The 925,106-nt window shown below is 38.6% G+C and overlaps 35 protein-coding genes, 7 long non-coding RNA genes and 2 other non-coding genes across 58 annotated transcripts; 18 read left to right on the forward strand and 26 right to left on the reverse strand.

Moving 5' to 3' along the window:
* Positions 1-497: 497 nt before the first annotated feature.
* Positions 498-73,594, reverse strand: LOC134670938 (multidrug resistance protein homolog 49-like). Its single transcript, XM_063528772.1, has 25 exons — positions 73,445-73,594; positions 50,426-50,596; positions 49,879-49,924; positions 48,753-48,946; positions 47,670-47,814; positions 46,524-46,624; positions 45,932-46,103; positions 31,385-31,509; positions 29,490-29,679; positions 28,979-29,200; positions 19,007-19,248; positions 18,509-18,596; positions 17,799-18,007; positions 16,644-16,822; positions 16,203-16,459; positions 15,623-15,774; positions 14,657-14,771; positions 13,412-13,661; positions 12,435-12,630; positions 11,429-11,591; positions 9,493-9,582; positions 3,585-3,689; positions 2,677-2,886; positions 1,559-1,705; positions 498-739 (listed from the first exon to the last, which is right to left on the reverse strand). The coding sequence occupies exons 2-25, from the start codon at positions 50,578-50,580 to the stop codon at positions 503-505; spliced, it is 3,990 nt and encodes a 1,329-aa protein (XP_063384842.1). The 5' UTR covers positions 50,581-50,596; positions 73,445-73,594; the 3' UTR covers positions 498-502.
* A 1,151-nt stretch (positions 73,595-74,745) lies between these two features.
* LOC134670931 (NEDD4 family-interacting protein 1-like) lies at positions 74,746-87,391 on the reverse strand. Of its 2 annotated transcripts, XR_010099142.1 has the most exons (7): positions 87,207-87,391; positions 87,000-87,099; positions 85,819-85,955; positions 84,856-84,994; positions 83,022-83,207; positions 75,048-81,792; positions 74,746-74,914 (listed from the first exon to the last, which is right to left on the reverse strand). XR_010099142.1 is itself a non-coding variant. In XM_063528765.1 (6 exons), the coding sequence occupies exons 1-6, from the start codon at positions 87,225-87,227 to the stop codon at positions 81,689-81,691; spliced, it is 687 nt and encodes a 228-aa protein (XP_063384835.1). In that variant the 5' UTR covers positions 87,228-87,391; the 3' UTR covers positions 74,746-81,688. The 2 variants fall into 2 exon arrangements, 1 of the variants encoding a protein (XP_063384835.1); XM_063528765.1 differs by having other exon boundaries at positions 74,746-81,792.
* Positions 87,392-87,977: 586 nt separating this feature from the next.
* Positions 87,978-110,006, forward strand: LOC134670833 (DNA topoisomerase 3-beta-1). Its single transcript, XM_063528653.1, has 15 exons — positions 87,978-88,132; positions 88,201-88,490; positions 88,936-89,155; positions 90,242-90,488; positions 99,506-99,623; positions 100,221-100,303; positions 100,879-101,015; positions 101,457-101,644; positions 102,322-102,438; positions 103,168-103,323; positions 104,204-104,458; positions 105,608-105,795; positions 107,744-107,896; positions 109,334-109,514; positions 109,872-110,006. Exons 1-15 carry the CDS (start codon positions 88,042-88,044, stop codon positions 110,004-110,006), a joined length of 2,559 nt encoding a protein of 852 aa, XP_063384723.1. The 5' UTR covers positions 87,978-88,041.
* On the reverse strand, positions 106,723-106,870 carry LOC134671022 (U12 minor spliceosomal RNA). Its single transcript, XR_010099162.1, has one exon. It is a non-coding gene; the product is annotated as a U12 minor spliceosomal RNA (small nuclear RNA).
* Positions 110,007-113,636: 3,630 nt separating the features above from the next.
* LOC134670919 (uncharacterized) lies at positions 113,637-131,866 on the reverse strand. The gene is made up of 8 exons (XM_063528752.1): positions 131,708-131,866; positions 130,117-130,161; positions 127,536-127,785; positions 126,522-126,685; positions 126,217-126,315; positions 116,798-116,977; positions 115,837-116,055; positions 113,637-114,732 (listed from the first exon to the last, which is right to left on the reverse strand). The coding sequence occupies exons 1-8, from the start codon at positions 131,768-131,770 to the stop codon at positions 114,589-114,591; spliced, it is 1,164 nt and encodes a 387-aa protein (XP_063384822.1). The 5' UTR covers positions 131,771-131,866; the 3' UTR covers positions 113,637-114,588.
* Positions 131,867-132,363: 497 nt separating this feature from the next.
* On the reverse strand, positions 132,364-140,158 carry LOC134670917 (pyruvate dehydrogenase E1 component subunit alpha type II, mitochondrial-like). Its single transcript, XM_063528750.1, has 9 exons — positions 139,955-140,158; positions 139,771-139,845; positions 138,820-138,988; positions 137,896-138,056; positions 137,080-137,142; positions 136,208-136,379; positions 135,284-135,433; positions 134,732-134,907; positions 132,364-134,019 (listed from the first exon to the last, which is right to left on the reverse strand). The coding sequence occupies exons 1-9, from the start codon at positions 140,006-140,008 to the stop codon at positions 133,834-133,836; spliced, it is 1,206 nt and encodes a 401-aa protein (XP_063384820.1). The 5' UTR covers positions 140,009-140,158; the 3' UTR covers positions 132,364-133,833.
* Positions 140,159-140,618: 460 nt separating this feature from the next.
* Positions 140,619-148,491, forward strand: LOC134670835 (AN1-type zinc finger protein 2A). Its single transcript, XM_063528655.1, has 6 exons — positions 140,619-140,858; positions 141,031-141,073; positions 143,523-143,709; positions 144,217-144,371; positions 145,024-145,147; positions 147,026-148,491. The coding sequence occupies exons 1-6, from the start codon at positions 140,804-140,806 to the stop codon at positions 147,167-147,169; spliced, it is 708 nt and encodes a 235-aa protein (XP_063384725.1). The 5' UTR covers positions 140,619-140,803; the 3' UTR covers positions 147,170-148,491.
* Positions 148,492-150,576: 2,085 nt separating this feature from the next.
* On the forward strand, positions 150,577-154,847 carry LOC134670836 (uncharacterized). The gene is made up of 4 exons (XR_010099135.1): positions 150,577-151,617; positions 151,983-152,056; positions 152,789-152,878; positions 153,955-154,847. It is a non-coding gene; the product is annotated as an uncharacterized LOC134670836 (long non-coding RNA).
* A 1,792-nt stretch (positions 154,848-156,639) lies between these two features.
* LOC134670837 (malate synthase-like) lies at positions 156,640-180,393 on the reverse strand. Its single transcript, XM_063528657.1, has 8 exons — positions 179,993-180,393; positions 179,313-179,571; positions 176,153-176,480; positions 173,898-174,072; positions 173,127-173,235; positions 164,849-165,103; positions 164,179-164,312; positions 156,640-159,366 (listed from the first exon to the last, which is right to left on the reverse strand). The coding sequence occupies exons 1-8, from the start codon at positions 180,241-180,243 to the stop codon at positions 159,249-159,251; spliced, it is 1,629 nt and encodes a 542-aa protein (XP_063384727.1). The 5' UTR covers positions 180,244-180,393; the 3' UTR covers positions 156,640-159,248.
* LOC134670570 (uncharacterized) lies at positions 159,710-161,912 on the forward strand. The gene is made up of 3 exons (XR_010099091.1): positions 159,710-160,207; positions 160,705-160,833; positions 161,714-161,912. It is a non-coding gene; the product is annotated as an uncharacterized LOC134670570 (long non-coding RNA).
* LOC134670569 (uncharacterized) lies at positions 161,596-163,479 on the reverse strand. Its single transcript, XR_010099090.1, has 3 exons — positions 163,115-163,479; positions 162,785-163,017; positions 161,596-161,865 (listed from the first exon to the last, which is right to left on the reverse strand). It is a non-coding gene; the product is annotated as an uncharacterized LOC134670569 (long non-coding RNA).
* A 6,401-nt stretch (positions 180,394-186,794) lies between the features above and the next one.
* Positions 186,795-188,094, forward strand: LOC134670838 (splicing factor C9orf78). The gene is made up of 2 exons (XM_063528658.1): positions 186,795-187,409; positions 187,605-188,094. The coding sequence occupies exons 1-2, from the start codon at positions 187,001-187,003 to the stop codon at positions 188,090-188,092; spliced, it is 897 nt and encodes a 298-aa protein (XP_063384728.1). The 5' UTR covers positions 186,795-187,000; the 3' UTR covers positions 188,093-188,094.
* Positions 188,095-204,970: 16,876 nt separating this feature from the next.
* LOC134670469 (uncharacterized) lies at positions 204,971-205,453 on the reverse strand. Its single transcript, XM_063528295.1, has one exon. It carries the CDS (start codon positions 205,451-205,453, stop codon positions 204,971-204,973), a length of 483 nt encoding a protein of 160 aa, XP_063384365.1.
* A 2,694-nt stretch (positions 205,454-208,147) lies between these two features.
* Positions 208,148-211,934, reverse strand: LOC134670839 (uncharacterized). The gene is made up of 2 exons (XR_010099136.1): positions 209,725-211,934; positions 208,148-209,620 (listed from the first exon to the last, which is right to left on the reverse strand). It is a non-coding gene; the product is annotated as an uncharacterized LOC134670839 (long non-coding RNA).
* Positions 211,935-223,891: 11,957 nt separating this feature from the next.
* On the forward strand, positions 223,892-226,269 carry LOC134670840 (uncharacterized). Of its 2 annotated transcripts, XM_063528660.1 has the most exons (3): positions 223,892-224,473; positions 225,295-225,390; positions 225,738-226,269. In XM_063528660.1, the coding sequence occupies exons 1-3, from the start codon at positions 224,045-224,047 to the stop codon at positions 225,741-225,743; spliced, it is 531 nt and encodes a 176-aa protein (XP_063384730.1). In that variant the 5' UTR covers positions 223,892-224,044; the 3' UTR covers positions 225,744-226,269. The 2 variants fall into 2 exon arrangements, with proteins under 2 accessions (XP_063384730.1, XP_063384729.1); XM_063528659.1 differs by having other exon boundaries at positions 223,911-224,473; positions 225,295-226,269.
* Positions 224,491-227,261, reverse strand: LOC134670841 (uncharacterized). Its single transcript, XM_063528661.1, has 3 exons — positions 226,762-227,261; positions 226,121-226,212; positions 224,491-225,253 (listed from the first exon to the last, which is right to left on the reverse strand). Exons 1-3 carry the CDS (start codon positions 226,997-226,999, stop codon positions 224,561-224,563), a joined length of 1,023 nt encoding a protein of 340 aa, XP_063384731.1. The 5' UTR covers positions 227,000-227,261; the 3' UTR covers positions 224,491-224,560.
* Positions 227,262-242,514: 15,253 nt separating this feature from the next.
* LOC134670470 (uncharacterized) lies at positions 242,515-244,140 on the forward strand. Its single transcript, XM_063528297.1, has 2 exons — positions 242,515-242,518; positions 243,570-244,140. The coding sequence occupies exons 1-2, from the start codon at positions 242,515-242,517 to the stop codon at positions 244,127-244,129; spliced, it is 564 nt and encodes a 187-aa protein (XP_063384367.1). The 3' UTR covers positions 244,130-244,140.
* A 621-nt stretch (positions 244,141-244,761) lies between these two features.
* Positions 244,762-246,752, reverse strand: LOC134670843 (uncharacterized). Its single transcript, XM_063528662.1, has one exon. The coding sequence runs from the start codon at positions 246,079-246,081 to the stop codon at positions 244,774-244,776; it is 1,308 nt and encodes a 435-aa protein (XP_063384732.1). The 5' UTR covers positions 246,082-246,752; the 3' UTR covers positions 244,762-244,773.
* Positions 246,753-252,110: 5,358 nt separating this feature from the next.
* LOC134670471 (uncharacterized) lies at positions 252,111-255,751 on the reverse strand (the record flags this gene model as incomplete). Its single annotated transcript, XM_063528298.1, has 2 exons — positions 252,111-253,272; positions 255,367-255,751. Coding segments are annotated over 2 exons (981 nt in total), but the record flags the coding sequence as incomplete, so codon positions are not given.
* A 25,093-nt stretch (positions 255,752-280,844) lies between these two features.
* Positions 280,845-283,738, forward strand: LOC134670472 (uncharacterized). Its single transcript, XM_063528299.1, has 2 exons — positions 280,845-283,339; positions 283,630-283,738. The coding sequence occupies exons 1-2, from the start codon at positions 280,845-280,847 to the stop codon at positions 283,736-283,738; spliced, it is 2,604 nt and encodes an 867-aa protein (XP_063384369.1).
* A 14,292-nt stretch (positions 283,739-298,030) lies between these two features.
* Positions 298,031-299,379, forward strand: LOC134670847 (uncharacterized). Its single transcript, XM_063528666.1, has 2 exons — positions 298,031-298,885; positions 299,252-299,379. Exons 1-2 carry the CDS (start codon positions 298,061-298,063, stop codon positions 299,273-299,275), a joined length of 849 nt encoding a protein of 282 aa, XP_063384736.1. The 5' UTR covers positions 298,031-298,060; the 3' UTR covers positions 299,276-299,379.
* Positions 299,380-308,879: 9,500 nt separating this feature from the next.
* Positions 308,880-316,374, reverse strand: LOC134670848 (uncharacterized). The gene is made up of 3 exons (XM_063528667.1): positions 316,071-316,374; positions 315,336-315,514; positions 308,880-314,709 (listed from the first exon to the last, which is right to left on the reverse strand). Exons 1-3 carry the CDS (start codon positions 316,237-316,239, stop codon positions 314,356-314,358), a joined length of 702 nt encoding a protein of 233 aa, XP_063384737.1. The 5' UTR covers positions 316,240-316,374; the 3' UTR covers positions 308,880-314,355.
* A 7,925-nt stretch (positions 316,375-324,299) lies between these two features.
* On the forward strand, positions 324,300-326,818 carry LOC134670572 (uncharacterized). Its single transcript, XR_010099092.1, has 3 exons — positions 324,300-324,466; positions 324,584-324,720; positions 325,218-326,818. It is a non-coding gene; the product is annotated as an uncharacterized LOC134670572 (long non-coding RNA).
* A 23,314-nt stretch (positions 326,819-350,132) lies between these two features.
* Positions 350,133-352,746, forward strand: LOC134670573 (uncharacterized). The gene is made up of 3 exons (XM_063528376.1): positions 350,133-350,266; positions 351,205-351,366; positions 352,432-352,746. Exons 1-3 carry the CDS (start codon positions 350,189-350,191, stop codon positions 352,600-352,602), a joined length of 411 nt encoding a protein of 136 aa, XP_063384446.1. The 5' UTR covers positions 350,133-350,188; the 3' UTR covers positions 352,603-352,746.
* Positions 352,747-354,408: 1,662 nt separating this feature from the next.
* On the reverse strand, positions 354,409-360,851 carry LOC134670853 (uncharacterized). The gene is made up of 4 exons (XM_063528671.1): positions 360,747-360,851; positions 359,052-359,207; positions 357,663-357,824; positions 354,409-357,204 (listed from the first exon to the last, which is right to left on the reverse strand). Exons 1-4 carry the CDS (start codon positions 360,822-360,824, stop codon positions 357,046-357,048), a joined length of 555 nt encoding a protein of 184 aa, XP_063384741.1. The 5' UTR covers positions 360,825-360,851; the 3' UTR covers positions 354,409-357,045.
* Positions 360,852-374,476: 13,625 nt separating this feature from the next.
* On the reverse strand, positions 374,477-386,271 carry LOC134670851 (uncharacterized). The gene is made up of 4 exons (XM_063528670.1): positions 386,139-386,271; positions 385,232-385,387; positions 376,004-376,165; positions 374,477-375,475 (listed from the first exon to the last, which is right to left on the reverse strand). The coding sequence occupies exons 1-4, from the start codon at positions 386,208-386,210 to the stop codon at positions 375,299-375,301; spliced, it is 567 nt and encodes a 188-aa protein (XP_063384740.1). The 5' UTR covers positions 386,211-386,271; the 3' UTR covers positions 374,477-375,298.
* A 4,166-nt stretch (positions 386,272-390,437) lies between these two features.
* Positions 390,438-394,126, reverse strand: LOC134670574 (uncharacterized). Its single transcript, XR_010099093.1, has 3 exons — positions 392,322-394,126; positions 391,301-391,462; positions 390,438-390,721 (listed from the first exon to the last, which is right to left on the reverse strand). It is a non-coding gene; the product is annotated as an uncharacterized LOC134670574 (long non-coding RNA).
* A 313-nt stretch (positions 394,127-394,439) lies between these two features.
* Positions 394,440-397,159, reverse strand: LOC134670856 (uncharacterized). The gene is made up of 3 exons (XM_063528673.1): positions 395,715-397,159; positions 395,404-395,565; positions 394,440-395,041 (listed from the first exon to the last, which is right to left on the reverse strand). The coding sequence occupies exons 1-3, from the start codon at positions 395,805-395,807 to the stop codon at positions 394,850-394,852; spliced, it is 447 nt and encodes a 148-aa protein (XP_063384743.1). The 5' UTR covers positions 395,808-397,159; the 3' UTR covers positions 394,440-394,849.
* A 110-nt stretch (positions 397,160-397,269) lies between these two features.
* LOC134670855 (uncharacterized) lies at positions 397,270-404,910 on the reverse strand. The gene is made up of 4 exons (XM_063528672.1): positions 404,827-404,910; positions 404,381-404,536; positions 398,392-398,553; positions 397,270-397,614 (listed from the first exon to the last, which is right to left on the reverse strand). The coding sequence occupies exons 1-4, from the start codon at positions 404,902-404,904 to the stop codon at positions 397,444-397,446; spliced, it is 567 nt and encodes a 188-aa protein (XP_063384742.1). The 5' UTR covers positions 404,905-404,910; the 3' UTR covers positions 397,270-397,443.
* Positions 404,911-406,172: 1,262 nt separating this feature from the next.
* Positions 406,173-642,531, forward strand: LOC134670921 (uncharacterized). Of its 2 annotated transcripts, XM_063528755.1 has the most exons (6): positions 406,173-408,111; positions 408,191-408,265; positions 408,340-408,505; positions 408,582-409,909; positions 411,819-413,005; positions 642,374-642,531. In XM_063528755.1, the coding sequence occupies exons 1-4, from the start codon at positions 407,416-407,418 to the stop codon at positions 408,749-408,751; spliced, it is 1,107 nt and encodes a 368-aa protein (XP_063384825.1). In that variant the 5' UTR covers positions 406,173-407,415; the 3' UTR covers positions 408,752-409,909; positions 411,819-413,005; positions 642,374-642,531. The 2 variants fall into 2 exon arrangements, with proteins under 2 accessions (XP_063384825.1, XP_063384824.1); XM_063528754.1 differs by lacking the exon at positions 642,374-642,531 and having other exon boundaries at positions 411,819-413,895.
* On the reverse strand, positions 422,443-423,529 carry LOC134670473 (uncharacterized). Its single transcript, XM_063528300.1, has 2 exons — positions 422,689-423,529; positions 422,443-422,449 (listed from the first exon to the last, which is right to left on the reverse strand). Exons 1-2 carry the CDS (start codon positions 423,525-423,527, stop codon positions 422,443-422,445), a joined length of 846 nt encoding a protein of 281 aa, XP_063384370.1. The 5' UTR covers positions 423,528-423,529.
* On the forward strand, positions 425,013-426,614 carry LOC134670575 (uncharacterized). Its single transcript, XM_063528377.1, has 3 exons — positions 425,013-425,083; positions 426,154-426,319; positions 426,396-426,614. Exons 1-3 carry the CDS (start codon positions 425,036-425,038, stop codon positions 426,563-426,565), a joined length of 384 nt encoding a protein of 127 aa, XP_063384447.1. The 5' UTR covers positions 425,013-425,035; the 3' UTR covers positions 426,566-426,614.
* On the reverse strand, positions 430,749-603,087 carry LOC134670911 (protein kinase C and casein kinase substrate in neurons protein 1). 6 transcript variants are annotated; one of them, XR_010099141.1, is made up of 11 exons: positions 537,970-538,093; positions 532,292-532,536; positions 522,334-522,482; positions 493,443-493,631; positions 447,027-447,253; positions 446,086-446,206; positions 440,654-440,752; positions 438,603-438,745; positions 437,295-437,500; positions 431,018-434,567; positions 430,749-430,896 (listed from the first exon to the last, which is right to left on the reverse strand). XR_010099141.1 is itself a non-coding variant. In XM_063528734.1 (11 exons), the coding sequence occupies exons 3-11, from the start codon at positions 532,506-532,508 to the stop codon at positions 434,455-434,457; spliced, it is 1,464 nt and encodes a 487-aa protein (XP_063384804.1). In that variant the 5' UTR covers positions 532,509-532,536; positions 588,349-588,437; positions 602,805-603,087; the 3' UTR covers positions 430,749-434,454. The 6 variants fall into 6 exon arrangements, 4 of the variants coding, with proteins under 4 accessions (XP_063384804.1, XP_063384802.1, XP_063384803.1 ...); XR_010099140.1 differs by having other exon boundaries at positions 430,749-430,891; positions 431,012-434,567; XM_063528734.1 differs by lacking the exon at positions 537,970-538,093 and adding exons at positions 588,349-588,437; positions 602,805-603,087 and having other exon boundaries at positions 430,749-434,567.
* On the forward strand, positions 538,460-920,796 carry LOC134670912 (SWI/SNF-related matrix-associated actin-dependent regulator of chromatin subfamily E member 1-like). Of its 6 annotated transcripts, none has more exons than XM_063528737.1 (15): positions 538,460-538,469; positions 894,967-895,050; positions 895,308-895,387; positions 895,758-895,802; positions 896,534-896,796; positions 897,095-897,298; positions 899,338-899,419; positions 901,028-901,135; positions 901,468-901,601; positions 902,095-902,235; positions 903,087-903,209; positions 904,239-904,413; positions 915,024-915,089; positions 917,523-917,645; positions 918,641-920,796. In XM_063528737.1, exons 3-15 carry the CDS (start codon positions 895,321-895,323, stop codon positions 918,673-918,675), a joined length of 1,566 nt encoding a protein of 521 aa, XP_063384807.1. In that variant the 5' UTR covers positions 538,460-538,469; positions 894,967-895,050; positions 895,308-895,320; the 3' UTR covers positions 918,676-920,796. The 6 variants fall into 6 exon arrangements, with proteins under 6 accessions (XP_063384807.1, XP_063384808.1, XP_063384811.1 ...); XM_063528738.1 differs by having other exon boundaries at positions 901,031-901,135; XM_063528741.1 differs by having other exon boundaries at positions 896,660-896,796.
* LOC134670576 (uncharacterized) lies at positions 603,788-606,109 on the reverse strand. Its single transcript, XR_010099094.1, has 2 exons — positions 605,455-606,109; positions 603,788-605,185 (listed from the first exon to the last, which is right to left on the reverse strand). It is a non-coding gene; the product is annotated as an uncharacterized LOC134670576 (long non-coding RNA).
* Positions 609,383-610,368, forward strand: LOC134670474 (uncharacterized). Its single transcript, XM_063528301.1, has 2 exons — positions 609,383-610,291; positions 610,357-610,368. Exons 1-2 carry the CDS (start codon positions 609,383-609,385, stop codon positions 610,366-610,368), a joined length of 921 nt encoding a protein of 306 aa, XP_063384371.1.
* On the reverse strand, positions 612,201-617,458 carry LOC134670475 (uncharacterized). The gene is made up of 4 exons (XM_063528302.1): positions 617,349-617,458; positions 616,618-616,662; positions 613,961-614,062; positions 612,201-613,060 (listed from the first exon to the last, which is right to left on the reverse strand). Exons 1-4 carry the CDS (start codon positions 617,371-617,373, stop codon positions 612,201-612,203), a joined length of 1,032 nt encoding a protein of 343 aa, XP_063384372.1. The 5' UTR covers positions 617,374-617,458.
* On the reverse strand, positions 623,347-696,941 carry LOC134670896 (bridge-like lipid transfer protein family member 3B). Its single transcript, XM_063528715.1, has 28 exons — positions 696,787-696,941; positions 695,538-695,739; positions 688,404-688,514; positions 671,123-671,200; positions 670,219-670,323; positions 668,648-668,771; positions 668,187-668,347; positions 667,425-667,575; positions 666,402-666,528; positions 665,520-665,625; positions 664,929-665,043; positions 664,190-664,281; positions 663,735-663,864; positions 662,051-662,259; positions 660,871-660,985; positions 659,913-660,047; positions 658,761-658,930; positions 657,199-657,374; positions 650,398-650,534; positions 649,893-650,033; positions 649,614-649,785; positions 648,950-649,067; positions 646,702-646,836; positions 639,222-639,353; positions 636,827-636,970; positions 626,588-626,883; positions 625,862-625,973; positions 623,347-625,362 (listed from the first exon to the last, which is right to left on the reverse strand). The coding sequence occupies exons 1-28, from the start codon at positions 696,828-696,830 to the stop codon at positions 625,333-625,335; spliced, it is 3,768 nt and encodes a 1,255-aa protein (XP_063384785.1). The 5' UTR covers positions 696,831-696,941; the 3' UTR covers positions 623,347-625,332.
* On the reverse strand, positions 645,859-645,930 carry Trnas-gga (transfer RNA serine (anticodon GGA)). The gene has a single exon. It is a non-coding gene; the product is annotated as a tRNA-Ser (tRNA).
* Positions 676,882-681,923, forward strand: LOC134670927 (uncharacterized). The gene is made up of 2 exons (XM_063528761.1): positions 676,882-677,818; positions 678,454-681,923. The coding sequence occupies exons 1-2, from the start codon at positions 676,936-676,938 to the stop codon at positions 678,471-678,473; spliced, it is 903 nt and encodes a 300-aa protein (XP_063384831.1). The 5' UTR covers positions 676,882-676,935; the 3' UTR covers positions 678,474-681,923.
* On the forward strand, positions 697,287-700,756 carry LOC134670577 (uncharacterized). 2 transcript variants are annotated; one of them, XM_063528378.1, is made up of 4 exons: positions 697,287-697,646; positions 698,064-698,512; positions 699,161-699,380; positions 700,649-700,756. In XM_063528378.1, exons 2-4 carry the CDS (start codon positions 698,103-698,105, stop codon positions 700,703-700,705), a joined length of 687 nt encoding a protein of 228 aa, XP_063384448.1. In that variant the 5' UTR covers positions 697,287-697,646; positions 698,064-698,102; the 3' UTR covers positions 700,706-700,756. The 2 variants fall into 2 exon arrangements, with proteins under 2 accessions (XP_063384448.1, XP_063384449.1); XM_063528379.1 differs by having other exon boundaries at positions 697,287-697,426.
* LOC134670579 (uncharacterized) lies at positions 735,802-736,404 on the forward strand. Its single transcript, XM_063528380.1, has one exon. It carries the CDS (start codon positions 735,883-735,885, stop codon positions 736,183-736,185), a length of 303 nt encoding a protein of 100 aa, XP_063384450.1. The 5' UTR covers positions 735,802-735,882; the 3' UTR covers positions 736,186-736,404.
* On the reverse strand, positions 745,105-747,366 carry LOC134670477 (uncharacterized). Its single transcript, XM_063528303.1, has one exon. It carries the CDS (start codon positions 747,364-747,366, stop codon positions 745,105-745,107), a length of 2,262 nt encoding a protein of 753 aa, XP_063384373.1.
* On the reverse strand, positions 920,629-922,852 carry LOC134670920 (RNA-binding protein 41-like). The gene is made up of 5 exons (XM_063528753.1): positions 922,682-922,852; positions 922,331-922,609; positions 921,576-922,149; positions 921,169-921,316; positions 920,629-920,766 (listed from the first exon to the last, which is right to left on the reverse strand). Exons 1-5 carry the CDS (start codon positions 922,684-922,686, stop codon positions 920,657-920,659), a joined length of 1,116 nt encoding a protein of 371 aa, XP_063384823.1. The 5' UTR covers positions 922,687-922,852; the 3' UTR covers positions 920,629-920,656.
* Positions 922,853-925,106: the final 2,254 nt, after the last annotated feature.

Below are 925,106 nucleotides of genomic sequence, written 5' to 3' on the forward strand. Positions count from 1 at the left end.
TTTAAAGTACATAATAATATATGGGTTCCAGCCGGATAGAGACAGTTTTCAGGATATTCCAATGAAAGGAAAAGTTTTAGAAAGGCTTCTTCAATAGAACATAAAAGTAGACTGAACAATTAAGTCTAAGCTGCCTCCTTACTATATGTGTTAATATCAACAACAGTAGGCTGGGCACATGATTGGCGCGACAGTAGCTCGTGGCGAGATAGAATACCCGTAGTACCCGTCTTTTTCTATTTATGTTAACAAAAGAGGGACGGGTAGTCTTTCTCGCCGCGAGATAGTGTCGCGTCATGTGCTAGCCCGGCTGTAGTTTTACGCAGCGTACTACGTAGGCAAACACGCGAACACGAAGCGAAGCGTAGCGGCGCGGGGAGAATCAATTGATACCTAAGTGGCCTACGTGGGCGATCTCGTTGCGAACGCGAACGCCGTGGGCCCGCCGCGCCGCGCCGCGTCGCGTTCGCGAGTTGTTCGCTTACGTAAGCAGCGTTAACTTTTACGCAGTTTCAACAGGTAAGTTATCCTCGCTCTCCTCAACGATCCCGACCTGCAGCTCATAGAGCCTCGCGTAGATGCCCTTGAGCGCGATCAGCTCCTTATGCGTGCCCTTCTCCGCGACCACTCCCTGGTCGACCACCACGATCATGTCCGCGTTCTGGATGGTCGCCAGGCGGTGAGCGATGATGAGGCAGGTGCGGCCTTCGCTGGCTTTGTCGAGGGCTTCTTGGACAATCTGGAGAAAGTCATTAAAGTACAATTATTGGCATAAAGGAACAAAAACCGGCCAAGTGCGAGTTGGACTCGCGCACGAAGGGTTCTGTGCCATTTACGCAAAAAACGGCAAAAAAGCACGTTAATTGTATGGGAGCCGCACTTAAATATTTATTATATTCTGTTTTAGTATGTGTTGTTATAGCGGCAATAAAAATACATCATCTGTGAAAATTTCAACTGCCAAGCTATCACGGTTCATGAGATACAGCCTGGTGACAGGCAGACAGACAGACGGACAGCAGCAAGTTAATAAGGTCCCGCTTTTACCCTTTGGGTACGGAATCCTAAAAATTTTAAAAATTCGTTCGCTCCGAGCCAGATTCGAACTCGCGATCTTTGGAACGCCTGTATACTGAATAAGCGGCGAAGCTTCCACTAACGAAAGGCATGCTATGCATCCTATTTTTTGATTTTCAGTATTCGCGGTAGGCCCTCAGGTAGGGTGCTAAATAAGTGCTCAGGTAGGATCATGTTGTGGGGAAACTCGGCTGAAGAAACTGTCTTAGGTTGGCCGTAGACGCATGGAATTTTCATTCGGTTTCCGTACGGAATGACAGGTATGAACGGGACGTCGCTCTACACGGGCGCTGTCTCGCTTGCATATGTCAATCCGTACGGAAAATTCCGTGAGACTGCGCTCAGGGTTAGGCACAAGAAGCATGTAGCAAAATAAGTTCAGTGAGTCAGATATATTGTCCAAGCACAATCTGTATGCATTTTCGAGGAAGCAGCTTAGATATAATGCGACAATGTTAATATGTTGACGAATGGCTGGTACCTTTTCGCTATGCGTATCAAGCGCTGACGTGGCCTCGTCTAGTAGTAGGACCCGTGGGTTGCGGACCAGTGCTCGCGCGATGGCTATCCTCTGCTTCTGACCGCCGGAGAGGTGAGAAGCCCGCGCGCCGATACGGGTTTCGTAGCCCTGCGATTTAAAAAAAAGAAAAATGTTTGTAATGTTATAGTTTGTAGGTTTCTAATAGAGCCCGACGGCTAATCCTATTGTCTATTGTTAAGTAAAACCGCACGTGCTACTTACCTGCAAAGAAGGGTCTTATTTATTCTATTTGGCACCTGAGCACGGGCTAGTCCAACGCTCATAAAACCAGTATAGGTGCGCTCTCCGATAACACGCCTTTGTTACGCATCTCGATGACACATTTTAGACTGGTTCTGTAGCGTTCGACTCGCCGGCACTCAGTAACCGAAGTACGTATTTTTTATGCAGGTTGTTGTGGCACGTGGCACGAGCGCTTTTACTTAACAATAGACAATATGGTTAGCCGTCAAGCTCAAACGGGGCCTGACAGCTAATAGAAACCTAATAGAAACCTACAAACTATAACTATAACATCAAATTATATTTTAAATATTATGTACATATAATCATATGTTTTGACCAGTTGGTACCTACCTTAGGCAGAGCAGCGATAAACGAATGCACGTTAGCTTCCTTCGCTGCCTGCATTATCTGCTCTATAGGAACTGTCCTCATAGTATCCCCATACGCGATGTTTCAACAGTCTCCTAATAGCCTGCATTGTCATCCGCTGATGACAATGCAGGCAGGATCGCTATCCTGCCTACCGTACCTATAGGTGGCTTGATGTCCCTTCTTCGTATCGCAATAAGTGTCTTTATCATGAATGTTCGTGAGTTACGTTATGACTGGATGTAATGTTAGAAAATGTCCTTTAACCCGCATATAAATATCAATGTGGTTCAGTGAAGGGGACGGACTGAAAATCAGCGCTGCGCAGGCAATTTGTAATGAAATGGCTGACGCAGCGTATGCGTTCCTTTTGCCGCAAATGCAGCAATTTTTTTTAATCTTATTATTTTTTGTAACCTGATTTTTGTGTGGCAATAAATGGTTTCTTATTCTTATGTACCCACCTTAGGTAGCGCAGCGATAAACGAATGCACGTTAGCTTCCTTCGCTGCCTGCACTATCTGCTCTATAGGAACTGTCCTCGTATTATCTCCATACGCGATGTTCTCCGCTATAGTGCGGTCGAAGAGAACAGGCTCCTGCGATACGATGCCGAGGTTGCGGCGGAGAGTGGACAAGCGCATGTCTGCGGTGACGCTGTAGTCATCCAGGTACTGAAATAATATTACATAATTGCATATACATACATTATATTCATTGTTGAAATCATATGGGCCTTTAATACATGAAGTAGAGAAACCGCAAAGTTAGGGATTGGCGACCAAGTAATTATAGGCCTGAATGCGAGTCTGTAGCCCCATTTCCCGGCAAGGTATATGGGTCAAGGAGAGAAAACTAGAGTGTTAGCGCGAACTGTACATTTTTCTCTCCTATGGGCAATAGTTAACAGCTTGTGGGCTTGTAAGTAATGATTTTATCATAGTTCTCTAAATAAAAGGAGGAAGGAATTTTCACGTGGATAAGGGTTAAATAAGAAAATTAACCTTTATAGCCCTTAACTCTACAGTCTCAGTCTCAGTCTTTATGTCTACAGGAAAGACGTAACACAGTTTTCTGTTTGACCCATATACTTAAAATAACTTTCTGGCAAAGAGGGGAAATACTGCATAAAAATTAATTACCGTCGCACCTTACAAAAGCGCTCGCAACATGTTGCTTCTTTTTCAAATATTATTATAATGGATTTATTTTCGTGCATGTTTTGTACAGTCGCCATCAGATATATCGGAGCGGCCAAGGTGCTCACAAATATCTGAGCACGCCTTTATTGTCAAGGCGTTAGAGTGCGTGTTCAGATATTGTGAGCACCTTGGCCGCTCCGATATATCTGATGGCGACTGTATTAACGTACCACCATCCCGTCCTCCGGATCGTATAATCGCTGCAGCAGCTGCATCAGCGTAGACTTGCCGCAGCCACTCGGGCCCACCAGCGCTATCCTCTTGCCGCTAGGGATCTAGAACAAATTGTGACTGTCATACAAGTAACAAAAAGTTTGCAATAGGGTAGATGACTCGTTTTTAGGGTTGCGTAGGGTAAAAACGGGACCTATAAAAAATAATCGTTTATTTTTTACATTAAATTTATAATAATAAAATTAAAACTTATAACATTACCCATATAACCATTCCAGTCGCAGAATCATCAAAGTGGTAACTAAATGTCAGATGTGTCGTAACAGAGTCCACACAATGTGTCTAGAATTGTTTCGAAACAAAGTGTCGTCGCCGTGTGTACACTTTTCCGTAACAAGGTGTCGACACATTTGTGTGCACTTTGCGTGCGGTTTGCGACTAAATCTGACAGCAAATTTATGACAGCAAATGTCAATATAAAATACCTCTTGAAAACCAAGGTTTGTCAAACTACTATTAGTGTCTCGTGTGCTCGTAAGTAATTCTAGTAAGTCATCATGGGCGATGCAAATGATAATAATCGACCAAAACCATATAAACACCCAACACCCGTCAACCTTTTACAGAAAAGTTTTTAAAGAAATGCAATAAGCTACTTAGGTCAGCCAACGAATGCTCAAAAAAGTTGTAGAGGGAAATGCTCGGAACACAATTTTTGACTCTGTAACTTGGTTTGGACAAGTTAGGAGGTGAACATATCAAAAGTCCCCGGCCGTAGCCCTTGAGCGGGGGGAAGAGAGGGGGCTTTGAATGTGCCATTTTCCGGTTTTTCGATTATATCTCGGAAACTATGCATCTTAGCGACATGGCCACTTATACAAAATGAAAGTTAATTTAATTTGTTACAAGTTTATTCAGTCAATTTTTTCGATATGTTGAATAGTTTTTGAGATATCCGCTCTTGAAAGTTTATTTAGGGCTCTCAATTTTATCTTGATAAGTATATCTACATCAGTGAAGGTGCTAGGCCGTGTATGGTATCGTTTTCGTATAAATCTGGGTTGCTGAATCCATTTAAGGTATCACATTTATTTATTTATTTATCGTATGGCAATATGTACACACACTTATTAAATTTACACTTAAGACCAAAATTTACAATTCCGCAGATACAAACTCGCGTTTATTGTCAGGTTTTTAAAATCCTCAACTGAGCCATTATATCTGGTAACGGGGCACTGAAATACCATGTATGGTCTGTTCTGGGTGTCCACACTCGCACGCCGCCGACTCGCTCCATCCCCACTTGTGCCAGAGGTACGCACAGTTGCCGATACCAGTCCTTAGACGGTTCAGTGCACACCATATTTGTCGGCTTTCGTTAAATCCTTTGGCCCATTCCTGTGTGGTAAACTCAAAGATGGAGTTGTCTACATTGTGCTGCTGCGCTTCCCATTCTTTTTCCCATGCTCGCCTATCATTCCATGCTAGGTCATGTGTATGGAAGGTTTTGGCTGGTGGATTTCGGGAACATTGAAACCATTCCACAAAATTAAAAAAATCTTTTTAGAGTTCCGTGCCTCAAAAGCAAAAAACGGAATCTTTATAGGATCACTCGTGCGTCTGTATGTCTGTCTGTCTGAATACACAAAATAGTTCTTTACCTATAGATGACAGGAAAACCTATTAGAAATGTGCGGTCAAGCGCGAGTCGGACTTAATGTACGGAACCCTTAATACGCGAGTCCGACTCGCACTTGGTCGGTTTTTTTTAAACTCCTCTTGACGCTTAACCGCTGAACCGATTTCGTTGAAATTTGGTATAGAAATAGTTTGCGTCCCGGAACAGGACATAGGATAGATCTTATAACCAAAATCATCTTTTGAAGGTGTGAAAAGTGGCGTGGAAATTTGTACGGGAAATCAATAACCGCTGAACCGATTTATATTAAATTTGGGATGGTCTACATCTTTGATTTAGTTAAAAATGATAAAAAAAACATGACTTCAAACCTAAACTTAAACAGTATTAACTTCAAGAAGTCAATTCTGAATTCCTCCCTACACCTCATTTCACACCTTTGAAGGATGATTTTTGAGATAACTTATTATGTCCTGTCTCGGGACTCAAAATATATGTGTACTAAATTTAAATTAAAACTGTTCAGCAGTTTAAGCGTGAAGAGGAGTTTAAAAGAAAGTAAGTTTATATGTTTTTACTTTGGAATGGTGTCAATGTGATACCATAACTAAATTTGGTACTGCGAATTTATACGAAAACGATACCAAACATGGCCTCGTAGCTTTACTGCTGTAGAAGTCAAAATAAAATTGAGAGCCCTAAATTCTTATTACTTGACCAAACTTGTGTAGAAGGAAAAGGAAAAATAAAAGTCTTCGGCAGGAATACAAGACACAAATATATATATATTTTTTTGCGTTACTATTTCAATCATCAAATATAAACATACCTTGATTATATTATTAGAGTAATACGTGAAAAATAAAAACTTTTATGACAAAAAAATCTGGACACAATTTAAGAAGCATCCTATTGCGTCGAGGAATCATCTGTATTTTTGCTTGTTTCATTACCTCCTCGCTTCTTTTTTTGTCCTTTGTATTCTGTAGCAATTTGTTAGATCTGAAAATAAAGATAACTTGCGTCGTCACGGATGTCGATTTATAGGTTTTAGGGAGTGCAGAATTCGAAAACGATGATCATTTTATAATCCAAGATGGCCGCTACGTATTTTGTCATAAAAGTCGTCATGAATATCGTTTTATAGGTTTTAGGAAGTGCCGATTTCGAAAATGATGACCAGTTTGGAATCCAAGATGGCGGCCATGCACTATGTCATATAAGCCGTCATAGATGTTGATTTATAGGTGTTAGGAAGAGCAGATTTCGAAAATGATGACCATGACCAACAAAACGACATCCATGTCGACTTTTAACATAGTGCATGGCCGCCATTTGGATTCCAAAATAGTTATTATTTTCGAAATCTGCGCTCCCTAAAACCTATAAAACGACAGCCATGACGACTTTAATGACATACTGCATGGCCGCCATTTTGGATTCCAAAATGGTCATCATTTTCGAAATCAGGGCCCCCTAAAACCTATAAAACGACACCCATGACAACTTTTATGACATAGTGCGTGGCCGCCATTTTGGATTCCAAAATGGTCATCGTTTTCGAAATCTGCGCCCCCCAAAACCAATAAAACGACACCCATGACGACTTTTATGACATAGTGCATGGCCGCCATTTTGGATTTCAAAATGGTCATCATTTTCTAAATCGGGGCCCCCTAAAACCCATAAAACGACATCCATGACGACTTTTATGACATAGTGCATGGCCGCCATTTTGGAATAGAAAATGGTTATCGTTTTCGAAATCTGCGCCCCCCAAAACCTATAAAACGACACCCATGACGACTTTTATGACATAGTGCATGGCCGCCATTCTGGATTCCAAAATAGTCATCATTTTCGAAAGCGGGGCCCCCTAAAACCTATAAAACGACATCCATGACGACTTTTATGACATAGTGCATGGCCGCCATCTTGGAATCCAAATTGGTCATCGTTTTCGAAATCTGCGCCCCTTAAAACCTATAAAACGACACCCATGACGACTTTTATGACATAGTGCATGGCCACCATTTTGGAATCCAAAATGGTCATCATTTTCTAAATCTGCGCCCCCCAAAACCTATAAAACGACACCCATGACGACTTTTATTACATAGTGCATGGCCGCCATTTTGGATTTCAAAATGCTCATCATTTTCTAAATCGGGGCCCCCTAAAACCTATAAAACGACACCCATGACGACTTTTATGACATAGTGCATGGCCGCCATCTTGGAATCCAAAATGGTCATCATTTTTGAAATCTGCGCCTCCTAAAACCTATAAAACGACACCCCTGACGACTTTTATGGCATAGTGCATGGCCGCCATTTTGGATTCCAAAATGGTCATCATTTTCAAAATTGGGGCCCCCTAAAACGTATAAAACGACATCCATGACGACTTTTATGGCACAGTGCATGGCCGCCATTTTGGATTCCAAAATGGTCATCATTTTCGAAATCGGCACTCCCTAAAACCTATAAATCGACACCCATCTCGACTTTTATGACAAAGTGTTTGGCTACCATCTGCATGCAAGACATTTCTATTATTTTTACGTACAAAAATGGCCCCCTGTCAACTTCCAACCGAGATTTAATCGATAATTTATTCGATTAATGTTCAGATTAATTCAATTTCAATCTATGTTAGGTCGACTAAACTAATCGTGATTAAAATTTGAGGATTAACTTTTTTTATTCCATTAATTAGTCGAATAAACAGTTAATCTATTAAGTCCCATCTCTGACCACGTCATTTTTACACTTTGAGAATATCTGAAAACAAATGAACACAAGGAGCCATTTTGCAAATCCAGTAACTTTTTTATTACTTTTGACAGCGCGTGTCATGTGTCTACACAGAGTCGACACAAAGTCGAAACATTTGCGACTACTTTGTGACTGCAATATTTCTCAGCCTTAAACCATATTTATACATCATAATTAACAAGTTTCGTAGTATGTAAAGCGTTATTTCTGTTATTTAAGTATAGTATACGCATCGAAGTACTAAAAATGCATCAAATAATATATTTATGAACACAAGCACTGAGAAGTAAACAATTTCATTTCCGGCTAAACTAAAACAATGTGGTGGCGCGTTGATTATATTACACTTAGTTTATCAAATCACTCGAGCAGTTTAATTCCCCATAATAATTTAAGTCCTATTGTAATATAAATGCAAACAATATATAATTACGTCTTGTAATCCGTTTTGGAGATGGCGTATTAATGTCACTTATTTTTATTTAACTATTTTTCCATCTGACAGTTTCCATTTGACAGGAACAAAATGAACGAATGAACGAATGATTTTGGCATAAAGTAGTCGCAAACCCGAAACAATGTGTGCACACGGCGACCACACTTTATGTCACTTTGTGTCATGTGTCGACCCTTCCCCATTTCTGGTAACTGTGTCGACACGGCGACGACTCTGCGACTGGAATTGTGACCGAAACAGACGGTGTCGACACAAGATGTGTCTACACCGCGTCGTAACGGCGACTGGAAATGGTTGTATGGGTACCTAACCTAACATACCATTACCTAATCTAACATTATTAACCTATGTCGTTTCTAATTGTGTTAAACCAAGACAACATAGAAACGAAAGTCGAAGTCTGACAATCGCACACGACGCGCAAAACGCCCCTTATTTAAAGATAGCTACGTGACCGTGACGTACCTATTACTGCGTTTATTAATTAATTTATCAATTATATGTTAGGAAAAGCTAAACAAGTGGCAATTCTAAACAAGTATCGTAATCTTTCGTACCTACCTATTCTCGAGTTTTACAACGACAAAGTTAAAATAGCCTTTCGATAAGGATTAATGCATACATGCGTTAAAATAAAAAAAACAACGGGTTGCACTCCGGGAGTGCCGGCAGAAGTGAAAACTCAATGACATTGTAACAGTTATTCGATCAGGTCCCGTGTCCGTCTTACGAAGAGTCTTACGTCTTACGCTCTCGCGAGTTCAACATTTTTTCCCCATCACAGAAAGTGCACAACGCCGCTAAAGAAGTTTTCACTTCAAAAAGTATTTAATGAATAAATTGCGAAAGATACCTTCTCTTCTCTCTCTCTCTCTCTTACTTTTCTTCTCGCACCATTTTTATTACATCTCTGTTTAGCCCTATGGTTGACTGGTAGAGAATGCCTTTAGGCATTAAGTCCGCCATTTGCACATTTTATTTGTATTTTGTGCAATAAAGTTTAAATAAATAAATAAATAAATAAATACCTCCAGTGAGAGTCCACGCAACACTTCCACCTCCAGACGGGTCGGGTACCGGAACCTTATGTTCTTGTACTGAATCTTTCCTTTGGCGATCTGCAAATAACATATTCAACATTTATAGATAGACCACAGTGTAAATAAGTTTTTGGCAAAAATTTCATTTTTGGTACAAGCTTTTATCGCTGACTGTTTTCTTTCCACGGGCAATTAATACTCATCGAGACAATTCTAAAAACCCCAAACACATTTAGGTTTCGTTGTTTTATCACAGAGTTCCTATGGCCACCTCTCGTCTCTGTCTAGCTCAGATTAGCTCTATGACACCATAATATTGCATTGTCACCCGACTTACATATGTATGCAAAATTTCAGCTCAATCGGAAACCGGGAAGTGGATCAAATTTAACTTGCAAGATTTGATTACAGACAACCGTCAGGTGAAACTAAATAAAAGCTTGTAAAAGTAAACAGCGGACCGATGCTTTTGATGTTTGCGAAAATGCCGCACAAGAACACAGTAAGGTTGCCGCAGACTTTTACACACCAACACAAGCATTTCACATAAGACACGCTAGCCCTGTAAGTAGTACCGAGCTACTAACAATGGCGATGTATGCAGCTCGGGTGCGCGCGACCCACCCCTCGCACCCCGCACGATTGCCCTGGCTAGACGGCGTCGAATGACTATATTGTATTATAGACTGTTGTTAGACACTAAAACTTCCCACATATGTTACTGGCTAAAATGCGTCGCATCATCAGAGCGTTCTGCCCCGCCCATGATGCCGTCTATCAATGTCCCTGTGCGAGCGTAGCAGCAATATAATTATGCGCATGCAATAGAGATAGCAACAGTTACATTGCAGACTGTTGGTTACGTCCAATTCAACCGAACAATCAAAACCCGCAAGGTAATGAAACTCGCATGCGAGATCTCGCGTCGTCTAAATGGGCCCTTAGTTTTCAAATTACCTTTATTCCAACCTGCCTTGGCCTCAACTAATGTCTACTCACATAGTCCTCAGGCACGGACGGAGCGTGAGTGCTGTCGATGAGCGGCTTCCGCTCCAGCAGCTGGAAGACCCGGCCTGCCGCCAGCACGGCCGCCCCGAAGTTGGGCGCGAACGCCAGCGCCTGCCCCATCATCCAGGACCCGAACACGAGGGCCTCTGATACCCTGGAACATAATGTCTACTCACATAGTCCTCAGGCACGGACGGAGCGTGCGTGCTGTCGACGAGCGGCTTGCGCTCCAGCAGCTGGAAGACCCGGCCGGCCGCCCGCACGGCCGCCCCGAAGTTGGGCGCGAACGCCAGCGCCTGCCCCATCATCCAGGACCCGAACACGAGGGCCCCTAATACCCTGGAACATAATGCCTACTCACATAGTCCTCAGGCACGGACGGAGCGTGCGTGCTGTCGATGAGCGGCTTGCGCTCCAGCAGCTGGAAGACCCGGCCGGCCGCCAGCACGGCCGCCCCGAAGTTGGGCGCGAACGCCAGCGCCTGCCCCATCATCCAGGACCCGAACACGAGGGCCTCTGATACCCTGGAACATGATGTCTACTCACATAGTCCTCAGGCACGGACGGAGCGTGAGTGCTGTCGATGAGCGGCTTGCGCTCCAGCAGCTGGAAGACCCGGCCGGCCGCCAGCACGGCCGCCCCGAAGTTGGGCGCGAACGCCAGCGCCTGCCCCATCATCCAGGACCCGAACACGAGGGCCTCTGATACCCTGGAACATGATGTCTACTCACATAGTCCTCAGGCACGGACGGAGCGTGAGTGCTGTCGATGAGCGGCTTGCGCTCCAGCAGCTGGAAGACCCGGCCGGCCGCCAGCACTGCCGCCCCGAAGTTGGGCGCGAACGCCAGCGCCTGCCCCATCATCCAGGACCCGAACACGAGGGCCTCTGATACCCTGGAACATGATGTCTACTCACATAGTCCTCAGGCACGGACGGAGCGTGCGTGCTGTCGATGAGCGGCTTCCGCTCCAGCAGCTGGAAGACCCGGCCGGCTGCCAGCACGGCCGCCCCGAAGTTGGGCGCGAACGCCAGCGCCTGCCCCATCATCCAGGACCCGAACACGAGGGCTTCCGATACCCTGGAATATAATAAAATGGGCAACATTGATTAAGGAATCTGCAATCACAGTGCTGTACACTCGTCATCAGTTATATCGGAGCGGATAAGGCGCTGACAAATATCTGAACACGCCTCTATAGGGACCGTCGGCGTTGGAGGGCCTGCTATCTTGTGGCCTGAATCGGAAACATATGTGCACAAGTGCACATGTACATTGCCAAAGTAAATGTTGTACCATGTTACCATGTTACCATCCACCGTTCTCGCCGGTATGTTTCCTTGTGCATAGCAGGTTCTGCCATCTTGTGGGCTACATCGGAAGCATAAACGACACATTTACGGCTCGCGCCAAAAGTCTGACGGTTCCTATGCTGCCCCCTATAGTTCATGCACGGGGCCTATTGTCAGGGCGTTAGAGTGCGTGTTCAGATATTGTGAACACCTTGGCCACTCCTATGTATCTGATAGCGACTGTACGTGAAACGTCTTGTGAACGCTAGAGCCAGTGTCCGATCTTGGATGAATCGTGGCAACCAGGCCAGCCGTAACGGAACGACAAAGCAGACATGCAGAATTACGCCAAATCAAATTACGACAAATTACTACGGAAATCATTTGTGTCTATGTTTTTTTATGATATAGGCAAATGAGCAAACAAATCGCCTGACGGTAACCGATCGTCGCCCATGGACACCAGAGGGGTAATTGCGTTTCCAGCTTTTAAGATGGGAGTACACTTGTTTCTCGCTGTTGGCAACGAGCACGCCGCCGTACCACAGCGAGAGAGCCAGCGACGGGCGCGGTCTGCCCGAACACAGTCGCTTTTGATCGCGGTCCTATAGCCCGGGTCTGAAAGACTTACTTGATGACATCCTTGTAAGGCACCTCGTGGTTGGCAACGAGCACACCGCCGTACCACAACGAGAGAGCGTAGCCGGCCACGGGCGCGGTCTGCCCGAAGGCGAACACACAGCCTCGCCAGCGAACGCTCTTAATAGCGGTCTTCGCGGCCTCCCGACCCGCCTCCACGTAGCGCTGGATCACGCCTTCCTCACCGCCTGTAGACCAGATTTCTTTAGGACAAGGTTTCTTGTAAACCGAGCGGCCTTTGTTGACATGGTTTAAATACACCATATTTTTTTTTCAATGAATATTTAATACCTTTAAAATTAAATTTATTGTTACGTAATCGCTTTTTCACGCCGCGCGCGTTTCCCGAAAATGAGGCGCAGAGGGCTGTGTTCAGCGTTGAAAAAGAAGTATAAATAATGGAGATACAGTTCTGCAAGTATGAAATGTTTGATTGGAAAGATCCTCTTCTTTTATAATATTAATTTTGTTTTCTTAAATATCAATACTTTTTGAGATATTTGGGAAATAAGCCAAATCTACTTTTTTTCTCCCTTTTTTTGTTTATAACTTTTGATATTTTTTGTGTGCTAATGAATACACGCTTCGAATACATTTTTCTAGACATCATTACGAATCTAATGAGGTATCACACGTATTTTTAGGAGTATTATCTATATTTTTCACCGTTTTCCGTTTCTCAAACAGACTATCCTACCAAATAGACCGAACAATGGGGTTAGCCGGTCGTAGTATTTAGCAGATGGCGCCAGCATAGCTTGCCCTGTCACTCCCTAGAATTGTGTCAAATTTTAGTTTTTTTTAAATATAATTTTAAGCCCTGAATGCCAGCCGTTTGAGCCAAATCTTATAGAAAAAGGGGCAAGCTATGATGACGCCATCTATGCAAACCTTTGACAGTTGCCAACCCCATTCCAAGCATCACAAACATTCATTTAACACCGACGTAGTGCTAAAAGATTCACTTACAGAACGCCGACACTGTTCTAATGTTAGAGATGGCCTCCGTGGCTATAGTGGTCGCATTATGCGAGGCTTTTAGCATGATGCCTATGCCCTCAGCCAGCACGCGGCCCTCCAGCACCACGGCGCCGATGACCATGGGCACCGACACCAGGGAGACCAGGGTCATCTTCCACGTGAAATACATGGAGAGCGCGATGCCGATGATTATCGTTGCGCCGGCTTGCATTAGAGCGCCGATTCGGGTGCCGGTTGCCTGGCGAAAAAATATAAGGGGAATTAGGAAATAGTTATTTGCCCCCATAGTTTGGTGCCATTTACAAAATTTGCCCCCGAGTGGATACACTAAATTTTTTACCACACCAACCCAAATCAAATCCAAATAAATGTTATTAAATATTTATCATCCAAAATCATCATTCAAAAGTCAATTCTACCAGCAAACATAGGAAACAACTCAAAATTTGCATTAGATTACTTTGCCTCACATGTGAATAAAATGCAACTTTGCTATCAGTTTTTGAAGTGCAAAGTAAGTCTTTCCGAGCTGATGGTGTGGTGAAAATAACATTATTTATCGTCATTGCCAACAACACAGAATAGTTTCATCTATATTAAGTATGTATATTGTCCCCTAGTACCCATAGTCAGTATCATAGAGCCCGTTTTAGCTAACTTTTTTTTACATTGTTACTTTGCCACTGGTTCACACCCAGCTTTGTTATGCGGCTGAATGGAATTCACTTCCTGCTAATCTATTCCCAGCCTATAACTTAATTCTTTGAAATTAAGGCTGAATATGCGTAGACATATTTTAGGTCAGCGGTAAGCATGCTCCTAGGCTGCGTCGGCCCTTACTATCAGTAGAGATTATGGCCAATTGCTTACCTTTTTCCAAATAAAATAAAATCTGTCGTTCAACCACTTGCCTGAATGCCACTGTTTGAATTTTCAACAGACAAGACATCCTCTAGACTAAGCATAGTAGCACTAGCCCCTCTGCCACAAATATACGGTAGTTTTACTCCATTTTCGAGTGTCTTTGTATGATGCCCGTGTCTTTGAACGGACCAATCACGGCACGGGACTCGCTCACCTCGTCCCCCGCACCCCAGTATTTTTGGCAGAATCGGTTTCATGAAATAATTGTTCTAAGCTCCGTCTAGAGGATTCCTAGTCTATGGAATTTTCTGACAAAATATTTCGAATAAAAATTTCAAATATAAATTACATTAAATAAATGTAATTTACCCCTTGCACGGCGGCGGCGTCGCCGGCCAGCCGACCGCACAATGCGCCCACGCCGTTCACCGGGTCGTCGAACCATCCAATCTCCTGCTTTAACATAGCGGCAAATGCTGCAACCCTGGAATAAAAATATTGGTCGTGAACTATACAAATTTACACAAAAAAAGAAAGAAAGAAAAGTAAAAAAAAACAATTATTAGCACAATAACACAACCTAAAAATTTATTATGATGGAAAACGCGTGCATTATTGTCATCAATTTCTTGTTGAAAACATCACGAAAGGTTTTTTATTAGAGAATACTACTCTGTCATAATCTGTTCGTGGGAATATCTCACAATTAGGTTTGTTTTGTTCAAGCAATTTTTAAGGAACTATATACGTTACTACAGATATATATAGTGCATAGTTGTTTTCCATCGTATTTTCACGGAAACGTTCGTACTTATCACGCTAGTTCATAAGTTTCCGTGAAAATAATTATGCACTATACCTGTATCCTGTTGTATATGTCGGCGGCCGATCGTAAAAACAGACAGATCGTGATGATCCTGTGTAATGTTTTGACGGTAGTCACATTAAACCAATATATGGGTAGGGTATAGGTTCGTTAAATTGCTTCAGACGCCCGAAGTTCAAACTGCCAATAATAAGCCTCACGTGGCGGGGCTCCGTCGACTCAGAGAACGAGACAATCGGCGCGATTCGTGAAATAGAGATTCACTAGATATGAAATAGTAAAGATATGTGACATTCGACGGCAAAAGGTACCATTGCCCCGGCTGAATATTGAAGCGGCGTTAATAATAGCGTAAGCGCCAGCCGCCATAAGGCGTCATACATCTTTACTATTTCATATCTAGTGAATCTCTAATTCATTTCCCGAATCGCGCCGAATGTTTTTCACGTTTCACGATATGCCTAGGAATTTCACGATCTGCCTGATCTAACGATCAGCCTATAAAATACCTGAGCCGCGCCGTGAGCCGCACGCCGGTCATGTTGAAGATGTATATCTGCAGGAATATCCCGACGCCCGTGAGGACTCCCACGCCGATGAACATTAGCGCTATCTTGTTGGTCTCACTCATCACGTAGCGCTCGTTGGTGCTTTCCAACAACTACAACAACAGGTTTTCATTAGACTTAAAGCTCTTTTGTCCTAATAAAAAGCGGTATCGTCTTGGGTCGTCCCATTCGTTTTTCGTCAAGTTCTTAAATTAGTCCTATTCTGCTTTCGTCACTCATTCTACATTGAAAGCCACCGACGATTGTGACGAATGTAGCATGAGTGACGAAAGCAGAATAGGACTAATTTAAGAACTTGACGAAAAACGAATGGGACGACCCAAGACGATACCTAAAAAGCACAATAAATGAGGTTTTGAGCATTTTAGTAAGACCTTAGCGCTATCACAAAAACCTTTACAAGTGTAATTCGACAATATTGTTACGTTGTTGGTAATTTGTTACATGCACAATTATTAAGTAAAATCCCGAAGGTCAGATATATCTGACCAGCACGTTATACCCTGCTGAATCAACTTACTCCGTAAGTTTCACCAAACAATATCGCGAACATCGGGAAAGACGAGCCAACAGCAATGGCCGCGACTATCCCAGCCACCATCAGCCATTTCTCTGGTTTACATAGCTTCAGGATCTGCCAGGTTGAAGGTTTATACTCTTTAGGGCCTTGTTCGTCCAAGGGTAGACTGTCTTCTGACCCTGAGTCTTGTGAAGCTGTGCTTTGGATTGACTCCACTGATGCTAGTTTCTCGAGTTTTGGTCTTCGGACTGTGGCGTCTGTAAACAAGAAAACTCTTGAAAACCGATGTAAATAAACGTAAGACAAAGACGAAAGACTTACGTTACGTTCAGATAAAGACTTTTCCTATCATCTGTCATCCAAATGAAATGATTTTTCGTTTAGCGATTGTCAATGTATGATTGTCATCTCAGCTAGGCCTTATGTGTCGCCTTAACTTACGTTTCCCCGGTTCCTTTCCAGTCTGATCCTCAGCACCCGGCGCCATACTGGGTTCGTTCATGAGCACCAGCTGGTAGTACCGGCCCTTTAACTTCAGCAGCTCTTCGTGGGTCCCTTCCTCCACCACCTCGCCTTTGTCGATGAATATGATGCGGTGCGCGTTCAGGACGGTGGCCAATCTGTGTGCAGATTAACGCTGGTCAATAACTAATAGCAAAGACATATGTAACTTCGTATTTAAGATGAATAAAGTCTAAGAAAAAAACGTGCCTCGGAAATCAAGAAAAAGTCATTCTCGGATACATGGCGCACACACCTTTAGCCTATTCTCGGCTAGATGGCGTGACGACAACGCTTCGTATTTAACAATTTTAACACATAGACACAGAATAAATAATAGTAGTACAGAAGACTCACTCTCTAACAAAACGCGTCTATCACGATCAGCACAGACAGCGCCACGCGCGGCTTATGGCAAACCCCAAAATTGGGGCCGAACGGATGTACTTTTAGCTACCTGTAGCAAAGCGACGAAATCGCGGAGTAAGCCACGCCTGACATAGATAGATATCAGTGAATGAACATGGGTCAAAATGATATAAAAATAATACAATCATTTATCCATTTATATTCATTTTTTGATAATTTTATACGTGTTTATTTTAAGTTATAGTCGTGTGTCGATAGATGGCAGTAAATTTACAGTGACTACAACATTTACTATGACAGGACCCCTCTATACTATCTATTCTTTTTGCTAATAGGTACATGTACATTTACAATAGTTTGTGTAAAACAAGCTTACGACCGTCTACCTAATGTGAACACCCCAATAATCGACATGTTAAGACCTAATATTCGACATCTTGCTGTCAACTTTAGGTATTGCTATGACATTGTGATTGAAAATGTCGATTATTGGAGTTGTGTCTGGCACTGGAGCCTATATAAATAAAACACTTCGATAAAGTTTTCCCACTATTTTGACGTAGATTATTTTTGTAAAAAAGTAAAACCTTTAGGTTTGTTACCTGTGGCTCACAATAACGGTGAGCAAGTTCCTATATTTTAAAAAAAAATGAAAAAAAATGTGTAACTAAAAATAAAGCCCGACTTTCCTCTATTTCTCTGGACACTACCTTTCCCCGAACATACCTGTGGCTGACCATAACGGTGGTCCGGCCATGCGCCGCGGCGTCCAGCGCGCGCTGCACCTTGGCCTCGCTGTGCGAGTCGAGCGCCGACGTGGCCTCGTCCAGCAGCAGGATCTTAGGCCTCCGCACTAGAGCCCTGGCTATGGCTATCCTTTGCTTCTGGCCTCCGGATAGCTGGGCGCCTCTTTCGCCGATCAGTGTGTTGTAGCCCTGTAAATAAGAAATTGTTAAATAGTCAATAGGAATAAAATTACCAAGATAGGAATAGTAACTTAAAAATGCTTATAAATCTAGATATTATAACTCGGTAATATTAGGCTGTGGGTAAAGATAGGTAAAACGGAGAATTTCTCAACGATTAGGGCTCACAAATTAGGTACCTCATTTTATTAATGGAGAGGCACTATTAATTTGAAATCTGTAGAAACTTTTATAATTGATGAAACGAAGGAATATTGACGTATAATATCTAAGGATAGGCCTATCGGGCACAATTCGAACGCTCACGAATTCGAGCCAATCGTGCAGTCTAACGGAACTAGTTGCGACCAATCGCGCGCGTAATGCGAATTCATCAACCAATCGCGTAGTAGCGGTGTCACACCGCTGTACCGGCTCCATTCATGCCCGATTCTTATTGCCCGTAAGGCCAGTCCTTAGATACACGCCAATGCGAAGGAATGCATGCATAGTAAGAGTAGTGAGACTTACGTCCGGCAGTTTCTTGATAAACGCATGGCAGTATGCTTGTTTTGCAGCGACGTATATTTCCTGGTCCGTACACGAGGGGTTACTCATCCTGGAACAAAATTTGACGGTTGAAAAAAGAAAGAAGGAAAACGCCTTATGCCCGCTACAGTCTGGTTCTTGTGGACAATTTGCTGGCGCTATCAATTTTCACTTGATAATTAACCATACATTAAACCAGCAAGTAAACTTACTGTACTTAATTCAAACATGTACAGGAAAATTTAAACACACTTTACAACTGATTCATATCCAAGGGCCTACCGGGAATTAAATGCTCTTGCTTATTCGAGCGATAGAGAAGCCGATAAAGATATGGCGATTTTATTTTTTCGCGATAGGCCTCTGTGCTCTCCTGCATTTCGCTCTTCGGCCTCGCAAGTTCCACTAAGTTCAAGGCGGTAATAATATGGCAAACCAATATTTGTCCCTCTTTCAATACAAAATTCTGGAATATCTAACCTTATATTCTCCATAATAGTACCCGCAAACAGCACCGGCTCCTGTCCCACCACAGCGATATGGTCCCTCAGGTGCCTCACGTTGATATTCCTGAGGTCATGGCCCGAAGCCGTGACGGACCCAGCATCGGGGTCGTACATCCGCTGGAGAAGCTGCAGCACCGTGGACTTCCCGCAGCCGCTGGAGCCGACGAGCGCTACGGTCTCGTTCGGGTTGATCTTTAGGTTGATCCCATTGAGGACCTGATGGTAAGTACAGGGGGTTTTTGAGGTTATTGGTGATGGTGGTAGGCACAGACAAGACATCCTCCAGACTGAGCATAGTAGCTACCCCCTCTGCCACAAATATACGGTAGTTTTACTCCATTTTCGAGTCAAAGTGTCTTTGTGTGACGCCCGTGTCTTTGAACGGACCAATCACGGCACGGGACTTGCTTACCGCGTCCCCCGCACCCCAGTAATTTTGGCAGCATCGATTTCATGAAATAATTGCTCTAAACTCCGTCTAGAGGATTCCTAGTCTATGGTGGTGGGGAATAACTGTATACATACATAGATAAAAGCAAAGAGAATTTAGACTAGAGGAAATCAAATCATTAAGGTTACTGCACTGCTATAGTTATTCATTTGTGTACAAATAACAACACTCCTAACTGTACATCGGTGGACTTTGTTACAAAAGGCATAAGGTCCACCGATGTACAGTTAACAGTGTGGGAGATGGTACAACAGTCAATCAGCTATCAAAATTGATTTTAAATATATAAACTAAAGCTACAACAATATTAGGTTAACTTAATATAACACTTTAACACGTCGAGGAGGGTAAATTTTCAGATTCTGTCAAATTACCCCATTTCACACACAAACGCAGCTCACGCACACTACCTCAATTTACTGGGACAGGTCAGTGACCCCTAATGTTTTTTTAAAGGTGCTGGGGGCCTAGCCAAAACGCATTTCGAAAAAAGATATCGCTAACGAATCGATAAAAAATGTATGGGAATGACAGGTACCGTAGATGAGTTTGTCGAAAAATATTAACGAATACAAAAATGTTAGCCAAGTTGCAATGTTGTAACGAAACGCAAAACTTTCGTTACTGGAATTCGATATCTGTCATACATTGCCTAGCCGAGTGACACTTTTGACATGCGAAATCGAATCGTTATCGCCTCCTAGGTGTCGATACGTAGCGAGAGCTATCCCCTTGCAGATAACTTATCGAAGCACAAGAAAATGCCGTATAATAGTGTTTGTAAATTAGAATTTGTAGTAAAAAGCATACTTTAACATTATTGTGGGCGGCGAACAACGCGGAAGTCTCGCTTAGACGCAGGCGCCGTCTGAAAAATCGCTTATTGAAACTGCTTAGGAAAGGACTGCCCTTAGCTGGTGGCTGGTGGCTTTATGCTACGGGGTCAGATCAAAGGATAGTGGGCCGTACGCAGCATTTCACCCAAAGGATCCAATGTGACCGAGGCGCTGAATATCTACCTATCTATATTGACAGTGTCATGGAAAAATGGATTATGCACCCACAAATGCAACACGACACAACGTCCCTACAAAGGTAAGAGTGAGCCAAAAACTTATCCCCACATACCTAATAAGTATATAAAATATGTAATTGATGCTAAAATAACTTCTTATGTGTTCCTGTTACGTCTTCAAATATAAACCGATGAACGGTGTAGATTAAATTTGGTACCCATATGCACACAGGCAAGCACTTGTTTCTCAATAGGAAAGTGAATTGAATGTGTAAAGGCAAAGGTATATAGGTAAAGGCTTTACAAATATAGATAAAGACTCGGGAACAAATGTTCTTCACACAAATAAATGCCCTTCCCGGGAAGCAAAACCATAACCTTCATAGGCAAGGTCACTAACGACTAGCAATATTGTAGTGTCATCCCATTTTCTTAAATTGATTTGAAAGAGACGAGACTACAGTGTTGTAACTTTTTGATTTCTAAAATTTCTTGTCGAACTGTACAGTAAGCTAAAGAAGACTTGTGTTGTGGGTACTTAGGGTACTTAGATAACTATATATAGATGGTCAAACCAATTTGTCACTCAGTAAGAACCAGGAAAACTATACTCATACTTTTGGGTGCTAGTACTAGTATATGACAAAGCTAGTATGATTCTCTCTGTCTTTGTTTGAAATGAGACAGTCCTTTGACAAACTATACTTAAATACATAGACAACACCCATGACTCAGGTACAAAATATCTGTGCTCATTACACAAACAAATTTCCTTACCGGGGATTCAAACTCAGGATTAATATCAGATTAACCGGCAGGGTCACTAGTCACTACCCACTAGGCCAGACCGGCTGTTGTTATGCATATAAATTATCAACCATATTAATGAAACTTTTTCATATTATCAAACATATTGTATATGACTTCTTTTGGCAGGCGCAGGTACAGTCAGCTGCAGAGAAATGGTACCACTCCTGCATACAAACTTCTATGTAGCGGTGGTACCTTTTCTCTGCAGCTGACTGTACCTACACACTATATAAAAATATATGTACTTACACAAAATATTTAGTTTTTTTTGTCATATGACTGGTAGAGAATAGATAAATATTATACCCAAATGTTACAGAGTTTTTTGAAAAACTAAGCATTCATTTTGTTTCAGGTGACTTGGATATTCATTGCAGCCTTGACATATTTATGGTGCTCCAAAGCCAGGGTCAAGGGAAGAAACTATGACACATGTACAACCACAAAAATATATTGAGTGTTGTTTTACTATTTTAAAACACTACATAATATATGTACAAACAAGAAAAGAATGCTTGGCTACTGATTTCATGCTGCCGGCAAAAAATACCTGCTGTATCTTACATTAATAGATTTCCAATAAAATAAATTAACTTTTTAACCCAATCATTGTTTCATTTATTTATGGTGGGTACCACCTTAACCTTTGGTATGCTTAGGAGCAGATCTGCTCCCATGTACTTACCTATATTCAACTTTTTTGACGACCGGTCTGACCTAGTGGGTAGTGACCCTGCCTGCTAAGCCGATGGTCCTGGGTTCGAATCCCAGTAAGGGCATTTATTTGTGTGGTGAACACTAATATTTGTTCCTGAGTCATGGGTGTTTTCTATGTATATAAGTATGTATTTATCTATATAAGTATGTGTCGTTGCCTAGCACCCATAGTACAAGCTTTGCTTAGTTTGGGGCTAGGTTGATCTGTGTAAGATGTCCCCAATATTTATTTATTTATTTTATTTTATTTAATTATGATTGATATATAAATTACAAATTGTTGACAGGAGCATACAAAAGGTTAAATATGAATAGCCAGTAGCTTAGCGGGTGAGATTCCCTTCCCAAATTTCCATTCAAAGCAAAGATGGTAGGTAATTAAAAAATAATATTAAGTAATAATATGATTTATTAGTTTTGGTTTCACAGGCAGCTTTTATCTTATCTAATGCATAACATCTATGTATTCAATGTTCGCTTGACTTTTGTTAATTTCGAAAATGTTTGAAGTCTATGAAGTAAATGAGTTCACTGAGGTTACACTGATTCGGGCAAACCTGTTCACAATTTCACTTCACGGTTTGAATCATTACTAACACTTAAAGTATTGTCTCTTCTGGTCAAGTAAGCCAGCAGTGCACGTCCTTAGCACTGGTAACTGCCATGAAGGCGTCATTGCAGCGGCAGCTTTGACTGTTCGTGCTAACTTGGCGAGGACTTCTCAGCGTGGAAGAAGAGCCCGCGGAGCCCGCTCTTGCCCGCTCTGGCTGCGCCGCCGCCTTGATTGGGGCTGCGGTGACGACGGCTGTCTGAAATTGTTAAACTTAGGTCAAAATTATATGCAATTAACAACGCACTCTTCAAATATTACACTATATAGAGTTATTTTATCACGAAATTGTAATTAACTAAGTTAAACAAATGCCAAAATATTTCATTTGCTTACCGATAAAACAATTATTTTCTCCAAAATTAGATTCGCTGTTCACTTGACACTCTTGACAGCTGACAGATGACGTTTCTTGACGGTTTTGAACGAGAACCACAGACTAAAATTATTTTTTATCGACTTGGCCCGTCGAATATGCGATAACTAAAAAGATTGCCTCTTGGCTAGGTTATTATAAACATTATCGACCAGTCGCTCGCGAACGTAGAGATCGAATCGATACGGAGCGAATGTAATTTGGCTACGGGCCCTGTTTCGAGTTTAGTGTTAACTACTGACCTTCTTTGAGGAATTTAAACTGTCAAAGCTTTCCTTTGTGAGAAGACAGAGAAAAAACACTTTTTATATATAGCTTTCCTTGTTTGTTCATGTCATGTCATAGGTATGTGACGTATTAGGTAATTAATTATTTTCGTTGTTGACTTTTGTATTAAGATAGGTACAAAACGGCGACGCTCTTAACTGTCCATCGGTAGACCTTATGCCTTTTGTAATAAGGTTTATGGACTGTCAGTTAACAGTGTGGTGGTGTGCGATGGTAGGTATGCGGTTTGTATACATAGACCAAATTAAACCTAGGAGTTTTATTATTAAAGATATAAGAAATCGTCTACTTTACCTACTCGAAAAAAGTGGACTCTATCTAAAATTATCCCTCCATTAGTTATAGGTCTTGTAACATTTTTTACAACTATAGACGCTTATTATATTTCACTTATAACTTAATTTTTAAAGCTCTGTTGATAATAAGGCTTTAAAAACATCTAATAAAATTCAGGTACTACACTTATACTTTTGTAAGTCAGTAAGTGATGCTTACTTAAAACTTATCGGGAAATCAAATAACTCATAACTACCTATATTAAAATATTTAAATTTACTAATTCATCTCATACGTTCAATAAGGCCCGGGACTGGGCCTTGTCACCCGCACCGACAGAGGGCCTTTTTAGTCCTACATAATATTAAAGAACTGTGTCCCGGATAGTATGGGTTCTGGTCCATGACGCGTCCTGAATTAACTTATACAGGGTGTAATTGTTAAGTGTGGCCAGGCTACAATTCCGTAAATATAACAGATATCAGAAAACTTCAAATTGATATCGAAAGTGCGTTACCTAATGAGTAAAATTACATTAATAACTTTTTTTAAATAAATGCAGAAATATCCCAAACATTAACTTCCAATCAAACCCTCCCATACATTTAGTACGACGACTCAACCCTCAAAGAACGTCGGTGTTGTAAGAGACAAAACTGCTTGAGATTCGTTATTTGCGATAATAAACTGTAATAAAATAATAAAACTACCGTTTATGGAATAATAAATCTAACACTTATTTTTTAAGGAAGTACATTTTTTGTTTACAGTAGTTTCTCGAAATGACGCCCTTCTTGTGCGATACATTGACGGGCCCCCTTAAATATTTCTAAATTAACTTTGCGGCGTGATTAAAAAATAAATGTTAGATTTATTATTTCATAAACGGTAGTTTTATTATTTTATTACAGTTTATTATCGCAAATAATGAATCTCAAGCAGATTTATCTCTTACAACACCAACGTTCTTTGAGGGGTGAGTCGTCGTACTAAATGTATGGGTGGGTTTGAAGTTAATGTTTGGGATATTTCTGCTTTTATTAAAAAAATATATTAATGTAATTTTACTCATTGGATAACGCACTTTCGATATCAATTTGAAATTTTCTGATATCTGTTATATTTACGGATTTATAGCCCGGCTACACTTAACGATTACACCCTGTATATCATTAGATAATTCATAGCCTATATCTATAGAATAAATCGTTCTTATGAGCGTATTTGGTGGGCATCCCTTATTAGTAAAAAAGCCTACTGCTTTATAATAGGGTGGCAATGGTGGCAGAAACCCATTTCATTTGTAAAATTGTAGGGATGAATGTATAGTTTATTGTAAATCCCAAATATATTAAATTACCCGCGGACAGAGCGACCGATTTTATTATTAGATAATTTTCACATGTATGAGCTCTGTTCTGTGTAAGTAATCCTAGAGCAGCTGTAAGCGCTGCGCGCCGTGTTTGACGGTCTAACGATCCGCCCTCGGCTGCAGCGCTGACAGCGATGTATTGTGCCCGCTTCCCGCAGGCGCAGAGAGCTAGATACGAACGTTGTTATCGAGGCTGTCATACTAAGTTGCTTTTTCCCGTTAAATTTGTGTTTTGTAATTATTATTTGGCTTTCGCTCTTTCTCCTTCTGTTTGTATAAAGATAGATAGATGTGTGTATTGTGTGTCGTAACGGACAATAAATCGGTGTGCGAAAACGAACGCTTGGTGCCTATTATTTGCTCCTGCATCTGCACCCGCTTACCACGCCTAGCACAACTCTACCTTCCACATCTACAAAATTATCACCTGTAATTTATCTGTAAAATATTAAAACATCGTATTCACACTTTTCAAATGCCAGATTCAGTTTTTTTTTTAAATGTTTGACTTTGGCCATAATTCAATTTGAATAGAAATCATCACCGCCACGCGCTACTAATTAATATTCAGAAAAAATATATGAGTGCCTATTTTTATTTTTTTGACATTTAGATTTTATTCTAGAAATTATAGACTAGTATTTTTTATACAATCTTTTTAATGTTTGACGATCCTTCTGTGAAATTCTTAGTGTTAAATTTGATATGTATAATAATCCAATTTTATTATGGAATAATATTAACATCAATAAATTGTTCTGATAGTTAGATTAAGATTAATTACGATTCATAAGAGCTTGTTGCTAGGCCTAGATTTTGCAATTTTTTATTTAGTACAAATCACCACACTGTGATTGTAAAGGCCAAAATTGTCCTAAAATTACATATCATTATCATTTATTGTGCAAAAATCAGTTTATTTGTATGAAGTAAAGTAAAGTAAAGTAAAGTAAAAATTTATTTGTGGAACACAGGTACAGTTAAGGTGTTATATATAAAATAATAAATAGAGCTCTGTGTTTTGCCTATTGGCGTACAAATATTAAACTTAAAATAATGGTGACTCATTACGAGTATGTTTACCATAAATTATTACATTCGTTATACCTATATACGATTATTTAAAAACTGAATTCCTCGTCCCTAAATTATACAAAAATGATATATAACTTGCCCTAGTTGCTAAAAGCATGAAGAAATATAGCATAGATTGGACTTCATAGATTGGAGCCGACCATTTCCCCTCTTCTCTTATTTTTGGTATACTAAGCCACTAGTATTGGGTTGCCTATAATTATTTTTCTTTGAATGTACTCGTAAACCTCTATCCGTTAGTATGCGATTCATTAATGGACGCACCATGGCCCAAATCGGGACACGGTTCTTTAACACGTAATGTTAATAATCAGTGAACATCTTTAATTACGCTCAAATGCTTAAGTTTCAGTACAGGTAAAAGTACATATGAGCTGTACTTTTAATGGTTAGTACAATCGGCATCAAATGGAGAGTGACGGCCAAAGTGACCAAATATAGCTATAGGATCTAAATGTGGACGAATAAGGTCAGGTGAAGCATATAAGGCCCACCTTTATTTTAACTGAAATAGTTATATTAATAATCAGGATATTATTACCAAATCAATGTTTCTTCATATATACCAAAATAGTTATAAAAATATTCCGGCGCTTTTGAAAAATACACGTTTTATAAAAAAACCATACCATGTTGGTTCGGAACCGGGCCTTGTTACTTGCACTGACAGTTGAACACTGACTTGAACATAAGTTCAAGAATAATAGAAAATATTACCGGGCCTTATTAGCTTTTATCATGAATTAATTTCATCTTCAATTTAAAATGGTCTATAGTAAAATACGGCCTACATGAGTCATGGAAAAACAAATTGTATTTTATTTAGAAAGTACTTATAATATATGTTGTTCATAATCTTCAGTAAGCTGACTTCTAGGAGTCTATCTATTATAATTAATGTAGATTGACAGTTTACTTAGCAAATTGTACTTTTATACCTTTGAAACAAGCATTTGAGCGTAATTAATGATGTTTACTGATTGTTAATCTTAAATATACCTATTATGTAGGGCACTTAAATTATTTTAGCGGACCGAGCGGATATGTATGTTTGTAGACCACTTTTTTATTTAAATAATTAAATTGTAATTCATTCAAAAAAAGGTTACTACAATTAGGGATATAGATACCTCACCTACCTTATTACAAAGCATTACAAAAATGTCCAAAGGCCAAAGCCACACTGATAAGACATAAGACCTCATAAATACCTATAAATAAACGTTCACTGAAAAAAACCCTAAGGCATTTCTGATAAGTAATTATTTTTCGTTACTGAGTTATCGTTTTGCACCGAATATCAATGAAATAAAAGCACGTTAATTTGATAGATACATTTATATAAAAATCGTCACATGGAACCAATATAGGTACTCGTAAACCAGACCACTGCGGTATTGGCTTTAAATATCGTTCTTTCAACTGATAATATAGCCACAAAAACTCGCTGAGACTGCAGGTCGAGTCTTGATTTCAATTTCTTTATGATATATCATTGAATTAACTTTCAAAGCACGTGATAGCTCTCAGAATAGCAACAAAACTGGTTGAAACTAAGAATTTTATTGCTGATATTATGTGAACAACATTGCTTCGTCTTCATAAATAAAATTTTAATAATTTATATTGTTTACGTTAAAATGTGAAGAAATTTGTTGATAAATTGTCTATCTAGTATATTGACATTATGTCATATATGTTTTTAAAATGACGTAATATGAATGCCAGCACAATGAAAATTTATTCCAATAAGATAAAACAAATCTTCAAACTTTTTTCATTTTTAGTGAATTAGGAAGAAACTAATTACACTGATTTGGTTGTGTTCGTATATTTTTTATATAATTTGTTATATTTTTAAAGTATTATGACTTATGAATAAAAACAAATCAAAATTTTAATGACTCTTGATCTCCGTGTGACATTATTCATTTACCCTATTTATTTTGAACACAGTTTTTCACTGGTATCATCATTCGTATACGGACATGAATTTATATCATAAATGAACTGTCAAAATGGGAGATTTTAAGTACGCGTCCGCTCCGGACGGCCCACAGCGGGCATCTGATTCAAAGGAGAATTTGACAGATATGGCGGATGTATGGAAATTTTACGAAAGTTTACGTTTACGATTGAGTTTCTCTGTTGTCTTTAAGAGGAAAAATAGGAAAAGCCTGATTCGTTGTAGTCCAGTTATCTGGCTTTCGAAATCACTCGATTTTATAGCTTGAGCATCGAAATTTTTATACAAATTTTACTAAACGCTGACACTCGTTCATCTCGTTTTAGGTACAACTTTGCATGAGTGTATTTATTATATTGTAAAAGATTTCAAATTTTCAAGGGTGATTCGTTGTAAACACACTCTTTGGGATAATAATGATATTTATTATAAAAAAAATTATCAAGAGATGTGGACGCTAGCCACTAAACGGTGACTGCCTTTTTCGCTGATTTTGCTCGATGCAGTCTTAAACTCTCGCGTTTTGTACACATATTTAATTATACACAAACGGGTCTACCAACGGGTCTATCGTGAGGAAACCTGCATACATCTGCGAAGGAAATTCAAAGGTGTATGTGAAGTCCCCAATCCGCATTGGGCTAGCGTGGGGACTATAGCCCAAGCCCTCTCGCGCATGAGAGGAGGCCTGTGCTCAGCAGTGGCTGTGGACGTATATAGGCTGAAATGATGATGATGATAATGGGGTCTACCAAAAACAAAATTTTAAAAACAAATTTTTTTATAAACTTATTTCGGGTAGTTTAGTGGTGTTTTATTAATATCTCCGTTGACATTTGTTGGGACGTCAGTCTTTCCGTGACCACAGCTGGTGCAACTCAGCTGAAACGCCGGAATTAAAGGTAAAAACAATGAAATTATATCGCGGTAGACCCGTATGTGTAATTAATAGGTTAACTTAATAACTTACACTGACGTCAGATCTTGCGGGGTACCTAAAATACACGTCTTTTAACTCCAAGTCCCCACCAAGCACAGGTTTCTCTCCTTCAGTCGAGAGACTGTCTATGGCCGGTTTTCTGTCCAGCACTTCGAAAATGGAGCCGGCAGACGAACGGGCGGTCGAGATAGCTTCCAGGTGGGGCGAGGTCAGACCCACGTTCTGAGCGCCTTGGAGGATGCTGAAGAATATCTAGAAGCAAAAAAATTTACATAATTAAAGTACATAAACGAACTTTTTCCGCACTAAATAAAGGTAAATATTCCAAAAACGAATGAGAAAGTTGCTTTTTATACATACACAATATAAATTTTGAGTTGTTTCTCCATTTTAACTGGTGAACGTTTTGAATGTTAATTATTTAATAGCGTTCATTTCGATTTGATTTGTAATTTGTAATGTTTTATAGTTAGTATTTTCCTCGCTCATTTTGATGAAAAATGTTGTGTTTCGAAAAACTGTGTGGAAAGGACCTACTTACTATCATCAAGACGGCAGGCGTGTACGTCGGCGTCGGTTCCAGCCTGCTCCCCAATATCAGCCACACGCCATACCAGAACGAGAGGGCGTACGTGGCGTATATGATCAGCCACATGACCCCGCTGCCGATGCCAGACCACATGCCCTTCTTCATTCCCGTTTTTTTGGCTGGGTCGAGGAGAACCTCATATCTGGAAAATGTATCTTTCTTGTGTTAAATTATTAAAATCTATATTAACGATTTAACTGATGCCGGACTAATAGCTGACATTACTTTATATGCCGATGACACCTGCCTTTTTTACTATGGCAATTCAATCGAGGATACCCTGATACAGGCACAATCGGACCTGGATACGTTGAGCATGTGGTTTGAAGCCAACTTACTCACTATTAATACTGGAAAAACTTCTTATATGGTTTTCTCAGCCAAAAATAAAAACATAAAAAGAAATATTTCCTTATCAATTAACGGCCAGGTTTTAAAGGAAAGTAAAGAGGAAAAATACTTAGGTCTCATACTAGATAGCGGCCTAACATGGCAATCACATATACAAAAAATAAAAACCAAAATTATTTCGCTAACAGGTGCTCTGCGACGAATGGCTGGTTGTGTCCCACGACGAATCCGTCAACAAGTGTATAATGCCCTTATTCAACCACACTTAGACTACCTTATAGAGATATGGGGAAGTGCAGCTAAGACCAACTTAGAAAAATTACAACGAACTCAAAACAAATTAATAAAAACATTATTCAATTATGATTATCTTACACCTACAACTAAAATATATAGCGATACTAAAATACTTACACTAAAACAAAACTATATTTATAAAACCTGTGTCTTAATTTATAAAATAATAAATAAAAAAGTACACTCACAAATAACATTCTTAACTAACAGCGAAAAAGGCCTACGGGACAGCCGTCGCTCAAACAATTTAGCCTTATCAAAAGCGCGAACAAGTCAGTTTGGTCAGAAAAATTTTACTCGGGAAGGACCGAAGCTCTACAATAGTCTACCAATAGAAATACGTAACTCAGCATCATTGAACATCTTTAAAAAAAAGCTTAAGTGTCATATTTGCGAGACTTTATCAATATAAGAATAGAATGTTATTTATTCCTTTATATTAGGTATTATTATATAATAACACGCCAGCTTGCAACCCCCTTTAGTAATCGGCTGCCGTATTTTATCGGCGCCCGCAACTCCAGAGGTGTCGCATGCGCGTTGCCAATATTTTAAATATAGTGACAATATGTTAATTATGCATGTATAATTTATTAATTTCTCATTTAAGCGAAGTTTTGTTATATCTTCTTGAGAAATAAAGATTCTTAAACCTGAAAACCGAAAGAATCATTGATAGCAGAAGAGGTGTAAATTCTAAAAAAGAATTGTAATCCACTATTCCACCCAGACTTCGACTTTCAAACCCCGGCTCGTTCCAATGAGTTTTTCGAAACTTATGTACGAAATATCATTTGATATTTACCAATTGCTTTTCGGTGAAGGAAAACATCGTAAGGAAACCGGACTAATCCCAATAAGGCCTAGTTTCCCCTAATTTCCATCAATAAGGTTAGGTTGGAAGGTCAGCAGATGGCAGTCGCTTTTGTAAAAACTAGTGCCTACGTCAATTCTTGGGATTAGTTGTCAAGCAGACCCCAGGCTCTCACGAACCGTGGCAAAATGCCGCGATAACGCGAGGAAGAAGGAAGTAGTTTGACCCTGGTTTACTCGCAAATGGTGCGTCAGGGCATCCAGAGTTATTTTACACTCAATTTTTGTGATCATTCAGAATGGCACGAGCCATATTTTCGGCGAATTTTGTTTTAGTGTGTCTATAATATTTGATGTTAGTGATGGGTATAAAGTAAACAACATGCCTTTTTATTTCCTTGGCTTCGCCCCCGAAAGCGACGACGGTCCGAATGGCCGAAAGCACCTCCTCGGCAATAACACCGGCCACACTGTAGGCTTTCAACTCTTGAGTCGTCAGGGACGATTGGACCTGCGGAAGTACATAGACATATTATAGCAAAAAATAGTTTGCCCTATTGTTTTATACCGCCATAGTAAGTTTATGGCCGGTGAAATTACAATTTGGAAAACTAAATGATTATGAAATTATCTGTGTCGGACCGTTTTGCTTTTTTGGCTGATATCAGTTTTGAATACCACGCCTCGCATTGCGGCATAGTCAATTAGGCCATTTTGGCCATTTTTGAAGGGCTCTAGCGCCTTAAAAAACAAAAATATCAAAAAAAGCAAAACGGTCCGACTCAGATATTGACAATATTAATCTGTGTTGAAAAACTCATTGCTCTAGCTTCAAAAACCACGGAGGAAAACGAGGAGTACGGTTGTATGGAGGGGGTTCCGTCTATTTGGCATAACTTCCGTGACCCGAAACGCATCTGGCATAACCTATTTCGCAGAAATGTATTTCGACGAATGTTAAATTTGCAGAAAGCTTCAGTTTGTATAATATGCAATAGGCCGAATGTTTGCAAGTCCAAATCTTAAATAGACTACTATTATTTTGGCCGACTTTTGATACGAATAATTTTATTTTGCGTTTGTTTAAATGTCCGAAATGTGATTTGCATAATCTGTTTAGCATAATAGGATTTAGGCGAATATTTACATCGCAGAAAACGTATTTCGATTCTTTCTATTTGGTATAACTTGTATGATCTAAAACGCATCTGTCATAAGCTACATTTAGCAGAATGGCACATAGCATTAGCGCCTGCGCTTTGCTACGCAAGGGCGAAGGGGCTGCTATGCCCGTAGCGCCGGAGCAGATGCGGAGCCCAATAAAAAAACTGTTGCTAGAAAAGTGGGTTAGGTTAGGTTAGAACTGCGACCCCACGGAAACAATCTATTGCCAGAAAAGTGGGTTAGGTTAGGTTAGAACTGCGACCCCACGAAAACAAACTGTTGCCAGAAAAGTGGGTTAGGTTACGTTAGAACTGCGACCCCACGAAAACAAACTGTTGCTAGAAAAGTGGGTTAGGTTAGGTTAGAACTGCGACCCCACGAAAATAAAATGTTGCCAAAAAAGTGGGTTAGGTTAGGTTAGAACTGCGACCCCACGAAACCAAACTGTTGCCAGAAAAGTGGGTTAGGTTAGGTTAGAACTGCGACCCCCAAGAAAACGAACTGTTGCCAGAAAAGTGGGTTAGGTTAAGTTAGAACTGCGACCCCATGAAAACAAACTGTTATTATTCGGCGAAATGAAATTATGAGAAATAATAGTTGCGAGTTGCGAAACATTCGGCGAATTAATTTCAGCCAAAAAAAATTGGGCCTACAACATATATGATTCTCGCAAGTATGCAAAACATTTCTATGCCATAAGATTTTATGCTTGTAGTACATTATGCTTAATGGCGAATTATGCTAAAATAATTTATTACAAATAAAATTATGCGAAATTAAACAGATACCAGGTCTCGATTCGGACATTAAAATTATGCCAAAAGACACTTCGATCAATAAAAGTTATGCGTAGAGCACGTATGCGCAACAATCCAGTACCAAGTGAGTTTATGCTAACAGTATATTATGCCTAAAGTTATAATGCACAATAGAATTATTACAAAAAAAAATATGCCAAAGATAGGGGAACCGTATGGAGGAATGACCACTCGTGTTGGCTCTTAATGCATTTGCCCTTGTTTAAAACACGTAACAATTCAATTGAAAACTACAATTTGGCGTTATCACCCTCTTTAAGATTTTACAGTAAGGTATACGATCAGTTACATACATATGTCGCAGTAAGATAGATATAGCCGTTATATAGTTATAACCCTAGGGATATAATTATATGACGTAACATAGTTATACCAAAGCGATTCATTACTATCTTACTAGGTATATAACTATAATACGGCTTTAGTTTAGTGATATAGTTATATTACTGGATTAAGTTTAGTGAAATAATTGTAAGTATAGGAGTGCAGCGGTGTGGCGGAGGAATAGTTATATCCCTAGGGATATAGTTATATGCCGTATTATAATCATATTCCTAGTAAGATAACTATAATACGTTTCTGGTTTAGTAATATAGTTATATTACTGGAATATGTTCAGTATTATAGTTGTAGCAGTGTAGTGTGGGGGTGCGGTGGAGTCGGCGGAGGGGCTTCCCCGCACGTCGCTCGCTAGTCGCTGCCACAAGCAGTCAGCTGGCATCAAAGAGTATAATAAGTATGTATAGGAAAAGAGAGCCAACTCGCGAGTAAATGTCAAAAAACGTCTACACCAACGCCACAAGCGGATTTTTGTTCAACTAACCTTTACGTATGTGTGCGTGCACAGTGCACACATGCATACAAATAAAAACTATACCATAGGATTTACCGCGAAAAACGAAAATTGAAATGTCGTTATTTGCCTCTCAATCGCTATTTCATGTAAGTGCATATTATGTGCGCGCGAAATAGCGATTAAGAGGCAAATAACGACATTTCAATTTTCGTTTTTCGCGGTAAATCCTATGGTATAGTTTTGAAGCTTCTGTAAAGTGAACTACAATGAGATTAATCCATTTTTTCAGCTAATTGCAAGAAAATCAGGTGAAAAAATTAATACCACTTATATAGTTCACTGTACAGCCAAGGAAAAATGTGCAATATATAATTCAAAGTCAAACGTAAACTCAAAGACGTTTATTTTACTCATATTAGGTACACATAACATTACATAAAAATTTTTTTGCTTAAACTGTCTCTCAGTGTCGTTTTCTAATAGATAAATTTAAATCTTGAGAGCTCATTCCAATCAATCGTGAAAATGAAAGAAAACATTATTTTCAAGAGATTGGTTAGTATACACATAAATCAGGCGATATCAAAGGATTCTATTACAGAACAAGTCGCAACATTTTTTTAATCTCAGATGTATATGGTATTATTATTTGTAGTCAACTATGTAACTTACTTCAGGAACATAGTTTTTAGGCGGCTAAACTTAAAACTTCTCTATCATAAAGTTGCTCATTTCACAACATTATTTTCAGAAAATCATATCTCTGTAACTATACAACTTAGGAGGTTGATCTTTTATGTTATCGATAGCTTATTTATTGTAGATTACTGGGGTATGCATAACTCCATAACCGCCATAAGGTACCTTTGACCATGGGACGTCACATATGGAGCTTATAAAAGGGCACAGTATTTCAGTTACATATACAGGTAGCTGTTGTCATAAAGCTCCAAAGTAATCAGTCAACGGCCTAGTCAATATACGAAATACACATGCGAATTCTCGCACCGTCTAAATTACAAAGCAAAAACATAACTTATTTTGTCAAAGATCTGTGAGGAATATGCCGTGGCCCATGGATTGATGTACAACACCAAGAAGAGCGAACTACTCGTTTTCAAGGTAGGCAAAAAGGAGTATACGTCAGTTCCTGCTGTTTATTTATGTGGTGTTCCTCTAAATAGAGTTTCACAGTTCAAGTACCTAGGCACTAGGTTACCGAAGACCTCCAGGATGATGCTGACATAGAAAGGGAGCGCAGGGCATTGTCAGTAAGGTGCAACATGCTGTCGTGTAGGTTTGCACGGTGTGACAGGGATGTCCAAAAGACCCTTTTTAAGGCTTTTTGCCAGTCCTTTTACGCGTGCAGACCCTCAATGCCCTGCGTGTCCAATACAATAATGGTTTCCGCATGCTGATGGGACTGCCACGTTACTGTAGCGCCTCGGGGATGTTTGCGGAGGAGTGGACGCGTTCATTGCGATAGACGCACTGCCTCACTCATGCGAGTCCGTGACAGTTCTAACAGTCTGCTTCAACTCATTCCTGGAAATCTGCTGGTACACTCTGGAGGCACTGGAATGACCTACAAATGGGATCTAGAGGCAATAAAATCCGAGACGACAAGTAGAAACCACAATATTTACTAACAACTAAACATTTTGTAAAGACAGACTGTTGAGGAAATGCACGTGATTTGGAAATAATCTACTTCATTTCCCATGCTCTGCAAGAGGGTTATTGCTGTTGTATGAAGTGAAGCGATATACTTAATTAGTTACAATTGTATTATTTTAATATACTATTTCTTAGTTTTATGCGTATTATAATAGATTTGAGCGTTTTTCTTTAATGGATCATCGTCCTCTCTGTACGTTACTTTTCCCGACAAGATCCTATTAATAGAGCGGCACCAACTAAATATTAAGACATTAATCGTCGTAGACGTGAAGAATTGTTTTAAAGATTCTCTGTGCTCCTCACAGTTAGAGGGAAAGGAAATAAATGAATCCGTCAAAAACATTATATTTTCTTTTAGATTTTTTTTTGTTAAATTTGTTTTTAAATAAGTAACTGTTGCGTCTTGAATTTCTCGAAAACTATTATAGAGTGCATCGGAAGGATAGCAAAGCCATCGCTTTTTAGAATACTCCCTAGCCTGCATCAGTGTATCCTCTCCCTTGTCATCTTTCGCGAGCAAAGTGTCTCTGCATACTTCACATGTTTTTACAAATTTTTTTAAACATTTAGTCAGGACCCAGCCACAAACATATCGCGCCTGCGTAGAGGAATAGGCGTTATTTGTTGTTGTACTAACTAATGTTTCAACTAGGTTTTCACCTATTTCAAGTTGTGTATTTTTTGGCGACTTATCTGTTACCTTTTTCTCATTTAAAAAAAAATCTAAACTTTGTAAATAAGAATTGAAGTCTTCCTCACAATTTGCATTAATAGACTGATGCGAACTAAAATTATTTAAAAGTAGCGATTTAAATGCACCTTCAAATGAAGTACAGGTTGGTGAGTTGTTTCTTGCCCCCAAACTCCTGATATTTCCAAAAAAATTTTCAACCGGGTCCTGATTAAAATTTCGTGTTAACATGCAGTCCAAAGAATATTTTTGATTTAATAATTTCCAAATCGCCTGCATTCCCTCTATAGTTTTTATAATATTTTTAGTTGTTGGTATTGTCGTCTCTACTAATCGGATTTTGTTGCCGTGTTTCTTTTTTGCTATAAATTTTGAGTTTTTGAAGAATAATATTGCTTTTCTCCATAATTTATGATGATCCGTGTTTTTTTTTACTGCTCCTCGGAATTTTTTTCCATTGGGCTCATGGAAAGTGCCAGCGTTTAAACTATCAAATAGTTGGTCAAATAAAAGCACTGGAGTAATCAGTTGCCGACACTCCTCGGCCAAGAGTTCTCTGGCAATCAAATGATCTGCGGTAGTTGCCACGCTGTGGCTGAATATTTGTGCTGCCATTTTGACTCTCATTTTTTTTATCTTCATCGGATTTACATGTTCCTCTGTCAGTTTGTGAAGGCTCCTGAAAATCAATAAAATCATTGTTAATGACCGTTTTTAGGGTTCCGTATTACTAAGACTTCGCTGTCCGTCCGTCTGTCACCAGGTGTATGTATCTCACGAACCGTGATAGCTAGACAGTTGAAATTTTCACAGATGATGTATTTCTGTTGCCGCTATAACAACAAATACTAAAAACAGAATAGAATAAAGATTTAAATGGGGCTCCCATACAACAAACGTCATTTTTGACCAAAGTTAAGCAACGTCGGGAGTGGTCAGTACTTGGATGGGTGACCGTTTTTTTTTTGCTTTTTTTTTGTTTTTTTTTTGCATTATGGTACGGAACCCTTCGTGCGCGAGTCCGACTCGCACTTGCCCGGTTTTTTTAGGCTAGAATAATACATTCTTTATTAGGGTTCCGTACCCGAAGGGTTGAAACGGGACCCTGCTATTACTAAGACTCCTCTGTCCGTTTTTTTGTCTGTCTGTCACCAGGCTGTATCTTATGAACCGTGATAGCTAGACAGTTGAAATTATCACAGATGATGTATTTCAGTTGCCGCTATAACAACAAATACTATAAACAGAATAAAATCAATATTTAAGTGGGGCTCTCATACAACAACCTTGTTTTTGTTTTTAGTTTTTTGCGTAATGGTACGGAACCCTTAGTGCGCGAGTCCGACTCGCACTTAGCCGGTTTTTATATTTGACAGTCAAATCAAGAAATGAATGCCCGAACAATAGAAATATACCTACATATAATATAATGTAATTATTCATGCTGGCTTACCGAAGCTCTCCTCGTGTTTTGTCCGCTTCATAGAGCTTTTGAAAGTATTCCCATTTTAATATTTTTTCGATTTGATCGGAATCTTTATATAGCAAGTCTTTGTTTAAAAGGTTATTTCGTAAACCCTTAATAAGATGTGGCACATCGTATAGCGGTATAATTTGCTGCCCTTCTACTTCAAAACATTCCTGTCGCCATTGTTTACCTGCTCGGATGTATTTCTCTTTCGTGTCTTTCACCAGGCTGTTGATGGCGCTGACGTTAGTCGCCCCTTGGTCGCATACTGTACATATTACTTTAAGTCCGGTAGTATGGATCGCTTTAAGAACATCTTTTATAATGTTTTTCAATTCAATTGTTTTTAAACTTTGAGTGAAATAGTATGCCACAGGTTGCTTGAAATTCTTTTTAATTCCCTTAACCATGAAAACCATTGCATGGTTGGCAATCTTGAATGAACTATCATGGCTTACAAAGCCTTTAAGTTCGTCGGTTCCTGCGTTATACTGTACATGAGGTGTCAATGACATTTCGTCAAAAATCAATGTGCACAATCGGTCTTCTTCAATAAGGTTTCCTACTGTTTCTTTTAATTTATTGAAAATACAATTATTAATACCAGGCATTATTTTTATATCAGATAATAAGTTTTTTAACGATTTTGTCGATGGCAGCCTAAAGTATTTATATAACAAGTTATAACATTTTGGACTTTTTTTATAAATTGATAAGGCCAAAACTTTCTCTTCGTTGTTGTAGCGTCTCCCCTTAGGTTTCTTTTTTGCTTGGCGATACTGCATAGTTGTAAAGATTCTTCCTGCCCGGGTCATATTTTTAGTAACTCTATTAATATTGTCTTGTCCTTCCAACAACTTACAAACGGTGGCGAGTCTTGCCTTATAGTGTTTACTATCTTTTATTGACTTAACTAATTTAGATTTTAATATTCTATTTTCTTTTTGAGCAGCTCTGTATTCTTTGTAGACAGCCTCGGGTGATTTTTGACCTGTAATCATGAATAACCGTGAAATCAAAAAAGTATGTAATAAAAGTATGTAATAAAGGTTTAATAGTAGGTACTCCTTTTAGGGTTTATTTCGGTCATTCGGGAGTGACCGCCTAGTTTGAGTTCGCCTAGTACTCGTAGATAGGTTCTGTATAGTTCTGTATAGTAGGTAGGTTCATTTTTAATGGTTTAATCTTTGAAGCGCTGTTACTTTGCAAATTAAATGGCTAAATTCATAAACATTGAAATAATTTAATTATTATATGAAAATAGCCTGTTAAACGGTAATTGCCACGATATATGATTTAATATATCCTTTCATAGAAAGATGAGCTTAAATCGTCGATTTTCTAAAACCCTCTACATCCGTGCTGACTATTCATCGAGGTCCTGCCACTTGACTGTTATTTGCGAAAATCCGCGGCGTCACTTGTCTACTTTTAGCGTTTTTGTTGATGCCACTTGAAGGCATAGAAGGTAGGATCCTATAGAAGTGGCGACACTATGATTGGTCGAATACATTTGTTGCCCACCATAATAAGTACATACTAAAGTTGACTATGACAAGGACAAACAATTAGCGCTTTCGCTGCTACTCCTACTGAAAGATACGAGTACATAAGACTATCCCGTTGGGTCATTTCCCCGCACCCCTCATGCGAGATCCAGTTGTATACTAGATTCATGCTTCAATGACATGACAAAGCTCTTCAAATGACTTCTACGTGTTGCTCGCTCGAAAATCCCGAGAGATTTAAACGGAGAATAAAAATAAATAAGTACCCTTGTCAAAACTGGTTTGAGATGTAGAAGGATGTTGAGTTGGATGAAGACGCTCCTTTAATTCTGAAATAAAAATAATACATTGTATATAGGGGGTATTAATGCAATGTTCTGCCGCCAGAGTGCAGCACTAATCTAGCTAGTAAATCACAGAGTAACTTATACCTGCTGGGCCATAACTTACACATAAACTGTTTTTTGACAAGTTTTCACAGACAATAAAATATGGCATTGATGCATCAAGGCGGTTTGTTAACAAGGGCCTACTAGTACTATGCCTTATGGGAAACTGTCGAAGAGATAGTTCAGATCCGGAAACCGCTACCAACTTTTAGTATGTTGTTGGGCAAGGTATTGGGTCTCCAAAACTGCCGGGAGACAGCGGCGCCGGCCATCTACTTCAGCGGAATGACGTCATCAAAATGACACCTGACTTGTTGCGAAAATTACATATTGCACCCAGACTATGCATTGCACATACGCGTGTATGGTATTAAATGAAAGCCAATGAAATATACTATATTTAAGTATTCATACATACAACAGACTAAGAGAAATTTACAAATAAATCAAAATGATGTGAAAAAATATTCGATTATCGTTTAATATTCGAATATCGCTGACCGTACAAACGAAAATGTTAGTACAGGGTGGCCAAATAAGAGGTATACACTTTATTTTTGAAATTTTATTCTATAAAACATAAAAAATATTAAGTATTCCTTGTTAAATATAATATGTAGGGTCAGCAATTACACATGGAAAATAATGTCAGACAAATGTTCACCTTTAGCAGCATGGCAGATGCGAACCCTCTACATCCGCGCTGACCATTCATCGAGGTCCTGCCACTTGACTGTTATTTGCGAAAATCCGCGGCGTCACTTGTCTACTTTTAGCGTTTTTGTTGATGCCACTTGAAGGCATAGAAGGTAGGATCCTATAGAAGTGGCGACACTATGATTGGTCGAATACATTTGTTGCCCACCATAATAAGTACATACTAAAGTTGACTGTGACAAGGACAAACAATTAGCGCTTTCGCTGCTACTCCTACTGAAAGATACGAGTACATAAGACTATCTCGTTGGGTCATTTCCCCGCACCCCTCATGCGAGATCCAGTTGTATACTAGATTCATACTTGAATGACATGACAAAGCTCTTCAAATGACTTCTACGTGTTGCTCGCTCGAAAATCCCGAGAGATTTAAACGGAGAATAAAAATAAATAAGTACCCTTGTCAAAACTGGTTTGAGATGTAGAAGGATGTTGAGTTGGATGAAGACGCTCCTTTAATTCTGAAATAAAAATAATACATTGTATATAGGGGGTATTAATGCAATGTTCTGCCGCCAGAGTGCAGCACTAATCTAGCTAGTAAACCACAGAGTAACTTATACCTGCTGGGCCATAACTTACACATAAACTGTTTTTTGACAAGTTTTCACAGACAATAAAATATGGCATTGATGCATCAAGGCGGTTTGTTAACAAGGGCCTACTAGTACTATGCCTTATGGGAAACTGTCGAAGAGATAGAGTTCAGATCCGGAAACCGCTACCAACTTTTAGTATGTTGTTGGGCAAGGTATTGGGTCACCAAAACTGCCGGGAGACAGCGGCGCCGGCCATCTACTTCAGCGGAATGACGTCATCAAAATGACACCTGACTTGTTGCGAAAATTACATATTGCACCCAGACTATGCATTGCACATACGCGTGTATGGTATTAAATGAAAGCCAATGAAATATACTATATTTAAGTATTCATACATACAACAGACTAAGAGAAATTTACAAATAAATCAAAATGATGTGAAAAAATATTCGATTATCGTTTAATATTCGAATATCGCTGACCGTACAAACGAAAATGTTAGTACAGGGTGGCCAACTTGGAGGTATACAACTTTCTTTTGCCACCATTTTGTTTTGGCGGCAAATATGACAGTTGTTGCATGAAAATTACTTTGTGTAGATACGGCAAATTTGTTATGGAGCGTTTACAAGACGGGGACACGTGTCACGCGCCACGAGCCACAATAGAAACATTAAAAATAACGTTTCCCGGTCGATTAATTTCGTGAAACGGTGACATTGACTGGCCCCCAAGTTCGCCTGATTTAACAGCTCCTGACTTTTTTCTGTGGGGCTATCTAAAGGGACGTGTCTATGCTAATAGGCCAACGAACCTTCAGCAATTAAAACAAAATATTCGAAACACTGTCGCTGAAATAACGCCAGAAATGTGTGAAAAAGTGATGAAAAACGCGATGAAAAGGGTTCGCATCTGCCATGCTGCTAGAGGTGAACATTTGTCTGACATTATTTTCCATGTGTAATTGCTGACCCTACATATTATATTTAACAAGGAATACTTAATATTTTTTATGTTTTATAGAATAAAATTTCAAAAATAAAGTGTATACCTCTTATTTGGCCACCCTGTATAAGCGGATTAATAAAATACCGCTTTTTTCTAGTGAGGGAAATGGCTTGAGAAACTTAATTTTATTACCTTCGTCATTTGGCCGATTTTCTTGAAACAAATTTGCTGTGTTTCTATTTCCAATATTTGGCAGCGGGTAATTGTGCTCTATTTCCAGGCTACAAGAAGACATAGTTACACCTGAAAATCAAAATAATAAGTTGTGGTGATCATGTGTTATAAATATAAAGTGATGATTTTGAATGATAAATATTTAATAGCTTTAATTGGATTTCACTTGCAATGTTTTACTATTAGTATTTTCCTCGCATTGGTGCGGTGAAAAATTTAGTATGTCACTCAATAGCAACATTTATTTTTTTTATACTACTCCAATGGCAAATTTAGTACAGCTTTTATGTCTACCGTTCTCCAATTTTCCCTCAACTGCTCAAGGGTTAACTGGAAGAGATCCCTGAAAGGGATAAGTTCGCCTTTGTACTAATGATGTGTGTTCTTTCATGTTATGTTTCTTTTTGTACAATAAAGTATTTTACTACTACTACTACTACTACTACTACTACAAGCATACGACCCGCCTAATGGTACGGAGTTTTACAGTTGGGACAGAAAGCAACTTATTCTTTTTCAATATTGTTTGTTTATGATACCCACCTTCAAAATTCACAGAAGGTACAGCCTTATTTATTAAACGATGACAGGCCACTTTTTGATCTGGTGTAAAGTGATGGTCACAAATCTTCTTATTTTTATAAATTTTCAGTGGGTCTGTCTCCTTTAATCTGTCACCAACAATTGACAACCAAGTCCTAAATAATTCTGGAATTCTGGTTTGGTTGGTCTGGTGCACCTGCAATATAAAGTAACATTGATATAACATTACTCATATAAGTACTTCGACGGCGGGCCAGAAAAAGATTTCCATGACGGTCGTGTTTTAATTTATCGCTAGGTATTCGTTGCGAATTTCCTATTTTTCGTACTAGTATCGTAATGTAGGTAGGTACTATTATTCCATATAGCATATTATATCATGCTTCTGACATATTTTAAATCAGGATACGATGACTATTTTATTACGTGTTTGGGTGGTTGCCGTTCCCCAACTAACCACCTGAACGGCACGAGGGCTCAATGCACATCGTCTTTAACAACTTTACGAGTTATAGCCCGGGATGTGATGACCGACGAAATTTTTCATCTGACCCGCGGTCTAACGCAAAAAAATCATGACACGCAACAATCATAAGTTTATAAATATGTGAAATAAAAGAAATGCTATACTACTTACCTAAATCCGGGCAGCCGAAAAGGCAAAATCGTCTTCTTCTTCCTGGCTCACTCATTTTTAACAACCGATATACCGATATACGAGTATCTCTTTGCGAATTGCGAGTATCTTTGAAAAGTTTCAAATCTGACCGATGCCATTTTTTTAACGTTTCGTTTTTGTCAAAGAGAATAATAATACATTAGGTATAATAAGACTAATGTTAATTTCCTAAAACCTAAAACTACTCTATACTCTATATAAAAGTAAGTATATTAAGATAATTATTTTTTTACTTAAATCACAGAAAATTTTAAAACGGTTTGTGTGAAATGGAATGTACATGTTAAAAATTAATAAAAATACACAGATAAGGTGTAAAAATATTTTTACGCTGTGGCACCATCTGTTTGATTTATTTGGAAGCATCAGGTGAGGAAATGTTGCTGTACATATGACGCCGACTGCGCTAGTTTCCATATATAAGGTACCCCTCTTTTAAGTTTCGCCCCCCTGGCTGGCATCAGTTGTTCGGCGTCCACGTCACGGTTGCGTTTTCGTGCATATTTATTGAATTTTCGCCACCTTTTCTTTAATATCGTTATATATTAGTTTTGTCAATGCAAATGACTACTTGTAGCTATGGATAATGATGAAGAAAATAGTTCAAGATGGCAGATTTATAACCATTTTTTAACCACATTAGTTTAGTCAAATACCGTATTATAATCATATTCCTAATAAGATATTACTATCTTACTAGAAATATGATTATAATACGTATTATACGGCATAAAAACTATATCCCTAGGGATATAACTATACCGCCGCCGCACCGCTGCACTCCTACCTACAATTATTTCACTAAACTTAATCCAGTAATATAACTATATCACTAAACTTAATCCAGTGATATAACTATATCACTAAACTAAAGCCGTATTATAGTTGTATACCTAGTAAGATAGTAATAAATCGCTTTCATATAACTATGTTACGTCATATAATTATATCCCTAGGGTTATAACTATATAACGGCTTTATCTATCTTACTGCGACACATACACACATAACTTCACAAACACTTTCACTTACTTACAAGTTACAAGTTACTGAGACGTTTTGTTGGATAGTGAGTCATTAACTATATCATATAATAAAAATTGTATTTTAATAATAATAATAATAAGCCCGCAGGGCAGCTTGTGGCGAGCTGTTGGGGAGTAACGACCCCACGGACCCGAGTGCTCCCGAGAGTCGGTCAGGGTCTCCGTCTCCGGCGTGTCTTCATCGGTCGGAGTGGACCCCAAGGGGACCCGCAGCACTCTCAGCTCTGGCTTGCCTTAATTGGCTGTCCAGAGAGGAGTCGTCAGAGCTATATGCTCCAGGGGTGGAAGTGAAAGATGCATAAGACGCGAGTTGGCACAGTGGCTGGTAACAGCCACTGGGTAGAAAGCGGCGCACACCTCTCGACACCCCTGCTCACTCACACCGATGTTGCTCCTGGTCGTCTTCGCGACGGCAGTTTCAGGGGCCCATCTAGTCAGCGGCAAGTCACCACCTGCCTCGATAACGTGTTTTAGCATTGTTATGGCAGGTGTCCGGACTTCTCTACAATAGCCCAGTCTCATTGTCCATCCAAACTTCAATCCATAGACCGGTATACTATTCACTTTTTCTACAATAGTCCCAATGCCTGCTGCGACCGGTTCATGGGTGGTTATTATTGCGCCTGTGAACGGGTTCCAGCAGGCGTTCTACATGACATTAAAGCTCTCCAAGGGGCCTCTACGTGTTGGATCTGTATCCCCACGCAAGCCTACCAAAGGACCGGGATTTGTAGGCCCGTGAATTCCAAAATGGAGAAACAAATAATAATAATAAAACCCGCGGGGGCAGCTTGTGGCGAGCTGACGGTGAGTGGCGACACCGCGGACCCCTATTCCAGAGGGCCCTGTCATCTGGCCCTCACCTCTGTGCTTGCCTTGATTGGCCGGCCAGAGTGGAGTCGCAAGAGCGGGACCTATGCTCCAGGTTGGAAGTGTAAAATGTCATAACGCCGGCGGCCCTTGAACGGATTACCGGGATCTGGCTACCGCAGACTCACCTCTCGACAACCTCACAGCCGCTCCAAAGTGTTGCCCTGTTGTCGCACTGTGCGTGCGGCCATTGCGGGGCCCACTCAATGAGTTGGCGAGTCACCACCTGTCTTATACAATTTTGAGACTGATTGTCACGGCAGGTGTCCGCTAGTCTCTCCCATAGCCCATTATCCAGTCCATCCAACTTTCAAATCTATAGCCCATGACCTTAGTTCCCATCGCAGCACAAAAGTGCTGCACTGCAATAGTCTTTGCACCTAGCGGGGACCATCTCCGGATGTATCACATTGTGCGTACGGGGATGGTATCCGCCATGTGTATCCCTTGCTTTTAGATTAAAGTGTCTTAAAGGGCCTCTGCGCTGTTGGCTTCGGCCCCACGTACGCCTCCCAAAGGTCCGGGACCCCATGGTCCCGAGATATGGAAAAGACATACAAATAATAATAAATTTATAATAATAATAATTGTATTCTGTTAAAATAATAGCATGCACAAAGCCGTGACGAGTGGCGAAGGACAGGGGAGGCCTTTGCCCAGCAGTGGGACACAATATAGGCTACAAAAAAATAAATAATAATAGCTGCAACATATCGTAGATATTCTGTATTTCTCTAAGATTCCCACGTTACAGGCTGACCCTAGTTTGGGGAACACTGTACTGCCTTGCCTTTCTTGGAATGATAATTTCTTGAAATATTTTTTTTTTTGGTTACCAACCTTGGCGACCACCGCCGTGGTGACAATGATAATGGGTGTGCAGGACAGCACCACGAGGGTCAGCTCCCAGCCGTAGAACAGCGAGATGATGATGGCGGTGACGAAGGACATCACCAGGTAGACCAACATGGGAATCTTCTCGCCGATGCCGTCGCGGTATTTCTCTACATCGCTAAAAAAATAAAAAAAAGGTAAGTCAAAATCAGTGGTCAGAAGCAGTGGTGGCCGAGTGGATATGAACTATTCTGATTGAAAGGTCCTTTTGCACAATGCACATGAAGCATAAATAAGGACCCTGCTTTGCTGGAAGTCACATTTTTTACTGAACATTTTTGATTATGTGATGATTAAAAGAAAATATACAGTGATATATGATCCGCAAAGTTTGATATTCATGATATGAAGTCTGACATTACTTATTCAATCATGTTATATTTTATTGTATTTTTGTGTTGAAACTATTATTGCTATAATTTTTTGTATACAATTTGACGATCTTTTTGTGAATTTCTGCTATTTTTATGGAAAAATGACATGTAAATTTTCAATGAGAAATAAATATTATCTATCTATCTATTTGTATAGGACTTACTCTGATACTTTGGTTGCAAAGTTCATGGTCGTGTTCAAGTCATACCAAGATATATCTTGGCGAAGTACAGCCCGTAGGAATCTCTCCTTCACTCTGACAATCTGGAAACACAGGTAACTAAGATACATATACAGCCAGTGTCCAAGAATCAGCGATACTCGTAGATAGACAATAGTTATTTGTACAACAAGAGATCAAAGTTTGATATTTCTTCGAGTGCTTATTTTGAGTCCCGTGCAAGCGAAAGATTTTATAATAGATGAATCTAATTTAGAATCTTGAGCGTAGTAAGGGATTCAAAAGCGCACGAGATGTAAATAACTTTGATCTCGTGTAGTACACAAAATTTTTCACCCTAAGCAGTGAGAACATACCTAGAGGGATAGAGATAATAGAACCCAAGTATATCGAACTTGTATTAGACCCCGCATGTTGAAATGACATTTGACTTTAAAAGTCACTTGATTGACATTTGTCTCACTCAGTGAGCAAAATGCGATATTGCTCACTCATACTGTGTCGCTAAGTGAGCAAAATGCGATTTTGCGATTTTGTGAGCAAAATGCGATTTTGCTCACTGAGTGAGACAAAATGACACAGTGAGCAGAATCGCATTTTGCTCACTGTTTTTAAGAAGCAAGTTCGAAAAGCAGTACCCTTGTTCGAGCTGCTGAGGTGAAAAAAAATATACGTAGGATCTACTCCACGTTTCAACTGAATCAGACACCGGCAAAAGTGGTTCTAATTTAAATTACAAGATTTGAAGCACACGTCGTATATATTGTATATACAACGTGTTACACCAGCCACTGAAAGTGGGGTGTATAGGTCATACTAAGCAAGTTTTACTAATGGACCAACCCCGAAATAGCGATAAAATTTACTCTCCCATACATATCAACATCAGCCAGACAAAATGTATGGGAGAGTCAATTTTTTATCGCTATTTCGGAGTTGGACCCAACGTGTATCCACGCCACTTTCAATGGCTGGTGTAACTGCAAACATACGCAGTTCAGCTCAACAAGTAGGTATAGAAAGAGGCGAAAAGATCTTTCGCCTCGCCAAGGACAAACTAAAATATGCCGAGCTGACTGCTAACCTTCAATAGTTGGAGAGGCACCTGAAGAAGAAGAAGAGTCTGACCTGATTAAGCGCCACGTAATTAAAAAGATCGACGCTTATAGCTGCCACGACGAACTGTATTAACGCGAACGCAGCGCACCCGATGCCGAACGCCTGAGAGTCCTCGATCAGCGCCTTACGGTTCTCTTCAGGGGTCGCATTCGTGCTGTTGATGAACAACTTTGCTATTATATTTTATCAGGCGCTTAGAATTCATAAAATTATGACCTGCAACGGTATCATGGTATTCATGGTCGCATTTTTATCACAAGTGACACATGTCCTGCCATGCGTCACTTTCGCACTTACATATTTGTTAAAACGTGACAGGCATGGCGACAAATGATAAAGAGCCGACCATATTAAACGCGGAATGGCTGTAATCAGTACCGTCTTTACCATAAGGGTGCCAAGGGCCCCCATCCTCAGCGGGCCTCGAAAGACAGACAGTTACAGTATATTTGATTACCCATAATAAATAGAAAGTCATAGTAGAAAAATGTTACTTTAATTAGCTTTCTTTATTTTCCAAAAGGGCCCCAAACTCTTATGTGCCCAAGAGCCCCAGCATAGTTTAAGATGGCCCTGGCTGTAATGATTATTTGGGTATTCAGAAAAACGATAACGCCTATCGGCACCCACAAGCCGCACTGTGGAACGTCTCCATACTCGCGGTTAGACGTGAGAAACTTCAGTTTTTTCGATGATTTTCTTTATGGTGTTTACAAAATACATAAAATTTAGGAGAACCCAGTCGTGATCAGATTGCCTAGATCCTTACTTAATTTATTAGATTTTTGTTATGACAGTAAAAAGTTATTCAAATGTCAATAGAAATAATTAAATTCTCATGTCCAACCACAAGTATAGCAATTTTTATTGGTGAATATTTTGTATTGTATGGCGTCGTTCCACAGTGACCCATTCAGGTGTTAACATCTTCGGAGAGCGCTGTGGTGGAATACGAACGGCAAAGAGGGTGAAACGCCGGAGTGGGCCAAATCCCCCCCCCCCTCTCGCCAAAAGAGGGATAAGGAGCGGCAAGTCCCACACACCGTGCGTAAATGCATTCCCACTCCGTCAAAAAAAAGGTAAACAACTTACAGGATTCGTCCACCGCCGAAGAGCGCGATAGACCACGTGGCGGTCGATGTGCCGGTCATGACGGTCCGGTCGATGAGCAGTGACGTGAACTCGCCGTACACTATGACGCCGACCGGCACCGACAGCCCGTTCAGGGACGCCATGACGATGCCTATGAAGAGGAGGAACAGCTCCCATGGTTTCGCGAATCTGAACTTTGAAAAGAGAAGCATAGTGTTGAATTTAAACAATCGTGAGTGAAACCAAAGAGGATTTAGTATAAGCGTATTGTCAAAGTACATTTTGTAGTCACAGTAAATTTACTGCCATCTTTCGACACAACATTAAAACTTATAGAACGCCATTTGACTTTGATCCTTGTTATTTCGTTGATATGTCTTAAATTTGTTAAATATCAAAAATTGTCGCCATCTACTCGAGTATAGGCCAAAGGTATGGCGCCATCGCTCGAAAAGGTGGTTAATTTTTGGTCAAACTAAGCGCATTGTGCGGCACAAAGCTTATTCAGTTGAAAAATGCTTCTGCCGCAGCCGCACAGTGCCCCACACTGGTGGAATCCCACCTTAACGTTAAGCTAATTTTACACTTTAAGTCACGTATTTTTGCTGTATCTCGGCGAGCGACAGTACGCGACGCGCAGATAGGTTCGTGACCAACCATGCACTGTTAATGCTTGAAAATGGAGACCTATAGGCAAACGTCGGACTATAGGGGGCAGTTTGAGGGCAAGGTAAGGTTTACAAAAAAATCTTAACTTACGAGTATTATAATGTACCTAGTATTTGTAACATAGTTAATTAAATTAGTTACCCGTTATCATTTATTCATCTTTAATGTGTAAATACTCTTTGAAGTGATGACTGATAGCCCACTGAAGTGGCCACTTAAAAAACAAATAAATAGCTGACATGCGTCATTATGACTGTTGTTCATACTTATATTTGGAATTTCACATTATAAATACTAGGTACCAAATACTAAGTATAAATACTCGAAAGTGAATTGATTGATTTGCGAACCTTACCTATCATTCTGACATGCCACGAAAATGCCCGCTGGAGTCCGACGTATGCCTATAGGCTTCCTTAAACTTCTTAGTATTGCAATCTTTTGAATAAATACTTACTAATTGCCAAAAAGATGTTGCTTCACCGTATTGCGGTTCTTCTTCTCTGAAAACAATAAAAATAGTTACACTTACACCAGAAAACTGGATATGACCCAGAGGGTCCGGAAATTTTTGGAAACTTTCGAAATGTGGTGTTGGAGGCGTATGAAAGGTATAAAATGGGCGGAGAAGATAACGAACCAAGTGGTATTACGTAGAGGGAAAGAAAAGAGGATGATACTGAACACCATCAACAACAGACCAAGTAGCCAAGATGCCAATCGCTTACGCTCCGTAGCGATCGAAACGCAACTGTCACTGTCACACTAATATGGAAGAGTGATAGAGAGACACAATGCTTTTCGCTGTCGAAGCGATAGCGATTCTAACCTTGGCTAGGCCGGCAGTTCTCCTCGGGTCACCTAGAGTGACCTGAGATGTGCAAAATGATTGCTAACCTTTCCAAATAAATGCGAGAAACGTCTGCGAACGATGCTATTAAGCTTAGAATAAACCCTCTCCCTCCTCTTCTCTTCCTCTGTCCATCTCTGTATCTGATACTCACTGTAGCTTTTCAGCCAAGTAAGCGTTCTGCTGGGCGAGACTACTGATAGTAAGCGAGTTCTGCCGCCAGCCGCTGCCGAGTGAGGGCCCCTGCGCGCTCGTCCGCCGCTGGCCCGAGTATCGTCTGATGCTCCTTACAGAATCATCGCGTTTCATTCTCGGGTCAACCGCTCTGTAATAAAACTCAATATTAGTCACTGTCATTTGCCGGGTCCACACAGAGCGTACGCGCGAGGCAATTTCCTCGCGCACAAAACGGCCACGTGCCTCGGCAAAGCGGCGCGCGCGAGGCGTCTACCTACACTTGCCGTTTTGTACGCGAGGAAATTGCCTCGCGCGTATGCTCGCTCTGCGTGGACCCGGCTATTGGGCGGATATTTTCTTGGCTGAGATTTATTTTGTTGTCGATTTTATTTTCGATAGAATTTGGTGTTAGAGTTCCTTATTCTATGTATGAAAGTCGGTGAGCCAAGGTAGCCCTATTTTCTTTCTGCATTATGTAATATATATTATGTGAAGTACATACGATATGATGGTCTTTAAAACAAAAAATGTTCTATGCTGTTCCTATCCACCTTGACTTTAAGGTGTTTATAATTATGGGTATTGTAGCTTGACCCAAAAATATAAATAAATAAATGCACTAGGTACCTTAACGGGTTTTCCTAGGATACCTAGTAAATATGATAAATCCTTTTCAATGCATTTGCTAGTCTGCTGTATCTCATAACTAATAATGCAAACATTTAAGATTAAGCTACCACCAATACTCAGCATGTTTTAGTTTTGCTTAGTTTTGCTTTTGATACGGCATGACAACAGCATTGATGACAGATTATTTGACAGCAGAAAGGTATTCAGTAAAGAGTTATTGTTGTAATAGAGAAGTAGAGTCGGTGCATCCATTAATTACATCACACGTTTAGGGGGAGGGAGGGGGTCAAGAAAATGTGACATATTGTGACATGGGGGAGGGGGGAGACACAAACTTTGTGACGTCACTTTAGCTTCATCAGTAACCGAAAATTTATTTAAATTATTTTATTCGCTGGACATTTAAATAACAAATTATTAAAACGATAATCGTTTTTATTCGTTTAATTTTCTTTCCTAAGCTGTTTTGGGTTATAAAATTACTAATATTTATATTGTCAAAAATATTTTGATAAAATATTAATAATACTTAGGTACTTACTTAATTCGATTTGGCGATTTCGTAGAAAAAATGTGACGTGACACTAGGGGGGAGGGGTTTGCCAAATGTGACCAAGTGTGACAAGGACGGAGGGGTCAAAAAACCTAGAAATTCGTGTGACGTAATTAATGGATGACCCCAAAAGAGAAACACACACCGTTGCCCACCACCACCTTAGAGGATATAACCAACGGAGACGCCATGTCTAAAATTTTTGGTACAAAATAGTCTGCCGTTTTTTGCGGGCGAGGGGCACATCAAATGTATAGGTACGTCATGTCAGATAAACGTCAGTCCATACATATGGTTGACATGTGGTTGACCATAGGCCGCCTATTTTCGACAGAGGGTAACGCCTGTTAATGGCGGCTCCATGGATGCATCACCACACACCGTGCGTTTTCTTTCCGCCCAGACTCTACATATAGGTACTCTGAGATTTTGTATAAGATGAATAAAGTCTAAGAAAAAAACGTGCCTCGGAAATCAAGAAAATGTCATTCTCGGATAGATGGCGCACACACCTTTTGATTCTCGGCTAGATGGCGTGACGACACCGTTTCATATTTAACAATTTTAACACATAGATATTAGGGTGGTTCAAAAAACATTTTTTTTTATTTTCCGACGGGCCATCCCCTTATTTTGTTACACTTATTATGCTGATAAAATACACCAAGTTTCGTAATTTTATCTCAACTACAAGGGGGTGCTCAATCACTTTGAAAATTTTGTATGTTGTATGAAAACCAAAAAACAGAAGTATTTATTATTCAGATTTTTATTTAAGTATCTGTTTTCACATTATTTGCACATGTGATGTATAAGTTTTTAAGTAGAAAAACAGTTTTATTTCTATTTTTTATAATTTTTCGAAAAGTAAGATTTTTAGAATTTCACCTAAAAAATCATAAAAAATAGAAATAAAAATAGTTTTTCATCAAATAACTTTTAAATCACACTTTCAAATAATGTGAAAACTACTACTTACATAAAACTGAAAAAAATAATAACTTGTTTCTTTTGTATTTCATACAACTTTGAAAAATTTCAAAGTGTTTGAGCATCCCCTTGTAGTTGAGATAAGATTACAAAACTTGGCATATTTAGTCAACAGAACACGTGTAATAAAATGAGAGGGTGCCGCTTTTTCTAGCTGGAGTTTGAATTTTTCCCATACAAACGTACTGAACCACCCTAATAGATATCAGTGATTGAACACGGGTCAAAATGATATAAAAATAACAAAATCATATCCATATATATTCATTTTTTTGATAATTTTTTACGTGTTTATTTTGAGTTATAGTCGAGTGTCGATAGATGGCAGTAAATTTACAGTGACTACAACATTTATTATGACAGGACCCCTCTATACTTACTATTATTTTTGGCTTTAGCCATGTTGTCACGAATTGATGATGATGATGGTGCTTTCACGAGTGTACAGTCAGCAGAACTGTTAACTTACTGTCACTTTATTTGCTAATCAAAATTGATCCTTATCACCGAATAGGGTAGTTGAAGTTGATCATAGGACCAGTAATATATGATCACGCGCCATGTTGCGGAATTTCATTTAAGAACTATTTTTTTCATACTAAACTGAACTGTCACGCTATACATGACAATAACAGCGCCCTCTTGACAATGATCATACCGGGTGTGGCCTGTAACATGAGCAAAAAATTAAACTATAGGCTGTACTCCTCATACTGACCAACATTTGTTCAGCGACTTTTAAAAATAACTTGTGGTTTGATTTTTAATACACTTTAAAGTTTATTCTAAGACGCAATGTATTGCGAATTTTGTTATGTTTAAGGCATGACAAGCAACGTCAATCACAATGATATGGCGTGGCGATGGCGTCCATTGAAGATAATATTTATTATGTATGAAAAATAGGGAGTCTAAATACTTCATAATTATTAAAAGCTGTTGAACAAAAGTGTCACCGTTTGAGGAGTACAATCTATGTTTTAATTATTTGCTCGTGTTACAGGCCACACCCGGTATATTACTGGTCAGGCTTTAAATACACTGAAAGAGAGGATCAAATTAGAGGACTGTGTCTCACTCGCACTAGTTACCGGCTAGATCCGTGCTTTCGACTGAGATGATGATGATTAAATAAATCTGTTTTGTCATATAAAGCCCTATAACATGTATAAAAGGGTTAATATCCGAGTTAATTGCCGGTTCGATGAAACAGCAATTTTATTCAGACATGCGGCCGCCGTTTCTAACCCTCCCTTATAATAAAATGTACCCTAGTCAATCAGGCTACAATATTACAATACTCGATTACAACAATGAGTTTTTGATTATAAACTGATATACATATGTCATGTACTAATGAAAAAGTAACCAAGTACCGTAAAACGGGGTGAGTAGGTTTCGCGGGGAGAGGTGGGTTATGAATGGGGAGAGAAGGTTTGAGAGTGGGGTGAGAAGCGATTTTAAGGCTACTGCTACAAAAATAATGTATTCCAATTTAAAATGGAGCTATAGTAATACGCATAATAAAAAAAAAATCGATCCAACAATCTTCCAAAATCACCTTTGCATGAAAAACCCTCTCACCCCAAATACGAGGCACTACGGGGTGAGGTGGGTTTTCCTCTTTATCGTCAAAGTTATGAAATGGAACTACCCAAAATAAAATACAAACTAAAATACAAACGTCCGAACCACTTATTATATACACCATTCAGTTTTCACGTGTAAAAATAAAATTTTATAGAGGTTTGAAAGTCAAATTTCAGCCAACTCATATTTTACGGTACTCCGGTGGCCGAGGTCAGAATCGAACCGACGTCATCGAAACGGCAAAACGCTAATTTTTGAAATACGGGCGATAGAAATTGTGAATCTAGTGATTCTAGTGATATCGACCACTCGTTTTCAATTGTATTAGCAGACGTGGCTCACTCCGCGATTTCGTCGCTTCGCTACGCTACAGGTAGCTAAAAGTACATCCGTTCCACACCGATTTTGGGGAAAGCCATAAGCCACGCGTGGCGCTGCCGCCACCTAGCGGCCATATCTGTGCTGATCGTAACAGACGCGTTTTGTTAGAGAGTGAGTCTTCTGTACCTAGTACTATTATTTATTCTGTGGTATTAGTAGAATTTAAATTCCTAGTAGTGGAGATATTATTGAACGAAATACACGGAATCGGGCGGTCGAAATTCAATAATCGGCCCTCTGATCTTCCGATGAGATTTGTGGGTCATGAACGCAGCATGAATGACTTTGTATCAAAATAATTCTCTTCTTGTTCGGGACACTCTTGACAGAGCAGTCGTCGTTATCATTGGAAGTCTCCCTTTGTGACACGTTTGACGGCTCACCTCCACTCCTCCCCGACGGCTGCGTTTAGCGCATTCGTGCAAAGGGCCGTCCATTGCTGCCTTTATTTGGTCCGTCCACCTCATGGGCGACTTTCCCAAAAATAATTAGCATAAGGGAAAATGACGAAGCCTGTTGCGGATAATTATTATGATTAATCACTCACCCCATTGATTGGGCTATGTGGTGAAGTAATACATCGATTATTAAAGTGCGCCTATACGACCGCATTGCGGTCGGTACATTCAACGCAAGAATGCGTAAAGTCCCTCTACTTAAACTAGAGTTAGACCAAAAAAAGTCTACAGCAATTTCGATAGCCGACGCAGTGCAAGTGTTATTTATACTCCATAATTTCATAGAAGTTTGACGTTTAAAATAACACTTGCACTGCGCCGGCTATCGAAATCGCTGCAGACTTTTCTTGGTCTAACTCTATACTGTGCACCGACTCGAACAAAACAAAATTAAACGCTACTAGCGACCCGCCCCGGCTTCGCACGAGTTACCCTTAACAAATTATACACCTAAACCTTCCTCAAGAATCACTCTATTGATAGGTGAAAACCGTATGAAAATCCGTTCAGTAGTTTTTGATTTATCGAACGTATTACAATATACAAACAGACAGATGACGCGGGGGAATTTGTTTTATAAGGTGTAGTGATGCGTTCATAGAAAATATAGAAATGCATCATTAATGGTGACATTACCACACTTTTCCACAGCAAATGCACAGCAGAGTCTGCTTAGTCTGACTCTTACGCTCGGTTTTTGTACGCAAAGGTTAAAGGTCACTCAGTTATGTGAATGCATACGGCTGCACAAAAGAAAGGCTTTCAATAGGAAATGAGAAATTAAAAAAAAATGGGGCCAAGATCACAATAGAAAACGCCAATAGGGAGTATTACTAAGAACTATTACCTATATAATATATGCCTTGATTTTATACACGAGCTTAGTTTTTGAAAGTCGGTTAAAAAAGTAGCCTACGTTCACAAAAATGGCTGAAGGATAGTAATAGGATATAAGTAATTTTGTACAATTAAATTCCTAAGTAGGTACCAATAAGTTAAGTAGGTCTTAATCTTAAGGATAGTCACATTTAGCCCAATGTTTACTAATCCTTATCAGTCAGGTGTTGTTTGCACCTATCCAAACGGGAAAATACTAACCGGTATTACTTACCACTTCGCCATTTAGATTAATAAAAGCAACTTATTACTTATTAGCAGACGTCATTAATTTTATAGCATTTTTGGTACAGCGGAGAGTGGTGTTAAGAGCCAACAGGAGTGGTAATTTCTCCATACAAACGTACTCGACTGTTTCCTCCGTGGGTTTTGATGCTAGAGCAATGATTTTTACAACACAAATTAATATTGTGAATATCTGTGTCGGACCGTTTTGCTTCTTTTGATACATATTTTTGTTTTTTAAGGCGCTAGAGCCCTTCAAAAATGGTCAAAATGGCCTCATTGACTATGCCGCAATCAGAGGCGTAGTATTCAAAACTGATATCAATTAGCCAAAAAAGCAAAACGGTCCGACACAGATAATTTCATAATCATTTAGATTTCCAAATTTAGTTACGATTGGTTAAGTTTTGGAGGAGAAAACAGTCGAGTAGAGAAACCTCGATTTTTGAGATTTTTACGCAGGATTTTTCGCCTTGTCCTTATCGTACTAGTTTTAGGAGCCGCTTCCGTTAACGAGACGGGTATATTTATATACCTAAATTATTTAAAACTCAGCTCCTGTTTCGTCTTAACGGATTAGTATAGATAATTCCAACAGAAATGGTAAATTAAGGTTAATATTAACGAAATTGACGCTAATTAATCATTAGGGTTGAAATTGTTTATACCAATTCCGTTAACACCACTCCGCTGCACCGAAAATGCTATAAAATTTACGATGTCTGCTTATTAGCACTAAAAAGGCACTGAAGAAAAGTCAGAAAAACTTCGTAAATATGTCCATGTGGAAATTTTCGCATTTATTTAATCTTTATTGCACAAGGAAAATGTAAAAACGTAAAAAGGCGAACTTAATGCTACCATGCAGTCAACTTTCGGGTAAAGTTGCTTGTGGAAAGAAAAGTACCTACAGTCAGCGATAAAAGCTTGTACCAAAAATTAAACTTTTGCCAAAAACTTAGGTATTTGTACAATATTGTGATTTGGTCAGGTTTTCTACAAACAAGAAGAGCATTAGCTAGCTAAGTTTTTTACTTCTTTCTTGTCAATTCAACATTCGTTGCGAATCTATTTTTGTAATCGTAATGATTGGAAGAAATATAAATGTCACTTCCATCCGCTGTCCGCTGTGAGCAGTAGAAGGACCCTTATCACACGGCCGATAAGGATTAGTTTCCTCAATCATAGATCTATCGTACCTACAGTAAGTAGGTACGTTACACGGAGATCGTGGCAATAGCAACAAAAAATACATCTATGTATACACCTATAGGTACGATGTGCGCAGTCGTAGATGGCCGATTTTATTTTATTTATTTTTATTTTATGTCTGTTTATGTTATGTTTTACTGTGTAATAAAGTTTAATATTGCACAGTAAAAAATATACAGTGACAAAAGACGGACTTCATGCTACACGGTATTCTCTACCAGTCAAGATTTTAATATTGTTACCGATTTTTTTTTGTCAGATATCGATATTTGTTATACATACAATATAAGCGCCATTTCACCGGATACTGTCCTAAAAATCTTTCTTTAGATTACGAAAACATATGGTAGGTAGGTACCTACATATTTAAAAGGATGCCGTTACAAAAAATAAAAATAATAACATTTTCTGGGGCTAGTCTAGCAGCTATATTATAATATAGTAATAGCTGCTACCGTAACGAACGCTGTACAATATATTATGCGTGGCAGATTACTCCGATATCTTCATTAACTTCGGATCATTATAAGATAAAAAAACTGAAGTAAGCTTGTGCGTACAGATTTGAAATAAAAATGCGTGTGAGTGTCGCGAACCATTCGGTTGGGAACGGAGTTGAAAGGTCGTGACGGAAACTCGTAACGGAAAACCCTTACACTTATTTCACATGCCTACTACTTTTCACGTCACATATGAGGAAATGTTCAAGTTCATGGAACACTTGGTTGTAAGTGTTGTAACGAAGTTAAGTATATACAGGGTGAAATTTAAATCACTGGCCATATTCATTCCCGGCACTAGGTTACACTTAAGGAATTTATTTAGCGAAAAAAAAGAGTACACTTTTTTTAATTTTCATTTTTCAATTTTTAAATATTTTCCACGAGTCGTGGTCACCCTATTACCACAAATGTAAACAAACCTAATAGTAGGTTTTAACAACAACATCAGCAAAACCCTTATCTGACCTTCACTAAACCTTATAATCGTTGCAATAGGGTCCACCCAGTTAGTGTTGGAGATGGTAGGCAGGTTTATCAATTTCGAGGGTAGTCTAAACTAAACCATTCCGCGCTAGCGGTAAACATAACGGTAAGCATAAATGATTAGTCACTCGTCACTCGCCAACCTTAAAATAATAATCGCGCGCGTACTAAGGTTAAAAAAAATGTTTTCGAACCGGGAATATTACGAAGTGGTACCGTGTTATTTATTAAGTGGTGAGTGTTTACGTGGTGCACAAAGATTATACGAAATGGAATCCGTTCCACGCCTTCGCAGACAAGGATTGAATCCAAGAGTACCATCTCGTGGGACTTTCGTTAATTGCGTCGATTTTTAATCAAATGTACGTAAGTTGATTCAATTTTTTAAATACGCCTGAATGCAAAGATTTCTGACCTAGTTTTTACTCATTGTTTTTAAGCCACGGACGTTTTGTTAATAATCATTAGTCAGAAATAACATTTTAGATTAAAAATAGGTTGCCTTTGCATTTTGACGGTTCTAAGCCCGTTAATATGAAAGGAAAAATTAGCAACTTATGTAGGTAATCTCGCTGCAATAGGGTTGATAATTGGTGACGCGGTTGCAAACAGCGGGAGGGGCGGAGTGTCAATGACCTTAACTGATAAGAGAGAAGCGGGTGTAGTGGGTAGTTGTCGGTTCACCATAACGTACGAGGTTTTTAGGACAACTTGATGATGAGTTATTTCGAAAAAAATGTACTGAGCGGTATTAAAAGAAAAAACACGTGTTTAATATTTTTTCGAGTTCTTTCGGTTGTTTCAATTTGGCCAGTGAATTAAATTTCACCCTGTATAAGAATTTTCGCCTAGTTCCAAAACTAACGAAATTCGATAAATAATTAATTATAATTGGTAAAATTCGAAACAGGTTTTAAAGCACGTGATTAAGAATACGTATTTAAGTTAATCTTGCGCAAAAAAGTGCCACTGTTACCTCCCATCGCGATACGAGTAGCCCTTTACAGTGTAGTCCAGTCAATAAATCCCTGGGATTTCTTTGTTTTTAACCGTATAAAAGGAATAGATTTTCAATTCGTAGGATTTTGTTTTGTTTTAAAAACCTGTAAAAAATTCAAACGAGAAATCCCCAATCCGTATTGGGATCATAGCCCAAGCCCTCTCGCGCATGAGAGGAGGCCTTATGTGCCCAGCAGTGCCGTATATAAGCTAAATTATTATTCATTATTAAAAACCTGTAACAAATTATTTTAAGGTGTTTTCAAGTTGTTGATAACTGTAAATTTTTCCCTTCTCATGTCAGTATAAACTAAGCCTAAGGTATTATTTTGAGTAAGTATATGCAAATTAATAAAAAAATGTTTGATGTCTATCAATAATCGAATGAATGAAAATGTTTTTCACACATTTTATATGAATAAAAAAATTACAGAAACGAAATTGAAAACTCATTTATTGTATAATAAGTGTTATAAAATGTATACAAAACTAAAATTAACTACAACTAAAAACTAAAGCTAAAAAATTAAAAATACCTATCAAAATTTGAAACGAAATATTTTTAAACATTATTTGAGTACTATTAGCACCATCTCTTATTATAGAAAAATATTTCGTCGTACATTTTCTAGTAAAAAAAAATACCACTAAAAACATTTTCATGTAAAATGTTGCCAAGACGAAACCACACTCTCAAAAACACTCGCACTGTCAAAAAGTTATCAGGACCCCTATTCGACAAGCGTCGTATGACGTATCGTGTTGATCTCCCGTTGATGGGGGAAAAATCATAAGTTCTCGAATACGTACAATGTCAAAATTTTACATTAACAATCCACAGTTAGGGTGACAAGCAAACCAAACCGAACCACCCTTAGTTTAGAGTTGAGTTTTGGTTGTACCTAATGATATTATCCACCGTTGATGGAATCAACACTCAGTATGCGATAAAATCAACAGTTGATTTGACGTGGATGCGAAATCTAACAGTTGCACAGTCATGTCGAATTTGGCCCCAGATCTCTTGTAGAACCAAGCTCAAGCCAAGCTTCTAACTCTACAAGCCCTAACTTCACAAACTCTGCACCTTTATATTTTTATTTTAGCCATTTAATTGCTAAATATATATTTTTAATTTAGTAGTGAGAGTTTTTTTTAGTTTTAAAAGTCTTCGTTGGTTGGGCTACCTATCAGTGACTCATACGCAATGTACAGTAATTACGGTACAGTCAGCAGCTGAGGTTGCTAAGCGGGCGGGAAGGACTTCGACTTTTTCAAGGTAATTTTGAACACCTCGCCCGCTTGGCAACTTCTGCTGCTGACTGTATTTTATCTTATTCCTTATAATTTGCTATATTTCATAATCCGAGTGGCACGTTTACTTTAAAATCTGATATTGATTTGATTTGACACGAAATGTATCTTGCTTGTAGGTGTCCAAAAATATGAACGCCCCGCCGAACGCTCCGCTCCGAGCGTCCACTCAAGCCTTACACTTAGGGCAGCCATTCTCAAAGTGTGTTCCGCGGAACCCTAGGGTTCCGCAAAGTCTCTGTTGGGGTTCCGCGAAAATACTTGTAATAATAAGAAAAAAATCAGCACTTCTATAGGTATATCTGGTCCACAGTGACGAACATAAATTTTTAATTTGGGGTTCCGTCAAATATTTCGCTTTCCAAAAGGGTTCCGTCACCAAAAAAGTTTGAGAACCGCTGACTTAGGGTGTTTAAGGCCTATAGTCCGTTTTTTTTAGCATTAGAAAGAACTTCGCAGAAGTTTGCTTGTGGTTCTAAATCTGGCACTTTTAGCGGTGACAATTTGAAGTAAATTATATGTACTGACCATGCTACATTAGATAATTTAATAATTATTAACAATTAACAAGCCTGATAAAAACTGCACGCTTGCTTCTGCGGAGTTCTTTCTAATGCTAAAAAAAACGAACTATAGTACAGACTACATATTTACTTTATGGGCGTAGGTACCTACTATTTATGCCGCGCATGTAGAAAACGCTAGTTCGATCCCAGCCTTAGGCACTGGAAGCATGGCATCTATCCTTTAATATCAAGTCGATATCCGATTTTTAAAGTTCGAATACCGCTTTTTACAAGTTCACAAAGTTGTTGCTAAAGTACAAAACTTGTATTACCTGTATCAAGTGCCATTTTAAAAAGCAAAATACAGGGAGAAGGGTGTTGGTTGATCGTTATGGATGTCATGGGCAATATGGTTACGTAACTCGTGTGATTGATAATGATAATGACCGAACCTACTGGTGTTCGTGCAAATTTTTTATCATTTCTTTTAAAAGAATACCTCATCATAATAATATAATATTAAAACTAAAGTTAAAATTTTGGAATCTTTCGCTTGCTCGGTTATCAATATTAGCATGAGCGGTTAAACAACAACTTGGGCAAAGTTTGTAAAACAAATAACTATTTCCTAGTTTTCATGTACTTACTTATATAGTCATCTTCTCATATTCAGGCTCTGAACATAATCTCAAAGCAAACACATTTTCCCAATTCCGATTGTTTGGTGACCTTGACCGCCCGCTGAACTCTTAAGGTCAAGGAACAACCTACTAGTAGGTAAAGCTATAGCCTATCTAGATTAGTGTTGGTAGGAGTAGAAACTCGAGTCTATCGAGTCTAAATTTGATGAACTCGTTTTTATGAACCTCAGCGCATACAAATTTCAGAATCTTTGAACTCCCGAATCGAATACTTTATTGGGGCTTTTTTACGGTTCCGTTCCGTAAAAACATAATAAAATTAATATTTAAGTGGAGCTCCCATACAACAAACGTGTTTTTTTTGCCGTTTTTTTTCGTAATGAAACGGAACCGTTCGTGCGCGAGTCCGACTCGCACTTGACCGGTTTTTAAGCTGCAGTTCCCAAACAAATTGCAATCGGGTTGCGGGTTGTATAGTCGCACCAATAAAAGTCTGCAGCGGATTTGATAGCCCACGCAGTGTAAGTGTTATTTATACGTCATCATTTCATAGAAGTTTGACGTTTAAAATGACACTTGCAGTGCATGGCTATCAAAATCGCTGCAGACTTTTTACGGCCTGACTATAGTCCCTCTTTATCGGCCCTTATAGTTAATCAAAATTATAGTTAATCAAATAGTTATTAATGAATCCAGACATCACGAGATCTGGATCAAGGGCCCAGACTGCATCGCGAGCTATAATGGGACATTGTCATTAGCCAAGACCAACTGCCAGACGTCTATTCTTGTAATTACACATTCGACAATCAACCTTATGTTATAACCTGGCCCGACTATAAAAACACCACATTTTATATCCATTCACATTGCAATTTGAGTCTTAAAACTGTGTTACAGAGTTCATTATACAACTCCAAACGATAATTCTCAAACCCTTTTGGGTTTTAGACTACGTATTTCTTTAAATCTCAGATGCGGTCGTGTTCGGTCTAATTACTTCACATTAGAGTACAGTTTCGTTAAGCAAGGGTGTAGTAGGAAGTGCCCATTGATATGTTGTGTGTCAGGTGCATTGTTATGTAACGTCAGTTCACGTTCAGGCAAGTCACGTGGGTTGCGTAACACAAGGGTGGGAGTGGGAGGGTATTTTTGGGTCGTACACATTTTATAGTATGCTTAACTCTTTCGCGTCTTTCCTGTAGACATCGCAAAGTTTACGCTGCAGTCTGCACTCTTACAGGCGCAGGAGGGATACATAATTTAAGTACTTAAGGCTCTAATAAGAAAAACGGGATATACCGGGTGTGGCCTGAAATATGAGCAAAAAATTAAACTGTAGGCTGTAGGTACTCATCATACTGACCAACATTTGTTCAACGACTTTTAAAAATAACTTGTGGTTTGATTTGGAATACACTTTAAAATTTATTCTAAGACGCAATGTATTGCGAATTTTGTTATGTTTATTTGTTTAAGGCGTGACAAGCAACGTCAATTACAATGATATGGCGTGGCGATGGCGTCCATTGAAGATAATATTTATTTTGTATGAAAAATAGGGAGTCTAAAATATTTCATAATTTTTTAAAGTTGTTGAACAAAGGTGTCACCGTTTGAGGAGTACACTCTATGTTTTAATTATTTGCTTGTGTTACAGGCCACACCCGGTATGTGTACCAGCGGGATATAATAGATCCATTTTTATCGCCTGTCACTAGGCCCGTCACATTCGCACTTACATACTAGTTACAACGTGACAGGGATGGTGACAAGCGATAAAGTTTAGTTATGTCACTACCTGTGACTTCCTATAATTGGCTTCCTGTATCTATCACAATTTCTATGTTAGTGTCATAGCTGTTGGATCTCCAAATGAATAAAAAAAATGTGGCCATGCTACCGCCGCAGAATCGTTAACGTTTTTCCAAAGAGACCTTTTTCTAAAATTAATTATAAATTAGGTAGGTAATTATTTTATAGCTACCGGGAATCGGCCGATTTTATTTTTATTTTTATTTATTGGTTTACCAGTAACTGTTACACTGACGCATAAATGCTTAATAACTAAGAGCTTAGTGTACAATAAAATTGAGGTAAACACTGCATGCAAATTAAAATGTATTACCAAGCGTTTAATTACTAACTTATTACTTAAATACTATGCTGTGAAGCCGACGTTTAAGCTTGTTTAAAGGAGTGCAAAACATATCAATTTTGTTATGGTTGTTATGCAACTTACATAGTCTTGGGATGGGGGAATTAGATCCAAGGACAGTCCTTCGGAAAGGTAGGGATAAAAGGTTAATAAAAGCTAAAAGGTACTCTAAATTTAAATTTTGACAATTTATAGAACCACTTAAATTTTTTGATAAAACTGTTAAATCTAAATTTTAAAGAGAAATTAAGCTTCAGTAAGTATGCTTATAAGCTTCGATAAGCTTACGCCCTAGTTTATATGCGCCACCTAGTTTAGCGCCGAGTGTCTCGACACTTCATTTGGTCGTAAATCTCGAGGAGCGACGAGACGTCGCCATCATGCGTCGATGGGGACACATCAGCTGTTTGTCACATGCCGATTTAATACCTATTGGTTAGTAGTAGTAGTAGTATTAGTCTCTCTCTTTATTGTACAAAAAGACATATTAAAAATAACAGAAAAAATATTGAATCAATATAAATGTTGTATAAAAACTTATAAACTAAAATTATACTAAATTAATAAAAATAAAACCTAAACTACAATAAAAAATCGCCCCTCGGCAGGGTACCATAGACGCTGGCAGCATTACCTCGCTGAATTGCAATGCTTATGCGTTGTGCGAGGAAGCTGCCAGCCCTACGGTCCCCAGTTACATCCAAAACAACATACAATTAGTAAGAAGTACAAAGGCGAACTTATCCCTTTGAGGGATCTCTTCCAGTTAACCTTTGAGTAGATAAGAGGAGAGAGGGAGGGAGGGGGAGGGAGGTTAGTTAACCCAAAGTTAACCAGGTAATTTTATATTACGCAAATTTAATATATATAACTGTATGAAAAACAGTGCGTGTTGGGCCCAATGCTTGTGGGTTCAATCACACAAAATAACAAAATTATACCTTTAAACGAGCAATACTTGTATATATATATATTTCGAGGATCTCGGAAAAGGCTCTAACGATTTCGATGAAATTTGCTATATAAGGGGAGTTTCGGGTTCGTATCGTATCATTCGTATCGTATCTCTGGGAAAAATGCGCGTTTTCCCAGAGATACGATAGGTCGTATCTCTGGGAAAACGCGCATTTTTGAGTTTTTACCTAGATGTTTTCCGAGTAAAGCTCGGTCTCCTAGATATTGACATTTGTAATCGATCTGACTTAACTACTGTATGCCATATTATAAGTGCCAGATGAAGCTTGGTTGCCAACTGCCAAGTCATAGTTCGGAAAATCTAAGCGATTACTTCTAAACGCTTTGAATGCTACGCGAGGCCTACGGCGTAGAGGCGGCTACGGCTTCCTGGGCTACGAAAAAAAATGAAACATATCCAACTATTCCAGGGCTATAACCGCGAAAATCGAAGTTCGCAATGGGGATTTTTCTCTGTCACTCTAATTACGCCTTCATTGGAGTAAAAGAGAAAAATCCCCACAATTTGCGAACTTCGGTTTTCGCGGTAGCCCCTCAGCTATTATAGCGTGACGTGCCGGTACGCGTTTGCGTTAAGTGTCATTTTTCTATGAGATTATGAGGTTCCAAAACGCCCCGCTTGGCGCGCTGTTCAAAATCACATACAAAAATAGATAGACATAACACAAACGCGAACGCTCGTCACGTAATCGAATCGAAATTTACACTAGGGATTATGGTACCAGTTGAAATTTTTAGTTCTTTAGGTGATCGCTAGAGGCAATGTACAATAACTCCATACATTTTCCTTAATTTTCTCACTGACTGTCATTTACGAAACTCATGGTTACTGGCAACTATATCTATGTAGTGTAGGGAATATAAATGTTCATGCCAAGTTTTATAAGTATACTTGGTCAAACAAATCTTGTCAGTAGAAAAAGGCGCGAAACTAAAAGGACGATAACCCTTCGCACCTACATTTTTTTAGATTTGCCGCCTTTTTCTACTGACAAGATTTGCTTTTACCACAGAATAAATAATAGTACTACCGTACAGAAAGGAAACTTCCTACAAAATCCTTCCAATCTACAAAATCCTACAAAATCTTTCCTTTTTTATGTATATTGTTTAGAATTAAATAAAATAAATAAATAAATAAATAAATAAAACCGAAGTTTGACAGCGGTTCAGGGTCGAATCATGCTATCCCTTTCTAATATATGGCACTATCCCTTTCGGCTATTTAGGGGTGTCAAAATTCAAGTGATTATCTTATCTGTGGTCGTGCACGCCAAAGGAAGTCAAGTGGTGGCAACCCTAATAATTGCTCGGAGCAATGCTGAGCCGAGCGGAGCCGAGTTTGGCCGATCTCAGGAGATTCGCACCCCTGCTTTTACCATCTATACATATAATTCGAGCATCGTTTTTTAACTTCGTTTGTATGGGAGCTGCATTTCGGCGACGGGTCCATAAACTATTTAAGTAATATCGGATCACCCCAGTAAAATCCTACATTTTTATTTATGTCGCTATGTCGCTAACCCCTTCGCTGCCAAAGCTGGGAAAACCTAAAGGGAGGAATGTTGGCTCCGAGCCAGCCCGGCGGTTACCATCCTGCAAGTAGTGACGTCAGGCAAGGGTGAATGGATTTACTTAATGATATATTTACGGCTTGGTGTTCATTAACAGCTGTTTAAGGGTGATAGAGTTAGACCAAGAAAAGTCTGCAGTGATTTTGATAGCCCACGCATTGCAAGTGTTATTTATACGTCATAATTTCATAGAAGCTTGACGTTTAAAATAACACATGCACTGCGTGGGCTATCAAAATCGCTGCAGAATCTACACACAACGAACGTCTAAACGTCTTTACGTAGTTTTGAACCATACAAGATTATGGACAAAAAAGGCAAATCCAAATCAGATCCGTCGAATGAAAAACACTTTTTTTATGCACGATAAAAGCATTTCACAACAATGATTTGACAACTTTAAATATTCCTAATTTTTAGGCCTTGTTAAGTTAGTTTATAATATGCATGTTATATAATATTTTTACTGAAATAAATATCCGTATAACCCCAATATGCTTTATTAAAATTATATGTAATAGGTAAGTACCTACTTATCATACACACAATACATGTACTTAAATAGGTATGCATAATAAGTACCCAATAAAGATAAAAAATAATTATATAAATTATATTCCGTTTTCTGCATGTTTAGTTTAGATCAATTTTAGATAATAATGAAATCTTTATTTAAACTATAGTTATTTGTTTTACAAGGGGGCAAAGCTGTTGTTTAACCGCTCGTGCTAATATTGATACCCGAGCAAGCGAAAGATTCCAAAATTGAACCACGAGCGTAGCGAGTGGTTCGAAATGGAATCTTGAGCGTTGCGAGGGTTTCAAAGCACGAGGGTTAAACAAAATTTGCCCCCGAGTGAAACACAAAATTTTTTGCCACACCAACCCGAAGAAAATATTAAATGTAAAATATCAAACAAAATCAAATCAAAATGAATGTTATTAAATATTTATCATCCAAAATCATCATTTAAAATCTACCAGCAAACATAAGAAAACAACTCAAAATTTGCATTTGATTACTTTGCCTCACATGTGTATAAAATGCAACTTTGCTATTCGTTTTTGAAGTGCAAAGTAATTCTTTCCGAGCTGGTGTGGTGAAAAGACTTAAACTAGTGCCTACGCCCATTCTTGGGATTAGTTGTCAAGCGGACCCCAGGCTGCATGAACTGCGGCAACATAATAATCCGAGGAAGAACCCGAAGAACAAGAATAGAGATCTTTATTTGCCAGTATAATTACTCGTATTATGTATAGTCGAATAGAATATTATATATATACAATAATAATAAATAAACACTTAAATACGAGTAGTTACGATCAAAATAAAATACACACGGTACGCGTATCTATTGATAATTTAACAATTTGATACGCACCCATACAACCATTTCTAGTCGCCGTTACGACGCGGTGTTGACACATCTTGTGTCGACACCGTCTGTTTCGGTCACAATTCCAGTCACAGAGTCGTCGCCGTGTCGACACAGTTACCAGAAATGGGGAAGGGTCGACACATGACACAAAGTGACATAAAGTGTGGTCGCCGTGTGCACACATTGTTTCGGGTTTGCGACTACTTTATGCCAAAATCATTCGTTCATTCGTTCATTTTGTTCCTGTCAAATGGAAACTGTCAGATGGAAAAATGCTTAAATAAAAATAAGTGACATTAATACGCCATCTCTAAAACGGATTACAAGACGTAATTATATATTGTTTGCATTTATATTACAATAGGACTTAAATTATTATGGGGAATTAAACTGCTCGAGTGATTTGATAAACTAAGTGTAATATAATCAACGCGCCACCACATTGTTTTAGTTTAGCCGGAAATGAAATTGTTTACTTCTCAGTGCCTGTGTTCATAACTATATTATTTGATGCATTTTTAGTACTTCGATGCGTATACTATACTTAAATAACAGAAATAACGCTTTACATACTACGAAACTTGTTAATTATGATGTATAAATATGGTTTAAGGCTGAGAAATATTGCAGTCACAAAGTAGTCGCAAATGTTTCGACTTTGTGTCGACTCTGTGTTGACACATGACACGCGCTGTCAAAAGTAATAACAAAGTTACTGGATTTGCAAAATGGCTCCTTGTGTTCATTCGTTTTCAGATATTCTCAAAGTGTAAGAGCCATGCCGTGGAATAAAAAAAGTTAATACTCATATTTTAATCGCGATTAATTTAGTCGACCTAACATAGATTGAAATTGCATTAATCTGAATATTAATCGAATAAATTATCGATTAAATCTCGATTGAAAGTTGACAGGGGGACATTTTTGTACGTAAATGGAATAGGATTTGCATGTAAATATTTCCCACCTTTTCGGGGCGGGGACAAATGGGAACACACAATTTTTGGATGTATTCCCATTTATTCCCGCAGGGAACAGATGGAATAGTATTTGAAAGTAAATATTTCCCATTTTTCCCCCCCTTATCGGGGTGGGGACAAATGGGAACACACAATTTTCAGATGTATTCCCATTTATCCCCGTAGGGAACAGATGGAATAGGATTTGCATGTAAATATTTCCCAATTTTCCCACCTTTTCGGGGTGGGGACAAATGGGAACACACAATTTTCGGATGTATTCCCATTTATACCCGTAGGGAACAGATGGAATAGGATTTGCATGTAAATATTTCGCATTTTTCCCCCCCCTTATCGGGGTGGGGACAAATGGGAACACACAATTTTCGGATGTAATCCCATTTATCATTTATCCTCGCAGGGAACAGATGGAATAAGATTTGCATGTAAATATTTCCCATTTTTCCACCTTATCGGGGTGGGAACAAATGGGAACACACAATTTTCAGATGTATTCCCATTTATACCCCTAGGGAACAGATGGAATAGGATTTGCATGTAAATATTTCCCAATTTTCCCACCTTTTCGGGGTGGGGACAAATGGGAACACACAATTTTCGGATGTATTCCCATTTATCTCCGCAGGGAACAGATGGAATAGTATTTGCATGTAAATATTTCCCATTTTTTCCCACCTTATCGGGGTGGGGACAAATGGGAACACACAATTTTCGGATGTAATCCCATTTATCCTCGCAGGGAACAGATGGAATAGGATTTGCATGTAAATCTTTCCCATTTTTTCCACCTTATCGGGGTGGGGACAAATGGGAACACACAATTTTCGGATGTATTCCCATTTATCTCCGTAGGGAATAGATGGAATAAGATTTTCATGTAAATATTTCCCATTTTTTCCCACCTTTTCGGGATGGGGACAAATGGGAACACACAATTTTCAGATGTACTCCCTGGCGTGACAATGTGACGTAACGTGACAGGTGCGACATTTCGACAAGTCTCATTGTTGCTGACGTCACAGGCATCCATGGGCTACGGTTATCGCTTACCATCGGGCGGGCTGTATTCCTGTTTATCACCATCATTGTATTATTTTTAAAAACTTTATTATATCGGCAAAAACAGGTATTTCTTTTGCGATGTTTATGATGATAATGATGGAAATTGTCACAAGATTTCAAAGAACTTTCGGTAATTCTTGAGTTCTGTGTCGGAATTTCGTGACAATTGTCGTATTTCTTGTGACAAATGTCATTAGCTTCGCAAAATAAGTACTTATTAACTGGCGATATAGTGGAGTTTTTTTTTAATTAACATGTTGGTGGCAAACAACCACACCGCCCGTCTGATGGTAAGAGATTACCGTAGCCCATGGAGGCCTGTGACTTCAATCACAGTGATGTAGACAATAGGGAATATTAGACAAAGCTCTGCGTAGGTGGCACTAGTAGTACACATACAGTAAACAAACATGCGTCACTACGTCACTCACATATCGCCTATCGTGAAACACGACAATCGAGGGTTCGGTTTCTGCCTCTCTATCACTCTCGCATATTCGAGCGATAAAGAGGCGGATAACTAAATTTCGATTTTCGCGTTTACCGGTAGGCACTTGTTAACAAACCGCCTTGATGCATCAATGTCATATTTTATTGTCTTTGAAAACTTGTCAAAAAACAGTTTAAGGCACAGTATGTATAAGTTAGTCTATGAATTTACTGATTCGGGAGTGCTGCACTCTGGCGGCAGAACATTGCAGTAATATACCCTATTGTTGGACCTGTCACGCCCTAAAACCTATAAAACAATATTCATGACGACTTTTATGACAACATGCGTAGCCGCCATCTTGGATTATAAAATGGTCATCATTTTCGAATACTGCACTCCCTAAAACCTATAAATCGACATCCGTGACGACGCAAGTTATCTTTATTTTCAGATCTAACCAATTGCTACAGAATACAAAGGACAAAAAAAGAAGCAAGGAGGTAATGAAACAAGCAAAAATACTGATGATTCCTCGACGCAATTGGATGATTCTTAAATTGTGTCCAGATTTTCTTGTCATAAAAGTTTTTATTTTTCACATGTAACTCACACAAGCTCCGTGACATTTCGACCTTGTAATTTTTTTAATGTTTTTGTTTATATATGCGTATCTCACTAGAATAATATAATCAAGGTATGTTTATGTTTGATGGTTGAAATAGTAACTCTAAAAATTATATTTGTGTCTTATATTCCTGCCGAGGACTTTTATTTTTCCTTTTCCTTCTACACAAGTTAGGCCAAGTAATAAGAATTTAGGACTCTCAATTTTATCATGACTTCTACATCAGTAAAGCTAGGTACGAGGCCATGTTTGGTATCGTTTTCGTATAAATTCACAGTACCAAATTTAGTTATGGTATCACATTGACACCATTCCGAAGTAAAAAAAAATAAACTTATTAAAATACTTTCTTTTAAACTCCTCTTCACGCTTAAACTGCTGAACAGTTTTAATTTAAAGGTACACATATATTTTGAGTCCCGAGACAGGACATAATAAGTTATCTCAAAAATCATCCTTTAAAGGTGTGAAATGTGGTGCAGGGGGAAATTCAGAATTGAATTCTTGAAGTTAATACTTACTGTTTAAGTTTAGGTTTGAAGTCATGTTTTTTATCATTTTCAACTAAATCAAAGATGTAGAATTGTAGACCATCCCAAATTTCGTATAAATCGGTTCAGCGGTTATTGATTGTCCGTACAAATTTTCACGCCACTTTTCACACCTTCAAAAGATGATTTTGGTTATAAGATCTATCCTATGTCCTGTTCCGGGACGCAAACTATTTCTATACCAAATTTCAACGAAATCGGTTCAGTGGTTAAGCGTCAAGAGGAGTTTAAAAAATACCGGCCAAGTGCGAGCCGGACTCGCGTATTAAGGGTTCCGTACATTAAGTCCGCCTCGCGCTTGGCTGCACATTTCTAATAGGTTTTCCTGTCCTCCTAATAATCGTGATAGGTAAAGGACTATTTTGTGTATTTTTTTCAAAATTTAAGACCTAGTAGTTTCGGAGATAAAGGGGGGGGGCAATGGTCATTTTTTGGGTATAAAATCAATTTGTTTACGTTATATGTCCGTCTTTGGGTCCCTAATTTACATATATGTACCAAATTTCAACTTAATTGGTCCAGTAGTTTCCGGGGAAATAGGCTGTGACAGACGGACAGACATACAGACGCACGAGTGATCCTATAAGGGTTCCATTTTTTCCTTTTGAGGTACGGAACCCTAAAAAAATTGTTTTTAAATTTTGTGGAACACGGCCTAGCACCTTCACTGATGTAGAGATCAAGATAAAATTGAGAGCCCTAAATAAAGTTTCAAGAGCGGATATCTCAAAAACTATTCAATATATGGAAGCATTCGTTGCCTGACCTAGTAGCGTATTGCATTTCTTTAAAAAGTTTGCTGTAAAAGGTTGACGGGTGTTGGGTGTTTATATGGTTTTGGTCGATTTTTATCATTCGCATCGCCCATGATGACTTACTAGAATTACGAGCACACGAGACACTAATAGTAGTTTGACAAACCTTGGTTTTCAAGAGGTATTTTATATTGACATTTGCTGTCACAAATTTGCTGTCAGATTTAGTCGCAAACCGCACGCAAAGTGCACACAAATGTGTCGACACCTTGTTACGGAAAAGTGTACACACGGCGACGACACTTTGTTTCGAAACAATTCTAGACACATTGTGTGGACTCTGTTACGACACATCTGACATTTAGTTACCACTTTGATGATTCTGCGACTGGAATGGTTATATGGGCAGCCAATGCCTACATAAATCATTATTTAACTATTGTAATGCCTGGGCAGTAATAGGTATATGATGACGCGCCATGTTGCGGAATTTCATTGGAACTAATTTTTTCATACTAATTAGTGAACCGTCACCATATACTTGACATTGACAATGACCATATCTAATACCTTTAACCCTTTACCAGGCTAAGGGATATATATTTCCCACATACGGGTACTTCGAACATGTGTTCTATTTTCTATCAGTAAGTTTTCTATCAGTAAGCAGTCTTACTGATAGAAAATAGGTTCAAAAATGACAATCGAATGTCAGTACATTCGATTGTCATTTTTGAACTGTCCGCCTGGTAAAGGGTTAACCGAGCAATTCTTGTTTATTTATAAATATTATAGATCTCGGAAACGGCTTTAACGATTTCGATCAAATTTGCTATATGGGGATTTTCTAGGGCGATAAATCGGCGATAAGGCGAAAAGAGTTTTTCTGTTTCCTGATCAAAGCTCGGTCTCCCAGATATTATATCCTATTATATTTCGGGGATCTCTGAAAAAGCTCTAACGATTTCGATGAAATTTGCTATTATGGGGGTTGGGCGTTAAAGCGATCTAGCTACGTCTTATCTCTGGGAAAACGCGCATTTTCGAGTTTTTATATGTTTTCCGATCAAAGCTCGGTCTCCCAGATAAATTACAAAGTATATACTTATTTTACCTACTTACCTAATATTCTATAGAAATTATTATCCAGATAACACTTGTAACACGTATTTACACAATCGTCCACCTTCGTCATAAGGACGTGTTTTCGAACGGCCCGCTAAAGCGCGGGGACAACCGCCAGGCAACCGCGACAACCTCGGACAGTTGTTGGCAACGGACTGAGGGTGTTTTGGCACGGTCGGCGGCAGTACACTGCAGTATGCAGTTATTGTGCACTGTGAAGGTTCCGTGGTTGAAGAAAAGGTGGCTTGAAAAACCATTTTTGGTATAGTGAATGTCTGAAATGATCGCTATAAAAAAGTTAGCTTCTGTTCAAATACCTAAATAACGACATGTTAAATACATGAATTTTGGTCAAAATATCGATACGTTATTTCTCTTGGCGAAAAAGACATTGCAACGAATAAAAAGTAGTGTTTTTTTTCATTTACAGATAAATTTGGAGAGTTCCTTCCTTCTTAGACCGGTTTCGCACTACGTCCGAATCCGATCCGAACCCGTGAAAATATGGTCCGTAGTAGCCGTAGAAGCGTAGAACTATTTCTATGGTAAGTTACGCACTAGATCCGATCTCCGTCATCCGATTTCTTTCCGTCATTCAACGTGTGCGGTGCGTAACTTACCATAGAAATAGTTCTACGGCTACTACGGACCATATTTTCACGGGCTCGGATCGGACGTAGTGCGAAACCGCTCTTACATTGCACTCGCGACCAAAATGTATGAACGAAAGAATGAAATGTATGAAAATGAAGCGCGCTGCTTGCGTCCAGTCGGCTCCAGTCCAACGGCCTCATACCACAGAAAAAATAATAGTACTACCGTACAGAAAGGACACTTCCTACAAACCCGAAGTTTGACAGCGATTCAGGGTCGAATCATGCTATCCCTTTCGGCTGTTTAGGGTTGTCAAAATTCAAGTGATTATCTTATCTGTGGTCGTGCACGCAAGGAAATCAAGTGGTGCCAACCCTAATAATTGCTCGAAGCAATGCCGAGCCGAGCGGAGCCGAGTTCGACCGAAGTCAGGAGTGTCTCCCCACTGCTCATACCGACGACAGTCGCTTTTGTTAAGTCGTCGATTCTTTGGATTACCCAATCCGACTTCTAGTGAGTATTATATTCTTTGCTTCGGCCCCTACCATTGTAAAGCCGGGGCCACACTAACGGGAAACACTGTTGATTATCGCGATAATCCCATGCAGTGTGACCGTATGAAAAGTGTCAGTTATCGTAATAACCAGCGGCGTTTCCCGTTAGTGTGGCCGCGGCATAAAGAGAGGGAAAGAGAAACAAAATAATCAAATAAACCGTTTTATTCAAAGTGGATACCAACACTGCAACAATACAAAACGAAGCGTGTCACAGAGAGGAATATGTACAAGAGCTTCGAACTACGCTATCCACAAATTGACATCAAATATTTCATGGTAAAATTGTGTGCGAACTGAGACACTAAAGCCGAGCTGGCTTTAAATATATGTGACGTCTCACGCATAAAGGTACCTTATGGCGGTTGGCGCTTATGCTATTATTAACGCCGCTCCAATATTATTGCGGCGCTATGCGACGTAAGCGCCAGCCGCCATAAGGTACCTTTTACCGTGGAACGTCACATATTCGAATTTGACAGCTGATATAAATGGCGCTTTATATATTATCCGGTAGGTAAATCTAGTTGTCAAAAGATGACGTTTGATAATTCAATCAACACAAAACGACCATAGTTCTGTAGAATGCGACCAACTTTTTATTTTTGTCAAAGTCACTTACACCATAACTCAGTGAATTTGGTCGCTTTCTGCATTGGTAAAAAAATAATATGGTCGTTTTCTGCATAGCTACGGTCTAAATATAACGCCATGTGTCGCCATTTCTTCGGTTGTGGAACTCGGGATCACAATTTTTGTGTGGTACTGTATAGTACCACACCAATTTTTGTGTTTATTTTTCTTTTCTGGCAATTATGAGCATGTTTACTGGGGGTTTGGTATTTATGGTACAAGTTACATTTCTGAGATGTTGTTACAATAAGCTTTGCGAATAACTACTTTATTACTTTAGTATCTCAGTTCAACACATGGGAACTGGTCTAAGTATTTTATAAGCTAATTCATTAATAAAAATGAACACTGGATTCACTGCAACGCACTCCCAAGATATAAGGTACGTCCACACCAGTCCGCTTTATAAATTAAAAGCTGAAGACCAAAGTTGTGGACGAAAACGCATAGTGTGGACGTACTATCAGCAAAACTGCTTAGAATTAGAACTCCTGAATACAAAATGTGCAAACATGCATGTTAATAGTTTTACTGACTGTACCTACACAAATACACAGGGTGTAAATGTACAGCGTACTGCTAAATTGCATGGATACATTATGAATATAATTCATTCACAAAGTGGCCATACACTTTTGTAGCTCGCTGTAAGTGTGTGAAAAGACTTATTCGCCCAAACTAGTGTATAGAATCTTAACAGTGCTTTGCAGTGCGAATCCATATTGCAAATCTTAAATAAAATAGTAATATCTATAATGCCAATTTACATTTTCATTTAGCTATATTTTTTACAATAATATCTGAGCACAAAGTATTTTATTACATGATAATTATGTCAGATATTCTTAGGAGCTTTTGTAGTCACATATTATTCTAAACTGAATTAAATAATAATATAATTCGTTTAAAAATAAATTGTTTTCACCCTTTTATTCTAAAACTAAATAAATCTTAACTTACATTTACATAAGCAATATTTATATTATATAGTGAACTAGACATTATTGCACTAAAAATATTGAATTTAAAACTCATATACCTAGGCAAAGAGAGTTTGATATAGAGAGTTACTGTCATGGTAAATTATGTAGCTACAGTACATTTACTGCCATCTTTCGACAGACGATTAAAACTGTTGGAACGCCATTTGACTTTGCTCCTTATTTTTCACTGATATGTGCTAACTTGTTAAATATGAATATTACCGCCATCTACTCGAGAGTAGGCTGAATGTTATGGCGCCATCGCTCGAAAAGATTGCACCATACCTTTGGCCTAGAGTCGAGTAGATGGCGTTAATAATATTTAACACGTTAACACATATCAGTGAAAGAATAAGGATCAAAGTCAAATGGCGTTTAGTTTTAATCTTCTGTCGAAAGATGGCAGTTAGTGGCTACATAATTTACTTTGGCAATCCGCCTCTATACACTCTATTATCTTTGGCCTAGGTCACATACCCGATGTGGCTTGGGAAGTAGCGAGGGAAGTAGGCAGAGACGTAGTGTGGTCACTCGCCGTCGGCCACCATACTGCCCTGCATACTTCCGTCACTACCTCCCATACCACTAGTGATCCAAAAATCTCGAGCCCTGTTAGCTTTTTTTTAGGGCTCGCCTCATCTTTTGACGCCTAAAAGGCTAAAAGCCTTTTCTATTTAATTAGTAAAATATTAGGCTTTTACTTTTAGGCGTCAAGAGATGAGGTGAGCCCTAAAACAAGAGCTACCAGGGCTCGAGTCTTTTGGATCACTACATACCACTCGTCCAGTATGTGGCCTAGGTAATAGGGTCATTGGCTCATTGCGTCACTTTGCCGTCCAGTGCCCGTTTCCGTCCATTTGACGTAGTTGGTACAGAATTGAGTATCATTTGAATATATAGCCTTATATTCAAATCATACGCAATTCTGTAGCAAAGTAGTAGTACAGTAGAATCCGCTTATACTGACCAACCGCTTACTATGACGTAATTACTGTGCGAAGTTTGGTTTTCATATAAAATTCTTTGTGACAAATTCGGATAAGATGACTTCGCTTATAGTGACAAACCGCTTACTATGACCTAAAAATCCAATTTCCATGAAATTATGTCCGGTTATACTGACAAATTCGCTGGTTTTCGTGGCCGTCATCACATCTTTCCCTTCGAGGACGTTTGGTGCGTTCGTGGCGTGTAAGTTATTTAGTTTTGAAAACTCATTTCTCATAAAGGAATTTGAGATTAATTTGGAAAACAACAAAAATAAGAAGTTGTACAAGTATGTTTTATATGACATCCGCTTAGTATGACGTGTTTGTCACTTCCCTTCGATGTCATTATAAGCGGATTCCTCTGTAGTGTGTAGTTGCTACAAAGAATTGGGTATCATTTGAATATATAGACATATATTCAAATCATACGCAATTCTGTAGCAACTACGCCAAGTGGACGGAAACAGGCCCTGGACGGTAAACTGACGCAATGACCCTATTGACAATCTAGCAAGTTTTGGTGCTTAGTTTAAAACGTTAGCGTTACTTGAGTTTCATTAGTACTAAGAGCAACCCAATTCTAAACTGGATTTTTAAAATATCAACAACAGAATTTACTAAAACATTCAATGTCTTTTTATTAAATCTTTATATTATTATACAGAATAAATAAAATAAAACAACCGAAACAAAGGTAGGACACGAATTTTTGATGATAGACATTATATTTAAATAATAGCCAATAAATATATACCTACAATACTTTTCGTAAAAAAACGGTTTAGCATATCATCCTGAAAAAATCTTCTATAGTTCGTTTTTTTAGCATTAGAAAGAACTTCAAAGAAGGTAAGCGATCTTGGCATGTCTTTTAATTGAAAAACGCTTTATAAAAATCAATAACTATTACTTATGAAAGCAGAAGAATATAAATGATCGTATTAGATTCGTAATTGTTACATATTTGCCGTAATTTATTTTTAAAATGTGTTTTTCAATTAAAAGACACATCAAGATTGTTTACCTAATTTCTAATGCTAAAAAAAAACGAAGTATAGTTAGTCTCAACTTTCATCGACAGATGTCGCTGTATTACAACATTATAGTCACCTGCAATAATATGTTACACAACGCTGGCAGCAAAAATATCTGACACGGTCTTATTTGTAGTGTCATAGGGGCTGTCCATAAATTACGTCATCGATTTTTGACCCCCCCCCCCCCCCCCTATAATCATCCAAAAATCATGCTTCAAATGACCCCATTTCCTCCTACTTCATGCTAACCGTCATCTGATGTCCAGACCCCCCCCCCCTAATTTGAAATGACGTAATTTATGAATAGCCCCATAAGAGCGTGTCACATATTTTTGCGGCCTTCGAAGAGTAACATATTATTGCAGGTGACTGTACATTTCATAAAAATGCTTGTCCAATTTGAAAAAGTTGACCAGACCAGTAAGCGATTGACGTAGTCTGTAGACGCAATCATTTGAAACCAGCCAATTAGTTCGATACTTATTATTTATAAAGCTATTATAGTTTTTTATTTTATTTTTACAGTTCTATCACCACAAAAATAGGATGTGGGAAACACCCATAATGACGGAATAAGCTAAATGTTATAAACAGTAAAAACCCGGTGCCAGCAAAAACATGTTTTGCAATATAAAAATAACTCTCTTATAAGTAATTGCTTGTATCGACAAAAAACGCAAGCGATTTATAATATTAAGAAGTAGATATATTTATTGAAGTGAAAGGAAATGTCTTAACTATTCATACAATCGCATATATCGGGGCGGCCAAAGTGTTAAAAATATCTAAACATGCAACTAAAGTCTTGACATTAAAGACACTCCTCAGTACGGAGTGAATCATGTCGAACGTTTTTCGACTTAGAATATGTGAGTGACCCGTTCTTAATATATTTTTCACCACACCAGCTCGGAAAGGCTTACTTTGCACTTCAAAAACTGATAGCAAAGTTGCATTTTATTCACATGTGAGGCAAAGTAATCAAATGCAAAATTTGAATTGTTTTCTTATGTTTGCTGGTAGATTTGACTTTTAAATGATGATAAATATTTAATAACATTCATTTGGATATGATTTGGTTTGATTTTGTTTGATATTTTACACATACATAACATAAAAACATACATACATAACATTTTTATAACATTTGCTTCGGGTTGGTGTGGTGAAAAATTTTGTGTTTCACTCGGGGGCAAATTTTGTTCAACCCTCGTGCTTTGAAACCCTCACGCCGCTCAAGATTTCATTTTTCGAACCACGAGCGCAGCGAGTGGTTCAATTTTGGAATCTTTCGCTTGCTCGGGTATCAATATTAGCACAAGCGGTTAAACAACAACTTTGCCCGCTTGTAAAACAAATAACTATAATTTGTATGTGTCTCACGAAAGTTTTGTTATTATAATTCTAGAGAGAATTCAGATATTTGTGAATACCTTGTCTGCTCAGATATATCACATGGCGACTCTACACTTGGGGTTTTATATTTTCTATCAAAGATGTTAAATGGAATGAAAATGTATTTGTAATTATGTCGCAAAAAAAATAATTCAAGAGATTAGACTAAGAGGTATTAATCATTTCGTAGAGATAAATGACGTTATAAAACTCGCGTTTTGTACACATATTAAATTACACAAACGGGTCTACCGCGATTAGGGTTGCCATACGTCCGGATTTGACCGGACATGTCCGGATTTTTGACCCTTTGTCCGGATTGCGGCCGGACTTGGCATTTGTCCGGATTTTTAGGAATGACCTTATAAAAATAAAATGCGCGCCAGGGGAGGGGGCTACGGGATCGGGCGAAGGGAAAGGGAAAAGTAGATCCACGATACAGTACACCACGGGGAGCAGCGCTCCGCTGGGGCGTCTTTCAAGCTATGCCAAATCTCTGCTACAAGAAATGTCCGGATTTTTAGGGTGATGTCCGGATTTTTATCAGGACATTTAATTCTTCCATATGGCAACCCTAACCGCGATATATTATCATTGTATTTACCTTTAATTCAGACGTTAAAAACCAATGAAATCATATCGCGGTAGACCCGTTTGTGTAATTAAATATAAATGACGTTGTTCATAAACGCGTTACTTGCCTGAATTAGCTAATAATCTTTTGTCTTTATCCGTCATTTTGACTTATGTATTTCGCAGAAAGGGCTAAAACATAATTCAACTAAATCAGGCACATAAAGTTTTATAAGGGGGAAAAACTTTGCATACATTATTTTTACTCATTTATCATGGTATAATAATATACTCCGCCTGGTACTCTCTTCCCGTCTTTTCTAGGTCACCTGACTGACACAAGCCTACGTCATCATGCGACAGCGCTATATGATAATATGCGACAGCGCTATATGATAATATGCGATAGCGCTATATATAGCGGCCATGTTAGTGTGACGTAGGCCTGTGTCACTCTGGGAAGAGAAGACCATGTTTTATTAGACTGCTCATTTATCATTCGGAATACACAAATCGAGATCGAAACATCAAGATATAGCTATCCTTTTCTAACTTACCATAGAATTGTGATGCATATCAACAACGTATTTTTGTCAAAGTGACGTAAGTGTATAGACATATATTCACAGTTAAACCACACCTTAGCCTTACCGCAATAGAGTTCAAAATTGAAAACACTCAATTTGTACATACATCCTTGGTTCATTTTACATACTGGCCTACATTACAACAATAGCACGAAGATTGAACCATATTTATTGATCAATATTTATTGATCAATATTTATTGACGGGCAATCTTTATTGACAATGATTTCGTTATTAAGAGAAAAGTGGACGACTTCTTCGTACAAACATAATTACCATTATCCTCTCGATATTGACATTATGAAAAATATTTAACACAAATTGAGGTATATTAACCATAGCTATGGTTATAGCCGTCTTGTTTCCGAAGATGAATAATTTAGCAGGTGCGAGAGAGTACGCTAAAAGATTACTCACACCGTGTGAAAAAAGAGTGCATCCAGTCATATACCTATCTCTTTTCCGTACATACAGACGTCAGTGGGCGTGAAAGGGAACGCTTGTAGAACAAACCTACTGCGACATTTTTTCTAAATTTTCTTCTCATGCACACTCCAAGGAACCAACAAAACAATGTACAGCCGTCTCTCTCCCGCATAGTAGGTGCGTGGAATAATAAAAGAGGAAAAAACGCCCTTACTCTAGTTAGATGTAGTCCAAACAGCAAGAACTATAACCGTCTCCCTTCCGCACATGAAAAGATCTATAATAAAAGTGCGGAGGTTGGTTAATATCCGTCTCTTTCTCGCATGTAGTGGTAAGCGGATGTGAGCGATCAGTAGAAGTGGAGATTGCTCTGTTCCAGAGTCGACGCTAACCATAACAGCCTAGTAAAGGCTAACTAACCATAGTCGTCTCCCTCTCGCATATGTAGTCGTAAGCGGGTGCGAAGGAGATCAGTAGAAGAACAGGAGACGTTCTTGAGCCGTGCCGGAGAGTAGACGCCAGCCGCGTTTAATGTTCAGGTATTGGATGATGGCGCGCACGCAGATTAGGATACCTGGGAATAATAAAAAAAAACATTTATTTGTAGGTAACTAAGGTCCATACTATGTATATAAGTATGTATTTTATATAATACAGGGTGGCCCATTTAGATCGGTCAGTATGGGAAAATCTGAAACTATAAGGGGCCCCACTGATTAACAGTCCACCGGACGGTATCGGCCTGTCGGTTAGAACAAAGTTTTGACAGTTCCGAACAACTGACAGGCCGATACCGTCCGGCGGACTGTTAATCAGTGGGCCCCTTAAGACATACGACGATCTCTTCCTAGGACCCATGTTACCGATTTTAGTAACAAGATAAACTGCATTCATACATTTAATCTTTTGAACGCCAAACCTTATTATAGTTTCGGATTTCCCCATACTGACCGATCTAAATGAGTCAACCTGTATAAGTATCTATATCGTCGCCTAGCACCCACAGTACAAGCTTTGCTTAGTTTGGGGCTATGTTCATCTGTGTAAGATGTCCCCCAATATTACTTTTATATATCTATTTATTAAATATTTACACCTTACAGAACTTTAATAGTAATAATCGTAAATAAAAAATCATGACGCTGTTAACATTTTTTGTGGCGCCGGCGTCAACTTTTTCTATCCAACACAGGAGCGATTGCTAAGGCCGAAATCGAGCTCCGTGTAGGGCCGAGGCGTCACAACTGAAACGCGCTCTCCACGCTGTCCCCAAGGGCCAAAAGCACGAAAATCTTACTGTGCCTATCGTCTTAACCTCGTAAGGCCCAATGTGCATTACAATGTACACTCTGTTTCAATCTAATTTAAACCTTTCAGAAACTACATAAGGTAGCATTTGTTTTGTTTCATTATTTTCTAAAATAAACGAAAGCCACCCTAATCTCCTATACAACAAGGTTCAAATTAAAAAGAGGGAAACTTTGTATGGTGGGCCATACGAGGTTAATAAGCGAACCTTCGGAAGCGGGAAGCAGAGCGCAAGCTTCAAATCCCTGCGTTTACCAACAGCCAAAATTGCCCGAAGGTTATTAGAATATGTCAGTATATTCGGAATGTTTGCCTGTGCACTTTCTGTCTGTCTATCTATCTTACCGAAGGCCATGATGAGCCACCACAGCCAAGAGTTCTCGTGGCTGGCGAGCTCGGTGGAATGTTTCACGATCAGCGTCCACTTGGCCAGGGACAGCCCGAAGCCGGCCAGCGCGCCGTAGCGGGACACCTCAGAACATCACCATATCTTACCGAAGGCCATGATGAGCCACCACAGCCAAGAGTTCTCGTGGCTGGCGAGCTCGGTGGAGTGTTTCACGATCAGCGTCCACTTGGCCAGCGACAGCCCGAAGCCGGCCAGCGCGCCGTAGCGGGACGCCACCGTGTGGCAGAAGCACATCAGCAGTAGGAAACCGATCCAGTTGAATAGGAATGCCACTGAAATAAAAAAAAGATATTTTTAATACCCTCGTTATGCTCTATATACCGAAGCCCGTAAAACGAGCAAATAATTAAAACATTGTAGTCTTTAGACTTGCTATTTCATCATTATTGTATTTGATGTTCCTTGTCACGATTTAACATTGGTAACAAAATTCGCATAAAAATCTAAACACAAGTTATTTTTAAAAAACGTTGAAAAAACATTGAATTTAATCTAATACCTTTAAACGAGCAATTCTTGAAACGGCTCTAATGATTTCGATTAAATTTGCTATATTTTCGGGGGCGAAAAATCGATCTAGCTACGTATTACCTCTAATTTTTGAGTTTTTATATGTTTTCCGAGGAAAGCTCGGTCTCCCACATATTGTTCTTGACACGAATATTTGCACGTTACATTGCCAATTTACCAGCAATATTGTTTTAAGTGGTTTGAGAAACATTCGCCAAAACTAACCATTATAATTTATATATTTATTTATTTTACTAACCATTTATTTATTTTATTTGGAAATCCGTGGTCTCTGCCTACCCCTCCGGGAAATAGATTATATGTATGTATAATTTATTTCCAACCTTATGAGTGATTACATTAGGGTTGATATTCTTGAAGAATGTGTAGTTTCTTGACTATTTAAAGGATGAGATTAGTAAAAGTAACAGTTGTTAGTATAAACTAAAAGTTTGTTTATACAATCGGTTTCATACAAATAGAACATAGCATGGGTATAATACGAACAGAAAATATGAACTCACCTTTTCTTTCAATCGTAGTTCGTTTTACTTTACGTTACTACAGATTTACAAAATAGCTAAAAACGCCAACGCGCTGCGCCATATTTTTTTAACTAAAATCACTAGCTTTACGAACGTAAAAACGCACGAAAACAAATATTTGTGACGTCCCACGGGTTAAGGTACCTTATGGCGGTTGGTGCTTACGCTATTATTAACGCCGCTCCAGTATTATTGCGGCGCTATGTGACGTAAGCGCCAGCCGCCATAAGGTACCTTTTTCCGTAGAACGTCACATTTGACTGTTGAGCCATCATTTTTCTACGTGTTGGTGTTTCAACTTTCAACCCACCAACGCAGCGGCAGCTGACGTACACAAGTCTACATTTTACACCTTTAACTACTTTACTAAATTGTGACTAATAACATTAACCACAGCCAGAGTCTAACCCCCTTATTCATAAATGTTTACTAAAGTTAACAAGCCGATAATAATCGTTTGTCCCTTTCCATCATACCGATACGTCGGAAAGGGGCAAACGATTATTATTGGATTTATCGGCTTATCAACTTTAGTAAACGTTGATGAATAAGGGGGTTAGTACTTAAACAAAAGTTGTTACACTCTTCCTATTATTATTATAGCTTTATTTGCTCAGTGCTTAACAATATTTTATGTTCCATTGGTTGCGCTTTTGATTGCACTGATCCCTGCTGGATGAAAGCCTCCTCTTTACCCTTCCATTTCTCTCTGTTTTTTCTGTTTCCATCTAGTTCTTTCCAGCTAGTTGTATGATGTCGTCTGCCCATCGTTTTTGAGGTTTTCCTCGTCCGTTTCCCCTTGGACCTGACCATTCTGTTACCCTTACACTCTTCCTATGGGAAAATAAACGAATAGCTGACTCACCGAAGAACGAAGTGAGGAACATGACATCAGTGCCAAGCAGGCTGTTCTCTGGGTCCAGCTGTTCACCGGTGCCCTCTGTAGGCTCCACTGTGACGAACGCCGCGAACGTAGGGAGGGGGGGCGGTAGGGGGCCCTGGATCTGTGAAACAATATAAAGTTCTTTATTCTTAATTCAAGACTTAATGGGGATAGTATTTTAAACAAGGGAATTCAACAAACAATGCCATATACAGGGTGGCTAAAAAAAATAAGTGCATTCCCGTTATCAGGGTTTGGAATTATACTGAGCAACTTTTACTGTACCTACAACCAAATTTGGCTGTTTCATACATTTTGGCTGGTCCATTTTCTATGGGAGAGTAATTTTTAGTGTTCCGTACAAAACTTTGTTTTAAATAAATTACATGACGTAGGGGTGGCCCCTTATAGCGACATCTACATAAGGACGGTATTCCATCTGTACAATATGTATTTGCGTCTCATATTTTGCTTAAGATGTCTTATACCACCCTTAGATGTCTTTTTTGACATTTAAAGAGGCAGATAATTTCTGTTTTCGCGTTTCCCGGTAGGCCCTTGTTAAAAAACTGCCTTGATGCATCAATGTCATATTTTATTGTCTGTGAAAACTTGTCAAAAAACAGTTTAAGGCACAGTATTAGGGAATGCAAATCGGTTATTTTCGGTTATTTTTTGTATGGAAATAATCGGTTAATAACCGAAACCGCGGTTATTTCCATACAAAAAATAACCGATTTGCATTCCCTACACAGTATGTATATGTTACTCTATGGTTTACTAGCTAGCTTAGTGCTGCACTCTGGCGGCAGAACATTGCAGTAATACCCACTATTGTTGAAACAGAAACACTCTTAACCAAACACAGGTGGGTCTTATGTCTTGGAAATAAGGTTGAATGTCAGTCAATCATCGGTAATTCATACCTGTATCAGTAATTCATACCTGTGGTAACCCTTCCCCTTCCATCTGCTTCTCTCTCTGCACCTCCTCATAAGTGGGCAACTTGGAGTTGGCGGCGACATCGTATGGCGGCGGGGCCGAGAAATCGGCCTGCGGCGGCGGTATGTCTTGTGTGTTGTCTGAAATAAGCATACTCTAAATGGAAAGGCCGGTGGAAGGTAATGAGCTCCAGTGAGGATACCACCAGATTGGCAAGAGTAGCCACCAGTTCCCAACGTGTACTTGGTTTCTTCGGCCCTCTGAGCAGGACAGGGCCAGATAGCCTGGAAAAGCACCTTATTACTGGCTGCATGGCAAGGAAGTGTAGGGGTGGACATATGGCAATGCATTGGACGAACAGAATAATGTGACAAACGCCACATTGCAGGCTAGCACGCACTGGCCCCGAGACAGAGCGGCTTAGAGAGTACTGGTGAAAAGTGTCCACATTTGTCATGTCCCTCAGCCATGAGGATACAACAAGGAAGAAGAGAAGAAGCCACCAGCTCTTTGGTCACCAGTTACATCAACCAGATGTGTTTATCTACACTTTATAAACTTTATAGTCAATATAGCTCTTATAACTGTGTACTTGTGTAGATGATGGGTCGGTGCCCTAACATAAGTATCCACTTTTCTATACAACTAGTATTGTGGTATGGGGACAAGTGGGGCTACTGTACAGTCGCCATTGGATATATCGGAGCAGTCAAGGCGCTCACAAACATCTAATCACGCCTATATTGTCAAGGTGTTAGAGTAAGTGTACACATATTTTTTAGCACCTCGGCTGTTCTGATATATCTGATGGCGACTGTACAACAGATAAAAGTGCCCAACCTTGGAGCCCTTAAGTTTAGTTATCTTCAACTTGAAATGATGATGTTATGTAAAGTAAACCAATATTTTTTCTCAAGCCATAACTCCATCTGATTTACAACCTTAATAAACAGGCACAAGGTCGCTTTTTGAACGTAAATCTACTAAACGTTGTTTTATTTTATGCTACTGTCTGGAGAATTGAATTGTGCTCCATCATGAAAGGGACAATGTTTACTAAACACAGTGATTCATATCTAATGCATATCTTAAACGTATCTCGTGAAAAATCTATTACAAGCATTATCAACTCAAGTACTAAAACACTGATAAGAAAAACATAAAACAAATTTGTAAATACTTACTCATATCGATGAAATGTGGTTGCATATTGGAGTCTATTGACGCTGGTAATATGACTCTTAAATGCGCCGGCGGGCATATATTATCCCCTTGAGGATGGTTCTGTAAAATATTAACCATTTCACGTCACATAATGCACGATAATAAGTTACATAAATAAACTAGTACACACAATCAGACAATTACAATCGTCACCAATGTTCACGTACCATTTTGTTATCGTCGTACATGCGGCAAATTGGTAATTACTGTAAAACTAGAACAATATTTCGAACAAGTACATTTAAAAGTAGATTTGTCTGAATTATTTTAGTAGTTGAAGGACTTTAATATTTTAATCAATCACAAAACGACGTAAAATAATCGGCCAAACACCTCAATGTACTCTGTGTACTCAGAGAAGTGCCGTTCAAATTGCAACTCAGAAAAATTTTCAACACGGTAAAAGTTTTAGCATAATTAGTTTTCAAAAAGATCTAATATTATGAAGATTGAAGGCAAAGTAAATTCATTTTAATTTGATCGTCATAACATAATATACATATTTTTTTAAATATATTTTATTATTAAATGCTTCTATTTATTTAGAAATCTTTGTTCCAGTAAAGTAGTAAGAAGTTTTAGAACGTGCAAAGCAAAATGTCAATATTGTTTTCGTGTTGCTACCACAAATAACCCGGAAATTTTGCTACAACACTATAAGAAATCCATTCACTATCTTACAAATCTTACAATTAGCTGAATTAGCTCTGCTGAAATCAAAGAGATGGTGCGACTGTAAGATTGCTGTTTAAATCCCACATTCATTTTAAACAAGTAAAGTAAATTGATAAAACGTTAATTATTTTAATAATTGACATATGAACATAAAGCAGTAATATGGCGTTTTAGCAAAAAAGAACTAGCGGGATAGTGAATGTCTCCCATTATCGAGGATGTCAATGTCAAAATTGTCAAAATCAAATGATGGCGGATCTAATTTGATCGGCATATTTTGGTGATCAGATCATCAATGTGGGAGATAGTTTTATAAATTAATACATAATGAAATCTGTATTAATGGTGGCTGAAAAGCCATCGTTGGCTCAGAACTTAGCCAATATACTGAGTAATGGAAAATGTACCACTAATAAAGGTATGTCTCTATTTGTCTGCCCACGCCCGACTATTCCAGCAATTTACTAATAAAATCTTATTTTCTAGGATCAAATTCTGCATGTGCTGTTCACGAATGGAATGGCACATTCAAAAATGAGCCGGTGCATTATAAAATGACCTCTGTATGTGGGCATGTGATGAGTTTGGACTTCACTGGGAAATATAATAACTGGGACAAGGTGGACCCGGTGGAACTGTTCAGCTGCACCACGGAGAAAAAAGAAGCGATGCCGCGTTTGCGGATTCCGGCGTTTTTAGCCCAGGAGTCCAGGGGCTGCGACTACCTGGTGCTGTGGCTGGATTGCGATAAGGAGGGGGAGAATATTTGTTTTGAGGTTTGTTTTAATTTTTAAGGCTTTAATTAATTAATTAAAATATTAAACAATATTTTGGTACTGTTGAAACATACATACCTATAATCACACCTATTTCCCGGAGGGGTAGGCAGGGACCACAGATTTCCACTTGCTACGATCCTGACATACCTCTTTCGCTTCCTTCACATTCATAACATTCCTCATACACGCTCGCCGGTTTAGGGTGCTCTTTACCTGGCCTTTTTTCAGGATTTGAAACCTTTCCAGAATTCATCTTAATTGCCTCAAAAAAGAAGTTTCATATATCCTCTCTACCTCATAGTTTAAGTAGTAAATTGGCAGCATTCCTATTTTACATGTGTTATGGTACTTATGACTTTCCTTGTGTTCACTTCACATCCTCTATTGCTTAATATTTTTAACTAGAGTCCAGTATTATCAAACACGTTTTTTTTTATTTCAGGTCATGAGTTGTGTACAACCATACATGAAAGGAGACATCTGTTCCCCAAACGTGACCTACCGAGCCCGGTTCTCCGCCATTACGGATAAAGACATTAAAGCGGCCATGTTGAATCTGGTGCAGCCTAACGAGAATGAGTCCCGCAGTGTTGACGCGAGACAGGAGCTTGATTTGCGTATAGGATGCGCTTTCACTCGGTTTCAGACTAAATACTTTCAAGGTAAGACAATGGTTAAATTACTGTCTTGGGTGAGACATGAACTCAAGACAGTAATTTTTTCAATTTTAAATTTGTTCTAAATTTAAAATTGAAAAAATTACTACATACTATAAATACTATATATAGTATCGTTTGCAGGATAGTTTCTGCTTGTTAAAAATTAAGACAACGGTTTTTAGTCATGTGTACACAATAATTGTGGCTGTGACAAGGCACAAAGTGGCACAGAAAACAAATTCCTTGACTGTACAGTTGCCATCAGTTATATCGGAGCGGCCAAGGTGTTCACAATATCTAAACATGCACTCTAACAGCTTAGGGCCCCCCACATCTGGCGTCTTTCGAGCGTCGGCGTCTGTCGGCGTCGGTCCAGCGCTATGGAAAATGACGTCGCTGCGTCGACGTTGCGTCTACGTCGGCCATAGAATTGTAGACGCCGACGCTCGAAAGACGCCAGATGTGGGGGGGCCCTTAGCCTTAGCGCCAGGTCTGATTAAAAAAGTTGCAAAACTTGCAACAGACCATTTTGAAATTTTTTTTCTTTAACCTTTAAGTCCATAGCGGCAACATACTTTCCATCATACTTGAAACAATAATGCATCTTCTTCAATAAGAATTACAGTTCAGTATGGAATTACTAGAAAAAATAATGAAAGAAAACCAGACCTCATGAGGTTAATAATATTAATCTGTGAATTTTATTCTGATGATTTACCTGTTTTCCTACAAACTTTGTGAAAACTAAACCTGTCTGATGGTAAGGATACCATATATTTATGAACACTGGATTCCATGCATACTCTATGCCAGGGGTCTCCAAACTTTTTTTCCTGAGGGCCATATTGCGCCTCAGAATTTTCGCGCGGGCCACCGTCGGCGCCCAAGGGGGGTGTGGTGTATCTGGTGCTGTTAGGGCTGAACACCTAGAGCCTGTTTCCCGCGGGCCGGATTGGACCGCTGTCGGCGTATTGGAACACTTCGCGGGCCGGGGTTTGGAGAGCCCTGCTCTACGCAACCCATTAGAAAACTGCACACTTTAATATTAGTACAAATACAGAATGAACTAAAACAATTTATATATTACAGGTAGATACGGTGACTTAGACGCCTCCCTAATATCCTACGGGCCATGCCAGACCCCGACCCTCGGGTTCTGCGTCCAGCGCCACGATGAAATCCAGACATTTAAGCCAGAAACATACTGGGTGCTGCGAGTGACTGCCTCGACGTCTGAAGGGAGAGAACTGCCGCTGGAATGGAAGAGAGTGAGGAGTTTCGATAAGGACATTGCTAATATGTTCTTGTCGGGGATCAAGGAGATTAAGGAAGCTCAGTAAGTTTAGATACCATAAGAGTTCCGTTCCTACATCTGTATTAGAAATATTAGAATAGAATAGAATATAATCTCATTTAATCAAGTTGGATTTTACAATCTCTTTTGCATTGTCAAAGTACATTTTAAAAAAATAAGATTAAATTAAAAAATAAATAACAGCTTACAAAATATACAAATTTTACCTTCCAATAAAATTATTATTATGTTTCCTATCCACATCGGATATCTTCATTGAGAGAGTAACGCGATCGTTGACCAATGATGCCGCTAGCGTCTATGTAGTCGCTCCGCCCCACGCCGTGACGTAGTTCCGCTTCCACTTCCTGCGAACCGTTGCTCGCTCCCCGCTACTCGCCACCGCCATGTCATTGTTGAGGAGAAGTACCGTCGGCATAAAAGTAGCCTAGTAGCCTGCCAGGAAGGCATTACTCAGATATCCGATGTGGATAGGAAACATAATAATAATTTTATTGGAAGGTAAAATTTGTATATTATGTGTTCCGTACTCCACATCGGATATCTTCATTGAGACCTGTTTATTATCTCCTGGTGGCGAGTTAGCGGGCGCGCAAGCGATAGGGCTACACCTACTGTCATAGAACTCAGAGAAAGAATAAATATGTATACACCATATTGCAACCCATGAAATCACAGTGACTCGTTATAATGTGAATTACAGGAAATTGAGAATTGAAACTGTAATCTCAGGTTCGAATCTGACGTTAAACTGGTTTAAGAGGATTCTCATTCGAAATCGCATCCGATCCGCAGAATCTCGGCGAGTCATGTTCCCAATTAACATAAGCGAAAATATCGCTAAGTGAATAGCTTTCCAGCCAATTTAGTTATTAAGTACATCGTGGATCGAAAGCAATCGTAGGCGAGGCCGGCTTGGATGAGACTGTGGCTGAAAGAAATAAGCGAAGTGTCCCCTAACATTTTGTGTAATTCTCGCAAGGTGACGTACCCAGACTACCTACTTATACTGGGTCTATACTTTATTCCGGAGCTTCTAAGAGTTCAGTCGGTAAGACAAGTTATCTGGTTTAGAGCCGAATTTCGGACACAAAATAATAGCGTTAAAGTTATCTATGTAATTGCCCGGGCTACAGTGTAGTAGAGTAAGGTCATTGACCCTGCGGCCTGATGCTAACAGCAAAAGTGCGGCAGCTATTCTATCGTACTTCTTCTAACGTACCTAACGTTGTAGGGCTATTTAAATTAGGGCAAGTAGATGTCTCGCGTCCCAAGCTGGTGCTTTGGGAGGCGCTGGTCTCGCTATTAATGGCGTTGGAAGAAGGCATAGTGTCCGATAGTGGTTCATACACAGCACTTGTGAGAGGCTTATGAACGAATATCGTTCTGAAAGCTAACATGGATAATAGAAATAGACGTCTGAGATAGCTCGCTACTTCACTGGATAGAGGTACCTGGCAGTTGATCTTATTTTTGATGCACCATAAAGACCGTTTCTACATTGTGGCCGTACATGCAGCCTAGACAAGGGGACGATCTAGGGGCTCCCGTTACTGTTTTCTATACAAACACAGTACCGGAATCGGGAATATCCGGTTCTTCCATATTAGTGAGACAGTGACAGTTGCGTTTCGTTCGCTACGTAGCGTTAGACCTTGGCATGTTATATGCATGCGCCAGTCACGCCAGTAGCGGACGTCACTCCTGATCCCGCCAGCTCGGTGTTGGAGCGTCCTATCTGACAGGAGCTACGCCTCATTCTTAAGGTCGTTGACTCGTAAGGGAGGGCGGTCTGACGTTGTGTTCACTAGGACCGCCAGTAAATTGCAAGCTTACCACAGCTACTTTAAGACTCCTTATCACGCCGTCGCAGTACACAGACTAGGCTGGGAGGTGGAGGCATCCATGCCAAGTCTCACAGGCAGTTGTCAAAGGTCGTGGTAGCAGTTCAATGAGTCTGTTAAGAAATACCGTGGCACAGTGCGAGGGCTCTCGAAAGCGGAGGCCGGCCGACAAGGCGCCTGTCAGGCGAAGACAGTCTCGGCGGCTGCTGGGCGTAGCTGCCACTCGGGCGCGCAGTGACTTCTTGATAAACCGTCGCCCTCGGGGGTTGTACCGACCTGGCAAGTAGCAAGCAACCAGCGCGACCTGTAGACGATCTGCTGGCATCAGCAGTTTTTGCGACAACCGTAGTAACGGAAGGGATGTAGTGTCGCCGTCGTTTTATGTATACTGTACCGGTGCGGTTGTATGTTTACACTTCTGTCGTCAGCGCTGCAGATGCGGCCCGTTAACGGTTACTCTTCGCTGAGAGGGCCTTACCTCGTACATTTTCTACCAATATTGGAGATTGTAACGGACTGCTTGCATAAGATGAGGAAGAAAGTGGTGCGAGGCTTTCGGCAGCTCCGTGTTGCTGGGGACTGCGAAGGCTTCACCTTCCTCCATGAACTAAAGTTTGCGAATTTGAGACTGAACAGAAGGCATTGAGTCTCATTTCTGCGAGAAACTCTGCAGCAAGGCAGGCCTGTATGTCGCGAAAAAGAAAACTTTCAATCGGTGTGTTGTGCCGCGTGTCCCACGTGATGTCTAGGAGCGTGATGGTCTAATTCGCTTTATCCGAAGAGACACCCTATATCGAGTTAGTATAGGGCATCGAGTTAGTAGCATGCTTTTAAGGAAATCGAACTGATGAAATCAAGTCTAAAATCGATTTTGGCGCTTTGCGTAACAAAACTGTTTCGATAAAGTCGAATACAGACAGATGGAAACTGCTGGAGTCCTCCTGGCCCCTTTCTCTTAGCACCGGAAACTCAAGCTTGTTCAGGCGCAGCGGGTTTATTTGTCCCATTTTGTTTATTATGGCTTTTCGCACGAGTTCGTCTTTGTAAGACGGAACTTAAGCTGGAGAGCGCGAGCAAGCAGAGATAATTATGTGAAGTCTGCAGACCTTTTCGATGCCTTTCACCTCGGTTTCGAGCGGTCGCACTGGGCCTTGTCGCTAGCTGTTCTCCGGTTGGACCACTCCATGGCCTCGAGAAGTCGTAGGAATTTCGAAGCGACACAGCGAAGTCGATCAGCACCTTTATGAAACCCGGGAACACGACGTATTTTCCTCTGAGTATCGACATATCTTACCGCTTTCAACTCCGGGCAGTCGAGCCGCGCTAGGACGGGGCTCTTTACGACCTTGTCTGCCGTCGCCGGAGGATTCTTTAACCGAAACCAAGAGTTTAGCGGTCTGTTCGTGCTGTACCATACCATACCTATACCTGCACCATAGCTATAGGCGCCTGCGTACCTCAATGGAATCATGTGGACAGGACAAAACTGATACTGTGGCGCCCAGCGAGCAAGGGACGACATCGTCGTAGTTGCAGCATCGGTGGACAACATCGGCGTGATTGTGGCAACCGCCGCCGCTCGGGAGGCGCCGGTGCGTGAAGCTAGGGGCGCCATCGTGGCGGCCGGCTCGGGGGGGGGGGGGGGGGGCACCGGTACCTGAGGCCGGGCGGCTCATGGCGGCCGCCACTGGTTCGGGAAGCGCTGGTGCGTGAGGCGAGGACCCATAGTGGCGGCCCGCTCTAGAAGCGTTGTCGCGTGAGGCGGGCGGCTCTATCGTGGCGGCCGCCGCCACCGGCTCGGGAGGCGCCGGTGCGTGCGGCGAGAGGCGCCATCGTGGCGGCCAGCTCGGGAGGCACCGGTGCATGAGGCGGTCGCCGTCTGGCTGGCTGGTCTGGGAGGCACTGCTGTGAGGCGAGAGGCGCCATCGTGGCGGCCAGCTCGAGAGGCGCCAGTGCGCAGGTGGTGGTGCCATCGTGGTGGGCGGCATCATCGTGGCGGGCAGTGCCATTGTGGCAGCCGCCGCCGCCGCGTCGATGCGTAATGCGAGAGGCGCCATCGTGGCGGCCAGCTCGGGGGGCAGGCGGCGTCATCGAGCGGGCGGCGCCATCATGGCGGCCACCGTCGCCAGGCTCAGGTGCGAGAGGCGCCGTCGTGGCGGCCAGCTCGACAGGCGCCGGTGCGCGTGACGGACGTTACCGGCACGGGAGGCGCCGATGGCTAGGCTCGTAGCTGCACGCATCATCACGGCGACGCTGTTGCCCTCGGCGGTGCCATCGTGGTGGCCACCACCGGCGCGTAGGTCACCAGCGACGTCATGACGGGCGGCAACCAACGCGGCGATCGTCGCTGTACTCGTAGCATTTCCACTGCTTACACGTAACTTACCTTCCTTCCGCTCGAGCAGTCGGGACGCAGAAGCGGTCCGCCTTCACCTTGGCGCGATCCGCCCGCGATGCGCCCGCAGCTGCAGGAGCGGGCGTGTGACGTCTCGCAGAGCCACGCGGATCTCTCGGAGTCCCGCTGGACTGGAAGCGTCCGCACCGCAACTGCAGCAATAGGAGCGGGCGTCTCGCGGACTGGAGGCGTCCGCACCGTGACTGCAGCAACAGGAGCGGGCGTGTGACGTCTCTCGGAGTCCCGCGGACTGGAGGCGTCCGCACCGCGACTGCAGCAACAGGAGCGGGCGTGTGACGCCTCTCGGAGTCCCGTGGACTGGAGGCGTCCGCACCGCGACTGCAGCAACAGGAGCGGGCGTGTGACGTCTCTCGGAGTCCCGCGGACTGGAGGCGTCCGCACCGCGACTGCAGCAACAGGAGCGGGCTCTCTCCCGCGGACTGGAGGCGTCCGCACCGCGACTGCAGCAACAGGAGCGGGCGTGTGACGTCTCTCGGAGTCCCGCGGACTGGAGGCGTCCGCACCGCGACTGCAGCAACAGGAGCGGGCGTGTGACGTCTCTCGGAGTCCCGCGGACTGGAGGCGTCCGCACCGCGACTGCAGCAACAGGAGCGGGCGTGTGACGTCTCTCGGAGTCCCGCGGACTGGAGGCGTCCACCGTGGCCCGCAGCGTCGCGGTGTCTCGGAGTCACCTTGGACGACAGCAGAAGACGCGGCGCGCGCGGGCGGGGGCGGGCGCCGGGGGACGGGGCGCCCCGGTCGCGCCGCAACTAACAACACGAGGTACTCCCAGGCTACTGCCTGAGAACCCTCCGCGAGTGACGAAGTAACTTCTGAACGCCAATAAAATTAGAATATCTTAAACTGGCTCACCGGATGGCTCGAGACATCCAAACCTCCTTATCAGCGAAGCGCGGCACCCGGCAGCGGCGCGCGCAGGCCGTCCGCCGCCGCGCCGCCCCCGCCGCCGCAGGCACGATGACCGCGCGTTCCCTCTCCGATGCGGAGCGACTTGTTACCACTTGTTAACAAAAACCACTGACGCACTTCCTACTTCGATCTCGAAAATGCGAGTTAACGGTAACGATTTTAGCAGCATGGAATGTGAAAATTAATTTAGCAAGAAAAAAGTGGGTAGAATCGAAAAGCACCGTTCGATGACTTCGATCGCGAGACCGCCAAAAGACTAATAGTGGCGATCTCTGCCATATCTCACTATTTAATCGACCGAGCTTTGGATCGGAAATGTTAAAGCACCATGCTGCAAAAATATACGCAAAAAATATTTGCGGACCATCGGTCAAGACGGTCGACGAAACAATGACATGGCGGTGGCGAGTAGCGGGGAGCGAGCAACGGTTCGCAGGAAGTGGAAGCGGAACTACGTCACGGCGTGGGGCGGAGCGACTACATAGACGCTAGCGGCATCATTGGTCAACGATCGCGTTACTCTCTCAATGAAGATATCCGATGTGGAGTACGGAACACATAATACAAAATTCAACAAATACAATTTACTACTAAATTTACTATTGTAGCCGGTTACTGTCAATAGTCCACACAGACCAAGCCCATCACCTAACAACAAGTTACAGATGTAGTGCATAATTATATCCCATCATATTTTCACGTGCGTGCCTTCACCTGCGAAGACGGGGTTCTTGCTAAATATTAATATTCATTTAAAATTATTTCACAATGTCAATCAATCAATCAATCAATCAATCAATCATTTATTGCGCCATGGTTACAACAAGAGATGTTACAACATTTATACAAGTAAGTACCTCATGGACCCTAAAAGGGTATGACAAACATTTCCTTAAACTAAGATTTATAATATTTACATATGTCATGCAATACAGCACAATAAGTAGCATCCTATTAAATTATTAAATTATATAAATAAAACTAATAAATTACATATTAAAGCTATCTGCAAAGAAATCATTAATAGAATAATATACTTTTCTCGCAAGGAACCATTTCAATATTTTTGTATATGTTGTCTCTCTTTCTTCTGCCTTTATAAAGTCCGGAATATAATGGTAGCATTTAGCTGCTGCTTAAAGAGGGCTTTTCCTATATATTTGTAATTTAGGCGCGGGTAGTTCAAGTTTGTATTTTAGCCTTCGATTTGGCAGCTGTTTGAACAAGTGTATGTTTTTTTTGACATAAATACATAATTCTAAAATATAAAGACATGGTAGCGTAAGTATGCCGTGCTCAAAAAAATGTGGCTTGCAGCTATCGGGTTCTTGGATACCCACCAATACACGAACGCATTTTTTCTGCATGACAAATATGTCGTGTGCATCTGTACTGTCGCCCCATATTACAATCCCATAACGTAGCCAAGACTGTGTAAAGGCATAGTAAGCTGACAGTGCTGTACCAAAGTTTGTTGTTTTCCGGAGCGTAAAGAGTCCGTACAGAAACTGGGATATTTTCGTTTTAACGCATGCGATGTGAGTTTTCCAGTTGATATGGTTATCTAGAGTAACACCTAGTAGTTTGAAATGCTCTACTTCTTCAATTTCCGTGTTATCTAGTAATAATTCTAATTGTAGAGGCGTTCTTTGATGTGGATAAAATTGTATTAATTTAGTTTTATTCGTATTTATTGTTAAATTGTGGTCGCGCATCCATTCATTTATATTATTTAAGGTTTGTGTTAGTTTTACATTACAATTTTCCGTATTATCGAAATCAAAAAGGAGAGAAACGTCATCTGCAAATAAAGTGCATTTGGCATCGATCTCCTTCGGGAGATCATTAATATATAATAAAAAGAGGAGACAACCTAAAACACTTCCCTGTGGGATTGAGCCTTGCGCTTCTATAATATTTGACCGAATTATTTCCATCTCATTAGTAGACGGATTTAGGTATTCGATTTGGACAAGCTGCGTTCGCTTCTCTAGGTAAGATTTGAACCAGTCATGAGCTAACCCTCTAATTCCCGATCCGTATAATTTGTTGAGCAATATTCTATGTGAAACTTTGTCGTATTCTTTCGTGAGGTCCAAGAGTAATCCAACCGCGTGGTGTTTATTATTTAAGGTGTCCATAATCTCTTGTGTGTAGTTGGTAAGCGCGAGAGCAGTTGACCGATATTTTCTAAAGCCATATTGTTTGTCGTCCAGTATCCGATTTTTTTCTAGAAATTGGTAAACTCGGTTGCACATAGCTTTTTCAAATATTTTAGAAAGGGTGGGCAAGAGTGCTACGGGTCGATAGTTATTAGTGTCATGAGTATCACCTTTCTTGTGTATAGGTTTAATTATTGATATTTTAAGCGGCTGCGGGAATACTCCTTCATTAAACGACTGATTTATCAGCATGCATAGTGGTTTTGCCAATTCGGTGGCGCATAACCTAATTAATGATGAAGGGATATCATCAATTCCTGTGCTATATGTATTCTTGAGTCCACGTATAATTTTAAGCACCTCTAGTTCAGATACTGGGTGTAAGTACATCGATTTAGTAACTAGAGTGCGAACTGGGCGACCGCGCGCAGTAACTACGGGGTTTCCTTGATGTGATTCCTGACCAGCGTAAACAGATGCAAAGAAATCGTTAAACGTGTTTGCTATGACCTTAGGATTTTCGGTTATAGTGTTTTGAGGCAAAATATTTATTTTTAAGTTTTTTTTCACCTTTACTTTATTTTTCAGCTTGTTTATAATTTTCCACATGGTTAAGGTTTTATTTGTTGATTGTTCCATTTCATGTATGTAATTTAATTTCTTTGATTTTAAGACTGCCTTTTTCAAAGTGTTTGCGTATTGCTTATAGTGTTCTTTAAGAACGGAGCTATTTGATTTGCAGGAGAGTATTTTTAATAACCTTTTATGAGTGCAAGATATTTTCAAACCTTGGGTAAGCCAGGTTTTTTTTGGTTTTTTGTTTATAATTATGCATTTGACGGGAATTTTTTCGTTTAGTATATTTTTTAACAGATTAGCTAAAGTATTGTAATTTTCGTTTACGTTTTTACTACAGGTTATTAATTGATTCCAATTTATATTTGTTAGCTCGTTTTTAAACGCCATTTGGTTGTTTTGATTATAGATTCTTTTATAGGCTTTACACTGGTTATTAGATCTTTTCGCTAAAGTGCACGGTGAATTTGCAAATTTACAAATAATACTTTTGTGATCAGACAGCCCGTAGTCCTCAATTAAAATGTCGTACAATTTATTGTTAGTAAATACCAGATCGATACAAGTGGCTGAGTTTAGTGTTATTCGTGTTGGTTCCTTGACTACTTCAGCGAGATTTAGGGTCAACATAAGATCAGACAGACGTTTGCAATATTTAGATTTTTGTAATGTGTCATAATTAGCAAGAAATAAAAGGCTATTTTATTTTATTATTATATGTCGAGAAGATGGCCGATGGGGTCGAAAAGTGCTCGAGTGGAGACCACGGACTAGCAAACGCAGCGTAGGACGTCCACCCACAAGATGGACGGACGACCTTGTTAAAGCCGTTGGAAGACGCTGGATGCGGGTGGCTTCCAACCGGTACGAATGGAGGTCCAAGGGGGAGGCCTATGTTCAGCAGTGGACGTCTTATGGCTGAGATGATGATGATGATGACGATGTCGAAAATTTAAAGGTCCATATTGTACTGTAAAACGTTGTACGTGTATTGTAACACACGTGCGAAAAGGTGATTCCCGTTGGTCATGTTCCATTTTATCGCCACTCGTTGCGAATCTCCTACTTTTCGCACTTGTATCGTAATAGTACACACGTTTTCTGTGTGTGTAATATTATCTTAATTTTCAGAGTAATACACGTCCAAGCTAAAGAAAAAGTGAAAGCACGACCGACAGCCCTGAACACCGTCGAGCTTATGCGAGTAGCCAGCGCTGGCCTAGGGATGTCGCCGCATCAAGCCATGCAGGTGAACATTTAAAGATTATGAGAAAATCTGTTGAACATTATCGCTATTTTGACTTGTGTTTATTGTAATGATGTCAGGGAACAAGCCATGCAGGTGAACATTTAAAGATTATGAGAAAATCAATTGAACGTTATCGCTATTTTGACTTGTGTTTATTGTAATTATGTCAGCGAACAAGCCATGCAGGTGAACATTTAAAGATTATGAGAAAATCTATTGAACATTATCGCTATTTTGACTTGTGGTTATAATGCAATTATGTCAGCGAATTAAGAACTAAGGGACATACTTTTGAGTAAGTTGTATGCACCCATATTTTTACACTTGACCACAGAATAAATAATAGTACTAGGTACAGAACACTCACTCTCTAACAAAACGCGTGTGTCACGATCAGCACAGATATGGCCGCTAGGTGGCGACAGCGCCACGCGCGGCTTATGGCAAACCCCAAAATTGGGATCGAACGGTTATACTTTTAGCTACCTGTAGCAAAGCGACGAAATCGCGGAGTGAACCACGCCTGACTTGACTGTACATACGATGTATAAGCTGACGATATGTGATACCTAATTTATTTTTTTTCTTTGTCCATAGTTTGCTGAGCGTTTATACACGCAAGGTTACATCTCGTACCCGCGTACCGAAACCACCAGCTATCCTGAAAACTTCGATTTGATGTAAGTTCTCGCAATAAAACGGATAAATTATATCTAATGTAATTGTCTATTTTGTAAGAACATGTCATACGATTAAAAAATAACACCTTACTCGAATAGCGGTCTCGTCTGCGTGTTAAACCCATAGTCTAATAAAACATAGTCTTCTCTTCCCAGAGTGACACAAGCCTACGTCACAATAACACGGCCGCTATATATAGCGCTATCGCATATTATCATGTAGCGCTGTCGCATGATGACGTAGGCTTGTGTCAGTCAGGTGACCTAGAAAAGACGGGAAGAGAGTACCAGGCGGAGTATATTATTATACCATGGTTAAACCTTATTTACACGGACCCGGGTATGTCCTTAAACTACGTCCAGGACCCGGGTATGTCCTTAAACCACGTCCAAGACCACCGGTGGACGGGCAGCAGCGTCCCTCAAATTCGGTGTACTCGACTGCGATCGCCAACCCGCCTGCCAAGCGTGGCGATTATGGCATTCACCCCCCAAAAAAGGGGGAGGCCTATGTTCAGCAGTGGACGTCTTATGGCTGAGATGATGATGATGATGAAACCTTATTTTGTTGACAGGGGTACATTACGCCAGCAGCAGAACTCCAACAAGTGGGGGGCCGAAGTGCGCGCACTGGTAGCAGCCGGCATCAACAAGCCCAAGAAGGGCCACGACGCCGGCGACCACCCGCCCATCACCCCCATGCGACCCGCTTGTGAGTATAAGGGTTGATTTAGACGATGCGAGAACTCGCATGCGAGTTTCATACCATTGCGGGTTTTGATCGTCGGTTGAATTGGACGTAACCAACAGTCCGCAATGTAACTAAAATCGTATGCGAGTTCGCGCGCCGTCTAAATCAGCCTTAACACTACACCTTATCTGTCTGTTTGGGTGTATGTATGTTCGCGATAAACTCAAAAACTACTGAACGGATTTTCATGCGGTTCTCACCTATCAATAGAGTGATTTTTAAGGAAGGTTTGTGTATAATTTCGCGGCGGGGGACTTTGTTTTACAAAACGTAGTGATGTTACATTTTTAAATAAATGTGCCAAACATCCAAAAAATAGCTACTCCATATAAAAGTTAACTGTCACAGAAACCATCATTCGACGCGACAGGTATAGTGATAAATTTTACATTTTTTCCACAGCCGAGTCGGAGCTGGAAGGCGACATGTGGCGCATCTACGACTATATCACGCGACATTTTATCGCGACTTTATCGCGCGACTGCAAGTACCTCAGCACAACCATCACCTTCAAGATAGGCACCGAGACGTTCAGCTACACTGGCAACACTTTGGTGGACGCTGGCTACACCGAGATCATGCATTGGCAGGTTAGTTATACTTGGCACCGCCATTTTGAAAAAAAAAAAAACAACGGGTTGCACTCTGGGAGTGCCGGCAGAAGTGAAAACTCAATGTTGCACTATGTATAATTGAGTTAACGCCATCTAGCGTTATTTCGTCGCATTACTTGAAACCCCTAAGCACATCACTGTTAGTATTCGAGTTATATTAGTTAGAGAGGGAAACTCACTAGATGGCAATTAAATCAATAAATAAAAACTCATTGTAATAGTTTTTCGATCAGGTCACGTGTCCGTCTTACGTCTTACGATCACGTGACACCTGTTACGAGTTTAACTTTTTTCCCCATCACAACAAGTGCATAGCGCCGCTAAAGAAGTTTTCACTTCAAAAACATGGAAATTGGTTGATAAATGCGGTATGTACAGAGAACAGACGGACAGTCGGACATGCATACGATTTTTTTTTCCAACGGAAACTGAGACTTTTTGCGCGCTCGCGCGGTCAATTTTAAATTTGTAAAGATTTTTAAAGCAAAAGCAGTGTTCTAAAGTGTTCACAAATATCTGAACATCAAGACTTTAAATTGTAATGTTCACATATTTTTGAGCCCCTTCGCCGCTCCGATATATCTGATGGCGACTGTAATTTTTTTTTAGCACAATGAATTACCTACATATAAACCTAATCGTTACGTTTACAGGCTTTCGGCAAAGACGAGTTCGTTCCTCTGCTGTCAGTGGACGACATGCTGCGCGCGCACGAGCACCGCCTCGTCGAGTGCCAGACCTCGCCGCCTGACTACCTCACCGAGTCTGAGGTAAGTTTCACCTCCACCTGACTACCTCACCGAGTCTGAGGTAAGTTTCACCTCCATCTGACTAGCTCACCGAGTATTGACACCGTCTATCCATACGTTATAGTCCGACAAGAAATTGTAGAAAATTATTGAGGGCACAACTTCCTACGTAACTGTCACATTTTTGACGTAAAATGCTTAAACATGGCAATAATTTAGTATGGAAATTTGTTAGTTACATTTTATTTTATTTCTACTATTTTATGTGGCAATATACCGACGTTACCGTGTTCGAGGTACGTTTTACCCCCACCTTACTACCAATTACTACGACACTAGATCTGACTAGACACGCCCTGCTTTTCGTCGCGGTTACGTATTTACCACCTCCCTCTGACCTCACCAGGTCTGAGTTACGTCCCAATTCCTCCTGACTACCTTATCGAGTTCGAGGCACGTCCCAAGTGTCCCAACTCTTCCTGGCTGACTGAGTCTGAGGTATAAGCGACCTCCCTATGACTACCTCCTCTAGCCCGAGATATGCCCTACCTCTTAACTATTTTATCGGGTCCAAATACGAGAATATTATCCTCTAGACGCCCTATATAACTTAGAATGGAACAGGAGACCTATAAAAAGGTCTCCTGTTCCATTCTAAGTTGAACTTTGTGTTGACAAAATAAAATTTCATTTTGCTTGGCAAGGTTTGACCTAGAGGCTAGAGGTTATATCAATATGTTTTTATCTCAGGTGATCACTCTAATGGAAAAGCACGGGATCGGCACGGACGCGTCCATCCCCGTGCACATCAACAACATCTGTCAGAGGAACTACGTGACGGTCGGCAGCGGCCGGCGGCTGGTGCCCACCAATCTGGGCATCGTGCTCGTTCACGGCTATCAGAAGGTAAACCGTCTATAGACTCTATAGCATTAAGTTTCATTTGTGGCTTTTCTAATGCCCTAACGTAGATTGGTTTCTAAAAAGTTTTTGATCCTGGATAAAAATGAAATAGATTGGCATAAAGAAATCGTTAATTCAAAGGTCTGCGAAGGTCTCGTAAGACCATTTTGGTAGCTGCCCTAAGTGACCCATTACAAAAAAAGGAACAAATGTTAAAAAAAATATATGGAAAAAGTGCAAAAGCACGGGATCGGCACGGACGCGTCCATCCCCGTGCACATCAACAACATCTGTCAGAGGAACTACGTGACCGTCGGCAGCGGCCGTCGGCTGGTGCCCACCAATCTGGGCATTGTCCTCGTCCACGGCTATCAGAAGGTAAATCCTCTATAACGTTAGTGTCATTTGTGGCTTTTCTAATGCCCTAACCTAGATTGGTTTCTAAAAAGTTTTTGATCCTGGATAAAAATGTTGATCGGCATAAAAAATACGTTGGATCAAAAGTTTGCGAAGGTCTGCTAAGACCATTTTAGCGTAACAGCACGGGATCTGGTAGCTGCCCTTCGTTCCAAAAATATATGGAATAAATTAAAAAATAAATAAATGTATTCATAAAACATAAAAGCCAAAGTTCCCCTCGTGTGTATGAAGTGTTCGGATTGATTTCAGACTTATTAGATTTTTTTTTGGAAAAAGTAGAGCGCAGTATCAAACAGTAGGTAACTTGACCCTTATGTCGCATGCTGGTGTTGTGTTTCATATGAAATCCATAGTGGTTAATTGTAATGACAGTTCGAAAAAAGAAGCTGATTTGACTTGACAATCAAATATCCTATTGACCTATGTATTGACTGTTCATATAAATGTGTAACGTTCGTTGCAGATCGACCCAGAACTCGTCCTACCAACCATGCGCTCAGCCGTCGAAGAGCAACTCAACCTCATCGCACTCGGCCGAGCCGATTTCCAAGCAGTACTATCCCACACCACCGAGATATTCAGAAGAAAGTTCCAGTATTTCGTCCGCTCCATTGAGGGAATGGATCAACTGTTTGAAGTTAATTTTTCATCGCTAAAAGCGAGTGGGAAAGCCCTGAGTAGATGTGGAAAGTGTAGGCGTTATATGAGATATATACAGGTGAGTTTGAGTCTTATTTGCTTTTAGAGGCTACTTTTATACGAGGGTCGCACTGAAATATTCGGGAATGGGACACTTAGAAATAACATAATAGAAAGAGGCATATAATTTATAAAAATGTAACTCTTTATAAAACTTTTAAGGTATATTCCATTTGGTTGTCATTTGTATTTAAGAATTACTGGCAATTTGAAAATTGTATGTCGAACATTATTTGAATTTTTGGCCAAGTGATTTTTCGGATCATATTTTTAAACGGTTTTCAATATACCCTCAGCGAATAAATAAAAGTTACAATGGGCTTCTGTTATTTTTTTATGAACTAGAGTTCATCGTACGCTCGTTTGCAGTTAAAAATAAATATGAAAGTCACTTTCATTTTATCCCATGGGTGATCTTAAAGAAGCATGTCATTCCAAAGCGACGTCAAAAATTAAAATCGCATTTGTGCTGTTAATTAAAAAGACTGCCAAAAAAGTTGCATATCGGCAGATTTCGACATTCCTAAATATTCATATGACAACAGTAAAAAAATCTTTTATATATATATACATTTAAAAAAAACTTCAATTCCGTTGGCTACTCCACGAATTTCATACAAAACCACTAAGGCCCCAAAATCGCCATACAAAAAGGACTTTGGGATTATGAGCCGTGTGCATTACAGAATGATTACTTTCAAAAGAAAATTTATATGCGTGGTCAGTTTGAGTTTAAGTATGCATTAAAATAAAGATTGACTGTCTAGATGCGACAGATTTCTCTATTCCCGACATTTTCAGTGCAACCCTCGTATATCACCCAATGAAAGAAAGTTCCAGTACTCATTAGAATGTCTGGGAGAAGAAGCTTTGCTCGGAAAACATATAAAAGCTCAAAAATGCGCGTTTTCCCAGTCCCGGAATCGTTAGAACCATTTCAGAGATATCCGAAATATACAGGGTGGCCAAAAAATAAGTACATTCCCGTTGCCAGGGAGGTTTTGGGATCATACTGAGCAACTTTTACTATGGGACCAACACCGAAATCGCGAGTTAACCGGTTAACCCCGGGTTATAGTGGAATGGTGCAAGTGGCGTTTAGTCATTTAGGATTCTGAATTAAGCAAGGTATTTAAGCGTTTTAAAACAATCAAAACTCACATTCCAGGCAAAACCCACGCGTCTCCACTGCTCTCACTGCGACGACACGTACGGGCTGCCTCAGAACGGCACCGTCCGCATCTACCGCGAGCTCAAGTGTCCGCTGGACGACTTCGAGCTGCTGTCCTGGTCTACCGGCACCAAGGGCAAGAGCTTCCCGCTCTGTCCCTACTGCTACAACCACCCTCCCTTCAGGTCAGTATGACACTGCTCGCACTGCGACACGTACGGCCTGCCCCAGAACGGCACCGTCCGCATCTACCGCGAGCTCAAGTGTCCGCTGGACGACTTCGAGCTACTGTCCTGGTCTACCGGCACCAAGGAGAGCTTCCCGCTCTGTCCCTACTGTTACAACCACCCTCCCTTCAGGTTAGTATGACACTGCTCGCACTGCGACACGTACGGGCTGCCCCAGAACGGTACCGTTCCCATCTACCGCGAGCTCAAGTGTCCGCTGGACGACTTCGAGCTACTGTCCTGGTCTACCGGCACCAAGGGCAAGAGCTTCCCCCTCTGCCCTTACTGCTACAACCACCCTCCCTTCAGGTCAGTATGACACTGCTCTCACTGCGACACGTACGGCCTCCCCCAGTACGGCACCGTCCGCATCTACCGCGAGCTCAAGTGTCCGCCGGACGACTTCGAGCTGCTGTCCTGGTCTACCGGCACCAAGGGCAAGAGCTTCCCGCTCTGCCCCTACTGCTACAACCACCCGCCCTTCAGGTCGATGGCATTACTATTCATAACACTACCTATCTTTGGCACCGTCCATATGATTGACGTCAGAATTTGTCAGAACTACATCAGGCGTTGGCACATAACCAGTCATTGACACTGTGTCAGTCATTGGCACAGTGCATGTCCTTGGTACTGTGCCCTGGTATGGCTGTCATTGGTATTGGCGTTACCCTAAACAATGTTTTTTGTAGTTTTCATTTTACCGTTCTGTCGCCATGCATGATTTATTGTATCCATGCCAAATTGCAGTTTTCTATCACGGACGGAGAGACAAACGGTCATGGCGAAACTGTGAGGGTTCCTAATTGACTACGGAACCCTAATAAATTACATCGTAAATGTTATCGATTTTTACCGAAAACGTCCTTAATTTCAAAATGATACCAGGTAGATCGCTTCACCCGAACCACGCGCAAAGTAGGCGCGCAGCTCAAGGGGACGACCTTTGCCCTTCAAAAACTGTTCCGCCCAGTGGGCATAGCCGAGATGTCATCAAGGCCCAATAATTTCCTTACTCATTAGATTGAGGCACGAGGAGCGTGGCGCGCGAGCGGGTGGTCATGGAACTACGATGGCACAACGATAGCGCCATCTAACTGACGCGCAGAGACATCTAGCGGGGAATTGGGGAAACTTGAGGGGTCATGAAACTACGATGGCACAATGATAGCGCCATCTAACTGACGCGCAGAGACATCTAGCGGGGAATTGGGGAAACTTTATACGGTTGTTGCTAAACATGTGTATCAAAGGTCACCCGTGCTATAAGGGCCTGTACAGACGGACTGAAACTTGTATGGGCACTGCATGCCGACGATGCAGTTGGCGTGCAGTCGGCGTGCAGCTCCCATACAAATTGCAGTCCGCCTGTATCGGCCCTAACACAGATCCGTCTTTGTAGCCTTTCACAAATTGTAGGACAAGTCATGTCATGTTTTTGCTGAATAACCGGAATACATAGAACTGTAAATGTTAAAAACGAACGCGAATAATACTGAAATTAGAGTTGGATTAATTGATCAAAAGTATTTTCCATATTAATGGTTTTTATATTCTCCTTTTTATTGCTCTGTTAAGGTTGTCTGGAAGACACCGGTAGTTTATATTATAATAATATTATCTTGTGTGTAGTTTTTCAGGTGAGCAATAACAATAACGTCATTTAATCTACACCGAGCCGCAAAATTGTATGGCTACTTTATGAATTAATTTATTAATTTGTGTCCATGCCATTTTGAACCTCGCTATATATCGTCTAATATTTTCGTTATAAGCCCCTGTACTTTACTGCAACGGATTAAAAATATATTTTTTTTATCGAAGAATGTTTTTTTTTTCAGTTTCCAAGCACCTTTGAAATATTGTCATTTTAATTTTTTTTTCAACTGGTCACTTTTTGCTACAGGGACATGAAGAAAGGCTTCGGCTGTAACTCGTGCACACACCCGACGTGCGCTTACGGCGTCAACTCCACGGGCGTGTCGGGCTGTGTCGAGTGCGACAACGGCGTGCTGGTGCTCGACCCGGCCGCGCCCAAGTGGAAGCTCGCTTGCAATAGGTGCGTTTTCCCCCACCAAGCAAAAACGGGACTTACAAACAGAAACTGCATTCAACTAATGTAGTTCGATAAAATAGTATTTTATGCAACAGTTTTATAAGAGGAGTCAAAAAATGTGAGTGGCGTGGGTAACAATGTGAGCCGAAGGCGAACATTGTTAATAAATACGCCATGAGCATTTTTTGACTACTTATACAACGTTGCATACAATACTTTTTCTATGAGTAGGCAATATATTAAATAAAATACAAAAAAATATAAACAAAATTTTATTTATGAAAATGTCAATGTAAATTTTGGATAGTAGGTATTACTATATGTATGTATGTAGCTCTTTTCTGCGACAAGCACCCATAATACGAAATATTACTGCAACCTGTAACAAGACAACGGAGAATTAAATAATATTCAGTTTCAATGCAAAAATATAAAATGTGCATAAATATAGCTCGTTGTACTGTGTACCTTAAATAAAAAAAAATATAACATATACCAACCTTGCTTAAAAGATAGATCTGATCCGGAGCTTCCAAAGTCTTTGAAAATACACCAATAAGACGTTTTCAGAGAATGCCGAAGATATGTGTTCCAATCTCCACGCCATGAACTTCTCATAAGATTTGTCGTATAGGTGCTGCGATTTAGTACTTAGGCAACAAATTTTCGGTCGCTGCTTGTGCTGCAGCGGATATTTCTTCAGGTGTATAAACAATGTTGTCCTCTTTGTCCATATTCAACACTTTTTATGAACGCAAAACAAATAGTAACGCAAAATACTTAAAGAACAAGAAATTACCGGGAAAGGCGGGAAACGTAAAAACAAACCAGTAATGTCTATGGTTATGTTTTTTTTTAAAGCCGTTACACACTACCGCACCCCACCAGGGTTATGGTGCTGTAGGGTATAAGTGTGTTACAGGCCTTAGAAGTCCACCTTCCAATAGTGATGATACCAAAAAAAGTATGTTTTATTATGTTGGTAGCAATGAACTCAGTACAAAATTGTTTTTTTTTTTATAAAACCGTATGCATTCAATCGTTTGTCACGTTGGTTTGTTACCTGCACTAGCTTACCGTATCGTAATGTCTCTAAAACGACACAAGTGCTTTTTTGGGCAATAGACTATAGACTTTTAAGGAGTATTAATAATGTATGCCCTTATATGTTCGTTCGTGACTATGTAAATGACAGATAAAAGTACACGAGTATAAAAAAGGGTTTATGTAATTGTAATTAGCCGAACACACTCGCAAAATATCTTGAAATTCCGTCTAATTTGTTAAAATCCATCTGTAAATAGTAAATGTCATTAAAATACCATCTAGATCTAGACATTAAAGTAGGTTTTAATCGAATCTCCCAAATTGAATCGTAGGTAACATCTCTATTTAACATTGTTAAATGAAAATGATTTTTCACTTTCACTTGTTTTCCAGATGCGACGTAATAATAAACGTGTTCGAAGACGCAATCCGCGTGTCCGTCTGCGAGCAGCAATGCTCTCTGTGCGGCGCGCAGCTGGTCACAGCCGAGTATAGGCCAGAAAGGACGCCCTTGCCGGCCGCTCTTACGGAGATGACTGGCTGTCTCTACTGCGAGCCTGCGTTCAGTTCACAGGTACGTAGAATAAGCGTGTGTGATGTGTGAGCAGCAATGATCTCTGTGCGGCGCGCAACTGGTTACAGCCGAGTATAGGCCAGAAAGGACGACCTTATCGGCCGCTCTTACGGAGATGACTGGCTGTCTTTACTGCGAGCCCGTGTTCAGTTCACAGGTACGTAAAATAAACTTGTGTGAGCAGCAATGCTCACTATGTGGCGCGCAACTGGTCACAGCCGAGTATAGGCCAGAAAGGACGCCCTTATCGGCCGCTCTTACGGAGATGACCGGCTGTCTCTACTGCGAGCCTGCGTTCAGTTGACTTTTTTCTTGTATCATCTATTTTAGATTATAATGCATCGTGTTGTTCCTTAGTTGGAGAAGCACCGCGCGGTGGCGGCGCGCGCGCCGGCGGGGCGGGGGCGCGGCGGGCGCGCGGGGGCGAGGGGCAAGCACCGCTCCAAGCCGCCCAAGGACAAGATGGCGCAGCTCGCCGCATACTTCGTCTAGCCACTATCATAATACTAAAACGTACAGAACGGTCTCCGCTGGCTTGGCCATCTCGAAAGGATGGGTGAAGATCGGGCGGCCAAAAGGGCCTACTTGGGTCGACCGATTGGGCGTCGTCCTGTTGGTCGTTCTATATACCGTTGGGCAGATAGAGTGGAGGCAGATCTCCGTGAGCTCGGCGTCGGTGAAAGCTGGTGGGATACCGCTCTGGACCGCCAAAGTGGCGTGCTCTTGTCTTGAAAGCCAAGACTCATTTTGGGTCACCGGGCCAACCAAGTAAGTAAGTAAGTAGTAGTACAGAACGGTCACTCTCTAACAAAACGCCTCTATTGTCACGTGGAGTCCTTAGTTCGGCTGTGGACTTTACCCGGAGGAAATCCGCGGACGATTAGTGTTACTAAATTAACCAAATCTAAGGGTAGGTTGCACCAAACCGTCTGACAACTTTAAATTTATTTGTATGGGAAATTTCATACTTCACTGCTGTTTGATGTTAATCAGTCTGTTATATGTGGTCGGTGCAACTGGGCCTCAATCATATAAAACGTAAAACTTAACTGAAGCGGCTCCTAAAACTAGTGGGATAAAGACAAGGCGAAATTCCTTATTCCAAGGGCTCTAGCGCCTTAAAAAACAAAAATATCAAAAAAAGTAAAACGGTCCGACACAGATATTGACAATATTAATCTGTGTTGAAAAAATCATTGCTCTAGCATCAGAACCCGCGGAAAAACAGTCGAGTACATTTGTATGGAGAAATGACCACTCCTGTTGGCTCCTGGCTCTTAAGCAGGTGCTAAATTGAACTATTCGTGCAAAATGCAATGTCACACTATTCTATTACGACGAGCTTGCGTGGGCGGCGACGGACAAATCAATTACTGTCATATAACATAACAATATTTGTTATTAACTGATTAATTCTGTTCTAGGCACTAATAAGTCTCATATTAATTGTAATACCGCAACTTATTGTGTGTACAAGTGTGTATAGTCGCACCAATAAAAGTCTGCAGCGGATTTGATAGCCCACGCAGTGTAAGTGTTATTTATACGTCATAATTTCCTAGAAGTTTGACGTTTAAAATGACACTTGCACTGCGTGGGCTATCAAAATCGCTGCAGACTTTTTACGGTCTAACTCTAACCCTAAATTATTTAAGTTTCGTGTTTTTATGAAACAAATTGTTTAAGTATCACCTCCTAACTTTCGGCGTCCTCTTGATCCTAATCAAGGAACTATCGTAAAAATTAAACTCTCCGACTAAGGCTGGTATTCCACCTGACCAATTTCCTTGTCCAATGTCATTGCGTCTCACTCTCTCATTAAGCAAAATGCACTACACATATAAAGATACAGAAAATCGTAATTCAAGACCAAAAAAGTAAGACGGTGTTGCCACTTTTTACTAGCGCGCCTTGTATTTATGTAAAAATAAGTAAACTAAAAGTACTTTTTTTTAATCGAAGGAGTAAAATTACCAATAAATAAATTATCTTAGCGTTTTTATTTATAGAAGGAATTTACTATTTTACAAACAAATTGTTGCAGTGGCAACCTTGTCTTACTTTTTTTGGTCTTGAATTATGATTTTCAGTTTAGACAGAACCATGGTATAGTAATATACTCTGCCTGGTACTATCTTCCCGTCTTTTCGTGGTCACCTGACTGACACAAGCCTACGTCATCATGCGACAGCGTTATATGATAATGTGCGATAGCGCTATATACAGCGGCCATGTTATTGTGACGTAGGCTTGTGTCACTCTGGGAAGAGAAGACCACGTTTTATTAGACTATGGACAGAACGGAAATTACTAGCAAATTTTTGGCTCAGGACCGCTTCGGCCTCAGTTTCATTTCGTCATCTCCATAAATCGTCCACAGTGCCATGTCGTCAGCCTACAATTCCTAAATCGTCACCTTCCTAACTTGCCTACTTTCTGATATCGTCAATACCCCATTTTGTCTAAATTCCTATTTTGACCATAGTGCCAACTCGTCCAATATCTGATATCGTCAATATACCATTTTTGTCTACGTTCCTATTTCGACCAAAGTGCCAACTCGTCCGCGTTCTTTTATTTGAATTGAGAATGTAGAATTAATAGAGTCTGGCTAGCCAAAAATTATTGACAGATATTTCGTTGTTGTATCACCAATTGTCTATGATTTAAAAAAAAAGCTAAAAGCCAGTTGTCAATTTATGTCATTCATTCAAATTGTTTGCGGTTTATAAGGGGTTTATTTTCAATAATATTAATAATTGCTATACTGAGTGAGGTTTGCAAACTATTATTTATGCTCGTAAATAATTACGACAATGTGCGATGTCGACGTGTAGCGTTGTATAACGAAAAACTGCAATGTTTACAAGTCCTAACCAAATGTAAACAAATTAGGAGGTTGGTGCTCTATAATATTTTGATACTTTAAGTACTAGTTCTAACATTTGCCTATTACTTTGATTAAGTACGTGAATTTATTAATGCCTGAATCTCATAAACAGGGCAAGTGTATAAAGAAACTGATAAACTAAAAGTTCTGAAAAATATCTATATAATCGGAACGTAAACATATGTGTTTGTAGTTGACTGTACTTTAAATAGTGGTAGAAATTATGTGAGCTGACTTTAAGTGCACGTAAACGTTTATTTAACTTATTTCCTTAGGTACCTTACTAGTGCACAGAAAATCAGAAATATTGTCTAGGATCAAAACTATAATTCCTACTTCACAAAGTGTGACCAGCTCAAGATTTTTTGAATTTCCCGCCCAACATTTGTGTAAAATTTCAGTAGCCATGCTCTACTGATTGTCACTTAAACTGTCAGAAGCAGCACACATTTTATTCAAATAAAATATTTTTTCTAGCTCAATAGGTATCTAAGAAAGACAGATAAATAGGTAGTTACAATTAGTATTTGCTGTTGTCACACTTGTCCTTAACCATAAAGATAACTTTGATGATAATGATGATGTACTATTAGGGCTGCTATGTAGTTGACGAGTTGGCACTGTGGTCTAAATAGGAATGTTGACGAGTAAGCACTATGGACGAATTAGGAGTGTTGACGAATCGGCACTGTAGTCTAATTAGGAATATAACCAAGTTACTACAGTGGCCCACGTAAGAAAGCGGGCGAGATAAGAAAGTGACGATATAGGAATGCTGGCGAATCGGAACAGTAGACCAAATGCGAATGAGAACTACTTAAGAAGTTGCCGAAATGAAACTGAGGCCGAAGCGGTCCTGAGCCAAATTTTTGACATCCAATGTCAGATCAGGAGGATAAAGAGCTGTAAGAATGTATTTTCAATCAAGTCAAAAAATCGATTGTTACTTACCTTAGATACATTTTGTATTTATTTTATACTAGTTTATTAAGTTAAATAAACATGTTTCTAACTTTTACGTTCGTTTCTTTTTATTTTATCTCCAATCCGTATCAACAGCAAATAAAGTACAGTCACCTGCAATAATATGTTGCACAACGAAGGCCGCAAAAATATCTGATACGATCTCATTATGTAGACTTGTAGAGCACACTAGACACACTATGAAGCCATTTTTACCAAATGGACTGAATGCCAATACCACTTTGAAAAATCTTTAAATAATAAAACAGTTAACATTAAATAATTTATTTACAAAACAAAAACAAAAGACATATCCAAATACAGCCATATAAACTCACACCATATAAAATATACGTCAAAAAAAATCCACTTTGAAAGCATAAATATGAAAAATACAATTCATGTTACAGTAAATTTTGAGAGTTAGGTACAGTCACCACACGGGAAAGTTAAGCCATTTAGGGTTCTAGCTAAATTGGACATCCATAGCGCAAGTATCAAACAACCAATAATTTAGCTACGGACCCTAAATGGCGCAACAATTGCGGAGCGTGATGGTACATTGCCAACGACCAATTTTTAAAAGTTTTCATATAAATATTGATAGGAGTCAGGACTACATCTCCGAAAATTTTAATCGGGCATCATATACAGTATGTATCAGAACGAAAGGCAAAGAAAGAGACCCATTAATGTTTAGATCATACAGAGCAAATTTTACTATGGGACCTACCCCGAAAACGCGGAAAAAAAATTGACTCTCCCATCGGAGATTTCAACATCAGACCAGCAAAATGTATGAAACAACCAATTTTTTTCCGCGGTTTCGGGGTTGGTCCCATAGTAAAAGTTGCTCAGGGCTATAACCGCGAAAATCGAAGTTCGCAAATTGCGGTGATTTTTCTCTGTCACTCTAATTACGCCTTCATTAGAGTAAAAGAGAAAGATCCCCGCAATTTGCGGAATTTCATTTTTCGCGGTAGCCGCTCTGTATTTGCCTTTCGTTCTGATACATACCCTCGTATTCAAACAATGAGATACGTCAAATACTAGATATTGAAACGATATGGATTAGATATGTCAGTGTCAAAAGTGACGTATTTGTTTGTAGAAACGTCAATTTTGACACTTGTTTGACACTGACATATCCAATCCGTATCTTTTCTAGATCTTAACTGACGTATCTTTAAGTTGGAATCGGGCCGATATTGTATGTTTAAGTCACCCAACACATGTCCTTCTTCTGGGTTCCTCGAGATATTTCACGTAGAGATCTGTGTATAGCTCTTTAACGTCTGGAACTGGGGCCGCCTCGGCAGCTTTCTTTGCTTCTGCACATAGTTTCTTGGCTTTTTTGTTAATTTCCTGGAGAGAAAAGGAGAAATAAAGTTATTAGGGATTGGAGGCACTATGCACATATCAGCTCTCATGAATTTCAATAATAAATGATTGCAGTGAATTTTATCTAGGCGCTTAGTTTACATTAAGAGCCCATATCAACATGCACACTAGCGCCACGGCTAAATAATCGTGATTATTTAAATTTAACGAATTTTGTATTTAAGCACCTTTTGAATACTTTAAACTAGTTTTTATGTTGCTGGATTCTTCGATCTATGAACTCAAAAGAAAAACGGCCGTTTTAACTTTGGACGCATAGATTGACGAATACAGCAACATAAAAACTTGTTTGATGTGTTCAAAAGGTACCTAAATACAAAATACAGTACGTAGCGGCCCCCTTTTTAGGGTTCCGTAGCCAAATGGCAAAAAACGGAACCCTTATGGATTCGTCATGTCTGTCCGTCTGTCCGTGTATGTCACAGCCACTTTTTTCCGAAAGTGTAAGAACTATACTGTTGAAACTTAGTAAATAGATGTAATTCTGTGAACCGCATTAAGATTTTTACATAAAAATAGAAAAAAAACGATAAATTTTGGGGGTCCCCCATACTTAGAACTGAAACTCAAAATTTTTTTTTTCATCAATCCCATTACGTGTGGGATAGGTCTTCAAATTTTTTTCTAAACTGAATAGTTTGCGCGAGAGACACTTCCAAAGTGGTAAAATGTGTCCCCCCCCCCCCTGTAACTTCTAAAATAAGAGAATGATAAAACTAAAAAAAATATATGATGTAGGTACATTCAAAAATCGTAAACCGCAATTTTATTATGTTACTTGCTGTTACGGAACCCTTCATGGGCGAGTCCGACTCGCACTTGGCCGCTTTTTCCAATATCTTTCGGTAAATTTAAATAATCACGATTATTTAGCAGTGACGCTAGTGTGCACGTTGATGGGCTCTTAACGCATTCACTGCCAAGGGGCGTGGCATAGAAACAAACTTGTATGACGGTGAACGCACATGTGCGTCGGGGGCAGTGAATGTGCTAAAGTCAAACGCATTCACGGGAACAGTCAACCCTGTCTTTCTCAAGGATATTAAAACATGTATACATCATGTATACCTCAATCTCTTCATCAGTCGCGAGTTGTGTGTCCGTGAGCGTGTCCTTGAGATGGTTTAAGGGGTCCCTAGACTGCCGGACCTGTTGCACCTCCTCGCGCGACCTGTAACTCATGCCCGGATCCGACATGGAGTGTCCGTAGTAGCGGTAGCATTCGAATTGGAGGAGTATTGGCCCGTTACCAGCGCGGCTATAGTCGCTCGCTACCTTGGCTATCTCCTGGAAAGAAATAATAAATCGGTGTTACAGCTACACTGGCGTTCAAAAGTGCATGGACATGTTTCAACCGTAATATTAAAGCATTACGATCGACATCTGTCCATGCACTTTTGAACCCCACAGTACTTTAACACATTCATTGCCACCCAGCCTAACAAATCCGCGCCAGGCCACAACAATTTCGTCATATAAAGCAGTAGTACCACGATCCCGACTATCGGGTCGTCCGGCCTGGGAACGAAATCATAAAATACCCGATAGTCGGGTTTTCGGCACTGAATGTGTTAAATATACAGTATGTATTAACGTAAAGCAATTACTCAAACCCGTTAATGTTTAGGTCATACTGAGCAACTTTTACTATGGGACTAGCCCCGAAATCGCGAAAAAAAATATAGGAAATTTCAACATCATATCAGCAAAATGTATGAATGCTGGATGAAGAACTCTTGGTCGCGGTTCCCATGCCGTATAGATTATTCTCACATAGCCACAGAATAAATAATAGTACTAGGTACAGAAGACTCACTCTCTAACAAAACGCGTCTGTCACGATCAGCACAAATATGGCCTCTAGGTGGCGACAGCGCCACGCGTGGCTTATGGCAAACCCCAAAATTGGGGTCGTACGGATGTACTTTTAGCTAACTGCAAAGCGACGAAATCACGGAGTGAGCCACGCCTGACACAGCTTTAAGAGAGATCTAAGGGGATAGAATGAACTGGTCAGTGGTCATAATACCCTGGTAGTGATCACGTCCATGCCATCGGCCTTGATCCCGGGGATGACCCTGCCAGCCTTGTAGTACTCCAGACAGGATGAAGACCTCTTGGCCGCGGTGCCCATGCCGTACAAGTTGTTCTCGCATACGAAGACAACTGGTAGCTTGAGTAGCGCCGCCAGATTAAACGACTCGTATACCTGGATAACACGAATGATTTTGAACAAGTTTAGAAAGAAATGATTCGCCGACATCTTGGCAGTAATGTGAATAAATAAATATCTGGGGACATCTTACACAGATCAACCTAGCTCCAAACTAAGCAAAGCTTGTACTATGGCTGCTAGGCGACGATATATTTTTTTTTTTTTTTTTTTATTTATTTCCACACATACAAATATCATTACAGGCAGAACCCAATGCGATATTGTTGCAAAAAAAAAAACTCAAACATAAACAGACAAACAAAAACAAGTACATACCTATATCTAACAGACTTTTTTTTTTTACATAACATACTAATCTATTCACTATTATAACAAAGAGTTAATAATGCGTCTTTTGTGAATTCACTCATCGTACATGAGAATAGGTCTATATGCGTGGCTATGAGGTTCAGGGTACGCACGGCGCGCGTCATTGGCGCCTCGCGCAGCAGGTTGGTGCGCGCGCGCGGCACCGCCAGCAGCCCGGGCTGCCGGCGCGCCACGCAAGCGCGCGGAACACAAATACCCACCGACCCCAATATATCCGCATTGTATATCTTTCCTCTAAGCAGCTTAAAGATATATGTAACGAGTGCTAGCTCCCTTCTGACTTTCAGCTGATTGTATCCGACCATGCCTAAAATAAACAATGTCGGATACATCAGCGGATAAAACGGGTAGACGCCGTATTGCCTCATATACATATACCTAATAAACTTATTCTGTATCCGCTCTAACATAAAAATATACTTTGCTTCGTGTGGAGCCCATATTTCAGCATTGTATTCCAGCTGGCTTCTAACTAATGCATTATACAAAGATGTTATAGCCTTCATATTTGTGAATCCATTAGCCATCCTTAGTACAAAACCTAGATTCCTGAATGCTTTTTTACAAATATTCGAAATGTGATTTCGAAACGTTAACTCAGTGTTAAAACTAACTCCTAGATCCCTTACTTCAAACTTCAAACTTCAAAATTATTTATTCAAGTAGGCTTAAAAATAAGCACTTTTGACAAGTCATGTACAAATAAATAAAATATAAGTTATAACAAACATTCATCAAATAAATTTAAACAACAAGTAAATGAATACAATTGGTAACAATTAATAAATTATTAGAAAAACAATGTCAAACTTACATACAAACAAGGAATAAAATGTCAGCACGAGAAATAAAACAAACACAAATATCACAAAGTTAATTCAGTCCCAGGCAGTTTTGTCATTAATATAATCTTTGGTACTATAATAAGCTTTACAAATTAATTTACTTTTAATGTATTTCTTAAATCTATTCATTGGAAGCTTAGTTATACTAATTGGTAGTTTATTGTAAAACCGTACACAATTACCTTTAAAAGAATTATTGATTTTTTGCAGCCGTGTGGCTGGCACTGCTAACTTGTCCTTGTTTCTTGTGTTAAAACTATGTATGTCACAATTTCTCTTGAAGTTATTGATATGTTTATGAACGTACACAATATTTGCATAAATGTATTGGCAGTATACAGTAAGTATATTAATATCTTTAAACTTATTTCTAAGAGAATCTCTAACATTCATTTTATAAATTGAACGAATGGCGCGCTTTTGCAGTACAAAAATAGAATTGATATCAGCAGCATTACCCCAAAGCATGATGCCGTATGACATGATACTATGAAAATAACTAAAATACACCAATCTAGCTGTTTTTTCGTCTGTTAAATGACGTATTTTGCATACTGCATATGCTGCAGAACTTAGTTTACCTGCGAGAATATTTATGTGAGGGCCCCACTGCAGCTTGGAATCTAATGTCAAACCCAGGAATACTGTACTATTGGTCACGTCCAGTTCCTCACCCTTGATAGTGACAGTCGTTTGTATATTTCTGACATTAGTAGTGACGAACTTTATATATTTGGTTTTCTTCTCGTTCAATAATAAGTTATTGACATTGAACCATTGCACTACTTTTGATATAGCACTGTTTACATGATCGCTGTTATTTTCGTGACGTTTGACTTTAAAAATGAGGGAGGTATCGTCAGCAAACAGTACTATACCATGATGATCTTTCACTAAGTACGGCAAATCATTAATATAAATGAGGAATAGAAAGGGCCCCAATATTGATCCCTGGGGTACGCCCATTGAAATCAGTGATCCAGGGGACCGTTCTCCATTCACGTCCACTTTTTGGATTCTACCATCTAAATATGACTTTACCAAATCCAGCGCTTTCCCTCTGACACCATAGAAGTGAAGTTTCCTCACGAGCGTTTCGTGGCAAACGCAGTCGAACGCCTTAGATAAGTCACAAAAAATACCAATGGCATCATGTGACTCCTCCCAGGCATCGAAAATGTTTTTAATTAGTTCTATCCCAGCGTCAGTGGTCGATCGACCCCGAGTAAACCCAAACTGCTTGTTGTGCATCAAATTGTTCGTGTTAAAGTGACTAAGTAACTGAGATAAGATTATCTTCTCAAAAATTTTGCTAAGTGTGGGCAGAACTGAAATAGGCCTATAATTAGTGGGATCGGTGGTACTACCTGCCTTAAATAGAGGAGTAATTTTGCTTTGCTTCATTAGGTCTGGAAACTCGCCATAGTCGACGCAGTTGTTAAATATGACTACTAAGTCAGGTACTAGTAGTTCAATAAGGGGCTTAATGGCGAGAACAGAAACTCCCCAGAGATCTTTCGTTTTTTTTACATTAACAGATCGAAATGCTTTTAGCACATCTAGGTTAGTAACGTGTTGAAATTTAAATTCTGTGAAACATTTAAGCAAATTATTTTCTAAAAATCCTAGGGCAGACGAACTTGATGAATTAAGATGCTTGGTCGTGGTAACTGGTGCATTAGTAAAGAAAGTTTCAAATTCAGTAGCGACATCTATATTAGAATCTATTAATTTCCCATTTACATTAAGCCGGTATGTGGTATTTATCATTTTTTTGCGACCAGTCTCCTCGTTTATTATTTTCCATGTAGTTTTAATGACGTCGGAACTATTTTTAATCTTATTGCTTAGAAAATTACATTTAGCTAAACGACAATTCAATTTGAAACTTTTAGAAAACTGCTTTACATACTCTTTGAATTCATCGCTCGTTCTATAGCGCCGTTCCTCGTAAAGTTCATATAATTTTTTCCTCTGATTATGTAAGTCTATAGTAGCCCACTCACTAAAAAGATTTGCACCGCCAGCCACAACCGATTTAGAAGTGAATATTGAATTATACTCTCTTAAAAAAGTTTTGAAAAATTTATCGTACATATCATTAGGGCCTAATTCCGCTGACAAAATGGGTAATTGAAGAGCAAGGCTATTCCTCATTCTCTCCAAACGCTCTGCAGTTACTGGTACAAACGTAACTCTCTTCTTTATAGGACTTAAACTGCGCAATAGCTCAAATGTAATCAATTGACCGAGGTGATCTGATTCCAGTGAACTGATTACACTTTTACTAATAGGAACAATATCAGTAAAAATGTTATCAATACAAGTTGCGCTGGTAGCAGTCACCCTTGTAGGCTCCATAAAAATATGATCTAATCTAAAAGATTTGAAGAGGCTTATCAAACTGATGCTCAAGGAAGAAGTTTCTAAAACGTTTATGTTAAAGTCTCCACATATAATAAGTTGCTTTTTAATGTGTGATAATTTTGATAAAACGGTTTCCATTTTATTTTGGAAGATTTCAAAATTGCTCAAAGGCGGCCTATATACACAAATTACAATGAAATGCTCCAATTCTACAGCGGCTATTTCAACAATTCTTTCGACAGACAATGACACAATATCTTTACGTTCTTTATATTTTAACTGATTGTTTATAATAATCATAGACCCGCCATGTATGGATTTAACTCTACTGAATATACTACCAAGTTGATGGTTGTTGAAATTAAACATTATTTCATTAGAACTTAGCCAGTGTTCGGTAATACACAATATATCTATCTTATTACACTTTAAAAATAACTCAATTTGTAAATCTTTACCTCTAATGCTTTGTATATTTTGATGGACCAAGTTGATGCGAATTACATGATCGGGTCCCCTTTTTTTGTTATTAATCCTTAAAATATTAGTATCACTTAACTTATTATTATTATGTATGATGCCAGCACTGGAGTCCACTGTTGTCACATGATTTAATTTAAATTAATTGGAACTATCACAAGGTTTGTGCTTCTCTGCTGGAAATGAATAGACTTGCCAGCCGAGTTTTTGGTTGATACATCAAAATAATATAATAGCGACATAGCTATTTGTCTCCTACAAAAATGATTGAGGTAGAATTTACCTCTTTTCAGGGTGCAAAAATTGCTAACATATTTGCTAGTGTCAATAATATGAATGTTTTTATTATACGCACATAGATTATACATTTGTAAATTTAACTTATACCTTGTTCTATTCTCGGCCTGTGACAACTGCTGGCAGTAAGGAAGTGAAAACCAGATAATTTTTTTAACTGTAAGGCCATTAATTATGTCATGGTATCTAATTAAGTCAAGTTTATTCAATGTCCCTATATTACCTATGAATATGATTAATGTTGTATTACTGTGAATGTTATTGTCTTTCGTCATATAATTTAAAATATTCTCGAAGTTATTTCCAGGCAAGCAATTACTAGTAACACTTTGTTCCCCAGAATATCTGTGTAGAAGTGTGCCAATGTTTTTACCGATCTCATCACAATACATGATTATATTAGGTTCGAGGCCCTCCGAAGGCAGCACGTGCTCAGCTGTAGGCGGCGCGGGCTCAGCCGAAGGCGGTGTGCGCTCAGCCAAAGGCGGCGAGCGCTCAGCCGAAGGCGGCGCGCGCGCAGCCGAAGGCGGCTTGCGCTCAGCCGAAGGCGGCGCGCGCTCAGCCGAAGGCAGCATGCGCTCAGCCGAAGGCGGCGCGCGCTCAGCCGAAGGCGGCGCGCGCTCAGCCGAAGGCAGCATGCGCTCAGCCGAAGGCGGCGAGCGCTCATCCGAAGGCGGCGCGGGCTCAGCCAAAGGCGGCGTGCGCTCAGCCGAAAGTGGTGCGGGCTCAGCCAAACGCGCCGTGCGCTCAGCCGAAGGCGGCGTGGGCTCAGCCAAAGGCGGCGTACGCTCATCCGAAGGCGGCGTGGGCTCAGCCAAAGGCGGCGTACGCTCATCCGAAGGTGGTGCGGGCTCAGACGAAGGCGGCGTGCGCTCAGCCGAAGGCGGCGTGCGCTCAGCCGAAGGCGGCGCGCGCTCAGCCGAAGGCAGCATGCGCTCAGCCGAAGGCGGCGCGCGCTCAGCCGAAGGCAGCATGCGCTCAGCCGAAGGCGGCGAGCGCTCATCCGAAGGCGGCGCGGGCTCAGCCAAAGGCGGCGTGCGCTCAGCCGAAAGTGGTGTTACTTCTGTGACTCTAACCATTACATCTCCATCTACCTTATAACTATTTTGAATGGGAGTACGCGCCCGAGAGAAAGAGATAGTCATACATTTTTTGGTATTAAATTGTAAAAGATTTTTCTTGCTCCACTGTACGACTCTGTCGATATCCGCCTGCAAAGTTTTACAGTCATCCTCACTATTTACTGCCAGGGACAACTTAAGGTCATCTGCGAATAATAAACACTTTGCATCTTTTACTGTTTTAGGCAAGTCGTTTATCATTAATAAAAATTCGAGAGGCCCTAAATTACTGCCCTGGCTTACGCCTGATCTAGTAAAATAAGGTTTCGATCTGTGCCCTTCATATTCTACATATTGCTGTCTGTCCCTCATATAGTCTGCAAAAAAACCAAGTAAGTGGGGGGTAAAACCGAAGCCTGCCAACCTTGACAACAAGACGTCGTTATCGACGAGATCGAAAGCTTTTTTGAAGTCAAAGTAAGCAGTATCGGCTTGACCCCCGCTATCTACTATAGGTATAATCTGCGCTACGTGACTCAGAAGATTGCTGGCCGTACTTCGTGTCGGGCGAAACCCGTGTTGCGCGTCCGCGAGCTGCGCGCTCACCTCTGCTCGTATACTCGCTTGTGAATAGCCGATTCAAATACCTTTGCCGGTGTTGACAGAACCGCCACCGGTCTATAATCCTCTGCCTTATCTCCAGATCCACCTTTCGGTACCGGTATTACTCGAGTAATTTTCCAAATTTCTGGGAATACTTCTAACTTAAGACAGAGGTTAAAGATGTGCAATAGCGGCTCTGCCAGCACCATTCTACAGTCCCTAAATACGTACGATGGAATACCATCCGGACCTGCCGATTTTTTTGGCTTAAGTTTTTGAAGGGCTCGCCGCACGTCCTGTATATCTAGTCTGTCAACCTGAACCCGCGCCGCGCTGTTCTCGGGGCCCGCTGCCACTATTGCGGCACTTACCTCCAACTTTGGCTCCTCCACGCTGTACACGGAGTGAAAAAACCTAGCAAATTCCCTACTTACTTGTTCACTTGACAGAGGTTCTCCATTCATTAATATTGTTTTCTTACCTCTGCTGCTTCTTTTTGATTTCATATAATTCCAAAATGATTTAGGATCTTTTGCCATATGACTCTGTACCCGGTCTCGATAGTGTTCATGCGCTTGCTTAATCTGATTTTTCAATCGAGCCCTGCACTGAGTAAACGCTTCGTAATCTAAGGTTGATTTACTAGATTTATACTTTTTATGAAGGGTAGCTTTAACTTTGATATTCCGAATTATCTCCCCCGTGTACCACTCAGGATAAATGCACATGGTTCCTCCCCCCTTTTGCCTTTTTTTTGGAACACACTCATCTATTATTGAATAAAAAGTATCGTAAAAATAAATTAAACTCTTATCTAAATCTAAATTATACAAAGGTGTCCAGTCAACTGCAGCGATTTTTGAATATAAAAGTTGAAAGTCAGCTTTGTTAAAGTTCCATTGAGTTTCTATATCGGGGGCAGGTTCATTGTTGCCTTGCGGGGTATGCCGAGCACCGCACCGCCCGCGCCGGCGCACGCTCACCGCCAGCGGCGGGTGGTGCGCGTCCACCGGCACGAGCGGCGCCGTCGCCGCACGTACCCGCACCTCCGACCCCTCCACTAATTTGTTAAAAACTAAGTCCAAACAACGACCGTTACAATTATTTATTTCATTACTCTGAGTGAACCCACAAAATGTCACAAAGAAATCGTAATATGCACCTATACCTTTTGAGCATGAATGTAAGTTAAAGTCCCCTACCACTATCACATCGCTATACTTACTACAATATTGTTCAATTATTCTAAACAATAACATGTATTCATTGTCATTACTGTTTGGTGGTATATATACGACGCACAAAAAAAACAGAAACTTCTTACGTAAGTAAACAGTAGCACCTGCTAGTTCGAACACATGTTTGTCGATATCCACGTTATCGGGAACCGGTACTCGCCGCAGCTCGAGTCGTTGTGTGGCCACGAGACACGAGCCGCCCTGCTTGCGCCCGTCCGCTCGATCGCACCTTACAATGCTGTAACCAGGCGGTATTATTTCCGCATCATAAATGGATTGGTTTAAACCTGTTTCAGTGATTGCAATTATGTCGGCGTCTAAAGACTCCACCCCCATAGAAAACTCGTGTAATTTTGTTCTTAGTCCTCTGACGTTTTGATAGTATATATCAATAGTGCAGTTATTCTTGGGTTCGATTTTTCTGGGGGCGACGAAACCAGACCCATTCGCAGAACTCGATATTTACTGGCCAGTTTTCCTGTTGAGATAAAACTTCATATTTGCTTTCCGGAACTCCTATAATAAAGGAGGCATAGTCCCTTTCCGTTCGTTGTTTTATTTTTTCCACTTTAACCGATACGTCAGCTCCACAAATACTTTTCACATAGTTTTCCAAGCTTTTTTCTTCTGTGTCCTTCTGCAATCGCCAAACATGTAGATACTTCTTTTTTTCCATACCTCTTATGTCATTCACGGTAGTACTTCCTCCTCTTTTCACTTCGCTGTTAGGGTATCTACTTCTTTTGTGCTTTACCGTTATCCAGTCTCCATCCTCTTCTTTTCCCTGTGCCGCCTTCTGAGGTTCATTTCTCGGGTTTACTTGAGACGCGTTCGAGATCTGATTTTCCTTACTGGTACCTAAACTAGCGGGTTTCGTGGCCCCACACTGTGTTTGAGTATTAATATTCAGATTATTATTTTTCTTGGCTGCTTCCACAAATGACAGTGTTGACGTTGATGGCGATAATTGCAGTTGACTTTCTTTTAATTGTGATGCTTCATTTTCACCGACCTTTTCCGACATGGGTACCATGGGTACCGATGGCGATGTCACGGGGCTTTTTATCTTACTTAGAAGCCTATTCTCTCTTTTTTGTGTAGAACGTTTTTGTAACAGCTCATTATTTTCGAGAAGAATATTCATTTGTTTTTCTAATATATCAACTTTATTTGCTTTTTCTTGAACTACCTCCATTATTTTTCTTAATTCCTTCAATTCATTTTCTGTTGAAATAAATCTGTTTTGAAGCTCGGAATACTGCTTACTGATCCCATCCATTCGCGATAGTATTTCTACACAGAAATCCTTCCCTTTACTTTCATAGTCACCCATGGACTCATTCTGGTTGGTAACACAACGTTTGCTGCCGCGCTCCGTGTTTACGTACCGACCGTCCGAAGAGGGTGTAAATGTTTTGTTCATCATAAAGTTGACTCGGACCGGTGTCTCAGCATTTCCTCGTTTGGGAATAGTGCACACACATTCTGGACAAAGCCAGTTCTCCTTGTACTCCTGCGTAAGCTCCTGAAATCGTTCTGTGGTCATCGCCAGACATTTCAGGTCGTATATTTTTTTGCAAGTCTCTTGAGCACACTCCATGTACGAAATGTCGTAGATAACGTCTTTGCAGGCATCGCATTTGGTGCCCATTTAATAAACACAAATAATTGTAAACACACTTCACTATGACAAGTAAGTATGGCACGTCCGTTCGCTACCGCGCGCGCGCGTTATACATACCTTACATAGAATGGCATTTCTACTATGACTTAAATAATGTGTCACATGACATCTTTAGCTGCTATTCTAGTGTCATTTCATTAGATGGAAGCCACTTAAGCAATGCTCCGCGATTATTGCGCCAGTCAGGGTCCTAGCTAATTGGTTGTTCAATACTTACGCTATAGAATTTCCAATTTAGCAAGAACCCTGAATGGCATAACAATCCCGTGTTGTGACTGTACCAAAGTTTGCTCTTTATTTTATGATGCTGAAAAGTATTCAGGTTCACCTGTCCTTGATTGGAGGCCCCGTCGCCGTACAGGGCGAAGGCTACGCCCCCGTCATCGGAGTACATATGGCCAAAACCCAGTCCGATGCCGAGTGGTACCTAGAGACAAGACAAACGCACCCATAATTCTTCCAAAAAAAGTTTCAGTCTGGCATAAGATAATGCGATCTTGGTTTTGATAAAAAATGGATTGCTAAGGATTAGTATACATCGCCTACAATTCCTTGGTCGCCATAAAAATGCCTCCCTTGCCTCCTCTAAGTTCTGAAATCAGTGACATCACGGTATAATAATGTTAATGTTACCTGACCGCCCACTATTCCCTGGCCGCCATAAAAATACGGCGGCACGTAGATATGCATGGAACCTCCCTTGCCGGCAGATATCCCGTCGGCTTTGCCCGCAAGTTCTGATATCACGGTATACGGTCCGTTCTTCTTCTGCCTGTTTTGGAACATCATGGCGAAAGCTGTAATGCAACGTTGATATTCTAAACTGTGCAAAAAACATACTAAAACTAACTATTTACCATTTTTTACAATATTTCACTGCTATAGTATAGTACTCGTACATAATTCGGCAATCCTAAAAATTATATAGGTACTGTCTCAACCCCAGGAATGCCATAAGATTATCCCACTAGGTATTCTTAAAAGACGCGACTGTACAGTCAGCCAAGAAAGTGGTCTACCACTTTTCGACTCTATCATCTGATTAATAGAGTCGAGAAGTGGTAGACCACTTTCTTGGTTGACCGTACCTACCGCACCGCGTACTAACAGCGACACTCCTAGCTGTACATCGGTGGACCTTATTACAAAAGGCATAAGGTCCACCGATGTACAGTTAACAGTGTGGGCGTTGGTACGCATACTCGCATACAAAACACCTGGTTCTATTATTACCGAGCCCGGTAAACCGCGACTCTATGGACATACATTTGCAGCTCTTAATCAAGTCACCCAATAACTTATACCAATATCAAGTCAAGAAACATTTGCAGCTCTTTCAGATTCCTAAAACTGGCGATTCCTACTGCATTTGGCTCTTCTTCTCAAGTTTGACCCCTGACCTAGCGCTATTGACATGGGAATTCATAGAAAACTTTGTCTAGAGTTACTTACACCATTAAAAGTCTGCAGCGGATTTGATAGCCCACGCATTGCAAGTGTCATATGATACGTCACAATTTCATAGAAGATTGACGTTTAAAATAACACGTGCATTGCGTGGGCTATCAAATCCGCTGCAGACTTTTCATGGACTGACTCTATCGACTTTTTCAGTCGTGGAAAAAGTTTACGAGTACGAGCTCTTACCATGACATCTGTAAGAAGTAATAAGATTATCAACCGGCTTCATGTTCGCGACTATGCCTGTGCCCACTGCCTCCGTGCCCACATACAGATGGCAGAACCCATACACCTTCTTCTCTTTATACAGACTTGCTATCTCAGTCTCCATGCGCCGTATGAGGACCATGTTCTCGTATAATTCTAGAGCTTCTGCCTTTGTGATTTTTACTTCGGTTGGAATTTTGCTTGCGTCGAAACAATGGACTTCTGGGGGCTGGAATAGTTATGAAGTCGAGTAGAATAACTCTCGAATAATAGCGATTAATGCCTAACAAAAACCGTCAGAAACGCGCCTTAAGGTTCCTATACAAAAGGTTAATTTATGTTGGATCATATAGAAAAATAAGCAAAGAAACAGTGGTAACTCCATATATACATCAGTTTTTTTACCAAAATGCGAGTTATTTCGTAGTCGACATTTATCGTCAAGTAACGGAATTTATTAGTAGGTGTATTACTAGTTCACAAATATAAATATCGCGGCGAACGAAAATTTTAGCTAATATTATAAGCGGATTAACCGGAAGTCTATTTTCAACACTTCTTCTTCTTCCTCGGTCCCTCATTGCTGAGGATCGCGACCATGTATGCTACGTCTCCACAGTGTGCGATCATAAGCCATATGGGTCACGCACTGCATGTTGCCGCCAACCACTCTCTTCACAACATCAGACCATCTCGTGGGTGCTTTTCCTCGCGCTCGCTTGCCCTCTATTTGGCCCAAGATAATTTGCCTTTCTAGGTCGTGCTTTTTAGACCGCATGATATGACCAAAGAAGCTGAGTGCGCGTTCTTGACATTTTGTAGAGAGCCGTGTGGTGATCTTCAGCTCCTCTAGGATAGACTTGTTGGTTCTCATAGCCGTCCAGGGTATGCGTAGGAGCCTTCGCCAACACCACATCTCGAAAGCGTCAATTTTTGCCCTGTCGCGACTTTTCAAGCTCCATGTCTCGGCACCGTAAACGAAGATCGAGAATACCAGAGATCGGGTCAAGCGCACCTTGGTTGAACGACGAATACTTCTGTTCCTCCATATCTTGTCGAGGTTCGCCATTGCACTTTTTGCCATGCCAGATCTGCGGCGTATTTCGCCAGTGCAGCCACCATCACAGGTTATCAGCGACCCGAGATACACAAACTCACTCACTTTTTCATATTTACTGAGTGCATCGGTGATGGGAAGTAGATTGGCTCGGTCTACCACCATTACTTTCGTTTTGGAATGGTTAATCTTAAGACCAAGCCTACAACTCTCAACCTCAATTTTCTTCAGAAGAGTTGCCATCTCCTCTTCGCTCGATGCCACTATCGTCGTATCGTCTACGTATCTCAGATTGCTGACCCTCTGTCCACCCACTACGATACCGCCTTTCCAGCCGTCCAATGACTTCCTCATAATATGTTCGCCGTACAAATTAAAAAGTTTCGGCGACAGAATACAGCCTTGACGAACGCCTCGTTCTGTATGGAAATTATTTGACTTTTCATTTTCCAGTTTCACGAAGCTCGAACCATCGAGGTACAAATTCTGCACCAAAAAAGTAAGGTGTTCAGGCACGCCCATCTCGATCATCACATCTAACATCGTACTCCACTGGACGCAGTCAAACGCCTTAGCGTAATCAATGAAGCACAATACCAGCGGCTTGTTAAACTCACGACATTTCTCAATGAGAAGTCGGACGTTCAGGATTTGCTCGCGAGTTCCCTTACCAGCCACAAAACCGGATTGTTCGCTCGGTATCTGGTGATCAACGAAGGAAGAAAGCCTAGCGTTTATAATGCGAAGGAGTATCTTGCTTGCATGCGACATGAGAGACAAAGTTCGGTAATTTTCGCATTTCCTTGTAGAACCCTTCTTATGCAGAGGTACAACAGCGGACTGTGTCCAGTCAACACTTATACAGTTGTAAATTGTATTAGTAGTACCTACATTTTTCGTCAGTAGACACACTTTGTCTGACATCTGGTGTCAAGTAACGGTACCTACTGATAGTTCCCCTATTGGTCTGGAAGATGTCGACTATGGAATAACTCGCGTTTTGGTAAGAATTTAAAACTGATGTCTGGAGTTACTACTCTTTCTTTACTTATATTAATCTATGGTTGGATGTAGTTTTATGTGCAGTCGCGTTCCTCCAGTTCAGCGCCATCTATTGACGGGAGGTTGGGTTATTATGACCATAGGTCTAAACGCCGTACAAAATGGATGGAACTGAGACCAAGCGGCCTAGCCAAGGTGACGAGCGCTTGCGCTTCGCCATCGAATCGCTTTGTGTCTCTCTATCACTCTTCCATATTAGTGTGACAGTGATAGTTGCGTTTCGTCCGCCACGGAGCGTTAGCGATTGGCATGTTGGCTACGCGGCCTGCTGCGCTGCGACAGTGGCGCCGTCTGGCAATAGCTTGAATATTGGAGGAACGCGATTTCGTTTGGACACGTCAGTTTTATATTTATTAACGTTTATTGTATAATACCTATATCTACTTCTGGAGATACTAGAAATATGAAGTCAAAGAAATGAAACTTTAGGTAAGTACATACTGAAATTGGTACCGTGGCTTCAGCAGCATATTGTCGGATCGGTTTCTGTAACAAATCAATTTCAGTAAAACGAGAGATTCTGTTGAGTAAAAACTATCTCGATACCAAATTTTGACCTAATCGGTTCGGCGGTTTTTTAAGCGTGAAGAGGTAACATAGACTAACATAGGTAAGATAGACACACTTTCGCATTTCTAATATTAGTAGGGATGGATGATAAAGAGAGGTAAAGAATTAATCATTAACAACTAAGTAACAGTACCTAAGAGGTATGTAGGTATCATAAATAATCTGGTCGTACTCAATACCCAAGTTAGGTCACAGAATAAATAATAGGTACTAGTAAGGTACAGAAGACTCACTCTCTAACAAAACGCGTCTGTCACGATCAGCACAGATATGGCCGCTAGGTGGCCAATTGAAAATTGGGGTCGAACGGATGTACTTTTAGCTACCTGTAGCAAAGCGACGAAATCGCGGAGTGAGCCACGCCTGGTTAGGTATATCTATGCGATACCTACTACTTATAACAATGGTTCGAGTGACCAATTTACTAGCCAATCATACCTACTGTGTTTGTACCTACTCAAATGACAATGATTGGTCGTATCGAACTATCATTTAAGTAAGAAGATACATTTTTACCAACCTAAGCTGTCTCTCATAGACACTTAACAAACGCGTATTAAAATACGCACCAATATTACTTATAAAATTTTCTTTCTGTAAAAAATAAAAAATAAATAAATACCTACATTTTTCTACAAGTCCCAGGCCTCTATACACAACCCGCTGAGCGGAGACACGATGTTCGGATCGTCTATGGCTCTTGGTCCCTTGATGGCTTTACGGGGACAGGGCTGATGGCCCGGGCTGGTTAGATATACGGATATCAGCTCCATGAAGCGCTGGACACGTGGAGAGCGCGTCGGGAACGCTTTCTAGTCGTAACAAAGAATAAAATAAACACGATTGTTTCTAATCTTTCCAAGTTCACTAGTCAGTGGAGAATAGGCAAATAATCATACTGACTTTGTCATTGAACTATTATTATTATTAACGTATAGAATCGGCACAGAGAACCAGAATTTTGCGCCATGAGTTGATATTGTTTTGATAACAAACCATAGAAGCGGAGCTCGAGTCTCGCGACCTAAACGCCGCGTGGTATAGTCGGACCAAAAAAGTCTGCAGCGGATTTCATAGCCCACGCAGTGCAAGTGTCATTTATAAGTCATAATTTCATAGAAGTTTGACGTTTAAATTAACACTTTCACTGCGTGGGCTATCAAATCCGCTGCAGACTATTCTTGGTCGCACTTTACAGGATGATCTTGATCATGCGATAATTTCATTGTTTTTGGTATGGCTTCTCTATAGTAATAATAACTCAATGGACTTTGTATTGTAATTAATAATTACTAAGCCAGAAGCCTAGATATTTTCCTAGATCTGTTCGTTCTCACTATCGATTTATAGGGCTTGATGTCTCTTCTCTAGCCGCATGACCAACTAAACTAAATTGATCTGCTGATTTACTGTGTTTCCGATGGTAAGTGTATACAGAAAAATATAAACATAACATACTCACCAAAACATATTTTACTAAATTTTTGAACTTGTTATGAAACTGTTTGCTAACCCTACCTAACATTTTTATCTGAAATTTAGATTAAAATTGTTTTGCAATAAACTAAATATAAAATAAACTGTTTGAAGTGTTATGAAAGTGTCAATTTAATGTCATTTATTTTTGTCAACGAAAAAAAAATCAAAAACACACTGAGGTCCCTTGCGCTGCATTAGAACCTCATTGTTACAATGAGGTAGAATTGTAGTGTAATTATTAAACCGGAATTAACCGGTTTATATAAAACCGGTTCAGAGCCGGCAAAAGGATCAATTACACCTAATTGTGTGAGAAGTGTGAGAACAAAAGATTGCGTATAGAGTAGGCAAACGCTAAGTTTTCAATATGTGTACAGTCACCTGCAATATGTTACACAACGATGGCCGCAAAAATATCTGGTACAATCTAATTTGTGAGCCATATGGATTGAGCGGGTCACATATTTCTGCGGCCTTCGAAGAGTAACATATTATTCCAGGTGACATGTACATACCTACCTAAGCACAAAGAGAATATAATCACCACGTGCTATGCATTGTCACTGTCAAGTCAGTGCAATTTTAGCATGGTCCATGATTGATATATTATACGAATACTAACAATAAAATGACAAAGTTATTTATAGATTTTTATTAATAATTTAATTACCCTTACAGACATATCAACACGTGCAACATAATAAATAATCATGTGCGTTTCCTTTGATATTTGATGATACGTTTTGGCAGTTATTACGGTGGATACAATCATAAAAATGCTATTGTCCTATTCACCATATAGATTACGTAGGAAACAATAAAATAATGTAGGCTATGTTTAATAATTCGTTGATTATTTAACTATTTCTAATTACGGTAACCCAGAATAATGTTTTAATGTAGCACAGAAGATCTTCAATCCCAACTAAATATACAAATGGATTTATACATATATACAATAACATAACTATATACGGTATTCATCACTTACTCATCACATTTGCTATAAAATTCTTCTACAAATAATGCTTTGTACAATAAAGTGCCATCAAAAAGTAACTGCGTAAGTAAAAAGCCGATATTTCTTTACGATTTTGTTTGAGATATTTTAACCATAATTATTTAAACGTACTAAACTTCGCAGTAACAATAAAAGAAAAAATACATAAAAATAAAAAGTTGAATAAAAATAATAGAAAATCTCTTTACAAATGGTTTTCGTATGACTCTTCAAGAGTTATTAAAAATTCGACAAACATAAATTTTCATTTCGCTCAAGATTTGAATTCGTTTGTGGATCGGCTTTGTACGGAGGCGATGTTTCTAATGACAATCTCATGCTAAACGTCGGTTGCTTCAAAAATTTTCCGGTTTAAAACCGGTTAACCTTAAAGTGTCAAATGTAAAATAGAAATTAAAAACAACAGTTCGTTATACAATTGTACTAATCGGTTAATATTAAACCATTTTTAAGGAGGGCAACTTTGAAGCAACCAACCTTTAGTGAGTCTGCCATTTTAAATGGTCATTGGAGCATGTGCCATGGATTATGCCACGGCGGCTTATTAGTCCTTTACCTCGTGCGTTTTCTAAAATAAATATTGAAAACCTATTTCTTCCCAATCTGGACATTCATGGGCTCATTTCTATTCAGAATCGACAGCATTCTCCATCCTACTATTAAAAAAAGATGTCCCAAAATGTCCGTTCCATTAGGTCACCTGGTACATGACGTAGTGGAAACTACAATTCTAATACCAATTTTCGGGACTTTTTTAGCATCAGGATTATTAGTCGACAGAACCCAAAAACACCAGGATCTGTCTCGCAAGGCTCGGAACCGGTTTTTTCTTCATACAAAAAATACAGGTACTATTAGGTACGTTCTTTTTCGTTCTTTGTTTTATTATTTCATTTTTAATTATATAATCTAATAATACGAAGTTGTTACCTAAATACATGATTGAGTCCTTCGTAAAGAGCATAAAATAATTAAAAACATTGGTTTACTTCGGGGCTTTGAAAAAAACCGGTTCCGAGCCTTGCTGTCTCACAGGTCTCCTATATTTTTTTTAGAAAAAGCTCCCCAACTGATACGTATTTGTAGGCTTAATTGCGCATCCTAGGCATGACCTCGACGTGCCTGAGCGGCGCGTCGGGGTGCAGGCCCCGGATGTAGGGCTCCGCGTTGTTGTAGTAGATGTCCCCGGCCAACTCCTCCACGCCGATCTCGGGCTCCGACTTGGCCTGCTTCGTCGCTTCGTCCACCTCTGTCCGGACTTTGGCGTCGATTTCCTAAAACATTATGATAAACAATCGTCAGGTGACAAGCAAAACTCACTAATTACTAAAAAATATTTAAACAAAAATAGACCTTCTTTTAGTACTAATATGGTTCACTATGGCTATGAACTTTTAGTGGTAATTAAGTGAGTTTTGCTTGTCACCTAACGAATTTATCCCTTTATTTTAATTATTACTTAGAATACTGGTTATAGGTTGGGTTGCTACAGTTCATTCGTCGACGAAATAAAAAAAAGAATGATTCAATATTGTTAAAAACCTTGTTACTGCTTTAATAAAATTACGTTATATCTTCGGTACGGAGTGAAACATGTCAAGCGTTTTTCAACTTATTATATGCGATTGACCCGTTCCTAATATATTTAATACGTTACTATCATGTTAGCCCGAAACTGTATACCTATTTTACTAATTATAAATATAAACCGGTTAAATCATTTGTTCCATTATTGACTGTTTACTTTTTAAATTAAGCCGAGGAACGAAACACGAATCACATTTATTTGCGAGTTACCACAATCATTGAAACCGGTTTTTTCCCATAGCCTATTTGAGTGTCCCACTGCTGGGCAAAGGCCTCTCCCCTTAATTTCCACGACTCCCGATTTGGCGTTTCCTCCAGCCAGTTCAGGAAGCTATCCAGGTCATCGGTTTAGCAAAAAAAAAACCGGTTATTTATCCGTAACCTTAAATAAACACATACCTTAAGCTGATCGGGGGTGACAAGCTCGTTGGTGATAATCTTCTCCTTAAACGACGTGATAGGGTCGCGGGTCTGACGGACCTCTTGGACCTCGTCGCGGGTGCGGTACGACGTCCCCGGGTCCGACATGGAGTGACCCGAGTAGCGGTATGTCTCCATTTCCATTACTAGCGGACCTGGACAAAACATATTTGATCTTTTTATTTATTTAAATATGAAGCAAACGGTCATACAAAACAATAAAGTTGATATTGGGTTGTGTCCACGCGTGTATTTTGCGGTCAAAGTGTTACATGCCTGAAAATATATGTTTTAAGAAGAAAAAAGAATAAAAAGAAATACATTTATTTTAACGCCACAATATAGTACATGGCATGGCATGGTCTTATGGCTGAGATGATGATGATGATGATGATAGTACATGAAAAAAAAAATGAAAGGCATGCGGACATAAAAGAAATTTGGACGCTAAAATAGATTAGCCTTTAGATCGTTTTGTGTGTTTTTTTATATGAATCAGTTACAAAAACAGGGTACTGTAGCCTATCTTACCCTTCCCACTGGTGCAGTAGTCGATAGCGTATCTCGTAGCCTCCCTAGCGGCCAGGACATCCATGCCATCGACCCAGATGCCGGGAACGTAGTCGCCGCGGGAATAGTATTCCGTGCTCGCCGAGGACCTGTCTACGCTCGTGCCCATGCCTGGGAAACAAAAAAAAAATTGCATAGAAATATGGTAACATCTCTCTCTCTTCAATCGGTCCCTCATTGCTGAGGATCGTGACTCCGTTTGATTCCGTCAACTAGTTGTCTCCATCGGTCCCGTTCTGTAGCTTGGTGGAGTGCGTCGCTGACAGGTATTAATGTATGGTAACATACATTCATACATAATACATACATACATAGATATCGCTTTTGAGCGATAAGACCTCATGTTGTTTAACCTCTTATTTTCTGTAATTTTTGTTTTGTTTTCTGTAATGAGGTGTGCAATAAAGAGTATTTGTATTGTATTGTACGTATTCTAGATGTTACAATCAATCCTGTTGTAACATCTGGTGCATTAAAATTGAAATAACCGGGTATAGTACAACCCATATTTAACCGGTTTTTTACTTTGCTTATGAAACTGATACATTTCGGCTCATTTAACCGGTTAAAGATGTATAAATATCATTATATCACTATCTGTAAGTTGTCTGGAAAAGATCGCTGTTTAGCGATAAGTCTGCTTGTTGTTACCTACATATTTATACCTGTTCATAGTTATGTAGGTACCATTTTTTGTAGTGTCCAATAAAGCATTTTATTATTGTTATTATAACCGGTTATGATAACATCCTAAAGTTATCCATTTATCGAGTACCTACAATTTATATTGTAAAAGCCAACAACAGTCTATATCTTTTATTGTATATTCTTTTTGTAATGCCGTATTTTTCGTGTTAAGTAGTGTTAACTTAACCCGTTTCTTACCGTATCCGTTGTTCTCGCAGACGAACACGCAGGGCAGGTCCCACAGCTTGGCGATGTTGTACACCTCGAACAACTGGCCCTGGTTGGCGGCGCCGTCGCCGTAAAGGGCGAAGCAGACGCCACCGTCGCCTTTGTATTTGTGTGCGAACGCTACACCCGCGCCAAGAGGGCCCTGGATAAATATAAATAATTTAACCCTTTAACCATTTAACATTCCTTTCTAGTCATTCGATTTCGAACCGTAATTCTTATAGTAGAGATGCGTTTTGTTTTAAGTATGATGGCAAGCATGATGGCAAGCATGTTGGCGCTACGGACTAAAGGGTGCTGTGCCAATCGTCGAGTCTAGGCAAAAAATCGTTCCAATCGGAAAAGGGCGAGACAAGACGAGTAAGTGCGAGACGAGAAAGGATCAGTATGCACGTTTATTCTTCTAAGGTTGCTATTTTTTTAATGATATACATGGAGTTGCTCAAACTTTACAACTAAATAATAGTAGGTGTAGGTACGATACAAGTGCGATCAATAGGAAATTCGCAACGAGTGGCGATAAATTAAAACACGACCAAAGGCGGAAGGCATGGCGATCAATTAGACACGAGTGGCGAATTACCTATTTGCACAGTACATTACATATGGCCATTTAAATTTTCGAAATAGCCATGTAATATGCTAACACTAGTGCGGTAAACTAGCACCATATGTACTGTAATGAATTAAAAGTAAATTTTCTTAAACCGGTTTCGCGCAACCGGTAACGATTTATTGCAGCCTACAAAAATACTAGCAACAAAAATTTATTTGTTTTGTGACAATGCATTAACAAATAATTTAAAGTCTTAGACAAATATATAATATTTTATTGTACTGACCTGAGCTCCCACGATTCCGTTACCACCATAGAAGTTTCTTCCGTACAGATGCATAGAACCACCCTTAAAAAAGAAATATTAATGTATTACTGCAGAATATAAACATAGGATTTTTGACGGGAGCAAGATGTTGAAATCCTTAATGTAGATTATAAATATGATGAAAAAATAGTTTTATTTGGTCACATGACAAAAAATTGTAAATAAATATTATACCTAATACCTCATAAATCATAATATTTTCCAGTTGACATCGATCAACTGTCAAATACCTAATGTGTCAGAAGGGGCCCACTGATTAACAGTCCGCCGGACGGTATCGGCCTGTCAATTAGAACAAAATTTTGACAGTTCCGAACAACTGACAGGCCGATACCGTCCGGCGGACTGTTAATCAGTGGGCCCCTTTATAGACAACAGAGTAATAGTGGGGAAGTCGGTGCAGTGAGTATGCACTTTTGATGCCGCTTGGCACGATTGTTCCGTGTATCATACCAAAAGACTACTGGCTACCCCCAGAAAGGAAGGCGGGAAACTCGGTTCCGGCGGACCAGTTCGCTACCAGGGGTCGGAAACCGGTATTTGCTCCATACAAAAATACCGGTATTATTTCGTTCTTTGGTTTATTATTTCATTTTTAATGGGACATTCTAATAATACAAACTCGTTACCTAGATACTTAATTCAGTCCTACGTAAAGAGCATAAAATGATTCTAAATATTTTCTATACTATTTTGCAAAATATTGGGCTATTTCAAGGTTTTTTCTAAAAATATCGGTTCCGAGCCCTGTTCGCTAGTGTGGACTGTAGATACCTTGCCGCGCGAGCAGCCAGTGCGGCGGCCCGTCAGCTCGGACAGCACGCCCAGCACGCTGACGCCCATGAGGTGCGTCCAGCCGTGGCAGCGGTACGCCGTGATGACCGAGTCCACGTCACGCATGGCCTGACGCATGCCCACCGCTACCGCTTCTTGGCCTGATGGTTCAAAACATATTTTTATTGTTGATTTATTTATTTATTTAAATTTTATCGCACAATAAAAATTGTACAAAAGGCGAACTTAATGCCAGAAGGTCTCTACCAGATAACCCTCGAGCTCTTAATATTTAGTACGAAAAATTGAATATTAATTGATTGTCTAAACAGGATCTTTGATTTTCTAGTAAGTTTAACAGTAAGCTACAGCCCAATGTGTTTCAACCTTCGAGCATTCCGTTCGTGGTCCACATTGACGCACCGCGCACGATAGGCATGGGTTCACAGGGTTAAATGAAACATTTTGTACACATATTTAATTACACAAACGGTTCTACTGCAGTATAATTTCATTGTTGCTACCTTAAATTCCGACGGAAAAGACTTTTCGTGACCACAGCTGATGCAACTCAGCTGAAACGTCGGAATTTAAGGTAAAAACAATGAAATTATATCGCGGTAGACCCGTTTTTGTAATTAAATATATCTAGTCACAGAGTAGGTAATTTATGATGTAATTATTACTTATTTGAGAATATTCTTAACCTAAGGTTCACAGTCCTATCTAGTCTTTATTAAATTCAATGAAATTTTAATCATATCATAATATTCAGTTGGAACAGAGTTGCATTTGTTTTGATTTGTTCCATTTTAAAACAAAACCAACTCTAATTCCTACATTATAGGTTCAATTTTCACTGGCATGGACTTTTTACTTTTATGGCTGGGGCTTAAGATAAGAGGTTAATTTATCTTTACCCACCTGAGTACAAATGGCAGAAGCCACGGATGATCTTCTCTTTATACAGGTTTCCGGAGGCAGTCTCGATTCTCCGCAGTGTGGCAAGTTGCGTGTAAATCTTGAGGGCATCTTCCGATGTGAGTGTGGCCGACTGAGCTGGGCCCTTGTCTAATTTGTGGAGTTTGTAGGGCTGGAGAATGCAAGTCAAATATAAGAAACTGCACAGTTTAGTTTAGAGAATTGTATTCAGGCTTTTTGGCAACCAAATTTTTTCTACCATCATGTGGCCTCGTTCTAATTGTGAGCTGGAAGTATCTGCTCAAGATCGTGACAAATGGAGGATTCTTCTGCGAGCCCTATGTCCCTAATGAGGGATAACAGGAATGCATCATTATCATGTGGCCTCAAACAGAATTAATAGTTTGATAGGTACTGATAATTCTGCTGTGCACTCCCCCTACAATTCATACATGTTTTCCATTATATGGTTTAGTATGAAAAACAAATAGGTATGTCATATCTTAGGATGTGAGAAAGTAATAATGTTTTTCTCTTAAAAGAAGCAACAGACTTTTTTTTACTAATAATAAGAGTAAACAGGAATGCTAGAGAGTAATTATCAGATAAGAGATTATGATCATGGAAAAATTTACAAGTTAATTTATTTAAAAGAAGGAAACATTGTTTTAACAACAGAGTAGACACAATGCGGGGCTCAAGATAGTATAACATTGGGAATGTCATGTTCATATCGAGTGCATCAGACATCAGACATGTGATACAGAGATAATGTCAAGTTCAAAATAAATAATTTTGAAGGTTAGGTTACATAAGTAAGAAAATGTATAATTAAAGTGAAAGTAACTTTAACTTAAGCTGCAATTTACTTCAAAAATACAAACTTTGACCTTGACACAACACAATAAGTTCATCCATATCGTATCAATACACCAATAACTGTTTTAAGCTTACCTTAATCTCAAACGTAGCTTCACTTTTCGTGCTATATTTTGCTTTCGTAGTCGTTACAACCGGGGTGGCCGCTTTCTACAAAATAACACCATAATGAGGTCAACAATATCAACATTTACCGAGTATTAACTGATCATGTTAGCAAAAAGGAAAGCCGAAAATTCGTAACGAAAAAAGTACTTACTGTGACTGTGTTTCCGGACAAAAGTTTAGCGGCAGAGGGAATTAGCTTACTCATTTTGGTCACTAAATCTTTGATAAAGCCCAGTATAAATCAGTGATCCACGATTAGGACCACTTTTATTCAATTTAATTGATATTAATTCTTAAAACACGGGCCGACCCCCGACGTATTTGATCGTGAAGAGTTGACAGATGTCACAGATGTCATTCAGGACAAAAAGGTCACACATTTGTGACACGTATAACACCGCTAATTTTTATAAGTTTTTAATGAAATATTAATTTAACATTAAAATACTGTTTTAAAAGAACGAGGTAAATGAATTTCTGTATGATTACAATTTTTCTGATACTTTGAAATACAGGAATGATTCATTAAATTCTATCAGTTTTTAATATACCTTGAACATGTTTGTGTCAATGTCAAGCGAATTGTCACACTGACACATTTACTGTTACTAGAGCTAGCTATTGAAAACAAAATATTTTGTCTTAATGATTACTTTTGATTCGATTACCGCATGAAAAACTAGTTGGTTAATTTGGTTATATTGTAAACAATTAAAAAGTTAAGGTGAATTTAATTTCAATATAAAAAAATATTTTATATCTTTATGAAAACATCTAGAAAAAGTACTGACAGTCATGTGCCAGTCAAAGCTACCTTCATAAACTAGAATTCTTTGAAAATGATGCGAAAATGTCGTTTCATTGAGAAATGATGTGATGACGAATTCATTATCATTGAACGTATATATTCGTTTTGCAACGCGAAGCACTGTTTATTCCTCGGAGAAGCGTCAGAGTGGTTTTTACGTGACTGTGAAGTGTGGTAGTTAAAACGATTATAATGGAGTTTCCACACCTAGGACGAAATTGTGCTTTTAGCACCTGTAATAGACTGGGTAAGTGTTATCAATATGTTAAAGTTAAGGAATCTTCTTGTCAGTATTAATGAGGGTACCTTACTTCTAGAAGTTACCGTAACTTACTATGCGTGATTTGCAACATTTCTACTTATTTCTTAAAAAACTTGGCTTGTTTACATTATGTTATAATGATATTCTGAATTTACAGATTTCTTGCCCATGAAATGTGGAGCGTGTCTAGAGTCATTCTGGTAAGTTATTAACTTAAAATAAGAGCATTCCTTTCCAATATGTACTTAATTCTTTTTTTGGTAGTTTCAAGGTTACACTTCCTTTTGCATCACGTTGCATTTTTAGTACAAATTAATGACTGTGCTTTAACTTCGCAATCGTGAAATTGTAGTTTTTGAAGTAATCATATGTTGCAAAACAATAAAGTAATCATTCCATGCTACATACGAGCCCCGATGCATATGTTTTCGTATATTGAGACCATTTCTTGAGGTTCTCGCGTTTATTCAAAAATAATGTTTCTATTTAAAAATTACTAATATTTAATGCTTATACTAATGTAATTTAATTTTATATGGTAATACTCTGCAATAACTAAATCCAAATACAAGAAATGCCGTTTGTACTGGAAGAAAAAAAAATGATTTTTTATTTTTTTATTGACGGGTAGGATTACAACATATGTGAAAAGGGCTATTACTAGGGAAAGCAACAGGGCTCTGCCAATGTACTGACAATTTTGTTTCGAGCCCATGCATGCAGCAGTGCTGTAGGAGAGGACAATATGATTTAGACAACGTTTTTGAAAAGTCCTTTATTTCAGCAATAAAAGTCTCATGCAATTTTATTATACAATCAAAATAAACTACATTAAACATTGTTATTATGGTTCCCATTACTAGGTCATTTTATGTTCATGTGTAAAATTTATTAAAATAAACAAAATTGTTGCGTGGAACTAGACGAAATAATTTGCATCGGGGCTCGTACTAAAACTTTCATGAACCTCAATATAATATAGCCAAGAGCTGCAGCCAATGTGTTTGAAGTTCTACTTTTGTTCATGAAATCCATGGTGGCTGCTTAACATTAGGCAGACTTGTTTGCTACTATTGTCGTCATTTGCTTGCCCTTATTGTCCCATTTACTTGGGGTTGGCATGTCTTTTTCTTCCATTCCTCTCTGTCACCAGTCATTTCATCATTCACTTGTTTACTACTACTACATAGAGGTAATAAAAAAAATTTTCATCAATCAGCGTGTCAATGAGGAATCATTTTTTTTGCTGATTCATTATTATTATCTCCTAGACTGATATAGTCACTTTGAACAATAAATTTCAACAAATGATTTATACTAGTAAATATTAAAATTCCCCATTTGAAATAAAAAATAAAATGTGTTAACATTTTTATCATTATGATAAAAACTTCACACTATTTTTACTGCCAGATACTAAAACAAACATTGAATTCAATGCACATTTTTATGTCCTTGGATACACTTGCATAAATAAACACATGTTTTTTCCAAAATTAATTTAATATATCATTATATCTGTGTGAAAACATGTTTTTATGACACACAGCTACTTGATAATCAATATTATAAATAATTTATTTAATCAGGTGTAGCTTTGCGACATCAGGCGACATTAAAAAAATATTTCTTTGCGTGCAAAAAATATGCGAGTAATATGATGATTTGGCACTAATAGACCTAACTTGTTATTATATTCATTTGTTACTTTTTGAATTTTAAGTTTTTATTTTAATTCTAAGTAGGGTACATCGCCAATTACTAGCCACCCCCCAATTACTGGCCACTTAATTTGATTTCTATTTATAGGTGAACAAAGTTCATTTTAGTATATAAGGTACGAAAATCCAATTATTAGCCAGTTTTCAATTACTGGCCACCTATTCCAAAAATGAATTCTGTTTACAGATAAATAAAACTCATTTTCAGTATAAGGAAAATGGCCAGTAACTGAAATTTATCCACAACCCACTCGTTCAATAACTGGCCGCCTCTTACAAAAATGAGTTCTATTCACCTATACACAGAATTCATTTTAGTATAGGTGGCCAGTAATTGAAAACTGGCTAATAATTGGCGATGTACCCTATGTTTCAAAGCTTTTATGAGCCATTTATTTTGCTTGATTTCAATAAATACAATACAATACATCACAGAATAGCAGGACAGGTTAAAACCCACACATAAGTTTTATTTTATTTTATTTATAAGTGGTTCCATTCTAAAGGGGCCCACCGATTACCAGTTCACTGGACAATATCAGCCTGTCAGTTAAAAGCAAAAATTTACAGCTCTAAACAACTGGCACTGGTATTATCTGATGACTGACAGGCTGGTATCGTCCGGCGAACTGGTAATCTGTAGGCCCCTTAACTGTCAGCAATGCCAAAAAAATCTCTCTTTAATAACAATAACATGTTTTTCTTTAACCTTTTGACCGCCGTAGTCTGATATACAAGACAAACAAAATCGGGCTCATTTCGCCGCGGTCTGATAAACAAGACAAAACTTCGTATAACTTCGTGCCCCCCAGCGACACGAGCACGCTCGATGACAAATTCTATGGCGCTCAAAAGGTTAATAACAGTTTCACATTATTAATAACTGTTGTCTTTGCACATTCATTCTCAATAATGTTATGTATTTCAGTTCAGACCACTTTGCCTACATAAACCATGATTGCCCCGCGCCAAACACTAGAGATGTGCAAGTACCTGAATGTCCGCTCTGCGGGGCCCCAGTGCCGGGGAAGCGCGGGGAGCGCCCAGACGTGGCCGTTAGCGAACACATAGACAACCAATGCCAGTCTGACCCGGCTAAAGAGAGGAGAAAAAAGGTAAGCATTGTAAATTGATAATCAGGCATCGTAGTTTTTGTCGCATGGTAAGACTAATTGCAAGCTATGGAGTCGACATTTGTCATAAATGTAAACTCTTATTCATCTTGTCTTATCATACGACAAAAACTCCGATGCCTGTTGATAATAAAATAAATAAATATGCACTCTATCAAAAATTATTTCCACTAAATATAAAAAACAATTACAGGAAAAAAACCTAACAATAATAAAGGTCCAAGTGCAAGACCAATACGTTTTCTACTTTTTTACCTACTTTTTGGCTAGTAATATTCCCGCGCCCAAAATTATCATACATACATTCACAAATGAATTTCTACAACTCTTGCTGTTCTTCTGCCGCATTTCTCACTCGATTCTCGTGAAATTCTGTGAGCAAGATTTAAAATTATGTGGACTTTTTGTGTCATTAAATTTTTCTTTTTCAAAAAGGTGGATTTCTCGGAGGTCTACAGCTCACAGAACCAATTTTCATCTTTCTTTTAGGTGTACACAAACCGCTGCGCGTACAAAGGTTGTAAGACGAAAGAAATGATACCAGTAGTTTGCGGCGAGTGTACTTTTAATTACTGCCTGAAGCATCGGCATACTGCAGACCACGCCTGCGAGGGACCACTGGCAGCTAAGAGAAAACGTGCGGCGTAAGTACACTTTGATTAAAACTTTATTAAAAAAAAAACAATTAAAGTTAACAAATAAATAAAAAGTTTTTGGAAAGATTACATTTTTGGTACAAGCTTTTATCGCTGACTGTACTTTTCTTACGATAGGCAACTAATACTCATCGAGACAATTCCAAAAACCCCTAACACAATTAGGTTGCGTTGTTTCATCACAGAGTTCCTATGGCCACCTCCTGTCTCCATCATGAGATCAGCTCGATGGTACCATAATATTGCATTGTCATCTGATTTATACATGCATGCAAAATTTCAGCTCAATCTGAAACCGGGAAGTGGATCAAATTTAACTTGCAAGATTTGATTACAGACAGACAGACAGACAACGGTCAGGTGAAAGTAAATAAAACCTTGTGATGATCATCTGCCTGACCAATTAACTAGTAACTAAATTGTTATAGACTTTAAAAATTGATTGAAAATGAAATTGTTCAGTCAAGTATAAAAAATATGGGTGCACAGTGTGCACTGCACACATCACACTCAAAAATATGTCCCATAGCTCTTATGTCATCGAATTAAAAACTATGGAACATATTTTTGAGTAACTTGGTGCTTTATTTCATGCAAATACCCTATTACCACTTTAAATTTATTTTTATTTTGTCAACAGTGAAGCAGCCACCGTCAGGTTACAAAGTGGTCAAACGAATAAGTTCCAAACACCTCTCGCGAGCAACCCGGCCCGCGCTCGCGTCGCCACTCTACAGGACGTGCAGGCGGTGCAAGGCAATATGGTAAATAATAAACCCTATTATGGTTTAGTACGCACTGCGATTAATTTCTTGCGGTTTCAGAACCACAAAAAGTGCAACGTATGTAGGGTTGCCATAATTAGTCGGAACTGATAAGGGACAGTGGTATTCTAGAGAAGGAGTCTCCTTTTTTTACCTGCGGGCTGGGGTTTGGAGAGCCCTAGAGCGCTATTTATAAATAAATAAATATTATAGGACATTTTTACACAAATTGACTAAGCCCCACGATAAGCTCAAGAAGGCTTGTGTTATGGGTACCTACTCGGACAACGATATATATAATATATAAATAAATACTTAAATAGGTACATAGAAAACAACCATGACGCGGGAACAAATATCTGTATCATCATACAAATAAATGCCCTTGCCAGGATTCGAACCCGGGACCATCGGTTTCATACTCTTATAGGCAGGGTCAGGGGTCGGAAACCGGTATTATTACGTTCGTTTTCGTTCTTTGGTTTATTATTTCATTTTTAATGGCACAATCTAATAATACGAAGTTGTTACCTAAATACATGATTCAGTCCTATAGTTCGTTTTTTTTAGCATTAGAAAGAACTTGCAAGAAGGTAAGCAATCTTGACATGTCTTTTAATTAAAAAACGCTTTTTAAAATTCAAAAACTATTACTTATGAAAGCACAAGAATATAAATGATCGTATTAGATTCATAATTGTTACATATTTGCAGTAACTTATTTTTAAAATGTGTTTTTCAATTAAAAGACACATCAAGATTGTTTACCTAATTTCTAATGCTAAATAAAACGAACTATACGTACAGAGCATAAAATAATTCAAAATATTGGGCTATTTCGGGGTTTAAAAAAAATAGCGGTTCCGAGCCCTGGGCAGAGTCACTACCCACTAGACCATACCAGTCGACAAAATACGGGACAAAAACGGGACCAGTAAAAATACGGGACGTGATACTTAAATACGGTGACAGTCCCGTATATACGGGACATATGGCAACCCTAAACATATGGCATGCTTCATAAGCGCAAGCACTTGCAAGACTAAAACCGCCAGAAATTAGACTGAACTCGCAATGCATTCTAAATCTCATTCAGAAAACTGAAAACGCTCTCGCTCTGCATTTTTTATCGCATGTATAAAAGGGAGTGCTTCGAGGAATTGTTCGTATGAATTCCTGCCGCTTCTTTCCGTCATTACTTAATTCCATGTAATGGTGAGATTTCAGACATTTTTAGGGTTCCGTACCCAAAGGGTAAAACGGGACTCTATTACTAAGACTTCGCTGTCCGTCCAACCGTCCGTCCGTCTGTCACCAGGCTGTATCTCTCGAACCGTGATAGCTAGACAGTTGAAATTTTCACAGATGATGTATTTCTGTTGCCGCTATAACAACAAATACTAAAAACAGAATAAAATAAAGATTTAAGTGGGGCTCCCATACAGCAAACGTGATTTTTGACCAAAGTTAAGCAACGTCGGGAGTGGTCAGTACTTGGATGGGTGACCGTTTTTTTTTTGCTTTTTTTTGTTTTTTTTTTGTATTATAGTACGGAACCCTTCGTGCGCGAGTCCGACTCGCACTTGCCCGGTTTTTTGTATAAAATTTCAACTTGGACTAAGAGAAATTAAAGGGTGGTACGCTTTCCCGCCGATTCGATATATTATTAAATATATATGTATTAGTTATAAATTGTTCGTATGAGATTTATCAGTTTGTCAGTAAAAAAGCATTAGCATGTAAAAAAATTAAGACCCACATAAAAATATTTCCATTAAAGTGTACTTAGTGACTTTTTGTTGTCACTCGACGATTTATTTAAAAAAGAATCAATTTGTGGCTGGATCAGATTGAAACATAATTTATTGTCTGTTTCAGTCCGAGGACGAAGCCCTAGCGCGTGCCTTGTCGCTGTCCCTCCAGAGTTCGTCACTGGGTGCCGCGGGCGGCGACGTGGCCGTCGCGCGTGCGCTCGCCCGTCGCGTCGGAGGTGAGCAGAACTCGCGCTGTACCCTCTCCTAGGAGGCCTAATGTATCCCCAAGAGCCCTGGACTTAACTAGCTTATATTAATGTGGGATGGCTTTATGGAATAGAACGAGCGCGCTGAGAGAGTAGTGTTGTGCTGTTTGATAGGAGGCCTAATAGATCTCCAAGGGGTTAAATTGCTTAAGTGAGACTTTATATTAATGTGGGATGGGGTAAATACAAGCTAAGCTAACTCTGCAGTGATTTTGATACCACAGTGCAAGTGTTACTTTAAATCGAACTTAAAATTTCTATAAAATTATAACGTTTAATATAACACTTGCATGGTCTGTGCTATCAAACTCGCTGTAGAGTTAGCTTGGTCTGACTCTAAGAGCTTTGAGAGCATAAGTCCTGCTATAACGTCTCATTGGAGGCCTAATACATCTCCAACGCTTGTCAACATAACTAGCCCTTTGAGACAATTAATAGGCGAGAATTGGTTAAGAAAACTTGAGCGATATTTGAAAGATTCGTGCTGTAGTCTTTTAAGAGGTCGAAACGGCCTCCTATGAGTGGGATTAGAAAAGCTTGTTGTAAGTATCTGACTGTCAGTGATAAGCATCAGTGACCTTGCCGGGTAATTCTAATAATGAGAGTGAATTTCTTTGTAATAAAAGTTGTTAAAATGACCAGTCTCTCATGAGATATTTTCTGTATTGCCTGTTCCTTCGCCAGTCGCAACTATTGATAATGATAATACATATTACGTTATTGTCACAAATACTTATATATTTATGTAATAAATTATGAATAGTGCTTATAAGATATCAAATTGCTTATAAAATATAACTGGTACGTTTTTTAAATTACAGCAATTTACGTCATATTCTAAGATTTTATTTTCACGAAATAATAGCGAATAGGGGCGCGCTTATAATAATAAATGTACTTATCTATATACCATGTTGTTGTGATTATTATTATGTATTCCGATATTTACAATAGTGACAGATTATCTTTGTATATAAGACCGTATTTAAATTGTATCCTAAATATGTATGCTTAATTTTCAAACATGTTTATATATTATTGATCTTTATTGCGATGTTCGAAGAGGTACGCCACAAAACTATGTTTTTTTTATTCGATCATTGATTGGTCGAGTGTTGCGTTGCGTATCTTAGGAGATCGAAAAGGGCCCTAATGCTTAGCTTTGCCTGTTCGTTAACATTTTTCTTTCAATAATTATAGCAACGTCCAGTTATAAAAACCTGAACCTTGTTCTATTTGACAACGTATTATTATTACTTGCTACATGCCTAAACGGAACTAAGTAGACCAGTGGCCTATTTTATAAAGCTACAAGTTACAATTTACAAGCGGAAGTCTCTCTCTAAAACATAGGGTTAGAAAGAGACTTCCGCTTGTAAATTGTAACTTGTAGCTTTATAAAATGGGCCACTGGTGTTCCCAACCTGTCACTTTTAACCAACAACACTTATCTTTCGATTCAAAAAAGGTTGGTGACCCATGAATTTTCGCCACAACATACTAAATCAGGATTATATTGCTAACAGCTCTTGGCAGTCAAAGTGAAGCTAGGGGCCCGAATCGACCTCCACGTCGAGACGAAACACGAGACCTAATCGACCCCCAACCCAACAGAAATTTCTGCGATATTATAATGATTGTTGGTGCTGTACTTTTAACTTTATATGTTCTTGCTAGCTTGAAGTATATGTTTTATAATACCGGTGCCCGTTCTGAATCCTCGTCATATAGAAGGAACACGTATGATGATGATGATTTGTATAATTATTTAGATTTTTGATTGTTAACACCTTATAACAATCGTGAATTTCCATTCCATGGTAGATAAAGTCAAATCACGCCCAGCGTGGCAAAAAAATGTTCTCTCTCAATTGTCAGATAGCGCCCCTGTCATTGTCAACATCCTTAATTCCTAAGCTGTCCAAGATTATCAGGAATTTACTTATTTCTGTTGAGGTAGTTTGGCGCTCTAACGCAATGAGATATTTACACAGACAAAACATCCTCCAGACTAATGGGCATAGTCGCGCTACCCCCTCTGCCACGCATACGGTAATTTTACTCCATGTTAGAGTCGAAAGTGTCTTTGTGTGACGTCCGTGTCTTTGAACGGTCCAGTCACGGCACGGAACTTCGCTCACCTCGTCCCGCGCACCCCCGCATTTTTGGCATCATCGGTTTCATGAAATAATTGCTCTAAACTCTGTCTAGAGGATTCCTAGTCTATGGATATGAAAAGCTGATATTTTAGCATAATATTAATACGAACGTGGTATCCTCTAGCCCAGCGATCGGCAACCTTTTAGCAGCAAGGGCCACATAGTAGTCAAGAAACTTGACGCGAGCTGCACTTTGTCAATATCATCAATATGTGTGACTTTATCTGACATTTTTGTTTGACAATATTACATACTCGTACACATTACACAATATTAGCCATGGGTGCTCGCGTGCCGCCTTGCCGACCGCTGCTCTAGCCGATTTGGCCGATTTGAATCTTTATTGCATTTGTATTGATATTGACAAGTGTTGATGTATGGGCTAGAGCAGCGGTCGGCAACCTGCGGCCCGCGGGCCGAAGCGGCTCGTGAAACTGTCACTTGCGGCCCGAGTGCCGCCTTGGCTATTTTGTATGTAATAGTGACAAACGACAATGTTTCATAAAGTCATAAATATTAACAAAGTACGGCGCGCGTCACCTCCGTTAACTACTATGTGGCCCGTGGCTGCTAAAAGGTTGCCGACCGCTGGTGTAGAGGATAAATAGTATGGTGTAGAAATACAAATATACGATTATGAGGAATCGCCCTTATTGAGAACTGATGAAGTGAGCCCTTTTCCCTAGCATCATCGCATAATAATATCTATCTCCTAATTAGAAAAGGAAGTATGTACTGTGTTTGTGAGTTTTCTCGTTCTAACATAAGACAATAGAACGAGACAGTATGAATGTAAGTTGTGATTGTTTTATACCAACACAATCCACTTTTTAAATGTTCAATTATAAATTCTATGATTGTTTTAAACATATCTTACTGTTCAATTTATTAGACGTTAGTGTTAGTAAGGTTTACTCGGGTAATTCCGAATGTCAAAAACTGTCGGATAATTCCGAAAAGAGACTTTTATTATGATGGAATTTAGGGTGATTTTCATCTGAATTTCGGAATTATCCGACATTCGGTATTACCCAAATACACCTTATAATTTACTCATTATATTTTATAGTTACTAAGCTCTTGTCAATCTCTATAACTTATATTATTGTAACTTCTATATTTAATTCCAAAAAAAGACTATGTGTTCCACAGAAAAAGTGGGTTACACTGTAAAAATATGTGTTGACTATAATCTTTTATTTTCATAACCACATCACACTGACCAAACTAGAAAAAAAAATTAATGTTTTAACTTATAAAGGTGAAGGGGTGGGCAAAACCGGAAAAAAGAGGTGTCTTTGTCGAAATAGTTTGGTCGTATTATGGCATATGGTGGTCTGGAAAGTGATTATTCCTGTCGAAAATACACTCTAGTATTGGATAATGTAATCGTTATGTGTCTGTCTGTTATAATGAAGGCTAGAAAGTACATTTAAAAACTAGTTTTAAGAAATACTTATATGCATTTTATTCCATCCGGACAGAATTTTACGACAGCAATTTTTTTTAACTTACTTGTAAGACCTTTGTCTATTTTCTAATAGTGCAGTTTTCTTCAAAATAGTTGTATTATAGGTTGTAGACCCAAAACCACCTAGTGCCTACGAAATCGTCGCACTTAATCGTCGGACTACGATTGCTCTGTATATTGCGCAGGCGCTTTTATAGCGTAAAGATAAAAATATTACACGAATATATACCATGACATAGAATAGAGTATACTCTTTTAAAGAAAAATCTAATATAATGCGTAAATTATTCTAAAAAAAAATAAAAAATGATCTAAATTAATTTAGTAAATTACGTGGATTTGAACATACTTTGTTTTTAAAATTATTAGATAAAGGATTTGTACCGTTTGTAGCAAAGAAAGAAAGCGACGTTGCAAGTTCGTGCATTGTTCGAAATCGCCACGTGCGCTTTGCGCTGCTGCCAGACTGGTTCGTTGTTTGTTGTTTGGACATTTAGAAAACTTGTCAATCTTGCTTGCCATTGTGTTGTTTATAGCGTTCCGCGACGATTCTGTATGAGTTAGCGTGTACTCCTTATCGTTTTATTCCTGTTACTTGTTATCATTCGTTGTTATTGTTTTGTTTGTTATTGAACTTAGTGTTTTGTGTGGTACAAGTCGTTTCGTACTAATAACGTACGTGTGCGTACGTACTTTATGTTTGAAAATCCCTTAGAATGGGAAACAAGAAAGGACGAAAACCTAGTGCATCAGTGAGGTTGAAGCGGAAACGTATAAGCAAACATGCTCTGGAATGTCGTTACAACAAAGCCGCTGCACAGTAAGTACCTACCTACCTATAATAACAAACTTACCTCTCGTGATATAGATCCGTGCGTGAGAGTATTGTTTTTATTTTTATTATAAAGGTTACTTTCAATGATCAGACAGGCCGAATACTAGGGGTTTAGTCTAGCAGACCAATAAAAGCCTGCAGCGATTTTGATAGCCCACGCAGTGCAACTAGTGCAAGTGCTATTTATAATTATATTTTCATAGAAGTTTGACGTTTACTGATCAATAACTAGGTACAATAGAATAATTTCCTTATTTTATTATTATTGCCTAACAAAATAAGACTAATGATCTCGTTAATTGGATGGAATCTTTATAGTATAGCTCACGTACACTGTATTTTTCTTCTAGGCCACCTGATCCACATGACCAAATTGACAGTGAAGTGTGTCTTCTGTTCAAGAAACCACAAATCAACCTGAACCGTAAGTGTTATTAAATTTGGATGAGTAATAATAATAATATTAAGTAGGTACTTATGTTTAATTTTACCTCACAGCCAGGTTAGCCTGCATTTATGCTAGCTGGAACCAAACTGGTGGTACATACCCGCACCCGCAGATATTCATACATGTCAATATTTAACAAATTCCTTCCAGCATGGTTACCATTGGAACCATATTTAGTAAGCCTCTGGTATCTATTTCGAAAGCAGTATGTCATGAACTATAATATGTTGGTATTTGAAGTTTTCAATGCGTTTTTCTGTTGTTACTTACAAATGGTAATAAATTGCATTAGGTACCATAGTGTCTGTAGTCAATAAGTCGGGCAGCAGCTCAAAATTTCTGTAAAGCAGATACAGATGGACTGCAACCTAACTGCAATTTGTGTATGATTTGCACGCCAACTGCGATGTCAGCATGCAGTTTCCATACAAGTTGTAGTTGGGTGCAGTCCGTCTGTACCGGCCTTAAGCTGCTCATTTTAAGTAATACAAATAAATAATTTTGTGAAATAGGTCCTGTGTCTGGTGTCCATGTCCCAATATATATCTGTAATTTAATTGATTTGACTTGTTTTAAGCAGGAAATTGTAAATAAGTCAAAATACAAACATGTTTTTCAAACAGGTTTGCCATACATGGAGTCGGTCACATAATGGAGCATGTGGTTACTTGTTTAATTACAGCTTATTTATATTTTTCATTGTTACAGATCTTCTGCTCATGGATATAATTTGAGTGAAGACACTGAAGGCAATGATTTTATTATAATACCTGAAAATATACCTACTGGCCCTGAACAGTAAGTAAAGATTTTATTTTATATTTATTACATGAGTTGAAAACATTGACATATATCTAAAGATGGGCCTTACGGGCGTTAATTCGTAAGTGACACTGCTGAACTAGCATCATTCTTAGTGTAGTGCCTGTAAGGGTCCATATATTTCAATGATTCAATAGCACTGTTCAATAGTTATTTGTTTTACAGGGGGGCAAAGTTGTTGTTTAACCGCTCATGCTAATATTGATGCCCGAGCAAGCGAAAGATTCCAAAATTGGAAAATTGGAACCTTGAGCGTTGCGAGGGTTTCAAAGCATGAGGTTTAAACAAAATTTGCCCCCGAGTGAAACACAAAATTTTTCACCACATCAAACTGAAGCAATTATTAAACGTAAAATATCAAACAAAATCAAACCAAATCCAAATTAATGTTATTAAATGTTTATCATCCAAAATCATCATTTAAGTCAATTCTACCAGCAAACCGCTACCGCTTCCAGGACCAGAGGCGACACGACCTAGATCTGCCGAAACATAGATTAAGAAAATCTGCTCTCAACATACACATACTTAGGACCTAAACTTTATAATAAGATCCCAAGGAGTATAAAAAAACGTTCACACCAACTTAGGATTTATATTAAAACTGAAGTCGTTTTTAATCCAAAAGGTCTATTATTCCGTTGCTGAATTCTGGGATGAATAGCTCGACGATAAATATTATTTTGAATTTTTTATGACATTCTGAGAATTTTATTGTTGTATTTTTATTCTTTAACCGACTTCCAAATCTCAAAGAAGGAGGTTATCAATTCGGTTGTATTTTTTTTTTTATGTTTGGTACTCCATATCTCCGTCATTACTGGACCGATTTTGAAAATTCTTTTTTTGATTGTATATATATGCATACAGATTGGTCCCGTTTTTGTCAAAACCCAGTTCTGATGATGGGATCCATGAGGAATCGAGGGAACTCCTCAAATCTTAGAGGCATACATGTACTGTATTTAATGAAATATTTCTAAAAGTTTATTTTTAAAAGGTAGTTTTAATTAATTTGTTGTTATTTTATTAATAATTTTCTATAATTTCAGTGGCCATGAAACAAAATATGGCAGGAGGATTGTCAATGTGGCCCAGTTCTTTGACAAGTTACAAGAAATATCTGCACATGGCCCTCTCAATTGCGGATTAAAATCAGTCCAGATCATATCAGAAACACGAACTGGTCTTATCTCACTTTACACATTAGAGTGCAAAATGTGCAATATGAGGTTTCATATTCACAATGACAATGCTGCTGATACATTGGACTTGAACATTAGCGCAGTGGCAGGCACAGTAGCAATTGGGTGTGGCTACACTCAACTCACTGATTTAACAGCTGCTATTGGCATACCTCTAATGTCAAAAAATATATTTTCTGCCAGAATGGCGGTTGTACACAAAAAGTGGGAAGAAGAATTGTATAAATCAATGACCCAGGCTGCTGAAGAAGAACGCGAATTAGCTATAAAAGAGGGAATAGTCAATTCTGAAGGCATTGCTATCATAGATGTGATAGCTGATGGATGTTATTCCAAAAGGTCCTATAGAAAGAATTATTCTGCTTTATCAGGTGCAGCTGCTATTATTGGCAAAAGGACTAATAAAATATTGTATGTAGCAATAAAAAACAAGTATTGCTCAATTTGCTCTGTAGCACAGAGTAGAAACATAGATGCAAAGGAACACAATTGTGGAAGGAAAAAATGGAAAGGCAGCTAACAGAATTTTATTTAGATTGTCTTCTGCCCGAAATTATTGACCCCAGGCACACACGGAAAATGCCGATTAGAGACCCCGCCTACATAACAGAAGCCATTAATGAGAAAGAGAGGAAGAAAACCTCTGCGCCACCAAGAAAAAGAAAACTAGCTGAAAACAGTGAAAACATACCACCGCCCCCCAGCCGTCGTAGTCGCGATAAATAAACGATAAAAACTGTTTTATTTGTATTATTCCAAATATAACATTATAGTGTTCAAAATTACACGAAGAAAACCGAGATGTTGGTTTTTATTTTAATTCTACTAGGTAATGCAAAAATTGCTTTTATGTCTATGTGTAATTCTGAACACTAGGAACTTTTTTATTTTATTAATTACCTTTCCATGCCCAGTGGTGAATTTGCAGTCTTGGCTGCCCTAGGCCTCAGGCCCTGAAGTAAATACAGTCACGGTTTGTGATTGTTGAACCATTTAGACTCCTCACTAAATTGCTTATTCAATACGTACGCTATGGAATGTCCAATTTAGCTAGAGCCCTAAATGGATCAACAATCACGGAGTGTGACTGTACTAGCCACCTCTTTCTCAGCACCTACCATATTATTATAAACTGGCCACCCTAGGCCCGGGCTTTAGGGCAAATCCGCCACTGTCCATGCCTGATATAGGGGATAAATGGGGATATTATTATTCTCATCGGTCACCTACATAGGGCCGAAAAAAATATGGGCTCTGAAGGGACTCTACCTTGAAACGTTGAGATAGAGTTGAGATCTCTCTGCTTAGCCTTAAGGTTGACTGGTAGAGAATGCCTTATGGCATTAAGTCCGCCTTTTGTACTATAAGATTTTTCTATTGTAAATAAATAGCTTGCTCAACTTATTATAGGTACAAGTAGAAAAAAAACTTAATGCAGTTTTACTATAGGTACATATAGCAAAATTAAAAGAATGTTTCCTTTTTACGTAAAATAAGCTAAGTATTATTTGGTATTATAAAGATTTAAAAGGTAGTTCCAGGGCCCATAGAATTTTTCTATCATGTAGGGAAGTCTGCAACGATTTCGATAGCATGCAGAGCAAGTGTTATTTTATACGTCATAATTTATTTCATAAAAGTTTGACGTTTAAAATAACACTTGCACTGCGTGTCCTATAAAAATCGATGCAGACTTATCTTGGTCTAACTCAAGTTGTTAGATCAGCAGTCGATGTGGAACAGAAACTTTATTTCACTTGTCTTGTCTTGTCATTTATTTATATTATTTTACCTGTATAAGCGCCATCTGTTCGTTAAGCCGCGCGACTGTTCAACGATAGTCGCAATAGCGCTATGGATCTTAACTCTTGAATAAATACAGAGATGGCGCGCAAATCAAAACCAATCGATACAGACATCCAAGGGCACTTGCTTTACTCTACACCTAAACTAAAATAATAATTGCTCTTCTGTTCATTTTGTCTATTAAAAGTTTAACATAATATTTACATAATGACACGCTTGTCGATCGACACGGGTTTGCTCAGTTTTTCCAAAATCACAAGAATGTAAAAATATGAAAACTGGACCTAAATAGGTTTTTACTTTAGCATTAAAAAGAACGCATACTATCTGATTATCAAGTATCACATCAAAATACTACCAGTGTCCGATTGTATTTAGAAACGCATGCATATTTCTGCGAAGTTTTTTCATATCGTAAAAAATATATATTTCACCATAAATTCTCTAAAAAGAGTTGGTAACACTGTTTTGTGTACTTGTATTATCAACCGTATAATGTTAACAATAAAGTTGATATTAGTTCACCATTGCTATAACAACCTATTTGGGTACAGTTGTTTTTCGGAAACACCTTTGCTTGCTGTGTTCACTGTAGCTAAGAATTACTAAGATCTATATTTTTGAAATACATACATCAATGTTATCTGAATTGTTTTTTATTCCTTACCTCCTTTTAAATGTATAATACCGACAAGACTAAATAGTAATAAAATAAAACCACAAATATGGTAAAGAAATAACTTTATTAAAAAAATAATTTGGCATTTGGTTAAAATATTGCTTACAAATATCACAGTAATATTAGATCTAATTTATGATCCCTTTGCCAACACCTTTTATATATAATAAAAATCATAAATCAAGTTTCATTAGTAAACTCATCTTATGTACTTCACTTATGATATACATATAATATTATAAATACACCGTGTATAAATATGTTACACCTAGTACTAGACAGTAGGTACTGACTACTGATACACCTCTATTTTAATCAACAATATACATATTTATAAAACTTAAATGTCACAAAAACTGAATTTTATCTTTGGTGAATTTCATAAGAAGATACCTTAATAGTTTTTCTTAATATCTTAGTAGTATTTTGGTCCCAGAAACCTATTTGTAACACATTATTTTTCTGAATGGAATACCACTTAATTTAAAACAATATAAAAGTAACATATTTTTTTTTGCATAAAAATGTGACATTTTGCAATATGATGCAACGTGTCCTATTTCTATGATCAAATAAAAGATTATAAATAAATTGTAATAAAATCATAACATTCAAACTAAAAACGTAAATACTTATATACAAAGTTTACAAAGGTAAGGCTATGCCTATGCCCTTTCATAAAATGCCGAGCGAACATGCGCACCAAAATGTGCACAAACGCCATTTGCGTACTAAGGATCTGGCCCACTTCGTAGTGTTCGCATTCGTAAGGCCCGTCTTTACGAAGTAATATACACGGTGGCTTAAAAAGAACTCCGTTCCCGTTGCCAGGGAGGCTTTGGGATTATACTGAGCAACTTTACTATGGGAGCAAACCCGAAATCGCAAAAAGAAATTGAACACTCCCATAGAAAATGGACCAGCCTAAATTTTTAGGGTTCCGTACCCAAAGGGTAAAACGGGACCCTTATTACTAAGACTTCGCTGTCCGTCCGTCCGTCCGTCCGTCCGTCTGTCACCAGGCTGTATCTCACGAACCGTGATAGCTAGACAGTTGAAATTTTCACAGATGATGTATTTCTGTTGCCGCTATAACAACAAATACTAAAAACAGAATAAAATAAAGATTTAAATGAGGGTCCCATACAACAAACCTGATTTTTGACCAAAGTTAAGCAACGTCGGGAGGGGTCAGTACTTGGATGGGTGACCGTTTTTTTTTGCTTTTTTTTGTTTTTTTTTTGCATTATGGTACGGAACCCTTCGTGCGCGAGTCCGACTCGCACTTGCCCGGTTTTCTAGCGTATTCGGGGTTGGTCCCGTAGTAAAAGTTGCTTAATATAATCCCAACACCTGACTGGCAACAGGAATGCAGTTATTTTTTTTGCCACGATGTATAAGTCAATACTTATAAATAAAAGTTTTGCCCTGGGTCTACGAGTATGTAATGTCTGCAGGTAATGAAATATAAAAAACGCGGCAAAATCAAAAATTCTCGAGCATCAACTCTTTGATTACAAAGATTGAATAATCACGATACTTATGTTATATTATTTTCTGTATTTAGTATTTTTTCCGGACTTAATTGTACGTTTTGCTTACGTAAGTAAAGACAAATTTGAAATTGCCGCGTTTTTGCAGGTTCATCTTCTAGGCGCCCAGTACTTTTCCAACTTTTTGGAAACCTTCCGCATTTTACACCTATTAAGGACCATGCGCATTGGATGGTCTGCCATCTTGTGGCCTGAATTGGAAACATATGTGCACATGTACATTGCCAAAGCAATTGCTACCATCTTTACCGTTCTCCTCGGTAAATTTCCTTCTGCATCAATCATCATCAATTTCATCGTCTTGTGTATCAATTTGGTTCTGCCATCTTGTGGGACATCGGAAGCATAAACGACACATTTACGCCTCGCGTTAATTATCTGACGGCTCCTATCCTGCCCCCTATTGTTCATACACGGGGCCTATAGGTAATTATCCTACCATTCATTGGGCCTCCTAGGCCCAGCCATACAAATGAAAAATGCAAAATTTGCCACAGAAATTTGAACCTACGATGTAGGAAAGGGGTCATCCATTAATTACGTCACACCAATTTCTAGGTTTTTTGACCCCTCCCCCCCTTGTCACACTTGGTCACATTTGGCAAACCCCTCCCCCCCTAGTGTGACGTCACATTTTTTCTACGAAATCGCCAAATCGAATTAAGTAAGTACCTAAGTATTATTAATATTTTATCAAAATATTTTTGACGATATAAATATTAGTAATTTTATAACCCAAAACTGCTTAGGAAAGAAAATTAACCGATTAAAAACTATTTTCGTTTTAAAAACTTGTTATTTAAATGTACAGCGAACTAAATAATTTAAATAAATTTTCGGTTACTGATGAAGTTAAAGTGACGTCACAAAGTTTGTGTCTCCCCCCTCCCCCATGTCACAATATGTCACATTTTCTTGACCCCCTCCCTCCCCCTAAACGTGTGACGTAATTAATGGATGACCCCAAAGAGAGTTGATTTTGCGTTGTTCAAAAACTGACCACTGAACCAAAGCAAAAGCAACTTTGTTCCAACCGAATTTGATTTAAATTTCATTGAACTGAATACGTACAATAGGTAGGACCTTGGGCCATTGAGGTAAAGTTAGAGGTTGCTCAGCAGCGCCTTGTTGTGAAGCGTCCTGAACTTGTGGTTGTCGTTGAGGAAGCTCGTGATGAACTCCGGCGGGCTCCGCGCCAGGAACAGCTCCATGCTCATGTACCTGCTCAAAAAGTACAATCAAAAAGAATAGATAGTATAAAGAAAAGAATAGATGTCATAGTAAATTTTGTAGTCACTGTAAATTTACTGCCATCTATCGACACACGACTATAACTCAAAATAAACAAGTATAAAATTATCAAAAAAAATATATATGGATAAATGATTTTATTATTTTTATATAATTGTGACCCATGTTAATTCACTGATATCCATGTGTTAAAATTGTTAAATATGAAACGGTGTCGTCACGCCATCTAGCTCAGAAAAGGCTAAAGGTATGTGCGCCATCTATCCTATAATGACTTTTTCTTAATTTCCGAGGCACGTTTTTTTCTTACAGCCGTATTCATAAACAGTTAGAGCATTGATCATCAGTTGCTGATAACCGGATGTCACAAAACGTGATTCATAAACACTTTTTAGCGCTAAACAGTTGATCATCTCTTTATTAAATCCTCGGAAAGTTACGGAGCCGAGGACCCTTCTTTATCTGTTTATTATCTGCTATTTTACAAGATGGCGGTCACGAAACAGCTGATTTTGGCAAGAGTGACAAGAGCAAGAGCAAATAGTACGTTTTGGTTAAAATCCCAAATGTGAATGGAAAACAACTTTAATATGTGCAATTACGTATTACATACCTGGATATAGTGCGAAAATGGCGCGAAACCTAAATATCCCGCTTTTTATAAGTTGTTTATGTGATTTTGTGTATGGTGATTTTCGTTTAACCAAAATATCGAAGAAGGCAACAGAATTCTATGATCGCGTAGTCGGAAAAATGCATCATAAACGGAGCGAGTTCCTCCCTCACAGCTATTAGGCGTTTGGAGAAATAGGTAAACCGCCAGATTCACTTAAATCTATGCGGGCCAGCTTCATTGCTCGCCATACAATCGCATTTTCGAAACCAAGTTTGGCTTGGCAAGTAATATTAGAGCGTTCCATGTTCCTAATTAAAAATATTTGGAGGAGTCGCCATCGTCGGACACGGCGAGGACTTACTTATATTTGTGCGTAAACCCTTTAGTTATTCGTTATTACCACTTGCCAGAAACGTTGTTTTTAATTTAAGATCAGGGTGTTCGCATTTCGCAAACTTAAATTTAATTGCATTTCTTGCGCACATTATACCTACCTATATAATATTATAGACCCTGTAAGAGTACATCAATCTCGTTCATAGTTTGCAATTGAATAACTAACCATTATACCTAATGAGATTATAATATTTACCATAAGTTAACTTGTTTTATAGACATATTTAACCGACTGTGTTTAATAAAAAATATCACAGGTAAGTAGGCACTACTTAAAAGTATCAACTTATTTACAGGTAAAAGAAGTGTGCACTCTTGTCAGTCTGGTAAAGTGATGAAAAATCTGAAAAAGTCACGGGTATATGCAGTCATTGCATAGGCAGTTTGCTCAATATTGGCTTTGAGCATAACAATTTGGCCTCCAGGTAAAAATATTGCAAGCTGAACTTTATAGAATGAAAGTTTCATTTATGTCAACTAATTATTCAGTATAGTCATCCAGGTTGGATTCTATACCTACCTGTTCTTGACGCTAAGGTTTCCAGTGCTCCCAAAAATGCACTGTCGGCTATTTGTAACTCCGCTAGTTGCCTGTAGGCTGCAGTGCTTAATATCAGATGGGCAGCACTAAACTTGTCCTTGTCATTGTCTGGTATTCAAAAATACCTTTTAATTTTATTCTACATAAGAACCATTAATTACCAATATTATTTTTGAACTTCTTTGAACTAGGTACATAGCATGAACTTACCTATGAATATCTACTTTACTTTATATAAATTGTACACTTTCATCAGAACAATATTGCAAACACATGAATATCATAAATATGTGCAAAATAGGGTCCTACTTTCCTTTTTAGAACTCTCAAAATGATTTGCTATTATGGTATTTATATGAAAATTTATTTTCTAATAATAATCTGGTGCTTTATTTTATACATGGTATGGTGACATAATTTATTTTAAGTACAGGAAACATCCCTATTAGACTGCTAGATACATTTAAGATTTTATTGCATTGTAATTAGAAAAATGGAATTTTGAGTATTTCAATATGGGTACAGTCGCCTGCAATAATATGTTACTCTTCGAAGGCTGCAAAAATGTGCAATGCTCTTATGGGCCTTTGTTGTGTAACATATTATTGCAGGTGACTGTACATCATTAATAAAAATTGTACAAACCTTAACAAGTCAAAAAATATATTTAATTAGTAAAATAAAACACCAATTAAATTAGAACAATTTTATTACTTCAACCTAAATCAAGCTAGGTTTTCATTTTGATGTTTTTTTTCTTTTAGGTTTCTTGCTGATTTCCTGCTGGGACTTGCAGTGTACGGAGTCAGTTACACTTCTCTGACCAATATTCACAGCTGTTCACAGGCCACAGCTTTTCTTCCAAAGCCTGGAGTTATTCAACAATAACAGTGGCTAATGATGGTACTTTCAGGATCTGAAAAGATGCAATAATTTGAATAAAAGTATTTTTGTATTCAACAATTTTCTTTAATTTTTAGCTTATGATATAATGGATGTACTTAAGTTAGGGTCACATGATTCAATATAGTTATGGTAACTAAGTATCATTTTAAGCTATAGACAGAGATCAATATGACTTCATTTATTATTCATTACCTATTAGGTACTATAATATGATATCATTGTACATTGACCTTGCAAACTCTCTGGAATAGATGTCCAAACTGTCTGATGAGATATAGATTAGCCAACTTAATTATAACCAACTGTACGCAGAAAACATCTTATTTTTAATCAGCAGGTACACAGTATCTATACACACACCTGTACACTGGTATTTAAATACTGCCTAATTTGTGAACCATCCTTCCTCGTAGTAAGTAGGTTGGCTAGGTGATCGAGTATAATAACCATCGCATTGTTCCATGCATAAAATAAATACCATTACAAAATTATTACTAATGACACGATGACAAGAAGTAAACTCGCGACACAACGGCTTGTTACAATAAAACATCACTTGTACATATAATTATCATTTGGTTCCATTGTATGGTTAAGAAATATAATACCTATAATAGGTAGGTACCTATGCATAATTTTAAACAAATACACCAAGCTCCACAAAGCACGGATAAATTTACCAAATTTATAAGTGTTATAACCTTTAAATAATGTCAAAGCCGTCAATGCAAGTGTCAATCTTAACATGTTCAGATACTACATTTTATGTTACGTACCTATGTCTATAATATATTATAAATAGATGGTCATGCCCCAAATTTGAACTGTACCTAGAGTTATCATCAAAATCGCTGCAGACTTTTCTTTGTCTAACTCTAAACACTGCAGGTATGTAAGGTAAACAAGAAAGTATAGGACATTGTTCATACCTGATTTAGTGAGTCTGAATGGACTTCGTTTTGTTGACCCGTTGTGAATTTCTGCCGCAACCAGAATAAATTAGTGTGAACTCATGAACCATTATTCAATGGTTCTTCTTGCGGAGGCGAGTGGGGTCTGGTACGGTATCTGGCTTCGACTTCTTCTCTTCGCTAATTATGCACTTCTCGGTTAGTTTGAAAGAACCCCACTTCTTTCGACTCCATTCCACATAATATTGAAACTAAAAGCAATAAGATATAGGTATATCAACATTGCAGTGAACTCATATTATTACTTGTTGCTGTATAAGATACTTGTCTGTAAACGTAGTTACTCACCAAGTTTTATAAAATTTCCGGCCATGCAGCAATCTTTAATTATTTTTGTGGCACAGAAGCTATTTTAATAAGAGATAATTCCGAAAATTAGTCAAAATAGTAAATCAACTTCTTCATGATATTACGATTGGCCGCTAGTGCTGCTGTCAAACTTTTTTTTTAATTTAATGTTCAGCCATATTTTAGTCTATGATGCGCCAAGATGCCAACATAACGCGTCTAATCTGCTTATTAGTTAAGAAGCCCCTAATAAACGTTTATAAATCATGGTTCTTATCAACGGCTTATTAAGCCTAAACAGCGGATTAGCTAATAAGCTGATCATTCCTCATTTAAGGATTTTTTATGAATACGGCTGTTAGACTTTATTCATCTTATACGAAGTTACCAATATGAAAAACAACATTAACTTAACTATAGTAGACAACATCCACACAACCCTAATGCTCTTGTTTCCTAGGATGTGCCGTCATATAGCGGCCGTCTCCATACCAATACTACGACATCCATATTCAGCCGTATTATTTAGTATGGAGTCGGCCGCTATATGACGGCACCGCTATCCTAGGAAAATCGATCTTCAGTATGTTTTTAAATGTGCAGTCAAGCGTGAGTCGGACTAATTACTTAGTTTCTGCTCCGACCCCTACGGGTTTTTTAAAGGCATTTTACTCGCGTTTCACATAAAATAATACATTGTTAAATATTGGGCAATGGAACGCGACCTCAACTCGATTGTTTCTTGTGCTCTAGTTTCCTAGGATAGCGGCCGTCTCCATACAAATACTACGACATCCATATTTAGCCATATTATTCAGTATGGAGGCCGCTATATCACGGCACAGCTATCCTAGGAAAACGGATCTTTAGCGGTAGAGGTTCTTCTGAGAATTTTTCCATTATTTTTTGTCTACACGCCTTAGGGAGGCGCATAGTGCCATCTATCGTAAGAATATAAAAATATTGCTTATTTAGTTATGGCCCAAGCCCTCTCGCGCATGAGAGGAGGCCTGTGCCCAGCAGTGGGACGGTATATAGGCTGAGTTTTTATTGTATTTAGTTACCTCGCTGCAGTGAGCCTCTTCTTCTCAGCGTTAGATCGGCAGAGGTTCTTGTGCGCGTGCGCTGCGAAGCTCGAGGCGGTCTTCTCTACCAGTTTGGCTGTCACTTGCTTCTTCGGATCGTCTTCTAGGTAAGGCTGAAAGAGGTATAATATGTTAGTTGCGGCTAGGGTAGACGTGATCATGTTTTGCCTAGTTTTAGACCCCTCTTCCGTCTGGTGAAATTTGGTGATTTTACATTGCTTATATTTCCTTAAGTCTTAACTTTTGACCGATAAAGACGTCAACTCACGCGCGTGGCTACTGCGTACGGCTTCGTGCATTCCGACAAGGGTTAGACATGGCGATCAAAGGGTTAAAATTAAAAATACGAAAAATTGCACGTGACATTTTGTCACTCCACGTTTTAAGGCCTGTGCACACCGGCAGCGTGTGCGTGGCGTGCACGTGTGCGTGCGGCGTTGTAGTATACAGGTCTTTATGAGAGAGGGCACACCGCTCGCGTGACGTGTGCGTGTGCAGCTCCAACATTTTAGCGCACGCGCACGTGCACGTCACGCACACGCAAGTCGGTGTGCACAGGCCTTTAATGGTGACAGTTTGGTGTAGTTTAGCGATAGCCATCTATCCGACAACATTTTGGTTCAAACGTCATATTTTTAACTTCACTCACCGCAAACCGAATCCACTGCCAGATCTGCGTTCTCGAAATCTCCGCAGTGGCCGAATCTTCCACATTGCCACTGTAGAAGAAATGTCCAACTCCGGCCAACCAGTGGTATATGAACAGTATGGAGACCGCCACGTTATGTTTCAAGCCTTGTATGGTGACGCCTCCGCTGGGTATGGTTAAAAGGTCTTGGGCAGTTATGTTAAGGGACAGCTGCTTCGATATCTGGTTGGGGGTTGAGCTGCTTTTGTTCCAGAGCTGAAAAAGTTGTAAAATCAGTGGGGCGCATAGAGGTACAATAATATAGAGATTAGAGATGACACGGGGGAGGGGCCAAACGACTGGACGAGATGCACTTATGGAAATTACAGTAGGAGTAGCAGAGAAAGCGGTATTATTGCTTGTCCTTGCCACAGTCTCACCAAAAATTTAGTATGGTTTATGGTGGGCAACAAATAACCCGACCGAATTACGTAATTGTTTTTGGTATGTTGTCAGCAATGTTACAACGTGTTTTGAATATTGTCGCTTTGCGTATGTTTTGTCCCTCACGGAGGCACATCTATGTAATACAAGGTCTATGGTGGGGCGACAATCCTCCTTTCGGGCATTCTCGGCTCCGTATTGCTCCGCGAAAGGGATAGTGCCTTAGTGCCATACATTAGAAAGGGACAGCAATGATTCGTCGCGGAATCGCTGTCAAACTTCGGTTATGTAGAAAGTCTACTTTCTATACGGTAGTACTACTATTTCATCATCATCATCTCAGCCAATATACGTCCCACTGCTGGGCACAGGCCTCCTCTCGAGCGCGAGAGGGCTTGGGCTATAGTCCCCACGCTAGCCCAATGCGGATTGGGGACTTCACATACACCTTTGAATTTCTTCGCAGATGTATGCAGGTTTCCTCACGATGTTTTCCTTCACCGAAAAGCGACTGGTAAATATCAAATGATATTTCGTACATAAGTTCCGAAAAACTCATTGGTACGAGCCGGGGTTTGAACCCGCGACCTCCGGATTGCAAGTCGCACGCTCTTACCGCTAGGCCACCAGCGCTTCTACTATTACTACTATTTATTCTTTGGTAAAATTAAACGCGTCCCAGTGTTACCAGGTTTGATGTTCCGTTCCGAAGAATATTTGTCCGATGTTTCATTTGTAGAAGATGTCGAATTGTTATTTACCCGAACACATTTATTATCGTAAATTAAGTTTTATATTCCTCTCGATAATGCAATAGTGAAGTAGAGCTTTCTAGACTTCAATATTCTAATTTAGAAAAAAAAATATGGTTTTACATTGTAGGTAAATCATTTCCTTATTACAATTCGAGGCAAAAACTACATAATTCAGTTGGCATAATAACCCATTTAAACCTTAACAAGTTTCGCTATAAAAAATAAATTGATAGGTAACCTTGGTTGCACATTTACCCTATTTCTAAGTTTATCATGGTTTCTATTACATATAGCAACACTAACGGTGTTCGCTCTCTCTTATCTATGGTTGTCTCTCCAACATGTATTCCTATAAGTTCGTGTCCTCTTACTTAATCAATAAATTAATATTGGACTAAGAAACCGTTGTTCATTTACAAAGGCCAATCTAATAGTTTCTATACCGTGTGTTTCAAAATCCGGTTTATATAGGTGCCTACATTTTTTTAAATTCACCTTTGTCTGTGTGAAGATAGAAAAACAAAAGTAGGTAAATAAATAAAAGCCAATCAGAAACTATAAACATAAAAACATAATATGAATATACCGGCAATTGCCTGTAATAGGAGCAAAAAACTAAACTGTAGGCTGTTTGTACAGTCAGCAGCAGATATACCTGAGCGGGCAAGGTGTCCAAGAAAACATATACACTTCAATCGTCACAAAAATAAGGACATCTAAGATGTCATTTTCACGTAGGCTTTCAGTTCGTCACAAATACCTTAACTTCTGAGTTTTTCTCTAACACATACACCCTTATTTAATCAGAATGACAATAACGGTTAAAAAGTCAGTGGTAACTAAGCAATCAAATTCAAGCTGCTGTCATTAATACCTACACGCACTGCCAATCACGTACGTCAGCAGCCAGGGTGCCACCAGTTGCTAAGCAGTTGTTATTTCAATGGTAACTAAGCATCAACATTTTATCTGTTTAACTTTAAAATAAATACTGTAGCACTACGAATTGACACCTCCTTTCTTAAAGAAGTATTTTATCGTTAAGTGTCAAACTTATACAATAAATAAGTAGGTTCTACTAGAATGATCGGTTTTTTTATTTTAACTGTCATATGCAGCTGTTCTTCCAAACCGTTGATCATATTATATACCTATGTTAATATATTTATTTAGCCCACTTATTGTAGTAAAATATACTATACAGGGTGGCCCATTTAGATCGGCCAGTATGGGAAAATCTGATACTATACGATATACACCGATCTCTTCTTAGGAATCATGTCATCGATTTTAGTAACACGAAAAACTGCATTCATACATTAAAAAAAATGTGTACTCAGCTCGGGAATCGAACCCCGAACGTTTTGAAAAATAAAACTAAGACTATTTCTATTTAGATATCGATTGTGTAGGTCTTAAGCAATAAATGTTACTATGAAACATGATGTCTGAAATTAATAAAATGCATTGTTTTCATATCCTTTAATTTAATTTAGTCAGTTTTCGAAGAGACCAGCATTTTTAGAGTTCCGTACCCAAAGGGTAAAACGGGACCCTATTACTAAGACTCTGCTGTCCGTCCGTCTGTCCATCCATCCGTCCATCCGTCCGTCTGTCACCAGGCTGTATCTCAGGAACCGTGATAGCTAGACAGTTCAAATTTTCACAAATGATGTATTTCTGTTTAGCTGGGGTTCTAAGGTCCACCACCTTGCATTTTGGAGACAAAGCAAACCGCTTGGAACAGGTGTTCCTGGGGATGATCTGAGCCGATTAAGCCCGGTTGCCAAGAGGTTCCACCCAGCAGGTGGGCAGGGGAGGGGGGGCAAAAGTGGCTCCGGCGCGCCTCACTCTAAGCTATATATCTGCATACATCTAGCAAGTATATCAAGTTTGGTGTCTTTTTCGTGTAATTCGAGGATGAAAAATTCATTTCTGTGACTAAATTTTCACTCTTCCATACAAAAAAATCGAGAAATTAAAAATTCCAAAAAAATCTTTTCTCTTTTTTTTTCGAAAATCCTCTACAAAATTAAAACTATAAGGATTTGCTCTAGAAAAAAAATACCTGTGAATAGCCCAGTTATCCTACTATATAGAATAGTAAACTTGTTAAACATTTTTTTTTCATAACTCTGATAAAAAAAATGTTTTGTGTCGCGCGGCGTACCTGCATTGTAAGAGCGGTATGCAGCGTTTAGGATTTTTAAGTATGTTTCGATGGTTTCTGATAAGTTGTTATTCTTCTGGTTGTAGAAAATTACTTCTGGACGTGATATATATACAAATATAAATTAAATGTATAAATATAGATGTTGGGAAAACTTTCGCCAATAGAGTTATTATAAATGTGATAAAATTAACAAAGCAGATGTTTGATTAAAATGCGGGTTAAAATACGAGTAAGATATATATTGTTCGCAATTGCCACTATATGCCCATGGGTCCGTGCATTTTAGTTTTTTCTTAACGCAGTTGCACCTTCCTGCGCATTTTGTTTTGCAGTGGCAACGAATAAGCTCTAAACAACAGGTAGGCTTGTACATATGGGCTCCCAATAACCATTTTGTTTGGACCAGCTCCAGTCAGCAGGACATGGAAGCTGTTGCTGAGGGGCTATAATCTGTCCCCAAACATAGCCTCCTTGGTAAACTGCACGGAGAATATGTTTACGTAGGTAGCGCATCTTCCATTGGAGGCAGATTCTCTAACTGAAGATTATTTTTTGTAAAAAGTACTTTTCGGCACTCTTTTACACTTGTACTTGTACCTGATCCGAACACTGTAACACAATGCATAGTATCAAAATAATGTCTAAGGACCAATTCACATCTCGTAATTCAAATCTGTTCAGATTTAATATTGTAAGACTCTTACTTGTCATACAAGACAATAAATTTTTTTTCCAAAATTGGCTGCTCAATGTTGTTTTGTTTACCGTATTTAAATCCCTCCGGAACATTACAAGGACCACTAAAACCAGGATTGTCAGATCCCTCATATTTCCCACTTTTCTGTATGCTGTATGTCTCACATGGACACTAAGGGCATCCGAAAAACAGAAAGTGAATGCACTAGAGATGTGGTGCTGGAGACGAATGCTGGGCATATCATGGACTGAGCATCAATTATTGAGGAGCTTGGCATTAAAGAGCGGTTGCTTTCTACGGGCAAAACTCGGTACTCAACTTCTTTCGACACGTGTCTCGTCGAGACGGAACATCTACAGAACGTCTAGTTGTGCAAGAAAGAGTAGGAGGTGACAGGGCTAGGGGAAGATCTCTAATGAGATGTACTGACCAAACCAAATCAGTGTGTCGGTCACAGTAAGCGAATGCTTACGGAAAGCAGCTCTACGGGAGGAATGGCGACGTGTCGTTAAATGAGTCGCTCAAAAGTTTTCATAATGGCCACGACCACTCTATCAAGAGTGTAACGAAGAAGAAGGCCCTCCGTTACAGCAGGATATGCGCTTTAAGCTGAAATACGCTTTTTTTCCCTTTCCACACACAAAAGAAACTGTGTTGTAACCTGAAAAGGCGTGGAAGAATGGCAAGACTACTATCCTTTCTGGTCCTGTAAAATAAATCATATATCTATGAGTTACAAATAAAATCATATATTTAAAGAAAGTTTGCAGCACGTGACCATTAGCCCAGTTGACCTGTCTCTTATTGCGGTGACATATTTATTTATTTTATTTACAATTAATGGAAGAACTACAAACGTTAGCTTAAGAAAATGCAATAGCATGGCACGAGAGGAACAGGTGATTCTTTCCTGTGCCAATCCTCCATTAATTGTAAATAAAATAAATATGTCACCGCAGTATACGAGACAGCTCACCAGGGCAATTGGTCAAGTGCTGCAAACTTTCTTTAAATATATGATTTTATTTGTAACGCATAGATATATAATTTATTTTACAGGACCAGAAAGGTCAGAAGTCTTGTCATTCTTCCACACCTTTTCAGGTTGCGACACTGTTTCTTTTTTGTATGGACAGGGAAAAAAGCGTATTTCAAGCTTGGAGCGCATATCCTGCCGTAACGGAGGGGTTTAAATACGGCAAACAAGGCAATATTGAGCAGGCATTGCCAATATTGATAAAAATTGTTATTGTCTTGTATGGCAAGTAAGAGTCTTACAATAGTAAGTATGGACAGATTTGAATTACGAGGTGTGAATTGGCCCCTAGACGTTATTTTAACAAAATGCATAGTATTTTGTTACTGATTTTACGAGTACATCAGGTACAAGTACGAGTGCAAAAGAGTGCCGAAAAGTACTTTTTACAAAAAAAAATCTTCAGTTAGAGAATCTGCATCCAATGAAAGATGCCCTACCCACGTAAACATATTTCTCCGTGCAGTTTACCAAGGAGGCTATGTTTGGGGACAGATTATAGCCCCTCAGCAACAGCTTCCATGTCCTGCTGACTGGAGCTGGTCCAAACAAAATGGTTATTGGGAGCCCATATGTACAAGCCTACCTGCGGCGGCTGCTGCTTGTTTAGAGCTTATTCGTTGCCGCTGCAAAACAAAATGCGCAGGGAGGTGCAACTGCGTTAAGAAAAAACTAAAATGCACGGACCCATGGGCATGTAGTGGCAATTGCGAACAATATATATCTTACTCGTATTTTAACCCGCATTTTAATCAAACATCTGCTTTGTTAATTTTATCACATTTATAATAACTCTATTGGCGAAAGTTTTCCCAACATCTATATTTATACGTTTAATTTATATTTGTATATATATCACGTCCAGAAGTAATTTTCTACAACCAGAAGAATAACAACTTATCAGAAACCATCGAAACATACTTAAAAATCCTAAACGCTGCATACCGCTCTTACAATGCAGGTACGCCGCGCGACACAAAACATTTTTTTTATCAGAGTTATGAAAAAAAAAAGTTTAACAAGTTTACTATTCTATATAGTAGGATAACTGGGCTATTCACAGGTATTTTTTTTCTAGAGCAAATCCTCATAGTTTTAATTTTGTAGAAGATTTTCGAAAAAAGAAGTGAAAAGATTTTTTTGGAATTTTTAATTTCTCGATTTTTTTGTATGGAAGAGTGAAAATTTAGTCACAGAAATGAATTCTTCATCCTCGAATTACACGAAAAAGACACCAAACTTGATATAGTTGCTAGATGTATGCAGATATATAGCTTAGAGTGAGGCGCGCCGGAGCCACTTTTGCCCCCCCTCCCCTGCCCACCTGCTGGGTGGAACCTCTTGGCAACCGGGCTTAATCGGCTCAGATCACCCCCAGAAACACCTGTTCCAAGCGGTTTGCTTTGTCTCCAAAATGCAAGGTCCCCTTAGAAAACAGGACCTTAGACCTTCTGCTAGTTGACGCTATTAATGATATTATAAGTAACAAGAAATACTAAAAACAGAATAAAATAAAGATTTAAGTGGGGCTCCCATACAACAAACGTGATTTTTGAGTAGTAAATATCAAATGGCATTCCGCACAGGAGTAATCTAAGTAACGCCCACTGCGGGTTCAAACCTACAAAGTCCTGATAGAAAGTCGTACATACGCTACATGCGACATTATCTTCAAAAATTATATAAACTAATGCGAAATTAACATAAAACCAGAAGACACAAATTAATAATCCAAAGCTCAAGTCCGGTCGTGTATGGAGTATTTGCAGCCACCTGTGGGATGGCTCAGCTAAATACCAACTCGCCGCTTTGGACTCAGTGGAGCGCAGAGCCAGGAGGATGATTGGCGACAAGAAGCTAACGGCTAAGCTTCAGACTTTGGCCCATCGGCGGAAAGTCGCCAGCCTGTCGGTATTCTACAGGTTGCACTTCGGGGAGTGTGCCCAAGAGCTACACGAGCTCATTCCACCGTCCCCATTCTACCATCGGACTTTTAGACGCACGGCCGGTTTCCATGGTAGATATTCCGCCAATTCGCACTAAGCGCTTTGCTTCTACTTTCCTTATGCGCACTGCCAAGGAATGGAATTCCTTGCCGGCGTCTATATTTCCGTGCTCTTATAACCCGGCAACCTTCAAATCAAGAGTGAACAGGCACCTTCTGGGCGAGCTAGCTCCATCGTAGGCCACGTCTACGCCTCGGCTAGTCTGTGGCCATGAGTAAACCCATGCATAATAAAAAAAAAATAAAAAAAAAAATAGAAATGAAACCCAAAAAAAAAACAAAAAGCTGTAAATAGGTGCGTACGACTGAGATTTGAACCCGCGGTCTCTGCTTTGAAAAGCAAACGCTTGTTACTGAGACCACGACGTGCCTTGACAATTGGCTCTAAATTCGGCTTCAGTTAGCTTTTGCTATGTGTCATTCGTCTTGACGATTCTGTTAAAAGAAATAGTTGGCAGTAAGTTGACCGAGAGGCTCCTGTCAAATGGTTGAAGGGCAAAACGTGAGATAGATGTATGTGATGACAAGACTGTACTGCTTTCGATGATTGTCAAAACGCTTTACCTGAAGTTAGCATGGCTATCTTTTATTCAATATTCGACCATACTTGTATGCTTTAAAGTCTATTTTTCCATATTGTTCAGTTATATTTGACACGTTGACCGCTTAGATACCATTGGTTTTTTGACAGCTAAGGTATCAATGACTTGTTGTAAGTGTAGAAATTAATGAATAGCGACTGTTAACATATTTGTGACACGTTGAGCGCTCACAAGTAAATACTACCATGACAGTCACCAACTTTTTGACAGTTTAAACGTTTACCTCTCTTTGAGCACCTGAAGTGTATAGCGACTTCTGCTGCTGACTGTACTTGTCATACTGACCAACATTTGTTCAGCAACTATTAAAAATAACTTGTGGTTTGATTTTTAATACACTTTAAAGTTTATTCTAAGACGCAATGTATTGCGAATTTTGTTATGTTTAAGGCGTGACAAGCAACGTCAATCACAATGATATGGAGTGGCGATGGTGTCCATTGAAGATAATATTTATTTTGTATGAAAAATAGGGAGTCTAAAAACTTCATAATTTTTAAAAGTTGTTGAACAAAAGTGTCACCGTTTGAGGAGTACAATCTATGTTTTAATTATTTGCTCATGTTACAGGCCACACCCGGTATTACCTCATTAACGAAGGGCACAACTCTCGAGTCATACACCATAAAACCATCAACTCCGGCCTCGATTTCTTTAAGCTTCGAATCCAGAATCTTGTTTATTATCTCCTTGGATCTAAACAAATAAATACCATTATGATTACGCATATTTGTGACGTCCCACGGGAAAAGGTACCTTATGGCGGTTGGCGCTTACGCTAGTTACGCTATTATTAACGCCGCTCCAATATTATTGCGGCGCTATGCGACCTAAGCGCCAGCCGCCATAAGGTACCTTTTGCCGTGGAACGTCACATTTAACAACAAAGAGACCAAAGGTATAAGCTACAAGTAGATTTAACATAAGATCTTCATTCTTTTCTTAAAACACTTACATGGTGCTGTAAGTATGTATTAGGTGTATTCGGGTAATACCGAATGTCGGATAATTCCGAAATTCAGATGAAAATCACCCTTAATTCCATCACAATAAAGGTCTCTTTTCGGAATTATCCGACAGTTTTCGACATTCGGAATTACCCGAGTAAACCCTACTTAGATGGTTTTTTTGCAATAAACTTTTTTTTATTCAGTCTATTTCTTACATTCTTCTTACAAGGGTAATTGAGTACTTATACAAATCTGTGCCCAGCTGGCAGTACGCGGCTCCAGCTATCGTGAACGGCTACTTATGAACTGCTAGTGCTTGAAAATGGAGACCTAGGCTCTCCGAAACATGTCGCGCGAGTGACCAAAATAGGTACGTGAGTATAATCGTATAATCTTAAAATAACTCACTCTTTGTCCCGAACTGTGGCGCCAGGTTTGAGCATGGAGGCGGCCATGCCCCCCGTGGCGGGCGCCGCCCGCGCGTGGCACGTGCCCACCACCAGCCGCAGGTAGCAGCTCAGGAAGTGCCGGGACATGTTCACGTACTTGTTACGGTCGGGGAGCAGGAATTCTTTGCGACTGCCTGCAATTGAAATAACCACAAAACAAGGAAGTAATAGAAGTGAAACGTACGTCTATAGCGTGTGGCAAGATTGTGGTTAGATGCACTATGGCGCAAGCGATACCGAACACAAACGCAAACTGTTACGAGTGGTAAGAACTGCGATTTTTTTTCTCACCAGTTCCCACTGGTATTTATTTCTCAGTTGATAATACCACCGGGAACAGTGGGACATTTATAGTAGTTTCCATCAAAACGTTGTTAGTGTTCAGTACTAATTAAAATAACTCTACATGGTGCCAGGCAAGTTTTGGGATTATACTGAGCAATTTTTACTGTTGGACCAATCCCGAAATTGCGAAAAAAAATTTACCCTCCTATAGAAAATGGACCAGCCAAAATGTATGAAACTTGGTAGTGAAAGTAATACTTGCTAGCATAGCAAAAATTGCTCAGTATAATCTCATTGCACTTATTTTTTGGCCACCCTGTATATTAAGAGTGCTTTAAATGAAATGAAATGAAAATCTTTATTTCAGGCAACTAGTGGCCCATACATAAATACCTTTTTCTACTCGTCGACTATAATTCTTGAATTAAGATTTCTTATACCAAACTGCAATAGGGTATTTTTAATGTATGGGCTCCCAACTCAACTATTATGTTCATATCGATACAGTTTAGTCACAAAATAGATAAGTACAGAAGTCAATCACATGTATGTACTTTACTTTTCATACCTACGCTCGGCGGTCGCTCTAGGGTTGCGATTGTTGCGAACTATGACTTATGCACAAAAACTATCGTGGTAGTGGCACTCGTATCTATCATATCGTATCTAGTATTTAGTTGTTTGATTTATTGTTGAGGATGAAACGGGAAGAATGGAAATATAAATTTATAATAACATTAATAACTCAAATAGGTATTTTAATTTTAATGTCATTGTTATATTACAAATTTGCCACAGAAAATATCTTGCGATGATTCCGAGATTGGCGAAATACACGATTATTATATTTTTAAGTGTAATAAATTCGCATTCTCATGTACAATGTAATAAATTCGCATACGCATTCTCTCTGAAACCACTGGTAGCTTAAAAAACGACAATTCACCGTTTAATGTTGAATTTAAACAACCGTCCACTGTACAGTTATAATAACTTTTTGTTTTGTTTCTCCATTATTGCACAAAAAAGTTCACAGACGCGTGTCTCAAGCGGATGGCACTCGCGCTCGCAGTGGTCCCAACCGGTCCGAGATATCGTGTCCGTGAGCAGTGTCTATGTGTGCGTTGCTCGAGCGCGCTTTGTATGTAGGTTGATGTCTGTACCTATCTGTTTTTTGTGGTTTAGTCACCTATAATGAAATTGACCAATCACAACTCGCCGCGATTGAGAGGACGAAACAAAACCATAGCACAAATTAATTATTTATTTTAGGTTGTATAGTAGAAACAATTGGTTCATAAGTCAGAAACGCGCATGTGACACCCTTAATATAGCAACATCCATAGACTACGAAAACTACTTAGTGTGGCTAGTTAGTCTCCATAGGCTACGGTGGCCAAAATCGAGAAAACAACTGTCTAAAAATTTAATTTAGCGCGGAGCAAGTACCAGGGCCTCATGAGTTACGAGAAGGTGTCGTTGACCAACCCGCCATGGAGCGCGGGCGCGGCGGCCGGGGCGCGTATTAGTATGATGAAGGTATCGCAGGTGCTCGCGTATCTTAGCTGTATACTTTTGGTTTGGTTTGTTTGTATGATTCTGCTAGTTTAAAGTATTATTTTCGTTGACTCGTAGAAAAAATATTGTATACAATAGTGATATAATCAAGCTTTTCAATCTCGTACCTTACTTAGGCAACTCAGCAAGCTTCGTTGCCTAAACACGGTACTCGACTGAAAAACTCTCTATTATATCACGATTGTATAAAATACTATGTATAAACTAGCTGTTATATGTGATTAGTGTTTCAGTACACTGCTCAACTGCACTGCAAAACTATTTAAACAATTTTACAGGTAGGTGCATAAAAATTAAAACAGTTAAGGAAAAATCTTCTATAAGCAAAACTAAAAGCTGAAATATACTTACCGAATTTACTAATAATAGATGCACAATAATCCCAGATACCGCAGTTAAGCCCCAAAGAGTGTTCCCTCAGGGCATAAAGAATTTCCTCCATTTCAAATGTGGAAACAATGTTCTCAATCAAAACACATGCTTTGATGGTTCCTTGTGGAATGTCCAACTGTTTCTGCGCCCAAACGAATATGCTGTTCCATAGTTTCGCTTCACCTGCGCCCTCTAGTTTGGATAGATAGAAGTATGGTCCGCTGTTGGCTTCGTGAAGCTTTTTGGCGTTGTGGTACATAAGGATTGCAAAGTCTACAAGCGGCCCTATTGCTTCTTTGCCATCAATCTGAAAATAATATGTATTCTTTAATTATATTTAACTTTCTTACACTTAAAGTGTTAGTTTTTGGTAATAACTTCCTATAAGGGTTAGGTAGGTAATTTATATGGAATTCGTCACCGCCACGTTCTACAAAATATTTATTTCCAAAAAAAATTTTTTTTTCAAAATAGGCACTCATACATTTTTTTATGGAAAATAAATATTTTATAGAACGTGGCGGTGATGAACTCCATATAAATTACCTACATAACCCTTATATTACAGCTAAGAACTGATGAAAATTATAAAATATTGAAAGGCTTTATCTCGGAAACTATTAGATGTACAAAGACAATTCTAGTGCCTTATTGTAGCAAATCTAGTCTACTTTAAAAACGCCCTAGGAAGTTACTATCAAAAACTAGTACTTAAGGGTTATAATCGCCCAAATCTAAAAAAATTGCGGTTTATTCGATTTTTAACAAAGTTGCGTTCGGCGCTCGAGGTCACAAACTTGGATTATTCATTGGGCCAACATCATAAACATGCCTGCAAAAAATCAGAACTACCGGATTTGATTTGACGCAAACGCAAAATGTATAATTTTACTGTATTATACGGTAGTTTTCCGAATCTGGCAAATATCTACTAAACTAGAAACGGTACATACTTTAGCAACACTTACGCCGCTGCAACGCTTACATGGCATCTTGCATACTGTTGTTACACTAGAAAGTGTTTCTAGTTTAGTAGATATAAATTTGCCAGTTTCGAAATCACCCCGCCTTTGCATTTATCCCATGCACCCTACAACACAATTTACATAGTTAATTTTCGTAACTTAAGACTAATCGCTGCTTCTTAACTACGCTTAACTATGTACAAATTTGTAATTCACTCATTTGGCAACAGAATAATTGCTTTGGCATATTGTTTTCACTGCTCGACTTTGACTATCCATGTATAGTAGAAAGGGGAGGGAAATTCAAAGATTTTGCCATTTTCTTTCAGCTAATTTTACGGTTCCACTCACTTATTTTTAGTCACTTACGCAACCTGTTTCGGGGATGTGTTCAGGGACCGTAAAATTAGCTTAAAGTTATTATCTGCCGTATTCGAACTTCAAGATATTCACAAAAGACGACACGTACTAGATCCATTCTAAATAAGTTATGGTTTAGATATCAACTAGTTCTCTTTTGCAGTGCAATTCGGGCAACCAATGTCACTTTTACGTTAGATAGAGTAAGATATCTATTACATGTGAATTGGATCTCTAAGTCATATCATGTGGAAATCGTTCAAGAGTATCTCGAGAATCGCGCAAATGTCAAATTTGACAGGTTAGATCTTAAACATATCGTTATCGTATCTTGGTGATGTCTAAAAGATATCTATGTCCCGATTCCCCCGTCGGGCCCGATTGTGTACAATACAATACAAATCCTCTTTATTGCATTGCATAACCTCAATAAAACATTTACAGAGCGATTTACGAGATTTACATGCGTAATACATGAAGACAGTTTACTAATACAGTTTACTCAGTGGAAATCCCCAAACGGGAGGACTGGTCAAACAGTCAAATCAAGTGGAAAGAAGGAAGCCTGAGGTGGTACACTGATGGCTCCAAATCCGGATCTGAAGTAGGCTGCGGAGTATACGGTGAAGCGCCTAGGAAAAGTATCAGCTTAAACCTAGGACGTTTTTGCTCTATATTCCAGGCAGAGGTATACGCCATTCTGGAATGTGCGTCAATCAATCTGCAAAGCAACTACGGCAACCATACTATCTATATCCATTCGGATAGCCAGGCGGCACTCTTAGCCCTAACCTCCGATGTCACCACATCGAGGCTGGTTGAGAACTGCAGGCAACTATTGAACAACCTTGGAGCCAGGAACAAGGTTGTTCTACGTTGGGTCCCGGGGCATGCGGGTGTCGTAGGAAACGAGAAGGCCGACGAACTCGCGCGAGCAGGGGCTAAGGGGAAGAACTACAGTCCTGAGCCCTTTTGTGGTATCCCCAAAAGCCTAACGCGGCTCACCCTAAAGACCTACTGTCACTACAAAACCATTCAACTCTGGAGAGAAACAACAGGTTTGAACCATTCCAAAGCGCTTATCAAGGCCTTCAGCAAAAAGGCGTCCTCGAACGCCTTAGCGCTGTCTAGGAACCAACTGCGCAACTTGGTAAGGGTGCTTACCGGGCACTGCGGCCTAAATAAGCACATGCACACCATGGGGAAACGTGACATAGGGCGGTGCAGACTCTGCATGGAGGCAGAGGAGACGCCCTTTCACATCCTCACAGAGTGCCCTTGCCTAATGCGTACTCGTGACCTAATCTTGGGCGGACACATATTACGCCCGGAGGAGGTAAAGTCTCTCGAAACCAAAAAGATCCTGCAGCTATTTGAAGTTGCAGGGTTGGATCGAGAGTTGTAGTAGGTGGCGATCACAATAGATCAGGAATGGTCGCAGTGATACATAGGCTTTGGAGCCTTATATAGCCCCTAATAAAGAAGAAGAAGAAGAAGAAGAAGAACTTTCTTACAGGTTCTGCAACTGAGCTGTGGCGAAATGTCGGAAAAATGTTAGGAACGGTATGATTTGAACCAAATATTTCGGCCGAAAATTCATATTCGGCAAAGTCCATATTTGGCCCATCTCTAGTATTTACTTGTATTGTGCAATGAGGGTTAAATAAATTATGTGATGATGATGATGATATTCAGCATTGTCACATACTTATCTATAGTCCCTTTAAACACCACACCTATTAAATGTAAAAGATTCAGAGATGCAAATGTACAAATCGAATATGGGTATTACTATTAACTCATGTAATACTTACCAGTATATTGTGCTCAATGATATTCCAAGCCCTTGGCCTCAGCATAAGCACAGGGCACATACTGATGCTCATCGGAGCCCCCTGCAGCTTCCCGTTCACCGCCAAGTAGATGTTCTGATAGCCTATGAGCTGGTTGCGCCATGTTGGGCAATGTCCATCATCAAAGTCCACTTGGATGCCTTGGACGTCGGTTTTGAGTACGGACACAAAATGTGCTGTGTTGGTGGGAGATACATCCCCGAGATCTAAATGACGATTTCTAGAATGATATTGTTGTTTTAATTATCAAAACTTATGGCTTTAGTTATTTATATCTCAGGATATTCATGTTTATCGCACAACACTTCGAGTCTAATGACTATTTAACAGAGGTTGTTAAGTGTGTACAACTTATGATATACCACATAAAAAATTACATTAAACAAATCTTATCAGGAGTAATAATTAGCATAATGTATAATATGATTAGTGGATCATTAATATTCATTAGTTAGTTACTTATTCACCTTTATGGAAAGAGATGGCGCGTGGCGGGACGACTTGGATGCGTTCCAGCGGGATTGGGGGATCTTGCTCAGCACAGGGATTGGAAAGGGAGAGGGGAGGCCTTTGCCCAGCAGTGGAACACACACATAGGCTAATAAAAAAATAAAAAAGTTACTTATTTAAGTTTTACTTACTGAAGTCTCAATGGCAACGGCGCAATAGTCCACGATCTGTCCAACCTCTCGGGTGATTTCTTAAAGTCCAGTTTTGGACACGATTGCAACTCCACCGCCCTTTTTTGTCGATTCTCATACAATTGATTGATTTCTTCATCGAACTCCTTATGTAAATTGGCCAGAAACTCTAAAGCTCCGGCGCTAAACACTTTCTTTTGTACATCTTCTAACTTTGGTGGCGGCGATTGAAGAAGAATAACGAGTGCCATTTTGTATTTTTATCAAAGGAACAACCAATTCTTACGAAGTAGCCCGGTGTTATAGAGTATTTCACCATTTAACAACAACTTATATTGAAGTAAATACATAACGAAGGTCAAAGTTTGTTTCCTTATCAGTTTTTGTAGATTTCTTATCTCCTGACTGTCAAAGTCAAATATGTCATGCCGACCGACTGACAAGTCTTGTAAAAAAAATATGAAAAAAATAGAAGTTCTCTACACGAACATACCAGCAATAACGATAAAAGCCATAACAAGCTACCGTACCAAGGTCGCGGTGCGGTACGGTAGTCTGTTATGGGTGCTATCTTCAGTCTGCCGGACACACGGACGTAGAGAGTAAACTGGATGGCGGACATTGGCCAAAAAGTGTGTCCACATGAGAAGTCAAGGTTGGCCCTTGCATCTCTTTCTAATTAGGGTGACCATACGTCGTATGTATGTGGGATATTAGGATAACTTTGAATATAAATGTATAGTTTGGCCAAGATTTTTTCTTAATCGTGCATAGTTATATTAGTAATAGAAATCTTACTGTCTTTTCGCCTAAAAAGGGATGGATATAGTTTTTTTCTCTTCTGTAAAACGCTTCACACAACCTTAGGTACTTAATTTAGTTGTTCTAAAAGCTGTTCTAAATGGTGTGCTCAAATCACGGCACTTATGCAATTAAAACTGCACGAGGCCATGCGCTTGGCGGGGAAGAGAACCCTATGGAGGAACCTGGCCTTCAACAGAAGGATATGATGTCACGATCCTCAGTATTGAGGGACCAACTGAAGAAGAAGAAAAGCTGTTACTAGTAGGCGTAGGTCCAGAGAGGCTACCCCGAAACCAGAAATTCGCAAATTGCGGGGATCTTTCTCTTTTACTCCAATGAAGGCGTAATTAGAGTGACAGAGAAAAATGCCCGCAATTGACGATTTTCGATTTTCACGGTAGCCGTTCAGTGATCACGAACATGGTCGATCATCAGGAAGATGGTCCGCCGTAACGTCTGTCAAGAACACAGGTATGAGTGAGAGAGATAGAGAGACAGATATGGTGACAGAACCAGAGGGTCTACTGTCTACTGCGAACCATGTTCGACGTGTTGCCTCTCTGTCACACTTACGTACGAATTTACAAGTGCGACAAAGACGCAACATGTCGAAAGTGGTTCGGGGTAGGCTCTCAGGACAGTGGGGGAATTACATACAGTCTTTGCCGCCTTAGGCCCCAAGCCCTACATAGCAAGCACTAGCCGCCCCCCCTTTCTCAGCACCCATCATATAGACTGCCGCCCAAAATATCTGGCCGCCCTAGGCCCAGGCCTACTCGGGCTTAGGGCAAATTCGCAACTGCCTCAGGGCTACAACCGCGAAAATCGAAGTTCGCAAATTGCGGGGATCTTTCTCTGTCACTCTTATCAGGCCTTCATTGGAGTAAAAGAGAAAGATCCCCGCAATTTGCGAATTTCAGTTTTCGCGGTAGCCCCTCAGGGTCGCGTGGGTCCGCTACGCCCGCTTGCTATAGTTTTTAACTAGGACGCTTGTCACTGGACCATAGACACCGAAGTTTGCAAATTGCGAGCATCTTTCTCTGTCACTGTAATTACTCCTTTATAGGAGTAAAAGAGAAAGATGTCCGTAACTTCGGTGTTCACGGTGCTAGGCCATCTGTGCGAAAAGAGAAGAATCGTGAAATGTAAAGAAACTAGTGATGTGCCGTTCCTAGCAAATTTTCCAATGAGGTTGAATTCCCAGTAACGTTTCTGGTATCGTCCCAAAAGTCAGTAAATTACTATTTATATTAATGTATAGATTATATAGATAAAGTTCTATTTTTCTTTTATTATCAATGTGTTTTTTTATTATTATAACAATGCATAAATATGTCTGTATTGTTTAAGGACTTTGGATTTCAATTTTGGCAATTATTTATTCGGTATTGGCTCTCATTTCACCAATTTAAACATGCCGAAATAAATACATACCTATTTATATAAACTTACTTAAGTACCTAATAAGAATTGTGTAACACTGATTATCATCGTGCCGACATCATAGTCACCCTAATGAGTTTGACAATGTTGTCTTGTATTTTTATCGCAAAATGTAATAATTGTGTCTTCCTTGTGAAACAATATTCCACAATTAGAAATTCTTTCACTCCCACAACCTTTAACGCATCATTCATTCACTATTTTTAAGAAATTTTGCATTCACGTGTTTTGATAACATGTCATGACGTTAGGGATACCAATTAACATTCAGAGTTTCTACAATGTCTACCATACCAAAATTAATGTTTTTTTTTTGTTGTGCACATGCTTGGTTAAATCAGTTAATAATATTGACATCATACTTATTTACAAATTTCTTAAAAGATATCAGAACCTTACTCAGAATATAGCACTTAAATAATATAAGAAATTATTTAATTTGAGTAGTATATTGATATAAATACTACCACAATGGTATATTTTTAACATTGGCAACATGTGCGAGTGAGACACCGCGACCCACCTTTGCTATCTCAAGTGGACCGTTTTCTCTAGTCTGGTACGAACGTCTCTCTGGCTGAGTGATAAAGTTCAATTTAGTATGGCAAAAAAAGTGACAGCGCAGTCCATCTTATAAGTCCATGGCCGGACATCAATTTTAGTAAGGGCTCTATAGATCAAGGCCTGTTCACTTCCTAAGAAAGTTATGTCCCCAAATAATTGCGCATGTGTGCGCCTTAAGCTTCTATGTGTGCGTTGGCCTCCGGGAAAAAGTTGCGAGTAATAAAAATAAAAAAAAATTTCTACAGCAACATTGCTCCCAACTCTGATTTAAATTATCACGAATTTTATACATTATTAATCATAAAACGGGACTTAAAACGCTTAAAACTTAATTACATGCGATTAAGTTTTATAATGAATATTTGCTTCCAACTGTCTTTATCAATGTTCATAAAATATATGGAGGGTAGGTACGTCTACCCACCATAATAAAAAATATATTTGTCAATGACTCTGTCCAACTGCTGTGGTTAAAGTTCATAACGAAAATTTTATTTATTAACTCTTTTAATAATACATACAACGTGTACCGCTACGTACCACTTAAGACTGTAAGTCTGTACCTACATGGATTACAGCAATGCACATAGAAAATGTGCTAAATGCGGAGCAACGGCTGTTGAAGCAGCCAGAGTGAAATTTACAACTTTAGTGGGTTCAGAAGGAACCGAGTCATAACGCATCTGGAAAGCGTATTAATTAACCGTGAAGAAATGTATGAATACAAGTTGGAAATCTGTGTAAAATGCCGTGTGTAAAGTGTGGTGTATCTGTGTGTAAAGTGTAATAGGTAGGCATGCCTAATGTTATTTGTATAAAAGGTACTTACTGAAAACTTTGTGAATGCGCTTTATTAATGTCTATTTTTTTATTAAGTTGCCAGTTTTCAGTGTATATTTTTATACGTAAAACATTTTTTAATAAATAATATATATAATGTTATGAACATAAACATGCCTTTTATTTAAATAAATTGATAATACCACAAACAAGGGGTAATATTTGCATCTTGCATATATTTCGTGATATGAAGATAACAAATATGTTTATCAACAGAATTACTACCTACCAATACCCGCCAGGCTAAACCGGTTGTCAACTTTAGTTCCATTGGTACACATCGAGGGCGCCACTAGTATAAACGTATAAACGGTTGGGGACATTTTTAGTGTTCCGTACAAAACTTTGTTTACGGAACACTTATGGGATCACTTCGGTCTTGCAAATCAGTTAAATACGTTTTTCTCAGAGACCGTTTGACATAGATACCTAAAATTTGGAACAGTTATAGCAATTACCACCACTCATATTGTAAATAAGTCAAAACTGCTTATTTCTTATTAAAGGGGGAAATTTAGGGGGTTGAGAGGGGTAGGCTGAAACTTTTTTCATTTGTAAGAATCGTGTGGGGTACCATTAGAAAGCTTGCAAAAAATTGAGTCGATGGACTGATTTTGACTTCATTTTAGACTGCAATAGTTTCGTCAAAAAATGCATTTAAAGTTGCAAGTTTTCATACAAAAATTTTCACCTCTGTCCTGGCGATTTTCGCGAAAACTATAGCTAACAGGCAGCTGACCAGTCAATACCCAACTTAAAGAAGCATGGAGACGGCGGGAAAATTATCAGCTTAACTTTATCTTTATTAGTTTTTCAACTGCAGCTTGACCTTTGGTTGCTTAGGGCTAGCTAACTGATGCTTACACTGGTCAATTCATATTAGGCGAGAAACATCCTTAGTTAAAACTTTGGCATTGAAATTTATGACTTATGTCTTTGACAGAAAGTTTAATTCTGCTTGCTTATTTTTGTGGGATATTTAATTTTATCTCAATAGCCTACTATAAGTATGAGTGAGATCTACAAAATACGACCTTATTATATTGCAAATAAGTTTCAATTTCGAACGGGCTTTCCAACCAATGGACTAGGCATCTCAAAAATTTGAAAAATTCAAATTAAGAATTCCGTTCTTGACTGTCGTTGTGTTTTGTTTTTCCACAATAGGACACATAGAGTTAGTAAGGCGTATAGAGATAATAAAGTTATTTAATATTTATGAACAGCTTTGGCCTCATGTATAGATTTTATTGAGAGTATCTGATTCGTCGAAACAATATCACAATATTCCTTTTCATTAAGTACCATTACATTTCTGTATTAATTGTATAATTATAATATCTATTAATTATATTCAGTACTTATGTATATTTTTGAACGGATCGGTGAGCAACAAGATTCAGGGCTATAACCGCGAAAATAGAAGTTCACAAATTGCGAGCATTTTTCTCTGTCATTCTAATTACGCCTTCATTGGAGTAAAAGAGAAAGATCCCCGCAAATTGCGAATTTCGGTTTTCGCGGTAGCCCCTCAGTCCGGTTACGAGAAAATAATTTTGGAAGACATTAATAGTATATGACAGTTAAATATCACAGTTTTTAGAAACAAAGGTAAAATTGACGAAATATTTAAAGTAATCCGATCTTGTTTTTTAGCAGTTCTAAATAATATTAAAGTCTATATATATGGCATAGAACTAGAAACAAAATCAAATAAAAAATAATAATGAGTTCTAAATTCAAATTGAAGGAGTATACATTTAAGGTATTATAGGCCAAGCGCGCACCACGATATTAATTTTTGCGACACGATTTTAGAATCGCGCTGTAATATATCGCAGAAAATTCACTGCGCGCACTGCGATGAAAAAGTCGACGATTTGTTCATTCTCAATAGGGATTTCGTACCAGTCGCTTGTCATGAAACGTGTCTTTAATATGCGATTGCTGTATGACTTTGAGCATTTATAACACAAAGGTGATCCCCGTCTATTTCCATAATTAAATGGTCAACATCTAGCGTCTCATTTTGAGACTCCATTGGAGATGCAGGTGCCGAGATGTTGGGGTTTGGAGAGCGAAATGCCGACTGAGGTCCGGCCGGGGTGCGATTTTATTATCATAGTGCGCGCGGGGCCATACAACTCCGCATGCTGCAATTCACTTTGCGACAATCGCGTCGCGAACAATCGCGGAAAAATGTGACAAATCACAATTTTAAAATAGCTGCGATTTTTTGTCGCATATGCGCGCACTAACATATAAACACATACGTTGCATTTCTGCGACAAAATTATCGCAGGACAAAAAATCGTGGTGCGCGCTTGGCCTTACTCTAAATTATTATAATACATCAAGCATTCGCGAGATGCTCGACTTCGGTATTCAAACACAAAGCAATAGTACAGTACAATACAGTACAATAGTACATTTAGATACTTATACTATTGTTCTGTGTTTAAGTACTAACATCCTGGACGCTTCGGGCCTTCGGCCCTACGCGGAGCTCGGCCTTCGGCTTTCGCATTTAGACACTTGTACTATTGTTCTGTGTTAAAGCACTGACATCCTGGACGCTTCGGGCCTTCGGGCTACGCGGAGGTCGGCCTTTGGCCTTCACATTTAGACACTTGTACTATTGCTCTGTGCTAAAGCGATGACATTTTGCTAAAGCTCGGCCTTCGGCCTTCGCACTTAGACACTTTGTACTATTGTTCTGTGTGTGTAGTTGAATACGGTATCCTAAAAACAGGCAAACAACCTCTGTAAAATGTAACGATGCGAGCGGTACGGCTACCATCAGTTTGGCATTGACATAAACGCTACCGTGGGCGTGAACGTAATTTACTTTCTATGCATCTCGCTCGTACTGATATATTAGTGCGAAAGAGATATACCTATAGGAAGTAAATTACATTCACGATATCGTTTATGTCAATGCCAAACTGATGGTAGCCGTACGGAACACTAAATGCCTCGAGCTATCTCGGACTTGGCCAAATTATTTTGTATGGAGTTACCGTTCTTCTCCTAGTGAGTATTATATTCTTTGCTATAGATTGCGATCTACGGGCGTACGCGTTTAGCTCATCTATAGGATCCCACCATCTATGACTCCACCGCATCCCGCGCTCCACTCCCCGACCCGCATAGTCAAAATGGCGTCAATTGAATCGGTCAGATCGAAGCAAGGTCGTCGTTTATTTTACTTTTTGTCTTTCATGTTTGCTAAGTGAAATGTAGTAAAGTATTTTAGTTAAACTAAAAAGTATGTTTTGTTTACGTAGTATTTGGCTGTAACAACAACAAACACGTCAATATAATTTTGACGAAGAAAATCAATACGAGGTTGGCGTAATGGAGTCAACGAGCGAGGCTCCCGAGGTAAAATTTAAACCGATTAAGAAGCGGAACCTGAGGCAGCGTATTAAAGACGAAGAATCCGACGATGAAGAGCAGATATTGGCAAAATTAGAAGAGACAAAGGAGCTACAGAAGCTTCGAGAGCGTCCGAACGGGGTCAGCGTCATAGCGCTCGCTACGGGTCAGAAAGTTACTATAGAGGAAGAAGTGACATGCAAGGATCCGTTTAAGGTGAAAGCGGGGGGCATGGTGAACATGCAAGCGCTGAAGAGTGGAAAAGTTAAGCAGGTGGATGACGCGTACGACACTGGAATAGGGACGCAATTTTCTGCCGAGACTAACAAACGAGATGAAGACGAGGAAATGATGAAATATATTGACGAGCAGCTAGCTAAACGGAAAGGTAAGATGTTATTGATTTTTAACAATTTCTTTCATTACGATTATAATTTCTGTAGAATGTGCCCTACAGCTTTCTACAGTTTTCCTGTTTTCCTCTTTCCTATACTCTAACCCTAGGCTACGCTCCCTGTCAGTTATTGTGTTAAGCTTTGTTTTATATTCATTTTATTTACTAACATATATTTTTTTGTTTCAGAGGGACGCAATAATGATAACAAAGATTCAGAGCACAATGACTCGCTCAAATATTTATCTCCTGAAGAAGCTGCCTTGCTATCCCTGCCCGAGCACCTCCGTGTCTCCTCCACACACAGATCCGAAGAAATGCTCTCAAATCAAATGCTCAGCGGCATCCCTGAGGTTGACTTGGGCATCGATGCTAAAATTAAAAATATTGAGGCCACAGAAGAAGCTAAAATGAAACTATTATGGGAGCGACGGAATAAAAAAGATGGCCCGTCACAATTTGTCCCCACAAATATGGCTGTAAACTTTGTACAGCACAATAGGTTTAATATAGATAGTGATGCAAAGAAACGGAAAGTTGAGAAGCCAGAAGCTCCAAAGACTGCTACGAGTGCTATAGATGAAAGTGTAGATAAAATTGTTAAGAAGGCTAAAGGTGAAAGAGCGACTGATGATTACCATTATGAGAGATTTAAGAAACAATTTAGGCGGTACTAAAAGTGACTATTATTCCAGTCCTATTTTATAATCCTTTACAAAAAATTGGTTTGAATTCCAAATCATCAAGATTATTTACATGTCTTTAGAAATCTTTTTAAGACATACAAGTACACTTTGTTAATGGTGATACCTATACAAAAACTATTCCTGGCATTAAAAAAACATGCTTAAACTTGAAGAACATGGTTGTGTGTGTGAAGCAAGGCCATTTCAATGTTGAACAATTTTCGTTTTTAAACGCCACTGCTGATAATCGTGATTTTTAATTTCAATGATAATCAAATTTATATTCATTCCATTTTTCACATCTGGTTGACTACTTTTAGGATTTGTCCTTGTGATTTGATGCTTATAATTTTATTCTTGTTGGGTACAATTTACTTTTTCTCCTTTTTGTGGTAAAATTAGTTTTTCGTGCTTTCTACCACTTTCTCCTTAGTCTTGTGAAAATACTAAATGAATTAATAACAATTTTTTATGACAATTATTTTAGTTAAAAAATATAAAAAAAAATCTTGTGAACATACAAAATAAAAATACCTACATTTGTTTTGGCAATTCAGTTGGTTGAAAAAATATAAAAAAATGTCTTGTGACAAAACTATCTATAGTCAGAATCTTGCTTCATAGCCTTCATAAGATTGTCTCTTGTGTTAATGGAATCTTCAGAGTTTGGGTAGTTTGTGTTTGAATCTTTCCATCGGGTGATTTAGTTTAGACAGTCTGTGAAACAAATAATTAAAATTGAATTGATGAATGCAGAAATTGTCCCTCTTTTCTCTGCAGCTGATTGTACCTTCTTATTTTCTGTCTCTTTTTGAAAAAGATGGATCATGTGAAATCGGTGCGGTCGATGGAACATCGGTGTTGTAAAGTGAATTCCTCTGATCTGAATAAGTGTATGATACTCATTCCCTTGTTGTCTTAGTTTCGTTTAACTAAAGTGGTTGTCATTCTCATTCATCCGATAATGATTTGTATCAAATTACCTATTCAGTCAATCTTAGTTTCTGTTAAAATAAATTAATTTTGTTAATATTTTTTTTTACTAAAATATTCTGCTTTAATATCGCTAGAATATTAAAGCAGAATATTTTAGTAATGGAATTAAAAAAAGGGGGCAATATTTCGTTCTCATATCACTGGTTCAAGTGGTTGTGTCTGGTCAAGAAATAATGTAGGTATAATGTGCAGCTTTTAAGCTATTGTTTTTGGACAATTATTGGGATAGGTAAAAATACAGATAAATATTTTTGTGGCTTAAACATTTTACTAAAAAAATAGATTTGAATAAGTTGGGGCAAGAGGAACAATTGTAGGCAATTTTCATAATATTTCTCTTGCTTTAAGCAAAATAAACTGTTAAGTGACCAGTAAAAATTATAAAAAACACAAGCTACTAAGTACAGCTTCAGTTTATGAAACTTGGGTATATTATTACTCTTTTTGGTGAATAAGGGTGGTTACTTTTACACTTCAAAAAGTTGAAGATTTATCTCGGCCGACTGCGGAACTCTGTTATAATGCTCATCCTGGGGATGCTTATTCGGTTCATTTGTGTCCTTAATTGCTTATACATTAGTCGTAGTTCGAATAAAGTAAAACTAAACGTTTAGCATTAACAGAAGTTTCTAACGTCTTTCTTTTGATTTTCGGCTGCACATGACATGAACTCTTCGCAGCTTTTATCGTTTTAAAGAACGGTAAAGCGTTTTCTAAGAATGTTGGTTTCGTAGCTCTTCGCAGATAGACTACTGACTATGACTATATTATTATGATCGTTAGGTGAAATGAGGCGTACGCGAGTTGATAGTTGGCTCGGAACCGGTCAATACCGGACTGCGGAGAAGCAGTACGACTGGCAGGGTCGCCATGAAATGTGCGCCTGTGCGGCGTTCGTGGAGTAAATACACAGTAAATAATAACTATGAGATTCGGTTGAATACTAAATCCTTTATTGAGGGAAAACAGGGATTTAATAGAAGAGAACTACGTGCATGATACCTATTCTATTTAGTTGACTTCATACAATTACAAACAAATATAATTATGATTGCTTTAATTGCGTCTGCGTCGTCGTCGTACCGTCGATATTCTATTGTTTTATAAAATTTAATGTATTTCCTGTTATCTAAATATTCTAAATGACAAGTGTACTACATCATGCCTGACACTACCTATGTCTACAATAATATAATAATATTTTTTTATTTAAGACCATCGAGGATCACAATATGTGGCAGGGCTAGGTTGAACAGTTTTTGTTAATAAGTAATGTTTTTGAAAGTTGCTTTTCTGATATTGGTGACTATGCCAATGCTCAAATAGGTTTCTTTATTACAATAAATGTTCAATAAATTTGATAAATGAAGGCTACCGTAGTTTCACAGCATCCTGAGCAGTCTTTGCCTTTGTGGCTCTCCTTGAAGAAAAACAGTAGGTACATACGAGGGACGTCTGAAAACTTCTAAGCCTAAGATACAAAAACACAATTTTCAAAGGTAAATCACTGTTTATTTTTCGATATAATCTCCTCCCAAATCAATGCACTTTTTACATTTTTTATATAGTGCTTTTAGCCCATTAAAAAAATATTCTTTATTTTGCCCTTCAAAATGCTCCTCTACGGCCGCCTTCATCTCTTCGTCACTAGTAAATCGCTTTCCCCTCAACTCTTTCTTCAAATTATTGAATAGAAAATAGTCGCTAGGGGCTAGGTCGGGGCTGTACGGTGGGTGGTCGATTTCGTCAAAGCCAACTTCCTTCAAAGCACGCCTCGCAACATGAGCGGTGTGGACGGGTGCGTTGTCTTGCAAAAACAAAATTCCTTTCCTTAGTTTACCTCTCCTTTTTTCAACTATTGCTTGTCGTACCTGTCTTACAAGATCTGCATAATAAAGTGCATTTATTGTGGAACCCTTTTCTAAATAATCGATTAAAAGAATACCATCACAGTCCCAAAACACCGTAGCCATTAACTTAGAGGCCGACTTTTGCACTTTAAATTTCTTCGGCGGCCGTTCCCCCTTCTCAATCCACTGCATTGATTCGGACTTACACTCCGGGTCATACTGTCTGATCCATGTTTCATCGACAGTTACTATTCGGGAACAAACTTCGTCTATATTATCTTCGCACAAGTCTAAAAACGCCTGGGAAGTTTCAACACGACGTTCTTTATCGAAGGCAGTAAGCATTTTCGGCACCCAACGAGCACTAACTTTACTCATGTGCAAATGTTCGTGTAAAATTTCTCCGACTCGTTCTTTACTTATACCTAGGACCTCAGCTATTTGCCAAACCTTAATTCTTCTATCTTCCAATACCAACTTTTTGACTTTGGCTACGTTTTCTTCGGTCACTACCGATATTGGCCGCCCTGAGCGGGGGTCGTCTTCGATGGATTCCCGCCCGAGTTTAAATAAGCGACTCCACTTTTTGACTGTGGCATAAGAAGGCCCAGAAGCACCGTAAATAATAGCCATTTCCTCAAAAATACACTGCGGTGATTTTTCACTTTTTGTAAGGAACTTAATTACAGCACGATGCTCAATTTTCGTAATATTCGCTGGTAATTCACACATTATGTAGTTTCTAGTTGAATATCTCGAAACAGAATAATAAAAATCTGACATATTGTTTTCTTAATAATTTATTTTTAAATGGCCTTTCTAGCGGCCAGTATCATAAACACATATACAACCTCGAAATACCTTAGGCTTATAAGTTTTCAGACGTCCCTCGTAGTCGCTGTTCCTGAGTATGGTTAAAGCAGGCGTAAAAGTGCCTTTTAGGCTGTGAAGTTCCTTCTGACTGCAAATTTCTTAGTTTACTCCATTCCTTGGCAGTCTTTTTACTGTTATTATTTTTCTGGAGAATTCTCCTGAGTATGATTTCCTAAAGTGCCATTCCCGGGAAAATTTTCGGAAACATTCCTGGAAACATTCACCTATGAAGGGAAAATACGGGAATTTTAATACTGTATACCTATACCAAAGAGAATTTGAAACTGTGTGTCTAATACTGTCATAGGGGCAATTCCGTCCAGTACAGATCTTCTTCTTCGACCTAGCGTTTACCCGGCTTAGCGCCAGGGTCCGCTTTCCTGCTCAGTCTTCTCCACTTTGCCCGGTCTTCGGCATCCTCGGGTGTGAGATTGTTCTCTCCCATATCCGCTGTCACGACGTCCAGCCAGCGCTTCTTAGGCCTACCGCGTGAAGGCCCTAGCTTGAACAGTGAGATTGAGGCATCTATTTCCGACGTAGTCTACCGGTCTGCGGCGTATTTGGCCATACCATCGGAGGCGATTTTCCTGCAGCTTATCCGCTACGTCACGGATTCCGAGGCTAGTACAGATGTTAAAAAATAATTAGGCAACGAATATAGAGCTGGCTAATGAAAGTAGACTAGAAAGTAGCGGCAAATTTAAAAAAAAATCGACGTGATGCAACACCGTGTACCTAGGTATTCAAAACTGCGAAGAAACGATAATGATACTTGACCAAAAATATAATTTTCTTACTAGTATACCCACATATACGTAAAAATTTCTCGCTATAAGTTTTAAAAGTGCCCAAATTGTTGGTAAGACAATATCCCAGTATAATGTATGACCTAAAAACTTGATGCCATACAAGTAGTGGCAATCATCTGACAGTAAAAAAAACCTTTAAAGAGATAATAAATTAATTACATACTCATAATTAATCTACTTATAATGCGTCTAAGAATAGGTTTTTTTCTTCACAAAGTGATGCTAACTTCATGGATCTTCTTGGATTTCGCTTTATGTAATGCCATTTGCACATTGTTGTGAGGTTAAAGCGGAAAAAGTACAGGTTATATGAAATCCTTAGGTGTACTGACTACTGAGCGTTTTTAGAGGCTTGTCTGTTGCCTTCGCTGACTTCGCTGATGATGATTCCGTTGTTGTCGATGTGGATGATGATGTAGAGCTGGAGCTGTCCCCAGTGCCGCTGCCGCTGCCAGAGCTACTGAGACTCAGGCTTCGACTGCGGTTCTCCTTATCTTGCTCTTTCTTTTTCTTTTTACGGGGTGTCGACTCCGTGGTGGTCGTGGAGGACATTTCTCCGGTTTTCTCTTTTGTTTCCTTTGTTTCTTTCTCTGTGATTGTTTTCCCTAGTGTTTGCTGGGATGGCCAGCTAAGGTGTGGGGATAGTAGTTTTCTTAGATTCTCTAGTGGGGGGATGGAGCGCTTTGTGGGAGTGGGTGAATGGGGGGGGGGGGGGCGTCTCTCTTTGCCTTTTATTTTTCTCATTCTAGGTCAGACGGTTGAATGAGATCTGTTGTAGCGGTGAGATCCATAGCTTCTTCATTTCTTTCAGTTCAGTCGTTGTATTGTATATTTAAGAAGAATAATTAAAATCACTCTCCAAAATCTCAACTTCCATCGAATCCTCCGAAGCTGCTACTTCCCACACTAATAATAAATTTATACGTCCAGAGGCTGGGTTATATGGGTGGAATTGGGCACCAGACACACAAAACTTATGTTGTTGGTATTACATGCAGCCAACACGTCATTATCAAGATGTGAGGACAAGTTGTCTATCAACACCTTCTTCCCTTCCAGCCTATTAGCATGGGGTAAAAAACACGTCATAAACCAATCTCTAAACGTTGGCGAGTCAATCCACCCGCTAGCAGTGCGAATTGTACCTGCACCCACGACTACAACAAGGCTCCTCACAGCAAGGTTTTCCCACAATCCCCCTTTCCTTCCATGTGTCATATAAGTGGGAACTTTTATAGATCACGTAAGGTGGCAACAATGTACCGTCTGCCGAACCACAAACCATGACGGTTATACTGCTTTTTGAAAAGTTCATGATCATGACTTTTTCTGGATACTTCACTCCTCGTCTATAAACACACCTCTTCTTGCCTGGGTCATCGGCCATATTCGACTCGTCGTAATTGAAAATATTGGACGGCGGCACATTTTCTATCTCGCGTTCTAAGTTATCAAAATATTGATTTAATGATGTTCGTCCTACACAAGCTCTAGACCTTTTAATGTTTGTAGTGAGTCTTTGCCAAAATCATTTTTATGCCGTTTTAAAACGCTCAGAGCCCACTCCACACCTGGCAGATTATTTGGAAAACGTTCTATAACCCTTCCTTGTCTATCCAGAAAAGATTTAGCGTACATACGGAGAGAAGAGGAAATCCCCAATCACCGCACGTAGCTGCAGCACTCAAAATGGCGGTCTCTTCCACGTGTGTGAAAACGGGTTGTCCACCGTGTCTTCTTCTATTTAGCCCCTTATATTTATTGTATAGAGTCCCGAAAGGAATATTGTATTGAATAGAGGCAGCGTTTATGCTTAATTCATCATTAGTTATTTTAGTTATAGCCTCTTCTAACTGTTCTTGGATGTAATTTTTATAGTTGCGGCTACCCGCAACTTTTTTATACGTACGAACCATGCCCATGCAATCTGTGGACAAGTATGTATACTAAAAAAATTAGAGATGCAACGGATAGTTGTTTGGCCGGATACCGGATATTTGGCCTGACCATCGGCCGAATATCCGGTATCCGGCCGCCGAATATCCGGCCAGCGGAACTATACCTACATTTCGGTTTTTCAAGTGCGCATTCTGCAGGTTTGACGTGTTTCCTAGTAAACGTTCGCGCGGACTCTGTTCTAGGTTCGAAATGAGTGCGCGTGCAAGTTAGTGGAATGATTAAATTGTTTTAAAATAATTAACAAGTACGATTATGACCGTGTCTGTTTCTTTAATCCAATTTGTTTACTCCGAAATCAAGCAATGTTACTATCCGGTATCCGGCTGGATAGTAGGTCACTATCCGGTATCCGGCCGGATAGTAAAATAATGGCCGGTTAGGCCGGATATCGGATAGTAACCGGATATCCGGTGCATATCTAAAAAAAAATCAGTAAGTAAATAGTTTTACATACTAGCTAAGACGTCCTAAAAACACAACTAATATATAACATCAGACTGGCACACAAGGGTTGATCACACGTTGACTTATAATGGCTTATCCAATGGTGTTTTTACTTTGTATTTAGCCGATAGGGTTACTTTGATAAGCGTATAAACTTCATAGTGTACAAAATAATTATTTCTGGGGCTAGATTGATAACTATCAATGTCGCCTCTGATATGAAATCAAAGTAGCCTCGGTTAAGTATTGTGCTCGTATAAATAAACATGGCGGTCCAAAGTAACAAGTGAAAACATGCTTTTAATCACAACAAAACCTAAAATTAACTAAGCTATTCACTTTTCATGAAATAATTATACTTGCGGTTGCCCCCCTGAAGTTTTACAGTAGATATTTTTACAATAATGTCAATGTTACTCTAAGATATTAATTTTTAACAACTTCAAACGATCTTTGTGCGTCCACGCATACAGAAAAGATGGCGAATCGTCAAGCTTGCCAACAGAAAAATAATAATTTAGGCTGCGTTCCATTTTACGGTGAAAATCTCAATAATGTAACTGATTTGAGTAATCATCAAAATCACCCAATTTCTCAAAGCAACCCCGTTTTACGGTACTGAGCGTTTTAGAGGTTTGTCTGTTGTCTTCGCTGACTTCGCTGATGATGATTCCGTTGTTGTCGATGTAGATGATGATGTGGAGCTGGAGCTGTCCCCAGTGCCGCTGCCGCTGCCAGAGCTGCTGAGACTCAGGCTTCGACTGCGGTTCTTCTTATCTTGCTCTTTCTTTTTCTTTTTACGGGGTGTCGACTCCGTGGTGGTCGTGGAGGACACTTCTCCGGTTTCTGTTTCCTTTCTTTCTTTCTATGTGATTGTTTTCCCTAGTGTTTGCTGGGATGGCCAGCGAAGGTGTGGGGATAGTAGTTTTCTGAGCTTCTCTAGTGGGGGGATGGAGCGCTTTGTGGGAGTGGGTGAATGGGGGGGGGGGGACCTAAGGATTTTATACCTCACCCTTTCAGATTCAAACTCATGTTGTGGTTAAATTTGGTACTTACACCCTATTTTCTCGGTATTTCTCAGTCGTTGAGTCTGACGTTTTGATCTACCTTCCGCTCGATGCGATTCAGCTTCACGGAACAAGCCGTCACGAGCTGTATAATTGCGTTTGGGTGGTTAATTCCGCTATTCCGTCCAGTACAGATGTAAAAAACATAATTAAGCAACGTATAAAGGAAGCTCACCATACACAGCTTTGTATACCGGTTAAGCCCGGTTAGTACCCTTCCTCCTTTTGATTTCGTGATTGTCATTGTTGGTAATGCATTCTTGTCTTGTCTGACGGTGTCAGCCTCCTCCTATGAGGATGAAGGGAAAAACTTTTTGGCATTGGACGAGCGTTTTGACCTGAAAAGATAATTAATAAATGACTATTGAATTGCTACTTCCATGTAGCTTAATCTGGGATCCTTGCTCCGTATAGGAAACTTGAGCTTTGGCGTTAATTTTCAAAGAGTGCGACTCTTTTATGGCATTTTAAACTATCCATACTATTTAACAATTCTGCTTAGTAACCAACATCTCACACCTTCAAATCAAGAGTGAACAGGCACCTTCTGGGCGAGCTCGCTCCATCGTAGGCCACGTCTACGCCTCGGCTAGTCTGTGGCCATGAGTAAGCCCATTCATAATGAAAAAAAAAAAAAAAAATCTTGCTTGAGAGTTGAGACACCGTTTTTAAAATACATTCCAATGTCCTGGACAAATATTTTTCTGTAGCCTGTGTGCTCGATGCGCTTAAGCTTCACGGAACAAGCCGTCTCGAGCTGTATAACTCAATTACCTTATCAGTATAATATATGTTGGTCAAACTGTCGCTTGAATTCAAGTTCTTCCTGGCTGACCATTTCATTACCGAGCTCCAAAGCTTACTCAATTCCTTGGCAGACGTTACATTGTCAAATTGTCACAGTTTTCCTTAAAGAAGACTGATTCGTAGTCTGATTTTCCTGAGTACAAGTACACCTATTATGAAAATAGGTTTCAAGAGTCGGCATGACCTGATCCTAACCCAGTGCTGACTGCTGAGCGCTGTTACACTCTACTACGAATGGAACTTGTTTGAATAGAATAGAAATAATTCGTTAGCACAAACATAAAATGGAAAATTATACAAAACAGAGAAACATAAAAAGGAGAAAGTGCCACGAAATGGTCACCTCACCTCGGCATGCAAAGTTTGCTTGATGCGATTAAGCTTCACGGAACAAGCCGTTTCGAGCTGTAAAACTTAAGTACACACTGCTTCGATGACAATGTCATCTACTACCTTCATTTTACGACATAGATATTGAAGTTCCATGAAAAATCTCGGCGCAGCTCGTTCGAATGCCCCAGAAATCCCTCATGCCAGCAAGATATGCCTTTCTTCCAGCAGCTATTCCGGCTGTATAACCTTCAACGAACGCAACACGTTGGTTCTGTGCATTGCTCGCTGTGTCGTGTTTTGGAACAACAATGCGGTACCTACCACATTCTGAGATTTGGGCTAACTCTTAGATCGACTCCGCTATCAATGTCCATTTTCATAGCAAATTCGCAGTATTGCGGTCGTTGATACGGTGATAATTTATTCAGCAATTCATTGACCAACTGTGGGTTGTTTAGATAACCCTGTGCCCGTATACTTCTTAAAATAGAGAATAAGTGCTGTAGTATGCTTGCGCGCAGACGCAGGTAACGTACCCATTTTACGTCATGCTTATGTGTTGTGTGTGTCGTTAATCGCCTTATATTCTTCTACAAGCGCGAGAGAGAAAGTTAATATCCCTACCTTTTATCATTCCAGGAGTTTTTAATTATTGAGATTTCTTTAGGGATTTTTGCGCACCCTTGTTATTCTACATCTTGACCTATTTCTTTTCAATATAATAATTCCGGTCAAGGAATCCGTCCAAATATGCCAGTCGATCTCCAAGAGGTGGTGAGGCGTTAAACTTCTCGAACCGTAAATGTGGTAGATCCTGGTAGTTGACGGGTCCGAAGATTCCCAGCATATTGAAGTTGTGATTAACTGTGGCAAGCCATCCTTGCGGGAATCCGCCTGCAGCTGTCATGCAACAGGAACCTCTAGCATTGCGGGCTCGTCGACGGTGGAAAACATTCAAATTCGTTTGTCCGCTGGTAGTTTTACTAAATGCACCGGGGCTCATAATTCGTACGTTATTAAGAGATAGTCGTACTTGGTTATCATCAGCAGCTGTTACAAACGTTAAGTTACTGGTACTAGGCCTTGGGTCTATATAACGTCGCGAACCTTCGACGATACCCAATTCAACAAATTTCAGCCTGTGTCTTAATTCTTTGAGGACGGTATTCACTCTAGACATCACTTCTCCACAATATTGAATTCTTCCTGCAAGGTCATCAGTCTGCGGGAAATGGAGATTTTCCAAACGCGATGTTCCTTCTGGTCCTAAGACATCGAAAGGCCCATACCCTAGCAGGTTCTCATTAGGGGCGAGATCATCTATAATGGGTCCAATGTTCATTTCGATTTGGTCTCGTGATGCTATTATTCTTTGAACAGTGACGAATGGTGAAACATAGCATTCGTACAAATTGTGATTTAAGGCACCAACTGGTCCATAATGTCCTCTATTCGCTCCTACTCCAGGTACCGCTGCTGCGGGAAGATTATATAGTACTTTATCACCTTCCGGAGTGGTCACGTTTCCAATTTGTTTTAGGTACTCGTGTACGGCACCATGCACTAAACATCCTGCAGGTATAATATCTTGAGCGTTGCCTGACATGTTTAGATGATTTTGTCGGTTATCTTTCGCTCGATCTAGGATGACCGTCTGCAGTATAGTATTGTTATAATGTAGATATAGACTATAAGGCATACGCCTATCAATTCTCGGGTCTATACCCCTTATTTGGTTGTAGGTCCGTTCTGTAACGTCTAAAAAACCACTGAACTCAAAGTTTTGAGCATATAGTTCTTGAACGGGCGTCCCTGCTCCGTGTTCACACATGTCATAAAGTGGTTCATCTGACGGAGGACTCTCCTCTGTAGAGCGGTACGCTTCCCTTTTCTCAGAGTCTCTTTCTTCTTTCTTTGCCTGGGTATTCTCCTTCCAGGTTCTTGATCGCCTTGTTTGGCGTGGTGGGGCGGCTACCGCCCGGGGATGAAACGGCTCAGGCTCAAAGGCCCAATTCTGCAATTCTTCGCGGTCATTACGATGATTGTAAGCCCGCATTTGAGACCGAAACTCCCTATTCGAGATACCTCGTCCGCGGTTTCCACGGGTACGGCTCTCACCTCCGGTAAATCCTCGAGGTCCTTGGTTATGTGCCATCTTGGCTACAAAGATATGAAAATATCTAAATAATAATACAAAAACAACAACAGCTTGAATCTTTGTATAAGGGCATAGGTACCTATTATGAGAATACAAGAAAAGTAATTTCAGCAACCAACATCAAAATCCACTTGACTTAAAACTTCATACAACTTGCTAAAAAAGAAAAGTACTTAATTTCAACATTGCTTGGATATGAAAATTATAGGTACTAAAGATGTAAAATGTTGAAGATAAGATTCCACGCGGACGAAGTCGCGGGCAACAGCTAGTTAATAAACCCAAACGAAATGCACTCGATATGTCTCAGACGAATTAGCTAATGTAATCCTTCGTCTTCTTACCTTTTAAGAACACAACCCTGTTTGCAAACTTATCTTTACCGTCACCACTGAACAACGCAACATACATCTACTTCGCTATATTTTCGAATTCACTCGCAAAACATAAAATTGTAACTAGATTTTTTGCACCGTATCGCATTTGTGTATCGTTTTTACGATATTTTAATAAGGTGCATTAATTCTAGTAATATCATTAAGCCTGTATAACTGTCACTGCATTACGCGCTTACTTAATGGAGTATAACGGCAATACCTAATTAAGTCTGTGAGAACCCTTTTTTTTCTTGAACTCTGTTATAAGTTGCATGCATAAAATTAACCCTTTATCAGGCTAAGGGATATATATTTCCCACACGCCGCACTTCAAACATGTGTTCTATTTTCGATAAGTAAAACTGACATTCGATTGTAATTTTGGAACTGTCAGCCCTTTACGGGTTAAGTATGTAGTGCCATTATTAGATATATTACGAGATTTTTGTATCTTTTCTTAGTCTCGTCTCGTTATACTCTTTGCAGTTTTGTATGTACTTGCCAGTGAAGAGTTTTTCTAACTTTGTGAGTGATAATATTCGATTATCGAATTTATGGACCGCTTCAAGCTTGTCGACAGCATTGTTGAGATATCTTCCGTTTAAGATGATCAGTAATTCGTTTGACGTATTCTTGTGTATTGAGCTTGTTAGGTTGATAGACAAATTGCTCGAAGTGCTTATATAGTCTTAATTTGTCCAGGCTTGTACTCAGGCAGGATAACTGCGGTATGTCTATTTTCATAGGCGGTGTGAGTAGTGGTGTTACTTTCGGGGCATAATAAACCCTTTGCAATTGTATCCTTTTGCCGCACTTATCTTCTATGGGTTTTATAAATCTACCGTATTCTAGGTTAAACTTAATATCTTTACCTTGCATCATTCTTGGAGCTGTGTACTTGCCAGTTGAGAGCTTCTCTATTTTTGTGAATGGTAATATATTCGACTGCCGAATCCCCGCTTCAAGTTTGTCGACAGCTTCTTGATACATCTTCCGCTTAAGTTTATCAGTAATTATTTCGACGTATTGTTGTCTAGTGAGTTTGTTAGGGTGATAGACGAATTGCTCGAAGTGCTTATACAGTCTGTCAATTTGTCCAGGCTTGTACTCAGGCAGGATAACTGCGGTATGTCGATTTTCATAGGCGGCATGCGCAGTGTAGTGTTTCTTTGGGGGTGGTAAGAAACCCTTTGCAAATTGTAACCTTTTCCCATGCCTTCTCCTCTATGGGCTTTATAAATCTACCGTATTCTACATTAAATTTAATATTCCTAAATTGTATCATTCCAAGAGCTTTGTACTTGCCAGTTAAGAGTTTATCTATCTTTGTCAATGATAATATTCGTCTGCCGAATTAATGGCCCGCTTCAAGCTTGTCGACAGCGTTTTGATACATCTCCCGCTTAAGTTTATCACTAATTCTTTCGACGTATTGTCTAGTGAGCTTGTTAGGGTGATAGACGAATTGCTCGATGTGCTTATAGTTTGTCTTTATGTCCAGGCTTGTACTCAGGTATGATAACTGCGGTATGTCTATTTGTATAGGCGGCGTGAGTAGTAGTGTTACTTTGGGGGTGGTAATAAACCCTTTGCAAATTGTCACATTTTACCACACTTTTTTTTTTTAATTTATTTAGGAAACAAACAGTCGCATACAAATATGTTTAAGCTTGCAGATATACAATAAGACCTATAGTTCCATTAAATATAAAATAATGATATTGATAATAAGTAGAAACAGGGCTAGTTCGGTTCTGCCTATAAATAGGAAGATGCACAGAAGTAACAATTGGATACACAACTCACAAAGTACCAAGTATCGATCATGCTTACAGACGTAAGTACATACATTTCATAAGACTGTAAAACTATGACTTTTTTTTTTAAACTAAGTATGTAATAACATTACACTGTTATGGAAATATTTGGCTCCGCAGACCACTACTATATTTACCGAAAGACAATGAGAAGATATCTAGATTTATGAAGTTAACATTATAATTTTGACAGGCTCGTCTAAAGAAAGTATTTTTGGCGAAATTAGAACTACAAAAGCTGATATGGAATGTTTGGGGGTGACGAGTGGGAATACGACGCGGCAACTTAAAAACAATTTTTTCAAGAAGAGTGGAAGAATCAATGAGGCTATTTAGGAGTTTATAAAGAAACATTTGATCTATAAATACACGTCTTTTTTCTAGTGGCCCAAGACCACGACGGTGTGTGCTATTCTCTGACATGTTTAAACCGTGGCGGAAGTGGAGCGACTTTAATAACTTGTTTTGAATTTTTTCAATTCTTTTTATGTGAACGGTATATTGAGGGGTCCAGACAACGCTACCGAATTCTAACACACTTCACACTTATCTCCTATGGGTTTTATAAATCTACCGTATTCTACGTTAAACTTAATATCTCTACTTTGTATCTTTCCAGGAGTTTTGTACTTGCCAGTGAAGAGTTTTTCTAACTTTGTGGGTGATACTCATACTCATTTATTTATAATATTATTACATATTACACGTCACAATGTTTCAATTTTTTTGTCGGATAATATTCGATTACCGAATTTATTGACCGCTTCAAGCTTGTCGACAGCATTGTTGAGACATCTTCCGCTTAAGTTGATCAGTAATTCGTTTGACGTATTGTTGTCTAGTGAGCTTGTTAGGGTGATAGACGAATTGTTCAAAGTGCTTATACAGTATCGTCAATTTGTCCAGGCTTGTACAGTCAGCAGCCGATATACCTGAGCGGGCAAGGTGTCCAAGAAAACGTATACACTTCAATCGTCACAAAAATAAGGGCATCTAAGTTGTCATTTTCACGTAGGCTGTCAGTTCGTCACATATATCTTAACTTCTGAGTGTTTCTTTAACCCATACGCTCTTATTTAATCACAATGACAATAACGGTTAGAATGTCAGTGGTAACTAAGCACTCAAATTCAAGCTGCTTTCATTTCATTTCATTTATTTAACATTAAAGCTTATAGTTTGTCTTTTGTCCAGGCTTGTACTCGGGCAGGATAACTGCGGTATGTCGATTTTCATAGGCGGTATGTCGATTTTCATAGGCGGCATGCGCAGTGTAGTGTTACTTTGGGGGTGGTAATAAACCCTTTGCAAATTGTAACCTTTTCCCACACCTTCTCCTCTATGGGTTTTATAAATCTACCGTATTCTACGTTAAATTTAATATCCCTACATTGTATCATTCCAGGAGCTTTGTACTTACCAGTTGAGAGTTTTTCTACCTTTGTGAGTGATAATATTAGATTACCGAATTTATGGCCCGCTTCAAGTTTGTTGACAGCTTCTTGATACATCTTCCGCTTAAGTTTATCACTAATTCCTTCAACGTATTGTTGTCTAGTGAGCTTGTTAGGGTGACAGATGAATTGCTCGAAGTGCTTATACAGTCTGTCAATTTGTTTAGGCTTGTACTCAGGCAGGATGACTGCGTTATGTCGATTTTCATAGGCGGCATGCGCAGTGTAGTGTTACTTTGGGGGTGGTAAGAAACCCTTTGCAAATTGTACCCTTTTCCCACACCTTTTCCTCTATGGGTTTTATAAATCTACAGTATTCTACGTTAAATTTAATATCCCTACATTGTATTATTCCAGGATGAAGGGAACATTGTATCATTCCAAGAGCTTTGTACTTGCCAGTTAAGAGTTTATCTTTCTTTGTGAATGATAATATTCGTCTGCCGAATGTATGGACCGCTTCAAGCTTGTCGACAGCGTTTTGATACATCTCCCGCGCCGACTTATTGCAATACAAGAGCCTGATTGCAATACAGTTCAAATTACTAGGTCCTTATATGTTAATAACATACTACTCACGGTTAAATAAAACTTTTTTAAACAAAAAAATATTAATTCTTACTGCTGGGTTATTTGATTCAACTCTACTAAAGTAGCTGGAAACTTGACGAACTGTCCAAATTTATCCCTATGATTTAGAGCTGCAACCACTTCTGTTATAGAGTTTGAGACAGCTGATTGGGATACTTTTCTTAACAAGTGTTGGCCCACGGGTGTTTGGTAGGATCCTGTGGCTAAAAAATTCAGCGCAATTAGTACCTGCAAAAAGAAGAAAGGGTACAATTATAACGGTTTATTATCACATAGGCAAAGGTAAATACCACTGATGATAATGGAACTTCGCTTGGTTATTTTAGCTGGGCCAGAATAGCACATTGCACCCTTACTAGGAATCAATTCATGACTAACAAACTAAACTTTATTTCGACGTTTAAATCAGATGTTCTTTCGGCATCCTTTATGTAGGGTTTCAGTTTTTCTATTAGCTCTCTACACAGCCCCTTAGTAAGCCTGTAGCTTTTTTTGAACTTTTGCTCGTTTTGCTGGAAAGCTGCAACTAATTACTCCCTTACATTGGCCTCGACAGGCCCCCAGACGCTTTAACTCGTCCATATTTTATGAAAATCGCATTATAAATAGGCAACAAAAATGAAATATTATGGTATAACACCAAAAACAGCAAATTATGTTCACAAGAACCACGCGGCACAAAATGTATTGTATTGAGATATGATAAAAAATTGTAACAATTACTTACCATCCACTCATTGTTACGCGTTGTCGTATCGTGGCGTTGTCAATATTTGGAAACATGGCATATTTTTGTTTTAGAATAACAGTAACTAAGTATGTATAGACAAAAAAGTTTAGTTCTTAGCCCAACTCTACTATAAGTTTTGCAACTATTGCAAGCCAACACGTCTCAAACCTCTTCCCGATTTGACCCGCAAATACGGCCTGCCATTATATTGATGATTCTAACAAGCTGCTACTAGCTCGTGCTGTATTGACATTCTCCGTAGCAGGCTGTTGGTCGTACTTTGGTACCGTTCGAACTCCTCATTACGTGGAGTTATGAGCATCATAACCGTGTGTTGTGGGCTTCTTGGGACGTTTTAATCAGTTCCATGTTCCGTGCGACGCGGAGCATAGCCTGCCCCAATGTAGCGTCGTTGGCCGCACGTACATACTTATCAGCTGAGACTGCGATGCCGTGTTGACGAAACTTCATGATGACGCTTGGTAGCGATTGTAGGAAATCTGGGCCCGTGTGCAGCATGGGTGATCCAAAAGTAATGATAATCAGTATGAAAGACACATAAAATACTTAATTTATATTTTTTCTACGTAATCTCCTTCCAAGTCTACACACTTAGACCATCGTTTCTCCAGACCACGAATTCCTTTAAAAAAATATATTTTTCTTGACCCTCCAAAAATGCCTCGCCATCATTCAAAAATTTGTTGCCTCTAAGATCTTCCTTCAGCCGTGGAAAGAGATAAAAGTCCAGCAATTCGAACCCTGAATCACGGATGGCAGCCATCGCAACGCCGGCCTTGTGGGGTGGTGCGTTGTCCTGGTGAAACAGGATGCCAGCTCGATGTTTACCCCGCCGCTTTTCTTTGATTGCCTCTCTCAATCTGCGTATTTGGTCAGCGTAGTAGGATCCCTTAATAGTGGTTCCCTTTTCCAGGTATTCGATCATTATGACTCCCTCAGCATCCCAAAACACTGAAGCCATGACCTTACCAGCGGAGCTTGCTACCTTGAATTTCTTCGCTCGCTTCCAGGTCATGGATTGCTGTTTGGTCTCAGGATCGAAATAGTGGATCCAAGACTCGTCCATGGTTCCAAACCGACGCAAAAATGTTTCGGGATCAGTTTGATATTTGTCTCGTGACTTCGAAATCTCACATCGTATTTTCTTTTGTTCAGCCGTTAACATTCTAGGCACCCAACGAGCGGAGACTTTTTTCATGTGTAATTCATCAGTTAAGATTCTTTGAATGCTGCCATACGAGATGCCTGTGAGCTCAACTAGATGCCTGATATTCATCCTTCTATCTGTTAAAACGAGATCATGATTTTTTTGACGTTTTCTCCAGTAATGGCGACAGATGGACGGCCTTCGCGATGTTCATCTTGAGTGGATGTTCTTCCCAAGTTAAACTCCTTTGACCACTGTGGAATACGGCGGAGCGGACTCGCCCAGTGTTCCCACTAATTCAGCGTATATATCTTTAGTACACATTTTTTTCAAACAGAAGTATTTAATAACCGCTCTCACCTCAGTTTTCTAAATTTTTACGTTATTGTTCCGACTGCTCGTGAAAAAACAGCTGCAACTCTCTGACACATACATATTTTTTTAATTTACTAAGGAGTCTTTATGGCCAGTAACGGCATAACTATTTATTTTAATCCGATTCAATAAGTATTCAATCAATCAATCAAACTTTTATTGATAAAATAGATTTCAGTTATCATTACTTTTGGATCACCCCTCGTGGGGATAAATTCACGATCTACGAGGCTAAAATTATTTTTGCGGTTTTTTGTATTTTTCAACTTTTTACGAAGTTGAATCAAATGTTTCATGATTTTATTTTATTTATTTATAGGGTCCTTTTTTCAAAACTCTACTAATATGTATGTAAAATTTTGACATCTGAACAAAGAGAAAAGAAATAAAAATATAGTAATATAGTAAAATGGGTATGTTCGCTGCCAGAAGAGCACTCTGGGTTCGGATCGGCAGGTAACTAATAGCAATTATATCGTCCCTGGCGGGAAAGTACTGTGCTTTCTTTTTTTTACTTTTCTCCTGCAGCTCAGTAAGGGGTCGGAACTCAAAAGTAAGCTATTCAAAATATCCGTGTTGCAGCTTTTCTCTCGTAAACTTCCTTGCGAAATCAAGTCGATAAGATCGGAAATGCTTGTTACGCGCTTCTGCAGCTTCTTCAGTCAGCTGTTCAATGGGTAGTAACGCATTTTTTATAATAACAGCACCATGGACTAGTATCTTAATTTATGCATCGTGGGCGTCATGGAATGCCATCCGTATAATTTGACATATAGTTCTGCTGTTTCCTTTACGTAACTGTCGTATCTTTCAGAGTCAATTTTGTGGCCACTTGATATCGTCTCTAAAATTACTTTTGATCTATAATCAGCTCGTAACTGATTCCAGTTATATCTGATGCTACTTTTGGATCATCGAAAAACCTTCTGCTGGTGTTTCCATCATTCGTGTTGCCGAAATAATTAGTTATGAAATCTTGCCTGAATTTCTCTTTTTCTTTCCTTCTCGAAGTCCTCGAGTTGTTTCTCAGCTTCGGTTTTTCTTTACCTATATTTTTTTACTGGCAGTTTATACGCCAAATGCAGAATACTCTCAAATAATCTTATCAAATTATTATCAAGGAAGGGCAAATGTATGTATGTATGTAAAAATATTATGACACGCCTCTTCCCGATTGGACCCGCAAATACGGCCTGCCATTACATTCAGCAATCTAACTAATTAGGGCATCGTGCTGCCTGACATGTGGTGTAGCAGTCCGTTGGTTGTGTTTTGGTACTGTTGGAACTGCTCATCTCGTGAGGTTATGAGCCTCACAACCTGCTCATGAAGCCGTGTGTTTCTTGGGACGTGACAAGCAGATCCTTGTTCCGCGCGACGCGGAACATAGCCTGCCCCAATGTGGCGTCGTTGGCCGCACGTCGACGGTCTAGATCTTGTAGAGTTTGACCAGCGAGTGGCTGCACAAAAAAAAAGCGGCAAATTCAAAAAATCTTTAACTGGTAACACGAAGCATAGTGCAAAAAAAGTAATTTGATACTTGGTAATTCATACGTAATTAATTTTTGTTTTGATTAGTGACTGACTGAAGTCTGCAACGTAGCAGACTGTAAATTTAATACAGTAAACAGACTGAGGATATCGTTGCAATGCAATTATAACCCCTGGCTTCTAATTTAGCCCACTTAAAAATTAAAAATATGATTGAATAGTTATCATTATTATCAGAGATACTAAAAAACGAAGGAACGAATTGTTAGTAGACTAATCAGTCAATCATTACAAAAATATGTAGTAAACATAAATATCGTTACTTCAACTGTACAAAAAGTAAGTTATTATATTATCCTAAGATTCCTAAGTTATAGAAAATGATACTTTGTTGTTACAAATAAATTTCAGGACTGACCATTAAACGGCACCCTTTAAATCTCATTTCTTTGGTCGTTGAAGTCAACAACCAAGGCATATGTCATAATATTGAACTTGGTTCTCATATGACATTTATATTTTTGATAGGATTAAAAATTACTTTATTTGTGTTTTATTTTGAAGTTTTTAACTCGGGTTAATTACAGGCGATTATTTATTAAGCATAAATATTTCCCTTGTGCTATTAAAGTAAACCTTCACAAGGGAAATATTTATGCTTCCCGTTGTACTTATAAAGTTAGTAATAATAAAAAGTCACATATTGTATAATGGAGCTGAACTGAAGTTAGGTGAAAGAAAACACAATTTAGTTTCAATCTACTTTTAATATTGTTAGTTTATAAAGAAGGTGCCTATTTATTTAAGAATCATAATCGAAATCGGATTCAAGAAATTCAATTCCTGACAGAGAACTATCACTGTCATTGTCACTTTCCCGAACTTCTATTATGAATGGAGCTAGTTCAGTGTCTGTAATGTTGTCCTTAGACTTGTATTTTCGTTCCACATTTATTACATGGTCTGTACTTTTTTTCCAATCTTCCGGGGTAATCATTGCAAAACATTCTCGGATCAAGTTTTCCCTATCTGAACCCGGTAGCCCCACATTTCTGCTGGCTATTTTTCGCTTTGTGAGGCTCCATATCAACTCAATAGCGTTTAGATCGCAATGGTATGGAGGCAATTTAAGGACCTCATGCCCATGCTGCTTCAATAACTCCTCTGCTGCATATATGGGACCAATTTTATTTTCCTCAACGAGGCACATCAATTCCTCCTTTTTGAAACACTCTTCATATGGGATATTATTTTCCCTTAGCCATTTTTGAATATCAGCCTTTAAGCTGTGCATGGTTGGAGGCTTATTTATTTGTGTTACATGGTAACTGGCATTGTCCATAACAATTACACTGGGCTCAGTCAAATTTGGGATTAACATTTCTCGTAGCCACTTTAAAAAATTAGAACTGTTCATGTCATCATGATAGTCAGCTGCTTTGGATTTTGTGCTAAAAACAAGCAAAGCATTGGGCACAAATCCTTGCTCTGATCCAGCATGCACTATAATATGCCGCTTACCCGAGGAAATTTTTTCAACTAAACCGGAAGTTGAAGGCCCTTGCCATGACTTCTTCGGTCTGTAATTTTGATGGACATATGTCTCATCAAGATACACAATATTTTTTCCTTCTTCCCGTTTTTTATGTATAGCTCTAAGAAACCTTTGCCTCCACCCAGATATTTCAAACTTTTCCATGAGGATGGAGCGCTCTTCTTTATTTTTTTTAAACTCAAATCCGTTCTCGTGTAGTATTTTCCTCAGTGTTTCACAACATCCTGAGAATCCTATAGATTCTTTCAAATCCGCATGTAAGGCTCTTAGAGTAGGTACCTGCTTTTTGACGCAATAAAACTCATTAATTTTATTACGGATGGCTGACACATCAAAATTGTCTAAATTTGACACAGTTGGTGGCCGGGGTCGTTTTTTCCCTGGCGTATTCCATTGGCCTTGGTTAATAGAACCCTCTTTTTTAATTGTGCGTAGTGTACGAATGCTTGCACCTGAAAAAAAAACAGTTTTAACAATAGGAATTTTAACAAAAGAACACTAAAATATTAATAAACCTAGATGTGAAAATATAGATTATTTATATTACCTGTATATAGACACTTTCTCTAAATAACTTGATTCTGATGCGTTATTATCAATAACATTCTTCAGTTCGCTTGCTAGCTTTTGAATAGTTTCTCTAACATTTTCGTCATCTACGCCCGCTGTAATATAAATAAATCATAAGTTTAGTAATACAAACAAATGTTCCTATCTCGTAAATTAAATTTGGTACAAGAAGCATCAACATTGTTTGATAATGACTTACCGGTCGCCTGAATGATTTCGTCCAATATTCGCTTCTTTTCTAGTAATCTCTCATTTTCGTCGTGTCGAACTTGATTATAGTTACAGATTATCTTAAATAACATGCTCCTCACACTGCTTCTAATCGGTTTAGCCATTATAATACGATATAAACTATAAACTTCCGTAACGAATGAACTAACATGAGAATTTGAGAATCTAGGTTATGTGTAAACTCGTTTGACAATATTTTTGACACTTTTGACAGCTAAAATTATTGCCATATATAGAATTCTCTAAAAACGCTTGTGCAGCGACTCGCTGGTCAAACATATGTTTGCAAATAAAAACTCACATAAATGTGACACAAATATCAATATTGTTTGGTAACAGAAGCTGTCAACATTTTGACAGTTGTTTGACACTTTTGACAGATAAAATTGTTGCCATATGAAGAATTCTGTAAAAATGCTTGTGCAGCGACTCGCTGGTCAGACTCTATCTGTTCTTGTTTTGCCATTTCCAGGGCACTGGGGACAGGGTATTATGCTGTAATAAACATAATTATCGTCTAATTGACGCAGTGCTGACTGCAGTTCCGATTTTAGTTCTTACGTGGGCCTAACGCTGTCTTGAGATTTGCTGTGTAGTAAGCTGTTTGGCGCACTTTGCCAGAGCCATTAGAGACACAACATACATAACCTACCTTCCTGAAGGTTTTCATCCAGTAAATTTATGTCCGGTGATTTAAGATTTTTATTCCGAGATCCGACATCCGAGTTTTGGTCTTGCTTTTTCCATAAATAATGGCCATTTTTTAAACAAATTAAGTTCGCAATGCGGATGCATAGCGTCAAAATCTGCTTCAATCTGAAAATCACATTACTCGTACGCATGCCTCGTAGTAGAGTCGGTGATCATCTGTTTTATAGATATTATTATAACATAGTCACTAGGGTTTGTCTATAAATAGGAGGTAATATATACTTAAACAATTACTGAAATGGTCATATTCTGAATACCGATGAATCCAAGTATAATACAAAAAGCATACCAATTTATATCCTAGACTCGCTTTAAGACTAGGCCATTCTGGAAGAATATCCTGTTTTTCTTCAGGGATAAATGCCACTCTGTATTTTTTGGTCTGGTTCTATTTATCCAAAATGTTCTACCCATGGTTCTTTGTTAAATTTCAACCACAACTTATTTTCTTCGGCCTCTTCTGGTAAAATATCAGTACTGGATCCTGGTTATAAACAAATATACTACCCACATGATCAATAAATAATACAATACAAAACAAATAAGGTGATAGAAGAATGTAATTTTATTCATGTACCTACAGTCGACGTCAAAGATGTTTACCTCCTCCTTACTCCTTTGTAATAAGGTGCAAAAGTTTAAACATATCTTTAACGTCGACTCTTACACCCATGATTGGGGTAGGCTATGCTCCGCGTCGCGCGTAACATGGAACTGCTCGTAACGTGCCAAGAAGCCCGTAATACACGGCTTCATGAGCAGGTTGTGAGCCGCATAACCTCACGTGATGAGCAGTTCCAATCCAACAATATCAAAACACAAACAACGGACTGTTACAGCACATGTCAGGCAGCACGATGCCCTAATTAGATTGCTTAATGTAATGGCAGGCCGTATTTGCGGGTCAAATCGGGAAGAGGTGTGTCATTATAAAATTTTGTATTCTATCATTTTTACATACACACATACATTTGCCCTTCCTTGACAATAAATTCAGTGTATATTAAGGCCAACAAAGCCACATTGGGGCAGGCTATGCTTCGCGTCGCGCGGAACATGGATTCTGCTCGTCTCGTTCCAAGAAACACACGACTTCATGAGCAGGTTGTGAGGCTCATAATCTCACGTGAGCAGTTCTTTATAACTGATGTTTATAATCCATTTAAATCAAAGTGATCTTAAGTTATTTTGATGTGTAATCGATACTGTTAATTAAAACCAACTATCGGCTATCTCGACGTGTTATTATTTCATGGCTCACTTGTGAATCTACCCTCACATCGGGATTTTCATGAAATAGAAGTGCAGCGGTAGAAGATGATCCTACCGATCTACCAACGGTTTTTCCTATCCTATTCTATACTCCACTCGTCGTTCGTTATATATTTAACCAACTGTTTTATCAAACCCTCGACCGTTTATCTAAAAACCCAACCTCTAAATATTTCTTAAATAACCGGCGAGTACATTATCACCCATCTACCATCCTTTTATACCTGCAGAGCAAGCATTAAGAGCACATCCCCAGTCGGAAAGTTGGAGAAAAAACTTATATTCCCGCACAAGCGAAACTACCTACTCGCTACCGTAATCAGCTAAAAGTAGTATTAAGGAAAAGTGGAGTAGTAACACGACTACCCACCAGTGGCACCAGTTCCGATAATAACGAAGATACCATTCCAGGTAGATGTGTGTATTCATAGAGGTTCGATGTCATGGGGTCAGCGAGGTTGTGTTGGGATCTTTGATTCTACTAAATTATTGTTTTATCGAAATTGAGAAGAAGAAAAAACGTTACTGGACATCAAACCTAATTAAAAAAAGGGACGTATCTGGTTTGTCATTGATAGCAATATTAAAAACCCAAACGATTATTGGACAGTACTTTGTACGCATGTCTCCGATCGATTTTGAAGAACTTTTGAATTTAATTGGACCAAAAGTGCATAAAAAAGATACATATTATAGAAAAGCAATCAGTGTCTTGGAAAGATTAGCACTAACAATTCTACAGGATTTATGCTACAGGAGATTCCTATACTAGTATTCAATATCTTTTCAAGATTTCAAAGCAATGAATAGGATTTATAGTAAAAGAGGTCAACGCAGCCCTTATTGGAGCATTAAAAGAATATGTAAAGGTATGTACGGTATTTAATTAATTCAGAAAAAGTAGTCATTACGTATCAAATTAAATTAAATCACCAAATTCTGATAAAAATTGTTCACTCATAGGGTGACCCACAGTCATTTTGATCGGACGTATCGTATGTGATTATCGCAGTTATGGGAATTATATTTACTTCTTTCCATGCCTGGACCGACTTATCCGGCCCGTGCCCCCTTAGATCCTGTGCGAGGGCCTCCCATTGCGCTTCATATCTCTGCGCTCCGAGAAGCCCATCGTATTCGCGGTTCGCGAATCTCGTATTATTCGCCATATATTCTACGAGCATCCGTATTTGTACGGCATTTGATTGGCTGAAAAAAACAGTCAAATGTTAAGTTAACGAATAAACGAACTGCACGAAACTATATTTTTTCTGCAAATAAATTACTGTTGTTTTGTGCAACTTACATATTTGTTGTTTTTGGGGGCATTTCTTCTTCTTCTTCAGAAACACAACATAATGAAAATTAAATTGGGTGTATGAAAGCCAAATAGTTAAAGTTTTCAACTCGTTGTTGTCAAACAGGATAAAAACTGGAAAAGGTTTGCTTGCACAGATACAAAAAGTCATAATAATCCGAGCAAATTTTATTATAATGTAAGCTAATACATTATACGGATGTCACTCATTTAACCACCTTTCAAATTGGTAGTGTAATAATAAAACTAGCTATTCACGTTCAAACTTCACCCGACACATGTCCGACAATTGAATAAGGCCGGCTATTAAATGGATTTTTCAAAAACTCTAGGCATAGACAATCGTGGTCACTAACGAATGATTGTCGATAACTTTATACGATATCGACGTGATTTTCTTATCGTAGCCCGTTACCATGTTCAGCAAAACGATAAAATTACGACTATCGTTAGAAGACGACAGCCGATTCCACGCGCGATATGATAAGACCTTGCTAAGCCTACAGGTGTTTCAGGGCTTCGGACTTTGCTGTGGCATCGAAGAGGCTCTTGATGTTGTTGGTCGTGTAGAGTATCCTTGTGAAGAATTGTAGATATAATTGCCAACATAATCATACTCTCCGCGATCAAATAATTACGTAGGGTCAGGTGGTCAACGGTGGCTCACTTTTTTTCCGGTGGCCATAGCTCCGAAACTATTGATCACAGAAGGTTGCTGTAATGAAGGAAGTCAGAAATGCGCCTCTGTGTTGTGTACTATGGGGTCGCAACGGCGCGTAAAACCTCTACACCAATCTTTCCCGGCCATTTGATTTTTCACCCAGTTTTTTGGCATTTTGAAATTGTTTAGTTGAGCCTAAGCAACTTTTCGACTTTCTTTTACTGTTATTCCATAAAATAACAAGGAGCAATGTTTTAAATACTCTGCTAAAACTTTTCCTGGTCCTCATTAAATACTTTGTTGACCGCATTAATGTGACAGATTGTCACTTGGCCGTATCAATCTAGGAAAATCAGCATATGTCTGGTTGGTGTGATCGATTGTTAAGAGGGCAATTAAAATAATTTGGCCAAGCCCGAGATAGCTCGAGGCATTTAGTGTTCCGTACGGCTACCTGGGCTACCATCAGGTTGGCAGCTCGAGCTCCGCGTAGGGCCGAAGGCCCGAAGCGTCCAGGATGTCTGTGCTTAAACACAGAACAATAGTGTCTAAGTGCGAAGGCCGAAGGCCGAACTTTAGCAAAATGTCAGTGCTTTAGCACACAGCAATAGTACACGTGTCTAAATGTGAAGGTCAAAGTCCGAGCTCCGCGTAGCCCGAAAGCCCGAAGCGTCCAGGATGTTAGTACAAGAACAGAACAATTAGTATAAGTGTCTAAATGCGAAGGCCGACGGCAGAGCTCCGCGTAGGGCCGCGGCGTCCAGGCTGTCAGTTCGGTGTTTAACCACTGATATCTTGCAGGCTTCGGGCCTTCGGCCCTACGCGGAGCTCGGCCTTCGGCCTTCGCATTTAGACACTTGTATTAATAACCTGTGTTTAGAACTGACCTCCTGGATGCTTTGGGCTTTCGGCCCAATGCGACTTCAGCCTTTGGATCTTGCGATTTAGACACTTGTACTGTAAAATACTTGGAAAAGTTACGGGAGGCGCGCGTCTGTCGGACGCTTCCGATCTTCGATCACACGCGTATTGTAATAGAGCATCGGAAGTCTTTTTAAAGTTTGCGTCAGATGCCAGGAATTTTTTACTTACGTTTTGACTTCAGCCGGTGCCTCTTTGTAAGAGTCTTGGAAAAACTGGCGCTGCTGCAATAGTCCGTGAGTTACAGCACCTAGACATAGGTCCATTTTTTCTAGAACGGTCACCAACTGCCAATTAGGTGTTACCGTAGCGAGATTGCTGTTCACCTTCAGTGATGTAAAAGCTGGGAATGCCTGGAACTGCTTTTGCACGTCGGCATATCTGATATTGGCCCATCCTTCAGAATTGAATCTTTGGCAGCTTATACCTTGATTTGTGTAGATCTCAGAGGCCTTAGATATTTTTGCCTCTGATTCTTTCGTTCCTGGGGCAAAGTCTGCTAACTCTCTACGGCTTCGCCTGGATTCGGCATTTCCACTGCTACGGGTTCATTCACAATAGGTGGTACAATCCAGTCATCATACATTGCCGGGATATTGTCACTTTGGTGTGAGGGAGCTTGTGATGAAGCTTGCGATGGGACTGGAGAAGGAGGGCGTCGTTCCATCCTAAGCATGCTATTCATATTTTCGTTCGTGTTCTGTACCATCTGACATAATTTTTCTAGCAAGATACTTTGCCGGGCCATGTAGTCTTCAACCCTAGGCTCCTTTGTTACTGCAGGGGGATCTGGACTATGGCTCCTTTTAGATGTTTCACCGTTGCTACTACAGCATGACGCCGATTCACCATTTTCCCCTTTCAAGAGCTTTGAGGCTTCCTCCCGTGAGATCAGTTGTGGTTTCAACGCTGGGAGTGTTTCAGCAAACTTATTAAAGGCCCGTACTGGATGAATTCTCGCCATGATGTTGAGCGGTACATATATTAGTGCTCGACCTAGCGGCCAGGTCAACATCACTCTTTTTATTCGCTTATAATGGCGCTCGCTTAAGGATGATCCATTATTGTGAGCTTTGGCTAGCAGGACTGTGGGCACTGCGAAGCGTAGACGACACTCCAGATCAGAGTTAATTTTCTCTCCGAACAGGTCTTCATAGCTTAGGGTATTAACAACCCAATTTCTCCAGTTTTGTGGGTATAGTTCATCCAAAGTGTGAATGATATTTTTGAAGAAAGACTCTTCATCAGGTGGTGGGCTCCACTCTGCCAAGGCTCCCATTGTGGACTGATCCATCTGGGGAAAAGAAAGGGATCATGTCAGAAAGCCCATTATTGAACGGGTTCACAATTCATCAGCTGTCGGCTGTGAAGCCGGCGTCGCTCACCATCGGCTGCGCAGGCGGCCGTCGGTTGCGCAGACGACGGTCGTCTGAAATGGCACATGGTCGGCTGCGCAGCCGACGTCGGCTGTGCGCCCAGCCGACATGCAGGCTGATTACTTAGCAGGTCACTTATTCATTAAGTATTTATGCCACCTGGGCATGTGAATAAGACACATCTAGGGCTTTCCTAGTAATCGACATTGCTATGGGAGTTTGCTGTCGTTACCGAGCAGGCAATCCGGTATTAACCTGTAGGGCTTTCCTACAGTGTTATACCTAGGTAGGAAAAAAATGCACATTAACTCCGTCCAAAAATCCAAGACGTACTGACGAGCGATGCGATCGCCCGACGCTGCATGCCGTTGGCGCGCGCGCTGGGGTGGGGAGCGGCGCGCGGGAGGGGCGGTTTGGTAGGAATTTGGTGTTGCCATAGGTCAAAAATCCAAGGGGTAATCTTGCTCGCTCGCTCACAAGTGGGTCAAGCGTAGCTCGGACTCCAAAATACAAAATTAAATAATGACACACCTCCTCCCGATTTGACCCGCAAATACGGCTTTCCATTACATTCAGCAATCTAATTAGGGCATCGTGCTGCCTGACATGCACTGTAGCAGTCCATTGGTTGTGTTTTGATATTGTTGGAACTGCTCATCACGTGAGGTTATGAGCCTCACAACCTGCTCATGAAGCCGTGTATTATGGGCTTCTTGGCACGTTACGTGCAGTTCCATGTTCAAGGACCGGAAAACCCCTCTTTACGCTTAATCCTATCAATTCGGTAACCCAATCGTTTCGGTTACCTTATCATTCGGTAACCCTATCATACGGTTACCTGATTGTAATGGTAAGCTTATTGAAACGGTAACCCTAACATTGTTAAGGGTTTTCAACAGGTTTTCATTCAGTTATGGTAACCTTTATTATCCGTTGCTTATTGGTTTGCTACATTTTTAGTACATTATTGTCGAGGCTCGGAAGCTACTTGCGGGCTGAGGATTCGTTTTAAACGGACGACCTATAATTTTATTATTACAGGACCGGAAGTATTTATTTTATATATTATACACGCTGAAATTTTTATCGTTTTGTTCCCGAAGCATAGAGGTTAGGTATCGATTATACAGTCAAATAAAATTGTCAAAAAAAATCTAGCTCTTCAAATGAAAAAAATAAGCAAGTGAAAAATCAGTTTCACGAAATGAGTAAAACACGTAGTAATACCGCTGACGTCACGTCGAAAAAGTCATAACCACCGCGTTGCCGCCTGCGCTAGGAACCGGCTATGTACCTAATCGTGGCGCCGCCGTACGAATGTTTAGTGGTATGTACGTAAGATTAAGGGTTACTGTTAGACTTGCTTTCAATCTTTCCTTCATACTTTTATGGGCTTAGGACCATCATAACCTAACCTACTTACCCTGTTGTATCGGTATTTTAACGTTTTAATAAAATAATACAATTAGAATCGGCTAGGTAGGTATAAGGTATTATGGCGTATTTAAAAGATTGAAATCAACGCGTATTTACAATAATTTTAATAATCAAGTACCTTCTTGGATTCGGTCGGTGAGTACCCTTAGTTTTTAGCTATGTACACAAATCACACTTCACGGTAACGCAATAATTGTTCAAAATGTTGTCCATTACGCTGAATGCAAATGTGTGCACGTCTTACTAAATTGTCTTTAAGCTTACGTAAAATGTCTCTGTCACGTTTCACAGTCTCGAAAGCACGAATTATTTTTTGTCTCAGTTCATCGCGAGTTTGAGCTTCCTCGGTAAAAACCAGTCTTTTCACTTGCGACCACAAAAAAAAATCCATTGGCGTTAAATCCGGACTACGTGGAGGCCAGGCCACTGGTCCGCCGCGCCCAATCCAATGGTCTCCAAACTCTTCGTCCAGGTGCCTCCGCACTTCCAGCCGATAATGGGCCGGGCATCCATCGTGCTGATAAAAAATATCGCGTAAATAAGCGATGGGCACATCCTCCATTAGATTTGGAATCACCTCCCTCAGCATTTCCAAATAATTGAGGCCATTCAAATTACCTTCAATGAAATAGGGTCCGATGATTGAATCGTTAATTATCCCAGCCCATACGTTAACACTGAATCTCACTTGATGGCACGATTCACGAATGCAGTGCGGATTATTAAACGCCCAAAAGTGTTCATTGTGTTGATTGTAGAGCCCCACACGTGTAAACGTAGATTCGTCCGTCCACAATACGTTTACGTTTTGATGCTCTAAAATCCACTGACAAAACGCTATCCTAGCAGGCCCGTCGTTCTCGTACAAAGCATGCACTTTGCGAAAGTGAAACGGGTGCAGCCCTTCGGAGTTTAATATCTTCCAGACATAATACTGACTGACAGCAAATCTCCGAGCGGCCATACGTGTGCTTCTCATAGGGTGCCGCTCGAAGTATTCAATTATGTCTTCCTCGAGCTCCGCCGCGTAGTGTGGTCGACCGCGTGCCTGCGCGTGTGCAGGAGTACGGAGTTGGCCATGGTTCAGGAGCCGCTGCCTGACAGCCAAAAACGTATTAGGGGCCGGAATTTGTGGTTCGGCAATCCCCTGCGCACGTAAATGGTTCAAATTTTCAGGCTGCGCATACAGTATCCGGGCTTGGTTCATGTTGAAACCAGAACGTACGTAGGCATCCAGCATGGCAACGTATTCCACGTTGGAATACTCATAATTACGATCCATTTGTTTACACACAGAATCTTATACGAGTGAAATTCGTTAGCATTCGCTTGTAACAATAACATTTGACATTGACACCAAACATTGACTTATCAACTATTAGACCGATGACATCAAGTTGATTGGTGTCATCTCGTTACCTTATGGGCGTACTTCTTGAGATTAAAAAGGTAAGCATTACTTTTTACAAGTCCTGCTCAATTACCTCCATCTAGCTCTATCTGTGACACCAACCCTGGACAAAACCTCAACCGTTTTTCAAGTCTGATGACTCACACGACAGCTAATTTATGAATTAACATGGCGGTCATCGTTTTTGGGCGATTACGAAAAGTAAAGTTTTAAAATATTTTTTTGCTGTTTTTTAGGTCGAGGAAAAATAAGGTGATATTTTTTTTCCTCTAATCTGATAATAGTTGATAATTTGAGATGAATTTTAAAAATGAGTCAAGTAGCCTATTGGTGACTAATTGCATCGCGACTGGTGTTTCGTGGGCGACGGGGCCGTGCAGGGGTGAACTGCGCAGGTGACGGCGGGACGTGCGGGGTGCGGGAGGGATAGCTCCTTAGAAAATCAGCACGAATGAAATCGCGGCGGCGGCGACGGTTTGAGGCGGCATTTTTCTGTGTTACTATTTATTCTCACGGCTTCGAGTTCTGTATTATTTTTTATTTATTTGGCAATTTTGAAACTAAGAGCTAGATTTTTTTTGACAATTTTATTTGGCTGTGTAATCGATACCTAACCACTACGCTTCGGGAACAAAACGATAAAAATTTCAGCGTGTATATGTTATTTATTGTATTTATTTTATTTCTTATTTTATTTATTTTATTTCTTATTTTATTTATTTTATTTATTTATTTTTTTCCTTTTTTTTTTATTTTTTTTTTTTATTTTTTTTTTTATGTATTTTTTATTTTTTTTTTTTATTTTTTTTTTATTTTTTTTTTTTATTTTTTTTTTATTACTTTATATATTTTATTTAAATTATTTATTTATTAACATTATTTATTTTAATTATTTTATTTATAATATAATAAGATTTAAAATAAGAACACACCACACGGGTAGGTATAAAGATAAGCAAAGGAACGGCAAAAAAACTTGTTTGTGCTGGAGGCTTCATAGATCGCCCATGCCAACCTCGGTTATTCAATAATAAGTTGAATTTAAGTGGGCGTAAAGATTGCAATCGTTTGAACTAGTCAAAAACCTTATAATGAGGTAACTGAATAGACTGGGTTTTTATTTCGGTTACCGGTAACAGAGGTTAACCGTATCTGATACGGTTACCGAATCAAAGTGTTACCTTATCATACGGTTACCGTTATGGTAGGGGTTTTTACAACCGCTTCTAAAATAACCCTATGAAAAACCCCGGTTAAGGTAACCGGTTCCTGTCCCTGTCCATGTTACGCGCGACGCGGAGCATAGCCTGCCCCAATGTGGCGTCGCCGTTGGCCGCACGTCGACGGTCTAGGTCTTGTATGGATGCTTCTGCCGTTTCCAGGGCACTAGGGGCAGAGTATTATGCTGTAATAAACATACTGAAATTTATGTGTGTTCCATACCACACTCAGTAACTCCTTCTCTATTTGTTAAACAATACGTTCGGCGGGTGTCAGACTTCTTGAAGCAAAGCAAAGGTTCGCCTTGCTGCAATAAGCAGCATCTAAGGCCGTCTTTCTATGCATCACATTGGATGGCAATTGACAGCTTGTCATCAACATTTTAATATATACTGCCTCCCTACATCAGTAGGTATACCAATCAGCAATTGTTTTTTGGGAGACAACTTCTTCCCTATTTTCACTTGATGTCTCCCTTTGTGCCTGTTTGTAGGTAAATGCATGGGTGAACATGTACATAAGCTCAAAAACTAGTGGCAAAGGTAGGGTCCATCTACCTTCAAACCACGTTCCCTTTGCCCTGCTCTCAGCCTTTCTGCGGCAGTTACTTTTCCTGCAGCGGAACAAACCTAATTGTCCTGATCTTTTAATGGATATTGGCTTTTTGTGTTGGGTACACATTTTTTCTTTGAGCACCATGCCATGATCCTCTGTAAATTGTATACAGGCCTCTACTGTAGGAAAGACTTTTAATATCTTCTTATAGTTCCACTGGTTTTTTATCTCCTCTGCATACAAAATAGGATGCGGAAGGCAGAACACCCAAAGGACTGACAGTTTAGCTTTAAAAGAAATTAACCCTAGAGAACGCGGTTTCGGCCAATTACACCGTGTCCAATAAGTTCGAATACAGTTATGATCCTTAATAAAATAAATTTACGCGTAGTTTATGTTATGAAAATTATATTAAATGAAAGCCACATTTATATACAATATTTACAACAAATGTTTTGGAATAACTCCACCTTTAACTTTTTTTACAAGTTTCAAACGTTTCTCAAAAGAGTCACAAGCGGCACGCACCGCATCCATCGGCATATCGTCCCATATTTGCATGATAACCTTTTTAAAATGGCTCAGGTTTGCGACTTTATAATTATTTAGTTTCGAGAGCATGTATGACCATACGAAATAATCTAGTACGTTTAAATCTGGAGAACTTGGTGGCCATTCAGTTTTCGGCAAAAAATCGGTCAAATTAGCCTTGCACCAAGCTTGAACAGCGTTTGCCGTATGCGACGGAGCTCCGTCTTGTTGGAAAACATAATAATCGTCTCCAAACATATTTTTTAAATTTGGGGCAACATTTTTCTCCAAAACCTCCGATTTATAGTATGCCGCATTGATTTTGACGCCTTTATCAATAAAAACTAGAGGCAGTTTGCCCCTCTTACAAAGAGCACCCCAAACCATCACTGATGGTGAGCTCTGGAACCTAGGCACATTCTTTTCATACTCTGGAATGTCTTCTATCCGTGCTGCCCACAACCGGTCGTTCTGGGCGTTATGAGGCTGCTCTAACACAAAGAGTTTCTCGTCTGAGAAAACAAATTCGTCACCTGCGTGCCAAGAAAGTATGGTGCTACATCTTTCTACTCTCTTTTTCTTGGTTGCATCTGAAATGCCATGTACTTTTCGTTTTTTATAAGCATGACATCCTAGATCTTTTTTCAATATATTATGTACAGATCCCCTGGAAATTTTCAGATCAGCAGCTAATTTTCTAATAGATCGGTGTTTTTTCCGCCGAATTCGCTCTCTTATAGCCTTTACCACTTTTTCAGTTCTAGCTGAGCGGGGCCGACCGGATCTTTTCCTGTCCTCTGTAGAAGAGATCTCTTTATACCTTTGTATAGTAGTATAAACCAGATTCCGTTTAATTCCATGCGGTTGTAACGCCTTGAATATAGCACATGGCCTGTCGCCTTTAAGGAATTTTCTAATAATTTCTTCACGAACGTACTTCATCGTGTATTCAAGCCAAACTAAAAATACGTGACTCATGAAATTATAGTACTATGTTTATGTCAATATACTTTTTAAATTAAAATAAGAATTTTATAGCCAGCGATCCGTATGTCTATACAGCAAGTGCTAAAAGTTTGTATTCGAACTTATTGGACACGGTGTATAATTAAACAAATAATAATAGGTAGGTAATGTAGGTAGGAATTTTAGACATTTCCCCCTTAGATACTACCTCCCGACCATGAGCATTGACAGTGAAAACCGTTTGCGAAGACTGTATCTACAAGTTTGTATGCGCATTTTCGGCCGCTACCGACTGAAGATGAGCATAATGAGCATAATAATGATAACGTGTTGATTAACTTCTTTTTATAGAATTTATCGGCATGATTATTTTCCAATACCTCCATTTGCTGCTGGTTTTCAATGGGTCTTATCATAAATCTCTAGGTTTCTGCTGAGTGTAGTTGGTCTTGCAAGAACGTCACATTTACGTCTTTCCTTTTCTTGAGAAATTGAGGCTTTTGTTTCCTCCAACTGTATGGATAAGGAAGCCAACTTATTTGTGCAATTTTTATTTTCATTTTCCACTATTACTATTTCTAACTAAACAAAGTTCTTCATAGTTTGGCGCCATGTGAATTTGGCGCATATGTGTCACGGTACTTGGCACACGGAACTTGACGCGCGTAATGGGGGGAGTTTTCAATACCCGGCTAACGGCCGGCGGCGTCGTAATGAGCCCGTAGTTGGAGAAAGCCAGGGCCTCCTCCCTTTTCTCCAGACCCTTGTGCTTATTTCGGAGGTGCCGCCGTCCTTTGCGTGACCACAGAGGGTGCACTGCTTGAGCTGCCTTCGTCCAACTGGGTTTTGCTTCGGCGGCCTGCCACGTCCTCGGCCTGCGGGCTTCCCGGCATTTTCCCCTTTCTTCTTCCCATATAGCTCAGTCTTATAAGTCTTGTGCCCGACGATTCTGTGCTGGCTTTTGTGGTGGTGGTGGATGACACTCGATCTTCACCCCGACAACTTGCTTTTAATATCTTTATTAGGTGTTAAGATAGTTCACCATAACTATTAACGTGATAGTAATTAGTGAGTTTTACTTGTCACCTGACGATATTTTCTTTGTGAAAAGCTAAAAATTATAAATAATATAGATTAGATACAAATAGAATAACAATACGCATCATCCGAATTTAACTGCCTCCCTATATTCTCCCACACCCGATTTTTTAAATTTACGTTTTTATAATCTTTATTTGTTAGATCGTATAGCACAGAATGTTCTTTTACTAATGTAATCAGTTTTTCCACGTCCATTATTTAAGTAGAGAGTCGAGTACCAATTGTGCCAAACGAAACCGTTCGCAACACGTGAACGCGCTCTCTGTTGTGTGACTGCGCGGGCGTGATCAAAGCGGGGGGGCGCGCGCGGCGCGCCGGCGGGCCGCTGCGTCCAAGCGCAGATCGCGCGCGCGAGGCGCTTGCATCGCGCTTTCATGGCGCCCCGCTCACGCCGCGCTCGCAAAACGCCTATGTCTGACGGAGCCTTTAAACAAAACAAGCTTATTGCTTAATTGTCTCTTTGTCAAAGTAGGTTTCATATATAGGTTTGGTCAAATAATGAAAACGCACGTCAATGTATGTGCAGTGGCGATTACCTTTATTAAGTTAACAAAATAATTTTTCGTTGGAGATCGATCAAACTGGTGAACGGCAATGCCATTAAAGATGTTGCTATTACAAAATAGACCAACGTTAAGAAGTGTAATGTAACATTCGCATCGAGCATGTTAAGGTGGTGATTGACTAGTAACATTTCGGTGTAATGTATCGTTCGCGGCGATCGTGTTACATTACAGTTACATTACAGCTACGCGGCGAACGCTCGCCCTGAGCGCTCTGTTCGTTTGTGCTCCATTCTGTTTCAAAATGTCGGATATGGAGGTCGCGTGTGCTTCACTTATTGTACTAAGTTATTGCTATCTAAAATACAAGAAGAAAAAAACGAAACGATATTGGATATCTAATTTGTACCAAAGAAGGAACTATGATACGAATATAATGAATATTCTTCGAAACCAAGAGTTTACTGGACAATACAGAAACTTTATTAGAATGTCGTCTACCGATTTCGACCGACTCATTAATTTAATTGGACCGTTAGTGGGCAAGCAAGATACAAGATTGAGAAAAGCTATATCTGTTACAGATAGGCTAGCAGTTACACTACGTTTTTACGCTTCTGGAGATTCTTTTACAAGCTTGCAATATCTTTTTAAAATTTCTAGACAGAGAATAGGCTTCATAGTAAAGGAAGTCAGTGAAGCAATAGTGAAAGTATTGAAGAATTGTATAAAGGTAAGCAAACCAACATGTGCTTTAGTTATTTTTTATTTAAAAATGTAATTTGAAAATAGGAAACCAAGACTTACACATTCTATATATCTAATCAATCAAGTCGCCAAATTCTCGCAAGAACCTGGCAGTTTCTTCACTGTTCTCCGGTATTTGAGGTGAAGGTGAGGAATAATTGCGTTGGGATGAAGTGAGGGTGTGAGTATCTGGACGTTGTAATCCAGCAGTATCTTGACTGCACTCCGACATTTGAGGTGAAGGTGACGAATAATTGCGGGCTGAAGTGAGGGTGTGAGTATCTGGGCGTTGTAATCCAGCACTATCTTGACTGCAATCCGACATTTGAGGTGAAGGTGTGGAATAATTGTATTGCTGCGAAGTTGTTGTTCTTGTAGAATGAGTTTGAATTGGTCCAGGTGTAGAAAAATAGCCTTGACGAGTCGAATAACCGTAACCATAGTTGGGTTCATATTGTCCCCGATCAGCATTGAATAAAATATTTGAAATATGGTGTTGTACGTAGTTTCTGGTCTGGTTAGAGTACGATCTCAATTTGTTTGCAATGAAAGCTCCGTAGCTGTCACACTCGTCCAAACTTTTCGAACTTTTCTCGCTTGACGTCTTTTTTAAAATGTCATATGTAGAAGCCATTATTTCCTCGGGATCCATGACTGCTTTTTTCTTTTTTTTAGCGACATGAATCGGTCGCTCGGTATGTGACCCGTTGTCCAAAACTGTATCCACGGTCGCACCACGTTGCTCGCTTTCTTCATCGGGGTTTAACTAAAAAATACATAAAAAAATATTATTATTGTTTGTTGCAGATGCCAACAACACCTGAGGAATGGCAAGGTTTAGTACAACAATATGACACATTATGGAATTTCCCCCATTGCCTGGGCTCTATGGATGGCAAACATGTAATAATACAATCACCGATGAATAGTGGAAGTGATTTTTATAATTATAAAAATTTCTTTAGCGTCGTATTATTTGCTGTAGTTGACGCTAAATACAACTTTGTATATGTAAATGCGGGATGTCAAGGAAGAATATCGGACGGCGGTGTATTTAACAACTCTGAACTTTGTCAAAGAATAAAAAATAAATCGTTAAATATTCCTGAACCCAACCCATTACCTTTGCGAACTCTAGACATCCCATACTATTTCATTAGTGACGAAGCTTTTGCCCTTTCAGAAAATGTAATGAAAGTTTACTCGGGATTCCATGCAAAAGGGTCTATAGAGAGAACATTTAATTACAGACTTAGCAGAGCGAGAAGAGTAGTGGAAAACGTATTTGGTATAGTTTCAGCAGTTTTTCGAGTGTTAAGAAAGCCTATGTTATTAGAACCAAACCACGCCTCTTCAGTAGTAATGGCAATAACGCATCTTCATAACTATCTCAGAAAAAGTGATGAATCCAGTGACATTTACACACCTTCAGGGACATTTGATCATGAAATAGAAGGAGTTGTTAGACCAGGAAATTGGAGAAACGACAGCGAACTTACAAGCCTTTTCGCTTTGGAGAGGCGACCGCGTAGAACAAGTACAACAGCGAAACAAATACGCCACGAAATTGCAGAATACTGTTCACGGGAGGGAGCTTTGAACTGGCAAGAAAGATATACTTAGAAAAACTTACCGTATCATTTGTATTTCGTGGTTTATTTCGGTCCAACACAAATAGTAATGGTTTAAATGCAAACCATGTACTAGTATAGATTTCGTCGGCACCTGAAAAATAAATAATATCATTAGGACACTTTAAAAATAAATACTATAAACAAGCGATTTGAGGCCTTTTTTTATTACCAGGGAGCGTACCTTTCATGCCGATGACATCAAATTGACGTCAGGTTGCATATAGGATGATACAATTTTTTCTGAAATTATCAATCATTCATCATGATACTTATGATGTATGTAACACATATGAATAAACGATTGATGATTAATGATTGATGACTACAATAAGACTAACTGGAATTATCCTACATATTTATATGCAACGTGACGTCAATTTGCTATCATCGGCACGAAAGGTACGCTCCCTGTTTATTACCTACCGCCCGTGGTTCGAATTTAAGTCTTGTCCTTTGCGGTAAGTGAGATTTGCCGCTACCCCGCGGCAAATCTCACTTACCGCCCTGGAGGGTGATTTTTGAGCAAGTGAGTGACTCGATATCACGTTTTTTTGTATGGAAAAAACGTGATATCGAATTGCACTTGCTCAAAAATCGGGGCCCAGGCCCAGTGACGCGTAAAAAAACATTTTAAACTTACCTTTGCCCGTTCCAGTGCTGTTCTTTATTTTAGCCTTCTCTCTTCTTAGTGAGGCAAGTAAACTGGTAATTTTTTTCTTGGCCTCTTCAACCGTTATATTCATATCCTCGGATAATTCTACCCACGCATCGTTTTTTTTAAACTTATTGAAGTGATCTCCGTGCGTGGGGTCCCACAGTATTTCTTTATCTCTGTATTTGTCAATAAATAATAGAACTTTCTCTTTATCCCATTCCATATTTATTAAAATCCTGTTCCAAAAGCACAATCACGGAAGAAGTGCACTCGCGGCGACTTGCGAACCTGTACTGACTTGTAATGTAACACTCAAAGGGATTCGCGTAAAAACCGACAGCTGAGTGGAGCACGCGGTGCTCGCGTCGAGCGGCTCGGCTCGCTGCACTGACTGTTGTAATGCTCGGGTTGTAACACGTTACATTACACCGAAATGTTACAAGTCAGTCGCCACCTTTATGCATTGAGCATGTTCGCTGTGTTCTAAAAATCGGCGTAACATGCTCGTCAAAATTATGTGCTCCATATTCCGCCAGCCACTCTCATTCAAGATGGCCGACAGCGAGGTTGTGTTGGGATCTTTGATTCTACTAAATTACTGTTTAATCTAAATTAAGAAGAAAAAACGTTACTGGACATCAAACTTATTCAAAAACAGAGACGTATCTGGTTTGTCATTGATAGCAATATTAAAAAACCAAATGATTATTGGACAGCATAAAAACTGTACGCATGTCTCCGATCGATTTTGAAGAACTTTTGAATTTAATTGGACCAAAAGTGCATAAAAAAATTACATATTATAGAAGCAATCAGTGTCACGGAAAGATTAGCACTAACAATTCGTTTTATGCTACAGGAGATTCCTATACTAGTATGCAATATCTTTTCAACATTTCAAAGCAATGAATAGGATTTATAGTACGAGTAAAAGAGGTCACGAAGCCCTTATTGGAGCATAGTGTATTCATTCTAAATTTTTTAGCGGCAAAATTTATAATTTTAATTTATTGCTGCTATGGTATACCTATATACGAGTACATTAAAATACACGACTCTCCCGCCCCCCCCGCAATCCGTTTCACCCTTCCCCCCCTTGAAATGTGTCCCATTTTACAGATTTTCTCAATTTTCAGGAAAACTATACAAGCTAGGGCAAAATGGTCAAAGACGGAATTATTTGTCACTAAATTACCTACAAATAAATACTGAATTCATTTCGATACCATTTATAGTTTCCAAGCTATGGTGCATCAAAGATTACTAAAAATGTGCGCTTAGCGGAAATAAAACATTTAATACACAAGAAACAACAATATTTATTATTTTTTACAACACAAATCGGTCTTAGTCTATTATCTAACAAAAATCAGTATCGTCATCATTATCTTCTAAAGACTTGTTGAAGCAACTTAGGCCCTGGCAATCTTTGCACATGGTGGAACAACGCAATCCAGCTTTGACACATCCACATCTTTTTCGGCAGCCTTTTCTGCAGCTGCACGATACTATTTTGAGTATCGACTGTGGAGCTGGTGATTTTGTGGTAAATATAGGTGATAAACAGTTGTTATTATTTTTCCAGCCCCAATTTTCTGGGTTCAATGCGTTTCCTCGCCATAATTGTACTTGATGAAAAGTACGCATTGAATGCTGAAAAGCTGCTCCTGATGAAGGTGGTAACTTTGATAATATCACCGTATTGTTCGTCAGACCAACATATTTGTTGAAATGGACGTATCGTAACTCGTTTAAACTTTTCTCGGTTTGCTTAGCCCCATACAAGGCGAGAATATATCTTTCTCCCGCTTCTTTTACCTGCTCGTATGAGGCATCCGGGTTATTGAACACGTTTATCGTATCTTGCAAGTCGATCTTTCTAGCAAGCAGAATAGACTGAACTTTTCCTTTGCCGTAGAATGCTGAAGTAGTATCGCAACCACTTATGGCATGCAGAAAGAGGATCGATTCCCTGCAATTTTCGACCACATTTCCTTCTATTAAGCTTCGGGTGCTATACAGTCTCTTGTTTACACTCCCTTGGCCCTCTTTCAGCAAGAATATATTCTTTTGTAGTGGAGTAAGACCCAGTAAAAGAACCAACAGATCTATGTCTTGCCCAACCACTACAACATTCTCGTTTCTTTCGGCTTCTTCTATTGCCGTCTGAACAATGAGCATATCTGCGTCATCATCCGCTGTTAACGAGCTTATCCCCTCGTTGTTTAGTCGCTTGCTAAGCTGCAAAATAAATCTTTCCTTGTTCAAAAGATTGCTTAAGAAACTTGCTTTTGTTTCAGTTATACGACTCTGCTCATTAAACTCTATTTCTGGACACTTTCGGTTTAGCATTCGTCTCAACCTTTCAGAGCTTTTTGTGCTTTTACAGTTTTCGCCATAGCCGTCGAATACGACGACAACCTTCTCCCCGTAACATTTTTTAATGTACCTCACATAAGCGGTGTAAATATCAAAGTACGTCCCTTCTTTTGGCCAAATCACTCTATGTATTAGAGAACCGCCGTCTAAAACGTTAAAGCGATGGCTATCCAGTGTCGGTTCTGGGACATTATTAAAGATGTCGTATAGGGCTGATTTTTTTGTTTTTCTCATCCCTCCGTTTTCTTCAAACAACGAAAGAGGTACTGTTGCCAATTCGTGACAAAAACAGTCGCGTAAATCTTTTGGGGAGTGGATGGTACAGACAATTCTTTGGAATAGTTGACTTGTGTCAACTTTTGTAACATCTTCATTACCAGGTTTTACTGATTTGCTAGAATGTGACATCGTTTTGACGGTATGAATGCGTTTTAACTTGACGTCTCCGAATTTGGTTCCATCTTTCACAGTCTTTTTTAGGATTTCTTCTCCAATAGATTTTGCCTCAAAGCAGTTGACTTGCTCATCTGCGACTGTTCCACTCGATAGTGATAAAAGATTCTGGGTTTGTATGAACGGGGAGTGAACTCGAAGCCATTGAATAAACTTCTCATAATCGTGCTGATCTTGTTTAATCCTCGAGTCCCTAAGTTCTGCATGTTGACTGCTGCTGGCAGATCGAATCTCGCAATAATTTTCAACATTATCGCAAATGAAATGAGAAACTGGAAGCCCAATTATCCATTTATTCAGTACACTTTCTTGGAACCCTCGTCCATGGGTAACACCACCGACACTTTTCATGTTCCTCATAAGGGTTTGCTCTATTGTCATATCAGTCCACGTGCCACACCAGTGTTTCTCCGATCGCCGAATAGTAAATAAACCATCCTTTGTAAATTGCTCATATTCTTTTGGATTCATTATATCTTTCAAAGATTCCATATCCTGCAGATATAATTGGCAGGCTTTTGCATATGGGAAATGTCCGGTTGCATGGAAAATTGGGAGCATTGCCATAACACATTTTTTATGAAGATCCCAATTTGCTGTTCTTTCTGCTTGAATGAAATGCAAAATAATGATTACAAGTTCACAGTACTGCAACCATAGCTGTGAGGTTTTTCCGATATCTCGAAGCGAACAAATGTGGGCAATATATGCTGATTTGAGCTTTGTGACTATTACATCATCTTGTAGCAAATCATAATTGGGAGCATTCGAAAGAAGTTCTGTTATGTGATCTTTATCAGATTGTTCCATATACATTCGTTCAAGAATGAGATCCGAAAGAGCTCGTAATGTCGTACAATGAGCTCTAACAGCCCTAGCATAGGCATGACCTGACATTATATGTTTGACTGATGCAGGTGCGTACACTGTGGCCCATAATTCAGAGAGACCACTGCCTTCCATCAAAGTACCTACGGACCCTAAAAACGACATGAGCATGTGGAAACCTCCCAATCTGACTACTACATTTGAAAGTGTGCCACCTGACTCACCGCTATCAATGGCAACTATATCTTTGGCTTTCATGTATAAAGGATGATCAAACGTCACAAAACATGTTTGTTGATTGCTTTTTTTTGCTTCTTCTGCTGCATAAGTTAATACCGTAAGCACAGTGCTATAATCACTCGGCGGTTGATTGACAAATGGTAGTGGTAAAATTATGGATTTTATGTAAGGCATTTCGTTGGTCAATTTTTCCATAAATCCTTGCCATAAAGGCATTCCTGGTATTTCAAAAAAGTGTCCAAGCATCCATCCCATGTCTTGATTAGATGGTTGAGCCACTTCTTCAAACACACCCGCAGCATACACGTCATTTAAAGGAATTTCTTCGATTCCTTTTCTATTGTACCTTTGAAAAGTCAGTTGTAGTATTTTTCGCGCTTCAGAAATTTCATTAGCAGTTGGAATTTTAGACAGTTTTTCTACTGTTTGTGGCTTTATTGCGCTACTAGGTGTAATCGTTCTGATTCCGCCCATAGCATGAAAGGTTCCTTTGCCAGTCAAAGTAGCGATATTAGAATCGGCATTATCGAAAACAAATTGTGAAAAAGATTCGTTTTGTATTAGTGGTTCCCAGGATTGAACGGCGGAAGACTCAAAAAGTGTAACTTCTCTGTAACTGGAACAATACCCCAGACTTGAAACGATGTCTATTATATTTTTTGAGCCTGCTTTGCGAAACAAGTAAACGGCAAGACCAAGCTGTAACGGAGACGAAAAAGAACGAGGTCTTGTTGCAGTTATAATAGAGTGAGCGATTGATGTACAGGTTTTCGCAACTTTGTCTTGTTTCGTCTTTTTGCCTTCAGCGATAACGGCTTTCAAAAAAATATTCAAAGTTTCAGGGACCATACTCTTGACGTCTTGCATAAAATTGGTAATATCTGGATATACTGAATTATCATAAGGCATAGTTCTTATGTCTTCGCGTACTATTGCAGCAGCTGTTTCAACTATTCTTCGTCGTTCATCCTCTTCTGTGCTCGCTCGATTATCGTACCAATTAATTAGCTTTAAAGCAGATCCACGAAAACACGCTACTGTTTTCTTGTGCAGACTTGCAAAAACTACACCGTCGTCATACTTTTCAAACAGTTCTCTTTTTAATGTTCGCACACTAATGGAAGCTTCGGGAGGTAAATATTCGTCAAGTTTTTTCAAGAGCTCATCCAAACTAAATTGGCACTCGTCAGAGGAGTCGATAAAACTAAATAATTCTTGAAATGCGTGGACCAAACTTTCATTTTTAGGTCGCCCAGCACCTTTTCTCGTAGATACATTAGAAGAAAATCTTGCAAAGCAATCCTCGTGGTAACGTGCTTCTTCAGCTACTAAACAAATCACGCCTTGGATTCGCGTAATAACTTCAAGACCCCAAGAGTCATTCCTAGCTTCCGCCTTTTCCAATAAAGTAGTTTTCATCGCCATTGATTGAATTACATGAATTTTTCGTTTGTGCTCGACTCTTTTTCTTATTTCTGCCGTCAAGTCACATTTTAATGAGCACAAAAGACAATTTTTTTTAAAATCAAATTTATTGCTGGAGCGCAGTTTCACATCACTCGAGGTGCTCTGAGTTTCAGTACCATCGAGGTATTTCTGGATTTTGCGGTCTCGAGTATACTCCCTTCTGCAAATCGTGTGTACTTTAATCGTCTGAATATTTTCAAGGCCAGTGTGTTTTCCATCTTTTCTTTTTAGACTTGCATTTATGAGATTTGTTATTCCTTTTGACACATTCACTGTTTCTCCTTGGTTTAGAGAGAGTTCACATATAAAACAGTTTTCCATGATAAAACACGTAACGCATCGAAATTAAAGAAAATAGCATTTATAGTTCACGAAAGATCACGAGAAAACAAGCTTGCACTATAAAACACGTAATAATGGCAATAAATTTAAAGCTTGTAGTATTTTAAGTTCAAACAAATGCACTTTAACACTGTTCATCACTGTTGACAACGGAGAATGAAGTAAAACACTGTCCAAATGGCGGTTATTAAGCGCCACGCACGGGCGACGCTCTGCCAAGAACGGCAACGCCGCAAATTTCGAACAGAATTGGCGCGCGAGTATTTAAATTGTGATTATTTGCTGGTTATCAATTTTTAGTAATCTTTGATGCATCATAGCTTGGAAATTATAAATGGTATCGAAATGAATGCGGTACTTATTTGTAGGTAATTTAGTGATAAATAATTCCGTCCTTGAGCATTTTGTCCTAGCTTGTATAGTTATCCTGAAAATTGAGAAAATCTGTATAATGGGACACTTTTCAAGGGGGGGAGGGGTGAAACGGATTGCGGGGGGGGCGGGAGAGTCGTGTATTTTCATGTACTCGTATATAGGTATGCCATAGCAGCAATAAATTAAAATTATAAATTTTGCCGTTTTGCCCATACATTGAAATCTAGAATGAATATACTAGCATTATAGCTTGACCACAACCGCTGTGCCGCTCCTTAGGTATGCGCGGGGAGGCGGGGTGCGGGCAGGAAAGATCACGGACACACAAGAGTCTGTCGTCGTGTCGGATAGATCTGAAGATACCGAAGTACAATATTTTGGCTCTGTATAGGTACATACTTATTATATCCAATTTTTATTATGGTACAATACGATTTTTAGGTAAGCACAAATAAAAAAACCAATATAAGTCAAATTAATGTGTAATTATCGGAAAAATTAATAGTTTCGAGAGTTAAAACAGAATCAGTTCGAAAAACAAAAAAACATAAGCTTCTAGTTAATGAATACAGTGACTATTCTGACATAGATTCACTTTTATCTTCATCTTCCATTTCGCTACCGGAACTTGAATCATTGTCATCCTGCAAATTTATTATTATGGGGTCAATAATATTGTCGAAACGGTTGTCGCGATCCCAGTAATCGTTTTCATTTTTTTGGACATGGTCATCACACCTCTGCCATTTTTCTGCCGTGAACTCCGAAAATAATAAATTCAGTGCGTTTATCTTTTCATCTAGAGAAGAATGAATATGGTTTTGCGCTATATTGTTTTTAACATCAGCCCATACCAATTCGATGGGGTTCAGATCTGGATGGTATGGAGGTAAACGCAGGACTGTGTGCCCATGAGCTTTTAAGAGGTCATCGATTCTGTAAACAGGCTCTTTTTGAGTGGCATTTATAAGAATTTGCAGTTGATCTTTTTTAATTTTTTCCGGAAATTCGACATTGTGACGCCGCAGCCAGTTCTGCATTTCACTTTTGAGGTTTGTCATGGTCGGTTTCTTATCAACTTGAACGCTGTGGTAAGACGCGTTGTCCATCACAATTACAGAATTCGGCAGCAGTTTATCTTTCAACTTTTCATCCACCCACTTATAAAAAGTAGGCCCATGTCTCCATGGTAGTCGCCAGTCTTAGCATCGGATTTAAATATAGTCAATGCACCTTCGACCAAGCCATTTCGACTTCCAGCGTGAACGATTACCAAGCGTCGTCCTTTCCCGATGTCAGTGTGAATTCCAAGTTCCGACGATGATTGCCAACATTTGCTAACATTGTGACTGGCGTTAATATATGTCTCATCTAGGAAATATATGTTGCGGTTTTCACTTCTATATTTTTTTATTTCTGTCAAATATTTCCTCCGCCACTCTGTAATATTAGGCTGCTCTATAAGAAGATGTCTTTTCGATCTACATTTTTTGAACCGGTAACCCATTGTGTGTAAAAGTTTTCTCAAATATTCTCGTCCACAATTCAAAACACCATCTTGCCTCAAACTTGACAGTAACTTACGAATACTTGGCACTGTTTTTTCGATCTCATAAAACTGATGAATCTTTCTCCTGATCACTCCCAAGTCAAAATCATCAATTACATATTTTTTCTTTATAACTTTCGGTTTTTTGGGCGAATTAAATTTCGGTTGGCCCTCATTTTCAATTGATGAATTTCCTACAGATATTACATTTCTTACGGTTCTTTGGCAGTACCCAGTAGCTTCGGCCACAAGTTTGGCGATATTTGCGTCACTTTCATGTTCGAAACTATCTTTGTCTGCTTTTCTTTTCCTAAAATATTCGGCCACTTTGAAAATGACAGCTTTAACATCTCGAGATAAAGCACGACCCATCTTTGGATATTCTATCTCATGTGCGTCTGACATAGACAGCCCGCAACAGATAACACTACACGCCGCCACGAGCGACGACGGCGGAATGACAGAGCGCAGTGGCTGCTCTGCCCCCCCGTCTCGCCGCTCGCATACCTAAGGAGCGGCACAGCGGTTGTGGTCAAGCTATAAAAGAATATGTAAAGGTATGTACTGTTTTAATTAATTCAGAAAAAGTAGTCATTACGTATCAAATTAAATTAAATCACCAAATTCTGATAAAAATTGTTCACTCATAGCTGGTGACCCATAGTCATTTTGATCGGACGTATGTGATTATCGGAGTTATGGGAATTATATTTACTTACCACTTTCCATGCCTGGACCGACTTATCCGGCCCGTGCCCCCTTAGAGCCTGTGCGAGGGCATCCCATTGCGCTTCATATCTTTGCGCTCCGAGAGGCCCATCGTATTCGCGGTTTGCAAATCTCGTGTTACTCGCCATGTAATCCACCAGCATCCGTATTTGTACGGCATTTGATCGGCTGAAAAAAACAGTCAAATATTAAGTTAACGAATAAACGAACTGCACGAAACTATTTTTTTTCTGCAAATAAATTACTGTTGTTTTGTGCAACTTACATTTTTGTTGTTTTTGGTGGCAAGTTCTTCTTCTTCAGAATCACACAACATAATGAAATTTTCAGGGCATCGGGCTTTGCTGTGGCATCGATGAGGCTCTTGAAGTTGTTGGTTGTGTATAGTATCCTTGTGAAGAATTGTAGATATAATTTCCAACGTAGTCATACTCTCTGCGATCAAATAATTACGTAAGGTCAGGTGGTCAACGGTGGCTCACTTTTTTTCCGGTGGCCATAGCTCCGAAACTATTGATCACAGAAGGTTGCTGTAATGAAGGAAGTCAGAAATGCGCCTCTGTGTTGTGTACTATGGGGTCGCAACGGCGCGTAAAACCTCTACACCAATCTTTCCCGGCCATTTGATTTTTCACCCAGTTTTTTGGCATTGTTAATAAAATGCCGACATCTGTCAGTGTCTCAACAACCGGCAACGAAACGCCGCAAACTACTAGTTTCCCCACAGAAGACCATGATTGCAAGTTGTTTATGATCCCCGACGACGATGATGCATCTGAATCATCGAACAGTGATATCATATCGGCCGTATCAAGTGATACTTTTGGTTGTCGGCCACATCAAAATATTGTTGTCTAGTACCCAGCACATGTTTACCAAAGAAATCATCTTTTTCTCATTCTCCTCTGTCAGCATGACCGACCACGGCATTTTTACACTTTGAGAATATCTGAAAACAAATGAACACAAGGAGCCATTTTGCAAATCCAGTAACTTTGTTATTACTTTTGACAGCGCGTGTCATGTGTCTACACAGAGTCGACACAAGGTCGAAACATTGCGACTACTTTGTGACTGCAAGATGTGTTTACACCGTGTCGTAACGGCGACTGGAAATGGTTGTATGGGTATTTAATCCATGAATAAATCTTACCAGTGTGTCTGCTTTCTGATCCTTTGAGATAGTCCACGTTTCGATAAATTCATGCAGTCTTGATATTCTCTTTGTTTCTTATATCAAACGTGCGCGTGCTGTTCCATTTTCCGACAACTCGTTCCCAAGGCTCATTATTGTGCTTAAGCCAACCCACTGAGCAAAGTTTCCTTGTTGCAAGGTTACCGGAACTCGCAAATGGATGGTTGCAACGTTCATTTGAAAGGTTGAAACGTTATGGCTCCTCAACAAGATTGTCCAACGCTGGGCCAGCGAGATGGCCATGCGATGGTTGGAACGCAACTACACGATGGCGACATTCAGTTATGATCTATCCGGTTTCCAAGATGGACGTAGATGCATTAGTCGTTGCAGCAATTGATTTATACGCCACGTGCCAATATTCTCTTCAAGTACTTAATTTAAAAAAATGGCGTAGAAGCTGCAGGAGTTTTTTGATGCCTACTTCCCGAATAAAATTGAATGTTAGATTTTTTTAAATAATTAATTAAATATCTTTAGGATACAGTATCCTAGCTACTTTCGGCTATGGAGCTTTCTGATCACAGGTCTTCCTTGGGCGGCTCGGCTGAGTTTTTACCAGCACCAGAGAACCTGCGGTGTATGGTATCCCGCGTCTCCGAGTTTTATCCCCATAAACCTTCCTGGAATCCTCCTTCTGTTCTTGTATGTCTCTTGCTCTCTTAAGCGTTTCCGACGAGAGAACCAATTTTGGAGTGATCTCAGCAACAAAATTATCATTGATGATGATTTCTCTTAGATCATTAGACGTATCAGCAGCCGTTCTAAGTTCTCGGCCGAAGGTTAAGTAAGCCGGAGAGTATTCGGTAGACGTCTGCTGAGCTGTATTCATGACGAAACGGATTATTGGAAGTTTTTCGGCCCATTTACTGTGATCGTTTTGCACTAGGATGCTAAGCTGGGTTTTTAGATCACGGTTTCTTCTTTCGACCGAGTCCGCCTCCGGGTGATAAACTGGGTATAGTGTTTGTTAAATTAGTAGTTATGTAACACCTAAACATAAACACTGGCTCGGCAATGCCCTCGCAAACACAATATAACTTCACTTCCACAACAGCAGTCGTACAGCCCGCGGCCATCGTACCGTAAGACAGTGACAGTTACTTTTTTACGGCTTCGCCGCCAACACAAGGACACACGAGACTGCGTATGTATGCTATTTAAGCTACTCTCATCTCGCATAATCGCATACATCTTTCCATTGTAAAACCAGAGTTGACACGCAGAAATACAGCTATGAGACAATGTATAAGAACGACTAACAATAACTTTAAGGTAAGAAAAACCAAATATTATGTCAATTATCTTTTAATAGTTTTTAAACAGTGGTACTATAGGGTTGAGGTTCCGTAGTAATTGATAACACTGCTATTAAAACACGTTAGATATTCGCAACAGACTGACTTTATTCAATGAGTAACGGTACTTATAAGTTACACACACATTGTGGATAGATGGCGCTAGTAGTAAGAAACATACATTTAATTACAATTTTTTGATACTATGCCAATACCCCCACTTATCAAAATAAGCTAAACATCCTCAATAAATCAGAAGGATAAACATTCTTAAGAAATTAAGAAACCAAAAAACCACCACCACTACAAAAATAAACAATCCCATACATAGGTAAACCTACAAAGAAACAATACCAAGCATTTTCATAAACTTGTAGTGTTTAAGAGAACACAAACCCTTGGTCAATAAATCAGCTGGCATTTCCTCAGTAGGAATGTACTTAATATTAACATAATTACTTTTAACAACATCACTGATATAGTGATAGCGTACATCTATATGTTTAGATCTATTGTGACTTTGATGACTAGATGCCAATTTCAAAGCACTCTGGTTGTCACAATGCAAATTAATTGTATGAAACTTTCCTGTAATTTCATGTAGTAAATTTCTTAAGTACACGGCCTCTCTGGAAGCTTCAGAGAGAGCAGTATATTCTGACTCCGTACTAGAAAGGCTAACAGTCTTCTGTTTCCTGCTTTGCCACGAAACAGCTGACCCCGACATAACAAAACAGAAACCAGTATAGGACTTCCTATCTATGGAATCACTTGCCCAATCACTGTCAACAAAACCTTGCAAATCACTATTATTATTACTATATCTCAAACAATAGGTTTTTGTTAACTGCAAGTACCTTAAAATGCGTTTTGCATAATTGTAATGTTCACTGTTATAACAATTATTGAACTGACTTAGGTAGCTTACCGAATATGCTATGTCTGGCCTTGTCAAAACTGCCAAGTACATCAAACTTCCTATTAACTTTTGGTAAGGAACATTAGGTAAACTTCCTACAGTTTTTTCTAAATTTAACTTGGGTTCAATGGGAGTAGTTTGCGTTTTACACTCTGACATCTGAAATTTAGACACTAACTGTTCAATATATTGCTGTTGATCTACAGTTATCACACTTTTATTTTTATCTAAATTTATTCTCATGCCAAGATACTGTCTTACAGGGCCTAGGTCCTTCAATTTGAACTCTGAACTTAATACATTTTTCAATTTTTCAGTTTCAGTGTCATTGTTTGAGAAAATCAGAAAATCATCTACATAGAGCCCGACAATTATCTTTACTTTCCCATTAGTTTTTGCAAACAAACATGGTTCATATTGACTGTTTTTAAAGCCTAATTTACAAAGACAATCTTTGACTCTCTCATACCATGCTAGAGAAGACTGCTTCAGCCCGTAAATAGCCCGCTTTAGTTTTAACACATTTCCCCCACTTTTGTTTGCAAAACCTTCAGGAATTGACATATATATATTTTCCTTCAGGAAACCATTTAAGAAAGCGGTTGTAACATCTAAATGCGTTATGCTCATTCCTAACTTTACACTAAGAGCAAATAATAGTCTCAGAGTTGAATGACGCACTACAGGAGAAAAAGTGTCCGTATAGTCAACACCAGGCTTCTGCGTAAAGCCTTTGGCCACGAGCCGCGCACGATAACGCACATTATTGTCCACATCACTTTTTTTATTAAACACCCACCGACACTTCACTACAGACACGTTACCGGGGTTCTCGACGAGCTCCCACGCATCATTGTCCTCGAACGACTGTAACTCTTCAGCTATGGCACGTCTCCACTGCTCCTTCTCAGGCCCCTCGAGAGCCTCTGAGTATGAGATTTCCTCTGATGCTGGAACAGTACTGGGAACGCACATGCTGCTAAAGCCATACCTGTCAGGCTGTTTTCTCAGACGCTTACTTCTCGGCTCAGGTGTTGATGTATTCTGGACTGGTTGTTCTGGCTCCTCATTTGACATAGGTTCGGTTAATGTCTCATTACCATCAGCGTATACTGAAGAATCTGAAGAGAGTACAGAGTGATCTGCATCTGGATCATCAGGATGCGAATCCCCCACTGAAATGCTGCTCTTCTCCTCCACACTGCTTGCCGGTGCCTCTTCATTAGGTATCCAAATAGCCAAATCTTTACAGGTGTCGCTAGCATCCATTTCACCTTCCATCACAATGACATCTCTGCTGGTAACAATGGTCTTCTTTGAAGGATTATACAATCTGTATCCTTTCACATTCTCTCCATATCCAACCAAGATATGCTGTGCAGCTTTCTTATCCCACTTCAAGCGTTTCTCCTTCGGGATATGTACCATTGCTTTACTACCAAACAATCTAATGTGACTTAAATCAGGTTTTGAACCATACCACAGTTCAAATGGAGTTTTCTCTAAACCTGATACAATGGACCTGTTTTTCAGATAAACTGCGGTGCTGGCCGCCTCTGCCCAAAATCTCTTGTCCAACTTTGCATCATAAAGAAGACACCTAGCTTTCTCGACCACGGAGCGGTTGGCTCGTTCTGGGATTGAGTTTTGTTCTGGAGTGTAGGCATTTGTCGTTTGATGTATAATGCCAGCAGCAGCAAGGTAGGTTTTAAACTCACGATTGCAATATTCTAGACCTTGATCAGTATGAAATATCTTGATCTTCTTCCCTTGCTGATTCTCCACTAGTGCTTTAAATTCTTTAAATTTACTAAAAGCCTCATTCTTTTGTTTAAGAAAGTAAATGAAGGTCATTCTGCTGTAATCATCAATGAACAGCATGAAGTATCTGTTACCATTTAAAGAATTTTTCTCCATGGGTCCACACAGGTCACTGTGTATTCTGTGACATGTCTCTGTGCTCCTGGTACCAACATGAGTGAAAGGTAACCTTGTTTGTTTTGCTTCACAACAGGTTTCACATTGCGCCTTGGTTATGTCCAAAGATCCTTCATACGACACACCATTAACAATGCCATTTCTCATTTTGTTTAAATCTTGGCTATTTATGTGGGCCAAACGTTTATGCCAAAGCTGTCCTGTAACTACTGGAGCTGCCAACAAACAACTTTGTTTCTGTAGCCGCAGCTTGTATACACCATTAATTAGATCGGCTATGGCAACCAAAGCATTGTTTTTGTCACAAATATAACAATGTTTTTCATCAAAAGTGACACTATTACCATTTTTGGTGAGCTCGCTTACCGATAACAAGTTTGTTGTCAAAGTAGGCACGCATAACACATCCTTCACGGTTATTTGACATTCCAAATCCGAAACAATTTCCACGTCTCCGGAACAAACTACTGGCACTCTTTCATCATTTGCCACAATGATTTCTGGTAAACACGGCGTAAAGTTTGCATTTTTCACCCAATCTTTGTTCACCACAAAATGCCCGCTCGCACCGGAGTCCACGTAAAAATCTTCCTTACTGAACTTCCTAGTGAGGAAAACAACACTAAATACGCATTTACTAGCGTTTTTCTTCAACATCGGGCATTGATTTCGATAATGTCCACCGGATTTGCATCTGTAGCAAATAACCTCCTTAACCTCTTTTGTTGTTGTATCTGTCACTGTCTTCTTGTTTGACATTGACTGCCCGCCATTATTTTTCGGCTTAGTGTTGCTAGAGTGATATTTATTTCTTGCTACAAATGCCGCACTGCTGCCAACTTCAGAATCATTCGTTACTTCCATGTCAAGTAACTTCGACTTAATGACATCTGCAGTTATCGAAATACCCGAATGTTCAATTGCCATAATCATGGGTGAATAACGGTCAGACAAACCTGCTAACAATAATGATCCTACCCATTCATCGGTTATTGTAAATCCTGTGCCGTTTAACCTTTGAGCTGTTTCGACCATTTGTGTAACATAGTTAGACATTGAGTCACTGTTTTCAAGTCTTATATTAATCAAATGTCGAAGCAAGGTTATCTTTCTTGAGAAACCAGAGTCGTCAAACATGGTCTTCAACTTAGTCCATAATTCCGCTGAGCTCTGTACATTCTTGATATGCACGTACAATGCTGGATCAATAGTTAATATTAACTTTGCCTTCGTTTTTGCATCTTCTGCTGGCTTATTTTCAAATCCCTCGGGGGGGTTGATGTACTTGTCAGTTCCATCGAGCACCAACAAGCTTTGGGCCGCAAAACTCCACTCGTCGTAATTCTCCCTGCCTTTCAACTTAGGCACACTGGCAATATAGTTCGTAGTCATGTTTCCACGAATAAACGTTCACTTTTATCTATTTTACACTAAAATAACTGATAAAAACTGGAAACGCCCATAACCTATTAAAACACGTTAGATATTCGCAACAGACTGACTTTATTCAATGAGTAACGGTACTTATAAGTTACACACACATTGTGGATAGATGGCGCTAGTAGTAAGAAACATACATTTAATTACAATTTTTTGATACTATGCCAATAACTGCTTTATTTATTGATGTCTTTTATTTATTAAATAAGCAGGCATGAAAAGAATCACCAACAGAGAATGACACTATTATTTAACAGTAGCAATAACCCAATTTAAACTTAAGATAGAAGGCGCTGCACAGGATAGATAAGTCTATGTAGGTACAAACACAACCACCGTATTAGTTAGTAAGTCTTAGGTTTATAGATTAGTTTATAGCACACACTTGTTAGTTTATTAGATACTTGATAAGCACAATCGCAAGCACAAATATAGTTAGTAACGTAATAACGTTAGTATAAACAATAACAATTACAGTCCGTAAATCCGCGTAGTTGCTTCGTGAAGGGCGAGTATCGATATCGACTGGTTAGACTTTCATTCATGAGCGCGCGCGGCGGCGCGCTATGGATACCTATACTACGCGATGCGTATGTCGAATTTGAGGCGTTAAACGCCGATGCTTGTTTAAAATATTATTTATTTTGTTGATATGTGTGAGATTTATGTTATGAAATCTATTTATTTATAAGGTGTTGGGTTGTATAGTGCTAAGTAAGGTAAAATTTGTATAGGCTAGGCCACAGTACTGACCCCGATCGATTCAACAACAAATAACATTAAAAAATACTTAAGTAGAGTCTGGCTAGCCAAATTTTGTTGACAGATATTTTCTTGCTGTATTGTCTATGATTTAAAAAAAAGCTAAAGTCAGTTGTCAATTTATGTCATTCATTCAAATTGTTTGCGGTTCACACCGAAGTGCCGGTTGTTTTTTACGAAAATCACTAAATTATTGTTCTCGCGGTACTTGATACGTTTAATTATTGTATTTATGCATTGAAAGCTCGTAAATATTGTTCATTCACCACTCATTTCTCGTATTTTTTTAGTATTTTTTCACCATAGTTCGTATTTTGTTTTTCTCACTTTTGTCCGTTATTCTTTTAGTTTGTTCTCGAATGTTCGATTCTTGACGTCTTGACGACAAAAATGTTCTTATTTCACAGCGATTGTTCGTTTTTTTCACCACTAATTCAATACATCCGGTTCGAAGGACCACTTTGTACGCTCTAGTAACTCATATTATGTAAAATAAGAACTGAGTTGCCCATTTGCAATATAATTATATGTATATAATATCAGTTAACAAGTATACATGGCCATTCGGTAAATAACATTGCAAAAAAAAGTTATGGAAATAAAATGTGGAAAAAGCAAAAATATTTTTTTTTGATCTGGATGATGAATTGTGGGCGTAACTTTGTTGAATTTCTTAGTTAGAACTTCGTATAATTTGTGTTGCGCATCATCAACGTCATAACTTCTTTTAAGCTTCATTGATTTAGGAATAACAAAAGATTATAAACGGCCTTCGGTGTCGTATTCCTGTGGCAGTAGATCGACTAAGCGGCCTGATTTCCGTTACAGGTTGTAAAAATAACAATAATTTATAGTAAACATATTGTTTTCTTGGTTTAGCCCCGGACCCACCAGTGTCTTGGTGCCGTCCACAAGGTATTATAGATTGTTTTGAGGTCCAAATTGAAAAGTCATCTAATCCGGTCGATCAGTCATTATCTTGGTCACAGTACAAGGGTTGTAATACTGCCAAATACGTAATTTCTTCAACACCAAATGGTTTTATTAACTTTATATCAAAAGGTTATGGCGGAAGGATTTCAGATGTGAACCTAGTAGAACAATGCGGGCTTATAAATCACATTCCAGCAGATTGTACTATATTAGCGGACAGGGGTTTTAAGCATTTGGAGACTATTTTAAATCAAAAGGGCGTTAGATTAGTTAGACCACCTAGTGTGTTCAGGAACCAAAAGCAATCAAAATGTGAGGTTTTACGAACCAAAGTAATTGCTAGTCTTCGAGTTCACATAGAGCGAGTTATCAGGAGGGTTCGATTGTTTAAACTTTTGAAGCCACATAGCACAGTCAACAACAAATTATTGAATATGCTTGATGATATTCTTGTTGTTGCGTGTGGCTTGACCAATCTGCAAACTTCCATCATAAGAAGAGATTGAAAGAATTACATTTTTCACTTGAACAGTTTTATTAAGGGTTCTTTGTTGTATGAAAAGATGAAAACAGAAAGCTAAATTAGTTATAGTGGCAATAAAAATAAACATAAACATAAAACATCATTCATAATTTTCTCTCAATTGCTCAAAGGTTAACTGGAAGAGATCCCTTTAAGCGATAAGTTCGCCTTTGTACATTTTTTTTATTTCTCTCGTTGTATTTATGCTTCTCTTATGTACAATAAAGTGTTTACATACATACATCATTTGTGACTGTACTGTACTAAATAAAAATTGTTCTGAGTGTTATATAATGTCTAACAATATAATGTTTCATTTAACTCTATGCAGCCATTTTTGTGTTATTTTGTGAACAAATTCACAAACAAGTTTTTTCTATACACTTATGTGTATATATAATATAGATAGATAATTAAGAAGTGTACAGTGTATATCGGAGCTGTGGTCACAGATATCGGAACATCTGATATATCTGATGGCGACTGTACATGACACTAAATGTGACGCTTTTATGCAAACTTTACAGTTTTGTCGCTAGTTAATAAGGTTCAAGTCTAGTGAATCTTGAAGGTACTTTATGGTTTTATAATAAATAAAAGCAACATGTTTACTCTAAAAGATATATTTTATTTAACACATTCATAAACTATGCTAAAGATAAATTTTTCCCAAAACGTCTCTGCTTCTTTTACTAATTTATTCACATAGGCTTCATTAAAAGACACCCAATGTTTATGAATAATTTTTGTTTCTTCAAATGTTGGATCTGCTATGCAGAACAAGCCTTTTCTTTTTTTTGTAGCCAACATTTGTAGTTGAATTTGGGCCTGGCATTTTTTGTTCATACCATTCTTGTTTATATAGTTTTCCATAGTTTTAGCAGTTGAGGGACATTTCACCTCGACAATGAAGTCTTTGCTGATTCCATCTGGAGATGCACCAATCAGAGGTGTAACCAACACAAATCCACTCTTATGTATTGCCACCTTCAAATCTTTTTCAATTACTCTAAGAACTTCATTTTCTAGCTTTTTCCCTCTTTTGATGGCAGCAGTTTCAGGAACTTTATATCCCCCCATGATAGATTGCACTAATGCACCCTCCTCAGTCCTGCATTTTGTTGCCTCATATATCTTTGAAGCAGTCACCCTTGACTGCCTTAATGAATGCCACGATTTACTATTCACTTGTTCTCTGGTCCTGCTCTCAACCAGTGCTATAACCTTGTCGGTTATAATGTTATTTGCGTAAGCTTTAAAGTTTGTAAAGTTTAGTAAACCTCTTTCTTTTGAAACATAGTTCAGCATAATTTGGAAAATGCAATAGTCATGGACACTTTTTTCGTGAATGTTGTAATCCATTATAAGGCAGTCATTCATTTTATGATTTCTAGCTTCTTCTAAAAAGTCTTGTAAACTTGGTACATGGGCATTACATTCATACTGTTTTCGTTTCCCCATAGCTGAACATAATATAAATTTGCCTTGAGTAACTGCTGCACTTAAAACAGGTCTCTTCCAATAACAAACAGTTGATGTTGTGCTGGGCTCTTCGGTTCTTTTTACCAGCCACATAAGTAAACAAAGAGCATGTTTACAGCCACCTTCTGACGCTGCACAGTCGTGACATATAACGTTAACAATTTTTTCTTCCGTTTCGTTGACTTCCGCCGACACTTGGTACATTTTATTGTGTACCTTATGTTCTGGGGTTATTCGGCACTGAACAAAACATATATCTTTCTTACGTTTTATTTCAACATACCCCACTGCATTCTGGACATAAGATGCCCGCGAAGATAATGAGGCTTTGGCACCTCTAATGCCAGCCAAATTATATTTTTCAGAGTTTTGCATAAACTCTATCATCATGATTGTCTCCACTCGAGGCAAGTTCGTGCTATCAGCCTGTACAAATCCCTCAGAATTTCTCATGTCTGGTTCTAAACAGAAGTAGAGAATACGTAGGTAGAAGAGCGTCGGTTGAAATGCCGGGACGTTCTTAAAGGTAGCTAGGTTACCTATTGTGGGAGTATAAATAGGTCATGGTTAAAGAAAGTACCGTAGAGTCCATTAAAATGCAGGGTCGTTTGGAAAGTCGTGATAATTCAGTGTCGTAAATAATAAAATCACACAAGAAAAATATCCGAACAATGTGAACTGTTAGTAAACCATTGTCAAGTGTCACTGGTAGTGAAGTGACAATGACAATGACAATGTCAACCCAATCGGAAGTCATTTCTTTGCTTGTAGTGGCAGAACTGAAGCAGCTGGGTGACGTCAATTTCCGTTTTAACTATTTTTAGAGATTTTGAATACAAAAAATCGTAAAAAATATATAAAATATATTTTTTTGTAATCTACAGGAGCCCCTCTCGAAATGGTTTTCGATTTAGGGATATTGAAATTTTTGAAATGTTGTCAATTGTGCCCTATAAAGTCATAGCACTTTGAAGACACACTTCTTATAGGTATGAAGGTACCTCAATACATATTACAAGATCAACAACTTGTTTCTGAACGAAATAATACACACTGTATAAATTAAAATTATAACTTTTAATAAAACAATCTTTAAATAAAATTAGTCCTCAATCATCATCACTATCTGATTGGATAGTCACATTTAAAAAGTGTTAGTTTTTCATTTGTTTGTAATTACATAAGAAAACTATTACGGCACATATTTTTAACATATAATTGTGTAGGTATATAAAATTTTGACTACCTGTGTCCTCTGTGGAATTAACTGCAAATTTAGTTGCAGGGGGTTTTAGATATGGAATTTTGGTATTCTCATCGATTGCTCATCACTGGTGTTGTCCCCTTTGTATATCTTTCTTGTTTTTTGCGTCTTCGAACTAAGTTACGATTATTATTGTCAGTATTTATTTCAAACTCTTTTTCAGCTTGTTTTGCTTTCTCCCCGGCCTTAGCCAAGCTATCTAAAATAGGTAAATAAAAAAAAATTGTCTTACAATGCATGGTATGTAAAAATCAGTTTCAGTCCCCATAATAACAATAAAAAATATTTATAACACATAAGAGCAAAGTTGTTGTCTGCAAACAAACTAAATGCTGCAAAGGTAATACACAGTTTTCACAGCAGTGCGAGGAAAATACAGCTTGTGTGACATGACATTACAAATCTAATTTAAATAAATACAACCAAATATGTTTCATTCTTAATCTACGCGCTAAGCACAGTTTTAATACAACTATCAAACAAGCGATGGTCAAAATATGTTGAAATAATTTAATTATATATTGAAGCTTAGTTATGGATGCTTACAGTTCAGCTTTAAAAAGGGAAGAGAGCGAGTTGCCTGCAAGCAAAACTTAAGTTGACGTTTGACGACCGGTCTGGCCTGGTGGGTAGTGACCCTGCCTGCGAAGCCGATGGTCCTGGGTTCGAATCCCAGTAATTTATTTATGTGATGAACACTAATATTTGTTCCTGAGTCATGGGTGTTATCTATGTATATAAGTATGTATTTATCTATATAAGTATGTATATCGTCGCCTAGCACCCATAGTACAAGCTTTGCTTAGTTTGGGCATGTTTGGGGCTAGGTTGATCTGTGTAAGATGTCCCCAATAAAAAAAAAAGTTGTTACTGTTACACATGCGCTAAAATAGCATGCTAAAAAGCTCTCATTTGTGTTGTTACTACGTCACAGATCTCTTTTCGCATAACTGAATGATTTACATTATTTGGCCGGCGTCTTTTCTTGGGCGAAGGTGGTGAGAATGCATTTCGTAACTCTCCTACAGTCTTCTCAAATTTGCCGATTTCGTTAGCAATTTTAATGGAGTCAATGGATCGGGTCTGTAAAAATTTAAACAACATTTCGCAGTGAGGCATCAGTGTTGCAAAGAAGTCAAGCCAATACAAAAAAATCTTCGTTATACGAGAGGAGCGATTGAGCTTGGTTAAAGGTATTAGAGTCACAGTTTGGAGAATCCATTATAGCCTCCATACACTCTTTCAGGGGCTCTAAGTTATCGTGCCACAACTATCACCATCCGTGTGTTATAGTTCCATCTAGTCTGTGGCGCGGCTGGTATTTTGCGTTTAACGATTTCTTTTAAAAATTCTGATCGTTTACTTAATTTTCATTATAATTATTTATGGGAGTGCACCGCACAAGCGCTCCTTAAGGCGAGCGGCGCCTGTGTGCTATCAAAATCGGTACAGAGTTATCTTAGTCTACTTAGTCAAATTCTACCTGTGACGTTTCACATGACGGTCGCCTACGGCCAACTTGAAGCGACCGGATAGTATGTAGGTATTGTTTATAACATGTTTTTGGTTCTCTTTTAAATCAAGAACACTATCATTTTCAATTATAAGTATTACAACACAGCATATAAAATGCTATGAACACACATTTCCTTATATTTTGTAGATGACACAGAACCTTTTACATTTAAATCGTCGTAACATTCCCAACGATTTAAATGTTTGCAGTGAGCCACATACGAGTAGTAGCTCTTTTCACTCAACGTCTTATTCTGCAGTAGTAAGCAGTTGGTTATATTTTCTATGTTGATTTTATCTGTATCTAACTCAAATATAAGGATGTCTGAGACGGTGTAACATATACTTTGATAGCCTGAGCATGTATTTTCACCATTTACTTTGTTACATTTCTTACAGTGGCGTACAGGCGGATCGCAAAACGGTGCAAATGGAATATAAAATTATAAATCGTAGCAAGTGGAAATCCGTGGTCTCTGCCTACACCTCCGGGAAATAGGCGTGATAATATATATTGTACAAATCCAGGAAACGCTTGCATCGCGCGGGAGACGAATCGCTGACCAGCCAGCCGTGTGTTCCAATGTAAGAACTCCGCTTCGCTTCGTCCGCTCGTTCGACAAGCTTTTAAGTTTGTCATTCCACTTATCATTGGCAGTATGGTGTCACCATCTTGTTGGTGTTATTGGTGTGTTGGTGTTAATCTAAGCAATAGATTTCCAATTTTCAAAATTCTTTTTAAATATGACTCGTCATCAAGAGTAGGAAACAATTCCCGTATCATACTGTCATCCAGTAAATTGCCTCTATCTACAGACACTTTGTTTTCTAAAAAAAAAAACTATAACTGCACATAAAGTCAAAAAAGGTGTGTTGTTTACATGTGTTCGCACTGTTCGCAGACCACTTCGAGTACCTCCAGTGACCACTAGTGGTCTGGGAACCACTGTGTTAATGACTTAATTAATTTCTTTGAAGATGTAATACATTATTATTTAGGTGTCATGTACCCAATATATGATGATCAATATCATTGAAGTGAAGATACAGTGTATATTAAAAGCAAATATTTCCAAACTCGTACATATGTAAAGGTCAAGAGCAAAACTGAGTAGATGTTGTCTCATCACAATGGAATATGGAACGTTCAGTTCAGATTAAAGCCAAGCTGATAATTTCGTTTTGCCCTTGACTGTAGGTACTACGGTCTAAGGTTCGTGGTTGCGCTGGTTGCATCTCTAATCATAATACGCAAACAAGTTTTGTTGGTAGAAAAGCACGTGTGAATTTTATTTTTTTATGAGTTAAGGACACCGCCAAGGTTTGTGTTTGATTACCTACAAGAATTTACTGGCTTCTGCACAGAACGATAGTAATAATTTTTAAAAGTTTGGAAGCACTTCCAATTTCCTCTATCCAAAATTTCATCAATCGGTCTGTTGTCCAGCCAACTTTTTGAGGCGACTGCAGACCAGGTGAAGCATCAATACCGGCCTCTTTGAATATAGTTCTTATCCATCCTGCAATACGAGTATTTGTCTTAGAGGCTGGTTTAACATTTCCAGTTACTGTTATAAATAAATCATTAAGGTTTTGAACAGTGGAACGTCTAGGTTCTGATAAGTTTATATGTCTAACAGGATAAATAGCCTCTTCAGAATGCGCAGTCAAGCACCAGCCCGACTGTCTTCTGGTAGATGAATCCATTTTGGACCCAAAAGCTGACTATAAAATGACATTATCCTCTGATTCTATGAGGCTTTCTTCAGATACTTGCAGTAAAGTCAAATCATGTATTCTTCTTCCTGAAGCTAACAATAATAATTATTGCAGTTCTCCTAGCTGCATCAAATAAGGTAGGTATTTTTGGATGCTGTTGATAGGAGCCAGTCGTACAATAATTGTGTATCCCATATAGAGGGCTTCTGATTTATTGGTTTAGCGGAAGAAATAGATTTTAGAATCTGTTTAACTAGGAAACTCTTGGATAACATCTCTGAGTTAGCATAATAGCTAGCTCTAGCTGACTTATGTAATAAAATAGTATTGTATGCCAGCTTGTGGGTCAGATGTAAGCTTGCCAGGAATCTTGCAACATCGTCTCCATTGGGAGATTTATGTACCTACTAGTTTACAATAAAATTATGGACAGGATCTAAGTAAATAAAAACACCGACCGGCGCAACGAAAGACGCTGGCGCAATGGCTGTTCTGTGACGTGCGCAATTCCTTTCTCCCTCCCCCGCCACCCACTCATACACCGTGGTGTTGGCACAACTGTTTGATTCGTTCAAAATACAATGCATTATAGTAACCATAACATAATAACTTGTAACGTGTACACTCGTATCTTTATTTTTACATATCAATAGTTAGTGTTACGATGCATATATTAAACGAGACAAACGTTTAATATTTACAACACTTGCATCTTTACATATAGAACGAAATTGTAAGCAGTGCTAAATTGTTGCAGTGCTGTTTCAGTTCTAAGTATGGGGTACCCTCAAAATTTATTGTTTTTTTTTTTCTATTTTTGTGTGGAAATCTTAATGCGGTTTACAGAATACATTTAGGTTTAACATTCTTTATTCTGATTAAGAATTTGACAATTCACTTATATGAGAACTTAAAACTACACAAATACATTTATTTTGCATGAAATTAGCGAAAGAACTAATAACATGGAGGGTATTTAAAGATACAGTAAGGGTCTCCCCAAATATATCGACGCGCATTCGGCAAAAGCCGATAGGAAAAAGCTTTATGTCCGCGCAATAAGAGCGAAAAAGTCGTCGTTTGGCTCGGCTCGCGACGGCCGACGACGCCGGACGCGTCGACCGGTTTTTCGCTCTTATTGCGCGGACATAAAGCTTTTTCCTATCGGCGATATATTAGGGGAGACCCTAAAATAACAAATCTGCCGACACACAAAACAAGGTGATTAGTGGTGCATTGTACGGTTAACATTCCATCTACTTGAGATGTATACAAAACGATTTGTAGTTGACAGTAAGCTAAGGTCCAGTTTAACTTGTTTTCGAGACTCATAATAACTATGCGTCAACGGGGATCATCCTTGTACTGGTCGGTATAATGCATAAGTAGACCGTAGGTTTCACGAATATCGGGACTGGTTTTTAGTTGCTATGAGCTTATTGAATATTCAAATATCGATCTTATTATCTATTTACATCTACTTATCAAGTTTCAACAGTATAGTTCTTATAGTTTCGAAGAAAAGTGGCTGTGACATACGGACGGACAGACAGACAGACATGACGAATCTATAAGGTTTCCGTTTTTTGCCATTTGGCTACGGAACCCTAAAAATCAAATATTTACAATGATTACTGATGATCTAAATCTGCATATTTACATATCTCTTCTTTCTTTATGTACACAATATAGCTGCAGCAGTGGCTGTACTGGCTGTGGTACTTGTGTTTGCGGTTGCTCTGTCTGAGAGGGGAGAGGAAGCCGGACCTCGCTTATACTTTTACGAAGGCTTTCGCTGGCTCTTTCAAAAGCCTCTGGTGTTCGAAATCCCCTCTTCTTAAACCTGGGGTCCAGAATTGTGCTGTCTGCGTACACAATGTTCTTTTCAAGATCATGAAACCTAAGATCAATTTGCCTTGTAAGTGTGTCTATTAAAGTTTTAATCTCCGCTTGTTCTTCACTTAGATTGGCATTGGCTTTGGCGCAAGCAACCATGTGTTTGTACGAATACGAGAAGTTTCGACAGAGTGACATTTTTCTCCGCACTTATTTCGTAGAACGGTTTCAAGATGGGCACAGCTTTATCGACGATGATCCATTCTCGAGAGTCAAGAAGCAAGTCAGTTTTGCTTAGAATACCCAATGCACTCTGGACAGCTTCTTTTATCTTTAAAATTCTATCCAGCATGTCGTAACAAGAGTTCCAACGTGTTGGACAATCTTGCTTCAATTTCAAAACTGGCAAACCGATTTGTTATAATTCTTCTGAAAACCGCATCAAAATCGGATCAGCCAAACGCGAGAGAATCGCGGCCAAACTGATACATACAGGTCAAACTGAGAACCTCCTTTTTTTGAAGTCGGTTAAAAACAACATAGCTGCTTAGAGCGGTTGACACTTAAAAAGGAGCATTGTTAATCGTTCAAGGTGTCAGCCAGTGTAGTCAGTTGTTTTTGTAAACATCCCTTCAAATGATCATCTATACAGCATTGAAATAATACTACAATAAAAATTAAATGAGTTTTATCGGGCATGTTACATGGCTGAAGTTATTTTACACTTTGCAAAATGGTTACAAAAATGTTCTCTTTCCAAAACTTTTCTGCTGATAAAAGCAGTTCATCTGTGTAAACTTTGTCATATTTTATCCAATATTTATATATTTTGTGGTTAGTTTCGAACTGCGGATCAGCCACACAGAACAAGCCTCTAGTCTTTTTGATAGCACACACCTGCAATTGTACTTGTGCTTGGAATTTCTTACAAACCGTGTTGTTCTTGACATAATTCAGCATGGTTTTTCTTGTGGTTGGGCATTTTACTTCTATCACAAAGTCTGAAGTAACACCATCTGGTGAAGCTCCTATTATGGGCGTTATTAAGGTGAATCCCGCTGAATAAATTTGCTTTTCTAATTCGGTTTCAAGTTTTTTGATTACTTCGCCTTCCAGTCTTTTCCCCCTTTTTATAGCTTTTGTTTCAGGCACTTTGTATTGTCCTAAAATACCTTGTACCAATGACCCCGACTTTGTGGTGCATCTAGAATATCTAGATACTTCATAAATTTTCGAGGCTGTAATCCGTGATTGCCTTAAGGAGTGCCAAAGTTTGCTATCAACTTGAGACTTAGTACTGTCTTCTATTTTATTTAGAAATTACATTTGATGTAATTAAGTTGTTGGCGTAGGTGATAAAATTTTCGTATGTCAGGCTGATTATGATTCATCCCAGCAAACATTTTTGGTCGATATTCCGAAAAAGGTACCTATTTTAGGTCACACAATTTAGGAGACCAAAATGAGGCACGTCGAATCGACGTCGTGGGCACGTCGAGTCGACATAAATGGGGAAAAAACGCACGTGCCGGCGACGTATTTATTGACGGTAAATTAGTGATTACAACCATTAGGTCAACACTAGGTCATGTTTCCGACGTGGATTCGACGTCGCCACGACGTGCCGCGTAGTGAAAATGTACTAATTTGGTATTCTTTACCACCTTTAGACGTGATGGCGACATATTTTTATCCATATAATTACTCTGTGAGGCAATATTTAGATGAGACGCGATGAAGAGAAAAAGAGACACAAACATTACGCTTATATATTCTTTTCACTCAGAAACAAAATGTCTAACAAGAAAACAACTTTAAGTTGTGCAATGATAATGGCGGCCACTAAGTCATGTTAAATAATTTAGGCCGATTACGCTGATGAAGAACGATGAAATCTAGTACACAGAAAATTTTTTCGTGCAGTATGTTAGGTTTACATACAAAACTATCGATGGGCTTTTGAAATATTTAAGTTTTCAACATTTTATAAAATCAAAATGCATATATTTGCTTGTAATTGAGTGTTGTAATTGAATATTTGTGTGTGTGAGTGTATTGACTTGATCAAAATTATTGTTTTATTTTGAATATTAGCACAATGAAGTACCGTGCGATGGCACCATTCAAGATATAACAACTTAAATTATGCAATTTCATATTTAGCATCTCGTTATAATGAAAGAAAATGGCGGCACAACCTTATGGTATTGATAGTACTTTACAAGTGATTTTAACTATATGGTCGCAATTTGGTATCTATTTTAAGTAACATTTACCTAAAATTAGTAGCTAAATCGACATAAAATCGACGACCTAAAGGTCTCCGTATAAGAAATAATTACGTCGCAAATACACCTAAAATGTCTTATTAGTACATTTGACCTATTGGTCAGACGTTGCAGTTAATTTTACCTAATATTTCGACTTATTTTCAACCATCAGCCTGCCCTCTGACATTAGACAGGAAGCCAATAAAGTAATATTTGGTAAAAAGCTGCGTAGTTACCTCGTAAATCGCGTATAGCAATTGATGACATTATTACTAATGATAGATGTTAACTTTTTTTTTTCTAATATAAGAGAGTAGAGACTGCACGATCCCACAGTCAAACCGTGTAAACTGTTTTGTGGGACACTGTAATTGTATAAGATGTATATTTTTATGTTAATAAATAATAAATAAATAATTAAGTCCCTGACTTCATGGTCCCCGTATAAGAAATAATTACGTCGTATATACACCTAAAATGCCTTATTGGTACATTTGACCTATTGGTCAGGGTTCGAAGTTAATATTACCTAATATTTCGACAGATTTTCAACCATTAAGTCCCTGACTTCATGGTCCCCGTATAAGAAATAATTACGTCGCATATACACCTAAAATGCCTTATTGGTACATTTGACCTATTGGTCAGGGTTCGAAGTTAATATTACCTAATATTTCGACAGATTTTCAACCATTAAGTCCCTGACTTCATGGTCTCCGTATAAGAAATAATTACGTCGCATATACACCTAAAAGGCCTTATTAGTATATTTGACCTATTGGTCAGGGTACGAAGTTAATTTTACCTAGTAATACGACTTATTTTCAACCATTAAGTCCGTGACTTCATAGTCCCCGTATAAGTAATAATTACGTCGCAAATACACCTAATATACCTTATTAGTAGATTTGACCTATTGGTCAGGGTTTAAGGTTAATTTTACCTAATATTTTGCCTTATTTTCAACCCCTAAGTCCCTGACTTCATGGTGTATTTATGAAGTGAAATTTACGTTTTATTATCCCTATATTTTGACTTGGAAGTAAAAGTGTACAATACGTAAAATAATTGGTGACTTAGGACGTCATTTTCACTTAAATTGGTAAAATCTTCTCCGAGTCTAGGAAAAAATACTTAAAATGTTTGCTGGGATGTTTGATACAAAGTCGAGCATCATGTCAAATATACAAAAATCATTTAAGATTGGTTTTTTTATTTGGTAATTGAGTAACATACTGTCTCCTATTTTATGCTTTTTTGCTTCTTCTAAAAAATCTTCTAATGTAGGAACATCACATGATGAGATGCTTGAATGGGATCTTTTTTTGCCAATATCTGAAATTGCTATAAACTTATCTTTAGTTATCGCTTCACTCAACTTGGGTCTTTTCCAGTAGCACTCCGTAGACGTTGGGGAAGGTTCTTCAGTCCGCTTCACAAGCCACATCAGGAAACATAAGGCATGTTTGCAGCCACCTTGTGATGCAGCACAATCATGACAAGAGACATCATCTATAACGCACGTAGCGCACGTTCGGAATGTGGGTCAGATACCTCTAACATAGCCGTGTGTGACGTTGCGCGGAATGTGTCCATCGGCGATATTGTGTCCATCGATGAACCCGCGAATTTGGATGCGTCGGCGATTGCTGAGCAGGCGACGGCCGACCCGCGCCCCGCCGCCCGCCCGTCTACGTCACCGGAGACGCGCACGTCACGCGAGAGTACGTTAACCCCGAAACGTTCTTACGCTGCTACTGCTGCTAAGCCGTCTGCTGTGTCCAAGCCTAAGCAACGGCCGAAGAAAGGGGTGCATCAGAGCCTTCGTGAACCTGTTCACAAGGACCAATCACAGCCGACTCTAAGGGAGTCGCGATGCGACACGGACGGTTTCAAGAAGGTGGAGAAGAGAAGAAAACCGGCTCGTCAGAATCAGTGTGGTACCGCACCGACTGGACACCGTCCTGCAACACCGTCGACGCTGCTGTATGTGTCCCGTCTACATTACCTTACGAAGGTCGACGACATCGTAAAGTATGTGAAAACGAAGACCGGATTCATCCTGAGGGTCAGGGTCGCGAAGTTGGAATCTCGACACAATGCGAATTTTAATTCGTTTGTGGTGAGCGTTCCGACTGATCATCTAGCGACCTTCACCAAGGAGGAGTTTTGGCCGAAGGGTGTCAAGTTTCGGCGGTTCCGCGGCCGGCTCCCTGACACTGCGGGGTTGCGTTATGCATCGCAGCCATAATGTGATTTGTAGTGTTTAGTATTAAAATATATTTTTATAATATGTATGCTAGTTTTAAGGTATTTATGTATGGGCCACTAGTTGCCTGAAATAAAGATTTTCATTCATAACAGAGTCCTCTTTTTCTTGAATTTTTTCTTTTTTCTGCTTTGTTGCATTGGACAGTGCAACAAATTTGTATGGTATATTTCGTCCGTAGCCTGGCCTGTACCTGTTATATTGCTTTCTAATATTCTTTTTCTTTCCCGGTTGTAACTTGTTCTTATTGAGTCAATTTTCTTCCTGACCGAGGCGACGTTTGCGTTGGCGTCATATTTCTGAAATATTATTCTTCTCTGTTTATTGGAGTAACTGGGACTTTTTACGTCCCATAAACAGCGATTTGCTTTATAAATATCTATAAATTCACATAAGCCTGTCCATTTTTTAACAATATGGCGCACTGTTGTCATTCGTGACCATAGACCTGTATAATATATACAGGTCATATACGTCAAACACGGTAGTCCGCAACGTAGGACGACAACCCACACACAATCCTACGCGGCGGACTACAGCGGATTCGTAGGACCCAAGAGGCATCCTACTTGGGTGTTGTAGGACGGCACGTAGTCCACAACCCCCATACACAATCCGACCCTATGAGACGGACTACAAGGTAGGAGTGTGAATGGGGGGCTTAACTGAACCTCTCCTCTGCTCCTTCTCTTCGGCTCTCGACCATCGACGCGAACGCACGATGTCGCTTAACATATGTACGTAAGATCAACTCCGAACTCTGTCTCCTCGCAGAAATACACATACTTCATTCTGCATCAGTGTTTTCGTCAAAAGCCCCTCAACACAGCACCCTGGGCTAGGTCTTACAACTGGTGACCCCGACGTGATTATATTTGGTAGATTCGCTGGTCACTCCGGCCAAGGCGAACTGTGCCACGGCCTGAGCAAACCACACAATGGGCTTGTCGGTCCAGAAGGGAGGTAGGCGGTAGGCCAGTTTATTTACAAAACTACGAGTTCCTGCTCTACAAGAGCACTTAATTTGACTTCGATCGAGCTCATCTAATGACATATTGAAATATGCTAATTTATAATAACAAAAGGATAATTTTCGACTCGCTGGCAGGGGTGCGATAGCCCTTCGGTCAAATTCGGCTCCGCTCGGCCTCAGCATTGCTCCGAGCCAGGGTTGCCAACTTAGTGGTTTTATCACTAAATTTAGGGGGAAATAAACCAGCTAGGGGTTTTTCTAGGGGCTAAATATTTTTAGTGGTTTTTTTAGGGTTTTTATTTTGAGTAGAATAGTGCGGCAAATTTGAAAAAATGTAGCCGAGAAGGGATATCGTCTCATAGAAAATTTGAATTTCGTGCCTTTTTCAACTGACAAGATTTTCTTGACCATCTATGTATAACGTTCATATGTATGATCATTAAAATGTCGAACCGGTTGAAAATCATAATAATGTTCTAAATTTGGAAAATCAAATTTAATTTCTTTTATTTTTTATTTAGTGGGTTTTCCAAAATAATAGTACAGTTTTAGGGGTTTTTAAGTTGAGCTCAGGGGTAAAAAAAAATTGGAGTTGGCAACCCTGCTCCGAGCAATTATTAGGGTTGGCACCACTTGACTTCCTTTTGCGTGCACGACCACAGATAAGATAATCACTTGATTTCTGACAACCCTAAATAGCCGAAAGGGATATTGCCATATATTAGAAAGGGACAGCATGATTCGACCCTGAACCGCTGTTAAACTTCGGTTTTGTAGGAAGTTTCCGTTCTGTACGGTAGTACTATTAATTATTCTGTGTCGCTGGGGCGGCGCCGATGCGGGCGCGCATACTGATAGCAAAGTGCACCTTTGCTAAAACAATATTTGTTTAAATATACACGGTGTAACATGAGGAAACCGAATAATTTTAACCACGCATTTCTGAGGTCAAAAGAAGTAAAAAATTTAATATAAGTTTAAGTCAATTTCGCCAAAAAAATAATTTTTTTTTGTTTTGTATTTTCAATTTTTTGAATGTATTTGTACATAAAAAAATTATGTTATTGGTAAACTTGTCACTTAAAATTGATTTTTGCATTTTTTTTTCGTAAAACCTACTTTTTGCAAAGTGTTACTTGTCACTTTTTGACATCTATCAATAAGGATATTTAGACTACGTCCTATAGCAGCAACATCATCATCAAAAAGGCCTTCTACACTATGTAAGAATAAAAACTTGTTTTTTTATTTTATTAATAATATCTCTAAAACTAGGCAAATTTTAAAAAAGTTTATAGGTCATTTTTGTCTCTAAATATGATCAGGAATACGCTGTTAAAATTATTCGGTTTCCTCATGTTACACCGTGTATTACATATTTTTTTGGAAAATAATACTCCTACGAGGTAATGATGATAGAGGCTGTGTTGATGAGGGATGCTCAAATGATGATAAAGATGTTGTTGATGGTTGTTGCGGCACTTGGGAAGGACGAGCTGGGACGAAGGGGGTTTGGTTAGGAGGGGATAACAGAAACGGCGAAGGCGCTGTCAAAAGTTGGGATCGTGATGGATGCTGGGATTGCTGGAGCGATGACGGAGGAAAATATTGAGGTGATGAGACAGGAAAATATTTTTGTAATTGTAGTGTTTGTTTATTACACTTTACCCACTAGTTCCACTACACAATAATGAATATCGGCTCCTCGGCTACGCTACGTGACGCGACTCTGCTACCTCGTCTCACATGCGACTGAGCGCTTGCAGGCGCCTAGAGTCCGTGTTCGTGCGCAGAAGAGGGGTCATCCATTAATTACATCACACGTTTAGGGGGAGGGAGGGGGTCAAGAAAATGTGACACATTGTGACATGAGGGAGGCGGGAGACACAAACTTTGTGACGTCACTTTAACTTCATCAGTAACCGAAAATTTATTTAAATTATTTTATTCGCTGTACATTTAAATAACAAGTTTTTAAAACGATAATCGTTTTTATTCGTTCAATTTTCTTTCCTAAGCAGTTTTGGTTTATAAAATTACTAATATTTATATCGTCAAAAATATTTTAATACAATATTAATAATACTTAGGTACCTACTTACTTAATTCGATTTGGCGATTTCGTAGAAAAAATGTGACGTCACACTAGGGGGGGAGGGGTTTGCCAAATGTGACCAAGTGTGACAAGGAGGGGGGAGGGATCAAAAAAGCTAGAAATTCGTGTGACGTAATTAATGGATGACCCCAGACGACAGATATACGCATCTTTTTCGCACGTATACTACATCCCTTCCTTATTGTTAAGTTTGTTGTATTAATATTTTTGGATTATTAAATAAAACAGTAATTTCAATAATCACCATTATTTATTTTTTTAATCATTACTTTAACACAACTACTATTTTACTGCTTCGTTAACTTCCTTAGTACTTTATTTATTTATATATTTAGCAATATTTTTGCGCTTCATGTATTAGCATTACTTCACGTCTTCCTCTTATCCCTTCTAAAATTTTAAGATATATATTTAATTATCTGATTCGCCATCATTCGTCTCTGTCGTCTCTTCGTCCATGATTTTCCATTGTCCTTCGACCTTTTTTAATGCATCATGTTTCTTCTCAGTCTTTGTCCAGTTTCGTTATTTTCAATGTTTACATCTCCGCCTTTACAAGATACTACAGTGTGACGGGTTGGCTCATAATTTGGAGCTAACTTATTTGTCTTATTCATATTTTTAACATAAACCTCATCCCCTACTTTTATGTTTCCATCCTCAACTCTTCTCTTCTTGTTCGCGTATTCTTTTCCTTTTTCTTTTTGCTCTCTGTCCCTGTCTCTGACGTCCATATCTTGGTCTTTATAATTATATTCAAACGTATCTATCATCGGTATCTTGTCTCTAAATTTCCGTTGGAAAAATAATTCCGCTGGCATCTTTCCCGTAGTCGTATGGGGAGTAGAGGTGTGCGCCGATGGCAAAATCATCGGCGGCGGCGTCCGATGATTTTTTGACCGGCGGCGGCGGCGTGATCGGCGTGAAATCGGCGTGGCATAATTTTTGATACTGCATGAGAACGTGGCAGCAGAAACTCTACATTAAAGCCTTCTGAGTATTTACTAGGCTATCCAAAACATATTATATGTGTTTTCCTAATTATTGCCAAAAATTTTATCCCATCATGTCACTTGGCAACCATTTATTACCAATACCAACCTAACGGTTACCAACGGTGAAGTGTTCGGAGTTCAGGGGTTATAATGATAACACAAGAGTCGAGTAAATACTGAATATATTGGTAGAAAGCGCTCGCCTTATATACTAAGGTTTTAACAGGTTTAATCGAGTGGAAGTTATGGCAATGGTCATTAACCATTGTATAGTAAATTACAGTAAGTCAAGGTTTATGGCATCGTTAACTTAATGTTCTATAAAGTAGTAAAATACATATGTGGGAGATAGGCATCAAGTATCAGCTGTATCAGCTGATAGCAGCTGTGTATGATCTGACTACACTACAGCTTTCCCGTTTTTTTTTTTTTGTTTTTTTTAAGACAAAAAATATATAACAAGTATTATTTTTTTGCTTAAGTGAACTTATATCTATGGTATACATATTGGTTCTTAAAATTATGAATGTAATAAAAATCTTAATGCTATTTGGATATGCAATTTGCTTACATGCTTATTTCTAAGATTACATGTTCCTTATATGGTTATGGAATACATTGTTACATTAACATGTGTTTACTTTTATTGAAACTGTTAACTAATATGATATTTATTTGTTAGGCATTATTGATTAATTTTCTGTGTCATGGAGATAGTGGTTCCTTATATGGATGGTGGTATGCAATGGGATGGGTTTTTTTTTCATCAGAATTCTTGCTCGTAAATTGTTTGTTATGGTAAAGAATTGATCGCCAATGAGCCATTTTGTAATGTCTGCATTGTGACCTAATAATGTAAGCTGACGTCGTGATACTTGTCACCTGTCTTTTAAAAAGTACACAGCGCCTTTTAATAGCGCTCTGGTCGTTCGACCTTTTTTTACATACAACATATTTATTAAGGATACAAAATTTATTATTTATTATAGCGCCCAAGGACCGCTGCAATTGAGAGCTCGCTCGAATTGTTTTGGTTTCGAGGGTTATATCCTGGTGTACCTTGCTTACATTATTTATTTCCACGAGCTATCCAGTTTTGAAAGGAAATCATCATTTTGAAAACTTAAAGCATATATAAAGTCATAATAACTTATTGGTCATAATATTCTTATGAATTTAGATGGTACGGAAATATTCACTTTGCTTACAACAATATTTGAAATTGGTATAACACAGTTATGCTTAAATTGTACCTCTTAACATCGTATGGTCGTTGTTGGACACTGGGGGGGGTAGTTACGACGGCTCTGGTGCTGGTGACGCGCTGCAGGTGCTGGCTAATGGCGGCGGGGTTGATAATATGCTCTTCCTAGACGCTGGCGCCGGCGGGCGGCGCGCGCATGCCGCACTCGTCCTGCCCTGTAGTCATCTGGTGGTTGCTGTTAGGCACAGGCGGTGTTGGTAGTGGCGGCGGGCCTGGCGCTGGGCTAGCTGGCTGGCTGGTTGGCTGGCTGGCTTACTGGCTTACTGACTGGCTGGGCGGCTGGGCGGCGTCTAAGCCGGGGCTGCCTCGAGCAGCCCGACTGGCAGGGTCGCCATGAAGTGTTCGGAGTTCAGGGGTTATAATGATAACACAAGAGTCGAGTAAATACTGAATATATTGGTAGAAAGCGCTCGCCTTATATACTAAGGTTTTAACAGGTTTAATCGAGTGGAAGTTATGACAATGGTCATTAACCATTGTATAGTAAATTACAGTAAGTCAAGGTTTATGGCATCGTTAACTTAATGTTCTATAAAGTAGTAAAATACATATGTGGGAGATAGGCATCAAGTATCAGCTGTATCAGCTGATAGCAGCTGTGTATGATCTGACTACACTACAACGGCATGTTTAAATATTAAAACAAAGATATTTTAAAACGCTACATTTTAGGCAATATTTTTACTTACTTTGTAGGCGGAATACAAATAAAACACAAGCAAAATTCTTTATAAGTTAAGTCTTAAATCTATAGATATTGACTTTTCCCAGCCGCTGTCGCCTCACCTAGGATTTGTTACGAAATTATGATGAACTACATACTTTATATTTGTCTGAACTGAAGTTTAACACAAATTTAATGTATGTTAGAATAAAGATGTCATCGTTTTCGAAAGTAAACGTCTCTGACAGGTTGATTCAGATTCGCTCAACAGAATGTATTTGAAGTGTCCCGTTTCCATATTACATAGAATATTAAGGTCTATACTTGGTCAAGCAGATCTTGTCAGTAGAAAAAGGTGGCAAATTTGAAAAATGTAGGCGCGAAGGGTTATCGTCCCATAGAAAATTTGAATTTCGCGCCTTTTTCTACTGACAAGTTTTGCTTGACCATCTATACTTTGTTTTATTTACTGCTAGCTTAGTGATGATACTTGGTGATTTAAGTTCCTATAAGTACCTAGGTATAATTGTTTAGGTATAGCTTATTACGAAGCTTTAACCTGAATTTCATAATTTTAATTGAAATATATATTGTTAATTAAAGGAAGCTGATAATCGTCATAAAATGACTAAGAATTGATCGTATGTAGGTAATTTTAAATGAAATTTTATATTATTTGGCAAATAAATCAAATCATAAATAATTCCTTATACGTGTCACCAGCATCACACGAGAAATCATAAAATCAGCAATTATCACCGTGGTGACAACTTGCTGGAGATTCTAAGAAGAAAATAGCATGTTTATGTCCTAGGATATGAACTTGCTATTTTCTTGACTTCACTGATTAAATTGACAATCACGAGACTATTGACGTAATACAAAATGCGCTCTACAAAAAAGCTGTGCGATAAAATATCAAATAATAACCTGAGATCCAGAAACTAGATCTAGTTTAAATTAACGCTAAATCGATATCACAGCTACCTAACACCGCAACGACAAAAATGATGCTAATTTGGTTCACTGGCAAATAATAAGCGTAAAAGCATAAGGATCTTTAAATTATACCTCTGACACTATCTATTCACTACGCAACATGGAATAAGACACGATAGGTATCAAAATTTCCCACGCCGATTATACGCCGGTCAAATTTATCGGTGGCGGCGGCGTGGAAAAATCGTCGGCGGCGGCGGCGCGGCGGCGCGGCGCACATGTCTAATGGGGAGTACTATTATACATAGTCAGATATTCCAAGAGCGAATCTTTCCAGTTCTTTTTGTCAATTTGACTTATCTACGATTTTGCTGGGGCCAATAAGGGATAGTGTTGAACAATGTCGTATATAAAAAATAATGTTGATGTGTATGAGAAGTAATAAGGTTTTCAAGATGTCTAAATGATTAATGGAAGTGATGCCTCGGATAAGATCCGCAGTAAAACATTTCACCTTTGGAGTGCAAGGGTCCTCTTATTACTCTAACCTGGTTAATGGGAACTTGATAGGATATTGAAAAGATAAGACCAAATATATGACATGCAATTTAATACAATTCGCTAACTACTACAATGCACTCCGCTTTAGGGCGGGCGCTGCTCAGAATACAATCGGTTTCTCTAAACTGTCGGCGGTTATGGGATGACACTATAGTAAACCTTAATCTACGATCGCGAGAGGGACGAGACGCGGAGTCTTGGCCAAAACCTGGGATAAAAGTCTAGTGCACTCACGGGTACCGAACGTAGCTATCATCCACAGGCCCGCTGGTATTTAACGCAGCAGGCGGATCGCTGACGGTGGGCGACGGGCGTTCCTCAAGCTCCGGCTTTGGCAAGCCCGGGCGAGAACAACCCGCGGCGCTCAGGAGTTCCACAAGAAGGACCCGCGCGATGAGACCTTGGGGTCGTCGGACCGTGGCAAGGCTGTCCGACACACGGCTCGCGGGTCAAGGCCGTGCCCTACGGCTTGATGGTGGCGCCAACGTGTCGCGCCTCGGAGTCGACAGGCCACGCAAGTGGAGGGGAGGCCTGTGTGAAGCACCTCGGGATCGCCAGGCGGCACGCAGTCCACAGGCCTTGGAAACTGCGCCCTGCGGTGAAAACCAGCGTCCCCACGACGCTCAGCACATCAGGGAGCGCGCAACGGCGCTCGGAGCAACACGACCGTCGGCCATGCTTGCGCTCGCCGGCGGCACGGAAAGCACTCGGTGGGCTACGCCCTTTTCGCGCACAACACACACACACACGGCGCACTTTACATATATCCCAATCTTCCACCGGCCAGGGCAGGCGGCGGAAGGGGGCGAGGCGGTTTATTTCGATATTCAATTAGGAACCGTATAAATGCTAGCGTGCCCCAGTACCAACTCTCCATCCATTCTCGATTCTAGCAAAATCCCCAGCCTTCCGTTTCGATCCATATCGACGCATCAAACGTCAAACCAACTTAAACCTTTTCCAAATCATATGACTCTCGAAAAAATATCAATGCTCATTAATACTTGTAATATTTTAAGTGGTTAATAATAATTACTAATAATTATATTTCTATCGTACGTTTCCTACCTTGTTTCATTCAGAATACCTTCTTTCCGATGCGGTAACTAAACGCATAGTCTACTCTCTGACAGTTCTCCTGTCAAAATTTCAACCTTTTCACACCTTCATATTCACTATTTATGTTTCATAAAAATTCCGAAAATGATTCTAAAATACTAATTAAATTAGGAAGTGACCTATTTGAGCAGTTGGGGTAGACCAGGGGGATCATTTTGATATGCATGAAGCCAGGTCTGGTTCACCAATCTCCGCGCAATCTGGGTGACAAGTTCCGTTCAAGTGGCACACTCTTTAGACTTGTTTCTTCGAAACCAGTTAACCAGGAGGCAGGATATGCCACTCAACCTACAGCTGAGGAGGTACATTATAGTTTTACATAAGTGTCATACTCTGGTGTATGTTATTTTGTTGGAAATGCGACAGTCATGTTGTACCGGTTATCTTGTATGGAAAAACATGTATTTATCCTAGGCGAATACGTAGCATCGCTACAATATCCCCTCTCTCGGCAAAGAGGTTAAGCGCCGCTTAACCGAGGCAGCCGGGGTAACCGGAGAAAAAAAAATCTTTTCCCAAAAAATCATCTGGTCCAGTAGGACGTTAACTATACATGCGGACATATACATGCGCTCCATATCCATTATCGTTTGACACTAAACCTATATTTATTTATTTAGTATGCTACTTAATATTTATCTTTAATTTACCTATGTTATGTTCAAGAACTATAACGTAGACGTATACTTCTTAACACTATGCTGTGGTCAGATCATGACTATCACATGTTTCACATTAGAAATCACAGCGTGTGGCCACCACACTGTGGTTTCTGCTACTCAACTAAAAAAATATAACCTAGATTTCCTTTGAAATAGTCTTAAGTTGTATAATGTAGTCGCTATAGTTAATAACGAGCTAACTCTCATTTTGAGGCTAATTGATATCTTTTAATGCTAACAAAAATATTAGTTATCTTTGATTAGGCTAATTTATTCTAATTAATTAGTATATTACATGTATTTTTATTCCTAATGTAATGCTACCTATTGATATACTAATAGTTATGTTTTACTATAGCATGCTCTGCTATGCCTATATTCCTACAAATACCAAGCCACTAGTACCCTAATATAATGTGGTTACTAGTTGGTAGTTTTTATTTATTACTTATACTAGCAATAGTGGAAGTTACTTGTAACTCGCACTTAAATCAAACTCCAATATGCAGCCAATGGGCTTGCATTAATTGAAAAAGAAAAACTTGGTTTTCTTTTCCATGTCCTACTTAGTGTATTATATCCACCATAATTGAGTCACCCTGGGCCCTTAGGGTATGTAGTTACTTATAAAATTTGATTTCCTAGGAAATACTTGGAACAAATGTTGACCAGTTGGGTCAAAGAAGCATGTATGCTTGAAAAAAAAGAATGGGCTAAATCTTAGTATGCCCTAATAATATAAAATAAATTGTTACGTGTGACATACACCTTGTGGGACTTTAATTATGTCCTTGACATGATACTTTCCAATTTTACCCGTGTCTATCTCCTGAAGATCATATACGACATCCGAATGCTTCTTAATGACTTTGCATTTCAGGAAGCGCGGTGCCAATTTTGCGGAGAAGAAGTGTGCTGCATTTGACTGTACAAAATTACGCCTCCATACGATATCGCCTACGCTTAACCGTAGTTCCTTACGGCGCAGGTTATATCGTACCGCGTTTTGTTTGTACGCTTTGGTCAAAGCATCAGTGACGCGCTGGAAGATATCTGCCATCTCGTTGAGAGCAGTTGCTCTGTCGGACCGGTTGGAAATTTGGAGGTCGTCTAACGAATTTGGAATACCGCCCCTAATGGAATGCAGCATGCCATCCGTCATCATCTCTCGCCCCTTCGCCAACAAGAATGGTGTATGCCCCGTTACAATATTAATAGTGCTATTCAAAGATAGCTGGATTTGCGGTAGGTACTTGGACCAGTTCCTTTGGTCTTGTCCTACTAAAATAGGTAGGCAGGTCTCAATAGTTTGATTAAAGCGTTCTACTGTATTAGATTGAGGTGCGTAATATGCGTTATAAAATATCCTTGGTATTGAATGTGTGGCACAGAAATCTTTAAATTGTTTACTTTGGAATATTGTTGCGTTGTCGCAGATTAAAACACATGGGATTCCCTCTTTATTTAAAATTTCTGATTCTATAAATGTAGTTACTGTTTTAGTTGTTGCAGTTCTAAGTGGGTGAATCCAACAATATTTTGTAAATACATCAACTATAGATAGTATGTAGACGTGACCAGAATATGATTGTACTAAAGGACCTATTAGGTCGATAGATAGAGTGTGTATAGGTTTATTAACCTTTTTCTGGTTTGTCATGTGCCCATGTGGAGGCTGATTTGAGTGTTTGTATGCTTTACACTTCTCACACGTGGCCACATAATTTTTCACGTCTGCATACATGCCTTTCCAAAAATAGTTTTCTTTAATTTTTGATAAAGTTTTAAATGTGCCAGGATGGACTGTTAATTTTTCATGATTTTCTTTAATGCATTCTGGTATTAATTCTCTAGGCAAAACTATTTTCCAATTATTTTCGGTCTGTAAATTTGATATTGGTTTTGAATATCTAAATAGTACTTTATTTTTTATTTGATAGTTTTTATGAAATACTGGGTTTGTTTCTACATTTTTAAATAATTTATTATACCAATTATCTTTAGAACTGCAACCTCCTTCGAATATTACTGCCTCAATACGTGACAAAACGTCTGGTACTACGTGCATGGAGCCTTTTTTATGTCTAATTTCAAAGTCAAAACAAGATAACTGCATTGCCCATCGCGCCAAACGACCTGAAGGGTTGTTTAGCGTTTTGAGCCATTTTAGCGACATATGGTCGGTGACCACCACAAAGCGGCTACCTTCTATGTACGGTCTAAAATGATTTATTGAGTCCACTAATGCTAGGAGTTCACGTTCGGTTGTGCTGTAATTTCGTTCGGTTTTCGTAAGCAACCTAGAATAAAAAGCTACAGGGTGTTCTATACCGCTCAATTCCTGAATAAGTACGCTCCCGATGCCGACGCTTGATGCATCTGAATGGATCTGGAATGGTTTGGAAAAATCAGGGCAGGCGAGCACCGGAGCCTGGGTGAGGGCTTCTTTAAGCGCTAGGAATGACCTCTCTGCTTCCACTGTCCAGTCTACGGTGTCTCTACCCTTCTTCTTGCCAATTAAAGCTGTCATCGGGGCTATGATAGTTGAAAAATTTGCCACGAATCGTCGGTAATAAGAACAGAGCCCTATAAATGCGCGTAGTTGCTTAGCGGTTGTTGGGCGCGGGAAATTTTTAATGCTATCTAGCTTTTGTGGATCTGTTAGTAGACCTTGTGAACCGACTATGTATCCAAGGTACCTAAGCTCTGATTTACAAAATTCGCACTTACTAAAATTTATAGTTAGACCTGCCTTGCTTAAAGCTTGAAAAACGTCATTTAAAATAACGATATGCTCTTCAAACGAATTGGTGGCTATGAGAAGGTCGTCACAATATGCAAATATCTTCTCGCCGTATTTATGGTGAAAAAGAGAGTCTACCAAACGTTGTAATTCACAGCCCGCGTTCGAGATACCGAACGGGACGCGTTTAAATTCAAATAGTCCGCGGTTTGGTACCACAAATGCACATTTTTGACATGACGTGCCGGAGCCGTCGACGTTGTCGGAGTCACATAAAGAAATTTGCCAGTAAGCCGCCGACAAGTCGATTGAGCTTAAATAACGTGTGCCACGTAAATTATCTAAAATTGAATTAATGTATGGTACAGGATATGAGTCCTTGACTGTGACGTCGTTAAGTTTCCTGGCGTCTAAACAAAATCTCCAGGAACCGTCTTTTTTTGGGGTCATAACAACGGGGTTAGACCATGGTGATTTAGATGGTGCTATCACGCCCAGCTGAAGCATCCGGTCTACTTCGTCATTTAAAGCCTTCAGTTTAACCGGTGAAAGCGGATAATATCGTTGTTTTATTGGTGGCCCCGTTGTTGTGATCTTGTGCTCTACTAGAGATGTTTTACCCAGACCTCGCTCCTCTGTACTGATTGACTTAAATTCATTTATTACTTTGTCCAATTGAATTGATTCGAGAGGGGAGAGATCATGTTTTGGCACTATGGCACATAATGTTTTTAGTGACTCCGGCCTAAGTGATGTTTTCCTTTTTAGAAGGTGAATATCTTTTAATTTAAAAATATCTATTAATTCTAGTGTTAATATAGAATCCATGCCAAAAATGAAGTCATCAGATACTTCTGGGATTACCATAAACATGATATTATAAAGCATCCCTCTGAAATTGATTGGTAATAGGATTTTACCTATGACCTCAACGACAGAACGGTTTGCACAAGTCGCAGTTGTAGTGTAATTTATTAAATTAAATCCTAAATTTAAGAAATGTTTATGGTAATTGTTCCCTATTATACTTAAATTTGCTCCTGAGTCCATTAGACCTGTATATATTCGTTCTCGTACCTCAAAATCAATGTAAATTCGGTTATCTCCTTCAACCGCCTTTACACCAGGAGTCACCGCACCTAAATATAGTGTGTTTGATATTGTTTCGATGGCTCCTGGTCTATCTAGTTTTTTTGGACATTGTCTGCTTCCGGCGCTGGTCTGCCCTTGGCAGGATTACATTTGTGGCAAGTGCTTGTAAGCACATTTTTCTGACCGCACTGAAAGCAAACAATGCCTGGAATAGTGCGGCATTGTTGGTATGAATGTCCCGATTTTTTACATTTTTTACAAGTAAGTTGGTTGTTTTTATTATTTACCTGTCTTTGTGTATTATTGCTCTTGAAATTTCTCTGATTATAAGTTTTAATTTCGTTAATTTGTTTTATTTGTTTTGTTGTTTTGGAATTATTTGTAGACCCAGGTAAGCCTGAATAAGCTTCAAAACGTTTGCCTATAGCAATAAGATTTTGGATGCTATTCGAGTCGTCGACAGCCAACAGGTGTCCATATGATGGCAAAATGTTATGTTTAATTATCTGCAGTAAGGTTGTTTCTGATAATTTTGTTGTGAGCCGCGCATTCATAGTTTGCATCTCCAATATGTAAAAATGTAATGACTGGCCTGGTGATTGTCGGTGTTCTCGAATAGTTTTTTCTAAAGTATAATCATTGTCTATTGATGTAAAAAACGATCTGAAAAGATCTTGCAATTCCGACAACGAGGAGACTCCGTCGCGTATGTGCCTATAGTAATCTAAGGCTTTACCGCTTAGTAAATCTGCAAAACATTTAAGCACTTTGCGCTCCGGAGTGTCTCGGCTACGTCTGTAGTCATCAATCCTAAGGAAGAAGTCGGTGACATCTGAGTCACCTGAAAATTTCAAATTCCACGACCGCAAATGGTCCTCGCGCAATACATGCACGATGCGTTCTGTACTGCCTGTAGTCCCCGTCGTAAGGGTTGTAGTGACTGCCCCTGTTAAGGTTGAGTTGGTTTGACGGACAAGGCCCGGAGCCCCCAAATATGGTAAAATAGACTCTAGTGGTTTTGGCGTGGATGGGCCGGGTGGGTGGGCGTCTGCAGCAGCACCCCGCGGTCGTGTATTGACATACGAAGGATTGAATCCTGTTAATTCACGAGTAGTGGTGGGGGGTTTGCCTTCCCTCTCACCTGTGTCATGGAATTCGTCCCTGTTCGGGCGCCATTGTCGTATATAAAAAATAATGTTGATGTGTATGAGAAGTAATAAGGTTTTCAAGATGTCTAAATGATTAATGGAAGTGATGCCTCGGATAAGATCCGCAGTAAAACATTTCACCTTTGGAGTGCAAGGGTCCTCTTATTACTCTAACCTGGTTAATGGGAACTTGATAGGATATTGAAAAGATAAGACCAAATATATGACATGCAATTTAATACAATTCGCTAACTACTACAATGCACTCCGCTTTAGGGCGGGCGCTGCTCAGAATACAATCGGTTTCTCTAAACTGTCGGCGGTTATGGGATGACACTATAGTAAACCTTAATCTACGATCGCGAGAGGGACGAGACGCGGAGTCTTGGCCAAAACCTGGGATAAAAGTCTAGTGCACTCACGGGTACCGAACGTAGCTATCATCCACAGGCCCGCTGGTATTTAACGCAGCAGGCGGATCGCTGACGGTGGGCGACGGGCGTTCCTCAAGCTCCGGCTTTGGCAAGCCCGGGCGAGAACAACCCGCGGCGCTCAGGAGTTCCACAAGAAGGACCCGCGCGATGAGACCTTGGGGTCGTCGGACCGTGGCAAGGCTGTCCGACACACGGCTCGCGGGTCAAGGCCGTGCCCTACGGCTTGATGGTGGCGCCAACGTGTCGCGCCTCGGAGTCGACAGGCCACGCAAGTGGAGGGGAGGCCTGTGTGAAGCACCTCGGGATCGCCAGGCGGCACGCAGTCCACAGGCCTTGGAAACTGCGCCCTGCGGTGAAAACCAGCGTCCCCACGACGCTCAGCACATCAGGGAGCGCGCAACGGCGCTCGGAGCAACACGACCGTCGGCCATGCTTGCGCTCGCCGGCGGCACGGAAAGCACTCGGTGGGCTACGCCCTTTTCGCGCACAACACACACACACACGGCGCACTTTACATATATCCCAATCTTCCACCGGCCAGGGCAGGCGGCGGAAGGGGGCGAGGCGGTTTATTTCGATATTCAATTAGGAACCGTATAAATGCTAGCGTGCCCCAGTACCAACTCTCCATCCATTCTCGATTCTAGCAAAATCCCCAGCCTTCCGTTTCGATCCATATCGACGCATCAAACGTCAAACCAACTTAAACCTTTTCCAAATCATATGACTCTCGAAAAAATATCAATGCTCATTAATACTTGTAATATTTTAAGTGGTTAATAATAATTACTAATAATTATATTTCTATCGTACGTTTCCTACCTTGTTTCATTCAGAATACCTTCTTTCCGATGCGGTAACTAAACGCATAGTCTACTCTCTGACAGTTCTCCTGTCAAAATTTCAACCTTTTCACACCTTCATATTCACTATTTATGTTTCATAAAAATTCCGAAAATGATTCTAAAATACTAATTAAATTAGGAAGTGACCTATTTGAGCAGTTGGGGTAGACCAGGGGGATCATTTTGATATGCATGAAGCCAGGTCTGGTTCACCAATCTCCGCGCAATCTGGGTGACAAGTTCCGTTCAAGTGGCACACTCTTTAGACTTGTTTCTTCGAAACCAGTTAACCAGGAGGCAGGATATGCCACTCAACCTACAGCTGAGGAGGTACATTATAGTTTTACATAAGTGTCATACTCTGGTGTATGTTATTTTGTTGGAAATGCGACAGTCATGTTGTACCGGTTATCTTGTATGGAAAAACATGTATTTATCCTAGGCGAATACGTAGCATCGCTACAACAAATGGATGTCATATATTCAATTACACAAACGGGTCTACCGCGATATAATTTCATTCTATAATAATAATATAATTATATGATATAATTTGCAACTCAGCTGAAACGTCGGAATTAAAGGTAAAAACAATGAAATTATATCGCGGTAGACCCGTTTGTGTAATTGAATATGTGTACAAAACGCGAGAGTTTAAAGTGTTATAAATGGATGTCATTATTTTGGCAGAAATCTCTGAACTCCTGGCTAACGAACTGTTTACCGTTGTCGGCCGTAATCGTGATTGGACATCCTAGTCGAGTAAACATTTCCTTCAATATAGCTATCATAGCCTTGCTTGATATATCGCGGCAAGCCTTTATTTCCTTATACCGCGAATAGTAGTCGATTACTACCAGAAGGTAATCAATCCCCAGACGGCAAAGGACCTAAGAGATCAATTGCAATATCAACCCAGGGGTGTGTTGGCAATTCCCTTCTCTTGGTCGGATTTGGCGCTGAAACAAGGGTGCATCCTTTACACGACTTAACCAGTCTCTCAACGTCCTTGTCGTACCTGGGCCACCATACTTTAGCTCTAAGCCTAGCTTTCATTCCAACGACTCCAGGATGGCCTTAGGGCGGCTTCTAAAACCTTTTCTCGCAGTGTTTTTGGTATAACAATTTTACTACCCCTTAAAAGAATATCGCCACAAAAACACAACTTGTTTTCTAAGATTTCGTAACTCTTTATTTGTTGGTCCCATTTGGAGTCATACAGGCCTGTCTTTACTTTTTGTATATCCGAGTCTTCTTTAGAACTGCTTTCTATTTCTTGTAGCGATATTGCTACTGGTCTTATCTGTTCTACTATGTTTTGTACAAAATCTTTTCCTTTAGTGTTGCTGTTCCGTTCGTCGAGGTTCTTACATAGTCTGGAAAGGGAGTCGGCAATGTTGGTTTTTCCTGGACTATATATAACTTGAAAGTCGTATGACTGTAGACGTAATATCCTTCGTTCGATACGAGCACATGGTTTAGCTTTCGGTCCGAATATCACCTCTAAAGGTTTATGATCGGTTATGAGTTCAAATCTTTTCCCAAAAAGAAACATATGAAAGTGCTCCACTGCCCATACCAAAGCTAAAGCTTCTTTTTCTGTTTGGCAATAACGTCTCTGGCACTCTGTTAAGGTTCTGTTGCCGTAAGCTATTATGCGTGGACTAGCTTCACTTGTTTGTACCAAGATCGCACCGAGGCCGACAGGACTAGCATCTGCGAATACCATTGTTTTATTTTTAACATTATAGTATCCCAAATTAGGTATTTTAGACAAAGCCGTTTTCAAATTGTTAAATGCTGTTTCATGATTTTCCTTCCAGAGCTCTTGGATGTCCGCATTTCTGCCTGTCTTGTGCCTTAATAATTCCTTTAGTAAGAAACAAAGTATTCTTACAAATGCTCTACAGAAGTCAATAAATCTGGATAAATTAATAGTAAACTTTGTTGTTGACACAATGTCACCTATGTCTATAGTAGAAAATAAGTCATTTAGAGCCTTAATTAAGGGAGCTCAACAACTTACACATCCACCAAAATTGATGTGCCGCCGTACATGCAGTAATAAAATTGCTGATGCATACACAGAATATAAAGGAAATCTAAAAAATAAATTGAAGGCTGCTCAATACGTCTGTACCACAGCAGATATTTGGTCATCTTCGAGACGCAGTTACTTAGGTATGACTATTCATTGGATAGATTCGGATACATTTGCAAGGAACAGTTCTTCTCTTGCTTGCAGAAGATTCAAGGGGTCCCACACATTCGATAAAATAGCAGAACTCATAAATGAAATACATGAAGAATATGACTTAAGATTGTCCAAAATAACTAAAACAGTAACGGATAATGGCGCCAACATGGTAAAAGTTACATGGTAAAAACATATTTGGGAAACCTGACCTAGAAACTGATACATTTGGTTCGTTAGTTATTATGAGAGAGCCTAACTCTCCCCCCATGACATGGCCCATGGCCAGAATTGTTAAAGTATATCCTGGTGATGATAATAAGGTACGCGTTGTAGACCTCTTGGCACCTAATAAAAAGGTGTACAAACGATCTTTAAGCGGTTTTGCTGTGTTCCCCATTGAATAATTTTCTATTGTATAAGTAAGCTTTTATGCATTGTGTTTTAATACAGCTTTAAGTTTGGACACTAAGTATGTCTAAATATGTGTGTAAACTAAGTTTATAGTTTGACAAGGTTCTTGTTTCTTTGATTATAACTCTTAAGTGTTTGGCAGGTAAACTGCTGCCTTGTTAACACTACTTAGGAGTTAAAGAGAGTACATTTAGTTCTCTTTCTTGCGTTTATCAACATATGCGTTAAATTGTATTTGTTGTTATTTAGGTAATATTTCTTAGGATGATCTCAATAATATTGATTTTCTCTTGTTTTTTTCTGTAGGATTTGAATAACGTTTAATAAGATGTTACTCTTTATTGTTTAGCTTTCATTGTAAACATAAGTTTCTTTAATTGGATTATACCATGATGCTGGGTAATGAGGTTATACCTATTTTAGTAGCAAATTATGGACTTATTATTATTTAAGGCGAAGGTTTCGGCCCGCCCCAGCATGTTGGCAAGTCCAACAGAAGACTAATTCCTTTTCATAGTTATCTATGGTATTGTTCTATCCTTGAATTATATTACCATGGGAACGAGAATAATTTATACTTCACATTACACCTAAATATGTAACTTGTGCTTTTGATAATATAATTATTTGTGACTATACAAGACGGTTTTAATTATCTTCGCCTCAACTGAACCGGCATTATCCACCTCACCGCTGAACACAAGTGGTGGACCCCTGTTGAATGTTGGTTTAGAAAATTTTGAAGTGAACATAAATGAAAACCTTGACAATAACAATCAGCAAGATGATAATGATAATGATGATATATTAGCCCTGCATGAGTTTCCTGAACCTCATTATTACATATAGCAACACTAACGGTGTTCGCTCTCTCTCTTATCTATGGTTGTCTCTCCAACATGTATTCCTGTAAGTTCGTGTCCTCTTACTTAATCAATAAATTAATATTGGACTAAGAAACCGTTGTTCATTTACAAAGGCCAATCTAATATGGTGTCAGAAGTGGGATTGTATAGTGAAGCTACGTGGTTCACTACTACTGCATGGCTTCTGAGATCATACCTGGGATCCAGATACTATTTGGCTTATGTTTAAAATACACTTTATCACCTTTCTGAACTTCTGGTAAAGATGTTGCATGATTGTTGTAATAAAGAGATGTATAAGACCTTTGTTTTTCTATCTTTACTTTAAGCAGACTATTGTCGACTAATGCAGGTGACAACTGTGAATCAGAGACTGGAATCTTGGTTCGCAAGCTTCTAGACATAGATAGCTGTGCGGGTGAATATCCTATCTTTTTTGGAGTGTTTCTATATAAAAGTAAAGCAAGATATGGGTCTGTGTTGTCAGCCTTACATTTCTTTAGCATTAGTTTGATTGTGCCAATAGCTCGTTCAACCATACCATTAGACCTGCTTAAGTAGGGACTGGAAGTACTAAGTTTAATGTGCCAATCTTTAGCAAAAGTTTGAAATTCTACAGAATTAAAAGGTGGACCATTATCTGACATCATAAATTCAGGTATGCCATGACGGGCAAAGATTGATTTCAAGTGGGTAATAACCCTATTAGCAGTTGTGCCTGTATTCAAGAGAGCAAGTTCAACATACTTAGAAAAGTAGTCAACAACAAGAAGGTATTTTTCATTGTCAAATTCAAAAATATCAATACCGACTGTCGCGAAATACGCGATGATTGTGAATGCATACATAGCAACACTAAGTCCGGAAACGGAATAGAAAGAAAAACAAAATATATTGTCGATGGTAAGTTGAAGGATGCCCTTTTTTGCTCACTACCATGAAAATGGCAGTTTGTACTTTTAACTTTGTCCAGTTATTAAACTTAAAATCAGTGTTAGTGGCTCGGGATTTCCAGGTTTCAGCACGTAAAAGCAAGCTAAGTATTTAGAGAATAAAAAATGTATCTATACGTTGAATGCATAAAGTTTCTAGCATTAATTTCTAGCGTGGTGTTATAAATGGTCACTAAAGCTTACTCCAAGCATTTATTGGGCATGTAAGATGGCATGCAAATTAAATTAAAGTTCCAAATCATGTGTTGGTTTGAGGGATGGTATAGCCTACCAATAAAATCAGATTATTCAAATGTACATGCAAGAACGATTCGCATGATACATCTGGCTTGGCCAGGGGGCAAGCGTTTTTAAATAGTTTCTGTAAGAACGATTCACATAAATGTATGTGGCTCACCTCGAGGTTGTTTGCATGTAAGTTGGATTCGCATGTGACAGGTATAATCTACCAATTAAATAAAGTTATTACGTGCAAGTTGGATTCGCATGTAATAGTTAATAGGCACTCGTTTGTGGACCGCTGGAGCCAGCCTGTAAGTAATAGCACCGATGTGCTGGTCGCGGATCTACCACAAACTTGGACGAGTGGGCCTATAATAAGATCAAAGTAAGCGTTTTAGGTCCCATAAAACATCTGTAGGTAACATTCACAGATGTGGTGGTTGCAGACCTTAAACGAGCTCTAATGTGTATGGGCTTTATGCCATTATTTAGGATTGATATACCATGGTATAGGGCAATCTAATGAGACCAGGTCAGTGAACTGCTCAAGCCATAAGCGTTTGGCAAGGTAACTTATAAACAATCAGTGATGAAGAGTATAGCTATATTGACTGCCACTCTATGTAACAATCCTTATAAATTTACTTAGGAAATATTTAGTGATTCGGTTGGAATCAATGTGTTAATACTTTAACAGGTCGTGGGGAGAATCATTGTGCTCTGCTCACCTGCAATCTTAACCTGGAGTTCTGGGCATCCCGGGCCATGTCGTGAGAAGCAATTATAAGGTAAGGATGACCATATTTCTACCGTACAGATTAAAGCCTCATTTATCATAATGTTAGATTTTGTATGTTCATAGACAAAGTTACATAATAACACCAACAAGCGAAGCAGGTAATTTGTAATTACTGAGTTATAATTTATATTGAACTAAGGCATAAGCTATAGTGTTGAAAGATCTCATAAATTCCACTATTAATTTTATCATAAATAAAATGTGTGCCAAATTCATCCCCGTTGGTACATAATTATGGTGTAGATGCGAGGGATTCATTATTTAAGAAGGAGTAAATAATAATAAGAGGTTTCTGTACGGTGAATGTAGTCATCCTATCTTAAAAAAGCAGTAAAATATAAAATTAAATGAGAAATTAGGATCACGGTGGCGACATCTGTGGAGGAATAGACTAAACTTGATTGATCACTGAAACTAGAAACAGGATCACGGTGGCGACATCTGTAGAGGAATAGACTAAACTTGATTGATCACTGAAACTAGCTATATTATGATAATAAGGCACGATTTCAGGATAATTTACGTCAGTAAGCAGACGGGCAGCTATTTTTAATAAAGAAATGTTGTTGTATTTTATTTCACAAACCCCTTTAGTATTAAATACCACATAAAATTTAAGTTAGCTTGTTCTAGAACCCGAGAGCAGTTCGGTAAGTGAAATTTACAGGTAGTTCATCTAGTGATTGACAGATGGCGTTTTTAGCATAAAATCTAAAAGTGACAGCTATTCCACCACAGATGGCGTGGTGAACTGATTTTGTACTTGAATCGGAATCGTACAAAAAATTTATTTGAATAATATTTTCATAATTTTGTTAATTAGTCATGAAATTCTTATGAATAATTAATAGAGAATAACTTAAAGAGTAAGTCAAAACGGAAACATATTGCGAAATTCATTATTCGTTCCACAGACAACATAACTATACATCAACAACGTAGTGACATTTGCAAGTTTGCTACAACCAAGTACGAGTTAAAAAGCCGGCTATTTTGCGAATAAACATTCACAACTAGCTTAAATAAGGCGAAATCACAAGAGGAATTCAGTGATTTACGAAAGAAAAGTGTTATTTGAAAAGACGATCTGTTAGTTCATCAGGTGAGAACAGACAATTTTGTTTACATGTTATCGAACAAGTTGCGTGCGAAAAATAAGTTGTTGCCTTTAAAATTTCGTACTTTATAGTAAAGGAAATAGTACACTTAGTACACTTCGATCCAAGTTTTAGACGCACATCCAACAAAGTTAACAACAATAAAATTGTATTATTTATTTATAAAAGGTACTACGTCAAGGTTATAAGTGGATATCACAAGCAACATAGCTACAGTCTTGCTCAATTGAGAGGAAAACATATTGCTCCATCATTAAAGGATATTTAACAGAGGAAACTAAAGTTCTATAACGGGCCAGGTATGTAAAAACAAGTACTGATTTCCTTGACAAATTTTAACTTGCATTTTTAATGAAACCATTTGGTATAAGAAATAAATCACATACAAACTAAGAATTTAGTCCAAAACAACATTATGGCAACAAACAGTAGTCACTTTGAGAGAAAATTTGAATTTTCATGATAATTATTTGTCATATTGTTTATTTAAAATAATATTTGGTTGAACATCTTTCATCAAACATTGTTAATAACCATGAAACAGTCTGATAACTTTATAGTTCCTGTGTGCATATTCCTAAAATACAAAGGAATTAGTAATATTTTAATACAAAGATTACTTCATTCATATTTATGTAAATTGTTTTTTGGTAACAGCGTTTATTTTAATAAAATTGCTAATTTGTAGTAACTTGGTAAATAAATATATACTCCATAACAAAACACACTAAAAACATAAATCAGTTATGTTTAAATTTACACATTATGAAATAAATTTACTTAAAAAGTTTAAATTCATTGAAACATGAAGGTGCACGGTAGAGCGTGGTCAAGTACTACAAGTTTATTTCTGGTTATTAGGGTTGATGTGGAAGTGAATAAATTAATTATTAATTTAAGATAAATAAACGAAATGGAACACTGGACAAAATTAAAAATTGTAAAAATGATTGCAAATATTCAGATGGATTAAACCTGAATAATAATGTAGTTTAATGGAAACTAGTCGGCTTGTGTTTTTGATTGTGATTATTCTTGTTGAATAAATAAATCTAGAAAATGCTCTTGATGTTTCTTGCTGTTGTGAGTAAATTGCCAAGAAGGGGCACGGTAGTGTCACGTCCAAGTCAAATAAAATGAAAGTAATATCTGGTTCGAGAATTAGTGCTATGTTTATAGGCTAGGTCGAACTATATGTGGGACCTGGATGTGAACTTTAATAAAATAAAATATCACTAAGCAAGAGTAACAATTCAGAGCTACGACCAATATTTAAAAATGTTATATGCCATTATAAGAGAATGGTATGAAGTGGGTCTAATAAATTAAATTCACAATCAATACACAACCTATATATGAAAGTCACTTGCCAATAAATTGTGTTGATGAGACTATAGCTTAGTCCATTAAGAAATTGTTTACCATCCATTATAGTCAAAGATAATAATTTCAGGTTCAGTGCACAACGCCATTTTTTAATAATAAAGATGGAAGAGATATATTTGACGAGGTTAAACAAATTTGTGTCGGAAATAAAGAATCTATCCAACAACTCAAGGATCCTCATTTCGTTAAAATCATGGAACGATGAAGAATATGAACAAGCCAAGATTGCTTCGGTAAAATTACAAGCCGTAATAACAAGATTTAATACCGAACTATATCAGTACTTTAAAATAGTAACAAATCCAAACGCGGACGAGATTTCAACCATGACAACTGAACAGTTGGAAGGTGATGAGACTCTGGCTGAATTAAACGCCCTTATTCAATCTAAACGAGACAAAATTGGTGTACCATCCACTACAAGCCACCCTAGTAATAGAGGAAAGTTGCCAGAACTTAATTTACCCACATTTGATGGCAATATTTTACAGTGGACACAATTTTGGGACCAATTCAGCTCAAATATTGATCAGAGAGAATTAAGAGACGTAGATAAACTTCTGTATCTAAAAACATCCTTGAAAGGAGATGCGAAGACCATTTTAGACGGGCTAGAAACAACTAATGACAATTATAAAATAGCTGTAGCCACACTTCATAACAGATATGGTAGAAAATCGCAAGTAATTGATGCTCATTATTCAAAATTATATAAAATGACAAGGGCTGAGAACTCCGATGAATGTAGGAAAACATTAGATGACATTGAACGACACTTAAGAATTTTAAATACTTTAGGAGAAAATACCGAACATAACCACCTTAGATTCTTAATTATGGAAAAATTCCCCGAGGATATAATATACGAGTTGAAACTGAAATTGAAGGATGAGTCTATAGAAGAGTTAAGAAAAGAGCTGCAAGTAGTGCTCACGGCCAGAGAAGATGCAAAGAGAACTTGTGAAGAATTCAAGAATAAGGAAAAGAGCTTCACTACAGAAACGCTTCTAATACAAGAGTCCAGGAACAAGAAAAGAGCAAGGTCGAGGAAACCAGATGTTAGCAAGGACACACATAAGAAGCATAAACCAACCTTGACTGCCTTTAGTAAGACATATGCCAATAAACGAAAGTTCATGGAAGAAAGAAACAGTTCTGCACCTATTCAAAAGAAAAGAAAGATTTCATGTATATTCTGTAGTGGAGATCACTTCAATGATGAGTGCACCAAGTTCAAAACAGTACAACTCAGAAAGTCAAAGTTAAATAACCGCTGCTACATATGTTTAGGTCTAGGTCACTGTGCAAGGACGTGTAAAAGAAATTTAAGAACTTGTCCACATTGTGGAAGAAAAGGACAACACAACAGAGCACTGTGCCCTACGAAGGAACAACCCACGAAGGAACAACCTAAGAAGGAAACCACGACCTCATTACATATCAATGACGATTCGCCAACAGTACTCCAGACAGTTATAGTTAACGCTATAGGCAGAAACAATACAATACTCAAATGTCGTGTGCTCTTCGATTGTGGCAGCATGAGAAGTTATATCTTACAAAAGGTAGCTAAAAAACTTAACCTGGTATCTGAAGAGAAACAGCATCTCACGGTATTTACCTTTGCTGAGGATAAACCTCGTGAGTTGGAGACTCCACTGGCCAGACTCTGCTTGCAAACAAAAACTAATGAACTAAAGTTAATATATGTCAACATTGTGCGCTCTATGACTCATGAAGTATCCACCTTTAGCAAGGACTTCTTAGAATGGGAACATCGAAACAAGTATATTCTATCCGATGACGGATCACTCGAAGATCAAGTTGACATCCTGATAGGGAACGACTACTATCAGTCACTAATGCTATCCGAGAAGATAGAGATAAAGGAAAATCTATATCTAGTGAATTCTGTGTTTGGTTGGATGCTGTCTGGTCGATCAAGAGAAGAAAGAGGAGAAGAATTATCAGTACTTACATACTTCCAAGCCTCATACGAGACCAAATTAAATGAACCAGATCTACCGTTGGATAATACATCTATGAGAGCCTTATGGGATTTAGAATCTATAGGAATTGTCGACTCGCCTAACACCAATAGAGATGAAGAAGCGATCAAGCATTTCAACGAAAACACAATACTAGAAAGTGGAAGATACCATGTCAGCTGGCCATGGAAGGATTATCCTCCAGAGTTACCAACAAATTATGGATTAGCATATGGAAGACTTGTGGGGCTCGTGAAAAGACTGGATAAAGAGACGTTATCAATGTATGAAAAGACATTAAGTGATCAATTGGAAAAGAAAATTATAGAAGAAGTTCCTAACAAGAAAGAAAGGGATCATCCTATACATTATTTACCATTTCACGGAGTTATGGCTACTGGAAAAGCACTTAGACTGGTATATGATGCTTCAGCGAAAGTAAAGAATGCGAAAAGTCTTAATGAATGCTTATATGCCGGCCCAATGATGCTAGAAGACCTGACTGGATTATTAATTCAATTCAGATGCCACAATGTAGGATTAACTGCAGACGTAGAAAAGGCTTTCTTGCAAATTGGATTGAATAATAATGATAGAGATGTGACTAGATTTCTATGGCTGAAAGATACAGAAAAACCTGTTACTGAAGACAACCTTATACAATACAGATTCACTCGGGTACCCTTTGGAATTATCTCCAGTCCATTTTTATTAAATGCTACAATAAAGCATCATCTACAGACCTCTGAAGGGAATTATACAAAACAGCTGGCCAATAACATATATGTGGACAACCTACTTACAGGCACAGAGTCAGTAGATGAAGCATTAGATCTGTATAAAGAGGCAAAGGACAAGTTTTCTGAGATATCAATGAATCTTCGAGAGTGGAGTTCTAATTCAAAGGATTTTCTCAATCAAATACAGGATGTGGCTCCAGAGACCACAGTGAAGACTTTGGGCTTAAATTGGGACTTAAAGGAAGACTCACTCCAACTTAGAGCCAAAGTAAACAAGAATAATGAGATTACGAAGAGAGGAATACTCAAAACTATAGCGGCAATGTACGATCCTTGTGGATTCAGTGTACCCATAGTACTGCCAGCCAAACTACTTCTCCAGCAATTATGGAAGGAAAAGGTCAAATGGGACAGCTCATTATCTGATGAAACAAAACAGAAATGGATGAGTATTCTAGAAGATCTTAAAGAAATAGAGTCAATACGTCTACCAAGAAATATGACTGTGCCAAATAGACATAAGGCACAATTACACTGTTTTACAGATTCTTCGACAGTAGCCTACGCGGCTGTAGTATATCTGGTGCAAGGAGATAACGTCCAGTTTGTAATAGGCAAGTCACGTCTTGTACCTACCAAAGATCAAGAAAATTTGAAGATACCAAGACTCGAATTACTAGGTGTTTTAATTGGAAGTAGACTTATTAAATATGTCTTCAAGTTTTTACAACTGGATATAACGGAGATGATATTGTGGACCGATAGTCAGATCGTAAAAAGCTGGTTTTATTCAGACAAACTACTGGAACCGTTCGTGTCTAGAAGAATGGACGAAATTAGAAAAAATAAAAATCTAATTGTGAGATATGTTCCATCTGGACTTAATCCAGCAGACACTGCAACACGACCAAGTACCTCAAAGGAAGAGAGAAATGGGTGGTTAAATGGACCCGCCTTCTTACGACAGGATTCAAAGACCTGGCCAAAAAGCCCAGGTGCTGAAGTTTCTCTTCTGTTGGCGGAGGGTCTGTCTAACACAGATAATCATCAAAAGGCTAAAACATTGTCTGCCGAACCAAGTCCAGTAACAAACTTAGATCCTCAATTACAAGAAATAAAACAGCTACAAGAAACAATGTTTCCGGAAGAAGTACAAGGAAAGAAAACAAGTCTAGCTCGCAGCCTAGGTCTATTCTGTGACACAAATGGAATACTAAGATGTGACGGTCGTCTTGCGCATTCAGACTTATCTTACGACGCAAAACATCCTATTCTTTTACCAAAAGAAAGCGAATTGACTGAAAAACTTATAAAGGAAACTCATGAAAAGAATCTTCATGTAGGAGTGGCTCATACTTTAAGCCTTATACGTCAGAAGTATTGGATACCTCAAGGTAGAAGTAAGGTCCAAAAAACGTTAAGTAAATGTCCAAGATGCGTGAAACACGGAGGAGGTCCGTATGAATTACCCAAGACTCCTGCATTACCGGTAGAAAGGGTGAAGTATACAAATTCATTCGCTTATACAGGAGTGGACTATTTTGGACCAATGGTCGTGAGAACGGAAAGCGGTCTAAAGAAAAGGTGGATCTGCTTGTTTACGTGTCTAGTGATCAGGGCAATACACCTAGAAGTTGTCAAGGATCTGACTACTAACGAATGTCTTATGGCATTTAAGAGATTCATAGCTACAAGGGGGGCTCCGACTCTTATATTAACAGATAATGCCTCACAATTTAGATTGTTAGGAGAAATATTAACGGAAGAAGGAAATTTTATAACTAACATAAAATGGAAATTTATCCCACAACTTGCACCGTGGCATGGAGGTGCTTATGAAAGGCTAGTAGCAATTGTTAAGCATTGCTTAAAGAGAACGCTTCAAAAACATATGCTGGAAGACAATCAACTTTTAACGATTATCAAAGAAGTAGAAGCGGTTACTAATACCAGACCTCTCACTTATGTAGGATCAAATGTAGAGCACATACTTAAACCTGCGGATTTCCTAACACCGGGAAAGTGTTTAAGTATAGAAGTACTCATGGAAGGTCTACCACTTTCAGGATCACTGATCAAACAACAACTTATAGAAGGTTGGAATCGTGGCAACAGAATAATGGATGAATACAAAGAAATGTTTATTAACCAATACTTATTAAGTCTCAGGGAAAGGTATCGAAATTCACCTAAACAGGCTAGGGTGAGGTCTCATGAAAGTCCAATGGTTGGAGATATAGTACAAATAAAGGGTGAAGCCATAAATAGAGAAGGATGGAAGGTAGGAAAAATTTCAGAATTAATAAAAGGAAAAGACGGTTTGTGCAGGGTTGCAAAGGTAAAAGTGAGAGACAGTGTGTTCACAAGATCCATAGCACATTTGTATCCTCTGGAAGCGGATGAAGAGGCATCATTCCAAGATTCTACGAAAGAATCCCCAGTGTATGAAGATAAAGAATTACACATCCGCACTGATGGTCTTTCTCAGTCCTTACCATTAAGAACTGAAGAGAGTAACGTCTATATTCCTACTAGCTCTATCAAAGATCATCAAAAACTAAGCAAGAATAATGAAAACGATTTAACGATGGATCAGAGCGAGTTGTTGGAGAATACAAGTTCGACACAAATTATGGAAACCACTCCAGAACCAGTTCCTTCTGGCATAGACACAGAAATGAATGATGAAGCGACGTCGAGTCACCAGGCTGAACCAAGTGATCAACGTCGAGTAGCTGCCGTTCAGGCTATGGAAAGGATCCATAGATGGACGCAAGAATTAATGTCAACTATCCAATAAACTCTATCAAAGAGGCGGGGCAGTGTCGCGAAATACGCGATGATTGTGAATGCATACATAGCAACACTAAGTCCGGAAACGGAATAGAAAGAAAAACAAAATATATTGTCGATGGTAAGTTGAAGGATGCCCTTTTTTGCTCACTACCATGAAAATGGCAGTTTGTACTTTTAACTTTGTCGGGATTTCCAGGTTTCAGCACGTAAAAGCAAGCTAAGTATTTAGAGAATAAAAAATGTATCTATACGTTGAATGCATAAAGTTTCTAGCATTAATTTCTAGCGTGGTGTTATAAATGGTCACTAAAGCTTACTCCAAGCATTTATTGGGCATGTAAGATGGCATGCAAATTAAATTAAAGTTCCAAATCATGTGTTGGTTTGAGGGATGGTATAGCCTACCAATAAAATCAGATTATTCAAATGTACATGCAAGAACGATTCGCATGATACATCTGGCTTGGCCAGGGGGCAAGCGTTTTTAAATAGTTTCTGTAAGAACGATTCACATAAATGTATGTGGCTCACCTCGAGGTTGTTTGCATGTAAGTTGGATTCGCATGTGACAGGTATAATCTACCAATTAAATAAAGTTATTACGTGCAAGTTGGATTCGCATGTAATAGTTAATAGGCACTCGTTTGTGGACCGCTGGAGCCAGCCTGTAAGTAATAGCACCGATGTGCTGGTCGCGGATCTACCACAAACTTGGACGAGTGGGCCTATAATAAGATCAAAGTAAGCGTTTTAGGTCCCATAAAACATTTGTAGGTAACATTCACAGATGTGGTGGTTGCAGACCTTAAACGAGCTCTAATGTGTATGGGCTTTATGCCATTATTTAGGATTGATATACCATGGTATAGGGCAATCTAATGAGACCAGGTCAGTGAACTGCTCAAGCCATAAGCGTTTGGCAAGGTAACTTATAAACAATCAGTGATGAAGAGTATAGCTATATTGACTGCCACTCTATGTAACAATCCTTATAAATTTACTTAGGAAATATTTAGTGATTCGGTTGGAATCAATGTGTTAATACTTTAACAGGTCGTGGGGAGAATCATTGTGCTCTGCTCACCTGCAATCTTAACCTGGAGTTCTGGGCATCCCGGGCCATGTCGTGAGAAGCAATTATAAGGTAAGGATGACCATATTTCTACCGTACAGATTAAAGCCTCATTTATCATAATGTTAGATTTTGTATGTTCATAGACAAAGTTACATAATAACACCAACAAGCGAAGCAGGTAATTTGTAATTACTGAGTTATAATTTATATTGAACTAAGGCATAAGCTATAGTGTTGAAAGATCTCATAAATTCCACTATTAATTTTATCATAAATAAAATGTGTGCCAAATTCATCCCCGTTGGTACACCGACTTTGTTCCAAGGCAAAAGCTTATATTCATGATGTAGAATTGGCTCTTTTGTATTACCTCTACGGTAAGTAAGGCATGTATGACATTGGTTAATGACTTTTTCTATATCATTTGCCATGTTTGGCCAATACACAGCGAACACCGTTAGTGTTGCTATATGTAATATCTTCTCTTTTCAAAAAAGGGAAGATATTACATATAGCAACACTAACGGTGTTCGCTCTCTCTCTTATCTATGGTTGTCTCTCCAACATGTATTCCTGTAAGTTCGTGTCCTCTTACTTAATCAATAAATTAATATTGGACTAAGAAACCGTTGTTCATTTACAAAGGCCAATCTAATACTCATGAAAATGATTTATACCAACTGCCCAACCATGAGAGATGTGCAACCCATACCTTACATCTGAATCCGGCACGAGACATTGATAAAGCCAGACATATAAATAATTCATACCGGAAACTACATGATGCAGCTATGCTATGGCTAAATGTCAGGCTGTTTGGAATTTATGCTCTAGGTCACCGAAAGCATCTGAAATTTACTTGGAAGTTACTGGTAAGTCTCCAACTAGCCCCTGCCCAACTCGGTGGAATTCATATTACAATTGTATAACAGATATATTACAAGTCCATGAAAGTTAAGAAACCATAAATGAAGCTCTAAGAAAAGTGGGATTATCAGTCCTGAAAGAAATTGAAATACAGTTCTTGGTTGAATATGTTAGAACTTCCAAACCCATAGCTGAGGCCATCAGGAGCTTGGAAGGTGACAAAGAGATATATTATGGATGTCTACAACCTGAATTAGGATTGTTAATTTTTTTTCAAATGTTCTATTTCGAAAACCATTTCGAGATATAAGGTTTTTAAACAGTTTCCGACATTTGCTGCGATATAATAATTGAGGATTGAAGATATTTCAACAAATATCCTTATGACCTTAGTTTGACCTTCTCCTGGGCTGAATGTAAAGTCATTGCATAATAAAAGTTATCGAACCATAGTAAATAAATCCGTCACTCACGTATTGTCAAAGTTATCATTGTCATCGATTGTCATAACAAAATTTTTCAGTTAAACCGCTGCGCTTGTTTGTTACAATTTGATTTATAATTAATACCTAAACAGTAGATTTCATTGCTTAATAATATATCAAAAACCTTGTTCCTATGTGTGGGAATGATTCACAAAAATAATAGTTCGAATCCACGAAGACCTACGACGTGAAAGATGGTGCCGTGAATTAAACTTGGAATACCTACCTACTTCACGTGTTACACACAGTATTGCTGTGAGAATCACGTCGATGTAAGTATAAAATTAATATTAATTTACTACAATTAAGTATTTAAAAGCTCACTTTATTGGTAGGGTCGTGGTATCTATTTATTTTCTGTGGTAATGTAGCCAGAGTATCTAAAGGCAAACCGTTAAACAGAGATGGTGCCTACTAGAAAGAAGGAATATACAAGAATACATAGCCATACTCAAAATTCAGCCTGAAACTGCTTTAAAAAGATATAATTTCTAATTTCCAGGTACATGTTGCAGTTCAAGCTGCTGATATCATGGTGGACAAGACTTAATAAAGAGTTGTGAATAATAAAACATGTTTTTGTTTACCTACTTTTTTATTAATTTGGGAAATATGTTAAATATGTTTCCAAAAAAAATAGTAACTTTACATTAAATGTATGTTTATCATGTTCTGCACGAGCATCTGACAATGATGGCTTCTTGTTGACCATCCAGAAGAGAAGTGTATGGTTTGTTATTTACTCTGTTCCCAGGCATTATTTACGGTCGTAAAGTATTACGACGATTAATAATTAATATGACGTTCGTTTCAATACAAAATGCTCAACTTTGTTCTGGGCCCAAGTGCAGTTACATATCTCACAGCTGTATCTAAATAGGAATCACGATGACCTGAAATAATAGGATATAATTAGCAAAATTGGCATGTTCCTAATATAGTAGTATAAGTCTGTAGTACAATATCCAAACAATGGTGACAAGCCGGTAGAAAGCACCCACTGGGTGCTAAGCTACCTTTAGCAATGGACGCTTGTAACGATTTTATGAATCCAATCATCTTACAAATCGAATCAGTTAAAATATATATGATGTAGGTAACTTACATTTGTATTTTTGCTCCCTTGATTTCAGCCAAGTTATGGTTGGAGTTGGATGCTATATGGATACATACTCCAATAAATCTAAGTTATATTATATAACTTAGGCAGATTTCTGGAACCAGCTTTCTCAAATTTATAGCGTAGGTATTTTGAAATTAATGATTCAAAATAAACGAGTTTTCAATTCCAGACGATTGTTATTTATAGAAACACGTGACACTGACATTGTCGACAGGTGACATTACAATCAATTGACAATGACAACTATTTTTTTAATGCTTGTTGTTGCTTGTGCATTATCCTAATCAGCCGACGACATGTAATTTACGAGAAGTCGTATCTCATATTTTCAATAAATTATAAATATTCAACCGAGCCACGAATTACTAAATCATTCAAATTGGTATCTTAAATTAACCTATATTTTCAGAAAATAAAATAAAAATGGGGGTCTAAAAAAATTGAACAATCCTAATTGATAAGAATGCAAAAAATATTAGCTTCATTAGAAATGGACAACCCAGTAGGTATATTGTGGACCGTTGATTGAAATAATAAAGGAAAGTATTAAAAAGCGTTTCGAAAAATTTGATTTAGAAGACCCAAGATCCAAGGACAGCATTCTGGCAGCAGTATCGTATCCATTCTTCAAATTAAAGTGGGTGCCTAAAAATAAGAAGGAGCATGTTAAGGAGATGTTTATCACAGAAGTCAGGAAATTTTAAAAGTGGCATCCAATCACAGACATCAGAAAAAAAGAAAAAAGCGAGTCTTATTACATGTTCCAGGATTCAGACTCCTCTGCAACCAGTGAGCGGTAGTGCCAATACTACAATAGACCTGGAAACCCTACAATATTTAAAGGATGAGTGCACAAGTCTGGAGATGCTAAACGCTTATCCTACAATAAAGAAGTATTTTTAAAATACAACACATCCTTACTAGCGGATGGCGCTGGAGCTAAAATACGGCGTTGCATGAACAAGAGATTACCTTTGGCAGGATTGGTCCTTAGGACCCAGGGATGGATTCAAGAAGTGGAGCCACCGAGATTTTTGATGTAAATTTTTAGGGGGGGCTCTCAACTTGATCTTGATATCTGTATCATTTAAGCTACTAGGTAAAGTTGGGATCGTTTCCGTATAAATCGGGGGTGCCGAATTCATTTCTGATATCATAATGACACCATTCCGAAGTAAAAACACATAAAATATGAAAAAGATTCTTTTTTTAAATTCCTCTTCACGCTTAAACTGCTGAACCAATTTAGTTAAAATTTGGTACAGAGATAGTTTGAGTCCCAGGGAATAACATAGCATACTTTTAATCTCAATAATCATCCCTTAAGGGTGTGAAAAGGGAGGAGGAAATTTGTATGGGGATTCAATAACCGCTGAATCGATTTTGATAAAATTTGGTATAGAGATAGTTTCAGTGCCTGGGAAGAACATAGGATAGTTTTTATTCCAAAAAAAACCTTAAAAATGAAAGGTAAGGTGTAAAATTGTATGGGAAATCAATAAACGCTGAACCGATTTCGATGAAATCTATGTCTACATCTTTGATTTAGTTGAAAATGATACTAAACTTGACTTAGAACCTAAACTTAAAAAAATATTAACCTCAAACGTCGCAGACGCTTAAACCCCCCCCCCCCCCCCCCTGCATCAAAAATCTGGGTAGCTCCACTTCTTAAATCCATCCTTGGGTCCTAATAAGGACCAATCCTGCTAAAGGAAATCTCTTGTTCATGCAACGCCGTGGTTGACCTTTTTTTGCTCTGAGCAAACACAACTATACCAAGTTCAGCACCAGTAGAAAGACTTTTTTCGTACGGTGGAATGATTATGAGACCTCACAGAAGAAAAATGAGTGATGATGTATTCGAACAACTGGTATTGTTAAAAAGCGTAATCAATAAAAATTGATGTTTTTTTTTCCCTTTTTAACAATACCAGTCCAGTTGTTATTAATAAAAGAAAAGTGTAATAATAATAAAATAAGAACTAGATGCACAATCAACCGAAATAAATGGCCTCACAATTCACAATGGAGCCATGGCTCTTTTCGTAATTCTAGTTTTTTACATTATTTTAAGTGAGTATTATTATTAATAACATAACAGAATTTATTGATACGCGTACTGATAAATATGACCAAAATGTCATGCATAAGGTGCCATGTTATTAGACGTTTTTGTTCGGCTCGGCATTGTGTCTCTATTTCTCATGATAAATACCTAAAATAAATAAAAACATCTGAGATTTAGTCAAAAGGTATTTTATTTTGAAAATACCTATTTTGCATTTAGCATTTGAAATACAAAACGCAAAACTATTTGGTATTTTGCATTTGAAATAGCAAATCTGAAAAATATTTTGCATTTTGTATTTAAATGCTTTTTTAAAACCATTTTGTACATCTCTGACCTTGTGGTTCTAGTATTTACCCAATATTTCTAAAACCTCACTCATCAGGCTTGTTATTGCCAGGCTGTGATAATGATAAATTACAGCAGTTCGAGCTGAAGGTAGAAATATGTACAGAAACAATTTAAAATTATGTTTGCATATTACAAACGACTGACAGAAGAAAGTAAGAAGGTGTACCGAATGAAATTAGAACATACCAAGACAGAAGAACGTCTGAAAGCAAGAAACGAAGTATTGGAAGTTTCACTCAAAAACGCATACAAACAATGCACAAGTTACAAGGAAAAGGATGTGTTCAAGACAATAGCAATGGACGTAGCGGTAGAAGAAAACAGGGCTAAAGAGTGTGGTTTGGTCAAGCATTGGGTCTTAAGGGACGGATACGTAAAACAGTAGAGACAAACAAGGGTTCGAAATTGAAGCCGTCCATAGTTAATTCTTTTTACGAGACGATATAACCAGAGCCACCGCCGGTAAAAGAGAATGTAGATCTAAAAACAAAAAGAAAAGACAAATTAGACTTCTAAACAATACATTGCAACGTCTGTATGAAAAACATAAAACAGAAGGTGGCTTGGCTTCGTTTGCCCCTTTTTGCAGGTACAAGCCATTTTACATTTTGGGTCCGCCGCACAAAAATTGTCACACATTAACTTCAAACTTAATGCTTTGAAACGAGCTGGAGTGTTCGAGCACAACGATATGACTGCTCTTTTAAAAGCAGTTATTTGTGACATCAACAAATATGAGTGTATGTATGAAATACAATTATGGACTTGATGCAAATTCGTGTACAGTTGAAACGGTCGATTGATGCATTAGAAAAGGAGACTCTCAATTGTATGCAGCATTTAGTACTGGCAGCATGTCAGACGAGTATTTTGAGGACCAATTAATAGCTGAAGACATTCTATCACGTCTAGACACGTACACGGAGTTAAATATCAATAATGACCGGGAACATAAAGGAACAAACAGTCAAGTAGCGAAGCTACCGAAACTGGAACTCCAAAAATTCAATGGAGATTATCTAAAGTTCACTGAGTTTTGGGACCATTATGAGGCCAATGTCGGGACACGAAACCTAAATAATGTAGATAAGCTTTCGTATTTAATTACTTCTCTACAAGGAGCCTCGCTAGAAACAGTTGAAAGGATTTCCATAACAAATGAAAATTATGATGTTGCGGTCAGTATGTTGAAGGAAAGGTACTGGACAAAGGATAAGGTTATTGATGCTCATTATAAAGCCCTAATGAACATAAGAAAGAGTAACAACGATGCTACTAACTGCAGACTAACAATAAATGCCCTCTACAGACGCTTACGCGTGCTACACAACCTAGGAGAATATAATAACAGTAGTCATCTTCATGTTCTGAGGACTGATAAATTCTCTTACGAGCGAAGAAGTCAGAATCATAAGTGCAAGTGGAAACTCTTTGCCTTCAGTGTTGGTATTTCCCCGATTTTTTTTTAAAGATAACATGATTAAGAATACACCTCCAGGCACACTTGGTTTGGCAGCACCAACTGGATGGATGAATTTTCCAATATTCCCGGAAGTAACGAAACATTTCATCAAGCACACCAATGCTTCCAAAGAAAATCCATCCATCCTCATCATGGATAACCACCAGTCTCACTTGTGTATCGAGGCATTGGACCTCGCGAAGAACTCTGGAGTTGACATCCTCACATTACATCCCCACACTTCCGGAAAACTACAACAGTTACATGTGGGCATATATATAGCCCTTTCAAAGTTTTCTACAACGCCGCCATTGACCATTCACGGCTTTTAAGAAATCCGGGCAAGCCAGTGACAATTTATGATTTAGGAGAAATCATTGGCACGGCCTTCCAAAAAGCTATGACTCGAAGTAACATGATTTGCTAAATGTGGTATCTTCCCATATTTGATAGACATCGATTCACAGAAGAAGACTTTCTTCCACTGATCGTAAAAATATAGCTGTGATCCTTGATTGTAAAACCAGATGGTCTATTCTGTACGACCCTGACTCGCTTAAAGTCTCCGACAACACCCTACGCCTGGAGGTAGTAATATTGAGGTCGTGGTAAGAAAGGAGATGAATTACTGTGACTGTGGTGGGGTGAAAGGGAAATACCCTTGAGTTTACCTAGGTTTCATTAATGTCGATTGTTCCAACCAGCGTTGAAGCAGAACGGGCGTTTTCGGCTGCAGCGCATTTCATTGGCAAAGTTAGGAGTCGGTTGGCTGACGAAACTATGAATACGTTGACGTTTCTACGCAGCTATTTCCAAAATATTGTATGAATGATTTTGTTAAGTGGTTATTATTCTCAAGAAGCTAAATGTAATGTTTTTTGTTGTGTTATAACATACATGTATGCTAATGTCTTTAAGAAGCCAATAAAGAACTCTTCTCTCAATAAACTGTACAAACTTAGAAATCGTGTAGTATACCCTTTACATGTATCTCTTATTAGTCTGTGTTCGTTACCCCTCCGCTCGATAATGTAAGGCTCTGCATAAGTCAATTTTATTATTTACACTTTTACTATTTTTATTATGTGAACGTTTATATTTAAATCCTATTTAATCGACCCGTGACATGGACGAAATGTAGTTTGGTTTATGGTAAATTAACTACTATTTCGTTGAGCATAAGAAGCATTTTATTTCCGACGACATCCTACGCCGAGACCGAGACCCAGAAGAAAGTGCCGCGAGAGACTGGAAACAAAACCAAAGAAAGGTACGTCGGAAAGTGACATTTTTTGAGACCACCGGGTGCTGGGGGTCGGAGGCTATTGCCTTTATTAGGGAAGTGGGACGTCGAATGAGGGAGAGGGGATGTGATGCCCGCGCGGGTTCGTACCTGGTGCAAAGGTTGTCCATCGCCATTGAACGCGGTAACGCGGCTAGTGTGATGGGTACCTTTGCGCCAGGGACAACTCGGGGGGGACTGTTTGACTAGACTTAAGCTAGTCTTAAGTTTTTGTTTTATTATATTGTTGTATTGACGTTTATTGAATAAAAGATAATTTTTTTAGGTTATAATTGCACTGCCCTCGTGACATATAACCTAACACATTCTTCGATTGCTCAACTAACATCACAACAGATTAGTCCAAAATGTCGTCACATAGTGAAAATAACGGGCACATTCCAGTTGAAAAGCTGGATGGCTCGCAAACTACTCAAATTGGTTTGCCGAAACCCTCCCGAAATGTATAAGCAATTGTAAAGCATCAGAACTGGCAACAGAAAATGGCTACTGAGGTTCATGTACAGTCAGCGTCAGAGAAACGTGACCCCCCTGATTTTAAAACTATAGCTCACACGGCAACGTCGAAACATTAGTTCAACATCGCCACAGCTGTATCAAGCATCATATTATTTCAAAAAGTCATTTTTCCCTTTTGTCTCCAACCGTTGCTGGGAATCGATCCTCGGACCTCGCGGCTGTTATTAAGACTACATCATGTTCTTACATTAGTCCGTCACTTATACCATTGAGCCACCGAAGACATATTATTACTTGCGAAAATATGAATCACTATCGTCAAATCGTAAAGGTGGAAGTTACTTACTCGTATGTCGATGCGTCCTTGTCTTAGTCATAGATACTTAATATAGTCTTGTCTTTGTTTATTATTATTTCTCTACCCTCATATCCGAATCCGAAAGTGAGTAATAACATCTTTAACTAAATATGTGTTTAGGTTGAATTTAGTATGATTATCCCGTTTCGCATTTTTTAAATTACAATTGAGTTTTAGGGTAACTTTGTAATAATTCGCATCCGCCGCAAATCATTACCGTCATCGTTACGTCTATTCTAGGTGTGCCGAAGTAGTAACGTTGTTACATATTATTCTCGACTTGTCCGTAAACTTGTGTCAACTGAGTTTTAAAATGGTTCGATTAAACACTTTTATGAGATCGAAAATTGTAGTGCTTCGGGAACTAAACGCAGAGTATTAAAAAAAATTGCACGAGAAATGAAAATAGCGGTGAGTTACTTAGAGTTTACTCCATTTCATTGGCCATGTTTTGTTAATAGACCTATTAAGTTTAAATTGTGTTTATTTATTTGCAGAGGAACACGGTTCGCAAATTGGCTAAGGCGGTATGAAAGAACGGGTGACGTTAAAGAAGATCGGCAAGGCCCTCGTCCTTCTGCCTACACAGAGGAATCTCAGCGGCACCGTAGTATTGTGCAAATTCATACCGACGCTCCATTTAATACAACTCGCTCAACAGCTGAGACATTTGGAGTCATCTCTTAGCACTGTCAGAAGACATTTGCATGCTGCCCAGATACACCATTATAAACCAGCAAAAAAAATAAGTTTGTTTAATAAGCATCGCGACGATCGTCTTACTTTTGCCAAAAAATATTAGGATTTCGATTGGGAGAAGCGTTTAACGTGTCTTTACATGTAATACACTTTTGAAAAATAAGTCATAGTAAAATGTTACAGTTATGTAGCAAGGATATATAGGTATTACATTACTTTGGTTTCATAAGTATTATAAGTAATAGTTACTTTTTGTTAGAAGCGTTATTCCATAACAAGACTTGTCAAGATTGTTAACCCTTTTTCTAATGCTAAAAACAAGGTATACGAGTAGGTAAGTGTTGTTTCCTAAAATTGTGGTAACGTGACAGGAGATGAATATTGTTATCGCTGGCCGATAACATGCTGTTTCTCTCTGAAACGTAGTTAATGGCTCGCAAGGTTAGAATATCTTCGCGTTTTATATATACATACTCATTATTTATCAAACCCAATATTTATATATAGTTATCTGTTATGCAACTGCATAATAGATATTAGTAACTAATCACGCGCGATTCGACATTCAAAATATATCCTGTCTGGACTTTCATGACTCAGTCATTCTGATGGTTACAGCCACCAGCCTATATTCAATAGACAGACAGTATCCTAGGGATTTCCCCTCCGGTTCCCTCCTATTACTTGCTATTACTTATTAAGACAGCTATAATTGCAGCCTATGTAACATACCACAATTTTAATTAACTCACACTATAATATTGTTGTTTACAATGCAGCTGTTATGCAAATATAAAATACCAATAAAATACAGTGTTTTTAAGATTGTTTTTATTTTATTTTTTCCTATTTCTACTATAATATTTGATATTACCCGTATTTAGTTTCCAATAGTTCTGAACTTAACAAAACAAAGAAAAAACCAAAAAGATTCTAACGCTTTGGATCGGTCTCGAACCCGGTTTCTTAGGATCTTAAGTCCGCTTATGAAACCACACAGCTACGCAAACATTACGTGTGATGACGAAATTTCTATACTGATACTAGGGGGGTCACGTCTCTCTGACGCTGACTGTACATGGAGTAAATAAAATATCTCTGAAGAATGATAAGCAGAAAAATGAGAAGTCGCTGGGAAATTTTAAAAGCAGTGTTAGCCAACATTTGGGTATCGATGCAAGAAACCCCTTAATAAAGTTGCTCAGAAAGGGTAGATCAAGTCCGAAGTAGATATTACGGCTCAGCTTATCTGGGGCACGCAACTGCTGCTGATTTGTTGCCACAACTGATGGCATTGACACAAAAAAAAATTGCAGGTTTCGATGGATGGCCCTAATGTAAATAAGAATAAAGTCCAAACTCAAAAATGAGGGCGAAGCAGGTGATCCAATTCTGCTCAACATGGGGAGTTGTGGACTTGAAGATTTTGAGGTTGATTGAACACAACATCAAGAGGCCGCAAAAATTAGACTAATCAAAGGAAAGTTTGACGTTAAAGGGAAACTGAGTATGGGGGAACACTTCGCAGAACAGGTAGATACGGTTAGTGCGTTAACTATACCGTTAGAGGAGAGCGATATAGTGGCGTATATTATGGCGTCACTACTCGAGGGATGTACAACAATTGTGGTATACATTTACACGAGAGCGAAAAGTTAGTGTACGGGCAGCGTCAGACTATTATTCGATTACGACCAAAATATTAGTTGCGAAGGTGCTAATAGTAGTACTTTAGGTCAGGGAACTAGCAGGATACCTTTACACATAGATAATCGTTTAATAGGAGAGAAATAGGAAATGCTCGTGATAAGTCACCCTTAGGCAGGATGATAGTCACTGAAAACCCCTACCCCATTGTGCGTATTTGACTGTGTTGAGTTGAGGTATTGGTTGAGAAGAAAAAATGTAGTACCTAGTTATAATCACTTCATCATCATCACTTGACATTTTCACAAAAAAGACGTGTTTTCTGGATACTAGTTGAAAGAAAACTGAGACGTTTTGTAGCGTTAATGAAGTTTGCATGACGCAGCGTGGACACAACAAATATGCAAAATACGCCTATCGTCAATTGTAGGTTGCATGCATTCGTCAAATGACGCGTCCGTGGACAATGTGTGTATCATGTTCTTAGTTAAGGCGTTTTGGAACACACTACGATCACGTGACCGACGCGTCCAAGCAAAAAACTGTAACGAACAAACTGACTTGTGGAATACACGGAGTTCTCAATTATGTTATTGTTTCATTGAATACTAAATGCTTAACACGATACATGGCGCAGTCGCAGTCTACTCCGTCAATCATGTCGATGTTTAACATACCTGAAAAGTTAAACGTATCAGGAAATCTGTCGGAGAATTGGAAAACGTTTGAACAGAACCTGAAAATATATTTGGTGGCGTCCGGCTTAGACAAAAGCGATGACACAAGGAAAGTGGCGATCCTTTTAAATGTAATTGGTGAGGATGGCATTAAAATCTACAATAACTTTGCGTTGACGACGACGGAAGACGTAAAGTTTGAAGATGTCATGAAGAAGTTCAAGGACTATTGTGAGCCTAAAAAGAATGTTCTTCAGTCAAGGTTCCTTTTTTACACCAGAAAGCAGGAGGAGAGCGAACCATTTGACAGCTTCCTAACTGATGTAAAGAGGCTAGTTAAGAGTTGTAAATTTGGAGCGGAAGAAGATGATGCTGTTCGCGACCGACTCGTATTGGGTACCAATGACCTGCATACCCAGAAGAAGATAGTCATAGAAGGCGATGCAGAATTGGACATGGTAATTACAAAGTTGCGACTTGCCGAATTAGGACGTCAACATGCTGCAGAGGTCCAAGGCAAAGTCAAGGTTGATAAGGTGATTGAAAAAAAATCGAACAGCAAACCGGTACATAATAATAATATGGTACTGAAATGCAAATGGTGCGGAGAGCAACATGAGCGTAAACTCGAAGTGTGTCCGGCTCGTGGCAAATTATGTACAAAGTGCAATCGGTACAACCATTATGCTACAGTGTGCCGCAGCAAATATGTAAAAGCTATTGCAGACAATCAGGAAGATAGTGATGGCAAATTTTATTGTGGCAGTGTTCAGAAGGTACGTTCTAAAGAATGGACACAAGCATTATTAATAGAAGACACCAAGAGTATCAAGTTTAAGCTTGATTGTGGTTCAGATGTTAACTTGATTCCGTTCAGTGATTATCAAGCGATTAAACAAAGAAAAAACCTGAAGTTGGAATCTTCTAAATGTAATCTCTATGCTTACAACAATACAGGGATAAAAGTATATGGCTCTATATTGTTGGAAGTCAAATTAATGAGTAAATGCTATTTTATAGAATTTATTGTTACAGATTCAGAGTTTCAACCAACCCTGGGCAGAGATGCTTGTTCCATGCTAGGTTTGGTTGAAAGAAAATACATAATAAAATTGACTCACTGGAAAATGACATTGTTACAGATGATCCAAGGAAAATTGAATTAATTGCAAAGTACCAAGATGTATTTACTGGGACAGGGAGATTTCCAGCTGAATGTCAAATACTACTAAAAGAAGGGTCTGTACCAATTTCAAAACCACCTCATCGTGTTCCTCTAAAATTAAAAGAAAAACTTAAGTCTGAACTTGAACGATTGTGTAAAAAAGGTGTCATATCAAAGATGGATGAAGCCACAGAATGGATCAATAGAATTGTGATAGTTGAGAAAGACCAAAATGCAATCCGTGTGTGCTTAGACCCTAGGGATCTAAATAAGTGTATTCTTAAGAAATATTATGAAATACCAACTATAAACGACCTTAAATCTAAAATATCTGACGCTAAATATTTCTCGGTCCTAGACTTGAAAGAGTCTTTTTGGCAAATTGGTCTTTCTGAATCTACTAAAAAGCTTTGTACATTCTCAACAGTCTTTGGCACATACAATTTTAATGTTTTACCATTCGGATTAGACATTTCAGCTGAAATATTTCAAGAAAACTGTGAAAATTGTTTCAAAAACATAGAAAATACATTTATATATATTGATGACTTTTTAATATATGGCAAAACAAAAGAGGAGCATGATGTGGCTTTAGAAAAAGTCTTATTAAGGGCACGAGAATTAAATATTAAATTTAATCTTAAAAAATTTCAATATCTCCCTGAAATAGTAAAGTATTTTGGTCATGAGATAATTAATGGTTGCCTGATGCCTGATAAAAATAAGGTTAAAGCTATAATGGATTATGACTCGCCCTCCGATAAACAAAGTTTACAGAGGTTTCTGGGCATGGTAAATTATATGAGAGATTACATCCCAAGATTGTCCGAATTAACAAGCCCGCTAAGAGAACTTTTAAAAAAAGATGTTATGTTTCAGTGGGGAGCGACTCATGAAAAGTGTATTGAACAAATCAAAAACATTCTTATTAGTCCACCTGTTTTAAGAAATTTTGATCCCAAGCAACCTTTAACTATCCAGACTGATAGTTCAAAAAATGCAATTGGCTGCGTTTTGATGCAGTTTAAACAACCAGTTGCATTTGCATCTAAAAGCCTAAGTAAAACTGAATGTGAATATGGTCAAATAGACAAGGAATTTTTAGCCATTTTATTTGCTTGTAAAAAATTTCATTATTATATATATGGTAGGCATACTGTAGTCCAAACTGATCATCAACCATTAGTTGCATTAATGAAAAAAGAAATTTATTCCATTGCATCACAAAGACTACGAAAAATTAGATTAAAACTAAATATATATGATATTGATGTCCAGTATGTTAAGGGTTCACAGATGTTGATTGCGGATGCTATAAGTAGAGCCTCTTCTAAAGCTGATGCTAGTACACTTGAACAATCTTTGGACCATGTTGTTCATACTGTGAATGTATGTGACAGCTTTCTCATAGAGATTACAGAAGCCACATGTAAAGATGCAGCACTATCCCAAATGATAGAATACTGTAATAATGGTTGGCCTACAAATATTGATAAAGTTACAGATCTTGTCAAACCTTATTGGAAATTAAAAAATAACATTGTAGTTGAAAATAATATTGTATATTTAGATAATAGGATTATAGTTCCTTCATCTCTTAAAAAAACTGTTATGGAAAGAGTACACTCTGCACATTTTGGTATCACTAAAACGCTGGGTAGAGTAAAGTCACTTTTCTTTTGGCTAAACATGAAAAGTGATGTCATTGATACCATAAGTAAATGTCATTTATGTGAAAAATATAGTACTAGAAAAGTAAAGGAATCCTTATTATTAGATGAAACTACACCATCACTCCCATATCATAAAGTGGGTTGTGATTTTCTAAATTATGGTAATGAAAACTATCTAGTAGTGGCCGACTACTATACTAAGTGGTTTGATCTAATAAAAGTTAACTCTATGACTGCTGCAACAGTTATAAAAATATTAAAAACCTTATTTGCTACTCATGGTATACCAAACATTCTCAGAGCTGACAACATGCCATTCAACTCAATTGAATTTAAAAACTTTGCAAAAATGTATAAATTCTCTGTTGTTACATCTAGCCCGCTGTATCCTAAATCGAATGGATTTGTTGAAAAATATGTTGGTATAGCAAAGAATATGTTAAAAAAATGCAAGGATGAAAATTTAGACATACATCTTGTTATCTTAGAATATAGGAATAGCCCAGTGATAGGTTCACCATACTCTCCATCTCAATTGTTGTTTAGTCGTTTTACTAAGTCTACACTGCCAATACACAACAACTTGCTTGCACCAAAAGTAGTCACTGATTTTGATGAATAAAACTAATTATGATAAAACTGCCAGACATTATAATTATACTCTAGAAAAAGGGCAAGATGTTGTATATCGCAGAGAAAATGTATGGTTGCCAGCCAAAATAGTGGACTCTCACAGTTCGCCCAGGTCTTACTTGATCCAAGATGATCAGGGTTCTATGTTAAGAAGGAACTCTTCGCAACTGAAGCCATCAGCAACTTCCAATATACCATCAGATGTTTCTGTTAGCTCGCCGAGGCGATGCGTTATACCTGAGGATGGGGACTCGGAGTTGCCTATGGGTTCTGAACGAATGATGGAACCTGGACCTTCGGCTAATTGTGAAGGCAGACCTAAACGTGTTATTAACCCTCCAGCTTATCTTAAAGACTATGAGACAGACTTATCACATAAGGGGGAAGATGTATCATGTTCTTAGTTAAGGCGTTTTGGAACACACTACGATCACGTGACTATAACGTGACCGACGCGTCCAAGCAAAAAACTGTAACGAACAAACTGACTTGTGGAATACACGGAGTTCTCAATTATGTTATTGTTTCATTGAATACTAAATGCTTAACACGATACAATGTGCCTTACGGTAATGTCATAACAGCAATAGAAACAATGGCAAGTGAAAAGAAAAAGTAGGATTTTGACTTTGTAAAAGCAAGACTTAGATGCAGAAACAAAAATTAATAATGAAGAGAGCACAAGTCAAGAATCAGAAGCAGCATATAGTTCCAGATACCAGCAACGCAAAACAAATGAAAAATATGACAATTCAAAGAAAGAACAAGAAACTTCAAGTTGAGAATACAGAGGAGCTTACTCATCCCGCCCACCAGGACGATTCTTCGGGTAGAGTCGCCGAGGACGAGGCCTTCGCAGAGGCAATGGAAGGTTCCAGAATTTGCCCCATTATGTGTATTTGTTGTGTGTTGAGTTGAGGTATTGGTTGAGCAGAAATAAAGTAGTAATTATATTCTTCTCCATAGACCGCGGGTGATTTCGCTATTCACTTCGCATCGTTCCCTTGTTATTGCCGAAACTTATCAACCAATAGTAGGCTAATATATTCTGATTGTGTATTTGCCTTGTAGAAATTTTGCTACTCTCGTTCAACCTGCACGCAACGCAACTGCTCAGCCATTACTTAATTAGAGCAGCTCTTTATTAAAATATCTTAGTTTAGTGGTTATCACCAATTACACGAGTTATTTTTTTTTTAACTTATTATAGTATTTTTTTAATTATTTATTGTAATTTTTTAATTCTTAGAACATCTGGACGATGATAAAATAAAAAGAAAAAACAAGAAGTTGATAAGAACTAAAAAATATTTGTGTGATGCATGTAGTGACAATTCCAGCAATTTATAATAAATAAAAAATAGATTTGATTGTTTGGATAAGTACTTAAGTATTGATTTTGCAAAAACGTGCAATTTATTTTAATACTAGATTATGAACAGTATTGTTTGTTATAATTAAGATTTAAATGACTGCTTAAATGCCAATAGTAAAGACTGTCTGCAGTTACAATTAAAAGTAAAGACATTGATTGATAATAACATGGACTTTTATTCAAATTTCGATTTTATCACCGAATTATGAGATCATCCTACCGTTTAACATCAAATACTATTACAATCCAACATCACATAGTGCACCTGTGCACTTGCTAACCCTTCATACAATAGCAAGCTTACACACTTATGAAGCCCGCTCCACACTCGTGCGCGAATCGCGGCGCGAAGCCGCGAACGCGAGTCTGGAGTCGATTTCGCAAATCAGCGAACTAGACTCCACACTCGCGTTCGCGGCTTCGCCCGCGATTCACGCGCATAGTCTGGAGGGCGCTTTAGACACAGGCCCCTACGTGGGAAGCGCAAACGGAAACCGGTCCAAATAAATTATTTGACATTGGCCTTTTCCCTAAAGCGGTTGTATCTGACCAAATTTCCACTAATCAGCCACACATTCTCGCATTGCTGTATTTTGCCTTTGTATCAGTGGTGCCTATTGAAGTCTGTCAGTGTATGCATCACTTAATCTTATCCTGCTCTATGGTATGACAACACTGAAGTGTCTATTTTATCTATGCATGTCTGACGCCATATATTTCCTCTTTCTCGAAGCCTCTCGTCACGATAGCATCGATTCGCCGCTCCGCTCCTAGAGTCAAGTCTGGCTGTATGTTAATACACAATATAAGTTCACTAACAAGACTGAGTTTCCTTCGTGTACTTCCAAGTAAGTTATCCCCTAGTCTGCGGGGTCCACGCGCACTCTGCGATACCCCACGACATACTTAATAGTCCCACAATAGAAACTAAATTCTGGTACGTATGTTTAGTCATTCAGTAAAACAATTGAAATACAGAATCATCTTCTGATAACTCTCTGGCGGCAACAAACAATTACAATTTATATTTCTTTCGATGTATGGATGAATTCCAGCTGCGCGCGGGCGCTCCGCGCTAGTGAGCGACGGACGCGACGAATTATTATTTCTTGAATTCGTACGGGTCAAGGTCACACGCGCGCAGTTTATATACAAGCGATGATTTCAAGATTGTGGCTGTATTTAAATGGATAAGATGGATAAAGACAATCTTTCGGAGAGTGATCAGTGTGATGACATGGAGAAGAATAACAACGTGGCTTGTGACGAAAGTGAGGTGATGGTGTTTGGCGGTGGTGAAAACATGGAAAGCGAGCATTACTTAGGGTTAGATCGGCCAGCTAAAAGAGGTAGGGATATAAATGGAGAGGAGCAGTGGATTAGAGTGGGCCGAAGGGCAAAAAGATTCAACAGAAGGGGAGTTAATAATGACGCGTCGGGAACTGCGGAAGAAATAACATTTATGACCATACATCGTTATCGCGGGAGCAAATACGATTTGACAATACTGAAAGATTATAAAAAACAGTCAAAAACAGAAATGACATTCGTATAGAGAAACGTTTATACCTACGACCTTAAAATGTATAATTATTTTATTGAATATCAATGCTATCTTACCTCCACACTTGACTTGATTGGTACTTAAAAAGATTACCTATTAGGTACGCAACCTTATCAGTCAATTTAGACATTTGTCAATCTTGACTGATCTTTATTTGTAACAACATAATCAAATAGAAGTTGCCTTTAAAATGCCTCGAAGGAAAATAACATGTGATGAATTTGTGGGGTTGTTTATACAGGATTATCCTGAGCTAGAGGCTCGCGATACAAATCTATTTTGCTCGAAGTGCAATATTAGTTTTTGTAAAACTAAATCTTCCGTGAAACGTCATTTTAACTCTGAAAGATACACTTCTCTCAAAAAAGATTTTAGGTTGGAACTGACAAAATTTCTAGTAAGCTGTAACATACCGTGGTCTCAAATAGAGAACCCTGTATTTAAAAATTTCATTGAAGATTGTGTATCTGGAAAATTTGAAAAAACTGTTCAGGTCCCTTCAGAATGTTTGCTGAGGCAGACTTGCGTGAATGAATTATACGACAAAGAGATGGATATAATTAGAGACGAATTAAAAGACGCGTATATATATGTAAGTGTTGATGAAACCACAGATGCTATAGGTCGTCAAATCGCTAACGTTATAGTAGGTGCTATGCTTGAAGATGATGTTGGAACTCTACACGTGCTGTCAAGCAAATGTTTAAATGAAACGAACAATATCAGTATAACTAATACTGTAAAAAATGCCCTGGATGATTTGTGGGGCCCTGGTCACAATAAGCATGACAAGGTGTTGTTGTTATTGACTGATGGTGTGGGGTATATGTTGAAAGCTGGCAGAAATTTGAAAACACTTTTTCCGAACATTGTCCATGTTACATGTTTAGCCCATGCTCTTAACAGAGTTGCCGATCAAGTTCGTGTTCTTTTTCCAGAAGTTAACCTATTAATTTCAAATGTAAAGAAAGTATTTCGCAAATCTCCGAAAAGAGTAAAAGCATTAAGAGAAATGTTTAATGGAATTCCTTTGCCTCCAAACCCAACAATTATTCGCTGGGGAACATGGATCGAGGCTACCACTTACTACAACAAGTATTTTGATGAAATAAAAAGCGTTATAGACACATTTCGTAATTCAGACGCACAGTGCATCGTCAAAGCAAAAAAATCTTTACTCAGTGCAAAAGTTCGAAAAGATGTAAATTTCATAGCAAAGTATCTGCAAGTAATACCAGATGCTATAAATAAACTGCAGTGCCAAAATCTATCTCTTAGTGAAAGTTTGACCATAGTACAAAATACATACAAACATATATCCAAATTAATTTTGAATAAAGATGGAAAACAGATTTTAAAAAAGTTCAAAGTGGTTTTGCAGAAAAATGCCGGATATGAAGTTATGAAAAAAATGTGTGAACTGATATCGGAGAAGGAGATAGTACTAGATTCAACGATATATCGTTCTACATTTGATTACTTCCGTCGTTTTAAAAACGCACCCATTACAACAGTAGCAGTCGAAAGATCATTTAGCCAATTAAAATGGATATTTACTGCACGACGCCGCAGATTAAGAGTAGAAAACATAGAGAAAATTTATGTCGTATATTACGAAAATCACTTGAGATCAACAAAAATTAAATAATGTTGTACAAAATAAATCATGAATATTTATTTGATATGTCGATTCCGGGTCATTATTTACTAACAGAGTGTAAAGCAAGATTTATGAACATTATGCAACAAAAACTTCGTGCTATGTATGATGAACTTCTTGGAGGCTTATAATGTGTAGGCAGAAAGGTCTGTTTTTACTAAACGGGCAGTCTGTTTTACCACTTCTTTAATAAATTTATATTTGCTCCCGCGATAACGATGTATGTGTATGACTGAAGTTTGTATTACGTGTACAGAAAAACTACCGAAGCAATTTGGATTGGCGAAGCTATTAAAAGCCGAAGGGATACAGGCCGCGTAGCCAAGATGCCGATCGCTTACGCTCCGTAGCGATCGAAACGCAACTGTCACTGTCGCACTAATATGGAAGTGCGATAGAGAGACATAATGGTTTTCGTTGTCGAAGCGATAGCGATTGTAACCTTGGGTAGGCCGGCTGGGCATAACGCGAATAAAATACGTTAATGAGTACAAAGTGTTGATCCACTGTAGTAGTGATAACAGTGCCGAGTCGCTAATCCAATCAAAGCGCTTTAACGAGGGTGGCTTTAAATGTCACAGAACGCTTGAAAAGAATCAGTCGTATGGTGTTATTTTTGATGTTGACCTTGAGATGACTGAGGAGGAGATATTACAAGATCTTGTAAGTGATACGGCGATTTTGGCAGTGAAACGTTTGAAACGCAGGAATACTGCTGACGGAAAGTGGGTAACAAGTGAAGCTGTTAGAATTACCTTTAAGGGCGCATCTCTGCCGACATATGTTTATATATATGATACTAGAACCAAGGTCTCTCCATATAACTATCCTGTTACACAATGTGCACGATGCTGGCGGTATGGCCACACTGTTAAAATGTGCCCTTCTAGTAAAATTGTGTGCCCTAAATGCTCAGAGGACCATCCTAATTACACGACAACAATCTTTCAGTGCAACAACTGTTCGGGTCGTCATATGGCAATGGCGAAAGTATGCCCAGTGTATGTTAAAGAACGGAAAATAAGAGATCTAATGACAAAATTTAATTGTTCATATAAAAGGGCGCTTGCTATGTACACTATTCATATTCCGTCCCCTATGTTTACACCTGAGATATTGCCACAAGTACCTTCTCAACCAGTTGAGTCACAAGCTCTATTTGAACAATCTCAGGATACTCAGGAACCTCCTACATGAGCTTGAGAAGACTAGCTACGCTGTGTCGGTTAAAACAAGTAAAGTCAACTCTAATAGGATAGTGAATGCAAACAAGAAGTGTGAAAAATAGGAAAGATCAAGCGGAAATTTTATTTGATGACAATATGTCGGTTAAGAGTGTCAGTGAAAGTGGTCCCAAGAGCCAAGAAGAACGATCGGAGCACAAAGAAAAAAATACCTGGCAGGTGTTGTTGGCTAAACTTAAGAGGAAACTGTTTGAAGATATAAGATCGTTGCATGGTTGGAGATATAAGATCTATAAGATCAAAAGTTGTATGAGTCCCTTTTTAGACGGGATAATATCAATAGTTTTACAGTATATGACAGATCTGCCAGGCTTAAGCTTTATAAAAGAATTATGGACCGTAACAACTCACACGTCACCCTAAATGTAATACAATGGAATGCCCAAAGCATTCGCCCTAAACGACTAGAATTGGAATCGCTATTACATCAAGAAAAGATACGCCTTGCTTTAATAAGTGAGACATGGCTCGACTCGGCTAGCCAATTCAAGATAAGCGGTTACAACATATTCAGATCTGATCGTGGCGATGGAATTGGGGGGTGGCAGTGTTAGCCCACAAATCAGTTAAAGTACAACAATGCAATTCTCATCTAACCAACACACATATTGAATTGATCCATATGAAGATACTAAACTGTAATTTCTTAGAAAATGTAATATCAATATATTGTCCACCGACGGCTTGTGTAGTACAGAGGGACTGGAACCAGATATTTACACTAGCTGACGGGAAATGCCTTGTAGCAGGGGATTTAAATGGCCACCACACTAATTGGTCAATAAAAATGGATGTGAGAGGGGAACAGATTCATGATTCTAGTGTTGAAAAGGGTCTTGTTACTCTGAACAATGGTACTCATACAAGAATTAAATTGGTGAACGGCGCAGTACAGAAATCTTCCCCTGACGTTACTCCAGAGTAAGCCAGCTTCTACAGATATAGCTTTAAAGTTCAGCTGCAATTGGTCAGTACTTAACGAAAATCTTGACAGCGATCACTTAATGATTAAATTAAATACCGATATTAATAAGTCAGATAGACATAAAAACAGACGCAACTTTAGAAAAGCCGACTGGCCTGGGCAAAGTATAGAAGCACTGCACAAGAAGAATTTACAGACTTCATCCTGCCAGAGAACCCACAAACGGCATATGACAAGTTCATTGATGCTACGGAAAGAGCTGCGAATGCCTCAATTCCTATAATTAAAATATGTGAGAATCCTCTTCGTCAGCAAAGATTTACTCCAAGACCCTACTGGAATCAAGATATATCTAAGGCCGTTGCAGAGAGACGTCGAGCGTTGGCAATCTTCAGGCGAAACCCTACACCGGATAATTTATCTGTTTTACAAAACAAAGTTAGTGTTGCTCAGCGGCTGATTCGACAAGGAAGTACTAAGGCGTGGCAAAAGTTTTGTGATAGTGTTGATAGTGCTACATCCTCTAGTGAAATGTGGAACAAAATGAAATGGCTGAAGGACTACAGAGCACATAGAACAACAATAAGTCGCGAGAAGGATGAGCATCTAGTTTAGCACCAGATTATGTAACACCCGCAGCCCCTACCTTTGCTATTAGCAATAACATATGTTTGTCGTCGCCAGTTTCGGTACATGAATTAAAGAACGCTATCAAACAATCTGATACAGCACCGGGCATGGATAATATATGTTATTCTATGATTAGGCATCTTCCAGATGTAGCCAAACATGTACTGGTAAATATATTTAATATGTTTTTATCTAGCAGCTTTCTCCCGATACAGTGGCGCAGCGTTCAAATAGTTCCTATACCGAAACTCGGTGCAGACATAAGGCAAGATGTGACCTTTAGACCAATTTCTCTGCTGTCCTGTCCATGCAAGACATTTCACACTCACACAATTCTTACACGTAGACTAGAATGGTATATCGAAAAGGGAAACCATTTTTCAGATGAGACTATAGGTTTTAGGAGATTCAGATCTTGCATGGACAATTTAACTAGGCTAGTGTCACGAATCCAGACTGGGTATACCAACGGGCTTGCCACGGTGGGCTGTTTCGTTGATATAGACAGTGCTTACAATAATTTGATATCAACCGTGAAGTTTCATTGTACAAACCGTAACCATACAATATTTTTTTATAATCTATGAATACACAATCTCACAAGTTTAATACATGTCATATTATTTATAAAATTATTTTTTTCTTTGTCATAGTTATAAAAATATCAAAAATATGTCATATTTACACAAAATTATCATGGATATACCGTAAAATTATTGAAAATAAAACACTAAGAAAAATGATGTTAATCACAGAATTTTGACTGGACTATAAAAAAGACGGGCATCTACCAAGATAAGCTGTTTACTATTTTCTACTGTTTTAAAGTAGGAGAATAATAGTCTAAAGGTTAGAAAGCGAGATCGGTAGCGGTTTTCTTATAAGATACTGTAACACCACTACTAACGCCATCCAGTGACGAGTAGCGGAACTACGCCATTAGGGACAATATATGTCGAGAAATGGCGCTGGCGTCGAAATAGAACACGCGAATACTTGGTCGACGTAGAATTCATCCTGTACTGTACTGTAATCGAATTATTTCAATTATAAAAGTAAAAGTTATTCCGCCGTTTGAATCGCAAACCACTCCAACCTGGTTACATCTGGCGCCCAACGTGGGGCGCCAGATGAAACCAGTATTTTTCAGTTTCATAGTTAAAAATACAGTTTCAGACTTAAAAATACTGCACGGCTATGCCCATGCTCAATGTCTTGTCGGAAGAAAAATTTAGTGTTATTTAAGTGATAGTTCAGTCATTGGAACCTGTTAAAAAGCTACAGTATTGCTACAAGACACACAACTAATGGGTACTCTCGTGTCCGCGTGCGCGCTGCGCACACGCCATAATGGCGGCCGAAAATATTAAGAAGTTAATAGCATCCAGAGGTCAATGCAAAGCTTCCATGACAAAAATGGAAAGGTTCCATCAACAAGATCCTAAACTGTTAACTATAGCTTAACTACTAGAAAAGCGTAACTGCACACCGTTTTCCAAAAATATCAAGATATCTGCGTTCAATTAGCAGTGTTAGACCCAGAACACGACAAAACACGACTTGGACGACGATACAGAAGATCGCTTTTATAACATAATGACAACTTTGGAGTGCACAATAAATGTGATTTATACTTAAAACAGCCCAACAAATTACACTGTATGCAGCAGAGGGCAGTGGGAAAAATGAGCAACTTATCAGATACTGAAATTTACACCGAAAACTACCTCTTTAGGGAATCCGTAACAAACAAAATTAAAATAATTTATAACGAAGCTACAACGAACTTTCACGCTTTGAAAAGCAGAACGTAATTTCTACCAAACACTGTTGCCTTTTTGCGACTCAGTTTCTGTTAGAATATCTGTATAGCCCTTGCCCTTAAGTAAGTAATTCAGGTTAGCTGTAAATAATATAATATAGTTGGTTCGTTACCTGTTTATGTTATTCTTTTCAGGTAAGGTAAGCGGAGTGCCTGGTCTGCATGGAAGGACCCTGCATTCACTGCAGCGTTTACATGTTTAGTTCTCCCACCTACCGTTAAAGAGATTACCGACGAACATATCATATCACTGGAGATGTTCACAAACAAAATGTACAATCCCCGGTGCGATTTGACACAGGTGAATGAAGCTCGACGCCAAATGTTTGTCACCGGCGAGAAGACCCTCTCTTTAATACCTCCTACTGCCGCTGCCCTCCTGGCTGGAGAAATATGGGGGCGTGCACTATAAGTCACGTAGCAACCCGACCATCTCCAGAGAAGTGGGGATGGAAGAGAAGACCAGACCTTTCATTAGAGGCTAATTGAGTGAATTAGACTATATATGGCATGCAGTTAAGAAGCTGGATAGGTGTGGATGCAAAATTGGATGCGAAACCAGCCGATAGTCATGCAAAAAAATAACCTTCCTTGCACCCCAGCCTGCAAAATTTGCCGGTGATTGCTATAACACGAGGTGCGCTATTATTTTCTCAATTTACGCCTTTTATGTACATAATCAAAGTTACTTCTCAAACAACCCTCGTAAAAGTCGTAAACAACCCACGTATTTAGGTTCGGTTTTGAAATCTTGAAAAACGTGTCTTAAAGTTTTAATTTTAAACTTATTAACACAAATGTTATGGCCAGTTTTTTAGTCTAAAATTGATGCCAAATTTCTCAAAGACAATGAACTTTGAAGTAGGTAAGTAAATATGGGATACTACGAGTATATTGCTTAAAGCCGTTGCTATTAATATGATAAGCTACAAAAAACATTAGAAAACTAAGGGATTCAGTACGAAGGTCATTGGCGTGAGGGAGCCCGTTAACAAAAACGATTACCCAGTGGGATCATATTTATATTTAGGGAGAGATTGCAGTAAAGGACGGCTTTATCAAGGTAATCCGTTCAGTTAATTACAGGCCTAATCTGAATTTGAACAGACAACGAGGTAGTCAAGCAGGCCAATATCAATAAATGCTAGATAAAAAAAAATGAGTTTCTTGCAACGTTTCTTCTCATCAAATGTCATTTCGAGATACAAGCAAATCCAAGAAGAATCAGCGATAGAAAGGAATTTAAAAACCCATTATAATTCCTTTTTTCCCATCAACACTCAACTTACACCCTGCGTCCCATGGGCATTGGGCATGGGCAAGGGCAGCATCCGCTCGGTGTACCCCTTACATTTAATTAGTGCCAAAAGTGCCTGTACGTGTTGACTACGAATCCGCGCACACCTCCCAAAGGTTCGGAACACCATTGTTCCGTGATAGAAAAGACATACAAGTATAACAACATCACAAAAAAAAACTGTCAGTTCAGAAAGACTGTCGGTCATAATTAAGACAATAATACAAAGAGTCGTTCAACATGGATTCTTAGTAATTGGTACAGTTTGCGACCAAAGACCTATCAATGTGGGTGCTTTGGATTTACTAAAGAGGTTGAGCGGAATTTCCATTGATGCCAATTACAGTCAATTATTTCCTTATTGATGGAACAAACATTTTTACACTATATGGCAAATGGAAGCATTTAATCGAACTCGAGGAGAAAAATTTAAACACTCTCCATTTCATGAAAATTTCGAAACGAGCAGTTCTGCCCAAATATAAAAGCAAAAGGAAAGTTAAACTAGCAGCACAAATATTAAGTAATACGGTTTCAGCCATACTGAAACTACAGGCAGAATCAGTTGATGACACTGCCAAAAATGAATTAATGCAGACTGCCGAAGTTATTGAAGATTTAGATCAGCTCTTTGACTGTACTAATGATCCGGCTAGCTACAAAGACATAAAAAAAAATAAACGAGAAAACGTATCAAAAACAAGTTTTCATCATAACAAATGGAGAACATATAATGAAAAATTAAAGTCTCAAATTTTTGAAAGCTGGCAACAATGTTACCTTGAAAAATGTTAGGTGTGTTAAAGGATACATAATATCAATTTCTGATATATGGGATTTTGTAAACGCCAGAGGAATGAAATATTTGAACCTGCGTCAACTGAACCAGGATTCGCTGGAAAATCTTTTTGGATTAATAAGGTAGTCCGACAAACAGGATTCCGACATGCTACCATTTTGGTTCAGCATTAAAATCGTCAATTTTGACGCGCTTAAGTACGCCAGCACTACGCGGTGCGAATTGTGAACAAGACGACAACCAAATCATTTTCGATTTCCACGATGTCGTTTTTGGAACGAAAAAAGAAGGAGGAACCTTAAATGAACAACAAATTCAAGAACCGCACGAGCAGATATCCCCTGAGGACGACGTGCCTGTCCTGCATTTGGCAGAAGATTTGGAGGAGGATGAAAATTTAGTAAATTTCTACAACCAGACAGCGGTTTACGTCAGTGGTTTTGTTGCAAAAAATATTAAACAGCCTTACTTGCAGCAGATGCTGCTCATTAGAATCAATTATTGATATTGTAGAACGAACAACACTAGTCGCTAAATTTGACAGACGAATGATAAATGGGCTGTACCACGAAGTAGTAGCTATGCTCGACAGTATCGCTGTTCCGATATTCATATACTCTTGAACTTCAGATCAAACGCTCAAAGCAAACGCGCAATGTAATGTAAATACAGTTTTGTAACGTTAATTTATAGTTACTTAGGTACATCATTGGAAACACAACCTGGAATACTTGAAAAATTGTTTAAAATGAATTCACGCATAATATCATTTTAAAATTACTTAATACCTGTGATAGGAAATATGTTCTTGCCCTTGGGTGTTTGCAATTTTTGGGCTGAGGCAGTTAATTATCACGCAACGAGGCATTTTTTAATTTTTTACGGACTATCGGCTGCAATGCAACAACTGACGTGCGTGGACTGTCAATAGCGACGGCCAACCTCGACGCTTGGTCAGAGTTCAGAAACGCGAAGTAAATGCATTTGCGTCATCTAGGGTATATTCAAGTCTGTGATTTTACCTTTATTATTTGGCAGAACATCTGTCGCATTCAAGATTTTTTTTTTTATTAATTGACAATTTTTTTTGTATCACAACATAGATATTTAAGCAATTAAGAGTGTTATTCAGAAAACCAAAGAGATAAGTTTTTTATTTTGCTGAAAAACAACTGTTTGTATACAGACAAACTCCTAAATACAACCTAAGGAATGGGATAAAAAGGAGTTAGAAAGGGGTAATTATGGCCACAAGCAAATGACACACAGACTTTTAACTGGACTAACTGGTGGCTGACATCAGATTTATATGCATTTCTGGTACCATTTTAAGGATTTACTCAGAATTCAAGTGAAGTCAAACTTCTGTCAAAATATTGTGTTCATCATTTCAAAAAGTAGCTGCTGAAGAGTTCAATATTTTTCTAGTGGTTTGGAAGCCCACTCTGCCAAGCTGTCTTCAAGTAATGTCAGTACCAGGCCACTCCAATAGCTTCATGATCTCCTGGCCTGCTGCCAGGGCATCCTCTTCCCTCATACTGTTCAATCGCTCAGTGACATGACGACTAAAGAACCAGTAATTATTGGTCTCCGAAGGAACATTGGACACTAACGGCTTCATAGCAATAAGGAGATCATCCAGGACTTTTTTACACTTGGTATTCTTTTTCTTTTTCGATATTGGAGCTCTGCGCCTAGGTCGGTCAGTTCTCTGGCCTCGCTGTCGGATTTGTAGAAGTTCTGGGTTGTCCATGTCTTCAAATTCAACTTTAACTTCCACATTGTCAGTTTCTTTGAAGTCCATGGAATAGCCCTGTGAAATAAAATAGCAAAACATATTAAAGAAAGGCGAAGAAACCTCTAATGAGATGGGACGATGACATAGCGCAGGTATCTGGCCGTACCTGGAGCAGAGTGGCATTAGATCGGAGAGAGTGGAAAAGGTTGGAGGAGGCCTTTGCCGAAGGGCAAGCAGACAAAGAATACAAAAGATGGGAGATAATAGAGAGATAAAGTGCAACTATATTCTATTCTCTGTTCTGTAAATAAAGGCTATTTTATTTTATTAAAAAAATAAAATAGGAAAGTTCTGAGTAAGAGTGTGTACAAGTTATAAATAAATAAAATAAATAAATAAATAAATATTATAGGACATTCTTACACAGATTGACTAAGTCCCACAGTAAGCTCAAGAAGGCATGTGTTGTGGGTATTCAGACAATGAAATATATAATTTACAAATACTTAAATACATAGAAAACACCCATGACTCAGGAAAAAATATCTGTATCATCATACAAATACCCTTACTGGGATTCGAACCCAGGACCATCGGCCTCGCAGTCAGGGTCACTACCCACTAGGCCAGACCGGTCGTCAAACAACAAATTGAGTTCACAAACATGACAATTTCCAAAAATATAACATAATTTTTCATACTTCATAGACATCTTCTTTTCTAGAACCTTCCCGGAGAAACTGCAGCGGTTTCCATAGCGGCCAGCATGGCACATAGACCTCTTCAAGAGTCTTGGCAGTCTCCCTGGACCGCTCGATACGACGCACGTTGTGGTTGTACGTACTTCGTATGTTCACCCAGCGATCACGGACGGAGCGAGCTGCCACAGACAATATCATGAATACATATTTTAAATAAGCTATTATCAGTAACCCACTTGATCAGAGTCAAGATAATGAATTTATAGTCAAATTAATAGGTACCGTAAAATACTATAACATTGCCCTTCCAACATAACACTTTCTGAAGCAAGCGTATTTGTAACTACTTTTAAGTTATCTCGCTTCTACTGAACGGTAACGTGGTGGGCAAAGTCATGTTGAAAGGGCAATGTTATAGTATTTTACGGTACCGTTTTTTTTTTTTTATCTACGTATTTAGAAGGAGCCTTTATCTATGGGACATGTCGGCTCCGTTGGGCCTCTACATTACATTACTCTACATTACATTAGTGTTGCTAGATATCAAAGAAATGGTACACGAACTTCGCATGTTTAGATAGGGGTTCCGCCAATATCGACTGGAAAACCCCAACATCTGTTGCTGTATAGCCCTCAGCTTCAAATAATTGTGCCCTCTTGTCCCGAGTCCGAACACATTCCAATAAAAAGTGCTGTACATCCTCCACAGAGTTAACAAACAAACGAGGTACCTACCAGTAAATCCACCGCCCAGTTTCGCAGCAAACTCAGCATAGGCCTTGTACTTCTGCTGTATGTGATGGTTAGTGTTTCCATATGGCTTCCAAATGAAGTCTCTTTGTCGCACGAACTCGACGAGATCCAGCTCTAATTTTCGCGTCCAATAACACGGTTTTCGCGGCATTTCACTAAAAAAGCTAATAGTCAAATCGTAAAAGACTACAGAGGTAAGGAAACGATTAAAGCTAAAGACAATGGTCTCTTTACTAATCTAATGTAATGATTCGGTGTACGATTTAATGAAGGCATCACAAATTGACACAATACCTATCTTCATGTTGCAGTGACAGGTGACACTGACACAGTGTTGCCAGGGCTCTGGAGTCCTAAGTTACGTTTCGTTTCCCTAAAAGTCACGTTTTTGCTGCTTAAGTCACATTTTTATATTATTGTATTGTATGGGTAGGTATAGCTGGTCAAGCAAATCTTGTCAGTACAAAAAGCCGCGAAATTCAAATTTTCTATGAGACGATATCCGTTTTCAAATTTGACGCCTTTTTCTACTGACAAGATCTGCTTGACCAACTTTAAATCGATTTTCAGATTCAGAAAATAATATATTTCACAAAAAATGTACTAACTTTATATGATTTTTCTTTTTGAAACACACATTTTCATACTTAATGCTATTTGTGATCGATTTCATGAATTTTAAGGCGTATCCAGACTAGTCAATTTTTCGCCAATCTGATTAAATTGCCCGATCGAATCAGGACGTGCGGACGCAAACGCCAATTTGGCTCGCCGAATTAAATCGCCGATTATGACCGATATTACCGATAAAACGGAGTACGGGCGCAAGAATACCAATTTGTGACGCCAGTATTTTCTTTTTGGGGCATTTTTTCAATTTAGGGGTACTAATATTAATATCACCATAAATCAATTGATATTTTTGTTCCTGAAAATAATCAATTCTACCAGCAAAATTTGCACTTGATTACTTTGCCTCACATGTGGATAAAATGCAACTTTCTTATCAGTTTTTGAACAATCACGAGAGCCTTTAAGCGGTATCCAGACGGGATGAACAAATCGACTGATTTGATCAGAAATAAAATTGGCGTCAATCTCCGATTTAAGGCGTATTCAGATTCGTCAAATTTTCGCCAATCTGATTAAACTGCCCGATCGAATCAGAGGCCGCGAGAGGCGTATAGATAACTACTTGGTATACTATCAAACTAAATAACACCGTCATGTCAAAGTAACAAGTCTCATTTTGCCACGAGTATTATAATAAACGTGATGGTGGATGTAAAAGTGCAAGTGCAAGTGTCAACTTGGGTGCGTTCACTGCGTTCCTAAATAATACGAATTGCAGAATTAAACTTGTCCAAACTTCGACTAGCTTAAAAAGTCACAAAAATTGCCTCATGATCGAAAGTCACGCACATGTCACACGAGAAGGCCAAAATTCACGAAAAATGTGACTTTTGTGACCATCTGGCAACACTGCACTGACAGCGCTCTATGCTCTAAATTAAAAAACCGGGCAAGTGCGAGTCGGACTCGCGCACGAAGGGTTCCGTACCATAATGCAAAAAAAAAAAACAAAAAAAAGCAAAAAGAAAACGGTCACCCATCCAAGTACTGACCCCTCCCGACGTTGCTTAAAAATCACGTTTGTTGTATGGGAGCCCCATTTAAATCTTTATTTTATTCTGTTTTTAGTATTTGTTGTTATAGCGGCAACAGAAATACATCATCTGTGAAAATTTCAACTGTCTAGCTATCACGGTTCGTGAGATACAGCCTGGTGACAGACGGACGGACGGACGGACGGACGGACGGACGGACGGACGGACGGACAGCGAAGTCTTAGTAATAGGGTCCCGTTTTACCCTTTGGGTACGGAACCCTAAAAAAATCTCCCTTATTGACATAGAAGGTAGGATCCTATGGAAGTGGTATACGCGTGCCTCCGTGACTTCCGTGAGGAAAAAAACCTTGGGAGGCGGCATTCGCACTATTTCCCCTCTGCCGAGGTACAAGATTAGCGCGTCAATCTAATCTAGCGCGGGTAATAAAACTAGTTGCACTTGGATTTTTCACTAGACCGAGTCCAAACGCGCGCGTGAACACTGCTGCACAAAAATGCCTGTTTGCTCGATTTTTTGTTATAAAAAGAGGTCGGGGACATCAAATTTACAAAAATAAAGTGTTACATTTCACATGTAATATTTATTTTTACATATCATACGTTTAATTACATTTAAATACAATTATTATATTTTAGTCTCAAGTAATTGTTGGATTTATCGATTTTGCTCGCTCAGTACAAATTGCGGTTCGGTCGAGCGACAAATCCGACTTCTCATCTCTCAGAATACAACACGGATTTAGAATTAATAATCCGGATTGTGTACACTGGCCAAAAAGTGTGTCCACATGAGAGGTTAAACCTGAGCCCTGCATCTCTTTCTAATTAGGGTGACCATAAGTCACATGAATGTGGAATATTAGCATAAGATGGATTATATAGTTTGATTAGTTTGGCCAGGTTCTTTTCTCATTCGCACATAATCAGAGAGAATAATACTGTATTTTCCCTATGCTAGTATAATTGCCCCAGAAAAGAGATGGATAGTCATTTTCCCTTCTGTAAAACGCTTCACACAACCTTACTTAATTTAGTCGTTATAAAAGCTTTTAGTCGTTATAAAATCTATTACAGATGGGATGAGCGTATTGGATCGCGATCAATGCGATCATGGTCGATTGTGAGGAAGGTGGTCCGCCGTACGTCCATCAAAGACACAGCTATAAGAGAGAGCGAGACAGATATCCAGGGTCGGGTAAAACGTTGTAGTTGCACTAGGTAACTAGGTAATTCGCAAATCGTATCGATCAAAAACACTGCCATTGGTCGTGTTTTAATTAATCACCACTCATTGCGAATTTAATTCCTACTTTTAACACTTGTTTCGCAAATAACTTTGTAGTTATTATTACTATGCCGACTGGTTATCGATACTAGTCATTTTGTCAAGCCCTAGCGTTGCGTAACAATTTATGTTTTTACACGAAATTATCTTGATTATTGACTAAAATGATAAAATATTGGCACACAACGAAATAAAAACTTACATTTAACCGTGTAAACCGGCATCTTACACTATTTATGCTCTTCATAATTTAACAAAATACCTATCACTATCAATATCATACTCATGGTGTGTTAATATACAAGTAATCCCGCACCCGATTTATAACTCTCACCCCCAGGTCGAGGCATTGTGGCTAAACTTGAAATATGAAAGTTATACAATTACAATTGCAGGAATATATCGCCCAACACATTACACGTTTGAAGATACTGATAGAATATTATTTGAAACAATTAATAAAGCTGCTATGGATCCTAACCCTCTGATAATAATGGGTGATTTTAACTTGCCTGACCTCAAGTGGCCGTTGGATGACGTTGATACCGGCAAGTACAACACGCTTCATGCTAGCTTTCTCGATATGTTTGTAAACAGTAACCTAAACCAACTAGTGACCGAAATAACAAGGAAGCGGAATAGTGAGGAATCTTTACTTGACCTAATTATGTGCAATGAAGAAAACCTTTGTACTAAAGTAGAATACTACCCTAACATAGGAAAAAGCGACCACCTAGTACTCGTAGCAACATTACAGATTGAGCTAAAATCAAACAGAAGTACCTGTACGCAAGAAGTAAGAAGAAACTTTTTTAAAGCTGATTTTCAGGAAATTATGAACACCATTTCAACAAACACAACCGATTTCACAGACATGGACAACATTGATGAAGCTTGGAAACTATTTAAGACGAAATCACACACTGCTATCGAGACCCATTGATACATAGAAACGAAATACCAAAGGAAATTGGCTATAATTAACTAGAAGTATGCATAGGATAAATTAGACATAAAGGATAGACATTAGGTTTCTAAAACACGTATGTCAATATCATAGACAATATGTAGAAGGCAAAAGGAGATTATATGTCATTCTCCCCCTCTATGATTTCTTCGTTCGGGTCCAGGATGTAGTCGTTAAGATGTTGAGGCATTTTCTTAGACCTCGTAGATCTACGGAAGATCCGTGAAGGCGGAGCGTCTTGTGGTGGAGTACTGTAGATCTCTTGGTTATTATTAAGTGTACCTACATCAACAGGATTTTCTTGTTCTTCGTCTAATGTGGGAATATCAGATCCTCCATCAGTAGCCGTTCCGTCGGGTATAGAGCCTTCATCATCCGATAAGGGAAGAGGCGCTAAGTGTCTGTTAGATACGGTAGACTCCTGTCCATTACGTCGTCGTACATACGAATAGTTCGGATTACTGTGTAGTAACTCGACTTCTTCGACGTAGGGGTCTGTTTTCGATCGAACAAATTTCTTAAGTAAGACAGGTCCCGGAACGAGCCATGACGGGAGCGACTCACCGACTGGTGTTCTCCGAGGGAAATTAAATAGCTTCTCGTGTGGAGTGGCATTTATCGAAGTGCAAAGGAGCGATCGTACGCAGTGGAGAGAAAGTTTCAAGACTTGTTCCCAGTTTTCGATTGGCAGGTTCTTCGATTTTAAGGATAGCTGTATAGCTCGCCAGAGGGTGCCGTTAAGCTTTTCCACTTGCCCGTTACCCTGAGGGTTGTAGGGAGTAGTGCGAGAAGTGGCAATGTTACATTTCTTGAGGAAATTTTGTATTTCTTCCGACATGAAGCAGGATCCCCTGTCACTATGTATATATAAGGGCTGGCCATAATCGAAGAAAAGTTCTTTTAAGCACTTGATGACAGTCGCCGAAGATGTGTCAGGACATGGGTATGCGAAAGGATAGCGTGAGAATTCATCAATTATTGTAAGAATATATTTGTTGTTTGTGTTCGAAGGCAAAGGTCCTTTAAAATCTACATTCAATCGTTCGAAAGGCGATAAAGCTTTAATCAAAGTGCCATTTGCTTTGGCAAAGCGTGGTTTGATTTCTGCGCATACGCGACATGAAGCAGTCATCTTTTTGACATCGTCTAAGTTGTATGGTAGATTCTTTAGCTTGATCCAGTGATACATTCTAGTAATACCAGGGTGAGAAAGCGCATCGTGTAATTCGTATAGCTTATTATGGTTCATAAATGCGCAAACTCTTGAAAGAGCGTCAGCAGCAGTATTCTGAGACCCTGGTCTTAGTGTTCCGTACAAAACTTTGTTCACGGAACACTTATGGGATCACTTCGGTCTTGCAAATTAGTTAAATACGTTTTTCTCAGAAACCGTTTGACATAGATACCTAAAATTTGGAACAGTTATAGCAATTACCACCACTCATATTGTATATAAGTCAAAACTGCTTATTTCTTGTTAAAGGGGGAAATTTAGGGGGTTGAGAGGGGTAGGCTGAAACTTTTTTCATTTGTAAGAATCGTGTGGGGTACCATTAGAAAGCTTGCAAAAAATTGAGTCGATGGACTGATTTTGACTTCATTTTAGACTGCAATAGTTTCGTCAAAAAATGCATTTAAAGTTGCAAGTTTTCATACAAAAATTTTCACCTCTGTCCTGGCGATTTTCGCGAAAACTATAGCTAACAGGCAGCTGACCAGTCAATATCCAACTAAAACAAGCATGGAGACGGCGGGAAAATTATCAGGTTAACTCTATCTTTATTAGTTTTTAAACTGCAGCCTGATCTTTGGTTGCTTAGGGCTAGCTAACTGATGCTTACATTGCACTGGTCATTTCATATTAGGCAGTAGTTTTAACGAGAAACATCCTTAGTTAAAACTTTGGCATTGAAATTTATGACTTATGTCTTTGATACAAAGTTTAATTCTGCTTGCTTATTTTTGTGGGATATTTAATTTTATCTGAATAGCCTACTATAAGTATGAGAGAGATCTACAAAATACGACCTTATTATATTGCAAATAAGTTTAAATTTCGAACGGGCTTTCCAACCAATGGACTAGGTATCTCAAAAATCTGAAAAATTCAAATTAAGAATTCCGTTCTTCACTGTCGTTGTGTTTTTTTTTCACATTAGGACACAGAGTTAGTAAGGCGTATAGAAATAATAAAGTCATTTAATATTTATTAACAGCTATGGCCTCATCTATAGATTTTATTGAGAGTATCTGATTCGTCGAAACAATATATATACACAATATTTCTTTTCATTAAGTACCATTACATTTATGTATTAATTGTATAATTATAATATGTATTAATTATATTTAGTACTTAATGTATATTTTTGAACGGATCGGTGAGCAACAAAATTCAGGGCTATAACCACGAAAATAGAAGTTCGCAAATTGCGGGCATTTTTCTCTGTCACTCTAATTACGCCTTCATTGGAGTAAAAGAGAAAGATCCCCGCAAATTGCGAATTTCGATTTCGCGGTAGCCCCTCAGTCCTGTTACGAGAAAATAATTATGGAAGACATTAATAGTATATGACAGTTAAATATCACAGTTTTTGGAAACAAAGGTGAAATTGACGAAATATTTAAAGTAAGCCGGACCCGGACCCGGGTATCTCCTTAAACTCCCAAGACCACCGGTGGACGGGCAGCAGCGTCCCTCAAATTCGGTGTACTCGACTGCGATCGCCAACCCGCCTGCCAAGCGTGGCGATTATGGCATACACCCCCCAAAAGGGGGAGGCCTATGTTCAGCAGTGGACGTCTTATGGCTGAGATGATGATGATGAGATGATAAACGCTACCGTGGGCGTGAACGTAATTTACTTTCTATGCATCTCGCTCGTACTGACACTGACATATTAGTGCGAAAGAGATATACCTATAGGAAGTAAATTACGTTCACGATATCGTTTATGTCAATGCCAAACTGATGGTAGCCGTACGGAACACTAAATGCCTCGAGCTATCTCGGGCTTGGCCAAATTATTTTGTATGGAGTTATCGTTCTTCTCCTAGTGAGTATTATATTCTTTGCTCCACACTCGCACACTGGCGGCGATTTCGCAGTTTGGTTTGCGGCAAGATGGCGGAAAAGCATCAGCTGATCGAGTTTAACTGTTAGTTATCTATGGCATCATACGTGATTTAGCTGTTTTTCCATTTTGTTTTATTGTAAAACCGTAAAATATAGCTGCTTAGTATAATATAATCATAATATAGTTCATATTTATCTTGCCACAGAGGAGCCGAAATATTGTGTAATGTGGAGTCTTGCAAGTTCGCGCTTCGCGTCTCCTTTGACGCGGGCCGAAATACCGATAAAAAACGGAGAACAAGGCGCGAAGGCGTGAACAATCTGCGAAATCGACGCCACACTTGCGTTCGCGGCTTCGCCCGCGATTCACGCGCATAGTCTGGAGGGGGCTTAACAAAATCGATTTAAAGTTGGTCGAGCAGATCTTGTAAGTAGAAAAATGCGGCAAATTTAAAAAATGTACGCGCAAAGGGATATCGTCTCATAGAAAATTTGAATTTCGCGCCTTTTTCTACTGACAAATTTTGCTTGATCAGCTATACCTACCCATACAATTCAATGATATAAAAAGCGGCCAAGTGCGAGTCGGACTCGCCCATGAAGGGTTCCGTAACAGCAAGTAACATAATAAAATTGCGGTTTACGGTTTATGACGTATTAAAAAAAAAACTACTTACCAAATCTTGTTCAAACCAATTTTCGGTGGAAGTTTGCATGGTAATGTACATCATATATTTTTTTTAGGTTTATCATTCTTTTATTTTAGAAGTTACAGGGGGGGGGGGGCACACATTTTACCACTTTGGAAGTGTCTCTCGCGCAAACTATTCAGTTTAGAAGATACTGATATTAGAAACCTCAATATCATTTTTGAAGACCTATCCATAGATACCCCACACGTATGGGTTTGATGAAAAAAAAAATTTTGGGTTTCAGTTCTATGTATAGGGGAACCCTAAAAATTTATTGTTTTTTTTTATATTTTTGTATGAAAATCTTAATGCGGTTCACAGAATACATCTACTCACCAAGTTTCAACAGTATAGTGCTTATACTTTCGGAAAAAAGTGGCTGTGACATACGGACGGATAGACAGACAGACAGACAGACATGACGAATCTATAAGGGTTCCGTTTTTTTGCCATTTGGCTACGGAACCCTAAAAATGTGACTTAAGCAGCAAAAACGTGACTTTTAGCGAAACGAAACGTAACTTAGGACTCCAGAGCTCTGGCAACACTGCGTTGCGTCGTACACGCTAGGTTTTTTGTTCGTCCTTTCCGTGATCTTTCTTTATCGCTCATGAAAAGCAAAAACATAAGATTATGTTACAAGATGACGGTGTTTCGCCGTTTTTGTAGTAAGCCGGTTATGACTGCCAAATTCAAACGGATGCATTTTGCTTTGGGACGCTTCAATGGTAAGATTTTGTAATGACACTGAAAATTTTCTGATGTTTTGTAAAGTTCATTTGAATGTAAAGTGTGTTTCTAAGTAAATTGGAATAATTTTAAATGTAATTTTTTTCTATTTTTAGTTTCTGCTAAATATGGCTGAGGTTCAGAACATACTATGGTTTATTTGGACTTCTCTGATAGAAGCAAACATTGCAAGTCCTTGAGCGCCGGTGCAGTTGCTTTGAAAGCAATTTTGAGGACTGAAATGAACTGTCAGGTACCTATAGATATATTTTTTATCATTATTATAACACTTTCATATCACCTTTAAAAACAAAGTTGAAATAACATTGTATTACTTATTTACTGGATAGATAAGTGTGTGAAAAATTTTGAATGTTTATGCTAGTTGATTCCCCAATCAACCATACGAAAAGTTTCACTTTAAAGTGTCTTGTCAAGTCCCCACTTAATTTACAGCATTTTAAAAATGTAAACCAAGGGCCAGTAGTGCATGTGGATGCTTCTGTACTATTTCTGTTAGGCACAATTGACTAAAGAATACCTTAAGGCCCATTTGCACCATTCTACTAACCCGAGGATAACTGGTTAAACCTGGAGTTACCATGGTTACCAGTACAATTTGACATTAGGTTATTAGGTTTAACCGCTTAACTCAGGGTTAGTGGCATTAAATATGGTTTTTACTTATTTCTCCTGTTGTGCAATAAAGTTTAAATAATAATTATAAAATTGTTAATTTTCTCTTTTCAGGTCTGGGGGTCGATAATGAAGAAACCATGTGGATAAATTCTTGACCACCAAGATATGATGTTTCTAAAGCCATGTTTTGGCGTTCTTTGGATTTCCGCTTGCAACTGCTCTAAAAGCAGTAACCTCGGCTAGTATTTCCACCGCCACCGGTGTACTATCTGGGATTGCTTTCCTAAACTCTTTTAGATCATGTCTGAGTCTGTCAATGTCAATAAAGGCACTTAGGTTTTCCGTTGCATTAATCTTGTTGCTTTTTGTGGCGCTTTTTGTTCTTTTCTGGCTGTGGCATTCTCCTTTGAAAGCTCCTTGAGAGGTTGAACCGTGTCATGCTCAAACAACTTCCTGTAGAACTTATCTCTATGCCTATGGTTCCGGGTCCAACTAAGAGTGTGAAGCTAGGCTATCATACTTTTCTAAGTCTAGGGGTGGTAACAATGCCGTCTTCACTAGCCTTACTAGAGACTGCTTCCTTGTTCAGCTTATTGATAATTTCTGCTGCTACCAACACTTTTTTCAAAGAAAAAAGTTGTATTACTTGCAATTATTTAAAAATATTGAGAATGTAACTTAATTCATAACTATAAAAATCTCTTTCTTGAGTCTAAAAAGTGTTAGGTTAACCTAATTGTGAAATATTTTGTAATTTTTTATTGGTAATCATCTAAATACTAAGATAAAAATGACTCAAATGAAAAATTAATAATGGGGGGAAAGCTATTTTATTTTATGATCAATGATTTTGTATTAATAATATACCTAATACAAAATCATTGTTGGGATAGAAATCAAATTGTTCTTTTTATATTTTGTGGAGTTCTATTAGTAGGTTCTTTTCTATGGTTGTATTCTCCTTTTTAGGGTTTTTTGGACTGTTTGGTCCTTGCTAGTTGTTACTCATTTGGTCCTCCTTCGTGTAAAAATAATAATGTTTAATCTTTATTTATGGGTTCATTGGCAATGTGGGTGTAAGTAAAAACTGAAAAGTGTCATTCATGCTATGGGGCATAGAAATAGTACATTTCGATGCTAGTGCGGAAGGTATGTCATTACTTCACGAGTACCGAGATATCTTGCCACGAGCCGCAGGCGAGTGGTAAGACTCGGGACGAGTGAAGAATGACATTTCCGCACGTGTATCGAACGACGTTTTTTAATACAGTTGCGAAAAAATAAGAAAAACATTGTTAATCGTACACTAAACAAAAGTGGTAACAGTGACAGCTCGGTTAGACGTCGTCTTTAAGTATATTATATCTATGGCGTTTGGCAGCTATTCCGTTCCATTCAGTCAACTTATTAAGAACGGAATTTTCAATATTGAATATTAAAAAATAAACGTGTTATAATGATGAAGAGGTAAGTAATTAAATATGAAATATGTAATATTTTTCGTATTCTTACATTAACGGTAGGTTTTTATGCTGATTACGACGTTTAAAGGAAACTAATATTAACACTCATCAATAAGTAGTCGTGAATTGGAACAAGTATAAATTTAAAAAAATTGGAAAAGTAAAAAGCACTAGTTCGAGATAACCAACTTTCCGCACGCTAAACAGCTACGTAAAGTAGCACTTTTTGAGCAACTGTATTAAAAAAAATATTTTGAAGTTTTAAAAGTTTGATGACTTCAAAATTAGACCAGCGGTGGAACAAAAATGGGTTTTGATAACATTAAAGTTTTTTCTTTTTTGATATGTTATTGTAAGCATGTTAAATAACATTCATGTAAAAAGTTAGAAAATTTTAGGTGGAGCGTTCGGCCATATTTAAATTTTCAATTTTTGCTAAATAACTATGTAAATATAAAATTAAAGTTACAAAAAACTTTAACATATTCAATAACACTTTAATTTATTCACAATATTCGGTTTTTAGAAATCTGGAACAGCTGCTTTCTGGTGAACGTAAAAACAGGAATTATTATGTAAATACAGAATTAGAGTAGCTGATATTGCAAAATTACGATATTATCTATCAACTTAGTATACATGTAAAAAGTTAGAAATGTAGACAATGTGCTTGTCTAGATATTGATTTCTCGTTAAGCAGTATAGCCAATATTGAATTAAAGTTTGTAGAGTTAATATTACACGGTCATAATAAAGATCTTACTTCTCACACAAAAGATTAGAAATATAAAATCACGGCGACACTAAATACTGATACGTAAGTATGCATTCCGAGCTTATATTAAGTTACATTTCAAACGCGCGGCGTTTGCGCGCGCCGCGCTGTGCGCCGTGGCAGGAGGCAGCGATCGACGGTCGCGGGCTAGCGGTTAGCGCAGTGCCCTTAAAAATACGCAAAGCGTTTATAAAATTATTATCAATGGTAAATAGTTATTTTACACAGTACACTAATGGAAACTTACCTTCCCTTATTTATTTCTATATGTACTAGGGATTGCCCGCGGTTTCGTTTACGTAGAATTCGTTATCGGGTTAAGTATAGAAATAATAGATACATTTGAAAATTATTTTAGGTGCATTGTCATACAGATAACTACCCTTGTTAAAGTATTCTTCAAATTCAATACACAGGTGTCATTTCAATATAATTTTGCGTAATTTGGCGCTTTTAGGTTATAAATGACTAGCGACATACATTTTATAAGAGCGATCATCTCCGATAATATTTACTTTATCATAAAATCAATTTCAAACTAACGTTATTCAATATTTATCATTTTAAAGTCAATATTACCAACCAACTGATCCAATTTACCTACGGTAACAACTCAAAATTTGCATCAAATTAAATGCCACTTTTCTTATCCGTTTCGAACAATCAAGAGGGCCTTTACGAGCTGATGTGGTGAAAATTTTATTTAACCTTCGTCCCTTGAAACCTTTCACTACGCTCAAGGTTCAACTTTACGAACCACTCGCTCCGCTCGTGGTTCAATTTTAGAATGTTTGAATTTGTGAATGTGCTTCCTGCCTCGCACAGCCAAACTGTGGAATGAACTGTCCGATACGACCTTCAAACCTTCAAAGACCCCCATCTTAAAGGTCGGCAACGTGCTTGCAACCCTTCTGGTGTTGCGGGTGTCCATGGGCGGCGGTAATCGCTAACCACCAGGTGATCCGTCTGCTCGTTTGCCTCCTATTTAATAAAAGAAATTGTTTCGCTTGTTTGGGTATCAATATTAGCACGAGCGGTTAATCAACAACTTTTCCCCTTGTAAAACAAATAAATAAGGTAGGTGAGGTGCAGGCATATGAGGCCCGGCGGGTAACAAGGCCCAGCATTCAAAAATAGCAGTTGCTCCCTATTATTCCCAATTATTCTGAATTTGCACTTGTTGCTAAGAAGGCCCACTGTCAGTGCAGGTAAAAAGGTCTAGTCCCGGGCCTTATTGAACGTATGAGATGAAATATTAGATTAAAATATTTTAAGATAATTTTCAATATTTTTAATCTCTTATTAATAAGGTCGATTTGAAGAAACTTCTATGAAATTATGACTTATAAATAACACTTGCACTGTGTGGGCTGTCAAAATTGCTGCAGACTTTTCTTGGTCTAACTCTAATATTTTTTCACTTGCTTTATTGACCTAAAGACGTTTTAAAGAATCAAAAAGTCTAATAACATTGAGGCACTTATACTTTTTAAAGGCAGTAACTAATTACAAGTGACTTTTTTTTGTTAATACATAGGTCGGTGGAATTTCCATGTTTGGCGGTCCTCCGCCTCTTTGACAGCCCGATACGACACGACGTTGATCTTTTCCTTTATTTGATCCATGTACGCTCTCCTTGGTCTTCCCCTCTTCCTGTTTGCTTCAACTTTCCCTTCTATGATATTTTTGATAAATTCGTCGTGTCGTATCAGGTGCCCAAGCATCCTTCCTCTTCTATTGTCTATAGTTCTTAACAAACTCCCCCTCTCTCCTACTACATAGGCCACACTGAATGTTTTGCACTATTGGCCACTGGTAAACATTTAAATTATGAATTGTATATTTAAAAAAAATACAGGCTTTTGATTATGGAATGTGACAAATGTTGGCGACAAATCGATCGTCTTTTGTTTTTAATGGCTTGTCAAAGTAAGTCAGTGCGTTGAACGTGGCTTTAACGCGAAAATATTTTTAGAGCTATGATTTTGTTATGATTTTAAAAGTTCGCTTACTCCGCAAGAGTGTAGTGCTTGCCTTCAAAATGCTTTTGGGATTGAAGCACCACATCTGAGCATCGTGAGGCGTTGGTGTTGGTATGGTGAATTTAGTAGAGACAGTATTATTCTAGGTAATGATTTTCGTGATGGTCGACCGTCCACGGCGATCATTCAAGGAAACGTGGCTACTGTGAGACGACTCATTGAAGAAAACCCACGAATCACCTATGACGAAATTTGAGGACAATTAGGGATAGGTTCAGACAAATACAAAAGATTTTACAAGAATATTTAAAAGTCAGGAAGCCTTGTTGTCTTTGGATTCCTCACGAATTAACTTCAGTCCAAAAACAGGTACTTTTTGACTGGTGCCGAGAAATGCTGCGTAAGTATATGCAAGGAAGTTCAAATGCTGTATATAACATCGTTACAGGAGATGAAACCTGGATTTACTGCTACGATCCGGAAAAAAGGCATTAGTCCAGTCAATGGGTCTTTCGAAGGTGACAGGAGGCCCATACAAGTTCAACAAGCCAAAAGCGTTGCCAAACATTTTGATCGTCTGTTTTTTTTAAACGCGACATTTTTGTACCGTACTTTTAAATAATAAAAGAACGTTAAATACTGAGCAGTATACTACCATTTGTGTGCTCGCAGTCATTGAAAAAGACCGCGAGAGACGACCGAGAAGCCGCATCCTCCTGCGTCATAATAATGCGTCCACCGATACCGCAATAAAGGCAAAAACATTTTTTAATTACGAAAACGTGGAAAATGTCTCTTATACGGATTATAATCCAGACATTGCACCCTGTGACTTCTATCTATTTCCCAAAATTAAGGATTTAATTTGGGGTTTGACATTTAAGACCCCGGATAAGGCAGTTACTACGTTTCATCACCACGTCGAAAAATTGCAGTCAAGTGATTGGCCTCATGCTTCCAAAAATGGTCCGAGCGAGTGAATATATGTGCATAGAATGTAAAGGGAAACATTTTGAGAAGCAATAAATGTATTATTATGGTTATAAATGGTTTTATTCAAAAGTTACGCAAAACTTTCAGTATGCGTAAAACCTCTTCGTTAGTTTTCTTTTCTTTTACGATAGAATTGCGAAAAATCGATATTTTGCAACAAGTGACGAATTTTAAAACACGGTCAAAGGGAGTGTTTTAACGTGCTTATTATAGCACCGGTGTCGTAATGTAGCACCAGATGTACTGTAAAAATTATGTTAAAAGATAATACTTACTGTTACGAATAAATATTTATACTGTAAAAAAATATCCCACCAAACACATTTTCATGTAAATTTTGTTGCTAAGACGAAACCATAAGACTAGCACTGTCAAAAAGTTGTCAGATCTCTTGTCGAGCCAAGCTTCAAACTCTACAAGCCCTAACTTCACTAACTCTACACCTTAGTCAAAATATGTGGCTTGACTGTTTCGCTACCGCCACATGGGCATAAGGTGAAAAATTTATTAAATTCATTATTTTTAGGGTTCCGTACCTCAAAAGGAAAAATACTGAACCCTTATAGGATCACTCGTGTGTCTGGCTGTCCGTCTGTCACAGCCTATTTGCTCCGCAACTACTGCACCAATAAGTTGAAATTTGGTATACAGTATACACATGTAAGTCTATAGCCCAAGGACATACATGTAAAGTAAATAATAGAAATTCAAAAATATATATATATATATATATCAAATGAAGGGGCTCATTGTAAGAATGTCAGATATATTTATTCATAATTTTAAAATAAATAGTTTAGAAGTTATTTAAGAAAATACGCAAAAAATGACCATTCCGCCCCCCCCCCCCTTATCTCCGAATCTACTGGGTCTAAAATTATGAAAAAAATACACATATTAGCTCTTTTCCTATAGATGACAGGAAAACCTATTAGAAATGTGCAGTCAAGCGTGAGTCGGACTTAAGTACCTAGTTTTCCGATCCCTACGGGTTTTTTAAAGACATTTTACTCACTTTTCTCTAAAAAAAATATATTGTTAAAAATTGTGTAATGTACAGAACCCTTGGAACGCGAGTGCGACTCGCATTTGGGCGGTTTTTGTATTATACTTACATACAATAGTTCTTGTAGAAACGAAACGGCCAAGCCACTCACTTTTGGTGTAGAGCTAGTAAAGTTAGAGGGCTTGTAGAGTTAGAAGCTTAGCAAGAGATCTGATAACTTTTTGACAGTGCGAGCCTTATAGTTTCGTTTGGGCAACATTTTACATCAAAATGTTTTTGATGGGATTTCACTTCTTTTTGTAAGTTGTTTATGACAATCTTCCATCCCCTAATTTAAAGGGTTGGGGGTGATTTAATATTAAAAATCCTGAAATAAGTATCTGGGGGCATCTGTTACACAATGTACTTCTTACTGATTCCCCATATAAACCCTTCACCCCGTAAGGGTAAACTTTGGGGTTGAAATCTGCCTTCACCCCGTAAGGGTAAACTTTGAGGTTGAAATCTATTCTATATCCTTCCCCATAACAATACCTATCTACATACCAAATTTCAACTAAATCGGTTCAGTGATTATAAATTTCCCATACAAAATTAAACCCCATCTTCATCCCCTTAGGGATAATTTTTTTTTGAATTTATTTGTTGTTTGTGTACTAAAACTATCTTACATACCAAATTTCAGCTTCTTAGAGGACTTCAGGAAGTACCCGGTATTGATGATCATCAAGTGAGTGAGTCAGTGACGAAATCGAAGTTTTTAGATATGAATAAAATCTAAAGTATAAGAGCTATGCAATTGATATGCTTAATAAGTCCGAGAACTTTGTTTATCTGGTATAATCCAACCCCAAGTTATGAGGGTTCCAAAAAACGACAAAGCGCTTTGAGAAAAGGTAGATAGTGCCCTTGCGCTTTTCTCGTCTTGGCGGGGGCACTGCCGTGCCCCCAGATGTTAAAGGATGAGACTACTGTAACTAATAAAGATTTATGTTTAGTTACCTACTATTTTCGCGTAAAATAGACAATTTTTATATCTTTAGTTATTAAGACCCAAAATAATTATTTTCACTTATTATAAATAAATCCTCCTGTTATGAAGTATCAAATATTGTTATTTGTATATGTATAACTCTTAAGTTAAAAACAATAAAATCTGTTATTACCTACTGTCAAAATGATTATTTTTTGCGGGATTAAGTAATAGGGTAGTGTTCAATAAGGCCCATAATAGGACTTTTATAAAAGGTATATTTTTCAAGAGTATCGTAATATTTTTATAACTATTTTGGTATAATGAAGAAACTTAAATAAATGAGAAACCTATTTGAGTGAGTTTTTCATACTTCATGTCCTGTTTATTAAAAAAAACCATTTTAATTTAAGGTGAGGCATACGTATTCCGTGTGGGCCGTATAGGCATATACGGCCCACACGGAATATACAATAAGGTAAGTGAGGCCACTTACCTTATTGTATATTCAGGATGTATACCGTGTAATATTGAGCAGTTGGTTTATAATATACATATTATGATATTGACGTTGAATAGGACAGGACATGACAATAGGAACCAGAAATAGGTATAGTTGGTCAAACCAATTTGTCAGTAAATAAAAACAAAAAACTATATTCATCCTTTTCTTTTGGGTGCTAGTACTAGTGTAAGTCAAAGATAGTATGATGATTCTCCCTGTCTATGTTTGAAATGAGACAGTCCTTTGACAAACTATGTATAGTTTTATCATTTATCAAACATTACGCAGATACCACAGACTAATAGCCCCTACAATCACATTTGGCAACAAACGCATAGCTCACTACCCCGTACCTCGCTGTAATAGTGCATGGTCTAAAAGGCATTTTTCATTTTTGGCACCATACTTATATAACAAAGCACACAAAACCCTTAATATAAACAACATTAGTAATTTTCAATTAAAAAACTAAATTAAGATTTGGTTAAAATCATTAAGTTATACTGAAGCAGAAGAGCTATTACGATGCGTGTTCTAGTACATACATTCTAAAATAACCAGACACACACGCGCGTAAACACACAGAAACACACACATATTCTAAAAATCAGACACAGAATACTCACACACGCGCGCGTACACACACATCACAGTTTCATCTTTCTTTAAAATTAATTTTAATATTGTTAATATGTCATATAAAATGTCTAACATTGTAACATTACCTACGCTTGTAATTGGGAAGGAACTGGCTCTTGAGACACAGGGAAACCTACTTTGAGAGCCAGGAACCAATGTTATGTAACAACTCAAAGTTGCAATAAAGATTATTTTATTTTATTTTATAGTAAAAAATAGTTGTGAATATCTTGTACATTTTTATTACAATATTAGTCAAGATAATGAAATATAGCTGGTCAAGCAAATCTTGTCACTAAAAAAAGGCGCGAAATTCAAATTTTCTATGGAACGATATCCCTTCGCGCCTACATTTTTAAATTTGCCGCCTCTTTCTACTGACAAGATCCGATTGACCAGCTGTAGGTATTTTTACTTAATAAGATATTTTAATTTCACGTAATGTCCGCATATAATTTATATATGTGCACGGTAAACAAACAAATGAATGATAAGAAAAGACAGACAGTGTTACTGAGCGGGAGGTGGGGCGAGGGGCGAGGTATAGGTAGGCTATGATAGGCTCTCGAGCGCCGCGCCGCCGGCGACGGACGGACCAGCGCGGCGTATCTATGAATTTCGCGCCTTTTTAACTAGATTTTACTATTACAATGCAAGCTACACACAGAAATTTCTTACTTTCCATATATACGCTGCATATATTATTTTATAGTAATAGACTTATTTTTACAGACTCTAATTCAATATTAGATCTTATAGGACAAAAAACGCATATTAATTCTAAAGCATATATCTTATTCTTCTAGCTTTTTAGCTTGCCTATTAACTTATAAATTTAGATATGTTGTTGTGGATTTATTAAACTTTAATTCAATATCGACAAAATAATAAGCTAATTGTAGTTTGACAAAGAAGCACGTTAAAAAAATTTCTAATAATTTTACATTATAAAGCGTCATACATATTATAAACAATGGAACTTAAACATTGCACTTTAATTCAATATTAAAAAATCATTACTAAAAATATATAAATACCTAATTTATATCTAACGCTCGTTCTAACTTTTCATCATATATAGCATATATGCTTAAAAATATGTCCTATATCAGATAAGTATCACTTTTTCAACTTTAGAATTATCAAAACTTTTCGTGCAAAAATCCGGTCCCACTATTGAGCTAAATATTTTTTTCTCTTGTGTTCTTGAAATAAAATGAGGTTTTATTGATTAAAATTGTAGCAGCTATCCGTTTCAGTGCTTTAGAGGGGTTTTTGTAGTCTTGTTTTATGTTGTGTTATAAAAAAAAAAATTCAAAGCCAGTATGGTCAAGGAATTTAATTTCAGTAGTTTCAGTACCATTTGATTGTATATGTTAGACTTAAGTTCAAAATTACTTCTGTGGGATGCGTAATAACGCAGTATAGCTCTGATCTATTCACTTACTTGATCTAGGTGCTAGCTTCGGACGTCGAAAGCAAACAAGCAGTATGTTTTGTAGCTTTATTCTGGAGCACACACATGCATAAGCGAAAGCACAGAATAGATATTTACAGAAGGAGAAATGGTAAAGCGATAGGCACTTAAAAACTATAAGGCGCGAGCTAAATGCAATAAAATGCAATTGTAGTGCAAATGCGCGGCGCAGCGACATGCACTTCGCGTCAAAGCGGCTGATGGACTCACTAGAGTGGCCTGCGAGAGACTGCGCGGGCGCAGGGCGGCCGGCCGAGAACCGGTACGGCCGTGACGTATGCAGTCGCTGCGCGCTAAACTATCTACTAATAACAAGGGATCTGTTTGTCCGCTTCAACATACAAAATATGTAACATTAACATTTGATATTCGATTTTATTGTACATAGTTCATTGTTTATATTAATTCATTTATTTCAATAGGTTAAATCAATTTATGTAAATAGGTTAAAAGGTAAAATTCTTGAAATACTTACTAATTAACAATTAAAATTACTGTAAATAATTATTAACTGAATTAGAATATAAAGTAAATTCATTGTATATAACATTAAATGATTTGGAATAAATAATTGCATTGGAAATAAATAATAAAATTAATTTAATTCAATCAAAAGATAAAATTGTAAAAAGATAAAAATTGTAAAAACATAAAACTGTAAAATGTAAAAGTGTACAAACATAAAATCAATAAATACATAAAACATTCGGCTTGACGCCCACATCACCCCCCTCCAGAGACCGGCTAAGGGCGATAATAGTCAGGAAAATGAACTACGCGACCTGAACGCGTACGTTTGACGACATTTTCCTCATTCAAAGCTGAACCGGTGGTGGTCGTTGTGTGGGAGCTGTTATGTGTTTGTGTTTTATGTGTAATGTGTGCCCAGTCCTTGAGAGAGAACGGCTCTTGGGTCAGAACGATTGAAGTAGACAAGGATATCGCCACGGCATCCGTAACCAGCCAAGAAGCAAGGCCCGGTGCGCTGCCGTAGTCGTACCTGCTCGTTCCGGTCTCAATCAGGTGGCTAGCCACGGACAGCCGCATGGCGCTAGGCATCGACGTTGTGCTGTACCCAAAAAAGATGTGAGTGGGGACGCGGGTTGACCACGTCACAAACACAACCTCGTGGCCCTCCTCCACCTCCAGGTTAAATAACTGTGCAACACGGGAGGTGCTCAGCCGGTGAAGAGGAGTGAATGATCTAAATGAGTGGCCGGTTAATGCGCGCGCGGCGTCAGCCGAGTTGGGCTGAGCAGGCCAAGGTGAAGTGGCAACCTGATAGTTCGTAGGACCTACGCGGTATCCGCCGAATGTCCACGCTCCGTGAGCCGAGATGGCAGGGTCAGGAACGCCGGCAGCATCAGTAGCAAGAAGTAGCCCCGGACCAGTTGCGTGAGACAGCTCGGCCGCAAGTGACAGGGCCCGGCCAGTGGTGTCCAGAGTTGAGAACAGGTCGACCATCTCCGTAAATGCTCCCATGAAATCGCTTTGTATACGGTAGAGGTTCTCATTCGTGTAGTATTGGTACCAGCCTGCAGACAGGTCGGCATCTGCGACAGCATTTGGGAAGCTGATAACCGGAACGCCCAGGTCACCCCCCAACGACACGCGAGCCGGAGCGGAAGTCTGGGAACAGTCCATCAGCACCAGCGCGATGTTCTTAACGCCGGGTATGTAGGCGCAGTTGGCACTCGGCAAAAGTGTCAGGTTGGCTGGAATCTGTTGGGCTTCAGCGTTGCGGTAGGAACCGCAGGAGTAGTAGTTCACTGTCCCATTCGTGAAGGACGAGGTTGCGAAACTGATCACATAAGCCAAAGCACTGCGCATGCTTAGAAAAGACTGCCTGACCGGCACCATGATCCAAGACGAGTCGAGGCCGGTGTATTCGAAGTTTGGCATACGGCCGGGCTCGATCTTGTTGATTGTCATTTGTACGGCCAAGTCGAAAGGGACAGCACAGATACGGGCGCCCTGCACCGGCGCCAGTGTGTATCCGTGGTCCGAGGAAGGATGTCTCTGTGTACCCCCGGATTAAAGAGTATTTATTGTGGCAAGTCCGTTGTGCCACCACATCCATTGTGATCACCATGCTCTAACCATAGGAGCAACGTCACAGACGGTAGTGTCCACCATCCGGATGTATTTTGCCAAGCTTACCATGGCTGCACCGTCGCGAATTGTGGGCCCACGCACGATGGAGGATAACGCCCCGGTTGCATGTGGTTCGGCGAGGCGCTCGAAGAGCTGTTGTGCGTACGCGGTGAATGTGGCCCCCTGTTCATCTGCGCCTCTAGTTCCTGATGTCGTGACCGCTCGGACTGGCAGGTCCTCAGCCACAGTATAGTTAACGGCAGGAGCACCGCTGCGGCCAGGGACAACAGGAGGAACAGGGGCAGGGACAGGGGTTGGCGTCGAAGCCGGGTCAGGAGGCGGACCAGTGGGTTTTGGGGGGACGGTGGTTGAGCTCGTGCCCGAGGAATTAAATAATGATTTCTGATTTGGGTTGTAGGTGTCGTCGTCCTCATCGGTATCGGGAGAACGCTTAACCCGCCGTCCGTGGTGCAAAGGTACCAGGGTGCGGGTGGATGTGTCGTAGGCGTGTCGGCCATCACGCAAGCGTTTTTTGTCTCTGCCGGAAAGGTGTGCGACAGTAGGGTCGTCGGCCGACCGAATGAGGTTGTCGGTCTGTTTGGCGGCAGGGCGAGAAGTTTCTGGTCGAACAGGGTATCTAAGACCGACAATGAAATTTCGACCCGCACTGTTCCAAGTGGTGTAGTTAGTTGTCTTGCAACCTGTGAAAGATAAGGAGTCTGCTCCTTTCGGTAACTGATCGAGAGGTGCACCTCCCACTCGTACTTCTCGTAGTGGGGAGGACAACCACAGTCTCAGGTTCTTCCCACTCCTGGTCTTGGGTTCAGAGGAAGGATAGGGTGCGTCTGCGGATTGGGCACTCGGCTTGACGCCCACACTTCTTAAAACAACACAAATCAAATTTAAAGTTAATAAAAATATTGAATTTTGGGCATATCAAAAATATTTATAATAAAAAAACATTGAATTGTTTGCTGGTTGCAGTCCTGTGTTCTTGAAAAATGGGTTTTCTTTTTTCCTGGAGTTTCTTTTTTCAGAAATATCGTGAGCACTTCTTGGATTCACTGTTGTAATTTGGTTGCCTATTGGTGCGATAGCCGAGTGTTAAGGATTGTAGTCTTAAAATAATTTCGCCTGGCAACATTATCGTTCAAACTTAAAAAAAAAAACTATACTTCCTCCCCTTCTCGTATCGCCAATGTAACATGTCGGGCGCATCTCGCTGCGCTAGTTATTATTTTCGAATATTATCGTCTCGGTTCATCTAAAAGATTCAATTTCGTCTGTAAACTGTGTGTACTCATTGTGGAAGGCTAATCAGTTGAAGAAGCACTGCTCCTGCTCCGTTTCGGTGTCCACGCTGGTCCAGGTAACTCGGATTCGAGGTAAGTCTAGACGAGCCGAAGGTCTGAGAAGCCTGCGCCAGCCTCCACCGAGAGCTGCACCGTCATCTACAGCTCAGCAAGGTGAGTGCTTTTACCAATTGACCTAGCCTGTCCTAAGTTCCACGGTATATCGTTTCGTATCTCGTCTCGTAATTCGCTTGAATACAGTCCACATAATTTTTAAATATCGAAGTAAAATAATCCCCTTAACACCGAGTATTATGTGTTTAAGAACGGCTTTGGGAATCGGTGTCGGACGGGGTACCACTTCGTCAAGCTGCCAGCTTCGGGCGTCTGACACAAAAGTCACAATGGAATACTAGAATTTTACTGAGTAATTAGAAAAGATGACAGCGTCGGCCACATGCTATAAAGTTTCATTACAGCATGAGGACAGGATACAAATTACCAAAATCCATTTCTAGTATGATTGATATTAATAGTCATTAATCATTCAGTAATACTACACTTGATATGTACTTTATAAATATCTTGTAGTTGTGTTAATTAAAACTATTAAACTGTTGTCGTTTACTCTATTTTTATTTTATATAAACTGTAAATGTAGTAAATAATCGTTAATTACCAATCTATAGCCGTCAGAACATTTGTAGCAGGAAAATTTTCCATGTATTCGTGGATTCCCATTGAACCTTTCAACATGGATAATCTCTTCGATGTTGTGCGTTCCCAGATTCAGTCGATTTTTTTCTGAGGGCCATATCCAAGTAGCCACTCCAGGGGGCCGATTTTTGAATTTCCGTCGCTCGATTTCGTCACTCGAAAATCAGTGGAAAACGGCGAAATGCTAATTTTCGAAATACGAGCGATCGAAATTTGGAATCTAATGGTATTGACCACTCGATTTCAATTCTATTAGTAAAATTTAAATGCCAAGTGGTAGAGATATTATTTAACGAAATACACGAAATCGAGTGGTCGAAATTCAAAAATCGGCCCCCAGATGAAACTGCAGAGAAAATACCAAGACAGACCCAGGGTACCTGCCCTATCAAGGACCGGTATTTTGTAGCCAGCGTACCAAATCGTCATGATCTTCTATAGGTAAACATACGTACACACAAATAATGTATTTCAGAAAGACAAAGTAACAACCGCCAATACGTATGGGGGTTGTATCGTGGTTTGATAGGTAACATCAGTGTACAGGTCCGGTCGCCTCGGCTATCTGTCATGGACTGATTTGATTTTGTCCTCTGGTCATGTCTAATTTTGAATTTAGATGTCTGTAGTTCTAAATCGGGGGGCACGGCAGTGCCCCCGCCAAGTCGAGCGCGAAGCAAACACTGCCGTACCATCCTTTACTGGAACCATTTCGACGCATTTTCAGGCCCCTATTTGAGAACCTCTGGATAAGACCAGAACGCAGAAATTTTGGTCATCCTGTAAGCTATAATCACATACTTAAAATCCAAAATTTCAAGTCTGTAGGTCATTTAGTTCCGAAGTTAAGCGAAAGCAAAGTTTCGCATTTATGAAACTCACTCATGATCATCAGAATAGAACGAGACTTGGCTAGTTTTTTACAGAATGTTTTTGGTGGGATATGTATTTCCGGGGCGCGGTCGCGGCGAAGGCGCACGGATACTGGGGCCGACACACCTTAGCCATAACTCTTCAATAAGCCATACCATACATCATTAGGAAAGATTTAAATCCTTCAACAATAATGTCAGATTGTCAGAGCTTCAGTACTGGATAGATCACAAGATGTTACGAGCAGAACTAAACAATGAACCAACAATACTGGTGGTGGTTGACCTGAATGAGGACTGCTGGCGAGCAGTGTTGCAATATATTCCCGTCCGGGACCTCATCCAGACTGAGCGTACCAGCCAGCTTTGGTAGAGATGGGTGCTGTTATACTTGAAAGGAATCCATATTACCGTTCGTATCGTTCGGAAATGTAAATCTCGATCATTATTTCTGATTTCTTCCGGAATTAATGCAACGCGAGGCCCTTTGTCATTGTCATTTATTGTCATATCTTAATCTCTCTTCTGAAATTCTACAAAACATGTCAATTGTCCATTCTTGGTTGAAGGCTAGAATGATGATTATGATGATATCCATTCTTCTGAGAGTCGTGATTATTGTGAAAAACGCGTTTCCGAAAGAAATAGACAACGGATGAACTAACAGTGCAATAATTCCTCTTTATTACATTTATCCTTTTTTCCCAGTTCACCGTGGGGGTATAATAGCGGATACTTGAATGTTTAATAGTACCAATAGTACCGAATCAAATTGTAAAATATCGTCTTGGTGAGGTTTTTGTATCCTTTCCAACCTCAAGTTATGGGTCGCAAAGTGTGCATGGTCGCCAAACTGCGCTACAGTATTCTAGAATGCTTCGTACTATAAGGTACTTTACTTATTATACATTAAAGAGTCCCTCGGCTTATTCGATTTTCCATTCTGTAACATAAGACCCGGTCAAGTGCGAGTTCCGAGGGGTTCCGTACAAACTTTCGATTCGAACGGTCGATTTTGGGTGGGGAATTGTTTTCTTTTAATGACTTCGATCAATTTTGAGGCCGAAAGTTTCTCGATTATTGCGACGCGGTAAATTTATTGTCGAAGATACCAATTGGATTTTGATAATTTCGTACAATCTCAAATGTTTGTATCGTTTTGAAACGTGAATCTCGACTTCATTATTTCTGATTTCTTCCGGAATTAACGCAACGCGAGTGGTGTCGAGGCGAGGCCAGGCCCTATTTCATACATTTATACTAATATTTTATCATAGCACGTGTCTAACATGCTTCTAAATTAAAATGACAGTCAAATTTAGGAGTAAACGAGATAAAAATAAATAAAACAGAAACATACCGATACTTTTTTTGGATTTCTGGCTGTTCTCTCCCGTAGACAGCATAAAATTCGCTTATGGAACGCAACCAACGAGACGTGGCTTGTCCTTCCTCGCTAATATGCGTGCCCGAGAGAGATAACGACAACGATTCGATGTCGATGCATGATTTTTTGTGCTTTGGCAGTCGGGCAATCATAGCAAATTATCTGTAGCTAATAGAAATGCATTTCTGAAAAGTGCATGTGCCTCTAAATTAATCAAACGAATTAAGAATGACACGACCACGTATCGTATGTTTCGCTGCACGTATGTTTCAAAATAAAGGTAACACCTGTTTACAAAGGAAAGGGCTCCCAGAAAGAACAAAAATGTTACAGGCCTATATCGATTGTTCCGGCTGTGTCGAAAATGTTTGAGATGGGACTGTGTAATCGACTAACAAAATTCTTAATTATGAACAAGTCACTCTGTGAACAGCAGTACGCCTACCAAACCGGTAAATCCACGACCGGTGCCGCTCGACTATTGTTGCGAACGGTGTTGGACAAACTGGAAAATAGGAAGCGCGTAGCTGCTGTTTTCTTTGATTTATCACGAGCTTTCGATCTAGTCGACCACAGTCTCATCGCGAGCAAGTTGAGCCATTACGGCGTCCGGGGAATTGCTCAGAAGGTCATTATGTCATTCTTGAGTGACAGGGAGCAATCTACGGATGTTAATAATGAACGATCGAGTCTAAACCCGATAGGTGACAGATCTGTGCCCCAGGGATCAAATATAGGAAATAATATATTTCTTATCCTCATGAACGACCTTCCCTTTGACTCGCCTATTGTGGATTTTATAATGTACGCAGACGACATCTGTGCCATTGTGAATGCAGAGAGCAGGGACCAGCTGCTAAGAAATGTTCAGTCTGTCATTCTGCGCCTCTCGGATTGGTTCACTGTAAACGGAATGATACTAAATCTTGAAAAAACTAGTATTACAGAATTTAACTTGAAGCGGAGCACAGATGCCGCTGCCACTTCAGACTCGGTACTCGTACAAAATACTCCAGTCACTTTTGTTATGCATGCTAAGTTCTTGGGTTTTACTCTGGACTCCGGTCTGCAATGGCAGGAACATATTGACAGGATATGCAGCAAACTCAACTCGGCCTACTATATAATATCTCGGCTTATGCCTATCCTGTCTAAGGAGAACCTAATGATAGCCTACCATGCATACTGTCATTCTGTTCTGTCGTATGGAGTAGATTTATGGGGCCTGGCTGCTGACAGGGACAGACCATTCCTCATACAAAAGAAAATTATAAGGAAAATGGCACGGGTGGCCCCTGACGCGCCAGCTCGTCAGTTATTTATGGACTTCCATATTCTAACGTTACCTTCTATGTTAATTCTAGAGGTAGTTAAATATGTTAGGCTAAATTTAGAAAAGTTTCCGAGGAAAATATGGACAAGCAACCGCTTCCAGGACCAGAGGCGACACGACCTAGATCTGCCGAAACATAGATTAAGAAAATCTGCTCTCTGCTTACACATACTAGGACCTAAACTTTATAATAAGATCCCAACGAGTATAAAAAACGTTCGCACCAACTTAGGATTTATATTAAAACTGAAGTCGTTTTTAATCCAAAAGGCCTATTATTCCGTTGCTGAATTCTTGGATGAATAGCTCGACGATAACTTTTATTTTTAAATTTTTATGACATTCTGAGAATTTTATTGTTGTATATTTCTTTTTGTATTAATGTATTTATGTTTGACTTCCATCTCGCATACCTATGTACCTAATTATAAGATAACACTGACAATGTATGATTAATACAAATAAAATGAATATGAATATGAATATCTATTTGTCACGAACGTGGACTCAAAAGTCCGTGGCGGTGACAGATTTTTGAGACTACGGCCGTGATAATTTGGAACATGTTCGATTTCGATATTACATAAACATTTCCTTGGATTTTGCAAATGTTAAATAATTAGCTTAATCTTCAATATATGAGGTATATCTTATGTTACAAACAATAACGTGAAACTACAACTTACTCTTAAAACTCTAACACGGCGGTGACGCGTTCATCAACATCATCATCAACATTTATTCAGCAAATAGGCCACAAGGGCACTTTTACACGTCAACATTGAATTTACATAAAAGCAAAAATAATAACATCAACAATTTTATAAAATAAAACTAACAATTCAATCTAACGTATTACAATTACTAAGAGATGTATATGGTCTCTTAATGTCGAATTACATACAAAATACAGATAAAAAAACACACACAAAAAAAATCTATAATATTTAGAGGTGTAAATGTCTCTAGGTGTCAGAATTATAAGATTATATAGTTTATCAAGTTATCCTTAGAGATGTATAGGGTCTCCAAGAGTCAATATCCTGTATAATTAATACATTCATTAAAAGAAAAGAAACATACGAGAACAGAATGAGGCGTCTCACTGTAATTAATTAATAAAAGTTACTAAGTATAATAGCTCGTGTTAGCTTAACAGACCAGTCTCCACAAACAGCACCCGTTCACGAGTATGACGCGTATCTCAGCCATCGCCTCCCTCAACCTTCATTCGGGAAAGTGGCGACCCGATCAACAACGCCACCGTAAGCAAAGACTTTTAAGCGAGCATGACATGTTCAAGCTACCGGCCTATATTAATATTAAAATAGTAATAACATGTAGCTGTAAGACACGGCATTTTGTGCTCATATGTTACATAAAAAGACAGTAATATAGCTTCACATAATTACTAGCCTAAGTTGACTTAGAGATGTAAAGGTCTCTAAGTGTCAGAAACATTAAAAATATAGGTAAGTATGTACAATCAAAAATAATAATCAAATAAATAAATATGTACTTAGAGATGTATAAGGTCTCCAAGTGTCCAAAACTAAAATTAAATTAAACAATATAATCAAGCGAGAACATCATTGTCTCATGTGTCAATTCTACTGGACACTAGCATATTTAATTCACAATGTAAAAAAAAAAAACAATATTTATTTAATTCTTATTATACTAATGAAATCAAGCTACCGGCTTAAAAGCATCTCTATCGTTTATAAAATCATTTACAGTGTAGTACGCCTTACGTAACAAGGAGTGCTTAATGTGCGACTTAAATTTGTGAAGTGGTAAATTCGCTACATCAGTGGGGACTTTGTTATAAAAACGTGTACAGTTCCCGACGAAAGACGTACTAACCTTACGGAGGCGGTGGGCGGGCACAGCAAGTTTATGTTTGTTTCTAGTGTTATAGTTATGGATATCACTGTTAACCTTGAATTCGTGGATGTTTTTCCGAACATACATAATATTCTCTAGTATGTATTGAGATGCAACGGTAAGAACGTTAACTTCTTTGAATTTCTCTCTTAGGGATACTCGAGCGCCCAGTCCATAGATGGAACGTACAGCTCGTTTTTGCAGCACAAATATTGTCTGAATATCTGCCGCTTTTCCCCACAACAGAATTCCATAAGACATAACACTATGGAAGTAACTAAAGTATACCAGCCTGGCCGTCTCTACGTTTGTCAGCTGTTTGATTCTCCTCACTGCATAGGCTGCTGAACTAAGTTTTCCGGCTAGAGTGCATGCCATTGCAGTTTGGAGTCTAGAGTGACTCCCAGGAAAACAGTTCGGTCCTCAAATTCCAGCGTATCACCTTTTATTTTAATCTTGCTGTTATTTACCTGCTTGACGTTAGGTAGCGTAAACTTGATGCATTTGGTTTTCTTGGCGTTCAAAAGCAAATTGTTTGCCGTAAACCAGTTTACAATGGTAGATAGCGCGTCATTAATGCTCTCGAAGCTATTTTCCTTTCTGTCCACTTTAAATATAAGGGAAGTGTCATCTGCAAATAACACTATATCATGTCTATCTTGCACAACTTTTGGTAAGTCATTAATGTATACCAAAAACAGGAAGGGACCAAGAATTGAACCTTGAGGCACTCCGAGGGCTACCGGGGACCCCGCCGATTGAGTTCCATTAATAACTACTCGCTGAGTTCTATACGAAAGGTACGATGAGACCAGGTCTAGGGCACTAGCTTTTATACCATAGCGGCTTAATTTTCTCTTTAAATTTTCGTGATCAACGCAATCAAATGCCTTTGACAGATCACAGAAAATTCCAACAGCATCTTGAGCTTTTTCCCAAGCATCAAAGATGTGTTTTAGAAGTACCGCACCGGCGTCAGTAGTCGATCGACCTTTGGTGAAACCAAATTGATTGCTATCAAGCAGTTTGTTTCTGTTGAAATGTGACAATAGTTGATTCAGAATAAGTTTCTCGAACACTTTGCTTAATGGCGGTAGTATTGAAATCGGTCTAAAGTTCGTGGGATCTGTTCTCGTTCCTGATTTAAACAGAGGGATAATTTTGCTATGTTTCATAATATCTGGAAAAATTCCAGCATCAATGCATCTGTTGAAAATCTCAGCTAAGTATGGTGTAATTGACTCAATGATGGAATCTAATACTTTGACAGACAGGCCCCAAAGGTTAAGGTTGACCGTTTTTTCAAATGAACAAATAAATAATTTTCGACAAAACTTCTCCCTTCAGCCATTTGTAAATTAGTGTTTTATATTTGATATAAATTATTGCAAAATCTCTTCATATTTTTTCAAAAAAAAAATCAACTGTCACAAAATCTGGGGAAGTCACACTACACGGTCCACTTGTAATTTTATTTTTATATGTTTCTAATACTCTTAAGACAATACATTTAGGTTGACCTAAAACTAGAGGTAAATTGCTATAGTATATTGATAATATATTGATAAATAAGTATATTGATATAGAGTTTACTTATTTTCACAAAAATACATGCTATTCTTACGTGTTACACAAAAAATGCATAAGAATAAGAATTACCCTCTTACAAGGTTTCCCCATATAGGGTACAGTATGAAATAGGGTTCCAGGTATTTTGAATGTTTGTCGTGGTGTTTTGTAAATTCTTCTGGTTGACAGTAATGGTATTCTTCTATTAGGAAGTTTAATAGCCATCTTAATTTTTGTATGTTGATTAGCTTCCATTGTCCTTGTATGAGTTCGTCTTTGAATCGCTCGTCTTTGAAACATTTGTGATGTGGTGTTTCGTATATTTTTATGTAATGGTTTCTTGTAGTTGTCATTATCCCTTTAATTAATTGTCTCCTGACATAATTGTGCCCTACAAAAAAGTCATTTATTGTAGGGTTCTCATTACCTTCCTCCCGTCTCACTTTGGGAGCCCACCATGTCGAGTTCGTCAGAGACCGACTGGGGCGATACATCTTCCTGAGACCGGCTTACTCCGCCGGTGGCCTTGGCTGACCGAAATATATAACATATTGGGGTCATTCCGGTTTACCGCCAAGTTGTCTTCCTCGTTAGGCTGGCTTGGGACGCATCGGATGACCCACCTGCCGATTCTATCATAAACCACCTGGCGATAGTGACCTCGGTTGGTTCGGGCTCTTTGTATGCGACCCTTCCCTCGGCCTACTTATTCGATTTTCCATTCCGTAACAAAAAACCCGGTCAAGTGCGAGTTCCGAGGGTTCCGTACAAACTTTCGATTCGAACGGTCGATTATGGGTGGGGAATTGTTTTCGTTATTAATGACTTCGATCAATTTTGAAGCCGAAAGTTTATATTTGGCTGGTACGTAAAGGCGAGCAACGTTTTCGGCGTTTAGGAACATTTCCCTCTCAATTATAACTCGCACACCGTCTTGCGGCCTCTCCGAGAGGAGCGGTCGCACGACGCGTCTAGCACTTTCGTTAATTCGATTTAGTTAAAAAAAACTAATAAGGTTGAATTTTCTGTGTAACGTCTAGCTCGCTTAATTACATAACGGTTTGCTGATTTTCCAGGTGAACACCTAACTGTACTATTTTGTGGCTCATTTTGTGCAAGAGAACTAAAATATTCGCCAAAGTAACATTATCTTTAATTTCCTCTCAATGGTCGGTGGATAGTTGTGGATCAGGGGATCCCATGATTACAGTGATTTGTATCTTTGCTCGATCATGGTCTTTGTAAATGTATTTATTTATATTCTCCCCGCTTTTATCTGTGGAACAAATTTCTACGTTTGGAAATTCACTTTTTTACATACTAAAAAGGATTATACGGATCCACCCATCTATTAAAGTTATTAGTTGAGTTTGCCGTAGCATGCCTTTACCTATATTATGTATAGTTCTAAGTGAGAGCGTTTTAGAAGGTAGGTGCGTCTTTTGAACTGTATAACTTAGCATTAACTATTATGTATTTACTTCTGTTGTTTCTCCAATAAAGAAAATAAATAAATTAAGTCCTTTTTACTGTTTCCCCATTGTCTCTTCTTTTTAATAGAGCGTAAACTTAATTTTGGGTCCTATCTTTGGTTTCCTCGTCAAACCTCTTTAAGGTTTTTCTTTGAGCACTTATGGCCAGTTCCATCATTCTTCATGCAGGGTGAATCCAAATATCTAGATAAATCTAGAGCCACATTGCCCATGAATAATACTTTTCGATACAGGTTAAAAAAGATTTAAGACGCCCGTCGTGGCGGCCGCTGGCGTCATGGCTGCAAAGCAAAGAAAAAAAAATAAGCGATTAATTCTTAAATACGGTGTCACATTACGTTACATAAACGTTAGTATTTTGAAAAAAAAACTCATTTTATACCTTAACTTTTAACAAGCATTTTACTTAAAATTAAAACTTATTTGGTTCATATTGAGCTAGTGACATAATTTTAAAAAAGCTATAGTTACCTAGCTCCCGCTCCCTGCGGCTGCGACGGCCGGCGTCGGCGACCGTCGTTCTCAACTTGCTTCGTAGAGCACGCCGGCCTCATCGTATGGCTGTAAAAGTTTCATCTACCACCACCATCACCTAGCTCCCTCTCTCTGCAGGCGCGGCGATGGGCTGCGGCGGCCGCCGTCAGACGGAACGGCGCGACCTCCGCGCACGGCAGCTCAGCGCGCGGCCTCTTCTTGGCCATCGTATGGCTGTAAAAATGACATCCAAATCGTTCGTTGAAAAAAAAAGAGGCTCATTTTATAGCTTAACTTTTAACAAGCATTTTACTTAAAACCTACTTGGTTCATATTGAGCTAGTGACATAATTTAAAAAAAGCTATAGTTACCCAGCTCCCGCTCTCTGCAGGCGCGGCGATGGGCTGCGGCGGCCGCCGTCAGACGGATCGGCGCGACCTCGGCGCACGGCAGCTCAGCGCGCGGCCTCTTCTTGGCCATCGTATGGCTGTAAAAATGACATCCAAATCGTTCGTTGAAAAAAAAAGAGACTCATTTTATAGCTTAACTTTTAACAAGCATTTTACTTAAAACCTACTTGGTTCATATTGAGCTAGTGACATAATTTAAAAAAAGCTATAGTTACCCAGCTCCCGCTCTCTGCAGGCGCGGCGATGGGCTGCGGCGGCCGCCGTCAGACGGATCGGCGCGACCTCGGCGCACGGCAGCTCGGCACGCGGCCTCAACTTGGCCATCGTATGGCTGTAAAAATGACATCCAAATTGTTCGTTGAAGAAAAAAAGAGACTCATTTTATAGCTTAACTTTTAACAAGCATTTTACTTAAAACCTACTTGGTTCATATTGAGCTAGTGACATAATTTAAAAAAAGCTATAGTTACTCACCTCCCGCTCTTTATCATTTTTACTGAGACTCTCCGGACTTTCAACAGCCACCGCAAGCTACCATCCTCAATACGCATCTTTCGTTTCGTCCACTTGTGCCCCATCAGTAGCAGCCTAACCCTTGAAAGAATTTTCAAAATTATGCTCAAGTAATGGATCACTTTCCAAAATCTACCCTGACCAACTGGGTAAAAATAAGGAAACTAAAATCAATCCTATTCCTATAGTTTATCATAGTGAGGCAATAAGATTGTTTTTAGAAGATTTCGCGGCTTCTTGTAGGTAATCCACTTTGAATAGTTTCCCGGGGTCTGATTAGTCTTCTTCCAAGCGCTGCGCATTTTTACTGTACCTGTAATGGTAAGTATCTGAGCTAATTTGGGTCCACGCCAATAATCTTATTATATTTTCTATTTAATTATTAATTATTCAACACATTTGCCTCGTTCATTTTCACCCTTTTCGCTTTAAATTTATCCTCCTTTTTCATGATTCAATTTATGGACAGGCAAACTCCATCCGTATTAAAACTAACTATACCCAAAGTTTTTTGGTATGGTAAACCATCTGTTCCAATAAATATTTCATGGTGTCAGTAGAAAAGTCTGACCAAGTAGATGTATTTATGGGGTTTATGCGACAGAATAAGTAATTCGTGGAAACATCAGCGAATCTGAGCTTTGCTGGTGCGGATTTTTGCGATGCCGTGTGTAATCGATTAGGTACCGTTCTATTAAACAAACCTCTATACTTAATTAATGATTATTAATAACAAACATGACGTAGCCATATTTCCTTTCACTGTATCACATAAGCATTTGATCAGATAGGTAGATCTTAAAAAAAAAACTTTGTTTCAAACCCAGGACCACAACACCGGCTTCGAACAAGGCTGAATTAGTCGTCAAATCGGTACAGCCGGCCTAGCCAAGGTCACAATCGCTATCGCTTCGACAACGAAAAGCATTATGTCTCTCTATCACTCTTCCATATTAGCGCGACAGTGACAGTTGCGTTTCGATCGCTACGGAGCGTAAGCGATTGGCATTTTGGCTACGCGGCCAGGCAATTACGTAAGGGCCACGTGCTTGCACACTCTGCCATACCTAATACCATGTGAATGTGATATAAAAGAACTTACGTTACATGTAAAATAAGCAGATAATAGATAAAATCGTCATGGAAAACACGACTCGTAACAATTGTTTGTCATGTTATAAATATACCCAACATAGCTGCGTAAGCTATTTACTCTAGGTTTCCAAAATGCTTGTACAACTCTTAATAAGCGTGTTGGTTTCCTGTTGTTTTCTGTTAGTTGGCATTATAGGGCAAAATATTTTGGTAAGTAGATGTTAAAAATAGGAAAATTTGTCGTAAATAAGGCCCGGAATCTGAAAGTTTACCCGAGGGCTATGGAAAGCACGCTCAACGTTGACGCTGACTGCCATCCACATATTACAAATATAATATTTGTTTTAACCAACGTATCAATGGATCGACGAGGTCCAGAAAGACCTGTGTGGCATACAAGCGGCTGAATGGCGTCAGATCGCACAGGATAGGAACGAATGGCGAAATCTGGTGTCGGAGGCCAAGATCCACTTCGGGTCGCTGAGCCAGCGAAGTAAGTAAGTAACCGACGTATGACGATCAGCGTCAGTCGAGCGTGCACGCACAGAGCGTGCGATCCGTGGCCGTTGTTAGAGCGTATATTTCGAAGCCGAGGACTTATGGCCTTAGTGCCCAATGATTATTGTTTCATGGTGATTGTAGGGGCCGGGCACATGGTCAATCCTGAACATAGAAGAGTGCGCAAGGGACACAGAGATGCCGTGGCCAGTGCGCGTGCGACGGCACAAGCTCAACCGCACGCATGACGCTTAAAACGCCAACGTGACCGTGGTAGAAGATCTTGACGACTCTTACGGCGTTCGTATCAAAATTTATTTTATTACTAGATTTGAATCGAGTCGTAAATCGTTGTCAGTTCGAAATCAGGAATATAGTTAGCAATCAATCCATGTACATAGTAGAAATAAAACATGGTTGAACTTTTTATACTTGTATGTTATAGAAAAACAAATTAAATGCGACTTGTACAACACGCTATGGCCGTGATGCGTCCAAGAAGAACGTTGATGGAAAAAAGTGTTGCTAGTAACATTTTGGCCATAAACAATACTTTTTAAACGCTTTAAACTTTAGAGACAAGTTTGCTTTTCACGTAAATGTTAGTTTTGTATATTTTGAGTGACCTTCAAACGTTTGCAACTCTTTAGGGGCGCATAGAAGTATGCAAGGTGGTATTCGGTGGCTGCAAACATTTCACTTCTCGGAAGACTGATTGCTTGGCCGATACAGTGCGACAATACGCCAATGCGAGCGCGAGAAGAGCGCTTACGTTCGTTAGGATTGACCCGCCGACATTCCCTATTCCGAAAGTAAGTTTTGTATCACTAAAATTAAATAACTGTTTTTAAATTAAACGGTTTCATTGAAAATAAAGATAATAATGATGTAGGTATTTTAATATTGCCAAGCTTTTTAAACAACCTGACACTGACTAAAGTAACCGACTTGGTTTCACGTTACGTCTCAAAACTTTGTGAGGTTGGGCGTTAAAGATACAACCGATGTCCGATAGGTTATAAGTAAGGTTTTATTCTGCATAATATGACATATCACTCGTATATATAAGGCTACGCTAAGAGAGTGTGAGTGTAGTGTTGCGCGCACTACTGCAACTTGTTGGGATGGGTTTCTAAAAAGCTTACGCGAAAAGTCGGTTTTCATCTCCTAATTTGTTGAAAAGTTCGAATTAGTTCATTATCCAAATTCGTAGGTTCTAAATTTGAATATTATTTGGCGATATAATGAGCAATTGACTCATTAGTACCACATGGTTGGATATCCATATTAGCTTTCCACATTTTAAACAGTCTAGTGACAGAAAAAATATACTTAATAATATAAATGACACATTAAATAATACTTTAAAATTAAGCAGCCAAATTATATTCAGTGATAACACTGTATTAAAAAATAAATTGCTAAAATAATTAAGCAAAATTATTCATATTAAATACATTTTATTAAAATAATAATTAGGTATATAATAAGCGACTGCCTCTAACCTGTATTATCATAACCTTAGTTATAATTAAGATGTTATTTTTACTAGCTATTATTGTTGTTTTGGGCAACTTACATTTTTGTAGTTTTGGGTGGCATCCTTTTGTAAAAACTGGATTTTTAAAAACTCTAGGCATAGACAATCGTGATCACTAACGAATGATTGTCGATAAATTTATACGATATCGACGTGATTTTCTAATCGTAACCCGATACCATGCGAAGCAGAACTACAAATTTTACGATAACGTTAGAAGACAACAGTCTATTTCACTGAGCCTGTAGGACTGTAATTATAATTATTCACCCAACAATTTTCGGTTTTTCTGTGTAATTTCTCCTTTCAATGGTTTTAAGCTTAGACATATTTACAGGGATACTATAAAGCGGAGAATTACTTGGCGAACATGAGCAAAGTTTTCAAAGAATGCGTGTATGGGGAATTTAAGGCGGACTGTTACTTAGTGAAAGACGGGATGGATTTGGCGTGCCTACGGCTGTACCTCAAGTACGAACCAGTCGACAACTATTACGACGACGATTAATAGTATGGGAAATTTTACATGGCAGCGCGGCGGAGAGATTGATTGAAAATGAAAGATGAGACAGACTTAGAACACTCACATTTTATTAAGTACATAATTAAGCTACACGTGTTAATCGGTAGACGGATTGAGACGGAGAGAATAAAAAAGAACAGCAGTTTGACAGTAATGACAGGCACTCAGGTACTACTAAACGAGTACTTAGGTACCTACTTATATTTTTAAAAGGATGTACATACTTGCTAATCTTGCTATTTGTTGGAAATAGCAAGCAAAATAGTATATATAATTTGTTTCAATTGCTTTGAAAAAGAATGGTTTTTATTTTTACCCTCCTTATAGGCTCATGGAGATAATAAACACATCTTTCTAAGATCCAAACGTGGTAAGATTTTTCTTCCTTATGTTCCTATGCCGTATGATCTTTTGCCACTATTAGCGGACCAATGCGCAGCAGTTGTTCGCGTCGCCGTGGGTATGTTGAGAGAGGTTGTTGAGGTTACTTACACGTTCTTCAATAAAAACCCAAAATCCATCCAATGTCTTTTTATTATCTTTATTCATCATTTCTCTTAGGCTAGGGTTTTTATAATATGAATATAAAAGTAAAATATAAAAACACTTACAAAACAATAAAAAATACATATAAACACATTATAAAAAACCTAACCTAGGGTGCCGCCAGCAGCGGGGCAAGGCCCAAGCTACCGGTGGTCAGGGCTGCAGAGAGAGGAACCGACGTACTATCCGCGCCGTGTCCAAGATCACCGCCTTCTGCATCTGTCCCTTGATCCAACCACCTAGCGAGAGTCTCTCGAGATGTTGGTCGATTATTGAATTAATTATTAGTAATTTAGTATTTATTTAATTGTAAGTTATAAAATAACTTACATCTAAATCTATTTGATTTGATTCTTTTGTGTAACTATTTTGTGATAAAATAAAACTATTTTGTGATTAATAAAATTAAATTATTGAATAAATAATAAATTTACCACATTGTGAGTCACGATTGATGTAAAACTTGAACGATTAATTAAGATTAATATTATAAATTAAATAATGCAATCACGGAGCCATATTTAAGCTTTGACAAGAAGTGGTTCACAGATAGAGTGACGTACATAGATAACACAAATGTCATAGAGGTCCAATGTGCGGTGTAGCGCGGTGTATACACGATATTCAATAGCCACGAACATCGTCTTTATACAGGTTGGTCCAAACCTTGACGTCCAAAAATTTTTTTAGTAGACAAATATTTCGGTTGCCCTTTATTTGAATATTATTATAAGTTTATTTTTGATAGCATACAATATTTTGTCTCGGCCACCGTGGCCACTTTCCTTGTGAATTTCCATTAAAGTATCAAAATACTGCTCTATGGGTAGTGGGTACTACTCGAATAATATCTTCTGGATGATTTTTCTTTAAGATCAAATAATCTTCACCGGCCACACATTCATTAAGATCATTGTACACCAATAATATTGTGTACTTCGACCAATACGGAAGGGAGGCGGCATTCGCACTATAATTGGGTCAAACAGAAAACTGTGTTACGTCTTTCCTGTAGACATACACAAGAGTTAAGGGCTATAAAGGTTAATTTTCTTATTTAACCCTTATCCACGTAAAAAGGTCCTCCTTTTATTTGGAGAACTATGATAAAATCATTACTTACATGCCCACAGGAGAGAAAACTAGTGTGTTCGCGCGAACTGTTGATTTTTATTAACTCGTAGAAATCAAACAGTAGCATAATAAGAAAGGTTACTACCAAAAGTAGGTAAATAAGAAATGCAATGAAATAAAGAACACATTTTAATCGATTACAAACACAATGATAGTTTATAATGATATTACAATACTGCTTCTAATTGATGATGGGGTTTCTTAATACCTAGTAGGTGATGAGGTGATATTATGACACAATTACATACTAATACCAGCACTCTCATTTGTTGCTTTTTTATTGTTTAAATTACGTAATTAGTTTTTGCTCATAACTTTAATAATATTCGCAAGAAATATGCGCAGCATACGTTTTTCAGACGAGTGCCCAACTATTGTAATAGACATCTAGGCAGGATTGATCCCTTTCACAAATCACTTACTACACTTAAAATCATGTTAAAGGAAAAAATATTATTGCTGTAACTACCTACTCTCTGAGATTTTATTTTGATAGCTATTGTTCCTTGATTTTTATCTATTTTACTGTACTACGCTTCCTATTTTCAGAATTCTATATTTCTTTTCTTGACCCTCGCTGTAATTATTATTATTATTCCGACTTTTTGCTGTAAGTATTAATGAGTTATTCTTGCTTCTTGTTGTATGTATCCTACCTTGGGCTTATGCTTGTACCTATTGTATACCAATTTTCAGTTACATGTATATTTTATCCCACCAAAAACATTCTGTAAAAAACTAGCCAAGTCTCGATGGAGCTGCTTGTTTATCTCTAAAAAGTAATGAAATCTAGACAAAGTCGTGCCAAGTCTAAGGTTCCTTACTGCGATTTCTTTATTATTATTATAGTTAATGTTGTGTGACTTGGCCGTTGAAGGGTACACAAGGGTACAAAACCAGGTGCTCCATGCCACCATTGCACCAATCTGCCATTGCACCAAAAACAAGTGTTTGTTTCAGGCTCGCCCATACATAAGTATTATTGAAATACGCAGCTTTATCAAGCCTACAATTGACTGGTTATTGAATCAACGTTTTCCAAGTGGCAATTTTCCATCGTCAATGGGTAGCGGTTCTGGCGACAGATTGGTGCAATGGTGTCATGGAGCACCTGGTTTTGTACCCTTGTGTACCCTTCAACGGCCAAGTCACACAACATTAACTATAATAATAATAAAGAAATCGCAGTAAGGAACCTTAGACTTGGCACGACTTTGTCTAGATTTCATTACTTTTTAGAGATAAACAAGCAGCTCCATCGAGACTTGGCTAGTTTTTTACAGAATGTTTTTGGTGGGATTTCACTTCTTTTTGTAGAAACCCCCTGGCACTGCATCGTACATCGTAGTGTACCTTTACCTACTATTTGTAGGAACTGCAACAGTAACTTTGTAATATCATATATTTATATGGGATTACAAACTTACTTATGCAGTTCTTAGATCTTTAAAACGTGACTGATATTGCAATATTTTTAGGTTTTCCCTTTATGTGGCCATTAAACCCTAACTCTGTACCAAATTTCAGCTCTCTGAGTTTATGGGAAGTACTAGTTCTATTCTGATGATCATGAGTGAGTTTCATAAATGCGAAACTTTGCTTTCGCTTAACTTCGGAACTAAATGACCTACAGACTTGAAATTTTGGATTTTAAGTATGTGATTATAGCTTACTGGATGACCAAAATTTCTTCGTTCTGGTCTTATCCAGAGGTTCTCAAATAGGGGCCTGAAAATGCGGCGAAATGGTTCCAGTAAATATGGTACGGCAGTGTTTGCTTCGCGCTCGACTTGGCGGGGGCACTGCCGTGCCCCCCGATGAACCTCCAGGTCTTTTTAGTATTAAGATTTATGTGCGTATTACGCACCTCTAACATATGTATCTTATATGACTGTATGTGTTCTGAATAAATAATAAAAAAAAAATTATTAAAAAAAAATGAAAAAGTCAAACCAAAGGGGTATGCTCTATAGAGTCTATAGCTACGGTTGACATAAATCAAATTGTGTAAATCTCTTTTCTCTAACATCAAGAACCTGAGAGGAAAATGGGGTCTACATTTGTATGTATCGTAGAAGCGGTCGTCCACTGTTCTCGAATTTAATCCGTCGAAAGACCACAATACAACAAGTGATGCAAAGCAATTTGACCCATATTGATCTGTAAAGAGTCATTCTATGGAACTTGCTAATGCTAACTATGTAAACAGAATAAGTCACTAGTAAATTCATCATTCAGAGAAAATTTCAATATGGCGGTTTGTTTACATAGCAAGTTCCATACGTCTGATACTGTGTCGCTATAACCCAAATAAGGGTTTCCCCGATCGTGTTTTTCACTATAGTTCGTTTTTTTAGCATTAGAAAGAACTCCACAGAAGTAAGCGTGCAGTTTTTATCAGGCTCGTTATTTGTTAATAATTATTGAATTATCTAATGTAGCATGGTCAATACATATAATTTACTTCAAATTATTACCGCTAAAAGTGCCGGATTTGGAACCACAAGCTTACTTCTGCGAAGTTCTTTCTAATGCTAAACAAAAACGGACTATAGATGACAGCACCGTGGCGAGAGGTCTAGCTGTCATAATCCACCAATCATGTGTAAGCATGTTTTTTTATTGGTGGATTTTGACAGCAGCTGTCAAAAAGACCTCTCGTCACGGTGCTGCCATCTAGTGAAAATCTCGCTCGCAGACACCCTCATTGAATAAGTATCACATGTGTGATACTATACGCTCCACGGGTTAATAGAAATCCGTCTTTTCGTACGTCATCACTACCTGCTGGCAAGCCATATCCTTTCCGTCCTTCACTACGTATGCGTCCGCAAGCCATTCCCCATACATGCCGAATTTGGGAAGCCCGTTCGCATCCACGATGAACTGATGGACGTCATATCGTCCCTGCAAACAATACAGGATGGATAAAAAACAACGGCATACCCGTTGCCAGGGAGGTTTCAGGATTATACTCAGCAACTTTTACTATGGGACCAATCCCGAAATCGCGAAATAAAAATTTGGCTGGTCCATTTTCTATGGGAGGGTAAATTTTTAATACCGAAACCTCCTGTAGTTATTTTTTAGCCATTTTTAAGCTTTCTTGCCATTTTTGTATTATTTCTACTCAGAATACCGGGATAATAAAATGTCCCTGAGTTGTTTTCCTACTTCCCCATATAGTATTTGTATGGCGGTAACAAAAAGGAAAGTTTGAAAAATGTATGGAAATTTTAGGTCACTTTTTTCCTCCTATAAGGATGAAAAGGGCTCGCGATCCTGACTAGATATAACACAAAAGTGGTAATAAAGGGCACAATATATAAAAATGGCCAAAAATAATAAAAACACTACTATCGTACTTTAGGAATAGGGAAGTCTGGGGGATCTATTCCAGCGGCTTCGAACCCTCTCTTCATGTTTTTTCCCGCAAACTGTTTACACGCGCATGGGAGGCAGTCATCAGCCCAGATCATGTACTGTTTCCATGCCCCGTCCACTTTCCTTTTTATATCTACGCGAACCTAGAAAATATTCGAATGATACAATTTAGATTAAATACTAAAATACAGAAGAAAACATATACCTATGTTTCATGATTTACATGGTAATTACGTTGCAAAAATATGTCAAAATCGAAAAAGTATTATTAAAATTGATGAGTGTATTATGTCAAGGTAATAATCGCAATTAATTAAAACAATACAAATAAAATATGTCAGGCATATACTGGGAGTGGCCTGTAATATGAGCCAGTGTTGCCAACTTGGCATAAATGATGCCAGATCTGGCATATTTTCACTCGCTTTGGCATCAAAATTTTCCATTTAGCATCTGGCATATTTTTTAGCATAATTTAGTCTAAGCCAAGTTTGCACCAACTTGGCAGCAACAATATGCGGAATCGCTTTATGTGGTTCATATTTTCATATGAATTTTAACTTTTGTGGACGGATGGACGTCAACGGACTAAATAAAGTTGGTCAAGCAGTTCTTTTCAGTAGAAAAAGGCGGTAAATTTGAAAAAAGTATGTGTTTTAAGTGTCTAATTTCAAGTGATATTTTAGCATAGGTGTTTCAAAAATCTTTGGCATAATTTTGGCATAATATAGACATTAGTCTAGCATTTTTTCAAAATCCGAGTTGGCAACACTGATATGAGCAAAATATTAAACTGTAGGCGAGGAGTACAAGTACACTCTTCATACTGACCAAACCAACATTTGTTCAGCGACTTTTAAAAATAACTTGTGGTTTCATTTTTAATACACTTTAAAGTTTATTCTAAGACGCAATGTATTGCGAATTTTGTTATGTTTAAGGCGTGACAAACGTCAATCACAACGTCCACAACGATATGGCGTGGCGATGGCGTCCATTGAAGATAATATTTATTTCGTATGAAAAATAGGGAGTCTAAATACTTCATAATTTTTAAAACTTGTTGAACAAAAGTGATACCGTTTGAGGAGTACAATCTATGTTTTAATTATTTGCTCGCGTTACAGGCCACACCCGGTAAATGAGTGATTGCGATTACATAGAATTCATGAATTAAACTTTAGACTAAAAGTTATTCGTCGCACCAATGACACGACACGACTTACGTCTTAGCCCACGACGTTGCGCGACTAGCTTCGGCTAAGGCGACAACCATTAGGTTAGAGTGAGACAGCGATCGGACCTTTCGTTCCCACCCATGGTTTTCGCCTTAGCCGAAGCCAGTCGTGCAATTTCGAGGCCAGGATTACAGCAATACGGTTGTCGATGACTTCTGGAATAGTCGCGCCGAGATCGTACGAGACGTGTGTGCGATTGAGCTTGTGTTTGTGCATATACATCTTGTGGGGCATCTCCGCGTCTCTCGAACAATTTTGAGCTACCACCAATGTCCACTTTCCTGTGCCCTGCAATTGATATGGAAAAATATGTGAGAAGATAAACATAATTTTGACGAATGTAGCAAATTTATAGTGTAATTTTCATCTTGAAATAAAGAAATCGAAATCTAAACAGCCGCAGGTGTGATAACAGATGCGCTCAGTTTGTAATTTTTTGCAATCATTATGCTGTTAACGAATTAGATGTATTTTAAATGCCTATTTTATATTTAATTATTGAAGTACTTCGGAATGGAGTATCGAGACAAACCATTCTGGTTTAATGATGCTTGTGGATCAAAACAAAATATTATGTAATTGTGATTTATCATTATCATATCACTAACAAAAAATATATAAATGAAGAATCTAAACTCAATCTAAAAACAATGATGGAACAATAATCTCAAATCATCAATTTAGGAACATCAATGCACTAGTGAAGGTTAAAAACCGTTCGAGAAATAATGGAGCATCCTAAATAGTGCAACTCTTTTTCTCAAAACGGCATCAAAATCAAATCACAAAAATACATAACAACAATAGGTATGTAAGTAGATGTGTATAGTTACAAAATCGAATTCAAGTTCAGAATATATTAGTTCAATAAATACAGAAATGTCAATAGAAGCCGTGCAGTGATCCCCACACTTAGGCTCAGTTTGTAGCGTGGGTCGTGGGATCTTAGAGAAATACCGAATACTGATGTTGCGGCTAAATATTATTTTAACAGGATATAATTAATATCAAAGCTACTACATTATAAATGAATTCACGATATTACAAATAAATCATGTTAACTAATTCAGAAATCAGAAATTTTATTTGCTAAAAACATGGTCATTACAAGGTATTTACAACAGAAATATTGAGTTTCACGTGCTTTGTCAGTAAAGACATGCAAATATAAACACGTATTCTAGTATTTAACTATTTTTACGAAACCATAATCAATACATTTAATTACATAATTTACATACTTAATAGCTACGGGCAATTTCATTTCTTTTCAGGAATTCGTTAACAGAGTAGAAGCATTCTTCTAGCAACCATTGCGAAAGTTTTCTGTTCAGTTCCCTTAAAGACAAGTTTTTGAGACTATTCGGTAGAGCATTAAATAATCTAATGGCCATCGGATAGCAACTGTTCTTATATTATTTCGTTTTTATTCTAGGCAAGTACAAGTTTAGGCTTGGATTTGTCTTTACAAAAATACACATTTCATAGATGTACAGTGATGGCGATGTTAAAAGTTTAAGCTCTTTGAATAAAGGTTTACAAGATACATGCTGCCGTACATCACAAATATTGCGTATGCATTGTTTTTGTTCGATAAAAAGTCTATTTATATGCACCGAATAAAGACTATTTATATGCATTGAATTATTTAACTTTAACTCACGTTTATAGACTATCGCGAATTTATTTTATTACCTTTATTTCATATTTCATTTATTGCAGTCATACCGTATTTACCGACGTTTCGTCGAATGTGAGTTTATATGTGTTCAAATCGCGAAAGTATTAAATATTAGGTATTTAATTTTACTAAAGGTATGTACTTACTATCATTCCCTGCCCTCTGATGGCAAGTATGAGGAAAGAGCAAGAAATTATACTCCAAATAACACGACGAGGCGACATTTTGCAAACTGAATGTGTAAATGTATCTTAAAACTTATAGCAAGCGTTATATAGGCAGATCAAAAGTTATATAATGTAACAAACACATTACTGACCGTATCATGTTCTTTTACATGTCGATGTTATCAATTTATGGGGTTAAAACGTCGGTTGCGTTAAGTCAAGCCGACTTGCGCACATGAAATTTATTTATTGATTTATCAAATTTATACGTTACCAAGAATTCAAATAGCTTCTGAAAAAAAGCAATCTACTTAAGTAAGGTTTTATTACAATGTAAAATATTCTTGAATTAAATATTTGTACTTTAAGGACATGATATTTAAAGCCAGAGGTAGGCTGTAGCGGGTTTGTGCGGGCGGATATCTTATTATAATTTCGGTAGGGGGCTATTCATAAATTACGTCATTTCAATTTAGGGGGGGGGGGACATGGGATGATGGTAGCATGACGTAGGAGGAAACGGGGTCATTCGAAGCATGATTTTTAAGGGGGGGAGGGGTTTCAAAAATCGATGACGTAATTTATGGACTGCCCCTAGGTAGGGCTAAAGTTTTTGCGCTGTGCTGTGGTGCGCGTTCTGTTGTCTCTGTATGAAACGGTACCGATATCCATCAATGCTCGTCTCATTCGGCTTTCGTGTTCGATTTCTTATTTTGTATCATTGTGTTATTCGTCTCTCGTTCTTTAGTTGTCTTGTTTGCTTGTCATCATATCTTCTTTGGTCATATTCTGTAACTTTTATCTATTTAATGTCTTATTCGTTTTTCGTTATGGTATTCCGTCTCATTTGTCTTTTTCGTTATTATCTCATTTACCTTTTCGTCGAAAAATATTTGCCAAGTTCCTTTCTGGGTACATTAGTAATTAACACATACACATTAGTAACGTCTCTACTCAAGAGAAGAGCAGAAGAGAGACAGAAATTCATAAATTTGTTTAGTACGGAATCCTCTGTGTGATAGTACCAACTCGCGCATGTTTGATTGCCAAGCTTTTTGAAGTTAAATACTAAGACCTACCTGGTAGAGCCAGCATGAATAGCATATAATGTTAATTGTTGTCCATTGTTGTATATACGGGAAATGTTTCAGTACATAAAAAAGATATTACATCTACTCTTTGTCAACAATAATATACCTAATATTATCAGTTTTTTCAAAGTCGAATGGCGTTCTAACAGTTTTATGTTCATAATCATAATCGTTTATTCACTGCATCCATGGTATTTTACAAAGGTGTTCAAAGCCGAAACTATAAAAGATAACACACCAAAAGATACTGATTTTTCACATCGTGAAATATTGTACGAGAGTCTATATTTATATTCACGACAGCCGACCGGTTTGGCTTCAATCAGATATCACCTACCTACCTACCTACCTACTTACCTACTGGTGAATTCTGTATCAAGGTTTCAAGTTCCCAAGCCTTCAAAAGCTCACTGACTTCAGTGGCTTCCTCCATCTTGCTTGGCACATTTCTGTACATACACTATGTATATTAAATGTAGGTTTCTTTCTTGAACTTGGTATCAAAAACTCTACAGTCTGCTGCACCGAAATAAACATACAAGCAAGATACACCTAAATAAATAAACAAATTTATCCCGTTGAATGAGTGACTCTACGCTAGAGAGGCAGGGTAATTAAACCGACACACAAAGGCCATTCTAATAACTTGAGTTTAATATCTCTATATAAGCTCCCTCAGAAAGAGAGGAACAGTTCGGCGAAAATGTGCGTGCTAAACCTACTGTCGGGATCGCGAACCTGATTTTGTTCAGAATTTGAGGGTCTATTTCACTTCCCAGCAAGTCTTCTTTGGAGTAGGTATGTACTTTCCATTCTTGCCAGCCGTCCGGGTGATGAGACGTGTCAGCCTGCTAAGGACCACGTTGTCTCCAGGGCCATCTGCCTCCCAGTCAAGTAATGATCCGAGGGAACACATGTCTCCTGATCCCGTTGCCATTATAACAGTATGACTAAATGACAGAAGGACATTATGACACCTAGACTTTGTCACCGTAGGACAATAATACATACTTATATACTTATTGCCAGTAGAGCATTGTGACTGGACGTTTTGACACTTGGACATTTATGCCCCTAAACGACCTCAGCCAGGGCTGGATCGTCTTCAGCCTGGGTGACAGCCGCCGGTATTATTTTTGTACTGTGCCCTGCGTGCTCTTACCCACGTATTTCTTTTTGTACTGCACGAAGTTCAGTCTCTGTTGCAGTACCGTCGACGTCAACTTATTTTTCTCGATTTTGTTAAAGTTTTTTATGACTAACATAGTCGACTGGGTGTGGGTACATTTTGCCCAGGAAATACGCCGAGAAGGCGTCGACGAGCGACATCGAGGACCCGGTAGCGATGGGCGAGTCGAGTTATCTGATTCGAATAATCCGAATCAACCTACAGATGAGTTGATTCGAATCAAGACTATTGGCAATCCGAATCAACTCGCCTACTAAACTGACTGGTAACTTGGTATCCGATCCGCTGACTCGGCGAATGAATCGCCAATTCACCAACTCTCCGAGCCGAGTCAACGCTACGCTAAGGCCATTCAAAAATAAACCTTAATTCGATAGCCCGAAGGTTCTTTTTACAACAACTGCCGCTTGATTCGCCGTTTCAATCAGAGTTGACTGGTACTATGACCATTCAAAAATAAACCTTAATTCCGTAGCCCGAAGGTTCTTTTTACAACAACTGCCGCTTGATTCGCAATCCCGAGTCGAGTTCACTGGTAGTATGGCCATTGAAAAATAAACCTTAATTCGGTGTCCTGAAGGTTCTGTTTACAACAACTGCCGCTTGACTCGTTTGCGGCTCCGCGGCCCGTGACCTTGTCGCGAACCACGCAAACCGTCGAGTCGAGTCAGTTCGAATTTCAACTCGGATCAGTGGCCGAATCGATTCGAATGATTCGAATCGAAAAAAAGTGGACTCGTCACATCGCTAGGACCCGGAACAAAATTTCTATATGACCCCTTTGAAACTCACGTAGCCGATCGTCGATTTCTTCTGTTTCATGAATCTATTTAAGATTGTATTCACCACCACTATCATGCGTTTGCTGTTGTACCTCTTGTCTAAAGTTTCCCATGCGACATCGTAGTTTTTCTCCGTTATTTGTAGATGCTTCAATAATTTGCTTCACCGGTGACACTTCTACCACCTGCACACCTGGTACTTAATTTTTCTGGTTTGACCCATTGGTTGACTGGTAGAGAATGCCTTAAGGCATTAAGTCCGCCATTTGTATCTTCATGTATTGTGCAATAAAGATTAAAATAAATAAATAAATAATACACTTGTTTTCAGGTAATGAAGTTTTTGTACCTTGCTCAGCGATGTTTTATTATGAACGAGTGATGTGTGGAGGTCTCTAAAAGACGTCCATTCTTGATAATCTCCCGAGAATTGGGGCAGGATCACTTTAGGAAGCTTCACATCTCGCGTAGAATGCTTTGTTTACTTCTGACGTTTATTTGCTTTGCGGGTGTGGTTGCGCTGCGCTTTATCCTAATGATGCGCCTTATCCTAATGTAATGAACCAATTTTATTTGTATTCGAAATAATTTTGGCCGCAGGGATCCATAGAGTGTCCTTATCGCCTTCTAAGCTCATGAATTGCTTCAGATATGGCATTTAATGTGTTTATTCAATCAAAAACTGTATTTTAATCTCCTTTAGGTAATGCTAGTTTTCTCAGCGTTTTGTGGTTTTTGGAACTTTTAAGAATCAGTTAACAAGCACAAATGGGGCATTATCTATGAAAAGGGACCTTATTGTCGATGGCGCTTACGCCGCACAACGTAGCGCAACATTGTATTTATATCGGAGCATCGTTAATAATGGCGTAAGCGCCATCGACAATAAGGTCCCTTTTCATAGATAACGTCACAAATTGCATCTACATCTGCAGGAAGCCGTGCATATGGCGTGTGACAGAAGCCTATGGAAGAGACTGGTCAGCAACATTAGGACATGATGTCACGATCCTCAGCATTGAGGGAACGACTGATGATGATGAAGATATCAGTTAAGCAATTGTATTATGAATTCAATTAAGTTGGACAGAGGCTTTTTGGAGATTTACAAGTGGCTTTCAAGTTATTTTCAGAAACTTTTAGAGACATATCACATAAATTCCAAATTTTACGTTAGGTACCTAGAGTTAGACTAAGTCTGCAACGATTTTGATAAAAAACGCAGGACAAGTGTTATTTTACATTTCAAACTTTTATGAAATTATGACGTGTAAATAACACTTGCACTGCGTGTGCTATCAAAATCGTTGCAGACTTGTCTGGGTCTAACTTTAATAGTTTATTTCCGCCTGTAATAGCAATTTTACATTTCGCCCGGTATTGTAACAAACATGGTTAACCAATAATTAACTTGGTACTTAATTATTATTTGCCATAATAAACACGCAGTGCACGTGGTAAACGCTATAGGTTAATGCGTGCACATTCCTGACCAATGACAATACATCAAAACAAATACAAAACACACATCAAAACCGAGGAATCCGTATAAATAATAAATCCGTATAAAATCCGGCTATCGGTATATCGGTCGCATAGAAAAATCCTGGCTGCCATCTGCTCGTATCCGAGTGGGTCGCGAAATTCCCCGGCAGCAAATAATGCGTTCGTGGACATATAGTCCACGAGCTTCTCGAATTGCGCCGAGGAACTTCGTAGTCTTAATTGTAACAAAAATAATGATAGGTAGTAATTTTTCTATTTCTTTTGTAAATTGTTTAGGGGGCAAATATAAAGAATATTTGTTATTTATTTACAAACGATTAATCAATGTGGGCAAAGGCAAAATTAAAGACGATTATTTAAGCAATATTTCGCGCGAGGGGGAGGTCGAAATCCTTCGGTAGGTCGATGACTCTCGCCAATTTGATCGGGTCATCCTCTTTGGCGCCCGTCATGACCGGCCGGATGAATTTCGCGTCGTATCGTTGGGGGTTGTCCTCCGTCCAGCAGTATAACAAGTTTTCACATGCGAATACTTCGTTTTGTCTTTCCTGGAGAACAACCCCGTTGACTTCGTCATTCGCTCTAATGCCGATATATATTATGTTTGTCCCCCGTTTTCTGTACGTATTGCGTCCAGTCGCCAATTTCTTTGATGCGGTGGTTTTGAGCAAACGCTTTAACCACTGCACCAATAAGTTTTTAGCATCCGAGTTCAGGTCAAAATATGTGCTGTTGTACTGGGGATTTGGGAGCCGTCCCCGAATTCTGCGACTATTTCAATACTCAAATCCCCAGTAATTTTTGGGCATTTATAAATTGGCGCCACTGAACCAGCCACGCTCGCGTACGCTGGCCCAGTTGCGCATTATGTGGGTACCCCCGAGCGAGAACGTAATCGAAAATTGACATTTGGCCCTCATGGCTTGGCAGCAGGTGGCTCGTTGTCTCGTATGCCTGCATATACGAGACACCTGGGAACGCGGCCGGCTTCTTCACGCCGCTGGAAGTGCCGTGCCAAAGCCATGAAGTACTTTTTGTATACCACCATTCGTCCCTCGCTCTTACCCAGCTGCTTTTTCAAATTGCCCAACTCGAGCAGGACGGTCGAATTGGGCAGGGCTGGGTCAAAGTCACTCCCGTGTGCGGTTACACCAACTCAAGGCTTTTCAAGGGCAGGTTGCAAGTGATCATATTTCTTTTTTCTGCGGTTGAGGAACATGCCCGTTCTGTTAACCCGGTTACCGTCTGGGTAGTACGATTGTGACGGTTGTCCATTTCGACCACCACTGTTTATTGTAAGTTTGGTAATATAATTTTTTTTTTTAATTTACTTAGGTTATATATTGTTTAGGTTATCCTCGTCATCACAAAGTCCTTGTACTATTTTTGGAATTGGCAGTCGTTGTTCATGTGCATTTGTGACACGGGGCGTTAAAATATTTGATTTAAAAATAGGACGAAGAAGAAGAAGAAGAATCTTTTATTTGCAATAAACATTACCAGGTACATCGGTGTTCATGCGATAGGTGGTAGGTCACGATCACGATAGCACATCGTTTTCCTCCCACGCCGACGGACAAAGGGTTATATCCAGTCCTCCTTTTCGGGACTGAGTGGCCACTATTTTATAACTCATAGTTAGAATAAATACCTAAAACAAAATTGGAGTGAATAATTTAATCGCATGGCCAATATAATAAAAAAATTGAAACAATGTCGGTAATTAAAGACCTATCTACACATAGACCATAGACCACACACACATACACACACACACGTACACGTAGATAGATGGTCTAGCGACCTTCACCAAGGAGGAGTTTTGGCCGAAGGGTGTCAAGTTCCGGCGGTTCCGCGGCCGGCTCCCTGACACTGCGGGGTTGCGAACTGCGTCGCAACCATAATTGTGTTTTTAGTTTTAAGATATATTTTGTAATAATATGTATGCTAGTTTTAAGGTATTTATCTATGGGCCAATAGTTAGTTGCCTGAAAATAAATGTTTTCATAGACCAATCAGCTAGTTTATGGCTTCGTCGCTCAGGGTGATAAGGGCTTCGAGAGGGCCGGCGACATAACACGTTATAGGATGACTGCAGTTATGAATTCAACTACTAGGTTTAGGGGTAAATATGACTAATAAACTTAATACTTTTCAACGGATCTTTGCGCGGAAAAAATTACTTCCAGAGAGCCACCCTATCAAAATAGGGAAGCGGAAGAAATCGGAGCTAACGATTCATTTGATCAATCGAAGAAATAAATGATGTAAAAGATTAACTTGTTAAGGTAAATTGCTGCAATAGTCAGCAGTATTTGTAACAAAATACGTAGATTGGAGAAGATGCCTTCATTTCCATATTGCACTACGAACTCGATTAGGTCTTGTGGCTTCGTTATATTTCAGTCCTTTCTTGTTAACCGACTTCCATTTCATAGAAGGAGGAGGTTCTGTATTCGGTTGTGGCTATTTTTTTTTTTTTTTTTTTCTATGTACGTTCACCGATTACTCCGACATCCGTAGTCCGATTTGAGTAATTCTTTTTTTGATCGAAAGGAGCTACCTCCGAGTTGGTCCCATTTTAATTTGGTTCTGTTCTGATGATGGGATCCATGAGGAATTGAGGGAACTCCTCAATTTTTAAAGGCACATGCATGGTGATTTGAGTGTTTTCTTAAGCAACTCGAGCATTTTCTCCCGAAAACCACCACTTTGATGAAGTAGACCTGATGATGATGATTGTTTTGATGATAATGATGATGATTTTTTAAATGTAGTACGTTCACCGATTACTCCGACATCCGTAGTCCGATTTGAGTAATTCTTTTTTTGTTTGAAAGGAACTACCTCCGAGTTGGTCCCATTTTAATTTGGTTCTGTTCTGATGATGGGATCCATGAGGAATTGAGGGAACTCCTCAATTTTTAAAGGCACATGCATGGTGATTTGGGTGTTTTCTTAAGCAACTCGAGCATTTTCTCCCGAAAACCACCACTTTGATGAAGTAGACCTGATGATGATGATTGTTTTGATGATAATGATGATGATTTTTTAAATGTAGTATGTTCAGCGATTACTCCGGCACCTGTGATCCGAATTGAGTAATTCTTTTTTTGTTTGGAAGGAGTTACCTCCTAGGTGTTTTCGTATTATTTTTGGTTCTGGTCTGATGATGGAATCCATGAGGAACTGAGGGAACTCCTCAGTTTTTAAAGGCACGTGTAAAGTGATTTCGGTGTTTTCTAAAGTAACTCAAGCATTTGCTTCCGAACACCGCCAATTTGATGTAGTGCAAGTGTAGCCTTACCACGAGTTTGACATTGACATATTCGCTAAGTTAGCGACGCTAACGTCTTCGTAACTAACTTTTTATGCATCTCGCTCGCACTAATATGCCAATACGAGCGAGATGCAAAGAAAGTAAGTTACACACACGCTAGCGAATAAATCAATGTCAAACTCTTGGAAAGCTGGTAAGGCTACTGATCGGGGGTTAGGGTTAGGAGTTAAGGGGTCGGGGATAAAGGGGTCGGGTAATGGTGGTTGTAGGGCTGCTGGTTCAGGGCCGAGGGGTACATGGATCAGGAGTTGATACGCTGTGAGGTAGAGTGATCGGGGGGGTTGAGAGATTGGGTCAGTGGCGGGGCGGAGGATGGATTTAGTGTTGTGACAGGAATTGTAATTTCCCAGACGGACTCGAGAAAATTCCTGATTACATATTTATTAAAGTAGATACACGAATTTAGTGTTAATCATGATGTTGTTTTTCATTCATGCGTCGCGCTCTTAACAATGCGTTAAAACTAAAAATGGAAAAATAAAAACTTTTTACAAAAAAAAGAAAACCGACTTCAAAAAGGATGAAATAAAATATTATCCATTTTAAGTCTATGCGTTACCAACTGATATGTTTGAAGTCGGTGCCAAGCCAAGTAGTAACAATACCCGTCAAATATAATCAGCCTTATGACTATAAATCCCATTAGAACTGTATTAATAACTATTATAAATGTGTAAGTAATTCTGTCTGCCTCTTTGTCACCTTTTCATGGCTATACAACTGAACCGCTTCAGGTGACATTTGGCAAGAAAGTAAATTCCTTGAATTGTTTTATATTATGAAGCGTAGTTCTCTGAATAAGGGACGGGAAATAACTTCAGTCCCAATCTCACGCTTGCGTGCCGACTAACATGGTACGGACTGTGCTAAGAAGGTTTGATCGTGTGTTCTGAGGTGTGTTCTTAGATACATTCGACGTCAAAGATATGGTTACACTTTTGCACCTTACTCCTTTGTAATAAGACGAAAAGTGTAAACATATTTTTAACGTCAACTGTACCTACAGAAAGTACGTTAATTGTCGTCGTGTAAGGCAAACCAACGTACATCCTTATCGATTCGCACCAAAATCATGGTATGCTTCCAAAGTTGGCTTGGCACCGACTTCAAACATATCAGTTGGTAACGCATAGACTTAAAATGGATAATATTTTATTTCATCCTTTTTGAAGTCGGTTTTCTTTTTTTTGTAAAAAGTTTTTTGCTAGTAACACGCGAGTACCAGTTATTTCTTCGAATAGCTGGTGGCCGTCTATGTCACAGCCTACACTGTTCTGACTGTTCCAAAATCAAGGCATTTTGTTTTTTCCCATCTAAGAGGAAACAGAAGTTCTCGTCAGTATCACTGAGGAGCGTGAATCTGTTGTCCGGTTCAGTTATCAATCGTCCCCTTCGTTACTTGTTAAATTATTCCTTTGCAGATAGGACAGCATCCGTTCATTCGCTTTATCTTCGCGTGCGCCGTTCAGTAACCACCTCCTTCCTGGCATAGTTTGGAACCCGCCTCTATTGCATCGTTCACCCATTTTCCTCTGGGTATAAAAATGGTTACGCAGCGATTTTATGTCAAGGGCAGCATTATGGAAGTTCATGGTGTGATCTTGGAGCCATTTTTGAACACGATTTATTGATGAAAGTACATATTATCAAAACCCCAAAACCTCAACAAGTTGAGGAGGTCGTAGGTTCACATGCGATTGTATGTATATTGTAGAGGATATTTTATTTGCCTTGTTTCCTGTGTCGCTGGTTTGGTTACGGTCAATAGACATGTTTTGTAGTAAATTAAGCATGTTTTCAAGATATTTGTTGACTGGTTTAACTACATACTTACTGGTGGTATTTTTTTGTCCTCGGCTTTTGTGAAGTTTGATGGGACCGGGTACGGGGCGAGTGACTGAGGAAGTAGGAACCGGGTAAGCAAAACTAGCTTGAGATTAAGGGTATTTTTCAACAGCAGAATTTCTATAAGATTAGTGCTTCAGACTGACACAATCGTTTTTGTTCCATTTTTCTTAAGGGCGTCACAAACGAAACAGGTCTGGAAACTTGTCGGCTTCTTCAATCGACTCCTTTAGGTCTTGATACGTTGATACGTTGTAAGAGGTCCATTTTTTCTTGGTGAGCTTGGTGGGACTGATATGCTTGGATTGCGTGATTTTTTTAGGGATTGGTATTCGATAGCCATGTTGTTAATTCTGATCTTCTGGTCACTGTTAAGTTTACCTTCTGCAGATGTAGGTTCAGTTCAATCTGTTTGAGCCATGTTTGGATGTCACTTGTGGGAATTACCTTCGGGGGCTATTCTTCTTAAAAACAATTCCTTGCTGTTCTAAAACAATTCCTTGCTGTGATCAGGCAGTAACAATCTGAGCATTTAATTTCTTTTGTCACATCTGGGCATCCGGGTAAAGACACTACATTGTTGCTTGTTCTGAGTTTCTGGTAAATGAATATCGCCGTTGTAACGTCACATTTTGGACGGTATCGGCACTCTTCTCCTTCTACCTGTAGGTGCAGTCCGTTGTCTCATTTCCCATTTCGTTGAGTTAATCCAGTAAAATTATTATTCAATGATTTATACGACCTCAACTGTTTTATTTTCTTCTGTGGGACGCCAATTATATTTCTAACATGTATAAAAGCCACGAATTGTATTGAAAATTGCTATTAAAAGTAAGACATATGAGAAATTAAACTGTTCATTTTTTGCTCCTACTTCTTGAGGGCAAATTGAAAATGTAGGTAGGTATAGGTCACTTAGTTGCCTTAGAACTAATAAACACACACAGAACTATCACTATAGACAACTATCAGAATAGAATCTAGATTCTCTTAGTATAACAATACAATCAAGTAGGTATACTTACATACGTGCTTCCAGTGTTCGACGGGCTTATGAGGGCCATTGTTTGCTAACATGGCCTTTAGTTGGTCCCACTCAGCTGCCATCGGCTCGTATCCGAGTGGGCCGCGAAATTCCCCGGCAGCAAATAATTCGTTCGTGGACCTATAGTCCACAAGCTTCTCGATTTGCGCATGCCTTAAAAGTAATAAACACTAATAAACAACTACCTAGATTTCATTAGTACCTATAGCAATACAATCAAATAGGTATACTTTCGTGTTTATATTGCTCGACGGTCTTGTCAGGGCCGTAGTTAGCCAACATGGCCTGTAGTTGGTTCCACTCGGCTGCCATCTGCTCGTATCCGAGTGGGCCGCGAAATTCCCCGGCAGCAAATAATTCGTTCGTAGACATATAAGTAGTCCACAAGCTTCTCGATTTGCGCATACCTTAAATAATAAACAACTATTAGATTTCATTAGTATAACAATACAATCAAGTAGGTATACTTACATACGTGCTTCCACTGCTCGACGGACTTATCAGGGCCGTAGTTAGCCAACATGGCCTGTAGTTGGTCCCACTCGGCTGCCATCTGCTTGTATCCGAGTGGGCCGCGAAATTCCGCGGCAGCAAATAATTCGTTCGTGGACATATAATCCACAAGCTTCTCGATTTGCGCATACCTTAAAACTAATAAACACGCAAAACAACTACTAGATTTTATTAGTATAGCAATACAATCAAATAGGTATACTTTCGTGCTTCCATTGCTCGACGGACTTGTCAGGGCCGTAGTTAGCCAACATGGCCTGTAGTTGGTCCCACTCAGCTGCCGCAGAGTGGGCCGCGAAATTCCCCGGCAGCAAATAATTCGTTCGTGGACATATAGTCCACAAGCTTCTTGATTTACGCATACTTTAAAACTAATAAAAACGCAAACAACCACTAGATTTGATTAGTATAGCAATACAATCAAATAGGTATACTTTCGTATTTCCATTGCTCGACGGACTTGTCAGGGCCGTATGAAGCCAACATGGCCTGTAGTTGGTCCCACTCGGCTGCCATCTGTTCGTATCCGAGTGGGCCGCAAAATTCCTCGGCAGCAAATAATTCGTTCGTGGACATATACCTAGCCCACGAGCTTCTCGATTTGCGCATAGCTTAAAACTAATAAACATGCAAACAACTACTAGATTCTATTAGTATAGCATTACAATCAAATAGGTATACTTTCGTGTTTCCATTGCTCGACGGACTTATCAGGGCCGTAGTTAGCCAACATGGTGGGCCGCGAAATTCCCCGGCAGCAAATTATTCGTTCGTGGATTCAATATGGGCAAAGGCAAAATAATATCAATATCAAACTAAGTAGTAAAGTAGTTTTAATGAAGATTATTGAAGCAATATCTTATTTGTCGTTTCCGCGGTATTGTTTAAAATTTTCTGTTTGTTTCAAACGGCAAAATTTACGCAACCTCGACGTGTATAAACTAGCACCGGGGACTTTCGAATGATCCATGGAACATGGCGGATCGTGCTCCAGATCAGACTTTTTTTTATTATTTGCATTCTGCTGTTTAAGTTTGCTAGCATATTATGCAGTAAATGGCAAACGTGACGGGTGCAATTAATGAAGGATTCTTCTGGAAATAACCAATTCTTAGACATCATTCGGCGGTTCGTGGTCTCTGCCGCCATTATGCTTTGTAGTGCTCCTCCTATTACCGTACCAACATCATGCATTAATACTTTGTATTGTGATATGTTTTACTTGTAATCTACGCTTACTGTATTTTGGCAAGGGCCCATGAGGCTGCCACTTCTCCAATAAATAAATTAATAAATAATCTATTTAAAAAAAATATTAGGTATACCTACTTTGTAAGCGCTGGTGGCCTAGCGGTAAGAGCGTGCGACTTTCAATCCGGAGGTCGCGGGTTCAAACCCCAGCTCGTACCAATGAGTTTTTCGGAACTTATGTACGAAATATCATTTGATATTTGCCAGTCGGTTTTCGGTGAAGGAAAACATCGTGAGGAAACCGGATTAATCCCAATAAGGCCTAGTTTCCCCTCTGGGTTGGAAGGTCAGAGGGCAGTCACTTTCGTAAAAACTAGTGCCTACGTCAAATCATGGGATTAGTTGTCAAGCGGACCCCAGGCTCCCATGAGCCGTGGCAAAATGCCGGGATAACGCCAGGAAGAAGATTAGGTATACTTTGTGACTTCGGATCAAGAGACATCCATGCTTGACGTAAAGATATGAACTTCGGTGGAAGAGTACTCAAAATTTTGAGTTGTTTTGCCAAGCTTTCAACTTTAGCGATATGCTGAGCTATGCTATCCGTACAGCTCATTTTATATTGATAAAATCTCTCATGAATAATCATTTTTCATAATTAATTATAACTCACAGATTCGAGTTTAGTTAATATTTCTAGTGCAGTCTCGCAATTTTCAATAAGCGCAATTTGGTTAAAATGCATGGCCGATGTCATGATAAACATCGTACATACATCTTTTCCTTTTTTTGACCTCATGTATACATTTTAGGATAAAAGTGTCAATGAAAGAAATAGTTCCTTATTAAATTCTTAGTAAAAAAATCTTTGTTCCATTTTGTGGCATATTGTAGGGACATTCTTACACAAATTGATTAAGTACCAAGCCCTGCTTTCCGCTACAAAATAGAATGTTGCGATACTAAATTTACAAGTGTCTCGTCTTCCTAGTCAGTAAATATGTTAGTACGGCTCATTTTTTAGATTTAAATAAATATAAATTGTGCAAAACGGTAGGTAAAGGTAAGCTTTGAAGAGGGTTTTGGACAATTCTGCGGTAAGATAATTCATGAAAGTGTTAATAGGTTACATTTTAAAACACCAATAATTAAGAATTAGAGAATTAATTGGATTTAAGGATCAACACCAAGTTTACTAAGCTCTATAGAAAAATGAAACAGTTTTTTTTATAAAATATGGTTTATATACTGTGTGTACCACAAAATGTTTTGAATATACAGGGTGGAAAGATAAGTCGGGCCCTGGAGGGAAACTACTTTAAATCCTTAAGCTAGCTCATTTTACTTAAAGGAGACATTCCTTCATTTTTAAAAAGAAACAAAACGGCATTCAAAGTATTTTCCTTTTTTTCTTCATATTGGCTTGTCTAAAAAAATCTTGAGTACTAAATATTAGATTTTATGGATATTTTGTACGACAGACGAGTGTAAGACCTAATGTTTCTTGGAGAAATGTTATCATTAACTGTATCGACTAGTAGAATAAAATTGCGAGTTTTTTTTGAATTTTTAGTCGGTTCGAGTCCCAGGCGAGGCAAGCGAGTTTTAGAAAATCATTGAATATAGTTTTGTTTCTTTTTAAAAATAAAGGAATGTCTCCTTTAAGTAAAATGAGCCAGCTTAAGGATTTAAGGTAGTTTCCTTCCAGGGTCCAACTTATCTTTCCACACTGTATATTGAATTGGATCCGTGACCTCACATTGAGAAAAATAAAATCAAGTACTTAAGTAAGGCGAATAAATTTCGACAAATTGGATATGCGTCGGTTGCATTCTCCGACCGTTTTCTTCACCCGTCCCGTCCGGTGACAGAAGGCTTATACCGCAAAAACCGAAATTCGCAAATTGCGGGGATCTTTCTCTTTTACTCCAATGAAGGCGTAATAAGAGTGACAGAGAAAGATGCCCGCAATTTGCGAACTTCGATTTTCGCGGTTATAGCCCAGAACGGAGCTTTTATGATTTTATGCCTAACGTCCCATTGACCCATAGTCTTCTTTCGGCTCATATTTTACGACGACTTTCGCGCAGGTCTTTTCTTCCCCGCCCTTTATTGCGAAGGCTTCCACCTCAAACGTGCCGTATACACCATCCTTATCTTCCATATCTTCCATGTTCATGACGTAGTCTTTTAAGTTTAACGAGCCCTGGAATAATGTCATGTAATTTAATTATGACGCTTGGAGAGCCTTTACATTTACACCCTTAGAATTATATAGTATACGTATTATTCATACAGCTTTGTCTACTTACAAAAAATTTTTCACCACACCAGCTCGGAAAAGGCTTATTTTGCACTTTAAAAACTGATAGCAAGGTTGCATTTTATTCACATGTAAAGCAAAGTAATGAAATGCAAATTTTGAGTTGTTTTCTTATGTTTGCTAGTAGAATTGACTTTTAAATAATGATTTTGGATGATAAATATTTAATAACATTCATTTAGATTTGATTTTGTTTCATATTTTACATTTAATATTTGCTTCGGGTTGGTGTGGTGAAAAGTTTTGTATTTCACTCGGGGGCAAGTTTTGTTTAACCCTCGTGCTTTGGAATCTTTCGCTTGCTCAGGTATCAATGTTACACTACACGAGCAGTTAAACAACAACTTTGCCCCATTGTAAAACAAATAACTATGATTTGAATTGGGATTAAGAGAAATTATTGTGGCTTACTTTTTGAATAGGAAAATCTGGTGGATCCATCCCGGCGCTTTCGAGGACCAACTTGACATTTTCTTGTGCGTATTTTTTTACAAAATTGGGCAAGCAATCATCAGCCATGACCATATAGGGTTTGCAGCCTCCGTCCACCACCTTGCAAATGTCTAAACGTATCTGAAAAATGAAAAAATGTAGCGCTTATGAATAAATATGGGTGTAAGGCGGATAGCATCAATTAAAATCTAGTCTACCATTCTGTAAAAGCTTTAAAGTGAAATCTAGTTTTAACTGGAATTCTGTTGTCATAACTAGTTGTCGCCAGTGCGTTGGTGGTTTCGACTAAATTATGACTCACGTTAGACCTGCGGGCCGATTTTTGAATTTCGATCGGTCGATTTCGTCACTCGAAAATCGGTGGAAAACGAAATGCTATTTTTTGAAATACGAGCGATCGAAATTTGGAATCTAGTGGTATTGAAAACTCGATTTCAATTCTATTAGTAGAATTTAAATGCCTAGTAGTCAGTGTTGGCAAAATATCAATTCGAATTGACGATTGACGATTGAGGATTGACCGATCAATTCGAATTGACGATTGACGATTGACGAAACTAATTCTAAATCTACTGATTGAAGATTGACGATTACTAATCGTTAATTCGAATTGACCGGTCAATCCTCAATCCTCAATCGTCAATTCGGATTGACGATTACTTTGTATGTACACCTAATGTCCTTTTTATTTAGGCCATTTTTTGAAACTGACCAAATGCGTTCCGAAGCGGTGTCCGAGTTTACCAAAGGTTCCGAAACATGTTTCTGACGGCATTATGAAGGATGTCCTTTTTGGAACATTTTCGGGATTTTCCTTGAAATTAACCGATAGCGTTCAAAATCGATATCTGAAGTGCCCAAAGGTTTCGAAACTTGTTTCCGAGGGAAATATTGAGAGATGCCCTTTTTTGGGACATTTCTAGAAATTACCCGATTGCGTTTAAAATCGATATCTGAGGTAGCCAGAGGTTTCTAAACATCTTTTCGACTGCAATATTGAAAGGTGTCCTGTTTCGGGACATTTTAGTGACATTTTTTGAAAGTGACTGCTTGCATTCAAAATCGATATCTAAGGTGCAAAACATGGTTTCAACGGCAATATTTAGATTCTACCAGGGACAGGAACCGGTTACCTTAACCGGGGTTTTTCATAGGGTTATTTTAGAAGCGGTTGTAAAAACACCTACCATAACGGTAACCGTCTGATAAGGTAACACTTTGATTCGGTAACCGTATCAGATACGGTTAACCTCTGTTACCGGTAACCGAAATAAAAACCCAGTCTATTCAGTTACCTCATTATAAAGTTTTTGACCAGTTCAAACGATTGTAATCTTTATGCACACTTAAATTCAAGTTGTTATGGAATTATTTATTGATAAAAACAAAGAAAGGAATAAACAAACATAATAAAACTTACAAAACTAAAGATAAAAAATTTGCCCCAGGTCGCCGTCAACGGGCAAGGTGCCCAGAAGGCTGGCCGTATTTCCCCGCTGTATAGCGATGCTAATACGCTGGGCGAAATAGTGGCCAGCCCTCTGGTCACCAGAAGCCTCTATTAAGCGCGCCGACAAGTCTTTGTACAGTCGACGCGCACTTGGCCCCCACGGCCCCAAAGTTTCGACACCAAACGCCGCAAATATGTAGCTGCTTCCCAGAGCGGCATACTTGCGGCGCTTGAGGCTTTCGGCTGAGGAAGCCGCAGCGCCAGCAGAATCTTTGGTGCTTGGAACATGGGACGGTGCCAGGGTATCAACGCAAGTAGCGTCCCAAACTAGCGGCCGACCCATGCTCCAAGGCACCAGTGTCATTCCGTCGGGTCTCTTGCCGTCATCCCTGGCCAGACCGCTGGGCTCGAGGACTGCAGGTACTTTGGCACTAACAAGAGCCCGACGGAGGACATCATTTATACTGGCATGGCGGGGAATCCTGCCAGCGCTTCGAGCACATGAGAGGCCATGGTGGCCAAGAATGTCCACCGTGATGCCACATTGACAGCGATGTGGCTGATTGGTAGATGCCCCTAAACGTAAGCTAGCTGCTAGGCGGAAGGTAGTATTGTCTAGAAAAGTCCCAATGTTTGGAGAGGGTAGCGCCTGCAGCCACAGACCTGACTCCCACTCTGCAGTCGCAAGGAGACGAGCTCGGTCTGTCGAACTAGGTGACGTATCTAAAAGGTTTTTCCGTACTAGTTGACAGAGCGGCTCGTCCCACTGCCTCTGCGAGCAGGGATTTTCAGGCAGGTCTGTGTTGGGACAGGTTATAGACCAGACGTTCTTGGCCTCGGAGCAGTGTGCGGCCTCTATAGATCCAATAGAAGGACCTAGTATTTTCCCTATAAGGCTTTGAGCACCATGCACCGAGGACAAGAACGCAGGTAAGGATACACAAGAAATTTTGCGGATGCCCAGGCCGCCAAACCTAATGGGTAGGCTAGCCTGGGTCCAAGACCTTTCGTCAAAAGAGATGTTAAAGATGGATGTGAGTGTTTCAACTACCAATGTATCTAATTTTGAGACCAAGTTGGGGTGCTTCCAAAGATGGGTTCCGCGAAGAATATACGTGAATTTTGGAACGAAAAGACAATGCTTAACGATCGAATAGGCTGAATGTAGATTAATTTTGGCCAGGCGGTGTGATGTAGCTGTAAAATTTTGAATTTTTGAGTCAACGAAATTTTCAAAGGATTGGTCTAAGACGGGACAGCCAAGGAGGTGAAGCGATTCTTTGTTTACAATTTTGATACCAGGGGCGAGTTGTCTAAAAAGGTTGATTGTATTGTCCTTGTCCGGACAGGAATCTGTAATAAAAAGTTCGCATTTGGAAAAATTTAGTGAGAGGCCAATTTCTTTCAGGTCTATGTTAGTTGTTATTGAATAACCGAGGTTGGCATGAGCGATCTATGAAGCCTCCAGCATAAACAAGTTTTTTTGCCGTTCCTCTGTTTATCTTTATATCTACCTGTGTGGTGTGTTCTTATTATAAATCTTATTATATTATAAATAAAAGAAATAAAGTAAAAGAAATAAATAAATAAAATAAATAAAATAAATAAAATAAATAAAATAAATAAAATAAATAAAATAAATAAAATAAATAAAATAAATAAAATAAATAAAATAAATAAAATAAATAAAATAAATAAAATAAATAAAATAAATAAAATAAATAAAATAAATAAAATAAATAAAATAAATAAAATAAATAAAATAAATAAAATAAATAAAATAAATAAAATAAATAAAATAAATAAAATAAATAAAATAAATAAAATAAATAAAATAAATAAAATAAATAAAATAAATAAAATAAATAAAATAAATAAAATAAATAAAATAAATAAAATAAATAAAATAAATAAAATAAATAAAATAAATAAAATAAATAAAATAAATAAAATAAATAAAATAAATAAAATAAATAAAATAAATAAAATAAATAAAATAAATAAAATAAATAAAATAAATAAAAAATATAAAAATAAATAAAATAAATAAAATAAATAAAATAAATAAAATAAATAAAATAAATAAAATAAATAAAATAAATAAAATAAATAAAATAAATAAAATAAATAAAATAAATAAAATAAATAAAATAAATAAAATAAATAAAATAAATAAAATAAATAAAATAAATAAAATAAATAAAATAAATAAAATAAATAAAATAAATAAAATAAATAAAATAAATAAAATAAATAAAATAAATAAAATAAATAAAATAAATAAAATAAATAAAATAAATAAAATAAATAAAATAAATAAAATAAATAAAATAAATAAAATAAATAAAATAAATAAAATAAATAAAATAAATAAAATAAATAAAATAAATAAAATAAATAAAATAAATAAAATAAATAAAATAAATAAAAATAAAAAAAATAAAAATAAAAAGAATAAAAATAAAATGAATAAAAAAAATCAAGTAAATAAAATAAATAAGATACATTAAATAAATAATATATAAAATAGTACTCCCGGTCCTGTAATAATAAAATTATAGGTCGTCAGTCAATACTGACATCAGGAACATGTTTTCGAACCTCTGGGAACCTCAGATATCGAATTTAAGTCCAGTAAGTAAGTCCCAAAAACTTTTAGGGACCTATGGTCGACATCGATTACGAATATGAACTTAATCGGCCAATTTCGAAAAATGTCCCAAAAAGGGACATCAGTCAATACTGACATCAGGAACATGTTTTCGAACCTCTGGGAACCTCAGATATCGAATTTAAGTCCAGTAAGTAAGTCCCAAAAACTTACACCTTTGAAAAGTAATCTTAGGGACTATGGTTAATCTAGATTGAGAATTGATTTAATCCGAATTGAGGATTGATGCTTTAATTCAAATTGATTCAATCGGATTGCCGCGTCAATCAGAATTGATTCAATTCGAATTGATCAATCCGGATTGATCAATTCGGATTGACGCGTCAATTCGATTGATCAATCCGGATTGATTTAGTTCAGATTGATGCCAACACTGCTAGTAGTGCAGATATTATTGAACGAAATATACGAAATAGAGCGGTCGAAATTCAAAAATCGGCGCCCAGGTTGTGTCCGGGCCGGAGCTTCCGGCGCATCGTTTTCTATGGAAAATCATCACGTGATCGCCTGTCATGTCATAGAACAGTAAGCGCCTGAAGCACCAGCCCGGGCACGGCCCGGTCTGACGTGAGTCATCCTTAATTGTTCAATAAATTATTTCAGTGAAAACTAGTTTTTTACTACATAATTAACAAAAAATATTACTTTCCTAATCCGCAAAAAATAACGTGCTAGTCAATCAGTTTTTCATGCAATTAATGTTCCCACCCTAAACCAGAAATATAACATACTACCTACCACCCCTAGTAGCATTTTCGTTGGGGCCCACGGTGCCAACGGTAGGGAAAACGTTGGGATGAGGTTCGTTCCGTAGCCAACATTAATTTTGTATTGGCCCACCATCGCATTTACCAACATTCGCTGTGGCACAGATGCCCAACAATGGGCCTTTGTGTATTTTGGTACCGTTGGCTAAACAACGATAATATTCGTTGGCCCAATGACGACATATATCGCATTTACCAACATTGGCAGTGGCAGTGATGCCCAACAATGGGCCTTTGTGTATTTTGCTACCGTTCGCTAAACAACGATAACATTCGTTGGCCCAATGGTGACGAATACCGCATTTACCAACATTGGCTGTGGCACGGATGCCCAACAATGGGCCTTTGTGTATTTTGGTAACGTTGGCTAATCAACGATATCATCCGATGGCCCAATGATGACAAATATCGCATTTACCAACATTGGCTGTGGCACTGATGCCCAACAATGGGCCTTTGTGTATTTTGGTAACGTTGGCTAATCAACGATATCATCCGATGGCCCAATGATGACATAAATCGCATTTACCAACATTGGCTGTGGCACTGATGCCCAACAATGGGCCTTTGTTTATTTTGGTAACGTGGGCTAATCAACGATATCATCCGATGGCCCAATGACGACAAATATCGCATTTACCAACATTGGCTGTAGCATTGATGCCCAACAACGGGCCTTTGTTTATTTTGGTAACGTTGGCTAATCAACGATATCATCCGATGGCCCAATGACGACAAATATCGCATTTACCAACATTGGCTGTAGCATTGATGCCCAACAACGGGCCTTTGTTTATTTTGGTAACGTTGGCTAATCAACGATATCATCCGATGGCCCAATGACGACAAATATCGCATTTACCAACATTGACTGTAGCATTGATGCCCAACAATGGGCCTTTGTCTATTTTGGTAACGTTGGCTAATCAACGATATCATCCGATGGCCCAATGATGACAGATATCGCATTTACCAACATTGGCGGTGGCACTGATGCCCAACAATGGGCCTTTCTTTATTTTGGTAACGTTGGCTAATCAACGATATCATCCGATGGCCCAATGACGACAAATATTGCATTTACCAACATTGGCTGTAGCATTGATGCCCAACAATGGGCCTCTGTGTATTTTGGTAACGTTGGCTAATCAACGATATCATCCGATGGCCCAATGATGACAAATATCGCATTTACCAACATTGGCTGCGGCACTGATGCCCAACAATGGGCCTTTGTTTATTTTGGTAACGTTGGCTAATCAACGATATCATACGATGGCCCAATGACGACAAATATCGCATTTACCAACATTGACTGTAGCATTGTTGCTCAACAATGGGCCTTTGTCTATTTTGGTAACGTTGGCTAATCAACGATATCATCCGATGGCCCAATGATGACAGATATCGCATTTACCAACATTGGCGGTGGCACTGATGCCCAACAATGGGCCTTTCTTTATTTTGGTAACGTTGGCTAATCAACGATATCATCCGATGGCCCAATGACGACAAATATTGCATTTACCAACATTGGCTGTAGCATTGATGCCCAACAATGGGCCTCTGTGTATTTTGGTAACGTTGGCTAATCAACGATATCATACGATGGCCCAATGACGACAAATATTGCATTTACCAACATTGGCTGTAGCATTGATGCCCAACAATGGGCCTTTGTGTATTTTGGTAACGTCGGCTAATCAACGATATCATCCGATGGCCCAATGATGACAAATATCGCATTTACCAACATTGGCTGTGGCACTGATGCCCAACAATGGGCCTTTATTTATTTTGGTAACGTTGGCTAATCAACGATATCATATGATGGCCCAATGACGACAAATATCGCATTTACCAACATTGGCTGTAGCATTGAGGCCCAACAATGGGCCTTTGTGTATTTTGCTACCGTTCGCTAAACAACGATAACATTCGTTGGCCCAATGGTGACGAATACCGCAGTTACCAACATTGGCTGTGGCACGGATGCCCAACAATGGGCCTTTGTGTATTTTGGTAACGTTGGCTAGTCAAAGATATCATCCGATGGCCCAATGATGACAAATATCGTATTTACCAACATTGGCTGTGGCACTGACGCCTAACAATGGGCCTTTGTGTATTTTGGTACCGGTGGCTAAACAACGATAACATTCGTTGGCCCAGTGAGCACAAATATCGCGTTTACCAACATTGGCTGTGGTACTGATGCCCAACAATACCAGTTGAGTTTGCTCGTGGCGTCACTAGATGGCGTTACTGTCTCCAAACATCGAAGTTATAGTTATTTTCTCGATTATTCCGTATATAATCATAATATTTTTTAAAGTAACTTATAAATCTAATAGCTATAACTATAAAATTTATACATAAATTTAAAAAATTGTATTTTACCAACATTTTTTCAATTTAAATCTCAAAAAACATAAATCTCGCTTACGAAGTTTCGAAGGGCGGTTAGTATATATACAAATTAGAGTGTATAGTAAGTGTACTTGCTTCGGCAGTACATATACTAAAATTGGAACGATACAGAGAAGATTAACAACAACTGCTGCCTAGGGCCTTCATGTGGATACAACCAATGCCTACCGTAGTGTAATTGTAATATTTATCAGCAAAGGCCCAACGTCGTATTACACAACCACTTACCTAACGTAGGGTAACTGTAGGACTCGTAAACAAAAGCCCATTACATAATTAGACTGTAGGCACACTATAAATTACACAACTATTTACCTACGGTAGTATTGTACGAATCCTACACAAGGCCCAACGTTAAAGTTACAATGTTGGCCCTTTGTGGGACAAGCTGTGTTGGGCCTTCAACCTGGTGCACGACTACCTACCGACCTACCCGACTTACCGTTGGGTAATTGTTGAATTTGCAAACAGAAGCACAACGAAAAAATTTCCCTTTTTTATTTTTTTGCAGTTGGCCCTACAGCAAGCCATACGGCCAAATGTAACAATTAACCAACCATCAAACAAATGTGTATAGGCCCAACCACGGCCCAACCAAAACCACCACCGTTGAATAATTGTATGATTTATTTAAATAGGCCCAACGAAAAAATTACTCTAATGGCCCTCTGTTGGGAATCTTCGGGAGGGCCTTTGTCGAGGGCCCTCTAGCAAATCGTACGGCCAAATGTAACAATTAACCAACCATCAAACAAATGTGTATAGGCCCAACCACGGCCCAACCAAAACCACCACCGTTGAATAATTGTATGATTTATTTAAATAGGCCCAACGAAAAAATTACTCTTATGGCCCTCTGTTGGGAATCTTCGGGAGGGCCTTTGTCGAGGGCCCTCCAGCAAATCGTACGGCCAAATATAACGGTTGCCCAACTAATACGTAAACAAAGGCCCAACAAAATCCCTACAAGAAAATGCTATTAGGGACCATAAGTCAATACTCGACAAGAGTTTCGCCTCTCTACAAAGCATCGTCATATCATATCATATCATATCGTATCATTTATTCAGTAATGGTCATACATTGTCATTTATATATACAATTCACTTAATGAACTAAGGATAGTAGAATTAACTAAAAAAATTACATGTCAATTTGCATAATAAAAGATGGAATGTTCATATTTTTATATAAGTAAAAAATAAATGTCTTGCCCTCGTTAATAAACTCATCTAGGGAGTAATAGGCCTTCCGAACCAATAACCATTTTAAGCGTGAGTTAAAACCCGAAATGGTGTTCATGTTTTTAATGTCACATGCGTTGTTATTGTAAATCTTAGTGCCAACTACGTGTATACTATTGCCACTCTTCCTAAGGCGATGAGTGGGCTGGTCCAAGTCATGCTGGCGAATGTCCCGGAATCTTTTGCTGTTCCACTGTTTCTTGGGGAACGAAGGCAAGTTCGCTCGGACGTACTTTGCCACCTCGAGAATAAACAGAAGTCAGAAGCGGTATCATGGTCGCATTTTTATCACCTGTCATGCCATGCGTCACTTTCGCACTTACATAATATATTTGTTTGATAGGCATGGTGAAATAAGTATAATAAAGAGCCGACCATCTTAGCCCTACAGGAGATACTGGAGATGTCGTCGGCCTGGCTTCCGGCAACGGAATGTTCGTTAAGAAAATATAACGAACGGGTTTGATCCTTCTCATTCATGACGGATTCGGTAGCTAACCGCGCTTATGGAATCAATACCTTTTGTTTAACATGTTTAAAACTTAAAAAATCACCTGAGAAAATTTCAACTAAGTAATAGTATATTTCAAATTTTCTAACTAAAGTATTAGTTACTATACTAACGGCAGAAGAGTTATCGAGGTTGTCCTTCAAATCGAGGTAAACATCAAACGCGTCGTGCGTGCGGTTGAACTTGTGTCTGCGCACACGCAGGGTCCACGGCATGTCTGCGTCCCTCGCGCACTGCTGCGTGCTCAACACCGTCCACTTGCCGGTGCCCTGTAATGAAATACTCATTTTAACCCTTTCACCGCCATTGACTTGATATGAAGTCCGAGCATTTCGTGCCCCACACGCCACGACTTGATGTCAAGTCGTAGTTTTGGTCAGGTTTGTATACGAGCAATTTTTGACATGGCGCTAATGACACTCTATTAATACATTGACGTGGCGGCGAAAAGGTTAGACATTCCATGTTTTACCAGAAGATGCTCTAAATCGACAAGTACCTACATGTTTTCTAATTAAATGAGTGATTGTCTCCATTGTATCCTGTGCGACATGCGAATGAAATCAGAAAACACTCCAGAAATTTTAACAAGAAAGATGGTTTTTACTTTTCTCAAATTTGGGAACCAATGATCACAAGACTTTTACACCTTTTGCAGCTGCCATTTTCACGTTTTTTTCATATTCGTGTCTATGTTGATCTACTATTTCAAGTAATTTGGCTTTATTTGGGTTGTACCTTACTTGCTTAACAAACTTAACAATAAGTCGAACGTGAAATACGAGTCATTGAAGAGTAACGTTCTGGTCCAGGATTTTTATTGCATATTTGATTAGATTTGTTGAGGAAAATAAAAAAATATGTACCAAACTGAATAAATGTGGACCGGTAAGTCAAATTTTATTATGCCGCCAAAATTAATTCAGACTTCAATACAGATGTGAATTGTGAAGTAATTTACTGTTTTTTCCCTAGATGGCACACATATATATTTTGTTTACCTTTATTTTTTTAACTTACCAACATTTGCTGCCCTCTAATGTCAGTAAGAAGAACACAGGAAATAATTATGTTCACTGTCAAACGTAGCATTTTGCTGGTTAGAATAAATTGCGAAATCTGTCACAGTGCAATATAACGTGCCTACATATGCCGTGACTGGCTGTCTCGTGTTGTCCGCACTTGTAGATCCTATCTATATATAGGGTTCCATATTAACATATCACTGCCAGTGACCCGTTAGGCGGGTTCTGTGTAAGTAGGTGGTTTTAGCTACCAAACGGGAAAAACGTGTCATTGGCTACTCTCGTAGCGCGTAGCTCGCGCTGGCAGTGAACGTGTTTAACACGAACACTATGAAAAAAATGTCCATTTCTTAAATCAACGCCAATATTCTTAAAAAATCGCAATTTGTATTTTTTTTTCGTTTTCTCAGTTAGAGGCGTCTTGTAAGTAAGTGGTTGGCTAAAACACTATTTTATTTTCTGCGACAAACGCCGCAAATACTTAAGTTACGTATTTGCGACTTCGGCTGTAACGGCATATGCCTAAGTTTATACATTTTGTCAAATGTCACATGTCGACGCACTCTACGCGAGCTTTCGAAATAAGATTGTTATTTTATTTCCTCAAAATATATAAAATTAACTTGGCCTTGTCGGGCACACGCGTATTCATTCTCCTGTGCCAGCTTTCTAACGCGTTATTGGTACGATGTCTTTCTTCGCCACAACATATTGAGAATTATTTTCTCCACTGGCGTTCAAAATATCCAATTTTTTTGTGGCGTCATCCTTTGGAGTTCGTTTAACTATAGTGCGCCAACCCTCTTCTGTCTGTTCTTGTGTATCCTGCAACAAGGGTACAGCAGTTAGTAAACCAGATTGCCCTTTGTGTGGAACATTGAGTTCATCTCCTTTTTTCTATATGGCCCGATTGAAATGGAAGTAGCAGCCAGTTGAACCAGCAGTGACATCAGCCCGAGGAAACACTGATTTGACCGCATTAACCGGAGCCACAAAATCCCACTTCAATTTCTCTATATTGAAGTTAAGTATGACCCTTATAATATTAAACAACATTTGGTAAGGGGTAGATTTATCAACAGATGCTTCCTCTTCCTCATCAGATGTTTCCTCAGGTTAGAAGTTATGTACACAGACGTCTTATTTTCATCATCCAACCGTTGTTCGCATATTGAGAAGGGATTCTGTTGTTTGCTTCTCTGACCCACATAGCAGAAATATCCTCCTGCGCCTTTGTTGTATCTGTGAAACATATCGGCATTGCAGAAGAATAAAGATATTCCGTACAAAACGGTCGATCTGCTCCGTGGACGTCGCCATTGACAGATTCGCTATAATGTCTTTAACCTTTTAACCGCCAGCAATTTTTGATCGAGCGTGTTCGTGTCGCCATCGCCACCGACAGTAATTGTACCACGCAGAGTAAGGTTGGCATAGTTACGGGAGTTATAAATGTGCTGTAAAAACCAAATCAGATCTTTGTCTTATTTATCAGACTGTGGCGAAATGAGCTGGATATGTAATGTCTTATATATCAGACTCTGGCGGTTAAAGGGTTAAACATGTTTTTGTCCTGGACCTGGCTATTATCTTTGCATACATTTTTAATAAAATGTGCACAGCAAAGAAACAACGGCGTAAATTGTTTTTCTGACATTTCTTTTTGCGACACAATATTAAAGACTTCGACCAAGTAATATAAGAAACAAACATCGGATTCTAGGGCAAATTGTATGACGGATAGGGATCCCGTCATACAATTTGCCCCCTAGAATCCGATGTATGATAATAAAGGACAGTCGTTGAAGGCCTGACATGAGGAATTCATTAGGACGAAACTCATGTCAGTAACAACTCCTGAAAATATTAGCCAAATATTATGTGCAGCACATTGCCTTCTGAAATTATTCAGCAATTTATACGCATGTACATGCCTGTTGGAATGTAAGAACATGTTTAGCATATTTTTCCTTACGTGCAGCAATTGTTCCATTTAATTCCGTAGCTGCGGTTAAATGCGTTATAAAAGCATCTTTTGACTCCTGTTTCGATGGACGCCATGCGGCTTTCTTAACGTTTCTCAATGGTTAAATGCGTTATAAAAGCATCTCTTGACTCCTGTTTCGATGGACGCCATGCGGCTTTCTTAACGTTTCTCAATGGTTAAATGCGTTATAAAAGCATATCTTGACTCTGTTTCGATGGACGCCATGCGGCTTTCTTAACGTTTCTCAATGGTTAAATCCGTTATAAAAGCATCTCTTGACTCCTGTTTCGATGGACGCCATGTGGCTTTCTTAACGTTTCTCAATGGTTAAATCCGTTATAAAAGCATCTCTTGACTCTGTTTCGATGGACGCCATGCGGCTTTCTTAACGTTTCTCAATGGTTAAATGCGTTATAAAGGCATATCTTGACTCCTGTTTCGATGGACGCCATGCGGCTTTCTTAACGTTTCTCAATGGTTAAATGCGTTATAAAAGCATCTCTTGACTCCTGTTTCGATGGACGCCATGCGGCTTTCTTAACGTTTCTCAATGGTAAAATCCGTTATAAATGCATCTCTTGACTCCTGTTTCGATGGACGCCATGTGGCTTTCTTAACGTTTCTCAATGGTTAAATCCGTTATAAAAGCATCTCTTGACTCTGTTTCGATGGACGCCATGCGGCTTTCTTAACGTTTCTCAATGGTTAAATGCGTTATAAAAGCATCTCTTGACTCTGTTTCGATGGACGCCATGCGGCTTTCTTAACGTTTCTCAATGGTTAAATGCGTTATAAAAGCATATCTTGACTCCTGTTTCGATGGACGCCATGCGGCTTTCTTAACGTTTCTCAATGGTTAAATGCGTTATAAAAGCATCTCTTGACTCCTGTTTCGATGGACGCCATGCGGCTTTCTTAACGTTTCTCAATGGTTAAATCCGTTATAAAAGCATCTCTTGACTCCTGTTTCGATGGACGCCATGTGGCTTTCTTAACGTTTCTCAATGGTTAAATCCGTTATAAAAGCATCTCTTGACTCTGTTTCGATGGACGCCATGCGGCTTTCTTAACGTTTCTCAATGGTTAAATGCGTTATAAAAGCATCTCTTGACTCTGTTTCGATGGACGCCATGCGGCTTTCTTAACGTTTCTCAATGGTTAAATGCGTTATAAAAGCATCTCTTGACTCCTGTTTCGATGGACGCCATGCGGCTTTCTTAACGTTTCTCAATGGTTAAATGCGTTATAAAAGCATATCTTGACTCCTGTTTCGATGGACGCCATGCGGCTTTCTTAACGTTTCTCAATGGGTTGCCTAGCAGGAGTGGCAGATACATGAACATATGTATTTACGATGCTTCTACTAAATTAGCATATGATTCTTAGTTCCCTGAAAATAATGGGTAAGTAAGTATAGACAGGTACTTACTTACATAGATGTAATTTATGACAATCCGACTAATTTATTAGCTTAAGTAGTTGGTAGTGCCCCTGCCTAAGCTGGAAGTCCCGGGTTCGAATCCTGGTATGGGCATTAATTTGTTCTGTTACTACCTAAAATAAGTACCTAGTTAAAATAATTTTGGGCCAAAATGATAAGTCATTTTTTTTATATTTTGCATTTTCTAGTATGTATATACTTTAGGCTTTATTTATATATTAAGGTTTCGATTGAACAGAAGATTAGCTCGAATTTTCCTTCGGGCTATTTCTAAAATTTAATAAAGCTATATAAGGATCTGTGTTACTCTTTACACTTTTTTAGTATGGATTTGACAATTTTGACAGAAGATTCCGCTAACCCGTTCGACTTTGGGTAGTCAGGAGACGAAGTACCTAATATGCTTAAATCCATATGCATCCGCGAATTCTTTAAACTCTTTACAAGAATACTGTGGACCATTGTCACTTACAATCTTTAAAGGGCAACCATGTCTAGCTATCATAGACTCAACATGATTGTTAATGGTCCTTGAAGACAAGTCATTTATTCGAATTCATCATCATCATCATCTCAGCCATAAGACGTCCACTGCTTAACATAGGCCTCCCCCTTGGACCTCCATTCGTACCGGTTGGAATTATTCGAATTACTTCAAAAAATTTACTATAATAATCTACAATAACCAGATAATATTGTTTATTGAATTCAGTCGTATCAGAGCCCGTTGAATTTTTGGTTTTCTAATCAAGGGTTGAAATACTGAGGAATTGAGGATCGACTTGACTTGAAAACAAAATAAATTGCATTTGAACTAAAGCATGATATGGAGAGAATATGGATATATTCTGAAAATAAATAGGTAGGTAATAAAACAAAACTTTATTCATTATGATTAAACTTGAAATAACAATGCATTGCAAAACTCAAAAGTCTTGGCGCGACGCTAAGAGATCAATATACACGCTTGTCACAAGTTTGGATATCAATTTAAGGATTCGTTAACAATGGTATCGGTGACCAGTCGTCCTTTGGCTCAAACCTGATAAAGAACTTCAAGCAAGTCAAGTTACGCCCATCCTTCACTAGAAACGCCTTGGCGAGACAGATTTTCCATGTCTAGAACGAAGTTCTTTACGTGGTATTCTCCCTGCAAACATAATATTAGCAAAAGTAAAAGACACATAAGGTGACGAGCCCTTAGGCATGTAGTGGCGCGGTCGGGCTGGATGGCAAGAAAACTATTGCTACAAATGATTTCCAGTAACAACAGTGGCAGATTTTTGAACATAAGAAAATTAAGCACGTTTTAATCTTCAAAGTTCCTTAAGACTATGCTGATATTTTGATTAATCTACTGATCCATGACTGATTTAAGTGATCTAGTTAAAAATCCAGGACGAAACTTTCTTGTATAGGCCATAATTTTAGTGTCAGTTACTTAAGGAATATTCCGTCGGGTGTAGGCAGCAGGCTGTCATCAGCTCATCAGTCGGCCTAGCCAAGGTTACAATCGCTATCGCTTCGACAACGAAAAGCATTATGTCTCTCTATCACTCTTCCATATTAGCGCGACAGTGACAGTTGCGTTTCGATCGCTACGGAGCGAAAGCGATTGGCATCTTGGCTACGCGGCCAGGATCCCTCTCTTAGCGTTATCTCTGGCGACAAGTTATACATTTCCAACCCTTATTTTTTAACTGCCCTATATAATTTCAATGTCACTTACTTTTGGAATGGGGAATTCACGCGGGTTAAGTCCAGCAAGTACGAGCCCTCTCTGCATGTTGTCCTTGCCGGCTACATATATGAACCTACGCGCACAATCGTACGCCATTGTCATGAAATGTTTGTATCCGCCGTCCATCAACTTGTATGAAATTATGCGGATCTAGAAAAGGACATATTTTTTTATAGCTATGATTATCTTCTCGGATAGCCATTTTATTCGCAGAGCAATTGTTACAACCATAGACAAATTTAAAATCTGGAACATTGGGTTTGTGGTAGCAGCTTTATTGTACATAACATAATAACCTCAAAAATGATATAGGGATATTTAAGAATAACGTTTTTTTTATTTTCCTGAGCTAGGCAGGCTAAGCATCTTAAGCTCGATGATTGTGTAATGTTTGTATTGTCTTCTCTTACCGATATAAATTTTAATAAGTTTAAAAAATAAAATAAAAAAAAATTGTGGAAAGGTAGATAGCATAGAGGGGAAACTATGTTATGTACAAGAGAAGACGTGGAGAGTATTTACAAATATATTTACAATATTATTTACATCAATTTACAAATTCCACTGTACAAGGGAGATAAGCAATAGAGTACTCTCTCCAGGCGGGTGTTATGCCTGGGGACCGAAGTCCACTGAGAGTTGTTCGGAAGTTTATATACATATATAGCAAGTGACATTTATAACTCCGTAAGCGCGTTGTAGGTCTCACATACTAATTGCGTTCTAGACGTAGTATCTTCTTAGCAGTTTGTGCATTCTAGGCTCCCTAACGCCATTTGTTAGATTATTATGGCACGACGTTGGCAGTGACAGCTAGAGGAGATGTCACAAATTCGTCGCTTTTACTCTTTCCCCTCTGCACTTCTTACGTCCACTGCTGAGAGTAAACGAAATCTTGTCATTAGCGGAGTACCAACGCGTCATTTAGCGAAGCTCCAGACATGTAAACGATTAATACTTAATATATTTCTTCTATAACTAAAGATCAAATTCATAAAAGCTTACTAACGCCGACCGAATCATCGAAATCCTCCAATGCCTTGCCATCGATATCGTACGCGTCGTGCGTGCGGTTGAGCTTGTATCGATGCACGTGCAACGTCCACAGCAACTTCGCGTCATTCTCGCATTGTTGCACGCTCAGCACCGACCACCTGCCTGTGCCCTTTAATCAAAGAACCACACAACACCAACTTAACCAACCAAAATAATAGTTAAGAAAGTTTTAACATAACTTTTAATTATAATTATAATTGTCATGAGGCGCAAAAAAGTTATTTTTTAGGTTCGGAAAATGTATGTTCAGTCCTATAAAAATCGCATACTCCCTCAATATATGACATGTTTTTGTATAAGTACCCAATCGTGTTCATGGCACCAATTGTTAAAAATATTTTGCCACTATTCGTTACTAACCAGCATCCTCTGCCCTGAAATCCCAAGAAACAGAAAACTACACGAAATTAATGATTTTTATGATAAGTAAAAAAATTTTCGATAGCGAAATTGAAACTGCAAATACGGCGACGCGATGTTTATTTATAACACTCTGATATCTGGCTCTTTGATCTTGTAGATTTTATCTACTTTTTCAAATAATTGATTGCTGTGTGTGTGGAGTGCTTTGTTGTAGTCCCGTTTTCCTCTAATACCAGAGTAGCTAACACGCTATTTTATAAGATTTCTGTTCCTATTTTCCTGTCTGTCACAAATGCCTATTTGAGCTAGCCAAGGCATCAACGTGTGGGTGATTTAATGCTTACGAAACAGCAAAGCCACATTTTTTGACTAAGGTCTAGAGTTTGTGAAGTTATTAGGGCTTGTAGAGTTAGAAGCTTGGCTCTACATAAGATCTGATAACTTTTTGACAGTGCGAGCCTAGTGCAAGAACAACCTCGGACACGGGTCGGCGGTGGAGCAACTCTAAATAACGTTGCAATGACGAACATCCAACCCCTGGTAGCGAACATTTTGGGCAAAGACATCTCATCGAGTATTTGGCTCTAAGAGTTCATAAAACTTTTTGTTATCACTTTTCAGAGCACTAGGTATACTTTCTCTTGAAGTGGTTTCGGTTATTCATGATGCAATCAGCAGGACAAGACCACGGGACCACAATGGGATAGTCTGACGGGTCTAAAGCACGCAAAACTCTTTATCTTTAAACTTAGCAAAAGGCAACTCCAAATCATAACAGGGGTGTTTATTGGCAATTACGGGGTTAAAAGAATTCTGGCCAAGATGGGAGAACATTCTGACAACACCGATTGTCGTATATATGTGAAAACACCTAATGTGTGAATGTCACGCCCTCGCCAGACAAAGAATGAAGGACTTTGGAGTAGGCTACGCTACCCATGAGCTCCATCATCCGGATCATGGAGATGGTGGGAAAAGTTCTTGACTCTTGAGTAGTTGACGGATCTTTCCTAGGTGGGAATTGCACAAAAGATCCCTATGGGTCGAAGTGATCCCCGGAAGGACCCCCGAAAATGATAAGATAAGGGCAAGACCACGTCTGTTGCGGTTCATCTCTTAATTAACTGCAATCGTTTTTTTTACATTTCAACATTGAATTCGTGGCGTCTAACACGAGGTCGTGCCGTAAATCGTACTAACAATACGATATCCTGCCGTAAATCAATCAATGCACATAGTAGATTTCCACGCCACGACATCGATGTGACGCGAGGGTCTCTATTGTTTCCCAAATACTCGTAGTTTTAAGTCATAATATATTGTTTGTCCGAATTTTCGTTAGTCATAATTGGTTTTTCTCAGAAACGCGTAACTTTTCAGGATTGCCATAAAACAAATCTAACCTAGGTTAGGCTAGGTTCTATAGAATAACCTAACGAAAATCCTGAAAAGTTAACGGTTTCAGTTTTATGACTAAATAATATGACCATCAATACATTATGACTTAAAACTTTATGGGAAACAAAGGGACCCCGTGACGCGACGATTACGTGCAATAACTCGCTGGAAACAGTGGAAACCATCGCGACCGCCGATTTCTGAGGGCCTAACGCGAATCACGTTCGACGTGTTGCCTTCCTGTCACACTTACGTGCAAATTTACAAGTGCGACAGAGAGGCAACACGTCGAACGTGGTTCGCGGTAGGCTTTCAGGTCGTAGACGAGTGTGGTGTTTCGGTGGCTCTGGGAGAATTTACCGAATCTTATGCTGGAACAGGTGATGCAGCAGGTGGTTAATGTGTCGCCAACATGAGCTTTATATTAAGTCATAATCATTTATTTATAACATTTTAAATATTATATGTCAAGTTATTAGGCAATAGGTATTCACTGAATACTTTTTATATAACATTCAAATTAATTAAATAATCAGTTTAAATAAAATATCAGGATAGGTACAATGCCAATTATTCAATTAAATTATTAAAGTACATGCTTACATTACATTATCATTGTATGTACTTATGTAAATCTATATTATCAATAAGGTATGCGTGTATGTGTCTTAGACTCTTAGTTGTCTTAAAGTAAATGATGTTTGGTTTGATAATTCCAATTTAAGGGTAGCCACTCTTTAACCATGTCAGCGGTGGCCAGTCATCCAATTGCTCAAACCGAAGCAAGAGCTTCAAGCACGCCACATCCTGTCCATCTTTCGTTAAAAATGCATCCGAAACAAAGTCACCGTAGACGCCCTGCTTAGACAGGTTCTCCATGTCTAAAACGAAGTTCCTCACTTCGTATTCTCCCTGCGAACATGGCAGTAATAAAATACTTACTCAAACAAAATAAAGTAACGTTAAACAGTTGACTAAGTTTCGTAAAATCTCGTGTCTGGATCGTCAATTTTCAGTCTCAGGTCACAAAGAATGGTTTTGTGCCATATAAGATTCTAAAGCTCCAATGATGCTACATGTTCCAAGGATGCACGGCAATCCAAAGATGTGGGTTCGAGTCCCACGTTAGCCAGAGTTGATCATCGTTGATTTTTTCATTGCGATTGACATCTGTATTTACAATTTATAGATGCTACATGTGTTAAAAATTGGGACGAGTTTTCGTTCCTACCATTCTTTTATTAACTGTTCTAAGTAACTTTAATGTCGCTTACTTTTGGGATGGGGAATTCAGGCGGGTCAACCCCAGCAAGTACGAGCGCTCGCCTCATGTTCTCTCTGGCGGCTACGTTGATGAACTTGCGCGCGCAGTGGTACGCCACGGTCATGAAAGGTTTACAACCGCCGTCCATCATCATACATGCATCTATGCGAATCTAGAAAAGAACGGAAAATGACATCCCTTTTTTTGAGACAAGGTTTAGTTTCGTATTTATTCCGCCCAAAATGAGCCAAGAATTTTGTCGATAATTAACAAAAAACGTATCTTTTCAATGTAAAAACAATATCATAAAGGCGCACTAACGCCGACCGAATCATCGAAATCTTCCAACGCCCGGCCGTCAACATCGTACGCGTCGTGCGTGCGGTTGAGCTTGTGTCGACGCACGTGCAACATCCAAGGATACTCCGCGTCCTTCTCGCACACCTGCACGCTCAGCACCGACCACTTGCCTGTGCCCTGGAACCAACTTAATATCTATCTAGTGTAGAAATAAGTTTAAACTGCATCAACTAAAAATTTAGTTAACAAAGTACGGTTATTGTAATCACCATTAGGTGCAAAAGCGTTACTCTTTCGAAAAGGCGCCAAAGCATGGATAACAATAGGTACCTATATTTAAATATGCAGAAATACAGATGTGCAAGCTGTTGACAATATCCTAAAAGTTAAAATATTATCAAAAATTTGTATAAAATTTATGTTTTGCAATGTGAAACCAAATGAATCCTGGTCGCGGCACCAATTGTAATTTATTTATTACAGACAATAAAAAATAAGTGAATAGTGACGACTAATGACCATATTCTTATAATAGATTCATATTTTGTTGACTAGTATCATACCAGCATCCTCTGTCCTGATATACCAAATATCAGAATACAACAGGAAATAATGGCTTTTGTGGCGAGATGTAAAAACATTTTCATTAGCTAGGTACAGTGAAACTGCGAATAAAGCCTCGTGATATTTATTTATAACGTTACATACTATTCTTGTATCTCGCATTTTATTTGCATGTCGATTTTATCAATGTTTTCAAATTATTGATCGCAATTGTTGTAATCGCATTGTCTACTAATACAAGCACACTGTTTTTTAGGGTTCCCTACTTATAAGTGAAAATAAAACCATCTCTCTGCCTGACACAGCGGCAGTGATAGATTGTACTAAAGTTTAGACGTTTAATTCAATATTTTTGTTTATTTGTTACGTCGATGAGGGCTTACTAGATGGTGTGTGGTATTCAGCAGGTTTTTAATACTTTCGTCGTCCACACAAGTCAGTCCTGACTGCGAAACGGGTGGAGCCGAGAAAGAAGCTTTTATTTTCATATATTTTTATGCTTCATGAAAATCTTTCATGCCAAACATTTACGTGTAGAAATAAAATCCTGATACATATATGTACCTATACCGCTTGCTGCATCGACCACATATAACTGAGCAGCGTTCAGCTTTCAGTCAATGAAAACAATTTATAAGAATGGCAACTACAACAGCATTACTGTTGCAACGTTACTGCTGCAGCGATAAGTGTCACTAACAATTTCCTTTTGCATTTTGTGTTACTGCTGCCCCGATTGAAACGATCATTCAATAACTCATTCCGTCAATGAAGTCATATAAATCCAAATGTAAAATATTTTTACGTATGTAAAATACACTTTTATGTAAAATATTTACTTCATTATTTCAATTAGTTTTTAACAAAACGAAACGAAATGACAGAACAGTCAGTTGTTAATCGTAATTCGCCTTAAAGTTCATGGTTTTTCCACATTGTGTACAGAAGCTGCTTGCTTAACATTAAACTTCAATTCTTTCAAATACAAGTGGGGTTGATGGAAACACGTAGGTACAGCTCAAATAAATCAAGCGTTTAATAAAAATACAAAGTATATAGGTAAACTTAAACTTGTCACTGACGCGTATTATAGAAGTCGCATGCCAGTCGCCAACTATAAGGTATAAAGTAGTAAGAGCCTTGTTGTAAAATTTAAATTATAACTAACAAATGAACCATTCGATAATCATTCCGGCGGTGACGCGTCTTCGAGCGGCTCGAACCTGATGGCAACCTTCAAGCACGCCACATCCTGCTCCTCCTTAAATAAGCTGACCTCTGAACTGAAGTTGCCGTATAGACTGTAGTCATTCAGGTGGCTTAAGTCCAACACGAAGTTCTCCGCGTGGTACTCTCCCTGCAAATTTGAAATTTTCGCACATTGATTTTCATATAAAAATATTAAATTACCAATACAATACCTATTCTTTATTCGTCAATAAAATAAAATACACACGAAACAACATAAAAAAACTAATGAACAGTAAATTATTACTGTTCATTAGTTTTTATGTTGTTTATAATGTAAAAGGAAAGAATTATAATTAATTCTTTCCTTTTACATTATAAATTAGTAAAAAATTCACACATTCACATTCACAATAATAGGCAATTTTATCGCTAAAAAGGGATCTGTAAGTATTGGTTACTTTAACTTTACATAATAAACAAAGCATTTATCAGCATCTCCGATTTTTATGCATTGTGAAATTAAATAATTTTAGTAGTTTGGATTTATTCAATTACACAAACGGGTCTACCGCGATATAATTTCATTGTTTTTACCTTTAATTCCGACGTTTCAGCTGAGTTGCACCAGCTGTGGTCACGGAAAGACTGACGTCCCAACAAATGTCAACGGAGATATTAATAAAACAACACTAAACTACCCGAAATTAGTTTATAAAAATGTTCGTGTAATGTTTGTGTAATTGAATATGTGTACAAAACGCGAGAGTTTAAAGTAGTTTGGATTTGTTATTATTTTTATGATTTAAGCTTTTTTGGGTTGTTTTTTAACCAAGTCAGTAATTTCAAGATTTTGAAGTCTCCTAAAATCGATGTAAAATCTGTGAAAGAGTTCTCGAAGACCTATTTGTAAAGTAAATGTGTTGATATTGATCATATAACTTACTTGTGGTATGGGGAAGTCAGGCGGATCTATGCCGAAGGCCTCCAGTGCTCTCCATACGTTATCTCTCGCAGCAAAATATATTAGTATACGCGCGCAGCCATGATTCAAGGTCTGGAAATTTTCGCATACCCCGTCCATCATCATGCATGTACTTATGCGTATCTAAAAAATGCAAATAAATATTATAGGTCTCACTGCTGGAAACAGGCCCTTGTAACATAAACCGGCTTGGGTAATTTCCTTGTTTATTAAATAAGCCTGTGAGAATGTGTTGGGTGGAGAGGCGGATGAAAGAAATATATATTTTAAGTAAACGTTTGTTTTATTTTACTAATATTAAATCAACACAAGATCATACATTTTTCAGTTATATATCAGAATTGACAGATAGCTAAGTGACACACAATTTATCCTTTATAGTGGTGATGTGCCAGTATCTTCTTCGATCTCCAACACTCCTCCTCACGACGCCACTACTGCAGCACACCCAGTTTGCCTCTAAGCATAGCGAGTCTGGGCCCTGGTAGTGCCTTTGTTAAAAGGTCAGCCTCCATCTCTTCCGTACACTTGTACGCGATCTTGAGTACACCTTGTTTTACACAATCTCTGATGTAATGTACTTTCAGATCGATATGCTTTGATTTGGAGGATACTATTGGGTTGTGTCCCAATTTTATGGCGGCTTGATTGTCGCTCCAAATCGTTATCTGTCCAAAAACAATGCCCAAATCTCTAAACAGCGATCTTAGGTGAACTGCTTCCTTCGCAGCCTCTGTGAGAGCTGTGTACTCTGATTCTGCCGTCGAAAGGGCCACACTTCTTTGTTTCTTAGATGCCCAACTGATTGCTGCCCCGGCGTATTTGAAAGTATAACCAGAGCAGGACTTTCTGTCCAATTTGCAAGCGCCCCAGTCAGCATCTGCCATGCCATCTAATGGCTTTTGTGACTTAGAGTAAGTTAGGCCGACGTCAGTCGTACCTTTTAAGTATCGTAGTACTCGCTTGGCTGATTTAAAGTGCTCCGGTCCAAAACAATCGTTGAATCTTGATAGGTAATTAACTGCATACGTTACGTCGGGTCGGGTAGCGACGGAGAGATACATTAATGTTCCTATTAGGTTTCTATACGGTATGTTATCCTCTCCTCCTTTCCTGTTAGGCTCCAGATTTAAGTTGATTTCCATCGGAGTAGTCGCGGTTTTGCAATCCTCCATCTTAAATTTCTTTAATGTTTCTTCAATAAATTTCTTTTGGGTTAATTTTATTTTATTTTCTTTATATTCCATATCAATTCCGATTAGACGTTTTGGTTGTCCTAAATCTTTCATTTCGAATTGTTGGTTTAACTTTTTCTTAATTTCGGCCAGTATTTTCGGGCAAGAGTAAGCAATAAGAAGGTCGTCTACATATATGGCAATAATTGTCTTTTCTCCTCCTTTGACTAATATGTAGACACAAGGATCAGCTTTGGACGCTTTAAATCCTATTTTCTTTAGTTCGGTATCTAATCTTGTATACCATTGCCTTCCTGCTTGTTTTAATCCATAGAGGGCCTTTTTGAGGTGACATACTTTTTCTTGTTCGATACTTTTTATATCCTCTAGCATGTTCTTTGCCTTATCATACAAAGTAAAATCATCTTCGTCACATGCCTCTACCATAATTTCGGCTACGTATTGCTCGGTATACTCTGGAAACTTCATAAATATATTTTCTACCAGGTCGCCATTCAGGTATGCCGTCGTGACATCCATTTGGTTAAGTTTTAAGTCCTCTTCGACTGCTAGTCCAATTACAGATCGAATGGTACTTAATTTGGCAACTGGTGCAAAAGTTTCATTGAAATCGATTCCAGGTCTTTGTCCAAATCCGCGCGCAACAAGTCTGGCCTTCTTTATCTCTCCTTTTTCGGGAGTCCATTTGTTCCTCAAAACCATTTTGTGGTCAATAATTTTCATGTCATTCTCTTTCTTGACAATTTTCCATGTTCCATTCTTTATATGAGCTTTTATTTCAGCTTTGATAGCGTCATGCCACTCTTCGTTTTTGAGATCTTTTTCGCATATAAATGAGAGTTCATCCATGTCTTCATCTAATGGCTCTTGATTTTCATCCGAAGTTGAAGGTTGGTCAATCAGTTCATAATCTTTGTGCCATATTGGAGTTTTACGCTCTCTACGAGGTCTTGGCTCCTCGTTTGTAGTACTGTTGATGTTTATTTCATCATTTTCAGGTTCTGCAAATTCATCATCTTCAGGTTCTGCAGGTTCTTCGTTGGCTTCAAATTCACCATCTTCAGGTTCTGGTTCAGGAGGTGCGACTACAGTTTCATGGGTAGGGTTTGAAGAGAATTCAACTTCTACTACAGGTGAGTTTTTCTTCTTCTTTCTTTGTTTTTCCTTCCTCTTTCTTTCTGTATTTTTATTAACCTTGATTTCTGTTTCAGCTCTCACACGTTCCTGTTGTTCCTGTTTTTCAAAGAATTCATCGTAGTTTTCTTCGGTACGATCTACATCCTCTTTATAATACATTTTGTCAATGAACTTCACGTCTCTGCTTATTACAATACCTTGTTTTTCAGGAATGTAAATGCGATAACCTTTTGCTAGCTGTGCATAGCCCATGAAGACTCCTTCTGTACATTTTGGTGTAAATTTACCTTTTCTGTGTTTGTTTAGGACAAAAGCTTTACATCCAAATATACGCAGGTGATTTCCAGATGGAGTACGGCCGGTCCACTTTTCATATGGTGTACAACCTTTCAGGGCTTTAGCTGGGCTTCGGTTGATGAGATAGTTCGCTGTGTATACTGCTTCGGCCCACAGTTTTTGAGGTATATTTCCTTCGATCATCAAACACCGTGCTCTGTCAAGAAGAGATCTATTTTTGCGTTCGCTTTGGCCATCCTGTTGAGGCGTGTACGGTGCTGTGAGCCTTCTCTTGATTCCATGTTCTTTTAGAAACTTATCGAATTCTCTATTGCAGTATTCCGTTCCATTGTCCGATTAGACTCTTTATCGGTTTATTATGAAACTTTTCGACTTTGCTTTTGTATTCCTTAAACTTCTCGAATACTTCGCTTTTGTTCGATATGAAGTAGATGCAACAATATTTAGTGTAGTCGTCCAGGAATGTTAGGAAATATTTCGATCCGGCTAGTGTTTCAGTGTTGACGGGCCCGCAGACGTCACTATGCACAATTTCCAGCGCTTGTGTAGATTGTGGTCCGTCTAAGGATGAAAATGGCAGTCTGGCCATCTTCCCTTTGATGCATACTTCGCAGTCCGGTAAATATCCTCCTCGTAATTCGAGTCCTCTAATCAATTTCTTGTTTGCAGCTAACTTCAAGTCATTTTCATTAAGATGTCCAAGTTTTCGATGCTAAATTTCAATGTTGCTGACTGTCTTTGCTATATTTGCTTTTTCTCCCTTTGTGTAGTACAGGCCGTTTTCTTTCGTGGCAGTTAGAGTTACTTTACCTCTTTGGTCTTTAACGTATGCCTTATCTTTTGTGAACAGTACTGTGTTTCCTTTATCAGTAATCTTTGCGACTGACATTAAGTTTGATGCCAAGGTAGGTACGTACAATGCATCATGGAGGTTAATTGTTTCGTTTTGGATGTTTATACGTACTTTGCCTTTTCCTTCAACTTTAGCGGTGTGATTTTCAGACGCTAGCCGTAAAGTTCCAGTTTCGGAGTTCATGTTCTCAAAATTATCTTCCTGTGCACACATATGGGACGTGCAGCCGCTGTCCAGACACCAGGTATCTGCAGAGGTGATGGACAGGCAAGTAGGCGTTATGCTGAAGTTTTTCTCATCCTTTTTGTGGAAAGTTTGATTTTGTTGATGTTTATTCTTCTTACTCCAGCATTCTTCGGTATTATGCCCCTTTTTCTTGCATTTCTGACAGTATTTAGGCCTTTTCTTGGAATAGAATGCACCTTCTCTTCTCTCTTTTTGCGCATCTTGGTTTTGTCTAGCTTCGCTTTCTTCTATAATTTTAATTTTCAGCTCTTCAGGCTTTGGTAGGGTATCTCTCGATTCTACCGCTATTCTGAAGTTTTCGAATGAGGCGGGTAAGCTGTATAGCATCATTATACTTAGTAGATCAGTATTTAAAGTTATACCCATGTCTGCTAATTTATCGACGGTGTCCATGAAGTCGTTAAGGTGTTCGCGGACGTCACCGTTGTCATGTTTTTTCAGTATGAGATGCTTCAGCAACGTTGCTTTTCTTGCGGGACCAGTACTTTGGTAAATGCTTTTTAGTTTTTTCCAAAGCTCGGACGAAGTTTTGCAACCTTTTATTTGCTTCAACTCTGAAGGCGAGATGAGAAGTAATAATTCTGACCTTGCTAGTAGATCTTTGTGTATAAATTCTTTCTTTTCCGTCTCGTTGCTAGTTGCAGCCGGCTCGGGTATCTCTCCGCTTGCGTATCCCCACAGGCCATTTTTGATCAGCACTGCTTGCGCTTGGAGACACCACGTATCGTAATTTTCTTTCGTTAGGGGTTCGATCCGATGGTACGACGACGAAGCGGTTGCTGCCGACGTGTTCATTTTTGGACGAAGTTTTATTTTCACCGACTACATTTAACTAGCCAACCACGCTATGCTACCACTTGTTGGGTGGAGAGGCGGATGAAAGAAATATATATTTTAAGTAAACGTTTGTTTTATTTTACTAATATTAAATCAACACAAGATCATACATTTTTCAGTTATATATCAGAATTGACAGATAGCTAAGTGACACACAATTTAACCTTTGTAGTGGTGATGTGCCAGTATCTTCTTCGATCTCCAACAGAATGACATAATCTTTTGAATTTCTTAACAATTTTTCTCCAGATGGAAAATTTATGGTACAGTCGGTGCTCTAACATAAGTATCCACTTTTCTACACAGTATAGTGACATTTGTATAGGTACTTCAGTTGAGGCACTTGCTGTACTTACATAAAACAATGAGTTCTGAAGATTCCTTCGGCATTTGAAACAAAAAGAAGGGAAAATTCTTACTGGCGTTTTTTTTTCATATTTTATTGATAAAGCTAATTACATGTTCCTCGGATGAAGGCCGACACTCCAATACTAACTAATACGCAGAGATGTGAAAAATACTTTATAAAAAGTATTTAAATACAAAATACAAATACTTCCTTGATATACTATTTCAAATGCAAAATACAAACTAGTTTTTGAATTTGTATTTAAATACAAAATACGAAATAGGTATTTTCAAAATACTTTTTAAAAATACAAATATTTGCGATAAAAGGTACTCTGAGTAGTGAATACCTAGTCTGAATTAAAAAGTATTACTCGGAATTTCCGAGTTGAAAAGACTCTCTTTATTCTTTGAAATCAATCCTCTGTCTAAAGTGCAAATTTCTAGTTGTTGGCTCATATTAACCGGTAGGATGTGTGGATGATGGTTTTTAACGGCCAACTTTTAAAGCATTAATTTGTAATGTTTTACAGCTAGTATAATAATGCCTTTCGTTAGTGTGATGAAAACGTCTCGTTTGTGTTTCACCAGGGCAGAAAAGTTTGTTCTCCTCTCGTGCCTTGAAACCCTCGCAACACTCAAGATTCCACTTTTTTAACTACTCGCTACGCTTGTGGTCATGTGCGACGTTACTAAACAGATTCAACAGTTCCGTGTTAAAAGAATGAGAGTGTTGCCAGGATTATAACATCAGAAGAGATTGTAACTCCTACCTACATTACCTACCTACTATAAAGTATTTTGTATTTTGAAAATAGAAAATAGGTCCCAAAAACTATTTGAAATAAAATACAAAATAGTTTTCTTCAAAAGGTATTTAAATACAAAATAGCATTTTGTATTTGCATTTTAAATACAAGTATTTCAAATAAGTCACATCTCTGCTAATACGCGACGTAAGCGCCGATCACCGTAAGGAACATTTGCCCGTGGAACGTCGCCAATAAGCATACTAAAAGCAAAAAAAAAGACTTACTCCGACTGAATCGTCGAAATCGGCTAATGTGTGGACATCAGCGTCATAAGCGTCGTATGTGCGGTTGAGCTCGTGTCGGCGCACGCGCATCATCCACGGCATCTCTGCGTCATTCGCACACGGCTGCACGTCCGACACTGACCATCTGCCTATGCCCTGGAATCAGGCTTTGCCTAATAAATGTCCTAACGCGCAAAATATCTTTTCGGAAAAATACAGTTTACTAGAGTCAAGCTAACTCTGCGAGTCTGCGTAGACTTTGCAGTTACAGCGTATGTATGTAATATACTATGTATGTGCCAACATTAACGTCAAAATGTCACACTGCAAAATAACTTAGACTGGTAGAAGTCAGTATACGATTCTGTATATAGTATCCTGGGCATGGCACCAATTGTTACAAGATTTTATAAAAAATATGTCTGAAATGAACCAGTTATACTTACCATCATCCTCTTTCCTGACACACGAAGTGTCAGAAAACTACATAAAATAATGCCTATTAAGCCGAGAGGTAAAAGCATTTTCGATAACAACATTGAAACTGAGAATAAAGCTTTGTGGTGTTTATTTATAACGTTATTATTCGTACTTTCCATGTAGATTTTATCTATTTTTCAAATGATTGTTTGCTATGGTTGCAGTCGCATTGTCCACTAATACCTACTATATTACCTAGCACGTTATACTGAAGGGCTTGATACTTATCAAGTTTGTCACGCAACTTTCGATGGTGAATCGGCATCGCCTCAACTCAACCTCTCGACTCTACCAATGATGGTATTAAACGGGGGTTACTCACCTTTTTTTTCTCCTTTTTCCATCGCCGACGGCGAAAGGTTTAGATCTATTTTTTATTTTATTTCTAACAGTTCGTTTTTTTAGCATTAGAAGGAACTTGCAAGAAGGTAAGCGATCTTGACATGTCTTTAAATTGAAAAACGCTTTTATAAAATAAAAAACTATTACTTATGAAAGCAGAAGAATATAAATGATCGTATTAGATTCATAATTGTTACATACATATTTGCCGTAACTTATTTTTAAAATGTGTTTTTCAATTAAAAGACACATCAAGATTGTTTACCTTATTTCTAATGCTAAAATAACGAACTATACATTAGGTGTACTAAAAGCTGTAATTCATTAAAATTACTTTTAGTTAAATAAATTAAAACTACTCACCTACATATCACAAGTGCCCCAGGTCTTTCCTATGCATAATGCTCTACGTACGATATAGGTACCTAACGTAGCGATTTCAGACTGATGTGCCCATAAATCGAACGTTCACTAGAAGTATCTCCATCTCCACACGTTTCCGATTATTTTTCGAGACCAGCATATTTGCGGCGCTGTAGGGCTTCAGCCGCTGCGCCTCAAGCCTTTTTATTTGCAATTGACTAACGGACACGAGTGCCAGCCAGCCAGATATTTAGTAAAAATCAGCGATATAAAATTATATTTGATTCCAACTTTAGTGTAAAAGTGCTTACTTAGTTAAGCTAGCGTAATAATTAAAGTCACGAGAGGTTTCATACCATTCATTGCTGAAAAGGTCTTTTATAACATGCATACTTCAATATGATATAGGTAAGTGGTAAGCCAGGCGACGCACAGAGCTCGACGTTAAGCGTGACGAGCTAAAGGCAGGCCACCTGTGGCCATCACGTACAATTATATCGGAGGGGTGCTGACCTGCAGCGAATGTGGCCGCACATTTGCTGCAAAGATTGGCTACGTCAGTCACCTGAGAGCACACCAGCGACGCTCTCAGCTGAGCTGTAGCATAGCAGTCGCTGTAGCCGAAAACGGCTAGGAGGAGATGATGATGATGATGATGATGAAGTGGACTTTATTTGAGAATATTCAATAACAATTTCAGAAAATTTTTGGTGAGACCACATGAAAGCCTGTAACCACGCTCCCGCTTCTACCTTTGACACCGACCGGAGTCTTGCCAAATCCACACCCGTAGCAGCACTCAAGAGACGGGCAAATGTGTTTCTGGCACCCGTATCATCCCAGGCTGTCTGCACTTGCGGAGCCTCAGGCATAAGGTGACAGTCTATTTCCAACGACAGCTGTATTACTGTTCATTTTACTATGGAAATTGACAATAACAGCGACGCGTTCAGTACTAGTACAGCTGCGGTTAGAAATGGAATGATACCAATAGTCGCAGTTGGTTAACGAACTGACCATAATGCCAACGCATCGCTAACAAAGGTATCAAAATTGTAGGTATTTGCGTTTTCTTTGAGAGATAAGTATCTGTTCGTAAGAAATAGTATATAATCTGTGGTAGTGTGGTCGATTGTCACTTAGCTATAGTTCGTTTTTTTTTAGCATTAGAAAGAACTTGCAAGAAGGTAAGCGATCTTCACATGTCTTTTAATTAAAAAACGCTTTTTAAAAATCAAAAACTATTACATATGAAAGCAGAAGAATATAAATGATCGTATTAGATTCATAATTGTTACATATTAGCCGTAACTTAAAAAAAAATGTGTTTTTCAATTAAAAGACACACCAAGATTGTTTACCTTACTTCTAATGTTAAAAAAACGAACTATAAGTTCTGGTGTGGTAGTGGCTTTTGTTGTCTTTTACAATGCATATTATGCTCAGAAAGTGATACTTTATGGTCTATATGTGGGCCAACAATGGCATAGCAAGTGCCACTTTTCCGTTCGTGTGCGGGAAAGTAGTTTTTTAATTTACCAAATACCTAATAGTTTCGTTCATTACAGAATCAACACCAGCATTTTCGACAATGAAGTGCCAGCACTATATATTTTATTTAAAGAATACCTACAATGATAAAGCGATTTCCACCAATTTCCATTCCTTAGCTTGTGTTAATTGATTAAAAATACCTACACGTGGTGCATATTCACGATGCCACAGTCACTTAATTTGATTAAAGTAGGTAGCACTTATAATATTATTATTTTTGGAATCATGTTATACCTCAAGCGATATTAACAAACATAAACTCCCTGCGAGCGGACTAAGAGTATAAAGTATTAGAAATGAATATCGGACTGAAGCCAATTGACATATTTATTTTAACAGAAAACATTTTTGGTCTGTACAAAAATATAAGCACGTTTAGCAAGCTAAGAAAAACCATTGCAATCACCATAATTTTTATTGAATTATCTTTGTGTTTATACGTTATTTATACTATTGATTTCAACAATTTTAAAAACGTATTTTTGACTTTCTTCTTTCAGTTAAATTCTATTGTATCTATTTCGGTGTCCTGTTACTATTCAAAAGCGTATATGAAATTTATCAATTGCCTAAATTCCAACGATATACTTGTTGATTTTTTACATGACAAGATATATTTCAAACGCTTGGCTTCACATTTTAAACTTGGCCTCAAGCGCATCTGCGGATATATATTTCTTTATATTGTGACGATAATAATTTCTGAAATTTACGATGTACACATTGTAGTCCGCAAAGGGGAACAAAGAGTTGTCCTTTTTGGCAGAGCACTAAGTGTGCTTCGTTTACATGTAGAATACAATTTTATATGCTTTACATTCCATACTATATCTGAACAACTGCAATGCATAACGAGATCTGTTGTTGGAAGAAATTTATATCATTGTGAAGATGGCGACGTAACACATACAATAAATATAGAGAAATGGCGCCAAAATTACATAAATGTCAAAAAATGCACTATCTTCTTAAATGAAATAATTGGCATACAGGTATATATAACTACAGTTTTACTGTTAATTTTGATATTTTAAGAATGTTGTTTGTTTTAATGTGATTTTATTGTTTCAGTTGGCTTCATCGTTTTGTATCGTTGCAATGCGCTTTATTACCACAAGCTACAGTGCAGTAGTTTATGGGCTCAAAGTAGGTCTCTACCACTAAATTATATTAGAAATTAACATAAATATTATTTTCTAATAGCCCTTTCTTCTTTCAAGGGCTACCTCAATGTTGGAATGTTGCTGTATTACGGTGGGGTGTGCATTTCCATGTGGATAATATATGCAACCGTACAGGCAGCGCAGAGTGTACAAAACAGCGTCAGCGCTCTGACGCGTTGCTTCAAACTGCTTTTCGTACTAGAACAAGCGAATGAACATGCAGGTTAGATTAACAGTTGTAGTTTCGTCTCTTAACATACATTATAAAATTCACAAAATAAATGTTTTAATCTTTTCAGATGAAAATAAGTTAAAGATAGTAAAACAGCTTTTGCAAATAGTTACAACGCGACCAATAAAAGTAAAAACCTTTGGTGGTATTGACGTCAACATGACGCTGATTCCCGCGTGCCTCAGCATCGTCGCGATCTACACTATCATCGCTCTCCAGTTCAACAAAATCGTGTAACGCGCCGCTCTCCGATTTAATAATGTGGTATAACGTAGTGACCTAAAATGTGGAATGCCACACAGCCAATAAAAAGAGTTCAAATAGGTACACAACAAAAAAAAACTATTGCCATAAAATGGAAACTATTTCTTCTAATTTTGATCTAATAAAAAAGTGGAAGTAGATTTAAAATGGTACTGCTTAAAACTTTCGGTCACTGAAATCCATACTAATCCTGTCTGCTTGTCTGTTACCTCTTCACGCTTAGCCGCTAAACCGATTTAGTTGAAATTTGGTATAGAGATGGTTTGAGTCCCGGGGAAGGACATAGGATAGTTTTTATGTCGGGAATCATCCCTAAAGAGAGTGAAAAGGGGGGGAGAGTCTCGTATTGAGAGAGTTAATGAATTGCCTGATCTCTGATTGAAACTTATGCCCAAATTGAATGATTGCTATTACACTTTCTTCAGGCGCTGTACTTACACTAGCTGCTGTTACTGATTCCACGCAGACGAAGTCGCGGACAAAAGCTAGTATATTATATTTAGGTATTTAATCGTTTTCTCGAATTTAACAACGTTGTGTAATGCAAGGTGTCTCGAAGAGTGTCACGAAGAGCGATCGGCGACGCTACGCTCTTCCAGTCAACAATTCGGCATTGTCGTGTGAAACGTCGTGAGCCTACCCATGAATTTTTTTTTATTATTTTTAAATTTCAACGTAGCCCTTTCAAATTTATGCACTTTTCCCATCTTCTTGAAACCCTCCAAAAATATGACTTCGGAAACTCTGCAAAATACTCATCCGTGGCCTCTATGACCTCTTCATTTGACATGAAGCGTTTGCCTCCGAGCCAAGATTCCATGTTTGGGAATTGGGAACAGAAAGAAATCGCAAGGAGCCAAATCCGGGGAATAAGGAGCGTGAGGCAGTATTTTGTAACCCAATTGATCTAGTTTGGCCTTGACGATGCGAGATGAATGAGCCGGAGCTTATCCTGGTGAAACAGCATTTTTTTTTAATTCTTCAACAAATCGAGACAACAATTCAGAGTAATATTGCCCAGTGATCGTTCTTCCCTTCGCTAAATAGTCTGTGGATAATTCGTTGCGAATCTAAACAAACGGTGTCGCCATCACCTTCCCGGCCGACGGAACCGTTTTTGCTGTTTTAGCAGTGGCGTAACTAGGGGGGGGTTGGAGGGGGCACGTGCCCCGGGCGCCGTCCAAGGGGGGGCGCCAAAATGGGCAAAAGACTACCTCCCCGCCTTGCCAAAAGGCAGCAGGGATACTTTCGTCAATCGAACCACCACTGTGATGTGTGAATTGCGGATGGTAATCTGGCCCACAACTCAAAAGAGAAAGCCGATCTTTTAGGTACTCTTTTTTCCTCGAACTCGACCTTGAAAGACGACGGTAGCGCCAGTGCGAATACTCTATGCCAGAAACTATCAAGCAGAGGGATATTCGGCGGGAGTTGCTATAATGCTTTCATTTTATAAGGCGAGCGGGCCGAGTGCTTCAGAGTTGTGTTCCGTGTTAGCGCGTCTTTTGCGTCAGGGGTCTCCTGTCGGGAAGTTACCATCTTATGGATTGCCCAAGAGACTAACTATGCAAATGGATCGCTAGCCCTTTGTCCGGCAGGCGCATATGAGCCGTAGTAGACGGAACCTGCTCCAATAGCTGCTGCTGCATATCTGTCGGACGACAGTAGGTACTGGGGATTCCTATACAGGGTGGCTAAAAATAACTACATTTCCGTTGCTAGGGAGGTTTTGCTATTATACTGAGCAACTTTTACTACGGGACCAACCCCGAAAACGCGAAAAAAAAGTTTACCTTATAAAGAAAATGGATCAGCCAAAATGTATGAAACAGCTAAATTTTTTTTTCGTGACTTAGTGGTTGGGCCCATAGTAAAAGTTGCTCATTATAATCCCAAACCCTCCCTGGCAACGGGAATGCAGTTATTTTTTAGCTACCCTCTATACAGGTTGTTCTCTACCGCTCGTAGGTAAAGTACAATGAGCTGTTGTCTGAAAAATGAATGACATGCTGCCTAACTAGGCAACTGCCAACGGTTACAGCTTGCCATCACTGCACCGCTCGCCGCAGGCAGAGTGTTTATCCTCACACCCTAGAATCTAAATGGTCGCGCTCTATGCGCTTTAAGAGAAATTCCCTTCACAGCGGGCGGCAGGAAATTCGTCGAGAAAAGGGAGCTCATTCCATAAAGTATCCATAAGTTGAATAAGTTCCCTTTTCTCGACAGGCTACAGGCTATGGTGACCTCCAAAAAAGAAGTGTATAAGTTTTAAAATGGTCGGCAACGCGCATGTAATATAACACCTCTAGAGTGTAGACGTCCATATGATGCGGTGACCGCTTACCATCAGGTGGGTCGTAAACTTGTTAGCCACCGATGTAATAAAAACGCGTCATACTCGTGAACGGGTGCTGTTTGTGGAGACTGGTCTGTTAAGCTAACACGAGCTATTATACTTAGTAACTTTTATTAATTAATTACAGTGAGACGCCTCATTCTGTTCTCGTATGTTTCTTTTCTTTTAATGAATGTATTAATTATACAGGATATTGACTCTTGGAGACCTTATACATCTCTAAGGATAACTTGATAAACTATATAATCTTATAGTTCTGACACCTAGAGACATTTACACCTCTAAATATTATAGATTTTTTTTGTGTGTTTTTTTATCTGTATTTTGTATGTAATTCGACATTAAGAGACCATATACATCTCTTAGTAATTGTAATACGTTAGATTGAATTGTTAGTTTTATTTTATAAAATTGTTGATGTTATTATTTTTGCTTTTATGTAAATTCAATGTTGACGTGTAAAAGTGCCCTTGTGGCCTATTTGCTGAATAAATGTTGATGTTTGATGATGTTTGATGTTTGAAAACACATATAATTATTATGTATTTGTCTAAGTTAAAAGTAAACTTTAATAAGTATAACAAAGTGACCCTTTCGTTAGTTCATTTCGTTTGGGAGGGGGGGCGCAAATTTGGTGCCTGCCCCGGGCGCCATATCCTCTAGCTACGCCACTGTGTTTTAGAGCACTTTCGCCGGGACAAGTCCACTGCTTTGACTGTTGTTTCGTTTCGGGAGTATAGTGGTGGATCCACGTTTCGTCCACGGTAACGTAACGCATAAAGAAGTCCTTCGGATTACGCTTTAATAGTGCCAAACTCTTTGGAAGTAGCCACACGATTCTTGTTTTCTTCCAAATGTTTATGAACGATATTTTGTACACAGGTTAGACCCATATGTCAGTCCCGTTAAAAGTCTTTGTACATTTTACGTCGTTCATGAATATACAAATCAATAAGTATTTTATGTACCTACTCTTTTATTCTCTCTCACACTCTCAAGGGAATCAAAATTAATAGGATATAGGTACTTCCCGTTGACTTAGAACTATGAAATTTGGCAAGTAATATCGTAATGCAAGTACAGGAAAAAATATGAAAACTATAAATTTGTAAAAAAAATAAAACAAAAAGAATTTAAAAAATTGTAATCTGCTAAAACCTTAGAATTATTCATTTATCAAAAGTATAATTTTTTCATTTCATTTCAATTATTACCGACTAACCTTCATTAATATTTATTAAATAAGAGTTCAGCGACATTATCATTCACGACACATCGACTAAAGTTAACTTCCTGTGTACAGACGAACAAGGGCAACTAAATATTCCAATGAATATTAGTTATAATTTTCACCACACCAGCTGGTAAGTATAGGCTCTCTTGAATATTCAAAAACTGATGAGAAAGTTGTATTTTATCCACATGTGGGGCAAAGTAATCAGATGATAATTTTGAGTTATTCCCTTAATGTTAGCTGGTAAATAGTGGTCTTTGTCCAACGTGAAATTAGTTAAAAATGAATATCGAATTAAAATGATTTTGAATACTCTTAAAATTTGAGATATCCCGTTAAAAGTTTTTTTTTTTATATTCGGAAATCGCTTTTGACAGATGTATGCCAGTGTTTGGTTCTATAATGTTGTCTATTTACAAATGTAACACGGGAATCTGTAGAAATAGGAATCTGTAAAAATGGGAATCTGTATAGTAGGTATAAGTTCGTAGCTTCCCAATAGAGCCCGACGCGACGACTAATCCAATTGTCTATTGTTAAGTAAAACCGCACGTGCAACGTACCTGCAAAAAAGGTCTTAATTATTCTATTTGGCACCTGAGCGCGGGCTAGTCCAATGCTCAAAAAACCAGTGTAGGTGCGAGCTTTCCGATAACGCGCCTTTCTTATGCATCTCGATGACACATTTTAGACTGGTTCTGTAGCGTTTGACTCGCCGGCACTCAGTGTCCGAAGTACCGAGTGCCGGCAAGTTGAACGGACCACACACATCGTAACGAAATATTTATCCATTAGTTCATTTTGAATCTTATTGCAATTTCCATAGGAGTTGGAATTCAATTACCTGGGTAAAGTGAACGAACGATTTTTATGCAGGTGGTTGTGGCACGTGCGGTTTTACTTAACAATAGACAATAGGATTAGCCGTCGGGCTCTATTAGGTTAGGAAGCTACAAACTATATTGAGAATAAATAGAAATGAAAATTTGTATTATAGGGAATTTGTAATATTGGGAATCTGTAGAAATTGGAATCTGTATAGTTCGTTTTTTTTAGCATTAGAAATTAGGTAAACAATCTTGAAGTGTCTTTTAATTGAAAAACACATTTTAAAAATGTTGCGGCAAATATGTAACAATTATGAATCTAATTCGATCATTTATATTCTTCTGCTTTCATAAGTAATAGTTTTTGAATTTTAAAAAGCGCTTTTCAATTAAAAGACATGTCAAGATCGCTTACCTTCTTGCAAGTTCTTTCTAATGCTAAAAAAACGAACTATAGTATTAGGAATCTGTAATATCGGAAATCTTTAGACGTGGGAAAAATTCTCTTATACGAGAAGTTATCCAAATACCAAACATGACACATAAATGTACTTAGGTAAGTACTTATATAAACTAATTAATTACTTTCAAATCGAAGGTACTCTGATAAATTAATTGTATTTTTTTATTTACTCGAAGTATTCAATTAACTAATTTTAATCACTCGGTATAAATTTTCTTGATAAAATGGGTGACGGAATGAATGTCATAACCTGCATGTTATATATCTTTATAGCATGAAATAACTCGTTTTCTGGTTTGTCGATAGGTAATGTCAAAAAAATAATAAGATACAATTTCAAGAAAATAAACATAATTATCGATCTAACTGTTTTGTTATTTACTACCTTATCATTGTATTTCTCATTTCAGTTATACATATCTCCGTATAATCTTTATAGCATAAAATAACTCGTTTTCTGGTTTGTCGATAATGTTAAAAAATAATAAAATACAATTTCAAGAAAATAAACATAATTATCGATCTAACTCTCTTCTTCTTTGGCCAATCCTCTTCGCAGCTCATCTGGGGTCGAGTCTCCTTGTACGTTTGCACCAGAGAGCTCTGTTCTGGGTTGTCTGCGTAGTTAGGCTGTCCTGGTTCATCTCTTTTTGTATTTTGGACCACCAAGTAGCGGGGGGTCTACCTCGTCCTCTAGATCGGCTTGGTATGTTCAGGACCTTTTTGACTACATAGTCATCAGTCATAATTATCGATCTAACATCATAGTACATTAGATAGAGTCTGTGCGGAAAGAGAAGAGTCGTGGCAGAAACGGGAACTAACATTTTATATGGCAATCAAACCTTTGACACCTGTGTCTGTCTTGTAAAAAGTAAACAAACTTCTGTCATTGTATATTTTTATTAACAAAAACCGCAAGTTTTATGTATATAATATTTTCAAAACACGATAAAACCGTACCTAAAACCACAAAGAAAATTATATTTAACATTGTTCGGTTTTGTCAGCGGGAAGAAAACGGCTAAAAGCCGACTATCGACTTACAAAAAGTCGCGGAACGTGTTTCCGCTATTCGCGGGTATTGATGTTGTATTTGATATTAAATAATTACCTATTTAATAAGCCCCCTAAGTAACTTGTCTCCGGTACATAATTGGTAAGTATATTCATTCAAAATATATTAATTTTCATATATATGCAGGTCATTCATGATCTTTAAAATAACTGACAAATAGTCTTGAAACTTGCTATTTTATGCATATTTATATGTAATTTCTTTTTCAGGATTGTGTAAAAGTACCTACGGTATCTCGAATAAAAGACCGCTAAGTAGGTGATATGCAAGAATTCGTAATCTACGTGCCGGATTCAAGCACATCCAGTGCAGATGAAGATAGTTCTATGAGTGTCCCTGGCCCTGGTTGTTCTGAAGCTAGCTCAAACATAAGTGACATTGAATATTTTAATTCAGACTTCGATTACAAAGAATAAAACTTTTTCTAATAAAATATTTCTTTATTTGTAAGTTCGTTTACTAGGTTCTGAATAAAACTTTTTCTAATAAAATATTTCTTAATTGTAGGTTCTGTTAGTTACGAAATTATATTTCATATTTAGCAGTGACTTTTCGGCGAAGTAAAATATCGTAAGATGAGAGAACCGGACATATCCCAATAAGGCCTACCTATTATGCACTATTTTTATTCATATTCATATTTATTATTAATAATGTACACATACATTACAACTCAAGTTTACAATGGGTGAAATATATATCCCAGATAAAATTACAGTTCTATTGCCCAATTTCTACCCGATCTACCCGGTTTTAATAACTGTTGGACTGCACAGATTAGGCAGTACATAAATGAGACTCGTATCTTGTTTGGTACTAAAATTACAGTTGTATTGGGCAGATTCTTAACTAGTTTTAGCAGTTTTGTCAATCGCACTGTCACTTTTTAGTATCTGAGACATAAAAACAAGTCTGTTTTAAAAAGAAAACTAGTGCCTGCGCTAAATCAGAGGATTGAGTTGACGAGCCGACACCACCACCAGGCTCCGTTTAGTAAGCCGTGGTAAAAAACCGGAACAAAAGGGATTCAAGTATCATGACGTTTAGTGTCGTACTATAATCACGTGACCAGTGTTGTCAGCATAGCAAAAACTATAAAATAGCACTGGCGCGCCCTCAAATCCCACGACTCTTCTCTTTCCGCACAGACTCTACCTAGGGAGGTGAATTAGTAAATGCTCCAGATCGCAGGTGTTTGTGTTTTCTTCTCGCGTATCGGGAAGAAAATCCCACTTACGGACTTACCCTAGGGTGACGTAAAAAACTATTATGATTAACTGTTTGTGACTCCGTGGATAGCAAATGGTGGTTCATTATTTTCTATTTCTGATTGTATGTTGTTTATTTTTTATCTAATTTTCAGATGGTGTGGAAGTTCGCACTCGAGCGTTTCGGCAGTTTCCACTTGTTCCGCTCGACGTGGTAGAAGTACCATTTTCTGACTGTGTGTCTGTGAATTGTATTGGCTAAAAAGAACAACGGAACACTACCTATATTGAATTTTCCAGTCTTCTACATGTACAGTTAAGATTTATTCTTTTCTTTGTTTTTCAATTGAATTGTACTTGAGCCGCAACTTGGAATGAGTCGCAACTTCAAACTCTGGTAAATCCATCTGTCAGATTATGCGATTTTGGTAAGTATTAAGAAAAAGAAGGTAATAAGATAGATATTTGCTGAGGGCCGAATGGATTTAATTTACCCGAGTTTCAAGTTAAGCGACACATTTATTCCTCCTATTCAATGTTTGCTTAATCGAACGAGCGAGCGAAGCGAAACGAAGTTCTTATAGTTTGTAGCTTTCAAATAGAGATCGAGGCTAATCCTATTGTCTATTGTTAAGTAAAACCGCACGTGCTACTTACCTGCAAAATTTATTATTTATTTAAACTTTATTGCACAAATTTACAAAAACAGAGTACAATTGGCGGATTTAACGCCTTGAGGCATTCTCTACCAGTCAACCATTGGGCTAAACAGAGACAGTAATTAATTTGCTGCAGGATTGTAAATAGTGGATATGAAGACACAAGTCGACACTACAAACTATAATACTATACTTACACAAAATATACATTTTAAATTTACCTACGTATATAGAAATATATACATAAACATACATATATATATATATATATATATATATATATATATATATATATATATATATATATATATATGTGACGTTCCACGGGAAAAGGTTTCTAGTTTCGGAGTTATGAAATGTTTTGTAAAGAGGTGAAAAAATGCTCAATTTTTTTTATTGTGTGATCTCAAACCTTAATGCGTAACGTTTGTTTACCTGTTTTTATTTTTGTTATAAGTTAGTTATAAGCCTAGTAACGTCGTCTCAAGAGTTTAGTAAAAAGGTACCTTATGGAAAAAAGGTTGAAAATTTCCAAAAAAACTAGTCAATACGGGAAAAGAAGTTTGGTAGAGAACTGTATTAGCATTCTGAAAAACTAATTTGATAATTTCAGTTCTGGTTGGGGCGCCTAGCAAATATTATAACCGTACATCGACCGACATTATAAATCCAAGTAGCCTGCTATTATACTAAAGTTACGTCAAGTCTTTCTTAACTAGAATAATCTTCATTTGGTTTGGTCGCATGCAATAAATCAGCCATTGGTTTGCTGAAAAATGCCAATACCCGACGCATTACCTTATGGAATATCTAAGGTCATTGAACCTCAATGCCGCTTGTCTTCAATGGCAACCAAAATATATTATTGATAAGAAATAGACGATTTATAACATCTTTACCCCAAAATATTATTAGTTTATCCTAACTGTTCCATCATCATCATGCCTAATCATGTAACTTAACCACAAGGTACCTTTTCATTACATACAAATTATTGGTCTTTTTTAAGATTATTATGACGAAGAACCAATTAAATTTGTGGCAGTTTAATGTAAATTAATATTTTCTATTCATAAAAGATAAAAGCTTCAATGTGATTGATGTTTTGTAGTGATGTATTATTAGATTTATTTCCATAAGGTACCTTTTCGTAAATGTATGGAGCAAATACTGTTATTGTTATGTAAGTTTAAAGTGGCATAAGGGGTTAAATATAGTATTTAGTTGGGGTTTTAGGATTTATTTCATTTGAATGACAGAATTTCTTTCATATGTGCTCAGAAAAATTGATTGTGTGTTACATTAAAAGTAAAAATATTCAATTTTCTGATTTTATATGAAATGTCAGAAAATACATTTTCACCTCTAAATCGGTATTGTTTTTTGCTTAAACTATCTCTCAGTGTCGTTTTCTAATAGATAAAATTTAAATCTTGAGAGCTCATTGCAATCAATCGTGAAAATGAAATAAAACTTTATTTTCAAGAGACTGGTTAGTATACACATAAATCAGTGGATATCAAAGGTTTCTATTTGCATTACAGAACAAGTCGCAACATTTTTTTAATCTCAGATATATAAGGTATTATTATTTGTAGTCAACTATGTAACTTACTTCAGGAACATAGTTTTTTAGGCGGCTAAACTTAAAACTTCTGTATCGTAAAGTTGCTCATTTCACAACATTATTTTCAAAAAATCATATCTCTGTAACTACGCAACTTAGGAGGTTGATCTTTTGTGTTATCGATAGCTTATTTACTGTAGATTACTGGGGTATGCATAACTCCATACCCGCCATAAGGTACCTTTGACCGTGAGACGTCACATATGTTAATTATGTACCTAGTGTGACACATCACATAGACATTTAGTCTCGAATGCTTTCATATAAATGATCAGTGGCGGATTTGCAGTCTTTGCCGCCCTAGGCCCCAAGCCTTGTAGCCGCCCCTTTCTCAGCATCAGCACCCATCATATTGACTACATTTAGATCAGGCAACGGAAAGATATATTATAGAGGGAAATGCTTGGGACACATTTTTTACTTAGTAACTTTTTTGGACTCGTTAGGAGGTGAACATATCAAAAGTTGGGGGGTTTGGTTTGAAGGTCACATTTTTCGGTTTTTCGCTTATTATATCTTAGAAACTATACGTCCTTGTGACATGATCATAGGAACATAGGTTTTATGAAAAAAATAAACAAATACTTATTCATTTTAAGTGACAGTTTTACCAATAACATTGACTTTCATGTACCTACAATAAACATTAAAAACTATTTTCTTGAATAACTGCTAAACTATTTATCCTAAAATTATAAAAAAAATCTGAGATTCTTACAATGAGCTCTTTGATTTGATATATAACACGATATAGTTTGAAAAACTTAATTTTTAAATTTTCTCATTTACCCCCCAAAATATGGAGGCCATATTTAAAATTCATTTTCATCACACTCGCTCAGTAAATGTGGAATTGCACGTAGGCGTAGCGGGAGTTATAGAAAATTCGTTTTCCCTAGGGAGTTATGAAGTTTCTAGTGCCATAATTAACAGTTTTTTGTCTTTAAACTTATTTTTTGTATCGCAAGTGTGATGAAAAACATTGTGTGTATCTCGGGGCGTAATAATATTGCAAACTCGAGCCTATAAATCGCTCCGGCAAGCCGTCGCGATTTAACTTACTCTCGTTTGCAATATTCAACTTACGCCCCATGTTGTACAATGTACTATTATTTACGTTACACGTCCATCTCTGGGACTTACAGTCATATGTGTGATGTGTGCCAAATTTCAACTTAATTGGTCCGGCAGTTTCGGAGACCTCTCTCTTCCCCTGGCTCAAGGGCTCCATTTGCCGCCCCTAATATCTTGCCGCCCTAGGCCCGGGCCTACTGTGCCTTATGGGAAATCCGCCACTGTAAATGATTACGCATCTTGCTTTTGAATGAAAGCTTGCTCTGAGCTTGTCTGATAGGCAGAGGGAGAGCATCATCAGCACAGACGAATTGCTTGACAGGTGAATGAGTTGGACAAGAATCCAGTCCGATGACTGAGGACAGCCAGCATCAGACTACGAGAAGCACGGAGAATGCAACCAGGACGGGCTGTTATATGGGTCAATCACCTTTTTTTTGTTTTTTGATAAAGAACAAATCAAAATATAAAATAACTTCTTTTTACATTTTTATGCGGTTTTAGCATATTACATATATTGAACTTTAATATTTCAGGAGTAGCCGCGGACTTTTATGATTATTACATAGTTTAATATGATCACAAACATAATTTGAGGTTTAATGTGGTCCCCTGTGTAACCATGGATAACTCAATAAAATAGCATGTTGAAAAAAGTGAAGCCATTGCAATGTTTACATAAACACATTTTTGTTAATTACACATGTAAATTATGGCAAAATATTATATAAGTACAAAATTACAACAATTAGTTATGTCTCTTGAGTCACTGTTGACAAGAACATAAAAAAACTTTTCTTTTAAATAGTAATAACCAATTATACAAATAAAACAAACACCATAACTTGAATTCTCCCTTTATTTTAAACAAAATTTATCGTAAAAGCTAAAGTAAAACTGTTAATATTCCATACAAAAAAAATAAAAATATGTTAATTTTTATGTGACATGTTGGTTACCCAAGAGAAAAAACGGTAACCCAAGAGACTTTTTTTTTTACGAGTTGGTTACCCAAGAGACAAATCGGTGACTCAAGATACTTTTAAAATGGAACAAGCTTGATTTATATGATCGTATGACATATTTTTTAGACCTTTTTCATAATCATCATACAGATCATTAATGACAGCTTTATTGGGAATGAAATGAAACAAAATAATACCATAGAAAAATGTATTATCATTATTGAAGTAAATAAAAACAGATTCTAAACAGTTTTTGCTATAATAATCACAGCAAGCAATCATTTGTATTTTTATGAATCAACTAAACTAAACGGAACAATACTACCCTCTAATCAGATTTTTAATTAACATCAGAATAAGCTCTCCGCCACTTAACACAAAAAAACTTATTAACAGTTTTTGTTCTTAATAATCACAGCAAGTAATCATTTATATTTTTATAAATCAACCATAACAAAAATTTAATCTTTGGATCCTTAATTATAATAAACGGAACAATAATATCCTTTAATCAGACTTTTAATTAACATAAGAATGTGATCTCCACAACTTAACACCCAATACCACGAGATTTTTCAGATCTATTACAATAGAAAGACAATTAACAATTTTATTTTATTTTTCTAAAACATCAATAATATTTTTGAAGTCAAAATATTCCTGCTGTCTTTTAATTGTTATTACCGGTTTTTGAAGTATTTTTATTACGTCTCTAGGGTCAATGTATGAAAAATCGTTTGGATCCAGTCGAAATATTTGTTTTCCTTTGACTTTACGCAAAAACATGACGAGCATTTCGCCATCATCGTCTAAACCGTTAACTTTGCAGACGTATCTGAAAAGTTTACCTTTGGATCCGCTAACATTTACTAATAAAAAATCCCCACACTTTACTGATCGGTTTTCTTTGTCTTGAATCCCCGAAGTACATGGTTCCGGATTGGTGTACACTGCATCATACAAAGTTCCTTCGCGAGGTTTACACAAATCAGACACAGTTATTTCTTTTAAAACCCTCTCGTTCGCATCCTTAAGTTGATTTAGAGGAATGTCATCGTCATCATCAGAACTGAGCTCTTCATTAATACCACTTGTCTTAACTACCTCAGCATAGTCAGGATCATCGTTATTGAGTGCAGGGTTGTCTTCAACATTAATTGGCTGATAATGTTTCGGATTTCGACACTGGCAAAATCCTCTTTCACAAAAACAACTTAAGTCACGATATTGCAGTCGACCTGCTTCAGTTGCGAATAGTTGATGCATACTGATGGTTCCTTTCAAGGGCTTTATATTTTGTGGCAGTTGTATCTGGAAACTGTTTATTTCTTGTCCGGTAATGAGAAATAGCTTGATTTTGCTTTGTTCTTTCAGAGCATTGTAAAAATCTTCTGCATTGACAATGTCCATACCTGTAGCTACCATATTATCTGCGGTTCTTTTTAGATAGCCCCCTATACCATCGGCTGGACCTTTGCCGTGGCCAGCTTCAAAAAAGGACCACGTCATTGACTGGAACCCATAGTCAAAAATTTTTGTCGAACTCAAATAAAAATTTTGCTTTTGCCTGTATTGACTGAAGGGCCCGTCTGAAAAAAAATGCACGGTTTTTATTCCCGGATAATTTTGGCGAATTTCTAAAAGAATGGGTCGGAGGTGAGCCCAAATTGCTGCAGGCTGATGACACAAGTTTGACGATACGGTACAGTAGGAATTCACATTAGGTTTGGGATCTAATTTATTGGTAGTGTAAACTACAACCGTGTGTAGTGACACTTGCTCTCTTGAGCCACCAAAATGATGTGCCTGTATTTCTTCAAAACACTTACAATTATAATTTTCGCTAAAATCTGCGACCAAGACCATCTCTGATTCCTCCAATTTATCAACAGCCTGTCGAAAACTGCGATATTGTACTTTAATATTGTACACATGCTTTTTTAGTGTTTTCAATTCGTCATTAAAGTTTCTCAGCAATTCTTTAGCTTGATCTTCTTTCTGTATTTTAATATTCTTCATAGCTTTCATTTGTTTCCCATTTTTTTCATACGCTATTTCCTGTCGAACCCATTCTTGCCACTTTACATTTTCTGTCTCATTTTGTAGATCATGCGGGATATCTTTAAGACAACACGTGTCGCATGTTCCATACATGCAAGCTTGACTCTCCGTGTTACAAACTGTAGACGTAATGAGGACGTTTAAATCATCTGAGGGTATTATTCGTTTCCATTTAAGAACTCTTGCCTTGTAAACGGGGTTGACGTGTACTTTACATAAGCACATTTCTCGTCCATCTGCAGAGGGTTTCACGGTGAAGAATGGCCTGTATTTCGTAAAAGTGTAATATGAACATTTTGTGTTTGGGTTCTCTTTTTTAAAGACATTGAATAATCTTTTCATATTATCTAATAAAAACCTCTTTTGGGCTTTTATCTTTGCCTTTGTTATTGTTTCTTTTTTCCCCGCAGTCGCTCGTGATACGTCATCTCGAAGGAAAAAATCTTGAACAATATTTTTCAACAGCTTCTCTCCACGTATTAAGCTTTTGATGTTTTCGTTTTCCCTTAAACCACCAGTCAACCCAAGAGTTTCCTTCATTATTTCTTTTCTTTTGGGCTTTGCGACATTTTCAAAAATACTTCTCAATAGTCTCTTTTCTTTGGCTTTCTTAATTTTCTGATATCTATCTTTTATGGCGTTTGTTAAGATATTGTATTTCGCCTCATCACTTTCATGTGATGTTATTTTACGATATTTGCGTTTTTGTCTAAAATAACGTTGTTTATACTTTTCAGACGCCATTTTTAGTTTTTGGTTTTCTTGCTTTAATTTTAAATTTTCTTTGTATAATTTTGTGCGATCTCTTCGGATTTTCTTTCGGCCTCTTTCCCTCTTTTTGTCTACGGTTTTATTATGAAGCTCTTCACTTTCCCTCAATTCTTCTCTATTAGTTTCTTCCATATGACCCATTTCTTGAGGGTTGTTTTCCAAAATATCCTGTGCAGTTACTGGTGAACTTGGAGGTGTGACTTCGAGAACACGACTTAGATTTTTCTTGTTTTGCCTTAAATTCTTTTTTCTTAGTTTCCATATTATTTTAGCATTATAGTGTTCTTTCGGAGTCAGGTCCTTCACTAACTTCTTCTTTGCGTGATAACATTCTCTTTTTTTCTTTTTATATTCCTCATATTTCTCCGGGTCCTTCTTTAACTTTTCTTTATAGCGTCTTTGTTTTTCGGCGGCTGACAATGGCATTTTCGCTGCAATGGATGATTAGTATGAGCAAACAAGCAATAAAAAGCGATTAGTAACAGGGTGATTTGAGCATACAACTTTTAAATGGGGATTGTGAAACGTGCCATTTAGTTTTTCAGTACAAACATGTTCTCGGAATGATTCAACAATCACCGATAACATTTTGGTGAAGAGAAATATCGTGAAAATAAGTTTCCAACCAAGCTTTATTTCCAGCCAGCGTGTTAATTAGAGTCCATTCCCTCCTAGCCATGAGAGATAAGATAACTAATTATGACGAATAAGCACGTTAACATAAAAATATATTCAAAATAGGCAGTGAAAAATTAAATGATAGTTGTATCGTAATAAACACAATAGAAAAACAAAAATTAAGTTTTTTTTCATATTGCACATATGCCGATCCATTTACGTACTATAAATAGTAACAATTAAATAGCTTATTGTACCTTTATTCACTCAAACCTTGCAAAACAATTACTTGTTCCAATTACTTGTTGTTGTTGTTGATTTCCACCAATTTCCATTCCTTTGCTTGTGTTAATTGATTAAAAATACCTACACGTGGTGCATATACACGATGCCACAGTCACTTAATTTGATTAAAGTAGGTAGCACTTATAATATTATTATTTTTGGAATCATGTTATACCTCAAGCGATATTAACAAACATAAACTCCCTGCGAGCGGACTAAGAGTATAAATTATTAGAAATGGATATCGGACTGAAGCCAATTGACATATTTATTTTCTCAGAAAACATTTTTGGTCTCTACAGAAATATAAGCACGTTTAGCAAGCTAAGAAAAACAATTGCAATCACCATAATTTTTATTGAATTATCTTTGTGTTTATACGTTATTTATACTATTGATTTCAACAATTTTAAAAACGTATTTTTGACTTTCTTCTTTCAGTTAAATTCTATTGTATCTATTTCGGTGTCCTGTTATTATTCAAAAGCGTATATGAAATTTATCAATTGCCTAAATTCCAACGATATACTTGTTGATTTTTTACATGACAAGATATATTTCAAACGCTTGGCTTCACATTTTAACCTTGGCCTCAAGCGCATCTGCGGATATATATTTCTTTATATTGTGACGATAATAACTTCTGAAATTTACGATGTACACATTGTAGTCCGCAAAGGGGAACAAAGAGTTGTCCTTTTTGGCAGAGCACTAAGTGTGCTTCGTTTACATGTAGAATACAATTTTATATGCTTTACATTCCATACTATATCTGAACAACTGCAATGCATAACGAGATCTGTTGTTGGAAGACATTTATATCATTGTGAAGATGGCGACGTAACACATACAATAAATATAGAGAAATGGCGCCAAAATTACATAAATGTCAAAAAATGCACTGTCTTCTTAAATGAAATAATTGGCATACAGGTATACAGTTTTACTGTTAATTTTGATATTTTAAGAATGTTGGTTGTTTTAATGTGATTTTATTGTTTCAGTTGGCTTCATCGTTTTGTATCGTCGCAATGCGCCAGGTTACCGCATGCTACAGTGCAGTAGTTTATGGGCTCAAAGTAGGTCTCTAGGGTCATGTGGTATACAGTGGCTCACTGTTTTTCGGAGAGCCATAACTTCGAAATAAATAATCGTAGAATGTTGTTTAAAAGCAATATTAGTAGCAAATTTTATCTATTTTACATATGTGTAATTATTTTTTTGCAGAATGGTATAGTGGATATGATATACGTGTCTTTTTAAAAAGTCAGAAATGAGCCACTGTGTACGATGGGGTCGAAACAGTGGTTCGGCCCCATTTTTACAGTGGTTCGGCATGGTACACAGTGGATAGTTTTAGTTCAATAAAGAGAAATAAAACAATTTAAGTCGTAAATCAACATTTATTTATTATAGTAACTATCTTCTTATGTAAACATACACAAATTCAACAAAGGCAAATCTACTAGTTCGAGTTTTGAGCAAAATAAAGGTCATTAACAATCACATATCTTTTGTGAGAACGAAAATAATAAAAATTAAGAGATCAAAATGGTTTAGCACATCTTTCAATTACAATTAAGCAGTCACTTTGATTGTTGTGCAATACGAGATCATTAAGTATTAATATTATAATAATAGCTTCTTTTATAGACACACACATAAAATCCTCATGATCCCCTGTGTACTTTCGCAAACTGCACCACTGTAGAACATCACCGCCATTTTGAAAACATTTATAAGCCACGAGAAATTTACTATCTATTTCCTATTGAATTTCACACCTCTGCCTCCCCAATTAACCACATATTGCGAAAAAAAATACAATGTGCTTAAATAGCGTAAGCTATAGTAAGTAGAACACAAAGAAAACTTACCTTAAATACTCAATTTGCACCACCGAAACACAAAATACCTTCATACACGACAACTATGCGGCGCAGACGCCAGGCGACTAGTTCGTTCCTGCCCGGGTGCCTCGAGCGTCCGCGAAGTGCCGAAACCAACAGAATATAGCTATCCCTTTCTCAGTTATGGTACCTGCGCCACTGTTTCTGCCTGAGCCACTGTCTAACAAGTAACCCTACCACTAAATTATATTAGAAATTAATACAAATATTATTTTCTAATAGCCCTTTTTTCTTTCAAGGGCTACCTCAATGTTGGAATGTTGCTGTTTTACGGTGGGTTGTGCATTTCCATATGGATAATATATGCAACCGTACAGGCAGCGCAGAGTGTACAAAACAGCGTCAGCGCTCTGACGCACAGCTTCAAACTGCTTTTCGTACTAGAACAAGCGAATGAATATGCAGGTTAGATTAACATTTGTAGTTTCGTCTCTTGACATATATTATAAAATTCACAAAATAAAAGCTTTAATCTTTTCAGATGAAAATAAGCTAAAGATAGTAAAACAGCTTTTGCAAATAGTTACAACGCGACCAATAAAAGTAAAAGCCTTTGGTGGTATTGACGTCAACATGACGCTGATTCCCGCGTGCCTCAGCATCGTCGCGGTCTACACTATCATCGCTCTCCAGTTCAACAAAATCGTGTAACGCGTCGCTCTCCGATTTAACAATGTCGTATAACGTAGTGACCTAAAATGTAGAATGCCACACAGCCAATAAAAAGAGTTCAAATACACAACAAAAAAAACTATTGCCATAAAATGGAAACTATTTCTTCTAATTTTAATCTGATAAAAAAGAGGAAGTAGATTTAAAATGGTACTGCTTAAAACTTTCGGCCACTGAAATATATTTAGGTATTACATTTTTTTTTCAACCAAACTCACCAAAACCAAATCACTGTGCACATCAGATTACAGAATACATAATGTATTTACACAATTTAGGAAAATCAGAGCACAATCAACTTTCGTCCATCATCTCACAGTACCGCAGACACACCTGACACACAACCCTATCCATCGACTTGCAAACATATCACATTCTGGTGCCCAAAAAATGGGTAAGTTTAGAACTGCGACCTTTACAGAAACCAACTGCTACTGGAAAAGTGGGTTAGGTTAGGTTAGAACTGCGACCTTTACAGAAACCCACTGTTGCTAGAAAAGTGGGTTAGGTTAGGTTAGAACCGTGACCTTTACAGAAACCAACTGCTACTAGAAAAGTGGGTTAGGTTAGAACTGCGACCTTTACAGAAACCAACTGCTACTAGAAAAATGGGTAAGTTTAGAACTGCGACCTTTACAGAAACCAACTTGCTACTGGAAAAGTGGGTTAGGTTAGGTTAGAACTGCGACCTTTACAGGAACCAACCGTTGCTAGAAAAGTGGCTTAGGTTAGAAATGCGACCTTCACAGAAGCCAAATGCTACTAGAAAAGTGGGTTAGGTTAGGTTAGAACTGTGACCTTCACAGAAACCGACTGCTACTAGAAAAATGGGTTAGGTTAGGTTAGAACTGCGAACTTCACAGAAACCAACTGCTACTAGAAAAATGGGTTAGATTAGGTTAGAACTGCGACCTTTACAGAAACCAACGGTTGCTAGAAAAGTGGGTTAGGTTAGGTTAGAACTGCGACCTTTACAGGAACCAACCGTTGCCTAAAAAGTGGGTTAGGTTAGAACTACGACCTTCACAGAAGCCAACTGCTACTAGAAAAGTGGGTAAGGTTAGGTTAGAACTGTGACCTTCACAGAAACCAACTGTTACTAGGAAAATGGGTTAGGTTAGGTTAGAACTGCGACTTTCACAGAAACCAACTGCTACTATAAAAATGGGTTAGGTTGGGTTAGAATTGCGACCTTTACAGAAACCAACTGCTACTAGAAAAATGGGTTGGGTTAGGTTAGAACTGCGACTTTTACAGAAACTAACCGCTACTAGAAAAGCGGGTTAGGTTAGGTTAGAACTGCAACCCCCCGCGGGTTGCTCACCTTGTCGTGGTGGAGGGGCTTAGTAACCGTGGCTTGGTCACCCACGGTGAAGCGAAGATGCAAACAAGGCCGGCCTGTTTGACGGTCGGGCCGGGCTGGCTTGTTAAGCCCGCTTGTGACGCGTTGGAAATGGACCGTCGAGGAAGAGGAGTGTCGGTATTGCAGTGAGCCGTTCTCCCTATCCTCGGCGGCCGAGGTAAGATCGCAGGGGAAGAGGCGTGATGGTATTACGATCGCCACTCGCCCTATCCCCTGCGAACTTGGCGGTGCCGTTCCGCTGTAGCGGCGTTGGTTGGGCTGCAGAGGAAGAGGAGTGTCGGTGTTACGATGTGCCGTTCTCCCTGTCCTCTGCAGCCGAATTGTGGTTTTGCGACAGAACCATAGACCTGATCTGTCGCCGGGCGCCGGAGAACTTTCTGGCGCCCGTGGCTTCCTTGTGGCGTCGGGGGGGTCCGCTACAGTGCAGAACGGAGGCGGAGGAGGAAGGCGCGTCGAACCATCTGATGCGCCTAGCGTGAAGGGCCTTCGGGCATTTGCGAAGGAGCCGCTCGTGGGCGGCTGCCGCCGGTGGGGTCGCGGATGAGTACGCAAGCGTCCCCGTAACCCCACCAATAGGGCGGCGAGGCGGTATATGGGGGGTTTTTAGTGGGTATACCGTGGGCCTCATTAGCCTAGACGGAAGTCCCACATAACCACTCGGGTCACTCCCCGCACCCGGGTGGTATGCGAAATGCATTTTCCCCCCTAAAAAAAAAAAACAGAAAAGAAATGTTTTTAGAAACAGACTATCTAAGTACTTAGTTTACAGAAAAGTACTTTTCTGTAAACTATTATTTAGTAAGAACAAATTCGGAATTTAAAAAATATCACGTCAAATCGGAATGCAAATTCGGTACCTATTCGTGATTTCAACAATCGTAAATGTTAAATTCGGTATTTCGCACTATCGGAATTGTTATATTCGGAATTATGTGGTTCGGACTTTAAAAAAATCGGCGGTTTTGCTATTCGGAAATATAAAACTTCGTGATTTTCATCGTTCGGTAATTACGACATTCGGAATTATGATGGATCGAGCATTTAAAAATCGGAATAATAAAATTCGATATTCTAAAATTCGGTATAAAATATTTCGGAATTATGTAGTGTACCCATCTGTAATATTGGAAATCTTTAGACGTGGGAATAATTCTGTTATACGAAAAGTTATCCAAATACCAAACATGACATATAAATATACTTAGCTAAGTACGTATATAAAATAATTCATTACTTTCAAATCGAAGGTACTCTGATAAATTAATAGTATTCAATTAAAACTAATTTTAATGTCAGTTTGATTACTCGGTATCAATTTTCTTGATAAAATGGGTGACGGAATGAATGTCATAACCTGCATGTTTTACATCTTTATAGCATAAAATAACTCGTTTTCTGGTTTGTCGATAGGTAATGTTAAAAAAATTATAAAATACAATTTCAAGAAAATAAACATAATTATCGATCTAATTGTTGTTTTCTTATTTACTACCTTGTCATTGTATTCCTCAGTTTAGTTATATTATACATATTCCCGTATAATCTTTATAGCATAAAATAACTCGTTTTCTGGTTTGTCGATAATGTTAAAGTAATAATAAAATACAATTTCAAGAAAATAAACATAATTATCGATCTAATTAACTCTCTTCTTCTTTGGCCAACCCTCTTCCCAGCTCATCTAGGGTCGGGTCTCCTTGTACGATTGCGCCAGAGAGCTCTGTTCTGGGTTGTCTGCGTAGTTAGGCTGTCCTGGTGGCCTACCGCGAACCACGTTCGACGTGTTGCCTTCCTGTCACACTTACGTACGAATTTACAAGTGCGGCAGAGAGGCAACACGTCGAACGTGGTTCGCGGTAGGCCCTCTGGTTCATCCCTTTTTGTATTTTGGTCCACCATGTAGCGGGGGGTCTACCTCGTCCTCTGGATCGGTTTGGTATGTTCAGGACCTTTTGAAACGACCTGATGACTATGACTATGACATAGTCATCATCAGTCATAAATATCGATCTAACATCATAGTACATTACATACCTAGGGAGGTGAATTAGTAAATGCTTCAGATCGCAGGTGTTTGTGTTTTCTTCTCGCGTATCGGGAAGAAAATCCCACTTACGGGCCCAGGGTGACGTAAAAAACTATTATGATTAACTGTTTGTGACTCCGTGGATAGCAAATGGTGGTTCAATATTTTCTCTTTCAGATTGTATGTTATTTATTTTTCATCTAATTTTCAGATGGTGTGGAAGTTCGCACTCGAGCGTTTCGGCAGTTTCCACTTATTCCGCTCGACGTGGTAGAAGTACCATTTTCTGGCTGAGTCTGTGAATTGTATTGGCTAAAAAGAAAAACGGAACACTACCTACATTGAAGTGTATTGAATTTTCCAGTCTTCTACATGCATATTTAAGATTTATAATTTTATTCTTTGTTTTTCAATTAAATTGTATTTGAGCCGCACTTGGAATGAGTCGCAACTTCAACCTCTGGTAAATCCATCTGTCAGATTATGCGATTTTATTAAGTATTAAGAAAAAAAAGATAATAAGATAGATATTTGCTGAGGGTCGAATGGATTTAATTTACCCGATTTCAAGTTAAGCGACACATTTATTCCCCCTATTCAATTGTTGCTTAGTTATAAATTTAAAAAAAATCTGCGTATAGTGCGTATCGTTTACCTACTACATAAACAGTGCTTTAGTGCAAGGCACTAAATATAACCTGGCAGGCTATAATTATGGTTCAAACCTATTAAGTAGTTGGTGTTCGACCACGTTCGACGAATAAAACGCAACGTCATATGTAACAATTTTTATTTTACCAATATTAATAATATATTAACATACGTGGTCCAAAGCCACCTGACTCTGATAATAATATAATACAAAGATTTTCACAAGAGGTCACTGAACCCATAACAAAAAAAACAAGAGCTACGACTATACTCACCGCAATACCAAATGGCCACTGAGCTCATAACGCTATCTCCTTTACCCTTATTGAGACCAACCAAGAGTGAAAAAGATGGCATTATGACCTCAGCCGCCAGTTGGTATTACTATAACTAGCGAGCCGAAGGCCCGCAGGTAAAAAAGGAAAAACACCCTTGACGTAAACATTTTATAATATATTAATCGTTATCACTATTTAAAACTACTCGGGAGGCGATGCTAGGCCGAAATCAGACGGCCTATAACGGTCATAATATCTTTATCACTTATCGCTAGCGATAAAAACGCAACCGTCATCCGTGCATAGCTTTGCGACCGCCCCTTTATATGAACTTCACATTACTCGCTATCATTATACATTATATACAATGGGAAATAAATATATTATATGCACGACAAAATATATAATCGTGTATGTACACAGAACCGCACCCACATATCACAAAATATAATCGCGTCCCCCACGGCCTCGGAGCGGCGGGTTACAGTGTCCATACACCACTAAATGCCACTAAAGTTTAAATTAACATTTTTGGTTTCCACATTGTACAAACAACTTCGTCCAAAAATATCTCTTACGAATCCCACCCGTGGACAGTCTGAAAACTTTTCAAAATTATACAATAGAAAAGTCTAGAAATCGTAAAAAACTTTTGGGTCCAAATGCGTCAGAAATGAAGTCACAATTTTAAATTACGTCTAAAACATGATTGGTAAAAGTTCTAAATCAACTTGCACAAAAAATCTTCGATCCCGAACAAATATGGTGAACAATTCGACATAATTTCAAAAGTTTGGCAGAAAATATACACTGCAATAACATTCAACTTATTAAAATAATTCTATCGAAATGTTAAGACAAGCATCGATACAATAATATCCACAGTCGAAATTCCGATTTTCCTTTGTGCAAGTGATCTGTTATCGGATTCGGTACATCATAAGACAATTTAAAGCTTACGGCGAAACTTATCGATGTGAATTTATATCGTTATCCATAATCGGTACAAGGAGATATAACTACTAATTTAATGTACTTAACACATCACCTGTCGTTATTATACTATTGACTATCGCGCGGTCTTTGCCTCGCTCGAACGGGTGTATATATAGCTCGAAAGTAATGCCTCTCGCCTATGTAAAGGTAGTAGTTTTACATAACTTGGCATACATTTGAATTTTGACGTATACAGGCTGATTCAGGAGACGTGAGCAGGACTAACACTGCGCATTTCGTAAATTATAAGCAACTGTTTCCTATCAATATTAGTGAGGTTAACGTTAATTTTCTAGTCGTGTTGAAAAAAAAGTTATTAATTTATTTACGACATGGATGGTCACCCTAACATTAGAATACTAAACTATCGATATTCTGCGTCAAATTGAACGTCATCACTGTCACCACGGTCTGGTTACTTTTGAAAACTCGTAATTCACTCAGGTTTGACATTTTATTTTCTTCGTAAAAGAGGTTTTATGTTTATTAATTAGGTCTTGTAGGGTGACACTGATTGTAGAGAATTAAAATTGTCCTCACCAAAAAGTTAAAAAATAGGAAAAAGTGTGGTTGTTTCACCTAAATACGACGGTGATCGATCAATTATCAGTTACTGAGTGTGCAGGATCAGTCCTGCTCACGTCTCATGAATCATCCTGTATTCTATATCCGTTCTACGTTCACATAGCCAAGAGTCACTTCTTAAGTTTAACCTAAAAACTACGTGAGCTACATTTTGCAAACCATTTATACGGTACAGCGTGTGACTGTACGGTAAAAACGGAACTCCCAACTCATTTTAAATCTTGTAGCGATCAGCGTTACCTTTCTATGCAAAACGACATTTTCAACGCAAGATTTAAATAGTATTCACAATAAGAAAAAAGATTAGCGTATTAATGTCGTTTTTAAAATAGAAACCGAAATTCTAAAGGAAAACTAACTAAAATAATACAGTAAAATAAGACCTTTTCGGTTAGTAACGCTGTCGCCTTAGTATTGGTATTACAAGGGCATAAGTCCTACCAGTAAATTCATTAAATTCGATGCTGTTTGAGTAACGTAAGAAACAAAACTTTAGAAGCTTATTGGATAAAAAATTAAGAATAAAAAAATAAGTTACTTTAAATTCAAAACAGCAGCGAAAAGGATAATGAATTTAAAGAGTGGATAATGAGCTCACTTTAGTCAAGGCAAGCGCGAGACAAACTTATTTGTTCATTGAATGTTGTCATCCCCGACTTTAGCCCTTGTAGAGTTATCGCAACATATTCGACGCGAAAAATGTAGCGACCTTTTAAGGCCACTGTTCCATCATGCTGTACAAAGATACACTAGAATGGTATAAGCAAGTTTACGTTTTCAATCAGAATGGCCTAACTAATCAATGAAACCAAAGTGATAGTCATTTTACTATTTATTTTCTGATAACAAAAAATTCAAAATAACTAAAGTTTGAGGTTATGAGGAAACTATCAAGTAATGCATACATTATGGGCCACTTCTATTGACACTTTCTTATTTAGACTTTTATAGAAAAGCTAAGACAACAAACTTTTTATTTGCAACTGCGTATTTTACCATTCCATGAGCACATGTACATATTAAATACCTAGCCGATGTACGAATGTTTTTATTTCAACGTATACAAAACGCTTTAAACAATGACGGCCTCTAATGAAAACATACCAAAGGCTAGCACAACCGGAACATATTCATTAATTAATTAAAAAAAAAAACAATGTAAGTTGTATACTTGTACAACCATGAAAAGAAAATCCCTTATAATATTTGAGTTGCTTAACTTCAAACTTGTAACATAACATTGTTTGAACGATTGAATCATTTGTTTTGGTTTTTAAACTGTATTTAACGGACTCTGACACGGCCATCCTGCTTGACTACGCGTCCTCGAGTTTATCAAAATGAATAACAATATTCCAATATGGAGTATAAACCTGGTTGTGCTAGCAATTGGCTACATATGGGCTCGCTCCGTCCACAGCGTTAATTTTGAAACTCGCGTCACGCTCATAGCATTTCGATGGGCGACATAATTTGAACAAGACCCAAGACCTCACTGTCAAGGACCTTACATTTAAACTGAATGCTGCGTCTGGGAAATTCCATTGTGGTGCGATATATGACGTCTATCTCATTTTTCATTTCTTTTTGCATGGTAATTCTCACCCTGCAGAGAGAAGCAACAATTCCGACGTGACCTTATTCAAGGTCATGTTCGCATCTCAACAGAATTGCTTAGACGGAACGTCCAGTTTATCCGCAGCACTGTGGAACGACGCCATACTTGTTGTTTGTAATGAGAGTTTTCTGCTTTTCAAAAATCTTTGAAATTTTGTAAGGAATGGGAATCTGTTAAAGACTATCTCAAATTTTGAATTTTTTTGTAAGCACGATAAAACTATATCATACAAAAACAGAAAATTTTAAGTCCAACCACAAGTACGGCGTCGTTCGCCAGTGCGCAAGTCCAGTGTACGACCGAGTGAGGTCCCTGTGCTCTCGTTACCGGCTAGCGGGGTGGCGGAGGCGGCTAGTGGCCGACGGGCTCCACGTAGTTGGCCGGGTACAGCCCGACGCGCCCGTCCTTGCGCCCCTTGCACCAGCCCTGCTCGTCCTCGTCTTCTAGTTTCTCGAATAGGTCGCCTGGAAATAAAATATCAAATTATATACAAGTGGTAAGTATTATAAGAGAGTCCCCCACACTAGCGTATTTCGAGTCACGGCGTGAAAAATGGTGTTGCTGCTCACCGTTGTCAACGTTGCGTCGAGTAACAGCCTTAGAGTTGACTACATGCCGACGCTTGGGAGACGCTGGTGTGAGGTATCTCGATCCGATATGGAATTTTACCCTCATCCGGTATTTGAATAAAACGTATGGTGGGATTTGATGTCTATGGTACTTCGTACCTTGTCAAATGACAATGAGATCCTTAGCGGCTTTCATATTGATTGTCACATATACGGTACGAAGTGGTATTAGAACTCCTTGACTGTACAGCAGTAAAAAAAGCTGTGTGTACATGAGTCTCCAATTTAATTATGTGCTATTTTATACATAATATCGATAGATGTGTGCTGCACAATCTGTAAATATCAAATTTAAATAATGAATGAGGGTAGATTTTCATATATAACCGATTTCCATCTAAAATAATAGTGGACATTACATCATATTGCGCCGGTATGAAAAACCACAACCGATTGCATATTAACCTTTACTTTAAATATATAATTTAAGACTGATGGAACTATATATAGGTATACGTGCATCGCCGGTGCAATGTGTTTGCGAAGCCCCTTCTACTTCATTGCAATAAAAATCCTTTGTAATACTAATTAATGTCAACGATTGAGATTAATTTGCAAGTTTAAATTACGAACAGTGATAAATTGATCCAACAATCCCAGTATGTAACTGTAACCGAGTAGTATAGTTCGTTTTTTTAGCATTAGAAAGAAGGTAAGCGATCTAGAGATGTCTTTTAATTAAAAACGCTTTTTAAAAATCAATAACTATTACTTATGAAAGCAGAAGAATATAAATGATCGTGTTTGATTCATAATTGTTACATATTTGCCGTGACAATTCAATTAAAAGACACATCAAGATTGTTTACCTTATTTCTAATGCTAAAATAATGAACTATAGGGGTGGGGCGAGGTGTACAGTGCACCGTATCGAAAAGGGAAAGCTCGCCTCAGTCAAGGGTATAGGCGCGGTGGCACGGCACGACGATGGCGTCAGGCCGCCAGACAAGCTCGGTCTCTAAGGTACAGCAAAACAAACAGGTACAGTAAGCAAAGGTAAATAAATGCTGAAATGACCTGAGTTAAGGCAAAATCATGGGCGCGTCCCGTGCCACCATGCTTGAATCCTCTTAAAGTGACTGAATTTAGTTAGTTTATAACCTTTTCTCAAAAATGGACGGCAAAGTCGACTTTGCCGTCTAAAAAATAGGTCGCGAAGCGCGGAGTTTATGGTCAGTCAAAAATTAAAAAGTTAAAAACATTGCGGTCTCGATTTTGGGACTGCAATGTTGCATACAAATTCCATTATTTGTCGAGTTCCAAACTTTTTAAACGTTCAAATGGCCATATCAAATGAAGGCACAGGCCCATTAAACAGCCAAACAGATGATTAGTACCGCGACTATTTAGTTGTCTCAAATAGGTTGGCGTATTTTCGGCAGAAAAATACACTTCTATTTTTTTATTAAAAAAATAAAAAGGCGGCATGGGCTTTTCTCTGTGAAAATATATACGTAAGAACGTTGCTTTTGTAAAATGTTTCTATGATATTTATGTTTCTTGCACCATTTTTGAGAAAAGCACTATATATGACTCGGCTGGAAGGCTACTTGCTGGCTTCGGATTCAATTAAACGGACTCCCAAGGTCGTCCGTTTAAAACGAATCCTCAGCCTGCAAGTAGCTACTTCCGAGCCTCGACAATAATGTACTATTTATATGCACGCTGTCACGTCGCCCCCCCAAATCCAATGTTTAACTTGTATTTTGTGCTCGTGTATTGTTTCTTTGTATTTGTATTTTATTTTGTAGTTTTACAGTGCCTTGGTTTTACTGTAATGCTGTGTTACTTATTTGACTAATAAATAAAATGTGTTAGTAGGTGTTGAACTGTCATTTAAATTAGAATCCAATACGCAATGAACGGATCTATTACATTCCGCAATAGGAGGTTAAATTCAAAAGAAAACGTATCCTACTCTCGAATTTTTTTATCCAATATTTACTTGCCGAATTCACACTAGTCGATAAACAACCGGAGGCAAAATAAATGGGAACATTGGTAGGTAGGCACGATGCAATAATATCTCGCAGAGTGGCACGGTTCGACGCATCTTTTCATCAACGGAGTTTTAGAAAATCTAGTTACTTAAATCTTTTTCGAACAACCTGCGGTCTGCCGTCCAGATCTTCAGCTGGGGAGATCTTGTTGGATTATAAGCCGGACTCCTTTCTGCCGGACTCTCCTTAGGGTCTCCCCAGATATATCGACGCGCATTCGATTCAATTCGCTAGGAAAAAGCTTTATGTCCGCGCAATAAGAGCGAAAAAGCCGTCGACGCGTCGGCAGCCGCCTAGACTTTTTCGCTCTTATTGCGCAGACATAAAGCTTTTTCCTATCGGATTTTGCCGATTCCGGGTCGACATATGTAGGGGAACCCTAAAGGCCCATTTAGATGGTGCGAGAACTCACATGCGAGTTTCCTTACATTGCTTGTTTTGACCGGTCGGTTGAATTGGACGTAACCAACAGTCCGCAATGTAACTAAAATCGCATGCGAGTTCGCGCGCCGTCTAAATCAGCCCTTAGATTACTTGAATAGACTAGACTTGTACCCCTTACCTTGTCTGAAGCTGAGTTCATCGCTCTCCGCCCCAGTGTAATCGTACAGCGCCCGCACGGGCTGTCCAGGTTCCCCGGTATCAGTCAGCGCTCCGCCGGACTCCTCGTCCCACTCGTCTTCTTCGAACGGGTTCTCTTGCGGTTTGCCGGGCGGCTCTTTAGCTGGGGAGCTCTTGTTGGATTTTGGTGCTGAGGCTGTGCCGTTCCTGGAATCGAATTGAACCCTTGAGTCTACAGTTAGGACACAATTTTAATAATCGGACCGTTCTATTAAGCTCACAACAATCATAACGCTGAAGGAGATGATGGAGGGAACTTATCGCAACCTCGAAACATTTTGTATCTGATGTGTCATTTGCCAAATGTTAATTTAACCAAAAGCGTTTTTTTTTGTAACTATAAAAATTTCAAGATTTTAAAAAGAGGTACCTTATAGAAGCCATTAGGTTAGGTTAGAATTGTGACCTTTCTGAAAATCTGACAGAAAAATTGGCAAACTAAACATCGGACAAATATATTTATCGAGAGATTATTATTATTAATATTTTTTTATTATGAATGGGCTTACTCATGGCCACAGACTAGCCTATTAATTTAAAACTAGGTAACCGATAATAGTCTATCGATTATTTTATTCAGGAAGAGAATCAGTGAGTGCAGGAACAGGTGAGCACTTGTCCAAGGATGTTTCGTATCACCTAAATAAAATTAGGACATCGGGAAAGAGTAGGTACTAACGAATCCATCAACATTGGCTCCTCAGAAATGTCGGCGAAGGCGTAACGCGGATCTGTGATAGCGAGACGGAACGAGCCGCCACGTGATACCGGCGCGTGCGAGGGACAGGATGCGCACGCGAATATCTCCAAGCGCTCGATACTGCAGGTGGGATAGGATCAAGGATTAGGGTAAGTTCAGGGAGTCCAGGTTTTACCTAATGACGTTATATGCAGTGTTGGCCGAAACGTTAATGCAATTGACCATTCTTGACCATTAACTACCGTCTAATAACCGTCCGTTACCGTTCACGGTTCAATTTGTAATGGTTAATGGTCAATTGCAATTAACGTTCGGCCAACACTGGTTAAATGTATAACTACTACACTACTACTATATAGATATTATATGTAAACTTTGGATAAGTACATACCTGACAGCGTTACAGCAATATATTGTGGGGAAAAATTGTACCGACATCCGTGATTTAAAACTTCCCTAATAACTTGGAGTTTTTCCTCGCTAAAAAGCTTTTAATTAACTTTTTATTTTACCACGTCTAATATTAGGTTTAAAATAGTGGAAACTTACGTGACAGCAATAGGTGCGCTAATGGTCTCCTTCTTGATGACGTTGTTCGTGTTGTTGGCGTTCGAAGTGTTGTTGTGGTTGGCTGGCGGCGGCTCGTGGTTGGCCTTCGCCGCCATCTTGTTGTTTGTGATCGGCGGCAGCTCCTGAAGGTCATAGAAGAGTTAGAGCTGGTCGGAGGATGTGAACTCGATGTTTGTGTGAAATAGTGCCTTTGGTGATGGTTTCCTAACATTTTTCTTACGAATAAGATGTAGATATATTCGTTGACATAACTAAAAATGTAGTAAAAAAAGGCTGTATCATAATTAAATTAGAAGCTTTGAGTTCTGAGGATAAAAATATTTTACAAAAATTTACTAGCACTTTCGATTCGACACGGTAATATTTCGCAGAAACATCGAGTTATCCTTCATTATCAACTGTTATCGTTTTAAAATCCACATATATCGGGGGAATATAATATTTGTATTCAATAAATACTTTATAGGAATATAATATATTTAACTATAAAATACAGATAATTGTTAATGGTTTCATTAATGATCATGCCAATATGCGATAAGCAACATCCATCATGCGACATCGATATAAAAATAAAATAAATAATATAAAATCGAAGCGGTACAGCTAGAATTGAAATGAGAATGACTCTCTGCCCACTCCCGTCTCTACAAAGAACTAAATCGCTTCATGCCAACTACCGAGCTCTTATATATTATAACAAAAAAAATACCGTATACGTGTATAACGGTAATACACGTTATACGTTTTCATTCTCATTTGAATCCCTTGAAGGGCCTACTCACGTCTGTCGGCTGCGCGGGGGCGGGGAGGGCCGGGACAAACTTGGTTAGGCCCGCTGTGGATGTGGGGACTTAAACTATGTAGGGATACTTTTGGATGAACAATTGAATAATCAAAATTTGTTTAAGTGCATTCCGTGTTTCGTTGACTTTGAGATGGAAACATTTTAACCGGAGTAATTTTACCCAGCAAAAAACTCTTTACATCAAACTAAGGTGTCAGTTTTTCGATTATTAGAACAAAGTATTTACCGAACAATAAAATTGTAATTTTATCTCTTTATACACAAAGAGAAAGGGAGGAAAAGTCAGCCCTTATAAGTATACTCATTGATGTTTATTCATCCAAAAGTAAGATGGCAGGTATATACGCCAATTAAATTTTAGACCCACACTTTTTGTCATCTCCTGCGTGACCTATTCTTAGAAAACTTAATTTATTTCCTATAGTTTTTTACTTTTTAAAACAGATTTTTACCGAAATTAATACTTTGTCTATAATTGGCATACTCATAATAAAACTCACAACGAATCGGGTGATTTTCGAAACGTATCGAAACATGACGAGCGATAATTGATAAAACTACGCGAGTTATCCGTAAAAAAAACTTCAGTCCAAGTTAACTTCGCACAGACTTAGCAGTGACAATGACAATTCGTGTAGTGCCATCAATGCCATCATATTTTCATAGGAATTCGACGTTTACTTTGGCACTTCCACGTCACGTCACTGCAAAGTCTTGCTCTGACCAAAGAGAATAGAGTGTATAGAGGCAGATTGTCAAAGTAAATTATGTAGCCACTGTAAATTTACTGCCATCTTTCGACAGAAGATGTAAACTGTTAGAACGCCATTTGACTTTGATCCTCATTCTTTCATTGATATGTGTTAACTTGTAAAATATTAATATTAACGTCATCTACTCGATACTAGGCCAAAAGACTGGTGCAATCTTTTCGAGTGATGGCGCCATAACCTTCAGCCTACTCTCGAGTAGATGACATTAATATTAACATTTAACAAGTTAACACATATCAGTGAAAGAATAATGATTAAAGTCAAATGGCGTTCTAACAGTTTTAATCTTCTGTCGAAAGATGTCAGTAAATGTATTGTAGCTACATAATTTACCATGAAAGTAACTCTCTATTTCAAATTCTTTTTACTCTGACTCTGTCGCTTGCAGTTCACCAAACAGTGTGGATCTAAAACCGTCCGTGTCGGTGTCGGTGGGTGCCTGTACGTACGTCCTCGCTGACGGGGCGCTGGTTGAGCAGCGTGATGGGCGCGGTGGGCAGCGACTCCTTCTTGCCCTTCGCGATCTCGCGGAACTCCTCCGTGTACTCCTGCGCAACTAGCTGAGTCACACCCGGCTCCAGACAATGGGACAGTCTACCACTATACGCTACTTCCACCTAATCTCACCGGCTAGCCTCAGGAGCCCGTGGAACCGGACTCTTTGTCCGTGTAACCGGACACCTTGTATTCCAGTGTTTAATTGAATAGAATGGACCTTTCTGTGATAAAATTAGTTTTTTTCATGTGGCTCACTAGCTTTTTGAAAGTTAATATCCATGACGAAAGTCGACAATCGTTAGGTGTGTCCGTTTAAAAATATTGTAAATTCTGGGTCTACTTATATTATATTTTTAGGTATTTATGTTTAGATAAAAAGTTTGTTGTTAACCTAGGGAAGAGCGGTGCCTCCCAACACAGGCAATTCTTTGCTTACCGGGCGGCTCCATCCCCTAAACCATGGCCACGTGTATTTAAAAGAAATAAAGGATTTTGTATTTTGTATTTGTATTTTGTTGTACTACAGATGCTTTCAGGGATTATCAGTGGTCAGCAGACCATCGATTAAGAACCACATGATAAGATTACTACTATTAGACTAAATCTGCACAAAAATAGATCAAAGTAGCTTTTGCTATTGACACACCAACCCTTTTAAAGTTAAACTCAGATAATTTAGTTACATTTTTTACATTTGTAACAATATTGCACAAAAATGGTTTAGATATTCTTTAAAATTACTTCTCAACTTTAAACGATTTAAGAGAATAATATTTTAGATCTACGCTAATTAAAAGTAGTTTGTCCCACAGTCTCTGAGCAGTGCTTGGGCGAAATCAAAAGAAAACATTAAAAATAAAACGATTAATAAAAAGATAACACGTCCACTCAAAGCATGTTAACTAACAAGCTCCGGTCACTGGAAACATGCAAGTTACTGAAGAAACAGGAAAGTTACAGTCCAATTGAAGGGTTATTCAAAACACAGGCGAGATGAATCGCAGATTTTTTATAGTCACACAGGAACTATATAAATATACAGAGTTTTGCCTGAGTTGAGCAATAACTGGGGTATTTGAATAATCTTCCAGATCAGAACAAAATAATACCACAAAAAGTAGTAAAATCTAAAAAACATCTATGTTAAAATAGTGGTTGAGTAATAAAATCAGTTGCTGACACTGAACATGACCGTACGGAATAGCTGGCAGTGCTGTGCTGTCTGTGTATCATTATTGTTGATATTTCTAAGCCTAGTTTGTTCCAACTAAATTGCGTTCTATAATCGTCATCGAAATTGTCTTAGGGGAGAATCATGTCCTATCGATTAATTGTGTCCTACTAAAAACCTTACATTGGATGTTTTCCCTGTTAGTTGTTTGCTCTGACCTACTAATTTAATTACTTGTAATAATCGTACGTGTTATGACATTAAAAGACGGGCATGTATGTTGTTTTATTATTTTGTACTGGTTTTCGTCTTCCACAGTCGTTTCGTTTGATTGTAAGCGCTGCTATGCGTGCTTACCGAATACCAGTAGATTTACAAAAGATTCAACTACTGCCATTACGTACAGTCAGCCAAGAAAGTGGTCTACCACTTATCGACTGATATCCGATTGATAGAGTCGAAAAGTGGTATAGTAGACCACTTTCTTGGCTGACTGTACGAAATATCAACTAAACTACAGATGTAGTGCACAATAGTTTTCCACCGCATTTTCTCGGAAGCTCTCTTCAGTACTTTTGTACCGAAACTGACTGAAATAGCAAGACACGTTCCTACGTTTCCGTGAAAATACGATGGAAAATAATTATGCACTACATCTGTATTGCTATTAGCTCATTCTAAATAGTCTGAGTCAATATTTCGTTACTAAAAAGGATTCATTAATTGTATTACACGTGTAAAGTCTCAGACAAATTCGTCCGTCCAGATTAATTTGACAGCGAATGTAGATGGACGACTCCATATGTTATGCGGTAACTCTGGCTATCAAAATGTTACTGTTGACAATGCTTACCACAAAACATAGCGCTATCTTATCCATCTCTCAAATTCGGGATCTGATTTTTTTCTCAGACTTGACACACCATGTACAAGGTATAGTCGCGGACAGTCTAGAACGCAAAATTACTAGTGTAATATTTTGCCTATATCGCTTTTAGTCTACATCGCGAACGGTCTAGAACGCAAAATGACCACTTTTTTATATCACACAGGTAGGTTAGGTTCGTTAGTTATCTTCAAATGGCCGAAGGCCAAACCGCACAGAATAGGAGCCCCGCGCAAGCGGGGCTTCGTCGACATCGCTAACGTAAAGATAAAACAACGGAAAATGATGTAGGCATTTTGCGTTCTGGACCGTTCGCGATGTAGACCAAGAGCGATATAGGCAAAATGTTACACTAGTCATTTTGCTTTCTAGACCGTTCGCGAATAACCCGTACAATCAATGATTCTTTGCTAATGCCAGTGGTTGAATCGGCTGTAAGTCAACCAGACCCGCAACGGTGAGGATGAGTGAGCGTGCTGTGATCTTTGCGTCTCTATTCGTCAATACTGTCGTCCTGCAACCCTCACGGTGTATGCCGCGTGTCACCGAAACCATCGTGAACTCAGTCAAAACTGTCGTGTTAACCCGGTTTTTGTGCTTGTACTAGGCGGTTAGCTGGTTTTGAGAATCCTGTGTGCTATTGAATTACCTACGTTTGCAATCTTTAACAATAAAACATAATATGTAGTGTTAAAGAGGTCTTCAATCAGCAACTCTTTAGAGTCACCTAAAAATCTCCTTGATATTATAATAATAACTTTTTTTTAAACAACTCATATGATACAAGTTGGATCTCTTTTGTTGAAGTCAAAAATGAACAGCAGTGGCCGTAACCCGTTAACTAAATATCGGAAAATTAATAATCGCCATCCGGAATACTTGGTCGTCATCGATATACATACCTAATAATACGATAATTGACAATGTTTTTGAAATAGAAACACCAATTAAAAGTGCCTAAGTGCAATGATTTGATGTCTCTCCTAACCCGCATCAATAGTGCAAGTCTTGGTGCTAACCAGCCAACCGCCCAGAGGTCCAATTCTTAGTTCGATCGAGATGTCTTTCGTAATAACATACCTGGCAGCTAGAGAACTTTTAAAAACATAACCGAGGGCCATAAAACGCACCCTCCGTATAGCGTACGGTCAAAGCCGATCGTCATACAATAGTTAAAGAAATCTGACGGTCGACGTTAGTGATGCGTTCCAAAGAGTTTACAGAGCGAGGAGCGAAATAATATTTGCGCGTCACTTTAAAACAAACGGACACCCTTTTGAGAGTATCTCCAAATGCGAGTAAATTTCTGAGGATAATACTACTCGAGGACACGTCTCATCCAAAACAAAAAAAAAACTAAAGTCAATAATGTCCCCATCATCTATTTGGGTAGATGACATCTCGATCGATCACAGAAACTCGGGGCCCTACACCGTGACGGCGTACCATCGCGGCGTTGCCGTAGACCCAGCAGTCGGGCGCGACCCGGTCGTCCCCGCCGCCGCCGCCGCCGCAGAACGGCAGGCGCGCGCGCAGGCGGCGCAGGCCGCGCGTCCAGCGCCAGGCGGACGCGGCCGCGCTCGTGGTGGCGGTCACGGCGCGGGTCAGCATCGCCGAGGCGGCTTCGGGGAGGTATTGGAATAGCGGCGTGGCTGACGGTTCTTCCTACCATATCACCACAGTATAAGAAGTCTTTATGAGTCCGGTTGCCGGTGACCTATCTTCGAACAGTTTTTCGACTCGCGTTCAAAATTCGAGATAAAATATACTTGAATGGGTAGGAATTGCTACAGCGTCGTGGCTTACTGTTCTTCCTATCACGCCAGTAATCATGAATACTGTGTGCGGCTGACGAGTACTGCCGATTCTCACTAAAGTGCGTGGTCACACACACTTCTTTAGGGTCTGCCTGGATACTGCGAGAATACATTATTTGACGACTGTATCGAAAGACTAATAATTTACAAATTTTTGCATAGGTACTACTGTAGTAGATTATTAGTCTATAACATGTCCTATTAAAAATACGCCGTACAACTGGGTTTCTTTAGATTATTTCCGAAGTCTCAACCTGGACACAATGACGCAGAAGTCGGACCATTTCACGATTATAATAATCCAATTTAAGGTTGGCTAGTTCCTAATGATTCCGTTTAGAGTAATCCCCAGGGAATAAGTTGGGTCGCTAGACTAATCTCGCCTATGAATTTATCATCCCTACTGAATATTTAAAGGGTTGAATTAAATTCATACATAACACGTTATTCAAAACATTAGCCTAAACCTTGAGGTACAGAATTTTAGATTAGGTTTACATTGTAAAAAAAAAGGTAAAACCTTTTATCTGATAATAAGTTCAAATATGAATGAGATAGAAGTAAAGAATGCGAGGGCCGTCTAAAGTTTGCCTAGTTCTTATATCGGTGCGGTATCACGTACAAATATGCTCAGCAAATATTGGCCAACGGCATTGGATGGTATTAACTAGATACAAGTAACTACAGATACAAGCGTTAGAACTACTGGGAGTTTGAAATTTTTAAAGTACGTAGTGTCATGCTGATCTCATACTAGGCCTAGGTAGGTAAACGTCTAGATCAAAGGAAAGCATTCGGTTAATACGATGCATACATTATAGTTGCGTAAATATTGCTTTGCGTGGATGTCGGATATGATACCATCAATGTTCAATTAGAAACTTTAGTACCTAGATTTTAATGTGTCGTTACTCGGTGTCGTCGTAGTTGTCAAGCGGACCCCAGGCTCTCATGAGCCGTGGCGAAATGCCGGGATAACGCGAGGGAAAATACTCGTTATCGTCAAAATTCGTTGGTTGTCTATATATGAAGATTCTAGAAAATGTTCTTCTGGAGAACCGGTAATGCCTTTTGCCTGAATAATTCACATATGTATACGTTTAAAAGTATTAACAGCCATTGGAAATCTCTTTCAATTGTTTACCGTATTGCCGCGTAATATATCCCTACTGCTGGCTGGTACGCGTTGCAGCAATACGATTTTGATGTAATGGAAACTGATCAAAAACTTAAGAAACGGATGTTTAGATCGCCTCATTTTTGACGAAGATTGTAAAATTTGGTGATATTGGTGATATTGTTTTGTAGTAATCAGAGACAGCTCTAACAGAAAGTCAAAAATATCATCAATTTTCCAAACAATTTGTCAAAAATGTTCTCAAAGGAAAGGATAATAAACACTAGGGTCGTGTTTATACAATTACAATTTACAATTGATAGTAATCATATCCGACTTTTATAAGTATGAAGGTACCTTGGCACATGACACAAGGAAGGGTGAGACAATACCTCAAACTGAGGCCACGCCATGGCCATATTGACGCCGTGGTTGTTGGCCCACCACTTCAGGTCCTTCTGGTGGTCTGCGTTGTTTATCGTGTGGTGGAACTCCTCGTAGATTTGGGGTAATCTGGAAACGACGGCGAATAAGTAAATAACAAAACCTTCCACTGTTTTATGGAAAAAGAAAGAAAGGCCGAAACACTATTGGATTTCTCCTTATATATTCATATATCTCAGACTCCAATAAAACAATAAAACTTAGAAGAAACATTGGGAAGATCACAGTAGTAAGCCAGCAAATGATTATGAAGAGAGACAACACTTCGGTTCTTGCTCATCAATGTGGATTGCTAAATGCCAGATTCAACAAACTCAGATAGAGATAGCTAATTAATGTTATGACTCTTTTGGACAGTGGATGTGTCCACGTTGATCGGTTCATCAACCAACTGTTGCCAGAAAATGGATATCTTGGAACAGCTGATCCCTGGTAAAACCGACCTGCTCGCAATCCAATAAGATGGTTTAACATAATTCACACAGCCTTAGATAGACATTAAGCAATGGAGGAAACGGCAGGACATACTGATACTGCCGTATTCGAACTTCAAGATATTCACAAGAGACGACACGTACTAGATCCATTCTAGATACGTTATAGTTTAGATATCAACTAATTCTCTTTTGCAGCGCAATTCGGGCAACCAATGTCACTTTTACGTTAGATAGAGTAAGATATCTATTAGATGTGAATTGGATCTCTAAGACATATCCTGTGGAAATCGTTCAAGGGTATCTCCAGAATCGCGCAAATGTCAAATTTGACAGGTTAGATCTTAAACATATCGTTATCGTATCTTGGTGATGTCTAAAAGATATCTAATAGATGTCTCTTTCAAAATCCGAATCTGGCCCATAGTCAGGGACTCAATGAGGAGAGTACTCACGTGGGCTCCTGACTGATGTTGAGGCACTTGTGGAAGCTGAACAGCACGTCCTTGAAGAAGGTCAGCCGCTGGGCTTCCATCTGTTGACACCTCTCGAAGACACCGCTCATGTCCTCGATGTAGCGAGGATTATAGGCGGTGATCTCGGCGAGAGCCGCTTGGTATTTCTCTCGGGACTTGGACACTTCCTCGCGGCATTTGGACACGCGCTCAGCCATTTTCTTAACCTGTAACATAGAAAAGGGATACGATTAGCTAGGGAGAAAAAGTTAAGAACCAATAAATAAGTATTTGTTAGGTTACATAGCGCTTCTTCGGGAAAGGATGGTACATATATATTGGCGATAAAGTTTAGACGATCTAGCCAAATGAATATCGTTAAAAGGGCGTTTTCTAAAATAAATATCGAAAATCTGATTCTTTCAAATCTGGACATTCTTGGGCTCATTCTACTCAGAATCGACAGCAATCTCCATCCTACCATTAAAAAAAGATGTCCCAAAATGACCATTCCATTACGTCACGTTTTATTATGAGAAAATGTTTCACAATTTTCATACAAATTTTTGGGACAATTTTTTTTATCATCAGGATTGAATAAGGACTGTATCGTTTATTATAAATACAACTTTACTTAGCCGTTTTTTCTGGTATTATATTTTTATTAAAAAATTACACATATAGTTTAATTAGTGCTTTAATAATAAGTAACATTTCGTCCTGGGAGATCACGTAAAGCATATGGTTTGGACAATATTTACCCAATCCTCCCGAGTAACTACAACGATTTTGGACAAATACTACAAGAAAATTTACGGTTTGCGAACAAGACGAGATATTACACAAAAAAAATCGTACTATGTAAACAGCAATTACATATGATTCGTAAAGCGAAACATCTGGGCATAGTCTAATCATTTCTTTTAGTTGGAAAAAAAGTTTTGGATCTGTGCTTGGTGGCCTTTTAGAGAATATGGCATGTTACTTACGACAACCCCGACTTTGGTATACAATATAACCATCATGGAGCGTTTCTATCGACCTGTTCTAGCCATGGTTCAACGCCATGAATGTCCGTTAGGCTTTGGATTTCGGTAGATTCTTTTAGCTGTTTCCCTCATTTCGCTGGCGTCAGAAATTGACGGGCATCCAAAATGTTGCATAAAAAGTCGTTTTCATGTAAAGATAAAAAATCACCACATTTATTCTGTGGATGTTCAATTGAGCAATCATGAAAAGGACACTTAGATGACATATTTTGGCAGCATATTAACCTTTTGTTTCTTTAAATCGTACCAAGGAATCGGTGAAATAGTCTCAAATTAAGCTCGATAGGCTTGTCCAAATTACAATTGCTAGACGGTATTAAAATCATCATAAAGTCCCTAAAATAAAATAAATGTAAAACCTTCTTATATCAGATATGGCTTAAAAATACCCCCAGAGTATACCTTAAGAACATAGTAATACAAAATAATACACACGTCAACAGTTAGACCAGGTTTTATTTGTATTTATAATAAACGATACAGTCCTTATGCTAGTGATTCTGAGTTGAAAGAACCCAAAAACACCAGGATCTGTGAGAATCGGGTTTTCAATATGTATTTATTTTAGAAAACGCCCAAAAATGACAATGGAAATATTTGTCGATAAAAGATTTTCATGTTAGCTACGGCCCCAGTACAGTTTTCGCTAACAAATAGCCAAAAAAATGATTTTTGATGAACTTTTCACGTAAAGATATCAACTTAGCCAGAAAAATAACAAGAATACACAAAACACTAGCATATCTACATGACCGATTAACTCCTAACTCACTCATTGTTTACGCAAAACAAAGAGTCAAAGACATAAAACCGTAGCTCGCAAACTTGCAAGTTTATCATAACACAATGAAACAGTGCACTCAATGGCCGAAACTCAAAAGTGTGTCAGTCGAAACTGGACCACATCCAACTCCCGGCGGTTCTTGATTTACAGATTACAGATCGCACCGAAATCTGGGCCAGGAAATAAGTCTTCAATTGATAATGCGATTGGGTTTAATTTATTTTAAGCCAAAATTTTGTTTGCAGTCTATATGCAGTGGACCGTTTTTTGGTAAATTAAACTGCATTGCTTATGTGATTACCGATGATGTGATGCCGGCGGAAAATTTTCCAATATGGCTGATTTCATCACATGGAAAACTTTTAAGTTATTGGCTGTCGACATTATATTAAATAATAGTTATACAAGAGGAAGCAAGTCTCTTGACGTAACTTTGACAGCGGGATAATTTTGAAACTGGCAAGTATCTACTGTAGAAGCACTTTCTACTTTAGAAACGAAAGCCAGATGCCTCGGTATACGGTGCAGCAGCTTAAGTGTTACTAAATAATGAAGTGCTTCTCGTTTTATGTATAAATACTTGCAATTTTGAAAATTACTCCGCTTTCAAGTTACCATCACAACGACTTCACGTCTTCAACCATTTCATGCCGACTTTTACAATATTATTTGCGTTGAATCAAATGATTCCCCCGTCTTCCCATTAAATTCCTCCGCTGTGCGCCGCTGCGACAATTTCCGTAAACGTAACAACGTAAAGTCAGGTGATAAACTGAAGGAAATCACGAGACCCAGCGGCGTCGGCCTACAACCAATTCAATTATACCTTAACCCCTTAGACTTAAGGTTTATAATGCAATAGGGGGTTGTGGTAAATGAAGTGGAGGAGCCAGACACTCTGTCTGCGGCCACCCCTCACTGAGCACTAATTGGATGCCATTTTGATATAAATTAACATAAAAATGAGCTAATTTAAAGTGGTTATTAAAATGGATCCATGGTTCGGTGTGCAATTTTATCAGAATTTGGTATTGTAATGTAATGTATGAAGTATTGCTTTTGTGGATAATTATTCAGTTTTTTAGGATTGTGTTAAGATGCTGTTTATACGGCTTGCCAATGTCGATTAGATATTTCTTTACTAGTAGGCGAATTAGAGCGATTCATCTATTATCCACTATGTTGCTTGCAAATGGGTGCAACATTAAGCATCATAACTTACTTCTTATTTTTAATAAACTTTACAAAGCGTCAACTAATCACAACCTCACTTAATGCTTCATTCTTTCAAGATTTTCCGTAAATTAGGGGATTATTTATCTAAATCAAACTAGCAACTACATTATAATTTATACCTACATAGCATACCAGCATGTACATTTAAGTAAATGAAAAGGGATAATTTTACGCCAATCGACCCCATGCATAAGATTAAAATGCACTCATTTAAAAAATATATTTATTTTAGGACACGATCTGCTAGTTACATTACAACCTATGTATTAGCATATAACAAAGAACTCGAGGTTCATTACTGGGACTAGGGAACAGTAGATAGGTATGATACCTAAGTACTTATAATACTGTAGCGACATCACATATTCACACACTTACCAGTAAATTACGCTGCGAAAACAAAACGATGTTGCATTAGTGCGATCTTATTTGGCATTAGAAAACTCATAATTTTTGTGGCGTAGGATCTTACTTTAAAAAAATAGATTGGTTAAGTTCCACGTTTTAATTTTAGTACTTTTCTTTTTATTTGCCTAAACAATATCGGAATAGGTAAACCGTCTATTAGTATAAGGTGGCCACTTGGCCAGTTATTGGAAGGCGGCCAGTACTAGGCCCTAGTTTGTTCAAGGACTTCTTTATTCACCCATAACAACTTATTCATAAAGTCGTGTTGATAGGGCATTTTCATTTTAACTTGTATACTTTAAAGTGCGGCTTAACTCGTGTTTCAGTAACGTCTAATCGTCACATTCCTGACAAAATGTATGAAGTGTGACGTTAACCGTCAGTTTCGAGACGAGCTGACGAGTACTAACCGGCCGTCAATAGTACACAGTTAAGTGAAAATGCCCGTCAACATAAATAATCGTCCTTTTTCTATTTTCAAACTGTTTGTCTACAAACAAGCAAAAAAATAATGTTCTAAGAAAAATATTGCAAACTTGTTTCATTTCATTAGTCTTGGCGAGTTGTCTCTTAACAATACCTACTTTTAACGACACTCACAAGTAACGGTAAAGTTATCCGTACAACCTTCTATTTCTTTTTTTTTTTACATATACAAATAATTTATTATCATAAATATAATACGTGACAGCAGAGTTATTAATGGTAGAAGTGGTAAAGTCTAAGAAAAATACATGCCTCGATTTTGAAAGCTGAATGTACAATTATTGTACACAGAGCCACCGAGCTACAAAATTTCATGGAAATACTATGAATGAATTCTTAAATAGCTATGCGATTTCGCGGCCGGGTGTAAATACGGTCTCGAAAATTATGCAAGAAGGTTGTCAATCAAACGTAGACTGATAATTTATTTACCTCAATAGGGTAATTCGCCAGTAACTGGGCACTTTTAGTAACTGGCCACCTTATACTAAAATGAATTATATTTATAGGTCAATGTAATTCATTTTTCGATTGGGGTGGCCAGTTACCCTATATGGTGCAGTGATTTGTTTAGACATTACACCTCTTCTACAATCAATAACACTTTGGTGGCATAAATGACAGTCACGGCCATGTTCGATAACTGCTGCAATATCGTAAGTCGTCTCGATGACATCGGAGTATCGTATTGTTACGAATGAAACAATGGCTCATAACTACGAGTATATGAGGGTACAGAGTACCTTACACGTGCCTACGGATTTGTACCTATACTTATTAGAGATGCACCGGATATTCGGTTACTAGCCGGTATCCGGCCTATCCGGCCATTATTTTAATATCCAGCCGGATTGCGGTTCGTAACCTACTATCCGGCCGGATACCGGATAGTAACATTGCTTGATTTCGGAGTAAACAAAATTGGATTTAAGAAACAGTCACTGTCATAAATTCATAATCGCACCTACTCGTTTATTATTATAAAACAATTTAAACATTTCACTGACTTGCACGCGCACTCATTTTGAACCTAGAAATGAGTCCGCGCGAATGTTCACTAGGAAACAGGTCAAATTAAAATTAAATTAAATATCAAAACCTGCACAATGCGCATCTGAAATACTGAAATGTAGGTATAGTTCCGCCGGCCGATAATTTGTCGGCCGGATAACGGATATTCGGCCAATGGGCAGGCCGGATATCCGGTATCCGGCCAAACATCTATAATACTTATACAACTCTGATTGCGGTAAATTTGCATATTCGCCTGCTGTTCCCCTAAGTCATTATTGCAGTATTGAATTTGGAATCTTCTTACATTTTAATTCAAAATTCGATTTGGATTAAATCCTAAAGGCCTCAGGGACTCAGGAGGATATTCTATATTTTGAAATGTATAATTCATAATAGTAGACATACTGGAAGCCATTACAATATAATGATCAGCTAAGTAAGTACATAATTGGCTAACAATTCAGCAATGGCAGGCAATTGCCTAATACAAAGAAACATAAGCTTCTTTACGCTTTTGAGAATAATTTCGCTAAACGCTCCCTTGAAAGTATTGTTCGCATTGACAATCGAGACATCCGCAACGCCTCTCTTTGCCTTAGATAATGTAGATATCTTCATATCGTCTTTAATACTAGACAAAAAGAGAATTTGCAAATTGTAATAACCAGAAACATGTCTATGACCAACAACAGGACTTCGCATTACGCTATCACTAATCCAGACTTAATCATACATCAATCCGTAGACGCGTTACATACGCACGTATATTATGATATTTAAAGTACACGGGCCTTTGTGCGCACCCTAGCTGCCAGCCGGCTTGAAGCCTCATCCATCAAGAATGCCGACTCAGCACTCCTAGGGCTGTCACACAGCTTTTTCATTATATTTTGAGTGACATTTAACGGATTGCTCACTATCACTTTAATTTACTAAAGTGCGTAAATTAAAGTGATAGTGAAGGCCTCTCCCCTCGCTAAGGTATAGCTATACCTAATTAATTTAAAATACATCCCGACTTCGTTTATAAGTACCTACTTTGACTACTATTATTGATGGAACGTTGAAATGTTGGAGGTGTATTTAAAAACATCACACGCGCACGCGATAAATTGTTTTGTTTCTTGCTTCTATCTTTCGAAAATATTGCGTCTCTCTTATAAATATAAGATTTTGCAATAGAGACGGGGCTCTTGGAAGACAATTTTCATGGTGCTTTTCAACTCAACTTGAGCACGTCCAGTCACACTCTATCGCTACTAATCTTATCGACATGTCTTCCGATTTTAAAGGACGGCCAGATATTTCCATTTATTAAATTTTTATTAAAAAAACTAAAACATATTAAACCAAAACTATTAATTTTTATGAAAAGAAGGTGAAATCGGATATCTGTCGGACATCGTGTACAAGATGCTCACAGTAAACTAACACGTTTTCAACAAAATGCAATATACAGGGTTACTTTTTTACCAGTACAATAAATCAACATACGTAATTGTTGCCAAAAATAAAAAATACCAGCATTCTTTGTTACTACTATTTGGGAACAAAAAAACAAAAATAGCAATGCCCGAACTTATCCGCTAAAGTACTAGAAAATGTGGATGCCTTACGCATCAATTAGCAAACGCACGAACTGGCAACTGTTTGTTTACGTCATCGCGCGCGATTTCATACCGTTGACACCTTGTAATTAGTGCAACCAGAAGTTACTAAATTGGTGAAGGATAAATTAATTGATGCGAATTAAAAAAAATATTTTTTTTATTTGTGCAATGTGATCTATTATCGATACCAATGATGTGGTAAAATTTATTGTACCGGTAAAAAAGTAACCCTGTATATGATCGATTGAGAAAGTTAAGGGATACGAATGTGCAAGTTGGCAACCCTGATATTATTTCAGTTGGCCTGATTGATTATCTCTATCATCGCGAAAAGCATGTTCGATCACACCTAGGCTATTTATTGCTGCTTGTTTTCAGGATTATATTTTGAGGAAAAGGGTTTCGAAAATACTATATTTTATTAATATATGTGACGTCCCACGGGTAAAATTATCTTATGGTGGTTGGCGCTTACGCTATTATTAACGCCGCTCCAATATTATTGCGGCGCTATATTACGTAAGCGCCAGCCGCCATAAGGTACCTTTTTCCGTGAAACGTCATATATCATATAATTAATTAGAGAATGATGACGTAGTATTAGACCTGAGAACTGCTCGCACGTACATACTTTATTTTATCAAAAAACTTAAGTATACGAATTTCGACCACAAAGTCACATGTGTCCATAATTTAATGCGTAAAAATTAACTAATACTTAGCTTGCTACTTTTACACTATGTATTTTCGGACTTGGCTAACTCAGCACATAATTTGTAATTATTTTCGTAATGCGAATGTATAACCAAAGGGCAGCCCTACCGATCTATTCGAAGCACGTCTAAATGAGATTCAATAAGCCCACAAAGCTGGCGTATCGCAACACCTTAGTCCATAGACCTAGTATTACATAGACGAGCTATACGCAAAGCGACAATATTAAAAACACGTTTTAACATTCCTGACAACATACCAAAAACAATCTACGTAATTCGGTCGGGTTATTTGTTGCCCACCATAAACCACACTAAATTTTTGGTGGGGAACAAACAAAAAGTGAGACTGTGACAAAGACAAGCAATTATACCGCTTTCTCTGCTACTCCTACTGAAATTTCCATAAGTGCATCTCGTTCGCTCGTTTGGCCCCTCCCCCGTGTCATCTCTATATTATTGTACCTCTATGCCTTTGTCACACTTTATCGACAACCACTTAGCGGGACCCACTCCACTGGCGACTGAATTGAGCCCATGTTGAAAGGTTGGGAAGAATACGAAGCCTCAAATGGACTTTTTCATTAGGTATTAATGTGCTACATCAGTCCCTTTAGAGGCTATACATGTTCATCTAAACTGCACGACCTCGAAGCAATGGCTTTTCACATTTTTGTATGGGTAACGAAATTTCCAATTGCTTAAGAAGCTTGCCTGATATTCACGAGAACTTTTTTTAATTCTATGGAAATTTTGCAACTTGCATATTATCAGTTCGATAAGCGAGGACGCCTAAACAAAAGTGCCCTTATTTGAAAGCAAAAAATGTTGTTTTGTTTTTACCTTGAAAGAGTAGGCAATAAGGTCTTGTTCAGCCGTATAAAGGCCAGGCCCCAATTTCACCAGGGTGACAGGTGCGACAATTGTAAAACATCACTGTTGCTGACGTCACAGGCATCCATGGGCTACGGTTACCGCTTACCATTGGGCGGGCCGTATTTCTGTTTGCCACTATCATTGAATTATTGAAAAAAACATTATTATATCGGAAAAAAATAGATATTTCTCTTGCTAAGTTTATGACAATTGTCACAAGAAACACTACAATTGTAACGAAATTCCGACATATAACTCATTTCCTGTCAAGATTCACCGACAATTCTACAAATATGTCGACTAAAAAAATAATTCTTGTTTCACAACATAATTGTAATACATACAATTGTAGCAAACTGCCTGTCATGTTTCTAAGTATTTCTATAGAAAATATTTTATAAAATTGTAATATGTCACCTGTCGCTTGACAATTGTCGCTCAACATATGTCACTGACAATTGTAGCCGTGGTGAAATTGGAGCCAGGTATCCCTACTGATCTACATATACGATACGTAGCGCTCCTAAATGAGATCCAATCAGCTCACAATACGTCGCGTATCGCAACACCTCCCGCCTTTGTCACATTTTATTGGCAGCCGCTAAGCGAGTGGGTACGGTGGCGAATGAAACATCTTGAATGGTATTTGAGAAGAATAAAGAGGGTCCATTTGTGTTGCTTTTGTCAATCTTCGAGATAAATAGATGTCTTTGATGATTATTTAGGTTTGTAAGACTAGGCGCTCATTGCTTTACTACTTCTCGTTAATACAAGCGAATTCTTATTTTCAACTTTACTAATTGAAAGGTACTTTTACGTGTATTTTAAAATAACCAAATATCCTTTTAAATGTATAGTGGTGTGTTTAAGTGGCAAAAAATACGCCATCTTAAAGCGCCAGCTTTTATAATATAATAGAAGAAGTCGTCGTCCCAAGAAGACGTCAATGCACAAGAAAATTTATATCTCCATAGTTTCACAAAAACTTCTCATTTCAAAAACATGCCGACTGCATTCGAAATTCGATGCAGAATTTAATTTTCACATTGCAATGCTTTGAGCATGATTATATAATAGTTCAAGTTCAAAGTTCGCAATAGGACCCCGAGTATGGTTATGCAAGCGGGCAGGTGCCGGCATTCAATTTCCTACCTCGCCGTCTGCCGGACGCTTTCTAGGTCAATGTGAGATATTAATAAACCACTTCTTTCAGGGTTCCGATGTGTGTAAATATGGGTTGACGTGTAAACGTTAAAGATGTCACATCGTTCTAAATATAAATGATGAGGGGGCCGCTCCCGGGAAAAGGGAGAGGAAATGCAGTTTACTTACAAGTACGATCGTCTTTATCCCCCTGAATGTGGTATTGGTAGTCTAAGGATAGATTGCAAAGAGGAGAAAAAAATTTGCACTCATTATTAAGAAGAAGAAATTATCTGTTCATTTACAAGTCATCATGTAAAGTAAGAAATTAGTAGGTTTACCGTAAGTTTAAGGATAATTCTGTACCTCAGCCACGGAAACCAGTGTTCAATCGTGTAGCGCTTTCGTTACAAAACGATTCGAACGAACGAACGATTCGATCGAAAATATGGGCAACAACCTGTTCTTAATACTTATGAACGATTTCACAACCGCCACCGATGATGCAGAATTTGTCATGTTCGCCGATGACGGTTGTGTGATCGTCTCAGCCTTTAATCAACAGGAACTTAGATCTAAACTTACCAAGGTAATGAACGACGTCGCATCATGGTTCTCAGTGAATGGAATGATACTGAACGTAGAAAAAACAAATATCGTACAGTTTTGCTTACGTGGGAAAAAAGAACACAACCTAAATATTTATTGCAATAACGAACCTGTTCCCCAGGTGGACGAAGTAAAATACCTAGGTCTCATAATAGATTCTGGATTAACATGGAATCCCCATACTGACTCACTCTGCGACCGTTTGTCTTCTGCCTGTTTCGCGCTCAGCAGACTGCGCCCTAGTCTACATCCTACGAACGTGAGGAAAGCCTATTTTGGCTACTTCCACGCCTTACTAACCTACGGCATAGAACTGTGGGCAACTTCAGCCAACCGCGACCGAATATTCAGACTCCAAAAGCGGGCAGTTCGTTGCATGCGTGGCGTCTCCTGGGATCACCCCGCTCGTGAATTGTTCAAGGATGCCAAAATCCTCACCCTCCCGAGCTTGTATATTCTCGACGTAGCCAAGTATGTGAGAGGTAACCTTGAACAATTCCCAACGCGCGGCGACTCGCACAACTATAACACTAGGCGACGAGGCGAACTGCGTCCACCGAGTACTCGTCTAGGCAAGTCTAAAAAGTGTCTCCACTGAATAGGTCCTAAGATATATAACCACATAACCTTAGACATTAAAAGTGCCACTAGTAATAAAGGTTTCGTGAATAAACTTAAGGCTAAACTTATGTCTGAAGCGTACTACTCTGTTGACGAATTTTTCAACGGCGTGCACTCTTAAACTGGTTCACACCACAATTTAACTTTATGTACCTACCCAACATTTATAATTTGAAAATGTAACATACCTACCTTGTACCTAATATTAAATATATAAGTGATGTGTTATGTTATGTAATATAGATGTAAATAGTTGTAAATATGAAATAATGTAATTGACATGTAAAACTATGTTTTATAAAGGAATAAATGAATGAATGAATGAATTCATTTAGTTCCCCGCGGCGAGTGCGAAGCAAAATATTATATTTCTAAGTATTTTTGTCTTCCATCAGGTGATTACTTGATTAGTTTATAAAAGTTACGAACGTCCTGGTCACGGCACCAAATTGTCAACACTCCCTGAACTCAAATCTATTTAAAGCGGCGCTAAAGAGGGCGACCTTGGTTGGAAAAACTTGTTATATTTTCATCTGTTTATACGCGGTGTCACTGTATCTCGGTCATAAATTGAAGTAGAGGGAAATTAAACCTGTTTTAGTGGCATAAAATAACTGTTTTACTATTAATGCGATATTAAAACTTCTTGAATATATTTAAGACATTACGAATTTAAAGTTTTGTATGTTGTAAGCTCGTATGCATATCTAAATAGGAACCTATATTATTGCATATTCGGGTTGAACCACTCACAAAAGTTGCAGAAGCTGATTTTTCTAAATTGCTTCCATGTAAACAGGTGCATCACAGTGAATTTTGCAATTTTCTAGTGCAACGTAGTTGCTCAAGAAATGGAAGGAAATTCTTTCTGCACTTAAGATCAAGGAATACGGGCAGTCTTTGCACAGAAGAAGTTTACGTTTTGTCCTTATAATACTTTGTTTATGTTTGTTTCTTTATGTTTTGTTTTGTTTTTTTTTGTACAATAAAGTGTTTTACTACTACTACTACTACTACTTATTGAATACCGGTGATGAATAAAACAGGAAAGTTATACAAACGCATTATTACGTTGTACAAAGATTATTTAACTAATCTTGCGTACTAGCTATAATAATTTTCGTGGCGTGACTCGCAAAATTAGTCTTATGGTTGAACAAATTAAATCGTGTAAAATATTTTTGACTCTTCTTCACATAAAATGTTATTATTTCAGATTTCAGCACCAGCCTGACACCCCTTATCTACCCTTGGCTTTTCGTTAATGACTCTAATTAATCGCCTGGATAAACTAGATTACGGCGGGACCGCTAAGCACAGATAAAAAAGATTATCCTGAGCGTAAATATGTCGAAATACGCAGCTGTGCAACTACCTTTTAGTTAAGAAGTGTCGTATTTTAAGTACATATACTAATATTAAACTTAGTCTGTAGGTCATCGAGACAAAACCTGAAAATCATAATATCAGACTTTAAAATCCGCATCGGCGGTCGTATCTTCTAGCAAAACCATATTGTTTGTCATTTGTACTCATCGATTTATTCTTACCGCACATAGCATCTGTGCTAAAATATATTATCTATTGTACGAGTACATACCATGATGTTAATGATTACCTACCAATAAACACTAAATAACCTCATTGTATACGGTATAATTAACAGCAAAGACCTTGGATGAAACAAATAGGTAATAAGTAATAAAATACGAAACGCAGTGGAAGCAGAGCGTAACAGCCCTCGATACTGTTACATTACAAATTGGACACGTCATTGGTTCCCAATCATTTTCACACCGCACTTCATTTACCCGCGCACGTGATAGTATACCGCTGGTAAACGAACGTGCTATACGCGTATTGATTACCTACTGAGACCCGTTGGTTTTAAATGAAAATTTATTTTCCATCTTTTAAAACTTTGTTTTGTTTCTTTTCTTAATTAGTTTTCTTGTATTTCTGGTTTCTTAATTATTAAATTTCTTCTGTGTATTTTTTGCAATGTTTTAATATGTATATTTTTGTGTTATCTGTCGTGGCATCACCCAATGGGCCCTACGGAAGACCAGCGCTGGCTTTATAGCACACTTATTGTTCTCTTCTGTTCTTGCTGTTGTTGTCTGTACATGTTCGTACATGTTTTGTGATCGTCACGAATAAAAAAAAACGCGGAAGATTACCAAAAGAGGTGCTTCCGATTCATGTATTTATAGGCATGTTGGCATTGACATATTTTAAGAATAATTTTTGTGTGGACACATTTTTGGGACTTACTTCAAGGAGGGTCCGATATTCATTTATAGGATCAGATCTTAACAGTATTTTAGGTTACAGAGAAGGTTATTTGTAAAACCTTTGGAATTGTTGTCATGCTATGCTAATTCGTCATGTTATGACGACAAACGGCAATTCACTAAAAATTTAAATGCACGAACCGATTTAATTTCGCCTCCGTTGAACAATGACGCAATCAAACACCGCTGTCTCATAACCGCTAAAAGTTTCTCTATTTTCAATTAAATAGCGCTGAAAACTACGCCCATTTAGCGTTCTGCCAAAAGTTTCATTCAAGTCGATTCGGAAGGCACAATACGAGCCAAATACCAAGCGCTATATTTGGCTCACTATTCTAAAAGTAAATACTGACTAAAATAAAGTTTGCGAGAGAATACATACTCGTGGTACTGTCAGTTTGCAAACAAAGTTTTATCTCACAACTTTCAAATTGGATTTATCTAACAAGCATTGACTTCCAAGCAGGGATGCATACCGCATTAAACATATGACGATTTCGTGCATTGACTTGATGATTCCCTAAATAAATTATTATTGATTTTAATTTATACGCAATAGGATGTCGCCACTTTGTATAGAAGAGAGAAATTAGAAAATCTTATACAGACAAGCTAAAGAAAACTGATGCAGATTAACTGATTTTACTTTGCTTGGCTTCAACTGTGAATATTTTGTATGAGACACGAAATATTTTCGAAATAAGTAGCGATGATATTTAAGTTTGTAATAGTCCTGGCGTTGCTATTTAACTATTTTTTTCTACAATGTGTTCGCACATTGTCACGATGGGCCAAGGCCTGCCCATAAACAGCCACTTTGCTGTGTCGTGCACAGTATATGGGCCAGGGTGGGCAGTTACATTTTGATAATACGGTGAGACACAGTTACTTAGTTCTTATATGGAGTGCACGGGTGAAGGGATTACCTATATATGGCTGCACGAATAGGACCGGCAGAACATCCTCCTATTATTAACCTATACTAAAATCAGTATAGGTTAATAGGTTTTTGTTTATTTATTTAGAAGTAAAAACACTTACAAATTTGAAAATTGCAAAAATGTGACGTATGATTTTTCATCTTAATGCATAAAAAAAATTGTCTAATGGTTTAATAAATGTTAATCCACCATGATTTTTGCCATTAATACTGTAATATTGTAATGGATGTGTTCAATACTCTTGCAATTCCGTGACCACCAAGATTCGTATCTTTCAAATGAATTGATTCTTAACTTCAATTGCATAAGTCAAATAAATTATTCTATGAGCGGACCGAATACAGCTTTTCGATTAGAATTGTCATTAGAATTACAAACGCATTCGACAGCCCATCCAATCCCAAGTCGGTATTGGTCCAAACCGCGCCTGCGGTGTTCTCGCGAAAGCGGGCAACTGTGCCACGGGCACACACCATGGGAGCGTGGGGAAGGCAAAAATGACATTCTTGCCATTCCGCGCCGGTTTCACTGCAGGTGGATTAGATGCTTTATTGTTTTGTTGATAACTGGTGTTTGTTTATAATTATGTTATAGTGGTATTTTATGTTTGTCTCGCATCGGTCTATTCAGCCACCACAAACGGTGTCTCTCCGGTGTTACACCATCAATCGTCTGCAACAGACGCAAAGGCCAATCATGATGATTTTATGTGGCAAATAATTACCAGTACCTATTCGAAGTTACTTAGGAGGCATTGTTTATGAAATTGAATGTTTATTCTGTTTCGCGATGGTAGTTATATTGTAAGTTTTAAATATAAAAAAGCACACTTGCCTTCGCCCAATAACTTTAAATAAGCAAAGTAAATTTTTAGCACAAGGAAAATCAACACTTCATGAACACGCTCTTCACACCGCTTGCTTTTAATCACCCCTGTCCGATACACGGACTTTTTTAATTACCCCTCTTGTTTCTACTCACCACGGCTTTTATACTGTTCCCTGTTTTGATCAGCAAGGTTTTGTGAAGCTTTGTGTGGTATAGTACTGTACTGAGTAATTTGTGCGGTGTTGTTGTATGAAGTGCCTTTAAACAGCGCGCTTTCAATGTAAGGATAGTTTTTACACCTGAACTTTTGATTGAATACCAATTAATGCCAATCGCGTAAACAGTTTACTTTAATGGAACAAAAAATTGGATTATTTACATTATATGCACATACTACTGAACCGAAACAATTGAAAAAACGGCCCTGAAAGTTCTTTTAATGATACAACTAGCTCACGGTGTAGACAGACAGACAGCAGAGTTTTAGTAATATCCGATAGATAAGAAAAGTTTAAAACAAAAGTATCGTAGGTGATTTAATTTCAAGCAATTTATGCGGTTTAATGATAAATGTCAATATTATCAAAATAACAGATAATGAGTTGATAGGTGTATAATCATTGCATTAATCGACACTGATAATGATTGCTTTGTAAATGATTATCAATGCGAAAGTATATCAGTGGGTGAGGGCTGCGACTCGTAGATAATCGGAATTAGCCTACTTATTGAGTAATTTGATAGGTGTGTGTAATCAATGATTGATTTAACTATTGCTGGCTACCTGCTAAGTATTTGAACATGTCAGAAGAATTAATTTGTAACTGATCGCGTAGGATATTTAATTATGTATGTTGTTGTTATCTTATGACTCTAAATTATTTAATACTATTCGATACTTCTTCGAGACACAAACCTGTTATGCATAATTATTTAAACTTAATCCTCAAGATTTGTGCATGTTATCGAGGTTCGACTGTATGATATACTTACCTTTAGAACGTGATTTCAATCTAGTATAATATAATATATATAGATATAATAGCGAATGTCGAGCACGAAACAGAAAATCATTGGTACGTCGAATATTTATCGCATGGCAAAAAATACGCATAATAATCTCAAATTCCGAAACATGCCTTGACCGATAAAGTATATCTCATAGCGTGACAGTTATTATTTTTAATTATACTAGCAGCTAACCAATCGGCAGCGTCGGCTGAACGGGTTCCAATGTTGTTATTCTATTGGATACAAAGTGCAACGGCTTAAAAAGCAGTACCCAATACTCAAAGGTGACCTCACTAGTTTGTAAATAAATGACTTCGAAATCCGGCGATTTAAGGCAAATATTGGTTTATTGCATTACTTTTGTGTAAATTCGTAAAAAAATGAAATCTTCTTTAGGTATTAGGTACATCGACACTTCGACAGTTATGTTAATAAACAAAAGTACCTAGTATACTTATATTTATTTCAGTTCATGTAAACAACACTCCATTTTTTCCTTTAAAAATGTCAGCGCATGAAGGGAATACGTTACATTGCCAAAGAGCTCGACTAATCTTTCACCCAAAAATATTAATAATACGACGTTATGGTATATTTAAAGCTTTTCTTAATTATTTTGGCCGCCATCCATAGGTAAAGATCTCGGGTAACCAGCGCTCGCGCACCCAATGCGAACAGCCAGGTGTCGTAGCCTAGATACCACGACTGTTGTACACACCAACACAATATCATAGCGGGAAAACTATACACTTACGCCCTTATACTTGTAAGTCCGGTTACATAACGCACATTCGCGGTCATAAGTGTTACGCGTTGTGAATGTTGTGATTAATTTAACACTTGATCTGTTAAGTAGAAGTTGTTGTGTTATAAACATGTGTTAAGCGTGTAACTGTTAAAGTAATATAACATGGGTTAAATCACATTTTAAGCGCTAAAAACTCAGTGGAAAAAAGGTGTGAGTAATTCGTTTCTGACAGTATAAAAATGATGTAACTTAAGAAAAGGTAATCACGGTCCATATCCCGGCCGATATAAGTCTAAGATTCAAGAAAATTATCGAGCATATTCTCATGTTAATATATTGTATGCAACGTAATACATAAACGATATAATATATAAACGAACAAGGACCGAAAGACTTCAATATCAGTAACATCCGGATCATATATAGCTACCGATAACAATGTCAGTATAGCGACAAGACGTCACAACTTATCAACGTAGTACAAGTTATTATCGACCGTAATATGGATCGCTAAGCCTTTATTCCGGCTCCATTCCTTCGCATTCCCGGTAATATGTGGCTTCCACAGAAGGGTCTATAGCTTTTCAAGCGCTATAAGGACGTTTCCATCTGAAATTTCAACAGGAATTCTGATAGAAACGTCCTTATTGCAGATCATTGATACGTTGGACCCTTCTTTTATGGAAAGTCACATATAATAATGATGTACTACTAGAACAGCTAACGAGAACAACATCTAAGCGCCATTTTGATAATATTTTGACAGCATGCGTGGCGCACACTTGAACAGCCAGCGCTGCATTTCAATTCTGAACGGATATTTATTTAAGCGCCTTCTTCTACTCTCAATGCATATCATTCATAATTTAAAGCTAACCAATTAACATTCTTTGAAATTTACAACTACTATTAAATGAATATAAACTTAAAAATCGATTAAAGGGAAACATTAATCACCCGCAGTAACCAGTCGAGTGGAACGTCAATTGGATTCCAACTACTATTACGAAACTATCACGCCATTTTGATTGGCCGGTACCTATTCAAGTACGAGTATTCAATCGAGACTACACGATTAATATTATATCAAATAAGATAACATATTCACTAGCGACTGCGTAAACTAACTCACAATGCATCTCCCTCGTAGTGACATTGGTGCAAGCGAGATACACCGCGTTTGAGTTGACGCAGTCGCTAGCGTAAAATTCATGGGAAGCGTAAAGGTGTTTGACTAAGAGCCACTTGCACCATTCCGCTATCCCAGGGTTAGCCGGTTTAACCTGGAGTTACCATGGTTACCAGTACAATTTGACACTGGGTTAACCGCTTAACCCCGGGTTAGTGGGATGGTGCAAGTGGTGCTAAGAAGATTAAGATTTTGTTTATGACGCAGGTGACATGGATTACTGAATGGACTACATATATGTTTGACCGAAATTTTAAGACGAAAAGTTTTGCTTCTCATACCTTCGTTTGGGTTCCATTATTTGATCTGTGCTCGAATTAGGAATGCGCAAACGGGCAATTTGTCAATGGAAGCAAAAACGTGCTCAAGTTAGAATTGCAAGCGTCAAGGCATAAATACATTCGAACCTTTATTCGCAACCTTATCACAACGTGTTAAGAATTAGTTTTGCCTCGTTAGTGTGGTGTTTATTTATTTATTTATTTATTTATTTAATCTTTATTGCACAAAAGAAAATCTTATAGTACAAAAGGCGGACTTAATGCCATAAGGCATTCTCTACCAGTCAACCTTAAGGCTAAGCAGAGATTATTTTATTGTGGTTTTTCTATACATTAAGATTATCGGGAGCGCGGGAAAGGAATGTTGCAAATGCGATGTGCGTCGAGCATACGATATAGTCATATAAAACACCAATCGCATAAAATCTATACCTAAGGTTGTTTCTCGTCGATAAGCAGAAATACACGCGTCATTCAAAAGTTCATTCAATAGAAAGGAGGGCGGAAAATTCACCGAGGCAGCGTAATAGGTTTAAAAATAGTCCACTCTTCCGTGTACGTTCAGTGCTCGCATGAGGAAACCCTCTGGGACAATTTGAACCGCAGACTCATATAAGTATCCTTTGCCCGAGGTTCATATATGCTGGTCCACCAATATCGTACCTAGACAGGCTGTATTTAGTCAGATGTGTGAACGCCCCCTATGAGCGTAGTTCCATGTTGTTTTTGGTCAGCTTTTGACATGTTTAATCTTCCACCATGGTATACTTACGTACAATATAATACAAATACTCTTTTCACCACACCAACTCGGAAAGGCTTACTTTGCACTTCAAAAACTGATAGCAAAGTTACATTTTATTCACATGTGAGGCAAAGTAATCTAATGCAAATTTTGAGTTGTTTTGTTATGTTTGCTGGTAGAATTGACTTTTAAGTGATGATTTTGGATGATAATTATTTAATAACATTCATTTGGATTTGATTTTGTTTGATATTTTTCATTCAATATTTGCTTCGGGTTGGTGTGTTTCACTCGGGGGCAAATTTTGTCTAACCCTCTTGCTTTGAAACCCTCGCAACGTTCAAGATTCCATTTTTCAAACCACTCGCTTCGCTCGTGGTTCAATTTTGAATTCTCTCGCTTGCTCGGGTATCATTATAGCACGAGCGGTTAAACAACAACTTTGCCCCCTTGTAAATTGTAAAACAAATAACTATTATTGCACACCTCACAATAAAAGAAGACAAAACAAAAGAAAACAGAAATACAAGCAGAGGTAAACAACAGGCGGTTTCATCGCTAAAAAGCGGCGCCGCGGCGCGGCGGCGGCGGTGGCGGAGGCGGTCTTACGTATTGAATAAAGGTTCTTGATTTAATTCACTTTGAATGGTTATTTTTCTTAGACTGCTGCAATATTATGGTGGCAAGCTGAGTCTCCACCAACATTCCACAACAACATTCCAGACATTTACGTAATAAGTTCGCCAAATTGTTATTCGTTTGACATCAAAATGAATCCGCGGAAGGTTTTGCGAGAATGACCACAATACATGGAATCATTTCACCGAAATACTTCCTGAGCGTTGAAGAGAAAAAGCGCACAATACTTTCGAGACGTCTGCTACACTGGACGTAGGTTTCATTCCAATCTCTTAAACACAGTCGAATCAAACCAGTATATCTATCTGCACTTTCCTACGTCTAGTTAGTTACTACAGATATCGATATCAAGATACACTGGTAGACAAGGCACCTACGCCCAGAGCTTCACTTTCAGCAAGCGATGAGAATATACGGTCTGTTTTTGTACTAACGATCGCTGGAACTTTAGCGGGGAAGTTCTATTGCTCTCAGACTGGACGGAGTTGCAACTTGATCGGAGGCGATAGAAATTAAGTGCGCGAACGGGGAACAAATACAGTAAAAGTATAGACAGGTTATCGAGTAGTTACTTAGTACCTATTGTGAGTTTAAGTAGGTACGTAACAGAACTCAATGTATTTTATTTATCCATAACCATAGTTAATTGCAAAAAATACACATTAAATAAAAAATGAAAAAATATTAGAAATAAGCAGCATTACTATGAAGTATTTAAACAAATTAAATTATTTTCAGAAAATATATATGACATATATTTTTCAGTTTATAAAAAAAAAGATGTTATTTCAACCCTTCGCGAGGTCATAAACATCTTAGTCATCGCTGTACGACGTAATTAATCAACTTTCTTCATGGGAAGAAAATGCTGAGTTTTCCGTAAAAAACATCGTCATCGGGGACGGAGTGTATGAAACAGTAAATGTTTTCGTGTTTTAGAGTGTTGGTCTCATAGTATTTTTTTTATCCAAGGAATGAAAAAATAGCCTATAGGTATTAGGTATTCGTAGAAATATAAATAACGATAAGAGGTCGAAAGTCGAAATGAAAATTCTAAGCCCAGCGGTATAAATGATGAAGCTTTAACAGTCGACATGTAAGCGAAAGCAATATGCATTGAAACTTTCCGTGGAGGGTGGGAGTGTGGTGGTTTTCAATTATCTGCAGCCTAGACCACTCAGCAATGTCCACTTACTTATATATACAGCATTTAGCAGTGGCGTAGCTAGAGAATATGGCGCCCGGGGCAGGCACCAAATTTGCGCCGCCCCCCCCACCCCTGAACCAACGAAACCAAACCAAACGAAATGAACCACGAAAGGGTTACTTTTTTACTTATTAAAGTTTAGGTATTTTTAAATTAGACAAATAAGTGTTTTAGTAGGTATATGTACATCGGTGGCTAACAAGCTTACGACTATACACTTCAGGCACCAGGGGTGTTACATGCGCGTTGCCGAACATTTTAAAACTTATACAGTTCTTTTTTGGAGATCTTAGACTTAATGATTCAATATCGCTTGTGAGTTTGGGATCGTAGACTATTCATAGGTACAGCGCGCCTTTGGACTGATTTGAAGGATCCAAGGTAGCATCCAGGTGCTCCTGCCCAAAGGTGACAGCAGTATATAGGATCAGTACTCAATATATAGGATCGTCTATCCCAGAGTAATGTATCGCCTCCCTTTATTGAGCACACCGAGTTTTTTTGGATACGAGCGCAGCCTACCCAGCAAGGTGGCTACGAAATTATTGGACGTCACTGATGGAGATGTCAACACCGAGGCTCCCAATACTACATGGGAATTGTTGTGCCTTGAAAAATGAGGTTTTCTTAGCGGTAAACGCGCAAAATTGAACCTTGGTGGGATTTCATTGGACTAAATTGTCCCGATTCCACACAGAAACTCTGAATAGAATGCTCTCAATACCTGACACAAGTTTTTCACGACATTCCAGTATTACAGAACGAGCGATGTTGGCATGGCATGTGTTATACAGGATGGTACAAACCTAGACGTCCAAAAACATTTTTTTTTGATTCGTCGCGCTGTGGGCTATCAGAATATGTAGGTACGAGTATGTTAGCCGACTTTTCGAATAATGATTTTTATTACTTTTAACTTTTGTTAAGGAATCCTATCTCGTCGCATAATAATTGATTGTCATAATGTAATGTTACGCATAAAACTCTTTTCGCATATTTTTTCTCCAGCTGAAACCGAAAGTATTTTCGAAAATATTTTGCATAGGTTGTGTAGAATAGGGTAGGTTAGGTTAGGTTTGTGTTATAATTTCTCAGAAATGTTAATATTTCCAGCACAATAACCATTATGAGAAATGAGTTTTATGCGTGACATTACATTAGGACTATCAATTATTATGCGACCCAATATGGACCCTTTTATTAAGAAATTCCGGGGTGAAGCAATTAATTTATTTAAAAAAAACTATCGAACTTTTTTGAATGTTCCTTTTCGTAACATAATCCTTGACAAACAGTACAGTTGCTAAAAAACACAACGGGTTGCACTCCGGGAGTGCCGGCAGAAGTGAAAACTCAATGACATTGTAACAGTTCTTCGATCAGGTCACGTACGTGTCCATCTTACGGTCAGGTGACACCTGTTACGAGTTTAACATTTTTTCCCCGTGACAAAAAGTGCACAGCGCCGCTAAAGAAGTTTTCACTTCAAAATATCAGCATCCTCACTTGGCTGAGTTGGGAAGAAAAGACAAACTTTTAAGCCGACCACTAGCCCCCTCCAGACTATGCGCGTGAATCGCGGGCGAAGCCGCGATTCGCGCACGAGTGTGGAGGAGGCTACTGACTAACAGGCCGCCGGATGATATCGGCCTGTCAGTTAGAACAAAATTTTGACAGCTCCGAACAACTGACAGGCCGATATCGTCCGGCGGACTGGTAATCAGTGGGCCCCTTTCAGCATGTCAAGCTTAGATGTTGCCCTTACCTAAATAAATAAACATTACAAGCGATTTCAAGGACTTTTGGTTATTTTAGAAACTGCTAGACCCTAAGTTTTTTTAAAAAGTGATACTCAATAGTCATAATTTGTCAGAGTCGCCGGTCAAAGGAACTTAGGTAGGAATTAGTAATTCATTAAAAAAAATCTACTTTTGTTATTTCTACTATTATTTTATGGGGTCACTTCCCCATCGCTGTCTCATGCTTCGAGCAACACCGGCTTCCGACACGTCGGAAGTTTCATGTAAACTTAATGAGCGGACGACGGATGCAATATATCTCTTATTACGAAGCATTACGTATATCGTTTGACAGGATTTTAACGTAGGTATATTGCATCCATCGTCCGCCCATTTGTTATCAGTGCAAATACCACGAACAATTATTAGAAGGAATAAAAGCAAAGTAAAGCTTCACCCTGGAATTTCTTAACAAAAGTTAAAAGTTAAACTCGAAAACTACGAAAAGCTACCAAACATACATATACATGGGGTGTAAAAAAATGTTTTGGTCGTCAAGGTTTGGACCACCTTGTATGCAGGGCGGCTACAAAATAACTGCATTTCCGTATACTGAGCAATTTTTACTATGAGACCAACCCTATAGTCACAAAAGAAAAAAATTGGCTGTTTCCTACATTTTGGCTGGTCCATTTTCTATGGGAGGTTTATTGCCCATTTTGGCGCCCCCCCCCCCTTGGACGGCGCCCGGGGCACGTGCCCCCGCCAACCCCCCCCTAGTTACGCCACTGGCATTTAGGTAGTTAATCCTTTACCAAAAATGACAATCGAATGTCAGTCTTACTTATCGAAAATAGAACACTTGTTTGAAGTGCCGAATGTGGGAAATATATATCCCTTAGCCTGGTAAACAGTTAAAGCAGAGTAGGCTGCTGACCGTTCATATAGAGAGTACTGTCGCATTAATATTTGAAAACTAATTCAGAACGTATAACTTATTGTTATTTTCAATAATGTAATTATCCGCTACTGCCATAGACAGTAGACAAGATGGCGCCGGTCGCTGCTGCAAAGGCTGCGTTCAGCTTATGATAGGACCGTGTCGTACGGCTGCCTGCAATCGTGGCCCACAAATGGTCTCGCTCTCGACGGAAGATCAGCGCTGACTTTCGGGTTAGTATTATGCTGAGGCGAGACCATTTCGTGGTAAACTTTAGCGCTTACCAATTTTATGAATAGGTATTTGTAGTTTTTAGTTATAGTCTTGTATGTAATTTTAGTTTTAAGTTTATCACGAATAAAATACTTGATTCTGATAACAACAAATATCCTTAGCAGTGGAATATTGTGTTGCAAGTTATACAAATGAGTAACCAGTTAGTAATTACATCTCATTAAACAGCTCTCGATCGAGTCAAGCGGTTTGACTTGAACCTGTCAATGATGACGTCAAGAGTGTGCGAAGATCGCGGTTTACAGGTCACGGCTTTTACGTGATGATGCCTTGTTTACTACTGTAATCATGATTTTGAGTAGAAATAATGATAAAAATTTACAAAATATAAAATAAATAGGTAGTCTACAACTTTATATAAAATGACCCACACACAAATATGAAAAGGTGATGTTTGGTAATAGGTAGTATGAGTTAGTAAAGCAATAGCGTGTCCACATTTCGTGATATACTTATAGACAAATTAATGATTATGACATGTGCTCATTCGTTTAAAACAGGTATAAATTGTGGATTATTGTCAGTAATTCATAGATAATTCATGTTCCCAAAAAAAGTTCTTCATTATTCGCGTGTAAACCGGTCGTTTGGCGGCCTAATTGAATCAGAATATATTGCAATTTCAATCAGTGGTGTGCCAAGTCAATGTACTTCCAATTTAAATTAAATAAGTACAGTCTACAAGTTGTAAATAATCCTTATTGGTTAGAGGTTACAATTTCAGTCACGAGTAAGTAATAAAATAACACAAAGGATTAAAAGACCCATAAGTATTTAATGACAAAGTAGGCGAGACTAATTTAAAACTGTTGCTGTTGTTGAAGTCAGTAATACTCGTAAAAAAAACTAAAAATTCTTTCAAATCTATATAGTTAGATCGAGAAAAGTCTGCAAAGATTTATAGCATACGTAGTGCAAGTGTTATTTATAGGTATTGACGTCCGGTCTGGCCTAGTGGGTAGTGACCCTGCCTGCGAAGCCGATGGTCCTGGGTTCGAATCCCAGTAAGGGCATTTATTTGTGTGATGAACACTAATATTCGTTCCTGAGTCATGGGTGTTTTCTATGTATATAAGTATGTATTTATCTATATAAGTATGTATATCGTCGCGTAGCACCCATAGTACAAGCTTTGCTTAGTTTGGGGCTAGGTTGATCTGTGTAAGATGTCCCCAATATTTATTATTTTATAGGTACGTCATAATTTCATAGGTGTTTGACGTTGAAAATAACACTTGCACTGCGTGTACCATCAGAATACTTATGTTGGTCCTGCTGCCTCCACCTTGCATTGCCTTCCTGGTATTAAATATCATCATCGCTCACTAACGATCTCTTATACCTATAGTTATTACCACCTCAATGTCGAAATAAATCACAAGTAAACAATATTGGCATTACCATACAGTAGAGGACGTATTACATAAATCTTAGATCATACCGTGTCAGGGCTGAGCGCATCCTAGCGTGGTTTGTTTGCCTAGTTTTTAGGGTTCCGTACCCAAAGGGTAAAACGGGACCCTATTACTAAGACTTCGCTGTCCGTCCGTCCGTCCGTCTGTCACCAGGCTGTATCTCACGAACCGTGATAGCTAGACAGTTGAAATTTTCACAGATGATGTATTTCTGTTGCCGATATAACAACAAATACTAAAAACAGAATAAAATAAAGATTTAAATGGGGCTCCCATACAACAAACGTGATTTTTGACCAAAGTTAAGCAACGTCGGGAGGGGTCAGTACTTGGATGGGTGACCGTTTTCTTTTTTGCTTTTTTTTGTTTTTTTTTTTGCATTATGGTACGGAACCCTTCGTGCGCGAGTCCGACTCGCACTTGCCCGGTTTTTGTTCCTAAGCTAGCTATAATCTAGTGCTTAACGCTGATTATTTATGCTTAGAACTGTTTACATGTTCTTGTCCACTGAATTGTCGATTAAAGTAAACGTTAGTATTTCTGTGCCATTACATAATCTTTGAAAATGAAAAGGAAGGAATGAATAAATTAAAAATTAATTTGCTTAAAAATTACAGTTATTTCTAGGCGTGTTCCATTGGAACTTATAAAATAATCAGAAAACGACCTTATTCCATAAAGATGAAGTGCATTTTCTCTTGGTCAAGTACGTCGATTGTTCGATATGAATGGGATCGTAATTAATTATAATGGCGCCCGCGTCGATATGCTTTTGTACTGTCACGTTGTGACACTTAACACTTGAATACAAGCGACAAGCTGACGCCTTTTCCGAGGGCCTACCACGAACTACGTTCGACGTGTTGCTTCTCTATCGCTCTTGTAAATTCGTACGTAAGTGCGACAGGGAGGCAACACATCGAACGTGGTTTGCGGTAGGCACTCAGTCATAGAAATATAGACGCGGCTTTTTAATGGCGAGAAGGTTCTTGAAGAATGTCTAGTATATATTGATAGTATAGTATTAAGGTAAACGTACTAGTGCTCGACATGCTAATGCCCAATAGATGACACCTTGCTGTCACCTCTATTGACAATGACTTAAGTTTCAAGATGACATGTACTGGGACCGCGTCGAGCACCAGTACGTTTCCCTTAATATACTCGTATTGTCTGATCTTTCTGTTCGGATATGTTGGCAGTTTTTATGAAGTGGATTTCTTAGATATGTTTCAATGTAGAGTAGGATTTCAAAAAATAAGACTGGATAAAATGAGAAAAAAAGAAAATAAACACGGTGGAAAATCTTTAAATCCGCTAGAAGGTAAACCTATTTCACTGGTAGCTTTTATTTACTAGAGTTAACCCTAAGCTAACCCTTAGTCGTAACATAGATAGATAGATAGAATACTCTTTATTGGCACACCTCAGTAAAAAGATACAAAAGAAAAGTACAATTGATTAAATGTAGAGGCAGACAACAGGCAACATAGAAATGTATACTTTAGTAGGTATTTTGCCATGAAAGGGTCGCTTTATCTTTATCCCATGATTACGGAGGTAAAGTAAGTGGCTTCTCATTAGATTTACTTTTTGTACGATTTTCAACTCTATTCTTATACGTGTTGTATGGATCAAAAGGAAAAATTCTAGAATAATGTTTCGTATTTTCCTGGCTATTCCCACCGCCTACGACACACCATTGATAAATGTAATTTTCTACAAGCATTTCATACGAATCCACGGGTCAAACTAGACTGTACCATTTGATTTTCAAGTCGAAATACGTCGTGGATTGGGATAGGAACGGAATTCAGAAACAATGAGACTGAGAGCCGGATTAAGGAGGATTTAAACGTGGTCGGCCCCGGACTTTTATACAGACTCTTTCCGACTTTTTGTTACTCGTACAATACTTGTTCTCAAATGCAAGAAGCGTAGAAATTTCTTTGTGATTTCGAGATTAGGACAGTTAAAAGTACCTAATTCAGGAGCAGGGACCTCGAAATGTTACGCAATAAATCCTGTCTTAGGTACTTAATTTACTCGAATGTTAGCTGGAAGAGATACACTATATATTAGTAGAGAACTTACAGGGATAAGTTCGCCTTTGTACCTTTATTTCTGTAAATATTATGTAAACCTGTGTTGTGTACAATAAAATGATTACTTCTACTACTACTTTTTTGTTTATTTCAATACAATTTTGCATTTGGTCTCTATTAGGTATGTTGAAAACTTGAATTTTTTCAAACGTCCAAAAATATGACCTATTTTTTTAAAATATTTTCTCCTGTAATTACAACAACATTAATTATAGTAAACGTTATTAAATACTTGTAAGTTTGATTCGTAAGTTCACATATGGTTTATTATTAAGAGCGCTCTTACAAGAAAAGTCGAAATAATGCAAAATTGATGATACTAGTCGACGAAATTCAGGACTTTGTGCTCATTATTAGAAACAATGAGTACTTGTTCCAGTAAAAGCGTCTTCTTATCTTTTTAAATATCGTTGTAAATATTAGAAAAAGGACTTATTAAATTAGTAATGAATTTTTTTCTGATGGTCGTTTCCGAAAAACCCCGTGAAGCACTGAACGGCAAGCTCTTATTTGGAAATGTTGAGAAGTTTACTCTGCTAAACCTGGCTATTTTGTATTACTAATACCCTGTACTATAGGCATATCAAACGATATTTTTCCTACATACCTTTGAGAAAGAGAAAATCAAAGTAAAACGAACTCAATTTTCTCTCCGAAACAAGTGTCAATTTCTACGAAAATCTACTTAATATCGAAGTCATTTTCATACTCAAGCAATCTGCAACGTTTGCTTATACTGTTGGTATACATTAGTGTTTATGAAATTCTACTATAATTTTTTGGCAATTTTTTGAAAACTACTCTATATTACCGATGACGCGCGCTCGCCAGCTCAGTGCCGCGGCAGAGCTTGTACAGGCAGGACGTGTGTCGGTCGGCTCCGCACATTTTCAACGGCGACGACGAGGTTTTTTATCATTGTGTGCGGCGGGCGCCGTGTAAAACGCTATACTGTGTGCGTGTAAACCGCAACGAGAGACTTTGATCCTAGCACTGTTTTTATAGTATTATAATTTATAATGGTACAGTTTAATAAACTACCGGACAAGATTAAAAATATTTGAAACGACCTGACATTCTATATGTATTTATTTGACTCAAGTTAGTACTCAGGGTCTGATGATGGAGCCGGAAGGTGGTCACCGGTACCAATCAACCATGCAACTAAACCACTTTGTGTTTAGGCTCGTTTTATTCATCTCAACAAGATCTTTGACACAAGATAGTACTCAGGGTCTGATGATGGAGCCGGAAGGTGGTCACTGGTACCAATCAACCATGCAACTAAACCACTTCGTGTTTGGGCACGTTTGATTCGGCTCAACAAGATCTTTGACTTAAGATAGTACTCAGGGTCTGATGATGGAGCCGGAAGTTGGTCACCAGTACCAGTCAACCATGCAACTAAACCACTTCGTGTTTAGGCTCGTTTTATTCGTCTCAACAAGATCTTTGACACAAGATAGTACTCAGGGTCTGATGATGGAGCCGGAAGGTGGTCACCGGTTCCAATCAACCATGCAACTAAACCACTTCGTGTTTGGGCTCGTTTGATTCGTCTCAACAAGATCTTTGACACAAGATAGTACTCAGGGTCTGATGATGGAGCCGGAAGGTGGTCACCGGTACCAATCAACCATGCAACTAAACCACTTCGTGTTTAGGCTCGTTTTATTCGTCTTAACAAGATCTTTGACACAAAATAGTACTCAGGGTCTGATGATGGAGCCGGAAGGTGGTCACCGGTACCAATCAACCATGCAACTAAACCACTTCGTGTTTGGGCTCGTTTGATTCGGCTCAACAAGATCTTTGACACAAGATAGTACTCAGGGTCTGATGATGGAGCCGGAAGGTGGTCACCGGTACCAATCAACCATGCAACTAAACCACTTCGTGTTTGGGCTCGTTTGATTCGTCTCAACAAGATCTTTGACACAAGATAGTACTCAGGGTCTGATGATGGAGCCGGAAGGTGGTCACCGGTACCAATCAACCATGCAACTAAACCACTTCGTGTTTGGGCTCGTTTGATTCGTCTCAACAAGATCTTTGACACAAGATAGTACTCAGGGTCTGATGATGGAGCCGGAAGGTGGTCACCGGTACCAATCAACCATGCAACTAAACCACTTCGTGTTTAGGCTCGTTTTATTCGTCTTAACAAGATCTTTGACACAAAATAGTACTCAGGGTCTGATGATGGAGCCGGAAGGTGGTCACCGGTACCAATAAACCATGCAACTAAACCACTTCGTGTTTGGGCTTGTTTGATTCGGCTCAACAAGATCTTTGACTTAAGATAGTATTCAGGGTCTGATGATGGAGCCGGAAGGTGGTCACCAGTACCAATCAACCATGCAACTAAACCACTTCGTGTTTAGGCTCGTTTTATTCGTCTCAACAAGATCTTTGACACAAGATAGTACTCAGGGTCTGATGATGGAGCCGGAAGGTGGTCACCGGTACCAATCAACCATGCAACTAAACCACTTCGTGTTTGGGCTCGTTTGATTCGTCTCAACAAGATCTTTGACACAAGATAGTACTCAGGGTCTGATGATGGAGCCGGAAGGTGGTCACCGGTACCAATCAACCATGCAACTAAACCACTTCGTGTTTAGGCTCGTTTTATTCGTCTTAACAAGATCTTTGACACAAAATAGTACTCAGGGTCTGATGATGGAGCCGGAAGGTGGTCACCGGTACCAATAAACCATGCAACTAAACCACTTCGTGTTTGGGCTTGTTTGATTCGGCTCAACAAGATCTTTGACTTAAGATAGTATTCAGGGTCTGATGATGGAGCCGGAAGGTGGTCACCAGTACCAATCAACCATGCAACTAAACCACTTCGTGTTTAGGCTCGTTTTATTCGTCTCAACAAGATCTTTGACACAAGATAGTACTCAGGGTCTGATGATGGAGCCGGAAGATGGTCACCGGTACCAATCAACCGTGCAACGAAACCACTTCGTGTTTAGGCTCGTTTTATTCGTCTCAACAAGATCTTTGACACAAGATAGTACTCAGGGTCTGATGATGGAGCCGGAAGGTGGTCACCGGTACCAATCAACCATGCAACTAAACCACTTCGTGTTTGGGCTCGTTTGACTAGTCTCAACAAGATCTTTGACACTGAAGATACACAAGGTTTGATTATGGAGCTGAAAGGTGGCCACGGGTACCAGTCTATCATGTAACTGAACCACTTCGTGTTTAGGCACGTTTTATTCATCTCGACAAGATCTTTGACACAAGATAGTACTCAGGATCTGATGATGGAGCTCGAAGGTGGCGACGGGTACCTGTCTATCATGCAGTGTTGGCATCAATCTGAACTAAATCAATCCGGATTGATCAATCGAATTGACGCGTCAATCCGAATTGATCAATCCGAATTGATCAATTCGAATTGATTTAATTCTGATTGACGCGTCAATCCGATTGAATCTTTTTTTTTTTTTTTTTATTATGAATGGGCTTACTCATGGCCACAGACTAGCCGAGGCGTAGACGTGGCCTACGATGGAGCGAGCTCGCCCAGAAGGTGCCTGTTCACTCTTGATTTGAAGGTTGCCGGGTTATAAGAACACGGAAATATAGACGCCGGCAGGGAATTCCATTCCTTGGCAGTGCGCATAAGGAAAGTAGAAGCAAAGCGCTTCGTGCGAATTGGTGGAATATCTACCATGTAAGGATGGAAACCGGCCGTGCGTCTAAAAGTCCGATGGTAGAATGGGGACGGTGGAATAAGCTCGTGTAGCTCTTGGGCACACTCCCCGAAGTGCAGCCTGTAGAATACCGACAGGCTGGCGACTTTCCGCCGATGGGCCAAAGACTGAAGCTTAGCCGTTAGCTTCTTGTCGCCAATCATCCTCCTGGCTCTGCGCTCCACTGAGTCCAAAGCGGCGAGTTGGTATTTAGCTGAGCCATCCCACAGGTGGCTGCAATACTCCATACACGACCGGACTTGAGCTTTGTAAAGTATTAGAAGCTGTCCAGGTGTGAAGTATCGCTTCACCTTATTTAGGACGCCCAGCTTTCTGGCCGCAGTTTGTGCTTGGATCAATTGGAATTAACGCATCAATCCTCAATTCGGATTAAATCAATTCTCAATCTAGATTAACCTAGGGTCCCTTTCCCTTCCCTAAGATTAGTTTTCAAAGGTGTCCTTTTTAAGCACTTACTTACTGGACTTAAAGTCGATATCTGAGGTTCCCAGAGGTTCGAAAACATGTTCCTGATGTCAGTATTGACTGATGTCCCTTTTAGGGACATTTTTCGAAATTGGCCAATTACGTTCATATTCGTAATCGATGTCGACCATAGGTCCCGAAAAATGTTTCGCGCGTCAGTATTGAAGGATGTCCCTTCCATTTCGGGACATTTTTTTAAATTGATCGTTGGCACTTTAAAACGATATCTGAGATTTCCAAAGGTTCCGTAACATGTTTCCGACGGCAATACAGACGGAGTTTCCTTTTTTTTCTGGACATTTATGGGACATTTCTTCCAATTAACCGATTGCGTTCAAAATCGATATCTGAGGTGCCCAAAGGTTTCGAGACATGTTTCTGACGGCAATACTGAGAAATTACCTTTTTTCAGCAGGGTGGTGTAATGCAGGTAGTAAAGTAAGTACGCGGCTAAAGTGTAGAATCTAAATATTGCCGTTGAAACCATATTTTGCACCTCAGATATCGATTTTGAATGCAATCAGTCACTTTCAAAGAATGTCACTAAAATGTCCCAAAACAGGACACCTTTCAATATTGCAGTTGAAAAAATGTTTAGAAACGTCTGTTTACCTCAGATATCGATTTTAAACGCAATCGGGTAATTTCTAGAAATGTCTCAAAAAAGGACATCTCTCAATATTTCCCTCGGAAACAAGTTTCGAAACCTTTGGGCACCTCAGATATCGATTTTGAACGCTATCGGTTAATTTTAAGGAAAGAACCGAAAATGTTCCAAAAAGGACATCCTTCATATAGCCGTCGGAAACATGTTTCGGAACCTTTGGTAAACTCAGACACCGCTTTTGAACGCATTTGGTCAGTTTCACAAAAATGGCCTAAATAAAAAGGACATTAGGTAGGTACATACAAAGTAATCGTCAATCCGAATTGACGATTGAGGATTGACCGATCAATTTGAATTAACGATTAGTAATCGTCAATCTTCAATCAGTAGATTTAGAATTAGTTTCGTCAATCGTCAATTCGAATTGATCGGTCAATTCTCAATCGTCAATTCGAATTGATTTTTTGCCAACACTGCTATCATGTAACTGAACCACTTCATGTTTGGGCTCGTTTGATTCGTCTCAACAAGACCTTGGACACAAGTTAGTACTCAGGGTCTGATGATGGAGCTGGACTGTGGCCACGGGTACCAGTCTACCATGTAACTGAACCACTTCGTGTTTGGGCTCGTTTGATTCGTCGCAACAAGATCTTTGACACAAGATACTACTCAGGGTCTGATGATGGAGCTCGAAGGTGGCGACGGGTATCAGTCTATCACATAACTGAACCACTTCGTGTTTGGGCTTCGTGTTTGGTTTATCACCTAGTGTCAAACATCTTGTTGAGACGAATCAAACGAGCCTAAACACGAAGTGATTTAGTTGCATGGTTGATTGGTACCGGTGACCACCTTCCAGCTCCATCATCAGACTCTGAGTATCACCTAGTGTCAAAGATCTTGTTGAGACTAGTCAAACGAGCTTAAACATGAAGTGGTTTAGTTGCATGGTTGATTGGTACCGGTAACCAACTTCCAGCTCCATCATCAGACTCTGAGTATCACCTAGTGTCAAAGATCTTGTTGAGATAAATAAAACGAGCCTAAACACGATGTGGTTTAGTTGTATGGTTGATTGGTAATGGTGACCACCTTCCAGCTCCATCATCAGACCCTGAGTACTGTCTTGTGTCAAAGATCTTGTTGAGACGAATTAAACGAGCCCAAACACGAAATTGTTTAGTTACATGATAGACTGGTACCCGTGGCCACCTTCCAGCTCCATCATCAGACCCTGTGTATCTTCAGTGTCAAAGATCTTGTTGAGACGAATCAAACGAGCCCAAACACGAAGTGGTTTAGTTACATGATAGACTGGTACCCGTGGCCACCTTCCAGCTCCATCATCAGACCCCGTGTATCTTCAGTTTCTTGTAACTTGTTTCTTGTAAATAAGCGAGTACCTATAATTTCTTTCGAGTAATATACGTTCATAAGTACGAGTATGGGGCTATTCATAAATTACGTCGTTTCAAATGGGAGGAGGGGGGGGGGGTCTGGACATCGGATGATGGTAGCATGACGTAGGAGGAAACAGAGTCATCCGAAGCATGATTTTTAGATGATTTGAGGGATGGGGGGGGTCAAAAATAGATGACGTAATTTATGAACAGCCCCTATGTACATTTGCACTGCATTTAGTATTTTCGTACTTACCAAATAACAGTTTTAGGACTTTATAAGTTAAGTACAGTTAGTGTTGTTATGGTTGATTTCAATATGCTTCGCGATGGATCAAGAATGTTTAATCCATAATTGTAGTGCGAGTGTGGTAGAAGGGATCGGAATACTGGCCGCGTAGCCAAGATGCAGATCGCTTACACTCCGTAGCGATCGAAACGCAACTGTCACTGTCGCACTAATATAGATGAGTGATAGAGAGACATTATACTTTTCGTTGTCGAAGCGATAGCGATTGTAACCTTGGCTACGCCGGCAGAGCTCGCACGGCCTGCCGCAGCGCGTAAAATACCTAAACTCGCTCAACCCCGAAATGTAATAGCACTCTTAATATAAATAGTTATACACGTGTTTGGTAGCTACTCACATGCGCACGTAAATATATCGGTGCTGGCATTGCCAACATCAACTGTTAATTGACTTATGTTAGGTCTTATCTCGTTGAAATAAGGTTTAGGAATGTTTACGCAATTAACAGTATCTAGAAGAGAAGGTAAACCAATTTTAATAATTTAAAGTATACTCAGCGCGTTTTTATAACCATTCTACCCCAAAGCTGTAACAGATGTTACCCAGAAATACCGATCATGACGTCACAGCTGTGAAGTATTTTATTTCGGGAACTAACCAGACGTCCGAATTTATTTACTCGCCTAATGCCGTATCGATGAAAACGATATTTACATTGAAAAAACACCTCGTCAGTACACGCTGAAAACGACTTTATTTTGATAGAAACACATGGTATTTAAATTTGTTAAACGGCTAGTTATTTCTAGTGTTCGAATATTAAATGTATCTCATTATTATAAGGAGTAGAGCATTTATTTTAGTAATTACCAATTTTTATTAAATTATTTTATGTACAAACATACCAAGTAGATAATTAGGTATTCAGGCTAAGGATAATCATGGATTATTACAACATTTTCCTTAAAACCTAACAACAATGAAAATGATAATTATATTATAATGGCCGGTACTGTATGATGCAACAAGAGACAAAGATGAGCAAAGTAATGAAATATTAATTCTAATTTGCGTGATTTAAGGTCTAGTTTCCTTTGCAGGGTAAATGGCGAAATTCAGTAACTGGAAACTGAAGTTTCAGGGCATGTTGGTATCTTAGGAGGAGTAACGTTATCAGTACAACATGAGTCTTGTTATCTTAGGTACGATGACGCAAGTCTGGCGAGGAGAATGTGTAACACCAGTTGCTAGCAATAAAATATGATAATACAGTGGAACCTGGATAATTGCAATCTCAAGGGACCGGCCAATTTTTGTCAATTAACCAGGTTTTTCATTTAAGCAGGTCGTGTCAATTAATGAGGTTCAAAACATCGTTGTGTCAATTATAGAGGTTTTCATTAATAGAGGTTGCGTTCTGACAAATTTCTTTTATGGAGGTGCAAATAACCATTTTAAGTAGATTTACACGCTTACATTCTATATATTGCTTCCGTCTATACTTGCACTTTTACACTACATTAATTACCACTTTATTTTCTTATCATTTGGGTTTAAAAAATTCCCTTGAATTGTAGAAGAAAGTTTTATTAGAATGTAAAAAGCTTACTTTGTTTTTTATTGATCAAAACTATTTCACCTACTACAGGCTGTGATAGATACCCAATAAATAAATTAAATTCTGGATGGAGATATAAATAAAATGATAATTGTTATTAAAATATTGTTTCTGCTGTATACAACTACATTATTTCAATTACAGAGGTAATAAGCAAGACTCGTTTCAATAATAGAGGTAAAAACAAGAGCAAAAATAACGGATTTTTTTAGCACAGTGTCAATTATAGAGGTCTTAAGTTGCGATGTGGTCAATTATAGAGGCAAAATTACGAAAAGCACTAAAATCTAAATTGCAATTATAGAGGTTCCAAAATTTCAATTATAGAGGCCTTTTGGTCTCAAGGGACCGGAACCGGACTTTTGGTTGCAATTATTGAGGTTTTCCATTTATCCAGGTGCCAATTAACCAGGTTTCACTGTACCTATAATATGACTGAAGTGTAAAAAACTAACAGTTTAAACACAAGCCTTATTGTTATGGCGTTGTCATCGATTCTACATATAACGTGACGACTATTTTGAAGTTTTGACTATTTTAACTGCGTGTGATGACACGGTCAAATTGCCTACCTACTCTCTGTGTTCAATCCGATTTTACCTAAGAAATTTTGTTAAAAATACCTAAATTAATTGCATTTCACTGTGATTTTATAAATTTCTAGTTCATCAACATCATACATGTTTGTTTCGTGGAGAGTCTTTACTTATCCCTATGTCTGTGGATTTTCTTATAAGGAAAGACTTCGGTTGGTAGTCGATTCAAAAAGTTGTCAGGAAAAGGATTTAGGCGAAGCGAACACTCCCATACCCCCAAGCGAAGCGCCACTTGAGATCGGGCCTTGGCTTCTGGCCTTGAATTGAAGTATGATAAAGCAAAGCAAAGCCATACTAACGACGTGCTTGAAGTATGCACCGGGCTGGGTCGGTTTAGATGTACCGTTTTTGAATTTATCGCCAGAGTGAGATAAGTATGTATGTATGTATTTACTTTATTGTACATAGAAATAAAAACACGAGAAACACAGTTACAGAGTCAATTAAATACAACAAAGGCGAACTTATCCCTGAATAAGTGATAAGTGTTTCTGCTACTTCGACTACTTATACACGGTGTAACATGAGGAAACCGAATAATTTTAACCACGCATTTCTGAGGTCAAAAGAAGGAAAATATGTATCTAATATGAGTTTAGGTCAATTTCGCCAAAAAAAAATTTTTTTTTTGTTTTGTTTTTCAGTTTTTTGAATGTATTTGTGCATAAAATTGATTTTTACATTTTTTTTCGTAAAACCTTCTTTTTGCAAAGTGTTACTTGTCACTTTTTGACATCTATCAATAAGGATATTTAGACTACGTCCCATAGCAGCAACATTACCATCAAAAAGGCATTTTACAAAAACTTGTTTATTTTTATATCAATATTATCTCTGAAACTAGAGTGACGGCACCAATCATGGACATGTTAAGCGCACTAAATTAGAATTTCGTTTAAAAATGGGATGTTTTTTGACGATACAAAAATGGTGATTTTTTTTTCGGCACTTAAATACATGAGGAACATTTAAACAAAACCATAAATTCTGTATGTTTAATACATAATTAATAAAAAATATATAAATTGAAATTTACGAAATCACCATTGATGGACATCAAAAATTCAGTAATGGACACCCAGTCATGGACATGGACCCAATTATGAACATCCATTAATGGACACTTTTGTATTGAACACATAAATGAAACAAATGATGTCACAAATCAACTTTTATTAACGCTATTTGAACTTTCATTTAGATTTCTAAGTTATACTATAAGAGTTTTAGTCCGGTTGCCGGCTGCATGAAACAAACCTGATCAAAAAATAGAATGTACCTACCCTGTAGAGGTACCTGACATTTAGTACCGTCCAACGCACTTGGTCGGCCTAGGCTTAACCTGGCAGATTTTGTACAAATGGCGAAAACGTTGGACCAAAAAAACATAAAAAAAATACCTCATCGAAAAATAGAATGAAACTTGTATGGTAGGGTACCTGACTTTGGGGACAGTAAAAAAAAAGTGGTCGGCCTCATCTTAGCCTGGCAGTTTTTGCAGTCCGACCAGATTTATTGGACCACATGACAGCTACAATTTACCTGATCGAAAAATAGAAAATAGAATTGTTGACGTATGTCTTGGTCGGCCTCACCTTAACCTGGCAGCTTTTGCAGTCCGACCAAATTTATAAAAAAAAACATGAAAAAGACCTATCGAAAAATCGTATGAAACTTGTATGGTACGATAGCTGCCTTTGAGGACAGTAAAAAAAAATGGTCGGCCAAATCCTGTATTGGCCGGCCGATTGGCGATTGGGTCGATCAAATTTGTGGTACCACGTGAGAGCTACAATTTACCTCATCAAGAAATAGAATTGGCAGTTTTTGCTGCCAGGCTACGAGTTTTTGCAGTCCAACCAAATTTGTGGTACCACGTGACAGCTACAATTTACCTTGTCGAAAAATAGGATGAAAAAAACGGATTATAATAGCTAAAATAAACCTGTTGACGTATGGCTTGGTCGGGCTCACCTTAGCCGGGCAGTTTTTGCAGTCCGACCAAATTTGTGGTACCACGTGACAGCTACAATCCCTACAATTTACCTCATCGAAAAATAGAATGAAACAAACAGATTATAATAGCTAAAATAAACCTGTTGACGTGTCTTGGTCGGCCTCACCATAACCAGTCAGTTTTTGCAGTCCGACCACAGTTATAAAAAAAACATCAAAAAAATCTTATCGAAAAATCGTATGAAACTTGTATGTTACGATAGCTGCCTTTGCGGACAGTAAAAGTAAAGTGGTCGGCCAAATCCTGTGTTGGCAGGATCCTGTGTCCGACCAATTTTGTGGTACCACGTGAGAGCTACAATTTACTTCATCAAAAAATAGAATGATACAACTGATTATAATAGCTAAAATAAACCTGTTGACGTATGGCTTGGTCGGCTTCACCGTAGCCTGGCAGTTTTTGCAGTCCAACCAAATTTGTGGTACCACGTGACAGCTACAATTTACCTTGTCGAAAAATAGGATGAATAAAAACGGATTATAATAGCTAAAAAAAACCTGTTGACGTATGGCTTGGTCGGCCTCACCGTAGCCTGGCAGATTTTGCAGTCCGACCAAATTTGTGGTACCACGTGACAGCTATTATTTGCCTCATCGAAAAATAGGATGAATAAAAAACGGATTATAATAGCAAAATAAACCTGTTGACGTATGGCTTGGTCGGCCTCGCCTTACCCTGGCAGTTTTTGCAGTCCGACCACATTTATCCATCCATCTAAGACAAAACAAAGAGCCCAATTATGGACAACTAAAAATCCCAATTATGGACATCGTCCATTATTGGAAAATAAAGAGCAATCACAAAATCAACCCAACTCAAATGTTTAGTGCAATAAATTGAATAATTTAACACAATAAACTAAAAAAGTAATAAAAAGCTTAAGCTTGGACACTTGTCCATTACTGAATTTCATAAAATATCGAATCCAGTAATGAACAAACCCCACAAAAAACTTATTGCTGTGATTGGACATATTCAACTTAGCTCAATTTACTTGCAATATAGTATTATTCAGTAAAAATAACATCAAATCTCATTACAACATAACACAAGATAACAGCATGCACAAATATGTACTCACCTCCTTAACGATTTCAACAACAATAACGGATTTTTATGACCACCGCCCGCAACGAGATTTCACTTCGCAGCCATCTTAGAACAAAACGGCTGATTTTGGTGACATGTGTCAAAATGACAGCTCAAACGTCTATTGGTTATGCTTTACTGTTGCCAGTTGAAAAATGTTGGGACAGTTGCTTAAAAAATTCGATCAACGTAAAAAATGTCCATAATTGGTGCCGTGTCCATTACTGGTGCCGTCACCCTAGGCGTTTTAAAAAAAAAGTTTATAGGACATTTTTGTCACTAAATATGATCAGGAATACGCTGTTAAAATTATTCGGTTTACTCATGTTACACCGTGTATAATTCAATATTATTTATTGCTTAAAACTACAAATTAAACATTTCTAACTATACATTAGGTAGTACAACTAGTACATAATACATATAATAAAAACTAAAAAAAGTTACAGATTACGATAAACATAGTTTACCATGGTCTGCGACGTCATTTAAGCCATTAAGTACTTAGCTTAATGACTTAACTGACGTCACAAACCACGGTTTCAAGTTTCAAAAGTTATCAGTCTGCTGCCTCAAATCCGTTAATTAATATTTTTAAAGGAAGTGTAATCAATTGATTAGATACTTAACGCGTTTCACTAAGTACATATTAATATCACGTGTATCGAATGTGGAATTTGTAGATAAGCAGAAATTACACGTGATTTTACTTACAACGTCATTATACCTATTACCTAAAGGTAATGTCTTGACGCGCCGCATAACTCATTTCATTAACTACTTATCAAGTTTACATCGAGCGCAGTACCTTTTATTAGCCGTATATAGCCTGTTAATAGGCATTGGCAGCAATTAACAACCTACAGTATGACCTTTCAAAATCAAATTTGGAAACGTAGGTGTTATAATAACAACAACAGCTAACGATTCTGTGGAACATAAAAAACCGGACAAGTGCGAGTCGGACTCGCCCACCGAGGGTCCCGTAGGTACTTTTTAGTATTTGTCGTTATAACGGCAACAGAAATACATCAGCTGTGAAAATTTAAACTGTCTAGCTATGACGGTTCATGAGATACAGTCTGGTGACAGACGGACGGACAGACGGACATCGAAATCTTAGTAATAGGGTCCCGTTTTTACCCTTTGAGTACGGAACCCTAAAAATAAGTTGATACAAACGATACGCTACGAAGCGCTGATGGCTGAGCGCTTAGGGGTCATCCATTAATTACGTCACACCAATTTCTAGGTTTTTTGACCCCTCCCCCCCCCCTTGTCACACTTGGTCACATTTGGCAAACCCTAGTGTGACGTCACATTTTTTCTACGAAATCGCCAAATCGAATTAAGTAAGTACCTAAGTATTATTAATATTTTATCAAAATATTTTTGACGATATAAATATTAGTAATTTTATAACCCAAAACTGCTTAGCAAAGAAAATTAAACGATTAAAAACTATTTTCGTTTTAAAAACTTGTTATTTAAATGTACAGCGAACTAAATAATTTAAATAAATTTTCGGTTACTGATGAAGTTAAAGTGACGTCACGAAGTTTGTGTCTCCCCCCTCCCCCATGTCACAATATGTCACATTTTCTTGATTCCCTCCCTCCCCCTAAACGTGTGACGTAATTAATGGATGACCCCTTAGACATGATGACTGTAAAGTCCTGGGTTCAAATTCCAACCAGCTAACACCGATGATCATCTCGAATATTATGTTATGATATAACACATGTTTACTCAAATCATCATATATCCTCCTAGCGATTTTCATATGGCCACTCATCATCATCGTGGCGTCAATCCCGGCTGTGCCCCCGCGCGGGGCGCGAGGACCCGTGGTCCGCCTTCCGACTCCTTCGTGTCTACTTTGCCCGATCATCGGCATCCCTGGCGGCATCCTCCTTAACGACATCAAGCCATCGCTTCTTGGGCCGGCCTCTTCTTCCCGTACCGGGAGGAGGCGGCACGGCCAGGCATTTGTTACCCATGTAACTTGCCGGTCTGCGCGAGACGTGGCCATACCAACGAAGGCGGTACTCTTGCAGTTTGTCTGCGATGTCACGGACGCCAAGACTACCCCGAATGTGGGCGATCATATGGCCACTGTGACAAGATACAAGCATACAAATCGCTTGATAGTAAGCAATTTTGGAGCTAGGATGCTCTCTCCGTAAAATAACAACATTTTGAAGTCCACTGCGCTCTTCTTCTAAAAACAGTTGCACTAACTTATTGATACAACTTAGTTGAATTATGTTATCCGATCCAGTCTAGAATTCCAAAGTAGGACGAAACACCTACCAGGTCTATATTTCAAGCCGGCGGCGTGAATAATTCAGTCCATCGATAAAATGTCTATTGTAAAGAGGGCGAGTCAAGGAACTCGATCGATCGATAGTTTGTCGTGTAAATATTTAAGTTATAAGAGGCTTGTTTGGTGTTACATGGTCGCACTTCGGACACACGGTTTCTAATATTTCCGTTGCCTAGGGCCGGTACTGCACGTCGATTGCACGCCAACTGCAACGTCGGCGTGCAGTTCCCATACAAGTTGTAGTCGGGTTGCAGTCCCTGGTCCGTCACATACCGGCCCTGAGATATGAATGGATAACGCACGGACTAAACCAGGGATCGGATTTTAAGCGCCACTTGCACCATCCCACTAACCCGGGGTTAACCGGTTAAACCGTTAACCCAGTGTCAAATTGTACTGGTAACCATGGTAACTCCAAGTAACCGGTTAACCCCGGGTTAATGAATGGTGGAAGTGTCCCAATACCTATAATATAGGTACATTTTTCGTTTCTTCCATTCTGTTATCGTCATCATACGTCAGTCGATGTATAACTCTTTGTACACTTTTTTTCTCTTATCATATCCAAATAAAAAATGCTTAAGAGTATTCAACTTTCAATAGAACGACCAATTTAATCACTATGAATCGTAGGATATATAAAAAATTAACATATTTTTTCGACAAACGCAAAGTTTTAAACACAAGTTAGCTACACACAATATTCATTTTGATTGATTACGAGAGCCTTGTAACATTTTGCAAAGTTTTGAATAATAATGAAATTAATCGTAAAATTAACGCTAAATACGGCATTGATAAATTACTAAAGTTAGATGTAGCAAGAATGCTTAAATATAAGAACAGGATAAGTTTCCAGCTCTAGACGTTACCTCCACTAACCTTATCTGACTGGGAAAAGTACCTATGCATGTTTGATACCCGCCTCCTTTCCCGAGTTACCTTTTTATTGTACCAACTTCTAAAATTAAGATTGAAATACTGCTTGTAAACTACGATAAACTAGGTACACTTGGTTGCATTTAAAGTGGAGCTCGACGACGGAATTTCACAAATATATTTTCATTCTGAAAGAAATACTGCCGGTTATAAAACGCGTAATGGTCAAATACATTTCTCAGTGATATTTCCATCTATTGCGTTATAGAGTTTTGCACCTTATACCATAGATTGTTAGGTTGTTTTTACAAATGTTACCTAAATAAGATACGAGATATATAAAGTAAGCAGTAGATGTTCCTGCTTGTTCATAAATTTAAGAGCAGACAAAGGTAGGGTACGTTTGTGTACTCTTCAATGTCCTTTTCAATTCATGCAATGAATTTTTGAGATGGAGAACTGAAATATAGGTCGTTTGGAGCGCGAATTGCGTTGTCAGTTGAGCCTCTCATAACTAATTCGAGATTGGTTTATATACTCGTACCTTTTATATTACTTTTTTTTTTAAACAGGTAAACGAGCGGTCGAATCGCCTATATGAGCGGACACCTGCGACACCAGACATTTGAACATGGTATCAGTCCGGAAATACCTCGTGCGGTTCATTCCACATTTTAGCTGCGCGAGGCAGGAAGTTTCTGGAGAAACGCACAGTTGAGGACTGTCAACCATCTAAGTGGTGAAAATTGGGTAAGCTGTAAAGTATAGGTGGGTAAGTAATTTATGGTCCCAACAAACTTGCCGGGTACGAGTGAGGATTATACGAATTTCCATATTTCATATTTAAGCCAAGTTAAACGCCGATGACATAACACCCGCATTCCCAGAATGTCCGTGGAATTTGGACCGTTTCGACTGAATCAGCCGGAGAAATTGGTGATTCATGGAATACCGATCGCTTCACGGAAACGATATGACCCAGATTGTACAGGTTACTTGCTTTTTAATCGAAAAGCAACAAAGTTACGATCGTTAATTTTCGTTAATTTCGATATTATCGAGCGATAGCGCTAATAGCAAAAAGTAAGAGACCGGCGATATTAATTTTATATAGTTGTAATAAATAGTTCTGAACCCGAACCAAACTAAGCCTCCATTCATCCGCTGTCAGTCTGTTTGTCACGAGGCTGTATTTCATGAATCATCAAAAGTAGGCTGGTGAAATTAATAACCATCACAGAGTGTGTATTTTTATTGTTCTGGCAATAACAAATAACTTTTATAGGGTAACAAATAACTAGACTTTTCCTATGGTAAGGATTCCTTCATTTTGCGTGAAGTAACATGCACTTTCTTCATGCGGATTCTTTTCCAATTATTAGACTTCGAGTCTCGCTTTCGGCCCGATTTTGATTCCGTTATGTTTGGTAGATTTATTTTTTCGTTAGATTTCGATAACATTCGGTGGATAGATAGAGTTCCCTTATTCTCTAGGTAGGTATAATATAAGCGCCTTTTGTCGGGACATGTTTTTATTTCGTAATTATTTAAGCCAGAACGAAGAGCTCTTGGCAAATTTTACACAAACATAATAAATCTTTCTTTCGTGACGATGTAAAATATCCAATTCTCTTCCGCGGTTTACGTAGCTCGCATGTTGTGTACCATTTTACAAAGCACGAATATGTTTTATTTCCGTGCCCTTTCTTCAACCTTGCTTCTTTCTATTCGAGGCCGTGTTCTAAATGAAACGAAAATCTTATAAAACACTTAGTTTGAAAGCAGCTGTGTCGATAACTCGAACGGTGCTATAAAATTTTATAGACTTTCTTTCGGTTAAAGTTAATGTAAAACTGTTTAATGCGGTCATTATATCGGGTGGTCGAGCGATAAGTATCCAAGTTAGAATTATCTGTTTTGCATGATTTCACGGTGCTGTAGAGATCCTTCTGATGGTACCTAATACAAGTTGTCAGAGAGAAAATTTCACAATTAGGTAGCTATTATTTTTAAGCGCTGGTGGCCTAGCGGTGAGAGCGTGCGACTTGCAATCTGCAGGTCGCGGGTTCAAACCCCGGCTCGTACCAATGAGTTTTTCGGAACTTATGTACGAAATATCATTTGATATTTACCAGTCGCTTTTCGGTGAAGGAAAACATCGTGAGGAAACCGGACTAATCCCAATAAGGCCTAGTTTGCCCTCTGGGTTGGAAGGTCCGATGGCAGTCGCTTTCGTAAAAACTAGTGCCTACGTCAAATCATGGGATTAGTTGTCAAGCGGATCCCAGGTTCTCATGAGCCGTGGCGAAATGCCGGGATAACGCGAGGAAGAAGAAGAGTTAGTTATTATATTAATAAAAACTGTCTTAGTAAAAATTTAAATAATGTTATCCTCTACATTATTCTGGATGAAATATAATATCAAAAAATAAATAGAATTTTGAAAATCGTTTTTGCTTCGAGCAACACGGAAGGGAGGCGGCATTCGCACTATTTCCCCTCTGCCGAGGTACAAGATTAGCGCGTCAATTTAATCTAGCGCGGGTAATAAAACTAGTTGCACTTGGATTTTTCACTAGACCGAGTCCAGACACGCGCGTCAACACTGCTGCACAAAAATGCCTGTTTGCTCGGTTTTTTGTTATAAAAAGAGGTCGGGGACATCAAATTTACAAAAAGAAAGTGTTACATTTCACATGTAATATTTTTTTTACATATCATAAGTTAAATTACATTTAAATACAATTATTATATTTTAGTCTCAAGTAATTGTTGGATTTATCGATTTTGCTCGCTCAGTACAAATTGCGGATCGGTCGAGCGACAAATCCGACTTCTCATCTCTCAGAATACAATGACATACTTCAACGGAAATGTGTTAGTGTGCGTGTTGTGACACTAGTCACTCGTCCGTACACAAAAAGAGATCGAGGTTTGCAAGATTTGTCTTTGACGTGTGTCATTTTCTATGTATTTGTGTCGTCATTACAGATTGGATTTTGTATGTAAGTGTGTGAGAAATGCGACTGTGTGCACCTTTCCCCCCGCGAAAAATGGCAGAAAGATTTGTACGGCGAGATATCGCTTGGGCCCCTCCCTTCCGACATGTCGGAAGCCGGTGTTGCTCGAAGCGTTTTTGTAAAGACATTTTTGTATTGGTTGTGGTCAGCAGCGGAACAGCATATGCCCAAGAATTTCCAACCCAGTTTTCCGTCATTCATAGGTCCTCCCAATCAGTTGGTGGTCCCTTTGAAGTCCCTCATAAAGGTTAAGTATCACTGGTGTAACCTGTTGGCGTTGCTTAGGGCAGGATCCTTTCACTAATTTACGACTATTCCACCTGTTTGGAGAGCTACCTGCTGCGATTTCCCTAAAGGTTAGAAGGTTATCATGATGCTTCATCCATTACTGATGGAATAATTCACGTCAATTTATTGGTCGCACTTAGGGTTTCCGCTCGAGAATTCCCGAGGCGAGAAATCTCGAGAAATTTGTCCTAAGTCGAGACGGGAAGAAAATATTCAATGCCTCGAGAACTCGAGAAATAAATCTCTTGTGATAAGTAAAAAGAAAACACGCGTATAACACATGATATGTCTATAATGTATTTCTTTAGGTAGTTAAATAAATATGAACAATGTTCTCGACTCGCACTTCATACCTTGTCGTCCATTATCGAGTATTAAGAAGCCTACGGCTTGTTATTTTAATTTCCGACTAACATTTGTAACATTCTGTCGGAAGCGTAAATTTTTCCATTTTTTTGGAATAATCAAAATTCAAAATTTTGAATATCGCTCGCAGACGTCGCTCGCTTGTTTAAAAAATCGGTTTAATATTTGTGACGCCTTCTAATACTTTTATAATGTAGAATATTTGCGTACACATTTCTTGTGTTGTCAAACGATATTTTACCACATCCTTCACGGGTACTACATTTGTTACTATTATGTACGACTTAAGTTCTATTTTGCTATTTTGCCTAAGTTGCTTAAATGTGCCAAGTTTTAACGGCGATGTTCGCCTAGGTAGTAAAGTCCATATGGTTGTAGTAAGGTCCATAGTTTAACCAAAAATGCAACAATTTAATTTTCGCCTACAGTCGCTACAGTTAACTAGCAGCTAACAACAAGATATGGTCGACTTATTATCAGATAGGAATGCTTTTAGTAGGCAATGCCAGAGGCATCGCTTGCCAGTATAACTTTTCCGACGCGTGCAGATGACGTCATATCGCACAAGCATTACACATTACGCTCCAATGCGGAACTCTGCCTGAATACCTAGGTACCACAAAACGCTTTAGAGGGCCTACCGCAAACCACATTAGACGTGTTGCCTCCCTGTGACACTTACGTACGTATTCACAAGTGCGACAGGAAGGCAACATGTCGAACGTGGTTCGCGGTAGGTCCTCAGACTCGGAGTAGTCGAAAAGCCGGTGTCCTAAGATTGTTGCTCTTTCACGCGCGTCACACCTTCACTTCGTGATTAGAACTACACCTACCTGATCAGGACTCAGCGAGCTGTCCCCTCCAGCGTTCCGTTCCTGGTTCTGCGCGGTCCGCTCCTGCTTGCACGCCGTGTGGTACTCCAGCCTCGTCCGTTCGACCTTCTGGAGAAACTTGGCCCACGGCTTCTGCGCTTTCTTGAACGCTTCGTCCATTTCTTTTCTTTCTTTTAGCTGGATCATTGACTGTGGACAAGGAAAGACGTAGATTAGTTAAATTGTCATTATTAGCAATCGGGTAAATCATTATAAAATAATTTGGCCAAGTCCGAGATAGCTCGAGGCATTTAGTGTTCCGTACGGCCATCAGTTTGGCATTGACATAAACGATATCGTGAACGTAATTTACTTCCTATAGGTATATCTCTTTCGCACTAATATGTCAGTACGAGCGAGATGCATAGAAAGTAAATTACGTTCACGCCCACGGTAGCGTTTATGTCAATGCCAAACTGATGGTAGCCGTACCGCTCGCATCGTTACATTTTACAGAGGTTGTTTGCCTGTTTTTAGGGTACCGTATTCAACTACACACACAGAACAATAGTACAAAGTGTCTAAGTGCGAAGGCCGAAGGCCGAGCTTTAACAAAATGTCATCGCTTTAGCACAGAGCAATAGTACAAGTGTCTAAATGTGAAGGCCAAAGGCCGACCTCCGCGTAGCCCGAAGGCCCGAAGCGTCCAGGATGTCAGTGCTTTAACACAGAACAATAGTACAAGTGTCTAAATGCGAAAGCCGAAGGCCGAGCTCCGCGTAGGGCCGAAGGCCCGAAGCGTCCAGGATGTTAGTACTTAAACACAGAACAATAGTATAAGTATCTAAATGCGAAGGCCGAAGGCCGAGCTCCGCGTAGGGCCGAAGGCCCGAAGCGTCCAGGCTGTCAGTTCTGTGTTTAACCACTGACATCTTGCAGGCGTCGGGCCTTCGGCCCTACGCGGAGCTCGGCCTCCGGCCTTCGCATTTAGACACTTGTATTAATTACTTCAGCCTTTGGATTTTGCGACTTAGACACTTGTACTTAAAAATACTTGGAAAAGTTACGGGAGGCGCGCGTCTGTCGAACGCTTCGGATCTTCGAATCGCTCCTTCGGCCTTTGCATTTAGTTAGATTCTTGTACTATTGCTTTGTGTTTGAATACCGAAGTCGAGCATCTCGCGAATGCTTGATGTATTATAATAATTTAGAGTAAGGCCAAGCGCGCACCACGATTTTTTGTCCTGCGATAATTTTGTCGCAGAAATGCAACGTATGTGTTTATATGTTAGTGCGCGCATATGCGACAAAAAAATCGCAGCGATTTTTAAATTGTGATTTGTCACATTTTTCCGCAATTGTTCGCGACGCGATTGTCGCAAAGTGAATTGCAGCATGCGGAGTTGTATGGCCCCGCGCGCACTATGATAATAAAATCGCACCCCGGCCGGACCTCAGTCGGCATTTCGCTCTCCAAATCCCAACATCTCGGCACCTGCACCTCCAATGGAGTCTCAAAATGAGACGCTAGATGTTGACCATTTAATTATGGAAATAGACGGGGATCACCAGTCATACAGCAATCGCATATTAAAGACACGTTTCATGACAAGCGACTGGTCGACTTTTTCATTTTCATCGCAGTGCGGGCAGTGAATTTTCGCGATATATTACAGCGCGATTCTAAAATCGTGTCGCAAAAATTTATATCGTGGTGCGCGCTTGGCCTATAATACCTTAAAATGTAACATAACTCCTTCAATTTGAATTTAGAACTCATTATTATTTTTTATTTGATTTTGTTTCTAGTTCTATGCCATATATATAGACTTTAATATTATTTAGAACTGCTAAAAAACAAGATCGGCTTACTTTAAATATTTCGTCAATTTTACCTTTGTTTCTAAAAAACTGTGATATTTAACTGTCATATAGGTACTATTTATTAATGTCTTCCAAAATTATTTTCTCGTAACAGGACTGAGGGGCTACCGCGTAAACCGAAATTCGCAATTTGCGGGGATCTTTCTCTTTTACTCCAATGAAGGCGTAATTAGAGTGACAGAGAAAAATGCTCGCAATTTGCGAACTTCTATTTTCGCGGTTATAGCCCTGAATCTTGTTGCTCACCGATCCGTTCAAAAATATACATAAGTACTGAATATAATTAATAGATATTATAATTATACAATTAATACAGAAATGTAATGGTACTTAATGAAAAGGAATATTGTGTATATTGTTTCGACGAATCAGATACTCTCAATAAAATCTATACATGAGGCCAAAGCTGTTCATAAATATTAAATGACTTTATTATCTCTATACGCCTTACTAACTCTATGTGTCCTATTGTGGAAAAAAAAACACAACGACAGTCAAGAACGGAATTCTTAATTTGAATTTTTCAGATTTTTGAGATGCTAGTCCATTGCTTGGAAAGCCCGTTCGAAATTGAAACTTATTTGCAATATAATAAGGTCGTATTTTGTAGATCTCTCTCATACTTATAGTAGGCTATTAAGATAAAATTAAATATCCCACAAAAATAAGCAAGCAGAATTAAACTTTATGTCAAAGACATAAGTCATAAATTTCAATGCCAAAGTTTTAACTAAGGATGTTTCTCGCCTAATATGAATTGACCAGTGTAAGCATCAGTTAGCTAGCCCTAAGCAACCAAAGGTCAAGCTGCAGTTGAAAAACTAATAAAGATAAAGTTAAGCTGATAATTTTCCCGCCGTCTCCATGCTTCTTTAAGTTGGGTATTGACTGGTCAGCTGCCTGTTAGCTATAGTTTTCGCGAAAATCGCCAGGACAGAGGTGAAAATTTTTGTATGAAAACTTGCAACTTTAAATGCATTTTTTGACGAAACTATTGCAGTCTAAAATGAAGTCAAAATCAGTCCATCGACTCAATTTTTTGCAAGCTTTCTAATGGTACCCCACACGATTCTTACAAATGAAAAAAGTTTCAGCCTACCCCTCTCAACCCCCTAAATTTCCCCCTTTAATAAGAAATAAGCAGTTTTGACTTATTCACAATATGAGTGGTGGTAATTGCTATAACTGTTCCAAATTTTAGGTATCTATGTCAAACGGTCTCTGAGAAAAACGTATTTAACTGATTTGCAAGACCGAAGTGATCCCATAAGTGTTCCGTAAACAAAGTTTTGTACGGAACACTAAAAATATATCTTCTAAAAGTTTTTGGAAAAAAAAACATTTTTGGTACAAGCTTTTATCTGACTGTAATTTTCTTACGACGGACAACTAATACTCATTGAGACGATTCTAAAGACCCCAAACACAATTAGGTTGCGTTGTTTCATCACAGAGTTCCTATGGCCACCTCCTGTCTCCATCATCAGATCAGCTCGATGGTACCATAATATTGCTTTGTCACCCGATTTATCTATCTACTTAAAATACCCACAGTACTATTCCAGCTGTAGTTATTCCCATAGTTATCATATTTTTATTGTAGTTTTCATATTTTTCACACCTATATGTATTTATCTTAATTTATCTATCGTTCCATGAGCTTCTTTAAATACTACAATTACAATAAAGCATGTCCTCACTTTGTGTTGCGACTTTGAAAATGCCCGTAATGTATCTTAATCTCAATAACCTGAGAGGAGAGCTAATCTCTACCATCTAAATAGTCTAGAGACAAACTATCCGCACTTGTGTACTTAGTGTAGACTATGTCTATAGGTACGGTACATACATAGTTTGCCATATTTAACGTTACTCGCCACACGTGCCGCCGCATCTAAGGAGGCGATTTGCTATGTTTGAGCTTTACCTCAAGCTACAAACTTGTCGGCTCCGCGGTTAGCTGAAATAGGACTATTCCCATATGCAAAATGTCGGTAATGGATCGTTCGTAATGGGAAACCAGTGTAACACAATTATATTCAATCAGTCATGACATGAAATAGCGACTAGCTAGACTATTACTGCCCTGCTAAGCCGAAAAGCGCTATCTCAAAAACAAATGATTTTGAAAATGTAATTCTCAGTTATAGAAACTAAAGTATAAATTAGCAATGGATTTTCTTTTGAGATAGCGCCACTTGGCTTAGCAGGGCAGATTATGTCTCCCAAAAACGCAGTTGCATAATTTAATCGCTGATTGTTGTTTCATTTAGACAGACGGGTGCATAGGTCGACGGAAACTTTAATCTTTCACAGCACAAACTACTTAGATTTTGCTATAGTATTTATTTATTTCATATACATTAATACAGACAATTAACGACAAAATAAACATAAAATTATACTAATCAATATATAGTCAAATTTGTCAAGAGCCATGTGTGGTATAGAATAAGCGCTGATATAGCAGGATTTTAGAGGATTTTTTTGTATTACTCGTAGTGTATTATCACAACGGAGATGGCGGGATGACCTGGACAGCTTCCTGAATAACTGGCCGGAGGAAACACCAAATCGGGAGTCGTGTAAATTAAGGGGAGAGGCCTTTGCCCAGCAGTGGGACACTCAAATAGGCTAGGAAAAAAAATTGCATGTCCCGTGTTTTGGTAGAAGATAAGTACTTTTTACCTGTTCTAAGTTCTGTATATTTTGCCTTATGGCTGTACACATCCATAGTGAGGCCGATAGTGTCTTACGCCTCTTTAGCATGGTACAGGAAAACGACGCAGAAGGTAACAGTGATGAAGCTTGGCAGCCTTCAAAGAACTGCCTGTGTCATCGTCACTGGGGCCATGTCATCCTCCCCGACGGCAGCCCTAGAAGCCATACTAAATCTACCGCCCCTTCACTTACATCTAGAATTGGAGGCGAGATCTAGTATGCCTAGAATAGCGGGCGCGAGGAGAGGTAATTGGTTATCGCAAACTCTGAGACTGTTTAAGGAATCAGTGTACGATATTCCTGTTCTTGGGATGCCATCCGACACTATGTCACCCAAATTTTGTCCACTCAAACTTTACTCAGTGGAAATCCCCAAACGGGAGGACTGGTCAAACAGTCAAATCAAGTGGAAAGAAGGAAGCCTGAGGTGGTACACTGATGGCTCCAAATCCGGATCTGAAGTAGGCTGCGGAGTATACGGTGAAGCGCCTAGGAAAAGTATCAGCTTAAACCTAGGACGGTTTTGCTCTATATTCCAGGCAGAGGTATACGCCATTCTGGAATGTGCGTCAATCAATCTGCAAAGCAACTACGGCAACCATACTATCTATATCCATTCGGATAGCGAGGCGGCACTCTTAGCCCTAACCTCCGATGTCACCACATCGAGGCTGGTTGAGAACTGCAGGCAACTATTGAACAACCTTGGAGCCAGGAACAAGGTTGTTCTACGTTGGGTCCCGGGGCATGCGGGTGTCGTAGGAAACGAGAAGGCCGACGAACTCGCGCGAGCAGGGGCTAAGGGGAAGAACTACAGTCCTGAGCCCTTTTGTGGTATCCCCAAAAGCCTAATGCGGCTCACCCTAAAGACCTACTGTCACTACAAAACCATTCAACTCTGGAGAGAAACAACAGGTTTGAACCATTCCAAAGCGCTTATCAAGGCCTTCAGCAAAAAGGCGTCCTCGAACGCCTTAGCGCTGTCTAGGAACCAATTGCGCAACTTGGTAAGGGTGCTTACCGGGCACTGCGGCCTAAATAAGCACATGCACACCATGGGGAAACGTGACATAGGGCGGTGCAGACTCTGCATGGAGGCAGAGGAGACGCCCTTACACATCCTCACAGAGTGCCCTTGCCTAATGCGTACTCGTGACCTAATCTTGGGCGGACACATATTACGCCCGGAGGAGGTAAAGTCTCTCGAAACCAAAAAGATCCTGCAGCTATTTGAAGTTGCAGGGTTGGATCGAGAGTTGTAGTAGGTGGCGATCACAATAGATCAGGAATGGTCGCAGTGATACATAGGCTTTGGAGCCTTATATAGCCCCTAATAAAGAAGAAGAAGAAGAAGAAGAAGTTCTGTATAATATTTGAAGTTTGAATATTATAATAGTTCCCACTTCCCAGGAAAACTTGAGTAAACGCTCTCGGGAAAGCGTTGGGAATGTACAGCCTGTTTGGTAAACATTAACGTGGCCGTGCGGTCGGACGTTAACTTTACCTGTTATAGCCAAGTTAATTTGCGAGGGACTTTCAAAGATATTCGTACGTTACTTGAGAGAAATTATTAATAACAGGAAATGGTCAACACGTATTTATATGAGTCCTATAGTTATAAACTTATGATTATCTATTACCAGTCTTGGGTATACCTACTTGTGTCGTGTGTTCTATCTCAATCGTAATGTCAAAAGTACAGGGGATGACAATCAATTGAGCTAAATTTTTAAGAAGCAGAAACGTCTGCGACCGATGCAATTAGAGGCCGTGAGTTCAAATCTCACCCAAGGCAGTCTTATTGTTGTGCAATTATTATTCCATGATGATAATCGTTGATAGAAAACGTCAATTGACACTTAAATAATGTATAGAAATAGTTACGTGACTTTTCCTACCTATCCCGATACTTTTTACTATTAGTTTGAGGTTTCTCGATATAAGATTACGATTGTTACTTGACTAGGCCCCCAGAGCCGATTTAGATGAACGTTTCGTTTTTATGACGCAGGTGACAAAGGCTACATTATGAACTGACATTGTACCTACTTTGAAAGTCATAGAGGTTTGTATTCAACAAGTAACAAGTTCAGGTTAATGTTTTTCATACGCTTAACTACCTAATTATATTGAGCTCTAAAGGAAATGGTATAAATTGGTTGGTATAATTTCACTTTTACGTCTTCCTATATCGTAAATGCAATCTTAGGATAATGAAATTTCACTGCTAGTGTATTATTGCAATAAAACATAGCGTTCAAAGTGTTTTAGATGTTTGCGTTTGTACCTACAGTTTACGGCAATATTAACTTACCAAAAAGGCAAAAATCTGTGAAGCGTATAACAAATATTAAATGTGGTCGATGTCAAATTAAATCGCATACATTTCGAAATATTAAAATAAATATTGACGTAAAAAACAAATATATCTTAAAGTGTTTCTTAGGAAACCGTGAACTCTGTTACATCACAAGTAAAAGTTCATCGGCGGTATAACAATAGTATATGTACACGCAGAACAATGGGAATGACAATATCTTCCTCAACAACCTTTGCTCATTAATTTGTGTATAGCCTTATTGTATTTGCTGTCACTTAAAATAAACTTTAAAGACACGTCGCCTTCAAATGAAATCCCAAGGATATAAAAATAAGATAAAATTTATGATTCAAATGATAGCTAGTACGGATATGATGGTGGTTTTTGTCTCCGAGACATCGTGATAAAACGGTGTCCGTCACTTTCTATCCCACGGTGTTAAAAAAAGCCAGTTATTTTATCACGTGGATAAAGATGGATAAAGCCAATCCATAATACGCCGGCTGGATTACTTTTTCATTTAATTAGATAGGTACATACTCGGAAAACTCATAATGACATCTAACCACTTGTTCGGACGCTTATAGCTAATACACGAATATGTCTAATGATATTTCCGGCACTAAAATAAATAATATTGACTCAGATCTGTTTCAACAATTCGGCTACCGGTCATTAATTTATTTACATTTCCAGCACGTCTAATGTTGTTTTAAGAGAGAATTCCAGAAGCAAGTTTAATTAAGAACGTTCGAGAACGTTTGTGTTCTCAAATGGCTGTTGCGAACTGTCTCTTAGTGGAGCTGGAATTCGGACTACAACTTTTGATTAATGGAACTTGGTGCTGGATACATTAAGTGTTTTGCCATTTTAGTACTACTCGTAACAGCAACACTGGTGGTCGTTGTCTTTGTAATAATAGTTATTTGTTTTACAAGGATGCAAAGTTCATGTTCAACTTCTACCTCTCATGTTAATAATGTTAATATTGCCACCACAACATCACGAGTGAGATATGAATTAACAATAAATTAAAATCTAGAATTAGTCAGTCAAGTGAGAATGAATGAACAAAATGTTTACCACTTGGCTAGGTGTTGTAGAGCGTATAAACAACACAACAATCTTAAAGGACCAAGCCAATCAAAAACATGCCTTAATTATTGTGCCGTAACGTAAGGTACTCTGAGGGTCTACTGAGAAACACTTCGTACGTTCATTTGTTTATTTCCCTCTATCGTTCGAATATGCAAGAACGAAAAGCAGATAACGAAATTTCGTTTTTCATGTGTGCAGTAGGTCCTCTGTATACTGAAGGGATGATTCCTATGATTTCCACAATAACTATAAATGCTTGAGCATTAATGCCAAGGTCGGCGTGACATCGATACCCCGGTAGCTCCGTCCTTCTCACTGCGTATTTCCTGTCTCTTTAATTTTGCCGTTTATTTTCATTGTTCTGTTAAGTGGTAAACATAATTATGCGCTTGTAATTCTAGAGGGTATTCATAATAAAATAGCCTTGGTTACTTTACCTAGTTTGAGGTTCTGTGCGAATACCTGTTACGTAGTCATTAAGTACCACGGGTGGTGGTTTAAAAATAATTGTGGCCTTTCTCGAGAAAGTTCTCCGTTTACTATTAGAAACTGCCTGAGAACATTCTCAGGCGAGAGAGAATGTTTCTCATACAAAACGGAGAACGTTCCCGAGAGCGACACAACTCTAACCACGGACCACGTTCAGGCCACCGATTCGGTATCGCAGCCGGTCTGAATCTGGATATTTTCGCGGGTCGTATATTGAAGACTCCTGTACGGATATAATAGTCGTTCTCGTCTACGTGACAGCGTGATGTAACGGTGTCCGTCACTTTCCATCCCGCGGTGTTAAAAAGTGACAGTTATTTTATCACGTGGATAAAGGCATCGGTAATACGCCTGCTGGGTTAGACGCTTGTCCACCTTGACTTCCTTTAAGGGATTTTTTGGCTTAAGACTAAGCTATTGTTCCTTAATCTAAAACATGCACTTAGCAAACGCGTGTATATAATTCTGATAGTGTCGTGACGGGTGTTGTGCAGTGACAACACACGGGACACGACTGGGCGTGACGGGGCATACATTACGAGTGTTTACATGCCCGATCGGGCATAGGACAGACCATTGAAAGGTTATGGACCCTTAATAGCTTGGACACTTCCTATTTATTCCATAGAATATAACCACATACGCGTCAGAGTTATAGCTCGTAAAAAGTAACTGTTCTTCAGGACTGAAATAGGAAAGATCAAAAGCTGAATAATTAAGTAGCAACATTTTATTAGTTATTTTCAACTTTAGTAGGAATGTCAAATTAAAGAAGTATGGCTGGAAATGCTGGAATAGAGTCATCATCATCTCAGCCATAAGACGTCCACTGCTGAACATAGGCCTCCCCCTTTTTTTTTTGGGGTGAATGCCATAATCGCCACGCTTGGCAGGCGGGTTGGCGATCGCAGTCGAGTACACCGAACTTGAGGGACGCTGCTGCCCGTCCACCGGTGGTCTTGGACGTGGTTTAAGGACATACCCGGGTCCTGGACGTAGTTTAAGGACATACCCGGGTCCACGCGGTTTAAGGACATACCCGGGTCCACGGGAATAGAGTACTTAAAGAGATTTAAAGTGAAGCATACCAAATTTATTAGTTTTAGGTTACGAGATCATTGATCCCACAGTATCAGGGCTGAGGTAGACTAAAATGAAGACAGTGGGACAATACGACCGTCACAGAAAGAAGAAGAAGAAGAGTTTATTTAGCCCAATAAAAGGTGGGGAACAGGGGAGACCTTCGTCCAAAAGTAAGTAATAAGAGCCACTTCTAAGCATATTATAAAAACCGGGCAAGTGCGAGTCGGACTCGCTCACGAAGGGTTCCGTACCATGATGCAAAAACCGGCAAAAAAAAAACGGTCACCCATCCAAGTACTGACCCCGCCTGACATTGCTTAACTTTGGTCAAAAATCACGTTTGTTGTATAGGAGCCCCACTTAAATCATTATTTTATTCTGTTTTTAGTATCTGTTGTTATAGCGGCAACAGAAATACATCATCTGTGAAAATTTCAACTGTCTAGCTATCACGGTTCGTGAGATACAGCCTGGTGACAGACGGACGGACGGATGGATGGACCGACGGACGGACGGAGGGACAGCGAAGTCTTAGTAATAGCGTCCCGTTTTACCCTTTGGGTACGGAACCCTAAAAATTTGGCCAGTAAGAAGTTCAATGTAATAATATATTTTAGAACGGAAAGTTGGTTAACACGTAGTTGAATTTCAAGTAAATTGTGATACCTACCATTCTAGAACAAGTGCTAACCACGCGATAACGACGCGTCTCGATCAAGATAAGTATCGCGCGATACCATCACTCGGAATCTGACGTCCCGACATGTATCGGAGATTGCTTATCGGCATCTATGTGCGTTGTGCGCATTTGTGCAACTCGTGTGTACAAATTGTAAATGAATTTCAACTTTATACAGTACACGGAAGGTCTGTTTTAATTTAATGGAGCTGATGGCGATAGCGAGTGTAATCCGGTAGTAGGAAATATTTTGGTAAGATAAATAATTTTGGAGTGTACCTAATCATATTATAAAATATAGTACATCTAGCTAGTATATCACCTTCCCGGGGTCAAAATCTGGAATGTAAAAAGTGATCTTTATCACTTAATACTGGATTACTTTTCCTATGTGACTATAAGGGCATTTATAGGCACAGCCAGCTGCAAGAGAGAGGTGAACCCCCCTGCACAGACTGATTGCATGTAGGGGGGGGGGGGGGGGTCACCTCTCTCTGCATCTACATACGTTTCGAGGTTTTCTATGGCATAGCTGATTTTATTTTCGCGAATTCCTGGTTGGTTCCTTGTAAAAGTTGTACAGTATGACTACCTTCATAATTCTTTGACAGTTGATTGTACATTCTGTAGGCAATTGCATATTTGGCTATTATCAACATCAATGACCTTTCGGTGTCTCACACTACACATTGAAACAGGGTCTAAAACAAAGTTTCTCTAAGAACCAATTAACTTGATGATAATTATAAGAATACTTGGAAGTTTTCCTAGCAAAAAACAAGTCCTTGAAATAATTAAACGTCGACATAACTGTTATCGAAGTGAGCCTTTTATTAAAACATAATCATCAGATAACTGCAATGGATCATCGGTTGATATAACGCTGATATCATCTCAAATGGAATCATGGCGGCCTGTTATGGGGATGCCATCATTATTAAGTCATCTCGTTATCCTGCCTTATTAAGGTTTTCTCATATAAGATACAATCTAAAGTGATCCGTTGTTCCATCTTGGCTATACTAAGAGACCCGTACTAAGGTCAACTGTGATAAAACAACGTACAATTATAGTTTGTGGCCTTTAGAATCGTTTCGATGAATTCGATGAGTAATGAAAATGGATGACCGTTTAATGAAAAGTACACTCGGCAATAAAAGCTTGTACTTTACCAAAAATTATATATAATATTATTGTAACATGATAGTTATTCATGAAATAACGGCGGATTAAATACATCCCGGCTTTTTGAGCGAGCTTCAGAGCTCGCGGTCAACGGGAGGGTTTTGTAAAGCCAGGTCGCTTTCTGAGAATTGTTGTTGTTAATAGGTACATTAAAATGAATTTCATTTTAATTAAATTCAGCCGAAATATTATCGGACAAGGGCTAAATAGGCCTGTAGGTATATTTCAGAAAAAAATTACACAATTCTAATAAACAACATGTAGGTAGGTGTTATACGAATACTATCGGGAGGCACTGTATAAGTATTAAGTAGGAATTAGTTGTACGATAACAATCTACATGTAACACAGCATATAGCGGCGGGGTCGTCCGAGAAGCCTTAGTGTCCGACCGACTGACCCAATAACACCGGCCACACTGCAGTTTACATTACTACATAAATAGTACAAATTACTTACAGGCTTCGCTAGAAATTCTACAATATTAGAAAAACCGCTTTTGCTTTTGCTGCATGGGACCAAGTTAAATCAGTTATCCGCGACCAAGACCATAACTTGCGTCGAAACTTTATAACTCGGTTATAACAACGATATATCGCATTCTCATTTCAATAAGTACCTAGTCTAGTCGACTTATCAGCGCATTTAAAGATAATTAAAATGTAATATTTCGGTATTAATGGCCCGTAAATACACATTTCAAACATAAAAACTCGACAAAAATGCAACAGCGCATTGTAAAGTTAATTTCAGTCAAAGAACCATAGCTGATGTACCTTAAAACCTTTTCAGATTACCGCAAATATGTAGATTAAACGATCCGTATCGAAGATAACTGGGGACAAACACTTAAACAGCCTCTCGTTCTATATGAATAAACCGTGTTCTGTCACTCCGAGTGGGTAAAAAAAGCGGATCAAAATATAGAACGTAAAGTAATCTCTCTAGATCACGCATCGAGATAGTATCGGGCTATCGGCGTATCAGAGCAGAGATCGTGCGTAATCGTTTAACGCTGGATTAGCAATATTTGCACGCGCCGTGTGCTTCCGCGTGCCTGCGCCGGCGCTGCGCGTTCGAGCCGAAGCTTGAGAAATGTTTGTGGTTCCGAGACAACATACGCGATTGTCGAACAGATGGACTAGGACGTTATTGACAAGCTTTAAGTAAGTATGATTGATGCACTTCCAACCGGTGTCAATGTATACCCACTTTACATCTGATGATGAGACTACTAGAGAAATAATATACTCAATAAAAAAAAAATTAAGATCCATATTGGAAAAAACACTGCCACATGTTAGGGCGTAGCCTATATATACATAGTCGTACTAACGTTATTTTTGCTCAGGAGAAATTGAGGAAAAAGAAAAGGAGAGATTAAAAACGTAGCACATTGTTGGTTGTTGTATGTATGTAGGTACCTTATTGCAGTTTTATATCAGTGGCATTTTCTATAACAAAAAAGTAACTAACTATCCTGGAAAACTGCAAAAATAACTTTCGTCCAAACGCATATCGCCAAAAACATTCCACTGATAAATACGATGATGACTCTACAAGGCCAATTCAAGTTTTAGTAATTAGATCTGTTTCCGATATGATACTGACCTGTCAGTATCAAAAGTGAAATGTCTTCGACCAAAAACGGCACTTTTGACACTGAAAGATCAGAAGGTATCATATCGGAAACAGATCGAATAACAAAAACTCGAATTGGCCTGCCAGAGGGATTGTCACATTTGGCGGCGAGCCACAGATAACGCGCCTTTAAGGCGATGTCATTAGGGGTGACATTTGCTCGCGGAGATAAGCTATACTATTTTGGGCAGTGACACTCTCAACACAATTTTGTTGATATCTGTATTGATAATATTAATTAATATCATGATATATTTAACCGTTTCCTCTCTTTGTGTGATTATATTTGCGTATGTCTGTTTGTACCTATTTCTCTTATGCATTTCAGTCTTAGCGTTTTCACCAGATTTTTGTAATTGTTCACATTGCAACCTAATCTCTCAGGCTCAGAATTCCTTCTTACACGTAAAAACAGTTTACATAAGTACCGGATTTGTATAAAATTTTGGCCCCGAAAATTGAAAGGGGTAGCATTTTTGTATGGGAGAGAGGAACGAATATCTTGCGGATGAAATCACGTGCAAAAACTAGTGTTTAGTTTGTAATTAACCGTTTTATCTAAAATGGAAAGCATTAGTTTTCCCCACTGCACGAAAACACATAAATGTAATGTGCACTTATGAACTTAATAATAATAATAAAGTAGCGACTGGGCTATAAGGGGTCATCCATTAATTACGTCACACGTTTAGGGGGAGGGAGGGGGTCAAGAAAATGTGACATATTGTGACATGGGGGAGGGGGAAGACACAAACTTTGTGACGTCACTTTAACTTCATCAGTAATCGAAAATTTATTTCAATTATTTTATTCGCTGTACATTTAAATAACAAGTTTTTAAAACGATTATCGTTTTTATTCGTTTAATTTTCTTTCCTAAGCAATTTTGGGTTATAAAATTACTAATATTTATATCGTCAAAAATAATTTGATAAAATATTAATAATACTTAGGTACTTTTACTTAATTCGATTTGGCGACATCGTAGAAAAAATGTGACGTCACACTAGGGGGGAGGGGTTTGCCAAATGTGACCAAGTGTGACAAGGAGGGGGGGAGGGGTCAAAAAACCTAGAAATTCGTGTGACGTAATTAATGGATGACCCCTAACCGCGAAAATCGAAGTTCGCAAATTACGGGCACTTTTCTCTGTCACTCTGGTTAAGTCTCCATTAGAGTAAAAGAGAAAAATCCCCGCAATTTCCGAATTTCGGTTTTCGCGGTAAGCCCTCTGTAACGAGTGTAACGCGGCTTTTCTGCGACTGTATCGCTGCAAAACGTCACTGTTTGCCTCCCTAAGGTTTACGAATGCTCAGTTAACAATCTGATCTTACGCCTAAACGGCTATGCAACTAATTAGTGCTTAAGATGTAACTGGAATTAGCATTCGACTTCGCAACGTTTTAGTAACATACGTTAATGTTTCTTAACTGCTTTGAACGTATAGAGCGTGCGGTCGGCATAACTGACTGACAGTACATTAGTGCCTAATTTACAGCTAAGATTCACGTTACCGTCGCAAAGTTCTGTAACATTGAAATATTTTTACAATATTTAATAAGATTATAAGGCAGATGTTTGCCTAATGACCTGCGGCTGCCTTGGCTAGCGGAGTCCCACAAATTGTAATATTAGCGTTACGGTAAACCTAATCGGAGATGGAGGGGCGAGCTTGACACCATTGACTCCACAAAAGAAAGACTGAAAAAGACTGAAAAGAAAGACTGGGAAGAGAGACTTCACGAGATAGGGATAAGTACATGGAAGAATAATAAAGAGGGAGGCCTTAGCCTATAGTAGCGTTTTTTTTAGCATTAGAAATAAGGTAAACAATCTTGATGTGTCTTTTAATTGAAAAACACATTTTAAAAATAAGTTACGGCAAATATGTAACAATTATGAATCGAATACGACCTTTTATATTCTTCTGCTTTCATAAGTAATAGTTATTGATTTTTAAAAAGCGTTTTTCAATTAAGTCTTGTCAAGATCGCTTAAAACCTTCTTACAAGTTCTTTCTAATGCTAAAAAAAAACGAACTATAGCAGTGTCCCTATGGGTCTGAAAATATCGCATATTCGCTACAAAATTAACCTTTAATGAAGAAATGTCTTTCACAAAACTGTATGCCATGATATCATGGTCATCATCAGCAATTCCACTGCACCAAATGATGAAGACGTCCCATTTTGTGAAATCGGTTTTTTTTGTCAAAAAATAATCTCAATTCAAGAATATTCATCTCCTATCTGCAACCGCTGTTTAATTATCTATAACGTGGTTTACTTTGAACAAGGTTATAATAACGTCGGTAATTACTTCACTTGACGGCTTCCAGCCGCGACTAATATTATGTCATTAGTTAGTACCTACATAGATACGCGTCGCGCGTTAATATTATCACCGTTATGTTGAATAGTGTTCCTAATGCGAATATTAAGCTATGCTATACTAAGAAAGGTGTAATGAAATACTGTAAAACTTCAAAATATATTCCAAGTTATTTGGGGGCTTTTGTCTGGTCTTTGTTGATTTACGACCATTTTAGCACAAAACCAGGTGTTTTTTATACTAAAACGTTGCTCAAGGATCAGCTTAGCTAAGAAGAGATATGTTAACGGCAAACATTACCTCACAGTGCTAATGGTCATCTCGCACCACGAGTTAACAGTTACTATTAGCGACATAGCGCTATGTTACGTGCAATGCAATGCTTGACGTTTGACATACTGTCGCCAAAATAGTCTAGTGTCTTATGTTTAAATAACACCAATTACTAAAATGTACATAAGTCCTTAAAGCCCCTACATGATCAGCAACGGAGCTTCTGAGTGTCCCGACCACTACCGCCTATAGTTTCTTGGCAGCAGACCGTGCGTGATTTACCACCACACCAAACAAAATCTGCCCTTGCAAATATATGTAGTCTAGCTTCCGTAATGAAATTATGACGTATAAATAACACTTGCACTGCGTGTGCTACCAAAATCGTTGCAGACTTATCTTGTTCTGGTCGAACTCTACAGTTCCTCGAAATTTTAATGGGATAGTATGATTTATTTGGTGGTTTGTCTTGATAAAAACGTGCAAAATTCAATATAAAAATTACAATTTTGCGTTAGTCCCCTCGTAACGAAATTTCTTCGGGTAATGCGTGATTTGGACTGATGATGAGAATGAGCCCTCGGAATACAATGATCAATCTCCATCTTAAGTGTTACCTCCTACTCTAACTAGCCACCAACAATACTTAACTTTAATAAGGCGATTACTGCTGTAACTGTATTCTGCCTTTCTCATATTTTTATGTGAAAGTATGAGATTATAAGAGTTTATGAGTTTACGAGATTATGAGTTTTTATTTTTAATAACTTTACTAAAAAAAAAGAAGGTTAAAATCTCTACATATATTTGTATAGAATGAACCTTTAAAAAAACTCATTATACAAATTCGTGCCAGCAATATTTACCGGCCGTCTTCAGCAACAAACGGGCACTTCAGTAATGGTGCTATTAAATTAGTAAAATTAGTCAACACATTCGCACCTACGGCGCGCCCACGCAGTTTTACTGTCCATTAAGCTGGTGTTTCGGCACAGGTATCTAATTGTCACTGGACAGTTTCCGACTTTGTTATATGTGAATGGAGCGGTGTATGTAAACTACAATGACATTGACACTACTGACAGTGAATCAAAGGAGTTGCTCTCGGAGCCTAGCCAGCCAAGCGAGCAAGCGACAATCATTTTACTTTAAGATGCAATTTCGACTGCGGGAAATTTCAACTAATCGAAATATATTTCATGTTTTACGTTATTAACTAGAGTGCCATATATGTCCAGATAGCGAAAATGTCATAGCAATAAAGGTGTCCAATATTAGGTCTTAACATGACGATTATCGGGGTTTTTACGTTATGTAAAAATTCTCCTCGCTGTGATTTCTTTGTATTAAAATACAACTTCTACTAACAACAACAACAAACATAACAACAAACATATTCTTATAGCAACTAAGACGATAGACGACAGACAATAGATGTTTCTTGATCCCGATAAATGTTTACTTTTCGATTTGTGTTGGCGCCATACGATTAACATCTTGTCTAGGCCCACAGTTCCTTCATTTAATATTTACGACGGCATACCGACGAGACGACACGACGGCAATCATGGGACTGTCGTAATGAGACCATTACGCTGACCGATTGTTCGCAGAACAATAGCCGCTGAATCATTATTACAATCATCACTGTTTGCAAACTTAAGTTTTTGTTCTGTGACTTTGAACTTTTGAACTCTTTCGCGTTTAAAAATGAATACCTAGTCTAGTCTGTGCGCAAAAAGAAGAGTCATAGAATGTAATGGTCCACGACTGTTTCCACACAGACTACCTGTAGTATCGCCTTCTCTTCTCCTCACACTTTAATTTTGGTGCGCGTAGAGTGCGTAGAGATGTTAATCTCTACGAAAATTATTTGTGTCTGTCCGTTACCTCCTCACGCTTAAAGCGCAGAACCGATTTTGATTAAATTTGGTATGAAGATAGTTTGAAAACCAAGGAAGGACATAGGATAGTTTAGTTTTTATCAATTATCACCATCATCCTTCGTAGACGAAGTTGTGGGCATTAGATAGTTTATCTATTTCCGCCGCTAGTCCTCCGTTTGAATGTTTTCAGACTTGGTCTCAAATCGGGTTTCCGTTAAGAAGTTGTAACAATAAATTCTAGTGAGCCATTTCGCCTTAAATGCAGGGGTCAGACACAGGTTTTGTAATGTTTTGGACAGCGTGTTTATTACATAATAATGCTCCTGTCGCAAGCTTGCAGCTATGTATGCCGTAACACAGCTTCGTTAATCCAAAGGTTAGCGGTAAGGCAATGAATTTAAAACATTGTATTATCACTCTTAGAAAACAGTAGGAAAGTAACCTCCAGGACCACAAAGTTGAATTCCTAAAATGTTGAAATCCCAAAATGTTCACTTTCCCAGAATGTAAATAGCCCTGTAATAGGGCTAGTAATAGAGACACGAAATAAATATTTTTGCCGAGCTTCCGTTCCGTTTTCGTAGTTTTATTTCATGAGCAACTATCGTGGTCCTTGAAGATAATATTTATTATAAGTTTAGTTAAGAGGACTAACTGACAAATATGTAGATAAAAAAAAACAAGAAACCGGTTTAAGTCCCATTACCTACTCTTGGAATATAGTTAATAATTCCAGCTACCGCGGCATCCACTTCTAGTTTATTCCACCGTATAATTTGCTGCCAAGAATGAATCTTCATTGAATGCAGAGTGCATCTCTTTAATATTAATAAACCATGGTCGGTGGCTGACATCACTCCATGTAAATGACGTACGTACTGGGTTGCATAAGTCTGATTCTTCAATTATGTTCAGGCGCCCCTATATAGGTACTTTGATACAGCGATGCCTAGAAAAAGCAGTGGATACTTAACTACTGCTTACTGCTTGATACTAAATTAGTTCTTCGTTTACTTCGATAACTTTAATCCAATGTGACCAATGTTTCTTGTAAGTTTCGTCTGAAATGTCATAGATGTTTACCAGTTTCAGAAAATGAAAACATTTTGAAGAAACCGGACTAATTCCAATAGGTATTCCCTGAGACCTGACAACAAACGCTTACGTAAAACAAGTGCTTGCGTCAATCCGTCCGTTTTAAAAAATTGGACACAAAGTCCTTTAAAATGCGACTAGAGCAAAAGGGACAGCTTCTTTTACTGCGTGTGTATGATTATTTACACCATGCAGCTATGTTACAGCATTTGAGGCATGAAAATACAAAATCGAATACCGACCGACCTACTGCCGTATTCGAACTTCAAGATATTCACAAGAGACGAAGACGACACGTACTAGATACGTTATAGTTTAGATATCAACTAGTTCTCTTTTGCAGCGCAATTCGGGTAACCAATGTCACTTTTACGTTAGATAGAGTAAGATATCTATTAGATGTGAAGTGGATTTCTATGTCATATTTCTGTGGAAATCGTTCAAGAGTATCTCCAGAATCGCGCTAATGTCAAATTTGACAGGTTAGATCTTAAAAAAATCGTTATCGTATCTTGGTGATGTCTAAAAGATATCTAATAGATATCTATTTCAAAATCCGAATCGGACCCATAGCCATATTTGCAGACATTCAAACCGTATCGACATGTACGGACTCTTCCGGCCGTCTAGCCCGTCCTTTAAAAGGCCGTATTATTCGATTCTAAAAGGTCGATAAATACAATGTTAAGTGACAATTTGTAACCCTTATTGCAATGATTATAAGGTCCAGGTCCACCAGTGTCCATTAAAGTGTTGATAATACTCTGTTTTGTGACCGCAGTGGTATGCGAGCCGCGTGCGACAGCGTCACCTGACTTTATTATGGCTATGTTACCAAATATGTGCAATCGAATCGCTGATGTGATTCGCAAATCGGAGGTATTAGTGATGCTCACTAATTAATTGAAAGGATAATATGAACAAACTGAAAAGTAATATATTAGATTTAAGATTACCTGAAAATATATTTTAAGTAAGTCCCTTACGAATCATCTGCAATCTAATTTTCGGATTTTAAAAGTATAAACCTCGTAAGGACAAAGTCAATTCACGAATATATTATGGAGGTGCACGAATATGACCTATGGTCAAGCAAATCTTGTCAGTAGAAAAAGGCGCGAAATCCAAATTTCCTATGAGACGATATCCCTTCGCGCCTACATTTTTCAAATTTGCCGCCTTTTTCTACTGACAAAATCTGCTTGACCAACTATAAATTCATATTATGCCTGGAAAAAGGATAACTTATTTAACACTATCCTACGTTTCGGAGCTGTCGGTGATCACAAGTCCCTTGATTTACCAATTTACCGTACCCGCATGGGAACTAAGGTCTGAAACAATTGCACCAACGATTCCCATCGGTATCAATGTCGGCGGCCGATCGTAAGATCAGGCAGATCGTAATGTTCCTGTGTAATGTTTTGACGATAGTCACATTAAACCAATATATAGGTAGGTTGTTCGTTAGGTTACTTCAGCTGCCCGAAGGGCAAACTGCCCAGAAATAGCGGGGCTCCGTCAACTCAGGGAACGAGTCAAAGATTTTCACGTTTCACGATATGCCTAGGAATTTCACGATATGCCTGATCTTACGATCGCCCGCCGACATCAATACTGATGAGGTGATGAGGGCACTGGAGGACTAAATCTTACAGTAATTGGAAAAATGTTGCATGTAATGGAGTTGTTGTGTTCTGTAAGCTAACATTATTGCCTTTTCAAATTAATCAAAGGGTTTTCCCCTAAACATGCTACTGGTCAATTCTCTTTCATCTATGCCTAAAAAAGTTTTCGTAAATTACAGCTAATAAACAAAGTAAGCCTTTATAAGGCAGATAGAATATATATTCCACATCATTTAGAACTTTGCTTCAAAGTGATAGGGTCAAATTTTGCATAATTTCTGATACCTTTATGCCTTGTAAAGGGTTAAGTGGTTTGTCATCTTCACCATATGATACTAATAATCCGTATAATAATAAATCTATTTATATTGTTTCCTACGGTATTTTAATCTGGCCGAACGGTTCGAACTATATAATAAACTTAAGAGTCCATAGATTTAGTGCTATATCACCATTTTCACCGGATAAGGCGGTACATAATCCTATCTTTAAGTTGTCTCCTACGGTATTCTAATATCTATTTTAATGTCCGTTCGTTCAAATTATGGTCATTACGGTAATCGCCCACTTACGGGCTCGTTCTAGACACTTTTTATTCTTGGTATTATTTATATTCTAATGCCGACTGTCCTAGCGTCCGAGTTGAATTGACTTGTAAATAGAGAATAAATAGTGGTGACTGAATTAAAGATTGGTAGGTACGGTCAAAGATTTCCGTACGTTTCATACCTTGTCATAGTGACAATCAATATGAAAGTCGCAAGCCGCTATGGACCTCATAGTATTCTCACTGTGAAATTAATTACTTGACCTTACTAAAACTATCTAACATATTGCCCATACATGATTATAGTAGCACTCAAAGCATAAAAGGCCTTGTATTACTTGTATTGGAATCTTGGAGATGCCATGGATTTACGTCTATGTATATATATTACTTTATGAATTAATTATAATGAATCTCTTTTACGCAAGAGGCTATAAATAAATTACGTCATTTCAAATTGGGGGGGGGGGGGGGTCTGGACATCGGATGATGGTAGCATGACGAAGGAGGTAACGGGGTCATTCGAAGCATGATTTTTTGATGATTTTAGGGGAGGGGGGGAGGTCAAAGATCGATGACGAAATTTATGGACAGCCCCCAATGCAAAAGTCTATTTCAAAAGCTGATTTTTCTTAGTTCTCGACTGACGAAGTTTTGACACAACAACCATGGGAGTTCATTATGTCTGTTACAAAGCACCGGATTATAGCACACAATAAATATTTATATTGACAGTACCCGACCAATTTTTATGGCCCTATCGTAAACACGTACCTCCATTTATATTAACAGGTCAACAAACTACCGCTTAAATTGTCCCATCGCACCGTCACGCCAGCAGGTCAAGGCGGACTTACAATTAAAATGTAATTTGACTCAGTAATCCGCGATTAAGTCACCTTAATTCGATTACCAATTCGCAATCACGGCGCCTTAATGAGATTGGACTCATTAATGTTGGGATCGTTTAGTTAGTAGAGTCTGGCTACTGAAATTTTACCTACATTTTTAGCGGGAAATTCTAAAAATCTTGGGCTGGTCACACTTTGTGTAGTAGGAATTATAGTTTTGATACTAGACAATATTTTTGATATTCTGTGCACAAGTAAGGTACCTAAGGAAATAAGTTAAATAAACGTTTACGTGCACTCAAAGTCAGCTCACATAATTTCTACCACTATTTAAAGTACAGTCAAGGACAAACACATATGTATACGTTCCAATATTTAGAATTTATAGATATTTTTCTGAATTTTTAGTTTATCCGTTTCTTCATACACTTGTCCTATTTATGAGATTCAGGCATTCATAAATTCACGTACTTAATCAAAGTAATAGGCAAATGTTAGAACTAGTACTTAAAGTATCAAAATATTTATAGAGCACCAACCTCCTAATTTGTTTACATTTGGTTAGGAGTTGTAAACATTGCAGTTTTTCGTTATACAACGCTACACGTCTACTTCGCACATTACCTATCGTAATTATTTACGAGCTTAAATAACAGTTTGCGAACCTCACTCAGTATAGAAATTATTAATATTATTTAAAATAAACCCCTTATAAACCGCAAACAATTTAAATGAATGACATAAATTGACAACTGACTTTTAGCTTTTTTTAAATCATAGACAATTGGATATGATATGATATGATATTTATTTATTTCATAATATTACATTGCATTATAAATTAATATGTTAATATATTAAGAATTAATATTATGATCGTCAAAAGTACATTATTAAATACGGGATATTCTAACAAACAATACATAGTTTAAGGTCTCATGAATTCGTCCATATAATATATTGTATTTCCTAGCAGTATTTGCTTTAGTTGGGACTGAAATTCCGACACACTGGCTATGTCTTTCACACGTTTAGGTAATTTTTCATAAAGGGATGGTCCCATCACCCTTGGATCTTTTGTACATAGCGCCAGCCTTTTACGAATATTCGTGAGGCGATGAGCGTTTCGTGTGTTATAATTGTGGACTTCATCGACTCGTTTGAATGTTTTCAAGTTTCGCTTCACATTCATCACTGTATCGTGTATATACATCGAGCATACAGTTAATATTCTTTTTGATTTAAACAAATCTCGGCAAGACGTATTTCTGGGAACACCCGCTACGATACGAAGAGCTTTTTTTTGTAAAATTAGCACTCTTTTACTATCCGATGAGTTACCCCAAAGGATAACGCCGTAGGATATGATGGAATGTATATAGGCATAATACACCTGCAGGAGTGTTTTTGGCGACACCAGTCTGCTAAGCTCACGCAGTGCATATATAGAGGTAGCCAACTTGTTGCATACTAGCTCGACGTGAGGCTTCCATGAAAGCGTGTTATCAAGTTGGAAACCCAAGAACCTTACGAGCCTAACAACCTGGATGTCTCCACACAAAGTCAGTTGTGGGTAGTTGACGGTGCGACCACTGAAGAGGATGCATTTTGTTTTCTCAGTGTTCAATTTGAGACCGTTTGAGTTAAACCAAGCTTGCAACTGTTCAATGACTAGATTTAGCTTAAACTCAAGTTCAATGTATGTCTTGCCAGTCACCACGACACTTGTGTCATCGGCAAATTGTATTATTTGGCCTTCTGTGACAGCTCTAGGCAAGTCGTTGACAAAAATTAGGAAGAGAACATTTCCCAGGGCTGAGCCTTGGGGCACTCCTACGGTGACACAAGCCGGTGAAGACCTAAATTTTTCATTTGGACTTTGTACCTCTACGACTTGCGACCTACCCTCTAAAAATGTAGATAGCAGATTGTATGCTTTGTTTTTTATGCCTAGAATGTCTAGTTTAATTTTAAGTAGGCTATGGTTGACTGAATCGAAAGCTTTCGATAGATCACACAGTAATCCGGCCACTTTTAATCCCTCATTCATAGACGCCACCACCTTATTGACTAGCTGCAGAGAGGCCGAGGTTGTAGATTGCTCCTTCCTGTAGGCGTATTGTTGGGGCGAAAGAATGGAATTATTATCAAGATAGCGAGTTATAGAAGATGCTAATATCGACTCGATAATTTTAGAAATTGTCGGCACTATCGTAATTGGACGGTAGTTATTAGGCAAACGCGCATCACCTGAACCTTTATATATAGGACATACCCGTGATCTTTTTAGTATTTCGGGATAGTGGCCAGACGAAAACATTTCTTGTATTAGGCAACATATAACTGGTAACAAAGGTTCCCAGTATTCTGCGATCAGACTCCCGGTTATCCCAAACAGGTCAGGGCTATTTTTATTGGATAGTTTTGTTCTGATCGTATTAACAATCAAGGTAGGGCTAATGTGTGGTAATTCGTAACGGCAACTTGTTTCATCACCCATGTATTTTAATGCGCTACTTTCATTCGGCGGATATAATGCTGAAAATTGCTGTCCGACGCCTAGAAAATATTGGTTAAACGTATCAGGTACTTCTTTTTCGTCTATAGGGCCCAAATCATTTTTAAGTTGAATACGTTTATAGTTATGAGTTAACTTATTAGACTCTTCCTTAATTATTGTCCAAACCTCTTTTTTAATATTTTTGCTTTTTTGTAATCTAGTTGACATTACTTCTTTTTTGGTGTTGATGACAAGATTTTGAAATTTAATTTTGTGATTTTTGATGCATTCTTTTAATAAGGTTTCATGTGGGAAATTTTTCAACAACTCACAGTACCCTATTATTTCTTGTTGACAATTTGCAATTTCCAATTTCACGTGTAAGCCACCTACATTGATTGTTTTTCGGTTTAACTTTTTTAATCTTCATCGGAAAATGTGTGTCGTATTTGTTAAAGATTGTTGAAATTACTTTAGTTATTTTGCCATTCAAATCCATGGAACCTTTGTGAATTAGCTTGTTCCAATCATGGTATTCGAGTGACTGACGGAATAGTCTCTTAGTTTCGTTGTTTATAATTCTTGTTCGAATAGTTAAGTAGGGAGTTTTACTAACGAAATTTGGTACATGACAAGTTACCAGTTGCGCGAGGTGGTCGCCGATGCCAGTGGTGAGGGAGGCGGCGGACACCGTGCCGGGGGCGAGCGAGGTCGCGGCGGCGTCTATGGACGAGCTCGACCCACCGCAGATGCGAGTGGGGAAATCTATAATGTTACGTAATCGGAAACAATTTAGAACATCACAAAGTCTTTTATACCTAGAACATGGTGCCAGCGCGTCGAGATTCCAGTCACCCACTAATAATATGTTACAATATTTCTTTGTCACAAACGTCAGAATACTATTTATAATTCGTAAAAATATATCGAAGTCACCATTATTGGTTCTGTATAACCCTATGACTAAAATATTACATGAGGTCAATAAAACCGCAGTACAATCACAATGAAATTCCTGTGTGAGCGATACAACAACGAAATATCTGTCAACAATTTTTGGCTAGCCAGACTCTAACAGCAAAACTTTTAACTGATACTGGTACAGTCACCTGCAATAATATGTTACTCTTCGAAGGCCGCAAAAATACGTGACACCAGGCGTGGCTCACTCCGCGATTTCGTCGCTTTGTTACAGGTAGCTAAAAGTACATCCGTTCGACCCCAATTTTGCGGCCATATCTGTGCTGATCGTGACAGACGCGTTTTAGAGAGTGAGTCTTCTGTACCTAGTACTATTATTTATTCTGTGGTGACACGCTTATATGGCTCTGCAAATATGGTGTCAGATATTTTTGCGGCCTTCGTTTTGTAACATGTTATTGCAGGTGAGTGTACTAAATGGTACTAGAAAGGTCTGTTTGTATTCTGTTCGGGCTAATGTTTATGGATATGTTGGTTTGTTTTACAAATGGGCAAACTCTGGGGAAGGCCGAGAGATATTCAAAAGGATTAATGTTATTCTATCCAGGTTTACATTAGAATAGTTTGTATTTTTTTTTCTTTAGCCTTTTAGTGTGTCCCACTGCTGGGCAAAGGCCTCCCCTCTTTCCCGCCACTTGTCTCTGTCTAATGCACACTCCCGCCTCTCCACACAGAATGTATCTTTGGTTGTCCCGCCATCTCCGTTTGGGTTTTCCTCTGCCCCGAGATCCATCCTGTTTCTATTGCTATTTTTAATTTAACAAGATTTTACTCTTTAGCTAAAGCTAGCACGCTGTTCACCTTTATATTAAAAAGTTCATGAAAACTAGTTTCGTTTCGTTTAACTTCAAACTCTAGTAAATCCATTTGTCAGATTATGCGATTTTGGTATTTAAAAAAATGTAATAGGTTAGATATTTACTGAGAGGGTCGAATGGATTTAGCCGAGTTTGGATTTAAGCGACACATTTACCGTAATATAAACACTTGATAGAGATCGGGAACAAGCAACACACTCTTAAAGCTAGACATCGGATAATACACAAGGTTAACATTTTCAGTCTAGAATTACATTAAAATTAGCAAATCAGGAGTGCATGTGGCAGATTATCAAACATGTCTGTGGATCCGACATACGATACTAGAGAACTGGACTGTTATTACCAAAGCTTTTCAAGTAAATCGCATAACGGACACCAGTATAGATAAGCTCCGTAAATCCTGTTGACGCAGTAGGTACAGCGTCACATGCACATTGTAAAGACAGCAACATTTCAGCATAGAATATGATATTGTAGACAGTTGTACATTTGTGATTCATCTCTATCAAGTGTTGATACATGATGTGTGTACTCTGCAATAACATAACATGTTGAGGATCATACTTAGACTGGTTTTCTAGGGTTTTCTAGACGCGTGATCGGACGTAGATGGAAATAGCACGTCTGGACGGTTGCCAACTCAATATGACTATGGTCAACGACAAGTAGATAGTTAAGATTAGTAGTCTCCACGGAAATATGCTTTTGTTACAAAATATCTCCTTCACTAGCAAATTAGGTTCTATTTATTCTTTCGATCGAAACGTAACGATATGATGATAATGATGAGTCTTTCATTTCTAATAAATGGCGCGTGATAGCGTCTCTGAATGAGATTAATATTAATGTGGAGAAGACCGACATATAACATTTATTGCAGGGAAGACCGTCATAGCGCAAGAACTCTCTTATTTGTCGAGTCGTGTTCGCTTAGACACAGTCATCAAAGATCAGCTTTACTCCTTCTGCTATACCGATCTTCCGTAAGTGGAGTATGTCTACAAACGTAAGAGTTAAACGCGACGAAAGATCTTGTAGAAATGTAGATGGTCTTCCCCACATTGACCTTACGCCTATAAACGCCACTGGGATTGACGGTCTGTATTATTCAAGTCTCTAATAAGTATGACACATGCATTCGCAATGCGATGAACTTATGAACATTTCCAGGTTAACCACCCAGGGAACCCATTTGAAATTACAATAAGCATTTTCCGTTATCGATTTTCAATTTTCTCAGTCAACTTGTTATCTTGAACATTGTTTACTTCTTTAGTCATCGTTTCTATAAATTCAATAAAATCTAAACGAAATTAGATTTTCTGTTCGCGTTCTTATATCAGAAATGCCGATATCATATCATTTTATAAAGAAACGGTAGAAGAAACATTATTTTAATTTTTTTCCAAATATAATAATTATTAGGGTTCCGTATCCAAAGGGTAAAACGGGACCCTATTACTAAGACTTCGCTGTCCGTCCGTCTGTCACCAGGCTGTATCTCACGAACCGTGATAGCTAGACAGTTGAAATTTTCACAGATGATGTATTTCTGTTGCCGCTATAACAACAAATACTAAAAACAGAATAAAATAAAGATTTAAATGGGGCTCCCATACAACAAACGTGATTTTTGACCAAAGTTAAGCAACGTCGGGAGGGGTCAGTACTTGGATGGGTGACCGTTTTTTTTCTTTTGCTTTTTTGTTTTTTTTTTTGCATTGTGGTACGGAATCCGGTTTTTTCTTCGGAATCCTCTTCTTTTTCGTACTTTACAGTATGTATTGAGTAAGGGTAACTTTGGATATCGCCTTTTAAGTATAATTTTTTCATTGAATGTATTTTAATCTTTTATTAGTGAAAGCCTTTGTTTTATCCTTTTGTGTAAAATATTGTGTCTTTTTCTTTAAAAAATAAATAGATCCAATCTAATCTAATCCACGATCACAAGCGGAACTCGTAATAAATAACCCACAACTAGTCTAAATGTCTGTCACAGCACTCGCAGCAACTGATGCCGATAAACAAGAAATGGTACCGCGGTCCTGTCAAATTGTAATAAATATAGATCCGTCACTTGGGATTTATTACTTGTCTAACTCGTCAGATTTCTAGGCTCTGGGTTTATATCGCAGATACTCAAATGGTGAATCGATTGCTATATCATTATCTACATCCTAATCTACCTAATCCGTCATTTTAGTATAAAACCAGACAGATAGGGTAGCAGATTGTGCAATCCAACGTACTGTAATTGAAAGACAGTATTTAGCATGGTACGGTGTTGTTGAGGGTTTGGTTGCTTAGTTACTGTGACTCATCATCTTCCTCGCGCTATCCCGGCTCATCCCATCCCAAACCATCCCCAGACCGGAATCTAGGCCTTATAGGGATTAGACCGGTTTCCTGACAATTAAGATTAATTTCACGATTTTGTTCCGAATAAATCATTGGCACGAGCCGAGGTACGAACCTGCGACCTACGGATTGAAATAAGCACGCTCTTATAGCTACACCACTAGTTTGTTGCTTAGTTACTGTGATTGATTTGTAATATTTGTAGGTACAGTCAGCAGCAGAAGTTGCTAAGCGGCTGAGGTGTTCAAAATTACACGCGTTGACACGCTCTTATTCTCTTCACAATAAAGTCGCGTCAAGATCATTTTGAACCTGGCCCTCACCCTTAGCAACTTCTTCTGCTGACTGTATTGGGCCTCGACTATTTCTTTGTCGCAGAACCGGTGCCGGTGGGAGAAGTCGCATGCGAGTTTTATTACATTGCGGGTTTTGATCGATCGGTTGGTTGAATTGGACGTAACCAACAGTTCGCAATGTATCTAAAATCGAATGCGAGTTCGCGCGCCGTCTAGATCAGCCCTAAGAAAGGTAAGAAACTAACCTTGTGGTAGGTATCTTTCTGCCAGTTCTTGATCTGCGCTATGACGTCGTTGACGAGCCGGTCGCGGACGGTCAGGTGTAGGTCGGACAGTCTCTCCGCCTCCACCATGCCGCCTTTCCACGCCGCCTCCATCGTGCCGTATTCAGGTCCTGAGAACAAAAAGGGTTTTTTATCAAACTTCTACTATAACTACTGGTACTGGTGGCCTTACTGGGAGTGATGGGACTTGGCAATAAAAGTACCGCTACTTTGGAGTGGAACGTGTAAATCATGCGGGACAACATTTTCTATGCATAATAATCTGCCGTCCTAACGTTCCATTCCAATTGCTTGAATACTTCATAATCCTGACGATTCTATTTGGTAGTTTTTAAGTTGTAAGTACGTGTTAAGATTATGACAATGAATTAGTTTACTACCTCGTCTGAGGTCGACTGTACCCACAGCCCAGGTAGGCCTATATTAATATCTTCCACACTTCTGATTCCCGCGATAACTCGCCAACACAAACATTTTTCATTACCACTACTCACATCACTTTACACATTGAAAACTGACTCATATCCTCCAGCATTAAAGTCCATTTTCCCATTTTCACTCTTGAACTAATTATACCGAGTAGGGTTAACCGCGGAGGTGCAATTTGCGTTAATAGCTGGTAAATCTAGATTGATATAAGCGTAGTTAAAACATTATCAAGCTCTTAAACCACCATCATATTTTTCTAAACAGAACTTTACACCAACGAAACAAGGTTCATTTTTAAAAGATCAGATGTTATGATACGAGGTTTTTAAAGTTAGTATAAAAGCCTTCGTGATAAACAACCCTGGGTGATTTTAGCCGGTCGTTGGATTCATTTTAATTAATTTAAACCCGAGGCTAGATATTAGGAGTAATGAGACTTATGCTTGGATTTTAATGCGACATTTAAGCGAAACCTGCTTAAGCAAGGCCAGACTCAAGTTTGAGTGTTTATTCTACGATTTAAATTCGAATAGAGGAAAAATAACATGAAAGTATGAACAGTCTGTTGTTTTTTGTAATGCCATTAAAAGTTAATGTTTTAGGAGTTGCAATAAAAACCTTACGACTACAAATGAACTCTACATATGTAAGTACTTCGTCTCAACCAAACAATAACAATTTGGCTCCTGCCACTTTTGTAAAAGTATGTATATCCACTGTTAAGATTTTACAAGTAACATTTAACCCGACCAACCTTAACCATACCGTGACCTCACCTTAACCATATTTTCATTAAAACTGGTAGCTCAAGCCCAGTAAATCTCGTCCGAGAAAACAAAATTAAACGACAGAGCGTCCATGGGATTACTTTACTTTTACAAGTCATCGTTTACTCTAAAATCGACCTTATTGTTAAAGTATAAGGTATATTTCTTCATAAGACAGTGAGGGGTAGAAATGAAACCAGTCTCATCGCGCGGACCGCTGAAGGCGCAATTTTCGCAAGTGTTTACTGTTTACTTGACGTTTCATAACCGATTACACGCTTGCGAGTCACTACTTCACTAGTGATGTAATAAAGTGATAATTCGTGATCCGTAGATATAACGACGTAAAAATACTCTGATGACTTTAAATGACCTTCTATGTTGGTAAAAAAATAGAGGTTTGCTATATCATCATCATCATCTCAGCCATAAGACGTCCACTGCTGAACATAGGCCTCCCTCTTGCTGCTATATAAGTTTAATGAATAAGGGGGCAACATATTCGGGTAAATAGCTAATTGGCTCATTAGAGGTACAGTTAAGTGTAAAAATATGGGTGTAGATAACTTATATATTGAGTTAAAGTAACTCGATTTTCACTCATACTCTGATAACAGTGATAATTATTTATGGCCTGGCGTAAGTTTTATAGTCCCGTGTTATTATAAAAGTAGACAACTTATTCGCTAACATGAGCTGTGGGACATATTTTTGAGTATGATTTGTGCACCCATATTTTTGAACTGGACTGTTCCTAACTGTGTAACGGCGCGTGCATTCCGAATTCAAACGCGCAAATGACACTTTCGATTTTCAAATCGGCCCAATGGAACGTGTAGAAGCGGCCATTAAGTGCGTCGTCGTGCCGACCGGCCTACGCGGGCTGAATTACAGATTCGGCTGGAGTTTTCCGATGGCTAATTTTATTGGCCGCAGGTGAGCATTAGACTCAAATAAAACAGTATTGTGAATCTCCGAAATAACCGAGTAGGCGAGTATTAGCAAGGTCTCCGATTTAGCTTGGGTAAAAATGCTTTTTATTGTCCGGATGGTCTGCTCTACAACAGGTCGCAATTCTCAACCGATTCTCGTGAAATTTTGTCAGCAGGTTCGATGGTTCAATAGATTTTTTTGACGATTCCTATTAGTGAGAGATCTCTATTTTGGAAGAACTCAATATTACCACAAGGCTCTCCAAAACATGCCTTGAACGAACCCATAGATTTTTCGGACACATTATGAGATCACCAATGCAGATATGGAGAAGTGTATCATCTTGGGGCGAATGAATGGCAAACGCGCTCAAGGTGGGGCTCGTAAGAGATGGTCTGACGCCATGAAGAAGACGAGTGGCGGCAGCCTGCACCGTGCGGTCCACTTGGCTTATGACCGCAATCAATGGAAGAGATGTTGCATGTGGTCGCGATCCTCAGCATTGAGGGAACGAGGAAGAAGAAGAATTAGTGAGAGACCGACTTCGAAGCAGATGTTTCTGCTGATGCAGGGGACGATAATTCTCAGTTCACAGTTATATTGGTCCGTCCCAAACGAACATTCGCGTATAAACACAGGACCAGAGGGCCTACAGCGAACCACATTCGACGTGTTGCCTCCCTGCACTTACGTACGAATTAACAAGTGCGACAGGGAGGCACGTCGAACGTGGTTCGCGGTAGGCCCTGATTCAGATTCGGGCGCCGATGCCGCAATTGGCGGACTTTCCATTTCGTTGCACATGTTTTATTCTCGTTGCATTCGGTTGCGTAAGAATGAAAAACCGTGGAGAAAACTAAGTTGCATTGGAACTCAATGGGGTTTCAATGAGCCAATCGCGATTTATTGAGAATACAAATGCATTATCGTAAACATGCGATTTGTAGACGTGAGGTGTATTTTAGTGTTTCGTTTATTTATACATGCTACTCAGAGCACGGCTATAACCGCGAAAATCAAAGTTCGCAAATTGCGGGAATTTTTCTCTGTCTGTGTGTGTGTTTGTTTCTGTGTCTTTGACTCTAATTACGCCTTCGTTGGAGTGAAGGAGAAAGATCCCCGCAATTTGCGAATTTCGGTTTTTCGGTACATAAACACAATAAAAAGTTAGTAATTATTTAAAAATGTAATGCTTACCAGCTTTTTTGCGTGATTACCTACAGACTGATGTTACAGATGATGTCTCCTGTCGCTTGTCAATTGTCACCCAACAATCGTCGAATTGTCGCCAGACATATTTCACTGACAAATGTCAAGTTGGTGAAACAGGGGCCTGAAGGATACAGACAGGTAGAAATCTATGGACATTAGACACCTCACCAATTGGAGTGGCGCTAAACTAATTGGCATCAAGGACTAATTACTCCAATTAGCGGTTAGAGATCAATCAATGAGCGCCGAGATAACTCCGCTAGTGCACATAAACGCTTCCGCTCGTAATTCGTATAATCACTACAGACTACAGCTAAATGTTTATGTACAGTATATTGACCTGAAATTAATGTCGGAAACCTAAGGTCAGTAAGCAAACCGGGATAGACGCCATGATAAGGATACGCCACGTAAGTGGATACCCAATTTACACATTATTAAATTGTACAACGAGACTTAATCGCGTATTTATGTTTTAATATTTACCTCCCACGTTTGAGGACGGCGTTGTCCCTGTGTTCTTGGAGAAGACTGGCTAAAGTTGACATCAACATGTTCTAGCCACAATTGGCTTGTACGATTTAATAATGTGTAAAAATCGTTTAAATCAGTGTTACCCAATTAGTCCAATTACTATAGCCTAAACCCTCTCGTGCTTGAGAGGAGGCCTGAGCCCAGCAGTGGGACGTAGATAAGCTAAATTATTATTTATTATTATTACCCAATTTACATTTAGAACATTACAATTTATTTATTTCCATATAAATGAAAATAAAACATGGAGCCTTGCATCTTGCTCTATCTCATAACACTCATCATGGAATTAATCATTTTATTAATAGTTTTTACGACGTCAATTGAGTGCTTACTATAATAGCACTGTGACAGCCATAATTTGTTGGCGTTCGTGAGCGACACCCGACACCGCAATCAGGCGGGTAACAGTTACAAGTTACAAACCGTGATACCTTTTACTGGTTAAGCATATATTTTGTTGTTAACATAAACCAATGGAATTGTAAGTTTATCTTTAAATGCTCAGCGTGTAGTGAATTATCACAAGCCAGTCGTCGTAAATTTAAGAGTTAGACTTTTGTCGGTGTAGCTCTCTCCATTTGACTCTATCCAGGGCCGCCTCCTTGATTTCCTTATACGACATTACAGCTACCCTTTCCTTTATTTACAAGCCAGTACTTACGCATTATGTTTTGGGTGCGGGAATGCTTTCTTGTATTTCTAACTTTGTTTATTGTAAAATAGTAACCAAACTAAGAATAAAAATAGGTACTAATCTCTAAATGAGATTAAAAAGGTTAAAATAGTTTAATTAAAGTCTTATGTCTATGTTTTACAAATAAAGCATTCTGATTCTGATTCTTAAGTCAATTAATTCCTCTTAATGCAGTTCAGATGTAAACAATTAGGATACATTTGTAAAATATCAATGCCCTTCAAGGGTCTTATTACTCCTATTAGCATTATTAATAAAGAAACGAATAAAATCGAAACAAATAAATGATATCATGATTATGATTGCATAAAAAGGTACATACTCCAAACTGTAAACTGACAATTCGTAAACCTTATTCCAATGAAATAAGTTCCACTGACGCTCAGTTAAAAGCTTTGCTATCAGTGGGTTCCAAATATCATTCGCTGCTAAATGCACAAGTCGAATTCCAAAGTGAAACATGTTAAAGAAGACGCACAAATTGCATTCAGGAGCTAAGTCACAACTCCCTTTATGTAGAGTCGCGACAGCTGAATAGAATCGCTGCCAGAGAGCCCATAAAACAATCTGGGACCTAATAGTTACTTAACACATTGCAACTGCTCTTCTCATTGCTTACCGAGCGCGTAAATAGATTCGTTTCGGATCTCGGAACCACGACACCGACGACAGAAAATATAGATGTAGGTACAATATTCAGATAAACTCAAAAAGTAAATATTTGGTATTTCAAAAGAACTACCTTTAAATATGCATTTTATAACAAGTTTTAAGATTCTGTACAAAAAAAAAAACTCAAATTCGGAATATTTACTTCGGCATAACTTTTGAACCACTATCGGATACCACTGACTAGGAGTACGCTCAAAAACAAACGACCAATGGTCAATATAGAGAGAGTTTTCATCTAACGACAGCGTAATTTCCGCGCTTTATTCGTATGGACAGCACCTCCTACGGAACGTGCTAAATTAAAACAGTTAAGCTAATGCGTGTTTCAACGGTCGTCTAGACTTGGACTGAACATGACTGGACTTGGAAGTTTAGGAAAGTGAGAAAATCGGAAGTTTCTACATCGAAGTCTCACGAATAGGTAACGACGGGCTTAATAACACAAAACCGCCAAGATTGGCGAAAGAGTATCGGGGCCGCGAAAATCGAAGTTCACAAATTGCGGGCATTTTTCTCTGTCACTCTAATTACGCCTTCATTGGAGTAAAAGAGAAAGATTCCCACAATTTACGAATTTCGGTTTTCGCGGTAGCCCTTCAGGAGGGCCCGAATAGGGAAAAAAGCCAGGGGATTGATGATGTGTCAATTATAATTTGGTATACAATACATAGGTACATAATATATAAAAGAATAGACTTATTTGTAATTTTTAAATAAAATTATAATACATATTTAAAGTAGTGTGATTGAAAATTATCATCTAAAAACTACCCCCAATATTTTCGAACCATTTCTGTTACACAGTCGTCTCAATCGTTTGACCTTGAAGAATCATTAAGTCATCTCAAAGCTTACATAACCTTACCTCAAACTTCTAAATTCTACATTATTCCACAGACGTTTTAAGAAAATGAGAAACTTTTCACAACCCGTTCAAATACTTTCACCAAAATGAAAATGTAATACTATCATACTCAGGAGCAAACAACAAGTCTGCGAACGGCAGCTCTTTGAAAGAGATGTATAAGCATAACAGTAAATTGAATACCAGCATCGTTCGACGAAGACATCAAAGGGGAGCGGATACTTTTGCTGTTCGTCGCACTCGTCGTAAAAGGCTGTAATAGTCTGTGGCTGTGGGCTACTGTCTGAGATACACGTATAGGTAACGTAGGGTTGACAACATACTTTAGAATAATATAGAAATACAGTTTCAAAGCAAACCGGACGAGTCAAGCCGAAATTCGTTAGTTGCAACTATTGGTATTCCACAAAATTAGATGTGGACTATTAGCCATAGGTACTGCGCGACATACTAATAATGTAAAGCCTGACCAGGAATATGTGATCACGCGCCATGTTGCGGAATTTCACTGGAAAAATTTTTTTCATACTACAGTCACAGCGCCATCTTGACGTCATAAATTAAGGAGTTAGACTCTTGTCGGTGTAGCTCTCTCCATTTTACTTTATCCATTTGCCATCTTGACAATGATCATATATTACTCGTCAGGCTTTATATGCATTTTTGGAATAATAAGTGGACAGCGAGATTACTTATACAAGGAAGCCCTTTTGAGGATAGCGTACGACCGATCATTGTGTAAAACATTGGATAGAGTTTTAATAATGGACGCCTTCTGCAGTGAAATGTGTAATCTTTATAGGTTCCATTCCGTTATTGAGCCGGTGGTCAGGTCTCCTCTCCAGAAGCTCAACTTACACATACATGTGCGTTATGCGTCAAGAAATGTCGTGCAGCGATAGGCTGGTATAGCCACAATGCGGAAATATATCGGCCGTTTCCACCTCTCTTGACAGCGTGGCAACAGTCATCCTTCAGATGCAGTGGCCTTTGATGATCGTATTTGTTTTATTGATTCTCGAAAGCTGACGCGGAATTTCTATGAAGATATTAACACTGAAGTACAATTCTCGTATGAATAGACTTGTATTCCTTTAAGATAAGGTTGAGAAAGGTATGTTTAGTATAGGCAGTTCAACCGGTTCCAAAGCGTAATCGCACCTCATCGTTACATCACTGAGCGCGATTTCCTAGTATCGAACTTGTATTGGAATTTGTACTGACAAGACTCAGGTAAAGTTTAGTTCGTTTCTTAAGTGGAATTTTGTAGTGTCGTCAGGTATTCAATATGCAACAGTGTCAGGTTATTTGAAATATGTAACGGAAATATGCTCGGAAATATCGACTATAATATGTGAAATAATCGTCGCGAGCAATCGCAATCGATGGGCGTTACTGGCTATCGAGACGCCACCAAATAGAGTTATATTGTACTTACGATAGAATTGGGGAAATCCTACTGAAAGGGCAGGTTATGAGTACCCTCAACCGACGAGCACGCATAAAGAATATTATGATTGATAGCAAGATTAACAAGTATAAACCCGTGATCTTTGCCTACCTTCCAGAAATAGGTGTAATAATATGTAACTTTGCATAAGGATAGTCACATGAACATGCCGGAAAAAGGAACTTCTACTTGCGTTACTTCGTTGGGATAAGTTGGTGTGACTCTTAAAGTGAATTATCAATAATTTATAGACAATTTCAATAAAAGTACTTAATACTCGTATTTTTGACAAGGTCAAATCTCAGTTATTTCTTCACATACTTCTCCTTCTCACCCACCCCTCATTTCCCAGCCTCTGTTCTGTAGTAATCACTTTATCTGCATCGGAATTTCTATTAATGCATCGAATATGGATGAATGAGATGAATCGTTAAAACATGCGGGCGATCAGATTACTTAATTATGGTGATCGCTAACCATCCCTTGTGCTGTCCCGTCACTGTCAATGGCAAAGTAATGAATTCTCGGCGGCCGATGAAAGGACCTGATGATGGATGGATGGTGAAATGAATATATTGCGTCGGTTCAACGTTGTATGAACTTGTACATTATTGATAGATATCATTGTGTAAGTGGTTGCGTTATGCAGATGTCCGGTATTCGGCTTATTAAAATGTTTTATACATTTTTTAAGTTAATAATGGGTTACTATATGTGACTCTTGTTTATTGATAGTGTTAGATATATCAGTGTACACGATCTCTATTACGCCTATTATATGTATATTTATTTATATTTTTATCTACGGCTAATGATTGAATTTCGACTTCGCTTTGTTTTGCGAGTATTCATGATGTGGTTTTATTTATTTCAGTGTTGGGAATAGTAATCAGGGACTTGTTAGACTATATCAGGTCATTCGTACGTGGACCTGACATCAAAACGATATTTGAGTCAAATTGCAAACATAATAGCTAGCTGTCATTCATTCACGCGGCGTCTCTCCCGCACTAATATATTTACGGAGAAATCCGAGATAAATGTACAGATATATGTAGCTACTCGCAATTGTCGAAAATTCACTATGGCGTCTGCAAAGATAAGTGAAACCGGACACTTCCACCCCTTCGTCTTACAAAAATTCTACACAAAGGGTCAAAGGTTCTTCAGATCAAGAGAATATCCTGCGTCATCCGACTGTTGCAAAAATTAACAAAGAAAAGAATTGTTCAACAAAAACATATGAAAGTTATTCAGCATTGCTACATCAGCCGTAAACCTAGAAAGGTGTCCCGAGGCTCTCTAGTCACAGTACATGTCTATTGTCTGAGTTCTTCGTTATCGGTGCATCTCAATGCAGTACAGCCTCAATCAGATGCGATTGGACACGGGTCAAAATGTCGCCGGTGGGGCAACGATGCCAACAATGCAAGTTCTAACAGCAAAACTGACCAGTTGTGGATCTTATGTCTTTGCAATAGAGTGTACGACTAGTCAGTTAATAATGTCGACGATGGCAACAAGAAAATACATTGACTGATTAGTTTTTTTCTTGTGAATTGTTAGAAATAACGAGTGACCGGAGACCGGTTATATCAGATGTGATTAGCTACGGGTCAGATGTCGCCGTTGGGGAAAATACGACAACAATGCCAGTAATAAGGAAATGTAAAGATGAATAATTAATAATAACCACCTACGGTGTCTATCTCGTTTTACTGACATAGAAAATTGTTTTAATCTTTATAAAATAACTCACTGAAAATCTTACGACGATTCATGTTGCAATAGTGCAGAAACATCCGTTTTTATTTAAATCCAGTCGAAAATTCGTTTGCGCACAATTTATCTTTGTTTACGAAAAAATACCAGTCTAAAATAAATATGGTGAGAAATGCGCTTTGTTTATCTCTTATGTGTCATATTTGCATGTTTATTCATGAGTCTTTCAGGCCGTCTATTTATATGTCAGTGTTTGTATGTCTGTTTATCTGATATATCTGTTTGTTTGATGAACTTTCTTTTAATCTGTCTACAGTCCGGTACGCTAAGTTTGCACTGGCTACCATTTATGGATGGTCACATCTGACGCAATAACTGAACTTTGAACGCCGGTAAAGTTTAGTTACCTAGACGGACTCAAGTTCACCAATTCTGTCTTGTAAAACTATGTGGACACGCATCAAATATTAGCCTGTGCCCGCCGTCTACTTGTCTCGTACTTCGTTTGTATAGTTCAAAAAGTCTTCGTAGTTATAGATAATAGTGACCTGTCTTTAATTCTGCTCCACTATCTTTCGTCTCTATTTCAATACCAAGCCTATAACCCCAAGCCAAAGTTTACACTAATCTAAACTCACCTTTCTCTATAAGGTCGTTCCATTTCTTCGCCCACCCTCTCAGGCTTTTGGCATAAGTCTTCTCTATATCAGCCCTCTCCTGTACCAGAGCCTGCAGCTCCCCACACAATCTGTGCCCGTCGTCTACTCGTCTCGTGGTCCGCTTGTAGTTGCCGGGCTCCCAGAAGGAGTCGGAGGTCACTGTGAGCATGGACTGCTCGTCGCTGTGGTGCGACATGGCGGTGCGACACTCACACACCGCCCCTCTGAAAAGAAGGAAATTAGGTTTAGAACAATAAGAAAAATGTAGAGGTGGACGATGTCTTATTATGCTGTCAATGTCACGTAGACAACTGCGACCATCATAGGATCATAATCGTAATTATATGGACACATTTGTAAAGAGCGAGTGGAATCCACAGACGTGAATAAGGAAATTATTGTATCTAACATTTTGTAAAACTAATATTAAACATGGATTCGGTTATCTGTCCATCTTTTCCTTGAATATATGCATATATCTTAAATGTATTTTGCCCTTAATTACCTACGTTCGATCTTTCCTTTAGAAGTATATATGGCTGATCCATTATTTGGCACCGAAAGTTTTATTACAAAAGGTCAATAATTCGCATTAGTCATTCGCCCTAGGCTATAAAGTTGTAATGCGAGATAGTCAAGCAGATTTGCGAGGTCATAAACAATAAACTGTTACTGGTGTACTCGTAAACATAGAGTAGATGAGTAGGCAGTCCCATTATCCATCCAAGATATAAATACCAGGCGAAAAACGTAATTATATCTCCGATGTAATAAATGTATCTCCGAATAAATTTTGTTGTTAACGCTAGTTATTTTTTGTTGCTAAAAATAATCGTATATCAAAATCAACTAGCCGAATCAATCACACGTAAACACAAGATAACAAGTTTACAATAACAATAACATAAACATTAGTCTCGCAACCTTGATATTTCTATCAATGACTCCAGCCATCGATTTATACTCTGTGACTAATTATGTTTCTATTCACGTGTGTTTATAAAATTCACATCACGTCACTTCATTGGCATTGTGGTCATCTGATGTCATATCTATAAAAAATACTTAAATAATTGTTACAAAGGCGAAATTCTCAAATTAAGGAGTTAATTAAGGTTTTTGTGCCTTCAATATTGTTATCGCGTATTCGTATGTTTCGCATAATAATTATATTTCCTTATTTACGCCAGTGTGATTTTTAAATGCATTCGTACCTAGATTTTTAGATTCTACAATTAGTCATGGAAAGGAAAATACTTTGACAATCAACATTGAAGATTATTTTATTGCGATGTTTGTTACATTATCGTACATGTTTACGACATAATACTTATTTTACAGCTGTTCATCCCGAATCGTACACATTGTCAAACACTGTACAGTATTTCCATACAGGTAAATATCATAGAATGAATTATGAGTTTTATTTACTGTTCTTCCGAAGTAGGAAACGATTGACCAAACAATGTTGGTTTCATCAAGGCAGCCCGATCTATGTCCGTCTATTTGTCTAGTGTCTATAATCTACCTTACTCTAGTGCAGGTTCATCCACCACAGATCGCTATAAAACAGGACACTATGAATGATGACCGAACACTTAGAGGATGTTTAGTAAGTTGATAATATGAAGATAGAAACGCAACTTCCCATATTTGCATCTAGTCATAAAATTATAGGTCGAAAACAGAAGATTAGAAGATTTTCATATGCGAGTCTCAACATAAATAAGTATATTATTACTGAACTTTAATGTTACGTAGACAAAAACCTAATATGTTCATTATGTTTGTGTATCTCCTTGAACCTCATTTTACTTGCTATTTTCTAGACAGACAACCTAAAACCTAGCCTCGTCTGTTGACTTTTACGTCTACATTTTATCTATCCCTAGACACCGTACGCCACCGCAAATAAACCGAGTGTAATTTGTTTTCTATCTTTATCTCGTGAGTAATTTGAGTAAAATTTGTTTAGTAGAATATTTTGTAGATATAAAAATGCTTAGACTGAGATGGATACGAAATGAGTTTACTGGCTTTCGCTTTTCATACGAATCAAACGAGGGCCAATACGAGGCCTTAAGAGTTTCCGATTTAACCCCCATGTATGTATGTTATTGTTCAGCTAAAACTACTTAACACGCTAAGTTTTCAGGCCAAGTGATATGTAAAGCATGGAACTTACCTATACGGATATATATGCCTGCATTCTTAGTACTATACCGAGTTTTGTGGAAGTTGGTTCAATACTAGAAATAATTAGTTAAATATTCTAAACGACATTTATGTTATTTATCATAAACATCTACATTTATGTCATTTATATCTGTTTTTATTTAGAATAGAATTATTTTCATAAAATTTTAGCAACAGCACAGTGTTTATAGTACCTATTCAATAAATAGTGTCGATTCCTGCATCCGATACTTATAAGGGAATTATGTTCAAATTAAATTATTCACACACATATTAGTAACTTTAGTATCAAATTGAATGTGTATTTCATTCAGGAATGTCTAGCTCAGAGCAACCTCACTTAAAAGGTAATCATTAGATCATTACCGACGGTGTCTAAAGGTGAAGTTCAAGGGTACACATTACGACCTCAAGGTCACGGAAAAACACAAACATGGCAGTGTAAACAAGATTGCACGGTAAGTTTGTAAGAGATTTATTCGCAATTTATTTATTGTTTTAAAAAATAGTAGCAAATCCAAGAGAAACTGCTACTTATTTGAGATAGAATGTCAGCCAACTTATTTAACGTTCGTGTTTTTCTGATATAGGCTATTAAAGTAATTAGTAATAGGAAGATTAGGAAGCAGTAATTTGTAATACCTATGTTTAGAAATTATATGACAAGGGTTGCCATAATAGTTCCCAGACAAATTAGAACTTTAAATGTGACGTCCCACGTGTAAAGGTACCTTACGGCGGTTAGCGCTTAAGCTGTTATTAACGCCGCTCCAATATTATTGCGGCGCTATGCGACGTAAGCGCCAGCCGCCATATGGTATCTTTTGTCGTAGAACGTGACAAATACTTGGAAAATCACAAACACGCCAGTTTAACCCCACGAGTATATCAATAATATTGATAAGGGTCGCGGGACTCGCGGTAGGCCCTTTGAAGCTAAATGAACTGTTCAAAATACAAACAATGAAATGGTGACCCGAGATGCCGTTGAATGACCCAGAAGACGTTGTGACGTTCAATTTAAACTTCAAGATTAGTATAAAATTAGCAATTTGATGGCGGCATAAGAAAAGTAAAGATATATATAAATGTGAGTTTATGGTCTCGATAAAGATAGTAAGTATGTGCATTAGTTCCATACATAAAGCGGTTGTTTATAGTAGCCAGGGGCGCCAGGAAACCTGTTCCGGAGAAGTTCCACGGTCGTTCCGTTTGGAATCCCGTCAAGGACTGTATAGGCGGTATCCCAGACATATCAAAACTTAAGACTTTAATATTATGGAACTATCATTCGCAAATCAACCTAGTCCCATAGTTGGGTTGAAGGAAGGAGTCGTGGGGAGTTGGGGACTAGACAACGAAATACAGGTAGATATAGATAATACATGTAAATCTAATTCTTTAGATTACATAGATTACTCAGTTGTATTTTTATACACATACAAGTAGCCAATAAAAACTATTAAAATACGTTTCTATACAAATTAAAAACTTACAGACTTATTTTAGTCAAATTCCTAGTAGATTTAAAACTGTCCACTTTTCAACATTACTTTAGTAGTTAGTAGTAGGTATGTAGTAGGTATAGTCAAAATCAGATCGAAAACAAATCATCCCGTAGTGTTCTTGTGTAAATGGCAGGATGTGTAGCTAGGCAGCAGTGTAGTACAGTCATTATAGATTTTGACCCGTGAATAATTAGTTCTTGGATTTTTTTTTCGTAGGTCCCTCGGGGGGGTGGGTCACTGGGAGTGTAAATTCAAAAAGTAGGCTTAATCAGGCTCCTGCGTATATTCAAAAAATGGTTTTTTTCCAAAAAAACGGTTTTTCTTCAATAACTCGTCCATTTTTGATTTTACAGTAAAACCGTAAGGACAAAAATTGTAGGAAATTTGATTCTCTACAAGTTAGTCCAGTCATTATATCCAAAAAAACCGACCCTTCCCGTGAATAATCAGTTCTTGGATTTTTTTTTGTACGTCCCTCGGGGGAATCACTGGGAGTGTAAATTCAAAAAGTAGACTGAATCAGGGTCCTGTGTATATTCCAAAAACGGTTTTTCTTGAATAACTCGGTCATTTTTGATTTTACAGTAAAACCGTGAGGACAAAAATTTTAGAAAATTTGATTCTCTACAAGTTTGGTCCTGACAATTTTACTTCTAGGATCGATAGTTTGGAAATAAAATTTGATAAAAGCGACAAATTCAAAATATTTTCAACATCTCGTTTATTTTCAACTTTACGACATAAATGAAGAGGACTAAACTTGTAGAGAATCAAATTCTGAACAATTTTGGTTCCCACCTTCTTTCCCCCAAAATCATTATTTTAGAAATTAAACCTGAAAAACGCGACAAATTCAAAATATTATCATTATCTCCTATGTTCTACGCTTTACGGCATAAATTAAGGGAAACAAAGTTGTAGAGAATCAAATTCTGAACAATTTTTGTCCTCACGGTTTTACTGTAAAATCAAAAATGACCGAGTTATTCAAGAAAAACCGTTTTTCGAATATACACAGGACCCTGATTCAGTCTACTTTTAGAATTTACACTCCCAGTGATTCCCCCGAGGGACGTACGAAAAAAAAATCCAAGAACTGATTATTCATGGGAAGGGTCGGTTTTTTGGATATAATGACTGGACTAACTTGTAGAGAATCAAATTTCCTACAGTTTTTGTCCTTACGGTTTTACTGTAAAACCAAAAATGGCCGAGTTATTGAAGAAAAACCGTTTCTTTGGAAAAAAAACCATTTTTCGAATATACGCAGGAGCCTGATTAAGCCTACTTTTTGAATTTACACTCCCAGTGACCCCCCCGAAGGACCTACGAAAAAAAAATCCAAGAACTAATTATTCACGGGTAGGGTCGGTTTTTTGGATATAATGACTGTACTAGTGCGGTTTACGACGAGATAGCTGAATACATTTGCAGGTTATCCCTATTCCGATAGCAATATTATTGACGGAAGTTACAGGCCGAGCCCCAAGCATACTTATCAGATACTTCGTATAGTATACACGGTGGCTAAAAAATAACTGCATTTCCTTTACCAGGGAGGTTTTGCGATTATACTGAGCAACTTTTACTACGGGATCACCCTCGAAATCGCGAAAAATATTTTACCCTCCTATAGAAAACCACCAAAATGTATGAACACAAACAAATTTTATAGTAAAAGTTGGTCAGTATAATCCCAAAACCTCCCTGGCAACGAGAATACAGTTATTTTTTAGCCATTATGTATACGGACTAAAGCACTAAAAGCCAGAGCACACCGGCTGCGTGTGCGCGTACACTAAAATGTTGGAGCCGAGTATGCACACGTTTCACGCAATCGGTGTGCCGTCTCTCATTAGGATCTGTATATTACAACGCGCACTTGCACATTTACGCACAATAAGCATCCGGTGTGCACAGGCCTTATAAGGATCAACATCATAAATACGTCACCTAAGATACTGCAACATATGATGCAATTTCCCGTTGCACTTTTGTCTTCGTCCGTAGCTCACATGTAAAGCCATCACTTTGATATCACATAATTTTGACGTTCACGCACAATTTTGTACTTTAACACACTGAGTCTAAGTTCACTTTAATTTTAATAGCTGTATGCATTGACAAAACGTATACCAGAGGGGTTAGGTTAGGTAAGGCTAAAACAATACTTAATCTTCAGGATATTAATGAAGCTACTAAAATACTGAGACCCTATTCTTAAATTACTTAAACCAGGGCAAACTGAAGTCACTACAACACCATCACCATGCGGAAATCGCAACTCAGATCACAATTACCATTAGTACCGTACCAAAACAAGTTCCTATATGTTCCTAACTCGATTCAAAACATCAACACTTCAAAATTTAACCAATTATAAGTTCCTTCTGTGCAGCTATTCCAAGTAGACACTAAAAACATCACTTATCAAAACTCACAACTGTTGTCAAAGCGAAATCGTCAACAGAGCTACCGGAATGTCATTAAATCGACATAAACTCCCGAGTCTACGTGCGAATAGGACGAGATTGCGGAGATACTAAGTACTAAGTCGACGAGAACCAGTTCGGTTATCCCTGTCTGATAGGCAGGGTAGGAAAGTGACGGATGCCGCTACGCATGGACGGCGTCTGCGCAGGTGTGGTATTCTAATAGCTTAATAAGTTGAAGGGGGACCAATATAAATGCCCTCTTTGATTGCACAGGGGCCCAAATTCTCGTACAGTGGCAATATTATTATTCCACAAACTGTCCAATTATTTGTTTTTAATAGGAACTATAGTATTCTACATAAATGACTGGATATTTGGATATCCAAACTGCGACCGAAATGCCAACACGACAAGATTTTTTTTGGTAATAAAATAAGGACTTACTGATGTAGTTGTTTATTATACAGAAAGTTTTTTAGATAGGAATATGAATCCATACTGTTCATGAACAGTTTCTTCTGACACTACCTACTCGTATCTGTATGGATCGCATGGAAAAGTAAAGTAAGGTGGTCGTTTCGATCTTCGCGGTAGATCTTCTGTTATCAGGAATTCATTTAGAATTTTACTAAATAATGCCTGAAGATCTTAACGAAGGTCAAGTACACAGTTATATTGGTTGAACTGAGCGCACGACTCTTTAAGCAATAGAAGCGTGGCGAGTGGTTTAAGACTCCCACGGTTACAGAGTGATAACGAGTGTAAACAAACGCGGATTTATTCGCGGACGACTCATGCGACGCCGCAGGCTGACGTTACGAAAATACTTCATATTTTGTGACAATTATATGTGATAATTTACAACTATATATATTTTAAAATCGATGTTTATCAAATGTTATTTAAAAATTTCGGGAGCTCAGGCGGATACACTTCGGGATCCACCCATAGGGATCTTTTGTGCCAATTACCCCCTAAAGAACCACTCAAGAGCTTTTCCGACCATCTCCATGTGCCAGATAATGTGCCGCTTTAAATTCCTTTGGTTCCAGATAGCCTGCTGCAAAGTCCTTGATTGTTTGTCTGGTGAGGGCCAATCAAATCAAATCTAGTCAGAATAAGTTAACTCTGCACAGACTTGGCAAACGATAAAGTGTGGATGTGCCACTTGAAAATATCGGTTTTACGAGTATAGTGGCACAGGCACATTTTGTCACTGCTGTGTCTGCAAATTTAGCTTAGATGGACTCTAGAAGTGCAGGAATGTTACGTAAACACCTAACTCTGAATTTTAACGAATCCCTGTTCGAAAAGTGGTAAATCGATCCAACTTGGACTTGGCAAACTTAACGTTGCTTTAACGCTTTATTTTATATCAAGCGTTTAAAGCCTTACTAAGCCGGATCAGCTCCTCAAAGTTGTATCGCTCCAAGCGTTAAAGTTACTTCGTTCAAACTAGTGCCTCATTGAAACTTAGGGAGTATAAGCTGCCTTGGTGATGGGAGGATACGTGCAGGAATCAACCAATAGCATCAATTTTCTTCTCCGTTCCGCTGGATTACAAACACGTCACTTCTCATCTCGGCCTTGGTGGAAAGGCAGCCTAAAATTCACGGCTCATCCGAACACAAAGACTCTATTCAGATTTTACAGAATGATTCACGGTGATGTTACTGCAGCCTTATCAAACTGGGCGTTGGTTACATCATCGATTATAAAACATTGTTATCAGCAAAATAATCCGATAAAAAACTCGGCGCGGTTTAAAATTCACAAGAAATCACTTAAACATGAACGCCTGTGTGTAAAATTGACCTCTAGCACAGAAAGTTCTAGATGAAAACAAAACACCGTCACGTTTTAGAATTCTCAGGTTTAAGTTTCACAAAAAAAAACGATACGACCGCTCGCAAACGCCAAGCGATAATACTGACTACCTGTTAAGGATAAGGCTAGCAAAAATTCTCCACTTTATGTCATTGTATATTCGAAGGAATTTATAGTTTTTTTTGGAGAATAGCGGCGTGGAAACCGGTCGGCCTTGTAATGAATGTTAGATTCATAGTCCTCATACTTATGTTCTTAGTTCGCACGGAGAGTATTGTGTGTTGTTTGAATTCTGTATGTGAATGAGTGAACTGTGCTAGACTTGGAAATGATCTTAGACTTATTGGTATAATCTCAACTTGTAAGGTGCTTTGTCTAAGAATTTGTTCTAGTTACTACGAACTCGAACATAAATGTTTGTTTTGTACCGCCACTTCATGCCAAGATTGCCAAGCTAGGTTTAATCTTAATTGCTCGCTTAAATTTGTAATAGTGCTTTGGAACCATCTTCACCACGGAAGCCTATTAAGAATTCGACAAGTCAAGTTTTTTAAAATGTTAGGAATGAACCTGGTATATCTTCTATCAGAATAGGGATAGCCTTTGTAATATATTTGAAATTAATCGATATTAAACTTTCGTGAGACATATTTTAAATTCGAGCACTCGAGCCTGAGGAAGGACCCCCGACGGGCCCGAAACATGTCGCCAATGGCGACTAAAAATTCAAGTGAGTGAAACCGTTGTCGTATAAACAATATTTGAAATTATTATGAATAAATAAAGGACCACCGAGTTTCTTGCGACTGTATTTTCTAAGGGCTATGGTATATAGGTAGGGTTAGACTGGTAATTTTTAGGGTTTCGTACCCGAAAGGTAAAAACGGGACCCTATTACTAAGATTCGACTCGTCTGTCTGTCTGTCTGTCCGTCTGTCACCAGTCTGTATCTCATGAACCGTGATACCTATTAGAGATAGTTGAAACTTTCACAAATGATGTATTTCTGTTGCCACGATTACGAGTACAACAATGACTAAGAATAAAATGTGATTTATTTGCCGTTTTTTGCGTAATGGTGCGGAACCCTCCGTGCGCGAGTCCGACTCACACTTGGCCGGTTTTTCACATTCTTGCATTGTAAAGCGAGGCATAGACTAGCAAGAATGGAAGAATGCCTTAATAATTTAATTTTAATTAAATAGGTATTCTAACTTCAGGAAGTCGCATCCGTAGTTTATGTTCATTATAATTCGTGTTCTCAAATGTCAGAATAAGACGTCATTCAACTAAATTATTAATAGGCAATATAATATAAATAGAATAGCTCAACTAATATGTAATCCAATGTAAGTTGCACGTGTAATTCAGCTGAAATACATGTTCTAATCAAGACGTACATATTTAATATGGTCGGGAGTTTACACAGCTGGCATATGAAACTTATATTAGATTTTTGCCGTGAATCGAAAGAAAATTATAGTCTATATCAAGGCAAAAAGGAAAAAACAATGTTTTATAAAATGGGACCGCAATAACACGAATCTCAAGGGAAAAGCTCGTCTTAATGGTGGGTAGAACTTAGGGTCAAAAATTAGAGAGGTTTTTAGATGCTCTTGTTCGTTTCAAAATACTTGAAGTACCTCTGCAGTGCCTATACCTTTACCACTAGGCTTTGAAGGGAAAGGAATAGCGTTTTCTTTAGTGTTAACGAAGGTTTCGCCTCATCTAGGTTCGAGTTATCGAGGTTCCACTGTAGTTAACATGGGCTACGCTGCATTTATTCCCACGAGAAGATGAGAGCTATTCGTAAATAACGAAGTTTAACATAAATGTGCGATTTTTTAAAACATCGTTAAATTAATTTATGATATGTTAAAAGTTAAGATCCTATCGATAAAAAGCATAATAATACATGTAATTAGAAATGTGATGCATTATAGCCATATTTCGTTAGACATAATTATGTAAAAATCTGATCAAAAAGAAAAAAAAAGTTTTTAGTAAAGTGATAAGTTCAGAATTTAAAATACGGAGTAGAGTACATAACATAAAGTTCAATAAAAAAAAATCCAGTCCTATATCTATAACCCTCCTTTTGCGTTGCCGTAGTCGGGTAAAAATAGTCTAGGCATGTACTAGACGTAAACACAATTTCACGCACAGTTATTTCAAATTGTCCATTTAACGCTACGTCTTACGTAGGCGAACAACGCGCGAACGCGGCGCGGCGCGGCGCGGCGAAAGCGGCCGCCGCCGCGCCGCGCCGCGCCGCGCCGCCTGACATTCGCGTGCAAATCGCGCCGCACCGCGTTCGCAACGAGATCGCTTACGTAGGACACTTCTATGGGCATCAAAGGATTGATTTCGCCGCGCCGCGCCGCGCCGCGTTCGCGCGTTGTTCGCCTACGTAAGACGTAGCGTAAAACAAATCAGCAACAGCAGCACAAACATGGCTCCCCCCTCCCCATTTAGGAGGGGAAGTGATTAATCACAACGGGGGGGGCCAATAAACCAATGTCAAGTGCAACCAATGTAGGTACATACGTATCGAAGTTTGCTACATAGACACAGTAAAGGTCGACCAACATAGTGTTGTGTTAAAAGGAAGTCGTAAAGAGTAGCTGAATTGACTCATACTGTACTCTATTCCACCATTCCATTTGGAGTGTGTATTGACTTTATCATAGGAAACATAGGATACGGTCTCAAGGGAAAATTTCTGTAATTACATACATATATTTAGGTACTTTAGATAACAATTTATTTGCGTTACAATAATCATTTTCGTGATAATAAGATGTGATAATAAGTTTCTCGAGGGAGCAATTAATTACTAAGGGCGGTCAGGGGCGGAGCCTTAAGCATCGTCAGACAAGTAAAAATATAAATACTTATACAAATATAAAGAAAACGAACAAAGAAAACGCGGTAAATGCTACACAAAAAAGCAGTTTGTTAAAACAGTCTAACATACAACATTTGAAGTCTAAAAACGCAGTACTTATTAAAGTATCATTTTATGGAACTTGCTAAAATATAAATACTTATACAAATATAAAGAAAACGAACAAAGAAAACGCGGTAAATGCTACACAAAAAAGCAGTTTGTTAAAACAGTCTAACATACAACATTTGAAGTCTAAAAACGCAGTACTTATAATACTAAAGTATCATTTTATGGAACTTGTTAACTATGTAAACAAAAGTCACTAGTAAATTCATCATTCAGAGACAATTTCAATATGGCGCTTTGTTTACATAGTTAGCAAGTTCCATAGAATGACACTTTAGTCAAAACTATAGTTTATTCACTGTATCGTTAATAATGAGAATGAGTGTCATTATTGTCATTAAACTAATGATTTTGGGATACATGTTGCCTACCGATAGTGTTATCTGTATCTATCCATCAACGGTTTGTGGAAAGCAATATCAACAGCACTGTTTATCTATTATACTTAATTAAACCAGAGTTAATGTCAATGTAAACAATAATTTGTAATGGATATGAGGTCTTTTATAAAAAAACCGGGCAAGTGCGAGTCGGACTCGCGCACGAAGGGTTCCGCACCACAATGCAAAAAAAAAACGGTCACCTATCCAAGTACTGACCACGCCCGACGTTGCTTAACTTTGGTCAAAAATCACGTTTGCTGTATGGGAGCCCCACTTAAATCTTTATTTTATTCTGTTTTTAGTATTTGTTGTTATAGCGGCAACAGAAATACATCATCTGTGAAAATTTCAACTGTCTAGCTATCACGGTTCGTGAGATACAGCCTGGTGACAGACGGACGGACGGACAGCGAAGTCTTAGTAATAGGGTCCCGTTTTACCCTTTGGGTACGGAACCCTAAAAATACACTTATATTCATAGTTCTGGTAAAGACGGAAAAGTTGTCGCGTAGAGCGATGGCGGAAAGAAGCGGCAGGGATTAATCCGCGCCATTTCTCGGACCACAGACGATTATAATGGCACTTTGTCACGTCTAAGTAGATGTAAAGTTAGCATAGACGGACTCTAAATTGTGCCTAACTTTAGTTTTATAAAGCAAGTGCACATGAAGCGCATACCGTGCATGCTCCAAGTCTCGTTATGGTTCCTTTGACCTCCCATTAAACGCACGCTTTTGGCCAAGTTAACGCTCACCCTACAGTTACACATTTTATTGACGTAGTTTAGTTTAAATTGAAATGGTTGGTGTTTTATCATTACTTGCATGGAAAAAGAAGAAAGCTTGTAAATTTTTAAGTTTAAGATATAACTTTAGACTAACTTTACCATATTATTATTGTAAAGTCAAAATTTTCGGGACATAAAAAATGGGAAACTTTCAGTTCAAGGTAATAATATTTTTTCTGTTTTAATATTTTTTAATTCGAGGCTACAGTATCACTTTCGGTCTAATCTCGAGTCAAATCTAGATGACTCATCTCGAACAATGTCACTCATCGTTATCTGTCTCACTATCACTATAAGGCGAGGGCGATACAGGGACAGATAAAGTAATTGCGATTTTTCAAGCACGTGATGTGATAATCTGTCAATGAATTCGTTTCTGAAAAAAAGAAAAAACAGAAAAAATATCATTATTTCACTTAAAGATATCCACATATTCCAAAAGTTAAATATCATTGACTTAATATTTCTTTAATTCTTTTGCCAACCACTTAAGCATTAACCAAACCATGTTAACACAAACCATCTCATCTCGAATAAACAACATTGACTTTTCCAACCAAAATGTTTGCCTCTCCATAATGGACATGGACTTTTTCTATTTCTGTCCCAATGTTTGCATCCATCTATTATGAGACAACATGTCTCGGAAAGCCTATTCAGATAGTAATATCTTGTTATCAATTTGTTATGGATATGGATACCTATGACCTGTCGGTTTTCATCAGTGACATTTCTTCAACCAGAAATGTAACAATTTGGTATAAACAAGAAACCAATTGATAAAAAGAAATTAGTATCAGAACAGGCTCCTCGGGTCAGCCAACAGTGCCAACACGTCCGAAGGTAATGTCATCGCGACCTTGGGACGTGACGAGACTTGTAACTTAATGTGTGTGTTTAGGGCCTGGCCTAACTTCTAACTGGTCTGGACGTTTCGTGTCATGGCTTTATCAGATCAGAGACATTGGAGATCATTAATACACATTTATTTGTATAAAAAATATTGGTAATTTTTAAAACAAGACAAATAAGGCGTTTCTTGCGTAGGCACCTAGATGTAGATGTACCTATTTAAAAAGTTTAATTTAAGATTTTATGCTATATGCAGTGCAGAATTGCAGATTGATGATTCCCACAGCTATTAAAACATGATCATATCTCCTGCCAACATTTTTCTTAATGATTTTGATACGTGAAACTTGGTTATCATTCTATGTACCTATAATTGAGACGACCATATTAAATATCATTATATAATTAGAATGTTTGCTTTGGAATTTTCCAAATAATAGTAATTTAATTTAGGACAATCATAGTTTTGTATGACGTTCTACGTTTTTCCAGATTTGATTAAATGTAATGATCTGATATTATTAAATTAATGTACTTTTTAGGGTTCCGTACCCAAAGGGTAAAACGGGACCCTATTACTAAGACTTCGCTGTCCGTCCGTCCGTCCGTCCGTCTGTCCATCCGTCTGTCCGTCGGTCTGTCACCAGGCTGTCTTCAAAGCTAGATTACGCAAGTGGCTTCTTAGTCATATATTTTATTCTGTAAACGAGTTCTACGAACTCCCTACTATATAACTTTCTAGTCAGTATTTTAATGTTTTACTGTAATATTTAAATCAAATAATGTTCCAATTCAATTTAATTTATCTAATTTTAAATTCGATATAGACTACCTGACATGTAACTTGGCGTTATTAATAAAGTATTTGTATTTGGCTGTATCTCACGAACCGCGATATAGACAGTTGAAATTTTCACAGATGATGTATTTCTGTTGCCGCTATAACAACAAATACTAAAAACAGAATAAAATAAAGATTTAAGTGGGGCTCCCATACAGCAAACGTGATTTTTGACCAAAGTTAAGCAACGTCGGTGACCGTTTTCTTTTTGCATTTTTTCCGTTTTTTTTGCTTTATGGTACGGAACCCTTCGTGCGACTCGCACTTGCCCGGTTTTTTAAGGATACTCACCCAACGCAATGCGATTTTTCTTCTAAATTAAATAATCCTGTTTCATTCTTACGCGATAATCAACTCTATTAGATACGATTAAAGGTCTATTTTATAATTACACTCGGGTGACAATAGGAAGTTGTAAAGATAATAAATTAAAATTAAGTAATCATTTATTTCATATCTTTAGAATACATAGCTTTCCAAGTTTCCATAGATAATGGGCATCAACCAATAATAATGGCAATATTTTTCTTAATATTATTCATTAACCCTGTTTCGTTCTTATGCGATAATGAACTCTATTACATACGATCAAAGGTACTTTTTACAATTAAACTCGTGTGACAATAGGAGGTTGTGAGAATAATGTGCAATCAATACTCGCAGAGGTCGGAGTAGAGATCGGAACGGTTCCGGATCGCGCATTACCGATTTCCCTGAGGAAGAATCGGAGGAAGTTAGCGATCACACGTACAATTGTTACGATTGTTATACCTAACTTATAACAACACAAATTTGGGAGTGGCAGTACAGCGTGTAATATTAGATCAGAGCACATATGGGGCTAAAATGTCATTCTATGGAACTTGGTAACTATGTAAACAAATGTCACTAGGAAATTCATCAGACAATTTCAATATGGCAGTTTGTTTACATAGTTAGCAAGTTCCATAGAATGACACTTTATGTTGCGATATGTCTGGCATTGTCTGGTTTTATGCTTGAATCGCCGACTAAAGTTTAGTCGAATTTTATTTCATCGAAAACGTTACTAATATTTTTGTAAGTACTAAATATTCGATGAATCTTTGTAGATAAAATGATAGGTCACATTTATAGACGGGTCTATCGCGAATTTATTTTATTACCTTTATTTACCGAATAACGCAATAACGTATTTAGCGACGTTTATAATAAATAATTAATAATTAACATTATGTGTAGTGGGTGGTTTGAAAATGGGATGTCTACCCCAAACTTTTTCATACACTTTTCGTCGGGTAGTTGCACAAATCTCTGTTTTGTCATTTTGCTGGGACATCAGTTAGCCGCGACCACGACCAGTGAAACCTGTGTCGAAACGTCGGTAAATAAAGGTACTAACATAAATAAATTCGCGACAGATCCGTCTATACCTAAATGTGAGTTAAAAATGTGAGCAATACAAAGGTTACCATTATTGCAAGTGTTGAACTGTCATCAGCATCACTGTCCACGCCAATCGGATTTCAGGTTTCGGAATGCGGTCTGCGGTCAGCGTAATAGGTACCATCGTTCACTATTAACTGACATTTATTAAACCTTATCTCCAAGGCATAGAGTCCACCAATGGTGAAATGTTGTTGTTGTAGATATTACGCGGCGTTACAAGGGAACCGGTGCAAATGTTTGCGGCCTTGGACCGTTAAGGACCTGATTGAGAGAGCAATTAACTTGACAAATGTCAATCGTGTTGCGAAATTGAAAGCAGGTCGGCTGACTTGCATTAATTTGTTGTTTTGGTAGATTAAGTTACCAAAACAAATGAGTGAAACATTTATTTTGGGTGAGTTAGGGCCACTTGCACCATCCAGGGTTATAGCCACTAACTAGGAGTTAACCATTGAAACAGGATTAAATTGTACTGGTAACTCCGGGTTTAACCGGTTAACGCCGAGTTAGTGGCCAACCCTGGATGGCGCAAGTGGTCCAGGTTACCTAGTTAAAGTCTTTATCAAACGTCAAAATGATTTAGGGGGATATTTTACGTTTGTGAAGTAGGAAAGTTATTCGACGCAATAAAGATTATTTGTTAAAGCTATTTTATAATCAAACAATGATTATAAAATACACTCTATTCCGCATGCATCTTACGGCATCAACGCTAATGTATAATGAGACACGCTTTATTGCGTCTACTATTGCGTCTGAAAGGTGCAAGACCGTAAAATCAAACATTACTTACTCTGTATAATCAAGTGCGAAATCGTTCCTCTTTACCTACGAAATGCAGTGTGAGCAGCAACAATTACAAAGCGATATGATATGTGTCAAATATGCACATTCTATTACATTTGTGAGAAGTTATGTTGGTTATATTGTAGCAAAACGGAAGAATACACCGCACGAAATTGCGGCTACTGTTCCTGGTAATAAGTCCCGGAAGGTTCTTTTTGCTCCTGATTGCGCCATTGTTGCAACGAGCAAAAGAATGCCCCAGTTATCTTCTGACCTACAAATGATTTGTAATTTCAGGGATACGCACTCATAGTAACGATATTTTATTACACTAGGGTTATATTTTTATAAGATATGTCCTCACTTACAAAGTCGTCTTGCGTATGCTAGCTATTTTCAATATCGAGGCCTTACACCTTTAGAGTATCGCCTACGATTTTCGAGTAACGTAAGCTGAACATACGTAACTTAAAAGAGTATACTTGGCACTTGAGTGCTAAATGAACCAACTTTTGAATCGAATTAGCATCAACATTTGCTATCTCTCTTCTTTTCGTACATTGAGCATCACAATATTCACAATGAATATCCCTTTTCATTTTACCAACTTTTGGCATCTAATCTAGCATCATTTAAAATTCCGAGTTTTTAACACTGTGCACTGCTGTGAACAACTTTAAAGACATCGTTATATTTGAGCGGTCTCATTTTTGACACCAAAGCCCGAGTATTGTACTGGAAAATGAGACGGCGGCGCGCAATTCAAAGCAGTCTTTGGACTGGTGATAAAGAGATGGAGGAAAAGTTGTGTATTATCGCACTAGGCCGCAAAGGTCGGTCGTAATCGTAACCATCAGTAGAAGGCGCTGGAAATGGTTGAAGGGAGAGAAGTAATATCATCTGCCTGTTCTGTTTTATTATTTCAAGTGTACTTTATATGCACACAATAAAAAGGTATCTAGTGTTCATTTCTTTTAGTGTGTTTCTCAATGTTTCAGGGGGTTGGCCCCCTTTCGGTCATTATCACCTCTGCTATCGTCGCCTTAGTTTGCTATAAGACCATGCTTTTGAATTTTCGAAACTGAATTGCTCTTGATTGTATTCTATTGAACCTTTTTACAAAGACATAAGGTCCACCGACGGTAGTTAAAGTATTGTCAGTACAAATGATGTAATAAAAGAGAAGACGTCCCACGTGTGGATTGAGACATTATGTGTGAAAATAGCTTCCTCAAGGCGTAAAGCGTGTCGACCACCTGGCGCGATTCGTGCATAAAACCAAAATGCATATTGCAACTATTGTGGATACTAAACTGGGTTTATGGCGCGCGTGCGCCAAACACTGCACAGGCTAACAGATTGTTAAGTATGCAGATGTACAAGTTGTGGATGGTTGCCAAATATTATCAGAGTTTTCACAAGGGATTTGGGAAGTTACCCATTTTGGAAATGGAAAATACTATTAAAATTTTTATTCTAAACATTTCCATGTGGAAAAATTCGTAGATTTGGAAATGTTTGAAGTAGTTAGGGAGGATGAATTAATATAAACGAGGTTTCAATTTGAACTTAATGCGCGTTTCGGATTATGACATAAATCATGATGTCACAATCTCATATAACTATGTCTGCTTTATGCCATATGATCCATAACGATATTTTCGTCGTGGCGACGTCGGGCCTAAAAACTTTCATTTGAATTAGCCTTCTGAATTCTGCCCGAAACACTGCAGATATACAAAGAGAAACAGTCCGGTCTGTGGCCGTCGTGACGTACTCTGCGGTCGCTCGGCATGCCGTCCCGACCTGCCTCAAGGAAGACGCAAGTGTAATGCAAGACCCCTACTCCAATCTACAAGGAATGTTGGCCCCATTTGTATATTGGTAATATCTTTATCAATACCTTTCGGGTTGAGACACAAACGGTCTCGACTGTTCCAGTGACGTACTCTGCTGTCTTTTCTCTCTTTGTCTCTCTGAATGCCGTCCCGACTTGCTCAAGGAAAACGACGCAAGCTTCAGTCCGATCTACAGGGATGAAAGATTTTTACTGTTCGTACAAGGGCCGTTCGCACATGTATGTCATCCCATAATATCGTTGGGGATAGTGCAATAGCGCGTAACTAACAAAGTGGTAGAGTTCTTAATTCAAACAAAGTAACAAAGAAATTAGACCTTACTGCATTTGTTATTTACGAGGTATTGCACCCCGACGATATGATCCCGATATTTCTCTACTAAGTATTTATTTACAAGGTGAAAAACGAAATACGAATACGAATGTTGGGCACCATTGCTGTCCCACATTATAGTAGGAGTTTAACGTATCAATAGTTTTTTTTTTAATTTAGATAAAATATACCAAAACCGTAAATGTAATAATTTCCGTTGTTGATTAGAGTACAAGTAGAGATTTACGCGTCAACAGGCAGCGTGCGCGGGAGTGGATTTATTAACAGCTAGTTGGACATTTACACGGGCGTTAGGGAATCCGTTACATTGGAGGTATTTAGCCATATGAGCACTACGAGTGTTTTTCTAAAGAAAACTTTTAGTATTTATACTATTTATGCTCATGTAGATTTTTAGATGAGCGTTTTCGTGTCGTTATTATTTTCAAAAAGATTTGGTGGCATGGACTTCAAATGAAGCGAGTTATTAACGTATCTTATATTTGTTTATACATGAACTTGGAACCCAAAACGGATATCGCTATCAAAATTCGCACCTTCGAAAACTTCGATAACTATCAAGACACTTTTGGATTTGAAATAGTTAAGTTCTGTAGACATGTTGCCCTACCGTGACTGAGTGTGTGAGTGTGAGAAGAGAACTGAGCACTATGATGGCTATCTTTACTACCATCCATATAACATCTCTCATTCTAAAACTTGTCTTTAGTTATTTTTAGTACAAATGCCACAGGTTTAAGCTTCAAAACCTAAGTAAGCATTAAGCTTATACAATTCCTAGAAGGACAAAGACATAAAGAATGTACTAAACATTTCTAAGACAGAAATAAAGCGACAGTAACTGTAGCACAATATATTTGTATAAAAGGCCGGCTCGCGCAACGAGAGGCAAATAAAATTCAATCAGAGGGGAATTAATTGAAATTTACATCAAAATTTAATGAAGATGAAAGCCGTCCCCAAACGGAGCTCCGAGTTCATTCAGTTTGGAAGGGATCATCTAGGAATAACATCAAAGAAATATTTATAATTAATATTTTTTCAAAGTAACTTTATTTATATTATTTTCCGAGTTTAATTGTCGTATACTAGTAATAAGGTTAATGTGGAGAAGGCCCTCTATCAGATAAGACCGTCTACAAGGTCTTCCATCGCGTAAAGGGGCCCTCAGGCCTGTCAGCTGTTCGGAACTGTCAAAATTTTGTTCTAACTGACAGGCCGATACCGTCCGGCGGACTGTTAATCAGTGGGCCCCTTAACTCTTGGATTTGTACACACTCCACATACAGAGGGTCGGTAGAGCAGAAGGAGCGAAACTCTTCCTTTCAGTCTGTGTCTGAATGAAGTACGTATACAAATACGAGATTGATACCTTTTGACGGTCTTCCCAACCAAACATTGGAAAAGAATGTATCCTGGCAAAAGGATCAATATATATTAATTGTACTTGTTAGATACCTACTTTCTCTACCGAAGTAGATGCTGTAATTATTCTAATTAATTGAAATAATTTATATTAACAATTCAACTAACTTATGGTGTACAAAAACAACGGTGCATTTCGTCAGACATACAATTATTTTGCCTTTTCCCTTCTAAAAATAATGTAACAGTTATATTTCTCTTGGAATTTATGTAAATGGTGGGAAAATGTGTTATCCAATCATTGTAATATTGTTAATAATTACATAGACAGGTTAATAACGACTTTTAAGATGCGTACGCGATGGTTATATTAAATTTCAAAATATATTTAAAATGTTTAATTGAATTTGATTTTATGCACGTTTAGTTAATGAATTAACGGAATTTGTACTTCGATTGCAAAATAGTTAACGTAACGCATTCACTGGCAGGGGGCGTGGCCTACGAACAAACTTGTATGACGGTAATCGCAAATGCGCGTCGGGGGCAGTGAATGTGTTAAGGTATGTGTCGAGAATTGTTTGTTGGACTACCAGGAAGACAATTCGAACTTACCCACATTCCGATATGACCTCTGGAGAGTTACCCATGAGAAATAGTTTAGTTATTTATTAAGTTTCATTAAATTTCCGAACGGTTCCGACTGAGTTTTAAAATGTATTTCGACGTTTTGCTTACCGATATTACTTAACATACTAAATTGTTTCACTATCCATAACCGAGTTATGCTTACCTGCAAGAGAAAAAATACACATTAGTATTAAATTCATGAAATTCAGATTAACACTATCCGTATTGATTATAATAGCTTTATTTTTACAAGTGATTGTCATAAATATTGGGTAAATTGATAAAATAATACATTGACTGTAAAATCATCCAACATACATATCACAAAACATTGAATAATTTTATGGTTTAGACTCACTTGTTTTACGTGTTTGTCTCACGTGTTTAGTAAGTCACACAACAGTTTAAATTCGAATATATCACAAAAAATAAAATAAAAAATAAATAAGGGCCATAGGTATGGTACCGTAGGCAATACGTAATAAAATTTTCACGAGGGTTCAATAAAAAAATTAAGGCCCAAACTTCAGAGACCATCTTTAAGAGACAAAATATATTCAGTAAAACTGTACCGTACACCAGAAGGTTTATTTATTTAAACTTCATTGCACAAAATACATACAACAATGTACAAATAGCGGACTTAATGCCAAATGGCGTTCTCTACCAGTCAACCATAGGGCCAAACAGAGATATCTACAATTGGTGCAGAGGGAGAAATATACCTCTTGAGTGAAGGTTCTATGATCATTCGTCACTTCGTACAATATTTTGACAGGTCTCGGTAAGTGGTTAATGTAGATAATGGTCAATACAAATTGCAGCGATAGTATTGTTAGGCGCGTGCGCGTTCGCTACGCCTATTGTTTGCGATGTAATTACGCGCGGTGCAAGGCAGCGATTGCAGCGGGTCGGTAGGTGGTACAAGAACTAGGCCATAATCGAAGCAAAACGACATTCGTCTATTTCTATTTGCTTAGGAGATCCAACCATCTGAGCTTGGGCCTGCCTTTACCTCTGCGGCCCTCCGGTCGGCCTTCTAGAAGGCGCTTGCGTGTCCAGTGCCCATCGCAGGCGTCCGATTTTTATGTTCTTAATGACGTTAGGCTCATTATACATTTGGTATAGCTCATGGTTATAACACGTTCGCCATATCTCATCCTCCACCACAGCTCCGAACATGCGTCTTAGTATTTTACGCTCCAATACCAACAAGGAATTCTCGTCTTTTTTGGTCAGTGCAGTGTGAGTCTTCAGAATATACCTACCCTGTTTCAAGTAAAAATGCTTGCAAACGGCACTAATCTCGTTTAGTGTGGGGCAATTTCAGCGCCGTCTATAAATGCAATAATACTGGTCCAATCGCTGTTCTTCCATGGCACGCGCCACAGCCTTCTTAACAAGGGCCTCTCTCACCGCTAAAAGAATTACCTTCTAACGAGATTACGCCTTTCGCCAAGGCCTTAGGATCGGCCGTAGGATCATTAGCACATATAGACAGGCTTTCTCTGAAAACGGTAATTTGCTGTCTTTCTGTATTGTTAGTAATTCTGAAGACTGACAGGTGGTTTGATCAACTATTCCTTATTGTTATTCTGTCCCGTTAACCAGGTGACAATATAACACAGTTATAAAACATGTTGTTACCTGTTCTACTGTTAACCTAACATGCTTAGAAGATGTGCTTAATCCACCGCATTTTTAATCCTGTAATTCATGGTTTCAAATTGACCCAGGACCAGTGACGCTTCAAATTACTATAGATCTTTTTTGGATGGTCATATTTTGTAGGTACTCGTACAGTAGATCATAAGAGTATTAGGAATATTTATTTGCCACACTCATTTGGTTACGTTAGGATAGGTTAGTTTCCACATGATTGTTTTACTTTACAGGAAAGCTTTAAACTGCAATTCGAATAGCTAAGACTTCCTCAGTAAACTTCAGAGCTAAGTGTTTTAGTGGCAGTAACACTATTTACTGCCGAGTTAAAGCTTCCTTAAGTTACTTCACAAAGCGCGAACTTTCCACTAACACTTTGAATGTGCAAGTTGATGGGATGAATGAAAGACAAATCTGAATCTTTTGTTTCGTACACTAGTCACCATAATCATCATTAAAAAGATTTTTATTGGCAACACATATTTAATTAAAACTTAGACTAATTTGAACTTTGAGGTGAAAAAAGAGTCGCGGCGGCTGCAAGTCGCATGTCCATCCAGTGTGAACTGTCCTTAATTTTATATAGATTAACAAATGTGTAGACTTTAAGATTTAGCTTAGCACAGCAGTTATCAACTATATCTGTCCTTTAAATCATCCGTCACTCGATCAACTGCGACGTAATGGGATCAATTTAGATGCAAATGCGACACACCGCGACAAGGAAACTGTCGTGACACTCGGAAACTTCCAGGGAGTTATTTGAATAGTTTACCGAGCGTAGTTTAAATATAAACCAGCAAATGTTGGTTTTTTGTTTACGCATAGTTCATACGAATCTTGAGGTCACTGGTGAGGGGATGGCATTTCGCTTAGTAACAAATTAAAGAGAGGATTTCCAAGCGGGATGAGTGAGATGATGCATTTGCGGCGTGCTTTATATGTAGTGTAGCCGAAAGAAGAGGAATGATTTGATATGGTACATACGTCCAAAAGTCCAAATACTTATTTGCTCCGCTGGCTCAGTGACCGAAAAATGTTGTAAACGTACAGATAGTAGTTACATTTTTATTAAGCATGATAAGTAAATACTTACACAGTGTCAATCTAAACAACCAATGGAATCCACACCAAGGCGAGTTAGTAGTGTATAACAAAGTCCAAAACAACAGGCAATGCATAGCCAATGACAATGGTGAATTATTCGCTTATAAATTACCGGTTAACGTTAGTACATTCGTCACGTCTTTAACTTAGGAGAATGGTAAGTATTGTTACGTAAAGATGAGTCTCTGCGTTCGGTAAATGATAATTCTTCGGGTGTTTAACGCTCCATTCTGGTGTCAATGTGGTGATGAATTTTCTGTGGACTTGGCGGCTATGTGTGCTGTATTCTTTGGACCGGTTTTCATGATGCTGCAGTTAATTTATATTTTCTTAGCAACGAGTTGAGTCAAGGCAAGACTCGCATATATTTGCAGATAAGAAATGATTCCTGTATTTTTAAGCACGTTTTCATCGGGTGAGTGATGTTTTTACGAGCTTTTATTGAAGTGAAAACTTCTTTAGCGGCGCTGTGAACTTTTTGTGATGGGGAAAAAATGTTACTCGCGACAGGTCACGTGTCCGTAAGACGTAAGATTTCGTGATGGGGAAAAAATGTTAAACTCGCAACAGCGTAATACGTAAGACGCTTCGTAAGACGGACACGTGACCTGACCGAAAAACTGAAACAATGTCATTGAGTTTTCACTTCTGTCGGCACTCCTGGAGGGCAAGCCGTTGTTTTTTTTTCTGTAAGCTGAGGGCCTAGCCAAAATGACAATCGTCGATAGAAAACGCCAATCGGAACTTAAATAATGTACGGAAATAGTCACGGGACTTTTCTTAAATTCTATCATCCTGTACCATTTTCATTTTCGTTTGGCGTTGACCACACGGGACTGTTATGTCGTAGAATATACGTATATTAGACGTATATTATAATATTATAGGACATTTTTACACAAATTGACTAAGCCCCACGGTAAGCTCAAGAAGGCTTGTGTTGTGGGGACTCAGACAACGATATATATATTATATAAATACTTAAATACATAGAAAACAACCATGACTCAGGAACAAATATCTGTATCATAATACAAATAAATGCCCTTACCAGGATTCGAACCCAGGACCATCGGCTTCATAGGCAGGGTCACTACCCACTAGGCCAGACCGGTCGTCATATTATGAGATTATGACATAGTAGTCGTAATGAATCGGAAACAGATCAATGTCAACATTTCAATTTGGTGTAAAAACTGTTTGTGTTTTATCCGTTACTCCCATTGTCGGGTCCATTGTCTTGCGTCACACACCACCAGTCGGCCAAGGTCTTTACGTCAAAATAGTTTTTTCATGACATTGATGGTTTTTCTAAAAATGGCACCACGATATTTACCAATTGTGGGCGCTGGGCTTCGTTGAATAAAAAATGAAAATTACTTCCGGAGTACCGGAAAGCGAGTGAATTATAGGGTGCTCGATCTCAAACAGTTTTGCCACCATATAAAAGTATTTTCACCATAAGAAACAGTATTTTTTTCCACTTAATGGTAGAATTTTACATGGAATTGCACAAGAGACGCTGTACCTCTATGATGGTAACTATGACAGTTCATTTTAATATGGATTCTGTCAAGTACATTTTTTGAAGACTTATTTTGGGTAGTTTAGCATATTTGTTTTAGAAATGTAACATTGAAGTAATAAAATACGCTAAAATATATTATTTGTCAAATCCCTATTTCGACAGCGAAATCACTAGCCATTAACTAACTACGGTCAAAGGCAGTAGTCATATATTTTCATTAAGTACAGCCTTATCTAATAACCGATATCGATACTACGGTTCAACCTTGCCGATATAGAGTAAGCGGTCGCTATTTCGCAGATTGAGGGCTTTAAGGAAATTATTATTTACGATAGCAGTATTAATAGGTCAATATTAGACGTATTAATAGGTAACCTAACTTTCTAACCTTGCGTTCAAAAATGTGTAGATAAAATTAAGATATAATGTGCTCGTGTGTATTAATAAGGAACATATCTAAAATTAGCCGCTTACAGATTCCTACGTAATATTAAAAATGCGTAAGTGTCACTTTGTCTCTCTGTTACCTCTTCACGATTTTTTAATGGTGAAGAAGCGTTTGCTTTACTGATTAATATGGAAAGAAATGCACTGAGGGGGGACATATGATAGTTTTTGGCACGGAAATTATAAAATTATAAGTAAGAAAGTAAACACTTTAATGTACGAAAAGAAATAAATATTGGTTACATCGGATAAAACATAAATTACTTATAGCGAGCATATAGTTATTTGTTTTACAAGGGGGCAAAGTTGTTGTTTAACCGCTCGTGCTAATATTGATACCCAAGCAAGCGAAAGATTCCAAAATTGAACCACGAGCGTAGCGAGTGGTTCGAAAAATGGAATTTTGAGCGTTGCGAGGGTTTCAAAGCACGAGGGTTAAACAAAATTTGCCCCCGAGTGAAACACAAAATTTTTCACCACACCAACCCGAAGCAAATATTAAATGTAAAATATCAAACAAATTCAAACCAAACCAAATGAATTTTATTAAATATTTATCATCCAAAATCATCAGTTAAAAGTCAATTCTACCAGCAAACATAAGAAAACAACTCCAAATTTGCATTTGATTACTTTGCCTCACATGTCAATAAAATGCAACTTTGCTATCAGTTTTGGAAGTGCAAAGTAAGCCTTTCCGAGCTGGTGTGGTGAAAAGTAACTTTATTCAATAATAGGGATTAAAAGCTTAAAGCAAGGAAAAATGCTTAGAGACCTATTTATAAAATTATTTTAGTCACCTTTTAGTATAGAGGGTAAATTAGTAAAAGAAAAATTTCGATATAATCACAGTCTTCGTAAACAAGAAGCACTTTATATTCTGACAGCGCACAATTTATGAATACGTTTTCGTAAATTATTTTGATATTTTATGGGATAGCGAATTTTTAATTTTGTACACTTCGATTTTACCCCCAACGCATTATTAGGTTCCAGAAATAAATGAGAAGTTGCAATAAGTTTCAAAGTGCTTTCCAAATATGCAATAAGTTTCAAAGTCCTCTCCAAATAAGCATTCAATGTAGTTGATGATTATGATGAATGATCACACTGTATTTATACAAACAAATTGGCATTAAGAATTCTAATTGGAAACATATTATGTAATCTCAAATAAAGATTTGTATAAAATGGGCAGCATGGGCGTCAAAAGGTCCCTATTATAACTATTATAAATCTTTTACCCGACCCTTATTTCCACACTCATTACGCAAGCTCGTCATATAGGCTTAATAACCGCTTATTTGCTAACCACACCTCGAACTTTCACTCACATTTTTTCTTGACGTTTATATTAAAGTTAGTGTGCAATTTATATTGACAGCTATTATGTTAAATACAATACAACATATAGCAACTTGTTTAGGAGTTTATGACCAAAATGTTTTGTACTTTTTTAGGATTCCGTACCCAAAGGGTAAAACGGGACCCTATTACTAAGACTTCGCTGTCCGTCCGTCTGTCCGTCTGTCTGTCACCAGGCTGTATCTCACGAACCGTGATAGCTAGACAGTTGAAATTTTCACAAATGATGTATTTCTGTTGCCGCTATAACAACAAATACTAAAAACAGAATAAAATAAAGATTTAAATGGGGCTCCCATACAACAAACGTGATTTTTGACCAAAGTTAAGCAACGTCGGGCGTGGTCAGCACTTGGATGGGTGACCGTTTTCTTTTTGCATTTTTTTCCCTTTTTTTTTTGCTTTATGGTACGGAACCCTTCGTGCGCGAGTCCGACTCGCACTTGCCCGGTTTTTTTATTAATGAGAGGTATTGTGCATTTGTGTAGCAACTAGCAAAGAAATTTGTTAAATGTTCTTGGAAGGAGATAAGATCTACTACGGTAGTAGCGGTCTCTAAGCGAGGGCACTCCTTATTCGTATTTGATATAAGTAGTACCTAGTAATTAATTATTTTATTTAAAAAGTTTGTTGTAAAAGAAGAAAAGGAATACAAGACCATAATAGGTATTACAACATTTTTTGAAGTTGATGGTGTACCTACATTGATTTTGTTAGCACAGATAATTTTTGAAACGACAAAATTTAAAGTTTTATGCTTAGTTTCTTTTAACTAAAATATTTCTGCCGACACATTTATTTTTAAACGGCCGAGTGACTGAAGGCGATCAAATTGTGCTTTTTCAGTGAAGCTTATTTCTATAAAATGCCAGAGTCGGACCAGACAAAGCGAACTCCGCATGCCATTTGCAATGACAAAGTATGGCATCATTAATAAAATATTTCATGAAAATATTCTCAATTAGTTCTATTCAAAACGGTGCAAAATTAGCTTAGACGGATGCTATTCCATTACGTTCAACAGTTCAACGTTGTCTTGCGACCGTACGTAACCGACCGGACACGTATGTCCGCGTCCGTCGCGAAATGACCGGGACCAAATGGACCAATCATCCAATAATAACGGTCGATGCACTTGTGTGTCTTATTATTAATTTACTATATATTCTCTTTATTTATTTTTCTTCTTAAGTTAGGTTAATTATAATATGAATATAAAAGTAAAATATAAAAACACAAAACAATAAAAAAAAGTTATAAACACATTATAAAAAACCTAACCTAGGGTGCCGCCGGCAGCGGGGCAGGGCCCAAGCTGCCGGTGGTCAGGGCCGCAGAGTGAGGAACCGACGTACTATACGCCCCGTGTCCAAAATTACCGCCTTCTGCATCTGACCCTTGATCCAACCACCTAGCGAGAGTCTCTCTAGGTGTTGGTCGAGACTCTTCGCTATGAGACCGTTCGCTGACACGACTATAGGAACAATAATCGTCGAGTCAACATCCCACATGGCGGTTATCTCGTGAGCTAAGTCTAGGTACTTGCTGGACTTGTCCTTCTCGGCCTTCACGAGATTCTCATCATGGGGGATGGTGACGTCGACGAGCACGGCCCGGCGCTGCGATCGATCTATCAGCACGATGTCAGGCTTATTGGCTACAACAGTCCTGTCAGTGATGATAGATCGATCCCAATAGAGCGTGGCACGACCATTTTCGAGAACTGGCGCAGGTGAGTACTTGTAGTAGGGCACTTCACGGTCCACAAGGCCGTATAGGAGGGCAAGTTGCTGGTGAATAATTCTGGCTACGAGATTATGTCTGTGCAAGTACTCGCCGTTAGCAAGATGAGAACAACCGGAGGTAATATGCCTGAGTGACTCTCCGGGACGGCGGCATGCCAATATATTATTATTATTACTATATATTATTCTAACGAACGCAAGTGAAGTGAATGATGAAATGACGGGCGACAGAGAGGTGCGTAACGCTACGTCTTACGTAGGCGACCAACGCGCGAAAGCGGCGCGGCGCGGCGCGGTGCGGCTAAATCAATCCTTTGATGCCCATAGAAGTGTCCTACGTATATAAGCGATCTCGTTGCGAACGCGGCGCGGCGCGATTTGCACGCGAATGTCGGGCGGCGCGGCGCGGCGCGGCGCGGCGAGACGCGGCACGGAAAAAACAAACCGTTGGTTGCGTATGGAAGTGTCCTAGGTGAGCGATTTTAACGCGATGGCGAAGCGGCGCGGCGGCGGCGCGGCGCGGCGCGGATCTGGCGCGATCAATCCATTTGATTTTTAGACGCGAGTATGACGCGGCTAGAGGCGTGGCGTATATAGAATTTACGGCTTTGATTTGATTAGTCAACTCCCGTTTGATTTCTTTATAGGTTTTTCCTGTATTATATAGGCACAAACCTAAAAATATTCAAATTCGCGGAAAATTGGCATAAAAGACTTAACTCCAGTAGCGTCTATGGCACTTACGACTATTCTGATTTCGCTGTAATAGCGATTCGGCAAAGTAATTATTTTAATGTTTTTTAAGCTAATTGCGAAGTCTACAGCTCACAGAAAAGAGCAACTACTTTTGTTTTAACCGCCTTAAAAAAAGGAGGTTCTCAGTTTGACCTGTATGTATGTATGTTTGTCCGTGTTTTTGATGCGGTTTTCAGTAGGATTTAGAGTGGGAGAGGGAGTGGGAGTGCGAGTGCGAGTGGGTGGGAGTGGGAGTGCGTCCCTATATTACGAGCGCGCAGCAAGATCAACCGATCGTCATAATGAAACAAAAATAAATAAAACGAAATAAAAAAGTAAAATAATAAATGAATCAATTTAAATAAACAAACATAAAAGCAAAATAACTTAATATAATTTATTTAAAAAAACCGGCTAAGTGCGAGTCAAACTCGCGTTTCTAGGGTTCCGTACATTATTCCGACTCACGCTTGACTTCAAATTTTTAATAGGTTTTCCTGACATCTATAGGTAAAGAACTTTTTTTTCCAAAATTTTAGACCTAGTAGTTTTGGAGATAAAGAGGGGGAATGGTCATTATTTGGCTATTTTCTTAAATAAATTCGAACCTATGTATTTTAAAATTATAAAAACCGGGCAAGTGCGAGTCGGACGGAACGGAAGTTCTTCTTTTACAACAAACTTTTTAAATAAAATAATTAATTACTAGGTACTACTTATATCAAATACGAATAAGGAGTGCCCTCGCTTAGAGACCGCTACTACCGTAGTAGATCTTATCTCCTTCCAAGAACATTTAACAAATTTCTTTGCTAGTTGCTACACAAATGCACAATACCTCTCATTAATAAAAAAACCGGGCAAGTGCGAGTCGGACTCGCGCACGAAGGGTTCCGTACCATAAAGCAAAAAAAAAGGGAAAAAAATGCAAAAAGAAAACGGTCATCCATCCAAGTACTGACCACTCCCGACTAGATATGAGCGCCGCGCCGGCGCGCCGCCGCCGCCGACAAAATTTTCGCGCCGCCGCCGCCGACGCTGCGCTATCGGCGTGGCCTCGGCGTGACCTTGTTAGATACTACTACTTTTAGAATCGGATAATATTTATTTTATCTAGTTTAGATCTTTAACGGCGCCAGTCTGTCAGCTTATAGACATTCAAAAGGTATTTTAGGTCCATATTATTCCAAAATATTAATGGTAAATTTAAAATTTTCAGTTTGGTAACTGCGCTGCTAGTGTTAGGGCAACGAAATGACTAATTTTGCCACCTGGCTAGCTCATCAGTCATTCACCGCGAATTTAATTATTGCAAGCATGGTTTGAATGTCTTTAAAAGCTGTAAAAAGGGGTTAATTTCAGATATTAAGCGTTTTCACGCCCAAAGGTCCGGCCGTTGGCTTCGCAAGGAAGGGCATCGGAAATGATTCTTTTAAGCTTGGCCATTGTTAAAATTTCAAGCTTTGTTCTCCTGCAGCCCAATCTTTGGCCTCGCATCGCTCGCGTCGAAGACGCTATCGGAACCTCGTAAGTCCTCGGCCCTGGTTGGAGCTTAACCCTTAAATGCATAGTGTTGCCAAATGTCTACAAAGCATTAGACAGCTCACAGATTAAAAAAAAAAGGCTTATGTTCTTGAACGTACCATTATACCAAACTTCAAGTAGTAGGGTGATGAATTAAGGGTTAAAATTACGCAATAATTTTAATTTATAAAAATTACATTCGTTTTAAGACGAAAAGTCGAAAAGCTTGGAAAAATTCAGAAGTTGTTAATTTTTAGTATGTGATTTTGAACGGTGTTTTCGGGGTTTGTAATTATTTTATATTTAAAAACTTTATCATAGGTATATCACAAATAGTTTATCTTTCTAATGGTAGTAAAAAAATCATATATCTATTACTTAAAAATTACATATTTACATAAATATGATTTAGCCAATTCAACTTCTAACACTGATTTCGCAGTGAAAATCGAAGTTATACATATTTTTTTTACTATTTTTCCTAGAATCGGCAAACAATTATGTGATACATATCGTCCGGTGACAAGCAAAAGTCACTAACTAACACCATTGAAATTATTGGACAATGAACCGTGTTACAAGTTGTAACAATAAAATTTTAACTCTGCATTTTTTCAATACTGTTTTGTACGTGACCCGTCTTCGTTTGATACCTTTACCGCCATCTAGCGAGCCCAGTCGATAACAACATGGTCCGGGTTGCTAGATTAAAAATAATTTCGGTGCCTTCCTACATTTTTGTTTTTTTTTTTTAATCGAAAGGGGTTTGTAAATAAAAATTGTCTTCAAATATTGTTTTTTCTTTCTATTTAATATTAGTCCAAATAAAGTAAAGAAGAAAGGTAATGTTTTCTTTTCAAAATCACCTAGGATCGCACGAATCCAGTTCGGGCTGTGGCAACTCTGCCATTTGACTTGTCATTATTCTTCCTGTCAAAATGAAGATCGTGGACCGTTTTCTTTTGCGGTGTTTCGCCGTATGAAAGCCGTTTAATGGCTATAATACATCCCATCGGGAGACATCTCCTTTTTAAGTGAGTATTTTGGTGATTTCTGCAGTGGGTTTTGTGCATAAGATTCCATTTAATAGCGAGGTGAATTTTATTTCACAGTCCCGGATTTTTATCCTATATGGAAGTCGTGTGAGACGATGGGGTGTTGGTGGAGGCCTCATCGAGTCGACATGCTGGTCAATCCCGGCCACGTATGCCGCTTCTCCTCGATGGGTAAGTTAATTACTTGTTTTTGAATTCGTAATCCTTACGCCCATGCGGGGGTCCGCTCTTTAAATCATGAACCGATTTTCCTCCTTTATTTAGGTTCCAGCTTGTCAAAAGTCTGTGAACCCTGTCTTACTACCTGTAACTCGTTACAGGGCCTACCACTTAGTCTACAGTTTGGCTGTAAGGCAGCCCCCAGCCAGCTTGGTGTACCGGCGGTCGGGGCCTGTTCGCTATTACTACAACTACCATGGATGCAGAGGCACTGCGACATGAGTCTCCATTAGTGTGTCGGCAGTGGTACCTTCCTTCTAATGTCACTACTTAAAAGGTCAGAGACAACCAATTTATTATTTTCTCCAAGGCGCCCAACTTACTTTAAATAATTTTCCTTATTTTTTATACCACGTACCCAGAGTGCCCAACCATAAGAAATGTAGCCGCCAAACCCACATTTGCTCTCATATTTTTAGTTAAGTCTGTAGTAAGCTAGCCGAGGCTATTTAATATATTATAATGTCATAAGTTAACATTTGACACTTCTAAACTTAGATATTTGTCGTTTAGTCAAATAAATGTATTATAAGTAATGTACTAGTTTCCTTTATTCCATTTTAATTAGCCCCCTAAAATAATAATGGTAACAGTGTCACCCATCGCGGGGCTTTTCTTTTGGCGAGCACCCTTTAGTCACATATAAGTTAGCTAAAGGAACTTATGGTTGGAAATCCTGTTTGCTTTATTGTACCTACTTTTGTTTACTGCAATATTCAAAATAATTACTATTTAATTGTGGTTAGGACAGCCACATGTTGTCAATTGTCTACTTATATACTTATGTTGTACTGTAAAGGAGTTGTAGTCTAATTACTTATTCATTTGCTGGTATTTAAACTCCAGATGTTATTAATTTAAAGCAATTTTAGACAATTGTCATAAAGTTGACAATTTATTTTATAAATGTATTTCCTTAGTATCTCTTAATGTTAAAAGTTTTTACTTCATAAAAGACGTTGTAGTTTACCGGATAGCAGACACACTATGTTTTGACTATTGTATTTTTTTTTGTGATTTATATCATGTTTTAGAGTCACTCACAAAAGGTTAAACCCTTACCGGGTAGTGAGGTACTGAAGTGCTTAAACTTTATTTTATTTTTCACTTTCAATTTTTTTTTTGGTGACTTGTTTTCAAACAAAAGTTTATAATTTACTGGAGGGTTAGTAGTAGTGTTAAAAATGTAATACCTAATTTCCATTGTTTTTTTTTATATACTTGATGTGAAGGATTAGTTACTGGTAATTGTACTACTATGGTAATCTTGTTTGAAAGGATGGACCGTATTATAAATTTATTACATAATGTAAAGGGAGCAAATTTGGAGGTTATAGTGAAGTACAGTCAGCAGGAGTTTACATTTATTAAGTTTATTACGGGATGTTTGGAGTTGAAGTTTAAAATAAATAAAATTAATATTAAATAGTTTCTTGACGTGGTTGGGTACAGTCAGTCACAATTATTGTTGTTGACTTACGTTTTTTTTTAAATAACTTACCGATATTCAAATAGCGGTTTACCTTTAAGGTCGAATCTTATTGTAGTAGTTTTCACAATTGTTTCGTACGGGAGTTATGTTTATTACCTACTTTTCCTTATCTATTGTCTCGACTTAAATCGAGTTTTTTCCTTATTGTTGTTATTTTAGGTGAAGTAAATATTTACTTATTAGTTAACTATCGGTGATTGCGCGTTTTTTTTTGTTGATGTTCGGTAGGAGTTTTTTTTTATGGTTGCGTGCAGGAGTTTTGTTTACGTATTACTTTCTTTCGATCGTGTCTGAGCAAACGTAACTCAGTCACGTGGTTTGTTTGTTGTTGGTGGGCGAAGAGGACGATTTAAAGACTCTTCGCGTGTTTTACCGGGGTGCTGGCGTTTTAAACCAGTATTCCAATCGGCACTGGCTGGTCGGGTTTTGGCGGATTTTAAACCGTCAAGCTCTTAATAGCAGTGCCGTCTTCTTTTGTTAACGCTTTGCGGTATGACTTAAACCATATGCGTGAACGTTAATGTTGATGTTAGGGGGTTGTTATGCGGAACACGCCTTAAAGCGTCGTCCGCAAACATCGGATTTTTGTGTGTCAGACTGACAGACTTGCATTGCTTGAAATGGAGCCTGTACAGTCGACTTCCTTGTGTGTCTCGTGTTGTTTCGAACGTTACCGTCTGCCTGTCGTTCAGACACAGCTGGTCAACGTATCGTTGTGTTGTGTTTTTGTCTCGTTTCCGCGTCCAGACCTGTGTCGACTTAAGGCACGGCCTAATAAATGCGCGTTACTTGAATGGTGTAAAGTAGCAGTCACCGATATTAGTTAGTTAAATTTCATTGGCTATAAGCCGTCTATCCACAGTGAGCGTTGGCAGTGCAGGGCGAAATCCCTGATTTCGCACTGCAGGGCCAGTGTTCCTGTGAGGAGTGTCGACTGGTAGCTCAGTGGCTCTTTAGCCGAGCTATCGGACACTGCCCTTAACTCATATGGGTAATTGACTGTACTCAGTCATTACCACAGATTATTGAATAATCTGTTACCTTACACACATTCCGCCATACAACTTGGACGTGCAGCCCGCGACCCAGGTCGCTCGCTGCGCCGCCAAGATATACAGCGATGCAGTGCGTAGGTAGGGAGCTTTGCAGCTTCGCTTATTAGCGTTAGTTTCGTTAGGTTAATATACGCTTAGGGTATCATAGTGTATATTACAGTACAGTAATATTATAGTTTGTAGGTGGTAACTTGTGCACAGCTCGGCTGTGCTTATTTTTTTTATTATAGTTTAATGCGTGGGTTCGAATTGGGTGGTCGTTGCTTTCCTTTATGCCTTTAGTGTCGATTTTTTTTTTTGGGACTTCGTCTAGAAAATAAGAGGGTGGTTTTGCGAGCTGGGGGCCAGCTCAAAATTTTGCCGTAGTCAAAATTTTCTTCGGGTAGGGGAGCACTGTAACAATAAAATTTTAACTCTGCATTTTTTCAATACTGTTTTGTACGTGACCCGTCTTCGTTTGATACCTTTACCGCCATCTAGCGAGCCCAGTCGATAACAACATGGTCCGGGTTGCTAGATTAAAAATAATTTCGGTGCCTTCCTACATTTTTGTTTATTTTTTTTAATCGAAAGGGGTTTGTAAATAAAAATTGTCTTCAAATATTGTTTTTTCTTTCTATTTAATATTAGTCCAAATAAAGTAAAGAAGAAAGGTAATGTTTTCTTTTCAAAATCACCTAGGATCGCACGAATCCAGTTCGGGCTGTGGCAACTCTGCCATTTGACTTGTCATTATTCTTCCTGTCAAAATGAAGATCGTGGACCGTTTTCTTTTGCGGTGTTTCGCCGTATGAAAGCCGTTTAATGGCTATAATACATCCCATCGGGAGACATCTCCTTTTTAAGTGAGTATTTTGGTGATTTCTGCAGTGGGTTTTGTGCATAAGATTCCATTTAATAGCGAGGTGAATTTTATTTCACAGTCCCGGATTTTTATCCTATATGGAAGTCGTGTGAGACGATGGGGTGTTGGTGGAGGCCTCATCGAGTCGACATGCTGGTCAATCCCGGCCACGTATGCCGCTTCTCCTCGATGGGTAAGTTAATTACTTGTTTTTGAATTCGTAATCCTTACGCCCATGCGGGGGTCCGCTCTTTAAATCATGAACCGATTTTCCTCCTTTATTTAGGTTCCAGCTTGTCAAAAGTCTGTGAACCCTGTCTTACTACCTGTAACTCGTTACAGGGCCTACCACTTAGTCTACAGTTTGGCTGTAAGGCAGCCCCCAGCCAGCTTGGTGTACCGGCGGTCGGGGCCTGTTCGCTATTACTACAACTACCATGGATGCAGAGGCACTGCGACATGAGTCTCCATTAGTGTGTCGGCAGTGGTACCTTCCTTCTAATGTCACTACTTAAAAGGTCAGAGACAACCAATTTATTATTTTCTCCAAGGCGCCCAACTTACTTTAAATAATTTTCCTTATTTTTTATACCACGTACCCAGAGTGCCCAACCATAAGAAATGTAGCCGCCAAACCCACATTTGCTCTCATATTTTTAGTTAAGTCTGTAGTAAGCTAGCCGAGGCTATTTAATATATTATAATGTCATAAGTTAACATTTGACACTTCTAAACTTAGATATTTGTCGTTTAGTCAAATAAATGTATTATAAGTAATGTACTAGTTTCCTTTATTCCATTTTAATTAGCCCCCTAAAATAATAATGGTAACAAAGTGTAATAAAGTGCATTGTTACTTTTATTTTTTGATAGTACTTAGTGGCTTTTGCTTGTCACCCGCGACGATATATTAATTTCGGGCAAAAAGATAAAATCGTGCATTTAAGGGTTAACTTTCAGCCTCGCATGGGAAGGCGTCGGAATCAGGTCTTCGTTGTTAGTTGGAGCTCGGCCTTGGGCCTTTTTGCCATAAATTGTTTTGTTGGGTCGATATTGGCTAATGACTCAGTGATTCTCACTTCGGCTCTTTGGAATGTCGATCAGACGTTTCTCTGATACTGATACAGTCAATCCGCTACGTTTTACTTAGCACAAAAGATAAGGATTTCGCAAAGATCTTCCGGCCAGAGCTTCGCCAAGATTAAACCACCACTGATGCCGCGCGATACCGTTTATGCTATATAAAACTTTTTTCGTACCAGTCGTACCTTTATTCAATAAATTTTGCTTATAATTGAAAAATGCACTTATTTTATAACTTTCTTACAGCAAAAACATGTTTTTTCAGCAAAATTTTGGTTTCAATTATTATTTCATTAATCAAAAGTATTTCAAGGCCACGCCGCCGATTCGCCGCCGCCGCCGACCGATTTTGACCGGCGCGCCGCCGCCGGCTAAATGCCTATCGGCGCTCATATCTACTCCCGACGTTGCTTAACTTTGGTCAAAAATCACGTTTGTTGTATGGGAGCCCCATTTAAATCTTTATTTTATTCTGTTTTTCGTATTTGTTGTTATAGCGGCAACAGAAATACATCATCTGTGAAAATTTCAACTGTCTAGCTATCACGGTTCGTGAGATACAGCCTGGTGACAGACAGACGGACAGACGGACGGACGGACGGACGGACGGACGGACGGACAGCGAAGTCTTAGTAATAGGGTCCCGTTTTACCCTTTGGGTACGGAACCCTAAAAACATGTCTATCTTTAGGTTACTAATGTACATATGTGTACCAAATTTCAACTTAATTGGTCCAGTAGTTTCAGACAAAATAGGCTGTGACAGATGGACAGACAGACGCACGAGTGATCCTATAAGGGTTCCGTTTTTCCTTTTGAGGTACTTTCAAAAACCCAACCCGCTGAAAAGCACAAAATATATTTTTATATAGGGTCATTGTGCTAGTTTTCGTCCGGTGTCAGTTTCCGTCCACTTGACGAAATTTGAGTATAATACTTCATTGCTGCACAAATTTGGACTTATTGCACCCTTAATATCTAAACAATTTAACTATCCACATAAAAATTATATTTCGCAAGTAGCAAATTATAAATCAAATGTGTTATTTACCAATCCGTCAAGTGGACGGAAACTGACACCGGACGGAAAACTGACGCACTTACCCTACCCAGATCCCACCCCTATCCTTTTCCAGTCCCTATCCCGTCGTAAAGCCAATTTCTGCCAAAACGTAATTAGTAAGTAAGTAAGTAAGTAAGTAAATACTCTTTATTGCACCACAAAGAAAAATAAAATAACAGATTTACAGTGTAAATAATGGTAGCAACAGGCGGTCTTAATTAATGCCTAATAACAAGCAAATTAATAACCACCGGGGTAATTGTGTACTTAGTTTTTGAAGGCGGTGCCAAATCAAAATGCCAGTAAACCAAAATTTCAGACAACGAAGAACGCTGCACTTACTTGCATAAAAAGACATAGTTTACTCATAATTTAAAACGAATTTTCTAATAAACCGTGTCTGTGTGCGGCCAAGGCGGTCGGGAGTGGCTCCCTAGCCGGACAAGGCCGCCGCGCCGCGCCGCTTCGCTGTGTGAGTAGGACACACCTATACGTATCAACGTTTTGTTTCTTCCTCGCCGCGCCGTGTTGTTCGCCTACGTAAGACGCTGCGTAAGGGAAATACATGCTGCGCCGACCCCAAGTGAATGGGACAAGAGCAGGTGAATGATGATTCTATAAACAATATATTCCATATTTGCTAAAGAATACTTATAAAAAGAAAGAGACAGAGTCAAATAAAATTAAGGAGATGTTCAAAGTTCTGCCTTCTTAGCATACAGTACGCCGTCGCGGCTAAACTTGGCCAAAAACTCTGAACAAGCTTTAGGAAAAATGACGAAAATACCTTTTAATCAAATTATAAGTTATAAGAAACGTAACTTTATTCTGCCGCCGCTCCCATGTTTACGTCAACACACGATAATCGATTGCTCCAAGAGGCCAATTCGAAAATACATTTTGACATCAGAAATATAGCATTCGCGCATGTATTTCTCTCGCACTTGTTCGTACATGTTACACGAGCAAGACGCCCGGCCGAATGATAGAAAAAGACAATTAATTTGAAATCAAAATGTAGGTAAGTTTGGATTGGCCTCCTAGTCTCCCACGTTTAAGAAATTCTCTGTTTAAAATATTTACATCAGAACCATAGGTAAGTTTTACGGTCCGAAGGGAAATTGGGTCTCCAATCAAATTGCGTATGTTTTACGGCTTTGACATTCCGCAGTTATCTTTGTGGGCTATCGTCGTCTTTATTCAATACATTTGAATAACTTACGAAACGACATAAAGATTGAAAGTAAGAGTGTAGTTTAATATTTGACGACCGGTCTGGCCTAGTGGGTAGTGACCCTGCCTATGTAGCCGATGGTCCCGGGTTCGAATCCTGGTAAGGGCATTTATTTGTATGATGAATTGATGATACAGATATTTGTTCCTGAGTCATGGTTGTTTTCTATGTATTTAAGTATTTATATATAAGTTATATATACTCGTATCGTTGTCTGAGTACCTACAACACAACACAAGCCTTCTTGAGCTTACCGTGGGGCTTAGTCAATTTGTGTAAAAAAAAAATGGTCTAGAATATTTATTTATTTATTTTTATTTAATATAACTAGAGGGCGACCGACAGTGGAGAAGTGGACAAAGATTAGTGTTTTACAACGTTTACGTTTATTCATGATATTTTTTTTTTAACATTTGTAAAGCTAACTAAACGCTAATGTAAAATGTGTTCCGATTATCTGAAGATAAGTAATCTTGATGAACATCAGACACCTTACCCATTTAAACTTGGTTCTCCTCTATGAGCATGTTAGGTAAATAATAAATGTCCTGTTCTGTAGTATAGCCCAAAGGTTGTCTGGAAGAGATCGCTTTTTAGCGATAAGACCGCCTGTTGTTTACCTCTGCCTGTATTTCTGTTTTCTTTTGTATTGTCTTCTTTTATTGAGGTGTATGGACTTGTATGATTGGGATTGCCTATTAGTAAAAAACAGCTGTCCGTGTAAAAGGTTTGAATCTGTATTAAATGTCTTAAAGCATTATTTTGAAGCACATTTTCCTATAAGATATCAGCCTATTAAAACAAATCGCGATGTTTGGGTCAATGACCTTATAAAAGTTAAGCGAAATAAAATACGTAGACTAAAAAATAATCTTGCACATAACCCTAATGACCACGAGTCACTTTTCAACCTTACAAAAACAGAACCATTGTACTGGGCACTATTGAAAGAACTACGTAAAAATTATATTAATGAGCAAATTTCAAATAGCAGTGACAATATGTGCCGTAATATTTGGCGAGTAATAGCTAACGAAACGTGCAGGAGAAACAAGACTGGAAACCGCGCAATAGACATACTCATAAACCGGTCGGAGGGCGAGTCCGATAGTGCGCGCGCCTCCGCCGCCGCATCACTACTAAACCAGTATTACGTTAACGCCAACGTAAACAATCTAAAACCGTGCACTGTGACTGCTTGTGAATATTTACATAATTATCTCGATACACCACCTGCACCACTTGTTTTTACACCCTTCACCTTAAGTGAAATTATTGAGTCTTTTAATAAAATAAAACGAAAAACTTCGAAAGACATTAATGATATGTCAACTCACATTCTTGACTGTCTATCTCCTTTGGTTATATCACTGATCCTATTATTGTTTAACGAGTGCACTAGCGCTGGCGTATACCCTGATGCTTTAAAGCTAATAAAAGTGCAACCGATTTATAAGGGAAAAGGTGAATACGACTCACCCAAATCCTATCGCCCGATATCTCTGGTGCCTATCATTTCAAAAGTTTTAGAACAGCTACTTAGTAAGAGACTGATGCAACATTTCATTTCAAACCGCTTGTTAAATAGTCAACAATACGCATACCAACCGGGAAGGTCGACGACGGACGCTGCGCGGGATGTTGTGTCACGGGTGCTGCGACACCTCGAGGACGCCCGACAGGTCGCTGCAGTCTTCTGCGACCTGTCGCGCGCCTTCGAGATGATTGATCATACTCTCCTGTTAACTAAATTAGCTCAGTATGGGATTACTGGTGTATTTCATAAAACGATTGCATCTTTTCTAAATAACCGAAAACAATGCACGTATGTACATAACTCAAGGTCAAACCTAGAAGCAGTAGGTGACTGTGCAGTTCCTCAAGGATCAATTGCTGGTAATAACTTATTTCTGATCCTCGTAAATGACATCACGAGCGCTTGCCCTGGCTCAGAATATATCATGTTTGCTGATGATACTTGTGTGATTGTACATGCGGATGATTTTGAAACATTAAAAACGAAACTTAATTTTGTAATAAACCATCTTGTCAACTGGTTTAATGCCAATGGCATGTTATTAAACTTGGATAAAACGAATATTGTACACTTCCAGTTAAGAAACACGATTAAAACAAAACTAAATATTGTACTTAATAACATCCAAATCCCTCAGGTTGATACAGTTAAATATCTTGGTTTTGAAATAGATGCTGGGCTGACTTGGGGTCCCCATATCCAGTCGACCTGCGACAGATTGGCCTCAGCCTGCTATGCACTGTCCAGGTTAGCACCCAGTCTAACTGCTGTCAATCTCAAAACAGCGTATTACGGATATTTCCATTCGATCCTTACACATGGTGTTGAGCTCTGGGCCACAGCCGCTGAACGTGATAGGGTGTTTAGGATGCAGAAACGTGCTGTCCGCATAATCGACGGTAAACCCCCTGACCACCCAGCACAAATGCTGTTTAAAAAGCATAAAATATTAACTTTACCTTGTATATTTGTCCTGTCGGCTTGTATGTACGTCAGAGCAAATATACATACGTATAAAACTAATGCATCCATACGTAGCTGTGACCAGCCGCCCCGCAGGTCTCCCCTACTGGTTGCTCCGAGTTGCCGACTCGCTAAGTCGCGACGGTCGCTTAGTGTAATCGGACCAAAGCTGTACAATTCACTCCCGTCTACATTAAAGGACTCGAATAGTGACTCAATTTTCAAAAATAATCTTAAATTATTGCTTATTGAACACGCATGCTACTCAATTGATGAGTTTATGTGTATAACCTTAACCAAAGATCATTGACCCAACACTGTGAAATGAAAATTATGATTGTTTGTTATTGTTATTTTATTGATCTATAATTTTATTGTTTTATTACTTGTATAATTTGTATTTTATTGTGACTTGTAGAATGTACTTTTATTTTTACCAATAAATATCTGTATTCTGTATTCTGTATTCTGTGCAATAAAGAGTATTTGTATTGTATTGTATAGTCAAATGTTTTTGTACGCTGATTATACTGTACCTATACTTATAGATTGATCAATGTAACTACATAACTATTGTTACAAACAAAACCTTTACTTAAATATTGGCCAGTACTTATTTAAAGTGGCTAAGCGGACGAGGTGTTAAAAACGATTTTAGCACTGCGCACTCTCTTGCTTTCTAACAATAAAAATGTTCAGATTATTTTAAGCGCCTCGCCCGCTTAATTACTTCTGCAACTACATGCATACTCGTACGTAGTTTAAAATCGAGTTGATACGGAAAGTGGACAAATTGCTATACAACTGTTACAATACACTTCCGCTGTTTAGGCGTCTCCGACCATCCGCGACGGACGGACATACAAAAACTACACCAACATTTGTATTGGCGTGCTGGTCTGTTTTCAATTATCGCAACGAGCCTCGTTGAGGTTGTTTATTTGTTTAAGCAATTTACTGCTTAAGATTAAACGACGTTGTTCAGACGAAGTATATAGGTACCCTCTTGTAAATCAGATAGAGAACTGAGAACCAAAGCAGCTAAATAGAGAACCAACCTTCTCAGTGTGTAATTTGGCCCGGCTGCGGCCACTACACGTGATGGGTAGAGATGGGCAAATTTTATCCGAATGACGAATAACGAATGAAAATAACAAAATGTATCGCGAATGACGAATAAAAATGTGTATTACAAGGGAGTGCCCGAGTCTCCCGACTGCCCAATGGTCCCCTACCTCCCCTACATGTCTATTACGTCTGGACGACATTTGACAAGACATGTTAACATGTTATACACACAGGATTTGGAAAAAAAGTCTACTGTTTATGTTGTTATTGTGAGAATTGTAGAACACTTTGACCTTTCCGATGGTTGACTGGTAGAGAATGCCATTAGGCATTAAGTTCGCCATTTGTACATTATTTTTATGTTTTGTGCAATAAAGTTTAAATAAATAAATAAATAAATAAACACTTCCATATATGTAAATATTGTCTATTTATCCAGAAAACAAGGCTGCAAGTGTCAAACCAACATAAGAATGGCACTTCGTAGACATCCAAGACATTCGTGTCTTTCGACCCATCTTGTTTACGGTATCATTAAACCGAGTCTCCCTAATCAATCCGCGTATCAAACCGGTCTACAATGAGCAAGTGGAATCTTATATTATTATAGAAAAGTACAAGCAATTATGCATCTTATGATCTAAAAGATAAGGATTGGTTGAAGCTACGTCTGGTCGGGAGTAATTATAAAATTTAGAAAGGTCTTTATCTGAAGTCATTGCCAAGGTCAAACTAATTTAATCAACTAGCATGTTAGCAAGCTAACTAGTACAAGAGTTAGTTTAAGCAGTTTTCGGACGTGTCAATGTTTGGCCTATCAAATATAAAAAAAAAGTGTTTTTCTTTAGATAGATATAGGTGTTTTCTACACTTTTTTATTATATAACTGTATTGCGTGTGTGTGCTTGTGAGTATAAATGAAACAATTATAACCAAAGCCACCATCCCTTAAAAATGAATATATGTGTAACTATGTATTTTATATGAATATACTCAAAAACAAGGTATGTATATGTATTTAAGTACATACACGTTTTTTGCTATTTTGCAGACTATACCACCATACCTAGGGGGATTAACACAGACACAAACTCTACGTCCCCTGCTGCTGTATAGCAATAGCAATGCAGCTACATATCTCTAAATTTATGATTATTGGTTTTAACTTTATTATTTTTACCCACGACGGAACGGAGACGGTATATGCGTTTGGGGTGAGAGGATGTTTGTGCAAACCACAGACAAAACATCCTCAAGACTGGGCATAGTCGCGCTACCCCCGCTGCCACGCATACGGTAATTTTACTCCATGCATGTTCGAGTCGAAAGTGTCTTTGTGTGACGTCCGTGAACTCGTTCGTCGTTTGAACGGACCAATTACGGCACGGGACTTCGCTCACCTCGTCCCGCGCACCCCCGCATTTTTGGCAGCATCGGTTGCATGAAATAATTGCTCTAAACTACGTCTAGAGGATTCCTAGTCTATGGTGCAAACTAATGTTGCCATTTTTCTCAAAAACTACTAGTTAATTAAGATTGAATAATCTATCTCCAATAATCATAAATTTTGAGACGGGACCGCATAGCATGCAGGGGACGTCATATGGGCACCTTGCAGCTGGATTATAATAAATAATTAAAAATCTGTAATTAAATAAACTCATTGCAAGAAACACCGACCTAGAAAATTAATTAATATTCATTAATTAAATTGACATTGATTTAGAATCATAAGGTCACATTTATCTTATCAATGCACTTAAGTGTAATAAACTAAAGACATGATTATTAATGTAATTGCATAAAAACAAAGCTATCTGGACGTCGCGGACGTCATATTTATCAATAAGTATAAAATCCCATTTGATTTCTCCAGTGAAAGTAGTTCTCTGAGGCTCAGCGGACGTGTTTTGTGTAAATATTTAGTAGAAATTGTGTATTTGTTGTTAAATTGAGTAAATAGGTGTTTAAAATGGGCGATGCATGCGCGGTCCATGCGGATGAGAATTCAAATGATTGGCGGGCGGGATTGACGAGCGACGCTCGAAGTCAGTTCGTGAAAGCACTGTAAGTGTATGCGCAGTAAAAAAAATCTAGTGATTACCTTTTGTATTACTTTTCGAGCCTCCGATATTTCAACGCAGTTATATACATTTTGTTCACGGGTCTGAAGATAACGGGTGGATGTCAAAGTTGCGTCGAAATATCAGGAGATTTAACGGTCGATTTCATAAATACTTATCATAGGTATCCGTACTGATTAGACTGAATATCGGGATCGACTTTACAACGAGAGGGCACGTTAAGGTCGCGTTTATTGATAGAGTATGTTCGGAAATAGACGAGTCGTGGAATATATGGGGTCCAATACATTCCACAACTCATCTCTTTCCGAACAGACTCGTAAGTATCACGTGAAAATTACAAGATCGCAAAGTATCGAATCGGAAAAAAGTCTTTATCGCGATTGTAGCGATTATCATAATACTAAAGGGCAAAACGGGTACACTTATCGGGGAAGTCTGTGTTGTCTATAGATTGCCGTCGGTGATCTTAAATAAATATCACGCACGTTCTCAAAAGTACACAGTACCTACTGTGCATGATGTTTGTGATTTATCCATGGACTGTTTGCACTATCTCTTAAACCAAGTAAACTATAAAAATAACTAATCTTTTATTTTTCTATTCCCAGGAAGAACGCAGCACTAGGGTCGGGACTATCAGGAGTAGCACCGGAGGAAGCGGCAACACAGGCAACGTTAATAGAAGACGAAGCGTTCAGTAGAGCTCGCTCGCACCCAGAGTACTTGAGGTTATTAGCCTTGATGATAACTCAATTGAAGGAGGTTTAAGAACGCAGCACTATGGTCGGGACTATCAGGAGTACCGGAGGAAGCGGCAACACAGGCAACGTTAGTAGAAGACGAAGTATTCAGTAGAGCTCGCTCGCACCCCGAGGACTTGAGGTTATTAGCCTTGATGGTAACTCAATTGAAGGAGGTTTAAGAAAGCAGCACTATTAGGGTCGGGACTATCAGGAGTAGCACCGGAGGAAGCGGCAACACAGGCAACGTTAGTAGAAGACGAAGTATTCAGTAGAGCTCGCTCGCCACCAGAGTACTTGAGGTTATTAGCCTTGATGATAACTCAATTGAGGAGCCTTAAGTAAGCGGCACTAAAGGCCCATTTACATGGTGCGAGTTTCTCGCACGCTTTGGGGCGAGAAATCGTATGACATTATCGTAAGCAATAATCGTCAGGCGATTATCGTATAAAAATGTTTACACTCATGCGAGAAATAAAAACTCGCCTACGATTATGTCATGCGATACTCGAATGGAGATTATCGCCAGGCGAAATAGTTTACACGGGGAGCTGCGTTCTAGGGAGATATTTGCGGTTACATATCAGAATACCGAAAATCGATTTACCTAATGTTGAATCACCTATGCTCGTTTCACCTATTTTTTTAAATACCTAATGATCAATTAACCTAAGCTCATAACACCTAATGAACGAATTACCTATTGCACGTTTCACCTACAACTGGTTTACCTAAGCTCAGAATACCTATGCTCGATTCACCTAAAGTTGAAACACCTAATACTCGAAATACCTAAAGCTAATATACCTAATACACGAAACACCTAATGTTGATATACCTAATGCACGAAATACCTAAACTCGGTATATCTAATGATCGAATTGCCTAAAGTTAACATACCTACTGCACGAATTACCTAAAGTCGGTATACCTAATCATCGAATTACCTAAAGTTAACATACCTAATGAACGAAATACCTAAATTCGAAACACCTAATGCACGAAATACCTGAAGTCGATGCGCTTAATGAATGAAATATGTACCTAAAAAAAATATAATTATTGTTTAGTAGAATATTACTAAGACATACAACATTTAGTATACATTTTTTAGCCAAATCATTCAATTGGCTAACTATTTTTTATTATAATATAAGGTCTAGTCGTTTGCCAGAGTCGAGATAGGTGCGACGACGAGTAAAGCGAGGAGGAGCGTGTTAGGTTAACTGCGACCAAACAGTGCCAAAACAGACTTTTATTTCATCGTCATGATGTTAACTTACAAAAATTAAGTTTTTGATAAGATAGGATAAGATAACTAATTTTGTATCAGACTTACAAAATCATTCTACTACCTAAAAAGTAGCGTTTCAAAAAGTGTATTTTTAAGTTGTTATCCGCACAAACAGTTTCTACTGTAAGATTGGGAAATCATACGAATTATTGGGTGGAATTGCCACTTGATCATTCGGCAAAATGATATGAATTTTGTTCTAGGTATATAGACTTTAGGTATTCCGTGCATTAGGCATATCGACATTAGGTAATTCGCGCAGGAAGTATATCAACTTTAGGTGTTTCGTGCGATAGGTTTAACAGTTTTAGGTATTTCGTCCATTAGGTAAATCAAGTTTAGGTACATCGTTTATTAGGTATATCAGCTTTAGGTGTATCGTCCATTAGGTATATCAGCTATAGGTGATTCGTGCATTAGGTATAATAGCTTTAGGTGAAACGTGCAATAGGTAAAACGTGCATTAGGTACATCGTGCATTAGATGTTTCGTCCATTAGGTTATTTAAGCTTAGGTATTATAAACTTAGGTCAGTCAATGTTTAGGTAAATTGATCGATAGGTAATTTAAAAATAGGTGAATCAAGCATAGGTGATTCAACATTAGGTAAATCAGTTTTCGGTATTCTGATATGTAACCATATTTGCATACGATTTCTCGACTCGTCTAAACTGGTTCTCGTATGACATTTTTTCACGTACGTGCGAGTATCGCACGAATTGGTACGAACCGATTTTTATACGAGTTTTATCTGTCAATCTACGTGATTTGTTACTAATCTTTTCACTATATTGTCAATATTCTTAGTAAATATTTCTTGTTTCACTCATTATTGTTAATTTCAATATATTTTAAATTGTATTTATGAGTATTTTAATATTGGCTCTTGGCTGAAATAACGTGATGTTGCTTTTAAGAAAAAATAAGTTACCGGGAAACAACAACATATAAATATACCTACAAGGTGTTTCTGTGATATCCTGATATCTGATATCTGACGATACTCTGAGGGGCGAATACATCTGTAGGTCATACAAAACAAACTTTTCCCTACTCCATGGTAGGTTGTCATAAATTTCGAAGAGTCATAATCATAATATGTCAATGTTTTCTATGGAAAAAGCAAATTTGTTTTTCGCGATTTCGGGGTTGGCTCCACACTCCACAGTAAAAGCTGTTCAGTATGACCTACATAATTCACCCCTCAGTGTACCTATGGTCAAACATCACAAAAGACACTGTATGAAAACAAAAATATTGTTGTGCGTTTTGCCTATTAATAAACCATTTTAAATGTCCCAAAAAATGCATAAAATTGGGACTCCAACAAACATGAACTCCAAAATCTCGAAATGCGATTCTCGCATTAAAATTCTGTTTACACGGAGACATCCAATCAGCAAAGGCGAGGCGATTATCGCTCCTTCTAGTACGATATCGTATGTTTAGTTTACATGATACTATATTTTTTCTCGTGCTACGATAATCGTGCGTTCGAGGCGAGAAACTCGCACCATGTAAATGGGCCTTAATAAAAGTTGGTCATAGACACTGCTTACTCAAACTGTTGTTTTACTATATGGCTTTTACTATAAATACCTACTTACTCGTACTCAATATATGCACTCATTATCAAACGCTCAACATCAACTTTTTCCCCCTGAGCTATATAGGTAAGTACCTCTACATCTATAATACCTAGGTACCAGTTGTGTTCATCCGAGCGCATAACAGACGGACGGGCAGACCGCTTTAATTCGAGAATTAGTCATGACGCACACACAAAGGCACAAAGGAACAATGTGTCACAGAGCGGAATATTGGAAACATTGCAGTGACCTCTATACTCATTATCTTACAAGACTTTGAATGAACTCTATGGTGTGTTGGTCACAATATAACTTTGATTACAAATTAACAGAGGGTCATTTAACTATTCTTGGGTTTTGAATTTTTGATCGTATTTCAACTTAGGCGTAAAATAAGTTAGGACAAATTTTCGCAGATTATAACCACAGCCAACCCTGTTTTTAGGGTTCCTTACCCAAAGAGTAACAACGGGACCCTATTACCTATTAAGACTCCACTGTCCATATATCTTTCGGTCACCAGGCAGTATCTCATGAATAAAGATAGCCGCCTTGCCGCTATAACAACAAATACTAAAAAGTACGGAACTCTCTGTGGGTGAGTCCGACCTTCACTTGTCCGATTTTTTTAATCATAGAACCTAGCTGTATTGAATAGAGTGTATAAATAAGTTTAGGTACTCCAAAATAGTCATTGAAAATAGTCGGTGCAATTAAATCAAGATCAACACATACTGGTTGTGAATTACTTGACCCCACTTATCAATTTTCTACCGGTTCGACTTTTTCGACCGGTTTGCTCCGTGACGACAGTCATCAGTCAGTTCCGAATACCCTAGACTTATCTCAACTACAACGACTTATGTCAATTTCAATACATACATGTTACATAATATGTATTTACCACTCCATTCTTTTATCTCATACTTGATGAGCGTATAGATTTATCACTGACTTGATTAATTTGGGTGCGTCTTTAAGATCAAAAGTCACGCGGCGGGTCAACTCATATTCGCCGCGAATATCATCCACTTATCGACAATTGGTTTGCTCCGTGAGCATCATCGATGAATTACGTAACTATTCGATTGCCCTGGAATTATCACCTAGTACCATTCGAAACCAAAAAGAGTTTTGTCACTTTTAAAAGGTAACCAATTCAAGACTTTATTCCGTTGACGTAAGAATCATAAATGGTCTGTGGGATGCTACTAAAAGGTATGGAGATAGGTCTTATTGGCTTGTAATGATTGGACAGTTGAATCATCGTGTTGTTTAGCTTTGATTGCGCGCGATGGGATTGTTAATTGATTGGTGTTCGCTGTTTCCACTTCTGAGTTAGGGGTTGAGCGAATTCCTAAAGTATACCTTGATGTGGTAAAGGGTAACATAATACATATGTTTACTTTAAGAATAAAATATGGAGAGAAAAAGGGAAATGCACCAACTGACAGCATTTTGGCAATATTTATCCATTCAAGTCGAGCAAGTGCGCATATTGTGCTGGATGTTCTGTATTCCTTTAGTACTTGCATTTTTCCTATGGAAACAAATCTCCAAACTCACCTTCTCCATTGACCTGATTTGTATTTTTTTTTTGTGTTTTTTATTTTCCTGGCAATATTAAGATAAAACAAATAATAATTTCCACTATGTTATTATACCTGGGGCGTCCGACAGGACGTCCTCCTGCTGGGCGGCCCAGGTATTCTCTTTTCACGTTCCGATCTTCATCCATTCTCTCAAACCCCAACTACCGCTGGTGCGACACGGTGGAGGCGGATCTGCGCGAACTTAGAGTCAACAATTGGCGAGAGGTCGCACAGGACCGAGAAAGGAGGCGCTGTCTTGTGTCGGTGGCCAATAAGTCTCATTTTGGGTCACTGAGCCAACGGAGTAAGTGACTAAGTATTTTATTATACAGTCACTCATCGTCGTACAATTGCTGTTAACTTTCCACATATATTACGTCAAAATTTAATGTTTAACAACATAATAAAACCTTCATTAGACGTTAACTACGCGTATTACATTCGCCGCAAAGATATTGCGTGTCTCGGAGCAATTAAAGATGAGATCAACGCGATTAGTTGCGACGCTAGACTAGTGCTAACATCAACTATTTAGACGATCTAATTTAAGATTCAGTTAAAATACAGTACCTACAGTATTGTAGAGATAATTTAAACATGATAAGTTTGTAAAATGCCTGTAAAAGTCACTTAGTACAAGCAAAAATAGAGTTATTTCGAGCACAATTGACAAATTCAATCGAGATTAACGATTAACATGTCAATTGCGATTAACTATTGACGATGATTATCGTAATCGCGAAGATATGGCGAGTAGAATCAATTAAAGATGTCACCAAGACAATGAATCGTGTCGTTAGAACTAAGTTGAATCATTTAGAAGATCTATTTTAAGATTATATTACATAGATTAACTAGCTTGTTCTAGTAATAATCTAAGCTTTAAAATGAGTCAAACATGAATTGTCCAAATGAATTTTGACGTCCTTCAATGGTTTCCAAGCCGTACGTAGTGACGAAGCTACGTTCGAATTTAGATAAGCACTTATTTGTGTTTATCACGAAAACGTATCCTATAGAGCTATGGATTTAAATGTATCTAATAAGTGGGTAATTCGTTGCCTAACACGCATGGCACAAATGGTGCCTAGTTTGGGACTAGGTCGATTTGTCTTGTCCTCAAATATTATATGATCAACTTGCATCTTCAACGCAAGCATTGATCTAACATGGAAAATGAGTTTATGGCAAAAATGTCATGTTTGGTACAAGCTTTTATCGCTGACTGTACTTTTCTTATGACGGACAACTAATACTCATTGAGACAATTCTAAAAGCCCCAAACAGAATTAGGTTGCGTTGTTTTATCATAGAGTTCCTATGGTCACCTCCTGTCTCCATCATCAGATCAGCTCGATGGTACCATAATATTGCATTGTCATCCGATTTATACATGCATGCAAAATTTCAGCTCAATCGGAAACCGGGAAGTGGATCAAATATAACTTGCAAGATTTGATTACAGACAGCCAGACAGACAACGGTCAGGTGAAACTAAATAAAAGCTTGTAACATAGTGTATGTCCTAATATACAAGAATATATTGTTGCTGGTATTTAGTAAAACCTAATACCTATGATGGCTTGATGGCGGCACGTATGAGGCCAAATACTCTCCCATCGCCGCCCACATCCGTTGTAAGTTTTTAAGCTACAAACACCATGTTTTCCAAAGCATATCTTTCAATTATTACCGTCGGCATAGAAATGATCAGCCCTCGGGCTACCAATAATGCGTAATCGTCCACAATGGTAGCTGGTTAAACATAAACCGTATTACAAAGGCGTAAGACCGACCTATGATCAGTCAGGGGTGTTGGTGTTATTAGTAATTTGGTTGCACATGTCCGAGTGATATGTAATTCAGTGCAATCTACTTCGCAATCGATGATTACGATCCGAAAGTGGATCAATGGTTATCCAAATTAAGTAGCGCGTATGTATCTCTAATTTTATCAGGTGCAATCTCGTGACCAAAATAAGTTGTACGATGCGAATAAAGTCAAAGGTCAAGCGCAAGCATTTGTTACGGCAATTTTACAAAACTTAACTGTGCGATTCTCCAGAGACGTATACTGCCTCGCACAGCTTAACTACGAAATGAACTGTCGCCCGCGGTATTTCCGACACAATATGAGAAAAGAGCGTACTCCTATCTTAAACGCCTGCAACACACTTTAATCCCCTCTGGTAGGTGCCTATGGGCGACGGTAATTGCTTACCACCAGGCGATTCGTCTGCTCGTTTGCCTCATATTATCATAAAAAATACCAACGACTATCCTATGCGTGCTGGTTGAGATTACATACGATTATCACATTTAAATTGATTGAAGTCTATTTCGAAGCAACTGATCTTTATTTAAATAGCTGCAATGTTATTCTACTTTTAATTTTGTCATTATCATGTAGCAACTCTATAACGTCTGGCTGGTGATGCAAGTGCAAAAGAGATGAATGTCCTGTCCACAGCGAGAGGACATAATCGCGACTATTACGTGAACATATCGTGTATGTACGATTGTACGCAGCTCCTGCATTAAGCCATAATTACAGTACTCTCGTCTTTGCATGCGACTCGCATAGCAGCCGACGCACGCGACACTTGACGATACTCGAGTCAAACGGCAAGAAAATATCGTCGTGTTACTCATATTTTCAGTAGAACCACTGGACGTCATTATTCGTCTACTTACGTACTACTTCAACCAGTGTTGTGTATAACGTTTGTTTTTAGGCTTAAAAACTCGAGCCCTCAAGACTCGTAATCGTCTTTGCCGTCTTTGAGGTGTTAAGTGTTAAGCCTCTAGAGTCTTAAGGATTCGAGTCTTGCCTCGAAATGAGCGTTATTCACAACACTAACTACAACTTTTCACCGGATGGTAACACACATCTCTATTTTGACATTATGCTTGGACGTCGGTTATCCGCGACCACGACCAGCATCTGCGTCGGAACGTCGGAAACAAAATTTAACAAAAAAAATTCGCAATACACATGGTCGCATTTTTATCACTTGTCATTCACGTGTCAATTTCGCACTTACACGCTTGTTTGAATGTGACAGGCATGATGTTGATGACAGATGATAAGAAACCGATCATCTTAGCCCTACTGATAAAATTATTTTTTAATATTGTTCAATACGCAAAAGTTTTAAACGTTATAGGATATAACTAAACGCAACCATCGTACTTATACTGAGTGAGGATATCTAACATAAACACCATGAATCATGATATTCATGATGCATTCCTTTACAGCAGTTACGTAAGTACTCCTTGCAAATTATAAACACATAAAATATTTACGATAAGCGAGTACGTAGCGAGCGAAGTCATAAACCTATGCTATGGGAAATGATGAAATAAATATTGTTTTTTTTTTTACCGTGGTTGTAAACTTGAACTATGATTTGAAATTGGAAAAAGTGATCAAATTTGTATACTACTTAAAAGAAATGGCATAACCCGTATAGCGTAATTACTAATTATAAATATACAATACATAGTAATTAAATATATCTTAAGATAATTATGTAATACCGTTGACAAATTGATCATTACTTTGGGATGCGACGTAACGCGATACGGATAAGAAAATTAATGTTAATATTACTAGAATGTCACAAACCATATCACAACACAAACATAGGTGACTGCACCTGGAATAATATACTACTATTCGAAAGCCGCTAAAATGGTCACACGCTCTTATGGCTCTAAAAATAAGATCGTTAAGAGTAGATATTTTCGGCCTTCGTCGTGTAACATATTATTGCAGGTGACTGTACTTATAAGTCGACAATTCCTCTTGCATCCATAGAATTAGATTGTAGCAGCTATGGCACACGTCACCGAGACGACAAATTCCTTGCCTTGCGGCGTCTACATGCGGTTTTCACCTATCAATAGAGTGATTCTTGAGGAAGGTTTAGGTGTATAATTTATTAAGGTTTACCCGTGCGAAGCTGGGGCGGGTCGCTAGTAGTGTAACTGTAATATAATCTCTCTACATATTTATACTCGTATCTTAAGATGTAATTATTTCATCATAAGGTACTTATTAGTACACAATTCCTCTTGCATCCATAGATTGTAGTATCCACATATTTATGCGGCCTTCGAATAGTAACATATTATTGCAGGTGACTGTACACGTCACCGAGACGACAAATTCCTTGCCTCACGGCGTCTACGTAACGGTGCCGCGGCCGCCGCTGCCCGATTTGGAGGCTTTCCGCTCCGGCCGGTCTATAACGTAATCGGTATTCTTTAAACCGTTCGATAAACATCATCGCTTCGAGATCATTGCGGAAAAGTTTTGTTTTTTTATATTTTAAGCATTTTCATTAAATATTTTGTTGTTCATCCTAAAACAGTGGTGGGCAAAGTACGGCCCGCGACCATCTCCGGCCTGCCAATGAATTTTATCCGGCCCGCCGCCGGTCCTATGAAATAATTAGTATATGGCTTTGGCCCACGATGATTGCAAATCAAAATAAATTTTGGCTACAATTCTGGCCCTACACTTAAATTTCCTAAACTTTCTGGCCCCCCACGAAGAAACTTTGCTCACCACTGTCCTAAAATAAGGGTAAACTGTGTGCGTTTTACTCAAATGCGTGAAATAAGAAGCACTTCATTCACATGCTAGGTAGGTACTTCTAATCTAATTCATTAATGATATATTTTAACTTATAACTTTTTTGGTTCTGGATTTGGAATTGGAAGCATAATTAAAAAAATCCATTACTCTGTAGGGTTTTTTTTATATTACCTACTCCCCTTAAACCTGCGTGAAATACCAGCGAACTGTATGAGGAAGTGTGATGAAGAGTACCTATACTATTCCTTGTCATATATCTTTCATTATCCGTAAACGAACATAATGTTTAGTTAGAATCGAAAAAATGACTCTTCGACTTTTCTTTAAACTTGCAAAAATCCTCAAGAAACAGCATAAACATAACCGCACATTATGTAACTTAGTCATAATCAAACATATACATACTACATTTCATATTTTAAGACAGTAACATTCGATAACTGTATTTACTAATATATAACACTATCGGTACCAAGGCCGCGTGATTCACCGTTTAAAGGAACACTTGTGCGTATTGTGATAGTATTTAATTTGCGTGTGACTCATTACGTTTACGTTTTCTTTAGTTTCGCGGTCGCCTGCGGTGAACCTTGACTTTCACAGCTGGAGGAACGTAGGACGGGTTGTCGTGCCGTTTCTAATCGAAATACAATCGATGTTAAGCATGTTACAATACATTTTCTTAAAAATGTCAAAGAAATAAAAAGTAGGTAGGTACTTACCACTGGTTCTAACCTAAATCAGTAATTAGGTTAGGATCAGTAGTAAGACTCAGTGAACCTTGGAGATGCAGGCGCAAGAAATCCGTAACTGAGGTACTGTAACGCTTACGAAAACGATAAGCAGATGAGTCTGATGAGTAAATACTGAATGAGTAATCATACTGAATATATGAATATGGAACTGATTGCTTCTAAAGGCCTGTGCACACCGGCTGCGTGTGCGTGACGTGCACGTGCGCGTGCGGCGTTGTAGTATACAGATCCTTATGAGAGACGGCACACCGCTTGCGTGACGTGTGCGTGTGCGGCTCCAACATTTTAGCGCACGCACACGCGCACGTCACGCACACGCAAGCCGGTGTGGCTCGGCCTTAAAACGTTTTTGGTTTAGTAGTTCCTACAGATATTATCATGGACATTATGTTATGTGGTAGGGACGGTAAAAGCACACCCCTTTTAGTGGTCAGATCTAACCGTACTTTTCAAATCTCTCTTAAATACCACAATGTAAAACTGTCCTGAAATAGTATAAAAACGACGCCAATGTATCTAAAAGTTTGTGCTCCTTTCAAGTATTTTCTGCCCTCCGGCCACAGAGAGTCAACTTTCGGGCCGCAGCGCTAAACTAAGTTGCAATGGTTTTAGGTCAAGGCAGGCCATAGGATAATAAAAACTGGTTTATGGGGTGCCGTCCCTCGTAATACCCTTACGACTTAGTAAAGCAGTGAACCGGTTGAAAATAAGGGTACCGGCGTCAATGGAGTGTTAGTCTACTAAGGTACCATCGCCCACACTGTGCTGCACTGTGCAAAAATATGTTACTCTTTGATGGCCGCAAAAATATGTGACACGCTCTTAGGGCCCCCCCACATCTGGCGTCTTTCGAGCGTCGGCGTCTACAATTCTATGTCCGACGTCGACGCAACGTCGACGCAACTGCGCAGCGACGTCATTTTCCATAGCGCTGGACCGACGCCGACAGACGCCGACGCTCGAAAGACGCCAGATGTGGGGGGGCCCTTATGGCTCTACAAATAAGACCTTGTCAGATATTTTTGCAGCCTTCGAAGAATAACATATTATTGCAGGTGACTGTACAAGTACATATTTATCCAATTGCACGAATTTATTTTAGGAAATCTTTCGATAATAGTAATTATACATATAAATCATAAGTAACTACATACATTCTGAACTACACAGGTGTAATGTGCCCGAGCCGGATCCGAACCGGCGTTCAACTTGAGCGGCTAGCGCCATAACCTCTTGGCTAGTGGTCACAGCTCAGCAGCCTCCGTTCCAATTTCATGAGTATACGAGTGCAAGGGCTAGGAAAGCCTTTGAGCACACTTTAAGGGCGTTAGGGCGAGCAGTAAGTGCGTACACGTGATTTTAAATAAATAAAACTCGTAGTGTTCTCAAAGAATGACTTACAAATGATAAATCCGAGCAGCGTGGCGCCCCCCGTCCCGGAGCTTCTAGAGTATCATCGATGCACTTCACAGGCACGAGCACAACACTATCTGTGGACAAACAAACATACAATCAAACACTGCTGCAATCAGCTGGCGTAATGCCTTGATCACACGTACCGTGTACAGTGGCGAGAGAGTGCCCTCGACCGAGTAAAGGCTCACAAACCGAACTGGGCTATAACCGCGAAAATCGAAGTTCGCAAATTGCGGGCATTTTTCTCTGTCACTCTAATTACGCCTTCATTGGAGTAAAAGAGAAAGATCCCCGCAATTTGCGAATTTCGGTTTTGGCGGTAGCCCCTCTGAGCACTCGGGCACTCGCTACTGTACTCGGTACGATCGGTGTGATCAAGACGTAAGATGGACGGAGCTATCCATGTGATAGAACACATGTCACTTATAAACACCGCGCGATTTTAAGAGATAAATTGTCACTATCACGATGCCATGTAGACAAGTCCGACCACATATCTATACGATACACTAAATCTAAATACCCCTACCTCCTACTCCCCCTTTAGATTATTTAGTCCAAACTAGTCCAAAGCTATGCCTGTTAAGGTAAGTCTCACATAATACAGAAAAATATTCTGAATTAAGAATTAAATCCACAGAATAGGTACTAGGCTATAGCCATATCATTTGACATAGTTATACCTTCGTAAAATCATAATTTTAGAGCAAAATATATTAATTTAAATTAGTAATGTTCTGCCATCAACAATTTATGTACTGCAACCGGTATGCACTCCAGTCTAACTATAGTACCTAATATGTATGCACACTGCTAGCCCCGGCCGCGGAACAGCCGGATTTCCACTGTACCCACAATGGCCGTCCTTGGCCGACCCTCATCCCAGCACTCCTAACACTACCTACACTCAAAACTCAACTTAACCACCAGCTTGTAAGACCTATTTTCCAATGATAAGATTCAGTAAAAGGCCATTGATGATTATGCGAAAAAAGTCTCGTTTCAAGAATTCATCTCCGTGGAGGTATAATAATGGAATGATGGTATAGCAGGAAATTAGTTTTTTGCAGTGCTGAATGCACTCTTTTCGTGCAAGACTGCAAGTGCATTGAATTTCCGATTGGTATTGGCATGGCATAAAAATGAAATAAATATATGCGATTCTGATTACGGACCATCCGGTCCATATTTGGAATGTATATATTTAATAAAATATTTACTTATGAATCACCCATTTAACTTTGTAGCGTGAAATTCACGAACAATAGAATATAAAGTTACACTAACAAAAGGAAATTATCGAAAATCTGTCTCCCAAACATCGACAAAACAAATTGTAAACAAACTGACAAACTTTTAATTGCTACTCAACTGTACCTTAGAAATTACGTTTTCTGTCGAACAACTTTGTCATTGTAAGTTAAAAGGGCTCAAAACACTTCTAAATGCAATCACTTCGAAACAAAACAAATAACATTAAACGTCTTCACTCTCCACTAACCACTTCACTCCACTTGAGCTACTAAGTGCCAAATAAAGAACAATATTCACTTACGAAGATTACATGTTTTAATTACTTTTTCGGTTCAGACAATTTTTTGATTGGAGAAAACTTTTTTCTGTAAACAGCATTTTTTATGGTCTTTAGAAGTAGATTATGTTTATTTCTATTTGGTTATCCAAATAATAAAGGTAAATGGTGCATTTCGCGATAAAATCGTCTTATTCGACATCGATTCGACCAAATAGGTAGATTTTCTGATATCTATAGGTAATTTTTTTTTACCTATAGGTAAAGCCGCGAAATTGGACGATAGTTACAACATTCAGTATTTACGGTTGAAAAAAGTCTTCTTCTAAATGTAAATTGTGCAAAACGAAAAACAATAGCTAAGCTAACCGCACATGTCCAATGAGAGGTACTTGGGGCGCGCGCGGTCGAGTTGTACTAATCGAATTAGTGGAGTGTGCGAAGGAGGGAGCTAGGGTGGAAGCAAGGGTTAAGGACGGACAGCCGAAAGTGTGAGGTGTGGCACAGAATAAATAAATACTAGGTAGACTCACTCTCTAACGAAACGCGTTTACTACGCTCAAGGACAGTGATATGGCCGCTAGGTAGCGACAGCGCCACGCGCGGCTTATGCAGGGATGCCAACGTAGTGGTTTTACCACTAAATTTAGGGGGAAATAAACCAGCTAGGGGTTTTTTAGGGGCTAAATATTTTTAGTGGTTTTTTTAGGGTTTTTTTTAGGGTAGAAAAAGGCGGCAAATTTGAAAAATGTAGGCGCGAAGGGATATCGTCTCATAGAAAATTTGAATTTCGCGCCTTTTTCTACTGACAAGATTTGCTTCACCATCTATAACGTTCATATGTATGTATGATCACAAAAATGTCGAACCGGTTTAAAATCATAATATTGTACTAAATTCTGAAAAATGTATAAAAAAAATTAATTAAACGTATAATTTCTTTTATTTTTTATTTAGTGGTTATTCCAAAATAATAGTACAGTTTTAGGGGTTTTTAAGTTGAGCTCTAGGGGTAAAAAAAATTGGAGTTGGCAACCCTGGGCTTATGGCTAGCCACCAAAATTGGTGTGGAACGGATGTACTTGCTACCTGTTGCAAAGCGACGAAATCGCGGAGTGAGCCACGCCTGTGTATGGTTATAGTGGATAGTGGAGTAGTGGCTCAGACGGCCGTTAATACCAGGATCCACGTTCGTTCGTCTATTTGCAATATTTGCATGTCTGGGTCATTTTGTTTACACTACACTATTTTCTTCAAAATTGGGAATTTTGATCTTATTTCCACTCAGAATCAAGAGCTCATTCGATCCCAATAAGAGAAAAAAGTTTCAACCAATATCAACCTTCGTGCATTCCAACAAAGTTTCCGAAGACGCGCTACAAACGAAAAGCGTGGCGTTCAAAGGGTTAAAAATGCTGCAATAAAATGCGCGACAAGATCCCTAATTGCCCGATTTTTTTTTTTTGTATTATGAATGGGCTTACTCATGGCCACAGACTAGCCGAGGCGTAGACGTGGCCTACGATGGAGCGAGCTTGCCCAGAAGGTGCCTGTTCACTCTTGATTTGAAGGTTGCCCGATGTTCCTTTTCAGGAAAAAGACGCATAAATTGAAAGACTAAAGAGCTACTAGAATGTATGAATGGCGGTAAAAGAAGAATGAGCTTTTAGTGTAACACGGCGTATAAATACTCCCAAGAAAGAGTCATTCATGTACATGACCATTGTTAATGAAAACCTTAAAGTATTTGCAACAGCAAAAACGTTTAACTGAATCGAATAGCGGACCTAAACAATTCATACCGACTGGACCGCTCCCAAACGGGGACAAAAAATATTTAATTTCAATACAAACTTAACTGTCTTTGATCGCGTGCTTTGGAGCAATGACCATTTCGACTAACTCTCCCTACATCGTACCTCACCCTAATTTATCACTGCAAAAATAACTTTAACAATGTGTAAACAAAGTTCACAATTGGAGGCATTGTCTAATACTAATATGAGGTTGAGTACATTTCGATTTAAACGAGTGCTGCGGTCCTAACAATTACTTCCCAAACAAGCTCTCCGGACTTGCCATTCATCATTCGAGAGCAAATTACTGGTCTCCGACGCTTCCGCGATGGTTTTAAAGGACTTAAGTACTTGAGACACTGGACCGTGTATGTTCTTTCGACGTAAGAAAGAAGACGTGCGTTTGGACTTTTCATAATGAGAGTAATGGTAATGGTTTGATTGTTCATTAGACGCTGAAAGAAAGTGCGCTAGATTTGTAGCTGAGTTTGTTATCCTGGTTATGGTTGTTTTTTAATATCAAAGTATACTGCGACGAAATAAGATTTTTCTATGGTCTATTAAGGGTTATTTTACTTCTAAAAACAGCACACAGATTTCTAAAAAGTCAGCATAGCCGTTAGCTAACCGAACGGATAGAAAACTTATGATCCAAATATCTGGACATGTACCCGTGTATTTGGTAGGTTGAATTTGTGAACATAACTCTACAATCAACAGTAACATGGTTAATTAAAAAAACGAAGGTTTTTCTAATCTAATCTCAAACACGTAGCAAAACAATTATAACAAACAGATACACGGTCAAACATAGGTACAGTACTAGAAGGTTTCAAGAACCAAGGAGATCGTTCGGATACTGTCACTTATTGGATTTATATGGTCAAACGGGGCCAACTTTGACCTCTGCTCTAAAGGGCAATGTGGTCAATGCAGATGTATATCTTCTGAGGAATGTGGGTAAAAGGCTCCCTGCCACTAAAGACCCAGTGGTATCATTAGCAGTATTTGTAAGATGCCTATTTCACAGTATGTTTATTAATTATAATGTTACCTTAAATCACACGCTTTTGACATAATTTAGTTCACTATAAGCAACTTTTAACAAAATTTAACAAAGGTTTGCTAAGTTTTATGAAATTAGTGAATTAGTGCATATTCAGATAAATTTGCGTTTCAGATAGTATATGACGACTGTACCTATGTAACAGTGTATTTGTATTCAAATGTATTCAAACCCTAAGTTACGTTGAGCAGATGATTTGGTAGGTATCACGGAGCACAGCATGCTAATTTTATGTGGTCGTCCGTTACGAGGATTTGCATCGAGATTGTGAAAGCAACAGAGCTGGTAATAATCGATCATGTTTGCATAACATATCCTCGCGCTATGTTAGGTTGTAGGAGAGGTAATTTATATGCAATAGTGCCATTTATTACAAATATTATGTTACTTTGAACGCTGTAATGTTAGTAACTAATTAACTAGCTTCCACCGTCAACACTGATAACAAACTGGTAAGCTCTTATAGGCTTGTGTTGAGGGTACAAGACGACAATACATATAATAGATACTTAAATACAAATACATATAAGACACGTTAGGAAACAAATTCATTAAACTGAGATAATTTGACAAGAAAAATAATACTTTGGTCGCTTTTTGTACACATAATAATTTATGATGATGTAAAAGATCAAATCGTTTAAAAGGTAGTACTCGTAGTAGTGCGATGATATCTTTCTGTTTCTTAGGTACGAGTATACAGTAAAGCAAGAGTGCATGAATGATTGTAAATAACTACCTAGTTTTATCTCGGAAAACATTATTCATATGTGCATCAAACTTGCACTTGCTCTTCTTGTGAGTGCCGCTATATGTCAAAGGATCAAACCAGTCTCAACAGTAAATATAAAAATAGACACTAAAATGACAGGCAACTTTCCAGACTGGTCAGTATACCGAACTGTAAAAAGGCTTTAAAATCATCGTAATATTACAACACTTACGCCGTTCTTAAAATAAACTCTCGAGGTAATAGGATACTTACCAAAACAAGCGCTCAAAAAACGTTAGACTAACACCTACACGCGGCAGCATCTGAGATAACCTTTTTATATCAAAACGTTGTTGTTTTTATAAAACAAACACTCGCCCAAGAAATATACAAATGATATCATAATGGCAAAAACAGTGTAACTATGAAATCAGGTTAGGTCGGTGACCGGGCCGAAAAGCGGACGCTGGTTCCAGTAAATGTGAAATGGCTACAAAAACGTATCTCGATCTGTGAGATAAGCATCTTTGTACAAACTCATGTCGCTAAATGCTTGACAATGGGAATTGTACTCTGTTACGTTGGACGTAAGGTTTTATTTGTAAAAAAGCTAATTGTGCACAATAGTGAACTTTGCAGTCGCAATAACAGATGTTTTACACGATTTTGTTTAATTTGTAACGTTAGGCGCAGATGAATTTAAAAATAATGAGCCTAGCTCTAGTAAATTAGTACCTAGTAAATTTAAATTATTTTTCGATGAAGGTCTTAGTTTTATCAGTCTGTAACATAGTAATTTCAGTTTGAGAATTAACTGAGAACTTCATTTCATTGATGAATGATGAATGAGTAATAAACGAAAGTGTTTAATGAATATCAATTGTAAGAAAGTATAACTTTATTTGAATGATTCCATCATGCTTAAGTAAGATGATAGAATCCAATAATTTAACTCTTTGTAGATAACTTTTGTGCCTTATTTCAGAAAAAAAGCGCTCTGAGCAAAACCGCTGGAAGCTGACTGCATCACATATAATACAAAGATAAAGAACAAAAGAACCCGCGAACCACTTCGTTCAATCGATCGTCTATTTGCCTGTATATCGAAGATGCAAGAGTGAAAGAGATGTAAATTGACAAAGCTGCGTGTCTTTTCGACATTCGCGGTAGCTTGTTAGCGTATTCGCTTGAAGCGATTTTCTCGAGGCATTCTTGTTAGTGTGAGATGCTTTTAACTGAAACATTAGCAAATTAAGAAGATATTAACCGATCTAAGCGTTTGCAGGAAATACCTATAGCGATTTTCTCCAATTAATGGCAGAGCAATGCGTTTAATAACGAAGAGTGCGGTGCTAAGTGGAGTCGGGGATAGACACGCTATTAGAGCATTATGAAATTGCTGCTTCCGCTGAGATCTTACCCTGTTAAGAATGTTGCTGATAGGTTATGTCTCATTTTTACACTAGAAAGGTACTTTACTATACTTTACCAACGAATTCAAGATTTAAGCTTGAAGTATTATTCATTACGTGTATTATCATAACATTATATGTACCTCTAACATCGAATGATGGTAACAGTTCCTTCAAGTTTATTTAGATTAGGCTTAATTAAAAAAAATACTTTAATATCACATATAAAAAATAAGGTGATGTTAAACTGCCAAAAAAATTCTAAAAACATTTTACATAACAGCTAATCCATATAAAATGAACTTTCATAGGGGCCATCATACGACAAGGTACCTATAGTATGTGATGATACTATTATGTGTATTATGTACTTCTAGGGTGATGGATCATATAACAGCGGAAAATACTAGGCTAGACACTTTAGACAGGAAAATAAAACTATTTCTATTAATACCTTTATTATGTTTATCGTTAAAGTTCGATGTATCAAAAGATACTCGAAAACCTCGTAGTTAATTAGTAACATCGGAATGCGCCGCATATCTCCATTTCAAAATGAGAATCTCAATGAAAAGCAAATTAATTGCGACCGATCCCTTTTAAGAGATAGAGATCTCAGTCGGACCTTTCAACCAGAATATCATGATCTCTTATTAAGCATATGCTGTTACAGATCAGGTGACAGTTATACTGGTTCAATATGTAGCGAACTCTCGATACGAGACAGGCAACGCCAGAGTCATCGTTCGTGCTTCTGCGATACGCCTGAGTCAAATATTTATTTCAATTGCATATAGCCTGGCGAGTCGAAGCATGTGTGTAATTGTACGCCACTTAAATATGGAATTTAACTTCTGCATAGAAGGTTCAAATTTCGTTGATATGACTATTAGTTAAAACTAAATGACACTATGGAATCGTTCGTAAGATGCGTTCTCCAATCATACTAAAGGCTCAGAGGAGCTACTGCGAAAACAGAAAATCTAAATCTCTTTATCTGTGTCTCTATCGCTCAAATAAGCAAGAGCAATAAATATGTAGAAGCATAACGACATTTCTATTTTGTTTTTTTTTGCGGCAGGGCATCAGATCAGATAGACGGTGAACTCGCAAGCGAGGTTGGTTACATTGCCTATTGAGGTAAGTACAACCAATTCAATCGACCGATCAAATACTGCAATGCGAACTCACATCGTCTAAATACTCTGAATTGTTTCAAATTTCGAATTCACAAACTCGTTGGCTGCATGAGCGTTCGAATATCTCGCGGTTGGCAAGGCAATGCACGGCTAGGTTTGACCGGGCCGGGCAGGTAGATCGAGAACTCGTCTGCGATCCGGCCGGCCCATTAAAATACCACAGCCCACGCTCGGAGAGAAATTACTATTTACATAACAAAAAACCTCGAATACAGGTGGTATCGGAGCGCTATTGGATTTACAAATCGTGGGTGTGTTTTTGATAAAGAGGCATTATGGGATGGACCAGCAAAGCTCACTACATGTTAGATTTATTTATTGATAACAATAGTCTCATTATGAAACCTTTTTCATGTTTTTAGCTCAGACAAAAAGTATTTTGTATTTGTAATATCTTCCTAAAATCAACAATTATCCCGCCCTCATCCTCAAGAAAGTTCGCTGGCCGGAATCGAAAAATAAAAGCCCCGAGAAGAGAGGCTTCGAACACCAGCTACCGAACTCTTCCGCTTCTCTTCTTCTCAAAAAAAAAAGTATTTTGTATATGCAGGGCTTTATTTAATTCCTTTTGGCCAACCGGCCTTGCCAATTCTTGATATGGACGAGGTCATTGCCTCCTTAAAGCGGACAATTAACCTGACTGCATTGATATCCGTTACGCTCTGACTGCAATAATTACACAGCAAATTAATTTCGGCTGCCTACAGCGCCTGCTCGCCAACGTGCAACATCCCGCGAAAGTGCCGGGCATAATCAATTGCATATATCCTTTATTAAACTTATAATCCGGGATAGTTTCTAATCGTTGCCGAAAACGTAGCAAGGTTGCAATATTGCAACGTCGGATGGGTGCGTTTGCTGGTTTCCGGAAAGAGTGTTGCAACGAGGCACTGGAGCATGCTTCCACGATCATTAGGTTTGTTGAACGTGTTCGGAACTGGCGTTGGAAAGTGCGGATTGCGAAATGTGGCGAGGTTATCATTTATATTTAGCGTTTGGCCGGCGCTATCAGTGTGGCCAACTAGCCAAAACATGAGAAACTTCGGTGATATAAATTGGTCAGATACCTGTGACATTATACGCGCAAAACAAACATGTCTAGCATTGATACATTATCTAATCTAACTAATAAAAATAAAATGTATATATACAACTAAGCGAAGAAAATGCTTCGAACCCAGCCCTTGGCACTGGAGGCCTTGGTAACTTTTTCTTTCGTAGGTATAAGACTTACCTATATATGACGTCCATTTCAGTTTATATACTATATAAAATGACGATAATAGAATACGATAACAAACGTATTCTTGAATGTCACTACTCTTACAATCGGAATCCATGGCATCATCAATGATTTGGTTCCACTTTTTGATTTTTGTTTTCTCATAGACAAAAAACTTCATAGTCTATGTAAAAAAAATAGTTTATACAAATTAGAAGCTAAAGGTTTGCCATCTTTAATTTTTAATACTTTTTTTAATCACGTTTTTACAGCAAGCTTTTTTTATTGATGAAGCCTGTTACTTGTTAAACTCGCAAAAACACACCACAGGCGTAAGTAGAGATAACAGGAGTTGAATAAAAAATCAGACCAGATAAATTAACACATAACATAAATCAATGGGACAAAAACTATTAGTTACCTATCTAGAAAATATGAATTTAATTATGAGTTGAGAAAAAGAGTGGACTGCCCACGATGGTTAATAGTAATTAACATTGTATTGAATATAAAGTAATTTAAGTAACGTACAGTCATACAATGTAAAACACATTATTGTTTATTGCTTGAGGCTCTTTAACAAATTCTTTAAGAGAAATTGTAAAAGAGTACCTAAAATAACAAGCTCTTTATAAACTGTAAATGAAATATCTTTATGTATTAATATTAATGAAAATATTTTAGTAAAATACATAATCACGCAACTCAGCCTTCTAAATAGCATTTCGGAAATGGAAATAGGGGTTATTACTGCAATGTTTTGCTGCCAGAGTGCAGCACTAAGCTAGCTAGTAAACCATAGAGTAACTTAAACATACTCTGCCTTAAACTGTTTTTGACAAGTTATTAAAACACGATGATGTATATCGCCGGATAAGTGACGGACCAATGATTTTAATCTGCTGCGATACAACGCTGTGTAAGCGGCAAGTTTTTTTTAAATATTTTTTTAAACGAACGCAACGATTGCAGTAGTGGCATGCGATGACAGCGTTATTAATATTATGCCTTACATGACAGTGTGCCGTGATTCATGCGACGAGAATGTAATAAGATCCGTAATATTTGCGTTGGTAATAAATCAATATTGCAACGTAAGTTGTGTTGACTACCTTATACAGTTGGTACTGCACGTGTCAATTGAGATTGCACATTTCTGAGGATACCGGGTGGGTAGCCTGTGTATATTTAACACAGACGGTAACAAATTTTAACGGCGCGTTTTGCGTATGTATAATATAATAAAGTTTGGGAACTGTTGTGCTAGGCCAAACCAGTTTAGCCGAGGCGCATTAGAATAAACTAGTTCCTAACAAGCAAGCGATGTGACAGGTGATATATATAATTCCTCACATTACAACCAGTAGGGAGCCTGTACCATGTTAAATACAAACACATCTGTTGTATTCGCCATAAGTTCATGCTTGCACGTTTTTGTTATAGACGAAAAAAATGCGTTAATTGGCATTGTATTTTGACAAACAGAACCGAAATTCTTAGCCACAATGCCCACAATAGCCCGCTAATTAGAGCCAATATCCACGCCCACCACTGTTAACGTTAATTAAATTTATTGATAAGGTTACTCTAATCAGTTTAAAGTATGTTTGTTACCTATAACTTGCATGAAATGTACGTTAGTTAATAAATAAATATGGATCAGGTTCATGGAATTCTCCAAGTTATTCTACTCCATAAAAAAAACAGTTAGGAAGGTACCTAACTCAATGGGCAGCTAGATGTAGGACTGCCTTCTGGGCGCAAGCGGGCGTTCATTACCATAGATAATGAGTTAAAGCCTGACCAGGAATATATGATCACGCATCACGCGCCATGTTGCGGAATTTCACTGGAACGAATTATTTCATGATGATGATGATGATGATGCTCTCCTGACCGATTTCGGCCACAGCGACTGTGTGCTCTGGAGTAGGCAATTTTTAACTCGTGTTATTAGAGTGTAGCTGATCCACTCTCTGGTGCGCCCTTAAGTGGCTCACGTACCCTATCTTCTTGCTAAAATTATTTCATACTATATTACTGAATCGTCACGTCACCCTATACATGAGATTAACAGCGCCCTCCTGACAATGATCATATATTACTGGTCAGGCTTTAAATTGATGGACCGCTCGTCGCCCCGCTACCCGCTGACGCTCTGGCCACGGTGTTAAGGCATTTAGGTTAGCTTATGCTACAAGCAATAAATCCTACGTAATCTACGTCATTGGCGGTTTTCCGTTGTCCTTCAATCCCTCAGTGTCGCCGATAACTTGATAACATGCAAATCACAATCGACTCTCGAAATAAACATTGCAATTTGCATCTTATTACAATAACTTAAGGTTGACTAACGTGTTCATAATTTTGATTCCTACGTTTACTGTCCAGAGAACCGGTCTGTGGCATTAATCGCATAGCTGATCAAGCACTAGCCATATGCGAGTATAAATGTGAAGTAGTGACGGAACTAGAAGCGATGATCGCCCTCGTCGTTGCAAACATTGCATTCAAGTTGTTAGTATAGATCGGGACTATCACGCTCCGCGATTGTTGAGCCATTTAGGGTCCTAGTTAAATTGGTTGTTCAATACTTCCGCTATGGAAGTCCAATTTAGCTAGAACCCTAAATGGCATAACAATCACGAAGCGTGACTCTATAAGATTTTTTTCGAGATTGCGTATTTAATCTTAGTGATAGTTTCGGTTTCGGGTTACGTATCTTCTTACTTTCTAGGGAAGCTATCTACATAGCGTTTACGTTTAGTCTCTATGATGGGACAATATTTAATGGTTAGTAAAGGTAAATGTGTATATTATACCGACATAGCTACCTCTAATTACGAGGATATTACAACAGACAGAGTTTAATTCTGATACCTAGCCTACGATTATGCTCGTTGGTCTGCGTTGTGGTACAGCCACAGAATAAATAATAGTACTAGGTACAGAAGACTCACTCTTAAACAAAACGCGTCTGTTACGATCAGCACAGATATGGCCGCTAGGTGGCGACAGCGCCACGCGCGGCTTATGGCTTTCCCCAAAATTGGGGTGGAACGGATGTACTTTTAGCTACCTGTAGCAAAGCGACGAAATCGCGGAGTGAGCCACGCCTAGTACTAATAAATGTACTTAAAAAAATGTTTAAGGAAAACTAAGTAGGTATTATAAAACGTTTCCGTATACAATAGTGCTTATCGTTGCGGAATTGTGGTTAAATTATAACAAAAAATATGCAGTTTAATATAATTTTCATGGTTCATAAACGGCAAAAATATCACGCATAATGCACCTAAGCATGTTAAAATGGAACACTTCCAAAAAATTCCATCGTGATTTCTTTCACCTAAGTTATTTACTTGGCTAGAAACTGTTTAACCCAATACGTATTAAGGTCGCCTGTTCCGATCTAGGCATTGTTATTAGACAATATCCAGGTTAGCTTATACCTAGTAGCGCAGACTAGCGACAGGCGGCCTTGGTCGTGCTAGCCAATTTCCAAATTCCAATAATACCTGCCTAGATTCCTAGCCTATGCAAGTCTATGTAGGTATTTGTCTACGAACTAGACTACCTAGATAAGTATCATTTAGTGTGGACTTAACTAGATTGTAGGTGTAATAATCGCACTTCTATATTGAAACAACAGATAGGTAGTATAAACCAAAATTATTTTCACCCCACCAGCTCGTAAAGGCTTTCTTTATTCTTCAGAAACAGATGAAAAAGTAGCATTTTATCCACAAGAGATGCAAATCTTGAGTTGTTTCCTCACATTGGTTGGTTGAATTGAATTTTAAGTGATGAGTTTAAATAATAAAGATTTGATTTTACAGTTGGTATATATATTCCTTGCATTGGTGTGGTGAATAATCTTGTTTAACCCTTGTTCCTTGTAACCCTTGCAATGCACAAGATTCCACTTTTGGAAACTTCTCAATTTTGGAATCTTTTGCTTGCTCAGGTATCAAAGTGTCATATCAGGAACTTGTTTATTGATTGGATATGTGAATAGAGTTAGACCAAGTTAAGTTGGCAGTACTGGGGCAAGTTGTAGGCAAGCACTAGAGAAGAGCCAGTGCAAGATGGTCGGATTCCATTAGACAAGCATGTAGTTCTGTATGGTAGTAGTATTATTTATTCAGTGGTATTATAGTCTAATTATTCTAAATGTAGAGACATGTCTCTTTTGTTAAGACATTAGAATGGACTTCTGATGCATAGTCTGATCCTCTACTTTTAATGCTGACTGTATCTGGAATTTAGTAATATGATCCCGATTTTACCCTTTGGGTACGGAACCCTAAAAACATAACAACTCTATAGATAAGTGCTTGTTCAAAATGATCAAATGATTTGGAGCAAAAGTAAAAGATACAGATGTAATATTATTATCCATTGTATTTTCACGGATACATACTAACGTGTCTTGCTATTTCAGTCGGTCTCGGAACAAAAAGTACTGCGGTTGATTGAAGTAGCATGTACAAATAAGAATGTTTCCGAGAAAATATGATGGAAAACAATGAATATGCACTATATCTATATGTCTGATGACAATTTTATAGTTACAAATCTTCTACTTGTATGATTCAGGATACAAGTCTTGTATCCTGAATGGAATAAGCATTATAGTTGGTTTTTTTAGCATTAGGAAGAACTTAAAAGAAGGTACATGTCTTTTTATTGAAAATTTTTAATCAGTAACTATTACATCGAAAGCAGAAGAATATAAATAATCGTATTAGATTCATAATTGTTACATATTTGCCATAACTTATTTTTAAAATGTGTTTTTCAATTTAAAAGACACATCAAGATTGTTTACCTTATTTCTAATGCTAAAAAAAGCGAACTATAGGGCAAATTAGAAATTAATAAGTTGTGAAAATAACTGCATTGTTGTATAAATTAATGTTGACATGGTGCTTATTAATTTTGCTTAATTATACATTTTGAATCTTTTTCAATTATTTTTATATGGTATTATTTTTCCAATATTTAGCTTATTACTTTTCTAGATCGAATTCAAAACTAGATAAACACTACTACAGGAATTCAAGAAGACTTGGATCATGATTCATGAATGAATGTTTTTTTGTGAATGAACAATCAGCTGATGACTTCAATTCTTTAGCTGTTGCGTTAGTTATATTATAAATAGTAAGTATTGGAGATATTTGTGCCACTTTCAATAGACCTAATCATAAGTCATAACACATCGTATATTTTTATTGGTGTTGTAATAACAAAAAAAAAGAAAAAGGAAAATTGCGTTGGTGGTTCGTACGAATACAATGTAATATAACTGGCTACAAGTTCAAGAAATACCTATTACTTTTACGATATAAAAGAATCTTATCAAATTCCACACCATCTCTAATCTTCCGTTATCTCGGACCCGGCCGAGAGCCAAGACTAAACGATCACGCGTCAGCTTTCGTGGCAAACCTGCCCTCAACTTAAACCTGTAATAGCACAATCCAAATAAAAAACTCACCTTTATTTCTTGAAAATTAAATAAACAGCGATCCGTAATCCAATATAACGAATCTTCCACTGATCCTATTATTATAACGACACAACAAACATTCAGCACCGTACCACACAAGCAATTTAACTGACACGCAAAACACTAATGCACGGGAAACGTTTTTCCTGATTAATTTCATTCACTTTTAAACACCGACGGATTGGAAACGTGATTAAATTAACACTAAATTTCGGCAACGGTCGTTTTAGCATCCCTTCCAACTGAACCATCGGCCATCACTAAAAATGTTGCTATACGAAAGTCACGTTACGAACTCACGTGTACAGTTGCCACATGTTATTATGTCATTTATAAATATTTATTTTATTACAAAACTTACAAACATATGGTGTACAATATAGTAATAGTAAGTATTAAAATATAATGTTTGAATGCACATTTCTTAGGATAAAGAGTACTTCACGTATGATCGACGATAAAATTAAATGAGGAGCTAACAAACTGCTTAAATTTTTTTTTGTCTCTGGCAATATCTTAGCTGTCACCTTTCTGTCACTAGTTGTCATTTACCTGTCAAAAGGTAAGTTTGAGCAACTAATCACTGAGCATATAATCACTACGTTTTAAGAGTCGGCACTTTCGAACAAGCCTTAAACCGAATTATGAACGTACATTGTGCCAACACACCAAATACATGTCAATATTGCCAACACAAAAAAAAACAACACTAGGGCTTGCCACTACTGGCGTACCTGCTCTTTATCGATATCGATAAATGTGCGATACAGTCGCCATCAGATATATCGGAGCGGCCGAGGTGCTCAAAAATATCTGAACACGCACCTAGCGCCATGACAATAGAGGCGTGTTCAGATATTTGTGAGCACTTTGGCCGCTTCGATATATCTGATGGCGACTGTACATGCTGCTGTACTGTACTATAGTAACAGTAAATTTTGAGTATCACTAGGATTAATAAAATAAAAGCAAAATATAAAAATAATTTTATTTAACATATTAAAGATATGATACAGATAGTTTATTATTACAATACGCTTATGTTATGAACGTAAAGTTTGTATGGGGTTAAAGTTTTCTTTTGAGCTACGAATTTGAAACTTCGTTAAAAGATATATTATTTAAATACAAGAAAACTAATTTCAGCGTTTTTGAAAATTCAACCTCTAAAGTGATGAAAAAGGGGTTGAAAGTTTGTATGGATATCAAACATTTTTTCGAGTGTTGGACTTGAATCTTTGTATTTAGGGATATTATTAGAAGACAGGAAAAGTAATTTCAGCGTTTTGTAAAATTCATCCCCTAACAGGGTTAAAAAGGGGTTGAAAGTTTGAATCCATTACAAATGGTTTTGAAACTTCTTAGAAAGGCATAATAGCCGTATGCAAAAAAAAGTGATTGCAACGTTTTTGGAATTTCAACCCCTAAGGGGGTTAAAAAGGGGATGGAAGTTTGTCTGCGGGTGCAAATTTTATTTTAAGCAAGGAACTTGAAACTTTGTAAAAACGTTTTAAATTAAAATACAAGAAAACTCATTTCAGCATTTATGAAAATTCATCCCCTAAGGTGGTGAAAAAGGGGTTGAAAGTTTGTATGGAGATCAGATACTTTGTGAGTGCGGAATGCGGAACTTGAATCTTTGTATAAGGGCATAGGTACCTATTATGAGAATACAAGAAAAGTAATTTCAGCAACCAACATCAAAATCCACTTGACTTAAAACTTCATACAACTTGCTAAAAAATGTCAACATTGCTTGGATATGAAAATTATAGGTACTAAAGATGTAAAATGTTGAAGATAAGATTCCACGCGGACGAAGTCGCGGTGTTGCCCGCGACTTCGTCCGCGTGGAATTGATATTGCATACTCGTAATTACATATATTATTTTGCAGCGCTTCTTAGTTGAGCTATCTTTGCAGCGTTCGCAGAAATTTCTTCTGTTTTAATAATATCCGAATTTAATATTTGGCACTGTCTTCTAATTAAGATTTTGGTAAGCGTTGAATTGTTCGAACACTGGGCAAAGGCATTATATGCTGCAGAAAACGGTATGTCTTGGGTGACCTCTTAAAAATTTGTAAAGCAGAAATTTTGTTCATTAAATTCCATCGCTTGCCTCTAGGTTTCCGGGCTTGATTTTTCAGAGAGTCTGATACAACATTTTTCAGAAAATCGGAATCTAATTTGTCCAAATCGACGGATGTTTTTGAGAGTGATGATAACAAACACTGTGTTCGCTGCAACTTTTTTACAAGTTTTTTTTTTCGTGGAGTCATTTCTATGTTGCTGTAGCCATATTTTGGCGGTGTTCCTCGTATACAATCTGTGGTTTTATTCGTTTTTACCCTTGAAGTCGAAGCATCATCTAAAACAAAATGATTTGTTAATAATAATTATGATTAGTAACAAATTGTTCATCACTACATAGTATAAAACAAAGTCGCTTCCCGCTGCCTGTCTGTATGTATGCTTAGATCTCTAAAATTACTTAAGCCCCCATTCGCACGGGAGCTTTTTCAACACGCGTTAAAAAGCGGCCAAGTGCGAGTCGGACTCACCCATGAAGGGTTCCGTAGCAGCAAGTAACATAATAAAATTGCGGTTTACGATTTATGACGTATTAAAAAAAAATACCAGACCTGTCTCTGCGTGCCCATTGGCGTGAACAGCCGCAGCAACCTCGCGTTAGTCGCACACGCGACGACGTCGCTGCCCGCCGTGACGCACAGGATCTCCTCGGTATCGGGCATGGAAACGCTCCACTCCTTGCTGCTGCCGACCAGCGATATGCATACTAGTTTGCTGTAAGATATAGATATTTTTTTAATAGATTAGCTATTGCGTAGTCTATCTATAATAATCACCATTAAAATCTTGTGCATGTCTTATTCAACATAGGAGTTGGCATTACACACAATTCCGATGTTCCGGAAAGGTCATACATAATAAAGGATTTGATTGTATAATCATCTTTTTGAAAGTTGCAAGCCTAACTCTGGTACCACCTTTTTTTTAATACCAGCACTTGTAGTCTGTATCTTTAGGTATTTAAATAAAAGTAAACAAACAATTTTTACATTTTCGGGTAGTTATAAGATTTATTGGTTAACCAACCAAATGCAAAACCGCCTAGATATGTCACCAAACGACCTGACTTTAACCTACGTTATTTGATCGTGTAATGTTTTCATCCAACCTCAACTGGCTTACTTAAGAAGCCATTTGAGGGTAGATTTTGTTTCATCATCATCATCATCATCATCTCAGCCATAAGACGTCCACTGCTGAACATAGGCCTCCCCCTTGGACCTCCATTCGTACCGGTTGGAAGCGACCCGCATCCAGCGTCTTTCGGCGGCCTCTTGATCGCGGCAAGCTGTGATTGGTCAGTTTCATTATAGTTGACTAAACAGAATCGATATGAATATTATAGTTGAGTTGGGAGCCCATACATTAAAAATACCCAATTGAAGTTTGGTATAAGAAATCTTAATTCAAGAATTATAGTCGACGAGTAGAAAAAAAAGTTTTTATTGCACCATTAAAACATTATTTGCATAAATCTGATTTGTCACAATTAGTTATAGAAATACCCATTTGCAAGGAAAATTCACCCTCATCTTCGCAAATCATTCATAATTATTAACCTTGAGATGAATGCATAGTGTTTCCCATTTTATGTATTCTTAAGGAAAATAACAACTAATTCAACTTAGGTATGCATTATATAATTTTTATAGACGTTTTTTTAACGTTATTAAAATGATATACATGGTGGCTAAAATATAACTGCATTCCCGTTGCCAGGGAGGTTTGGTATTATACTGAACAACTTTTACTATGGGGACAACACCGAAATGGCGAAAAAGAAAAGGGTGTTTCATACATTTTGGCTGGTCCATTTTCTATGGAAGGATAAGTAATTTTTTCACCATTAACCTAGTGTCAAATTGTACTGGTAAATAACCATGGTAACTCCAGGTTTAACCGGTTAAGCCCGGGTTGGCGGAATGATACAAATGGGCCTAACTAACCTAGACGTTTCACAGGCCAACACCAGCACGCTCGCAGACAGGCTGGCCATGGTGTGATTCAGGTAGTTGTTGAGATTGATCCCGTGGTGGAGGTTGGTGTCGTGGAACTCTACGTCGATGGTCGACTCGCCGTTCTCCTGCGTGTGGCATCGGACTATGCCGATGTCGTTCCAGCACATGTATCTGGAATGGTAAAAACCATATGCAGTTAACAACATAATTTTAAGCTTTATAATAAATTAAAGGTTTTTTGAAGTACAATGAGCTGCGAATTTGCGTGGAGAAATTATGAATGAATTCATTCATAGTCGCCATGCACTTTTGCGGCTGATGGTACAAGGTGGTGAGTAACTTTGTGAACGCGAATCTAATTTGTATGTGCCGTGCCGCGACACGGGTCTTGACTCGTCTTCCTCTCTCACTGTCCCCAACCCTAGCGTTTCATTCTTGAGCTTCTCTAGTGATATAGCGTTGTCATCATCACCATTGTAGTATCTTAGATATATATTAACAGTTCTCGTACCTATGTTCAAGGTGTCCCGGGGTCGCAGAAAGCTGGAACGGCGCCTGCGGCGGCACCGTGGTCGCCGCCGGCTCGTGCCGCGACACGGGTCTTGACTCGTCTTCGTCTCTCACTGTCCCCAGCCCTAGCGTTTCATTCTTGAGCTTCTCTAGCGATATCGCGTTGTCATCGTCGTCACTGTTATAGTTTTCGATCAAATTGTCCAAGTCATTACCTGAAATAAGAAATCATTAGTATTAAATGCCTAGTTCTAATCTAATCATTAGTATTAAACCTGCGATATGCTGATGACACAACGCTCTTGGCTTCCGATGAGGAGGAGATGAGTCGATTGTTCAAACGAATAGAAGCCGAAAGCATCAAATTAGGACTTCACGTCAACCATGCAAAGACCAAGCTGATGTTTGTGTATCGGAAAAACGCTCCTCCACGAAGCTTACAACTAAAAGATCTCGATTGTGTCAGTGCCTTCACCTACCTCGGCTCACTTATATCTAGCGATGGTAGCTGTGACGGGGAAATTATTCGGAGGATTCAAATATCGAAGGGAGCTATGGCTCGGCTAGATAAGATTTGGAGGGATCGTAGTATATTAAGACAGACAAAGGTTAGACTTGTACGCTCTCTGGTTTTCCCAATCTTTCTGTATGGTTCGGAGACATGGACCATACGAGCCAATATGATAAAGCGTATAAACGCGTTTGAGATGTGGTGTTGGCGCCGACTTTTACGAATTCCGTGGACGGCAATGCGTACCAATCAGTCCATAATGGAGGAGCTACGCATAAAACGCAGGTTGTCAACGATATGCCAGGACCAAATGCTTTCATACTTCGGACACCTCTCACGTCGCTCTCCGGATAGCCTGGAAAGAGTAATAATGACGGGCAAAGTTGAAGGCACGAGACCTCAGGGCCCTCCTCCTGCTAGATGGTGTGCTCAAATTACGGCACCTATGCAATTAAAACTGCACGAGGCCATGCGCATGGCGGGGAATAGAACCCTATGGAGGAACCTGGTCTTCAACAGAAGGATATGATGTCACGATCCTCAGTATTGAGGGACCGACTGAAGAAGTATTAAATAAAACGTGAAGCCATCAGGTTGGCTGTTAATAAGGACAATTTTGTAACTGGGTCCACTTCTTTATTCCCTGATAGTTTTGCTCAATTTGGTGATTTATAATTATATACATTCGGCGACAGACAGAAAGAGATGGCGGCAAATTGTCAAAGGGAAGCTGTTCCCTAGAAGTGGCCACGACCCTCGGTGATGAGGAAACCGATGCAAGGAGGCGGAAGGAGGAGTTTATAATTATAAACCTACCATCATCAGCTCTCTCCACCATTTCAACATCGTCAGGCGCATCAGCATCAGCCTTGCTGTCCTTGCCATAGCAATTCATCAGTGCACCCAGCTGCCCGGACACATCGCAATACGCCAACACACCATTTCCTGAAAGATAAATAGTTTAGATACATACCAGTGGCGGCGCGTCCATAAAAGCCGATTCCCATCGGCTTGCCTGTTTTTGGACGTTTGAGCAGAGTTGTAAAGGAATATGTAAGCCAAATTAGCCCCGGCTTGCCTATGAATATGTTTGACGCGCCGCCACTGATACATACAATACAGGATACACAGAGACTTATTGGTCTAAGAAAAAAAACGGACCTACTTCAAATTCGACTGCTGAGTTAGATGGCGCTCCGGCTCAATACATTATGGGGTACAATAAAACAGATGATGATGATGATGATGATGATGAACGTACTAATTGTACGCATTAACCCCCTTATCCATAAACGCTTACTAAAGTTGACAAGCTGATAATAGTTTGTCCCTTTCCATCATACTCATATACGTCAGAAAGGGACAAACGATTATTATCGGCTTGTGAACTTTAGTAAACGTTTATGAATAAGGGGGTAAGTCGTGGACAGACGCAAATGTATATGCAGCATAACTGTTAATTAGCTCACCACCCTTACAAATATGTATGGAATGTATGTCTACTAAAAGCATAGTAGTACGAGAAGTGGTGCGCTGTGTGCTGCGTGCTCGCGAGGCGGAACGATACGTAGCTGTCATCTGCTGCGACTTATCGCGTGCTTTCGACACAGCAGACCACGCTCTAGTTGCAGATAAATTGGCTCACTACGGTATCCGAGCCGCGGCCTCCAAACTAATACTGTCATTTATGACCGACAGGGCCCAGGTTGTCATCGGGGATGGAGGTAAGGTTGTGTCCTCCGAACTACGAAACCTGATGGGAGTGCCTCAAGGATCGTGCCTCTCCAACACACTTTTTAGCATTTTGCTGAACGACCTGCCAAAGGCAATAAAAGGTGCAGACATACTGATGTACGCCGATGACGTCACGGCAGTCGTCAGTGCGACCGCTGAACGGGGGTTGGAAGAGGCACTTAACCTTGTTATGGAACAACTGCACCAGTGGTTCCGGTCAAACGGTCTCGCTTTAAATAAAGAGAAAACGAGCTACATGACATTTAAATTAAATGGTCATAGAAGCCCAACCATGAGGGTTAGTGCAGGTGGTGCCCCTTTACAGCACGTGACCTGCACACGTCTGCTCGGGTTCCAGCTCGACAACGTGCTCTCATGGGAAGCGCACATTAATGAACTGTGTGGAAGGCTAGGGCGCGCGTGCTTTGCATTGCGACGGTTGGCGAGCACAGCCGGAAAGGGCGCAGTGCGAGAGTGCTATTTTGCGACGGTGCACTCTCTCTTGACGTACGGCGTTGAGCTATGGGGACGTGCTTCCGACTGGGGACGTGTGTTCTCTATGCAGAAGCGTGCCGTACGCGCGATGGCCGGCAAGGCTGCTGATGCACCGGCACGAGACATCTTCCGCGATCTCAAGATTCTGCCCCTACCGTGCCTATTTATTAACCAAGTTGCAATATTCATGCGCGAAAACCTAGATATGTTTAAGTGCAGAGGCATTAACACCAATTACAGCCTCCGAAGTAATAGGCACCATAATAGGCTAGTCACCGAAGCACACAGGCTTGCGAAGTCAGAGCGGTCCGTCTACATTTTAGGCCCCTCCATTTACAACCGCCTGCCTGATACTGTAAGGAATGCAACTTCCATCGCGACGTTTAAACTAAAACTAAAAAAGTGGCTGTCGGAAAAATTATTTTACACCTATCAAGATTTTTTTGATTTACCAATAATTCTTTAAATAAAAAACATAACGCAAGAACATGTACCTACTTATGTTTATGAAATAATATGTAAATGTAATTAATTTATAAAATATATTGTATAAATATAATTTAATATTGTGATATTAATGTATGATAAAATGTATTGACTTGTAACTCTGTTATTAATAATAAATTTCATTTCATTTCATTTCATTTCATTTCATTTCATTTCATTAGTAAATATAAGTTTTATATACCTTTAGTAGTAGTAGTAGTAAAACACTTTATTGTACAAAAAACAAAACAAAACAGGAAAAATAACATTCGTCATTAGTACAAAGGCGAACTTATCCCTTTAAGGGATCTCTTCCAGTAAACCTTTGAGCAATTGAGGGAGAATTGGAGACGGTAGACATCCGTACTGTACCAACAGCGTAAATAAAAGAACAAGAAAAGAAAATTATAATGATAATAAAAACGAAAAGTTTCTTAGTTAATTATAATATTACCTTTAGGGTTCCATGCTATCGCTGTAACATTATGTGATGTGGGATGCTCGATGATGCCCGTGCAAGTACCGGACTGTACTTCCCACACCGCTATCTGCCCGGCTATGGTGCTTGCCGCCAAATATTGACCACATGGTGAAAAGCGACATTGGGATATTGCACATTTTATCTGAAATATACAATTGCAATACTAACTAACAAATCTAACAATCGCAACTTCAAATCGTAGAAAAAATCTGGCTTAAGTAGCAGGGGCGGCGCGTGAAACATATCCGTAGGCAAGCCGGGGCTAATAAAATTTGGCTTACATATTTCTTTTACAGCTCGAACGTCCAAAAACAGGCAAGCCGGTGGGAATCGGCTTTAATGGACGCGCCGCCACTGTTAAGTAGGCTCCTTTATAATCCAATATATTATTGGAAAGAGTGAACAATTATGTATTCCAGTATAATTTGTGCACAAAGTCCATTGAATTGTATGGAGGTCCCACCTGGCCCTATGCCTCTTCCTCAGGTAGAAAACCATCAGACTTTGTTCAATATTTACCAATTACAATAACAATATATTGCAAAATGAAAGACTGCATTAACCTCTAAGATCCACCATATAAAGTTTTCAATTATTTAATTTGAACCTTATTTGATAAGTAAATTAGAACGAATTTCGTTTGTCTTAAAAAACAATGAAACAAAAGAAATGCTACTTTATTTGGTTCATGGAAGGTTCAAATTAGGTTGCACGAATATGTGCATTGTAATGTACATTAGTCTCATGTTAGTGAAATAATACTAACTGAGCTGTGTGTGAATGTCATCCTTTGTCCCCAAGTCTCATACTCCAATAAGGTCACTTCCCTGTTGTTGGGGTAAGCCAGGTACCTGCCCTCAGATGGCTCAAAATCCATGCGACCTGCAATATTTTGTGTGATATTAACTTCTTACTGAGGCTAAATAATGGACCTTCAATAGTTTACATCAGGGATGTTGCGGATATTCGCATCCACATCCGCATCCGCGGAACATCCGCATTATTTTCAACATCCGCATTATGCGGATGTCGACCAAGTTGGTAACAGGAACTTGTTAGTGGCGGCGGCGGCGGCGTAGGTGCTAGGTAATTTCGTCATTATATATAACGAAATCGTCTAGATCCCGAAAAGTCGGCCAAGAAAATAGTTAGCAGTAGACGGTAAATGTGATAACTTTTTGAGCAATGTTAATGCTCCGCAGTTTGTCGGTCCTTGATCACAAACCGTACTGATGACTGTGAAACCAATATCTTCAACAGTGGCAATAATTTCCTTGATAATACTCAATAAGTTTTCTGAGGAAATAGTGCCTTTAACGAAATAAAACGCCAATGGCTGTTTATATTTGTTGCGAATTCCTTGAAGCATAAAGACTAGAGCTTTATCTGCTATCTCGTTTTTCCTTCCGCGGTATTCTCCAGATCCGTAGTCAACATATCCCTCAACTTTATCTGAACATTCATTGTAAATTAGCCGCTTTTTTAATGATATCTCATCAAACAATAACGCGCAGATTTTGTCATTTGGTAACATAGTTGAAGCTTTCTCTTTTAACATTTTCAGAGTTGAGGTATTAATGCCAGGATTAATTTCTACAGCTTTAAGTAAGCGTTGAATTGTTCGAACACTGGGCAAAGGCATTATATGCTGCAGAAAACGGTATGTCTTGGGTGACCTTTTAAAAATTTGTAAAGCAGAAATTTTGTTCATTAAATTCCATCGCTTGCCTCTAGGTTTCCGGGCTTGATTTTTCAGAGAGTCTGATATAACATTTTTCAGAAAATCGGAATCTAATTTGTCCAAATCGACGGATGTTTTTGAGAGTGATGATAACAAACACTGTGTTCGCTGCAACTTTTTTACAAGTTTTTTTTTTCGTGGAGTCATTTCTATGTTGCTGTAGCCATATTTTGGCGGTGTTCCTCGTATACAATCTGTGGTTTTATTCGTTTTTACCCTTGAAGTCGAAGCATCATCTAAAACAAAATGATTTGTTAATAATAATAATTATGATTAGTAACAAATTGTTCATCACTACATAGTATAAAACAAAGTCGCTTCCCGCTGCCTGTCTGTATGTATGCTGTAACAGCTTCTTACAAATAGCTAGTATTTGAATGCGGATCCCTAAAAATATATTCACACGTCGCAATAAGTTCTTTGAAACCGACCTAATATAAACACAAAATCATAGTTTTGGTTTCATGTTGCCTTTTTTTCGGCGCCGCTCTTAGGATACTTGATTCTTATCATAAGTACGTTAGCTAAAACAAAGAGTTCTGTTGCAAATGCGTATTAAAAGGGCATAGGTTAATTATAATAAGGTGACACATACGTCATCTAGTTAAAAACTTTTACTAATCGTATTCATAAATGACGTATGTTAATGTAATTTGTACGTACATAACGTCTTTCTGTAATGTGAATTGTTTAATATTAGAGTCAGTGAAGTCAGGAAGTGTTTACATTGATCTATAATTTAGTTATTAAGAGTAATGTGTAAGAAATTAATCCTTTTATTCCCTTAGGTCATCACGTCGGGTGTTCGTTGTATTTTTTTTAGCTGAGTTCAGCGTATTTCAAAGGGTTAGGGAAGTCGTCATGCAGATACTTACTAGATCTCGTTCAAACCAATTTTCGGTGGAAGTTTGCATAGTAAATGTACATACATTTTTTTTTAGTTTTATCATACTCTTATTTTAGAAGTTACAGGGGGGGGGGGACACATTTTACAAATGGGGCAAACGGATTTTGAAGAGTTTTTTTTTAATAGATAGAATGATTCAAGAGGAAGATTTATGTATCATTTGTTAATCCGTGTGAAGCCGGGGCGGGTCGCTAATTAATAATAACTATACTAATAACTATTAACCGACCTGGTGTACTTTTATCAGAAATCTCGTATGTTGAAGTCGATGGCACGTTCTTTGGATCATAACCCTTATTTCGCTTTGAACTTGGGGAATCATCATCTTCACCTTAAACAAGATTTTAAAATTACGTTATATTTAAAGGAAAGTCACAAAATATATTTTACAGTACATATGGTCCTATTTTCCCGCACTAGTGCGTAAAATAGCACTTTTCGTGCGATGTCAAAAGTTTAAAGGGCCATATGTACTGTAAAACGTTGTACGATACACGTGCGAATAGGTAATTAGCAACTCGTGTAGATTTAAAACGATATTTCTAATTTCCTCTTTTCCGCACTTGTATCGTAATTCGTAATAGTACATTACTACAGAGGCCGTGAAGTAAGGGATTGCAGGATTGCGGTAGACGGCTGGGTCGTAGACGAGGCCGGATAAAGCGAGTCTTGCAATCTCTGTTCCGGCCAAGGATTGTATAGTGCTTTTCTCAAACATTGCATAAAAAAAATTTAATAAATTAAAAACGTTATAAGAAAATATTATAATTAAAATAACTACTAAGTAATGAAGGAAATTATTTATTTTAGGTTGTAAAGTAGAAACAATTGCTTCATAAGTCAGAAACGCGCATGTGACACCCTTAATATAGCAACATCCATAGATTACGAAAACCACTTAGCGTTGCTTGTTAGTCTCTATAGGCTACGGTGGCCAAAATCGAGAAAACAACTGTCTAAAAATTTAATTTAGAGCGGAGCAATTACCAGGACCTCATGAGTTACGAGAAGGCGTTAAGAGCGCTATTACATTTCGGGGTTGAGCGAGTTTAGGTATTTTACGCGCTGCGGCAGGCCGTGCGTGCTCAGTATGCCGATTCCTTCTACCACACTCGCACTACAATGATGGATTAAACATTCTTGATCCTTCGCGAAGCATATTGAAATCAACCATAACAACACTAACTGTACTTAACTTTTAAAGTCCTAAAACTGTTATTTGGTAAGTACGAAAATACTAAATGCAGTGCAAATGTACATAGGGGCTGTTCATAAATTACGTCATCTATTTTTGACGATTTTTGACCGGGGCCCCACCCCTCAAATCATCCAAAACTCATGCTTCGGATGACTCTGTTTCCTCCTACGTCATGCTACATCATCCGATCTCCAGACCCCCCCCCCTCCTTCCATTTGAAACGACGTAATTTATTAATAGCCCCATACTCGTACTTATGAAGGTATATTACTCGAAAGAAATTATAGGTACTCGCTTATTTACATGTTTCGTCATTGCATTTGGTACCTATAGGTTGTAAAGTTTGTATCAACGAGGGTTTAAAAACGAACTGGTATGACCACATTCCGGCTCCATCATCAGACCTTGAGTACTATCTTGTGTCAAAGATCTTGTTGAGACAAATCAAACGAGCCCAAACACGAAGTGGTTTAGTTGCATGGTTGATTGGTACCGGTGACCACCTTCCGGCTCCATCATCAGACCCTGAGTACTATCTTGTGTCAAAGATCTTGTTGAGACGAATAAAACGAGCCTAAACACGAAGTGGTTTAGTTGCATGGTTGATTGGTACCGGTGACCACCTTCCGGCTCCATCATCAGACCCGGAGTACTATCTTGTGTCGAAGATCACGTTGAGACAAATCAAACGAGCCTAAACATGAAGTGGTTTAATTGCATGGTTGATTGGTACCGGTGACCACATTCCGGCTCCATCATCAGACCTTGAGTACTATCTATCTTGTGTCAAAGATCTTGTTGAGACGAATAAAACGAGCCTAAACACGAAGTGGTTTAGTTGCATGGTTGATTGGTACCGGTGACCACCTTCCGGCTCCATCATCAGACCCTGAGTACTATCTTGTGTCAAAGATCTTGTTGAGACGAGCAAATGAGCAACTTCATGTCTTCATTTCATGATATTAACGCATACATTTCGAAGTATGTTTGAGAAAATAACAATTTTTTCTCAAACATGCAATGAAATGTCGTCGCTCCGGGCGTTATATCAGGCTTCGAAGTATCACGTTTAGGGCGGAGCAACTCCAGAGAACTGTAAAGGAATTTCATACAAAATTGAACGCCTATACTGCAAAACGTAATTCAAGGCCAAAAAAAGTATGACAATGTTGCCACTGCAATAATTTGTTTGTAAAATTGTAAATTCCTTTTGATAAATAATCATGTTAAGATAATTTATTCATTAGTAATTTTACTCCTACTATTTAAAAAAGTACTTTTAGTTACTTATTTGTACATAAATACAAGACGCGCTAGTAAAAAAGTGGCAACATTTCTTACTTTTTTTGGTCTTGAATTACAGCTTGGCAAAAAAGAGTAGAAATTAAAAAGTGGCAACACTGTAGTGTCGTCCCGTTTTTTTATATAAATTGGTTAGAAAGGGACGACACTAGAGTGTTGCCACTTTTTAATTTCTACTCTTTTTTGCCAAGCTGTACGTTATCTGGAGCGGCTACCGCGAAAACCGAAATTCGCAAATTGCGGGGATCTTTCTCTTTTACTCCAACGAAGGCGTAATTAGAGTGACAGAGAAAAATCCCCGCAATTTGCGAACTTCGATTTTCGCGGTTATAGCCCAGTTTAGGCGGCCGGGAAGTAATAATTAAAGTATTATTTTAATCTTTTACCTTCTAGTTTGCGTTTTTGTCCTGAGACTCCTCCAGCAGAAACTACTGTAACATAACATTATTAAATTATGTACTTGCCTTTATTCAGTTTAAGAATAAAAAGCGGCAAAGTGCGAATCAGACTCGCCCATGAAGGGTTCCGTACCAGCGAGTAACATAACAAAATTGCGGTTTACGATTTATGACGTATTAAAAAAAAATACTTACCAGGCCTCGCTCAAACCAATTTTCGGTGGAAGTTTGCATGGTAATGTACATCATTTTTTTTTAGATTTATCATTCACTTATTTTAAAAGTTACAGGGGGGGACGACACACATTTTACCACTTTGTAAGTGTCTCTCGCGCAAACTATTCAGTTTATAAAAAAATGATATTAGAAACCTCAATATCATTTTTGAAGACCTATCCATAGACACCCCACCCGTATGGGTATGATGAAAGAAAAATTTTTGTGTTTCAGTTCTAAGTAGGTATGGGGAACCCCCAAAATTTATTGTTTTTTTCTATTTTTGTGTGAAAATCTTAATGCGGTTCACAGAATACATCTACTTACCAAGTTTCAAGAGTTCTTACAGTTTCGGAAAAAAGTGGCTGTAACATACACGGACAGACAGACGGACAGACAGACGGACAGACATGACGAACCTATAAGGGTTCCGTTTTTTGCCATTTGGCTACGGAACCCTAAAAAAAGGTAGCAAATTATGAATACTAATAAAATTTTAATACCTATTTCTGAATGATGTGGTGCCATTTTATCAGAAATCTCGTAAGTTGAGGTCGATGGCACACTGTTTGGGCCATAACCCTTATTTCGTTTTGAATTTGTGGAATCATCATCTTCACCTTAAACAAGGTTGTAAAATTACGTTATATTCAATTCAAACGAAAGTCAAAAAATAAAAATATAATTAAAGTATTATTTTTATCTTTTACCTCCTAGTTTGCGTTTTTGTCCTGAGACACTTCCAGCAGAAACCACTGTAACATAATCAAACATTTTAATTTACTTGCCTGATTTTAGTTAAAGAAAAGCGGCCAAGTGTGAGTCGGACTCGGCCATGAAGGGTTCCGTACCAGCAAGTAACATAATACAATAGCGGTTTACGATTTGGTAATGGTAATTTATATACATCATATATATTTTTTAGATTTATCATTCTCTTATTTTGGAAGTGTCTCTCGCGGCTCGCGCAAACTATTCAGTTTAGAAAAAAATGATATCAGAAACCTCAATATCAATAGACACCCCACACCCATATGTTGATGACAAAAAAATTTTTGAGTTTCAGTTCTAAGTATGGGGAACCCCCAAAATGTATTGTTTTTTTTTCTATTTTTGTGTGAAAATCTTAATGCGGTTCACAGAATATATCAACTTACCAAGTTTCAACAGTATAGTTTCGGAAAAAAGTGGCTGTGACATACGGACGGACGGACAGACAGACAGACATACAGACAGACAGACAGGTATGGCGAATTCACAAGGGTTCCGTTTTTTTTGCCATTTGGCTACGGAACCCTAAAAACCGGGCAAGTGCGAGTCGGACTCGCGCACGAAGGATTCCGTACCATAAAGCAAAAAAAAACGGAAAAAATTCAAAAACAAAACGGTCACCCATCCAAGTACTGACCACGCCCGACGTTGCTTAACTTTGGTCAAAAATCACGTTTGTTGTATGGGAGCCCCATTTAAATCTTTATTTTATTATGTTTTTAGTATTTGTATAGCGGCAACAGAAATACATCATCTGTGAAAATTTCAACTGTCTAGCTATCACGGTTCGTGAGATACAGCCTGGTGACAGACGGACGGACGGACGGACGGACAGCGAAGTCTTAGTAATAGGGTCCCGTTTTACCCTTTGGGTACGGAACCCTAAAAATCAGTAACAAATTATAAATACCAATAAGGGGTTGTGCACAAATCACGCGAGGTATTTTCGGCTACTTTTTGACCCCCCCTCCTCCTTGGTGATATTTGGTGAGGTTTTTGGTGTAAGGATTCTTATAGGATATCTACTATGGACAAAACGAGCATAGGGATATCGCCGCGGCATCTTAAAAGTTTAATGGTCATTTTTATACTTTGTCAATTATATTTTCCACCAAATATATATTGAGACAATAAAAAAGGGTCATTTTTATACTTCGACAAACATATAACTAGTCAAAATTATACAGGGAGGAAATTATCCGAGTGGACATTTTTATAAACCGTCATTTTTCCTTTAAGTCCACAGTCGCATAAATCCCCCCTCCCCCAACGTGATCTATCGTGAGTTTTTCGTGACCTCCCCTAAAATAAAGATTTAAATGGGGCTCCCATACAACAAACGTGAACGTTTTTGACCAAAGTTAAGCAACGTCGGGAGTGGTCAGCACTTGGATGGGTGACCGTTTTTTTTATGCTTTTTTTTGTTTTTTTTTTTGCATTATGGTACGGAACCCTTTGTGCGCGAGTCCGATTCGCACTTGCCCGGTTTTTCAAACTCTGGAACAATAGGGAATGACGACAGAATTTCGTCCGAGAGGGGCGCCTTGAGATTTAGGCTTGGTACCGCATTCCTTTTTAGCCTGTTTCCATTTTTGTTGAAGGCAGTTGGTGGAAAATGATCTCCACAAATAAATTTATTTTCGTTTAATCTTTGTATGGGTAAATATACCAAATCTTCGTTGCCGGTCAACTTTACCCATAATCGACATCTGAAATAAAGGGATTATCGACAAGTTGTTCGCACACTATTCGTGTCCTTAGGTTACCTAGTTTTTTACAAGAAGAACCTATTCACAGAATGTTTTCGTTTTAATCAAGGATTGTAAACGATAAAAACTGCTCCAAACTAATTAAATTAGTATCTGGTAACGACTCAAAATGAAAATATCGCATAAAACATCAGTTTATCGACCTGTTGGGGTCAAGCGGAAATCTCGCCAAAAATATATCAGACGTTAATCTTCTTACACGCCTGACCCCACAAACTTCACATTTTCGCAAAGATTTGCCCCCCATTTAAGCAAAAGAGAAAATAATTTTGTCTTTTACCAAAAATAATCACTTAATATTACCGCTGTCACGAAAATTTAAAATGACGGTTGACGTTTTACCGATCATACCAACCTAAAGAAAAGTAAGTATAATACGACTAAGTTGAAAGCAAGTATGGTATGTGCTACCAAAATGCAACAACAGTCATTTTAATTCGATAAGATTATTTCTATGCCTCAATGTTGGTAACAAGTACGTTCATAGTTTATCATAGTATGGGGTGTCGATGGGCTGCAACTAATATAAAAGCTGATAATTCATTTTCGTGTTGTGTTTTTCAATATATTTTAATTTCTAATTTGTTTGATTGAAGTCGAGGGTTATATTTTTAAGCAGTGTAAGCAAATTATTACATAAATATGTTCAATATTACGCCGATAAACAGAATGATTATTCTTTATAACAATTTTAACATCGTTTTCTGTCGTACATCTGCAACATTGTTAGAGAGATAATGTTGCCATGTTCAAATTATTACTTTAGTTTGGAGGGATATTGAAAAGAATATGAGACTTACATATTCTCATCAGCCAGCACCAAATGAAGGAGTTAAAAAAATAAACATGTTTTATCAGACGTTCTGTCTAATACCTAGCTCTAAATTAAAAATAGGTAGTCTCTGTGGAAGAGTCATAGGATGTATTGGTTCCCTTATATTCCACGACTCTTCTCTTTCCGCTCAGAACAGTCTACTCACGTAAATAAATACATTTATAAGCATTAAATTTAACTGAAGCCTTGAAACTACAATACATTACATACATCTACATACGTTCTTTTAGATCATAGTAGTCTATAAAACCGTGTACGGGCAGCGTAAAAAAAAAAACAGTTTGACGTAGATATTCAATTTAATTTTAACAATTCCTCTGTAATTAAATAGATCACAACAACAGTTTTAGTTTCTTGTTTATACATTAAAATGGTTCAAAAATGGAATTTATATTATATTATGCATAAGGTAAAAACAGGTTCAATATAAAAACGAAATAAAATGGAAACAGTAAATAATGGAAAACAACAATTTGGGACAAGGGATTGTTTTTGCATAGATGTGATGTTTTGTATTCGATATATATGAGTGATTACACAGCTAACATACAGATGCAGCATAGAATAAGTATGAAGCGGATATTAAATATCTAAATAACTTTACATATACAGGCACAAGATTTTTAAGACTAACACATCAAAAATATATACAAAAATACATATGACAAAACATAATGGGAATAATATGTATAAGTACACATGATTTTATTTAACCGCATGCATTTATTTAACGCTATAAATATTTTTGTAGTTTTATTCTTGTATATTGATTGATATATTTAAAATTTCTGTAGGTACACTTTTAGTCATACCAAGAAAACTTTGAATCGTGATGATATATCATACGGAATATTTCATTAATTTCATAAAAATTGATACCTATTAATTATCATCATGAGAGCCATAGACGAAAAACTATAACTAATAATCCCAATCTGAGAATATGTACAGTCCATAGTAAAAATGAAAAGAAATACTACATTTTTAATAAAGACTTATATACAAACATTGTTTAAAAAAATACACTGTGCTTTGTTGGCACGAACATAACGAATGTTATAACATCTGTAAGTTTTTTTGCCAATCCCGATAATATTTATTACAAATACACCAAAAGCTGTCCTTGTATCAGAGAAAATATCGCTTTTAAATTCCTTTACACAGTCATACAGGAGATGTATAAGTATGTATCTCTAATACTGGGTCATAGAGTTTCCTTTGAATTGTTAAAGCATACACTTCAAAAAGTATGTACTCACAAGTCAAAGTAAAATTCCTCGCATACCTTCTCTAGACGTTTGGAAAAAATACTGAATACTACACCTAATATACATAATTAATGTAGTTTACATCAACAGGGGTATCATGGTCGCATTTTTATCACCTGTCATGCCATGCGTCACTTTCGCACTTATATTTGATAGAACGTGACAGGCAAATGATAAAGAGCCGACCATATTAAGCCGACCACTGACTAACAGTCCGCCGGACGGTATCGGTCTGTCAGTTAGAACAAAAATTTGACAGTTCCGAAGAACTGACAGGCCGATACCGTCCGGCGGACTGTTAGTCAGTGGTCGGCTTCAGTCCTACAGAAGGGCATACATGGAATTTCATAAAGAGTACTATGGTCAAATGTGGCTGCGGGATAGTACAGCTGGCCTTCGCATTGGAGAGCCTGGGCTATAACCGCGAAAATCGAAGTTCGCAAATTGCGGGCATTTTTCTCTGTCACTCTAATTACGCCTTCATTGGAGTAAAAGTGAAAGATCCCCGCAATTTGCGAATTTCGGTTTTGGCGGTAGCCCCTCTGTTCACACATTGATTAGGGCTTATTTAGACGATGTGAGAAGTCGCATGCGAGTTTCATTACATTGCGGTTTTTGATCGGTCAGTTGAATTGGAGGTAACCAACAGTCCGCAATGCAAATCGCATGCGAGTTCGCGCGCCGTCATAACCTCTAGCCGCCCAGACATCAAAACTTGCCAATACGAATGCAATTTTGATTTGTCTAAATTAAGATTGAAATTAGAATGGAATAACCTTTTTATAGGCCTCTGCGCGGCTTAGGGTAGGGTAGGGTAATCAGACCTTAGTATTCAATACGAGTTCCACTAAACGCAAGGAAAGGTAGCGAATGTAAGAACTTGCAATTAACACTAATCAATGTGTAAATTAACAAGCCCTAATATGAAGGCCAGCCAGGCAACCACACGTATTAACCTTAAAAGAACTAAATAACTAAATGCTGTAATGGGTTGGGTTACTTAGTTTCCCTAATAATATCTAATAATTTTTTACACATACATTAATTTTAATTCTTCCAAAGACGTCTAGAGAGTTCTAAGCACACATTACTCACCCAGCAAAAATCCATTATTTTTTTGCAATAACATATACATTTTAAAGAGAGTAAATATCCAGTGTTAAATGAAACTATTTTACATACAAACCAACGCTACCACAATATCTATACATACATATAATAAATATATAATATGTATATGGCCATAATCTGTCCCTTATACTTAAAATCTTAGCCTAGGAAATGTTTGGTGTCACATAAAACAAAAGCCCTGTTTAAAAACTTCTAGGTAAGTTGTATGAAAGTTAATATCTGTGTGAGTGAAACTTTCATATAGCTTGGCTAGAAGCACTTAAACGGGCCAGACTATATCGCAATACTAATCTCTTTGCTGTACCTCATGTTGGAAAAATAATGACATTTGCCAGTTGTTCAAAAAATTAATAAAACAAGTAATTTACTAAATATATATAAAATAGTAACACTGACACCTATACATATAACTAACACCATAGTAAAATTAACTAGAACACCTATTCAAATCACTGGGCCAAAAAACGTCAGTTGAGTTCAACAAATAAATCAGTATTACCAATTGCTAATATCAATAGACATAAGGCTCCATCATGCATATGAAATAATTGTTTGCTCCAATAATACAATGCATACAACGTTTTGACATAATGCGCTTTGAATATGGGTAGAAACATTTTAACAAATACATACAAGGAACCGCGTCAGTTTCAGAAACACAACACTGGCAACAGTTTGAACACTTTTGTACCAGTGTCGCCAGGTATACACATTTTCCCCCCAAAACTCCGCTATTTCTGAAACTCTCGCATTGTAACATTAAAGTACTTTTCAATAATAAATGCACGCTATAAGTACGCAAGTATAAAATATCTGCGATCACATTTGCTAACCTCGACCGATATTTGATAAACACCATATTTTGATAATTAATATAATGACTAACATGCCACACACGTTTGACGGTTATAGATTGTAAAAACAATGGCATCACTATTAAGATTTTTTTGTTGGCTCACGATGAATACTGATTTCAGGTCCAAAATGCAGCAGAAAAAACGCAAAGATGTAGGCACAATGCTCCTAACATTAACCTCAAACTGGAGTCACCATATTTCACATTAATATCCTCTAGCCGCCCATACGTCAAACCTTGCCAAGAAAAATGAAATTTTATTTTGTCAACACAAAGTTCAAATTAGAATGGAACAGGAGACCTTTTTATAGGTCTCTGGGCGGCTAGAGGATATAAGTATTTAACTACAATTTCATACTTTTCCCCATTGTTTCAACTGTCTACATTTTTTGCCAATTATTCTGCTTTTTGGATCTCTGCTCTGCAATAAGTTCTATACGTATATATATAGTATGTATATCGTCCTTTGGAAAGGAATATTAATATTTTACTGATGAAACGTCAATACTCAAAATTTCAATCCAAAATTTATAAATCAGCCAAGTGAATGATGTTATACAGAAAATTACATTCAAACTTCGAAAATTCATTGAGTCCTTTCTGAATAGCATCGTCCACTTACAAACTACGGAATGGTTATTCTATATTTCTAAATACGATACGTTTTATTAGCGTTAATCTCACTCGGGACATTTTATGTATCTTAATTTTAATCCCATTGTTAATTGAAATATTTATACTTAATTTTTGATACTGTTTTTTCGACAAAGATCTTCGTTATAGAGCGTTACATGCCGAGAAATTGTTGACTTGAAAAACGTGTGTTATCCTTTATATAATTATGTACTTCATGAGTGTAGCAGAAGTTTTACATTACAGTTAGTAACAACTTTTGACTTATTGTAACTGACTGCGGAATAATGTACCCATAAGTTTTCATGCTCCCTTCTTCTCGGCGTGCGAACTGAATGGCTTGAGCATGGGAGCCGGGTGACCGGCGCGGTGTCCTGCAAACTTATATAAGCGGCCTTAGTGCTGCTCATATCCCTTGGAAGTTCGACACCAAACACTGACCAAACATATAAATGTATGGTAGGCAAAAGGCATCAAAGTCGAGCGACCGTTCCATCAGTTCCATGGTCTTAAGGTTAAATACGATTCCCATCCAACGAGCGAAGTCGTAGCGTATTTCACATTTGTATGGCCGCAAGCCGTGGACGCCGACGTCTCCGGTCGGATTCCATCGCTTCGGCCACACATAATTTGACTGTAGTTATGCAGAAAATGACCAACTCAATTTCTTTATCAATGCAGAAAGCGACCAAAGCTACTGTGTTAAGGTGTAAGTCACTTTGACAAATAAAAGTTGGTCGCTTTCTACAGAACTACGGTCATTATAGGTACATTGAAAATGCGTTCCGACCCGTCCCGACTCCAGCCGATCGGTGAGAATCGTACATTAAATTCTCGACGCTCCCTCGAATACAGAGGCCGGCCTATGTAGAAGTTCTGGAAATCTAAACCCGTTGCACTTGTGGTGACTATTTGTTCCGCCTAGTGTGAGCAGGACCGTCGTGTAATGGCTATGTGTTCCGCCTAGTGTGAGCAGGACCGTCGTGTAGTGGCTATGTGTTCCGCCTAGTGTGAGCAGGACCGTCGTGTAATGGCTATGTGTTCCGCCTAGTGTGAGCAGGACGGGTGTGTGGCTACGTGTTCCGCCTAGTGTGAGCAGGACCGTCGTATAGTGGCTATGTGTTCCGCCTAGTGCGAGCAGTACCCTTGTGGTGGCTAGGTGTCGCCGCAGCAGTGCGTGCAGTCGAGGCTGCAGGAGTCGCCGCCGGCGCGGCCGCGGGACCGCTATCTCTTCCCGCGCACCCCCAGTTGCTCCTGAAACAATATACGAAATAGACGGGTGTGTCGTGGACAGGGCGAAGTGGAGAAGGTTAAGCAGGAAAGCTGACCCTACCACCATGTGGGATAGATAGCTAGGAAGAGAGAGAGAGACGGGTATGGAAAGTGGGTGAATGAGTGTAAAATGTTCATACAAGCAATCACAAGCGTTTAAGAACGACACGAGTTGAATATAACATTTGATTTGTTTATACGACAACGGTTTCACTCACTTGAATATTACCTGCCTAGAGCCTGAGGAAGGACCCCCGACGGCCCGAAACATGTCGCCAATAGCGACTAAAAATTCAAGTGAGTGAAACCGTTGTCGTATAAACAATTTAAAATATTTTTTAATTCTGAAAAAGGGTAAAAAGTCAAATCGAGTCGGGTGACTCAGACTGCTCGATATTGCTGTCCCGCTCGCACTGGGGCTATAGATAAGGAAAAACGGCTCAATGTACAAAATTCTTCGTTCTAAGTGTCCCCAGTTTACCTGCAAAACTCGCACGGCCTCCAGCAACTCCTGCTTGTCGGCCAGCAAGCTGGAGACTTCCTGCTGCGCCGTGTGCACGCACTGACGTAGCACCGACATCTCTTCCGCTTTACTGAAATTAATACATGAATAACATGAAAAGAAACACAATTGACAACAATCCTCTACAGTAATCAAGACTTTTCGAGATTCTACATTTTTTCTTACATTTGGTGTACCACAGTAACACAGTTTACAGACTGGGACGCGTCAGAGTAGGGAAGGCCGAGTTTTTACGAATTAATACTTTCGCTCTCATACCCCTATTATCCTTAACACATTCACTGCCCCCGACACACATGTGCGTCCACCGTCATACAAGTTTGTTCCACGGCCACGCCCCCTGGCAGTGAATGCGTTAAAGTAATCAACCTCTTCCGTAATTCTTCATTTTCACTACACACTATCAATCTTCCCCCCTTTCTCCTATTCAGGTTGCTGCGGTGTCGATGGAGACGGGATGACGTTCAGGAAGGCCGAGTCGTAAGAAAAAAACATACTTACGCTATTATCCCTATTATCCTCCTCGATCCTACCCAAACTAAAACATCTTCCGTAATTCTTCATTTTCTCTACTTAAATTATCAATATTCCGTCTAGCTTCCTCCAACTCCGGTTGCTGTGCTGTAGACGGGGACGCGATATGTGTCAGGAGGGCCGAGTCGTAAGAAAAAAAAATATACGTACGCTCTCAAATCTCTGTTATCCTCCGCAATCCTAGCCAAAGTCATCAGCCTTTTTCTCAACTCTTCATTTTCTCTACTCAAGCTGTCTATCTTCCCTCTCGCTTCCTCCAGTTCGGGTCGGTGCGGGGTGGACGGGGCCGGGCCCGGCGCGGGCGGGCCGAGGCGCAGCCCGCCGCGCCGGTCGCGCGCGAGGCGGAGCGCGGAGAGCAAGACGTCGAGCGGCTGCGGGGGAGGGGACGAGATGGAGCGGGTTGGACGGTCCTCGATTAGGTGGAGTTTCACGTTTTCTATTAATACCTGGAATAAATGTTATTCGATGTACAGTCGCCATCAGATATATCGGAGCGGCCAAGGTGTTCACGATATCTGAACACGCACTCTAACGCCTTGACAATAGAGGCGTGTTCAGATATTTGTGAACACCTTGGCCGCTCCCATATATCTGATGGCGACTGTACGGCCTGGCAGGAAAGAGTAGAAATTAAAAAGTGGCAGCACTGTAGTCTCGTCCCTTTCAAATCAATTTATATAAGAGAACGGGACGACACTAAGTGTTGCCACTTTTTAATTTCTACTCTTTTTTGCCAGGCTGTAAGCACAAATTGAAAGAGCCTCCTTAGTCGACTCGAAATATTTCGCTGATAGAGTCTGGCCAGCGAGTCGTGTCACAAGCTATTTTTTAAAATTCTTTATATGGCAACTTTTTTTCCTATCAAATAAGCTGTCAGTTTCAAGCTGTCATTTAATTTCATAGTAATTTTATTGCCAGGTGCGGTTTTTATTGAAATTTCCGCGTTTTTTTGTGCCACGACTCGCTGGCCAGACTATTCAATTAGTCAGTTATAAATTCTTCTATTTTGAAGTTATAAAATAAATCTGGTGACACGGAATTAAGAATTGGCAGCAGCACCAATAAGCGCTAGAGTCTGGCTAGCCAAAAATTGTTGACGGATATTTCGTTGTTGTATCACCAATTGTCTATGATTTAAAAAAAAGCTAAAAGTCAGTTGTCAATTTATGTCATTCATTCAAATTGTTTGCGGTTTATAAGGGGTTTATTTTAATTAATATTAATAATATCTATACTGAGTGAGGTTCGCAAACTATTATTCAAGCTCGTAAATAATTACGACAATGTGTGATGTCGACGTATAGCGTTGTATAACGAAAAACTGCAATGTTTACAACTCCAAAACAAATGTAAACAAATTAGAAGGTTGGTGCTCTATAATTATTTTGATACTTAACATTTAGCATATTTGGCATAGTACCTACTTATGTTTTTTTTTTGGTAATAGATTAATATTACGGTATTTAGGTGTCCGTGCCTTCGCTTGAACCACATTATGAGATAACACCCTTGTAACTCAGCCCTAATCAAGCGAATTCATCAACTAGTAGCGCCATCTATCGCGCCATTCAAGTACTAATGTCGCCCGGTTGCCAGCGCTCGGCTGCTTTCTCTACAGTACGCTTTTGTAACTCAGCCGAGCAACACGTTTACAAAGCAAGTTTAAAAAGATCGAGAAATTTAAATCGAAAAAATATTTTGAAAATCTCCGACTTCGTGACATTCCGCTCGGTGCCCATGGCCCAGCGACGAGACGCAGTGACCTTCCTACAGGCACCGTCATAAAAAGTACACGGGTACTCCTCATGGCCTTGTCCTGTGGGACAACAAGCGTCGTCCCGTGAGACGACATGGCGTCGTCCCGTGAGACGACAAGCATCGTCTCGTGTCTCGTGAGACGACAAGGCGTCGTCCCGTGAGACGACATGGCGTCGTCCCGTGAGACGACATGGCGTCGTCCCGTGAGACGACATGGCGTCGTCCCGTGAGACGACAAGGCGTCGTCCCGTGAGACGACAAGGCGTCGTCCCGTGAGACGACATGGCGTCGTCCCGTGAGACGACATGGCGTCGTCCCGTGAGACGACATGGCGTCGTCCCGTAAGACGACAAGGCGTCGTCCCGCAAGATGACATGGCGTCGTTCCGCGAGACGACATGCGTCGTTCCGTGAGACGACATGGCGTCGTCCCGTGATCGTCCTGACAGACGACATGGCAGCGTCTTGCAAGACAACGAGCATCGTCTCGTTAAAAGACCTTGTGACATTCCGCTCAGTGCCCGTGGCCCAGCGATGAGACTAAGTGAGCTCCTATAGCCATCATCATAAACAGAATACCTACGGGTATAAATGGCACATGGCGCCGTCCCGTTGGACGACAAGCGTCGTTGCGTAAGACGACATAGCATAGTCCCGTGAGTTGACATGACATTGTCCTGTGGGACATCAAGCGTCGTCCTGTAAACAATAAGGCGTCATCCTGTGATACGACAGGCATCGCGATGAGTTATGTCATCATGTGAGAAGACATTTCACCATCTTGTGGTCGTCCCGTAAGAGGATATTGCGTCCTATGGGCTATTGGACTACATTGCGTTGTTCCATAAAACTACATTTTGTCGTATCGTGAGACATTAATGCGTCGTCCTATGAGACGATATCGCATCGTCCTCTGAAAAGACATTGAAATTGAAATGACATCAGTCTCATGGTCTACCACTAATACGGTAGCGGACGTCTTATTGGTCGCTTTATCGTTCGATGTCTGCACGGCCGGACTCGCATTTAAGGTCTGCATGGTCATGAACCAATGTGCGACCCAGTCAGTGGGCGTCATCATCATTGTAGCTGACCAAATGGTGTGTCACCTTTTAGAACGACGAGCAGCAGAATTTCTATTGGCGGGTTTGGCGCGAAATTGATAACGAAATGTAGTTACAGTAATTGTTTCAACCTGCCAGGGAAAAAGGCAGGTTTCCGTCTTGGTCGTGTACAAATGTTGGTCTTGGTCGATAACTGCCATCTCAGTTGCCGTGAGATACCAAACAAACCAAAAATATACATTCTGAGGATCCTAAACTGAATGACTAACTGGCCATGGAAAATAGCAGTTAAGAAACTGTGAAAAGGGAAGAGTACAAAGTGAAAAACCGTGTGTTATACTTTGCCCAACTAGATCCTATACCAAAAAGAGAGAGGGGGAGGGAAGAAAAATTGACGTTAGCTTTAAAGAAGGAAAGAAGACTAAAGCTCTCGCTTCTAAATAGGAATACCAATACACGTATAATGCCAATTCATTAACGGCTCTGTCATAGGCTTACAAAGGATATCTCTTTATTGCGGCTCTAAACCTGAAAATAAATAAAGAGTTAATGATATATATGACTGTATAATCGTCGCACTAAATCCCTCTCTTAAATGATGAATGACTATGCGACTTAATAGTGTCTTTGGGAATACTGAAGCATCTCTAAATATTGACAATTAGCTAAAAAATTGCGACCTGTCACAGATAAATCTTTTACTTAGGTTAAATCGTCTACTATGTAGCTGTGAAACTGAGACCACTGAACTAAGAGTAATACCTAGAAAACACAGGGGCAGGATCGCATTCCGTCCATGAGACCGAACTGACAAAGGCATTTTTAATGCTGTAAGCAACAAGCTCCACTTCGGAAGAGTATCTAAGCAGCGGTTTGTCAATCAACCTGCGCCGTCGGTATAACAATCATGCATCATAAAACGTTGACCGTAAACGTTACATAGTTCAATTTCAAAGGAAATGAACTCCTACTGGTGATATAACTATCGGAAACAGACGGCATTTGTAGGAGGTGCTTTTACATAATGTCTAAAAGGACCCTATATAGTACAATATTAATTTAGTACAGCAATCCGCATAGTTACCCATGATTGTTAAATAGGACGTGAAACATCGGCTTCTATAGTGGTAAATGTTATGCCTATGTAGACGATGAAGCACCCCTTCAAATTATGCAAATAAATAAAGAATTAATGAAAAGATTTTTCGGTAGTTTAGTTAGAGTGGAGTTACTGATTCTGTTTCGAAAAATCGCGTATTGAATTAGAGGTGAAGCCGACTAAGGGACTAAACTGTCGAACCAACAGCCACGGTCCACGGCTTTACCTACATCTAAACGATAATTGTTTAATTTTTCCAAATAGATAACTTAAAATGAAGTCACTTCAGAAACTTTGAAACCAAGTGGACTGCGGAGCAAGCCAATATACATACAAATGTACAACGTACGTAAACGTACATACTATCCGTAATATGTAGAAAATATTTGCAGGCAGTCACCGATAGCAGATACCGGATTCTGAAAGAACACGGACCAGAAATATCCTTCTTTCGATTTCCAGATGAGAGGCTTCCTTGGCAGATAAGGAAGTACTCACATGATTTTATAAAGAATAACAACATACGGTGGTTCAGGCAAAATGCAAGATCTAAGCGAAATGTGATCCTGGTAGTGAATCAAGACTACAAATATGTTCGCCGGTTAAATAGAGCCTGCAATTTACTCTGAAAATCAACACTAGTTCTGCCGACATTGCAGCATTGCCAGATCTAAGTACTACAAGCTTAGCTGAAAGGTAGTAGTCCAGGGTTTACAGCATACTGTTGTAACAAGTCTCGTAGGGCATGTAATTGGAAACATCATCGTCAATGCAATCAATTAGAGTTCCAGGTGTAGTACCCTACAAAATCATCGTGTCTTGGTTAAAGGGCAGATGTGCTGCTAATAGAATTACAGCATTAGTTGTGAAGACAACTACAATTCATATATTTATATATTCATGATAATATGCTTACATCATTGCATATGAGATATCTGTAGACATATATCAGTGTTACGTCAGGCGTAGCTCACTCCGCGATTTTGTCGCGTCGCTCCAAGTAAATGCGGCCCACACCAATTTTGGTGTCTAGCACTAGTAGCTGCCGCGCACCGCTATGTAACGGACACCTGCTCGCGTTTGCGCCACCTTGCGGTCATAATCTGTCGTAATAGACGCGTTTTGTTAGAGAGTGAACCTTCTGTACCTACAGTACATACTATTATTTATTCTATGATTACGTCAAGGTAGTGACATAAATATAATATGTCGCAGAGAGGCCAAGATCATCAAATAATTGTTTATTTGTGGGCATCATGATGCCTAATTAACCCTAGGGTTCCCTCACGACAATAAAAACAGTCTAAAATCAATTGATACACAACTTAATTGCACGAAAGCCAATAAATATCATACAACGTCCTTGTATTGCTAAATTTCTAACCAAAGTACCTACAAATTATTAATAATAATAATTCAGCCTATATACGTCCCACTACGGGGCACAGGCCTCTTCTCACTCGCGAGAGGGCTTCGGCTAGGGTCCCCATGCTGCACAGTGTTTCGTCTAGAACAAGCTAGGTGGACAAAAGTCGTTATCAAATTATCTCTAATGAGTCATTAGATATGATAAACAACATGTTGAAACCCCCAAACCCATTAATAGATTATGTCTAACTTTCTAATTTTATGAGCCATAGGGTGCAGAAGTCAGCTAATGAGGTAAGTGCAATTGCACAATTTAATCAGTTGCAATTTTGTGATGCGTTCAACGACATCTCTTACAAGTAAAACGTTATTTTATGAAAAGGTTTGGTAATAGATCTTATAACTGAAGGTAAGCACTTTATATTTTTCATAAAAACATGTTCATATCAGTTGTAATAATGCTCGTATAGAGCAATAAATATGCACTTAAAAACGTGATGATTTTTTCTTCATTTTATAACTTTGATAGACTAGCAAATACTTGACACCGCTTGACACCGGTCTAGATTTTTGATATTATTTACTTGCATAATTCTATTTTATGATGGTGTATATTTCATTTTGCAGAAATTTGCATAACATTTTTTTTTCATTTTTTTTGCAGAACACGTTTTCTCTATTTTAAGGAAGGGGTTTTTGAAGAATGGACAAATAAGGGGAAAAACGACGAAAATTTCCACCTTTATCAGTTTATATTGGTAAAATATGAGTTACGAGATTTCAAAGAAGAGTCTGAGAGACGGTTAAAAAATATTTTAACCAGTTATTCATCAAAACTGAATACCAAGTGGAATAGTGCGTCAAGATTTAAAGAAGCAATTTGTGGAAAAGTTTAAAAGTGGTATGGATGGCCAAAATATAGAATTACGAGTGTACATAACTAGACCAAGTGCATCAACGTCGTCTGAAAATGTTAATCCTGCAGGAAGACCCAAATTAAACTTCAAAAGTTCCCCTTTTGAAACGGAAAAAACGCTGAGTTAAAGATCTGGTACAATTATGTACCTATATTTTAACTGCTGCCGAAATCCCGATTGATTCGTGATCGACAGAAAATAGAACACGGCAAAAATGTTAAAAAATATTAGAGAAAGTCCACTTAAGCCAACGTAGTCTTGTTCTTACGACAGCAGTAGGTACTTCAATGAATTCTAGGCAGCTAAGTGTTAATGAGGCATTAGCATATTATATTGAGTCAAAATCGACAAATACAAACTTACAAGCAGACTAAAATGTGGTCAATGAAGGGTGATTATCATAAATATTCATTATATCATTATTTGCCCAATGCAAAAGGTACAAGCGTGTTATATCCTTCAGAAGAACTTTAAAAAACTTACGCAAAACAAGGAAAACAATTATTATTCTGATATAATACATGAGTAAGAACAGATTATAAGTTATTAATAATTAACAGATTAATTATTAATAATAAGTTAAGTTTTAATTAATTTTCTATATTACATTTTTATTTTTTTTGTATATTTTAAAGTAAATACTATGAAAATAATGTATCTAATGAACTGTAAAATTTTGTTTATTATTGTGTTAATAATTTATTTGCAAAAAAATATATAATTAATTTAAATATATATTTTATTTTAATTTTTTTACTTTTTTTCATGGTATTTTAAAATTTTTAGTAAATTATATTTAATTAAGCAATACTAACCATAATACTACCCAAAAACACAAAAAAATAATTTTGTCCACCTAGCTTGTTCTAGACGAAACACTGTGTGCTGGCCTAATGCGGATTGGGGCTTCAAAGTACAAATTAAGTAATCAAATTAATATTTGGTAATTAATGCGTCTACACATGTTAAGGTTTGACAGGAATTGTGCCACAGCATCGCCCGCGCGCGCCGTTGCTGGCGCAGCACTTGAGATTAGATGATATCATGAGACACCCGTGGCTTGTGCAACTACAATGCTATAATGCCAAGAACTTATTGGTTCTCACCATATACAAATAATAATAATGTTTTAATTTTTCTGGGTGTTACGAAAGTTTCGCAATTGGTTTGAAAAGGTTGCACTCTTTTCTTAGTCAAAGAGTCTTCCACCATCAGTCAAGAGGTTTTTACACTCTTATAGAAGATTGTATGTATACGAAAGCATTAAAAACTCACAAATCGTGCTAAGTCTAACAATAAAGCATCGTACAATCCATTACCAGCGCGCGAACCATAAAATCTTCAGTTTGGGAATCAGCTTACCACCAGAAAGAGTGAACATTAAACAACCTACAATTACAAGCCTTTGTTATAATTAGCCTAAAAATTATAGGTGAAGGCATTGGAATTATTCAAAGATTAAAAAATCTTCTAAAATATCCTACATGGTAGACGGATCTTCAGTCTACGCACAATATCATGGAGAGATGTCATCCACAACAACTGGAGTTGTCAGCATCACTTTAAATTCATAATCATCGCCTTCATACGATTGTCACCTGCGTGTCAGTGATTTTGTTCATTCGTTAAATACATTCGCTTGCATGACTGACAAGCATATAATATAAAAGCTTGGTTGACCCGGCACCAGCTTAATTGACATGTTTCCAGTTATCTGTGATTCATAATTGACACTTGAAATAGGTAGGAGAACTAGGAGGCCTACCTTTTCATAAAAGAATTAATATCTATTCATGAATTACTATTAATATGGTTGTTTTTAAAGCAACCCTCGCCTAAAACTAATCAGTAAGGTAGGATGTATTATCGGCTCAGTTGAAACTATCTACTGCTGAGAGTTGTTACTAGTTAGCAACGCATGCATCATGGCAGGTCGCACGCAGGTCATGAAGTGTTGTATTTTCTTCTTCACTTTCTGACGCTACTTTCAGGCAGAGGAGTACTCGATTCGAAATAAATCTCAATGGCTTCCACAAATAAGTACATCATGTTTATAATTTTTTTTTTACACGTTTATTTAAGGAATATGTTGTCCTTATGTAATGATAGCCCATTAACAAATAAACCTGGTATACCTAGTCAATAACTATTTATATCTAAATAATGACAATGTCGTATTCTAGTGGGTACCTATACTTACAAACATTTGGTTATTTGTCCACATAGACCTATATAACATTACATCTGGCCTATCATATGATGCAACTTACCAATTTACATTAAATTGTTGGAAAATACGATAAATCAGAGAGAACCCAAGCTTTTCCAATTAGTTACAAATTTTTAAACAGTGGATGGGCCGACAGTGCTATTTTTGTGGTAAGCAGTAGATAAGTAGTAGTAATATCATTACATCATACAACAAAACCTTTTTATCACCTAGTGGGCTATTGTAAGGAAAGCATCAGAGGTAGTTTGGACGGGTTTAGTGTAAAACTCACTCGATGTGGTTCACGTTACATGCATCAGAGCTACTACTTCAGATAGTGGTTACACTTAAAAATTGTACGACCTACAAGTACCTTCTTATGTCTTTAATTATGATTTTAGGGACAACTTTTCAACTAATAATTACACAGTTGTTTTATATAAAAAGTTAAGTAATTTTATAGTAGCAACGGATAACTTATGTTGCCAGTCAGTGCTAACAATTGTCTCATCTATCGGTAATTCCAAATAAGGAAAATCTAGTTAAGGTTTGACGCAAACAATCCTTTAGTATATCTATATGGAATAAATTTCAAGCCCACGTTCTTATTATGTGATTTTTGCATAGATATAAATATTATCAGTCACAGTACGCCCGGACCAGCGCCGGCAGAGGTTTAAACACGTCTCATAATGTGGTTCAAGCGAAGGCACGGACACCTAAATAGAACCGTTTTTCCCCCGAAGGGTAAAAAACGGATATTTAGGTTCCTGCCGAAGCTTGAACCACACCTAAGGGCCTTGCCGGCTTATGTGGTACTGAAGAGAAAGCAGCCGAGCGCTGGCAACCGGGCGACATTAGTACTTGAATGGCGCGATAGATGGCGCTACTAGTTGATGAATTCGCTTGATTAGGGCTGAGTTACAAGGGTGTTATCTCATAATGTGGTTCAAGCTTCGGCAGGAACCTAAATATCCGTTTTTTACCCTTCGGGGGAAAAACGGTTCTATTATCGAGCTAGGTCTTATTTATAGGTACTACATTTCATTTTTTGCCTTGTTACAATGGTTATATTATATGGCGAGAAAGTGTTAACACATATGTTTATCGTTGACTGTACTTTACATAGTGGTAGAGTCGCACCAAACAAAGTCTGCAGCGGATTTGATAGCCCACGCAGTGTAAGTATTAAGTATACGTCATAATTTCATAGAAGTTTGACATTTAAAATGACACTTGCACTGCGTGGGCTAGCAAAATCGCTGCAGACTTTTTACGGTCTGACTATAGAAATTATGTGAGCTGACTGAGTGCACGTCAACGTATATTTAACTTACTTATAAGTTATATCCTTAGGTACCTTACGTGTGCACAGAAAATCAAAAATATTTTCTAGTATCAAAACTATAATTCCTACTACACAAAGTGTGACCAGCCGAAGATTTTTTGAATTTCCCGCCAAACATTTGGGTAAAATTTCAGTAGCCAGACTCTACTTGGTATTATGTTGTACTTCTAGAAACATTATTTTATTTAATCAAATTTTAATTATATTTATTCTGTATATATAGTGATAAGTGTAAAAACTAACATAGCTATAAGTACATACTAACAATATCTATGAGTCTGTAAAAGTTACTTGAAATAAATGATTTATTTTATTATATTATATTATATTATATTAATATGAAAAATTAATAAATATTATAGGACATTCTTACACAAATTGACTAAGTCCCACAGTAAGCTCAAGAAGGCTTGTGTTGTGGGTGCTCAGACAACGATATATATAATATATAAATATGTACTTAAATACATAAATGCCCTTACTGGGATTCGAACCCAGGACCATCGGCTTCACGGGCAGGGTCACTACCTACCCACTAGGCCAGACTGGTCGTCATGATAATAATTACTAGAGATGCCCCGATTAGTGGTATTGCGAATCGGCATTTTATAGCATTAACATACGTACTTCCAAAGGCATAGGCGGCACAAGCACCTCGTCTTCAATGAACTCTGCGAGCGCCAGGGCCGTGCTCATGTTGAGGGCTATGCTCAGTTCTCGAACACGAGCTTCTAATAGTTCCTCGCATGGCGCCAGCCCTGATGTTACACCCTGAAAAATGTTTACAACATACATTTTATCGTACAATTCGTACATACATATATATCGGAAATTAAATTATGTACGAAACATTATTTAATTTTTACCAGTCGAGCCGGCCAAGTTTTAGAGAAAATAAAACATCTTGAGGAAACCGGAGTTAAACCAATGCGGCCTAGTTTCCCACTGGGTTGGAAGGTTACAAGGCAGTAAAATCGAATGCATTGGTCAACTGACGTTGGAGGCTCGGTTCAGAATAACTTGGTAAACTCACGTTTTTATCAGGAACTCTCGACAGTTCTGTTCTGGTCATCCTAGCGGCCACTTTTGGAGTATCTCTAGGCTTCAGGTCGCACTTGTTCGAGGCTCGGTTCAGAATCACTTGTTAAATAACTTACGTTTTCATCAGGAACTCTCGGCAGTTCGGTTCTAGTCATCCTAGCGGCCACTTTTGGAGTATCTCTAGGCTTCAGGTCGCACTTGTTCGAGGCTCGGTTCAGAATCACTTGGTAAATAACTTACGTTTTCATCAGGAACTCTCGGCAGTTCGGTTCTAGTCATCCTAGCGGCCAGTTTTGGAGGGTTGTCTATTGTTTGTCCGAACATTATATAAAATAATACTCATTTGCCCGAATTTTATTTGCCCGAATTTCATTTGCCCGAATTGTTTGTTTACCATAAAAATGATGTGACATACTCTTTGTTTACCCGATTATTAGATTCCAGAACGTACGAGTGCCATACGTGTTGTTGTCCATATTATTAATTGCAATAATACTATTTAATAGAATATTTAACCTCACCTAACCCACTTTTCCAGTAGTATTTATTTTCTGTAAGTGTCGCAGTTCAAACCTAACCTAACCCATTTTTCTAGTAGCATTTGGTTTGTGTAAGCGTCGCAATTCAAACCTAACCTAACCCACTTTTCTGATGGCATTTCTTTTCTGTAAGGGTCGCAGTTCAAACCTAACCTAACCCTACTTTCCTAGTAGCATTTATTTTCTGTATGGGTCGCAGTTCAAACCTAACCTAACCCACTTTTCCAGTAGCATTTCTTTTCTGTAAGCGTCGCAATTCAAACCTAACCTAACCCACTTTTCTGATAGCATTTCTTTTCTGTAAGGGTCGCAGTTCAAACCTAACCTAACCTACTTTCATAGTAGCATTTATTTTCTGTAAGGATCGCAGTTCAAACCTAACCTAACCCACTTTTCCAGTAGTATTACTTTTCTGTAAGGGTCGCAGTTCAAACCTAACCTAACCCACATTTCCAGTAGCATTTCTTTTCTGTAAGGGTCGCAGTTCAAACCTAACCTAACCTACTTTTCCAGCAGCATTACTTTTCTGTAAGGGTCGCAGTTCAAACCTAACCTAACCCATTTTTCTAGTAGCATTTGGTTTCTGTAAAAAAATATGTTATGGCTAGTGATAATTATGGCTTACAATGATGATGACAAATGATATTATTGAAATTGATTTTATGGGAAACAAAGTTTCTGGCACGTGACTAATATAGTAAACAATAAGTATTGCATATGTAATTATGGGAAACAATATAATGGTGTATACCGTTTTGGAGTATCTCTAGGCTTCAAGTCGCACTCGTTCGAGGCTCGGTTCAGAATAACTTGGTAAAAACTCACGTTTTCATCAGGAACTCTCGGCAGTTCGTTTCTAGTCAACCTAGCGGCCACTTTTGGAGTATCTCTAGGCTTCAGGTCGCACTTGTTCGAGGCTCGGTTCAGAATAACTTGGTAAACTCACGTTTTTATCAGGAACTCTCGACAGTTCTGTTCTGGTCATCCTAGCGGCCACTTTTGGAGTATCTCTAGGCTTTAGGTCGCACTTGTTCGAGGCTCGGTTCAGAATCACTTGTTAAATAACTTACGTTTTCATCAGGAACTCTCGGCAGTTCGGTTCTAGTCATCCTAACGGCCACTTCTGGAGTATCTCTAGGCTTTAGGTCGCACTTGTTCGAGGCTCGGTTCAGAATCACTTGTTAAATAACTTACGTTTTCATCAGGAACTCTCGGCAGTTCGGTTCTAGTCATCCTAACGGCCACTTCTGGAGTATCTCTAGGCTGTAGGTCGCACTTGTTCGAGGCTCGGTTCAGAATCACTTGTTAAATAACTTACGTTTTCATCAGGAACTCTCGGCAGTTCGGTTCTAGTCAACCTAGCGGCCACTTCTGGAGTATCTCTAGGCTTCAGGTCGCACTTGTTCGAGGCTCGGTTCAGAATCACTTGGTAAATAACTCACGTTTTCATCAGGAACTCTCGGCAGTTCGGTTCTAGTCATCCTAGCGGCCACTTTTGGAGTATCTCTAGGCTTCAAGTCGCACTCGTCGACGGCCGGCTCGGTCCAGGCCCGCGCTCGCATCGAGAATTTGTTCTAAAGATCAAGTTATATTAGCTTTTTGCCATATCAAAGGTATTGTAAAGCAGCAAGTTATTCATTTTCCAGTTATGTTTAATCTACTAGCTTCAGCTTTGTAAAGTAAATGTTATTTTGATGAATTAATACAATTAGGTACGGTCGAAAGTATTAATTTATTACCAACTTCATACCTTGTCACAGTGACAATCAATATGAAAGTCGCTGGAGACCTCATACTATTGTTATTGTGACAAGGTACAAAATCGATCATAAATTAAAACTTTCGACTGTACCACTCCGAGACATCGGCTAGCGAAATCTTTCAATAAAAAAATATTTTGATGGTAAGTTAAAACAAGAACTTGCACCTATACTACAATGCCTTTCTGATGTATGTGTTTTGGTAGTTGTATTGTGGGGTTTTTGATTTGAAGAATATTCAGAATAAAGCATAAAAGTGACACTTATTTTTGTAGTGAAAATAAAGAACATAAAATAAATATGCATATTATGGATGCATTTTCTAAATCGCTATTCGAGATTACACGTCAGGAACATCTCTATGTCATTAGACAAGAAAAGGTATTCAGTATCTCTTTTATACAGTATCTTTATTATCAATCATTCTTCTTCTCAATAAGGGAATAGAAATCTGTTTGAAACAACAAATAATGTGATCAAATCCCTTAATTAAAGTTTCTTTTCATTTTTTCCATCATATAAAGAAGAGACAAAGATAGTTGGAGTTAGGGTAACATCGGCTAATTTTTACCACCCTCTTTAATAGCAGTTATTAATATAATTTTGGCAATACCACCATAAAAATCACATTTTCAAAAAGATTTGACGTTTACGGTGGGGTTGCCAAATATTGTATCTAAAATGTGTAATAATGACCCAGAAAACCAAACTAGTCAATTCCACACAGGATCAATATAACACATCTGTATCTCAAACCTCCAACTATGCAATCAATGTATCTGTTTCAACAGATTTCCTTAACGCATTCACTGCCAGGGGGCGTGGCCTAGGAACAAACTTGTATGAAAGTGGACGCACATGTGCGTCGGGGGCAGTGAAAGTGTCAACTACTTATTTCAAAACCATGATCACCTTTTAACAACGCCTTATCGCGTAATAAAGCTTTGATAAAAGTGTCAATTGTAGGTGCACTATGCCTCTTAACAGGCGCACTAGGTAGCCAATTGAACGCAGTGTCGTGCAAAAATGGTATTGTTTAAGATTTTTGTAAGGAATACAAACCATTGCAAATCCTGCATAAATATGTTTTTTTTTGTAGAGTAGGTATGAATTAAACTCTCGTTTCATTTCGTCCAAATAAAAATGTTTGCTTAGTTATGCATATTCTTAGTTATGCATATGCTCAGATAAACAGTACTTTTAATTATTTTTCATTTGGACGATCCTAAGTAGCAAACGCATGCAATACGATGGGCAGTGTCAAATTGTTAGTGTTCAAGTCAACTAGCTACATTTAAAATAAATCCATGGCGTATGCATGTAAATCTATTAAAAACTGGGCAATTACTAGTGTCTAGACTCTAGTGAAGAAAACAATGCAGGTGAACTTAAAAAGGGGTTGAATATTTTTTCACACTAAAAAGTAATATTGTGGATTCTAGCAGAATTAGGGTCTCCCCAAATATATCGACGCGCATTCGGCAAAAGCCGATAGGAAAAAGCTTTATGTCCACGCAATAAGAGCGAAGAAGCCGACGACGCGTCGGCCGGCGCCGGCCGATGCGAGCCTGAGCCGAACGACGACTTTTTCGCTCTTATTGCGCGGACATAAAGCTTTTTCCTATCGGCTTTTGCCGAATGCGCGTCGATATATTTGGGGAGACCCTTAAGATGGTCGCGCTTCTATCATTTGTCATGCATGTCATGTATCGCACGATATAAAAGTGCGTCCATCATAGATGAACCTAAACATGCAGTGTATACATAAGTGGGTTTAAAGCTATTCAAGTGTTATGTTAGTGTGCACTATACCTGATGTGACGTCTGTAGGCGTTTGTGTCGCTAGAAACGGATTAGAAATAAACATAGAATGTGATTTAAAAGCAGCAACAAAGATATTTCCAGTCACGATGTATAAATTTCCGACAGCTGATAGGAGTTTTACACAAATCAAGTCGAGAGGAGCAAATTTAACTTATAACTGGTCGAAATTAGGCGTGGTCGAAATTAGCCGATGTTACCCTACAGCTAATAATGATGTTATATTTACTAATATTGTGTGTCTCATTTAAAAGATACTTGCGTCTCTCTCGGCTTGAAAAATTGGTTGAGCGTCTTTTGATACGGGCTGATTTTAGAAACGTGATGGAAATAACAAGTACGTATTGATGTTAATCATTTTTCATCAAAGTTAAATCGAAAAAAACAAACATAACAACTGAAAACATTGAACGATTGTTTTGTTTCATGTAATAATAAAAATTAAACAAAAATTACTACGAAGACTTATTTTTGGTCACATCTTCTAAATCAAACTGTAATTTCAACGTCAATCTAGAAGCACTATTTTTTTATACATGAGCGTGACGGAAACATCTTCCTCATCCATTCACACATACAAACCCCCTTGGCTACGACACGACTACCCAGAGGCTCCCAACCTTTTCTCACACCGGTCTAATGGTCGGGCACCCCTGTACTACCACTATCTTAACATACACTACTTGTTAAACTCTCTAAGTACCTTGAGTCGGTTCTGGGATAGCCGAGCGGGCGGGTTGCGAAAAAAAACACAGGTATACACATAGTTTTAGAGAAACTGAGGATGCATTACTGTTGTGGTCTGCTTAAACTTTGAAATCGAGGTAAAATGCACTGTTTTTGGCCACTAAAGTACAGTTATAGTTCGTAGGTTTCAAATAGAGCCCGACGGCTAATTCTATTGTCTATTGTTAAGTAAAACCGTACGTGCTACTTACCTGCGAAAAAGGGTCTTAAGTGTTCTATTTGGCACCTGAGCGCGGGCTAGTCAAACGCTAAAAAAACCAGTGTAGGTGCGCTCTCCGATAACGCGCCTTTGTTACGCATCTCGATGACACATTTTAGACTGGTTCTGTAGTGTTCGACTCGCCGGCACTCAGTAACCGAAGTACTGTACTTTTTATGCAGGTGGTTGTGGCACGGCGGTTTTACTTAACAATAGACAATAGGATTAGCCGTCGGGCTCTATTTGAAACCTACGAACTATATCAGAGATGTAGCTAAGCGGGTGAGGTGTCCAAAATAACCTGAACGTAACTTTATCGTTAAGTGAGTAAGAACTCTCGTAACAATGAAGTTGTGTTCAGAGAGTGTAGGTTTTATTGAACATCTTGTTCGATTAGCTACTGCAATGAATGCAGCAGTGCCGCAATGATTGCATTGGCTCTTATTTTGAGATTCGTAAAAGAACAATTGTAGGGGCCGAAAATACCAAAATTAATATAATTAACGCTTTTTAAAACGGCACAAACCATAAATATGCACTTTTTCTACATTTATTTGATATTTTCAAATAGAATATGGTAAAAGATTAATTTCAACTAAATATTTCTAAATATAGATATTCTAAAGTTTAACCAGACCATAAAAAACCTGTTAAATAAAGTAAACGGCAAATATAGACCTTAGGTTACACGAGATACGATGGATTTTCGGATGGCACAATACGGTGGTACAGACATGCACAAAATCAACTTCTACCGTTGGCTGTACGTATTTTTTTTTACTTACTCTTGAAAAAGTAACTGATGATTCAATTTAACGATTCTTTATCATGTTTCACAGCATAAATACAGTATCCAAAGAAAAACTTTATATAAAATTTAAAAAGTCATCAACTTCAAATGAAAGATGGTCCGAACAATATTTGCTGCAAGTTTTGAAACCAACTAAAAGCTATAAAGATAGCCACACAAGTCAACGATTCATTATTCTGCGTCTTAGGGTGGTCCACCACCTAATCTCTTTGTCCAATGTGTAATGCCTCTCACAGTTTGCTTAATGAGAGTGAGACGCAATACACATAGGACAAGTGGAATACCACCCTTAGGCATGCTTATTGCAATATATAGATGTTATTGAGCCACATATCACCTCAACTAGTAATTTTCGTTAAGTAGAACTTAACAAAATAATATAACTTTTTTTTTATTATGAATGGGCTTACTCATGGCCACAGACTAGCCGAGGCGTAGACGTGGCCTACGATGGAAATCGCCCAGAAGGTGCCTGTTCACTCTTGATTTGAAGGTTGCCGGGTTGGTAAAATTTAAAAAAATATTTCGTGACGAAATTTTCGTCTAGTCAACGGTAGGAGCTGTACATGAAAATGGTAATTCTGAGAGAAACGGACAAAATGGTGAATGTTAACATGCCAGATAGGATGACATGGATAATGTATCGAATGTCACAAATACAAATGGTACGGGTGTAAAAATAATGTAGTCCGTCTAAGTATAATTAGAAACACCCTTAACTGTCCATCGGTGGACCTTATGCCTTTTGTAATAAGGTTTACGAACTGTCACTTAACCTTTTCGACGCCATGTCAAACAGAAAAGCTGTTACTCGGACGAAACCTCACCGAAGTGTCAAAACTGAAATTGACCTTTATGCATATGCACGTAGGTCTGTGTTGCTCTGTGGTCTATGACGGATTAATCGGTCTTTGGCGTTGGACCTGCAGTGCCGATATATCGGTCATTGGCGTACAACAGTGTGGGCGATGGTACGATGTACCTACGAATAAAACACGCTTTAAGCTCTGGTTTCCTAGGATAGCGGTGCCGTCATATAGCGGCCGTCTCCATACAAGTACTACGACATCCATATTTAGCCGTATTATTTAGTATGGAGACGGCCGCTATATGACGGCACCGATATCCTAGGAAAACCGATCTATACATAATACTACAAACATCCATATTTAACCGTATTATTTTGTATGGACACGGCCGCTATATGACGGCTCCGCTATCCTAGGTTTCTAGTAAAACAGAGTTTTAACCAAGCAAGGTTTGGCAATAACATTTTTAAGAACTGTCAGTTCAGTAAGTGGGGTAGTGCACACCATCATAAACGTCAAACTTCCATCAGTGGGGAGACACTCCTGACTTCGGTCGAACTCGGCTCCGTTCGGCTCAGCATTGCTCCGAGCAATTATTAGGGTTGGCACCACTTGACTTCCTTGCGCGTGCACGACCACAGATAAGATAATCATTTGAATTTTGACAACCCTAAATAGCCGAAAGGGATAGTGCCATATATTAGAAAGGGATAGCATGATTCGACCCTGAATCGCTGTCAAACTTCGGGTTTGTAGGAACCGTCCTTTCTGTACGGTAGTACTATTATTTCTTCTGTGCTTCCATTCGAATAGGTACGACAAGTGGATATAGTGTAGCTGCAAACTTAACTTAGATGGACTCCATAACATTTCAAATTAAACAAGATTACATTACTTTTACACAGACGACAATATCAAGGGAATTTGACATATAAATAAAACAATTAGTTCATAGTCTCAGCAAATAAAATTAACAATAATCCAATTTAATTATGACAAATCAATGCGCTATATATTATAGTTATAGTAGGTTATAAAATGTTTTTTCGTTTGACAGTTGTCGAAATTTACATCTTATTTGTGTGAGACCATAACGTCGGGTGACAAGCAAAAGTCACTAAGTTCTATCAAAAAATTAAAGTAACAATGCACTTTATTACACTTGCAACACGGTTTATTGTCCAATAATTTCAATGATGTTAGTTAGTGACTTTTGCTTGTCACCCGACGATAATATTTAATGTCAAAATACTTTTAACATGATACAAACTTATCTTATATTGTGTACGACGAGTAACATAAAATTGGGAGCGATGTTGGCATGTATGTAAGACGTCACGGGTAATGTGGTGAATCGAGGGGACTGTAATGTATTCTGACACATGTTACATAGCCAACTTGCAAAGATTTTAGTCTAAGTTATGTGTTCAGCGACCTTGCAGTTTACCACCAAAGGTAGTCGCAGCCTCGTTACAGTAATCGTTTTAATTTAGTTGCCTTTTTAATTACTGACGGAAAAGACCTACATATAAACATAGTTGAAGCTGAAATTTACGATAAATTGGATTGAAATAAAGTTGAAAGAAATCTTTGCAAGTTCGCGAAACAAATGGTATTAAAGACATTTGTTCTCAACAAAGTATCTTTATTATTACATTGTATAATGTTGAGAGAAATATTTTAAAATTCTAAAGCCTACGTATAAGATAATAATAATTACTCAATTTAGCTTCTAAATCGAGGTGAGTCAACTTGAACCTTGCTAGAATTCACGAAGGTTGATATTGGATTAACCGTGCGCGTCAGTTGACGTCTTCGGTAGTCACAGGGTTAACAATTCCAACTTTACTTATTTTAAAGTAAAGTTTTAATACGAACATATTTTTCCTTTGCTATTGTGGGACGTACCTCATTATTACAGTCTATATTTTTTGACCAAAGTGGGACTCGAACCCACATTCTTGGATTTCCGATCCAATGCGTTACCAATTCCGCCAGCTGACCTTCCGTCAATCAACGCAAATCTATATAATCAAGTGCTATATTTGTCTACCGTTCTTCTTCAATTCTCATCTACTCAAAGGTTAACTGGAAGAAATCCCTTAAACTCCTTAAAGGGATAAGTTCGCCTTACGTACTGCCTATCCTGTGCCATAAATTTGTGATTTGCGTTTTGTACAATAAAGAGTTTATACATACATACATACAAATTTAGTCATTGCAAGTATTGAAACTGTGACAACGTCACTAGCGACATCTGCATTCTAAGCTCAACGGCTGTCGGAAGGTCAGCCGGCGGAATTGGTGACGCATTGGACCGGCAATCCAAGGATGTGGGTTCGAGTCCCAGTTGGCCAGAGTTGATCATCGATGTTTTTTTCATTGTGATTGACATCTGTATTTACAATAGAAAGTTTTAATAACTTCAAAATCTATACTTCGTTTTTTTAGCATTAGAAATAAGGTAAACAATCTTGATGTGTCTTTTAAATGAAAAACAAATTTTAAAAATAAGTTACGGCAAATATGTAACAATTATGAATCTAATACGATCATTTATATTCTTCTGCTTTCATAAGTTATAGTTATTGATTTTTAAAAAGCGTTTTTCAATTAAAAGACGTACCAAGATCGCTTACGCTTCAGGTTCTTTCTAATGCTAAAAAAACGAACTATACACGTAGGCCTTAGAACCCAAAACGTCTCCGCCAACATTCATTCAATTTTCAAAAGTCATTCAAAAGTGAACGTTATCCCGTAGTGTGAAGGTCTCACCTGGAACTCGTCCCAGGGTATGGCGGCGCACTCGTCGGTGCGCAGGTCGTCGGCGGCGAGGCGCAGGCGCGCGGCGCCGGCGCAGCTCTGGTGCACCGCGTGGATGTCGTGCAGGCGCCAAGTGCACGTCGATATCTGGGGACGTTGGGGGAACTTTTACAAGGTACCCTTATTCATAAATAAATAAACATTATAGGACATTTTTACACAAATTGACTAAGCCCCACGGTAAGCTCAAGAAGGCTTGTGTTGTGGGTACTCAGACAACGATATATATAATATATAAATACTTAAATACATAGAAAACAACCATGACTCAGGAACAAATATCTGTATCATAATACAAATAAATGCCCTTACCAGGATTCGAACCCGGGACCATCGGCTTCATAGGCAGGGTCACTACCCACTAGGCCAGACTGGTCGTAATTCATAAAACTTTGCAACCATTTGCAAAGCATTGTCAAATTTAGTCTCTTCCTAACAAAAAGAAATGTCAAAATGAGGGATAGAGACAATCCATTATAGACTGTTTTATATATGTGACAGACGATTAATTGGGTACTTTCTGTAATATACTGGGAATGGGAGCTAAATAACACAGCACGCAAGTATATTCGAGACTGATTTATTTTTCAGTTGTAGGTAGGCGCATAAATCTAACCCTACCCTTATTCAATACATTGCATCCTTCCCCCCTTACAAAAAATTAACTTAACAGTACTACTTGACAATAGGTACCAAATCTAAGTGTCAATATGTATGTATGCCAATCCAGCATCCGTTGCTACTCGTAACATGATTATTGATTAGTTAATTACTAGTACCATACACACACTGGGCTAATTTTACTTATATGCTATTATTATCATATTCTAACTAAATACAGCATCTGTTTTACACGCTAAACTACTTTCCCGAAACAATACGGCTTTTAATATTTATTATAGGTAATGTAATAAAAGTTACCTTAGTGTTACTCAGTCGGCGATTACAAGCGATATTAAGTTTACATAATATGGCAACAAGAACTAAATTAGCATTACTTATTTAAAAACAATCTTCATTACATAACTAAACATGGGAATAATAACCGTCTAACTTACACCAATATTATGACTTAGTCTAAGGCGCCTTTAACACAATTCGATAAGGATCATAATCGTTTAGCTTGCCATTATACTAACATTGTATTTTTTTACTATGAATCTATTCAAACCCGTATCTTATCGGTGGACGACGAATGCGTTTCGGTCTTTGAATAGGTATATTTAATTCCGAAGTCGTGCTATTGTCGTTGCCTGTGCGGTTTAGTGACTCAGTGGTGGCCGGAATTGCATGAGCTAGCGTGGTAGCCCGATTCAATTCTTGTGAGTCAGAACATGTTAACATTTTCGTACCGACCACCGCGATGAGGTACTGCACCCGAGTGTCCGGTTTTACGTTTGTTATATCAAACCATGCCGTTAACTGACTTATATACGTATTCCACTTTCCCGAGCGTAAATTAAACTCCTTAATGTTAAAAGGTAGTGTTTTCGACATCCTCGTCAGCCAATGTAATATACTGGGAATGGGAGCTAAATAACACAGCACGCAAGTATATTCGAGACTGATTTATTTTTCAGTTGTAGGTAGGCGCATAAATCTAACCCTACCCTTATTCAATACATTGCACTTTCATATACTTAAAATAAATTATTTCACACCGTGCACGAAATAAAGCACCAGATAATTATTATAAAGACACAGATAGGAGTTATTTTTAAACACAAGTTCTATTTATTAAATCGAATAGAAATATAAAAAGTAGGCGAGTTGACCGTGACGTCACGATGGAATGTTTCATATAAATTTCATATTAGCAAATCGTTTTGTCAGTTCTAAAAAAGTTACTGATTTGACTAGTAGGAAAATACCCTATTCATAAAACTTTGCAAACTTTTGCAAACCACTGATAAACTTTGTCTCTTCCTAACAAACAGAAAAGTCAAAATGAGGGATAGCGACAAACGATTATCGACTTTTTGATATATTTGACAGACGATTATGAACAACGCGATTATACTTTAACCAGACCTTAAACTGAGACCGACGAAACGAGATAAAAAATAATTTCACCTTGAATGAGTTGTAAAACTATCTAGAATGAAGCGGGAAATTGTGTATTGGGTAGCATTCGAAACTGCGCGCGAGGTATAATATTTATGGAGAAGCATAACTGTCAGTGTCAGACCGTTTCACGTACCACATCTCGCCGGCGACAGGAACTGGTTACAGAATGGTCGCTGGGCGAAGAGGAACGTTCCAAAACTTCTGCCGCCACCTCTACACCAGTCGTGGACATACGCCCGTGTTCAAATTCTCTATAACAATAATTAACAAAAATATTAGTAAAATAATCTTACACAACCAAATTAAATTCATTTTATTGGCACACGAGGACGTGTATAAGGTCAGGATGGCCGTGTCGGAAATCAAAATTTCCTGGCCTCTCCAGCCACATATACTCTGGCAAGCCAAATTTGTCAGTAGGAAAAAACGGGAATTTCAAAATTTGTATGGGAGATCATACCTTCGTTCCTAGTTTTTTTTTAATTTGGCGCCTTTTCTACTGACAAAGGAGGCTTGCCAGAGTGTATAACTTTGGCTTCAAAATCGTTTAAGTCTCGCGTATAAACTCAAATCGTGGATCGTACATCGGTGGACCTTATGCCTGTTGTAATAAGGTCCACCGATGTACAGTTAGTAGTGTTGCAGTTTGCACACACCTGAATGCCTGATCCGCGTCGAGAGGAGACTCGCAAGCCAAGCCCACGACAACGTAACATTCGCTGTCGGAAGACGCCGTGGAAGCGGCGTCGCTGCGCGCGTCGTCGCGCGTCCACGCGCTGTCGGTAGATGTCACTCACCTGAATGCCTGATCCGCGTCGAGAGGAGACTCGCAAGCCAAACCTACGACAACGTAGCGTTCGCTGTCAGAAGATGCCGTGGAGGCGGCGTCGCTGCGCGCGTCGTCGCGCGTCCACGCGCTGTCAATAGATGTCACTAGCGACGTTAGGCCGCGACGCATTGATGAGAAACCTGGAGAGGTTTGAATTTTAACGTCTGTGAACGATGCTATTAAGCTTAGAATAAATTTAAAAGTGGAAAAATTACTGTCCTGGGAAGCACAGTGCAGTAGTCAGTACCTCCAAAACTAAGGCCCGGACTGGGTGGTGGCATCTCCTCGGCGGGAAGGGGTTGCGCCGAGCATATCTCCACGGGCTGTGTACTGCTGATGATACCGCTATCGCCGACTAGTGTAGATGGCGCCATTGTCGCTTCAGATCCTAGAAAAAACAGTATCAACATAATCAGCAAATATGTGTGAAACATATTTTTATTTCCTTCTATTTAAGTTGGTCCTATAGTAAGAGTTCTTCAAAAAGGTTCGATTTACATCTCATGGTGGGTGAGTAGCAAAGGGTTAACTTTAATACTACATCGGTGGCAAATAAGCATACGGCCCGCCTGTGAGCAGTCTCCGTAGCCTATGGACGGCTCAACTCCAGAAGTGTTACATGCGCGTTGCCGACCCTAACACTACTCACACTAACCCAACCTTCCTCACCGACAGGAACACAACACTATGAGTAAGATTGGATACAAAAGAAGAATGTGACCACGAAAATACTCACTTACTAGAAGACTCACCCATTTTCATATCCTGAAGGCTGGAGGAGTCCAAAGGAACACTGTCCAGGTCTCTGGAAGACTCCTGTCCAGGGCAGTTCGAGGGCAGAACCAGCGTCAGCTCCACTGCTGGCACCACCACACCCACAACTATTGATCTAGAAGAAAAAATAAGATTGGTGATCCTTTTCAAAAGAACGTGTCTGAATTTTATTGTTTAGTCCAATTTTTTTTTTTGTATAATAAGCTACCTAAATTAATAAGAGAATCCGAAATGTCTTTATTTAAGAAATATTTGTTGGACTTTTTGGTGCAAAATGCTTTTTACTCATTGAAATAATATTTAAACTATATGCCGCATATTTTATAGTATAATGTAGTATGACGGTACTGTATTATTGTTGCCTGCTGCATGGTAGGTCATAAGAATCTAGTCATAGTTATAGGTAATATTCAATATTTCTATGCCTATTCAGGCAGGATGTGCTGTTCAAAATTGTTTTTTACATCTTTATTGTACCGCATTCAAGAAATAAATAAATGATTATGATTATGATTATTTTGTAACGATGTGTTGTTAACAAAATAAAGGGAACATCGTACAGAATGCACACCTTAGGTAGTGGCTCTGCTAAACGATCATCAACGTTATATAAAGCATATAAAGTCTACATTACCCTGCATTAGCATCCGCTTGTCTCGGAAATTTGTACAGCACACTTTTGTTAGTGGCTCAGCTAAACGATTATCAACTCTACATAGAGGACATAAAGTCTACATTACCCTGCATTAGCATCAGGTTGCCTAGCCGCATCGTGAGCCAGCCAAGCCGTCATTTCCGAGACCCGTTCTAGTTGGCGCAGTAGGAAGAGCATTTGGTAGTGGTTTAGTTGAACGTGTTGAAGCATTATCAACCTTATCTAAAGCACATAAGGTCTACATTACCCTGCATTAGCATCAGGTTGCCTAGCCGCATCGTGAGCCAGCCAAGTCGACATTTCCGAGACCCGTTCTAGTTGGCGCAGTAGGAAGAGCATTTGGTAGTGGTTTAGTTGAACGTGTTGAAGCATTATCAACCTTATCTAAAGCACATAAGGTCTACATTACCCTGCATTAGCATCAGGTTGCCTAGCCGCATCGTGAGCCAGCCAAGCCGTCATTTCCGAGACCCGTTCTAGTTGGCGCAGTAGGAAGAGCATTTGGTAGTGGTTTAGTTGAACGTGTTGAAGCATTATCAACCTTATCTAAAGCACATAAGGTCTACATTACCCTGCATTAGCATCAGGTTGCCTAGCCGCATCGTGAGCCAGCCAAGTCGACATTTCCGAGACCCGTTCTAGTTGGCGCAGTAGGAAGAGCATCTGGTAGTGGTTTAGTTGAAGCATTATCAGCCTTTTTAGCATCAGGTTGCCTAGCCGCATCGTGTGCTAGCCAAGCCGTCATATCCGAGACCCGTTCCAGTTGGCGCAGCAGAAAGAGCATTTGGTAGTTGTCAAGTTGAAAGTGTTGAAGTATTATCAACCTTATCAAAAGCACATAAAGTTTACATTACCCTGCACTAGCATCAGGTTGCCTAAATGCCTAGCCGCATCGTGTGCCAGCCAAGCCGTCATTTCTGTGACCCGTTCTAGTTGGCTCAGTAGGAAGAGCATTTGGAAGTGGTTTAGTTGCAGGTGTTGACGCATTATCAACTTTATCTAAAGCACATAAAGTCTACATTACCCTGCATTAGCATCAGGTTGTCTCGCCGCATCGTGTGCCAGCCAAGCCGTCATCTCCGAGACCCGTTCCAGTTGGCGCAGTAGGAAGAGCATTTGGTAGTGGTTTAGTTGCAGGTGTTGACGCATTATCAACCTTATCTACAGCACGTAAGGTCTACATTACCCTGCATTAGCATCAGGTTGTCTCGCAGCATCGTGAGCCAGCCAAGCCGTCATCTCCGAGACCCGTTCCAGTTGGCGCAGTAGGAAGAGCATTTGGTAGTGGTTTAGTTGCAGGTGTTAACGCATTATCAACCTTATCTAGAGCACGTAAGGTCTACATTACCCTGCATTAGCATCAGGTTGTCTCGCAGCATCGTGAGCCAGCCAAGCCGTCATCTCCGAGACCCGTTCCAGTTGGCGCAGTAGGAAGAGCATTTGGTAGTGGTATATGTAATATAGGAGTATGGAAAGAAAACACGTAGTCACGGAGTAACGGTATATTCGGAATGCCACCTCCTATGACATAAGATTATATCTACCCGCTTATCTAGATATGTTAAATATAGATGTACCTACACTACACCTCCACCCTTATTAAGAACCTTAGAACTAACATTTTAAGACTAATGAGTAAAGTTACAACTGTTACAAAGCTGCCAATTATACAAACTATAACACTTATTCCATAAGCAACAACTAATAAAACTTATGGCTAATACATGTTATTATAGACTAATACATTTATACCAATTACTTATTACACCTTATAATGCGGCGGATTATCCCTACGACATTGACGTACCGGCCGGGGTCGGAGCGGTAAGGCGGTTGGCGGGTCCGACTCCGGTATGTCTTTACCCGCAATAAGGTCGGCCTCTTCATCGCTCAGCCCTAGTGGCTTTGCACTTTCTACATTAGGACTCAAGCTGCCCGCCTCCGGTGTACTGTCAGCCCTCAAAGACCTAGCGACCTCCGGACTGGAGTCCCTCACCGGCTGAACCTTTCCTTCCAAAGATGGGCGACTCCCCTGCCGCGGTGGGCTGTCCGGGCAAACTAAAGAATTCCTAGTTCTACGTTTAAGCTGATCACTATGCCTATGTGCTGACCTACCCTGCTCGTCTAAAATCTGATAATCCCTAGAGCCTAGCTTTTGCGTGACCTCACCTGGGACCCACTTCGTCCCCCCTTGATACTGACGCACCCACACAGGTTCTCCGGGCTTATACATGCGCTCTGCTGTGCCGCCGCAGTTCCGCTCTTGTCGCTTTTGCGCTGCGCGGACTTTGGACTCACAGTCGGGCCTTAACGCGTCTAGCTTAGTGCGCACCTGTTTACCCAACATGAGCGCTGCAGGACTCACTCCCGTTGAGCAGTGCTCGGTATTCCGATAGTATAGCAAAAACTTATTTAAAGCTAAATTAATGTTAATATTTTGACGTACCGCTTTACGAATAACCCGCTTAATTGTGCGTACACCATTTTCCGCGGCACCATTAGATGAGGGATGGTACGGAGCGGAAAAAACATGTTCTACACCTTCGTTACTCAAGTAAGTAGCCAGTTCTACGCTCGTGTATGGAGGGCCGTTATCAGAGACTATCTGTTTTGGTATACCCCACCGAGCAAAAGTTTCACTCAACTTCGCGATCGCGTGTTGCGCTGCCGTACTTGGTACTTCAAAAACCTCTAACCATTTTGACCCCGCGTCTACAATTACCAAATATAACTTCCCAAATAGCGGCCCTAAATAATCCATATGTACACGTGACCAAGCTTTTCCTGGCCACGACCAAAGGCTCGGCGCTTGCCTGGGTGGCGCGTCGGCCTCCGCCGCACACACGGGGCACGCACGGCACAGACCTTCGATGGCCTCGTCTAGCCCTGGCCACCAAACATAACTTCTCGCCAACGCCTTGGTTTTAACTATGCCCATATGGCACTCATGCAACGCTTGTAAAACCCTACTGCGAACCGACTCAGGAATAACGACCCTATGGCCCCACATAATACAGCCTAACTCCTCATATAACTCCGCCTTCCGATTAAAGTACGGTTGCAATGTTTTGAATTCATTGGTTTCCGGCCACTGATTTCTTAAATACCCTAATATACGACTCAAAGCTGGATCACGTTGTGTATACTTTTTAATAGTATTGCAGTCTAGAGATAAAGCGTCTTGCGCAAAATGCAAATAGGTTTGTTCCGGAATTTCTCGCGCGTCCCCGCTACTGCTACTCTTTACCGGTAAACGCGACAACCCGTCCGCGCCGTTCGACTTAGTATTAACGTACTCAATGTCGTAAGTATACGCTGATAACTTGACTGCCCAACGCTGTAACCGACTCGCCGCCATAGTAGGCACACCGTGTTTAGGTCCAAATATGCTAACTAGCGGTCTGTGATCTGTACGTAAAATGAAACGTCGCCCGTACAAGTATTGATGCAGTCTTTGTAAACAAAACACAATAGCAAGCGCTTCCTTATCAATCTGCGAATAGTTTTTTTCCGCATCAGTTAATGACCTAGATACATATGCAACCGGTCTTTCGATCCCCCCCGCGCCCGGTTGGGTCAACACCCCTGCGACGCCTCGACTTGATGCGTCACAGGTACAAATCAGCTGTTTACTCGGGTCATAATGTACTAGTACATCGGCGCTAGTAAGAATTTTTTTTATCGCGTGAAAGGAGTTCTCGCAATCCTTATCCCACTTCCACGCCACATTTTTCTTCAGCAAATTATATAGAGGAGATAATATCATACTGTTGTTTTTAACGAATTTGGCATAAAAATTCACTAAACCTAAAAATGAACGCAACTCGTTAACATCGCTTGGCCTAGGAATATTTGTTATCGCCTCCACCTTACTCGGATCGACCTTTAACCCCTCCTTGGAAATAATATATCCCAGGTATCTGACTTCCTCAGCCATAAAAATACATTTTCTTTTTTTTAACTTCAAGCCGTGCCTATGCAATCTACTAAATACCTGTTCTAGCGTTTCGAGATGTTCCTTCTCTGTCTTAGTGGCTATTATAATATCATCAAGAAAGAACTCCACGTTTGGAATATCATGTAATAGATTAGACATAATACGTTGAAAAATACCAGGGCTCGATGCCAGCCCGAACACTAACCTATTATATAAAAATAGACCCCTGTGAGTATTTATAACTGTATATTCTTTAGAATCGTCTAATTCTATTTGATTGTAGGCCTGCGAGAGATCTATCTTAGAAAAAACTTGCGCCCCGTTAAGGCCCACAAGCAAATCGTCCACCCTAGGCAACGGAAATCTATCTACTAATAAGACGGGATTAACCGTGATTTTAAAGTCAGCACACAGACGTAAACTACCGTCGGGCTTTCTAACGGGTACCAGGGGAGTGGCCCACTCTGACGTATCTACAGGTTCAATAATACCTTCCCGCAGCATTTCGTCCAGCTGCGCGTCCACCTGGTCTTTGATGGCGTACGGCAGAGGGCGCGCTCGACAGTACACCGGCTCGGCTCCCTCGCGCACTCGTAATGTCGCCTTACCGCCCGTGAACCGCCCGAGTCCGTCACTGAATAGCTGTTTATACCTGTCAATTAAAAGCGATATATCAGTACACTCTGCCTTAAAATTAATTGACTCGTTGTTTTTACTTAAAGTGGGGATATTGATATTTAATTCTACAAGCCAATGGCGACCTAATAATGGAATCGCTCCACCGTCCACCACGAACAATTCTAAGGTTTTTTCTTGACCTTCGTACTTTACAAGTGGCTTGATAATACCTAACGGCCTTATCTTGGTACCATTATAAGAGTTAAAAACAACCTCCGAGTTACAAAGTGGCCGATGTTTAAAATATTGTAAATAAGTATTTTTACTAATACAGGCAACAGCTGCTCCTGTGTCCACCTCCATACTCATTTCCACATTATCAACTAATAATTTAACGCTCACCGGTTTGTAGCTGTTCAAACACAACTGATGAAGATCACCCTCCAGCTCAGAATCTTCTGACTGGCCGCCATCCATAGCCTTCCCGTTCGCCGATGTTTGCAGGCTATACACGCCAGAACGGCCTCTTCCTCTGCCAGTCGCCCCCGCTCGCTCTGGACAGGCTCGCTTAAGGTGGCCTTTATTCCCACATAAGCGACATACGAAGTTCTTGAATCTGCACTCGGTGCTGGCGTGATCGCTCGCCCCGCACACGTTACAAAGCGCTGCACCGCTCGGCCGCCGAGCCGATGCTGCGCCCGCGCCTCGGCGCCGACCGTGCCCCTGCTGCGCGTGCGCTGCCCGTGCTGCCAAGGAGTGTACCGCGCCCGTGCCCTCAGCCTGGCCCCGAGCCTCGCTTGGTCCCGCCTGGTCCACAGCCGCCGCGTCTCGCTCCGCTGTCTCTAAAGCACACGCTAGACGCACGGCACGCTCGTATTTCAAACCGTCCTCTGCGAATAACCGTTGCCTAATGACGTCACTTTTTAACCCACACACCAACTGATCACGCAAATTGTCTTCAAGGGCCGAAGCAAACTCACAATCTTTAGCAAGTTTCTTCAATGCTGCGATGTACTGTGTGATGCTCTCGTCCTTATCCTGCCGCCGTTGACGAAAACGGTATCTTTCCGCCATGATGGAGCGCTTTGGTTGCAAGTGCTTACGTAACGCCTCTGTGACTAATTCGTAGGTCATATCTGCCGGCTTCTTCGGACTGACCAGGTTACTCAACAAATCGTATGTTTCCTCTCCCATCACGGCAATTAACGTGGGCAACCACAAATCCGCAGTAATGGTATTCACCTTGAAGTACATCTCTAACCTCTCGACGTATAGCGACCAATTGCCCGACGCCGCACAAAACTCGCCAATCTTGCCAATCGTCATGTTTGTGTTCTTCTCCCACAATAATAAATCCCAAATCCTCGTTTGCCAATGTAATATAGGAGTATGGAAAGAAAACACGTAGTCACGGAGTAACGGTATATTCGGAATGCCACCTCCTATGACATAAGATTATATCTACCCGCTTATCTAGATATGTTAAATATAGATGTACCTACACTACAGTATAGTTGCAGGTGTTAACGCATTATCTACCTTATCTAGAGCACGTAAGGTCTACATTACCCTGCACTAGCATCAGGTTGCCTAGCCGCATCGTGAGCCAGCCATGCCGTCATCTCCGAGACCCGTTCCAGTTGGCGCAGTAGGAAGAGCATCTGGTAGTGGTTGAGTTGCAGGCCGGCCAGGCCGGTGGTGCGAGCCACTGCCCAGATGCGGGAGAAGTCCTCGTTGAAGCACAGCTGTGGAAAAAAAGGAAATTTGAATACGAAATTTATTTAGTACCTTTGGCTAAGATAAATAAAATTAAAAATCCACCGCCTTAAGCGAGATTCAAAATTAGGATATTTCGAACAAATCTGGTAACACCCGATCAATTTGTTAAAAATCAAAAATAACTCACGAGATAGATTCATCGTGATACTACACGGCTTTATTTGTAAGTATATAACTGATTTAAACGGCGTTGTCCCCGTGTGTGGACAGTGTGTGTGTGTGTTAAGCCAGTCTTCTCCGAGACCACGGGGACAACGCCGTCCTCGAAACGTCGGAGGTAAATCTTAAAACTTAAATACGCGATTAAGTCCCGTTGTGTAGTTTCATAAGTATATAACTCATTTCATTTGCATATTCCATTCATAGAGCACCATTTTTTAAACTATTAGAAACATATACTAAAGGGAAATCATTATCTTTTATTTATTTATTATTTAACATAAAAAAATACAGCTTATACAAGTACAGTGTCCTACAAAACAGTTTACACGGTTTGACTTTGGGATCGTGCAGTCTCTACTCTCTTATATTACATTAAAGTTTACATCTATTATCATAACTAATAATGCTCAACAATCACTATACGCGATTTACGAGGTAACTACGCAGCTTTTTACCAAATTTTACTTTATTGGCTTCCTGTCTATTAATCAACCATATCACAGAATAAATAATAGTACTGCCGTACAGAAAGGAAACTTCCTACAAAACCGAAGTTTGACAGCGGTTCCCCTTTCTAATAATATATGGCACTATCCCTTTCGGCTATTTAGGGTTGTCAAAATTCAAGCCATTATCTTATTTGTGGTCGTGCACGCAAAGGGACGTCAAGTCGTGTCGACCCTAATAATTGCTCGGAGCAATGCTGAGCCGAGCGGAGCTTAGTTTGGCCGAAGTCAGGAGTTTCGCATCTCTGACCATATCTAAAGCATTTAAGGTTTTGTATGTGGTAAGCCGCATTTACATTTGTCTGTCGTGTTGTGTTGTGATGCTCTCTGTCGTGGTGGCATACTGTTCACATCTATATGACGTGTTATGACGCATTTCTTATCAGTTCCTTCTTGGCGCTCGGAGTTCACACTCCTCGTCCATACTCGATGCGGCTCTGACGCGTCACAACACAACACTGGCGCGTGCACACTGGTCTGATGCGCCGTGTCGTGTCGCTGCACCGCCCCCGCACCTCACCCGTCCTGACGCGGACCGGGATCGCTTGTGATGCGACACAACACAAGCCGTCACAACACACGGCGTCAGAGAAATGTGAACGCAACCATATTAAATGTATGAAACCGATACCGTTCTGATGCATCACAACACAACACGACAGACAAATGTAGACGCGGCTGTACCCAGGCCGTGAGCGGGCAGGCGTCGAGCAGCGGCGCCGGCTTGTAGCCGGTGGCGCGCGCGCCGCACAGGTCGGCCCACAGCGGCTCCACGCGCAAGCACCATATGCTCCTGTTCTCCCGCCACAGCAGCTCGGGGGATATGGCTGTTCCGCGATCTATGTCATCGAGATCTGGAAAAATCGAGTAACCGTAAATCACGAAAATCAGAGTAAGTTTTTTGACAAAAATGTTATTTTTGTTACAAGCATTAATACAATACATTCTAACAAACCCAAACATAAGTTGCGTTGTTTTATCACAGAGTTCCTGTGGCCATCTGTCTCCATCATCAGATCAGCTCGATGGGTCCATAGTCCATAATATTGCATTGTCATCCAATTTACATAAGCGTGCAAAATTTCGGCTCAATCGGAAACCGGGAAGTGGGTCAAAATTAGCTTGCAAAATTTTATTTCAGACAGACAACGGGACAGGTGAAAAAAATCTTGTAAAAAAAGATGATTTTCGTTACGAATGAAGTGGTCTATTCACGTCGATAAACATTTTAGCTATCTCATTTAACACATTCAGAGCCAAGACCCCGACTTTGGGGCGACCACGCGCCACATACGGCAAAGACGTGGCTACGCGCTACGAGCGTAACCCGTAGCACTTAGTAGCAATGAATGTGTTAATTAATCATTATCTTTTCTTTAATTTTTTTTATTTATAGTCCTTCTCATCGTTTTCGATGACGGCGACCCCAGATAAACATCATGAACGCTGTCTAGCGTGAGCCCTTATGTGGCTGGCCAGGCCAAACTTGGTTTTTTATTTAGACAGCTATCGGTGGCGTCAGATTGTTAACCGCCTAAGGGCCACTTGCTCCATTCCACTAACCCGGGGTTAACCGGTTAAACCCGGAGTTGCCGTGGCACAGAATAAATAATAGTACTAGGTACAGAAGACTCACTCTCTAACAAAACGCGTCTGTCAGGATCAGCACAGATATCGCCGCTAGGTGGTGACAGCGCCACGCGCGGCTTATGGCAAACCCCAAAATTGGGGTCGAACGGATGTACTTTTAGCTACCTGTAGCAATGCGGTGAAATCGCGGAGTGAGTCACGCCTGGCCGTGGTTAGTGGGATGGTGCAAGTGGGCCTGATACTCACTTTCGGCGTGCAACACGAACTGTTCATGTATAGGATCCAGGTCGCCCTCGGAGCACGGGAACTGGCCGCGCGGCGGCGCCAGCCTCCGCAGCGCCGCCAGGATGGACGCCAGGTCCGCTCGCGTGCCCGCCGTGTCTGTCACATAAGAATATAGTGGTCAACAATATTTTCATTTCTCATGCTCTGAAAGAGGAAGAGGGTCATTATTGTTCTAAAAGGTGTGCAGAAAATGATACCTTTCTGCACTAGAGCATTTTAGTTTCCAAGTACGATTTTAGTATTACGATAAGCAATTGAAATTTGGGTATAAATGGATTTGTTATACAATTTCCATTCTGATATTTGACTCCCCGTTCTATAAATAACGATACTTTTGCCTAAATTATTAATTGAAAGTAGCCTAAAAAAATATTATATACTTGGTCAAGCAGATCTTGTCAGTAGAAAAAGGCGGCAAATTTGAAAAATGTAGGCGCGAAGGGATATCGTCCCATAGAAAATTTGAATTTCGCGCCCATTTTTAATGACAAAATTTGCTTGACCGTCTATAATAATGTATAGCCATGTTTATAAAAAAACATGCATTTTTCTCGTATTCGAAATGAAAAGTAGTGTTTAACTCGGTTAAAAGGCATCATTTCAGCCTCGGACTATTGACGCTCTCACTGCGTTCGAGCGCCAGATTACCTCGGCAGAAATGAGTGCCTTTCATCCCTTGGTTAACAATCTGCTTACTTAATAGATCTTAGTAAAAGTCAGCTGCCACTCGGTTGGTGAGTTGAGGCAAGGTAGCCACGGTATCTCTCTATTTCAGCATAGGTACCTAACAATACTTTTGTGTCCGGCTGTTCTCCTATGTGATTCAATTATCAACCGTCCCTCGTGCAATTTCGTCAATTAAGCTTAGGATTTTTTTCAAAATGGTGTAGCCATGGAAGGTTTTGGTTTTAATGCTTACTGGTTCTAGGCGATTCCCGTACGTTGGTGAGCATGGCTCTGGCGGTGCATATGTGGAGCTCTTTCGGCCGGTCGCGTTGTTGAGGTATGTGTTCCGGTCCCGCCTCTAGCACTATCTGAAAGCGGAACGCTTTTTAATTTATGGTACACAAATAATTAACCTCTAAAGGCTCACCATACAAGAAAAAATGGTAGTGTAATTTGAATCAATAGTAGCCTAAGGCAGGCGACGTTCGTATGAAGTTGAAGAGAATGAGTTTTTCAGAACATTGTGTACTAATAGTTATTTGTTTTACAAGGTGGCAAAGTTGTTGTTTAACCACTCGTGCTAATATTGATATCCGAGTAGGCGAAAGATTTCAAAATTGAATCGAAAAATGGAATCTTGAGCATTGCGAGGGTTTCAAAGCACAAGGGTTAAACAAAATTTGCCCCCTAGTGAAACAAAATTTTTCACCACACCAACCTGTAGTAAATATTAAATGTAAAATATCAATCAAAATCAAATCTAAATGAATGATATTAAATACTTATCATCCAAAATCATCATTTAAATGTCAATTTTACCAGCAAACATAAGAAAACAACTCAAAATTTGCATTTGATTACTTCGCCTCACATGTGAATAAAATGCAACTTTGCTATCAGTTTTTGAAGTGCAAAGTAAGCCATTCCGCGCTGGTGTGGTAAAAACATATGCGATGTACACGGCGGGACGAAGTTGATAACTCGAGATATTCTAGTGAAGAAATTTGAACTTTAAAGAAAGTTACATAAGGTTCAAATTTCTTCCATTTCTTCCCACCATACATCAACTTTTTCCCGCCGTGTACGGGTATATACCTAATTTGATATTTACCAGTCGCTATTCGAAAGCGTCGAAGCATACGGCATTCGCATCGGTTGTCAAATCAAATAGTTTTAAGAAGGATCGCTTCATATTTTGCTGCAGGCAACTTACCCTAGGCATTATGGCTTTAGCTCGGACATCGTAATAAGCGGTTCCACCAGCTGTAGCTCCCGATGTGGTATCTATAGGAGCCCGCCGGCAGCGCTGGTAGCTCTATCTACGTGTGGGAGGTAGGCGCCGAGGCATACGGCATTTGCGTCGGTTGTCAAACCAAATGGTCTTTGACAACTTAGTTTAAGGATTGCTTCATATTATACTGGAAGCAACTTACCCTAGGCATTATAGCTTCAGCTCGGACATCGTAATAAGCAGTTCCACTAGCTGTGGGTCCCGCCGCATCTATCGGAGCCCCGACGGCGGTGGCCGCCGCGCTAGCAGCCCTGGCCACGTGCGGCAGGAAGGCGCCCAGCCACACGGCGCTGGCCGCGTCCACGAGCACGCGCACCGGGCTCAGCTGCACGTACAGCTTCGGCGCCGGGACTGAAACGACCGGCCAAGTGCGAGTCGGACTCGCGCACGAAGGGTTCCGTACCAGTATCTATAAAAACGGTCACCCATCCAAGTACTGACCCCGCCCGACGTTGCTCAACTTCGGTCAAAAATCACGTTTGTTGTATGGGAGCCCCACTTCATTATTTTTTTATTCTTTTTAGTATTTGTTGTTATAGCGGCAACAGAGATACATCATCTGTGAATCAACTGTCTAGCTATCACGGTTATTGAGTTACAGCCTGGTGACAGACGGACGGACAGCGGAATCTTAGTAATAGGGTCCCGTTTTTACACTTTAGGTACGGAAGTCTAAAACTTCGTATATTTTTAAAATTTATGACGTTTGTTTATAATAATACAGCAGTACAGTCAACGGTAAAAATATAGGTGTAGACAACTTACTACAACAACTACAATATGTCCCATAGTTCTTAATTCACTGACATAAGAGTTATGGGCAGGGGTCGGACAAAAAGTGCGGATGACGTAAAAATGACGTAATCTTGCACACAGGTGATGTTTGAGTTTATATTTAAACTTCCGTGTCACGTACCTCCAAAAACGGAAAATTGCCACAATATTCGAGTAAAGATGACATTTTAGAGCGTTTTCTTATACATTAGTAAATATAAATTTTAGCTAAATATAATCGTGAAGATACAATAGCTAAACAATAACGAAGTCAATTTATTGTTCATCTGATTGACAATGTGTCAGTCAAAAACGTACTTACTCATTTCAAGTGGCGATATCGTTTAATAAAGAGGTTGATAAATGATAAGTGATAATTGTTTATGAAAATCAAAAATACTATTTGAAATCATCCTATAAGTGGTTTGACGTCATCCGCACTTTTTGTACGACCCCTGGTTATGGGACATATTTTTGAAATGATTTGTACACCCATATTTTTACCGTTGACTGTACAACTACATTAAAGTATGTACTTACACCTGACAGGCACCTGCCGCAATAACAGAAGACGCTGGTTCAATTCCAGCCTGGGGCATTGGAGGCCTTGGTCACTTTTCTTAGTATATGACATTTGAGGGCAAGGTAAGGTTTACAAAAATATCTTAACTTACGAGTATTATAATGTACCTAGTATCTGTAACATAGTTAATTAAATTAGTTACCCGTTATCATTTATTCATCTTTAATGTGTAAATACTCTTTGAAGTGATGACTGATAGCCCACTGAAGTGGCCACTTAAAAAACAAATAAATAGCTGACCTGCGTCATTATGACTGACTGTTGTTCATACTTATATTTGTTGGCAGAGTGCCGTCTAATCAATAGAAAGATTTGCTTTATTTGTTACATTATAAATACTAATAGGTACCAAATACTAAGTACAAATACTCGAAAGTGAATTGATTGATTTGCGAACCTTACCTATCATTCTGACATGCCACAAAAATGCCCGCTGGAGTCCGACGTATGTTTATAAGTATGAACTTACCAGGAAAGTTAACATCTCCAGGATAGTAGAAATGTGTCAGTTCAGCGTGTAGTAACCCGGCGTCGCCCGGCATTGTCGACTTCTCTGCGCACACTAACGGACGCGGCGCTTCTCGAGATTTTGTAGACACCTTAAAAAAATCAAGAATAAATTATATCTCGCACTCACAATATTATTCACACGCCAACATGCTGTAAGAAACTAGAATTAGATCTTACTCATTTCCAAGTAAAGAAACTGCTCTTACAATTCTTATGTTCGAATAGTCGAATACAATCGTAAATCGTTTTGATTCTATATGGATATTTCGACAAACCTCAGCACTGTTGAAGTAACAATTTAGTAGAATTTCAATTTAGAAAAACAATTAATAAAAATCAGTCATTTTATAATCCTAATTCATACTTAGCTTGTAATGTAACTAGTTGCGGTCAACCTGAATGTGTGATAAATACCTTGTAAACAGTAAAATCGTCTATCCTAAGTACGAGGCACGTGGTCATTAACTTGCCCAGCTGCTGAAGAATCCTCGTTCTAGTAGGAGAAGCTGAAACAACACACCTATTTAAATATTTCAAAATCAGAATAGTAAAATGTACAAATAGCAATACTCTTAACTGTCCACTGTCCATCTGTGGGCCTTATGCCTTTTGTAATACGGTACACCGATGGACAGTTAACGGTGTGGGCGATGGTATATACTCTGTCAAGCCATGTCCATCAGTAGAAAAGAGCAAAGAAAATTTTAAAAAAGGTAGGCGCGAAGGGTTATCGTCCCATAGAAAATTTGAGTTTCGCGCCTTTTTTCTACTGACAAACTTGTTTGACCGGCTATAGTTATGAAATTTTTATAACAGGTAAATATAAAAAAAAGTATGACGAATATTAATTACTCGTTCGTCATATTTAAAATATTAGATATGACAAAAATTTTGAACAATTAGCTAGCTCGGTACAAGACAAATTTTTGTCCAGACTTTGAAATAACGGCGACACCTCGAAATTGTAATGTCGGCTGTACACACACGTCGAGAGACTCAGAGACAGGCCGAGAATGAGTGTGTACATGCTGCTCCCTTCTCGTCTCGTCTCGCCCTTCTCCGATTGGATCGGAGCGGTGCCGAGATTCTCGGCGAGAGGCTCTCGACGAGTGTACAGCCGACATAAGTTATTGGTCCGATCGCGTTAAAATACCTTGTGAGGTAGTGTTGGCGGACGGAGCGGTGGAAGCACTAGTTTGCGCGGGCGTCGGTTTGTGACTGAAGCCGTTCGACACGGGCTCTTCGGTCTTCTTCTCCACTTGACTGGGCTGCAAGGGGTTTTCAATACTATTACAGGGATATCTGTTTATGAAATATTTCTTACACGTTTTCATAAAAATCTTAAGGTTTCGTCACACGGCGCATTTTGCGCACGCGCGAGAGCGGGGGGCGCCGCTTTTACATATAAAATGCTCACGCCCCGCCTGGAAAACGCGCCTGTGTGACGGAACCTTTATTGATTAAACAAATGTTTCAATTGGTACAATAAGCTTTATCACACTTAACTTGTTTTACTAACTGTTTTATGAAAACCGCCATGGTATTCGATTTTAAGGTTTTTAAAGGCACCAAATGAAAAAGCCAATTAATTTAGGATCCCAAAATGGCGAACGTGCACTTTTAAGATTTACAGAACTGTGATAACAACATTCAAGAAAAAGAAACAATGACTATCATATTTATCATTCTAAACCATTTTTTATGGCAAACTTTAGAAGAATGAATAGGATAAACGAAAACGTACCTTATTACTAGGCGTTAAGGGTCTCGGATCCAAAAGTTCCAATAGCGACCCACAAAACGACGATAAGGCTTGCGATAACCATTGGGTGTGAGGTGTGGCGGCTTCCCTGCGACATTTTATTTAAATGGCTTTGATCTTAAAAAAGAAAGGTACCTACAATCGAACCTAACTATTTTCAAGGTCGTTTTTTGGCTGACATATTTCAAACCATGGGACTCAACTCAAGTTGTTAATACGAGACTCGAATGTTATTAGACTTATTAGAAAACCAAACACCGGTACAATGGATATAAAACTCGGTTTCGCATTTCTATACTTTTTGTTAGAAAATTGGAATTGTATTATTCTTTCAAAAATACTACAAGCTGTTTTAGACGGCTAAAGAGTCGTGACGACCTGCTGTTTTGGCTGTATATGCATAGTCCTTCACTTTACAAATTTTAGTATTACAAATAATGGCATTTCTACGGTTTTTTTTTAAATATTATTACTGCAATGTTCTGCCGCCAGAGTGCAGCACTAATTTGTTTAGTAAACCATAGAGTAACTTATACATACTAGGCCTTAAACAGTTGACAAGTTTTCACTATGATATTGATGTACCAAAGCGGTTTGTTTACAGGTGGCCTACCGCGAAACGCGAAAATCGAAATTTCTTTATCTGCCTCTCTATCGATCGAATAAGCAAGAATGATCGAGGCAGAAACCGAACTTTCGATTGTCGTGTTTCACGGTAGGCCATGTGATTGACCTAGTGACGCATGATGTGATGTCAATGTGGTTTGTTTATTGTATGTGCCAGTGGTGCCACCTACGCCGAGCTTTGCCTAATATTCCCAACCGGTACCCCCTTTCCGGTTTCCGGTTTTCCGGTTTCCTTACCGGTAACCCCGCCAATGTCTTCGATCGTTGGAAGCTCTGTGGTAAGGGAACAGGTCGGCTTGCATGCTCACTAGAGTAACTTGCAGCGCGCCGCCGTTAGAGAGGGACGGATGTTCCGATCGGCCCACTGGAAAGAAAGGGATGACGGTTAACTGGCGCTGTCGGCGCGGTGAAAGGGGCTTTGTGGTCGGGGGTTCGAATCGCACTCTAACGCCCTGACAATAGAGGCGTGTTCAGATATTTCTGAGCGCCTTAGCCGCTCCGATATATCTGATAGCGACTGCACAATGAAATATCTTGCAACTTGCTCCCTCCTCGCGATATCCCGGCATTTTTGTCACGGCTCATGGGAGCCTGGGGTCCGCTTGACAACTAATCCCAAGAATTGACGTAGGCACTAATTTTTACGATATAGGTATACATTTTGCATGCTGCAAGTCAGCTAATAGTGTGATGCTTTTTAAATTTATAATATTTAAGATCCTTTGTTACCAAATTTAAAGCCAATAAAGAGCTTACTTACTTACGAAAGCGACTGCCAACTGACCTTCCAACCCAGAAGAGAAACTAGGCCTTATTGGCATTAGTCCGGTTTCCTCACGATGTTTTCCTTCACCAAAAAGCGACTGGTAAATATCAAATGATATTTCGTACATAAGTTCCGAAAAACTCATTGGTACGAGCCGGGGTTTGAACCCGCTACCTCCGGATTGCAAGGCGCACGCTCTTATCGCTAGACCTCTAGCGCTTGTACAATAAGCCCCCATTCACACGACAGCTTTTTCAACGCGCGTTAAAAAAGCGTTTGAATGACACAAATGGATAACCATGTATGTATTCACACGACAGCGGTGGCGCTTTTTATCAAGCGTTGTTGGATTTTCGACTTTAAGCCTTGGTCATTAAATCGAATTTAGAGTGCGGACAGATTAAAGCGCTTTTTTTAACGCGCGTTGAAAAAGCTGTCGTGCGAATGGGGGCTAAAGAGTATTGTATTGTAATGTGCTATTATGTAATACTTACAGCCAGGGTCGTCACATAGATGCAGGTCTATCCTGGGCGCCAACAAATGGTAGGAGGTCTCCCGAACGTCGTGTTTCGCGAACATCCGCGCGAGGATGTCGTGCTCGGTCGACGACGAGCGGCTGTGGATCTGCTCCAGCGGCTCTTCTACCTGTCACACAGATTCTTTTTAAATAAATAAATGTTGGGGACATCTTACACAGAACGACCTAGCCCCAAACTAAGCATAGCTTGAACTATGCGTACTAGGCGACGATATAAACATACTTATATACATAGAAAACACATGACTCAGAAACAAATATCTGTAATCATCACACAAATAAATGTCCTTACTAGGATTCGAACCCAGGACCATCGGCTTCGCAGGCAGGGCCACTACCCACTAGGCCAGACCGGTCCTCTCACTACCCACTAGGCCAGACCGGTCGTCGGTTTTCGTCTGAATTGCACTTGACAACCAACTTTTCACTTTGACAACTAATGAAATGTGTTGAGTTGCCACGTGGTCATTCGGCAAAATTTAATTATGAGAAAAATTGGTTGCGAATTGACATTCGGCAAAATAATTTTAGAGAATTGGAGAAACATTTCGCAAACTCTTTGACAGCAACGTTACCAATTTTTTAGGGGGGTCATCCTACGGGCTCTGATGGCTTTGCTCTACATCTGGGCGAGCTCGCTCCATCGTAGGCCACGTCTACGCCTCGGCTAGTTTGTGGCCATGAGTAAGCCCATTCATAATAATAAAAAAAAATCTACCTTTCTGGCAGCCTTGGCTCTGGTGGCAGCGGCGGTGGCTCGCTTCACGGGCTCGGCCAAAGCCGCGGCGCAAGCTAGCATCGCGCGGAGCTGACCGTCAGTTAACGCCCACGCCACCGGCTCAGGTCGGATGGCTAGGCGAGAACCGATCACGGCGCAATCTGGAGACAAAGAAATGTATTATAGTGTAAAAAGTAACAGTGGACCGACGCCTTTGATGTTTGCGTAAATGCCGACACCGCACAAGAACACAGTAGGGTTGTCATATAGACTTTTACACACCAAAAGCTAGACTGCTAGACTGAATGGTGCTTCGATATCTTTAATATTTATAATTATATTCATTTCGTACTAACCAGAGACAATATGACGAATATTTGCAAATTTCTTATAAAATAGTTTCGAATCTCAGTCGGGATAGTCGGGAAACACTCATCATACCTAAAATTTAGCCAACTCACCCGCTAGCCGCTTTTTGATCACAATTCGGCAGTGTGTGTTGCCCAGTAACAGTCTCAGTGGTGGTAAATTCGCGGCCGCTCCATGTGGCTTGGCTTCTATCCGAGCGCTCTGCCATTCTAACTCCTAAAAAAATATATTTTCTTACATACGTAACTATTGTTACATACTAAAACAAAATATTGTGTGGCACAATTCTAACAACCCCACACATAATTAGTTTGCGTTGTTTTAGCCCAGAGTTTCCATCGCCACCTTCTGTCTCTATCATCAGATCAGCTCCATGTCATCATAATATTGCATTGTCATCTGATTTACATATGTATACAGATTTTTAGCTCACTCGGAAATCGGGAAGTGGGTCAAATTTAGCTTCCAAGATTTGACCCAAATTAACGTACTAACAGGGCAAGATAAAAGATAAAGATAAAAAATAATTTATTCAAGTAGGCATATTACAATGCGCTTATGAACGTCAAATAAACCTTTACCGGCTCCAACCGTACACCTCTGCCCCGAGAAGATTTAAATCCCCCCTCAATTGGAGGAGGGTATCCGAATATGGGACCGGCAACAAACTCGGCGGGACACATCTTTTCAAAACATTATTACATCTTATAATTAACATGCATTACGAGTAATTAAGAAAAATACAATTTAAATTACTATAGAATTCATGCAATTATACTCACTGAGTACATAACTTTATAGAATTTGATATAAAAAATAAACATATATGTACATGAAATTATACAAATACGTAGCACTTTCCGAAAACATATCAAATTCTTACAAAAGAAAAAGAAAATTAAATCAATAAAATAAATGAGAATACATATTATATGAATCTGACTGATTGTTATGATAAAAAATGTCATTAGAGTCCATTGCCGAGCTTATCAGCAGCGATTTCGCAGCGTCAAAGTGTAATATAGTCACTATAATATAAAAAGTAAGAGCAAATCGCCTAGCATGGTACGGGCATGTGATGCGGAGGGATGAAAGTCATGTGACGAGAAAGGTATTACGAATGAATGTGGAGGGAAGTACGGGGAAAGGAAAACCGAGGAAAAGGTGGATGGACTACGTGAGAGATGATATGAAACGAACGCAAGTGAATGATGACATGACGGGCGACAGAGACCCCAAGTGAATGGGACAAGGGCAAGAGAATGATGGTGTCACTTCCCAAGTCTGTGATGAGTTAGTTTGAATGGACTATATTCCTAGTTCTTCGGATCTTAAAGAGCATAACACTTTAAACTCTCGCGTTTTGTACACACATTCAATTACACAAACGGGTCTACCGCGATATAATTTCATTGATTTTACCTTAATTTCCGACGTTGCAGCTGAGTTGCACCAGCTGTGGTCACGGAAAGATTGACGTCCCAGCAAATGTCAACGGAGATATAAATAAAACCCAAAACCCGACCCCCAATTAAACCCGAAATTAGTTTATAAAGTCTAGTCTAAATAGTCGGAATTTGAAGTAAAAACAATGAAATTATATCGCGGTAGACCCGTTGTGTAATCAAATATCCTCAATAGTAGCTTGACACTTCACAGTTACCTTAAATATTAGTAGTTGTCCAGTGTCAGGGTTCTTGATCCTAGTCAGTCTTAGGTCCCCCCGTCGGCCCTCCGGCGTCCTTGATTCTACCGTCACCCTGGATATCTAAAACAAGGATCATTTTCTCAAAATCGCATTGAAACATGCTTAACTTTGTGACTATGCGAGTATAGGTACAGTCAGCAATACCTTTCGCTTAGCACCTTTGCGTAGAAACTTCTATGCAAGGGGCTACTTTTGCTGCAGCTGACTGTACCTATAATAACCTTTGTATATTTTGCTAATATTATTAAGAAGCTATTAACGATAACGATATTAAAAACGAACTTTAATATTCGCTCCAATGAGAAACATAGCGCATATTCTGATATTTCGTGGACGTATATTTGACCCCTTTATTTAAATCCCACGAACCATAAAATCAGGACAGTCGCGCAACGGCAACAGCAGATGTAAATAACCGAGGTGTTCAAAATTATCTTCACAATATTTTATTCTCTTAATATTAAATTTGTGTACAGTTCATTTCGCACACATCGCCCACTTTCCTACTTATGTTGTTGACTGGACTAACCCCCTAATCATAAACGCACTACAAACCTCAATTAGCTAATAATCGTTTCGTCCTTATCTGTCATTTTGACTTATGTATTTGTAAGAAAGGGATAAAACATAATTTAACTAAATCAGCCTGTATTATGGATGGCTTTATCCATCTTTATCCACGTGATAAAATAACTGTCACTTTTTAACACCGCGGGATAGAAAGTGACGGACACCGTTTTATCACGCTGTCACGTAGACAAGAAAGACCATCATATCCGTACAGGCCCTTATGAATAAGGTGGTGTGTAGTTTGATGAAAGTAAAAGGTACTTCAATAGGTGTATGTTGGTCTGTTTACCTGTACGTTGCTTGTGAACGCGTCACACGCGAAGTCTATTTGCACTTGATTCACAACCACCGAGATTCCGTCTATTACCTAAGAACAAACATTAAAATGTACTTTTACAATTTACTGGTAACAAATACATAAATGTGACGTTCCACGGCAAAAGGTACCTTATGGCGGCTGGCGCTTACGTCGAATAGCGCCGCAATAATATCGGAGCGGCGTTAATAATAGCGTAAGCGCCAACCACCATAAGGTACCTTTTCCCGTGGGACGTCACAAATAGAATAACAAACACACCCAGTCGCGTGCACAGAGATTTGAGACCGGGTAGGCAAAAAAAACCGGGCAAGTGCGAGTCGGACTCGCGCACGAAGGGTTCCGTACCATAATGCAAAAAAAGGCAAAAAAACACGCTCACCCATCCAAGTACTGACCCCGCCCGACGTTGCTTAACTTCGGTCAAAAATCACGTTTGTTGTATGGGAGCCCCACTTAAATCTTTATTTTATTCTGTTTTTAGTATTTGTTGTTATAGCGGCAACAGAAATAAGTACATCATCTGTGAAAATTTCAACCGTTCGTGAGATACAGCCTGGTGACAGACGGACGGACGGACGGACGGACAGCAGAGTCTTAGTAATAGGGTCCCGTTTTACCCTTTGGGTACGGAACCCTAAAAATGAGAGCTACTAACTTACCAAAAAAATTGCGTGACGTGATGGTTATCATTTTGTTGTCAAGTCGGTTAATAATGACGTACCTAATTAACCACATCAAATATCCGAAGACTGATTGATTTTATGGTACACCGGCCCTTTTCAATTACTTCTTTTTTTTGGCTAAACGAAAGCTTTGAAAAAGCATCATTTTTAATACTTTGCACACACACACCCACCGTACAACTTTCACAGTTAAAATTATCCATTTTTTCACTAATCGCACTTTATAATTTCCGGCAACTGTTATCTCATAAACTCACCAAAACAAACAAACAATGGCGACCGAATAAAAATGTAAATAAACTTACGCAAATACAGTAAACGAATAAAAAAAAAGTCTCGTAATTGCACTAAATTACCATAGCCAATGCTACTTTTTAAAATAGTCACGTAAACATCGGAACTATTCGGAAACTTTCGGGCGTCACCGTCTAGGTTTGGTACGAAAGGCACTGCCTATTGCGTTTAAATGTGTGCGATACTTGTATAAGTGTGTGCTCGTACTTATAGGAAGGCCCACTACACTGTAACCGCGTAACGACGACTCACGAAGAGGCACACATAGAAAAATTTAGACGGAAATATTTTCTGTCTTTGCCGTGCAAGGCGCTAGTGCCGCGTGGTATAAACTTCGTCGCCTACAATTATAGATGATGACTTGATGATTTGATGCTTAACCGGTAGATGGAGCGCTGCTTAATTTTAGAAAGTTTCTAAACAAAATAATGAACAGTAAATATTTCAAAACAAAAACAATCGTGAACGCAAAAAAAAAAAAAACTGTGTACATTTTAAATACGACAGTGATGAATTGATAAGCTATATATGGAGATTCAATGATATTTGCAGTGATAAAATCAGTTCACAGTAACTTTTGGTGATCGTTGTACATGAGGGTGGATCAAAATAAAGACCTACACCATTAAGACATACGAGGACATAACAGTACTAAAAATTCGCCATTACATTTAACCGCTAAGTTGGCCCAGTGGTTTCGATACGAGACTAAAGTACTGTGTATCACTGTAGAGGTTCCGGTTCGAACCTTGTGATCGTTAAACTTTTTGTTTTTTTTATTTTCTTAGTAAATAACATCAAAGAACGCCAACATTGTCACGTTCAAATCCTAGATTTGAAGAAATACTTTTTTCTTTTTTTTTCTCTTTTTTTCGTGTACAAAGTGTAACATTCGCAAATAAACCGCCAACATGCATAAGAAAAATGGGAATACGAAGATTCAAACCCGAGAGACCACAAATAGCAAGCTAGTCGAATGTAGGCACAAAATTTCGGAACAGGAAAGAATAATACAGGGACAAGACAATGAATTAAAAACATACGAGAAAATAATTAGTAGCTTACAAACCAAACTAAACGACAAGGAGAGGCTTATCCAACGCATGTCAGAGGAACAAGAACAGGACAGTGTAGATTTTGAAAAAATGTGCAAAGAAAATCAACTGATGAAGAAAAAGATAGCAGAACTTGAAGAAATCAATATAGACCTTCAAAACGACATCTTCAATACACAAGAAGAAAACATAACGTTAGTGAACGAACAAAATGAAGTTGAAACTGTGAATAATGCGATTATTTTGCCGCTAAAAATAAAACTAAATGACATGCAACAGGAATACGATGCACTAAATCGCCAATTTATAGAACTCACTCAAGGAAACAATCACAGACATGTGAACGAGGACAAAAGCGCCCAACAACAAGAAATACTACATCAAGGGAAGGACTTCAGAATACGCATAAACCGATCCATGGCAAAGAAAATCAAGCAGAAGGGGAAATTTATCAAGCGGCTATTAAGAGAGAAACAAAGGTTCCTAAAAATGCATGAAAATACAAATAAAAAAATCCTTGATCTAGAGGACGCATTAGCCGAACTAGAAACTACATGTGATGAAACCGACGTGCACGGTGTTCAAAGAGACAACGAAATAAATCCAGTAGGTACCGACACTTCTGCATATAAATTAGGAGTATCAATCCCGACACCTGGGCTCAGGGTGTCTAAATCGGATTCAAATTTCCCAAACTTCATCATCTATTCTGATGTTACCGGCCGCAACGTACACAAGTATATGGAAACCAAACAAGATCTGCCTTTCAAGAACTACTGCTATCCATATGCTCCATGTTCACATATTATTAACCGACTGGAAGAACAACTCCCCAATCTTTGTAAAAATGACCATGTAGTCTTATTAATAGGTGACTACAGCACCATTAAGGAATCGATTCCCGAGTACACCCTAAGATTACGCAAAATAATGGAAAGACAGCAAGAAGCTAACTTCAATCTAATAATCTCAAGTGTTGCATTTGATGGGGAACATGATAACGAAATCTTTATATTAAATAAAAAATTGCATCATATTTCAAACACGAGTGAAAAGACCAAATATTTCGAACTCAACAAAAAAAGGGATCAAACCGAGCAATATGCATTGTCTAACTACAAGAGAAAGAAACTCATGGTGGATGCACTGACTCTTATCGCAAAGGATTTTAGACCAACTTCAACGCTCACCTTTATCAAGCCTGCAGACATGGAGGACAAGCAACCGATTTTTCCGATAAACAAATGTCGAGACGGAGTAGTATAGTTATAGTCCATTCAAATGTTCAATGTATTAGAAATAAGTTAGAAGACTTAGAAATGTTAGCTGTAAACACATCTTGTGACGTTCTCTGTATCACAGAAACTTGGTTAACCGATTTGCAAGCTCGGGTAGTAAATATTAACAATTACAACGTAGCTTCTCTTTTTTGCAGAAATAAAAATAAAAACGGCGGTGTTGCCATCCTAGTGAGGAAATCTCTAAAGTACAAAGTTAGAAATGATTTTAATAAGCTATCAGTAGAAAAACATTGTGAGCTAACAGCAGTTGAATTAAAATCGCCAAAGGTTATTATTATAGCAGTCTATCGTGCACACTATGACATAAAAATTTTCGAAGATACCATATCAAAAGTCTTAGCAAAAGCTCAACACGAAAATAAGCAAGTTGTAGTAACGGGTGATTTTAATCTTGACTTCTTAAAGACTTGTCAATCCGTGCGCTGTTTTAAGAATTTACTAAAAAACTTTGGTTTTAAAGCAATAATAAATAAACCCACAAGAACCGCAAACCAATCAGCAACATGCATTGACAACTTTTTTATTAACTTTAGCAATAAGATAGTGGAGGGCAGGGTCCTGGAATATAAGATATCAGACCATAATGCGATTAAGCTTGAAGTAAAATGTCCCCAGTTTAAACAAGCAAAAAGCAATATCATATATACTCGAGTATTTAATAATAATAGCTGTAATTATTTTCACTACCTTTTCAATAAAGACATTAAATTGAGAAACGCAGTCCTAGAAAGCAACGGGGCTAACAATAAAATAACCACTTTAATAAATGGAATCAACCACTATTACAATATTGCGTTTCCTGAGAAGAAAGTACAAGTTAGGTCCAATTCTACATCTTGGATAACGCCTGGGATAAAGGTTTCGAGAGATAATCTAAATAAAATGGAACTGCTTCAAGACCTCTCACCGACTGATGAGAGAAAAGAAAAGATTAAGGCCTACAAGAAACATCTTAAAAAAGTTATGATTTCTGCCAAAAGGCTGAGCCATTCAGAAAGAATACAAAAATCGGCTGACAAGATAAAAGAATCATGGAAAATCATAAAAGAAGAAGCTGTATGTGGATCAGACAAGACAACGGGCATACCAAATAAACTTCTAAATCATGAAAATTACACATACACGAGTAACCATGAAGAAATGGCTAATATTTTTAATAAATTCTTTACGACAGTGGCCAACAGGATAAGCGGACATTTAGACATCTCGTCAGAAACATGCATAGAATACCTAAACAATAAACAAATACCACCTAAAAAAATCGTATTTCATGCAGTTACACCTAAAGAGCTAATGACAATAATACGCACTCTAAAAATAAAGAAATCTAAAGATGTATTAGAAATGGACACCAGATGTCTTAAGCTTGTTAGTTTTAATGATAACATTATGGAACTTCTTTTGGAAAGTATAAACTGCTGCATTAGGGAAGGGGTATTTCCAGATGTATTGAAGATAGGCAGAGTAGTACCGATATATAAGAAAGGAAATACTTCAGATCCGAACAATTATAGACCGGTTTGTATTTTGCCTGTCTTCTCAAAAGTACTAGAGTCAGCACTAAAGTCGAGAATAGTAACATTCTTCGAAGAAAATGATCTTTTTACGCACTGCCAGTATGGATTCCGAGCCAACAAAAGTACCGGGGCTGCAATTAGAAGAGTATTAGACTTCATACTTGAATCCTTGGATACGTCACAACAGTGTGCTAGCATATTTTGTGACTTATCTAAGGCGTTCGATTGCCTTAGGCACGACATTCTTCTGACGAAGCTCACGTACTACGGCTGTTGCAGAATGGAGTTTTTATCCCAACATTAAAAAGTTTATGTCAATATTGTCAACTGTCTTCTTGGAAAATATATCTTTCGTTTCCTACGTACATTTTCTATTTTAATTCTATTAATTTACTTATTTGGACCCCAAGGCCCAGGTTTTGCCTTTAACATGGTCCTATTGAGCCGGGAACCGTAAGTAATTAAAATTAAATGCGTAGAAGCGGATTCTAAGAAGCACGAAAAAATTTTCATTCGTCTCGTCTGGAGTTGCCGATTTGAAGGTGCCGCCATTGTGCGGAGCCATCGCAGCGTTCAACGAGCCGCGAGCAAGCGTTCTATAAACGCACCAGCACCACTCACTGCGCAGCGATCTGCGCGCGTGGAACGGAATAAACAAGTAACGTTTTGTTTCAAATCTGTTTGACATTTGTTCTTTTCCAGATATTTTAGTGTTTGTGGTGGAAAAGTGTTTCTGTCTTGTAATAAGTTTAAAAGCTTGTAAAATTAATTGGTTTTTGCCGGTTTTTATGTGCGTCTACGAAGTCGTTTTTGTGTTTTCCACATGCAAAGCATTGTGCGCAATTTAACATGGAGAAGACAGAAGAAGAACGACGTCAATTAGTTGCGCGCAGAGGCACGAAAAAAGGTACTCTAACAAGATTGAAAAACAAAATGGAAGAATCGTATATAAACGATATAGAAATGCTAAAACTGATGGTAGAGAGGGCCCAGACGGCATTCCACGATTATGAAGATCTGTGCGAGAAAATAGGTGATGAGGAGGATCCCATTGCTGTCGAAACGACTTTTTATGAATGCGTCGCAGCAATGCGGCAGCGAATTGCGGATTTATCGGCACCTGTACCCACCCCTGCCGTTTTGCCGGCAGTGACGCCTAAAGTGTCGTCGAAAATAAAGTTACCGAACATACAAATACCATCATTCAATGGCAAGTATACAGAATACAGACCTTTCATAGAAATGTTTACTGCCCTTGTGCATAACAATGAAGGGTTCGACAATATACAAAAGTTTTTTTACCTGAGAAGCTTCCTAAAAGCTGAGGCATTTGATTTAATCAAAAACTTACCTGTCATTGGTCAAAGTTATTCCGAAGCTCTCAAAATTTTAGCTGATAGGTACGATAATAAATATAAAATCATCAATGAGCACATAAATGCTTTGTTTGAGTTGCCAATGCTAACTAAGTCAAGTCCTAGTGCTTTACGCTCATTGATTTCAATAACAAAACAGCATTTAGCTGCATTAAAAAACCTTGATGAGGCCATTGAAAAATGGGACAGCGTTCTCATTTGCCTATTAAATAAGAAACTAGACCCAGTTACTAACCGAGAGTATCATTTGCATAGGGATTCCTCAAAACAGCCAACCTTTAATGATTTTTTGAAATTTGTAGAAGGTCGGGCCCTTGCCCTAGAGAACAGTGAGGGACGGGATGATACAGCAAGCTGTGCTGCTGGCAAGGTAGCTCCAGTGAAGATGGCATCATCATCATTTGTCACTACCAAAGCATCCCAAGGCTGCCTGTACTGTGGTAAGGAACACAAATTATATGCATGCCCTAAATTTGCTCTAGCTTCCATATCGGAACGATTAGATTTTGTTAAGGAAACAAAGCTTTGCAAGATTTGTCTTAACATTCACCCAGGAAAGTGCAGGTTTCATTTTAAATGTAAGGAGTGCAAAGAATCCCACAACTCGCTACTTCATGTGAATGAAGAGAAATCCTCATCGGTGTCAATGACTAACATTAATAATCAGACACTGGTGTTGTTGCCAACGGTTAAAGTTAAGGTAGTTTCTAAATGTGGCAAGGAGATCATAGTTAAAGCAATGCTTGACTGTGCATCTCAGAATTCCTTTATTACAACGAAGCTTGCAAAGCAACTAGGTTACCCACTCTTGCCATGTTCTACTACAATAACTGGTGTAACTCTAGAAGATAAATCGGTCAAACATAGTTTGCGCCTGGATATTTGCTCATGTGTTTATCCATATAAAACACAAGTAAATCTGTTAGTGGTAGATAAATTTAGTAACGAAATGTTGCCACAAACAGAAATAGATATTTCAAAAATTGAGATCCCTGAAAATATAACATTAGCCGATGACTCCTTCCATATCCCAAGTGAGATAGATATTTTATTGGCTGCAAATATCTTTTTTCAGTGCCTGTTGTCGCAGCCTGAGGAGCTGCGCGATCCTGATGCCGCACCCAGCTTGGTTCACACACAGTTTGGTTACATAGTAGGAGGTGATGTTCCATCTTCTATTCTTAAACGACCTGCTGTTTCTCTTTTCTGTCAAGAATGTCAAACTGATGTACGCGATACTATGTCTAATTTTTGGCAAACAGAAAAAGTACCTGAAATATATGCGGAACATACATCTGAACAACAACAGTGCGAAAAATTGTTCACTGAAACTGTCAAACTTGAAGACAATCAATTTACAGTTTCATTGCCATTAAAAATACCTATCTATGATGTGAACAATACATTGGGGGATTCATTTGGGTTAGCTCTCAAGAGATTTTATAATCTCGAGAAGAGATTTCAGAAGGATCAGAATTTGTATGAAGGTTATAAGGATTTCATACATGAATATCTCGACTTAGGTCATGGATCATATGTTGACATTTCCTCATATGATCTTACTAAAGATCCTGTGTACTTTATGGGGCATTCAGCTGTTTTAAGGCCGGATGCAGTAAGTACCAAGCTCCGGGTAGTCTTTGATGGATCTATGTTAACGAGTAATAAGATTTCATTGAATAATATTTTAATGAATGGACCAACTGTTCAACAGGAACTGTTCGACATACTGTTGTCATTTAGAGTGCACAAATATTTCATTGCTTGTGATATCAGGCGTATGTTCCGAAATATTTTAGTACAGAAAGATCAGCGATCTTTGCAAAATATTCTCTGGCGAGACACTCCTAATGAGTCACTAAAATGTATTCAGCTAAACACAGTTTGCTATGGAATGAAGTCATCAAGTTATCTTTCAACAAGATGCTTGAACGAGCTGGCTACGAAATTCGAGAGGCAATATCCTCTAGCCAGTTCTGCAATACTAAACTCTACCTATGTAGATGACATCATTCATACAGAGGATAGTTTGGCAAAGATTGTTGACACTCAAACTCAATTGATAGAATTACTTGCTAAAGGTAGTTTTAAACTACATAAATGGGCAGCTAATGACTCTTCAATTTTGACAAATATTCCAGCAGAGCAGCAGGTTGTTGGAGAACTGGAACTGAATAAGGACATCAAAACTTTAGGTTTAAAGTTAGATATTGACTCTGATTCTTTTAAACTTTCATGTCCAGTGTCAAAAAATGTCCCTAAAACAAAAAGACAAATTTTAAGTTACATAAGCCAATTCTATGACCCTTTAGGTCTAGCGGGACCCGTTTTTGTCCAAGCTAAAATCATTATGCAAAAATTGGCTCAGGCTTGTACCGACTGGGACTCAGTGCCCTCGCCTATTTTACTAAAAGAATGGCTTGAATTTTACAATGATTTGCAGACAATGAAAGAAATTAAAATAAAACGAAATGTTACTGTTGATAACATTCAGTCAGCTCAGCTAGTAGCATTTGGTGATGCCTCAATTTCTGCATATGGAGCAGCCATTTATTTAAGAGTCACTGACAAGCATGGCAAAGTATCGATGTCGCTTCTTTGTTCTAAGAGTCGCATTGCATCTAAAGACAAGAAGTTGACTGTGCCACGATTAGAATTAAATGCATCTCTTTTGATGGCAAAATTATGCTTTAGAGCATACAATACTTTAAGTAAAAAGATATCTATTGAAAGTGTGCATCTTTTCAGTGATTCCCAGGTTGTTTTGGCATGGCAAAAAACGGATCCAACAAAACTAAATGCTTATGTTGCTAATAGAGTCAAATTAATCAACGAATATACAAAGGGTTTTCAATGGTTGTATATAAAAACAGACCTCAATCCTTCTGATTGTTTGAGTCGAGGTGTAAAACCTAGTGAACTACAAAGTAACCAACTGTGGTGGTGTGGACCTACTAGCATGTCTGATCCAGAGTATAAATTCACCGATGATAGTAATAATGTACCTGACAACTTACCGGAGATCAAGCATGCTGATGGTTCCAAGCCGGTGTGTATGGCATCATATCAATCGGTTTCTCTTGCAAATGATTTGTTAGATAAGTTTTCTAACATTAATAAGGCAGTTAACGTGCTTGCCTACATACAAAGATTCTGTAAAAATGTAAGGCCGGGTTCACAAAAGATAAAGCTTAATTTTATTACTTTTAGCGAGGCAACTCAGGCATTGCATATGTTTATAAAGAATGAGCAGGAAAGGTTCTTTGATAAAGAGCTGGCCTCTTTGCGGGCAGGTAGACAAGTTTCGTCGTATTTACTATCTGTCAACCCCTTCATTGATGCTAACGGTATTCTCAGAGTAGGTGGACGTTTGCAACACTCCTCCTTACCTTATAGCCATAAGTATCAGATAATCTTACCAAAAGAATCTAAGGTCACTTACCTTATTATTGAAAATGAACATTTAAAGCTTTTACACGCCAGTCAGAAAGAAGTACTTAGCAATTTAAGTCAACGCTATTATATAGTTAACGGTTTGAGATTGGTAAAAAAGTTTGTGAATAAATGTCTCACATGTTTTAGACTGAAAGGTGTAACAGCAAAACAGCTGATGGGTTCATTGCCCGCTGGTAGAGTCAGCATAGATCGAGTGTTTGCTAAGGTTGGTATAGACTTTGCGGGACCAATCCTGATAAAGCAGTCAAGAGTGAGAAGTGTTGTCACTACTAAAGGTTATATTGCTGTGTATGTCTGCTTTGTTACCAAAGCCATACATTTAGAGTTAGTGTCAGATCTCACCACTGATACATTCTTGGCTAGCTTCAAACGATTTATTGCTAGACGTAATGTTCCAACAGAGGTCTATTGTGATAATGCCGCTACTTTTAAGTCGGCTAGTACTCAGTTGTCTGAGTTATATAAATTGAATAATAATAAATGTCATCAAATTCAAGTTCAAAATGTAACTGCAAAATTGGGAACAACATTCCATTTCATACCGAGTTACTCTCCGGTGTTTGGTGGTCTATGGGAGGCCGCAGTAAAAAGTGTTAAATATCATTTGAAAAGAATGTTGGGCTCACATGTTTTAACATATGAATTGTTGTACACGGCACTTGTTCAAATTGAAAGCATTTTGAACTCGAGGCCTATAACGCCAATGTCATCAGACATTGAGGACCTCTCCTATTTAACGCCAGGGCACTTCTTAACTGGTGCGCCCTTAACTTGCTATCCTGAGCAGGATATCACAAACTTACCTGATAATAGATTGAAGTTTTGGAGGAAATGTACTGCTCTGCAGCAGCATTTTTGGCGATATTGGTCTAAACAATACCTTAATGTCTTACAGAACCGTCCTAAATGGAAGGCCGCCTTGCCTAATATTAAAGTAGGTGCTCTAGTTATCTTGCGTGAAATAGATACTCCGCCTATGACTTGGCCTATGGCTAGAGTTACCAAGGTTTTTCCAGGTCAGGATGGAAAGATAAGAGCCTTAGAAGTAAAAAAGGCTAATGGTAAAGTTCATACAACTTCTATTACTAAAGTGTGTATCCTACTAGTCGGTGTTCTAAGGTCCACCACCTTGCATTTTGGAGACAAAGGAAACCGCTTGAAACAGGTGTTCCTGGGGGTGATCTGAGCCGATTAAGCCCGGTTGCCAAGAGGTTCCCCCCAACAGGTGGGCAGGGGAGGGGGGGAAAATTGCCTCCGGCGCGCCTCACTCTAAGCTTTATATCTGCATACATCTCGCAACTATATCAAGTTTGGTGTCTTTTTCGTGTAATACGGGGATGAAGAATTCATTTCTGTGCCTAAATTTTTACTCACCCATACAAAAAAATCGAGAAATTCAAAAATCCAAAAAAATCTTCTCACTTTTTTTTTCGAAAATCCTCTACAAAATTAAAACTATAAGGATTATCTCTAGAAAAAAAATACCTGCGAATAGCCCAGTTATCATACTATATAGAATAGTAAACATGTCAAACATTTTTCTTTTATAAATCTGTAAAAAAGATGTTTTTTGTCGCGCGGCGTACCTGCATTGTAAGAGCGGTATGCAGCTTTTAGGATTTTTAAGTATGTTTAGATGATTTCTGATAAGTTGTTATTCTTCTGATTGTAGATTACATTAACAAATTACTTCTGGAAGTGATATATATTATATACAAATATAAATTAAATATATAAATAAAGATGTTGGGCTTCGGGTGACCCCTCGTGTTCTGCTGAGGCTGTTGCGGATGTGATTCGGCAGGGAATGGAATATTTCATTCCGTTCTCCGACCTATCGCTCGATCACAAGACCCGAGCATGGTACAATTCGGACTGTGCTCGAGCCGAGGCCCTTAAGCAGTCTGCATACCAGGCTTGGGTACTAGCCCGCGATACCAAAGCTGGAGCACAGAGGGTTCGCGCGAGGAAAAAAGCCTTAACTCAGCTGCCAAGTCCTGCAAACGGGTGCTTCGAAAGGCTCGATTCGACCACGTCAGTCGAATAGGGGCCAAACTCGCCTCCTACCCTCCTGGTAGCAAGCGGTTCTGGTCCCTGTCGAAAGCGGTCGAATCCAACTTCTGCCGACCCACATTGCCACCTCTGCAGAAACCTGATGGGACACTGGCCCACTCCGCGACAGAGAAAGCTAACTTGTTTGCTTCTCTGTTTGCGAGCAATTCACGTCTAGATGCAGGCTCAAAACTTCCACCTACGCTACCTCAATGCAGTTCCTCTATGCAGAGAATTGCTATACATCAAAAAGAGGTACGCCGAGCTCTGCTGAATCTTGACGTGAATAAGGCCAATGGACCAGACGGTATACCTGCACGTGTACTAAAGCAGTGTGCGCCTGAGTTGTCTCCTGTACTGACACGCCTGTACCGCCTCTCTCTCCAAAAAAGAACGGTGCCGAAATCCTGGAAGCTTGCAAACGTGCAGCCAGTACCCAAGAAGGGTAGTCGTGCTGATCCCTGCAATTACCGACCAATAACCATTACCTCCATGCTCTGTAAAGTCATGGAAAGGGTACTTAACGGCAAGCTGCTGGCATACCTCGAAGCAAATGATCTGCTCAGTGACCGTCAATATGGCGGGGATCTTTTAGCGTATGTCACGCATTGCTGCGGCGAGGCCATCGAGAGGAACGGTGAAGCGCTTGCTGTTTCACTGGACATCTCGAAGGCCTTTGACAGGGTTTGGCACGCAAGTCTCCTTAGCAAGCTTCCTGCTTACGGCATCCCTGCTGATTTCTGTAGCTGACTATCTGATTTCTTGAGAGAACGGTCGATCAGAGTAGTTATTGATGGCTGCTCTTCGGACCTCATGGCCATTGACGCCGGTGTTCCTCAGGGGTCTGTTCTCTCCGCAACCCTTTTCCTGCTCCACATTAACGACATGCTGCAACCCAGCATTGTAGGTTATGCAGATGACAGTACGGTTGTTGAGAGATATTTGGCTAGTGCAAGGGACAGCAGGGAGGATATACGTTCACAGAGAGAGGCCATGGTTGAGCGAATGAGCTTGACCCTTAGTCTCGTTTCCCAGTGGGGTGATGACAATCTGGTCACGTTCAATGCCTCCAAAACGCAGGCGTGTCTATTTTCCGCAAAACGGAGTCCATTCGACCCGACTCCTTCTTTCCGGGGTGCATCTGTACCTATTACCGACAGCCTGGAACTCCTCGGCATGGAGCTGAGTTCAGTCCTCAGCTTCGGCAGTTTCATTGAGTCTAAAGCACAAACTGCGGCCAGAAAGCTGGGCGTCCTAAATAAGGTGAAGCGATACTTCACACCTGGACAGCTTCTAACACTTTACAAAGCTCAAGTCCGGTCGTCTATGGAGTATTGCAGCCACCTGTGGGATGGCTCAGCTAAATACCAACTCGCCGCTTTGGACTCAGTGGAGCGCAGAGCTAGGAGGATGATTGGCGACAAGAAGCTAACGGCTAAGCTTGAGTCTTTGGCCCATCGGCGGAAAGTCGCCAGCCTGTCGGTATTCTACAGGTTGCACTTCGGGGAGTGTGCCCAAGAGCTACACGAGCTCATTCCACCCTCCCCATTCTACCATCGGACTTTTAGACGCACGGCCGGTTTCCATCCTTACATGGTAGATATTCCACCAATTCGCACGAAGCGCTTTGCTTCTACTTTCCTTATGCGCACTGCCAAGGAATGGAATTCCCTGCCGGCGTCTATATTTCCGTGTTCTTATAACCCGGCAACCTTCAAATCAAGAGTGAACAGGCACCTTCTGGGCGAGCTCGCTCCATCGTAGGCCACGTCTACGCCTCGGCTAGTCTGTGGCCATGAGTAATACGAGCGGCTTGTTGCCAGGTTTCTTCAGCCCGGTTCTCTTGCGACAGAAACATTTCTGTTATTCACAAACAAACAGTACAATTTCACTCAGCACAGCACAATCAACTATACTAATAAGATACACGAAGGGCATGATACATGATTATGATAGTTGTGAAATTGCCAGGCCATGAAATTGAAAAAATAGGAGCACTGCTTTGAAACCGCGAGTTGATCGAGCATAATCCTCAAATATCTATTTAATAATCCCGCAGCAGTCCTCAAAAACTGAGGACATTCAAAATTATTGCAAAGTACTGGGCGGATTCACTGCCACAAAAACGGGATAAAAAGCTGAAAGGTGAGTTATCTGGCAGCACTGTGATAAACGAAATAACAACGTTAGCTCTTGAGGTAACGTGTGTTTTGACAGTTCTTTACGAATTTCGTGCTGTCAAAAACTCCGAAAATTCCGTTTCGCGGTAGGTCTATGGAACGATATTCGATCCATAATCGTCTTTCGAACGGGCCGCTCGATGACGTCTGTCTTTGCGGTAAGAAAATGTGTTATAGCTGTCATTTTTGCCCGCAATTGACGATTTTTGGTATTGGCGGTAGCCCCCCTATGTAGTAGGTAGACAACTCATTCTGCATAGGATAATCCAATATTCAGATATATCGTATTTTAATCCCCTTTTTTTTAAATATTTACTTTCTGTACCTACCTGCGTATGTAGAATAAAGTTTTAAAGCGAACGCGTGCCTAAACTAAATGCGAGTAGGTACCTACTTCAGCACGGTACGCCGCGCGACACAAAACATTTTTTTTTACAGATTTATAAACGAAAAATGTTTGACATGTTTACTATTCTATATAGTATGATAACTGGGCTATTCACAGGTATTTTTTTTCTAGAGATAATCCTCATATATTTAATTTTGTAGAGGATTTTCGAAAAAAAAAGTGAGAAGATTTTTTTTGATTTTTGAATTTCTCGATTTTTTTGTATGGGTGAGTAAAATTTAGGCACAGAAATGAATTCTTCATCCTCGTATTACACGAAAAAGACACCAAACTTGATATAGTTGCGAGATGTATGCAGATATAAAGCTTAGAGTGAGGCGCGCCGGAGGCAATTTCACCCCCCCCTCCCCTGCCCACCTGCTGGGGGGAACCTCTTGGCAACCGGGCTTAATCGGCTCAGATCACCCTCAGGAACATCTGTTCCAAGCGGTTTGCTTTGTCTCCAAAGTGCAAGGTCCCCTTAGAAAACGGGACCTTAGAACTTCAGCTATACCTTTAGATGAATAGGTAGTGTTTCAAAATGTTATTATATGGTATTTTAATATTTTAGTTAACTATTATGGCTAATATCCTACTGAATTGTATTGATACTTAATTTATAACTGTAAGTAGGTAGTCATGTACTATGTGTTGATGCTGGGTGCATCTAATGTATAAGATGTTTATTTAGTTATATGAAATGTGTCTTATCTTATGTTTGTTACATACTGTTTCATAACTACTTTCATAGCAATCTTGTAAACTTATTAAGTTATTAGTAAGAGTTATATTAATTTCAATTTCACAAACCTTAAAAGATTACAGTCCGCTCTAGATATTGAAGTATACAAGGGAGCTAATGTGAAATGTAGTTTAATATTTAATAAGGTATTAATTTGTACCTAGTTATGTTATTTTATGTTGGCGGAATATGTTGCAGAATGGAGTTTTTATCCCAACATTAAAAAGTTTATGTCAATATTGTCAACTGTCTTCTTGGAAAATATATCTTTCGTTTCCTACGTACATTTTCTATTTTAATTCTATTAATTTACTTATTTGGACCCCAAGGCCCAGGTTTTGCCTTTAACAACGGCTTTAATGGAACAGCTTTAGATATAATGTCATCGTACATGAAAGAACGTAGTCAAATCGTGCAGGTTGGATCAAGCAAATCGGAATTTAAAAACAATGATGTCGGAATACCACAGGGTTCGATTCTGGGCCCTGTGTTATTCCTGATATACGTTAACGATTTACCATCAAATATTCCAGACTTTGCACAAGTCACTCTATTTGCTGACGACACTCACGTGGGAGTGAGGCACGCGAAAGTCAACTTAATGGAGGAAGAGCTGATACAAATCCAACGTAGCCTACAGAACTGGTTCCAGGCAAACGGGATAGTACTGAATACCGACAAGACCATAAATGTTAAATATAGAACAAATTCTCGAATAGACAAAAACCCATCTACTCTTAAGTATCAAGATTGCAATAAGTTTTTAGGATATATAATAGATAATAAATTAACACATAAAGATCACATACAGAAACTTTGTAGCAAACTCTCTTCGGCAAATTTTGCGTTACTTAAACTCAAACCTCTAATAAATTCAGGAACTTTAAAGATGGTCTACTATGCGTATATTCAATCCTTACTAAATTACGCAATAACTATATGGGGCAATGCATCGGATATTCAAAAAGTACTAGTACTACAGAAGCGTTCGATGAGGATCATGTGCGGTGTCAACCGACGGGACTCAGCCAAACCTCTCTTTGGAAAACTAGGCATAATGACGGTAATCTCGTTATTTATCTATAATTCCTTGCTAGAAATTCACAAACAAGCGGACTCTCTTCTAAAATTATCTGATATACACAATTATAACACGCGATCCAAGCACAAATTGCTTTTACCAAAGGTGCGGCTTAAAAAATGTCAAAAACAGGGTGTTTACTTAAAGATCAAAATGTTCAATAAACTGCCATTGGAAATAACTAACCTGCCAATACATAGTTTTAGAAATAAAATATCTAATTATTTCAGGAAGCGTGCCTTCTACTCTGTGACCGAATATTTAAACTGTAATATTGACATGAATAACTTTGCATAATGTTAAATAGGCTATTGAAGGGAAATTTTATAATTATTTTGATTAACAACAATTGCTTTTATATTAATTTCTATTTATTGTAATGTATTGTACTTAATTTAAGTATTCGATTGCCTGTAACGACATACCATGTAATGCACATATTACTTTATGGTGAATAAATGAAAATGAAAAAAAATGAAATGAATGTTTTAAGTTATATCGATATTATCGATTACTGATAGTACGATCAAGTATAAATAAATTAAGTAGTTTAAGAGGATAGACATCGGAATTATAGTAGGGTAGGCAGTGCCTTTTTGCCTTTATGAAGTGCACGCCACTGAACACACCCCGTAGTCCTCACAAACGGAGTATGGAAACAATCACGTAACATTTCGTAGCATCTCGCCATCAGATATATCGGAGCAGCCAAGGCGCTTACAAATATCTGAATACGCCTCTATTGTCACGGCGTTAGAGTGCGTGTTCAGATTCTTTTGATAACCTCGGCCGCTCCGATATATCTGATGGCGAATGCACAAGGGTTTGGTATTTATCGATGTACGATGTATAGCAAAAACGGCTAAGCCACCCGGCGTATAAGAGAGCTCCTAATTATGTGGTCGAAGGCAGGCGTGGCTCACTCCGCGATTTCGTCGCTTTGCAACAGGTAGCTTTGCACAAGTACATCCATCCCATACCAATGTTGGTGGCTATAGCCATAAGCCGCGCGTGGCGCTGTCCCACCTAGCGGCCATATCTGTCCTGATCGTAACAGACGCTTTTTGTTAGAGAGTGAGTCTTCTGTACCTAGTACTATTATTTATTCTGTGTCGTAGGTACGTACCTTATGAATGTAGCTGTATTTGCCAGCTGCAGGCATGGCACCCGCAGCGCCGGGATTCATTACTCTGGGTTCCGTACATACTTCTAAGGCTATCCGGACCTCATCTAGTTTCTGAAAAAAAAAACTTTTTATTAACTTAATTCCCAGAAGATACCTATACTTGGTTTTGTGCTAAAATTACAGTTCGATTGGACAGGTTAGGTATAAGACTGAGCAATCCGAACTCATCTTGCATCATCATCATACCCCGGCCGGCGAGAGCAAAAATGCGTTGACAGCTTAATAGTGCGAGGACACACACTTTGGTCGATGTCGATAAAAACAACACGATGTACTGGACCACCGTTATGATATGCAGAAGTATTAATTATTGTTGTAAACAAAATTAAAACCAAGTGTTTGTATTTATTCAGTATTTTATGTAATTTTCGTAATATACAATTAGCATTTTTTCTAAATTTTCTGATTTTAAACTCCTTCGCCTTGCCGATAAAATCCATTTCATCCAACTAAAGGACCGTTCTAAATCTACTGTACATAGTAATCGGAGCAAAACGAAATAATTCATAGTGATTATGAATTTGTTCTGTATTAGGTAGGTCCACTTCTCTGCCAGATATCAATTTATTTAAATTGTTTAAAGTTAAAATGCCAACTTTCTTCTTCAACACATTCTGATACTTATTGTGAATAACTTTATAATAATAATAATTTTATGTTGATAGAAAATTGTTTTAGGGTTATTCTTAGAAACGCGTGGAGGTATCAAGTTGAAATAAATAACAAATACTAATGGCTCAGTTTAAAAAAAAATTGTGCTTAATTAAAAGTCGACTATTCTATCGACATCCATATGTCGATAGAATAGTCGATATTTAATTAAGCACTAGGAGCAGACGCATTTTTGCTCTCGCCGGCCGGGGTATGATCATCATGCTCGGAGTTTCTCTGCGTGATCGAATCAAAAATCCGTAGACGAACTAAAGTCACCGACGTATCCCACCGGATTAGCAAGCTAAAGTGGCAATGGGCGGGCAGAGAAGATGGCCGATGGGGTCAAAAACTGCTCGAGTGGAGACCACGGACTAGCAAGCGCAGCGTAGGACATCCACCCACAAGATGGACAGACGACCTTGTTAAGGTCTCCGAAGGACGCTGGATGCGGGTCGCTTCCAACCGGTACGAATGGAGGTCCAAGGGGGAGGCCTATGTTCAGTAGTGGACGTCTTATGGCTGAGATGATGATGATGATGAATCCGAACTCACTTTATTATCTGCCACGTACAAAAGAGAGCTTAATAGAGTGTACAATACACAGCGCCATGGGTACCTACTATAAAGTTTTTCGGTAGGTACCGCGAAAAAGTGTCTATCTACATTACATTATGTAAACTCAGTAGCGAAGCCTAATAGCGCATTAGAAACTACAATTGTAAATTAGATTCATTCACTCGTATATACTCGTAGTCCCGGAAGTACATTTGTATATTTGATTCAATTATAAATTCCCCCCGAAAGCCAAAGCGCGCAAGTGGAAAACGAAATAACTTCAGGTTAATTTCTCATCAAGTAATGAATTCAGAGTTGGAGGAATCATGAGGCGCTAATAGGGCTCCGGGGAAATCAGGGGAGGGTTATAGGTTATAGGTTATCGCGGGCTTGTTTTCCGCAACTCGACGTCTATTATTGCGCCTATTTTGCGTGATGGGATGGCTGCACTATTCCTGCCAACCCATCAGGGGAGGGTTAAAGCCTGTTCACACCGTACTGACATAACATTTCTACACCTAATCGAATTTAAACTGTTGTGAGACATACCTACTAACATTCGCGCGAGTGACTAAAAACAAGTGAGTCTAAACCGTAAAATTATTCAATTTCTACACCTGTTTTATTTGGCGCTACTATATGTTTAATATGTTATACTTCACAATTAATGAACGATCGGTTTAGGGCCACTTCCACCATCCTACTAACCCGAGGTTAAGCGGTTAAAACGTTAACCCACTGTCAAATTGGTAACCATGGTAACTCCAGGTTTAATCGGTTAACTCCGGGTTAGTGTCATGATACAAGTGGCGCGTATGCGTTTATAACACTCATAACATTTATTACACTTTAAACTAGTTTAACCGCGGTGTTTATCAGTGGTAGCAAACTGCACTCAAACAATTAATATATGAATAATCGATAAGTACCTACGTCCAACGCTGTTCGTCAAGGGGCCCACTGAACAGGTTAGGTACTGTTCGTAATATAAACATCAGTGTTGATAATTTATTTATGAAGTTGGACTTATAGTATAATTTATAAAGGTACTTACTCACTTCTGAAGGGGCCCACTGATTAACAATCCGCCGGACGGTATCGGCCTGTAAGTTGTTCGGAGCTGTCAAAATTTTGATTTAACTGGTAGGCCAATACCGTCCGGCGGACTGTTAATCAGTGGGCCCCTTCAGAGGCGAGTAAGTACCTTTATAAATTGTACTATAAGTCCAACTTCATAAATAACTTATCAACACTGAAGTTTATATGACAAACAGTCCGTATCCCCGGTTTTTTTTTGGTTACAAGTACGATTTTAGCCCCGGGTGGTATACGGGTTAGGGTTAGGGCGTTAGCGAAGACAGCCGAAGAGTAAAGACGCAACTCGCATGTTCGATATTTGTGCTCGTCACTGGACGCCTTAGTCGTTTTCCTAACGTTTACGACTTTTATTTAAGTTTACATATACATAGAAAATCAACTATAGGTACACAAGTGCTCGTCAGCTGTATAAATATGTATTTGTCGGCACGTCTACTAGAAGCTTCTGGCAACCAGAGGGCTGGCCGGTGTTTCGCACAACCACTCAGCGAGGAAATACGACCATTTTTTTTGCTTTTATTAGGTTTTTCGCTCAGTAAGATAAACTGCACCTACACAAAGAAAATTCACACTCGAAAGGTAAAGAGGGACGGTTTCGGTTTCATAATAATACATTTGGCATTCGTCTACATGCAGGTAATATCATAACATATAACATCCCTCGTATATTCATAGCTCTAATGCAAACAAGCGGTAACATGGTTAGCAATTTTGCATTTAATGTTTATTTTAAGCCGAGTTTGCATAGAATTAGCAGCACGGGACGGAATGAATTTATAATTCTATTACTGCGTTTTATGGAGTATTTTAGGGTTCGTATTTATAAGGTAGCAGGAGCTATTACCGAGACAGATTTAATAAGCTGCTAACTGTCGAAAATAGCAATTGTAGTTATTGTTGTTATATTGACAGATCAATGTGGGAACGATCTCTATAGTAAATAAAATCGCATCAAAAATATTAATGTGAAAAAATTCCAAGTCTGTTCCAAGTTCGTTGACGGTTTTGCTAGTAAAAAGAAGTGAGATTTAACTGGAAACCATGCTCTTTCAAAGCCTTAGAACACAGCTCTTATCATCAATAACGCTCTTCAATTGCTTAAAATAATTTGTAATGTCAATAGCGCGACGACGAAAGACAAGTTTAAATCAGTGGGTAAAAACTACCAACGATTACTAGGTGCCTACTTCATTTACCACAAGCTACTGAACCACTTACTTTTCATGTAACACATTTGTTATAATTAAATTAAAACAAATTTGCACTTAATTAACACAACGAACTAACATCACATTCATTAACATAATAATATCTAGATAACGACGAAATGGAAATGTTGAGTTTTAAAAGGGCTTATAATTGTTCGAAAAATGTGTTATTAGGCCCTTTTGTAGGACGCTAAAGTTTATCAAAGCAATGTAAATACAGATATTGGTTTGTATTTGTTCTATCGAGGGTAATGGCTTTTATGAGTAGAGGCATACGTTTCTGAACGGATAGAGACTGTTTGAGGACTCTCGGTATAGTTTACTAATAGTTTAGTATACAATTTGGATGATGGTATAATGTTTACCTTCATATTAATTGCGATGGTGTTAGAAAGATTTAGATCAGTTGCAAAACTATAATTTCAAAATGACTTGAGACATGAGAAACCGGGGTATTAAAAAATCTCAATATTTTAATATCTATACCAGAAATACAAAATACTACACACATGCGCAGTAGGTATGTCGCAGTCGAAGAATTCCATATTTATAATTTCTATTGGTGTTTTTTTTTTTCGGAGTCTCAATTCCATATTATTCGGAACGCTCGTTCCGAACGAGATTTATTACCAACAAGATAAGATAACGTGTACAAAAGGCCATTGAAATGTGATACCCCATGTTTGACTAAGTAACGCAGGGAGAATAAACCGAGGATTCCTTGCCATTCCCACCTCAGCTAAAAAAATACAGCCACAACATTTTGTACAGTCGACGTCAAAGAGAAATTTACAGCCAAAGTAACAAAAAAATGTTTACACGACCTAAATGCTATGACAATAAAGTCGTGTAAATAATTTTTTGTAACGTTAGTCGTAAAGATCTCTTTGGCGTCGACTGTACTACCTCTCGGCTCCGTAACCTAATATCAAGAATTAGCACGGGCACTACAATTAAGAAAGCTACTGCCATCATGGCCTTCCAATCCAGAGGGGAAGCTGGGCTTTATTGGTATTAGTTCAGCGAAAACCGTTTGTTTAATACCAAATGATATTCCGTGCAGTCACGCTCTGTGATTCTTGAGCCATTTAGGGTTCTAGCTAAATCATATATTCACAAACCCTCAAGGCATTGTACCAAGGATGCCGGTGGCATTTCCTCGCTGTATCGCAATTCTGATACTCGTACGTTGTGCGAGGTAGCCGCCAGCTCTTCGGTCCCCAATTACGTCAACCAGACGCTTCGCGATCTCTGCGAACAACTTGTGCACGCTGAGACCCCATGGACCTAGAGTTTCAGTCTAGCTAAATTGGACATTCCATGGGGCAAGTATTGAACAACCAATTTAGCTAGAACACTAAAAGGCATAACAATCGTGGAGAACGCTTAACGTATAGACAGACAAAGGTGTCAAATTCCATGACTCCGTCTAACTCAGTCAGTCCTAGGGCATGCTCCCGGGAATTCCCGGTTCTCATATTCCCGGGAATTCCCGGGAATTTTATGGTATCAAAAGAACCGGTACTGAAGACCCGGTACCGGTACTTCCCGGTTCTCATCGTATGACTATTTATTCCCATTTCAATAGTAGTAATGTATTAGTACTTTAGCTCGGGACATTATATAACATTTAATAATGGTGCTATGAAACGGGGGACCCAAATAACCCGATAAATTAACCTAGTAAAGTAGGCATTCGTGAAGGCAGGCCGCGCCGTCATATAGTGCTGAGTGCATCGACTACGCTACGGCCATGCGGCTCGGCCCAGGCGGAGCCAATGTGTGCCGGTTAATTTCGTAAAATAGGTTGGAACGCCAACTAAGTGTTTGTTTATAATAAAATAAGTCATTTATTAATTCTTATGCAATTATTTATATGAAAATAAGTCATTCATAAAGATTGTACGCTAACAGAAACAATTTCTTAAAAGTAATCAAAAGATGCCTTGAGAACCGGGAAGAACCGGGAATCCCGGTTCCGGCCATGCCCAGAACCGGGAAATGAAATTCTTGGTACCGGGACCGGTACTGCATGCCCTAGTCAGTCCTCAAGATCAAGCTACGTTTTCAAAGGACAACGCCTAACCTAAATATAGCCAACCTTTACCGGTTCACTGGACCGTTATCAAATGAATAATTATCCTAGTTTAATATCTTGATGGAGATAACTAGGTATTCTAAAAATACGCACGCCTTCGCCTCGACAAGGAGATATTTCAATGCGAATAAAAAGTGTACGGAATAATAGTCCCGGTTAAAACGACACATTTTTTTTAAATGGTGTAGAAAAAAAAGAATATCGAAACTAATTACTTTTCGAATAGGTCATCATGTGACTTGTAGACAATAGCATATTGTTATGTTGAGTAACTGCAAAACACATTTTTATATACATGTTTATGTATATGTTAGGTATTTAAACACGTTTGACACGTTTTCGTTTAAAGATAGCTCCTTATCTTTAGTTTTTAGTTGGTGTAAAACTACACAATAAACGTTTAATCTTAGAGTTATTTTTCAACGCCTAACAATACTAAATATTTACTGTATGTGATAATCTGATAGTCATACTTGCAACTATAATGAAGCTTTAGTCAAGTGTTAAATAGATTTAAACTTTATAATCGTGAACCAAAGTCGCTATTACTTCAGCACGTCAGTCGCGAGCTAGAAACGTGGTCTGAATTGTGATTGTTAGCGTCACTCAAGGCATTGTGTTAGGACCAATACTATAAAGTTTTCCAGATCATAAAATGCTAGGATGAAAAGCAATAAAGACGTTTTATTATTAGACTAGACGATAGCTGGCTAAATTTGATAGGTTTCGATCGGCTCCGATCAGAGATACAGTCAGCAGCAGAAGTTGCGAAGTGGGCGAGGTGTTCAAAATTATCTTGACGCGACTTTATCGTTAAGATAATAAGAGCGTGCCAAAGTAATTTTGAACAGCTCGCCCGCTTAGCAACTCCTGCTGCTGACTGTACCTATAGACATATGAATATGACCATCTTATCTAGGGTTAGCAGATTTGAATTCTTATTTATCAGGGCTATCAAAAATTCGGGAAACCAATTTTTCCTGAATTGGATTTTTAAATATAGGCAATATAGCCAAATTCCAAATTCGGGACAACTGGTTACCATGGTTAGTTTAAATCATATATCTTATTATCATAAAGCATATTTTGCAATAATCCCACATACTCGTACAAATTCAAACTGCGTTAAGTTTTATAAGCTGTTTTTTTTACCAAAAAATATATATTTTTAGTACTGCTTAGTTTGATACCAACCAACAGTCTTTTGCATACCACAAAGATCGAATTTGTCGACGATGTGACACAATAGGAGCTATAATATCGACAGTTTAGCTTTATCAGAACTGTTAAGAAAAAACGTCACATACCCGAAAAATCTTGTAAAATATGTTAATACAATAATGTCAATAACAATAACATACCAACGCTACTCTCGCAAAAAACGTTTCACTATGGAATATTACTTTTAAACTACAAATATTAACTTTTAATATAAGTAGAATATACAACTGTATGACTCACCAGCACAATAGGCACTGTCTTCAGCTTCGTCCACTGTATCCGGAAGGTAGCTTTGTTGCAGGAAGCCGACGTCAGCCGCAGCCATCCCGGCAACTCCAGCAAGTCTGTCAGCAGATCCTCATCGAGGGTCAGGTCTTGCAGCTCGCCGGAGCCTCGGAGCGCGGATAGGGATATCTGCTCGGGTGATAGATTCTTTGTAAACCTGTAGAAAAAAAATTACATTTTTATTTAAGATTTAAATATTTAACACATTTTAGTCATCATCTCATTTATAAAAAAATAAACATTTCTAAATTTATACTGTTTTGAAGCTGTGACAGTCCTAGCCTTAGTTTATCAAAGAAGCCTAAACAACTTTCATTAAATTTGGTTCGCATTGTGAATAATTAATAATCAGTTTAAAAACATTTTGACATATATGAAAAAAACTTGGCTAACAGTCAAGATACTTCCTTGTAAACAATTTTGCAGTCTGCACTATTATAAAAAACTGAAAAACATGCCCTTCCAAAAGCAGCTTTGTTTGGTTACATTAAGGCAAGAATTACTGAGATGCTTTGCACTAAAGACTGTATAGCCAATCATGTGTGTTCAGTCAAGGTTACTTGATTTAAACATAATTGGTTGATTCATGTTATGCTCCTATTTTACAAATTGAAGGTGCATTACATGAATGAGTTGTACTTGTAGTATTATATGATGCACAAGGTTGGTTTGTGGTATAAATTGATACTACACAATGAAAATATTTATTAACATTTTCCTCATAACACCTGAGAGGCATAAGTATGAGAAATTAATTAATAAATTAAAAATCAAACACAAATAAAAATTTCTTATTAGAAACCTCTAATCAAAACTTGTGTAGCAGAAAATCAACAAAAGAAATTGTAATCATGATGAGAATTAGTTTTTGTAAAATTATAGTCTTTATTTCTGAGTCTAATTATAATACAATGAGTTGTTTTTCAGGTATCATGACTAGTTGTTATTATTTTAAGTTTGGCAGACTATGGGATTCCCCACACCTATACTCGACATAATATACACAGGTATAATAACTCTTTTGTCTACTAAATTATAGGCTAGCTTTACCTATTACAGACCTTAAAATATAACAGTAAAGTTATAAACACATTTTCATAAACAACAGCATGAAACTACAGCATTCCTATCACTGATACATTTTAATTCAATTATTACCAACGATGTTTAGCTTGTTTTAACAGTCAAATAAACATGTACATACCTTGAGAGATGTTTTAATAATTGGTTCTTTATTATAGTAACCATTTCTATAACTAAATTATAAACTTCTAACTAATCTCAAAGGATATTATCAAAAAATCATTATTGTAGAACAGAACCTGTACGACCTTTTCTTTTGTGTGAAATGTCAATGTCAAAAGCATTCAGGGGCGTTTTTTCACGACCAACTACCGGTCTTTTTCCAATTCATGTAATAAAAAAATCTATCTCAAAACTTGTTTTGCCTAAACTAATGTTAGCTACCAAAAGTAATAAAGTTACAGAAACTAGCTCGACAACTAAATACTTCAAGATGTGAAGCTGTTGAAGGCAGTGTAAACTTGGTGTAAGGTGTAACTTTGTAAGAAACAATAACGCGTAACGAAACGTTTCAGTGGCTTAAAGAACTCGCATCCAGGCCATAATTGTTAAAAAAAAAAAAGAAACGTTTCAGTAGCTGTCATTTCATACCTAAGAAACGGCGCGATTTTTGTTTGCTTGTTGTCAAGTACAATTATTGATTTTTAGACTACAAACATTTACAAGATATTAATTACAGTAATACTGTAAAATCTGAGCTGGGGACCAAAATATACGATAGCGTCATACTGTCTGGCAGTTAATAGCCAAAAATTAGACCTGTAAGCTTCTTAAAACAAAATGTTGTGTCAAGTTATTTAGTTGTCACATTTCGACGTATTCTACTCTTTTGTACTGTTTAACTGATAATGTTTTGTGTTTCTCTAGTTCCTACACTCGTATATTTGTATCCAGTTGTTATTTAGAATAAACTTAAGTAGTGCTTATACCGCAAGTTCGTATAGTTGGTGCAGTACTTTTATGCAATTAAGTATCTATTAAGTAAGTAGCACTTCTTTCTTCTTGTATTTTCTACGTATTTATAGTTTATGTTGGCCTCACAAATCGGGCTAAGGAATATGTAAACAAATCGTGAATTACTATGGAAGAATCACTTCTATTTAAATAAAAGTATGTATAGTTCGTTTTTTTTAGCATTAGAAAGAACTCCACAGAAGTAAGCGTACAGTTTTTATCAGGCTCTTTAATTGTTAATAATGATTGAATTATCTAATGTAGCACGGTCAATACATATAATTTACTTCGAATTATTACCGCTAAAATTGCCGGATTTGGAACCACACGCTTACTTCTGCGAAGTTCTTTCTAATGCTAAAAAAAACGAACTATAGTAATAGTCAAAAAGCTAAGCCTTACCTTTATTTTTACAACTATATTTAGTTCTTTTTTTCTTTTTAGCCACTGGCCAGTATTTGCACGCTTCCTAGTACAGCACAGATGGAGAAAAAAAAAAAAAACTTTGTAGACACAGAGTACTCGTCCGGTGATTCTAAAATGATCAAATCCAAACAGAAGTGCACGGAAGAAAACAACAACGAGGTTGATGAGTTGACAAAAGAGTTCTCGGAGATGGGTTGTATCGTGAATCCGGATAAGCAGCCATCTAACATTTGTGTCGAGACATGTGTATATGAGTCTTCCGGAGACGAGGCTAATGAAAATGAAGCGGATGGTTACTCGGATGAGTTTGAAGAGGATAAGAGTGAGGATGAAGAGTTGAATTTGGAGCCGGAGTCTCCGAAGAGCAGTAATAGTAATGGGAATGAGTTGGCGATGAAGCTGATTAACAGCCGGTCCTCCATGTCCAGTAAGCCGGCTACAGTGTCTGGTCGGTCTACTAGTACTGGGTAAGTTTCTAAAGGGCTTATTCTTAAAACTCTAAATGCCCAGGATAGTCAGTGTGATATGTCTCATTCTATAAAACAAACGATAGACAAAAATAATTCATTGAAAAAAATGTGATAAAGAATATCTGCATTAGTCTTTATAAAGAAAAAATAATAATATTTTATAAATAAAAAAAAATACTGGGTAGATTTTCATAATCACTGCTTACACGTTCAGACTACTTGTTACTTTGGTATGTTGATTCAACAAATTATAAGTAAAATAAATTACAAATTGTAAGCTTACTTGTCCTCCTATAGAAAATTTGAATTTCGCGCCTTTCTCTACTGATAAAGTTGTTTTACAAACTATTTTATACTAGCGACCCGCCTCGGCTTAGCACGGGTTACACAAAACCTTTACAAATTATACACCTAAACCTTCCTCAAGAATCACTCTATTGATAGGTGAAAACCGCATGAAAATTCGTTCAATAGTTTTCGAGTTTATCGCAAACATACACACAAACACTTTGTTTTATAAGGTGTAGTGATTTTACTTGGATGGAGCGTGTGTTAAAGCTTTAAGATATAACATTTTGAATTCGGCCCTGGAATCTACTTTAGAAGGTACAATGTAAACTAAACCCTATACTCTTACCATTACAGCTCACAATTCGTCCCAACAACCCGCCGAGTCAACATGTCGTTTACCAACGACCGTCTCCGCGAGATCGAGCGACACAACCACATCCTGCTCAACAAAATACTAACGGCTAGGAACAGGACAAAGTCTTCCATACCGCCTTTTGAGCCGCCGAGGAGACCGCTGCCCCCTGCGGCGGTGCAGCGGAAACAGATGCAAAAGAAAATCGACCATGACAATCTGGTAATAGAGTTTATTTTGGCAAATATTCATTACTTTATTTATATAGATAGACCCATACCGCCAGTTGAGTCATGAGAGAGACCACACTGCCCCCGTGCAGCGTAGGCATTTGCAGAAAAGAATCAAAAACGCCCTAACAATATCTAGTGTCTGTGCGGAAAGAGAAGAGGCGTGGAATGTATAGGGTCCAGAGAGGGTACCGCGAACCACGTTCGACGTGTTGCCTCACTGTCACACTTACGTACGAATTCACAAGTGCGACAGAAAGGCAACACGTCAAACGTGGTTCGCGGTAGGCCCTCAGTACGAGTATATTCCGCGACTCTTCTCTTTCCGCACAGACTCTATCGATCATAGGAATAGAGTTCATTTTGTTAAACATTGCCTAAGTTAGATTCTAAAATAAATCCCTAAGTGAAATTCTAGCATTACTCTGCAATTACATACGAAATCAATTGTTTCTTACATACTACTCGGGGCCTAGCCATGGTGACAATCAGTGAGTATTCACTCCAATCAAAACAAATCATGAATGACAATAGTCATTTGATTTTTCGCAGGATCTATCATGCCATGCCGATACATTTTTTCTTTTCGTTTGGCGTTTGTCGCTGTTCCATTGTCATCTCGGCTAGTCCCTGCTATATAATAGTAACGCCTAGTAGTTTTCTCTTAGCATCCAATTAATTTTATCGCTTGCTAATAAAAAATGTCAGGCGTAATCATAATCAGAATTGCGTTTGGTCAGGCGTGGCTCACTCCGCGATTTCGTCGCTTTGCTACAGGTAGCTTAAAGTAATAGTAGTAGTAAAACACTTTATTGTACAAAAACAAAAACAAAACAGGAAAAATAACATTCGTCATTAGTACAAAGGCGAACTTATCCCTTTAAGGGATCTCTTCCAGTACAAGTACAAAAAAAAGTACATCCGTTCCACACCAATTTTGGTGGCTAGCTATAAGCCTGTTGTGTCCCACTGCTGGGCAAAAGCCGCTGTCGCCAGCTAGCGGCCATACCTGTCCCGATCGTAACAAACGCGTTTTGTTAGAGTGAGTCTTCTGTACCTAGTACTATTATTTTATTCTGTGGTTTGGTTATTTGGGGTTAATATTATGATATTTGAGTCGCTTAATTTCAAACTCGGGTAAATCCATCTGTCAAGATTATGCGATTTTGGTATTAAGAAAACGTAATAGGGTAGATATTTGCTGAGAGGGTCCCATGGATTTACCCGAGTTTGAAGTTAAGCGACACATTTGTATTACAGATTCTGCTGAAGAAGATCCAACGCGCCAAGTCGTCAGCGCTGGGCGCGCGCCGTTGATGGCGGCGCGGGCGCACGCGCCCGAGGACTAGTGCTCCCTACATTTACTCCTACACCCAGCTGCTAAATTGCATCGACACTTTAACCTTTTGGACGCCAATGACCGATATATCCGCACTGCAAGTCCAACGCCAAAGACGGATTAATCGGGCACAGATCACAGAGCGACATAGACCTACGTGCATATGCATAAAGTTCAATTTCAGTTTTGACACTTCGGTGACATGGCGTCCGAGTGACAGCTTTTGTGTTAGACGTGGCGTCGAAAAGGTTAAGGATAAAATCGTTGTTTATGTGTTCATGCAATTTTGCAGTTCGCTGTACATATTACTTTTACATTTATTATACTTACTTATTTTTAATACGCGTGTTTTATTTACTTTCTGATTCTATTCAAATTCCTTTGAAAATATGACATGATACAATCGCTGAAAAGTCTACGCAGAGTTAACTAAGGAGGACCCTCGAAGACAGCCAACTCTGACAAGATCCACAATTTAAAAACCTCTGAATTTTTTTCATAGAGCATTTTTTAATCTATTCGGCGCAAGCGAGGTATGAATTCAAGTTTTTTTAACTGGGCAAGTAATCTTGGACCTTCAGAAACTTGGTTACCAGCACTATAGTACAGTCAGCATAAGTATCTGATATTCCGGATAACTTTTCCAAATATAGAGATACATTTCTAAAAGTCTCGTTCAAAAGTATATCTTTTACAATCTTCATTGTTCTACATATAGAACCATCACTTTTTATGATCTGTTTTTGTCTTTTTATTATGTGTTTTTGTTTTTTTTTGTTATCTGTTACAGAATACTTTTGGCGCGTTGTTTGATCCGCAACTTTTGATGCTGAACTGTACCTACTTGGCGTAAAGAATGCATCTATTTATGTGGTAAACGAAACGCAAATGCATTGTTTACAAAACATCTCGCTAATATAAGCCCCCATTCGCACGGCAGCTTTTTCAACGCGCGTTTGAATGACACAAATGGATAACCATGTGTGTATTCACACGACAGCGGTGGCGCTTTTTATCAAGCGTTGTTGGATTTTCGACTTTAAGGCTTGGTCATTAAGTCGAATTTAGAGTGCGGACAGATTCAAGCGCTTTTCTAACACGCGTTGTAAAAGCTGTCGTGCGAATGGGGGCTTACATAACGCCCGCGTACATTCATTCAGTTTAGTAGTACAGTCGCCATCACATATATCGGAGCGGCCGAGGTGGTCAAAATATATGAACACGCACTCTAACGCCTTGACAATAAAGGCCTGTTCAGATATTTGTGAGCGCCTCGGCCGCTCCGATATATCTGATGGCGGCTACGATATGCCGAGTATGGGAGGAATGAGCAACCGATTCGCAAATGGCGTGATATATACAGGGCGTGTGTGACAACTTTCTTATTTTATACTTTACTTTTCATGGCACAAGGCTTTGCTTCCCTTCGTATGTCTAAGCACTGATCAGTGCAAGCGAATTTAAACCTATTGTATTAAACAAAGGATTTTAATTCGTACGCACTGATCAGTGCTTAGACAGATGAAAGGAGGTAAAATTTAGGACTCATACCATACTTGAAGGTTCGTTGGGTCGGAAGAAAGGACGCACAAACGCGCGTGTGATCTAGGGTCCTGATACCTATACGTACACATGTGTCTAGGTGATGTCTGTATGGCGCTTCGAGCAACACGGAAGGGAGGCGGCATTCGCACTATTTCCCCTCTGCCGAGGTACAAGATTAGCGCGTCAATATAATCTACCGCGGGTAATAAAACTAGTTGCACTTGGATTTTTCACTAGACCGAGTCAAGACGCGCGCGTGAACACTGCTGCACAAAAATGCCTGTTTGCTCGGTTTTTTGTTATAAAAAGAGGTCGGGGACGTCAAATTTACAAAAAGAAAGTGTTACATTTCTCATGTAATATTTTTTTTTACATATCATACGTTTAATTACATTTAAATACAATTATTATATTTTAGTCTCAAGTAATTGTTGGATTTATCGATTTTGCTCGCTCAGTACAAATTGCGGATCGGTCGAGCGACAAATCCGACTTCTCATCTCTCAGAATACAATGACATACTTCAACGGAAATGTGTTAGTGTGCGTGTTGTGACACTAGTCACTCGTCCGTACACAAAAAGAGATCGAGGTTTGCAAGATTTGTCTTTGACGTGTGTCATTTTGTATGTATTTGTGTCGTCATTACAGAGGGCCTACCGCGAACCACGTTCGACGTGTTGCCTCCCTGTCACACTTACGTATGAATTTACAAGTGCCATAGAGAGGCAACACGTCGAACGTGGTTCGCGGTAGGGCCTCTGATTGGATTTTGTATGTAAGTGTGTGAGAAGTGCCACTGTGTGCACCTTCCCCCCGCGAAAAATGGCAGAAAGATTTGTACGGTGAGATATCGCTTGGGCCCCTCCCTTCTGACGTGTCGGAAGCCGGTGTTGCTCGAAGGTATGGCGAGAATTATCGTGTTGTGTCTACTGACAGTCGACACCTTGGAGGATATGACCAAACGGAGACGCCTTATCTGTAATTTTCTTCAAAACAGTCTGCCGATTTTTGCGGCGAAGGGGCAAGTCAAATGTATACGTAACGTAAAAATAGCCATGTCAGTGTATGATCATTGGCCACCTATTTTCGACAGAGGGGCTACCCTGCACAAAACAGTTCCCTTTTCAGTCCAAAAAAAATCAACCGTCCTGACGTCATTACTCGTATTGTAGAATTTGAAAACGCAACTGCATGGTGACCGGTAGCATCCTTGGTACAATGCCTCAAGGGCCTATAGATTTAAAAGCTAGTTAGTATTCGTACAGTTATATATTATATCTCATTTTATCATTGCTCGCGGGAGGGAAGACAGTGTCAGAAGTCATAGGTCGTGTTTTTCTTATGATAATAAGTAATGCGCTGACAAACACGTTCGAATCGTTCAATGAAAACTGCCGGTCTAGCCAAGGTTACAATCGCTATCGCTTCGACAACGAAAAGCATTATGTCTCTCTATCACTCTTCCATATTAGTGCGACAGTGACAGTTGCGTTTCGATCGCTACGGAGCGTAAGCGATCGGCATCTTGGCTACGCGGCCTGGTTATAAATGTTATAGTTAGTTGTTGATCGATTCCAATCAGTTTTCCTTTTGTAATAATTGTGGAAATTTACAAGGTGAGTGTCAAGTTGAGTAGGTTAAAGACAGGGTTATGATAAGACAGTGTGGACTAGGTACCTATCTGTACTATCGGAAATCACATGTCGTGTAATGAGTAAAGGGATGTTTCCACTCCGTCGTGTTTGCTGAATGTTTAGGTACCTATAGGTGCATTAAAAGCTACACAAATGTCACGGTTTTAAACGATGTGCCATATTATATTATACAGGGTGATTCAGGAGACGTGAGCAGGACTAACACTGTGCATTTCGTAAATTATAAGCAACTGTTTCCTATCAGTATTAGTGAGGTTAACGTTAATTTTCTAGTTGTGTTGAAAAAAAAGTTATTAATTTATTTACGCCATAGATGGTCACCCTAACATTAGAATACTAAACTAGCGATATTCTGTGTCAAATTGAATGTCATCACTGTCATCACGGTCTGCTTACTTTTGAAAACTCGTATCTCACTCAGGCTTGACATTTTATTTTCTTCGTAAAAGAGGTTTTATGTTTATTAATTAGGTCTTGTAGGGTGACCATGATTGTAGAGAATTAAATTTGCCCTCACCAAAAAGTTGAAAAATAAGAAAAAGTGTAGTTGTTTCACCTACATACGACGGTGATCGATCAATTAACAGTTACTGAGTGTGCAGGATTAGTCCTGCTCACGTCTCATGAATCACCCTGTATAGGTACCTATTTGATTTACAAGCTTTTGTGTAATGTGCCCCTGATCCGATGTATGTTAGTGTGGGTTTGGTGTGGGTCAAATCTTTCGATTCTGAATTCACTGAATATTATTATAAATCATTTTGCTGCAGAAAATGTCTAATTAATGCTAAATTAACCGTATCTACGATATTATATAAATAAATGATCTAATTCAAAGACAGTCTTATCGCAAAACCCCTCTTTTCCAGACAATAATAATATTTGACTGAGATTTTTTCTTATCACAGTGATGAAACTACTGTAGTTTATTTGAGTAGTTCTTCTTAGCAGTGAACGTGTTCCTAACAAACTCCTTATGTAGTGTTGAAATTAATACAAAACATTACTTAATTGTCTGTTTCATCACGTTCCTCTGATAATAAACTGTAAACTCATATTTATACTTCAAAAATGAAACAGATTCTATTCAGCTCCTACGTGACAATAATTCGGTGAATCAGCCTTTGGGAAACATTTTAAATAATGACTCATGCATCATTTAATGAATAATTTATTACTCTCTTACGCTAAAACTACGCAATCTTTGAATATGCTTCTGTAAATATTTAGTTGCTTTTTTATTGCGAGTTTACTTGCAAGTTTTATGCTTCATAGAGTGTTAAAAATAGCGTAAGTAGGTAGTGTTTTAGCAGCGTCATACCTACTCATAATAATATTTATGTGATGGTTTTAAATTCTGATGTAAGAAGGCTACGCCTATATATTGTAGATATTATTAGGCAGATCATGCCTTTTATAATACAATGTTACATTTAAAAGGTACCAGGTATATATCGGTAAAATACTTATTTCGACCGAGGTATGATTTTATTAGTGCTTTTCTCAAAATATAAGCAGAAATGCGATCTAAAACCATATAAGTATTCTAAATAAGAATAAGATAGTATGATTTACAATTTAGGCTTATTTGAGTTCCTATATGTAGGTATTTTACACAAATCTTGGGTAATAACGCTTAAAACAAGACGAGGGAAAATAAACATACGTATTTTGAAAACGAGCATGATGCTCAGCTTCAAATTATTCTTATTTATTACCGAATAAACATACATTCGTGGTCTATAAATACTAAGAAAGTTTGTTAGTTTGTTTGAACCCGAAATGGGTCAAGGCGCATCGCGTTGAGATAAAAATATTAAACCTAAATTACTGTGTTTTATCTTTAAACGCGATAATATATCAAATAAACTTTAGAGAGTTTAACATATGTTTATATCATCATAAATTATGTAAATGGTATGCAGTGCACGGCTGTTTTGAATAAAAGTTTGTTGGAAAGCATAAAGATAGATAGAGCAAGGAAAAAACGCTAAACATATTAAATAGTCCCAAGAATGACGAATCCGACGCCAAAAGGCCGCTCTTATACTCAAAATTACGCGGTAATTTTAAAAGACATGCTTACATTACATGAACATTAACACGTATATATTTATGTCTGGTATTATAAGGTTTTGTTGCAAGAAATTATAATACAAAGAAGTATGTAAAAGAGAGTAGAAGTTATAGGTACATACAAAAAATCTACTTTTTAGGGTTCCGTACCCAAAGGGTAAAACGGGACCCTATTACTAAGACTTCGCTGTCCGTCCGTCCGTCCGTCCGTCCGTCTGTATCTCACGAACCGTGATAGCTAGACAATTGAAATTTTCACAGATGATGTATTTCTGTTGCCGCTATAACAACAAATACTAAAAACAGAATAAAATAAAGATTTAAGTGGGGCTCCCATACAGCAAACGTGATTTTTGACCAAAGTTAAGGAACGTCGGGCGTGGTCAGTACTTGGATGGGTGACCGTTTTCTTTTTGCATTTTTTTCCGTTTTTTTTTTTTTGCTTTATAGTACGGAACCCTTCGTGCGCGGGTCCGACTCGCACTTGCCCGGTTTTTTTTTTATTATGAATGGGCTTACTCATGGCCACAGACTAGCCGAGGCGTAGACGTGGCCTAAAACATATTTATATCTCGATATATTTATTATCTTTGTATAATAATTTTGACCAATGAAAACTAGTAGGTAAATGTTAAGTAAGTAAATGTTCATACCAAGTTTCATCATGTAATTTCAGCATGTCATTTGAAATTTAAAATGAGGTACTTAATGTTTTCTTTCTTTGCGATCAATGTTCCTCTCATATAACGGATCGAACTTCACAATTCTGACCGTGAATAGCTTCATTTAAGTTCGTCTAGACTACACACCGTCTGAATATCAAATCTCTCGTCTCGTGGTTCAACATAAAATATATTAGCTACTTTTTGTATACCTATTAATTGGCCTTGTGACGGAATAACGTTCATTTCTAAAAATTAATACATTTTGATTTTAAATATATAGCTATTATTAGAATTCGTTATTCATGAAAAGAATCATACTTCGTATTTACATTATTTTAAAAACACTAAAGGCGTTTAAGTAGGAACATCATGTTTTTCATAACTAAAAAATAAAAATAGATATGTAAATAAATTATTTGCATGTCTCTATGCGACGAGGTAGTTGATTCCTATGTGTAATCTTATATCAACCTGCATGCAAATTAATAAATAATGAGTTATTATTATGAATTAAAATAAAATATATCATAAAAATACGATTGCAACTTCCACAATGGCCGTACCGACACCGCGCGACTAACATTTACATATGTAGATGTTTAATCGCTTGACGTATTCAAACAAATTTCTATAGATTGTAATGTTTGTATTTGTACCATGTTTGTACATTACTACGGCATAAGTATCCTTGACCAGATGGGTTAAGTACATCGTTAAAGAACCATTGTTAAGTGTTTATTTACATTGCATCAATAATTTTCAGCCTTTGGAAAATTTTTGGGTCAGGTGTGCCAATTATATTCATTACAATACGTGTGTTGACGTCATGTAATGCTGACATATTTCATAATCGAAATTAATTTTTAGGGGTTTTAAAATTAAAGCTATTGAAAAATCAGTAAGAATTAGGAATTTATTGAAATTGCGTGAGATTGCGGAAAACATATATACTAAATTTTTAATTGCTGTATTTTATTTGTATAATAACTTTTAGCAACCGTAACTAGATGTAGACCAAGGCAGGTCTGCAACGATTTTGATAGCACACGCAGTGCAAGTGTTATTTTAAACGTCAAATTTTATGTCGATACAAATAACACTTGCACTACGTATGCTAATATGCTATTAAAATCGTTGCAGACATTTTTTTGGTCTACATCTAGTTACGGTTGCTAAAAATAGTAAAAATGACTATACAAATAAAATAGAGCGAGTTATAATTAAAAAAAAAACTCTAGAACCGGACATTGAGTCACGTCAATGTGCATGCCAATTTTATATACTTAATGCCTGCCAATAGAGTATATGCCAAAAAATCCATTTTATGCTAAAAATCGAAAAGAGCTGCTCGATCGAATCAAACATAGCTAAGAACCACCGCAAGGAAACTCGCTTTCACGTAAACAACCGCATCGGAATCGGTCCATCCTTTGGAGAGTTTCTGCATTGGCATTGGCCACAGACAGACAGACGGATAGACAATTTGTCAAACATATAACACCCCTCTTTTGCGAGCTTTTAAAACGAGAGCGTAGGTATTTCAATTGGGGTCCCTTTGTTTCCCATAAAGTTTTAAGTCATAATGTATTGTTTGTCATATTATCGTTAGTCATAAAACTGAAACGGCTAACTTTTCAGGATTTTCGTAAGGTTATTCTATAGATGGGTTAGGTTAGGTTAGGTTTGTTTTATGTCAATCCTGAAAAGTTACGCGTTTCTGAGAAAAACCAATTATGACTAACGAAAATTCGGACAAACAATACATTATGACTTTAAACTATTTGGGAAACAATAGAGACCCATTTCAATTGTATGGGAACTACTATTTGGCGACGTGTTCATGGGACCCTTAAATATTTTTTTGTTTTGCAGACCTCAAAACTTTACATAATAACGTAGATATAGCTCAATAGAAAATGGAAACAAAAATACCTACCTACGAAAAAGCGTAACCATTTCAGGTATTTAATAGATCTAGTTCAAATTATCAATTTGAAAATACCACTAATTGGCCTTGGCTACACGCTACAATATTTAAAAGGTTGCGACAAAATACAAAACCATTTTTCTCCTTAGTATCTTGCTTGACATCTCGGCAATGAGGTTGTAAATCTTATTTTATTTACAGACGTTCGGGCGATAAATTTTGATAAATTATTCTACGTTCTAGGTAAGTAATGTAAATACAAAATATATTTACTGAGCTTTTCGGTGAAGCATCATATTACGAGATTCAACTTTTTCTAATGAAATTGATCAGCATTGTATTATATTCTTGGCTGGAATAGAATTAGTGTTAGGAATATTAAGTTGAGAATTTGAAGCATAATGCAATAGGCTTTTTTGTCAATAAGTAACTTCGAAATCAACTATGTATTTATAATATAGGATGTATTAAAGGGCTTACGATGAACTAAACGATTAGCTTACATAAGAATTAATTAAAAATAAAACCTTTTCCAGTCTAATCACACAGAAGACATATAATAAAGCATTCTTTATCTAGATATCTAGAATTAATGAAACAGAAACATGCAACGCGAAACCAATTTTAAGAAATAAATAATCGTCAAGTCTGTCAGCCATATCTATCATGATTGTCATGAAATCTCATTAGTCAAATGTAAACAAACATCAATGAAAACACGGCAAGGCAATACCAAAACCAACTACGCACCACGTCGTCGCGAGGTCAAGGTGGGGGGAACACGCAACACGCACGTCTAGGTATCGTATAGAAAAATCTGCCTGCATGAATTACCTTTAGGTACGGTCAGTCAAGAAACCACCACTTTTCGACTCTATCAATCAGATGATAAAGTCGAAAAGTGGTAGACCACTTTCTTGGCTGACTGTACCTACTTAGGTACAGGCCAATTTGAACGTAATTACAGTGATATCTTACTGACATCTAACTTATGTCGTAGGATACTTAACTTACACTTAACTTTACAAAAAAATCGTGAAAGTAAAACTTAGTCAAGACTTTCAAGGAAAACTATAGAGAATCTGATTGGTTAAGCAGTTTTTGAGTTTTTGCAAAAAGTCTATTTTGACGGACGGATAACTACGGAACCCTACACTGAGTATGTCTGACATGCTCTTAGCAGATTTTATGGGAAAACCATGGAAAAGGTTAACTTAACATACATGTACATACTCGTATATGTACAATTGACGACAGCTGCAGGTCGAAGGGCTGAAACAATTGAATGTCAAACTTAACCGACGTAACGTAACGCGAGTCAAACACCTCAACTTACGTAAAATGTTTATCAGAAACGTCAATGAAGTTAAGCAGCGTAAAAATTGACGATTAGATACGAACATTACTCATATTAATGACCACTATACGCGAGAGTTAAACCTTATGCCCAAGTGTTAAGGGTCAGGTTTGTATAATATTATTCGTTTTTGCGTTGGCTGTTTTTTATCTTTACTACGCAATTACGTACCTAACTATTGTGACGTAGAAACTTTTAATGTATTCAATATATTTGATATAACTGTAGCAGATAATGGTTTTCAGAAGGTTTCCAGTGGTTGTGATACAATGTACTCAGTTGCCGTATCGTTAATTATAAATTATTAACAAGTAGGTATTATATACTATTTTGCTATTAAATGATACTGAATATTAGGCACTGAACGATATTAAGGTTAAATAGTACCTATAGGAAGTTATGTTATAAATTGGCTTGAGAGATAATGCCCCGAGGCACGGAAGCGTACGAAAAGTCAGTTCAGAATCGGAGGCGTCGGCTAACTTTTGTCGTAAAACAGAAATAAATTCTACTGGCCTAATTTCACGTAGGCTCTATCTGCCCTAGTTTGTAGTTATCTGATCGATATTATTATAAAAGATGGTATAGTTCCTAACTGCCTAATACTTACGAGTGCTCATACCTACTTTGACTACTACTACTACCTACTATACCTACCTACCTACCTACCTACCTACCTACCTACCTACCTACTACCTACCTACCTACCTGTGTACCTACCTACTTTTTGTATAAATTTTACGGGGTTGTTATTTATTGTAATTTAATTTAATTTAATTTTTATTGTAAATCTTGACAATGTTATAAGTTTTAATTTTTAATTTAATTTAATTTTATTATTTTAAATCTAATGGAATTTAGTTACGATATGGATTCTATGGTCCGAAATAAATGAATTTTATTTATTTTATTTTATTTTGACGTAGAGCAAGGGGTAAATCTAGATTAAGAAATTTCTATTTTATACCACCAAAATAAAGTATAGAATAGGAATGAGCGCCTTCTAAGTGCCTTCGTCTCTATTCGGCTTAGACGGCTACGTCACAACCAGATTAAATAAAAAGATTGTTTACGTACGTAAACTTCGTAGGTACACGCATTACGTCATTCACGTCGCGCAAATCTGTTAGGATAAGCTCGTATAGGGTTACCAGATACAAATTTAGAATTTCCTGACGAAATTCCTGATTTCCGAATATTTTTCCTGACATTCATTTTTGACAGGGTCTAGCCGTTAGTGATGGCCACCCGATTGAGCCGATAGCCACGTTTTTTTTAAATTTAAGTTATATTAAATTTATTATTTGTCTTTTAAGTAAATAACAAAGTTTTGTACGGAACACTAAAAAACGTACTTTATAAAAAAAGTCTATCGATTCAAAAAAATCCTGACATTTTCGTGTTCCGTCCCCATACCTGTCAAAAGGCCTAAATTCCTGACATGTCAGGAAAATTCCTGTCATCTGGTAACCCTATTAAGCTCATATTCACACGCTTTGCAGTTGATCCTTGGAATATTTTATAAACGTACTCTAAAAACAATCTCACATACCTACCCGTAATGGTTTGGTCTGTGTGTATAAAACTAGTTCTTATTGAGGCAGTCTTGCCATTTTAGTATTTGTTTTTGTAATCCCACGGGAAACCATTATCGCATTAAAACAAGACGAGTTTTGAGTTTTTATTATTCCTATATTTAACAGGTGTAGCAATGTAAAGGCGAATCGTGAATACGATACAAGTGGGAAAAGTAGGAAATTCGCAACGAGTGGCGATAAATTGAAACACAGGCGAAGGGAGTGGTTTAAATCGACACGAGTTGCGAATTACCTTTTCGCACGTGTATTGGATAACGTTTTACAGTACATATATGGATGGCCCTTTAAATTTTTGATATAGGCACGTATTATCCTTAATCCCGCCCTAGGGCGGCACCACTGCATATGTACTGTAAATAACGAGTTCAGATTGTGAGAGAATAAATACCTTTTTCTTGTCCTTGTCTTATGCAAAAAACTAATATTTACAAAAAAAGGATCAGCCTATCCAAACGCCACAACAATGTAATGTAGGTACATTCATACGCTTTTGAACTGGTTTTGACTTTGACGATCGTACGCACCAATAAGCGTGAGCGATCTCAAGTGTCGTATCAAAACCAGTTCATAACAATAACAAATTGTTAAATTTGAATCAGGCTCCTGGCATCACTTTCCGTTTTGGGTAATGTTTGTCCCATCACAGTACCACAAGCTTAATAAGTCGCCATAATTAAAAACAAGATTCATCCGGAGTTGGCTAAAGAAATCCAGAACTGGCTAGACTTATTCCAGGGTCTGTGTTTCAATCACTTGCCGAGAGTTCATCTCAGATGAACCAGTTTAAGTATGGTCTCTTTTACACAAAGTAGTAAAGGATCTTCAACTTTATACCTACCGGAAAAAACCGGCAAAAATTTTTATTCACCACATGAACGCGAGGAAAAGACTAGCGTATACAGCTTAAGCTATTAAACGCTAATTAAAATTATCACTAAAATTATTTTACCAGCCAGTTTTTGAATAATAAAGACAGATACTTTACTGATACCTATCCTATTATAATGGCGAGATGACGTTTCTGGATTTTATTGTCTTTGTTTAGAAACAAGCAATCTCTTACATTATAGTCCGTTTTTTAGTGTTCCGTACAAAACTTTGTTTACGGAACACTTATTTAGCATTAGAAAGAACTCCGCAGAAGTAAGTTTGTGGTTCCAAATCCGGCACTTTAAGCGGTAATAATTTGAAGTAAATTATATGTATTGACCATGCTACATTAGATAATTCAATAATTATTAACAATTAAAGAGCCTGATAAAAACTGCACGCTTGCTTCTGTGGAGTTATTTCTAATGCTAAAAAAAACGAACTAACAATTAACATAATATAGGGTTTAGAAATGATCTAATAGACTTGTTGCGTTATGTTTTATATTCTGCCCATTTAATTATGTCACCATACGATTAAATAGAGGTAAATATTTTCCACCCTGTTACTTTGTTGCGACAACTCGCTAACCGAAGTGAACAAGTGCCCAGTCAATGACAATAGTAATGAGATACAATTGGTTGATCATTGTCGTAATTATTGGGACGGACAATAGTAATTAGTCAGTCGGAACCGGACTTTAGCTTTCGGTCAGTAACTCTTGCTTTGCAATTATAATGAGAGCTTGTCTGTGAGAAACTAAAGTGAAGAAATAATACGAATTTGAAATTGAAATTGAAACTTTATTGTCATATTGTGAGTTACAATGATTTTAAAATTATTAAGGTCGAATCATCAATTCATCACAATCAACCGCGATGCGGAGTACAATGTTGATACTAAAACTAATCTTACAGCTAAATACTTATACAAATATCGTGTCATTACATGTGATACGAATAAAATGATTGGTACTATACTATGTCAATGAGTAAATTAATAAATATTACTATTCGTACTAATTATTGTTCGAAGACGGTCACTTATTTTATAGTAAGATTTTTCTAGGCACCATTTATAAAGTTTACGTCCGAAGTCAGGTTGTTCAAGTTCAGAATAGTGTTCAGTATATAATTGATTCTAAGTAGATATATATAGTACTTGTTTTGTTTTTGGGTTAACGGCCTCCTAGCCTAGCCTAGTCGGTAATGACCCTGCCTACGAAGCCATTAGGTCCCAGGTTCGAATCCTGGCGGCGTAGCACGGTCGCGTTATTATCTCTTGTCACCATGCCTGTCACGTTCTAACAAGTACGTTAGTGCGAAAGGGACGCGCATAGTGATAGTCGATAAAAATGGAACCGTGCTGCGCCCGCTGATACGGGAATTAATTTGTGTCCTTATCACATATATCATGAGTTTGGCCTGGCCATCCACATAAGGGCTCACGCTAGACAACGTCCTCCGTAATTAGGGTCGCCGTTATCGAAAACGATGAGGAGGACTATATACATATATTCCTGAGCTATGGAGGTGTTTATGTATTTAACTAAGTCTATCTATCATCATAAAATAGTCTTTATATCCCGTAACTTAGTAATTATGTACATATGATGCAGGCCACAGGTGTTACAAATAGCTCCACTCTATGCCAAACCTAAATTAGTTTGCCCAATAAAATTATACATATATTTTCTGTTAACTGTGTGTTTTGTAACTTAACGACCTTTCATTCTTCATTTAAACATCCTTTAAGTATATTTTTCAACGAAATAAGTGGAAATTTTTGTGCAGATAAAAATATGTTTGGAACGAAAATAACCGCCGGCCAGCGATATTAAAAGGTAAACAGATAACTTGCACTGTTTATTTAATTGCGTTGCTGTGTGCTTAACATGTTATATAGGTTACCATGGCACACTTTGGATAATATAATATCCTAAGGATGACTCACGTTAGACCGGGCCGTGTCCGGGCCGGAGCTTCAAGGGCTTACTTTTCTATGACATGACAGGTGATCACGTGGTGTTTTCCATAGAATACGATGCGCCGGAAGCTCCGGCCCGGACACGGCCCGGTCTAACGTGAGTCATCCTGCGTTGCTGTGTGCGTTACCATGACACACTTTGGATAATATAATATCCTATTCTTAATTATAGAAACAATATAATGTTAATGTGTGTACTGAGACCAAATCTTAAATAAATATGCATTAACCATATTGATGTTTAATGTATATTTATTTAAGATTTGATGTATTTAAATAAGTATTGCCGAGTTTCTAACAGCAATATCTTCTCGAAGCAGTGAGTTTGTAAAATTCAATGAGTCTAACGCGATACGATAGACCCTCTAAAAATTGTTTTCTATCACATCAGCTTGTAAACGCTCTCTTTATTCATCAAAAAATACGAGATAGTTGATTTTATCCTCAAGAGAGGTAAAGTAAATTGATGCAAATTATGTTGGCTGGTATAATTGAAGTTTAAATGATCAACAATTCTTGGTGTTCATTTGTTTGTAATGTTTTACAGTTAGTATTTTCCTTTCGTTGGTGTGGTGGTAGTCAGATTGTGTGGTGAAAAATGTTGTCTCGGTAGCCTCGTGCCTAGAAACCCTCGCATCGCTCAAGATTCCACAATTTTGGAATCTTTAGGCTTGCTCAGGTATCAATATTAGCACGAGGAGCTATATGAGGATCACAAATGGTGTCCACCGGTTACTTAGTTACCAGAGGAGTTAAGTATACTTACAGTGTGGAAAGATAAGTCGCGCCCTGGTGGGAAACTACCTTAAATCCTTAAGCTGGCTCATTTTACTTATAGGAGACATTCCTTTATTTTTAAAAAGAAACAAAACTGCATTCAAAGATTTTCTAAAACTCGCTTACCTCGCCCGGGACTCGAACCGACTAAAACTAACAAAAAAAAAAACAATTATTCTACTAGTCGATACAGTTAATGTGAATGATAACATTTCTCCAAGAAACATTAGGTCTTACACTCGTCTGTCGTACAAAATATCCATAAAATCTAATATTTGGTACTCAAGACTTTTTTAGACAAGCCAAATTGAAGAAAAAAAGAAAAAAACCTTTAATGCAGTTTTGTTTCTTTTATAAAGGAATGTCTCCTCTCCTTATACAATATATACATACCGAATACGAAGTGTCCACCATGATGATGTTTGTCTACATTATCTAGGTGATCTCACCTTATACAACTCCTGTTTTCCGCCTGTAAGGCCACAAATGCGCCTAAAAGGTGTAACTATTGATTGACACGGCCCTGACCTGTCTGTGTCTACTCGTCCATATTGTTTAGCTAAAAAACAATAGGACCGTAGGTATAAATGTGTTTACTACGACGGTAGTTTTCCAAGGATTTTTCAGAGACCTAAATGCGTAATTGCTTATAGTGAGACATATTAAGTATTTTCTTTATCGCGTGAATACCCGCAGTGAATACCCTTTTGGAATATAGGTATTTTAATAAAGCCTCAGCTTTTTATCTTCTGTAATATGACTAATATGTATTCATTTATATCAAAATATTTGAAAGAAATGGTAGTCGTAGAAACATACGTATAAAGATGTAAATGAAGAGACTGCGTTATAATAAACTAACTCTTTAAATTAAATGAAGAATGATTTAATTACAACTATTCTAAGAGTAATATAGATTGATGAATGAAAATATAAGCATTACAGTAGCCATAACTATATGTGAATTATCTGCATATTTGATTTTGTATTTTTCTTTAATTTATATAGGATAACGAAAAGCTTGTATGTACTATAAATTATAATCATAATTAGCTACCTACCTGATCCAAATGAACGCGAAATGCCTATTAAAACAGTATCTTAATGCCTATCCATCAAAGAATAAATTCAATTAAATAACATTTGACACGTTATGTTCATGTACAGTTTTAGAAGGTCCAAGGCACTATGCAACCCAATTAGGTACTAGCTCAATGCCTAGGGCTTGTCAGATATCTAGGCCAGTTCGCGTCCGGTCCATTGTGATTGCAAGGACTTTTAGCCAAGGAACTGTCAAGTTGCTAAGCGGACGAGGTATTCAAAATGAACTGCACTCAACTTTGTTAGTAAAAGGTTTAGAGTATTTGTTGTTCATTTTGAGCACCTCACGCGTTTACCTATTTTTGCTGTTGATTGTAGGTACCTATCAACATTATCTCGCTTACTTATAAACGTAAGTAAGTGAGTAATAAACACTATATTGTACGAAAAACATACTGGTTTCAGCAGATAATATATCTAACGTTTAAAGGAGTTTCTTTTGAACCATACATTTTTGAAACACACAATATACGCAACTCTAAATTTAAGTCTCTTGGAAGCCTCACAACATATTTTATAAGAGTTAGCAACAAAAACGCTATTAATTATTTATTTCATTCAACACCAAACTAATGACCCTTATTATCTTAATAATATAGCCCATAATATACTGTTTTTTTGTTTGTATTGTTAAATACAGACGAACCAGGAAGTTTTTCATATCTGCGTTAGTATACAACCGTACGCCCTTTTCTCAAAATTACCTCGCACAAATCACTAATAAGCCCTTAGTAACACTCATTGGCCAAACGCCAATACATTTAAGAATAACTTTCAAAAACTCGCATCTAATTTTACTTGCTATTCCGAAAAACAACGTTTGATAATGACAATAAGGTTTATATTTAAAGCAACCCAGACTTATATTAATTGAATTGAAGAAAAAGAAACGCTGTCAACTAGTAATTTCCTAATGCTCGTATTTTTCTGGTTTGAGCAGTTGGAAATACAAAAGAATGGATGTGTTTTTAAAGTTTAAAATTGAAGGAGGAGAGTGTATTTTTTGTGCGTTTGAGTGAATTATTAAAAGATATAGGTGATCATATCCGTATTTTCCTTGGAAATGCGATTTTCAGTAAATCGCGCGGCTGACGCACACATAAATCTTCATTTTTAACGACACGGCGGTTATTTTATTCCTCAAGGATTTAGTTTGATATATTTGACGTTTCTTGGGAGCCAGTCTGTCTATTGGTGTGTTGAAATATTGTAGTTTTACTTTTACTAGTTAGAGGAAAATAGTAAATGATGGTGACGTGACGTAGGTTGTTTCTGGGAAGGGAACAGAAGTAAGGAACATTGACTCGGTTTTTGGCACCTGTATTTCAGTGAAAATACTTATTTTGTAAGGCAAATTAATATTTCGTCAAGTGGAGCTATTTGGAGATAAACAGAGAAACTTATCACATTTACGAACTTCAACTCTCTCTCTCTCTCTCTCTCTCTCACTTTTGTCAGTAACATTGTAAAAATTAAGTTAATATTAATACATTATTGTTTAGCAAAATAATTACACAATAATACTATTGGCAGGTATTGTCAGGCGTGGCTCACTCCGCGATTTCGTCGCTTTGCTACAGGTAGCTAAAAGTACATCCGTTCGACCTCAATTTTGGGGAAGTCTATAAGCCGCGCGTGGCGCTGTAGCCATCTAGCGGCCATATCTGTGCTGATCGTAACAGACGCGTTTTGAGAGAGTGAGTCTTCTGTACCTAGTACTATTATTTATTCTGTGGTATTGTATTGACCAGTAACAAACATGTTGAGCTATATAGTTATGAGATAGGTATTACCCAAGTAGCACAGATAGCTCTATAACTAATCACTTTTAGTTCTATCTAACGCTCTGCGCGTATTAAGACACTTATAACAGCACTATCGTGGTCCTACAGCTGTATAATAGATCTCAGTGATATTTATATAGCTTAGGGCTGATTAAAAGCTGCATTACCGCTCTGAAAACTACCATTAATACGCAAAGAGTGATATAAAGGTATATTTGCTACGACCCTATACAGCTTTAAGGGTTATCAAATGCTTTAACCGTTATAAGGTCTGTTTAGTGGATAAAATTACGCTATGTGCTGTATAAGGAGGTAATTGTGGACTTTTATTACGTTGACTTATTAAGGGAGCACAAGTGAACTATTATGAAGCTAATAGACGTATAATGGAACATATGTGGCACATAATACAGCTTGTCGCTGAACATGTTTACCGCTAAGCAGCTTTTATTACGCTGACTTTTAAGGGAGCACGAGTGAACTATTATGAAGCCAATAGACGTATAGTGGAACACACGTGGCGCATAATACAGCTTATAGCTGAATATGTTTACCGCTAAGCAGCTTTTATTATTCTGACTTTTTAAGGAAGCACGAATGAACTATTATAAAGCCAATAGACGTATAATGGAACACGTGGGGCGCATAATACAGCTTATCGCTGAACATGTTTACCGCTAAGCAGCTTTTATTACGCTGACTTGTAAGGAAGCACGAGTGAACTAATATGAAGCCAATAGACGTATAAATGGAACACATGTGGCGCATAATACAGCTTATAGCTGAACATGTTTACCGCTAAGCAGCTTTTATTATTGTGACTTTTTAAGGAAGCACAAATGAACTATTATGAAGCCAATAGACGTATAATGGAACATATGGGGCGCATAATACAGCTTACCACTGAACATGTTTACCGCTAAAGCAGCTTTTATTTCGCTGACTTATTATAAGGGAGAACGAGTGAACTATTATGAAACCAATAGACGTATAATCGAACACATGTGGCGCATAATACGGCTTAGCGCTGAACATGTTTACCGTTAAGCAGCCTATATACTACCATTGAGACTGTCTGCATAGCGGCTGTTTAAACGTTCACAAGATGCCTTATAACTGTTTAGAGGTTCACTAGTGTATTGAAATAACGACTTGGACTTTATAGTGGTTCACTTAAGTATCTTTATCAGTCGTATGCTGCATATTAGAATTTTAATGGTTCACGTTGCTTTTTAACATTGACCGCCATTTTATCGTAGATAACCTACAAAATTGGTATTACTTTTTCAACTTTTAAGGGTAATAATATTTTTTTGTGCATGAGTTCTTAACCTAAATCATTAGTTTAGTACTTTCTATAACTTATTATTAACTTTTTATCTCATAATTCTGTCCAAACCACTGAGATAGTTTTTATACATAGCTTATTTATATGATTAATTTAAATAAATACTGATTATTTTCGTGGCGCACTGAAATTTTCTTAGATAATGTATATATATAATGTCAATAAACTTGCATTCCCAAACATCTTTCTCGCATTAATATATAAAAGATCATGTATAACTAAACACTTTAACAAAATGACTTATGGTGTCGTTGCGCTTGACGTTTTCGCTTCAGTATAAATATGTTCACCTCTGCGTTCGTCGTCAATGTCACTATACTAAATAATAGCTGTTTTTTAAGGCAGAGGTGTAAAAGTATGTTATTCATTATCTTTTATTCAGCCCAACGTCAATCTTTCCCGGTATTAGGGCGCACATGTGACATATTAGCTGAATAAAGGGTAACTGGTGGTCTCTTACCCAGTCAATATACACCTCTTATAACTCCTGTTACCCCTTATAATTCCGTTAAATTGCTGCTACAACGCTCTTAAGTAGCTATGTGAACTTAAGGCTGCTTAATTTGTGCCCATTTAAGAGTAATAAAAGCTGAAAAGACGCTTATACAGCTCATATGCAGCTTTTTTATCCAGCTTCAAGCGTATTCGTATTTCATTATGCGGCTGCTATACAGCTAATCTGTGCTACTTGGGTAGGTACTAACACTAACATATCTACTTAATTGTATAAAATGAAGTAAACAATGATCATTATCATACATTTCTTGACCTCGTAACTTATATTCATTAGATATCCTACGAACAACTACAAATACAATTGCAATAATTTTCCGAACAAAACAATAGCAAACAATAATTACAAACATGTTTCCCGTCACCGGGCAGGGATGACGTGGGAGTTGAAATGAGATACAGTCACTTTGTATACGTCGTGTAATAGATGGCTTTGCACATTTTACATAATAAAATTACGTTATAGTATTTAATGTAACTAAAGATTACAGAGCGGCGTGTACGCCGATGCTAGCTAGATTCGACAAGATGGCGTGTAGGAGGTGGTGTTGCCAGGCTTAGGTAAGCTGTTTAAGCTAGGTGTTAACACGCCACACCACCCCCCCACGGAGAAAGATAACAAACAATGACATTAGTAAAATTACAATTTAAAAATAACAGTATTCGTCGCTGTCCTTAAACCTAACGTTACGACCTGACCGTGTGGTGTAAGGTCGTGAATTGCTTGTGGTATCCGCAGGTATAGTAATAGGAGGAGCGGGCTCAGCCGGCTGCGCCTGAGGTACGTCCTGAGGCTGCAGAGCCGCTGGAGCAGGTGTACCAGAACTATGGGTCTCATCTGAGTCCACGAAAGCTGGTTTGACACGATCGACGCTCACTACAACCTCTTTGTTCTTAATGTCCAGGGTCAGGGTTTTCCCGTCCGTGGAACGCCTCACTACGGCAAAAGGACCTGTATAAGGAGGTTGCAATGGGCGTCGTACGGTGTCGTCACGTAGGAACACGTGTGTTGCTGTAGGCAAATTTTTAGAGATAAAGATGGGACGAGTCGAGTGGCGAGAAACTGGAGCTGGGCGAAAAGACGACATTTTGCGTCGCAGCTGGACGACGAAATCAGCGGGATCGTCGAGTCTGCTTTCGTCCGGCGCGGAGACTAACATCTCACCGGGTAGGCGGAGAGATTCGCCATATACCATCTCAGCAGCTGTGGCCTTCAAGTCTTCCTTGTAGGCGGTACGCATGCCGAGTAGGACGAGTGGTAGAGCGCGCGTCCAGGAGCCAGAGTGGCACATAAGTGCGGCCTTGAGCTGGCGGTGCACGCGCTCGATCATTCCGTTTGCGCAGGGATGGTACGCGGTTGTACGAATGCGCTTGGTGGCGCAAGTCTGCATTAAACGTCTGAAAAGATCAGACTCAAACTGGGTGCCCTGGTCAGTAGTTATTGTAGTAGGGACACCAAAGCGAGATATCCATCCCTGGACGAAAGTATCGGCCACCTCATCGGCAGTGATGGAACGCATCGGCCACACCTCTGGCCACCTGGAAACCCTGTCGATAGCTGTGAGACAATAACGATAGTCGTCACAAACAGGTAGGGGACCAACGATATCGATGTGGACATGCATAAAACGTCCAGATGGTTGCTCGAACGTACCTAGAGGTGACGAGGTATGCCTTGAAACCTTACTGCGCTGACACGCAAGGCAAGACTGGGCCCATCTACGACAGTCCTTCCGCATGGAGGGCCATACATAACGACTTACCAACAGTCGAGTGGTGGCTCTGACGCCGGGGTGACTCAAGTTGTGCAACTTGTCAAACACCGCACGACGAAAAGAAGGGGTCAGATAAGGGCGAGGCTTACCAGTGGAGACGTCGCAAAAGATGTAGACGTCTGTGCCAGGTACAGCGATGCGTGAGAGCTGAAGGCTGGAGTTACCTTGACGTAGGTCGGCAAGCTCTTGGTCCTCGAGTTGTGCTTTAGCGAGGGCCTCGTAATCTTCTTCTAACGAGACGGCCTCGATCCGCGACATCGCATCGGCTACAACGTTGTCCTCTCCTTTTATGTAGCGGATGTCCGTTGTAAACTGACCAATAAACGATAGCTGGTTCAGTTGCGATGGCGGGAGTTTTTCTCTGCGTTGTACGAAAGCGTACAACAGCGGCTTGTGGTCAGTATAGATGGTCACATGTTGGACCTCGAGAATATGGCGGAAGTGTTGTACGCTTTCGTACACCGCAAAGAGTTCTCGGTAATATGCTGGCCACTCAGCTTGTTGGGGGGTCAACTTTTTGCTGAAAAAGGCAAGAGGGCACCATTGGTTGTTCACGAACTGCTGGATGCAGGATCCGACGTGGACGCTGGAGGCATCCGTGAAAAGTCCCAGAGGTGCATCGTTGACCGGGTGTTGGAGTAGGGTAGCGTTGGACAAGCTTGACTTGCACGCCTCGAAGTGCGCCAGAAGCTCGCCACACATGTATTAACTACGCTGCATTTACGATATCATTGATAATCAATCATTTTTTAATAGATTAAAAGAAACAAACACCTGGCAAATAATACTTTGTAAGATTTATTTCAAGATTAGTCTGATAAATGATCTGATAGTGGTTGCCAAAACTACGTAGTTATATAATTTGAAAAGGTATGATAAACCAAAGATACTTACACTTACATTACATGCTAACACACCCACTTTTAGGGACTTCCTCGAAAACTGCACGCGATTTTAGATAATGCCTGCTAAGCAGGTGCAACGAATAATTAATCGATTGAATAAATGCACCAATGTTATGCAAATCGTGCGCAAAAATTATCGGTGAGGTGAGCTTTTTTTGGATGGGCGATGAAAAACATTTGACAGTAAACTGAAAGATCATTGAACTTATTTGTTTGCGAGTAGGTATGCGATGTGTTGTGTTGTTGTGTATATAATATAGTATACTGACGATTTTGGCGCCGACTACTGAATGTCACCATGTCTAATGTTACAAATGCGCATCTCTAATTAATATAAGTGATCGGTAATTATTTCATTTTCATGGCGGCATAGCGTGCTAGCGTACCTATTGTATTAAGGAATTACCTACATGTAAGCAATTTCAGTAAAAGTTTAAATCGGTATTTCAAGTAGGTACTGTAATTTGAATAATATTTTCTTATCAATCCAATCACCCCATTAAATTCGGTGCAATATCAATTTACCCTTATTTACGAGACGAGTTCACCACAGTTCAGCACACATAATTTGCCGGAGCAACGTTCGCCGTAAATTGGATCGTTAGCCAATTGATACGATACTTTATCATCAATGCTGATTGCCCTCTAACTTTGATGAGTTTGGTTCTTAATAAACATTGTTCATTTATTTGAATTACTACCTACTTACTTACTAGTTTGCCGCGATGACCCAAAATGAGTCTTGACACAAGAGCACGCCATTTTCGAATATTCTTATTTGAATTAATATATCAATTTTAGTTTAAAGGAAAATAGGTACCTACGCTTATTCTTTCACTTTTGGTGTCTAGACTCTCAGTCCGTTGGGCTCATCAGTAGGTACGGAGTTGGGAGGCTAGGCTTACTTTGCCACTCTTAAGGATAAAATGTAACTTTTGGAACAGTTTTTTAAGATTCTAGAGAGCCTTTACGAACTGGTGTGGTGTGTGGTGAATTTTTTACTTAAATTATAGCTCTTATCTTTTCTTTAAAATTATTGTGTTCTATCCTATTCTATATCTTTGAATGTGGAAGTACCTAGGTTTGCTTGTGTATCAATCAAGACAAGGAGTCTTGTGCCGAATGAAGTATTTTACTTATAAAATACAGAGACGTTTGTCCCTCGCTTACAGACGCTGCATAAATCATTTGTCAAGACGATACATAGACAATAAAGGAGCGTCAATTATACAACAATTATTATACAATAAACTCGCCTGTTTGTCCTTCCATCGACCGGACGACCGAATGCACCAGAGACATAGTAACAGCGGACATATATGACAGGCGAAAATGACCCCTATGTCAATGTCATTGTCCGTATAAGGCGCGTTATTGCGGCGAGATGTTTACATGCCATTATGAATATATTTACATTTGTAATGACACGGGCCGATTGAGAAGCAACAGATATTCATAACAATTTGTGTTAAGTAAACTGTACGACGCTTTCGCGGCACATTACGATTAGGTTTAAAATGTTTAAATATCGATCATATGAGTCGCTTAACTTCAAACTCGGGTAAATCCATCTGTCAGATTATGCGATTTTGGTATTAAGAAAACGTAATAGGGTAGATTTTTGCTGAGAGGGTCCAATGGATTTACCCGAGTTTGAAGTTAAGCGACACATATGTAATTAGACTATGAATAATGAGAGGTATAGGTATAGGTATATTAGTGCATGGTGTGTAAAAAACAGCTGACTGGACGTTACTACGTGTTGTACCGTGTTTAACCTCTCGTGCTAAGATCAGTACCCCAGCAAGCGAGCGTAGCGAAAGGAGTGGAATCCTGAGCGTTGCCAGGGTTTCAAGGCAAAAAAGGTTACCTAGTTAAACTTTGCTACCGAGTGAAACAACATTTTTGACTACATCAACGCGAGAAAATTTTTAACTGTAAAACATTACAAATCTAATCCAAATACATGAGAGCTATTAAATATTAACATTTAAAATCATTACTTAAAAGTCAATTCTACCAGCCAACATGCGGGATAACACAAAATTAGCAACTAGTCATATTACTTTGTCACTCTTGTTGATAAAATGCAACTTTCACATCATGAGATAACAAATATAGTGTGAACAATTTAAATATACCGAAGCCTAACTTAAAGCCTAGATGAAGGATTACTCCACACGGATATTTAATGTCAGGCATTAAATAATACACGAAGATATATTGTTAAGACTAAGACGTTGGCTAGGTTTAGGCTGACTCATCCCAAATAGGTCATAGGTCGTTAGTAGTAGATGCCAAGCGAGCTTATACAAACAATTTGTCTGTTTTCTTATTCCCTCCCACTCGAGATAAATACTTAGATTCTAGACAATTTGGAGGAATAAATACGGTAATACGTAGAGCAAATAGTCGTAAGTAGTTTGCGTTAATCCAATTATTTGTTTAGTCCCAAGCCTGATTTAATGGCGTAGAATACTATAGGAGTGTCTAAAATGATCTTGACGCGACTTTATTGTTTAAAGAATAAGAGCGCGTCAAGGTTATCACGGCCCAATTCGAATGTTTAGGATTTACAATAAGTTTTAGTATAATTTTCATAGTTTTAGTTTAGTTGACCTCTTAGTCGGCCTAAGAGGAGATGGCGGGACGACTTGGACGCATCTCTCGGCAACTGGACGGATGCTGCTGCAGTTAAACAGGAAGATTGGAAGTCTAGGGGGGAAGCCTTGCCCAGCAGTGGGACACTATATAGGCCTTTAAAAAAAGTTTTTTCATAATAAATAAAATTATAATTCGAAGTTGAGGATGGGTGACGAAGATAGATTATTTTACAATTTTTATTTATTACTTTTCAACTGTTTTACGCAATTATTATTATTGTGAATTCAGTGGATACCAATTTCTTGTCAAAATTATTATTCAGCAAAGTTGGGCTCCCTGAATATCGGCAAATGAAGCAATGCACGACGTTTAGCGCCAATACTGCCAATAAATCAAATGGTTTACTTTACACATTCAGTTTCCATGAAACGGCGCCACATGGGAATACCACGTACCTGTGCCAAAATAGACGGTTTCTCACTATCAGTGCAAGTGTGAATCCTAGTTCTTGGCAACAATAATTATGTATCACGCTCCGTGATTGTTGCGCCATTTAGCGCCACTTGCACCATTCTACTTACCCGGGTTAACCGGTTAAACCTGAAGTTAACATGGTTACCAGTACAAGTTGACACCGGATTAATGGTTTAACCGCTTAACCCCGGGATGGTGCAAGTGGCCCTTAGGGTCCTAGCTAAATTGGTTGTTTAATACATACGCTATAGAATTTCCAATTTAGCAAGAACCCTATGTGGCATAACAATCCCGTGTGGTGACTGCACCTCAGAATAAAAAGGACCTAATTTAAATACACCTACATTGTTTAACGCAATTTTGATCCCTATTCTTAAGCCACTCCCATACAATGGAAGTTATGCTCTCATTTTACGTCGTGCTTGAGTTAGCGTGCCAGGTTTCACGTAATTTAAGCACATTTAAAAAAAAAATATGTGTATAATCATATTATTATGTATGGAAGCACCTTTTTGGCCGTGGATTCGTCTTTTAATTTAATTTAAATTAATGTGGGACAATGTGGTTAAGCGCCACTTGCACCATTCTACTAACCCTTTTTTTTTTTTTTTTTTTCAAGAGGGGAAATGCTTTACGCATACCACCCCGGCGCGGGGACGGGCCGGGATGGTTATGTGGGACTCCCTGTTGTGGGCTCATGAGACCCCAGGTTTACCCACTAAAACCCCTCTGTTGCCGCCTCGCTGCTATACGGCGAGGTCCCAGGAACGCCGAAGTACTCTTCCGCAACCTCGCCAGCAGCCGTCCGGACTCGGACCCGACTCTAGGGGAAATCACCCCTTCACCTCAGTGGGCGCGTTGCTTACACATCGCGCCCGCCCACGCAGGGACCTTTGTGCGGGCGACAGACGTCCCCGAGCCTGCCGCCCACAAGTGCCCTTATGGGGGTAACCGGCGGTCGTATGCCAACCGCCGCCGCCCCACGCGCTTGCGGCGCATTGGCTGAGAGGCCGGATCTTCCTCCCTGCCACGCTCCGCTGCCTCCTTCTGCACCATCACGTCCTCACCATTCTACTAACCCGGGTTAACCGGTTAAACCTGGAGTTACCGTGGTTACCAGTACAATTTGAATCTGGGTTAACGATTTAACCGCTTAACCGCGGGTTAGTGAGATGGTGCAAGTGGCGCTAAGAAGTTAACGACATGTAAGCGATAGCGATATTGGATGGTTGATATCGATTGAACACTTAATTAATTTTGCGGTTAAAGTTTGGAAACGGGGATATCTGATGACGTATATTTTAAGCAGTTTATTAACAAGCAAACTTTAAAACGGCATGTCATTTACAAGCTAACTCAAAGAAGACTTCTTATTAAAATCGAAAGTTAAGTACCTAAGACGACTTGTTTGTTTTGAGTTAGATTAATAAATAAACACCAAATTTCTCTCAAAAGTTGTTGTACTTGTCATTATGACTTATAATTTATAAGGTTCCTTTAGTGAACGCATATATTTAGTATGGAAACCGCCTTTATGATTCGGTCAAATTGTGTTTTTTGAAAAACTAATTATAGCCAGCATTCTATGAATGTAGTATGATACCTTTGGGTATGGTGCTTTACGCAGGCTAGCGTCCCGTCCCCTCCCCCTGACGCAACCCCCCCCCTTTTAGCATAAATATGTCCCGGTTGGGAGTTTTTTTTGTTTTTTGGGGAAAGTATACAATATAGGAAAAAAGTGTCAATGAAAGAAATGTTCCCTATTAAATTCTAAACAAAAAAGGTTATATTAATTTTTTTGATACGACGCACCATATTCATTTTATGGCTAGATGAACTTCGACAAAATTTAACTGTTGAAAAACTTGCAGAAGATCAATATAACATAGTACGTGATAGTACTAAAAGAAATCATACAGGACAATAACCTTGCAAGCTTATTTTCCGTATAAGATTTTTTTCAGTACTATCACGTACTAACTTATAATGAACTTCAACAAGTTAATACATGAATATGGTGAGTCTTACTAAAAAGTTGTATATAACCTTTTTTGTTTAAAATTTATTAAGGATTATTTCTTACCTTGACACTTATTTCCTAACTCTAATACTTTTCTCAAAAATAAAAAAAAACCGTAAACCGGGACATATTTCATGCTAAAAGGGGGGGTTGCGTCAGGGGGAGGGGGAGGGACGCTAGTGTGCGTAAAGCACCATACCCAAAGGTATCATACTACATTCATAGAATGCTGGCTATAATTAGTTTTTCTTGCCCATACATTAGAACATAATTTAACCGAATCATTAGGAACATTACCGTTCAAATTCTCGGGCCAAATTAGCACACATACAAAATTACGCCTACATTTAAATAAGACGACGAGTTTACAGAGCCTGTAATCAAAGCTGGTAAACAAAATAATAGTCATCTTTATTACACTAATGGTACATAGCTAAGTGTAGATGAAATGCATATAATGTCAATAACTACCAATCAGCGACATTAATCCGCTAATAACCTTCTTGCTGTACGTACTGGCCGCTGAGAGTTTGCGGTTCATATTTGATTAGAATATGACTTGGACAGGGATAGGTTTATGCCATACATTGAAGAACCAGTCAAATAATTCACGTGTAATAATTTAATGCAGATTAAAAGATAACTAGTTAAAATGTTGTTATGAAATGACAGACTAACTCAACATAAGTAAATATATCATTGTTGTATAAATGTATTCCGCTACAATAAGTATTTTGTATATTTTATTATCAATTTGTATGGCAGTGCGAAGTCACGTTCAGGTCTTAGAATTCGGACTGGCTATACAGCCTGCAAAATTTACATGGGTACACGAATCGGGTCAAAAATATTTGAATAGGCGGGGTCACAATAAATCCCCACTTTCAGTTCCAATGGAAATATTTTATATGTTTATAGCCGGTCAAGCAAGTTTGTCACTAGAAAAAGGTGCAAAATTAAAATTTTGTAACTATGGGACCACACCCGTTCGCGCGCTTATATTTTCTAAATTTGCCGCTCTTTTCTACTGACGGAAATGGCTTGAGAGAGAACCTACATATATGTGACGGTAGAGGGTGGATTCGAATGATCAACATTTTCAGATAATGTGTGTATTTGTTAAATTAATTCAGTGGAAGTGCATCTACATATAGGAGGCAGGGTATGATTATCTCACGAGTTATATCTCATGAATAGAACATATTCTAGATATCTTTCCAGGCATCCACTTAATTTCATGTCTCTCTAATTGGACAGCTTTTTTCCATAGTTCTCTGCGAATAGCATCTTGTGGGAATCTGCATGGAAAATAATGTGAAATGATAATATCAAATTTGATTATTAATTTGAAATAATTAGGTAGTTTTTTTACAGCTCCATCTCATGAAATAAAAAAGGGAAATACAAATCTGTAAGAAAGAATTCATTACTACATTTATAATTATAGACGGTCAAGCAAATCTTGTCAGTAGAAAAAGGCGCGAAATTCAAATTTTCTATGAGATGATATCCCTTCGCGCCTACATTTTTCAAATTTGCCGCCTTTTTCTACTGACAAGATCTGCTTGACCAAGTTTATATAGAAAATACCTATACCAAGCACAAGTTAATAAAATAGTCTACTTCATTTGGCATAACACCATCCCTATTATCCTCGTAATTTAAAAAGTCGTATGTTGTTATGAAAGTCGTATGCAGTTGTTACGTTTTAGCTTAGCACGGTAGTATTGAAAACAAATCGTCATGTTTATTACAAATTTTACTGAAGTTATCTGTTTACAACAAGTGAAAAGTGATTCCACTATCCTTGGTATGAACTAAAATAACTTCTGCACCACTTCACGACACATGAAGACATTTTTAATTACAAAAAAACGTTGTTTTTATAAATCAATTTAGCCATCCGTCACTGACTGTCATCTCGGACGAACTATTTATTTATTCGTATGGCATTCATTATGAGTCGTTCCACAGTTTTATTTACAGATTAATGTCTAGGTTCTTCACCCATTGGGCTGCGTTATCACTAAACGCTATTAAGTCCAGAGGGTCACCAGGGTACATTCGTTTTGGGCACTCGTGAATTATATGGTGGATAGATTGTATAGGCGCTCCGCAATCACATTCCGGTGAGTTTTTCCACCCACACCGAAACATAAAATCGCCAGATCGACCGTGCCCTGTGCGAAGTCTATTAAGCTGGCACCATTCCCGTCTTGGGGCCGAGAAGCCTTTGGGTCTTTCAGTGGGATTGTAATCGCTGTAGGCTGTAGGCAGGTTGGAATTCCATTCCTCCATCCATTTATCTCCGATGTTGAAGTTATCCTTCATTAGTCCGTGTGCCGTTGAGTACGACGGGTGGCGGGATTTTAGGCGTTGTCTGGGAGGATACATGAATTCAGGATAGGCTGGCAGTTCTGGATTTTTAGAGATTTTGGTGGCTTCGCTGAGCAGGGCTTGCTGTCTTCTGAGGTGCGGTGGGGGTATGTGGCTCAGTGTTGGTAGCCACTGGATTGGGGTCGACTGTATGGTTCCAGATATGCAGCGCATGGCTTTCCGCAATTGAACATCTACCTTCTCCACGTGAGCACTATTAAGCCATACGGGTGCACAGTATTCCCCAGCAGAGAAAACCAAGCTGAGGCCCGTAGTCCGGAGTACATCTGCGGTAGCTCCCCATGTTGTTCCGGTCAACCTATGCAGAATATTGTTGCGGGTTCCGAGCTTTTTGCTTAGCTTGCTTAGGTGGGCACAGTACGTCAGAGAACGGTCAAGGGTTACACCAAGGTATTTGGGCTGTGGGTTGTACACAAGCGCTTTACCATCAAACGATACTGCGGGGTTGTATGAAGCTAGTTGGTTGTTCAGGTGGAAAGTTGAAATCTCCGTTTTGGACGCGTTCGGAACCAGTCTCCATTGTTTAAAATAGGTATTCAGCAGTTGTAAGTCTGAAGTTAGTTGTGCTTCCGAGAAGTCAAAGGATTTATGCTGGTGAGTTAGGGCGATGTCATCAGCGTAAATAAATTTTCTAGACGCTGTTTCCGGTATGTCGTGGGTGTAGAGGTTGAAGAGTAAGGGTGCAAGTGCGGAACCTTGAGGGAGGCCATTGTGGAGAGTTCTAGGGCGGCTCTGCTTATCTCCAAGATGGACGACAAACCTTCGGTTACTAAGCATATTGATAATTAGGCTTGTCATTCGTCGACAAGGGATAACCCTCATCAGTTTTAAGTATAGGCCATGTCGCCACACTGTATCGTAGGCTGCGGATAGGTCGACAAAGACAGCAACAGTTTTCAACTGGTTTTGGAAGCCAGCTTCTATGTGGGTCGTAAGGGACAACACTTGATCGACACAGTTACGGCCACCTCTGAACCCGGCCTGCTCTATGGGCACAATTTTGTCGATGAGCGGTGTGATTCTGGCCGAGAGTATTTTTTCCAGAAGTTTGTAGAAGGAGCTAAGCAGAGCTATGGGTCGAAAGCTCTTCGGGTCGTCAGCAGGTTTGTTCGGTTTAAGAATCGCCACTATTTTGGCATGGTTGAAGGAGGGAGGCAGTTTGTTTCTGGCTAGGATATCAGAATAGAAAGCAGTCAACCATTCTCTGCAGTTGGGTCCCAAGTTCTTAATGAATTCGTTATAGATACCGTCTTGTCCTGCTGCTTTACCCGGCTTAAGGAGTTGAATAGCACAGGTTATTTCTTCCACCGAGAAAGGTTTCGCGATGACGGTATCAACGGGAAGCGCTCTCTTTAGATTTTGGACCTGTTTCTTTACGGCTTTAGTGTGGGGTGGGTCTCCTTTGACGCGTGATGTTTCTACGATTCGGTTTGCAATTGAGTCTATCAGCTTTTGGGATGTACAACCATTTCTAGGACCGGATTTGCCTGTTAGTCTATTTAAAACCCTCCATGCCGACCTGCTTGAGGTTTTAAAATCCATTCCTTCCACTGTAGTTATCCATTTGCTTCTCCGCTCCTCGTCCAGCGACTCCAGTAGGCTTTTTCCTATTTCCTGATCCCCCGTTTCAGTATATTGTTGGTACAGATCCTCGCTTTCACCATTCCATCCCGGGACATATGTTTTCCTGTAGCCTCTTGGGATATGTTTCTTGGCAATTGAAAGGGTAAGACCCACAAAACGCATATAGTTTTCGGCTTTCGGGGGGATCCATCTGACAGCAGCGTCCATGTCCTTGGCAAAACCAACCCAGTTCGCCTTTTGCAGGTTCCATCTAGGCAGGGGCATCGATTGCATCAGTTGGATCCGGTTTCCTGTTGTCATCAGGGCCGGACGGTGTTGGCTGTTTGGAAAGTTGGCGAGGATTTTCCTTGTCATTGGGAAGGGTACACCGGTGGGGTCGCACGATACGAAAGTAAGGTCCGGGTTATAATCCCTTGTCCAGCGGGCGGACCTGAAAGACCCCTTTTCCTTTGCATCAAACACTAGATGGTAATTGTTGTCTTCTGCCCACTGGACCAGTTCGATGCCATTCAGGTCGTTCCTATTATAGCGCCAAGAGGTGTGGTGACTGTTAAAGTCACCCGAGTAGACGCAAGGGTGCTGAAATACAGGAAGGCTATTTCCCCATGATTGGGCAGGCGGCTTATAGATGTTTGTGATCAGGATGTTCTGAACTCTGATAACGATGTTGAAGTAATTAGGGCTTTCATGTTGCGGTGGGACAGAAACGTCCGACAGGTCTTCCCTGACATAAGTGGCGATTCCGTACTTAGCGTGGTTTAGAGCAAGTATGATGCTGTATCCTGGAATATTTCCCCTGGACTCGAGGTCATGCATGTCACTAGTGTGCGTTTCCTGGAGTAATAAGACATCCACCTTGTATGTCGTCAATATTTTGTGCAGTACTTGGCACTTGGCCGAGCTGATACCCTCTATATTCAGCTGGCAGATCCGTAGATAAGGCCCAATATGGATTTCGGAGGGGGCGCTGTTTGTAGTATTATTTATATCCATCGTTGCATTCATTTTAAAACATTCGTTGAGCGACTCGATTCTCGTGCTGTGAGGTTATTTGATTATAACAAGTACAGCAGCCAAAGTTTGTTACTCGATTAGCGCCACCCAGGGGACACGTGCAGGGTGTTAGTGGCAATTCCTGCGGACGTGAGTAACATCGTCCCCCATCGTCCGTCGGACGAACTGAAGTTGCGAATCGAATAGTTTGTAAGCACCGCCTACAATCGAATAGTTTACGTTGGGTCATAACTGAGCGGACAGAATACTTCCATGTATATCAGTTCGCTGGGTTCCTTCGGCTGAGGATTAAGTCCTGAAATTTATAAAACTATTAAACCTATAGGTTATAACCTATAAGATCCATAATGCTTACCTGTGCTTTAATTTAAGTGTACTTACGTATATGTAGGTAACATACGTACGTATACGCTTAAATGAAAATTTTACTATCATAATGGCTACGACCAAACCTTTTGTATACCTGAGAAATAGAACTAGAGGTATCCCAGTTTTATTTTAATATTTATATTCATTCATAGATTATGATTACTGTGAATAACAAAATTTTATCTAGATCAACATATTTAATCTAGATTCACTTTCGTTTCGTCTTTTGCAATATTATTCAATATGAATAATTGTGAACGTACGATACTCTTTAATTCACACCTCCACAAAAGAAAAAAATGTAAATATAGCTGTCTATTTCCTTATTATTTTCTTTCTAAATATGAACTGAAGAAGAATACCAACACACCCAAGTAAGTACCTACTTGTATCAAGAGTGAAGACAATCCATCGTGGAACGCTTAACACGTCGAGTACCCATAACAAATCGCGAAGATAACCGAGTATCATCATAGCTCAAATATCATTGTGCCTGTAACTGTAAACAGTACGATCAATCGTACCAGATTGTGTGTGCTCGATCACATTGGCAGACTGATACATGAGAAGATGTGTCTACACTGTCTACAGATAGATATGCTTAATGTCAAGTGTAAGGTAAGGCACACGGCGATTTGAGACAATATATCATCATAATATGTGGTTTGGGAAAAAGATATCTACAACAGGAAAACCGAACAAATAAAGAATATCCTAAAATACAGCGCTTTTCTTAATTGTCTAAAAGGTACAAAAAGAAAACAATTGGAAAATTATTTATTCACATACAATATAAATATACAGTGGTACTACTAAACGAAATTAATAACTAGCTTATATCTAAAATAGGCCCCTGAGGCATTGTACCAAGGATGTACCAAAACAATTTAGGTCGTAGGTATTCAGGTTAAAGGTAAAATAGAGGCCAAAGGTTCTTCAGTAGAAATATTTGAGCATATTATCTAGGATTTTATAACGATTAGCCTTTTTTTTACCATTGACATACATTTTTAATGAAAGACTGTCAGGATACCTAGCTATTAGCCTAGATTAGCAAGGTTTAATATATAGTTGTATGTCCTCACAGGACATCATGGACTGACTTACTGAATTGTAATACCTTAATCATAAAATATATGTACATGACTTTACAATATAAATGAAATGAAATGAAGTTTCAATGTTCTGTTCAAGAGAGAAAATTTTTGTTTTTACGTGGTATTCGAGCATATTTAATATGAGAATACCTACTTGATTATACTTGGAAATTTCCATGTGAAATAATCCGTATTCATTCTACTTGATTTGTATAATATTGATGGTATTTCAGGCAGTATTAAAAAGCGATTTCTAACAACAACAGGTGTCACCGATTACGTAACCGGGGTTTTCCAATATCTTATACTGGACTGTTGACTATAGATTTCAATTTTACAAACCAGATATGTTTGCCTTTTGTCTTGACAACAACATTCACAGATACGAGATATCTCGAAAGAAGGAATAATTCTTTTGCCATAATTTTTGCGAAATCGGTCGCTGGTGATTCACAGTGTTTCCCCACTAACCTACTAACAGCAACACTTAGGCCCACTTGCACCAACCCACTGGTAACTATGGCAACTCCAGGTTTAACTGGTTAACCCCGGGTTTGTGCAATGGTGCAAGTGGACTTTAAGAGAATAGCGGAGTAACGCTTCGCTCCTTATTTTCTTAAAAAATGGCTCACGCTTAGGGTTACCAGATGACAGGAATTTTCCTGACATGTCAGGAATTTTGGCCTTTTGTCAGGAATGTGGACGGAACACGAAAATCTCAGGAATTTTTTGAATGCATCCTAAAGTAGGTAACTAGGTATCGACAAGATCTTACATAACCTAATCATTTAATCAGTTGATATTTCAGAGATTTTGTCAAGATACTACACGTATGTACAAGATAAAATACTTATACAAAATAATGGATTCTTTTCGCGTGACGAATTGCAAACTAAGATATATTTACGTTTCATGACTTATCTAGGGTGTGCGTTCAGCAGTGATCTCGTTCAATGGAAACTTGTTTGCCCTGCGCGCGCGCGGTGCACTTGCAACTCTATATAAGGCAAATGTCAAAACGGAATTAAATTCGATAACAAATGCCTCCAACATGTACTTATAAAGACAGACGATGTGAAGTCATGAATGAAATAGTCTACAATATTATATTCGGAGTACTTACCTACAGATTTAAAATAAAGATTCGCATAGCGCACATGACACCTCTGCCTGGAGTTTCAGGCATCCAGAGGCTACGGTAGTCGCTTACCATGAGGTAGGCCGTATGTTTGTTTGGCACTCACTTGGTCAAAAATATATAAGTATATTAGAACATAAAAAGGGTCACTCAATGAAAATTTGTCACTAAAAATGAAATGTTTTTGAGTTTTCGCTACTATTTAAGTTTCACGGGAGTTATCGAGCTATTTAAAATGTAGGTTATAGAAACATATGAGGAATAGTTTCTCACAAAGGTTGCGCTAATGCCTTGTGTAGAACTTATCGGGCTTCAATCCTCATAGAAAGCAGGTCAAGCTCAGTGCGGTACGGACACATCTCCAGTTTGTCGCGTAACATTCAATAATACATGAGCCGCCGTGACGCCGAACGCAGACGGCGCACACAGACGCCTCCGTGTGCATGAAGTATAAACACAGCCGCGTGGAGGGTATAAATAGCGGTGCCGGTCCGCCCGCCCCGCACTCTGCTTCAAGCATTCGCTGAGAGCACACCTATATATCGCTACTAATACATCAACGTTATCAGTCAACATGGTTGTCAAACTATCCGTTTCCGCGCTGTACTCCGACGGTTTCCCTACGCTGCCTAAAGCGAGGGGACGCGAGGAGTGTGTCGCTGCCGACTGCCCGAGGAGACAGAAGATGCAGCAGGTATCGCTGCCTGCCTTGGTGGAGGATGACTCGGAAGTCGAGGAGACCTTCGAGCAGGAGCAGCGACCTTACATCCTGCGCGCTGAACATCTGAGGCGCCAGAAATCAGTTTCCCCGCAACGGCGCGAGAGGCTGCTGCGCCACATGGTCCTGCCTTCACTTTCTGAAGATGAGGAACCTTGATCGCCTTCCTGAAGACCCCTGGATCGAAGTTCTGAAGACGGCCGGCAGGCCGCAGCCCCGAGTGGAGAGAACCTGCTCCGAGAATCCTCCCAGTGATCGGACTATGTGAAGTGCAAGGTGTAGACTGCAAGTGTTATTGTGCAACCAAAAGTAATGCCAACGCGTATTATTTAAGTTAAAGCTGTCACTAAGATAAGTTTAATAAAAGTTTTTACGATATTTCTGCATTTTAATTTGATTGCCATTCCTGTGGGGTTTTTATTGCTGTGTTATCAAACTCAGTAAGTGGATATTCGATTTTAGTTGCAGCGTGTTTGAGTTAAAAAGTACTAGCGTACATGCACTTTTTTTAAAGATAATTTCATTTTAAGGGTTATTTATTTTCATATTACTTATAGATATTTCTTTAACTCAACTACGCTGCCGTCAAAATGCTCCTCCAAGATTATAAAGGTATATCAATCACATAGTACTTACTCGACGGGATTATTTACATATTTCAAAATACATCCTAATACATCAAATAACTAATGGAGCTAATGGTAGGTACCAGGTGAACTTATCAGCTTGGGTTGCTGCAATGAAACAAGTTCAACTCAAATGAGGTCACTGTAATTTATACGACTTGGAATTCAATGAAATCGTAGTTTCAAAGCTATCAAGTAAAATGAACAGGAAAACCTGTGTGTGAACCAGAGTTAATTTATGTTGGGCTATAACTTACAGTAGTAAAACATACCGATAGCCTCTCTTTAAACATTATTAATGTTATTATGATAGCCAAGCCACGGCTTAATGCACTGTTAAATACAATACATGTACTTACCTACGTCATTCATCAAACAGATCACTTTATTATTCAAAGTATCTATCACTTAATGTACATACAATCAATAATGTACTCAAAGTATTGTTTGCAATACAACTTTGGATATTATATTGGATAGAAACATAAGTACAATACATAAGTACAAATTTTAATTTCCCAAGTGTAAGCTTTACTTATACGAAAACTGCTTTTTTCTGGAGTTTCCATATTACTCGATTAGAATAATTTAGATCAGCTTCAGCTATATTTAAGAAAGTCGTTGTAACACTTAGATAAAGTATTACAAGTATAATATAAACTTATAATGTCCGAAAAAGAGCCAAATGAAAAATGGGCCATTCCACCAGATTGTAGCTTGCGAACGCTTCTTTTTTTATTTCATATGAAAATGGCGTCAAAGCAAAATCGTGTTTTTGGAATTCTGAGAAAAATAAAAAATAATCGCAAGCGACATCAAAACCGAAAAAAATACGACGAATTCTAAAACAAAACTTATGAAAAACTAGGTACGTCTCACGCTTCTGGCAACCTTTTTTTACGCAGAATCATATTGAAAAGCATAAAATCTTTCAGTAGGTAAGCGAAAAGTATCAAGTAACCAGTTAACTGACAGCTTGATTAATGATGATGATAGGACAGAACCGTGAAAATTGTAATAGACAGATCATTATTCAAAGTCATCGGGTCGGGATTTGGTAAACAAGTGTCTGAGAAATGACGAGCAATTGGTTCCTTTCCTTCAGCTGTCTTGAGCTTGACGGGTTTTAGTTACGCTCTTAGATAATATTTACAAAATACGCTCTGTGTCCATTTAAACTGTCTATGTATAAGTGAGTAGGCATATCAAAAGATAAATAGGTACTATAACACTAATAAATGACCATGCATAATTAGATATCCTGCATTTTTTGCCAGTCTTTCATAAAAACACATAATATTGTAAGCTGTCTTTTCTATTCCTGAAGGTCGAACATAGCTGTCTTATTGTATGTCACAAAAATTATTGATTTTGTCGGTTGTCCGTAAGGTTTATTTCAAATTGAAGCTATATGGAAATAGTACCTTATTGACAATCGACAATAAGTACCCTTTGGGTTGAAATTGGCACAAATGTTCTCAAATTTTAAAAACAAAATATCATTATTACAAACTGAATCTCCACATATGGGAGAAAATTTTCTGCATAGTTTTTCTTCCGTTGCTAATCTTTAAGACAAATTCATTCCCTATCAAGACACGTTTTCATACGTGTTTCAGAATTGGTTCAATTTCCTGTTGGTAAGTAATCGGTACGTTGTGAAGTTAAAATATATAGTATCTAAATGTATTCAATGATAAGAATATGAATTCTTATCATATTAAATACAAACCCGTACCGGTTACACTTGTACATACATTAACATAAATAATTTATTGACGCAATAACCAAAAGCGAATTGTCCTTCGTCAGCAGTATGATAAGAGTTATCACATACTTATTTCAGGTAAATCCAGTTTACGCGCACACTAAATATTGGGTTGCTAGTTAATTAGCGCTGGCTTCCTCGACAACGTATCAACATTGCGATACAGCGAGGAAATGCCGCCAGCATCCTTGGTACAATGCCTCAAGGGCCTATTTTAGATTTAAGCTAGTTATTCATTTAGTATTTGTATTGTACCTCTGTATATTTAATTAGGTACCTATGTAATTATAATTAAGTAAATGAGTTTGTTTTCCGTAACTGAAAGCCTCGTTAGGTTATCTGATTTACAAGGACCTGTTTAAATTAATACAATCATGAAAAAACCAAATACTAGTACTGATTAGTAGTAATTAGTCCGACAGATGTTTTAAATTAAACAAAAATAGGCTCTTGTTAGCATCATTTTGATGCACTTCTTTTTATGTTGAAGACCTATAATACTTTATTAACATATTGAATCTTCAAATAATATTAGTTTGTTGTTTGTTTGTTTAATAGTTTATTATTTAGGTACAGCCAATACGCTGGACAATCAAAAAGTAGCATAATATAACATACCTATAATGTGATATTTCGTATTTAAACATGGTAAATATTATTGGCAAAAGATAATATGAAAAAAATATTTACTACAGAAAGGAACACCTTAATGTGATATCTTCAGAGGTTAACAGTTCGAATTCCAATATATTCGTGTTTCCTCGATAGAATTTGGGCCATACTTGTTTGTCACTATCGTCTTACCAGGGCTTTAAATACCGTTAAAAAGTTGGTATCGTTACCACGAGGTGACAGATTTAACGTTAAGTTGTAACTAACGTTAGACCAGGTACCGTTAGTTATACTACTCTTTACCGGTAATAAAATGGTAACGTTAGCAGCTGTCAATTTGAGCTAACGTTAAGTCAAAGGTATCGATACACCATTTTTAACGTTAGTTGGTAACGTTAACAGCTGCTTATTACCCGTTTGATTAACTGATAGATGTCATCATCGTTGACAATCGAGCGAATATTCATTCACTCTCAAGCTCAAGCAGAGATGGGCATTTCGTAATTGATTCCTGATTCTACGATTACTCGAAATTACTTTGTAATCTGATCACTTGAATCAGGAATCATCTTTTCTAATATTACAATTACTACTAATTGGAATCAATGTCGATTCCTCACTACAGGAATGTATTAATTGATTTCTTTCAGATTACATTTCGTACTACTACTATCAAAAGTACATTTCGACTGTAAATATGTATAGATGTTGTTGATGTTGGCTTACTAGATATAAATGCACCTTATTTGAATCAGGTGTGCAGATTTCGAAAATGACCATTTTGGAGTCCAAGATGCCTGCCGTGTGCTTTGACATAAAAGTCATCATGGGTGTCGTTTTATAGGTTTTAGAGAGTGATACGAAGCCGGTAAGATCTTTTCGCGGCTAGGCATGTATAGTGCTTTTCTGAAACATTGTAGTGTATAAAAAATAATTAGATTCTAAAGTGTGTTGTAGTGAATAAAAAATAATAAGGTTTTATATGTTTAAATAATTAATGGGAGAAATAATGCCTCGGATAAGATCCGCAGTAAAACATTGGACTATTGGAGTACAAGGGTCCTCTTGTTATTCTAACCTGGTTAATGGGAACTTGGTAGGATATTGAAAAGATAAAACCAAATATCTGACATGCAATTTAATATACTCCGGTAACTACTTACAAGGCACTCCGCTTTAGGGCGGGCGCTACTCAAAATACAATCTGTTTTTATAAACCGTTGGCGGTTATGGGGTGACACCATAGTAAACCTTAATCTACGATCGCGAGACGGGCGAAACGCGGAGTTTTGGCCAAAACCTAAAACGAAAGTCTAGTGCACTCACGGATACCGGGTGTAGCTTTCATCCTGGAACTTAGCGTAGCAGACAGATCAACGTAGATCAGCGGCGGGCGTTCATCGAGCCCCAGCTGGGACAAGCTAAGGCGAGAACAACCCGCGGCGCTCGGACTTTCACGGGAAGGACCCGCACGAAGACACCTCGGAGTCGTTGGACGGCAGCATAGCCATCCGACACACGGCCTGCAAGTCTAGGCCGCGTCCTACGGCGTAGAGGCAGCGCCAGCATGACGCTCAGCAAAATCGGGGACGCGCAACAGCGCGCCAGGGAACACGATCACCAACCGTGCTCATGTCCATCGGCGACACGGGACGCACTAAGTAAATCACGCGCACAATTCACGCACAGCGATATACGCACTTTACAAATCGGTCTCCCACCAGCCGGACCAGGCGGCGGAAGGAGACGAGGCAATTCCTCTTAATCTTTAATTAGAAACCATCTACATCCTAGCGTATTCCCATTCCAAGTTCAAGTCCAGTGACAGTTCGAAATAATCCCCTACCGCACGTTGCGTTTCGATTCACATCGACACATTAAACGTCAAACCAACTTAAATCCTTTCCAAATCAAATGATTCTCGAAAAATATGAATGCTCATTAATACTTATAATATTTTAAGTGGTTAATAATAATTACTAATAATTATATTTTTTATTACTGTTTTCTACATTGTTTCATTCAGAATATCTTCCTTCCGATGCGGTAACTAAACGCGTAACTTATTTTCTGACAGTTCACCTGTCAAAAATCTCAACTCATTAACACCTCCAAAATTGCAATTTATGTTTCATAAAAATTCCGAAAATGATTCTAAAATACGAATTAAATTAGGATGTGACCTACTTGGGCAGTTAGAGTAGACCACGAGGATCGTTTTGATATGCATGAAGCCAGGTTTGGTCCAGCAATCTCTGCACAATCTGGGTGACAAGTTCCGTTCGAGTGGCATGCTCTTTGGACTTGTCTCCTCGAAGCCAGTTAGCCAGGAGGCAAGATATGTTAATCAACCTACAGCTGAGAAGGTACATTACAGCTTTACATAAGTGTCATACTCTGGTGTATGTTATTCTGTCCAAAATGCGACACTAATGTTGTACAGGTCACATTGTATGAGAAAGTACATGTTTGGTATAGGAAATTATGTAGCATCGCTACAACATGCAATGAAATAATAATGATGTCCTTAAAATATTACTATAATATGTCCTAATGTGATAGGTTGTTCATGTTCAGTGCGTGTGGTTCTAAAGAGGAACGAAAATTTTATTATTTTCGCGTGACGACGCACGGTTTAGGAGATCCAGCCCTATTTAAAGATTTTTCTTTAATTTTTTTTCTTCTTTTTATTCGTTTTTTTCTTTTCTTGTGTTTTTTAAATGTTATTAAGGGGTTTCCTAAAGGGGTTTTCCGTTGTTTTTGCGCTACGACGTACGGTTTAGGATATTTTAGGAGATACACAGCATTATAAAGTATGTTTTTGTTTTTATTTTTCTTTTTTGTTTTTTTTTTTAATATTAATTATGTTAGGTTTCTTACAGGGGAACGAACATTTTATTATTTTTGCGCTACGACTCACGGTTTAGGACATACAGACCTATAAATATTTTTTTGCTTTTGTTTTTTATTCCTATTTTTGTGATTTTAAAATATTACTTAGGAGTTTCCGAAAAGGGAACGAAAATTTGATTATTTTTGCGCTACGACGTACGGTTTAAGAGATACAGACCTATAAATATTTTTTTTGCTTTTTATTTCCTATTTTTGTGATTTTTAAATATTACTTACGAGTGTCTTAAAGGGGAACGAAAATGAGCATTATAAAGTTTTTTTGTTAATTTTTTTATTTACGATTAGGGGTTTCATACAGAGAAACGAATATCTTATTATCTTTGCGCTACGACACACGGTTTAGGAGATACATCGCTATTCATATCTTTTTGCTTTTTTTCCTATTTTTGTGATTTTTAAATATTATTTAGGGGTTTTCTAAAGGGTGACGAAAATTTGAATATTTTTGGGCTACTTCGTACGGTTTAGGAGATACAGCATTATAAAGTTTTGTCGTTATTTTTTTTATTACCAAGTAGGGGTTTCTTACAGGGGAACGAACATTTTATTATTTTTGCGTTACGACGCACGGTTTAGGAGATACATACCTATAAATATTTTTCTTGCTTGTTTTCTTTTTCTTTATTTCTTCTTTTTTTGTGTTTTTTAGATATTACTTTGGGGTTTCCTAAAGGGAAACAAAAATTTGTTTAGTTTTGCGCTAAAATAAATATAGTAAATAAATTAATAAAAAAATTATGCAGCGTCGTGATTTGAACCCAGAATTATTGTCACTAGCTAATTTTTTTTCAAAACAGATGTAGTGGGTGCCACAAGCACATGACAATCAACGTCTGAAAGAATCTGTTGGTTCTAAGTAGGGGTAGGGGGTAGGGGTACTTGTGAGTTCAAAAGCTGCCCCCTCCAAAATAACTAAAAAAATCCAATTCTTGTTTGTAAAACAGCACGACTACTTCTTTTTTCAAACAAAAGGTATGCCGGGTAAAATACCGGTGTCAAAATTGCCACGGCTATTTTATTGCATGTGCCGCCCGCAAACCATTATTATCTTAATCTACACGTGCATTTCCATGAACTTCGTACGAAATAAAAAAACCGGGCAAGTGCAAGTCGGACTCGCGCACGAAGGGTTCCGTACTATAATGCAAAAAAAAACGGTCACCCATCCAAGTACTGACCACTCCCGACGTTGCTTAGCTTTGGTCAAAAATCACGTTTGTTGTATGGGAGCCCCATTTAAATCTTTATTTTATTCTGTTTTTAGTATTTGTTGTTATAGCGGCAACAGAAATACATCATCTGTGAAAATTTCAACTGTCTAGCTATCACGGTTCGTGAGATACAGCCTGGTGACAGACGGACGGACGGACGGACATCGAAGTCTTAGTAAGTCTAAATAACATGTGAATAAAATGCAACTTTGCTATCAGTTTTCGAAGTGCAAATTAAGACTTTCCGAGCTGGTGTGGTGAAAAAATTAAAGATATCTTATTGATACGGTTTAACTACTAAAACTTTTTTGTAGTAGAAGAATTGCATTGTGAGACTTGCATCTTTTTACAATGTTTTTGATGGAATCATTTTTACAAACAAGCAATGACATCAATAAACAGGTGTCTCATTTAATATAATCCGACTAAATTACATTTCAGTAACACCTCCATATTTCACAAAATAAATCAAGACATTATCCAACCTATATAATCTTGACGTATTTTATATCAAAGACGCCTGTACCTAATATAAACCGACCAAGTAACGAATTAGCTATACCATCATATTTAACAAACAAAATTATGACGTTTTTCAACCTCCTTATTTTGGCAAATACATATATTACGACACAGCCGGGTGGTATTCAATCTGTCCAATCTCGGTCCAATGTGTATTCGCGTCTCACATTTTGCATAGTGAGAGAGGGAGACGCAATGCATATTAGACAAAGATCTTAAACAAGTAGAATACACCTCTTTCATTTGATAAACATGAAAAATAATGACAAAAGACTATGAACTCTAACTACTAGAATTAAAATTGAGTTTTACTAACGTACATAATTATCTTTAATGTATTTTGACTGATTTAAATTTGACAGAAGCCCTACCCTATTTATGCTCAATAAGGTCTACTGGCCTTAAAATTGTATATGAAATTACAAGCAAATATCAGCTTAATGAACCATAGTGTTAACGTTAGTTGGGTAACGTTAGTTTATAATGGGAATTGGGTAACGTTAAGAAGCCCTGCAATAAAAAGTAGATTTACCGGTAAAATTAACGTTAACTAGCTAACGTTATAGTAATGTTAAGTTACCAAGTATCGTTACCATTTACTACCGGTAATAAGGTATATTTATGATTTTAACGTTAAGTAACGTTACTTTATAATGTGAATTGGTAACGTTAACAAGCCCTGCGTCTTACAAAAACCTACTAACCTACTTAAAATTCAGAAGGAAGGTGTTTTGTTTTTCATTTTCCATAATTATGACCCTTAAGGTGACAATCCATTTCCAACAACAGCTGCACTACTATTCATTTTAATATGGAAATTGACAATGACAGCGACGCGTTCAGTACCGGTAGTGCAGGTGCAGTTAGAAATGGAATGTTACCATTATATAAAAGTCAGTACCTAGTAATTTAAAATTACTTATACAAAATGCGTAATTACTTATACAAAATCAATATTTATATTATTATGCATAGCAACTACTACAGTTTCTTTATTGTTTTGAAGTTCATTGGTGACGCGTTGATAACGGGTGAATTATTTATACAATATATTACATTACGTCGCAGATAGTGGGCGTTCAATGACAAACACTTGCTTTGTTAATAATAAAGAAGACAGACAAGTAAAGTAGAGGGAATTTCGATAGCTAAAAGTGGAAGATAATCAATAAACCAGGCAGTCGACTAGTTGTGATGGGTTTATTTTGCGAACTGACGTACAAAAATATAAACAGTCAAAATAACATTAGAATTTAAATATGGAATTAAAAAAGAACTTAAGACTAGACATAGATAATAGTGTAAACGTATCAAAACCTATTTACATATACACCCTTAACATCCCACCCCCTTGTGTGCGAAAGCACACAAAACTAGCCAGACTAGATATAAACTGAGACTTTATGCCTCTAATCTGACCAATTTTTTAGAAGGTCGACGAAGGATTCCACCTGATGTGGCTACGTCCACCACCCTGACCACTCCGTCTCTGCCAGGGAATGTAGCAACGACGCGGCCGCGTGGCCAGGTTCCTCGGGGTAGGTTCTGGTCTACAATGATGACTAAGTCGCCAACAGTCAAGTCGTGCTCTCTGTTCTCCGCTATCTGGCGAGGTTGCATGGTTGGCAGCAAAATCGTAGACCTCGTGCTGATAAAATTCTCGTAACATTCGGTCTGCACCAACAAAACATGTACCGTTGTCAGAATATACTGTATTGGGAGTTCCTCTTCTAGCAATAAACCGTCGCAGGCTCATTATTGCGGAGTCAGCAGAAAGGGAATGTACAAGCTCCAGGTGAACGGCTCTGGATGTCATGCAGGTGTACAGGGCCACATAACGTTTCTCTTGTCTTCGACCGATCTTGGTATTTAACGGGCCGAAATAATCCAAGCCAGTGTACGTGAATGGGCGGCGGTGGTGGGCAAGCCGCTGAGGAGGAAGGTTACCGGTCATCGGATTCATTGGCTTTGCTCTTTTGATGCGACAGAACAAACATTTGCTGGTGACGCTTCGAACAGTACTGCGCAGATGAAGAAGCCAATATTTTTGTTGAACCTCATTGACCACCATTTCATTGTTTGCATGTCCAGCCTTGCGATGGTAGAAATTGACCAATAAGCGCACTACTGGGTGTCGTCCATCGAGAATGATTGGAAACTTGATCTCGGAACCGACGTCTTGTACAGCAACGATTCTGCCAGCTAGGTGCAACAAGTTGTCTGGCCCCATTCTGGGAGAAAGCTTCGCTAGGCGACTACTCTTTGGTATCAATTCTCCACGTTCTATTATTGGGATTTCGTCACTAAATGATTCAGACTGTACTTTCTTCAGGACGTGCCTTTCTGCGGCTTCCATAAGTTCCGCTGTCAGGGGGATTAGAGTGGTGGACGTAGGTGTATTCGTACGTTGACGAAGCCTAACATCGGTGCTAGGAGCAACGCGACCTACGCGATCTAAAGCCGAGCGAAATTTAGACGCAGCTTGCAAAACGCGAGCAGTAGCACGAAGTAATCGTAGCCAGTCACTAAAACGACTGAAATCCGCGGTAATTGTCAGATGACCAACCACAAGTCCAGAAGTCTGCTTCCGCTCTTCCTGGACTATAGGCTGACCAGCTGGTTCAACAGGCCAATTCTCCGGAGGATCGAGGAGGAACGAGGGACCTGTAAACCATCGGTGGTTTGGATTAAGATGAAGCGGCTTAATCCTAGTAGCATCGTCCGCAACGTTCAAATCAGTTGGGACCCATTTCCAATCTTGCACGCGCGTATTTTCTGTAATTTCTCCTACACGATGGGCCACAAAGGGTTTGTACGTTCGTGCGTCACTTCTGAGCCAACCGAGGACAGTTCTTGAATCTGTCCACAGGAAAGTTCGTAAAGGTTTTTTCTTATGAAATTCCTTAATAGTGACAGCAAGGCGAGAAGCTATCAAAGCGCCCTGCAATTCTAGGCGAGGAATTGAAGTGGGCTTCAAAGGTGAGACTCTCGTCTTACTGGTGATGAGTGCGAGCTTGACTGTACCATCTGCATACAATAAGCGCCAATAAGCGACGGTGGCAAAGGCAAGCTCGCTTGCGTCCGCGAAAATGTGTAACTCCCTGTGTAGAGGTTCTCCATTCAGCTTGGCGTACCATCGTGGAATCCTAATTGTAGATACGTCAGACAGTTCCTTAAACCACTCGTTCCACTTTAAAATCTGTGATGGTGGAAATGGTGTGTCCCAGTCAATATTGGATCTCCACGCCTCCTGAAGTAGTATACGCCCTTTGACCACTATTGGGCCCAACAAACCTAGTGGGTCGTATACTTTCATGAGGTGGGACAACACTTTGCGTTTATTAAAACTGCCCTGTAGTATGAGACCTTCTAAACCGGTCCTAAATCCGATAGTGTCTGATATAGGATCCCATGAAACACCTAAGGCTCTGACGCTACTTGACTCACTACCAAGTGACATCTCACTAGGCTGGGCGGCGCGCAGTTCAGTCGGTACAAGACGCAATGCTCCTTGATCGTTAGAAATCCAGCCACACATTTCGAAACATGCGTTACGATGAATAGTCACAACATCGGATGCCATCTGTGCAGCTTCGTCCACATCGTCCAGGCTATCCAGGAAATCGTCCATGTAGGAGCTATGGATACTTGCGTTGGCTGCCGCTGGATAGGAATCTTGGTGAGACATAGCGTTTTTATGTTTAATGTACAACGCAGTAAAAGGACTGGACGATGCTCCAAAAATGACAGCTGTCATCCGATATTCTTTTAGAGGCGTTGTTTCCCTTGACTGAACGTCGCGCCATAAAAAACGTAGTGCGTCACGATCTTGTTCACGGATTTTTATTTGAGGAAACATTTCCTTAATATCAGCTGTTATGGCAACAGCGCCCTCTCTGAACCGAAATAAAATACCTAATAAATTTTCTAAAAGATCAGGTCCTTGAAGCAGCAACGAATTTAATGAAACACCCTGATTAGTCGCGGCTGCGTCGTGGACAACACGAAGTTTACGTTTTTGTGGATGGTACACGCCAAAATGAGGCAAATACCACCTTATTCTTGCGTTAATGTCACTTTGGTTAGGTTCAGAATCGGTTTTTAATTTATTTTTATTGTTGTACACACTTGACAGCTCAATGTCAAAATTTGTTTCTGCTTTATTCGGACTGACTGTACTAGGTTGTAAGTTATCAGATACGGTGTGAATTTTATTTGGATAATCGCTTAAATTGGTATCGCGTTTGAGATCAATGCTTGTGTTGACGCTTTTAGTGATAAGATGATTATAATAAGTGCCGGGATTGCACTCTTCAGCGTAATTTTTAGCAATCATGTTATCAATAAACTTTTTATACGCGTCAGCGAAGGCGGGCTCACGAATCATTCGCCTTTCGAGGCTTAGAAATCTTGATAAAGCTTGTGGGTAGCTATCGGGAACACACTGTATGTTGTCACGCCACGGAAGACCTACTTCATATCTACCGGTCGGTAAGCGTGTGGTGGTAGCATCAAGAATCTCGACGGCACGGGAGTCTAGCTTGCTAAATAGAGTCTCGCGCTTAGAGATACCGAGCGAGTCGAGTTTGTATTGCTCCTTTATCAGTGACTCCAGGCGTTCATTTTCAGAAGGTTCAGTGCGGTATAACTGACAATGGTTGACGAACTCGACTGGCTTGGTTTTGCTACTCGTTGGTCCATACAAAGTCCACCCAAGCAAAGTGCGACAAGCGGCGGGCTCGTTACGTCTGCCTTCACAAACCTCGCGACATATTGACAGATGCCAATGCTCAGCACCAATAAGTACGGTTGGTGTAGCGTCAGCATATGTCAAGTATTCGGCTAGGTCTTTTAAGTGAGCATAAGATTCAATGGTCTCTCTAGATAGAGTTTGTTCGTTCAAGCCTAACGATTGTACAGCCTTAGCACGATTTACCAAATGGATGTCAGATTCATATTTACCTCTTATGTAAAAGTCAACGTACCTTACCTTTGTAGTTGTTTGTAAACCCATGATACCATTGACAGTTATGATCTCTTCAGGCCCTATTAAACCTATGCGAGCAGCCACTTTACAATCGATCATAGTCGCAGTACTGCCATCATCGAGAAACGCGAAGGTTTCATAGCTGCCATTTGGCCCTGACAGTGTCACTGGTAAAACCTTCAACATTGTAATATTTGAACATATTCCATTAGACGTTTTATGTTGGTTACACGATATACCTATATTAGACACAGTCACATTATTGTCTGACACCTTATTTTCTGCTGGCGAGGAACTCGACGTATGCTGGGTATCACTTTCAGCCGCAGCAACGCAAATGTTGTTATTAATCCGTGTATCGGGTGTAGACGGTGATCTAAATGTATCCTGCCTGCCGTGCAAAAGAGGGTTGTGTCGAAAAGTACAACCATCGACCCCGCAAGGGTTGCTTTTGCACAATTTCCATAGGTGTGAGTTGTCTTTTAGACATTTATAACAAACTTTGTGTTCACGCAACCAACGCCACCTATCGTCAACAGATAACGACGTAAATTCAGTACATTTTTTTATATTGTGGGATTTTTTACAATAAACACACTCTATCTTACCAATCGTTTTATTTTTGTCATGAGTGACGGAATGTATATTTTCACGTTTAAATGGTTTATTCATTGGAAAATGTACTCGTGATTGTTGCGGTATAGACATAGAAAGCCCTACTTCTGGCGATAAAGCGAATTTAATATAGCGTTCGTGTTCGCGTGTTAGAAAGTCAGATAAAAGTTCTAACTTTGACTTAAGATGGTTTGACGTTTCTGACAAATCTGACGCATAATCAGACCATCTCATTTTCATTAAAGGGTTAAATTTTCCTAGAATATTATGAAACAGCTCCGGCGATTGTAAATATTCTCGTAGGCCGAGTAATTTTATAGTAGATAAAGAATTGCGTACCTTATTAGCGAAAATACCTATCTCCTTTAGGTCAGGCCCGAGCCGAGGCAGCGTTTTCAAAATCTGGACTTCGCCGAAGACAATCATTTCGGGACAAGCAAATGTACGTTCGAGTGCTGCCATGATATCTTCGGAAGCTGCCGCGGTGTTGAGTAAAGAGGCGACGGCCTCCCGGGCGGGCCCGCGGAGTGCGTTATATAGACGCGCCGTATTTTCTGCGGGGGAATAAGAAGTTTTAGTACTATCAAATAAGTACTTAAATTGAAGCCATTGTGACGAGTTGCCATAGAAAGTTGGAAGCTCAATTTTAGCTTTTCTTGGCACGTCTCGTGCGGCGAGCGCTTTAGCTGCGGCAGCCGTATCGGCAATAGCTTGTAAAAGCGTGGCAGAGCCGGTTATTGGCTCGGTTTGATCTTGACGGCGGCACTCTTCATTTACATGATCATTGTTAAAATCAATCAGTGTATTATCGTGGCCGTTTTGACGTTTGACGTCTTCACGCAATAAAGGTGAATTAATACGGTTATTTACTACATTACACTCTACAGTAGGTTCTGGCCGTAAATTTATAGGGGGATCGGCGGTCATGGTGGTAACTACCGCTATATGTGGCGGAATAGTTACACCCACTTCGGCCCGTGTGTCTACGGGTTGCCTTTCCTGATTTACGTCACGAACCCAAGATGCTGTACGAGAATATGCATTACTAACCGTGTGATTGGAACGCTCCTCGGCTTCTAAGGCGGCTATTTTCGCTTCAAGTTCAAGCTGTTCTACCTGTTTAACCTGCTCAAGGAGTTTCCGTTCGCGTTGAAAGAGCTCTTGTTCCCTTTCTATGCTCTTGCGGGCCAAGTGGGCCTCCGCGGTCAATCGTCGTGCCCTAATCGTGGCCGATGATCGCGTAGAGCCCGAAGCGCGAGACCTGCAACTGAGGGGAACATTAACTTGTTCGGCGCTGGTGCCGGTTGTGAGGCACTCGCGAGACGTCCCGGGGATTTGCGGGTCGGAAGCCGCGGGTGGTACGGTGGCGTCGGCCGCACCGTGATCCAACTTTTTGGACTGGCCGAGCCTACCCGTGGCAGGGGTACCCGTTTCCGAGCGCGTCATTTTAGCGCTTTTAGCCGACTGCTTGGTTTTAGATCGCAAGATCATAAGTGAGGAAGAAGGACCAAAATAAAGAAGACAGACAAGTAAAGTAGAGGGAATTTCGATAGCTAAAAGTGGAAGATAATCAATAAACCAGGCAGTCGACTAGTTGTGATGGGTTTATTTTGCGAACTGACGTACAAAAATATAAACAGTCAAAATAACATTAGAATTTAAATATGGAATTAAAAAAGAACTTAAGACTAGACATAGATAATAGTGTAAACGTATCAAAACCTATTTACATATACACCCTTAACAAATAAATATACGTATTATATGGAGAATATGGAAATTAACTTGTTGCTCAATTTTATTACAGCTCCGATGGGTTTTTAATGTTTTATAGTTAATATAAAGTAATAGCTATGTATGTATTTAATCAAGATGTGCCTATGTTTTAATTTCGTGACAAGTCATGTCTTATAAATATGATAGATTCAAAAATTACATACAATATGGAATCCAAATGTTCTAAACCTATTGGCAGCTTAACTCGGCCAGGTATATTTCTAAAATGATAAATCCATTTTCCAGAACGAATTTTATGGAAATAAACTTATTCAGTCAATAGTCAAACTTCCTCGTTCCATTGTTTTTTTCTCAGTAAAGAAATAACTTAAAAAAATACTTTTAAATGTTTAGTAAAGTTAATTTCAAATTCTATATTAGGTCTCTACACTGACTCTGATGATGCATTATATACGAAGAGAAATGTATTTCAAAATAAGTAGGACTGTTAGTAGTATATGAAAATTGTGTAAGAGTCAAACACATATTTCAGAAAAGGTCACATCTCGTCGGCCTATGTCGCAAACCTATTAGAAACTCCTCCGGGGGAGTTACGAGGTTTTTTTTTTTTAATTTATTATTTAATAGGACCTTTATACATTCGTACATATCGGCCCTGTTACGAGGTTTGCGACTATAAATATTGTTACCCAAGGTAGCAATTACTAATTTCCTTGAAATGGAGTTACGAGGTTTGCGATTTAATCTGTGGCCAAAACATCTAAAGTTGACATCATGTTTTTCTTATTTGAGTCTCAAGTAGTTACTGAAAAAATGTATCCCGCCTGTAAGAGTGCAATTCAAAAATTTTCACCAAGTAAGATGCAAACGAGTTAAGGAAGACTCACGTTAGACCGGACCGGAGCTTCCGGCGCTTCCTTTTCTATGGAAAGCACCAAATGATCACCGATCATCCGTCATAGAAAATGTCGAACGCCTCGGCCCAGGTCCGGCCCGGTCTAGCGTGAGTCATCCTTTAAGCATGATAGACCTGTATGACCCTTAAAGAAGGAAGGAATCAAGTTGCCCTTACCTATGTGAAGTCAACATTGTGTGAATATGTGATATATTAAGTCTACTTAGTCCCCCTAGTCAGGAGCATGCAGCCAGCTCATGGCCTGAAGATTTTCTCACCTTTGCGATATCTACAAGAAAGATTAAAGAAAAAACATACAATAAAATGTGTATGACCCGTAAAGAAGGAAGGAAGCAGGTTGTCCTTACCTATGTGGTGTCGACATTGTGTGAATGTGTGATACATTAAGTCTACTTAGTACCCCTCGTCAGGATCATGCAGCCAGCTCGTGGCCTGAAGATTTTCTCACCTTTGCGACATCTACAAGAAAGATTAAGGAAAAAACATACAAAAAAATGTGTATGACCCGTGAAGAAAGAAGGAAGCAGGTTGTCCTTACCTATGTGGTGTCGACATTGTGTGAATGTGTGATACATTAAGTCTACTTAGTACCCCTCGTCAGGATCATGCAGCCAGCTCGTGGCCTGAAGATTTTCTCACCTTTGCGACATCTACAAGAAAGATTAAGGAAAAAACATACAAAAAAATGTGTATGACCCGTGAAGAAAGAAGGAAGCAGGTTGTCCTTACCTATGTGGTGTCGACATTGTGTGAATGTGTGATACATTAAGTCTACTTAGTACCCCTCGTCAGGATCATGCAGCCAGCTCGTGGCCTGAAGATTTTCTCACTTTTGCGACATCTACAAGAAAGATTAAGGAAAAAGCATACAATAAAATGTGTATGACCCGTAAAGAAGGAAGGTAGCAGGTTGTCCTTACCTATGTGGTGTCGACATTGTGTGAATGTGTGATACATTAACTATACTTAGTACCCCTCGTCAGGAGCATGCAGCCAGCTCATGGCCTGAGGATGATAATTAGATAGCAATGACATGTAAATAGAGATGGTTACGTCTGCAGGAATTGGTTGCGTAAGGTGAGTGCTGTTTTTACGGAAATTCGCATCATGCAGGTTACAGCTACAATGAAGGACGGTAACCTAGAAAAAAACTTTATTTTTAGAGACAAAAGTAGAATATTTTTTCGTTTGCAGAAAAATCCAAAGATTCGCAGTTTCCTTTTTTCTTTGTATTTTTTTTATATTTCTGATCCGATGATGGAGACAGGAGGTGGCCATAGGAGGGTCAAACAGATCACCTTTTTACGTGGGTCAGGGTTAAATAAGAAAATTAACCTTTATAGCCCTTAACTCTTGTGTATGTCTACAGGAAAGAACGTAACACAGTGATCTGTTTGACCCAGGAACTCTGTGATAAACTTCCTAACCAATTTTTTTCCAATACATTAGTGTATATTTTTAATATACCCTCGTTGGTATTAATATTACGCTAGGTACGGTGTTATTTTGTGGTTATAAGAATTCAAGGAGAAGATCTTATAATAGCGACTCTCACCAATTGAACAAACAAGTATGCATTTAATTATCGATAAACATCTTATACTTTCTACAACCAAAACTGTATTCGTAGAATATTCGCATCATCCCCCTTGATTGGTAGATTATCATTAGAGTTAGACCATGGAAAGTCTGCAGCGATTTTGATAGCCCACGAAGTGCAAGTCATAATTTCATAATAACATAGTGTCATAATTTCATAGAAGTTAGACGTTTAAAATAACACTTGCACTGCATGGGCTATCAAAATCGCTGCAGTATTTTCTTAGCACCTTATCACTAAACTATAAAAAAAAGTTAAAACTCCTATACTTATACCTCATGTTAAAATAACTGCCTTTACGAACAAGTGTGATAAAAAGTATTGTAAATAAATCCTACGTAAATTATTAATACCTGTAAGCGCAAAGCTAAAACGTTACAAATATCCATACATTTTGCAACACATGTGACTTTAAGACTTTATACTTGTGTGTAAAGTTTACCATAACGTCACTGCATCACCACAGTGAAGTCATCATCATCATATGTTTGATGAACATATCACGTAATAGACGTGTGAAGTAACACCTACGCTATTATAGCCACAGACATATTTTTAATCAGATTATTCAAACGGTATCTCGCACCAAAGGCCATGCTCTTTTGTTTGGAACACTGATTAATACTTTTACGATTTTCTTATCGATATTATTTACTTTAACGAGACTTAATCGCCCTTAGGCTAATCTTTTTATTACTTTCGAAGACTCGAACTTAGCCTTTCTCCGTCTAGGGGGGCAATGCCGTCCTCGAAACGTCGGAGGTATCTAATTTTAAAGCTATTCTGTTGTTTTTTTATTCTGTGCCTTTTTTTAGTCTAATTTAATGTCGCACCGCTGCTGTCCAATGTCTTCACATTGTTTCCTCCTTTCCTTCCTCCACCTCGTATTCGTTTTCTTCATTCTATGCATATGGTTTTTCATTGTTCTCACGCTTACATAGAGCCGATGTAATGATGCATTTAGTAATTGTAAGATGGACAAAGGAACTCCTGAACGAAAAATAACATACACGTCGAGTTATTAGACATGACAGACATGTAAAAGGCAGTTGTAATCAGCAATAAAGGCACGTTTTTACACTGACTGGTTTTTCTTATAATTGGCTGTGTCTGCGGCATCTATTTCGATATATATCTGCGACTGCGGCCTTTGGTCGAGGCGACCACTAGGTCAGATTTGTTTGTTTACGGTACTAATATAATTGGACGATGTTTACGGAACCAAATCTGCAGTATGGAGCCAATTGGTACCATCGCCCACACTGTTAACTGTACATAGGTGGACCTTATGCCTTTTATAATAGGCCTACAGATGTAAAGTTAGGAGGCTGTTTGTACTATTTAAAGTGTAAATGAGCTGTAATTAATTGCGTAATTTGTTTTTTATTTGTCGTTCAGTTTTTGATAGTAACAACATATAGGACTTCTTCAACTTTATACAAACTTTGTTTAAGGTTTGTTTAGTCAAGGTCGATTTTTATTTAGTTGTAGGTTTTTTTTCTTCAGATTTTGTAAAGTTTTGGGAAGCTTAAAAACTGAATTTGGGTGTAATAAATACGATCCCTAAGTTGTACAGTACGACAGTATGTCAAGTATGACCTACTTATATAATTATTCAGCATGTAATTTTTAGAGCAGCGCACAAAACTTTGTTCACGGTCACTTCGGTCTTGCAAATCGGTTAAATGCGTTTTTCTCAAAGACCGTTTGATGTATTTTAAGCACGCATTGTAAGGGTAAACATTTAGAAAAAAAATTGTTTAGGAGCAAAGACACCTTATAAATATATCTATTTGTACACTTATGTATATAATACTTATAATACGAATTATCAACAGATTATAAGATGATCACTAACCTACTGACTCTACTGAGTACCATTCAGACGCAAATGTCAAAAGTTAAGCCCCGATTACCGCTCACCTTTAGGCGGGTGAGAGCTAAACTTGAAATTAAATATTGATGTTTCGATTAAACTTACCGGGCTGTAGATTGAGCAGGTATGTCTGGGGTAAAACTAGAATAAAAATATGATAGAAAGTAATTAAGTTGGTAACTTATTCACCTCTTCTGTGTGTAAGAATTCTGAGCGAATTCTTAGTCATCTTTTTGCAACTTTTTCAATAACATATTTTTCTGCTCTATACTTACCACAACCGAGGTCTGAACTCACGATTTTTGCCTTCACATACATTATGAAATTTATGAAAAATTGATTGTAAAGTTAAGAATACCGTGTAGTTGTTTTTGGGCTCAAAATTATATCACCGGTAAATGTATTGGAATCTTATTGGAATATATTAAGAAAATACAAGTATGCCTTAACATGTAATTAATGACAAAAACAAATGAATGATTTATAATGGTCACGGTTACGGTCATCATGCATACTTTTAGGTTAGCACAACGTTTGGTCGCTTAGATGTGCTCTTTTAATTTAGATGTAACGTAATATGTAACTTCTATTCAATTTTACTCTTTTCAAATAAATTTAATATTAAAAGCATAATTTTCGGGCTCTCGGCTTATTTGGCTGAGTTAAGTCAACAATGCTGTTATTGTTTAGTCTTTCTGAAAGAACTTCTTGCCGGGTTAGCTACCATTCATTATTTTCTTCATGAATTATGAATGAAGGTTGGTCGGAGGTAGGATATTTGATAAAGGGTGAAACATACCTACCTACTTTGCTTATATAATCAATTAGATCAAAGATTCTATTGAAATTGTAAGCGATATTTCTCCAAAATGTTTATAAGCATTTATAACATTGACCTGAGGTCCATTAAAAGGGCTTGATTATTTCATCAGCATCAACACCAGGCTTCCCTTTCATTTTAGGGCTTTGGGGTTATAGCTTATAGCTTCCACGTATTCTTAATGTGGATTGGGGGACTTCACAAAGTTTGAAGTTATAGGAATTTTTTTCACAATGTTTTTCTTCACTGAAAATTAACTGGTAAAATATGAGTTGATATATAATCAATTGAAATAAGAAACTCATTTATTACATGTTACATTTCATATTTAGATACATGCTAATAAAGTTATATTATTATCTGTATTTCTGTTTTCTTTTGTATTGTCTTCTTTTATTGAGGTGTGCAATAAAGAGTATTTGTATTGTATTGTATTTTTTTACCCTAATTAACCTACATAAGTATTTCCTTTATCTGCTTTCAGAGCCGTCGGAAAAATAAAAACTGGTGTTTTACATTATTAGTAACTTAACTAAAAACGTTGTTACACAAGATGTCAATTAAATAAAACGAGGGCATCAACCATTCACGTTTACGTTTCACAGTGTTTTAATACCTGCATGCACAGACACTGTATTTAGCACTTATTTTTCCTCATAATTCCACACATGATATTGTCCTCTAAGTTATAAAAATACAGCATTATGTTTTCGAGACATACCTCCACGTACAGTCACGTATCACCTTTATCACAGTCTTACCTTAAAGGTCCTATGTGCATACAAGGATCATACTGACATCAGACATTTTCATCTAAAATGGATGAGCGAGTTCACTCAAAGGAGTGAGTCACGTTAAAGAGTGTAAACAAAAGCTGAGGATAAGTTGCGCAAATCTGCAGGTCAAAAGTCTTTTACTTATTTGCATTTTGCATTGGAAGTTTAAAACATGTGTCATTCTTTTTTTATTGTGGGAAGATGATTAAATCGTGTTAAATTTTTGTAGTTAGCAGATCCGTCTGGTAACAAAATTGCGAGATTTATTAAAAAGATGCGTAGAGATGTATAACGAGGATACGGATTAAAGATGACTCACGTTAGACTGGGCCGTGTCCGACCCGGAGCTTCCGGCGCATCGTTTTCTATGGAAAGTATCACGTGATCGCCTGTCATGTCATAGAAAAGTAAGCGGCGGAAACTCCGTCCCGGACACGGCCTGGTCTGTCATCCCTTAATCCCTGCCGCTTCTTTCCGCCATCGCTTTAGATGGCTCGCAGTCCTCAACTGTGCCTTTTTTTCAGAAGAATAACCATAAACGCAATCAAAATATAAAGACTAAGTATAAGGTGACGACGAGGCTTAAATTGGCGAGGCCTATCTAGGCTCAGATCCTTCGAGATCTCTCTACATCTTACTTGTATTCTACTTTGAACTCTATTGCCTATATATATATGGGTGGCTACCAAAAGCAAAGGGAAACTTACGTTGCCGACATTCTCTCGACAGAGATGTTTCTCGAGCAAAACGAGGCAGAATTGGGACACTGGCTTAATAGAGCAACGACTTATCCAATTGTGGCCCTGCGAAGAAAAAGGGTCTTTAGGGCAACTGGCGCTTACTTTATGTAGCTTCGCATTTGTATTGGATCATTGCTAAAAGTGGCTTAAACGCCAATTGCCTTTAGGGCCCCTTTTATACGGTTTACACGAACGAGCCCTAATTTTCAAATTTATCCTACTCTGTATACTAGGTGATTCTGGGGTCGTGGCCTGGAGTGAAAAAAAAACTTACTAAATAAACAACAAAGGGTCCGTCTAAGCTTAGGTAGCCACTCTGCGCCAACATTAATACAAAAAAAGTGTGGTGGTGTCATTATAAACTTCATATTCATTAAAAAAATTACACTTATTATGAAATTCCTTTACTTCGTTAGCTATAAATAGCTTTGTCTGGCTCTATAAAATTATTTAACAAAAAATTGTAATTAAATATGCCAAACAAAAAATTGCTTCTTAATATTTACTAGATTAAAAACCTTCGTACCTTTTCTTCTTTCAGCTAATGGTTTGCATCCACCGCCAGTACTACATTTCGGAAGCTTCTATTAGTCCAGAAGGGACTGTAAGTATATCTGTCATATTTATTGTTAAGATAATATAAGAGCGCGTCAAAATAAGTTTGAACACCTCGCCCGCTTAGCAACTTCTGCTGCTGACTGTACATATATCGTAAAAGAAAATCCTAGTTTCAATACAATTGTTTCGTGACCAATATATTAGCAAGCTCATAGGCAAATTGGCAAGCCTGTGTTTATGGGTAATTGTTACGGTGAAATTGCGGTCATATTCCGCTTCGCAGGTTATACAGGTATGATAATGAACGTGGATTAATTACACCATAAATTATGCCTAATTGTCGACTACGATTCAAATGGAGGCTTTGAGTCGGGGCGCATTTTACTCAATCAAGTCAATGTGGAGTCAATAGAATAATGTTTATATGTTTTATCCCTTTTAATATGTTTTATCCCTTTCTTACAAATACCTACATAAGTCAAAATGACAGATAGGTATGAGAAACGATTAGCTAATTGAAGTTTGCAGCGCATTTATTTATGAATAACCGTAAGTATCTAAGTGTGGGTTTCCCCACCAACAAGCAATGTTGCAATCACATTTATGGATCCACCGTGCACCTTAACAAAACCAAAACGTTTAAACATCAAACAAAACTTCTAACCATTCGGAACCTTATTGCGATGAGATAAGATCTACAGTGGATTAAGTTTGTTTTTGCTTCAGAATCACAATAACCTATAGTCCCATTGACAACAAAACGGTTTGAGATTCCCCGTAAGATGTGACGTTAACTGATTTTTTAATCAGGAAAAATACATATCGTTGTGGATTTTCCTCTTGGTCTCTTGGTGGTCATTTACATTTACCTGGTATTTCAAGAGAGTTTTAAAGATATATAAGATACATGTATATACGGAAAAGCTAAAAGGAAATATTATAACGATATTATTTTTGTGTTTGTTGTTTAGTTTAGTGAAAGTTAGTAAACCAGGGTGAATACTCGTAGTTATTCGATTTTGCCAATGACGAAGCAATAAACATAAATATCTCCCCATCTCCCAAATTTCCCCAATGTAACGTCCCTATTAACCCTATGGAATATCAGACCTTAATACTGTTATGTGTCAGAAAAATTACCGTCAGTCGGTCCCCTCGCTCCGTATTCACATTGCTTACGCGATATCAGTTGCCGTTCAAATAAACCTATTTACGTAATTCAGGGAAAAGGGTTCAGCCACAATAATTTGTCCATAAAATTTATAATTCATTGCTTCTCCAGCTGTACATGTGTCTACCTGAGATTTTCATCAAATGCGGACAACATACATACGGTATAATAGACCGTTAGCGTCCTTTAACGTCTAGAGCAATGAGATTATACACTTTGCCCGTAGCGGCAAATATATTAGATACTCACTGCGGCAGATTATGCCGTGGCATGATTTGCGACATTTTCGGCAAATCGCCGGCAGCGGCAGGACCACAAAGTGTACAAATGGCTTGCGCTTTCGATCGGAATGGTTCCATCGCTGGCGGTTCTAGACTGTTCTTGGTCCGTGTTTTGACCGGAGGCCAATCATCGCATTATACGATTACAGGTCGTGCGCAAACACCCTTCAAATATAACAACAACAACCTTAGTAGATATTTGTCCACAATGTTAACTCACAATTCGTAACCTTATTGTCAAGATTTTCCAATGGTCAACACCATTAATAAAATTAGGTACGGTTTATGCAAGAGAAACTCACGTTTTTACTACTGTTTTTAGTTTTTGCTGCCTCTTTCATTAGGATTAAGGTGACGTTCGGATTGCCACTGCAGCTGCATTAGGTACCATCGCTCACACTCTTAAGGGGCCCACTGATTACCAGTCCGCCGGCCGATATCGGCCTGTCAGTTAAACGTAAAAGGTGACAGTTCCTAACAACTGACAGGTTGATATCGTCCGGCGAAATGATAATCTATGGGCCTCTTTAACTGTCGATCGGTTGACCTTATGCCTTTTGTACACAGTTGTTGTTGTTGTTTTTGTGTTGTGTTAAAAGTTAAGATTGCTGTTTGTACTTTTGCGACATTACTGCTACGGCGTTGATGTCGCCGCTGTATCTGTCAATAAAACGAATGATATTTGACGCCGCGTTACTGCCGCGATTATGACGTTCCGTCACTCATTTTATCAAGGAAATGGGACAACACAGTGACAACGTCCGTGTCTAGGCCGCAGCAGTGACGTCGTAACAATAGATAATGCAGCTGCAGTTGTCATCCGAACGTCAGCTGTCGGTAAACAGATGGTCAAATTATCGCCTAAATTAAGTGTCTGTAATATTGAAATAAAATAATACCATACAGTTATTTCAATATTTATTTTCCGTCACAGGGTTTATTCATCAATGCAGTTGTAAGAAGGATATGATGCTATTAGATCAAGATAAGTGGTTGTGTTGGTCGGCGATAAACGATTTAGATATTATCTAGTTACGCCTAGATCTGCTTGCGCTAACTAGTTATTTAGACTAGCTGGAATACTAAGGTAAGGTCAGACTTAAGTACCTAGCACGCCTCATTAGCCTTGACTCAAAGATTTTCATTGTTTAATTATTAATATGTATAACGATAACATCGTTTTCTTAGTATATACTAACATACCTGCAATACATAGATAAGTATATAGAAATAACAGATGGCTTGCCTGGTACCATAATAGGTGAAAATGTAAAGGTATTGATATATCCCTGCAATTGTTTACCACCGTTCCAAGTTCGCTACCTTCTCATAATGTAGCTTTTGGGCTAAAGGCTCCATAATTAGTGTGGGTATTACTCATACTAATTATGGAGTTTACCCATTGGGTAAAGAGGTATGTTCGTGACGGCGATTTATCGTAACTAAGACCGAATCTGTGACACGATAGTCCTAGATTAATCCATGCTTGCATAGCGGCTGGGAGTGCTCAATCGCGTCCGTCCAAACGGTCTGTTTACCGCAAACAGCCGTAAACATAGGCAAACAAACGTAAACATAGGCAAACAGACGTAAACATAGGCAAACAGGGTACCTAATGGAGTAGTGTTTGTCCGAGCGACGAGCCGGTGCCAAATTACCAATGACTTTGTTGTAGTTAAAGCCCGACAAAGATTTAAGAAATTGATAAGGTAATTAATTAATTTAATTATCATTTATTCAAGGACCAACTGAGATTATTTTTGTTAGTACTTACGACTATGACTTATAAAATATAGATCATAATACTAATGATCTTACTATACACTTACTATACTATACTATACATACTTACTATACAATGTCAGAGATAAATAACTTAATTGAAATTAAAAAGAAATGAAATTAAATCAAAATATAATATTATAATAACGACTTGATTGAATGAAAATAAATATTAGAGCATTAAATTATAAATTAAAGTTAGTTGTATTTTATAGATAAGCTAGTTTGTTTTTATTTTTAATATTTGCATCTGCCTTATTTAAAGTTAAATAAATGATTATACCTACAAAAAAAAATGTGTGAACTTGGTGAAAAAAAAAAAAGAAAGATATTATTAAAATCTTAAGAAAAATAACTATTATATAGGTACCTATACAATATTTTTAGGTGGTCTACTTACGATAACGTCTCTTACCTTAAGAGGACCGTGGGCGATAAATAACCACTGTTCACCTGACAGCCACTTCTCCATTATGAAAGCGAACACAACTGTATTTTCCACTTATTTTCACAGAGGAAAATTCCTGCCAATTCTCATGTGGAGGTACTTTATCTTGATAAGACGGGGGCGTTCACCCCTGAACCCTGAATGTTACGAACGATTGCGTGACAATTGTTTAGGTACCTATATAGAAGTTAAATATCTAAATAGGTATAGAATTTGAGAGTATTTGTGCTGCGACGGGTTACGATGACTGATTACCATTTCATTTTTAGATTTCATCATCATCATCATCATCATCATCTCAGCCATGAGACGTCCACTGCCTCCCCTTTAGATTTCAACTTCTGATAAAAGTATGTCTAAAATATTAAACACAAATGCATAAAAATTATAATTACCTACGTTACATAAATTATAAGCAGTTCCCTCTTGAATAATTTGGGAGCCAAAGTAAGTAATCTAAACACGCTTTATTTTAAATAAATAATAAATAAACATTCTAAGCTTACACTACTTAAGGCAACACATTTAGTTATTGTTTACTTCCCCTAACTTTCATTTACTAAAATACACCAAATTCATAGAAGAGCCCCTAAAATCTGGCTGTACATTTCACCTTGGCAAACAACGAAACTGCGTACCTACATGCTGAAATCAACAGAACCCAAACACATTACTCGTAGACTACCAAAATACTCAGCCTCGTGTACAGTCGCCATCAGATATATCGGAGCGGCCAAGGTTTTCACAATATCTGAACACGCACTCTAACGCCTTGACAACAGAGGCGTGCTCAGATATTTGTGAGCACCTTGACCGCTCCGATATATCTGATGGCGACTGTACCAAAAGCTCGCCTATTGATCTGTGTTATCTCCTAAAACGTCTGTTTATTCTAGTGTTTCTAGACTAGACCTAGAGTGGAAGGCCTTGTGCGTGCAAACAATAAGTTCCAAGAATGACGAAATTACTCTTGACATTAATGCAATATGTATTGCGCCATTGTTGTTCACACAACGTAAGGGTATGGTAGGTATTATCCTCGAACCATCGCCCACACTGTTAACTGACCATAGGTAAACCTTATTACAAACGGCATAAGGTCCACCGATGGACAGTATAAGAGTGTAGCTGTTTGTACCTAGTACGCACTTTCATAAATAATTTCCACGGTTAATATGCTTTTCTGCTTTTGACGCGTTTTTGGCTTGTTCACTTTACTTAAAAATCTTCTTAGGCTGTCTTTCCAATGAGGCGGAGATGAGAGGAGAGGTGCGTGTTGTAATCCACCGGCGCGGAGAGGAGATATGTATTTACAACCAATGATATTAGTTGAATCTTTTCGTATCTCCACTCATTTCCATGTCATTGGAAAGGCAACCGCAAGCGGGTATTTGTTAAATAATCGCTAAACTACATGCGTGCTTTCGAGCGGTTTGCGTATAGCTTGCTATTATGCAGATCAGTACCACTATAAGACACAAGACACGTCTTAAGGCTGATACAGAAAATGGGCTTAAAGATTTAACAACGTTTTCGTGATTTTCAAGATGTCGGTGGTTAGAAGGTTGTATTCATTCGACTTGTTTGTGGGAACACAATCATAGTCGCGAATCATCTAATCCCTCCCTTGTCAGTTTAGTATGAATGATGGTACAAGGAACAAGCAACGCTCAGGAACTGTGACGTCAATGGTTTAAACAATAACGGATTATTTATGGGACGAAAATAGACTTAGGGCCGTCGTCACTTAATGTAGGGACAATTTGTTGACTTGTAGGTCAGTAGTGAGCTGACAGATATCCTTCCTGTTTTAGATTGATGTTGCGACCTCTCTACCATAACAGCGGTTCCAGAGGTCTCGGTCACAAATGTCATGTCATGGAGACGTGAAACATGAAAATATATTCGTAATACTTAAACTTAACTGGAATTTAATTATTATTTTCATTATCGCATTACAAATTAAGTAGGTACACAATCGTGACGGACATGACAAGAAATAATAAAAGCTTGACCATTTTAGACCCAAGTTTACATTGACCGAGGACCGAGCCATGACCGTAATAAAATATATATAATTAAAGCTTCGTAGCTAAGGTCACTGGCCACTGAAGCTTAATAGCATAGTCGGATATATGTCTCCATTATGTCAAGTCTTGTGTTCCAGTTGCAGGTCGATCGTAGGCGACTGCAACCCAATTTTTACTTTTTGACGTGATATAGTACATTTCGATGCTAGTGCGGAAGGTATGTCATTAATTCACGAGTACCGAGATATTTTGCCACGAGCCGCAGGCGAGTGGCAAGACTCGGGACGAGTGAAGAATGACATTTCCGCACGTGTATCGAACGACGTTTTTTAATACAGTTGCGAAAAAATAAGAAAAACATTGTTAATCGTATACTAAACAAAAGTGGTAACAGTGACAGCTCGGTTAGACGTCGTCTTTAAGTATATTATATCTATGGGCGTTTGACAGCTATTCCGTTCCATTCAGTCAACTTATTAAGGACGGAATTTTCAATATTGAATATTAAAAAATAAACGTGTTATAATGATGAAGAGGTAAGTAATTAAATATGAAAATGTAATATTTTTCGTATTCTTACATTAACGGTAGGTTTTTATACTGATTACGACGTTTAAAGGAAACTAATACTAACACTCATCAATAAGTAGTCGTGAATTGGAACAAGTATAAATTTAAAAAAATTGGAAAAGTAAAAAGCACTAGTTCGAGATAACCAACTTTCCGCACGCTAAACAGCTACGTAAAGTAGCACTTTTTGAGCAACTGTATTAAAAACTTCTTATAAATCGATGAACACCGGTAGCATGCACGAAAAAGTGTCACGTTGTGGACCGATCTCCATGGTAACGTTGTGGACAGATCTCCATGGTAACGTTACGTAATGTAATGGTAATGTTTTCTTATGACGTTATCACGTAAAATTATCGATTTTGTTTGCTAGCCCATTAAGGTGTCCCACTGCTGGGCAAACCAATGAATCCAATTATATTTGTGGCATCGCGTGATCCGTGGTTTACCCTTGAATTGCCGACAGACATTTCATCGAATGTTATTTCGAAGACAACGTTTCAAGTATTTTCATTTCATCGACAAGTCATTGCGTCGAAGAATTGATACTAGTAAATTAAAATCTAGGACTTTTAATTGGTACTCGAGTTATTTCGTATATAGTTTATATCGTGGTATTTCACTACGGGTTTTCTTATTTCATTTTGGATTGGATTTAATAAAATTTATTACGCATAAAATTATTTCAATATGTAATATTTGACTTTGATAGCCGTTCGTTTCTGTGTGGGGTCGCAGTTCTAACCTAACCTAAACCTAGTTTGAAAGCCGTTCGTTTCTGTGTGGGGTCGCGGTTCTAACTTAACCTAAACCTACTTTGATAGCCGTTCGTTTCTGTGTGGAGTCGCAGTTCTAACCTAACCTAAACCTACTTTGAAAGCCGTTTGTTTTTGTGTGGGGTCGCAGTTCTAACCTAACCTAAACCTACTTTGAAAGCCGGTCGTTTCTGTGTGGGGTCGCAGTTCTAACCTAAACCTACTTTGAAAGCCGTTCGTTTCTGTGTGGGGTCGCAGTTCTAACCTAACCTAAACCCACTTTGAAAGCCGTTCGTTTCTGTGTAGGGCCGCAGTTCTAACCTAACCTAACCCAACTTTTAAAGCCGTTCGTTTCTGTGTGGGGTCGCAGTTCTAACCTAACCTAAACCAACTTTGATAGCCGTTCGTTTCTGTGTGGGGTCACAGATCTAACCTAACCGAAACCTAAATTTGTTACAACAGAAATATTTATAAATGAGTAGTACGACATATGAAAATGTATTAAAGTAATGCGTCGAACAAATGAATTGCAATGTTTAGTAGTTGTGCCAATTAAAATAATTTGAAACGAATCAGCGATCAAGTAATATTCGTTGAATACTATTTCTACGCAGTAAGAAAAATTGAAATAAATAGTATATGAAACAAAATAACGCCAAACAATATTATTAGTACTAACGTTTCGATGAATCGTTGTCGATGAAATAATATTCGATGAAAAGTTTGTCGGGAAAACAAGGGTACACCGTGATCCGTAGACATTACAATTGATACGAGAGCGCTTTGTGGAACGAATCGGAATTAAATTTTATCTTTTTAATCGTAATACCTGGTGCAAAGTTTGTCCATCGCCATTCAACGTGGTAATGCGGCTAGTGTGATGGGCACCTTTGCGCCGGGTACGACTTTTTGACTAGGCCTAAGCTAATTTTATTGTTATTTATTATGACTAAAACAAGTCAAATAGATATTTAATGGTATGGTCAAACAATAAATTCAAGTCGCTTAAAATATTAGTAATTAACGCTATCCAGTCTCTTTGCCCACAGGGCTGCGTCGTCTCTAGGTGCAAGCTGAATTGTATGCCAATCCTCTAAGGGCAATTGTGTATTATGTGGTACTGTAAAGAGGGCGGCCTATTGGGAGGACGCTGAGGGCATGGCAAAACACGAAGATCACTTTCTCAAATTTATTTTTAGTTGATTTACAATACAATAATCATCCATACTAGACAGCTGCCTCTGATCGAATGCCGAAATTGCCGAATGCGCACCGCGTTCTATTTGACAGCGGGCTTCAAATTCTAAATTTAAATATCATAACTAACCAGTCACAGATTAAAAAGGCTTTAAAGGTTGCAAACCTTTACAGTACATATTAGTCTGTGCTTTGGGACTCCGCTAGTAGGTAGTCTCGCATCACCTGTATTGCCTCGTACGGTACTGGATGCAATTAAGCACATTTTAGTTCATGGAAAAGCTCAAGTTGCAGTATATGGCACATTACACAAATTAATAAAAATAACAACCGTCTAACAGAAGTGTAATAAGACACTTTGAGAACTTGCTATGTAATCACTAATCAGTTTGTCAAGTATGAAGAAAGATCTTTATATAGTTTCTCCTGAAGATCCGACTCTACTGGGCGATGGAAATAGCACCCGTACTCAAGGGATATCCTGAAAAAGATAGCTTGAAGCAGGACATTACTCTCTCTAAGACAAATATCTGTAGTTTTCCGTGGCGTCTGTCAAGGGATAGTTTTAGGGGCAATAAAGTTTATCTTACTATTAATCTTGTATTGCCTCTAACTGCTTTACGTTATTTACGGAAAATACACTCGAGATAAACTGATCGCTTTGCATGGAAAACTCCGTGGAAAGTAATGATTAGTTTTTATTGCTCTTTAGGATACTACGTTGCTGATGCTTGTTTCGAAAATTAATTTAGTAGGTACTGTAGATCGATCACTGCTATACAAATGAAAAGTTAAGAAATACATATAAGTAGGTACTTATCTACTACTTATTTCTATGACTAGTACCTATTACGAGCAATTGCGATAAAAACACATTTACTGACTAATGATGTCAATCACCCTGCTTATCGAGCGTACATATCTCCGAAATGTTACATCAGTGACCTTATTCGTTGAATATCATTCGTTAGTCGAAATATTCGATTATGTGACCCAAAAACCGCAGATCTATCAAATAAATACGATCCATTGACCGATTTTATATGAAACTCTTTCCTACGCACGTCTCCCGACCCATATACTCGAATCATCTATTATTACCTATGTCATATGTAACATCTATTAGGGTACATTAATCAGTTTAAAAAAGCAATGTTTTTTAACATGAACACTCAAACAAGTTTACGGCGCATTTGATAGTAAACCGAACTGCCGGATAATTCGTAAGTACGTAAGTTTTGGAAAACTCTTTGGTACGAGCCGGGGTTCGAACCCGTGACCTCCAAGTTCAAAACCGTCTTTACCTCTACGACACGATTATGTAAATGATTATGAGACATGGCTTGGGTGCGTGTAAATTTCCCTCCAGCAAACGACCCGTATAATCAGGGTTCCGTTAATCTCAGAAGAGGGTCGCAAAGAGGGGTCACCTCATTTCGCGAATCGTGGCAAAAGAGGTTCCATAGACAGGATGGCTTGCCCCAAATAAGGCAGGAAATTGAAGTCTGAATGTTACGTTACGAGTAATAGCTATGGTAAGCATTTTGAGCGTTCCCGTCTTGTGATGTCTGTATTTTTGCGTCTTTATAGTTTTTACGTATTGAAAAATCGAGTGCCATATGGATGGCAACTACCTTAAATATTGTATATAGCACATTTTGTGTAAAAAAAAAACAAATTTTAGTTTTCATGGCCTTCCGTTATTCTGATTGTATTTGTTATTTAGGTAAACCTTTCAATCTGCATCATAAAATACGGCACGTTGTTTTTTGTCACATTTGACCGGTTCGAGTCCCGACTGAGGCAAGCGATTTTTCATAAATCCTTAAATGCAGAATTTATTGTTTTTAAAAACAAAGGAAAGTCTCCTTTACACAAAATGTGCTATTTACATTATTTAAGGTAGTTGCCATCCATGTGGCACTTGATTTTTCCACACTGTATATATATGGTCAAGCAAATCTTTTCAGTAGAAAAAGGCGCGAAATTCTAATTTTCTATGAGACAATATCCCTTCGCGCCCACATTTTTCATATTTGCCGCCCTTTTCTACTGACAAGATCTGCTTGACCAAGTGTATATCTAAGGGCGGGCCTTACGGGCAATATGAATGGGGCCAGTACAGTTGTGTGCCGCACACGAATTCGAGCCAATCGTCTATAGGCGGGGGAAGAAAAAACATTCCTTGCAATAATTCATACAGTTCTGAAAGCTTTTTCTAATCAATATTCATGGTTTACGCCATTGGTTGATGAGTTCGCATCGCGCGCGATTACATATAACACCGCTGAACTAGCACCATTCTTAGTGCCCGTACCTAAGTTATTACGCGACTGATTGAACAGAAACAGTGTTTCCTGGGCTCAGGCCTTTATGGACAGACAAGATTTGATATTTCGCCGGTAGTCGAGTCGTCATAAAAAAGCATTATTAATTACCAAAGCATATAGTCGCCATGCGCTTTTGAGGCTGAGGCAGTAGGTATTGATGCAATGACATTGGTGCACAAAAGATGCAAGTCGTGGCAATGACAGATCAATATCTGAGGGTTTCTTTAAATCCGAATAAGAATCTAAAAGTTTTTGTGAGTGCTTGTTGCTTGGCTCGACTTATCGTAAGCCTTATCGTATATGTGTGGCAGAGATCGTAACATTCGTAATTGGCAGATAACCTTTTCCATTCAATTTAGCCGGTTGATTTCGGTTAATTGAGGTTTCATTGCGCCATATTTTGTATTATAAAATATTTACTGTTCATGTTCAATAAAATATGTTTTATGAATTATGGAACCAAACATCTTAATATTTATAAAAATTCAGAAGGTTTTTTTTTTAAACTCAGCCTACTATTTTTATACTTTCGGCACCTATAGACGTTTATGTACATTGTACAATATTTATAATTATGAAGGAGGTAGGTAGATCAGGTAGAGTAGATGTACGTATGAGTATAGAAAAGAAAAGAAAATAAAATGAAAATTCCACTGAATAACGTTATATATGTAAGGGTGACATCTTGTAACTATTTACCAAAAGCTTTTGAGTGGATATTAAGAAACATAATTACCATTTCATAATGAAGTTTATTTCAAACGGCATATTTATTTATTCTGTGGGCCTTAGATTACACTGTACCACCTGTATCTACCGCAATAGTGCATGGCGGCTTTATCATTGAATTCATTCATAATTTCTCCATGCAATTTCGCAGCTGACTGTACATTGCTTTGTTATATGTATGTCACTGTAAAAACCCGAAGTACGGCAAAACCTAGGATTTACCGGTAAAACCTAGGTTTTACCGATGCCGATCGGTAAAAGCCCGAAATGTTAAATCTTACTAGTTTACTTCGGGCTTTTACCAACACCGATATGGTAAATCCTAGGTCTTACCACGGCGACCGGTAAAGTTTGAATCATGCACTGATTCTCAACCCCTCCTGCTCAAATCCCCGTACACAGCACCGCATGCGCCGTTAAGTGGGTTAGGTTAGGTTTGAACAGCGATCCTCACAGAACCGAACAAAAGTGGGTTAGGTTAGGTTAGAACTGCGAGCCATACAGAAACGAAATGCTACTAGAAAAGTGGGTGTTTTTACCTCCTTTTCTACATAGTGCACCATCTACCATAATCTTTCATCGGACCCCATAGAAGTCGGTTTTTTTTTCTTAAATATTATCATCTAATAATCTCAAGAATCAGTGCATGATTCAAACTTTACCGGTCGCCGTGGTAAGACCTAGGATTTACCATATCGGTGTTGGTAAAAGCCCGAAGTAAACTAGTAAGATTTAACATTTCGGGCTTTTACCGATCGGCATCGGTAAAAACTAGGATTTACCGGTAAGACCTAGGTTTTGCCGTACTTCGGGCTTTTACAGTAACATACTGTATATGTTAAGCCTGTTTTTATTCCAAAAATAATATTTACCATAAATGAATGAATGTAAAACTTTAAAGTGCACCCGTCGTAAAGTGTCACTGTAAACAAACGAAGTTATCAAAGAAAATAATAAGCAGAATAACATGTTGTTTTACCTTGTTGCATTGCACTCACGTGAGGGATAACTGCATATGCGATTTTATTAATAACATAATACCTAAACATACTTAATCCTTACTCACAAGCCAGTACCAAAAAACTGCTAATTATAAATAAGGAGAAAGGAGAAAATTAAGGATATTTTTACCCTGAAAATCATCATCTAACTCTGGTTTAGTATAACTTTATATCAAACTAGCTTCTAAGCTAGCCTGCGACTATGTCATCGCGTCTAATGATGATTTTCGTAATAAAAACTGTCGTAGGTAGGTATATTCCCCGGGATTTGTCTGTTCGGCAGTTTTAACGTAAAGAGGTATATGCTAACCTAACCTAACGGCACATTCGCATTATTAGGTAGTTTAGGTACTAATTAAATGAAAGTAGGGGTAGTGTTGTAAGTAGGTACATTAATATAACAAATCCGGTCAACATTTATAAGTATATTTCAGGGTCCCTAGCCAAGGTGACAATCGTACAAATAATTTTATTGTATTGACTACATGTACATCGACAAACGCCAAACGAAAAGGAAAATATGTATCAAGATAACAGAAGCAGTGAAAAGTCACATGACTAATATTTTCATACATTATTTAAGTTTCCATTGGCGTTTTTATCAACGTTTGTCATCTTGGTTAGGCCTCTAGTTCAGAAGGCCTCTATTATAAACACTAATTAACAACTACTCACGTAAATAAATACGTTTACAAGCATTTAATTTAACTTAAAGGTGACAGTCCATTTCCAACGACAGCGGCATTACTGTTCATTTTACTATGGAAATTGACAATGACAGCGACGCGTTCAGTACCGGTAGTGCAGCTGCGGTTAGAAATGGAATGTTACCATAAGCCTTGAAAACGTGTTCATTGATGCTCGCAATACTGTTGTAACCACCGGCCGATGTCACCACGACTGTCAGTTTTTTTCCTCCCGCCCTTTGGCCTGCCACATTGAGGTCGGCGCGCGCGCGGCACGAGCGATACTACGAATCCTACGAATCACATTGTTATTGTAAATAAGTAATTGTTCGGGCTATCGGGCTGATAGGTACGTGGAACAAATGGTACGATGTCGTATGTTTTACACTTCGTTTTTTTAGCATTAGAAATCTTGATGTGTCTTTTAATTGAAAAACACATTTTAAAAATAAGTTACGGCAAATATGTAACAATTATGAATCTAATACGATAGTTTATATTCTTTTACTTTCATAAGTAATAGTTTTTGATTTTTAAGAAGCGTTTTTCAATTAAAAGACATGTCAAGATCGCTTACCTTCTTACAAGTTCTTTCTAATGCTAAAAAAAACGAACTATAGTGACATATTGATTTTGTTCCGTTATTAAACACCTTGAATTAGGGATTGCAATCCGGTCCGGCGGATCCGGTAATCCGGCCGGATCCGGCACATTTTTCATGATACCGGATCCGGCAAAATTCACCGGATCCGGTCCCGGATCCGGTAAAGTGAAATATAAAGCGCTAAAATATAAAATAACAGCTTAAAACACTGCTAAAATTTAAAAGTTCTCGCCAGTATTCGAATTTTCTCGCTCGCAAACAGCAACACAACAACTTGTTTGTTAGTTGACGCCAGTCTTCTAGCCGACGAAATATGTGTCGTGAGATTTCCGTGCACCGTAAGTACTGGATTGGTTTATATTCAATTTATTGTGTTGTTACATTGCAATTTAATGTACATGTTCTTTCGTTTTATTTTGTACAAACCATTTTAGCCCACTTATAATAAGTGTTACCTGCATTTAAAATATAATGAATAAATATTTATAAAATTAAATAGAGAAATATATGTTGACTTTTGACGACCGGTCTGACCTAGCCAGTGGGTAGTGATCCTGCCTGTGGAGCCGCGATCCTGGGTTTTCGAATCCCGGTAAGGACAATTATTTGTGTGATGAGCACAGATATTTGTTCCTGAGTCATGGTTGCTTTCTATGTATTTAATTTTAAGTATTTGTATATTATATATCGTTGTCTGAGTACCAACAACACAAGCTTTCTTGAGCTTACCGTGGGGCTTAGTCAATTTGTGTAAAAATGTCCTATAATATTTATTTATTATTATTAATTTTTTTATTCATCATTTCTCTTAGGCTAGGGTTTTTATAATATGAATATAAAAGTAAAATATAAAAACACTTACAAAACAATAAAAAATACATATAAACACATTATAAAAAACCTAACCTAGGGTGCCGCCAGCAGCGGGGCAAGGCCCAAGCTACCGGTGGTCAGGGCTGCAGAGAGAGGAACCGACGTACTATCCGCGCCGTGTCCAAGATCACCGCCTTCTGCATCTGTCCCTTGATCCAACCACCTAGCGAGAGTCTCTCGAGATGTTGGTCGAGACTCTTCGCTATTAAACCGTTCACTGAAACGACAATCGGGACAATGATCGTCGAATCAACATCCCACATGGCGGTTATCTCGTGAGCCAAGTCTAGGTACTTACTGGACTTGTCCTTCTCGGCCTTCACGAGATTCTCATCATGGGGGATGGTGATGTCAACGAGCACGGCCCGACGTTGCGGTCGATCTATTATCACAATATCAGGCTTATTGGCTACAATAGTCCTGTCAGTGATGATAGATCGATCCCAATAGAGCGTGGCACGACCATTCTCGAGAACAGGCGCAGGTGAGTACTTGTAGTACGGTACTTCGCGGTCCACAAGGCCATATAGAAGGGCAAGTTGCTGGTGAATAATCCTGGCTACGAGAATATGTCTGTGCAAGTACTCGCCGTTAGCAAGATGAGAACAACCGGAAATGATATGCCTGAGTGACTCTCCGGGACGGCGGCATGCCCGACAAATGTCGACCGTACCGTCCTTCAGGATATATTTCCGATAGTTGTTCGTCATCATCACTTCGTCTGCAATTGCACAGGCAAAACCCTCGGTTTCTCCGAAGAGGTCCCCGAATCGTAACCAGTTCACCGACGCGAGCAGGTCCACATCGGGTCCCGTGAGGGCCTTGTAGAACCGCCCGTGTAGCACCTTACTCTCCCATGCCGCCTTGCGATCCGCAGTACTTAGTACTACAGGTTTGCGCCAGTTCTCGTTTGCCAAGGAAAGTTATTATTATTATTTATATGTTATTTTGTTATTATTATGCTACTAAATGTACTTGTATAGGTATACACGCTTATTTATTTTGTTTGCTAAAACTAAAATGGTTGAATTGAGAGCACCTTTTTGTTGGAAATGTGGGTTGGGCTATAGATATTTTAAGAGAAAAAGAAGATTTTATTTGTGGTTAAGTAATGAAAACGTTGATTTTTGAAACTTAAAACAGCCATCATCGAATTAAACTGTTGTGAGACATACTAACATTGAATAATTTACGGTTTAGACTCACTTGTTTTTAGTCACTCGCGCGACATGTTTCGGAGAGCCTAGGTCTCCTGTTAAGACACCCGTTTTATTAATCCATTAAAAAATATCCTTAACTTCGCATATAACGCTAAAAACATGATAAAATACGTGACTTGATCAATTTTTTATCCGCAATGCCAATCCGGCCGGATCCGGCCGGATCCGCCGGATTGAGGCCAAAATCCGGCCGGATCCGGCCGGATTCAAAACCAGTCCGGATTGCAATCCCTACCTTGAATGTAATTACTTACACTTACTTACCTACTTCTTTACAGTAGGTACGCACTGAGTGGGAGTTGCAGCCCAAAATTTTAATATCCGGGGGTTGAAATAGTACTAAGGGCTGTTTTCGATTTTAGTTACATTGCGGACTGTCGGTTACGTCCAATTCGACCGACCGATCAAAACCCGCAATGTACTCGTAATTAAACTCGCATGCGGGTTCTCGCATTGTCTAAATGAGCTCTAAATGTCTAAACTGAGCTAAATGTGAGAAGCCGATTTTGTTTTAAAGTGTTCTTAATACATATATATTTGGTAATATAACAAAAATCAGATAATTATTTTGTAGCTCATCGGCTTTTACTACTTACAGTCTGGTTTAATAATGTTGCCTGTTTTGAGAAACAGCACAGCTGGTGGTCGGTTCTATCCCCTTGGGAGCAGCATTGTTCTTTGTGCTGGCTATTTTTGTACTGCCCCGGAGTCTTCCGGTACGTGCTGAATATAATTGGTACGGTACGGTACCCGTTATAGTTATTAAGTGAAGGGAATTTTCATTGTGTGACAAAACTGATAAATAATTTACAGTACCTACTATTAGGTACTAGAGTACCTAGGGCGGGATTAAGGACAACATGTGCTTATTATGTCAAAAAATTAAAGAGCCATATGTACCTACTTACTATACTGTAAAACGTTGTACAATACACGTGCAAAAAGGTAATTCGCAACTGGTGTCGATTTAAAACACTCCCTTCGGTCGTGTTCCAATTTATCGCCACTCGTTGCGAATTTCCTACTTTTCGCACTTGTATAACGGACAGCCTTAAGGCCGAGCCACACCGGCTTGCGTGTGCGTGACGTGCGCGTGTGCGTGCGCTAAAATGTTGGAGCCGCACACGCACACGTCACGCAACCGGTGTGCCGTCTCTCATAAGGACCTGTATACTACAACGCTGCACGCGCACGTGCACGTCACGCACACGCAGCCGGTGTGCACAGTCCTTTATCCTCAAGCGTCCCACGGTCCTACTTAATACTAGTACCATTTACCTGCTTACAATGAAATGTAATATGTATCATTGTCGTTGTATCTATAGGTAAGATTGGCGTTTTTATATCAACGATTGTTAACTTGGCTAGGCCCCCAGGAAATCGATGGATGAGGGAACGTAACACGTCGATGTTGAGACCCTAAAGGGACGCCTTTGTATCCAATACCTGAAAACATTTTGAATGTGCGTTTTTCTTCCTGAACCGTTTATTGAGAGCTGTGTGTGAAGCAAAGAATTTCTACTGTTCGTTGTAACAACTCAAATCTAGTGAATCGACAAATCTACTGTTCGTTGTAAATCTAGTGATGATGTCGATCTTTCAAAATGTGGCATTTGCTCTAACGATCGCCTCGTTCCTTGTTGGCTAGGGTAACTAAAGACATTCTTAAGCTTCCGCTTTTTAAAGGGCTTAACTGTCATACACTTCATGCTACAGATCGCTCTTTTGTGCAAATGCAAAAATGTATGGCCTGAGTCACTGAGGAGCGACCATGCCAGACATATTACACGCTATGCACTAATGAGTGTTACTATCAACAACTAGTATGTATGACGCAATTCTGTAATGCAATATCGACTTTACACTGTTGTTTTAAAGCTCAAATTTCAAAGCAAGTTTCGGAAAAAAACATATAGCTGCAATGTTTGCCAAACGGGTTATAAGCTTGCTTAAACATTGTCCTTAAGTGCTTTCTGTAAAGGCTAAATTGGCGTGCAGAATCGATTGCCAACAAGAAACTGTAGTAATTTGCGGGCGAGTCACGAGACGCTCTAAAGGTAAACATTGTAGTGCCAATTTATTTCAACATTTGCCAAAAACTAAGTTGTAATTAGTTACTTTATTACTATGAGGAAAAAGCTTAAAGTAGCATGACATTTTAGAGCGAAGTACAAGTTTGAATGTAGTCTTAATTTCTTTAAAAGTAAAGTCGTTAATAGATGTTTAATTTCTGTTTGAAAGCAAATGTTATTTGGTGCCAAATTATTGCCAAGAGTGTCACAATGGGTGTTCGGGAACAATTGGGATCTTGGGCCGTATTAGCGGGCAGGGTGCCATTAAAGTCGAATTTATTCCGAATTGGGTCTTGTGGGGGCAAAGACCCGGGCAATAACAGTGCGAAGTTCAATTCTTTATTTATTTAAGCTCTTTTGTTTATGTATAGTGTATAATATTGATTAAAACACTGTAAAAACAGATTCCGTCATTAATATCGTAAAGTCAGCAGCAGAAGTTGCTAAGCGGGCCAGTTGTTCAAAATGATCTTGATGCGACTTTATTGTTAAGGGAATAAGAGAGTGTCAAGGTAACTGTGAACACCTCGCCCGCTTAGCAACTTCTGCTGCTGACTGTACATAACAATGCGCGCAAAAATATCCGACACACTCATGGCACACATGGCTCTACAGAGATTGCGTCGAATATTTTTGTACGCTTCATTGTGCAAGGTACCTATCATTGATGGAGACGTGGAGACGATACAATGACATAACATTTTTTTTATTCGTATAAAGCAGGCATATGCTCGGTCATATAACATTACAAAGTCGAATAGGTCCCTGGCCTCCATACGATCTAACTTAATTAATTCAACACGCGAGGACAACTCTCAAACGTGCTACTAGTTTACAGTTAAGCTATACAAAGTAGCTATGGGATTAGACACTATCAGAGACACGTTGCCAATAAAGACTGTTAATTTCAATATTGAATATCGTATAGCTCAGGTGACGTTATATGTATTGTCCATGGACTCAATCGATCCTGTATCCTGTGATAATCCAATCCAATAGAGACATTTATTAAAGCATACAGAAGTCTGCCAACCGTACACAACCCTTTAACTGCTTTACATCTCAAAAAACTTATATTATATCTATGTTTATTTTTATTTATAACTAACGTGTGCGTTTACTAACTAAAGAACTCAAATATCAAAATGACTGATAAGTACCTACAAACGATTTTAACGGCATTTTAGACTTTTATGAATATTGCCATAATACCTAAATGATACATAACATAAGTGTGACGTTCGCAGACTATGTCGTTAACGGATTATTACGAGTATCTATAATTATATATTACCGGTCATTATTATTCACCTGTCCCTCACTACGAGACAATACAGAATGTCCTCGCTTCTGCGCGTGAGTTTATTTTTAGTTCTCAAATTACGGGAAGATCGGACACTTCCGTGGTCCACCGGGGGTGTCGGATTATTAAAATACATTATCGTATATGGGTCATGATCGTGACGCACGTCGTATAAATTTGTTTTAATTTCTAGGGTTACAAATACAAAGCTGTGTGACAAAAATATTCATTAGTAGCTTTTGGTCGTGACTTCGTCTGCGTTAGAATGATGATTTGGTAAAACGCGATGCGGTACCAGAGAGAAAAGTAGAGATTAGTAGGGATAGGGTGATTCTTAAACATTAAAGACATATTGGTAGGTAAACATGTCCCGTATGTCATAAGGGTTTACTATTTAGCTCACAGGTCCATTAGCGCTGAATCTACGAAACTGTTAAAAAGTTTAATAACATACGAGTTTTCTCTGGAATTGACAATGAAATTTCGCGATCCTCATTCCTATAGCAAAAGTTATTTCAGCATGCATATAACATATTCACCTCGCAAAATAAGTAATAAAATCAGCCAGTAGTCTCCCGTTGAAATCATAAAAGTTTTGTACCTATAGAGCACTGTGTTTATCTAGATCTAGTCGTACTGTACAGACTGTTTAATCTAGTCTTCCTCCTAGGTAACTTGATCTTGTACAAATAGAATTAGCAGTGTCAACAACTCAACATCTACAAGGAAAATTGATGGTTTTCCTGAACAGTTTTGATGATAACTTATCCAAGAATAGTACATTATTGTCGAGGCTCGGAAGTAGCTACTTGCAGGCTGAGGATTCGTTTTAAACGGACGACCTTGGGAGTCCGTTTAATTGAATCCGAAGCCAGCAAGTAGCCTTCTAGCCGAGTCATATATAGTGCTTTTCTCAAAAATGGTGCAAGAAATATAAATATCATAGAAATAATTTACAAAAGCAACATTCTTACGTATACATTTTCACAGAAAAAAGCCCTTGCCGCCTTTTTATTTTTTTAATAAAAAAATAGAAGTGTATTTTTCTGCCGAAAATACGCCAACCTATTTGAGACCGCTAAATAGTCGCGGTACTAATCATCTGTTTGGCTGTTTAATGGGCCTGTGCCTTCATTTGATATGGCCATTTCAACTTTTAAAAAGTTTGGAACTCGACAAATAATGGAATTTGTATGCAACATTGCAGTCCCAAAATCGAGACTGCAATGTTTATAACTTTTTAATTTTTGACTGACCATAAACTACGCGCTTCGCGACCTATTTTTTAGACGGCAAAGTTGACTTTGCCGCCCATTTTTGAGAAAAGTTACATTAATAGTGCTAAAAATACACGTGTTAATTTTTCGACATGGTAACTATTTAAATATACCTACCTATTCGATTCTAATATTTGCTAGGGATATAGGTAGGTACCGGATGTCTGACGGAAATCTGAAGGACACATTTGTGCTGTAATACAATAATAAAATTAGAATAGTATGTAGAAACGTCAGAATGATTGTTTGTTGCCTACCATATTTATACAGTAAGTGCGCCAACTTAATACTTATTTATACCCATGTCGTCGTAGCTGTATAGAATAATATGTAATATGTATAGCCTATATTGTGTCCCACTGCTGGGCAAAGGCCTCCCCTGTCTTTCTCCACTCGTCACGGCTTTGTGCATGCTCGCGCCAGTATAGCTGTATAGTAGCTGTATAGAAAAGTGGATATTTATGTTAGGGCACCGATTGTATAGTAGCTGTATAGAAAAGTGGATATTTATGTTAGGGCACCGATTGTATAGTAGCTGTATAGAAAAGTGGATATTTATGTTAGGGCACCGATTGTATAGTAGCTGTATAGAAAAGTGGATATTTATGTTAGGGCACCGATTGTATAGTAGCTGTATAGAAAAGTGGATATTTATGTTAGGGCACCGATTGTATAGTAGCTGTATAGAAAAGTGGATATTTATGTTAGGGCACCGATTGTATAGTAGCTGTATAGAAAAGTGGATATTTATGTTAGGGCACCGATCGTATAGTAGCTGTAAGAAAAGTGGATATTTATGTTAGGGCACCGATTGTATAGTAGCTGTATAGAAAAGTGGATATTTATGTTAGGGCACCGATTGTATAGTAGCTGTATAGAAAAGTGGATATTTATGTTAGGGCACCGATTGTATAGTAGCTGTATAGAAAAGTGGATATTTATGTTAGGGCACCGATTGTATAGTAGCTGTATAGAACAGTGGATATTTATGTTAGGGCACCGATTGTATTAGCATGAAGAATGAAATTGTCATTATGTGAGTCAATATGTAATATGTAAGTTTCTCATTATTTGTAGAGGCGATTTGTTTTGTTTTGTATCCTGTCCTAACTTCAATGTACAGCACATTAATTAATTTCTACACCTCATATAGGTGGGTAACTAAGTCCTCCGCGTCTGTCTGTCTGTATGTCGCGATAAACTCAAAACTACTGATCGGATTTTCATTCGGTTTTCACCTATCAATAGATGGGTTCTATTATAGTAAGCTGGGGCGGGTCGCTAGTTAGGAATATAGGTAAGTCAATATTAAATGTATATTGCTTTGTAAATTGATCACTCAACCGCATGCCTGTAGAAATCAGATCATGTATTGTGGTATTCATTGTTATTGTTACCATATCATTGTTTCAATGCGCACAAGCAAACCGCGTTTTCTCGGTTTATATACCAAGTCGGTTAAAATGTCATGTCGTTTAATTTGCTATCTGTAAAAGGTATTGGGTTGTTTTTTGTGCAGCGCGACAACTGTGTGTGCTTGTTTATTAGTTGGCAAAATATTATTTATTTTTAAAAGCAGTCGTCATTAACAAGTTTTATTTTTAGTGTACGCAATGGTTTGTTGGTACGCGATATACCGGGTGCTTATTATGTTTAGTGTACGCAATGGTTTGTTGGTACGCGATATACCGGGTGCCTGTTATTATGGGGGTTTAAATGCAGAAATTAAATTCTTCTTCTCAAACTGACTAATTTCCGGCTTCTGATGTTTGATGAGAGGCATTGTTTTTCAACCTGAATTTGGAAAAATTTGAAAGTTAGAAATTTTGATAGAATTTAACGTCAAACATCAAACATCAAACATCAACATTGATTCAGCAAATAGGCCACAAGGGCACTTTTACACGTCAACATTGAATTTACATAAAAGCAAAAATAATAACATCAACAATTTTATAAAATAAAACTAACAATTCAATCTAACGTATTACAATTACTAAGAGATGTATATGGTCTCTTAATGTCGAATTACATACAAAATACAGATAAAAAAACACACAAAAAAAATCTATAATATTTAGAGGTGTAAATGTCTCTAGGTGTCAGAACTATAAGATTATATAGTTTATCAAGTTATCCTTAGAGATGTATAGGGTCTCCAAGAGTCAATATCCTGTATAATTAATACATTCATTAAAAGAAAAGAAACATACGAGAACAGAATGAGGCGTCTCACTGTAATTAATTAATAAAAGTTACTAAGTATAATAGCTCGTGTTAGCTTAACAGACCAGTCTCCACAAACAGCACCCGTTCACGAGTATGACGCGTATCTCAGCCATCGCCTCCCTCAACCTTCATTCGGGAAAGTGGCGACCCGATCAACAACGCCACCGTAAGCAAAGACTTTTAAGCGAGCATGACATGTTCAAGCTACCGGCCTATATTAATATTAAAATAGTAATAACATGTAGCTGTAAGACACGGCATTTTGTGCTCATATGTTACATAAAAAGACAGTAATATAGCTTCACATAATTACTAGCCTAAGTTGACTTAGAGATGTAAAGGTCTCTAAGTGTCAGAAACATTAAAAATATAGGTAAGTATGTACAATCAAAAATAAAAATCAAATAAATAAATATGTACTTAGAGATGTATAAGGTCTCCAAGTGTCATGAACCTAATATAACTTTACATTAGGTTTGAGTCGTTTTAGTTGTAGTAATCACAATAGATACCTACACTTGTATATTCTAAGTACTTATAAGTTATAACATTTACAAACCGTAAAAAGTACCAATGTTTATTATATATGGGTAACTGTGTAAGATTTTATAATAAACTTCCAAACCATATTACTGAATTATCTATTAAAAAATTTAAGAATTATGTAAAGCGTAAACTTATTTCTAAAGCTTATTATACCACACAAGACTACATGAATGATATTACAACGTCGTGGGATTAATTGTTATTCAAAATGATTATTTATTTATTAGGTATATTTGATTATTGAAGAGGAAATGGATATTCCGATGTAATACTATCTACTTCTTTTGTTACTTATGCTTTTTGTGACATTTAGATTTTATTCTAGAAATTCTAGACGAGTATTTTTTAAATTTGATATGTATAATAATCCAATTTTGTTATGGAATAATATTAACATCAATAAATTGCTCTGATAATTAGATTAAGATTAATTACGATTCATAAGAGCTTGTTGCTAGGCCTACATGAATAAAGTATATTTTGATTGATTGATTGATTGATATGAGATTTTAAAGGTGATTTAAGCAAGTAATTTTATTTATTTATAAAAACAAAGAAAGGAATAAACAAACATAATAAAACTTACAAAACTAAAGATAAAAAATTTGCCCCAGGTCGCCGTCAACGGGCAAGGTGCCCAGAAGTAATTATTTTTTTTAAATCAAGTGTGTATTTTTTAAATACATGTATTGGGTTTTCACCTCGAAAATACATAGTTTGTTTACCTATTAGTTTAAAAGTATTAGAATATTTCGAATCCATACTGGAGACCGCTTCAGTTTAAATAATTGTTACGGTTTTGATCTTATTTTGATACGACCTTTAACAACGCTCACAGTTATTGGTGCATACAAAATAAGTGAGATACGCGCCAATCAGTATTGGTAAATTAGAATCAACCTAATGGGTTAACCCTAGAAAACAGGGAAATTAAGTGCGAGTCAAACTCGCGCACGAAGGGTGTCGTACCATTGCCTACGCAAAAACGGCAAAAAAAAACACGTTTATTGTATGGGAGCCCCACTTAAATATTCAGTATATTCTATTTTTAGTATTTGTTGTTAATAGCGGCAACAGAAATATATCATCTGTGAAAATTTTCAACTGCATAAGATACAGCCTGGTGACAGACAGACGGACAGCGAAGTCTTAGTAATAGGCTCCCGTTTTTACCCTTTGGGTACGGATCCCTAAAAAATGATGATGACTGGAGCCCAAGCGACAGATTATATTATAGTCCCAAGCTAAGATGCACCCTGTGTTTCAAGTAAACACACTTGTAGTTTTTGCTGATGTGTTGAGGTCACGATGTACAAGTTCGAGACTCGTTCTAGAGCGTTCTGACAATACATTTACAACTAATACCTTCCTCATTGATCCTTTGTTACGGCACCGGTAGGTAGGTTATTTTTAACACATTATAAATAAATCTGTCCGTTTTTTTCTTTGAGTTTCAGTAATAAAATGGTTTCAAGTATACGTACAGGTTATTAGCCTAGCCTATCTAAATGGAGGATTCTTCTGCAAGCCCTATGTCTCTAATGAGGGATAACAAGAATGCATCATCGTTATCATGATAAATAAATAATAATTATAGCATATTATTACACAAAAAAACTAAGTCTCAGGTTATGTATATAAATGTAAATAAAAATATGCATATAAACATAATTAAAGTTCAAAGATTTATGAAGTCTTCAACGCTTTATACCGCGCGTTGTCCAAAATATAAATAAAGGTACCGTTTTTAAGTTCTCATAGGTATGTAAAACAAAATAAAAATGTATTAAAACATTCATGTCATAAATTAACCAACTTTTAACGAGAACTAGTCAATCATTTCATCTTTCACTGTCTCTGGATCAGCCCGATCATTTCTCACTCTACGCCAGACAGAGTTCATTCTAACCACAACATTCAGCCAACAATACTTCGGAAGTACTATTATTAGTTATAACAAAAGACTGCACGTAATTTTCAAAAGCTCACATTTTATAAACCTTTTTACTCAAAAGTATACTTTATCTGCTTGTAAGTAGTAACGTATTCCCATAACATGATTAAATTAGAATGGTGCTTGTGACAGATATACCTAATATAAGCCGACGACATAGGTAACATGTGAGCGGTAATATGCCTCGATTCAGCACGTGCGTTCTTTCTCACGATCTAATGTGTTTAAGTAAGGTTCCTGTGTCGGGTTGCATATTGTGAAAGGTGTCTATGTCATTGCTTATAAGAAATTTCATTTTTCTTTTATTTAATAAAACACGTAGCAACCGGGTAGTCGTGCCGTCTGATGCACCATGTAGGGTCGTCTTAAGCTACGCTGGGACCCTTGGGCACATTAAGAAGAACTAACATTTTTCTACTATGATGTTCTATTTATTATGAGTACCTAATCAAATTTACTGTTACTATCTGAGGATGGGGGCCCTTGGCACGGGCCCAGTATGTCCTTGGTAAAGACAGTACAGTGCACATAAGCAACATTATAAAAGAGCTAATTTATGTATTCGCTGTCGAAATTTGAAAGTTGAAAGTTACGTAATTATGGAAAACTCTAATTATTAGGGATCAATTTGCATTCGTTTATGTTTAAATGCGGGTATTTATCAAAAAACATCCGTTGTTAAGTCGGAATTTCCGCGATAAGAGACAATAACATAAATGTTTAGCACACAATAATACCTATGAACAATCCCAACTCAATAACAGGAAAGAACTTCATTAGGTATTTAGTTGGTATCCAATGCTTTTAAAAATTAACGCAACTTTAAATAATATTTAGCTAGAGATTTTTATTCGCAATTGAAGGCCGTTTATAGTTCAATTGCTTTTGCCTGACCGACCTTGCTTTGTTGCAGTTTCAAAATATCGTTATTTTAGTTATTAATATCCTAAAAACAGTAACGTATAGGTTTGTAAAGGGTCGGCAACGCGCAAATGACACACCTTTCTCGGCGTCCATAGAATACAAGAACTGCTTACTATTAAGTGGACAAGTGTATTTGTTTGTCACCGACATGGTATGAAATACTACACACAAAATTAATGTATATAAATACTTAAAAGCACATTTCATTAAACTTCATTAAAGTCAGTATCTAACCCTCAGATAAATTTAGGTCAAGATAACACTTGGGCTTCAAAAATATATATATCGAGTCAGTTCAGTGCAAAACATATTATTTACGGAAAAGGCGAAGTTCGCAAGGCGAACTACAACACGAGGATACGCACGCAAATAATAACAGAAATTACATCTTCGGTGCTCAAGAATACTGTCTAATTTTTCCTTACACGTTATGAATTTATGACACACATTACTAACAACATGCTTTTAGAGTTAGACTAAGAAATGTCTGCAACGATTTTGATAGCATACGCAGTCGTAGTGCAAGTGTTATTTAAAATGTTGTCAAAATCGTTGCAGACTTATTGTCTTGGTCTAACTCTATTTATGTTTGTGGCCCCGAGAGGGAGAAAAGGGAACGCGAATAATTATGATGTATTTTTTTTGTAAATATACAAAAGACTAAATATAGACCTTTTTACCAAAAAAAATACCAATTGTACAAAGCAAGAACTGTACCTACAGTCAAGTTGACAAACATCTTTACAAGCCAAAGTTCCAAAACGTGTCAACGTGTCAACGAAAAATATTTTTGGAACGTTGGCCTCTACCTACCTAAAGATGTTTAGTGAACTCGTAAGTGATTAACTTTGCACCTACCAAAACTAAAGTTACATTTCCCTTAAGAAAATACGTCTATGCTGACATTTTCACACTATTTCGTTGCATATATTGCGTAAAACTAGACTCTACAATTATTTGCGGCCATCTTTAAGATTTTCAAGTTAATAAAAATGAGCTTAAACATACACGTAGTAAATCCAGTGTTTTAATTTTACACAAAACAATTAATTATGGCATTATGTGAATATGCGGCGTAATTTCAATAATAAATAGGTTTTTTCCACTGAAAGTGCTTAAATGCGCGTCTGGATAAAAACAATAAACACTGGGTATAGGTATTATATGCGGTTAGTAACGATGTATGAATGCAAAACATTGTTATCTACGTTCGCATGCCTATTGTTTGTCTAGCTATGTACTGTATGTAAGGTAAAAAATAATATTTATAATTATCAAGAACATTCATAGCATTACAATTGTCTGATACTTACATTTTAGGCTACATTTAGTACACAAATAATATAGGTATTAAGGAAAGGTTCTAAACATGTCTTATAAAAGTTAAACAATAAAAAAAATGTTTTATTTGCCAAAATGTACAAATTATTCTTAACCTGTGACTGTCACACTAGGCTACGCCCGTCTTGCGAAGTCAGATTGAAAGAATACTAAATTGAGTTACATCCTACGAACCGAATAGAACCGTAACAAGCTTTTCAACTGTACTAGTACCTAAATAATGCAAAATTTTTTAACAGCTGGTAAGAAAACTGAATGTACCTGCTTTATAAATCCTATAATTACTTAAATACGTCCTCATTAATAAAACTTAGCAAACCTCCGATTCCTTTCCCTTTTCATGAACACAAATGTCAAAATGACGAAAACAGAATGTTAGCGACCTATAAATAAAAAATACAGTTTATCTGTTGTATTTGTATGTATTTAGGGTCGTTTCTCAAAAAGTTGGCACCGCCAGGTTAACGTTAACGTTTTTCAAAAATTTTGCATTTTCGCATTTTTTTTTATTGGGATCGTTAAAAGGCAACTTTAACTATTAGAAAATGTGGAAGGGAAGCAATTCCTTCAATTAGTTTAGGAGATATAGGCGTTTGAAATTCAGGTTAATGATATCAAGGACAGGTGAAAGATATTTTGTCTCCAGGTTATCGATAGTAGAAGCAGGTTGCCGAGAAATAAGTACAAATTCCAATGAAAATATTGACAGGTTATCGAGAGGCGTCATTAACCTGTGTCCGTTGCCGTTAACCTGGTTTCTTGTCATCGTTCACCTGTAATGAGTGACATCCACCTGTCCACCACATCATTTTCAATGCCTTCTAAAAATAATCGAAAAATGTGTCATCTTCTGTAAAAAGGGACCTTATTGTCCACCATGATGATTAAAATTTTGGATTCTGACCCACCTCACCTTCGATTCGATTCCCAATTTAACAACAAGTTTCTGTGAATAAGTAAACATACAATCTTACTGTCTATTCACCCTGGCAGTACCTAGTGGAACTCAGGTTTGGTGCAACATAGGCACATGCAGTTTTGGTCATCCAACTCGTCTTGGTGAGCACTTGGGAGAGCAGAACTCAAGATAGAGCTGATGCTGGACCATCGCAGTACCTAGTGGAACTCAGGTTTGATGCAACATAGACACACGCTGTTTTGGTCATTCGACACGTCTTCATGAGGACTTGGGAGGGCAGTACCCAAGATAGAGCTGATGCCGAACCCTCGCAGTACCTAGTGGAACTCAGGTTTGGTGCAACATAGACTCACGCTGTTTTGGTCATTCGACACGTCTTGATGAGGACTTGGGAGGGCAGTACCCAAGATACAGCTGATGCTGAACCCTCGCAGCACCTAGTGGAACTCAGGTTTGGTGCAACATAGACACACGCTGTTTTGGTCATTCGACACGTTTTGATGAGGACTTGGGAGGGCAGTACCCAAGATCGAGCTGATGCTGAACCCTCGCAGCACCTAGTGGAACTCAGGTTTGGTGCAACATAGACACACGCTGTTTTGGTCATCCAACACGTCTTGATGAGCACTTGGAAGAGCAGTACCCAAGATAGAGCTGATGCTGAACCCTCGCAGTAACTAGTGGAACTCAGGTTTGGTGCAACATAGACACACGCTGTTTTGGTCATTCGACACGTTTTGATGAGGACTTGGGAGGGCAGTACCCAAGATAGAGCTGATGCTGAACCCTCGCAGCACCTAGTGGAACTCAGGTTTGGTGCAACATAGACACATGCTGTTTTGGTCATCCAACACGTCTTGATGAGCACTTGGAAGAGCAGTACCCAAGATAGAGCTGATGCTGAACCCTCGCAGCACCTAGTGGAACTCAGGTTTGGTGCAACATAGACACACACTGTTTTGGTCATCCAACACGTCTTGATGAGCACTTGAGAGAGCAGTACCCCAGATAGAGCTGATGCTGAACCCTCGCAGTACCTAGTGGAACTCAGTTTTGGTGCAACATAGACACACGCTGTTCTGGTCATTCGACACGTCTTGATGAGGACTTGGGAGGGCAGTACCCAAGATACAGCTGATGCTGAACCCTCGCAGCACCTAGTGGAACTCAGGTTTGTTGCAACATAGACACACGCTGTTTTGGTCATTCGACACGTTTTGATGAGGACTTGGGAGGGCAGTACCCAAGATAGAGCTGATGCTGAACCCTCGCAGCACGTAGTGGAACTCAGGTTTGGTGCAACATAGACACACGCTGTTTTGGTCATCCAACACGTCATGATGAGCGCTTGGAAGAGCAGTACCCAAGATAGAGCTGATGCTGAACCCTCGCAGTACCTAGTGGAACTCAGGTTTGGTACAACATAGACACACGCTGTTTTGGTCATTCGACACGTCTTGATGAGGACTTAGGAGGGCAGTACCCAAGATACAGCTGATGCTGAACCCTCGCAACACCTAGTGGAACTCAGGTTTGGTGCAACATAGACACACGCTGTTTTGGTCATTCGACACGTTTTGATGAGGACTTGGGAGGGCAGTACCCAAGATAGAGCTGATGCTGAACCCTCGCAGCACCTAGTGGAACTCAGGTTTGGTGCAACATAGACACACGCTGTTTTGGTCATTCGACACGTCTCGATGAGGACTTGGGAGAGCAGTACCCAAGATAGAGCTGATGCTGAACCCTCGCAGTACCTAGTGGAACTCAGGTTTGGTGCAACATAGACACACGCTGTTTTGGTCATTCGACACGTCTTGATGAGGACTTGGGAGAGCAGTACCCAAGATAGAGCTGATGCTGAACCCGCGCAGCACCTAGTGGAACTCAGGTTTGGTGCAACATAGACACACGCTATTTTGGTCATTCAACACGTCTTGATGAACACTTGGAAAAGTGGTTCCTAAGATAGAGCTGATGCTGAACCTTCGCAGTACCTAGTGGAACTCAGGTTTGGTGCAACATAGACACAAGCTGTTTTGGTCATTCGACACGTCTTGATGAGGACTTGGGAAAGCAGTACCCAAGATAGAGCTGATGATGAACCCTCGCAGTACCTACTGGAACTCAGGTTTGATGCAACATAGACACATGCTGTTTTGGTCATTCGACACGTCTTGATGAGCACTTGGGAAAGCAGTACCCAAGATAGAGCTGATGATGAACCCTCGCAGTACCTAGTGAAACTCAGGTTTGGTGCAACATAGACACACGCTGTTTTGATCATTCGACACGTCTTGATGAGGACTTGGGAGAGCAGTACCCAAGATAGAGCTGATGATGAACCCTCGCAGTACCTAGTGGAACTCAGGTTTGGTGCAACATAGACACACGCTGTTTTGGTCATCCAACACGTCTTGATGAACACTTGGAAAAGTGGTTACTAAGATAGAGCTGATGCTGAACCCTCGCAGTACCTAGTGGAACTCAGGTTTGGTGCAACATAGACACACGCTGTTTTGGTCATTCGACACGTCTTGATGAGCACTTGGGAAAGCAGTACCCAAGATAGAGCTGATGCTGAACCCTCGCAGTACCTAGTGGAACTCAGGTTTGGTGCAAGGTCAGGTCAGGTTAGGTCCGGGTTCAGGTTCAGATAAGAGCCGGGATCCAGGTCCAGGTCCGACTCCGGGTTTGAGTCTAGGTCCGGGTCCGAGTCACAGTCCGGGTCCGAGTCCGGGCCCGAGTCTGGGTCCGGGTCCCAGCCCCAGTCCCAATCCAAGTCAAAATCTAAATCGCCAAACGTGTACTATGGATCATTGAAGAGTTCTGTTCTAATCATCATCAGCAGTTCCACTTCATCAAATGCAACAGTTTTTAATGAAAATGCTTGATTTTCTGATGTAAATCCAAAAGTCACTATACGCATGCCTTTAAGGTTTGAGGAGTTCCCTCGATTCCTCATGGATCCCATCATCAGAACTCGAGATTGACAAAAATGCAGCTTATAAACTTATCTTGCTTAACAAACATAACGAAGAGGACAAATCGCCAAACGTGAACTATGCATCGTTGAAGAGTTCCGTTCTGATCTTCATCAGCAGTTCCACTTCATCCAATGTCACTTTTGTGAATGTATATGCTTGATTTGTAAATAAAAACACAAAAATCACTATATGTATGCCTTTAAGATTTGAGGAGTTCCCTCGATTCCTCATGGATCCCATCATCAGAACTCGAGATTGACAAAAATGCAGCTTATAAACTTATCTTGCTTAACAAACATAACGAAGAGGACAAATCGCCAAACGTGAACTATGCGTCGTTGAAGAGTTTCGTTCTGATCTTCATCAGCAGTTCCACTTCATCCAATGTCACTTTTGTGAATGTATATGCTTGATTTGTAAATAAAAACACAAAAATCACTATATGTATGCCTTTAAGATTTGAGGAGTTCCCTCGATTCTTCATAGATCCCATCATCAGAACTGGGTTTTGACAAGAACGGGACTAATCTGCATATACTTATACTTTTTACAAAACATTTTAATATATGTCTAAAACTAAAAACCCTCATAAGGTACCTTTTCCCGTGGGACGTCACAAATCTAGTTTGAGTATATGTAACGTGGATTTTAAATAATTATCGATCACCTGTCATATGGCAGGTGAAGGACGCTTCGTTCACCTGCCATTGCATCATTCACCTGACTTTTTTGGACAGGTTAACGAGACTTAAGACAAAAGTACAAAAATTTCAATAATATGCAGCTTTAACAGACAGGATAGTTTTTATTCCTAAATTAACACACCAAAGCGATATAACCGCTATATAATTATATAGTTACGAGTATTAGTTGTGGTATCAGTGACATTAACCTGCCGCAAAATCTCATCCACCTGGCAGTTTTAGCCAGGTGGACGATATGCAGGTGATGGGGAAAATGGCAGTTATATCGCGAATACACAAAATGTATTAGCTTGATGAACTCCATACTTAGGCATATAAAACTAAACTATTGTTTACGTTACATATCTTGATAGTAATGCGATAGGTTACATAATTAGCAAGATATCGACTCCAGGATAAAGAGTACTTACCCATTACAAACTCCAATTTCCGATACTTTGTCGTTTGTGTTTTATTTGCGAAGCACAATAACCACGTCTTCGTCCTACCAGGTGATAGCTGATGAGTGACGGCTTCAGCTCGTGCGGAGTGAGACGGGAAAGGTGCGGTGGGGGTTATACAATCGTCGTGAATGTGACGCGCCAGGTGACTGTTAAGAATTGCCTTGGACAAACTTTGAAGCCGAATAACTTAAAATATAAGTATGATATTGTTATGCGATAGTAATACTTTAAAACTTAAGGATATATGTTAATAAAATACGGTAATTCCGTTAAATTAAGTTAATATTTTGTGTGGTTTTCATAGCTCGGAACATCAGTACCTCGCGTTGGGACACGGCAGGTTAACGGATAAACGTAGTTACAATATTTTTTTTTGTAATCAATATTTATTAAATTTTTTTCAAAGTATTAGGCCTCTGTGTAAAAAGTCTCTCTAAATATGTATTAATTTTTTATATATAAAAATTGTACATAACGAAAAAAAAGTTCTAACATAAACCTATTTACAGGTGGCGGTGCCAACTTTTTGAGAAACGACCTTAGGAATTGTCTATCGCGTCAGAGCTCCCAAATGGTCGAATTGTAATGTATTTATTTTATAAGTCCAAAATCTACCTAAAATATTCGCATTTATGCAACCCATCTGGTAATATTAGACATTCATACATCTTGTAACTGTTTCTTGTTTTGGTCTTTAAATAACTGCATTAAAAACTAACAGAAATATTTTTAATTGACCATCGTTGGACTTTATGTTCTTTACAATAAGGTTTAAAATGTATCAGTTAACAGTGTGAGGGTTCCGAAATATATAAATATATTTCCTTGTCGTATACGTGTTGAATAATAAGAGCCACTTTAAATTCGGTGTGTGGTTACAGCAGTATAATCAGGGTACGTTTAACGGATATATTTCGTATGCACATAATACACATGTTATTGTATCAATTTTTCAGTGTCCGAATTGAACAAAAAAATAGTTAAAAATACGGATGAAAATAGTAGTTTTATGTTTTTGTCTACTGGGCTACAGGGGGCCGATTTTTGAATTTCGACCGCTGGATTTCGTGTATTTCGTTCAATAATATCTCCACCAATAGGCCTTTAAATTCTACTAATAGAATTGAAAACGAGTGGTCAATACCACTTGATTCCAAATTTCTATCGCTCGTATTTCAAAAGTTAGTAGATCACCGTTTTCCACCGATTTTCGTGTGACGAAATCGAGCGATCGAAATTGAAAAATCGGCTCCCTGTTCGAAAAAAATCTGAAATCAAGTGAATGAAAGTGAAATCATGCCTACATAACATACTTCGGTTTTAATACAACCTTTCACAAATACAATGGCTTCAGAATTTTCCTAAGCTGAATAAGGCATATCATGTTCTAGCAACGTGATATTTTATATGACAGTTAATAAAATTAATCATTTATAATCGCACCCGTCGTACCTACAGTCATACATACAATTAAACGTGACTATTTTATGAAGGTAGGTACGCCGCGTGAACATTCCAATGTTATATAAAGATTAAACAGAAGTACGAAATAATGCATCTTTTTAACAGCTTCTCTTATCTGATTATCTGTCCACCTTATATCTTTATATGATATCTTTGCAATAAGATATATATTATCAATTAACAATATGTACGTTAATCGAGGGCATGAAATCGTCCTGCACTTGTCATAAGATCTGTGTAAGTGGAAATATGACCTCCACGTGTTAATTTAAGTCAGCGAAATTACACTTGACTCAATATGGGTTCAATGAAGATGCTACACGAGGCAATTTGCGCCGTCAGATGCTGTATTCGACGTGTATTAATGCATTGCATAATGAGTCAACCGAATTACGTAATTAATTATACATCAAAAATATGTTTCTTAATTCGTTCGAATTTGGGATATTATTTTTGGTAGGTTTGGGATCCGTGTTCTGGCTAGACCGATATGAATTTACTTTTATTGATCCAGTTGCATGAGTTAGCCTTTAATCCAATTAAGATAAAGAGGTTCGTATTCATTTTGCTGTGCTTACCCACTTTTTGGTCTCTTGTCAAGATAGCAGGGAACTTGGCGTATGTCAGGGTTTTCTTAAAAAGCTCAACTAACCATCAGATAAGCTAGAGTATGAAGTCGGGCAGAGAATATGAAAGGTTATGCTGTGCCTACAGCATGTAGTGGCGAGTTAAGGGGCTAGTGGCCACAAAGGTTTTCGAATAAGCGATTTACTGGGCGCTTTTATACTTTACAGTGGCAATGGTAACGGTAAATTGTTGGTCCATCCAGGAAATGTCAAGATTTTTAGGGTCTCCGGACTATTGTCTAGATATTAATTTTTTTCACATCACAAACTCAAACTTTAATAACAAAAAAAGGAAAAAAAATAAACGTTAAAATTAATAACTAACCCATTTCTCTAAATATGAGTTACGAATGTGAACAGTTACACTGGTAACATTCCATTTTCCGTGGTCTACTTTGGAGCCTTGACACGAGCATTGCGAGCAGTCTACTTTGAGCGTAATTTTATTGATGCATGCGGTTTTATGACAGCCTTCATATGGAGGCAGCCTATAAAATGTATTGCACAACAGCTCTTATCTATGAATTTCATGGCTGCCATAATATTCAGTGTCGGTACTTACATTAAACAAGTATGTGTAAAAAAACTAGGACTAGATATGAGTAGTTGCTTCTAGATTAGATAATTTTCAACTTAAGCTAAGTTCCGAGCAACTCATAAGTAGGTACGGGCCGATTATCAGGTTTGAACCTAGACCTCAGGCTATCAATGAAGGATTCTGTTAATCAAATCTGAATATAAATCAAACATTAGGCCCTGATCTCGGTGTTTCCACATGGTTAATGTATGCTAGTTGTTTCCATCTACACTATGTTGTATGTATTCGTATTAATGTACAAGCGCGGATGTCGTAATATAATAACATTCCGAGCAAGTGCAAATTGCGCAACTACCGCGTGGAAACTGTATCGGTAGCGATGTAGCACTGCACTGTATCTATTCTATACATAATATGTACCTAGTTATAATATACAGGTGGCTTGACACTGTTATAATAATCAACTGGTATACAGGGTGATCAATCCAAATGGGTCAGTATGGAGAAGTCGGAAACTATGAGAGATAGCGAAATCTGTTCTTAGGAACCATGGCTTCGATTTTCGATTTAATAATAATAGCATTCAATTTTTTTTAAATCTATGATACATAACCGGGATTCGAACCTGGTCAATATTCTTGTTGTTTGTTTGTATGGCAACTTTTAAACGATGCGTGATAGGTGGGGGGTGCTCGACCAAATATCATAGAGGGCCCCGAGACAAAACAAACTACATTAAAAAAAATTCAAAATGGCCGACTATTTTTTAATTTTTTCAAGTTGGTCCGAGCGCGCTGAGATTTGGCATGTGGCGAGCCTGGAGGCCCAAGATTACCATGTCAAAAAAAATTTTTGGAAAAATCCATAATGGCGGCGGACACGGGCAAAGTCAAATTTCCAAGTAGGTTAAGCGAGCCCGAAGGGCGAGCTCCAGGCCGGGAGGCCGAAGGCCGACCCCGGCGGAGGGCCGAAGGCCCGGAGCCTCCACCCCGACTCCCAAAACGCGAGGCCGAGCTCCGCGTAGGGCCGAAGGCCCGAAGCGTCACACGAAAGGGGGAAGTTGGAGCTTAAACATGACTGTCGTGTATAAAAAATAATTAGATTTAAAGTGGTGTGACATTGTAGTGTATAAAAAATAATAATATTTTAAATGTTTAAATACTTAATGGAAAAAATGCCTCGGATAAGATCCGCAGTAAAACATTGGACTATTGGAGTACAAGGGTCCTCTTGTTATTCTAACCTGGTTAATGGGAACTTGGTAGGATATTGAAAAGATAAAACCAAATATATGACATGCAATTTAATATACTCCGCTAACTACTTACAAGGCACTCCGCTTTAGGGCGGGCGCTACTCAAAATACAATTTGTTTTTATAAACCGTTGGCGGTTATGGGGTGACACCATAGTAGACCTTAATCTACGATCGCGAGACGGGCGAAACGCGGAGTTTTGGCCAAAACCTAAAACGAAAGTCTAGTGCACTCACGGATACCGGGTGTAGCTTTCATCCTGGAACTTAGCGTAGCAGACAGATCGACGTAGATCAGCGGCGGGCGTTCATCGAGCCCCAGCTGCGACAAACTAAGGCGAGAACAACCCGCGGCGCTCGGAGTTTCACGGGAAGGACCCGCACGAAGACACCTTGGAGTCGTCGGACGGCAGCATAGCCATCCGACACACGGCCTGCAAGTCAAGGCCCGCGTCCTACGGCGTAGAGCCAGCGTCAGCATGACGCTCAGCAAAATCGGGGACGCGCAACAGCGCGCCAGGGAACACGGTCACCAGCCGTGCTCATGTCCATCGGCGACACGGGACGCACTAAGTAAATCACGCGCACAATTCACGCACAGCGATATACGCACTTTACAAATCGGTCTCCCACCAGCCGGACCAGGCGGCGGAAGGAGACGAGGCAATCCCTCTTAATCTTTAATTAGAACACATCTACATCCTAGCGTATTCCCATTCCAAGTCCAAGTGTCAGTGACAGTCCGAAATAAAATCCTACCGGACACGTTGCGTTTCGATTCACATCCACACATCAAACGTCAAACCAACTTAAATCTTTTCTAAATCAAATGATTCTCGAAAAATATCAATGCTCATTAATACTTGTAATATTTTAAGTGGTTAATAATAATTACTAATAATTATATTTTTTATTACTGTTTTCTACATTGCTTCATTCAGAATATCTTCCTTCCGATGCGGTAACTAAACGCGTAACTTATTTTCTGACAGTTCACCTGTCAAAAATCTCAACTCATTAACACCGTCCAAATCGCAATTTATGTTTCATAAAAATTCCGAAAATGATTCTAAAATACGAATTAAATTATGATGTGACCTACTTGGGCAGTTAGGATATATCACGAGGGTCATTTTGATATACGTGAAGCCAGGTTTGGTTCAACAATCTCCGCACAATCTGGGTGACAAGTTCCGTTCGAGTGGCATGCTCTTTGGACTTGTTTCTTCGAAACCAGTTAGCCAGGAGGCAGTATATGCTAATCAACCTGCAGCTGAGAAGGTACATTACAGTTTTACATAAGTGTCATACTCTGGTGTATGTTATTCTGTTGGAAATGCGACACTAATGTTGTATAGGTCACGTTGTATGAGGAAGTATATGTTTAGTATAGGAAATTATGTAGCATCGCTACAATATCCCCTCTCTCGGCAAAGAGGTTAAGCACCGGTTAACCGAGGCAGCCGGGGTAACCGGAGAAAAAAGAAATTAACCGGATACCTAATCAACAAATCCATTAGGATGTTAATTATACATATTCGTTTAACATTAAGCTTAGAACCGTATTTACTGAGCATGCTAACCGTCATTAAAACTTAATTTACCTATGTCCATCCCTGGGACTGTAAATTTTATTTCTAAATTTTAACTCTATTAGAAATTACAGTGCATGACCACTACACTGTGGTTTCTGCAACCTAACTAACAAATATTTTTTTTAATTCAAGTAATCCTATATTGACTGGTCTAGCCACTATTTAACATAAAATTAAGTAATAATAAGCTAACTCCCTATTCTAAGGTTCACTAAAGTATTTAAATCCAATTTAAAAATTAAGTATTTTCAACTATATTTATAAATTCTTACTATTTAGTATATTACAAGTAGTTATATACATAATGCAATATTAAGAATTAAGTTTTAATATGGCATGCCCTACTATGTGCATGCCTATGACTACAAAATTAAATTACTAGTACCTTAATATAATGTGGTAACTAGTTGCTAATTTATATCTACAAATAATATCAATAATAGTGGAGGCTAACTTGTAGCTCACACTCAAGTCAAATCCCAATGTGTAGCCAGCGGGCTTACACTAAGTGAAGAAAAAACTTAGTTTTCTTTTTCATGTCTAAGTCAGTGAATTATATCCAATATAATTACATCACCCTGGACCCTTAGGGTGTGTAGTCACAAAAAAATTTGGTTTCCCTGGAAACGCTTGAAAAAAAATCTTGACCAAATGAGTCAAGGAGGTACGCGTACTGAAAAAAAATGGGTTGTTACCTGAGTTCACCCAAATAAAAAAAATAAGTTACTAACTTGAAAATACACCTTGTAAAATATAATATTGAGCATAATGTCACTGAACCAATGCTTTAAAATTAAATGGTAACTGATTTTTTTCAGATTACCTTAACTACAAAGCGGTTTGCTCTAGCAGTCGGAAATTCGGAGGTTATGTGACGAATCAGGAATACTACTCCAAATGGAATGCAGCATGCCGTTCAACAACATGTCCCTACCTTTAGCGAATACAAGTGGTGCATGTTTCAGCAGAACTTTAAAAAATGCTATGCTAAGATAGCTGAAATTGAGGTTGATTCTAAGACCAATTTCCTCAAATTTCAAAAAAAAATAAAAACAAATAATATGAACATTTAAGTTCTATAAAATAGTTCTATTTAGAACTGAATAAGTCAAAAACCAAGAAATTTAGAGTGTCTCGTCTATCATACTAAGTCTGCGGAATGAAAAGTTTGAGTTGGTTTGAGAAATAAAAATGAATAAATATTTTAATACTTTTGAAATGAGTGGGTCGGGCGGGTGGGTGTGTAACGCGGCACCCCATGGTCGCGTATTAAACAATGAGGCATTAGGCATGGGTAGGGGTGAGTAGATAAGGTATCCCCCCCTCCTACTTCATAAAATTCCTCTCCTTCCCCGTCCGGCATGTCGGTGGAAAAAAATGGTTTGCTTGTGTCAGGGTATGTAATAAAGTATAATAAATTGGTAACACTTCACTTTATACAGGAAGTGTTAAAATAAATTACCTACCTCTCAAATGGAGCATGGTGAAAAAAATAATATGTGGCTGAGCGCTATGCTAATTAGTCATAGTGTAGCCTAATAATAATTGTAATAATTGATGAATTTGCCACCCTGTCACAAGTAAACTTACAAATTAATTAATATTATATTTTTAAAACAAATAATTTCACTCAATTTTTTAAATATTAAGTTTTTTAAATGACAAAAATTTTATAAATTTATGTTATCACTCTCCCAAGCTCACAGTAACCAGGCTATATATTGAATTTAAGCTTTCTTCGGGCGCCATTGTCGTGTATAAAAAATAATTAGATTTAAAGTGGTGTGACATTGTAGTGTATAAAAAATAATAATATTTTAAATGTTTAAATACTTAATGGAAAAAATGCCTCGGATAAGATCCGCAGTAAAACATTGGACTATTGGAGTACAAGGGTCCTCTTGTTATTCTAACCTGGTTAATGGGAACTTGGTAGGATATTGAAAAGATAAAACCAAATATATGACATGCAATTTAATATACTCCGCTAACTACTTACAAGGCACTCCGCTTTAGGGCGGGCGCTACTCAAAATACAATTTGTTTTTATAAACCGTTGGCGGTTATGGGGTGACACCATAGTAGACCTTAATCTACGATCGCGAGACGGGCGAAACGCGGAGTTTTGGCCAAAACCTAAAACGAAAGTCTAGTGCACTCACGGATACCGGGTGTAGCTTTCATCCTGGAACTTAGCGTAGCAGACAGATCGACGTAGATCAGCGGCGGGCGTTCATCGAGCCCCAGCTGCGACAAACTAAGGCGAGAACAACCCGCGGCGCTCGGAGTTTCACGGGAAGGACCCGCACGAAGACACCTTGGAGTCGTCGGACGGCAGCATAGCCATCCGACACACGGCCTGCAAGTCAAGGCCCGCGTCCTACGGCGTAGAGCCAGCGTCAGCATGACGCTCAGCAAAATCGGGGACGCGCAACAGCGCGCCAGGGAACACGGTCACCAGCCGTGCTCATGTCCATCGGCGACACGGGACGCACTAAGTAAATCACGCGCACAATTCACGCACAGCGATATACGCACTTTACAAATCGGTCTCCCACCAGCCGGACCAGGCGGCGGAAGGAGACGAGGCAATCCCTCTTAATCTTTAATTAGAACACATCTACATCCTAGCGTATTCCCATTCCAAGTCCAAGTGTCAGTGACAGTCCGAAATAAAATCCTACCGGACACGTTGCGTTTCGATTCACATCCACACATCAAACGTCAAACCAACTTAAATCTTTTCTAAATCAAATGATTCTCGAAAAATATCAATGCTCATTAATACTTGTAATATTTTAAGTGGTTAATAATAATTACTAATAATTATATTTTTTATTACTGTTTTCTACATTGCTTCATTCAGAATATCTTCCTTCCGATGCGGTAACTAAACGCGTAACTTATTTTCTGACAGTTCACCTGTCAAAAATCTCAACTCATTAACACCGTCCAAATCGCAATTTATGTTTCATAAAAATTCCGAAAATGATTCTAAAATACGAATTAAATTATGATGTGACCTACTTGGGCAGTTAGGATATATCACGAGGGTCATTTTGATATACGTGAAGCCAGGTTTGGTTCAACAATCTCCGCACAATCTGGGTGACAAGTTCCGTTCGAGTGGCATGCTCTTTGGACTTGTTTCTTCGAAACCAGTTAGCCAGGAGGCAGTATATGCTAATCAACCTGCAGCTGAGAAGGTACATTACAGTTTTACATAAGTGTCATACTCTGGTGTATGTTATTCTGTTGGAAATGCGACACTAATGTTGTATAGGTCACGTTGTATGAGGAAGTATATGTTTAGTATAGGAAATTATGTAGCATCGCTACATGACCCAACAATTTTCCTATTGGGAGCCGCGTTTTGGGAGTCGGGGTGGAGGCTCCGGGCCTTCGGCCCTCCGCCGGGGTCGATCTTCGGCCTCCCGGCCTGAAACTCGCCCTTCGGGCTCGCTTAACCTACTTGGAAATTTGACTTTGCCCGTGTCCGCCGCCATTTTGGATTTTTCTAAATTTTTTTTTGACATGGTAATCTTGGGCCCCCAGGCTCGCCGCATGCCAAATCTCAGCGCGCTCGAACCAACTTGAAAAAATTAAAATAAGTCGGCCATTTTGAATTTTTTTTAATGTAGTTTGTTTTGTCTCGGGGCCCTCTATGATATTTGGTCGAGCACCCTTCACCTATCACGCATCGTTTAAAAGTTGCCATACAAACAAACAACAAGAATATTGACCAGGTTTGAATCCCGGTTATATATGATAGATTAAAAAAAAAATTGAATGCCATTATTATTAAATCTAAAATCGAAGCCATGGTTCCTAAGAACAGATTTCGCTATCTCTTATAGTTTCTGACTTCTCCATACTGACCCATTTGGATTGATCACCCTGTATTCCATAATATGTTTAAAATTTAAATTAATCGATTTTTTATGATATAGAAGAGGCAAACGAGCAGGCGAATTGCCTGATGGTAAGCTATTAATGTAAAATAAAATGTTATTGGAGAATAAACAAATCATTTAGATTTTGAAAAAATAAAATTTTTTCAAACTAAATTGTGAGTATTTCCCGAGATCGATCAATATAAAAAAAATCATATACGATAAAAATTATAGCAATGTCATTTCGTTTTATCTTGTCAGCATTTTTTTATTTTACTTGTTACTGATAACTATAAAAGAACTTTTTTATTCAAACAAGAAATACATGTAATATAAACAAAATATAAACAATTATAAGCTAAAATTAAAACTACATAAAGCTACAACTAAAATCACTACTAAACTAAAATAACCTATAAATAAAAAACTCTTTCCATTTCCATCAAAGGAAAAGTACTGATAAGTTTCCTATAAATGGCATACGCCCTGTGCGCGTGCGCTTTAATGAGGTTACCACGCGTCGGGTGTCGCGTTACTAGGTAGGTACTATGTGTTACTAACTATAAACACTGTACTTACACGTGGAGTCATAGGCTTGGAATATCACTAGGCGTTCTATTTCTATACCTAAGTATTAAAGTATTACATGCCTATACTCCCGAATCGAACTTTAAGGTACGTCAATGAATAGATCTAGAATCGATATGGATTAGATGTTCTTCAAACAAAAACGTCACTTTTGACACTGACAAATCTAATCCATATAATTTCTAGATCTACTAACTGGCCTATCTTAAAGTTCGAATTGAGCCGTTAGTTGGAAGAGGCTGTCACAACTTAAGGTTTTTATTGCTATAGCTCGTTTTTTTTAGCATTAGAAAGAACTTCGCAGAAGTAAGCGTGTGGTTCCAAATCCGGCAATTTTAGGGGTAATAATTCGAAGTAAATTATATGTATTGACCGTGCTACATTAGATAATTCAATCATTATTAACAATTAAAGAGCCTGATAAAAACTGTACGCTTACTTCTGTGGAGTTCTTTCTAATGCTAAAAAAAACGAACTATACTGTATTTACGCATACACAGGTAAACATGTCTCCAAATGTACTACTCTCTGTTCTCTGTTCTCTGTTCTATGTTCTCTGTTTTATACTTAGAGAAAAGTGCAGTTTAGAAAATGTATAAGTATCATATAGAACCTAAGTATACGTCAGTAGTAATAATAAGCAAACTGTGATATTGTGAAGTATGTACCTATTTTGCTACACCCTTTCCAGGGTCCATGTATGTAATATCTGTAACATCTGGTATGCAAATAAAGATCTCTATCTATCTACCTAGGTTTAAGTGATACTATGTATGTATCCTCCCTCCTCAGTCGTTCACTCTTGACAGAGTGGTCGTGGTTGTATGATGAGACGTATACCTATGTATGTATAGTTAGATGTAAACGATGTAAACTTCAATAGTCTGGTAACCCAGTTAAGTCTGTTATTATAATGTTGCTATTTATATTTTACACGCCTCTTTAAGTGTTTTAATAAATCCCTTAACATAAGACACGCAATGGCACTTTGAGGTCTATATTTCGCACTATATAGCCAAATCGATAGTCAATTCCCGGTTGGAGCGTTTGTTTTTGGGCACGGATATTAGTTCCGAGGCTATAGATGTTTTATACGTATTTACGTGCTTATATATCTCTTATAAATATATATCGTTGTCCAGTTAGGTACTCACAAAACAAGCCTTATTAAACTTACTATGGGACCAATTGGATTTAAGTAGGTAAGTTTGTCCCATATTTATAAAAAATATCAAAGACCCTATACCAATAGCAGATGTAAGTACATAAAATAATGATTTACGTCATTCCGTGATTAGTTACAGATAATCTTTTCACAGAAGTGATATGTAAGTATTTATATTAAGTATTAGCTCGGCTTAAACGATTACTGGATAAGGCGTGCATTGATAACCACCTGCCATTGTTAAAAGGCGTATGTCATCAAAAACTTGACTGAATATTTTTCTTTATGTATAGCTGCGTAAGGGCTATCGGTACTTAGTCAAATATTAATGCTAAAATAACTATGACTAAGTATAAACGTTGTATGTATCACTGTCTCTAGGTTGTTATTTTAGGTGTTTAAAGATAAAAATAATAGGAACCACGTGACTTGATAATTCAGCCAATGATATAAAACTAAACGTATTAGCCTCGATGAAGTGGAGTTCGTCTAGCGACAAAAATAATGCATTTTTCCTTGAAGGATAGAATTGCACAATAACGCACGTTCTATAGTAGCAGAAATAATACCGAGATCGCTATAAAATTGCGCCTTGGCGACTAACCCAATTCATTCACGTTTTAAAATAAATACCGTAAAATCAGGTAACTTTGGTCCACAACCTACAATAGGGTCCAAATTCAAGTTTCAATAAAATATGTAAAAGTATTTGTAAGTGTAATAAGTATATGTATATTATATTATGTATATTATGTATGTATATTTTGTATCTATAGTTTTGTAAGTTTTATTATGTTTGTTTATTCCTTTCTTTGTTTTTATCAATAAATAACATTTTTGTATTAAGTAGGTTTCAATATTTAATACAAAACATACCAAACGCAGCGGAAATTGTAAAGCCCGACCCCTCATACACTTCGCAGTTTACGATGTAGCCTAAAGCAAGCTTACTGCTCCCTCGGGCTATGATAATGTCACATTCACATCGCCCTCTCCCGACGATGCATCCTATTTACATGTAGGCATAGCTGTAGGTACTTGTAGATACTTAAGGGGGTGGGAAGCAGTACGTTGGCTTTACACATGTGTTTATAAGTGGCAGTAAGTGATCTTTAGAACCCGTTTAATAACTACCGTGAAAAACTGGGTATACCATGTGTATATTAAATTGAAAGATTTTATTCAGGGACCATAATTTTATATCCGCAACGCAGGATATCGTCAGGTGAACATTAACTCACTATCAGCTACAGGTTTCGTCGCAAAAAAGAGTTGAAAGTGATTACTGATTATATTTATATATTTATAAGTACTATTTTTATTACACAGAAGATACAAAGAATAGGCAATACAAATGCGAACTTATCCAAGTAGTATCTTCCAGTTAACCTTTGACTAGATGAGAATCTGAGAAATCTTCAATTGCTTACACCAAATTAGGTACTTATGTTAACTTATCAAAATAGATCGATGGAGGAAAGAACAAGTAATTTTGGTTAACCTTGCGAACTTTAGCTCTTTAATTCCTTTCAATGGCAAAAGGGTAATGAATAAACGGATATTGTATTGCATTTTTGTTCCTAGGCGGCACTGTAGTGGATTTAGAGGGGTCTTGTGTTTAGAGTGAGGTGGGTGTCGGGAAATGTCAGTGGATGCTGCATTTGTATTAGTTCCATGGATGGTTGCGCCAATTTCTAACAGTCAAGCTTCTGCTCTTACACTGCTGTGACTCGAGAAATCAATAAACTACCGGTTAAGGGTAGGGGTCAGAGGTGAACGCGAAATGTCAGTGGATGCTGAATTTAGAGCAATGCAGTTTATGTCCTAGTGCAAAATTCAGGTTATCTCTAGGGCTTAAATATGATTTACTTGCGGATCTACATTTATACATCACTACACCTTATAAAACAAAGTCCCCCGCCGCGTCTGTCTGTTTGTGTGTAGGTATACTGAACGGATTTTCGAGCGGTTTTTACTTATCAATAGACTGATTCTTAGGGAAGGTTAAGGTTTTTAGTTTGTTAAGATTTTGTGTAACCCGTGCGAAGCCGGGGGAGGGTCACTAGTAATAAATATAGCGGTAACTTCATCGTCATCGTTAAGATCTTATTTGGATGTGAACTGCAGCTGCTTATAGAATCGCAATGTTTTTATTGTTTTTATTTAGGGTCATGTCATGACTCATGACAATTGATGGCAATAAAAACAGAATTCTCCGAAAGTAGGACGCATTGCTGTAAAATTTTCATATACTTTTCAGAGTCACACACGTTTATAAATGTTTTGCATCAACACGACCTCCCTCTATATCTAAGGCACATTTTAAATTAAAATCTAATTGATACCGTTTCACTCAACTCGCTACTCAAACGTAACCGTTAATCCGATTTATTCCCAACGGTCACCTACATCCTTAAAATTTAACAAATAATTTAAAAATTACAACTTAAATTTCAACCTTCGATACTTGTCGTAAAATTTATTTTCATTTGAGCAACCTTGACGTTATATTGTGACTTGCGTGGCCTAGGGTACAACAATCGTGTTTCTTTTGTTTATGCATTTATTCTTTCTTATGACTAAATGCATCTCAATGGCGAAAATGCTAGAATCTTTCAATCGCATATGTGTGAATGTTTTTGGATTACTAATAGGAATATTGTGGATGAGTTTGTCTGTGGGATAGTTTTTTTTATCAATTATGAGCCTGATTTAACTTGTTAGGGTGCACCAAACAGCGTGAACTATCAAGGTCGTATCAAAACCAACACAAAACCACAAAAAATATTAAATCGGAATTGGACCCTATGATTAAGTACTCATTAGTCTTGTAGCACGATGGTACTAGCTACGGCGTAGCAAGCTTACCCCGGCTACTCACGTAACGATAAATCGTTGCGATAAAACTGTGCAGTCCGACTGTGCAGATAAATCGAACCGTGTGTATGACAAATCGTTACGATAAATCGTTGATCGGTGGCAGTTGCAAATTATATCAGAAAAATCGTTGTCGAAGCGAACTGCACAGTTTTATCGTTGCGTGTGGATGGCGATCGGTCATTTCGGCAGTACTTCACATAGCTTGCTTGTGTGCGCACGTTCGTTCCTCAAGTAAATAATGAAAAATGTAATGAAAAATATAAAAATGAATCCATATTTCTCTTGGTCACGTCATCACGCGTGAACGGCTGAACCAATTTCGCTAATTCTTTTTGTCTTAAAGTTGGTCAAGCAAAAAATAAATAAATTTAAATTTAAACTGTTTATTTCAGTAAAATATGCACATCATATCAAGCTTAACTACTAATCTTAACTTTAAAAGATTTTTTGAGTTAAGGAGTCTTATTTTAAATATTTATACATATATAATTAATATTTTTTATAGGGACATGATAGCATAATAGGTCATATAATTCGGTGATTTCGGTATACTGCCCTCTTATTTTAATTAGGTATCTTTTCATAATATTTCTTGCTTGTCTATTCGTCCGTCCTTCTATAAGTTTTAGTAATTCCTTTGAAAATCTATTCAAGATGCTCGGTAAGATGCAGTTCCACACTCTCTGCCTGTATACATTGTTTGGTTATTGTCAGGAGAAGTTTCTTATGACAGAAAAAAAATAAGAAAGTTGTGCGGAACATTAGAAAATTTAAGAAAACTAAACTTCCATATTAACTTTGATGACATAGATAACATGTTTCTTGCGTGAGCTTCTGCGGAGAACTGACGATCGACGCCGATATCGGAGGCGTGTGGAGGCACTAGGAACGTTCGATTTATCGCACAGTCGGACTGCACAGTTTTATCGCAACGATTTATCGTTACGTATGTAGCCGGCATTATGCATGTGGGAGACTTCCGGCGTGATTCGAACTTTAAAATTAAGTCAAAAATTTAACGTAGCCATGTAACACTTAATTTAACTTAGGACAATAGGTACTATACAATCCTATTTTTTTTTTGTAAGTTGTAGTAAGGTAATTTTTTAATGAATATACATATAAACAACAAATGGAATTATTGACCAGAATGTACTATAATTTTATTAATTTAATTGTAGATCTCATTGGCTAAATAGCGATCGGCCTTTCTCTTCGATATGTTCGAGTTCGAGTGTCACTAACATTGTCGCTACACTAAGTACGACGGTAGTCTAGACTCCACATTTTATTATCTAGCCTGATAATAGGATTTAAGTACTTAAGAATAATAGCGGGAAGGAATGCAGCTTCCAAATTATAATTTAAAACTTAAACTTTATAGAACTCCACAAAAGTAAGATAACGTTCATGTTTTCAAACCACATTCATATTTTCATGCTTTTCTGCAACTAACAATCTCGTTACCTCATATATCTAAAATAAATTATACACAGAGAGCTGAAAAATGCAAGCAAGACCACAGAACATATCATGTTAAAGTTAATTATTCCTCACTCCTTATAGGTGTCACACCGTTCTAAAGTTTACAGTTACGCAAACTTACAGCCGCGCTCCGAAAACTATTTTCCCATTATTTACATACCTTACCCCAATGTAGTAAGGCTGATAATCGATTAACACTTAGTTTTGTCGTGTGAATTAGCGTCGGCCATGTTCTATTTTAGCGTAACGGTGTTTGGCCTCGAACCTATATTTTGGGGTCATCTGATTGATTTTCAAAACATTATTTAGAATGAGGTAAAATGTTATAATACCGTTGTTTACGTTACTTGATAATCAATCGCATTTCTTATGCCGTTATTTCAGTTATGTTACACTTATGGACCATAATCTGTCATATTTTTACCTAATTCAGTACAGTTAAGTAATATTGTAATATTTGCATACTCTTTAAAACAGTTGGAAAAGGAAAAACAATATTATATATTTTTACTAGTGTTGTCACGTACAAATTTAATTTTGTAAAATTTAAGAACTTTTTTAAGACAAATTAATATCTATAAATAATTGGTTTTATATTATAAAAGTTCTCGGGTATTATCAATACTAAACAATCATTCCAAGCTATACCGGGTGTGGCCTGTAATACGAGCAAAAAATTTAACTTTAGGTTGTACTCCTCATGCTGACCAACATTTGTTCAGCAACTTTTAAAAATAACTTGTGGTTTGATTTTTAATACACTTTAAATTTTATTCTAAGACGCAATGTATTGCGAATATCGTTATGTTTAAGGCATGACAAGCAACGTCAATCACAAATGATATGGCATGGCGATGGCGTCCATTGAAAATAATATTTATTTTGTATGAAAAATAGGAAGTCTAAATTCTTCATAATTTTTAAAAGTTGTTGAACAAAAATTTCACCGTTTGAGGAGTACAATCTATGTTTTAATTATTTGCTCGTGTTACAGGCCACACCCGGTATTAAAAAAATAATAGGTGCCAATTACCCTCGGTGTTCTGTTGAAATTGTTACACTATTTTAGAAGCTTTTGCACCTTCACATTTAGTTGAACAAAAAATGGATTGTAAGTACTTATAATAATTTCCTGATAAATGTAAAACTTCACAACAAGGAAAATGCTTGAAAACAAATTTCTCTTAAAAGCTGTACGACCTGGAATAACTTTTCTGTGTCAATGTCTCTATACCGAGAATCCAACGAATTCTCGTACCGTGTTGAAATAAGATTTTAGTGAATTCTTATTAAAATATAAATTCACGTGCATTTTTCTTAAGTCAGAGGGTAATTGAAGCTTCTAGAAAATTTCCTTTTGACAAAATGACTAATATTTAAATTTCCTTGTGAGGAAATGTCTAGGTACTACAGATTTAAATAACTTTGTGGCGATGTGACAAATATTTATCAGGTTAACATAAAGTCTTGGCTCCGGTTCTTGGGTTCGAGCTGGTGGGGTGCAAAACTCCATCTGATCTCGACTATACCTAGTCGTATACGTAGGGTAGCCATCTACTTAGTAATTCCTTTATAGGCCCTGTAAAGATACTTATTCGAATAGGATAGTATTTTAGTAATATGATCTTATGGCCGCATAAAGCAGTGAATAACTTTCATGAGACCTTATAACAGCATGTCTGTGGATCTGGATCGAGCATTATCTGCAGCCAAAGAAATAAAAATACTGTTTTATTGAAGCTCGATGCCAAGATTTCTCCGAATCGTTTAAGAACTGACATCCGCTGCCATGGTTTTGTACCTACCTGTTTGTGATTTTTATTGCGGGATACTTAAGTACTTAATAGGATTCACTAGTCACAAAATTCTAGAAAAGATAAATTTCTAACCTTTTACACCTGTTTTAGAACAGATATCCTAAATAAAAGGTTGGAGTTTAAAAAAAAATACTGACTGTATATAATCAGGTAATCATTAATTGCACACATTCAGAAAGAACGTACCCTTTACGAAATCTTAAACGTTTAAAAATTTTCGACGTTTTTTCTTACGTCACCCGCTTTTCAAAAAACTTGGTATGTTACCTTTCAAAGAGTTTAATACGCACTTAGTACTTCAGCAAAATAATTTTATTGGCTTCGCCACTTTCAAACTGTGACTTGCAATATTTGACTCGGAACTTTTATAAGCGTTCCCAACCACTAACTTCTTTCCGACTTGTTCAGTGCGTCACATGTTTTAACATGAAATGAAAAAGCCTGAATATAAAGCCATTCACATGTTCACAGATTTTAGTGAATAATTATGTAAACTTTCAAAATGTATTAATTTATAATAAGGTACTTGCACCTAATAAGGCCCAGTTTTAAAGCTTGCTCAATTTCAAAATTACATACTTTTATAAGTGTAAATGAGTTTAAATTTCTCGCCCATGTTTGGTTAGTACCATAGACAAAATTGCAAGTTCATATCAAAAATGAAAAAAATAAAAAATTAAATTAAAAGTGGGCCTTATTAGGCGCAAGTACCTTACTTAAAAATAAGAATCACAAGCTCGTTCTTAATTCAACACCCTTTCATTTCACTACTTTAGGCCTCAAAATTACCCCTTTTAGAAAGAATACTTTTGCACAAAAAAACTAATGACTTACACGTCATAATCCTTCCAATTTTTGAGACACTAATGATTGGCCACCGCGATCCGGAGGATACGATACGACCAAAGAAGGCCCACAAGATGTCGGACCGACGATCTAGTATCACACAGTTGTCGTGTACGTCTTTAGGCTGATATGATGATGATGTCTTTGAGTGTTTTTATTTTAGTCAGCAATCATTAAAGCTGTTTATCGTGCTCTGATGGGCGCCATGTGTCCCAGTGGGTAATTAATGGGACACTTCCCAGTGCCGTGCCAGACACTCAGGCGAGGCACTTACCTATCCTATAGTAAATAGTATACTAGCGTCCGTCAGCGACTTTGTCTGCATATAATGATGATTTCGTAATAAGAATTATCTTTTATTCTACCTAGGACTCGAACTATCTCCATGTTACATTTAAATCAATTTAGCGGTAAGCCTAAAAAGGTTACAGATTGACAGACAGACAAACATAAAGAGTTACGCATTTATAATATAAAAGTAGGGATGCAATTTGGTTAAGGTTACACATACTACATAGGTAACACGTCTACATAATCTGCTGGTTTCTTTGGATATTGGTGTGACGTAAATCTTCTAACGTTTTTAGCCATTTTTTACAGAGCAAAATTAATGGGACATTTCCCAGCGACATGCCAGACGCCGAGACGAGCTCCTTATCTATGTAGAGTATAGTGTAGTACCTATACGTATATGTAACTATGTGATTAGTCGTCTGGATGTCTCCTTCCGATTTATAGGCGAGGTCATTGGCTATGTACGAACTGCGCGTACTACTGCTTTATTAGAAGAACGGAAACTATGCTCGCAATATTCGAATCATCTCTCGTATAACTACATTCTTAATTGCATCATCTTTTCTTATATCGATTATCGAAACACGGACTTAGAAGTCTTACATGAGCGATATTTTGCTTTACTCACTATTTCTTCACTTTGCTATTTTTGTTGACGCTAGCTTTCATTATCATTTCCTTGACTTCTAAAAATATTTTAAAACAAGATAATTTGCAACGCGGCGCTAGCGTGCATAAAGTACCTACTCAAAGCACACAACTGACCACTCATAAGCATTATACTATTGTAATAAGGTCCACGAATGTGCATGTATCCTCAATGGTACATCAGCACAGATTTGCGTCACTTGTAAGATCTATATCGGTGGGAGGTCAAGCGGCCGCCGCGCCGTCTCTGCGTATTTCGAGTCCCTGCCTGATATAAATATCAGATAATCGTATAAATTATCGGGCATATACCTGGGCCTTGGGCGAGGCTGCTAAGGATCGGAGTAAATCTAAACTGACTATTATAAATTGACTGGTCTCATAGGAAGATCAACGCTGGAACTCGCCAGCATCATGCTGAAATGAGATCATTTCGTGGCACTTTTTCCAGTTTTCTTTCCTTTTTAGGGTTCCGTACCCAAAGGGTAAAACGGGACCCTATTACTAAGACTTCTCTGTCCGTCCGTCCGTCCGTCCATCTGTCACCAGGCTGTATCTCACGAACCGTGATAGCTAGACAGTTGAAATTTTCACAGATGATGTATTTCTGTTGCCGCTTTATAGCCCGCAACAAATACTAAAAACAGAATAAAATAAAGATTTAAGTGGGGCTCCCATACAACAAACGTGTTTTTTGACCAAAGTTAAGCAACTTCGGGAGTGGTCAGTAGGTACTTGGATGGGTGACCGTTTTTTTTTTTGCTTTTTTTTTGTTTTTTTTGCATTATGGTACGGAACCCTTCGTGCGCGAGTCCGACTCGCACTTGCCCGGTTTTTTTTATTTTGTATTATTTTCTTTCCTGTAGTTTTCTCATCAGCATACCTAAAGCTTACGAATAACATTATTTCAATTCTATTCTAAATTAAACGACTTCGACAAGGAGGAAGTTTAAAAAAGGGTCCGAAGAATTAAGAACCTAGAAAAATAAACTGCCAAGTTTTCAACACCCAATTATGAAGCTAAAATGTCAAATATTTTTTAACGCTTCTAAAATGGAAACTTTTCTAACACATTAATTTTATCTGGAAACCATTTTAATAGCAGTAACACACTTAATCAGAATGTAAACTGTCGACACGGCTCTTTGATCTGACTCGAAATAAAGAATCACTAATTTTATCCCGTCAGTTGTGGCCGTTGTGGTGGAAAAATGCTATTTCTAATCTGATTAAATGCTCATTAACTTGTTGTGGGACTATTTTCTATTCTAATAAACATGTTTTGATATGAATTCTAAATAGAGAACGTTATTAATGATTGCGTTGAAAGATGCAGTGAAAAAATTGCACTTTGAAATGTTGACAGCTTCCGTGAGTGCGACGGTGATTCAAGTACGGTTTTGATGTTATTTTTATACGAAGATCTTTCAAATGAAGATCGCTCATGCTGATTGGTGCATGCGAAGTCGTGCGAGAGATGCGAGCTAATCACCTGGATGACCGTCGAGGTCGTATCAAAACCATTTTAAAATCGCGACTTTTGATAAGCAGTCACCGTAGCCAATCGCGACTTTTTTATATCTGATTCGGAATAATCGAGTTCGGATTATTTAATTTTCCAATAAGCATAAATATTATTGCTTATCTAAATACATAGATATAATTTCTAAACAAAAAGCGTTATTATTGAATTCTGTGAATGGTGCAGAGAAAATTGGATGTTCCACGTTTATTATTCGACTTTGTAAAGTATATACGATGGGTTATGGTTAATCACTTTAACCAGGTTCCAATTTGGTTATTGTGGCACAAGCTATTTTTACATTGGGTTCCAAAGTTTTACTAAATACCTAATTCACTTGTATTGGAATATCAGATAAACACCTAAACTTATAATGTGTAGATGCTTTATTAAAAAGATCATTTGATACTTTTGTCCTCGTCCATAACGGCCATAACACACAGCTTATTTGTCAGTATGCAATAAAACTGTTAGCGTAATGCCCCAGAATCTTTTTAACTCCGGAAAATTTAAGTATGTACAAATATTTTAACAGTCATCATATCATACAAAATTGACAAACGACATCCGACCGACATTTTATGAAATGTAACATTTTGTAAAAGTATTAATAAGAACGGTTATTTTTCATGGCGCTGAAAAATACTTCCTTGTTTCAGGAAAATTATCCAGGACAGTTCGGCGACCTCGACCGTATAGGTGCGAATCTCTTGTGCCTACTATTAAATCTCGTTTAAACTAATAACTTGAAAAATATCCGTTTTTATTGTAGGATCTTATGCTTAATATGGATGTTTTAATATCTCGTAATCTTTTGGCTATACAAGTACCAAATTTATTTTCTTCGGACCTGGAACTTTGTAGCTACGTGATTTGTATTTTAAGAGTGTTTTTCGTTTTAATATCGTGTTACAACATTTTCCTAATTATACGATACGCGTGGCCGCTAAGCGTTTAAGAGATTTTTATGAAAAAGCTCTTTATTTTTATTTTTGTAGTAAATCAATTCTTTATAAATATTAGTCTACAATTCTACATATTTAAAAACCCTATAACCATTTCAAATTTAGGTTGTCCTTTTACAACAGTATCTACCGGTTGACCTATTTCTATATTGAAAAGAAACTCATGTTTATTTAATAAGTTCCCGTCCTAAATCATGGCGACAAGCTCTGCTATCAGTACGGATGTAGATCTGGGACGATAATATATCTTATCTGTTGATGATTGGGCCCACCCGGCGCAAATAAAAATATTATGTTTATAACATTTATTATCTAAATGCTAAATCTGACTCAACTGTTAAGTTGTCAAAAACAAAACAAATCAAATATCCTATATATAAATAGAGTTCATTTAAGCTAACTTCGCGTCGACCTCCACAGATCGAAGTGAGGGTGTGTCATTACTTTTTTAGATTTGAAATATGACATTATTAGTAAGAGCTAGTTTAGTCCGACTTTAACCATTACAATCTAAAAATCATTTTGGCAACAACAGTTTTCTACTGCGCCACCTTTTCCTGTTGATGTGATGTCCAGTTATAAGGATAGAATTACAAATGTTTTATTAACGTTAACAAACTATACAGTTTGCAGACGCTAAACTTTTGGAATAATATCTTGAAGCCCTCAGTGGATTGACGACCAGCCCAAGATTGCAAGGAACCGTGATAAGGGGACCTAGACCACGACTGGCCGTTGTGGCGAGATTTAAAGAAGGTAGCGGGTTTTGCTTGAGAGGATTAAACTTTTGAAGCAGCATTGTAATCCAGGGGAGCGGAGAAGAGATGTGGATTACTACACTACCTATGCTATTGGTTGATTCCCACATAATTTGAATCTCATCTCCGTCTCAGTGGAAAGTCAATCCTAAAACCCTAATTTACCTAAATGATTAAAGCAAATTGTAGCCCCCTAGAAACCTCGGCGACGCCTCGTCTGGTCGTCACAGATCAATGCCGAGTAAATAAACGCATAAATGTCAAAATTTGTCACACACTAAATAACCAAGAGCTAAATTAACCGTACTAACTCCTTACACACCTCCCAATTCCGAAAACAAAATATTTGCCGTTGAAAAACAACATAATGTAAACGAAAATACACCTTATGAGCTTCAAGTAAGATCTAAGATGCACGATTTTAAAAGTTTTTATAACTGTGTTTGTAAGTTGGTAAATGTACTCATCTTCGTAGAATCGGTTGGCGATGTGCCAAGATATAAAGTTGTCTGAAAAAAGTAGCTAATGAAGTGAACAGGCGGCGATGTAAATGCGAAGTTGTAAGAAAATTGTAGTCATGCCGTATTTTTCCTTTCTGTTACTGAGAAACTGTGTAGGCATTGTGAAATATTCGTGGAAATTTACATGAAGTAAATTGACTTTACCTATAATTATTTAACTAATGTTATAGACTAGAAAAATCGTGACATACAAATTTAGAGAAACATCTTTTCTTGGGCGTTCACTTTTTACAATCTACCTACACTATACTTTAATTATAGCTACGACTCTTCTTTCCATAGTTCCCAATTAATGTCGGTGCTAGACTAGAGCTTTCAGTGACAGAAAAGAATCGTCAATTTGTTAAGGTCTGTCCATCATGTAAAGAAACACCTACAGCTATATTGTGTTATATTCTACCTACGTCTTTAAGTTACTGTGTTTTACTACATGCGCTTCGAGTAGTTAGGAAAATCACTTCTACTTCCTAGGCAACCATAGAGCGAACGAAGCGCTTTCTCGCGGGAACGCAAGTCATGCTAGCCGGCCAGTGTTGTTACTTAGTTACCTTGGATATATGACACTTCACTATCCACATACGGCTACTAGAAACAATTAGGAACGATTATGCCGGTCAAACACGCCCTTTTGAATAAGTAATCAGTAACAAGTAAACATCGTTTCCAGTGAAGTACCATGACAAAGTAGACATTCTTAGTAACTATACCTTATTGTATATAGTTTATGAAAAATACCAAGTATTATAAACGGTTGCCGTCCGATTCATTGCATACATATTTTTTTTACTAGTATATCGTACAGATTTAGTGCATAATTATATTCCATTGTTTTTTCATGGAAACTTACGAACGTGTCTTGCTATTTCATTCAGTATCAGTACAAAAAGTAGGTACTGAGGTTGACTGAAGTAGCATGACAAATACGAACGTTTCCGAGAAAATACGATGGAAAACAATTATGCATTACCTACATGTGTAAATCCACCATCGCCAAAAAGGTAAAGGACGCTTTTCATAGAAAATTCTTCCAACGAATAATAAAAACAGTGAATGAAAATCTGATATAAACAAACGTAACATTAAATAGGTGAGTAAGCGATGAATTTGTATTTAGTTCACTGTACAAGAAATAAGATGAAAAAAGAATAGAAAAGTGGCGCTGTCTTGTGTTTGTGTCAGAGGCCAAGTCTCATTTTGGGTTGCTGAGCCAATGTAGTAAGTACAAGAACGATATGTTTCCGAGTACGTAAATATTGCCAACTAATATGCCTATTGATGTAGCTTAGATTAGAATAGGTTCTATTAAAATAAATAGGTGTGTACACAAAACGTGTATTTATCGTCATAATCCTGTCAACTGCGCATTTTGCATTTAGGTATCTCGGCTATTGATATCGACCGACGTATTAATATAGATTATCAAACGATAACTCATTGACTGTCGAGTTATCAATTGTTAATTAATAATCATTTAACAATTGCACAATTACATGTTTTTAATTCGAGCACGAAATTTCTCGATCTGAAAAATATTAATTGCGCAATAGCTTTATCATGTTGTATTTATTAATTCCAACTGCTGTTATATTCCTATTGCTGCTAAAACAACAATACAACACAACAATAACACTAACATTTAAAAAGTATGACGTAAAAAAGTTTATTATTTAGAGCAAAGGGGCCTGTTTGACTTGTCAGCCGCAAAACACGAGAAGGGCTCTCGATATGTCCACATATCTCATAAATTCACTTACACAAATAATACTATCTACTTGCCACGTCACGACCTGCAATTCTGACAAGTATAAATAGGCCCCGGAGACTATAGTATAGTGGTTTTTAGACGTTTCCACAGAATAAGTAATAAATTGTGATATTCTATCATGTTATCTTTATATATTTAATCATCCTAATAAAATTTCAGTCTAGACACACACATCACCCAACCTTAGGTGAAAATATTGTTCTGTGATGCAAATGATGCAATAAACAATAGTTAAGTAGTAACTTACTGAATTTGTATCTTGCCAAAATTAAGTAAGAGACGTATTACCTACATCTACGCCATCTACCAATTAAAAGCTACAAACATGTTAATTAATATTTTCCAATTTGAGGTGAAAAGTAAATACAAACTGAACCATGTACGAGCGCTAAGAAGTAAGAACAAAGTATGTTGAAACTTCAATCATCGAATTTAAACTGTTGTGAGACATACTAACATTGAATAATATTACTAGATTAATATTATTAGATTATACAATGTTGAAACTTTCAGCGATACTGAGAAGTTGCTCTAATAAGAGCTGAAACTGTGTTACGAGAACTATACGTTTTCACTTACTCAATGGCGAGTAAAGTGTCGGTCACACCGGCCAGGCGAACCGAGAGTATAACTCTTTTAAATTTGTGTTTAAGAGCGCTCTTACAAGAAAAGTCGAAATAATGCAAAATTGATGATACTAGTCGACGAAATTCAGGACTTTGTGCTCATTATTAGAAACAATGAGTACTTGTTCCAGTAAAAGCGTCTTCTTATCTTTTTAAATATCGTTGTAAATATTAGAAAAGGACTTATTAAATTAGTAATGAATTATTTTCTGATGGTCGTTTCCGAAAAACCCCGTGAAGCACTGAACGGCAAGCTCTTATTTGGAAATGTTGAGAAGTTTACTCTGCTAAACCTGGCTATTTTGTATTACTAATACCCTGTACTTTAGGCATATCAAACGATATTTTTCCTACATACCTTTGAGAAAGAGAAAATCAAAGTAAAACGAACTCAATTTTCTCTCCGAAACAAGTGTCAATTCCTACGAAAATCTACTTAATATCGAAGTCATTTTCATACTCAAACAATCTGCAACGTTTGCTTATACTGTTGGTATACATTAGTGTTTATGAAATTCTACTATAATTTTTTGGCAATTTTTTGAAAACTACTCTATATTACCGATGACGCGCGCTGCGCCAGCTCAGTGCCGCGGCAAAGCTTGTAGAGGTAGGACGTGTGTCGGTCCGCTCCGCACATTTTCAACGGCGACGACGAGATTTTTTATCATTGTGTGCGGCGGGCGCCGTGTAAAACGCTATACTGTGTGCGTGTAAACCGCAACGAGAGACTTTGATCCTAGCACTGTTTTTATAGTATTATAATTTATAATGGTACTGTTTAATAAACTACCGGGCAGGATTAAAAATATATGAAACGACCTGACATTCTATATGTATTAATTTTGACTCAAGATAGTACTCAGGGTCTGATGATGGAGCCGGAAGGTGGTCACCGGTACCAATCAACCATGCAACTAAACCACTTCGTGTTTGGGCTCGTTTGATTCGGCTCAACAAGATCTTTGACTTAAGATAGTACTCAGGGTCTGATGATGGAGCCGGAAGGTGGTCACCAGTACCAATCAACCATGCAACTAAACCACTTCATGTTTAGGCTCGTTTTATTCGTCTCAACAAGATCTTTGACTTAAGATAGTATTCAGGGTCTGATGATGCAGCCGGAAGGTGGTCACCAGTACCAATCAACCATGCAACTAAACCACTTCGTGTTTAGGCTCGTTTTATTCGTCTCAACAAGATCTTTGACACAAGATAGTACTCAAGGTCTGATGATGGAGCCGGAAGGTGGTCACCAGTACCAATCAACCATGCAACTAAACCACTTCGTCTTTAGGCTCGTTTTATTTGTCTCAACAAGATCTTTGACACAAGATAGTACACAGGGTCTGATGATGGAGCCGGAAGGTGGTCACCGGTACCAATCAACCATGCAACTAAACCACTTCGTGTTTGGGCTCGTTTGATTCGGCTCAACAAGATCTTTGACTTGAGATAGTACTCAGGGTCTGATGATGCAGCCGGAAGGTGGTCACCAGTACCAATCAAACATGCAACTAAACCACTTCATGTTTAGGCTCGTTTTAAGTGATTTAATTGCATGGTTGATTGGTACCGGTGACCACATTCCGGCTCCATCATCAGACCTTGAGTACTATCTTGTGTCAAAGATCTTGTTGAGACGAATCAAACGAGCCCAAACACAAAGTGGTTTAGTTGCATGGTTGATTGGTACCGGTGACCACCTTCCGGCTCCATCATCAGACCCTGAGTACTATCTTGTGTCAAAGATCTTGTTGAGACGAATAAAACGAGCCTAAACACGAAGTGGTTTAGTTGCATGGTTGATTGGTACCGGTGATCACCTTCCAGCTCCATCATCAGAGTCTGAGTATCACCTAGAGTCAAAGATCTTGTTGAGACGAATCAAACGAGCCTAAACACGATGTGGTTTAGTTGCATGGTTGATTGGTAATGGTGACCACCTTCCAGCTCCATCATCAGACCCTGAGTACTGTCTTGTGTCAAAGATCTTGTTAAGACGAATCAAACGAGCCCAAACACGAAGTTGTTTAGTTACATGATAGACTGGTACCCGTGGCCACCTTCCAGCTCCATCATCAGACCCTGTGTATCTTCAGTGTCAAAGATCTTATTGAGACGAATCAAACGAGCCTAATCATGTTACTACATGGTTGATTGGTATCCGTGACCACCTTAATCATCACCATTATCATCAGATCTGAGGATCTGATGATAATGATGATGATTAAGGTGGTGGTCATACCAGTTCGTTTTTAAACCCTCGTTGATACAAACTTTACAACCTATAGGTACCAAATGCAATGACGAAACATGTAAATAAGCGAGTACCTATAATTTCTTTCGAGTAATATACCTTCATAAGTACGAGTATGGGGCTATTCATAAATTACGTCGTTTCAAATGGAAGGAGGGGGGGGGGGGGTCTGGACATCGGATGATGGTAGCATGACGTAGGAGGAAACAGAGTCATCCGAAGCATGATTTTTGGATGATTTGAGGGGTGGGGCCCCGGTCAAAAATCGTCAAAAATAGATGACGTAATTTATGAACAGCCCCTATGTACATTTGCACTGCATTTAATATTTTCGTACTTACCAAATAACAGTTTTAGGACTTTAAAAGTTAAGTACAGTTAGTGTTGTTATGGTTGATTTCAATATGCTTCGCGAAGGATCAAGAATGTTTAATCCATCATTGTAGTGCGAGTGTGGTAGAAGGGATCGGAATACTGAGCTCGCACGGCCTGCCGCAGCGCGTAAAATACCTAAACTCGCTCAACCCCGAAATGTAATAGCGCTCGACGCCTCAAATATCGCCAGTAGCATCATATACCACTACACTAGGGAACAAATGAAAACATTATACATTTCTTAATTTTTTAGATGGCAGCACCATCTCTCTCGTAAACCCGTAAGGAATTCGTATGTAAACGCGTACTGATCGCCTTCGCGATCTTTAGAGTTTTTCAAAGTTTTTCAATTTGGGACAGGTACCGCCGTGGTCGGGTGGTCCAGAGGTCAGGACGTTATCTGCGTAAGCTGACGACGCCGGTACGAGTCCAGCACCGGCCACCGGTGGACTTGGTCACTTTATCTCTAGTATATGACATTTATTTCAGTTTATACCAATTAAGGTGACAGTCCATTTCCAAAGACAGCTGCACTACTGTTCATTTTACTATGGAAATTGACAATGACAGCGACGCGTTCAGTACCAGCAGCTGCGGTTAGAAATGGAATGTTACAATTAGGTTTAGGTTAAGCTATATAGCGTCTCACCGCCCTAATACTTAATACTGTTTGCAGTGAGATTTAAATCATTATTAAACTAAACTTTTATTTCTGTTGATTTTAAAACAAAAATAATATTTCCATTTCGCAATGGTAATGTTCTTGTATGGTGGGCCGCTGATTGTTATTCATAGAATTACCCCCTCATTCATAAAACTTTACGGGCCAGATTTAGTGAAATTATTTTTTATCCCTTTCTTACAAATATACAAGTGAAATGACAGATAAAGACAAGCGATTCATAGCTGATACAGGCTTGTGTGTCCCTGGGACAGTCGCCTAAGGAGCCTTGCTCTCCATAACATAATGATGGAACCTCATGTTTATCGAACTGGGCCAAGGCGGCGCTAGTTCATTTGTTAAATAAAAATGGTACGTTCTAGATTAGTGGAAGGTGATTTACAATTGCCTCTTTCATTATTGATATATTGTGACATGTCGACAAAGCCAGTGCGGGCCAGTATCTATCTAGGTACCTATTATAATAAATATGCACCGTTTAATTTTGATTTTACTTGAGTGATTTCGAAATATACGCTTTGAAAGCTATTTTTATCTTTACCTAGTAATCGTCTAATATATTTTATGTTCGTTCAATAATCTGATTTATCTTAAATAATCAAAGATAAGCTAAAGCTAAACAGCTGCTAAATATGAAATAGTAATAGGCAGAATGATAACATCATGATGATGATAATTAATACTGCATGATTATATTGATTATTATGTTTATATTTGTATGTTTGTACTGTTTGATTATTATGTTTTTACTGTTATGCTGTTTAACTTGTTTTGAAATAAATAAATAATAATAAATAATGATGATGATGATAATTAGTGATAACAAAATGCTCGCAAAGATCAGTAGGTAGTGTATGCGTAACTTACTTTCTATGCATCTGGCTCGTACTGGCGTATTAATGTGAGCGAGATGTATTGAAAGTAAGTTAAGCAGACGTTAGCGAATATGTCAGTGTCAGGTCAATGACAATCTCGTGGTAGCCGTACAGGGCTATAACCGCGAAAATTGAAGTTCGCAAATTGCGGGGATATTTCTCTGTCACTCTAATTACGCCTTCATTGGAGTAAAAGAGAAAGATCCCGCAATTTTCGAATTTCGGTTTTCGCGGTAGTCGCTCTGAACATGATTATTATTCAGGAGATCTCAGCATGTCCAGGATATAGGCCTACCTTCCTAGCATAGCCTAGTTTGTTTATTGTCGCTTCACTATACATAGAGGTGCCTTTCAGCACGATGTTTTTTGTTTACTCGAATAAATATTATTTTGTTTACTTGTAAATCGAATTACCAAAGTAACCTGAGAACCGTCGCCAGCTGTATTTGTATTTGTGTGCAGTTAAAGTCGTCACAAAAGAGAAACTGCGCAGTATTTTCATAATTATTTACCATTTATTTAATCTGTCCACAATAGTATAATCGTGACAGTAAGTCTGTAGAGGACGAGGTAGGTACAGGCGAAGGATTTAATTTCCTTACCATTTGGTACCTAGTCACGGCGACAATCAGTATAAAGTCATCATACTATTCTGATCATTGTATAATAATATACTCCGCCTGGTACCTACTCTCTTCCCGTCTTTTCGTGGTCACGTGATTGACACAAGCCTACGTCATCATGCGATAGCGCTATGTGATAATATGCGATAGCGCTATATATAGCAGCCATGTTATTGTGACGTAGGCTTGTGTCACTCTGGGAAGAGAAGACCATGTTTTATTAGACTATGATCCTGATGATGATGAAATTAGTAGATGGTAGATGCTCATTTCGGCTTCAATACAGATGTTAAAATTGTGACCCGATGATGATGATGATCCTTCCGGCCAATTTCGACATGGCGACCACTTCGACGCCTAGTTAGCATGGCGCTCGTGCGCCCGAATATGGCCGACGTAGCCAATCTTTGAGGTGAACCCCCGCCACAGAATAAATAATAGTACTAGGTACAGAAGACTCGCTCTCTAACAAAACGCGTCTGTTACGATCAGGACAGATATGGCCGCTAGGTGGCGACAGCGCCACGCACGGCTTATGGCAAACCCCAAAATTGGGGTCGAACGGATGTACTTTTAGCTACCTGTAGCAAAGCGACGAAATCGCGAAGTGAGACACGCCTGCCCCCGCCCGCACACATTGAGGGCATGTGAGAACACCAGCCACATAGTGGTAGTGAAACAATGATATACAATTATACATTATACAGTGTCCAGAGACGGCATTGTACTCTTTAGGTACTAAAATAAAAGTAAACAAATAATTAGTGCATTTTCGGGTAGTTATAATATTTATTGATTAACCAACCAATTACAAAACCACCTGGATCTGTCACTGAACGACCTGACTTTAACGTACATTATTTGATCATGTAATGTTCTCATCTCAACTGGCTTAAGAGCCATTTGATGGTAGATTTTATTTAATCTTTTTTAAATAACTAAAGATACAGACTATAGACTGCGCCACGTCATCACAGCCGCGCCTCCAATACTTACCTCTAATAGGTCTGGCCCAGTCTGGCCATTCAAGGTCGTCGTCACATTTCCATTCAGTATTTCCGACGAACGGCGGCCCCGAGGGACCGGCTTCGTTCACAATATGGCGGCAATTCCATTCATTCGCTCATTTTATAATGGCGACGCGGTTTTATGTTTCTATCCGAGACACGCAAATAATAAAGCTTGTAAATACTATTCGTATGTCTGTTTCGTAATATCACGACTATTACATGTTGACAAAATCAATGTTAAATACGAGTTTATAGTGTTCCTGAAGCGAGGTGGTATGTAAAAACCAGAACCTGTAATTGCGTTATTTTGGCAGAAACGTCTACTTTTTCCTTTATTACTAATCGTTCGCACCTGCATCTTACTCGCACCAATGTATACGTACGAGCGAGATGCATGTGTAATTGGTGTCAAACCGTGATGAAATACACATTAATGAAAAACGCACAAAAACGAAGCAGGACCTACCTAACAACGTAGAAAAATAGTCCGTCTAAGCTGTGTACCAACTTGAATAGGTAAAAGTGAGGGAGAGTCAATATAAACGTCTTCTTTTCATAGACATTTGACACTACATAATAATGACATACTCACACTTTGTCATTGCAAATGCAATGACGAGTAAGCTTGGTTCTACTCTATGTGTATTTGCCCGCCAGAGTCTTGGCCCGATAGGTCAGAATCCGACGTTTAGTGACAATCTTTAATATTAACTTGTCTCTGACCCATAAAGCGTCCCTGAGGCTTTTATTTCAGGAATTTTGTAAAATTTACAGCGTATACTGGAACACAGTTTTCTACTCAGGGTTATTGTGCAATTGAATTAGGTGGACTTGGGTTTTACTCGGGGAAATTGTATCTTTTAGTAATACATTATGCAAAATATAATGGCGGATGAAACAGAGAAAAACAAAGCTTATTAAATTTTTTCCCATTCGTAGGAGTCGTAGGTACAGTCGAAGTTGCTAAGCGGGCGAGGTGTTCAAAATTAACTTGACACGCTCTTATTCTCTTATCAATAAAGTCGCATCGAGATCATTTTGAACACCTCGCCCGGTTAGCAACTTCTGCTGCTGACTGTACCTATTATGAAATAAAATGGTTAAAATCAGTTAAATGGTTAAAATCATTCTGTCAAGATAGTTAATTAACATTACCTCTATTAATCCTTCTAACTATATTTTTCCCCTATCGATTAACGTGTAAATTTTCCATTATCCTTCCTTATACGATTCTATTCGTAGGTTTCCTTAATTGTCACACCAATCATCGGAAGAGATCTTCACGATCGTATCAAAACAAGACTGTAACAAAACTGTGATATCAAAATCGGCCTCATTGTAGTTACGACTTTACGAAGGTTACGAAGCATTTTCGCTACACATTTGGAAACCAATGCTTTCTGCTTCGCCGTAACGCTACGAGCAGTTTAGCAGTGAAAGAGTTAACCCGCATTTGTAATTCGTGCCTGAGAGATAGACTAAGCTAACTCTGCACAAACTCTGTGGTAACCGACACAATACTCTTAAAAACATCCGGGAAGAGGCCTTCAATTTAAATAGATAAAGAAAGATCCGTATACCGTTCAATCCACAAGACAAATGTGATTTATGATACCTAGCTATCACAAGTCCTGCCGACTATCTACGAAAAAGCGCAGACAACGATGGACTTTCATCGCGATATATCATCAAAATATTACGCCGTCTTTCGTCCCGAAATTTCGACAAAAAATCGATGTTTATGAAGAAATGGTGAGTATTAATGCATAGTTATGATATCGCTTATTTAATTGTGGTAATGACACAATAAACAAAAAAAAACCGGGCAAGTGCGAGTCGGACTCGCGCACGAAGGGTTCCGTACCATAATGCAAAAAAAAAACAAAAAAAAGCAAAAAGAAAACGGTCACCCATCCAAGTACTGACCCCTCCCGACGTTGCTTAACTTTGGTCAAAAATCACGTTTGTTGTATGGGAGCCCCATTTAAATCTTTATTTTATTCTGTTTTTAGTATTTGTTGTTATAGCGGCAACAGAAATACATTATCTGTGAAAATTTCAACTGTCTAGCTATCACGGTTCGTGAGATACAGCCTGGTGACAGACGGACGGACGGATGGACGGATGGTCGGATGGACGGACGGACGGACGGACGGACGGACGGACGGACGGACGGACAGCGAAGTCTTAGTAATAAGGTCCCGTTTTACCCTTTGGGTACGGAACCCTAAAAATACGACGTTCATAGAGTCACTTCCTCCGTTTGGCACTTCAAAGCTAGTGTAGAGTTAGCTTAGACTAGGTAGTGCCAAGTTATATTAGGTAGGCATTTTGTCCCTTGTTAAAATTATGAGTGAATTTAAGTTAAAATCTTCTAATATTGTCTAGAGTTACCGCGATACCTAGTTGTTTTTTTTTTTTTTAGTTAGCCTGTTGTGGTGTCCCACTGCTGGGCAAAGGCCTCTCCCCCTGATTTCCATGACTCCCGTTGTAGTGCCTTCTCCGGCCAGCCACTGATGAAGGCGTCCAAGTCATCCCGCCATCTCCGTCTGGGCCTGCCACGTCCGCGCTTCTTTTGCGGCATCCACTTGGTGGCTATACTAGCCGGATGCATGCGGCAGACGTGACCCGCCTAGTCACCTAGTTGTTAATTTAATAAAACTAAATACACGGTTTATTTAAATCTAGATTTAAAACTGGTTATTTTATGTTTGTTTCCTTTTTTTACTTTCTTTTTCTTACAGTATATTGTTTAAGCAAGCTCGACTTTTAAGTAGGTCACTAGGTTATCTCCACGATTAGAGTTAGATAATGCATCTAAATATTCTAAATACCTATAGATAACAAAACTTTTCCACAATTAGTGCGCAATCCCATAATTATGATAATAAGAAGGAAGCGTCTATTTAAAACCTAATTATCATATATTATATTATTATAGATCAACATTCGTGTCACGATGTACCTAATTGTTAAACATGGTAGCTAAAATTAGCCCGCGGTTATATCGGGATGTGTGCATACTAAAATAAGATACGGATGTTGCCTTGTCGTGTCAGGAAGATTATATCTATTATATCTAGATAGATACATGAATGTAGACATAACCCAAATAGTAGGTACTTAACACAGTGAACATCTAGAAGTGAATTTTATTATATTTATCTATTTATTTAAACTTTATTGCACAAAACATAAAAATAATGTACAAATGGCGAACTTAATGCCTAATGGCATTCTCTACCAGTCAACCATCGGGCCAAACAGAGACATGTAAAAATGTTGCAAGGAGAAAAATTAGATTAAATTAATTTATTAGAACATTGGAAAACAACTGAACAACAAACAACTAATAATTCTGATAAACTAAGTACATATAGAATACACAAATAAATATACTAGAGTATATATAATTAATATACTACTACATATTACATATTATATGCCTCTCTACAGCTTTTACATATGTAACTATTCGAGCGATAGAGGCAGTCTTCGAACTCTTCGCGGTAGAAGTAGAACCTCTGTGCCTTTTTTTGATAATCTTAATTGAACCATTTCACGGGGCAAATAAGTCAAAGGAAATAAAAGAAGCGGTTGTACCGTAAACGTGATTAAATTTATAATCATCATTATTTTATAATAATCATAAATTAAAAGGTTCTTAACCTTACTCACAAACAAAAAAATGACTGTTATAATTATATTCTTTCGGCTGCGGTCATGTAAGATTGAAGTACGTAGACGTAGTTTAGTAAAATTTATATAAATTTATTTATTCACGGATATTTTTACAGCGTTACAGCTAGGGGCGTTAATGCGCTGTAAAATTATATATGTAATAATTAAGCTATAGTGGTGATGACTATGTTGATTCACAAAAACGTAAAAATAAATAAAGTTTTTGATGTTTGTCAGCAAACAATGAATCATAACAATTGTTTTTCAAACAAAACATAAATCTTAAAATAAACCTATTATCTTATCTCTTATCGTGCAATAAGCTGCTTATGCATAGAGTGTCTGAATCAGTGTCTCACAAATAGCACAAGTAGCACATATAGTTCCGAGTGGGTGTTCTAGTACCAACCAACACTTCTAGTTTCCTCACTGACTAGTCATCGACGCTATACTTAATCAGTGTTATTGCCTATACATACAATAGGTACATTTGTCTCAAGATCAAATGTATTGTTTTATTTTGTATTAGTACATGTTTATTTACCTACACTACACATACTTATGGCGTGCCTGCGCGCCTAATAAGAAGGCCCACCGATATTATTCTTATTTTTAATATGAACTTGCAGTTTTGTCTATAGTGGTAGCGAACATGGACGCATATTTTGATCCTTTTCACATTTATGATTTTTTTAAAGTAGTTAGTTGACGCCTACTATAGGCAACTTGTTTATCAGCTCCTATTTTACAACGTTTCGATTTATTACGTAATAAAAGTTAACAACGGCGGCACGGCAGGCTGGCTAAATAGGTACCTATTAAAAAAAGCTTTAATAAAACTTTTATTATAAAACAAGTAACAGGTAGGTAATAAGCATAGTTTATTGTTTTGCTAATGAAAACCTCTAACAATAGGTAGTTAGTTCAGAATGTGGTTATGGTCCAAGGCTTATCGAAGTTTCCCGGCATTCCAATATTATTACTTTTTTTGCGTTTTTAATAACAATGGATAGGTATACCCAATATAATATTTTAAACTTTCGCGTTTTGAATACATATTAACTCACATTGTGTCGAAACGTCGGTAAATAAAGGTAATTGAATATAATTCGCGTTAAGGGGCCCACTGATTAACAGTCCGCCGGACGGTATCGGCCTGTCAGTTGTTCGGAACTGTCAACATTTTGTTCTAACTGACAGGCCGATACCGTCCGGCGGACTGTTAATCAGTGGGCCCCTTTAGACCCGTCTATAATGTGAGTTAATATGTATACCCAATACCTAACAGCAGCATTAAACTTAATAAATTAAACCACAGGGTTAGCAACGAATCTTCGGACAATCCAAGATCATCCATTTGGTTGTCGACGACGTAATCTACACCTTACATAATTTAGAGAGCTATTTAGTGAGCCCAAGAAAAGTCTACAGCCATGTTGATATTAGCCCACGCAGTGCACGTGGTTATTTTAAACGACAAACGTCTATGAAGTTACGCCGTATAAATAACACTTGCACTGCGCGGGCTATCAAAATCGCTGCAGACTTTTCTTGGTCTAACTCTATGACATTTTATTTGTCCAAATAGGTTGCGTACTTTTTGAGGGTTGCGACGAATATTCTCGGCGTTGCAACTCCACACTTTTATAAAATATAAGGATAAATATTTTTGGGCACAATCAGAAGAAATTGTTTGTAAAGGGGTCCACAGATTACTAGTTCGCCGGACGATATCAGCCTGTCAGTTGGTCGGAACTGTCACCTTTTACGTTTAACCAGGCGTGGCTCACTCCGTGATTTCGTCACTTTGCTACAGGTAGCTAAAAATACATCCGTTCGACCCCAATTTTGGGGAAAGCCATAAGCCGCGCGTGGCGCTGTCGCCACCTACCTAGCGACCATATCTGTCCTAATCGTAACAGGCGCGTTTTGTTAGAGAGTGAGTCTTCTGTACCTAGTACTATTATTTATTCTGATACTGATACTGATACTGATACTAGGGGCAACTCCAGCCAGCAGATCCTGCAGCAAGGACTAGGAAGTGGAGACTACAGGGGGTAGGCGAAGTTGAGGCAAACAGTCCTGTAAGCTCGCATGACTCTGCTGATTCAACCTAAGCGGCATCGAGTCAGTGGAGGTGTCAGCGTCACCTCACACCGGCTAAGCCTCAAACGCGAAATCAAACAAAGTACGCGCGCAAACCAGCTTATTACGCAACAACCCCTGCCACCCCTCCGTAGGCGCCCGCAGCCTGCCCGAGACACCGGAGCACCCAGTAGATAGGACAGGAGTGTAGGGTTTGCAGTCAGGATAGTAGGAGAGACGGGAGATTTTCAGCCGACCCGAATACAAGGCATCGTAAAGTCAGCATGGGGTAGATAGATACTATACTTGGTGTGTAATAAATATTAGGTGTGAGGATGTGTGACTGCATTATGACCCTCCCCTTTTCCCCTCCTTTGTAGAAACCTGGATAGCCCCGTCGTTATTACGTTATCTTGGATAGTAAATCAAATCATTAGCTGCGCTCTCGCCTTAGTGTTTCTTCCTGCGAAGTACTGGGGATTCCGTATTACTACTGCTGTAGATTCGATTTTCTTCTGGTTCTGATTAATTGATTTGTTGTCTCTCTTTCTCAAGACTATGACACAAACAGTCCCGAGGTGCGTTGTCAATCTAGGTCGACTACCGCCGCGCCATAACATTCACCCGTAGTTATTGAGTCTATGTATATTCCCTGTTTTCTTGCGAGAATGAAGAACGAAGGTAGAAGTCACTAGTTTCTTGATTGACGACCAAGTATACAGACTATTACAGACGTAGCGTAGCGTATGGTGAGCTTTAGTAAGGTGGACGAAGAATTTTGTTGAAGAATCTGTTGGTATAATGGTTTGATGTTTGTTATCTGTGGAGACGGCTTTACTTTGCATCCAGTGGCTTGGCCTTCACTTGTAACTCAATCTACTTAAAAATATTTAATTCTACCAAAATAGAGGCACGCTTCGAGCACCAGAAGACTGCACACTGCTCACTTCAATAAACAAACACTCATTCATTAAATTTCAGAATAAAACACAAAACTAAATATCACTTCACTAAATTAGCTATGCCCTATAAATATCTGACTATTTCGCGGAAGGCTTTAACTACACAATAAGTAGATAATATATGTATTAACGGGTACGTAGGTTGCCCTGAAAGTTTCGGGAATTGGAAAAAATACGCGTTTAAATGAAATAAAAGTACTTTTATTGTTTTTCAAAGTATTCTCCTTTGTGTTTAATGCACTTTTTCATTCTCTGAAACCAGTTTTCAAAACAGTTATTGAACTCTGAACTGGGGGTTGACGAAATGGCCATTTTATAAGCGTGGACTGCTTCTTCCGCGGTCTGAAAACGCTGACCACGCAACCGATTCTTTATTTTCGGGAAAGTAAAAAAATCGTTGGGACTTAGGTCGGGGCTGTACGGAGGATGGTCCAGTAATTCGACTTTTTCGCCCTTCAGATAGTCGTTTGTTTTCTGAGCAGTATGAGGGCTGGCATTATCATGGTGTAGTATAATACGGCGGTTAGGGTTATTTTTTCGCAGTTCAGCAAAAACAATCGGTAAACAAACGCCTATATACCAATCGGCATTGACATTTCTTCGATCTTCAAGAGCAATAGTCGCCACGTGACCCGATTTGGAGACAAACGTGGCTACCATTTTTTTGATCGTGCTGCGAGAACGAACAACTTTTGTTGGCTTCGGCTCGTCTTCGTAAACCCATACTCGAGATTGGTTTTTGGATTCAGGCTCATATGCGTAAATCCATGACTCGTCACCTGACACAATACTAAAAACGGCAGTTGAGCTTCCTCCATTAAATCTTTTTAGGGTTTTGTGGCACCAATTGACACGGACCGTTTTCTGGTCGTCAGATAACAAGTGAGGAATCCACCGGGAAAACAACTTCCGCACGCCCAACTCTTGCTGTAAAATAACTTGTACCTGACTCATTCCAATGCCTAAAGTCTCCTGAATTTCCCGATATGTAACATGCCTATCTTCTTTTATCAGTTGGCGAACAACATCGATGTTTTGATCGGTAACGGCAGTTTTCGGTCGACCCTCACGTACGTCATCCGCAAGAGACACACGGCCACGTTGAAATTCCGAATACCACCTGTATATTGTCGTCTTCGAAGGTGCTTCACTACTAAAAGCAATAGTCAATCGGTCTCCACATTGTTGTTGTGTTAATCCACTTTTAAAGTCATAATAAATCATTGCTCTAAAACTTTCGCGGGACAGCTCCATTTTCACCAGCGACTCAACGACTTTAAAAAACAATTGAAAATAGAACATTGTTTTTTTTTTCTAAGTGGCCAGTGTTTTCGAATAATGAGACTATGCTTGTAACAAAGAGGTATAACACATGTCAAATATACGTTCCTAAGTATGCAATTCCCGAAACTTTCAGGGCAACCTACGTATGTCCTTGCACTTATAAGTACGTATATTTAACACTAGCTGTTGCCCGCGACTTCGTCCGCGTGGAATCTTATCTTCAACATTTTACATCTTTAGTACTTATACATATAATTTTCATATCCAAGCAATGTTGAAATTACTTTTTTTTAGCAAGTTGTATGAAGTTTTAAGTCAAGTGGATTTTGATGTTGGTTGCTGAAATTCTAAAATAGGTATGCCCTTATATACAAAGATTCAAGTTCCGCACTCACAAAATATCTGATCTCCATACAAACTTTTAACCCCTTTCTCACCACCTTGGGGGATGAATTTTCAAAAATGTTTAAATTTGTTTTCATGTTTTTTAATTTAATAGCTTTTTTTGCAAAAAGTTCAAGTTCCTAGCTTAAAATTAAATTTACACCCCAAGACGAACTTTCAACCCCCTTTTCACCACCTTAGAGGATGAATTTTCTAAAATGCTGAAATTAGTTTTGTTGTATTTTAATTTAATACATTTTTACAAAATTTCAAGTTCCTAGCTTAAAATAAAATTTGCACCCGAAGACGAACTTTCATCCCCTTTTTAACCCCCTTAGGGGTTGAAATTCCAAAAACGTTGCAATTACTTTTTTTTGTAATCGGCTATTAAGTATGCCTTTCTAAGAAGTTTCAAAACCATTTGTAATGGATTCAAACTTTCAACCCCTTTTTAACTCTGTTAGAGGATGAATTTTACAAAACGCTGAAATTACTTTTCCTGTCTTCTAATATTATGTAGATTTAGATTATCAATTAACTATGTAATTAATGAACAGTGTAATGTAAATGCCATACGATAAATAAAATCCCACCTCAGCTACACGGTACAAAAAGCTGGAGCTGCTGCTGAAAACGCCGCCAAACTGAAACGGGTCAAATACTCAAATCTGCAGCCAACCTTCGATTTCGTACCAGTAGCCTTAGAAACCAGCGGGCCTTGGTGTTCTGATGCTAAAAAGTTTATTAGAAAGTTAGGTCAACGCCTACGAGAGATAAGTGGCGACCCCAGGTCCGGCGCATTTTTAATCCAGCGTATTTCGCTAGCCGTGCAAAGGGGAAACGCCGGCAGCGTGCTAGGTACATTTAGCCGGGTACCTATGGCCTAATAGCATATAATACCCTTAATTTTTATATTTACCTAGTTATAAGTTTGAAAATTTCTGTATCTATTTACATTTCATTTTGTAATAAATAAATAAATAATATCCCCAAATAAAAAGATTCAAGTCCCGCGCTCGAAAAAATGTTTGATATCCATACAAACTTTCAACCCCTTTTTCACCACCTTGGGGGATGAATTTTCTATAACGCTGAAATTAGTTTTCTTGTATTTAAATTTAATACTTTTTTACAAAGTTTCAAGTTCCTAATTTAAAATAAAATTTGCACCCGAAGACGAACTTTCATCCCCTTTTTAACCCCCTTAGGGGTTGAAATTCCAAAAACGTTGCAATTACTTTTTTTTGTAATCGGCTATTAAGTATGCCTTTCTAAGAAGTTTCAAAACCATTTGTAATGGATTTAAATTTTCAACCCCTTTTTAATTCTGTTAGGGGATGAATTTTACAAAGCGCTGAAATTACTTTTCTTTTCTTCTAATAATATCCCTAAATACAAAGATTCAAGTCCCGCACTCGAAAAAAAATTTGATATCCATACAAACTTTCAACTTCTTTTTCATCACCTTAAGGGATGAATTTTCAAAAACGTAGAAATTAGTTTTCTTGTATTTTAATAATATATCTTTTTATGGAGTTTTAATTTCCTAACTTAAAAGAAAAGTTTAACCCCATATAAATTTTCATCCCCTTTTAACCCTGTTAGGGAATGAATTTTACAAAACGCTAAAATCACTTTTATTGTCTTCTAATAATATCCCCAATACAAAGATTCAAGTCCCGCGCTCGAACAAAAGTTTGATATCCATACAAACTTTCAACCCCTTTTTCACCATCTTGGGGGATGAATTTTCTAAAACGCTGAAATTAGTTTTCTTGTACTTTAATAATATATATTTTAACGAAGTTTCAAATTCCTAGCTTAAAAGAAAACTTTAACCCCATACAAATTTTCATCCCCTTTTTAACCCCCTTAGGAGATGAATTTTGAAAAATCCTTTCTTAGTGGACCCCTAGACCTTATAAGGAATCTAGTTGCCAAATTTGGACTTTCTAGTCCCAGCGATTTGGGCTGTGCGTTGATTTAAGTCAGTCAGTCAGTCAGTCAGTCAGGTCTTTCACGTTTATATATATAGATTATTAATGGTAACATTCCATTTGTAGCATTTCCGCAGCTGCACTACCGGTACTGAACGCGTCGCTGTCATTGTCAATTTCCATAGTAAAATGAACAGTAGTGCAGCTGTCGTTGGAAATGGACTGTCACCTTAACACCAACCAGACTCAAGTCACTTAGCACGCACTGTAATTCTGTAGTTTCACTATCACACACCACACAAGATCATTTTACAGCATACCTACTGTACCTATTTTCAATTGGCTAGCTTGCAAAAATGCCTTTGTAGATCTGCTCAGTTGTTCGTTCGGCTTTCTGATCGGCTGTCTATCCAGCTGTTCTCTTCTCCGCGGGCCGCACCTCCCTACCGACCCTCGTAAAATCGTGAGAAGCTTCAGCAAACCTGTGCAATCTTTGTCCATTTAGTCTTTTAAACAATCTTCAAAGTGGCAGAGTCGTGGTTCTCGGGTCATTGGGTCCGCTAGTTCAGTTTATTATAGGTGGTAACGTGAATAGTAAAGCGTGAATCTAGACTCAGCTACTTATACTCGCTTTTTGGCCTTATTCTGAATATACCTATCCTGGAGGTTTTCAAGGATAGACAGGACTTGTAGCCGGCTGATAAATATATTCTACCTTAATTGTATAATCTGGTGGGGACCAGTGTGCTGTATTTGGCTTACTCTAGGGTTTTCCTATGTGTGCCTAGTAAACCTAGTCGCTAGATATGTTCAGATTATAAATTAGTGTCTTAGTAACTAAGTGGTTTTATGAGGTTGGGGTCGTGTTGTATTCAGCTAGGAACATAGTCGTTACTTGGCCTAATCTAAGGTTCTACTGTTTACCTTTTTGTTATTGCGGGCTAGATATCTACGTTCAATATATGACTCCGTAACTTATTGAGTTATTAACTTATGAGTTACCTTGAGGTCACGCTGTATTCAGCTGCTTAGTCGCTAATTTGTTTTATTCTAAAAATTCTAGTCTTCCTACGTGTGATTGCAAGATACGTTTAGTGGGGTGAGTTAGGAACTTAATTAGTGCTTGAATAATAGTAATTAAAAGTAATAAGGTTCGTTAAGTTTGTGCTGTATACCTATTCAGATACTTAGGTTGCCTACATATGTCGCGTAGGTACTTAGGCTTAGGGCTTGAGCACGTCTAGCCTTTATGAACCTAGTGCTTAAGAATAACAGAGTAGGAACGGTCTCACCAAATTTGACTGTGATGTAGTACGGATACTACGGATACGGATGGAGGTCGCTTGAATCACTGTTGCAGCCGCGATCAAGATCATGCGCTCGTCGCGGTTGGCGTGGACACGGCTCGCACTCACTTAGTTTGACGCACTGGTAGGCGGAAAAATTATATGACCGGGTTTCACTGATATATAAACTTATAAACACTGTCCTGTCATGAAAGGTTGAAATTTGGAATTAGGTAAGTAAGAACGCGTCGCGAGAGCTTTGGTTAGCGCGCGTCGGTACTTAGATGTTTGTGCCGCGATTGCACAAGCATCTGGCGATGGGTGACTATTGTTCGATGGGATTTTAACGCGTTTATGAGACTCCTTTGTTTGACCCGGGCACGTCCGTTCACCACCGCGTCCCAAACGAAAAAAAAAAAACCTGTACCTAGTACTATTATTTATTCTGTGGTTTAACTGACAGGCCGATATCGGCCGGCGGACTGGTAATCAGTGGGCCCCTTAAGCGATAATCTGCTCAAATGCTCAACGAATAGATCGACACAAATGTTTATCAGTTTGCATGTTCTATACGTCAATACTTCAATAGTGGTAGACGGTGGTAGAAGATGACGCAAGATGGACGAGGCGAACGAACCCGGTTCGGAGCAAGGCTAGGCGGGGTGTGAGCCCCTACTAGGTGTGTTTGATGTGTATTTTAAATTAGGTTTGTGGTGTGTGGAAAAAAGGTATATACGTCATACCTTTATTGGGTAAGGGGTTATACGTCCTCCTAGCCCAATCGGTAGTGACCCTGCCTACGAAACAGGAGGTCCCGGGTTCTAATCCCAGTCAGGGCATTTATTATTACGAATATTAAGTAGCCTTTTACCAAGAGCTTGACACTAACCTGACACTGACATATTCGCTAGCGTGTGCATAACTCACTATCCATCTCACTCGTACTGGCGTATTTGTGCGAGCGAGATGTATAGAAAGTAAGTTACGCACAGACTTTAGTGAATATGTCAGTTTCGCATATACTCGGGCGAATAAGACATGTGGTCAAGATATTAGGCTCGTAAGCTGAAGACCGAAATTCGATCTTGACCGATCTTCGATTCAACCGAAGAAACCGGTTCGGTCCCGATCTTGGCCATCGGAGTCACTTTTCTTGATCAATTGGTCACTTTTTCTTAAAATATTAAATATTAGTACTTATTTGACATTTAATTCAGTTTATAATCTCACCACGTCTGAATAACATCTTACAAGTGAGAAAGAATACCGAAGTAGGCTCCCCGAAAATGTAAATACAATGGCAGCTGCCCCCGCTTACGTCAAACTCTTTATTTGCGTGAACGTTTAACCTCATTCAGATTACCGTTAGCCAACTGGGTTACGGCTGTTTTCACCTATTTATCCGATAAAGCCGGCCAAACACAGGTGCTCAAATTATCAAGGTGTTAACCTTTTTGACGCCGTGTCAAACCATTGTCAAACACAAAAGCTGTCACTCGGACGCCACGTCGCCGAAGTGTCAAAATTGACATTGAACTTTATACAGTACATGCACGTAGGTCTGTGTTGCTTTGTGGTCTGTGACGGATTAATCGTGTTTGGCGTTGGACCTACGGTGCGGATACGTCGGTTATTGGCGTCCTAAAGGTTAAAAAAGAAAATTAAACACTAAGAGAATATTCAGGGGTTGGCAAGCGTTTGAAGAGAAGAGCCAACTCCAGTAGAAATCATCAGTTTTAGGAATCTCAAAGACTAAAATAAAACTTGATTTAAATGGTCTAATCTAAGCCCTAGTGGTCTAATATTATATTGGGTGTCTTGGAGACCTGCAACTGTCGGTTTGGCGACCCCAGGCCACAGAAGAAATAATAGTACTACCGTACAGAAAGGACACTTCCTACAAACCCGAAGTTTGACAGCGATTCAGGGTCGAATCATGCTATCCCTTTCTAATATATGGCTGTATCCCTTTCGGGTATTTAGGGTTGTCAAAATTCAACTGATTATCTTATCTGTGGTTGTGCACGCGCAAGGAGGTCAAGTGGTGCCAACCCTAAAAATTGCTCGGAGCAATGCTGAGCCGAGCGGAGCCGAGTTCGACCGAAGTCAGGAGTGTCTCCCCACTGCCCAGGCCTATACAACACACACAGGAGGCCCACTACACTACAGGCACGCTGAAACGTCCACTCGCTATTTTAAGATCTGACCTAGTAATTAGAAATTTAATCGATCGTCAAACTCGATTTTACAGTTACGTCTCTCTAGTTTTCAGGGATACATAATGCCGGTTATGCCCTATCAATCATGGAATAGTATTAATCATGCATTAGCTGACCTGGATAACGCAATTACGGCACGGTGGTGTATCGATAACTATCGTTGGAAGCTTTATCTAGAAACATTAAAATGTACAGTGTCGTTGCATAAAGTGTTGGAATGGTTGATTTTGGAAAGTCAAGTGTTGGTTAAGTCTAAATTGTGTCGAAATTCTTTACATCCGCATCCAGCCTATAATAAATATTTCAATTACATATTAGGCTATTTTATATGGCTACCGAAGACTTATGTCACGACATAAAATGTCTTGAGATACACCTGCCCAAAGTTGCTTGATTTTATCTACATCAGTAATATTCTTCTCCTCTTTTCTTGATATATGAGAAAACATGGTCCAAACCTGGTAACCAGAACCGACTTTTAATATTTTGTTAGGCATGGCCTTAAGCCCCTAAAACAGTCCGCAAATAGTTTGTAGTATCAAATGAATAAATATTCTAATCCGCGCCTAAGATCGGTACATTTTTAAGAATAATGCCGATTTTGGTCGCAGTTTAGATATTTGACAAGATATCCTGTACACATAGAACTGCGTTATACCCCTAGGTACAATTCTGTGACCCTAGTGAATAAGGGTACAAGTATCGGACAACGCAGTTGTAAAAGGGCGTAAGTTCCAAGTAACACTTATGCCCTTTTATACCTAAGCTGCGCGAGACTTGTACCCTTTTTCACTAGGGCCACAGAATTATTACGTGGAACTAATAAATAAATCCAACATTACCCACCAATGCCATAACAATCCACGTGTGTATGTCCCATACAAAATTAATGGCGACCTGAATCCGAGCATTCCTTGACCCAGCAGCCACTCATAACTATTCACTGAATGTGAACCGTATTACAAAGGCATACAGTCTACGTGTAGTTAGTTAAGTGTTGTTAGTACTGTAACTATAACTACGTAGCGCCTTGGCCTTTTTGTATTAACTATGGTTATGAAGGTTTTATAAGATAAGGCGCAAAACATAAACAAAAAAAGATATTTTTTTTTCCCTAGTTGTTAAAATCGATAATACAAATACTCAATTATCGCACACATCAATAAAATAAAACAGAAACACAAGCAGACCTAAACAACAGGCGGTCTTATCGCTAAAAAGCGACCTCTTCCAGACAACCTGTAATTTATAAAATAGATTAAAAACAATTGAAAATATAAAATAAGTCTGGCCTTTTCAAGACACCAATACACATTTTTGGGTTTACCTTTCTCGTAGCAAGACGGGGTCTCAATGGGTCTACGACGTAGCTCAGTCAAACTCGTAGCGTACCTACCTACACGTGTGTAGCAGTTTTTTTTGTTTTTGTAGCAATACCAAGGGTCCGATTCGAATTTTGAAATAGACATCTATTAGACATGTTTTAGACATCACAAAGATACTATAACGATATGTTTAAGATCTAACCTGTCAAATTTGATATTTGCGCGATTCTGGAGATTTGAACGATTTCCACAGGATATGACTTAGAGATCCAATTCACATCTAATAGATATCTTACTCTATCTAACGTAAAAGTGACATTTGTTGCCCGAATTGCGCTGCAAAAGAGAACTAGTTGATATCTAAACTATAACGTATCTAGAATGGATCTAGTACGTGTCGTCTCTTGTGAATATCTTGAAATTCGAATACGGCAGCAAAAAGGTTTCCAATTTTTTCAACACAACGTGCGTCTGACGTCAATTAAACAAAAAGCTTTACACAGTTATTGTTCTCTTCTCCTTCTCACACCTCAAGCGGCGCTGAATTTCAGGGAATCCGACAATTGGCCTCAGCCGGAGGTATGACGTGTTCCTATTTAGAGCTAATAAGAAAGAAATCCGTCGTAGATACCTAGAAATTCGGCCCGGTTCGAACTTTAAGACACGTCAAATATTACGACTAGATACGATATGGATTAGATACATCAGCGTCAAAAGTGACTTTTTTTGTTTGAAGAAATGTTTTCTTCTTATCTTAAAAAATTCTTAAATTGGCCTATATAAAAGGCTTATTCTCTTTATTTATTTTTCTTCTTAAGTTAGGTTAATTATAATATGAATATAAAAGTAAAATATAAAAACACTTACAAAACAATAAAAAAAATTATAAACACATTATAAAAAACCTAACCTAGGGTGCCGCCGGCAGCGGGGCAGGGCTCAAGACTTATTATTATTATTTGTTTGTCCTTTCCAGATCTCGGGACCATGGGGTCCCGGACTTTTGGGAGGCGTACGTGGGGCCGAAGCCAACAGCGCAGAGGCCCTTTAAGACACTTTAATCTAAAAGCAAGAGATACACGTGGCGGATACTATCCCCGAACGCACATTATTATTATTATTAAAGTTCGAATAGGGACGATTGTTATGTTATGTATGATGTAAGTCATGTATTCATTTTCTACCAAATTCAAATTAAATGCCCCATACCTAGTATATACGCATAACCTACATTTCTGATGCTAAAAATCTGGTTTAAAAAGATTTCTCTTTCAACCGCAAAGAGTTATTATCCGTAACTTACGTATACTTTATTGATTTATGTAAAGCGAAATGTAATTTTTGGGTTGACGCATACTTTAAAAACCTCAGCAATTCTGACGCTAATACATAAAGTACATAACCTTGTGGCAATCATTAAATGACTGAACATTTATCTACAAAAAGTATTCTCGCATAATGATTAAATAGGAATTTCCGGTTCGGTAATGCTTGTTAGAGGAAATGACGTAAATCCTGAATTTGTTTTAGTTGTCACCAGCACATAAAAATGCAGTTATTCATGTTTTTACAGACATTCGTCATCAGTACTGACTACTAGGGTAACAGCACCAGTGGCCAGCCAGGGACCAGTGGTCAGCCTTTTGAGTCGTTTATTGGTCATAAATATCTGGTATATTCGTTTAAACAAATCGCGACTACTCAAATAGGAGCTTTGATTCCTTATTGGTTAATACGTCACACGACAGGTGCGGTGAGGGAACGGGGGGAAGAAATATACTCGTTCATACAGGTGCTGTTTGTCGACGAGTGCAAAAGTGTCATGTCCGCCATATTTTTTACTGCACGTGGTGTTCTCTTAACAGGCAAGAAAAACTACGTTTTAATGTTGTAAGTTATTATTTTTGTTAATGATTGGTTTGTTTATTAGTTTATCTATTAAATTGGATTATGTTTTGTTGAAAATATCTATATTTCACTTATAAATTGAGGGGGCTGGCCACTGGATAACACTTTTTTCCAAAAAATCCAGTGATCAGCCCCCCACGGCTGACCTTTGGGTTATTCGTTTATTTTATTATTTTCGAGCCAACACGACCGTTAGGACCGTTAAATTTACATTTTCAAATTTAGTTAGGCATGCCCTAGTCAATTTTAAGTAAAATCCAGTAGTCAGCCGCATTTGAAATTACGTTATAATGCGGCTGACCACTGGAACTTCTTCACTTCACTTCGCGGATCCAATACTCGGCCATTGACGTTGCTTGGTACGTCGCCGCCAAAAATATGTCCACATTTTTAAACCCTATCTCATTGAAATAAGGTTCAAAAGTGTATACATATTAATGACGTTAACTATAGGTACATAATTCTCATTTTGCTTTTTCCTGGTAGGTATATGACTTTTCATATCTCATGCTCTGAAAGTGGGTCGTTGTTGTTCTAAAAGGTGCGCAGAAAGTGATACGTTTATGCTCTAGTGCAGAAAAGTGGTGTACTCCTCTGCGTCCCCGTCCCACGAACAACTGAGTGGAAACAAAATAGAGAAATAGTGTCTTTATTTCCTCGCCTGGAACAATTGGTAATTGTTTAATTTTATTAATCCCACGTTGATCCTTTCTTTTATAAAAAATGATATAAGTAAATTGTTAAAAACAAATTATACTTGATTTCTTTCGTTGAATTCTATTTACTCGATTTCATAAGGCGGGAACCAAAAGGAATACACCAAAAATATTTTTTAAACCTTACACTTGCGTAAATGAGCAAAGGCAGAATCTTATACAGCCACAGTTAAACGTTTGTACGATATTATATTGGTTTTTAAAGTTATTTAGCACTATATTCATGAAAATAAAATAAAAAACAAGATACTTTCTTATATTATTAATTAAATTGTTATTTTATATTTTAAATACTTTTATTATTTTATTACGTGGTGCGGTGCACCAAGGTCGCGGTGCAGTCCGGTAGTGTGTTGCGGCTATTAGAACGAAAAAGTAAAAAATTAAAAAGTAAGAGGCAATCCCGCTGATTTTCATACTATAATGAACAAATAATTTTAAAATTACTGCAGTTTGTTAAAATATGTGTGTTTTTGTAAATATTGCAATCTAATGCAATAATAATGCAATGATTTTTGCTAGGGGTTATTAATCGTCACACATGTAAAGTATCCGATTGCAAGTAAGTCCTAAGGAAAAAAATCATGGCCGTAGGTCTATTAGGTAACTTCAATTACTGATTTTGCGAAATTGCCTTGTCTTGTTTGGTTTCCTCGCATTCGATATGAAAAGTAGAGTGTTTAACTCGGGTGAAAGGCACCATTTCTGTCTCGGACTATTGGCGCTCTCACTGCGTTCGAGCGCCAAACTACCTCGACAGGAATGGGTGCCTTTCAACCCTTGGTTAACAATCTACTATTGTTTATTAATGATAATTAGATCTGCATAGAATCGTTTCATTATTTTTTACCGAACCTTCTTCCTCGCGTTATCCCGGCATTTTTGCCACGGCTCATGGGAGCCTGGGGTCCTCTTGACAACTTTTTTAGTTAAGTACATAGTACTTAACTAACAAATTTCGTGTCATAAGAATTGTATGTACTTATAAGAAAAAATAATGATAATCATATTGTTGGTTATGATATAAATATAAGTGATTTTGATCAAATTATTATGAATATTATAAAGGCTGAGTACTGGGTACACAGAGGCTGCTTACTAGATTTTGGAGGCTGACTACTGGAGAAAAGTGCCACTTTTTGTTTAAAGTTAATTATTGATATTATAAAGATGATTGTTATTTTTTTTAATGTTTTGGTTTAAAATTATGATAAACAATTGATCTAACTATGTCATTAGTTTAATTATCCGACTAATCCTGTAGAAATGCCGAACGTTCAAACTTAAAAAAGTCGTTATAAGGCTGACTACTGGTGCCTTTACCCTAAGCGAGACTGGGAGAATAGATAAGAATAGCAAATCTTCCGTGAGATACAGTCATTTTAAATATATTACGCAAGCTCCTGATGACACTCCTCGGTACGGAGTGAAACATCTTGAGCGATTTTCTACTTAAAATACGTGAGTGACCCGTTCTTAATATATTTTAGGCCCACTTGCACCATTCTACTAACCCGAGGTTAACCGGTTAAACCTGGAGTTACCATGGTTACCAGTACAATTTAACACTGAGTTAACGGTTTAACCGCATAACCCCGGGTTAGTGGGATAAGATTAGATTTTATAATATTTATCCAATTATTCTTCTAGCCTGTGTTGTGTGTGTGTGTATACTTAATTTTTATTTTCTTTTATCCTATTATATACGTAACTGAAGCTTCAAAAGCATACGACATAAAAAAGCCAAGTATATACTTAAAGTACTAGAATAGACACTGAAATTAACTCGTAGTAAAACTGACTGACACACTAACCCACAAAGAGACTTGTTTACCGATAGTACAGCTACATCAAGGTTTATAACATACTAGCTTATGCCACAGAAGAAATAATAGTACTCCCGTACAGAAAGGACACTTCCTACAAACCCGAAGTTTAACAGCGGTTCAGGGGCGAATCACGCTATCCCGTTCTAATATATAGCACTATCGCTTTCGGCTATTTAGGGTTGTCAAAATTCAAGTGACTATCTTATCTGTGGTCGTACACGCACAAGGAAGGTAAGTGGTGCCAACCGTAATAATTGCTCGGAGCAATGCTGAGCCGAGCGGAGCCGAGTTCGACCAAAGTCGGGAGTGTCTCCCCACTGCTTATGCGCGCCACTTCGTCTGCAATGGTGGTGATGACGACTGATAATTGAAATTGACGAACTGAGAAATGGACGAACGGAGACCGACTAGCTAGACGAACGGAGAACCGGAAGAATGGTGTAGAATTGATAAAAACTATATTACTTATATCCTTTTCTCGGGCCCCAATCTATCTCCATACCAAGTTTCATTTAAGAGGGTGCTAACGCAAAATTGTAGTTTTGACATTCAATTTACACATTTTAATCAAGGTCAAATGCCATGAAAAAAAATTACACGGAAACTAGACTATTCGCGAGGCCGAACTCTAACCGGACCCTTAAAAGGTTAAGTTTGGCTTCACAAAAAAAAATCACAAACACGTGTCTACTTTTCATTTATTTCAGTTTTATTTACTTATATCGTTACCCTGCATAACATAGCAGTATAATTTTAGTGTGTATAAAATAGCCATGGATTTGACAAGTCAAACTTTAAGCCGATGTTTACATACTTTTGAATAAAACGTTAAATTTTCTGTCACAGCTTTCACGCGGGCTTTTCTTTGTCCCTCTCTAATGCCCTGGCGCCCCTCTTAACATAGTGACATCAGCAACTTCGCCAAAGAAACAACGCATTAGTCAGATGCACTAGTTTCATCCGACTAACCAATTAGGGATATAAAGAACCGCCATCTCAACTCACAAAGATCTTACATACGGAAGTTTTAGAGTGAACATATAACGTTATGGAACGATACAGTAGATTGTTTCCATAACTATAACCGGTGCGGTCTGGTTTGGTTGGATTGAGCACGTATACGGAGGATGTAAATGAATGTGACAGAGTTTTTAAAAACAAGTTTGGCCTGGCCAGCCACATAAGAGCTCATAAGAGGAAAATCCCTTGATTGCTGAGGTCGCCGTCACGTCATCGAAATCGATGTGGAGGACTTAGAGATGGGTAGGGGTGAGTAAATACTGAGTATTTACTCGATATTTACTCAAAGCACCCGATAAATACCCGTATTTACTCATTTAGGTGGGTAAAAACGATTGCTTATAAAATATTCAAAAAGTGAGATTTAAGAACAAAATTGTCTTTTATTGAAGATTGCTAACGTGTATTAACAATATCTATAAAATAAAAAGCATATAGGACGCTTAATTTAGGAAAAAAAGGTAATTATTAGTGAGAGGCAAATTGTGATAATGCAAAGTTAACAATTTTGTTTTAAATAAGAAGGTATTTAATTTAAAAATATGGTACTTAAATTCTATTGATGTTCTAGATAACTGCATGTCGCGCAAAAAGTGCGTGTTTACGCGGCACTTACGACCTTTTATTAAGGGTTTTTTAAAGAAAACTCAAAAATGGCTCAACCGATGATGTTCAAAATATAGTTTTTTGTACTCTATTATACGGCTAATCTCTCGATATGTTTTCATATTTTTTCTGAACTTTGGTTCTAAAGTTATAGAGAGATAAACATTATTTTGGCCTTTCGAAACGGTTTTTTTTCCAAAATATTCAATTTATCCAAAAATGTTCTTAGATACATTCCAGTTATTTTTAAAGACCCATTTAATGATGTGCAACACGTTGGTGGTTTCTGAAATTTTTTTTTTGTGACAATTAGTTACATGTATGGAGTGCCCCTCTTAAAAATACATTTCTTACAATTTTGAGTACTTAATCCAGTAGCGGCTTACAAAATACACCTATATTTTAAATTTATATGCCTCTTTCAGCACTCTAAATAGTTTATACCCACCAATTTGGGTATAAACGAGTAAATACGGGTATATTGAGTAAATACTGAGTATTTACTCGGTATTTACCCGTGAGTATTTACTCACTACCCATCTCTAGGAGGACTATATATATATACATATATACACCGTGTTTTTATTGAATTCCGTTAACTTCGGGGTATGGTTAAGTACGTTGAAGAGAACTAAATGGCATAGTTAATTTTCAAAAAAAAAAATTTTTGTTTTTTTTTTGAAAAGAAAAAATAAGTTAAAAAGTAATTAAATGTAGCATATAGCGTTGTTGTAACACGGGCATTACATTTAACTCAACCAAACAATTGAAATCTGTGACATATCAATGTCATTTCGAACATCGATCGACCGAGATTGTACTTAAGTTTAGTAGCAAATGCATGAACTAATTCTAAACACTAATCAATATGTAAACCGGCCCTAAGGCAAGTGTACACGCTTGTAGAGGCCTTATAGGAAAAAAATAAATTATTGATTATCTCCGAAATGGGGTTAATTAGAATATCGGTGTCAATGAGAAAGTTACTTGATTTAAGCTCAGGAATGCACCCCTGAAATTAACGGAAATCAAAAAAAACACGGTGTATATACGGAGGATGTTCAATTGATCACTGTCACTCATTAGTTAATCTCTGTAAAATGACACTACGTGGTCATCTGAGTACAAAGAAATCAGAACGAGTTGAAATATTACATAAAAAAAATTCTAGTAGCTCTATTTCTTTGAACAATAATTTCTAGCAACGGAAACTATCACCACCAGACATAGATATTACGTAAATGATTATGCCAAGTTTCATGTCAATAGGTACATAATTTAAGCCTGTGATTTGAAATGTAAGCGTAATTTCGATTGTATGGGAACGGCTTTTCAGCGGCAGCTTTTATATAAATTATTTTTACTACCCGTATATTTTCATGTATCTTTGATTTTTTCGCCTTGTATCCGTCTGACTGTCGTTTTCGTCACATAAGTTTACATAGTCTTTCATATTGATATCATGTTTCACATACATCGTTGCTTTATGCATGGAGTAAATAAGTATAATTTCCACAGTGTTGACGAATTTGTAGTTACATTCATTTAAAATATGCCACAAAACTGTTTCTAATAAACTGTAAGCCATTTTTCTTAGTTTCTCAAATAATAAAATTGCCATAAGCAACCATATATATACATACTTCGTCTTTGACTTGGTTGGCGACAGAGGCAGCAAGTTATTTAAAATCAATACTGCTTACGCTGCCAATTCCAACACCTACGATTACAATTAATATTAATTTCATTATGTCGTCGGAACTCCTATTAAAGTCAAAAAATCAACAACGCACCATATATATAAATCCAATAAAACAGAATGAATATTTTTCAACTTTACCTCCATAACAATTTAAATAATTTGGCCAAGTCCGAGATAGCTCGAGGCATTTAGTGTTCCGTACGGCTACCATCAGTTTGGCATTGACATAAACGATATCGTGAATGTAATTTAATACTTCCTATAGGTATATCTCTTTCGCACTAATATATCAGTACGAGCGAGATGCATAGAAAGTAAATTACGTTCACGCCCACGGTAGCGTTTATGTCAATGCCAAACTGATGGTAGCCGTACCGCTCGCATCGTTACATTTTACAGAGGTTGTTTGCCTGTTTTTAGGATACCGTATTCAACTACACACACAGAACAATAGTACAAAGTGTCTAAGTGCGAAGGCCGAAGGCCGAGCTTTAGCAAAATGTCATCGCTTTAGCACAGAGCAATAGTACAAGTGTCTAAATGTGAAGGCCAAAGGCCGACCTCCGCGTAGCCCGAAGGCCCGAAGCGTCCAGGATGTCAGTGCTTTAACACAGAACAATAGTACAAGTGTCTAAATGCGAAAGCCGAAGGCCGAGCTCCGCGTAGGGCCGAAGGCCCGAAGCGTCCAGGATGTTAGTACTTAAACACAGAACAATAGTATAAGTATCTAAATGCGAAGGCCGAATGCCGAGCTCCGCGTAGGGCCGAAGGCCCGAAGCGTCCAGGCTGTCAGTTCTGTGTTTAACCACTGACATCTTGCAGGCTTCGGGCCTTCGGCCCTACGCGGAGCTCGGCCTCCAGCCTTCGCATTTAGACACTTGTATTAATTACCTGTGTTTAGAACTGACCTTCTGGATGCTTCGGGCTTTCGGCCCAATGCGACTTCAGCCTTTGGATCTTGCGACTTAGACACTTGTACTTAAAAATACTTGGAAAAGTTACGGGAGGCGCGCGTCTGTCGGACGCTTCGGATTTTCGAATCGCTCCTTCGGCATTTGCATTTAGTTAGATTCTTGTACTATTGCTTTGTGTTTGAATACCGAAGTCGAGCATCTCGCGAATGCTTGATGTATTATAATAATTTAGAGTAAGGCCAAGCGCGCACCACGATTTTTTGTCCTGCGATAATTTTGTCGCAGAAATGCAACGTATGTGTTTATATGTTAGTGCGCGCATATGCGACAAAAAAATCGCAGCTATTTTAAAATTGTGATTTGTCACATTTTTCCGCGATTGTTCGCGACGCGATTGTCGCAAAGTGAATTGCAGCATGCGGAGTTGTATGGCCCCGCGCGCACTATGACACCTCAGTCGGCATTTCGCTCTCCAAACCCCAACATCTCGGCACCTGCATCTCCAATGGAGTCTCAAAATGAGACGCTAGATGTTGACCATTTAATTATGGAAATAGACGGGGATTACCTTTGTGTTATAAATGCTCAAAGTCATACAGCAATCGCATATTAAAGACACGTTTCATGACAAGCGACTGGTACGAAATCCCTGTTGAGAATGAACAAATCGTCGACTTTTTCATCGCAGTGCGCGCAGTGAATTTTCTGCGATATATTACAGCGCGATTCTAAAATCGTGTCGCAAAAATTAATATCGTGGTGCGCGCTTGGCCTATAATACCTTAAATGTATACTCCTTCAATTTGAATTTAGAACTCATTATTATTTTTTATTTGATTTTGTTTCTAGTTCTATGCCATATATATAGACTTTAATATTATTTAGAACTGCTAAAAAACAAGATCGGATTACTTTAAATATTTCGTCAATTTTACCTTTGTTTCTAAAAACTGTGATATTTAACTGTCATATACTATTAATGTCTTCCAAAATTATTTTCTCGTAACAGGACTGAGGGGCTACCGCGAAAACCGAAATTCGCAATTTGCGGGGATCTTTCTCTTTTACTCCAATGAAGGCGTAATTAGAATGACAGAGAAAAATGCTCGCAATTTGTGAACTTCTATTTTCGCGGTTATAGCCCTGAATCTTGTTGCTCACCGATCCGTTCAAAAATATACATAAGTACTGAATATAATTAATAGATATTATAATTATACAATTAATACAGAAATGTAATGGTACTTAATGAAAAGGAATATTGTGTATATTGTTTCGACGAATCAGATACTCTCAATAAAATCTATACATGAGGCCAAAGCTGTTCATAAATATTAAATAACTTTATTATCTCTATACGCCTTACTAACTCTATGTGTCCTATTGTGGAAAAAAAACACAACGACAGTCAAGAACGGAATTCTTAATTTGAATTTTTCAAATTTTTGAGATGCCTAGTCCATTGGTTGGAAAGCCCGTTCGAAATTGAAACTTATTTGCAATATAATAAGGTCGTATTTTGTAGATCTCACTCATACTTATAGTAGGCTATTGAGATAAAATTAAATATCCCACAAAAATAAGCAAGCAGAATTAAACTTTCTGTCAAAGACATAAGTCATAAATTTCAATGCCAAAGTTTTAACTAAGGATGTTTCTCGCCTAATATGAATTGATCAGTGTAAGCATCAGTTAGCTATCCCTAAGCAACCAAAGGTCAAGCTGCAGTTGAAAAACTAATAAAGATAAAGTTAAGCTGATAATTTTCCCGCCGTCTCCATGCTTCTTTAAGTTGGGTATTGACTGGTCAGCTGCCTGTTAGCTATAGTTTTCGCGAAAATCGCCAGGACAGAGGTGAAAATTTTTGTATGAAAACTTGCAACTTTAAATGCATTTTTTGACGAAACTATTGCAGTCTAAAATGAAGTCAAAATCAGTCCATCGACTCAATTTTTTGCAAGCTTTCTAATGGTACCCCACACGATTCTTACAAATGAAAAAAGTTTCAGCCTACCCTTCTCAACCCCCTAAATTTCCCCCTTTAATAAGAAATAAGCAGTTTTGACTTATTTACAATATGAGTGGTGGTAATTGCTATAACTGTTCCAAATTTTAGTTATCTATGTCAAACGGTCTCTGAGAAAAACGTATTTAACTGATTTGCAAGACCGAAGTGATCCCATAAGTGTTCCGTAAACAAAGTTTTGTACGGAACACTAAAAATATAACTACGCGTGTTTGAGTAGACCTTTTTTCCGCTAACGTTTAGATATATATAATTATATATGTATTGTTTAATGTTATTTATTATCGAAGTTTTTAATGTTTACATTTCATCCCGCAAAGGAGAAGAAAGGATATTAACTCTCGCCAGAGTGCTAAGTATAATGCGTTTACACGTTGAATGCAACTGTATTTACTATACAATTCATACCATATCTGAACAATTGCAATGCATTATAAGATCTGTCGTTAGAAGCAAATTATTTTATCAAGAAGATAGCGCTCAAATGATCAATCTAGAGAAATGGCGCCAATACTACACAAATGTGAAAAAAGCACAGGATACTTTAATAAAATTTATGGTATACAGGTACAGCTTTACTGTTGGTTCATATTGATATTTTGTAATAATGTTTCATTTAATGTGTTTTACTTAAATGTTGCAGCTCACTTCGTGTTTTTGTATCATCGCAATACGTTATATTGTGATATGCTAACTACACCGCCGTTTTGTTTGGTATCAAAGTAAGTGGCTACCAAAACGTTTTAAGAGTAATACCTTATGTACTTGGGATATTGATTTCTATGATGTGTGCGACGGTTCGCGCGGCGCAGAAGATACAAACCAGTGCCGCAGCTCTCACGCGCTGCTTAAAACAAATACTCGCACGTGGCGAAGGCAATATCCATTCAGGTGAGATTTACGTTTGTCGTTTTAATTTCTTTTAACTTTTAAATAAAATTATTTCTTTTATTAATTAGTAATATAAAAAACTAACTAAAACGTAAATTAGTTTAATTTTAATATATTACGAGTTTAAATGGACTTATAATTATTAAATTATACCTATAAAATATTTTTTGTTACTTAGCCTTTAAATAATTAACAAATATTTTGATATTTCAGATCAAAATAAGCTAAGGGCAGTGAGACAGCTAGTAAGAATAGTTTCATTAAGACCAATAAAAGTGACAACCTTTTGTGGAATTGACTTCAACATGACGCTAGCTCCCGCGTGCCTCACGGTCGTCGCGAGCTACACTGTGGTCACTCTCCAGTTCAACAACATCGTATAATACGAGACTCCCCAATTCAACAATGTCTTGTAACTTAAGGACGTAATATGTGGAATGCTATTCAGCCAATAGAAATTAAAAAACATTCAACTGGATCTCCTGGACATTACAGCTCGAAATTAACTTCTTAACACCTAAATTAACTATAACATTTTTCTACACTTATTTTAATACTAGCTGTGCCCGCGGCTCCGCCCGCGTGGAATTCGGTTCGGTTTGTCAGTAAGCGGCTAATTTCTAATCCTAATTTCTCTCCCTCTCCGCTGGAGGCGGAACTTGAAGTAAAGTTGACAGATGGATATGCTAGAGGACTGCAGTTCAGATAAAATATTTTACAATTAGGTACCACTAAATAGAACTACACTCCAAAATCAATAGCTTTTTTCGCCGTTATTCAAATTTTACACGTGATTTAAACGACAGAGTAGTAGATGTATATCGGACGATACAGTAAGGTATACGCGCGCGAGCGAAAACGAAGCGGCCTGCCTGGCTAGAGCGCCACTCACCGTGGTCTTCTTCAGACTCCTTGTAACCTCAATTGTGCGTTGCGAGACTTTCGCGAATGATTGGATTTTTTTTCTGGAAGGCATGGTAATGCGTATTAAATGTGAGTCCCAAATCGTTTGACTCCGTAAACGACCAGTGCCGGATTAAAATATTTTGATGCCCTAGGGTCATCGAGATTACATTGAATTTTTTTGGTAAGAGTGACGTTCATTGCCGCATTACAGCTGAGAATGGAAATTAGTCACATCATTTTATCACGAAAATTGACAGTGACGGATGAGAAGAGATTTCATGTAACGGAGATGAGAATGTTAAGATGGATGTGTGGTGTGACGAGAATGGATAGGATAAGGAATGAGTATATAAGAGGAAGCCTGAAAGTCGCACCCATAGTAGGAAAAGTAAGAGCGAATCGCCTAGCGTGGTACGGGCCTGTGATGCGGAGGGATGAAAGTCATGTGACGAGAAAGGTATTACGAATGAATGTGGAGGGAATTAGCGGGAGAGGAAAACCGAGGAAAAGGTGGATGGACTGTGTGAGAGATGATATGAAACGAACGCAAGTGAATGATGAGATGACGGGCGAGAGAGAGGTATGGAAGAAAAAGACATGCTGCGCCGACCCCAAATGAATGGGATAAGGGCAAGCGAATGATGATGTTTAATGTAATAACTCGTGTCAAATCAACAAGTCGCTGGCCCAATATTACAGGGTTCTAAGTTACATTTTCAAGATAGTTGAAATTCGACTTAATGTCACTATGACAATGTTCAAATTTCAGTTCGACAAATAGAACCCTGAAATATTGGACCAGCGAAGTATTAACTACCTATTTTCTTTAATCATTTCAAATATATACTTAATCTAAATTCTGATTCAAACTTTCACGATTTTTACACATTATTAAATTGTACAACGGGACTTAATCGCGTATTTAAGTTTTAAGATTGACCTCCGACGTTTCGAGGACGGCGTTGTCCCCGTGGTCTCAGAGAAGACTGGCTAAAGTTGATATCAACATCTTCTAGCCGCGCGAGTTTTTTAACTACCCGCACTTGGTCTTGTTTATCAGTTTGAACGTTTTGCGCACTAGAATGTTCCGGATGTTACTCTGTCGACACACAACACTGACGATATTCAATTTATCGACTGTCGATATTCGTTTCCGCTTACATTTTTACTAATGGCTGTATTCCATGAGGATGAGATCTTAAAACCCTCGTCCCGATTGTAGGTAATTGCAATGTTTTTTTATTTCAATGGCTTCCCGCACTTTTCTACTACTGTAGAAATGGCGATCCGTGGAATAGATTTTAGGGTTGTGCAGCTCAATCCAGTGGTTTGGTCCTGACTCCAGTAAATGCTCAGCCACGGCAGACTAGTTCATCTGACGATTTTTGACAGCTGCGATATATGTTCCTTAACTCTTTCTGCTATGGTGCGCTTTGTTTCTCCGATATAGGAACTACCACAATGCAATCAATTTTATACACGCCAGGTGACTGGAACGGAATAACGTCCTTAGGCTCTCTGCGACTGGTAAATCTTAAAACTTAAATACGCGATTAAGTCCCGTTGTACAATTTAATAAATCTAGAATGTTTACAGTAGTAGATAGACAACATTACAAAATCAACACCAGCATTTTCGACAATGCAGTGCCAGCACTATCTATTTTACTTAAAAAATACATACAATGATAAAGCGATATCGACCAATTTCCGTTAATTAGCTTGTGTTAATTGATTAAAAATACCTACGTCATATACACGATGCCACAGTCACTTAATTTGATTAAGTAGCACTTATAATATTTGGTATTCATTATTGTTTTTGGAATCATGTAATACCTCAAGCGATATTAACAAACATAAACTCCATGCGAGCGGGCTAAGAGTATAAAGTATTAGAAATGAATATCGGACTGAAGCCACTGAAGGACATATTTATTTTAACAGAAAACATTTTTGGTCTCTACAAAAATATAAGCACGTTTCGCAAGCTAAGAAAAACAATTGCAATCACCATAATTTCTATTGAATTATCTTTGTGTTTATACGTTATTTATATTACTGACTTCGACCATTTTAAAGAAGTATATTTGACTTGCTTCTTTCAGTTACATTCTATTTTATCTATTTTGAATTCCTGTTACTATTCAAAATCGTATATGAAATTTATAAATTGCTTAAATTCCAACGATATACTTGTTGATTTTTTACATGACAAGATATATTTCAAACGTGTGGTGTCACATTTTAAACTTGGCCTCAAGCGCATCTGTGTATATATATTACTTTATATTGTGACGGTAATAATTTCTGAAATTAACAATTTACACGTTGTATTCCGCAAAGGGGAACACAGGGCTGTCCTTTTAGGCAGAACACTAAGTGTGCTTCGTTTACATACTGAAATCAATTTTGTATGCTTTACATTCCATACTATATCTGAACAACTGCAATGCATAACGAGATCTGTTGTTGGAAGAAATTTATATCATTGTGAAGATGGCGACGAAACACAAACAATAAATATAGAGAAATGGCGCCAAAATTACATAAATGTCAACAAATGCACTGTCTTCTTAAATGAATCATTTGGCATACAGGTATATCTACAATTTTACTGTTAATTTTGATATTTTAAGAATGTTGTTTGTTTTAATGTGATTTTATTGTTTCAGTTGGCTTCATCGTGTTGTATCGTCGCAATGCGCTATATTCATTCAAGCTACAATACAGTTGCTGTTGGGCTCAAAGAGGTCTCTACCACTAAATTATTTTAAAATAAAAATATATTTAATTTTTTCTAATAGCCCTTTTGTCTTTCGAGGGCTACCTCAATGTTGGAATGTTGCTGTTTTACACTGGGACGGGCATTTCCATGTGGATAATGTATGGAACCGCACAGGCAGCGCAGAACATACATAACAGCGCCAGCGCTCTGACGCGTTGCTTAAAACTGCTTTTCGTACTAGAACAAGCGAAAGAACATGCAGGTTAGATTAACAGTTGTAGTTTCGTCTCTTAATATACATTATAGAATTCACAAAATAAATGTTTTAATCTTTCCAGATGAATATAAGCTAAAGAGAGTAAAACAGTTTTTGCTAATCGTTACAACGCGACCAATAAAAGTAAAAGCCTTTGGTGGTATTGACGTCAACATGACGCTGATGCCTGCGTGCCTCAGCATCGTCGCGAGCTACACTATCATCGCTCTCCAGTTCTACAAGATCGTGTAACGCGTCGCTCTCCAATTCAACAATGTCGTATAACGTAATGACCTAATTTTCAGATAATACAGAACATATGGAACTATTGCAGCTCCTACGTGTTATATTAAATCAACCTATATTCATCAAAACGTTTGGCGCCATGAACGTCAATATGACGCTGGTCCCCGCGTGCGTTGCGCTCATCATATCATATACCGTCTTCGATCTACAGTTCAACAACGTCGTATAATGCCGTATAACGTCATGTAACTTTGTACAAATTTAAGACGGGTGTAGTTTTAAATTAATATGTTGTTATAGGTAATTTTTACGTACGTATGCTAGCTGGGACTGTGTGTGCTTTTTTAAGAAGATTTGATATTGCCTGTGAATTATATTTCATTAGATTGATCCTCATGAATACAACATAATTTATTACGTTTATTATTTTATTGTCAGGTTGGTATTTTTTTTAAATAACGGCCTAATTTTTATTTTCAATTAATTTGAGAAAAACTTTAAAATTAGGTTACATTGTAAGTAATGTACTTAACTTAATGTTATTATGTTGACCTTGTAACATTTATTTATTTATAATTATGAAATTATTTAAGAACATTTTATGGAACGATTAACACTAGGTTAAGATTATAATTATAATGTGTGTATACTAACCAATGCTATGCAATAATTCAAAATTAAAACAAATGACAAATTATCATAGCGATTTATTGCGATATTTATCTTTTGTTAGTTTGTTGTATTGTATAATAAGTAGCGAAGTACAGGTATTAGGTAATAAGAAACATAAAACTAATGAAGTAGAAATAAGACCTAGTACTGACGAGTATTAGGTAACATGTTTTTCTTGTGTGTGTATCAGTACAACTAATGTACGTTTGTCTTAATTGACCGAACGATAATATATAGCGAAGGTCTCCGTTTCAGCTTGGGCAAAAATGCTTTCGTATGTCAATTGGTATGTCCTCTACAGATAGAAATTCTCTGAACCGATTCTCTTGAAAAATTGTGAGCAGGTTCGATGAGTAGGTAAATGGATTTTTTAGTTTTTGAATGTTTTCAAGATCGCGGAACCATACATATGGTCAGTTTTAAGTTAAGCTCGTGAGGTCTACAGCTCACAGAGCTACTAAGGTTGCCTCCAGAATCTCGCGAACTAAATTGACAGGTCAATGTGCACAAATGATACCACAGTTTGGCCAGTGCTGTTCATATCGATATTTTCAAAAAAGTTTGAAGAAGTGAGAATATCGCGAGAATTCACCGCTAGGGGCGCTACTGTTGCGCGGTCAGTTAAATTTATCTTTTTAAGTAATTTTGTTAAGTTATTTTACAAATGTTACTTGGTATTTCGAAAATTGTGCAATTTTATAGTAATAAACGAATTAAACGAATTGAATAGAGACAAAGATATTGGATAAACATATTGTAATTAAATAAATATTTTATTTTATTTATTTCGTTTCATTTGTTAGAAAAACTTACAGCTAGGTTATAACATAGAAACAGTGATTTTGGCTCAAAATAAAAATGAGGCCAGCTGAGACGGGGAAATATTTCGTACAATGTAATTAATTTCTCATTTACATTGTGTGGTGTGGATGCAAAAATTAAATTGTCTCGGTGATCCCTATTGCTTGACATTCAAGTTGACAATTAGGTCAGAATTAAAATAATTATGGGTCAATCTCATATGAAGGGTACACGGAAAGAACATGTCTAGTCATAGTCACTCTTTTTTTTTTTTTTATTATTATGCATGGGTTTACTCATGGCCACAGACTAGCCGAGGCGTAGACGTGGCCTACGATGGAGCGAGCTCGCCCAGAAGGTGCCTGTTCACTCTTGATTTGAAGGTTGCCGGGTTATAAGAGCACGGAAATATAGACGCCGGCAAGGAATTCCATTCCTTGGCAGTGCGCATAAGGAAAGTAGAAGCAAAGCGCTTAGTGCGAATTGGCGGAATATCCACTCTGACAACATTTTGAGTTATCGCGGTTTGAAAGGAACGATGTACATAATTAACCATATTAATTTCGTGTATAGGTGTTTTTAAAGTAAGAAAAAAAGGAGTTATATTTATGATTACACAGGTAACCGAAGTTGTTACTACTACTAGATGAAATATTTTAAATGTTTTTATTTGTGTAGTTAAATTTATAATTGAAAATTATAAAATTATAGAATGTATTAATTATTAAGTTCATGTTGATTTTATACAAATGAAACTGCAAATTATAGCAAACATTGTTTTTTGTTTTTTTTTATAGGCGTAGTGGCAGAGTGTCATTACGAACCATAAAGCAAATACTGCCTCTAGTTTTTTTTAATGGATGAATGCCACGATGCTGTGTCACAAATATCTGTGAAATGAAAATTAAAAAAGAGGACTTTGCCGGCCTAGGCCTGCAAGATGTGTATGAAATTCCATTAACGACCTTTTGTCCTAGCCGCACCTGAAACGTCATACTTCGCAGCCTATTATAAGGAACATAACATCAATATTTCATTGCATGTTTGAGAAAAAATATTTTTCTCAAAAATGGACGGCAAAGTCGACTTTACCGTCTAAAAAATAAGTCGCGAAGCGCGTAGTTTATGGTCAGTCAAAAATTAAAAAGTTATAAACATTGCAGTCTCGATTTTGCGACTGCAATGTTGCATACAAATTACATTATTTGTCGAGTTCCAAACTTTTTAAAAGTTGAAATGGCCATATCAAATGAAGGCACAGGCCCATTAAGCAGCCAAACAGATGATTAGTACCGCGACTATTTAGCTGTCTCAAATAGGTTGGCATATTTTCGGAAGACCCAACCCTCGCCCCTCCCAACCCCCCCAACCACACCCCCTCCCCTCCCCCTCAGCCCTCAACCCTCGGCCCTCGGAATACCCAACTGGCGTGAAGTGGCGCAGAATAGGGCAGAATGGCGCTCTCTTGTGTTAGAGGCCAAGATCCTCTTTGGGTCACTGAGCCAGTGATGTATGTATGTATGTATGTATGTATTTTCGGCAGAAAAATACACTTCTATTTTTTATTAAAAAAATAAAAAGGCGGCAAGGGCTTTTTTCTGTGAAAATGTATACGTAAGAATGTTGCTTTTGTAAATTATTTCTATGATATTTATATTTCTTGCACCATTTTTGAGAAAAGCACTATATATGACTCGGCTAGAAGGCTACTTGCTGGCTTCGGATTCAATTAAACGGACTCCCAAGGTCGTCCGTTTAAAACGAATCCTCAGCCTGCAAGTAGCTACTTCCGAGCCTCGACAATAATGTACTATTATTTTCCAACACACATAAACACAAACAATAAGGTATAAAACAATTACTTATCTAAGTGTACCAGCAAAAAGGCTTAAGCTCAGTCTAGTGCTACAATATGGAGGCTGCTGATTTTCAGCTTGTTATCGGGTCTTGTTTTGTGTACTTATATGTAAGAGTTTGTAAAAAAAACCGGGCAAGTGCGAGTCGGACTCGCGCATGAAGGGTTCCGTACCATAATGCAAAAAAAAAACGGTCACCCATCCAAGTACTGACCACGCCCGACGTTGCTTAACTTTGGTCAAAAATCACGTTTGTTGTATGGGAGCCCCACTTAAATCTTTATTTTATAATGTTTTTAGTATTTGTTGTTATAGCGGCAACAGAAATACATCATCTGTGAAAATTTCAACTGTCTAGTTCGTGAGATACAGCTTGGTGACAGACGGACGGACGGACGGACGGACGGACGGACAGCGAAGTCTTAGTAATAGGGTCCCGTTTTACCCTTTGGGTACGGAACCCTAAAAACACCAATGGAACGTAGGTACTATGGCTTAGAATATTAGCGTATTCCTTTATTATACAATAGGTAGATCGCTAATAAACATAAACAGTGACTTATGCTCCTAAAAAGTTATACGGGCAAAACAATAAACGACACAAATGAGACCTGAGTATTATTCCACAATCTCACGTGCCCATTGAACCAAATTGGATTCTTGTGACCACACTCATTTATATATTGCCAATTGATTCCTGCAAAACAATTGACAACACAATATACGCTTACCAGTCTAAGTGACACCTTCGATTACTCGTAGTTCTAATGAATCGGGGGGTCAAATTATATTTTTTATTAGAATACGTTTTGTGAAGGGGGGGAACATTCCTTCAATTGTAATCTGATGCAAGAATTGGTACATTTTCGTTGGCACAAATGGATCGCTAAATATGTATGGGTTCTATTTAAAATAGATTTCTATGAATACGCAGATTTATGATTTTTTTAAGGTGAAATGCTCATTGTGAGCAACTATCAAGTTTACTGTCATTTAAGGTGACGTTTGGATGATTACTGCAGCCGTATTACTGTTGCGATATTGACGCGAGCTCTGTCGCTGTCAATTTCCATAAAAAAAATCCATTTCGGTCTATTCGAGCTTTCGATAACTCGTTTCGGGCTAGCAACCGAACCTACCACATTTAGGTATCTAATTATTCATTTGTTTCATTACCATAATTCTTGGTATAACCCAATTGGGTGTTACCTACGGCCTCCATGAGACCTTGACATAGAAATGTTATGAGCATGAAACACGGCACGAGTATCATGGTACGACTGAAATTGACTAATGATCGCCAAATTTTGGGTGGCCTTAAACGATTTTAGGCTTAGTTTGTTTTGTAGAATTTTCCATCGAGTAATCTTTATGTACAGTCGCCATCAGATCGATATCGAAGCCGCCAAGGTGTTCACAAATATATTAACTCTAACGCGTTGACAATATACGCGAGTGAGCTCGAACCGAAACGCCTGATGGTAAGCAATTATCGTCGCCCATGGACACCTGCAACACCACAGAGGTTGCAAGTGTATTGTCGGCCTGTCATAGGATTAGGTACGCTCTTTTTTTGAAGGTTTGAGTTGAGAGTCGTATCGGTCCGGAAATAAAATACAACAGATGACAGTTAATTTATTCCACAATTTAGCTGATTGGCATTAGGTCTGAGCTATTTGAACAGCACTTGATTATAAATGCCAATAAATACCTAGGTAGAATTTATCTTTCGCCTTGTCCTCGTATTGTATTCTAATACTCACTGAAAGATGACACAGCAGGCTTTCAAGTTAGACGCTTTAGAAACAACAACAATCGGAAACTAAATCTAAAACTAACTTTGCGTTAGGACCTATCTGTGTCCTGCGTGTGGGATTTGACCCGTGCCTGCACGTGTTTCCAACTGCAACTAAGTTTGAATTTAAGCTCCTGTAGTTACGACGCGATTTAGACTACATTTCTAAGGCCCTTATCGGGTCATAGACTAAACAGATACCGCATTACGAAGTGTTTACAAAGAGCACGAGGTCCCCACACATATGTACAATCTTACTTGTAAAATTCTACGAATCCAGCAGCGCAATAGTGTTGTATTCTACGCCATTTTATACTATAATAACCCAAGAACACCCCTAAATCTTAATCATTATAAATATTAAATACTCTTAATTGTGGACGGCTCCGGCTCGGCCCCGGCCCGCTCTAGCGTGTCGTCCTTTAATTTTAATCAGAAGATTACTTGGGTTGGGTAATCCGATTACATCAATCATCCTTATTACCTTTGTGCGTTCTTAAAGGATATCAGAAAACCGTTGTACAACGTCACTGATAAGTAACAACTACACTTAGCTGCAATTATCGCGATTGTTGCGAATTTATTGTGACGGCATTCTGCACAAAGACGTTTGTCTATTATATTATACAGTCACGAAGGTTTGACGTCAGAGTCAGGCACTGTGTACAACGTGTCTTTTTGACACGACACATGCCGCGGTAGCAAACAAACGTAAGGCCCATCTGATGGTAAATGCATACTTTTGGATGCCGGCAACTCTCAGAAGTGTTCTAAAACGCATTGGTTAGGTACACATCAGTATCATTCAATGACGCCTATTTTCCTTTAGTTAGACAAAACAAAACCTACAAATAGATTTGATGGTCTTTATCCGAGGGCTCTAGTCCTAATTAAATTGTGCATAAAAGACTCAATAATAATATTAATAATGGACTCGACTTGGGACTTAAAAAACTCGGAAGTTTTAAAGTACAGAGTCGCGTAATTGAGACTCAAAAGACTTGAGTTCCTACCAACACAATTTTCACCATCAAGACAAAAAGTTGAGAAGAAATAGAATGTGAATACAAATACATAAACCATTTTATTTACTCAATAAATGTTAACACAAAAATAAAAATACAACAATTCTTAATTTAAAATTACGGCAAGACTACAATTAGATAACACTTAACGTTAATTAATAACGTAAGACTAGCTTAAGCCTTAGCTTAATACTCGTACTAAATTAAATTAATAATTAGCTAAAATCTAAAATAGGCTTTTGAGGCATTGTACCAAGGCACATATATATAGACATGGTTCTTTATTAGTTATAGGTGTTTAATAAGTAGGCATATTGTTAATATTCTTGCTTATTGAACGGTATTGTTTGCATGCTGTTTGTGGACAGCTGAATAAGGAGGACAACAACAAACGTGAACATCTGTAACTGTAGCCTTTTCACGCAAATAAATAATTTATGATTATGATTAATGATTTAAGGATGCTGGCGACATTTCCTCGTTGTACCGGAAAATGCATATTATTATTTTTTTCAGATATAACTTTGTATGGCAAAGCCTACCGATCAGCTTCGTAAACCGGATCATACTCGTATACAAAACGTCAGAACACGAAATCTGCTCTAAATCTTCTAGATGATAATGAAGTATATATTAGCGACACATTTAGATATTTAGCGCTCCACGATTCTGTAGCGTGCACACGCTAAATAATTTATATTGAAACGCATTAAATTACTAAATCAATAGCTTTGAACACGAGAACACTCTACTCTGCCAAAAACAAGTACAGAACTTATAGTCAATACCTAAGTAGTGTAAGATACTGTGTTATATAAACTATAATTTAGAATAGGTATTTAAGAAAAAGTTAATATTGTTCGGTTCCTCATAGAGCAAGAATAGGTAGGTACCTAACTACTTTACGAGGACCTTCAAAAATGTCTTCATAAAAAGATAATATAAAATAATATGTCATCCCCATACATTGTATTTGTACTATTTACTATACGGAGTGTTCATTCGAAAGCTTGATGTGACGTACGCGTTTGCGTTAAGTCAGGCGTGGCTCACTCCGCGAATTCGTCGCTTTGCTACTACAGGTAACTAGCTAAAACCCAACTAGCAAAATAGTCGTATAAGAATTGATTTACTCAGCCTGTAATCGTATAACAGCCGAGTTACGGTTGTTGAAGCACCAATATATCGTATAATAGCGGTTAACTCGACTATTTAGCAATTTTCGCTAATTAGTGCTATAATCATGTCGTATAAACGTTTATAGCACTATCTTTTAGCACTTTTATTCCACCTTTTAATAAATGCTGAGTTAGCGCTACTTAATCACTTTTATTCCACATAATTGTTCTATTAAAATCATATAACAGCTATCGATTAGCTAATTGTCTGAATAAGGCGCTTTAATACAACTGTTACTTAACTCTCTTCTCTGTTGCTATAAAAGCCTATTAAAAGCAATCAAATAACCATTTGGCAACAATGCTGCTGTAACAGCGCGCTTATATCATAATTCGGGTAATGGGGTTCAAACCGCTGTTATAGGAGCTGAAGTGTATTTACAGGTTTTATTCAAAATGTATTCAGCTTAGAGTACTTTTAAAGAGTTTTGAACTACATTAACAGCACACGTCAGCTATGTTGACGTTTCAATATAGTCCGGTGGCCAACTGCATGAAACCCTACCTGACAAAAAAAATAGAATAATCCTACTCTGTAGGGGTAGCTGACTTTTAGTAGCATCAACTTTTCTTGGTCGGCCGCGGCTTAATTTGGAAAATTTTGCGCTAATGGCAAAATAGTGGCACAAAAATTCATAAAAAAAAACCCTATCGTATAATAGAATGAAACTTGCATGGTAGGATAGCTGCCTTTGAGGACAGCAAAACAAAACTGGTCAACTACATCCTGTGTTGGCAGGTTCTTGTGTCCGACCGAATTTGTGGTACCACGTGACAGCTACAATTTACCTCATCGAAAAATAGAATCAAAACAACTGATTGTAATACCTACATTAAATTTGTTGACATATGTCTTGGTCGGCCTCACCTTAGCCTGACAGCGTTTTCAATCCGTCCGCATTAAAAAAAAAGTCAATGGCAGCTATCCTACCATACAAGTGACATTCTATTTTTCGATGAGGTAAATTGTAGCTCACTTGGTACCACAAATTCGGTCGGACACAGGAACCTGCCAACACAGGATGTAGCTGACCACTTTTGTTTTTTTGATGAATATTTGTACCACTTTTTTGCCATTTGCGCAAAATTTGCCAAGTTAAGCCACGGCCGACCAAGAGCAGTTGAAGCTGCTAAAAGTACCCCTACCTACAGACACTACAGGACACTACAGAGTAGGATTTTTAAATTTTTTTATCAGGTAGGGTTTCATGCAGTCGGCCATCGGACTATAAATCCATAAACATGGCGACATCATGTGCTATAAGTGTAGCAGTAAACGCAGTTACTCGACTTATAGTCGAATTAATGAGATATAACAGACACTAGATCGTGTTAGCAAATTTTTACTTATTTTTATTAATATTTTTTTATTGAAATTTAAGAAAATAGGCGGCCCATGAATATATATGAACCAGTGCCTTTGGTTTTATCAATAAAGTATTTTTCGCGCTGGGTTTTACTGTATTACGTGTACTTACAGACAGTAAAAACTTATGTACACAATCACGGTAAAAATAAATGTCATGGATGACAGCAGTAAAAAATACTTAAGTACCTTTTTGTTTTATTAGACACGTGAAGACGATTAGGCCTCAAACTTAATCAAATAATTGAAATATAATCGCTTACCTGAGATCGTTTTTAGCACATATTAGTTGAATAAAAGCATTTACTACACTCTTACACATTTAAAATGCCGAGTAAAAGCAATCCGGCTACCTTTACGAAACATTTTTGCTGAGAAAAAGCAGTGCGGCTGCTTTTATAGAACACTTTTACTGAGTAATAGTAAATTGCTAATGTTTATAGAACAAATAGTCGAGTAAAAGCACTATCGTTACTATTAAAACACTAGAAGTGCTTTTATCCACTTTTACTCAACTCTTACAGCATCGATTTGCTTCTTATACAGCGCTTACTCGATTTTTATAACACTTTTAATCTGTATAAGTGCGCCTTTTCGCGTTGAGTAAACGCTTACAGGACTTTTACTCGACTGTTTTTACACCGTTTATAGCACCAAAAAGCGAAAATAAAAACGTGCTCTCAACTTTTATAGCACATAGATTTGCTAGTTGGGAAGTCCATCCGTTCGACCCCAATTTTGGGGTTTGCCGTAAGCCGCGCGTGGCGCTGTCGCCACCTAGCGACCATATCTGTGCTGATCGTGACAGACGCGTTTTGTTAGAGAGTGAGTCTTCTGTACCTAGTACTATTATTTATTCTGTGGTTAAGTGTCAATGTGTAGGTACCTATGAGGAAACTCAATTTCCAAAACGTCCGCTTGGCGCGCTGTTCAAAATCCTATACAAAATTAGATTTAACACAAACTCGCACGCCCGTCACGCTATCGAATGAAATTGACACTAAGGGTTCTGAGTCTGAGCAACTATTTAGATTCATAAAGCACCATCGTTGCGTCATATGCATGATGAAAATCTATGTACTCGTATTCGTCACACAGGTCAATTGATCATGCCATGAGCATATACGCTTTCCTGAAATCGTACATTGTGCCCATAACACCAATTTAAACGTAAGCACACCGTGACTCATTTTAACTAACAATTTTACGACCATACGCTAGAGTTTTAAATTACAATTAATTGTATTTCGTCATACTCATAACACGTGCTAAAAGGCATGAAAAGGCCGAACTTTCTGGACTCTAATTTGTTTAAGGCTTCTAAGAAACAAAGGGTCTAAATAAACTGGTTTGGCGTCATAACCCTTATCGTAGAAGCAATAAAAGTGTTATCAAACAAGTTTTGTTTGAGATTTTTCACGTTGGCACACGATGAGATTTGTCACGAGTTTTTTTATCGTACACGCAAGATTTTTAGATAAGACAGTGATTGTAAGATTACATTGTGGTTTTAATTTACAGATGATATATTATGAAGTTTTTAACTTAACTCGTCATTGTCATAGAGTCCGTCTAAGCTAACTTTGCAGCGATTTCAATAGATCATTTTTAACGTCATATTTTCGTATAAATTTGACATTGCCACACTTTCGGCGCGATTCCAACTTTAAGATATCGCGCCGTTAGACATTCACTAGATATGAAATAGAAAAGATATGTGACGTTCCACGGAAAAAGGTACCTTATGGCAGCTGGCGCTTACGCTTATTATTAACGCCGCTCCAATATTCAGTCGTACCTTTTGCCGTGGAACGTCACATATCTTTACTATATCTTATCTAGTGCATCTCTACTCTATTTCATTTCCCGAATCGCGCCGTTTGTCATTGTGCAAATGCCATGCATAGTTATCTTAGTTCGACTCTATGTTTTGGTATTTACACGACGGGTTTGTAATCTCGCGCAAGCAAAGAGATGAAATAAGTTAATTTTAAATCTTGATTTAAAACACATCGATTGTGGAGGATAAGATGCACAAACTTTCGAAAAATCGCTTAAAATAACTTAAGTTTACGAAAAACCCCTTTTACTTTAGTTTAATTTAAGAACTACTTCTATGCATAAACACATTGCTAGGATAATTTAACTTTTGATGTTGTTTGTAATATGCTGAGGCCTAGGTACTTGAACAAAGAATACGATTCGTATTTTGAATCTTTACTATCTTATTTATTCAGTGCAATATGTTCGAAAATATTGTCTTGATCTTTATGAGCCCATATTGTCCCACAGCTGGGCGCCTCCCTCTTATTTCTCCAAGTATCCATATCCCCTGAAATCTCCTGCCAGTTTCTGTCAAAGATCTAGATCTTATTTTGCTTATTTTCTCATCACACAATGTTTGCTTAGCAAATGCAGGATATTGAACTCAGAACGCAAACCATGCGCAAACTGAAAGCAAAACAAACGGAAAAAACGAAAACATTTCAAGCGCCTGGAGAAAAAAACAAGTTTTATCAACAGCTGCCACTTCCCAGTTAATTTGAGCATTTGGCGGCGCTATCGGGGGCTGTGTGCATCAGACCGGTTATTATATGATTCGATCACGCGAAAACACGGTGCTCGCTTATCTATGGCCCTGTGCATTGTTCGTCTATCTGTGGTTAGGTTAGGTTATGACTGTTATGAGTTGGGCAGTTGAGTATGCATACAAATGTGTGTTCATATTGAACCACATGTGCTCGAAAACACACGGATTTAAGTACTCCTTATTAGTTGAACTACATTATAATATAACACCGAATAAATAAATAAATAAATAAATATTAGGGGACCTCTTCCACAGATCAACCTAGCCCCAAACTAAGGAATTCAATAGAAAAATATATTTTAATAGCAAAGCAAGAAATCAACCTGTATAAATGTAACTAATGTGCATTGCTCCTGACATAAGGAACCGGACCAAAGAGTTGAGAGAGAAAGTAATTCAAAATATTCATAGTTTCACTATAAAACCTAATTTAGAAAATCACCGCGCAACTTTAGCAGCGGCCTGAGATAAGTGGTAGACCTAAATACCTATCCAGCCTTTAGGTGCACAGTTTGACCTTTATCTCCGTTTGAGTTACGGGGCGAGTTTATAATATGAGTGGGCTTAAACATTGCCGCCACGTGCAGCGATGTCCCACACGGCAACTAGGTTAAAATAACTAGGGAGCAAATCATATTGTTTTTATTAAGTATTTCTGATCTGAGTTTACGCCACTACTGTATGATGTATATAAATAGAGTTAAAATAAGTTTAACAAAAACTATCTCATAAGTTTTAGAATGGAATAGAATAGAATAGAATCATTTATTGCATATCACAAACCATATATAAAGGTGGTACATATTATTGGGTTAGTTTAAGTGACGCCCTGTTAGGACACAGCAACATATTTATACCTAGAATAGAGTTAACTTAAAACTACTGGCTTAACAATTTTCGTTACATATTATGAGATCATTTTAATCACATTTTTCATTAAAGTAATCTTTTACACTATAAAAGCACTTATTGATAAGGAAGATTTTTAACTTGTTATTGAATAATTTGTGATTTTCTAAGTTTTTCAGAGAATTCGGAAGGTGATTATAAATTTTGATACACATAAAATGAGGGCTAGATGTGACAAGGTTTAATGAGGAAAAAGGCAATTCTAGTTTGTGTAAATTGCGGTTGTTTCTTCTATTGTCTATTAGCGGTGTATAAAGATTGATGTGTTTTCTGACGAATTTGCTTGTTTCAAAGATGTACATCGAGGCAAGGGTGAGTATCTGGTGCTTAATAAAATGAGGTCTACAGGAATGTAGTTGGTCAATATTTACCAGTATTCTAATGCATTTATTTTTTGCAATATGAAAATTGTCTTAACATCACAACTATTTCCCCACAAAACGAGACCATAAGATAACCTAGAATAGGCATATGCGTAGTATGCTGTGAGTGCAGTCTCGAAGTCCGTAACGCGTTTAAGATGTTGAAGCGCGTAGATGAAAGAAGACAACTTTTTTGATAGTTTTTGTGTGTGGGATCTCCAGGTCATATTACTGTCTAGATCTAATCCTGATAGAGTAGCGGTATTTACATGGTCTATTTGTGTATTCTGGAAACTGATGTTTAATGGCAATTTGGCTTTTTGACAAGGTTTGAATTGGATAACTTTTGTTTTTCTGGGATTAAGTTGTAGATTGTGCGTTTGTAACCAATTTGTAATGGAATTTAATTTAGACATTAATTTAGTTGTACCATCATGGCTATCACTACAGGAGACTAGTACGGACACGTCATCGGCAAAGAGCGTACAATGGTCGTCTAATATGTCAGGTAGGTCGTTTATATATATTAGGAATAATAGGCAGCCTAAGACACTACCCTGTGGTATAGAGCCCGTCACCGGGACTCTATCAGATCTGAAATGTTGGATTTGTCCAGTCTCAAAGTTCACGTTTTGTATATCTACATTTAACACAATTGTGTACTAAACGAGGGTGGTTTGAGGATATGTTCTATTGCCTACACACCAATAAACCTTTGGTTCTCAGTGCATAAATTTGTGCATGAGTAGTTTGAACTTTATCTCCAATCAGTTAATTTACAGCGTGTAGGTACAGTATCACACGAGTGGGCTCGGACATTGCACGTGGTATCCCACACGCCGACTGGATACCTAATAATTCTGGCTGTACATGTGCCTATCTAGCAGCAACAGGTATATTTCTAAATCATATCATAGGTATAGTTATACCTAGATGCTATCAATTCAATTTTCAATTTATTATTTATTTCGAATCCGTGGATCTATAATATAGGTAGTGTTAGAGTAAGTACAAAAAACAAACATGCTGAAGGTAAAAGTTTAAAATTCTAAATGGCAACAATGCAATGTTTCTATTCTGATGTAAAATGACATTAACAATGACAGCACGTTACCGCTGTTACAGTCGCAATTCGAATGATTTTAATATGCAACAAGTGTGTGATGGCGCGAAAAGCCAAGGGCGCGATTCCGACCTTCGACGCCCCGTTATAGACCTCATAGTGCGAGGCCGAAGGGCGAGCTGTAGGAGAGTCGAGATCGACCTTGAACCGCGGACCTTGTGCGCCCAGCAAGCAGGGCTATAACCGCGATAAACGAAGTTCGCAAATTGCGGAGATTTTTCTCTGTCACTCTAATTACGCCTTCAATGGAGTAAAAGAGAAAGATCCCCGCAATTTGCGAATTTCGGATTTCGCGGTAGCCGCTCAGACGTATGTATTACTACCGACCCGCCCCGGTTTCGTACGGGTTAGTAAATTATACACTTAAACCTTCCTCAAGAATCACTCTATTGATAGGTAAAACCGCATGAAAATCCATTCAGTAGTTTTTGAGTTCATCACGAACATACAAACACACAAACAGACAGACGCGGCGGGGGACTTTGTTTTATAATGTGAAGTGATGCAGTCAGCTGGAAATGGATAAACGGACGAAGTGTTCAAAACTAACACTAAACACTACGACATTTATTTGTGTGTTTTATTTATTTATTTGCTTTTTATTTTTGTTCCTGAATTATGGTTGTTTCCTGGTATTTGTCGTGTAACTCGTGTACCTACAACACAAGCCTATTGAGCCTACTTTGGGGCTAGGTGGATTTGTGTTAAAGTGTCCCATAATATTTAATAAGTATATTGGTACATATTACAAAATATTCTTCTAATAGAAATGCATGTCTCACTGAAATTGCTCACTCGCGGCCGCAAGAATTTCAAGCACCTAGCATTTCGTCTGATCTCAGCGAAGCCACAAATTGCGCAAAGGGTTTTACCGTAAAACGCAATCTCTACTACACCGAGCCTACAGGCATTTACCTATACCTATGTAAGCAGATGACATAATCACCAATAACTTGGTGTCAATGACCTACATAGGTTTACGTTTAGTTTTACGTACGTTTAGTTTTCGCGCAGTTCGGTTGTGGAATGCTCTGCCCGTCGATATTAGACGTGCAAAATCGCTCTCTATATTTAAAACTCGTCTAAAGGAACATTATTTGTCTAAGTCCTAATCCTTTCGTGCTCTCCCTGGAACCCACGGTTGTTATGGCTACCTTGACATTTATAGGTATTAGTTATATATAATGTATGTAGTAATTTGTGTAGTGTATGTTTTACTGTATAGTTGTAGTTTATGTATTTTATTATATTTGCTATTTTTATTATTGCACCACCCGTACGCTCAGTATGTTCGCCGTTTCGCTATCTGAAGGTTGTCTGGAAGAGATCGCTGTTTAGCGATAAGTCCGCCTGTTGTTACCTACACCGTTAAACTCCAATGTTTTTTCTGTATCTTTTGTTTTGTAGTGTGCAATAAAGTATTTTATTATTATTATTATTATATTCACCCCTCAGAATATGATCAAACACAACAAAACACCCTGTATATATATACCCTAATAACAGCTTGTTCGTAATCGAAAATGGAACCGGTCAAACAATCCAATGTAATAAAATCTACTTTTTTTAGGGTTCCGTACCCAAAGGGTAAAACGGGACCCTATTACTAAGACTTCGCTGTCCGTCCGTCCGTCCGTCCGTCCGTCTGTCTGTCACCAGGCTGTATCTCACGAACCGTGATAGCTAGACAGATGATGTATTTCTGTTGCCGCTATAACAACAAATACTAAAAACAGAATAAAATAAAGATTTAAGTGGGGCTCCCATACAGCAAACGTGATTTTTGACCAAAGTTAAGCAACGTCGGGCGTGGTCAGTACTTGGATGGGTGACCGTTTTCTTTTTGCATTTTTTCCGTTTTTTTTTGCTTTATGGTACGGAACCCTTCGTGCGCGAGTCCGACTCGCACTGGCCCGGTTTTTATACAAAATCCTTAACTTTAAGTCGTCTAACTTTGCCTCGTAGGGTAAATGTCACTTAAATGCAGTGATCACTCCATTTAACATTGCTTAGACATCAGTTACCTATTATTCAGTACTTACATGAAATATACGTGGGCATTCGATAGCTCTATTAGGTCATATTGATGACATAATTTGCGTCATAAAATGCAACTCAAGGGTAAATATTACGAAGCAAATTGCATTACCTAGACTTACGTAACATTTAATTTACCCTTTGTATGGCTTGTCCAAAGTCCTGGGTAACTGTTACGACTTTTTAGATACCTAGCAACTTATTCTAGTTATGTACTAAGCAATAAGCATTATCTTCGGAGAGACAGCTACTTTAAGTAACAAAGCTACCAATCTTCTGTTACCAAAAAAATTACAAAATTAAAAAATTAATACAATTTGAAATAGATGTCATATAATCAGCTACCAATCCTAAAAAGGCACTAGAGGCCTTGATGGTCACTTTTTTAACCGACGTCAACAACAACAAAAATAACCAACCGAATTGAGAACCTCCTCTTTTTGAATTTTGTATACACTTTTCGATTTAAATTTTGGCGTGATAATTCAACAGTAGATTGGACGTTCTAAACGCATGCAACTGTGTCATCATATCACGCAAGTGCAAATCAGATGCAATTTAATTGCGTAACAATTAAGGTCGCTCGTTGATATATCTATACTTCGGCATGCCGCAAACCGCACATGATTGGTTGGTAGTTAGCATTGTACTTTCTGACCATTACTTTCCTAGCTGGCCATTGTTAAATGGGTCAGACTTAACACCATGTTCCGGTCTTTCCTGTAGACATACCGAAAAGTTTAGGGCTATAAAGGGAAATTTTCTTATTTAACTCTTATTCGCATGAAAGGTACCTACTCCATTTATTTGAATAAGTATGATAAAATCATTACCTACAAGCCTACACGCTGTTAACTATTTGGGCACAGGAGAGAAAACTTGTGTGTTCATCCGAACTGTAATGTCTTTCTCTCCTGTGCACAAAAGTTAACTATAACTCTAATCATGTGCAGAAGGATAGGAACATTCAGTTAAAATATTACGCTAGAGGGATGAGATGAGATAGCCCAGCCAAACATTACATTAAACTATATTTTTAACAAATACGTATGCACTTCACACTCAATATATACATATATATCCCAATTTATATACACAAAACGTTACTTCTTTTAAATATGATGCTGTACACAAACTATAGAACACACACAGAATGCACAGTAAGGTACACATATATTTTTATAACTTGCACTCCTCATTTTATTTGCTTTAGGTTCTTTATTATTTTATTAGGGTCCGACTGAAAATCAGCCTTGCATTTGCATTTTACTGCAACATCATGCTGAGTCGAGCCCCTTTTTAACATCACGCTGTTTTGTTTATATGTTAACATAAATTTAATTTTGTTTTAGAAGTTTTTAAGATTTTATGTTCAAATGTACCATTCATGTGATGTTTGTGATGTTAAATAAAGTTTTTCTATGTCTATGTCTATGTCAAGAAATAGTACATTTCGATGCTAGTGCTGTCATTACTTCACGAGTACCGAGATATCTTGCCACGAGCCGCAGGCGAGTGGCAAGACTCGGGACGAGTGAAGAATGACATTTCCGCACGTGTATCGAACGACGTTTTTTAATACAGTTGCGAAAAAATAAGAAAAACATTGTTAATCGTACACTAAACAAAAGTGGCAACAGTGACAGCTCGGTTAGACGTCGTCTTTAAGTATATTATATCTATGGGCGTTTGACAGCTATTCCGTTCCATTCAGTCAACTTATTAAGAACGGAATTTTCAATATTGAATATTAAAAAATAAACGTGTTATAATGATGAAGAGGTAAGTAATTAAATATGATATATGTAATATTTTTCGTATTCTTACATTAACGGTAGGTTTTTATGCTGATTACGACGTTTAAAGGAAACTAATATTAACACTCATCAATAAGTAGTCGTGAATTGGAACAAGTATAAATTTAAAAAAATTGGAAAAGTAAAAAGCACTAGTTCGAGATAACCAACTTTCCGCACGCTCAACAGCTACGTAAAGTAGCACTTTTTGAGCAACTGTATTAAAAATTATATTAACTACGTAAGATTCTATTTTTACACTACTATAATATATTATTATTAATTGAGTGAGCTATTAATTAAATTAGGTCTAAAACTAAACAAAATAAAATATTTAAAATAAACTAAGAAATAAAGATAAAAAGCATTTTCGTCCCGGGTGTCTGCACCGACCGGCTGAGGCTCGGCTGGCGAAAGTGCTGACGCAAATTAATTAGAGCCACTGGGGCCTTATTTAGACGTACCTTAATTTAGATTAGTTTAGTTTTTAATTTTATTACCAAGTATCTAGTTTTATATATTTCAGATTTATGTTACAATTAAAATTTACCCTGAGATTTTATATTTGTATCTCATATTATAGTTAACGGATTAGTCATATACAAAAGTCTATTGCTATCTGTGCGACATCTTATAATCTTAATCCGGAAACCGAAGATTACTACATATCTGATTAGATATTACATTCCACTATCTACTTTAGAAATATTATTGTTAATGGATTGGATAATTAACTGAGGAAACCTTTGATATTAAGCCAAATGGCGTGATGGCTTAACTAACTATTACCTATTTTTAGGTTTAAAAACTTAAACAATTAGGTAGATACTCTAATAATAGGAAAAGTCTTTAAATATCAGCACATTAAGATCAACTTTCAATTCTAAAAATATGGAATGATAAAGTTTCGTACCTGTTTATTTTTGCTATTTACACTGAGAAAAAAATCATCACCAGGAATTAAAAAACAATTCTGTACTGGGGGAAAAAATGAAGTTTTCGTAATAATTGTGGACGTCTCACTATTTCTGTAAAGTTTATTTATTTCTACAAACAGCTCAGTAATCCCAAATATAATTTCAACAAACAGATAATAGAAATTGCAAGAACTAATAGAAATTACAAAAGTCAATTTGTTCCTATTAGTTAACTCTCCTTGTCCCCGGATTAAGTTTATTTTTGTAATTCTAAGTGTGTTTTTGTTGTACTTTTCTCTCAGTGTAATAAGTATTTTTTTTTTAATTTAATTAGCAATTTATAAATTTAAATAGTGTACTTCATTGTTCTTTAAAAATAAACATCACAAAAACCGTTATAGTTAAAAATTACGTCATAATGACGTTACTAATATCAAAAAGAATAGATAGTATAGAGGGGTCCTGTCAAAGTAAATTTTGTAGTCACGGTACATTTACTGCCATCTATCGACACACGATTAAAACTTAAAATAAAATTGAAAATGTATAAATGAATTAAAATATGTTTACGGATATATGATTATTAATTTTTATTGTTCCACAATGACCCATGTTCTTTCACTGATACGTGTTAAAATTGTTAAATATCAAACGGTGTCGCCAACGCCATCTAAACGACAATAGGCCAAAGGTGTATGGCGCCATCTATTCGACAGTGACTTTTGCTTGACATCCGAGGCACGTTTTTTTCTTAGACTTTATTTATCTTATACGGAGTTATATATATCTCTGCTAATATCAACATTATTTATGTACTCTGTTAAAGTAAACTAACGATTTAAACTCCTGGCTGCGGCCCAACTGTGTGCCACGTGAAGCGATGACAGAATACTGCGTCATGTGACATTATATGTATATATATATACCTATAACAAATAGGTGATAGCACACAAGTTTGCCAAGCGTCATATCACTCGTCACTTTCGGAACATCGTTTATTGTACGAGTAAAGATTATAGATTTGCATTGGTATTAGAACTTACCTAGGGTTGTCAAACCTATTACTATCCCATATCGTACAAACAGCAACTCCTCCTACTACTCAGACTCACAGTTAACAGTTTTGGGGTGGGCTCCACTAAATACCTAGAATTGTCATACCTATAATTATGTTATTGTTTTTCCTCGTTTGTCAAGGTTGCGGGGAGACTTCGCGAGTTTCAGGGATTTTAGAAACCTCAACTAACCACTAAAAGCTAGCTTATAGTTTGGAGTTGTAGCTAAATCATAATGGTTGCTTGTAATTATAGCAGATTTTCGATAGTGATGTCCGGACTTTTGTCTAGATATTAAATTTTTTCATATGACAACCCTAAACTTACCCGAATCGGTATTAATAACTTAAGTAAATACGCGGTGTTAAAATGTGACGTTCGCTCTATCACATCCATAACGCAGTCCAAACAATTGGAAATGGGCATGTGTAGGTACAATGTACATAGACGTCATAAACAAACTTTATTTTTTTTTACAGTTCGTAAGTTGTTTAAATTAGGTAAATATCGATAGACAACTTTATATTCCACGAAAAACAAATGTCTTTAACAACAAAAACATCCGTTTTTCATACCGAGTTGTTATAACAACGCTACACTATCATTTGTCAAAACCACGTATTTTGATAACGTTCGGCGACATGCATTGATAAGGTTATCGTTTAAAATGGCGCCACAACTATTAGCTGATTATTGGACATTATTAAAGCTGTTTTATAACGTGTTTATCGGCTCTACCTATCTGACTTGTAATCGCTGGGAAATTACGGAATGGAAATTAATATTCTAGTGTGAAACTGAAAGTTATTCTTTGTTTGAAGCAATAAAATATTGATTGTAAAATAGATATAATTGATATAAAGTTTAAGAAAAAAATCCTGCCTCACGTTACGTTACGTCACGTTACAGCACGATTCTTGATTTAAAGACTGGTATTATAACACTTTAAACTCTCGCGTTTTGTACACATTTTTTTTTTCTCTTTATTTAATTACACAAACGGGTCTACCGCGATATAATTTCATTGTTTTTACCTTTAATTCCGACGGTTCAAATCCTGGTTCGTACCAATGGGTTTTTCGGAACTTATGTACGAAATATCATTTGATATTTACCACTAGCTTTTCGGTGAAGGAAAACTTCGTGAGGAAACCTGCATACATAATACATCTGCGAAGAAATTCAAAGGTGTATTTGAAGTCCCCAATCTGCATTGGGCTAGCGTGGGGACTATAGCCCAAGCCCTAACGCGCATGAGAAAAGCCCTGTGCCTTGCTTTAGGCACAGGATGTATACAGGCTGAAATTATTATTTATACCTACTACCTTTTACGTGCAGTCCTTAGGTAAGTTAAGCTTAAACAGGATGAATTCTGGCTATCTAATTTTGCACCGACTCTGATAGGCCCTTTGCCTCTGAAACACGCATCTGAAGTAAATAAGTAGAAACCTTTTCGACCAAATCGGCGCCGATTTATTTTAAGACATTTTCGTTAAATCTATCACCGATCGGATCACGAAATTCGAGCAAAACCTTAAATCCCGTAGCCGCGCCAAATCGCTTTATAAGTGATAATCAGATAAATTTACTCATTTTCTTTCTCAACCTCGTATAACATTCAACTATGTACGAAAATCAACCTTAAATAGCTGGCTATACAATTTAATTTCAATCCAAGATACGAGGTGAATAGAATTATAACACGATATTCTGGGTTTAGCGGTTCCAGCAGTGACGCACGTTGTTTCCTGGTACTGGGTTTTATTTGGGCGTGGGTTTATCGTACCGTCCATACTGTTAACTGACTATTTGCAAATCTTAATACAAAGACATAAGGTACAACCATGATCACCTCAGATGTGTTGCTGTTAGTAGGTACACTCAATGTTAGTGACTACGATTTTAGGCTTTATATTAAGTGGCCATAGCAACAACACTATATTATAAATTTTATGTGGTCTATTTGTAGGTATCAAGTCCATATATTATTATTTTTTATAAAGGTGAAAGTGTGTTTTAATTATTTGCTCGTGTTACAGGCAACACCCGGTATAGTAGTATTTACTTATATAATGTTCTCGTGTAGTCATACTAGTCATGTGTCCAAACAATGTCAATGTCATGAGGATGGGATGACAACTGGCGCCAAGCCCAATCAAAATGTAAGCTATTTTCTGCCTTTGTTTCACGTTGTACAGTCACCTGCAGTAATATGTTACACAACGAAGGCCGCAAAAATATCTGACACAACTTTATTTGTAGAGCCATAAGAGCAACATAAGGGAGTCCGAAGAATAACTTATTATTGCAGGTGACTGTACCTACCTATTCATTTCTTTTCTTCCTCCCCCTCACTTATTTGAATACCCCATGTGGTATCTAAGACTATTCTCAATCGTCAACCTTCAACAGTAATTTAAAAGGGGGGGTACCAAAAGGGGGCTAACGTAACATTATAGTTTTTATATTGAAAATTACACGATTTAATCAAGGGCAAATACCATAGAAAAATTCACATGGAAACTAGACTATGTTTATTTGCAAGTGCAGACTTCAACCAAAACCTTAAGACATACATTTAGTTCGATAGAATAAAATCACGAACACATCTAATTTTATTTTATTTAATGTTGTATATCGATTCCTTACCCTGCAATTTATAGCAGTATAATTTTTATATAAAATAGCTGATAATAATTATAACCGAGGAATCTGAATAGCAAAATTTTAAACAGAAGTATAAATTCAGTAATTGAAAGTTAAAAAACGTAAAAACCTGCAAGATGGCCATATCTTTCTCGCAAGTTTCACAATCACGTTATAGGCCTGATTCGAATTTTAAGATACCTACGTCAAAAGTTTCTTCAAACAAAAACGTCACTTTTGACACTGACTATCCGATCCATATGGTAGATATCTACGAATCTATTGACGTATCTTAGTTCGAAGCAGGCAGATTCACGCCCTCTCTTGAAAGTACATAACATACCTGCCTACCTACATGAGAATAACCACGCGACTTTTTGTTTACATCTGTCATTCCGAATCCTATACATTTTTTACTTTTCGATTTGCGCGTTTTTTGGTCTTGTTGTTTGCCCTCGCTGGTTATTATTAGCACTTCCAAATAGTAGATCAGTTTGTTTATCTATTTGCTAAAAGCACTGTGTCTATCAAACTTCTTAAATTACTTTGCGTAGTCTTTAACGTAAACATTTCCTGTGATTCACAGCGGGTCTCGTGCATGTTTGCGAATGCTAACTAGCTTTGTTATGTTTTTATAATGTACTCCATTATAAAAACAAAAGCACATTATTACAATCAACGAATCGAAGTTGCCGTAAATATTTTGTTAATATTTGTTTACGTGTCTGATTATATTAAATGCAGCCTAAATTGATATCTAACCAAAACTTTAATTGTTGTTTGTTTTTTGTAAAATATGTAAATATTTAAAACACACAGATAGACTAATAATAATAACGGTTTATGTGATATCTACAGCCCTCGGATAGACAGACACTAAGATTTTTATAATACCACGTCGGTGACAAACAAGCATACGACCCAACTCCAGAGTGACATACCTGTTGCTGACCCTTAAAGCATCAAAGAAGTCGGTGCACATAGTACCTAATATACCTACATATATATACAACCTAATATATAATAAACCTAGGTATGTACTTATTATATAATATATTTAAATAATTGAAAATCATTTATCTAATTAATTTCTAGCGGGCTACCAATTTGGCATGATGATCAAGTCACAAGAAATTAATAATGATTGATGACCAATAGGAACGTAACTCTACGATGGCCTATTTACCTACATACCATACATACATATACGCGTATGCAAATACGAGTACACCATATGTTGGGTATGTGATCTATCACAGTCACTTGAAGAAAGTGAGAATCATTATCTTATCAGTCATCCGTCTTTGTTGAGTTGAGTACACTTTATTCTTCTAGTTAGGGCTTCTAGGGCTTCTGTTTGTCTAATATACATATATTTAACTATATCTAATACTTACGGCAACCCATGAGGGTTTTGATTAACCATGGAAGAAAAATTGTTCTTGCTGCCACAGCGGCTTAAAACATGCAATTGATATAATCATGTTCAGCAAGTTCAGGTTATATGTATTATATATATTAGTTAAACCATGTTTAGGTTAAAAAGTGTACAACAGTATAAAATGTTATTGTAAAATTTGACGTAACTTTAATAATAAAGGGGCCAATTCTACTTGTCATAAAGAGTAGAGTAATAACTAATATCCTTAGAAATAAGGATACCTATCTTGTATGATGTTGATATTAATATTGTCGTTTACAAAACTTTGATGTTAATTTAAGCTCTGATACAAAATATAGAAATTCACTGCATATTAGTACTGGGTAGAGACCAGCACTGGGCAGGTATAAACTTAATTTATGTAAAAAGTAAAGAAAGCAAAACATATATAGTTTAAGGTAATTTATTAACAAAGATTACAAAAAGATACACTCGATATACATTTTTTATATCACAGTTCAAAACTACCAATTATAACATAATGCTTAAATAAACCTAGAAATTGTCATCTTGAAACATTTCATAATAATAGTAACTACATTGCATCGGCAAACTAAACTATACTGTAAACTAACACCTATTACAGTTTCACAATCATTTCACTAATTGCTCTTACACATTCTTGTATAACTAACATATAACTATGCAATCATAACAACATATATGATATACTATCGTAACTAACAACAACATACACTCAATCTAGTGACACTGAGTCTGAAAACTGAAACATAATAAACCTTTTAGAGGCCAAAATGAGGTTTGTACTTTTTGAAGGCAATTCAGTGACCCTTAGCCAAGTGAATCGAGCGAAACGGCCAACTGCGCACTTGGCTGCGACCGGCGAGCAACATAAATATAATCATTTTTACTGTATAATTACTCTGAAAATACTAAGTTACGTTGACAAACTAATCTGCCTTATCTTCCATGCATTAAAGTGTCGATATAATTATGATAACAGTATGAAAAGTCAATGATTCTCAATAACAGTCCCCGTCAACTTAAAATTAGATAAGATATCTAAGGCGTGACTAGTTTAATCACATGATTGCACAATTAATCACATTAAGTGTCTGACTAAGACAGCTATTAATGTTCATTAGAAATGGAAACAATGTCTTACTGCAACGTAGTGCATAACAACATTAAGACTCGGGAAACGGGGACAGTGACCCAGAAACTCGCGGCATAACAGATATGCCAGAGGTATACGTATAAACTCTCGGTTAACGTTTCACTTTGTGACTTACATTATAAATACAAATTATTAACTAAGCTGTTCCATTTTGTGCGCACATTCAACACTAGACGTATGTACACTACGGTCCAGATAAACATTTCAAAACCGTGTGTAGCTAAACACTTCTAGCCGGTGAGTTTCAATACTCTGATGAAAGGTCTTCATCCACGCTAGCTGCCGAAGCAGCGTGATTTGGACAAAAAGGTCAAAAGTTGACCAAAATCAATGCACAAAGGCTAAGCTTAAATCTTCAACACTCGTCATGCTCTGGTAGCGACGGCAGCCGCCTGTATTTTCGCCTCCGATGCACCGTTTTGCTGCACTTCTTCAGCTCAGTATTGCTGCATTCCTTGTCTTCTGGTAGCGGTGGTAGATTTCGCTTCGGCCGCCGAGGCACGACACATTCTGTAGCGAAATGGTTCCAATCCTTGCACCTTAGCATGTCGACGTCCGGATAGTCGGCTGTCAGCAGCGGGAAGGCTAATTTCACCATCATGTTTGACACGGTCGTGTGGCGCGGCGTCGGCGGGCGAACTGAGCGGCCACACGAACGCGCTACTGTATATACAACAATTATTTTTAGATAGTCGTATGCATACAAACAATAGCATTCTACGCACTGCCCTTTCTGGACGACGTAGGCAAAATGCAACGATATCGGCGTCTTCAATTCAAGGTTCTGCAGAAATATCTTGAACACAATTTTGACTAAAATATTTCGAAATCATTAGTGACATTTTAGAGAGCTGAGTTTAGCAATGTTTATGTATTTTATCAGTGTTTAGCACTTAGTCATTGTGTTTTGATTGAAATGTTTATTTGTTACTAAGTAGATAATTATAATAAGCTCGAGATAGACGACGTATTTTTATTTACCAAAACAGTAAACAATCATTCAAAACAATTAGAACTAGATTCTGGAAACTACGACAGTGGAATAATCTCTCTGATAAATGTGTCTACGCAGCTGTGATTTAATTCACAACTTACTAGTCTACATTAGTCCATATTATACTCCGTGAAAACCGTAGGTAAGTACTCAACATCGGTACACAATCTATAGGAAGAGGCAGCCGGCCAGCCTGCTGGTGGTCAACTGTGGAGAAGGATTTAAAAGCCCAGAAACTTACACCAACAACCACCCTGGATAGAATATGGCGCGGATGCAAAAGGAGGTCCGACCCCAGCTAAAAAGTGGGATAAGGGCAGGAAGAAGAAGAAAAAGAAGAAGAAGTGGATCTTGGCTCAGACACCAAAGAACGTCATGCTAATACTCAGTCCAAAGCCGTTTCTGTCCAGTCGACGACGCCGAGTTCGCTAAGGTCTTTGTGCACTTCGTCTCTCCAGCGGTACCTAGGGGCTAGGGGGTATTATATTACCTACATCAAATTATTACTAACTTTCCAAATATTACTTTTGATACCTAAATTATTTAAACTAATTAAAAAAAAATTCGCAGTAGAGTAATTAACATATACCTATGTATGTTTATTTGACCTTACCGATAGAGTATCTCTACCGGTGAACTATGAACTTTAGAACTCTGCATATGTCGTTCACTCACACGTGCGGGGTGGGTGTGTACTGCACTTGCCAACAATGAAAATGGGATGTTTTAGTTACGTCAGTACTACAGTTACGTCCGAGTCTGTGATTCTAAGTAACTGACTTCAATGGACTTGATGTGCTTAGGTATGAACTACGCTAAAAACAATACATAACAGGAACAAAATATTTTCTTAAGGGGCCCACAGATTACCAGTTCGCCGGACGATATCAGCCTGTCAGTTGTTCGGAGCTGTCAAATTTTGCGTTTAATTGACAGACCGATATCGTCCGGCGAACTGGTAATCAGCCTGCCCCTTTACATACTACTCACACTACTTACAATCGGGATCGGGATTGCGAACTGTGTGTTACACCAGCTAACAGGCTGAGTATGTTACAATACAACTAAATCGGTTTTAGCATATTTATCAAAATATATTTCTTTATTATGTAGCTATTTTTAAAATGAGTTCGGCCACAACTAGGACAATCATCAACTTTTTTGTGTTTTTAAGTAGTTTTACATAATTTTTTCACATCTAGATAGGATGCAATCGAATGGAATTTATTATTCTCCTGTTAACTTAATAGTAACTAGTTAGTATTACTGTTATGCTAATAGTAGCTCTCGAAAATACTAGTTGTAATTATGTAACGTTGACCTCACGCCGCGCCGTGTTATCTCATCGGTAAATAAAATAAATGGTAAACACGACATAACTTGCAGCTGAGCCAATGTTGTTGACTCCTAGTTCAAGTGTTTACATCTTATTATAAGCTTGCACGTACTTAATTTACATATTGGGTTTTTTGACAGAAGGACCTGAAATGAAAAGATTGGGACATAATAAATGAAAGAGTATTTCTTTCACAAACTATGTACGAGTAGGTACAATCAATTTTTTTGCTGCAATTTTAAATGATACATTTGCATATTTAATGGCTTGACATAGTACTTAAAAATGCATACATTATTATTATGACTATATTTTCCTTACCTTTCAAATATTATATTTTCGTGGTTTCGGTCTGATTTCAGAATAAGTGAAAATCACTTATTCCGCGGTATATTCTGGCTTTTATTATTTATTTATATTCTTAGGCTTCAATTGAAAGCTTGAGAATGGATCCTTATATTTAAAGCCCTTCTTATTTTTTAAGTTACATTTTATAATTATGCTTTACATTACTTTTATGTAAAAATAATTGAAGTAGTCACACTACTATTTACTAAAAAGTTATAAATTCTAAGCAAAAACTATAAATAATGAAAGTATAAAGAATAAAGAAAAACATTATAAGAAAAACTGCCAATTGAGGGTGTTGATCACTTTTCTTCAGTATATGATATCATATCATTCATTGATATCAATTCCAGTTCATCACCTATTACCTACTTAAGTATGTTAGTTTAAAGCCGTGTAAACAAATTTATAAAGGACCCGTACCTATAGGAAACTCTCGAGCAACAACATCCTGTAAAGCAAAATATTCCGCTAGTTGTTATTGTATAGGTAGATAAACATAACAACAAGTGGTGTAAATCATAATTGGCTAACACTTTAACTACCTAAGTGGCCGGCTGTTTGTGTTTGATATCACGGCTCTGCTGTGAGTCACAATAATCGCCTTAGATAAGGAGACCGAATTCAAATTTAACAAATTGTAACGATTCCGGGCTGGTTTTGATACGACTTCGGTCGTCTTGTTGATTGGCGCGGGTCTTACTTCATTTTGCGTGCACCAATCAGCGTGAATGATCTTCAAGGACGTATCAAAATAAGATCAAAGCCGTATCAAGTTGTTTCATCTGAATCGGACTCAATCAGTCGTCGGACTAGATAGGAAACGTGAAAAAGATATATTTTGTATAAATGACGACAGTAGTGATAATCCTACGGGGATTTCCGTCACAATCGTATTTTCTACTTATTAGATAAAATGAAAAGATTAACTAAACGCTTACCCCCTTATTCATAAACGCGCTACAAACCTCAATTAGCTAATAATCGTTTATCCTTATCTGTCATATTGACTTACGAGTACCTATGTATTTGTAAGAAAGGGATAAATTATAATTTAACTGACGGCCCGTAAAGTTTTATGAATAAGGGGGTTAATGTCTTCTTGAACGATGTTAGAGGACAATTTGGAAAAAGTCTGAAAAGTTAATTTAACTGTGGTGTTTTTTTGTGTTAAGGGTTTTCATTGAGAAAATTTATCGCTGGACAGAATTATTATCGGCGAATTAATATTTTAATGATATCTAAGGAAGCAAACGAGCCAGACGAATCACCTAATGGTAAGCAATTATCGTCACCTGCAACACCAGAGGGGCTGCCAGTGCGATGACGGCGAATAATGGAGAAAAAGTCATATCTTTAATCAGCTTACGTATACCGTATACCTAAGTCTCATAAATCGACTTTACGTTTTCCCCAATTAAATATATCACGCAGTTTATCCTAATCTTTAGCCAGTTTTACGACTTTTGTCCAAATTTTCCAGTTTAAAAGATAATAACTGCCGCCCTATCGTAACTAATCTGCAAGGGTATTTTTAGAGCTGTCTCATGAATAACACGTCGATTATCTTTAATGTACGGTGCGTTTGACAATTCCGCAATGATACGTTATCAAAGGCACGGTGAAGTCGTAAAAACGCGTGTTCGCTGTCTACGTCTTTTTTGAATATGTCTTTTTTTTGCTTACAAAAAAGTGTGGCTTAGATACCACACTTCCATATTGCCCTTAAATCAAATAAAATAAAAACTAATTATAATATGAATTAATTATTAGTGATCCTGCCTACCCTGCCTACGAAGCAAGAGGGCCCGGGTCCGAGAATTTATTTGTGTTTTATCACAATGTTGTTCCTGAGTTATGGATGTTATGATGTAAATATGTACGAGTATTTATATAGATACACACACAAGCATTGTGGGACTAGGTCGATTTGTGTAAAATTGTCCTATAATATTTATTTATTTATAAAAATTATAAGAACTTCTGGAATCACGGAGCGGTTCAATTAGGAGGTCGCTAGTTAGTAACCATATTTTCGTACAAACCGACTTGTTTTCATTACTCTTGTAATATATGGGTTTGTCCTTCCCGCGCTGTTAGTTTTAAACCTATTTATTGGCACAATGGGACAAGGTGACAAACCCATTATTATTTCCGTATGGGACAAGCCCACCTCTCTAAATAGGTATCTATAATGCTCAGTGATTGGAAAATTAGAACCGCAATGAGAGCATCCGGTGTGGTGTCCCAATTATTAAACAATTATGATCCCAAAACCGCAGGAAGTTGAAATCTCTTTTTTGGTGGGATGATTGCGGGGGTTTCTATTTAAATAAACATAATAAAATACAAAAGTGAGTTTGCGGGGCTAAACCTGTTCTAAGTTCTAAAAGTGTTCCACGATAAAGTTCTTGTACCTGAAATGTTATTCTGTGTAAATTTATTCTAGTTAATAGCATCGTTCGCAGACGTTTCTGCTTGTCAAAACTTAAACTATGTTCTTCTATGGTCTTTTAATTGACTACTTGACTTGTGCAGCCGTGTGGCAATTTACACGTACTTACAGTGAACCACATAAAAATGATAAAAACCTAGACTTTTTAGAACTTCATCGGTATCACTTAGTACTGTATAAAATACAAAAAAATAATAGGTAGGTACCTACTTTTTTCGATGTTGAAAAAAGTTCTCATCAGGTACTAGGTAGGTACAAATTTATTGCTTACCAATATAAAAATACATACAACAAATGAAGCATATAAATTGAACTATGGTAGGTCTTGTCGCTAAAGAGCGCTGTCTTCCAGATAACCTTGGGTCTCATTTTAGCATAAATAAAAAATTATAAAAAATAAAATATCGTTTATTTCAGGCTTTTACCCATAATAAAGTATGCAAATAAACAACACAATGGCATACTATATACAAAACAATAAAAAGGAATACGAAATGTCAACAATGTAGAAATGTGTATAGATCTGAGTCTCAGATCTATTCTGAGATATAAAACCAGAGGTTAGAAACTTAAAGATCGTATAGCAGATTGCTGGCTTAACTAGCGCGTACTCTTAATATGCTTGGCACGTTGGTGTGACAATAGAGTTTCCATTCAAGTCCCCATTAATGATAACTTGATAAGATCTAGTTATAGTGAACCGACGTAGAATTCTTAATAAGCCCCATTAGTAGCAATGTACAAATTGCAGAACATTCCCAAAAAGCGGAAACGTTCTCGAGAATGTTCTCAGAACATTCCTGCAACATGGAAATTATTGTTTAAACAAGAGAATATACTTGAAATAAAGTTTAAATAGGCATAACTTAAAACTAAATGTTATTATGCATATATTATTGTCTATTAGAGTTAGCTATTTTGTTGATGTGATAAGTTCACCAATAAATTGCTTAAATTCTCACTTTATTTCAGAGAACATTTCGACTTTTGACAATTTTTTCCAAAAAAATATTTTTATATCATTAGAATATAGAGGCCTCTATCTCCCGCCATGCCAAATCTCAGCGCGCTCGGACCAACTTGAAAAAAAAAAAAAAAAAAAGTCGGCCATTTTGATTTTTTTTAATGCAGTTTGTTTTGTCTCGGGGCCCTCTATGACATTTGGTCGAGCACCCCCCACCTATCACGCACCGTTTAAAAGTTGCCATACAAAGTAAAAGTGGCCAGTTTTCCCACAATTGTAGCATTTTTCCAAAAAAAAAAATTTTCATAGGTATCTAGGGGACCCCGAGATTCCGTGACCAAAATTTCAGCGAGCTAGGACAAAATTAAAAAAGTTAAAAAAAAAAGTTGGCCATATTGAAAAAAAATGGCGGCGTCAAAAACTGCCAGGGTCCATCTATGACATTTGGTCGAGCACCCCCCACCTAAGTCTGACCGTTTGGCCGGGCCGTCATACATTTTTCTGACCGGAAGCGGACGACCAAAAGTCGAAATTTTCTGGGGGTAAGGACTACACCTAAACTATCGAAAATATTCATGGTATAAACTACGATAAATAAATAAATTCTCGTTCTCGAGAACATTCTCAGAAGTTACCGAGAAATTCTCATGTGGAAAGTTTCGCAACTTTGGAAAGTTCTCGTGCGTGCATTGCTACCCATTAGTCATCGCAGAAAGGACAGGTACCACTAATGTGGTATCTAAAGTATCTAAAATCTAGATTAAATTGATAGAATGTCGAAATATTAATAAGAAACTTTAAGACCAAAAAAAGCATTTTAGTTTCATGATTGCCGCAGTAATCGCGCAAAAAAACATACAAAAACAAAACATATACATATATTTAAGTAATTCAACACTAACGGAATATTTGCATAAAATCGTAAATATTTTAATTTAGTATCAAATTAACTTAGAACAGTATCAGATTCTTAAGAGCCAACAGGGGTGGTCTTTCTCCATACAAACGTACTCGACTGTTTCCTCCGTTTGTTTTGATGCTAGAGCAATGATTTTTTCAACACAGATTAATATTGTCAATGTCTGTGTCCGACAGTTTTGCTTTTTTTGATACTTACTTTTGTTTTTTAAGGCGCTAGAGCCCTTCAAAAATGGCCAAAATGGTCTAATTGACTACGCCGCAATGAGAGGCGTAGTATTCAAAACTGATATCAATTAGCCAAAAAAGGAAAACGGTCCGACATAGATAATTTCATAATCATTTAGATTTCCAAGTTTGGTTAGGATTGATTAAGTTTTGGAGGAGGAAACAGTCGAGTACGAAACCTTGATTTTTGAGATTTTTACGCGGGATTTTTCTCCTTGTCCTTATGGCACTATTTTTTCGAGCCGCTTCCGTTAGCGAGACGGGTATACCTAAAATATTTAAAACTCAGCTCCGGTTTCGTCTTAAGAATTGCAAATTTGCAATAAAAGTAATGGAATCCTTATCTTTTGCAAATGGATGGAGTGGAATTAATAAATGCAAGAACGGTCCCGCAATTAGTTCAACAAATTGGCTCTTTAAAACGGTCCTAATGAATCATTGCACTAAAAATTGTACGGAGTACATTGCAGCCTTGCTTTAAAAAAAACTACTACAAGAGCACTGTAAATAATAATTCAGATAATAATATATTGAGATTATGCCTTACAAAAACGTCTTAATATGTACACAGCTTTATACTCTTTGATTAATAAGTTATATATGGCTAGCTCTCACATATATATACTCTGTCATTCCGATCTGTGCTCTCATCTTGAAGCCATCTTTAACTAAGTAATTTGTGTTGTCCTCTTATATCCTAAGTTATCTATATAAATAATCATCACTGTATTTTCTTTTATTATCTGACGAAAGATTATGTGTGCTTTATATATAAAATATAAAGCTGCATCAATTTGGAGGACACGACTTTCATTTCTCCGCCCTCAACGCCTCCCTGCCTAAGATTGGTAAGAACCTCGGTATCCTCTAGCACCCAGAGTGCAATATAATAAATTCGAATAATCTGGATTAATAACCCTGGATTTAATAGTGGCGAGCTGGCGTGTAGTCATTGCTGACGTCAACGTAAAGAGAAGTGTTGAAAACCATTCATCTTAATGCAATTGCACGTTATTTTTATCGTTAAACGAAGACAGATTTATTCCGTTTTAACACGGTTGCCGCGCCCGCTTCATAGTTACGGCTGTGCATTTCCCGCCGTTTCAGCCGTAAACCAAGCGTAAACGTTTCCTCGACCGTAATACGTTACGTTATATATCGATAATCGCAATTCACGTGGATAAACGTAGCTGTGCTTCTCCATTATATTTAAATATTAAGTATTAATCCTATCAGTTGGGTTTACCATAGCAACAAAAACGAATTGAAAATTAAGTTCCTTTCAATAAATTCGATAAAAAGCCCACACCCAAATTGCCTTGATCTTCATAATTATCGTTTCGGGGAATATACTCATATTTCTACATCAATAAAATTGCTCGCAAACATATAAAGTATAATATGTTACGCCACAGGAAGCCTACTAATTCGCTAACAATTCAGCGCTGGATCACATATTATTTTAGGCGCAGGCGGACCAGCGAAACTCTGAGCTCCGAATTTGATGCGTGATGTGAAACGTAATAATTTCTTAATAAGGCATGACGTCACTAATGACTACTAAACCTTGTGCTATCGAAAAGTTCCCAAAATTTCCATTTTGGAACCTGCTCATAATCGATCCATTTCAAAAATGAAGGTTTCCTTTATTTCCTGTGATTTTTTCCGAAACTTGCGAGAACGTTTCCAACCTTTCAGAAAATTTCCACTCATCTGTATGCCCCACGATCGCGAAGCAGTTGGAATACTAATGATGATCATTTGCTACGCACCGATTCATGACTCATACTTCCAAATTGTCGCTACCGTTGTCAAACGCGTGACGCGCTCATCATTATGTTTGCTATGCGATTGTTGGTGTATTTGGCTTGAATGCCGTTGTATTTCCGGTCTACATATAATTTCGTGTGTCCCTAATAGATAGCATGTTGAGAAGTTTACCTATAACAACACAAATAATTGGGGAAAAGGTAAAATAATTGGCTTGGATTGATTGGCTATTTGCCGGAATAAGCTAAATGCATGCATGTTTCATGCTTTCTTCCGAATGGAACTATACTTTTGAAATTTGTTGACTAATAAACCGTACGTAGGTACGTAGCCGCCGTAAAGATGATAGCTAAGTACTAAGTAGCCACAGTTACTGGAAAAGCCTAAAAGGCTTAACCATATAGGTATCAGGTTAATACTCGTATGCTAGCTTAACCTCTTGAAAGGAGTAGAAAACCTTGAATATGACTTCCGGTCTTTTCATAGCAGGGTTTAGAGGCGTTCGCAGCCCATTTTGACAATCCACCAGACTGGAACGGCGATTACAATGTCATATCATATTCCTCATATTGCGAAAATGCGGCTAGTTATACGGCGAGATTCGCATTTAACAAATTGTTATGCTTCTGATTTTATTTTGAAGAACGCTCACGTAGATAATCAATCAATCAATCAAAGCATTCATTTTCAGGCAACTAAGGCCCATATAGATACATACGAGTATACTAACGATAAACGATAAACTAACATATGTATATTTATAAAAATCATAAATTCTAAAAAATCATTTTATCATTATATATACCATATTACCTATTTTTAGTGTTCCGTACAAAACTTTGTTTATTAGTGTTCCGTACAAAACTTTGTTTACGGAACACTTATGGGATCACTTCGGTCTTGCAAATCAGTTAAATACGTTTTTCTCAGAGACCGTTTGACATAGATACCTAAAATTTGGAACAGTTATAGCAATTACCACCACTCATATTGTAAATAAGCCAAAACTGCTTATTTCTTATTAAAGGGGGAAATTTAGGGGGTTGAGAGGGGTAGGCAGAAACTTTTTTCATTTGTAAGAATCGTGTGGGGTACCATTAGAAAGCTTGCAAAAAATTGAGTCGATGGACTGATTTTGACTTCATTTTAGACTGCAATAGTTTCGTCAAAAAATGCATTTAAAGTTGCAAGTTTTCATACAAAAATTTTCACCTCTGTCCTGGCGATTTTCGCGAAAACTATAGCTAACAGGCAGCTGACCAGTCAATACCCAACTTAAAGAAGCATGGAGACGGCGGGAAAATTATCAGCTTAACTTTATCTTTATTAGTTTTTCAACTGCAGCTTGACCTTTGGTTGCTTAGGGCTAGCTAACTGATGCTTACACTGGTCAATTCATATTAGGCGAGAAACATCCTTAGTTAAAACTTTGGCATTGAAATTTATGACTTATGTCTTTGACACAAAGTTTAATTCTGCTTGCTTATTTTTGTGGGATATTTAATTTTATCTCAATAGCCTACTATAAGTATGAGAGAGATCTACAAAATACGACCTTACTATATTGCAAATAAGTTTCAATTTCGAACGGGCTTTCCAACCAATTTGACCAGGCATATCAAAAATCTGAAAAATTCAATTTAAGAATTCCGTTCTTGACTGTCGTTGTGTTTTTTTTTTCACAATAGGACACATAGAGTTAGTAAGGCGTATAGAGATAATAAAGTCATTTAATATTTATGAACAGCTTTGGCCTCATGTATAGATTTTATTGAGAGTATCTGATTCGTCGAAACAATATACACAATATTCCTTTTCATTAAGTACCATTACATTTCTGTATTAATTGTATAATTATAATATCTATTAATTATATTCAGTACTTATGTATATTTTTGAACGGATCGGTGAGCAACAAGATTCAGGGCTATAACCGCGAAAATAGAAGTTCGCAAATTGCGAGCATTTCTCTCTGTCACTCTAATTACGCCTTCATTGGAGTAAAAGAGAAAGATCCCCGCAAATTGCGAATTTCGGTTTTCGCGGTAGCCCCTCAGTCCTGTTACGAGAAAATAATTTTGGAAGACATTAATAGTATATGACAGTTAAATATCACAGTTTTTAGAAACAAAGGTAAAATTGACGAAATATTTAAAGTAAGCCGATCTTGTTTTTTAGCAGTTCTAAATAATATTAAAGTCTATATATATGGCATAGAACTAGAAACAAAATCAAATAAAAAATAATAATCAGTTCTAAATTCAAATTGAAGGAGTATACATTTAAGGTATTATAGGCCAAGCGCGCACCACGATATTAATTTTTGCGACACGATTTTAGAATCGCGCTGTAATATATCGCCATTATATCGCAGAAAATTCACTGCGCGCACTGCGATGAAAAAATCGACGATTTGTTCATTCTCAACATGGATTTCGTACCAGTCGCTTGTCATGAAACGTGTCTTTAATATGCGATTGCTGTATGACTTTGAGCATTTATAACACAAAGGTGATCCCCGTCTATTTCCATAATTAAATGGTCAACATCTAGCGTCTCATTTTGAGACTCCATTGGAGATGCAGGTGCCGAGATGTTGGGGTTTGGAGAGCGAAATGCCGACTGAGGTCCGGCCGGGGTGCGATTTTATTATCATAGTGCGCGCGGGGTCATACAACTCCGCATGCTGCAATCACTTTGCGACAATCGCGTCGCGAACAATCGCGGAAAAATGTGACAAACCACAATTTTAAAATCGCTGCGATTTTTTTGTCGCATATGCGCGCACTAACATATAAACACATACGTTGCATTTCTGCGACAAAATTATCGCAGGACAAAAAATCGTGGTGCGCGCTTGGCCTTACTCTAAATTATTATAATACATCAAGCATTCGCGAGATGCTCGACTTCGGTATTCAAACACAAAGCAATAGTGCAAAAATCTAACTAAATGCAAAGGCCGAAAGAGCGATTCGGAGATCCGAAGCGTCCGACAGACGCGCGCCTCCCGTAACTTTTCCAAGTATTTTTAAGTACAAGTGTCTAAGTCGCAAGATCCAAAGGCTGAAGTCGCATTGGGCCGAAAGCCCGAAGCATCTAGGAGGTCAGTTCTAAACACAGGTAATTAATACAAGTGTCTAAATGCGAAGGCCGGAGGCCGAGCTCCGCGTAGGGTCGAAGGCCCGAAGCCTGCAAGATGTCAGTGGTTAAACACAGAACTGACAGCCTGGACGCTTCGGGCCTTCGGCCCTACGCGGAGCTCGGCCTTCGGCCTTCGCATTTAGATACTTATACTATTGTTCTGTGTTTAAGTACTAACATCCTGGACGCTTCGGGCCTTCGGCCCTACGCGGAGCTCGGCCTTCGGCTTTCGCATTTAGACACTTGTACTATTGTTCTGTGTTAAAGCACTGACATCCTGGACGCTTCGGGCCTTCGGGCTACGCGGAGGTCGGCCTTTGGCCTTCATATTTAGACACTTGTACTATTGCTCTGTGCTAAAGCGATGACATTTTGACATAAACGCTACCGTGGGCGTGAACGTAATTTACTTTCTATGCATCTCGCTCGTACTGACATATTAGTGCGAAAGAGATATACCTATAGGAAGTAAATTACGTTCACGATATCGTTTATGTCAATGCCAAACTGATGGTAGCCGTACGGAACACTAAATGCCTCGAGCTATCTCGGACTTGGCCAAATTATTTATAAGTAGGTTTAACTACATGTGAAATGAAATGAAAAAAAGTCGTGTGTGAGATGCGCGCCAATCACAAAGACAATCATCAAGTCGTATCAAAACTAATAAAAAACAATAACAAAATGTTAAATTTGATGCGGCCTCTACAGCGACATTTAATTTTAATAGTTTGGATAGTAAAAAAGATTCTCAGCATTTTGAGAGTTCAGAAATTCATTATCCGACAGAGAGCGATAAATCAATCAATTTTCAACCAGAGACCTTTGAAATATACTTTACAAAAAAACGCACTAATTACAGGAAACAGAATAAATATAAATAACACGTCTCTATAAATGAGAAAAAGAACTGAGATAAAATAAATAAAAATATTGCTTTTGATACTTACCTACATATGTAAGCATTATCGTGTACTTTTGTGGGCCATATTTGTATTTAGCATTGGACTATATAATTGGGTTTTACGGTACTTAATATAAAAACAAGGTTTATCAAGATTAAAGTGACGTGAGTTGTAAATAATTTGCCCTTTAGACGCCAACGCCTCCTAACACCATTAGTTACGGAGACTGCTCTCCATTCTGCCTACACTTCGTTACAACACTTTATATGCAAATATATTTAACGTAAAACTGAAGTGACAGTGAAAATGAGATGCAGATTTAATCAAATCGCTGCTGCGAGTTAAGTTTCATCGCGTAAATAAGTAGACATTTTTTTTCTAACGTGTAGGTATGACATGGACTGCACAAAATACATATTATCAAATTATGTAGGTACGTAAAATAAACACGGGCCAAACACTATCACACGTGTGACAGTGCAGTGTATAGTGATCGGAGTGACGGCAAATAATGCTAATGAATAATGAAGATTATTATAATCATAATCATCTAGGATTACATAGTTGTATTCCTCTGGTTAAACACTATAGCCGCGTTCATAGCAATTTTTTTTCGCAGAAAGATTTGCGTGTATGTTTTTACAGGAGCTTATGAATTAAAAACCCTGATCAACCTCCACACACTGTATTACAGTCCCCACTTACATAATTTACCTGCTGAACAATAGCTATTTATCCAATGTATTTGTATCTCAATACCTACGACGATGCTAAGGACTGATATTTTCTCAAATAAAATTGTAGTTAAGTACCTACTTAATATCATCAACATCATATGGATCATACCCACTTATGGGGCGTCTTTTAGATGACGTCTCCAACCGACAGACGAAAGCAATACAACGTGAATACAATACAACTTACAAGCGAATTATTTATATTGCCATTCTATTTCCAGCGGTCCAAGAATACCTCCTCCAAACCGACGCAGACCGGCAACGCATAGCGTCGTATGCGTGCAATTCGGCTGCACGTTTATTCTCGGAGATACACAAATGTTACGCGGTCAGCTACTTATAACAGTTTAGTAAGGGTTGTCGCTGCTGTGTTTTAGTAGGTATAAATCGAAATTTATAATGCTGGATAAAATACGTGTCCCAAAATTCAACGATAAGCTGGCACCAGAAGATGGACCTGCTCATGACTACTCGAGGAAAAAAATTAAAAAAATTCAAAAATGTAGACATGGTCATTAAAAATACTAGGGGTGTCGATTTTCATTTTTTTTTTGTAATTCCATAATAAATTGCAGGAAGCGCTGGTGGCCTAGCGGTGAGAGCGTGCGACTTGCAATCTGGAGGTCGCGGGTTCAAACCCCGGCTCGTACCAATGAGTTTTTCGGAACTTATGTACGAAATATCATTTGATATTTACCAGTCGCTTTTCGGTGAAGGAAAACATCGTGAGGAAACCGGACTAATCCTAATAAGGCCTAGTTTACCCTCTGGGTTGGAAGGTCAGACGGCAGTCGCTTTCGTAAAAACTAGTGCCTACGTCAAATCATGGGATTAATTGCCAAGCGGACCCCAAGCTCTCATGAGCCGTGGCGAAATGCCGGGATAACGCGAGGAAGAAGAATTCCCTAATAAATTGAGATATATACAGGGTGATTCCGGGGTCGTGGAGCAAGCAAGGAGCATTTAATTTAGTTTCTCCTGAGAATCACGATAGAGTAGGACCAACAACAATCCTGTGGTTTTTTTTAGTCATCACAAAAAAAAAAAATGTCCGGAATGATTTCAGATCATAGTCACCCTACTGTTTCCCAGGAAAACTTATGTCAAGTGCGTGTACTCTAAAAGACTGCAATCGTCACAGATAATGAAATTGTTATGCTATGATTAAATTGATAATCAGATAGGAATAATTGCATCGATACCTACGAAAATTATGATATTTTGTATTTTTGTTCTAAGAAAATAACAATAAAAATTAATACTTTATTTACACAAAATTTACAACACTAAATGTACTTCAAAAGTTGTTCAAAATGTGAACCTTCCTCCTGTATGCACAATTCCGCCCGTCGTCTTAGGTTGCCCCTTAATCTGTTCAGAGCAAAGTGATTTTGCTTAACCGTTTCAAAGGCTAAAATGATTCGCTGGCGTAGCTCTTCTACGGTGTTAGATTCCTGCTCATACACCAACCGTTTCACCTCTCCCCAGAGAAAAAAGTCTAACGGTGTGAGGTCGGGGCTGCGAGGTGGCCATGCAATGGGTCCAAGGCGACCGATCCATCGTTGGGGAAATTGTTCATTTAAATAATCACGAACACGGTTATAATAAGTGTTCCGTAAACAAAGTTTTGTACGGAACACTAAAAATGAGCAGGTGCACCATCATGTTGATAATACAGGTTTTCTAAGTAAAGCTCCGGGACGCCTCGCAATAATTCCGGGACCACTTCTCGTAATAAATCAAGGTAATTCATTCCATTCAATCTGCCTTCGATGAAATGAGGGCCAATAATAACGTTATTAATAACTCCCGCCCAAACATTCAAACTAAATCGTGTTTGATACGCGTTTCTCCGAGTTAAATGCGGATTTTCTTCACTCCAAAAATGCTCGTTGTGGATATTGAACAAACCAACACGTGTAAATGTACTCTCATCAGTCCACAGGACGTTTGTTTCTTCATTGTCTAAAATCCATCGACACAGGTTCATCCGTAAGGGGAAATCAGGGGCGGAGATATCTTGAACGGGTAGAAAATGGTATGCATGCAATCCAGTAGCGTTGAGCAGTTTCCAGACAAACTTTTGGCTGACATTGTACCTTCTAGCAGCTTGTCGGGTACTGCGTTGCGGATCTCGGTAAAAATATCTCAGTATGCGTTGATCCAGGTTTTCGTAATTTCGCCTTCGTGGCCTATCACCACCTCGTGCTTGGGCATGGGCTGGAACGCTGAACTGCCCGTGTTCTCGAAGATTTCGCACCATTGAATCAATCAAACGCCTGGTTGGTATTGGCAAATTGGGATAATGATGGTGAAAAATCTCTCGTGCTCTCACAGTGTTGTTCGTTTGATGGTAAAATTTTACCATATCTGAACGCTCGATATTGGAAAAAGGGTACGCCGGAGGCATAATTAATTAATTATTTTATTAATTTCAGTTTACAATGTTTATTGACACGTGTATTGACTTTGACGTACTGTGACAATAATTACTCATAAATTATTAAGTATTCTATCAGACGTTTTGTTTTCAAAGAGGTTGCAATATGAAAAGTAGGGTAACCACGCATTTTCAGAAATCATGCTTTTTTTAGTTAAAATAAGTAAAAAATGAATCATTAGCATTTCAATTTAAATATATACAGGTAACATCGCAATCGTTTACTGAGTCAGAAAAAAAGGGTTGGGGTCACGACCCCGGAATCACCCTGTATATATATTTTTTCTTTTTTTCCTCGAGTAGTCATGAGCAGGTCCATCTTCTGCCTGGTGCCAGCTTATCGTTGAATTTTGGGACACGTGGTATAACAGTTGTACCTGACTGTACATGTCCAAAGATGTTTTTTTTATTCTTAGACTATCACACACGTTTAATTACAACCCTGAATGCGTAAAATTCGACATTTACTACTAAGCAGAGCGCAAGCACCTGTGTTGTTTTGTAGTAATCTTACACAATGTACTAAAAATATTCGCTTTTCCAACGACATACGACATTTCGATATTATTTGTACAAATTGGCCCGTATCGATGCAACGCCTGTGCCAACTTCCGTATCCACCCCGTTACTTTTACGTATTGTTTAAGCAATATTAGACTTTATTTCCAGGATTTAAGAACTTTGAAATGACAAAAATAAATAAGTGGGCCTGTAGTGTGTGTAGGTATCTAGTAATTAGTGTTGAAAGGTCAGCTTAGCAATTTTATTAACACCGATTGAATCTTAAATTAATGAAACGAAGTTCGTTAGTAAGTAGTATTTAAAACCAGTATTTATACCTACGTCAAACTTCTATGAAATTTATGACGTATAAATAACACTTGCACTGCGTATGATATCAAAATCGTTGCAGACTTTTCTTGGTCTGAAGTCTACACATTTAGTACATTGACCTCATGACCTGATTGATGACCTGCAAAAGTTTAAAATATCCTCCGTTTTGAAAGACAGATAAAAATTACAGCCTATATATTCGACACCTCATTCATCAAAAATATCAAAATCAGTTTGTATATTGTATGATTTGTATGCTACCGTACGGTAGAACATACGATGCAAATAAATATAATTAACAAAAAAAATAAAAAAAAATACGAATTTACCGCCATTACAACTTTTGTTAGCAATATTGCCAGTTACAATAAATGCTTCTTGATGTGATAAAGTGATAATAATTGCACACGGTGCAAGTAGTTCGTTCATCACAGTCTACTCAAAATTCGCTGCGCGCATAGACGTCAAAAAAAATAAAAGTCAAATATTTCAAAATGGCGTTGGCATTTCTGTTGTCAGTATAGTACTGAAGTAAGATGCTGTAATTTCAGAATTCTTAGATTTAGAACGCATAGAAGTCAGAAATTACTTTCTTTTTCAGCGTTGGTAAGATTATTTACTAGTTATTATATAAATTTTATAACGGGTTTCTAATAAATTAACTGTTAATCGAGTTTCACTAACTTTAATTTACAATTATGCATAACCAACGCATTCCAGCATTGATTCAATTATAAAGGCATTTCCGTACAGTTCTCAATCCGTAGAGTTAATTTGCGCTACGTAACGTAAGATACGTAGTCTATATACGAATAAGGACTAAGATTTCGACTTAACAGACACTTGGAAACTTGGTGTTCCAGATCACTGCGCGTCATGGCTACACCAGCGAACTACAAACAAAACACATCAATGTCGATGCCAAGTCCTCAAAGCAATCCGCGTTTGTATTTCTCCTTTATAATACCATTTGAAACAACTCTCAGAACAGTTAATAGAGTAAACAGTAGTACTGTTGCATTTCTGTATTTACTGGATGTGTTAAATCCTAGTTAGATTAGATGTTGTTAGATACTAACTGTTAATATACCAAAGTACTGAAGTGGAAGCGAGGCTTGCACGGCCGATACTCTTGGTATTGCTGGTCATCTAACATCGCCGCATTGATCCAACGCATGACTCCAATCTATGCTTATTTTGAAACTGTTTTGCATTAGTAACAAGTCTTTTATTTCAGTTACTTTTGACCTTTTGCTCGCCTAGAATTATTATCTTATGTTGGTTTTGTTTCATGTTTTGTTATGTCGGTACAGACTACATGATTGCGGGGCCCCCAATGAGTTTCGGTATGATGAAAGGTAATACCAAATTGTTGATCTATTTTTATTATTCAAAATTGTCCTCACACAGGTTTATTCAAACTAGTTCAATTATTCATATATTGATAGCACTAGTTGGAATTTGTATTTCCAGTAGTTTTTTAAAGGCAATGATTTCAGTCTAGATATGTAAATAAAATGAATAGAACCATAGGGTACTCTGACAATTTAGCTGCCCCCTTATGTTGGCAATCTTATAATTCAAATAGCTGGCCTTAGGGTTGCAGATTTGAGGATGGGTTACCCTAGTTTAGTTCTATCCTTTAATTCATCACCACAAAAACTCAAGTTTTTTTTTGTCTGAGACTTTTAATGAACTATTAAGAATAGAAATACCAACTATATCTATTAGTGTAACTGTTAATAGAACTAGTGTGCATAGACCCCTCACACTCATTCTGTTTCGGATCTAGGTTATCTTTGGGGATTTAAAATCGTAATTGCACAAAATTTTCAATTTTCCGCATCACCAATATCCATTTATTTGCAATCATCATTATTTTTATGTGACTTACTTTTATTTTCATTTTGTTTCTCTGCTAATTTAGTGCCTTTTTAACGCCGTATTAATTCTTATGCTGCGCTGCACTAATTTCTGATTAACATTTCTGTCGTTATTAGTGCATATTTGATTTATTTGCCTTCCTCTCCCGTCCTCCCTTACGCTTTTTGTTTTTTCTTTCATTGTATTGCGGCTGCTTGGCTTGAAGGCGGTATGAATGCACCGCCACACCATAACCAATACCAGTACCACCCGCAATACCAAGGTGGACCCCCGATGGGCCACGGGGGGTACGGATGGCAACCCGCACCGCAACAACCCCGTTTCGGTGCAGAGAGCGCGCGGCGCGCCGCGGCCGGGGCGGCGCAGGGCGCGCAGGCCGGCAAGGATGATAAGACCAGCCCCTTCGTATCCACCTTGCATTCACATCCTGGATTTCAACCGCAGAAGATCGGGAAAGGAGCTGGTGCGGTGAGTGTTATTCACTATTCTACTTGCATCCTAGATTGTTGAACTATAACAAAAGGCTACTTAAAGCCTCCTTCATGTTTCATAATATATGTATTTCTAGTGAACTTCTCTAATGATGGTCTCAACTAGGTTGTGTAACTTGTAAGCCAGCAATTTGAATTTAAATTAACAGCAAATATTTTAAATTTCTTTCAAGTAAACTAAAAACGAGTGTCACGAACGCTAATCTTGAAAATGGTCCCTGAAACGTAAACACACGAAAAAGAAGCATATTCTCAACACATCCCACAAATTCCAGGGCGCCGGACTGCCCAAGCCCCCGAAGCCGCCAGAAAAGCCCCTCATGCCGTACATGCGCTACTCTCGCCGCGTCTGGGACAGTGTGAAGGCGGCCCACCCGGACCTCAAGCTGTGGGAGATCGGCCGCATCATTGGAGGCATGTGGAGGGATCTGCCGGAGTCAGAGAAAGCTGTGTTTGTTGATGAATATGAAGCGGAGAAGGTAAGGTCACTAAAACCTATGTCCCCAAACCGGCTAAGTCTCTAAAATCTCGGAAAAGTTGGTTCTTTAGATCACACAAAGGAAAATTGAGTTTGCCCAATGTGGCCCAACATAATCATTCCAAACATTGCCTGGCATTCTCATGTGATTCTCTACCAAATAGCTACAGCTATTAGCTATAGCTAAATTATACTTTAGTTTTAATAATGAGGGAGAGGTGACCAAGAAGAAATATTGAACATTCTTACTGAAGCATATTAAGTAATTAATTTGTATTGGAATATTTTTATTTCCTATATAGCTATTTTGAATGAGTGTATGGTAAAAGTATTTTTTTTTTACAATGAAGAACAATTATGAGAAAACCATTAAAGCTTTGAAAACTTACATAAGAGATTGTAAACAATCTATCCAAATAATCCAAGATATAAGAAACCAACATATTTTTTATATTTTAAGTAAGGCCAAATCCGTCTACGGTAAATTCTGTCGTAAGCGTCAGTGTTCCATCTGCTTTTGATTGCTAAATGCGATTAAACAAGTTCCTGTACGGAATATCCCGCAGACCGATTTGGCCGGACAGACATTATAACTACTTTATTTGTGAAATAGGCGCAGTACACAGAACTGTTGAAAACGTACCAAGCCTCCCCCGCCTACATACAGTGGCTGGCCCACAAGTCTCGAGGCAAGCTGTTTTGACTCTGTGCATTACGACTGGGATCCATTTTGTGTGTAACCATGCCTCACGACACCGCTTTAACACGGGTTATGCCGGGCTGGTTTTGAAAACCGTTTACTATTTTATTTCTGTTAAAAAAATAGGTAACTGGAGACTTCTTTGCAATTTTTTTTTTTTACATTTCATGTGCAATTGAAGTAGGTTACTTCATATGGGAATTTATATTCAAACTGACCCGTTTTTCTTGCATAGGTACAATCATCAGCAAGAAAAACGAGTCACTTTGAATATAAGAAATTCCCAAGAAACTTTCTCATTATAATTTAAAGAGTTGAGTAAATTAGTAGTTGAGATATGGTCCGGTATGCTATACTAAGGTAGGTACATGGATCAATACCAAGTCTCATCTGCTATATTTTTTTCTTCAAGCCTTTGATTTTTAGTAAAGAATTATGAGTCTAAAAGCCCTGAATGAAGAAATAAATAATTAAAACAGTTTTAAAATTTTGAAGGACCATAAACAATAGTAAGAGGTTTTAAATCTATGTTATACAGAAGTACATATCCATTAAACGGTGTAATAAATAGCCACTGTACAAATTGCACATACAGTAACATTCTCGGGTAATACAGATTGAGCCCATGTATCATTGTTGCTCATTCCTTGTACCAATGAAATTGACGGCGATACGGCAGGAACATATTGTAACTACATATTTTGAAAAAATCTCGTATCTTGGACTGCTACTCAAAATTAAAATCCCATACATAGTTACTACATTTTTCTTTTGATTGACAGAACAAGAGACGAGTTTATTTTAAAGTAGTCACGATATGTTATAAAATTAAAATAGAAATTCTAGTGATTTGACAATTACCTCTGTTTAGAGATTAGGCATTCTGAAATCATATGATCAAATTTTGCCCTTAGCCCCCCCCCCCCCCCCCCCCACATCTAGCGTCTTTCGAGCGTCGGCGTCTGGTCAGCGCTATGGAAAATGACGTCGCTGCGCAGTTGCGTCGACGTTCGGCCATAGAGTTGTAGACGCCGACGCTCGAAAGACGCTAGATGTGGAGGGGCCCTTATTTTTCACCTTGGTAATTTTGACACTACACTGCAACGTCGGCATGCAGTTCCCACACAAATTGCAGTTGGGTTGCAGTCCGTCTGTATCGGCCTTTACGGGGCACGACTTTTCTAAAACTTTACAATCAATAGCTTTGCTAAGACTTGTCTCTGACGCCGGAAATTATATATTAGTTTTCTTTTTCGACCTACCTGCCGTATCGCCGTCTCTGCACCCTGTGACTAACCCGCACCTGCTAATTTTGTCCACATGCACCATTTGGCACGTAGTCCGAGTACGAAAAGAGCCTGAAGGCGTACCACAACTCGCCCGCCTACCAGGCGTACATCGCGGCTAAAAATAAGGCCGTAGGTAAGGCGTATGTTGCATGACGTGTGGTTTGGGTTGTGTACAGTCGCCATCAGATATATCGGAGCGGCCAAGGTGTTCACAATATCTGAACACGCACTCTAACGCCCTGACAATAGAGGCGTGCTCGGATATTTGTGAGCACCTTGGCCGCTCCGATATATCTGATGGCGACTGTACGAGGAATCACTAACTGGTTTGAAAAACTTAAGATGTTATTCGAAACTGAAGACTGGTACAATCGCATCAAATACAGATTTTGTTATGTATGACCATACTCTGAGGGGTGGATATGTAGGTCATACTGAACAAATTTTACTATGGGGCTATACTTTTCAAATAATCTGCTGTTCCATTCATCCAAATGTATGAGACGATTGATTTTTTTTCCTCAATTTCGGGGTTTGCCCCATGGTAAAAGTTGGCTTATATAGTCAAGAAGCCGCGTTTTTTTCGTTTTTGTTGAAAATAATAATACAGGGAAATTGCAAGTGATTTCTTATATAATGTTTACTAGTTTGTGAAATATTTGGTGCTTAACCTTGAATTTTGAATGAAAAAACGTTTTGTGCCGTTCTTACATTTGAGCCAGAATGAGAATGTACACTTCCGAATAGAGGCATTAAACATTAATTTAATTCTATAACTAGAACAATGTTTTAATGCTGAAAGTTTGATATCTAATTAAGTAATTCAAGAAGAAACAACATTTTAGTAATGTGTGTACAGTCACCTGCAATAATATATTACTCTTCGAAGGCCGCAAAAATATGTGACACGCTCTTATGGCTCTACAAATAAGATCGTGTCAGATATTTTTGCGGCCTTCGTTGTGTAATATATTATTGCAGGTGACTGTACCTACATCAGCTAACATCAGCATCACATACCATTTCACTGCATGCTAACAATTAAGCTTGCTCAGGGCCACTTGCACCATTTCACTAACCCGGGGTAAACAGGTCAAACCTGGAGTTACCATTTTTACCAGTGCAAAAAAGACACTGGGTCAACGGTTTAACCGGTTGACCCCGGGTTAGTGGGATGGTGCAAGTGGGCCTTACATGCAAGGAATATTATTTCAGTGCCACTTTATACTTTGTAACAATTATTGTCATTGACGAGATACGAAGTTTAACGGCCTCACAGCCTAGTCGGTAGTCGCCCTGCCTACAAAGCAGGCCTTGGGTTCGAATCCCGGTAAGGGCATTTATTTGTATTCTTTCTTGAGTTATGGATGTTTTTTACATGTATATCGTCGCCTAGTACCCATAGTTTGGAACTAGGTTGATTTGTGGAAGATTAACCCCAAATATTGATTTAAGTGGCACCACAGACAAAACATCCTCCACACTGAGCATAGTCGCGCTACCCCCTCTGCCACGCATACGGTAATTTTACTCCATGTTCGAGTGTCTTTGAACGGACCAATCACGGCACGGGACTTCGCTCACCTCGTCCCGCGCACCCCCGCATTTTTGGCATCATCGGTTGCATGAAATAATTGCTCTAAACTAGAGGATTCCTAGTCTATGAGTGGCACAGAAATGAAATTCCTTGGCTGCACCATTATAGATAGGTATATAATGATAATAACGTGTGTTACGTCAGTAGTAGGGAGCTTGGAGGAGGAGAGTTCGAGCAAGAAGGGGAGCTCGCAGAAGGAGCAGCAGCAACAGGACAGGAGGATTGACATCCAGCCTGCAGAGGATGAGGAGGGTATGATATTTGTATGATCTGGTCTATATGTTTATATATAATCAACCGAGCGCAGCAAGGTGCCTGAAACGTCAGAAAGGTAAAATAGTCTTTAATCGCGTTCGCGTTAGACCCGTTTATGACATTATAATTAAGGTCTCTTCAAAACTCAGTTTTTTATTTTCACATACTAAAATTACAGCTCGATTGGACAATTTCTAAACAATCTGTACAATCCAACTGTCATTTTATTTCAAATTCAGATGGATTTTATGTATGTTTTTAAGTGTTTGTTTTAGACCTGAATGTCTTATTCATTATTATTTTATTTTAATTTGGTTACATATTTTCAGATCAAGACGAAGGTCTCTCGGTGAAGCACGTCGCGTACGCGCGTTACTTGCGCAACCATCGTCTCATCAACGAGATATTCAGCGACACGGTGGTGCCCGATGTGCGCTCCGTGGTCACCACGGCGAGAATGCAGGTTAGTTCTGTTCTAGCAAAGATTCATTGATGACCCCAGGCTCCCATGAGCCGTGGCAAAATGGGATAACGCGAAGAAGAAAAATCATAGATGATGGGGTAGATTACATTCATAAGAACTGACGCGAGATTTTTACTGATGTATGAGAATTTACAGCAAAACTGTTCCGGCGAGAGCGTGATCCTGACAATGTCATTGTTTACAGAAATAATCGTTAGGCTTACAACGCACTGCGATTTTATTTCTTCCGGTTTTAGAACCGCGAAAAGTGTAACGGACGGCATGCTTCATAAGCCCACGCACTTGCAAGATTGAAACCTCAAAAAATTTATCGCAGTGCGTTCTAAGCCTTATATAAATCATAAAATAAATAAATAAAAATCGCTTATTCCAGATCATTGATCCAGAACGTTGTTATTATAAAAAAAATCTTACAAACTACATATGTTAATTACTAAAGAAAATAATAATATTAAATATTGATTTGGCACAGATCCTGAAGAAGCAAGTGCAGTCCCTGACGATGCACCAGAAGAAGCTGGAGGACGAGCTGCAGCAGATCGAGGAGAAGTTCGAGGCCAAGAAACGCAAGTTCATCGAGAGCAGCGAGGCCTTCCAGGAGGAACTGAAGAAGGTACGCCCTTCACATATCATGCCTATATTATAGAAGTGCGAGGCCAAGAAACGCAAGTTCATCGAGAGCAGCGAGGCCTTTCAGGAGGAACTGAAAAAGGTACCTATACCGTTCACATATCATGTCTATATTATAGAAGTGCGAGGCCGAGAGACGCAAGTTCATCGAGAGCAGCGAGGCCTTCCAGGAGGAACTGAAGAAGGTACGCCCTTCACATATCATGTCTGTATTATAGAAGTGCGAAGCCGAGAGACGCAAGTTCATCGAGAGCAGCGAGGCCTTCCAGGAGGAACTGAAGAAGGTACGCCGTTCACATATCATGTTTGTATTATAGAAGTGCGAGGCCGAGAGACGTTCATCGAGAGCAGCGAGGCCTTCCAGGAGGAACTGAAGAAGGTACGCCCTTCACATATCATGTCTGTATTATAGAAGTACGAGGCCGAGAGACGCAAGTTCATCGAGAGCAGCGAGGCCTTCCAGGAGGAACTGAAGAAGGTACGCCCTTCACATATCATGTCTGTATTATACAAGTGCGAGGCCGAGAGACGCAAGTTCATCGAGAGCAGCGAGGCCTTCCAGGAGGAACTGAAGAAGGTACGCGCTTTACATAGCATGCCTATATTATAGAAGTGCGAGGCCGAGAAACGCATGTGTTATTTGTGAAGCAATAAAAAATATTTACTTAGGCTCCGGTCGATCCATAAAACATAAAGTAACATTTTTTTTTTCTATTTTTAAACGCTAATATTAAGTGAACATTTTCACTCCGGCGACCCGAGCCAAAAATTGGCCTAATATTATATAAAAGCAAGCAAACCTCTCTAATATTTTTGTTTATTTGACAAATACAGCACTGCAAGCCGGCCGTGGACGACGACACCTTCCAGCGCATGGTGGAGCGCGCGCTGGAGCAGATGCGGCGCGGCATCAACCCCGCCACGCAGTCCCTCGTCAGCGTCGAGAGGAAGGACGAGGTCATCTAACTATACTTCATTTAGTGTAAAATGTTACAGTGGACCGACGCCTTTGATGTTTGCGTGAAGCCTTGACCAGTAACATATAATCATTGCCAAGAGGGCGCTGCTATTCTCATGTATAGGTTCAATACACATAGTATGAAAAAAATAGTTCCAGTGAAATTCCGCAACATGGTACATACATGATCATATTATATTCCTGGTCAAGCTTTAAATGCTGGGACCGCACAAGAACACAGTAGGGTTGTCTCAGACTTGTACACAACTGCACAATGACCAATAAATATCAAATAAGATGCGCTAGCCCTGTAAGTAGTACCGAGCTACTGGCAATTGCGATGTATGGGCGTCTAGGGCGACACATATTGGAACCCTATGAGGTACAGAGCATTACGGCCCAAAGAATCTGGAATTTCCTGGACTCAACGGGCATTAGTAATGAACTTTAAAGGGCCGTCAAGATCACAGCTTGGTCGAAATGGCACTCAAAGGCCCACAACACCCCAAATAATAATAATGTATGCGCTCGGGTGCGCGGACAAAGAAATTGGACAGGTGGAATACCACCCTAAGGCGCCTGTTGATATCGACAGAGTATCCTGAAATCTTTATATTAAAAGAAAACCCATTTAGAAATCACTGTCTCGCATGGTTTTTTTTATACCATATCGGTGGCAAACAGGTACATGGCTCGCCTGATGGTAAGCGGTCACCGTAGTCTATGAACGCCTGCAACTCCAGAGATGTCACATGCGCGTTGCTAACTCTTTAAAACCTGTACAGTCAACGGTAAAAATATGGGTGTACAAATCATTTCAAAAATAACTCTTATGTCAGTGAATTAAGAATTATGGGACATATTTTTGAGTAAGTTGTCTACACCCATATTTTTACCGTTGACTGTACACTACACTACTTTTTTGAAGAACCCTATAATGCATGTAGCCTTTCAAGAAAATTTCGGTAGAAAACTTTTTCATTTTGACTAAGTGTACTAGTTTTGTATAACATAGCATTTTTTTTCAGCCTATGGATCAAGACCAGAACGTGATCAAACAAGAGAGCAACGGGCCCAACCCCCCCACGCAGGTGGACAAGGTGTCTACTACGGAAGTGAAACCCGACGGCGGCAATGTCACCACAGAGTTGAATAAGACCGAGCCTGATGTCAAGAAGGAGGAGAATGGACATGCCGAGGAAGGTATGTTGCATTTTTTTTTTGTATAGCCTATATTGTGTCCCACTGCTGGGCAAAGGCCTCCCCTGTCTTTCGTCTGGCATGTTGCATTATAAAAAAATAATTTGGCCAAGTCCGAGATAGCTCGAGGCATTTAGTGTTCCGTACGGCTACCATCAGTTTGGCATTGACATAAACGATATCGTGAATGTAATTTACTTCCTATAGGTATATCTCTTTCGCACTAATATATCAGTACGAGCGAGATGCATAGAAAGTAAATTACGTTCACGCCCACGGTAGCGTTTATGTCAATGCCAAACTGATGGTAGCCGTACCGCTCGCATCGTTACATTTTACAGAGGTTGTTTGCCTGTTTTTAGGATACCGTATTCAACTACACACACAGAACAATAGTACAAAGTGTCTAAGTGCGAAGGCCGAAGGCCGAGCTTTAGCAAAATGTCATCGCTTTAGCACAGAGCAATAGTACAAGTGTCTAAATGTGAAGGCCAAAGGCCGACCTCCGCGTAGCCCGAAGGCCCGAAGCGTCCAGGATGTCAGTGCTTTAACACAGAACAATAGTACAAGTGTCTAAATGCGAAAGCCGAAGGCCGAGCTCCGCGTAGGGCCGAAGGCCCGAAGCGTCCAGGATGTTAGTACTTAAACACAGAACAATAGTATAAGTATCTAAATGTACTATTGTACTGTATTGTACTGTACTATTGCTTTGTGTTTGAATACCGAAGTCGAGCATCTCGCGATTGCTTGATGTATTATAATAATTTAGAGTAAGGCCAAGCGCGCACCACGATTTTTTGTCCTGCGATAATTTTGTCGCAGAAATGCAACGTATGTGTTTATATGTTAGTGCGCGCATATGCGACAAAAAATCGCAGCTATTTTAAAATTGTGATTTGTCACATTTTTCCGCGATTGTTCGCGACGCGATTGTCGCAAAGTGAATTGCAGCATGCGGAGTTGTATGGCCCCGCGCGCACTATGATAATAAAATCGCACCCCGGCCGGACCTCAGTCGGCATTTCGCTCTCCAAACCCCAACATCTCGGCACCTGCATCTCCAATGGAGTCTCAAAATGAGACGCTAGATGTTGACCATTTAATTATGGAAATAGACGGGGATCACCTTTGTGTTATAAATGCTCAAAGTCATACAGCAATCGCATATTAAAGACACGTTTCATGACAAGCGACTGGTACGAAATCCCTATTGAGAATGAACAAATCGTCGACTTTTTCATCGCAGTGCGCGCAGTGAATTTTCTGCGATATATTACAGCGCGATTCTAAAATCGTGTCGCAAAAATTAATATCGTGGTGCGCGCTTGGCCTATAATACCTTAAATGTATACTCCTTCAATTTGAATTTAGAACTCATTATTATTTTTTATTTGATTTTGTTTCTAGTTCTATGCCATATATATAGACTTTAATATTATTTAGAACTGCTAAAAAACAAGATCGGATTACTTTAAATATTTCGTCAATTTTACCTTTGTTTCTAAAAACTGTGATATTTAACTGTCATATACTATTAATGTCTTCCAAAATTATTTTCTCGTAACAGGACTGAGGGGCTACCGCGAAAACCGAAATTCGCAATTTGCGGGGATCTTTCTCTTTTACTCCAATGAAGGCGTAATTAGAATGACAGAGAAAAATGCTCGCAATTTGTGAACTTCTATTTTCGCGGTTATAGCCCTGAATCTTGTTGCTCACCGATCCGTTCAAAAATATACATAAGTACTGAATATAATTAATAGATATTATAATTATACAATTAATACAGAAATGTAATGGTACTTAATGAAAAGGAATATTGTGATATTGTTTCGACGAATCAGATACTCTCAATAAAATCTATACATGAGGCCAAAGCTGTTCATAAATATTAAATAACTTTATTATCTCTATACGCCTTACTAACTCTATGTGTCCTATTGTGGAAAAACAAAACACAACGACAGTCAAGAACGGAATTCTTAATTTGAATTTTTCAAATTTTTGAGATGCCTAGTCCATTGGTTGGAAAGCCCGTTCGAAATTGAAACTTATTTGCAATATAATAAGGTCGTATTTTGTAGATCTCACTCATACTTATAGTAGGCTATTGAGATAAAATTAAATATCCCACAAAAATAAGCAAGCAGAATTAAACTTTCTGTCAAAGACATAAGTCATAAATTTCAATGCCAAAGTTTTAACTAAGGATGTTTCTCGCCTAATATGAATTGACCAGTGTAAGCATCAGTTAGCTAGCCCTAAGCAACCAAAGGTCAAGCTGCAGTTGAAAAACTAATAAAGATAAAGTTAAGCTGATAATTTTCCCGCCGTCTCCATGCTTCTTTAAGTTGGGTATTGACTGGTCAGCTGCCTGTTAGCTATAGTTTTCGCGAAAATCGCCAGGACAGAGGTGAAAATTTTTGTATGAAAACTTGCAACTTTAAATGCATTTTTTGACGAAACTATTGCAGTCTAAAATGAAGTCAAAATCAGTCCATCGACTCAATTTTTTGCAAGCTTTCTAATGGTACCCCACACGATTCTTACAAATGAAAAAAGTTTCAGCCTACCCCTCTCAACCCCCTAAATTTCCCCCTTTAATAAGAAATAAGCAGTTTTGACTTATTTACAATATGAGTGGTGGTAATTGCTATAACTGTTCCAAATTTTAGGTATCTATGTCAAACGGTCTCTGAGAAAAACGTATTTAACTGATTTGCAAGACCGAAGTGATCCCATAAGTGTTCCGTAAACAAAGTTTTGTACGGAACACTAAAAATCGTGATGTTCATATGTTTATTATAAGACTGTTTGTTTCTCAATAAAACAAAAAAAAGTGTAGTTTTTATAAAACATTATTACACTTTTCTTTGGAATTACATAATAATCATCACTTCAGATGTCGTTGTTCTACATATATTTAAAGAAACTCACAAAGTATTGAAATTAATCAAATAATCACTGAAAAATATTATATCTAATAAGATTTTTAATCAATAATCGCAGTAACGAACAGATCACCTCAAAAACATCTGACGTTACTATGTTTAGATTGTGTTTGAATCGTTTTCCCTCACGGGACAGGCTTATGCCTAGTGTGGGGGTCAGTATAAACTGTAAATGTTCTCATGTTTTTTTGGATATAAACTATTTGTATTGTTGGAATGACACTTAGACGTCACGTTTGTTTACATGATAAGACACGTAAGAATGAACACATGAGTGTGGTGAGTTTGTAAAAATCGTGAGTTAAAAACGGTCGTGTTAATGAGTAGGGCAAAAAATTAGTAATGGACAAATGTGGTTATGAAAGCGTTTGCGTTACTCGTTGTGCAGGCGGCAAGGAGCCGGCGGCCGACGGGAAGGGCGAGCCCGCGCCGCCGCCGCACGTCACGTCGCCGCCGCACCACGGTAAGACCTGTCTGGCAATAAATGTCGCTGCAAGCCCCTATATAATAAATGATATGACGGTAATATTCACTGTCAACGGAAAAACTTTGTGGCTCAGTTAACCGATTCGTTGCATGTTCCATTGTTGAAAAATTTTGGCTGTGGCGCGGAACAATCATTTCATGACACGGCGGCCATGCCATGCTCCATAGAATATGATGACACTCCCCCCGTATCATACGCCACACGTAAAAACATTGATGACACGGCAGGCGTGTCATCAGCCCCGAATTGGTTAATAAAGTGACAGATTAATATAAAAATTTTACCTTCCAATAAAATTATTATTATGTTTCCTATCCACATCGGATATCTTCATTGAGAGAGTAACGCGATCGTTGACCAATGATGCCGCTAGCGTCTATGTAGTCGCTCCGCCCCACGCCGTGACGTAGTTCCGCTTCCACTTCCTGCGAACCGTTGCTCGCTTCCCGCCACTCGCCACCGCCATGTCATTGTTGAGGAGAAGTACCGTCGGCATAAAAGTAGCCTAGTAGCCTGCCAGGAAGGCATTACTCAGATATCCGATGTGGATAGGAAACATAATAATAATTTTATTGGAAGGTAAAATTTTTATATTATGTGTTCCGTACTCCACATCGGATATCTTCATTGAGACCTGTTTATTATCTCCTGGTGGCGAGTTAGCGGGCGCGCAAGCGATAGGGCTACACCTACTGTCATAGAACTCAGAGAACGAATAAATATGTATACACCATATTGCAACCCATGAAATCACAGTGACTCGTTATAATGTGAATTACAGGAAATTGAGAATTGAAATTGTAATCTCAGGTTCGAATCTGACGTTAAACTGGTTTAAGAGAATTCTCATTCGAAATCGCATCCGATCCGCAGAATCTCGGCGAGTCATGTTCCCAATTAACATAAGCGAAAATATCGCTAAGTGAATAGCTTTCCAGCCAATTTAGTTATTAAGTACATCGTGGATCAAAAGCAATCGTAGGCGAGGCCGGCTTGGATGAGACTGTGGCTGAAAGAAATAAGCGAAGTGTCCCCTAACATTTTGTGTAATTCTCGCAAGGTGACGTACCCAGACTACCTACTTATACTGGGTCTATACTTTATTCCGGAGCTTCTAAGAGTCCAGTCGGTAAGACACGTTATCTGGTTTAGAGACGAATTTCGGACACAAAATAATAGCGTTAAAGTTATCTATGTAATTGCCCGGGCTACAGTGTAGTAGAGTAAGGTCATTGACCCTGCTGCCTGATGCTAACAGCAAAAGTGCGGCAGCTATTCTATCGTACTTCTTCTAACGTACCTAACGTTGTAGGGCTATTTAAATTAGGGCAAGCAGATGTATCGCGTCCCAAGCTGGTGCTTTGGGAGGCGCTGGTCTCGCTATTAATGGCGTTGGAAGAAGGCATAGTGTCCGATAGTGGTTCATACACAGCACTTGTGAGAGGCTTATGAACGAGTATCGTTCTGAAAGCTAACATGGATAATAGAAATAGACGTCTGAGATAGCTCGCTACTTCACTGGATAGAGGTACCTGGCAGTTGATCTTATTTTTGATGCACCATAAAGACCGTTTCTACATTGTGGCCGTACATGCAGCCTAGACAAGGGGACGATCTAGGGGCTCCCGTTACTGTTTTCTATACAAACACAGTACCGGAATCGGGAATATCCGGTTCTTCCATATTAGTGAGACAGTGACAGTTGCGTTTCGTTCGCTACGTAGCGTTAGACCTTGGCATGTTATATGCATGCGCCAGTCACGCCAGTAGCGGACGTCACTCCTGATCCCGCCAGCTCGGTGTTGGAGCGTCCTATCTGACAGGAGCTACGCCTCATTCTTAAGGTCGTTGACTCGTAAGGGAGGGCGGTCTGACGTTGTGTTCACTAGGACCGCCAGTAAATTGCAAGCTTTCCACAGCTGCTTTAAGACTCCTTATCACGCCGTCGCAGTACACAGACTAGGCTGGGAGGTGGAGACATCCATGCCAAGTCTCACAGGCAGCTGTCAAAGGTCGTGGTAGCAGTTCAATGAGTCTGTTAAGAAATACCGTGGCACAGTGCGAGGGCTCTCGAAAGCGGAGGCCGGCCAACAAGGCGCCTGTCAGGTGAAGACAGTCTCGGCGGCTGCTGGGCGCAGCTGCCACTCGGGCGCGCAGTGACTTCTTGATAAACCGTTGCCCTCGGGGGTTGTACCGACCTGGCAAGTAGCAAGCAACCAGCGCGACCTGTAGACGATCTGCTGGCATCAGCAGTTTTTGCGACAGCCGTAGTAACGGAAGGGATGTAGTGTCGCCGTCGTTTTATGTATACTGTACCGGTGCGGTTGTATGTTTACACTTCTGTCGTCAGCGCTGCAGATGCGGCCCGTTAACGGTTACTCTTCGCTGAAAGGGCCTTACCTCGTACATTGTCTACCAATATTGGAGATTGTAACGGACTGCTTGCATAAGATGAGGAAGAAAGTGGTGCGAGGCTTTCGGCAGCTCCGTGTTGCTGGGGACTGCGAAGGCTTCACCTTCCTCCATGAACTAAAGTTTGCGAATTTGAGACTGAACAGAAGGCATTGAGTCTCATTTCTGCGAGAAACTCTGCAGCAATGCAGGCCTGTATGTCGCGAAAAAGAAAACTTTCAATCGGTGTGTTGTGCCGCGTGTCCCAGGTGATGTCTAGGAGCGTGATGGTCTAATTCGCTTTATCCGAAGAGACACCCTATATCGAGTTAGTATAGGGCATCGAGTTAGTAGCATGCTTTTAAGGAAATCGAACTGATGAAATCAAGTCTAAAATCGATTTTGGCGCTTTGCGTAACAAAACTGTTTCGATAAAGTCGAATACAGACAGATGGAAACTGCTGGAGTCCTCCTGGCCCCTTTCTCTTAGCACCGGAAACTCAAGCTTGTTCAGGCGCAGCGGGTTTATTTGTCCCATTTTGTTTATTATGGCTTTTCGCACGAGTTCGTCTTTGTAAGACGGAACTTAAGCTGGAGAGCGCGAGCAAGCAGAGATAATTATGTGAAGTCTGCAGACCTTTTCGATGCCTTTCACCTCGGTTTCGAGCGGTCGCACAGGGCCTTGTCGCTAGCTGTTCTCCGGTTGGACCACTCCATGGCCTCGAGAAGTCGTAGGAGCTTCGAAGCGACACAGCGAAGTCGATCAGCACCTTTATGAAGCCCGGGAACACGACGTATTTTCCTCTGAGTATCGACATATCTTACCGCTTTCAACTCCGGGCAGTCGAGCCGCGCTAGGACGGGGCTCTTTACGACCTTGTCTGCCGTCGCCGGAGGATTCTTTAACCGAAACCAAGAGCTTAGCGGTCTGTTCGTGCTGTACCATACCATACCTATACCTGCACCATAGCTATAGGCGCCTGCGTAACTCAATGGAACCATGTGGACAGGACAAAACTGATACTGTGGCGCCCAGCGAGCAAGGGACGACATCGTCGTAGTTGCAGCATCGGTGGACAGCATCGGCGTGATTGTGGCAACCGCCGCCGCTCGGGAGGCGCCGGTGCGTGAAGCTAGGGGCGCCATCGGTGCCTGAGGCCGGGCGGCTCATGGCGGCCGCCACTGGTTCGGGAAGCGCTGGTGCGTGAGGCGAGGACCCATAGTGGCGGCCCGCTCTAGAGGCGTTGTCGCGTGAGGCGGGCGGCTCCATCGTGGCGGCCGCCGCCACCGGCTCGGGAGGCGCCAGTGCGTGCGGCGAGAGGCGCCATCGTGGCGGCCAGCTCGGGAGGCACCGGTGCATGAGGCGGTCGCCGTCTGGCTGGCTGGTCTGGGAGGCACTGCTGTGAGGCGAGAGGCGCCATCGTGGCGGCCAGCTCGAGAGGCGCCAGTGCGCAGGTGGTGGTGCCATCGTGGCGGGCGGCATCATCGTGGCGGGCAGCGCCATTGTGGCAGCCGCCGCCGCCGCGTCGATGCGTAATGCGAGAGGCGCCATCGTGGCGGCCAGCTCGGGGGGCAGGCGGTGTCATCGAGCGGGCGGCGCCATCATGGCGGCCACCGTCGCCAGGCTCAGGTGCGAGAGGCGCCGTCGTGGCGGCCAGCTCGACAGGCGCCGGTGCGCGTGACGGACGTTACCGGCACGGGAGGCGCCGATGGCTAGGCTCGTAGTTGCACGCATCATCACGGCGACGCTGTTGCCCTCGGCGGTGCCATCGTGGTGGCCACCACCGGCGCGTAGGTCACCAGCGACGTCATGACGGCCGGCAACCAACGCGGCGATCGTCGCTGTACTCGTAGCATTTCCACTGCTTACACGTAACTTACCTTCCTTCCGCTCGAGCAGTCGGGACGCAGAAGCGGTCCGCCTTCACCTTGGCGCGATCCACCCGCGATGCGCCCGCAGCTGCAGGAGCGGGCGTGTGACGTCTCGCAGAGCCACGCGGATCTCTCGGAGTCCCGCTGGACTGGAAGCGTCCGCACCGCAACTGCAGCAATAGGAGCGCGGAGTCCCGCGGACTGGAGGCGTCCGCACCGTGACTGCAACAACAGGAGCGGGCGTGTGACGTCTCTCGGAGTCCCGCGGACTGGAGGCGTCCTCACCGCGACTGCAGCAACAGGAGCGGGCGTGTGACGTCTCTCGGAGTCCCGCGGACTGGAGGCGTCCGCACCGCGACTGCAGCAACAGGAGCGGGCGTGTGACGTCTCTCGGAGTCCCGCGGACTGGAGGCGTCCGCACCGCGACTGCAGCAACAGGAGCGGGCGTGTGACGTCTCTCGGAGTCCCGCGGACTGGAGGCGTCCGCACCGCGACTGCAGCAACAGGAGCGGGCGTGTGACGTCTCTCGGAGTCCCGCGGACTGGAGGCGTCCGCACCGCGACTGCAGCAACAGGAGCGGGCGTGTGACGTCTCTCGGAGTCCCGCGGACTGGAGGCGTCCGCACCGCGACTGCAGCAACAGGAGCGGGCGTGTGACGTCTCTCGGAGTCCCGCGGACTGGAGGCGTCCGCACCGCGACTGCAGCAACAGGAGCGGGCGTGTGACGTCTCTCGGAGTCCCGCGGACTGGAGGCGTCCGCACCGCGACTGCAGCAACAGGAGCGGGCGTGTGACGTCTCTCGGAGTCCCGCGGACTGGAGGCGTCCGCACCGCGACTGCAGCAACAGGAGCGGGCGTGTGACGTCTCTCGGAGTCCCGCGGACTGGAGGCGTCCGCACCGCGACTGCAGCAACAGGAGCGGGCGTGTGACGTCTCTCGGAGTCCCGCGGACTGGAGGCGTCCGCACCGCGACTGCAGCAACAGGAGCGGGCGTGTGACGTCTCTCGGAGTCCCGCGGACTGGAGGCGTCCGCACCGCGACTGCAGCAACAGGAGCGGGCGTGTGACGTCTCTCGGAGTCCCGCGGACTGGAGGCGTCCGCACCGCGACTGCAGCAACAGGAGCGGGCGTGTGACGTCTCTCGGAGTCCCGCGGACTGGAGGAGGCGTCCACCGTGGCCCGCAGCGTCGCGGTGTCTCGGAGTCACCTTGGACGACAGCAGAAGACGCGGCGCGCGCGGGCGGGGGCGGGCGCCGGGGGACGGGGCGCCCCGGGCGCGCCGCAACTAACAACACGAGGTACTCCCAGGCTACTGCCTGAGAACCCTCCGCGAGTGACGAAGTAACTTCTGAACGCCAATAAAATTAGAATATCTTAAACTGGCTCACCGGATGGTTCGAGACAATCCAAACCTCCTTATCAGCGAAGCGCGGCACCCGACACCAGCGCGCGCAGGCCGTCCGCCTCCGCGCCGCCCGGGCGCCGCCCCCGCCTGCAGGCACGATGACCGCGCGTTCCCTCTCCGATGCGGAGCGACTTGTTACCGCTTGTTAACAAAAACCACTGACGCACTTCCTACTTCGATCTCGAAAATGCGAGTTAACGGTAACGATTTTAGCAGCATGGAATGTGAAAATTAATTTAGCAAGAAAAAAGTGGGTAGAATCGAAAAGCACCGTTCGATGACTTCGATCGCGAGACCGCCAAAAGACTAATAGTGGCGATCTCTGCCGTATCTCACTATTTAATCGACCGAGCTTTGGATCGGAAATGTTAAAGCACCATGCTGCAAAAATATACGCAAAAAAATATTTGCGGACCATCGGTCAAGACGGTCGACGAAACAATGACATGGCGGTGGCGAGTGGCGGGAAGCGAGCAACGGTTCGCAGGAAGTGGAAGCGGAACTACGTCACGGCGTGGGGCGGAGCGACTACATAGACGCTAGCGGCATCATTGGTCAACGATCGCGTTACTCTCTCAATGAAGATATCCGATGTGGAGTACGGAACACATAATAACCCAATATCACAAGTTCAGGTCTCGCCCGAGACGGTGAATTTCTCACTTTTCCTGTATTCCTAAGCAGCCTTAGGGGCTGTCCATAAATTACGTCACCCCCCCCCCCCCCCTATAATCATCCAAAAATCATGCTTCAAATGACCCCATTTCCTCCTACTTCATGCAACCGTCATCCGATGTCCAGACCCCCCCCCCCTAATTTGGAATGACGTAATTTATGAATAGCCCCTTAGCTCCGGAAGTATCTAAAAATAGTACATTATTGTCGAGGCTCGGAAGTAGCTACTTGCAGGCTGAGGATTCGTTTTAAACGGACGACCTTGGGAGTCCGTTTAATTGAATCCGAAGCCAGCAAGTAGCCTTCCAGCCGAGTCGTGCCGAGAGCATATAGTGCTTTTCTCAAAAATGGTGCAATAAATATAAATATCATAGAAATATTTTACAAAACCAACGTTCTTACGTATATATTTTCACAGAAAAAAGGCGTTGCCGCCTTTTTATTTTTTAAATAAAAAACATAGAAGTGTATTTTCTGCCGAAAATACACCAACCTATTTGAGACAGCTAAATAGTCGCGGTACTAATCATCTGTTTGGCTGTTTAATAGGCCTGTGCCTTCATTTGATATGATCATTTCAACTTTTAAAAAGTTTGGAACTCGACAAATAATGGAATTTGTATGCAACATTGCAGTCCCAAAATCGAGACTGCAATGCTTTTAACTTTTTAATTTTTGACTGACCATGAACTACGCGCTTCGCGACCTATTTTTTAGACGGCAAAGTCGACTTTGGCGTCCATTTTTGAGAAAATGTCTTTAACTGGTTAACCCTAGGTTAGTGGGATGCAAGTGACGCTTAATATAGCATATTCATACAACGTTTGTTTAGCAGCCATGATGATGGCGCCCACCGCCACCGCGCCGCCGCACGCGCCGCACGGCCCGCCGCCGCCCGGAGGTCAGTGTCCACACTAACGTAGCCACTCATGTGTCGTATGTAAACACTTCATAACACTACAGTCCGTTTTTTTTAGCATTAGAAAGAACTTCGCAGAAGTAAGCTTGTGGTTCCAAATCCGGCAGTTTTAGCGGTAATAATTTGAAGTAAATTGTATGTATTGACCATGCTACATTAGATAATTCAATAATTATTAACAATTAAAGAGCCTAATAAAAACTGCACGCTTGCTTCTGTGGAGTTCTTTCTAATGCTAAAAAAAACGAACTATAATTACAGTCCTCATTCTTGCGTATAAGCTTTGCGCCAATTTAAATAAGTAATGAAAAAAGTAACGGAATTGTTTTTTCCTCAATGAAGCCTAGTTTTTGAAAATTGTTCTATGAAAAAATAATCAATAATTGATAATGTTTACCAGCGTTTTTCAACATTCTTCTTCTTCTCGTGTCGATGGTTTCGTTCATATTAAGCGGGACCAGAAGGTAGCGACGCTTAATGCCCTGTCTGTTGCGTCCCGTAGATCTTGCACGGAACATGTGTGCGGGTTCGCTGGGCAGGACAGCATGTGTATCATTGTTTGGGGAGCCGTGCCACACACGCATAGAGTATCCGAGCCATTCAGGCCGCCCCACCTTACTAGGTTCTCTTTGCTGCGGCCAACTTGGGAACGCAGCCTATTTAAGGCTTTCCAGATCGGCCATGGTTCTTTATGTCCAGCCGGGAGCGTTTCGGCAGGACGGACGTAGTCATCGGGAGGGGTGCGAGTACTTCGCCATTGTGCCAGCCGGTTTTCGGGTGGCGAAACACTGATAGCGGTAGTGCACCGCATGAAGCTTTTTCGGCTCTTTAGTCGCGACGGTGGAAGCTTGTGGCCGTGGAGAGGGTGTCTTGGGTCTTGTTCTTGTTTGAGTTTTTCAACAGCGCAGGCCACCTCCCTGCGGGTCTCCGGGGGCGCTATGCCCGCCAAGGGGTAGAGTTTGCTGAGTGGAGTGGGTTTCAGACAGCCGGTGATTATGCGACACGTGTCGTTGAGTGCTGAAGAAACTTGTCCTGCATGGGGGGAGCGGTGCCATACCGGGCATGCGTATTCACCCGCCGAATAGCAGAGTGCCAACATTAATTTGCTTTCATATTTCGAATGAGGACTGTTAGAAAGTTTATGAAGCTTTATAACACTTGCAATCATTGCCATTTACACTGAAACGAAAATAACTGAACACCTCGCTCGCTTTTAAATATGGTGCATAATAGAGGAGCTCAGCTATTTACGTACTAACTTGCAAAAATTCATAACGTTTGATGTACTATATTGAATAAAAAATAGAATTATTTTAAAATCTACAAATTCTGTACGCTTTCCAACTGAAACCTAAAGTAAAATTCCTGTAACAAGTAAAACTTCCTTAGTACACAATTCAATATAGTACTCAGTATTACTCATTGGCACATTTATTACTTTGGAATTACATGAACGGATTGCTACTAAATTCTAAAATTGCACTTATTAACCGACCAGCACAAATTAACTGAGGTGCTATGTTTGGTCGTGGTTTTGATTAAATTGAGAGAAAAAGAAATATTAATATAAATTCGATAAAAAAGAATTTTCAAAAAAGTCAATGCGATATGCAATGTTTCGCTAGCCTGCCACTTTAATCAAAATTACACAAAATTTGTGTTTTTTTTTCTAAATTAATACGCATATTCATGGCTAAGAATTTCTTCTCTCCGGGTGTAACTTTTCACTTAAACGGATGTTTCTATAATTTACCAACTGATTTATCTCAAAAAAGGTCCTAACTTATCGTCAATCTTAGTGTAATTTAGAACTAAAGTAAGGCCGTACGGAACGTACTTTCCGATTGAAAATAATAAGGACAGAGTTAAATATAGCAATCGCTCGCTACAACATTGTAACTCTTCACAATGCTAGATCAGATTGCCAACATTCTGACATCGTTGACCTTACTTTATTAATTGTGTAAGATGACAAAAACCTAAGACAATTTCGTGCCTAAAATCAGACAGCTAAACGAGATGGAGCTGTACGGCTCCGTACAATATACGGTAACTTTGGTTGTCCAAATTTCAACGTTTGACAATTAAGTGACCAGAAAACATGATGCAGTACAGCAGCATCTGTTTCGGTTGTCAAACCTGGTAGCGGGTTTTTATTTTAGACTTTACAGAGGTTACAATCAATAAGTCTTTGTTAGATACTAAATAGTAAATATCCTGTTCACGGCACCAAGTAACTAAGTACTTTAGATTTAATTCGATAACTTAAGATTGACCTTTAATGCATAGCACCTTTTTAAATTGGAAGTGGCGAACTAACAGCTGTATATAATCTAAACGCCGTAGTTAAGTTTTAAAGCAACGGAGCAGTTAGTCCGCCATTGCTATCATCATGTAACTAACCACTACGGGCAGCGGTGGGGTACGCGTACGCGCCGCGCTACTACCCGGGCTACCCGCAGTTCCCGGCCGGCTACCCGCCGCGGCCCTACCTGCCCGAACACTACCACCCGCACCACCCGCAGCCGGACTACCCGAGTGAGTCGCACATACCGAACACTACACAGAATGACTATTCAAAAGGATTGAAAGCCGATTCGACTGTATGTCTGTTTTGCTTCTAGCCGGACTGATTTTAACCTTAAAATCAATCTGTAGTCCGTTTTGTCCATTTCTTTTTGCAATCATTTGCGAACAGTTTACTTAATTTACTTGCAAACCACCACCACAGAATAAATAGTACTAGGTACAGAAGAATCACTCTCTAACAAAACGCGTCTGTTACGATCAGCACAGATATGGCCGCTAGGTGGCGACAGCGCCACGCGCGGCTTATGGCAAACCCCAAAATTGGGGTCGAACGGATGTACTTACTTTTAGCTACCTGTAGCAAAGCGACTCAACGACACTAAAATCTTTTTGAATAGTCTCTCCCTTATAAATCTTTGCGGATTAAGATCAAAAACTGTACACGAGTGTTTTACATATTTTTGAATCTTCCCTCTGCATACAGCCTGTACATAGCTGGAATATTGTATACTGTATACCCACTCGTCAAATCTACATGACATCAGCGTGACTGCACTAAACTAAGATAAGTATGTTTTTCCTGTAGTCCTAAGAGAGCAGAACGCTATGGTTAGCCGATAAAGGGCGAGACTTCCGAATTCTACGATTACCTAAATACGTAATTTCCGATTCAGAGGATCAAATAATTCGGACAGCCAACAATAGGTAACTAAACAAAATCGTTAAACTTCTAGACCTTACCCTACTACTGAACCTAGCAACAAGTAGCATTCAATTATTTTTTTTTTGCGGTAAGTAAAATGTAATCAAACCTTATAGGATTCTTCAATTTCCCATTAAAACTGATATCTGCTGAGTTGGAAGCAAAACAATCACTATTTTCACTAATCAATCGTACTAATATCCACTCTCATCCGCTTTCAAATGGTGTCTAACAATTTTCACACTTACCTATGGCTAAATTCTCTAAAATATCAATATATAATGTCGTCTCTCTCCCACAGCCGAGGAGCCGCCTGCGAAGAAAGAGGCCGAATGATTGTCACCCAAACGCGTCGTCAAGCGACGGCGCAAGTCCTCCTCGAAGGACGCCCAGTGAATAGACACGTAGTGCATTCAGTGGTTTTACTTGTAAGAACTAAAGTGCTACTCCAACCTCGAAAATGGGTCTTGAAAGAATTTTCACTATTTGCATTACTCTCGGGTGTATGGTTTTGTTCTTAAATAAAGCCAATATGACCTCGTGATTTTTCGAGCTACGGAGAGTAGTTTTCAACATAATTATACTATAGTTCGTTTTTTTTAGCATTAGAAAGAACTTGAAAGAAGGTAAGCGATCTTGGCATGTCTTTTAATTCAAAAACGCTTTTTAAAAATCAATAACTATTACTTAATGAAAGCAGAAGAACATAAATGATCGTATTAGATTCATAATTGTTACATATTTGCCGTAACTTATTTTTTAAATATGTTTTTCAATTAAAAGACACATCAAGATTGTTTACCTTATTTCTAATGCTAAAAAAATGAAGTAAACGTTCAGTATATTTTAAACATGCGTTTAGTGATTCTGCCTGTTTTATGGCGTTATCCATAAACGCGCTAAAAGCCTCGATTATCTAATAATAGTTTGTCTTAATCTCTCATTTTGACTTTTGAGGTTTGTAATGTTTATGATTAAGTATTTATAAGGTTTTGTACCTCGTGTAATATTTTGAGAAGGTTAACTATGTCAAACGTTAACTCATAATTTAGTGGTAGGTATATATTATATTGGCTACTAAAATGTGACCATTTCTATTTGTAACTATGGAACTTATAGGAATACTAATGTCGTTGACACCGTTGAATTAATGCGCTACTGATTCTAAGTTGTATTTTTTGTGTAAATTAAGTACCTACTTCATGAATATGTCTACATTTGGATTTTGTAAGATTAACTAGGCTATAATTTTATTATGGGTTATAAAAAGACGATTGTAGTGCTTAGAAATGTAATTCTTATATACAAAATATGATAATTTCTCTTCTTGATTTAGATTAATAAATAAAATTAAACTAGAAATTCACAGGATTTATTTCCCCCTGTGAAACCCTGGTTCAAACGTCAATACTTTAAAGTAAGTTAGACATTTTGTAAATTATCTATATACGATGTGTGATAAATAAATAATAGTAGCATATAAAAAGGTTTAAAGTTGTAAGTGGTTAAGGTTTAATTGTTATTTTTGTAGTACATGATCGTGCATAAGAAATCGCATGAATAAATTAAGTCTTGTAAAGTGTGTGAAACTTAGACCTAGGTATACGCTACTATTGTTAATAGATTCATCTACTTTTAAAATCACACTTTTTTATCTTTTGGCGTGCGTCGAGAAAAAGATCATCCGGTAAAAATTGCTCTTGAAATTGACATAGGCAAACAACCATCAGCCTCGCTAGCCCAAAAGCCACCTGGTGGAGAAATCTGGAGAAACAGTCGCTAAAAATACAAGAAACCTACTATGACGGAGCCAAATGGCGGAAGCATATTCAGAGGGCCGACCCCAAATGAAATGGGAAGAGGCACGGAGAAAGAAGACATTTTTATCTTTTGGCCAATTTTTAACATACTTATGTCAATTTTTACTGATTTATGCACATGCGCATCATAAGCGCATTGTAATATGCGTACTTGAATAAACTATTTTTTATCTTTATCATGTCTAAATCTAATGAATATTTTATGAATATTTCATAAACGGAATATGTAATGTTCCTGCCAAATATCATGAATATTGGATCAATAATACTATGATGTTGTCAAGAGTTCAAGTCCTTACCAACGTAGCAAGTGACAAGAGTGTGAAAGTGTCAGCTTTTCCACACTCGCTAGCTCGCTACCAAGTCTGTGGAGAAATTGGCTTTATATACGATTCTAATGAAATTTAAGTACATAACACGAAAGTGTACACCTAGCTAGTTTGACACCAACGCCCGGTCGATAAAAGAGTGTGGTTGTAAAAGTGTTTGTTGCCGGTTTATCTGTCGTCTATCCGGTTGCTGTTGCGGCCGAACTGCGCGATGACGGGCCGCCCGCTCAGGATGGTGCCATTCACTTCCTGCATCGCCTGTATCGCCACGTCCTCATCTGGATACAATAAATAGTTTGTAATAACAATGGGTTATTTTATTTCAATATCTACTCTACTATCTACCCCCTCCTCCTTAGTACTCCTAGGCTATTTTTCAATAAGATGAATTCTGGGATAAAAGTATCCTATGCCCATTTCTAAGTTATAAACCGAGTACAAAAATAAATATGATTGATATCCGTTTAGCTAATTTTGCGTGAAGGAAATAAATTGAATGAATGTTGGAACATTCATATTTCATATTATAATTATATTAGTAGAATTACGAACTCAATGACAATGTTTTCATACATGTTTGAGAAAATTAAATAAACATTCATGAGAATCATCAGTATTTGAATAACTATCGCGAATCAAAGCACACCAAAGCCAAAGACTACAAAATAAAATAAACTGACTTTGAAACGCCACAAACGCCTGTCCCCTCATCCGTCCGGTCATCAGTCGGATGTCCACGGGCCCGCCGTTGTCCAGCACAAACTGGTTGAACAAGAGAGACAGTTGCTCCTGCGTCACCGCCGGGGCGATATTCTTTAGGTAGAGTACCTGCAGATTTCGAATGTTCATAAAGTGACAAATATATAAATATAAAAGGATCTACTTGATATGGTAGTTTTACATAACACAGTAGGAAAAAATTGTTTCTACACTCAAAATACATTTCTAAACAATCCGTCTTTGTTAATTATAATATTTATAATGATAATAAGTTGTTTATACCAACTACTTATGATGAGAATTAAAGTTTTAGTAAATTTCTAGAGCAATGTTAGCTTTTAGATCTCCATTATAGTCATTTTCTCACCTTAGAAGGTATGCCTGGCTCGTAATCTTTAAACCTCTCAATCTTCTTAATATCATCAACACACATTTTAGTTCCCTCCAACAAATGTTCCTCTGCGGCATTGACCGGCACCACTATATCTACTGCCTGATATTCATCGGGCCGTTCCTCTTGCCGCACAGGCTCCAACCGCATAATCTTGTTATCTTTAATAGTATACATAGTCTGTTTCTTAGGTCCAATTATCTGATTGCTTTTTGAAGTCTCCGGTTTGAGTCCGTTTGGGACTTCTTTAACATCCCACAGGCTGCCCGGCTTCGGAGGCTTGGACACATTAGGTACAGTACCAACTTCTATACTTTGCGCAAGCACTCTTTCTTTCTTACGTTCTAGGCGCCGTAAGATTTTCCGCCGCTTAGTAATAGGAATTATGTTGTCATCTTTCAAGTGGCTAAATAGATTATCTTCTATATCTTTTAATTCATGCATAGGATGGCCTTCCTGGTAGAATTTTACTGGTTTCTTATGTATTCTTTGTAAAATATCTGTTCCCTGTTGTTTTGAGGTGCTTGGTTGGTTATCACATTGATCTGAACTGAAAACCAACAAAAATCTAATAAAGTAAGTAATTAATAAAAACTAAGTATATTCCATCAATGTATGGTTATAAAAAGCACTCCCGTACAATGCAGCCTAATTAGAACTAATTCTTTATATGTATATGTATAAATGGTTTAATTCTAATAAGCATCAAACTACAGTAAGTAAACACATACCTTCCTGCTTTATTCTGATAATCATTTATTTTCTTATGTATCACCTCTAATTGGCTATTCAAAACACCGGATTCTATCTTCTGCCGCTGATCTAGAAGGCCTGCTACATCGTCTTGATACAGTTTTATTTCCTCATTCGTTAAACCCACTTTCTTTAGCCATTCTAAATGATGCACTGTTTCTTCAGCCTTTTTGAACTCTTCCAACGTAGATACTCCATATTTTGTAAATGGTAAAACATCGGAGGTCTTTTCGAACTCTTTTGGTAACGGTTCGGAACTGAAATTAAAGTAAAATATTTACTTTTATGTTGATGTTTGGTTCTCTGTGAATAGCGATGACAACACTTACCACATCTTCCGCGATTCCTCCTGCTTCGTAGTATTAATCCGTCGGTAATCCCACACAGGAACTGATCATTACAAGGTTGAGCAATTCATTAACACTTTGTACATAATTCTTCAATATAGAATTTTATTTTTATTCTATTCCAATTCGATTTGAGGAGTCCGGTTAATACACGACCAAATAATGTACAGCCCAATAATAGGCGTCCACTTTTTTGGATGCGTATTATTGGGTTGTACACTACTGCCCTGTTCAAAGAGTGGCTTCGTATTATTGGCACGGACCGAGCTTGTACACCCTGATAACGCTCAACCCAATAATACACGACCCAATAACACGAATCCATTTAGTGGACGCCGAATATTGGTCGCATATTATTGGCCCGTACCGATAATGTTCGACCCGGGATTGCTCAACCCAAGAATGTACAGCCCAATAATTGGCGTCCACTTTTCGCTCCACACCACAGACTATAAATATTTGACACATAGAGTGATATTCTAGGGATGGGGCGACGATTTTTAAGTTTACGATTCAGTAATGTTGCCATGCGCAAAAAATAAGCAGATAATGGTAAGGTTAAGTAGCTAACATATTATCGCACCGCACCGCGATCTTGGTGCGTCGCGCCCATAAGTAAGAGCGAGAAAGAGATATATTTTTCTTCAGCCCGCTCCAGACTATGCGCGTGAATCGCGGGCGAAGCCGCGAACGCGAGTGTGGAGTCGATTTCGCTGTCTGCGAACATCGACGCCACACTTGCGTTCGCGGCTTCGCGCCGCAATTCGCGCACGAGTGTGGAGGGGGCTTTCCAGACGGAAACAATTGTTCGATCCATGAAATGTACACTTGGTCAAGCAGATCTGGTCAGTAGAAAAAGGCGGCAAATTTGAAAAATTTAGGCGCGTAGGGATCTCTTCCCATAGAAAATTTGAATTTCGCGCCTTTTTTTATTGATAAGATTTGCAAAACCAGCTATAATTAGAATAGAATGACAGAGAAAGGTGCCTGCAATTTGCACGCACCGCGACCCTTCGCACCGGTAAGTGAGGGCGAGAAAAAGATATCTGTTTCTCGCTCTCATTCATGAGTGCGACGCACCAGGGTCGCGGTGCGGTGCGATAGTGTGTTAGCTACTTTAAATGAGTATAGTTTTCCTGGTTCTTAGGCCCGTTCGCACGACAGCTTTTTCAACGCGCGTTAAAAAAAGCGTTTGAATGACACAAATGGATAACCATTTATGTATTCACACGACAACGGTGACGCTTTTATTCAGTGTTGTTGGATTTTAGACTTTAAGCTTTGGTCGTTAAGTCGAATTTAGAGTGCGACCAGATTCAAGCGCTTTTTTAACGCGCGTTGAAAAAGCTGTCGTGCGAATGGGGGCTTACTGACTGTCAAATTGGTTTGACCAGAGATACATATGTTTGACGAACTATAATTAAGTCTTCGTCACACAGGCGCGTTTTACGGGTGGCGCGCGAGCGGGGCGTGAGCGTTTTATATGTAAAGTAGCTATAGGTGGTCAAGCAAATCTTGTCAGTAAAAAAAGGCGTGAAATTAAAATTTTCTATGGGACGATATCCCTTCGCGCCTACATTTTTCCAATTTGCCGCCTTTTTCTACTAACAAAGAAAAGAGATATACGTTTCTCGCTCTCACTTATGGGTGCGACACTCCAAGGTCACGGTGCGGTGCGATAGTCTGTTAAGCCCCCCATTCACACTCTACCTTGTAGTTCGCCTCGTAATCCGCCTCGTTGGGTAGGATCGTGTATGGGGGTTGCGGACTACGAGCCGTCCTACAAACTCAAGTAGGATGCCATAGTACTGGTGATGGACGGCAAAACAGAGGGCCTACCGCGAACCACGTTCGACGTGTTGCCCCTCCGTCGCGCGTGTAAATTCGTACGTAAGTGTGACAGGGCAGGGGTGCTGCCTAGCACGTCCAACGTGGTTCGCGGTAGGCCCTTAGTACCGTGTGTAAGCTATTTCTTGCTCCGTAGTCCTGTGAGGCGGACTACAAAGTAGGATGGTGTGTGAGCTATATCTTACACCGTAGTCCTGCGAGGCGGACGACAAGGTAGGAGTGTGAATGAGGGGCTTTAGTTACGCGGCGCGCCCCGCTCACGCGCCGCCCGGAAAACGCGCCTGTGTGACGAAGCCTTTACAGAGAATTCTTATTAATAGTTTTTAACAGAAGTAGACCGTTGGATCTGACCTAAGTTTCTGAGTTACACACTCTCTTTTTGTATTATTTAACGAAGACTTCCTTATTCCTTCGGGACTGATCGAATCGGTCGATTTGATCAGTAATGAAATTGGCGTCAATCTCCAATTTTAGATTTATGGTGATATTAGAGCCCTCTTAATTGAATAAACGGGTATGTCCTTAAACCACGTCCAAGACCACCGGTGGACAGGCAGCA

This window comes from Cydia fagiglandana, chromosome 14 (assembly GCF_963556715.1).
Source record: "Cydia fagiglandana chromosome 14, ilCydFagi1.1, whole genome shotgun sequence".
Classification (NCBI taxonomy): Eukaryota; Metazoa; Arthropoda; class Insecta; order Lepidoptera; family Tortricidae; genus Cydia; species Cydia fagiglandana.

Excerpts from the sequence above, each read along its gene's own strand:
- LOC134670469 (XM_063528295.1), bottom strand. The coding sequence starts at position 205,453 with ATGGACGAGTCTTGGATCCACTATTTCGATCCTGAGACCAAACAGCAA.
- LOC134670855 (XM_063528672.1), bottom strand. The coding sequence starts at position 404,904 with ATGCTTTTACCTCTCGGCTTAATAGGCATTATTTTATGTAGTTTTCTG. Across the intron at positions 404,537-404,826 it reads TGTCAGGAAAGAGGATGATG|GGCATAGGCAGATGGTCAGT; the intron begins GTAAGTATAACT and ends GCCTGATTCCAG. Across the intron at positions 397,615-398,391 it reads CTGACTTCCCCATACCACAA|GGAGAGTACCACGCGGAGAA; the intron begins GTAAGTTATATG and ends TCAAATTTGCAG.
- LOC134670921 (XM_063528755.1), top strand. The coding sequence starts at position 407,416 with ATGAATATCGGACTGAAGCCAATTGACATATTTATTTTAACAGAAAAC. Across the intron at positions 408,112-408,190 it reads ATGAAATAATTGGCATACAG|TTGGCTTCATCGTTTTGTAT; the intron begins GTATATATAACT and ends TTATTGTTTCAG. Across the intron at positions 408,506-408,581 it reads ACAAGCGAATGAACATGCAG|ATGAAAATAAGTTAAAGATA; the intron begins GTTAGATTAACA and ends TAATCTTTTCAG.
- LOC134670896 (XM_063528715.1), bottom strand. The coding sequence starts at position 696,830 with ATGGTTACTATAATAAAGAACCAATTATTAAAACATCTCTCAAG. Across the intron at positions 664,282-664,928 it reads CGCCAACACTACCTCACAAG|CTTCTCCTACTAGAACGAGG; the intron begins GTATTTTAACGC and ends GTGTTGTTTCAG. Across the intron at positions 649,068-649,613 it reads GACGCGGATCAGGCATTCAG|AGAATTTGAACACGGGCGTA; the intron begins GTGAGTGACATC and ends TTATTGTTATAG.
- LOC134670843 (XM_063528662.1), bottom strand. The coding sequence starts at position 246,081 with ATGAGAAATTCTGAGGGATTTGTACAGGCTGATAGCACGAACTTGCCT.
- LOC134670575 (XM_063528377.1), top strand. The coding sequence starts at position 425,036 with ATGCGCCAGGTTACCGCATGCTACAGTGCAGTAGTTTATGGGCTCAAA. Across the intron at positions 425,084-426,153 it reads CAGTAGTTTATGGGCTCAAA|GGCTACCTCAATGTTGGAAT; the intron begins GTAGGTCTCTAG and ends TTTTCTTTCAAG. Across the intron at positions 426,320-426,395 it reads ACAAGCGAATGAATATGCAG|ATGAAAATAAGCTAAAGATA; the intron begins GTTAGATTAACA and ends TAATCTTTTCAG.
- LOC134670472 (XM_063528299.1), top strand. The coding sequence starts at position 280,845 with ATGGAAAAATTCCCCGAGGATATAATATACGAGTTGAAACTGAAATTG. Across the intron at positions 283,340-283,629 it reads GTGCAAGGAGATAACGTCCA|ACACTGCAACACGACCAAGT; the intron begins GTTTGTAATAGG and ends TTAATCCAGCAG.
- LOC134670919 (XM_063528752.1), bottom strand. The coding sequence starts at position 131,770 with ATGTTAGGTAGGGTTAGCAAACAGTTTCATAACAAGTTCAAAAATTTA. Across the intron at positions 130,162-131,707 it reads ATTTAGTAAAATATGTTTTG|AAACCGATCCGACAATATGC; the intron begins GTGAGTATGTTA and ends GATTTGTTACAG. Across the intron at positions 126,686-127,535 it reads TACTTCTTACAGATGTCATG|CTTTCGCCATGATGTTCCAA; the intron begins GTAAGAGCTCGT and ends GTTGCATTACAG.
- LOC134670473 (XM_063528300.1), bottom strand. The coding sequence starts at position 423,527 with ATGCCATTGTCAGCCGCCGAAAAACAAAGACGCTATAAAGAAAAGTTA.
- LOC134670912 (XM_063528737.1), top strand. The coding sequence starts at position 895,321 with ATGGCTACACCAGCGAACTACAAACAAAACACATCAATGTCGATGCCA. Across the intron at positions 897,299-899,337 it reads ATGAATATGAAGCGGAGAAG|TCCGAGTACGAAAAGAGCCT; the intron begins GTAAGGTCACTA and ends TTTGGCACGTAG. Across the intron at positions 915,090-917,522 it reads CGGCCCGCCGCCGCCCGGAG|CGGTGGGGTACGCGTACGCG; the intron begins GTCAGTGTCCAC and ends CACTACGGGCAG.
- LOC134670848 (XM_063528667.1), bottom strand. The coding sequence starts at position 316,239 with ATGCCGCGAAAACCGTGTTATTGGACGCGAAAATTAGAGCTGGATCTC. Across the intron at positions 315,515-316,070 it reads ACTGGGCGGTGGATTTACTG|CTCGCTCCGTCCGTGATCGC; the intron begins GTAGGTACCTCG and ends TGTCTGTGGCAG. Across the intron at positions 314,710-315,335 it reads GAAAAGAAGATGTCTATGAA|GGCTATTCCATGGACTTCAA; the intron begins GTATGAAAAATT and ends TTTATTTCACAG.
- LOC134670853 (XM_063528671.1), bottom strand. The coding sequence starts at position 360,824 with ATGTCGCCTCGTCGTGTTATTTGGAGTATAATTTCTTGCTCTTTCCTC. Across the intron at positions 357,825-359,051 it reads TCATCGACAACCGTATTGCT|GTTCGCGTAGATATAAAAAG; the intron begins GTAATCCTGGCC and ends AATATTTTCTAG. Across the intron at positions 357,205-357,662 it reads CAGACTTCCCTATTCCTAAA|GGACGATATGACGTCCATCA; the intron begins GTACGATAGTAG and ends TATTGTTTGCAG.
- LOC134670931 (XM_063528765.1), bottom strand. The coding sequence starts at position 87,227 with ATGTACGACGATAACAAAATG. Across the intron at positions 85,956-86,999 it reads ACCACATTTCATCGATATGA|ACAACACACAAGACATACCG; the intron begins GTAAGTATTTAC and ends TGCTTATTTCAG. Across the intron at positions 81,793-83,021 it reads GTGGCTCATCATGGCCTTCG|GTATCCTAATCTGCGTGCGC; the intron begins GTAAGATATGGT and ends TATTATTCCCAG.
- LOC134670835 (XM_063528655.1), top strand. The coding sequence starts at position 140,804 with ATGGAGTTTCCACACCTAGGACGAAATTGTGCTTTTAGCACCTGTAAT. Across the intron at positions 144,372-145,023 it reads GCTAAGAGAAAACGTGCGGC|TGAAGCAGCCACCGTCAGGT; the intron begins GTAAGTACACTT and ends TTTTGTCAACAG. Across the intron at positions 145,148-147,025 it reads AGGCGGTGCAAGGCAATATG|TCCGAGGACGAAGCCCTAGC; the intron begins GTAAATAATAAA and ends TGTCTGTTTCAG.
- LOC134670927 (XM_063528761.1), top strand. The coding sequence starts at position 676,936 with ATGGAAGAATCGTATATAAACGATATAGAAATGCTAAAACTGATGGTA. Across the intron at positions 677,819-678,453 it reads CCAAGGCTGCCTGTACTGTG|TGCCTGTTGTCGCAGCCTGA; the intron begins GTAAGGAACACA and ends ATCTTTTTTCAG.
- LOC134670851 (XM_063528670.1), bottom strand. The coding sequence starts at position 386,210 with ATGCTACGTTTGACAGTGAACATAATTATTTCCTGTGTTCTTCTTACT. Across the intron at positions 385,388-386,138 it reads TTAGAGGGCAGCAAATGTTG|GGCACCGGCAAGTGGACGGT; the intron begins GTAAGTTAAAAA and ends ATTTCATTACAG. Across the intron at positions 375,476-376,003 it reads CAGATTTTCCTATTCAAAAA|GGCTCGTTAAACTTAAAAGA; the intron begins GTAAGCCACAAT and ends ACATTATTCCAG.
- LOC134670837 (XM_063528657.1), bottom strand. The coding sequence starts at position 180,243 with ATGGCACTCGTTATTCTTCTTCAATCGCCGCCACCAAAGTTAGAAGAT. Across the intron at positions 165,104-173,126 it reads TTGTGCCCTTCGTTAATGAG|CTCTGGAACAAAAGCAGCTC; the intron begins GTAATACCGGGT and ends CAACTTTTTCAG. Across the intron at positions 164,313-164,848 it reads GGCAGTGGATTCGGTTTGCG|CCTTACCTAGAAGACGATCC; the intron begins GTGAGTGAAGTT and ends TACCTCTTTCAG.
- LOC134670938 (XM_063528772.1), bottom strand. The coding sequence starts at position 50,580 with ATGAAACGCGATGATTCTGTAAGGAGCATCAGACGATACTCGGGCCAG. Across the intron at positions 29,680-31,384 it reads GAAGCCAAGGAAATAAAAAG|ATATGAGGTTCTCCTCGACC; the intron begins GCATGTTGTTTA and ends TACATTTTCCAG. Across the intron at positions 16,460-16,643 it reads TGGAAAGGAACCGGGGAAAC|ACGCCACAGTCCGAAGACCA; the intron begins GTAAGTTAAGGC and ends TCTTGTTTACAG.
- LOC134670833 (XM_063528653.1), top strand. The coding sequence starts at position 88,042 with ATGAAATCTGTATTAATGGTGGCTGAAAAGCCATCGTTGGCTCAGAAC. Across the intron at positions 102,439-103,167 it reads ACTACCTCACCGAGTCTGAG|GTGATCACTCTAATGGAAAA; the intron begins GTAAGTTTCACC and ends TTTTTATCTCAG. Across the intron at positions 107,897-109,333 it reads TGGAAGCTCGCTTGCAATAG|ATGCGACGTAATAATAAACG; the intron begins GTGCGTTTTCCC and ends CTTGTTTTCCAG.
- LOC134670917 (XM_063528750.1), bottom strand. The coding sequence starts at position 140,008 with ATGAGTAAGCTAATTCCCTCTGCCGCTAAACTTTTGTCCGGAAACACA. Across the intron at positions 138,989-139,770 it reads AAGCTACGTTTGAGATTAAG|CCCTACAAACTCCACAAATT; the intron begins GTAAGCTTAAAA and ends TGCATTCTCCAG. Across the intron at positions 134,020-134,731 it reads TCACCCCCGATCAGCTTAAG|GAAATCGACGCCAAAGTCCG; the intron begins GTATGTGTTTAT and ends ATAATGTTTTAG.
- LOC134670475 (XM_063528302.1), bottom strand. The coding sequence starts at position 617,373 with ATGGCACCACATCATTCAGAAATAG. Across the intron at positions 614,063-616,617 it reads ACAAAAACGCAAACTAGAAG|GTGAAGATGATGATTCCCCA; the intron begins GTAAAAGATTAA and ends ATCTTGTTTAAG. Across the intron at positions 613,061-613,960 it reads TTCTGATAAAAGTACACCAG|ATGATGCTTCGACTTCAAGG; the intron begins GTCGGTTAATAG and ends ATTTTGTTTTAG.
- LOC134670840 (XM_063528659.1), top strand. The coding sequence starts at position 224,045 with ATGTCGGATATGGAGGTCGCGTGTGCTTCACTTATTGTACTAAGTTAT. Across the intron at positions 224,474-225,294 it reads TATTGAAGAATTGTATAAAG|ATGCCAACAACACCTGAGGA; the intron begins GTAAGCAAACCA and ends TGTTTGTTGCAG.
- LOC134670579 (XM_063528380.1), top strand. The coding sequence starts at position 735,883 with ATGGTTGTCAAACTATCCGTTTCCGCGCTGTACTCCGACGGTTTCCCT.
- LOC134670577 (XM_063528378.1), top strand. The coding sequence starts at position 698,103 with ATGGAGAAAAAAAAAAAAAACTTTGTAGACACAGAGTACTCGTCCGGT. Across the intron at positions 698,513-699,160 it reads GGTCGGTCTACTAGTACTGG|CTCACAATTCGTCCCAACAA; the intron begins GTAAGTTTCTAA and ends TTACCATTACAG. Across the intron at positions 699,381-700,648 it reads AAATCGACCATGACAATCTG|ATTCTGCTGAAGAAGATCCA; the intron begins GTAATAGAGTTT and ends TTTGTATTACAG.
- LOC134670573 (XM_063528376.1), top strand. The coding sequence starts at position 350,189 with ATGCTTGTACAACTCTTAATAAGCGTGTTGGTTTCCTGTTGTTTTCTG. Across the intron at positions 350,267-351,204 it reads TTATAGGGCAAAATATTTTG|GGGCGCATAGAAGTATGCAA; the intron begins GTAAGTAGATGT and ends GCAACTCTTTAG. Across the intron at positions 351,367-352,431 it reads CGACATTCCCTATTCCGAAA|GGATACTATAAAGCGGAGAA; the intron begins GTAAGTTTTGTA and ends ACATATTTACAG.
- LOC134670847 (XM_063528666.1), top strand. The coding sequence starts at position 298,061 with ATGGCGCAGTCGCAGTCTACTCCGTCAATCATGTCGATGTTTAACATA. Across the intron at positions 298,886-299,251 it reads ATTGTGGCAGTGTTCAGAAG|ATGATCCAAGGAAAATTGAA; the intron begins GTACGTTCTAAA and ends ACATTGTTACAG.
- LOC134670856 (XM_063528673.1), bottom strand. The coding sequence starts at position 395,807 with ATGTTGCACGTGCGTCGACACAAGCTCAACCGCACGCACGACGCGTAC. Across the intron at positions 395,566-395,714 it reads ATTTCGATGATTCGGTCGGC|ATTCGCATAGATGCATGTAT; the intron begins GTTAGTGCGCCT and ends GTTCTTTTCTAG. Across the intron at positions 395,042-395,403 it reads CTGAATTCCCCATCCCAAAA|GGAGAATACGAAGTGAGGAA; the intron begins GTAAGCGACATT and ends CCATGTTCGCAG.
- LOC134670838 (XM_063528658.1), top strand. The coding sequence starts at position 187,001 with ATGGAGTCAACGAGCGAGGCTCCCGAGGTAAAATTTAAACCGATTAAG. Across the intron at positions 187,410-187,604 it reads GCAGCTAGCTAAACGGAAAG|AGGGACGCAATAATGATAAC; the intron begins GTAAGATGTTAT and ends TTTTTGTTTCAG.
- LOC134670841 (XM_063528661.1), bottom strand. The coding sequence starts at position 226,999 with ATGGAATGGGATAAAGAGAAAGTTCTATTATTTATTGACAAATACAGA. Across the intron at positions 226,213-226,761 it reads CAGCACTGGAACGGGCAAAG|GTGCCGACGAAATCTATACT; the intron begins GTAAGTTTAAAA and ends TTTATTTTTCAG. Across the intron at positions 225,254-226,120 it reads CACGAAATACAAATGATACG|TTAAACCCCGATGAAGAAAG; the intron begins GTAAGTTTTTCT and ends TGTATTTTTTAG.
- LOC134670911 (XM_063528732.1), bottom strand. The coding sequence starts at position 538,043 with ATGGCTTTACATGTGAGCTACGGACGAAGACAAAAGTGCAACGGGAAA. Across the intron at positions 446,207-447,026 it reads AACATCAGTCAGGAGCCCAC|ATTACCCCAAATCTACGAGG; the intron begins GTGAGTACTCTC and ends CGTCGTTTCCAG. Across the intron at positions 434,568-437,294 it reads TGAACTCAGCTTCAGACAAG|GCGACCTATTCGAGAAACTA; the intron begins GTAAGGGGTACA and ends TTTTATTTCCAG.
- LOC134670474 (XM_063528301.1), top strand. The coding sequence starts at position 609,383 with ATGTCTACTAAAAGCATAGTAGTACGAGAAGTGGTGCGCTGTGTGCTG.
- LOC134670477 (XM_063528303.1), bottom strand. The coding sequence starts at position 747,366 with ATGTCTCACCAAGATTCCTATCCAGCGGCAGCCAACGCAAGTATCCAT.
- LOC134670920 (XM_063528753.1), bottom strand. Across the intron at positions 922,150-922,330 it reads TATCAGAATAAAGCAGGAAG|TTCAGATCAATGTGATAACC; the intron begins GTATGTGTTTAC and ends GTTGGTTTTCAG. Across the intron at positions 920,767-921,168 it reads GGCGTTTGTGGCGTTTCAAA|ATGAGGACGTGGCGATACAG; the intron begins GTCAGTTTATTT and ends TATTGTATCCAG.